Source organism: Dermochelys coriacea, chromosome 5, assembly GCF_009764565.3.
Source record: "Dermochelys coriacea isolate rDerCor1 chromosome 5, rDerCor1.pri.v4, whole genome shotgun sequence".
Lineage (NCBI taxonomy): Eukaryota > Metazoa > Chordata > Testudines > Dermochelyidae > Dermochelys > Dermochelys coriacea.
In genome coordinates this window covers 6,116,447-7,269,879 of record NC_050072.1, presented here as the reverse complement: position 1 = coordinate 7,269,879, position 1,153,433 = coordinate 6,116,447, and the positions used below count along the sequence as shown (strand labels likewise).

Here is a 1,153,433-nt window from a genome sequence, read left to right as displayed (position 1 = left end):
AGAGGTGCTCGGGTGCACTGTGATGAGAGCAACATAAGCACATAGCTCGATATCTGGTCTCTGACTTCCTTTTGGCCTATGAGTCAATGTCATTTCCCCCCTCCCCGCACAGACACATATCTTTTACAGCAGAAAACTCCTGACAACATTCCTTCATTTAGGTTTCTTCAGTGTTTTTTTTAAAGTTCTTTAAATTGTCGCCTTTGTACAAATCAAAAACCCCCAACCTAATCCGCATTCAGTTTGTAAATTGTTTCCATTTACATCATGTTCCAAATATAATGAATGGTGCATTCTGAGTTTCAAAGACTCTGCTTTTAAATGTAATATTTTAGGTTAGTAATCAGAATCTATTTTGAATATGTGGCGCCTACAGTACATATGAATATGCTAATCAGCTGAACTTAATAGTTCTCATTTGTATTAATGCAAATTAGGTGGCTGTTCTTTCCACCAAATATTTTCCTTGGTATTTATTGGACAAATGGAAATCCCCCCCCCATAATAAGTTCTCCTATTTCATCTTAACACTTTAAAGGGCGTGTTTTATTTTAGCTTAATCTAATTTCATTGAACAAAATTGCATCTAAAGGCAATATAAACTTACAATTTTTTCCACATCAAATAATAAAAATGGCTGTTAATTTTACATGAATTTGACCTTTTGGTTTTTGCATTTCAATTACACTTCTCTCATAGTGCAGTGGATATAGCCCTCTTTGTAGGTATCTGGCTGTTATCTTAGCACCTCCTCCCATGTGTTATCCACCGACTTTGTTGATCTTCATTGATCATTAGTCTGCTCTTGCTTCCATTGAAGTTTGATGGGAGTTTTGCTGTTGACTGTAAGCAGAGCAAGTTTGGGTCCTATATTTTTACACCTCCATATGAATGGCATCCGGCATCGGAAATGAAAACAAGTATAATTGTACAGTGCTAGAATTACAAGTCATATACAGTCAGAATTTCAAAAGAACTCAGTACACTGTGAATCTGAGTTATGTTAGTGCTGATCTAGGAATCAAGTTCTTCTGAAAATGTGTCTCTTGTTCTCGGGTGCTGAACACCCAAAAATCTGGCCTTGAACATCTTTGCAAACCTGGCCCAAGCAACCTGAACTGGCAATTCAAGTGTTCTATCCTGTTGAACTCCATCAGAAAGGCTAGAGCTAAGTCACAAGATAATTCAAGAAGCAGAGGTAATAAAAAGACTGTAAGCTCCTTGGGGCAGGGACCTTCTCATTGTTCTGAGTTTGTACAGCACCTAGTATTGTGGGGCCCTGGTCCATGACTGAGTCTCCTAGATTTTGTGGGAATAATAATAATAATAATAAAAATTATAATAACAACATCTAGATGAATGGCCCTGACCTCTAGTGGCTCCATAGAGATCCCAGAGGATCACAGAAGAACCATGGTACAGATCTCCAGAAGATCTAGCCCCATGTGTTCTCTTAGAGGAGGAGGCATTTCCAGCATGGGGATAATACATGTAAAATTGGGGACAACTTGGCCCCTAGGTAAATGCCTTCTTCAGAACAAGGTTGAGCTACCTGTCCATTGACCGTAGCACTGCCGCTAACAGTGGACCTGTTCTATAGCTAAATCGCTGATAGTAGTCTCCAGGGAGGGGAAACTTGAACTTTTCTGAAACTGTGGAAAAGCAGCATCACTTGCCCCATAACCTCAGCTGTGCAGAACACAATGCCATCCACAGCCTCAGAAACAACTCTGACATCATAATCAAAAAGGCTGACAAAGGAGGTGCTGTCGTCATCATGAATAGGTCGGAATATGAACAAGAGGCTACTAGGCAGCTTTCCAACACCACTTTCTACAAGCCATTACCCTCTGATCCCACTGAGGGTTACCAAAAGAAACTACAGCATTTGCTCAAGAAACTCCCTGAAAAAGCACAAGAACAAATCCGCACACACACACCCCTGGAACCCTGACCTGGGGTATTCTATCTGCTACCCAAGATCCATAAACCTGGAAATCCTGGATGCCCCATCATCTCAGGCACTGGCACCCTGACAGCAGGATTGTCTGGCTATGTAGACTCCCTCCTCAGGCCCTACGCTACCAGTACTCCCAGCTATCTTCAAGACACCACTGACTTCCTGAGGAAACTACAATCCATTGGTGATCTTCCTAAAAACACCATCCTAGCCACTATGGATGTAGAAGCCTCTACACCAACATTCCACACAAAGATGGACTACAAGCCGTCAGGAACAGTATCCCCGATAATGTCACAGCTAACCTGGTGGCTGAACTTTGTGACTTTGTCCTCACCCATAACTATTTCACATTTGGGAACAATGTATGCCTTCAAATCAGCGGCACTGAGACCCGCATGGCCCTACAGTAACATTTTTATGGCTGACTTAGAACAACCCTTCCTCAGCTCTCATCCCCTAATGCCCCTACTCTACTTGCGCTACATTGATGACATCTTCATCATCTGGACCCATGGAAAAGAAGCCCTTGAGGAATTCCACCACGATTTCAACAATTTCCATCCCACCATCAACCTCAACCTAAACCAGTCCACACAAGAGATCCACTTCCTGGACACTACGGTGCTAATAAGCGATGGTCACATAAACACCACCCTATATCGGAAATCTCCTACCTACATGTCTCTAGCTTTCATCCAGATCACACCACACGATCCATTGTCTACAGCCAACCTCTACGATATAACTGCATTTGCTCCAACTGCTCAGACAGAGACAAACACCTACAAGATCTCTATCATGCATTCTTACAACTACAATACCCACCTGCTGAAGTGAAGAAACAGATTGACAGAGCCAGGAGAGTACCCAGAAGTCACCTACTACAGGACAGGCCCAACAAAGAAAAGAACAGAACGCCACTAGCCATCACCTTCAGCCCCCAACTAAAACCTCTCCAACGTATCATCAAGGATCTACAACCTATCCTGAAGGACGACCCATCACTCTCACAGATCTTGGGAGACAGGCCAGTCCTTGCTTACAGACAGCCCCCCAACCTGAAGCAAATACTCACCAGCAACCACACACCACACAACAGAACCACTGATCCAGGAACCTATCCTTGCAACAAAGCCCGTTGCCAGCTCTGTCCACATATCTATTCAGGGGACACCATCATAGGGCCTAATCACATCAGCCACACTATCAGAGGCTCATTCACCTGCGCATCTAGCAATGTGATATATGCCATCATGTGCCAGCAATGCCCCTCTGCCATGTACATTGGTCAAACTGGACAGTCTCTATGTAAAAGAATAAATGGACACAAATCAGATGTCAAGAATTATAACATTCAAAAACCAGTCGGAGAACACTTCAATCTCTCCGGTCATATAATTACAGACCTGAGAGTGGCTATCCTTCAAGAAAAAAAAATTCAAAAACAGACTCCAACGAGAGACTGCTGAATTGAAATTAATTTGCAAATTGGATACAATTAACTTAGGCTTGAATAGAGACTGGGAGTGGATGGGTCATTACATAAAGTAAAACTATTTCCCCATGTTATTTCTCTCCCCACCCCACCCCCTACTGTTCCTCAGACGATCTTGTCAACTGCTGGAAATGGCCCACCTTGATTATCACCACAAAAGGTTTTCCTCCTTTCCCCCCACTCCTTCCTGATGGTAATAGCTCATCTTAAGTGATCACTTTCCTACAGTGTGTATGATAAAACCCACTGTTTCATGTTCTCTGTGTGTATGTATAAATCTTCCCACTGTATTTTCCACTGAATGCATCCGATGAAGTGAGCTGTAGCTCACGAAAGCTTATGCTCAAATAAATGTGTTAGTCGCTAAGGTGCCACAAGTACTCCTTTTCTTTTTTGAACTTTTTTGCAGCCCTAAATGCAGTTTGAGAATAAACTGCTGAAGAAGAAGAAGAAGAAGAGAGTTCATGCTGTTTTTGGCAGCTAACTAAACCCAGTGCTTCCACAAAGGGCAGCCCCCAACTCTGACCCAGAGACCAGGCTGTTCCTGAGTATAATCAGGGGGATTGTACTTCAGCAGAAATCTATCTCCAGCCTTCTAATGACAAATGCTTATCTTTTGAAAAGGGGAGGGGGGAGCTAAGAAATTGTCAGAGCAGCTCAGGATCTTCATTAGAATGCAGAGTGCTCCAGAGTAATTACAAAACAGCTGTAATGGAAAATTGGTAGTCAAACCCATTTTCCACCAACTAGAATGGTGAATGGGCTCCATTATGTTCCTAATTCTCATTAACTTAATTTGCATAGGAAACAGTGAAGGAATGCCTAATGAGTTAGTCCCCTCACAGCAGCTTGATACCCCTGGAGCTGGGGTTTGACCCCTAATTACAGGACAGGTGGCAAAGCAGGGGGAGATTTTTACCCTTACATGGGGGAGACAAAAAGGTTGGTCCTGATGTTGTCACTGATGTTTCACTGGAGAGTGAGTGAGTGAGTGACTAACTATTGGCTACTCCCTTATTAATCTCTCTGTGGATCATAGCACTTCCTTTCTTCATTGTCTTTGTTCAAACTGGAGATTCTTTCAGAGGGTAGATTCTAAGAGAAGACATAGTGCTCACTCACCTGCCCCTGGGGAGGATGAGCTGTGTCTGAGTGCTACTCCCCAAACCAGGTGAGGATGGGGGAGGAGGGGCTCCTTCTTCTATTGGGAGGGAGGGAAAATAGTTCTGCTCCTGAAACTCCTCACTACTTTAACCCCCGTCTGTATCAATGGGTGAAGGGGTGCATGCCCTGACACTGTTTGGGGCTGCCCAGAGATTGATGGCTTTGCAGGATTGAGCCAGATCTGGGAACTTCAGTACCCGATGCCTGGTGTGATGTCATCAACTGTAGTCACTCTTGTTGGGGCAGCAGTCTGCAGTACACTATGCCTGGTTTTTTATGATTTGAATTGCAGCATTGCCCAGAAGCCCCAGCAGAGATCAGGGCCCATTACGTTAGGTGCTGTACAGACACAAAACAAGATCATCATATCTTTTTTTTAGAATGGTTGAATGCAATGCAGATAATTCCTTACACTGAAAATGCATCTTAATTGTGGGCTCTATTGTGCTTTTCAGGTGAAATCAGCCCTGTGCATAGAACCTGCACAAGAACTGTATGCTTCACTCAACACAAGGTTTTGCTTATCATTACAGTTTGCTATTTGAATTACAGTTGTGCCTATAGGCTGAGATCAGGGACCTCCTGTGCTAGGTGTGAAACAAACATACAGTAAGTTAAAGCCCCCAACACAAATCGTTTACAAGCTAAATAGATAAGACAAAGGCAGTATCACAATTCCCACTTTACAGGATAGCTGCAGTAAAGAATGCTCAGGTGGCTTTCCCAGGGTCACACAGGTAGGGTTACCATGATTCAGGTTCACAAAAAGAGGACACTGCTGGAGAAGGGGGAAAGGGAGCAGGGGGGTACACTTTGGGGGTGATGGAGGGGTGTGTGTGTACTGGGGGATATTTGGGGGTGCCGGAGGGGAAATTTGGGGGGTGCTGGAGAGGTATATGTATACTGGGGAATATTTGGGGGTGCTGGAGAGGCATGTATACTGGGAGAGGGTATTTAGGGTGTTCTGGAAGGGGAATTTGGAGGTGCTAGAGGAGTGTGTGTACGGGGAAGGGTTATTTGGGGGTGCTGGAGGGGTGTTTATGTACTGGAGGGTATTTGGAGGTGCTGGAGGGGCCTGTGTAATGGGAGAGGGTATTGGGGGGGTCCTGAAGTGGTGCGTGTGTACTGGGAGAGGTACTTGGGGTGTGTTGGAGGGGGTACCTGGCATCTCTCTTGAGGTGGGAGGTAGGGTTACTCCCTGCCACTGTGGCAGGGTGGCTGGCACAGACCCAGAACACAGCAACAGCTGTCAGTCAGCACCTCCCTGCGGGGCTTTCCCCCTCCCCAGGGAGCCAGGACCTGGGTGGGTGGGATCCAGCAGCTGCGAGGGAACAATCAGATGCAGGTGCAAGGGAGGGCCCAATCAGGGCTCTCTCTGAGCTGCAATGTCTACTCCACAATAAAAACCCAGATATTGCCTCTTATTTGAAAAATCTGCCCCAACAGAGGGCGGAGAATCAAAAAAAGAGGCAAGATCTGGGAAAACACAGATGCTTGGTAACCCTGCACCCAGGAAATCTGTGGCAGAGCTAGAGAACACAGATCTCTTGGGTTCCTGATTCCAGTGCTTTCCCCAAAAATCATTCTTCCTCTCTATTATCTGAGATGTAAATGGTGCATGGGCCTTTTGTGCCCCTCATGCTCTGGGGTGAATTTTGTTCATAAGGGAAAGCCCTGGTAGAGGACAATGCAGTTACCCCATTGCAGAGGGAGCTCCAGCAGGCATTTTGCTTCCAATTTCTGCAAAAGTCCTCAGTGCCCAGGCAACCCCAGCAACAGGGACATGATTATTTGACCCATATAGAACCAAGAGCCAAACCCATATTGCTTCAATATTTATCCCTCAAGCTGCGTTGCTTATGACATGGACCTGAAAGGAATTGCCTGTGTGAGAGTTACAGTCTGATCTAAAACCCATCGAATACAAATGTTCCCATTGGTTTCAATGGGTTTTGGATCAGGCATTTAATCTGTCAAGTGGTTGTAGTGTGGCTCATTTTTCTGTTTGTATAGCACCAAGCGTGCTGAATGAATCATAGATAAGAAGGAAAATGTTGTTTCATATGACGTTAGCTTTGCATGTTTCTAAGGAAAGATAACAGGTGTGTACCCTCTGTCCTGGTGGGGAAAGTGGTAGCAGGGCTAGATGTGGGGCAGAGAGGGAGAAGCAGGAAGAAGGGCTGGGCAGGGCTATGGTGACCAGATAGCAAGTGTAAAAAATCAGGATTGGGGAGTGGGGGTGGTAATAGGAACCTATATAAGAAAAAGCTCTTGTCATAAATATAAAGGGAAGGGTAACCATCTTTCTGTATACAGTGCTATAAAATCCCTCCTGGCCAGAGGCAACATCCTGTTACCTGTAAAGGGTTAAAAAGCTCAGCTAATCTGGCTGGCACCTGACCCAAAGGTCCAATAAGGGAACAAGATACATTCAAATCTTGCGGGGAGGCTTTTGTTTGTGCTCTTTTTTTACGTGGTTGTTCTCTCTTGGGCCTGAGAGAGGCCAGACAGAAATCCATCTTCTCCACCCCATCCTAATCCAAGTCTCCAATATTGCGACCAGTATAGGTAAGCCAGGCAAGGCGGATTAGTTTATCTTTTGTTTTATGTGAATTTTCCTTGTGTTAAGAGGGAGGTTTATTCCTGTTTTCTGTAACTTTAAGGTTTTTCCCAGAGCGGGATTCTCTGTGTTTTGAATCTGAATACCCTGTAAAGTATTTTCCATCCTGATTTTATAGAGGTGATTCTTTTACCTTTTCTTTAATTAAAATTCTTCTTTTAAGAACCTGATTGATTTTTCATTGTTCTTAAGATCCAAGGGTTTGGGTCTGTGTTCACCTGTACAAATTGGTGGGGATTCTTACCAAGCCTCCCCCAGGAAAGGGGGTGTACGGCTTGGGGAGATATTTTTGGGGAAGACGTCTCCAAGTGGGCTCTTTCCCTGTTCTTTGTTTAAAATGCTTGCTGGTGGCAGCATGCTGTTCAAGGCCAAGGCAAAGTTTGTACCTTGGGGAAGTTTTAACCTAAGCTGGTAAGAATAAGCTTAGAGGGTCTTTCATGCAGGTCCCCACATCTGTACCCTGTAGCCCCCAAAATTGGGACTGTCCCTATAAAATCAGGACATTTAGTCACCCTTGGCAGGCCTGGATGGAGGGTAGAGAGGGTGTGGGCAGCAGGATTGGATGGGGGGCACCCGCAGAGGGAAGTGGGGAGCAGGAATAGAAATGGTATAGTGCACCTATTGAATTGGAAGGCTACCTTTGCCCCATGGTGAGCCCAGTAAAAGGTTGTGGGAAAGCCCTAAGGCATGTCAAGGTAAGAAGTGGTCCAAGGAGGAAGCAATAGATCTGTGTAGCCAGGCCTTGTCTGATTATTAAAAGGTCTCTTGACTAGAACGCAGAGGAGAAAGAGGGTCTGGGACTGGGTTCCTCGGCCACCCACTAAGGAAAGTGGAGCAAAAGGCACCGTGACTACTGAACCCTCCTGATACCAGCATCTGATCAAGGGCCCAAAGCGAGGTTGAGGGACTATTGTTTCTTGAACTATTGGTTTGCCCCAGAAGGGGTGGGGCTATTTGTGACCTGGCCACAGGGCCAAGTCATAAGAATAATGCAGGGCCAGAGCAGCCGTCAGCAGGGGGCACAAAAGGAAGAGAGCCATGCCACGAGGGGACATGGCCACGGATGAGTGACACTCATACAGGCCACTATTAAAGCTTTAGGAGCTTTGCTGGGGAAAGGCCTGAGTGGCAAGAAAGGGGAAGAAAGGAGTTGGGCTGAGAGGAGGGAGGTAGATGTAGGTAGCACAAAGAGGAGCAGAGGGAAGTGTGATACAGCATGGCCAGAAGGCAGCAGGAGAGTGTTAGAAGGGAGCCTTATTCCCTGTAGAGGGAAGAAAGTTTGCTATAAATTAATTAAAGCACCTGAAGCCAGTCACATGATAAAAACTCCCTGTGTCAATCAGACAAGAGGAGGAGTTGAAGCAGAGTGGATTGGTGTGGGAGCAGAGAGCAGTTTGGAGGAGTTGAAGCAGAGTGGATTGGTGTGGGAGCAGAGAGCAGTTTGGAGGAGTTGAAGCAGAGTGGATTGGTGTGGGAGCAGAGAGCAGTTTGGAGGAGTTGAAGCAGAGTGGATTGGTGTGGGAGCAGAGAGCAGTTTGGAGGAGTTGAAGCAGAGGAGAGTTTGGAGAAGTGCTGTGGTGGGCTAAGAAGACCAAGACCCTAGGTAAAGGGACACCTGGTTTGTGCAGAGGGAGGGCAGAAAGCCCCACAAGCTGAAGGGCAGGAGAGGGAAGTAGCCCAGGGAAAGGAACCACTAGTTCTAGTGGTTTACTGCTATCCCTAGGGCCCCTGGGCTGGGACCCAGAGTAGAGGGTGGGCCTGGGTCCCTCCCTCTCCACTCCCCTCCTCTAGGACACTAGTGGGGAAGTTAATACCCCAGTTCAGGGGCAAGAAACGATGCCCTGAACCCCCCCCCCCAGAAGAGAGAGTGCGAGACCCATCATAGTAGTGCCAGCAATTTGCCACAGAGGATAATGAGAGAAGACCACACAACATTTGGATGGACTGTCTCTTCCCACTCAGACTTGACTGCTATATAAAAATCCTCCAAGGCATCCCGGGACTAATGGGGCACCTCGGTCTGAGTCCAAGACACACGAAGAGCTAAATCCGACAGACAGCTAGAGCCCGTCAGGAATGGGCTATGCCGCCCAGAGTGCTAACACGCCTCGCTAGCAGACTTGCTGTCACTATCACACCAAACCTGCTTTGAACTGGTGATCCTGAGCTGAAAGGCTCTGTAGCTGCTTCCCATTATCTCGGGCCACCCAGTGACCTTTAACAGCACAGAAACTATTAATGAGCTAATAAGTTCAGTGCTATATTGACACAGAGAGAAAAACATCTGTTTGTGTGCATCCTAGGGTACAAGTTTTAACCCACAAAGTCAATCAAGCCCCTTAAAAGCCATTACACATTGTTGCAAATAGATATTGTCATTGTCCAGATCCTCAGCTGGTGTAAATCAGAGTAACTCCATTAAAATGAATAAAGCTGTAGTAAATCTCTATGCACTTGATGTAATTTTTTAGCTTGGTCCAGTAGATATGTCACTAAGGTGAAAATCTGGATTCTCTTTCCTGCTCTTCCACTGACTAGCTATGTGACTTTGGGCAAGTCACTTCACTTGTTTTTGCCACTGTTTTCCCTCCCACCCTTTGTCTGTGTTCTGTATTTAGATTGGAAGCTCTCTGAGGCAAGGACTTATTCCTGTTATGGGTTGGTATAGCACCATGTGCAATGACACCTTAAAGGGATAAGAGGAAAGGTTCTCTCATAGATTGGTAACTGGTTAAAAGATATGAAACAAAGGGTAGGAATAAATGGTCAGTTTTCAGAATGGAGAGAGGTAAAGAGTGGTGTCCCACAGGGATCTGTACTCTGCCTGGTCCTATTTAACATATTCATAAACGATCTGGAAAAAGGCATAAACATTGAGGTGGCAAAATTTGCAGATGATACAAAACTACTCAAGATAGTTAAGACCCAGACTGCGAAGAGCTACAAAAGGATCTCACAAAACTGGGTGACTGGGCAAAAAAATGGCAGATGCAATTTAATGTTGATAAATGCAAAGTAATGCACATTGGAAAACATAATCCTAACTATACATATACAATGATGGGGTCTAAATTAGCTGTTCCCACTCAAGAAAGAGATCTTGGAGTCATTGTGGATAGTTCTCTGAAATCATTCACTGCAGCAGCGGTCAAAAAAGCGGACAGAATGTTGGGAATCTTCAAGAAAAGGATAGATAATAAGACAGAAAATATCATATTGTTTCTATATAAATCCATGATACACCCACATCTTGAATACTGCATGCAGATGTGGTTGCCCCATCTCAAAAAAGATATATTGGAATTAGAAAAGGTTCCAAATAACAAAAATGATTAGGGGTATAGAACGGCTTCCATATGAGGAGAGATTAATAAGACTGGAACTTTTCAGCTTGGAAAAGAGGCGACTAAGGGGGAATATGATAAAGGTCTATTAAATCATGAGTGGTATAGAGAAAGTAAATAAGGGAGTGTTATTTACTCCTTCTCATAATACAAGAACAAGGGGCCACCAAATGAAATTAATAGGTAGCAGGTTTAAAACAAACACAAGAAAGTATTTGTTCACGTAACGCACTGTCAACCTCTGGAACTCCATGCCAGAGGGTGTTGTGAAGGCCAATACTATAATGGGGTTCAAAAGGGAGCTAGATAGATTCATGGAAGATAGGTCGATCAATGGCTATAAGCCAGGATGGGCAGAAATGGTGTACCTAGCCTCTGTTTGCCAGAAGCTGGGATTGGGTGACAGGGCATGGATCACTTGAGGATAACCTGTCTGTTCATTCCCTTTGGGGCACCTGGCATTGGCCACTGTCAGAGGACAGGATACTGGGCTTGATGGACCTTTGGTCTGATCCAGTATGGCCGTTCTTATGTTCTAATCATACCAGGGCCTCCTGACACTGCTGCAATACAACTATAACAGCACCATCATAAAGATGTCATTTTATAATGACATCTTTTGAGGTCAACTTTTGAAAAGCAGCCATCGATTTTCAGTTCCCAACTTGAGAACCTTGATTTTAAGCTGCACTGAGCACTCAGAACTCCTGTAGAAGTTGATAGGTCCTGCAGGTGCTCAGAAGCAATGAAAAATCAGACCCAAGGTGTCTCATATTGGCCAACAAATATTGAGGCACTCAAAGTCAATGGCCATTTGGTTTTTTTTTTAAATTTGGCCAAAATAAACACTGCTCCATGTGGCTAATCATATTTGTTTAATTAAGGTAACACATCTGCGCAGTAAATAGCCTGTGATCGGTCAGTAACATAACTTTGTACAAGTGCAGAAATAATTGGATAATGTAATGAAATGCATGGTGGAATTTTTAAAAGGAAATATAATGAGATTTCATCATTTTATATGTGCAGGTAATTAGTTCTTTAGAAATAAGAGGAGAGCAAATTATCTGCAGATTTGAACTAGCAGGAAGCAATTCAAATGGCGCAGCTGAAGAGGTAAAAATGATCTGCTTTAAATCACTTGAAATTCAAACCAAAACCATTCCTGGAGGAAATCAGATCAGTGACAGGAGCTGACAGGATTTGTTTTGTAAAACAGAAGCTATTAGGCCTTCAAAGAATATGGCTTTAATTTGCTTTTGCCCAGGTCTCACATAGACAAAACACTCATTGAAGTCCATGGGCCTGATTCTGCTCTTACTAAAACTCCTAGCTGTACCCTATGCATTTCGAAATTACCTCTCTGAGACAGATTCTAGCTGCATGTGGTGACATGAATATCCTCTTGTGTGCCTAATTTGAGTGCACAGATACCTAATGTCTATGTCAGTCAAGCATAGGCCCCATGCCCCCTCAGACACCTAACTGGCCAAGTGCACAGCCATAGAGGTGCAGACAGCTATTCGCGCCTTGTTTCAAAAGCCTACCCCTCTCTCTGCTCAGGGGGACCCAATATTTTATTGATTCATTTTCACCCTCTACTCATCTTTAATATTTAAGCAGGCTCTCACAGCAGGCAGCACACAGCTCATGGAATGCAGGTGGCCCTGCCAGCAGTATGCTGGGATAAATGCCTCTTGTGGAATTTGCATTGCTTTTGTTCTTCTCCTCTGAATTCTCACAAACAGTCCCAATTTGAAAATGCAAACAAACAAGCAGAGATCTAAACTTGCTCTGAAGGAAGCCTAACCCCCCTGAAGAAAATTCCCCTGGGCCACTGCTGATTTTGGTTTGGTTTGGTTTCACTCTTATTTCTCGCTATTGTTTTCTTTCCTTTGTACTTTGATGTTTCTTTGGGGACTCAAGTTTGAAAAAAAAGAAGAAGAAGAACAAACACAAAGGCATTTACAGTATATTTTTGCTTGGAACAGGCCTGTTGACAGAGTCAGGGGAAAACAAGGGGATGAAGGATTAGTGAGAAAGCAGGCGAGAGGAAGGCTCGTATGCTAGCTTCCTTGAGCTAGCCTTCCCCAGGGTTTCCACTCTAGGCATGCATCTCGAAATCCATCCAGAGTGCCAGAGGAAACTTCCTGCCTGACACAGACACTCATCTGTTGTCCCATCACCCAGCAGGCCCTGCCCCTAGCCAGGCTAGTTCTGCCCACCTCACCAGCCAGGTCAACCAGAGGAGCAGGGTTGCAAGCAGCTTGTATGACTGACTTCACTTAGGCCCATAGTGGGGTTTGAGCATAGGAGCTTCAGTGCTAAAATGTCTACTGCTTGAGCTGAAAGACTAAGGACCAACCAGATCCTCAAAGATATTTAGACACTTAATGCCAACTGGTGGCTAGACACCTAAATACCTTTGAGGATCTGGGCCATAGTCCTTTAGATGAATGGCTTTCCGCTCCTGAGAAGCTATAGTCTGAGGTCTTCTAGCATGCAGCAAAGGGCAAGAGCAAGAATGGTCCAGCAGTTGAGGGCTACTTCAGGAAACCCCAGATTCAGTTCCTTGTTCTGCATCACCTCATCGGTAGCGTAAATATTTCTAGCCCCGCTGAAGGGAACGGATCTGACCTATTGTCTTTGTGATCACATGCAACTACTCATTTAATTATGCAAATAAGAAAGTTGCTTAATGAATATGATATAAGGTACAGCTTGGGCTGTGTAACTATGTATTCTGATACTGTGTTCTTGCATTGCTTTACTTTGCAATTTAGGTTTGCCCTAGAATCTGCGGATCCACACATCTGAACTGATCTCTTGTATTGCTCTTAAATAATATTGACTGTAGTAATTGCAACAATCTTCCAGGTAATTATGAACCCCAAGCTGGTGTTTTGTGGTCAGTGAGTCTGTGGACAAGACCAGTGGTAATTCAGAACATAGGCGGCCCTGCTGTACATAGCTTTGAATTATAATAAAGTTAGATCTTATTTGCTTTAGAGGTTGTGGTGACTTCTCCCTAGCTAGAAAGTAATCTCATGTAATCACTCTAATTTGTTCTGAGTGTCCCCAGGACCAGACAGTGGGCCTCATTCTCCAATTCTGTGCCACCTTGTGTCATTATTTATACCTGTGCAAAGTGGACAGAGAATGCTACCAATCTCTAGGCTTTAGCCTCATTTTGGGTTAGATTGTGGCTCTGCCCAATACAGGGGAGACTCAAGGAGTCATGGCCTGCCAGATCACCACTTAAAGGGCTGGGGAATAGAAGGTTCCATGAACAAGTGAGTGGGGCACAGATGGACAGGGTTAGGGAGTGGCTGAGTGGGGGTAGGGAGAAAAGAAGGAAAGGGGAATACAGCTGGTTGGAAAATGAGTTTTTTTCCCCTTCGAGATTTTTGACTGAAATAAAAATCCTTTTCTTTTTTTTTCTAAGAAAGCAGCCATTTACTGTGAAAATTTCCATTTAATTGAAAGCCCAAATTTTCGACCAGCCCTAATTGTGAATCTCTGAGTCACAGTTCCCTCCCAGGGCTCCTCCTGGGGCATTGCAGCTATTATTATTATTTGTCTTTTGATAACACCTAGGAGTCCCAGTCCTGGTACAGGAGCCCTTCATGGTAGCTACTGTACAAACCCTGAACCAAAAGCTGGTCCCTCCCCTAAAGAACTTTCAATCTGCAATGTGTCACTCCTTACACTGGGCATCGAGGCTCCATATATCCCTTTCCACAGCTGCATGTGACTACACAAGGTGTAGGTCACCAAGCAATTAAGCCTCATGTGCATTCATTACCCTCGGGATTGTAACATTGAGAGGTTGTTTGCATGGCAACAATTGCCCGTGAAAAAGCATCATTACCCTTTCTTTGCTTGGGCCAAAGAAGACTTGTTGATGACCCCAGTTCAGTCACAAACAAAGAAAAGAAGTCATAAACACCAAGTGCTTTTTTTCTGTGGACAAAATGATTTGATGTTGTTCCTTGTTGACAGAATGATCTGGCCAGAATTACATTCTATTGATAAACCTGTGAGGAAATGCCATTCATCGACCACATGATGTTAGGGGTTGGGGGGGAAATGCATTTGTCCACAGAATATTATTTTTCCTGAGTTGTCAGTCATTTCTAGGGATCTGAACAACCTCATGTTTGCAGTCGCACTCACATCCACTCTGTCTTCTTTTTATTCATTTAACCATATAGTCCTTTGCCTGGACATATTTCTATCAGTCTAATCTAATTTGGCCATGCATTTCTAGTACCTGGGCACCCAAGGCGGTGATTAGAGGTGTTAGAATGGTGTCACATTAACTAAGAGCTGACATGATGACTTTTGCCTTATACCAAGACATGACCTTTCTTATTAGGGGAGAAAACAATTGAGTTAACTACAAATAAAAGTCACATGTTTCTGTACTCCTGCTTTTCCCCTAAAGCTATTCCAGATCTTGCCCAAACCAGGAAGCCCTAAGAATTTTTTGTGAGAATCTGATCTTGTGAAAATCCCAGCCCAGTAAAGTTTGCCAAGTTCCAAAGAAGTTTTTATTAAGAAATCCCATATGTTGAATGCTTAGCTCCCTGGATCTCTGGGAGATTTTGCAGTTCCACCACTGCAATCTTCAAGACCCTTGAAGATCTATTAATTGTTTTGTGAAATTATTCCCAAACTCCCTTTTCTAATGCACCAGGATCCTAGCCTGAAATAATTGTTCTGAGCTTCTGCTACACTTGCTACCTCATTCGGAATGTGCCAGCATTCCTCTTCACTTGCATGTTGCTTATGGTTACACTGCTGATATCTAATGAAAGCTAACCTGCAAAAATATCTGCAGCACAGAGTGGTGGGGGTGATCAAATTTCAACACTTTGGGAAATTCAGAGAAGAATTTGTAGCCAGAAATATCTGATATATATATATATATATATATAGCTTCCTTTCCTCCACTTCTGTCTTGGGGGCCTGTCCATGACCTTTTGGTAACATACACACATTCACACTCACACATGATCTATCACCCTCAAGTAAGGGACTGGGTGGGAGAGGAGAGGAGTTCTGATCTGGACCAGTCTTCAACAGAATTAGAAATTGGCTTTAGATTGAAGAGGATGGTGATGGTTTGATGTTTGCTTCTTTTTTTTCCCCGTGCTACCGATCATTAATGTGCTAGTTCTATAAAGTAACAAAAATGCCTAATATTGAATATAATTAAAAGAATATGAAGTAATATTAAAGAGGGAAATGTAGTCCATAATCTCGTCATTAACCCCAGTGTCCTGGCCAAATTTAAATTTGAGTAACTGCTCGATGATTTGCCTATTTATAATTTCTACTCTAGTTTTAGCTGGGTATTGTAGTCTTCTCTCAATAAAATGCAGTGCACCATGATTTTGTAGCTTTTTTACACCCCAAATGGGGTGCATTGCAGTGGGAGAGAGAATGATTCTTAGTCATATAAGGTGAAAACTTGGTCCTTTTGAAGTCAATGGGAATTTTGCCATCGTCTTCACTAGGGCCAGGATTTCCCCCATAATATCTATTTTATGCTAAAGATTAGCCTGGGACATTGAATTCAAATTTCCCTGGAGTTTGGGGGAGTTCATGTCCAGACTGGAATCCAACTTTTGAAGTGGTGCCTCTCTTTATAATGGGTCTGTGACAGGGAGCTCAGAGGGCAGACTAGTGGTTAGTGCACAGACTTCCTGCCCTTGCCTCTCTATAAGGATGATAAATTTCAGAGTAGCAGCCATGTTAGTCTGTATCCGTAAAAAGAAAACAAGTACTTGTGGCACCTTAGAGACTAACAAATTTATATACCTGTTCTTGATCTTAAGCTGGGGATCTTCAACTTTCCATCCACATCTGGATTTAGGCCCTTAAGGGGGTTTTGTAGGGGGACCAAGGCCCTCTTTCTCCAGCAGGTCTCATCCCAGGGCCCTGTGGGAAGTGACACCAACAGGGACTTCCCTGCAATGAATCTAAGTTGCTTCCCTAGACTGCTTTCTACCTATAGATCCATTCAGTTTGTTGTCTGGCCCCGATAGTCCAAACAATCAATAATCTTACAACAAAAGAGTCCAAAGGAGCATGACCTGCAAGTTCTCCAAGGAGGTGATGGTTAGAGAAGGCTCTTCCTGAGGCCCTTACCCACTCTGTGGTCCCCTCTCAGGCTCCACCTTCTGCCTGGCTTCTGAGGTAAGGATTGCTCTCTCCTACAGACCATCCACCACCCTTTCCCTGGGCTTCTGAGCTCCTTTTAACCCTCTCCTCCAGTCAGAGCATACTCGGAAGGTCTGGAGGGGCAGGGCTACGTGGGCCCAGTATTGCCTTTTAATCTTTTCAGGCCCAGTGTGGTGTTTGTAGGCCCCATCACAGGGTCAAATCACAGAATCTGAATATCCTGAAATTCTAGGTGTTTTATTGTTCTGATTCAAATCTGGCCCTTCTATATTATATATCACATAGCAAAGCATCCTAGGATACTGTAAGGTCCTTTGTAACATATAATCATAAGATATTATGGAAAAAAATTCCTAGTAGTGAAAGCAATTGGACTGCAGTAAGTAGATTATCGCTGCAGATGCCCAAGAGCGTAGGGGAGTGAAGTAGTCAACTGACCTAAAAAGATGCAGAGTTTCAGAATGGGTAAAACAAATGGTTTAAATGCACAGAACATCACTATTCAACAGTTCAAGACAGGGAATGAGGTATAATATTGTAGACAATTAAAACTGCAGAAGGAATTTGAATGGGTAGAATAAAATTACACTTGTCAGCATATGACCAAGACAAGAGAATGGAGACCCCTCTTCTTGTGAAAAGTGGAATTGGCTTTTTAATTGCTAGAAATATCCAGGACCTTAGTTTTAAGTCTCATTCTGAAGGACAGCATCCCCAGCAGCACTTTGATCCCACATACCATGTTAGGACCTTGCTTTAAAATGCATTGAGAGCTGAACATACTGGATGGGGACTCAGGATGATAACTGGTTGGGACATTTCCCGACAAAACGTTTTTTGGTCACAAAATGTCGTTTCATCAAAACAAACATTATTCTTGAGAAAGGGTCAATTTTGATGAATTTTGTTGAATCTCCCAATTCCAAAAGGCTTTTTGGTGGGGGAGGGGGAAAGGTTTCAAATTGTTAAAACATCCCATTTTGACATTTTTGAAACACAAGTTTTCTGGATTTGATTCAAAATGGCTTTTTGTTTTGAAATAACAGGTTTCAGAGTAGCAGCCGTGTTAGTCTGTATTCGCAAAAAAGAAAAGGAGTACTTGTGGCACCTTAAAGACTAACAAATTTATTTGAGCATAAGCTTTCCTGAGCTACTGCATCCGATGAAGTGAGCTGTAGCTCACGAAAGCTTATGCTCAAATAAATTTGTTAGTCTCTAAGGTGCCACAAGTACTCCTTTTCTTGTTTTGAAATAGTTAATCTATACTGAAAAAGGTTGTTTTTTTTAAAAAAAAGGTCAAAATTAAAATGTAAAGTTTCAAAATTATCTAAATAAAACATTTCAATTGACCTTATTTATTTATTTATTTTTGCATGATCAGTTCATCAAAATTTGCACAATTTTGACTTTTAAGCCCTTTTCAAGACAGGAAAAAAATGTCAATCTCTCAAAAACTCTCAGAGGACACAAAAACTGTCTTCAGCACTGCTCTACTCAGCTGTTGCTATTGGAAGGGAAATGGGAATCTGTTGTTATAATTGGGTCTCCAGATATATCCTAATTGTGAGCTCAGCTGTAAAAAAAAAAAAAGTGAAAGTTCATAAGATGTGAGAATAATCTATAATAATAAGTGTTAATGGGAAACAGTACAAAAGGCAGACAGAATGGCTGAATTAATCCAAACAAAAAGGGCAACTGATATAACTCAAGAACTGTGATAAGATCATGCCTGGTAAACAAGAAAAGTGAGAATCAAAAATGAGTGTGTCAGAAACTAGGCCGAATAGGTCGACAAAAATAAAGAGGGGATGGGCTATTCCACCCACCACTCCCTTTTGGGTTTCTTAAAGAAAGTGACTTTGGGGGGGAAATGGCTACTGAAGTGAGCTTCACCATCATGGCTGCCACCTCTCCCATCTCCCAGGATCCCGGGCCTTTATCCTCCTGATCCTGAGAGATGTCCTGACCAAAGAAGACCAGAGAAAGGGACCCAGGTGACATCCCCAATGCTACCAGCTCTGGATGAATCCCGGACACCACTTAGGATGTCAGACTGTGTCTCTCTCTTCCCCGGCCCCCATGTGTACTTTTCTTTCCCCACCTTATTTCTGCTCCTTCCTATCCCTCTCCTTCTTCCTTTTTTCGAATAAGAGTCTGGCTTAGCAAGTCAACAGTACTGTAAACCTGTGATCAGGTAGAGATAACTGAAAGCAATGACCTGAACAGCCTGATGCTTGGACAAGTTTTCAAGGTCTCTGTATGGCTGATAAGACCGTGTGCTGTGCTTGTGTTTCTCCAGTTGTGAGGTTGGAAGTGACAGTCAGTGCCAGGGACAGAAGCTGAATTTTCTATCTTTGTTGTTCTTTTCTTCCCCCTTTGCGTGGGTTTGTCCTGTTTTGCTTCTAGGAAACGGGATCAGATTCAAACAAAAACAGTTACAGCCCATCTCAACCCACTTCTCTTTCCCCCCAAAAGACAGTTATTAACATCTTTAATGCCATCTAACAGATGTCAAACAAGTGGGGGTAGAGAGGTTCCTTCTAAAATCTCTCTCCAGCTAAAGAGAATAAAGGATGTTGTTAAAATGAAAGACTTACTTAATACTTTACATATCAAACGCTTTAACTGTTTTCCCTTCTTTTCTGTGCCTTTAATAAAAGGTTAACATGATGTTTAATGGTGTGTTTGCCATAGTATTAAGCAGGCTAAGGTTTCTGTATACCAAACCTGAAACCTTGTTTAATGCTGTTTTATGCTGGACAGGGACAGGGTCTTGATAACCCTTTAACTCTTTGGGCCCATATATTCCATCTAAATATAACAAATGCCGAGGATGTGTCTGACAATCCAGAAATTCAAGTCAACTGAGTTGTTTTATTATCCTAGTGCATCCTTGAATCTATGCATACGTTTATGGTCCTGCATTGGTCCGTAGAGTATAGAACCACTGCCATGCCACTCATAGATTTGCAAAAAAAAGCCCCTTTTTTCAATTAGTGTGCTTTTTATTAATAATTATTGGTATTTCAGTCACATGTAGAGGCCCTAACCAAAGTCAGGGTTCCATGGTTCTAGGAGTAAGAACCTGCCCTTTCTCTGAAGAATTTAGAATCTAAATAGACAAGACAGAGAGACAAATTATTATTATTACTGTTTTACAGATAGTGAACTAAGGCACAGCGAGATTAATTAATTTGTCTGTGGTCACATAGCTAGCTAATGGTAGAGTTGGGAATTAAACTCAGATCTCCTGAATCTCAATTCAGTGCCTTAGACAAGGGACCATCCTTCCCCCAATGATGTGTCACACAGAAGGGGACTCGATAAAGTCCTTACAGATCCAGTCAGAGAGCAGAAAGTGGTTTGATTTTGGTAGATGAGAGAGGTGTAATCTGAGCCTGAAGCTTCTGAGTTCCTATCTTGGCTTGGATGTTTTTATTTTTATTATGTGTACAGCAACACCTAAAGGTTCCAACCATATTGTGCTAGGCACTGTACAGACATATAATTAAAGACGGTGCCTGCCCAACAGAGCTTACAATCTACATAGACAAGGCAGACACAGGGTGAGAGATGAAACAGAGGCAAAAGGATTTCTAAGGTCACATCAGTGAGGAAACTGGAAATAGAACCCTAGTCTCCTGAGACATACCCACTAGACCATGCTGTCTGCTGTTTGGTCTATACTAAGGGCAAGATCTTTTCTTCCAGCCTGTTTAATGGGACGATGCCATCCTTCCCCTCCTCCTTCCCCCCTTCTTCTTTCATTTCATATCCAATCAATATTATCTGACAACACACAGGTCACCAACGATAGCAGTAATATCAGCAGCATGGAAATTACAAAAGAAACTATTGTTTGCCTTGAAATTAAGGGCTACTGAAATCAATAGCACATTTGAAAATTGATATCGATCACATCATGCGCATGTGGTGGGGGGATGCTGGGGGTTAAGTCCCCTCCCAGCTACATAATTTCTGTTTCATTTTGACAAAGCCAATGAAATCAACCTAAAAATTATACACATACAAATCTTTTTGAAGCAATTGAAAGGAGAAAAATATTGACATCTCATAATTGGATTTCCCCCCTTACAACAATAACAGAGCCTGTTTTTGTGATTATTTTCCAGGGTTTGGATGTTGGGTTATTGTTTTTGAGGTTTGCTCTGGGTTTGCTTTATTTATTTAAAGGTTTCTACTCAACTCATATGGAGAAGAAGGGAGGAGTAAAGTCTGCAAATGCCAGTTGGATCAAACAGGCCAGGAATAGTAATAGTTATTGTTTGGCGTGTTTGAGAGCTACTGTGTGACAAATTGATTTTAAGTCTTCATTTGCTTAAAAAGGCAGTAAATGAAACTTTGAGATGGGGACAAAGTAACTACACAAAATTGCCATCCAGAACTTCTGGTGGTGATCAGTTAAATAAAATAGATTAATTGTTTTTCCCCCTCTTCATGATGTCGGCAAAAATCAGATGCAGCCAAAAATATTCTTTATCCTTGTTCCTGAGTGAACCAACAGCTCATACGGTAGTGGCTAGTGAGGACAGAGTTTGATGGTTAATGATTGAGGGACTGTTAGTAGCTGAGAGTACTACAAAATGCCAAACAAATAGTGTCATGGCTTGAATACCACCTATTCTTTTATTTTATATTTAGTGCTGGTGAAAGGTGCTGGAGTGACACCCCTGGACGCTGCAATCCTCTATCGACAGAACAGATATACTCCGAGCCATTGGTTCCCCATACTGCCCCAGCATGTGCTTAAGCCCTGACCTGAAGGTATCTGAGGATAATTCAGTCTCCATGTTCATTCAGTCCTTGACCTTTCTACTGGGAAAGGTGCTATATTGGGATGGTGGATTTCATGATGTGGACCATTGTTCATTAGGAACTGAACTGAAGATCGCAACTCCATTAGCTACTTTTTTATGTGCACAAGAACAAGTCTAGCTATTTTTAGAGGCAGTGGATAGAAGAATCTGAAACAATTGGAAGGGATGAAGGCTGTTTTCCAACTTCTTTCTTCACTCTGTTCCAAATAGGGTGACCAGACATCCTGATAAAATCAGGACTGTCCCGATATTTAGTTGTTTGTCCTGGGTCCCGACCGATGTACGGTCAGGATGCCATTTGCCCAATATTTTGCTTTGGCGGCACGGTCAGGATGCCATTTGTCCCAATATTTTGCTTCGGCGGCACTCCGGCTTTTTTTTTTTTTTGGCTTGGGGTGGCAAAAAACCTAGAGCCGGCCCTGGTGGGGGGGCCGGGGGGGTGAGCCTGTGGCTGCCCCCCCATGTGTCCCGATATTTTGTTCTTGTCATCTAGACACCCTAGTTCCAAGGTAAAATGTCTGTCAAGATTGTGAGATGTTCTCAGCGATCAGTTTATAGTGTCTGAAAAAAATGGGTAAGATTCTTAACCACAGTAATCCCCGATTGGTTAAATACTAGGGAGTGCTAAGCATCGGGACAAATGATAGGCTCTTCCCAAAGGAGAATGCATCACATCCAGGGTGTTCCAAGTCAGTGTTGGCCTGATGTGGTTTGTTTTGTTTTGTTTCTTTTCCCCCTAAGGTAACTTTCATGGAATGGAGTTGCTGGAACGCAGTTATTTCTCCTGCTGATTCCATCACTGCCAATTTGTTACATGACAAAAAACCCTGAAACAATGGACAATATGACTATAGTTCATGTGCCAGGCTTGGCATCCAAAAATGTGTGGCGACTTATGTTCCGAATAACAAAGAGCCTACGCTCACAGGTGTTGTAGATACTATTATTTATTGATTATAAAGCGTCTATCACAAGCTTTACAGCAAATTTTCCTGAAATATAAACTGCCCACATTTTGCTCTCTGCTACATCTTAGAATTACAGAGCCACAGATGGAAGACACGGTAGAAGATTGCAAAGTTTAATGAATATTCTTTTGAACATTTAATGTCAGCAGATTAATTTTATCTAGGCAGTGGGACAGATTGTAATGTGAGTTACACGTCTGTTGGTCTAGAATAACACCACTTACCCATCTCCTACTCTAAGGCCTCCCCAACTCTCAGGCTGCTCTCCACAAGTCTTCTGCTTCCCCAGCCCTGCACTGGCTTCTATTCAACTCCCAGATTCCCAAATTCCAGTTCCTCATCTTTGCCTGCCAGGCTTTGCACAAATGTCATGACAGAAAAAACAGACCAGATTCTCATCTGGTATAAATTGCCATAGCTCCATTGAAGTAAATGTAGATCAATCAATTTATGTCAGATAAAGATCTGGCCCACTAATACTAATAATAAGCTCAGAAACCTAAATTCAGACCATAGTATTAACAGAGAGCCACTGCTCTTTAACTATCCTGTTTCAAACTGTATATATATGTCATTTTAAGCCTGCTTATTTCAGCAATTCAGCATTAGCATCATTTTTTTTGTATTCCTACATTCTTTTGCTACAAAGCATTTGAGTTCACCTTTAAGTTATTTATGTATTTATTCTAGAAATCTCAACTGAGAAGCATGTGATTTTCCCTGACGCTTCTGCTTTTCAGGTAGCATAGTCTGAAATATGAAGACGTGAATACAAGTTCTCTTCAGTCAGTAACTTGAACTGGGTTTGAACTAGGAAGTGACTTCTAAGACAACTCTTTTTAATGGGGGAGTCTAAAGTTAATTCCCTAAATCCACATTTAGTCACTTATGTGAATTATAGAATTATAGAAAAGCTGATTAACCCCCAGCTCCTAATGAAGCCAGTTGGATCTGCAACTTTGAAGATTAGGCCACTGGAGGCTAATATCAGGTCTCAAGTATTGACCTAACTGGCTAGCCCAATGAAGGTCATCCGGCAAAGCAATGGCCCCGCTAAGATTAAAACTCTTAAACCCAATGTTTAATTTGTGCCAGAACTTGCCAGGGCTGAATCCTGGCACTTCTGGGCTTGGCAGTTCATAGCCATGGCATCTCTGGGCTTGCTGCATCACTTATGAAAGTAAAAAAAATTGCTTGAGCCCCAGCACCTCTTTCATTACAAATTAAGCACTGCTTAAGCTCTAACTGCCATTTTCATACAGTCTCCAGTAGAAACATTCCTGCCCTAATCAGAGGTATAATCTATCCAAATATGCTAGTAAATTCTGGATTTTCATACCAGTAAGATCTGATGCAATGTTTGTATTCTATATATGTGGGTTTGTTATGACACATTTTACCTATCACTGGATTGGGGAAACCTAACCACTTAAGGAATCTATCTTAATGGCATCTGAAAGAAAAAATCAAGCGGAGTATGGCCTTTGGGGCGGAAGTGAGGGTTGTCTGGATGATTAAAAGCTATGAAAATGTAGTGGAACAAGATCCAACTCAATTAAAAATAATAATAATGATAAAAATAACAATTGTGTGGGAGATGTGGAAAAAAATGTTCAGTGATGAGTGACTAGCAGATTGGAAGTACGCCCAAACCTGTCCCATGCTAGAGCGTGCCAATTTCTTGAAGATGACAGATGATGGAGTTTTCTTTTAGTGCACTCCATAGAAATGCAGTACAGCCCCTTCTCCATTCTCCCAGATGCATAAGGCTCAGTAGGCCATTAGTAGATTTCTCAGATATTATTCTCCTGCCATCATTCTTCACCCTCTTCTACTTTTCCTCTTCTCTTCTCTATCCTTTCCGTCATCTGGATTACCCATCACTCTAATGTCAAAAAACCATGTTTCTCTTTTATTTCCATGCTAATCTGTTAGTGGCACTGATTTTTGTGTCCTGCACTTAGGAAGGAAGAATCCCATGCCCCTCTACCAGCTGGGGACCAATTGGCTAAGCAGCAATTTTGCAGAAAAGGACCTGGGGATTACAAACTGGGTGAGAAGCTGGATATGAGTCAGCAGTGTGCCCTTGTTGCCAAGAAGGCCAACGGCATACTGGGCTGTATTAGTAGGAGCATTGCCAGCAGATTATTCCCCTCTATTATAAAAATTATTAGGGAGCTGGGGTATATGACTTCTGAGGAGAGGCTGAGGGAACTGGGGTTATTTAGTCTGCAGAAGAGAAGAGTGTGGGGGGATTTGATAGCAGCCTTCAACTACCTGAAGGGGGGTTCCAAAGAGGATGGAGCTCGGCTGTTCTCAGTGGTGGCAGATGACAGAACAAGGAGTAATGGTCTCAAGTTGCAGTGGGGGCGGTCTAGGTTGGATATTAGGAAAAACTATTTCACTAGGAGGGTGGAGAAGCACTGGAATGGGTTACCTAGGGAGGTGGTGGAATCTCCATCCTTAGAGGTTTTTAAGGCCGACTTGACAAAGCCCTGGCTGGGATGATTTAGTTGGGTTTGGTCCTGCTTTGAGCAGGGGGTTGGACTAGATGACCTCCTGAGGTCCCTTCCAATCCTTATATTCTATGATTCTATGATTAGAGTTAGTCAATTTTTAATGTTGATTTTTCTATGAAAGCTTTCATCAAAATTTTGAATTTCAGCAAAAAAAGAGAAAAATGTTGAGACAAATTCTGCAATTTTCCTTCTCCCTATTTTTTAGCCAGTTCTTCTCTATATAGTTCTTGTTCTGTCACCGTGGTATTTTAAGTACTGGACAACTAAGATCTTTATAGCATTGTCCATATTGGACTTCATATTAGATTTTTCTCTTTTAAGTATTAGGAATTTTTATAAAATATTTTTTTAGTTTTTATGGCTTCCATGTCCACATATTCCTGTCCTATGTGGTGGGAAGTCTAGAGGAAGCTGGCCAGGTTTGACTTAGTCTTATCTCTTTCAAGAACTCATTCCAAAGTTGGGCACCCTTAACTGAGAACGCTTTAACCCCAGTCATCACAAGCATCACACTAGATCAGTGGTTTTCAATATTTTCTCATTTGTGGACCCCTAAAAAAATTGACTGGAGGTGTAGGCCCCTTTGGAAATCTCAGACATAGTCTGCAGACCCCCTGCACTAGATCTTGCTTTTTTTTTTCCAGAAGAGGACAGCTCTCTCACAAAGTCGTAGATGGAGATAGTCTGATTTTAGTGCACAGGAATTGGGGAAAATCCCTTTAAATAGTTTGGAAGCCCTCTCTGTCTCCCATTCAGAACCCTGCCAGAGCAGCAGTGTGCATAGATAGCTAGGTCTTATATACTTGTACACCAATAATAAATAGTGTTACTTAGAATCAGCTGTGCCAGTCTGGTTTCCTCATATTCTTAATGTTTTGTAGACAGCAAAGACACAACAACTGGCAATGAGGATGGGATCCTAATCCAGGAATAGAATGCACTAGACAGTGTTGTGGTACAACATGGAACTAAAAATGATCCGCTGCTGGCTGAAATGTATGACATTACAATGTGTGGATGGAGTCATGGACACAAACAACAGAGTCTATCTTCCTTTGCTCAGAAAGAACAGTTAAGCGTATCTCAAGATGACCTAATGTGGCACCAGAAGGGTTATTCCCATGAAGCTCAGGTACCGCATAGTTCAAGATTTACAAGAAGGCAATCTGAGAATTGTAAAAATGAAAGTCCTGGCCAGGGATTGATACACAAATAGAGGAAATGGCAAAACAGTGCCAAACTTGTCAACAAATGCAACGCATGCCTGCCGAAACATGTTGCATCCTTGGGAGTGGCCAGCTACCCCAGGGCAGCAAATCCACATAACCTATGCTGGACCATTTATGGGGCATAGGTTTCGGATTGCAGTAGATGGTCATTCTAAATGGCTGAACTTTTCTGTATGAACACAATTAGTTCAGCACAAATGGTGGATGTGTTAAGACCCTTGTTTCGAAAGATAGGAGTTTCTGAACAGATTTTAAGTGACAATGGAACACACTTCACATCTCAAGAGTTCTAGCTGTTTCTTAAAAGAAATATTATCAGACATCAGAGAGACAAGGTTGGTGAGGTAATATATTTTATTGGACCAACTTCTGTTGGTAAGAGAGAGAAGCTTTCGAGCTACACAAATCTCTTCTTCAGGATTTACCTGAAAGCTTGTCTCTCTCACCAACAGAAGTTGGTCTAATAAAAGATATTACCTCACCCAACTTGTGTCTCTAATACTCTGGGACGGGCACAGCTACAACAACACTGCCTACAACAATAGTATTGGACATGTCATATCAACTCCTCACCTTTCTCCCTCAAATGGATAAGTGGAAAGATTTATTCCGACATTCAAGCAAGCAATTCAAGAAGAACAGAGCCTACAACATAATGTTGCAAATTTTTTTATTGGCCTATAGGAATGCAGTCCCTGCTAGCCCAAATCATGTTTATGGGATATAATTTAAGGTCTCACCATGTAGATAGATAGACCTTGTATATTTATATATCGCTAATACACCTGGTTACTTAGAATCCTGTGGTGCTAGTCTGGTTTCCCCATATTCTTAATGTTGTGTAACGAGCAAAGACAAAACAGTGATACTGATTTTTTTTAAATACGCATTTTATAGGAATTTAGAGCTAATGCGTGTAAGCGGAGGCAGTGTGGTCTAAAAGATAGCGACACACTCTGGAAATCTGGGTTCCGGTTTTGTACTGGCTGTGTGACTGTGGGCCGACTGCTTTCTCTCTCTGCCTCTGTTTCCCCTCCTGGTGTTGCCTGTGTAGAGTTCTTCTGGGCAGGGACTGCTGTTCATTATGCATATGAACAGCACCTAGCAGAAAGGGGCCCTGCTCTTGGCCTTTAGTTGCTACTGCAATACAAATATTAATAAAAAGGAAGTATTTTGTTCAAAGATGTCCATGACAGAGCCTAGGATACAACCCAGATCTTATGACTCCCAGTCCTGTGAAGTAACCAAAATATCATCCTTCTCCAAACTATCAGTCAGCCATTGCTACTCTGTGCCTCTCTCAAACTCCAGTAGATGACGAACTAACTCTTCATGCCCAAGTGCCATATACAGCCCCAGGTTCTTCATTCAGTGAACCAGCTATTGCCAAAATAAAATACAGAGGGAGAGAGAGAGAAGCATTGCTGCACTATTTCCCAGCCACATAATGCAGGCAAACTAATTTGGAAGTACTCAATAAAAGCCACTTGGATACAAACACATTAAAAAGTTGCCATACAAACAAAGATTTTTTGTGCACCTCTCTCTTGTCTCATCCGCAGCCTGTCCAGAGGCAGAGAGAGTGACAGTTGTAATATGTTCCCTCTGAAGTTGTCTGCCGGCCGGGGATTAATGAAAGGAATTGGGCTTGTTTCCTGGCTTCCTCAGGAGAGATCGAGATTCCTAAAGGGAAACTGGTGATGGAGATTGTCTGAATGCTTGTGCCCCGAGCATGGATGACATGAACCTTCACTCATGAAACATAGGTAAGCTTGTTTTGTTCCACAACAGCACGCTGTGCTGGGAAAGCTCTTTCATGTGCTTTTGATACAGGGAGGGCTGTGTTTTTGTAAACAAAAATGTCTAGAGGCAAAACTTCCCCGCCATGTGCGGAAGACATTGCCATTGTACTGGGGGAAGATGGACGATCTTGTAAATAGCACATAGGAGATGTAGGCGCTAAGGGGATATGGCTTTATTTCCTGCCTCTGATACAGACACTTTGTGTAACCTGGACCATGTCACTTAAGGTGTGAATTTCAAAAAACACTCATGATTGAGCTAACACTACTCCTGCTGAAGTCAAAAGGAGTTTTACCATTGGCTACAGTAGGAGCAGAGTTAGGCCAATACTAAGCGTTTTGATCTTAATCTCTCTATGCCTCAGTTCCCCATCTGTAAAATGAGGAAAATTATACTTCTTTTCTCCCATCTTTTGTCTGTCTTGTCTATTCAGACTTTAAGGTCTTTGGAACACAGATTGCCTCTTTCTATGTGTTTGTACAGTGCCAGTCTGGACTTTGCCCTTTAGGGGTATGTCTACACTTCATTTGGAGCATGCCTCCCAACCCAGATAGTAGCCTCACACTAGTTTCCCTGGAGCTAGTGTGCTGAAAATAGCAGTGTGACATCACGGTTCTGGCAGAGACTCAGGCTAGTTACCCAAACTTAGATGCAGGAGTTGGGTGAGCCAGAGGGCCTGAGCTGTAATATCCGCATTGCTCTTTTTAATGCACTAGCTTGAACAGAGCTGGAGCAAGTCTGTCTACATGGGCTGTGAGACTTGTTCCCATCTGCAACCTAGACATACACTACATGCCATCATAATATATGCAATAAAATGGTGTCTCTGGCCTCTGTTCTCTGGAAGCTGGGAATGAGCGACGGGGGATGGATCACTTGATGATAACCTGTCTGTTCATTCCCTCTGGGGAACCTGGCATTGGCCTCTGTCAGAAAACAGGATACTGGGCTAGATGGACCTTTGGTCTGACCCAGTAAGGCCGTTCTTATGTTCGTGTGTTCTTAAAATAAATACATAAAAGATAATTTGCAGAAATGAAGTCATTTGGGATCCAGAGCTTAAACTGCCCCCCCCTACCCCCCAAGATTGGAGATATTTGACCGAGGGTGTTGGTTAGGCCCAGAGGAAAGACAGTTGTGATCCTGGCTCAGATTGTAAACAATTCCCACGTCAGAAGTTGCTCAGGCTCAGCCTTTTGGATCTGGTCAGTCTCCAGTCACACATCAGTTATTACTCTGTAGAACATGGTTTATATATAAAAATCACTTCCTGCATAGTGGTAAGGAGGTGGAGTGGAACAAACTGACTAAGTAGGGCTTGTGTGCACCAATTCCTTCACATGGACAAAATCAGAACTGCTAAGGTCAGAATACACACCTTAACACACTTCAAACCACCTTCACCAAACAAGGACACTCTCCCAGAGAAGTAGATCACATCATAGAATGGGTCACACAAATACCCAGAGAGAAACTGCTTTCAAATAGGACAAAAAATACCCCTCCAACTGCACACGCCTAATTATCACCTACCTCCCCACACTGGAACCAATAGAGGGTATCATTAAATAATTACAACCCATACTTGATAGGGACTACATGATGAAATAAATCTTTCCCCAGACCCCCCTTCTGGCCTTCAAACAACCCCCAATCTCGCCAAGCTCATTATCAAAAGCAAACTCCCCACAGACCATGACCCGCCATCTCAAAGCGGCACCACACTTGCTATAACAACAGATGCAAAACCTGCAGACATATCTCCACTGTTACAATGATCAAAACTCCTCACAACACACCTTTCAAGAGCCTGGATCCTACACACGCCTATCACAACATGTGGTGTACCTCATCCCATTTAGTAAATACCCCAAGGACAACTAAGTGGGAGAAATCAGACAATCACTGTGCTCGTAAATGTACTGACACAGAAAAATGACAAATGAAAAAAGCACCATATCACTTGCAGGTGAAAACTTTTCACAGAATGATCACTACATAGCCTCTTAGTCCTTGTCCTCAAAGGAAACGGTGCAACACCTTCAACAGACATGTCTAGGAGCATAAATTCATAACTTTACTAGACACTAAAAATCATTGTCTTAATAAAGAAACTGGATTTGTGGCCTATTACAACAATCTGTAATTCACTAACTCCTGCTTGTGTGTCCTATGATTGTAGAGGTATTAACTGGCCACTTCATCTTGAATCATATCTTACAATAAGTGTTAACTACTTATGCTAAACAATCTGTTTCACCTGGTATTTAGCTGTGACACTCTTAATACCTGTCCCAGACCTGAAGAAGAGCTCTGTGTAACTGGAAAGCTCATTCACCCACAGAAGTTGGTCCAATAAAAGATATTACCTCACCCACCTTGTCGTTCTAATATCTTGGGACCAACAGAGCTACAACAACACTGCCTATATTAACTGCCACAAGCTGCTAACACAACTGCTAGGATGACAGCTCCAGCTATTCAGGAATTTTTCAGTGAAACTATTTTTGCATCGGAAAATGCAGATTTGGTGAAACGAAAACTTTTCAAAAGCTCAACTAGATGGGATTCCCTCTTGAGTTACAGGAATAGAATAGACCCAACTCACATCCTTCTAGCCAGCTCAGACACACCTGGGACATAGCCTGGTCTACGTTTCCCTTCCAGAGAGCATGTCCATCTATGGGGAACTGCTTTATCTCAAACCTACACCTTCCCTTTGACCCTGAGCCTAAATGTCATTTGCTCAGTGGCTCTCATTAAAGGACTCAGGTTTGAAGTCTACCTTTTGCCTCAAACTGGTTTGCCCTAATTGGCCATCCAAGGGCATGGCACTCTGATGGTGGCACCATTGTTTGGCCATTAGACCCATTCAGCCTTCATGGTTTGCAATCACAGGCCTTGTGTCAGTGGGAGGGGCATGCGCGGAAAGCATATGCTTCCCCAACATTGCAACACACCTCCTCAGAAATTCTAGAGATAAAACCCAGTTTGGGGCGCAGGTCAATATCCACCACCCTGCACCCCTGCAATCTTCATAACCACCCTCTGTGGAGCACCTGCTTTGATTTCAGTGGCAGACAAAGGAACTCATCATCACCAGAAACTGATCAACACACTACAGGGCTGAGCCTTGGAGGACATTTCTTCTGCCAGCACTACCAACATTAACTCACCTGAGAAACTGATGGGTCAATTTCTCTGTCCGTTTATGAGCTGGTTTTGTGAGTCACCAAACACCCTCAACCTTCATCCTCTGCATTCTCACAGGATCTGGAAGTTGAACTGAAAGCCCCATGGGATAGGGTCTGTCTCTTCTTCTGTGTTATGTGCACAGGTGAAAGCTCTCTCATTCCTCAACTACTAATAAATAATTATAATAATTAGTATTATTAATAATGCAAGATCTCAGAGGGTATAAACATTGGTAAAATGGAGCATCTTCAGACTTCCACAAGCACATAGAGTCCCCCCAAGGAAATAAAATTATCCAATCAGAGGGAAATGTCTTGCAGCCAATGTAACTTTGGGAGAAATGTTATGTATCTAATCGGCTTTTGGTGCTCTCTCAGGAAACACTCATTATTGTGTATTATTTGTTAGGCAGGAAGAGTGCACTCGGGGCTGATGGATGATTTTTAATTATCAAAGCCCTATGTGAGATGAGTTTGGTGGGTCTCAATCAACTACTGAGTGGACAGGGGTACAGAAAGGACATAAGACCACCCCCCCCACACACACACACATTTAGCACTAGTCAGCCCTCCTGTTGGCAGTCTTAGCAGAGAGACTCTGGACTGAGCAGGTCCTGAGGTCTAAACTTCCCTCAGTCACTGCCTGCATTGTATTTACCTGGGGTGAAATTCTGCCCTGTGCAAAGGGTCAGGGCAAAGATTATGCACCATCTAAGCTTGATTTCAAAGGCTTAAATGAGGCTTATCCCTTTTGCTGCCTCTTTGCATAAAATGAACTTCATCGTCTGGGACCAGATACAATCCTTCAACCTTCAGGCCAACCCAGCACCTTTCTCAAGGCACTAAAGGGAAGGAAAAGGTACATTGTGTAACCACAGACATAAGGCCCAGTGGCTGCTGCAAGCAGTTCATACTTACAGGGCCTTTGCCCACCCCGTAGCTAGACCTGGCCTATGAACTTCTGCCAATAGGGTTCAGAGTAGCAGCCGTGTTAGTCTGTATTCGCAAAAAAGAAAAGGAGTACTTGTGGCACCTTAGAGACTAACAAATTTATTTGAGCATAAGCTTTCGTGAGCTACTGCATCCGATGACATGACCTGTAGCTCACGAAAGCTTATGCTCAAATAAATGTGTTAGTCTCTAAGGTGCCACAGAAAAGGTGCCTTTTCTTTTTTGTCAGTAGGGTGAAATTCACCTCAGTGTAGAAAAGCCACAGGAGGCCTATGCACCTAATAAGTTGGTAGGTAAGCTCTATTTTGAGGGTGCAGAATTAGTCTTCTGTGGGATGGGCACTATCTTAGTCAATAATGGGGGCTTGAGCTGGGGACTTCCGGAGGTGAAACACAGGAGTTGCTCCAGCATGAGCTAAAGAATCAACTTTCTTTAACTGGTGCTGTAACAGATCCATATCTTCTGCAGTTTGGCACAGGGGAACCCTGTAACACATGCTCAACAGAGAGTAAAATCTGCCCAGCAGTGAACTTTACCACTAGTGCCCTGCATTCCCCATGTCTTGTTGCATCCCGAATCCTACCCCCAGTCCTCTTTCTCTCTCCTCCACTTCCCTAGCCTGGTAGATGGGGCTTTATTACAATATGAACTCCTGTTTGCCCTGGGAAAGTGTTAACCCTGGGGCTGACTGTCAGTCTTACAGTGGCTGCTGGGGTTTTTATGAAATTAGACATATTTGTCTTGATGTTTAGTAGAGAGCATGAGATTCAAATCTCTGTGTTTGGCATTCTGCGGTCCAGCGTTTTTAATATTCAATGACATAACTTCATTGTGGTTTTGACAATACTATATAGGAGTTGTGCTTACCACTGTAAATTAAAGCCACTGAAAGAGTTGACAACAGCAGAATTCTGAATGCTTCCAGGCTCCTGAAGTGATTGTTATTCCAGTTTGTCTAGAAGTGCTTATTGTGTTTGTAATACCGTCAGTTCCACTTAAGGGCTACTTGAAGTCAATGCGATACAGGTAAGTAAGAGAGCAACCTTTCATTCTTTCTTCCTGAACTGTTTATATCTCTGTGGCTTTGCTGCATTTTCATTTTGCCTATTGTTTGATTCATTAGATTATTTCTTGATATCTCACTAGGCTGACCATTCATTTCTATATACCTAGGCACTTATCTAGCTGTCAGCAACACAATATCTAAGCACCTAAGAATCATTAATGGAGTTTTATCTTCACAAAGCGCTTTGGAGGCAGGAAACTCCTATTCCCATTTTACAGATGAGAAAATCTGTGTGTATGCACATATGAAAACTGGCTATAGTGATTGCCTGAACCTGTCCTCCATGTATACTGATCATGCCACCAGGCCTGAGCTGATAATGTGTATATTACACTCACAGTCCAAACTCAGAATTAAAAGTTAATTCAAAATATAAAAACCCAAACATGTTCAATCCCAAAGTCAAGCAACGCTGTTGGTATGATTTGATATGCCCAAAAAGCAAGGAACCCAGAGGTCCCCCAAGACTGGAACTGTCATATCTCAAAGCAAAGTTCTTTGCTGAGATCTGCCCAGACAATCTCTGTCCTTGTTATTACTGTAGCATTGAGAGACTCCAGTAATGATTAACTGTGTTGTTAAGTGATGTACCAAACACGTGGGGAGGAGCCAGCAGGCACTTACAGTCAAAACGGAAAAAGGGTAGGAGAGGAAATAGAGGAGTAATTATTTTTCTAAGGTCACCAGCTAAGATCTCAGGTTTCATGGTCCCCCCAGACCAATAACTTCTTCAGAGGACACACCAACTTTCCTTAGAACTGCTGTTTTGCTTTCCAAACTAGTAGATTCTCAACGGTTGCACTGATATCAGCCACAGTCTTGCACTGAAAGCATATTGGAAATGAGATCTACCATGTAGGTAAATGCAAAGTAATGCACACTGGAAAACATAATCCCAACTATATATACAAAATGATGGAATCTAAATAAGCTGTTACCACTCAAGAAAGAAATCGTGGAGTCATTGTGGCTAGTTCTCTGAAAACATCCACTCAATGAGCAGTGGCAGTCAAAAAGCTAACAGAACATAGGCACCAACTCCGTGGGTGCTCCAGGATTGAGCACCCATGGAAAAAAAAATTAGTGGATGCTCAGCACCCACTGGCAGCCCCATGGTTCAGTGCCTCCCCCACTGCCTCCTGCTCGATGGCAGCACCGATGATCGGCTCCTCCCCCACCCTCCCAGCACCTCCCATCCGCTGTGATCAAGTTGTTCCGCGGTGTGCAGGAGGCGCTGGAGGAGGGGCAGAAAGAGCCAGGGTGGGGGCAGAAAGAGGTGGAGTGGGCTGGGGGCTTGGAGGAAGGGCTGGAGTGAGGGTGGGGCCTGGGGCGGACAGGGGTTTAAGAACCCCACAGGATCCGAGTAAGTCATCGCCCATGTAACAGAATGTTGGAAATCATTAGGAAAGAGATAGACAATAACACAGAAAATATCATATTGCCTCTATATAAATCCATGGTATGCCCACATCTTGAATACTGCACACAGAGGTGGTTGCCCCATCTCAAAAAAAGATATATTGGAATTGGAAAAGGTTCAGAAAAGGGCAACAAAAATGATTAGGCATATGGAACAGCTTTCATGAGTTGAGATTAATAAAACTGGAACTTTTCAGCTTGGAAAAGAGAAACTAAGGGGGAATATGATGGAGGTCTATAATCATGACTTGGGTGGAGAAAGTAAATAAGGAAGTGTTATTCATTCCTTCTCATAATACAAGAACTAGGGGTCACCAAATGAAATTAATAGGCAACTGGTTTAAAATATACAAAAGAAAGTATTTCTTCACACAACGCACAGCCAACCTGTGGAACTCCTTGCCAAAGGATGTTGTGAAGGCCAAGACTATAGCAGGGTTCAAAAAATATACATTTATGGAGGATAGATCCATCAGTGTCTATTAGCCAGGATGGGCAGAGATGGTGTCCCTACTCTCTGTTTGCCAGAAGATGGGAATGGGTGACAGAGGATGAATCACTTGATGTTTGCCCTGTTCATTCCCTCTGAAGCACCCGGCACTGGCCATTGTCAGAAGACAGGTTACGTGGCTAGATGAATCTTTAGTCTCACCCAGTATGGCCACTCTTATGTTTTTATGTCCAAGAGCAGAATGTTACCATCAGTTTGTACAGAGGATTCAGTTTTAGAGCCTGATACTGAAAACACTTGTAACCATGAGTAATTTTACTAACCACTTGAGTAGCCCCACTGAAATAAATGGAAGTAGCCATTAATGTAAAGTTACTTCCCTTTGTAAAAACAATGAGGAGTCCAGTGGCACCTTAAAGACTAACAGATTTATTTGAGCATAAGCTTTCGTGGGTAAAAAACCACTTCTTTATTCATCTGCAGAAGTGCTGTTTTACCCACAAAATCTTATGCCCAAATAAATCTGTTACTCTTTAAGATGCCACCGGACTCCTCGTTGTTTTTGTAGATACAGACTAACATGTCTACCTCTCTGATACTTGTTCCCTTTGTAAGTGTTTTCAGGATCAGTACCATTTTGATCAGCTCTTCAAGGACTAGATCCTGCTGCTCTTAGACATTCTATCAGGATGATATTCACCCCTTTGAAAAAGGCAAGAAAAAGGTCAGTGTACCAGGATTAGCTGCAATTTAATGGTGCACAGACCTGGTGCTTGATTTCTGCTTAGATGTGAATTTCATCGTCAGTGACTATATCATAGGGTATTGCATAGGTCAAAGTCAAAAGGGCAGATTCTGCTCTGCTGCAGAGGTGGAAAGTCCTCAGTAGTGGAATGGAATGGAAAAGCTGATCCCTATGCCTCTCTGCTTGCAGCCCCTGGTCAGGGTTAGGCAGAAGGAGAAGCTGGAACTACTCCCTATAATCCATTAGGACCTTTGCTCTTACCATTGATTGTACATGGAGGGTACTCAGGAACAACAGTGGTGGGCAGCAGTGTAAAGTCCTAAGATTAGATGGATAGGTTTCTGGGGTCTGCTTATCCCCTGCAGACAAATGGTCCCTCGGGGCCCATAGACAGGTGCTATAAGATAAAACAGTCCTTCAGATTGCTGTAACTTGCCCCGGGGTAGAGAACCACAGAGCTGTACCATCTGTCTGACAGCCCCCCAACTCAAAGGTTTAGGCCCTAGTATCTCAGTGGTGCCCTCACTTGGACAAAGCTCTCTTTGGCATTATTGAACCTTTCAAGGCTTCAGTGAGAGTTTTGCCTTGAGTGAGGGCTGCAGGATGTAGTCACTTTTTTTTTTGTTAAATAGACACACACTGAAATCAAGGCAGTATGCCGCTTACAGAGATGAGATTCAAATGAGCATCACACACTGAGCAGATCAGCATGCATTTATCCCTGTGAATGATGAGAGACACAAAGGATCACATGCTGAAACAAACACTTTTGGACAAAATTCTGCATTCACTTCTACCTATGCATGCCCTCTGCATCCATTCCAGTGTAGAGTATCAGAGGGGTAGCTCCACAAAAACAACAAGGAGTCTGGTGGCAGCTTAAAGACTAACAGATTTATCTGGGCATAAGCTTACATGGGTAAAAAACCCACTTCTTCAGATGCATGGAGTGAAAATTACAAATGCAGGCATAAATATACTGGCACATGAAGAGAAGGGAGTTACTTTACAAGTGAAAAACCAGTGTTGACAAGGCCAATTCAGTCAGGGTAGATGTGGTCCACTCCCAATAATTGATGAGTAAATGTCAATACCGAGAGGGAAAATTGCTTTTGTACTGAGCCAGCCACTCCCAATCCCCAGGGTAGAGTTCACACATGCTTCAGGCAATAAACAATGTGCCAGTGTAGACTAGCCCTTGACTGCACAACCCTTGCTCACATTGGTTTAATTGGGGCCGCTCACATGAGCAGATAAAGTGCTCACCAACCTGAAGGCTGCACAATAGGAAAACATAGGAGTTGCCATACTGGATCACACCAGTGGTCCAGTGTCCTATCACTAATAGCAACCAGATCCAGCTGCCTCAGAGGAAAAAAACAGTATTGCAACAAAATTGCAGTAAACAATTATGATGTAGCCTGCCACCAGGGAACATACTCTCCTAGCCTCTAAGAGATGGAGGCTGGCAAATGACTACTGTAACTCTAGATATTCCCGTTATCCACATAAATGGCTAATTCTCCTTTGGATCTGCTAAATCACTGGCCTGAATGAGATCCTGTGGCACCAGCATTGGATTGCTGTACAGCAATCTAGCCCTATGGTCTAAATAAACACTTACACTTTTGTTTCTAGGATTGTTATAGCCATGTTGGTCCCAAGATATTAAAGAGATAAGGTAGGTTAAGTAATATCTTTTATTGGTTGATCCAATAAAATATAATTACCTCCCCCATCCTGTTACATATATATCTTTTAGAATAGGAGCCATGTTAGACTGTATCCACAAAAAGAAAAAAGTGAGCTGTAACTCACGATAGCTTATGCTCAAATAAATTTGTTAGTCTCTAAGGTGCCACAAGTACTCCTTTTCTTTTTACATATATCTTTGTTATTTCTAAACCATTTGCCCCACCCCTAAAAAGAGAATTGTTCTCTCCTCGTTGAGGACTATCTCCATGTCAAGTCTGAGTTTTGTTTTGTTTTTTAAAGTGGAGTAATTTCTGCAAAATGAAAGCCTCTAAAAGATGCCTTCAGGCAAGAAAAGTACTTTCAATTCCCCTCTGACAGATATCTCAATACTGGGGAGTTGAAAATCTGCTTTGGGCAGAGAGCAAGTGAATCAAATTTGAGTCACCGAAAGTGATTTCCCAACATCATCCCAGAAAGTTTAATATGCATCTATAACTGCTGGGCCTGATTCCCAAGGGTCTTAGTTTTCACTCACACAAAATTCCCATGAAAGGCAGTGGGATTCTTGCCTATGTAGAGAGTGCAGTAAAGTGCTCATGACAGGGTTAACTTGAATATCCAGCATGTGATGGGTTGGAGCAATCTTCACTCATCCATTACTTCCTTTTTAGTTACTGGGAATCCCCACTCCCAGTCCCCGACATACACACACTGTTGTGATGCAGTTAAATAAAGCAGCCAGTTCCCAGCCTGCAGTCCTGTGAGTAGAGTTTTTGTTGCACTGAGCAGCCTCCTTACAAACCAGATGGTAAAATTCACCCCAGTGTGAAGAGTCGGCTCACAGCCCATGCTCCGCTTACATCCCACTTAAGACTCCAAAATATTTAAGTGGTGCATAGGCCTTGCGCTGACACATCAACCCGAGTGCATTGGTAAGGCACAAAGCTCCTCCCCTTTCCCAGCAGGCTTTGCCAAGACATTGACAGCCCTGCTTCCCTTCCTTCTCTGTTTTCAGAGTGGCTCAGATAGTATCCCATGACTTCTTCCCATGCTCTTTCCAGTTGAGCAAGCCTGTTGTGAATCATGACTTGAAACCAACATATTAAAAGCATGGAAATTCCCCAGTTCCTTCTTCCTCGTCTTTTCCTCTCCTGAAACTTAATGTGCTAGAACTGGAGAAAAGAGGAGCTCTGAGCCACGGTCCTCTGAGACATCCAGCATTGGGGCCCTAACCAACATACACGGGAAGAATAAATTCGGCTTGTTATCAAGCATAAACTTTTGTTCCCTGACATTCTTTCCTTTTTCCTCAATGACATCTTGCCCCATCCCAGGTCCATCTTCCTCCTCCCCACACTGTGCAACTGTGTACGGGCCACTGCTGGCCCTGAGCAAAAAATGGTCAAAAATGTTCATACCTCAAAATTTCAGCAAAAATTTTGTTGATATTTGGAACTTTGACCAAAAAGGGGAGGAGATATCAGCCAAGTTTTCATGATGGTTTTACTCCATCTTTCAACTAGCTCAGGATTTGGTTCCTTCTGCAGGCTTATTCATGTCAGTAGCTTATGATCGTGCAAGTCATCCCATTGGCTTCAATCGTTCCTTCAAGGATGATTCATCTGAGGCATGCAAGATTGGACCCTATATTAGCACTAACCCTATCCACCCCCTCCCACTTCCTGCCCCCTGACTGACCCCCTCAGAACTCCTGACCCATCCAACCCCCTCTACTCCTTGTCCCTTGACCATCCCCTCCTGGGACCCCCTGCCTCTAACCGCCCCCCAGAACCCCACCCCTTATCCACATCCCCCTGCTCCCTGACTGCCCCAACCCCATGCACACCCCTGCCTCCTGACTTGCCCCCTGGGGCTCCACCCCTTATCCATCCCCCTCTCCCCCCGCTCCCTGTCCCTTGACTACTCCGACCCCTATCCACACCCTGCCCCCTGACAGGCCACCTGGGACCCCACCCCCTATACAACCCCGCCCTCTAAAGCCCCTTTCAGAATGTGGCCCTGCAAACATGGGCAAAGGACTCAGGAGGAGCAGGGGCAGTCATTCAGCCGGAGAGAAGCGGCGGTTTCCCCTTTAAAACGCCGAGGCTCTGGGAGAGGGGGGATAGCAGGAGAGGGGCCGGGGACTAGCCTCCCTGGCCGGGAGCTCAAGGGCCAGGCAGGACAGTCCTGCAGGACAGATGTGACCCGCGGGCCGTAGTTCACCCACCTCTGTTCTGGAGTCTAAGAATAAAAGCAGTGTTACATTGCAACCTTTCAGCAAGATGTTTTTATCTACCTTCTTTATGTATTTGCCATGAACACAGCAAACCCTAAGGCTTGTGGGAAGATGTGAATAGTCTCATTGGTTTCAGGGGCTACTCACACGAGTCACAATTTGCAGGATCAGGCTCATATTTTTCATTGGTGCTGGAAAAAATATCCCCACGCTAACGCCAGTCTCCGTGGGTTTAGTTTCCTGTACAAACTCTTGCAGGCTGACGGACATAAAGCTCACCATTCTCATATCATATTATTCTGATCATGAGGGTTTTGATGAAATTCCTTCTTTATCCCCAATCCATTTTATTTTTATCATGGTGATTGCTTACTAGTTTCCCTCAGATTACTTAGTAGCTCGGCATCAATAGATAGCAGTGCTAAAGGGAATAAACTTTAGTGTTTGCTCATAGACCATCCATCATGGAGAGATGGGTTTGGGTATTTTTATATGATTCTCCTTGGTGGTCAGCTGAGTGTAGTTCTGTTGCTGTCAACACTGGGGGATTATAGGTGTCTCTCTGCTGCTTTCACATTGCAAAGCAGGGGGTTATTGATGGCATTTCTTTTCCTCAACTCTGAGCCTCTAAGGCTTGCGATGCCAGGGCAGTGGTGTGTAACATATATGGGGAAGCATAAATAAAGAGGAGGGCTTACCCTGTGTGACTTTGCGCCCCTTGGCTGCCTCTGTTTTCCCTCCTTTCCCAGTTAATCAGACTTCACATGGTGAGTGTTTTCTCTATAGTTCTTCCCTCTTGCCAGTCTGGTTTATTAAGATAAAGTTCAAAACACCACAGATCTTCCCCCTAGCTTTCATAGCTTGCTCATACCATTGGCTCACGAGTCTTAGTCCTGTCCCAGCTAAGGCTTTCCTCTTGTCAGGCTCCCGCTCCCTCTCACCCCACTCTTCTAGTTAAGAGCTCCGGATAGTTACTCAGCCTAGACCTCCTCACTGGCCTTGTTCTGGCTATCGTCCTGCATTTTAATGGAGCACTCGCTCCCAGGTAAAGCAGTTTGGGAACTTTTCAACCAAACTGTTTTTTTCACTGGAAAATGCTGATTAGTCAACCCCCCAACTTTTCCTGCAAAAGGGTCTGTTTTGATAAAACTTGCATCAAGAAGCTTCCTCAGATCCATGGTCAAGTTTCTGTGAGAGAAAGCCTCTTTGTTATGGCTGATTATGGTTATAGATCATTGTAGCTGGGCGAGGCAGTGACCTCAGAGGCAGGAAACCCCACTGAAGCCGGTTCTAGTCCCTCCTCTGGTGATTCATATCATGGAGTTGAATGGTAGTCTTCCATAGCCCAGCTGAGTGCTTTGGCTACTGAGGGGTGGGACTCTATTAGACCCTCCTCTTGGAGCTGTTCCATATTGTATAAATATTAAATATTTATGGGGTCAGAGAGAAAGGTCTTGGCTTTGGCCTGATGGGGAACAGGAATTTTTTTCAAAATTCTCCTGGGACAGGAAAACCATTTCCAACCCTGGAGCCTCTCCTCTGACTGAATTCAGGCCACACTCATATCCCCCAGTAATCCTGGCTCTTAGTCTCATGCTTCCCATCCCATGACTGTTGTATTCATTCCTTTCACCTGCAGAGCTGGGCTAAGCCTGGCATAGATGTGGCTTGTCTCGTGTACTGTGTTGTGGGTAATACCACGAGAGGACCTAAACTGGCTCTTTATTAAAAGAACTGTTTACAGAGGAGCTGTAACTACTGCTAACATTCTAGCCATGTGCACACAGACTGATTTCCTGGTCCTCCTCCAAACTTTCTATCCTGCAATGTGTGCTTCTCCCTCTGAGTTCCACGCAGGTTGCTCCAAAGCTGATCCCAACCCCCTTCTAAATGGCCAGATCACCCTGTAACTGCTTAGAGGAAAATGCAGATTGGGGAAATTGGTCTCTCCCTTATATGGGTGAACAGTTAGGGTGTGAGGGACCCCCTCTATGCAGCCTGTATAAGGGCCATGCAGGATTACAGCCCATGGGGTACTCAGGGACTGCTTCCTTCCTTCCCACCTCCCATAAATGGGGCAGAGATGGATGCGTAGGACACACAACTATGGCTCCCACTGGCTAACAGAGCTGACTGACTGCATTCAATGGGGAATTTGCATCCCACAGGGAGAAGTCAAACCCAGAGCTAATCATAGACTCACAGAACTACATGGTTAGAAGGGACTGCAAGGCTCATCTAGTCTAATGCCTTGGCCACGATGCACGATTGCTTGTGTTTAAACCATCCAAGACAGATGGGTATCTAGCCTCCTTTTGAGCTTCCACAACCTCCCTTGGCAGTCTGCTCCACTGTCCTATGCTCACAGTTAAGAAATGTTTTCCTGCCAATAAAGCTTCAGCTAAAAGAAGAGACTAGTACTAGCACAGAGGAACTGCCCTGAGTCCTAGGTTAGCACCCGAACCACCTTTTCTCTTGGCACAAGCAAACTGTGCTACTTTGAAACTTGCTGTTTATGAAACTAGAGGGCTCGTCAATTATTTTTGGTCCTCATTTGTTACTTATTACCATTCAGAATATCCATTTAGCTCATGCCTTTGGGCATCCATACATGACCCTGCTTTGGTTAATCTCTAGCCCGGAGTAAAGGAAACAATGTGACAGTATCTGTACCATGCAATGAGGATGGGAGGCATCGGCCATATGTAACAGCATCAGGTGCCAGGCAACAGCTTGAGAATTAACACTAATTCCTCTCAAATGTTCGGCTGAGGAATTCCAAGCAAGATCAAGAAGGGAGGGGAAGGGTGGCGGAGAGGGGAAAGGTGAGGTGTTTTGTCATTAACTATATAGCCTCACTTATCACTTACAACTGGAAGTGCAGATAGCAGTTATTACAAGATGTACCATTAGTACAAAAGCTCATTACCATGCTGTAATCCTTGTAAGTATTTGTTACTGATACCAGTGGAGTTGGCAGCATGGTTTTATATATATATATATATATATATATATATATATAATATATATATATATGGCATTGAAAAGAGAGCCAGACAACCAAGGCTTGAAATATTTTCAATGAGCATCACAAGTTCATCCCTGTTAAAAGGGACTCTTGTAAAGTGCTTTAAGCTCAAAATGTAGGTGTTTTCCCTCCCCCCAGCCCACAAAGTGCTTTTATTGCACCTCATAGAAGGAAGGGTGTCCTAGTGAACAGCACAATTGATTTGAGTCTCCGGAGACCTTCGTTTTATTCCAGGCTCTGTCGGGTGACCTTGGGCAAGTCACTTTGCCTCTCTCTGCCTCAGTTTTTCCCTCTGCAAAATGCGGATAATAATCCTGGCATGCTTTGTAAAGGGCTTTGAAATCTACTGATAAAAACACTGTATAAGAGCTAGGCATTAATAATAATAGAGACTGAATGGTTCTGTATTCCAAATTAGAACCATTTTACCCTTTTAACATCTATATAAATGAAAAGATAATAATAATAAATAATAAATACCTAGCTCTGTATATTTCCTGCCCAACCTTAACATTTAAATTTAAACTTTGGGTAAAGGAGCTGGTAGCTGAGTTAGTTCAAAGAGGAATTAATTCAGGGATGTTCTAGGGTCTGCACTGGGTCCCTTCTTGATTAGAATCTATTAATTGATTCCAATCAGTTCACCCCATTATTTTTACAATGTAGTCAACCCCAAGCATTCAAAACTCATGAGCCACTCCCCAAAATAATAATGAGATTAGCTTAAAAATCAGGGATTTAAAAAAACCAGGAAGTGTTGGGTGCCTCTCTGCAGCCATGAAGGCCAGAGACTTGTTTTTGAAGTGGAAGCTGAGATTCTCACCTCATTTCATGACTCGGGGAGCAGGGGCTTTGACAAAAAAAATCAATTATCATAAGACTTATTATCAAATCACAAGAGTTGACCACATTATTTATGAGCTCAAGGGGCTGATGGTCCACTTCCTCCTGCCTGCTAATCATTTCTACCTGTACAAAGAGGGCATCTGTCTAGTACTAGCCATACAGAATACTAATGTATTTCATGCACTTTTCTCAGGTGTAAATGAGATGGAAAAATGGGACCTCTTGGTTTTAGGGCCCATTTTAGGGTTTCTAATGCAGCTTTGGGAAACCAATTTCAGGTTAACAATTTGACTGCACAAATTCATCTTGATTCGAGTTAAAATAGGGTGCTGATCTAGATATTACTCAAGGCACAAAAAGGTTCTGTGCTAGAGATAGAATTAGCAATGCAGAGTTACTGGTCTCCAGCACTGTGGTCAAATAATACCTCTCTGCCTAGGAAACTTCCCACTGCTTAGCTGCAAAGCCTGGATCTCCTCTCAGTGATGTGAGCCCTGTGGCCTAATGCAGAGTAGGAAGCTTGCTACTGAGACCTGTTGGCAAATAGGGAGAAGAGAATCCCAGGGCTACTTGATAACTCCAGATGGACAAAAGCTCCATAGGGCAGGTAGCTCTTTGCTGGCATGTACTGGTGAGCAAGAGGAAATGACTGAATGTGCCAAGCCTAATTTGCATTTTAGTTATGTCACAGTTTAGGGAATTTTGGTCAAAATACAGGCAAGTTTTGAGTTTAGGCCAATAAAACACCATTGTCCCCATTAGGAAATGAAAGAATGTGAGAACTGCATGGAACATGCCTGGAATGAGGAGTTACCACGACCAAAATCACAATCTGGTACAGCTGAGTAGCTGTGCCTAGAGAACTCTAGAAAGAAGAAGAGTGAGAAAAAAGTTTCCTACCTGCTGCTGGGAATTCCTTCCTACTGACAGGGACTCTGTCCTATAGGCCAATGATTTTTCTCCAGAGTCTGAAGACAGAGCTAAGATGCCCTTGAGGTGACAAAGGGAACCGAGGTGATAATGCTGAGGTGGACTTGAGGTGACAGTGCAGTAGATGAGGCCCTGAAGCAGGTAACAGCATTGAGGTGGCTTGGACTGAAGCCTCAGACAGAAGTAGCTTAGATGAGGGAGTCTGCTTAGGGCCACCCTATCCAGCAATCAAAGTTGTAATCACTTCAGATGGGGTAGGTGGAGGAGCATCTTATGGAGAATGGGCAAGAATCCTTGCATGATCCACTGCAGATCTAATCATAATGGCAGAGCTTACCTTCATTCCCCTCCAGTGGATGGATCACCTAAAAGAGGAGGGGGAGGGGCCTAGACCACCCCACTCCAAAAATTGCTCAGAAATCCCCAAGTCTGCCCTTCTTGGCAGCTCTGTCTCTCTACTCACACCCCCAAGTCCTTCTGCTCCAACATGGCAGGCCAGTGCCAGGAATAAACTCAGGTCACCTCAGTTCCAGGCCTGTGCACTATCCTCTAGGACTTGCCGTCTCTTTATTAAGGACTTTTTTGATTGATTTCTGAAACAACCCTGCAAGGCCTCAGCTATCTCCAACAAGGCAATAGGAAAATGGCCTGGTCTGTTCATATGTAGCCGCATCCTGTACTGACCGGTGATAATAAGAGATTCACCACACAAGCGGGATCTGTCCTGTAGTGGGGAAGAGTGTCAGGAGCAGATGCAGCCACATCAGTAGTGGATATTGCAACAGGAATAGAAATGTCTCCAAAATCAGGCATTGTCATCAAGAGGCTCTGTAGCCCTCTAAAGAAACCCAATGCTAGGTGCTGCAGCATAGCTTATCCTGCTCTGCCCCCAGACCACAGGGAGCTGTCAGATAATGTCCTACCTTCCCATCACAGTTGGCTCAGTGGCTCTTTCTGCCTTATCACTAAATACCGCAGCTCACACTCATAATTCTAATGGAACTTCCCCCTTCCCGCTTCCCTTTGAATGATTCATGTTGAAGTTGGAAGGATTAAACAGTATGTTATCTTGTACACTGGTAATCGCTGTGGGTTAAAATCTTGCAATTTGCAAGAGAAGTCTTGTTGCTTAAGTTATGCAGGGACCAGAGGCTGCAGAGCAATAGAATCTTTCTGTAGACTTTTATCATGCCTACTCCTATAATGTATTCTAAATCATTACCTTCTTAGTCAGCATCCTGGAACCACCAATAGTCTAAAGCATGCTTTTCTGTTCCTAAGAAATCGGTGAGTAAATTGACTGCTCAAGAAAGGGGTTGATAAGTAGCATGGATGGATGTTGTACAAGCTTCACACACACACAGCTCAGCTCTTGCACAACCTCCCTGATGTTCCAGTGCTGACTAGCAGTGCCCTGTCACTGTGGGAGTGTTAAATTTCCTGCTATTCCAGTCTTCTTTCAGCCCCTCCCAGAAGCTTTTTCACTTGAGTTCAGACTTGCAGCACTGCATCTGATTCAAAGGCTATTGAAGTCAACCGGAGCATTGCCATTGACTTCAGTAAACTATGGATGAGGGCTATAGTGCAGATGACCTGACTGGTTTTGCCAGGGCTCCTCAGTCCTGATCCACAACACTCCTCACTACTCCAGTCCTGGGTCACCAAAATGTTCGGTCAATGATTCTCATTTCTGACTTGTAGTACCACAAGCTATTCCAGTCCTAGGAAACCTCTTCCCAGTGCTCCTGAATTCTCACCATTTCACCTTGCAATATTTGGTGTTAAAGCCCCAGCTCCTGGAGTCAGGAGAACCTCAGCTTTCATTTTAAAAGAAAATAAGTTTCTAACTCTTATGGTTATGGAGAAAAGCTTGAATGTGATCCAAGCACACCCTCAACTGGAAAGCAAAGAAAAAGAACCCCATAGTTATCATTTTAAAAAATATATAATTTTAAGAAAATCTTGGGATATTTTTAGCCTGATGCCTGGGTTTTGAATGCTTGGATGGCAATATTGTGCCAGGCTACCCCTTGCTTTTCTGGTCTTGCCACTTTAACCCAGTTCTGAGCCTGTTATGAGGTTCAAAAATGTTGGCCCAAAGTTTTCAGTAAACTATTTTTGCTGGTCTTTGTTGATGAAAGCCATTCCCGGGGTACAACAGATCTGCCCAAACCTACTGGAAATGTCATGAGAAATTATTCCTAGAATAAATTTTCAACAAAGGAAGTTTGGATAATCTCTGGATACAGGCTGCTGAGCTGTTGCCTAGTCTATTAATTGTTCATATAGCGATCAATCAGAAATACCAATTAGCACTCTGTAGTTTAGTAGGGTCTTGCCTCGTGACCAGACCCAGAAATATTAGTTACTATGAGGGGCCCAGTGTTCTTGAGGGAGATAATCACACTTAGGAAAGATATTTTATCCTTGTGATATTTTTATTAACACAGTTATCAAAAGCACAAACACTCCAATCCAGCAAGGTAGAGAGAGATAATACTGAATGGTCAAAACGTCCAGCGTCTGAGCATCCATATACTCACACCATCCCCCACAGAGACATTAAAAATGGTGAGACAGGTGATCCACAAGTGGTCCTATCTCTGACATGCCAAGAAGATCAATGGATAGCTCTATTGTAGGGCTCTGTGGCTGTCATGAACATTCATAAGGATGTCTGGCTCCTTAGTCCCTGTCTAAACTTCCTCACCCTGATAAATTTGGGGCTCTCTTTCCTTACAGGCTAATATAACATTTACCTCAAGGTCATTTTCATATGCTTCAATGGGTTACCATAGCACTCTTGTGGTTGAACTTCTGAGGATGTTCCTATCCTAAAAGATCCAAAATGAGCACTAACATAGTTTGTGGTTACCAGTCAGAAAATTAGTCAGACTTGTTTCTGACAGCAATCTGTTCTATTATACCTTATGACCAAGGCTACTCCCAGTCAGATGCTTATGCTAAATGTGTGTGAACACTTTTGGGCCTCATGCTTCAACTTTGGCTAAGCTGTTGTCTTACAGGCCTTGGACATTGTAGTTTTCTTGACTTACTGCTTTCACTCATATCTATACCTTACTCATGCCTTACTTAGCAAGTACTTATACCTACAGGTGACAGGGTGTTCATCTGGTGCAAAGTCTGAATGAATCGTTATTAGGATTAATAGGGATGAAAAGAAATTTCTTTCCACGCATTTATTCTCCTGTTCCCTGCTTATGTTTGCTATAGAGAGAGCTTTACCCCTGGGATGCTAAATTCAACTCTTCAGAACCCTACTGGGTTCAAAAGAGTTGCTCACAGTTTTAATGGGGCTGAATTTGGCCTGAGGTGTTTGTCTTTGTGGCACAGGTAAATAAATAATGGGCCAGATCCTCAAGTGCCCTGAAGCTAGGCTCCGCACTGATGAAGGGCTAAGTTTCCATCTCCTCTCTGTCCAGTGATATTTGGGATACCTGGGCACTTGCTTGGCTGCTGATTCAAGTTAGAGCAGCCTCTGGGACAGATGAGATTAGACAGATTAGAATAGTCCTGTCTGCTCTAATTTATGCCACCTGGCTCAGGTCATTAGCAGCCATTTTTCAATCCCAAGAGTTCCAGAGTATAGTATTCTCTGGACAGTCCTCAACAGAGCAGGAACCTGGTGCATAACTCTACTTATGATGGCTTTACACTTTTTAGAGGCTCCCCTGTGCCAGGAGGATCTCCATCTAGCTTGGAAAACCAGATTTTTTGTCTCCTTTATGTCATAAGAGACTGAGTGGGGAAGGGAGGGAGGGAGCAGAAGCTAAAGAGGAATGATGGCCCAGCAGTTAGGTCACTAGAACAGATCTGGGTCCAATTCCACTTTCCACCAAAAGCTTCCTGTGTGACCTTGATGAATTCACTTAGCCTCCTTTTGCCTCGGTTTCCCACCTGTACCACTCTGGCCTACCTCACAGAGGTGTTGTGAGGATAAATGTATTACAGATTGTGAGGTGCTCAAATGCTACGGTGATGGCACTCATCCTGTTACTAAGAGATATAGTCCATAGTAGGTTAGTGCCTTCTATAATATCCTCTGGTTCTATATTCCCATCCAATGTTTCCACAGGCTTTTTAAAAAGTAGTTGCATGCAACACCGAGAATGGATTATTGCTTGTTCTGGACTGACGTGGTGCCCTGAGGGTCCTTTTATTTGTTCTATAGGGCATCTCATGGATCGTTCTCGTTCTGGACCAAAATGCCATGATGGAAAGCTGATTAGTTCTGTCTATCCTAAATGAACTGTGAATGAGACTCTCTGTAGTTCACAGGCTGCTAGATGGATGGCTGAGCTGGAGAGGGCTCACTGGGGTCATCCCTTAACCGAGCCAGCCCATAAAGGAGAATCTCAGGTTAAACAATAATAATAATAATAATAGTAATAATAATAATAATAATAATAATAATAAAAACTGTGTTTCCAGCCCTTCTCCTTGAGAAAATAATCTAGAAAAGCCAGGCAACCTGAACAATAGGACTGAAAAGAACATGAAGCTGGGCTATACACATCTGCTGCAGGATGCTGGGATGGGGAACACCTAATGATTTTCCCTCCACTCAATTATTAATTATTTATTAATTATTATTATTATTATTATTATGACTACCATAACATCTAGGAGCCCTCACCATGGACCATGATCTCATTGTCTTAATAACATGCAATCAGACTGTTCAGATTAGTTTGTGTCCTCAGAAGTCCATAGCTGGCCCTCTGCTTAGTGAGTTGATAACAGTGATATACACTGAATCTGGGAGTCAGAAGGGCCTAGCAGGTGGCATTCTGCACTGGAGTCAGGAAATCTGCTTTGTGACATTGGGCCAATCCTCCTACCCTTTGTCTCAGTTGTCTATAGGGAGAGGAAGTGCTCAGGAGAGGGACTGGTTTCAGAGTAGCAGCCGTGTTAGTCTGTATTCGCAAAAAGAAAAGGAGTACTTGTGGCACCTTAGAGACTAACAAATTTATTAGAGCATAAGCAAGCTTTCGTGAGCTACAGCTCACTTCATCTGTCTCTCATTGGGTGCTTAGTCCAGGGGCTCCGATATCAGCTGGCTCCTCCATGTGCTACTGTCTGCAAATAATAAGCATGTAGGCATCATCGTGCCATCCAGCTACTGCCCAGTTAAGAGAAGGTTGTTCCCTTTCAGCATTCCCTATTCATGCTGTTCTGTTGCCACTAGATGACTATCTCGGAATACCTGTCTGATATAAGGACAGACATTGTTGGTCACGTGCATTAGTAGTGGTCATCTTAAGGCAGGATGTCCCCACAGAGCTGCCTGAAGACTGCAAAACAATCAGAAAGAACTGCTCCAACTGCACTACATGCCAAGGAGGATCCTCAGAAATTATTTGCTGAACCCAACTGAATAAGATAAATTGGAAGGAACTGTGATCTATACACAGACAATGCACAAACAGTAATTTGTGAAATTCACCCAACAAAGGAGCTATTAGAAATATTATCCATCACTGATTAGGTAGTTCTATCTCCCCATCCCCTACTGTTTATGCTGGAAAAGAAATAGGCATATTTCTGTAGCTATCTATCTTAGTAATTATGTGCCCCCATTCTTTCGGCACTTCACACTCTTTAATCATAGAATCATAGATTCAGGGTTGGAAGGGACCTCAGGAGGTCATCTAGTCCAACCCCCTGCTCAAAGCAGGATCTAATACCCAACTAAATCAATGTGTTTATCCTCAGAACACCTCTGTGAGGTAGGGCACTGCTATTATCCCTATTGAACAGATGGTGAAAAAAGGCATAGAGAATTCATCACTAGCCTGGGGTCACACAGGAAGCAGAGGGGGGAACTGAACCCCAAGCTCAGAAGCTAGCTGCCACTAGGCCATCACCTGACCATGGAAGAAAGGAGTGAGATGGCCTGATACTATTTACCAACAAGCCATCAGCTGAGGAATGGACTCTACTGGTGAATGGACATAGGGGATCAAACCCAAAACAGAATGTGGTTGGATCAGATCCATTTCGTACAAGGACTGGTCTCTCTCTCTTATACTTCTTCAAGCTTGTCTTGCTGATAAAGTCTTACTGAATTGAAGTGAAGTGGTGGGGGTGAAGAATATTTTTCCCTAAGAGTCTATAACCTTGAATTTCCTTGTGTGCTACCCCCCAAGGGTGGCTGCAATGATAACTCCAGGTTTGTGCTTCAGAAATGGCCTATGATGTATGCCAGGGAGCTTAAAGGAAAAAAGATTATCCTGGTGATGCATTAGAATGAAAGTGTCAGACCCATGCATTGAATATATTCTGGCACAACTATTATCCTCACTAATGATGTTTCCATGAAAACATAAAGATCAAGGAAAGAAAAAGGAATAACAACAACATCTTTCATTGTGTTGCTGCATGTCTGATAAAGTCATTAGGGAAAACAAGAAAATGGCTTTTTGATGCTGATGCTGCATAAACATGTTTTCTGGAAGAAAATGTTTTCACATTATCTTAAGAGATGAAAAAGGGGAGAGATTAAACTCCCAGGCCTCCTGTACGCCTCCTGTTTCCCCTCAACCCCATTTACAGGGGATGCATGGTATTGAGAAATGATGACAAAGGTTGAGGAGAGAGGCATAGTCATCGTCTGAAGGATGTAAACACCAAGGGAAAAAAATGAATTCAGGCATCAGATTCTCTAAGGGTACAAACCGACAAAGCTCCATCTAAATGAAAGGAGCGACAACAATATATACCTCAGCCGTAGATCTGGCTTGTACTTGTTCAGGGTGGACAGGAAAGGAAGTCTTGTTGTGGAATGCTGAATTAGCACAGAAGAAATCTGAGGTCAGGTCCTGCCACAGATTCCTGGTGTTTCCGTTGGCAAATCAATTTAATTCTCTGTGCCACAGGTTGTCTATTACGATGGCATGCTTTTCTGTACAGGGACTGCCTCTCGCTGTGTGACGTTGCAATGCTTTCCACAATGGGCTCCTGGTCTGGATCAAGGGATTACAGCAATGCAGATAATTAGAGCTAGTTGAAAGTTTTTGAAATTTGATATTTCGGGGCGGGGGGACTGCTGAAAGTTAGAAGTAAACAAAAAAAGGATGGGGTGGCGGGGGGGGTGTCGACAAAAAACAGCCCCATCACATCAACTTTTTGGTTGAGAGAATAAGAGCGTGTGCGTATGTGTGTGCGCGAATCCGCAGAGAGTTAATCTCATTAATTTTTCACAGGGACGGAAGTTTCCTGAACTATCTTCTCAAATGCCCATGGTCTGTGCCAAATGTAATCTCACCTACCTCACCGGGACTTTGAAGGCACTAATTAGCTCTACCACTTTACAGGGACTCTAGAAGCAATTTTGCTTTCCTGCTGTCCGTTTCTTTAATTCCAACCTGACTACTTTTTTCTCTTTCCTTTTCTTTTTTTCTCTTCAACCTCATTTTGAAGGTCTGGCAGCTCAGATCCATAATGGTCTCTCCTGCTGGATGGCATGATAATTGGGACTCAGAGTTCTAACTGTGTTCTGGATGTGTCGTCATCAAACAGCAAAGCCCTCATTAGAGCCCAAGTTGTGAGTGTCTTTTTGCAGTGGAACTTTTACATTAATGGCTGGTAGGTGTCTGGGAGCAAAGATCATAGGCTCTTTTGTTAGTCAGCCTTTAAATAAAGGTTTTACCCACTGAAGTGAAATAGTTCACTGCATCCCACTGTGTTTTCCATTGTAAAAGGGATGTGTCAATTTCTCTAGGCTTCGGAAGTGGTGCTTGATATGACAAGGAAGCTCTCTCCAAACTCAAATTGTCCTGAGGTTGCATTATTTATGCAGGAGAAGCATAAATGGGCTATTCTAGCATATAGGGTTTTTTCACTGAATTATCAATATGATCCTTCCATATGATAGAGCCACCTTCTCCCTGCTCACGACAGAGCTGCAGCATTTATTCACAAGAAGTGGACTTCGCTAAAACAGGGTAGAGTAGTCTAATGGTTAGTGTGCCAGATTGGGAGACAGGACTCCTGGGTTCTATTCCAGATTCTGCTGCTGATTTGCCTGTGCAAAGATTTGGTACCTCAATACACCTATAGAAAATGGTAATCTGTATATTTCCCTGCCTTACAACGGTGTTGTGAGAACGAATGTTTGCAAAGTGCTTTGAGATCCTTGGATAAAAGAGGCTGCGTAAGTGCGAACTAAGTTACCTCCATATTACTGACCAAGACTGAGGAACAACCAAAGCAGAAACTGTCCCCCTAGAGAATCCATCTGAGGTGTGTGAACACATTTGGCCCCACCAGTGATGGCACTCTCACCACTGGGATTTCTAAATAAAGATGGTAGAAAGTTTTCTGACAAAATGTTTTGCCATCAGAAAATGTCAGCTCCTCGAAATCAAAATGTTTCATGGAAACAAGTCAATTTGGATGAAATTTTGTTTGGTGGGGGGGGGGAGAGATAGAACATTCCAAAATGAAACAGAATGTTTTCATTTTTCATTTCAAAATGACTTTTCATTTCATTTTTTTAAATTATATAAAGTAAAATGTCCAAAATCAGAACTGTTCTATCAAATGAAATGTTTTGTTTGACCCCAGATATTTTTTCCAGAGTTTTATTTCATAGTAAATTTTGATTTTTTTTTCATTTTATTTCTTCTTTGAACAGGAAAAATTATGGATTTTCCTGTGAAATAGGAAATCCAGTTCCCTTCCAGCTCCTCTAGCAAAGGCAGACTGGACAAAAATACAAATAAATATATAATGTGGAACAATCATCTTTTTGCACTTTTGCATAGACTGGGTGGGGCTTAATTGTTTTGTTTTGTTTTCCTGTTTCGTTTTCCATCCCTATATTCTCTGAGTCTCCAATATATGAAACAGTAGAAATATTCAGCTGTTCGATTACATGTCTGTAGTAGATGTGTAGACATCACTATACCATGATTTAAAGGATACCCCTATTATGTTGCACACAGTAATTAAAATCACACTGTATTTAGGGGCTCTCAGGCAAGACTCCCAGCAGATCAGATTCTGATCTAAGTCACATCAGTCTAAATCCGCAGAAGCTCTACTGAAGTCAATGGACCTACACCAATGTGAAACAGGTGTGAGATAGGGTGACCAGATAGCAAGTGTAAAAAACCGGGATGGGGGGGGTTATAGGTGCGTATATAAGAAAAAGCCCCAAAAATCAGGACTGTCCCTATAAAATTGGGACATCTGGTCACCCTAGTGTGAGATCACATGGCTTCGGGGTTTGAACTGGTGAGCAAAGAAGGTGCAAGAAAGAGGAGATGGTTCCCAAGCACCAGTGTCAATTAAAGAAGCCTCAGAAAGGTATAGCTACTACTTTGTACTCTATTTGTATAGGTGCAATTGATTATGCATGGTGCAGGACAAAGAAAAATCAAGCTCTGGATATGTGTGAGTGCATGAGTTTCTCCCTCCTTTTGCTGCAGGGCCAGATTCAGATCTCAGTTATGCTGATGCAAATCTGCTGTGGAGTTATTCTGATTTGACAAATCTTGACAAATGAGATCAAATGAGTGAATAGGAGAAATAGAGAAAATGGACCCAGACTTTCAGACAGTATAGATTGGTGTAGCTCCAATGGAAATACACTGATCACACCAGGTAAGGTCCATTTTCTCTCTCTTTCTCTCTCCTGTTCATTCCCCTTTTTCTATTCCTCTCTCTCTGCCATTTTACTCTTTCTTCATCAGTTCTTCCTACACTGTTACAATTATTTGATGCCTCCTTGCCTCTAATAATTCCAATGACATATACAACGACACCAAAAATTATCACCCGTAAAATGATAGTCCTCTCCAGAATTCTGAAAAAAACAACCCGCCTTGTTTTATTTTAAGTACTGATCTGAGTGCTACTTTTAAGGGACTGTCTTGGTGATTAAACCTACGCCTGGACCCATGAAAAGAACTAAAAAAAAAGAGGGAGCCAAATGTCCACATAAAGGAGGAATAAAAATCAAGAGAGAAAATCAAATGCTGTATATTAACACAGGGAGAAAGTCAATGAGCAAAGTGCTGAGTGTACCACTGAGTGGAATGAAAGAGATTAAAGGATAAATTCATCCCTGGCATTAGTCCAGTGGCTTCCATAGAGTTACACCAGACATGGATCTGGCCCTAAAAATTCACTTACCTGAAAAGAAAAGGAGGAAAAGACTCCAGGATGGGATTTTTTTGCCACATTTGCAGTTGGGTTAAATCCCTCCCAGGAGGTTAGCTGCTGGCACTCACTGGCAATGGAGAGATGCCCATCACCATTACTGATTATTATTGTTATTATATATTAGTTATGGAAGATTTTTTTTCCAGTGAGATCAGCAGCAATCATGTGCCCAGAGTGCTCAGCCCCATGGAAAATCTGGCCCTGGTTGTGGGTACTGAGCATTTTGAAAATTCTAGCCAGAGTGACCTAAGTGCATATGTTTACTATGGACTTCTGTGGCCCATTGTAATGGGGTTTATAGGCCCCAAACTAAGACTGAGACAGGGGAAGGGTGGGAACAGTACTCGGCCAGGAAAGCTCCACCATTCAGGCACAGCCAAGCATCGCTCCTAGGGAAAAAACCTCTAAAGAGAGCCCAAGAAGCCCAGGCAAGGAGGGGAAGAGAGAATCCATTTCCTGGAGGAACACTGCTCTACAGCAAGAGGGGAAGAAGCCCCTCTGAGGAGGTCCGGCTGTGAACCTCCACCCCGCTTTTGACGTTACTTTAGTGAGAGAGAGAACTGCACATGGGGTCACCTTCATCCACCCACAGACTGTGAGGTTTTGAAGCAAAGGACTTTAACCCAATGGCAGCCAAGCCCCAAATAGAGGCATCAGGTGTTGTAGGAAGTGGCCCAGGGCAAGGTGAGCAGCAGATGGGCCAAATGCAGGCCATTCCAGGCTGTTACACTTTTAGGCCCTGGACTGGGACCCAATGGAGTGGGAAGGCCTAGGTCTCCCTACCCACCCTAAATTACCCTACTCCAAGGCCTGGGTTTGGCAGGACAAGGGATAACTGGTAAGAAAGTAGATCCAGCCGGGACCCCATCCAGGAGGTCCAGGACATTGAAAGAGAGCCTAGAGATGGAGGCCCAGACAATTAGGCCTGCTGACTGAACAAACAACCCCATTACACCCCTTCCTCAGTGAGAGAAACACAAGAGGCAAAATCCAGAAAAAACTCCCCTTGACTTCAGAGGAGCTCTGATTTCATTCAAAGCTTATGCTCAAATAAATTTGTTAGTCTCTAAGATGCCACAAGTCCTCGTTTTCTTTTTGCGAATACAGACTAACATGGCTGCTACTCTGAAACCAGTCAATGTCCTGATTCTGCAAACACTTGCTGCTGGGGTTAGGGGAAGGATATCTTCCTATTGACTTCATTGGGCTTTGGATCAGGCCATAATATGTCCTATTGCTAGTACCCCCAGTGACTTAATGAAGGCTATAGACAAAAGAAAGCACTATGTGAAAGACTGGGTTTTGCATTAGCAATAGGCAGACAAGAGGAAGAGATTACAGCAAAACAAGACACTGAAAAAGGAATGGTTTGTGCTTCCAATTTGTTTCTCAACTCATTTTTTTTCAGCTAGCAGTTGGAAGTGGAGGATGGGATGAGAATAAATAGGCCACATGCTGCACTCAGGAGGTACCAGGGGTATTATTACTCCCCAGTTCATAAATGTGAATGAATTGCCTGTTCTGGGTTTGTCCCCAGATAATGAGAAGTGCTTCTGAGATTAGGAGATTAAATCCAGACTTTTATGTCAAACCTAAGGGATCCCAAAACATTAGGGAAACTGAGATACAAGTGCTGGTCTCAATCCTGCATCAAGATACAGCAGTACAGACCTCTGTATTCATGAGGTGTTCCATTCGTTGCAGTGGTCTGAGCTGGCAGATCTCAATGTACATAGTCCCACAGCGGAAATCCATCCATCAGGCAAAGTTAAGGTTGAGAACGTAAATATGAAAATGTCAGGAGAATCTCTGAATAGAAGCTAGACAAATCTAAACTACCTGCCACCCCCCCTTGTTGCCATGCCAATTTTCAGATTGCATCCCATCATAGGGACTGGACACAATCTCACCTCCCGAGGGACCATGAGGTTTTGGGGTACTTCCATCTCCTCCTCTTTGTCTTGCTTGAAAATGTATGCTTCTCATCCTGGTCAGAATTTCCCTTAACTTAACTCAATGCAAACAATAAATTCGGTCTCTTGATATTTTAGAAAACAAATGGACATCTATTTTGCTGGGGGAAGGGGAGATGTGTGTGTTGGGGGTTCAGAATCCTGTAAAATAGATCAGCCCAAAATGGCACTCATATTTTGGGGGAAAAATGCAGTAAAACCCAATAATTAATAAAGAAGAAAATATTGTACCATGTAATACAATTGTGGGGGGGCTAGTGAGGTAATAGGGTGATAGCTGGTGTAAATCAGTGTCGCTCCAGAGCCTTAAGGTGTTCAGATGCCACGGTGATGGGCACAGTATAACAACACACATAGATTCAATTTGATCCAAGGATGTCGCATTCTTTGAATTGCACATTTCCCATCTCCTCACCTCTGGCTTCACTGACATCTCTGCAGAGCCTGCTAAAGTCTACAAATTTGCCTGGCTCACTGCTCACACCTGAGCTCCGATGTGGGTTAAGTTGGGAGGGCTCTAGAGACCTTTCTATTTAGACAACCCACTTGGTAGTGGGGAAAGAGAGTGAGGGCTTCCTCTGGAGAATGTCAAAACTAGGTCAGGCTGTCTGACTGAGTTAAAGGGATCATATGTTACTGCGGGTTCTTTCTTCCAGCTCTTTTCTCCTACGCAAACCCACAGCACACCAACACACGCTCCACCAACAACAATAATTTCAACTTCTGGCACATCATTAATCTGAAGACTTTAATGCAATTTCCAAGCAGTAAGTAAACTTCTCAACATGCCTGTTCTATACAGAGGTTAGGTCCAAGGGGACAGATTATATTACCCACTGTGGCTCCTATATATAGCTCCATCAATGTATAGATTCTGTACTGGATCTGCGATGGCCTGGGGAGAATTCCCCTGGTACTGGCCTGGTGGCCCCATGCTATTACCCTTCCAAGTCTTGGCATAGGAGGCATGTGGGGTGGGGTGGGATGGGATTGGATGGGGTGGGGATGGGCAGAGTAGAAGGGGGAAGCAGGAGTGGACAGGCTTGTAGCACATGATACTATGGGGAATCAAGATGAAGTAAAGCCCATAGAGTCTACCATAATTTAGACATTTAGACAGAAAAAAATATGAATTAAAAGGGGAGTTCTTAAAAGCATTTATTAGATGGCCAAAAAGCCATGATTTCACAATCAAGAAAGAGGACAACTTTGGCTATAAATGCATCCTTTTTCATTGGTGAAAGCAATAATTATAAAATAAAAAACTGATATACAACAAATGGAAAATAGGAGATAATAGATAGCAATTGATATATGTTAGAAGCTATGAGGAGTAGAAAGTTGATAAGGGAAGCTAAAGACATCACAGAAAAATCTGTGGTTAGTAGGGCTAAATTTAAGTTTATTAGTAGCAAAAGAAATTGTATCAGTGATATAGGCCCATTACTAGGTGAAATGGTAAAACTGAAAATAATAATGCAGAAAAGGCAGAAATATTGAATAAATACTTGGAAGTATTAGGAGGTTGTACTCATATCATATGAGGTTGATAAAGTATTTTCCAGCCCATTATAACTAAGCACAGTGTTGGACAACATCTATTAGGGATAAACATTTTTAAATCAGCAGGCCCAGATAACTTGCATCCAACAATCCTAAAAGAGTTGGCTAAGGAGAACTCTGGACCACTAATATTAATTTGTAATAAATCCTTGAATAGCAGGGACAATTCTAGAAGAATAGAAGAGTGTGAACTGTGCTAATATTTAAAAAAGGCAAACCAGATGACTTGGATAAAACTATTTGTCAATTAGCCTGACATCATTCCTTTACAAAATAATGGAATAGCGTTTATGGGATTCAACTTATAAAAAATTAAGGGATAGGAATATAATTAATGCCAGTCAACATGGTTTTATGGAAAATGGATAAATCTGATTTCAATCTCTAATGAGATTACAAATTTGGCTGATAAATGAAACTGCATAGAAGTAACATACCTAGATTTTTGTGAGGCATTTGACTTAACACCACATAGTATTCCGATTTTAAAAAAAAATAGCACATATAATTTCACTAGAGCATACGTGAAATGGATAAAGAGCTGGCTAACTGACAGATCTCAAAAAGGAGAAGTCAATGGAGAATCATTATTGAATGGGGATGTTTCTGGTGGGGTTCCACAGGGATTGTTACTAGGCCCAGTGCTATTCAACAGTTCCATCAATGGTCAAGAAGTAAATATAAAATCACGGAAGTAAAATTTGTGCATGACACCATGATTGGCAGAGTTGTAAATAATGATGAGGACAGGGTATTCATAATGCATGGCTGGATCGCTTTATAGCTTGGGTCCAGTGAAACAAAATACATGTTACTACAGCCACAAGTAAAGTTAACTTTTTGGAACAAGGAATGTAGGTCATACCTACATGGGGTAGCATATCCTGGGGGACCGTATCCTGGAACGCAGTGATCTGATAGAGATTTAGAAATTATAACGGACAAACAACTCGACATGAGCTCCCAGTGTGACACTGTGGCAAAAAGGGCCAATGTGATCACTGGATGTAGAAACAGGGAAATAGAAAGTAAGAATATGGAGGTGACTTTACCTCTGTATACAGCATCGGTGAGACTGATATTGGATTACTGCATTCAGTTCTAATGTTTACATTTTAAAAAGGATTTTGAAAAATTGGAGACGGTTCAGAAAAAAGCCACAGAAATAATTCAAGGGCTGGGGAAAATGCCTTACAATGAGAGATGTAAAGAACTCTATCTGTTTAGCTTATCAGAAAGAAGACTGAGGGATGGCTTGATTACAGTGTACATGTCCTTCACAAGGATAAAATGCTGTGTAATAAAAGACTCTTTAATCTAATAGAGAAAAACATAATGAGAACCAATGGCAGGAAGATGAAGCCAGACAAATTCAAATGAGATATTAGGCACCGTTTTTCTTCAACTGTGAGGACAACTGAGTTCTTTAAGTTTGGAACAAAGTACAAAGGGATGTGTGGATTCTCCATCTCTCAGTGCCTTCAGATCAAGACGGAAGGCCTTTCTGGATGATTTGCTCAGTCAGACACAAGATACTGGGCTCAACATAGCATCACTGGGTGGGATTCTCCGGCCTGTGATACAGTGGCTAATCTAATGATCACTTCTGGATTTAAATGCTGTGAATCGATCGAGTTAGAACAACCAGGGACTACTCTAACTTATGCAAGGCACCGTTTCAACCCTTAGAGCAATCCAGAATCTAGAGGGCATAAAGGTGTTGTAATGCCAGTTCTGCCCCTCTCCCTACTTCCTGTCCCCTGCTGCTTCTGAGCTGAACTTTCTGGAGGTGCAACACCGAATCAGACCCAATATTTTCAAGAGTGAGTGTCTCAAGTTAGGTTCCCAAGGATCATCATTGCCTGCACCTTGTGCAAACATTTACCCAGTGCCAAATGGGTGTGCAATTCTACCATTCTGATCAGGCACTCTTGTACCCCAATTTTGCACTGAGATAAATGATTTACACAAGGTACAGGGGAGCTGAGAATAAGGACCCTGAATCTTCCTGTCGGTGCCTAAGTAAGTGGCCTGATTTTCAGAAGATTTTCAGCTCCCACTGAACTCCATGTCCTTGACCATTTTAATCTGTTCCCCTTCATGCAGAGGACTAATGGGAATATTGGAGCCAGTAGGGATGGCGTAAACCACCTCGGGATTTCTATACACAGCTGGCAAGAGTCAAAGGTTTTACAGCCACTTTGCCTCACCATAGTTCAGTAGAGAGCCTAACATTTAGCAGTGTCGTGTGACCATTCACATGGTCGTGATCACATAGACCATTCACAGACGTGATCAATAATACCCAATTCCCTAGGGATTTTCCCTTCACCCCTACCCAGGTTCTTGTCACGCAGATAGAAAGCAGAAGACCGGAAGTCCGAGGTGCAGGCAATGTGACATTTACTGGGGTTAGTTTCAAGCAAGCATATCCATATCTCTGACACTACAGAGCCTTTTTCCCAGTGTCCTCCCTGCTTAGCAGACATAATTATACCTGTAGTGCATGCCCTTGGTCCCACCCCTTACAATGTATGGTGATGTTCCATTTCGGAGGGTCTTGAGTCTGGGGGCTTTGGTCCCACCTCTTTTGTATCCCACTGGAGGGGTAAGAAGTGAGGTTGTGCTCTGGCCAATGCCAGGCTTTTCTTTGGCTTTTAGTGTTTCTTATATCTTCCCCTCCATTCCCCTTGCCTCTTCCAACTGGCTGCTTGACCTTAGCATGAGATAAAAGTTGAGGCAGTCTTTAGGTGTATGCTCGTATATTGCACTCTTACCAGACTCAGCAACACTTTCGCTCTGTTCCTTACCTTTTCTCATTTTATCAAAAGCCCCATCTGGTTGTGGGAAACGCAACACACAGAGGTTTTGTTCTTTGTTCTCACATATTAGTAAGGATATAAGAGCATCAGAAATAAAACCCAGAATTCTACCTCAGGCAAACAGAGAGGCCTATATACTAACATGAATTAAGCCATATATGTTGTGTTGATAGGGGGGTGCTTTTCAACGACAGATAAGTTATTAGTGTGATTCTCTTACTGTATAACTTTAAACATGTATGATGGGTTTTAATCCTACAATCTGCAAGGCTATGGAAAGTCCCTAACTAGTTATGCTCTGTACCTGGGAAGTGATTGATTAACTATCTCCTGGCCAGAAGGGGCAGAGCTAGGCTGTCTAAGGAGCTAAGGGAAAGATCTAGGCGAGAAGAGCTGGGAGAGTTTCCTTCTCCCAGGGAAGAGCCTCCAGGAAGGTCTGGGAATTTGAGGCTGGCTGTGGTCAGAAAGCAGAGCTACAGGAGATGGATTCACTCCTGTTGTGGGGCCCCAGAGTGGAGAGGAGCCCCGAGCTAGGATCTGTGAGGACCAGGAAATAAGATAGAAGCCAACGAGGGTCAGAGGGCTAGGTTAAGAGGTACGTAGGTTCCCAGCAGAGAAAATCCTGGGGAGCCAGTACCTGAAAAAGGGGGAGGAATTGAAATCAAACTCTAGGAGGGACCGGGAACTTATTGATCAGAGTTGAGCCCAGGAGGGACAAAGGAGCTTTGATATTGCTGAACCCTGGAAGAGCACTACCTTGTTAGTGACTTGGCCAGAGGACTGAGACATAGAAAACCTGGTGGGACAGTCTAGTGACGAGACCTGCTGGCACTGATCCTTAAGGCCAAGGAAGTGGTCCCCAGGAAGGCAGAGAAAGGCAAAGTGTGCCTGCAACTCCACCTCTAGCCATGGGGGGGGGGGGTGCCCTAGAGGTAAGAGTGTACCTTTACAACATGGTTCAGAGTTTTGAGTAAAGAGACCTTGGCCTGCTTAGACCCTTGGCAAACATTCTAAAAAAATCATGCAAAAATTTGGAAACTTTGACTAGGATACACAGTGAAAAAAATCCAAATGAAAACTTTATTATTGAACCTGAGTGGTTCTTCAAAACAATCTTAATCAGATGTTATCCAAGTTCCCTTTTCAGAGGAGGATATTGGTTAGAGCCCCTTATTTTATCAGGCAATCTTTCAGATATCCTGGTTTCAAACCATTGAGTGCTTAAAGATAAGGACCAAAGACTTGAACTTGACTTGATATTCTATGGAAAGTCAGTGACGAGAGCCGAGGAAGGGTCTGATGTACCTGCAGTGACCTGTGTAGTTGAGGAGACATGCTGTAATGACTGTATTACAGGGAGATTCCTAAGGGCTTATAGCTTCATGACCAAGTGTGTTGAATTGCTGTAATCCAGAGAGGAAGTGATGATGTGTACAACTGAGACTAGGTCATCATTACGTAGTATAGGTCAAAGCATTCCAGCCAACTGGATATGGTAGAAAGAGTTACATGCATATCCTGCTATATGTGCATTTAGCATCAGTGAGGAATCCAGGAGCACTCCTAAACTGTGGAATAAATTGACCAGTTAGGATCCTGCAACTTCAACGAATGGGAACTGTTCTGTGGATGCAAATGCTTCAAACTACTTTAATTTGCCAGTTAACATAAACTCCACTTTAGAAGGGTTCGTTGTTGTCATTTTCCTTTTATATTATTTCTATCCTCCTTTGTTTCAATGTGTTTATCACCCTCCTTCAGATGAAGACGATGATGATTTCATATTATGATGATGCCCAGTGGCCACCCTCATGGATTGAAACCCAATTGCATTAAGCACTGTACACCTGTATAATGAAAACAAAATTCCTGGCCTGAAAAACTTATCATCTAAGTAACAGATAATAGACAAGAAGTTGGTACAACAGACAGGAGTGGGAGAGCACAAGGAAATAATAAGATAATTCTGAGTAATGAAAAAAAAATGGAAGTAAGACTCTGGGGTTTTTAATCACTTCAACTATCTTAGCATCCTGCACCAGGATATTGCTGTCGGTGTTGACCTCAATACTACACCACAATGGAGCTGAGTCTTTGCAAAGGGAAAATGGGAAAGGGTAGGAATTAACGAATAGTTAGTGTGCATGCACACGCTTGGGTACTTGCATGTTTAAAGAACAAGTGCACTCCTGTGTCAACGTTGCTTAAAAATTAATTTGGTGTATTTGTGATTTAGTTTTTACAAGTGCTCATTGTTTATAGTCACTGTGTGGATGCACGAAAACATTAATTATGCCCCAGATTTCTACACAATCTAAGTATAGCAGGGTCTGATGTCTCCATTCCCCTTTCACCATTTTATAAGGGCCTTGCATGCTGCATGGCTTTAAAAATGAATAATAGGATATCTTCATGGCTTAGGATCCATGATGTGGCATCTGAAACAATTGATATCAGGCTTACAGGGAAACTGCCAACTTTGCAAAAGTATTATTGTTGTGTCTTGAGGCCCTAGTTAGGGATCAGATGTCACTGTGCTGTGCACTCTACACACACATAATAAAAACATTATACGAAAGAGTTTACAGAGTCAGACTAAGTAAAGTTTATACTAATTGGGCCTAATCCAAAACCCTTCCAAGTCAGTGAAATATTCCCATTCATTTAAGAGTAGAAACAAAGACTGTAGGCCATACTTACAGGACAGGGGACTCTATCCTAAGAAGCAGTGACTCTGATAAAGAATTTGGGATAGTGAGCTGAACATGAGCTCCTTAATGCCATAATGTTGTCAAAAGAGCGAGTGGAATCCTTGGATTCATAAATAGAGGAATCTTGAGTAGGAGCAGAGAGGTTGTTTTACCTCTATATTTGGCACGGGTACAGCCACTGCTGAAATGCAGTGTCCAGTTCTGACGTCGATATTTCAAGGAGGATGTTGATAAATTGGAGAGGGCTCAGAGAAGAGCTACGAGAATGATTAAAGATTAGAAAACATGTCTTACAGCGATAGACTAGAGGAGTTCAATTTATTTAGTTTAACATGGAAAAGGTTAAGGGGTCACTTGATCATGGTTTATAAATACCTACATGGGGAACTGTCATAACAGCTAAGGCAGCCTAGAATTCCTCCTTACCTGTAAAGGGTTAAGAAGCTCAAATAACCTGGTTGGCACCTGACCAAAAGGACCAATGGGAAAAGAAGATACTTTCAAATCTTGGGGGGGTGGGGGAAAGGCTTTGTTGTATGTGTTCACGTGGGAAGCAGAGAAGCATCAGGTCAGAAAACTCCTTTTCCTAGAAACCATCCTAAAAGTCTCTCATATTACAAAAATTGTAAGTAAAAGCCAGGCAAGGCATGTTAGATTATCTTTTGTTTTGCTTGTGAATTTTTCCTTTCCTGGAGGGAGGTTTATTCCTGTTTTTTGTAACTTTGAAACTAAGCCTAGAGGAAGTTCTGCTGTGTTTTTGAATCTTTTCTTATCCTGGAAAGTTATTTTCCATCCTGACTTTACAGAGGTGATTTTTAACTTTTTTAAAAATATAATCCTTCTTTTAAGAACCTGACTGATTTCTCTATTGTCCTAAGAAACAGGGGTTTGGGTCTGTGATCACTTTGTAACCAATTGGTTAGGATATTATTCTCAAGCCTCTCCAGAAAAGGGAGCGTAAGAGTTTGGGGGGATATTTTGGGGGAATAGAAACTCCAAGTGGTCCTTTCCCTGATTCTTTCGTAAATCACTTGGTGGTGGCAGCGTACCCTCTAAGGGCAAATAATTTGTGCCTTGGAGAAGTTTTAACCTAAGCTGGTAGAAATAAGCTTAGGGGGTCTTTCATGAGGGTACCCACCTCTGTACCCTAGAGTTCAGAGTGGGGAGAGAACCCTGACAGGAACAAATACACAAGAATGGGTTCTTCAATCTAGCACAGAAAGGTCTAACACGATCCAATGGCTGCAAGTTGAAGCTAAACAAATTCGGACTAGAAATAGGGGTGAAAATTTACAACACTGACAGTAATTAACCATCAGAACAATTTACTCAGAGTTGTGGTGGATTCTCCATCACTGGCAATTTTTAAATCAAGATGGGATGTTTTTTCTAAAAGATCTGCTCTAGGATTTATTTGGGGGAAAGCTCTCTGGCCAGCATTATACAGGAGGTCAGACTAGATGATCACAGTGGTTCCTTCTGGCCTTGGAGTCTATTAATGTAAGTGCAGAAAGAAAAGGAGAACTTGTGGCACCTTAGAGACTAACAGATTTATCTGAGCATATGCTTTCGTGAGCTACAGCTCACTTTATCAGATGCATTCAGTGGAAAATACAGTGGGGAGATTTATATACACAGAGAACATGAAACAATGGGTGTTACCATATACACTGTAAGGAGAGTGATCACTTAAGGTGAGCTATTACCAACAGGAGAGCGGGGCAGGGGGGAAAACCTTTTGTAGTGATAATCAAGGTGGGCCATTTCCAGCAGTTAACAAGAACGTCTGAGGATCAGTAGGGGGTGGGGTGGGGGGAGAAATAACATGGGGAAGTAGTTTTACTTTATATAATGACCCATCCACTCCCAGTCTCTATTCAAGCCTAAGTTAATTGTATCCAGTTTGCAAATTAATTCCAATTCAGCAGTCTCTCGTTGGAGTCTGTTTTTGAAATTTTTTTGTTGAAGAATTGCAACCTTTAGTTCTGTAATCGAGTGACGGGAGAGATTGAAGTGTTCTCCAACTGTTTTTGAATGTTCTAATTCTTGACGTCTGATTTGTGTCCATTTATTCTTTTACGTAGAGACTGTCCAGTTTGACCAATGTACATGGCAGAGGGGCATTGCTGGCACATGATGGCATATATCACATTGGTAGATGTGCAGGTGAACGAGCCTCTGATAGTGTGGCTGATGTGATTAGGCCCTATGATGGTGTCCCCTGAATAGATATGTGGACAGAGTTGGCAACGGGCTTTGTTGCAAGGATAGGTTCCTGGGTTAATGGTTCTGTTGTGTGGTGTGTGGTTGCTGGTGAGTATTTGCTTCAGGTTGGGGGGCTGTCTGTAAGCAAGGACTGGCCTGTCCCCCAAGATCTGTGAGAGTTATGGGTCGTCCTTCAGGAAAGGTTGTAGATCCTTGATGATGCGTTGGAGCGGTTTTAGTTGGGGGCTGAAGGTGATGGCTAGTAGCGTTCTGTTATTTTCTTTGTTGGGCCTGTCCTGTAGTAGGTGACTTCTGGGTACTCTTCTGGCTCTGTTAATCTGTTTCTTCACTTCAGCAGGTGGGTATTGTAGTTGTAGGAATGCATGATAGAGATCTTGTAGGTGTTTGTCTCTGTCTGAGCGGTTGGAGCAAATGCAGTTATATCGTAGAGCTTGGCTGTAGACAACGGATCGTGTGGTGTGATCTGGATGAAAGCTAGAGGCATGTAGGTAGGAATAGCGGTCAGTAGATTTCCGATATAGGGTGGTGTTTATGTGACCATCGCTTATTAGCACCGTAGTGTCCAGGAAGTGGATCTCTTGTTTGGACTGGTCCAGGCTGAGGTTGATGGTGGGATGGAAATTGTTGAAATCATGGTGGAATTCCTCAAGGGCTTCTTTTCCATGGGTCCAGAGGATGAAGATGTCATCAATGTAGCGCAAGTAGAGTAGGGGCATTAGGGGATGAGAGCTGAGGAAACGTTGTTCTAAGTCAGTTGCCTATCCTTGCAACAAAACCTGTTGCCAACTGTGTCCACATATCTATTCAGGGGACACCGTCATAGGGCCTAATCACATCAGCCAAACTATCAGAGACTCGTTCACCTGCACATCTACCAATGTGATATATGCCATCATGTGCCAGCAATGCCCCTCTGCCATGTACATTAGTCAAACTGGACAGTCTCTCTGTAAAAGAATAAATGGACACAAATCAGACGTCAAGAATTAGAACATTCAAAAACAGTCGGAGAACACTTCAATCTCTCCCGTCACTCGATTACAGACCTAAAAATTGCAATTCTTCAACAAAAAAAACTTCAAAAACGGACTCCAACGAGAGACTGCTGAATTGGAATTAATTTGCAAACTGGATACAATTAACTTAGGCTTGACTAGAGACTGGGAGTGGATGGGTCATTACACAAAGTAAAACTATTTCCCCATGTTTATCCTCCCCCCCCCGTTCCTCAGACGTTCTTGTCAACTACTGAAAATGGCCCACCTTGATTATCACTACAAAAGGTTTTTCCCCCTGCCCCGCTCTCCTGCTGGTAATAACTCATCTTAAGTGATCACTCTTCTTACAGTGTGTATGGTAACACCCATTGTTTCATGTTCTCTGTGTATATAAATCTCCCCACTGTATTTTCAACTGAATGCATCCGATGAAGTGAGCTGTAGCTCATGAAAGCTTATGCTCAAATAAATTTGTTAGTCTCTAAAGTGCCACAAGTCCTCCTTGTCTTTTTGTGAATACAGACTAACACGGCTGCTACTCTGAAACTTAATTTCACAATGTCCCGTTAATCAGTTGGATACTCACAAAATGTAATGCTTGGATCATATTGAACAAAATATGCCAATCAAGACTGCTGAGTTACTTGAAATATGACATAAGAACATTGGAATTCACATCCTAAATTAGACCTAAGGTCCATCTAGTCCAATATCCTGTCTCTGGCCTTGGTCAGTACTGGATGCTTCAGAGAAATCTCCTAGTGGACAATTATGGAACAATCAGCTCATATGGGACGTTCCTTCCAAAACCCACTCAATTAGTGATTGGTTTGGCCCAAAAAACCCTGTACTAGGATTTGGGACACTTGGGTTCTATTCCCAGCTCTGCTGCTGATTTGCAGTGTGATGTTAGACAAGCCATTTCCCTGATACCTCAATGGGCTCATCTGCAAAAAGGAGCTGATGCTTACCTTGGTTTATGCAATGCTTTGAAATCTATGGTGAAATATGCTATGTAAAGGCTAAGTATTACTGCTCCCGATTTACATCTCTCTGACTGAATTGGTGATAGTGGTATTGCTCCTGATTCACGCTGCTGTGAGGAAGATCAGTACTGTTTCTTTATCACTATTAGTTACATAGTCCCAAGGGCACTCATCATTTTAAAGATGAATAAAAAATTGCGGGTCCCAGCTCTGAGGATCTTATATAGATCCTTAATTCCAGCCATGTTAAAGTAACCTCCATGGTGGCATGCGATTTTTCCAGAACCCTGATCTCTAACTGCATCGATCCAAGAGTAACAATAAATAAGCGGGATAATGAAGCAATTGGCTTCTTCAGAAAGGAAATGTCAAGCTGCATATGGAAACGTCACCAGCAAAATAATGGCTTCTGCTGCAGTCATAGGGGTGAGGCATTGATCATTGAACAGACATCGCCAGTGGTATGTTTGAAAGGATTTACTTGCAAATACGGGATGGGAGGGATGGGGGAGGTAGCACTTTCCATGCTCCCTCTGAAAGAAGAAATGCTGCAATCCCTTTGGAACTCAAGTCAGCTGGATTCAGGAAAGTGCTCTTTGTATTCCTGATATTGCTGCTTCCTTTGCCCCAAGCAATATTTCGGGCCTTGCAGGGTTCTTTTGGTTAGGATGAGAAATCAGCGAGAAGAGTCATTTCTATTAACAGTGTAATCTTGCTTGTTTACAACAAATGTATGCACGATTCTCTTTCCTTGAACACAGTAGGCAAAAACATCAGCAAAACATTTCCTTGTTCAGAAATCCCCAACTCTGCCACTCCAGTGAACTCTGTGCTCAAGGTCATGTCTACACAGGCACTTTTGTCAGTATAACTTATGTCACTCGGGGTGTAAAAAAACACCCCCCTGAGTGACATAAGTTACACTGACCGTAGCACCAGTGTGGACAGTGCTATGTCAGCGGGAGAGCATCTCCCGCTGACATAGACTCATATAATCATAGAATATCAGGGTTGGAAGGGACCTCAGGAGTGCATTTAGTCCAACCCCCTGCTCAAAGCAGGACCAATCCCCAACTAAATCATCCCAGCCAGGGCTTTGTCAAGCCGGGCATTAAAAACCTCTAAGAATGGAGATTCCACCACTTCCCTAGGGAACCCATTCCAGTGCTTCACCACCCACCTGATATAGCTACTGCTACTCATTAAGGGTGGTGTAATTATGTCGATGGGAGAGCTCTCTCCCTTCGGCATAGAGAAGCTATAAGGGAGATCTTACAGCGACACAGCTGCATTGGTACAGCTGTGCTGCAATAAGGTCTCTAGCGTAGACATGGCTCAAGAAGCTATTTTTCTCTCCCTGCTTCTTCTCAGGGTGACACTCCCAACTCCTGCTTCAGGCTTTTTGCTCCAACATATACAGGCAGTAATGCAGTCTCATAGCAGCTACCTCTGCAATCAGGGAAACCCCTTAGTTCACATGACTTGGCTCTGAGCTGCCATGTGGCCTAATGCCTGGGTAGTAGCCCCCACAGCCCCAAGTTATTTTTTACTACATAAAGCGGCATGGTTGCTCCTTCAGAAAGAGGGGTCTTGGCACAGCGATCGGCTTTAACAAGATCTATGATTGTCGATGGGTCTAAGAGTCACCTGCTAAAGGCAAGGGGACTACCTGGTCAGGGCAGACATTCAGGACCAGATTTTGTCCATTAGGCTCTAGCCCTCTTTGGCCACTGAAGAGCTGCATCAACCCTGGTGGACTTTTGGAGGGCAATTGTGCCTTAGGTTAGTGCGTTACCTGCACAAAAGAGTGTGCATGTAATGTCTGCCATCTTAGCCAGCACCACGGACCTCCAGAACAAGAAACATGAGTCTGTACAGCTTGAGTTAAAGAGCAAGCTCTGTAGATAGGGCAATGAAGACCCAAATCCTCTGTGGATGGGGGACATGTAACAAACACTGGCCAATGGGTTACATGGACATTCTTCACCGTGCCTACAGCATATGCTCCTCTCTGCAGCCAGCCAGTTCTCGAGGCCAGTGTGGAGAGATGTGCTGGGTCATGTTACCCACTTCTCACTGCCTCCAGTCCCTGTGCTCAAGGGAAAAGCAAGGACTGCAAATATCCCTAGCGTCAAGAAGTCCCCCCCGCCTCCCCTTCCCTGCCCCCTTTTCTGCACTCCTGTGCAAAAAGCAGGCATAGATTTGTCTCTAAAGATCCACTGGCACTTTCTGGAAGAGCTGGGGTTTGCCATGTAGTCCATGGCCACCATTTCCTCACCGGCCACATGTTCTGTGCAATTTCTGTCTGCCTGATTCCTTCCCTTGCACCCCAGAAATGGCTCCATTTCAATGGCAAAGGTGAATTAAATGTTTGCATCTGTACAGTTCATAAATCATTCCCAGAGAAAGGCTCCATATAACTCTATTCGCTTGTAAAGCAAACATGGAGAAATAGTCTGCCGGTCATAAACAAGCTGTCTGCAATTTGTCCTGGGCAATATATGCACTGGATCTTATTCAGAAAACAAGATGTGCTTTTTGTTTTTATACTGATGGGCATCACTCCCAGGGATTCAGTCCTAATATAAATATTGGTAATAGACGTATGTCACTTTTTTCAGTAATAGAGTTTAAAAGGCATATAGTGGCACATGGATATATCTGAGTACTCTATTAGTTACAGGCAGACTGGTCTTGGCTGCTGCTCCTTCTGTATCCTCCCACACCATCCGATGCACAGGGCATCCACCAGTTTCCACCATTTATTTCAGTCTTGTGCTGGTCTGTTCAGGCTTCTGAGTGTCACATTGATGGGTTTGGCATTTTTCTCTATTGATTGGTGTCATGTTTCTCCAGGTCACCCTCTTCATTTTTTTCCAGATGGTGTTGTCCATATCATCACTTGCCATGGAAGTTGTGTTGGTGGCATCCTTAAAGCACATCCTAAATATGTTCTTCCTCTTCCTTTTCTTCTTCTTCGTACCATATTTGATGCATTAGATTAGTTTGCTCTACTTAGAATTTCCGATGTGGCAAGAAATTCTTTCCAAGGAACTCTGAAGATCTTCCATGGGCATTTACTTTGAATGCATTGATTTTCTGATCAATTTCTGCTACAGATTTCCAGGACTCTGCTCTGCAAAGGAGGACAGACATGATGACTAAGAATTCATGTCTTTGTGTCAGTGCCAGTCATGCCACTTTTCCAAATCTGTTCACATTATGTAAGCTGTTGGCAGCCTTTGATATTTGTTGCTTGACATCTGGCACGGTGTCACCATCCTTGCACAACTCACTCCCTCGATAGTTTGTTTGTCCACTCTTGTGGTCATTTTTGGGACTTTGGTAGCCGTATAGTTTGTCTTCCTTGTTAAATGAACAAACCCGCTTGTTTTGCAGTATCTGCAAAATGTAGGTCTTTGCTTCTGTTGAGCAATGTGTTCAAAATGTCATCAGCAAAAATGAGGTAATCCAAATGTGCTTTATCATTTGCCCATAAAATTTCTCAGTTGCCCTCTGCAGTTACTTTCCTCATGACACAGTCAATGACCAGGGCAAACAATAGTAGGGACATAATACACTCTTGCCTTACTACAATTGTCTCTGCAAACCATTGGCTGATGTTGTCAGCATCTCTGACTGCACATGCAGTGTCTTGGCTGTTTAACATGCTATAGATCTGGTGTATGGTCTATGTTCTCACCAAGCCTCAGGGTACATGTACACTACAAATGAAGGTGTAAATCACAGGTAGGCATACCTGCACCAGCTTTTAATCTAGCTAACATTGGTATCAATAGTAGTGAGAGGCGTGGCAGCATGGACTTCAGCACAGGGCAGTCACCCCAATGTAAAACTATCGTGCACCCCAGGGAAGTACTTGAGTGGCTAGTCTGAGCTGAAATCCATGCCACCCCATCTTCACTGTCATTATTACCCATCCTAATTAGGTAGCTAATAAAGCTAGTATGCCTATCCCTGCTACAATCACACCTCAATTTCTGGTGTAGACATGCCCTACACTGCGTCCAAAAGGATTAAAGTGATCCTTGGATGCACAAACAGAGGGATCTTGAGAAGGAGTAGCGAAGTTTTATTACTTCTGAATTTTGAACTGGCGCAACCATTGCTTGCATCCTTTGTCCAGTTCTGGTGTCCACAATTTCAAGGAAGGTGTTGATAAATTGCAGAGCATTCAGAGAAGAGCCACAAGGATGATTAAAGGATTGAACTATCTGCCTTATGGTGATAGACTCAAGGAGCTCATTCTATTTAACTTAACAACAATAACATTAAGGAGTGACTTGATCACAGTCTATACGTGCGTACATGGGGAACAAATATTTGATAATGGCTTCTTCAATCTAGCAGAGAAAAGTATAACAAGATCCAATGGCTGGAAGATGAAGCTAGACAAATTCGGACTGGAAAAAAGGTGTAACATTTTAATTTTAAGGTTGATTAACCATTGGGAAAATGTACCAAGGGCTGTGATGGATTCTCCATCAGAGGCAACTTTAAAATAAAGATTTCATGACTTTTCTAAAAGTTATGCTCTTGTTCAAACAGGAATTATTTCAGGGGTGCTCTAGGTCTGTGTTAGAGAGGAGGTCAGACCAGATGATCTCAATGGTCCTGTCTGGCCTTACTCCATGAATGTATAATGTTATACTTTTTTGAACAGCTGAGACTTTTGGCATTCCAGTGATTTTCCTGTAGTCCTGGTGAACCATGAGATATGGGACAAAATCACAGCAATGTTTACCACTAGGCCTCTGCCATCAGCACTGACCTAATTTTAATGGTTGTCCTTTTAAGAACCATTAAAGCTACCTCTATTGCTGTGCACTGGTGGAGAACTTGTCAGTCTGTTTTTCAAATGGTACAAAGAGTAGTGCTGAGTGATAGGGTGTTCGAATCCTACACTGAGCCCAAAGAGGTTAAAAGGTCAAGACCGGGCCCAGTTAGCCCTGCCTCTACAGACTTGCAGAGCATGCTCCAGCTGGAGAAGCAGGTTAAAAGGAGCTCAGGACCCCAGGCTATGTAGGGAGAGTGAACAAATCCTTTTCCTGGAAGCCTGAGCCTGAGACAGAACCATACTGCTGGTAAAGCCCACAAGAGTGCTTTCTCCAACTCCCATCAAGAACTGACAGGCCCTGCGGGGCTCTACTCTTCTCTGAACTGTCAAGCTCCTGATTGTTTGGACAATAGCAGCTGTGGCCCAGACTGAAGGAGAGTTCGAACAGGAAGTGGCCCAAGGCAGCAGACAAGGAGCTTCTGTGTGGAGGGCTCTGACAATGCTACTCCCCAAGAGAGTCCTGCACTGGGACCCAGAGGAGAGGGAGAGTCCAAGTGCCTGTATCCTTTCCAGTTGATAACAAGGTCCCGACGCAGACCAAGATTGTGATGCCTTCAGCTTAAGATTAGGGGCCAGGCATCTCTACCCCTTTTGCTTAGGACGTGTGAGACTGGAATCTAGTTGCTCTAGCCACTAGGCTCGCTGGGGACTGTACCACAGGCTGGTCAAAACAAATTCTGTCAAATGTTTTGGGTGGAAATATTGATTTTCAGCTAAATGGAGGAAATACAACTGAGTGAATTTCAATTAACGGAAGAGATACAGCAGCCTGGTGAAGTTGGAAGTAAGAGTGCAATAAAGGAATAAATGCTAACGCTATATATTCATAGCTTAAACGGACTGAGGAAAATGCCAATGGTAGAATGTTGGCATTTTGGAAGAACTGTGTAAGAACTGAGATTGCTAATACTTGTCTGGTTCTGTTTAAGTTGTGATACTCTGATCAGAAAGCCCTCTGGAATTTAGTAGGGTCCAAACCAATAGGGGTTTAATCTGTCTTTCTACAGTATTTATATGGGCATTATTAGCTTAGTATCTGAACATCTCAGTTCTTAATATATTTATCATAACAAAACCCCCAGGAGGGAGGGAAGTGAATTAGTCCCATTTTATAGATGAGGAACTGAGGCACAGAGAGATGAAGTGACTTGCCGAGGGTCACACAGGAAGTGCCTGGATCCCTAAATAGCACTTTAACCACATTTTTATTCCATAGAAATTTAATAGGGTTCTATAAAAATACTCTAAAAAATTCCAAATGGAGCTCCTACTCTAGATATGATGAACCATCCCTCAGAATTCTTCCAGGGTTCTAATGTTCTACTAAATGGCATAGATGGGTCCAAAACCTCTAGAAAGCTCTCATCAGCTATCCAGTTCTATACAACTTTCCCATAAAGATAGTGGAGGCCATGTAGAGGGTAAAAGCTACAGTGCAGTGGTCTGAAATTAAAGCTGTTGCAGGTATATAATTTAATGTGACATTAACTGGGTAGTGGGAGAGCATAAATGAGAATCATGGAGTGTGTGTGTGTGTGTGTGTGCTTGAATGTTTTGTTAAAGGAGGAACATTGCAAATTTTATCCTCGGCAACCCGGAATAAAAAACGGTTGAGTCTCATTCCTCTGGGCAGCCGTTACTGTCAAAGGAGTTATCAGAAAGGATGAGTCTCGGCTGATGTAGATCCGCACAGCTTCACTGAAGTTATACATAGTCAATGGAGCTACACCAATTTACGCCAGCTGAGAATCTAGCCAGACTTCACCTTTAGTGGATGATGCACAAGGCATGTCTGCATTGCATATTTAATCCAGACTCTTACCAGGGTTTTAGACCGTACCCCCTGCCATCCATATAGAGAAACCTCTGATGTGGGTTTCGAGATGCTTTAAGCCCAGGCTAGCCCACTGGAGGTGTGGCTTAAGCCTGGGATCTGGTTTAACTTGGGATGGAACCCATCCGCTTTGTAATGAGGATGCCGACAAAATCTCTCTGGTGCTGATAGTCCACCTATGTCCTTCCCACAATTCCCCTAAAGAACAAACAAGTTCTCTCTCAATTGTCACAACTGACTAGGAAAGAATCCTAGAGAAAAAACCTGCATGATCTTCATCCATGGTTCAACTGTGCTGTAAAGACATACCCAACGGAACTCAGCTATTGCTGTGTGAAATCCTTGGACTTTTAGCATGAGATCAGTCACTTTAGACCCTTTGAAATTCCCTTCCTCCCTTACTACAAAACAGACCAATGATGTTGAGCTTCAGGACCAAAAGCTCCTCCTTTGCTGAGGAAGGAGACAGCAGATAGGTAGCAGGGTGTAAAAAGAAAAGGAGTACTTGTGGCACCTTAGAAACTAACAAATTTATTTGAGCATAAGCTTTCGTGAGCTACAGCTCACTTCATCGGATGCATTCACAATCCACCGAATGCATCCGATGAAGTGTGCTGTAGCTCACAAAAGCTTATGCTCAAATAAATGTGTAGTCTCTAAGTTGCCACAAGTACTCCTTTTCTTTTTGTGAATACAGACTAACACGGCTGCTACTCTGAAACGTAGCAGGATGTGTGATTGATTTTCCCATCACAATTTTCTTTTCTAGTTGGGGTGTTTTGATTTTGGGATAGTTGCTGTGTCTGTTAACTTGTTGGTGCATTTTGTAAAAGCCTAATGGATAGAGCTCTGGGCTGCAACTCACAAGATAAGCGTGCTCTCCCACTGACCTGCTACGTGAAATTGGGCCAGTCACTTCACCCAGCAATGCTGCCATTTCCCCTCACAAGCAAGCAAACCTGAAGAAGACTGGAAGTTCTTTGGGGCAGAAACGCTCCCTGACTGTGCCTTCCACAACAGAATCCTCCTGTCTTCCGGGGCCTTCACTGGGAGGAATCATGTGCCTCAAACAGAAGACCAGGGGTGCCCAGGAACTGCTCAGACTGGCAGCTCACCCAAATCAATGGAGAAGGGGGCTACCAAAACTCTAACTCACAAAGGGCCCTGCCCACAAAGCTCCTGAATGCAGGAGACATCCAGCCTTACCGTAAGGCTGTGGCGCACAACTTAAGCTAGAAAGAGACACAGGAAGTTGTCTGAGCAGCTACGTGAATCCCTGTCTGGCTGCTACTATGAATCTTGCTTACTTGTCTGACTCGAGCCCGGCCTCACACCCTGCTTCCTATCCTCCTTACCCCAGACCCTCATCTGTTCCTGGTTCCTGCTTTCCTGCCTCGCTCCAGGTCTCCACTCCTATACCCTACCTCTGTTCCTGACTCCAGCTTTGACGCTTCACTCCATCTCCAGCTCTGACCTTTGGCTCGACTCCTGACTGTGACTCCAGCTCTGGTGCCAGGTTCCTGGCTCTAACCATTGGGCCTGACTGCCCACACCCTGATCCTTATATCTAGATACTATCAAAATACAAATAATAAGGATGTCCAAAGCTTTGGGAGGATATTCTTATATTGCAGAGTAGTGAAAATCAGATTAAAATATAAGTACATTTCTACACTATTTATATTTTCTGGGATCAGTCTCAAATAATTTTGATTTATTAATCTGATTATGGCTAGTGTTCCATGGTGCACCATTGTATGGTATAAGGTCAAATTCTTCCATGGACTGTACACAATAGGGCTAGATGGGGTAAAAATCAGTACAGACCTTAGCTCTATTTATATATGAGACTAAAGACACACACACACACAGACACACACACACACATTTTGACTTCACCCACCCTCCTCACAGTACAGATCTTTTCTATTTTTTGTTTCTCTGTGCAGGGTATCACAGGCTCTGTGATTTGCTGAAAGAAAGCTGTAGAGTATGTTAATTTCTGTGGGACTTAGGCGAACTCATAACTCTTGGAGATTAATAAGAATCCGGGAAGTATCTATCTTCTGGTGATGCTTTCATTTGCGCAGTAATAAAGCTCGCCTTTCTTGTTTAATAAAAACAATGAGGAAACAAATGGGTGTGCAGGTACTGGAACTTTTGAGGAATTAATTCAAAAGCATAGAGGAATGTTTTTTATCATGCTGTAAGCACCCAAAAGGTGAAAATCAATCTTCTCTGGAGTTGTTACCCCATATGTTACCCCAAACTTAAGGCACAATCCTGCAAGGGTGCTGGGCAGCTATTGGAAAATACAGAATGAGTGTTCTCCTGCAGGTTGCTGAGCACTCAGCATTCCTGGGAGATGCTGAGTCATCATATAGTTGCTATGGTTAGGAAGGGCAGCATCACCAATGCCAACACTGCTTCTGTTTCCTCCACCTGCACCTGTATCCAGACAGAGAACCTGACCATGGATGCCTTTACCCAGATCCTGGTGTGGATTTGCAGAGACTGTGGCCTTCATTTCCCACTCACAGAAAGTCAGGCTGGGGGAACCATCCAGTGTGAAAGGTGTCTGCTGGTGGAATCTCTTACGAAGCAGGTGGGAGAGCTGCAGGAGGAGGTGACTAGGCTGAGGAGCATCCATGCCCATGAGGAATTCATTGACAGTACTCACATGGAGACATCCAAGGCTGAGGAAGCTATCCGGCTAGAGAGGACTGCTGTCACATCACTGGGGGAGGAGGATATGGCTCTGTCCCAAGGAGGACACTGGCTGTTGGTTACGTCTGGCAGCAGTCAGTGCTCCACTCCTACTCCCAACCCACCCACCACAGACATGAAGAACTGTTATCCTGCCCTGGCAAACGAGGGATGAGGAACCAACCCCAAAAGTGGAGGAGAAGAAGCTCTGTACTCCCAAAGTTGGGAGGATCTCAGCCACAACTCCCAGGAGGAAATGTAGGGTAGAGGTGGTTGGTGACTTTCTTCTGAGGGGGGCCAGAGACACCCATCTGTCAGCCTGACATGGCATTCCAGGAGGCATCTTGCCTGCCAGGGGCCCATAACCGAGATGTTATGGAGGGACTATTGAGGATCATCTGGCCTTCTGACTACTACACTATGCTACTGATCCATGTGGGCACTTCAATGTCTGACCCTGACCAGATCAGAAGTGACTACAGAGCTCTGGGAGTAAGGATGAAGGAGCTGGAGGTGCAAGTGATGCGCTCTATGATCCTTCTGGTCAAAGGTAGGGGCCAAGGCAGAGATAGATGCATCCTGGAGGTGAATGCCTGGCTGTGAGGATGGTATTGCCAGGAGGGCTGTGGCTTCCTTGACCACAGGATGCTGTTCCAGGAAGAAGGACTGCTAAGCAGAAATGGGGTCCAACTATTGAGGAAGGGGAAGAGCATATTTGGATACAGACTGGCTAACCTAGTAGGAGGGCTTTAAACTAAGTTTGAAGGGTGCAGGTGACAAAATACCACAAGTATGTGCAAAACATGTTGAAATGGCAGAAGTTTTAAATGTCTTTTTTGTTTCAGTTTTCACTAAAAAGGTTAGCAATGATTGGTCATCTAACATAGTGAATGCCAGTGAAAATGAGGTAGGATCAGAGGCTAAAATAGGGTGGGAAGAAATTAAAAAATATTTAGACAAGTTAGATGTCTTCAAGTCACCAGTGCCTGATGAAATACATCCCACACTCAAGGAGCTGACTGAGAAGATATCTGAGCCATTAGTGATTATTTTCAAAAAGTCATGGAAGATGGGAGAAATTCCAGAGGACTGGAAAAGGGCAAATATAGTGCCCATCTATAAAAAGGAAAATAAGGACAACCCAGGGATTTATAGAACAGTCAGCTTAACTTCAGTACCCAGAAAGATAATGGAGCAAATAATTAAGCAATAAATTTGCAAATACCTACAAGATAATAAAGTGATAAGTAACAGTCAACATGGATTTGTCAAGAACAGATTGTGTCAAACCAACCTAATAGCTTTCTTTGACAGAGTAACAAGCCTTGTGGATAGGGGGAAGCAGTTGATGTGGTATACCTTGACTTCAGCAAGGCTTTTTTTACTGTCTCACATGATCTGCTCATAAACAAACTATAAGTAAATACAACCTAGATGGAGCTACTCTAAGGTGGGTGCACAAATGGTTGGAAAACTGTTCCCAGAGATAGTTATCAATCAACCTGGAAGGGTATATTGAGTGCGGTCCTGCAGGGATCAGTTCTGGGTTCGATTCTGTTCAATATCTTCATCAATGATTTAGATAATGGCATAGAGAGTACACTTATAAAGTTTGCAGATGATACCAAGCAGGGAAGGGTTGCAAGTGATTTGGAGGCCACGATTAAAATTCAGAATGATCCAGAGAAATGGTCTGAAGAAAATAGGATCAAATTCAATAAGGACAAATGCAAAGTACTCCACTTAGGAAGGAACAATCAGCTGTACACATACAAAATGGGAAAAAACTGCTTAGGAAGGAATACAGCAGGAAAGGATCTGGGGGTCATAGTAGGTCTACATATGAGTCAACAGTGTAACATTGTTGCAAAAAGAAAGCAAACATAATTCTGGGCTGTATTAGCAGGAGTGTTGTAAGCAAGGCATGAGAAGTAATTCTTCTGCTCTACTCCATGCTGATTAGGCCTCAGCTGGAGTATTGTGTCCAGTTCTGGGAGCCACATTTCAGAAAAGATGTAGACAAACTTGAGAAAGTCCAGAGAAGATCAACCAAAATGATTAAAGGGCTAGAAAACATGACCTAAGAGGGAAGATTGAAAAAACTGGGTTTGTTCCATCTGGAGAAGACTGAGAGGGGATATGATCACAGTTTTCAAGTACATAAAACGCTGTTATAGGGAGGAAAGAAAAAAATTATTATCAACCTCTGAGGATAGGATTAGAAGCAATGGGCTCAAGTTGCAGCACGGGCAGTTTAGGTTGGACATTCGGAAAAATTTCCTGTCAGGGTGGTTAAACACTGGAATCAATTGCCCAGGGAGGTTGTGGAATCTCCATCAATGGAGAATTTTAAAAGCAGGTTCAACAAACACCTGTCAGGGATGGTCTAGATTAAATTTAGTCCTTCCATGAGTGCAGGGGTCTGGAGTAGATGACCTCGTGAGGTCCCTTCCAGTTCTGTGAGTCTATGCTCAGCAGCTTTCAGGATCAGGTCACATTGCTTTATCCTGGTGTGTTAAATGTGTATTACTGCAGCACTGAAGGGCTTAGCTGTGTTAGATGTACACAGAGCAAGAGACAGTCCCTGCTCTGAGACACTTACAATCTAAACAGGCAAGATAGACAATACAGATTAGCAAACCACCTGTGATACATGTTAGTCATGGCGTGGAATGCACTGCTGGAGGGTGCTCAGATGCTCCCATGATGGGGGCAATATAAGAACTTCCAAAGCACAGAGTACTGGAATTGGTGGGAACTGAATCCAGGTCTGCTTGCTCCCGATAAACACATTTTCACCAGTTCCTTTTGCTTAGTTTCATCTCCCTGCCCCAATATATATTTGTTTGCTTGGGGACTGCCTTTTCTCTCAGTGAAACAAATCAAAACCGCAAAAGCAAATTTCTTGCAAATATGTCACATGAAATTATTGCTGTTTAAAATTGTAATTTATGTTTTTTCTACAGAAAAGCTATTTTACGGTTTTCTTTGTTTAGATTTTAAAATACGCCTCTCTCCTTTCTTTAAGTGCATGTATAACAGGTCAGTGTGTGCTACAGTTGTACCCCCAGGCCTGCTCCACAGAAGATAGTAGTCTGCTACATGCCCTGGCAGCTGGCTATTGAGGTCAAATTGTGGAAATGCATGTTTACAGGTCTCTGGTTTGACCCCTGTTATCAGCAAAGATGCAAAGCATATGCAAAGCAGAGTGAGAGTGGATCTGTGCATGGATGGAAGACCTAGCTGGAAAACCAAGGGAACTATAAAAAGTAACCATGGTGGCTTAGTAGGTGTTGCTCCCCCTTCGGAGTCAGGCTCATTCTCTAGGAGCAATGCTGTTGTGCTAAATTTCAAAGGCAACATCCTATAGCCATGAATGATTCTTTTCATTGGCACGGGGGATTAACCCCAGCATGGTGGCCAGATTCCAGCTTGAATCTGTACATTCTCCCTTCTGATATACACTTTGCAGTTTCAGTCTGATACCATATTTCCCTTGTCCTTTTTTTCAGTTTTTTTCTGTGGTGTTACACAGCTTTCCCCCTCTAGAGTCATTTCAGTGATGGATGGGATAATTCCATTATGCATGGAGCAGAAAGGCTTTGGGATCTTTGTAAGCTAGAGTAGCTATCAGTGGTTATAGACAGGAATGCCTTTATAAAATAATGTGCTATGTATTATGGCTGTAGTTGTGACATTTCATTGAACCCCAAGTAAGGGTCAGCCCATGCTTTCGTAACCCACTCGTGATGGTGTGTTACTGGCCCTCCACTCTGTACCGATCCAAAGAGGCAATGAGTTTGTTGCAGCACCCAGATCTAGAGCTGTGGCATTTTTGCAGCTTGTGCTTTTAGCTCTGGAGGTTCCCCGTTCTTTCCCTGCTCCTTGGCCAAGATGGTGGCTGTCACACTTTCACTGTCCTGAGAGTACAGCAGGAACCAGGCAGTGAGTCTGGCTTCCCCTGTTTCTCTGAATGGAATAGGAATGTCAGCTGACCTATACCTCAAGCTCACACAAGCCTGAGAGTTTCACCCACTTACCAGGTATTGAGCCCAATAGCCTTTCTGTGGCTAAAGCCTATCTTCTAGAAAGGCATCCAGCTTTGACCTGAAGACAGTAAGAGATGAGAAGCCACCCCTTCCTCTGGTAGTTTGTTCCAATGGCTAATCACCCTCACCGTAAAATAAATGTGCTTTGGTTCTTGTTCTGCCTTTCTCCGCTAGATGGAATGGCCCAGAAGATGCACTATTTCACACTCCCCACCAAAGCTGGCCTCACCAGAAAATCTCTCAAGCTCTCAGTGCTAAAGCAGTGGTTTTCAACCTTTTTTTCATTTGCAGACCCCTAAAAATTCTGAATGGAGGTGAGGACTCCTTTGAAACTCTGAGACATAGTTTTCAGGCCCTCAGAGGTTCATGAACCACAGGTTGAAAACCCATGTGCTACAGGGAAGCCCCAAGGAAGCCTACTGCAGCTGTAAGCAGTGTCTGCAAGACAGAGGAATTCTCCACTGGCCAGCAAAGGGGCCTTTGTGGCTCCCTTATGTTGCTACAGTGGCATGGGGATGCTTTAGTGGGGCCAGGAATCCCACCTTCCTTAAGGCTTCCACGAATGGACTTTTTCTTGCAATGACCCTGATTCAACAAACACCAATAGCCTAGCTCCTGACAGTCATTTATTTTTGGGCTCATATGTCACAATGGTGAGGATGATAGATGGCTAGAGGGGTTAGTTAATTAGGCCCAGTATCGAATACCAGAATGGACATGTTTCCAATAAAGGATGGATTGGGTTCCTGGGATCTTTACTCGAATCTGCCTCTAACTCAGGGTGATTAAGGGTAAGTGACTGAACTGCGATACTGACACCCCTGTAAAATGGGGCTCATAATACATCCCTGTCCTGGAGTGGCATGGCAAATATTAAAGGGTTTTGAAAGCCGTGGAGAAAAGGTGTTCAATGCAAATTGAACGGGGGTTGGACTAGATGACCTCCAGAGGTCCCTTCCAACCCTGATATTCTCTGATTCTATGAAATGGTATGACACATAAAATCCACTGGTGGCTTTCATTTTTTCAACTTGTTTTTTCTCTAGACTATCCATAATGCTTACACATAATTTTCATAACAGTTCCTTTAATGATGCTTCTGACTGGGACACACAAAGGAATTGTTCGGCTAGGTGGAACAAAGTGCAATCAAGGTGGAAGTTCTATCCTCTTAAGCCTTTTGGAGCTGCCACTACACTTAGCTATGGGTTAGGATATCATATAAATAACTGTATTACACTGGGTCCGCTTCTCCTCCTACCAGTTTCACTGCTCCTGACTCTAACCTTCACTTAATAAAAATGTGTTCTAGCCACAGGCTATGAGTATTTCAGAGTCCCCGTGACTAGTAAAGTCAGGGACCTTTGCTATACAATAAAAAGGGGAGGAAATATTGTGATAAATAGCACTGGCTATGATTTCTTTTCCCTCCCCTCCCGAACACAACTCGAATCTCTACTTTGAAAAAGAAATACCTTGTATTTTAAACCACTTGCTTTTTAAATCAAGGACACTGTTAAATATTCTTAAATAAAATACTACTTAAAATGGGTAATTTTACACGAAGTGGAAGAGAGATAGCGCAGGCACATACAGTATATCAGACGGAATTAGTTTTTCATTCTACAAGATGTAAACAAATCTATTTAATTAGAACACCTTGTTGTTATTACATCCAGAGTCATTTTTCATTAAGGCAGGGGTGGGGGAAAAACTGTCTGCAGTGTTCCACAAAAGATCTAAAACTGGGTTATTTTTAAGTTGCCTTTATTTTCTGATTTCCATGTGTATTGCTGTTGTGCTAGGAGGCCCCAAATGCAATCTGGGCTACATTGTGCTAGGCGCTGTATATGCACATAGTGAGAGACAGTCCTTATCCTGAAGACCTTACACTCTGAAGAGTCAAGATAGATAGAGGCACAGCTAAGTAAAGTGACTTGCTTCAAGTTATATAGCAAGTCAGTGGCAGAACAAGAACCAAAACCCAAGTCTCCTGCCTCCCAGTCCAGTCCCCTAGCCACTAGAACACACTGCCTCCCTAGTTTTATTGCTATCTATAGATTGCCTATCACCTTCTTAGCTGAACATATCACCAACATTTCATTTCATGAAAATATTCCATCCTCGGGAAGTGTGGTGGGGCGTATAAACCTCACACTGGGACAGAAGGGGTTAAGGAGCAGTTCTAGTCCCAGGTGATTCCATCCCTCCACACTTGCAGAGTCTGCTGCAGCTAGAGGAGGAGCTTAAAGAGAGTCAGACAGCTCAAAAGGGGAGCAGACAGGATAGGAGGAGATACCTATCTTGGGACCTCCTAAGTAAAGGTATAGCAGCAGTCTTGGCTGCAGAGGAGAGGTCTGCAAGTAGTAGCTACCCCAGGACCTAGAGGTATTTTCTTAGCCCTAAGGAACCCTTCATGCCACCCTACCCATGTTGGGTACATCATTTGTGAGGTTTTGACTAGGCCTTGGACTGGAAGTGTAAGTGGTAGGAAGTGACCCCCAGGGAGGAAGCCCCAAAGCATTCTGGAGTGTTTGCTAGCACAACCTCTCATAGGGCCATGGGTTGGAGCCTGGTGGACTGAGCTCCCCTATCAACTCCCACAAAGCCCCTTCCCCTGGAGATAAGAGTGGGGCAGGACGGAGACATTGTAAACCCTGATGCAAGGGTGTGCAACCATAAGGCCCAAAAGTGGGCTGAAGAACTTTTCTTTTATGGAAACACTGGCCTCTATTATGTTGGACTCTTTTCCCCCCATAACTGGGGTGCACTTGGCTGGCGATCTGGCTGGGGGGGGGGGGGGCGAGTTGCTACATACAGAAAGGTGCACCACCGTAGCATCAGAGTGATGGTTGGGAAGGGTTGTCAGAGACAGGGGAGAGTTGGGAACCAGTGACCCAGCCACTAGCTGGCACCGCTAGTAAGCCCAGCCTTGTTACAGAAAATATTATTATCCCTGTTGAATAGGGCGGGGGAGTGACTTGCCCAGACTCACACAACAAGACTATAGCCACATCAGGAATTCAGTTCATGTCTCCATACTCCCCAATCAACTGCCTTGACCATAACACTGTCCTCCTCCATCTCCTTTAGTATCCATGAATGGTGCTCAATTAGCAGTCCTGGCATGGCTTGTCAGCCACAATACGAGGAGCAGTACAAGCTTCCCCACCACTGTGCCTCAGCTGGAGCTAGAAAAGCAATGTCTAGGCAATGAAAGGGTGGGATAATTCTTGTTGGCCTATTTAGTCCTTGGCTTCTCTCTTCCATGGTTGTAAATTCTCAGCTTGGGCTCTGCTTCTTTTTCTTGGCAGCACAATTGTACAAACCGGATAATCTTGCTTGCTGATGTCTCGGAGTAAACTATTACTCAGGTAAAATTAATTTAAAATCAAAGGACGAGTCAGCTGGCCAGACAGCATTGATACTGGGCAAAACTAGTTCTGGTTCACCCATCTCTAGGACACATCCTGCCCTTTCTCATGAGAATGTTTGCATGCAGTTTAAGTCTACAAATATTAATAATGGGACAGAGCTAAAAAGCTTAGAAGCCTTAGTATGGTGAAATAGTGGTGGCATGTCCCACATAGGAAGCGCTGTTAGTACAGCTACACTTTCCCTATAGACTAGGTTGTATCTTTGAACTTGTCTCAGCAGCAGATGCTATGCTATCCTGCATAGGTTCTAATACCATGCTCATCATTGTAGTACCTGAGTGCCTTCCGGTAGTGCAATAAGAAACATCCCTAGCATCTGTCATGTGTGTGTGTCTGTGAATGCGTGTGTATTTATAAAAAGAGATCTGCTCTCTTATAGGAACTTTTTCCCCAGCATTCCTTTCTGTTAGCTGGCCCTTTAAATCTCACAGAGACACACAGTTGAAACCCTAACTTGCCATTTTGCACCTGATTGCTGCTCTCCTTCTTTTCTAGCTGTTGTGAATATTCTTAGCTCCTGTTGTGTTTTCTTTCCTTCTTCCTTTGCCACAGTGCACTTCCATAGTTGCCTTTAGCTCTGGGATCTTGGTGCTGATCCATCTCAAGAATATGGACTGTAAAGTAATTTTGAGACAAATAACAGCAAAGCACCCTCTGTAAAACTGGCAGACTCCAGAGCATGATTCCTCTCCTGTAAGACTACGCATGAAACCTCTGTAATAAGGCAATTTGTTTAACAGAATTGCCTTGATCACTAATAGTTTTCCTAGCTGCTGTATCTTTTTATTTTTTTAAAAAAATGTAGATTGAAATGAATGAATGAAGTCAAGATTTGATAGCTGGAAATAGGGAATCTTTCCAGTACCCTATTATTTAAGGGGAAAGAATGCCCGTGCAATTCAAATATATTTTTATTTATAATTGTGTGTTCTTATGTAATAGTTCTGTTCTGTTATTGCTCAAAAGCCTCAGTCAGGACTGGGAACCCACTGGGCCAGATTTTTGAATGTGCTCAGAACCCAGAAGCTCCTGTGATGACGTTTATTACTATATTTTCAAGAGGACTCTTCACCTAACTAGCTGAATTGTTTTGAATATAGGCCCATTGTGCTAGGTGCTGTACATATCCAGACAACAGGGATTACAATGGAGACATCCAGAGCTAAAAGTGTGAGTCTTTCCAGCTTGAGCTAAAGGGCCATGCTTTCTAGCTGGGGAATGCAATGGAATAAAATCAGCTGTGGATCAGAGGACATGTATCTCATACCTACATATTAAGAGACAATCCCTGCCCCCAAAAGCCAACAGACAAATGATTAAGCACATTACTAACTTTGAGCCCTTGAGTAGCCCCATTAAGACAATAGGATGACCTATATTAACCACTGGAACAATTTACCAAATATCAGGGTGGATTCTCTAGTGACATTCTCTAGTCTAGTGACAATTTATAAATCAAGATTGGATATTTGTCTGAAAGACATGGTCTAGGAATTATTTTGGTGAAATTCCATGGCCTGTGTTATACAGGTGGTCAGACTAGATGATCACAGTGGTCCTTTCTGGCTTTGTGCTTTAAGCAGGTGCATACGTGTTTTCAGGCTTAGAGACCTATAAAGGATGGTGGGGAGACAAGGATGCTCTCAATATTAATAATAACTAGCTGTTGTAGAGTGCTTTTCATAAGTAGATCTCATAGTGCTTTTCACGGGAAAGCTAAATATCATCACCCCCATGTTAGAGGGGGAAACTGAGGCACAGAAGTGCAGTAACTTGTCTAAGGTCACTCAGCATGCTAGAGTTGGGACTTGAAGTCTCCTGAAGCTTAGTCTAGTCACTAGTATGCTATCCATTAGGACATACTGCCTCTCATATATATGCATTTGCAATTTTTAAAAGGTATGTTTTCTTTATAATAGGTCTCAGCTATGTCCACCTGCCCCTCCACCTGACAACGATTACTTGGCAGATTTTTTTATCAACATGCAGCAGAGAAAGAAGGTAGAATAGCTTAGCTATTATGTGAGGAGGCAGTGTGGATCTGAAACTTGGTTGACACTCAGGACACCTGGATGCTACTCCTGCCTCTGCTACTGACCTTCTGTGTGCCCTTGGGCAAGTCCCTTCCCCTCTCTGTTCCTCTTTCCCCCCTCCCGCCCTTTGTCTGTCCTGTCTATTTCAACTGTAAGCTTTTGGTGGCAGTGTCTGTCTAGCTGTGTTTGTACAGCACTTAGCCCCAGTGGGCCCCCAATCTCAGCCGAGGCATCTAGTCACTACCGTAATATGAATAATAATGACTCTGCACTGGAAATGTCTATTTGGTGTACTGATATGAGGCCTGTTCTGTATTCCTCTGGTTCTGTCCTCTTCATTAGTGATGCTTAGATGCGAAACAAAGAGCTGATCATCTTCCTGTAATTAAACATTAAGAATGATATTTTAAAGAATGGTGAGTGAACTTCAGTGCTCATGAAAGTGAGGGATGAACAGCACCAGCCTAGTAAATATCTCTAAGAGCATGCTTATCTGGGCATGCTGTCAGTGGCAGGCTGGCCTTTCAAGGCTCCATCTGCAGAAGCCGCCAAGCAATAAGCAATCAGATTCTTATCTGAACATTCATGCCTACCCAGCTTCTCTCTTCTGACCAGTCTTGTCTTTAGGTCGTTTCCCTTCTTTTCCTCTGACAGCCTGTCTCCTCTTCAGGGGTCCCTGCTACTGAAGGTGCTATTTAAGGGCATTTGGGTAACGTATCTCACCTTTCCAATGCCAGCAGGGTCTTTTAGTCTACTGCGTCTCACTTATCGTGTACCCTAGGGCTTCCCAGGGGTTTATTGCCCAGCTTTCACCATGAGATCATAACATCTGGATGCTTGCCGCCCTGCAGAACTGCTGACCTGGCCTGGGAGCTTGCATGCTCTGATGTTTTGTTGTGTCTCACTGGGCCATCAATATACATGAGTGTATAAACAAGTGGACGTCCCAAGGTGCTGCTATAATTTCAAGAAGCGCTTTCAGCAGAGCCCAATGGAAGGATTATCTATGAATGTATAATACTTATATGGCCCTCATCATCCTAGCTGTTTTTATAGAGAACAATGATATCTCTCCTCAGCCTTCATTTGGTTAGGCTAAACAAGCCAAGCTCTTTCAGTCTCCTCTCATAAGGTGGGTTTTCCATTCCATTCCACTCCTGTTCCAGTACTTGACTATCCTTAGAGTTAGAAAGTTTTTTCTAATATCTAACCTAATACCTAACCTTGCTACAGATTACTTCTTGTCCTGCCATCAATGAAGATGGAGAAGTATTGATCACCATCCTCTTTATTACAGCCCTTAATACATTTGAAGACTGTTATCCAATCCCCCCTCAGTCTTCTTTACTCAAGACTAAACAGGCCCTGTTTTTTTAACCTTTCCTCGAAGGATGGATTTTCTAAAGCTCATATCATTTTTGTTGCTTTCTGGACTACCTCCAATTTGTCCCACATCTTTCTTAAAGTGTGGCACCTAGAACTGGACACAGTACTCCAGCTGAGCCCTCACCAGTGCTGATTAGAGAGGAACCTCCTGTGGCTTATGCCATGGAACTCCTGTTAATACACCGAGAATGATATTAGCCCTTTCTGCAATTGCATCACATTGTTGACAATCAATTTGTGATCCACTATATCCCCAGACCCTTTTCTGCAGTACTACTGCCGAGCCAGTTATTCCGCATTTTGTAGTTATGCATTTGGTTTTGCCTTCCTCAGGGTAGTATTTTACATTTGCCTCTATTGAATTTCTTCATGTGGATTTCAGACAAATTCTCTAATTTATCAAGGCCATTTTGAATTGCTTGGTGTCCCAACTTGTGTCATCTGTAGATCTCTTCACTCTATCATCCAAGTCATAATGAAAATATTGACTAGTCCTGGAACCCTGCAGATCCCCCTGAAATATGGCCCTTCCAGTTTGATAGTGAATCCTTGATAGCTACTCTTTGAGTATGCTTTTACAAGTTGTGCACCCACCCACTTTATAATAATTTCATCTAGACCAGAATTCCCTAGTTTGATTATGAGAATGTCCTGTGGGACTATGTCAAAATCTTTACTAAAATCAGGATCTATCACATCTACAGCTTCTCCCCTATTCACTAGGGCAGCAACCCTGTCAAAGAAGAAAAGGTTGGTTTGGCATGATTTGTTTTAACCAATTGATATTGGTTATTACTTATTATCCTCCAGGTGCTTACAAATTGATTGTTTAATAATTTGTTCCAGGATCTTTCCAGTTATTGATGTTAAGCTGACTGGTCTATAATTCCCTGGACCTAATTTGTTCCCCTTTTTGAAGATAGGCACTACATAAGCCCTTCTCCAATCCTCTGGGAACTTACCCTTCCCACATGAATTCTCAAAGATAATCAAAGAGGATTCTTGCATTGACCATAAGATGTCACTTTGGTTACTTACCTCATGCTCACACTGCATATCAGAGGTTCTTTGGAAGAGGATTGATCTGGAAGTATAATGAGAATAAACTTTCCCACAGGATTCCCATTGCTTCCAGATTTGATTTAGGCAGGAAATGCCACAAGAATGTCCTCTTTATTTACCAAAATATTCTCCGACCTCCATTTCAGATATTGCAGCCCATAGGGCTAGCTTGCCTTTATTATATTCATTGTTTGCATTAGATTCTACCTTTATTATATTCAGCAGTAATGCAAGGAAACTATGGGCCTGTATCCTGTAAGACATTAGCTTCAGCAAGTTAGCATAAGGTTGGAGGCCTGTGAATTTTGGCACAGATAAACGGCCCAACAGAAACCCCAAGTACTGGGGAGCTGAAAACAGAGTGTTTAAGGGAAATTTTTGACCACAGGAACATGAATTCAACCACCAGAGAGCCATGGCAACAAATTGACATATATGATAAGAAGTTAAGATCATTGATATACTAACTTATAGGAGCAGGACACTCCAACATTAGTAAGGAGGAAATAGTGAGGAAATGCAAATAAGGAAGACGGGAGAAACCCATCTTGATATGCATCGGACATAGTGGCATCAGTGTAACATTATAAAAGTGACATCCCAACCTATGGGCAGGAGAAAAGAGAGAGAGGTGTAGGCCTGGGAAGGTGCCAGAATGTTGGCCACTGGTGATGAGGGGGAAGGCAATGGTGATGAGGAAGATGACGGCTAACATTTCAAATTGTTCTGCAAGGGATAGTGTGAGTATATGGATGTTCAAGTACATAAAAGGTTGTTACAAGGAGGAGGGAGAAAAATTGTTCTTCTTAACCTCTGAGAATAGGACAAGAAGCAATGGACTTGAATTGCAGCAAGGGTGGTTTAGGTTGGAAATTAGGAAAAACTTCCTAACTGTCAGAGTGGTTAAGCACTGGAATAAATTGCCTAGGGAGGTTGTGGAATCTCCATCACTGGGGATTTTTAAGAGGAGGTTGGACAAACGCCTGTCAGGGATAGTCTAGATAATATTTAGTCCTGCCTTGAGTGCAGGGGACTGGACTAGATGACCTCTCGAGATCCCTTCCAGTCCTATGATTCTATGATTCTGTGTTCAAATGTACATTCTGTAGTATAGATTCATAGATTCATAGATTCATAGATATTTTAAGGTCAGAAGGGACCATTATGATCATCTAGTCTGACTTCCTGCACAATGCAGGCCACAGAATCTTACCCACCCAGTCCTGCAATAAACCTCTCACCTATGTCTGAGCTATTGAAGTCCTCAAATCATGGTTTAAAGACTTCAGGGTGCAGAGTATCCTCCAGCAAGTGACCCATGCCTCATGCTACAGAGGAAGGCGAAAAACCCCCAGGGGCTCTTCCAATCTGCCCTGGAGGAAAATTCCTTTCCGACCCCAAATATGGCAATCAGCTGAACCCTGAGCATATGGGCAAGATTCACCAGCCAGATACCCAGGAAAGAATTCTCTATAGTAACTCAGATCCCACCCCATCTAACATCCCATCACAGGACATTGGGCCTATTTACCATGAATATTTAAAGATCAATTAATTGCCAAAATCATGTTATCCCAACATACCATCTCCTCCATAAACTTATTGAGTTTAATCTTGAAGCCAGATAGGTCTTTTGCCCCCACTGCTTCCCTTGGAAGGCTGTTCCAGAACTTCACTCCTCTGATGGTTAGAAACCTTCGTCTAATTTTAAGTCTAAATTTCCCAATGGCCAGTTTATATCCATTTGTTCTTGTGTCCACATTGGTACTGAGTTTAAATAATTCCTCTTCCTCTCTGGTATTTATCCCTCTGATATATTTATAGAGAGCAATCATATCACCCCTCAACCTTCTTTTAGTTAGGCTAAACAAGCCAAGCTCCTTGAGTCTTCTTTCATAAGACAGATTTTACATTCCTCGGATCATCCTAGTAGCCCTTCTCTGTAACTGTTCCAGTTTGATTTCATCCTTCTTAAACATGGGAGACCAGAACTGCACACAGTATTCCAGGTGAGGTCTCACCAGTGCCTTGTATAACAGTACTAACACCTCCTTATCTCTACTAGAAATACCTCGCCTGATGCATTCCAAGACCGCATTAGCTTTTTTCATGGCCATATCACATTGGCAGTTCATAGTCATCCTGTGATCAACCAATGCTCCAAGGTCCTTCTCCTCCTCCGTTACTTCTAATTGATATGTCCCCAACTTATAACTATTATTATTAAACCCTAAATGAATGATCTTATATTTCTCACTATTAAATTTCATCCTATTACTATTACTCCAGTTTACAAAGTCATCCAGATCCTCCTCTATGATATCCCGGTCCTTCTCTAAATTGGCAGTATCTCCCAGCTTTGTATCATCCGCAGACTTTATTAGCACACTCCCACTTTTTGTGCTGAGATCTGCAATAAAAAGATTAAATAAGTTTGGTCCCAAAACCGATCCCTGAGGAACTCCACTGGTAATCTCCCTCCAGCCTGACTGTTCACCTTTCAGTATGACCCGCTGTAGTCTCCCTTTTAACCAATTCCTTATCCACCTTTCAATTTTCATATTGATCCCCATCTTTTCCAATTTAACTAATAATTCCCCATGTGGCACCATATCAAATGCCTTACTGAAATCTAGGTAAATTAGATCCACTGCGTTTCCTTTGTCTAAAAAATCTGTTACTTTCTCAAAGAAGGAGATCAGGTTGGTTTAGCATGATCTACCTTTTGTAAAACCATGTTGTATTTTGTCCCATATACCATTGACCTCAATGTCTTTAACTACTTTCTCCTTCAAAATTTTTTCCAAGACCTTGCATACTACAGATGTCAAACTAACAGGCTTGTAGTTACCTGGATCACCTTTTTTCCCTTTCTTAAAAATAGGAACTATGTTAACAATTCTCCAGTCATACGGTACAATCCCTGAGTTTACAGATTCATTAAAAATTCTTGCGAATGGGCTTGCAATTTCATGTGCCAATTCCTTTAATATTCTTGGATGAAGATTATCTGGGCCCTCCGATTTAGTCCCATTAAGCTGTTCGAGTTTCGCTTCCACCTCCAATATGGTAATATCTACCTCCATATCCTCATTCCCATTTGTCATGATACCATTATCCCTAAGATCCTCATTAGCCTTATTAAAGACTGAGGAAAAGTATTTGTTTAGATATTGGGCCATGCCTAGATTATCTTTAATCTCCACTCCATTATCAGTGTTTAGCGGTCCCACTTCTTCTTTCTTTGTTTTCTTTTTATTTATATGGCTATAGAACCTTTTACTATTGGTTTTAATTCCCTTTGCAAGGTCCAACTCTACTTGACTTTTAGCTTCTCTCACTTTATCTCTACATGTTCTGACCTCAATAAGGTAGCTTTCCTTGCTGATCTCTCCCATCTTCCACTCCCTGTAGGCTTTCTGCTTTTTCTTAATCACCTCTCTGAGAAGCTTGCTCATCCAGCTTGGTCTACAACTCCTGCCTATGAATTTTTTCCCATTTCTTGGGATGCAGGATTCCCATAGCTTCTGCTGCTTTGACTTAAAGTAATCCCAGGCCTCCTCTGCCTTTAGATCCATACATTCTTCAGTCCAATCCACTTCCCTAACTAATTTCCTTAATTTTTGAAAGTCAGCCCTTTTGAAATCAAAAACCCTAGTTGCAGATTTATTTTTGTTTAGCTTTCCGTTCAGTTTGAACTAAATTAGCTCATGATCACTTGAACCAAGGTTGTCCCCTACAACCATTTCTTCTATGAGGTCCTCACTACTCACCAAAACCAAATCTAAAATGGCATCCCCTCTTGTCGGTTCAGCAACTATTTGACGAAGGAATCCATCAGCTATTGCATCTAGGAAAATTTGAGCCCTATTATTATTACTAGCACTCGTCCTCCAGTCTATATCTGGGAAGTTAAAGTCTCCGATGGTCACGCAGTTTCCATTAGTATTTACTTCATTAAAAACATTAAAGAGGGCTCTATTCATATGCAAATTAGATCCCAGCGGTCTATAGCACACCCCAACCACTATCACAGGGGAGACTCTAGTAGTTTTGTTTCCCAATGTGATTTTTGCCCAGATGGACTCTGTCTTATCCATTCCATTGCTTCTTATTTCTTTACATTCTACCTTATCATTGATATACAATTTTACTTCTCCAACTTTATCTTTATTTCTGTCTTTCCTAAATAGCACATACCCTTCAATAGCTGTAGTCCAATTTTGACTACTGTTCCACCATGTTTCTCTTATCCCTATAATATCTAGTTTCACTTCCTGCACCAGTAGCTCTAGTTCCTCCATTTTGTTACCTAGGCTCCTTGCATTGGTGTACAAATATCTTAATTTTTGCTGTTTGGCCTCGCTCACATTCTTTACCCGATTAGGCACAGTCATTCTACAGCCAGTATAACCTATTAGACTGGTATCCACACTGCCCTTCCTCCTTATGTCCGTTCTCCTACCCACAGCTGTATCCTTTCTTACTTTGTTTTCTTCCCTCTCAATGCTAAAATCTGGTGTGGAGATTACCTGGACATCTCCCAACCATCTCCCCCCAATTCCTAGTTTAAAGCTCTCTTTATCAGTTGTGCCAGTCTTGATCCTAGAAGTCTATTTCCTTCCCTACTCAGATGAAGTCCATCCCAAGAGAACTGTCCTCTGTCCATGAATGCCTCCCAGTGGCCATACATCCCAAAGCCCTCCTTATAGCACCACTGCCTGAGCCATCTGTTGATAGTCATAATCTTGTCACATCTTTGTTGCCCTTCTTTAGGAACAGGCAGAATCCCACTGAAGATCACCTGAGCCTTGATTTCCTTGAGCATCTTCCCCATAGTCTCCTGGCATAGTCTCCCTTGATATGTTCAGTGAGAATCTACCAGTATCATTTGTTCCCACATGAAGGATAATTAGGGGATTCTTTCCCGCTCCCTTTAGGATCCTTTTCAACATCAGTTCTACATCCCATATCTTAGCACCTGGAAGACAGCATACCCTTCTATTCTCTGGATCAGGTCTGGTTACAGTCCTGTCTATTCTTCTCAGTAAGGAGTCCCCAATCACATAGACCTGCCTTTTCCTGGTGACAGTGCTATTCTCCAGTCTATCCCCTGTTCCCTCTGGCTGCAAGTTCTTTCCATTGCTATTCTCCCTTGTAATCCTCTTCAACCCATCCTGTATCCTCCTGGGGCTCATATTTGGTGTAGTCTCCATTGACTCTTCCCCTTTTCCTATAGGACTAGCTGCTCTTCTCTTCTTCCTTGCCCTTCCACTTTCAGTGACCGCCTGCTGAGCCCCTTCTTCATTTTTCAACTCTGCAAACCTATTCTTGAGCTCTATTTCTCCTTCACTAGCCTGTGTTTTCCTCTGCCTGTTCTCTTAGTCACATGCTTCCACTGTCCACTTTCCTCACCCAGCAGTCTCCCCTCAGAATTCCTCAGTCCTGCTTCCATCTGCAAGTCTGAGCTTTTCCCTTCAGCTGCCTCATGTCTTTGCTCCATAATCCACTCAAACCCCCTTCTAAACTCAACCCAACTTTTCACCTGCATCTCCAGTCCTTGGATCTTTTCCTCCATCAGCTCTATCAGATGGCATTTCATGCAGACAAACTCTTACCAAGTCCCCCTCCAGGATCATGTACATAGCGCAGCTTCCACATCCAGTCATCTTCATTGTGTCTTCCACTACATGGGTCACTCCCACTGCTGCCTCTGTATCAGTCATCGCTTCCCACCTAAATCCTGTTAATCTGGGAAACACAAACCACACCAAAACCCACTACCCACGGCAAAACCAAACCCCAAATGAGCACCACAGTACAAACTCCCCTTTCAAACTCCCAGTGAAACTCCCCTGTTTACAGCTCTGTTTGCTGGCTTCTGTGCCACTACAGCTGTCTGTGCCACTACAGCTGTCTGTGCCACTGCCTGACTGGCTGGCTACTTACCTTACTGATTTGGAGTGTTTGTCACTGTGTTCAATGTATTAATAAACTATTTGTAAATATAGAAGGGTTCCTATAGTGTGCATGTTGCAGTTCTGCACATTGGGGTTCCCCAGTAAATAGTAATTTGAATAATACTGGGCCCAATCTTGGGACAAGAACCTGTCAACCCTCAAAGTGATAACTGGGAATTCTTAAGTAATCAATATAATTAATACATAATCTATAGATCAGGCTACAATATGCTATCTGAACCCTGGGCTACACTAATGTGCTACTGACTCACTAGGCTAGATTTTCCACTCATGTGAATTGACAAAGCTCCACAAAAGTCAATTGAGCTGGGCCGATTTACATCAACTGGGAATCTGAGTATATTATTCAGGAACAAATGATAAACATTTTCCGGCAAATACAATTAACGGAAGTCTTCTGTTTTCCCAGGGGTTCTGCTTCTTTCCTTAGCTATGGCCCTGAATAAATTTTTTGTTCAAATGGGAAAACAAAGACCTAGATTCCAGTCCCTCACCCTTCTTTCTGTCAGCACACAGCTCTGCTATAATGGATTTGTCTAAGGTACACCATTCTTGTGGGACATTGGGAGCCGATCATTAAAATCAGTCTTATTTCCAGATTTTGGTGAAAGCCTTGAGTTGATTCTTACCTAAACTAAGTTGATTCTCCTTCTACAATGTTTGAAACAAGGTGTTTGTGTTTTCCCCACTATTTCTCAGTAATTTGAGGCTGGAACATGACTGCAACCAGGGGAAAAATGTATTTAAGAATAAGAAATTAAAAACAGTTGTCTCTAGAGGCTGATGAGAATTAATAGGGAAGACGTTTGCTTAAAAGTAAACATTTCTCCTCTATCTGCAGTTCATGTACTACGTGTTCTGCACAGAGGTTTTTTTTTTAAAAAAGATTGCTGTTTGTATGTATTTGCACTCAAAAATTAGTACAGGATTATCTATAGCCATCTGGAAATACTATTCTCTGTTTGTCTCAAGGGTAAGGGCAGCAAACAGGTTGTCAGAAAATAAGATCTTCTTGAATCATTGTACCTTTCTAAAATGGAATGTGAATGAAATGGCGTAAGGTTCTGAAATGTTAATAAACTCACAGATTCGTAGATTTTGGGGCCCGAAGGGACCATTAAATCGTCTAGCCTGACCTCTCATATAACACAGGCCAGAGAATTTCAACCAGTTATCTCTATATTGAGCCCAGTAACTTGTTTGAATAAAGCATGTAGATATATGCTTTCTACTTCTCTTTTACAGATAGAACTGCAAGCACAAATGCTAGCATCCCCTGAGAATGGCTGATCTCCTGAAGTTTCAAGACCAATTTTTGAGATTTCAGAGGCTTGGGGAAAAGAAAGGATAAGCTTGTAGTTTAGGCACTGGAGTAAGTCTCAGGAGATCTGGATTCTCTTCCTAGCTCTACCTTATGCGTACCGATGTAGATGTAACCTATTCTGGTACTTACCCACATATATGCACATTTATGTAGCCCATACTCATTCTGAATGTGACATATGCTGTGCTGGACATGGATACAAGCTGTATGTACGCGTACAAATGCATCCATACTGCCACTTTTTGGTATACGTGTTTGGCTTTAGCATTTCAGGAGTGGTATGCAAGGGTTCTTGCATCACAGAAGACACTCTTGGAACTATCTTGCTGTGCATTGGTAGTACTGTCCACTGCCTTCATGCGTTTATCGATGTCAGTTCCCGCTCACCCCTCTCTCCCTCCCAACTTGGTGGAAGAAATGGAACAAGTGACTGACAATGTGTTTGTGTGTTGCAGTACGCAACCGGTGAGAATCTTGGGTGAATAGATTTGGACTTTTCTCACAAGCTGAAGATTAATGACCAGTATGGTGACTGATCCACTGCATCTCCATGACCCAGAGACGCGGGAGACTACCAATGTTGTGACTATATGTCTGTGGGTGGATTGCCGCTTCTGGACAGGAGAACCTGCTCAAGGAGGTGGGATCACATCATCTTGGAAACCTGAAATGACAACCAGTGGCTGCAGAACTTCATAGTGAGGAAGAAAATATTTCTGGAGCTTGGTAAGGAGCCATACAGTTGCAGAAAACTTATTTCCATAAACCCATACCAGTGCAGAAATGGGTGGTTATTGCCTTCTGGAAGCTGGCCACACTGGACAGCAACCGGTCAGTTGCAAACCACTTCAGGCTGTGGAAGACCACCACTGGGTTCATGATGGTGTCAGTTTGTGATTCTGTCAACACTCTCTTCTACCCAAATAGGGTGACCAGATAGCAAGTGTGATAAATCAGGACGGGGGTGGGGGATGATAGGATCCCATATAAAAAAAAGCCCCAAATATCGGGACTGTCCCTATGAAATCGGGACATCTGGTCACCCTATACCCAAAGGGGGTCATCATCATCAAAGTTCCGTAAATTCTAGCTGGGTTCTAAACAATGGGGTTTCCAAACTGTGGGAGGTCAATCAGTGGTACCCACATCCCCATACTTAACCCACCAAAAGGAGAAAGTGAGTACATCCATTAAAATGGTTCCTATTCATCCCTTCTTCAAGCCTTAGTGGATCACAAAGGCTGGCTCGTGACCACTAACATTGGACACCCAAGAAAGGTTCATGTTGTCAAAGTGCTGAGGAGATTGGGACTGTACTTGAAGCAGAAGGAAAGGACTCTATTCCCTTGAAATGAAGTGGTTTTGTACCATGTCTTTGTGTTTAGGGTTATTCTGGAGCACACCACATACCTGCTCCAACTCTGGCTAATGAAACCTTACCCCGACATCAATGACCTGGCAAAAAGAGAATTGAGCTTCAAACTAGGCAGCTGCCATATGTTAACGGAATATCCATTCGTGTGGCTGAAGGTTCGTGAGTCATGCCTAGATCCCCAGTTGGATGCAAATGTGGCTAATGCCATCAGCATTATTGTGGCATGCTGTGTGCTTCATATCATTTGTGACGTTAAAGGTGAGAACTTTAGGACAGATTATGGACAGAATTGGCTGTCAAAACCTGTACAGACAGCCTGATCCAGTGATTGTTTACATTGGTGCTGGATCACATCGGGCCAGGGACATCAAGATGAAATTTCTGCCTACATCTTGGTTGGAACAGTGAGAAGCCAGTGGATGACCTCAGCCTGATCCCAAACAAAGCACCACACCGCACACACCTGCTGTAAAAACACAACAGGGAACATTCACATTCGTTGTGTTTCCAAAACACAGTTTAGTTCCCCTCCTACCAATGGTCATTAGCTGATTGGTTAGATTGTCACTCACTGTGGGTAATTGGGGGAGATCGCCTCTTCTAGTATAACACCTTTTGGTTTGGTTTGGGTCTGCCCAGTTAAATTTCATTTATTGTTCTTTTGTTTTGTGTTCAAATTCACAACTGTTCTCCAGACCACAGTTTAGGGGCGGCGGAGGGGGGGAGGAATATACAGTATTTGTAGGACTTTGAGAAGAGTTGATGAAGAATTTGGGAGGGGCTTTTCCAACTGTTCTGATTGTGTGAAGGCATAAGGGCACTTCCTGGCTGCTAACTGTGAGTTACCCCGTGGTTCAAAGCGGTCATGGTTGGGGGCTTGAGTAGGCACCATTTTAGCTCTGTTGTATGTTGTGGCACAGTTACTTCACTTTTTTCCCCCCATTCTCTGTGTTGTAAAAACCCATAGGGAACTTGATCCACCTTTAGCTTTACTAACAGGGAAAGAAAAAAAATCTGTTATTTCTGTGCACATTGTGCTTTCCACATGTCTCCAGCTTACTAGATAGGCTTCACATAGCGCTGGAAGAGTGGGGTTAGTGGGCTGACGGGGTTATTGGGAGGGTCACAGACACCATGCAGTTTTGGGCTCTGGGGAGTTATGGGACTCAAAAGACTAATTGGTGGGGTCCAAAGCTGGAGGGGAACAAAAAATGTACCCTTTTATCAGAGCCAGAGTGAAAGGTCCACAAAAAAGAATTGAAACTAGTAAATGTAGTGTAGCTCTGAACATTTTTTAGAAAAAGAACTGTGAATGAAAGCAGAATGGATCAGACCGCCCAAAAACATTAGAACTTTAATGCTTACCACCCCACGTCCTTGTCTGGGGGAGATGAAAGCCAAGGCAGGAATGGCTGTGAGAAATGGTCTAGAGGGACAAATGGGAGCATCTCCTGCACAGGATTTGGGAGTCGGACACATGATGGACTTCAGGAACAGGTTCAGGCTCATTGTTCCCCTCCTGCATGGTCACAGGGCTCCCCCGGGAGGAGTTTAGGGTACCATTGCAGGTGGTGGTGCCTGGAGTCCTGCAGCTTTCCCCCTGTCATTTGGGGTGGGGGGGTTGGATCCTCTGCCTCAGCAACGCCCTGGGCTGCAGACACAGGAGGAGGAGCTGGAGGAGAAGGAGCCAGTCCCCAAACACTGGCAGTGGCTATTGCAGCAAATGGGACCCAAATCCTTTCCACCACCATTTGTCCCTTTGGGAAAGCTCCCACTCCCTGGACCATTCGTCCTGCTTCAGGAACTGGATCACTATTGGCTCCAATCTCTGGCAAATAACATTCGTCCCCCTCTACAGCCCGTTCCTCCATTTCTCTCATAAAATCAAACTGCTCCTGACTCCTTCTGTCGATGCCAGTGAGTAGTCCTCAAGTGTCATTCTCTCTCTGCCCCCACTGTTCCTGGGCTGCTGCTTCTGGTTCTCGGGTACAATAGGTTCACCCTCCTTAGCCTAAGGTCCTGACAGGTCACTCAGAAGAGCAACATTATAGTTTTTCTTTCCTTTCAAAGCAGCTAAGAAATCCCCCCACATAACATACATTTCCTGTTGGAGGTCACAAGATAGATACTTCTCAGGGATGCAATTGTCTGATTATCCTTATTTCTCAGGCAACTTTTGCAGTCCCCTGAGAAAAGGAGCACCTGTTGAAAATGGTAGGTAGCATGAAATAATTGTTTTTTTTAAATATATGTCTGTGTGTGTGATTGGGCTGGGTGGGGGGAAGTGCATTTATTTCAGAGGCAATGCTAACTGTTCCCAATGTCTTCTTTTAAAGGCAGGCCATTGGTTGAAGAATATAACAGTTTTGAAAGTACTAGACTGGAAAGGGGAAGTGACTTTCCATTCCTGTGTGGGGATCTGGCAATCTGTGCCAGAGAAATATTTGTGTTGCTTGTCACCCTCTACATATCACTGAAGGTAGGGTTTGGTGAACTATGGAGGGGCACCAAGCACATTTTTGCTGCCATAGAACCTTAAGAACCAGCTGGAGTTTCTGCTGCATTGGAAATTTGCAGACACATGTTTATGAGACTGGGAGGCAATCCAAATGGAAATGGACTATATACTAAGTCAGTGGATGGAGCCTGCATGGAGTGGGAGAAGAAAACCATCGTAAATGGCCATCAGTCCCCAAACCAGCCCCTGCAAAATCAGGAAAATTCTGGTCTTTTCATCCAGTGAAGGACAAAGAAAGGAGTGGAGGAAGAGAGTCACATAACAACTGTACTTTGTTCCATTAACTTTAAGATCAAGACCCAAACCACTTGTTTCCCCACTGCAAAAGTCCACCCAATTTGGTTTGTGTAGCTTCCAGAGCAGATTCCCCACTCACTCCGAGTGGGGAGATCCCAGACACCCACGACCAGGAATGCTTGAAAACATTTGTACTGTAACAGAGGACCACTGCTGCATTCCTTGGAGAAGCAAAGGCTCTTCTCCTTCCCGTAAGTAACCAGCCCTGATACTACCCCCCTTCCCATACCTTCCACACAGCTCCCATTTATAAAGGTGGGTTGGTGGAGGTACTGTACTGAGAGTTTGTGATCCTGAAAGGAGCAGCAAACAACTGTAATTTTGGAGAAGCATTAATCTAATACAAATGTCTTGTCCCCGAAACAGACCTTTCCACCCCGCCCCTGGTTTCAGCCTGTTGGCCATCAAACACAGACTCAAGGAAAATAAGATCAGTCACTGAAAATCTCTTCCATAGTTTCTGTTGAAGATTTTATAGTGGCTTGTGATAATTCAGTAAAATGCTGAATTTACAGTTGAGGCTTGGCTGGGCAATGTCAGAGGGTGGAATTTCCTCATCCTGGATTCCTTACTGCAGATCGTCCTCCCACAGCACTGGTGGCAAATTCAAAACCCAGTGCTTTATTTATAGTGTGAATAAAACAGAACAGGTTCCCCACAGCTCAAGTTTCTTACATTCTCCCTAGTCACAGGGTGAAAAAATCTCATCTCCCTGAGATCCTGGGCATCTCTGGCTCTTCCTTCCAGCTTATCCCTCTCCTCCTTCCTCTTCCAGTCTCTCTTTTAGCTCTCTTCTGTTGATGATCTGAGCCACCTTGATTATCGGTTAATCATTCAGTCTTTGACAAGTTATCTCTCTAATTTACTCCATATGGGGATCTCTACTGAGCGCCAAGAGTGATGAGCTAGCCTCAGGCTACTCACACACCTCCTCCATTTTTGTTTTCCTTCTAGGCTCTTTTCTCCCTTCCATGGTCCTAGCCTTTCCCCTACCTTCTCTACCAAACCTTGTCCTAGTTTAGTCCCCTTTTCATTCCTATCGACCTTGGGGTTTTTTCCCAGGATTTGGTTCCTGGCTTGTCTCCCATCTAGGATTTCCCATTTCTTCTTTCTCCAGCCTCTCCATGGCTTATGGGCCTTTTCACTGATACCACGTCTGCTCTACTCCTGCCCATTCTGGCTATTTGGATCTCCAGGCATTCCTCCTCCCTCCCATCGCCCCTTAAAGGAAAAGGGCTCCTATGTGTTGCAGTTAATACCAATTGGGGAAAGGTTCTGACCACCCCAACTCACTTCCATCTATATGTTCTCCACATTTCCAGAGGTACTGTCCACTGGACAGATTTTTCTCCTCCCTGTGAATACATGTCAGTTTTACTCTCTCTCCTGGCACCATCCAATAGGGTTTCACTCAGTCTCTCCTGCCCACCAAGCACCCAGCAGCAGAGAGTATCGGGAATATCCCTTGTCAGCATCTCAGTTTCACAAAAATGGTGGGTGTCTATTTTGACTGGCCCACTAAGGATTACTGTCCACTCACAGAAGTCAGCAAAATTACAGTCTATATATGGGCAGCCTTTTCCCAAATATCCTGAACCCCCCGCACTTGTAACACACAATTTGTTGGTGTATGGATGGGAACTCCTTCTTGTCCTCCCTCTTCTTTTCCTGTGGTCCACCCTCCCTGACTCCCCATCTATCCTCCCTGGGTCATCTCTAAATGGACAGACTGGCTTATGCCCACCTCCACAAATTCTTCAGGGAGTTTTACAGCAGCTTCTAATATAGTGGGTTGGTGTCACCAAACCCAAACCCCAGTGACCTCAGGAGGACACTGTAACAGTTGCTCCAAAATAATGGAGGTCATGACCTCCCCAATTCCATGATCATTAGAACTTAGCCATCTAGCGGCCCAATCAATCAATTTTTGGGCAAAGGCCCTAGGACATATTGCCCCTGACCATCTTGCTGACTGAAACTTCTGCCTGTACCATTCAGCAGATAGCCCCATTCGATCTAGAATGGCTGCTTTTACTCTACTGTAGTGAGCTGACTGGGCATCACCTATCCCCATATAACCCACTTGTGCTTCTCCTAAGGGTAGAGAGCCAATCAGAGGGTCCATATTCTCTTCTCCCAGTCTGCTTCTGATGCCACCCTCTTAAATGTTATTAAAAATGCATTGGGGTCATCCATCTGACAAATTATTGAATAGCCCTAAGCCCAATGTTTAGCTATTACCCCCTGCCAGGGGACTCAACAGCTTCTCCATGTGCTGCAGCTGTACCTGGACTATAATACATCACTGTGGCTGTATTAATGTCCATCTTGCCAAGATAACAAGGACCGACTTTCTTGTCGCTGGATCTGTTGGAACTCTTGGAGTGTTTTCTGTAACTCCTTCTGTTATTCCACTATCCAGCACATGAGTGCCTCCATGCTGCCCAGTCCACCACGCCTTCTTGTCGGCTCTCATCTCCAGCCCTTCTTCTACACCAGAGAGTGGAAGCCTCCGGACAAGCCCCCACTTGTCACAGGAAGGGGTTCCCTCACTCAGGATTCCTTTCTGCAAGCAGTCCTCACACAGCACTCCTGGCAAGTTCAACACCTAGTGTTTTATTTACAGTGTGACTATCACAGAACAAGTTCTCAACAGCTCAAGGTTCTGACATTCTCCCTAGGCACAGGGTGAGAGCTCTCATATTCCTGAGATGTTGGGCATCCCTGGCCCTTCCTTCCTTCCTTCCAGCCTCCCCCTCTCTTCTCTTCCTCTGCCTGCCTCTCTTCTAGCTCTCCTCAGATTATGAGCTGAGCCACCTGGTTAATTGGTTAATTATTCAGTCTTTAACCTATTATCTCCCTCATTTGCCCCATGTGGGGACACTGACCAATTGCCCAGAGTGATGGGTCAGGCTAAATCTCCTCATTCTGTCACAAAGACCATTTGAGTGAGGGGAGGATGGCCTTTCTCTGCGTCTGCTAGGGCCACCTCATCCATGTTCCCCATTGCTCCCTGCCCTGGCTTTCATCACCAGCCTGTCAGATAAGGAGGCCAGTAGTCTTGAGGAGCAGGTCATGAGTTACCTCAGGCCAAGTACTGGAAGCCCTGGAGATCACTGGGAATGGGCAACAGGGGATGGATCACTTGATGATGACCTGCTCTGTTCATTCTCTCTGGGGCACCTGGCATTGGCCACTATAGGAAGACAAGATATTGGGCTAGATGGACCTTTGGTCTCCCCCAGTATGGCCGTTTTTATATTCTCATGCAGTCCAGCTCTTTGAAGAAGGCACATATTGCAGGATTTTTCCTGCAGCTGGAGTCTTTTGCTTTCTGGTACCAGAGCTTGAGGTGCTTTATCACTTCCCACCACTGGGGCCAGAGTTCAGTGAATGTCTGCCTGTGCCATCCTCCCCAAAACTTCCCAGTACAGGAACTTACACCTAGTGCTGTGGGAGAAGTTGTAGAGGCCAGTGTACTCCAACCACACATTGATAAGCATCCATGGCAGCCCTCAGACCTTGCTCCATATCATGTGTGCCGGTGAAAGGAGTGCAGTGCAAAACTGTTCTAAAGTGGTCAGCGCAGCTCACTACTACCAGTGAAGACTGGGACCTTTTACAGATTTGAGTAACGGTCAGGCAGGAAAGGATCAGTGCTTTGGGGGGACAGGGCTGGAGGACTATTGAACTCAGGACCTGGTACATGCCATTTAGCCCCATCCACTGTACAAACTGTAATGGTATGGGGCCATGTCACTGCCCAAGACATGTTGATACACACAACACTCAGGCATGCTAGCATTCTTCCCCCATACACACCTTGAAACCTGTGCTTCTGGGATTTAATGTGGACTGTGAGGAGGTTTTGGCACAACCACATGCATGGACCTATGTCCAGTCACCTATGTGGATGTAGACTCAAACACCATGTGCAAGCTTGGGAAAGTTGCTTAATCTGTACATCAGTTCCCTATCTGTAAAATGGGGATAACAATACGTCCTTTCTCTCACACTTTGGCTGTCCTCCAATTTAGATTGTAAGCTCTTTGGGCTGGGGACCATGTGTTTGCACAGCATCTAGTACCATGTGAGCATCTAGTACCATGAGCACATGCCAAGTGAACCTTGAGTAATGCGTGACCAGGAATATGGGAGTTGTTGGACTTTCTGTCTGATGTGCTCAGTAAGCTGCTTGATATGTTTGCCTTTCTCGTTGTCTCCCTTCTCCAAGAAACTTCCTCCTTCAAAGTTTTGCAGTTGTTAGGGTATGTATCAGGTTAATAGGGCATACAGAAGCACCTCTGAGGTAGAGTGAGCCCCACTGGTTACATGCCATATCAACTGGAGTCATCACACAACTCAGCCATCACATGAGAGTCTGTTGCTGGGGAAAGGATAGTATCACAGACATGGTTAGTATCTTCTGAATCATGGTATCGTGCAGCCCTTTGTACCTCTTGCCTAACACAACCTATCAGAATGCCATTTCTATACAGAGTTTAAAATCTCCTCCTGAAGAGACCATTATTGTCCCATTAGAGAGAGTCCAGCACCCAAGGAGACTGCAATTGATAAACTCAGTCCTCACTGCTCCACTCAAAGTGTCTGGACAGCCAGTGGGACTGATGGACATGAGGAAGCCCCCAAAACTTGATGTTAAAGGGACAGTAGCACTTGGAAAAAAGAAAAGGAGTACTTGTGGCACCTTAGAGACTAACAAATTTATTAGAGCATAAGCTTTCGTGAGCTACAGCTCACTTCATCGGATGCATTAGCAAATGCATCCGATGAAGTGAGCTGTAGCTCACGAAAGCTTATGCTCTAATAAATTTGTTAGTCTCTAAGGTGCCACAAGTACTCCTTTTCTTTTTGCGAATGCAGACTAACACGGCTGCTACTATGAAAAAAGTAGCACTTGGGTCAGTGAAATTCTCAAAACCGAGAGACAGCCAGAGAAAACCAATCAATATAGTTTGCAGATGTCTTTTATCACGGAGCTGCACCAAGTCATGATTGGAGAGAGGTACACATTTGCTGCAGCCTAGGAATACAGGGAGAAAGGTAAAAACAATCACACTCAGATCTCTTTACTCTGCAGTGATTGTGGGAGGCTATCATTATATACCAAGACTTGCATTCCAAAGTGTTAGGGCACTGGACAGGGATTCAGGGAATCTATGTTCTATTCTTACCTGTGCCACTGACCTGCTATCTCACCTCGGCCCACTCACTTCCCCGTTGTTTCCCCTCCCACCCTTCATCTCTTCTGCCTACTTGGATTGTACACTTGATGGAGCAAGGACTGTCTCTCTCTCTGTGTTGGTACAGCACCTCGCACTGATAATAATAATATCTTGCTCTTCTGCAGCACTCATATAGGATCTCTAGGTGCCAATAATAATCTTGTAGTACAATGTGAGATTGTGTTATTTTTTTTCAAATATTGCATAAATGGAGTCTAGCAGAATAGAATAAAATATAAAGTAAAAATAAATGGCTCAGTCAACTCATCTCTAATGCTTTGCAGCTTGACATTTATTTTGTCTAATGGAATGCGACTTTGATACACCAACTGGAAATTTAAACTTGGCCACAAGTTATGATGTCCATTACAATACACTTTTATTATGTTACACTGTATTGTTGTTGTTTCTTTAATCTATTGCTAAGACCCTAACAGTATGTCTGCATCGATGAAACCCATCTGTCAAAAGCACAGTGGGGACATTATTATGTAAATGTTTCTAGGTCCTCCTTTTGGGGGAGGAATTTAATATACTGTCCTAATATTCCAGCCAGAGGGGGAAATGTTTATGAAAAATTCTTTTTTTTTCTTGTAGGAAAAAGGAAAGTCAAGTTGAATTTGGTTTTCTTAAAAAAAAATCAGCTCTCTCTCCCCAGCCTCTGCAATAAAATCTTTTAAAGCTAATGATTCTTTCTAATATTTTTTTTTCACAAACCAGGAGCTAGGTAGCACAGCTATCTCTTCTATATTACATTCATATTTCAATAACCTAACTATTTTTTAGCAGGTGCCATGTTGGATTATTTCTCTATTAGATTGTGTTGTAAAATATGCAGAAAGGTATGTAGATTTTTGGAGGGATGGAAGGGGGGAATATTTATGGCAGGCTTTAAACCACAGCCAAAATCCATACATCTAAATTTTCTTGCCTTGGAGGTACTTTGCCATTAGTTAAAAGAATGAGGTCATTTGTCTGGGTGCAAGCAAGCGGCTAAAATAAAAACAGACACTGTTCAAAGGAGATTCCTGATGGCAAAACTCCTGCCCAAAGGAGCAAGGACTGCAGGATTTGGCACTATGTGATCAACAGAATCATGTGCCGCTCTCTCAAAAGGCGACTGTTCTTGGTGCCATTGATCTAGTAAAGGTACTTACATGTCCCCCAACCCCCTTATCATAGTATCGCAGCACCTCCACAATCTTTAATCTATTTAGCCTCGCCAGACCCTTCTCAGGTAGGGCAATGCCAGCTATTATGCCTATTTTACAGATTGGGAACCAACACATAGAGCAAATAAGTGATTTTCCCAAGGCCACTCAGGAAGCAGAGATTTGAACACTAGTCTTCTACGTGCCCTATCCAGGGGGCCATCCTTCCTGACAATCTAGCTGCTCATTTCAGGGGAGTTAGATCAGGCTGCTAGATACCATTCACTGGGCACCTTTAGTCTTATCTTGCAAATCTTCACTCATTTGAATAATCCATCTTGGGGCAAGTCGAGTACCATTTGTATGTCCTATGCATGGTCAGTGATTAAGTGTTCTCAAGACTGAGCCCCCAGCATAGGGCAGCTAGATTTCTGCTCCTGTCAAAGTAATGTTTGTTTTATGATTGACATCTACAAATAGCCAAAAGTGGCATTCCTGATGAAATCATGTGGAGCTGACTGTAGTGGCTGCCTACCCTTGTATTTGATTCAGCATTAGGAAGTTATCAAAATATGTGATGGGAGAGGTACAGAGAAAATGTGAAGGGAAGGATAATAGAGGAGAAAAATGTGACAACTAATGATGAGCCAACTGCAACAGGTTCATAGGTTTGGTTTAGATGAGCACTCAAAAGTTCAGGGAGGGGAGATTCTCAATCTTCAGATTGTCAGGTGGGCAGATACTACAATACTTTGTAATTATCAACATTGAATTTCAGCTGCCATTTTTGTGCCCAGTCACCCAGTTTTGTGAGAGCCCGTTGTGACTTTTTGCCCCTTATTCCAGATCATTTTTGAATCTGTTGAACAGCACAGGTCCCAGTACAGATCCCAGGGAACTCTGCTATTTACCTCTCTCCACTTTGAAAACTAACCATTGTTTTCTACCCTTTGTTTTCTATATTAACCATTTATTGATCCATGAGAGGGCCTTCCTTCTTATCCCATGACAGCTTACTTTGCTTCAGACCCTTTGGTGAGGGACCTTGTCAAAGGTTTTCTAAAATCTAAGTGTGGACTATATCCACTGGATCACCCTTGTCCACATGTTTGTTGATCCCCCTCAAGAAATTCTACTAGATTGGTGAGGCATGGTTTCCCTTTTCAAAAGCCACGTTGACTATTCCCCAACATATCATGTTCATCTATGTGTCTGATAATTCTGTTCTTTACTATAATTTCAAATATTTTTCCTAATACTGAGGTTGGTTTTACCAGCCTGTAATTGTCAGGATCACCTCTGGAACCTTTTTAAAAAAATGGTGTTACGTTAGCTATCCTCCAGACATCTGGTACAGAGGCTGATTTAAGTGACAGTTAAATGCCACAGTTAGTAGTTTTGCAATTTCATATTTGAGTTCCGTCAGAACTCTTGGGTGAATGTCATCTGGTCCTGCTGATCTATTACAGTTTAAATATATCAGTTTGTTCCACAACCTTCTCTACTGACACCTCAGTTTGAAACAGTTCCTCAGATTTGTCACCTAAAATGAATGGCTCAGGTGGGGGATTCTCCCTCACATCCTCAGCCATGAAGACCAATGCAAAGAATTCATCTAGCTTCTTCACAGCAGCCTGGTCTTCCTTGAGTGCTCCTTTAGCATCTTGATCATCCAGTGGCCCTACTGATAGTTTGGGAGGCTTCCTACTTCTGATGTACTTTAAAAAATGTTCTTAGTATTTGATCTTTTGCAAGTTGCTCTTCAAATTCTTTTCTGGACTGCCTAATTAAACTTTTACTCTTGACTTCCCACAGATTATGATCCTTTCTATTTTCCTCAATAGGCTTTGACTTCCAATTTTTAAATGATGTCTCTTTGCTTCTAACTGCCTCTTTTACTCTGTTGTTTATCCATGGTGTCATTTTTGATCATCTGACTGTTTATTATTTATTTATTATTTAGGGTATACATTTAGTTTGAGCCTCTATTGTAGTTTTTTAAAAAGTTTCCATGGAGCTTGCAGGCATTTCATTCTTGTTACTGTTCCTTTCAATTTCTGTTTAATTAGCTTCCTCGGTTTTGTGTAGTTTTCCTTTTTAAAGTTAAAATACTATTGTGGTAGGTTTCTTTGGTATTTCACCCCCTACAAGGATGTTAAATTTAATTACATTATGGTTGCTATTACTAGTGTTTGAACTATATTAACCTTTTGGATGAGATGCTGTGCACCACTTACGATTAAATCAAGAATTGCCTCTCCCCTTGTGATTTCCAAAAGTAGTCACTTACGGTGCCTATAAATGTTATGTCTTCACTTCATCCTGAGATGACATATAAACAGTCAATATGGGGATAGTTGAAATCCCCCCTTATTGTAGAGTTTTCCCTTTTTGTAGCCTCTCTAATCTCCCTGGGTCATTTCACAATCACTGTTACCATCCTGGTCAGGTTTTTCACGCAATGCATGCTCAACCTGTGGAACGCCTTCCCAGAGGATGTTGTGAAGGAGAAAACTATAACAGGATTCAAAAAAGAACTAGATAAGTTCATGGAGGATAGGTCCATCAATAGCCATTATCCAGGATGGGCAGTGATGTTGTCCCTAGCCTCTGTTTGCCAGAAGCTGGGAATGGGCGACAGGGGATGGATCACTTGATGATTACCTGTTCTGTTCATTCCCTCTGGGGCACCTGACATTGGCCACTTTCAGAAGACAGGATACTGGGCAAGATGAACCTCTAATCTGACCCAGCATGGCTGTTCTTATGTTCAGTAGTATATTCCGACGAAGTGAGCTGTAGCTCATGAAAGCTTATGCTCTAATTAATTTGTTAGTCTCTAAGGTGCCACAAGTACTCCTTTTCTTTTTGCGAATACAGACTAACACAGCTGCTACTCTGAAACCTACTCTACAGAGTTATTATTCAAGCATGGAATTTCTATCCATAGACATTCTATGTTACAGTTTGATTCTTTTAAGAGTTTTACTATATTTGACTCTAAGCTTTCTTTCATAATAGTTCCACTCCTCCACCAGCACAACCTACTCTGTCATTCTTATATATTTTGTACCCTGGTATTACTGTGTCCCATTGATTATCCTCATTCCACCAAGTTTCTGTGATGCCTGTTATATCAATATCCTCATTTAATAGCAAGCACTCAAATCCAACCATCTTAGTATTTAGAATTCTAGCATTTGTATACAAGCATTTATCAAATTTGTCAATATTTAAATTGTCTGCCTTAGATTATGGTGTCACCTTATGTCCCAGTCAGGGTCCCATTGTGCGAGGAGCTGTACATGCACAAAGCAAGAGATATGTCCATCCCCAAAGAGTTTGTAGTTTAAATAGACAAGATGGATACTCAGGGAAGAAAGGAAAAGTGAGGCACAGAGAGATGAATGACTTGTCCACAGTCACACAGGAAATTTGTGGGGTTAAGAGACGATGCAAAGAGCAGCCAGAGAAAACCATTTGCAGAGCATAGCAAGTCTGATTGGTCCGACAAAAGCCAGGAACTATGTTACATAGTCTTGAGTGCCATCTACTGGTACCTTTTCTATTCACTAAATATTTACATATGTAAGTAAAAGCCCTGCTGTAACTAAGCCTTGAATTGAACCTATCTTTTCTATACCTTAGTCCAGGAACTAAGACGCAAAACCAGTCTTCTTCTCATTTAACACATCACCCTGAAACAGCCTTCAGGTGGACTTACTGCTTGCACCTGGTTTTCCCCATGTTGACAGTGCTTCACTAGTACCTCACCAGTGTGATATATATATGACAGAGTGCATTAGGGCTCTAGTTTAGATAGATGAGATGCCAAAGACAGAATCAGCCAATCCCTTCTCCTAGATGCTTGTCCTAGGCTCAATCAATAGCATGCCTGGCTTGAAGCACTGCATCATCAGAACACATTTTGGCTGATTGTATTGTGAGTGCCTGGCACTATACCTAGCAGCTTCCACTGTTTTCAAACCGGCCCTTTTGTGAGATCTGTTGGCTGTAGACGGTTCCTGTAATCCTACAAGGTGCTGAGCTGATGGGAGCCCCTAGACTCAGGGACAGCTAAATACTTTCTGAATCTGGCCCAATAACTGCCACCTGCATCTATCCTCTCTTTTCCCCTACCCTCGGTCACCCACTCCTTTAGGGATTTATTAGTCTTGATAGGGGGTGATCAGACATTCCTTTCATCTCCAAAGCCATATGTGATTTGAATGCCTCTGGATGGACTGGCTGGCAGTGGGGATTGAACCTTGGACCTCTAGCTAGAAAAAAATACAACACTTTAATGCCTGAATTGAAATATGCCACTGCTGTTAGAACAAAGGCTACAACTGACTTATCAAACTGCCACAAGGTCTATCCTCCAGTGGGGGAGAGAGCCACCCTGAAAACAGGTAAAGTAAGGTTGGAAGCCCCATTTTATGCCACTTGTGCTTAGCTTCAGAGAAGAAATGCATATGTCAGAGAAGAGAAGGGGTGTTAACTCTTTAGTGAAGCCTTTCCATTTCAACCCAAGGTCCTGTTAAACCTCACAGGTAAACAGGTTGGACCTATTCAGGATTTGGGTGGGAGATTTCCAAAGATAAAAACAAAGTGCTTTAGGAAGCAGGTTAGTGAATGAAAAGGTGGAGATGGCGTTCCCTCTGAGCCATACGAAAGCACGTCAGGAAATTAATATTTTTTTCCTGAGAGATGTGATGTTTCAGTGAACATTCAAATATTGAAAATTCCACCGCCCCACTGAAACATATTGATTCACAAATCCTGCCTTGGTGCCTCCTAGGGGCTGTTGTCCAGGAGCCTCACGATCCCTTCTCCTGTTGGTGGGGCTCTCTGGTTGGGCTATGTCTCCCACAATGCAGCACGGGTCTCCCCTCTTGGAGAGGGGAGACAATGCACCATGTGAATCTGTGACCATGGTTCATCAAGCGAAATATAGCCTGTGGAGAAATGAGAACCTTCTGATTTATTTTATGGCAAATGTGACTCAGGTTTACCTCTCCCCTTTTGGGTGTGAAGAGGTAACTGAGAAGGAGTCACCTAGCATGGATGAACTACGAGGAACTAATGTCACTGAGGGTAATGAATCCAAATCCCTAGATAGGTAAATATGTCTGGAGAAATACTACCCCCTAGCAGCAATTACATAGACAAGTTTTGACCAGGTTCAGAGACCCAGAAAACAAACTGAGAGCTATATGAAGTGATCAGCCTGATACAGAGGCCACTGGATCCAAGAACTGATAAGAGACTGAGACCAAGAGGGACAGACCCTGCAGAGAGGGGTTGGAGGACTTTGAAACCTACCAGGGGCTCCCTGTGGAAAATGGTAAGGCAGGAATGCATACAAGCTGATTATTGGTTTCAAGCTATGCATTCTCTGTAATGCTTTTGTTCTGAATAAATACTGCACTTTATGAAGCTCGCTGGTCACTGTCATTTTCCTGAGAGAACAGGTGCTGAACTAGACTCAGACTTGCTAAGGTAATTACAGTGAATTGCAGAGGCACCTGGAGCCTACATCTCTAGTCTGAGGGGAGAGGAATTCCAGTTGCCACACTGAGAAAGGTGATTGCTTGAGACCTGAGTGCGATGCTGGCAAAGAGGTCAGTTGTCCCTGGAACTGGGACATACTCCAATTAGGGAGCCTGGCTCATAGAAGAGAATGGGGCAACCGGACTACAACTCCCATGACACATTGCAGCCTCAGCTCCAAATTAAACTATTTCCAGTTTCAGAGAAAATATTTTATTTTTCAGCCTTTTGATTTTTTTTTTCACAAAAAAACCCCCAACTTTCCACAGCAAATACTTTTTGTGAAAAAATTCATGTAGATGAAAACCCAATTTCCAATAGAAAATTTTGGACCAGTCCTAGCCAATACCTTACCCTGTGTCCCAGCATCATGTCCTGAGACACCGAGGTGCTTCCTTTCAGATGAGATGTAAAACCAAGACAATAATAGCACTTCCCTACCTCACAAAGGTCCTGTGAGGTGAAATACTTTAAAGATTGTGAGGCTTTCAGATACTGTAGGGATGGGAGCTATGTAAGTATCTCAGATAGAACACACCTATGGTGACAATGTCCTTTAGGCTTCTCAGGATTCTGCTGTGTGTGGGGATAGCCAGACACCCCTGGGCTCCCTGTAAACCCTCTGTCGTAGCAGAATTGGGTGGTGAATGCTGCCCCCATACATCCTGTTAGATAACTTTGCTGTGTGCAAGCTATTAAAGATGCTGCAGGACAACACACATCAGGGGGATCAGCTTTTAGTAAGGTCAGCTGTGCTCTGTGATTGGCAGGGCAGCATTTGCTGATCAATAGCTGCAAGGGATTATTGATCCACCCACCAATCTGAACTCTTAATTACTGACATTTAAATGTCAGAAAATTTAAGATAGTTTATGTCACCTGACTTTAATTTCTTATTCCAGAAGCCTGTCCTGGCAAGTTCTTATCTAGGAGGAGCAAAACCGCATGCCATTCAGCTCTGATCTCGGGTTTGCCTATGTAAATCTGGAGTAACTCTATCAACTTCACTGCATTTTGTCTGGATTTGCACTGGTGGAGTAGAGATTACAATCTGGTGCATTGTGTCCTTATACTGGGTATCACTTAAAACTCTGGAAGAATCCAAAAGAAGAGCTTGTTTTCTCCCCTTGACCTATTACCTATTCATCATAAGTAAAGTCTCCAGGTTTGTCTACACTGTGAGACCGTGTGCACTAGAGGGGTGTGAGTTCTAAAGCATCCCAACGTGTTACATATACTTGCCCCATGCAGACCCTGCTGGCATGCACTAAAAGTGCACATGAGCATTGTATTGCTGGGCGTTAGGATTCTAAGTGAGTAAATCACTTTTGAAAATGATATTTAGGCTCTTATATGAGACGTTGCAATACTGAGCGCAGCAGCACCTAAATACTTCTGGAAATCTGGGCCTAAATGACTTGCCCAAGGCCACACAGGAGGTCTGTGGCAGAACTGGGAATTGATCTCAAGTCTCCTTAGTCAGAGCTTTAGCCAGATCTAGCTTTCTTTTCTGTGTGTGTAAGCTGGTGGAGTTCTTCAACATGGCCCCACAGCAAAAGAAGAACTGTTTCCAGGTTGCAAGACAAAGAAACCACCACAAATTTGTTTATTAAGCTACAAGGCAGCTCAGTACTCTCATCATGGATTGTACTCCTCTTGCACTGAGTTTAACATATCCTAGAACTACCAGAGACCCTGCTTTGAAGAGCTGAAGGTAATTAATGGTGTGGCGGGGAGGGCAGGAATACTAATTTTAATTTAAAAAAAAAAAAGAATTTCAGTTCACAAAATCAAATGTATTTCTGATATTTTAAATGTCCATCTGGAAGAGAGAACCCCCAACATGTGTGCTGACTTAGACAGCTATGGCACCAGTAAAGATATTCCTGGAAATACCATTTTCCCCCTTGTATATGTGTACCCGATATTATCTGGAGCATCCAAAAACGTGTTTGTGTATGAAGCCACCATAATAGGATTTTGTGAATTGTTCTTATCTAGGCATTATATATGCATCCAGTGGGAAAATTTTACTTTAACCAGGTACATTATCAGAAAATAACAATCTGGGGCATAAATATCCCAAGTGTGCATCTTTTTTATCAGGTTGAACAGTTCAAACAAAACAGATTTTTCCCATTATTTGATGTTTGATTATTATATTTTTCATTATTATGATGATGTTCAGCTGCCAGTGTTGGATTTATACATGGGCTTTGTCTATTACATTAGGGCGTTTCTCTAGTAAAACAAGCTTGTTCTGATAATAGTGCCCAACAGTAGAAGAAAGAAACGGTGTAAGTCAGTGACAGTGGTTTTTGGAAAGGACTGTCTCTCTGTTATTTACACCTCTCGGGTGAGCACTCTGGTGCTGCTGAGCTCTGGGGACAGCGAGGCCCAGTGGGGCAGCATGAACGATGTCTTGTGGCACACAATGTTGAGAACTGAGGTGATAAAAGAACTTTGAAGCTCCCACCAGTATCAATTCCTTCTACTAAACCCCATGGTCCTATGAGAGTAGAATTCCAAGGAAGAGGAGAAAGGGGCACCAGCCGTGTAAATGTATCAAGGCAACACTCTTGGAGAGCTGCACGTTCTGGTACTGATAAGTAACCTTTTTCCTTTCTCCTCTGAGGTGGCCTCCATATACTCCCTATGGTGGTGAGCAAGAAGATGGGCTGAGTGAGTTCTGATTAAACAAAGTTTGCAGAACTGCTCTCCCAAATCAAGCAATGGAGCTGGAAGCCACAGTGAGAGATAGCAGTGCTGTGTCCACCGTGTATAGAGAGTGGGAGGCTCTATGCATTGCCCATCTGGCCCTGAATTAAGGATAGACAGACAGGAGAGCTCAACTGATGGATGTTTACAGGGAGCATGGAGTTCTCAGATTACAGAAACTGAGACCCCTTCTGCACAGACTGGATACATCTGTGATAGCTACAGTCGAAGGAGATCAAGGGGTGTGAAGTATGACAGAAGTAGAGGGGGCCATGGGACCCATCTGGCCAGGAAAAAAATTTGCTGTTCAGGAGGAGTTCGGCCCAGCAAATGTCCACAAACCCATGAGAAGGAAAGTGTTGGCTTGTACAGAGATCAGAATTGCCTTGATGAAGAATATCTTCTGGTTGAGGGTCAGGACGGATTCTCCACAGTTAATCTTTAGATCGAGGGACGGAAACAGGGTGCATATTCCCTCCACGGACTCTAAACCCTGCCACATCCATTCCCAAACCAGCCAGTCTTTCAGATTTGAGTATATATGGGTACACTAATGTCTTTGAGATACAGCCACTATGTCCAAGGACTTGATAAACACTCTGGTGCTTGGATTTCATGGTGGTTAGATGAGGTATAAGACACTGAATAGAATAAGACACTCAGTGGTGTAGGAAGACTTTTGTCTTGTACCAGCAGAAACATGGAAGCATCCAAATTCCCATACCCTTCCCAAACTACGCTCATGAATGATGACAGGTGGAGACTCTGTGGCATAGCCTTGGTCAGTACATATCTCATAGCATATTAATGGTCTCCCTGGCATATTGCACCCATGTGCATTTATGTGCATTAACACAGATTGCTTCAAAATCCCAAAGGCATCTATGAAGTATCTGTTGGAAATTTTGAATTATCAGAAAGCCATTGGGTTCAGGGATTCTCTGCTTTGAATGATGGTTTTTTCTGTCTACAAATATTTTTCACACTTAAGTGGCAATGGATTATGTGCCCATTTGCAACGTAGTACTTAATGGGGAATAACTCAGGCAGACTCCATCAGCTGTCACACAAGAGGGCTTTACAATGCTTGATTTTCAAGGTACCCGCACTTGTAGCTTCCATTCAAGTTGTCTGTAGTTGTGGGCATTGAACATCTATGAAAATTCCGCCCAAAGTACAATCCCATCTAACAAAGGCCTATAGTTAGTGTATTGATGTGCATCATTTACTGTCTTTTTGTTACATTTTGTTGTGTGTGTGTGTTTTGAAAACCATAATAATGCATCATAATCAACCATTCCATTTCTCAGCTCTCTGTACAGTGAGAGTCCCAGCAGGCCTTTGTCACAGTCCAACTGGTGTATTTGTGCATTCAAGCTTCACTTCCAGCAGTTATGCCTGTTGGTAAATAAGACACACAATCAAAGCAGTTCTCATTGCAGGGAGTGACTACTAGACAAAGGAAGGTAAGAAAGTAGGACACTAGGTTTAAAACTCCTAGCCTTCTGCAGTGTTGTATTTGGGATGCACCATGAAGCCGGTTCATACAGACAGTTGAGCAGTACCGTATACAGTGCTTTTCCGCAATAGAGCTCAAAGCACTTCATTGTCTTTAGTATATATTTTCCTCACTATACACTGTGAAGTAACATGTAGTTGAGTTGGGGTAGCAAGGCAAATAATCAGTCATCTTGATTAAGGGTGGGATTTCATTTTCCTTAGGTGCTTTTGGAAGTCCCATCCTAAATGAGCTTCTCAATTAAGAGACTTTAGTTTTTTTCAGTTTTTTACCGTATCCTCTCCACACAATAACAGAGAACACTGTGCAAGTTTGGCAATAGCTGAAACCTAGTTCTTCAAGCCCCCGTGATCATCCTGAGGCAAAGGAAAATGAAGGTCATTTATTTCTTCTTGTTGCTTTCTTTTTTCTTAAGGGGAATTCTTATTCCCACACACCAATTTCAAGCACCTACCACTTTTGCCTGCCCGAAATAAAAGTTCAGTTCTCATGCGGTGCTACACAGAGGTCCTGCAGCTAATGAGATGGACTGCAGTCTACATGATGGTGATACATGGTATGTATCACTAGGCCTGGAGCGTAAAACCATCTTGAGTTTTTCCATTGAATGGTAATGAGTCAGTAAAGCAGTTCTGCTACCACAAGAGTAGATTCTGCCACCCTTACATCTGGTGGGTAGCATTTACTCACTCATCTCATTTATTTCAATAGAGCTATTTGCCTGCCTGCGTGGTACTAAGCATGAGCAAGGGTTGTAGAATCTGATCAGTAGACTTTGGAGCTACAGCATCCAGTAGCACAGGAACACTTTTTTAAGTGGGGAGGTGCAACATCCTTACCCCTGTCTGCATCCCCCACCACCGCCTAGAACTGGGGACAGGAGCCGGGACCTTGCTCCAGGATGGGGGATGTGGATATGGACAGGGAAGGGCTGAGGCTCGGGCCACAGCTGGGCGTGGGTGCAGAGCCCTGGGCTTGGGGCCAGGACTGGGGCCCCAGGCACGGGGCTGGTATCAGGACCCTGGGTGTGGAGCCAGGAGTGGAGCCCACGTAAAACCTGGGGGGTGCTACAGCACGCCACCACCACCCTTGCCACATGCCTAGTTCCCACGCCTATGACAGCATATGATCTATGGTGAAATTCCTTGGCAGGAAGGCGGAAGAAAAAAAAGTACCGATGATATCTACTTATTCCTGACATCATAATTTAAATACAATTTATTCCACCAAATAATAATACATTGTTCTTATATAGTGCTTTTCTGCAATAGATCTCAAAGCACTTCATGGTCTTTAATATATATTTTCCTCACTACACACTGTGAAGTAACGTAGTTGAGTTAGGTTTCAGAGTAGCAGCCGTGTTAGTCTGTATTCGCAGAAAAGGAGTACTTGTGGCACCTTAGAGACTAACAAATTTATTTGAGCGTAAGCTTTCGTGAGCATCCGATGAAATGAGCTGTAGCTCACAAAAGCCTATGCTCAAATAAATTTGTTAGTCTCTAAGGTGCCACAAGTACTCCTTTTCGTAGTTGAGTTAGGGTAGCAAGGCAAATAATCAGTCATCTTGATTAAGGGTGGGATTTCAATTTCCTTAGGTGCTTTTGGAAGTCCCATCCTAAATGAGCTTCTCAATCAAGGGACTTTAGTTTTTTCAGTTCAAAAAATAAACATATCGTTTAGAAAATACTGCCCTGAATAAAATAAAATAAAAATGAGTTTTACTGTATTTTTTCCTTTGTTTGACTTTTCTTTTCTTCCACTTAATCTTTGACAACTTCTGTATTAAAAGTCCAGAGCTCAGAATTTCAGCCTGGCTAATCACCACTTAATCACTTGGCATCTGCAAAATGTGTACCCCTGCTACATAAATTCTGCCCCAGACCTCATGCCATAATACTGTTCTGATTAAGCAGCAGGCATTACTGTTCCTTAGCGTTGGCGACATTGGTTTTCTGAGAGATGTCACAGAAAGGCATCCAACCTGACTGGCGTTTATTCACTTAAGTGAATGAAGTACATTGTACAACAAAATCTTTTTTAAAAAAACCCTATTTTTGGTGGGGGGTGAAGGTGATTTCTATCCAACAGTCCCAATAAGGAAATTGCACTGTTTTAATTCTGTCATGAATAATAACACTTTGCACTTCTACACAGAGGGCCAGATTCTCACTTGGTATAATTTGGCATAGCTCCACTGAAAACTTGCCTGTTAGGGGCTTATTCCTTCACCCACTTACTTCCCTGGTCCTTCTTGCATGAACAGAGAGCAACAATACCCGAAGTCCAAAGGTGCAAACAATTCAAAGTTTATTGGGGTGAGCTTCCAGCAAGCATGATTCCAGTTTCCTTCCTTAGTGTCCTCCTTCCCAGCTTTGACATCACAGAGTCTTACTCCTGTGTCCCTGTTCCCATTCCCCCACTTAGCAAAACATGATTCCAATTTCCCCACCCCCATTCCCTGTTCCCATTTCCCCCCCACACACACACTTCCTGATTGACTGCAGACTATATAGTAAAACTTGAGTTCTGCTTAGCTATACCTTAACCAAGCATTTTACTGACATTTAACTAACCAATCCTAACATATTGTAACATGATTATGTCACCAATTATATCCCACCACCTTAATTAGTTTACACCCAGCAAAATTAATTATACAGCAGACAGAAACAATCACAGAACCAGACAGAGACCATGCAAATAAACAATAGCAAAGTGGGAACTATAATGACAAAACAATACAGAAGTGAGGAGTTCACATCCCAGCTATTGATAAGTGAGTTCTTGCCAGACAGGATGCTACCAGACTAAGTTTCCTTTTACGTCTTCCAGGCACTTCCCTTTCTCTGGAGGCGATAGGCATGATCAGGACAGGAATGTATCCTCACAGCCCAAGAGCACCTTATTTCAATGTGACTAGTTTGGAATGAAAAGATGTGACCATTCGCTTCCCAGTTTATGGCTGCCACTGCTGCTTAGCCAAAGGCCTTAGCCTAAGCACAGGGCCTCAGACTGTCACAGTGAGAGAAGGCTCTTACACCAGCAGACAGTGATTTTGATTCTTTCTTTTATACCTCTAGAACTAGCCAAGTGATAAGACCTAAATTCTTAGAGTATAGGCCTTTGCAGACAGGCCTGAATATCTATATCCTAACATTGCCCTTTTGCGAACCTGCTGTGCCAGCCCTGGTTCTAGCAACCATGGGATTGATAGTGTTGATGGACCTACAGCATTTTGACCTCCGTAATCTTGCTCAAAGCAATTCTGGATGCCATGATGCTAAAAATCATAGAATCATATAATCAGAAGGGACCTCAAGAGGTCATCTAGTCCACATCCCTGCACTCATGGCAGGACCAGGTATTATCTTGATCATTCCTGACTGGTGTTTGTCTAATCTGCTCTTAAAAATCTGCTCTTAAAAATGACGGCAGCAGCTGGACAACACTATCAGTCCCATAGGCATTGGTACTTTCTCTATATTGAGGATTTTGTCCAATTCACCCACCAGTGCTATCTGGGATTTTGAGGAGCTTTACAAATATTGACTAATTAAGCCTTTGAAACAGGTAGTTACTAGTGACCACATCTTATAGATGAGTACTGCAAGTCACAAAGAGATTATGGAACTTGTCCATAGACCTAGATGAAGTTTACAGCAGAGATTAGAATGCACCCCCCAGGATGTGACAATTATGTCTTCTTTATGAGCCACTACCTTTCTCTCCGAGTTGCAAAATTGAGTACAACACAGACTGTAGTGCAGATTTTCCATGGCCATGCTGAGATGTAGGAATTCTGCAAACAAAGATGGATGCTTGGCATAGCAATTGGCATGGCAACACCCAGAATGCTCTTCCATCTGACAAATGTGGTCATTGCCTGAGCTCTGGGAGCAAACTGAAAGTTTGGGGCATTGCTTGTGAATGCACTTAGTTATTTTCCATCTGTTTTGCAATTCCTTATTGCAGAAGGCTTTTCACGCTTTTAGCCTTCAAACTTTTATTGAGTGTGGAAGCACAGTTTATAAATAGGCTAGGGTTTTTGTTTTTGTTTTTTAAATGCCACTTAGATCTGGCTTTACTGGAGTTTATAAACATGCTATGTTCAATTTTTATCTCTCTCTTTTTATTGGCTCAAGAAGACAGTTTGTCTGTCAGCTACTCCTGTTTACCCAGATTGTTTTATGATAGGCTCTGCTCAGAGACCTGCTGTAGAGTAAAATAGCTGTTATACAACCAATATTGTTTTAAGCCAAATATATGTTGCCCCAAATCTGTTTATTTCACAAAGGGTGAAGTTTACACTTTTGTAGCGGTCCAGCATGAGGTCTGTGCACCTTTTAAAAGCCACCTATTTCCTATTTTAAGGATGTAGGTTGAACTTCCCTGTCAATAGCTAAGGTGCAGAGGTCATAATTTTGTGAATTTCAGCCATATCAAATTAAGTGATTTCTTTCTTCGAAGAGCAGGAGACATTTGACTTAATTGTTAGCAAGTAAAAAAACAGGCCACAAAAGTGTTCTAAGGAATTGTGGGCTATTTGATGGAGGTAGGTATCAGATTGACAGAGCTGGATACCTAAATCTTCTCTTCACCAATAGGAAAAACAGAGTTGGAGTGATGTCACATAATAGACACATTGGCATTATAAACACTAATGTGTTTTAGCCCTGACTTGGAGGCACCAGCTGCAGAGATAAGAGGAAAGTTTATCTCCCATGCCATCCTCTTCTTCAGAGACTGGTGACTCTTCTAATGTGGACATTTGCACACTAGAACCTGGTCTGAGATGGTGTAACAGGGTCTGCTGCTCATCACTCAGCTGCACCTCCTCATGGCTCATATGGGGAATTAGCTCTTCCTGTCCTGTGGTCTCACAGCCAGTTGCCTCAGTCCCTCACTTTGTGACCACCTAGTCAGGAACAGCAGTGCCTCTCCTTCATAGCTTAGCCCTCCAGCCAAGTCACAATTCTCTTCCGTTTCTGGGGTCTCACCAGAATCTCCTCCCACAAAGTCAGTCTCCATATCCGCTCTGCCTGTACCATTCCCGCAGTGGCTGGTCAGGGAACCTGGGCCTGTCCTCTACTCCAGGTTCCAGGTTCCTTGGACCCTCGAACTAGCAATTCAAGTCTATACTCCCTCAGACTTTGCTGCTCCTCTCTAGGCTGCTTCCTACACTGCTTTCTTCAGGCTCCTACTCTCCCCCTTGTATCAGGGAGAGTGACTGCAGGCTCACCTTGCTACAACCCTCCTCTAGCCTCAACTCCTGGGCTTCATAGAAGCCCCTGCCTGTTCGTGACCAGGTGAGCTTCATTGTCAATGAGTATCATGGCCCTTAGCTATTGCTGCCTTAACCTTTTTGGTTCTGGTGTGGGACGAACACTGCATCACAGATAATATTTATTTCATTTAGACCACCCCGCAGCAATGACCATTTGGGCACGACTGGTCTGGATTCAAAGTTTTTGACTCCTACTTTGGCAAGGTCACCAATTCCTTCACCAGAGCTTCCCCAATTCATATACATTGTGGGAAGTGCTTAAGCATGGGCTTAAATCCACCCCTCTTCAGGACAGTCACCAAGCACCCGTTTGAGCGCCATTGCCCCAAGCGCATAGTTAGGCACTTGTTTAAGTGCTGCGCTGAGCAGAGAGAGGGTCCTTTATTAAGTCCCAAGGGAGTGGATGGAATCCTGCCCCCTTGGAATCAAGGGCAAAACTCCCACTGATTCCATGGGGCCAGGAGTTTACTCCAATATTTTTTTAAATAATAATTGTTCGGACATAGGATTATTTGAGAAACAAAGTGAGTGTGGAAAGGCCCCCTCGACTCAGCCCTCTAATCATTTGGAAATGATGTGTCTATATTTACCCCATCCATGGGCTTGTGCTAGGGATGTATTTGGCCCAGTGTTCTAATGATTAATATATATATATATATATATATAGTGGGGGGGGAAGCCATTTTCTTTCATAAGATGAACATACAATATTAAGGAAACTGAAAACTACATTTCTAAAATTGTTTCCATTTCAGCTTCCTCCTGACTATGGAGAATCAATACACCAGAAGAGCATAGCCTTAAACGTTAATATTACAGAATAAAATTCATTTTTGATGGATTGATGGGCACATTTTCTTAAGGCCAAGCCATAATGAATATAAACTTTTTCAGATACTCTCTCTCCTTTTTCCTTTTCCCCCACGGAGAACTTAGTGAATAATAGGACAGCACTAGCCTGTGCACAGAACCATCTATTATTAGGCACCAAGAGGTTTTGCCGGGACTGATGCCCTCACCCCTGTATATTCACTCATAATCACAAGGTGGAATCAGAATAAGAGAATGTGCTGTTGTTTGCTCTGCAGTCCTGACTCCCTAGTCAATCAAGAGAGGCTTGGCTGACGTGACGCTAGCTAATAATTCCCTGGGGAATTTCGCTGCCCTAACTACATGGTCCCTAAATGTGCTGTGCTTAAAAGCAAATCCATGTACACCCTAATTTCAACATGAAGTTTTACATCATGTCACACTTGCTTTTCTTTCTGAATCAGCAATAACCAGCTAGTGCTTCACTAGTAATTCTATTCAGACACACAGGCTGGGTTTGAAAAAAATAATAATTCACTCCACCATCTCCTGCAGCTGTCCTGGCATTTGATGCATTTATTCGCAGGAGTGGGGCATGACCCCCTTGTTCTTGTGATCTCCAAAGTCTCATTGACTTTAATGGGCTTTATGGATGTGAAAAGCCTTCAAGATCTACCCAGTGTCTCTGGGACGGGCTCTGAATTGTTTGCATTGGTTCCCCGCCCCTCTTTTATAGTTAGAGAGGCCCAAATCCTGATTCCACTGATGCCGGTGGCAAAACACCCATTGAGTTCAGTGAGAGCAGGATCTAGCATACTAGGTTCGTGAGGGATGGTAGCTGATTGGTCAGCAAGATGTGCTACAATGCTATTGAAAAAGGTTGAATGGCCCACAACAGATACTTCTGTTTCTTATTTATTCTCTTTTCCCTGTCTTTTTTTTAATTTTTCCATCTTATCAATTATACGTACAACACCGGGAGCCAAATTCCACTGGACCCTTGGAAAAAAGTCATAATGCTCCAATAAAGTGCATTTGCCCAGCACATTGTATTCCAGTTAAAAGAAGGAATAATTTGTGCAAAGGTGCTTGTCTGTGCATCTTGTCCTTGTCTGGGCAAGGTGTCTAGAGAAAGGACCACAGCCTCTGAGCATTTGGCCATGGCCGATTTCTGCCCTCTTCCCCAGAATATAGCAGAATGAACACGCCTGACCTTGCATGGAAGGTGAGATCACAGCAGGTTGCTTTCAGCCATGCTGCTGGATATGGTTATTCAACCATGTGCTCTGTGTGCACCACCAGACCAATCAGATTCTGACCAAGGAGTGAGAGTAGAGAATGATTATTAATTATTAATTTTGTTGGATGCAGAAGCATACCACACAGCCTCAAGTGCCTTCAGGACCCTTGGTCGTGGGTGTCCACTAGCACCATGGCAGGGCACTGGGGACATTGCTGCACCCTAGGGTAAAAACTGAATCATGTTCTTACCATGAAGCTAAAGGCTGTGCAAGAGTATTATGGTAGATGCTTTAAGAAGGCTCAATCATGTAAGTGCTGAACAACTTCAACTCCCACTGGAAATCATTGGGAGGGCACTTAGTACCTTCAAGGATCAGGTCCTAAACAGAATTGTAAGTATTTATTGACGATGTCTTGCTATCTGGCTGACTGATTGGACCTGTGCAGGGGACCATAGGTGGAATCCTGGCTGTGTTGAAGTCAACAGGAATTTTGACACCCATGGCTGTAATTATTTATTTATATTGTCATGCTTAGGAGACCTAGTCATGGACCATTGTGCTAGGTACTGTACAACCCAGAACAAAAAGAAAAAAAAACCTGTCCCCAAAAGCTTCCAATCTTTCCTAAGGAGTTTGCAATCTAAATATGTGGGCTACAATAATGTTATTGGCTTTTCTAGCCATTCAGTGATCAACATTTCAAGTAAGACTTCACGGTTCCCCATGCATTTTATGCATTTTATGCAGAGTCCTTGTACCTCTATTGAGTTTATTCATTCCTATGTATTCATCAGGTTTGGCAGCACCCAAAATGTGCCAGCTGATTTTCAAAAATGATACTAAGTGAAGAGCTTTGAGATCTATACAAGAGCACAAAATTAGTATAAATGTCTTCTTTAAAAAGCAATGTATGTATTGGGCCAGATCCTTCAGCTAAGATAGATTGGCATAGTCCCATGGACTTCACTGGAGCTACATCAGTTTACACCAAGGATTGCATGTTTCCAGCTGTGTTCAATGGCATGTGGTGGGAGTTGAGGTCTTTGTAGCTAAAAGATCATTTGATAAGTCTTTGGCTCCAGGTTTGCAGAAAATTTCTGCTCTCATGTACACTGATGTACATTGACTTCAGTGGTGTTACACCTGATTTAGATTGACCAGAAATTTGGCCCTCTAGCCTGCTCTTGCAGGGCTGTGGACTCTTTGTAGGACTTTTCAGTCTCTATTTTCACCCTGAAGCTCTCAAGGTCCAGACAGAGGTGGCTCTTGTGTCTCAGAAGCTCCATCCTTGGGAGACTTTGTTCCCACCTCTGCTGGCTTAAAAAGCTGCTTTTGTTCATGAAGGAATCATTTCCCTTTTCAAGCTGTGTCAGGCTGCACTGTATATCCATTTATTTTGTTGTGGCTCATTTTTTGTCACACTCACCATCCATTTTCTGTGCCATTGCACGCTGAAATGCAGGTAATTGTTGCTTTAGCATTTCCTGTGACCTGGACAAATTAGCTGGTAAGAACATCTTGTTCTAGATTTATTTTTTTCTTGGAGACCCATTGATGTCTCATGAAAACTGTTGAAAGTAACACTTTGTTCATTCGCAGGGCAACTCAATTGACTTAGATGCACTTACAGCAGGTGTGAATTTTGCCCTTCTGGCTTGGAAATAGTTTTGCTTCTATCTCATGCCTATAATTACTTTCATTCCTTAATGAAAGAAGAAAAAAATACTGCCAAGGTGAGTGTCACAAAGATTAGTTTCTCATGAAAGGGAAGGCTGATCTTGTGTTTAAAGCATAGAACTGAAAGACATTTGGTCTTGATTCTATTACCAGGCTTCTTGTGAGACCTTTGATAAATCACCTCTTGATGCCTCAGTTTCCCCGTCTGTGCAATTTGGAGGAATAATGGTATTACTAACACTCCTGTACTTCACAGCAGTGTGGAGAAACTTCCTGACCAGCTTTACATACCGGGGTTGTTTGAGCAGCCCTATTGACTTTAATAAAAGTATTCACATGAGTAAGAGTTAGGCATTAATTATTTAATATTTGTAAAACATTTTAAGTGAAAATTGTGTTTATTTCAGAAGGTCTCCTCTCAGCCTTTGTTCCTAAATTTCCCCTGAAATCATGAAACTCTCTTTGTGACATAGGATCATAGGACTGTACAGTTTTGGCACCACGTAATGTGTCTTTTTCTTTTGCATGAAGATAACTTCTAGACAGCTGTTATACACCTGAGATTCTTGGATTCAGGCAAGGAACCAAGTTGGCACTGTAGCTCTGTGGACAATAAACATGTCTCCAAGATCTGGCTCATACACATTCAGAAAAATGGAATTTATAACCCTCTGTAATAGTGACTTGCAATAATGTGGCAAGGACCATAGTATATTGATCTGGATCTATCTTCTGAAATGATATCATAATCATCTCTACAGCAACCAGTTGTGATGTTCTAACCAGAGGATTAGTAGTGTGCACCATGCAAAAGAAGAGCCAAGTGAGTAGCTAACACCACCATTGTTGTGAGTGAGGGGAGAATACAGATTAATTCACCTATGTTGCACTCACTTTTGCCTATTCACCATGGTTTACACAATACAGTGAGGAATCAGGCTAGAAATTTGACCAGCAAGGTTTTTTTGACAAACATATGCTGCTTATCATTCTGATGTTGTCTAGAAGTTCCTTGGTTTGTTTTACTCTTAATATGCGTTCCACTATTTGACTAGATTTATAAGTTACACATAAGAAGTGATAATTGTCAGGATCATTCTTTTCTTCTTTTTCAAAGATCATCAATAATACACTTGCTTTTTTTCCCAATTTCTGTTCCTTTCCTAGATTTTCAATTACATTTTCAAAAATATTTCTCTTTTGTAAAACTTGATTGGTTGTTAATTCTTCAGACACACAATGCTGCATATCACATGCACTGGTTGAATTGTTGTGTTCAGATTTCCTTTGAGCAGTGTTTCATGAACCAACAGTGGCTATTTGTTGTTTCTTTAATTCTTCTTTTTCAGGGGAATTGTAAAGCACATTATGGTGTCTTAACTAGAGTTGAGCAGGAATTTTTTGATGGATATTTTTGGTTGTTAGAAGAAGACCATTTATCAAAACTGAAACTGTTTGCAGGAAAGGGCTGAGTTTGACAAATTTCCCAATTTGAAAAAATGTTGGAGGAAAAACATTCAAAATTATTTTCATTTTGAAATTAAATTTAATTCATACTTAAAATGGGTTGAAATCAAAACAAAATGTTTCAAAGTTATCTCAATGAAACATTTTGACACAAACTGAATGGGGTTTTTTTCAGTTTGTTGATTTGCAAAAATTTTCAAGATTTTAACTTTTTGTCCCAAATCAGGATGGGAAATTTTTCGAAATCTTGACAAGTTTCATGGGATGGGAAAACCGTATTTTGCCCAGCCATAGTTTTAACATGTCCCAAATTTGGGGGAGTTTTTAATACTTCTTCTAATCAGACCTACTTATTACTACTGCTAGATTTCTTAATTCCTCAACATTTCCTTTCCTAGAATCAAAGGCTCCATCCAGCAAAGTCCTTAACCTCGTGCTTAATTTTAAGCATGTGTAGTCCTTGAAGTCAATAGTGCTGCATCACATGGTGAAAATTGAGCTTGTGCTTAAGTGTTTTGCTAAATCTGGACCTAACACCTATGTCCTGCTGCATTACTTACCGTGGTGAATTCAAAAGGCAATTCTCCCCTAATACTCTCAATATTCTCACTTCTGCTTTACCTGGTATCCACACATTTCCAGTCATAAAGGGGTCTGGGTTGCACACAAGAAAGCTCTTTGTTGAGCCATATTTGTTTGTTTTCATACCAAGCAACATATAGATCTCAGTAGCTAAATTTCTCCCCAGGAGCATGGTATCATCAGTTTACACTGGCATTGCTTTTTTGTTTGTTTGCTTTAGTCAAAGCAGCATTTTTTTATCAAAGCTCTTCAAGATGCAGGCAAAAGAAGAAAGGGAAAAGAAAAAGAAGTCCAACCACATCTAAGCTTGAAAATCTGTCCTGCATGTGGGAAGGGAAGGAGAGCATGGTTCTCAGATAACCTTACAAAAATCCAGGACTCATATTGCCCTTAAATAAAACCTCAAAGTCGAATCTCCTTTGACCTCATCATTTAATGGAATCTTGTTTGGTCACTAAAGAATTCACCTGATTATCCTGAAGTCAGGCTCAGTATTTTTCCTGGCATGAAGCTAATTAAAGGGCAAGGAATATTGTACATTATGCAGTTCCAATTTGGCTAAGCATTATGCATGATGCTTCTCTGTCTCTTTCTCGCCGACAGATACAAATCTCTTCTTAAAGCTCATTTCTTCTAGGAGGCTTCTAAAGTGCAGCCCGTGATGTACCTGAACATCAATTAATTCAAATAATTACTAAATGAAAAATGTGTTCAAGCTGCATGCACTAGCCATGCAAGTCAACATGGCCAAGTTCCTCAAATGTATTTAGGTTCCTCCAAGGGAATAAGGCACCTAAATACCTTTTAGGATTTGGGCCCATGTAAAAATATAGGGCCAGATCCTCAACTGGTGTAAAGGAACACAGCTCCATTGACTTCAGTGTAGCTGCTCCTGTTTACACCAGCTGAGGAGTTGAACTACAGTCCTCTCCTTTCTCTTTCCACTCTCCTCCTCCTCCCCTGTGTTGTCCTCTCTCCATGTTTGGCAGTAGGAGGAGTTGGTAGGAAGGGAATGATTCTGTGATTCAAGCAGCAGGAAGGTGTCCAATGGGAAGTGGGACCCTGGCCCATGGGTTGTGGAAGAAAAGCAGCCGTGGGAGAAGGTGATAGGAGGAAGATGAGCTTGGGCGACAAGCAGGAGAGACTCAGGAAAGGAGTAGTGGGATGGAGCTGGGTATGTGACTCAGATTCAGAAGAAGCTTAGAGAAAGCAGCTCAGGCCCTGAAATTAGGACAAGGGGTGAGCTTCAGAGCCTGACCCTCAGCCCCAGTGGAAACATCTACACTGCTATTTTTAGCCCTGGGAGCCGGAGTCAGTTGACTCAGCTCTCATGCTTTGGGGTTTTTTTGCAGTGTGTGCCATTCACCCTCACAGAGTCAGCTTCAGGAAGCTCAAGACACATTTTAGTAAAGACACAACTGCCAAATGGCTGAAGAGAAGGAACCAGCTGGCACACAGCACTACTGTGGAATTTTGTCTAAGTAAACCAGGCTGAACCCCTCCTCCTATGGAAAGTGCTCTTGGATCGTTAATGTCCATAGACGGCCACCAAGGCCTGGGGTTTGATAGTCTCCTCTGAAAAACTCAATGATAGGAAAGTGCACGGGATATACACAATCATGCAGGGCTGGCACGCCTGGAAGAGCTGAATCTGGGATTCCAGAGAGTCGAGATCTCTCATGCTTAAAGCTTCAGCCATTGAGCCATGAAAACTCATTCTTAGTCTGTCAGAATTTTCAGAGGCTGGATTTTCTTATATTTATAATTGTATTTAATTTTCTAATTTTGCTGTACAGAGAGACCTGGGAGTGCGGGGGAAGAGGATGGTGGCAGAGGGGGAGCATGCTTTATAAATAAAATGATAATTACTATTAGTCTGATTTTATTTTGTTTTTAGGATTGATTTGTTTAATGCCTATAGATGATAATTGCATGATGGATCAAGGGAGAGGACTAGCAGTGATTGGCAGGAATAAAACAGTCCTCCTGCACTGGGAAAGCAAACATTTTATTTAAGGAAATGACAGTGAAACCCATCTTAATAAATAACTGAGCCAAGTTGACTTAAGCACTTATAATGCCAGTGTCTGTGATAAGCAATGAAAACATTAATATAAAATGCTTCACCATAAGCGAGTACAGTTGAGCTCAGAATGAGGTATTATACCACAGCAGTCTCTAGCTTGGCATGCTTTTAAAGTGATGTTTATGATCATTATTATTTTGGTAACAATGTGGGGGGGGGAACAGAACAGCAACAATTGTTATCTGTTAAAGAAGAACTGCAATAACAAGGGTTCCTCATAAAACCCTACATAAAGCTCTTGCCCCAGTGGGAGAACATCTGTGCTAAACTTCAAATGCAGTACCTACCACTAGGGTTATTCGGAGTGCGTTTCCAATCCCGTAGCAGACAGAGTCTCATGAGCAAAGTCAGGTTGGAAATTAGTAGATTTCCAACTGCCAGAGGGGTGAGGTTCTGGTACAGCTGCTTAAAAGGAGCTGTGGGAGCAGACAACTTTGTTAGTTTGAAGAGAGCTGGACAAATTTCTGAGTGCAATTGTATGACGGTGTTGCTTGTGAAAGCTGGGGGCAGGACTCAACCTTTTATGTCTTATGTTCCTAAAGCTTATGCTTCAGGATTTCAGCCGGCCACCAGCAGAGGTCAGGAAGGGATCTTTCCTCCCAGGATATTCTGGGAGGTTTTTTTTGTTTTGTTTTTTTGTTTTTTTGTTTTTTAAATCTTGGTCTTATGAAGCAGCAGGGATGGCCAAAGCTGGAGATGGGACTATGAGTGGGGATGGCCAGGGCTCTGAGGTGGCATGGAGCATTTTTTCTCTCAGGTGCTTGGCTGGCTGGGTCTTGCCCACATGCTCAGGGTCTAACTAATCACCATAGGTGGAGTCTGGAAGGAATTTCACCCCAGATCAGATTGGCACTGACCTTGGGGTTTTTCACCCTCCTCTGTAATGTGTGGATGTGGTTCACTTGCGAGGATTACCTGATATATCTCAATGAATCCTTTCCCTGCTGTTGTGGGAGCCTCAAGCACTGGTGCACCTGGGTCCCTCCTTTCTCTGCCTGTGCCACATAACAGTCTACTCTCATTTTGGTTCATTTCAGTTACTGGATTTAGTGTGTGGGTGCTAGGTGGAGTGGGTGGCCCATGATAGACGCAAGGTCAGACAGATGAGCTAGCAGGCCCTTCTGGCATTCAGCTCTATGACTCAGATATAAATTCCCAAGTGCTGGATCTCTGCCCAGCCTTCCTGGGCTGTAACGTGGTAAATGGGGTATAACATCAGACCTCCCAACATTTCAAGTGGCTAAAGCAGGCGGCCCATCCATTCAAGTTTGGCCCTTCTGCCCCCTCCCTTCGTCCCCGTAGATAGAGATGGAAAGGTGGATGGGCCAAATTGGATTGGGAGCTTGGAGAGGTATGCTCCTCCTCCCCCTCAATTTCAGCACCTCTTGTCTCCTTATACTGTAAGCAAAGGGAGAAGAGGAGAGAGCAACAGGCAGAGTGATTGGCTGCCATGTGCTGCCAGTCATCTGCCTGCAACAGCAAAAGAATTTGATAGAGCAGCTAGAATAGTAGTAATAGGACAAGCATTATGGGAATGGGTCCTTCCCTCTCCCATGAAGTCATGTCACGAAGTCATGCTCTGAGTAACCCAGGGAGTGGGTATAATATTATGAGGAGTCACTAGATAGAGGTATCACCAAATCTTACAAGTTCTGCTTCACTGAATGTATAGGCAGCTAGATCTTGGCAGAAATGGTGTTAGTGGTGCAAGTGTTATTTTTTGTTTGTTTCATTTCATTGTTTTGTAAGCTACTGGACATCACCAGCAAAGTACATTCACTGCCTGAAATATGTTATAGCTGTGGCCTACAGCATACGCTGATGTAAGAAAACATTACAGAGGTCCTAGACCTCAGCAGCTGAGTCTTTATGTGGAGCACATTGCTAGACCCTGTGTCACAGGCTGGCCGGCCATTTAAGTGGAGTTGGGTTCAGCCTCACCTGTGCTGGATGAACAACCCCTGCCCCTCAGCTGATCCTGGTGGACTGGGGAGCAGATGGCTTGGTTCAGTCACTGGACACAGCTGGGAAGAGGCTGGTTGATTTTCCTAAAAGGCTGGGAGGGCTCAGTTGGGGAGAAGTGCTATAGGAGGGAGTTGTCTTCTGGAACTGGTCCTGAAGGGAATGGGCAGCAGGAGAGAAGAAAGTTGCTGTGGCAGACCCTGGAGAAGTCCAACCCCCAGGAATACAGCCTAGTGGTAGACTCAGAATGAGGATCCATCCTGAGAAGAACACCCAGGGGGAAGGATTCCAGGCAAGAGGCCCTAATGGTCATTGGCTTGGGAAGGAACTGGGCCTTCAAGGAGAAAGTCCAGAGGACCATTACTCTGTATGAGAGTGAGGCGGAAGGGTGGCCCAGCCTTGGTGAGGAGCCATCAGGAGCAGAGAAGCGCTCACACAAAGGTGACTAAAGATCCCTGTGAGAGTTGCCAAGAACAGAGTTCTCAGTTCATTATACACGTTTGGGAACTTTAAACTTCTAAAAGGGGTAGAATTCTGGTGTGACTACCTAGTGGGATCAGCTAACACATCACTGGAGTACTTTGGAGGGGGAAGATCCCCACTCTGAAGGGCAACTGAGGCAGGGTGAGTAATGCCCTGGTGGGCCACAAGGGGTGCTGCAGAGCCTAAGCCTGTCTCAGGAGGGAGGAAGCGTGCCCACAGATGACTGAGCAGCATAAAGGGGGGCACCACACCCCTCAGACACCTGAGAGAGGGAGTCATGATTTCCAGGGGCAGAGCAAATCCTGTCATTAATGAGCCCATTCTCCTGTCAAAGGTAGTGAGTGTGCAGCTATGTACTGAGCTGGGGGTAGGAATGCCAGCAAGAAATGAAGTTAGGTGACCAAAAAGGCTGGATCCTGCACCTGTGGAAGTTAATGGAAGCTTTGCCACTGTCTTCCAAAGCTAACCAGCTGGTTTTGGTGTCTGGGGATATTGGAGGAAGGGAGTGATTTTCAAGGGCACAAAGGGGAGTGAGGCACCCAAATCCCATGGACTTTCAAAGAATCCTTTGAAAATCTCCCACAAGTCCCATGTGTGCTTCTCAGGGTATATTTCCCTTGCTCTTGGGGAAAGCTCAGGAGCTCACTTGCCGTAGGCCTGCCGGTTAAACAGTAGATGTTCTGAGCGTCCCACCATTTCTGACCTCAGTTCAGTTTTCACTGGGCAGTGAATATTTAAGCTGGCGGATGGTCTCACCAACCAGGGAATGTAAATAAAGGTCCAAACCTCAGTTCTCTAAGGGTCTTTCCTCGGGGTTTGTTTGTTAACCACCAAATGATCACAAAATCAAAACCAAATCAACTGGAAAATACCGGACAATATTTCCCCTGAGACTTCCACTGCTGTAGCCATTTAGAAAGGGAGAAAACACTCCCTTCCTTTTACACTCTGCCCTGAGCAACTGCATATACACCAGGAACCTGTTAACCCTTTACAGGCCACAGTGCTTTTAGCTTGTCACAGAGTAGAGGAGGAAGGATTTTCAGATGGTGGGAACTGTTTAGATATGGCACAGTGTTGGGCAGATAGAGGGAGCTGAGTTGCTGGGGATGAAATGGGAATGTATTTCCAGACTGGTTCAGATGTGTGCACTGGTTTGCTGTCTGGCTTGGGTCCCAAGGAGATCTGAGAAGTGGAATTATCTTGCTAGCTTCCCTGCAGACAGTCCAAACAATACTTGCCATCCAAGCCTTGTTTCAGTTCAGATCTGAAATAAAATTGTATAGATTGTTTTGGGGAAAGAGATTAAACTGTAAATGTATATAAGCTCTTTCCTCCTGATTTATTTATTAATTATTTTGTATTTTACTTCTACTCTTTTGAATGCTGTGTTGATATAGGCCCTGATCATGCTATTATTTAACATTTACCTCGTGGTAACCAAAGAAGATGCATAATGGCTCCAGTCTTCTTTGCCATTGTCTTTTCAGCCATGCACTTATTTCCATTCGAGGACTTTCATAGAGGTGTAAATGTCCTGTTTAGAATGGACAGGGGTCTGTTCAATCAACAGGGGTCTATTCAATCAACAGCGAATCAGGGCCTGCACCAAGGTGATCAAACAGATATTAAGAGAGTTCTTGTTTGCTTATGACTGTGCCCTCTTTGCACACAAGCTCCAGGACATTAAGCTTATTTTGGACTGCTTTGCTTATGCCTCAAAATGTTTCAGTTTCACAATCAGCCAGAAAAAGCACCAGATGGCCAGCATTATGAGTGTCATGATCCCATCGTCACAATTAACTATATGCCCCTCAGCTCAGTCAGAAGATTCTGCTACCTGAGTAGCATACTTTCCAGCACTGCCATATTGAATGGTGAGAACATTCAGCGCCTATATTCACCCACATGCTCTGGAGTGAGTGTGGAGTCTGCCTCAGAACAAAGATACAAATCTATTGCAGGGTTGTACTCACCTTACTCCTTTACAGCTGTGAGACATGGGCGCTATACTGATGTCACATCAGACAACTGGAGAGCTTCCACCTTCGCTACCTAAGACCCATCTGCAACATCAAGTGGCAGGACGGGATCCCCAACACTGAAGACCTTGACAGGTACCAAATCCCTGGTAACAAGAGCATGCTCATCAGGGCTCAACTTCACTGGGTCGCACATTGGGTCAGTCCACATGGATGCTTCCACTATACGAAAAACAGTGTTTTACAATCAATTGAGCATGGGAACCGTCTCTAGGGGTCAACCCATCCTTAGATATGAAGACACCTTCAAAGCCAACCTCAAAGCATGCAAGATAGACATTAAAACCTGGGAACTCACTGCAATGGACGGACCCAGGTGGAGCAGTCTGTGCCATGGGGCCGTGTCCACTTTTAAGGAATGGTGTATGAGGTTTTTCCAGGAGAAGAGAGCCAATCATAAGGCCAACTCCTCAAACCCTCCCCTCAACAGTGACTACACTTGCAAGACATGCAACCACACTTGCAAATCCAGGATTGGACTTGCTTCCCATGTGAGCACCCCTAAAAACCAATAAACCAACAACTTAGGTCAATACTGGCTGAACACTCATCTATCAAAATGATAGGAGAACCACCATAGTTATCCTCATCATATTATGGTAACATGTAAAGGCCTTAATCAGGCTGGGGCCCACTTGTACTAGGCATTATACAAACACAAGACACCATTCTTGCCCCCAACGAATCCTAGTTGGGCACGTGGAACTTCACACCCAAAGCTCATTGCACAATGAGGATCACAGTTTAGTTCATGGGACATAGGGATTGTCTACAGAACAATTGCCAATTGTTGCCGTTGCCAACTGTGTCCACATATCTATTCAGGGGACACCATCATAGGGCCTAATCACATCAGCTACACTATCAGAGGCTCGTTCACCTGCACATCTACCAGTGTGATATATGCCAACATGTGCCAGCAATGCCCCTCTGCCATGTACATTGGTCAAACTGGACAGTCTCTACGTAAAAGAATAAATGGACACAAATCAGACGTCAAGAATTAGAACATTCAAAAACCAGTCAGAGAACACTTCAATCTCTTTGGTCACTTGATTACAGACCTAAAAGTTGCAATTCTTCAACAAAAAAACTTCAAAAACAGACTCCAATGAGAGACTGCTTAGTTGGAATTAATTTGCAAACTGGATACAATTAACTTAGGCTTGAATAGAGACTGGGAGTGGATGGGTCATTACACAAAGTAAAACTTTTCCCCCATGTTTCCCCCTCCCTCCCCCCCCCCCCCCGTTCCTCAGACATTCTTGTCAACTGCTGGAAATGGCCCACCTTGATTATCACTACAAAAGGCTTTTCCCCCCGCCCCGCTCTCCTGCTGGTAATAGCTCACCTTAAGTGATCACTCTCTTGTTACAATGTGTATGGTAACACCCATTGTTTCATGTTCTCTATGTATATAAATCTCCCCACTGTATTTTCCACTGAATGCATCCGATGAAGTGAGCTGTAGCTCACAAAAGCTTATGCTCAAATAAATTTGTTAGTCTCTAAGGTGCCACAAGTCCTCCTTTTCTTTTTGTGAATACAGACTAACACGGCTGCTACTCTGAAACCTCTACAAAACCAGTAACTCCCCCATGTGAACACTCTGGGCACAAACTAAAAGGTACCTAGTTTGTAGTCATGTAGGCCTATATTAGTGTGAACAAGGCACCTTTTAATTTTCACCTGCAGTGTCTACACAAGGGAGTTTACTGCACAGGATTCTAGTGCTTCCTGCAATTCACACAATCCTAAACTGAAATCTGGGGCCATGTGGACATAGTCTTAAAGTGAAGCACTATAGGGAGATAAGAATTGTCAGACTGGGTCAGGCCCCTAGTCCATTGAAGCCAGTGTCTTGTCTCAGGCAGTGGCCAACAGGAGAAGCTTGTGTAAGAATTCCACAGCAGCAGACGTACAATAATCTTCCCCCAACATCAGGACTCACCCCTGATCTCTAGTAGCTAGAGATTGGATGAAGCACAAAGTTTATTTTCCCTTGAACAGCAAATGTAATGATCAGTTATGATAACTCTGGATGTTCTCGTTGTTTTACCCTGGCCCCTGAGCTATGTTCTTTTACCCCATGGCTCTGAGATCTTTCCACAGCAGGGATAGAATGATAACAACGGCTAACCCCAGAGGAGGTAAACATGGCTGGTTGTAGTAGGAGATCTTCATTTGAGTTGGGTAACTTAGAGAAAGCAGGAGCTGCATCCAAAAGGTCAGATCATCTTCAATCTGCAAAAAGAACTCATGTCAGGTTGCAATTTCCAAACGGCCTACAGGCCTCTTGAGAATTGGCCGCTTAACTCCATTACTCACTTTGGAGAGTTTCCCAGCCTCTAAAATCACCTTGTCTCTGACTGAGCTACTCAGTCAGAATCCACACATAGAAGTGGGAAAATTAAAGAAGAGGTGAAGGACGTATTATTTTGCCCAACTCTCAGGATCAGTGTAGTTTTGTTCTTGGGCCTTAAGTATTAGGTTGGTGTTTATTTTGTATGAATCTATTCATCCAAACTTAGGATCAACAACTTCCCTTCAAGTTAATTCCTTAATCAACCAAATGAGTAAAACCAACAACCTGGCCCTATATCTGTGGGGTTGATCAATTAAACATGTTTTGGATTATTACTGGGGGGGGGCAGAGGGAGTAGCATGGGTCGTGGAGGATGTTCCCAGAATCCATTTTTATCAATGGCATTTATATGACCCTTTTTACCATAGCATCTGAGAATCTCATAAACATTTATGCTTACAACTTCCCCGTGAGGTAGAGCAGTGTTATTATGCCCATTTTACACATGGCAAACTGAGGCACAGAGCGATTAGTTGACTTGCCCATGGTCATTCAGGAAGTCTGAGGCAAAGCACAGTTCTGAAGATAGGTCTCCTGAGCTCCAAGTAGTACCCTAACATGCTGGGTGCTTGAATATAAATATAGCACAACGTTAAACTGAGAGGCAGAAGGAGAAAGATTAGAACCTAACCTTGTGTAAGGTTAGAACTTTTAAATGGAAGGATGATATGCCTCAAAATAAAGTAAAAATCTGACAACACAGAGTGCATGTTATCTGACAGTCATTATGTGTATTCCCAGCCTGCAGTAAAATGTAATTATAAATTTGAACTGAACAGATGTATAATATGGAAGTGCTTAAAAAATTATTAGGAACAGCTTTTAAATTAGTGGTAATAAAGCGATACCTGCAGTCCCAGCTTGTTTTTTCCCAAGTTCAATAATAAAAAAACCCTCTGTTTATGTTGGTTTTATTATATATACGTCCATCTGTCTGTCTATGTCATCTATCTCTAATTTATTTTCATGTGTACCTATATATCCCTCAGTGAGTAGGAAAAAAAACAACAACCCAGCAAGTCAAGGTTCTTAAATTTGCATTCTAGATAATCACAAGGCAGGAAATCACAGTGTTGTGGTTGCTGGCACATCTTTATGTCTGTTTGTGCATCAAAATCCAGTTTTTAATTACATGATCATATACCCCTTCTCAAATAACACAACAGAGTAATCACCAGTTGCTGGAAGTGAACCTGGGACCTCCAGAGGTAAGCATATAAGCCTCTAAAACTGGAGCTAAAGGCCTAATTCCCTTCAATAGGAGCTTCAATAGAATTGTAGCCTCTGTACACCAGGCACAAAAAAGGGACATGTATCACACGCTGAACTGGGAATCACAATTAGAGCTGGCGAGCAAATGGAACCATATTCTCTTGGATTATGCAGTATTATGGAACCCAAAATGTTTCATGAAATCAGATTGATTTCATTTTTGGAAGAAAACTGGAAAAAAATATCCCTGCCACTGTCAAAATGGGACAGTTTGATCTCTATGGTATAAAACATTTTGAATTTTCATTGTGTAATGTCTTCATTTTGAAACCATTCTATTTTGGATTATAATGCACAATTTAAAAAAAAAAAGTCAGCCTAGAGAAAACCATTGCAACTGACACACAACAAAACAAAGCACTTGAGGTATTTCTTCATGGCAAATTTTGATTTTTTTTCACTTTCACTCTGATTCAGAATGAAGCCAATTTTTAAAACCTTGAAGTTCTTTCTGAAATGAGCCTCTACCCTCTCCCTAGCTCCAGTTGCAACAGCATGCATTTTTCTTTGCTAAAACTGATTTGTACAACACCTTATAATAACATTTCAACTGGTAATTTAAACTAATTTTGTTGTCATGCTTGTTTATTTCTGCCAGTCAGTGTTACGGATCTGTCTTTGTCCAACATGAAACTATATAGACTGTATGTATCACTCATTAATACTTCTTATTCCTGTTATGTATAAAGTCCAATCCATAAGAAATATGTGAGGATTATCTATTGTACTTAAGTGGCCCTCATTCCTGTAATGTTTGAGTGCCTCACACTCTTTAATCTTGGAACCACCTTTTGAGGCAGGGAAGTAGTAGTATCCCAGTGTTATAGAGGAGACACTGAGGCACAGAGAGGCTAAGTGACTTGCCCATGATCACTTAGGAAATCTGACGCAGAGCAGGGCAATTAAGTCAAGTCTTCTCAGGCTACTGCTGTAAGCACTGGACAGTTCTTCTCTAGATGCAGAAGACGCACTGGACTTGTGGGAATAGGACAAAATGTTCAGGGCTAGGAGTCTTATCTCAACAAATTGACCTAGGTCAGTACTTGTGTGAAGTCCATCTGCAAAACCGCAGAGCACTGCAGTATCACAACTGGGGCTACTCTGGCACACCCACAGCAGGGCCAAGTGTGGTGCTGCAATCACTCCCGGCCTTACTCCTCCAGCTGTGGCTGCCTCCTTGGAGCATGGCGACCTGTGCTGTAAGCCTGCTAGCAATCACCATACAATTAAGTAAGGATAACAAGATGCAGAATTTGGCTGCCTGAACCTTAAACAAGCAAACAAAACCCAAAGGCAAGCAATTCGCTGCAGCACTTGAGGGTAAAGCTCTCAGCTAGCACTGAGGCTCTCCAACTCCATCCCAGCCTCACCTCAAACTGCCCTGAGGAGAAGGCAAGCCTTCTTAACTGGTCTGCTGGCCCCTGACTCATCTCCTCCTGGCCCTTCTAGGCCTCTGGAAGACTCAGAGTTGGGGTGTTTGGTTTTTGTTTTTTTTTTTGGTAGTCTGATCTGAGTTGGTTTTCCTTGATCAGAGAGTTGTCAGGGCAGTAACAGCTCCAGTTGGGGGTGGGGAATGGCAGAGAAGGCCTGATAGGCCAGAAAGGGAAGATTGGAGGGGAAAAAAAAAAGGGGGGTTGTTTAGTGTGGAGAAGAGAAGACTGAGAGGGGACATGAGACAGTTTTCAAGTACATAAAAGGTTGTTACAAGGAAGAGGGAGGAAAAAATTGTTCTTCTGAACCTCTGAGGACAAAAAGCAATGGACTTAAATTGCAGCAAAGGAGATTTAGGTTGGACATTAGACAAAACTTACTAACTGTCGGGGTGGTTAAGCACTTGCATAAATTTCCTAGGGAGGGTGTGGAATCTCCATCACTCCATTTTTAAGAGCAGGTTAGACAAACACCTGTCAGGGATGGTCTAGATAATACTTAGTCCTGCCATGAGTTCAGAGGACTGGTGGAAATAATGTTGGTGAAACCACTTCCAGAGGGAGTAAGCCAAATCCCATGGAAGTCAATGGGAGTCTTTCAACTGACATCATTGGTCTATGCATTGCTCCCTTAGTAACTGAAGAGAATAAAAGTTTACTTCCCTTTCCGTAGTGGTCTGGATATGTTGTCCCTGTAACAGAGAAAATAAAAGGTGATTTTAAAGAGAGTCATTGTCAGAAATAAATAAATTACATGTATTGGCATATCTAAGGAATGGCATTCAGTGGAAAAATGAGGAGATATTTATCTGATCTTTATTGCAAAGAGGGTTTATTTCCTGAGAGAATTCTTAGGAGTTAAGCGTCCATGAAACAGCCTTGGAGTAAATAAAAAGACTTATTAACTGCAGCCTGGAAAGCAAAGGCTGTGCTAAGTCTGGCTGAATTAGGGTGCTGATTTCAACATAGGGTTTGGGTTTCACTCTCGCTGCATCCGATGAAGTGAGCTGTAGCTCACGAAAGCTTATGCTCTAATAAATTTGTTAGTCTCTAAGGTGCCACAAGTACTGCTTTTCTTTTTACTCTCTCTTAAATTGAACTTGGGGGTGAATTTGATGCTAATGATAGAGATTACCAAAGGCCAGGGGTAGTTGCAAACTGCAGTGCTTGTTTCCTAAGGCGCACCTCTCTTCTTTAATTATTTGTTATGCAGATGTTGAATTGGAAGTATCAGCTTCCTAACCCTTCTATTTTTTCAGGGTGGGGTTCACTCCACGCACCTAAAGCTCAAGTATCCAAGTGGAACATGGGATGGTGGTATAGGTCCACCATAGCCCTCAAATCAGGGACAGCATGAGGGATGCCCTCTCCTAACTACAACTGGTAAACAACTGGTTGATTGGTTTGTTTTCTGTTTTTTGTTCACTAGCAGGCCCAAAAAAATTGAAGAAAACAAAACTCGGTTTGGATTTAATTGAATCTGGACATTGTGTAAAATGTTGGCAAATTCCAAAAATCAGTCATGGGTCAAACAAAAACAATGTTCGACGTGCAACAAAACATTCTTGGGATTTATAAGAGCTACATTCACAAAATGGCCAGGAGGAGGCAGTAGTGCTGGCCTTGTAACTTTTAGCCCTGTGGCTGTGTGAGACGAAGGTTTGGTTCTCCCCTCTGCCTGCTGTGGAGAAGGGGTTTTAAATTGAGAGAATAGGGTACATTGCAGGACAGTAGAAATGGGAGCGATTGGATTTTTCAGTTCACTCACAATTCCAAAAAATGGGGAAAAAATTATTTCAAGTCAAACTAAAATGAAAACATTTCTAAATTTTCAGTGAATCAGAAAAAGGGGTTTGTAATAAAACATTTCATTTTGATCTTGACCCAACTCAATGTTTTGTTTGTTTTGAGTTTTGGCATTTTGACAAAAGCACAGGAGGACTAGATCCCCAAAACAGGGGTGGGGGGCGCTCTGAGAGGAAGCAAGCCACCTCTCTTTAGCCCAGTGGTTAGGGTACTTTTCTGAGAAGTGGGGGTTCCTGGTTCAATTACCCCTCTGCCTGGTGCAGAGAAGAGATTTGAACTTGGGTGGTTCATACTGCAGGAACATAGCTTAGCTAGTGAACTATATGGGATTCTCTGAGGTAAGTCTTTGTCTCAATCTTCCATGTTGAAACTATTCTATTGTTAGGGACCTACCAAATTCACGGCCATGAAAAAACATGTCACGGATTGTGAAATCTGGTCTCCCTCTGCAAAATCTGGTCTTTTGTGTGCTTTTACCCTATACGATACAGGTTTCATGGGGGAGAGCAGCGTTTCTCAAACTGCGGGGGGTCCTGACTGAAAAGGGAGTTGCAGAGGTGTGACAAGGTTTTTTTAGGAGGGTCACAGTATTGCCACCCTTACTTCTATGCTCTCTTCAGAGGTGGTGGCCGGAGAGTGGTGGCTGTTAGCTGGGTGCCCAGCTCTGAAGGCAATGCCCCACTCTCAGCAGCTCAGAAGTAAAGGTAGCAATACCATACCATGCCACCCTTACTTCTGCACTGCAGCCTTCAGAGTTGGGTGGACAGAGAGTGGTGGTTGCTGACTTAGGGCCCAGCTCTGCAGGCAGCAGCTCAGAAGTAACGGTGGCAATACCATATCATGCCATCCTTACATCTGCGCTGCCGCTGGTGACATCTCTGCCTTCAGAACTGGGCTCCTGGCCAGTAGCTGCTTCTTTCCTGCTGCCGAGCTCTGAAGGCAGCACTGCCGCCAGCAGCAGCATAGAAATAAGCACCACAACTGCCCCCCACAATAATCTTGCGACCCCTCCACAACTCCTTTGTGGGTCAGGACTCCTATAATTATAACACCATGACATTTCAGATTTAAATAGCTGAAATCATGAAATTTATGATTTTTAAAATCCTAAGACCAAAGAATTGACCAAAATTCACCGGGAATTTGGTAGGGCCCTATCTATTGTGTACAAATAATTAGTCACTGGAGCAGTGACTTGCACCTAAGTCTCCCACATTGTAGGTGAGTGCCCTACTTACAAGGCTAGAGAGTCATCCTCATTGTTTTCCTAGCCCATGATTATTCATTGCCATTCATAGTGGCAATTCATGATGCCAGTGACTAGTCGTCTATAGCAGCTCATTGGGTTTGGACATCCTTAGATATATTTGTCACATCTAGACCTTATATTTCTAAGGCATCTTTCTGCCTGAAAGATTTTAAAGCTCTTTATAAACTGGGGTGTGGGGGGCAAACTATATACAGGAATTGTTTCACCTATCACTGAAATGTACCCACCTCTAGGGTGGGTTATGGCAGCTTTTTAACTACTCATAGCAACTCCACTCAACAATGTAGAACATGAAATAAAACAATTGGAGTTGGTATCTGGTAATTAGATACTATAAGGCCATTTGAAGCTGCAGGATTAATGTACATAGGCAGAGAATAATGACCCAATCCAGACTTTGTCTGGGACCCTGGGGTTAACAACACAACCCTGGGAAAAAGAGCCCTGGGACTTAAGTTGACCAAAAGGGAACTATTCCACTTATTTAACGACTTGTATATCATTAGCACTGAGATGCCCCATTTAGGATCAGGGCACTGTACAAACACCTTGTAAAATACAGTCCTTGCACCAAAGAACTGACACCCACTCCTTGTATTAAGTTAGCCTATAACCAAGAAGTGGAGTGAGTGGCGGAGGGAGGCTTGGGTCAGTCTGTGCAAATTTTCAGAAACCATGATGGGAATGGTCAGGCCTAGTGGTCAGAACCACGGCAGTCAGAGCCAGAATCAACAGTCCAGAGCAGGGGAGGAATGAGGCAAGAGCAAGGCTCAAGCAGGCTAAGGCTTGGGTAGTTCTGTTGCCACTATCAGGCAGGAGAGAGTTCGAAGTCGTGGAATGACATGGAGAAGACTGGGCTTCTGTTCCTACTGTGAGGTTTATATGCCTGCCCTGGGAGTCACCTGACTAGTTCCTGTCCTGGGGATTGGCTAAAGCATAATACAGGTCTATCACCTTATGTCTAATATGTACTCATGTCAGCAGGACTCTGCACCACACATCTCTTGCTGCAAGAGTGACTGGGTGGGGGCTGGTGTTAGCCCATTGAAAAGGGAGAGATTTTGACTCCAACTCAACAGAATATTTAAGCACATGATTTAATCCCCGTGTAGTCAACGGGGCTACTCACTGCTTCAAACTAGCTACATGCTTAGATATCTGGTTGTCAGGGGCACCAAGGAAAAGTGCATGACATATTATAAATCTCCCCGAGTCAGTAGCAACTTTTTTACTTGTGAAAGAAGATGATTTAAAATTCCAGCAGTAAAGCATCATGACTCTATCAGTGACCCCCAACCTTACAGCTTTGTGTGTTAACCAAGAATGTCATTTTTTTCCTTTGGAATTTACTGCGGACTAGCAGTGAGAGTTCCTGATCATAATCAGTGACACGAGAAATGGTTTATTACTTACAAAAAATCACTTAAATGAAGGGAATTATAAAATCATTTTTACAGTAGTCTTTGGATAATAAATTGCAGCGTCTTAAATATGAGTAGATTCTTTTATCTGAGTTTATCTTGTTGAGATGGATCAGAATGCTGTAATCAATCACTCAGCTTAGCCGTAAAATGGTTCCCTCATACATGTGTATTCTCTTAGAAACAAAGTCGTAACGTTTACAAATAACAACTTATTGGGTTTCAAGGTTAGCCTGGCTCCACATTCAATATTATCTGACATTTTATTGGCTACTGCACAAACTTTTGCCTAATGCAGTCATTTTACTTAGAAAAATTAATTGAAGGGTTGACTGTAATAAAGTAAATTTAGGGAGGAAAATAGTAGGAGTACTGAAATAAAAATATGTTGAAGTGAAGAAATGGCTGAGGAAACAAGCTGTGGAAGGAGAGGGAGGAAAAAGGAAACACTGTTAATCTAAGGTTTCAGAGTAGCGCCGTGTTAGTCTGTATTCGCAAAAAAGAAAAGGAGTACTTGTGGCACCTTAGCGACTAACAAATTTACTTGAGCATAAGCTTTCGTGAGCTACAGATTATAAAGTTTATGCTCAAATAAATTTGTTAGTCTCTAAGGTGCCACAAGTACTCCTTTTCTTTTTTTAATGTTAATCTAAAGGGAAGTGTCACAGGGTGAGCTGGTCTTTTAAAGGCTCAACTGTGCCCTGTTTGATCAACCTTCCCAGGTGAAGGGAATAAATCCTGGGATCACATGGTAGATGATGGCAACTCAGAGCCAGGGCTGCTGGGATGGAGAGGCCAGCCTGAGTCCAGAGAGTAGGCTTGAGACAGGGAGCGAGCAAAGGTGCTTTCTTGAAGCTCTGAGGTAGACAGCTGGCTTGGGAGCACAGGTGATGAAACTAGGGATGCTGTTGCACCCCCTGGCTTGAAGTGGTTTCCATTGTAGACAGGGTTTACAGTTTGGGTCAATGGCTCTCAGCACTCCTGCCTCGGAGTGCAAGGCTGCCGGGCACAGGCTAGAAGCCAATCAATTAGAGGGGAGCCTCAGCAGAAGGGACTAGAAACATTCTCTAACTCCTGCCCTGAATTGTTCCAGCCCTGCTCCCTTGCCTGGCTTATGAATCCAGTTCTGACCCTTGGTGCTGGCTGCTGGTTTTAACCACTAGATCAGACTGCCTATATGCTGGTCCCTGACAGCACTGGCTGGTGAGTGGGCTCACAGAGGAATACATAATAACTTAGCAAATGGGAATCATGATGGCCAATAGTTTGGCAAGTGATTAGCGACAGTGAAAGTCTCAGCTTGTGTGTGTCCAAGATGAGAAACTTTAAAGGAGCCTTATTTTCAGAAACTGCTGAGCATGCAGACTGTGAAAATCAGGACCTTAGCTGAGCACCGAAAAGAGGAGGCAACCCAAATTGCTAGCGAATTGTGGGAAATGTAGGCCTATAACATTGATTCAAACCAACTTCGGAGCACTTAGTACATATTTGCCAATAAAGGATCCCAGAGGGGAAAAAATGAAGTAACGAGCGTTCTGAAAATTAATGAATGCGGCCAAGACTTTCCAAATATGGGTGCCTGAAGTAGGCAGTCGAGTTCCAAAGGTGCTGAGTATCCTGTAGAGCTGGTCAGAAATTCCCCAGAAGAATCCTGCTTTTCTGTTGGAGAATGCTGGTTTGTTGAAGTGTCTTACTGAGATGATTCGATTTTTGACAAAGTTGCAATAGAACCTTGCCTGGTTTTCTGCCAGCTGCCCAGCAACCACCTGACAAATTGTTAGGGAATTGGGAAGCCCAGGTCTTCCATGCTCCCAGCTCCTCTACAGCTCGCCTGACTACACGGTCAAGCTTCTGCTCCCCATTAGCCTGCCAGGGGGGCTGCTGAGGAGCTGGGTGCATGGGACCACTGGCTTCCGAGTTCTGAGGCTCCTGGATCAGCTGGGACTTGCACCTCCCAGGATCATGGCAGTTTGGGCTTCTGCCATCCACAGCTCTGGAGCAGCGCACCAGCAGACTTCCTCTGAATTGGGGACCCCAGGGTTTCCTGGGCCTCTGGCTCCAACACAGCATGCCAGATGGAATTCCCTGGAGCCAGGGCTCAGTTTCCTTTCCCAGAGAAGTTAGACATTTGTGGGGCCTTATTCCAAAGCAGTAACACCAGCAAATGTCCAAATCCTCCAAAATGAAATTCCCTTTCTGTGCACAGCTCTAGTCCCCAGCAGTGGGTGCTCTGAAACCAAACTGAGAGCCCCAGAAACTGAAGTCATCTCTCACAGAAAAAGTAGTGGGAGTGAAAGCTTCCTTCAAAAGGTGCTTTGCCTAACCTCGAGAAGCCAATCCCAGGAATGAGTAGAGCAGCCTCCACAGTCTCTTTCATTCTTGTCCTCTTTACTGAGACTGCCAACAAAGCAGGGGGGCAATGGTTATGATGGAAATTCTCCACTAGAATTTGAACCTGCTGATTTAGGCAGTACAAACATCTCTAGATGATGATACTGACTTTCAGTCACTGGTATTGTGGACTGGTTGCAAACCAGTGACCTGCTAGTGATAGTCTCGCTCTACCATTACCAGTCCCTTGAGTCATCAGACTTCATGCAGCATACAATTACAGGGCTGAATTCTGTCTTCACATAAGTGTGTGGACTGGAAAGAGTTTCTGCAGTGATAGCTGGATGTAACCCTGTGTATGTAAATTTTGGCCTTTAGCAAGTAGATGGTAATTAGAGCTGAGTGAATAACTTTTTCTGGTTGTTCTCAAACAAACAAATGTGTTTCAGGGTGACCACAAATGAACATTTAAAAAAAAAAAGCAGTTAATTGAAAAGTTGGGGGTTTTTTTTGTTTTTTTTTTTAAAAGAGCGGAAAGAAGAGTATTGAACAAACCATTTCATTTTGAGGTTTCTTATTTTTTAAATAAAATTGGAGACAATTTTAAAACAATGTGGTTTTGAACTGAAACATTTGGAAAATGTCAATGTTATGTTTGGCAAATTTGCAAAATGTTTTGGTTGACCCGAATCTACAATTTTTACCATAAAAGAAAAAAAATCAGTCTATTTTTTGCCCAGCTCTAGCGGTAATATTTTTCACTTACATCCTTCCTTTTGAGGATCTCAAAGCACTTCATCAAGACAGCTAAGGGTTATTAAAGATGTGGTTTTGGTCCCATTGAAATGATTGGTAGATTTACCATTAACTATAATGTGAGTAGAGCTAGGCCAATGCTGACAGCTTTTGCCAATCCAATGCTGTGTGATTTAGTATCTACATGATAGCTGAGCTGGGAATATAATACAGGTCTCTGGATTCCCCCTTCCCTTGCCCATAAATCACAGGTCGCTTCTCTCAGATACGTATACATACAAAACAAAAGATGATGTAAAGGAATATATGAAAGAGGAAAGGAATAAAGTGAAATTAAAAGAAAGGGGTAAGAAGAAAAAGGGTTAATAAAAATCAAGATAGATAAAAGTAAACAAATCCAATGAAAAAAATGTTACCTAATTTATTTAATCATTAGCATTTTTGAAGCTTAAGGAGGCCTGATTTCATAGTAAACAAGAAAAATGAATTTCAGAACCCAGTTCTGGTCATGTTCAATGTCTATACTGTTGAGATTTTGTCCCCTTTTAATTGGGGGGTGGGAGGCAGGGGACAATGGTCTTAAAGTAATACTAGTAAGCACTGCAACTTTGAAAACTCTAAGTTTATGAAAAGGAATCTTTGACAGGACTGCCTGTGATAGCAGAGGATGAGTTGATGACTTAGGAGGTTCCTTCCAGTCGTATGTTCTGCTCTGTGTGTGGTTTAGATTATTATTGTTTATTAATTGTCTGATAGTAGCACTTAGTAACCAACCCAGATTGGGGCCTCATTGAACTAGGCAAGAATGAAACACAGCCCCTGCCCCAGAAAGCTTACAATTGAAATAGACAAGACATTCAAAGGATGAGGAGAAAGGAATATAACGTACATGCAGAGTGAACAATGTGGTGACTTGAAAATGTTTTACTAATTCCACATTTCTTTCCTAGATGTCTAGCTGCTGTGTCTGGCCCATATGCTCAGGGTCTGACTGGTCACTATATTTGGGGTCAGGAAAGAGTCTTCCTCCATGTCACATTGACAGAGACCCTGCGGGTTTTCACCTTCCTCTGCAGTGTGGGGCATGGGTCACTTGCTGGTTTGAACTAGTGTAAATGGTGATTCTCTGTTCCTCGAAGTCTTTAAATCAAGATTTGAGGACTTCAGTAACTCAGCCAGAGATTATGGGCTTATTGCTGGAGTGAATGGGTAAGGTTTTGTGACCTGCAAAGGACAGGTGGTGAGAATAGAAGATCATGATTGTCCCTTCTGGCCTAAAATTGTACGAGTCTTCCAGTTCTATGTTTGTGTTTGTTTTGGGGAAGGACTGTTTAATTTAGTTTAATTTTTTACTTTCTGAGTGGGAGTGTTTGTTAGATGGAGGTTAGAAAAAACAAGGAAGAGAAAGGAGACATTATATTTAGTGGGTTTGTTTGTGTATGTGTATTACATACACATAATATAGATGCTGCATATAAACCATGTGATAATTCTATAAAGTGAGAAAGGGCTTTGTCCCATTGGTTATCATATATCTTCCATTTAAGTGGCTACACTAAAAATATAGTGGTTTGTGACAAATATTCATTGATCTCAGTGAATATTTATTCAATTGGCAACATGTGCAGTTATAGGCACTACAATGGACTGAGTGGAGGAAACAGTTTTATCTTCATTCAGTGGGAACCTGCTGCAGCAGGGGTAAAACACATGGGCTTTGAGTTCAAACAGTAGGGCCAAACATTTGCACTTTAGTTTCATTCAGAAAATCACTGACACATCCAGGAAGGGCCAGGAAATACCAGCTGCTTCCTATGAGGCATAAATGTCCTATAAATTTCAAGAGCCAGCTTTGCAACACAGAGTGGAAAATGCAGTCAATTCTGTGAAGATCTTTGCACCAAGCTGAAGTTTCTGACTGCAGCTCCAGAGTGAAATCCTGGCCTCATTGGGTATGTCCACACAGCAAAGGAAGACTTGTGGCTGGCGGGTGACAGTAGATGGGCTAACAGGGCTTGGGCTGTGGGGCTATTTCATTGTTATGTATACTTCTGGGCTCAGGACCCTGTGTGGAGGAAAGGTCCCAGAACTTGGGCTGCAGCCAAGCCCAGAAGTCTACACAGCAATGAAACAGCCCAAGCCCCAAGCTGGCTGTCACAGGCCAGCCGTGGGTGGCTAGTTGCTGTGTAGACATACTCATTCAAGTCAATGGCAAAACTGTCAATAATTTCACTAGAGTCAGGATTTCAGCCCAGATGTCTGCAGCAGACAATGATGGCAGTGGTTGAAAGACATTAAACAACCATGGTTTTGCCTGTAGTTAGGTCTCGGAAACAACTGCATGTGTTGTCATTATAATCAATACATTGATAATGTTACACTTTTCATTTAGATTTGCAGGTGTAGCAAGAATCTGAGGGTTGCCTAATTCAGAGCTGGTTAATTTTTATTTTATTTGGTTTTTTTATAACCTACTCAATACATTTTCCACCTAAATAAGTACATGGGCTTTGAACCAAGGAAAGTTTTGGAAGTAAAGTCACTGAAACTCATATGTGCATAACCAGACTTAATACATTTTTATTTGATCCATATTCCTATAACATATCTCTGCAAAAGTCATTGCAGGATTGGTGCCATGGGCCCTAATTCAGAAAAGCATTTAAACAAATACCTTAATCATATGCTTAAATCCATCACAGTTAAGTGCCTTGCTGAAATGAGGCAATAGGAACCAATCCTGCAAAGATTTACATATATGTGTAACTTTATGCACAGGGAGTTGTTCCAATTGACTTTAGTGGGGCTACTCATGTACGCATGCATAAGTCTTTCCCAGATCAAAGATTAAGTGAACAGGCTGTGCATTAAAGCAACCTAGATTGTTTTGTTTGATCTAATCCAATAGATTCTCCCCCACCCCCCACCCCCCAAGCTAATCCATTTCTCATCCTGTCATGGCATATTTTTTTCTCTGATGCTTGACCATAAGAACATGAAACTAATTTATTTCCATAACAATGACTTTTGCTAAATACAAATGCTGCTTTGTTCCAAGAGTTCAAAGCAAATACGATATTTTTTTAATGCCACAAACATGTATTCCGTCATCCTCAGAAAGACAAAAATAAGACAGTATGTCAATTAAAAGCACAGATTTCTCCCCTGGAATCATACTTGGCTCTCTTATACTATCATCTATCTATCTCCAGACTTCCATCCAAAGATCTTAAAGCCCTGACCAATATCAGTAGGTGAGGTGTGATTACGTACTGCTGATTGGCTAACAATTTTGTACATCCTGTGATTTTTATTACTCCATCTCAACCCCACTTCTTCCACCACTCCACTTGTTATACATTTGACACACACTTTGGAGCAGGGACAGTCACATATGGTATGTTTGCATGGGACATAGTACAATTGGGCTCCAAATCTGTTGACGTCTAAGTGTCGCTGCAATGTAAATGTTAAACCACACCATCCTGGTAAGGTAGGTAAGTGTTACACCTAGTTTAAATAGAGAGAAAGTGGGGTAAATAGAGGTTAGGCAACTAGCCCAAGATCACCTGAGTTAGTGGCAAAAATAAATCTCCACTCTCCTGATTCCTAGTTCTCTTCCCTTGCCACTAGACTATTCTTCAGCCACAGGCCTCTGCCAGAGACAGGATATGAGGCAAGATGGATAACGGTCTGACCCCCTATGGCAGCTCTTATGTTCATCTTCCAAATCTAAGTTTCATTCTTCTGGGGAAAAAAGAAAAATGTGTAGATGTGATAGGATGTGATAGGATCACCAAAGTGTCCTCAAGGAACCGTTGTCCTTGTCCCAAAAACCCAACAGAATTTCTGGAAATTTGGTTCAAAGGTATTTCAGGACTGAATTATGAGGAGGATACTGCCAAAGATCAGGAGTGAGTCATAGAGACATATTGGTGTAGGCCCCATAGTGGACTAATAAAGGGTTGTGAAGTTAAAGTGCCCCCAATCTGCCTGAAGGAAATGCTATTGGTAGTATAAAAATTGATGTATAAAAATAATATAGCATCAAGAACAGACAAGGAAATAGAACTGGTGGAAACTTCCCAGATTTTGAATTGGATGAAAAAAATTGTCACATATCTTAATCAAAAACTGTAAACTTGGGGGAATTTCTAGCAGCTCTAGCAAGGAACTTTTTATACATAAAGAAACAAATGGTCCCTAACAAGCTTGCAATCTCCATAGAACAAGACACATGTGAGAGAAGACACTGGGCAACCATTCAGCAGAGGGAGAGTGCATGAGACCCTCACAGCAGTAATTGCTTGAAGAGATAATTTCTGAGGAGAACAGAGAGGGATGCTCAGCAGGTCAGGACATGGAGTATTCATTGTATATCTGGGCAACATTTCTGGGGCAATACTTTTATCGAAAAATGCAGATTTGGTAACAACCATTTTATGAATTCATGTCTATTTTGCTGACTTGCTTGTTTAGGAAAAAAACGGAAATATTCAAAGCATTTTTGGTTTGATACTTTTGAAATGAAACTTTTAACTTTTCAGTTGAACCAAATCTTTGTCTCCAACGTCCTTGCATTTTGTTTTTTTAAAAAGTCAAAAATGGTCAAAATGAACAAAAATGAAGCAATTTTTTTGAAACAAAACATTTAGTTCAACTCAAACCAAACTTTGTTCGACTTTTCAATTTACCCAAAATGTTTTTCGGTTTTAACTAAAATGATTGGATAAATGTAAAGTAATACACATTGGAAAAAATAACCCCAACTATACATACAATATGATGGGGGCTAATTTAGCTACAATTAATCAGGAGAAAGATCTTGGAGTCATCGTGGATAGTTCTCTGAAGACATCCACACAGTGTGCAGCAGCAGTTAAAAAAGCAAACAGGATGTTAGGAATCATTAAAAAAGGGATAGAGAATAAGATGGAGAATATCTTATTGCCCTTATATAAATCCATGGTACACCCACATCTTGAATATTGAATACAGATGTGGTCCCCTCATCTCAAAAAAGATATACTGGCATTAGAAAAGGTTCAAAAAAGGGCAACTAAAATGATTAGGGGTTTGGAACCAGTCCTATATGAGGAGAGATTAAAGAGGCTAGGACTTTTCAGCTTGGAAAAGAGGAGACTAAAAGGGGATATGATAGAGGTATATAAAATCATGAGTGGTGTGGAGAAAGTGAATAAGGAAAAGTTATTTACTTGTTCCCATAATATAAGAACTAGGGGCCACCAAATGAAATTAATGGATAGCAGGTTTAAAACAAATAAAAGGAAGTTCTTCACACAGCACACAGTCAACCTGTGGAATCCTTGCTTGAGGAGGTTGTGAGGGCTAGGACTATAACAGGATTTAAAAGAAACTGGATAAATTCATGGAGGCTAAATCCATTAATGGCTATTAGCCAGGGTGGGCAAGAAATGATGTCCCTAGCCTCTGTTTGACAAAGGGTGGAAATGGATGGCAGGAGAGAGATCACTGATCATTACCTGTTAGGTTCACTCCCTCTGAGGCACCTGGCATTGGCTACTGTTGGTAGACAGGATACTGGGCTGGATAGACCTTTGGTCTGACCCAGTATGGCCACTCTTATGTTCTTATGATTGGGTTTTGTTCACAATTTTTGAAAATGCCAACACACCACACAACCCGTTATTTGGCCAGGTTGCGCTCCATGTGCAGGTGGTAACCTCATGGACATTACAGAGGCAAGAGGGAGAACAGGAGGCATAAGGAACAGCAAGGCAAGAGGTAAGAGTGGTATAGGGGAGTAAGTAAGAGTGGTATGGGGAAAATAAAAGCAGAGATGTAGGGAGTGGAAAAGTGTTTCTGGGATGAGGCGCTAAAGGAGGTCTATGGATCCACCCGAAGTGTGGGCTGGTGTGGCCTGGGAGGGAGAGGATGAGGAAATAAGGTTGTTACTCCAAGCTACTTGCATTTTTTAGCAACAAGTTTGATTCCAGCTGGCCTAAGAAAACAAAAAAAAAAGTTAAAAATGTGCAGGAGTATTCTGAATAATATTATTTTTTAAAACTGCCAATTTTTGACATTTAATCCACCTTTATGTGTGTGTGTGCAGTTTTAAAAAAATCTGACATCTTTTGTCATTTTGGTGGGGAGGGGAGTTTCCATCAAAACCCAAATTTTTCAACTAAAAAATTCACTGAAATAGCTAAATAGGGTAAAATTTGACCATATTTAATTCTGAGCCCGTTCTGTGATTGCAGAGCAATAATGGGGAACCCTCATATTCTCTAGGGTTTACTAGTTTTAGTTTGAATATTTTGAACAGGCTCAGTGATCCCCTTCAAGATCCCCTTCAGACACAAACGCTATAGGTCTGGTTTCTCAGCTGGTATAAATCACTGTAGCTCTACTGATACCAGTGAAGATGTACTGATTGACTCAGCTCAAGATCTCACCCAAGCGAAACTAGAAGCCAACCTGTCTGTGCTCCCCCACATCCTCAGTAGAATTTAGAGCATAGCTCCTGTATTTTTTGGCTGAGTACTATGGTGATTGTTGCAATGCAGATTAGATTAGGGAGAATAATAGGAAAGATGGAGAGAAAGGAGATGACAGGCAGACAGATATGAATACACTCAGTCTCTCTCTACTATGAGGCTTAATTAATGTTCAGAAAGATTTTTGAGATCCCTGGATAAAAGAGGCAGTCTATGGCCAGAACGTTCTTTCACCTGTTTTATCATTATTACTTATTTGTATTATTGCAGCATCTAGGAACCCTAGTTTTGACCAGAGCTGCATTGTATCAGGCACTGTACAAACACAGATGTTCCCTGTCCCAAAGAGCTTACCATCCAGATAGACCAGGCAGGCACAGTTTGGGCAGAATGAACAATGTAACTGACCCAAGTGTCTTGCTAGTTCCCTGATTTTTTTTTTTTTTTGGTGAGGGTGAGGTGTGGCAGGAAGGGTCAGCTAAATGGGAAGTTTCAGAGTAGCAGCCGTGTTAGTCTGTATTCGCAAAAAGAAAAGGAGTACTTGTGGCACCTTAGAGACTAACAAATTTATTAGAGCATAAGCTTTCGTGAGCTACAGCTCACTTCATCGGACGCATTTGGTGGAAAACACAGAGGAGAGATTTGTATACACACACAGAGAACATGAAACAATGGGTTTATCATACACACTGTAAGGAGAGGTTTCAGAGTAGCAGCCGTGTTAGTCTGTATTCGCAAAAAGAAAAGGAGTACTTGTGGCACCTTAGAGACTAACAAATTTATTAGAGCATAAGCTTTCGTGAGCTACAGCTCACTTCATCGGATGCATTTGGTAGAAAAAACAGAGGAGAGATTTATATACACACACACAGAGAACATGAAACAATGGGTTTATCATACACACTGTAAGGAGAGTGATCACTTAAGATAAGCCATCACCAGCAGCAGGGGGGGGGAAAGGAGGAAAACCTTTCATGGTGACAAGCAAGGTAGGCTAATTCCAGCAGTTAACAAAAATATCAGAGGAACAGTGAGGGGTGGGGTGGGGGGGAGAAATACCATGGGGAAATAGTTTTACTTTGTGTAATGACTCATCCATTCCCAGTCTCTATTCAAGCCTAAGTTAATTGTATCCAGTTTGCAAATTAATTCCAATTCAGCAGTCTCTCATTGGAGTCTGTTTTTGAAGCTTTTTTGTTGAAGTATAGCCACTCTTAGGTCTGTAGTCGAGTGACCAGAGAGATTGAAGTGTTCTCCAACTGGTTTTTGAATGTTATAATTCTTGACGTCTGATTTGTGTCCATTCATTCTTTTACGTAGAGACTGTCCAGTTTGGCCAATGTACATGGCAGAGGGGCATTGCTGGCACATGATGGCATATATCACATTGGTAGATGCGCAGGTGAATGAGCCTCTGATAGTGTGGCTGATGTGATTAGGCCCTATGATGGTATCCCCTGAATAGATATGTGGACAGAGTTGGCAACGGGCTTTGTTGCAAGGTTAGGTTCCTGGGTTAGTGGTTCTGTTGTGTGGTGTGTGGTTGCTGGTGAGTATTTGCTTCAGACTGGGGGGCTGTCTGTAAGCAAGGACTGGCCTATCTCCCAAGATCTGTGAGAGTGATGGGTCGTCCTTCAGGATAGGTTGTAGATCCTTGATGATGCGTTGGAGAGGTTTTAGTTGGGGGCTGAAGGTGATGGCTAGTGGCGTTCTGTTGTTTTCTTTGTTGGGCCTGTCCTGTAGTAGGTGACTTCTGGGTACTCTTCTGGCTCTGTCAATCTATTTCTTCACTTCAGCAGGTGGGTATTGTAGTTGTAGGAATGCATGATAGAGATCTTGTAGGTGTTTGTCTCTGTATGAGGGGTTGGAGCAAATGCGGTTATATCGTAGCGCTTGGCTGTAGACAATGGATCGAGTGGTATGATCTGGATGAAAGCTAGAGGCATGTAGGTAGGAATAGCGGTCAGTAGGTTTCCGATATAGGGTGGTGTTTATGTGACCATCGCTTATTAGCACCGTAGTGTCCAGGAAGTGGATCTCTTGTGTGGACTGGTAAATGGGAAGGGAAGTGTCCAAAGGGGAAGGGCAGCAGAGAAGAAGGTTAGAGGGCCAGGCATAGAGTGAATCTAGGGTGTATTAACTGAACAGCAGTTTCCTAAGCACTTGAAAACCAAACGTTTGTTCCTTTCTAATCCTGGGGGTTGTTTTCCCCCATTAAATACAATTTAAATAATAATAAGGGAGCCTTTTTTTCCCACCTGCAATTTTTTTCTTCTTCCCTGTAACAAATATAAATGCCTCGGGGTGATAAGAGGATTGAACCCTGCACGGTGTTTTGCTTCATTGGAATGTTCCCAAAAACGACTTACGTGGGCGATGGGAAAGTGTAAATGAATGTTACAGTAAATTGGTTCCTGTTGTGGGGCCAACAACAGAGCAGCCAATCCTCTGACTATGGAGGGTTACCGCCGTTTGCATGCCATCTGGCAAAATGATTCAGTCCCCTTTGGTCTCCGTAGGGATACAGTGTGTTGGCTGATCTTTCACGGGCCTGAATCCTACATTTAATACGGTATCCTGAGATCAAGTGAAAATAAAGACCCTAGCTATTCCTGAATGCCATTAAGGAAATAAAAGTAGGAAGAGGTCGGAGGTGGTCTATGGAGACTTGTAGGTCCAAATCCAACTGAAGAACAGGATTGTACCTTTAGTCACAGCAGCCCTGAGCAAGCTGAGGTGGCATTGTGATTCTGAGGCACCATTCCTTCCCTGCTTGCTTCAGTAGGAAGGGTATTAATTTACTGCTGGCCTACGCCAGCTATGCTGGCCAGTGGGTGAAGAGGTTGGAGCCAGGACTCTGCCCGTTCCCGGTCCACCTGCTCTTAATGAGGTGTAAATGATCAGTCAGTGCCTTCTTACTTCTATGCACTAGGTGAAAACTTTAGATAGCCCAAGCATAGGATGTAAGAGGAGTTCTTACTTATCCTTGAATGCGCCTGTAGGCTAAGTCACTATCTAGCCCTAAGTCAAGTAAATAAATTCATTACCATATCCTATTTGTAAGGAGTTGAGCTGGGGACACCAATTGGACAAAAATCACCCATCCAAATTGGACACCTAGTCCCCTTGATGGGAGACTTAGCAGAGGAAAAACCCAGGATCAAGAATTATAATCATCGTCATTTATTATTTGTATGACAAGTGCAAAATCATGTCTCAGGACCACAGGGTGCTTGATGATGTATAACAAAGAAGAGAGTCCCTGCCCCAGAGAGCTTACAGTCTAAATATCAGACCAGTGGACAAAGCAGTGGGAGAGAGGAAACAGTGCCCAGAGCTGAGCAGAAAAATGGTGGGCTTAGATAGCTGTTTGCCCAGCCAATGGGGCTGCAGATACTGACCCATCATCATGTGAGGCCATTTGAGCTGATGGCATGGCAAGGAAGAATCTTGTGGTGTAGATAAATAGATAAGTTCAGTTACCAGGGCTGTCAATCTGGTGCATTTCATCAACGCTAAATTTACCCAAGAGAAAAAAAAGGAGGGGAAAAAAACATTAAATATATTGGGGGGTAGCGGGGTTGTTCTGTGGGGGATGGAAATGCAAGCAGCATGAATTTAAGGCTAAAGCACAGGGGATAATTTCCAGCATGAACAAACAGAAGATTTACAGCTGAGGTGCAGTCTCAAAGTGACTTTACAAAAGCTTTCTCCCCACCCCATCCCTCTCCCCCTCTCTGCAGCCTCCTTGAGATCTCATGTATCATTGTTTTGTGCACACCACTTTCCATGAGAGGAGTTTAATGGCATTATAAAAGTCACATTGTGCACAAATTGGGAACTTCAGCGCCTCGGAACTGCTCTGATGCATACACACTTTCAAAGTTTTCAAAGCAGAAATGTAGAAGGCACTTCAAGGCACAAAAACAGCCTTGGCTAAATTACTTCCTATTAGTATGTCACATATTTCTTATATACGACTGTGGTTTCATGAAGTGACAGCCGTGCTTGACAATAAAACTTTGCACTCTTTCTTATTTATATTTTTCCTGATTTTTTTATTCCTTCCAACATTATATAATGTCTGATACTAACCCACACATATTTTTGCTACCAGTGAGACCAGTGCTGCTTGCTTTGCTTACCAATAAGCTGCACAGTTCTCTCGACTCAACCTAAGAAATAAGATGCCTGAAATGTTAAGTTGTTATAACAGTTGACAGTTATCACAGAGAGCAGAAGGAATCAAGAACAATTTAACACGCATGGAGATTCTAACTCCCATGACCCATTTAACGTTAAAGGTGGAGACCCCTGAGAGAAAAAAATGTATCCAAAACCACATTTGTGGCCTGTGTAAATTACACCTTAAATCAGTGAGTCTCACTCTTTCCCCTAACATGACCACCCCAATGCAACAGAAAAAAAATCACAACTTTTTTCCCATCTATATGGAAATAGAAGGTAGTTTTGACCCCCTGAAACCTGTTTTCAATTTTCCCTGCTCCCCACTTCATCATGACCCCAAGCTGAAAACCCATGCTTTAGTTTATTGAAAGGAAGAAACCAATTTGCTTCTCACTGTCATTTTACTTCCTGTGTGTTGGTTGGACTTTGAAATTAGAATGGTCAGTTTTTACTTTGTGTTCACAGTCAGTTTCCACTTTCTGGTTCTCAGTTATGTACACAGTGCTCTGTGGTTGAGTTCAAGATGTTATACGGAGATATTTAAATTCTCAAACCCTGTATGCTTTTCAATGCTCTCTCTCTAGTCTCGTTTCATGGACTGGGGAAATTATTTACATTGTTAGAGAACATTTTTGTATCATACTTACATTTTGAACCTAAATTAAGGCTGAAGGGCCTATATTCTTATATGTTAGCATATAAAAAGCTAATGAGCCTATGACAAGGAAACTACACATACATCATCACCCTTTGTTAAGTTAAGTTAAGCCTAGAAATTAGCCAACTTGCAGTGGTCTAAAACTGTAAAAAATGTACTATATTTCCAGGGGAAAAAAAAGACACTTGTACAAATCCTGATCTTTATCATCCTCAAAAGCTTTATTTCTCCAGGGTTTTTTTGACAGCATATGCAATAAAGAATACAACGTTTGTGATGAACATAAATTGCTAGAAGCATCCTATTATAATATGGTCGTGTCAGGTATTACAAAGTTCATGGGGAAAAGAAATACTTGCAATAAAGGACATGGTGGAAAGTGTTGTTCCAAAGTACCACAACTGTAAATCCCCTTGCTGGCTTGTGTGGGTATGTGCGGCCTGCCATGCCTGATCCAAAAGATATAGGTTTGTTGATGCATCTCTTATATAGTCTGTCCCTTTAGCTCAAACTGTAACTCCTGATGCCTTTAGCCCTGGACATCCCTAGTTCAATTCTGGTATCAACCAAGCTGTTATAAAAGCTCTGTTTCTTTTATCCCTGAAAGCACAGATGAATCCAGCAGGACCACAATGGAACCTGTAGCTCAACCTGACCACAGTAAACATTGTATCCAAAAGGGGATCTCCATTAGAAGGGTATAACCCACTCACAGTCTTTGAAGTCAAATCAAATTCCTCATCCTGCAAACTACACATCACAGACCAGGGGCACAGTTTAAATCTGGACAAGACAACTAGTTGAAATCCTAAGGTAGCCCTTTTTTGCTCCCACAGTAATGGGTGCCCTAGTGGTAAAGAGTTAGAATGATTATAACAGCCTGGATAAGTCACTCACTCTTTTCTAGTTAGCAAGTATTTTAATCTTGTGGTTTTCCTGTTTTTCCCTTTATTCTTATTCCTGCAGAGGTAGTACATCCTAACACGGAGAACAATGCAGGCCACACACCCAACTCTTACCTTTGTAAGTATTAGGCGAGGTAACATAATCATAGTATGGAATAAGGAGTGATTTGATCAGAAAAAGACTTATGTTGGACACCTTAGTTATTATGGAAAAGTATACCATAAACATAAAACAATAATATCAATCTTGTTTTTATGTTCACACACACAGACAAAGAAAAGGAAACATGGTAAATTTGGGCTCAGTTTACGTAGATGGATAATAAGACTTTCAATTATTATTGCATTATTTGTAAGTACGTGGATGAAAAATCGGGTGACAATATGCAAAATATATTTTCTGCATATTATAATATTTAGTAATGTCATTTGATTTTTATATGTTTCATTAAATTGTTTTGTGGCTTTATTATCTACCCAGATGCACAGCTCAGAAATACAATTATTCAGATTTAGAAGCAATAAAATTTGGCATGCATTTACTTGTATTCAGAATTCCTGCATGTTAAAGAGAAATTACTGCATTCTCCCCACATAGCTCTATTCTCATGCCTTTGCTGAACCATTCATTAGATGGAGCACATTATAGAAAATACACCATTTATGTTAAGGAGCCCTCTGATAACAGATGTATTTGTACAAAGCAAATATTTCAATATATCATAGCCTTTTGATCATGACTGTAATAGAGGCAAACCTATACACATTTTCTGTAATGCATATCACTGTTATATGGCTATTGAGAAAAAAATGAGTGCTATATATTATGTGTTGTAAGGAAAGGTACCTGCAGCCATAGTTGCAGCTGTTGACAATGCTTTGAAAACATTATTGAAAGCAATACAAATTGTTCTGCTTTATAATGTCTCAAAGCCGCTTTTAAAAGCGTGTCTCCCAATAGAAGCACAGGGAGTTTTCCAATGGCCATTTTCAACATGTCCTTTCAGCTGGTTCTGGGAATCAAGTTCTCAAACATATACACACAAAGGGCCCAATCCTGTCCTAACCCCTCAGTAGTTGTGACCCATCCAGTGGCAAGTGTAGGGAATGTGTATGTCCAGGGAGAGGGAAGGACATACAGAGCTGGAACAGAGATGTCTGTGGATCTGAGGATCCTTGTCCCTATTAGCGTGGCGGACTGCACCATGGTCAATGGATCCACACTAGGGCCTGCAGTAAGGGCCACAGGATGTCATCTGGGAAGAAAGGATCGCACCTAGTGTGGAGCATCTCCGCCCAAAGATCAGTTGGGCTTTATAGCAGGGATAGGATTTAGCCCTAAATATTTGCAAGCACTCACACAAATACTACAAACACACAGAAGTTACTACATTTCACTTCTCTCCCTGCTTGCACAATCTGAGTGCATCCCACTCACTAACACATTTATCCTTACAACACCCCTGTGATGTAGGGCAGTGATACTATCCCCATTTCACAGACAGGGTCCTGAGACACAGAGGAACTTGACCCAATTGATCTGGGAAGTCAATGGTAGAGTTGGGGATTGAACTCATGTGACTTGGGTACCAGTCTACTTCCTTAACCATAAGCCCATCTTTCCAGAAGAGTTGATGGGTCCTAAATTCTACTCTGCTTTACACTAGTGTCACTCCATTGAATAATGCCAGTTTAAGAAAGAGAGCAGAATTTGGTCTCTGAGCAACAGCATGAATTATTTAAACATATCCTAGCAATTTCTTCAAAATGAATAATTCTTCTGCATCTGGTGTAAGTTCATTGACTTCAACAGTATTCCTCCTTATTTACCCTAGTCTGAGGGCAGAATGTGTGGGCCTTAATATTTGAATCAACAAGTTATATGAAGTTTCGGGGTGTTCTTTTTTTTTTAACCAAAAGAAAAGCTCTGAGCTCACATTCAGTAGAGTCAGACCAACTTCATGTTGCGGTGTGACATTTAAACAGATTATAGAGGAATAAGAGCTTCAAGATTTCCAATGTGAGCACTTCTCTACTGATGTATTCTGTCTTTCAGAGACCGCAGCTGCCTTTTGATGTAAGTGTTCACCGCGTTCCATCCACCCTATTTTATTCTCCATCAGGAAAGAAATGTTAGTCATCACCCTATCAACTATATAAAAAATGGCTAAAATAAATACAGGGCCTAGGATATATCAGGGGGTATTATTCTTGTTGTAAGTCAAAAGAATACCATTGCTATCAAGTTTGCTCCAACCCATCTTGTAATATTGCTTGCGTGCTGAGTGCTACAGCTGGGATTTTCAAAGAGGGAGAGGGGCTTAAACATGGAGTTATGCCCCATAACTTGAAATAGAATGGGGTCTAAGAGTGCATATGGCATTTTTAAGCCTACTCACTGGTTTTTGCCCTGTGCTGTGTTTGTACTCCCCCGCCCCCGCAAGAGGTGGTGTGACGATGGCAATTTAAATGAACACATGACTTATGAGGAGAGGCTGAGGGAACTGGGATTGTTTAGTCTGCGGAAGAGAAGAATGAGGGGGGATTTGATAGCTGCTTTCAACTACCTGAAAGGGGGTTCCAAAGAGGATGGATCTAGACTGTTCTCAGTGGTAGCAGAGGACAGCACGAAGAGTAATGGTCTCAAGTTGCAGTGTGGGAGGTTTAGGTTGGATATTAGGAAAAAAAAATTCACTAGGAGGGTGGTGAAACACTGGAATGTGTTACCTAGAAAGATGGTGGAATCTCCGTCCTTAGAAGTTTTTAAGGTCAGGCTTGACAAAGCCCTGGCTGGGATGATTTAGTTGGGGATCGGTCCTGCTTTGAGCAGGGGATTGGACTAGATGACCTCCTGAGGTCCCTTCCAACCCTGATCTTCTATGATTCTATGATACTATGACTAGCTGCCTTTCCAAACGGCAAACATTAATTCAACCATGCATTGTTGGAATTAGGCTGGGTGCAATTCTTTGGCCTGTGTTGTTCAGGGGGTCAGACTAGATGATCATTATGGTCCCTTCTGGCCTGAAAATGTTGGTCCAGCCAGCATCATTGTCTGCACTGGAAATGACTGCTCCCCCTTTTCACTAATTACTTCTCTACCCAAAGTCCATGGAGCCGTTGCCCCTGATCTTCCTTTCCATACATTTCAGAGCTTTCCCCCATGCGTTTTGCTCCTGTCAGGGTGGTGGTGGAACCCACGGGTCTATCCACCTTCCTGTGTGAATGAGTCTTCTATTACTGCTAGGGGGAGTCACAGATAAAAGATTCAAATGGGGCCCCAAATGACCAATGGCCAAATTCTACTCTTGAGTGCATGTGTGCAGCTGCCTTAGCTTCAATGTGACTGCCCATGTGCAGATGACGGGAGAATGTCTGCCCCTGGGAGGCAAGGCAGGGATGTCCCTCCTGGTGTGCTCCCACCTATCCCTTACACAGACCAATGTGAGGGAATAAAACCCCCCAAGTGTTCCCCATACCCTGCCATGGAAGCTCTAGCTGTCCCAAATGGCAGCATGCCTCCTGAGCCCTAGGACATCAACACTGTCCTTGGGCTTCTGTAAAGGGTATTGACTGACTCTGGGGGCAATGACAGCATTTGGACATAGGGAGAGGAGCAAGGGGTAAATCAGGAGCTTCCTGTGTTCTTTTTTTTTTATTATATTAAAAATAGAATGGATTATATTACATAAGAATGGCCATAAAGGAGTCAGACCAATAGTCTAGCTACACCAGTATCCTGCCTGCTGACAGTGGCCAGTGCCAGATGTTTCAGAGGGAATGAACAGAACACGGCAATTTCAAGTGATCCATCCCTTGTCATCCAGGCCCAGCTTCAGGCAGTTGGAGGTTTAAGGATACCCGGAACATGGGGTTGCATCCCAGACCATCTTAACTAATAACCACTGATGGACCTATTCTCCATGAATTTATTTAATTCTTTTTGAAGCCAGTTACACTTTTGGCCTTCAGAATATCCCCTGGCAATGAGTTCCACAGGTTGGCTGCATTGTGTGAGGAAGTGCTGCCTTCTGTTTGTTTTAAACCCACTGCCTATTAATTGCAACAAATGACCCCTAGTTCAGGTTTCTAGCATCTACTGAAGGATGGCCTTGTAGCCTGGATTTAACCTTGGTTTCTACAGACCTAGCTTCATTTCCCTACTGTGCCATGGACTCCCTGTGGGATGCTGAGCAAGCCTCATTGAAAACTAAAAGGACTTAAGCTCCTTAGCAGCTTTTGAAACTGAGACTTAATTGTCTAAGATCCAGATCCACCTATTTAGGCTTCTAATGTCCATTTAACTCTGTAGAAGGTAGGAGCCTAAATCCCTTTTTGGGCTTGGGCTGAAGTCACATAGACCTTGCAAAGCTAAGCAGAGCAGCTCTTGAATATATTCAAAATCTGGGTGTAGTATCTCTCTGCCTCAGTTCTCCATCTGCAAAATGGAGATGATAGCCCTGCCCTACCTCATGGGGGTGTTGAGAGGATAAATGCATTGAAGATTGGCAGCTGCTCAGATGCCCTAGTGAAGGGGACACATACCTACCACAGGAAGATAAAGTATTTTGTCTAGAACTTGTCAAAATGTTAACATTTCAAAATCTTTTTTTAAAATTTATTTTGAAATAACAACAACAACAACAACAACAAAACAGGAAAAACGTTGACTGCATTTTTGTGACAAACACCCCCTGCCCTTCCAGCCTCATTCATTATTTTTCAACTGACTGACCAGCTCTATCGTTAATAGGTCTATCTATTTCAAAATGTGAATGAAATTTTACATTTTCAGAAGAAAAAAAATACACAGGGATGAAAACTTTGCAAATACCTCCCACCCCCTCAACACACACACACACACACACACACACACACATGCTTTTCCTCTCGCCAACTCCAATTCTTTATCTGGTAAACAGTGTTACGGCAGTGTCCTAGGAAGGTGGGGCTAAACACTACTCTGAAAATGCTCCATCAGAGCTTTATCCTGACCTCTTCAGGTAGGAATTCCACAGGCTGTTCCACCTCGAACACTGTGCCCTAGGATCTGTCATCTGCAGCATCTGTGGAGCACAGCTGTCTTCTCTGTGGGCTAGGGATGGAGAGTCAGTCTCAAACACAAAGAGGTCGTAGCCTTCTCTGGCTCTCATAGACTAGGACTTTTAATTGGATGTGGAAACGTATGGGAAGGCAGTGGAGAGTACACATCTTCAAGTGTGTTTTAAACCCGTCAGGTCTGCTCTTGTCTTGTCCCTCTAGGAGGTGTGATCTAGAAGGAAGAGCCCAGATAGCTGAGGGTCAAAGGTAGATTGAGGCATCTTTGTACTTTCTGGTTTGGGGATTGTTCTGATGCTTGAATGACATAAATTAGAGCAGCCAGTAATTAGTGTTCAAGCACTACCACCACCCCCAACAGGATCCAGTGCCTAGGCTTGGAAGTTGACCAGCTGAGGCCCGAAGCTGTGTGTTCAATGGAGGAATAAACTAGTACTAAACTAATGGCCCCTACATGCTATTGGAATTTCCTATTACTTTTTGCAGCTTGTGACATTATCGACATGAACTGGGATCGTATAGATCACTGTTGCAACCAAGTGGCACCAAATCTTGTAGTGGCACCAAATCTTGTATAAAGGGGGTCAAACAAGGTGTTTAAGACAAGGTTATGGTTTGCTGGTTATGATTATGCTATCTGTATGCATGTATCATTTTTGTATTTTAAGTTATAAGTATTGGCTCAATACTGTCTGTAGTTCAAACTTGTGCTATGCTTCTGGGTGACACCCCAGACAAGTTGGTGTCAGCTCTGCCTAGCCTCCTTGATGACCCATTAGAGACCATCAGCTATACCACCATTGAAAGAAGGCAGATACACCCTGCGACTCAGCAAGGTATGCAGGGACATACCTGTGGACAGAACTCTGACGTTTTTCCAGGCCATGTGATGGACAGCTTGTCTTTGGGGCAAAGAAAGTAGAGACCACATGGCAAGAGACTATAAAAAGCTGCTACAGCTCCTCCATCTTGTCTTCAATCCTGCTTCTTACCTCTGGAGGGATTTTGCTACAAACGGAAGCTCTACACAAAGGACTGATGACCCATCCCAGCTGTGGATGTACTCCAGAGACTTGATTTGAACCTGCAGCTTATTCCATCACTGCTACAAGCCTGAACCAAGAACTTTGCCATTACTGTATGTAATTGATTCCATTTAACCAATTCTAGCTCTCATTTATATCTTTTTTCCTTTTATAAATAAACCTTTAGATTCTAAAGGATTGGCAACAGCATGATTTGTGGGTAAGATCTAATTTGTATATTGATTTGGGTCTGGGGCTTGGTTCTTTGGGATCAAGAGAACCTTTTTTCTTTAATGGGGTATTGGTTTTCATAACCATTTGTCCCCATAACAAATGGCACTGGTGGTGATACTGGGAAACTGGAGTTTCTAAGGGAATTGCTTGTGTGACTTGTCGTTAGCCAATGGGGTGAGACCAAAGTCCTCTCTGGCTGGCTGGTTTGGTTTGCCTTAGAGGTGGAAAAACCCCAGCCTTGGGCTGTAACTGCCCTGCTTTGAGCAATTTGTCCTGAATTGGCACTCTCAGTGGTGTCCCATCTGAACCAGCATCGTTACACAGCTGTAGATGGATTTCCCCAAAAAATAAAATCCAGTTGGACTCGGAGTTCCAAATTTTGCAAAAAGAAAAGAAGTACTTGTGGCACCTTAGAGACTAACAAATTTATTTGAGCATAAGCTTTCGTGAGCTACAGCTCACTTCATCGGATGCATGAAGTGAGCTGTAGCTCACGAAAGCTTATGCTCCAATAAATTTGTTAGTCTCTAAGGTGCCACAAGTACTTCTTTTCTTTTTGCGAATACAGACTAACATGGCTGCTACTCTGAAAACAGTTCCAAATTTCTATTTTATTCTCCCCACCTTCTGAATTTTTGACATCTCTTAAAAGTTCTTCCTCATATATGCAGCAAGCCAAAGTAGGGAGAAAAAACAGTGAAAGAGCAGCTACATTCCCCTTGTTTTGTCTGTCTGCTCATGTACACAGGCATTGACTACAACTCTGTGCATCTAAGACAAGATTGTTTTGCAGTTTCCGGAGCTACCTCACTGTTCTTAGCATTGAGCTTTGAAGCTTTAGAGTCCTCACAATTGCTAATGTCAAAACACTATGAACAGGAAATGGTGACTCTGGAGATTTGGGAGCTTTGTTCTCCGAGTTCCCTGTTTGAAGCTAGTCCCTGGTAGGTAGCAACCAATTATTACTATTTCATACATGCTCTACATGAAGTGAGTTAGAGGAGGGACATGATAGGCCTCAGATATATAAAAGATTGTTATAAAGAGGAACAAGATCAATTGTTCTCTATGTCCACCAAGGGTAGGACAAGAAGGAATCAGCTGAATTTTCAGCAATGGAGATTTAATATCAGGAAAACATTTTCTAACTCTATGTCCTCTTAAGCACTGGAACCTAGGGAAGTTGTGGCATTCCCATCAGTGGAGGTTCATAAGAACAGATTAGACAGACACCAGGTAAACTTAATCCTGCTTCAGCAGGGGCGTGTGGAGGGTGGACTAGATGATCTCTTGAGGTCTCTTCCAGCCCTACATTTCTATGATTCTATGTCAGGTCAATCAGTTGCACCAATGGGCTCTCTGTTGGCCGTCTTGCCATTTAAAACTGAAGGGCCACTGCCAAGATCAAAGTTCTACTTCTCTCTTTTCTCATGTGACGTTAGGAGAAACAATCAGGGAAGGTCACAAAATCCAATGCCACGGTACTTTTGTGCCATGAATAGAATTGGGAGAATTTTTTTTCAACTAATTCACCAAAAATGCATTTGAAAATCTTCACGAATTTGGTGAATAATTTTGGCTGAAAAAAACCCTGAACACAAAACTTTGGGAAATGTCCTCACGGTTCATTTAGAAAGTACCAGAATACCCAAGAAACCTTTATTCAGCCATGTCCTAATTTGCGAGTGGTCAACTTGGCAGCCTTCATAATGTAATCTTAATGTAGGCTTTTTTGCCCCAAGTATAATTTCCTAAACTTATTAAGAAGTAAACTGAAAATGACAGATGTGGCATCAGATTGAGACTCACTTGGGTCCTTAGCAGCTGTAGTAGGTAGAGCTTATCCTTTTAGGGGATTACTGTAGGGGGATGGGACACTTTGCCAGTGGGTTTTCCATATAGGAGTACGCTCTAGTGGGCACAGACTCTTCTGCCTCTCCGCTCCCCTAAGCATAACCCTTTGTGCTTCATCCCCACCTATCCCTGTCCTGGTCCCAATCCTGCCTCTTCCCTGTCCTAAGCTCCTCACCATGGTCTCACTCTCTTCATCTCTCAAGTCCCAACCTCTGCTCATCCCGACTCCAGTCTCTTCACCCAACACGTTCTGCTCTCATCCCTCCTGACTCCATGTCCCAATTCCAAGTCTCAACCCCAGACCCAGTATCCTTGGCCACATTCCCAGTCTCCATCCGTGGCTCATAGTACTAATCTCCTTGCCCAGCCACTCCTAGTCTCCCCACCCCATCACCCAGTCACAATTTCCCTCTCCACCTGCCCCCTCCAGCCTCCAGGTCCAGTCTCCCTCCATCCCAGGCTCCTTGTTCCCTCCCACCCCCCACTAAGTTGGCACTTGTCCCCTCTGTATTTGATTCAGGCAGCATTCTCCTCTATGCTGCCTGGGCCCAGAAGGTGGGTCACGGAGAGGACAGAGGATATGTCTACACTGCAATTAAAAATCTATAGCTGGCCCCTGCCAGCCAAGTCAGGCGAAGGGACTTGGGCTAAAGGGTTATTTAATTATGGTGTAGATGTTCAGGCTTAGGCTGCAACCTGAGCTCTGGCACCCTCCCACCTCTCCGGTTCCTAGAGCCTGGGCTCCAGTCCAAGCCCAGATGTCTACACCACAATGAAACAGCCCCATAGCCCAAGCCCTGCGAGCCTGAGTCAGTTAGCACCAGCCAGGTGCCAGTGTCTAATGACAGTGTAGACACACCCACAGAGACAGTCTCTCAGCTTTCAGTTCAGTTCTGCAGCAGTGCAGAGCTGTAGTCACAGGGAATGTCCCACTTAGCCCTGGGCTAGAACACGCCCACTATGGAGGAAACTTTGGGAAATTCAGGAGAAGGTTTCCTGTGCATTCTGACACTGACTAAATGAACCGTTAGGGATGTGCCTTTTGCTGTCCCGGTGAAAATCTGTCCACATTTTGCCAAGTTATAAGCTGTTGAGTAACAATTCCCACATGCTCAGTAGAGATGACTTAGATTCCCACGTCACCAATGGGCAGCCATGCAGTGCCCCATCCAAGAAGCAATGTGCAGATTAGTTACCACAGGAAGTACTGCCCAAAGGATCCAGAGGGACAGAACGCTGTGGCCTTCTGATTGGCCCATGCTCACTATTTAAAATGAGGTGGCCCAGGAAGTTGTCTGGGCAATCCTGCAGACATCTGGTTTGCTGTGATGCTGGATCTCACATTGCTTGCTGATCTCTAGCTTCTGACCCTGACTCCAGCCTGGTAACTACCTCTAGTCTCTGACCCCAGTCTGACCCTGGCTCTTGCCTATTGATCCTGGCTCTAGTGATTATGCTAATCCCTGCCACCCCATGACTGTCCTTGACTTAGTGACACCAGGGCAGCTGTGACTGCTAGGCCAGACTGCCAACACCCCAATCCCATACAGTTCTTTGGGGGTGCAAACTAAAAAGTTTCTAGTTCACATTAACATAGACTCCTTCAACCAGGACTACATTAATGCAAACTAGGAACCTTTTAGTTTGTGCCCACATGGGGGAGTTACAGCCCTGGGGCACTCATGGCTATTCACACCCCTGTAGTCCAAACTGTAGGGCAGCAAAGTCATAGACTGTGTCACTCACCCACAGAGCATGGGATTGAACCCAATGTTTCTCATTTGCTGGCTAACACCTCTCCATCCACTAATCTACAGGCACACTGAGACTGATGCATCCGTCCCATGCAGAGCCCAAATGCAGTCAGTGGAGCTCCCTGTGGATGCAGCAGTCTGCTTGCTGGTTGGACAATGTAAGACTGGGGCCCAAGGTTGCCATCTCTATCATGGGGAGGCTACTACCTCTGCATTGTAAACACAAATATCTGCAGAGCTAGGTATGGATCTCTGGACCTATAGCTCCAAAACACAAGCTTCTACTAGCTCAAGAATTAAAGGAAGGACTGTAAGCTGTCACCTAAGGAAAGACCATTACTATAAATAATTAATAATAGTAAAGAATGTCTATTCTAAGCTGTGACCAGCCAGTAGAGGGCAACATATTCATGCGCTAATAGGTACTGCTTGATCTTGCTTCCACTGAAATCAATGGTAACATGGCTCCCACTGACATCACTAAGTGCAGGATTGGGCTAGTAACTTCAATTAGAATGGGAGGTGTTTGACACATTTCAACTTCTGGGATTTCAACAATCTTTCAGATTTCAATATTTGTTATTAGTTTTAAATTGACAAAACATTCAATGTCCCCCCCCCACGTTTTTGACTTTTTGAAACTTTGAATTTTGAAATTCAGAAACAGAACAGGGATTTTTGTCCCCCAAAGGTCAGCAAAATGTTGTTCGCTTGGTTTTGTTTCTAACTACCTCTAATTGAAATCAATGAGAACATGACTGGACCCAAATTATCCACAACAAAAATCATTAATTACTTTGTTTAATTATAATCTATGCTCCTCAAATGTAGTGCGTGAGTTTTCAAGGAGACTTAGTTGTCTGTAAAGTTCGAAGGGATAGTAATAAGCTGTTTTTTCACCAAAAAGAAACCAAAAATGTAAGACAAAAGTCAAAATTTCAAATCAGAGTCATTTTCTTTAATGACATGTTGCTGAAAAAAATGCATTGGTGAATTTTCTTCAAACCGTATTAGAAGTTCAGTAACAATCTCTGTTGCTTTGAGAATAAATCTGGCATATTTTAGACCAAACAAAATTTCCAAGGCAAAATTATACTGAAACCAGGCTTTAAATTATTTCAGTTAAACTTTGATGAAACTATTGAAGATACAACTTCACTGAGAAAAATGGTTGTTGTTTTTTTTTCTGCACTTGAGTTAACCAATATGTAGTAACTAACAACAGTAAACCTGTAGTGAAAAAAGGCAGCTGGTAGTTTTAACATGGTATAGTAGGTTGAGGTAAAGATTATGGGTAGTCTGGGAAGAATTTTATTTTTACGTTTTTATAATTAGTATGTTTATTTTTAGGCATTATTTTTTTCAATTTTCATCTATTTAAATTTTCACAGTTGCACGAAATTATGGAGAAGGTCAAAAAATGGGGGAGTCAGACAATTATTTAATGACTGTAGATGCTCAGTTGCAAAAAGTTGAAGTTTTATAGCTCTTAAAACAGAAACTGTCAACATCACATGTCAAAATATGCGAAGTAAACACCCTTAACTCAAACTCTATAAGTTCTCCAGAAACATTTTTCTTACTTTGCCTATCTGAAATTTTGATTATTGTGGATGGAAATATTTATTATCAGCTTGTGTGTGCACAGTGAAATCGATGTGTACTTGCATTTACAAATACAAATCGAGTCCTTTCAAGTCTAACTAGGGGGGGACTTAGGTTTATGTAGATCTGCCTAGAGTTGACTAGGAATTTACCTTGTTTTAGTTCTTAGCTAATGTGAATTCAGAACACACCTTTTCCTTCTAGTGAAGACAAGGCCTATCTCACCATAATATGCAGCCCCGGGGATGGGAATATTGAGGAAACCAGAAGAGATCATTGCTCTGCAACAAATGTGAAGGACATTAGCTAGTTACATGATGAGCCCTTTAGGGGGAGGGTGGTTAGGAGCTATTACTCACCAGAGTATGGGCAGGGAAAGAAAATAAAACAGCCTGTTTGTTACAAATGATAAAATATCTTGCTAAAGTGGAGGCCTAATTTGGAAAATATTCATAAGGCTTCCTAGGCTGGGGTATTTGAGACAAAAATAGCACTCTTCTCATCAATGATGTATAAGATTGCTTTGGAGAGACAAGAAAGAACATACATAGTGAGACAGTGAGCAAAAACACTCTTAATTGTAGATGTGTTGCAGTTTAGGGAGTAGCAACTCCACTTGTACTGCTGAATTTTGTATCAATGCTTCCATGATCAGCACAGACCTGGCCTTTGGGAGCTGGTGAAGTATATAGCTTCAGGTCCTCCCTGAACAGTGAGAGCTAGAAATGCCAGGGTTAATCTCAGCTTCCATTTATAAAGTAGGTCTCTAGCCCTCCTTGCAAAAGTAACCTTGAAAATATACACTGACCAATGGGGCTGACAATTTCCCATTTCCCCTAAATCCTAAGTGGTTAGGATTTTCAAAAGCAATTTGAGTCACACAAGTCCCACTAAAAGTCAATGGGATTTGTGCTTTTAAGTCACTTAAACCCTTTTGAAAATCCTACCCAATGAGTTATTCAGAGTCTCCTCTCACATGCCTCCAGAGAGAGGGAGCTGTTTGTAAATTGTCTTTGCCATGAGGCTTCCAGGTTTTGAGAAGACAGCAGATCACACTGTAAGTGTAGGAGGCAACGCCCTCTAGGCTTCTATAGATGGTACTATGATCACCCCTCACCTGGCCGTTTGTAACTGAGCCAGGTCTTCTGCTTAGCAGCCAATATGACCTCTAGCTAGAGAGACAGATAGTGATAGAGACAGCGATCTAGCGGGCTGACTGTGATATTGGAAGCAAGTGATTTTGGCAAGCTCTGACACTGACATCTTGATTGGGCTTTGTCAAGCTATTCAACCATTCTGACTTTGGGCCAATCCAATCTCTAATGAAGTCAAGAGGTATCTTTGGGAGTCAGGTTAGGCCCAGAGTTTTCCCATCTCTACAATGGCAACAATAATGCCTGCCTCTTTGGGGGTGGGGGAAGGTGGTGCACAGCTGTGGTGATTAACTAAATTTTGAAAATACTCAAATTCACCTTTCATTAGCTGGAGGCCTAGCAGCTCTCAGAATCCTGCCTGATGTGGTCGATGGCCCCTTTCTTCTAGATATGAAATGAGTCAGCTGCGTTCTGCTGTAACCCAGGCTCACCTTGCTACCCTCCCCAGAATCCTCCAGCATGCCCGATGTAGGACAACGTGATCAGCTGCTGGGGCGCAATCAGCTGGTTGGGGTCTCTGACTCCCAAATCACTGCTGGATCTGAGACAGGTAGAGGTAGCCAGGGAGAGCAGGTGGTTGCAACTTCACAGCAGCAGTGGAGGAAGATGAAGGGGATCAGGATTGGTCTGTTATAGGGTGGGTTGCCCCAGGGGCTGGAGAGACTGGTGCTAAGCCAACCTAGTTACAGAATGAGCCCCAGCTGAGGGGAATTAAGCAAATTCCCCAGAAAGAACAGAAAGTGGCTGTAGCACAGAGAGTGAGAGCCAGACTTAAGTGGTGATAAAGACCATCTGGGGAAAGCTCTGGAGACAGAGATAGAGATAAGGCCAGGTCCGGGGAGCTACCTAGCTCAGAGAGTAAAGCAGGGAGAGACCCTGATTAAGCAGGGAAGAGCTGGACAGACCCAGAATAGAACTTAAGAGGCTGGGTAGGAGCAAGCGTAAAAGGTCGTGAGAAAGAGCTGCCACACCTCACCTGGCCATGGGGGGACACCTAGTAGTGAGTGAACTCACGCTTCTTAGCATGTGTGCAACATGCCTCAGGTGGCAAGTGACAAGGATTCATCACCGAATTTGGTCTGACAGTTCATTCGCTTCCCCAGCCTGGGCCGGGTGCTGACAAGGAGTGCAGTGTGAACAATGATTCGTGCTTCCCCAGTGAATTCACTGATATTGTACAAATCATAAACCTAGCCTCCATCTTCTTCCCCCAGATTCCTCCACTCAGCCCCCTGTTTCACTGCCAGCACTCTGAAGGGACTCAAGCTACAAAGTCATACATAGATGTTTCCATGCAGGGGTCTCTCCACAGATGAAATGTATTTCAAGCCCTCTCCCCACAACCCTGTCAAAAATAAAACTGTGTTTTTCATTTAATTATTATTTATATTAGTGCCTGTAGGCCCCAGCCAAGATCCAGGCTTCATTGTGCTAGGTTCTGTAGAAACACGTAGCAAAAGTGTCAGGAGTCAAGGCCTGCCACTGAGCCTGGTACTAGCTAGTTGACCTACAGTTGAACACCCCCAATTAGCAGGCCCCCTCACTGGCTGGGAGACATCACCAGACCTGCTCTTAAGTCCGGCAGCAGCAGCAGGCGAGGGGCGCTGGAACAATTTTTATAGTGGGGGGTGCTGAGAGCCATTGAATCAAGCTAAATTCTGTATATGATGGAAACCACTTCAAGCCAGGGGTGCGGCGTCAGCCCCTAGTTCCAGCACCTGTGCATCAGGCCAGCAGCTACTCAGTGCTTATGTCTGCAGCTGTGATTCCTACATTAGCTCCCAGCCTTGCTCCTGCTCTGCTGCCATCTGCTCCAGCCCTGTGTGGTTCCTAACCCTCAGCTCTGACACTTAGTTCCTGACTTTGTTGCTCCAGCCACTAGGCTTAACTACCCACACCCTGGTCCATGACAAAGAGTCCCTGTGACCAACAGCTCACAGTCTAAATAGACAGGAATGAGGGAATGGTTATATTATCCCTATTTTATTGACGGTGAGTCAAGGCTCAGAGCGACTTGTTTGTGGTAGCTCAGGAGTTCTGCAGCAGAGCCAGGCTCTTCTTGATTCTAGGTCAGAGCCCTTAACTACACAATCATTGTTTTCCTCTTACAAATTGTACTGAGTTATGGACTAGTAAAAATGCATAGGAGACTCAAGCTTCAGATGATCCTCTTTATTCTTCTCTTTTAGCTCCAACCAAATTAATCTTGCTTTCCTATGTTCACGATAGCTTGCATTGATTTCACAATGTAATCAATCCCTGGCTGCAAAGGTATAGAAATCAGATTGGTCAGCTAATTCAGCTTTGTGTGCTAGCCACTAGAGGGCAACATATCCACAACCGTGGAAGAGGGTCTGATTCTCTCTGGGAGGGAACAACGGCATCACACACAAGCCTGCCACTGTGCTACAATGGCAATGTGTATAAAGGCCTGATGGGAGAATAAAGGCCCACACTCACTGAATTCGACAGCAAAATTGCCGCTGAAGGCCACAGAGTTGGATTGAGGATTAAGTTTGCTCATTGGTCTCAATGGGAACAGGACTGAACGCTGCAAGGACATGTGCCATTGACAAAATATTGTTTTTTGAATGATCTGTGAAAGCATGTTGAACCCCTTGAGCAACACCCATTTTGTACCAGATCAACAGCCCCCTGAAGTCAAGGGGAGTCTTTCCATTAACTTCAGGGGCTCTGGAACAGGTCCTAGGTGAACTCAAAGGACACCCCATTCCATTGCATTCCATAGCTTTCAGTGGACAGTGAGAATAAGGCCATATCTTGGCTTTGTGGCATATTGGCCAAGGTTAACTCAATCACTCAGCTATGGAAACATACCAGGCCAAATTCTACTATTGGTGTAACTCAATGAACTTGCACACATTATGCCAGCAAAGAATATGGCCAACTATCACCACCGTTTTAACCATTCTAAATATGGGTTCCTCAAAGGGCAAAAAATAACACAAGAAATTTCCAGGACAGCTTCCCCCTCCCTCCCCCCTCGCCACCATTTTTTGTTAGCATAGTGTAAAAATAAACAAATAAACACAAACAAAATGAAGATGAACTAAGGACGTGAAAATACAAACAAAAAATTAAATTTGTATTTAAGATTGTGGCACAAGGTGACTGACAAGCTGGGATACCCTGAGGTGAGGCCAGCACTCCCTCCTTCACACCCACCATTGTCTATTAGTGGTAGTAGTATAATTCATATTGAGTCAAATTTTCAAAATCATTTAAGGGTCTTAGGAACCTAATCCAACTAATTTCCAGTGAGACTTAGGCTCCTATGACTCATAGCTTCCAAGGCCAGGAGGGACCACTGTGATTGCCTAGCCTGACCTTTTCTGTAACACAGGCCATAGACCTTCCCCAAAACAATTCTTAGAGCAGATCTTTTAGAAAAAACAAACAAACTTGAGTTATAATTTTTGCCAGTGATGGAGAAACCACCCTGATCCTTGGCAAATTGTTAATTACCTTCTCTGCTAAAACCTGATGCTTTATCTTCAGTCTGAATCTGTCTGGCTCCAATTTCCAGCCATTAGATTGTGCTATACCTGTCTCTGCCACATTGAAGAGCCCATTATCAAATATGTGTTCCCCGTGTATGTATTTATAGACTGTAGTTGTCACCCCTTAACCTTCTCTTTGTTAAGCTGGATAGATAGATTCAAAGAGATCATTCACTCTACGGCGTGTTTTCTAAGTTTTTAATTGTTCTTGTGGCTTCTCTGAACCCTCTCAAATTTATCAACATTCTTCTTAAATGGTGGACACCAGAACTGAACCCAGTATTCCAGCAGCAGTCATAACTGAGCCAAATACAAAGGTAAAATAACCTCTCTACTCCTACTCCAGGCTCTCCTGTTTATGTAGCCAAGCTATGTCCAATTCTTAAGTCACTTATGCAAATGGGATATTACAAACACAATACAGGATTCAAGTTGTCCTAATTGTCCTGAACAGTGTGGGGAATGTCCTCACTTTCCCACTAGGAAAACCAAGAGGGTAAGAATGTAGCTTGGTTATATATGAGGACTGACCAGTGAAAATAATACATTGGGGCTTTAGTATAGAATGCAGCAGCAAACTCAAGGAGTTGTCACAGGATGCAACAGCTGAGCAAGGCCTATTATAAAGTGATTTTTATGAAGTCTCTGCAGTAGGCCATGAACTTTTTAAAAAAAGAAATATAGCAGATGGGAAAATTATAATAGCAGGTTCTACACCATCAGTGATTTTTTTTTCTTCTTTCTCATCAGCAATGAATCTGGTAGTAAAATCAGCAGAAAGGCAGTGCACAGGTCCAGTGCTGGCAAGAATAAAGTAGACCCTAGGGAAAGTCTAATTGGACAATAATTGTAGGTTATTATATACTATGCTACAGTACAGTGGAAAGCTGGTCAGCTATTAGTGAGGTTGGAAGGAACAATCAAGAGGACAAGGATGAAGTTTAACATCTTCAAGGTACAGCTACTTGATGGCAAAGCTGTGGAGCTGCGGGATGAGAACAGAGACCGGTGACATGGACAGAGAATGGTATCCTATACCAGAAAAGGGACTCACTGTTGAGGGAGGAAAGCCACTGGAATTCTCTGATCATGTTTGTGAGAGGCTGAGATACTGTGGGGACTGGGGCCATAAAAGCACCTAAATAGATAGTGTGATGGTGGATCAGATTTTTCGCTGATGTAAATCAGCAGTAGCACCGTGGAACTGATGGGAGTGACACTGATTTGCCCCAGCTGGAGATCTGGCCCATTGCTTCCCCAAAGCCTGCTATAATAATCACAATCAAGCAGCAAACAGGGGGTTTGTGTGAGGCAGTTCTCCAGGGGAAGGAGGAGTGCTTGCTGCTTGAGGGAAGTACATAGAGTGGTCTATTTGGGGGGCCCTGTGCTGAGCCTAGCCATCTGGTAGGCAAGGCTGAGAGCTTCTTAATGAGGCTTTGATCCCTAATCCCTTTAGGATCCATTAACGGTTAAGCAAGGGGCGGGGCTATTCAGGGACAACAGGAGTTTAAAAGGCCAGTTCCAAAACAACCAGAGGAGCTAGCGAATAGGAGCAGCAAACGGGAATGTTGGTGGGGAAGAAGAGAAAGAGACAGATACACCTAAAACTTTCTCTAACATAGACCAAGAACCTCTGTGCCCCCCCCCCTAAAAACCTCAAACAACAAACAGAAATACCAAACACAAAAGCCGTGGGAGTAAAATCAATGCCGGCAGAAGTCCAGCAACAGATTGGGGGCTCTCCAGATTATTGCATTGAGTGCAGCATTTATGATTCCCTGCCTTGTGGGCAAGTGGCATCTTTGTGCATTCCGTGCAAGGAGCTCCTGGCACTCAGCGACCGAGTATGGGCTCTGGCGATCAGAGTGGCTGAACTGGGGAGCTAGGGGAGACAGAGAGGTACATAGAGAAGACATACTGGAACACAGTAGAGTGCTTCCAGCCCCCATCTGACAGCCTCTGTGCTGTTAAGGAGGATGAAAGTCTCAGGGAAGGACAACAGCAAACTTTAGGAGAGGGAAATGATCCCATAGCTGGGACCTTCCTTCCAAATGATGTCATGGCATCCTCTCACACTGAGGATACCTCTCTGGAGGAGGAAATCCCACTTTTTAGGAAGAACCAGGTAACAGTAATGACTGGTTTCAGAGTAGCAGCCGTGTTAGTCTGTATTCACAAAAAGAAAAGGAGTACTTGTGGCACCTTAGAGACTAACAAATTTATTAGAGCATAAGCTTTCGTGAGCTACAGCTCACTTCATCGGATGCATTTCAATGTAGGTCACCAAGAGCAGATAGTATTCACCCAGGAGTTATGAGGAAACTCAAATATGGAATTGCAGAACTATTAACTTTTGTATGTAACCTATCAGTTAAATCATCTTCTGTACCAGATGACTGGAAAATAGTTAATGTGAATCCAGTTTTAAGAAAAGGATCCATATGTGATCCTGGCAATTAAAGACCAGAAGCCTAAGTTTAGTACCAGGCAAATTGTTTGAAACTATAGAAGAACAGAATTATCCGATGAAGTGAGCTGTAGCTCACGAAAGCTTATGCTCAAATAAATTTGTTAGTCTCTAAGGTGCCACAAGTACTCCTTTTCTTTTTGCGAATACAGACTAACACGGCTGCTACTCTGAAACCTAGAATTATCAGAGACATAGATGAACATGATTTGTTGGGGAGGAGTCCACACTGCTTTTGTAAAGAGAAATCATGCCTTACCAGTCTACTAGAATTCTGTGAGGGGGAGGTCAACAAATATGTGGACAAGGATGATCCAGTGCATATAGTGTATGTGGCCTTTCAGAAAGCATTTGACAAGCTCTCTCACGGAAGGCTCTGAAGCAAAGTAAGCAGTCAGGGGATAAGAGGGAAGGTCCTCTTATGGATCAGTAACTGTTAAAAGACAAAAAAATCAAAGGGTAAGAATAAGTGGTCGGTTTGCAGAATGGAGGGAGATAAATAGCAGTGTCCCCTAGGGATCTGTACAGGGACCTTGTTGTTCAACATATTCATCAGTGAGCTGGAAAAGGGGGTAAGCTATGAGGTGGCAAAGTTTGCAGATAGTCAAGTCCAAAGCTGCAAAGAGTTACAAAGGTATCTCACAAAACTAGGTGACTGGCAACAAAATGACAGATGAAATTCAATGTTGATAAATGCAAAGTAATGCACATTGACAAACATAATCCCAACTATACATACAAAATGAGGGGGTCTTAATAAGCTGTTACCACTCAAGAAAAAGATCTTGGAGTCATCATGTATAGTTCTCTGAAAACATCAGTTCAAAGCTAACAGAATGTTAGGAACCATTAGGAAAGGGATAGATAATAAGACAGAAAATATCACCATGCCACTATATAAACTCATGATACACCCACACCTTGAACACTCCATGCAGTTCTGATCACCCTATCTCAAATAAGATATATTATAATTGGAAAAGGTACAGGGAAGGGCAACAAAAATGATTAGGGGTATGGAACAGCTTCCATATGAGGAAAGATTAAAAAGACTGGGAAAAGAGGCAGCTAAGAGGGGATATGATAGAGATCTATAAAATCATGAAAGGTGTGCAGATAGTGAATAAGGAAATGCTATTTACCCCTTCACATAACACAAGAACCCGGGATCACACAATGAAATTAATAAGCAGGAGGTTTAAAACAAACAAAAGTACTTCTTCACACAACACACAGTTGCCAGGGGATGTTGTGAAGATGAAAACTATAACTAAATTCAAAAAAGAATTAGATAATGTCAAGGAGGATTGGTCCATCTGTGGCTATTCGACAAGATGGTCAGGGATATAACCCCATGCTCTGGGTGACCCTAAGCGTCTGACTGCCAGGTGCTGAAACTGGATGACGGGATGGATCACTTGACAACTGCCCTGTTCTGTTCATTTCCTTTGAACCATCTGGCATTGACCACTGTCAGAAGAAAGGATACTGGGCTAGATGGACAATTGGTCTGACTGAGTATGGTCATTCAGCCAGAGTTGTCTCTTGCCATACTTCCGATCTTTCCTATGCAGTGACACCTAATTAATATCTGTAGCACGGTTTGAGATTCTTGGATAAATGTCCATATAAGTACCAAATCTTAGGAGGTTGAATTGTCTTTTGCCTGCTGTCAAATACAAGTAAGAAGTGGCACATGAGTGGGGGTTCAAAAGATAAGCTGGTAAAGAGACAAGATAACCAGATTAGGGCAAATAGGATATAGCTGATAATGAGAGTAATTGAGAGGCCTGAAAAGCAGACAGAGATAACAGGATTTATTGGGGAAGGTAAATATTGGTTGACAAGGTTTGGAGATACTCAGTGGGAGAGAAAAAGAAAGCAGTCAGCAAAATAATAATCCAAGGACCTGGGAGAAGAGAGAGGAATGATTGTAAGTGAATATAACACAATAGAAAAGACAAATTACCTAGAAGTGGACTCGGAACAGGAGCAATGGATGAAATGAGATAAGGTAAAATGACAGGAGCTGAGGGTTGGGAATGAAACCATATATATTTTCTTAACCAGGGACCTGAAGAATAAAGTCTAGATCTGTGGTTAATTCAACTCCTTTTTCTGTAAAATCTATTTTGTCGTTGTTCCTGCTTTTACTCCTGCTAATAAATGCCAGAAAAGCAACACATGCAGGCTTTAAATCTGAAGAACGCGTCCAATCTTTCAGCTATTCGGCCCAGCACCAGTGAATCCTACTTGGATCAACCAGGTCCAATGGCTCTGAAAAGAGAATTACAGACACCTCACCAATGCCAGCTTAAATGCACCAAGTATTTTAGGGGCTGAGAGAAGATGACAGAGGCAGTGTAAATGTGTGTTGTATGTAGCCCAGGGAAGGGAAAGCCTCATTTATCTTTATGGTGGTTGTTCAGGGTTTTTTTCCCCCTGTAATGTGATAGTGGATCAGGAAAGACCGGTTAATATGGGACTCAATCCTGCGGCCTAGAAATCAATGGGAGCTTTGTTATTGACTTCAACGGGTACAGGATCAAGCCTGTGGTGAGATAGTAAATGGCAGGTATTTGGGGGCTCAAAGAGATTGGAGAGGAAGGATGGTCCAACGGCTAGAGCACTGACTTGGGAGTTGCAAAATCAGTTCCCTGATCCACCACAGACTATCTGTGTGACCATGAGCAAGTCACTTAGCCTCTCTGGGCCTTAATTCCCCATCTGTAGAATGGGATCACAGTGCTTTCCACCCTGGCAGGGGTGTTGTGAGGATAAATATATTACAGTACTGTGGGAGGAGCCAATACTACAGTGATGGGAGCCATGTAAGTATAGATAGACAGTGGAGGAAAATATGTTCTGCTCCTGTGTGTGTGTGTGTGTATGCGTGAGAGAGAGAGAGAGAGAGAGAGATGGACAGTGGATGGGGAGGGGGAGGGGGAGTGTTAGAGTGGATATTGGGACCATGTTCATGCTTCCAGCCCAAATATACACCTGTAATCTGAGACCCTACAGTGCATTGTGGTCAGTGAATAATGTGTAGGGTATTTTAAATGGTGGAACTAACGGTATTCTCAGGGATGGCCAAGTTTTAGAGGCAGGAGAGATGTGCTTCCATCCGTGGCTGGAGAGGGACTGTGACCATAAGGGGAGGGTGGGGGAGGTTGCAGGCCTGACTACACAGAAGCCATTGCAGAATGCATCGAGAGGTGAAATACTGGGCAAATGCAAATGATCTTTGCCCCTGATTAGCTAAGAAAATGATTCTTCTTCAGAGCAGAGCGGGGAAAGGCTGGGATAGTTGAGACACACAGTCAAGTTGTGTTGACCGCAAATTTAGATTGGGTTGCAGGGAGACTAAAAATGCATAGAAATGTTTTCCTGATTTAAAAAAAAAAACAAAAACCCTAGACTCCAGAGTATCCAGCACCAGGAAGTGAAGTCTAAAACCAAGGGTAAAACTGACCAGGCCAGTTTAGAATAGAATCAGAGAAGATTAGGGTTGGAAGAGACCTCAGGAGGTCATCTAGTCCAATACCCTGCTCAAAGCAGGAGAACACCAACTAAATCATCCCAGCCAAGGCTTTGTCAAGTTTCATCATTTGTTCTCAGTGAAATGCAAAGTAAACTACTGGCACAACTCTAAGTCATCAGACTGAATCCAACACAGTTGAAACAAGACAGCTGTTTGGTGGTCTTCAGGACACAGGACTGGTGGTCTCTGTCCAGATCCTAGTGCACAAGTGTCTGCACTAGTAAAAGCTCTCCCAGGACTAGTACTAAATAGCATTCTTCACTGCCAGTCCCTCCACTAAAGGTGGTCCCTGCAGGTCAATGTAAATTGATGGAGACAGTTTGAGGAAGCTTGAACTACTATTATCATGCTGTGGGTGGTGCTAACCTGTAGATCTCAAAACGCTAAGGAAGTTAAGTATTGTGATCCCCATTTTACAGAGCTTGAAACTGAGGAATAGAGAAATGACTTGTTGAAGGTCATAGCCAAGAAGAGAACCCAGATCCCTTAACACCATGTGCCCAAGCCGCTGGACCATGCTGCTTTCACAAAGGGATGACTTCAGTCCACAAGGCTGTTCATGTGGTATATTTCAACGGCTCACACAGGAATAAGGGTGACAAACTGCATAAATGGTGGGTACATAAATAAGATTTTGAAGGTTTTGCTCAGTTTTAATAGTCTAATGTATTTATTAATAAGAGAGAGAGAGTCAAATACTGACAATGTCTCTTTAATTATCTAGGGAGAAGGTGTTCATTACACATACAGTGGAGGGGAACCATTCAGCAGGATGGCAATAGAAAATTTCAAGAGACGAAAGACATGAATGGATTTTTTTTTATTCTTTCTTTCGTCTTCTATTATGAACCATTTCTGAAGAATCCTTTTATAGATAGATAATCACGTATGTACTTACTAGGTAACCCAGAAGGGAAGCAGGCACTGTATACACAGAAGAGAGGAACAAAATGAATGCAGTGCTGACCTAGCTCATGGTGCAGCACCTGGGCATAGAGAAGAATTTGGTTTTATAAATTGAACTTCTTTTCATACCCAATGGGTCCCAAAATGTTTTACATACAGTACAATGAGCCTGGTGCTGGGAGTGCAGAGACTGTGTAGGCAAAGACAGCAGTCATTGTATGCTCAGAAATAGCTTGCATGTAGCATTATGTATTAGAATCTGCTTTAGTGAGAACGAGAGAGAATGTTTGCCTTGAGATTGACATGAACCCTGCCTCCTTTCTGGAGGTGCCAGGGGATCCTGAACTCCCATCTGGGCTGTCACCGGAGAAGAACACAAAGGGAATGACTCAGTGTAGCAGAATCCTGCCTTTCACCCTCATTAGCAAGCACCACTGTAATCTGGCCCTGGCCTATATCCTTCCCTCCTGCTGCCTAAATGGGTCCCTGGCCTCCCTTCTCTCTGGACTGTTCCCATGCTCTACTTCCCTTATTCTTGGCTTTGGGACAATCCTATGCCCATTGGAGTCAATGGCTTTGTCTACACTGAAAGTTTTACAAGCAAGTTCTGCCGGCCGAGTGCTACTGAAATAACTCTTCCAGCGGAGCATGCTGACGCTCAGCTGCTTGAGCTGGGGCAGCATGTCTGCACCCCACCAAGATGCGCCGGGAGAATCGTGATGCGCTGTGTGTGTTATTTATTATTTGTATGACCATAGTGCTTGGGCCCCAGTCCTGGCCCAAGATTCCCATCTTGCTAGGATAGTCCCTGCCCCCAAAAGCTTACAACTAAGTAGGCATCCCAGGGTCCTCTGCATCACGTTCAGGCCTTGTGGGAAATTGTTGCTGTGTGTTGTGGGATGTCTGCATGCATCTTGTGGAATTGTAAGGGGCTGGGGTCTAATGTCCACAATTGTTATGTTCCAGTCTGAAATCATCCATTCTTATGTACCATTCATGAATTTACTGCTGGAGTCTTTCTACTGACTACCATAGATGTTGGATCAGCAGCTGCTTCTGCTTGTCTGTATGGCATCCTCCCTTCCCTTCCTCCAGAGTCCATCTTCATCCTCCACTTCTTCCATGGATCCTTCCTCGCTTGATCTCACCAATAATCTCTTCCTTACCTGCCCATGTTTGTTATGTCCATTTTAGGCTGTCATCCTTTTAGACAGAGAACTTGTCTTACCCCATGTCTGTAACACAGCATGTTATACAGACTGATATAAAGGATTATTAATAATAAATAAATGGATCTAATATTTTATCCATTTCTCATTCTAAGCCCTCATACAGCATTGCTGTGTACTGTTAAACAGCTGCTCTCTGCTTCTTCAGAGGTGATTGCATTTCCATGGTATGGATAAAATATCAGAATATAAAGATGCTTGAGGCTGTGAAAGCTACAGCATAATGTGACACAAAACTGTGGGCGTGGTAGAGTTTTTAATTACACTTGGAATTGCCAAGTTTAACTGCCAAGCATCATCTTGCTGGAGTGTGACTGCACTTACTGCACAGTGCTGTGGGAGCAGGGTAAGAAATGATAACCCCATTTACTTCCTGCATTGATATGGTCTTAAAAACAAGAAGATTTGATGAAACATTAAGAGCCTGATGTTCTCATTCAAGTCAACAGCAACTCTTCCATTGAGTTCAATGGGAACAGAGTCACACCCTCCATTAAAAAATGCACAGACAATGTTCAACCTAATTGGAACTTGGGTTGCCATCTGGGATGTAATAGATTTCCTTACAATTTGTATCACAAGTGATGCCAGAAGACAAAGGAATGGAATTGAAGTGGTGTTCTCCACTCTGCCAATGGTTTTACAATGATGCAACTCCATTGGCTTCCATGGGATTGCTCCTCCATTTACCCTAGTGTACAGGTGCCCAGTATTAGGACCGTCATGTTTAAAAAATTAATTTGGAATAGAGGGAATGACTCACACAAATTGGTGAGTGCTCACTAATACAAGCATGGCTGCGTGAGGAAGTGTTCGCCAGAGGGAGTAAAGGTTTTACAGTTGCACCCCAGGGACAAATCCTGAAAAGCTGGGATGCTCAAAAAAGTGCCTGTGGAGTCTAAACATTTCGAGCACGTGACAACCATTGGAGAAGGATGACCTTGCACATAAAGCACTGGAGAGCTGAGTTAAATGCCCAGCTTTGCCACAGACTCTCTGTGTAGACTCGGGCATGTCACTTCATCTCTTTCTGTAGGTGCTGTTCTGGAAACAAATGTAATGTTGCAGTTTGTCTAAATCTGTGATGTCACTTGAAGACAGCTTTCAAGACCATTACTTCCAAAATAGTCATATTATCTTGTTTATACTATGCCTTCCATCAGAGGATCTGAGAATATTTTACACATAACACTATATTAAGGGTCTTAATTGGAGCTGGTTGGGAATTTTCAAAAGAAAAGGGTTTGTTTGTGTGTGTGTGTGTGTGTGTTTGTTTGTTTGTGTGGGGAGGGGGGCTATCTGTCTTGGCAAGAAAATGCTGACTCATCAGAACTAGAATTTTTCACAAGAAAGGACTGGTTCTCACTGCATTTTTGTTGGGAAGCATTTGCAGGCCCAGGTTAGAATGTCTGGCTAAAAGAGCAAAGCAAACCACAAAATAACCAGGTAATCAGGACTCTCACATGAGATGTGGGAAGACCCAGGTTCAAGTCTTTCACCAGACTGTTGGCTCTTCTGAGGTGGGTGTCTTGTTACCCGGGTTTTTTCAGAACCAAAAGCAGTGGAAACTTAAGTGTATCTCTCCAGGCGGTGTTAGGAATAAATCAATGGAAACACAGTGCTTCCATCTGATAAACGATCAATACAAGCAAGCATGCTCTTATCTAAAGCTACTATTTATGAGATATTAAGCACATACACACATATGCAATAGGTTTAGGACATCTCAGATATAGTTACCCACTCTCTGAGATGGTTTCAAGTGATCACCAGCCAGGCTTCCAGGGGCCCTCTTTCCATCAAGCTGATGGGGAGTTTAAATGCCGGCTCCTTGCCCAAAGAATTGCTCCCTCAGAATGCTCCGAGGTATTTACTTTTACCTAATCTTTTATAGCTAGCTCTAACAAAGCACATAACCTATAGTGACTCTACTGGGTCACCGATTCTCCTAATTTCAACACACTACTCATTACCTCAAAACATGTCTAGTGTTTCAAGCCATAAGAACACTATGTCAGGCGGCACCTAAAACAAAGGTCATTATTCACTCACTCCCCTCCATAACTTTCGTCCCATCCTCCCATTCTGATTAACAAACTGCAAGTATGCAGCTGTCTGACCGCGTCTCACAAAAGCCTAAGATTATTCCTAGTGATGTGATATTTGGTTTTCAGCTGGCAGTGGCTGACTGCATACAAAATGGCTGACTGCAGTATTGTCAAGTTCTGGGGTACATGCAGAAATGTCAAGTTGAGGGGTAACAGTCTCTCCAATTGTATCTGTTCCAAACTGTATTAAATATTCATTGGGCCAGAGAGAGAGAGAGTGACTGTACAGTCCTGTGGTTAGGGTTATTCTGTGGTCTTTCTCTCTCTCTCTGTTGTTTTTTTTTCCGCACAAAAATCACAAGTTTGTGCCTGCTGCGGAACAGGAAAAAAAAATAAATCTCAAACATTTTTGTGAGATGGGAAGACGGTTTTCTGCCCAGCTCTATGACCGACACCGCTGCACTGAGTACTGCTCTGTCCAGTTCACAGAGAGGGAAACTGAGACACTGAATGCATAAGTGACCTGCCCATGGCTACCTGGTGAATCAGTGGCAGATTTGGGAATGGGAATTCAATCCTCCTGATTCAAAGCCCTGTGTTTTTGCCACATGATCATCCTTCCCTTTTGACAAAATAACAATTCCAGGTTCAGGAATTTTGGGGGTTATTCAGACCAAAGCAAAAAATACCCAACCTAGGTATAATACCCAACCCAACTCACCTAGGTCCTGATCAGCAACCAATTGAAGTCAATAAAAAGACCCTCTATTGACTCCAATGGGGTATAGAGAGGGCCTAAATACAACTGGCTGTTCTGTTCTGAAATAAGTTTAGGGCCTAAGTAAGTTTAGGTGTTCCTGGGCCTAAGTCTGAGCTGGGTTTTTACCCAGGGGTAAACCCATTGATCATAACAGAGCTACTCCCAGGTTTAAGTAAGACAAAAAATCTGTTCCTTCCAATCTAGGTTTAGAAATATGGAGAGTCAAAAGCAGCATGTGGCAAAAATATGTCCCAGAATATTAAGTCCTACTGGGAAATAAATGGAGACTGGGAAATAAGTGGAAACTGTTAAATTGATGAATTGGTTCATGCAGCGGCGCACTGCCCTCCCCAACCTCCTTTCCTTTATTGACTTCTGATTTTCAAAACTACAAAGTGCTATATTGCAAGAATAGCAAAATCAATGAGACACGATAACTGGGGATAATGTGGTGTATAATCTATCATTGACCGAGTCAAGCACTTTGAAAAGGGGTCGAGGGGAGCTGCACCGACTGGTTAAACAGTTTTTTTTTTTAATAAAATAAAAATGTCTCGGGAAGACTTTAATAAAAAAACCTCCTTGGAAAACTTTCAATGCCTATAAACATTTGAGACGAACTTTATGAATCAAAACAAAGGTTTGTCAGTGAGATAAAAAGAAAAGGAGGACTTGTGGCACCTTAGAGACTAACAAATTTATTTGAGCATAAGCTTTCGTGAGCTACAGCTCCCTTCATCGGATGCATTCAGTGGATGCATACAGTGGAATGCTGAAGCTCACGAAAGCTTATGCTCAAATAAATTTGTTAGTCTCTAAGGTGCCACAAGTCCTCCTTTTCTTTTTGCGAATACAAACTAACACGGCTGCTACTCTGAAACCTGTCAGTGAGATAAGTTCACTGAAGAGGACTGTGTGTTTTGAGGTTTGGGCTGTGTTTTTTCCCCCTTGGTCCTGATAAAATTATAAGTGACTGGTTGTGGGGTTTATTAAACAGCAATTGTTTGGAATACAAGGGCAAATCCTCAGCTGGTGTGAGTGAGGACAGTTTACAGCAGCAGAGGATCTGCCTTCTGAGCTGCTCTGGTGTTAGCTGCAGCTGTTGTCTGCTACAACGTTCTCTGTAAAGAGCTGTTCTCTTCAGCTTCAGCTGCATGTATTCTGTAATCACATCTGGCCTCTCTGTCCCACTCAGGAGGCCCGATGGGTGGGGAACTGACCGCAGCTGGACAGAAGAAGATTCTCCTCTCAGAGGTTTCAGAGTAGCAGCTGTGTTAGTCTGTATTCACAAAAAGAAAAGGAGGACTTGTGGCACCTTAGAGACTAACAAATTTATTTGAGCATAAGCTTTCGTGAGCTACAGCTCACTTCATCGGAGGGGAAATGCAAGTATGCCAGCACTGAGCCCTGCGTCTGCTCTACCTACATCTCGGCTTGTTGAGGTGAGACTGGAGAGAGAGAGGCATTGTATAGTCTATGCTCTATGCACATGGAGTCCATTAAGGACCCTGTGTGCCTGAGTTGGAGGCTCCCAGAAGCCAAGGCTGGCCTGAGACAGGTAACTCTGTTTCATGCAGGCTTTTCAAATTCAAATTCTCTGCAAAAGGAAATGGAGTTGCAGAAGCCAACATAATGGGCTGCTCCTGAACTCTGGACCCTGGAAGCCTTGGGATCCACAACTCCAAGGCAGTCTGACTGGATGGCTGCCCCAGAGCTGCAAGGGTGACCTGCAGGAAAGGAGGAAGGTTTCGGAATAGGCCTGGCAGACAGGATTCTTGGTTTCTGCTGGACCTTTGTTGAAATCCAGCCGACCCCACAAAGCAGCCTGATTTTGACAAACTGGAAAATTTGCTAAAGGGATAACAAAAGGGTATTGACAGAATTGTTTTGACCAACCCCAGTCAGTCCTGAGAATCAATATGGAACTGATCCCCTAACAGTCAGCCCACCTGTGCCGATCTCAAGCACAGGAGAGAAACAATCCCTTTGACTCCAAAATCAGACCCCTCTCTTGCTCCTGAAAACCCAGGCCTGATCCTGCAATATTCATGTCTAATCGTACTTACGTGTGTCAATTGTCCCATACAACTCAGGCATATGCAGAGGTAGAATCACAGCATGTGCTTGTGGATGGAGCATCAGACTGGGATCCAGGAGCATATTAGTTATGAGTCTGACCCTGCAACTGACTCCATCTATGGACTTGGGGAAGATATCTGATTTCTCCATAGGCTTGACCCTTTTTTCCATTGAAATCAATAGGAGTTTTTCCGATGATTTCAGTGGGAGGAGGTTTGAGGCCCTGTGCTTCATTTCCCTCAGATAATGGGGCTGAATTAAAGTTGTACAAGTTACCTTAATATTGGCTTTTCCTAACTTTTGAGAGCTTGATTTTACAAGCTTAATAATATTCTTTTAACATAGTTTGTGTGTGCGTAATTTCCTAAGTTTTTTAAAAAGCAAACTTAAAAAAAAAATTCAGTCATATGGAATTGCATGGTCACTCACATGGATCCTGGAGCCCTTAGGACCTCCCCACTGACCTCTGCCCCTTGAGCCAATGAAATAACTAATACCCCTATTAGGTTGTCATCCTCTATGCAGTTGAGCACTAGAGGGGGATGTGACACTTTGATGGGGGGGTTCACGACATTTGCTGACAGCAGAGGATTTGGGATTCTTGGGTTCCATACTGAACTCTGGAGAGGAATGTGCTCTCATGGGCCCAGCCTCTCCTCAAGTAGTGACCCCTTCTGCTCTGTCCCTTCCAAACTGTCCCAGTCTTGCAACTTCCTGATGCCCGCCTCCCTGTCCCAGAATCCTCATCTGGACACCTTATGTACTAATCAAGCAGCTCTCCCCTGGGCTCAGCATGCAGTTCACTGAGAGTGCAGGAGAGACACTTTCCTTTCTCTCAGTTCCTGTGCCAGGCCCTAGGCACACCTCATGGCAGCCCAGATCTGTCATTGCAGGGAAATTCCTATTCAGCCCCAGGTGGAACACAAGCAGTGACAAAATGTAATTCAGTTGCTAAAATCTAAGTCTCTACTGATCATGTGTGAACCACAATGTTTCAATGGCTTATAAATAGGCCCAATTTGAGCAAATGTTCACAGAGGAGTCGCTAGGCACATTCCTGACACAAAAGTCACCTCCCTTTCTCAGAAAGAGCTGAACCATTTTTGCTGAAAGTTTCCCACAGACTGCAGCCTGAGCTAGACACCTGGCATAGAAAATATTAGCATTTGGCAAAGCTCTAAGCAACTGGAAAGAGGTCCTATAATAGGAAGTGTTGGGCAACCTCAATAATTGGTGGTGCTCCCAGCCCTACCTATAGCAGAGAGGTAGGCTATCTGAGGATGGAAGGGTGAAGAGCAGAACAGAATTGGTCTTGCACAGAGATATAGAAATATATAAAGATGATCTATTAGATATATATTAACTGATATATAATATCAGGAGTTTGCCTGGGACTGGTAAGTATCCGAGTGTGTGTGTTTGCTTGCTGAGGAAGTATCCGAGCGTGTGTTTGCTGGGAGGGCAGGGAGAGAGCCTGAGTGAGTGTCTGATTGGCTGCTAGCCTGCAGGGGGCGGGCATTAGGGTGTCTGTGTGTTTGCGTCAGGGAAGCCTGGCTGTTTAAAAATAGCCAGAGCCTCGCGAACCAGCTGAGCAGCGGGGACAGCAGAGCAGCTCACAGCAGGAGTTTGCCTGGGAGTTCGCCTGGAGTTCGCCCAGTGAGGCTTACATCTTGCCAACGTCTCTGAGGAAGCTCATAGTAGGTAGGTGATATGGAAGGGGGGGGGGTCAGCTGTTGTGACCTGCACTGGATGTGCCATGTTTGTCTTTCTTCCACAGGACAGAAGCGACTTTGTCTGTACAAAGTGCAAGCTGGTCTCCATATTGGAAGAAAAGATTGAAGGTCTGGAGCAACAGGTAACGACCCTGCGTTGTATACGAGAGACTGAGGATTTTCTGGACCAAACTCAGGATAGCCTTCTAGGGGCACAAAGCTCTAAAGATATAGAGCAGGTTGCACAGAGGAGCCAAGAGGCCAGTGAAGAAGCTTGGCAACATGTGACCTCCAGAAGAGGTAAGCGTAATGTCCGGGTTCCAGTAACACAGACACAGGTAACTAACCGCTTTCATGTTCTCTCCACAGGTACCATTGCGGAGAGTGGACCAGATGATATGTCTGGGGGGAGAAAGCAGAAGGAGACCCCGCTGGTTGGGAGGCATGAGATGCGATGTCCTGAGGTTGGGGGTTCCACGACCACCACTCCCAAGAGGAGAAGGCGGGTGGTGGTGGTCGGGGACTCTCTCCTCCGGGGGACTGAGTCATCTATCTGCCGCCCTGACCGGGAAAACCGAGAAGTCTGCTGCTTGCCAGGGGCTAAGATTCGTGATGTGACGGAGAGACTGCCGAGACTCATCAAGCCCTCGGATCGCTACCCCTTCCTGCTTCTCCACGTGGGCACCAATGATACTGCCAAGAATGACCTTGAGCGGATCACTGCGGACTACGTGGCTCTGGGAAGAAGGATAAAGGAGTTGGAGGCGCAAGTGGTGTTCTCGTCCATCCTCCCCGTGGAAGGAAAAGGCCTGGGTAGGGACCGTCGAATCGTGGAGGTCAACGAATGGCTACGCAGGTGGTGTCGGAGAGAAGGCTTTGGATTCTTTGACCATGGGATGGTGTTCCATGAAGGAGGAGTGCTGGGCAGAGACGGGCTCCATCTTACGAAGAGAGGGAAGAACATCTTTGCCAGCAGGCTGGCTAACCTAGTGAGGAGGGCTTTAAACTAGGTTCACCGGGGGAAGGAGACCAAAGCCCTGAGGTAAGTGGGAAAGCGGGATACCGGGAGGAAGCACAGGCAGGAAGGTCTGTGAGGGGAGGGCTCCTGCCTCATACTGGGAATGAGGGGCGATCAACAGGTTATCTCAAGTGCTTATATACAAATGCACAAAGCCTTGGAAACAAGCAGGGAGAACTGGAGGTCCTGGTGATGTCAAGGAATTATGACGTGATTGGAATAACAGAGACTTGGTGGGATAACTCACATGACTGGAGTACAGTCATGGATGGTTATAAACTGTTCAGGAAGGACAGGCAGGGCAGAAAAGGTGGGGGAGTAGCACTGTATGTAAGGGAGCAGTATGACTGCTCAGAGCTCCGGTACGAAACAGTGGAAAAACCTGAGTGTCTCTGGATTAAGTTTAGAAGTGTGTGCAACAAGAGTGATGTCATGGTGGGAGTCTGCTATAGACCACCGGACCAGGGGGATGAGGTGGATGAGGCTTTCTTCCGGCAACTCACGGAAGCTACTAGATCGCATGCCCTGATTCTCATGGGTGACTTTAATTTTCCTGATATCTGCTGGGAGAGCAATACAGTGGTGCATAGACAATCCAGGAAGTTTTTGGAAAGCGTAGGGGACAATTTCCTGGTGCAAGTGCTAGGGGAGCCAACTAGGGGGAGCGCTTTTCTTGACCTGCTGCTCACAAACCGGGTAGAATTAGTGGGGGAAGCAAAAGTGGATGGGAATCTGGGAGGCAGTGACCATGAGTTGGTTGAGTTCAGGATCCTGACGCAGGGAAGAAAGGTAAGCAGCAGGATACGGACCCTGGACTTCAGGAAAGCAGACTTTGACTCCCTCAGGGAACAGATGGCCAGGATCCCCTGGGGGACTAACATGAAAGGGAAGGGAGTCCAGGAGAGCTGGCTGTATTTCAAGGAATCCCTGTTGAGGTTACAGGGACAAACCATCCCGATGAGTCGAAAGAATAGTAAATATGGCAGGCGACCAGCTTGGCTTAATGGTGAAATCCTAGCGGATCTTAAACATAAAAAAGAAGCTTACAAGAAGTGGAAGGTTGGACATATGACCAGGGAAGAGTATAAAAATATTGCTCGGGCATGTAGGAAAGATATCAGGAGGGCCAAATCACACCTGGAGCTGCAGCTAGCAAGAGATGTCAAGAGTAACAAGAAGGGTTTCTTCAGGTATGTTGGCAACAAGAAGAAAGCCAAGGAAAGTGTGGGCCCCTTACTGAATGAGGGAGGCAAGCTAGTGACAGAGGATGTGGAAAAAGCTAATGTACTCAATGCTTTTTTTGCCTCTGTTTTCACTAACAAGGTCAGCTCCCAGACTGCTGTGCTGGGCATCACAAAACGGGGAAGAGATGGCCAGCCCTCTGTAGAGATAGAGGTGGTTAGGGACTATTTAGAAAAGCTGGACGTGCACAAGTCCATGGGGCCGGACGAATTGCATCCGAGAGTGCTGAGGGAATTGGCGGCTGTGATTGCAGAGCCCTTGGCCATTATCTTTGAAAACTCGTGGCGAACGGGGGAAGTCCCGGATGACTGGAAAAAGGCTAATGTAGTGCCCATCTTTAAAAAAGGGAAGAAGGAGGATCCTGGGAACTACAGGCCGGTCAGCCTCACCTCAGTCCCTGGAAAAATCATGGAGCAGGTCCTCAAAGAATCAATCCTGAAGCACTTAGAGGAGAGGAAAGTGATCAGGAACAGTCAGCATGGATTCACCAAGGGAAGGTCATGCCTGACTAATCTAATCGCCTTTTATGATGAGATTACTGGTTCTGTGGATGAAGGGAAAGCAGTGGATGTATTGTTTCTTGACTTTAGCAAAGCTTTTGACACGGTCTCCCACAGCATTCTTGTCAGCAAGTTAAGGAAGTATGGGCTGGATGAATGCACTATAAGGTGGGTAGAAAGCTGGCTAGATTGTCGGGCTCAACGGGTAGTGATCAATGGCTCCATGTCTAGTTGGCAGCCGGTGTCAAGTGGAGTGCCCCAGGGGTCGGTCCTGGGGCCCGTTTTGTTCAATATCTTCATAAATGATCTGGAGGATGGTGTGGATTGCACTCTCAGCAAATTTGCGGATGATACTAAACTGGGAGGAGTGGTAGATACGCTGGAGGGGAGGGATAGGATACAGAAGGACCTAGACAAATTGGAAGATTGGGCCAAAAGAAATCTAATGAGGTTCAATAAGGATAAGTGCAGGGTCCTGCACTTAGGATGGAAGAATCCAATGCACCGCTACAGACTAGGGACCGAATGGCTCGGCAGCAGTTCTGCGGAAAAGGACCTAGGGGTGACAGTGGACGAGAAGCTGGATATGAGTCAGCAGTGTGCCCTTGTTGCCAAGAAGGCCAATGGCATTTTGGGATGTATAAGTAGGGGCATAGCGAGCAGATCGAGGGACGTGATCGTTCCCCTCTATTCGACACTGGTGAGGCCTCATCTGGAGTACTGTGTCCAGTTTTGGGCCCCACACTACAAGAAGGATGTGGATAAATTGGAAAGAGTACAGCGAAGGGCAACAAAAATGATTAGGGGTCTAGAGCACATGACTTATGAGGAGAGGCTGAGGGAGCTGGGATTGTTTAGTCTGCAGAAGAGAAGAATGAGGGGGGATTTGATAGCTGCTTTCAACTACCTGAAAGGGGGTTTCAAAGAGGATGGCTCTAGACTGTTCTCAATGGTAGCAGATGACAGAACGAGGAGTAATGGTCTCAAGTTGCAATGGGGGAGGTTTAGATTGGATATTAGGAAAAACTTTTTCACTAAGAGGGTGGTGAAACACTGGAATGCGTTACCTAGGGAGGTGGTAGAATCTCCTTCCTTAGAGGTTTTTAAGGTCAGGCTTGACAAAGCCCTGGCTAGGATGATTTAACTGGGACTTGGTCCTGCTTTGAGCAGGGGGTTGGACTAGATGACCTTCTGGGGTCCCTTCCAACCCTGATATTCTATGATTCTATGATTCTATGATAGTAAGTGGCTTTTAATTTAGTCTCTGCATTGGGGTGAAGTTTACCCTTAACTCCTTGGGGCAATGATCTGTTATATTTTCAGCACGTTTTACCTCTTCCACAGCCCTGCATTAGTTAATGGCACCATATAATTAGAGATGACTGTTCCAGGTGTAGAATTTGGGTCTGGATATTGGGAACATTTACATTCATGGTTTGGGTTTGATTTTTTTTATAAGGAGGGGTGCCATTTCCAAATTTATTCTCTGGCTTGTGATATATAGGAGTTTAGATTAAATCATCTGATGGTTCCTTCTGGCCTTAAAATTATGACTCTGGGTTGGGGGTTGGATTTTAAACATCTGTGGAGATGGTGAGTGTTCAGGTCCGAGTGTTTGGTTTGGTCAAATAATAATAATGTTGAATTATCAAGAGTAATCATGAACAGTTGGATGTCAAACCGGGGGGAGGGAGTTAATTTAGTGAGGCCCCACAGAAGTCTGGCCTGTAGTCAGTATTTTCATTAATGACTTGGATAACGGAGTGCAGCATGTGCTTATTTGGATGAAACCAAGCTGGGAGGGGTTGCCAGCACTTCAGAGAGCAGGATTACAATTCAAAATGAGAATTGATCTGAAATCAACAAAATGAAATGCAATAAAGACAAGTGCAAAGTACTGCACTTAGAAAGGAAAAATCAAATGCACCAAACACCCTGGAGAATAAAGAGCTACGCAATAGTATTGCAGCAAAGGAGCTGGGGGTTACAGTGGATCATAAATTGAATATGGGTCAACTATGTGATGCAGCTCCAAAAAAGACTAATATCATTCTAGCATGTAATAGCAGCATCACATTTAAGACAAGTTGGACGTACACCTGTCATGGATGTGTGACGTTCCCCTGGTGTTAACTGGACCAGTGATCTGCTAGTCCACTCCAGTCCTCAGCTCTGGGAGACAGCCTTACCCTGCTCTGCTGTGAGAACCCCCACTCATGAGCCTTCCGAAGACACCCGACATGACAAACTGTGCATTGGATACCACACAATCATATTATAAGGATGAACATGGGGGTGTAGGGTGTTCCCCCCAGGTACAGAACATCACAGGATGTTCTAGGTAAACTTGGACCTGCTTCAACTGAGGGGTAGGGGGTGGACTAGATGATTTCCTGAGGTCCCTTCCAGCCCTACATTTCTATGATTCAGTAAAAATGAATAAATACTAAAGAACTGAGATTTTCTTATGTATTTTTCTTCACGCAATATTACCTGTTGCAAGCATACTGTTTTCATACTGATAAACACAGGGAACTAGTTATCTATATTCCCCCTATATCAATACGGCCCCTTTTCCATAGTACAAGAATGCTTCCCAAACATTTAAACATACAGGAACAAATGCTGTAAAAAGATCAGCCTGAACCAAACTCAAAACTGCAGTTTCCCAAAGATCTGGGGATGCCAGGGCTGAGAACAGCCCAAAATTTTAAAACACTGTAATGAGACTAAGGGCATGTCTACACTTACCTCCAGAGTGATCGATCCAATGGGGGTTGATTTATAAGGTCTAGTGAAGACACGATAAATCGACCACCGAGCACTCTCCAGTCGACTTCGGTATTCCACCGGCACGAGAGGCACAGGTGGAGTTGATGGGGGAGCGTCAGCTGTCGACCTACCACAGTGAAGACATCGCCGTAAGTAGATCTAAATACGTCAACTTCAGCTACGTTATTCACATAGCTGAAGTTGCGTAACTTAGGTCGATTCCTCCCACCCCCGCAAGTGTCTACCAGGCCTAAGACTCTACTCTCTCCCACCATGCAGACACACAGTTATAGCAGCTATTCAGTCTCCTGCCCCTGTTTCATAGGAGTGTGATATTTCCCTGACCATATGCTTGGGTGAGAATACTCATTGGTCTATCACGTTGCTCCTGTGATCTTGACCATTTTGTTAATCCTTGCATTACACCTTTTATTTGCTTACCAGGCTCCATCTGCCTTCAAAAGACTCACCCAAAGATCATTCACATTTCTTATGTTGGAGAGGAATGGACAGGATCCCTTGGGAGTGAGAAGTAAAGATAGAAGGCTTGATCCAAAGTCCATTAAGGTCAAAGGGAAGACTCGTATTAATTTCAAAGGGCTTTGGATCAGGCCCATAAATGTTAGGAGGGATTTAGGGGTCAGACCTTACTTGTAATACTGGATAAACTGATGCAGTGGTCAGACAGCATGGTGCTGAGTCTGATGATAGATAAATGATCAGGGAAACAAACATAAAAAAGCAAACGGTTTAACTTTTCTTTAACAATGCAACTAGATTTTAAAATGAATCTCAGATTGGAGGAAACATTTCTGAAGCTTGGCTGTAGCCTCTCTTTTCATCTCTGTCTACAGTATTTATATACATGAAAACATGCACTTTCAACACTTAGTAATCTGCCATACAACTGCACTAGAATGAGGATACATGAAGTCAGTGGTGTTAATATCCATCTTAACTTGATATCACAACCCACAAGCAGAATAGTAAAACAGAAACTTGAATGAGTTTTGCAAGGGGAGCATTGCACTCATGCAAATATACTCACTACTGAGGTTGTGCTCATTACATTTATAAAGTAATGTCAGAGGCAGATGGCCTAGTAGCTGAACCATGGCATGGGATACTGGGAAGTCCTGAGTGTTCATAGTGGCTCTTCTGTTTCACTTGAGGCTTTGAGCCAACATTTTCAAAAGTGTCCTCTGATCTTTGGAGTACACCTTGAGACATTTAGGGTCTGATTTTTAAAGCTATTGAACACCAATAGTGACCGTTGACATTATAACCTGATTAAAGTGGGTATCCAAAAATGGACTCATTCTCAAGAAGTGAAATTTGTCCCTTTGTATTTCAGTGCCTCAGTTTCCCCACCTGTAAAATAAAGATCGTTACACACAAAAAATACATTAAAAGACCATTATTAAGGTTGCAGAATCAAGCATTCAAAAGCTAGGAAATGCCAGAACAAAGGTTGCCTGTGTAATCTCCATTCAGCCCCTTTGTGCATATGCATTATGATTAGAGCTGAGCAATTAATTAATTTTCAGGTCAGGAGCTAAACTAAAAAATTTGAAGAACAATTTGCTCAGTTCAAAATGAAACTGATTTTTTTTTCCTTATCAAAACAAAAAATACGTTTTGGACCAAGCAAAAGGTTTTGTTGAACCCCAAATTATTTTTCCCCAATTTTTCATTTTATTTTGAGTTGTTTTAGGTTGCTGTTCACCTTTTCTTTTTTTAATTGGCTAAATGTCTAAGCTAAATGCTGGCTTGAAATGACAAGCCAAATCAAAACTTTTCAAAATGGCTGAAACAAACATTCAGACTTTTCGAGTTTTTTAGACAAAACTATTTGCCAGATTTGATCCAAGTTCATGAATAGTTTCGGTCACCTGCAATTCAAGTTTCAGCGCACTTAATATTTGCTGGAAAAAGTTGCCCAGTCCTAATAATAATACAGTCTTTAATTATATGATTACACTTTTTTTCACAGAATCCAGACCTCATTCTGGGCATACAATGGATGATGCTCACTTAATGATATTTGCTGACAGCAGGGGAATGGCGCGGCGTGGGACTCTTGGGTTCCATTCCAGGCTCTGGAGGGAAATGTGCTCTAATGGACATAGACTCTTCCATCCACTCCCCACGAGCAAGACCCCTTTTGACCTGTCCCCTCCAACCTGTCCCTGTACTAATACTGCAAATTCCCCATACATGACTCCTGGTCCCAGTCTCCTCATCTAGCTAGTCACAGTCTCCTATCCTCAGGCTTCTCAACCAAGCCTTTGCCCAGCAAGGCCTAGTCTTACCACCCTGAACTTTTCCTCATCCCAGTCTCTCCTCCATTCACAGTCATAGTGTCCTTGCCCAGCCAGTCCCAGTTCTCCCCTTTCTGGATTTAATTTCTGGTGGCCAGACCTGGACTCTGATGTGGCCTTCAGCAGTCCAGAGCTCTTATTGCTAGGGTTGTTCTGCTTATCCCCAATATGGAGCATGCCTAGTGTGGATGGACTATTCAGGGAATGTAGCTGCTAAAACAGATTTACACAGGAAAACAAAAGGCACATCCCTGACACAAAGACCACTGCCCTGCCAAATGTCCGTTTCCAGCCTCAAAGCACGGAGGCACTAGAGCTTTTCAAAAATCAAGGTGGCCACAATTTTTTTAACATGGGTAAAACAATACATTTTTCCATAGCTTTATTCTCAGAAACAACTCAACAATTTTGCTGCAAATTAAAGAAAAATAATCACCAGAGGCAAATACCCATCATGGAAGATTTCAAACCAAGCAGTTAAAGTATGACAAAATTATTATAAGTAACTGAAAACAGGGTCTTATAATGGGAAATGACATGCAACCTTAATAACAAGCTCCTAGTGTACTAATTTTTCCCTACCTCAGTGGGGTACTGTGAGCATTAATTGCTAAAGTTTGCACACTGATTTGTTGATGAAAAGTGCAGTAGGAATCTATAAGTATCATAAGTAAGTATCATTGTTCTTACAATACAGCCTTGCCTGCTTTCATTACTGATTATGTACAGAGAAATTGTGGCAGAACATATGATGGAAAAGGGATGAGGAGATAATCTACTTGATATCCACTTTCAAAGGGCTAAAACAACATGTTTACAGTGGATACAGTATAAATAATGGGAATACCTGGGAGATGGTTGTTTAATAGAATTCACTGAGTGGAATTTAGTTCGTGTGTGTGTATGTTTGTATACAAATGCCTATCTACACACATACACACTTCCAGTTTTCAACCACTAAGAAGAGATTAACACAGTTTTATCACCTAAAATTCACCATTCCTAGTTTAATAAGAAAAGGCCTAGCTAAGAAACACTCCCTTTTATTGCAATGAGAATTTTTGCTGCCTGTCTTTGGTCTGCAGGACTGAGCCCTATCCAAAGTCCTTTCAGCCGCAGGTATTTCTCTATCCTCCCCTCAGCCACTCTTTGCTATCCTTACTAATGCAGAAAAGCACTGATTCCCATATTCATTCAGGGCTCAGCTTTGCAAACACTCATGTGAGTAATCCTTCCTCACATGTATAATCCATCTAATCTCAATGCACCAACTCCCAAGAATGCAGATTACTGCTATGAGTAAGGGGTTGCACAACTGGGCCCGTAACCAGGTGAACACATTCTTGCCTGATTTAAGAAGACACAAGCTCTTCTCATTTTGTGGCATGTATCAAGGGCCCAGATGCAGCTACCATTGATTTATTTTAATGAGACTAGGGCTGGATATTCCTTACCAAGTGTAGTGAATGCTACTGTAGGTATTCCCAGTTAGTTTGGTAGCCATGGCAGAATTGGGTCCTTCCATAATAATTGGGGGTGTATAGGTTTGGCCTGAGATTTGAACTTGCTTTTTTTTAAATGATGTCATAGTTTGTCTGGAACTAGATCAGGAAAATAATCAGGTAAACAATCTGTGAATATGTGTGTTGAATTACCAGCCCAGAACTCTAGGTGGGTGAAGGGTTAATTTTTTTTAAATATGTGGATTTGTCCAGCGATTTATTGGACATTGTTAAATTTGTCAGATAAATTATTTGACAAATACCAGTTCTATTTATAAATTCTCCCTCCATTAACCCTCAATTGCTATTCCTTTATTTCTTCCCTACCCGATAGTGCGAGCTTTTATACAGGATGCAAGTGGGGGGGACTGGGATTTTACTTTTTCTTTGTCAGATGTAGTTCTGAGAACATAAGAACGGCCATACTGGGTCAGATCAAAGGTCCATCCAGCCCAGTATCCTGTCTATTGACAGTGGCCAATGCCAAGTGCTCCAGAGGTAATGAACCTAATAGGTAATGATCTAGTGATCTATCTCCTGCCATCCATCTCCACCCTCTGACAAACAGAGGCTAGGGACACCATTCTTTACCCATCTTGGCCAATAGCCATTATGGACTTAGCCTCCATGAATTTATCCAGTTCTCTTTTAAATCCTGTTATAGTCCTAGCCTTCACAACCCAAGGAGTTCCACAGGTTGACTGTGTGCTGAGTGAAGTAGAACTTCCTTTTATTTGTTTTAAACCTGTTATCCATTAATTTCATTTGGTGGCCCCTAGTTCTTATATTATGGAAACAAGTAAATAACTTTTTCTTATTCACTTTCTCCACATCACTCATGATTTTATATACCTCTATCAAATCCCTTCTTAGTCTCCTCTTTTCCAAGCTGAAAAGTCCTAGTCTCTTTAATCTCTTCTCATATTGGACCCGTTCCAAACCTCTAATCATTTTAGTTGCCCTTTTCTGAACCTTTTTTAATGCCAGTATATCTTTTTTGAGATGAGGGACCACATCTGTATGCAGTATTCAAGATGTGGGCGTACCATGGATTTATATAAGGGCAAGAAGATATTCACTGTCTTATTCTCTATCCCTTTTTAAATGATTCCTAACATCCCATTTGCTTTTTTGACTGCCGCTGCAAACTGCGTGGACATCTTCAGAGAACTATCCACGATGACTCCAAGATCTTTCTCCTGAATAGTTGTAGCTAAATTAGCCCCCATCATATTGTATTTATAATTGGGGTTATTTTTTCCAATGTGCATTACTTTACATTTATCCACATTAAATTTCATTTGCCATTTTGTTGCCCAATCACTTAGTTTTGTGAGATCTTTTTGAAGTTCTTCAGTCTGCTTTGGTCTTAACTATCTTGAGTAGTATCATCTGCAAACTTTGCCTCCTCGCTGTTTACCCCTTTCTCCAGATCATTTATGAATGCGTTGAATAGGATTGCTCCTAGGACTGACCCTTGGGGAACACCACTAGTTACCTCTCTCCATTTTGAAAATTTACCATTTATTCCTACCCTTTGTTCCCTGTCTTTTAATCAGTTCTCAGCCTATGACAACATGTTCACTTCAAGGGCCTGATCTATTCCCCCTTCCCCCCAAAGTCAATGGAAAGCCTCCCACTGACTTCATGAATTTTAGGATTATCCTCGGCTCCCCCACACATAATGCTTAATGCTGCAAAAATAATTATGCATGTCAGTACCTTTACTTATGTGAGTAATGTTATTACCATCAATGCATCTTCTCACGTGATTAAAGCTACTCACGGGTCCAAGAGTTTGCAGAATTGGGCCCATTGAAAGGAGATGAAGTAGCATTCCCAAACAAAGGCTTGATCCTGCAAACCTCTGCATACATGATTAGTGCTCACCTGTGCGAGTGGTTCCATTGATTTTGCTTCTCCACTGACTTCAGTGGCATTGCATTATGGGTCAGATTCTGTCACCCTTCAGTTGAGTAGAGCCTTATTCTATGAGGACCCATATTGAAACGAATGGGGCTACTCAGAGTAAGATGTTGCTGGCCATAAGAAAGGGGGGACAACTGGACCACGGATATTTATTTGAAAGTAGATAGTAGAAACTTTAATAATATTTAATAATAATTGGATTTAGTTTTTATTCCTTTTATTTCTGTGTTCTGAGCAGCGACTGCTTTCCCCTCCCTATGAGCAATTGTAGTTTGTTTTTGAAGACTGTAGTCAGGTCAAACTCTCATGGACTGCAGAGGTAGTTTTGTCTGGTTAAGGGCTGGAAAAGTGGGCTTACTTCATTACCTCAGGGATTACCTGGGAACAGTTCTCACCTAGGAACCATGGAGTAGGCTCAAGCTATACCTCCTTTTTGCCCCCCTTTAATTATAAAGGTTTAAAAAACAATGTAGTTAAAAGAAAAGGAGTACTTGTGGCAACTTAGAGACTAACAAATTTATTAGAGCATAAGCTTTCGTGAGCTAGCTAGCTCACGAAAGCTTATGCTCTAATAAATTTGTTAGTCTCTAAGTTGCCACAAGTACTCCTTTTCTTTTTGCAAATACAGACTAACACGGCTGCTACTCTGAAATGTAGTTAAAGTAGTACAACCCTTTATACTGGTATAAAGGTGCTTAAGGGGGTATAGCTTATTTCCACACATTTAATAGGCTATATTGCTATAAGCACCTTTTAACTGGTATATCTGTGGCAACAACATTTTAGACTTTTATACTGCCGCCCATCACCATTGTAAGTGCACACTAGGCGGGTTTATCACTTTATATCTGCTTCTAAGCCATGACAGGTATAGACATACAAAAACTGTATGTGAACCAGCCCTAGGTAGAAAACTTTCAAACGGACACCCTGGCTGAGCAGTAAAATTATTCTTTCCACCAGGCTATTTTGTTGTTGTTTTAAATTGACGTGCATTTGGAATAGCAGTTGCATGCACTAAAATGTGTTAACAGATCTGTCCCTTGAACAGGTTAATGTTGGAATCTGTTTCACCTTTGACTTCGGTGGATGCTTATTCTTTTAACCTGGTTTAACAAGTATTAATTCAAAAGGCCTTCCTGGCTCCTTGGCATATATTTGATTTAAATCACAGTCTTTTCCCAGATCTCTTCCTTCAGGAATTCTTTTTAGCGAGCTCTTCTGTGTGGTTGTACATAGGCTCAGATATGGGCACCAGTCAGCATTTGAAGGCAAGCAGTGCTTAATTTGTAATGAAAGAGGTGCTGGGGCTAAAGCAATTTTTTTTTACATTCATAACTGATGAAGCAAGCCCAGGGAACTATGAACTGCCAAGTGCAGAGGCACTGGGGCTATAAACTGCGGAGCATAGAGGTGTCAGGGCTCAGTCCTAGCAAGCCCTGGCACAAATTAAACACTGAAGGTGAGTAATTCAAGGGAAATGCAGGTGGGGAGGGGAGAAATCTTAGCCTGGTCAGTTTCCCAAACTGTTGGATGCAGCACTTGTGTACACATTGCATTGTGTTGTGAAATGCTCTCGGAAAGGATTGCAAACTTTCACACACACACACACACACAAATAGTACTACATAATTTAAGTGAGGCACTAAAATGGGATGCCATCCATCATGCCAGCCCTTTGGAGGGCTCTGAAAGAAAGCTCCTTCTCATGACCAGTGTGAGATATTTAAAGAGCAATAAAAGAGAAGGACCTGGCACAGGCAGGGCTTTGCAATGTATGTCTGAGTTACCGGGAGAGCGATGATACAAGGGAAAGGCTGTCCAATGCTGCTCCCACCCTCTCCTGCACCTGCTACCCACTGAGAGATGCTTGTGTGGACAATGCATTGGCATGTTGACCGGCTGAAAAGCTGAGTGTACGAGCAAGCAGGATTTCGGGGGATTTTAGCAAGGAAGGAACTGACCCCCCCCCCTCCGCCCGCGAAGTGAATAAGAGCTGGGGATGAGCCCGCCTTCACTACTCCAGTGGCTGGCCCTGAGGTTATTTTAGTTGCCAAAAAAAAATAATAATAATAATTCCGGCCGGATCCTGCAACTTTTTCCCCAATCCCAAATGAAGGGGCTCTTCCAGGAATTCAGGATCGGGCCCCTTCCTCATACTATGCAGCTTCGGCTAATTTAATGCATCAGGCAAACCTAAGGACAGTTTTCTTTAATGTTGTTGTAGTTTCTTTCTTTCTTTCTTAAAGGCAGGAGGTAAAAAAACGTGTTTTGTTTTTTAAATTCTTCTATCACACTGAGAGAACAGCTCTTGTCAATAGCCGTTTAGAAACGCTAAAAAATTAAAGGAATAGCCTCCTTACTCCTCTCCCTTCCGTTTACAATAACACGTGTTACCCCCCCTTCCCCCCGCCACACACACACACACCCTGTCTCCAGACTGGAGCTGATGTACAATGCGGTTGCCTAACTGCTGTGATTTTCTGTGCCCCTCACTGTTGCTCCCTGAAATGATGGGGTGACGTGGAGGGGGAGATCATGTAAAACCATGACAGCTCCCTCCCCTGCTTCAAAATTGAGTCCAGGCAAGATGAAGATTAGCTGACTGATGAATCGATATATGGCCCCGTTCTGAGAGAAACGAATAATAGTTTTGTGTGTGTACACAGAGAGAGAGAGAGAGAGACAGAGAGAGAGAGACACACACACACAGAGAGACACAGAGAGACACACACAGAGAGCGAGACACACACAGAGACACACAGAGAGAGAGAAACACAGAGAGAGAGAGAAGAGAGAGAGAGAGAAACACACAGAGAGAGAGAAGAGAGAGAGAGAGAGAGAAACACAGAGAGAAAGAGAGAAACACACACAGAGAGATACAGAGAGAGAGAAACACAGAGCGAGACAAACACAGAGAGAGAGAGACAGAGAGAGACCAACCAAGAAGGTGCTTTTCTTTTTCGGGCCAGGTAACTTGAAGCCTGCAAAGCAGCTTTCATCTCTCCTCCTCCTGTTTCCCTTTCTGTAGCATCAGCCCCACCAGCAAGCCTCAACAGATTTCATTCCAGTTTAAGGTTGGGGGGGGGGGGATGCTTTGAACGCTGGTAATACCCTTATTTTAAAAAAACCCTTGTGCTCATGGGGGTTTGGTCTGTTTTTGTTTTGTTTTGTTTTTTGCCCCCTCCGAACGACAGGAAATGAGATCTTATATATTTAATAGAGTACAATTTAATTGTCTATAATGCATTGTTCGGACAAGCATCTCTCAGCCCTGATGAGAACAAAAAACGCGTAATGTTTCCATCAGAGAGAGAGGCAGACAGACTAGTCTGATGGTTTGGGAGTCGAACAAGGAAATCTTATCTAAGCCGTCTCTTCCCCAGCACATATACTCCTTTTCAGCCCACTCCCGGCACTGATTGTATGTAAAATACAGGATCATCATCACCATCAACCGTAGTCCTATAGCTTTCCCCTTCCTCTCCAAAGATCTACAGTAATACAGTCCCCCTTTCCTGCCTTGATGGCATAATAACATAACTAAAGAGCAAGCAGGGGTTGTTGTTTTTTTTTTTCAGATGCAACAAGATCAGACAGAGTAAGAGAGAGAGAAATTATACAGCCACGACCGAAAGAGCAGTCTGATGCTGAGGCTTCCTTCTTCTCTGAACTGCTTTTATGATCAATTGCATCATATTTAATAGAATAATAAAGCCAGAACACCTTGAGTCCCCCCCCCCCTCAAATAAAAGGCAGTTTTCCGGGTGATGACTGAAATTAAAACGCCAGCGATTGATCGTAAGGCTTGCAAAGGAAAAGGGAAAGGGGGGGGGGGGATCATCATCATTGCTCCTAAAAATGCAATCGCTCCCCTTTGCTCACTTGGCACAATAGAAATTGACTCTCTCTCCAATAGCCATGCGCCTAATGCTATTTATAGCCAGGGGCTGGGTTGGAAGGTACCATTGAGCTTCTCCCAGGCAGGCAGACGGGGGAGGTGGGGGTGGGGGGGGGCTGGCGGGCTGGGGGGCGGGGGGTTTAGCCAGGGTAGAGGCAAAAGCAGATCCCACCCGGTCTCTACCCTGCTCATCCACATGCGCACCACCCCCTCGTCTGGCTGGGAATTTGAACCGCTCCAGCCTGTTTAAACGGAAAGGACACAGATCCTCAATGTAAAAAAAAAAAAAAAAAAAAAAAAAAAAAAAAAAAAACAAGAACAAGAAACCAGCCCAGACCCAGGGAGCGAGGCAGAGAGGGAGGAGTGTGTGTGTGAGTGTGTATGTGTGTGTGTGTGTGTGTGAACGCGGGAGCGAGAGCGAGCGAAGAGAAGCGAGGGTGGGGGGGGGGAAAGGGAAAGAAGATTTTCTCTATGTATATAAAGATGGCCACGTTAGCAAACGGACAAGCAGACAATACCAGCCTGAGTAGCAATCACACCAACCCCAGCACCAACGGGCACATGAACGGATTAACCCACAGTCCCGGAAACCCCGCCACCATCCCCATGAAGGACCACGATGCCATTAAGCTCTTCATTGGGCAGATCCCCCGCAACTTGGACGAGAAGGACCTCAAGCCGCTCTTCGAGGAGTTCGGGAAGATCTACGAACTGACGGTGCTGAAGGACAGGTTCACTGGCATGCACAAAGGTGAGCTCCCCTCCAACTTTCCCGGGAGAGCCGGGGAGTTTGGGGGGGGCGCGGTGGGGCGCAGGGGCTGCCAGACCCTCCTAGAAAGAGAAGCAGAGAGCGAGGAGAGAAGGGGGTGGGGGACATCGCACGCGGTTTATTTCTCCTTCTTCTTTTTTGAAATATATGTATATATATGTATATATATATATATATATATGTATATATATATATATATATATATATATATATATTTGCTTTTGCTTTGCGCTGCGATGCAATCACTTGAGGCAGCCGGAGAGCGCCGGGAGGGAGCCGGGGTTGGCCGGAGGTAGCTGTCCACAGATCGGTGGTGCTGAAAAGACGGAGGGGGCTTATTTATTTATCTTTCCTAGCGGCACATTTCCACACTGGTGTGTGCGTGTGTGTGTATTTTACAGCTATTCCTTGTTAGAGATCCAGGATCTTAAAATAAAGGGATGGGGGAGATTGAGTTAATTTTGTTAAGGGGGTGTGTGTGTGTGTGTGTGGGGGAGACAATAAAAGAAATCCCAGGCAGGGTTCTATACAATTGCAAAGTAGATAGCAGCGGGGCTCATTCAAAAGGAGGGACTATTAGACCATCCCGAGCAAACATAACATGCAAACACAGAGACACTTTTTTTTTTTAAGCGTGGATGGTCAATTCTCCGGGCATGTTGGAAGAGATCAGTAACTTTTTGGATTTTATTTTAATGGTCTGGAGCAGCGTTCATAAAGCGTTTCCTTCCGCCCTCCTTCCCCCCCCCCCTCCCCAGGTCTTAGTTGTAGCGGCGGAGTGGGGTCTGCAAATGTTGCATCCTCGGGGCTGTTATGTTCGGATGTGTAGTTGAGATTAGCAGGAGTTTAATGCTTGCCACCAGATTGATCGCCAGGCATGAAAGTAGGACTGAACTGAGTAGTTGGAGGTAATTTACATAGAAGACCCGCTTACAAATAGGATGTGTTGGCAGCCCAAATGAACGACGTTAACTCCTGATTTTATTGTTATTACTTATTAATTATTGTTTCTTAATTTGTATTTTATTTTATTTAGTATTTTTTTTAAAAAAAAGGACACAGCCTTGATCAAACAGAGCGCAAATATGAATGGGTGGTCACTTTAGATCCAGGGCTGGGGGAAGTCAGATGTATTACATGAGGGTTTAAATATCAACTTCTGTTAACCCAGCAGACTCCAAGCGGACAGAGTCCCAGAGAACAATTTCATTGGGTTAATATCTATTCCGCTTGCTCGATGAGTTGTAAATCTTAAAGTTAACGGCATGTTTAGCAGTCAACTCCCCACTCCGCGCCCGCCCCGGAAAAGAATGCAAATATAACCCTATAGCCAAGAAAGCAATATACAGAGAAAAGAGACTGAGGAGGGCATATAAATTACAGGGTATTTTCCCTCCCCCCAGACGATCGGTATAACTTAGGAGCTTTTTCACTTTTCAGTCAAGCTTCCTAGAAACCACATCAAGTGTTTGGTGTTTATCGTTTAAACAACTCGTCGGTAAAAATAAGCATCAGGAAGGCGAGGTCCTAGGAGATTGTCTCTGGCAGATGAGGGGTAGTTCCCGTGGGCGGTGTGTGTGTGAATGGTGCGGGTTTCTTTCTTAAGAAAGAGGAAACAATAATAATAAAGAATACAAACTTTACCCCAGAGCTTCGCCTGAATGCAAAATCCAGGGCATTTGGAGATGGGATCTGGCTAGAGGCTTCTTGGATTTAGTCTGTAATTATTTCTAGCTCTGGGCAAACTTTAATGTCTTCCTATTTTATACAATACGTATCTCACCCTGTAGATCATACATTGTCCGCAGAGGTGTGTGTTTGTGTGCACACACAGAGAGGGAGCGAGCACTTCTCTTCCTGTCTGAATAATGTTGAGCAAATATTCCTGAAATAAGCAAGCCGCTAGGACTTCATTCTCCTCCAACTCTATTTAAAGCTGCCACCTAGGTTGGGGGATCGGTCAGGGTGGGGGCTGCTGTAGAAACCAGACTCATTTTCAACCTCTTAGAACTTCTGGACTTCGGAGTGTGGGGGGCTGAGGGGGGGTGGGGGGCTGATGGTTACTGTCACGGAGCGGGGCTAGGCACCGAGATGCCAGCGTTTGAGAGATCGGTTTTATGTAGTCCGTACCAGAAGTGTCTGAACTCCGTTCGGGTGATGCTGCTGATTTATTAGCTAATCCTGATCAAAATGTGCCTCTGGCTACCTGGGGAAAAAAATGACTTTCTTGCCACTGGTGATTAATTACTATTAAGTCAAAAAGCATGACGGGGCTTTGAAAAATTAGGGTTGTGTTTTGCTTCTAGGTTTTTTGTCTTTCTTTCTCACTCGCCCCCTTTTCTTTTGTTCTCGTCTATGTCGGCAACATAAAGCAGAATATTAACTCAGATCCCCCCCCTTTTTTTTGGCATGGTTTAAGAATGGCATAAAGATCCTCTAACTTAGATCCAAGAGCGGAGGGTGGCGGTATAAAAACCCCAGACGCTTTCCATAACTGCAGCATAATGAGTGTCCATGAATTGATCCCTTTCCCTTAGTCGATTTTACGCGCAGACCTAGCCGTGGGGGTATCCCAGTGAAGGATGTCAAGGGTTAATGGGAGCTGTAGTTTATTTAACTGTGTGGAAAGCGATCCCTTTAATAAATAAATAAATTGTATGACTTAAAAAAAACCAACAACAACAACCCGTAGAGTAAAAACATGGAGATCAGTCATCTCCGGTGTAAAGCCAGTGGAATGAATGGAGTGGAGGTGTGCGTCTCAGCAATACTAAAGAGATCCCTGTAGGGTGTTTCTCTGTGACAGGGGAAATTGAGAAGAATAGATCTAAAGGTAAAGCCAGAGATTGTCCCCCTTCCCCTCCTCCCCCACAAATCCATCCCAAAAGCTTATGAGCTCCCAGGCTCTGTTACAGTGATTCAGACCCTGACATCCATCCCAGATACTTGAGAGAAATACATTTGTTTTGCAGGCACGTGTGTTTAAGTGTAAGGATCGCCTGATCCCTGCGCAGAAAGGTTTTCATGGCATGGATCTTAACCACTATGTCCCCTCCATCCCCCGCTCCTTCCTCCCGCTCCTCTCCCCAATGGGGCAGGAGCACACACTCATATCCTCTGCTACTTTATTGTGTTGTTGGGAGAGGGTTGTGCGGATGTTTCGCCAGCAGTAATCTAGGCAGCTTTGACCCCCCACTGATACACACACACACACACACACACACACAGAGAGAGAGAGAGAGAGTCAACTAATCACAGTCTAACAATTTAGCAAGCCATCCATTCATAACTTCTCCCCCCCCACACACTCCCCCCATCTAGAAGCAGAATATACTTAAAGGCTGAGTTACTGGGAGACATAAAGGTTAGTGCTCTCAGGACAGTCATATTATAATGCATTATTTGAAGTCATTTAAGGCCCATTTTAATGGTATTTAGTATAATATTTATGAATTAATGTAATCAAAATATAGAACCGTCCCAACAGACTTAAGCAGCCTTTCCTACCGTTACATACTGGTACCCAAAGCCTGGAGTGGGTTTTAATTTGAAGCACACAGGCCTGCATAATATTCTATTTAGGAAGTCCGAATAGATCTGTGTATCCCACTCTCAATTGTGATTCAGTGAACAGAGGCAGGTTAGTGCACTTAAAGAGAGAGGTTGTGGAAGCTGGTAGGTACAGCATTGTCCTGAAAGCTACAATGTCCTCTCAAATTGCCTCTGAAAAAAAAAAGAACTCAGAAAAAACCACCATGGCAGTCACATTGTTAGGATGATGTACTCAAATGACCCAAATCTCACTCAACAAATCAGGAAAGGCAGTTAGCAAGATGCAGTACCAAAATATCAGTTTATTTCCCGTTTGCCATACCTTCTTCTCAAAAGCATGACTAATTTTGGAATTTCCGACACCTGGGGTAAAGGTATACAAGGCTTATTTATATTCTCCCATGAGAGAGATAGACAGAGAGAAAGAGATTGCTCAGCATGATATCAGTTTTTAGGATACTTCAGAAATTCAAAATAATAACAATGACTATTAAATTAAGAGGCACAGATAGATTATAAAGATTTTGGGAAATGAAAATTTAGTCAAAAAGGAACACAACTAAATACAGGTGCTGAATAAATGCTTCCATAATTGAAATATAAGGTTTGCCTGGCTGAACACAATGCATGTAGTATTTAGTGCGGTAGTAAAGCAGACAAGTTTTAGGGAGGAGAATGCGCAAATAAACTGGAACAAAAGAGTGGAGGCTTTATGCCTGCTGTCTGAAGAACAATCCCTGAAAAGAGGCGAAGACAATTGGATAGCTTGATCTAAGAGAGGAAAACAAATCAAGCAAAAGACAGATGAACAAAAAACCTCAAACAAGCCTCTGTACATTAACAATACCCCATATAGATGTATCTATATCTATGTACATTTTATGTCAAACAAATACCCCAGGTTGCTTTCCAAATTAAAATGCTGGATTTTAAGTCTTTTTTTTTCAGTGGCCTGGACATGAATTCTGGTTTTGTGTAGCATCTGCACCCAGTACCATTGTGGTTGTTACCATTGTGCCAGCATTTCCAATACAAACTCCAATTTTCAGGGGTCTCTCACTTGGCTGAAAAGTTTTGCACTTATCAAATGAAATAATAATAATTACTATAACATGCTTAGTTTATAGTTATATAACTGGGGGTGGGGTGGGTGAGAAGAAAGGGAAAAAAGTTTGTAGTTCTAGGAGCTTTGTTTTTAAATTTCTACAGCTTAAACCTACATTTCATGTATATTTCTAAACTGAGATTCTTCGTGCCAGTCAGTAATAACACGTATTACTGGGATGAAAAAGTTTTTTTAAGGGGCTGACTTATTTTTAATGTGAGGCCAACAGAATAACATGTATGAGAATCATAAAAGGAAGACCGTAAAGGCTGTAATAGCTTCCAAATACCTGAAGGATTATTGAGCATGGTCATTGGAGGAACTGACCAGAAATGACAGTCCTGACGGAAGAAAACACTAGAAACATTGTTGCAGTGAGGACCAAGTCTCTGATCCATCTAGTCCACTCTACTGTCTCTGACAGTGGCCAGTACCAGATGCTTCAGAGGCAGGTGCAGAGCACCCCGTGGGGGATGATTCAAACTGGATATTAGCAGAGTCAGGCAGGCAATGGAACAGTCTTGGGAGGGAAGTTGACAGAGTCATGGGGAATTTTGCGTGAGTGAAGAGGGAGTAAAGCTGTGTCACATTCAACATAAATTTGGATGCAACCCTTCGAGAGGGAGGGTGGATTTAGGAACTTCTCTGTGTGTTGCAGGTGGGCTCAGGGCTCAGGGGCTGAAAGATCGAGGAAGAGCCCTTCTGGCCTCGAGAACTGCAAATACGCAGCAACTTTTTTCAGCCAGGCATAAGAGGGTTTTTTATCATGCATACCGTATGCGCATGCAGGCCAGCCGCATTGACCTGGCAGACCATGACGACTCTGAAGGAGCTGTTACGGTCCTTCACGTCAATCGAGTGTGACTAACGGAGGGTTTATGCGACAAGCAGTAACGGTTTCAAAGGAGAAATGATTGGGGAAGATGATACCTGCATTGGAAAAAAAAACAAACCAAACAATTCCAGCAACTTAAATATGTCTTGGCTGTAAAGTTACAGTAATAGTCCAGAACAGCAGAAGGCCACAAATTTCATAGGTGCTTATCTGCCAACTCCTTTGTATTCATGCCCTACAATACTTTGTTCCTGTGCTTGTTCAAAGCAGGTGAACAGTTACATGAGATAAACTGAGCAATGTCCTCACAGAGAACGGGACTACGAATCTAAGCATCCTCCTCTCTTTAGCACCAAGGGCTGGCCCTCTCGTTCCCCTATGGAAGTCAATAGGAGTTTCACCATCTGCTTCCATGGGAGCAGGATTGGGCCCCAGATTTGCATGCAGTCAGTTACCTCCCCATGCGAGCCCTGTGCTAGTTGTATGGGCCGCATGATTTTTAAAAGCTGTGGATAGTGGATTTACATAGTAAACCACAATATCTCCGGTCGATGTTATTAGCTGTCCTACACTTCCAGGGCTGAGCTCGACTCTTTTCCTAGATTCCCTTCACTGGAATAAAGTAATATGGAGGGAAACCAACAAGGGAAACAACTCTTATTACAAGTCTCTTCTCTCCTTTCTCACTCACTGATGCCACAGGGAGTTCTGCCAGAAATAGCTGTGAAGGACTGAGCCTTATCTATTAAAAACTGCAATGGGGATGGGGAGGGGAAGGAATCATGACAGGTAGAAATTAAGGCTGTTACCCTGCCCTAGCTCCATGGACTGAGCTGTGGACTATATTATAGGGATCTTTTTCTTCCTGAGTCCTCCATGCCGTGGCATGACTGAGATCTCATGATCTTATGGAATGATATTCTGCACTCTCTGTGCTGCAATACTTGGTGTGAACTGAAGTCAGGGTGTCATCATGGGATTTGCGTTTGTTTGCTTTTGTCACTTTGAGCCCCAGCCTGGATACAACATGCAGGTGAATGCAGCTTTTAATGCGCATTCATTATATACAACTGACATCTTCTCTAAGGAAGAGAAGGCTTATTATTGTAGCTGCTTAACATAAAGATGGATGGGAACACTAAGCCTCTCAAATAAAGTGCCTGACCATATGTGATGGCTAAAAATAAATAATATACAGGCATCTATTCCATGGAAATGAATGGAAAGACATATAGATATAGACATTGTGTTAAGTTTGTCAAGCAGGAGCAACCAAAAATATTGATCAAGGCAAGGGGAAAAATTGATAATGAACTGGACTCCAACAAGATTTTAATTGACAGTGACTTCCATGAGCCAGCTTTGGACAGTGTATATAAACTGACCACAATGGAACTTTATTGCAAGACTCTCTCCTTTAATTAATTGTCACCTTTGTTAAGACTGGCTACAGATCAAAGGTTTAAATATACTTAACAGGTTCTTAGTAACAAACCCTTAACATGCATTAGAAATATCCGACAGCTGAGCCAATGAGGCATACAGATTTCGATCTACCTTGCCCTTATCTGTTTATTTCTCCCTCCTTTATTTGAACAGGGACAATCATTGCTTAACATTAACCATTTGATAGGACGGAAATGTTGCTGATGCTTTTGTCACTGGGAGCCTGTTGTTGTCCTGAGAGATGGGCTGTAAAGATATAAGTTAGAGTATTTTACAGATAGTGGATCACACTAATGTGCATTACAGATAGACAGGCAGATAAACAGACATTTTCTCTTTTGCTTATGCCACACAATCCCTCTTTTCCCTTACTGCTGTTTAAATCTATAATTTTCTTCTTTAACTCTGGAAAAGATTATGGGATGTCGTTTGTATGGAAGGTGCTGTACTGAATAGAGTTGTCTATATAATGTTTATACAGAGAGCTATACTAGTGTATACACAATCATACATATATTGTACATACATATTAATGAAAACACACGTTCAGTATACACATGGATAAGTATGTACAATATGCACATAGTCACATATCTCTCTAAATATTTCACTTCTCAAATGTAACATTACGGAAAGCTTATTCTTCGGCAAAAGTGACAGGTGACTTGACTTCTTGGAATCAGTATGTGAAGAGTTGAATGTGATATGAAGCTGTTTGTTCACTGTGCTGATTTAATGATATGGTCACACCTAATTAATCCATGTCTGGTTTACGCGTAGCGTGTCTGGGTCTCAAAAATATTTAAAGATAACCAGGCTGATTTTACAGTGTGCTGAATGTGTGGCTACTGACATGAGTTTTCTTCAGATAGAAGAAAAATGGAGTTTTGCAGACAGTGTTGGTCTGATTAGATCTGACTGCATACTTGGACAGTTTCTAATACAAATATCTACACACACAGAACATGCATGCACACATGTATATAAAGGACAGACTTCTCTTTGCACATAGTTCCCCTTCTTTTCAATCTCTAAGGGTAGATTTACCTCACACAATAGGCATCACTCACTGCAAACACAAAAATATCTTTGTTGGAGTCTTGCATAATGACAGGTTTCAGAGTAGCAGCCGTGTTAGTCTGTATTCGCAAAAAGAAAAGGAGTACTTGTGGCACCTTAGAGACTAACAAATTTATTAGAGCATAAGCTTTCGTGAGCTACAGCTCACTTCATCGGATGCATTTGGTGGAAAAAACCCAATGCATTTTTTCCACCAAATGCATCCGATGAAGTGAGCTGTAGCTCACGAAAGCTTATGCTCTAATAAATTTGTTAGTCTCTAAGGTGCCACAAGTACTCCTTTTCTTTTTGTTGAAGTCGACAGCTTCTTGCAGGTATATGAATAAAGCAGCATCGACCTAATAATATCCCTATATAACAGTGCTTCCTTACCAGGATCCAGAGGGATGAAGGTTTTCAAAAGATCAAAATATATATCACAGAGTGCTTGTAGAATTCCCATGATTATATTTCCTCTACATAATGTTCTAATTCACCATTTGATCCATTCTAAGGGGACCAGTGTTTTAGGAAGGGCGGGAAGAACATTACTTTACTATCCTAAGATGCTTGAGAGTGAGTGAAAATCACACCTAAAATTATATATAGCAATACAGTAATGAGCTTATCAATACTTCTTTAAGGAAACTGACAGCCTTTAGGAGAGATTCAGTTCTGTGAGCAAAGGTCACAATGTAGATATTCTTCATTAATAATATCGATAGCTTGGTTGACCAATCTAACCAGAGACTGTATAAAGTAACTGCTGTAACAGTTAGGGAAGGAAGACAATGCAGAATTTACAAAATTGTCCTGTAATGTTAATAATATTGATTGATGCTAATAATATACTAAGGTACAGATGTTTTGAAGCACTTCTTTGAAATGTTGCATGCAAGAAAGATCCCTTTCCTGAGCAGATTATGTTGACTTGAAACTCTTTGAAAGCTAACACAGTGAAAACTCTGCTTCACTGCCTATTAAAAGCAGGGCTCATTCCTTCCCCCTTATTCAGAGAAAGGAATGTTCACCCTGTCCAAACAGAAAGTGACTCCCTTCTCTGCTATCACACATCTATCTGTATCTTTCTTTTACATAAGATCTTTGCATGACTGTATCACAGTCTCAAGGGGATCATAGACATTAGAAATAGCAAAGACTCTTTGGGCCACCTAGTCTAGCCCTTATCAGTGAAGGATTGATCTCTAAGAGCAATTTTGCTTTGTTAGCCTACCTGGTGATGCAGAAAAAAAGTGTCTGGTTATTTTCTGGTTATTTCCCCTTTTTTTTCTTGTTTTTAAAATATTTTAATTTAATTATTGTGAAAAGAATCAAAGGGGAAGGAATGCACTCTCTCTCTCTCTCTCTTTACAAAACAGACAAGGACCTGATCCAAATCCCATTGATATCAACAGAAAGACTCCCCGTGGTTTCAAGGGGCTTTGGATCAGGCCTCAGGTTAGAAACAATTTTGCAGGATACTGCTCATGAGACAGAAACTCCCAGTAATATGGATTGTGACTGCCTTAAGATTGTTAATCGTATAAATCTAGACACGCAGACCAGCTTGCTTCAGAATCTCCTAACTACTCTCTTCAGCTGTATGCTGTCTTATCTAGCTTTGCTAGTTCATTCATTTGGTTATACCATTCAGCTTGAAGTGTCTCATTCTAGTCGCCGTACGATAGTTTCAGGATGGTGTGCCTCATATTATTCCTTGTTTCAGTGTAGAGGGCAAGTGTTTTCCTTTTGCAGGGGTTTAATTGCTTTTGAAAGCTATTTATTTGATCAGATTCAGTCTTCCATAGTACATGGATCAGGGGTCTGATTTTTCACTCTCTTCTGTGACATGTGCAGTTCCTCATTTATGCGACCCTTCCCTACATCAGAATGTTTTGGGATTTTGTTTTTTTAAAAGACAACAAAGAAATGTAGGTCTCATTCAATAGGCTGGCGGTAAAAAAAAAAAAAAGTACCTTGGTGGGAAAGGGAAGGTAAAAACTCTTGCAAAAGTCTTCAGAAGACATTATTATTACATTGTTGTTTGCAAGAGATGGTACATAACTGATTTAGAGGCCCAAAAAATAAGTATCTTACACATGATTTCATTCCAAGTTCACCATGAGCATAAGGGATAAAAATAAAAACCAAAACCCAAACCAACCAACCCATCAGTACATTGCAGGTGAATTTGCATATAAAGATATTGCTGGAGATAATAGTGATATAGTGGTGACAATTTTTACTTTCTACTTGTGGGGATACTAAAAGTTAATGCCATATTAAACAAAACAAAAGAAAACATTGGTGTTCATTCTTTACTATTCACTAGTGGATAATATATGGCAGGGCTGCCCTCTTCAAAGTGTTGCCAGTGCTCTCTATTGTTTTTCGGCTAGGGACAGAGTATGATCTAGCGGTTATGGGCTCATAATGGACAACCAGAACTCTTGGGTTCTAATCTTAGCTTTGATAAAGACTCAGCCATCCAGCCTGAGAAGGTCGTTAAACTCTGAGGCCTGATCCAAAGCTGTGGAATCCATGGAAAGACTTCACTGGGTTTTGGATCATACCTTTAGCTTCTTCATCTGTCAAATGGGAAGAGTCAGACTTCTGAGGGATGCAGGGGTATGATGTGAGGCGTAATCAATACTGGTAAATGATTTTGAGAGTCTTAGATGAAAGATGCTAAATCAGGGCAGATTATTGGGAGCAGAGGAAACGCCCAAATCCGAGTTCAGGCTTTAAAATGTGGGGACGGGACGAAGAAATGGATATCAAACATTTTGGCTGAGCATCTATTTGGGCCTGCTGAAGCCTATGGGAGTTTTGCCATTAATTTCAGCAGGAACCAGGCTCAGGCCCTTTCTTTATAATGTCGGTGCCTACTGAGATGTACTCATGCACTAACTCAGGATCTTGAATTTAAAAATGAATCATGTAGGAACTATGTATAGTCATTATTGTTGCTCCTTAGGGAGCTGTATGCCTCTGGGCTTTGGGAAAGGGCTATGGCAGGCCTTTCTGCTCTAAGGTCCTGGTGCCAAACCTGTTGATTTCAGTGAGTTTTGGATCAGGCTTAAGCGAGTCCTTAGCGAGCATCAGGGTCCTTAGCAAGCATGGGTCTGTGGTGACAGGAAGTTGCTCCCGCCTGATGGCTCCTCAGTGGTTTAGCTTAATTGTGTTGGTGGTCTCTGTCCATTGGCTAGGATGTGACCCAAAGCCTATGGAAGTCAATGGGAATTCTCCCATCTGGCTTCAGTGGGCTTTGGATCAAGTACTAGTGAACAGAGGGCCACTTCACAAAAAATTACCACCACTATGGGCATGAGAGGACAGGAAAGGAGGCCATGGAGTGTGAACTCCCATTATCCTTCCATGGCAGAGTGGTCCAGTGCAGGGGCAGGGTGGGGGAATTTCCAGGGTTCGCTATGTGGATAAACAGAGGATTCCAGTGGCCAGTCTGTCAGATCAGCATGAAACTCATTTGAAAATCATTTCAGTGAAAAGGGTTTTTTCAGGGTATCTCCCACACTAACCAGCTGGCAACCAATACTAGCAAATAGAACAGGTGGGTTTTGTTTTTGTTTTGTTTTGGGGTGTTGCTTTGGGGTTTTTTTTTTCTAGTACATCAATATCACATTTGTCATTTCTCATCCCCCTTCCTGCTCATTGTTTTGACAGCCCAACACAGAGGAAGTGCGGTTGGTGGAAGGGTGGCTTTGAATCGCTGGTGGCATAAACCCACTTTTTCAGCCTCTGCTTGCTTGCAGTCAGGATGATCCACATTTGTCGCTGATATTCTGCTGAAGGTGGGAAGGCAGGTTTTGTGTGTGTGTGTGTGTGTGTGTGTGTGCGCGCGCACAACATGATGGTGTCTGATGGCCTGAAATCCAACTTAGTCTCCGTTTCATAGGCCCTGGGGCAGGAGGGAAAGTCAGTGTTTAATTATTTATATATTTACTTAGCTTTACCGGTATTTATAATGGCAGCATGAAGGGGAAGAACGGTGGGTTCTTGTTTGAGAAGAGGGGTCTCTGTGTTCTCTCCAGTCTGGTCTCCCCAGCAATGGGGGGGAGTTGTTTTTTAAATGATCACTCACTACTGACGGGTTTATAGGCTCGCTCCCAGGCTCAGTTCTCAGACCCTGGCCTATGCTTTCACTTTCCAAGTTCAGTTCCCAGGCTCTCCCTCTCTGGGTTTGGTTCCAAGGCTTGGCTCTTTAAGCTTTGTTCCAAGGCCCAGTCTTTGCCCCCTAACCGAAGGGTCCAAGTGCCAGCTCTCGCTCCAGGAGTTCAGTTCTTGGGCTCGCTCTGTCGAACTCTAGGCTCAGTTTCCCAAGGCCTCATGCTTGCCTCAGAGACCCACTTCTCATAACTACCTGCTTGCTTGACACATTCACTTCCCAGGTCTGCCCCCCTTTCCCAGGCTCTCACTGTCCTGACCAAATTCTTAGCTCCATACTGTTGCTGCCCAGGTTCCCTGATCCTTGTGCTCTTGTCAGCCACTGTGCATGCTCTGTGTCCATTCCTTGGACCTACAATTTAACTCCCATCATTCTAGCCTGTCCCTGTGCTTCTCTGCCTTCCACCAAACAGGCAGGGCTGGAGGCATGCTCAGTATTTGTGCAGAAGACAGGACGCTCTGGCCAGCCGAAGTAAAAGCCATGGCAAGCATTAGAAAGGATCAGATTCTGTCCATCCAGGCCAAAGAAAGCAGTCTCAATGAAGAAGGCAAGGGGTGTAGAGAGAGGATCAAGGCTCTGTATCCTCCTTTGAAGATCAAAACACAATACAATTTATCAAAGGCTATATAATGTCACCATTTTTTTAGCCAAATCAACACCAGATTTCTCCCACCAGCACAATGATCCTTCACATATTTTTCACAGGATTATGTTTTCCCTGCAGGGGAAGAATGCTACTTCTTACAAGCAGATTTTCCTGTAGTTCTGAAGCTTTTTCATATTTTAAATCCTTTCTCCCCACCCTCCCACCCCAAAAATAAAAAAGAAAACATTTCAGAGAAGGGAGGAAGCATAGTCTGAGATGACGGGGATTGGGAGCCAAGAAAGCAGTGGTTCTGTTCCCAGCTAGCATCCTGTGTCATCTTGAGCACAGTCTTTAAACCAATCTGTGCCTCAATTTCTCTGTGTGTAAGAAAGAGAACTATGATGCTTAGCTTTGCATTGATCTTTATGTGGAAAGCATCCGTCTGGGTTCAAAGTGTTTATTATTATTATTAGGTCTGGCTTATATCTGTGCTGAAGGGCTGGGCATTTCCTGATCTAGCAGGCCAGTGCACGGAGCACCTAAGCTAAAATCACCTTTCTTACTATCCACTCTGAAAGCATCAGTGGCTGTTTCATAATCCATGGCAGTCAATGCGCTCCGGTCCTGCAGATCTGCTTGCTGTTTTCTGCCACCCTTAGCTATATTCCCTTGCAAACGCTTGCATGCCCATCCCCTGCCTGTGCCAGCATGGATTACTTGTAAAATTGCTGGTTGTGTGCATATGTGTGTGTGTTTGTGTGGGCAATGGCACAAACATCTCCAAGCTGCCGAGCAAGGTGTCAAGCATATTGTAATGTATTTAGCAAAGGATAATGCAAACCACAGGCAAAAAAGTACAGAGAGGAGGAGAGGAAAAATACTTAGAGCCAGGGAAGGTTGAGTGTTTGGAAGGAGGGGGATTTCTCCCCCATAACTAATAAATCAATGCCCTACCTTTGTCTGGGCAAATGAATACATTTCCTGGTTTGTTGCTTGTTTGTTTTTGTAGAGGCCACCTGAAAACACAGAACAGTTGAAAGGAATCCAAAAGCATTTAGCAGCTTCTTTAGAGATGGCAAAATTCAAGTCGCATAGTCAGAGGATGACTATTACTTATGCTTGGCTTTACTACCAGGGAAAGTGTCAGATCATCTATTCAGATCAGGATAGTCAGCTATGCCAAAGGTTTAATCAAATATTAAACATGGTCAGAAAACTTGAACCAACGTTGGATGTGCAGCAGCACCGCTCTCTTTCAAGCAAGCACTCTGGAGGAGAAAGTTTTCTCTCATCGCCATCCGACTGAGGTTTGCTGCAGGCAAAGGGAGCTTGTTTTAGACATGCACACATCTATCTATCTATCTATCTATCTATCTATCTATCTATCTATCTATCTATCTCCTTGTGAGTCTATGTGCATAAGGTATATTTCTAAATGTGAGATATATGCACATACATACACACGCAGAAATAAATTGTGTGTGTATATGTGTTATGCACACACACATAGCTACATAGAACTGTGTGTGTATTTGTATATACATATATATATATGTGTGTGTGTGTGTATACATATTTACCTACAGGTGTACGTATACATATACACACACAAATCTACCTATATCTTGTATGGGTGTGTATGGTTACATATGGATGGTATATATATGCTCCAACACTTATTTATTCTGATAGAAGGGGTACTCTGGGATGGAGTGCTTTGCAGGGAGGTAAGGTTTATGACTTTCCCTTTCCCTTCTATTATTCATTCTCTCTGATTTTTATCTAATCTCTCTCTGATTGTCCTGGTGCTGCTTAATAGCCAAAGTGAATTTTTATTACATCATCAATATAATCTCCAGATAATCAGCATCTGTGTGCACTGCAGTGTACCCTTTAGCTTCTCATCTGTGTTCATAAATAATAAGAATGATAATTTGGGCCTTTTTTTGTTTTGGTTTTTGGTATCAGGCTAAGAGCTCCAGATATAATGCTTTACTCCAACTAGATTGTTCTTGCAGTTTTATAACCCACTATGTCAGATCAGCCTGACTATTTCCCAGATTAATTTTTTGGTGCCTTACATTTAAATCACAGGTGAATTTATCCATGTATTTTCCGTGCAATAGAGATGTATGTTAATTGAACGATAGCATCACGCTGTTAATATACACATGGACCCCTTCATATACAATTTGTTCATCACAACAGTGTGCTGAACTGTTTTCACACACACACACACACACACACACACACACACACACACACACACACACACACACACACACACACACACACACACACCACTATCTAATCTATAGCTTTCTACAGGTAACTATCCCTTTTCTTTGATGTGGTAACCTCTAGTTGTAGAATCAGGAGACTGGGAGGCAGGATTCTTCGGTTCTATTCCTGATTTTTTCATTAGCTGGCTGTGTAACATTCATCAAGTCACCGAGTACCGAGAGTTTTGCAGGTCAAGTCCTTAAAATTCTTTGTACTTCAGTTTCCACCTCTAGAGCCTGAGGTCCAAATAAATGATCAATGCACATTGGAAAGCATAATGCCAGCTATCCATACAAAATGAGGGGGTCTAAATTAGATGCTACCACTCAAGAAAGATCTTGGAGTCATTGTGGATAGTTCTGTGAAAACATCTACTCAATATACAGCGACAGTCAAAAAAGCGAACAGTTAGGAACTTTTAGGGAAGGTCTAGAAAATATGACAGCAAATATCATAATGCAACTATATAAATCCATGGTACACCCACACCTTGAACACTGCAGGCAGTTCTGGTTGCCCCATCTCAAAAAAGATATTTTGGAATTGGAAAAAGTACAGAGAAGAGCAACAAAAATGATTAGGGGTATGGAACAGCTTCCATATGAGGAGAAAATGAATAAGGAAGTGATATTCACCCATTCATGTAACACTCAGTGAAAACAGGCAGCAGGTTTGAAACAAACATAAGGAAGTCTTTCTTCACATAACACACACGCAACCTGTGGAACTCATTGCCAGAAGATGTTGTGAAGGCCAAAAGCACAATTGTGTTAAAAAAGAATTAGATATGTTCATGGAGGATAGGTCCATCAATGGCTATTAGCCAAGATGGTCAGGGATGCAACCCCATGCTCTGAGTGTCCTTAAACCTCCAACTGACAGAACAATGTATAGACATAACAATACCTGCTTTCTCCTGAGAGCATACTTCTTCTGCAAAGCCCGACAGTGATAATGCATACAAGTTAAATACTGTATTTAAAAATTGGCATCCTGGTTCTTTAAGATTGGACATTCATCCAGCACATAAATTGTAATATCTGTGACTGAACCAACAGGGCTGGGGTTGGTTCTTCTATGTTTGCCCTGCACTGAACATGAGCACATAGTCAGAGCTCAATCAACTAAAATACAATCAAGAAATACAAATTACATACACCTGGGCACACACGGGGTACTTTCAGATCAATGTACTATGCAGCAATGTACCCAGGAGGCTGGATACCTATCTCTTTAAGATGAAAGGTTTCAGAGTAGCAGCCATGTTAGTCTGTATTTGCAAAAAGAAAAGGAGTACTTGTGGCACCTTAGAGACTAACAAATCTGATGAAGTGAGCTGTAGCTCATGAAAGCTTATGCTCAAATAAATATGTCCATCTCTAAGGTGCCACAAGTACTCCTTTTCTTTTTAAGATGAAATGGAGATATAGCACATTGGCCCCCATCCAGCAAAGCACATGATAAATTTAGCCATGTGAGTAGCCACACTGAAATCAGTGGGTGTTTTGCTGGATCAGAGACCTTGAGACCTATCTAAGGTATATAAGGAAGATCTAACCTAGTATAAGTTTTCTGAGATCTGGTGAGAAAGTATCGCACCGTGACTCAAAACTATACACTTTAGACTGCAAGCTATTGCAATTGTAAAGGAAGCCCTCAGCACTGTGAATACATGAAATGGCTCATCCTACAGTCTCCACAGTGCTTCCTACCTCTTAATAGACTCTTTCTGGCTTTTCTTACAGAGAGTGACAGGTCAGAGCGGTTCAGGCAGTAGTTTTGGTTCCTGCAAAAATGTGGCAATGAAAACAACAAAACAGTTTTCAGTCTCATCTAAAGTTTTCGTTTTGTCAGCCAAAGCCCCTCCCAAAATTCCATCAAAATCAGACCTTTTGTTTGCAAGAAAAATCCTAGAGGGAAGAAAAAATTAGCATTACAAAATTTTGACCAGTTCTATTGAAGATTAAATAATCTCCCCATTCTCCTCCTCCTCCTTCTGCCAGCAATAATCCTTAAATAAGGACTCAATCCTGTAACTGGGGGGAACTAGTGGGGCTCAGCACCTTTCAGGACTGGGCTGCAGTGCAGAAGATCGACTCTTTGCATTCCATGTGAGAGAGGATGACACACTGTATAACGTCTCCCAGCTGATTTGCATGTCTTTCTGACTTGTTTGCTTTTTAATTTATTGCATGTGTATTGCCATGGTTTATTTATTTATCCCCCACAACCAATCATTCCCGAATCTACCAGCTAAATCCCTTGGGGTGGTACAAATGCAGCCTCATCCTTGACAAAAATCTACCTGGAAGAATGAAGAACATTCCCTGTTTGTAACTGGAAGACAGGAAAAGGAACGCATCACTTATCTGAATTTGCTGTTCATCCAAGCACTGTTTATGGAGATTTACAATACCTTGCCTCTGCAAAGAGCTCTATTGCGCAGCGAGCGCTAGGGGATTTTAGGTGGTAGTATTAGCCGTGGTATTAAAAATGCATTGGAAGGAACAAGGTGGGAGATTAGTTGGATAGAAAGACCCATGAATGAAGGGTTAATTACATTCAAAGAGGCCATAGTAGGGAGCAGAAGAGGCAATAGGTTTCTTTTCTTCAAAATTTACTAAATAGCTGGAAACACGCTTTAATGAATTTTAATGGGATCATTCTGAATCCCATGCATATTGCATCTGCTGACTGTAGGAAGTCAAGGTATTGTTGAAGGGAAGGGTGTTGCCCTACTTTAGGTTTCACGGTTTGGTTTTTTTTTTTTAAACCCGCAACAAGCACTTTATTCAGAAAATATGCATTTCTATACTGATTAAAAAAATGCCCTTGCAAATGGAAAATCTTGCACTGCCTGGGAGTGCACAATACCATAGATTATTGTACTGTTCCATAGCACACGTGCTTTACATTTATTGAATCAAATTGTGCCGTCAAGATTAAGGTGCCTTTAGCATCTCTCCCTACTAAGGAGCCCTCTGTCAGGAGTTCCGCTGTCAGTTATATCATGTAAATCTGGGGTCACTGATTTCTTCTGGGTTTAGACTCATGCAAATGAGAGCAGAATTGGGCCCCTTCTGGTGGGGACAGAAAGAGAGAGATGGAAGAAAGTTCTCTTTTATTGAAAACATAGGTTGTCTAGGCCAGCATCAGGAGCTGTCCAGCTCATTTCCATGAGGGCTCTGGCAGGGGCATCAGAAAGACAAGGTGACTCCGATACAACACAGCCAACACAATTGTACTGTAGGGAAAGCATCTGATGTAGCAGCGCATCATGAACATCAATGGGTTCAGCTTTGTAGTGCCCATATGAGGTAAGTGAGTAGCACCATCCTTCTTTGACACAGAGGGAAACTGAGGCAGGACAGTTAACATGACTCGCTATGGAGTGCATCAGAGCCAGGGTCAAAGCATAGATTACAACTCAGGAGCATCTGGCTTCTAGTCCTAACTATCTGTCTGTTTTAGACACATCTATGTTGTCAATTCCCCTGGTATCTGGGTACCAACCTGTGTTCTATACATAAGGCAGGACACCGATTCAAATAGCAGATAAAATGAAACAGCTAGAATTTCTGTTCACTAGAGGGCCAGTTCTGAACGGCTGAGACCCCTCATCTCCTATTGAGGTCCTAGTTTCTATTCCCACTGGAGTTGATGGGGATCAGCAGCTTTCAGGATTGGGCCCTTTACATTCAGGACTTGTCTACACATAAAATACACCGCTTTGACTGTATTAGTATAATTAAAGTGACATAGAGCCTTAGTGTGCATGCAGTTTTACTGGCATACAGGTACTTATAGTGGCCTAGCTTATTCCCTAAGGGAAGGGAAATGAACTGGCATAATTACATCCATGCTAGGGGTGGTACTGATAAAACTATTTTGGTTTAAAAAAAATCACATCCCAATCTGATCTAGGTATACTCTTGAGCCTCTTGAGATACGTGGCCGAAAACTTCTGAAGAACAGAGACTGCCTCATGCTGCAAAGCTGGATCTAGATGTGGGTTCGCGCTGCTTGCGAAGACCAGTGGGCTTGTTTGGATCTCAGATTTTGATTTGTCATATTATGGAGACAGGGGCCAGGTACTATATTCAGATTTGGTTCTTCTTCCCCAGCGTTCAGGGCACACAGATCCATGTTGCTTTTTTCAGACCTGTCTACTTACAAGCAGGCAGCAGAATGCCTGTTTTAATGGCACCAATATGTTACCCAGGAAACTAAATGCCAGACAAAATGCCAAACATGTTACCCTAAATTTCAGCATTCCGGGACCTGAAATCAACCCAAAATGCTTTGTCATCAAAGTGATCCTTCACCAGGCCATTTACTTTGTGACTATTGCCTTAATTCAGCTAGAAGGAACCACTGTCCCTTTCTATCTTTCCCAGATATATGCTCCTTTTAAGAAATTATCAGCTTGCCAGCAGGGTGCTTCCACACTGGCCACAGCTGTTCTGAAGCAGTCAGCATTCTCCAGTAAAGTGTTAAACAATACTTCAGATGAGATCAGGCTGTTGTTTCTCCCCCCACCCCCCAGATGCTGCAGCAAATGTTTTATGTTTACTGTGTGCTAAAATTACACAAAGACAATGTTTTTTTCTCCTCATGCTCATTTCTGGGGGACTGTTCTCTCCTGGGGAGGAAAAATCAAACAGCTGGGCATCTCTTACAAAATCAGAAAGTATTGCGAGTCTTATGAGAAACTCCCTGTTCTGACTGATTGTTCTGTTCATATCCGATGAGCATCCCAACTTACTGGTGCTTAGGCAACCTCTGACCTACCTTGGGACCATTGTGGAATTTCAATGCATCCGATGAAGTGAGTTGTAGCTCACAAAAGCTTATGCTCTAATAAATTTGTTAGTCTCTAAGGTTCCACAAGTACTCCTTTTATTTTTGAGAATACAGACTAACATGGCTGCTACTCTGAAACCTCTCATCACTAGTTTCTTCTGTTTTACCCAGTCTTCTCTACCTATTCCCAATGCCGCAGCAATGTACCCTCAGGAGCTGCACGTCAGCAGATGTGCGTTCTATTCCTAGCCCTGCCTCTGGCTCACTGTGTCAGCCTGGGGCACGTCACTTCCAGAGAAAGTTTTCAGAAGGGGCCACTAAAATGTTTAGTGCCTCCGTGTTTTAAGAGCCCAGCTTGAGATGTGTAGGCATCTCCAAATTGGGCTCTCAAATTGAGTGGCCACTTTTGCAAATTTGGCTGCTTAAAAACAAAAGAAATCATTCTGTGCCTCAGTTTCCCTCTCTGCAAAATGGGGACAATCATACTTCCTCTTTTGTAAGGAGCACTGAGATCCTCCAGATGTGCTAGGTGTTGTATTACTATACCGTCCACACACAGGGAATAGGTGTGTCTTCTCAGTATTGTAGATATTGAATGAATAGATATTCCCTCGTAACCAGAATTGTTCCTGGGCTGTTGCATCAAGAGGGGAGCTGTCCTTGTTTGGAGAATGATCTGTGAAACCACCAAACCCCTTTTCTATTTCAGTCTTCTTATGCTGGGGATAACGATTGAACAACTGATGCCTGGGAATAAATTTTTCTCCTAGGATGTCTATTTGAGCACTGACCCTGTTATTAATCAGCCTGGATTTGCTATAGAAAGGACAAAGGTCAGCACAGCTTGACGCGCTGTGTCTCTCTGACACACCAGATACAATGCTGCCACATTGTGGCTTGTTCCTATCGGTTCTGCCGCACACAATGCACACACCTTATTCTTGCCTCCTGGAATGGAACATTTCCACTGTCTCTCCAGGGAGGACGGGTTACTTGATAACTCACACACCTCTCGTTTTTGCACACACCCCTCAGCCCGATGGTTTTCCGCACACACCAACAAAAAGACCCCACACCGATGACTGTAAATTACAAACAGGTTGCATGTTTTAAGAGCTTTTACAAGCACATCTGTTTGGGCTTCATGCAAAGTCAAATAGAATGTAGTGTGTGTTCAGGGGCAGGCAGGATTTGACTTCCATAAGTTTCAGACACAAAGCCGCTCATTGTAATCATTGTTGCCTCGTGGGACTTAGTCCTCCAAACCCCTGCTCAGGTAAGGAGTTGCTTTCAAGGGATCTGCATGTCCAACAAAATGCTTGCTGGATCAGGCCTCGGGTCTTCCTAAAAGAAATCAACCATTTGTGTCTTAATCTACTGCCATGTTTCCAATCTCCCCCCCACACCCTTCCTTCCTTCCTTCCTTCCTCTGAAAAATCCCAGAGCAGAACAGGAAATTAAACCCCTCCATAAAGAATCTTTGGTGTCACACTGGCTTTTCACTCATTTATTATATAGTCATTATTTGTGGGGGTGGTAAGTTACTTTATTCATTTAGTAGACACAAGGAAGTTCCATTTCAGAAAAGCTTGAAAGAAACCGGCCGCACCCACATGAAATAAATCTATCGGGTGGGAACTGCTACCATCTGTCTGTGTATCATCAACGTCACAGCTTCCGCCTCATATTAATATCCTCATTGTGCCACCTCAGGGCTGGTTCTAGGTGCCCATTATTGGGGAGCAGGAAAGTATTCGGGGAGGTGGGGGGGCTGGATGTCACTGTTTTGGAAAACAACCTTCCAGGGGTTCAGGGGCTAGTTAGATCCCCAGAAAATCTTGGATTTTAAGCATTTAGAAAAGTAACATTTGGCTACTGTGTCAGTATTTTGTCATTGTCACGTCCACTGCTTAACACTGGATAACTCTATACATATTTTGGCCTTTCTTACAATAATTGGGGGCACCTTGAAAATCATTTGGGGGGATGTCCCTTTTACCCCCTCCCCTGCTAGCACTGGGCCTATGTCGGATGTTACCAAGTACTAGGTGCACTGGAATATCATCAGTGTGTTTGGAGGCTGCTCTAAATCTAGGGAGTAAATGAATGAGCTGTCCAGGAAGGCTGTCTCCAAGCCACACAGAGCCATTCCCTCAGCTGCTCAAAGGTTTCTCGTTTTGCCAGGCCAGACAAATTCCACTGCAGCCTGGATGTCTCTGTTCCCTGTTTATCTTCAGATCCTCAATGTTCCCTGCTGGGAACCCATTTGCCTGTATGTATTGAAATATCTGACAAGTCTGGTCTTTTGGAAACTGCATCCCACTGAGACCATGGCTGCGCTGCAGACCCTGTGCTGGCATAACTGTGTCGGCACAATGTAGACACAAAATATGCCAACAGAAGGTGTTGTTCTGTGGGTACAGTAATACCACCCCTGCAAAGGATGTTAGCTAAGCAGACAGCTGCACTCTTCTGTTGGGTGTGTCTTCCCTGAGGGTTTTGTCAGCACAGCTGCATTGGGTAGGGGGTGTGATTTTTTCACATAGCTATGCCAGCATAATTTTGCAGTGTACAGAGCCACTGTGCAGTGCGGATTAGTGTGCTTTTAAAAATCCCATGCATATTGAGGGCAGGTAATATTTCAGAGGTGAATACCCCACCAGCTCCTGACAGAGTCAACCAAGAAGACCCCAGGACTCCCACACAGGGCCGTCTCACCATTCTTGGGGCATGGCTACAGGCTCAGTTTTGGACTGTTACACATTCATGCTCATGAGAGGTGTCACTTGACAGCCCCTCTGACTAGCGGACCATTGCCAGAAGCAACACAAGCTCCTCACATCATGCAGTTCCTCGCATGCTGCAGCTCACCTCAGTCTTTATGTGGAGGGATGAGGCGGGAATTCAGTCTCTGGTCAATCCTTGGGTGTTCTGAGGGTATGTCTACATGGCAGATGGGAGCCTGACTGCCAGCCCAGCTAGACAGACACACCGCTTGAGCTACAGCATGTCTGTCTACTCATGCTGGGAGCATGTTCCCAGACCTGACCTGAGGGGACAATGAATTGCAATCAGGTTTGTGGTATGGACACCTGGGCTGAGATCCACCAAGTCACTTCACAGAGGTGACCACACAACTACAGGTCCTAACAACTTTGGATAGCTGATGAATGGTGAAATTTAACCAGTTCTTGAAGAGAAGCTCTCTATCTCATCCCCAAACCCATGAGCTGTCCCATCTCCACTGCTACTTGGTTTCCTATCCTGTACTGCAGAAAACCAAATGAAGCACCTCTCACCATGAGTTCTTCTGGAGCGATTTTGATAGCTCTGGAATTATTAATGCTCTTATTAGACGCAAGACGGGGGGCGAAAACAGGAGGTAGGAAGTGTGGTTCAATAATTAGCTCAGAGGAATGGGGACTAGGACTCCAATCCAGGAAAGCCCACGTTGGGGAGGACAGAATAAATAAAGTCACTTTACCTGACTGGAGCACCAGTGTCATTCTGCCAACCTGCCCATTCAAGCCCATGCAAATAACACCGGAAAATGACTGACGAAAGACCTGATCCTGCAAACACGCATGTGCTTGATTGTTGGCCCATTCATGTCATTCGTGTATGTAAATGATTGCCCCAGCAGGGTGTGAATACACAGAGGGAAAGGTGAGACATGATACACACAGGGCTGTCAAACATACAAGATAAACATTCTCAAAATATTAGAGACTTTTTTCTTTCTATTTCTTTGTTATAACGGCCAGATCCTCAGTGGGCAGAACTTGGGACAGCTCCATTGAATGGACCTACATTGATTTTCACCAGCTGACAATCTAGCCAAATGCATGTAGGTGTAGCTCATAATAACAGGAGACAGAAATGTGATTTTGAAGTTGATGTCCCTTCATCACCAACTCTTGTTAATTAAAGGCCAAAATGTGAACCCTTTACTCCTATCGATCAGCCGCTACTCACAGGAGTAGCCCCATTGAAGTAAATTTCTGTAAGTAACTCCTCATCAATGCAAGTAAACTGTTTGCAATCTGACCCTACCTATACTAGAGTTGCAGTGCACTTGAAGTAGAGATGAAAAACAAGTTTACTCTGGCATCACTGGTTACAGTGTAGCATAAAATATATGCATCATACTTACTTTATCATGAATGGCAATGTTAACGAGAGAATGCGTTGTATTTGCCTACAGTGGTTTTTACTGCTTGGGTTAAAGATTGCATTTTTCAGAGTGAATTTTCTAGTTGGAGAATGCACCATTACACATTATGAAGAATTATTATTTAGAGGCTGGGATTTCTGGGATTTATAAACTATTGCACATTTAACTTTCTTAACTATAACTCTTTCTTAAAAATTGTTGTTGTTGTTGTTTCCCAGGTGAGGAATGACTTGTTGATATGCAGCAAATAGTAATAAAGTGTGATTTCCTTCCAGTTACAGATATTGGAGCAAAATTCACATAATGGATGTATTTTTACATTGGAGAGGTTACATCTGTGTACAAAAACAAAGCCATTTTGGCAGTTACATTACAGATTAAGGGCTGGATTTTGCACCAGCTAAATCAATGGGACTTTTGCCACTGATTTCAGTGAGAGCAGGATAGGAAGCTGAATTGCCATTGTAATGAGTAACTAAGAAATAAATATTGACATAACTAGGTCAATAATGGTGGTGTTTTTAAGTGCTAAAACTGTTCATTATAACAATAGTGTTTTTTCATGTTCATTGTAACTGCAGTGTAGCTACAGTACCATGAAAGTATAATAATTTATTTTCATTGTTTGTATTACAGTGGCTCCCACAGGGCACAACCAAGATCAGGGCCTCATTGTGCCAGATGCTGCGTATACATATAATAAGAAAGAGTTCCTGCCCCATATAATGTACCTTCTAAACAGACAAGCCAGAGAAAGGATGGGAGGGGAGACAAAGCCACGGAGAGATGAAGAGACTTGCCCAAGGTCACAGGACAGCTCAGTGACAGAGATGGGACTAGAACATAGGTTTGCTAACTCCCAGTCCAGAGCCTTAGCCAGAGAGAAACAAGGAGTTATATAACAGCTACCCATCACTCCCCCCACCCCAAAAAATGAATAGAAATCAGGAAAAAACTAACTAGAAATGCTTAAGCAAACTCCCAGGAAGGAAAGTCAGCATAATAGGAAAGGGATTTATTCTCACAAAAGGGTATTCTTGGTTAAAGCAACAGCCAGGAATGCTGGGATATGCCTCCAAGAGACACACGCTGGCATGGACCAGAAATGAAGCCATCCCCACATGAACAGAGAAAGAGTTGTGCTCTGCTCTGTGTAATACGTGAAATGTGTAAGTGGTTATGGTCCCTGGAGGCACTAGGGCATATTACTATATATAGGACTGTTCCCAAATTACAGTACATCTTCCCTTGGCTGTAGCATTATCAGAGTACAGGGATTTTTAAACCAGCCCACTCCAAGCTATTTTCCTTTGTTCACTGTGTAGCCAAGTGTTAATCATTGCATGGAAATGAGATAAAAATCCACAGTGGAAGTAATCAAAGGCAAAATGTGTATATAAATAGAGAGGTTTCTGAGAACTAACCATTGTGTTTTGTTTTTCAAGGCATAATAGTAAAATTATATCTACTTTAAAGAGGTTTAGTTCACCAAAACTCCTTATTTAACAAGTAGTGGATAGAAATAGGTACTGATCATGCAAGGAATTTTATGGAGACAACCCATTGACTTTAATGAGGCTGTATGGGTATGCAATAAAACACCAGTGGCTAGCCCGTGTCAGCTAACTTGGCCTGCGGGGCTGGTGCCGCAGGGTTATAAAATGGCACTGGAGATATTTGGGCCCAGGCTGGAACCCTGGCTCTGGGGCCCTGCAAGGGTGGAGGGTCCCAAAGCCTGGGCTCCAGCCCAAGCGCATATATCTACAGTGCTATTTTATAACCCCACAGCCCGAGCCCTACAAGCCTGAGTCAGCAGACATGGGCCAGCCACGGTGTTTTATTGCAGTGTAAACATACCCTTAGAATCCCCAGCTATAGCGGCTGGCCGATTAGCTCGGGAGGCACCTGGGTCAATTCCACATATTGGCCAAGATTGCAGCTATCACCCTTGAAGAATGGCAAACAGGAAATTGCCCCTTGCCTGTGTGGACAAAGAATGAGCTTTTATAAATGTTTCTTTGGGGGACTGATTCTGCAAGGATGCTGAGAGCCTTCTGGGTATACTTACAACTGCCTCAGGGCAGAGAGGGGTAGGGCAGGACTAGATGACTTCATGTGGTTCCTTCCAGACTTACATTTCTATGATTTTATTATTCTGGTAGGTACTGCTATTCATCTCCTTTTGACCTATAGGGAAGTTGAGTTGCTTGGGTTTATTCTCCCTAGTCTTTACATCTGCAATTGATTTCACACCATACTGGTTCCATATATTTCCCCCCATATGTTAGGGTTTCTTTTTTTAATGGCTTCCTTCCCTTTCATTATTTTTGTCCAACAGCTATTTGTTCAGTAATCTCCCCTTAGGGATTAGCACACTAATAGGCAGTCAACAGAACAAGAAAGAAAGAAACGTAAAGGATGAATACTTGGGAGAGAGCATTAATCTTTTCATGTCCTGATTCTAGTCTGGTATATTTGCTATATATATATATATGTTGACTCTACCTGACACATCTACAGCATCATTCAAGCAAAGATTTCAGGGTGCTTTGTAAACATTAAGGGACCTCTACACTTACAGTGCTGCAGGGCACAGTTGTATCTGTACAGCAGCACTACTGCAGGGAGTGTAGTGAAGACATTCTATTCCGACAGGACGGAGTTCTCCTCTCGACATAAAAAAAAAACCCATCCCCACAAGCAGCATAAGCTATGTCTGCGGGAGCAGCTCTCCTGCCAGCGTAGTGCTGTGCATACCAGTGCTTACGTCAGTGTAATTTATGTCGCTCAGGGGTGTGGAAGTGGGGAATGGTTATTCACACTCCTGAGTGATCTAAGTTTTGCTGACATAGGTGGTAGTATAGACATAGCCTCAGTCTCCCAATGTTCATGTGAGTTAGGGAAGTAGTATCACCCCCATTGTGCAGACGGGTAAATGAAGGGAAGGAGAGGTTGACTTTTGCAAGCTTGTACAATGATTCAGTGACCAAGTTGTTCCAACTATTTCACAGCATTCCTCCCGTCCCTTTACATCTGTGGCCCCAACCCTGAAAACACTTACTTATATACATGTGTTTAATTTTAACCACATTCATGCTTCCATTAAACTCAATGAGTCTGCTTGCATGTTGGACTTAGGCACATGTGTAAAAGTTGGCCGGATTGAGGTCTATATTGCTATATTGGTTGTTTCCTCCTCCTCAATTTGGATTGGATAAAATACCGTCAGATAATCATGCTCTAGTGTTTGAAAAATAGGGCACGTGCAAATGTACAAGGGAATTCAAGAAAACAAGATGGCGGACAACAGACACATCAGATTGTGGAGAATTTCCCCCAAAATATACCTCTGCTGCTCTTCTGAAGAACGTTTACTTGTACATATATGGTCCTTAGGCAGGTTTTACGCTTTTTGCTCAGTTCTTTCCCAGAAAAACTACCAATCTAATTTGTCATTTAGGACTAATTTAGCACTGTAGTAAAAGCTTTTGAAAAATATTTTTTTCCTGAAAATTGCTACAACACATTTTGGTAGGAATCTCTTAAAAGAATTCTCCCCCCCCCCTCCGCCCGCCCTCTCGTGACTGTGTATTAAACACTTTTTCAGACTAATTCTTCTCACTTCTACCAAGCAGACGATGGAACTACTCGTATGCATACAATTAAGCACGAGGAAAAACAGCTCTATAATTGTGTTTGAAAAACCTTGCATGCTGTTAATATTACTAAATAACTCATGCCTGTGAATAAATTTACAGAAAGTTGTGCACGCCTCTAGCAGTGTTTTAAAATACCCACAAAGCATAGGAACCTATGAAAGCAAATAATTTTAACGTACTAACATGATCATACAATACATGATCATAACATCCTCAGTTAGGCCCTGATTCTGAACAATTAAAGTCAATAGGAGGTTTTTTATTGACTTCAATGTGGATATGATCACATCCTTATTCCTCAATTAATTCAAATAGGTTGCATGGGTGTAACTCAGGGCAGAATTTGTGCTCTAATATAGTTTTGATTATAATATTTCTTTACTGATGGGATTTCTTTACTGATGTTTTTTTCACTCAAAAAATTCAGTTCATTGAAGCAGAAACTGTTCAGGAAACAGGGTCAGTTTGGATATATCTCCTGACAAAAAGGTTTTGGAAAAGAAAGTTCTGAAATTATGAAAATGTCCTGTTGTCACATTTTCAAACCAATTTTTTCAATCGAAACAAACTTTTGTTTTGAATTTTTAGTACATCTAGACTAAAGAAAGATTAAAAAAAGAAAGAAAAAGGTCAAAATGGAAACAAAATATTTCTGAATTATTTCAACAAAAGTTTTTTATTGACCTGAGACAAACAATTTTTTGGGTTTCTCAGTTTGTGAAAATTTTTGAGATTTTTGACTTTTTGTCCTGATTCGGAAAAGGAATTTCTGTTGAAATCTCTACAGTTCTCACAAGGATGGAAAAATGTTTATGTGCCCAGCCCTACATTTTGGTACAGGAAATGCCTATCAGATGCACTACCCAGAATCCTTCTCAGGAATGTAAGTGTGTTCGTGTTTGGACAGAGAAAATAAAACAAGGTGGATTATTAACAGCAAATCTCAAGGTATCCACTTTACTATTGGTAACGATCTGGGACTCCCTCCTCAGGTCTCATGGTAGCACCTTGCTTTGTTAGATACATACAGCAGAGAGAGCTAGTATTATTATTCAAAAGGCCATAGAGTTGCTAGATGTGCTCCTGAAAGTTGTATGTGGGTTGCAGGAAACTGCTGGTCAAAGGTTTAATAAAGCAGTATTACTAGCCCTCCTCCCCGAGCATTCAATCGTGAATCAGATTGCCCCCAAAATCATGAGCTTTTTTTTAAAAAAAAAACTTTGGGGTCTTTTATTTGCCTTCTGGAGTTTGATCCTTTAGGGTTCATGTTCTCCAGCTTTTCTAAGCCAACACAAGAGCTAGAAAATAACCATTTTTAATGGTGCTATTTTATAACCCCACAGCCCGAGCCCTACAAGCCTGAGTCAGCAGATGTGGGCCAGCCACTGGTGTTTTATTGCAGTGTAAACATACCGTTAGAAACCCCAGCTATAGCGGCTGGCCAATTAGCTCGGGAGGCACCTGGGTCAATTCCATGTATTGGCCAAGATTGCAGCTATCACCCTTGAAGTTTGATCCTTTAGGGTTCATGTTCTCCAGCTTTTCTAAGCCAACACAAGAGCTAGAAAATAACCATTTTTAATGAAAGTTGAAATTCTCACACATTCACATGCTCCCAAGAACTGGAGCTACCCTAAAAGATGCCAGATTACAAGAGACTCCCAAATGGATCCCAAGAGTTTGAAATACTGGTGAAGGAACAACAAAAGGAGCTGATTGACTATTTATTCAGTGTATGAAGGTATTCTGAAGCTGACCTCTCATGGTTTCACTGCCTGTCTCTGATTTATTTGCTTTTTGTCTTAAAGCCTCAGCTCCTGGAGTCATGTGACTATGAATCTCAGTTTTCATTTTATTTTAAAAGTACATTTCTAGCCTTCACAGTTGAGGAGAAAAGCTTGAGAACACTACCCCTAAAGGCTTGAGAAATCAGAAGTCAAATAAAAAGAACCCCACATGTAGTTATTAAAAAAAACCCTCATGAATTTGAAGCCAGTCTCAGGATTTTGGTTCCCAGATTGATGATTTTTGAGCAGTTGGAGTTGGTAACAGTGCCAGAGACCCCCCCACAGGTAAAGAGAAATATGACACACTCAACTCCTTGGAGACCTTTAGCAGCAGGAGCTGTGTGAAATGTCTGCCACACAAGCAAAACTGATGTATAACTCACCCTGGTTTCATGTTTTCTCAGAGACTGGCAACTCAGGACCTGGTTAGTTTTAAAGCCCATGCATTCTTTCAGCTGAGTCCAGACCCTCGTTCAAGGGAGACTGGCCTGACGTTTGGTTTTACAGCATGTAAAACTTGGGGTGTCGCAGAGAGTTGACAATGATGGTTCGGTCTGAGATTAGCTATCAAGGCTCAAAATGAAACTGTGCCCATGTCTCCATTTTGTTTGGATTTTTAGAAAAGTTCCTGTTGATTGCTCACCGGGGGAAATGTCCTGCTGTGCATAGAGCCCCTTTGGGCTAAGTAGAGCATAGACTTTGTCCAGGCTCTCTTCAGAGGGGCAAATTTCACTGCTAGGCGATTAACAATAATAACCAATCTTATCAATACAGCAACAGCCAGCTATCTACTCTGCTCATGCTAACAGCCTGTCGGGAATAATCAATTCCTATCTCTGTCTTCCTGAACCCGCCTCCCTCTTGAAAGCCTGGGAAAGAAGATAGGCCATACCGCATGACCAGAAGCTCAACAAACTTTAGTCTTGCTCAGGAGCAGATTTAAGGACAGAATGCCCCATGGGCAAATGAACAGGTAGAGCCCAGAGCCCGGGATTTGGGGTAGGCAGTAGGAGGCAATGAAACAAATCCTGCCCTTGAATTGATGCAGCATTTTTTGTTCTCTTTTTGTTTGTTATTTCTACCTTTATGCCCCTTCAAGCTCTCACTTTTATTGTTCTGTTCTTTCCTGTTCTTCTACTATTTTCTCCCTTTATGTACCACTTCCCAGCTAGGTCTCTGGACAGAAATCCTGATTTCTATTCCCATCTCTGCTACTAGCTTGGCTGGTGAGCTTGGGCAAGTCATGGCACTGCTCCGTGCCTCAGTTTCCCCATCTGTAAAATGGCAATAATGATCCTGGTCTCCTTTGTAAAGCACTTTGAGATCTAATCTAGCTACACAAACACACACACACACACTGGACCCAGTCCTACAGTCATTCTGCACATGAGGTTTCCCACTGAAGTTACACAAGGTGTTGCATTTGGAAGGACTGCAGGGTAGGCTAGTAAGTTCACTGAATGTAATACACAGAGGGCCTGATCCAAAACCCATTGAAGACAATGGGAATCTTTCTATTGAGTTCATTGGGTTTGGGCTCAGGCCTACACTGAGTAATTGAAAAGAAGTTTCTTCATCACTATCTCTATGCTCTTTTTAAAGCTACAAAAGGAGTTAGTTTTGCACCCTGTATCAGAGGTTGCTGTAATATTATGACTGTCTTATTTATAAAAAGAAAAGGAGTACTTGTGGCACCTTAGAGACTAACAAATTTATTAGAGCATAAGCTTTCGTGAGCTACAGCTCACTTCATCGGATGCTTATGCTCTAATAAATTTGTTAGTCTCTAAGGTGCTACAAGTACTCCTTTTCTTTTTGCGAATACAGACTAACACGGCTGCTACTCTGAAACCTGTCTTATTTATGTCCGTCAAAGACACCCAGGCAAAATTGTGGGCTCGTTTAAATTTATATTCAAACCATTTTGCATCCTCAATCTCCCCCGCCACGTTGCCTCTTCCCCATCCCTCCCCAGAATACATTTGCATCCTTTAAATGATCTTGTTTATTCTACATGTTGGAATATAGTTATCTGAATATTAATTATGGCTTTAGTGAAGTTCATCGGTTGAATGCAGGAATTGAGAATTCTTCCTCATCTGCTTAGATTTCTGTGTTTATCTGCTTCACTGAGTTTAAATCAGTTTCTGTAAGTGAAAGTCTGTTGCTTTGAGCAGATGTTAATGCTCAGAAATAGTTACAGCCTGCTATTAGCATATGTACCATAATGCTAATAAATAGAGGCATGTAGCACCCCTGAAGGTGATTGTGATTTCGATAGCTCTCCCCTTCCTCCACCCAATCCGCATCCCTTTGGAGACCCTTTGGATTACATGTTGACGGCAAGCAAGAGACCCTTCCTCACCCCGGCTCCCACTCCAGTGAGACTTTAGGAAATGGTCTGCTCTGTTTATACTACAGCTGGATGATTAATGATATTGTATATTGTAACTAAATTGTACTGCTATTATCATCAGGTCACTTCTGACAACTAGATATATCATCTCTGGGGTTTATATACAGATAACAAATTTAACTATGTGAATAAGTGAAGGCTCGCTGTTCTGCTAATGCTAATGCAAATGTTTCCACCTACTGGACTTCGGTAATGCACCGTAGATGGGGATTTCATTACAGCAGCTGCCATTGGATACCACAGCCATGGTGGCTGGGGCATCAGTGATATTCCTATTATCATCCTTGGTTCTGGGTACCGCTACATGACAGGAGCTATGTCAGCCCATAGCTGCATGTAGTGTAGACACTTACTAGAGCGATGGAGGGGGTTTTCCATCACTGTAGGAAATCCACCTCCTCGAGAGGTGGTAGCTAAGTCAACAGAAGAGTTAGTCTGTCAGTCTAGCTGTGTCTACAGTGGGGAAAAGGTTTCAGAGTAGCAGCCATGTTAGTCTGTATTCACAAAAAAGATAAGGAGTACTTGTGGCACCTTAGAGACTAACAAATTTATTTGAGCATAAGCAGGTCGACCTAACTACATCACCCAGAATGTGAGATTTTTCACAGCCCTGAGTGAAGTAGCTAAGTCAGCCTACATTTTAGGTGTAGCCCAGATCTTTGTTTTTGTTTTCTCCCAAGGATTCTCCATCTATGAAAATGGACAACCATTTAGAATAAAATTGGGCACAAACAGCAGCCTTCTGCCAAATCTCAAATCAAAATGACTGGGTGTTTGATAATATTTGATTAATTGATTTCTAGCCTGAGCTCCCTGTATACTAAGGTAGATCATGAAGCAGATCCACAAACAGAAAATCTGTTTTCATGTTTTATCCAGCCCAGTCAGAGTGGGAAGGGTTGAAAACCTCTGGAGAAAGCCAGGTACTTTGCCATTCTTAGCTTTCTAGAAATCAGTGCTGCAAATCTTACTCCTTCAAGAAGTCATTCACATGAGTCATCCCCCCGTCTTCAACTGGAAGACTTGCATGAGGAAGGACTAGTTGTGTAAGTAAGGGTTTGCAATACCAGGCCTAAAAATTAGTTGGGAAAGCTTTGGCTAAGCAATAATTCACACTGAATGGAGCCTTTACCCTTTTTTGCTACTCATCCATCAGTCACTGACACATGCCATGCTAGCCTAGAAATTAATTACTACAGTTAATATCTAGGAGCATCTCTTCCTCATATGCACCAATATAAATCAGGAGCATCTGCAACGAAGTCATTGGTATGACACCAGTATAATCAGAATCAGGCGTGTGATCAGAATCAGGTCCATGGTCTTTATGGTGACTTACAAACAATGGGTGTGATTCTCCTCTCCTGGTGGTGTAAACCTTGCTGACACAGGTATAGTGAAGTAAAGAACAGGTTCAGGCTCATTAATTAATACTCACAACAGCCTTGTGAAATAAACTGGCTGCTATTAAAAGTCAATGTTTACTCACAATCCTCCCACCTGAGATACAGTAGTATTTTCCTCAAACTTAGAAAAGGAAATAACTGGTCCCAGATCCTTCAGTACAGTAGCTGTTGGCTTTCTCATGGCAATCATTGTAGGCAAGTAATCATCCCATTTTCCACATAGGAAAAGTGAGGCAGAAAACAAGTGATTTCCCACAGAAGAAAGTGGAAGCAAGTCAGTGTCAGAACTGTGGCGTTCCCAGCATGCCGTTCAGTGATCAGACCATACCTTTGCCTGATAATTCTATTAGATCTGATACACCATGCTGCCCATCTTAAAGACACAGTTACATTAATTCTGCCACCGGGTCATGGCAGGAGATTTCACAATAGTCAGGAGTGAAATCAACGGGCATTAGACGCCTAAATACCCCTAAGGGTCTGGGCCCAGAGTGTGAAAACTGCTCCAAAGCAAGGGTGGCAATCCGGTTATAATGGTGTAAGAAACTGACCTGCCCCAGCTCAGTCCAAACTGGTTTCTCAAAAAAATTAGAAAGCTTTGCAAAATCTCAGCCTTCATAGGACTCTGTCATCTGAACGCTGGGGTCTGATCAAACTGAGTTTTTTGATATCTCCTCATCACTAACCATCACACCAGCCCGCCTAATCATTTAACGTGACAGCATGCACCTTATATCCAGGATATCCATCATCAAGACAGCTCTTGAGCATCTGATCAGAAGCAACAGGCAACTGGTATCTGCAGAGCTTAAAACAAAGAGGAAAGCTGTCTTCTTTTTCAAAACAGCCCATTTAACAATTTAAGAGTCATAAAATACAGATTGATCCATATCAATTCATTTTTATTCCACTGACCTTTGGCTCTTACTCCCCCCAGCTATACCTTTCCCTTTCTGTACTTATTGATCCCAAACTAGGCTATTAATCCTGAATCCAGAAAAAGTTTAGAGATAAATCAAAAAGTGCTTGTCGTTAGACAGAGGTGTAAAACTTTATCTTGCAGGGTGGGAGGAAAACAAACAAGTAACCCAAGGCAGGAGAGGAAGAGAAAGAAAGAAAGAAAGAAAGAAAGAAAGAAAGAAAGAAAGAAAGAAAGAAAGAAAGAAAGAAAGAAAGAAAGAAAGAAAGAAAGAAAGAAAGAAAGAAAGAAAGAAAGATTTAGAGACATTGCAAATGAGATTTAGGTGTACACAAAAAAAATGTCAGAGGAAGGGCAGAGAGACAGAGCTGCAGTGACATCTGTGCTTATGCTGCATGTGATGGGTTTGTTGGAGACTCTCAGAGCATGGTGCCACCTCATGTGATGTGTAGCTTTAATGGGGGCGGGGGGAAAGCAGCTGAGACTCGCTGTCTCTTCCTCGGTCTTCCTTTGCAGGGACCTATGGGCCATAACTCTTTCAGGGCAAATAACAAGCGTTTCCCCATCCAAGTGTAAGCACATTGGCACTTAATCCTATTTTATAAAGGTTATAGTTTTACATAAATCACTCGCTCTAAATGCACTTTAGTCATCCTCTTTGAGTTAAGTTTTTCTTTAAGCCTAACTGGGCAAGGAAGATTTCTTCCATTGACCCTTTGGACATGACCCCACTGAGTTTTAACTAGCCTCCTCCCCATGCTAATATCCCGGGAGGAATTCATCCTGATGCCAGAGGCTAAGCAGATTCCCTCGCCAGGGTGGGGGAATTAACTTCATCTTTCCCCCGTCTCAGTCAGGTCCAACAACCCGCCAGCCTGATTGCCTTAAGGAGCCTTTACATGTCTCATTCTGGCCTCCATTGTTAATATTTTGTGGAGGGAGGTGTGATCAAGCCATACACTGTTTCCTTGACCAGCAGAATACACAGCCCTTATGGGGCATGCAAGGAGCCCCTGTAAGCCAAAGGATCAGGCACTAAAAGAGCCTTTCACAAGGGGTTGTGCAGCTCTAGACATGATCGTTCTGGGAAATGGTAAAGCAGTGGGGTACTCCAGTATGGCTGCTTTTGGTTTCTTAATTAGTCTGCCACGCATCCCCAGCAGACAAAGCAGAGACTCCAGTGCAAACACTGAAGTCTCACATTATAACTTGGAACAAGAGAACGAATTTAAATACCACAACACCACCAAAAGAGAAGAAAATAAAAGCTATATGCTATGCAGGGAGCAGTGGAGGGTTGGATAAAGCCTGGAGCGGGATCCAAGAAGCAGGAATTTTTATTGAGGATGGACACACAGACGCTTCGCACTCAGTCACACTCTCTTAGGAGTGCACAGTGGGATGCTGTCACAGGCAAGTGAAGATAATATAAAGTTTAAATTCCCAAGAGTGATACAACTCGGCACTTTGTAAGCTGCCTCCTCTCCTATTCCTAGTGCTCTTGGGCAGTCAAGAGCTACAAGAAAGCTGTTCCAAAGACCATGCTTGCTTCCTACAGGCTCAGACGCCATCTGGTGCAGGTGAATATAGCAGGCGAGGCGGTGAATCTGAAGAAATAAGAGTTTTCCTTCTCCCTGGGGATAGAAGAGGAGACAGAGCTGGGGGACATTTTCTGTACTGAACTTTTTTTTCCCTACCAAAAAATGCAGATTCAGGTCAACCAAAGCATTTTGCAAATTTGTGTCGAATTTGCCAGATTGTTTGAGTTAAAGAAAAAAAAATCTGGACAAGACAAAACTATGACATTTTCGAGATGAAACATTTTTACTCCAAATGATTGCTTGTTTCAAGTTTTCCAATTTCATTACTTTCTTCTGGAAAAACAAAAAGGCTTAAAAAACTCCTTAAAACCAAAATAAAACATTTTGTGTGACCCAAAACTTTCTTTTTTCTGTTCAGCCACCAAACCAAAACAATGGTTATTCACACAGTTGTATGGAGGGGTAATGCCAGATGGAAATTAGGTAAATCCTTTCCATGCAAGGCTTTCTAGTCCTCCCCTCCGTTTCCACTGCCGGACATGCGGTTTCTGATTGTTGTCAGGAAATACAGTGTACTGAATGGAGGATGCTTTCTGTTGTTGCACTGGCACAGTAATGGGTGGTCTTGTGATGTGGGCACTGGATTGCGCATGAAGAGAGGTGACTTCTGTCCCTACTTTCAATGCTGGCCTGCTGAGTGATGCTGGACAAGCCACATCACCTCTTTGTGCCTTAATTTCCCCTCCCACCTCTTGCCTATTTAGACTATAAGCTGTATGGGGGAGGGACTGTTTCTATGTGTTTGTAAGTACCTAGCATGATGAGGCTGCAATCTTGACTGGAAAAAACAAGAAGTCCCTGTGGCACCTTAGAGACTAACAAATTTATTTGGGCATAAGCTTTCGTGGGCTAGAACCTACTTCATTGGGGTTTTCTAGGCACTACTGCAACATAAATAATATTCTTCATGTCAAACGATAGAGGTGAACCAAATTCAGAACATTTTCTCCCCATTCCTTCTGAACAGGGGTGGGTCAGCTAGGGTCCAAAACACCCTGGTCTGTGTTTTTGCAAAACCTAACCGGAAAAGTCTTGCAGACTGAAACCCAAATATCTCTGCCTCAGGCTCCGGCTGCCTGGAATGTCCAGATATGCTTTGCCCTTCTGCTTTTTTTCATTGTTGTGCTGACTCTCTATTTCTCAGCTCTAACATGGGAAGCAATGGGGTCAAAATGCTGCAAGGGAAAAAATGGCCTCTTGATATTGGCATCCTGGCAGCAAACAGGAACGAACAGGTGATTCCCATTCAGATTTTCCAGAATTAATAGGTTTGACATAAGCTTCCAGGGCCTATTTCAGAGCCAGTACAAGCAGACAGTGCCCTATTGAGGTTTCAGCGAGGTTTCAACTCTTTACATCCAGTCTGTGTTTGGCCTTGCACTTTTGGAATATTACCTGAACAGCATTGTCTGGTATCACTAATACACTCTCCACCTTGAGGGACCCAGGATAGTAGCAGAACAGAGATGGTGAAAGTCACTCCAGTGCAGATGGGCAATTTAAGTGCTATGTGTCACTTAAGTTCCTGAAAATAGATACTGTGTTGGGGAAGTAGTTTTATCTAGTGGATAGAGCATGGGATAGAATCCCAAAGAGTTGGGTTCAATTCCTACTGCTAGCCTGCTGTGTGAGCTAGGGCAAGTAACTTCATCAGCTCCATGCCTCAGTTTTCCTACCTGTGAAATGGGAATAATAATACTGACCTCCTTATAAAGTGCAGTGAGATCTAGACTTTTTTCCACAAAGTAACTTTGGCACCTAAGACCTATTAATTTAAATTAAAGTTAGGAATATGAATACCTTTGAGGATCTGGGCCCTACCATATGAAGCACAGTGACATTTCCTGATAAAAAGAGCTGTATAAGAACACAGTATTATTATTAGCCTTTATAGAGTTGTGACTTGATTTCAGTCTACACGGGGAACAAATATTTAATAGAGGGCTCTTCAATCAAGCAGAGAAAGGTACAAAATGATCTAATGGCTAGAAGTTGAAGCTAGACAAATTCAGACTGGAAATAAGAGGTATGTTTTTGACAGTGAGGGTAATTAACCAGTGGAACAATTTACCAAAGTTCATGATGGGTTTTCCATCATTGTTAATTTTTAAATCAAGATTGGATGTTTTTCAGAGAGACCTGCTCTAGGAATTATTTTGGGGAAGTTCTCTGGCCTGTGTCATACAGAAAGTCAAATTAGACAATCACAATCATCCCTTCAGGCCTTGGAATCTATGAATTCCATCCACAGTCAGACGTGAAAATAAAAATCTCACAACCAGGCAGTGACTACATTTCTGTGCATTCAAAGGAAATTAAATGATCTTCAGTTCTGCCACCAATTTTGTGTGACTTGGAAGAGTGGTAGGAAATTCTAATTCCCTATAGTAACAGGGACATCACACTAGAAGAGCAATGGCAGAGATATTTCCTCCCAGGAGCCAAACTGCAACAATTCACAATTTTGCCCTCAAGTGAAGTGGACCTATTTATCATTTGTATTATGGTATCACCTGGAGACCCCCACTGAGATTGGGACCCTGTTGGGCAAGGTGTTATACATGGGTAGAGCGTGAACCGCCAGCTGGGGGAGGCTAGCCCCCAGGCCCGCCCCTTCGGCCCATGACCCCACCCCTTCCACTCCCCCCCTACCTGCCGAAGCCCAGAGTCCCTCCACTGCGGCCGCTGGCCCCAGCCCCAGCCCCAGGCTAGCCTCCCCAGCCCCCTCAGCCCTGGAGCGCCGGGAGAGTGGTTAGCGCAGCCCCATCCCGAGCCAAGACCACAGCATAGGGAGAGCTGCAGAGCGAGAAGCAGGAAGGGGCCTGCTGGGGACAGACCATGAGTGGGGCCATGTCTGGCTGTTTGGGGAGACACAGCCTCCCACAGCCTATGATACATGCTGCGCATGGTGCTATACAAACACATACTGAGAGACAGTCTCCAAGGAGCTCACAGTCTAACTAGAGAAAAGAGATGAAGGTGGAAGGGAAGAGGGATGAAATCATTTCACTGTGCTCAGCAGCAGCGCAGGGGATTAAGCCAAGGGCTCCTGAGTGCAGTCTGGTGTCCTACTACTAGCCTATGTTGTGCCATCAGGTAAACAAACATAGCCCTCATCACTGCAATATCTGAGTACCTCAGAGTCTTCAACATATTAATCTTCATAGTGCCCCTGTAAGGTCGGACCACCATTTTTAGAGCTGGAGAATTGAGCTATACAGAGCTTAAGGAACTTGACCATGGTCACACCGGGAGTCTGTGGCAGAGCACAGAATTCAATCCAGGTCTCTCAAGCTGAGCTGGATGAAATTTGGGGGACAATTTTTTTTGGCCAAAAAACAGAGTAGGCTCAACGGAAACATACAGTGAATTCATGCTGAATTTGCTGAATTGTTTTAGCCAAAACACAAACAAAAATACATTTTAAAAAAGGATTTTTTCAATATCTTCAAAATGAAACATTTTGACTTGAAACAAATTTACATTTTGAATTTGGCTTCAATTTTATTTGTTAAGAAGCTTAAAAAACTCAAAACCAGAATATTTCATTTGACTTGAAACTTCCCCCCACCCCTTTTTTTGGTTCAGTGGAAAGTTGACCCAAAACATTTTTTCCTGTTTTGTGTCTGTATGTGTTTTTAATCAGTGAACTGAAAAAAAAAATCAGTTTTTTGCACAGCTCTACTCTGAAGTCCTAGGCTCCTAACCACCTTCCTCTCTAACATTCATTGGAAAGAAACCATTGTGACAATTTGCTCCTGGGTCGAATTTGCAGTGAGACGAGTAGAAAAGAAATTTCCTTGCACAAAGAGAAGCAAAATGAATTAAAACGGTTGCTTGGCTCAAAGCCCTGATTTCAGAATCAAGACTTTAGAGACAGCAATAGCGATAGCTTGTCTCCCTTGCCAATGCAGAATCCCTGAAACACTGGTTGGGTTTCTCTTTGGTGCACATTGTTTATTTTGGGCTCTGTAGTAGTTGTCTGGTCAAATCAGTCGCATGTGCTCAGTGGTGAATGCAGTTACTCAGATTGTTCCAAAGAGCCATCCCTCCATGCTAAGCACATCCACTTCAGCAAGTCAGCTGCTTTCCCACAGCTATGCCCGTGATTCCTAACCAGCCACATGTACACACACACAAAAAAGGATACAGAAATGCATTTAAATTTTAAAGTCTCTTCCTCTAGGGTTTCTTGTTAAAGCTACGCTGGAAATAATGTTGTGCTAGGTCAGGGAAATGCACAGCCTGTGCTTTCTTTAACAGAAAGAGAGAATGCTACTTCTTTGAAATGAAAACTTTCAGCTTGGCCTCAAATTTATTCCAAGCATGACAAAAAGGCGTGACACACTATTTAAAAAACAAACAAACAAAAAACTGGTTAAGACCTGAGAAAGGATGAATAGCAAACAGGGTCCCGCCCCCCCCCCCCCCCGCCCATCTTATTAGAGTAGTAATGCAGGTTCGGCTCTAGTTTTCAGACGTATGCATAGTAGGTTGCTCATGCAAAAATGCATGCACAGTTGCCATGATTGTGCATGCCAGCTGGGGTTTTCTACATGCAAATGGACGAGTGATTATGTGATGCATGACAAGCCAATTTCCATGCTCACATACCCAATGTGAGTGCACTGTCATGCTAACCGCACACACCAGTTAGGCATGCAGTTGGGCACACGCTGGGCATAGGCAGGCGCATGCCGTTTTGAGCCCAGGAAATGCAACTCGGTATCTGAATGTTTGAGACAGGCAGGAGGCTTTTAGCGTGGCTGAAAGGCAAGTCACGGCTGGCGTAGTGCCCTCTGCACCAAGCCTGCTTTGTGCCACTTCACTGGCCCAAAACAGCACCGGCTCCCTCTTCACCGCATAGGTCCATCTGAGGTGGAGGTATAAAGTCATTGTGCAGCAACTGACTGGGAGGCATGGCCAGCTAAAACAAGGCCTGGCTGGAGTAACCCCTACCTCTTATAGCTATCCCTTTGGGCTGTTGGCAGCTGACTGGGCACTTCCATAGCACATAGACAGCCCAGGACTTGGACTGAGGAATGCATGGTAGTATAATCTCTTTACCATCCCAGCTAGGCCAACCACCGCTCAGGTACAACCAAGGATGGGACCAATTTTAATTTAATTTAATTTAATTTTATTTTTAATAACTGGTTAACTTCATTTCACTTGCTGGAGCATATCAATAAATTGACCGCTGTAATGGAGGGAGACCCAAGCATCACCCACAGTTACAGAGAGATCAGAAAAGCACAAAATATTTTATAAATATTGCTTTTAGGTGTATCAAAAGTAACTGGGAGGAGACAGTGGGGTAGATTGCAGATTTGATTGCACGTATTGTAGGAATTTAGAAAGTAATATGCTTTTCATAATAGCAAAGGACCTGGTCCTGCAACAAGCTCTTTGAAAACAGACTTCTGCAACGACTCGGAGCCCCCAGTGAAGCTGAAGTGGCTTCCCATGGACGCAGCAGCTCAGTGCAGGATTTGGGCTCAATTTTCCCACCTTGCATTTATAAAGCTACCTACTCAAATGGTGTAAATTAGTGTCACTTCACTGAAGTCAATGGAGCTGCACAGATTCATCACAGTTGAAGATCTGGCCCATATAGCATATTTTATTACTAGACAGAGTATTAAGTGTCTGTTTACACAGACTAAAGAAGATACACTAAAAGAAAGTTAATGTTACTATGAGAACAATAGCTTTTCTTCTTCCTGACTTTTGTGAATTTAAATTCATTATTTCATTACATTTAATTTCCTTGATTTTTTCCCCTCTAAGATGAGAAAGGCTAAGATCCTCAAAGTTATGTAATCTCCTCTTATTTCAGTGGCAGTTAGGAGCCTAAATATCTTTGACCATCTGGGATAAATTGCCTCTGCTTAAGAAAGTTAGTCCACTTAAAAACTATGTAGGCTTCACAGTTTGCATTTCATTGAGATGAAAGAGGCAAAGGAAGTATAAACATATCTCTTTGCTCTGGCTTTTCGGCGAGCAGCAACCTGGGCTAACGGGGCAGAAACATGCTGGTTTTCATTGCAACAACTCTACCTACCTAGTGGAAAGATACTTTTTTTTTTTTTAACATTTACAATCTGTAGCAGTTTTATAAAACGGAAATGCAGAGAATTGTAATGGCATCCAGTCATGATGCATGCAGGGGATCTTTGGACCAGGATATCAAAGCAGCTCTTTGTATTTCATTGAGATATTTACAATCTTCTTCACACAGATTGTCCCAGCTGCACCAGGCAAGCTAGGTAAGGCAAATGAAAAGTTCCCACACCACTTTGGGGACATCACAGATGAGACGAAGCATCATTAGATACTAAGAATCTTAGCCCCTACCTATTGAGCATGCTCAGAATCAATTTGTTTTGCATGCTTATGAATAGTTTATATTTAACTCCCCCAAAAACCACCTGGCAAAGAAATGTCTCCATAGAAAACAAGCTTCCAGTCCAGGGCAGTTATACATTCATCTATCACTGACAAGTGCAAGATTAAAAGCAGCACATAATCAACACCTTCCTTTGCTACTACTTAATTTCTACTAAATCTTGCTTAGCTACAGCTGCCCCTTTATAGAACCTTTTCCCCAGCATGCTTTTCTGGGGATGGACCTTTATATTTGGCAGAGAGCACTGACTGCAGCCCTAAAGGGCTAGTTTGCAAATGGTGGTTGTTTCCTGCATCGTTTTGTCCTAGCTAATGAGTAATCATAACTCCTGAAATGTTTCTTATCCCTGAGGTGGATTGCATGTGCTGAAAGGAAGCAAGGTCCAGAGCTACAAAGGTAGATTGAAATCAATGGAAGTTAGGAGACTAAATACCTTTGTGATTCTGGGCCCAAAGGTCTTTCTCCTTCTTTAAAGCTTAAAAGTTTTGTTTCTCTTCCATATCTTAGCTGCGTCTGAAGGGATTTTCCTGAAACTGTGCCAGCCCCCAGATTCAGTTCTGACCTAAGACTAAGCATGGGCAATTTCAAGCGAATAGGAGAATTGTTCAGAAAGCTGTGAACATGTAGAAAACTGAAGTCCTGTTCTCCCACAGCAGGATACAAGTAACACTCATTAGTAAGGTGTTAGAATACATTGAACCCTGAACTGCAGACACTTTCATGGACTTTATTTTAGATTGTAAGCGCTTCAGGTATTGGACTGTCTCATACTAAGTGTTTGTACAGCTCCTGGCACAATGATCTCAATGGGGGAGTTATTTTGATCCACATAATAAAATAGGGCTCCGTGCATGTGTATGTGTCAGCACATGCACCTATCTTTGCAGTATTGATGCTTAGGTACCTACATAAGTATTTGATAAATATATTCCTTTATGTCCTACAGTTCTTGAGCACTGTTTTTTCACTGTAGGATGATAATAAACTCCATTGGAAAAAACAGAGCATCACCGTTTGATAGGTGGGCAGATAAGATATGCAAACATAACAGTAAATCTTTATTTAGATTTCTGAGCTATTCTGATTAATGTCTGCATTTTTCCTTTAAAAGTTCTGAGTACTTTTTAATGAGTATGTATGGCATGATTGTTTAATTTATTATACTCTCATTTACTGCTCACACTTCCGTAGAAACTGGAAACTCTGTCATTTCTTTCCCCTTTTGCAATGCCCCAATTTTGCAGCTACATAGAGTTGGTTTCCCTTGTCTGTTTCTTGGGATGTGCAAACCAACTTGTCTCTGTTCTGTTTATTTCCTTGCATTTATTTACCAGCATCCCAATCTCCAACCGGGGAAAATAGGCCCTGATCCTGCAAACATTTACATGAGTTTTTAACTTTTAGCACATGAGGTAGCCCGTTGAAGTCAATGGAGCTACTCCAGTGCTGAATGTTAAGTGTATGCCTAAGTGTTTGCAGGATCTGAGCCTTAGGTGGCTAGCTGACTCTAGCATGGTTTGCAGTGACTAGCTTGGTTTGCAGTGGCAAGAGTGCAGCTCAGTGGGCTGCTCTTGGACATCAGTATAATTTGTAATGGCCCAATTTGTCCATATAAGCTCTACATAAACAGTGGTGATACATTTCTTCCTTTCTTTTTCTAAATGGTTTTGAGACTGTGTGGACTGAAAATGAATAGATGGTTCCAGTGAAAAGTACACGCCAGATGTGAGGTCTGTATAATTGAGAGACTCAATACTGATGGGATGCAGCAGCCCTTTGAACTGGAGAGGGAGGAAATGGTAAAAGTCTTCCTCCACTTTAGGGCTTGTGTTCTGTGGTTAGCTGTAATAACTGCCAGTCATCTCATCCCCTGCTGTGGCCCTGAATACACATTTCCCGACCTGTGCAATCCTGTTCTATGCAGAGTCCACTTTAAATCCTTTAAGTGTTAAGTTAAATCCTTAAACACTTTAAGTCTACAGAAAGGTCCCTCCAATGTGTCTTGGGTACTTCCGTGGCTCCTGTTACTGTAGTATCTGAGCACACTATTTCATGTAGTTAGCCTCACAACACCCCTGGGAAGTCAGGCTGTGCTGTTATCCCCATTGTACAAAAGGAGAACTGAGGCAGAGAAAGGCTAAGTAACTTGGCCAAAGTCATGGAGGAAGTCTGGGACAGAGCAGGGAATTGCACCCAGGTCTCCCAAATCTCAGGCTAAAATCTTAACCATGTTTGAGATATAGGGATTTATAACAGAGCCCAACCCTGGGAGCATACTTTGTAGCTGTAAATAGTTGAGCAGCCGCAAATCTATCTGATCTCAGTGGCAGCTCAGTGAACTCACAGAGGCCGCACACAGGGCCTGATTGTGCAAAATGCCGAGCAGCCCCATTGGATTCTCATCTCTTTCTGAATCTGACAGGAATCCATGGGTGAGGGTGGTCAGCACCCTTCAGGAGTGGGCCCAGATTGAGGATTGCATATAGAAAGCTGGGTTGGGAGGGGATCATGCCAATCAAAGGAACAGCCTAAACAATCAATGCCAAGGGACAATCTCACACACAGGCTCTGTCCCTCGTTCGCCTGCTGACAGTCCTGATTCAAAGAAAAGCAAACAGATGGGAAAATACGATTACTTGTAGAGTCACCAGAAATCCAAACAATATTCCATCACAGGTGCTAGGCCAGAGCGTTAATTCATCGCGTGCACCTGTTATTGGAAGTGGCCCGGCACGCTAACAAGGCAATAGATCATGATAAAAAATGTAAGCGTTCTGTTATCACCAGGTTAACATGCTTTGCTATGCAACCCTGCCGGCTGGACAGAAACATCCTAACATAATGACACACAAATGTGTGTGTGTGGGGGGGAACCCAGCAATTTGCTCCAAGAAGTAAAATCAAATCTTCCTAGCATTTACTGTGTGTTTATGACAGGTTTCAGAGTAGCAGCCGTGTTAGTCTGTATTCGCAAAAAGAAAAGGAGTACTTGTGGCACCTTAGAGACTAACAAATTTATTAGAGCATAAGCTAATGCATCCGATGAAGTGAACTGTAGCTCACAAAAGCTTATGCTCTAATAAATTTGTTAGTCTCTAAGGTGCCACAAGTACTCCTTTTCTTTGTGTGTATATGTGTGTGTGTGTCTGCACGCACACACTTATTTATATATGAGTATCTATCCTATCTATCTATCTATCTATCTATCTATCTATATTTATATATATAGTTAACCACTACATATATAGGAAGAAACCCAAGGGAACTCAAGACTAGAAAGAAAAGATGTTAAAGAGTCATTAGCTTTTTGCTATTCTTCCCAGTTCATCTGCATGATTAGGAGTGTTGATAACCATGAAATTCACCAGATATTTGCTATTGTTTCATTTCTCAAGAGCTGACAAGGCTGTTCAGATCCGGATAATCAGGATGCACTTTGTTGATAATGTGGATGAATCAAAAGCCATCTTCCTGGCTGGCAGATGGGCTCTTACAGGCAGAGAGGGAGAGAGAGAGAGGGGGGACAGACAAACAATGTGTGAGAGAGATGGAGAGCATGGTGCGTGTACTGCGCAAGAGAGAAACGGTGCATCATACACAGTGTGTGTGTGTGAGAGAGAGGGCAGTGCACTGTGACAGCGAGCGTCATGCATAGCGTGCGACATGCAGAGCATAACACAGATTGAGAGAGTGTCGTGCCCAGTGGGCTGAGAGAGCGCACGTGGGAGTGAGGATCCAGGTGTGAGAGACGCTGAACCTGAGCGTGGTGCCATGGGGGTGGGTGGCACTTGAGATGGATGTGTGTCACATCCCTGGTATAGATGAGACAGACAGTGTTTGTCATGCTCAGCTGTGTGGTTGAGAGGGAAAAGGCGTGAGTGTGCGTGCCCAGGGAGAGGCAGTCACGCAAACAGAAAAAAACACAGGGAGGCCCCCCTCCATCTGCTGTTCTTGCACTTCTTTCCCCTCCTGTTCCCAAGTGTCCCTGCCCACACCCTGCTAGCTGTGTGAGGAGAGGCCCTCATCCGCCCTTTGGCTGCAGTGAGGTGCCCCGCAAGCCAGGAACGCCATGTCATGGTTCTCTCTTGCCTTGCGAAAGGCGGTTGCCTGGGTATTTTTAGCAGATCCTTTGTGTTCTAAATGCTACAGGCTTAGCGCTGCCAGGTACGCTCGGTATCATTTACCTTCGGTGTAACAAGAAATAGGAGATGACTCAGGGATTAGGGCATGTCACATCAACACAAATAAAAAGCCGGCGCGGATTAGTCAGAGATGAATGCAACACAAGGGCTGGGCGTTAACTGCGAGGGAAGAAGGCACCTATTCTCTCTCCTCTGGCTAGTAGTTGGGCAGCGTGCACCATATATGCTGTGGTGTTATGAAGGCACCGTTCCCTAGAGCAAAGGCAGTTTCTTAAGACACCCAGCTAAATGATTCTGCATCTCACTGCACCCTTCATGCCAATGATCGCTCAAGCTGCGTGTTCCCCTCTACCACACAATGGAGAGTTGAGTATTGCCCCTCAAATAGTATCAGGGGGAATAGTGGTCTGTCTGGGGAGGAGGCTATTTAGAGGGGAAAGCCATCCTATCCCACTGAGTAGCAACCATAAGTGCCTCCAAGTGTAGCCCACTGTTCCATGTGTGTTGTGTCCCCCTCTGTACCTCATTCTGAAATGTGAGTCCATTACACCACCTGGCTCTTTAGCTCAAGCTGTAGATTGGTTTTAGTGCTGGAGGCATTGAATGGGGAGGGGCAGAGGTATGTCTACACTGAAATCTGAGGTGCGATGGCAGCAGGGGTAGACAAACCCATGTCAAAATAAACCACTCTAGTGAGATCCTGCATAAAGCATGTGGATGAAGATGCAGGAGAGGCAGTGTGGTCTAGTGGCTAAGGCATTGCTCTAACAGGGGACTCTGCATCCAATTTCCAGCTCTAATGCAAACCGCCTTGACAAATCACTTCACGTCCCTGTGTCTCAGCTCCCCAGCTGTAACAAGGGGCTAATAATGCTTCCTTCCTTCATACCCTTTGTCTGCCTTGCTAATTTAGATTATCAGCCCTTCTGGGCAGAGATGGTCTTTTAGTAGGTGTTTATACAGCACCTCACACAGTAGGACCGCAGTCTTGTTTGGAGCAGCTGGGTGCTGCCGTAATACCAACGCGATGTGCACTACCAATAACAGGACAGACTTTTCCACATGGGGGTGCTCCAGAAAGGTACTTCAACCCCGATGGAAGACATTTGGAGCTGTGGGATTCATGCTACTGTGAACATAGGGATTTAAGGGCCTGACTTTCAGTTCCCTACACACACACACACAGTTTGAGGAGGGTGAAGGAGATGGCCTGATTGCAGCCGCCTTTGGGCTGGAGTGGGGCAATGACAGAAATAAAGATAGCTCAGCTATCTTGACCTTCCACCTCTGTTGTTGTTGACCTTCCACCTCTGTTCTGCCTACACTTCGGCCTTGTCAGGGGCCATAATGGGCCTTGATACAAAACATTTGATAGCCTATGGTCAGTGTCCCAGGAATTATGTCCTCAATGAAAATGGATCTTTTCGTTTCTTCCTTTCAACCTTCTACATCCGCTGTCAAAAAGATGCAAGAATTAATTGAGAAGGAAAGCCAGTGCCACCATCTCAATTCCTCTTTCCGTCAGCCCTGATGGAGAGCCAGGTGTAAGTGTTGTATTGTCTAATCCCCACCTGGGCTGCGATTTGGATCGAAGGAAGAAACATAGCTCGTGACTACTTTCTGTTAAATCATGTTCAGGTCTGTGCATCACTGACCCCAACCCACCTCCTAGCTAATTCGACCCAATGCAGAGAATCCAGGCTACCCTCCCGCTCTGTTTTATGTAATGTCTATTCACTAGAATGATTCTTTTTTTGTGTGAAGGGGGTGTGGAGGATTGGTGGGTTTTATTTATGTATTTATTTATGCTTATGTATGTATTCAATGCTTTTGTAAAGCACCAGATTCAAAGTCAGTTTGATTCAAAGGGCAGGATAGAGGCAGGATCTCTGCTTTCTATTGTCAGCCGCGTTATTGACCTGCTGCACAATGTGGATCAACACATCCCGTCTGTAGCTTCTATTTCCTCTCCCATTCCTTGTCTGTCTTGTCTATGTAGAGTGCAAGCTTTCAGGGGCAGGAACGGTCGCTCGCTCACTATGTCTTTGTACAGCACCCAGCACAATGGGGCCTTGATATGGATGGTAGCCTGTAGATGCTCCTGTAATCCAAATAAGAAATAATCATAAATTTGAAATTCACTGGCTACAAAACAAGCTGGCAGCAGAAGCAGTGGCCATATAAGCTTCTCCATGCTTCTCCTTCCTCCCAAAATATAGTTCAACCAGAGCAGTGTGCTGGGGCCAATATGGTCTCCAAGGCACAGGAATAGGGGTCCGGAGATCTATAGGGTCTACAAGGTCCTCAGTTCTATAGCTGCCAGTGATATTCATGTATTAAACATTATGCGGGCGAGTAGTCCGGGAATACGTCTCTGTAGGATGATACACGTCACTTGTCTGATGTAGTGTAGGTATATGGTTAGTTATTATTTAGAGTAAATTTGTGCCTAGAGTTCCCAGGCAGGATCAGGGCCCCCTTTATGCTAGGTGCAGTACAGACACACAGTGAGAGTCCCTGTCCTGATGAGATGGCTGAGAAAGAATGGTAAGTGGCACAGAGAGGTGAAGTGACATGCTGGAGGTCATGCAGTGGGACAGTGGCAGAGCTGGCAATAGGGCCCAGGGCTTCTCACTCTCAATCCAGTGTTCTAGCCACTTAGGGTGTGTCTACAGAGTGAGAGGCAGCCCATGGCAATGAGTCTCAGAGGTCGGGCTCATGCGACCATGCTGAAAACTGGTGCCGTGTAGACATTCAGGCTCAGGCTGGAGCTCGGGATCTGAACCCCACCACCCTCTCTAGGCTTCAGAGCCTAAGCTACAATGGCTACACAGATATTTTAGTGCTGTTGTGTGAGCCCTGTGATCCTGAGCCTGGCAAGTCCCAAGCTTTGAGACTTACTGCCTGCCATTCGCTCTGTAGACTACCCTTAACTACATTGTGTCCCATGTTGTTTAATTATACACACCCAAGTGCACAAACAAATACAAACCACACCAATCTACTTGCTCCTTCATCTTGTCATTAGAGCTCTGTGAATAACCAGTTTATCAGTTTGATGGCTAACCGAAAAATTCGGGGATGAGGGAAATTGTTGTGGGTTAATCCAAAGTGGAATTTTTTAAAAAAATGTTTTGGCAAAATAAAAAAGTCAAAGAGATTTTATTTTGGGTTGAACAAAATGTTTTTTGACCAGAAACTATTTTTTTCACCTTTTTTAAATAAAATCAAGGTAAAAGTTGACTAGAAAGACATTTTGAATAGAAATATTGAAATGTTTCACTTTGAAAATGTCAAAACAGAAGGTTTTGCCTTTTTCAGTTTTTTTTTTCTAGCCAAAACAATTTGGTGAATTTGACACGAATTTGCAAAATGGTTTGGTTGACCTGAGTCTGGATTTTTTGGTGAAAGACAGTTTTGTCCGAAAAACTTCACCTCGCTTTACTTGTCATGTGTGCTGGTGTCCCCAACAGTCAGCTGGGTTGAAGTGAGGGAACACAGAGATGACCTTTTGGGGTAGATTATTTGGAAGAAATCCGTTCATTGTCGATTCTTGTTTTGACAATATTTAACTAAGGGAAAAGTCTTCACCAATGCTACAGGCTTCATCTGCCAGTGGTGTCTATCAACACAGGTCCACTGAAGCCAGTAAAGCTATGCTAATTTACATCTGCTGAGGGTGTGCCCTTTGTGAGTATTTCCAATGTTAAATTCCTGCTAGGAAGGGTTGAGGGGGAGGGGTGCATTTTTCTTTTACTTATAGTACCATGAAGAGGAGATGGTGGTGGGGCAGCGTGAATGCTTGTGGCATGGACTATGAAGCCAATATCGTGGCATCTGAAGACTAAACCAATGAAAATCTCAGTCACGTGAAATGTTTGATATCTGATCTTTCACTGTAAATGTCATAGAAAGAAAGGATCTCTCTGATATTTCAAGGAGCGGCAGAGTCTGTGATGACATGCCAGTATCAAGATTTGCATATTTATTATAGATAAGCTGCCAAAATGTATGTTGTCAAATTCACCTTATACTCAGAATTTAATGATGCACATAAAGAACAGAAAATCTTTAATATTAATATTAATATGATTTTAGATTATAAGACTTCATTGTGGCTATCAATCACCCAATCCTTAAGGACACGTCACTCAAGTTGATATAGTTTATAGAAAATTAATGTACTCCATTCTGTATGATCTACTACGGGGGGTGGAGGTTGGAAGAGGGTGTAGGGAAGTAGGGGAGTCCATTACTACACTTCTTCACGTGTTAACTTCTGCCAGAGCTTACTCCTTGGTGAGCTACGGCATCTGACACCTTTTGGGTTGTAAGTGGCACTGCTTAGACTGCATTCCCGCTCTAACCTGGAATGGGATTCTCACTTCACTGATGGATGTACATTGCCATGTCAATGTTTGCATAAGCAGCTTGTGTTTTCTCAACAAGAAATGCTGTAGAAGAACAATTTCAATTCCACCTGCTGTTTAATAGCATCATGGAGGTGAGTATAGCAACCTCCATGCACTTGAAGGGTGTAAATACCGAGGAGGAGGGGGAATGTGTAGAGTAGCCCCGGTGGTTGATATGACTAGAAGTGTAGCAGGATGCAAATGAGCACAGGAAAATGGGCTGGGATCAAGGAAAGTTTCCTAAACTTGAGATCTATTAGGCAGTGGAATAATATCCCCAGGGGAGTGATGGAAATGCTTGTAGAGTGGCTCCTTTATAAGAGAACTGGGCCAAATGCCGGAGAATGTTCTATGGGTACACCCCACTGACCTAGGCAAGAAACGAAGGGCTTCATTCTCCCACTGCATTGTACCTTGGCCTGTGCTTTCCATCTGTACAAAGGCCAATCAAATCAGCATTTTACACTGACTTTGCACAAGTGTAGATGATTACACAAGGTGCACAGCATTGATAAATCATTGATTACACAAGGTGCACAGCCCTAGGTGGTTTTTCTCTGACTCTTGCATCTATCATAGTTAACTTCAGCTATTATAGGGGAGTATGTAGTCAGACTAGGAAGGATAGTTTTGTGGATTAAGCACTGGGCTGTGATTCAGGAGATCTGGGTGCAGTTTCCAGCTCTCCTACAATCTTTCTGTGAGACCTCAGTCAAGTCGCTTAATCATTCTCAGTGCCTCAGTTCCCCATCTGTTAAAATGGGCATCATGATACTTCCTTTCTGCCACCTTTGGTCTTCCCTATCTATTTAGCCAGTAAACTGTTTGGAGGCAGGGACTGTCTTTTAATAGGAGTTTATACAATATCTAGTACAATGGGGTCCCCACCTTGGTTGGGCCCTCTAGGTACTATAAAAATAAAAATAATTACATCATTGATGCCTTCTCTGACACTCATTTCCTACATGACCTTGGGTGAGTTACTTCACTTCTTGTTGCCTGTTTTGCCTCCCACCCTTTGTATTGTCCATATAGATTGTAAGCTCTTTGGGGAAGAGATTCTTTCTCACTGTGTGTTCATGCAGCGCCTAGCACACTGGGGCTCTGATCTCAGTTGGAGGCCCACAAGTGCTCCCGTAATGCCACTAACACCACTGCAGAACAGTGTCATAGTCAGGCATGAGGGAAGACATCTCAAAGGTCTTCTCATTACAGCTCATGGCAACTGATGTTGCCTAAACAGTGCATGAGAGCACTTTATAATGCCAGAAATAGACAGGCTGGGGAGCTCTTACAAATATATGACAAATGAAAGTCAGGGCAGGGAGAGCCCTGACTCTAAGCAATGAAATCATGAAAACTGGATCAATGTAGCTAGTTACTGCTGGAGTTTATATACATACATACTTTTCTTATCTATGAAAAAGACAAAGTCAGAACAGGCTCAATAAATCAAAAAGTGGGAAGTGGGGAGGGAAATGAAAGAACTGTACCGGCACTGCTTCAACAATCTTTTAACAGAGCCGAATTGGTGTGGATTTTGTATTAGTGGCTCGGATGGCGGGGGGGGGAGGGGAGAGAGGAGGGGAGGAATCGCCTTCCATCTTATTTACATCCATAAGCTGATGGATGAGCACCTTGAACTTTTTTCATTCTGGTAAGAGTACGAAACATTTCCTGGATCCAATGGCAAAACACTGAATCAGGAGAATTATTTATCTTATGCCCATGTCTTTAGAGGAATTGACCAAAAACCCTAACCAATTTATGAATCTTATCTATTCCCCCCACTTGTTAACCTATCTAGGACAAGTGTTCCCATGCAGATCTGTCTCTTATCTGTTTCCTGTAGTTGTCTTGGTTAGTAATATAAGCAATGAAGTAAGCCTGGCAAGCTATTCCTTCCCTTGCACATTCGGTCCTAGTTGTATCTGTTTATTTCCTTGTCTCCAATATCTGCTTCTATCTATTCGTGTGTCCCCTTTCCCATGTTTTATCCGTTAATACCTCTTGTTCAGCTGAGGATAAACTCAGTAATAATTGCACTATAAAATGAAGAGTACACTACATGTTTCTTATTGCTCAGGAGTCTGTTAATTGGAATTTATAAAGTTCAATAAACTGTAATCCAATAAGACCTAAACTCTTATTCATTTGTCTTGGAGGTAATATCCGTGCTGCCAGCAGTACTCTGGGAGAGGCTGAGCCATGAGCACTCACATGCAGAATGTGTGCATATTCTGCAGCCCCCAAGTAGGTACCTGTGTTTCTGACTCCCTGCAGCCATGCCAGCTTGTCAAAGCTAAGCACCATTGGGCTGGGTCAGTGGCTGCATGGGAGACTTGTAAGAAATTCTGTGGGAAGTGGTGTGGGTGATGGAAAAGATAGCACTTTTCCCTCGATATCCCAGTGTGGCACTCACTGGTTCTGTGCTACAAGAAGTGCCCTCTTCTGGGTGATATGTTCAACAAGGCCATGATAATCAATGACCACTAAGGAAGCCATGGAACTTTGTCACCTAAATGAGAGTGTTAATCCTGAACGAATTCCATCTCATGTTTTCAGATGCTGCCTACCTAAATTCCCCTGGCTGTGTCAATGGGATAAGACTATTCAGATCCTGGACTAAAATACTTTATTATTTGCACTGGGTACCATTGCTTTGTTTCAACTCATGCGTGCCCACAAATCAGTGATGTATGGAGTCCTCCACTTCAGTTTTGTTCCTGTGGGATCTTTCAAGTTGAAGGCTGCTATACAGATGTTATCAGCTCTCCTTGCAGTACGTTGCGTTTTACAGATGGTCTATGACTCCAAAAGTCACTGGCGTGCTGCTTGAGAAAGAAAGAGAAAAGCAGTGGCAGTGTACTCCTAGCCTATATTATATTTCAAGTCCTTAAAATAAACAGCCTCCTGTTGGCTGATATAGAGGCAGATTGGATGCCATGTATTTCAGTATCAAACAATTACACATTATGTAATGTGATCCTGGCTGAGATTTCACCAAATGTATCTCCATGGTAATGCAGCTTAGACAGCCATGTATCAAGCAGACAAGCTAAATAGACAGTACGATAACCAGTGATTGGATTACTTTATATGTTGGAAATAGGAATTTTGGACCCCAATAGTTTTTTTCTCCAGGAAGCACCTGAAGTTGTAGGTAGGGCCATGGGCATGGTGTCCAGCTAACTAACTACAATCCTAGTCCAGTTTTGAAGATAAATATGATTATGAATGTCAACCTGATAGTTTCATTGAAAACAAAATTTTCATGCATGTATTTCACTTTCAACTAGTATATTTGGGATTTAGTAAAAAAAATTGGAAAAAAAGTAATTGAAAATGAAAAATAGGTGTTTCATCTTAATTTACATGAAGGGGTAAAAATCATTTCCCAACCAGAGCTATGTGAATGCCTGTGGCATGCAGTACAATGTACCTTTGCATTTGATTTGTAGTTATTGTAGGTCCTACCTTTCTTGTCAGTGAAAGATGCCCTGGATTAAGAAGAGTTGTTTTTATTATTAATGGTGGGTGAACCTCAAGAGAGGATGAAGCATGAAGTTTCCAGTCTTTACTCATAAGAACATAAGAATGGCCATACTGGATCAGACCAAAGGTCCATCTACCAACAGTGGCCAATGCCAGGTGCCCCAGAGGGAGTGAACCTAATAGGTAATGATCAAGTGATCTCTCTCCTGCCATCCATCTCCATCCTCTGACAAATAGAGGCTAGGGACACCATTCCTTACCCATCCTGGCTAATAGCCATTAATAGACTTAATGGACTCAAGTGGAAGTCCAGTACTGTCAATGGGACCTATATCTCAGCAAGGACAGTGAGGGTAAAATACATCTACACTGGAAAACAAAAAACATATAAATAAAAAAACAAGTGTGTACTTAACTCAGGTTACCTAACTTGAGTTAAAATAGTGGTGAAGACACGACAGCTTGGCTTTTAACTTGGGTTAGCAGCTAGAGTTCAAGCTTCTAGGGCAGCCTGGGGTTACTTGAGCTGCTAACTAAAAGCGGAGTTTCTGTTTTCACTGCTATTTTAACTCAAGTTGGCAAAGCTGTGATAAGAACTCAGTTTTTTTCTACAGCATTGATATAATCCTGAGTGAGAACTTCAGATTTCTGACCAAGATTTGGATAAGTACTGACTATCTAAGGGTATGTCTAGACAGCGCAAAAACCCAACAACAACAAAAACAAACAAAACCCCCCAAACAAACATGGCAGCAAGTCCCAGAGCCTGGGACAAATGATTCAAGTTCATGGTACAGAAATAAAAGCAGCAGTGTAGACATTCTCAGTTGGGCCTCTGAAACCCAACGAGGAGGTGGAACTCAGTCCGAGAGGAAAATCTGTACTGCTGTTTTTAGCTCCGTATCACAAGTCCGAGTCAGTTGACCAAGGGTCTGAGACTTGCTGTTGCAGGCTTTTTTTTTCTCTTCTTTTCTTCTATATAGACATATCCTAAGCCTCACAGGTGTGTAAAATGGTTTGAGAATTTTAAGTGAACGGATGGTCTTCTGATTGACAGTCACTCACTCACTGGATTGAGACTTAGGAGATTTGTACAGTGTTCAGTTAATATTGTGTCAGGTACCAAAGAAGTGATTAATTGATAGTTCAGTAATTAGAATGCAACTAATATCTTTTGGTTCCAGTGATACCTGCTGGTATCCTGCTGTGAGATGGTACAGCCCCAGATGCAGTGTGAAAACCTAGAATCATTTTCAGAGTTACCCATGCAATTCTGAACCTCAAAGTGAACTTAATTTGGGCATGTTTTGGATAGGTTCTTATTTCACATCAGCTAGCTTGTCAATGGCTACTCTTTATTCAAGGTGGGTGAGGACTGCAGTATAAATTATTAAGATCCAGAATGGTAAATGCTGTAAAGTAACCAACGGTGCCATGAGATAAGGTAGTATGTATGTGGCTCCTGCCCCGTGCCTCATTGGTAATGGAAAGCCGAAAACTGAACACTTTAATTAAAACACACCAGGTTGTCCATCACGGAGAGTGTCAACTATAGTAATATCTTCAATGCCTTCTGCTGCTGCATTGCAGTATTGGACTTTAGAGAGCCTAATCTCTCAACAAGGCCCTGATTCAGAAAAATCCTTCATGATATTCTTGGTTTCCATTGAATGAGATTTAAGCATGTGCCTGAAGTGAAGCACGTGCTTATGTGCTGTGCTGAATAGGGATGGTTTCCTGAGCTGGAGAGGGTCTCAATTCTGCCCTTTTTTACAATGAGGTTAGTGCGGTTGCATGTGGGTAACTGAAGGCTGATTGAAACCTCTTTTGTCAAATAATGCACCACGCTTATTTGGAAATACTTATCACTGAACGTGACAACATCTTAAAATAACGTAATGCAATTAATTAGCTATTATTATTATTATTATTTATTATTATCATTAATTTGATTTATTCCTTGCATAGCACCTGTAGTGTAATAGGCAGTTCAGAATCAGATAATGTCAGTAGTTAACATCTTTAAAACACTTAGCACTTTTCCCCCCATCTTCTATGTGAATGGTAAGTAATAATATAATCTGATATTTCCAGGATTCCTTTCATCCAGAAGGATCTAAGCTATATACTGGGATAAATTCACCTAGTACTGAAATGCATCTATCTCTGGGGTGGAATGTAACAGCTCTTTAACAATGCATCATGACACTCTCATTAGTTTAGTGCTGGGAGTAAAGATGAATGCCAGACTGGATTGAAAATGCAGTGGGAACACATTATTATTTAATATTTAGCATAGCTGTATGAATATTAATATTTCAGTAATACCTATAGGCTCCACTTTCTGATTGGGGCCCCATTATGCTAGGCCCTAGACACACATGAGATGCTGTATAAATATGAATGCAACTAGATAAAATGTATAAAGTGAGGCCTTCAGGGTTAATAAGTTACTATTGCAAAGAATGCAAGGGATCTTTGATGGCAGAGGCAGTCAGGACATCTGGGTTTTACAACTGATCTGAAAGATGGTACCTTCAGGAGTAGAGGCCAAGATTCTAAAAACAACCAGGTACCTAAAGTTAGACTTTAGGTCTATATTTAGGCATTTCAATATGCAGCTTGATTTTTCAAAAGTACCAAGCACCCAGCAACTCCCATTGAAATCAATAGGGATGTCGCATTGCTCAGCAGTTTTGAAAATCGTGCTGCTTATTTTTTCTGTTGAAGCATTGATTTCTAGTTCCGCGGTGTGTCAAGGTAAGATGTGTGTCAGTAAGGGTCACATAGAGCTTTGTGTTTTAAGTAGGAGAGCTCTCTCCCTTTTTTTTCCTTAGCGCGTAGTGCTTCATTTTTCTTCCCTTTTTTTTTTCTCTTTGAGTTGCAATCCTGTGTTGCTGGTGGAGTGGGTAGGAATTGCTTTGCTGTTCTGCTGTGAACTCTTTGGAAGACTTTTATAGCACTGTTAATGTCATTTGCTGTTTAGTCATAGTATTTAGAAACATATTCATTAGATTTTTCAATGACCACTGTTGCAAGGTCTTTCTTGTATTGTTCCTCTAGATCTTGGGTAATGTTTAGAGATTTTTAATGGTATGATGGCATTTGCTGTTTGCTGAAACATAGGACAAATTGGCTGTCGTCTGGTAAGTATAACTAACTATTAGTTAGAGTTGGGTGCAAAATGGTAAGTATTTTCAGTGAAATTTTTGGCAGGAAACAAAACAAAAAATCATATCCTTAAATAATTTTCATGGAATTTTCAGTTTTTCAATAAAGCAAATATGTTCATTTCAATTTGAACCAAAACCAACAGTTCAGTTTTCATATATATAGGTATGTATATGTATATATATTTCATGTATATATATTTACACAAAGCTGAAACATTTTGATCAAAATGATTTTTTTTCCACAGAGAAAAAATGTGTTTGTCAAAAAGCATTTTTCCCCCTCCAAAAATATGTCAACATTTTCTGGATCAGTTTTACAAGAGCATTTTTCACTGAAATCTAGGTTCATTATGCAATAGTCTGTCATCCAGTCATCCTTTGTGTAGTTATGCGTAAACTGGCCTAAGGAGTCCTTTCCCATTGAGAATGTATATCCCAAAGCTTTTGCACAGACTTAGTATCATCTTTCCATCTGGTTCTCGGCCTGTGTGGGCCTTTGTATTCATGACTAAGAATTCTACTCAGTTCTTGAAAGGTGTTGATTTCTGACTGGATGCTTGGGAAATAATCTTGGTCATAATAGGAGAATAGGTGGGGTATATTGAGAGCACAGTGTTACAGATCAGAGTGCAGATGTAGGAAGTCTCTGAATATTTTGACTCACGGGTGACTTTGGCCTTTCTTTGCAGGACCAATGTGTTTTGCAAAATCTTTGAGAGAAATTAAAGAATACCAAAGTATTGACACTTCACTGTGTCTTTAGTGGCCTAGTAGCCCCACTGAGGCAATATGTAAGGGCACCTCTGCCTTACTGGGCTTCATGTAATATGATCATGTCACATCATGATATTTTCTGAACAAAGTCTGAAATTTGGGGCTTGTTTCCAAAGACGGAGGAGAATAAACTTTGTATGGTCCAGCTGCTTTAGAGTAAAAGTGGTCATGTTCCTAATGTTATAAATACTGACTTCTGGTATGTCCAGAATTCAAATTTGGGAGTTAGTTATCTGTTACATTTTTAGTGGCTTTTTAATATTGGTTATGTTGTCTGCCTGTTGATCTGTGTAAATTGGGTGATGTGTCTGTCTGCTAGCATAGCCCCGTTGTTGATGGTGAGGCTGGGATGATGTTTTGGAACTAATAGTTTTGGTGTTTTTCTCTGTAGGTGACATTCTGCTAGGGGTACTTAAGACCTTCTGTTCGCTTGGTGGGTGGGTAGTGCGATTGGCTTGCTGTCCAGGGCCATGTCTTTGATTCGAGTAGTGAATATTTCTACTCCTGAGTTGTTCAGATGTATTTTATCACAGAGGTGATAGTCTGGGAGGTATTTCATTGACATGCAAACCATGTGCCCACTGTTCAGTATGGAGCAGCTATTTTGTGAATGGTCCCCTTTTATAATTGCAAGCAGTTTTTCTCCTGGGTAGTAGAGAATCTGCCTGCTATAATTTAATTGGCTGTATGCTGCACAAAGGGGAAAGAGGGGAGGAATGACGATTCAAATTCTTTCTCCTGCCACCAACCAGGTTGAGTGGGACAGTTGTTTTAAACTGTTGTCAGCAGGATTAAACTAGATATTTTAATAAGTCTTTCCCATGTCACTTTCCATTCTTCTTCTCTGATTCCTTTCTCCAGTTCCCTCTAGTGTCTCTAAGTATGTACTGCATCTGCTCTCTCCTGTTCTGCTTACTTAACGTTTGCTACAATGGAACAGCGTGTAAATGGACTCTGAACTTCATGGGGTTCAGTTACTGGAAGAAATTCCAGTGGGCTGATTTCTGAGCATACTGTGAATATACTTTCCCCTCCCAGTTCTGCACACCTGCATGAGTCTTACCCTATATACACCCAGATAATCTGCAACTCAAATCTCTTTTGTGTATCTGGAACAAATTATGCTGGCCCTTTGCCATGCAATGAAATCACACAGTTTTGCATTACACTCTCAGAAGCCTTAATTAGTGAAGAAGGCAGCTGTATTCTTTCAAAAATACATCTATTGGTACAAACTGCTGCATGATGGTATGAAAGAAAACATGCCAATGTTTTTCTCTGTACTCCCAAGGCTCTCAGAGTTGACATGCAGGTAACATGGGCTGGAACTGGTTACCTCTGGGCTGAACGTTTTCTCCCAATAATAAGAATAGGTGAAATGTTTTTTTTAAAACCAATTGTCTGTAGTACATTCAGATGATTAGAATGAAATGTGTTCATGTGGAAATGGCATGTTCTTTTCTATCCTATCTAGTTACTTCTATGGCCCTTATCACTACAGAAGAGTTAGTCAGAAATCATTTTAATTTCAAAGGGAAAAAAACCCTAAGATTTTGTATTTGGCAAACAATTTCCTTCTACTTTTTTTTTAAATGAAAACATGAAAACCATTTTTGGGGGTTGGGGGGCAGGTTGGTCTTGGCAGGGAAACCCACAGAATAAAAGGTTCAAAGATAAGCAAATCAGTGAAGCTGATACAAGACAGAAAGCAGTGGAAAGATTTAATTTGGCTGTATCGTTGCTGCTGAGCTGATGGACGGGAATTAAAAAAAAGTAATTGGGGGTTTTGTTGAAAATTTGAAACCCAGCTCTTTTTGGTTTGGGCTGGAAAATGTTTGGCTTTCAGATGTGGAAAACTATGCTGGGTGGGAATTAGTTTTATGATGAAAACCTAAGAACTGTAGAGGAAAATGGACATTTTCCATGAGGAAAAAAAAATTTCATAAAAAACAAAACAAAAAACCTATCATCACTTTTTGTGATTGGACATTTTAACCCGTTCTGTGTCTGAGCAGCTCACAGACATGGGTGGATTTTTATCCTCACAAAACCACTGTGAGGAAGGGAAGTTTTATCCCCATTTTACAGATGGAGAGGTGATAAAGCAAGTTGGGTCACACAAGAAGGTTGTGGCTGGCGCAGGAACTGAACCCATTTCTGCTGCATCCCGAATGAGTGCCTGACCCATTACAGTATAGAGGCAGGTTTCATAGTGGTAGCCGTGGTAGTCTGTAGCAGCAAAAACAATGAGGACTCCTTGTGGCACCTTAGAGATGAACAAATTTATTTGGGCATAAACTTTTGTGGGCTAAAACCCACTTCACCAGATGCAGCATCTCCTACTGGATTGAGCCCTGGAGAGGACATAGGAGCCCTGGGTTCTATTACCAGTGTTGTCACTCCTTGCTAGTTTACCTTGTCTAGTTACTTCCCCATTCTATGCCTCATTTTCACCATCTGTAAAGCGAAGATAATGATGCTGACCTCGTTTGTAAAGTGCTTTGAGATCCACTGATGAAGAGCGCAACATAAAAATGAAGTATTTATTTATATTGTTCTTCCATCCTACCATCCGCCTACATAGCCTTCTACATGCATTTGATTAGTGTATCAGAGGAATTGGTTAGGGCAATCCATAAATGAGAGGAAATCAAGGCAATGGAAATTTAGACTGAATATCAGTGGTGGTCTTGTGTGTGCGTGGTGACGTGGGGTGGGGGAGATTACCTAACGATGAAATCCGTGCAATTGTCTCTCATGGAAAGTGCCAAAAAGATCAGTGGAAAGGGCTGGAGCTAGTTGAAATTTTTGAAAAGTTTGAATTCCCCCCAAATAATTAGCGGGAAACATTGACAATATTTTTAACCAATTATCGAGTTGGCTGACATTTTGAAATTTTGTTCAGGGAAAAAATATGACTATTTTATAGAAAAACAGCATGACATTTAGGGTGGTGGGTGAAATTTGTGAAACTGCTCTCCTTTTTCTGACCAGCTTTAGAGCAGTTGCATGTCTTCATCAATAGCATATTCTTCCTCATACACCCACTGTGAAGCAATGTTATCCTTAATCAGTTTCCAGCTCTTTTAGATGGTCTCTGTCTATTCCTTTACAAAGTCCTGACTCATGTGTGGGCTTCCTGTGATAGTGACCTCCAGGCTGAGGCAGGGAGTCCTAGGGTATGTGTCTGTTGCAGAGTTAACTTGGCTGATGAGCACTCATATTTGAGGACCTGGGTTCGTAGAGTCATAGATTCCAAGGTCAGAAGGGACCACTGTGATCATCTAGTCTGACCTGCTGTAGAAGACAGCCCAGAGACCTACCCCATAATAATTCCTAGAATAGATCTTTTAGAAAAAAAAATGTCCAGGCTTGATTTAAAAATGGCCAGTGATGGAGAACCCACCACAATCCTTGGTAAATCTTTCCAGTGGTTAATTAACTCTCACTACTCTCACTACCAACAATGTATGCCTTATTTCCAGTTTGAATTTGTCTAGCTTCAGCATCCAGTCATTGGTGCATGTTACACCTTTCTCTGCTGGATCGAAGAGCCCATGATCAAACATTTGTACCCTGGGTAGCTACTTATAAACTGTCATCAAATCACCCCATAACTTTCTCTTTTTTAAACTAAATACATGGAGCTCATTGAGTCTATCACTATAAGGCATGTTTTTCTAATCCTAGTTAGGGTGTGAGCAGCCACACTGCAAAGCCCTATACTGGATCCTCCCTGGTGCCATTCCCATTTGTCACTAGGACTTCTGGGGCCCTATCCCATGTTCTCCGTGCTACAGTCAGCTGAGCTTCTCTGTGATTTTTTCCCAGTGGATTGTAGGGGAACATGTCTGTTCTTCTGGGTGCACAGGTGGACTTGTGGGAAAGCATTGGAGGACCCATAAGGAGCTCAGGGTTTAGCCCACATCCTCACTGTTAGCCTGGGAGAAAGCCTCTCTCGACTTTAGTCTGTTGCCCCAGATGGATCAGCTAGCCTGAGTTAAACACTCCATTAAACTTGGGTGAGAGCTTTTTGTGTGTGGAAGGGAGGTGGGGTTAAAGGCAACCTCTGAATAGGAGCCCTGGTTATCTGTGCAGTGAAGACATAACCATCGGTTCTGTCTACATTGTACACTTAAACTGGACTCTGGGTTTTAGCCTTAGGCCCCCGATCCACTTTTCTCCATATAGAAAAAAAACTCTGACCTAGGTTTGGAGGTGTTTTAAGCCTGGCCTAGCTGATCTGCCTGGAGGCATGGCTAAGAAGCCGGGCTCCTCTTTATCTTGGGTTGGAACCTGCCCACTTTGCAGTGAGAACACAAGATAAATCACTCAAATGCTGATGGTCCTCCGATTCCCTTCCCACTGTTTCCCTCGAAAGTAGTCCAAGCTCTCCTGTAGTTGACATAAATAACTGGGAACGAATCCTAGACTGTCTTAGCACAAAGAACCATGGGAGAGGATCCCAGGCAAGTGTGGAAACACCATAATGCAGGTAGGGCTTTGCAGTGGGGCTGCTCAAACCCAGGTGAGGCTAACCCAAGTGCTGTCACCAGAGTTAACGCCTTTAATGCTACTGCCCAGAATGTTGATTTGCTGAGAGACTCAGGGTTTAACCTACACAGTTTAAAAACCGATGTAATTAACTCACTGTACCCCCATCCTGTGCATGCACTTCTATTGATTTCAGTTGACTGAAGTAAGCTAGTCCAAAATAAACTCTAAAATCAATAGAAGTGTGTCCTTGTGAGGGAATTGCACCTATTTAGATCATTGCATAAACTCTGTGTAGACCAGCCCTGACTAATTATGGGTGCATCTAAGGAAAAAAGGTGTGTTCTGGCCTCATGTTAGTGAACACATGGTCATTAACACTAGGGGCTTGTTTGCATGTACAGCACTATAGTGCTGCTGTAGTGTGTTAGTGAAGGCACTACTACGCCGATCTGAGAGCTTCTTCCATTGGCGTCGTGAGCTACTGCCTTTTGGGGAGGTGGATTATGTTGCCAGGAGAAGCTCCCTCATCAACATAGCACTGACTACACGTGGGTTAGGTCAGCATAACTATGTGTGTATTTTTCACACCCCTGAGTATTGTAGTTATACCGATATAGGTCTGTAGTATAGATCTGGCCTAGGTAAAATCCAAATGAAGGCTAGGCCATTTGTACCTATCACACATGTTAGCTGGTCAAGATATGGGGAAGTCTAAGATTTTATCTTGTGTTACCTCTCGCAAAGTAAGAACAAGAGCCGTGCAAATACCTGACTTTTCATTTAGCCGGTAAGGAGCAGGTGGTGGTGCCATCCCCATTATAACCTTTAGCCTTGTGGTTTGAGCATGAAACAATTCCCCCCCCACACACACACACACACTTTTCGATTTGCCAAAAATTCCAAAACATTTCAGTTTCGGATAGGCGCAAAACTCATGTATTATTATTGGGAACTGCCAGCGAACTGAAAAGGAGAGACAAGGTGGGTGAGGCAATGTCTTTTATTGGACCAACTACGCCTGGTGGAAGAGACATGCTTTCGAGCTCCACACAGGAGCACATCTCTTTCACCAGTGGAAGTTGGTCTAATAAAGATGGACCCACTTTGTGTCTCTCATATCCTGGAACCAACATGGCTACAACCACACTGCAGTGAACTGAAAAATCAGTTATCCACACTGTTCTGCTCAGGACAATTGGGTTCTATTCCTGGCTGTGCCACGAGCCTCCTGGATGATATTGGACAATTCACTTCTCCCCTCTGGGTCTCTTTCTTCACTTGTAAAATGTAGAAAATGATACCAACCTCCTTTGTAAAATGGTTTGAGAGCTACTGATGAAAAGTGCTGTATAAATATCCAGGTATTAGTGTTATGGTAGCTTGCACTATGGCTGCCTAGATTGTATTTATTCTCTGGAGAAATAGGATGCCATTCTCCTGGGCTGTTAATCCAACTCTGTCACTTGTCAGGAGCACTAAACTCGGAAGTAAAATTTAAGACTTTTCTTTCAAAAAATGTAAATGTGCAAGGGTCAAAGGCAGTGAGGTGGGTGAGACAGGAGAAAAATCTTCTGTGGCAAAAAGATCTTTGGATGAGCTGTACAGATCACATCTCTGCAGTTTCATGACTGATCTAATTGCTTTGCATACAGATGAAAACCTCCTGTTCTTCAACAATAAGAATTCACAGTGAGAGAGGCAGCAAAATGCAGCTGTTAATGTCTGTGTTTTTTGAGTTTTAGGAGATGGAAATTTGTAAACATCTCTAAAATCAGAGCTCGGCACTGGAACAATGAATGCATGTGTGCTCAGTAAGATATTTTTGGTGTTTTTTTCTCTGGACCATAACATAGAGTATTTATTTATATGTTTTTAAAAGGCGATTTCTTTGTTTCCATATGGTCCAATTAAACTGAACAGCTTTTTAAAGTGAAATAAAAACCAAGGGGCAATGGTTTACAATCCCAAACCTGGTACTGAGGGTTGACACATATTTGTCACCCTGGGCTGAGATTAAAAATATTGCCCACTTCAACCTTAGGGTGTTAAGGGAAATAATTGTTAACTCCCCCAGTAGCTCTTTAGGGTTCTGCAAAGGCATTCTGCAAATAGATTAAATATCAATTACATATAATCATGCTTTAGGCTTGAATCAGTGTTGCCTGATAGCTTCTTTGTGGATTCTAGTCCTCTCTCAACCACAGCAGGCCCCATGGTGGAGGGAGCATTCTGGGATAGATTGGAGCAGATCAGGGACAGAAGGAGACGTGGCCAGGATACTCCTGTGATCTTGCAGCCCTGTGATGACCTACAGAGGCCATTGCAACAGAGGGGGCAAGATAGATCGGGCCTCCGAGACTGAATAGGAGTTGTGCAAGCCACGTCCCCTGTTTCTTGATGAAAGCGTCTGTGCTGAAGCCAGGGTCCAAGCGATCAGAAAGCATCTAAACCCATGGCTAGGGGTGATGTACTAAGCTTTGGCCAGCCCAGCTCAGAGATGAAACCTAGAGCTGGTTGAAAAATCACCAGTGGAATAGTTTTTCCATTGGGAAATGCTGATTCGAGGGAAGCAATATGTTCTTGCCAGCTTGCCCAGCTCCTTAGCAGCCCAGCCGGTAGAGATTTGCAGAGCCGGGAATAGGTCTAGTTAAAACATCACTGCCTGGGATGGAGTGGCCTGGAGGAGCTGGGGAATGTCTAAGCTGCTACTGAGGAGAAGGTACTCCCACTGGGATAAGTAGCGAAAGGTCACAGAACTGGAGGAGACGCTACCAGGGCTTTGCCCTTTGCAGATGGGAAAATGTAATGTTGTATACAGGGGAGCCACTGATGGTCTGTGGAGTCTCTCAGAGCTCTAGGTGAGTAGCTAGAATCCAGCTGCAGTGAATTCGGGTCTTACTGTGTGGTGACTGGTCAGAGGCCTACGTGCGACGAGTTTGGTGGGTCTCCGTCTGGAATCTAGTGGATGAGGTGTCCAGGCCACACAGCCAGCAACTCCCCTGCTTTGCCCTCCCTCCCCTGTTCTTGGTGACCTCAGCAAAAAGCCAGCCAGGGAAAATGACTGCTCTTGCCCCTGCAGGGCCTAAGTCCTGTGTGGCCTCCTGAGGATGCTCATGCTGTTGCTCCCTGCTCTGTGAAGAGAAAAATTCAGAATCCAAGGCTTGCCCATAGGGCACCTTTCACCATAACAGGCTGTCAAGCACTTGCCTGTGTCCCTTTGACAGCCAAACAAAGCATGTAGGTGGGCACTTGTGCACTTTTTAGTACTGGTCCCCGTCCCCCCGCCGACCATGTCCCTGCGTGGTCATGGAGATGGTAATTACTCCAGGAGGTTTCTAGAATCTGATGACACTCCCCTCAGTCTCACCTCCCACCTGCGGAGGTGCTGACATTGAGCTAAGGGTCAAGTCCTCATCAAAATGTTTTGCTTTGCAGAATGACACATTCTGGGGGTGGGGGGGGAAGGTGGCAGCAGCACAGAAAACAATTTGTCAAATTACCTACAAAACCGGGGCTGGGAGACTTACATTCTGGTTCCTTCCGGGTACATAGGAGTTGGGTGGAAATGAGCAGCCTGAGAAGTCACCTTTTAGTCAGAGTCAGAATGTTTGTTTTTTTTTCTGATTGGATTTTCTGGGTTTTCTCAGAGCGTCTCACTCTTATCATTTTGTTATTTGGTCCCTAGCCTCCTGCCTATATTTAAAAGCTGGGAGATCATGATTTTTATTGACATTAGTCAACTCCCAGTAAGAGCCCACAGCATCTCTCTTGTGCTGGTGGGAGAAAACTCTGTGGTGTCCTGAGGAAGAAGTTGGAAGGAGAAATGTTGTTAGAACGGTTAAAATCAGAGCCTGGGACATGGGGCTCTGAGTTCGCTCCCACTCCCCGCCCACTGACTTATTTAACAAACTGTGGCCACATATGTACAGACACCAGGGCCCTAAGTGGGGATTGAGCCCAGGACCTTTGGTGCCAAAAGGACAGGCCTCATCAGGGAGGAAGGCTGGTCTAGTGGACTGAGATTCAGGTGGCCAGATTTTGTTCCTCACTTAGCTACAGATTTTCTGAGTAACCTTTGATATGTCACTTCATATGCCCTATGCCAGGCACCCTGCAATACACCTGCAGCCTCTCAGGGAAGGGGAATATAGAAGCAAGCAAGTGCAAAACTTTCAGAAGGAAAAACTCCACTGAACATTCCTTCATCCAAACCACCGCCTATGCTCTGGGCTTCTGGCCTGAGCAAGAGCTGAGGTCAACTGTATTCTCTTCAGATTGGAAAGTGACAAGTATCATTTATAAAGGCTTAGTGTTCAGTTAAGTGTAAAGTGATGGAAGGTGTGGTGGATCACTGCATTGGTGCACTTGCACCTCATCCACATATCTATGCAAGTTCACGTCCAGTTCGAAGCCCACCCTGAAAGGATAAATAATAGCAACAACAGCATTGTCAGACCATGCCATGAGGTTCTGCTCTGGGTACCTTTCAGATTTTCTCAGCAGAGCACAGAGATGTAATTAGACAGTGAGTGATCTTTGAGGAAGTGCTTGGCTTTCATAATGGCCAGACATTTCTCTGGCACCTTTGATCCCAAAGTGCATTACAAAACTATATGTATACACAAAGGAAACCTCTGGTCCACTACTGACATTCAGTCACCGCTGGGGTGATGGGCTATAGCTGTTTAGCAGCAAACTGCAACATTACATAGCAGTTTGGAAAGAGAACTGAAGAGGGGTGCTGTATCAAACTGATACTACAGGAGGAATTTAGGTAGGCAACTCAAATTAGAATTTGGCTGGTTATCTAGACTAATGCCCTTTATTCTTGAGAAAATATCCTTTATTATTGCAGGGGTACCCACAATGCCCTAAGTACTTTCTTCCCAAACACGTAAATTAAAGAGCATATAGATTTAAAGACCTAGGCAGGATGAGGCAAAGGGATCTATCATATGTGCAAAATTTCCTTGAGATGGTGATTTCAAGTTTTAAGTATGGGGCTGTTTTAATTACCAAAGCAGAGGGCATAAAATATCTATGGATGAGGAGCAAAAGATCAAAGCAAGCCATGGAATTGAATAAGAGACCACTCTCAAACAAGCTCACCATAAGCTATGCAGGTAACTGATCATTTTAGCAATCAACCAAGATTTAAAAAGTTGTACATTCCCCCCACAACTACCCATTTATGGGGAAGTTATTTCCCATAATTCCCTTCCGGTCTCAGTATCTTCTTCCTATTGTTCAGCATTAAACACAAGACTACACCACCCAGGATTCTCTTCCTACGTTCAGATACATGGTTTGAAGAGTTGAATTGTATTTCCAAGGTGAGTGCTTCCCTGATTGTATAGCCACCTTCAGAGGTATCACTGCCAATTAGACCTCCCAAGGTGGTGCATGTATATGCTTGGACCCCAGCTTGACAAAGCCCTGGCTGGGATGATTTAGTTGGTGTTGGTCCTACTTTGATCAGGGGGCTGGACTAGCTGACCTCCTGAGGTCTCTTCCAACCCTAATATTCTATGATTCTATGAGACCCATCATTCCACCCACTTTGCACAGATATCAAATTAAATAGGCAAGGTGCAAAGAAGTGTTGAATAAAGTCCAAGATCTTTACTTGGCATCACAACCTGGTTTGAGCATATATGAGTCAGTCACCTTTAGGTCTATCTGCCCAATCCAGCAGCGCTCGGACTGTAGTACGTGAACCACTGGTGGTCAGCAGAGAACTGGCTGGTCACATGTTGCTGGCTTTTCTGCCTTGTTTTGGCTATGAAAAGAAACTCTGAAAATATATAAATACTTCCCCCATGTTTCTCATCCATGTAAGCCATTGCTGCAGTTGCCACAGGAAAACTAGGTCATTGTGAAGGGGCGGGGGAGATATGGTCCATACCATTCTCTTGTAGACCCCCCCCCACTCCCAATCACAGACACCATTAAGATAGTTTTTGCTACCAAAAAACTTCAGAAGCCCTGATGTAATATATCCAAGTTCTTATACAATGCCCTTCATTGTAGCATGCAAGCATCAACCAAGACTGCAAGTTCTCTTCTGTTGGACATCTGTGTACCGCATGATTCCTCTTTGTCATGCCTTGTGGATGTGGTTACCGCGCTCGCTGACAGAAGGATGTTGCCTCTCGGCTTTTGTGGTCATGTATGATTACACTGTGCTTCACCTCCCAGCTTGTCGAGTTCACAATCTAGCCCTCACAGCTGTCCTTAAGCACAGGCTACACATTTGGCTTTGTGGGCTACTGGAGAGCACCAGCTGTCCAGTGCAAGGTCTGTCTGTCACTAGCCAACCCCTTATCTCCTCCTCCTCCCGCTTTGAGAAGGTGAGAAGACTGTGGGGTCTTCCTCTCTGACAGTGGAACTAAAATGCAGCTCAGCAAATAGTTGTCTTTGTACCACGGCGAAGAAGTACCCAGGATGTGTTTGATCATGAGCGAAGTCATAAAAATGTGTAGGCACTGTATGGTGCGGGGGAGGAGGCTTGACTTCATAACAATGCTGCAGAAATCCATCTTGTTATTAATACACATGCTAGTGTGTCTGTGCACTGCTGACTTCTGCTGGATAGAAGCAGACATCCTCCCCCAGGATTTTGGTAGGGTAGGAAGCAGGCCCAGTGGATAGGGCAGTGGGGAGACATGGGGTCAATTCCTAGCTCAGCTCCAGACCTACTAGGTGACCTTTAGCAAGTTGTTTAATCTAGAGCAGTGGACAGAGCACTGGACTGGGACTTGAGGGACTTGGGATCTATTCCAGTTTGCCACAGACCGGCTGGGTGATCTTGGGCAAGTCACTTCACCTCTTTGCGCCTCAGTTTCCCCATCTGTAAAATGGGGAAATTACAAAGAAGATATTAAGTCCTTTGAGATCTACTAATGAAAATCACTCTAAGTGCTCAGTATTATGACTCTGTGCCTCAGTTTCCCCTCTGTACAATGGGGGCAATAATTACCTACTTTGCAGGGGGTCTCAGGATAAATTCTATTAAAGATTGTGAGTTGCTCAGATACTCTGGTAATGAAGGCCTTATATGTACATAGCTGTTTCATAGCATTGGTAATGGACAGCCTCCAAGTGGTAGAGTACTGTGCTTTAGAAGCAGGAGGATATTAATTTGGTCCCAGCTATTTGTGACTGCCCCATGTAGCAACAGTTGTAAAGACCTAACTTGTGAAGGGTTTGTTAGAACACTTACACAGTGCTTCTGCAAAGTAATAGCAGGGAATGTGAAAGTGGGGCAGAAAGGTTGTGATTCGCCCACAGACACGGAAATCAATCAGTAACAGAACTGGGATTAGGGGTTTCAGACTCCCATTCCAGCACTACGGAAGCTCGTCCTATCCCCAAACACAGGGCAAAGTCATGGATTGGATCCCATGTTAAACTCTGCCGCTTGACAAAGCGTGATCCTGGTGTTTCCACAGAGCCATGGGGCTCTGCAACAGAAGGCTGCTGTGCAGTAAATTCATTGTGTATTGTGCAGGGGACCATTAGTTAGCTTATTATTAATACATGTGTGGGCTTTAATATACCAGTGTTGTATCTGTCAGCATCTCTACCAGGTTTGCTTTTGTCCTTTGTGTTTTCCCCAAACAAGCTTATACAATTAGTTTCTTCTTGTTTCCTAAATTATTTTTGCTGCTCCTAATTATTTCACACTCCATATAAAAGAGTTATTGGGGTAGGTAATGGGAGGCGAGGGATCACATTGCCAGAGCATTGCAGGCAGCGGATGGTAAAGCAACTTTGATTTGTTTTATTTATTTATTTTTTGGCTCAGCAGTATTAAGAAGAACTGAAGACTCCTAGGGATTAGGGGAAGATTTGATCCAGATCTGGTGGATCATAATTTGGGGTCTTCCAAATTGAACAGAGAGCAGTTTGGCCCTGCCACTCATTTCACCTGAGAAAGAGGTGAGCTTAGATCATCTTAGACCAGCATGTAATAGAGTTCATTCCCAGATCCTCAGATGAATGCTCCTGCCTAGAAGAGTAGAGTAATATTATCCCCTTTCTGTTTCTAGTCCCATAGCTCCCATTCCCACCTCTTTCTGTCCCTTCCTTTGGATGCATGGGATTAACTCCCTCTAAAACATCAGTTATGGTTTTGCATGTGTCTGAGGAAGTGACTGGACTTGTACTTTTGGAGTTGAAGGTCACCTGCTCTCCTCCCCATGCCTTGTATATGTGGCTAGCTGAAGACCGTGGGGGGCATGTGTCCGAGATACAGTCCTGCATTGTTACAACAGGCTCCCATTCCCTGGCCATTAAGAAAAGAATCAGCCCTTCATGTGCTGTGTTTGGCCCAGCAGTCCTGTGGGGCCTAGATGCTTCTGAGGTCCCTATGGATCCAGTACAAGCTCGCAGGCCATATCAACCAACCTGGCCCTGGTACTTTCAACACCTGTGTGCCACTGAAGTTGTGTAAACATCCCTGTCCTGTCCATGGTAGGTTTACTCATTGGAAAAATTATGGCAGTATTACAGCAGCAGCTGGACTTGTGCTAAACTGCTAGTGTAAGCAGGACTCAGATGAATTTACTATTATGTCATGCTCAGATGGTAGGTATCAAGTGCTTGAGCACTGTCTGCTCATGCTACGTTGCTGCACTTCTGCTGGCATTTGCTGTAGTACAGGTGCTAATTTTTCTAGCATATACAAGGCCATAGAGTGTAACCTGGAGCAGGCTCACCCTTCCCAGGTGGGGGCAGAGCAGCTTGCTTGTCCCAAAGACCACTGGTGTCATAGAGGCTCTTTCTAGCTTAAGGTTCCAGCTGCTCCCAGGGGATTATTCCCTTCTGTATATGCCCTCCTCCTCTGTTTGTGACATTCTGACTGGCCTCCCCAGCAACGATTGGAGTGCCATCAGGGTCATGGCTGGAAGGAATGGGCTTGTGGATAAGTACCAGGACAAAGAGGAGAACAGGGTTCAATTCCTGGCTCGGCTGTAGAGTTCCTCAGCTACCTTATGCAATTCATGTATCCCTCCATGTCTCAGTTTCCCCATCTGCAAAATAGAGGAGATGTGAGACCGAATTAATTTGCATAAGGTGCTTTGAGATCCTTGGACAGAAGGTGCTATCTCTGAGTGCAAAGTACTGTTATTTATCACAAGCAGCAAGAACGGCTTCACCCTCATCAACCGCTAAGGTCTAAACTTCCTGTGTTGGAGGGATTTCAGAGTAGGGCAACCAAAATAACTAAGAGCTGGAGAAGACTGATTTTATGATGAATGGATTGGCAGAGCTGGTCTAGGCAGTGACAAAAGGGTGGCTTGAGGTGGACAAAGATACGGTCGCTATTTTAGTGTTTGAAGGGTGTAAATACTGAGAAAAGAAAGGATTTGCTTAAAGTGTTTGATATGGGAGTGGGATGAAATTAGACAAAGGAGAACTTGGGCTGAATCTGAGGGCAAAGCTTCCTAATGGCAAGATCTAATAGACTGGAATAGAGCTTTCCCTTGGGAGACTCTCTCTTGGGATGCTTATTACTAGACAGTTCTAAGCACTGGTGAAAAGGCTGCACTGAAATGGATTGCATGACCCAGCGGGCCTTTTCCATCTCCAGCTGCATTGATTCTACGATCCCCAGTAGTGAACAAACACATACTGAGCAGGGGAAAGGGAAAACCACAGAAAATATATGAAAAAGCAGCCAAAATTCTTCTAAATAGAACATTTGTCAGTTTTCCATGAGGCACTGGTGGGTCTTTAAGCTCTTCTCAGCTTTGAACAAATTGAGAATGAGTGCAGTGTGTGTGTGTGCATGTGTATTAGTTCTGTTTCTTCAGGGTGAATTGGGGGAAGGAGGAGGAGCAGAGGAAGACGCATCCATTTGGTGCATGTTCCATTACAAACTTCTATATATATATAAATAGATCAAATTAAAGAAAGGAAAAAATGGGGCTTTGACAGTGTGTTTGGTTTTACGGGACTGTATTGTTTTATGAGAAGCACTTATATGAAAAAAACTAAGAGAAAACTCACTTCTCTGTCTTTTTCTTTCTCTTGCTAAGTAGATGCTATGGTGGTTTGTGGTCATTATTTCCCAGTAGAAATGTTACGTTCTGGAGCACTGCCTGGAATGGTGTCAGAGCAAAGATTTTACAGGCAAACGACCAAACAAACAAAAAACCCAAAACCCAACACAACAGTTATTAGGGCTCTTTAGGGAGGAGATGAACTAGTATGTTTCCCAAAGAAGGTCACCCCAATACTGTGCTTTAAATCCTGAGGACCCCATCAAATTCCATTCTACTATATCACTCTGATACAAATACTGGTCATTTATTTAGCCTTGTAGGCTCTCAAAGAGCTTTGCAAACATTAATTGAACATCACGGCACATACCCCCTTTTTGGTAGGTAATATAACATTAATTTTTATTTTACAGATAGGTAAACTGAGGCACAGAAGGGGCTGAGTCCAACATTTTCAGACATGGCCAGTGATCTTGAGGTGTCCTATTTAAAACCCTTAAGAGCTGATTTTCAGTGCTTCTGAGTACCTTCAACTCTAACCAAAGTCAGTGGGAGCTTCATATGCCCATTGTGTCATTTTATAGCTGCTAGTATCCTAGACCCTTGTAACTGAGGCTAGGGAATAGTAAAGAAACAATGGTGCCTTGGCTGATGAGGTTCTCCTGTCTAGAGCAGGTCAGGGACCTGATTTTCCATTTATTCTGTGGTGGTTGTTTTTTCCCTTCCATTGCCAAATGGAATGAAAAAAAAAAAGTTCTACATTTACCATGAAATAATACCCCCCCCTTCCCCAAATGTTTTGGGTTGATCAAAACATTTCATGCTGATTTTGATGATTTATTTATTTATTAAAAGTATATAAAAACAAAGAATTTTAATTTCCCAAAGTCCCTTTGAAACAAAAAATCGAAAATTTTCATTCAGAAAATGTTGGTGGGACATTTTAATGCATTGTTTTGTTTTTTCCCCCCATAAACAAAATTTTACCAGAATGACACATTTTTCAAATTTTCAGAAAAATCTTTTTTCTTTGCTCTCCCCCTCCCAAAACAATAAGTTTAATTGAAAAATTCCCAACCAGTTCTACTCCTGTCCATAGACAAGGGAGCTCCATCCAGCCTCACCCTGCTGGGCCTCTCTTTAGCACTGGATATCGGTGATCATCAAATACATTTATCCAGCCTCCAAGAATTTGCTTGTGTGAACACACACGCCTAAACATGGCTCAAACCAAACACCAAGGGTCATGATGGTTATGATGGCTCTTCCACCGCCAGAACACCCACCTATGGAGGGCCACAAGGGTCAGTCTTTCCAATGTATTATTTGAGATCTATGTGAAATTGTTGGAAGAGCTTGTGAGACCATAGGTGTGCAAGCAGTATATGGTGGGCACTGAGGCTAGCCCTACAGCTTATAGACCTCCACTGGAAACAGCACATCACTCTGCTCTCTCAATTCTTACTCACAATCAGCACCTGTGGAAAGAGCTGGCTGAATTGCTGATAGGAAGAGGGAAGTGCATTTTGGAGATGGACCTGAAGGAGAATAGGTGGATAAGCAAGCTGCTTTCAACAGAAGCAAAGTGCTGACCTATAACATGACAGACCTGCTCTCGCCTCAAGTTCTGTCAGTGCACCTCAGTCCTGACCTACAATGCCACCTGTCATGCCAGTGTTAGTTCTTTCAAATTACAGCCAGTGCCCTTCACACCCAATCATATCTTGGTATCTAAAGTCCCAAGTTACTGGACTATCTGAGCACCTCCCAGTCCTTCACGGATTTATCCTCATAACTCCTATATGAATTTGAGCTGTGCCGTTCTCCTGCATTTTACAGGTGGGGAACAGAGACCCAGAGAGGATAAGAGACTTGCCAAAGACAGGAAGTCTGTGTTGGTGCTGGGAATTGAACACAAGTTTCCCAAGCTGTAGGTGCTATCCCTAAATATGGGGCCAGCCTTCCAATGGTGTCAGTGATTTCATGATGTGGACAAATGTCCACTAGATCTGTCCAACCCATTTACACTTGTGACCTAAGGCAGCCTGGAGGGGTAAAAAGTCAGCAGATTAACTCCTGAAGTACCTCCCCACCCTCCCATTTGCCTTTAATATTTTGTTGTTAATGGATTAAACTAAAAGGGATTAGCCATTTCAATTTCTATTCTGCTGCCTTCTGCATTTAACATGCTCCCTGTAAGTGATGAATTATTGACTATTTAAATGAGAATCCAAACAGTCTGAAAGAGGAAGACTGCATTATCACTAGCAATGCTAAATCTTGGGATATAGGTTGAGATATTCTTTTCTCTTTTCAGTTAACCAGCAGGGTTCTGGTTTCCGAGCACACACCTGCTAACCCAGCACCTCAGGCTTTTGTCTGGCCGGTGTCTAATGGTCCCAGAGGGTGAAATGTTGTTAAATGTGTGAAATTTAACCTATATTATTGATATTGGGTTCAGACCAAAGTGTCTGCAAAGTGGCTTAAACAGAAGAGTTCATTATAGAATAAAGCACATTGGCGGGAGACCAGTTCCACCTGCCCTTAAAATTGTTCCTATTTTTTTTCTCTTTTTTAAAAAAAAATTGCATAGATTTAAATATAAAGTCTAAAGCCTTTGGGGCTCAGGGATCTATCCTGTGAAAATAGACAGGGTCTCTCCAGGTGCCCCAAAGAGAGGGGGGCTGGAGCAGCAAGGGAGGGCAGGGGCTTGGAGCATCATCAATACTGGATAGTTGCCTAGGGCAGGGCCAGCAGTGCAACAGGGATGGAAGCTCCACTGGGACTGGAGCAGTGTGGCAATAGCAGCTGTGGATTGCTATGGGGGTAGTGGTAGGAGAATTCTGCAAGTGGGGGCACCCCATGGCAGCCTCGTGAAGAGGAAGGAGTAACCCTCAACTTGTGCCCCATAAGTGACTCACATTCAATCAGGATAGGTCAATCCAACATGGGGCATGGGTGGACAAGCAGGATAAAACAGGCAGGGGCTGATTCTGCTGCATGCTAAGTTCTGTCAACTTGAGGGGAAGGAGAGTTCTGGAGAGAAGGCACTGGACTGGGATGCAGCAGGCCTGTCTTTACCACAGACTCCCAGCAAGACCTTGGCCAAATGGCCAGAAGGGACCATCTTGATCATCTAGCCTGACCTCTTGCACATCGCAGGGCACAGACCCTCACCCATCCCTCCTATAATAGACCCAGAATCTCTAGCTGCATTATTGAAGTCCTCAAAAAATATGATTTGGGGGGTCTGATATCTGCTGTTATTTTGCTGAAGAAGTTTGTGTTTGTTTTAAAGGCTGGACTGCCAAAACGTCACCCTTGGTTGACTCCTTGATTTTGCACTTTGGAAAAGATCCCCATCTTGGTAGCAACGGCAACAAGGAAACAACAACAAGAGACGACGACAACGTTGTGTGGTGTTTTCTGGCGGGAAATGGCAGATTGAATTTATCCTGAGTGAATTTCTCACAATTGCAGGAAGGGGGAAAAAAATTCCCAGGTTTTTCAGGCAAATGAATGCCATTTAGTACCAGGATAGCTATGCTATGCACTGTTACCTTCCCTGGGCAGTGGGCAAAGCACAGTGGTAGAACTTTCTTCAGTGGGATCTCTATGGAGGTTTCTGATTTTTCCAGCAGTGCTCTGCTGACGCACGCTACAATAATGCTGCGCTGTGGTTCTGAGCATGGGCACAAAGCACAGGGGAAATGGGAGAAACACAGGCATTTGTATAATGCTGTGGCACGGGGTGTGAGCCAGGGAGCAAAGCACAGGAAGAGGTGGGGTAATGTGGGAACCCATGTGATGCTGGGGCACAGTGTTGAGTTGGGAGCAAACCGCAGGGTAAGCCAGAGCAGGGTGTTTGCTCCCATAATGCTGTTGTGCAGGTCTGAGTTGGGTGCAGAGAGCTGCAAGATAGGCCCACCTGGGCTTTGGCCTTTCATCCTCCCTCACAACCTTCTCATCTTTTTGTCTTACTCAAGTCCAACAATGAGCAACTGGCCATGAGAGTCAAAAGTCAGTGCTCGCCTTTCCGGAGGTGGGGACACATGAGCATGCCTGCCCGATTAGCGTGAGCCCTGACTGCCGGTTCCTGTGCCCCACAAAATGGCTGCCCTTCTCCTCTGCTGCTGACTCCAGCCCACATGCTCTGGACATGTAGCATAAGGCAGGCTTTCCAATCAGAGGTTTACTCTAGCCACTCTCAGATGTATAGCTGAAACATCAGTGGGTCTGTTTTTCTTCCTCCTGTGGCAGGCTGGTAGCATGGCAGAGGGTTGTGTGTCACCATTCTCTTTCTAATGCAGAGTGGCTAGAGTTAAAAAAAGGAGAGAGAGAGAGAGATGAAGAGTCTTAAAAGCAAAGTAATGTTGCTGCTAAGCATAGTGGGTAATGATATGCAAACGAAGGAAAGGCAGTGCAATTGCTGGAGTAGCCATGTGAGCAGGATGACCCTTACGTTAAGGAATTTGCCTTTAAAACTTAACCCACAGGAAATAAAGCTAATTGATGGATGGGAAGTGAAGCAAGATTTGAAAATAGGTTTAAAATACTTCAAAAAGAGTTGCTTTTTTGTCTGTTTGTAAGTGGTGGGGGAGTGCAGCTTTATTCAGAGATGTGGTGCTGGAAGGAAAGCCCGGCCTGGATCTCTGGAAAAGAAAGAGAAAAGGGGGCAGTGTGGTGTGTTGGGCCAGCCCGTGAGATGGTATAAGCCTAGTCTCGAGCTGCAGTGATTGACATCAAGTGCACTTTCTGTTCCTGTCTTGGACCCGTTTAACAGCTGAGCAAGGGGCCAGAGAGAAATTAATCTGCTGTAAATGAAACTAAATGGATTGCAGGGTGCTGTTTGTGACCAGAGTAAGTGGCGGACGGGTTCAGCATGCAAAGGGTTGCAATTTGGGCCAGGCTGGCTACACTGGGTCATTCATCTTCCCCACATAAAATGAGAGGAACCTAATACTTCCGTAGAAACAAGGAGAGCAAGGTGTGGGGGCAGGGAGGAAGGGTGTTTTAGCAATGTGACCCCAGGGCAGCCGCCTCTGGAATAACTAACTACTAAAGCGCCACTCATGCCCCTGCCAAAGGAAAGGAAAGGGAAGAATTAAAAAAAAATAGTTAACAGTTGCAATTCTGGCAGCTTCAGTCCTAATTTAACCCTGGTGACCTGCTGCCTGGCTCCAAACGAGATTGAAAATGTTGCATTCAACTGACGCTGGAATGGCAATTAATCCTGAGGCGGATGCGACAGCATGAGCTAGTGGACTGTGCTCTCAAGGGGAGTCAGGACAACTGGGTTCTGCTCCTAGCTCAGCAAGTCCACTTGGGCAAGTCAGTCCATCTCTCTGTGGCCCTTTCCACCCTTTGTCTGTTTAGATTGTAAACTCTTTGGGTCCGAGGCTGGCTGCCACTTGTGTGTGTACTGCACCTAGTACAAAGGGGGCCCATTTTAAGTGTGGGGGGGGCCTCTGTGTTACAACCTTAAAAGTAAGGTTCTTTCACAAAGTGAAAGAAATACATGTGTGTATGGATCTAGCTCTCTGTCTAGATGCTTATAACGATCCCCACTGCTTTTGTAGCTGAGCCAAAACGTGTATACATAAATGAATTGATATCTCAGTGCTTAGATATTCTAGTGATGGATGCTACAGAAGAACCTAAACATAGAGAGAGAGGCCTGAATTAATGTCTCACTGGTGCCTATCAATAGCCAGTGGCTGCTGCTGACATGCAGTGTCTCAGTGGGCTAACAGTAAAGTCTTTAAGTAAAAACAATTATTGAATGTATAATGTCTAAGTCCATTAGTTGTGTCCTAGTACTGACTGACGTTAGATTAAAAAGCATGTCCTTATTGCTCTCTCCTGTCATGGATGTGCCAGGAAAGGTCAGTCAAAAAGTATAATTGACCTGCACTGGTACTCATGCATCCATAACTACGACAGCAGGAATGGGGCCACCAAGGAGGAGAACCAGACTTTGGGGAAAGTCCAGATCCAAGTTTCATTTCTGTCCCCTAACCTGTAACAGGTGAACCATATCCCCTCATCCAATCTCCGCCAGCTAGTCTGGATCCAGTTCTCCACCAGAGCTTTGGTCCCATGATATTGGAAAATTTTTACCAATGTCCCAAGTGCTCAAATGACCTACGAGCCTAAGGATATGGCTGCACAGCAAAAGCTATGCTCAAGCTAGCCTGAATCCATGTAGTGCAGGAACCAGTTGCAGTGAAGACAGTGTAATGTGGGTTTCAGAACGGGCCAGAGAGCCAAGTATGAACAGAGGTCTGTGCCTGACTTGAACTATCTCTACTGTGCTATCTCCACTGCTATTGTTACCCACACGAGATAGATGGAAGCTAGCTCAGATAAGCTACTGCTTCCACATACCGTAAGTGCCAATGGGACTTGGACTCCTCAGTGAATTAGGTGCTTTTGAGATGTTTAACCAATATATCTACCTGCCAGTATGGCATGAAACAGAGATTTTGCTTTTTAGGGCTTCTGGACAAACTTTTCCTCTGGGTTTGATTTGTGTGGGGTTCATATTCCCATGCCCTCCCCTCCCACCCCCAATTTTCCTTTGAACTTTCAGTTCCGCTCAGCCTCAGAATTGAAACCGCTGTATCTTGTGTGGTATCTCAGTGGAAAACATATTTGGGGTCAGGAAGGGATTTTCCCCCAGGTCAGGTTGGCAGAGACTGGGGAGGTTTCATCTTCTTCTGCAGCCTGGGGCCACAGGTCACTAGCTGGTTTGAACTAGAGTAAATGGTGGATTCTCTGTAACTTGAAGTCTTTAATTCAGTATTAGAGAACTTCGGTAATTCAGCCAGAGGTTAGGGGTCTACTACAAGAGTGGGTGGGTGAGTTTTTGTGGCCTGCAATGTGCAGGAGGTCAGACTAGATGATCATGATGGTCTCTTCTGCCTTAGAGTCTAAGAGACCTGGGGTGCTCTGCTGAGTAAGTGCTGCTCATGCATTCTAAAAATGCTGGAGGCAGTTTTTAACTGAGTCACCCTCCCCCGAAAACAAAACAATCCTACAGTCAGGATTTCACTAGCTGTAAGTTGATTGTTTTGGCTATTTTCCTTTTTTCCCCAACATTTTTCTGTTGTCCCTTCCGGTGCCTCTGCATTCCCTTTAGAGATGGGCCTGAATCAAAACTCTGCCTCCAAACAACCCTCAAGTTTGCCTTCCAAGCTGAACTTTGTGATTTAGAGCCATCTCTGGTTCTTTTTCCTCCTTCTGCCTTTGTGTGCCTACTGCATTCTTCAGAGGTGCGTGCCAAACTGCAAAACTGAGAGTATCATCTTTCCATAATGTTGATGCCCTGGAGGGTAGTCTACTATGCTGAGTCCTACAACAGCTTGTCACTGTGTAGCTCCTTTCCTCCTAGAAGATTCCAAAGCACTTTATGAACTGATTTGGGAGGAAGGAAAACTTACTGTCTATAATTTGGGAACAGCCAAAACAGGCTCTGTACTGGCATGAAGTCAGAATCTAGATTAAATAGCCCTGAATGACTAACCACAGAATAGGTATAGAGAAAACAAATGGTCTTGTGGCTAAGCCACTGAGTTGCAACTCAAAATGATCTGGGTAGTTTCCCATTTGCAAAATGGGAAGAATAGCATTGCCCTACCTCACAGGGGTGTCATGAGGATAAGTACGCTCATGCTTGTGAGACAGTCAGCTGTTACGATAATGGAGCCATGTTAAGTACCTTACATTCCTCTCACTTTTTGTCTGCTCTCATCTATTTAGAATGTAAACAGGACAGGGACTGTCACTTACTGTATGTGTATTGTGTGCCCATGTATAGAGGCCCTGATCTTCATTGGACACCCTCTAGGCACACTAGCATAATACGAATAAATGAAAATAATCTACAGACTACCATTGGGCAATCCTACCATTGGGCAGGTTTTGAATTTGCAAAAGCCCAGTGCTCAGGGTTTTGCTGTGCGAAATCAGGAGTGGGTCTGGTCCATTTTCAGTGTTATCCAAAGACCAGGATTCAGATTAAGGATTGATCCATATTACATATAGTTGTCGCTTCACCCCCCACTGTAGCCCAGCCAATAGAACTGGTTGAAATTTTTAGTGGAGAAAATATTTCAACCTAAAAATATGGTTTTGTCAAAACCATTTTGGGCCAGAAAATGTCAATTCTGTCAAAAAGAAAAAAATCAATTTACCTGCAAGCAATGTCAAAGCAAATAGAGAGAGAGAGAGAGAGTCAACATTTTGAAACAAAACAATTTTTGAATCTGGGACGACGGGATGGATCACTCTAAATTGCCCTGTTTTGTTCATTCTCTCTGAAGCATCTGGCCATGATCAGAAGACAGGATGCTGGGCTAAATGGGCCATTGGTCTGATCCCTTATAGCCATTCTTTTGTTATTTTGGATACAATTGCCAGAGATGGAATTGGAGCAGAACCCTGTGATAAACTGACCCCTCAGCTTTCCCTCTCTTCTCTCTGCACATGAAAAAACCCATATTGTGGGATCTTTAATGACTATACTAGGGTAGTTAATTCTTGGTTTTATGTCCCAGTGTGGAGTGTAGCACATCTTGTAACATAGTGCTCCCAGTAGTAGCTCATCTTTTGAGTCATCAGCACCTCATGATTGTTGCTTGGACATCTCTCATCTAAATGATGCTCTGGCCTAACCATGTTTGGCTTGTGAAAGCTGATCCAAACATGGACTAAGAAGGAATTGCTAGGTGCGGTTTTATGCTGTGGAAGTAAGAGTGACGAGACACACTCATGGTATGTTACCCTTCCAGGTTGGGAATCAGAACTGAGTGGAGGAGTTCTTCTGGGGACATAGAGTTTTGCTTGTCCTCTCAGAACCAAAGGGGCAGTGGTGTGGCTGCAGAACATTCACTCAAAACCTGCTATGGTCTTAGATATGGCAATGCATAGCAGAAGCAAGACGGTGGGGATACTTGCTACATTTCACAGAGGAGAAAGGGCAGGAGGAGATGGAATTTCAAAGGAATTATCTGAAGCGGACACCCCAAAATGAATCCGATGAAGTGAGCTGTAGCTCACGAAAGCTTATGCTCTAATAAATTTGTTAGTCTCTAAGGTGCCACAAGTACTCCTTTTCTTTTTCCCAAAATGAGTGTGAGGTAGGGTCATCACCGAAGAGAGCTCATCTGCTGGACTGACTTGTGCACGCGGGCATTTATCATGCCACTGTGTTGTGATATGATAGGCTTGTGTTGTAACATAACGTGGTGATGGTCCCTGGAAATTGTTTCTTGACCCTTTAATGGCCAGCAAGTTAGGTATGACTATTGGATAATGTAGTGGATGAAGGTGTGAAAAGTGAATAGCCTCATCTGCTATTTTGGACATGAAGCTACTGTAAGATTGATCTTTGTGGCCTCCATCTCTGGTTAAGAGTCTTTGAAAACACCAGGTACTAGCATGCAATCCAGTGATGTCTAAAGGTAGGGGGAAATGCATAGGGATGAAACTCCTCTCTGGCAATAGGATAGTTTAGCCATGTCTACAGGAGGAGATCTCTTCAGCCGGAGATGCCCCCATCGAGGGCCTGGGAACCTTTCTCCATCTGTAAGTTGGATGCTCTCCTTGTAACAGTAGAAACGCGACCTGTTGCAACTAAATCAAGTGACAATACAAATAAAATTAATAATGTTTGGTTCCTGTCAGAAATGGTACCAGTTGTATTAAGAGATTGGCAGGCAAGGCTGTGAAAAGAGGATTGACTGGGAGATTTAGAAAGAAGAGGAGGTGCTGAGAGACAAAACAATACTTTTTGCTTCTAGTGCAGGAGATAGCTTCATTATTTGTAATAGTCCCTTATGGCCCCAGTCACTGATCAAGGCCCAGTTGTGCTAGGCACTGTACAAAAACACAACAAAGAGAGAGTCTACTAATGAGGCTGGGATCCTATTGGGGGAAAAATAGTATGTGATCATGTGATTGAAGACTATTAGAATTTACATACACAAAGGGCCAAACTGAGGGTGAATTGGCAACTTTTATACTGACATTTCCTAACTTCTGAGTGTTTGACTTTGCAATCTTAACTTACTTTTATGATTTGTTTTAGATGTAATTTCCTAATTTAAAAAGAAAAAAAACTGAAAAAGCAGAAATTCTATCATGTGGAATTTTATTGACACCACACCTGCCCCCAGCATGGGTCATCAGAAGGGTTCAGACTAGAGCTGGTCAGACATTCTGGGACAGATTCTCTTTCCATCAGAGAACACGACTTAATCAAAATCTAAGGCTACATATACATTACACACCGGTGGTGGTGGCGGCATGTAGAGTTTGTGTAGCTACACACTGCAGTGAAAAGCAGGCTGCATCCACACCGTGGCATTTCAATGAAAGGGTCTGGAAGTGGGGAGACAGCAAGGGAAGTCCTCAGCAGTTCCCTGAGGCCAGAGCCTTTCACTGCAGCTAGGCAAGGCTCTGGCCAGTGGGGAGGAAGTGGGGAAAGCTTGAGCCTTTCCCAGCTGCTTCCCACCTGCCAGAGACTTTCCCAGCAGCCGGAGTCTTTCTCTGCAGTGGAGAGCGGAAGCGAAGCACTACACTGCTAAAAATAGCAGGACAGCTGGGGAGGCGCGGCTTGGGAACAGAGGATGAATAGAGACACCCTTCAGGCATGTCTTTCTTCTCCTAAGTCGTACCTCACTGGCTACACTGCTTTTATACCTGAGTTATGGGGCTACCCAAGTATGTATACTACGTGCCGCGTAAAGAAGCCTGCATGTAGACGTATCTTCAGTGTTCTGCGGGGACAGTTTTCTTATGACATAGAAACCTCCATGCGCTCCTGCCAGTTTGCCCACAGAGCTTCTCAGTAGCCCACCTAAGCTTCCAAGGTGCCAGCCTAGCTGGGGTTTCCAGGATCTGGTCTTATCTCCAGCCTACCAGGTAGGATGAGGAGGAGCCTGGAAGACAAGAGAGCATGGCTCCCAGCTCTGCGGCAGACCACCAGGGGGACTGGCTCTGATCCAGGCACTTGAGAGCTGCCGGGATAGCTTGGAGCCAGGGCTCCATTCTCTTTCACAGAGAAGGTGGAAAAGTTTGACTCCTTGCCCAGATGCCAGTGCCCTGTGCCCCACCCTACCACAGCAACTGATAGACATGCTCCTACCCCTCCTCCAGGCCAGGTGTCTCCACAGGGACCACTGCAAGGCAAGTCTGAGCTGGGCCAGGGAGTCCCACCTGGTTCCCTGTGGCCAACCCTATCCCATGTGCTGCAGTGAACGTAAGATTGGCCACAGTGGGTCAGACCAATGGTTCCTCTATCCTGGTATCCTGTCTTCATATAGTGACCAAAGCCAGGTGCCTCAGAGGAAATGAACAGAACAGGCAATCATTGAGCGATCCATCCGCTCTTGTCCACTCCCAGCTTCTGCCAGTCAGAGGCGAGGGACACCCAGAGCATGGTGTTGCATCCCTGGCATCTTGTCGAATAGCCATTGATGGACCTATCTTCCAGGATCTTAGCTAGTTCTTTTTCAAACCCAGTTATACTTTTGGCCTTCAGAACATCTGCTGACAACGAGTTCCATAGGTTGACTGTGTGAAGAAATACTTCCTTTTGTTTGTTTTAAACCGATTGATTGATTTCATTTAGTGACCCCTAGTTCCTGTGTTATGTGAAGGAGTAAATTACACTTCTTTATTCACTTTCTCCACACCAGTCAAGATTTTATAGACCTCTATCATATCCCCTCTTAGTTGTCTCTTTTCCAAGCTGAAAAATCCCAATCTTTTAAATGTCTCTTTGTATGGAAGCTGTTTCAGACCCCTCATCATTTGTGTTACCCTTCTCTGTACCGTTTCCAATTCTAATATATCTTATTTGAGATAGGGTGATCAGAACTGCATGCAGCTTTCAAGGTGTGGGTGTATCATGGGTCTATATAGTGGCATTATGATATTTTCTGTCTGTCTTATTTATCCCTTTCCTAATGGTTCTTAACATTCCGTTCGCTTTTTTGACTGTCACTGCACATTGAGTGAGTGTGTTTTCAGAGAACTATCCATGATGACTCCAAGATCTTTCTTGAGTGGTAACAGCTAATTTAAAGCCCATCATTTTCTATGTATAGTTGGGATTATGTATTCCAATGTGCGTTACTTCACATTTTTCAACATCCAATTTCATTTGCCATTTTGTTGCCCAGTCACCCAGTTTTGTGAGATCCCTTTGTAACTCTTTGCTTTAGAAGAAAAGGAGTACTTGTGGCACCTTAGAGACTAACAAATTTATTAGAGCATAAGCTTTCGTGAGCTACAGCTCACTTCATCGGATGCATTTGGTGGAAAAAACAGAGGAGAGATTTATATACACACACAGAGAATATGAAACAATGGGTTTATCATACACACTGTAAGGAGAGTGATCACTTAAGATAAGCCATCACCAGCAGCAGGGGGGGGGAAGGAGGAAAACCTTTCATGGTGACAAGCAAGGTAGGCTAATTCCAGCAGTTAACAAGAATATCTGAGGAACAGTGGGGGGTGGGGTGGGGGGGGGAGAAATACCATGGGGAAATAGTTTTACTTTGTGTAATGACTCATCCATTCCCAGTCTCTATTCAAGCCTAAGTTAATTGTATCCAGTTTGCAAATTAATTCCAATTCAGCAGTCTCTCGTTGGAGTCTGTTTTTGAAGTTTTTTTGTTGAAGGATAGCCACTCTTAGGTCTGTGATCGAGTGACCAGAGAGATTGAAGTGTTCTCCAACTGGTTTTTGAATGTTATAATTCTTGACGTCTGATTTGTGTCCATTCATTCTTTTACATAGAGACTGTCCAGTTTGGCCAATGTACATGGCAGAGGGGCATTGCTTTGCTTTAGATTTAACTATCTTGAGTAAATTTGTATCATCTGCAAATTTTGCAATATCACTGTTTACCCCTTTTCCCACATCATTTATGAATCTGTTGAACATGGACAGCACCGGTCCCAGTACCGATCCCTTGGGGACCGCAACTATTTACCTCTCTCCAGTCTGAAAACTGACCTCTTATTTTTACCCTTTGTTTCCGTCTTTGAACCAGTTACTGATCCATGAGAGGACCTTCCCTCTTATTCTATAACTTCTTAATTTGCTTAAGAGCATTTGGTGAGGGAGATTGTCAAAGGCTTTCTGAAAGTCCAAGTACACTATATATTCACTGGATCATTCTTGTCCACATGTTTAACCCCCCTCAAATAATTTTAATTGCTCCAGCCCATCCTCCTCTCCCTCTGTCATTTCTGTCCCTCGACCTCCTTGCGTGTGGAACCATAGCTGGGTCCCACTCTTGCCTTGACGAGATACTGGGTGGCTGGGCTGCGGAAACAAATATCCTTCCCCCCAAAAAAATTTCCATTGTGGGGACACTAGCCCCCCTTTGCCCTCTCCCCTGCTTAAAATGCTATGCATAATTGGCTGTTTCTCAGAATCAGTATCGATATCCTTACCAAAAAGCTTTGGATCAATGAAGGTTAAATTCAGAGAAGCACCTGAACTATAGCTATGACTCAACCTAGCCATTTGAGATGCAGTTTTCGCTCCTTGTAGATCACTATCATGGCCCAGAATTCTTATCTTGTTTGTTCTAAACAGGCTAAGCTCTCCTCTCCTACTTTCTGACGTCAGCTGGGGTTCTCCAGTGAGTTTCAGCCTCCCAGTCACTCAGCAGCTGTTCACTATTTTTATTCTCACCAATGGAACAAAATAAAAGAAAACTGCATCATTTATGTGTGTGTGTTTGTTTCCAAGCATTCACTAGCCAGTCATTCTGGCATTCGTTCACTTTAGAAATGGAAAGATAAGACCTGCTAGGTCATTCTGTCTGTCTCCCAGCCAGTAAAATATTGTTCCCTGTGGTAGGCTTATCATTGCTTCATCCAGTCCAATTTTGAATGGCTCTAGCAAAAAGGCTTCCACCAGACCTGTTGGGAAGACTAGCCATGCTCCTATAGATCTTAGCCATTAAGAAATATTTGCTGACATTCAGCCTATAGCTTTATTTATTTGCTTCCATGCCCTTCTTCCTAGTTTATGTCCCCTTGAACCACCCTGAATGACAGTGAAGGAGGAGAAAACAGGGCCAATCAGGATGCCTTGTTAGCCATTCTGGTGCACTAGTGAGATTATACTAACGTGTCAACGTATTATGTCATTGAAATCACTTCCTTTCTGCTGGAATCAATCTCAGTCAGAAAAGAACTCAGCGCTGGCTGCCTGAGTATGACAATACCAAAAACAGAGTGGATGATTGACCAGTCAGCCTTTGATGGATTGTCACTTAAGATCTCTTTCCACTCCAGTCACTTGACACTGTGATTGTTTAGAAAAGGGCTGGCTTTTTTTGAGAGAGAGGTTCTTAAGTATTTAAAATCAAAATATCTCTCGATTTGGATGGAGGGGTGTGCTGAAGTTGCAGTAAGAGGGAATCATGAAAATCAGACATGGGTAAAGGACGATTAGGTCACCAGGTGCACCTTAGAATCATAGAATCATAGAATATCAGGGTTGGAAGGGACCCCAGAAGGTCATCTAGTCCAACCCCCTGCTCAAAGCAGGACCAAGTCCCAGTTAAATCATCCTAGCCAGGGCTTTGTCAAGCCTGACCTTAAAAACCTCTAAGGAAGGAGATTCTACCACCTCCCTAGGTAACGCATTCCAGTGTTTCACCACCCTCTTAGTGAAAAAGTTTTTCCTAATATCCAATCTAAACCTCCCCCATTGCAACTTGAGACCATTACTCCTCGTTCTGTCATCTGCTACCATTGAGAACAGTCTAGAGCCATCCTCTTTGAAACCCCCTTTCAGGTAGTTGAAAGCAGCTATCAAATCCCCCCTCATTCTTCTCTTCTGCAGACTAAACAATCCCAGCTCCCTCAGCCTCTCCTCGTAAGTCATGTGCTCTAGACCCCTAATCATTTTTGTTGCCCTTCCCTGTACTCTTTCCAATTTATCCACATCCTTCTTGTAGTGTGGGGCCCAAAACTGGACACAGTACTCCAGATGAGGCCTCACCAGTGTCGAATAGAGGGGAACGATCACGTCCCTCGATCTGCTCGCTATGCCCCTACTTATACATCCCAAAATGCCATTGGCCTTCTTGGCAACAAGGGCACACTGCTGACTCATATCCAGCTTCTCGTCCACTGTCACCCCTAGGTCCTTTTCCGCAGAACTGCTGCCGAGCCATTCGGTCCCTAGTCTGTAGCGGTGCATTGGATTCTTCCATCCTAAGTGCAGGACCCTGCACTTATCCTTATTGAACCTCATTAGATTTCTTTTGGCCCAATCTTCCAATTTGTCTAGGTCCTTCTGTATCCTATCCCTCCCCTCCAGCGTATCTACCACTCCTCCCAGTTTAGTATCATCCGCAAATTTGCTGAGAGTGCAATCCACACCATCCTCCAGATCATTTATGAAGATATTGAACAAAACGGGCCCCAGGACCGACCCCTGGGGCACTCCACTTGACACCGGCTGCCAACTAGACATGGAGCCATTGATCACTACCCGTTGAGCCCGACAATCTAGCCAGCTTTCTACCCACCTTGCCTCACCCTGTGCAGGATTGCTCTCTGCCTTAAATTGTCCCCATTGGTTGGCATAGTACCATTTTCAGTGTCTCGGGGAATGGAACTTCCATTACTTCCCTTATTGATTCATTGACTTTAAGGTTGGGAGGGGCCATTATGGTAATCTAGTCTGATGTCCTACATAGGTCATAGAATTTCACCCAGTAATTCCTGCATGGAGCCCAGTAACACAAGCCTGAGCAATGTAGGTTCTGAATCAGGGAGGTCGTGACCCCCAGCAAGGTTGGGAATGAATTCAGACACTTGCAACCATGCTCCCTTGTACAAGGTTAGAGGGCAGAGTGCCCTTTCTCTTCCCTTTGTAATGTGGGGTCATGGTATGGAAAAAGTTGAGAAATATTGAACTAGGGCATATTATTTACAAAGACATCCAGCCGTGATTTAAAGACTCCATGGGATGAGGAATTTCCTTTGTAAGACTCTTCTACTGTTACAATTGCTTATTATGGTAGCACCTAGAGGCCCCAGTCAAGAAATAGGGCTACATTGTGCTATATACCATACAAATGTACACACATCCAGCATGATCACTGCCCCCAAAAGATTAAAGACTCAACAGAGAGAGAACAACTAAAATAAAAAAAACCAGACACTGAAACCATGGCTTAGTAGAAGCTAGGCTAGGAAACTTTGCTGATGTTCAGCCTAAATATTCATTTGTTGAATTTCATGTTATTACTCTAGTTATTATTCCCTAGCACCACCCCAAATAATTCCTCTCCGTATGTAGTGTATGTACCCTTCAAAGCTTTGTAGCTGGCTATCATCTCTCCCCCTGAGTCATCATTTAGCCAAGCTTAGTTCTACTGACCTTACTTATAATTGGAAAAGGTGCAGAAAAGGGCAACAAAATGATCAGGGGTATGGAACAGCTTAAAAAGCTTAAAAAGACTGGGACGGTTCAAAGGAAAGGAGTACTTGTGGCACCTTAGCGACTAACAGGTTGATATAATAAGAGGTCTATAGAATCATGAACAAAATGGAGAAATTGAATAGGGAAGAGTTAGTTACCCCTTCATATAACACCAGAAGTGGGGGGTCCCATGTTGAAATTAGTAAGCGGCAGGTTTAAAACAAACAAAAGGCAGTACTTCATAACATCCACAGCCAACCTTTGAAACCTATTGCCATAGGATGCTGTGAAGGTCAAAAGTATAACAGGATGCAAAAAAGAATTAGATAAATTCATGCATCAGTGACTATGAGAAAAGATTGTCAGAGTTGCAAGCCCATGCTCTCGGTGTCCCTAAATCTCTAACTGTGAGAAGCTGGAACTGGGTGATGGAATGGCTCACCCCATAGTTGCCCTGTTCTGTTCATTTCCTCCAAAGCATCTGGCAGTGGCCACTCTCAGAGACAGAATACTTAGTTAGATGGACCATTGGACTGACCCAGTGTGGTTTTGTAGAAGTCATTCCTTCAGGCCCACTAACCAGGTTTATTGCTCTTCTCTAAATTCCCATTTTTCCCTCAGTGTCTTTCTGGTGCTCAGAACTGAAGACTGCTTCTGCTCCGTGCTGTGATGCCTCTTTCTAGGCTCCCCCCTGCCCCCTTCACCAGACCACATTTGCAAGATCGTGCTGGTCCACTGTCACCTATAGGTTTCAGAGTAACAGCCGTGTTAGTCTGTATTCGCAAAAAGAAAAGGAGTACTTGTGGCACCTTAGAGACTAACAAATTTAGTTGAGCATAAGCTTTCGTGAGCTACAGCTCTTATGCTCAAATAAATGTGTTAGTCTCTAAGGTGCCACAAGTATTCCTTTTCTTGTCACCTATAGGTGTCTTTTGGCATTACTGCTTTGCAAGTTCATTCTTCCAGTTGAATTTCCAGATGTTTTATCCTTGGGTATTTCCTGTCTGTATTTCTAACTTCTCTAGGGGCTGAATCCTTTAAGGTGCTGAGAGCTGTCAGCCCCCACACAGTATAGCTTAAAGGCACTGAACGTGTAGCTGCCGTCTCAGCCCGTTAAAGGATGCAGCCTGTAGTTCGTTTGCAACACCGCCCAGTTTTGTGTCATCTGCATATCTTATTAATGTGCTATTTACTCCCTGTCCTAGATCATGAATGTAAATAAGAGCAGATCTATTGCCCCCCAGCTACCTTTCCCACCTCAGTGCATTGCCACTTATCACACGTAGTCCTCCTGCCAAAGCACGTACAACTCTTCTCAGCAGCCAACCCAGTTTGAATTCATTCTCGGAGGAAGGTTTTTGTAAGGTGCTGTATCAAATGCTTGACTACAGTCTAGCTGCGTCCCATCTAGTCCATTCCTTTCATTCGCTAATTTCATAATTCAATCAAAAATAAGTGCCATCAAGATCTCTCTCTCTCTCTACTAGTGACATTCTAATTAATCTTTTCCATTTGTCCGGAAGTTGGACTTCCTACCCTTCAAACTGGCAAGAGCCCTTTTTAACTTAGGAGATGGAGGGTTTTAAATTACACAGATCTTCATGCAATTAATATCGCTAAGTTTCTCTCCTCCCCAGCCCCAAAGATGGCTGCTTTGTACCTTTGTGGAAACTGGAAGCCTTAGGGCCTCTCTCTCTGTAGCCTAATTCATACACCCTTTGTGATCAGCTTGCAGTGCAGGTACTCAAATACTATGGTGATAGGGATGCCCTACATACCTAAATCGGTACAACAATGCCGTCTCTCCGATCTCTACCTCACAGGATTAAGGACTGTGAAGAGCTCAGGTTCTACAGTAATTGGGGCCATATAGGTAACTAAGATAGATAGGTCTGTGTCTTAGCTAGTGAGAGTTATTTAGACTGTAAGCTCCTCAGGGTACTGTCACTCACATATCACACATTTTCAGCACTTAAGAGGAAGGATGGTCTTAAATTTAACACTCAGGAGTACTGGGTTCAATTCTGTACTCTGCCACATTCTCCTGAGTCACTAAATCTTTTTTCTCCTGCCTGCTGTGTGTCTTGCCTAGTGCAATTACTCCCTCTTTGAGGCAGGGACTGGCTGCTGTTATGGGTTTGTAGTGGGCCTAGCACAATGGGGCCTTGACCTCTGTTGGTGCTGCTGTAATTCTAATAATTAACAAGTAATCAGAAGAATGTCACTTTCTGAAAACTCTTCGTTCTGTTGGCTTCTTACTTGCACCGCTAGGTAGAACGCCAGAGAGGGGATCACAATTTCTGGTTTTACTACCAGCCCTTCCAGTCATTTTCTGTGTTGAGGTCCAGGACGCTTGCTATGCCCCATTTTACACAGTCCTAGAGAATGTTTACTGTGGTTTTACCTCCATATGAGGCCTCGTTAGTGCACTGACTGCAAAGCATTTTGTGATCTGCTACCGAAGCATGATTTATAGGATGTGCTAAGTATTTCACAGAAGTCGGGACACCTTTAGCTCCTTTTGATGATCTTGACCCATTTGGTAAGTCATCAGTTTGGCAGTGACTAGACAGTGGTACAAAGTGTAAATCACCTTATTATACTGACTATCAATTAGGGGATGAGGCAAAGGTCACCGTAGGCTAAGACTAAAACATGAGAAATTTCTTTCCCAAAAGGACACTTTTAAAGAGAGATTCCAGAGATTGAAAATCAGGGTGTGCAAAGGGAATGATTATTTATTATCTGCAATGTGGTAGTGCCAAGGAATGAACCAAGAATGGATCCTCACCATATTAGGTACTGTGCAGCATAGAGTAATAAACAGTCCCTGCTCCAGGGAGCTTACAATCAAAATAGACATGACAGACATGAGGTTAAGGAAAGGATAGAACATGCAAGCAGGGATGGCTAGCAAACCTCTTGTTAGTACCAGGATTATTGGGGGGGGAGAGGGGAGGTAATTCCTTGGTTGAGGTTTTGTTAAGAGAAGATTAGCTAATTGGACTGATGAAGGGAGGGAGGGGAACAGGGCAGGGGAGAAGAGGTGGGAGAGGAAGCAGTAAGGTATAAGGGACAAGAGTGGATTGATACTGAGGTGGTAGCAGTAGTGAAATGGAGGAAACAGCCAAAGAGCAGCAGGGAAAAAGTGGCCACAGTCACAACTGTAGAAAGCAGCTTATGTTTCTGGTACATTCGATATTGATTGTTCTGACGCAGACCAGGGAGAATGCTTTTACATTTCACCTTTCTGGCTCCTTTGCTAGGCCTGTCTTATTTTTGAAAACTCATTATTTAAAGGAGGAGAAATTAAGCATTTGGGCCAACATGTCAATCTTTTCTCTCCTCAGCATAGAGCAGAAATCTTATTTCTGGGTGAGCTGGGACCATAAGAACATAAGAAGGCTATACTGGATCAGACCAAAGGTTCATCAAGTCCAGTATCCTGTCCTCTGACAGTGGCCAATGACAGGTGCCCCAAAGGGAATGAACAGACAGGTTAGCATCAAGTGATCCATGCCCTGTCACCCAATCCCAGCTTCTGGCAAACAGAGGCCCCTGGACACCATTCCCGCCCATCCTGACTAACAGCCATTGATGGACCTATCTTCCATGAATCTATCTAGCACCCTTTTGAACCCCATTATAGTACTGGCTTTCACCATGACCATAACATCCAGGATCAGGCCCTGAGTTCAGTGTCTGAGCAGTGTAGAATTTATTCAGACTCACTCACTGCCAGATCCTGTGATCCGTACCTCAGACAAAATTGAGTAAACACTATTGTGATGAAAGAAGCATGTGCATTTTCAGCAGAGGGAAGTGCCTTGTTAATAAACCAGAAACTACACATACACGTTGGTACTATTACTGGGTATAGTTAGATTACACTGCTAGCTCCTCAAATCTCTTCCAATGCAAAGACCAAGAATCAAGTGCAGGGCAGGATTTGGCCTTAAGTGAGTACGTGTGCGAGGTGGGATAAGGAGGAGTGTTGGGGTCTGGATTAGATTTAAAATGATCTTCAAAGCTAAATTAGCATTTGGAGTCACAGATGCTGGAATTTTACAAGCTGTTCTCATGAGATTTTGGTCCCAAATCAGACTTCTCTAGAAGTCAGCTGATCCTGTGAGATTTCAACCGGCTTGAATTGTGAATCATGTGGGTTCAGTTGTTCTCAGAAAACTTCTGCCACCTTGGTCTGAAAATCTCATGAGAAAGAGCTGCTGCTCGCACAGAAGCAAAAGTGCCAGGAACATGCTAATGTGCCCTTAAGGTATGATCCTTATGTGTTCCTGGCATTGAACATTGAATAACTAACCATGAAGTCTGTATATATGTGATCTGCAGTTCCTTCAGTTGCATCATCCATGAATGATCCTTGCAGACTTCTCATTGCTCATTTCATCATGGGATGAAAATCCAAACTCCTATTGTGTAGCTAATTCTGAGAAATAATGGGAACAAAAGTTGGATCCCAACTTTAATATTGCTTCACAAGGGGGGGGTGCCATTCACCTGGGCAAACTACTGTGTTATCTTTGTTCTTGGTTTGGGGACTGAAATGCCAGGCTATGAGGAAGCCAGACATGGCAGAGAGAGGAATCAAAGTTTTGGTGGTGGTCAGAAAGGGCCATTTGATTTGGGCCATTTCAAAAGGCAGCTGGAGGACCCCAGGGATTGAAAGTGCCAATTTTTTGAACTCCAAGTCACTGATAATGAGGCTGCTGATGGATTATTTGAGAATTCTGGAAACATGGGAAGCAAAATTGGAAAGAGTCCCTGAAAACCAAGTGGGACTGACGATCAGTGATAAGGGGAGGGGAGGGGCAAAACAGTTTGAGAAGCATCTAGGAATATTTCAGAATTCACTGAGTGATTCAAATGCTACTAATAACAGAGAGAACTCCAAAGGCAGGACCCAGAACAGCAGGTTCAGAGCCTAATTAATTTGCACTCATACTTAGAAAAGGATTTAACACATGATGAGCTGAACACAAGTGAGGGAGATGGATCAGACACACTGGTGTAGCTGGAAGCAGGAGTACAAAGCTCTGCAAGCAAAGCTCTTGCAGAGCAGTTCTTACCCCACTAGAAGCAGGAAGTATTATTGATAGCATGAGAGATACTCTTCTTGTGAGGTTTCAGGCCCAAATTTGTCAGTCTGGCAGTATAAATAACTTTTGCATACACATCTGGGCTATTGGATGCTTCTACAAAGTGAAGCCAAACTGACACTAATGCAGTTCACTTATTACTGATTAGAATATAACTTTGTTATCAAGAGAGGAGCCTCTCATTGGGGCTACTGATAGAAGTTAGGTGTTGCTGAACCTGAGGAAGGATTTTGCATGTTTGGACTTTGTCTATTAATGTGTAATTTAAGGGACAATACATGCAATGTTAGATGAGTTAATGATCTCATAGAAATGTTAACTTTTGTGTTTCCTGACTCTTTGATTCTTAATGTGCTGCATGAAAGGAGGTTTTGGCTTGCGTGTGTGTGTAAATATAATATAATATAATAAATTCAATTGAAGGGAAATGCTGGCCTTCTAAGACTTGATGGCAAACAATTTCAAGAGGAAAAAAATGAGCATTCCACACAACAGGGCTTTTCAAATGTTAATCTGCCTTGTGAGGAATCTGACAGAGAAGATGATGTCCAGGAAGATTTATATGGCTGTGTTTCCTCCAAACAGTTAGCACTCTGTGGTTATGGTGGGGTGGAGCTAGGCAGAGGAGGTGACAGCTCCAACCCTGTGAATGGTTCTTCACTGAAGATGCTAACTTTCCTTAAAGGCACTTAATCACTATGAAAACACCAGATAAAGAAATTAGATACAACATTTCCGATTCCAGGAACACTCCAGTGATCAATGCTTGAAGGATACACTCTAGACTGAGAAAATTAGAATAATTTTAAACACAGAGAATAAAATCCAGGATAGCTCAGTGGAAAAAGGTCCTTTCTCTCTTTGAATTTTTAGACTAGAGGCATCATCTGAGATGATCACTTCAATAAGGGAGTTGTAACTGGAAACATCTTTTTTTCTCTCTGTTGGTAGTTGAAATCTCTTTTTTTGACAGAGGAAGGATTGGGCACTAGCCTGTATTTGGGAGACCTGGTTCAAGTCCCTTCTCCTCCACAGACTGTGTCTGTGACCTGGAACAAGTCATTTAGTCTTTCTGGGCCTCAGTTCCCCATCTGTCCAATGGGGATAATAACACTGCCCTGCCTCTCAGGGGCCATGTAAGTACCTAAGACAGATAGACTTTTCCTTATTTTGCTTGTTTGTACAGCACCTGCCATGATGGGCCTCTGGTTCCTGCTTGGGGCCTCTAGGAGATATCAAATAGGGACACTCAGGGATGCTTGATTAACATGTTTTTTTTTCATTATTATTATTATTATTTATTTAAATAGAAACATGACAGGTTGTGTGTGTGTGCACACGCACACACAATTAATTTGTGCACTTTTCACAAACTGATATAGGACACAAATAGGTTCAATTTGTGACCCTCCCTTTGATATGAAATCCTTGAAGAAGCAGTGCAACCAGCATATGCTTCAGGAGAAATTAGTCAGCCTCAAATACAATGATGCATCACAGGAACAAGAAGTAATGGTATCAAGTTTCAGTGGGGGAGGATTAGGCTGGATATTAGGAAAAACTTTTTCACTAGGAGGGTGGTGAGACACTGGAATGTGTTACCTAGGGAGGTGGTGGAATATCCTTCCTTTGAGGTTTTAAAGGTCAGGCTTGACAAAGCCCTGGCTGGGATGATTTAGTTGGGGATTGGTCTTGCTTTAAGCAGGGGGTTGGACTAGATGCCTCCTGAGGTCCCTTCCAACCCTGATATTCTATGATTCCATGATTCTATGAAAAGGTCTGACCTGATAGAAACTGCTTCAGCAAGTCTGCTGGTTAGTCAGCCTAGGTCGGTGCTGCTTCTGAAAGTTCGTTTAATAGGATTTTTCCCTTACTGAGGCTCCAGTTATGATCTGAGTTAATCTGAAGTAACCCCAGAAGGTGAAAATGGTTATTCTGGTTTAACATTGATGTAACTGAGATCAGAATTTGACCCATGGAATCTCAGGTGCGAGGCAAAATATTATGAACTCAGTTACACCAGTGTATCTTTGGAGTAATGGGGTTGACTTCTGTGGGGCTTCTCTGGATTTACACCCATGTCATTGAGATCAGAATTTGGTTTATAGTGTCGTGGCTTTTATCTGAGGATCTTAAAGCACCTTGCAGAACCAACATATACATGGAAGCATAGAAAGATTAAGGGCCTGAGCTAAAGCCTACTGAAGTCAATGAGTGTATCTCCACTGGCTGGGAGCCACACTTTAAGTGACTTGTTCACAGGCACACAGCAAATAAGTGGAAGAGTTAACACTCTGGGTTGTGCTCTAGCCACTAGGCAGCACTTCCTCATCCAGAAATAAAGGTGTGACAAGCATGTATATAGCATCAGGTGTATAGTTACAAGCATGTTCTGTATGAGGTTATGTACAGAGAGAGAGAAAATCATATAAGATGTCATAAAACATACATCAGGCAAATAAACGGTCGTGACTTGCTAAGTGCTTGTCCTTTGGTCTAAACAGTGGGCAAAGGAGAGAGGCTGTGCCAGGATACTTGTGGCTCTTTGCCAGAATAAAGCAAGGAAGGGGAAAAAAGACCTTAATTACAACTATTAATAGTTGGCCAATATGCATCATCTTCATCCCGCAGATATATCACTGCATTATTACTAGAGGTCCAGATAATGCACAATCCCTGGGGTGGCTGAAGAAGAACAGAGAAAATAGAAAAAAAATCCCTGCCTATATATAGCTGAACACTACTGGCTATGTGAGCAAACTAATTCAGTTCAGTCTGTGGTGAGATGTCAAGCAAAATGGATTTAGATTCTGTGGGCCAGATTCAGATTTCAGTGACGCAGGCATAAATCAAGCATAATTCAGGTGGAGGGTAACTCTGGATTTCCACAGGCATCACTCAGATCAGAATCTGTGCCCATGACTGTGTTCACCCCAAATTTGTGCAAATTCTTCAGGGGATTTATTATAGGGTTGGAGTCACCATCAGCACCACTATTATCTACTTGTATTCCTTGCAATTATTATTTTATTGAATTCTCTGGAGGTAAAATTAAAATAGAGCTTTTCTTTTTCCATCTCCGCTTCTGTTTTTGTTTCCCCTTCTCTTTAACAACCCAGTCTCCCAGGAGAACACTTGATACATCCTCATGCTTCCCAGAGACTGCAGTTCAATAGGCTGAGAGTTAATTAACATCTGGGAGTTTCCAGATGTTTATGTACTATCGCAAAGAGCTGGCCATTCGTAGCAAATGAACAGCCAGAAAAAGGTGATCCAAACAGAGCATCCTTCAGTTAATTAATATGTGTCTGGAAAATTCAGCATGGTCCAGAGAAGCTAAATTGAAATTAGGAATAACTAAGAACAAATAGTTGATTAGATTTTTTTTCAAACCCAGATATAATTCTTATGCACTGTAGTCGTGTATTCCCATTGTTGCCCATACAGTTAGCTGACCGAAAAAGGCACAGCCTTCAGCCTACCTTTGTTTATAAGATGTACTTCAAAAATACCATTAAGTGAGGATACTGTATTGGGCTGGATGGCTCAAGCGATTTGTTATAGGGTATGAAGCCTTTATCTATAAGTCAGGTTCAAGTCCAGTCCAGGTTGCTGAAGGCAAGTTGTTCTGTGAAGTGAGTTGTTGAGTAGAGTGACTCCAGAACTTTTCATCAAAATATTTTTTAGCAGAATGTAGTTTCTGCACAATTGAAATTTTTGTATGGAAAATTCTGTTTGTCTTTTCTTCAATTTTTCTGTCTGGAGAATCAAAAATTTTTTAGCTTCAGAAATGTTTGTTGAACTGAACCTCAATGTTTCGTTTTGAATCAGTTCAACATTAGACCACATCTGCCTGTGTTTCCTCAACATTCATATGTGTTTAAATATCAAATGCTGCCATTGTCACCTATGGGCTGTACTCTTTGGCCAGACTACATTTCCCATGATGGACCACAACTTCTCTTCTGACCAAGCTGCATAATATATCCTATTATTCACATGACTGCGAGTTCATTGTGGGAGATGTCGTCTGGCCAGGAAGCACAACCCATAGGAGAGAATGGTGGTAAGAGACCCCAGAACTGCAACTCCCATGAGGTGACACAGTGCCATTGGTTTCAGAGTGGTGGCCTATGTTAGTCTGTATTAGTATCAGCAAAAAGAACAAGGCATACTTGTGGCATCTTGGAGACTAACATGCATTTGAGCATAAGCTTTTCTGGGCTAAAACCCACTTCATTGGATGCATGTAGTGGAAAATACAGTAGGAAGACAGATAGATACACACACACACACACACACAGACCTTGAAAAAATAGGTGTTGCCATACCAATTGTAATCAGAGTGATCAGTTAAGGTTAGCTATTATCAGCAGGAGAAAAAATAAATTTGGCGTGATAATCAGGATGGCCCGTTTCCATCAGTTGACAAGAAGGTGTGAGCAACAATGGGGGGAAAATAAGCATGGGGAAATAGTTTTACTTTGTGTAATGACCTATCCACTCCCAGTCTTTATTCAAGCCTAATTTAATGGTGTCCAGTTTGCAAATTAATTCTAATTCAGCAGTTTCTCGTTGGCGTCTGTTTTTGAAGTTTTTTTTGTTGTTATATTGAGACTTTTAGGTCTGTAATCAAGTGACCAGGGAGATTGAAGTGTTCTCTGACTGGTTTTTGAATGTTATAATTCTTGATGTCTGATTTGTGTCTATTTATTCTTTTATGTAGAGACTGTCCAGTTTGACCAATGTACATGGCAGAGGGGCATTGCTGGCACATGATGGCATATATCACATTGCTAGATGTGCAGGTGAACGAGCCTCTGATAGTGTGGCTGATGTGATTAGGTCCTATGATGGTGTCCCCTGAATATATGTGGACAGAATTGGCAACGGGCTTTTTTGCAAAGATAGGTTCCTGGGTTAGTGTTTTTGTTATGTGGTGTATGGTTGCTGGTGAGTATTTGCTTCAGGTGGGGGCTGTCTGTAAGCAAGGACTAGCCTGTCTCCCAAGATCTGTGAGAGTGACGGGTCATCCTTCAGGATAGGTTGTAGATCCTTGATGATGCATTGGAGAGGTTTTAGTTGGGGGCTGAATGTGATGGCTAGTGGCGTTCTGTTATTTTCTTTGTTGGGCCTGTCCTGTAGTAGGTGACTTCTGGGTACTCTTCTGGTTCTGTCAATCTATTTCTTCACTTCAGCAGGTGGGTATTGTAATTGTAAGAATGCTTGATAGAGATCTTGTAGGTGTTTGTCTTTGTCTGAGGAGTTGGAGCAAATGTGGTCGTATGAAGAGCTTGGCTGTAGACAATGAATTGTGTGGTGTGGTCTGGATGAAAGCTGGAGACATGTAGGTAAGTATAGCTGTTTATGTGACCATCGCTTATTAGCACTGTAGTGTCCAGGAAGTGGATCTCTTGTGTAGACTGGTCCAGGCTGAGGTTGATGATGTGATGGAAATTGTTGAAATCATGGTGGAATTCCTCAAGGGCTTCTTTTCCATGGTACAGATGATGAAGATGTCATCAGTGTAGCGCAAGTAGAGTAGGGGCATTAGGGGACGAGAGCTGAGGAAGTGTTGTTCTAAGTCAGCCATAAAAATGTTGGCATACTGTGGCGCCATGCGGGTACCCATAGCAGTGCCGCTGACTTGAAGGTATACATTGTCCCCAAATGTGAAATAGTTGTGGGTGAGGAGAAAGTCACAAAGTTTAGCCACCAGGTTTGCCATGACATTATCAGGGATACCGTTCTGATGGCTTGTAGTCCATCTTTGTGTGGAATGATGGTGTAGAGGGCTTCTATATCCATAGTGGCCTGGATGGTGGTTTCTAGAAGATCACCAATGGATTGTGGTTTCCTCAGGAAGTCAGTGGTGTCTCAAAGATAGCTAGGAGTGCAGGTAGCGTAGGCCAAGGGTCTGAGGAGAGAGTCCACATAGCCAGGCAATCCTGCTGTTAGGGTGCCAATGCCTGAGATGATGGGGCATCCAGGATTTCCAGGTTTATAGATTTTGGGTAGCAGATAAAATACCCCTGGTCAGAGTTCTAGGGGTGTATCAAGATTCCTTCCCCACTCTGAACTCTAGGGTACAGATGTCAGGACCTGCATGAAAGACCCCCTCAGCTTATTCTTACCAGCTTAGGTTAAAAGCTGCCACCACCAAAGTGTTACACAAAGAATAACAGGAGAATTGCCCACTTGGAAACATCTCCCCAACAAAATATCCCCCCAAGCACTACACCCCCTTTCCTGGGGAAGGCTTGATAAAAATCCTCTCCAATTTGCATAGGTGAACACAGACACAAACCCTTGGATCTTAAGAACAATGAAAAGCAATCAGGATCTTAAAAGAAGAATTTTAATTAAAGAAAAAGTAAAATAATCACCTCTGTAAAATCAGGATGGTAAATACTTTAAAGGGTAATCAGATTCAAAACACAGAGAATCCCTCTAGGCAAAACCTTAAGTTACAAAAAGACACAAAACCAGGAATATACATTCCATTCAGCACAACTTATTTTATCAGCCATTTAAACAAAACAGAATCTAACACATATCTAACTAGATTGCTTACTGACTCTTTACAGGAATTCTGACCTGCATTCCTGCTCTGGTCCTGGCACACACAGACAGGACCCTTTGTTCCCCCTGCCTCCAGCTTTGAAAGTATCTTGCCTCCTCATTGGTCATTTTGGTCAGGTGCCAGTGAGGTTATCTTAGTTTCTTAACCCCTTACAAGTGAAAGGGTTTTTCCTCTGGCCAGGAGAGATTTAAAGGTGTTCACCCTTCCCTTTATATTTATGACACACACCCCAAATCACAGATAGGGTGAAATGCTGGCTTTGATTTCTTCCTGGAGCTCTAGGAGAAAACAGAGTTAATAAGACACATGCACCTCTAAATATACTACCAAGTATATAAAGACTAATAATATTTTCCACATCTCAAGGACAATTTTAACCAGTTGATTCTGGGAAATTTTCTTGGGAGAGTGCATCAGCCACTTTGTTAGAAGCTCCTGAGATATATTGTATGTCGAAATCAAAATCTTGTAGAGTTAAACTCCACCAAATAAGTTTTTTATTATTTCCCTTGGCGTTATGAAGCCACCGTAGCGCAGCATGATCAGTTTGCAGGTGGAAATGCCGTCCCCAAACGATGGGTGTAGCTTTTCCAGAGCGTAGACAATGGCGTAACATTCTTTTTCACTGACTGACCAGTTGCTTTCCCTCTCAGACAGCTTCTTGCTAAGAAACACTACAGGGTGGAATTCTTGATCCGGTCCTTCCTGCATTAAAACTGCTCCCACACCACGCTTGGACACATCTGTGGTTACTAAGAACGGTTTGTCAAAGTCTGGAGCCCTTAGCACAGGGTCAGACGTGAGTGTCACTTTAAGCTGGTTAAAGGCCTTCTGACATTCTTCGGTCCACTGAATGGCATTTGGCTGTTTCTTTTTGGTTAGGTCCATCAGTGGGGCGGTGATTTGGCTGTATTGCGATACAAATCCCCTGTAATAGCCAGCCAAGCCTAAGAAGGATTGGACCTGTTTCTTTGACTTTGGGACAGGCCACTTTTGGATAGCATCCACTTTGACCTGTAGGGGGTTGATAGTTCCTTGACCCATCTGGTGTCCAAGGTAAGTCACTCTGTTTAGGCCTATTTGACACTTCTTAACCTTAACAGTTAGTCCTGCCTCCCTTATGAGCTCAAAGACTTTTTGTAGATGTTCCAGGTCTTCTGCCCAGGAAACCGAAAATATGGCCACATCATCAAGGCAGGTGACTGCATATTCTCCCAATCCTGCTAGGAGACCATTTACAAGTCTTTGGAAGGTGGTGGGTGCATTCTGCAGCCCGAAAAGGAGTACATTAAATTCATACAGCCTGACGTGTGGTGAAGGCTGACCTTTCCTTGGCGGATTCATCTAACGGTACCTGCCAGTACCCCTTGATTAAGTCCAAGATAGAGATGAACTGGGCCTATCCCAATTTCTCTAATGTGTGTGGCATTGGATAGTTGTCTGGGCGAGCCACAGCATTTAGCGTACGGTAGTCCACACAAAAATGCATCTCCTTATCTGGTTTGGGAACTAGAACCACTGGAGATGCCCATGCACTGCCAGAGGGGTGGATTGCACCCATCTGTAGCATATCCTGGATCTCCCGTTCAATAGCAGTTTTAGCTTGAGGAGACACCAGCTAAGGTTGGACATTAATTGGGTGAGCATTACCTGTGTCAATGGAGTGATATGCCAGTTCAGTCAGTCCTGAGGTGGCTGAGAACTTCGGTGTGTAACTAGTGCACAGCTCCTTGATCTGCTGTCGCTGCATATGCCCAAGGGATATGGAGAGGTTCACCTCGTCCAAGTCACCAGCACTTTTCCCTTCAGGCCACTCAGCATCATCTCCTCCCTGGGCTGTAAACTGACAAACCTTTAATTCTCTGGAATAAAAGGGTTTAGAGAATTAATATGGTACACCTTAGGCTTTTGGTTGGAAGTGGGGAATGCTATGAGATAATTAACAGCTCCCAGGTGCTCTTGGACCGTGAATGGCCCTTCCGATGACGCTTCCATTTTATGAGCCTGGAGCGCCTTTAAGACCATGACCTGGTCCCCTACTTTGAAAGAATGTTCTCTGGCACGTTTATCATACCAGACTTTTTGCTCTTTTTGAGCATCCTTTAGGTTTTCTTTAGCAAGGGCTAAAGAGGTTCAGAGGGTGTTTTGTAGGTTGGTTACAAAGTCCAGAATGTTAGTTCCTGGAGAAAGTATAAATCCCTCCCATTGCTGCTTCACCAGCTGTAATGGCCCCTTAACCTCGCGGCCATATACAAGTTCAAATGGTGAAAACCCTAAACTGGGATGTTGTACAGCTCTGTAGGCAAAGAGCAACTGCTGCAACACTAGGTCCCAATCATTGGAGTGCTCATTTACAAATTTACATATCATGGCCCCCAAAGTTCCATTAAATTTCTCCACCAGGCCATTTGTTTGATGATGGTAAGGGATGGCAACCAAGTGATTCACCCCATGAGCTTCCCAAAGGCTTTCCATAGTTCCTGCCAGGAAATTAGTTCCTGCATCTGTGAGGATATCGGAGGGCCAACCTACCCTGGCAAAAATGTCTGTTAGTGCCTGGCACACACTTTTAGCCCTGGTGTTGCTTAGAGCTACTGCTTTCGTCCATCCGGTGGCAAAATCCATGAAAGTCAGTATGTACTGCTTTCCTCTGCGTGTCTTTTTCGGAAAAGGACCCAGAATATCCACAGCTACTCGCTGAAATGGAACCTCAATGATGGGGAGTGGCTGAAGAGGGGCTTTGACCTGGTCTTGGGGTTTTCCCACTCTTTGGCACACCTCACAAGACCTGACATAGGTAGAAACATCCTTGCCCATTCCCTCCCAGTGGAACGACCTCCCCAAATGGTCTTTGGTTCTGTTCACCCCGGCATGGCCACTAGGATGATCATGGGCTAAGTTTAATAGCTTTACCAGGTACTTAGTTGGAACTACCAACTGTCTCTGAGGATGCCAGTCTTCCTGGTGTCCACCAGAAAGAGTTTCCTTGTATAAAAGTCCTCTTTCTACAACAAACCTGTATCGATTAGAAGAGCTAAGAGGCGGCAGGTTGCTCTGTGCCGCCGTCCGACTCTCTGGAGGCTTTCACCTGCTTCTTGTTCGGTCTGGAACTGTTCCCTTGATGCTGGAGACATCAGTTCCTCATTGGATTGTGGACCTAGGCTTGGTCCCTCTGGAAGTGATGTAGGGGATGGGGCTGTTTCTGTTGACTGTGAACCGCTCTCCGATGGTGCACTATGTTGGGGTTCAGGCTCTGGCTGAGCCTTTTGTGTAGGGTTGTGTGTTGCTGCTGATGCAGGTTCGGTGGGGCTCTCTGGTGTTGGGGTTGCAAGTACTGGATTCAGTGCAAGCAATGGTTCAGGTGCTGGTTGTTCCACCGGTTCTGGTTCTAGGGCTGGCTCTGTCTGGGTCTCTGGGTCTGGATTCACTACTGCTGTTGCTGACGTTGACATGGGGTCTGGTTCCATCACCACTGACTGGGTCCTGGTAGAAATTTCCGGAATAGAGCTAGGTGTGACAGCTTGCTTAGCCTGGCTGTGGGTGACCATTCACACCCTCTTGGCTAGCTTCACATGATTGGCCAAGTCTTCTCCCAACAGCATGGGATGGGATAGACTGCAAAAGTCCACGTTTCTGACCAGCCCTTGTACTGGAAAGGCAACTTGGCTGTAGGCAAATTGAAAGAGTTGGACTTGAAGGATTGAATTGTTACTTGGATCTCTTGCTCGATTAAATTGGGGTCCACTAAGGAAGCATGGATAGCCGACACATGTGCTCCGGTGTCCCTCCATGCGGTGACTTTCTTCCCGCCCACACTCACAGTTTCCCCTCCGCTCCAAGGGTATCTGGAAGATATCCGGGACTGAGCACCTCTGGTGTGATTCCGGTGCAATGAACTGTAATCTATTGGGGTTCTCGGGGCAGTTGACCTTTACATGCCGTGGTTCATTACTTTTAAAACATCGTCCAGCTGACGGGTCACTAGGGCGAGGTGGGTTGCTGGAGAACGGTGTGGTGGGACGATAAGGTGTCTGGAGTATTTCTTGGTGTGTTGTTGGGGCCTTGGGCTGCCTCCAGTAGTAGGGTGTGGTCTGAGGATATCCCTTCTGGTATCTGCTCCAACTGCAACCACGATTGTTCCTCTCTCCTCCCTCCACCCATTCGGTTCCAGTTTGCCCCTTCTGATATTTGCCCCAACTGCTACTAGTTTTTTTCTTTTCTGCCACCTCCGCTCATTTGGCTCCAATTTCCCCCGCCTTGATTACAGTTTTGGGCTTCCAATCTAGGATGTATCTTTCTATTTCCTCAGGAACACCCTCTAAGAACTTCTCCATTTGCATTAGGAAGGGCAAATCTTCTGGAGATTTAACACTTGCTCATGATATCCAGGCATCCCAATGTTTCACAATGTGGTAGGCATGTCTGAGAAATGACACGTCTGGTTTCCACCTTAGGGCTTTGAACTGCTGACGGGAATGCTCGGGTGTTAGCCCCATTCTGACTCTTGCCTGCGTTTTAAACAGTTCATAATGGTTCATGTGTTCCTGAGGCATTTCAGCCGCCACCTCGGCTAAGGGTTCACTGAGCTGTGGCCTCAGCTCTACCATGTATTGGTCTGTAGAGATGCTGTACCCAAGGCAGGCCCTTTCCCAGTTTTCTAAGAAGGCCTCAGTATCATCACCTGCCTTGTAGGTGGGGAACTTCCTAGGATGTGAAGTGATACCTGGAGAAGGATTGCTATTCTGCTGAGCCTTTGCCTTCTCCATCTCCAGGGCATGCTTCTTCTCTTTTTCCTTCTCCACCTCAGCATGCTTCCTCTCCTCCTCAGCATGCTTCTTCTTTTTCCTTTTCCTCCATTTCTTTTTCCCTTGTCTCCATAGCTCTCCTGTGGGCAGCCTCCCTTTCCTCCTCAGCATGCTTCCATTCTTTGTCCTTTGCCTCCATAGCTCTCCTGTGGACAGCCTCTTTGGCTGTTTCCTTGGGCTCTGTCATGTTTGCCTCTCTGTTTTTAACTAACTTTACACCCGAGAGCTAGAAATAAAACACAGACAAATGAACAAACAAACAAACAAAAAAAGTTGGCTTGTCAAAAAAAATAGTTTGGGCTGTAACCGGATACTGATGTTCTTGGATCATGGTTGTCAGCCGACAGAAAAATCCTTTTAAAAAAACCCCTAACACCTCTGTCTCCAGGCAAATAGACAGAAAAACCCTCTTGTTGCTCTTAGCTAAAGAAACCCCACCTCTTCAGGTCTGTGAAGATTTGTGAATTTCCCTGCAGGAGGATAACTACCCTGCCTTTGCAAAAAGAAAAGGAGTACTTGTGGCACCTTAGAGACTAACAAATTTATTAGAGCATAAGCTTTTGTGAGCTACAGCTCACTTCATCGGATGCATTCCGTGAGCTGTAGCTCACGAAAGCTTATGCTCTAATAAATTTGTTAGTCTCTAAGATGCCACAAGTACTCCTTTCCTTTTTGCGAATACAGACTAACACAGCTGCTACTCTGAAACCTACCTTGCCTTTGGGTAGAGAAAACTCCAGCTCACAAAAGCAAGCTCCCTTTTGTTATGCTTGTTGCTTTGTCCCCTTTTACAAAACCCTTTAAAGTCTTTTAAAATCCTTCTGTGCTTCTGGTTAAAAAAAAATCTCAAAATGATTTCAAATTAATCCCACCACTCTGCCACCACGTCAAGGTTCCTTCCCCACTCTGAACTCCAGGGTACAGATGTGGGGACCTGCATGAAAGACTCCCTAAGCTTATTCTTACCAGCTTAGGTTAAAAGCTGCCACCACCAAAGTGTTACACAAACAATAATGGGGGAAGTGCCCACTTGGAAATATCTTCCCCACAAAATATCCCCCCAAGCACTACACCCCCTTTCCCGGGGAAGGTTTGATAAAAATCTTCACCAATTTGCATAGGTGAACACAGACACAAACCCTTGGATCTTAAGAAGAATGAAAAGCAATCAGGATCTTAAAAGAAGAATTCTAATTAAAGAAAAAGTGAAATAATCACCTCTGTAAAATCAGGATGGTAAATACGTTACAGGGAAATCAGATTCAAAACATAGAGACTCACTCTAAGCAAAATCTTAAGTTACAAAAAGATACAAAAATAGGAATATAGATTCCATTCAGCACAACTTGTTTGATCAGCCATTTAAATAAAACAGAATCTAACGCATCTCTAACTAGATTGCTTACTGACTCTTTACAGGAGTTCAGACCTGCATTCTTGCTCTGGTCCTGGCAAAAGCATCACACTCACAGACAGGACTCTTTGTTCCCCCTGCCTCCAGCTTTGAAAGTATCTTGTCTTCTTATTGGTCATTTTGGTCAGGTGCCAGCGAGGTTATCTTAGCTGCTTAACCCTTTACAGGTGAAAGAGTTTTTCCTCTGGCCAGGAAGGATTTAAAGGTGGTTAGCCTTCCCTTTATATTTAGGGTGTGTCTGTGCAGATTTGTTCTTGTACTTTTTCAGGGAGTTTCTTAAGCAGATGGTGTAGTTTCTTTTGGTAACCCTCAGTGGGATCAGAGAGTATTGCCTTGTAGAATGTGGTGTTAGAGAGCTGCCTAGCAGCCTCTTGTTCATATTCCGACCTATTCATGATGACGACAGCACCTCCTTTGTCTGCCTTTTTGATTATGATGTCAGAGTTGTTCCTGATGGCATTGTGTTCTGCACATCTGAGGTTATGGGGCAATTGATGCTGCTTTTCCACAATTTCAGTCCGTGCACATTGGCGGAAGCACTCTATGTAGAAGTCCAGTCTGTTGTTTTGATCTTCAGGAGGAGCCCTCCCAGACTCCTTTTTGTAATGTTGATAGGAAGGTCTCTGTGAGTTAGTATGCTGTTCAGAGGTGTGTTGGAAATATTCCTTGAGTTGGAGACATCGTAAATAGGATTCTAGGTCACCACAGAACTGTATCATGTTTGTGGAGGTGGAGGGCAGAAGGAGAGGCCCTGAGATAGGACAGATTCTTCTGCTGGGCTAAGAGTATAGCTGGATAGATTAACAATATTGTTGGATGGGTTAAGGGAACCACTGTCGTGGCCCCTTGTGGCATGTAGTAGTTTAGTGTCCTTCTTTCTTTGTAGAGAAGCAAAGTGTGTGTTGTAAATGGCTTGTCTAGTTTTTGTAAACTAGAAACACTTCAATCTCCCTAGTCACTCGATTACAGACCTAAAAGTCGCAATACTACAACAAAAAAACTTTAAAAACAGACTCCAACAAGAAACTGCTGAATTGGAATTAATTTGCAAACTGGACACCATTAAATTAGGCTTGAATAAAGACTGGGAGTGGATGGGTCATTACACAAAGTAAACTATTTCCCTGTGCTTATTTTTCCCCCTACTGTTACTCACACCTGATTGTCAACTCTTGGAAATGGGCCATCCTGATTATCACAACAAAAGGTTTTTTTCTCCTGCTGATAATAGCTCACCTTAACTGATTACTCTCATTATAGTTGGTATGGCAACACCCATTTTTTCATGTTCTGTGTGTGTGTGTGTGTGTCTCTCTCTATATATCTTCCTACTGTATTTTCCAATGAAGTCGGTTTTAGCCAATGAAAGCTTTTGCTCAAATACATGTGTTAGTCTCTAAGGTGCGCAAGTACTCCTCGTTCTTTTTACAGTGCCATTGGTAGATGTAGTGTGATGTCGAACTGATTGTTTTGACATTGTTCATAGCTTTTAATTCTCTGAATATATATAAATATAGATATAGATATTTCATCCTGATTTGGGATGAAAACGTTGAGATGTCAAAATTACCTCCAAGAGGGGAAATTCCCTTTTTGCTCATCTCTACTTCTCAGTCTGTCTAGTTCCTTAGCACATTTAAAAAATGTCCTCACACTCAGCACTGATTTAGAAGCCAAGGCACACAGACAGCCATGGGGTGACTCCTTCAACTTTGAGTCAGATTTGTGCCACATTGGCAAAAGGTATGGGGAAGTTTGCATTGCTGCTGCTGCCTGCTCTCTTCCATTGTTTGGTGGGAATGGGATAACCCTCTCTGGTGGTGTTAATCTTGCAACTCTAAATTCACTTAAATATTTGTTTCTTAAAAATGTACCACTGAGGCTGTGCCATCAATTTCCCTAATGAGAGGCTGTCAACATAAATTATAACTCTCAGGCACGCTGTGTATTATAGAGCATGCTGAAAAGTTACTTCAACAAGACTTTTTTTTTTTTTTTTTTTGCCTGAAACATTCATTCCCTTTCTTCCCTGGTGCCATACCATGTGCGAGTCACTGATTAAATTCCCTTCTTCCATTTCAAAATCTTTATGTCCTGAGTGCCTTGTTTGGGGAGCCAGTGACATTTTGATGCCCTCCGTTATATACAGCGTACCTGGGAGTTCTTTGCAATTCGAGGGCAGGCACATACAGCTGTGGAAGGGATTTCATTTTGGTTGCTTCCTCCTGATAACTCATCACACCCTGGCTGGATCTCTGAAGGAAATGTTGCTTTTATAATGAAAGGAGGGGCCTTCTGACTGAGACATCTGAATTATGATCACAGCGTGGCCAGCATTGCAGGGTTTTATTATTCTAAGCTGTAGTCATGGCCATCACAATAAGAGGAAATATATAACTATCATGAAGGAAGCTTTACACTATATAGTTTATCTCTATAACAGTGTGCTATGATGTGCCTAATTAGACTGTATCAACTGTTCCAGGTCTGCTCCCAAAGGGAGATTTTCTTATTGTGTCTGGTCAGAGAGCTCTCTGCTTATGATTTATCACTGAAATTAAATTTAAGTATTGTTTCCCATTTGATTATCAAGCTGCAGGTGACTTTTAAAAACTGCTTTTCGATCCATTACCCTCCACTCCCTACCCGTGAGCCTTCACTGCCACTGTCCCCACTCCTCCCCTTGCAAAAATAAATAAAATCACACACATACACACACACACAGCACCACTGGAAGTTGAAAGAAGAATTGAAGGGTACCAATTAGATGAAGTGAAAATAAATTTGTTAGTCTCTAAGGTGCCACAAGTACTCCTTTTCTTTTTTGCGTATACAGACTAACACGGCTGCTACTCTGAAACCAATTAGAGAGAATAAAATCATTGCTGCTCAGAGCTGTTCTGCCTCCTTTCTTTACCTCGCTGTTGATTTGCTTCTGACGTGCACAGTCACTGATGCATGATACATGTGAACAGTTGGAATATACGAAAAGGAACCGTCCCCACACACACAGACATTAGATAAAATGATCCAGCAGGTGTTTCCCATCTCTGATTCTAACGATCATCCAATTTGTGGGAGGTAGTGGGGTGAGTCCTTCAAGAAAATATTTAGAAAACTACCTTTGAACTTATTCCATCCTCTAACCCAGTGGTTCTCAACCCGTGGCCCATGGGATGCTCGCAGCCAATCAGCACACAGCTGTGGGCTATACCGGTAGTACTGGATGCAGTCCACATAACATATAGTTGGTCGCATATGCAGCCCACAATGGTATCTATGTTGAGAGCCTCTGCTCTAACATATTCTCTTTAGAACTTCTTAAAAGAGAGAAGTGACCTATTTTATTTCTTCTGTGTTAGCACCTAAGGACCCCAGTCAAAGATCACCACACAAATAATGTAAACACCACACAAATAGTACAAAGGCAATTTGTGTCCTGGAGAGCTCACAATCTAAGACTTAAACAAAGTGTGACCAGTGAATAAACAAAGAAAGAGGAGCTGGTGGGTCTATGTATACTTAATCCTTCCTCAGCAAAGCGGGATAGACAAGATGATCTCTTTAGGGCCCTTCCAGCCCTATATTTCTGTTATTCTAAGGCAAGATAATGGAACACAAATAGACAGCTGTTGAGAAGACTTCCCCTTTCCTTCTTCCCAGGTTTGGAAGAAGCTCACGGTTTGATGGACAAACCATCTAATGCTTGACTGGTCAGATATCTCCAGTCAAAGAAGCTGGGGTGGGGGCAGAGACACGGGCTGTAGTTGTTTTGTAGCAACTTGCTGGGAAAGTGTCCTGTGCATAATAAGCAGTTCTTGTGCCTCAGTGACTGGCAGCCTTTCCGTACACTCCAGTAATAGGGAATAATCAGATCACATTGCATGCACAACTACGATATTGCAACATTGGCCTGTTGCGTAATGTGGTTTTTTACTTTCCTCTACCATTCTACCATGGCAGGCAATGGACCCTGCAGTTGATAGGCTGTCCCGCTAGATGGACCAGTGATCTGATCCACTGTGGCAGCTCTGAATTTCTAATGCTTTCTAAAGTGATACGATGTTTCGATTGTTCATCTGGGCCTCAGTGTGATTGCCTTTGTGTGCCTGGCTTTGAGCAAGCGGGGAGTGCTGGGTGGTTATTCTCCAATGTGAATGCAAATGGGGGGCTACTTGGGGATGCGAGCCAGGTTAAGTGCTATGTGTCATAGATTCATAGATTCATAGATACTAAGGTCAGAAGGGACCATTCTGATCATCTAGTCCGACCTCCTGCACAGCGCAGGCCACAGAATCTCACCCACCCACTCCTATGAAAAACCTCACCCATGTCTGAGCTATTGAAGTCCTTAAATCATGGTTCAAAGACTTCAAGGAGCAGAGAAACCTCCCTCAAGTCAACCATGCCCCATGCTACAGAGGAAGGCGAAAAACCTCCAGGGCCTCTCCAATCTGCCCTGGAGGAAAATTCCTTCCCGACCCCAAATATGGCAATCAGCTAAACCCTGAGCATATGGGCAAGATTCACCAGCCAGATACCCAGGAAAGAATTTTCTATAGTAACTCAGATCCCATCCATCTAATATCCCATCTCAGGGGATTTGGCTTATTTACCTTGAATATTTAAAGATCAATTACTTACCAAAATCCCATTATCCCATCATACCATCTCCTCCATAAACTTATCGAGTAGAATCTTAAAGCCAGATAGATCTTTTGCCCCCACTGCTTCCCTTGGAAGGCTATTCCAAAACTTCACTCCTCTGATGGTTAAAAACCTTTGTCTGATTTCAAGTCTAAACTTCCTGGTGGCCAGTTTATACCCGTTTGTTCTTGTGTCCACATTGGTGCTGAGGTTAAATAATTCCTCTCCCTCTCCTGTATTTATCCCTCTGATATATTTATAGAGAGCAATCATATCTCCCCTCAACCTTCTTTTAGTTATCCTCTGCAGTGGGAAATCCCAAGTCCTTGTGTGCCCCTTACTCCGGGTGCATGGTACGAAAGGGGAGCACAAGGATTTAATCATGGTCCTCAGCATGCTGAGGAGATCTTGGTTCTACACTCCACTCCTTATCCGCATTGCTGCAATTTGGTAGGAATAAAATGTCAGTCCCATATCAACAGCCTCATTAATGTGGGAGTGGGTTCCTCTCTGCTCCCCATCCTGCTCCATGCTTTTACCCAGCATGGATAAATGCAACAAGGCGGAATCACTCTCCGATGAGCACGTGCTGGACACAGTTTTCTGTTATCGTGAGAGCCTGGGGAAAGGGATTCATTCTATTCCTGGAAGAGTATCCCACTAGGGAAAGGGAATCTGCAGCTCCCTCACTGGAAAAGCAAGAAGCTGAGCATTGTTCTGCATCCTGCTCCTAAGATGATCTGCACCGAAGCTCTGTACTTAATGCAGGGTTGTCTTTCGTTTGCAGGGTGTGCCTTCCTAACATACTGCGAAAGGGAGTCCGCCCTGAAGGCCCAGAGCGCGCTGCATGAACAGAAGACGCTGCCAGGGGTGAGTCCAGATTGCTGTTTTCATCTGCACTGGGTTGTATATTACGTTCCCATTTGGGGGTAGGATGATTAATGACTGTTGTTGCTCGGATGAGTCCATATTTGCATGGGGCTATAAAATCAAGGTGCCACATCCAGCCTAGACGTTTCCAGACGTACCAAACCTCAGCTTGTTGTGGTATCCAGAAGCATGCAATGGAAAATAACCCATTTGGGGCTGGATTCTGCCACCCTTTGTCATATGAGAAAGAGGCTTTAGGGCTGAGCCTTCTGATTCGTTCATGGACGTGTGTGTATGAGGTAACACCTCCACTTCCCCGCCCCCCCCCCCCGACAAATCAAGGCGTGGTGGAAAAAAGAAATGGATTGAATTTTTGAGTTATCACAGACTGAAAACATATTCTTCATGACAAAGTGGTTTGACTCAGTTGCTTTAGTATTCAAGCCGTTGTAGCAGATTGGAAAGGCAGGGAGACAAGGAGAAAAAAAGAGAGAGAGAGAAGAGAAGAACTTGAGATAATGAGGAAAATTCACATGAGCAAGATCTGAGGTTCAGACAACACAAGCAGAACTAAAAATAGAAACATCACTCCGAGGGGAAGACCTGCCCTGGAGGGGTGGATTGAGACAGGTCCTTGGGTTTCTCAGGCCAGTGGTAAGGGTTGAGGGTGGGGGGAGACGTGGGTGTGGTTGGTGTACAAGGACAGGGAGAAGCACAGTGCAGATCTGATTGCAGCTGGAGGGAGTATCTCTGCCTGCTCTGTCTCATGTGGATAAAGGATCAAGGACTCAGGAGGAAGAGAGATGCGTCCATAAAGGTTAGGGGGCAAGGGGTATGTGTAGAATGAAGAGGCTGGGAGGAAAGGTTTACCCATAAGTCTGTACACTCAGAGTTTTGAACAAGGCCTGCATTACTTTAATCTATCCCTGTATGCAAGCTGGGAGTTGCTATAACTAGACTCAAGTTACTCTCAACTGCTGAGAAATTGTTGTGTCTCCTGATATTTCCATGGTCCTGTATCAGTCTCTATAACTTACCTACCTTTTCATCCCCTTACCAGTGCAGATGCCCACACACTTACTCATTTGGTGTGATCTTTGTCATAACGGGGTGTGGTTTGTGTGTGTATGTGTGCGCATTGTTCACTAAGAATACCTTTGAACCTGGTGACAGTTCCATCAAACTAATTCTTCTCAAAAATATGAGTGGCTCTGGTTGCATTGTTGCTACTAAGGGGTGATTCCTTCCTGTTTATTTTCTTTTTAAATCCATGTTGTCTCTGTGCCTGGATTGCCAACTAAAGAGTGTGTGTTTGTGTGTGTGCACATACTCACAAAAGACAGATATTTAGCTTAGGGATGTTTCAAATAACAGCTTCTTAGTTTATATTTTATTGAGCATGTTTTAGAGGCATACACATATGACAACACAAGGATCAAGATTTTCAAACCTGAATCCATAATTAAGTGGCTAAATTGGAGTCCTGATTCTCAGAAATGTTGTTTATTTAGTAGAGCCATTCACTGGGAGTAGTTGGATACTCAGGAATTGAAAAGCAGACTATTTTAATCATGCCCAGAACTCATATCATTCTCATGAGGTCAAAGTCATGTCTCAGTGAGGCTGGTGTAAAACTGGAATAACTCGACTGAAGTCCATGAGAGTTGCTGGGTGCTCAGCACTTTTGAAAATCAGGTGAAAAATTATTTGCCTAAATATGGAGTCTGAGAGCCTGATTTTAGACACCCAGATTTGTAGTGGCCAAGGTGTATGTCTGTATGTCTATATAAACAACAAAGCTCTGAGGGTGAAATCCTGGCCCCATTGAAGTCAATAGCAAAGCTTGTGTTGACTGTAACAGGGGTAGGAATTTACCCTTAAGGTTTTATGTCTGATACTGTGAGGGTCTGAGTACCTCTAACTTTTATCAATTCAAATTCTGACCTCTCTGCCATGCTCTAAACCCAGACTAACAGCATTGACTTCAGAAGAGTTATTCATGTTTAACACTGGCTGTAACAGTGATCAGAATCTGACCCCAAGGGCATGATGAAGGCTCTGTGCAGAAATAAGTGACCAGAATTTCAAATATACTGAGCACCCACTGGAGCCCTTTGGCTTCAATTCCAATTATTCCTCTTGGGATCAAGCCCTTGTTTCACCAACCCAACCTGGCTGCAGACACCTTTCCATCAAGTTCCTGAACTCATTCTCTGGATGATGTTTCTCTAGTTTGTTTCAGGGAACCAGCCTTGTCTTTTGATAAGCTCTCATGCCTGGATATTATGTTATGGCTCCTATGCAAGTAGCAGGGGAGTATTTATGACATGCCTAACTAGGCTTGATGACATGCATTGGCAATATTAAGCATAGTTCATCACCATAAAATGAGAAGCACCCCTTAGGTCAAGGGTCAAAGTACTCTCTGACATGAGTTCACAAACAATACATATATAACACATTCCCTTCTCCTGCTAGTTTCTGTGACACAAACAATACTACTGAAGAAGCATGAAAATAATTAACAAGCCAGGTATAGAAAGGGGAAAGTAATACATACAGTAGATCACTGAATTGAGGCTTTCCCCCCCAGTAAATTATACAGTACTTGCTCTTGTATTACTGCTGCATGCATATTTGCTGTTATAAAACATAGAACTGAGTCATTTGTAATAATATGCACATAAATGCAAATGTATGGAAATGATGAGGCACCAGAATTTTGTGCATAGATCCAAGCTCCTGCCTCTCAGCTGTGTATCACTGTGTTTTTAGTGGAGTGGTTACATGCACATATTTTACAGTAATTACTTTCTGGATGTGCTTTGTAAGATGACAGAAATATGTTTCACATATTTTCTTGTTATATGTGAGATATAAAGTCATCTTGTGGAATAATCAAAACACTTCTAAGCAGGTGTGTGTTGATTAATAAAGTCTTTATGGTCCATTTTTTAGGGGGAGAATTGTGATAAATATTTTGCGGGAAGTAGAACGTAATGTAAAATATCAAATTGCTTGTTGAATCTTCTTCAGCTGACTGCTTGGGACAGTTTGAAAGTGTCTTCTGCCTAAAACTGAAGGACTGGGTGTGCGATAGAACACTATTGTGAGTGCCAGGCAATTCAAATTCTAACATTTACTTGTGATTGTTTATTTTACATATAATAGAATAGCTGTATGATGAAGTATATTAGTTCTTTAATAATTTATAGAAATGCTTTGATGTTGCAGTAATTACATTAAAGGTCACATATCAAAGGTAATTTGGGTGAGCAGCTGTGATGGTTTCTCAGAAGCAATCAATATTGCTGTCCGTGGTGCTAATTTCACCAAGGGGACTGCCAGATTAAAGGAGGCTTATTACCAGCCAGACAGACACAAGGGAAATCAAGAACAGATTGGAGAGATGCACTATTCTCTTTCCCCACCTATAATTAACACTGCTCACCATAATCTGTGCTAATCCTTCATGCTGAGAAAACCACTAGCATTTTTAGACATCTCAAAGGCAAATTAGGCAAGGTGGAGTATGTTAATGGGAGGGGGATGGGAGAGAATACAAAACGTAAAAGTTGATTCCCCTTTGGGAATTCTGAGTCTGGTAAATCTCCCCATGATGAAGGTGAAATATCCGAAATGCAGTCCATAATCTAGGAGAAAGCAAAAATATGACCCCAACAATGACAGTGCAGGGGACATGAGAATTATGTGCCTGCCCGTTCCATTTAATATTAGCTATTGGCCCTGCACAGCTCCATAGGAAATGAAATCAGGGAAATAAAATTGTTTTAAGTGTATTCATTTTGATTACAAATTATAGTGAAGTCAACTTTTCCCCCTTTCTTTCTTTCTGAGACTAACGTCAGAGGATAATGCTGAGAAATGTAATTAGGCTATCAAGATCGACTTTTATTTATGACACAAATAAACTGAGCTCATGTATGATAAGCACAGTTGCATTTTTCTCTGTTTCTTTGTGGTTTCTCAGACACAGGGACTGAAGGGGCTGTTGGTTGTAGGGTTTTTTATAAAATCAGAACTCACCAGCAAGGCTCCAAAGAATAAATATAAAAATGAATACCTGGCAAACTGTTAACCTCCAAAATTTTAGGTACCTTTCCAGACTTTGAAATCCATCAAAAATTATTTTGTCATCTTATTGAGAGGGGAGAAATAGCACTTCAGCTGTATTATAATTTTTCTCAGCAAGTTACAGAATTTCTATTTTGCTTCTAATAGCACTCAATCTGTTGCTGTTTTATGCCGCCCAAACCAACATATGCCATTCTGTATTACATCTAATTGAGTGTTTCTGTAAAAGCAAAGGAGGGTAAATATGTGTTGCAATAATATCAGGAAACGAGGGGATGTCAAGGTGCTCTGAAGCGCCTTTAAAATTGGAAGGAAACGATAGCTATTGAATCCAGAGGCGTGGTTCCTGTTTCATAATTTACTGAAATTCTCACGTGTGTTACCAATCATGCCTTGATGAAATGCACGTGCATGTTACCAATCATGCCTCAGTGAAATTCATCAAGTATAAGGAGTGAAATTCAGCCCTTAGTTACTGAAATTCTCACAACAGGGCTTAAGTGAGACTCAAGTAGTCCATAGACCTCACAAGGGCCCTGTGCACAGGGCATGAATTTCATCCAGTCTAGTAGGCTGTGCTGTAATTTTACAATATTAATTCACTTTTTAATGCTTCAGTGGGTTTCCTAGAAGCTTGTTAGGAAACCATGAAGTCACATATTGCCCTGAACACTGCATTAGGCCCAAAACTGGATTTAGATCCCTTCCCCCCACCTCCTCTGAAAAGTTTTCACTACCAATGTAAGTTGTAATTTGGTCAGCAGTGGCAGACTGGAAGGATTCCATTGATTAAAGTAGCCCTCTGAACATACAAGCTGCTCACCATGCCCTTTAGATTTTGAAAGAAAACACAATTAATTGTTCCCCTGGGAGAACTATGCCTGTTTCCAAAGTTAAAAAATGAAGATGAAAAGGAGCAAAAACAGATTTGAGGGAAGAGACTTGCAAACTCTGAGCCTGTAGAAATTCTCCTTGAAATCTTTGGGCATCCACGTCACGGTTAAAAAAGATTCTTCTCCCTCTTCTCCCCAGGCTGATCAGAAGGTCAAAGGCTTTTTGGATCTTTCTTCAGGAAAAAGAGGGGTGTGTGTGGGGCGGGGGGGGGGCCGTAAAGCCACTTTCCATTTACTAAAACCCCTGTAGTTTGGCAGTGCTGTGCTATTCACCAGATGAGATGAAACACCTGGGTCCTATCTGCTTTGTAAACATTAAAGTTCCATTTCACTAGTTAAAGATTGGCTTCTGTAGCCCCTCTCCCGCAACCACAGGAATACAAAGTAAACTCACTCTCTACGTTCCAGTCCAAAGAGCTTTGGAGGAAAAGGCTACAGTATAACTGTTGTGTCAGAACTGGTGTGTGTGTGCGGCTATCTCACCTCAGACCAGCATGCTCATTACATCTGTAGCTTCTGAATAGCTCCCTTTTAGATTTGCAAAATTCGAGCAATGAGATTTTGCTTGTCTTTGAGCTTTAGAGGAAATTAATAAATACATGAATATTCATATATATATATACACACACACATATCTACAGGAACATTAAAATGAAATTCCAAAGATTGTATTATCTCTCTCTCTTTCTTTTTATTTGACACCTTTTCGTTTGGATCTCAAAGGACAATTGCTGAGCAATTCAACAAAAGCCGTTGTTGGACCTTCATTCGCTTCATGTGTTACTCAATGACAAGTTTTCTCTTTCTGACATGTATGCCATAGAAGGATCAATCTAATTTTATGTACAACTGTAAAGATGAATGATAAGTAGAAAGGATTCAGGCAAGTACAAGCTGAATAAATTATAAAGGGCAAATGATGACAAGGCTGGGGATCCCAGGAGACAGTGATGTGATAACAGAAACTAAAGACGAATTCATGATGGATGTAGTTAGTATGTACTGAGGCTGTTAATTCTTCAGGGTCGTTTTACAACTTCTTGTGATTGGAGCAATCAAAGTATTTCATTTTAAAGAGGTGCTATATATTTTCACTTGTCTGCTGTGCATATTTGTATGTATGGCTTCATTTATATGCATAACAGTAAACTCCCATAGGCTAGTCAAGCTTACCTCCCATCAAAGGGTCCCTATTCTCCAAATCATAATGCCACTGTTTATGCATAAATAAATAGATAATGTGTAACGATTTGAGGGCAAACCTGGATCTCAGCAAAAATATTTCCATTTTCATAGCAGCACAGCACACACCTATCAAATCAGCTCAGGGACTCATCCAGTGAAAGGATGGGTGCCCTCAGCTTCTGTCAAAGCCAGGCCTGGAGATTGAGTTAGGCTCTCATAATATCCCTGTTTAGTGTGTTTGTGTGTATATACACACACACACATACACACACATACACACACACACACACACATTATATAACTTTAAGATAGGTCATATTTTGGGCTTAAGCTACTGAAAGAGAAGATGATGCAACATCTAAGGTTGGAAACAAATCTGACCTCTTGGTTGTATACTCTTATTTTACATCCATTGTTCATTATTATTATTATTTATTATTAAGGGAATTAACATGGACATTCTTTTTTCACCCTCAAAAGTTTTCTCTTCTCTGTGAGCAATCTTCACCCTGGCCTATGTTTGTACACACCAGGGCCTTGATTCTGTCCTCACTAGCACCGGTGTAAATCAGCAGTAATCTGACTGAGAGATCAGTGGAGTTGCATGGTGTGGGAAAGAGGGAAATCAGCTCTGTATCGGTTGCTGTTAAAATGATGGTGAACCAGAAACCAGGACTTGCAATGGGGACATAAAACATGACTAAGAATTCTACAACCAGGAGGTCTGATCCTGCAAAATGCTGAGCATCCTCAAGACCTACTAGGCCATATCATGCAAACCTTACACTGTAATCAGGCAAGCTCCAGTTGAAGAGCATGTGAGCTGAGGGCACTTGGTGTCTTGAGGAAGTTGATATACACCTTTCAGGGTCAGGCCCTTACCACTTAATGGGCCCATAACCCTAAGGCTTCCAATTGCAATACTCTAGAGTTTTGAGCCATGACTCTTCTGTGGAGCATGCATTTTTCAAGGAAAAAGCAGGAGCATCTGTATTAGTAAGCAATTATGATCCTGTTTTCATGCAATCATCTCTCAATAATAAAGAATGAGGGAGGAAAAATGCAGAGAACCTTTGACGTTTTTCTCTCCCTGTGTATCTAGACAGATAGGTAATTCTGTGTAACTGGAGGCAGAGAGCCAAATCTGGCAGTCATTATTTTACTCTTAGGGTGAAATTTTCAAAAGCACCTATGTGACTTAGTCCAATTTTCAAAGGTGAAACTTTGGAGTTTCTTTGAGACTTAAGTATCAGAGGGGTCACGGTGTTAGTCTGGATCTGTAAAAGCGGCAAAGATTCCTGTGGCACCTTATAGACTAACAGATGTATTGGAGCATAAGCTTTCAGGGGGGAATACCCACTTTTTCAGATGCATGAGACTTAAATTACTTTTGAAAATAGGATTTAGGTTCCTAAATCAATTATGCCTTTTGAAAATTTTATTCTTAAGGCTTGTATACACTTGAAATCCTGCAGTGGGTGCAGCTGTAGTGTTTCAGTGAAGGCATTACCTATGTCAACGGGAGCAGTTCTCCCATCGGTATAGGTATTCCCACCTCCCCAAGAGGCAGTAGCTAGATCTACAGGACAATTCTCCCATAACTTAGCAGCGTCTATACTGAGGGTTAGGTCAATTTAACTGCATCACTCAGATGTGACTTTTTCACACTCCTGAGCAACATAGTTATACGGACCTAATTTCCTAGGCTAGACCAGGCCTTTGTCTTTACTCTGGCAAAATCCCATTGATGTAAACAGGTACAAGGGACAGGTTTCAGAGTAGCAGCCGTGTCCGATGAAGTGAGCTGTAGCTCACGAAAGCTTATGCTCTAATAAATTTGTTAGTCTCTAAGGTGCCACAAGTACTCTTTTTCTTTTTAGGTACAAGGGAGTAACTTATTTTGCACTAAACACTCTCCCATCTCAGGCTGCAATTCAGCAAGGTAGTTCAACATGTGACTAGCTTTGAGCATTGGAGAAGTACCTTTGAAGTCAATGGAATTACTCAGGTGCTCAAAGATAGGCATGTGTTTAAATACTTTGCTGAATGGGGGCCTTTTAGTGCTAATAATGTAGTGTAATTACAGTGTAATCTCCCATCATAGTCCTCTGCTTCAGAACAACTTCTAATGTGACTTGGCATAACATGACCTACATAATATCTAAACTTAACTTCAGAGGCTCTTTTCTTTTTTTTGGCAGGGGGGACAGAGAGGTTGGGAATGACTAGACTTGGATCTGTGCTATTAGTTCAGGCAAGTAGGTATCCGAAGTGACTTTGTTCTGCTGAGTAGCTGCAGTGCAAACCTTAAAGTGCCACTGCATGTATGAGTGGCTGCACTTGGCAGATTCCCAGCAATGTCAAAGCTTTCTGATTAGTTTCTGTAAGTACAAGGACAAAATTAAGCCTAACCTATTTTTCAAAGAAGAAATGTGCCTTTTTCTTTTTAATGGAAACGTGCTTGTATCTTGTTTCCCATATTTCCTTCCTCCCCCCCTCCCAAAAAAAAGCCTTGTCTTATTAACGAATATTTTAAAAAGCATTTTAGAACTCGGGTGAATTGTGTGTGTTGAATTTTGACCTTGGATACACGCTCCAAATCAGCTCCTTGGTGGTATGGGGATGAAGTCAAACTCCTTCCTTGCCCCATTATGCATGGGAAGCTAAACCCCCATAATCCTTTGCTGCTTCTGTCCGCTTTCCACCACTGTTAATTTGTTCTTCAGCATGCCACCTGGATGGTGGAGTTGCATATTTGTTTCCTTGCCAGGCACTGGCAAAGCGAATTTTGTCCAGCTGTAATTAAGCTCTTCCAAGCTAATGCTCAGGTTGTTGCTTAACTTGCATGTTGAAGTGCTGAGTTTATTTATCCCTTGTTCTGTGCATGGCTTGATCAACTCTGCTCTCCTGCTATGAAACCATTTCTGGTCAATGGGTGTATTTTAAAACCTGTTGGGATCAGCTTCTGATGTCACTTACACTGCACCAGTTTGTTCAATGGAATAATTCCGGATTTACACTAGTATAAGCAAGATTGGAATCAGGTTCATTCTTTGTGCTTTTTTGTTGCTGTTAAAGTAACATTGTTGAGTGACAATAGCCCTAGGGTTAGGGTTAGGGTTTAGTGTGTAGTAAAGTATTTCACAAAAACTAATGTCAGTAGAGTTTTTTAAACGTTAGATTTAAAAAAAAAAACGAACACAAAGGTCTCAATTATATCATTGTAAAACTGGTGTGAGATCAGAATCAGGCCCATAGATACTTATATGTATATGGACAGACGCATCTGTCTGTCTAATATTCACAAACTACTCATCTTTTCTTTTAAGCTCCTTCCCTACCTGTCCTCTATTGTTTGCTATTGAGATGTCCACTCCAGCCCCTATCCCTGCTAATGATGTCAGCCATTGGTTACAATGCCCTTTGCACTTTCTCCCACACTGGCCTTAAACTCCCCATAAACATCCACAAGGGCCACTTCAGTGTCGTCCTTCACAATTCCTCCTTAATACTCTCCTTTGGACACTGGCTAAGCACCTGGCAGTCTGTGACCATTGCTCGCCTGGCTAGCCATGTCGCGTTGTCGCATCATTTCCATATGCTCCCTTCTCCCTCCCACATCTGTTTGTTGTGTTCACTGGTTGTTTCTTCTCTTATACTTAGATTAAAATATGTCAGTGTAGGGACCATTGTTGCGAGTTTGTGCAGTGCCTTGCACAGTGATCCATGATGGTGATCCATAGACATTACTGTTAAATAAATAGGTAATGAGATCAGTCCTATGCAATGAGGGAAGTTGGAAAGTTCTGCCTTGCAATCCAGATCTGAACATCTTCAAAGGGATGTTTCAAATCTGGAGTTTTGGTTTGGGTCCATCTGTATTTCTGGTATTAAGCTTGAAACATTTTCCCACAGTGCTGTGAACCCAAACACTAGAGACTAGAACTAATGCCTCCAAAGCGAGTCTGTCCAACCTCATCCCATTGTCTCTATTGAGTGAAGTGCAACAGTTAAACAGACTCAGATCGGGTATATTTACAATGATTTCAGTTTGGATAATCGAATGTGTTGTTCATTATGCATCTAAGAAATATGGTTTTCAATAGAGCGGGCCTAATTCTGCACTCTTCTACTTGATGTAAACACAGGGACACTTCATTGCCTTAAGTCAGATTTACATCGATGTAACTCAGGTCAGAATCAGATAGGCTTATCCTGATAGTGTCCCTTTAAGATGCCCTGAAAAGCCACCTCCCTTCAGTAGGGCTTGCACTTTAGAGATTCAGCCTCAGGAACTGGAAGGTTATTTGTTTATTTTCCGGGACCGAGGCTGTGCTGTTGAACTTGCTCACTTTGGGGAATCCATTGCTGTTTGAGCATCTCTTTACTCTCTGGCACGGAAAGCCTGACTGACAACTCAAGTTACTCCCGGGGTCTTGGCCTTGCTACTGATTCTCTGGACAGCATTGCAATCAGACTCCCTCATTACTAATACCTGTCTTTCCCATTCTTAGCAGCTCAGGGCCATATTCTTGCTCTCAGTGGAGACTGGTGTAAACCCAGAATGATCCTAGTGGATTTATACAAGTGCTGCTGAGACTGGAATTAAGGTTTCTGTTTTAAAGCTCCCATTTTGATTTGTTTCTTCCCTTTCTTTGCAATATGTACTCTGTTTCTCTCCTCCCCTCCACAGAGCCCCACAGCAATGCTCTTTATTGTTGGGCAGTCTTCACCAACATAATCACATTTGGGCCCAGTGTTTTTCCTGCAGACCCAGGAGTGCGCAGTGCTTAGGCCTCCATTATTAGTTTACACAATAAATGAAGCCCATTAGAAAAGGATAATCAGGGCTCCGAGAAGGCCACCTCACTCGTTATCCAAGGAGGTTATGTTAAGCCTCTGTAGTTATTAATCAAACTTTCCCATGCAGATAGCTGAAGATTAAAAGCCACATTTATCCTCTTTATTTCTCATTCTTTTGCATTGATGTGCAAACATCATTTTTATTTATTATTATCGTTACTTTTATTATTATTCATGGCCCGGCCAGTTGGCCACAACTGCTTCTTGGCGTCGTTTGAAGTCTAGGCCTATCCAGAATGGTGTGATGATACAGCTGAGCCACTGGAGAGCACTCTGGTTAGATTCTGGAAAGAATTGCTGGGTGTCCTAGAAAGCCTCTGCTAGCCATCCCTGCATTGCTATATCTTACCCACAAGGCCAAAAGAAAGGATCTCTCCTGAGTCGAAGCTCATTTTATTTAGTGAATGAGATTCAGAGCTAGTATAAAATGGCTGCACCTCCCCCCACATCAGTTACACCCACTGATACCGGATTTGAATTTGATCCCCAGGCTGGGGGGATGCATGGCTGCTCTAGCTTGTCCCACCCTTATGGACCTGCTCAATGACTCCTTTGGGCACAAGATTTAGGGAATAAAAGCTCCTGATTGTGAAGAAAATCTGATCCTTTTGGGGTCTTCCCAGCAGGGCCAAAGGAGGCTGACTAATAAATAGAGCTGGTTAGAAAATGGGAAGCGTTTTTTGTGAACATTTTCAAAGGAAACTATCTCAGCCATGTCACTTGTGGAATTTGTACAGCCTCTTAAATTGCCTTCTTGGGTAGGTTCCAGGTTCCACCCTAGGGCAAAACATGGGAAAGGGAAAGCATGGTAGTAAACCACTGGCCAATCCAGCCTGGGAGAAAGGATGGTCTTGTTGAGCTAAGGCAGTGGCTCTCGGCCTTTCCAGACTACTGTACCCCTTTCAGGAGTCTGATTTTTCTTGCCTACCCCCAAGTTTCACTTCATTTAAAAGCAATTTGCTTACAAAATCAGACATCAAATATAAAAGTGGGCCAGCACACTATTACTGAAAAATTGCTGTCTTTCTCATTTTACCATATAATTATAAAATAAATCAACTGGAATATAAATATTGTACTTATATTTCAGCGTATAGTTATAAAGCACTATAAACAAGTCGTATGAAATTTTAGTTTGTACTGACTTTGCTAGTGCTTTTTATCTAGCCTATTATAAAAGCAGGCAAATATCTAGATGAGTTGATGTACCCCCAGAAGACCTCAGTGTACACCCAGGGGTAGGAGTACCCCTGGTTCAAAATCACGGAGCTAAAGCACTGAACTACCACTAGCAGAGCTGGGTTCCATTCCTGCCAGAGATGTCCTAAATAATGGTGGGCAAGTCATTTAATCTCTCTGTGCCTTGGTTCCCCGACTGTAAAATGGAGATATATAACCTTCCTCTCTTTCACCTTGGTCTGTCACGTCTATTTAGATTGAAGTTCTTCAGGGCCAGGACTGTCTCTCACTCTGTGTTTGTATAGCACCCGGCGCACACAAACCCTGATCTCAGTTGAGGTCTCTAGATGATACCATGGTATAAAAAAATAAAAATAGCTGGTGGAATGTGCCTTTCCTTGAATGAAAGGTGAAGTCTCAGGGTGATGTTTGTCTTTCAGAAAGGAGCCCTGTCTCCTTTCCCTTCCTCATGACTGATCTGAAAATAAATAAGGTAAGAGTGACATTCATAGTATTACTTTTTAAAAAAAGAGAGAGAGAGAGAAGGAGAATTTCTTGAAGACTCCTACTACACTTCCATACACTGTATTTGACATCTGTAATAAAACTCAGGTCAGATATATCTTTCAATAAAAAGAGGCATCCCGCAAACAACCCTGCACTAGTACTAGGGTCATGTCAAGAATAATAAAGAGAACTATTGTCACTGCATTCAGCCTACTGCTTTGTGCTGTTCCCCTCACCCCTCCCTTTCTGCTCCTCTCCCAGACATAATGCAAGATGTTTATCAGGTTCTTCTGCATCTCTCCAAGGGGCAGGGAGCGGAGGCTGGTTAGCAGCAGTGAGGGCTTGTCAATGTCGTTCTGCTTGCCACCTTCTTCTTCAGCAGCCCCAGGTGAAGAAAAATATGGGGAGGTGGATGGCTTTGTTGGATCACCTCTGTCCTTTCTCCCTGTTTGGATGGACGGTTGCAGGGGGGAGGAGGGCATCTTCCAAGTGGCATCTGGCTTCTCCTAACCTTGCTCCCTCTAGAGATGCTATGTTTTTGTTTTCTGTGATTGAATTTGACAGTGATGGGGTAACATGACATTATCCTGTACTAGGAATAATGTGGACAGGGGCTACTCTGTCATCCGTCTCGCTCCTGACCACGTTTCTTGCTATTCCAGCCCTGTGGCCCTTTACGCAGATCTGCCAATTCAACTTGATCCTGCACTGCTACACTCCCTGCTATTCCAGCCCTGTGGCCTGGCTTACATTATTTATTGTTATGGTGCATTATTTGTATTGCATTAGCATTAAGTAGCAGGGCCCCATTGTGCTAAACACACGCCACACAAAGACAGCCGACTTAGCCCTTCTCTGCATAAGACTTAGCCCTTCTCTGCATAACACCTCTGTTGCAGATCTGCAGGCTGCTCTGCCCAGGCACCTCTGACCTGACCTGCATAATGCTCTCTGCTATTCAAGCCCTGCATGCATCTAGCAATGCCCTGCCTTTACCCCATGTGCTGCTCTTCTCGTTTTGGAACTCTGCCTGCAGCCATGCCAGTTCTGAACTTCGGCTCCCTTTGCTAATCAATACCTTTTGCTATTCTGGTCCTTGAGTGTGTCTTGAGCATAGGCTTTCAATCACACCAACTTCTCTATTCTGTGATCTAGACAAATGGAAGCTGGGAGGGGGAGACCAGCAAACTCATTTTCACTTGTGATCCAAGACAGACTTTGAAGCCAGGCTACCATAGGTGAAGGGCTCATGCTCCTGCTTCCTTAACATCTGCCAACTAGCTTCTGCTGCTGCTTATTGAATCTCTCCATTCCTGAGGGATTGTATTTTTTTTTCTGTAGGTGAAAAATTGACATCATGTCCCCATCAGGGTTGCAATACTTGCTCTCCTCCGCCTGAAACATGGTTACACTTGCTGGCTCACACATCCAGAATTCAGCGGCTTCCATTTGATGCCTCACACCTGTATTTTTTCCCCCTTTTCCCTTCAATTTCCAAAGCCTAGTGACATTCTTTGCTGTATTTTGGGTGCTGGTGCAGATCAAAGTCCTCACAGGATCAAACAATCTGCCGTGTGCAAACCTTATGGTAACAAACAAGGTCTTTCACTGACAGAAACACGCTGCTCTGCTGTATTTTCAGCAGCCTATCAGGCTTGATTCAGAGGAGGGGGGAGGGATAGCTCAGTGGTTTTAAACCAAATAAATCCACACTTTTCATGTAGAAAAAGTTGCAATGAAACATTTCATTTGGGCAAAACTGACATTAATTCCTAAAATATTTGATTGTTGCCAAATCTGCACTTTTTGCTTAAAAAAAAGAAAAAGAAAGCTTTGGCTGAAAAATGTCACCCAGCTCTAATACACAGGCCAATGTGAGTCTTATTTGGCGGTTGTGAGGCATCTTTGATGTTTGCAAAACTGCACTGAGACCTAAGTATGAAATATTGTTCACATCCACACACGGTCCTGTGATCGCCTTGGGTCTCTGAGGAGCGTTTTAAACCTCATGTTATGTACTCATGGAGAGTTACAGCTGTAGCCTGGAATTTTCTTAAAAGGCCTTATGTGACTTAAGAGCACAAGCGCCATTGAAAGTCACTTAGGGAATGGTTTCACTTCAGAGTTAGTCTGGGTAATATGCACCAAAGTCTGAGCACCCTGGTGAAGAAACACTCCAGGTGTGAGTGTCCCCACAGCAAAGCCCTTCCAGCATTACTGACTATGTTTACGCTGCAAAAAACCAAAAAGACAGAGAGTCTCAGAGACGAGGTCTGCTTAGTCCACTTGCAGGGCTCACGCTACAGCTTTAAAAATAGCACTGTAGACAGTCCTGCTCAAGCTTTGAAACCTGGCGATGAGGAGTGAGTCTCAGAGCCCCAGTGGGAACATGTACACTTCTATTTTTTTATATATAGTGCAAGCCCAAGTCAGCTGACCCAGGCTCTGAGACTCGCTGTTGCAGGGTGGTGGTGGTTGATTTTTTATGTATTTATTTATTTATTGCCTTGTAGGCTTACCCTTCAGGAATGTTTTTACTACAGAGTTAGCCTGGGTAACATGCACCTGAGTCTGCATACACTTGGAGTAGCCTACCACAGGGGTGAGCATCCCCACAGCAAAGCCTTACTTGCGTTACTGTTTCTTCACACACCCATGGGTGTCTGAAAGTGCATCCCATGGTTCTTTCTGCTGAGGTGCTCTTGAATTTTCTTTATGCTGAGATGCTCTAGAATTCTTTCCCTGTCAAGTGTGGGAAAACTTGTCTATTTTTCAAGAGGAATTGTGGGAAGGCACTGGAGGACTATGAGCAACTGAGCGATTTAGCCTTTGTCCTCACTGCAAAGAGAACAGCCTAAGTTAAACTAGAGCCTGGTCTTTAATCTATATCTGGGGCATAAAGCACCTCCAAACTTGGGGCAGGAGTTTTTTATCTGGATAGCAGAATGAGTTGGGCTAAAACCGCAGTAAGAACCTGTGTTAACTCTGCAGTGAAGACATACCATTCGACGATTACCTTTGGTTCCAGAAACTGAAGAGGCTCCTTTCTCACCATCATTAGCATACCTCCCGTACATCACTGCTGTCGTTCACCAGCACCGCCATCCCACTAAACCGTCTTCAACTCATGTGATTGTTGCCTTGAGCAGGTTGAAATTTGTTTGCATTTCTCTGGTTAAACTTTTTTGGGAAAAAAAACAACAATCTTATTTTTGTTCAAAATGTTTCAGACTTTTATGGGGAGGGGTTTGTTTGTTTTTTTGGAGGGGAGGATGGAAAATTTCTAGATTTTTTTTTTCAAAATGAAATGGAAATTTTCATTTTGTTTCAAAAAGTTTTGTATCAACTCTTTTCTCACTGTTTTACTTCCTCCCTCCTTATATTTACCACTGAAGAAATTTTAAAAAGAAAAAAAAGAGTGGGATTCCCTCTCCCAGTATTTCAAACCAAAAATGTCATTTGTTCATTAAAATGTTGCCAAAATTTTTTTTGGCCAAAAACTATTTTTTTTGTGCACGCTTGTTCGTGTGAGTGCATACAAAGATTAGTATCAAACCCCCAATATTCATCATAAAATTGTGACCAGCTTTCTTGTTGACAACCAAGTGCAGCCATGTTAAAATTTAGGAGAATAGGTCTTAAGGGTATTGTCCCTGAACCTATGCTGATTTACACTGATATACTTCAAGTGACTATTGAAATCAATTATATTGCTTGAGTTTATCACTGGTGTAGGTGAAATCTAAGTCAAGTACATTGCTTCTAGAAGGAAAATTAGAGATTAAAATGCACGCCTAATCCCCACACCTGCATTGTTTGGTTGTGTCTTCAAGGAGCTAGAGTTTTTGGTGGAAGAGTCTTGTGAATTTCATTTCCGTATCAACTCTAGTATTCACAGGTATTTGGCACCTTGGCCCTTGAGGGTGGAAAAATAAGGCTCAAAAGTCTTGCTATCTATCGCTCTGGCCATATGGTCATCAGATTTGGGGAGACAATATCATTTCCCATTGGCATTGCTAACACCCATTGATCAAGCCGTTGAGATCTTGTCCCCTTGCTCTCTTCTGCGAGGTTCCATGAAGAGTAACTCCTCTTCTGCCTGCTAAATAATATTTATTCTCTTTCGTTTTGACTAAAGGGAAGAAGAGTGGTTTTCTGCATTAATGGTCTTCAATATTTCTAGGCTCCGAGTCTCATAATCAACATTTGCTCATCTTCTGACGCGTAGGGGGAGGGATGCTGTCCTCAACTGATTTTAATTCATTCGATTCATTCAGGCCCTTATTTTTCCAGGAAACTTCACTGAGGATTAAATTTATCTTCCCCAAGAAAGCCCCCACCTCCCATTGCAAGAAGCTGAGGCAGGAACAGCCGCAAATTATGATAAAAATCATTAAAATAATTGTGCATTAGTGCCCTTGGCTCAAGGAGACCAAACTTCCACTGGGGAATAAATTGGTTAAATTAAATGCATCTTGGTAGTAACTTTGGCAGGGAGATTGTATGGGGTAGACAGGAGATTGAGAGGAGATTTGACAGCAGATGAGCCCCAAAAAGTTTATCAAGATTTTAAAAATGCTTTGTAAGCCATTCATTGGAAAACTCTTTCAGATAATAATATCAGACCATTGTCTAGCACCAAAGTATCACAGTTAGAGCTGATCAAAACCCAGGAAACCAGTTTTATGAGAAATTCCATTATTGTTAATATTTCACAGGGATAGAAATGAACCCAATTTTTTCATGACACTTCAATTGCCTTTTTGTTGTTCTTGTTAAAATGTGTATCGAAGTTGTGTTCCAAAGCATATTTGGCCAGCTCTAATGAAAGGATGCTGTCTAAATTATGACCCAGATTCTCTGAACCAACTGAGGAGTGCTTGGTATCGGTTCAGAGGGGCCAAATGAGATCTCACTGACACCTCTTCATGCAAAACGTGTGTGTTTGGTAAAGGTCTCCTATCCATGTGGTGAAGCTGCCTAGTTGGTGAGATCTGATGACTTAATGGCATGAAGCAGTGCGGGTGCATGGATAGAAAACAAGCTTTTTCTCAAGCTTGGATCAAAACAGAATTTCAGTGAGGGAGCAGTTCCTCGTGGAACAAGATGAGGGGTATCCTCAAGAGTTTTGTACAGTGGCTCTGTAGATTAGACATTTAGAAGTGACTCTTTAGTGCAGAAAACCCATCTTAGTCATTAGCAGAAAAAATAAAGGCTAGTTCAGGCTTTTGACTTTAGGAAAGAGAGTTGGTAAGAAGTTAACAGTGCATGGAAGAGACAGCTTGGTAAGGAAATGGCCAGTGGGTGGAATATTTCAAATGCTGAGCATTGGCTTAACTCTGCTCTAACAAAAAGCAGTGGTAAAACTCCCACTAACTTCAGTGAGAACAAAGTTAGGCCAACACTGAGTGCTTTCAAAAATCCCACTTAGTCTTGGGGGGGGAGAAACCTTTTTACAATGTCTGTTCTGATTATACATGGGAAACTGAGGCACAAGACAGTTATGTGACTTGCACCTGTCTCAGAAACAAGAATGCATTCCCACAATTCCTCTGTGTACCCAGAAGGACAGACAAGTTCTCTCACATTCACTAGGAAAGAATCATAGAGCAGCTCAGCTTTGTGTAGCACAAAGAACTGGGGGATATGCCCCCAGAAGCCCTAGTGACACACCTGGCAGAGTGTAGCACTAGTGAGGACACTAACTCAGATAGAGTTTCCATTATGCCTGCTAGGCTAATCCAGGTGCTGATCACCTGAGTGAACTCTGCAGAGAAGAGTTACCCTTGGAAACTGAAGTACTTTTGTATCTTCAAAACGGGCATTAACATGTTGCGTTTCCTACCACTGTAGATGATGATCCACCTCTAAGGATGAATGGTTAGTTTAGTCTTCGTGGCTCATTCAATCATGAGCTACTTTTCTCAGACTGAAAGCAAGTGAGGACCAATTCTGATGTGATTAGAACTGGACACAAAAATTAAAGCAAAACACTTTTCTGTTGGAAAATGTCATTTTGACTAAATGGAATATTTTTGCTAAATTGCATCAATTTAAATGAAAATTTCCCATGATATAAATATTTTCAAAATGATTTTTTTTGTTTTGAAATAGATTTTAATTTATTTTTTCACTTGTATATTATTTTTATTATGGGTGCATTATGCCATAGTATGTCACTAATAGTGCACAATATGACGAGTTATGTGATGTAATATATGAGGCGCTGCTGACATTTCATGTCATGTTTGACAGTTGGAAGAAGAAAATAACAGCGTCAAACTGCTTCAATACAGCATGAACAGAAGACTTAGTGAACTAGAAAAAAAGATCTAGTGTTTCAATTTACACTAATTAGCAGCTGCCCTTAATGGTTTTAAAAATGACATCAAATATCAAATAAAATAATAGAATAGTTCATATATTATATTACAAAACTACAACTGACATATTTTAAAATAATTACAAAATAATAAAAAGAATATAGAAATAAACATAAAATAAATTCCAAAATGGAAATTTTGTTTTGAAGCAGACATTTTGAAGAAAAAAATATTTCAAAACGGATTGTTTCAGCATTTCCTTTTTCGGGCAGTTTGGGGAAAATAATAATTGTTTTTGTGTGGATTCAGAATGAAAACAAGTGGCAAAATGCCAGTATTTTCCATGAAATGGAAATTCTGAATTTTAGCCAACTGTAGATGTGACCCACCAATACCCGGTCAAGTGTAGCCATCACAGGTCAGAGAGAACATTGTGTAACCCACACACCTCCTGGGTATGGTGTTCTGTCCAATCTGGTGGCACCGAGACCACTTAGAGAGAGAGAAAGATTAATGAGTTTGCTCTACAGCCTTAGTTAACAGGCACTTGGCTTTTAGCTTATGAAGCAGACGCTCATGCAATAAGCTCCAGAGGTCTAGGGTTCGATCCTGCCCACAACTGGGGTCTGTCAGCGTTACAACTTCACAGCAATCAGGTGTTAGTGACCAACGCCCAAGGTGAACTGGTTGTCTAGAGGGGAAAAGTGTCCATATCCTATTGCTAATCCATGAAGAAATTGAGGACCTTTGCACTCCAAATTGAGGGTTGCATAAGGCAATCAGGGCTCAGCACCCCCTACTGGAACCAGATTTTCAAAAGTGGCCCCTTCCAGGCAACCTAAATAGTGGCCAGCTTGTCAAAAGTGCTCCGTCCCCAGCTGCTCCCATTGTGACAACATGCGGAGCTGTTTTGAAATCCTGGCCGCTCACTTTGAGGCCTAGATGGAAGGAACAGAGCTCTTCTGAAAATCTGGCCCTTGCTGGTCCTGGGAGTGTGGTCTAGTGGATAGAACACTGTTCTGAGACTCAGAAGAGCTTGTTCTACTCCTGGATCGGCCAATGGGTGACCTTGGGTAAGTCATTTCATGTTCTGTGCCTCAGTTTCCCTATCTTTAAATGGGGATAATGGTACTTACCACCCTTTGTAAAGCTATCTAAGAGCTAGACATTGTTAGTGATTTTTAAAAAAAATCCCTATCACCATGCACAAGAGAGCTCGTGCATTCTGCATTGCCATTCTACCGCGGTTAGACACTGGCTATAGTAAACTGAGCAAACACCAATCAACTTCCAACCCTTTCTCTTCAAAACACCAAATAATATATATAAAAAGCTACTTTGTTACAGACAGATCTGAAGTGTAGGGTATTCGTGGGAACAAGCCAAAGGCCTTCACCCTGGCTTTCCAGCCTAGTTTGATGCAATTCTAATCTGATTATTAAACTTGTAGCAGGCACGATACCGGCAGAATTTTTTTTTTTTTTTTTTTTTTTACTGGGGGATTTTTGGTTGATGTATGTGTTCCTTGCCATAAATACTCACCCGAGAAGCAAAGGTTATTTGGTGACTGCTTAGCTGCTTCACTTTATGAAATGAAACTCGGGGCCTGGACGTGGGATCACCAGCAGAAGAGTACTGGGGGTTGTCAAAGAAGGGGGATCGGTTGGCTAGGATTGCAGCAGTCAGATTATTTTCTGTCTGTCTCTCTTTGTTTCCCTAAATGCTTTTAACTCCAATAAAATGTGTTGGATTCAGAGTCCCGGGAACGGAAGTGCTCAGTTTATTCACAGTAGAGGCATGGTCCTGGCTGATGGAATTAGGAGCTGCTAGCCACAATACTTTGACCCTGTTCTCGAGCAGCCCAGCTCTGGGAGCAAGAAGTAAGATGTTCATTTCCCAAGGCCCATTCAATCCTTGGCTCTCTGATACAGGAGGTCAGACTAGTTCTAATGATTTCTTCTGGGCCTCAAACCCTGTGACTATATGCTGTGGATGCATGTCCACTAGGATCTGGATATAGGGTGCCAGATTATATCACTAAAGCCACCAGACAGCTTTCAGATAGGGAAGATGTTTGGGCATATTTGCCCAGAGCTAAAATTCTCTGCCTTATCAGGTGGCTTTTAAAACAAAGACATAGTGAACTTTGTAGGTGGAACTAGTAGAAAACATTTTGACACCCCTTTTTTCCCCCTGTAAAAAATGCCACTTTGAGGAAAACAAAATGTTTCTTAGAAACATGTTGGTTTCAATGACATTTTTATCAGGAAGTCTTCTCTCCACAATCATAGAATCATAGAATATTAGGGTTGGAAGAGACCTCAGGAAGTCATCTAGTCTAATGCCCTGCTCAAAGCAGGACCAGCACCAACTAAAGGATGACATTTTCCATCCAAATGAGGGAGAACCTCTCTACTGCCTGATTTGGAGTGAGCTGGAATGAAAAACTCTGCTTTGAATTAGGCAGAGTGGGGACTTCCTAGGCACTGTCCTGTCCACTCTGCTACAGAGGAAATCCCCTGTTCTTTTTCTCTGTTTCTATTGGAAAAAAAAAATAGAAAGGTCTCATTTGTGGAACAAAAACACATTTTAAAACCTCAGTCCTTTGTGAAGCAAAACTGTTGTTTTCCAGCTAGCATTATTTATGGGGAGATGTCTGTTGCCTATCACCTCCACTTTCAGATTGGGGCTAGTATGCCAATTACATTGTATTAATGTGGTTTACTCTTGTGACATATACGTGAGCTGTTCAACATTAGGAGAAAAGCACAAAGAATCTGTCTGTCCTTCCATGACTCTAGGTTGGGAACACTGCTGTTAATGGGTATCTGGCAATAACCAAATGCTAGAACAATTTTTAGTCTAAACGTCTCTTCTCTGTGGTCTAAGTGGGCCATATGTGGCTTTCAAGCTACATGGGAAACTCCCTCTCATTTGAAGTGAAGGCTGTATTTAACCCTAGAAGAAGAAAGTAGAATCCTATTTCACACTGCTCAGGATAGGATGACCTTTACATTAGAGCTGAATCTGATCCCTAATGATGCTAGACACCAGAAGTAACTTTACTGATTGCAGTGAAGTTCCACCAGTGTAAAACGGATCAGACCCTCATGCTCTTAGCCTACATGCTTAGAGGACTTAATATTACGATGCTCACGTGTACTCCTCACTCTCTTTATTAAACTATTTATCTGAGAGAACTTCATATTTTCTTTTAGGATAAACTGGAGATAATACAATCTGCTTGTTTTAATTTGCAAGGTTAACTGATCTAATTATCTGTGTGTGTTTATTTAAATCCTTTCAAGCACTATGTGATTGCAGGTGGCTGCTTTGTATTCCACCAACAGGAAATCTCTTAAAATGAGATGATATAGCTCAATGGGTCTTCTCGTATAGAGGATTTTCTAATAACGTATGAATTTATTAGCAGGCAAAGATAAATAGAGGGTTTATTTACATTAAACAAATGCATAAGGAACTCCCCCCCCCCCAAACCATGGCCTTACACTGGTGTTATAAGAATTATCCAAATGTAATAGAAAGCTTGTAGTTAAGCCATGGGGGTTTGGTTCCCAGCTCTGCCATAGATTGTCTATGCGATGTTGGGCAAGTCACTTAATTTCTCTAGGTAAATTTTTCCTATGTGTGTTAGGGATGGTTTCCATCCAAAATGTGTTTCTGGTGTAGCTATGTCATTTAGGTTGGGAGTTTTTACCAACGTAATTATACCGGTGAAAGCTCCAGAGTGGATAATTCAGTTATACCAGTGTAGCCTGTTTTACCGCCCCAACAGGAATAAGCTATACCCATAGGAGAACTTTTGTACAAGTTTAACTGCATCCAAACTGGGGGAATCAGCTATTTTAAATGTATCGGTATAGTTAAAGCGGGAAAACTTTCTTACGTAGACAGGCCTTAGCAACCAAAGTCCCCTTTTCAAAAGGAGCCCAAATATATTGGAAAGTGAACAGGACTTAGATTTATAAGTACTTAAAAACACTTTTGAAAAGGGAACTTAAGTATTTTGGAAAACTTTGCTTCTCTGCCTCTGTTCCTCACACATACAGTGGAGCTAGCCAGGATTACAATGTGATCTAATGGCCGAGCACTAGGACCCAGAAAAGCTTGGTTCTGTTCTTGATTCTGCCACTGCTGGGTTACCCTGGGCAAGTCTCTCCACCTCTCTGTAAAATGGAGATAATTATACTGACATGACAGTTATAAAGCTCTTTGAGATCCACTGATGAGGAGTACTGTATAAGAGGTAGGTATTATTATTATACTAATATTGTTTCTCCCAGCTTTTGTCAGTCTTGTCTAGTTAGTCTCTGCCCCAAAGAACTTGTGGTCTATCTTTAACTATATTTGTACAATAGCCCAAAGTTCTTGTGATGCTTCTAGGTGCTGCCATAATACAAATGAAAATAATTTCAGAGTTTTCTGGGATACACCTGAATCTGCTGTTTTATTGAAGGTATCCAGCACCTGGTGCTTATGTGAGACAAGGGCTGACTGTTACCAGAGAGCTGTAAGTTTGTGTATATGTAACTAATTGGTTAATAGAGAAGGAGCTGGTAGGTGGTACTCAAGACTATGTAGCATGGACTTTGGGTTTGGTAGGACCAATAAAACTTGTTGTGTCACTGCAAATGGCTTCCTCTAGGCAACTCTTTATGTTAGCTCTTAATTCTGACCATATTAATGGGCTAATCCATTTCCCCTATTAGCACAGAACCATTGTTTGCAAAAAGAAAAGGAGTACTTGTGGCACCTTAGAGACTAACAAATTTAGCTTATGCTCAAATAAATTTGTTAGTCTCTAAGGAGCCACAAGTACTCCTTATCTTTTTGCGAATACAGACTAACAGGGCTACTACTCTGAAACCTGTCATTATTGTTTGCAAAGCAAACAGAATCATTTGCTCCTGTTTGCTGAATGCAAGAGGGCTCAGTGGCCCAAGACATTCATCTTATCTTTTGGAAACTTCTTAGCAAAGCTGATATCTCGCTCCCCTTAAGCACCTGCCAGTGATAAATAGAAGACAGAGACAGGTGTTAATCTCTTCCGTCTGCCACTCCCCCAGGGAAAGACATTTCTTGATCCTGGCTATGCTCTGAAGGAGATCACCCTAGGATGAGATGAAACATCAGTGAATATTTGAAGCCAAAGTGATCTGTTCGGCTATGCAATTCTCTTTTAGGGGAAGTGGCAGCCATTTAAACCTAGACTGGACAGAGGAATGCCACAGATGCTGCAAGGTACAATCCTGCTTTGGCCACGGGGTGAAACACCATTGTTTTCAGTGGAAGTTCAGGCTTACTTTGCTGATCCTGCTTACTTTTCAGCCATCCTTTGATATGTAGAACGCAGAGCCAGCCCCTGAAGTCTTCACTCCGGTGATGCACAGTGGTTACTTCTGGGAGACTCAGGTGAATAAAACCCCAACGAGCAAACCAAATCTAAATAAGGATGTCAGAGTTTTGTCTAAAGTATTTATTCACCTGAGTCCCAGGGAGAATTCCAGGCTTAATACTAAAATACAAATATGAGCATTTCACCTGTTGTCCTGTGCACTGACAAAGTTAATTGTCTAATCTCAAAGCCAACTGTTTTAAGAGGCCTATAGTTTTAAGAGGTTTATGCATGAGACTAATTAAGCATTGCCAATTTGGTAGCTAGCAGCTTTCTGCATTCAACAGTAATTGATCTGGGGAGTATTCTGAGTGGTATTTCCATTTAGCTACTGCCAGGGCTGCAAGCTGGTTGCTAAAGGTGTATGGGGTCGTGAAGAGGTGTAGAAGCCAAGTGCAGATTGGACACCTTTGCGTGGACTTGATTCTCCAAACCCCGGCCTTAAGGACTAAAACTACTAGAGAGCTGAATGCATGCACTTGCTGCATGGAGCACCATTACCCCCAGGGGACACTGTTTTGGCAGAAGTGTATTGTGGGAGGTGTAAACGAGTGATAGCAATAGTACATCAAAGGGAAGCTAATTAGTGAAGTAGGATGGTCCCTGCAGCATACAAGGGAATCCGGTTTTAAAATGTCAGAGATGGATGGGGAGGGGATACCCTTCAATTAGCTAGTTATAAAGGTTAGGAGTACAGAGACACATGAGTGGCACAGTCACCTTACCCCAGTATCCCTCTGAAATCTGGGCCACATGCTGGTGGACCAGTGCTGAGCTAAATTCTGTCCCCGGTGTGCACCGGTAGCGCATAACAGTGTCAGTGGGAGGCATACACTTGCCTGAACATGTTTCAGAGTAGCAGCCATGTTAGTCTGTATTCGCAAAAAGAAAAGGAGTACTTGTGGCACCTTAGAGACTAACAAATTTATTTGAGCATAAACTTTCGTGAGCTACAGCTCACTAAGCTTATGCTCAAATAAATTTGTTAGTCTTTAAGGTGCCACAAGTACTCCTTTTCTTTTTACTTGCCTGAACTGAACTCAATACTGCTCAAAAAGTGTCACCTGGAGGAGTTCTCGACAGAGCGGTGCTATTTCCCAGAAGCAACAATTTGCTGCAAAGATACTAAAGAAATGGCTGCTCCCCTGACTGGTTAAGAAGGTGATCTAGATAAAGAAAATCACCTGCCACCTGTGGGCTTCCAAACAAGCCTAGAGTTACAGATAACTGTAGGAACCACTTTTATCCATCTCCAATACTAACCCCTTTGATATTAGATACTGTACTAGAGAGGCTTTAGTGAAGGCTGTGTTGGTCATATCATTATTAGCCCTTGTTTAATATAGGCTTTAATATAATGTTTTTGAACATTGTGTGGGGTTGAGAAAAGCTGGATCTCAAGGTACTTTCATTAATAGGGGATTTAGCTAGAACACCATCACAGAGCAGATAAAGGACATCACTGAATCATGATGAAAATTTAGCAAGCCTGGACTGATTAATAGTGTCAGACGGAACCTGAACAAAAGTCTGTGGTTACAACATAAAATCAAGCAATGCTTGGTTCTTTGGACTGGGTTGCTTGTCTCATCCATACCTGGGGCTAGTGATGGGCCTTAAATTGGAGTTTCAGACTTAAGTACTCTGGGACTCTAGAAAAGTTCAGCTTTGGATCCAAATCTGAACTTTACAGCTCAGGTCCATTGCCACGATTTCTAAATCCTAGATCCCAGGAGATGGTTTAAGTGCCAAACTGCTTGGCACAGCCCCTTCTTTACCTGAAGTACAAAATAAAACAAAAGAGATGAGATTCACCCCCCGGGAAAGCAGAAGAAATGTGTTGTACAAACCCCTGAAAATTGTAGGCCTAGTGTTCAGTGATGAGCACTCCTAGCTCCTGTACTACTCAATAGAATACACAGTAGCACTGATAATCAAACCCTGAAATTAAGATTAATGGAGACACTTCCCGATGGCTATACAAGTCAGCCAGGCTGGCTCTCAACTGAATTTTTATGAAAACTCAGGAACAGGCCAGTAATGAATTAGGAAAGTTGATTTTTTGTTAAAATTCCAGAGGAAAAAAAAGAAAAATCTTCTTTTTGACAAATCTGTTGTGGTTTCTTAAGTCAGAAATGTGCTCACTGGGTTTCTGGGCTATTCTAGCCTGAGACTGTGTGTAGAGCTCCACCTGTGCCTGGAAATAGAATAAAGATATATGTTAGGGTTTTTGTTGCTTGTGGGTTTTAATGGGACAGGTGCTGCATGAATTAGGGAAGCAACAAGTTTCAGAGTAGCAGCTCTGTTAGTCTGTATTCGCAAAAAGAAAAGGAGTACTTGTGGCACCTTAGAGACTAACAAATTTATTTGAGCATAAGCTTTCATGAGCTACAGCTCACTTCATCGGATGCAACAAGGAAAGGAGACTATAGAGACTGGGAATGGATGAGTCATTACACAAAGTAAAACTATTTCCCCATGGTATTTCTCCCCCCCACCCCACCCCCCACTGTTCCTCTGATATTCTTGTTAACTGCTGGAATTAGCCTACCTTGCTTGTCACCATGAAAGGTTTTCCTCCCCCCTCCCCCCCCCCGCTGCTGGTGATGGCTTATCTTAAGTGATCACTCTCCTTACAGTGTGTATGATAGGTTTCAGAGTAGCAGCCGTGTTAGTCTGTATTCGCAAAAAGAAAAGGAATACCCGTGGCACCTTAGAGACTAACAAATTTATTAGAGCATAAGCTTTCGTGAGCTACAGCTCACTTCATCCGATGAAGTGAGCTGTAGCTCACGAAAGCTTATGCTCTAATAAATTTGCAGTGTGTATGATAACACCCATTGTTTCATGTTCTCTGTGTGTGTGTATATAAATCTCTCCTCTGTTTTTTCCACCAAATGCATCCGATGAAGTGAGCTGTAGCTCACGAAAGCTTATGCTCTAATAAATTTGTTAGTCTCTAAGGTGCCACAAGTACTCCTTTTCTTTTTGCGAATACAGACTAACACGGCTGCTACTCTGAACTCTGAAACCTGGCTCCTGAAGGTGGCTCTTCAGAGGTTGAGAAGGAAGGGTGTGTGTGTGTGTGTGTGTGTGTGATCCGTTCAGTAACCAGCAGTGAAAGGAAGAATCAAGAGCTCCATTGCATAATGACAAGGGAGTCACTGAGCCTGCTTGAGCTGAACAGGAAACAGCATGAGGAAAAAAGTTCATTGGCTGCTTAATTGCAGGGGGTGCTCTTGTCCCACTGTGTACACAAACCCTTGTCAATAGTGCTGTGGCAACTGCCTGTTAATTAATGATTTACTTACCCTGACCCTTGACCCCGAGGCAAATAAAGGGGATTTGTTTTGCTTCTATTAACTCCTCAGCTCACTCAGCAGAGGCCCTGCAGTCTCCAGGTTTCCCAGCATTGCCTGGCCAGCTGGGAAAATGGGTGTGTCCTTCTGGCCAGGGTCTGGTGGGGTGTGGATTAGTTTAATTTAATTGGAGTTACTCCTGATTTACACTGGTGTAAGTGGGCAACAGGATCAGGCCCAACATCCATTGAAAACACTGCCTATTGGCCTGATTCTCCCCTCACCCTGATGGGACTCCATGGATCGCAGGGGAGTCAGTGTACATGAGATCAGAATCAAGCCCCTCGTGTGTGCACATTTGTAATGATCTCATCATTTCTTGTATCGATTGAATCCCGATGCCCCCAGTTCTGCCCTCAGTTAAAGCATGGCCCAGAAGTTAGGGTGTTAGCCTGGAGTACTAGAGACACGAGGTCAGTTCCCTCCTCCAACTGAAACTCCCTGCAAGACCTTGGGCAAATGATTTGGGCTTGAGCTGCACTTAAAAGTTAGGTTGATATAGCTGCATTGGTCAGGGAGTGTGGAAAAAACCCACATCCCTGACTGATGTAGCTATGCTGACCTAACCCCCAGTGTAGACACAGCTGTGCTGACAGAAGAATGCTTCGTTCCATGATGTTTCCCTTGGTTCAGGGATCTGGTGTTTTACACTGATGGAAAAAACCCTTCTGTTGGTGTAAACTGTAGCTACACTATGGGGTTATTCTGGTTTAGCTACAGTGACGTAGCTATGCCAGTGTTGTCTCCATAGTCTAGGCATACAATAGTCTTCTTGTGCCTCATATCCCCCTCTGGGAATAGTAGCACTTCCATGCCTCCAAGGTGTTCTATGAGGATAAATACATTAATGATGGTGAGGTGCTCAGATACGATGAGAAAAAGGATCATATAAGTAACTTAAATAGCTCACACATAGGAGCTAGTTGGATTCTTCAGTTTTTGTTTTTGTTTTAATGTTATTGCTTTGGGCATTACATGTGGAAATGCCAGACGTAGTTAAATCAGTGTGGAGGAGCCTCTCAATAGTAACATTGCTTTCTCATCGGGCATCTTGGTCTGTTTCAATTTCTCATTAACAGATACAGGATGAATCAGAGTGGATTGAAAGGCCGGACTCTTCTCTATCTGAGGATCACATTGTTATTAAAAAGAAAAGGAGTACTTGTGGCACCTTAGAGACTAACAAATTTGTTAGTCTCTAAGGTGCCACAAGTACTCCTTTTCTTTTTGCGAATACAGACTAACACGGCTGCTACTCTGAAAATTTTTATTAAAGTGGCTGGCAGTTACCTTGGTGGAGGGGTCACCAGCTAGTGCTCTAATCAATAGAACAATGCTTTTTATGTAAGATTTACTCCCGATCTGTTCCAGTTTTGCAAAGAATATTCACATACCAATTGATAATGAGCTGTGATGACAAACTAGTGGAATTTCAGTGGAATTTGGTGTCATTAAAATGTTTAAAAATGTTGTTTTTCATACCTTTTTTTAAAGATGAGCAAATTTGGTGCTGGAATTGCAAGCCCTGAAGAACAAGGGCAAGATTCTGATCTCACCCTCATCAATCTGGAGTGACATAGCTGAATTCAGTGGAGTTCAGTGACAAGTTTTGGCTCAAGATCAGATTTGAATTTAAGGCTTTTTATGCCCAGAAGCCGGTTTATTGCAGGTGTTGATCTGGAAAGCTTCCTCAGCATTGCTCACTCCTTGACCCTACAGCTGGTCAAAAAAATTTTGTTCAAACCTTTTTTTTTTCCAACAAGAAAATTACCTTTTTCTCTAAAAGAAAGTTGTCACTGAAAATAAAGCCTTGATATTTCATTTCTTTTGAATTGTTCCTGTTCTTTTTCCAGCCAGAATTTTTGGTTTATGGTTTTCAAAACTTGAAAATCTTTTAGCTTTTTTCAGCGGGTGGGGTGTCAAAAATGGAAAATTTAGACAAAATATAAAATTAAATTATTTTCATAGAATCGTAAAGAAATGTATCATAGTCACAGAAGGGACCACTAGATGATCTAGTCGGACCTGTGTATCATAGGCCACCAACAACACCCAGCCACCCAGACATGAACCCAATAACCAGAATGAGACCAAAGTATTACAGCCCTCAGGAGACTAAGCTGTTGTGTGCCACAGGCAGAAAACAAGAGGGAGTGAGGTGCACCAGTGCATGAGGCCCCTGTCGTGGCAGGGAGTGTCTTGAATGGGAAATACCCAGATGACAAAGTCTACTTGACCTTTTCCTAGGAGGACCCTTCTACGAGTGAGAAAGGAGTTCAGCTTCAAACACAGCCTGTGAGACTTAGGAACTTGAGAATTGTCATGTTAGGCTGGACAAAACAAACAGTGCACCTAGTCCAGCAGCTTGTTTCAGAAAGAGGCCTGTGCCAGATACGTCTAAGGCAAGTGTAAAACCCTCGGAAAGAACAACTGTGCAACAAGATGCCCAGGGGGGCAGGAGATGAAGAGGAGTGGAGTCTCTAATCCCAGGCAGTTACAGTCTGGGACAACTCCCATTAAAGTGAATGGAACTTTTTCTGTTGACTTCAATGGAAGTTTGGACCTTGGGCAGCTTGGCTTGTGTCTTGGAGCAGGAGGCAGACATCTACGTTAATATTTTGACCTGGGCATACTGTGAATTGAAAACAGTCTTTTTATTGAAGTACAGGTCTGTCTAGGGCTTGATTCCATCCTGCACCCATACTCTGATCTGGGCAGGAGAGTGGTGGGGTTATCATAGACGAGCACAAGTCCATGGGGCCGGATGCGCTGCATCCGAGAATGCTAAAGGAGTTGGCGGATGTGATTGCAGAGCCATTGGCCATTATCTTTGAAAACTCATGGTGATCGAGGGAAGTCCCAGATGACTGGGAAAAGGCTCATGTAGTGCCAATCTTTAAAAAAGGGAAGAAGGAGGATCCAGGGAACTACAGGCCAGTCAGTCTCACCTCAGTCCCTGGAAAAATCATGGAGCAGGTCCTCAAGGAATCAATTCTGAAGCACTTAGAGGAGAGGAAAGTGATCAGAAACAGTCAGCATGGATTCACCAAGGGCAAATCATGCCTGACTAATCTAATTGCCTTCTATGATGAGATAACTGGCTCTGTGGATGAGGGGAAAGCTGTGGACGTGTTGTTCCTTGACTTTAGCAAAGCTTTTGACACGGTCTCCCACAGTATTCTTGCCAGCAAGATAAAGAAATATGGGCTAGATGAATGGACTATAAGGTGGATAGAAAGTTGGCTAGATTGTCGGACTCAACGGATAGTGATCAATAGCTCTATACCTAGTAGGCAATCGTTATCAAGTGGAGTGCCCCAAGGGTCGGTCCTCAGGCTGGTTTTGTTCAATATCTTCATAAATGATCTGGAGGATGGTGTGGATTGCACCCTCAGCAAGTTTGCAGATGACACTAAACTGAGAGGTAGATACGCTGGAGGGTAGGGATAGGATACAGAGGGACCTAGACAAATTAGAGGATTGGGCCAAAATAAATCTGATGAGGTTCAACAAGGACACATGCAGAGTCCTGCACTTAGGACGGAAGAATCCCATGCACTGCTACAGACTAGGGACCGAATGGCTAGGCAGCAGTTCTGCAGAAAAGTACCTAGGGTTACAGTGGACGAGAAGCTGGATATGAGTCAACAGTGTGCCATTGTTGCCAAGAAGGCCAATGGCATTTTGGGATGTCTAAGTAGGAGCATTGTCAGCAGATCGAGGGACGTGATCGTTCCCCTCTATTCGACATTGGCGAGGCCTCATCTGGAGTACTGTGTCCAGTTTTGGGCCCCACACTACAAAAAGGATGTGGAAAAATTGGAAAACGTCCAGCAGAGGGCAACAAAAATGATTAGGGGACTGGAACACATGACTTATGAGGAGAGGCTGAGGGAACTGGGATTGCTTAGTCTGCGGAAGAGAAGAATGGGGGGGGGATTTGATAGCAGCCTTCAACTACCTGAAAGGGGGTTCCAAAGAGGAGGGTTCTCAGTGGTAGCAGATGACAGAACGAGGAGTAATGGTCTCAAGTTGCAGTGGGGGAGGTTTAGGTTGGATATTAGGAAAAACTTTTTCACGAGGAGGGTGGTGAAACACTGGAATGCGTTACCTCGGGAGGTGGTGGAATCTCCTTCCTTAGAAGTTTTTAAGGTCAGGCTTGAGAAAGCCCTGGCTGGGATGATTTAGTTGGGGATTGGTCCTGCTTTGAGCAGGGGCTTGGACTAGATGACCTCCTAGGTCCCTTCCAACCCTGATATTCTATGATTCTATCAGGGAGCCTACAGTCCTATGTAAAAGAATAAATGGACACAAATCATACTGTCCTATAGGAAGCTGTGTGCCGGTCCCAGACCAATGTAAGTTGGGGGTATTCTAACTTCCACCATTGTGTGATCCTTAAGGGACCATAAACTGGCTGAAGATCAGTGTAGCAGAGCTCCCAGCTTGTCCTCAAGTTGGGATTGGATATTGGAGGCTGATGGAAGGGTCATCTTTGTGTCCTCTGCCAGGAGAATTCTAAGTTGGCCAGTTACTGCTAGTTACCCCACATTTGTGACTCTGGCCCATAATAATACTAGATACTGCCATGAGTGTAGGGGACTGGACAAATGACCTGTCGAGGTCCCTTGCAGTCCTATGATTCTATAATCGGATCCTAACCAAAGTAGAATCGGATAACTTGTTTAAGAGGGGAAAGGTATCTGCTATTAGATACTTGTTGTAAATTTGATAATCCTTCCATTTCTGACATCAAAATACATGATGTATTTGCTGCCTACAGTGGACAAATATCTCTAAGTCCAATTTTGAGCATCCCCGGATGCATGGACTAACTTACCTCACCATTTGGAATACTGCCAGTCAGTCTAACGCTGAGTGGAGCACAACTGTGTTTATGGATTGTTAGATTTCTTAATATCCTAATAAATTCCTTTCTTGGGCCAGACAGCAGTGTGACTTCTTGCTATAGAGTAAACAATATCAGCCCATTCCCCGGGAGTCCAGATCATGGAGCGATACAGCATCGCAGGGGACCGGCGTCAACTTTTGTCAGCAACAGGCTAAGTGGCTGCAGAGCTGTATTCCAAATTCTTCTCTGACAAAACTGGGAAGTGTTTTGAAATGTAGTTTTCCCTTTTCTCCCGCAAACCTTGCCATCTGCGACGTTACTTTTAAATTTACTGCATCTGATTGAAGGGGAGGAAATTAAGAAACCCTGAAAAACAAATATTCCCTAGCAATCAGCTTCCTTTTTCTTTCTTTTTTTTATCCCCTTCTCCCCTGCCCCCAAATCCTAGTCCCAGCTATATGTTGTATGTTGTGCAATGAACGTGTGTGTCTATGGGCAGGAGTGGGCCTCTTCAGGTCAATGCCAGTACACAGACAGGAAGAGATGTTCCACATCTCCTGTTGTTACTGCATATTTAGGGTGTTACCCAGGCTGATCTGCATGCTTTCCAGACATGCAAGAAGGGGATGGTCCCTGCTCCAAGGTGCTCACAGTGTAGGGACAGAGAAGTAGTCAGAGGATGGGGGAACAGAATAGGCAATTTATGTATTAGTTGTATTGTCTTAGTGCCTAACAGCCCCTGCCATGGAGCAGGACCCCATTGTGCTTAGCGCTGTACAAATACAGAACAAAAAGAGGGTCCCAGCCCCAATTTAAGTTCCAAGCTACCATGCTTCCAAGTAGCCAATATGGGTGAAATGTGTCTGTAAGAGGAGCTTACATGTGGAAAGGGCAGAAGCCTGGTGAATAAGCTCAGGGGCATCATACCATGCTTTGATGTCCGCTGATGGAAAAGCTCTATATAAGATTCATAGATTCTAGGGCCAGAAGGGATCACTGTGATCATCTAGTCTGACTTCCTATAACACAGGCCATAGAACTGCTCCAAATTAATTCCCAGAGCAGATCTTTCAGAAAAACATCCAATCCTGATTTTAAAATTGTCAGTGATGGAGAATCCACCACAGCATTGGATAAATTGTTCCAATTGTTAATTACTGTCAGCATTAAAATTATATGCCTTAATTCCACCTGAATTTTTCTAGCTTCAACTTCCAGCCATTGGATTGTGTTAGATTAAACCGCCCGTTATTACATATTTGTTCCCCATGTAGGTACAGACTGTAATCATGTCACTTCTTAACCATTTCCTTGTTAGGCTAAGTAGTTTGAGCTCCTTGAGTCTCTCACTATAAAGCAGATGTTTTGTAATCCTTGAATCATTGTCGTGGCTCTTTTCTGAACCCTCTCTAATTTTTCAACACTTTTGAATGGTGGACCCCAAAACCGGACACAGGATTCCATCAGTGGTTGAACCAGTGCCAAATGCAGAGGTTAAATAACCTCTTTGCTCCTACTTTAGATTCCTCTGTTTTGTGTATCCAAGAATTGCATTGGCCCTCCTTGCCTTAGCAGCGTCACATCTGGAGTTCATGTTCAGTTGATTATCCACCGCAATGAACCCACCACATATTTTTCAGAGTTGCTGCTTCACAGGATAGGGTCCCCCATCAAATGTTACCTTTGTTCTTTGTTCCTAGTTGTAACTATTGGTTCCTATTTAGCTGTATTAAAGCCCATACTGTTTGCTTGCACCCAGTTTGCTCTGTATCAGTGACCTGTCCTTTTCGTGATTTACCACTCCCTCGATTTTTTTTTGTCTTCTGCAAACCTGATCAGTGACGATTTTATGGTTTCTTTCAGATCATTAGTAAAAATGTTAAATAGCATAGAGCCTAGGACAGATCTCTGAGGGACTTCACAGGAAACGCATCCACTCGATGATGATTTCCTGTTACAATGACAATTTGAAACCTATCAGTTAGCCAGCTTTTAATCCATTTAATGTGTGCCGTATTGATTTTATATTCTATTTTTAATTAAAATGTTGTGCAGCACCAAATCAAACACCTTCCAGAAGTGTAAGTATATTGCATCAAGCCTATTACCTTTATCAACCAAACTTGTAATTTCATCAAAAAAATTCTCAAATTAACTTTGACTATTTTCCATAAACTCATGTTGACTGGCATTAATTACATTGCCCTCCTTTAGTTCTTTATTAATTGATTCCCATATAAGCTGCTCCTGAAATCGATGTCAGACTGACAGTCCTATAATTCCTGAGTCATCCTATTTATCTTTTTAAAATATTGGAACAACATTAGCTTTCTTCTGGTCTTCCAGAACTACCCTGGTGTTGCAAGACTTATTGAAAATCAACATTAGTGGTACAGAGTTCTCAGCCTGCTCTTTTAAAACTCTTGGATGAAAGTTATCCAGACCTGATGCTTTAAAAATGTCTAAATTTAGTAGCTGCTTTTTAACATCCTTCTGAGATACTAGTGGAAAGAGTTTTATCATATAATATGTGACTACATTTTCTGTTTGCTTTCAAAATAGAGAACAAAAATATTTATTGAAAATGTATGCCTTTTCTGCATTATTACTGATAATTCTACCATTTCCATTTAGTAGTGGAACAATACTATTGTTCCTAATATACTTAAAAACAACAACCCTCCTTCTAATTGTCCTTAACTTACTGGTCATAGAATTCTGCTTAGCATTCCCTATCAATTTTCTACAATTCCTAGCTTCTGATGTATATTCATTACTATCAATTTCCCCTTTCTTCCATTTGTTATATGTATTGTTTTATTTTTATTTCGTATAGCAACCTTCACTTCCCCTTTAAACCAGGTCTTTTTTTAATAAGAGCTAGGTATTGTATATTACACAGGGGAGAAGGAAGCACAGAGGTGATTGTGGAAAATACTGACAGACGGATTTCACACTGGTAGCAAGGCAAAATTAGCTTTCACCTGAGCCACCATTCCAAACCTCCTCCCAAGAACTGAAGGCTATAGAGGAAGGCTGATTCTATTCCGGCATCTAGGATTGATGCTTCATTTCTGCTAAAGCACAGCGCCATTTCAGCTGCCGTGACATTGCTGTCATGCAGGTGAGGTTAACTCCACCAGGTGTGGAGTGGATTCTTTGCTGCCATTTAGTTTAGATCTTTCTTCTCATTTTGTAATTTCATAACCTCGGCAACAAACTTCTCCCCACCACTCCCCCGTTACCGTAGTGGTTTATGAGTTCTGTGCTCTGCAGTCTATTAAGGGTTCAGTTCCCGGACAGTAAAAATGAGGAATTCACTCCTGCCATTCCACAAAAGGCGTTTTAATGCACTCGGTCGCCTGGAAGCTGAAATGCAATAGTTCTGTATCGCGGGTAGTTGTGTAACATAAAGCCTTAATAAAGGTTTATAAGAGAAGGCTGTGAAATGGAGGGGATGGAGCTCAGCTCTACATGCAGCTGTAATGGGGAGTCAAACAATAGAGAATGCGTTGATGGAGGAGGGCAAATAATTGTATTCCATTGGAATGTCTGTTGTTCTAATGACTCTCTTAAGGCTTGGTCCTCTGGTTTGCAAGGCAAAACTCCTATCAACTTCAAGCCCCTCCACAGGGCTGCAGGATGAGGCTTGTGGAATGTCATGCTACATTAATGTGAATGTCTTTTGACAGGCTTCTTGCACACGGAGGGAAACTCCTGTATGTATTGTCCTAAAGCATTAATCCGTTCCACTGCTGCCCACTCTATGGGTGATCTGTTTTTCACGAAGGCATCATCACCACTGCACTCCATCGCCTTCTGCTGCGGCTGTAACACCGACAGACCCCAGCCATTGGCAGGCAGGATCGAACCTGGGATCTCTGGAGCTTAGTGCATGAGTCTCTATTGCATGAGCTAAAAACCATATGGTTGTTAGCTAAGGCTTTAGAGCAGACTCATTAATCACTCTGTAAGGCTATGTCTACACTACTAGGGTAAGTCGACCTACGCTATGTAACTCCAGCTACGAGAATAATGTAGCTGGAGTCCACGTACCTTAGGTCGAGTTACCGTGGGATCTACACTGCGGGGGGTCAATGGGAGAAAATCTCCCATCCACTTACCTTACTCTTCTTGCCAGGAGTAGAGCACAGGGATCGACTAAATCGATCTAAATCGACTGCCGGTAGATCGATCTCAGAGCGTCAATCCCTGCGGTAGTATAGACCTCTACTAGATGGGACAGAACACCACACCCCGAAGGTGTGTGGGTTACATAGCATCTCTGAAAGAAGGATTGCATCCTGGGATTAGGGCCAGGCCTGACCGATGTCGATTTCGATAGGTCTACACTGTAATCAGGACAGCCGGCTCCCAGCTAGATCACTAAAAAGAGCAGCATGGGCGGTGGCACTGCGAACCATCTGAGTATGTACTGAGGAAGTGTGTGACCCTGTGACCCTGACTACACAACTATTTTTTTTTTTTGTGAGCTAGTACGATCAAAGCTAACTGGAGTATGTTGATAAATGCTGCAATTATGTCTCTTGGTAGCAGTGTAGACATACTCTTAACTGGTCACATGAAATAATTAGATTCTGCGGACTCTCAACTTTCATTTAAAAAAAATCAAAAAGTAGCTGGTCTAAATATATATATATATATATATATATATATATATTTTTACCAGTGACTTTTTTTGCCTAAAAATTAAGTTTTTGTTTTTCTACATTTTCTACATATTCAATGAAAAAGAAATCGCTTCTTCAGTTTTCAGGTTTTCTGTTTTTTTGTTTCTCCCTCCCTCCCTCCCTTTCCCCACTGCCATTTTGTTCACTAGAAAAATGGTGGCGTGGAAGGAGGAGAGAAAGGAGGAAAATGGGGAAGCCAATGTTTTTTTCAGTATTTTTAAAGATTCTTTTTTTGAAAACTATGGAACAAAAATTGGTTAGAATTTTTTTTTTAATGAAAAATCTTCCATTTTTCAATCTGCTCCAACTGAAATGAGTTTCTAGCCAGGGATGTAAAGACAACATTGAGCATGTAACCAGAATGTAAGTGTTTTCGTGATCTCTGCCTGCGTCTGCAGAGAGCCTGAAACAGTGATTCTGGGAAGTGTACATTTTGAAGCCTCCATTAATCTCATTTGTTAACTGGTTTCAGAGTAGCAACCGTGTTAGTCTGTATTCGCAAAAAGAAAAGGAATACTTGTGGCACCTTAGAGACTAGCAAATTTATTTGAGCATAAACTTTCGTGAGCTACAGCTCACTTCCACTGAATGCATCTGATGAAGTGAGCTGTAGCTCATGAAAGCTTATGCTCAAATAAATGTGTTAGTCTCTAAGGTGCCACAAGTACTCCTTTTCTTATTTGTTAACTGCAAAGCCCTAACGATGACACATGAAAGTCAGCATTAACTCTTTCATTGCTGGTCTCCCCAATTTGGGGAAGAGGGAGAAAAGTATCTCGAAACATCTCTCACTCCATTATCGACTTGCTAGTATGTCATGATTAGCTAGTCACCCATTTGTGCCATAAAAAACAACATCGCACACAACGAACATTGAACAAGGTCAAGGCCAACCTCCAATCTGTAATGTTGGCCTCAACACCTGGGAGCTCTTAGCCCATGACATGATCCGATGGCAAGCAGCAGCTCTGCTATCTTGGACTGAACGATTCTGAGAGTTTGTGGATTGTTGTAATCCAGGAGAGATGTGCAAGGTGTAAAGATAAAAGCAGTGCACATTCATCTACAGTTGTTTCAACTGTGGCACTTGCGGATAAGAATGGAGGTCCAGAATTGGTCTCTGGTCTCCCAATAAGTGACCGAAGCTCATCTGTCAAAATCAACAGGAGACTCCATGGGTGTTATGGAGGATAAATACATTAAAGATTGCAAGACATGCAGCTGCTATGGTAATGGGTGTCCTATAAGTAAGAAGTTGCAAATGCTACAGACCCAAATGCCAGCAGGAAAAAAACTTTAGCATTGGCAGTAAATCATCAGGGGAAAGAAGAGTGCTTGAAAGAATACCCTGAACAAATTAAATCTCGGGGCCTAAAGACAAAAGGAGGGGAAATTAATTTTATACAGATATGAAATACTCTGAATCAGATAAGTCTTGTCATTAGAAAAGGCACTAAGCAGCAAATGTCTGGGTAATACTGCCAGTTCTGTGCTGCTCTTGGAACCTCTAAATACATTAAATCCATAAAACTAAATGAAAGCAGCTGCAGTTTTATAGAAATAAAAGGCGCTCATATTAAAAAGCTGAAAGCTTATGAAATGAAAGAAATAATAATAATAAAATTAGAGGGAGGGAGGGGGAGGATGGCAGCATGTGGAAACAGGCTGCCAGGAAAGGCATCATACAAAAGATGCCCCATCAATGTGTGTAAGGCCTAGGGAGTCGAAGCAGAAATCTTACTCTCTGCTTCCCAGTACTTTGTTTGTTGCAGAGGACCAGGATGGAAAGTGAAACTGGAGGTGGGAGATGATTGCAGACAAAAAAGAATCATTTTAATTTGTAGGCAAGTTTGCTTTGATGTGGAGCCTGAGTCTTACTGATGTTACAGTGGCATTCGGAGGCCCTGACCATGTTTGGCACCCTGTTGTGCCAGGCACTGTACAATCACTCCCTGCCCTGGAGAGCTTAGCATCCGAATACATGACAGACAAAGGAATGGGAGAAAGGAAGTGATACAGATCATGGAACAGTGGAAGAAGAGATCACACAGGGAGTCTGTGGGAATTGAACCCAGATCTCCTGATGCCCATTCCACCCATGTCACAAACTTAGTGTAGCCATGCTTTGGTTTACCCCGCTGCACGGTGGAGGATGGTAATACTCACCCAGGTCTCAGGGATGGCATTGAGGCATCATTAATTCCGTGTTGCAAAGTGCTTGGAGATCCAGGCGTGAAAGGTGCCGAGTAAGTGCCAAGTACATTCATGCAGCCACATCTGAGCCATTTAAGCAAGGCAGACACGGACCACGGTTGATGCATCCTGTGCTTTGATTTTTTTTACCCACTCCTTGATTAAGGAAGAACAGCCCAGACACTTGGAGATGGATGGATGGCTCGTTACAGTGCAGCTGGACAGTCTGTGGCTCTTCAATCCCATGCATGCCTTTCCTTTCTCCACCATAGCCCTTGAGTTCTGAGCACCCTTGCTACTGTATTGCATATGTTTCAAACAGGCCTTTAGATTGCAAAGTAGCGTGTTCTGTTTTCTTAGCTGTGTTATTGCCTATGAATAAGTCATCTCATGGAGGTGTGTGTGTTTGTTTTTTTCCAGAGCACAACTTTAACTTGTTCTAACTGGATGGGATTGTCTGGAGGCAAGGCAGATATATTTTTTCACCTAAAAGAAAGTAATGTGTGTGTGTCTGATAGAGACAGAAGTCCCCCCCACACACACACTGACCCCCACAAGTTATTTCCCAAGTAATCTTCCATGGCATTACCTTTTTCACCTATTCAGGAAACTTGTGTGCAAACCAGAGAGACTAAATCAATGTTAATAATGAAATCCTCTCTAGAAAAGCATGCACCCCCAGATTAAGACAGATAAGCAACCAACAAACAGGAAAAGACACCGCCTGTCTCATTGCTCAGAGAGAGAATTAATTTCTGCAGACTTAGAAAACTAAATAAAAATATTTGCTATAAATGCCAAAGTTTTGCATTACTGCATCACCTGCAGCTTTCAACCCAAGGGGGTTTTGCCATTCTCATCCATAGCAGACAGAAAATGCATCCGATGAAGTGAGCTCTAGCTCACGAAAGTTTATGCTCAAATAAATTTGTTAGTCTCTAAGGTGCCACAAGTCCTCCTTTTCTTTTTGCAAATACAGACTAACACGGCTGCTACTCTGAAACCAGAAAAGGCTTACACTCTCTTCGCCTTTTCCAGTAATCTGTCAGTCAAAATAGGCAAACAGTCAAAAACAAAGTTCTTTCTTTTAAGAAGGACCAATTATTGTCATTTTTATTTGTCACCCTTCCTCAAGCTGCCTAAGTATAGCCAAAATCACCGTGAGCAATCAAAGATGGCAAAACTTCCAGAACACACAAGCATTTGAAAGTTGCTGCATTTAAACAGGGTGCAGTAGCTAGTTGTAAGACCAGATCTCTTGGGTTTTCTTCCTGGCTCTGTCACTCCGCCTGGATTAGGGTGACCAGATGTCCTGTTTTTTGGGACTTTTTCTTATATAGGTGCCTATTACCCCTCATGCCCTCTCCTGTTTTTTCACAGTTTCTATCTGGTTGAATGGACCTAACCTCGATGAATGGTCAGACAGAAAAACTTACCTACTTCTCAGGAGTGTTAATGAACCTTAGTAAAATGCTTTGAGATCCCTGGCTCAAATTCCAGATAGGCTGAAATACTAGCCATTAGAAACCCATTTTGGTGCCCTGTTTGTTACTGTATTTATCTTACCATTGCCTGTCTCTACTCATTTTGGTCAATGGGGGGTCTCAAACATTTTGATTTGCTGTAGGGATGCAAAGGTGAAGTGAAGTTGTGTGATTATTTTTACTTTCTCTAATTCCTCTCACTTTGCTCTAAGAAAACTCCAGGAGGGCAAAAAAGAAAAGGAGTACTTGTGGCACCTTAGAGACTAACAAATTTATTTGAGCATAAGCTTTCGTGAGCTACAGCTCACTTCATCGGATGTATTTTCTGTCTGAAAGCTTATGTTCAAATAAATTTGTTAGTCTCTAAGGTGCCACAAGTCCTCCTTTTCTTTTTGCAAACACAGACTAACACGGCTGCTACTCTGAAACCTCCAAGAGGGCAAGTATTCTAGTCCTGCAACACAACGCTTGTCAAGCGTTACCATGGCAACCTGGGTGTAATTAAGGCCTGCTTCAGCTGCTAACAGCTGTGTGCATTTTATCTGCTGTGGATATAGATGTGTGAATCTATATCTCTGCATATATACCTATATCTAACATCGCTGCTTCTCTATATCTATATCAGTAGATATATAGATGCAGTCATTTTCAGAGTTCTTCCTGTTCTAGGAGTGACTGTGAAGGCACCAGAGTTCTTAATCACCTCTCCTTATCTCTAACCATCAGTCATAATGAAGTGTGAAGAAATGCACATAGCCAGAGAAGGAGTCCTGTCCAGAGGGTTTGAGTTCCAACACCTCTTTGAATTGCTCTTAGCCCCTGCAAGCTTCCTTCCCATTAAGAATGGGAAAGAGAAGGCATCTGTAGCTCTCAGTGGCTCTAGTGAATGTGTAGAGTTCTGAAATACGTCACTTAACTTCTTTGTGTCTTCCCATGGCATCCCCCTGCTGGCAAAACCCTCCATCCAACAACCCCACACTCACTTGGATCATGTACTTGAAATGTGTAAGGTATATGACTTGTGGTTGATCTTGTAACAACACCCTCCTAGGAAGGGTCACCTGTGAGTACGAGCTTGGGACCTCTGGTTTTAAAAGAAGAGCATCTGCTAAAGAACCAGAACCCTCACTTGACAGGCACTAGCACCGCTAAACCACTATATATGGTCTAGCCACTAAAAGGGTACCAAAGACGTACATTGTGTCCGTGTGGGTTACACAAATGTCATTTAACTGGCAACTGTCTTGTTTTTTTCATGATTGCGGTGAAAGGAAATACAGTGGCCACTACTTCGATTCTTAGTTATCAGAATTTTTTTGTGTGAGCATATATGAAGATAGCAGCCTTCAATTACCTGAAGGGGGGTTCCAAAGATGATCGAGGTCGGCTGTTCTCAGTGGTGGCAGATGACAGAACAAGAAGCAATAGTCTCAAGTTGCAGTGGGGGAGGTCTAGGTTGGATATTAGGAAACACTATTTCACTAGGATGGTGGAGAAGCACTGGAATGCGTTACTTAGGAAGGTGGTGGAATCTCCATCCTTAGAGGTTTTTAAGGCCCAGCTTGACAAAGCCCTGGCTGGGATGATTTAGTTGGTGTGGGTCCTGCTTTGAGCAGGGGGTTGGACTAGATGACCTCTTGAGGTCTCTTCCAACCCTAATATTCTATGATTCTATGTACGTCTCGACATATATATGTGTATATTTGGCATGAGCACACACAAATATAGACACGTACCATTTCTAGCACAGGGTATTAACTCTTCTTTGAGCGTGGGGTACTGCAGCAAAGCTCAGAAAGTGAAATCATTAATATCTATTTTTATTTTATATTTGTATAAAACACCATAGATTATTAGGGTTGTGGTATGAATCAGCCCTCAAGATCTTAAGCCTCTGATCTGTGTGAAAGAGAAAGACAAGGAGGGAGTGGAGTTAAGAGCAGCTCTTGGGGAAGATGACTCACAAAGGGAATGCTGTGCAATCAAGGCAATGATGTTGTTCAAAGAAACTTAGCTGTAGATAGACCTTTTACAGGTCAGAATTTTTTTTTAAATGGCCTCTAGGTTTGCACCTGCAATAATTTGTACACATATGCACATTCAAGCAGAGTTTCTGTGTGCCAGTTGGATCGCTAGATATGTAACAACCAAAATGCATGCAGGCAAATGCAGGTGTTTTCATATGCCAAATTGCAGGTGCCAGTTTCAGAGGCCTTAAGGGCTATATGTTGAAAGATGTTTCTACATGGCCATACTTCCTGCCAGCCCTATGTCATGTGTGCAAAATCACCTGTTTTGACTTGTGCACTCTCATCACCTATTTGTGCAAGAAAGCCTGTAAATTCTATATTTGCACAAGCAAGAGAGTGTGCACAAACCAAAGCCATGGTTTGAAAAATTGACCCTCTGTGAGTGTAAGTGTTTTCTAGCAGTTAGAGTGTGGAGGGCGGGAGACCTGGGATCTCTTCTCAGTTCTGTTTCTGACTATGTTTCTGTCAAGTCACTTAACCTTAGTTACAGGTTGTAGAGTAGCAGCTGTGTTAGTCTGTATTCACAAAAAGAAAAGGAGGACTTGTGGCACCTTAGAGACTAACAAATTTATTTGAGCATAAGCTTTCATGAGCTACAGCTCACTTCATCGGATTCATGAATTCCACTGATTCCTCCTTTTCTTTTAACCTTAGTTGGCAGCTCTATAGCATGGTACTTTCTTTAGAGCCATATTGTGAGGCCTCAATTACATTTGCATAACACTTTGAGATCTTCAATTGCAAGATAAATTTGTGCTGATTGTTGCCATCGATCTCTGATAGGCATTTGGCTAAGGAAAACTGCAATACACAGTTGGTGACACATTTTGAATGACAGTGCAGCAAGAGCCAGAATTAATTCACAGGCAACTAATGCTACCCAGAGGCCAGGCTGTATATTATTTTGAGGGCTGAAGGAATCTAGGGAGAAGAGTACTTGCAGATATTTGTGATGAGAGAATCATTTTTTGTGGGGAGAGGATTTGGCCTGTTATTATTATTATTATTACTATTATTATAGAGTTGGATCTGGAATTCCATGGAACAGTATTAGAAATTAAGGCTGATTTAAAAATGAGGAAACATTGTGAACACTCTCTTTGGGGGAAAAAAGTGTCCCTTTTTATGGGTGAAAACACTGATTGCTTTTATTTTTTTATTTATTCATTTATATATTTTTACCAGCTCTGTAGCTGGTCAGAAAATGAGAGTTCATTTTTTGGTCAAAATAGATGTGAAAAATTTGTCCTTTGCTGTCCAAATATTTTGAAATTCAAAAATGTTTGAAACTGAAAATGCTTCTTAATTTGAAGGACTATCAACACTTTAAAGGCTTGGTATTTCATGCAATCACAATATTCCAGGTGTACTAAACATGAATCTTTAATTCCAGTGGTATATAATTTGTCCACTGGTAAAATCTCTCAGAATCAAAGTGGGATAATATAAAAAAAAATAACCAGGGTACTCAGAAAGATAGGATATTGAAGTCAGAATTCTAGTGAGCTGCGAGAGTTGGAAACATTTGGGTTGGGACTGTAATGGATCTAACTACGTAGCTGTTTTACTATTTGTATTCTATATGTTGCATATTTAAATCTCGCAGGACTCTAGACCAGGGTTGCCATTTTGTCTACTGTTCTTTGCAGATTCTCCCAGAGGAAAATGCACCCACTGTGCTCTTGTCATAAAAATAAAGGGAAGCGTAACCACCTTTCTGTATACAGTACTATAAAATCCCTCCTGGCCAGAGGCACCTGTAAAGGGTTAAAAAGCTAGGATAACCTCGCTGGCACCTGACCAAAATGACTAATGAGGAGACAAGATACTTTCAAAGCTGGGGGGGGGGAAACAAAGGGTCTGTCTGTGTGATGCTTTTGCCTGGAACAGATCAGGAATGCAGTCTCAGAAACTCTGTTAAGTTTCAGAGTAGCATCCGTGTTAGTCTGTATTCACAAAAAGACAAGGAGGACTTGTGGCACCTTAGAGACTAACAAATTTATTTGAGCATAAGCTTTTGTGTGCTACAGCTCACTTCATCGGATGCATTTAGCGGAAAATACAGCGGGGAGATTTATATACATAGAGAACATGAAACAATGGGCGTTACCATACACAGTGTAACAAGAGAGTGATCACTTAAGGTGAGCTATTACCAGCAGGAGAGCGAGGGGGGGGAGCGGAACTTTTTGTAGTGATAATCAAGATGGGCCATTTCCAGCAGTTGACAAGAATGTTTGAGGAACAGTGGGGGATGGAGGGGGGGAATAAACATGGGGAAATAGTTTTACTTTGTGTAATGACCCATCCGCTCCCAGTCTCTATTCAAGCCTAAGTTAATTGTACCCAGTTTGCAAATTAATTCCTATTCAGCAGTCTCTCGTTGGATCTGTTTTTGAAGGTTTTTTGTTGAAGAATTGCAACTTTTAGGTCTGTAATTGAGTGACCAAAGAGATTGAAGTGTTCTCCGACTGGTTTTTGAATGTTCTAATTCTTGACGTCTGATTTGTGTCCATTTATTCTTTTACGTAGAGACTGTCCAGTTTGACCAATGTACATGGCAGAGGGGCATTGCTGGCACATGATGGCATATATCACATTAGTAGATGTGCAGGTGAACGAGCCTCTGATAGTGTGGCTGATGTGATTAGGCCCTATGATGGTGTCTCCTGAGTAGATATGTAGGCACAGTTGGCAATGGGCTTTGTTGCAAAGATAGGTTCTTGGGTTAGTGGTTCTGTTGCGTGATATGTGGTTGCTGGTGAGTATTTGCTTCAGGTTGGGGGGCTGTCTGTAAGCAAGGACTGGCCTGTCTCCCAAGATCTGAGAGAGTGATGGGTCATCCTTCAGGATAGGTTGTAGATCCTTGATGATGCATTGGAGAGATTTTAGTTGTGATGGCTAGTGGCGTTCTGTTATTTTCTTTGTTGGGCCTGTCCTGTAGTAGGTGACTTCTGGGTACTCTTCTGGCTCTGTCAATCTGTTTCTTCACTTCAGCAGGTGGGTATCGTAGTTGTAAGAATGCTTGATAGAGATCTTGTAGGTGTTTGTCTCTGACTGAGGGGTGGGAGCAAATGCGGTTGTATCATAGAGTTTGGCTGTAGACAATGGATCATGTGGTGTGGTCTGGATGAAAGCTAGAGGCATGTAGGTAGGCATAGCAGTCAGTAGGTTTCCGCTATAGGGTACTGTTTATGTGACCATCGCTTATTAGCACCATAGTGTCCAGGAAGTGGATCTCTTGTGTGGACTGGTCCATGCTGAGGTTGATGATAGGATGGAAATTGTTGAAATCGTGGTGGAATTTGTCAAGGGCTTCTTTTCCATGGGTCCAGATGATGAAGATGTCATCAATGTAGCGCAAGTAGAGTAGGGGCATTAGGGGACGAGAGCTGAGGAAGCCTTGTTCTAAGTCAGCCATAAAAATGTTGGCATACTGTGGGGCCATGTGGGTGCCCATAGCAGTGCCACTGATTTGAAGTTATACATTGTCCCCAAATGTGAAATAGTTATGGGTGAGGACAAAGTTCAGCCACCAGGTTTGCCATGACATTATTGTTAAGTTAGTAAGTAATCTAGCTAGAAATGCGTTAGATTTCCTTTTGTTTAATGGCTGGTAAAATACGCTGTGCTGAATGGAATGTATATTCCTGTTTTTGTGTCTTTTTGTAACTTAAGGTTTTGCCTAGAGGGATTCTCTATGTTTTGAATCTGATTACCCTGTAAGGTATTTATCATCCTGACTTTACAGAAGTGATTCTTTTACCTTTTCTTTAATTGAAATTCTTCTTTTAAGAACCTGATTGATTTTTCATTGTTCTTAAGGTCCAAGGGTTTGGGTCTGTGTTCACCTGTACAAATTGGTGAGGATTTTTATCAAGCCTTCCCCAGGAAAGGGGATGTAGTGCTTGGGGGGATATTTTTGGGGAGGACGTCTCTAAGTGGGCTCTTTCCCTGTTCTTTGTTAACACACTTGGTGGTGGCAGCATACTGTTAAAGGACAAGGCAAAGTTTGTACCCTGGGGAAGTTTTTAACCTAAGCTGGTAAGAATAAGCTTAGGGGATCTTTCATGCAGGTCCCCACATCTGTACCCTAGAGTTCAGAGTGGGGAAGGAACCTTGACAGCTCTCAAGGAGACCATATTTTTATCCTTTCTTGTTTGTTGTTCTAATCTACAACTCATGCCATCTGAAAAGATGTGTTTGCTCATCATGTGTAGGGAAACGTAATGGGGGAGCAAGACCAATATTTACAGGACCAGTCGATTTATCCAAACATAGTTTCTGGAAAAAGTGATCAGAAAGAAAATAAACCAGACTATTTAGAAAGTAGGGGTGCTATGTGTGATTAGGAAGGGTAGGTGGGAAAATGGAATTCACAGACCCAGAGTTCAGACAACTACAGGCTCTGGGATGACGTACAGATTCAGCAGCTTAAAAGTTCCATTTGGCTGTGAATAGATGCCAAGGAATATCTACCAATCAAACAGACTCCAGTCCTTTTTAACACAAGATTTGCTTTAATTATGAAAAGTATATAATAATTCCTCATCACATTCTAATCCCTAACCAAACTTCTCCTTAGCCTCTCTTATCCAGTAACTAGTCTACCTTAACTGATATAAATCCACATATCCACATCAAATATATTCATGAACCCCTCTCTATATATGTAAAATCTTTTAAGTGCAGGTTTAAGCTAATGACTATGTGTCTGTTATTTAATACCCAGCCTTTCTTGTGCTGCTCCCATTTTAACCTGACACAGATGCCTCAGTCCCTTACAATCAGGGACTGTTTCTCTGCAGTGTTTCATGAATCCGTGCCAGCCCATAAATCTCTTAGATTAGTGTGGAGGTGTTTGGTGCGACTGTGGTTTGCTCACCCCCCTTGGTCCCTTGCTGACGAAGCTTGAGGTCGGCTGCGAGGAATCATGATGTTTTGATGTTGGTTTTCCTGTCTGTATGCTCTGCAAATTAGAATATCAAGCCTGGTAGCAAATCTTCAGGCATCAACCCTACTTTGCATCAATTAAAAACATCAAAACCAAAGTCTCTCCTGGTTCCTCCTCTTGCCACATGATCTCTTACTCCACTAGATGCTGTAACTCTTTTCCTAGCTCCTAGTTCCCATGTTCCTTCTTTTATTTTGGATTCTCCCCTCCCCGGTCTCTCCTAATATTTTTTTTTCTTTCCGTTCTTTCACTCTTCCCTAACAGAGGGGAAACACCCTGACTGAGTTTTGTCATCTAAGATAAATGGTAAAGTAAGAGTCTCTAACAAAAACTGCCTTTGTATCTAATTCAGCCCTGGTTTATTTTTATTAAGACCCATGTCAGGAACACTCTTCATTTCAAAGCACTTTATAATGATGGGTAAATATCTTCATTCCCATTTTACAGATGGTGAATTGAACCATAGAGCAGTTTGGTAACCTTTCCAAAGTCACACAGCAAGTCAGTGGCGGAGCAAGGAACAGAGCCCAGGTCTCATGATTCCTAGTCTTGTGTCTAAATTTGTTGGATAAATCACTATTATTTAGACTTTGGATCAAAAACAAACCCTGACTCTGAACTTTGAGGAAGATCAGCTAGAGGGCTAAACTTTTTGGCCTAGACCCACCTCTCTTATTGTCTATTTTGCATAAATGCCATGGGAACACATTGCACTTCAGAAAAAGACATCCGATGCATCCGATGAAGTGAGCTGTAGCTCACGAAAGCTTATGCTCTAATAAATTTGTTAGTCTCTAAGGTGCCACAAGTACTCCTTTTCTTTTTGCGAATACAGACTAACACGGCTGCTACTCTGAAACCAGAAAAAGACAGGAATCCAGTTCTATGTTGCATACTGACCAACTTAGATGAATACAGTCAAAGTGCATGAAAGCAGTTCATGCACAAGAAGGCATGCTCTTTGAGGAATTTGTATGAGTGTCTCTTTGTAATCCCATGGGCCATTTGGCATTAAGGTTCTAAAAAATAGGACGATAGTATACTGAAGTATCTCCTACTCCGACCACGTCACTAACGAAGAGGTCCGTAACATCATCACCCAATGCACTGGGTCATATGAAGACCTCCTGACGACTGTGAAGAAGCACAAGCTGAAGTGGTACGGCCTTGTAACAAGATCATCTAGCCTTTCCAAGATAATCCTCCAAGGGACAGTACAGGGGAAGGGAAGAAGAGATAGACAGAAGAAGAGATGGATTGACAACATAAAAGAGTGGACAGGATTGGACTTCACGGAGACCCAAACACTGACAGTCGTCGGGGTGGAGACAATTAGTTGATTGCCCATCAGTGATGGTGCCCCAACAACCAATGTGCTTAGGGAAGTGATGATGAGTATACTGAAGATACTTCCATATTTATGTAAATCCCCATCTACACACACAATTTACTGATTATTTTTATTTGGATTTGTGAAAAAATAAAATGGGCATTTCATAGATTTTAAGGTCAAAAGGGACTATTGTGCTCATCTAATCTGACCTTCTCTATCAAAGGAATTATTTTGGGGAAGTTCTCCAACCTGTTACGCAGGTGGCCATATTACAGTATCACAATGGTCCCTTTTGGCCTTGGAATCTATGAATCACACAGGCAATAGGATTTTCCTGAATTAATACCTGTTTGAACTAGACCAATATATTTCAGAAAAAAACATCCAGTCTGGATTTAAAAATTAATGGTCATGGAGAATCCAACACAAACCTTGGTAAATTGTTCCAATGTTTAATGACCATTGGAATTATAATTTTAATGTCATACATTTAGAAAAGCAATAGTGCACATACTGTCATATTGTAGACCTAAATGACCCTGTCTCAGTCAGCTGAACCCTGCTGAGTAGTCCAAAAAGAAAATAAATCCAATCTACAGGCTCTTGTGTTTGTGTGTTTATCACTGCCACCTGTGGGATGGAAGAAGAATTTCTCAACTATCTTGCACAAGTGAGGTATCGTTAATTAACATTCTCTTTTAACCTGTGGACTCTTCACACTGATGTGAAAAAAAAACAGATTCACTACAGGATAAGTACAAGTCACTTCTTACCCCTGTGTAGCACATATAGCCATTGTTGAGTGTGTGTTGCCTTTCCTCGATCCACAGAGCCCGGCAATTGAACTCGAGCTCTGAAGGCTCACAAAGTACCTGATTCAGTGCCTAATGTTGGCCAAAATGGCCACTATATATCTATACTAGTGTCAGAACATCCAGTGTGGAAGAGCCCTTGGCATAATATGGGAAAGAGGACTCATGGGGTAAAGACCAGAGACGTACCATTTTCTGTCCTAAATTAACCATCTTGAGATTTCTGACCAGACTACAGGTGCCATAAAGGACCGATTGATAATACCTTGACAAGAGTTAGGCCTCTCCTGTGCTGAGACCACTGTCTATTATGCTGACCAAGCCTTTCGTGTTGTTTCCTTGTATTCCCCTTTTGGTCTGTCTGTATCCATTTCCTCTTGTCTTATGCTTAGGATTGTAAGCTCTTTGTGGGTAGGGACCACTTTTTTGTTCTGTATTTGTCCAGCGCAAAGGAGCCTGCTCCATGATGGCGGCTCCCAGGCAATACGAAAATACAAACAATAGTAAATCATTTCAGTGTGTGCTTAATCTTTTTTTTTTGAAAGATGGGTTCATGTATTCTCAAAGAAGCTGCAAGTTTGTAAGGCTTAGGCACTCCCTTCTGTTGCTATTATCCTCTGGAATTAAAAAAAAAGAAGAAGAAGAAAAAAAGGAAGACTCCTGCAGCAAAGTGAAAGCCTCAAAGGGCTAGGTAATAAAACAAAATTACTATGAGAATGAAGGGTGGAAGGGAGTGTAACCAAAGAAAGAAAATCAAAATGTCCCAAACGGGCATGTTGGATTGCAGGTGTTTGTGTGAGCACATTCTTGTGTTTCACTTCCCTCCCTTAAAACAAGCCCAGCTGATTTATTTCAAAATTTATACAACCCTTCCCCACAAAAAAAGGAAGGAAGAAAGAAAGAAAGAAATCAATTGAAGCTGAGAGAGACTTTGTTTGCCAAAGTCTGCCGCTGTTTGGAGTGAATTTTTATGGCCAAGTTATAAACCTTTGAAAATAGGAGTTTCTAATGGAAATGCTGACCGACCCTTTATACAATGATGTTAATGCTGACTGCTCTGAGATTGTCCTTGTCTTTTTATTTATTTATTTTCTCCTCTTTGTCCTGAAGGTCCTACTACCTTCAGCTTGACCTCAGTCCCCAGGAAGCTAACGGAAGAATTCAATCTCCATTCCAAGGGGATTTTCAGCCTGTAAAGCGGGAAGGTGGGAGGGAGGGAAAGGGTTGGGAAAACATTCTGCTTGGGATATTAACACTCCCCAAAGCATTCTATACTGCTGCATTGTGTGCAAGTTTCAGACATCTCTTCCTTCACTTTCCTCCTCCTTTTTTCCCTGGCAGCTAATTGCCTCATTAATGTAAACACTATCCCTCCATCCAGCCAATTAACTTGCTAATTTTTAAGCTAACAAAAAAAAGTTAGCTTGAGAGAAGGTAAAAATTATAATTGATTGTATGTTCAGGTTTTTCTTCAGCCTTTTTTTGGGGGGGAGGGGTCCATATATGCCTTTTTGGGGTTGGCTGCCTGCGTCGGCTGAACTGAAAGGGGTTGTGATGTGGAATGGAAATTATCTATGTTTTTATAGAACCCATCTTCCCATTCTGCACTATATGGAGTGAACAGGTGCCTCAAAATCACAGGTTTACATGTGGGTTGCAGTATTCCCTGTGAATACGGTCTAGCCAACAGGACGCTGGACTAGGAGTCCAGACGTTTGGGTTCAGTTCCCCTCTCTATCTTAGGTCCTTGTGCATACTTATAGTAGTATCTGAGCACCTCACAAACTTTAATGTGAGGTAGGGAAGTGCTGTTGTCCCAAACAGGGGGTTTTACATATGGGCAATTGAGACACAAATGAGACTAAATGACTTTCCCAGGGTCATACAGAAATTTGTGGCAGAGCAGAAACTTGAACTGAGATCTCTGTGGTCCCAGAGGAGCATCCCAACCTTGGGACCATCCTTCTTCTGGCTCAATGACTGCGCTTTGGGCAAGCCAAGTGCTCTAGCAGGGAAGGCCCTTCTATCCAAATGGGTCTGTGTGGCACAAAAGAGTCGCCGTGCACCTATCAGTCAGGATCTGTGATGTAAAGAGACTTGGCTTTACAACCACTCTGCAGTAGGCACGCCATGGTCTCCCTACGTGCTCCCAATAGGCCCCTCCAGATGCGCTCATTTGAGCGGAATCCATTAATTACGCATAAGGGTGGATGAGCCTCCTGGAGAATGAGGGTTTACAAACCTCTCAGACCACCGTTAGGACATGCAAAACGAGTTGGAGTTTGGGGACAGTTAGAGTGGTGTTTGCTTCTTTCCCCTTGACAAGTGGGTTGCCATGACAAGTAAAAGATCAAGGGTGGTAGGTTCATCTAAAATTTAGGCTGGCATAAGTTAGGCACTGTATGTAAACTATATAGACTGTGTTTCTTTTTTCATTCCAATTTTTCACTTCCTTTCCCTGTTCTCTTTTCTCCTCAGTCTCTCTGTCTCGTTGATTTTTCCTCTGACCTCTTTCTCCGTTGGCTTTTTGTCTTCCTCTCCCCGCTCCTTTTTCTTTGCCACTCCTATTAAGCATATGGCAAACCCAATAACACTGAAGCCACAGCGGACATTTTAACCCAGCGTGTTTGAGTGGGCTTGAAATTAAGTGCCGTGGGGCAGCCATTCCTCATTCTGTGTGCAAGCCTGAGGGAGGGGACCTAGTAATTGAGGTATGAGCTCATCTCTAGGTTTTTTAAAAGGTTCACCCTCCTTGTCCCCCTTGCCTGGCAGTAGACGGTTGCCTTTAACTTCACCCTCTGGAATCATATCTCAGTTTAGAAGCATGTGTGTACTCTGCGGTTTGCAGGCAGTTTCAATGAATCAAAGCCACCAAAGGAGTTAAAAACTGCTGGGTACTATTATTCTCTTCTGGAAAGAACTGAAGTCCATAGGATTTAATGAAGGGGGAGCATATGGGCTTGGAAATAAAACAAATTTACCTGAGCCTTCTGTTTAACATCTCTGCCGTTTCACCTGTGCCCCCTCACTTTTCGATGAGAAGCTGGAGAATGTTGCTACCTCATCCTAAGAACTGGCCTGACAGTTGTACTTTAGGCAGGAAGCATGGTCCAGTGTTTAGGGCCCTAGCCTGGGCGTGGGGAAACATGAGTTCAATTCCCTGTTCTGCCAGAGAGTTCCCATGCAACCTTGGGCAAGTCACTTAAAGTGAAATTTGTAAGGTGTTTAAGCACCTAAAGTTGCAGATAGGCCACTAGTGGGATGGCTTTTAAAAATCCAACTAGGTGCCTTTCTACAACGTTAGGTGCCTATATGCCTTTAAAAACCTGATCTTTAATCTCTCTGTGCCTCAGTTTCCCAAATGTAAAATGGGAATCGTAGCACTTCTGTAGCTCACAAGGCTGCCATGAGGGTAAAAGATTGTGAGGCACTCAGATACTACAATGATGGGGTAGGCAGGCCATTCATCCAGCTTTAAATCCTGCTTTTCTACCTTTATCCTCTGTCTGGTACTGAGACAAAACCTGAATGTGGTTTTGTCCCGAATCAGATGGGCAGGCCCAAAAGTACCAGTATCCTGGGGAGGTGTGAGTGGCCACCTATATGTACTGGTAGCTAGATAGAGTGCAAAGTGCTCCTAGTAAGCTCCATACCTTGTGTGACCCGCTCAGCCAGTGTTCCCTGGCATTTTTGTGAAATTCTAAATAGGCGGCAGTGAGTCTTAGTATACCTGCTGTCTCCAGCTAGGGAGGAAGGCCAAGGACCTTCTCAAGAGACAGATGGGAGGGCAGAGCTTCTGCCAACAGGATCCCCCCTCCAGAGGCCTGGATAGATCAGATATACTTTTGGGTGCCCATCTGGACTGAAACTGTGGCCCTTTGGAGCATTCGGCCATGGTTGGATTTAATAGATCACAGTCATGCCTCTCTACTCGCTACACAAGATGGAAGTCAAATACATGCTGCATGCTTCAGTGCCCCTCAAACACTTGTTTAGCATCTTAACTTTATTTCTTGGTTTCCATTTCTCCAGAACACACCGGGCTTGATGTTTTCATTGTTGAACACAAGAGCATAATTTTTTTCCGTGTAGCCTCTGGCTGTTGCACCACTGTTACAAGATTCCTCCTAGGAACAGCAGGGCTGAGATATTCCTCTTTATTATGTGCTTTCTCTTGCTCTCTTTTCCCCCTCCTCCCCTCGTTCCCCGTGCCTCTTTGGTTCCATTTAAGCTTGCTTTTCTAATTAGCATCCCGATCTGGTGCATTGAGACCAAAGAAGGGAACCAGAAAGCCACAGCAGAACCTCTGATGACCCCAAAAGAGCACTTTGGCTCTGAGAAGCTGGCATTTCCTAAGCTGGAGTTCATTGAATGACTCTTAATGAGAGGAAGAATCAGGACAGTCAGTGGAACTGAGGGGTTATACTAGGTATCATTGCTTGGGAGGAATACCTTGTTTTGGACTAAGGCTGGTACAGAGTGCATTACCTCTCACCTTCTATTTAAGGTGGTATCTGAACAGCTCACCATATTTAATCTACTTGTATACCCAAGACCCATGTGAGGTAGAAAATACTGTTAGCTCCATTTTACCCATAGTTTCTCTGTGCCTCAGTTCCCCAGGTCACAAAGGAAATCTGTAGTGGAGTAAGGAAGTGACTCCTGGTTTCCTCCCTGTCTTCTGGGAGTGAGCGTGGACTCAGGTAGGGCTATGGAAAATTCACTTGCTATTTTGTGGCATCACGCCTGCGAATTTTCACTGCGTAGACATGTGCTTTGTCACCAGTATGTTGCATGGTGTGAATAAGACTCAGGTTCTGTCACAATGTATTTGTCCCTGGTGGGATGTCTATGTAATGGGCACAGCCAATCACGTGAGTTCCCGGGGCAAGCAGCCAGAGCAGATAGCAGCGGAGAGAGGGGGAATGGGTCGTGCACATGTCTCAGAATGAAGAAATGGGGGAAAGCCAACAATGGTGGTGTAGCTGTGGGGGGTGAGTAAGAGAGCACAGCTTCAGGTTCCTTTTGCTACACCAGTGGTGGTGGTGGGGTGAAACGTGATGGGGCCTGGGGGAAGGACCCAGTCCTGCAGCCAGAGGCTGAAATGACAAAACTTCCATTGACTTCCACAGTTGTGCGCTCCAGCTCATTCATTAGAACCCTTTGCAGGCCACGTCCTGTTCCCACTGGCGTCGATGGAAACACTCCCCTAGAGATCAGTGGGAGGTAGCGCAGGCCCTTGTATTTTCACAGTATGCTAATCGGTACCTTTTGCAGCCAGTCTAATCTTCACCTTTCCCCATTGTGACATCCAAGCTGAATTTGCTTCACTGTAGGGTGCAACCTGGAAATCCTGTCTCACTCCTAGCCACGTATATCATTTCGTTTCAGTCCAAAGACAACAGGCCAGTTACTGAAATCCTTTCTCAGCCATTATTCAGGCAAAACACCCAGTAGAGCCAACAAGAGTAACTGTTTTTTTGCACTTTCCCCAAGTAGTATCTGGATCAAACTATCAGGACTTGGCTGGATATATTCAAGTCACTGTGGCTGATTCTGCCAAGCTCGCTTCAGTTAATAGGTAAAATGAATCTGTTGGTTCTACAGGAGGATAAAATAGTGAATGGGGATCTAGTAGGTGAGGTGGGCATCTGTGTCAAGGTCTGCTTGGAGCTGTGGAGAGGGGGATGGTCTGTCTCTGGCACTGGCTTCCTGACTCTCTGTTCTTTTGCAGCTCTAGTCCAGATGTAGCTTAGACCAGTGGTTTTCAACTTCTGGTTCCCGGACCCCTGAGGGTCTGTAGACTGTGTCTAAGAGGTCTGAGAGAGGTTGTCATTACCATAGGACAGTGGTTTTCAGCGTGTGGTCTGTGGAACCTTGAGGGTCCACAAACTATGTCTAAGATTTCCAAAGAGATCTGCACCTTGACTAGAAATTTTTTTAGGGGTCCACAAATAATAAAAAGGTTGAAAACCACTGGCTTAGAGCGACTCTTGGCTGCTGTAGCCTGTATCGGCTGGCAGTCTTTCAGATAAGAATCACAAAAGCACATGGATGCTACAGCCTGCCCTCTGCACTGCAGTCAGTGACTGCAGTGGCGCAGAACCCACCTTTATACCCACAAAGAGTTTCCTTCATGCCAGGGGGATTTCCATCCAGACAGTAATTTTCGTCCATTGCTGGTATCAGTGCTTTTGCACTGCCTGAATGGTGAACTGGCTGAATCAGGGAAAAGTAGCTGGCCCAGTAAGGGCACATTAATGTTCGGTATGAAATATTCTCCTCAACATACTCCCATATGTTCTAATCTAGCAAGGAAATGCTTCTTATTTCTCCCTCTGCCTCAGTTCATGTTGCTAGTTGCTAGGTCGGATCTCAGATCTTTAAATCTATTCAGATTTTTTTCCTCTGAGAAGACAAGACATGAAATTGCTCTGCCAATAATATTAAAGGATGTATCCAATAGGTACAGTACCTGGAGATTTATCACATTACTGAAGAAATTAATAATTACAACAATATTAATTTCATTGCTCAGCTGCACCCCGCCCCAACCAAAAAAACAAACAGACCTTTCCACCTGAAGATAAACACCTCATTTTAATGTGTAAGGAATACAGTTTTAGCAATGAGTCCTCCTTGTGGCACCTTAGAGACTAACAAATTTATTTGGGCATAAGCTTTCGTGGGCTAGAACCCACTTCATCAAATGCATGGAGTGGAAAATACAGGAGCAGGTATAAATACATGAAAAGATGGGAGTTTCCTTACCAAGTGTGAGGTCAGTCTAACAAGACAATTCAATTAACAGTAGGATACCAAGGGAGGAAAAATCGCTTTTGTAGTGGTAATGAGAGTGACCCATTTCAAGCAGTTGACAAGAAGGTGTGAGTAACAGTAGGGGGAAATTAGTATGTGGGAAATTAGGTTTAGGCTTTGTAATGACCCAACCGCTCCCAGTCTTTATTCAGGCCTATTTTGATGGTATCCAGTTTGCAAATTAATTCCAGTTGTGCAGTTTCACGTTGGAATCTGTTTTTGAAGTTTTTTTGTTGAAGAATTGCCACTTTCAGGTCTGTTATTGAGTGACCAGGGAGATTGAACTGTTCTACTGGTTTTTGAATGTTATAATTCCCGATGTCAGATTTGTGTCCATTTATTCTTTTGCGTAGAGACTGTCCGGTTTGGCCAACGTACAGGCAGAGGGGCATTGCTGGCACATGATGGCATATATCGCATTGGTACATGTGCAGATGAATGAGCCCCTGATGGTGTGGCTGATGTGGTTAGGTCCTATGATGGTGTCCCTTGAATAGATATGTGGACAGAGTTGGCAACATCAAATTAGGCCTGGATAAAGACTGGGAGTGCTTGGGTCATTACAAAATCTAAACCTAATTTATACCTGCTCCTGTATTTTCCACTCCATGCATCTGATGAAGTGAGTTCCAGCCCATGAAAGCTTATGCCCAAATAAATTTGTTAGTCTCTAAGGTGCCACAAGGACTCTTCGTTGTTTTTGCTGATATAGACTAACACAGCTACCACTCTAAATACAGTTTTGTTGCTTTGGGAATATTATTTTAAATGCCAAAACAACAAAAACAAATACCTCCCCCTTTAATTTTATAGATTTCAAACCTAAATCTTTGATCATATTACTAGCAGCTGGGGTTTGTTTCTTCCGCATGTTTCTTCTCTCATTCCCTCTTCACTCCCCGTAGCATGCCTTTTTTTTTTCCTGCTAGGATGCTCTGCGCATAGACAGCTCTGCATTAGCCCCTGGATTTCAAACCCTGGAAGGGTTTTTATTAATAGTAGCAGTAAAGTTGTCTCACCATGGTTGCTCTATCCACAATTGGTTGGAAACCTCTGCTGGGAAACTTGCAAGGGACACCTTGGGGTCTAATGTACTTGCATCTAATTGGCAAATCTGTTCAGGTCCTCGTGTTAATATAAAACTGTTTTGTTAATAGTAAAGTAGGTATAAAGTACTGCTAATAATGGCTTCAAAACTGAGCTCATATGGGCCTCAGAGGTCATCTGAAAAATAGAAATTCAATGCTGTCTTAAAGCTTCCATGCTTTTAATGAGTAAAATTGTATTAATGTTTCCATAAGTAAATTCCCCAAATATCTTAATTTCCATAAGGGAAAGTATGACACTTTTGAATTAATTGTATGAATTGAGGGTTGGGGAAAAGGGCTCCTTTGAAAGCTATGGAGTTTAAATCCCTCTGCTTATCTTCTGTTTGAACCAGAGTTTATTGAAGTCAGCAAAAAGACTCAAGTTGACTTGAATGGGACCCTACCGAAGATCTACAGCACAGGCAGTAACACGGAGTTTCACCAGCGCTCTTCAGCCAATGTGCCCTGAGCTTGTTCTGCAGAAACACTTGGTGCTGAGATCTGCAAAAGGTTCTGCTAAAAAAAAAACATGCAAAAATGTCTATCATGTCTTTCAGGCCATTTTGCACCCTTCAAACTTGACTTGTCCATAACATTTGACCAAGAATTGTTTTTTTCACATTGGAAAAATGCCCAAATTCCAAATTTTCAGTGTAGACTTCTGAATTTTGAATGTCAAAACCATCTTCTTGTCAGGATTGGGGCATTTTTGTTGGACTGAAAAAATGGTCTCATTTTCACTGGGAAAACTGCCCCTATTTGTGAAAGCAATGGCAAACGTGGCAAAATATTCCACAAAAGACTCTTTTTGCTGAGCCTGTCAGTTGTGGGAACAGTTCTTGTATGAAGGACACTGGTCCTCTGTGAAGTGGGAATTCAACATACAACATAGTCATGTTGTGATATGTTGGCATGTATATTGGAAGTAACTTCTTCCTTTGGTTGAAATGATAGAAAATCTAGATTTAAGAGAACAAACCAAGACAGAAAGAGAGAGAGGCAAGATGGAGAAGAATTAAGCAAAAAACAATAGGAAGGGTAATGGACCATTATCTATTTTTTGTAACGTTTCTGTTATTTTTGGGTGTGTGTATCTGCAGTGGATAAAGTCTATTGGCTTCTGTGACGGGGTGTACAAAACCCAAACTGGGAAGGAAGCGGTTAAGGAACAGCTCTGGGCCCAGGTGGCCCTGGCCCACTGCACCTGCAATGCCTTCACAGGCTGGAGGAAGAGCTTTGAAAGGGGAACAAAGTAGCTCAGCAGCTGGAAGACAGCAGAGGCGAGCTGACCTGTGCTTAGCTCCTAGGAAGAACGTCCACAGGAGCACTTGCTGTCTGAGGCCCGGCTATAGTGATCTGACCAAGCCAACAAAGAAGGGACCAGTGATTCTCTGAAAGTAGAGAGTTTATCTTGGTGGTTAACTCTTTACTTTAGCCAGTGAGAAGAGAAGAGACTCGTAGGAAGAGATCCAGGGAGGTGGCCTCATTGCACTCCAGGGTGCAGGACTTAGCTGCCTACCATTGGGCCATGGATTGGAGCCAGGTGGAGAGAATGGGCCTAGATTCTCCTACTTCCCCCTAAAGAGGGACAGCGACAAAGTCGTATCCCTCATGCAGGTAACCTAGTTGGGGGTGATGCTGAAGATACAGGGGTCCAGACCCCCTGACCCAACAGGTAAGCCTGATGCCCCTTAGTTGATCCAAAGACTTCCCCATTATGGGACTTTTTATATATACCCAGGATGGGGAGCCTGGCCGGAGAGCTTGTGTCAATGAAGGGACAGACTACTGCAGGGCAGAGTGGTACTCTGAAAGGGGAATGCCTAGAAGGAAGACAACCTGCCAACAAGGCGGCATTGGCAGAGAGTGTTCCCCTTCCCAGCCTCATTTCCCCCCAAGAAAGCCATGTAAATCCATGCCATTGTATCACCGTGAAAGCATAAGAAGACAGTTTGAATTTCTTTTTCAATGGCTGAGATCAGCACTGTTGCTTTTGTTTATGTGGTGCATGTAGATCTTCCCACATCTGACAGGTGTACCTCTCCAGGGACCTTTTTGTCAGCCTGGAATTCTCCTTCCCAACCATAGTGAAGCAAAATGCGATGACTTGATTAGCATGAGGACTGCTGATTCACCAGGTGGGAAATGAGAGAAGATTGCCTATTTGCTAATGTCAGGCATCAGTTCAAGGTAACTGTTGACCCTTGGTCAGATCTCAGGGAATGAAGTTAAGTGGTACTTTGGTCATTCTGCTTTGACAGAAGAGACAAAAATTATTACAAACCATATTGAGTAAAACAAAACACCCTCCCACCCAGAGACAATTGGTAGTGAGGCTCTCCAGTGTATTATCCATTTGAAAATATCTTCATCCATCTTTTTGACTTTCTGCTTAAAACACTAACCTAATCTTAACCTAATCCCTTTCAATTTTTGAGGAGAATTGGAGAGTGAAGAAAAACAAAAGCATGCAACAGAAAGCTTTATGCTAACAGCTGGGTAAAAAAGAGTATATAAATTACACTGCCAACAGTCCCTACTAATGTCAAGTCATTCTTTCCCAGATAAAATCACGTGAAAGGTGTTTCATTTATAGGAGAAATTAATTGCTGTCTGTATGATTGAGCTGTGTGAAAAATCCATTCTGTGTGTCCCATGTCTTTTTTCCCAAGTTGGGTACAATACCACTTTTTCATGAAGAAACAGAATTTCCCTGGGTTTAGAGATATGGATCACTTGATGATTACCTGTTTTGTTCATTCCCTCGGATGCACCTGGCATTGGCCACTGTCAGAAGACAGGATACTGGGCTAGATGGACCTTTGGTCTGACCCAGTATGGCTGTTCTTATTGGTAATAAAAAAAGTTACGTTGAACCTATCAAATCTTACATGGTGTTTACTCTTATTTAAACAATTCATTATGACTGGATATTCATTTAAGGCTCTGATCCAGGAAAGTTCTTCACCATGTGCTTGAGTCCCATAGACGTCAATGCATGTATTGAATTGGTTACCTGAATTGGGGCCTTAATGCATCATTGGTGCCCAGAGTGGGTGAGCACCTAAGGGCTAAATCCAAAGCCCATTGAAGTCAACTGGGATTTTTGTCTTCACATCAGTGGGTTTGGATCCAAGCCCCCCGGGTCTTCATTCACCCCAAAAATGTTGGTAGTTCTTTTAAAGCTGTAGAGAACCTTATTGCTATGAATTAATATGATGGAAAAATAATTCTCTAAGGAGAGAGTTAGTTGCCCAGGTAGATTTTCTTTTTCGATTTAAGAGTTTTTTTGGTTTTGAAAACAAATGTTTCATTCTCTGGCCAGTTCACATTCCAGAAACCCACCAAAACAGCTAACACCGTCGGCAGTTTCAACAAAGGGATGGAGACTTTGAATGGACCATGGAGAATGTATGGGCTGGTCCACGCCTTCCCAAAGAAACACCTGCAGAAAGGGAGTAGGGAAGGCAATCTCTGTGAGGTTCCCTTTGTGGAGTTTCTCCTGGGCAGAGGCAGGGGCATCCTGATGTTCAGATTAAGCTGTCTCAAACCCCTGCATTTATTCATATAGAGGATTTATGCCTTTTCACCCTATAATTCAATGGTAGGGCAACTCTTCGCAGGGCCTCCATTGAGTCCTCCCTTAAACACAGGGTATGCTCACTTCACAGAGGGGGACTCTACAGGTAAAGATAATACAGCCTCACGTTCTGACCCTGTTGCGGAAGCAGGAACATAAACTAGGCCCTGTTTGATTTACTATGTTCTTTCACTAAACTTGCTGGGGAGTGGAGGCTCTGTTTCCGGGCGGATGATAGAAACTGATTGTCTATTAAGAGCTCCATTGGTGGGAATGCTACTCCCCTGCCTTCTGACAATGGACTTTGGTAACTGACAGGCAATTAGCAGGAGCAGCTGTTCATACCAATAGGCCTATGTCCAATTTTCCCCTCCTTACCTGTTACACACCTTGGTAACCAAGAAGGATGACATGCCAGAGTGCAGGCCACTTTGTGTCTTGTTCTTGTTCTCTCTCCCATCATTCAACATTGTTCTCAGTCCCCAGGATCCTTTGATCTGCTCCTTGCTGTGTTTAAGGCTGAGTCCTGAGCAACTAAAATTAACGGGAGTTTTACTCCTGGCTTCAGAGGGACCAGGACTGGCCCTTATATTAAACGCCATGCTATGGCATCTGAACATGTGTTGGGCTGTTCCTCTGCATCTGGTAATTAAAAGCCACAGCATGCAATGCAAATGGTGTGAGCAGCAATTCAGTAGCTGTCTGTGCATGGGAGTGTGTTGGATGGGGGTGGGGATATGGAACGTGGGGCTTGAAACGCCCTGTTGGGGTCATTCGGGATTTATTTATTCTAGATCAACATAATTTGGAAATCTGAGAAATAACTTATTGGCCGATGGACTGAACGTTAAGACACTATTTCAAAACCATTAAGAGGAAGAGCTAACATTTTATTTGGATCTAAATGATGATTGTATCTATGTTAGAATGACGAAATCCTAGGCACTTCTATTTATTTACCCTGGCTTCTTGCCTTGTTGAACTGAAGTCTGTAGGTAACTCAGTCAATTAGATTGTAAAATTACTATTTTACCATCGTGCCTAGAGGTCCAGACTGAGATCAGGCCCTCATTTTGCTAGCTGCTGTGTAAGCACATGTTAAGAGACAGTCCTTGCCCTGGAGAGCTGGCCGTGTAAATGGATAAGACAAACAAAGGGGGGGGGAACAGAAGCACCAAGAGGTGAAGTGGCTTGCCCAAGTCACACGACAGGTCAGCAGTCGCACCATGTGTCCTGAGCCCCAGTCCAGTGATCTGTCCAGATGAGCCCATTGCCTCTGGAAGCCGCTGTTCATTGGCATGATTTAAGCTCTCTGATACCAAGTTTTAGCCCATGAAAGCTTATTCCCAAATAAATGTGTTAGTCTCTAAGGTGCCACAAGGACTCCTCATTGTTTTTGATGATATAAATTAACAACGGTTCCCCCTCTGGAACCTGATACCAGAGTGGCTGGTGCAGTATAAACTAGTTAGGATTTAGGCTTATGCTTTGTATAGAAGATGCTACCCGGTCCTGCCAGTTGCTCCATGTACAGCCCTATTGATAGCCCCGGAAAATCTAATACACACAACTCATGAAGAGACTATATTGGAAACTCCATATAGAAATGTAGACACGAGTCTAAAACCATCATTAAATCAGGGGCAGAAGCTGGAGATGAGCCAGAGATTGGCACACCTGTCTACTCCTCTCACCACACGGCACCTTTGCAGCTTTACACTATTGTTTTCCCCCCCAGTAATTCCTAGTAAATGTGATAACAGAGTAAATGAAATTATGCACATGCTACAGTTACTCCTCTGGCCCCTCTGCACAGACAGTACGATTCAGTGTCATGATTAGATGTGCACTCACTAGAAATAATAACGAACTTTATCTCTTCATCCCACCTTTGCTGGAAACCAATAGCAGCTAGGTGGGCGTGGGATTGGGGGGAGAAAAAGACAGTGGATGTGGAGGTGAAAAAACCTGCCTTCTGGAATGAGAGCTGAGCACATTTATTTAAAAAAAATCTTCCAAGTTTTGTATTCAGTTCGAGTGGCTCAGGCCAAATACAAATCAGGTCAGTATCCTCAAACTGTATGTTTTCCAGCATTGTAGTAGCTAGGTTGGTCTTGGGATATTAGAGAGACCAGGTGGGTGTGGTAATATCTCTTATTGGGCCAACTGCTGCTGGTGAGAGAGAGAAGCTTTTGAGCTTATGTGGAGCTCTTCTTCAGGACTTGAACCAATCTTTCCTACATCCCAGGGCAATGCTTGAATCCCAAGACCATTCTTCTAACCCATAGTTTTGTTTCAGTACCAATTTAGGGGATCTCAATCCAACTCTAGAGGGCTTGGTGTCCATCTGGCTGATTTTATCAGCCTGTTTGGCACAACGTGGCCCCCTCTCAGCAGCTATTGAATGGCTATGCTACCTGTAACAGTAGGAGATTCTTCTGCAGATCAAGTGGTCAGGGGGCAAGCTTTTGGATCAGGCAGATCTAGGCTCTGTGCCCAATGTCACCCTGAAGTTCTGAGTGATCATAGTATGCCATGGAGATCACAACAACAGGGAACTTTCTAGGCAGCTGTGGATTTCATTACACTGTGTGGGAAATCACAATGTTTTACTCAAAGGCTTTTATTGGGGGAGGACAAGTATATATTTTTTTCCTGTCCACCGTATGAAAAATAGAGTGATTTATACTTTCAGTTTGGTGAGAAACACGTATGGGCCCAATTCCTCCCTCATGTATCTTCATTGAGACTAGGGATTAGTTTGACCTAGCCGAGTTAAGACTTGTTTGGCATAGTAGGTGTGTATGGTCCACTTCGAACTAACTACACATTGCGTATGGCCAGAGGCTGTTCAGTCTTGAAAGCAGGGAAGTTTTGAGCCTAGGACCATACTCTGTCCTTGCTTCAGTGATGCATCAACTCCTCTTGTTGCCCTGTGCCTAGACTAACAATGCTGCTCCCCCTCCTTCTTTATTTAAGGGCAGGAAGTTTTGGCCTTGCTGACTGCCTAAAATATTGGCATTGGGTGTGACCAATAGACAGAGCTTCAAGTATCCATGAATGTGCTCTGGACCCAGAGAGTTAAATGATTAAAGTGAGTCATGGAGAAATATACCAATAAGAAACAAAAACAAATTAGAAATATTATCTCAGAAACTTGCTCTGTATACCTTCTCTCTTTCTTACTCTGGATCACTGAATGATAATCCTCATTTCTAGTCATCCCGGGCCTTTTTCCATCTGACTCACAGGCTACTTAATGTATCACTACCTCAGTTATATTATTCTCAGTGAGGCTGAATGGTTGTAGTTGAAGGCCTAATATGATGATGATTAGCCAAGATTTTCAAAAGTGACTCGTGGTCTTGGGTGCTAGAATGTATAGATGCCTAGCGTGAGACACCTTCAAGGGGCCTGATTTTCAGAAGGTGGGTGCTCAGCACTATCTGAAAACCAGGCTCCTTAAAGGTCTATCAAGTTGGGCATCCAAACACTGAGGCACTTGTCACATTTGCAAATCTTGATGATGGCACTACAGTGTACCATCTAAGCCACCCTTCTAGTGATCAGAACTGGGCCATATGCAAGCAGAGCGCCATCCACTTCAGTGGAGTTCCACATGGATCGATTACATAGAGTATCTTGTAATCAAACAGCTGCATGGATGGGATTACAAGAGCGTAGTCTAAATTAACATGATGTATGACAAAGGATGTGGACAAAGACAGGGATAAGTGAGGTGGCAGGAAGCTAAAGGCTTCAGCAACGAGATTCTGTGTCTGCCAGTACACACACCTTGAAACCAGATTTATTGTTTTATTTTTCTTCCATCTTTCCTCCTCTTTGCTTTTCTTCAGACTCTCAGAATGTTGCCTAGTTTAAAGGACAGGAACATTTTATTTGATCTACTGAACAAAACAAAACAAAACAAAAAATCCAACAATAAGTGCAGTATGTATTCAGCAAGCAAGGTAAGGGCAACAGTGGGAAGGTAACATATACTGTTTGATTTCAGAAATCTGCCTGTGAAAAGCCCAGAATCAGACTTTTATTATTCCTGGACAATCAGCTGATGAAAAGTGGAAATATAACTGGGAGGAAAAATTGGAGAGACTGCAAATGAAACATATTCAGGTTAAGGACAACCGCCTTACACATTCATAGTAATCTGAAAGTGTCCCATGTGGCTTTACAAACATTACCAAAGGGTTTATAAACTTAGAATCTGCAAACTATTCTATACATACAAGTCACTATGCCCCCACAGAGCCATTGAAGTCAGCAGGGTTCCCCGCAGGTGCAAAGGCCAACTGCAGCATCAGAAGTTTAGGGTGAAATATTGGACCCATTGAAGTCAGTGGGAGCTTTGCCACTGATTTTGGTGAGGCTGGGATTTCACCGTTAGGGTACATCTACACCGGGATAAAAGCTCCGCAGCATGGCCGTGATTGGCCTGGGTCAGCTGACTTGGGCTTGCAGGGCTCAGGTTGCAGTGCTAAAAATTGCTGTGAAGACATTTGGGCTCGGGCTGGAGCCTGCGCTGTTGGGCCCTCCACCCTCGTGGGGTCCCAGTGCTCTGGCTCCAGCCTGAACACAAACGCCTATGTAACCCACAGTCCTCCTGGGTGTGGTGCTGTGTCCCTTCTAGTGGCACCAAGACCACTTAGAGATTGAGTCTGCTACAGCCTTAGCTAAGAGCCATGTGGCTTTTAACTCATGCAATAGAGGCTCATGCACTAAGCTTCTGAGGGCCCAGGTTCGATCCCGTCCACTGACAACAGGGGTCTGTCGGTATTATACCTACAGAGCAATTTTTCAGCCCCGGAGCCCAAGCCCCATAAACCCTTAGTCAGCTAACTCAGGCTAGCCACGGGTTCTTTATTCCTGTGTGGACATACCCTTAGAATATAACCCTGGAGTGTTCATGGCAGCTGTGTTAACAGCACCAGCAACATCACACAACAGCGTAGGTTGGAACAGTGTGACCCCAACTGGAGCTGGAAGGGGGAACGATAAAGGAGGCAGAAAATAATTACCCTTCAAGGGGACAAACTTGCAGATAAACGTTCTCTGCATCCAAAGTGCCTCTCCACGGACGATCACTGTCCAGACAATAAATGAGCCTTTCTGCAGGCGTCACTCACCCCCTGTACATCGCTAGCCTTAACAGGGAAAAGATCTGCTGATCCAGACTGAGTGGAAGATGCCCTTCCTTGTTCCTGTAGCACAGCTGCCAGGATATTGCTACCTTCAACAGAGCCATCTATCCAACCCTTACTGGTAAATTGGAGTGCACATCACACGTTCTCTCAGGCTAATGATGATGTAAGGCAGTAGTATCTGTTGGTTGCCTTTGTAGCAGCTGCAGACAGCCTGAGCTATTTGGCAGAAGAGGAAAAAAAGTTTCTGAAGCTCACTAGCTATTGTCAATCACAGATGAACTGTCTCCTCTATTGGCTTTAAAAAAAAAAAATCCACGGAGCCAAATTCTGATCTTAGTTATACTAGTGTTAATCAGATGCAAATCCATTCCCTTTGATGGAGTTACCAGATTTGCATTGTTGTAACTGAGATCAGAATCTGACCCCATTTGTCTGGAGATTCCCTTTCTCCTTCAGTTTTTACCTATGAATGCAGCAAGAGAAGTGGCACCACATTGCTACCAAAAAAAAAAAGAAAAAGAAAAAAGAAAAGTAGCATTACAGATTCTTCTCCTATCAAAGTTAATGGGAGTTTTGCTGTTAGCTCCAACGGAGCAGCATTCTGAGCTTGCTCTCAGAAAATCAGCCTTTAAAGCAGAAAAAGTGACAAAAGGTGTGTGCTGATTTCTTGTCCCATAAATGCATGCCATTTAGAGGAAAATTAAAATCTGAAGTATGGAAATGAGTGACATTTTCAAATGCAGTTCTTTCAATAGACATTTTGCTCTGATTTCAAAAGAACATTGTTATGTGTTAAGGAAGCACAATTCATTAGTAAAAATGTACTTACTGAGGTGCAAGAACTCGTGTAAGACAAAAAATGCATAGCCATTGTACAGAGTCCTCAGTTAATACAATATTAACAATTGATTGAGTCTGTGTTTTATTTTATTCTTGTCATATTAATTATTGCCAATTTCATCTGAAGCATCTTTCTGACTCTTGTTCCTAAATAGATCATTTCTGATATTGACATCATTGGTCACCTTGTTAGGGACAATCAAATATCAAGAACAAATCCAAATAGTTATTTTTGTAATAATTAATGGGTGTTTTATTGAGCTTTATTGGCCATAAAATAAATATGCAGGATCAAATTCTGCTCAGTGGTGCACTTGTGAAAATCAGGTGCAACTCAACTTAAGTTATTCCTGATTTAGGCCTCAATCCCATTGACCCTTATTAATGTGAATGGCACTATTAACTTCAGTGGAACTGTTCATGTGAGTAAGGGGTTCTAGAACTGGGGCTTGATACTGGTGTAATTGAAGGCAGACCACTCTCCTTAACATAATATCCAAGTATTTAACTGAATCTGGCACACAGAGCTCAATAAAGTCAGTGGAGCTATACCAGTTTACACCAGCTGAGGATCTGCACCATAATATCTCAATAAAATCAAGACACCACAAAATAAATGTAAAAGCATACAAAAAATGTGTTTTAATACTTGCTTGCTATCTAAATAACATGTCATACATTTTTAATTCAATCTATACAAGATACTGTATACATTTATACCTTTTAAGGACAATGCAGAGAATTGCTTCCACTGTAGTCAAAGCCAAAAACTATAGCCCTATCTCAGGAATAACTTCCATTGTTATCATCATCGTTTAAGATTTAGTTAGTTAGTTATAAAGTTTTGCCTAAACAAGTATTGCTCAATTAGATCTGGATCCCATAATGGGTGTTAGTTTCAATTGAGATGAACATCTGTCCAAATAGCTGACCTGTTCTAAACTTGTTTGCAGTGTTTTTGTAGCCATGTTGGTCCCAGGAGATTAGAGAGACAAGGTGGATGAGGTAATATCTTTTATTGGACCAACTTCCATTGGTGAAATGGTGCTTTCGAGCTTACACAGAGCTCTTCTTGGGGTCCTTCACCAACAGAAGTAGGTCCAATTAAAGATACTACCCCTGTCACCTTGTCTGTATAAAAATATCGCTCCTATGCACCACACTCGATGCAAAAACGTTTTAAAAATTTGGTTCACAATGATTCACAGAGCAGCAATGACATTCCAAGGAAATGAGGAGAAAAATGTGAATCTTATTTTTTGCAGTTTTGTCTGGAAATGAAATTGGACTTTCTGCAGACATTCCATCTCTGAATCTCCCTTTTTCCTTTGTTGTCCATTTTAGTGTACTGTCTTGCTTTTCTTTGTCCCCGCCCTTCAGAAAATAATCCAGAGGGTATTCCATCACTGAAGGGAAATCTTTTGGGGGTGACACTATGCTAATACCAAATAAATAACACAATCAAACCCAAACTCGTTAGTGGGTAGGTCACCCAGCCAAACCTTTTAAGACTCTTCCTGATGCTAAAGGGAAAAAAATATGAATCAACAGGCAGGACAGGGGGACCTTGTTGTTGCTGAATGACACATCCTGGGAGTGAATTGTCCTCATTAGCATAGTGTCACCCATTTGTTTTCCTTTGTTGAGGGAAAGGACTTCAGATGACCTTCTTGAAAGTTAGTTTGGAATTCTTTTTTGCTAGTCTTGGGAAGCTGGCTTACCTCTATGTTTCTGTAGGTCAACTGCATTTTTTTTAAGGGCAAAAGTACATACTCTTTGAAAAGCAGCATCCTGATGTTTATAGGCTTCTTATTCTATCCTGTTTAGATTCTTATATCAGTCCCGAGGTATGATATTCTAGTCAGGTTCCTATACAGTGCGCCTCACAGTTGAATCTGAGCATCCATCTGCCACATTTTTCCCCTCCTATTTTTCTCCCTCAGGTTTATTGCCTCTTGTTACCCTTCATAAGAAGGAAACAGGACTTGTTTGAATTGAAGGTGAAGTGGTATCTTATTTGAAGGACAGTACAGTATTGCACATCTCAAATCCTCACAGAACATTTCCACAGCCAGGGTTGGACGTCTCATGAGGATAGACTTCTGTTATGGTTTCCTATTGTCTCCTGGAAATGCCTCACAACATGCCCTTTCTTAATGGGATTTGGGTTCGAGTTCTAATGGAAAACAGGAAGCTCAGAATTGTGTGTCCAGTTAAAACAACAAGGGCAGAAAGTTCAAGATTCAAAGCTGAGGTTTGGTTGGAGGTTTTGAGGCAAAGGTCTTAGGTTGGTCCTCATCTAAACTCAACATGCGAGTTATCACTGATAGCAATAGTTCTAAAGTGAAAAGTACATAAAGCAAGAGTGGGACTGTTTCATCTAATCTAATTTTATCCATCTATCTGTCCAGGAGATAGGGGGACAATGTGTGTGTGTCTAATAATATTAAAATTGTAGTTGAGGAAGGGAAGATATTTTTCTCTCTCTCAAGTGTTTAGGGGAAGAAATAGATTAATGTGTGGCATATATTGGGGTCATTATAATATGGGTTGTTCATCTTAGGTTTTTTATTCATGAGGAGGCCAGTATATTTACTATAGATTTAAAAAAAAAATACTTTATTCTAAATACTGCAAAATATCCAAAGTTTGAGAGAGGTGCTAATAGAATGAAATAACTAATAAATAAAAATAGATAACTAGAGTGCTAGTGTAACCCACACACCTCCTGAGTTTGCTGTCCTCACTGGTGACACCGAGACCACCTAGAGGTTAATGAGTCTGCTACAGCCTTATCCAAGGTGCATGTGGCTTTTAGCTCATGCAGTAGAGGCTCATACACTAAGCTCCAGAGATCCCAGGTTTGATCCCGCATGCCGATGACTGGCGTCTATCAGTGTTACACTAGTATTTGGAGGGTGCATATAGAAGAGGTGGAATTTGTTAGGGTTATCTTAAACCTTATAACTAGGAATGATGGGTGGAAATGTGCTAAGGGATATTTAACTAGCAGGGAGAAAGTATCCTACCATAAAAATTCTTAGGCTATGGGTAGAAATCCCCTGGCTTTGAACTATACGTATCTACACAAGCAGAAGATATCTGATATTAGGGGCTCTTTAATCTAGCTGACAAATGCATAACAAGATCCAATGGCTGGAAGTTGAAGTTAGAAAAAAATAAAACAGAGAGCACATGCAACTTTCAGCATCAATGGTAACTAACTTTTGAAACAGCTTACCAAGGGATGTGATAAATTCCCCATTGCTTGTGGTCTTTAAATCTGATATCTTTCTAAAAGATATGCTCTAGATCAACCTCAATTTCTTGGGCTCAATACTGGTCACTAAGGAAGTAGGAAAGAATAATTCTCTCTACTTCAGGAATTACTGGGTGACATTTTATGGCCTTTGTTATAGAAGTAGTATAGCCTAGATGATCGTAGAATCCCTTGAAATCTGGTCTTGAAATCTGGAAGTTGATGACTAGACAAAGCACTGGGGGATAACACTGGGATGGAACTTTTCAGCGCTGACCAAGTGGGATGAACTAGATGACCTAATAGACCTTCTTAATCATTAATGTCCATTTGGTTATGATCATCGAGCTCTATCCAGTTATGGTCACAGAGTGATCTTTCCAGTGGACGCACTTTGCAATGAAACACTGCTCCCAAAGCAAAAGGAAGCATGGTGTTCACTCTGTTTTGAAATACACCTTAGCATTGCTGTGCACCCAGCCATCCAGCATTAACACCGAGCGTTTGCAATTAGAGGGCCTTATTGAGTCTACAGCAGGAAATGGCTATGCTGTGGTGGTATGGATTATCCTCTGTAGGAGAGCTCCCAAGCTCAGTGACATGCTAACTTCATTCTCTGTTTTACAGCTGCCATACAGAAAAACCATGTCTGATTTCAACAGAGAGCTGGCTGTTTGTCTCTAAGTGTCCTTATTCCCTTCCTTTCCTCTGATAATGATGCATCTCGCTGGGTAGGTTCGCTAATTTGGGTAGGGAGCTGCCTGCTTGGGTGTTTGTAATGAGCCTTGGTTTAATGAGGCCAGCAGATTTGCCTCATCTGTAAAGAAAGAATGGAAGTGTTTAGTATGTGATAAATACATGCAGCTTCGTGGGCAGAAAGGAGGAGTGAAGGTAAAGCAGCCATTTTGTCATCCATGGCAAGGGGTAGCATCCAGCAGGCATATTAGCATCACTGCACTCCCATAGCCAGCCCTTTATTATTTGTGTTATGGCAATGCCTGGGGCGGCAGGATGGACCAATTGTTAGGGTGCTGGTCCGGGAGCCAGCACCCTAACAATTTATAATTTGCTGCTCCAGGATAGACTTCCTGTGTGGCCTGGGGCCAGTCACGTAGCTCACTGTGCCTCAGTTTGCCATCTAAACATGTGCCTCAGTTTCCCACCTGTGCTATGAGGATAATAACAATGTTCTGTCTCACAGGAGGATATATATGTTAAAAATGGTGAGGCGCTCAGCTACAATGGGGATTCTTAAACGCCTCTCGTTACCATATCACAGCTGAGTTTAAGACAAAGCCAGCAATACAGTCCAATTGCTGCAGTGCTGTTCCCTTTCCACTAGAACATGTCTGCTTCCCTCACTGCTCTGCTGGGGCAATGCTTATTTGCAGAAGGATTAGGAGGCCAACTCTGTTCTGGAACTCACTTGGAGATCCTTTATCTCTCAGGCATGGGCCTAATCCTGCAAGGTGTTGAGTGCTTTCATCTCTCACTGACTTCACTGGGATTTGAGTATGCTCAGCACCTCACAGGATCCAGTTCATATATGGGCCTCAGCCTACTCATCCCTTAAATGGGCATACTACTATCCCCCCCCCGCCCCAGACTTAATGAAGTGAGAGAATTCAAGCACCTCTCATGAAAGACACTATACAGAGTAAGTGCCAAGTATTCTGTACCTCTCAAGAGGTGTAAGGTAATCCACTGAAGACCACGTTAAACTCCTATTGATTTCAGTGGGAGGAGGGAGGCCCAGAGGGAAAATGCCAAGGGGCCTAGTCAATGTTGGGTTCATGTAAGCTTTGATCCTTCACCAGAATTAAAGATTCCTCTATTCCTTAGACATTTAGCCCTTCCAGCAGAGAAATGGAAGGAGGGGGGAAAAAAACCCCATGGAACATGTAAGGTAAAATTAATTAAGTATGCTGCTGGCGGTGTGCTGCTACCCTCGGTGGAAAGCTCACTGCTTAGAGCCATAGAACGATCAGGCAATGAAAAATAAAATAAAATAAAATAAAAAGCTTTAGATTTACGATTCCCACTCTCATGTGTTCTCACCGTGGTTCATATGGATTAGGACTTAAGTTCAAACATTCCCTGTGGAAACTGGGGCTTGCTGACTCAGAGCAAACAGCATTAGAAATACAGGTTAAGCAAACTCAGAACTATTCAGGTTCAATTCAAGTTTCAGCCAGTTTGGTTAGAGTGTGTGTGTGTTCAATTTTTGACTCTGCTGCAGCAGCATTAATAGGATAAATGGAAGTCCAGGGTGCCCTGCAGTGGACAATTTTTCTAACCCTTGCACTAGGAGAGGTGACGTCCTAGACCTGAGGTTTGGAACTTTTATATAACCCTTTCCCCACCCCCAATCAACCCAAACAATGGGACACTTACCTCTGGCATGATTCTTGCTACCCTTTAAATGATGATATGTTAGAGGACAATTTGGGAACCTGAAAAATGGCCCCCCAAATGAACTGCCTGGAAAAATAAGGGAGAAATAAAGGGATTTAATGAATATTTTTACTGAGACCCCCCCTGCAGAATTCAGCCCATCCATTATAATTAGTAATACTAATACTTAGCACTTTCATAGAGCTACTCCAATGAGATATTCAAAGGCACAAATGGCAAGTTCCCCTTGAACATCAACGTGAGTGGGACATCAGGCTGCCATTTGAATCTCTGGTCTCCATTATTAACAACAATTTTTATAATGGTTGTGCCTAAATGTCAGGATTGGGACTCCACTCTATTAGTCAGAGTATAACACACAGTGAAAGACAGTCCCTGCCCTGAAGATCTTACAATCTAAATAGGTGGACACAGGGAATCAAGCGTTATTTGTTCAGAGTCACAGATGAATGGTAGAAGAAACTAAAACCCAGGTTGACTGACTCCTAGGCCAGCATTCTGGACACTGTTCTATGCTACCTCTTCACCAAATCACTCAAGTAGCTGGCCAACCTGGTATCCAGTATATTTAATGAAGGTGCCATCTAGGTACACTAGCACATCTATAGGCAATATATAAATTCCAGGGTGGGCATTTCAGAGCTGCCTGTGAGATTTAGATGTACAATCTTAGAAGAGAGAACTCAATGAAAAGCAGGGCGGATCTTTTGTTCAGGTTAGCATTTTGCTTCAGTACCTTCTTGAGATGGGCCTGAACCAAAGCACCAGATCCAAGAGCCTGTGAACACCAAGGAAGTTGGGACCTAGAATTGAACTCCACATCTGGCTCCTGTCTCTGCAATGAGCTGAACCCATCCCTGCTCCCCAACTAAACTTTGGGAAGGCCTCTTCCTAGATCTCTCTCCAATCGTGGGCCTATCTCTGGCAACTTTCATATTCCAGAGGTTAATGCAGTAGATCCCATGTTTCATAAAACCCTACTTTATTTTAGATTGAACTGTCTATTCAACCACACTGTAAATGACCCTGGCGTTCAGCCCTGGAAACCACAGAGTGGCTTTGATAGAACCAAGTAATGAGGAAGCCAGTTTCCTCACCCACACAACCTGGCATGCATTGGTGTCATTAAACGGGAGCCTCTTTCCATGGCTTTGTTCCTCTGCAAAGAGTCATCTGATTTCTGCTTTGGGAAATGCATTACAGATGCTGAGAGAGAACTCACCTGCAGGGTACTTTGCACATTGTATTAGGATTTTACTCTATCAAAGAGATTTCTTTCTGTCTCTTTGGACCTCTGCAGCATCCCTGCTCTAATCCATGGATTTGGTTCTCATCTAACTTCTATATTGGTGTAACTCCATTGACCTGACAATAACTACTCCTGGTTCATACCACTGTAAGAGAGATTAGAATCAGGACCTCTGAATTGACTGCTGCCTCCCATCTGTCCATCTTTGGAGCCAAATGGTATTACCTGATCTCAGTAATACTAGGGTCGATCTGGAGTAACTCCATTAATGACAGCCTGTTGAATCTGCATATTGAGAGAGAGTAAATTCCAGCTGTGTGAAAGTGAGGGGACTCACTAGAAGGTGTAGAAGGACAACCACATGTCCATGGTGAGGAATGGTCCTTCAGAGGCTCAGCTAGCCTGTTGTTAGAGTAAATCAGCTCAGATTTGTCAAGTGGCTGGTTTGCAAGGAGTTACAAAAACTAGGCTGAAATGATTGATTGTGTGTGGATGGGTATAAATCCACCACATCCACTGGGGCAGGTCCTGAAACAGAAATTACCTTATGCTGTCCCTGCACTAGATCCCTAAATACTTCCCCCATCCCAGTATAGCACAACTGTAATCACTCCTGTTCCTCCAAGACCTTCCCTAGATATACAAGTTGAGGTAACGATTTGCCCCTAAATAATATGTGTTTATATTAGTCTTTGCACACACTGATTGCGTACATGGAATCCCTTTCCCAAAGAGCTTCACTGCTAAGACAATGGTCAGGAAGCCTGGGTTCTGTTCTTGGCGATGTCTCCAGACTGTTCCATGACCTTAGCAAGTTTCTTAATATCTCTGTGCCTCAGATTCCCCATCTGTAAAATGGGGATAATGTTACTTCTTTTCCTTTGTAATCTGCTTTGAGCACTATGGATGTAAAACACTATATAAGACCAAAGTAGTAGTATTAAAACCTGAGTGGTTTTGAAGCAATACACCCAAGAACCGTATAGACAAATCCATAGTGGAAAGTGTGGAGGTGGGCAAAAATTTTCAGATGGGGGGGAAAAAATGCAGATTCAATGACACCAACACATTTTGCGACCCATGTTGTTTTTCCTGAATTGTTTCAGTTGGAAAAAACCCTAACACCCCTTCCCCCCCCAATCTAAACACATTTTGACATTTTTCCAGTGAAATGTTTCACTTTTTCAGTTCCATGTTTCCTTTATATTTACTTTTAAAGAATCCAAAACATTAAAAAAGGTCAAAATCAAAACAAAACATTTCTATGTTGTCAAAACAGAACATTTTGTTCAACCTCAAACTGTTTTTTCCTTCTTTTCAAGTTGCTAAAAAATTTGAAATTTGTGTGTGTGTGTTTGCTAGTGATCTGACACATCTATTATTTGCACAGCACCAGGTATGTCTGGATTGTAGCTGAATTGGAAAGGGGAATATTAATGAGTCTTTTGAAGGACGTGAGAAAGGGACTTGGAGTAAAGTCAATTTGGAGATTATAGCAGGCATAAAAGATGTCTTGAATTGAATGACAGAATTGTGGGTGTGTTTATTTGAAGAAGTAAATGTAGAACATCTGTTAGACTAGTGTATTTAATCCTTCTGGGAGTGGCTTTGAAAATGTACCTCTAGGTGTCTGAGTTTTTCCAGGTTGCCAGCTAAAGATGAAAAGAAATCCAAACACACCTACACAATTACACCTGCCTATCAGGCTGCATTATCACAGGCTTCCAGTGGCGTGCACAGATCATTAGATTTTCTCATAGCTTATGTCACCAGCAATGTCCGGTACAAATCTGGCATTTTATCATACATTTGGTTCTTGTTATGTCGTACCTAATTAGACAGCAGATCCAAGTATTGAACATGTATTCTTTCACTAGCTATCTGAAATTAAAGCTAATCATAAAGATATTACAGCACATATAGAGATTTCCTTTATTACAGCATTAATATGACCTTATGTAGTGCACCCCATCTGATTAGCATGCAATACCTTGGAGCAAATCAGTTAACACTCATGCATCTACTAAAGTGTCAAAGCAATACCATGCGTCCCCTAAATGATGCACAATAAATATTCCATTCCACCTTTTCCAGCATCCGGCTTCCTTGGTCGGATGCATCCATAAATCGACGTGGATGCCCTGCTGATGCAATGCTGTGATGCCATAGCACAAATTAGAAGTTCCTTGCCTGATTAAGACCTACGGATCAGATCCTCTGGTAGTGTAAACTGACATAGCTTCAGTAGCTTCCAGGGTCAGATCCTCAGCTGGAGTTATTCAGCTTTAGTGGATCTCTAGGTTTTTAACCCAGCTGGGAAGCTTACATTTACCATATAATAAACATGTGTGTATGTGTGTGCCTATAATATAAATAGGTTATGATGTTTTAAGTCACATTAAAGCTACAATAAAGGAACTATCTATGTTCCATAATATCTTTTTTTGGAAAGTGCCTGTCACTTTAGGAACACAGTTCTCAGTGGTTTTCAGTGGGGTGTGTGCTGATAAATCCATCGGGTGCATTCTGATGATCTTTAATTTATGTATGTCCATATATGTGCGTATAGGGGGGGTAACTTCCTTACCCCAAAGACCTTTCCAATCAAATAGTCTGATTCTGATTTCTGTCACACCAGTATAAATCCAGCAATACCCTACTGAAGCCAAGTTAAGCATGTCATAAGAACATAGTGATGGTCATACTGTGTCAGACCAAAGGTCCATCTAGCCCAGTATCCTGTCTTCTGACAGTGGCCAATGCCAGGTGTCCCAGAAGGAATGAACAGAACAGAGAATCATCAAATGATCCATCCCCTGTCACCCATTCCCAGCTTCTGGCAAAGTGTCCTTAAGTGCTTTGCTCGATCAAGGCCTAAGAAAGGATGTGCATGCTAGAGCCATCTCTTAACTCTTCCCAGTATCCATTGTCAGGGCAGGACCATAAATTCAAGGTAGAAATCCAAGCTGTGTGCTGTGTCAGGATCCACTGTTTGCTCCTAAGTTTTTTCAGAATACATTTATTGTAACATTGATAGCCGTTTAATCGCTTGGTAAATTTGAGGTTTGCTAGTGACACTGTGGCTGGGATTCCACCCACTAGATTTGGACTGCCCTTCCTTCCTCCTCCTGGAGTAGAACAGTTATAGTATAATTCTGTGCCTTAATTATTTATTATTATCTATTTTCATTATCCCCTTATTTATAATTTAATTCTCTAATCTTGTGATGCAATTCGGAACCTCAATTATTAATTCTATGAAATACTGGAGATAGATTTGCAGGCAGGGAGAAGTGTTATATAAATAAAGGATTTTTTTTATTGTTGTTATGAGAGAAAAGAAAACCAGTGACCTCTGGCTTTTTCTTAAGATATTCAGGAATTTTCAGATATGCTGCGTACCCAAAACCTTCCACTGAGCAATCTGAAAAAAGGGCTAAATTTGTATAAGTCCTTTATCTTTCTATGAATTTTTACATACTTCCGTATTTTAGAAACTCCCCTGTAGGATAGGGCATTATTAGCCGCAATTTACAGATGGGAAAACTGAGGCACTAGGGAGCTTGAATGACTTTTCCTCAGTTACATTGAAAGTCTCCATTTGAACCTGGAATTGAGCTCAGGTCTTCTGAGTCCTAATCTAGTGCATTATTCACCAGACCAATCTCCTTGCATCTTGTCTGTTCCCCAGCAGCTGCCATTGTTCTGGATTTTCTGGGGTCTGAGTGCTTTTGCCAATCTGGTCACTTGATTTGAGTCCAAAATAGGAGCTAAGCACTTGGAAAGTCTGTTCCTCTATTCTCAAGATGTGCCAATGCTCCCAAACTCTAAGGGCATTCAGTTCCAGTTGTGAGTTTGGAATATCCTCTTTCTATATGGACCAAACCAAAATCCCTGAGACTATGTGAATTTCACAGCTGGATCCTGTGGGCCTGACTCTTTGCACCCTGGTGCAAATCAGGAGTAAGCCTCCTGAAGCCGATGGAGTTAGACCGGTGAAAACAAAACGACCACCAGGACTGGATTCTGTTATGGGCTCTAAATGAACAAAAACAACAAAACAGGTCGGAACACTGCATCCTTTGAGAGTTGGGTATATTGGTACCTCTTGCTGGATCATTCCAGATCCTCCTATAAAATAGCTACAGTGGGTAGGCAGGCTTTTCTGCACAAGTCCTATCTGCTTATTTTAAGTGGCCTAATGCACTGTTTTGTTTTTATAACTGGCTACTCACCCTGGAGGGCTTGCTTGTGCTCTCCTTCCAGCTTTTTGAGAACAGAGGGGTGTCCAGCGGCAGGCAGTGGCCCCCAAATTAGCAGTAACCTCTGCCCTATTGTGATCCTCTGGTGGAATACAAAAGGGAGAGGGGGAATGGGAACTGACCACCTGTTTTGGTTTATGAAATGACTCGATTGTGTCTGAGGTTCCATCTTCACTGCAGAGTTAACTGTTGTCCTTAACCCTCTTTTCCACCCATATAACCCTCTCAGCTGACTTTTGTGATTCTTTAAATCCCGGCTAGCTGGCTCAGTTGGGGGAGTGGCTTAGAGCCAGGGTTCACTTGGGCTGCTAACCTATCCACTTTGCAGTGAGGATGCAGGCTAAATCACTCAGGTGCTGATGGTCCTCTAGTGCCATGCCACAATTTCCCCCACATGCCCAGGACAGATAAGTTCTCCTCCAGTTAATTGGGCAAGAATCGTAGAGTGGCTCAGCTGAATGCAGCACAAAGAACCACGGGATGTGCCCCCAAGACTACTAGCGACACACATGGAGGACCAAGTGCAGCACCAGTGTGGGCCCAGTAACTCAGGTAAGGCTTTGCTCAATCTAGCTTTTCAGATCTGGATGCTGATCACTGCAGAGCTGGCCCAGGTGAAGATGCACCCTGAATGTGGACTCAAAATAGTACTCTTCAAAGCACTTTGCAGTCATGACAGTTTCCCATGATCCCCACTGCGTATGGATGGGAGTCAGTGTGGACAGCTTTGCCTCTGTTCATGCTGCCCCCACACAAAGGCAGTCGGAACCAGTATTCAAACTCAGAGAGCTCCTGGCTCCCAGCCCTACCCTCTGACCACTAGCGAACCCTTCTCTGAGTCATGGTAACAGACTTATTGCAGCTGTTCGCCTTATGTCAGAGAGTCTTATAAAGGGAGAACTCATCTTGCCATGAGAGCATGGTGCTCCCTTTGCTGCTTGACTGTCATTACATCCAGAGCAGACGCAGATCTCGGGGCTGTTCCATTCTGGGAAGTCAGCTGTCGATCTTCATCCAGGCATTCAAACAAAAAAATTAGTCTCCTCTGCAGTGCTAACCCACAGAAGTCAAGCTGGGAAGATCTCTGCCAGCCAGCCTGTTGTCCGGGAGAATGACAGTAAATGCTATAGCGGCCTGCGTGGGGGGCCCAGAGATAGAAGGGTGAGGATGGAAAGCAGTATATTGAAGGTGGAGGGTGAGATAAGCAGATCTGTTTGTCTGATGAAGAGACAGATCTGAGCTCCTCTTAACTTCCCTGCATTTTTGTCTTTTAACTGTGTCTTTCATCCAGCAAATGCAGGGTTATGGCTGTCATGCACTCTTTACGTTGCAGATCCATCGAGAAATGTTTCGTATGTGGCACAAACTTACTAAAGGCAGCAAATGTGGAGCTGATGCTGCCACATACTTCTCCTTAAGTCATGATATAAAACACACACACAGCATTCCTTGGGCTTATCAAACCCCTCTGTATATTACAACATAAAGCAGTGTGTGTATGTGTTTATTTCATTGTGAGGGGAAAATAGAGAAAAGAAAACACTTTTTTTAGAAGGTTGTAAATTGAAATGTATTCAAGAGACTAGCGCATTTCCCAACAGCTATTTCAGGTGCTTTCTCTCTCCTTTTAGTCAGGTAGAAATATTTTAATTGTAGTTTCTTTTTCTTTTTAAATTTGAAATAAGATGATTTGTTGGCAGACCCAGATCTCTGCTTACCTGAGACCTGATAGAGAGGGTCTCAGACAGATCAATAGAATTTAGCAGCGAAGTTCATGGAATGGGAAAGCCCACTCTATGAAGTGCTGTTATAAAAGTGCTGTTGGTTATGGCTGAGATTTTCAAAGCCTGTGACATCTCAGCCCGTCGGTCATATTTCCAATATGAAATTTACCAAAATGGGACGACATTTTTGATGTGGTTTTAAAGAAAAAATCGGGTGCTATTTTACCTGGGTGATTTCTCTTTTCCTTTTCTAGTTTGTCCAAGGCAGTGGCATTTGCAGAGCCTTTTTCATAGGTGTGTTACCAACTCAATGGACAGTTGCAATTACCCAGTCTACCATGTGGATGTAAACAGTTAAAGACTCTCTTGTGGTGAGGGTATTTAAATTTGGATAGAACAACTCCAGATATAGAGGTGTCTTTACAATCAGCTTTGCAGTGTGTATGCTGCAATGCTGGGCCATAATGAGGAGTTTGGGTTCTGATTCATTTGTATCTGAATAGTAGTTATATCAAGGAACTGGCACTCGAGACCTGGGTTCTAGTCCCAATTGTGCCACTGGACTCTGGGCAATTTACTCCTCATGCTGCAGCTGACCTGTTCTGTAAAATGAAGATAATGTACCAATGTTCACCTTTGTGAAGCACTTAAAGATCTACAAAAGGGCAAAGACCTGTAGAAAGGTGAAGTCTTATTAAAGTCATGGGGGGAATGAGAAATAATGGCTTTTTATAATGCTATCACTAAAATCCCCTAAGAGGTGGGACTGCTGTGATAAGCACAAACCAAGCTGTTTCACTGGTCAGGTTGCTGCAGCAGGCCTGTGTACCAGTGAACCAAACCCAGTTGTGGGTGTATTAAGCTAATAGGCAGCTCCTCTCTGAGCTGCCCTGTCCTGTGCTTCCCTGACTCATACACTAGACACAGGGGGAGAAATAGACTAGCCTCGTGCTTGGGATTTTATGATGGAGCGTAAATCAGGTCTGCCTGTACTTGACCAAGGTTGAAACCCACAGTGCTGCATAGTAATTAGATTTTTAAAAGATTTTTTTCCTCTGGTTTATTTATATAGCAGTAATTACCTCCAGCACACAGTCGGAGTGACTGCTTGTCTTTCACGACCACACTTTTACCCTTTCCTTTGACTGTCCTGGGCTTCTGTGGTTAATACAGAGATTCATTCATTATACCCTGGTCCCCATCCCTACCAGTCCTTGCATAGTCGCAGAGCAGGACTGGGGCATGCCAGCTTGAGCGTGAGTGGAGGTTATAAGCCAGGCTGAGCACTGGGCGTTAGCCCTCGGCACAGAGCGCCTGGATGGCTCGCCCCCTGCCCTTCTGTGCCCACTCCCTCAATCTGAGTGCAGGGTATAATGACAGGGCCAGCTGTGGGCTTCATTGGGATCCTCAGCCTGTTTGTGAGGCGCTCAGCTCCCTGCTCCCCTCTTTCACCCTGTTCCTCTCACCAGGCAGGAGTAGTTAGGCAGTGGCACAGCAGTGCCGGGTTCCCCACCCAACACTGCACATCGGTGCTGGCACATACGTTTGGTCCTGTGCCTCAGTGTGCCTTGACCGGGCGGAGAAGATAGAGGTGTGAGGGTGACGAGGGGTGGGCAGTGACTGTTAAAGGCTCAGAGGCTTCGGCTAATGTTTTGATCTTGCTCCCGCTCGTCTTGGGACACCTTTCTTGTAACGATCCCCTTGTGCTGAAATGGGCTGTGGTTACTCCAGTCTTACTCTAGTGAGGCCTAAGCATCTTCCCTGTGCCTGCCTTCAACTCTGGCAGTAGCTCCTTAGCTCTGTCCGTCTCTTAGATACTTATCTGACCTCCATCACTGTAGCATCTGAGCACCTCACAACCCCCCTGGGATGTAGAGCAGGGCTATTATTCCCATTGAACAGATGGGAAATTGAGGCACAGATAGACTAAGTGACTTGCCCCAGGTCACATGGGAAGTCTGAAGCCAGCAGCACCGCATCCCAGGCTGGCACCCTCACCACCAGTGGCCCATCTTTCCTTTGAGGGTCAGATAAACAACCGTTCGCTTCCGCACACTAGCAGAAACATCAGCTTGTTCTCAGAGGGCAACTGGAACTAGAAGCAGCTGCCACCCCTTTAAGTATCCCAAGTTCTGGGTGCCTTTCAGTTCATTTGCTCAGCACGGAGGAAGACTGTACCTCTGAACCCCTCAGGTTTGGAATTACTCTGGGGTTTGCAAAGGGATGAGATGTACCGTGAAAGGGACAGGCTCAGAGCTGAAATAGAGCAGCATCCGTGGCAGAGAGCAGGGGACCAGAAAGGCAGCAGGCTCCATGTGCAGCAGGAACCGTGTCATGCCCGTGCAGCCAGATGAATAAATAGGCGCCTCCTTGCAGCAAGACTGAGATGAACAAGAGGCATTAAAGCTTCTCTGGCCTCCCCAAAAGCAAACACCATTGGTGAGTCAATAAATGGTGGAGTTCATAAAGTGGCATTTACCTCCGCGGCGCCGGCTGCAGTAAATTCCGATCAGGCGTCCACGGACTGTCTCTGTTCAGAGGGGCTTTGGTTCCTTTCGAGCCCCCTGGGGCCTGCTCATCCGCCTCCTGCAGGGCCTCTTCTTGGGACAGTCGAGCCGTGGCCGAACCAGCCGCAACTTGTCAGTGTGTGCTGGGATGTGTTCCCATAGACTATACAGAGAGGAGCCACACGCTAGGTCCATCTCCATCTGCTCCTGGCCACTGCATCGGATGTGCAGATAGGGCACACCTATGAAGTCCCTGCTCTCACCCATTTCAGATACATCTGTTAGCATTTCTTTCAGACTAATGTCTAAAGCAGAGGTCCCCAAATGTTGGGGTGCGCCCCTTAGGGGGGCCCAGAGGAAAGTTCAGGGGGGTGCAGCTGGGGCCTGGGCCAGCCTACATGTGGGGCACCACCCAGCTCCTCTCCCAACCCCATGTGCCAGCCCCATGCTTGGGGCTCCACTCCTGCCCCCCCAGGCTAAGCCACAGCCTAGGCCCCCCTCATTCCTGTCTGCGTCTCTGCTCCTCCCCCCCACCCCAAAGCTGCTGTCCTGCTCCGGGGGGTGGGGAGGGCGAGGTAAAAATGTTGGGGGCCACTGCTTTAAGGTAACAAGGTGCTGACATTAGTAAGAGACCGTCCTTGCCATGAAGATATTGCAATGGCCTGACAGAGGAAAGATGGAAGAAAACATGCTTTAGCCTTATTTTGCAGATGGGAAACTGAGGCTCTAAGATTAAGTGATTTGTCTGAGGTCCCACAAGGAAGTTTGTGGCAAAGCTGGACAGTCCTCCTGAGTCCCATGCCAGTGTTTTATCTGCAAGACCATCCTTCCCTGCATTCATCTCCTGTATTCAGACTTTTCCCTTGCTCTATGCTATCCCATTTTTCAAATGTATTAATGTTATTTAAAAGCTGCTGGTATGGTTAACTCATTTGCCTCCTCCAGCACCACCAGGATAAGATTCCTCTCTTTCCATTGTGTTTGTAACCTTCAAACACTCATAGGGACTCTTCCATCTCCACTAAGCAATGTTAACCCAAACAGCTTGTGCTTAGTTCTTCTCCTGTCACTCCCTCCAGCTACCTTATGTTTTATTTCTTGACTCTGAATTCCCTCCACTGTGCTGAACATTATCTGGTACCCAGGTGGCCTGCATGCTCCTTAGTAAGCACGTGTGTATAGCACCGATTAGCATCAATGGGGAGTTACCGATGGGTGCAGAGAGGCTAATGTGTATGTGTTATGCAGCCTCCTACTGGATAGAATCAGAAGTTCTCATGTGTGTCTCCTAGGCCCTGTAGTGTAATAGAGCATGGTGTTTGCTTTTGAAGCAGGAGGCAAGTTCCAACCCCACTGTTGCTGTGATGTTGCCCAGAGTGCAACAAAATGAGCCCCAGAACACATCATGGATTGGTTTTGGTACTGTTGTTCTGGCAGTGAATTCTGGGCTGCATGCAGTTTGCAGGAGGCAAAGAGTGGGGAGAAGGGTATTTTTTTAATTAAAGTGTTTATTAATGTTCACTGTTAATATAAAACATCACAAATGGAAAAAAAAAGAATTATAAACTTAAAATAGCCATGTACAACTTACAGCAGAGTATCTATGTACTCACACTGAATGCATTTACAACAGCCACAGATGGGGATTTTATGTTTCCTTCCCAACTCCAGTATAAAGAGATTTCCATGCTGCATTTATACCATTTTGTCTTAGACCAATGTGCATCTTTTAGTGGTACAGAAACCAGGGTCAATAGCTTTCCCCTCCCAAACCATATCCTAAACATCAGAAGCAAATCTCTTCAAGTTCAAAAAGTTTAGGGTGGTTTTATTTCTGAGAGAGTAAGGAAGCATTTTATTTTTCCATTTTCCTAGCCCGCTTTCTGCTTCCAAAGCTTGAGATACCAAAGTACCATGAGAAAAGGCTGTGTGTTATGGGCGTCTCTTGAGAGAGGTTCTCCATAACACACCCACTGCCCCATCTCTGGAAGCGTAAGATGAGCCTTCCCTGAGGTTGATTGAAAACCCTGCTTCGTGGGTTAAGACACAAAGGTCCTAAGTGAATTAAAACGCGGGTCTGAGCTCTTTCGCTCCTGGCGAGAGATTCCAGAGGACAAAAGCCTCTCTATGTTTTTTCATACAGTTCAGCACAATCAGGGCTTCTGCTCTGAACAAGAGACATGAGGCTGAAGGGAAATGGAAGGTTTCAATGAGCAGCTTCTCCTTCCCCATGGAGCTGTGTTATTTAATGATCAGATAGCGTCTCTCTGGTCTATGTAGGAGTTAACCATATTGCTAAAGATTGGGGGGGGGGGGGCTGTTTCAATTGCTAAAGCATGGTGTGACACTCTTGAGAACAACTTCCAAGAACTGACCCCCTCCCTTTCAAAAATTATCCCAAAGAGCAAGTGAGCTCAGGATACTGACAGAACAACATGTTCATAAGACAAACAATGGAGAAATATCTGGGATACCCTGAAGAGAAAGATATGATAGGGGTGTGTACACTAGCAGTGGGCTGGACTTGATGACCCAGAAGGTCCCTTTGAGTCCTTTCTTGTGTTCCTAAGAAAGCTGGTCTAGTGGTTAAGTCCCTGGACTGAGATGCAGGAGATCAGTTGCTAGCTGTGCCACAGCTTCCCTGAGTGACCTTGGGCAAATCATGTGATCTTTCAGCGCTACCACTCTCCATGTATAAAACGGGATTGTTAACACCCCCTTTTTCCCCATCTGTTGCTCTTCTTCTCTATTGAGATTGCAGGTTCTTGGGAGAAATGCCTGTGTGCGCGTGTGTGTACAGAACCTAACATGATGGGTTGGGTGAGGTCTCTAGGCACTATCTAATCCCAGCCATAAATAACTTGCTGCACTCATGCTCGGAGCCCAGCCTGTAGCATCTTTATAATCACCATCGTTTCCCCCTCACTGACTTTCCTTGAAAGGACAATGTCAAGATAAAACATCAAATATTTACTCTCATGCGCGCGTACAAAAATCCTTCCTGTGTTACTTCTAACATCTCGGATTATTAATTTGGACATGATTTCAATCATCTAATTGACTTCTCGCCGTTTAGGCTGTTTACGTTTGTTCTTGGTCTGCTCTCATCTTGGGCAGTGAGACTTGGGGGCGGAAGAGGGGGCACTTCTGATCATCATCCATTCTCCCTTTGGGCCTCTTCCACTGTTGTGTTTTGTGTATCCAGCCTTAGAGGACTGCAGGGATTTTTTTTTTAAATGGATTAACAATTTAGGGCCTGACCCTTTAAATGTTACTGACTGAAGGACTTGCTTCTATGAATCATGCTATGGAAACCATCCAGCAGTAAGCACTATATTTGGTAGGAAATGTTTGTAGGATTGGACCCTTAATGCCTCACTGGAATCTCAATTAGGTCAATAAGGCTCCCAAAGACTTCAATGGGCTTTGAATGCTTTATGTGTAACGGCCATATTCTGATCTCTGTTCCAGAGTAACTCCTTACTTGAATGCAGTCACTTCAGGTGTTTGCCGGTGCAGCTGAGATCAGAATCTGGCCCTAAATGTCAGAGTTGCAATACTTTACCTATACCTCCTGCAAACACACACATGAATCCCATGGAGGTCAGTGCAGCCTTTCATTGGCAATTCCACACAATTTGCTCTATAGGGTTCCTTCAGAAGAAACCCAGAATAATCCAATGTGCTTTCTGCTCTGCGTGGAACCCAAGCATTTTGCCTGCAAGAAGGAGTGTGTCCTGATGTCTCTTCATCAGAGTTCCCATTGGCGCAGCCTCCTCTAGCATGGTATGCACCTGTTTTCTGCCTGCCACTCCAGAAATGACTGCAGGACGTGTCTGCTGTTTGCATGTGCACCTGTGAAATGCATGGTGCTATGGGAACTGAAGATTAAGATAGTATTGCTAAATTGCAAACCAAAAATAAATGTTCTTTTCCTGATCTCATCAGAACAACTCTGTTTTTGCAAAACCAGAGAAGCTTAAGACCCTGATTTTCAAAAAAATGACTAATGATTTTGGATGCCCAACCTGAGCCATTTTAAAGTGCAGAGCACCCATGCTCTGAAAACCAGGCTCTATTATGGCATCTCAGAGCGAGTACCCAAACCAATAGTCACTGAGAGAACCTTAGCCTGGGTTTGAAGCCTGAACTCCTTGCATTTTCTTTCAAAACTCACCCTAGTATCAGTGATGCTACCTCATGGGGCTTTGAAGAAACAGAGGGGTGGAGCTTCTTCAGCTGGAGTTTTCCTCTGATGGCATTGCCCACAGCAATTCACTCCTTGGTGCTGGATCATGAAAACTAGATTTTCCTCTGGGCAAAGCCAATAATCTCCAATGGCTACCCCAGCTCAGAGAGGTGGATGCTTAGGAGCAGAATTTGTACTTTATAACCCCCAATCATGTGTGGGAGGCAGTTACACTACCGGACGGAGAGCTTTGGGCGGGTTGTGCCCTCCTGGAGTTCCAGGAAGTACATGCACCGGAAGGTCCTTAGGATGGTTCAGCATGCTCTCCTCTCTGCAGCCGGACAGTGCTGCTGGCTGGCACAAAGGAGGGGCAGGACCAGGGTCCCGTCCTCTTTGAGTTGGCTTGTGTGTCTGCCACCATCTTGGCCAACTCAAGGGGTTGAATCGGGGACTGCCAGAGCTAAAACCATGTGCTACTACAGCTTGAGCTGTAGGGCCCAACTCTGCAGCTGGGGGCTGTAACACACCCCTGTCCCCTGTGGATTAGGGAGAGAAGGCAGTGGGGTGCATTTGTTCTCCTGGAGGTGCTAGGAGAGATTGTCATTATGCCTAGTCCTTGCCAGAAAGTAGATTCCTCCCTGCAGTCTCCCATCTGCCACATCTAGGGACAACGCACAATCTAGTCCTTAATCACAATGTATTTCACTTACAGTCATTGTGATTGAAATGGTTACAGCTTCACCCTCTGTCTAAGGAATGTTGATATTCATGCTATTCTCTGTACTTTACCCAGAGAACATGACTGTGATTTTCACGGCTTGCAAATGGTTAATGGAACGATTTTAATGTGTGACCAGCGTACATGCCTCCATTTATCTGGAGAGCTCAGTATTGTTCCTAGAAGTGGGCAGCATAATCCCCATTTTACAAAACTTGTCCAAGACAGCATTCAGTGAATCAGTGGTAGAAGTGGGGTTAGAATCCAGGCCACCAGATTCCTAGCCATGTGATCTAACCACTAGACAGGAAAGTAAACACTGGTTCAGTGCATGAGGAGTTCCGGTGCAAGCAGTAGAAGATTTGAGACCAGTAGACCTGCGTTCAATTCCTATCTTTGCCTGTGATCCGCTGTGTGACCTCAAGCAAATCACTTAACTTCTCTATGCCTCAATTTCTCCATCTGTAAAATGGACATAATCATGCTTTTAACCCATTTTTTGTAGTGTGCTTTGAGATTTACCCACTGAAAGCACTACGGGCAAGCTAAGTGTCCCCATTTGTGAGGACAGGGTGGGATAAGTAAAATAGTATTTATTTTCCCAATTCTTTTTATATAACCCAAGTCTGATCCAATTTGACTTGTGATATCCCAAACAACCTTCTGGATGCACAGCCACTGTGTTTCGGTGGCCTGGAGTTCATGGTTTCCAAAGGGAAGGGTATTGGGAAAATATCTTTATAAAAATTAATCTTTGCTGAACTGTTTAATAAAATGGAGAGCTACCCTCTCCCCCACGATTAAAATTTGGGGTGAAGGGAGCGAAAGCATAATACCAGGCAAGGAGAAAGCAGAGAGTTAAAAATGCAGTCAGCAAATGGTGGGAACAGCCCACTGAAGAGTTAAGTGACAGAGCCTTATTCACTCATATGAATTAATAATTGATTCAGTAACAAATCACTAATGTTGCAGTAGTCATGGTGAATAAGATAATAAATGTGTCCTGTCCAGGGAATGCAATGTTGTTAGAATTCAGCTGAAATTATTCATAAATGTGCTACTTTTCCTCATCTCCAACTACTGCTAGTTTAGCTTTTCTGTTTAATCTTCCTAAGCTGTCACATTAGATGGTGGAGCCAGTCACATTCATATACAGCGGAATATTAAGGGGAACTGCGGAGACATTATGTCAAATTTCAATAGATAATAGGCACAAATTGGGAAACAAAGTGCCTCCATCCCTTCTCCCACTTCCCTTCTGGCTTAAGTAAAACATACACACACACACACTTAAAAAACCTGCAGATGTGATCTACCTTGTGGAATGTCCGATCCCTTTTGGTACCCCTGTCCACACACAAGACTTGATGGAAAGGCCATTAAACTCAATGCGGGAGTGTTTCCATTGACTTCAGTAGACTTTGGATCAGACCTACAGATCAGAATCAATGGGAGTCTTTCTGGTGCCTTCAATAGTTGTTGGATCAAGCATATAGAGTGAAATTGACCCGTGTGCTGAGGGGCCAACACAAATCCTATGCACCATTGTAAACCCTGAGGCTCGCCAAGGGAAACATGGATGCTAGATGGGAGGCCTGGGGCAGTATCTATGAGGAAAAGCAAGAGCAGAAGTCTGGGGAACATGTAAGTTGTATAGGCAGGGAATTATTGAACAGCCGGTCATTAAACACTAGAGAGGGCCAGAGGAAGATAGTGGATTGTTGGAAAGGATAGAAAAGTATTGAAAGCCTGGGATAACCAGAGAAATACTGGGTACTAAAATGTCTTTAATCTATCAGAGAAAAGCATCACAAGAACAAGTGGCTTTAATAGTAAAGGCGATTAACCATTGGAACAACTTACCAAAGTAAGTGATGGAGTTTCCATCTCTTTGTGCCTTCAGACCAATCCTGGATGTGCTTCTGGGAGATATACTTTAGCAAAACACAGGTTATTGGGTAACTGGTGAAATTCTATGGCCTGGGTTATGCAGGAGATCAGACTAGATGATCTAATGGTCCCTTTTGGCCTTAAAAACTTGGATTAAGGTGACTGAGGAAAAATAGTAGATGAAAGCAGAATTGAAAAGGGCTGGTGAAATTAGGAAAGCAGTCAGAAGAGCCATAGGGATTAAACAGAGATTAAACAGATTAAACCAGAATCAGGTGGATTACCTGAGGCAAAGGTAGAATGAAAGGAAGCTACCTCAGCCTGGACTTCTAAGGAAGAAGGGTACTGAGCTGGGGGAAGCAACATACCTCCTCTATCTAGGGTTGGATGGAGAAGGTTGAAGGGACTGAGGGCTTTCTCACCCTGATCCAGACTGCAGCCTAATTCTAGAGGTGTGAGCCCACACACACACTTGCAGTATTCAATAGAAAAGGAGTACTGGTGGCACCTTAGAGACTAACAAATTTATTAGAGCATAAGCTTTCGTGAGCTACAGCTCACTTCATCGGAAAGCTTATGCTCTAATAAATTTGTTAGTCTCTAAGGTGCCACCAGTACTCCTTTTCTTTTTGCGAATACAGACTAACACGGCTGCTACTCTGAAACCAGTATTCAATAGAGGACTCATTACAAATAGGGGATGTCACGCTGAGAGGGGGGAGTGCATGCATTTATACCAGGATTGAGGGCTTTTGCAGTCCTCCCCAACTCTCTAGTCTTAGAAATATGCATATTTTGCACTGCTATAGTGATTTCCTCCAAGGATCTCAAAGCCCTTTACAAACATGGTGCACGGTGTTCCCATGTGTACATAGGGACTCACCTCACCCACCCACTGAAATGCAGCCTTCTCTGGGGTGGAACACTGCAGCTACTCAACAGCCTGCAGTCCAATATTTAAGGCTAGGAAGTGGAGAAGACCACTGCACCAATTGAAACTGCAGGGAGAGTTTAGCCAAGAAGTACGTAACTTCCTGAGCTAGAATTTGGCCAAGACAACATTGTCATGCCTTCATTCTTAAGAAAGGGTCTGCAGTGATCACAAAGGATCGGGACCTTGGCTTTCTCTCCTAATCTGAAGGTCCTGGCCTCTGGAATGTGACATCTAAGCCCGGTGGCGTGAAGAAGAACAGCACTCTGTAATCATAGCAGAGATGCGTGCCGTCCCTGCCTCCGTCTGAATAATCCACTCAACTTGCTGGGGAGAGCAATTGGATGGCATGCTTCTCTGATGGGCAGTGATGTCAGGTTGCTTCCACGTGGCAAGGCACATGCAGCAGGGTTGCCTTAATCTGCTCCTCCTAAAGGCTCTGTGTTTACTCCTACTCCACTGTATGCTGCCTCTCAATGTAAATAAAACACACCTCCCTTGGAATTTCAGGATCAGGAGGTTGGGGAAAAGAAAAATACAGCATGTTAAAGAGACCACACTCCTTCCCCTCCCCCGCCCCTTTTATTATTTGGCAATGGTCATTCTCTGCCGATAAGGACGCAAGGTCCCTTTAAGTGATATCCTGAGCACTTCTTCCTATAAGGAAGGGAACAGATAAAGTGGAAGTTAAATGGGAGAAAAGTGCATGGATGGAGCCTTAGGCTCATCATCTGGCACTGTCCACTCCTCCTGGGTCTCCACCGCCCTGCTCCCACTTTCTCCCCATATGCACATACCCTTCTTTTATTCTCAGTAAGTTATTAAAAACGTGGCCATCACTGGCTCCCAGGGTCAATATGTTGTTTTTAAATTTAAACATGAATTTCCATTTCATTGAGCCTTCAGGCCTAATGAGATGTGCTTTGACAGGAGCAGCTAGCTGGAAAAGGCATGATTGAGGAGCGAGCCAATAATATTAACGCACAGCAGAATGTGCACACAGAACGCCGGAGCCACGAGCCTTGATTCGCTCCTATCCGGGGCTCTGGCTCCGGCAGGCAAGAGTTTGTGCTGCAGGCCCTGCAGTGAAATGTCAAATGCATTTAACCATCTGTGAGCTCTGCTAGGCCTTGCCCAGCGTGGAGCAGCTACAAGAAATGCCTCTGGATCGGGATGGGGAAAGGAGACAGGTTCTGCCCAGCTTACAGGGGTGTTCTGAGGCTAGATGCATTACTGGTTTGGAGGTGATCTGATCCTATGGCTGTAGGGCCTATAAAAATATCTAGATCAGTGGTTCTCAACCTCTGGTCCACGCCCACCTGGGGGTCTGCAGACTACCTCTGCAAAAGAATTAGACTGAAAATGGACTCAACAGAATTCAACTACATTTACAGACAATAGATTTGCAATGGGATCTGCACCTCCATTCAAAAATGTTTAGAGGTCCACTGATCTAGATAATAATAATAATAGTACCCAGATCTTATCTAGCACTTTGCCTGCTAGGTGAAGAATCTGTGCCCCAGTCTAGTAGGGGGCTCCAACAGCCTGCCAGCAGGGCTCTGAAAGGGATTTTGAAAAGTATATGAAGGCACAAGTGACTCAGGCGAGTTCAACCTGAAGTGTTGTATATGTTGGAGAGTGTCATAGGGATGCAGACTGGGACTGGCAAAACCAGGGGCTTGAAATCCCTTCTGGAAAGATCCATCCTCTCCTCAGGTCTAAGGTGTTACGAAGTGGCCCATGTTTCTCAGTCTTTGCAGCTGAAAGACACTGCCGTGATCCTGACAGAGGGATCAGGAGGGGCATAGATAATTGCTTGCAAGTTGAGAGTTGTCCGCATTAGGGCTGGTTGGACTTTTTCTGTTAAAACTGATTTCGGTTGGAAAATTGAGGTTCCAACAATGTGAACGTGTTTGAAGGAAGTGTTTGTTTACTGCAGAAAATACTAATTTATTGTCAAGACTCAAAAAAAAATGGGTGAAAACCAAACATTTGCAATTTGTGTGCCAAAAAGGTTTGGATTTGAAAAAAATAGTCAAAGAGTTCCAGGGGAAAATTTTTTGAGGGGGAGGGAATTACAACAACTTCTACTCCAAACCTCCTGCGGCTGCAAGGCCTGTAGAAAATGAGTCTCTCCTGCCATTTGTGATTTTCCTTGGGGGAGAGGGATAACTCAGTGTTTTGAGCATTGGCCTGCTAAACCCAGGGATGTGAGTTCAATCCTTGAGGGGTCCATTTAGGGATCTGGGGCAAAAATTGGGGATTGGTCCTGCTTTGAGCAGGGGGTTGGACTGGATGACCTCCTGAGGTCCCTTCCGATCCTATGATTCTATGCTTCTGGTTGGGCCCGGACTTTAATATGAGAATAGCCTTCCTCATGGTATTTCAGTGCTTTTGCTCCAGGCTGGAATCCTGAAGGGCAAATTCAGCATCAGAAAAAAAAATACATAAGCCTAATATTAAAATTGAAAATTACATCAGAATAATAGTGACTAGCAAAGAGCGTTGAACATTCAGCACTTTTGAAATGGGCTAGTTATGGAGATAGGCAAAGCTTTTGGGGGATCCCTGGGAATTTTTTTCCTGCAACTGTTTGCTCTTGGTCTCGATCCAACAAGCACTCAATCACATGAGTAACATCACCCATGTGAGTAACCTCTTTGAACTCAATGAGACTATAGTGAAGCATGTGCAGAAGTGCTTGTGGCAGCCAGCTATTCTTCTGAGCTGTAGCCTGGTGTTTGGGACCACAGCTTGTAGCATATTGTACTGATGAAGCTGCCTGTCGTATCAGGAGACTGGACACTATGACCTTCCAGTCATGTGTTGCTATATTTTGTGAGCTAGGGGATTCTATGTTAGTGCTGCTTAATTTTTAGAGTAAAGATCATAAACTGGTAGAGTAGAGCGGCCCTGATCTGTTATATCCCATTCAAGTCCCTCTGTCACACCCATAAGGGAGCCCCTACAGACTTCATTGTGCACCCCTGGTCTTTAAAATGTGACACAGTGCTTTCAGATTCCAAACAACAACCCTGTTGTGCTTTTTCCACACCTTCCCTCTGAGGTACTCCAGACCACTTTTATAGCTATGAAATAATTAAGCCTGACAGCTCCTCTGTGGAGGCCACGTATTCAGCATTGCTGACTCTCATGATTTGTTCACAAGTCTGGTGATATTTGATGTTTTCCTTAAAGTTTCAACCCCTGGAATTTTGTGATTTATTTAAAACAAACAAACAAAGTTTCTAGTCTTCACGATTGCAAAGCTGACTAAAAATGTCAACCTGCAAGGCTCAAAAGCCAGAAAGCAACTAAAAGGAACCTAAGACGATATTAAAAGTTTCATGATTTTTCAGCCAATCTTGTCATTTTTGGGGGGTAGCTGACTCAAGATGTGTAAATGTTTGGGGTTGAGAGGGCTAGGGATTTTAATTCCCATTTTACACAAAGGAAACCAGAGAGGCCCCGATGGCGAAGAATTTGCCCAAGCTCATGCCAATCATCAGTGGAAGAGTCAGGAATTGGAACTCAGGTGTCCGAGCTCCCAGTTCCTTGTTTTATCTGCTAGACGACTCACCCTCCCAATGGAAGAGGCGTGAGCCAGGCATCATGGTGGGGATGCAGGGATTCGATGCTTTCACATGTAGATCATTTTCCAGAAGCTCAGTGTCATGAGTCAGTGTTTCTGAGGGCAATAACTTACAGTAATAAACAGCGCGCGAACGCTGAATTTGCTCGGGTAAATTTGGTTCTAAAGTGAGTGATGTGCTTTGTGGTAATCAGGTACAGTTGTGATCTGAACGCTTTAAAACCTGTGAAATATGTTCTCTGTCCATTGGGGCTGGCTTGATTGTTTTCCCCCTGTAGCTTTAGCTGTCTTTAAAAACAGAATCCTTTATGGGGCTTTCTATATTGTCACTACAGAAAAGCGAATAGTGAATGTGGTGGTGGGGGGTGAACCCAAATCTCCCCGTTTTATTGATTCTGGGGAATTGCAAAGGGAAGCTTGGAGATATGTGTGTGTAGAGGGTGTGGGTAAATCAGACTGAAATACATCATGGCCACGCACAGGTTTTTCCAGTGTGCTTTTCTGTTCAGCAGAATCTTGGAGAAGAGTCAAACTTTTTCATGTTCCCTGAGAATTGGAGGCTTAGATCTCTGACCTTTTAAAAATCCATTTAGAGTCTCATCTTTCAGAGATTTAAACAAAAGATTTTGACCTCGAGGGCTCTCCTTTTACACTTGATGAGAAAGAAAGGATAGGAAAGAGGGTACGGCAGAAAAAAAGGAGACGTAAATTGAATGGCTGAAATCTGACGGTAATTTTCCAGGCAGGAGAGGGAAGAAGAAGCCTGAAAGGATATGTGCATTGTTTCTTTAAATGAGTAGTGAGAAGTGGGGCTAGGAAAGATGCTAGGGAGAGGCAGAGTAGAGTTAGAGATAATGCTGTTTTCCTTACTCAAATAAAACAGCTTGTTCAGTGGTAGAGGAAAGGGATTCTTCCTGTTTTTCCTTCCCATTGGCCCCCTAGCCAGCTTCCTGCATGCATTTTGAATACATTAAATAGGAATGCTACCATAATAGCCCAATGCATTTTAGAGAGGCGAGTCCTGTAAGACGCTGGTTGCTACCATTTCCCACAAAGTGCCGTGCCATTCTTCACCTCTCAGGCCCTATAGCAAAGTGATTTCCTGTCTACAATATTAGAGTTGGCTGCAAACGAGTATTTTGAACCCCCGAAAAAACACCTTTTTAACCAGATGGAATTTATCGCAATAAAATATCTAGTTTTGTCTAAATGTTTTGGGATTTCAGCAAAAACCTGGACATCGAACTTGGGGCAGAGGGCATGGATGGCTGACAACCCCAAAATCTTGGGAAAATCAAAAAAAAGTGTGGGGAAAAAATGTTTCCTTTGAAATTATTCATGAGAAATCAGCACATTTCTGAACTGGCTCTGAGTGGAGTTTCACTATAACAAGGAGAGGGGATAATAGGAATCCCCTCAGCCCAGGAACAGTGACAGGCCCTCTCTTCTGGTGGGAGGAAGCAAAACCAGCTGTAATTAATGGAAGGAACATCTGTCAAGCCAGACTGCCCCCATGAGAAACAGCCATTGAAAGCTGGAGAGCTCAGGATTCTCTACTGCCCCTCTTCTTCTGCTCAACTAGACATTAAATGATGTGCCCAAGGCCAGAGAGGAAGCCAGTGGCTTACCAGATTGGAAGTCAGAGGTTCTTGCCTCTCAGCCTCTTGTTATCTCGTGTGACCAACATTTTTCCAACCTCAGTAAACACTAGGTTGATTCACATCTGGGGAAGAGGTTTGGGGAGAGAGGGAGATCCTTCTGAATGTAAAAGCATGCTGTCCACCCTTAATCTGAGCCCTTCTTTGAGCCAATGGAGTATGTAGCCTGCACTATGCCTCAGAAAAATACCGATTCCCAGAATCAAACAGCTTATAGTTCAAAGGCCCTAGTCATGATGTCAGGAATGCATCAGAGGAGATGGGGCTCTGCAATGTTTTTGCAGTAGGTAAGTGCGAGAATTTGGCATATAAGCAGGAAGGTGTTCTGAGTGACACAATAAAAGTCATGAGGTTTGGCAGCAAAAGGCATGGTCAGAAGAGAAGTCTGGACTGAGGATGGGTTGGAGGAGGTGGTGAGAGGTGTAGGCTGGGAGAAGCTTAGGGTGAGCTTTGCAAGTGGAGAGCAGAACGCTGAACGTGGAGGGGAAGCTATACATGATCACAAACCATCTCTTCTTTGCAGAGGTTAAAAACAACATTACAGCACACTTCAAAGCCTTGATAAGCTTTCCTCTTGGCCCCTTCCCTTCCTTGTGGCCTGATTTGAAAAGCTGTCTGTCCCCGTGCAGTGTAGGTTCCAAATAATAGCTCAAGTGTATGAAGAAAGGAGCAGATTTCACACGTAAGAAAAGCAGGACAACATTCCATCTGGGAGGCAGAGATGGGCGTCCCTGAAGGATCTGCAGAGGTGTGTTTAAAACAAAAATAACCAGGGAGGTTAAAGGAAAGCTGCGGTGATTAGATATAAGGGGTCAGATGCTCATCTGGTGTAATCCAGCATACCACCATTGAAGTCACTGGAGTGATGCTGAGTTATATACATCTGAAAATCTATCCCAACGGTTTATATGACCTTCCCTGGGGAAATTAAGGCCAGATGCAGTCTGAATAGCCAGCAGAACCACCTGAGAGCTAGATATTCTGTTGGAAAACTTTGCATTTCTATAATACTGTCCTTCTGAAGATCTCAAAGCACTTTATAAACATTAAGCCTGCAACCTTTTAAGGGAGGCAAGCACCAACTCAATGGGAATTGGGAGTCTAACTCCTTTAGGCTCCCTTAAAAATGTCAACTTTAATGTATTAAGCCTCAACACGTTCCCAGGGGCAAATAAGTATTATTCTCCCCACCATACAGATGGGTAGACTGAGCTACAGAATGATGATGGGACTTGTCCCAAGATCACATAGGTAGTCTGTTGCAGAGCAGAGCTTTTGTCTTTGGACACCTGATCGTGTCCTTTAATTGCTATGTCGTCCCTCTCTCTGCTACTGTGTGGGATAGTCTCCTAAAAGAAGCGATGGAAACCACAGTCAGGGGCATGCACAACTAGATTGTACAAGATAATGGTTGGATCAGATGGTGGGGGATACCCAGGATTGGTGGAGACAAGCTGGAGGACCAAATACATCTTTTGTGTGTGTCCTTTGCCATGTTAGAATCCCTATGTATTATAGAATATACCTATATACAGAATTATATAAGTAGATATACAGATCACATGGTGATTGGGTGGCCGGTGAATACAGTTGTCACTGTCCCCAGAACCATCTGTGACCCTGGAGTTTGTGAGCTCGTCAGCTGCCATTTTATTGCTATTTTTAAGCAAGCTAAGTTCAATCTGGTGATGTAGTTTGGGACATATGAGAGGCACTGCGATTTAGTGGATAGAGCACTGGACAGAGACTTGGGAGACACAGGTTCTACTTACAGTTCTGCTACTGACTTTGGGAAAATCACGTAAATGCTCTGTGCCTCAGTTTCCCCATCTGTACAGTGGCGATTATGATACTGACCACCTTTGTTTCAAGCGCTATGAGATCTGATTTGGAAGCATGAGAGAGGCAGCCAGGTTTTGACATGCTTGTTGTACGTGTTCAAAAGACTCCTTTAACCCGTGCTCCTGAATCAGTGTGACTGCAGCTAGTTTCTTTTGTAGGAGACAGGCGGTTGTGTCGGAAGGAGAAAGTCCTGCTATTTCTTCCTCCATCCGCTCTCCTGAGTCCTCCCACCCCATCGATCCTATTATATCAAAGGATGCACAAGGCATAGGCATGGTCCTGCCAAGGGCCACTCAGTGCTGCCCCAGATGAGGCAGGCGGCTGGTGGAGAGCAGCGCCTCCTCCTGACCCCAGCCTCACTCACCAGAAAAACTCCTCCTGCACATCAGCTTGTTCTCTGACTAGCCCTCCCAGCAGGCCTGTGGACTGCGAGATATTTTCATAGCAATGCTCTTCATAGAAGATTAGGGTTGGAAGAGACCTCTGGAGGTCATCTAGTTCAATCCCCTGCTCAAAGCAGGACCAACACCAACTAAATCATCCCAGCCAGGGCTTTGTCAAGCCGGACCTTAAAAACCTCTAAGGATGGAGAATCCACCACCTCCCTAGGGAACCCATTCCAGTGCTTCACCACCCTCCTAGTGAAATAATGTTTCCTCATATCCAACCTATACCTCCCCCACTGCAACTTGAGACCATTGCTCCTTCTGTCATCTGCCGCCACTGGCTGAAAGTGAGCCAATAGGCTAAGACCCCCATGTTTTGTCATAAGCACGAAATGAAAGCAGACACCAGCTTCTTGTATCGATTTATTTTCATTTCAGAGGATCCCCCCCCTTTTTTTTCTTTTGGCTGAATAGAAGGTTTTGAGCAATCTGTTAGTGACAGTTGCTAGCACCCACAGCGCAGACTGCCTGCTCAAATCCCTGAGCGGTACAGCCACTGTTCTTTATCCCCTGCCTCCTGGTTTATTCCAGGAAGGAGTCTGCTGCTGTTGAGCTTGGAGGGGTGGTCGTTTTCCAGGCCGGGGGCAGGGGAGGAAGCTCAGCCAAGCTGTTTGCTCAAGATTTGGAAGAAGAAAGAGCAAGAAAACTCCACTCCCTCTCCTTTTCCCCCAGTCTTCACCCTGCCTGTGTTTATTCTCTGTCTGTCCCTCTGTGCCGGTCTGTCTGTCTTCTCACTGTAAATGTCAGCCCACCATCCTGGGTGATGAGAAAGGAGTAGGGGATATATGGAGAATGGATACTCACCCCACTCTGATGCTCATATGTTTGTCTCTCAAGAGATGCAGGTTCCCAGAGGCTGCTCCTAATGATGTAAATCTACTGGAAAGGAGCCCTTTAGCAAGGGCTGTTTGAGTCTCCTGGTCCTGGTTACTCCACTAGGGATGCCATCCCTGCAAGTGTGGGGCCCCCTGGGTAATGCAAAGACGTGGTTGCACAACAGGCAGTGTAATGTAACATACTGGTAAAATGTGTCATATCTCCCTCTAGTGGTTGAGCCACATAGAGGATAACAGCCTATTACCGCTACCCTCTAGTGGGGTTAGCCCTGAGGCTCAAATGGCAGAGGTCTGCGCTTTGGGGCTGAAGGGGCTTCTGACATAGGAACTTCCCCCGTTTTGTGGGATTTCTTGTTGAATGTGTCTGCAACCTGCTCCAGCCCTGTAGGGAGAGGGGATAGTGGCAGAGGAAAAACAGATGATATTACTTATTTTCTCCCACAGGTCCCAAACGGTACATAACTGACCCTCACAACCCTCCCGTGAAGGAAACAAGTATTGTGATGTGGTTGCTTTAGATGTGGAAACTATAGCACAGAGGTGAAATGGCTTGCCCCATGTCACACAGTGACAGCTGTCAGGAAAGGAGCCCAGGAATCCCTGACTCTGTTCCCCACTAGACCGCCTGCCCTCCTCACCACTCTGTGTAACTTGGAGGTGAGGGGTCCTTCTCTGTCCCAGAATGTTGTGGGAATGTCTGATGTGCTTTTGGTTTTACTCTGCAAAACAAACTTCCAAAGCTCGGGGCTGGCTGGTAGCTCCTCTTTTGACTCCTTGGGATTTACTGTTCCTCCCCTTCATATTTAATTGTCAGGTTTCAGAGTAGCAGCCGTGTTAGTCTGTATTCGCAAAAAGAAAAGGAGTACTTGTGGCACCTTAGAGACTAACAAATTTATTAGAGCATAAGCTTTCGTGAGCTACAGCTCACTTCATGCATCCGATGAAGTGAGCTGTAGCTCACGAAAGCTTATGCTCTAATAAATTTGTTAGTCTCTAAGGTGCCACAAGTACTCCTTTTCTTTTTATATTTAATTGTGTTTGTGAATAACCAACATATCATTTGGAGAGCAAATAAAATCCAGAAAGACCTGTTGCAGGATGGATTCATAAACCAAACGTCACTGCTGGAGAAAGGGGAGGAGGAAAAAGCCTTGTTTTTTTTTCCTGTGCAATTAAAAAAAAAGCTCTCAAACAGCTGTAAATCTAACTCTGGTACACTTTGTAGGGGTGAGAAATAACTGCACTGCTGATTGCACCTGTTGTTTGGACAGCCTGGGAGAAGCCATCATCCCAATTGCCAAGAAAAGCTTTGCACTTCTGTCATGCCTGCATAGCAGGATCTCGGCACTTTATGCATGGTAATAAACACAGCCTGCAACACCCCAGGAGGGAGAGTAGTTCAGTAACCTAGGACTCATTTGTCACTATGCTGTGAGCCCCAGTCTGCAGAACTAGTAGGTCTAGAACACACATCCCCTGGCTACAGAAAGCTAGACCTGCTTGGGAAATGATTTATGTTTTTCCCGTGAAAAACGTTGACAAAACTTCACCTCGTTTTTCATTTTCTTCAACTTATTTTGAGATTGTGTTGAAAACCTAAATGATTTCAATTGCTGAAAACTGAAAAAAGTTTGTTTGCTCTTATGAAAACCTGAAAGCTTTTGATTAAAATGGTTTGATAACAAATTTCCAGGTAGTCAAAAAGCCATTTTCCATTGGAAAAAAAATGTTTTGATAGGAAATTTTCAACCAGCTCACCTGAAACCTACCAGGAGAATCTTCAGTCAATGTCAGCAGTATGAAGTCTGTGACACACAGCTGAGCAATTCTAATTCTGTTTCAGATCTTGCACTGCTTCGCCAGGAAGATGTCAGCAAATTGAAGAGTTCACATAAGATCAACAAATATGATGTAGGGCTGGAGAGGACTGATTTATGAGAAGAGATTAAAAGAACCAAATATGTATAGCTTTGCCAAAATATGGTTAAAGAGAAGAGGATATTTATATCCATATATTCTGCAAGAGCATAAATTCCAAGGAAGGAAATGAACTGCTCATATTGGTACAAGGGAAGATTTACTAGGACTTCTTGTAGGTAATTAAACAAAGGAAAATATCAGCTGAACATCAAGAGAACTTTGCTAAGGGGTAAGATAATGAAAATAAATAATTATCCCATAACATGTTCAAAGTACTGTAATAAACAGAAGCTAACTAATCTTCACACACAACATTTCTGGGTACTTATGGAAATGTTCTTGTTTATTCCCTTTTGCAGATGGTAAAATTAAGTCAGACAGCCTGATTCTTTTCTTGCTTACATTGGCTTCAGTAGGGTAGCTCCCGAATTATAAGCAAAAGGAGAATCAGGCCCGTTAAAGGGCTTGCTCAAGGTTAACTACCATGGGATTCTTTCGGCTCCCATTGACCCTTGTCTTCACTAGAAAATCAAGTTTAACTTGATTTTTATCAGCTGAGTTCTCCGAAGTGATGATGTCTGGTCAGTGCAGAGAAGGATGAGTTGTCATCATGTCAGCTAGTCTTGGGTAAATCTTATTGGGAATACTGTTTCCCCATGAGTAGCTCACCCAATGATGAACATGACTGGTCCATTTCTGCACAGACTGATCAGTTGAGAAGAGAATTTGGTGATCTGACTCAGTTGTGAACAATCAAACTCTCTGACATTTCCAAGGGAAGATGAGCCCATTGCAGTTAAAGGGGGTGATTTTCTCCTGCTTTGCAGCTTCTGCCCAGTCACCTTCTCTGCAAAGTAAGTATCTCATACTTACCATTCCTCTTTGCACAGGCATGACAATGTTACCAGGCATGTGGAGAATCATTTTCCATAGGAGTTTTGCAGTGAGCCGGGAGGAAATCTGGGACTAGAGCCCCTGATTTGTAGCACTGTGACCAATCCAATGGACCACTCTGCCTCACACTCCATTGGGCTGTGGGCTTGTCTTTAAGGGAAGAGGCAGAAGTCTTGTTGCTTGGGACATCTAATTCCCTGGTAGCTTAGACAGAACCCTAGCAAACAGCTCATAAGGAACACTCCCCTATTGACCTAGTGGGACTGGACAAGGTGAACCAATACTAGGTGTTTTCCATCTCTGGATATGTCTACACTACAGCTCAAGAGTTAATTTCCAGTTTGGGTTGGATGGACATGCACTAGCTTTGCTCAAATTGGCACACTACAAAAATAGCAGTGTAGTTGTAGATGACAGCCCGGGCTAGCCTCCCTCACCCCACCAGTATGTACCTAGCATCTTGGACGGAATTGCATTCATGTGGGTAGCATAAGCTTCTGCCCATGTTGCTGTGGCTACCCTGCTAGCATACATACCTGCGCTGGAAATTATACCTTCCAGTTTCACTGCAGACGTAGCTGCTAACATCTCTGAGCCTCATCCAGTTCCAATCAAGTCAAGAGGAGTCTTTTAGTAGACTTGATCAGGCTCTCGGTCAGACCAGGAACCTCTGTGGTCTTTCTCGCTGTGTCTGGAAAATGTTTCACACCAGTCAAGAGGAAATCAGTCTCTTCTATGCCATGCATGATGTCTTGGACAAAAAGTATCATCAGACGCGTAAATGAAAATTTCATAAGTGGTTTATAAAAAAAAAAGGTGGGGGGGAAATCCCTTCAAATCAATGCAAAAATATTCCACTGTGGAGTCATTTTGATTATTAAAAAAAAAAGAGGTTGCTTGAAATAAGGAAAATTTCAAGCTAATGGGAATCTCATTCATTATTTAATCCACTTCTTATCTGAAATGTACAAAAAAATGGAATCTAATATGGCGTATGTATGTTGTTGTCTTAGCGAAAAGACAGGGAGCAAAGGCCTGCAATTTCACTTAATATATTAAATCCAACTGCAGGCTTTGAGCCAGATTAATAACTCTAGCGAGCTAGAAAATCCCAATATATATTTTTTTCTAGCTCCATGCATGATGTGTCTTGATTCATAAGCAGCCCCACTGCTGGGCTTTATTAAATACAAATAAAGTATCTCCTCTGTTGCAAAAGCCCACAAGGTGACAGAAAGAGGGGAGGGGAGAGGGTCTGCCTTTGCTAGCTAGGATATATTTCCTTTGGTTTCTTTCTCCCACCCGTCACCTCCAGAATATGTATATATACTCAGATATAATAATGTGTGTGTAATTTGTTCCTGATGACTAGGGAGTACTCATAAAAAGGGATCTGGGATCTTCTTACCCTCAAGTGGTCACGACTCAATTTTATGTCTCACTCAAAACAAGACACCTTAAGTAGCACAATGATCCCTAGTACCAGACTGGGCAGTTGGTTGGTTGTTGATGCCAGTGGGCTACAGAATGACACACAAGCAGCTCACTGCAGAGACTTCTGCTTAACTGGTAAAGTGTGATGCAGAATTGCCAAGCCACAGGGTTAAAAAATCATGAGCAGCAGGCTCCCGAATGGCATGAGATTATTTTAACAATCCTAGGATTAAAAATAAGAATACTAAACTTTAGATTCCTTTTCTTTCAGGGTTCTGTGCCTTCAAGGGTACACTCAGCTCATGTTTTTAGGCATTTGACCAGTTCGTCGGCCTTCCAGGATTAGAGCTTTATAAAAAGCCCCAAATATTGTGAAACCATGATAGGATCCCAGAGTGGGCATGTTTACAAATTATGGAACGGAATCCTGTCTAGGGTGTCACTTAAACATATGCTTTATGTAAAGTTAAGTGTGTGCTTAAGTGTTTTGCTGAACTAGGGCCTCCATGGGCACCATACTCAAAAAGTTATTGGACTCAGTGCAGGAGTAACTGGATGAAATTCTATGGGCTGTGACAGATAGGAAGTGAGATTAGGTGATTTAATGGTTGCTTCTGGCCTTAAAGTGTCTAAATCTATGCAGATATACCATGCTGGGGTCTGAGCTCCTGAGCAGTGCTAGGTCTGTGGTGAGTACTTGGATGGGGGACCTCCAAAAAGATGTAGAAATGCCCAACTTCTGCAAGAAGGTGGTGTCATATTCCATGATGCTCAGCCCTTAATTATACTACAGTAGCACTTAGAGGCCTCAGCCAGGTGCAGGAACTTATTCTGCTAGGCACTGTACAAACACAAAGTAAGAGATGTTTCCTGCTCCAAAGAGCTTATAATCAAACAGACAAGACAGACGAAGGGAGATGTAATGCCCATTCTGCAGCTGGAGAAGTGAGGTGCACAGAAACCAAAGTCCCACAGGAAATGAAGTAATCCCTGTAATTTACAGTGTGTCTCAGGGATGGTGCTGAGTCAAAGTAGGGCTCTTGCCATGTTCTGATCTGTGTGTTCAAATTCAGTGACTCGATAAAAACAAACAAAAGGATCATTTCATTTCATCTACATCTCCTAAGAAAACTGAGTTTGAATTCTACTGGAAAAAGATAGAATAACCCCACAGAGGTAGTACACCCAGTGGCTTTTATCTTGGGTGACTGAAAAGATTTATAGAGTACTTTTATTATACAAAAGAAAGAAAGAAAGAAAGAAAGAAAGCTAGGATTGCAGATTATCATATGTTAGGAAAAAAATAAGAGAGTAGAGAGGTTTTGTTGTTGTTGGCTTTTTTTAAATTGTGTGTGTAAAAAGTTATTTAAAAAACACAGTTGCTTGATGGATTTTTCCACTCACTCTTGAAGTGGGTCCAGGGATTCCAATCCGGAGCACATTGAGCTGATGGAGATGATGTCTAAAAGGACTGAGGAAATGGATGTGATGCAGGAGGAAGGAATGTTTTCTGTTTGTGTCCGCCAGACGCATTTTCAGGTTTCTAGCTGGGGGTTGCCCGTCAAGATGATCATATATCGTTGCTGCATCTGTCTCATCCTGCTGGCAACAAATGAGAGTCTGAGAAGTGTCAGGTGTTCGTGGAGGTGAACAGGGAAATGGGGCCAGGCCTACATCAGGGTCTAAAAGGGCCGTGGCATGCAGTGTAGTTATTTATTTGTATTACGGAAGCACTTAGAGACCCAGATCAGGGATCGAACCCAATTGTGCTAGCTGCTGTATGTACATAACAAATTGATGATCCCTGCCCCCAAAGGGCTTATGTCCAAGCATATGATGAGAGGCAACAGGCGGATACAATGAACGGAGGGAGCACCAGGTAATGGTAAGCTGGTTATGATTGGGTTGGTAAGGAGCAGAGCTAACACACGAGCTGCCTAGTGATGGTTGGATGGTTTGGAGATGTCATGACAAAGGTGAGTTTCAAGGAGGGAACTTAGGAAAGATGCTGTAAGAACCTGCTGTTGTTCTCTGTTGCATGCTCAGTAATCTCAGGTGTTGGAACATTAGAAACACCTGCAATATATGTGGGATCAAGACATCATCATTGGAAAGATATTTGTCTGGTCTAGACTTCAGGGAGGTTCTCCCAAACCTACCTCAGTCTCCCTACTCCCCCCCCCCCAAAAGGAAAGGTTCCATGATTTTAAGGCCACAAGGGATCGTGTGGTCTGACCTTCTGCATAACAGAGAGAGGAGAATTTCACCCAGAGATTCTTGCATTGAGCCCCAATACCTTGTGGTTGAGCAAGAGCCACATTACGGGGGGAGGGATAGCTCAGTGGCTTGAGCATTGGCTTGCTAAACCCAGGGTTGTGAGTTCAATCCTTGAGAGGGCCATTGGGGATCTGGGGCAAAAATTAGGGATTGGTCCTGCTTGGAGCAGGGGGTTGGACTAGATGACCTCCTGAGGTCCCTTCCAACCCTGGTATTCTATGATTATGTTGTTAAGAGCAGATCTCTTCTCAATTTAAAAAGTCCAAGTGATGGAGAATCTGAGCTGGTGTCTTTAGTGTGTAGGGTCTGTGTGTGTCATATAACACATACAGTTTGTTTTTGTCATTAAGTCTGCTAAGAAGGACACTTTGAAAAGCTCAGGCTTTCTAAACGTGGTCATGTATACTGCAGAGACAGCAACTGAAAGCTAATTTGAAAAATTCATGCTGGACAGTGGGAGAAGATGTGCCCTTTAAATAATGGTCAGTGACCTGTGAAGAATTTCCTGAGTGCAGGGGGACCTCAGTGGAATTGTTTTATGCCTACGAGTGTGTGGCTCAGCAGTTCCTGTTGGAGCGATAGTACGGGGTATATTGCTTTCCTTTGATTCATATTGTAAGGGATGATTCTAGACCCAAAAATATAGTTTTGTAAAAAATGTAAGTTCAATAGAAACATTCCTCTGGCTTAAAAGAAAAAGAAAAATCTCCTCTGACTTTGCACATTCCCTTACATTGATGGGTTTCAGAGTAGTAGCCGTGTTAGTCTGTATTCGCAAAAAGAAAAGAAGTACTTGTGGCACCTTAGAGACTAACAAATTTAGTCTCTAAAAATAGTCTTTAAGGTGCCACAAGTACTTCTTTTCTTTTTTGTGAATATAGACTAACACGGCTACTACCCTGAAACCTGTCATTATGCAAGGCACTGAATTTAGCCGTATAGAGTGGAAATCTATCAAATTTGTTAGTCTCTAAGGTGCCACAAGTACTTCTTTTCTCCTTACACTGATGGTAACTCAACCATTGCAACTTCCTCCTTTGGGTCCCTCCATATGGCATACCTCTTCCAATGGCCTGCAAATGTCAGAAGTTAACTGATTGAGGAAGGGATGGTCTTGTGGTTAATTCACTGACATTCATGAGATCTAGGTTCAATTCTTGGCTTTGCCATGGACTCCCTCTGCGATCTATAGCAACTGACATCCCTGAGTTCCACAGTCCCCCTTCTGAAAACATTTGCTTTCTCCCACCTTTTGTCTATCTTGTCTATTCAGATTGGTGTGGACTGTCTCTGTAGGTGTGTGTACAGTGCCTAGCACAATGGAGCACTGAACTTCTTTGGGTGCTACTGTAATATAAATAATAAATTGAAAAGCACAAGAGCAAACATAACCCAAAGGGGGGAAAAGCACAGAAATAACGGTATTAACAAAACATGAGGTCTTTTTCCCCATTCATCCACACATGGCTTTTCTGTGCATCAGATTCTCCTTTCTTCATTTTTACCCTGTCTGTGTAGATGGCAAGTTCTCAGCTCACAGGACACTGTTGCAGGTATGCAAAGCTCATAAATAAATCGAACAACAACAATGATGATTGCGCTAATGGTCTAGAACCTCGAGGTGAAATTGACAAGAAGCAAAAGTGAAATGGATCAGTCTGTTTTCCCTGTGCAAGCGGGGAAAACTGCAAAGTTGGAGGTATTACCAATTTGGAGGAGGAGCGTAATATCATACAAGGAGATTTGGATGATCTTGAAAGCTGGAGTAATAGAAATGAGATAAAATTTAATAGTGCAAATTGCAAGGCATTTAGGGACTAACAACAAGAATTTTTGCTACAAACTGGGGATTTTTAAGTTGGAAATGAGAGAGGAGGAGAAAGACCTGAGTGTATTGGTTGATCACAGGATGACTAGGAGCTGCTAATGTGACGTGGCTATGAAAAAGGCTAATGCAATCCTAGGATGCATCAGATGAAGTATTTCCAATGGAGATAGGAAGTGTCATTGCTCTTGTACAAAGTACTGATGGGACCTCATCTGGAATATTGTATGCAGTTCTGGTCTCCTGCGTTCAAGAAAGATGAATTCAAACTGAAACAGGTGAGGCGAAGGGCTACTAGGATATCAGGAAGGGAAAACCTACCTTATGAAAGGAAACTCAAGGAGTTTGGCTTGGTTAACCTAGCAAAACGAAGGCTGGGGAAAGAGATGGTCGCCCTCTATAAATATATGAGAAGGATAAACACCAGGAAGAGAGAGAAAGTTATTTAAGTTAAGGGCCAATGTTGGCCCAAGAACAGGTGGATATAAACTGGCCATCAACACGTTTAAGCTAGAAATTAGATGAAGGTTTCTAACAGTCAGAAAGGTGAAGTTCTGGAACAGCCTTTCAAGGGGAGTAGCATGGGCAAAATACCTAACTTGTTTCAAGATTAAGCTTGATAAATTTAAAATGGAGATGGTATGATGAGATTGCATACAATGGCTTATGTCCCATCCACAACTATTGTTAGCAAATATCTTCACTGGCTGGAGACAGGACACTGGATGGGGAGGGCTGTGAGTTACTACAGAGAATTCTTTCCCAGGTGTTTGGCTGGTGGGTCATGCTCAGGGTCTATCTGATCGCCATATTTGGGATTGGGAAGGAATTTTCCCACAGGTCACACAGAGACACTGGGAGGGGGTAGGGTTCACCTTTCTCCTCAGTGTGGGGTGTGGGTCACTTGCTGTTTTGATTTAGAGTAAATGGTGGATTCTCTGTCACCTGACGTCTTTAAATCAAGATTTGAGGACTTCAGTAACTCAGCCATAGGTTATAGGAGTGGGTAAGTGAGATTCTATGGTGTGCAATGTGCAGGAGGTCGGAGTAGATGGTCATGATGGTCTCTTCTGGCCTTAAAGTCTGAGTCTATGAAGCAAACAGTATTAATTGTGGAAAAGTTAATTCTATTTTCAGGGCTTTGGAGCGGAGCCCGCAGAGCAGCTCGTGGAACTGCAGGTTTTTGCCTGGAGCTGGAGTAGAGCTGGAGCACAGCTCCAAAGCCCTGATATGTTTAACATTCTTTCCGTTTTAATAATAATAGTACTTATCTAGCACTTTTAATCATTATATCTTAATGAACATTATGAGGAGGTTGGTATTATTATCCCCATTTTAAAGACGGGGACCTTGAAGCACAAAGGGGGGACGTGCCTTTCCCAAGGTCACCTAACGGACCAATGGTAGAAGAGAGACTAAAACCCCAGTCGTCAGAGTCCTAAACCAGTGGTCTATCTACTATGCTGCACTGCCTCTCTAATAGCCTGTGATGTGTGTAGATACATTAATGTGGGGCTTTTATCTGACATCGCTTTTAAATAACAGGTTACAGCTCATGAACTAGTTGTCTGTTCCATGCTTGTTTTGTTTCTTTAGGTAAACTAAGTATGTCCTTGCACATAATTTCACCTTTTGGGGGAGGGGATCTTTCAACCAATTAGAACAGTGAACCCCACTTTCAGTTCGAGTTGAATGCTGCTTTCAAATCAAAACCCCAGCTCCAAATTTGGAAATAAAATCTCAACTGGACTGAAACCGTTCTGAGTTTCTCTCTCTTCAGTGCTCTGAGTTGTATGGAAAGGCACGAATGCCCCTTGAACTCTCGGGAAAATTCTCATCCCAATCTCACTCTGAACTCTGGTTCCCAGGCCCAGCTCTGCTTTTTGCCGTTTATAAAGCCATCATCTACCTAGAGGAGAAAGCGGAACAATGGCTGAAGCCAGACAAATTCCAATTAGAAATTAGGCACAAAAGTTTAACAGTGAGGGAGATGAACCAAGGGAAGTGATGAATTCTCCATGTGTTGGTGGCTTCTAATCCAGACTGGATGCCTTTCTGGGCTGTGTTTTAGCCACACACAAGTTATTGGGCTCCATGCAAGAGTAACTGGGTGAAATGTAATAGCCTGTGTTATATTGGGGGTGGAGTAGGGGGCAGACTAGGTGATCTACTGATCTTTTCTGGCCCTAAACTCTTTGAATCTATAAATCATTTCTTTTAAATCCTGCTTTAAAATTAACCTCTTCCCAAAGGCCTACAAAAGCCCTTCTGTTCTATTCTTTTCTGTTGTTTTCCATATGGGTTCATTGCTGGTGGTAACTGAGCACTTTCTAGTAGTGCAACACAACTGCTGTCGGTCATGTGTGGTTAGTTCTATCATCCTCTTCCTGGGAGGAGAATTGTGCGTGCAGTCTCTCGGACTAGTGTTTTTCCCCACTTTTCCCAGGGCAGCAAAGCCTTCACAAAGGGTGGAGGTCTGTATACGTGTGAGAGGTGGGGTGGGACAAGCAAGGGAGGAAGGTTGAGAGATTCTTGAGAAATTACAGGTGAGCAAATAATTTGTCATAGAGGGGTTGTGTTTAGCCCAGTAATCACTGTGGTTTCTCTCAAGGGTATTGAGATTTTCCAGAGATGAAGCAAAGCCGGTAAGAAAAGAAATTAGAGCACTCATTAAACATCTTTATTTATTTTGTTTATCTTAAATTGCTTACAAGAAGATTTATTTTTGTGCCAAAACCAGATACTTCGATGAAAATGACCCATCCCTGTAGCTCCCCACCTACCTCATCTCGCTAAAATTGACCTCTCCATTAGATCAGCCGATCGGTAGATCATAACCCAGCTTTAATGGTAGTAAAAGGGAAAACCAATTTAGTTTCAGCTTCTTTGACAGTAGCACATCTGCGGGACTCGGGATAGACTGATCAGATGTCTTTTCTGGTTGTTGTGCCAGTCTTTGCTAAACATCAGCAGCTCATGATCTCTCCACAAATATCCCTTTACTATTGGTGCTTCATGTTAAAAAAAAAAGGAGTATTTGTGGCACCTTAGAGACTAATAAATTTATTTGAGCATAAGCTTTCGTGAGCTACAGCTCACTTCATCAGATGCATGAATGCATCCGATGAAGTGAGCTGTAGCTCACGAAAGCTTATGCTCAAATAAATTTGTTAGTCTCTAAGATGCCACAAGTACTCCTTTTCTTTTTGCGAATAGAGACTAACATGGCTGCTACTCTGAAACATGTTAAAAGAGTTTTTGTGGATTTCATAGCAGATGTTATCATGGACTGGATTTGTGTAGCAATGAGTATATAACGTCACCCTCTATTGGTGGCAGTAAGGGACCTACTTTTTCAACTACTAACTAAAGTCCTGAGCCGTAGCTAAAGAGTTAAAGGTAAAGAGTGTGTTTTGGAGTTTAAGTGCCAGGATTCTAGTCCTGTCTGCAGGGGAGAAAGAGAGCAACTTATCTTGAATCTGTTTTATTTCAGATATGTATGTATTATTCTGCACTATGTTTTTAAGTGGGCTTCACAATACAATGAGCTATTGTGGATCTACTGAATATCTAGCTCAGAATTATCCATCTAGCTGCAAGAGCTTTGCATGCATTGCTCTAAAATTGACCTGTCCTTATTTAATTTACTAGTGTGCCATCCTTTGAAGCTATATCTGATCTGCCATGGTATGGTTTTGAAAATACAAAGATACAGACTGGACAGTAAAAAGAAAAGGCACCTTGTGGCACCTTAGAGATTAACAAATTTATTAGAGCATAAGCTTTCGTGAGCTACAGCTCACTTCATCGGATGCATTTGGTGGAAAAAACAGAGGGGAGATTGATATACACATACAGAGAACATGAAACAATGGGTTTATCATACACACTGTAAGGAGAGTGATCACTTAAGATGAGCCATCACCAACCGCAGGGGGGGGGAAAGGAGGAAAACCTTTCATGGTGACAAGCAAGGTAGGCTAATTCCAGCAGTTAACAAGAATGTCTGAGGAACAGTGGGGGGTGGGGTGGGTGGGGGGGAGAAATAACATGGGGAAATAGTTTTACTTTGTGTAATGACTCATCCATTCCCAGTCTCTATTCAAACCTAAGTTAAATTGTATCCAGTTTGCAAATTAATTCCAATTCAGCAGTCTCTCATTGGAGTCTGTTTTTGAAGCTTTTTTGTTGAAGGATAGCCACTCTTAGATCTGTAGTCGAGTGACCAGAGAGATTGAAGTGTTCTCCAACTGGTTTTTGAATGTTATAATTCTTGACGTCTGATTTGTGTCCATTCATTCTTTTACGTAGAGACTGTCCAGTTTGGCCAATGTACATGGCAGAGGGGCATTGCTGGCACATGATGGCATAGATCACATTGGTAGATGCGCAGGTGAACGAGCCTCTGATAGTGTGGCTGATGTGATTAGGCCCTATGATGGTGTCCCCTGAATAGATATGTGGACAGAGTTGGCAACAGGCATTGTTGCAAGGATAGGTTCCTGGGTTAGTGGTTCTGTTGTGTGGTGTGTGGTTGCTGGTGAGTATTTGCTTCAGATTGGGGGGCTGTCTGTAAGCAAGGACTGGTCTGTCTCCCAAGATCTGAGAGAGCGATGGCTCGTCCTTCAGGATAGGTTGTAGATCCTTGATGATGCGTTGGAGAGGTTTTAGTTGGGGGCTGAAGGTGATGGCTAGTGGCGTTCTGTTATTTTCTTTGTTGGGCCTGTCCTGTAGTAGGTGACTTCTGGGTACTCTTCTGGCTCTGTCAATCTGTTTCTTCACTTCAGCAGGTGGGTATTGTAGTTGTAGGAATGCATGATAGAGATCTTGTAGGTGTTTGTCTCTGTCTGAGGGGTTGGAGCAAATGCGGTTATATTGTAGAGCTTGGCTGTAGACAATGGATCATGTGGTATGATCTGGATGAAAGCTAGAGGCATGTAGGTAGGAATAGCGGTCAGTAGGTTTCCGATATAGGGTGGTGTTTATGTGACCATCTCTTATTAGCACCATAGTGTCCAGGAAGTGGATCTCTTGTGTGGACTGGTCCAGGCTGAGGTTGATGGTGGGATGGAAATTGTTGAAATCATGGTGGAATTCCTCAAGGGCTTCTTTTCCATGGGTCCAGATGATGAAGATGTCATCAATGTAGCGCAAGTAGAGTAGGGGCATTAGGAGACGAGAGCTGAGGAAGCATTGTTCTAAGTCAGCCATAAAAATGTTGGCATACTGTGGAGCCATGCGGGTACCCATCACAGTGCCGCTGATTTGAAGGTATACGTTGTCCCCAAATGTGAAATAGTTATGGGTGAGGACAAAGTCACAAAGTTCAGCCACCAGGTTAGCCGTGACATTATTGGGGATACTGTTCCTGATGGCTTGTAGTCCATCTTTCTGTGGAGTGTTGGTGTAGAGGGCTTCTACATCCATAGTGGCCTGGATGGTGGTTTTAGGAAGATCACCAATGGACCGTAGTTTCCTCAGGAAGTCAGTGGTGTCTCAAAGGTAGCTGGCAGTGCTGGTAACGTAGGGCCTGAGGAGGGAGTCTACATAGCCAGACAATCCTGCTGTCAGGGTGCCAATGCCTGAGATGAAGGGGAGTCCAGGATTTCCTTATGGAAGTTTATGGATCTTGGGTAGCAGATAGAATACCCCAGGTTGGGGTTCTAGGGGTGTGTCTGTGCGGATTTGTTCTTGTGCTTTTTCAGGGAGTTGACAGTGTGCTTAGAAAAGCATGCGACCGGTATAATGTTGGTAGGTTGGGCTGGTGAGGAACACACTTTTCCACATTTTGGTCAATGTACCCCACGTATTATTGGTAGCACTGTCCTCACAATCTCACCAATATCTTAACCATGATCTAAAGCACCATTCTAGTACTAGCCCTCAATACACAGCATGGCCAATGCACCTCAGTCCTGACTGACAAGGCCCCTTACTATTCCTTGCCTGCCTCCCCTCTCCCATTTTCACAGGAAAATGTCAATTTGTCAAAACAGATTTTTAATTTTTTTGTGGGAAAGGGTCAGTTTTGACAAATTTCCCATTTCAAATTTTTTTGGAAAAATGAAGTTATGAAATTGTCAAAATGTGACTCGTCAGCATTTTCTAAATGAGAAGTGCCTCCCCCCCCCCAGTTCAAAAGAACTGTTTATGTTGAAATATAAGCTAATTTATAAGGAAAAGAAAAAGTTTGAAAACAAAATCAAACACTTCAAAATTATCAAAACAAAATGTTTCAATTGGCCAGATCTGAAATACTTTTGGGACTTTCAGTTTGTGAAAAATTTTGAGATTTTGACTTTTCACTCTGATTTGGAATGGGAAAAGTTTTTGAAATTCTCACAAGATGGTAAAATCATTTCCTGCCCAGCTCTAGTTCCTCTCCCCGTCTCTCAAAATTCCATCCCTGCTGAAGCACCCCTTGTCCTTCCACTCTTCCCCAGACTAAATCCCAGTTACCCTGTGGAACTCATTACCCTGTGGAGCTCAAATCCCAGTTACCCTGTGGAACTCAGGATTCAACACAAGGCTTTATATAGATAACAAAACTATACAGAGATAGAATAGTACACATTAAATATAGAGCACAAACAAAGACTTTAGGAAAGGATCTAAACTCGCATGCTTCAGGGCATACGTCACCCTGCATCTTTTAGGGGTTAGGAGGAAACTTTCCATGGGGACAGATTATCTCATCACTGTCTACTGCAGAGTTTCTTGTACATTCATCTGAAGCAGTTTGGACTGACCAGAGACAGATACTGAACTAGATGGACCATGGTTTTGACCCACTTTGGCAATTTCCATGTTCCAAGAGAGGGTATACAATTGTTTTAGGTTAGGTGATGTTGAGGCTATTCTAGTTTTGAAATAAATATCAGCCTTTTAGGCCTTGATATTTACTAGGAGGGGAAAAAAAATCATGAAGCTCTTATAAATAATTCAGCTGGGCCAGGTGCATTCATGATTTCAGGTGAGCATATAAAAACAGCTTTGCTTAAATCCCAACCTCCCAATAGCTTTGAAGGCTATAACATCCCTGCAAGCTCCTTTCTCCCTTAACCCTCTCCCTCCCCTGCAATCTACACACAAAAGGCCTTCAAAGAAACACCAATTCACTTCCAATGTAAATCTTCACATCAGGCAAAACCTTCCATCGTGGGGGGTCCATGGGTTTTAAGGCCAGAAGGGACCATCGTGATCTGTGAAAATGTTGGGTTTGGCTTGATTTCTCTCATAAACAAAGATCATCATCTGCTCTGGGAAATAAAATCAGAAGAATCTGGGCTGTGGAGGAGGATTTGTTTCCCCAAGATATGATTTTTTTTCACCAGTCCAAAGTTAAAAAGCCCAATCCATAAACTCTCCCATATAGCAAATTAAACTCACTACCCTGCATCCCTGTCCTTGTGAAATGAAAGTAGCTTCAGGCTGCTATCCTGAAACACAGGTAAACGCGAAGAGACTTGCTCAGACCTGCCAAGCTCTGCCTCATTGGAGCCAAATCCCATTGGCAGCGTTTGGTGGATGCTGGTAGCTGCTCCAAAAAAAAAAAAAAAGGAGACACTGGCTTCGATGTATAAGATGTAGCATTAAAGCATCACAAAAACAACTCCTCTTCTGGCTTCATATAGGAATTACTGGGTGGAAGTTATATGGCTTCTACTGTCCAGGTGGGCAGTTGAAAATTAAGCAAAATTCAAGACTTGCTGACCCTGTGCACTTTTGCTGGATTCAAGTCCAAGAGATGGCTGCATTATCATCTGAAACGTATTTGGATTCTGACAAGTTTCAGATGATCTGCTTGTAGAAATCTCCTCCAAAAGTTGTGCTGAGCTGATTTTGCTTCCTTAGAGAAAGTGACCAAATTACTTGTTTCTGAGGCTGTTTCAATCTCTCCTTTGAAGAAACTGTTTCAGCATAAAATGGACAACAAGGAATGATTGGTTTCAGAGTAACAGCCGTGTTAGTCTGTATTCGCAAAAAGAAAAGGAGTACTTGTGGCACCTTAGAGACTAACAAATTTATTTGAGCATAAGCTTTCATGAGCTACAGCTTGATTTTTCAGTGATGTTCAGCTGATGGCTAGTTCCCGGCAATCTATTCCTTGGGGCATAGAATGCTAAAAAAATGTGGTTTGATTGCTTTCCACTGGGACAGTCAAAGGAATGAGATGTGTATATCATAATGCCATCCCAAAGAGCAAAGTAATGAATATTCCAATTAGTCCAATGTGTTAACCTGGTCCCAGATATGCACCAAGCTGATGAGGCTCTGATAGCAATGGAAAGAGGAGTTAGTGTCGGGGAGAAGAGAGGGAGGGAAGATCTGGTTTTTAGCTAACTTCCACTAAGCCATTGGTTTTGACAGGTCTGCCTGACCTTTAGGTTAGTCTCTGCAACCCTCTCCTGCTCTGTGGAGTTGTCATGCATGCATATGTAGCTGGGATATCATAAGAGGAAAGCATTTGTATCATGTGGGTTAGAGAAACAAACCTGATTTCCCCCAGGGGGATCAGTGAGTTCAGAAACTTTCAAGCTCATGTTTGAAGGATTTCCACCCCCATATTCCCTGCAATCTGAACAGCATTTCACAGAGCGCTGCATAGAATTTGCAGAAGACAGAGCTGGGAGAGAATTTATTTGGGTCGTCCCATTTGGCCAGGCCAGGATTGTTCACGACACCATATTCTACAGCAGGAGGAACAGTATGTTGTAGCAAGCAATACCCACCCCTCCTCCCACATTCCAAAGGCTGACATTGCAGGGAAGGGGAATAGAAAAAGAAAATATCCTTCTGGTGGGGGGAAACATGCTACTCCTTGCAGTTCTTCCTAGCTCCAGGTTTAGTTGATCTCTAGGAGAGTTGATGCACTGCAAGGCAGTTGGGGAACGGCCTATCCAGCCGAGCACTGCCTGTAAAACAACTTTTCACAGGGATCGGCCTATTTTTAGTCCATTGGCATCTGAGTTCTGGAGAGCAGCGGTATGTATGTGTGTGTGAGAGAGAGAGATGGTTATGAAAGCCCTGACTCCGACCTCCTCACTTTCAGCAGGTTATTGTCTTAAATAGAACATCCAGCTTGCAATTCTCTCTTTGATCCTTTGAAACTCCAGCTCTGCCATCTGATATATAATTTTCATTCCCCCCTTCATGCGCCCCCTCCACCCCCAACACTCTCACACATTATAGCAGGAACTAATTTTGTCTGGACTATTATTAGATCATGAGATCAGGGCAACATAGAGGTCGTAAAATGTTTCATTCTCTCTGAATGGCTATCATGCCCCTATCAGGTACCATAACGTTAGGCTTGCTTATTGTGCAGATTGCTTGAGTTGCAAATTGCACATTATCCAGCTTAAACACCTGGCATTTACATTCATTATAACCTCGACGCCCTCCCCCCCTTTATGGCCTCCCTCGGGGGCCTTCCAATTGGTCAGGAGCAAATGAATGTTTTATGATTATGATGACTAATGTGAGGGGCCCTGGAGAAAGAGAGGGAGAGAGAGGACTTCATGGAACACTTTGACATGACATCCCTGTATGCCAGAGAAGTGGGTGTTTCAGGCATGACTTTGTCTGATTACGTAGCATTCAGTGTTAAACCAAAGAAGGAAAGCATTAATTATAGAACAAGGGAGCATGCACCAGTTGAAGGAAGGAGTGGTTTTGTAGACTGCAAGTTGGGAATTACGGGACGCATCCCCCGCTCTGTCACAGATTCAGTGAATGACCTCAGGCAAGTCACTGCACCACTCCATGACTCAGTTTTCCCATCTGTAATGCGATACCAGCCTGTCTTAAACAGAGAGACAAGGTGGGGGAAGGATATATATTTTATTGGACCAACTTCTGTAGGTGAGAGAGACAAGCTTTCCAGCTAAAACAGGATCAATTTATTAACAGGGAGGGAGAGCGTAGAGGTTATCCCACTGGTAACCTTAGAAATACACCGATTTTTATCTACACCTTATTTGGTCTTTCAAAAGAGAAAAGGTAATTTCCAGATTTCTGAAGGTATTTAAGCACATAAGTCCCATTGATTTCAGTGGGAGCTAGTCCCCTGAGTAAAGACTAAGGGCCAGGTTTTAAAGGTATTTAGGCACTTAACTTCCTTTGAAATCAATGGGAGTTAGGCACCTAAATCACTTTAAAAGCCAGTTTAAGTCTGTTTGGAGGAGGTTTGGCTTGGAGACAAACCAAACGATGAACCCTGGGTGTGCAGCAGGGGTCTGGAGTTCAGATTTTGTTATTAACATTACAGTAACACCTCAAGACCCTGCCTGAGAGCTGGGCGTGTTGTTCTAGGAGCTGTCCAACCCCAGAGTGAAAGGCAGTCCCTACCCCAGAGGGCTACAATGTAAACGGACCAACAGAGAATGGATAAGAGGGGAAATGGAGGCACAGACAGGTCAAGTGGAATGCAGTGTCTTCCCTGACTTTTAGCCACAGCTCTCAGCTACACTGTGTGAGAACAAGGAATTGGCTTTTATTAATAACTAGACATTTAGGGCCTGAGGCAAAACGCCCCTAGATCCAAAGAGCCGCTATACACTGGGGTGTGGCTTTGAATCTGACTTGCACAGTGGGCCCTATCTTTATAACAGGCTGCACTATTAACCCAGATCCTACCCCTGGAAACATGGCAAGCCTGGAATATTCCTGACAATTCAGACCTGACTACTGCAATGTGGGGCCCAGGTTTATCCAGAGCCCAGTAAGCTCTGATCAGTGAAATTCATGGGCGTACCTAGAGCCCACTGAAGTGAATAGTAAAATTACCATTGGCTTCATTGGTATGGAGGGGGGCCCATAGTTTCTGCTGCTGAGGTAGACTGAAAGGGCCAGATCCTCAGCTGGTGTAAATCGGCATAGTTCCACTGAATTGAATAGCAGAGGACCTATTCGTACCAGCTGGGGATCTGGCCCAATGAGCTGAGCCACATTTTTGAAGGGTATCTGTGCATGTGGTGGGATGAGGGGTGTGTTAGTTGGATCTGTGTATGTGTCGGGCTGTATTATTTTGGTATATGGGGTTGGGTAGTGTGTTATCTAAGAGGGGGTGGGTGCGGTGTGTGTGTGTTATTTTTGGGTAGATGTGGAGGTGGGGGATGTATTATTCGTGTGTGTGTATGTATTGGGATGAGGGGTATGACTGTTTGTGTATAGGGGTGGGTGTGTTTGATTTTGACGTGTTTAGTTGTGTGTGTGTTGGGGTGGGGAGATACTATTTTGGGGGGGGGTGAGCTTGTGTAGAGTGTGCATGATTTTGGGATGTGTACATGCATGCGTGTGTTGGGATAAGGGTTTGCTATTTTGGTATGCATCCATTTAAGAAAAAAAAGTGAATTCTCTTCCTTAACTGGACAGAAGCCAGAGTGGAGGAGTGGGCTCTCTCTGCTGGGAATACCTCCCAATAAAAAGCTTTCATTAACGCGCATTACTCCCAGAACACCCATTCCTCACACACTGACAGAGAGAGAAGGACACAGCTAGGAACCAGGAAGCTGCAAACTAAACATTAACAGTCATATATGCCCTAGATCTTGAGTCTTTTGGCATCTGGTGTGGTTTACTGTCTCCTTCCTTGTATTCGAATTACATTGTCTCCTCTCCATGACAGCCTGTCCAGCTCTAGCTTCAGAGAAGGAGCATCACAGAAATTTAACTACTTCTTGGCTTCGCTACCATGCCCTTCAGCCAAAACCTCTCATCATTTCCACCAACCTAACTCCAGCATGCCCAGGAATTATTTTATGATGGGGAAGCTGGGCTTAGGACAAGTTTACCTTTCTTTTGATTCCTCATCAGGAGCAGGGAAAGCAAGGGTATGGTTTTGCCAGTGGTTTCATTCAGGCCAGGATTCCATCCCTGGCATTGAGCTCAGATGCCACCTCCTCCAGTCCCATGACCAGAGGAAGAGATTGAGAAGAAGAAGGTCTTCCTATTAGGCCTGAACTCAGGACTGGCAGACCAAACAGGTGCCCTTAAGAAGCCTCTAATTTTGCTTGGGGTTTTTTAAAGCATTCCAGGTTATTGCTAATGCTGTGTCTTCCCTCGGCGTGGAGATCATAAGAACGGCCATACTGGGTCAGAGCAAAGGTCCATCTAACCCAGTATCCTGTCTTCCAACAGTGGCCAATGCCAGGTGCCCCAGAGGGAATGAGCAGAACAGGCAATCATTAAGTGATCCATCCCCGTCACCCATTCCCACCTTCTGGCAAACAGAGGCTAGAGACATCATCCCCGCCCATCCTGGCTAATATCCATTGATGGACCTATCCTCCATGAACTTATTGAGATTTTTTTGAATCCTGTTATAGTCTTGACTTTCACAACATCCTCTGGCAAGGAGTTCCACAGGTTGACTGTGCATGTGTGAAAAAATACTTAATTTTGTTTGTTTTAAAACCTCCTGCTTATCATTGCAGGATACGCTGAGAAGATAAAGATATACAGATGAGAAGTTGCATCTCCAGAGATTGTTTCTTGTCTTAAATAATTTTAATTAGTAAATATATAAATGAGACTGAAAGTTGTCCAATAGAGAGAGGCTGAGGCACTGAGATATTTTTAACTCCTGCTCGCCTTATTTTTTGTTTTGTTTCATTCTCTCTGAGCATTTTGCTGGTACTGGGTGGTTTTCCTTTGTCTCAATCTGGACTAATGAGATGACTAGAGGCAAGGGTGAGGACAGGTTGGCTGATGAGTATGGAAGCAGGAAGGAGAGAATGTATACACCAATTTTTCTGGAAAAAAAGTCCATTTTGGAAATAATCAGGTGGTTAGAAAAGAAAAGTAAGCTTTTGAATACAGTCTTGTGATGTGCACAGAGATGAGAGCATTTGCCAGTTGGCCAACTAATCTAATCTAATCTAGTCTAATCTATCTATCTATCTATCCTTCCTGCAATAGTACTCTATTTGCTATTTATCATTTGTATTACAATAATGCCTAGAGGCCAGGGCCCCAGGGTGCTAGGCACCCTACAAACACGTATGAAAAGCTTGGTCCCTGCCTCAAAGAATTTACAATCTAAGTGTAAGACTATAGACAATAGGTGGATACAACAAACAGGTAGGGGAACACAAGGAAACAATGTAAGGATGATGGTCAGCATACACAATGCACAGTCAACCTCTGGAACTTGTTGCTTGGGGATGTTGTGAAGGCCAAATGTATAACTGGGTTCAAAAAATAATTAGATTACTTCATGGAGGATAGGTCCATCAATGGCTATTAGTGAGGATGATCAGGAATACAACCCATGCTCTGGGTGTCCCTAAATTTCTGACTGCTAGGACTAGATCACAGGAGATGGATCACTCAATAATTGCCCTGTTCTGTTCATTGCCTCTGCAGCATCTGGCATTGGCCACTGTCAAAAGACAGGATATGGGCTAGATGGACCTTTGGTCTGACCCAGTGTGGCTGCTCTTATGTTATGTCAAAACAGTGACCATAGAAAGTCAGCAAGTGTTTTGTAGGCATGACAGCAGAAAAAAAGTTTTCAAGAAGACAATGGGTTGGCTTTGCAGATCACCTGCCCAGCACTGACTATAGCATTTATAAAGACAAGGTGGGTGAGATAATATCTTTTATTGGATCACCTTCCATTGGGGTGATAGACAAGCTTTTGAGCCATAGAGAGCTCTTCTTCAGGTCTGGGAAAGGTACTGCTAGCATCACAGCAACATGTGAGGTGGAACAGATTGTTTAATATAAATTGTTAGCACATATTGTAAGGGACCATTGCATTTTGCTGTGACCCTGGGAGTACCTTCCCCAGACTTGAAGCAGAGCTGTGTATGTCTCGAAAGCTTGTCTCTCTCATCAACAGAAGTTGGTCCAATAAAAGATATTACCTCACCCGTCTTGTCTCTCTAATATCTTGGGACCAACCCGGTTACAACTACACTGCATACATAGAATTTATGTCAGTTATGATACCCTGGTTTGAGTCATCTGCTGGGATTGAACCCAAGACCTCTCTGTCTAAAAACATAAATATCAGTTCTTTGAGCTAAGGGATTAAGTTAATTAGCTGCAGGCAACAGTAGACTCACAAACCTCTTTCTGTGGACTAGCCAGCAGACACAGTGGAAGCCCTACACTGAGTTAACGTGGGCTGCCTGTGTATTGCAGATGGTTGAAATTATTCACATTCGATTTTTCAGCAACAAAGAAAAATCAAATTTTGACTAAAAAAACAAATACTATCTTCAGCTACTAAAGGCCTACATGATGGCTGGAAGTTTATCTGTCAATCTCTTATGGAAAAGTCCTATAGAATGTGAGAGAGATTAAACCCATAGGATTTTATAGAAATTATTCTAAAATGTATAGAATGTATTAGAAAAGAATATCCATTTCAGGGGTGTTATGAACCATCCTAAAGAATCCTACAGTTGATAATAATTGTTCGTTCAATCCTGTGAGTGAGTTTTGGTGTATATATCATCTGTGTCTGTATGTCCATATTGTGTGTGTTTGTATGAAATAATATGTATATGACAAAGAGACCTAGATTTCGATAGACATACTGGTTTGAACATTATTACTGGTTTTGGAGGAATTCCAGAGGAACGTAGGAATTGTTAGTCCAGATCAATGCTCCACTTTACTTTTCTGCCTCTAGCACCAGATGCTACAGAAGAAATGCTAAAATCCACATAAAGGACAATTATGGAATAACCTGTCAAGTTTTGTTCCTAAGCATTGCCATTCATTGTTGACTTATACCTTGAAGCATGGGGGTTATTTCCCTAGCATTTTTTATTCTATTTAGTGTAACTCTGTATGTTTTCATTATGCATATGAATGTCTTCTCCTTTTTGGAATTGTGCTGACATCTTGGCTTTAATTGTACCTTGTGGCAATCAGTTGCACAGGTTAATATATGCACAAAATATGCAATTTTTGGCCAATTTTAAATGTGTTCTCCTTTAAATTTATCGGGACTTTATCTCAAGCTGGTAATAGCTCTTAAAAATGGGGGAAATGTTTCAAATATTTCCACGGTACATGTGTGTATACATGTTTGGCGAAATATTCCGTAGATGTATTTAATCTTGCTCAGTGCAGGGGGGGGGGTGGATTAGATGATCTCTTGAGGTTCCTTCCAAGCCTACCTTGCTAAAATTCTATGGCATGTGTATGTTTATGCAGGTGTACATAATATTCACAGTCTAGCACAAAAAGTCATCACAAGATACTGTAGCTGGAAGCTGAAGCTCAACAAATTCAGACTAGAAATAAGGTGAAAATTGGTCATTAACCATTGGAACAACTTGCCTTGGTACCTAGTGGATTCTCCATCATTTGAAGTCTTTAAATGAAGACTGGATGCTTTTCTAAGAGAGACGCTCTATGGGCTTAATGCAGAAATTGCTGGATGAGGTTCTCTGGTTGGTGTTATGCAGGAGGTCAGACTAGATGATCATAATGGTCCTTTCTGGCCCTAAAATCCATGAATCTATGTTCCTGTCAGCCACAGACAAACAGGGCTGGAAGGATTTGATTTTTTTTATTAATTTTGACAGATGTATTGATGTTACTGGCCTAATGGATGGGGGAAGGCTGTAGATGTGCCATATCAGGATTTTAGCAAGGCTGTTGACAAAGTCTCACATGACAGTCTCGTAAGCAAATTAGAGAAACGTGATCTAGGTGACATTACTATAAATTGGATGCAAAACTGATTGAAAGACTGTACTCAGAATAGTTATCAGTGGTTTGCTGTCAAAACTGGGAGAACATATCCAGTGGGTCCTGTGGGTATCAGTCCTGTGTCCAGTAGTATTCAACATTTTTATGGATGACTTGGATAATGGAGTGGAGATTATGCTTATAAAATTGGTCAATGACACCAAGCTGGGAAGGGTTGCTAGCATTTTGGAGGACAGGATTAGAATTCAAAACAACTTTGACAAATTGGAGAATTGTTGCAAAAACAAACAAGATGAAACTTAGTAAAGATAAGCACAAAGTACTACACTTAAGAAAAAATCAACTGCACAACTACAAAATGGGGAATAACTGGCTAGGCAGAAGGTATAGGGTATCACAAACTGCATATGAGTCAGCAATGTGATGCAGTTGTAAGAAAGGCTAATATAATTTTGTCCAAAGAGATGGACAAATTGGAGAGAGTCCAGAGGAGAGCAACAAAAATGATAAAAAAGTTTTGAAAACCTGATCTCTGAAGAAAGGTTTGAAGAAAAAACCAACCCTGAACATGTTTATTCTTGAGAAAAAAAGATAGAGGGGGGACCAAATAGTTTTTAAATGTATTAAGGGTGGTTATAAAGAAGTCCGGTGATTGTTCTCCATGTGTGCTGAAGGTAAAACAAGGAATAATAAGCTTAATCTGCAGCCAGGGAGATTTAGGTTAGATATTACGGAAAATTTCCTAACTCTAAGGATCGTTAAGCACTGGAATAAGCTTCCATAGGAGGTTGCATAATCCCTGTCATTAGAAGTTTTTGAAGAACAGGTTAGATAAATATCTCTCAGGGATGGTCTATGTATACTTGGTCCTGCCTCATTGCAGGGGGCTGGAGTAGATGACCTCCTGAGGTTTCTTTCTGCCCTACATTTCTATTATTCTACGTTTATTTCCAGTTCTAAGTTGTTGTGGGTTTTGTATCCCAATTGTTAGTGGGTTAGGTGCTGTTGTGGTTGTTTTTTTAATAGTGCAGTGTAAATTTTAAAAAATGCAGGTCTTGAATCACGATTTAATAATTACAGCAGTTGCAATTCAGGATAGATTCCCCTTGTGAAGTGTAATAGGGATGTACCCAATAATATTTTATTAAAATTTAAAAGTGTCCATTAGAAAAACCTATCGAATCAAAAAGCAAAACCAGATGCTTTCTGTAGGTTTTTTTGAAACCACCTTATAGAATTGTATAAAATAGATTCAAATCTGGACTGAGTTTTGTTGGATAGTTCTAAAGAATTATAGAGATATTATTTTTTCCTATTAAATTCTATAGGTCTTTTCCACCAGGGTAAGTTGTGAGCCAGATCCTCAACTGGTACAGCTGATTTTTATAATAGAGCTACTCCAATATACACTTTCTGAGGATCTGGCCCATAATATCTCATCATAATTGAAACTAGCAATTTCCTATTATTTTCCTGCTAGATTTGTCAGCCCCAGAGCACCCTGCTTAGCTGCTAATTGGGTGTTCTTTTGAGGTTTGCTCTGTTAGCCATAATCCTCTCCCCCCAACACCCATCTGCTCTTTCATATAGTGACCGAAAACACCTAAGCTTGTGTGAAACAGCAGCAGCACTGCAATGCTGCCACTCATAAAACTTCTTTCAAACCTGGCAAATGAAGCACTTAATTTCCCTGTCCAGAGTCACATCCTTAAATTGATGTTGACGGATTTGCTCCTGGCTGGTGTGTGTAAAAGCCCAAAGAGGTCCCCTAGAACCTCTCGTATTAGCTCTTTCCTTTGACATTTTAGCATATGGGCCTGATCCCCAGCTGGTATAAATCAGCCGTGTGCCAGTGAACTCAGTGGAGCATTGCCAGTTTACACCAGCTGAGGAACAAGGTTTTTTGGGGGGTGGCAGGAAATGACAGGACTCAGCTATTCTATGAACGAGCATCCTAATTCTTTTCTCCCTCTACCTTCTGATTTCCTCCTACCTCCCCAAAAGCCTGTCTGTGGTCCCCACTGCCCCCTCCTCCTTCCCCAACCCAGTCAGAGTGTGAGTCTGCAAAAGTTTTGCAATAATTAGTGCCGACCTCTGGCTGCTCACTTCTCGCTACGAATCCTGGTTGTCAGCTCCACCTGTCAGAGGGCTGCGAGGAAATGAAGCATTTGGAGGCACAGAGATGTGGGAAGGAGGAGGAGAGATGTCCCCGCACCACAAAGCACATTGCTATTAAAGTGTCAGTTATTTGGTTTACTGTTGCAGTTTGTGTGAAGAGTTTATGGATCAGCAGATAACAGTAATTATCACACAGACTTTTCATCTAAAGTCTAATCTAACCTTTTAAGGTTTTGTACCACTAGGCTTTTTTTTTTTTGTAAGGCTAATCTGGTTACTGTCCCCCCCCACCACCACCTCCACCCCATGGTCACTAAATCATCAAAGCGGACATCTTCCTGCAAAAAAAGATGCATAGATTAATTGAGAGAGGGGGCGGGCAGTAGGGTTTTACTAATCAGGGGAATTTATTGCGGTGAAACCCAGGAATACATTAGCAGTGCTAGAAAGAAAAAGGCAGCTAGGATGAGCTGAGAGGCCACCAGGAGACCAGAAGCATGGGACCTGTGGAGAAGAGTATATAGAACCGCGGTTAGCTTTTGCATACTCCACTCCTGATGAACCGTAACTTTGTCAAAGTCAGTGGAGTTCCTCTGGATCTGAGGGCAGAATACAAAGGCTGTCTCTAGAGTACTCTTTGAACCATAATGGAAAATTCGGGGGGAAAAATAGTTCCCATCATCGTTAGAAGGGGTTGAAAAAAAACCCATGCCTTTTGAACCAAAATGAAAATGTTTATGTAAAATTTTTATTTTGGTCAAAATATATTTTTTCTATGAAAATAATAGATTTTTAAAACGTCCTTTTGATTCAGTGGGGAAACAAACCACACATCGTCATCATTTATTTTTTTTACCATAGAATTTAGTCTATGTGCTAGCTGCTGTGCAAACACAGAAAAAAAAAAGATTCTCCCTGCCCCACAGTGTTTACAATCATTCTCATTTGATATTTTATGGGGGGGGGCACGGAGGGGAGGAAGAGAGAAGATGCACAGAATTTGAACGTATTATTTTAAATATGCTTACATATTTTTTGGCAATCTCTAATTCTTTTTTACAGATGGGAAATTGAGGCAGAGAGCTACCAAATGATTTGCTCATGGGCTCACCAGAAGTTTGTGGTAAACCAGGGAATTGAACTTGGGGTTTCTGAGTCTGAGACAAACACCTTAGATATAGGATCATCCTTTCAACCTTTATGCTACTGGAGGATTTTTCCCTATAGTTTATTTTCTACTGCTTTATCCAGACCTCCCTTAAATGACTAAAGTACTGGGGCTTTTGACACATCCCCAAGAGATATTTTCAGCTGAATCAGCCTCATCATTAGGGCCTAACACCTCCGTACCTCTGAATGCAAGCTTCAAAAGATATGTCAGTTTTGACGAGAATTTTGCAATCCCATCATGCTTGGAGGCACTTTGAATCCCTTGTGCTGCATAGGAAACCCCCACATTTATGCTGTCAAATTGCGGAGAGTTGCCATTACCTCTTCCCAGGTGGTGCGCTAAAAAGCAGATCCTGCCACAGTCCAGTGTTTTGGGGTGCCTTAGGATACATGGGCTTTTTGGTTTCCAAGGAAATATTAGAATTTGGTAGAAGGCTTCAGTACGTGATGGAATTCAGGGAGCAAAGACGGGTCTGAGAAAAAGATGGGTTCCCTGGCATTAGAGCAAAATAGCCCCACTAACTGTTCCCCCCAACATGCACACACACATACACCAGATTTAGTCTGAACCCAAACTGACCCTTGTTTGAAATGCAAGCAACATGTTTTCATTATTATTTCATTTCCCTTCGCACTTTTCTTCTGTGCTTCCTGGTTCCTGAAGCAGATGCACAAAAATACTGTGACAAATGTTCTTGTGGTGGGTTTTGGCCTCATTAGAAGCAGGCAGTGCTGATAAGTTCTCAAGAAGCATTTTTTTTCATGAGAAATTCATCCTAACTGAGCAAATCCAAAAGGTTTGATGACTATAAGCACATAGTGTTCCCACAGTGCACCCATGTGCTGAATGTTGTCCAAACAGAATCTCTTCCTGGGCTTTTCTATGATTTTCAAATTAAAAATAAGAAAAAGAAACTAAAGCTTGAGCTCCTTCCTAAGGTTGGTTGTTTCAAGTGTTTCTCCCTGCTGGACCACTGCTGTCCCTGACCTGAGTTTTCTCTTCCTTCAGAGAGACATTTTACACCTTGTTTGTATCTAAGAGGTCCCAGCTGGTCTCTCTGATAGGTTGAGTCAGCAGCGTACCTCTGCCACTTTTGGCAGCGTCCTATAACCTGACCCAATTGGGATAATTCCAAATATTGGAGGTTTGTCTCTCATGATATATCTACCACACAAGCCATAGTCCTGAATAAGAGCCTTGTGGGAATTGGCATTGTGTCTTTCCTGAAAACTTGGTGGATAATATTTAGCTCCTGCGTTCACATTGAATCTTAATTTCCCTCTGTAATGTTATCAACACACGTGTTGCATCTGATGACCCTTGGCCATGGTCAATTTGGATAGGAGGAGAGTGGAGGAAACCAGTTTGGAACTGATCAGCAATTATCCCCTGATAGAGAGAAACTGAGTTAATGAATTATGCCAAAAGAATTGAGAGACTGAGGGAGTCTAGTGTGACAGCAAAGGAGACTTTCTTAGCTAATACTTTCCATCTGCATCAGTCAGAAATAAATCTCTTCCCCATCCCTGTCCCCAAATACTGTAACCGAGGTTGCTTAGAGGAGAAACTAAAGCCAAACTGAAGTGTTGTTAAGACATCTGTGTGTCTAATGAAAAGTTACTAGGCAGGAGAGAGGCACAAATCATTATGAATCAATTTAACCCTGGCCAAAACTGTGCAGCATAATTCATACTGGAGTTTGAGTTAAACAGTGGCATTTTAAATACAGTGGAGTGTCAGGGCTGTCTCCTGATGGGGCTGGCCTATAAGGCATTACAATATTTCATCTGCCAGTCCAAAATGCATTTAGAGCAGAGGAGCCACACAGTGTATGGCTCCATATATTCAGATTTACCATCTATGACTGGTGGTGGTGGTGGTTATATTTTTTCTCCTCCTGAAACTTTGCTTCTGTTAATAACAGAGGGAACGTCTCATGGGGCTTGGAGTCACTGGTGTATCAGGAGTTAGAATCCCAGTAAGTTTAGATGAGTCTTTCAGCCTTCTAAGTTAGGAGTTCCATGTGGTTTATTCTTTTAGCCATGGCTTCAAATCCCAGAGAGGCAGGATGGTCCAATGGTTAGGGCACTAGTGTAGGGCTGGGGTGACCTGGGTTTAAGTCCCTGCTCTGTCACAGATTTCCTGTGTGACCTTGACCAAGTCAGCCTCCTTGTGCCTCAGTTCCCCATCTGTACAATGGGGATAATAGTATCGTCCTACCTCACAGGGGGGTTGTGAGGATAACTGCTTTAAAGGTGTGAGATGCTCAGATAATGGGGACAGATAAGTATCTCAGACAGCTTCTTTCTGTTACCCAAGAATACCGTAGATTCCCTCCCCTCAGCAGTTTGCATAACGGTCCTGAATTGCCTTGGTGTCCTTAGCCAAATTTCCCTGCCCTTCACTGCCCTAGAGGTGACTGCACTTCAGTGGGTATTTTGTATCTGTACAGCCTTGGAGACTTAAAATACCACCTGTCCCGCAAGGAGGAAGAGTTCTATTTTTTGCAGGAACTCAGAGTCATTCAATGGAATTACCTGGCAGGGCAGGAAACACACAGAAGAACATGAGGACTCTTATGGCTGCTTGGACTGCAGCGTGTATGCATGCTGGGATGGAAAGCACAGTGGGTACCATTCACCCTTGTGCATAAAATTGGGGATTGTGCATAACACTTGGGATTGGTCCTGCTTTGAGCAGGGGGTTGGACTAGATGACCTTCTGAGGTCCCTTCCAACCCTGATATTCTATGATAAAGCCAACATGAGGGCTGTGCACCACTCATGTCCCACTCCAACCCTGTTTTAAGGGAAATTTCAGTAGTGCATAGGCAGGCCTTTGGCTGGCTCTCTGCACAGGGATGAAATTCACCCTATACGGATGTAATGTGTTTCATGTGTGAAAGTAATATTTTATTTGACTCAAGGCATACTGAATCTATAGCTAGTCCTTCAGAAGCTTGTGGTTCAGCAAAAGCCCTAATGTTCTATCTGAAGGGATACTGAATCCAGCTCCGCCTAACCTAAAACCACAAACCAACATCAGCAGCGGCAAAAGGGAAAAGCCACAACCCACTTCACCCTAACGTTTGAGGTCTGGAGCGGCCAGCACTGGAGCTCAGGGTAAACCAGGATTTAATACAGTCAGACAGGGATTTGGGCAGTCCCGGTCAATGGAAAAAAGCCAAGTTGCTATTTTTGTTTTGGTCTGAATCAGAGAAATAGTAATGTTTCCAACCTCCCATTAACCTGGAGGATTTTTCTTATAACCTCAGTTTAGGGAATATTTTTATACTGGGAAATATGCCATTTCTCTGCCTCAAACTTTGAGATTGTGTTTTCATATTAAGCCCTTACACCTCCTTTCTTTGGCCCCCATTTGTCTTCAGAGTTAAGCTAAGACCTTCTTAGTTGCCCAAAAATATTATTTTGTTTAAATTTCTTCCCTAAAAGTACCTCCATCTTCTTTTCTCCTGAAACTGGAAGGAAACTGCTTTAGCAAGGACATATGACTGCTTGCATGACAAAGGCTACCCCATTGTCTTTTCTACTGAACTCCAGTCCACCTATCCAGAGAGGACCTTGTTGCCACCAGTCTGTTTATTACTGAATTTGATAACATAACCAAAATCAGCAGCTAGTTTGACTGTGAGCAAAAGCCAATGAGCGAAAAATAGGCCTTTTGAGTTTGGTTGTAAATTGATTCTAGGTCTTGCTGTGGAAGTGGCAGCTGGGCCTTTGACATGAAGGATAAAATTCACTCCTCTGTAAGGATTCCAGGACATGACCTAGGCACCGCTTGAGGCCTTTAAAGACTGCTGTGATGTCCAGCTCCTTTAAATGGTTGAGCACCCTGTCCTCAGTGCACATCCTCAATTCCAGTTGTTCCTGTTTGTTGCCAGAACAATGTCACCACAGCAAACAGCTGTGTTTAAATCAGTTCCTCCTGTGTCTGTCTCCTTCACTTCTGGGTCCAAATACAACAGCCTTGACCTTGGGCCTCCCTGCGCAGAGGTGAATTACACCCACAGTGAATGCGAACTGTAAAACGTTTTAGCTTTAGTAATATTTTGCACTTACACTGCACCTTTCATGCCTGGATTTGAAAGCCTGTTGCAAGCATTGAAGCTGCACAACTGTCCTTCTGGGTAAGTAGTAGAATTTACATCTGGGTGAGACTAAGCTACAGAGAGGTTAAGATGTCAACTTGGGAGCTTAACGACAGATTCTTAAAATCGTATTTAGACACCAAAATAAGTGGCCTCATATTTGAGGTTTCAGACCTCCCAAAACCCAGGAGATTCATTTAGGTGCCTGACTTCAAACATTCAAGGTTGAATATTTTAGCCTCAAGTAACTTGACAAAGGTCACACTTCATGTCATTAGCAGAGCCAGAAACAGAACCCGGGAGTCCTGAAACCCGGTCCAGATACCCACTCCCCTGCACTAAGCACATTCCATCTCTTCTATTAATAGACCGGTGCAAGACTGTTGACTGTCTTGTCATGTTAAAAGGCATACACATTTGCAGTATTACTGAATTTGGCCAAGAGCAGAAGTTCACTGTGACCCCCCAGAATTAATAAGGCCATTTTTCTATATTTGTTCCTCTCATCATTTTACATTGAGCGGTTGGAGGTTGTTGTTTTTTTTCCACTGTAGATGTGAAAGCAGTTTTGTGGTCATAGCAAAGCAGTGGATTTATGGACTGCCATTGGCCATTTTTGCCAGGGGGAGAGATGGAGCATTTTTCAACCATAGAGTGGTCCCAAGATTCCAAGCCAGAGCTGAAGAGTGTTGACAAGGTGCAGTGTGATGCAGAAGCTTGAGGTGGAACTGCACATGCAATTCCAGCTCAGCAGATAAATGATGGATGACTAGAGGACTTTCAGACCCCACGTCTGTAAAGCTGGTGTTTTGTGGAGACTCAATTCACTTAACTAACTAAAAAAAGGAAAACACCTGCTTAATTCCTCGCCCACATATATTTTGTAACAACAGCACCAGTGAGAGGCTTTTCCATCCTTATACACCCATTGCTTAGTGTGGATTGTCAAGACGTCCTGATTGTCTTCACTGTGTTGCTTCAAGAACCATCAGAGGTGATGTTACATTGATTAATCCAGTAAAACTTCTCTTGCAAAGAGGTGCATCCCCTTTCAAATTATCTCAATGCTGGCACGCTCATTTTTATGGAAGGGGCGGTGTCAGTTAGATGTTCCCTTCTGTGTGGGACTTTATTGTTTCAGAGGAATCATATTTCCGAAAGGCAGGCACTCACATGTAACTGTTCTCTCTTTGTGATAGAGAGAACAGTGCTCTGCTTACAGAGCCCTCAAAAATGGAACAAAGAAAGTACGAGATAGACAGAAGTATTTATCTTAGGGTTCTGGAACATAGTCCTGGAATGAAAAGGACTTCTTAGCTCAACTAGTTCATCTTCTGACCAGTGCAGGACTATTGCCTGTGGTACATAGTATTGTCAAGTGCTTTGTCCGGAGTATTCTTCAGATGACCTCTCCAATACTTACCACTGGCAAACACACCAGTCTCTGGAGCACAGTTCTTGATTCTGCCATTGTCTGTTTGAGGACTTGAGCAAGTCATTGGATCTAGAGAGGACGCTTGTTTTTATGGTTCACACACTGGATTTGAGGACTCAGCAGATCTAGGGCTCTTCCACGGACATCCTGTGTGTGACTTTGGGGCAAATCATTTAATCAGTTTCTGCCTCAGTTTCCCCCATCTGTAAAGTGAGGATACTACCACTCCTACTTGTCTTGCACCCAATAGTCTTGTCTTTTTGGACCTTTGACTTCATTGGAGTGACACTGATTTACGCCAGCTGAGATTTGGCCCTGACAGCCTATCTGACTGAACTCCAAGCCTGGCACCCAGTCCTATGAGGTGGTTGTGCCCTCAAATTTCATTGAAGTTATTGGGAAGTTGAGGGTGATCAGAATCTTCTGAGGAACTGACCCCTTATGAAGTTGGCCTATCTCTGCTGAGGATAGCTAGTTGTTTTGCCAAAGCCCCACACTGTGCCTGGCTCCTGTCTAAACAGACGGTGGAGTGTGTTGCTTATGAGATGAACTGAAGGAAGAGGAAGAGCAAAGCAATCTGCAGGAGGGAAATTTCACAGCAGCTTAAAAATAAATTTGAAATATAATGAAAGGTCTCTTTGGATTCCAAAAAAAAAAAGGCTGATGCATTGTCTGGTTGACACTTTGAGAGCGTTACTAAATATAGCTGAGGGAAGCTCTCTCTCCCCATCTTCTCTAGCACAGATGACAGATTTCAGAGTAGCAGCTGTGTTAGTCTGTATTCGCAAAAAGAAAAGGAGGACTTGTGGCACCTTAGAGACTAACAAATTTATTTGAGCATAAGCTTCCGGATGCATCCGATGAAGTGAGCTGTAGCTCACGAAAGCTTATGCTCAAATAAATTTGTTAGTCTCTAAGGTGCCACAAGTACTCCTTTTTTTCTAGCACAGATGTGACTGTCAGAACCTCCTGAACCTCTGAGTGGAGCTTTGATCCTCTCCAGCTCCGCCCCGACCCTGAGATGTAAGCAAAGAAAGGCAGGGGAGGGGAGATTACCTGGCAGATCTCTGGTGACATGATGGATGCTCATTGCCGAGGCAGGGTTAATTGCCATGATGACAGCACTTCCCAAGCATACTTCCTTTCTCTGTTAGCCCCCTTGCTGCATATGTTGTGTTGATCTAATCTGAGTGGCTAAACAAATAACTGCAAACCCACTGCTTATTCAGACGTGTAGCAAAGGGGGGCAGCTCACAGAAATTATATTTCCTTGGATATCTGATGATGAACAGGTTGTGGAGGAAAGGACTGGGCAGGGAGCAAGAGAGGCGAGGTAAAAGAAAGGGAACTTTATCAATGATAGCTGACTATTATTGTGTTCTCTGGCAATAACCCAGGTCACGGCGAATTCTGTTATTTGCAGAGGTGTGCTATGCAATGTTATAGGAATTCTGCTGCAACTGATCATCTGTTAATGTCCCCAAAGTGCACAAGAGCCACTGGCTGGAGGAGAAGAGTGAATTTCTACCCCATAGCTTGGTGTCTGTATTCACTTCTTAAAGGCAGCTCGTGCAACGGGATCTGCTCCGGCAAACCCTTGAGTCCACATGGAGTCTTAGTGTAGTCCAATGCAGGGTTTGGCCCTTGATTTTTATCCCGTGGCCTAGTAATTCCACCCATTTTAGGCATTAGGCACCCAGTGAATCCCATCTCACAGTTTTCATTGCTTGACTTTCAACTCAGTTTGCGTAGGCCACCAAATATCCCTCAGAAGGAAGGCCCATGTGTCACTACCGAGTGAATTTGGGAGACACCAATGAAAGGCTTTGTAGCCCATGTTGTTATGCATTTATGGTAGCTCCTATGACATGCTAGGTACTTTCCAGGCAGAATAGGAACTCCCCAAAGCATCCACAGTCTCAATCCAGACAATCAGAGGTTGGACAGATGGGGTAAGACTTATGAGTAGTCAAGGCAGTGTTTGGTCAGACCTTGGCAATATAAGGTCCTTTAGCGCCCCCCCCCCCCTTCTCCCCACCTTTAATGTATTTATGTTATTCTTCAGGATAAAGTCAGTGGGGTTCCCTGTAGAGAGCACGGGAGAGGTTGGTTTTCAGGAAGGACTTAAATGCTGAGGGGGTAGGGAAGGGCATGCCATCCATGTGGGCCTGTGTGGAGGAAGGCATGGAGACATTTACAGGCATTGAGGTTGGCACTTTGTGGCAGGGACTGTGTCCTATGTTGTGTTTATACAGCTGGGTCCTGATGTTGGCTGAGATTTCAAAGTACTACTCTAATACAAATAATAAGTAATAATATTTGGGCAGTGTATTTAGGGCCCAATGCTGCCAGGTGCTGAGCATTCTCGTCTCCCATAGCAGAGCATTGAAGGTGCTCGTCACTAGAGTGGGGCAGAAAATGTTTTTCCTATCCCATGAGAGGGTTTGAGACTTCGAGCATTTTCCTGTCCCAAATTGGGCCAACAGCTGAAATCACAATTTTTTAGCAAACTGATAATCCAACAAATAAATCTTGGAGCAGGTTAATTGAAAAAGTTCATTTTGATTTTGATCTTGTTAGGGGTTTTTTTTAACCTTTTTTGGTATTTCTTAACTTAAATTTCACAATGGAAAGTCTTTTCAAACCAAATAAATGTTGTTCTTGTTTTTTTTAATTTAAAAAATGTCTACACAGAATATTTGCCCAATTTCAAAACTTTTTTTCAAAACAATTTTGAATCGAGAAGCCAACGCTTTCAATTTTGGACAAAAAAACCATACTTTGTTGGAAAATTCCCAATTAGCTCTATTTATCACCTCTCAGGATCAGGCACCTTGACTGGGGAGTTCTTTGGAGCAGGCACTCTTTGTCTTCAGGGACCTGAACTAAACTATGTTGCCACTAAACAAGTAATGATATGTTGGGTAAAAAGAAAAGGACTATTTGTGGCACCTTAGAGATTAACAAATTTATTGATTGAGCTGTAGCTCATGAAAGCTTATGCTCAAATAAATTTGTTAGTCTCTAAGGTGCCACAAGTCCTCCTTTTCTTTTTGCGAATACAGACTAACACGGCTGCTACTCTGAAACCTGTCGATATGTTGGGTGATATTCAGTCCCACCCAGAGGGCCAACATGAGCCCTCGGCTCCACTTTCCCACCAAATAGGACTTGCATAAGTGGACCCTATGGGTGTATCTACACTGTAATGAAAGGTCTGCTCTGGAGACACACACCAAGCTAGCTTTGATCTACAGCAGAACCTCGGAGTTACGAACACCAGAGTTAAGAACTGACCAGTCAACCACACCCCTCATTTAGAACTGGAAGTTCACAATCAAGCAGCAGCAGAGACCAAAAAAACCCCAAACAAATACACTACAGTACTTTGTTAAATGTAAACAACTAAAAAAAATAAAGGTAAAGATTAAAAAAAAATGGATAAGGTAAGGTAACTTTTTCTGTGCTAGTTTCATTTAAATTAAGATGGTTAAAAGCAGCATTTTTCTTCTGCATAGTAAAGTTTCAAAGCTGTGTTAAGTCAATGTTCAGTTGGAAACTTTTGAAAGAACAACCGTAACATTTTGTTCAGAGTTACGAACAACCTCCATTCCCGAGGGGTTCGTAACTCTGAGGTTCTACTGTAGTGAGCACATAACAATCGCACAGAAATCGCAGCGGCGTGGGCTTGCCACTAGCGTACAAACCCAGGGTCCTGGGCAGGCCTGTTTAGCTGTGCTGCCCTGACTTCACTGCTGTTGTTGTTGGAGTTAGCTAGATCAAAACTAGCTTGGATAATTCTACGCACCTTACAGGCACAATTCTGATTACAATGCAGATACACCCTAATCTTGTGCTGGCCACCCGAACGGCCATTGATTTCACCCTTAGGTGATTTCATTTTGTAATGGAAGCTTCTGTAGAAAATGTTCTGACTCCAGGAAACAATTTTGTAACACACCTCAGGGTTGCCACCCCGAGCCGGAGAAATGACTGATCTGAGTGAGAAGGAAATCCTCAGAAGCAGGGAACCACAATCTGCTGAAGTGTATAAAAATATGGCCATCAAATTGTGCCCACACATGGGTGTAACACCCTTTGGAGTCAATGAAGTTAGCTCCAATTTACCCGAGAACAGAATCAGCCCGAGTGTCATTCGCAGTGTACCTTGATTGCCACTTTTTTCCTGTTAGATTTGCAATCTAGTTTCACAAGCTGCCTGCTTGGCTTCAGTGGGTATGGAGGGCTATATCTGAGGTGGTATTTCAGTAGGCTGAGAAGCTGCCTTCCTTTTCTCTTGACTCCATCCACTTCTTCGTTCCATAACATGTTTTTCCTTTGCCCTTTCCATCCAACTCATCTCCAGACGTTCCTGGCACTCTGACAGAAAGATCCTCTCTGTAGGGCAAAAAATTCTTTACAAATCTCCCCGCCTCTTCCCTCATTCCTCCCTACTCGCTGTGGGATACTGCCTTCTCCTGCTTAATACGGAGAGCCCTGTGACTGGCGACCAAACATCAACGCACTGAGCTTAGAGCCCCAGGCTGTTTTTCTTACTGTTGCTAGAGAACACAGCCCCCACTAGCTCTGCCCTGAAGCTCTTCTATCAGGGAACTGAATTCTGGTTCCTTCTTCCTTCTCCTCCCTTTCCTTCTTATTTTATAATTATATTTATTTGAAATTGAATTTTAAAGGTTCAGCCCCTAAAGGCAGCAAGATGTAATTTCTGGTGGATATTAAAACTATATAAAACTGTTCATATATCCCCCATGAAAAACAGCTGGTACTCAGAGGGAGACTGACACTTACCTTCTTGCCAGCTATGCCAGAAAAAAATCTATTCTATTTTTCTTTACAAAATAAAATAGGAATTATATAATGCACAAGTGACAGTTACTAGTGGGTTATAAACTGACACTCATACCATTTTACCCCAGTTGAGGATCTGGCCTGGAACATCTTTCTACTGTTTGTATTGCCTTGAGATCCTGAAGACGATCAGGACCCCTTTGTGCTAGTGTTACAATCTGAGGTCCAGATTCTGATCTGCTTACTCTCCTTGAGTGTCTTACTTCTCAAATAGAGCCATTGGAATCAATGGGATAGGAAGGCTAGTTAGTGGAGGAAGGCTGGCCTAGCAGATAGGTGCTTGGACTCAAATTCAGAAGACCTAAATTCAGTTCCAGGCTCAACCACAAGACTCCCTGTGTGACCTTAGTCAAATCACTTGATCTACTGGGTGCCTCTGTTGTCAACCTATAAAGTAGAGATAATAATACTCCTTTTCTCTGATGCCATCATATTTCAGGCCAGACTTTGCCATGCCTTCATACTTAGGTGACTTTCATTACTGTCATATCTGAGTGCTGCACTGCTATTGCATGGTTTTATCCTCACACCTTCAAGGGAAGTGGAGCCACAGAGGTTTTAAGAGACTTCCTCCAGGTCTCACAGGGAGTCGGTGGCAAAGTCAGAACTTCTGAGTCCTTACCAAGTGCCGGGAGCCACCTGCCTCTTTTAATATCCAGGATGGTGTTCTCCCAATACATAGCCATGGAAACTGATTCCCCCAATGCAACAAAAACTCCCTCTAGACTCTCTACCTCTTTTCATTCTCAGTATAGAGCCATGAGGCTGACCTTGCTGGCTGGGCATTACTAACTGGCTGAGAGCAGATGATGCTCCTACCAGCCTGTAATCCCCAAGAAATATACTGCACCTAACTTTTGACTTCATTGTCTTCAGCATGGGACAGATTTATCTGCTGTCCTCCGCCCAGCCTTTCCCAGCTTCCATCACATCATCCAAAGGGGGAAGCAGCTTGTAGTCTGCTTGCACAGGTTCAGCCACTTGGGTGATGGAGGAAAGGCACGTCTCTCTCCAATCTTTTATTACCATAATGATGTCCCCTGAAAGGTGTATACAGTCTCACATCTGGTTCTCCTGTCCCCACAATAGTCCAGTGATTGCCCCTCTGTTTGCTTGTCTACTGGTACCCTGACTCCCTGAGCAATAACAATGCTCAGAGCTTGCCTCCTTGCACTTTTCGTCAGCACTTTTACATGTGGCTAACTAATCCTCCCAACAGAGAGCAATACTGATGCACAGAGAGGTGAAGTGACTTGCCCGAGGCCAAGTGCGGGAGTCAATGTCAGAGCTGGGGCTAGCCCACAGCAGATCCTGATACCCCAGGTTCAGTTTATAGCTCTGTATTAAAGCCCCCTGCCATTCAGCGAGGTGTCAAAGCCTGCTTGGCCCCTATTTAGAATAACTTCAGCCAGGCAGGTCCTCTAGACCTTGGTGCTGAGCATTGGATGGAGATTGGACTCTGCAGCTCTGATCCCATTGCAGCATTGTAGGTTGTGTAATTGCTAGGCACTGCCAGTTAAAGGGCGGATCTCGCTTGCCCTGGTGAACCCCCTTGGCTTTAGCAGTGCTACATCCAGTTAAGTGAGAGGAGAAGGCTGGATTTGCAGGAGTTGTCACCACCCAGGCACTCCTGTCGTTATGCTTATTTCGGTCCCTCAGTGGGAGATGAGCTCCTCAGGAAATCTAGCCCCGACTGAAGGGACTAAACATGAATCTGGCCCTGTCTGTGTATGAGGACATGAGTGCTAGGAATGGGATGTGCTGGGCTACGAGCCCGATCAGTAATTTGTTAGATGCTATTTGGAAATATCCTGTGAGGGGAAATCATCCTTTATTCTTTTTAACCGCACCAGCAAATCTGTTGATCCAGGGAACAGACGACGCACCAAGGAATTTTATCTCAGGCTCCCGGTGCGGAGAAGAAAACGTTCAAGGCTCTCACCCCCCACCCCCCACCCCCCACTTTAGGCTGATTTGTTCTAGGAGGTTTTCCCCAAGTCATTCATTTCCCTCTCACCACAGCCCCTCTCCACCTGACAGATCGCCCCTGGATTCTGCTGTGCGTCCTTCCGTGTGGCAGAGGCCTTAACTCTTGCATGGTGTGTTGTGATGTTAATTATTCCATCTAGCTCTGCCATGGGGTCAGTAGGATCAGCCCTGCTGAAGAGACAGGGAAACTGAAAGACAGAGAGGGAAGAAGCCGCATACTCCAGTGGGCTGGGGACTCAGGAGATCTAGGTTCTATTCTCTACAATCCCACCCATTTCTGTGGGACCTTGGGCAAGTCCCTTACCCTCTCTCCATCTCCCAGCCTACCCTTTGTCTGCTGTGTCTCATTAGGCTGTAATCACCACAGGGCTGGATTGTCCTTTATGAGCTACTGTCACAGCACAAGCCCTGATCTCGAGTGTGGCCTGTGTGTAATGCTGCCTCATCAGTGACTCGCACAGCAAGGCCGTGGGAGTTCCTGCCTCCCAGTCCTGTGCTCAGACCAGCTGATAACACATCTCAGTCTGGACTGGGGATGCAGGGGCAGGGGATGAGCTGAGGCTGAGTGTTCAAGCTTCGTTTCCTTGCCCGATTGTCCCGCTGTGGTTGCCGAAGCATGGATCCCAAGTTGCCTTTCTTTCATTCCATCACTTGCCTATACAGGTGAGGCTGTTTTTTCTCCATTTGGCGTAACCGTGGCATCCTGGAGTCATAGGAATCCACTTCATGCAGCGCTCAGGTGATACTTCGCCCCTAACCCAGCATGGTCTTAACCAGCAGCCTGTGATGTCCTACCATTTTGAGGTCCTGATTTCCACCCCACATCCACCCTCTGTCTTCAGGACTGGAGAGGGCGATGATAGGTAGCATGATTCCTCTGCTCTGACTTCCACAGCTGAGCAGTGAGAACAGCAGAGGACGCAACTACAAGTTCCCAGCAGGTAGAATACCTGGCTGAATCCTTATTTGAACCCTACTTTGTCCTTAGACCTCCTCAGCTCCTCTTTTTCTCTCTTCCCTGGACCTACAAACACTAAATGATCCCAGAGTAGTGAGGGGTGTGTGTGGGGGGGGGCGGGAATTGTCAGCACCTCCTCCCACCCCACTCCCAAAATAAACATGCTGCTTTCTTCCCTTTGATTTTTTAAGCAGTAAATTAAATCCAGTCTTGCATTTCCAGGAGATCTTGTCGGGATGCAGAGCTTAGAGGGATATAAAAAAGCTCAAGTTGACTGAACTCTGCAACCCCCAGATAGATAATGTTTGATTATCTTTATTTCACCAAAGCTGTAATTCACGGGGGTTTCATGGGCTCCCTCTGGTGGCTAATGTAGCACATGAGTTGGAGGAGAGGAAAAAATAAATGAAACCGTTTGAGGGCTCTGTGTGGTGGGGGGGGTGTGCATAGCGTCTGGTGTCTGGGTTGCACATGTTTGTGTTAATCTGTGTCTATTTCACAGGTGGTTGTTTCTCATTTGTTTATTCCTGAATGCTTTTATGTTGAAAGAATGGGAGGACCTGTTCTGCTCAAGGTGTTTCGGGATCATGCTTTTATTCCAGCCTCATCCATGACTCCCAAGGTGTGAAACAAACAAGCAAACTGTACAACACACAGAGAGAGAGTAATGGCCAGATATTTGCATTGTTCCCACTCTCTGTGGAACCCGGCTGTACAGCAAAGCTTTGCAATCGGGTACCGGGGGAATTACAATAACACGAATGTATTGCTCACCTTCATCGTGCTAGTGAACTGACACACACTAAGCTATAAGGTTCAAATCCAGAGCGGTTCGTGTTCGGAATAGGTGAGGTGACAGTAGTGGGATTCCTCTCGGTTGTGTATTGGCAAATACACTCTCACCATTTCATTGCTTTTCTAAACGAACCTGCCCAAATGAGAGCTGTTCTCCAACTAGAACATATTGCTTATGTGTGTTGCATTTCCCTGGGGAGGTTCTACTTTGTTGGTTTTTTTTTTTTAAGATAAAAGTTTTGCCCAGTTAGTTTCACTTGAACCTTGGTCTAGCTTTTTTTGTTTTTTATTCAACACTTGACCATGCATGGCCTAATGTTGTGGTCTTGCCTTACAGTGCCAGGTTCAAATCCCAAAGCAGCACATGTGAAAATCATGGGAGCTTTCGCCTTTGGTATACAGGAAGTCAAAACTAGATGATTTAATGGTACCTCTGCTTTAAAATCTATTAATGTGACACAGATCTACCCAGAGCTCCCTTTTTTTTGGAGTGAGTAAAGGAAACCTGCATATTGATAGAGAAATGTCCAGCCTTTTTCATTTTATACCTGCAGCAGTAGAGACCTGAGTTCATGGGCCTCTGAGTGTGTGTGGTTTTTGCCTGAATTCAGTTACAATTTGGCCTACAATAGAGAGGGCAAATTGGACCTACCAAAAGGGAGGCTGCCCTGAGGAAAACAGAACTATAATGTCAAATTCGGGCAGACGTACGTCTGTGCGTGCCAATGAAACAGCACAAATCTATGCAGCACATGCAGGAGCATGCAGAGGAAGGAGGATGCCCATATTGTGGTTCTCTTGCAAATCTATCATGATCCCTGTCCGCAGTACCACAACAAGAACGATGGAGGGGTGTGGACAATAGGTCAGAGGGTGTGGTCTGCATATTAATATACATATGCTAATGTATCTAGCCTCGGCAGACAGCAACAGTCCCAGCCAAGCCAGTGTCTGGTGCACTGCAATATATTTTCACTGTGAGAGGAGAAGACACTATCCCAAGGGGGCTTTCTTCTGGCTATTCATGGCCTGAATACTAGCACTTATAATGTTGCTTTTGTAGTAGTTACATGTGCCAACTTGGAGGAGATGAGAATTCCTCCTGCTAGACAGAATAGCCAGTTTCGTCCGAGGAAGTCCGATCCTATTTGTGGGTGTTGCTCTTCATGTACTTTGGTTTGTGAAGGACAGAAGGATCAAGCCCACACATATGTGCATTGATAGTCTTCATTTATTTTATTTTCTTGCACAGTGAAGTTTTCTAGGTGCATCCCAGAAGACCTAGGAAGACACAGCCATGGCTCGAAAGAGGTTACAATCTAACGGGCCCAAATCTGCCACTGTTACACTTGAGTATTGGTTACAGGTAGTCCCATCGAAATAGATCCCTCAGCTGGCATAAGTCAGCACAGCTGCATCGAAATTGATTGCGCTCTGCCGATTTGCACTAGCTGAGGATCTGGCCAATTTCTTTGGAGTCTACTCATTTATTACCTAATCCAATGCCTCTGAAGTTGGTGGGAGTTTTTCCATTGACTTCAATGGGATGTGAGTCAAGCGCTAGGTCAGGTATGACTCATCAAGCATCAGGGTTGGAAGCATCCAGCTCAAAGTCAGGTCCCACCCAATGTGACTGTGGGTAGGGGGATCAAGCCCACAGTTAATAAGAATGATCTTGCATTCCCCTCTAAGGTCGCAGCAAGCCATGCCACAAGGTGTCTTCTCCAGGAGAGAAACAGGTCAAGGACTCAATCATGTGCAGGGCAGGGGAGGGGAATGAGACATCAGTCTGTGATCTTGAGACAGAGAAATGAATTTCTGTTTAAGCCAGAGCACACAATTAAAGTGTTAGAGTCAGCTGGAATGCTGCTTGCAGCGGCATCTAGTATCTGGCCACTTTGTGGATTACTAATAGTCTACACGGTGTGCTGTTTACCAACTACAGTGAGACCTCGCTCGCCAAAGCGGAGGAGGGGGACAGGAGCAGCGGAGCTAACTCAATGCCCTGCACCTAACAACTGCATAACAATTGTCAAAATATATGGAAATGCCAAAATTGCACATGCAGATGCAATCCCTGGGAGCCAGTGTGGGGAGCACCCCTGAGCCATACAGAACAGCTCCCCTCTCCGCCCTGCTGCCTGCTCCACCGCAGACCTCGACTGGTGAATTTTAAAGAATCCGCTGTGTTTGCAGAGGAAGACATGAGGGGATTTTTCTTCCTTTCTTTTGCTTTTTTCTTTCCTTTGAATGCAGAGAAAAGGCCGGCTCCATAGTCAGAGTAGAGACATTACCACATTGTGTGTCTGTAGGTAAGATCCCTTCATGCTCTTTTCTGTGCGCTAGATCCAAGACAGCCCTTCTGTAGATGCACAGAGTGGGGATGCAAGCAGGAATAAGGGACGCCCCTCCCTCATTCAGATTGCAAAAATTCTGGGCAAAATCCCAGTTGCTGTGATCAGGGGCACTGGGCTACTATTGAGATGTTCTCCTGGGACATGGGCAGGGATGAAGAGAAAAGTACGGTTTAGTTCAACCGTAAGCTGTTGGGCTTGCTGCAGGAATCGCTGGGTCTGTGCCATGCAGATGATCGTAAATGGTCCCTTCTGGTCTTAAAAATCGAGGAAGTACAGAACACCTGGACGCCTAGATGTTAGAGCTTGGGAATGCTCTTGCCGAACGGCGAGGGCACGATTTGGTTTCTCTGCAGAGGGCTGCTATGAACATTCTATTCCAGATTCTGATCACATGGTTTGCACCGCTCCAAGTGTCGCTTTCAGTTTGGGGGTTCAAATGATCACACACACCCCCCAATTCAGCTAAATAGTCAGATTTTCACCTGGTTGAGACACACAATCATCAGTCAGGGCAGCTACATTGGAAATATTCCCACCCCTTTCAGCAAGTCCTGGTATTTCCTGTCTGCAACAAAATCCCCAAACCAGGTGCGTCTGGCATCGGCTCAGGTTTCATTGTGAACATGTTCTCTGCCTCTGCACCTGGTGCCAGATTTAAATAGATATTTAGGCACCTAAAGATGAATGTCAATGGGAGTTAGGTGCCTAAGTAATTTAGGCATGTTTGAAAATCCCGCTGCGCCTTTATCTGCATCTTTAGTGACCTTTGTAAATCAGGCCTTTAGTATCCATTCCATCCACCTTCAGCCGAGACAGGATTTTTCCCTGCAGTCTGTTTTCCAGCCTAGGAATAAATGTCTCAAAAGATGGAGCTTGTATGTTAAAGGACATGCTGTATGGCTCAAACCAATGGTCCATGCGGGTTTGATCTCTTGCCTTTGCATCAAACAATACTTGATGTTCAGGAAGAATTTTAAAAAATCCCATAATGCACCTTGGCAGGGAGAGAGAAAACAAGAAGTCTTCCTTGACCTCTCTGCGGGGTGGGGGAAAAGGAAGGGAGGAACATTCAATAGAGCTGTTTGCAAAATGTTCAGTGAACCTCTTTTTAGACTTTCAAAAATGCTGTTTTGTTGGGAAGGATTCTCTGTTCCAGGACGTGGGGGTGGAGGGAAGGAGTGCTCACCCTGGAATAGTCAACAGCCTGCTAGTTAGGGCATAGACCTGGGTGACAGAAGACCCAGGTTTGAGTGTCCGGTCTGACGCTAACAGGGCAAAGACTTGAACCGGTGTCTTCTACATTCCAGATCTGTGCCCTAAGCACTGCACGACTGGCTCTGCCAGGGTGGGGGGCATCTCATGGGTTGGTTGTTTTTTCCGGTGAGGAATGAAACCAAATTTCCAAACCTCCTCATTTTCTTTGGCCAGCCCTGCAAAGCTTTCTACTAGTACATGCCTGCAAATACAAGCACGCTGACCCGCTGCAGAATCCTCCTCATACACATACGCCCACGTAGAATCATAGAATCATAGAATATCAGGGTTGGAAGGGACCCCAGAAGGTCATCTAGTCCAACCCCCTGCTCAAAGCAGGACCAAGTCCCAGTTAAATCATCCCAGCTAGGGCTTTGTCAAGCCTGACCTTAAAAACCTCTAAGGAAGGAGATTCTACCACCTCCCTAGGTAACGCATTCCAGTGTTTCACCACCCTCTTAGTGAAAAAGTTTTTCCTAATATCCAATCTAAACCTCCCCCATTGCAACTTGAGACCATTACGCCTCGTTCTGTTATCTGCTACCATTGAGAACAGTCTAGAGCCATCCTCTTTGAAACCCCCTTTCAGGTAGTTGAAAGCAGCTATCAAATCCCCCCTCATTCTTCTCTTCTGCAGACTAAACAATCCCAGCTCCCTCAGCCTCTCCTCATAAGTCATGTGCTCTAGACCCCTAATCATTTTTGTTGCCCTTCGTTGTACTCTTTCCAATTTATCCACATCCTTCCTGTAGTGTGGGGCCCAAAACTGGACACAGTACTCCAGATGAGGCCTCACCAGTGTCGAATAGAGGGGAACGATCACGTCCCTCGATCTGCTCGCTATGCCCCTACTTATACAACCCAAAATGCCATTGGCCTTCTTGGCAACAAGGGCACACTGCTGACTCATATCCAGCTTCTCGTCCACTGTCACCCCTAGGTCCTTTTCCGCAGAACTGCTGCCGAGCCATTCGGTCCCTAGTCTGTAGCGGTGCATTGGATTCTTCCATCCTAAGTGCAGGACCCTGCATTTATCCTTATTGAACCTCATTAGATTTCTTTTGGCCCAATCCTCCAATTTGTCTAGGTCCTTCTGTATCCTATCCCTCCCCTCCAGCGTATCTACCACTCCTCCCAGTTTAGTATCATCCGCAAATTTGCTGAGAGTGCAATCCACACCATCCTCCAGATCATTTATGAAGATATTGAACAAAACGGGCCCCAGACATGTGCAGACATGTATGCGCTTACATGCTGTCCATTCCTCCATCGGCTCGCAGCTTCCCCCCACCACACACACATGTTACAGAAATCCGTCTCTGATGCAGTCAGAGTAAGGTGACTTTTTCTTGCCATCTGGGTGTTCGGTGGCACAGATCCCTGGTCTGCCTACATATGCATATTCCCCCCTCTCTTCCAAAGCTGGCAGTGAAAACAAAAGAGAAAGCTTCAAAAGCACAATGTCAGCTGCCTGTGTCAGTGTGGGTTGAAAGTACAGATCACAGTGAGCTCATCTCCCAGTAGGAAAAGGGGACTTGGATTTCAATAAATTTACATTCTACAGAAGAGTGCAGAATAGATTGCTTTGGGGAACTCTCTGCGTAGTTGACTGAGCCCTTGAATCTCACAGGAATGGTTTGATGCCACCTGCTCTAACACTATCAAGCTCTCCATGTCTTCTTAATTTAAAACCCGTGTCTCTGGTTCACTGCATTGTGTGGTTAAGTTTTCTCCTAGATTGAGTGAAAGGTGCCGGCTTAACAGACCTAGCGAATGGAGAATTGAGTTTCTCACAGGACAGGTATAGCACTGACAACGGCAGTGTTAGCTTCACCTGTGTTGCCATGTAACATGCCTTGGTCTTGACTTAAAGGGAATCCATCTAGGAAGTGTGATGCTAATTCAGCCTCCAGGTCCTTTTGATCCTTGTCTTTTCTCCTGATCAGAGCTTGTGGAAGTGTTCCCAACTGAAACAAATTCCTGGGTTCATATGGGGGTTACTGAAATCAATATTTTCTGTGCAAGGTCAATTTTGATGAAATTGTCTGATTTTTCAATGGGAACATTTGAGACAAAACATTTTTGTTCGAAATCTATATTTTCATTTTGAATGTTGACATTTTGAAAGGGAACGTTTTATTTTGATCAAAAAAGGTTGGTTGCAATTTTCCTTTCGACATTTCAAATTAAAATTTTTCAGAACTTTTCATTCCATGAACATGTTCAATATTGCAACTGTTTGCCCCGTTTTAGAATGGAGACGGATATAGAAATATCAGAATGGCCTGCAGGACAGAAATTCCAGTTTCCAAATGGCTCTATTCTGGATTAAGTGATGTGTCCTCTAGAAACTTAAAAAGCTTGTAATTGATACAAATCCCAGCGCAGACCACTAGTGAAATAAAAGGGGTGCCATCCAGTTGATTGTTTGCTATAACTTATTGGTGGATCTGTATGATTCCCAGCTGGTGGTTTTCTGTATCACAGTTTTAAAGGCAGTCTGAGATGAGGCTTGATGGGGCACAGGATCTGAATGACTGTCTCATAACCAGTGGTAACTGCTGCTAAGGCAATTTGGTGGGATGGAGAGGTATCCTGCTATACCTTTCCTGTGGACAAAGAGAGGACTTTATTCCCTAGAGCAGTCCTTCTGGTGCTTTACGATAGGAGTAAAAGGATGCTCCAGTGTTTAGGGCACTAGATTAGGATACAGAAGACCCGGCTCCAAATCCTTATGCCATCACAGACATTCTGTGTGGCCCTATTGGGTGAAGCCCGTCCACTGCTAAAGGATCCCGCTCCCCCGCCTAAAAGGGGGATCCAAAGGACCTGGACACTAAATAAATCCGGGGGACAACTAATGAAATAACAGGACAGGAGTGTGGTCAAAGGGTCAAACGAAGGAAACTCAATGGGGACACTAAACAGAGAATCCCGGACGGCGGCCACTGTTCTTCAAAGGCATCAAGGGAGTCAGTGGATGCCACCCAGAGGAACTCTGCCTGGATACGTGAACGGACCGAGGATCAGAAATAGGCCCCACAGTCACAGGAGACTCCATCGGCCAACCTCCTCACTCTGGTTTTATAGATGGCCATTTTAGCTAGGGCCAGGAGGAGGCTGACCAGGAGATCCCATGACTTTGTGGGGCCACGGATAGGGAGTGCATAAATAAGGAAGTGAGGGGAGAAGTGCAACCAAAAAAGTAATAAAATATTGGTGAGGAGCTGGAATAGGGGCTGCAGCCTGGCACACTCCAGATATATGTATGCCAGGGTTTCCCTCACGCCGCAAAAGGGGCAGGTGTCTGGGATAGAGGTAAACAGCGCCAAGAACACGCCCGTGCTCACGGCTCCGTGAAGGAGCCGCCAACTGATATCCCCAACGGGCCTCGGGACCAAGGTGGAATATAGGCTGGCCCACCGGGGCTCCTCACCCTCCAAAGGTGGCCGCAGGTCCCGCCATTTTGTATCGGGGTGGGACACCAGGGTGAGGGTGTGTAGGGTGTGGAGCACGAGTGTGTATCGGTGTTTCCTTGGCGCGGTTTGGAAGCAGACCGGCTGCAGCTCGTGCAGCCGGCTCACAGTGAAGGGGTGAAGGGGTTGGTTGGGTCCACGGGGCAGGGGCCCAATTAAAAGGTCCGGCGGGCCTGGGGTAGAGGGCAGGCGGGGAGTGCCCTTGTGCTAGACCCGGTCGAGGTAAACCCGGCAGCGGGCGGCAAAGCAGCCTTCACCTCCTGAAGTACGCACCGGGGAGTACGAGGTCTGGAGAGCCCCATGCGCTGAGTGAGCGTCAGGGGATCCAGCCAGTCTCCCCGGTCATAGTCCAGGAGGTCTCCGACTCTTGTGACTTCTGCCAGGACCAACCTCTGGCGCACCGAAGGGGACTCTGCCACCTGCACGCGAAGCTGGCATTCTGTGTGGCCTTGGGCAAGTCACTTAGTCTCTCTGTGCCTCTATTCCCCATCTATAAAATGGGGATCAAAGCACTTATGCTGGGGGAATTGTCCAGGTAAATACTTTTAAGACTGAGAAGTGCACAGGTGTTACAGCGATGGAGGCCACGTAAGCACTTAAGACAGAGTAAAATGGAGATGGCGAAGGATCAGGTGAAATACACCAGCAACCAAAAGTCGTGACCAGCTACTTGGGAATTTTAACTCCGTGCTGAGAAATACAGCTCACACGCAGTCCATGAAAGGCCAAAGACTGGAGCGGAAGGGTCATTTTAGCACCTCCTGACAGAGGAACATTCATTTAATGCCGAGAGGGAAAGGCAGAGCAGGGGTGACGTTAAGAAAGAAACATTGTAATCTATTACAGGGCCTGGGCTGCCCTTGATCAATATAGCAAAGTCAATAATAGCTTTTGATTCCAGCATATTAGGCAGACTGTCAGATTCATGTTTATTGGAAGTTTTTACAAATAAGTGAAGCATGGGACTCGAAGGAAAGGGACTGTGGAATTGAAAATCCCGGGTGGAGGGGTGCTTTCTTCCTACAGTCAGATCTGGAGCTCTACACTTTGGAGAGCTTTTCCAGGAGAAAAGGACCATTTTGTATAGTTACTGAATGGCAGATAAATTGTGTCTCCTGCTAGAACAACATCTGTGAGGCTCAGAGTCACGAAGGATGCAAGGGTAAGCAAGAATGGTTTTGTACAGTTTGTTGCCAATTCTTGTGATTTTATCACAAGTCTTACAATATTAGGAGTGTTTTCTTAAATCCCCACCTCCTGGAGTCAATGGATTCCATGAGATTCTGAGTTTTCTCCTTAGAAAAGGTACATTTCTAGCCCTTGTGTTTATGCTAACAATCTTAAAAACATAACTCAAGTGCACCCTAAAGGTTCAGAAACCAGCAGGCAAAGAAAAAGTACCCATTCATTATTTAAAAAAAAAACCTCATGATTTTTTGAGGTTTAATTAATGATTTTGAACTCTTGGCGTTGACAGTACTGGAGTGAGGATATTGGGTTCAGCAGAGAGGCTTCTGGAAGTATAAATCCATTGATACTTGAGGGGCACATAGATATTACAGTAACGGGGAAATGCGGAACTGACTAGATCGAAATACAGTTGTGGTTGGTGCTATAGTACCAATATCTTTCCTAACAAGCATATCCCCAAGTAGTTCCTGGAGTTTAGTAACTCAGGTACACAGCCAATAAATAGAGGTAGAAGAAATAAAGGTACATACAAAGTAGGAAAAAAAGAGATGTTTCCAGATGGGCTGGAAAGTCATTGTGGTGAAGAGAAAAAACCAGGGATGTGAAGAGATGCAGAAGAGACGGGTCTTTAAGGATCAGTGGCAAGATTGTACTGGAAGCAGGAGGAGCGGGAAGACCAATGCTGGATGAACACTGGGTGATAAGAGAGAGCTGAAATAATGGGCTGGGAAGTGTCCCTAGAAGGTTTTTAAAATTGTGGAGGGTGATTTGTGACTGGGGTGTGAGTGGGGCTGCTGTAGCACTGGAGTGATGGGGCCATGCATCACTCCACTAAAGTGCAGCTACAGAGGGATGTACAAGAAAAGTGACTCAAGTCCTTATCTGATCCTCCTTGGTGATGTGTTTTGTTCCCTTTTAGGTATTTGGTGCATCTGATACATTTTAAATGTCTATAGGTTTTTTGGGCTTTGCTCCATCTGCCCACTGATACTTTGTCCTGATGTTTCCCCTTGCATCAACCCCTGGTTGCCTACGGTTGGGTTTGTGCAATGTTATTAGGGCCAAACTTGTGGGGCGTGATGTCAGAGGATGACCCAAAAGGAGGGATGCAAGGGAAATTATTAGTGAAAGGATATTTCCAATGGGATTTATGTGTAATGTAGAGTCACAGAACTTTAAAACGTCACTTCTCCGTCATGGTATTTCCTTTCCTGCAGTGCACATTTCATTCGATTCCAGCACTTGGATGTTACATTAATAGGTACATAGATAAACTGAATATAATTGACACCCTGTAAAAACAAGGTGCACCCTTCCTGCAGGAAGCAGTTATGCTGTGGTTCCAGGACTGTAGAGAAATTAATATTTTTGGGATCTTCCATTTCTCAGTTCATTGAGGTTGCCTGTCCCAATCCAGTCCAGTGACTGGAAGCTGAGAACCATCTGGTGGTAGCTCGGTAGCTTTTGTGAAACAAATCAAGTGATATTAGTCCAATAATGTCCACATCACAATACACAGCCCCACACTTGGCCCCTAACTGAAAGTCTGAGCTGAGAAAGCCCAGGCTGGACTGATCCTTCAACGACTATTATCCTCTCACCACTAACAGTGAGTTCCTGCATGACAGGGTTCAGGTGTAACCCACTCTTCCGTATGTATGGCACATCCCCCTCTGTGCCTGATTCACAGAGACTATGAATCTGCCTTCGGGCTCAGTTGCTGATCCTGGTTCTGTACCTCAAGCTAAAGAGGCAGATGGTTTTAGTTCCAGAGCTCTCTGGTTCAAGCTTAATTGCTGGCCAAGACTGTGGTCATCCCATTGGCAAGGCAGCATGGAGAAGCTTGAGCTGCATGTGTTCTGTTCGTTACTGGGGCTGCCCTCCTAGCGCCATTCTCCAGCAATAAATGAGCTAACAAACCTTTTTTAAAACAGAGAAATGTCTACATTTCTGGCCTGTTAAACGTGTGGGCTAAAGAATGGAGAGAAAACAAATTCAGAACCTTGCAATATATGACGGGTCCCCCCAAACATTTACACCCCAATATTAGAGATGATCTTCCACCCAAACTCCAGGCCTGATCTGGAATTATGATCGGAATGTCATGACCCAGATACACAGCTAGTGTAAACCCATGTAGCTCCATTGGCAACAATGCCTTTACACCATGTGAGAATCTGGCCCTTTATTTTTTCCAGGATCCAAACCAAACTTCTCCAAACTTGAGGGTTCAAATTTGGATCTGAATCCAAAAATCTTTCTGTATTCTGGAGGGGATGTTTCAACTCTATATAGATATTGAATCCAGATTCAAATTTGAGCTGTGAAAATTGTGAAATGGGATCTGGATTGGGGTTGTTCGGGGTGAATGCACCTCTACCTAATATTTAGAAGAAGAAAGTAAGTTTAAGTGTTCCAAATAGTTCCCGTGATATTGTCCTTCTGTTTGATTTTGTAACTTGTCCAATGCCCTTCCTTCTCTCTCTGTCACTCTCATCCTCCTGCACACAGAATCAATGGCATTTTCAGGAACATTTTGGTTGTCTTTAGCAACTGAGCATCTCATAACAAGGTCTCAGACTGTGGGAAGGAGTGTGAAAGAGCGAGAGTTCGGCCAGGGTAACTAACTCTCTTTAATGAGCCCCTTGCAAATTCTCCTTGCACACTTACAGACACCCCCGCAGTTACTTAAATGGGTCTTATTGGTCACCGGGTCCGGAGGTCACCCAACAGAATGGATTTGTTAAAAATAGGAATGAGGGTTCAAGGCATGGGGTCAAGAGAGATTAATTGAAAAATCTTCTGCAGGCCTGACATCATCTGTGGAATCTGCAGTGCCCAGACACTTCCAGCTGCTCTTGGGTTCCTTGCGAATGTAAATGAGTGGCTCTCTTTATGACAGCTTGGTGGTTTCCAGTCTGGGTTTTCTTTTCCTCTGTCCATTTTTATCTCCAGCAAAATGGAGGATAGTGAAGTGACAAGTATGGAGTGTGAGCGGGGGTGTGTGTGTGTCCATCCTACTACCCATTTTGCAGGTGGACATGCAGTCAAAGCAGGATCGCATGGTATCAAAGCACAATGCAACCACTTACAGCGATGCAAAGTTGTAGCTGCTGATAGGTGCTGAGCTGGCTTTCCACAAGCCACAATGAATATCATTGCTGGGAATTCACCTAGGGCACTGTTGTGCAAGCAAACAGCCATGGCTCATCTTGGGAAGTTCTCCTCCCTCTGTATGGGCAATCAGAGTTCCAATGGCCCCTGAAGAATCTAACCAGGGCTAGTTATGTGGTGGTGCATAGAGGCAAACGAGATCAAAGCTCCATTATGCAAGGTGCTATACAAATGCATACTAAGAGAGAGTCTCTGTCCCAAAGTTCTTACGTTTTAAATAAACAAGAAAGGCACAGTGAGTCTTATCATCTCTGCTGGACACATTTAATAGCCAGATGAAGTGACTTGCCCAAGATCCACACAGCTGGTCTGTGGCAGAGCTGGGAACTGAACTTAGATCTCTTGAGTTCTAGTCTAGTGCCCTAATGACAATCCAGCTTTCTTCACTCTGTGCTGGGCCATGCCACTTTGAGAGTGTTTAGCTGGGTGTATGTCATTTGGCTCCAGGCTCACCTCTGCTATTGGGGTGAAAATGTGGGCAAATTTATATATACACTGGGGTCCCATACACAAGAGTGTGCATTTATTCTCTCTCCTTTCTTCAGCGTGTGCATTTGACAGAAGGGGAACTTTCATAACAACAGTGTCATTAATTCAAAGCTGCTATCAGTTCAGGGCACAGAGCATAGCCTTGCCCAGTCCATCTATGCAGCCCCAACATTCAGCTGCCTGCTCCATCCCCAATTTCCCAGGCTACTGCGGCAGATCATTTATTTATTTTTTAAAAATTATTAGGTGTTGAGGACTTAAAATTGTTGCTGCCTGCACAGCTCTAAAAATAATATAAATTGGTACCGGGGGACCACTTTGGTTTTGGCTGCATGAGGAAGTTTAGTAGCAAAAGAGAAAGGAGAGGCCGTATTGACGCATCGATCTCTATAACTAGGATGCTGTGTCTGCAGCCTCCCGGAAAGTTTAGAAACCCATTAGAAAGTTTAGTTCTCATTATACCGCTCTGGCTGTTTCCTTGGTGTAAGCATCTCTGCCTTACTGCATCCCCTACACTGCCATCTCTCTTTGGCTACTTAGTGTCGTGTTGTCACAAGGGCTATGCCAAAGGGGCAGTAATGTGGTCATGATTGGTGAGTGGTTCCATCTTGCTCCACTGGAAGAGCAGTGATACTATAGAAGCAGATGTGGTCTGAGTACTGGGGGCCAGGGGTTTGAATTCTGATCTGAACTCTGGTACTCACCACTCTTTGCTTGGGATTTTAGCCCAGCAAAAGCAGCGGGCCTGTGTGCACCACCACCAGCAGGGCAGTATACCAGCTAGGAAGGGTGTCATGTGGCCATCAGAGCAGTTGCACCAGAGAGTGGTCTAAGAGTTTGGTGGCGAGGCTAAGAGCAGGGAGTGGTTTGGAGAAAAGTAGGTGTGGTTGGGACCTAGCGAATTAGGGAGAGGTCAGATGCAACTGGACTTGACCCTCAACTGTTGGGAAATTTTCCTGTGACAACTGAAGCCCACTCAGCAATCTGATAGGTTGAAAATTTTGAGGGATTTTATGGACACCTTTTCTGGGGTATAAAAACATGTTTGGAATTACTTGGTGCCTGCTCTTTCTGCGCACAGGCTGGTTCCCTCGATTCTGTCTGTAGAATGTATCAGGACATCTTCGTCTTCAATCTAAATTCCTTGAGTCCAGGGATGAACCTAACCCTCTGTGGCTTTGTGTTCAGCATTTACTATAATGACCAAGACTTCAACCAATAGTCTCATGGTCCTTGGAGAGATGCTGTAACAGCTGAAACAAGAAACTCTTATGGTGACGCTTAACTCTTATATACCATCCATCCAGATGCCAGTGCACTTTACAAAGGAGGTTAAGTAGCGTCATCTTCATATTAGAGTTGGGGAAATTGAAGCAAAGAGCAGCTACGTGATTTTCCCAGGATCGCACAGCAGCATAGTAGCAGAGCTAGGGGCAAAATCAAGGTCCTCCTGAAGCCCAGTCATGTGTCCTATCTACAAGACAAGGCTTTTCCTCCTTGACCTAGAGAGCAAGCCTCTGGCTCAGCTGCTCGGAGAGGTTCCAAGAGTTGTCTAAGCAGGAAGTCACTCTTCTTGCATATCTTATCATGCCTCCTTGAACATCCCCCTTTGTCCTTTTCCATTCAAATGGAGAGACTGTAAATCTGTTTAAGTAACATGATAATGACTGACAGAATGGTTATGATGTCACTAAAATGAGCTATATATAACCAACCTAGTGTATTAGCGGGAGCAGACAAGACAAGGAGATGGGTGAGGAGAAGGGGGGTGGAGTGCTTTGAGTTAAATACAGATGTTTATTAATTACCAACTCTGTGGAAGTACTTAAGGGAAAACAGCTCAAGGGGCCACTGGCTCGGTTGCAGCAATACCCTTCCCCCCGCCGTCCCTCCCTTTTTTTTTTTTTTTTTGCTGATGTATAAGAAGTTTAATTTTAATATTGAAGGGTTTTTTTTTTTCAGTCTAGGCACATGGGGCCTAAGCTGTCTGATCGGTTTCACTGACATAGCACAATGGAGATGCTGCTCAGAGATATTAAAGCCTGGTATTATCAGCTCAGTAGTGTAATATCATTTTCATCTCATCCTCAATAGATTGTCCCCGCAGTGACACACTGCCAAAGTTAAATGAATGAACGGACCCTAAGAGGCTCCCTGAATGCTGGGCTAGGGGAATGAAATAAATAAAGGAGAGAGAGCACCAATGTCAAATGCTAATGGGCACACGGGATGCAGGAGCTTGTCGGCTCTCTCCTCCTGGCCCTTCACAAGTGCCACAGTAAGTGAATAGGAGGTGGGTGTGTGGCCTTGGCCAGGCTGGAGCTAAATTGCCCTCGAACTGGCAGGATTGTGCTGTTAGCTGCGGACTAGTGAGTGAAAAACCTGGCACTAATAAGCCACCCCCTGCTGTAAATTATCACTTCAACGTGTCCTTAGTGGTTGCCAGAAGAATGGCCCCTAGGATGCCCCTGTAGAGCAGTACCATAATGACGCAAGCCAAGGAACTGGAGGATGGACTTGAAAGGCACTGGCCTGGAACTCAGGAGACTTGGGTTCAGCTCCTGGCTCTGCTATAGGAATCCTGGGTGACTTTGGGTGAGACACGAAGGGGATGTCTGCACTGCAATCGGAGGTGTGCCTGCAGCATGTGTGGACGTACCCGAGCTCGCTTTGATCTAGCCAGCTTCAACAACTATAGCAGTGAAACTACAGTAACATGGGTAGTGCACGCCTGGGACCCTGGGTATATGCTTGAGTAGCTAGTCCGTGCTGTGATGGTTTCACTGTTGTTATAATTGGAGTGAGCTAGATCAAAGCTAGATTGGGTAGGTCTACACATGCCGTAGTCACACCTCTGCTTGTTGTGTAGATGTATCCTTAATCTCCCAGTTCTTCAGTTCCCCACCTGCAAAATGGGGCTAATACTATTTACCTCTCTTGCAGCGTAGTTGTGGTGAGACTAAATGTATTCATGTTTATGAGGCACACAGATGACACTCAGGCAGGGACTACATGAATGTAAAAACAGACAGACATCTTTATTCTGTTCAACTTCAGTGGGAGTTTTTTGCAGAGTAAGTACTGAGTTAAACACTGTGGAAGGACCTCTAGGTTTGGCCCTATAGCAAAAGCACTGTAAATTGCAATGTTTTGGTCCGTTGCTGCTATATACTTCTTTGACCTTTTTAAAAGACCGACTCTATAGGCAACTGATTTTTCTGAGACTGCAGGTGGTCCCTTAAGACAAGCTTTACTTACATACTTGATTACTCATTGTGATGAATCTAACCCAGGGACACGCATTTCAAAGTGCTTCCAGATTCTGATCATCAGCCCCTTTCTCAAACACTGAGCACCTCCTGCAGCCCATTAGAGAGGGCTGTCCCCATTTCAGATTTCATCAATTCTAGCTGAACTAAGCAAACCAGTCTCATTTTCCTTTCAGTTGCATAGTCCGAGCTGTGTGCCTGCTGCCCTCAGTTGGAGGAATCATCTGTCTGAAGATTCCAGGCTCATCGCTACAGAACCTGGCAGGCATAACTCATTAAAGATGCATCTAACAAAACCTAGACCCAGAGAGGTGCTGATTGGTGTTTCATCCATTGCAAACAGGTCTTGAACCTCATCAGCCAGTCAGGAAAACCAGCAGAGAAAGGGCCCACTTAACTAATTAAGTCTTCATGAGCCACTCTACAGGCTGCAAACAACAATCTGCTGTTCTTACAGTCCATCCCAAACAAAAAGCAAAACAAAGAAAAACCCTTGAACTCTTCCTTTCTGCACTCTGGCTTCCTTAGAAACAATTCAAATTCATATTATTCATTGGTATCTCAGCTGTAGAACCAATAGATATCACAGACTGTGCCCAGGGTCCCATGAGAAACAGGACTGTATTTCTCTTTCACAAGGCAACGGCTGATATCATGCAATAGCTACCACTGTGCTTCAGACAGAGCACTGACATCAGCAGACCCATCATCTTTTCTTCCTTGTGAGTGATGCTCTTGGAGGGCCTGTTGGGTAAATTCTCTTTGCCTCCAGGAGTGGGCATTGATCAAGTCCCCTCTTGAGCTCAGGGTGTTTGAGGTGGAATGGAGGCCTGTCTTTCAAATGCACGAGTCTCTCCAAAAACTTGCAGAGATGACCTATAAGCAGATACTCGTAGATGTTAGTATATTTTTGGGTCAACTAATGTCTGCCCTTTCTTTGCCAGTACATCCCCAAAAGGCTTTGTAGAATTAGATGATGTAGTTACTATGCTAAATAATACATAACAGCAAAGGGAGACAGAGATCAAGATACACCAGATGGGAGGAGGGGCAGATGTTTTTAGATGAGATTTGAAAAGTGATGCAGAATCAATGTGGTACAGAAATAGAAAGAGACTGTTTCAGGGAGGAGGGGCTGCAGATAGAAAGGTTCTAATCCCAACACTGGCCAGAGTTTATTAAAGGACACAGAGGAGCCTAGTGCCAGAAAGGTAAAGGGAGTAGAGCAGGGACAATCTTTTCATTATGTGTGTACAGTCCCCAGCACAATGGGACTCTGATTCCTGATGGAGGCCTTGAGGTGCTACCACCTAGGGAGGTGGTGGAATCTCCATCCTTAGAGGTTTCTAAGGCCCAGATTGACAAAGCCCTGGCTGGGATGATTTAGTTGGGGCTGGTCCTGCTTTGAGTAAGGGGTTGGACTAGATGACCTCCTGAGGTCTCTTCCAACCCTAATCTTCTATGATTCTATAACACAAATAAATAATAATGAGCAGAAAGCCATGAAGTTGGTTGAGTCCAGGGGTGGTCCTAAATAGAAGGAGGATAATGCTGATCTTTAGCAAACCACCAGGCAGCCAAGGTATGATCTATGCCCAGGAGAAGTTATAAAAGGTGGGTGGGGCAATTTCTTGTATTGGACCAACTTCTGTTGATGAGAGAGTCAAGCTTATACAAAGCTCTTCTTTAGATCTTCTTTAAATAATAGTAGATACTAAACTACATTCTAGGGGTGCTCTGACTCACGAGGATCAGTTAATCCCAGTAGAGAGCTTTGAACAAGTACTACAAAAGGCTAAGCATTATTATTCCATTAAGTATTCAATGGACGAGGGATCCCTGACAAAATCTACTAGAGTGGTTTGAAAGAAGCTGGCTGCTACCAAAACATTGTGGGGTGAGCGCGGTTGGAGATTGGGACCAGCCAATTATTCTATTAGATCCCCGTTTACCTCCCTACTTCTCCCTTACCTCTTCCAAGGCATGCATTAATTCTGCAGCAACCAATGGAAACCAAACTGAATCACAGAGACGTTCTTATTTTAGGATAAGAGTCAGTGAAACAAAAATAGTTCTCATTGGCAAGAACCTCTCCGTATGCTCAAGGGTTTAAAATGTCGGATCTGTCTGGTTTCCGTTAGAAAGAGTCCTACAGAGTTTAACTGTGATGAGACCAATAGGGTTCTATAGAAATTACTTTTAAATTACCAACGACTTTAACAGAGAAGGAGAACCCATCTAGAAAGTGTTATTTTTATCTCTCCTATGGAATTTTATATCAGAAGAATAATTTTCTATCAAATTCTATAGGTTGGTTAAAAAAACAAACCAAACCACACAAAACCAAACGACAATAAAAATCCTATCTAAAAGTTAGCATTGCTCTTTTGAATTTTATAAGGCCTTCTCACTTTTACTCCTCTTTGGAAGGGATGGGGCAGGAAAAAGAGAGTGTAGGAAATGGCAAAAATATGCCATCCAGATTACTAGCATACACACATCACAAGGAGCATCAGCTTCTTCAATCTATCCCTTCTTTTGAACAAGTGATAAAGTGATGCTAGGGTAATTTGGAGGGGTAATTTGGAGGGGGCAGAACTATGAATTTATCATACTGTCATGCTGTCCCTGAGATCTGTCTGGGCCTTTGAATCTCTAATCTTACCAAATAGCTGCTGGCTGTCTATATCTATAGATATCTAAAGCCTTCTGTACAGGGATGCTTCAAGTATCCCATTTGAACATTGGGTTGCTCAAATTGCTTTGCAGACCTAATGAGCACTATTCTCTTACTACGTTCTTCTGTATACAGTGTTGTTGTAGCCATGTTGGTCCCTAGGATATTAGAGAGACAAGAGGCATAAGGTAATATCTTTTATTGGACCAACTTCTGTCAGGGATCCCTCGTCCACTAGATACTTAATGGAATAATAATGCTTAGCCTTTTGTAGTACTTGTTCAAAACTCTCTGCAGGGATTAACTGATCCTCGTGAGTCAGAACACACCTAGAATGTAGTTTAGTATCTGCTATTATTCGCATTTCGCAGATGAGGAAACTGAGACAGGAAAGCAAAATGACTTGTGCAAGGCCTCACAGCAAGTGAGTGGCAGGGCTGGGGATAGGACACATGGCCTGTTAATAGCCAATCCAACACACAGTCCTCCAGACCCGGGGTAATCAACCTGGGATTTATGGGACTGACAGGTGTCAATAGGTTGCGACTCCACCACTGTCCCCAAATTGATAAATTGGAGAGGCATGCTGGCTGGATGGGAGAGGATTGTTTTGACGTGTGAATGGTTGAGCCCAGCTGCTCCAAACCTTGCTGTCCGTAAATAGCACAGAGACAGGCATGCCTGAAGGGATGGCGGGATTCAGAGGAGGTGCAAAGCACACAGTGTAGGAGGAGAATTGTGATGTGCAGAAAGGTGCTTGTTGAGAGGGCGGGTGGGTGGTATCGATGGTTGTTAGAACAGATGCTGCTGATTTGTTGATCATCTGGTAGGGTTGATCTGGACCCCTCTGACCCTCCTTGTCTTCATTCTCATTCATATGAGGAAGCAGCCACCTCCACTTCACTAAAGACATTTCCTGAGCTTGCTAATCTTCCATGAAAGCAAGTGGGGTCACTCTCCACCTTTTTTCCTCATCTCGACAAGGCTTGTCCCCTAGAGAGCCAAGAAGAAAGGCACTTTCTTGTTGTCATCTGTGCAATTATCAGCTTTGAACAAGATGGCAATTTGTTGTTGTTGTTGATTTCCTTTGTTATGCAAATGTGCCAGCTCATTCTCCAAGCGCTTTTTCCCCCCTCGCACAGCATAAAAAGGAATATTACACATTTAATTTCATGTTATCATTTGTTTTCCTCTGAGATTTCCTCCAGCCATTTTTTGGTCTCCTTCAGGCCAGTGGGAACTAAGCAACGGTATTTTGAATTCTGACTTTGTCACTTCTCTTTACTTTTTATCATAAAGGGGTATTGTCAATAGGTCTTATGTGGCTCCTATAAAACCCATTTAGGAATTTAAACCCCCCACTAAAACACAGAATTTATGTCTCCTTTTATGATTTACGAGTCTAGTTTCTTAAACTCCACTTTTAATATTCTAGGCATTTATATTCAAGGCAATCAGGTAACATTCTGCATGAGCCTTAAAGTTGCTAGTGCAAAAGTAAAGAGAATAAAAAGAGTATAATTGAGAGACATGGGCCCAAGCCACAAACTTCAGAATAGGAACGTCTCCAGAGTTCTGTGGTGCTGTGGTCTCTCGCTTGGTTATGGTCCATTATTGTATAATCTATATATCTCTCCCTCTTCTCCCCTCCCCCCCACCCCCATTTGAAATTAAGTAGGGGTAGGAAATATTTATTATCCAAACCTCAAATGGCTCCCAGGTCCAAAGGCACCCAGGAAGTTTAATCCTTCTCTTTCCTTGTGAGTCCACAAAACTGAGCTGGAAACAGATCGAGAACAGGCTTTCCTATGATTTCTGCTCCTTTCTGCTTCCAGCCAAGCGTTAAATGCAGTAGGACCAGTCTTTGTACTGGCATAATAAACAAATAAATAAAAGAAAAAGAAGAAATGAAATCAAGGGGAAAAAATTAAATCACTTAGACACTATGATAACCTAGAAATACATAAAACAGAGACATTTTTCTGAACCTCAGGACAGGTTTTGAGTGTGATGGGGCAGCGTTCTCATTTGATCTGATCCACAGCCTAGGTACTAGTGGGTTCAGACTCATACATTTGTTCTGATGGATCCAAAGGAGCTCAGCTTAATTCAGTTCCCTCCTTCATTATAGATAGCGGGCCAGATTCCTCTCTCAGTTATGCCAGTGTAAATCTGATGTAATTTCATTGGGTCAGTAGTGTTATTCTGGATTTAAACTGACACAACAGCAGAATCTGGCCCAGTGCATAAAAATCATGCACCCAAAGGGTGGCAAATTCCTCAACATTGCTCCCACGACCAAACTCCTATTGTCTAGCATGGGCAACACACACAGAGGCAACCTGGCAGGTCACGTGGGACAAATGGGACTCAAGAGTTGGGTATTTATTACAGAGCACTTTGGGGAGAGGATCTCTCTTTACTGCACATGATTTTATGCCTGGGGATTCTGAAAGATCATATCTTGGTCCAGTTCAGGAGATATGGATGTGGGTGAGAGTGTGCTGGAAATTGGCCAATGAAGAAGACTCCAAAGACTTAAATCATAGCACATATTGGGGTGGCCAAAGTGGGCTCCATGGGCCATATGCAGCCCACAAAATCAGTTGTACCATCCTTCCTGAGGACAGCTGCAGAGCATTCAGCTCTATCATGGTCCTTGTACAGGCCTTATCAGGAGTACAGATGAAAGCACAAGGTAGATTAAGAGACTTGCCCAGCATCATACATAAAATTAGTGGCAGAGCTGGGAATTAAATTTACACCTGGTCCGGTGCCCTATCTGCTAGACCATCTTTCTGATCCGTAATTTGCTGTGTTGGCAACTTTAGCCAGCTCAAGCTGCTTGTTCATATTCAAGTGAAAGGTCACTGCAACGTGCTTCATTGCACAGGAACTCTGGGGCTTGTGATAAGTTGCCCATGCAGCTGTCATGTGGGTAGCGTCTAGGTGCCCTTGTGCTATTTACTGTTCATTGTGCCATTCACTGTGTCTATTATTCTTAGCAGTGAGCAATACAATCTGTAGGAAAATGAATATATTGTTTTGTTTAGATCCTTTAATCCTTTTGTTTGCACTGTGTGTCCTTTTAACTGTGTGTTGTTGGGTTTGTTTGTTTGGTATTTTTTGTTTGGTTTTTTTTGACCGTCTGCTCTGGACAAAAGATACTGTAATTTGAAGGTTTACCATGATCTTTGCCTATGGATCTGTTAAACCTGTGAATTCGAAAATGAGGGAGGCTTTGATTTGTCCTCAGTACTAGGAGGTAGGGATGGGCACAAGCCAGAACTTTGCATCCGAAGAACTTGCACTCTTGGGAAGTTCAGACCTGGCTCCAAACATTGCAGCTTCCCCCTATCTCCATGTAAACGCCTGAATCAAAACTCCAGTTATGACCCCCCACCATCACTGTCTGCACCCACCCACCCCAAACCCAAGGGAAAGTTTGGATCCAAACTGGGCATTGTAGGGCTGTCTCTAGTAGGATATAGAGTGATTCTTAGTGGCAGGGAAGTGACATGAAAATCAGATCCACCTGAGCCCTGCAGTTGTGGTCAGCTTCTACCATGACAAGGGCAGGTTTTTTGTACTTCCCACCCCATCATGTGTGCCCCCAGGAGATTTCACAATCTGACCTTCAGCTGGCCAGGAAAACAAGCAACGTCACCAGATCGTACCCAACTTGTACCTAGTGTGAATCCATTGACTTCAGTGTCTCCACTCGGTTGACTTCATTGTGGTTACACCAGGTACGGCTTTGGTCAGTGTGTGCAAAGTGGGACCATCTAACCGTTCATGCCTGTGCCTTTAAAGGAGTCAAGTCATTCTCTAGACCTCGGATCCCATAGTATGGGGCCTGAGCTGGTTCTTTCTAGTACTTTTAATGAGCAAGCAGAGGTGCAAGTCCAGAATGTCCCCCACCCTTTACTTCCAGCTCTGTGCACAATAGACACATGGCCGGTGCTGCTTACCAAAAATAGGTCACAACTGCCAGTGCATGTACAGCAATGAAACTGTTCTTTGCCGTATCCAGGGCTCCCCGGTGAATCCCTACTTCGGATCTTGCACCGCCAACCACAAGCACTACAGAGAAATGCCTTCACCAGGGACAAGCCATTCCCTTCTCTCCAGGGTCAGTATCATTTAGGTTCTGAGACCTTCACCAGCTAGTTTTCCAAGAGTGACGGTCCAGATTACCCTTGTCTCTTGAAGCTCTGATGAGATGCAGCAGCTTACAGCGGAGGGGCAGCTTTCCTCTCACAGTGTTCAGAATTATAAACCAAGCCCCATTTGAAATGCCACTGGCTCACCTGGGGTAGACAGATCTAAAGCAAATGAGCAGCTAATATCCATGTGGTATTTCCTGAGCAGGAAGCCATTTAGATCCCATTAGTTGCTGACATATTGAAAGTAATATAAAAAAAAGTTGAATTTTCTTAGTTCTGTGAGACACACAAGTGCAAGGTGAGCCAGAGATTTGCGTTCCAAGGAGGAGAGCACAAGTAAGGTCTCAGACTGAAACTAGGTGAGATCAGTGCAAGATATGTACTTGAGGGTGCTGGCTGTTACTTTAGGTGGCTCACTTCTGCTGAGCCCCTACCTCCACAGGGTGGACAATTGAAATGCCGCCTGAGAGGGAACATCATGGGTGGAAGACGACACCCACTGGTCTCATGGTTTTACAGAGCTCATCGGAGTTTTCTGGAGCCCTTCCTGCCTGAGAAACCTCTCAGCTGGGGCAATTAAACACTGGCACACACACAAGTCCTTGTGATGGCAAATCCATTGGAAAGTAAGTCTGAGTCCTCGTGAATTGATTCTCTCACTGCAATTCCTTCAACTGTAGTCCAGAGAGGAGGAGAGAAAGAGAGAGACATATTGTTTTCCATTTACTTGTGGGATAAATCACCAAGAGCTATGAGAGCTATAGTCCTATGGTTAAGACATTGGATTGGGACTCAGGAGACCTCTTCAGTTCCTGGTTCTCCCATGGGCTGCCTATGTGGCCTTGGACACATCACCCAGTTTCTCTGTGCCTCAGTTCCCCATCTTTAAAACTGAGAGAACGTTTTCCTTCTTCCAGCTTTTTTCTATTTATATTGGAAGCCCTTCAGAGGAGGAGCTCTCTCTTGCTGTGTGTGCTATGGAACCCAGATCTCGGTTGGGGAATTATGCAAATGCATACTAATAGTAACTGGTCAGCGTCCAGGAACCTCTAGTGCTTTGATTGTTGAATTGTCGGGGTGAAGCTTGATGACATTGTGCCTCTGATGTTTCCGTTGTTACAAAGTGATGCACCACAGCACGGTAATATTGCATTGTAACATGGCAAGACAATATCACGTGACTGCAGTGGGTGGGTTTGGTCCTGTGTGACAAGCCTTTTTAGGTGAAAACGTTACTTCTAGTTTGCAATTCCACTCTCATAAGGATTGCGGCGACATGGCACGTGACTCTGCCCCCAGTTGCTTTGAACCAGTTACAAATCCCGACAGATCTCCTTAACCGCGAAACCTGAGTGAACCAGCTACATCTTCACTCTGCAAAATGGCCCGCAGCAAAGAACTAGTCTGTGACATGGAGCATCAAGGAAGAAGACCCTCCTCTAATCTCATTGCTCTACAGAGCTCTTCAGAGTTTACTGGAGCCCTTGCTGCCTTAAGGCACATACTGCAGTCCGAGGTGTGATCGCAGGATGCGTAGACGTTGCAGAACTAGGTTTGGTCTAGCTGGGTCAGATAATAACAGCAGTGAAGCCGCAGCAGAATTGGGCAAGCTACTTGAGTATGAACCCAGGGTTCAGGGCAGCCTGTGCTGCTATAATTTCAGGGCTATTGTCATTGGAGCGAGGTAGATCAAAGTTAGCGCAAGTATGTCTACACCCTGCTGCCGTCACATCTCTCACTGCAATGTCAACATACCCTTAGAAACATCTATGCTGGGACAAACAGACCCTAACACACTCAAATCCCTGTGGTGGCTAATTCATTGTAAACCAGAGCTGAGCCTTCCTTCATTGACTTTCTCAGTGCAACTGCTTCCTGGCCACAAGCTGAATGAGGAGCAAAGATGCAACAGCAAGGTTAGGACTTAGTAGTTCCAGTTCCCAGCCCCTGGCCAAGCATTGCATTTTGCTGATTCAAACATTGCTATTTTCAGGGTTTTATGAACAGACTCAAATTCACTTGTAATGAACCATGTGCTAATGCCCTAGTCTATTTCCCCCCTTCTCTTCACATTAATTTCCAAAAAAGCATGTCTGATTTTGTAATGAGCTACACAACTGTCTCTCAATTAAACCAAATTTTACTGCTCCTCAGTTGAGGTTGAGTGGCGTGATGGCTTAATTTTAATGAAGGACCAGCACACTATAAAATCTACAATAATTCTTCACCAATTTCATAAAACCCTGGTTCCCAAACTGCTATCTGTGAAGGAGTTGCTGCCACAGAGCTCTTAAGGATGGTAATGGAGCTGCATAGACCTGTTGAAACAAAACCAGCCTTGAGGTTTTAGAGGTTTGGGATTTCAAAGCCAAGCTTGAGGGTCACCTTTTAATCACAACACATGTCTAACCTCTGCCATTGTGCTGGGGGCTTATCTTTTGTCAGAGGCTGTATCTTCCTCATTTTATACAATCGTGTGCCCGGATGGATGCCTATGAATATACAAGTAGCTGGCTGGTGTAGAAGAGAGATTGGTTTAACTACATTACAGGTCTGCCGTAAGTTTGGAAATGGAGGTCTGAAGAATCCTGCAGAAGGAGCTAGTTTGTTTAAGGAGATGTCTGAATGCAAAAATCAATACTGTCTCTTCCCCCAAACAGATCATTCCCTCTCCTAAATCTTGCTCTGTAGTGATATCTCCACTGGTACAAGGGGCCTTTCCTCATTTTATTTCCAATTGCACTGAGCTCCTTTCTGGTTCCATTAGGGGATCCCAATATCTCATCTCTTCACAGGGCCAATTATAATCATCTCGTCTGACATCCTCTATAACACAGGCTAGAGAATTCCTTCCAGTGGTTCCTGCATCTGGCCTAACTGCACCCAGTCTCCATGGAGCCCTCTGTAAACTTGGCTGAGCATTTAGTCATTGCAGCAATGGCACCAAGTGATGACAATTAAAGGCTCCTTTCTATCCTTCTCTTTCCATAAAAATCTCTCCTGCTTCCCTTATACGTGAATTGGGTAACAAATGTCACCCTCCTCCATGAATCACAAAACACTCTGAATCTTCCTGGGTAGGATCGAAACGTGGTGGGGTGTTTGATCCTTTCCCAGTGCAATGTGGATATTTTGTATCTTTGGGACCTTCATGACTGTTGGTCATGAGCATTTCAGAGACACTCCCAGCAGCTTATGTATGTTATATCTCTATTAACACTAGGCAAGCCCAAACCTTTCTCCTTCCTTCTCCTTCTCTTATTCTCTCTCTTTCTCGCTCTCCTAATATGAAGCAACCATTGCTATTCTTTAAATCAGAGAAACTGACAGCAGGCGCCAGGCATGCTGTTGTAAAATGCCATAAATCATGGTGAGGAGCTGTCCCGGGTCAAGCCAAGATGTTCTGAATTGCGAAATCATCCTGAAGCACTGCTGACCATTCCTCATCCATCACGTGGTGGCAGTGGCGGGAACGCATGCAGCTGGCTGAATGTCACATGGCTGTCATGGCTCCAAGTCTTAAATTCACTGAAATAAAATCCTCCAGGAACCCTGGGAGAATATAACAGCCTTGTGCTGGAAATGTAAATGCAGGCAAACACAGGCTAGAGTCCTGGGCTGGCAGATCGAAACCTGGGGCAAAGCATGAGACTTTGTGGAAGTATTAGGAACCAAGAAACTAGTGGGATCAAGTGGACTCGGGGCTTTACACCAGCAAAGGGCTGCAGAGGTGGGAAGCGCATCATGTGGGCAGCTGCAGCAATCACAACCTCCTCCTCTCAAGGTGAAACGTAAGAGGCCAGTGAAGCCAGCAAAGTGTGGGGGCCAAGGGAGGGTAAAAGTACAATCTGAGAAGACTGTAGCTACCTGCTGCCCCTTGAAGTGAATCCCCACTGGGTTGACGGGGTGTTAGCTGGTGCAGTGAGATGGGGAGTGAATTCCTCTCCACAACCACCCTCAGTGAATTCCTGACAGTGCTGCATGATATGACAGCTAGTGACGTCTGTTCTTAGCTCACCATGGTTCTGCCAATGCATTTGAGGTCATTCAGGTTGTCCTAGCCCTTCAGCATTGAGGTTCTCTCCACACTGGGACAGGGACTAGGTCCTTCTGAGTTTAGGTATCTTATTTAAGGAACTCCTTCTCTGTAACACTCTCTGTGGCCAGCTAGGCACTGTGTAAGGCCCTTTTTATTTGGGTCAGTGCCTCTTTGGTCATTTGGCCTCCCTGAAGTCACTGGTTCTTCCTTTTAGAAAGATTTTCATCTGCCCAAGTTTTGTTGGAGCAGTTGGTCTTTTGCTTTAATTATTTTAATGTTGTGTGGCATGTTTGTTGCTTAGAGATGGCCCCTTTAGATCTATACAGTGCAGGGATAGCGTCTGCAGAGAAATTATTCATCGCACAAATGGATGTGGGATTCCAAGCACTGACCCAAGGGAGCTGGCAATGTGACAATTTTCACTTCCTTTATCTCCATAAAGAAGGCATCAGCCTCTCTGTGCAGTAAAGGCTAGAGGAACTGTGACTTTCCAACGCCCTTCTTCTCTTGACTAGTCAAATAACCAGTGGAAGATGATCTTCAAAAGAGAAGAAGCAAAGTGGTTTATAAGCAAAACACATAATTTAAGGGGGAAATGAAAAAGTTGTAAAATCTTACTAAGCTCTTCTTTGCCTCTTGCTTGGAAAGTTACAGAGGGAGAGAGAAGCACTAGTGGCTGAATCTTAAATAATGCAGAGGACTGGAGTGAACAAAGTATCTCAGAGCTTCTTAATTGCTTGGATTTGCACAGCTGGCCTGGAGATCTCACCAGGGTTTCTGGTGAGATTTCCAGCATTTCAAACTTCTAGCCATGCTATATCAGTACTGTGGCACTTCTAATTCAGGATGGGGCCAGGGAGTGTGAAGATGGATGTGAAAACAAAACACCATGTGGTGCCACAGGTTTGGCTGGGAAGCCAAAGTCCTTCATATCTAAACATAAAGGTTTTGGGCTCACTGTGAGTTTGCAGGGAAGGTTCTGGCTGGTGGTTCTTCCATCTGAACGGGTTTTCATCATCCTTGGGTATTTTTGTTCACTGCCGATGCCTGTTGATCTTTCTCCCTTCTCATTTGGGGCTGGTTCTTCAGCTGCACTGGTATCCCGTGCTGTACAGCTTAGGAAGCAATAGGGGGAGGACAAAGGTATTTTAGGTCACCTTTACATCTCTCCCCTGTCCTGGAGCCATTCAAGAGCTTGTTTAGCCTTTGGGGCAACCTAAAGCCAGCTCTACCAGCATCTGGGTATTGCTGGAACCCCTCAGAACACCGGTCAGAATCCCTTTCCCCGATCTCGTCCCTGATTAACTCCCTAAGCAGCGAGCCACAAGGAAGGCCCATTACTCTGGTTTTACACCACCCAGGGATTCATTTATATCAAGGAGTCATCAAGTAGCTGGCTCCGCTTGCTTTCCAGCTGCTTTGCATCAACAAAACAATGCAATGCATCCAGAGAGGGGCCAAGTGACCCTTTAAGAGACCCTGATCAGCTGTGGCTTTAGGTGTAACTCCCATGGGATCTCTGCTCTGCAATCAAGCTGTGTACAGTCAGAGGGGTACAAGAAAGAACCTGTTGACAGAGGGGACTTTGACGCTGGGATAAGCCTGAAATAAAGTGTGTGTTTATATTAGAGATTGTCTTAAAGCAAAACCCTGGGCCTGAGCACTCCCTGAGGTTTGTAAAAGTTCCTCCTAAGATCCAAATTTTGCAGCCAAAGTCCATCACTACAAGAAAATCTCTTTGGCCATTAAATGTACTAGTCTCAGTGAGAGCATTTATGCTAAGCCTGTGAAAGTGGGGCAAATTTATATTTAAATCTATTAGGCCACAGTTACCCCAAGGTTAATGTAGACTAAATTTCTCTGAAACCAATGGGATTGCACCAGATTAATGCCAATGTAACTTGGATGAGCATCTGGCCCAGCACATTCCATTTTGCATGGGCTAGAAGTCCCTCTTACACTAACACAGCAATGACTTCTCAAGGGGAAGCCCTGATTAACTCAGCATTTCTAGAGAAGTCTTGCAGCTCTTCTAAGGAAATTCTGATAGGAAACTCAAGCTCTATCTACACTGGAGATCTTATAGTGGCACAGCTGTACTGATGCAACTGTGCCACTGTAAGATATCTCGTGTAGCCGCTTTATGCCACCAGGAGAGAGCTGTCCTATTAACATAATCAAACCACCCCCAATGAGCAGCAGAAGAAGCTCTCCCGCTGACGTAACACTGTGTACGCTACCACTTGTGCTGGCAAAACTTGTGTCACTCGAGGAAGGAGGGGGTAGTGTTTTTTCACGCCCCAGAGTGACATACATTTTGCCGCCATAAGTGGTGGTATAGACATGGCTTCAGAGTTAGAACAATGAGGAGTCCTTGTGGCACCTTACAGACTGGCAAATGTATTTGGACATAAGCTTTCATGGGCTATAACCCACTTCATCAGATGCATGGAGTGAAAAATTCAGTAGGCAGGTATAAATACACAGCACATGAAAAGATGGGAGTTGCCTTACCAAGTGGGGGGTCAGTGCTAATGAGGCCAATTCAGTCAGGGTGGATGTGGCCCATTCCCAACAGTTGACAAGGTGTGAGTATCAACAGAGGGAAAATTACTTTTTGTAGTGACCCAGCCACTCCCAGTCTTTATTCAGGCCTAATTTGATGGTGTCCGGTTTGCAAATTAATTCCTCTTCTGCACTTTCTCGTTGAAGTCTGGTTTTGAAGTTTTTTTTGTTGAAGAATGGCCACTTTTAAGTCTGTTATTGAGTGTCCAGGGAGACTGAAGTGTTCTCCTACTGGTTTTTGAATGTTATAATTCTTGATGTCTGATTTGTGTCCATTTATTCTTTTACATAGAGACTGTCAGGTTTGGTCAATGTACATGGCAGAGGGGCATTGTTGGCACATGATGCCATATATCACATTGGTAGATGTGGCAGGTGAACAAGCCCCTGATGGTGTAGCTGATGTGGTTAGGTCCTCTAATGGTGTCCCTTGAATAGGTATGCAGACAGAGTTGGCAACGAGGTTTGTTGCAGGGATTGGTTTCTGGGTTAGTGTTTCTGTTGTGTGGTGTGTAGTTGCTAGTGAGTATTTGCTTCAGGTTGGGGGGCTGTCTGTATGCGAGGACTGAGTTAGAGTCTCTGTCACCCTGCAGCTTGTGTAACCATTTACCCTTATGCAAAGCAGGGTCTTAAAATGCCTCCTCTCCGCTTTGGCAGTGTTTGGCGCTCATCTTGCAATGGGGCAAATGAGGAGGGGAAAGGCAATGGAGAAATCAGGATATGCCCCCTGCTCATTAAGGGGCAAATCCTGAGGTCTTTATTCAGTCAGTACCCCAGCAAAATTCCTATTTACATTATTAGCTGACTCATCGACTTCAGTAGACATTTGCCTGAATAAGGTCTGAGTTATGAAGCTCAGGAAATGGCCCTAAAATAACTCTCCCCCCTTCTCCCCACAAAAAAATTACAAACAAAACCCCTCAACCCTTAAAACAATCTCCTTTATGAGGTAAAAAGTCACAAGGTAGCCAAAAGCACCCCCTTCCATCCTCATAATGCCTGAATGTTTTCTGACAGCTGACAAACTAAAAAAGACGGGGCTGTCAGAAGCAAAGAATGGGTCTCCTCCTTTTGGCTGGTGTCCCTCTGCTCGATTCAATTAGGATTGATCAAGTTGTGTCAAAGGTCCCTCCTGTGTTTCAGTGGTCACCAGGAGCTTTCATGATGACTAATGACAGACAAGCCTTTAAAAGAAAGGGGAAAAATACTAAGGGTTATATAGGTTTTTTTCGGTTTTTCTCTTTTTCTCCTTATGTTCCCACCAGGTGCGTTAGCTTTATAACTCACCAAATGAAATTCATTCATCAGTATCACTTCAACTCTCTTTTCCTCCCAACCTCCCCTGCTCAGTCTAGGAGCAAAATAGTTGCAAGTGGCAAAACCTTCCTTTTATTCTGCACACAGTCTGGAGATTGTAGCACCTAGCTTCAGATATAGGTGGGGAAGGGGAAATGAGCAGGACTGGCCCTCTTGGGGTCTCGCCTAGATTTGACATCTGATGGACTGGCTCAACATCCCCTTCTGGTTCCAGAAAAGATAGGGGCAACTCATCACTTGGCCTCTCTTCTGGCAACTCATTGCCTCATTTGGACAAGTCTTGAGAATAAGCTTCATGTCCAGCCTAGTTGTCTAATGATGATGTGCTGGGTATCCCTCTCCCTTCATCTGCTAACTATTGGGAGTTAGAAATAAACTTTCCCTCGGGGTAGATTATCTCATAGTTGCCTGCTACATAGTTTCTTACATCTTCCTCTGATGCAGCTGGTATTGGCCACTGGAAAGGATACAGGATTCGATGGACTACTGGCCTGATTCATTATGGCAATTCCTATGTTTCTATGTGTTTGCTCAATCCTGAGCTTGAGTCAGCTCTGTGATGGGCAAAACTCAAGGGGTTCCTAAAGTCCGTTTGGATCAGCAGCCAAAAGCTTGGATCTGGACTACATCGGAAGTATGCCTGGACATTATGGCATCCACGAAACTGGCCCAGGAATCTCTCAAGAACAGCCTGTTCTCTGAGAACTCTGTCACCTGATTTTGTCTGGTCTGGGTGGGAACAAAATCAGAACTTGAAACTTTTGAGGTCGAGATCTGTCAAAACATGAGTTGTGAACTGTTGAGTGGTGGGGACTGGGGAATTATAATGATAAAATATAATGCTTAGTTCTTAATGCTTTTCATTAGTAGATCTGAAAGTGCTTTACAAATAGGGTCAGTATTATTGTCTCCATTTTATGGATGGGGAAACTGAATCATGGAACAGTTAAGTGATTTCCTAATACTACCCAGCAAGCCAAGAACAGTCCTGGGACTAGAACCCAGATTTCCTGAGTCCCAGTTTAAGACTCTACCCACTAGGGATCACTGTCTCCTGCTGGGATTGCTAGACTGGAGCAAACCCAAAAGTCCATTTAATCCAATATCCTGTCTCTGACAGTGGCCAGTGCCAGATGCTTCCAAGGAAGGTGAAAGAATCCTGCAGCAGGCAGATTTGGGGGTTCTTTATTGTATTCATCTCATCATCCTAGAAGCAGGACAAGAATTTCCACACTTTCAAACAGGAATTAGTTACGTGCAGCACTCAGGTGTCTATCTAGTTCTAAACACATTTTCTGAAATTACAATCCCCCTTGAAAATCAGTTATTTCCTTTAGGAGAGGAGGGTTTAGAGCATCTTGAAAATACTCTGTAAATCCCTAATATTTAAAGAGAGAGAATAAAGCTCTGGAGGTTTGTTTTGGTTTGTTTTACGTGGAGAGGGGAGATTGGTTTATTTTTTTGCAAGACCTCAAAATACCTCCAGGTTCTCCCATCCCTAATTCTTATTCTGACTGGGTCTCTCCTGCATGTATCTTTTGAATACTCGGCAATTTCTGCTGGACCAGGATGCCTGGTTTAAGAATGAGCTGTCAGCTCTGGCACTCAAGAGAACGTCAATAACTGTGTGCTAGAGATGAACCTGAACGAAAACCACAGATCTGAGCACCCCTGAACTTTGAAATGTTCAAAATCTGGAACCAATATTTGTGTCTTGAGCCCTCTCCCTGCTATAAATGAGAAAATAAGCTAGTGAGGCCCTTGATGTGGTTTATTTTTAAGCTGTGTGGAGATCGTAACCGGAGCTTATATGAAACTCAGCTGTTTTATTTCACAGGGGGTGACACCACCTGGCTTTAGCTGTCAGTTTCAGGCTCAAATAGCTGACAAAACTCCAAAGCAATACTTAGTTGAAACCAGCAAGTTACACCTGAGTTCACATAGCTGTTTGTAAGCAGGAAGCAGATTTCCAAAGACACAAAGTTAGAGTCCCAAATGGAATCAATGGACACTGGGCATCTAATTCTCACTTGTGTCTTTGAAAGTCTCCCCTTAGATGCAAAAATCGCTTGCCTGGTCTACACTGGGTGGGGTGGGGGGGAATTGATCTAAATTACGCAACTTCAGCTACGTGAATAACGTAGCTGAAGTTGATGTACTTAGACCTACTCACCATGGTGTCTTCACTGTGGGGAGTGGACGGCTGCCGCTCCCCCATCAACTCTGCCTGCGTCTCTCACGGCGGTGGAGTACAGGAGTCAACAGGAGAGCACTCGCTGCCAGCCAATCCGGCGGATAGTATAGAGATACCCTTAGTAGTGGGAATTTATGGCTGCAATGCATGCTATAACTAAATGGGGAAAAGAACACGTGGTAGCATGGAGCAGAGCTATCGCATCTGTTTATGAAACACCAACACATTGCATTTATTCAGAGCCTTAACGTCGAAGGATCTCAAAGCACTTTAAACCCACTGGTGCGTTAATCCTCACACACACCTTGATGCTATGCTTTATTATGCACATTGTACACATCAATAAACTGAGGCATAGCACAGGTAAGTGAGTTAGTCAAAGTCACACAGAGAACCAGGAATAAACCACAGGGATTTTGATTCCCAGTCAGCAGCCACTGTCTCTATGGTGACAGGCACTACATAATTACCTAGATAGATAGTTGCCTGTTCCTAAAAACCCCAAACAAGATGAGGGGACCACCTTGTGCTTAGTGTTATATTTAAATATACTAAGGGACAGACCTTATAATCTACATAGACCATATAGACAAGGAGTGGAGAACATACCAGGTCCTAAAGGGCTCTTCAATCTAGCAAAAACACACATAGCTAGAACCAATTGCTGGAAGCTGAAGCCAAACAAATTTGAATTAGAAATAAGGCACAGCTTTTTAACAGTGACGATGATTAACTATTGGAACAAACTATCAAGGGGCGCGGTGGATTCCCCAGCTCTGGATGTCTTACGATCCAGGCTAGATGTCTTTCAGGAAGAAACACAAGTTGTTGGGCACAGTATAGGGGTAACTGGGTGATATTCTATGGCTTGTGATACACAGGAGGCCAGACTTGAAGACTGAATGGTCCCAAAATGTATGAATCCATGAAAGAATGAAGTGATTTGATGGAACTAGAACCTTGCTCTTCTTCCTCCTCTCAGTTCAGCGTCCTAGACACTAGACTAACCCACACACCATCTCTCCTCATTTATAATTTAAGATGATCTACTTTGTACTAAGAATATGTTTAGGGCCATGTTCTTGGGAGTCTTTTATATAAGACTCTGGAGAGATTAATATCCAGCTGCGGTGTGTACTGTCAAGCAACTCTGGAGCTTAGCGTTCCAGAAAAAAGCTCCATTGCTTTTATGGCAGCTAAGACTTTGACTGGGCAAAACCTTTCTGTTTCTAAGTGCCTCGGATCTGCACTTTGAAAACCATCAAATGTTACTAAAATATACATCAGAAAACCATGCAGATCTGTTAAGATTTCTAGTCTTTGCTGGAGAAAATCAACTTTTCAGCACCTACAGAGAAATTAATTCTTGTCTCCTCTCCTTTCAGAAAATCAGACTGTATGGTGGAAATGCTCCAAATCTTTGCTATTTAATGGCAAATTGATTTGGAATAAGAAAAGGAGTACTTGTGGCACCTTAGAGACTAACAAATTTATTAGAGCATAAGCTTTCGTGAGCTACAGCTCACTTCATCGGTAGCTCACGAAAGCTTATGCTCTAATAAATTTGTTAGTCTCTAAGGTGCCACAAGTACTCCTTTTCTTTTTGCGAATACAGACTCACACGGATGCTACTCTGAAACCTGATTTGGAATAGAGGCAGCGCTAGTTCTGAAGTCATTAAGCAAGGCTCCATCATTCCATCTTGCACGGACGAGCTGTCACTGCTGATGGGGGACACATGGTTGTCAATGAGACCCCTGCCCACTTCCTTCCCACCTTTCCTTTTGAAAACTAATATCCATTGTTTTTCATGCAATCAGTTACATTTCATCTAATAGTTGGAGGTTTGGAGGTGTAAGTTTTAGTGGATCAAAAAGCCAGCAGAGACAGGAAGAAAGAAGAATAGCACAATACCATATCAAACTTTTAATATGTTTTAACTTAGTGGGTGGAGGAGAGTGCAAACATGGTGAAACTTTTAGCAGCCCCTGGGGTTGCTAAAAGGGAAGACATGGAGGCTCGCCTGAAAGGAAGAAAGAAAGAAAGAAAGAAAGAAAGAAAGAAGTGTTGTTTGGGCACATAATGCCCATTGTGGCCCGGATTGCCTCAGCACCAGTGGTATTGATCCCTAGGTACAGGTAAGCTTCAAATGACCATGTCTTCCCCCATTGTGATATCCCATTAATTGAAAACAGCTGGAGATTGCTCTCTCTCTCCCTGAATCGTGGTACTGCTACCACTGTAGGTCACCAAATACACACTCCGACTAAGGGATTACAGACAGGAGGTCAGATTAGATAATCATAATGGTCCCTTCTGACCTTAATATCTATGAATCTATGAAACCTGCCTGATGGATTTGTGCCTATGTTTAGATGACTCCCTGCTGCTAGCGTGGGGAGGAAAGGTGGTGTGGTCATCTCGCTAGCTGCAGAAATGGTGTGAATGGGAAACAGAATCTGCTGGGTCACCCAGTCCAATCCAGAGCATGCTGCTGGTGGTTGCTGTTTGTTTGTAATGTGCTAACACTATGCTTGGTGTTGTCCAATGCACATAAGGTAACTCTTACCTTGGGGAGCTTATAGTCTACCAGACAAATATTAGGACTCATTGGGAGGCCCAGAGGAAAGTGCTGGCCTAAGTGGCTCTTTGTTACCCAAAGTGAAACGAATTGGTGGGTCTTGGTCTACTTCTGCTGGTCATTTAAACAAAAGGCCCATTGCTCTACTTGGCTGCCCGGGAGGGAGTCTCAGCAGCAGGGTCTCCAAGGACAGTGTGGACCCCACTGACTGACCCCATGAAAGCGGGAATGGTTCCTTGTTTGTTGCATTAACTCACAAGCAGCCTAAAATTTTGCACCCTTTTCTCTTTTTGTCGCTTGAAAATTTCTTATAGTATCTTGCAGGAGAAAGAACTACACAGGATTTCAGGGATGCCATATACACCTACTTTCTGTATGGTTCTTGCTTCTAGCCTGATTTGGGATACTTCGATATATTTATCCCAGTAGATTCTTTTTTTAACATCCCCTTTATACCTTCTTTATTACAGCATGATCCCGTTAGAGTTGCAAATTCCTCCATTCCCTTCTTAGTCAGTTCTGCTCTTGTTAAGGGGATGAACTACTTTCTTCTTCAAGAAGATCAGATTATGATGGATGAAATAGAGGGAATAATTAAATTAGCAGCATAATGGCAATGTAAACCTCAATTAGAAAAATATTTCCATTGTAGTAAAGTTGGCCATAAATTTTAGAAATCATACATTTTTGTGGCCTCATAATTCTCAGCTTGAGCAATGCCTATCACTCAGTGTTCATGCTTGTGTGTGTGGTTTCGTGGGTGAAAGAACATGTTTCCATTGCTAGGAGAACTAACAGGAAAAAATTACTCCTAACCTAACTGACAGATTTGGTATTACAGTCAACTAAAGTGAAAGGATACAGATTTTATTTTGCCCTCATTCACACTTATCTGATCCTACTAAAGTCAATATGGTTGTTTTGGTGTGATTGAGGGTCAAGCATTATCCTATATACCTATCTTTCCTACAGCCCATCTGACATAATCTCCATTAGATTAAAACAGGTCTATGGACATCACAAAACCAGAGAATAAAGCAGAAATGGGCAAATTTTGAAAGATTCAGCCTGCATAAGCATTCACCTTCTTCAGATCTCTGATTTGAAATGGATTCACCCCCTTTGCTCTGAAAACCATGCAACAGGCCTTTCCATGAGGATTCCAGTATTTTCTGTCTTTGGCTGGGTTGGAATTAAGTACACGAGTGAGCTTTTCTGGTGGTGGCCTGAGGTTCCCATTGCCAGCTACAGCTAAAATCAGGAATTCACGACATGCATGGAAAAAATTGCAAAGAAACTTGACCTCTGGAAAATGCGTAGATGAAGGCTTGAGTCTGCTCTTACTACATCTAAGTAATGTAATGCTCCTCAAGAATATACCCCTTAACTTTCAGTGGATATGATAGGCTTTGTTCAGGACCTTAGAAACATGCTGTGAGGTGTTGAGAAAATGCACCAACTTTGGGGGAAACATTTGCACTGTTCTGCCATGAATGATTATAGGAATCCTTGGTGTTCACTGAGAATTCGGTAGGCTGGCTTGTGGTCACAAAGGGTATGTCTACACTGCAATATCAGCCCAGAGTTTGAACTCAGGCTCAAATCCAACCCCCCTTTTGTCTACACACAAATGCCCTAATCCAGGGTTCGGACTCAGGGTCCCAGGACCTCTTGGGGGCAGAGGGTCCAAGCCTCAGTCAAGCTGGGACCCAGAGTTTAAGCCCTATTGCTTTGAAGTGTAGACACAGCCTCACTAGCCTCAAGCTCTGGGAATCAAAAGTATCCCACAATCACATGGACCAACTTTCTTTGTCCTCTGGACAGTCATGTTTGGTGGACAGTCAACTTTTCCCACACTGCACCACAAACAAAGGGTTAGAACAGCCACATTTTGTGAAGGCATGAGGAAGTCTGGGATATGTATGGTTGGATATGGACCTGCATCATCCAGTGTAGAAGCTGAAGCCCCTGATTGGGACCCAGGTTTCAACAATTCCTAACCTGGGGTTAGAAATGAGTGTAGATGCTCAAGCCCTAGTTTAACAAACCTGGGTCTTCTAACTCGAGTTCTGCCAATGCTGGGCTTACATTGCAGTGTGAACATCCACAAAGTGGGCTTTTTCAGATTACTGGGTCCTCCTTTTATGGGCACTGAAGTTCCCGCTCGATCTCTGGCAGCAAGAGATCAGACCTGAATTCTTGTGCAGCAGTGAACGGCACCAATCCCACAGTCATTGAGCTGTGATGGCAAACTTCTAAAAACTGTCCCACGAAGAGGAGCATTCCTCTTGGCTATGAACAATCAAGCCACAGGCCATTGCAGTCTCAGTACATGGATACTAGTTCTGGAAGGGTTTTTGTTTGTTTGTTTTTTGTTTTTGCTTTCAAATCCCCGGAGGACAAGCCATGTAATAATGAGGCTTTGCACCTGTTGGCCATCTGGGATCATAAAGTGCTTCATAAATACGCTAGGCCTGCTGACACTGCTGTGGAATGAAATAGTGTCATCCATATTTTGCAGAAGGGGAACTGAAGCAAAGGGAGGGTGCATGACTCAAGTAGGTCCCACAGCCTATGGTCAGCAGCAGATCCACGGGTCCTGAGTCTCAGTCCTGTGCTTTAGCCACTAAACACCACTCCTTCATTATGGATGATGTTCTACAGTGGGAAGAAGCAGGTGAAAGGGAGCCTCTGCCCTTCCTCACATGAGCTCCTTGGTGAGATGCTTGTTAATATCATAGGGGCAGCTCTCAGAAAAGATTCAGATTCCATGGCTGAAAAGGACCATCTAGTCTGACCTCCTGCATAACACAGGCCAGAGAACTTCCCCCAAAAGGACTCCCTGCCCCTTTTTACCATCCCTGTAGCCTGCGTGATCATACACTGTATGGCCTGGTATTGCTGGGGATAAGTGTCGCTCGTTCCTCTTATTAGTGTTTATTATCATAACTGCTCATTGTATTGCCCATTATGCTAATGAATTAGAACAACAGCCCTAAATGTTTGTTGTTATATAAAGCTCATTAGTCTCTGAGAGGGGCTTAGTGCAACATGAAGGTTGAGGATCTCAGTTGCAGGAATATTACCAATTAAGTCCTATATGACGTGCAATTAGATCGGATGGCATGCTTGATTTACATTGCTTTATGACTAAGCAGGAGAAACAGCCTTGCACTGGTGAAGAGCACCCCATCCACCACAGCCAGTGCTACCGCAACCAGGCAGGCAGCTGGAAAACAGGCAACGTTAGCAGGGCGGTGGGTCAGCTGCTTGAATTCTCCAACCACTGAGACAGAAGCAGCACTACTGTGTGTACATGGTGCGGGGTATTTGAGCTGCTGCTCCACAACTCCTGTCTTCCACTATGGAGCCGCCCTGATCCCTCTCTCCCTGTGTTCATCTGTCCATCTCTCTTCCTTTGGCTCTGTGTGGTGCCTCTCCTCAGGGCTGCAGGCATGGCAGGTCCGTCCCCACATGCCTTGACCCACCAGGACAGCTGGGAAATGAGCCCTGCCCAGCGATGGCTCAGTTTACAGCCCGATCTGCACCACCCTCCTTGTTTGTTCACTTGAGGGAATCTCATTTCCTCTTCCCCATAACAGGGGCCTCTCAGGAGGAGAGAGGAGGAAGAGCTCTCTCCTTTGGCTGGATTTCAGTAACACTGAGGCAAACACACATTCTACAGCCATGAGCATGCCCTAGCTCCCTACTCCCATCCGCCTTTTGGTCCTCATTTCCACATAGTGCAATGAGGGTCGGAGTAGGCTGGAGCCTTTAGACTCTGTCATCATATCAATAACAGAGAGACTATTGCAGTGTTAGCCATTGGATCAGAGAATGTGTTGCACTATTTTAGACTCTAAGCACTACCGCGTGCAGAGTTGTACTATAGTGTTGGGAGCTACAACTGATAGAGGTTTCCATTACAAGGTGGTGTTAGATTTTTGGATAGGAGATTCAAATTCCTTCCCCTATTTTTATACTAACAGGGTGATCTATGTTACACTCTTGTTCTGGACTTTCTTCTCAGATTACCATTGTACTGCTGCCCCCACTGGGATTTCTTTTTCCAATGCAAAAGTTTTGACATCTCTGGTGAAATAACAAAAGCTCGGAAAGCTAGATGGAAAGGAGTATAGCAGCTCCTGGAGAAACAAAGACGTGAAATATCTTGGAGATGAGTTAAAGGCTTTAAAAGATCTGTCTGAGTGAAAGGCACAGTATAAGGGTCTCGAATGAAAGGGAGTAGTGGGGTAGTCAGACATCAGAAGAGGCCTCTTTTGTTTTGAAGAAAATATTCTTCAGAAAAGCTGTCTGGGAAGGGGGGGAAAACTCAGCAGTTGGAGTAAAAAGGGAAGAGTTGTAGAGAGGGAAAGAGAGAGACGTGCAAACGTGTGTGTTTGAGAGTCCCTTTCAACATGGTTCATGGTTGCATCCCTAAGTCTGGGACAGAGAAAGAGGGACACACACAGCTTGGGGTCAGGCAACAGTGCAAAGTTTACCTGTGTATGGTGCCAATAACATTTGCTGCATCAATGGTTTGGCAAGAGACAGACCATAACTGCTTCCTTCCTTCCTTCCTTTTCCTTTTTCTAGTCAATGAAAGATGCAGAATCTTCAGTCCTAGGGGCTGATGTCCCCCCTCCATCAAACAAGCATAGCATGGACAGTAACTGTGCCAAACTTCCCATGCTGCCCTGGGCAATGTCTCAATCCTGTCTTGGTGGGGCCATGTCTAGCATAGACAATATATCAATCTGCTTCTCCATGCCAATTCACCTCATCTCTGCTGCGAATCCCAACAAGGTTGCCAGTTACTTAGAACTATTGCAGGCGGTTGGGGCTTGCGGTCCGCTCTCCACTCAGATCTGCACTGGGACCCACCAGCTCATTCTGGATAGGCCACCCAAACAGCCCACAGGTCTCTTTCCATATTTACCGATCTAGGCTGCAGTTGACTCAGTGACGTACAAGGGGAAGGTTCCATGAGAAGTTTGAGGTATCTCAAGTTGGACACCCAGTGTCCCTGGCCCACTTTCTGTGTTTCACATGGTTCTTTTCTCATAGATTCCATAGAGTTAGGGCCACAAGGAACCATTAAGTCATCTACTCTGACATCTTGTATATCACAAGCCATTAAATTTCACCCAGTCACCCCTAGGGTGAGTCCAGTAACTTGAGTTAGGCCAAAGCATTTCAATCCTCAAGAGACTAAACTGTTGTGTGCCACAGGCAGAGAACAGGAGAAATAGAGGTGCAGAAAGAAAAGAGTGGACATGCCACCTTCTTCCTCAGCACAAAAGCTGTACATGGCCGGTGGGGGAGGATTGGGTGGTTATTAGTGGGTAGTCCTCTTCTCTTTTTTCTTGTGGTTTAATTAAAAAGAACTCTCCCTTTCGATGCTGTGGCTACTGGGTAGTTTGTGCTTCTAGCCCTGCATGCCCTGCTGTCTCTTGATGAACTGAGAGGAGGAGGAGAGAATTCCAATGCAGGCTGAGACAGGAATTGGCACTGCAGCACTATGGGAGAAACCCTGACCATTCTGATTTTTCATATTTGTCCGAGAATGCCATTCTGCCGCCTCTCGGCTCTAACCTTCAGTTTAAAAGACGGGGGCGAAGGGGGAGAATAAAGATGTTTAATGGCTAATTTTGCTACAACGATCTTCATAAGCATGAACTCTGTGGAGGTCATTTACTGTTAGGCAGGTTTTAAATCAAAGTTCTGTCACCTGCACTTCTGCATGCAGATATGGGGGGGGAGGAAAGTGTAACCAAACGGCACCCCCAATTGCATACTCTGGGAATCACAATGAGCTCTGCAAAAGAGGCAGGGAAATGGTCATGTCCAAGACCACTTGGACCTTGGAATAAGTACGCTATGGCCCAGGTTTCGAAAGTAGCCTGATTTCAATACTGGTTCCTCACCAGGAGTCTCCTTAGGAAAATAAAACTGGCCCAAGGTGCTGAGTCATGTTGTCTTCATTTGGCATTGTGCATCTCTCAGCACTTTGGAAAAGCCCAGGCCTGAGGTATCAAGGGTTCAGAATCAATGACTGGGCTGTAGGAATCTCCATCCCCTTCAGCGAGCCTGGTGCAGAGGCAGCCAAAATGCTGCTGCTGACATTCCAGGATGAGAGAGTTCAGTACAGACAAGTCCGTGATCACTCCTGACTGGGCTTAAACTTGTTGGTATTTGAAAAGTTGGGTTAACTTAAGGGAGGGGAAGGGGGAAAGTTATTTTTCATTTTCACGTGTACTTTCGGGTCTGATTTCTTGTGATAGTGGTGCAAGAAGGGGAGAGAATTAGTAGAAAAGACCAGAGGTCTGCTTGCTGTATTTCCAGCTGTTCTGCAAATATCGTAAGACAACCTGAAATCATGAGATTGTTATGATCCTATGTCTTGTGGGAGGTTTGCATCATTTGGGCTACAGAAGGGCCCAAACTGGAACTTTGAGTCCAAACCTATTGGGACCATGCAGGATTCAGATTTGGATCCTCTGAATACACTTATAGGATTCTAGTTCTTGGTCCGATCCCAAACTGGAAAGCTCCAATTTCTTCTTTGAGTAGGGGGTTGGACTAGATGACCTCCTGAGGTCCCTTCCAACCCTGATATTCTATGATTCTGGTTCTGAATCAGATGCAAAGGAAATCTCATGAGACCCGCTGTTATCCTCAGATGCTGTCTCAAGATGAGAGATTGTCTGGCCTCCATGATATTTTTTGCAAGTTTGACCCCCAATATGTCATGAGAATAGCTTGCTAGAGTTTGGTGCTATCTAATCCAAATCCTTCCCCTCATTCAGCCTTGAAACCAGTCCCTGAATCCCACCTTGACCTTCATTCAGATCCAAATCCCACTTCCTTGCCACAGTTTTATTAAGGTTGCATCTACAGAATGTTGGGTGCAGATGTTAGCTGGGCCAAACTGCCAGATGCTCTCCCTCCTGTAATTGCAAAGGAAGTGATTGGCTAATACATCAGGGGCAGAGGAGGAGGAGAAGAGTCAAAAAGCGGGTTAAGTGATTTTGTTTAATTCGGCCTAAAGACAGTGTAATAGCAAACAAGCTCATCATCATAAAGAGTTCTTATTAAATTGAAAGTGTACAGGATAATTAACTCTGCTCTCTAGTGTTTGTATATTTCCCTTTGCCTTCACTAGGTTTTCTGAGCATGCCCAGCATTTGGTACTTAAGATGTTAAATGATGATTGAGATGATTTAGTTAAAAGGTTGTGTTAAAAAAATCTACTCTTGCACACTCATGCTCACACACACAGTCTGTTGCACAATCTTATCTGCCTTAGACCAAGCTTTAAGTGAAACTCGCACCGGCCATAAAGATGGACATCTTTTGAGGTTCTTGGTTCACAAGCTATTAGCGAAGGGATATGACTCAGACCACATCACTGGAGGACAAGGACTTTATATTCTCAGCATCACTAGTGCTGCTCCTTTAAATCCTCCCATCTGTACATTACACTTTCAGCTAATCTGTTCTCTGTTTGTTTTCCTAACTTGGTCCTTTCACGTCCTACTCGGCACTCCATCTGACCAACCTACTCTTTCCCTCCCCTCTCTTCCAAAGAAACCGACGCATCCTGATCGAACCAGATTGTCAGCTGTATGACAGATGGATGGACAGAAAGCTGGACCGGACCAAACTCGTTCGCGCTTTAAAAATTGACAATGCAACCGAAGTAGCGGAACGGGGAGAGAGAGATTGGCAAATGGAATAAATGGTCCCTGGAAAGTTTGTGATTAATCTTTGCACTGTCAAGTAATGGCCTGATAATGCAGGAATTTAATGGGAATGACTTCTGCTAGTCCACAGGCATCCATTAGTGTGGAGTAAGGCAGGAGACAGTAATGGGCATTGTTCCTTTCTTTGCAAATTGGGAGCATGTTGTTTCAGGTGCACCATCTTCCTCCTTATTCTTTCCTCCCAAATGACAGGTTCACACCTCCCAGCTCTAACTGATCATAAGGGATACCACTCATTATAGACTCAAGTTCCTTTCTCCCAAAGCACTACCACATAAACGTGCTCTTATCTTTTGGGCCCATTAAAAAATTCTCCTGTCCAGCACTATCTATAAAAAAAAAAAAAAGGAACTCCGTGTTATCCGCTGGAGTTCACCCTAAAAGAAAGGATGCATTTTAAAGGGTCAGCAGCACTCTCTCCGGCTGCCCCATTGCTGGTAATGGGTGTAAAAGGTTTGGAGGTTTGATCTGGATCCTTCCCTGAACACTCCAAAATCCATTAGATCTAACATAGTTGAGCCGAAAACCCTATGCAAGCAGATTGTCTCATGAAATACTTCCTGCCTCCAGACCCTGAATTTCATAACAAAATGAAGAGAGTCTATAAATCCCATTAAGAAAACCTGATCTTGTGATATATCTAGCCTGATTCCTGACCAAACGAGTCCTGAGATACATTTGACGTTTTGGGGAAATTTATTCAGAACCTCCCAACGTATAAGTTTCCCCCCTTGCTTCTCCAAATGCAGTTAATTGCAATGTAGACCATGATGCATGTGATCCGGTGCTACCTCCTCCTCAGTTAGAAATGCCATGAAATAAGGAGAGGGAGAAGCATTCTCTATGATAGTCTTAGGTAGCAGCATCTAAATGGCAGAATGGGTGGAATTAGTAGGAATTTTAAAACCAGTGTTTGTCATTTTATCTGTGGAGTCATGTCTACTATTTAGAGGAGGGGACAGGGACCTTACACTTTCCAAAGTGGCTAATGATTAGGGGTGCCCAACTTGAATTGCCTGATTTTCAGAAAGCACCCACTTTCTGAAAACAACCAGCCCCTTAACATGTCTCAGGCTTGGCATCCAAAATCACTGGTCACTTTAAGGCTCAAAATTCTCTGCTACTGACCTTTGCCATGTCATGTAAATACTCTGTGTGTCAGTTTTTCCAACCATAACATGGGAATAATGCGACAATGGGCAATTATGAAGGTTAAGTAATGTTCACTGAGGGTTTTGGAGACCTTTGGGTGACAGGAGCTACAGAAAATGCAAAGGCCAGGTATTGGACAGAACTAGAGTTGGTTGAAAATAAGAATTTCCATCCCGTGGGAAGTTCCAATATTTTGATAATCATCCTGAATCAGTACAAAAAGCCTAAATACATTTTTTAAATTTTTGCAGAATGCAAAGTTCCAAAAAATTTTTTGTGGAAATATCAAAACATTTCATGTTGGTCCGATTCAGCATTGAACTGTGTCTGCCTGAGCAGTCAAGGTGCCTCATGGGGGTTTAGTTCAAGTGCCTCATGCTTCCTGATTAATGTTGAACTGATCAAAAATGAAACATTTCCTTTCAGTTTTCCCAACAGAAAATTGAAAGTTTTCAGCCAAAAACATGACAGAAAACTCCTGACCCATTCTAGAAAGATTATTTACTTGTTAGCAGATGGGTTCTCCTCTCTAATCTCTTTATGAATCTCTGTCATGCATGTTCGTTCAGAGAGACAGCCCTATTAGAAACGTCCAGTCCATGAGATTTATCCATTCCCCAGGTGCAAATAAGGACAGAATTTGGAGGGTGGATTTTGTGCATTGTCACAACTGAGAACCAGGACACTTGAGGTCTGCAGACAAAAGATCCACACAAAGTCCTCCCCAGGGCTAACCTGGTGGTAGGAGCCAGGCTGGGTTTGTCTCAGATTGAAGGAGCTGATTTGCATACCTTGTATTCAATGGCTTTGCATAAAGAGCCTAAAGTGTCAGGTAGCCCAGTGGTTAATGCCAGTGCTGTAGCAAGTCATTGTGCTTTTTGCTCTGGATGTCCTGTCTCTTGCGGAGGGACTGATCGAAAAGCATGGTGAGATGGAGAGGAAGAGGAGGATGGAGATGTTTAGTGCAAAATCAGGAGTGAAGCGATGAGCAGAAGAGATGCATTGGCAGAGCGCTGCATGTTATAATACCAGCCTGGTACAGAGTGAAGCACCCCAGGACTAAATGACACTAAATGATTGAGTCACCTTCATGTCAGCAGGGAAGGGACTGACTGGGGAGAGTGGGGGGGCTGGGAAAGGGTAGCCCAGTGCTCAGTAACATCAGTGCAGCTGCCGCGCTGGGGGAGGGAGGCTACGGGGGGAGGAAGGAAGCTCATTATGACTGATAAATAGAGGGCTCCCGTCGTCAGCAATGTCATTGCATTCACCTTTTTCACGGTCCCCTCTTTCCAGCTGTGTAATTAATTAATGGATAGGAAGTGCTTAGTTTTCAGTGATCTACAGGTTGACCTTGCACCTTCCTTGGCTTGTCTGTGATTGTTATCAGCAGGCCCAGCTTGCAGAGACCTTTGCACCTCGGCACCCTGCCCTGGAGATGGAGAGAATGGGCCGGATTCTTCATTGCCCTGTGCCTTGTGCAGCCCTTTGCTCTGCTGCAGTGATTGTAAGCTACCAGTCAGATTGGCTTTGCACTGATCTCTGTATTGACCCAAGGTGCAAGGCAGTGGAAGAGCTGGGCCAGTATGGGCAGAGAACAATGTGAGGATGACTCTAAGATTGCTTACTTGCCTGGATGAAGCTTACTTCCCAGCTACTTTCCATTGCTGCAGTGTAGTTTCCTTGCAACTCATTCACACACCAACATAATCACTGGAGCGAAAGGATGATCCAGAGGTGGAAGACTTTTCTTATGGGTTAGGCACTGGCCTGGGACTCAGGGACCTGGGTTTACTTCCCACCACTACTATCCACTTACTCTGTGATTCTGGGCAAGATAGTTTGTCGCTCTGTGCCTCAGTTTCCCCACCTGTAAAATGGGGGGAAACAATATTTCTCTGCCTCTCAGAATATATTTGTTGATGACAGATACTGTTGGGATGGGGCTATAGAGAAAATTTGAGCTATTTAACAGTGCAAACCCCACGCCAGGAGATAGAGCCCTGTGCAGGATTGTTCTTCACTCCCACTTCCACCTGCTCCTGCTAATATGGCAGCAGGTCCAATGGGACCCACGGGATCCTAGTCCCATGCAGGGCTCTGCCAGGAAGCGTTTAATAGCATCAGGCAGCTTTGCAAAATTCTCATCCACTCATCGCCCTTTGTGATCAGTGAATAAAATATCATTCATTTTTTTACAGTCAACATAGGGGGAGGGCTGGGGACGCAAACATGGTGGCCTGGCTGCGAAATCTTCATGACAATTTTGAAACCAGGCTTAGGACATTGAGAAAAACAAGATGGAAACAATTCTTTTGTCTCTGGTTCGCTGGCCTGAATCTGATACAGGTCAGTAGAGACCAAAAGTGCACTTTGGCTGCTGAGCTTTGTTGAAAATCCTGACTGTAAGTGTCACAATGGGAGCTGCTGAGAGCATTTGACAAACTGGCCATGATATAGATGCCCAAATGGAAGCAGAGCAATTTTGGAAAATCTGTCCCCCAAACTGGGGGTGGTGAGCCCATGAAAACCTGAGTTTTGTTGTCTCCAGTCTTGTCCGTGAGGCTGCTAGAACAAGCTCTACATAAATAATTTCCCAGCACCAACTATCCCAAGGCCTCCAGATACCTTAATAAAACAACATAAACAAACTAGGGCCAAGGCCTTCAACCAACCCTTCCTTGCACAAGGGATCCTTATTCAGCTGAGTAGCCCCATGGAAGACAATGGGACTGTAGTATGCTCAATACAAGTAAAGATTACTTGAGTGAGTTGCAAGATTGAGTCCTTAAACAGGAAGTCAAATTTTCAATCCAGGGTTCATCTCTAATGACTGGAGTTAACTTTTCAAAAGGCCTCAGTTGCATTTTAGCCCCTTAAATAAAGGACAGATTTTCAAGAAGGGGAGCAGCTATCATGTGAAATGGCCAGGTTCTCTAAAGACTGCACCCCGTGTTCTCTGTGGCCTATCCAGAACCAAAGATCTATGGACAATCCAACCCCTCAGGTGATTCTGACCATAGAAAGAACCAATCAGTCTAGAAAAGGAAAGCAACCAAAACTCCAGAGCCAGTTTCAGAGAAAAGAAAAGGAGTACCCGTGGCACCTTAGAGACTAACAAATTTATTAGAGCATAAGCTTTCGTGAGCTACAGCTCACTTCATCGGATGCATTTGGTGGAAAAAGCAGAGGAGAGATTTATATACCTGGTATATAAAATGCATCCAATGAAGTGAGCTGTAGCTCACGAAAGCTTATGCTCTAATAAATTTGTTAGTCTCTAAGGTGCCACGGGTACTCCTTTTCTTTTTGCGAATACAGACTAACACGGCTGCTACTCTGAAACCTGTCATTATGCAAGTTTCAGAGAGTGATTTCCTTCTGGTTCTGTCTTAGCTGCTTGCAATTACGGAGCTCAGGTATCTTGAGGGAAAGCATTTGCCAGACAGTCTCTCCCTCTCCATCTTTCCATTCGGTCTCCTTGCACTGTTCTTCACAGCCCCGTTAGATACGTTCATATTCCTCCTCTCCAAAGCTGCATCCGCATTTCAGATAAAACTTTGGGCCACCGTTGTGGCAGCCTTTAAAGGGCTATGGCACGCTGTTCCTTCATCTCCTCTCCTCCTCTGGAGAGCAAAGGCAAACCAGAAGAACGATATTAATGTGCAAATTAGTGCAACCTGACTGGCTCCAGATTGCTACTTAGAATTTGCATATTAATAAATGTTTTTGTGACAGCATTTAGCAGATCAAGAAAGGCAGAGATTAAAAAAAGACAAGAAGATTTTTAAGCTTTTCCCTTATATTTCCTTCTGTTCCACTCCCACCCTCCCAAATCTATCCATATCTGCTTATACCATATCCATATGTGCTTAGGCTGCATATGTATAGGTCAATGCATGTAAATCTGCCCATCTCTTGACAGATGTGAGCTTTTGCAGAACAGCCCTGCATGAAGACAGACGAACAGCTCTGTGCTGGCAGGAGCTCAGCAGATTTGATTTTGTGTGTGTGCATTTCAGTGAGGGGGGATCTCGGGAGAGGGGGAGGAGGAACTGGACATTTTTCCCCCTTTCAAATCTTTTCCAATAGGCACTTGTATCCTGTTCAACTGAATAAACTGGGACTCTTGAAATTGTGATCTTGACAGATGTGAGCCTTTTCCGAGCTGCACTGGAAAAAGAGAGATAGTGTAAACCTCCAGGGCATTTGGGCTTAGCAGAGCCAGTGAAAAGGGTTATTTCCCAGTGTGCTGAATAATGCATTCCTCTGAAATCCTTAGTTCTCTCTTTCTGTCCTTTCTTTCTCTTTTCCTCCTTTTTCTTCAAATACAGATGGCCTTCCCAGTCTCTTCGCCATCTCGAGAAAGTTGTGATCCAAACCTTTTTCCAGGTGATGGACTTTCTAACTATCTCACGTGCATGTGGTCAGAAAATGAAAAAGTCAGATACATAAACAGGGCAATTCATACATAACTGCTGCATTAAGGATATATTCTCCTTCTCGGTTAATTACTTGTCACATCAGTCTTGGGGGAGAGCAAGCTGGCTGATTGCCAGACTCTTTTATTTCAGGAATCTCTGTCGTGTGCATGTTCGTTCAGAGGGACTCAGCCCTAGGAGATTTATCTTCCCGATTAACTTTCATGTATCTGTGATTTAAAAACAACAACTAAGAAACAACTTGGAATTCTCTCCCATTCCCCCAGTGCAAACCACTGCAGCTCTCTCTGCCTCCTGCACATTGCAGGGCTTTTATCTGGAGATTCAGATGTTTACCTGGTACCACGATACAAAGTGCCTACGTTTCAGAGATGCCAAGTACCCATAACTCCAGCAGAAGCCAATGGAAGCAGTGAGTACTTTCTGCACCATTGCAAATCCAGCTGCGGATGTCTCCACATACTAAGAAACTGAATAAAAATGAAAATCCTCTTTGGAATTTGTTTCCCCATCCCGCTTGTATCAGGTTGGTACGATCAGCCAGGATTTGGTTCAATGGGCCATAATATGATAGAACAGTTTTTACCCCCAGGTCACAGTTTGGAATCAAGAACAAGCTGGACCTAAACTGCAGAGTTTGGGTCTGGATCTCAACTGCTCCAAGTCTCTGGGGGGTGCTAATGTGGAAATTTTGGTTCAACTTATTTTACCAATGGGGGCGTCTATGGACTGAGCTATTATGAAGTTCAGGGGGACTTGTGGCCTACGTTTTGATGCAAACCCATCTCTAAGTGCTGCTCAAAAGTTGCTCAGTATCCCACATGGAATAAATGTGGTGCTTTCAGTCTATTTCCCAGGGAACAAGGCTCTTTGCAGCGTCACAACCAGCATTGCAACAATGGGCACTAATTGATGATGTGGTTGGCAGAGCCAGGCATCAGTGAGACCCTGTTACATTGACTATTTGCTCCGAAATGCCTGCTCCACTCTAAAATTGGTCCATCAAGCCAGTGCTGAGACTGGCGCAACCCATGGTGTACATATCCTGCTGCGGGTGTACACATCCTGTGAATAAATGGCTGTCATTGGTCTCCAGGGCTGTCAATCTGGCTTCATCTTTCAGCAACACTAAATTCACCCTAAAAACATTGTTTAAAAAGTGCTATGCAATTCTCCTGCAGGGTTGGGGGCGTGGGAAAGCCACAACCCCCCACGATTTCTCAACCAAAGAAATCTCTGAGCATATGAGACACGCTGCAATTGGGGCTCAAGACTTGCTTCCCCCTATTGTGGGGGATTTAATTAGGGGTTGGCCCTGACCCATTCACTAACTTGGATCCAGATCATGCCCCATAGATCCGCATGACGGGTGGAACTATGTCCCCTGGCCCTAGAAACCTTATGGTGGATCCACACGTGTGTAAGAAGTGGGCGAGCAGTGAAACTGGCAAGGGCAGAAGCATTCTCTCTCCAAGGTACCGTGTGGCCAGTATTATCACAGCATCTGAACACCTCACTGTGGCCAATTGAAAACTGCATTAAAATGTGAAGCTATCACTTTAGTCTATAAGGGGTTTCCTGGTGCTGCATTCAGGCTAGGAGGCTCTGCAATGAAGCATAGGATCTGTGTCTTTTGGCAGGCAGTCTGCAAAGAGCCAGCCTAGAGTAAGGTGGGATGAGTTGTGCTTCTCTGTGTTAGGGCGCAGCCTGCTTTGTGTGTCTCTTAGGGACTGGGACGTGGATGGTCTGACCTAGTGGTCGGAGCAGGAGCCAGCAGCTGGGATATAGAGCCAAGGCTGAATGCCAGGGCCAAGGGTCAGAACTGGAGTTGGAGGCAAGGGTCAGGAACCCGGCAGGAACTCAGGAACCAGGACAAGGAAGGTAAGCAGGGCTCAGGAATCAGGCAAAAAGGCAAGGTCTGATGTAACAGCCAGCAACTCACCCACTTTTATGGACAATGTCCTGGGTCTCTTTCCAGCTTAACTTGCGCAGCTGGACCAATCAATGGGGCTGGGTGCTGATCCCTGCTGGGGCTAGGGTTTCATAACTTGCTCAGCTCACCCCATACTAGCAAGCTGCTAGAGAGCAGCTAGAACAGAACGGTAGCCTGCGGCTGTGGTTCAAGACCTGTGGATCCTCACAGTGTCCCTGTTTTGGGGGTTTTTGTGTTAGGATTGTGAATTCTAAGAAATTAATTAGTTATATTTCAACCTTCCAGTAAGAGTATTTTCACCTGACTTCTCTGTGTGTATGCCATGATCGTAATACTCACCATCTGTTGTGTGTTGATCCTCCCAACTCCCCTGGCATAGGGGGCTGTTATCCCCATTTGACAGATGGTGCTCAGAGAGACTAACTGATCTGCCCAAGGTCACACAAGGAATTGAACCGAGGTCTTCCAGGTCTTTAGCTAACTTAGACCCTCCTTCCTCCAAGCAACCTATAGGAAATCTGTAATAACATTGAATAGAGATTGAGGCTATGTTTACACTACAGTTTATGACGGCCTAATTTATGTCACTCAGGGGTATGAATAAACTATGTCCCGAGCGACATAAGTTACACCAGCATAAGTACTCGTGTGCACAATGCTACATCCATGGGAGAGCTTCTCCCACCGACATAGCTTCTGTCACTCATGGGGGTGGGGTTTTTATGCCAACAGGAGAGCTCTCTCCCATCAGCATGCAGTGTCTTCACCACACGTGCTGGAATGTAAATAGCAACCACAGGGATGGTGCTACTTTCTGGGGGTTCCTAGAAGAGAGAACCTCATTTTCTTCTGGACGCTGGCAGGAGGGATAGAGGGGAGTTAGCTGGCCCCTAGGTAAGCGTTAGTGTGGCGTATCTTTTTTCTTCCTCCACTAACAAAACAGAGATTTAAAAGAAGCACAGCGGAAGCACAGACACCCCTGGGGCCATACATCAGTGAGTTTGCTGGCAAGAGCGAAGCCGCCGTGTCTAGGCAATGTTTGTGTCAGGATTATCTAACTCCCAGTCAAGCTGCAAACAAGCCTGATGTCTTCTGTCAATAGCAGCGCGTGAGCGGAGAATCACAATTTCTTCTGAAAGGAAGTTTGGGAGCTCGTCCAGTAAAAGGAGGGATGGGGAGGCTGAATTCTTAGACTCATCAAAGTTGGGGAATGGGACAGCCTAAACTATGATACAGTCTAGTGCCTATCCCTGGGGCCAATGCAAGGTTGTCCTCTAACATCCATTTTCTAGTGCTTTGTTCAGTCTAATTTTTAATGTCCCAAGTAAAGGAGCATCCATGACATTCCTTGGGAGGCTATTTACAATCTGATTCATATCATTATCATGAATTTTACCCCTCAGTATCCAAGCCTATATTTTACCTTTCTTAATTTCATCCCATTACTTCCAGTTATATTCCCACATTAGTCTAAATGATTCTATAGCAGCTCAGTTCTGAGCATCTGCTTGAGTGACAGCTTTTGATGTCAGTATGTGCGATGACACTGCTTCCATTCCGGGGGTCTGAAGGTATTTTCCCTTCCTTGAGAGGCAGATCCGTAGTATTATCCCCAAGTAGAGAAGTCAAATTGTTGCTGCCCACTTCTCAGCTTCTTCCCCATTGTTGGAGTATCCCCAGATGGTGTTGTAGTCACCTATAATGACAGCCTAGGGAGGTCATGGAATCTCCATCATTGGAGATTTTTAAGAGCAGGTTAGACAAACACCTGTCAGAATGGTCTAGATAATACTTAGTCCTGCCATGAGTGCAGGGGATTGGACTAGATGACCTCTCGAGGCCCCTTCCAGTCCTATGATTCTACAATAAGGCAGTTTTTCTGGCAGGGAAAAGTTGATTGGCCATGCAAACTGTTCACCTGGTGGTTTGTAAACAGAAACTACTGATACTTGAGTTCAACCATTCTAAGTTCCACTGCGCCAGGGTGTTTCACAGCAGTGTTTTTCACCAGCCTTTTGTCACATACAAGTGCCGTGCAGCCATAGATGTTACTTTCAATGTCTGCAACAATATGCACATGCTAGGGATGTTTGGTGCTGTTCTCATTCCATGTGTCCATTGAAAGAACATGATGTCTGCTTCCATGCCAGATAGACTCTCCGTCATCTTTGCAGAAAATCCCTCCACACTGAAATGAACCGTTTTTAGTGCCATATTTGTCTGAGCCCCTGAAAAGGGCTGTTTGACAACATCTGTGTCTGTCTTCTGTTGCGGTCTTGGTGTGTATTGTCAGATTTGTTCTGTTCCATGGCTAGTTACAATGGCAGATTAACAAGGATCACACCAGGAATGTATCTGACTCAAGCCTGCTGTACAACTTCAAGGACAAATGTTCCTTCCAATGTGCATAGTGAAACAAGGAGAATAAACCCAACCTAGCCTCTGTCACCTCTGAAAATGCTTCAGAAGGAAGGTCATGGCAGTGATCCCAAGATCGGGGCATTGGCCACAGTCGGAAGACAGGATACTGGACTAGATAGACCTTTGGTCTGACCCAGTATGGCTGTTCTTATGTATAAAATAACCAGAAGCAAATAGGATGCAGCCCGGTCTTGCACTGGGCTTATTTTTTGAAGCCGACGTTGCCTGGCAAACTTATGTCTTGTTTGCCCCCTGCACTTATCTTTGTCAGCTGGAGGGGCGATAGAGTAGGCTACCATGGATCGTGGTCATGTTTGCAGTGCTTCCCATTGGGGGACATTCTGCCTGGATATGCTGAAAGCAGTATTCAAACAACTAAAGTCCCTCACAGCAAGAGCTTGTGGTTTCTATCTCTACTCGGCAGGGCCTGAGCTCTCTTATTTGTTATGTCATGTCTTCTGAGTTGTCCTGCCTGCAGAAGATTCTTGATGAGGAAGGGGAGCTCTCTGTATTCATTAATTCATTTTTTCTTTTGCTGCGATTTAATGCATGATTACAACGGGGGCGAACGAGGAAACCAGCAAGGACGATCTATAGCTGCAGCAACGATACGAAACCACCGTCACCATTTTCCCCATTTCCCTCCCCCCGACCCCCACCCACTGTGCATCTCTCTCTCTCGCCTCTCTCTAGTGTTTGTCAATAAATATTCAATTAATGTTTTCATATGATAAAGATCTATGGGTGCCAGATAAGCACATCCTAGCAGGATGAATGGTGCTGCTCAGTCTTGCGGCTAATTTTATGCAGATGCAGAAAGTCTGATGGAAGTGACTTTACCAAATGCAATATTCAGGGATCCCTGTTTTATTTTTTAATGCAGATGAGACTTTAAAAGCCTTTATTTTCGACAATTAATTTTATGTACTATTCTTCTCAATTACTTTTTTTCCCTGAATGATAAATGTGTAGGAGGGGTGGGGGGAAAAGCAGGTCTTTTCCTCTTTATTTATTAATTTTAGACCTGAGTGATATGGTAAGTGGAAGTGGTAGGAGATAAGTTTATTACCAAGCATGGTTCAATGGGTAGAGAGCAATGTGGGGGGACTGAGTTCTAGTCCTGGCTTTGTCACTGATTTCTTGTGTGTCCTTTGGCAAACCACTTAATTCCCTGCATCTCACTTTCCCCACCTGCAGGATGAGGATACTTATTTGCCTTAGAGAAATACGGATGAAAAGTTCACATGGGCCCAAGTTCTCTGCTGCTGTACATAGGCTCACCTGTCATGAGTTATGTGTGGTTTCACCCACTTGTATCAGCCCATGTAGAAGCAGCATTCACTATTCTCCTGGACTGTGCAGCCATCCAGCTGACCATTTGGCTAGAGAAAAGCAATTTATTTGTAAGTGTGTGCCTGGGGGTGGAGTGTTAAATTTCATGTCACTTTGGTGTTGCCCCGAAGTGAACCCCAGGAGAAGAACCAACTTTCCCAGTAACTCTGAGTCAACATAAATCAGTGGGTACTTGACACTAAAGCTGGGTGAATATTTTTTGACTGAAAACTTTGTTTTTTTGGGCAAAAAATGAAAATTCAGTTCAGCTGCAACACTTTGTAAATTTGTGTCAAATTCACCAAATTGTTTCAGTTGGAAAAAGCCTCCCAAAATTCTGAAAATTTTGAAAAAAAAATTAAGATTTGGGGGGAAAAAAACCTTTTTGTTTCAAATTTTCATTCCATTTTATTTCAAGAAATATTTTTTTAAGAAAAAGTCCCATATCAAAACAAAAACATGAAGTGTTTCATTCAATCCGGAGCAATCTTTTTTCAACTTCTCGGTTCTCTGAGAATTTAAAAAAAATCATTTTGAGTTGATCCAAAATAATTTTTCAAAAGATTTTTTGGAACTGCCAGTGGCGCAACAAATCAGTTATATTCATAGAACTCTCCTTGAAACCTCTTGAGGAAGTCTGACCCTCTGGGATTTCCAGCCTATTGCTGAGACTTTTGGAGATGCAACAGGGATGGTCCTTGTGGACTTTGAGAAATTGATTCTAAAGATGTGATTACTTTAGAGCAGAAGAGAGGAGACCCCATTCGAGCAGCACTAAAATGGAAAGGAAGACGAGCAATTGGAGCTGTGCTAGCTGGGGGAGTTGTTTGAAAAGAGACTTTTTCCTTGAGATATTGAATGGATTTTTTTTAGACAGTACTTCACCTAAATCCAGGAGATATTTTGGGACTCAGAACTCAAACCAGTATCTTCTCTTTGCACACCTTGCCTACCAAGCAATGATGCAGTTGCTAAGAGAGAATTTCTGTCAGCTGTGGATGTTCTAGGTTTTTAAGAACAGGTTGGACAAAACATTGCCAGGGATGATCTTGGTTTATTTGGTCTTGTCTCAGCGCAGAAGGCTGGACTTCATGACCTCTTGAGGTCTCTTCCAGCCTGACGTTTCCATGAGTCTATAATCCTTTTATTTCAGGTTCATTTATGAATCCCCTTTGAAATTTGTTTTGGCACTAAAGAGATGTGTGAGAGTGACAGTGCTGGAGACTGATCTTCTCTCTTGAACAAACTCAGGGATAGAGCAGTTTGAAAAATGGAAAACTTTTTCCAGAAAAATTCATTCCATTTTTGAGGTCAGAATTCAAAATGTCAGTCATTTTTTTTTAACATTTGGGGTTTTTTCAGGCCACTCTATTGTTGATTTTTAAAAAATGAAATGAAAATTTCTTGCAAGTTATTGCAAAAGAAGTCATTCCTTTTTGAGAAAATTTGAAATATCAATGAGAAATGTCATCAAAAATCAAAATTCAGAAAAGTGCAACCAACTCTGCTTAATATTTCCTGATTCCCACTCTGCTGCACAGCATGGCCACAAGTATCTTCAGACAAACAGAAATGAATAGGACTTTAAAAATAGAGTTCCAAAGAGAATCTTCATTAACTGTTAGCAATAGAGGGCTTTTGATGTGCATTTGAGCAGTTCTGACTCCATCCAGTAGATGGCAATGATAAACACAGAGACTAGTCAGTTCATTGCAGTACTTGTCTACACTGTAGTTATAGCAGTGATGACAAGATCAGCACTAATATTCCCTATACTGTCACTGGGCCTCTACCCTGACCTTTAGAGAGGTGGTGAAAATGCCCACATACTATATCACGCTGGTGCAAATGGTTGCTCCAGGAAATGTCTGTCTCTGCTACAGTGACAACCTGTATGGGCAAGAGATTAGTTCAGTCTCCATCTTCCATTAAATCAGTTGGCAACTCCAGTGAGGTTGCCAACAAGTGGACCAGCTAGTACCGCTCATGACAATTGGATTTGTGGCACAAACATCTGCCCACTAGGAATTGGACTGAAACCATCTATCCACTACACACTACTTTTAAACAGTGCTAATGTCCTATTATCCTGGGAACAGGTCCAGTACAAGGTCATGGGGCTGAATGATTTCCCCCCATCATTCCATCAACATGCCCCTACCTGGGCTGGAGAGACCAAGTGAGAACAGATCAGAGGCTCTGGCTCGTTACACCTCTTCTGAACCTGCCAACATTGGCACCAAATTAGTTCCAGTTCTGGTGAGTTTGGTGCTGTGGGATGCTCGTCCAATAAGAAGAGGGTTGAAACTACCAGCTCATTATTACAGGGGTGTTAAGAAAAGACTGAGTTCTCTGGGATTTTTTTTTATCATGTGGCACAAGGGACCAAGGGGGACTTATTGGACTTCATTATCCAAAGAGCTAATGCCAAAGCAATTTGCTAAAATGTATTTGAGGGTGGAGTCATTTGCTAGTGAAATAATTGTCTGACAGAGGGAAATATGACGAGGAAGCAATTGAAAACTGCTGCAGAGTTCTGAATCAAGACTCATGCCTATCATCCCACAGTAAAGCACTTTTCAGTTGGAATTGCTTTTTCAATGTGGTTTTAAACATGAAGAGCTGGCTTGGGGTAGGGGCATCTGCTGTGGGTAAAACAGAACTGACCAAAAATGTCAGTGAAACCTGCACCTGGACTGAATCCAAATGCAATATTTTTGACACTTGTTCTTCTTTATCTCCCTTCCCCAGTGCTCTCCTTCCTCTTCTTGTTTGTTTGTTACATCCCCTAGTAAGGTCAGGAATGGAAGCATCCAAATACCAGAAACATCTTGAACCCAACACGATTGCAAGGTGCTCCGATGCTCTAGGGATGGGACCATGTGTTGCTGGCACAAAATGCCTGAGGCAGGCAACAGCTGGATTCATTGCCCGGTGTGCGTCGCCCAATAATCACAACGGGGTGGAGAAGTAGAAAAGTTTATTTGAAGCTTCAAGCGGTACAGGGAGACAACAATCTCAAATCCTGCACACCTGTGCAAGCAGTTACACATATTTCATACATTCATTCTTTAGCATGCTTATCCAAAAGCAACCTGCCCTAAGTATCCATGTAGCCAATCCGGTATACCAGCCAGTTCCCCTTTTTCCTCTTATCATCTATTCCCCCATATATGGAGTTGTTTGTTCAGCATTATCTAACATTCCTGTCCTGCTTGACCTAATCTTGCTCCAGCCAGTCTGCGCCTGCAATACACTGTTGCAAACTTCTCAGCGTGACCACTCTGAGTGTCTCCAGGCAGAAAAGGGAAGGGGGGGCCATCTGGGCCTAGAGCAAGGGGGCTTCATCGACACTCGTGGTCTTCCATCCCCTTGAGTTACCTAGTGGCCATGCCCGGTGTCCCCAACACATGTAAGCACTGGACAGTCAGAGAATCCAATGCCGCAAATGCAAACCAACCATGTATGGACATTTGTGTGTGGTGAGCCTCTGTTTTGCATCAGTTTATTTGCCTTGGGAGATAATGCATCTATTAATGCTTCAGTGGGGGATTGGGGCACTGTTATGCAAGATGCTGTACAGACATAACACTTCTCTAGGTCTAGACAAGTGCCTCTCATTTTCCCCCACCTCTTCCCTTTGGGGTTCAATTCTATAAGGCATGGAGCGTTCCTGCGAGAGCCCGAGAATCCTCAATCCTCACTGAAGGCATTGGGAGTTGGGGGAAGTTGACATCTCTCAGTGGAGTTCAGCACCTTGCCAAATTAGTCCTCAGCCTCCAATGGTTTGCCACAGGCTGGTCAAGATTCTGCACCAGAGTGTTCAGATATTTAAAAGAAGAGATTAACAAGCAGCATTGCCTAGCAATTTGTCATTTTCAGCAGCAATGGAAGGGAGATCTTCCAAAGTTAGAAGGGGGGGTTCAGTTAAGCACCCAAAAATCCTGGGAGCTGTGTGTTCTGTTTTACCTAACTCATCTAATCTCGCCATGGTATCCTACAGCCCATCACACTGGTATCTAAGTGCTGATATTGATCGGAACTTCTTTGGACTGCCATAAATATTTGGGCTGTAAAAGTCACAAGAACAGACTTGTTTGGCTGGAAATATCAAAAGAACAGCCACCGCGGTTAAGATATGTTGGTGCTGCCGATCCCCACTGGGAAAAGGAAGGTCGGAGGGATGCAAAAGTGAAAAAATAATAAAAGGATGGGACGGGAGTTAGATATTGAATATTTTGAACCTGCAAAAGTATCCACTTGGGTTTGAAGTTTGATGGGTTCTTATAGTTTCATAAGGTAAGTAAGGGCTGTTGGGATCATCTGGTCTGACTATACGAATAATACAGGCCATAGCATTTTATCCCATCATTCCTGCCTCAAGCCAATAACTTGTGGTTGAAGTAGAGCATCTTGTTTTCTCCCAGCTGGTTTGCTGAACCCTAATTTGCTTTCTTAGGAATCTTGTAGCCAGAAGGAAGTGTGTGAACCTGCTGAGTACAGCAACAAGCTGTAGTCTGGACACAGAATCTTTTCTGTAAATGGCAAAAGGTTTCTTTCAGCCCCTAATTTGCAGTGTCAGAGTAACCTATTATCAAGACGATTAAATTTAAAGAGACTGCAGTAAATGCTAGCATACAAAAGACATCAAGAATCATTAAAATGTAATTGGAAGCAAAGCTTAATGAGGTAAAAGGAAAAAATACCCAGCATCCTTTTAGGTTCCTTTCCTCCCTTCCCCTACTCACTTTGTCTGAGCTAGCAGCTACTGTATTAAACAATAATAATACTCATAATTTGTAAGACAATTTGATTAGCTGTTCTTTGCAACATCTAGAAGGCATGCCAAGATTCAGGGAAGTTTTGATGTGAGGGGTCAATGACACCCACAGACTGTAAAGGCAAACTGTGAATTCCCTGCCTTAATCCAGTCTCAGAGTTTACCATTGCAGGTGACCAGGTCTCCCTTTGTTCATCCAGAGTTGACAAATGGAACAAAATGAAAAAAGCTTCCTTCAGCATCTTTGCGCTGGTGGCCAGACTGCTCCTGGCTCAGAAAACTAAATTTCTTCCATTCCCCTCTACTGAGAAACTCAAATACAACAAGGGCAAAGCTGAGAGGCCCGTAGGCTGACAGAATCCGCTTTTACCTCAGGGGCAAGGAAATAATAGCCTGGTCTCTGTTAGGAATGTGGTTGGTAAATGTAATGTTTACAGAATAGGTAATGGCTCAATAAGCAGGTGGGCTGGCTTCCCAGATCCTTGAGGGATGCTCATTGCAGAGCATCTGCAGCTTGGTTGATACTTCTGTGATGTGCATTGCTAGCACTCCTTGGAGAGGGAGCTGTTCTGTTCATTTCTCTGGTGGGGAGTTTGACAAGACCAAGCTTGGTTTAGATCCAACTTCTGTTTTGCCTGAGTCACCAGACCTTGTTGGTGGTGGGTTGGGGGAAAGGTACATACCGTTAAGTCTGAACACTCCATGCTCTCAGCCATGTACATCTGCACTCCTACACAGAGCTGCATCTTTCAGGTGTGCACAGTTATTCTAATTAAAGACCAGGACAGAGATAGGCAAAAATTCATTACCAAACCCTCAAAACCTGTCAAAGGCACTTGGTCTTGCTAGAGACTCCATGCTCAGCCCAGATGCACTCAGGGTGGACAATCTGTACCAGCCTTGAGCAAAGGTGGGACAGATTCATGGTGGTGTTTCAAAACTAAGGTTAAAACTCCTTGGGTCTAGATCTGTATCTTCCCAATGAGCAAACCAAATCCCTGCTCAAAACATGCCTTGAATTTTGGCTTCAAAATCAAAATCTGAATCCAAATGATCCCAAATTTCAGGTTGTTCAGACTCACCCTATTACATAGTCTTGGGCTGCAAATGCAGAGCGGAACTTACCAACAGAATTTAGGTTTATATCCATCCCCTCTGAAAACCATGCAAAGTTCTTGGCTTTGACACAAAATGAAGTCAAATATGGCAGTTTTGACTGAAACTATTTTTAAAGAGGAAATGTGGTCTGGTAGCCAGGGTGTTGGTCTGGAGCTGAAGAGAGCTGAGTTCTAATCCTGTCTCAGACTGGGACCTTTGGTGATCATTCTGCGTAAAATTTTCAAATGCACCTAAGTGACTTAGGAGTCTAAATCTTATTATAAAAAGTGATTCAGGCACTTGCACTTAGCAGCCCAAGTCTTATGAGAAGTCAATGAGGCTTAGGGTATGTCGAAACTGCAAAAAAAACTCCAGAGCATTGAGTCTCAGAGCCAAGGTCTACAGACTTGGGCTCATGGTATGGGGCTGAAAATAGCAGTGTAGACATTCCCACTAGGGCTCTGAAGCCTGGTGAGGTGGAAGGGGCTCAGAGCTCAAGCGGGAACATCTACATTGCTATTTTCAGCCCTGTAGTGCAAGCCCAAGTCTGTAGACCCAGGCTCTGAGACTCGCTGCTGCAGGTCTTTGCAGTCTTGATGTACCCTCTATCACTTTTTAAAATTGGACTTAGGCACCGTTAAACATTTTACCCTTCCCCCCTCTGTGGCTCATTTTCCCCTGCCGCTCTCTGGCTGTTTTGTCTATTTAGATTTTAGGCTCCTTGGTACGGGCACTGTTTCTGACTATGTGTTTGTCCAGTGCCTAACACAACGGGGCCCTGATCTCAGTTGAGACTCTCTATTCGTTCCCATAATACAAATAATAATAGAAAAGGGACCTGGACAAATCATTTCCAAAGAACTGCTGTTCTCATATATAACACAGATGTGCCTGACATGGAGAAATTCTGGGATACCCATTGATCTGTTCTGTTTAATAGTTTCCTTTCTCCATTTTTTTAATGGCAAATGGAATCTGAATTTCATTCGATATGGGGAATGATTAGTGGAGTACAATCTGCAACAGCTGGCCAGGTAGAAGCCTCTTTGGGATCGTTAGTTGGCCGCAGCAAGACCAAAACAGGTCAATTTCACAAGGTTAAAAAGGATTACTGCTGAGCAGAGAGATCAAGGATTTGAACAGGCTTGGACACTGAAATCTCCTCTCACCTTTAGAGTGGGTCTCATTGACAAGGGGTGAGCTCTCCGGTTCTGTGGATAGACACAAAATTCCAGTCTCCACAGCTCCTAACCCAGCACCCTTTCCATATTCCCATTAAGGAAAGGAAATAACGATCTATTTTAAAGAGCCATGGTATTTGGCATTTAGTATCCAATTTTCCACAGGCACCAAGAACAAATGTCTCCCTTCTAAAACACCAGACAGAGGAAATCTAGACTGCAATTTTAGTTAGAAAAGTGAATAACACTTTCCGATCTCTACCTGTCTTTGAGTCACATCTGTGCACTTTATTGACACAAGAAAGTTTTATGGCTGTTAGCTCCTCAGAGCCAACATAGCAACAGGAGGGTGAGGTGGGTTCTTTTTAGCTTGCTACTTTAGCGGCAACCTTGTCAGCTGCACTGTTATTGCAGGATTTTTCTTACTAGATGGAAGAGCCAGAAGGTAGAGAGCCTGTTTGTTTGTTTTTTCCAGATTCCAGGTTGAACTTGCAATGCCAACCCTTGATTCATAAACAACCGAATCGCTTTGATATGAACCATGTTGAGTGCAAACACTCTTTCTCACCAACAGAAGTCACGGAGCTAACATTCTGTGCCATCATTTTGAAGATTTAGGGTTTATCACCTCTTTCAATACAGCTTCATGGGTGTAACTGAAGACAGAATCGGACTCTCACTGTATGGTGTTGAGATCTCTGTTAGCTTCTATACTGTGAGGCTCTTGTTTCTCCTGGATGTTTTGATTATTTATCCTCAATCATCTCCAGCAAATTCTCCCTCTAATGGGTACTCTGCTGAAGTCACTGGAATTGCACAGTATTAAAGCTGGTTAAATGTTGTTTCTTGTTTTTCTCCCAGAAAAAAGGTCTGACTTTCCTTTAAAAATGACTTATCTTTTCTTTTTCGGGGGGGGGGGTGGAGGGTTGTATAGAAACGTTTCCAGGTTTTCTGTTCTTTTGACAAAAAATGAACATTATTGAGGAAAGCATGATCATTTAATCGGCGGGGGAAATGTTGATAGAAAGTTTTTGACCAAGTCCTACACAGCACAGAAGCCGGAATAAAATTAAGCCCTGTAGATATATACATTGGAACCCCAGGAGGGCAAAGTATCAGGGGGTAGCTGTGTTAGTCTGTATCCATAAAAACAACTAGGAGTCTGCTGGCACCTTAAAGACTAACCGATTTATTTGGGCATAAGCTTTCATGAGCAAAGTCATTTTCTCCTTAAAACCTAGAATCAGGGTTTCACTGCAACTGGACAATGCTTTGAAATGACTTTCTACGAACACCAACTCCCTACAAGCAGCTTCCATTGCCTGTAAACTGTATTTATGTTTAAAAGCTGCCAGAGAAGCACAGACTCTGATGAAGATACGGTGTCAGCCCTCAGAAGCTGGCGATTTAAACAGCAATTGGATTGTCCCATCTGGAGCTCCGGGAAGACCTTATGGAAGAATTTAGGGGAGAAGTGTGTGTGGGGAGGTGTGGGGCAGGATAGCAGGCATCACAAAAAAGGACAATAAAAACTCTGAATTCACATTATCATAGAAATAGGTTGCCCTGCAGCTGCTCCTTTCTAGGTATATTAACAGCTCTGGGATTCCAAGAAACTACTGGACAAGAATAAGCGTATAGCTGGCAGAATGACCGCAATGGACTTTTTCATTAACAACAGTCTTGCAAAGAAAGGGCTTGCTCAGGCGGAACAATTAGAAAGCACGGGGCTGCAATAAAAGACATTGAGATTCCCATTCTCTCTCTCTTAGAGGGCTCTTTCTCCCTTTCTGTCTCTTTTTCCGCTCTCTTTTGTGGTGGTGGTGGTGGTTTAATGCAAAGGCTCTCCGTGGGCCGGTGTTAAATCTTCTTCTGAATTAGCATTCCCATTCCCTGGGGAGGGCAGTGGCAGTGATGACTAAGGGAAAGGGTGATAAATGTTAACAGAAACACTTTTGCAGAGTGCTGATGTTGTGTTTTTAAAACGCGCACCTGCACAAAAGATGCAGAGTGAGGGAAATCGCTCCATCTTTACTGGAGACAAACGCACACGGAGACACAGACATTACAGGGATGACTCGGTGAAGCTTCACCGGGCAGTTGTATGGAAAGCCATGGGGAAAGGAAATGAATGAGTTAGAGAGGAAAACCGGTCTGTGGACACTCGACTGGCTTCAATTTCTAGCTCTGCCACAGGTCTCCTGTGTGACCTTGGGCAAGTCACTTAGGCCCAGATAATTAAAAGTATTTAGGTGCCTAATTCCTATTTAAATCAATGGGAGTTAGATACCTAAATACCTTTAAAAATCTGGGCCTCTGTGTCTCCATTCTCCATCTCTGATGGGAATAAACATTTGGAGGGGCAGGGATTCTCTCTTCCTGCTCCCCATACAGCACCAGCACAATGGGACCTTGATATCTACTGTAATAAAAATGATAAATACTAACAATATATCCAAACTTGGGTTTGTCTACAGCTGCATGTGGTGCACCAAGGGGTGTGTCTACACTGCACACTAAGCGCGGGTCTGTGGGACCAGAGCTTGTGGGCTTGGTGTTCCCATGGCTGTGCTTGAGCATCCACACTGCAATGGAAATGGGTTTACAGTCACTGGACCGGGTCTCACAGCCATCTTAACATGTCCATATTGTGATCCTCGGCCCTTCTGACTTGGGTATGCAGCTTGACCTGTATTCATGCTGCAAAATGATGGAGCTTGAACCTGAGTCACAGTGGGACTCGGGCTTGGATCCACCCCCCTAGCAGGCTCCTAGGACCCAGCTTCCAAGTGCTTGCTGACCTGAGTCAGACTGATTTGTGTGTAGATGGAAGTGGGGCTTGGGCTCAAACTTGAGTCAGACCCTGGACTTAGCGTTCAGTGTAGACATACCCTAAGTGGCCTGTATGGGCCCTGCTGTGCATGAATGTGGCACTATTTGAAATGGAACGACGGTAATGGGCGCAAGGGAACTTCCAGTGCATGCCTGCAGTTAGTGTGCAACATGCTGGTGTGAATTCACATGTCCATCCCTGCTGGTGTGGAATATGGCACCAGGCAGAGAAGCTCCTCATTTGGATGGTAGGCCAGTGCTGGAGTGTAAAGCCGGATCGAAGCTGAAATTTGGTGCGAGTGGATCTTGTCAGCCGTCAGACACACTGAATGGTGAAAATCTCATGAGATCAGCTCTTCCCAGGAGCTTTCCAGAACGTTGGGCTGAAATCTCTTGAAAACTCAGCTGTGTTCTTGTGCACAGCCACAGCAGAGCTGGGCAAGAGGCCCCTTCCATTTCTGGATGAAACTTGACATGAAAAACAGTGTCCAGGGACCGGTCAGCATCTGGGGAATCAGGTCCTGCTGTCCCTCCCCTCAACCTCACCTGAAATCCAAAGGGGGTGGAGTTGGAAGTTCTGTGTTTGACTTGTCTCTAATGATAATGAAGAGTAAGAAACAGGTTGCTCTAAAATTGACATATCATTTCCCTTTGATCCGCCTCTTCCTGGGTCTGGCTTTTAATGATCTTCCAGGGCAGGGCCTTTCTCTTGCATTGTTTCTCGAGTGTCTTTATTCATTTATTGAATCATCACGATAATATCTTACATTCTTTCATCGATCAGGGATCCCAAAGTGCTGTACAAGTTAGGGGCTACACGGTCCCCTAAAGGTGCTGCCTGGCTTTGTGGGGTGGGCATGAGGAGATGCCACAAGGAAGTGGGGCAGCTGCAGCTGACTCTGCTAGAATTTTGGGGGGCTCCTCAGGGAGCACGGTGATAGCTCGGCCATCCTATAAATGGGTACCGCATGTGCTCCCCCACTGTATCTGACCTCCGCTTTGCTGCCTAGCTTGGAGTGGGGCAGAGGCATGTACCACAGCTTTGGCTCTCCAGCCACATTGTTGCTGGCCCCTGGCCCAAGAAGAAAAGTACTTTTAACCCTCTCCTCCTCTTTACAACAGGCTGTGTCAAATGGGCCTGATCTTATGATGACGACGATGGTACAATGGGAGGAAAGACAACAGCGTGTTGTATTAATAGAGATGGGCTCAAGTGCCAGATTGGTCTCTGGCTCTAGATGTCCGGCTCTTGATTTAGTTGGAGATTGGTCCTGCTTTGAGCAGGCGGTTGGACTAGATGACCTCCTGAGGTCCCTTCCAACCCTGATCTTCTATGATTCTGTGTCCCCAAGTCCACTGGTGTGTTGGCTCTGCCCAAAAGGCAGGACCTGTCTGCAAACTTGGGATGCAAGTTCAGGTCTGAACCTTCCCTATCCCACAAAGCTTTGGCGTGTTCAGATCATGGAGCTTGCTTCACGCCCTCTCCATGGTTGCATGTACATAGCACCCTCCATCTGAAGATCTCAAAGTGCTTTGCAAAGGTGAGGCAGTATTCACCGTCTTCCAGGCATTGAGAGGTAAACCTCTCGCTGTAGGCTCTCATAGCAAGAGATACCAGGTTGCCTGACCCCTGGCTGCAACCAACAGACCAAGCTGCCGTCGATGTGCTGGCACAGCCTCATAACACACAACTCAGAAGAAGTTGTGACCCTCTGCAAACAGCGGTGCACTGAGCCAGCAAAGCAACGGACTTCATCCAGAGAGGAAGGGAGGGGCCGAGGGAGAGAGACAAAGTCAGAGGCAATGTTTAATTAGGATGCTAATTTCATGACATCATGCCTCTTGGCCTTTATTCCATTAATGAAGCTGAAAGTAGGCCACAAACTACAGGGATTTACTCTTCCCTGTTGGGATTGTGTTATATTTGTCTGTCTGCTTGCATGGAAAATGCAGCATCATTCCCAGTTGTTAAGTTATTCCATAAACATTCACCATCCACTCTCCTCTTCCTGTAGCCTCATTTATATTGCATGCTTAATGCCCTGTATAATTTGGCTTTCTTTGCATACTGATGTAGGGAGAGAGAGATATTTTTAAAGAGAGATGGGCAAAGTGAGTTCAGGTACAGCCACCCCTGAGTATTTCCCTATGGGTTAAACTCACCGTGTAAGGCCTGGATCCCAGGTTACTGAGAGCTCCTTAAATAGAAGCATTGAAACAGGAAATGGGGAATTAATGTTAGCTTGATAGATTATATCTGCACTGTGAGATGAGTACTGAGATTCTTTTAACTCAGTCCTTACTTGGACCAAACTTCCATGAAAATAAATGGGAACTTTATCTGGGTAAAGACTGATTAATAATAACTCTCATACAACAAATTTCATCTGTAGCTCTCAATGTGTTTTACAAAGGAGGACAATAGCATTGTCCTCGTTTGGCAGATGGGGAAACTGTGGCAGAGAGGGATGAAGGGACTTGCTCGAGGTTACCTAACTGATCAGTGTGAGATGAATAGAACTGAGGCCTCTTCCAGTGCTCTAACCACTTGGTGAGAGTGCTTCTGCACTGCATTTTTGTCTCCTCACAATGAGGGTGAGCTGAACACACCTGAGTGGGCCATCTGCAGCTGGCATTGAGCCTGGGATGTCTTGGATCTAAAAGCATCAATCTCTAATGCCTGAGCTAAAATGCCCAGCTGTGTGAACTCAAAGCTGCTAGCGGACTCATAAATGTGGTCCAGCCATTAAACCAGGACATAAAGCCACACTGTAAGCATGCAGGACATCTAGTCATTTAAAGCACAGCTCCAGACTCTTGTGGTGTATTCATAGATGTTAAGGTCAGGTGAATCACTATGATAATCTAGTCTGATCTTCTCCATAACACAAACCAGAGAATTTCACCCAGTAATTTCTGTAGTGGAAGGAATTGTTGTTCATTAACACTAGAGCTGAGCAAATAAAGCAATAAAAACATACTTTATTATTATTATTTTGGTGAGTTTTCTTCTGGCTTCTTTTAATAGACTTTTAAGTTCATTCTGTCTCCCATGTTAATGACCTTTGTATGTTCACATTCCATGAACGTTTATGCCCTTGAGGATTACTGGCAGGAATATTTGCAGAAAGAACATTTCAAAGCCATGTGCCTGACCGTTTGTTGAAGCTGACTTTGAGATTCTCATGCAAAAATTTGTGCAACCCAACCAACCCCAGTGCAGAAACAGTAACGTGTGACTTAATGTGACCAGTCACAATTAAAAATGTAGTTTGAATTTCAAATATTCACCAACCATCCATAGGGTGAAGATTTGAAAATTGGTGTTGATGTTCTTCCATACCTGTAATCTCAGAAACTGCAGCTAGTGCATGCAAAATGTGGTGATAATTCTCACCTAGCGTATGTTACACTTGTGCTCCAGAGATTCTACATACTTCCAGTGGGCTTCTCAATGCAATTCAAGGCATTGGTTTAGATCTATAGATCCCTTTATGGTTTGGGTTTTATGTATTTTAGAACTGGTCCCTTTCTCTACAGACCTCACTCTGATAGTTAGGCTCAGCTGGGACACTTGGGCTAGCAGCCACGAGGTCGGTATGCAGGAGTCACGGTAAGGGCTTTGACCCAGGAAATCACTGTGCCCCTTAGGCCAACAGAGGCCGTGTGTGCAGATTTAGGTGCTGATGAAGAACGTATCTGGTCACACGTTTACCGGGGAGCTTGTACGAGGGATGTTGGCAAGCTTTCATTGGCGTGGCGGGGAAGGGGGAGTTATTTTGATGACTGGGACGAACAGCAAACTCTGTCTGCAGATCAAAACTAAAAGATCGTCCTTGTCAGCATTCACCCCTGCTCAAAGCCGTGGGAACTAGGGGTGTGGGGGGTGCTGCAGCAACCCCAGGTTTGCATGGGGTCCAGCCCCGCGCCCAGGGGCTCTGCTGTTGGCCCTGCGCCCGATGACCTGGCTGCCAGCCCTGGCCTCAGAATCCCATCCACCCCCAGCTCTGGCCACAGCCTTGGCTACCTTGCCCCTGTCCACATCCCCCGCTCCCAGAGCCGCGGCCCTGCTCCTAGCCCCAGCTGTAGGGGGTGGTGAGGGGCGTGGACAGGGGAAGGGTGGGGGTGCAGCTCAGCACCCCATTCTGAAACCTGTTCCAGCGCCACTGTCCCTGCTCCCTTTCTGTACGTGAAGCACCCCATCTCTCGCTCATGTCCATGCAGAAATAGCATTCTACCCCACAGCCGTTCATTGGGCTGAGCAATCAGGATCAAGAATCCCACGCGGGCGGGTCTGTCTAGCGGCAGGGGTCAAGAAGCCAGCCCTTGTGTGTTGTTTTATAAATACGTCGTCCAGTCACTGGGTCAGCAGCATAAAGGCTTCTCTCTGAAATATGGGAGCCTGACAAGTGCTTCGCAGATGCTCCGACGTCCTGAATTGGGTCTCTGTGAGAGGCTCCTCTCAGCCACAGCAGCACACACTGTTCTAATGGTGCTGTGCCAAGTGACTTCTGGGTCAGTGCTGCTCTTTGGAAAGAAGTCTCAATGGGGGATTGATGACAGAGCTCCTCTGACCTGAGGGAAATCGGCAGGAGGAACGTGGAGACGGTGGGCGGGGGGTACGCTGGCAGACGAGCCACGTGGATATCAAACCCTCTTGAGCCACAGAGCGTCGAGAAGTTCGGGAGCCTTTAAACTCTCCTCACAGGCTGTTTTCAAGGGAAGGAAAACAGCTTTAATCTCCTAGAAGAATCCCAATTTGTGTTTGAAAGCATATGTTTGCGCTGGGAATCAAGCAGTCGGCTCTGCGGTGCTTAACTAGTAGGTCAATGGGGCGGCCTGGGAATTCAGCTCTGCCGTCAGTGCGGAGAGTTTATCTGCACAGACTTATGCTGTCATGGCAGTAACCAGGAGTGGCATTTGCGCCGGGGAAGGAGCTGGGAATGCAGGTGCTCTTAAAAAAGCCTACAAAGCCCCTGGCCCTTTTCCGAATGCGGATCGGGAAGTGCTTGTCCCTTCACGCTTTGGAACTGGTTTCTTCGGTGAGGGAGGAAGGCCGGAGGATGCTGGCTGGATTCAGGCTGAGTGCAGAGGTTTGGGATAGGAGCTGCCTTCCTTTGAAGCATTAGGGGCCTGACTGACCATCACTTTGTGCTGTCAGACCGGTGCAAATGCTTCCATTCAGATTTGGTGGCATTTTAGATCCACTTTGTATTGGTAGAATCAGCTACACTAAAGGCTGGACAACAATGAATGAGACCTTGCACCTTTCCGCTGCTTAAGGCAGGGTCCATAGACTGGTAACCCTGTAGTCTATTTTGTTATGGTGGAGCCTATGGTTTTGATGTGGGCCTGATCCTGTAATGTGCTGAGTACCCTCAGCTCGCATTGACTTCAGTGGGAATAAATCTGAGATAAATATAGAATGGGTGGCTCAAAACCTTTCGTTCTGAAATATTTCTTTTTGATTTTGACCGCTTATTGAGATGTATTTTACTGAATATTAACTTCAATTTCAAAAATAAAAGCCCTTTGGAACCGAGAGAACTTTCCATTTTAAAAATGTTGAAACGGGAGGTTGTGACCATTTAAAAACTTTTTTTCCCCCATAATTATTTCCAAACCAGAGATCAGGTGAAACTCTCCCTGTCTTGGGAAAAGTTTCCTTTTTGACAAATCAGTATTTTTGGACCAGAAAAGTTGTGTCGAGAGATTCCCAACCTGCTCGGTTTCTGCTGCTTCGTGCTGCTCCTCATTCTGAAGACCAACTTTTCTTGTGCCTAATGATGTATAGTGGTCTGCTGCTTCTGGTTTAAAAGCAGAAATGGGCTGGAGAAGAGAAAAATCGAGATAGCTTTTTTAAGTGAGTTTGGATGTATTGCCTTGATTCAGACTATTTCGGCTTGTAGGCTGCAGAAGGAGCATCCTTAATTTTGCCACTGCCAGGGATGACACACCCATCTCTCTCTCCCCCTCAGATGTACTCTTGATGATATTTCTTTCCTCATCCCACACCTCTGGGGGTGTCAGGAATCAGGGCCTGCAGCAGAGTCGGTCTCTGGACACCCTAACACCTCAAAGCGTTTGCCCATGGCTCCGATTGCTCCTGCGCTTTGCTTGTTCCCAGCCTTGCTCCTGGGTTGGCCTCACTCCCGGTAACCCGGCTCTGATCCTCCACTCCACTTCCCGGCTGTTGACTCCATATCTGGCCCTTGGCTCTGGAATCTGACTTCTGACCTGGGTTCCGATTCCTGACTATTGACTCCTGCTCTGACCACTGGGAATGACCGGCCACGTCCTGGTCACTGACACTGGGCCCTGGTAATTTCCTCCTGTCCTGTAGTAGCCTATCATCCACACCACTAACACCTCCATTTAATTTGCCCTCGTTTCCCCCTCTTCCACCCAGAAGCGTGCCCAGTACGACAATGAGACAAACACATTCCTCCCCTCTCTCTCCCCTCTGGAATTTGTATCACACTCAGACAAATTGGGAAGCTGCCAAGCTCCGTGAAGCCCTGTGCTTGGTGTAGCAGAACAACCTGTCGTGTGCGCTTTGAAAGGGTCTCTAATATAGGCACAACATGGGGGTGCCTCTTCACCAGCGCAGCCTTTCACTGAACCTGTCTTTATTAATGTAGACAGACGCAGAACGTACCTTCCAATACTCTTTCTACCTGAATGCACAGGAAACCACGAGTGCTTTGTGTGACCCTGCTGGGGGCTGCAGAGATTTCCATCTTGCAATTAGTTGCTCTAATACCTTTGGGAAAAAATATTGTGGAGATGAAGGGGGTGGAGGTTGTGTGAGGTTCCCTTCCTTAATTAATCCCTGCTTCCTTCCCCTTCCTCGGATTCCTCCCCACTCCCTCTCCACCATTTGCATGGACTCATGCCCACTTGTTTTGCATGGTCTCATGCCCACTTGTTTGGCTTCTCTGAGGAGGTCTGGCAGTGCAGCGCTGCATCAAGTGCCCACATTGTAAATTCCCTCAGCGGTGTGGGACACGGCGTACTGAGAAAAGGGGTTGAGGGTACTGCCTGTCAATGTATCCCTTGTTCAGTCAGACAGTTCCATGGGGTGCATCTTTATTCTTTTCATCCAACTCCCAGGCAAAGCTAGGATTGTCCCTCCAGTCCAAGAGCTGATGGGACAAGCTACCATGCTGACGTTCTTAGTGTGTGCGTGTTCTTAATACGAATGTTTGCCCAACGTGGCTCGATGTGTCATTCCCGTTTGGGGCTGGGAAAGGGCGAGAGGGACCCTTCTGCTGTCTTGTTAGATATGTATATGGCCCCCAAGCTCAGGCTAGTGGTACCCAAGCACCTTACAAACATCCCTGGGCCCCTCTGAGCAGAGCAGTCTGATCATCCCCATTTTAAAAATGAGGAGCTGAGGCGATGTGACTTGCTCAAAATGGTACAAAATATGTGACAGAGGCAGGAATCCTAAACCATATTATAGTTCTGTAAGCACAGTGGCTCCAATATACCAGGGAATATGCTTCATTTAATAATACCCAGCTCTTATATTGTTGGTTGCTTTGTTCATTAATGCAATTTCCAAAGTGCTCTCACCAACAGAAGTTGGTTCAATAAAAGCTATTACCTCACCCACCTGGTAGCTTTTTAGCTGTAGATTTCAAAGTGTTTCACAAAGATGGACAGTACCATTATATACGTTTTATAGATGGGGAAACTGAGGCACAAAGAGGGGATGTGACTTGCCCAAGGATGCCCAGCAGCATTCTGGCCAAGCAGGAATAGGCCCCTAGTCTCCTGAATCCGAGTTTAGTGCTCAATCCACTAGGCCACACTACCTCCACTTATTACATTGGCTGTTTTGTCCATTAATGCAATTTCCCAAGCCATCCAATCCAGACTTTTTCAACTCCAGCAGGCAGGGGCAAAGATAAACATTGAGAGACTTGGTTGGCACCCCTGAATGTATTGGGGTTCACTCTGAGGGCTGCCATGCCTTGAAACTATTTGCAGAAGGATCCTCTCCGAAAAAGCAGTGATCCGGAGACATGAGCTCAGGGAATTAGCTTCGGACCATGCTGGGGCATCATTCCTCGAAGCACCACACTCAGGCAGGACTGAGGTGGCCATTCAGAGAAATGATCAAAGGAAATAGCTGATGCACACTCCGTCCACTAGCCAAGAGCTCATTCTGCCTTCAGGCTTCTGAGCAGCCCTGATCAAAATAGAACCAGGAAAGAGCCCCACACCAAGTGAAACTTCTTTCAATCTGCCACGCCAGCCAGCATCTTTGGCATATCTTTTTTCCTTGCTGATTTGTATACAAGTAGATTAAGATTTCTATAAACAGGCTGGGAAGGACTTTGAGAGTCATATCAAGAACGTAAAATCTTAGCTCTCCAATGATGCGAGTTCGGTGACAAGTTGCTGAATTTAGTAGGTGATCTCAGTCCAGAAGAGAGCTGCCATGTGCCCATATCACCCAAACCAACCTCATCCCTGGTTCTTTTGTTGGCAGCCGAAGAACTGAATGGGCCAACTACCACCATGCCCCTAGACGTGGTCCTTCTAGATTGTTGGGAGGAGGTAGCGTGGAGAGAGGCTATGCCTCTCGTATAGCTGATAAGGGCAGGAATTTTGGACTTAGGACAGTACTGCAGAAAAGTTTAAGAAGGATGAATTCAAACTGGAACAGGTACAGAGAAGGGCTACTAGGATGATCCGAGGAATGGAAAACTTATCTTATGAAAGGAGACTCAAGGAGCTTGGCTTGTTTAACCTAACTAAAAGAAGGTTGAGGGGAGATATGATTGCTCTCTATAAATATATCAGAGGGATAAATACAGGAGAGGGAGGGGAATTATTTAAGCTCAGTACCAATGTGGACACAAGAACAAATGGATATAAACTGGCCACCGGGAAGTTTAGATTTGAAATCAGACGAAGGTTTTTAACCATCAGAGGAGTGAAGTTTTGGAATAACCTTCCAAGGGAAGCAGTGGGGGCAAAAGATCTATCTGGCTTTAAGATTAAACTCGATAAGTTTATGGAGGAGATGGTATGATGGGATAACATGATTTTGGTAATTAAATATTAATGGTAAATAGGCCTAATGGCCTGTGATGGGATGTTAGACGGGTGGGATCTGAGTTACCCAGGAAAGAATTTTCTGTAGTATCTGGCTGGTGAGTCTTGCCCACATGCTCAGTATTCAGCTGATTGCCATATTTGGGGTCAGGAAGGAATTTTCCTCCAGGGCAGATTGGCAGAGGCCCTGGAGGTTTTTCGTCTTCCTCTGTAGCATGGGGCACGGGTCACTTGATGGAGGATTCTCTGCTCCTTGAAGTCTTTAAACCATGATTTGAGGACTTTAATAGCTCAGATATAGGTGAGAGGTTTTTTGCAGGAGTGGGTGGGTGAAATTCTGTGGCCTGCGTTGTGCAGGAGGTCAGACTAGATGATCATAATGGTCCTTTCTGACCTTAGTATCTATGAATCTGTGAAAGAGAATCTGGAATGACGTGTGACTGCTTATGCTGACCACAGTGAGGAATTTGATAGTGGAACCAAACCTAACTAGAGCAATACTGAAATCAAATCACTCTCCAGCTGGACAAATTGAAATTTCTCAGGTGAAAAATGAACAGCTAAAAAATATATATGGAGGTAGATTCTATCTTTGAGATTTTGGCCCTGATTCTCATGTAGACTGAACCCTCTTTATGCTGCGCGGATGGTGAACCAAATTATATTTACACGCCCCTTTACACTCCTAGGGCAGTGTAAATGAGGAAGAATGTGTGGGGAGAGGGAGCCGGTTTAGATGCAGTAGTCAAAGGGGAACTAAAGGAGTAGACCTCATCACAATAGACAGACACTTTATAAGCCTTGTGTAGACTGGGGATTTGTCCCAATCAATCATCGGTGAAGCTGCATCATTGCAACCCTAGGTAGACAGGCAACATCACTATTTGCATTGGTGGTGCTCACTCCCATTTTCAGCTCCACCAGTTTAAATTGCAGCGTTGCCTGTCTACACTAGGGATTTGCGGCTATGGTGGTGGTTGTGGGACAGGTACACATGTCTAGACATATACCAGCAAGGGCTTTTTTCTTTTCTTGGAAAACTATCAAGATGTTCTCTGGAAGATTAATACCTTCTTCTGCTCCCGTCCCCCCCTTTACATTTTTATCGCTCTGGATGGCCCAACCTTTCCCTCTTAACGCTGTGCTTGATGGTGATATAAAACCCAGATGGAAGCACAGAAGGCAGCAGCCAAGTTAGAATTTAGGTTATGTCCTCTGAGTTTTTTCTCGAAATACGGCAGTCTTAATTTGTTGCTTGAGCATCTCCCATATTTATAATAATACCCTCTATTAAACAACATGCCATTAGCCATAATTTCCGATGTTGTTTATGTATTTATTATTTTTGTTTTAGACATATATAAACAGAGTGTGATTTTTTTTTGTCTCAGAATCAGCCATGCTCGTATGCCTGTGTTGGGTGTGTGTGTTTATTTTCCCCCTTTATGAGCAATTATAGGTAGACTGAGTTTTTTCTCTTTTTTAAGAGGTAGCCTAACGAAAGATGGGTAGGGTGAAAATGGGTGCAATGCAGTAAACCTGGAATCGATGCAAGGCACCCAGAAGGTCTGCTATACCCTTGCCTCATTAAGAACTCCATATCTGCTCACTGACTAACCTTGCAAATCAGTTCATGCTCAGTAAAGGAAATTGATTACTTTCCATTGCAATTAACATCTGGTCCTGGGTCAGATCATTAGGATAATTTGTTATAGAAAAAAACCAAAGGAGCTAGCTACAGGGTAATAAAGTTTCTTCAAGACCCAATTAAAGAGGCATTCTTTGGCTTATTCTGCAGGACTTTAGCCATCTCTTAGGGCTTCTGCACAGTAAAAGAGAAGCATAAGGGTTGGAAGTTTGGTGTGTGCAGTGTAGATGCCATGTGAGTAATTTACTCGACTGCAGGAAGTGAGCCATTCTCAGCTCAGTATTCCGGGTTGCTTTCTGGATTTCTGGTGTGATGTATGGAATCTGTTTGGTGAGGAACATGGAGATGAAGGGATGGTGATGACAGGGTGAACCTCAGGGGGGCGACATTCCGATATTTTGTTTGGATCCATTCACAGAAGGAGATTCATGTTGCATTTCACATTCTGATTGGCTCAGAAACTTGAAGTGAAACTCAGCTAAATCAACGGAGTTTAGCTAGGTTGGAAATGAAACGATGAAACCCTCCCTTTAAACAAGCTGGGCCTGAGTCTCAGATTTGTAGCATGACCAGCCAAAACGACTAAACACATCCAAGCCTCTGCACGTTTTTTTTTTTTAAACTGGTTTGTATGGCGCAGGGAAAGCCTCTTTAGGAACTCTGTTGTAGTTGGAAATGGAAACCATGTGCTTAACAACAAACCATAGTGCTACAAATCCATGGCTGCCTAGCACTTCATGAGTATTGTTATGCTGCATTCTGTGGCCACTTAGAATTTCATGGTGACAGCAAGGATAGAAATTGGATCTTCCTGCTTTACAAACATAGGCCCCTAGCATTTGAGCTGCAGGAGAATCACCTTTAGCAGTAAAGGGTCTATGAAACACAGTTGGACAATTCTGATTTCTTTCAGTAGCGGGCAACCTCACACATCCACACTTTCCAGTCTATTACAATATATTTCAAATTAGGAAATACCATGTTAAACAGTAATTAGGCCTCTGACATACACCATGATTAATTTACTCTATTGTAGCTAAGAATGCACAAACATATGTAGGTAAAATAAGAGCTGTTTCTCTCCAAACTTTTGTCCAAAGCTTAAACCAAACTTTTTTGGCTGTTTTGGGAAAAAATGGTTAACTCCACCTTCCCCCACCCCAACTTTGATTATATTTCATTTTCATGCAAAAACAACGAGGAGTCCAGTGGCACCTTAAACACTAACAGATGTATTTGGGCATAAGCTTTCGTGGGTAAAAAACTCACTTCTTCAGATGCATGGAGTGAAAATTACAGATAAAGGCGTAAATATATATTGGCACATGAAGAGAAGGGAGTTACCTTACAAGTGGAGAACCACTGTTGGAGGCCAATTCAGTCAGGGTGGATGTGGTCCACTCCCAATAATTGATGAGGAGGTGAAAGAGAGTGAAAATTGCTTTTGTAGTGAGGCAGCCACTCCCAGTCCCTATTCAAGCCCAAATTGATGGTGTTAAGTTTGCAAATGAATTGTAGCTCTGCAGTTTCTCTTTGAAGTCTGTTTTTGAAGGTATTTGGTTGAAGGATGGCTCCTTTTAAATCTGTTAAAGTGTCCAGGGAGATTGAAAAAAGAAGAGGAGTACTTGTGGCACCTTAGAGACTAACAAATTTATTTGAGCATAAGCTTTCGTGAGCTACAGCTCACTTCATCGGATGCATTTGGTGGAAAATATAGTGGGGAGATTTATATACACACACAGAGAACATGAACAATGGGTTTTATCATACACACTGTAAGGAGCTACTCTGAAGGGAGGTTGAAGTGTTCTCTTACTGGTTTTTGTATGTTACCATTCCTGATGTCTGATTTGTGTCCATTTATCCTTTTACGTAGAGACTGTCCAGTTTGGCCAATGTACATGGTATTGCTGGCACATAATGGTATTTTCATGCGGGGTATCAATATTAGAAATGCTGGGATAATGTGAGGGTCCCCATGGTACTTCCAACTTGATCGGAATCAGGAAGCACTGCAAAACTCTTCAGATATTTAACCCAGTTTTGCAAACGTAATATTTTGGATAAACTTTGCATAATCATCCAGTTTTCTGGGCGATCATTCAAACCTAAAGCCAGAACTTTTTGAGGTTTACTCATTGTGCACTCTAATCTCTTTGCTTTGGCAACAAGAAAGAAGAGCCCTAGTGGGAGCTTGCAGAGGACTTTGGGCTGGCTCTATGCATAGGTGTAAATTTCACCCTCAAAGAATTTGGTTCATATGGCTACAAAACCATAAATAGGCTGGTTCCAGTACTCCTTTGTCACATGGAGTCATGTCAGTGGGGGTTGGAAACAGCACATACATTTTTCTAGTGATGGATAAACATCAGATAGTTCTGGATAAGTTTGGATTCTTATTAAAGATGGACCTACCTCAGACTTGGAAACCCCCTCGCTTCTGGGAAGTTTGGACCTGGATCCAAACTTCACAGCTGGCCCCTATTTCTATCACAGATCTGAAATCTGAAGGGAGCTGGAAGCAGTTTTCAAGATCCAACTTTGGATCTGAATTGTGCAGCTTGAGCACTGCTGTGTCCCGAATGAAAGTGAAGCCAAACACTATGCTGAAATCAGGCCATGACAAGGCCCTGCTTGTTCAATTTAAGGGTCCGCAGTATTTCTCATGAGGGTTGCCTACATTCAGTGGAATATTATATGCAGTAGCAGCCGCTCTGTCCTAAGCACTTGCCAAACAAGGAGTTGGGTCCATTCTTCTGCGGAGCTCTCCATATAAGGACAGACAAGCAGACAGGCTAGAGGAAAAGGAAAACAATATGCAACATATGTGAAAGTCAGCAGAAGGCACTTGAAACACAATGGCAGAAGTGTTAAGAGGGATTTAAATGCTGATAGGGTAGGGGACTGGTGAATGAGAAAAGGGTAGTTGTTTCATGCAGAGGCCAGGGTGCAACATTTAAGAAGTCATAGAAGTAGCATGGTCATTCACAGGGCCTTCAGAATCAATAAAAGCACCCTATAGTGAATGTCTGCACTCCTTGTGGACCTAATGAATAGGATCTCAGCCATTCTCCTAACTCCTGGGCTGCTCTGAGAGAGTCCTTTTCCTTGCTGCTTTCTGACGCTATTTTCTTTTAAAGAAAGGCTCATTTAATATGTTGTAAATAAAAGGATTTGGAATTCATTCTTATCAAGGCCAACAGCTGATTTGTAAGATTGCTTCTAAATTGATAATTAATTAACCTATTACCGGGAGGGGCACCATTTGTCAAGAAGTTAGAGCTGATACATAATGTGTGTGTGTGGGGGGGGGTTATATCAGGACCGTGACTCCACTCTTCGATCACTTTGGATATTACCTAATCATGCATTATATTTGAACATGAATCACAGCTCCTTGGTCTTTATGTTTCCTAAGCTAGAGCTTGACACACGGAACTATGGGTAGATCTCATTTATTATTGCTTAATTAAAGGCTCCGTGCACAAAGAGATGCCTCTCACTTCACTTGAGCTAGCCAGCATGATCATAATTGTACTGATGTCGGGCCAGCTTTCTAAGTAGCTAATGGAAGACACTGTGAGGAAGATCTCAGCTATTCTGCTGGGAATTCTGCACAACAAAAGTCACATACATAATTTTAATTAAGAAATGGGATTTTTTTTTTCCATTGGGCTGCACAGGAGGGTTTGTTTGTTTTCCTGGTAAAATGCCAGGCCCAAGTGTTACAGGGTTGCAACAGGAAGATGCAGGGACAGACTGTCCACTAGGATTTAATGAAGGGGGCATGGTGGCCTAGTGGAGTGAAAACAGGACAGCTAAATTCTGACTGCAGAATCTTTACAACGGGTGATGATACAAGAAGCAGGTAACATACAACCTGTCCCAGGGGCATTCGCTGGGGTTAGCCGTTAGGACAAACATTCTTCTAGACTTGAACAAATTTTGACCTGGAGTTGTCAAGAGAGTGAGTGAATAAAATATCCAAACCCCAGGATGGCATTTTAGACTGTGTGGCTTTCCTGATGGCAAGTGCATTTTAAGGAAGTGTCCTGCATTTCTGGGGTGTGGTAAATTCTGCCTGAGGCAGAGCTGAACAGCTCAATAGCTGGCTAAAACTCACCTCCTCTGCTTTTGTTTGCTGGCTTCCACTATAACTAAAGAGGAGCAGTTTGCGTCTACACTACAGCCTGGGGAGTGAAGAGCAGCTCGTGTTGTCATACCTGTGCTAGGCTAGACGCAGGCACTACCTGACCCCCCGGATACATACTCACTCGTGAAACTGGCACTGAAGCCCACACTGCGGTATCCTTGCTTGTATTTTTAGCAAGCTAGCTAGAGTACAGCTAGTGGGGTTGTCTACATGAACTGTCTTTCACACCCATGGCTGCAGTGTGGACGTAGCTTGAGAGAGAGAGAGAACAGGAGCACACAGGGACGATGCCACTATTTCAAATAAGTTTGAAATCACCGTAATGTGCAAATAATGAGAGGCCAATTATCCTCAGGGAAGAAGGGAGCAGGGTCTGATGAATAGTAAATAAAAGTTGCTTCCTACCTGGAAATACCGCTGAACGTGCCAGTGCCCTTCAGACACGATTATTGCAGCTAGATGCTCCGAATGAGATCAGGGGCACATTGTGCTTGGCACTGTACAAACTGTAGTGGGTACGTCTACGCTGCAGCAGTATCGCCAGGGCAGCCTGTGTACATATGTAGGATTGTGGCCACACTGCTATTATTATCATGTCTACCCAATGTAGGATTACACCTTCCAGCTGCAGGGTAGACCCACCCTGCATGAGAAAGGCCCTGCCACAGGAGCTCACTGTCTAACTAGACAAAGGGTGAGATGGGGAAAAAATACTTACCAACGTGTAGAAAAGTAGTCCAGCAAGGTAGACAGGAAGGTTGGATTTGGTCTTTGAATTCAATTTATGTGGCTATATGAGTTTCCCCCATCACCAGATCCTTGGACAGCATATTTTGTTCTCATTTATACTGGTGTAAACCCATTGCCTGTGGTAGGGCAGAGGTGGCCAGTGATGCATCCTCCCTGATCTCATTCTGACGGGGTGCAGGAGAAATGAGTCACTGCTAAGACTAGGGTGAGAGACTGTCTGACTTCTGAAACCAAACGCTCTTCTGTTGCTGCGGGAGAGATGAGGCTGCTCTCCAGCTTCCCAGGCAGCCGAATCTGTAGATTGTATTAAATTAACCCCTTCCTTATAGCAGGTAAGCCTTTCGCCCAACCCAGAACTTCTGCTTCAGTTTTAAATCCAGGAATTGAAATGTAGGAACCCTATCTCTCTATTTTTGAAGTGATGTTATACAAGACGGAGCCTAAATAATTGAACTCAATCTCTGAGAGTTTAGGGCTCTTTTCTCAGTGATTGGAAGGTAAAATGAAGAGGAGAATGTCTTCAAAACAGGAAGTGGCCTGAAGATTTGTATTTCAAAATGGGAGTTTGGTTTGTGTGATGACTTATCGCTGTTTCCTAACCTTCCATGTTGAAATGGGCAGGAATCCTAGTAACTTCCTAATAAAGAATACAAAATAGCTTAAGAAAAGATGGAAAGATGCAAATTGAGTTAAATTTAATTACACTGGTGTCCTTGACATTACATAGCTCTAACCTTGTGTGTATCCAAACTATGTCTACACTACGGGGGTTGTCCCGACATAGCTACATTGGCATTACCACATAGTGCTGATGTAGCCTACAGTGATGGAAGAGGTTTACGTATTGCTGTAGGAATGCCACCTCCCCGAGCGACAGTGGCTAGAGTGATGGAAGTATTTTCTGTTGACCTGGTTGTATCTGCACCGTGGGGTAGATCAGCATAGCTAGAGTGCTCAAGAGGAAAGGATTTTTCACATCCCTGAATACCATAGTTATGCTGCCATCACTTTAAGCGTAGACCGTAGACTTCACTAGACCCACTAAATCGACCCCCGGTGGTCGCCACAGCGTCGATCCACGGTAAGTGGGGACAAGCCCTCAGGTGAAGTGACAATTTCCGCTCAGTCCCAGCATGTGAATGGAACTGACTCCAGCTTTACATACGTATAACTCGGACATCTCCACTTAGTCCAGAAGAGCTACTGATTTGCACTAATGCAACTGAGATCAAAATGCTATGTATGTTCCTTTAAGCCAGCTCAGTCCGAAATGACATCATCTGCTGTGCCACATTTAAAGGGACACTGGCATGTTTTGCAAGCCTAGTTTTGTTCTTTGTCAAATCCATCCGACGCATTCTTTCCGTGGGTGTTTTTCTGTTCAAAGCAAATAACAGTGTGTTTTTGTTGGGAAGCAAACAAACCACCCAACAGTGGAAGCCCATCACGTACAAGCAACCCTAAATTAACAAAACAGAGTGTGCAGCCCACTGTGCCTTTGTAGCCCTCACTAGTAAAGTGCTGCATGCATCTCAGTGCTTGTGAACAACCCTACAAAAACAAAACAGCGCTTGCCACTTAGCACTCATAAGCAGCCAGCGCTAATAAACCAGAGCATGTAGTGTAGGACCTATGAGCAACCCTGCAATAACAAACAAGTGTGTAAAGCCCAGGATGCAAGAGTAACCCTAAAATAATAAATCACTTGGTGTAACCCGCATAAATGGCTGCACACTAAGAAAACCAGGGCATGCACTCCAGTCCCTATCACCAGCGCTACAGTCATGAACCAGTGTGCACGTGATTCCCCATAAAACTAGGACTGGAAGGGAGATCCTGGATCATTGAGTCCAGCCCACTGCTACAGCTGGCAACCTCATCATATAATCCCATTCCTAAACCTATTAAACTCCATCTTAACCCTACAATAACAAAGTGGTGTGTGCAACCCAGAGCACCCTGCAATAACAAACCTGTGCTTGTGTACAATTGAAAGGGGGGGACATCTCACTGAGGGAACCGGTTTTAATTTCAAGAGGGCTATTGTAAGCTACAAAAAGTCCCTTAGAAAATTCTGAAGATTTTTTAGCATCAACCAAAACCACACAGCATAAGTCAGGACTACAGTGGGCAGCCTCCCAATGCTGACTGCCCAGGGAACATATTGACCTGCTATCCTGATTCCGTTTTAATCAGAGTATTAAGCTTTAAGTGAGTCTGGCATACTTAAGCTGCACCTACATTGGCCAACATTCTGTCTGTTTCATTTTCTGAAACTTGGGATAACTAACTTTATGATAGTGATGCTGAGTAGCCATTAATTCTCATTTCTTTCAGCTATTCCTCAACTCCAGCTTATGAGTTCTTCAATAAAAATCTCCCAAAGTTACCTTGGCGACTCATACGTTTGCCAAGCTGACAGATTTATGACAGTTACATATATAAATATTTATATGCTGCGGCAATGCAATTTTTAAGGGCAGATATACACACTCACACGGAGACTCTTAAACTGAGGCAGCACGCGCTCTCGCATGCCCTTTAATGTTCTCACGCACCGGTCAGCGTTCATTCACACATGTGTGCGCTCACACGCACGCTTGCGCTTTAACAGACACATGCCGACTGGCAAACACACCAGTGTTAATGTTAGACATTCACATGCCCCAGACCCACAGAGACTCTCACCCAAGCCAGAACACACTAACACACCTGCAACTTTAAGACGCACACATAGACTCTCAAATGAACCAACACAAACATCACCTCCCACAAATATATGCAGTCAATCAGGCCAGAACACAGACATGCTCTGAAACAAGCATGTACACACCTTTATAATCATGGTAACACATGCTGCCTACCACAAAGACTCTCCAATAATCTAGCACCTACAAACAGATCTTTATGTATATAGTACACACACACTCAGTCAAACAAGCCATCACTTACATACGCATGTCTCATGCAATCCCTCAAGCAAGCTAGAATCACTCCCACACTCAGGCAAGGCAAGATTCAGTCACACCTCATACAGTCAGATATAGATTTTTATTAATCACATACAGGCAAACTTACAAATACACATGGACAAATTCTCACACAAGACAAGAGAGTTTCTCTCCCCGACCACCCTCCCCCCCCACAGCCCTACTTTCCCTCTTTTGATTTGACTCTTCCCCTTTTATAGCATCGGCCCAGACTGACGACCAGCGCAAATACTTGGCCTATAAATTCTGCTGATGAGTTCAGCTGTTTTGTTGTCTGGCAGAATAGATGGCAATGATACAAAGTCCAAAGGGAAAGAGACGGGAGGGGGGGTCATTTATATGTTAACGACAGGAGCAATTTATTGGTGGAGCATGGATCTTTTATTTTCCCAAGGCCCAGGACGTGCTTTCTCAGCAGTCATTAACCCAAACCACGCTTGTAAGATACACATACCACTAGCGCTCTTTCCCCTTGTTTTGTTTGAACGTCTAAAAATAAAATCACTCTTTTGGCCTTAAAAATAGAACTGAGATGAAATCTCCTCCTCCACCCGGCTCCTGCTAGCGGATGCCTTCCTCCTCCGTATTGATGGACAGTCTCGGTGTCTGTTTAGATTTTGTATGTGTGCATTAATAAAACATCACAAGGAAGTTGTGGGAAAGAGACCAAAAACCTCAGCTGTGACAACAAAGTGCTTTTCCGTTCCACGCTTGCCACTTGAATTCACCAGGGCTGTTCCTGATCTTGACGCGCACTGGCTTGAACAGCATACGCAGAAGGAAGAAAGAAAGCAGCAAAAAGGTCATATGAGCAGGTAGGGTGTATTTTTTCTCCAGTGAAAGGACTGATGTGATGCAGGAATCCCATCCTAGCAGTTGCCAGGCCAAATTGTTGCCACTAGGGTGACCAGATATCCTGATTTTATAGGGACAGTCCCAATATTTGGGGCTTTTTGTTATATAGAGGCCTATTACCTCCCACCCCCTGTCCCGATTTTTCACATTTGCTATCTGGTCACCCTAGTTGCTACATCCCTAAATTATGCCAGATCATCCAGGAAGCTACATGCAACTGGAGTGTTTAGGTGAGAGTCAGGAAGTTCTGAGTTCTCATCCAAGCTTTGCCACAGTCTCAAGAGGTGGCCAGAGGTAAGTGACTTAGGGCAAAGTCTCCCTGAGTGGCTTCTGATTTTAGGTGCCTCAGTTTGGAAGTGCTTTGACTTGACACATCAAGTGTTGGATTTTGGGAGGTGATGAGCATCTGGAACTCCAAACAGATGTCAGTGCAAATCGCGGCTTCTGAAAATTCAGATCCAGCATGGATTGAGTGGGGTAGACACTAGCCCTCTTGAAAACATAGGCTTTAACTCCTCAGTCTGTTTTCCATCTATAAAATGGGAATACAACCTACGCCTCCTTCCCAGAGGCCTTTTGAGGAGTTTGTTAATGTGTGTGCAGTCCTGTGAACATGGAAAGTGCTAAGCGGTGTTATTTATTTACTGTTGTTATGAGTAATGATGTCTGGGGAATCCCTCGAGAACATCAGAACCTGTCCAGTTCTCGGGTTGGTCCTTGAACCTGATTCAAATCTTCTTTAAGACTGACCATATCTGGATTTTTTTTTCAACCTTTCACTCTCACCTGCCTATGCATTTCTGGGCTATTAAAGGATTGTGAAGTGTTGTATAATCTGAGCTCTTGATATATTTCTACCCTATTTGGAAGCGGGAAGTCCAATGGAATTCTTATGAGAGTTCCATCCCACTATTGCAAACTCAGCAGACTGAACAAGAGCTGGATTTAAACCTTTAAAGAGTTTGATGTTCAAACCTCACTTATTTTTGGTTGCTTAGGATCTGGTTCAAAGCCCTTTGAAGTCAATAGAAAAGCTTCTGTTGACTTCAGTGAGCATTGGACCACGTCTTATTGTATAATGCCGTCTAGCTGTCTGATCCGTCTGTCTAATTAAAGATAGTCGTAACACCACATCTCATCTCTTATTTTTCCTTCTCCCTTTTCCATTAGAGGTGACCTGATAGATCATTCATCTTTTCTATTATTGCAATACTGTGTAGCATAGTTTTACTCTAAAACATCACAAGAACCTTCAATCATTTTATTTTTGTTCTCTCTGTTACGAAGAAAAGGATCTCATAAAGAAACAGAAAGTCGAGCCTGTCCGGCATCCCAATTTCAAAGCTTACAGGTCTATTCAGGTTTAGGGTTTTGTTTCAGATCATTATGGATCTGGAGGCTAACTTTACCAAAGTTCTGGGCACAGGCTGGATCTAGGGATTTTATTTAGGCCCATCTCGAATAGGGAAATCTGTTGGACCCAGAGTCTTTCTACTGGCTGCAAATCTGAGAATCAAGCCAGGCTTGGGCATTATAGTAAGTGTGCCATTCTGTCAGGAGCAGCCACAGCTGAAATCACTTTCTAGGAATTAAAAATGACGATGCACCATAAATGTCCGTCTGTGCTTTTTGAGTGTGAAGTTAAAGAAGTAAAATCAATTTGCTGAGCAAGCTGTCTGGCACCTCTTTTCCTTTCTTCAAAACTGTGGGTCTTCAAATACACTGACAACCACGTTCAAAGAAGCTGTGTGTGTAGCCATTTTGAAGTCGGAACAGGAGTAGAATCCTTTAGGAATTTACTGCAACTCAGTAATGGATTTTGCTTGTTTTCAGGCCTAGTTTTAAAATGTCTTGTAAAAAAATATATATATATCCCCAATGCATGCTGTGTAGGAATTAATGTGGAGCTGGAGGAAAATTATCTCTGCCTCTTAGGCATTAAAAATTCCCAGTGACAGGAGGCACAAAACATTGCAGAAATGTGTTCTTTCTCTCTCTCTAATATTTTAGCAGCTGAGTGTAATTCTTGATTATTGTGGCTTTTGATATACTGGAAAGGGGACCTTGAGTATGGGATAAGTGCTCCTAGTATAGCTGTAAGGTATGCAGTCTAGAACACATAATATTATATAAGTATAACAGAATCTAATACATAGAAACCTCAAGCCAAAGCAGAACTAGCACTGGGCTAGTTAAGCCAGATTCAAGCCCTATAGCATGTGGGAACAATTCCCTGGGGTAGCCTCATTGGTACCAATATGCAGGGTTGCCAACTTTCTAATTGCAAAAAAACCCGAACACCCCTGCCCTGCCCCTTTCCTGAGGCCCCACCCCGGCTCACTCCATCCCGCCTCCCTCCATCGCTCGCTCTCCCCCACACTAATTTTCAATGGGCTGGGGTTGAGGGGTGGGGTGGGGTGAGGGCTCTAGCTGGGGGTGCGGGCTCTGGGGTGGGGATGAGGGGCTTGGGGTACAGCAGGGAGCTCCGGACTGTGGGCCGATGGGTTCGGAGTCTGGATCAGGGCTCAAGGAGGGGCAGGAGGTTGGGCTAAGGGATGAGGTGGAGGGTGTGGGCTCTGGGAGGGATTTAGAGTGCGGGAGGGGGCTCCGACCTGGGGCAGGAGGTTGGGGTGCAGGAGGGGTTGTGGACTCTGGCTGGGGGTTTGGGCTCTGGGGAGGTTTGGGGTAAAGGAAGGGGCTCAGGGCTGGGGCAGGGGGTTGGGGCATGGGAAGGGGTGCAGAGTACAAACTCCGGGAAAGAATTTGGTTGTAAGAGGTGGCTCAGGGCTGGAGCATGGGGTTGGGGTGCAGGGGGGGCGTGGGTTCTGACCTGGGGCAGTGGGTTGGGGTGCAGGAGGGGATGAAGGCTCTGGCTGGTCACCTCAGTGCTCTGTGCCTCAGTTTCCCCATCTGTAAAATGGACATAATGATCCTTGTCTTCCTTGTAAAGTACTTTGCAATCTACTGATAACTTCCTTTCTTTGTTCCCTCCCTGGCTTGTAAACACTGGACACCTTACACTAGCCTTTGAATTTACACACACACTGTGGGGGAAAGCAGAATAGAATTTTCCCCCTTCCTTGCTTGTGCTCTCCCTGAGTTCTTCATGCAGCAGTAAAACACCTATTGGCAATGCAGCGATTGTGTTAGGAAAACACAGTAGCAGCTTTGTGATGCAGCGGGAGATGTCGTTCAGGGTGGGACTATGACTAAGAGAAATGTGATTAAGTTAAGCAAAGAAAAACTTAGGCTGACTACCAGCAGAAATCTCTTCCTCATATTGAGAACAGTTACTCTGTGAATGTCAATGGCCATTCCGAGGGCAGTGGTGAAACTGCATTGCTCGTGGTATTTAAAACAAGATGGAGAAAATATGCTTTCAATGCTATGTCCTGTATTTTCAAGTATACCACAGTCTTAGAATATCAGGGTGGGAAGGGACCTCAGCAGGTCATCTAGTCCAACCCCTGCTCAAAGCAGGGCCAATCCCCAATTTTTGCCCCAGATCCCTAAATGGCCCCCTCAAGAATTGAACTTGCAACTCCGGGTTTAGCAGGCCAATGCTCAAACCACCAAGCTATCCCTCCTGCCTCATCTTGCACTGCTATGAGCTGGATAACCTAATTGTAACAGGCCAGATTTACAAAGCAGTTTGCTGCAGGAGTGCTAGTGCAAAACTAGTGCGACTGCACTAATCTGCATACCCAGTCACCATAGTTGTGGCTAGGAATTGGTTACACAAATAGCTGATTTGCTGTTTACCCTGCAGAGTTACCTGTTTTGTTAACTGCATGCGCAAATTAGGTGTGCAACAGTGCTCCCATTTCGTGTAACTGTGCCTATAAATTGCCTGGAAATCGGTCCCAAAAGATCTCTCCCATCACTAGCTTAGATCATTCTATTTGCTGAGTAATAGATCACCCAGCGTTAGACAATAAAAGCAGCTTGGTTTTGAGAGGAAGTATCAATTAAATTGGTAAATAAACTGCTGCTAAGAATGGGGTTTTTTTTGTTTTTCACCTAAATCTCCTTTTGTGTAGCCACCAGTGTGGAAAACCTGGAATTTATTTAGGGTCTTTCTCAGGCTGTGAATGGTAATTAGTTCCTTCAGTCACACTCTTTCTTGCTGTTCAAAAGAAAATATTCCTTATAGTTTTTTATTATTATAATTTAGTAGTAGTATTATGAAAATATACACCTGAGCCAAATTCTACTCTGCATTCAAACCATGAAATTCCCATTGAATTCCATAGGATAAAGGTTTAACTGTGGCCAGAATCTGCCTTTATGTGAATGCCTGAGCAGAAAAAAGATGGCTGACAGGATCCCAAGACTAGCATCCTATCTGAGGGAAATAGCATAGTCCAATGATTAAATTCCAGGCTGAGGATTCAGAAGGTCAGTGTTTCCAGTCCCAGCTTTGCCCATCATTTGGGTGACAAAAATATATAGATCTCGCTTTACAAAGTGTTTTACAAAGGAGGTAGCATTATCCCAATTTTACAGATGGGGAAACCGAGGCATCACAAAGTGAAGTGACTTGCCTGAGGTCACCCAGTAGGCCAGTGACAGAGCTAGGAATAGTATGTGGATCTTCTGAGTCCAGTGCTCATTCTGCTATGCCACTCTGCCTCCCTTAGGAAAGTTACTTCCCCTCTCTGCACCTCAGTTTCCCCACCTGTAAAATGTGTCTAATGATTTTTCCTTTGTAGTGTGCATTGAGACCTATGGATCAAAAGGCCTATATATATATATATATATATATATATATATGTCTACTATCACAATCCCATTTGTTTATCCTTTGTGTTCACACAGCACCTCACCCAACAAGGGTTCTGATTGAGTGCATACAAAGAATGATGCTATCTTCTTCCAGCAGAATCTTGAGAGAGGGGGACTGTGCCTAAAACAAGATTGTATGGTGGGGGGACAGAGAGGAGAGAGAATCTTTTAAAGGTAGCAACACATCAATGGTTGATTCTAGTTTACAAACGCACACACTGCCTGCCAGATGCAATCGGCTCCATCCACTTTCCTTTCAGCCCACGGAAAACTGTCTGTACAAACGATCTCTAATGTCCTCACCTGAACTTTACAGCTTTAAGGGAGAGAGAGGGGGAGAGAGAGTATTTTTCGCTTTCTGAGGGCTCAGATCCATCTCAGACTCTGCAGCTGTGGGTTGGGTGGGTGGACCTGTTGGTATTGAAATACCTGATTCATTAGTGTGTCACCTTAGCTCCCCTTTGCTCTCCTTTGGGGGATATTCCAACAGTGAGGAGCAGCTGACTGGTCCAGGCATTCTTCCCTATTCAGCTTTCCCCTGGCTTCAGAAGGGAGTAGATTCTCATTTGGATGCCTGAACAGACACCGAGTGTTTTGTAATTGCACAACTTAGATTTTCTCTGGCAAGCCCAGACACGAAGCTTTCAACCCAGCTCCTTAGGGACCAGCCTGGGAGGAGCTAATACGGTCTATTTTTGACCCATAATCCACATACTGGCCTTTCGGATCAGGTGTCGGAGGCTTTGAGAGAGTCCTGAGAATACTCCATGGAAATGTTTTGTAAGGGAGATTCCAGACAGCTTGGTATGGTGGGCCTGATTCTGGCCTCGTTACACCAGTGTAAATCAGACTGAATCCATTGACCAGGGGAAGGATAGCTTAGTGGTTTGAGCATTGGCCTGCTAAACCCAGGGTTGTGAGTTCAATCCTTGAGGGGGCCAGTTAGGGATCTGGGGCAAAAATTGGGGATTGGTCCTGCTTTGAGAAGGGGATTGGACTAGATGACCTCCTGAGGTCCCTTTCCACCCTGATATTCTATGATTCTATGACCCTCATCGGCCCAGTTCTTGGTGACTCCATTTCTGTGCTTTGGCCGAGGGGGAGGGCGGGATTTCAGCCACCTTCGTGTTCCCCACCTTTGGAGTCTGTGGATTTTAGAGATGCCTCCGGTCTGTGGTAACTTGTGTGCTGCTTCCCATGCCCCCCAGGGCAGCAGAGAATAGCTGTAGAGCAGAGCACTCTGGTCAGGCCCCCAATGCCCCTTGCTTCATCTCTACCCCGGGGGATAGGGGCAGGGCTGATGTAAATCCCAGAGACTGGCTAGAGGAGCTATTCCATTCATCATAAGGCCCCTTTGTGTTCTCAAAGTGGCATAAAAAGGCCACAGTGTCACTGTCAATTTGAGCCCAGTCGATTCACTTCAGCGTCATTGATATTGGAATCCGGCTATACATCTACGGGATGGGACCTGATTTGGGAGAGAGCCATTATAATGCGCCATACTTTGTACAGGGCCGTTCCCAAATACAGCATCCACAAATAATTAATGGAGTTCAAACATTTGCAGAGTCAAGTGTCAATTTCCTTTTGCTGCTGTTCAACCTGGTGGGCCCAGCCCCCAGAACACTTGTTCTCGCTCCACTGCCTATTGTGTGTTATCTGAGAGGTGTGAGCAAGGGTGAAAAGGGCATATTGGTCAGGGGAGGTTTTAGATGACAGTCTCTGAGATGAAGAGATTGAGGAAATCTGCTGCAGAGGAGAAGGCTCTCTCACTGCGGGTGCAGGCAGAGAGTTGAACTTGGTGCTAGAGGAGGAGGAGGAGGAAAGAGGAGGTAGAGAAGAGACGGTGCCTTAGAAGTAAGCCAGAGCAGGCCCATGGCAAATGTGGAATGCAAAATGGCACCATTCTGAGCAGAGCCCTGAGGTCTGAAGAGGGGAGTCGGGGGGGTGGCTGATGGGGATGAGCCATGTACACTTCAGAGGATGTAGAGAAAGGAAGGGCAGCCAGTTTTTAGGCAAGGAGAAGGACTAGACCAGGAGCAGAGCTGGGCCTGAGCTTCCCCTCCTCTTCCCACTCCCAGCCTGTGAGGAGCACAGCATTTCAGCACCTGCCTGGCTCCCTGCTACAAAAGATGCATCAGCTCCACAATCTCTCTTTAAATAGAGCATAAGAGTGGTAGGGCACTGGAGTGGGACTCAGAAAAGCTCCATTCAGTTCATAGTTATGCCACTGGTCTGCTGTGTAACCTTGGGCAAGTCATTTCCCGCCCTATGCCTCAGTTTTCTTGTCTGTTAAAGGAGGATGATGACATTGACCACTTTCACAATGTGTTCTGTGATCTAGAATGAAAAGTCCTGTGATTACATTAACCCCTGCCTCCCAGGGGTGCAACTTTGGGCCCAACCCTGTGAAATGAACCATGGGTGAAGAGAAAGGAAGCAGCCTCCTAGGGTGCTTGACCGCCCAGGAACAGCTAGTAAAGTGTGGAAAGCATCATTATGCTTATAATTAGCAGTTGCCGGGGGAACTTGGAACAATGACATTAGATCTTGGCAGGAAAGTGACAGCTTTTCAATTCCCCTTTAAGGAACTTTAGGTGCTCTGCCCTGCATTCCACTCAGAGGAAAGCACTAGTGTTAACTTTCATATTCTATCTTGGTCTCACTTACTCCTGCATTAGTATGTGCTTCAGTAATAACCGAAATCATTCTCAAAGGCCAAGTCATCAGACGACAGTTTTCCAGAGAGAGAGACCCAAGAAAGGAAGTGCCTTGATCTCCTGCTTAAGATAATGCCATACCTGGCAAACACATCCCTTGATCACATCAAAGGGGTTCATTCAGGTAAAATTACAAAGGCATGAAAATGAGCAGGGATCCTTTGAAGCCAAGACAATTGGTGTCATCTTGTTGGTCATTTCTTATGGAGGTGACGCCGTCTTTATTAATAATAAAATGGAGCACTTGGATGGTTGCTTTCATCGTAAAAGTGCCTCTTAAGCAGTAACTGATGAGTACAGCACCCCTATGAGGTCAGTCAGTAGTATTATCCCTACTTTAAAGATGGGGAAACTGAGGAATGGAAGTTATGTAGCTTGCCCCAGGCCACAGAGCAAGTCAGTATCTGACATGTAATTAGAAATTTCAGTGCAGATCCTCCCCTGGTGTAAATTGTCGGAATTCCACAACAGAGATGTGCCCCTAGGAGTTGGCTTCCAGTCCTGTGTTTTAACCACTAGGAAAATTTGCTCTTTAAACTCCTACACATCCTTCCTGGAGGTGGGGAGGATGATTGTAATGTAGTCTGTGACAGCAGGTTGGAACATTTTTGTCAAAACAGTTTTGCACCAGAAAATGCCATTTCGATGAAGCCAAAATTGTCCTCGAAGGCATATTGATTTCCACAACATTTGGGTTAGGGGGTTTTAAAAAACAGTTTTAAAAAATGTTGAAATTTCCCATGTAGGCATTTTTGGAACAAAATGTTTTCATTTTGACATTTATTTTATGTTAAAAATAAAAGCTCAAAACCAAAACATTGTTGATTAACCCCAAACAATTTTTTCCCCAAGTTTTGTTTTTGTGACAAATTTCAAAGTTTTGGCTTTTTGTTCTGGTTCAGGTTAAGCTTTACAAAAGGGTTCTGAACTCAGGAGGGTCCTCAGGGGTATGACACCAAATTAAATACAAAGTTCTGAACGACTCTCCCCAGGAGTTCCCTGCTCTAAACTCTTTCCGAGAGCTAGACATAGAACCCAGTTATCCTTCCTCCCAGTCCTTTTCTGCTCTAGCCACTAGACGCCATTCCTTTCTAAAGCTACGAGTAGAACCCAGGAGTCCTGACTATCAGCCCAACCTGCTCTCTCAATAGAGAACACTTCCTTCCAGAATTAGCAATTAATTCTAGGAAGCCCTGATTCCCAGTTTCCCTGCCGAAACATGAAACTAAACTGCCCTCTTTCATCCTGACTCACACTCCTCCCTACTCTAAATCTGACCCTCTACACTGTAGTTTTCCCCTCTTAGTGCCAGGTATAATTACATCCCTGATAGAAGGCTGCTGAATAAGGTTACCAGTCCATAGGCTGGCTTCTAGCAAAAACGTGCCACCCGCCAATGAAGTGGGTTTGAATTGTCATGAGCACTGACTGGAACGTAGGTAGAGAATCACACAGGACAATTAAGTAAAGTCCGACAAAAAACAACGCATATGCTGATGTAGTACATATTGGAAGATAGATTAACTTTACCATTTCATCTGAGCATTGCATGCTACAGTAAATATCAGAGGTAATGATATTGACTTTAAGGTTTTACAGCTCCAAATGTCACTTCTGCTCTATCTAGAACTCCTTTTGATTTGATTTACATTTCCCCCTCCATCCCCTCCTCTTACGCTGAGAGCTGCAGAAGGAGGCTGCTGGAAAATGGGTCTCTCTCTCTTGCTGGTTTTAATGTCACTGATCCTTGGCCCAGGCTTCAGAACTAACTCACTGGCCCTTTGTCTCCTGCTTTCATTCTGATTGTAAATAACCCTGCTCCAGGATGGGGTGGGTCAAAGGGATCAAGTATCAGCAGCCTGCAAAGGGAGGTTAGTTGCTAAAGGTTGCTGTGCAGAAAGGTCAAAAAAGCATTAGCAGCAATTTCAGTCGACCAACACCAGCCCAAGGAATTGGAAAGGCTCATAAGCATAATATTTATACCGTTCTTCCAAGCCCTTACTAAATAATCCACACGGTTTCCCGATGGCATAGGCAGCATGGTCTCTGTTTGGCTATAGATGTGTCAGAATTGAACTCGTTGACTTGAATGTTCCTGCGTTATGAAACTGGCCCCTTCCTCTATAATGGGCTGAACTGAAACCCTGGATTTGAACAATTCCAGATGTTTAGAAAGTTTGGGCTATGTCTATCGTTTAGAGTAGTGCTGAATAGGAAATGGTTTTCCCATCCCGTGAGAGTTTTTGAGATTTTGACATTTTCCCCCATCCCAGAATGAGATAGAAAGTTAAAATGTTGACAATGTTCACCGATCGATAATCAAGTATGTGAATAAGTAAATAATAAAGAAAAGGAAAAGGTTAATGCCAGTGAAAACATTTTGCTTTGATTCGGACCATTTTCAATTGTTTTAATGTTTTCTTTTAGTATAAATTAACAAAGTTTTCAAAACAAAAAGTCATTGCAAATCAAAAAGCAAAACTTTTTTTTGTTTGTTTTGAATGTGTCATTGACAATTTTGAAACTGTTTCTTCACAAAAAGTTGTGAAACAGGAGGGCTGACAAAACCAATTTCATGCCAACAGTTTTGATTTGGACAAATCAACATTTTCTAGTTTAAAATAAAAGTTGTCAGCAAAATCCCAGCCGGATCTAGTTTAGACCCATTTCTACATCCAGGAAGGCTGCAGACCTGGCCCTTTAAAATGTGTCCTAGTCCCTATGAAAGGTGGTGTCTTTTTTCCTTTCTTTATTGTAAGTGTTGCTGAATGGAAGTCAACCTCCAGAGCACAAGGAATTTAAAAGGGTCTGTTCTCTAAGGCAGAGAATTTAATTTACTAGCTCACGATCAAACAAAGAATCAATGACAGAGCCAGGTGTAGAAGCCTGGAGATTCCAGCTCTCAGGTCATTAAAGGGGAGGGTACAAAGAGGGAAGATATGAGGACTCATTTAGCACAGAATCATGAGGTTGAGAACAAAATTAAACAATGAAACAAAAAGAGGTTTTTTAAAGTATATTAAGACCAAAAATAATCCTGACAATGGTATTGGTCCATTGCTAGATAAAAAAGGTATATTGTTAATAATAATAGAAAAAGCAGAAGTGTTTGATAAATATTTCTGTTCTGTATCTGGGGAAAAAAACCCAGATGATGGAGTCTCATAACATTCTTTCCATTCCACTAGTATCTCAGGAGGCTGTAAAACAGCAGCTACTAAAGTTCAGCATTTTTAAATTAGTCCAGATACCTTGCATCCAAGAGTTTTAAAAGAGCTGGCTCAGGAGATAGCTGGACTGCTAATGTTGATTTTGAAGGAGTCTTGGACCACTAGGGAAGTTCTAGAAGACTGGAAGAAAGCTAATGCTGTGCCACTATTCAAAAAGGGTAAATGGGATGAATTACAATTATAGTCCTGTCAGCCTGACATCATCTCAGCAAGATAATGGAGCAGCTGATAGCGTAATAAAGAATTAAAGTAGGGTAATGTAATTAATGCCAGTTAACATGGGTTTATGGTAAATAGATAATTTGCTATTTTTGATGAGATAACAAGCTTTGTTGTTAAAGGCAATAATGTTGATATAATATACTTAGAGTTCTGTAAGGTGTTTGACTTGGTGCTGCATGGCATTTTGATTAAAAAACTATAATGATATAAAATTAACACGGCACACGGTAAGTGGATTGAAAGCTGGCTAACTGATAGATCTCAAAATTTAATTGCAAATGGGGAATCATCATTGATTCGGTGTGTTTCAGTAGGTACCTGAAGGATCTGTTCTTGCCCCTACACTAATTAACATTTTTACCAATGACTTCAAAGAAAACATAAAATCATCACTGAAAACATCTGGGTAGGATGCACAAATTGAGGGAGTGGTAAATAATAAAGAGGACAGGCCACTGATTCAGAGCAATCCAGATAGCATGGTAAACTGGGGGCAAGCAAGCAATATGCATTTTAATATGGCTAAATGTAAATGTATACATCTAGGAGAAAGAATACAGGCCATACTTTCAGGGCAGGGTACTATATCCTGAGAAGCAGTGTAGCAGCCGTGTTAGTCTGTATTCGCAAAAAGTATTTTTCTTTCTGAGAAGCAGTGACTCTGAAAAATATTTGGGGGTCATGATGGAGAGTTAGGGGAATATGAGTTCCCTGTGCAACACTGTGGCCAAAAGAGCTAATGTGGGGGGACACACATAAACAAGGGACTCTTTTGTAGGAGTAGAGAGGTTATCTTACCTCTGTATATTCGGCACTGTATATTGGAGACCACTGCTGGAATACTGGACCCAGAATTCAAGGAAGATGTTGAGAAATTGGAGGGGAATTAGAGAAGAGACACAAGAATGATAAAAGGATTATAAAATCTGCCTTATCCTGAGAGACTCAAAGAGCACAGGTTTCAGAGTAGCAGCCGTGTTAGTCTGTATTCGCAAAAAGAAAAGGAGTACTTGTGGCACCTTAGAGACTAACAAATTTATTAGAGCATAAGCTTTCGTGAGCTACAGCTCACTTCATCGGATGCATTTGGTGGAAAAAACAGAGGAGAGATTCATATACACACACACAGAGAACATGAAACAATGGGTTTATCATACACACTGTAAGGAGAGTGATCACTTAAGATAAGCCATCACCAACAGCAGGGGGGGGGAAAGGAGGAAAACCTTTCATGGTGACAAGCAGGTAGGCTAATTCCAGCAGTTAACAAGAATATCAGAGGAACAGTGGGGGGTGGGGTGGGAGGGAGAAATACCATGGGGAAATAGTTTTACTTTGTGTAATGACTCATCCATTCCCAGTCTCTATTCAAGCCTAAGTTAATTGTATCCAGTTTGCAAATTAATTCCAATTCAGCAGTCTCTCGTTGGAGTCTGTTTTTGAAGCTTTTTTGTTGAAGTATAGCCACTCTTAGGTCTGTGATCGAGTGACCAGAGAGATTGAAGTGTTCTCCAACTGGTTTTTGAATGTTATAATTCTTGACGTCTGATTTGTGTCCATTCATTCTTTTACGTAGAGACTGTCCAGTTTGGCCAATGTACATGGCAGAGGGGCATTGCTGGCACATGATGGCATAGATCACATTGGTAGATGCGCAGGTGAACGAGCCTCTGATAGTGTGGCTGATGTGAGTAGGCCCTATGATGGTATCCCCCGAATAGATATGTGGACAGAGTTGGCAACGGGCTTTGTTGCAAGGATAGGTTCCTGGATTAGTGGTTCTGTTGTGTGGTGTGTGGTTGCTGGTGAGTATTTGCTTCAGATTGGGGGGCTGTCTGTAAGCAAGGACTGGTCTGTCTCCCAAGATCTGAGAGAGCGATGGCTCGTCCTTCAGGATAGGTTGTAGATCCTTGATGATGCGTTGGAGAGGTTTTAGTTGGGGGCTGAAGGTGATGGCTAGTGGCGTTCTGTTGTTTTCTTTGTTGGGCCTGTCCTGTAGTAGGTGACTTCTGGGTACTCTTCTGGCTCTGGCAATCTGTTTCTTCACTTCAGCAGGTGGGTATTGTAGTTGTAGGAATGCATGATAGAGATCTTGTAAGTGTTTGTCTCTGTCTGAGGGGTTGGAGCAAATGCGGTTATATCGTAGCGCTTGGCTGTAGACAATGGATCGAGTGGTATGATCTGGATGAAAGCTAGAGGCATGTAGGTAGGAATAGCGGTCAGTAGGTTTCCGATATAGGGTGGTGTTTATGTGACCATCGCTTATTAGCACCGTAGTGTCCAGGAAGTGGATCTCTTGTGTGGACTGGTCCAGGCTGAGGTTGATGGTGGGATGGAAATTGTTGAAATCATGGTGGAATTCCTCAAGAGCTTCTTTTCCATGGGTCCAGATGATGAAGATGTCATCAATGTAGCGCAAGTAGAGTAGGGGCATTAGGGGACGAGAGCTGAGGAAGCGTTGTTCTAGGTCAGCCATAAAAATGTTGGCATACTGTGGGGCCATGCGGGTACCCATCGCAGTGCCGCTGATTTGAAGGTATACATTGTCACCAAATGTGAAATAGTTATGGGTCAGGACAAAGTCACAAAGTTCTGCCACCAGGTTAGCCGTGACAGTATCGGGGATACTGTTCCTGACGGCTTGTAGTCCATCTTTGTGTGGAACGTTGGTGTAGAGGCTTTTACATCCATAGTGGCTAGGATGGTGTTTTTAGGAAGATCACCAATGGACTGTAGTTTCCTCAGGAAATCGGTGGTGTCTCGAAGATAGCTGGGAGTGCTGGTAACGAAGGGCCTGAGGAGGGAGTCTACATAGCCAGACAATCCTGCTGTCAGGGTGCCAATGCCTGAGATGATGGGGCGTCCAGGATTTCCAGGTTTATGGATCTTGGGTAGCAGATAGAATACCCCAGGTCGGGGCTCCAGGGGTGTGTCTGTGCGGATTTGTTCTTGTGCTTTTTCAGGGAGTTTCTTGAGCAAATGCTGTAGTTTCTTTTGGTAACTCTCAGTGGGATCAGAGGGTAATGGCTTGTAGAAAGTGGTGTTGGAGAGCTGCCTAGTAGCCTCTTGTTCATACTCCGACCTATTCATGATGACGACAGCACCTCCTTTGTCAGCCTTTTTGATTATGATGTCAGAGTTGTTTCTGAGGCTGTGGATGGCACTGTGTTCTGCATGGCTGAGGTTATGGGGTAAGCGATGCTGCTTTTCCACAATTTCAGCTCGTGCACGTCGGCGGAAGCAGTCTATGTAGAAATCCAGGCTGCTGTTTCGACCTTCAGGAGGAGTCCACCCAGAATCCTTCTTTTTGTAGTGTTGGCAGGAAGGTCTCTGTGGGTTAATATGTTGGTCAGAGGTGTGTTGGAAATATTCCTTGAGTCTGAGACGTCGAAAATAGGATTCTAGGTCACCACAGAACTGTATCATGTTTGTGGGGGTGGAGGGGCAAAAGGAGAGGCCCCGAGATAGGACAGATTCTTCCGCTGGGCTAAGAGTATAGTTGGATAGATTAACAATATTGCTGGGTGGGTTACGGGAACCATTGTTGTGGCCCCTTGTGGCATGTAGTAGTTTAGATAGCTTAGTGTCCTTTTTCTTTTGTAGAGAATCAAAGTGTGTTTTGTAAATGGCTTGTCTAGTTTTTGTAAAGTCCAGCCACGAGGAAGTTTGTGTGGAAGGTTGGTTCTTTATGAGAGTATCCAGTTTTGAGAGCTCATTCTTAATCTTTCCCTGTTTGCTGTAGAGGATGTTGATCAGGTGGTTCCGCAGTTTCCTTGAGAGTGTGTGGCACAAGCTGTCAGCATAGTCTGTGTGGTATGTAGAGCACAATCTATTTAGTTTAACAAAGAGAATGTGAAGGGGTGACTTGATCACAGTCTATAAGTATCTACCTAGGAAACAAATATTTAATAACGGACTCTTCAGTCTAGCAGAGAAGGTCTAGCAGCGTGATTCCATGGCTGGAAGTTGAAGCAAGATCAATTCAGATGCAAATAAGCCATACATTTTTAAAGGTGAGAATAATTAACCATTGGAACAATTTACCATGGGTCATGGTGGATTCTTCATTACTGACCATTTTTAAATCAAGATGGGATGTTCTAAACCTGCACACACACACATTTTATAAGGACTAAGGTACTTAAACACACATGTAACTTTAAGAATGTGAATAATCTCATTGACTTCAATGGAAGTGTCCATGTTCTTTAAGGACCCATGTGTACAAGTACTTTGCTGAATCAGGATCTCAATGAAAGGTCTTTGTTTGGCTGAGAGATGACTAGGGGGCTGAGAAATACGCCCATTTGCCAAAGGTGCCACAGGGAGCCCATGACAGACTTGAGAATAAAAGGTCTGATTCTCGTTTACACTGAGATTCCTTTACAACAGTGTAAAGGGGCCTTAATGCGGGCATCAGTCACATTACATTTTAAGGCCCCTTTACACTGCCAGGATGGTATAAATGGACCAAAGTTTAAATGAGAATCTGGCCCATCATCTCAGAGTGCGGACCATCAATCCCTTGCCTTACGCAGTAGACAACACTTCTATTACAGTCCTTTGAACAATAATCAACATATTTGGCCAGGAAAGGCATAAAGAATAAGAGATGTTTAATTGAGATTTTATGTTTTTCATTCAGATGTATTGTGGAGCTTCCCTTTGCACGAGAGTCTCACTTTCGGTCTGGATCTCCACAGATTGTAGCCTAATGTACTGTATCGTTGCACCCCTGAACCTGCTGCCTATTGATAATCCAGCCCCGCCTCACGCAGACTTTGTGGGAGTTACACGTGCCTATAATAACCCCAAGTCTGGGGTAATTACTTCCGACCAGAACACGGATGCCTCCCAGAGCTAACATTGAACAGTATATGCGAAAGTTATGTTTTAAAGGTGATGAAAGTAATACACACAGAATATCCTGTAGATGCTGGAACTGGGAGAAGACCAAGATGTAACCTTCAATCTGATTGCTTTGTGCGTGTGGATTGTCTGATTATTTCGGGGGAGGGAGGAACAGAGCAGTTCCCTACCTCACCGCCCGACCCCAAGAACCAAGCAGCTTAAACCTATTCAAAATCAAAGTTGCTCTAAAAAGGAAGGATAGTTTTGTGGTTAGGCATTGGGCTCTGACTCAGGAGACCTAGGTTTAATTCCTTGGTGTGCTACAAGCACCTAATGTACCTTTCCTGTACCTCAGTTCCCCATCTGTAAAATAACAACAGCCCCTGTCTCCCAGCCTTTGTCTGTTTGTCTGTGAGCTCTCTGGGGGTGGAGAGTCTCGCTTACTAGATGTCTCAGAGTAGCAGCCGTGTTAGTCTGTATTCGCAAAAAGAAAAGGAGTACTTGTGGCACCTTAGAGACTAACAAATTTATTAGAGCATAAGCTTTCGTGAGCTACAGCTCAGCTTATGCTCTAATAAATTTGTTAGTCTCTAAGGTGCCACAAGTACTCCTTTTCTTTTTACTAGATGTCTGCACAGTGCCAAGCACAATGGGTGCTGATTGTGGGCAAGGCCTTTGTTTGCTACCGTATAAAAATAGTTGCCTTAGGAACAGCTTCGGTTCTATTTAAAGAATAAACAACTGCCACATGTTCCTCCTCTGCATTCGGACTCTGTTTCAACACAGAGTGACCTGGCAGACTGCAGCCTCCGCTGGTCTATGCTGCCCCAAAGGGACAGGGGAGGGGGAATGCGCTTTTAATGGAGTCAGACATGCCCTCCTTTGTTGAGCTGTGCTGCAGCACTAGCCATTTCCCGGCTTCGGTGGTCCGTGCCGGGTTCAATCTGAAAGGTCACCCAGAGAGGGGAGGCCAGGTCACTGCAGAGACCTGGCCTGTCGGAACACTGTCTTTAATTACACACACATTTACTGCCCCCCGTCAGGAGGCAGGGAACTTGTTCCATGGAAATGTCGGGCTTTGTGTGGTGGCTTTACCCAAATTGCGCAAGGAGGAATGGAATTGAGACCCTCATCTTCTATAATGAATATACAGCCAGACCCCGGCATGCACAGTGCATTCATGTGCTTGGTTCATCTGAACTGTAACTCCTTCCCTGGCCTTTCCAGAGAGAGACGGGGCAGAAGTGAATGCTCTTCCACCTCAATGAAAATGCCATTGTATTTTGCTTCTCTGGTCAATGGTATAATTTCAATTCATGATGTTGCACAGCAGGGAACTCTCAAAAATGCATAAACCACAAAAGGCAATGGATGGATGCTTATCCAATGGTTACCCAAACTCAACTGAGCATCTTTCACCAGGTTGGAATTCTAGTGGCCAATATTACTTGCTGATGGATAGGTTGGAGATCTTTCGTCTTTGGGTTTTCTATTGGTGGGCATCACCACAGCACCTGAACAAGTCCCACATTAAAAGGCCTTTTGTAGATCAGGCTGAAAAACTTTCAACAAAACTTTCTCTCCCCCTCCCCACCCGAAAATTCAATTTCACGGAAACTAGTGGATGCATGCATCCGATGAAGTGAGCTGTAGCTCACGAAAGCTTATATTTAAATAAATTTGTTAATCTCCAAGGTGCCACAAATACTCTTTTTCTTTATGTCACATACCCACTCTGTATCAACTTCGCACTATCACACCTGCTGTTATGCTGTAAGGAAATCCAGCTGTCTGCCACCATTCAGGACCAGCAGGGAGAGAAAGTGTGTGTGGGTGAGAGAGAGAGAGTGAGTGTTAAACAGAAGAAAGGAACTCCGCAACTTACTACGTCCATGATTTCCTAACATAGACAAATGCAAGGATAACTCAAGTTGCCAACTACATTACAGATTAATAACTGGCCAGCATTTAGGATAAACACCATAAATAGGAGCAACGAGATAAAATTGAGAAAGAGGCTTAGGCTGAATTGCAGGAAAAATTCCCTATTCTTGGAGTCAATTTGACACTACAGCCATCTCCCAAGGAAAGTATCAACTCTCTATTGCTTGACTCAGTTACTGTAGAACTATAGAGGACAAAAAGCTGGGAAATATACTGTAGTGAATCATTGTGTACTAGGAAAGAGATGGACTAGCTAACTTAGCAGGTATCTTCTGTCTTTTATTTCTATGATTCTTTATGATTTGATTTACTTGACCTTACAAGGTACTGCGAGATGCTTAGTACCTTCACTGAATCAATGGCAGTTATATGGATGTTCAGCATCGCACAGTCTTAAATGACATAATTTTATATTAACCTACAGAGTGCTGTTAATGTATGGTGTGATCATTAAAATGGCATCTGTCTGTTCTGTGGTGGTGGTGAAGTGTGAATGGAATACCCGCCTCTGTTGAAGATGCTGGTTTATGATCAAATTATTATTATTGTAGCATGTAGAGGTTCTGGATCAAGGGCCATTGTGCTGGGGCTGTAGTTTCTTTCCCCAAAAGCTAACAATCTCAGACTCCAGTCCTGCAAGCACGATGGTACTTACAGGGTGCTTAGCACCAGAGTACCTGAGCACCTCACAATCTTTAAATATATTTATCCTCACCATGCCCCAATGCAGGGCTGTGCTATTATTCCTTTTTACATGGGGAACTGAGGCACAGAGAGGCTAAGTGACTTGTATAAGGTCACACAGGAAGTCTCTGGTGGAGCAGGGAATTGGATCCCAGTTCCCCAAGTCCTACTTTAGAGTTTTGACCATAAGAACACCCTTCCTTTGTTACTAACCTGCTCAACTGTAGGGCAATGAGTGGTCCCAGTGATGTCCCACCGGGACCTAACTAATAAACCGTTTTCTATTGATCTTAAATGGTAATCTTTTTGAGGTAGGGACCTTGTTTTCCTGCATGTTTGTACAGCACCTAGCACAATGGAGCCTCTATCCTGGCTGGGGCTTCTGGGAGTCACCAGAATATAAATTATGCAGCTCACGGCCATCTCTAGTTACTTCGGTTATCCCTGTGGGTATAGACACTGATTCATAACAAATCTAGGTTTAACTTCTACCTCTCTTAAACCTTTGTTATAGGTGTATGTCTATCCTTAATCTATTCTGCACTGCAGGGGAGTTTGACACAGCACACAGAACAATGGACCTGTTAGACTCTAAAACCATGGCTTGGTCTGGATTCTGCTCTCCTTATTTCCTTTTTCTCCTTCCTTCCCTGCACCCCAACTCCAGGTTTAGCATGCTCTAAAGTCAGTGTTAAAGTAGAGTAGGTCTAAATGTGGACGTCTGTGTGGCTTCAATGATGGGTTCTGAATTCACTGACACTTTGATTGTCTGTCAAAGTGCTTTCGGGGGAAAGGTTAGGATTGGGAGCCTTCTTAAACTAGTGTTTGCTACAGCTTGGAGATGAAAGACCCTAAAGATCTATGATTATCCTTTTTAAAATGTCATCTCCCTTTATTATGAAGGGTAACAATTCATTAAAATTAAACAGTAACATAGGCCTATTTTGTACTCTCTCATGCACACAAACATGCACACACACACATATATATATGAAAAATACAATGGGGTAGATTGTAATTCTACAATCTGCCCTGAATAAGGGACGGAATATAACTACACTGATCTAAGAGCAGATCAGAAGCACAGTTCTGTCCCAGCTTTCCCATAACTCTGTGGAGAGAGTAAATTACTTCACCCCTTACTATATGCCCGGCTGGCCACTTTGGCTCCTTTCCATCCCTCTTCACCCCTTCCTTACCCAGACACTTGCAACAAGGATATCAGGTGAGTAGCCCCTGCTCTCCCTTCCATGGCTCAAATCACAATCTCCGCAAGAGAGTAAAAGGAAGCCTTCCTAACTGAGTAAGGACTGTGACAGCCTAGTCCCTTGTGCATATGTGTACACACCCACACACATATGTTAATGACAATTTCATTCTGTGCACTGCTAGCTGATGCATAGAGATCTATCTTCTCTTTGGTTCATGAATTTGGAATAAAGGCACTGAGAGATCACAGGTTCCTTATCCCATTTCTAAGACAGGCTCTGAAGGTTAAAAAGAAATGTATCAAAGGAAATGAAAGAAACACACACACAAAATGTTCCTCCAACACTAAAAGTCAAAGCTGAATTTGATATTCAGAACTTTTTTTTTAACTGAAACCTCCAATAATTGCCTCACGTTTGTGGGAATGTAAATTACTCTTTTTTGGTCTCTATATGGGGAGCAAGGAGATGAATAGGAGTCTAAATTGGTTTTGCTTCCTGTTCCCCGTAGTGGATGCAGGATTAGTCCACTGTGCCTCTTTGCCCTTCCATTTCCTTGAAGACATGGGAAACCTTCATTTTGCCAGTAGTTAGTTACTCATTAAAATGAATCAAACAAGCCAGATTGTAGCAGGCATTTGAAAACCTGCTATCTGTCAAGAATTTTAAATTTAAAATTAACATTGAGTCCTCCTTTAAGACAAAAACCTTGACCTTAAGTTGCGTAGTGATTGGCAAGCGCTCCCCATCCCCTGACTCGATTAACATTTAAATGCCATTTTCTGTGAATATGAGTGGTGCCTTTGGAACAAACAAATTACTAATGTCTTCCTGCAGGAATGGAGCATTAGAGGTGCCTTATTAATTTGATGCCTAATTGAAAATCCTTCTCTTATTCCTGGGAGGTCAAAAGAGGCTGTGGTGTATGTGTGTGTGGAGGGGGACATTGGGAAGTGATAACTCATGGCCCTTACAGGTGATATGACAATTAATCCAAACTTCCTTTATTTTGCTTCAGGGTCAATGATACAGGAGTGAGTGGGAGGGGAAATTATTTTTAAAGGGATGAAAGAAAAATGTTTAGGATTTGCACTTCTAGAGAACCTTCTATGAACCAAAGCTTGAGTAGTAATTTGCAGACATTAATTAAGCTGTGCGGCATGCCATAGATTCACACAATCCAGATGGGTAAACTGAGGCACTGAGGCGTTAAGTAAATTTCATTATCACTCACCAGATCTGACCCAGAGCCAGGAATAGAACCCAGGAGTTCTCAGCCATCAAGGACCATGCAGAAAGCATTGTGGTCTCCAAGGAGAGCAATTATTTCTATCTGAATTTGGAAACAGTTAAGATTCAGATCAAAATCTGGATCCAAACTTCCCTCTTGGCCCAGTCTTTAATTATGAATCCTCCACGCAAATGTGACTATTTCACCAGGCCCCAGCCCAGCACATGATAGATAGTGCCTGATCAAGCAAAGCACTTGATCATGTGCATAACTCCATGCACGTGAGTAATCCTGATGATTTCATTTGTGCTACTACTGCTGAAAGTTCTGCATGTGCTTAAATCCTTTGCCATATCAGGGCATATATACATATATAAAAATCCAGTTAATTTAGTGGAATTAATAATCCCCAAATCTCCATGATCGTAATGAATCTGAACCCCAAATGGTGAAAAGATAGCATTAATTAGTAATGGCTGAACCTTCAAATGTCTGTATGTTCAAGTTTGATGCATTTCTGATGAGTTTATAGGAGGGGGTTGCTTTGATAGCAGGAAAACTAGACTCAGTGACTGAGGAGGTCCCTTCCAGTCCTATATTCTTATGTTTGGTTCCGAGAAGTGTCCACAATAATGTTATGAGTTTAGTGTGAAAGCTTTTATCCTTGTCCCAAAGAGTTCACAATCTAAACTGACAAGACAGACAAAGTGTTTAAGCCTCCAATTCTGCAAACACTTATGCATGTGCTTTAACTAAGTGTCATTGGAGTCCATGCAAAAGCCAAACATAAGCATAGAGTTTGCAAGATCAGGACTAAAGAGTTTGCCAAAGTTAAACAGAAGTGTAACAGAACCCAGATTTTCTAAATCCTCATCTAGTGCCCCATCTTCTTCCAAAGCCGTTCCCCCCAACAGTGATGCTAATGCACTTGTATCTTCTTTCCTAATGTGTTTCTTTTACATCCCCACCATTTGGGGGAATAGTACTCAGCGTATCTTGCAGTTTTGAGCCCCTGGAGACTCTTGAACTTCAAGGATGTTTGAAATCCCGAACCAGATCTGAGTTTTGCAGGCAAACCCATCTCTAATATTTCCCTGCTTTGCGTCCCAGTGAGAGATCTTGGCGGGGGAGAGGATAAAAGAGAATGCTTTGCCAACCAAGGCATTTCTCAGCCAGCACTAATTGTGCAAATGGGGAGGAATTTGTAAGTTGCAAAGGTGCTGCTCAGAGAACAGCAGAATTTTCTGCTATATCTGATAAATAAATATGAATATGCAAATTACAAATGGGCTTCTTTCCTCCCCCCAGGATAATGCCCACTGTCTCTGTCAAATTATGTCAATTTGACATTGCAAATTTTCAGGTTACACAGAGGAATCCTTATACACTGGACCCAGGACTTGCGTTCAGAGCAGGGGTTTTTTTTACTGTCTCATTAATTCTGTGTATGGTGGTTGCTCAGTCACTTTACAAAGTTACAATATTCAGTTTCTGAGCAAAGGTTGATGAGACGTATTATGGTTTTAGCTATTCCATTGTCTCGCCTCTTCCAAGTGGATTCCCAATAGCTATTTCTCTCCCTCTCCTTCCTGCCGGGAGTGGACAGTGAGCATTCCCCTCTCTTAGAAACACGGCCTGGCAGACCACGCTTACATTCTGTGTTGCACTTGCTCTGCTTTAGGATTCCTCTTCTTCAGACCTTTGAATTATATCCTGAGGAAAGGCTGCTTCTGACCCAAATGTAAGCGGGGGAATCGTCCCGCTCTTGTGGGGAACTTTCCTGGCTTCTGCACTACCCCGCTGAAGTGGGCTAGCGAAAGGATCTGAGTCCTCGCTCCCACTTCCTTTACCCAGTGGCCTCCCTGCCCTTGAGGGCTCCCCTTCCACTCTCCTGTCTGGCAGAGTCCTCATAACCCCAACAAGGCTGGGCCCAGGATTCCTGGGGGGCTCGACCCCCAACCCTGCTGCGGTCACCTAGGACAGGGGCTAGGGTGTCCCCACTCCGGCTCCTCTCTCTCACTGGGCACTTCTCTGACCCACTGACTATTACATACAAGTTAAAGCAAATGCAAGTTATTTAATCAACAATTAATTTTAAAAAGAATAAGGAAAAATGGGAAAGGTTAAACGAAACACGTCACCCCGCTCTGTGGCAGGGAACATCACAGACAGTGTCTCTGGAACGTCCGGGCAGTTCACAGTCTGTTCCTTGTAAGCCCCAGGCCTCCTGCTCAGGCCCTGGCTGTGCTGCAGGGATGCTGCGGGTTGGACACTTGCTCTGGTGGTGGCCACACGCTCTCAGGCTCTAAGTGGTCGGACCCTTCTTCCCAGTGTCGCCCCCGCCCTGTCGGGGTTATGATCCAAGCCTGGCCTGCAGAGCCCCTTGGTTGAAGCATCTCCCTGTGCTGGGCCCACTGCTCAGGGTCCCCCTCAGTCTCCCCAACAGCTCACTGAACCCAGCTCCAGATTGCTCCAGCCCCAGCTGCACCACTCTGCCTCTGCACTGCTGCTGCTGCTCTGCCTCCAGCTCCCTGGGCTGCTTCTCTGGCCCCTCTGGCTCTGGTTGCTGCAGCTCTGCTCCCAGGACAGGTTTGCTCTGCTGGCTGCTTCTGTGACTCTGCTCCCAGCACTGACCTGCTTCCTGGGCTGCTTTTCTGGCCCCTCTGGCTCTGGTTGCTGCAGCTCTGCTCCCAGGGCAAGTCTGCTCTCTCTGGGCTGTGCCTCGGCTTTGGGGCTGCAGCTCTGCTCCCAGGACAGGGGCTGCTCTCTCTGGCTCTGGCACAGCTCTGCTCGCCAGCTCAGCTTGGGCTCCCCGCTTTCTCCTTAGCTCGGCCCCACTCTGTCTGACCCAGGCAAATCCAGCTCACACAGAGGACGGGACCTCCCTGGCCTCCTGACTCCCTGATTAGCCTGCTCGCCCTGTCATTCAGGCTGACCTGGAGCATTGGCCTCCCGCCGTTGTTCCTGGGGGCTGTCAGTTTCAGGGCCCTAATTCCCCATCGATCCTTCCCCCTTTTTAGTACTGGGAGCTAGCAACTAAAACACCCACACTGAATGTTAGTAAGGGGGCAACAGTCCGCTTACACAAATGCAAGAACACGACTTGTGGGGAACTCTGTTCTTGCAAGATTTCCAGCTCAGTGGGACTAAAAGGTTTGGGTCTCTTGGATGGATCTGCAGACTTTGGTCTATCTAAGGCAGCGGTTTTCAAACTTTAGCAACCTGAAGACCCCCATTTTTATTTAAAATTTTTCTTGGACCCCCATACCTCCCACTCAGCCCCAGGCTCCTCCCCCACTCCCTCCTTCCTCCAAGGCCCCACCCCACCTCTTCCTCTCCTCTTTCTGCCCCCTCCCCCGAGCCTGCCCCAGCTGTTCCGCGGTGTGCAGGAGGACCTGGGCGGGGAGGAGGAAGAGTTGATCAGTGGGACTGGTGGCCCTGGACATGACTCATGGACCCCCTTTTGAGAAACCTTGATCTAAGGTACTTGCATGGACTCCCTCACTGTACTATCTGAGCTCTTGACGGTCTAGAAATGTTTTTATCCTCACACGTCCCTGTAGGGGAGGGCAGTGTACTCTCTCCATTTACAGATGGGGAACTGAGGCACAGAGAAGCTAAGGGTCAGATGTTTAAAGGTATTTAGGTCCTAACTGCCACTGGTTGCATGGAATTAGGTGCCTAAATATCTTTAAAAACACTTCCGCGGTCACATAGGCCCGCTATGAGAATTGAACCCAGGTATCCCAGGTTAGTACCTTAACCACTTTTCCTCAGCACTTTCAAGTGTTCAACTGAATCGAATCCAGGCTTCAAGCCTTTTCCTGGCTGCTTATCACTATAGTTCCTTTCTGTCTATTTGTGTTGGAGTCATATGTGTGATGTCTTTGTGTTATCTACGCCTACCTGGAACACATGATGGGGGGAGATCGTGTAAAGGTTTCATCTGCATAAGTTTGGCATGTGCACCTTGCTCACAACATGCTGAATGAAGTATTCGTTTCTGAATATACTGTCAGTTAGCCCACCAGCAATTCTATTACTCTCTTGTGATCTCAGCCTTGTTTTTTGCATCTAGAGGAGATGGATCAGTGGGCAGAGTGCAGGTGACGTGGTCAGAGGTGCGTGAGAGATGCAATTTATCACACCATTCCACTGTTTATCATATGGGGCTGCAATTTATCACATCACCTCCATAAATCTATACACAAATATCCACACGCTCGGTGTAATAAGGTCAGAAACCTGAAAAGCATGTTTGTTTTTTGTTCGGGTGTTTACGAGCTGGATATATACATATAGCTCTTCCTGCCAAGTCATGTTGACTTAATCTTTTAAGCAGAATCCAAACATAACAAGATACCTTTATTTCTAAGCTGGATGATCTGGAATAATGATCATTTTCCGGGAGGCAGGGTGCTCGTCATAAGTAAAAGTCCAATACTGTACTTTAATCAGTATCCATGCCTGGGAGAACTCCGTGATCTCAACATCACTGAAGACAGAGCTGGAAAAGACGATCTAGCTCCTGAGCCTGACAATGCAAGATCATTCTCTGATGTATATTTTCCATTGTTCTGTCTGATCTAATATTCAAAGCAATGAAGTTTTTCTATTTCCTTTGGTAGGTACTGGCTAATGTATTTTCCTTCTTAGGAATATTCTCCCTGATATTAAGCCTACAGTTTTCTTTGCTTATTTCCATATAACATGATCAGCATGTGGACATTTTGTACAAGAGCTGAGAGCAAATTGTACTCTACATAAAATTATCCTCCTGTATCAATCTCACCTAATAGTAATGGGGTCCTTTAGCACGTCCATAGCTTCCATCAGCTTCTACCTTTCACGAGTCTGTCATCGCTAAAAGTGGGGAGGAGGGTAGACCATATCCCACTAATGTGAATTTGGAGTAACACTGTTGACTTGGTTGGAGTTACTTCAGATTCACACCAAGTTAATGGGACCATATTGGCCCCATGCTGCGACACAGAGGATCGTACAGGAAAATATAATGCTAATTAGAAAAGTGTAAATATTTTCCATAACATTTTTTTAAACAGGGTGTCTGTGTATGTGTGTGCGTGTTGGATTGGGGTTTTTTTAAGTGTCAGTTTTTAGGGGGTTTGACAAAAAGTAAACATTTGTCAGTAACGTTATTCAGCGTTTAGTTTTTGAAAATAAATATATTGAAAATGTTAAAAAAAATCAAACAGAATGTTGGGTTTTGGTTTTTACCAAATAAAGGGAATTTTGAATGAAACAAAAAAAAAATCCATGAAATGTTCTTTTTTTGGAGGGGGGAGGCTGTTTTTTATCGAAAACCAGTTTTGATGGAAAATTTTCAAATAGCTCTAGGAAATGAGGGGCCTTACAAGATTCTCTAGGATTCCTTCAAAATAGCATTGCTAGAATCTCCAGCTCATGCTTCGGCATTTTTGAGGTTTATAATTCATGAAAACAGCACAGGAACATCGGGTTGTCAAAGGACAGAGGGAACATTTTGGGGCATGCAGCATGAAGGAGGGCAAAGGTCTGTGTGTGCTCATGTTGAGATCCAGGGAAAGAGTGGGGTCAGTGAGGGATTTCAAAATGAGTTTGCTTTTATTTAATCACAGACCCAGCATCCTTCCCGGTGCTTCAAAAAGCTTTCCGTACAAACCAAATAAAATGCATGTTAAAATATGGACTCATCACAACAAAAATTCAAATAACCATCCTGGTACAAGCCCATAAATAAAGATCCAGCTAGTGAGACACCCGCAAAATACATTTTCAAAAGGCTTTTAAACTGATTAAGGGAGTCTACTTCATGTATATTGAAAATGTCCTGGTACATTTTCCTATACAGAGCAGCCAGCCGGCCAAGGAAGAGTAGGTAAATGGTAGTCCAGACTATTAGTTTGCAAGAACTATAAAACAAGATCTTGTAACAGGTTGCTCCAAGAAATAAGTCATTGTTAAATCTTACAGGGAAGGTTTAGGTGGGGTTTGCTTGTTTATCTTTTTTTAACAAAACAAAGTGTTACAAGCCTCAGCAATAGCTCATCCATCTATACGGTGAAAAAGCAACATTGTCATTTCAAACTTCTGCTGTGGGCTTCACTTCAGCAGCCTAGCTTATGAAATAGAGCTGGGAAGAGTCTGGTGTCTTCTACAAGCCGGGCAGAAATAATATGGGATGATTTTCACTAGAAACATTCTGGAGGGAAATCCTTGTTCCGTATCTCTGTTCACATGTAAGACCGCAGTTTGAATTACCTCTAAATCTCAGGCAGTTTAGTTTGGGATCTGGATAGCTAAAATCCCAAATCTGGGCATTTGCCCCACTGGGGTTTTCTTTGTGATCTAGCCATGACCTTCCCCATTGTTGTAATATTGAGGGGCTAGATGGTAGTTTTGCACTCAGTCCTGAGTCAGGGGTAGCACAAGAGGGGGGCTGCCCCAGGGGCAGACCATGACTTAGAGAATCACTGCTATATTTTGCTCTGAAAGGAGGAATAATTCTTTCCCCTTTTGTGGGGAGCAATTTACTCTCCTGCCTGTGCACCTGGCCTGCCACTCTAGCTGCCAGATGAGGGGGCAGAGCCAGTGTTTTACAACTCTCTGCCCTGCTCTCCTTGTTCTGCAGATGGATTTATAATCTGAGCAAACTTGAGCAGGGGGGCTAAGGGGAGCTGTATTCCCCTATGCAGCCAAGTAAAGCCTTCAACAGTCTAGCTCCAAGTGACCAGGTAGCAACGAGAATTTTAGATCTGAGGCTCGAATCCAGGGTTTAGCTTTGGGCTCTCCCACATGGGCCTGCAGATCATCTTTTGAAAAAAAATGCACCCCAGTTTGAGTTATGAATTTAGATAATACAATGAGCAAAACATGATTTTTACTATTTATTTAGGGCTAGGTTGTATGCAGCACAGCCCTGAATGAAGGGCAGTGTGTAGCTTGGAGAGGCAAAGCTTCTGCCATGGCTACCTTATTGTTCAAAAGATGTATGTACATGTAGGGCTTGTCTGCTCTGCGATTGAACACCCGTGGCTGGCCTGTGTCATCTGATGCAGGCTCACAGGGCTCAGTCTGCGGGGCTATAAAACTGCAGTGTAGACACCCAGGCTTGGGCTGGAGCCGGGGCTCTGGGACCCTGCGAATAGGAAGGGTCTCAGAGCTGAAACTCCAGCCTGAGCCTGAATGTCTGCACAGCAATATTAGCCCTGCAGCCTGAGCGTGAATCAGCTGATCCAGGCCAGCCACCGCTGTGTCGCTGTTCCTTTATCCCTGTGTAGATATACCCTTGCTGGGGGTGGGAGTGGGGGTGGGGTTTATCCGCTTATTGGGTTTAGGTTCCCTGGCGGGATGATAAATTTCCCAAGTCGCTGCATCATTTGGTCAAGGGAGACAGATATCATTCTAGTTCTTTTTTCTCCGCACCCTGCTCTCCCATTAGCCAATCCAATTATAGAAAATCAAATAACTTGCTAGAGCCGGCCAAATTCAATTACACAGGTACTTCTGGGCAGCTTTTGGCAGTGAATAGTTTGCTGGCTTTACCCAGGCTTTTGTCCTTAATAGAATGCTCTTGGTTATTCAGCAGATCGTATTAAAACAAAGCAAAACCACACATAAGTAAGTAGAGAAGAACAGTGGTTCAGACACCTGTTGGATGTAAATTATTCCACTCCCTCCTAATGCCTTCACACCAGTATGGAGAGGTACTAGAACACCTCGCCACCCCCACCCCCACCCCTGCTTCTATGACTGCCCAGGAAATACGACCTCCAAAAGCTGGGATTTAGCATGTTAACATTATAAGAAGAGCCGGATGGAAAACAGTTTTTTCCATGGAAAACAATGACTTTGGGGTGAAATATCAAAAAGAGAAATATTACAACTGGAAACTGAAAGATTCCAGTTCTAAAATGCCTCTGGGGTGCCTCATGGGTGTTGTAGTCCAGGTGTTGCATGCTCTGTGCTCAGACTAGATTGCTTATGATGCATCATAGCTTCCCTTCCTGGTGAAGAGCAGTGGTGTATCATGGGAGTTGAAGTCCATCTGGAGAGCCCAGCCCATAGAGAACAATGGGGACATGATGCAACCAAACTACAATTCCCAGGGAGTGCCTCAGTGGCATATCTGAATTACCATATTTATATTTCTGGTTGACAGACATTCCAAGTCAAAATTTCCCGTGGAAAAAATGCTTTTGGGGAAAAACAATGTCAAAACCCAGTGATGTATTATTCCCATTTACAGAAGGGCAAACCAAGGCCTGGACAGGTTAAATGACTTGCCCACGGCCACATGTTGAGTCAGTGCCAGAGTTGGGAATGCCATATGATCGCTCTGATTCTTCATTCCTTGCATCAGTCACTAAATACTCCATTGCATGGATTTGATGCAGTGCAAAAGGCAAATGAAGAAACAGTATGTGAACCAACATAATCTGAACCTCCCTGCAGTTACAAAGTGCTGTCTAAATAGTCCATCATATCCTTAAATCTTTTATAGACTTCAGATGAAAATATTATCAGCATTCTGTGCTCCTGTAGTCCTGAGGTTGTATTCATGACCTGGTATAACCTATCCAGTAAAATGAGAAAGCAGGTCTGCATTGGAAATGAGCCAGAACTGAAATCTTTCCAGCCAATCGTCATTAAAGAACCTTTGCTACATAATCCATCTAAGGCAGGGAGTTAGCCTTGGTGCCCTGGGCAATAACTAGAACTATTAATGAAAATTGGTGCAGGGATCCAGTTTTCCCTTGAAATATATGGCGAGAGATGAGGAGTTTCCAGTCTGTTTTAGTCATTACATTCTGCCTACTAAAAATGTGACACCTCCCTCTACCTTTGTTTCAGTTGATTATGGCATTTGTCTTCCCTTTTCCTAAATGTTTGTGCCCTGTTGCTGAGTGCTGTTGATCAGTTCCCATGTTCTGCCCCAGGTGTGGCTGCGATTCAGTGTGAAAACACTTTGATCCTAATGTAGCCTTATCTAGAGGGGTGAACTGAGTAGATTCAAGGGGTGGAGTAGTGGAAAGAATACGTTAGATCTTTATTGGGTAACAAGAACATCCAGAGTTACAACAATAAGAATTTTTTAAAAAAACACATCTTTGCAAGGAGTATACGCTTTCCTGCTTCAGCACAAAGAACAACCTCTAATGGGATATAAAAAGATGATGTCCTATGAGTATGTTATCCCAGATCTTCCTACTTGAAGGGTGTCTTGCAAATTCCAGAGAATGAGCTGGTAGGTTACTGGGCTAGACAAACTAGCTAGATCCAGTATCCATCTATCTATCTGTCTATCTAATGCATTTTTCAAATGCTCCTCACATCCAGTGGTCATATACATAAAGTCCTGGAAAAAGCATCAATCCAACTTGAAAGGATCCTTTCGTCCTTTGGAATGGTCTCGAATGAAAAGTGCTATATTACTATGACATTGTAATATCCACTGCGCTGCCCTCCACAGCTCTGCCATCCAGAAACCCTCTCTGCTCATTCAAAAGTGCTACTGCCCTGCCAGGGCAAAGGCTGGCAGAGAATTATTAATTTCAGCATTATTCTTGTATGTTGGGAGAGCGTCCTAGCTCAGGGAAAGTTTGTCTGGGGAAGCTGCAAGGTGGGAACAAGCAGCAGCTTGTATTTCAATGTTAGAAAGTCAAGATGAGCCATCTGTGAACAAAGGAGACTCTAGACAAGCTGTTTGAGGACACTGCAGACAGCAGTTGAACGATCATTCCTTGGACACAAGATATAGAGGATAGCCTGTGACTCGTGCAGCCATATATAAATCACGCCACTTTTTTTTCCCTCCCACCAGTCAAACAGTCAGTGTTTTAAAGAAGACTTTGTCATATTTAATAGTGCTGTCAACCTTGCAGTTTTGCTGGCCTGTTAATAAGAAGTCCCAAAATGACATGTTTAACCACTCTACTCCTGGAGCTGAGCTAAGCACTACAAATCCGAAGCACTACCATAGGCAGGGCAGAGGCTGAAATTAATGCCGATGGAATGTTGAAACAATGGGCAAAAATCATCCCTGGGCTAGCTCCAGTGTCTTGTGCGATGCTGTTGGAGAACCATAAAAGTACCTAGACTGACTGTCGTGGCGTTCCAGTGGCGTGCCTTGGGCCCATCATGTGCTGAAATTGATTATGAGGCATACAGTGGGCCAAGGTAATTCCTTACTCTCTTGTCTCTCAGTACATATAGGGCTCACATCACCATAGTAGGGGAGTGGGTGAAGTTGACATTAATTATCTTTCCAGGGGCAGGGCAGGGCAGGGGGAGCCTTTGGGACCCATGGCTTGATATTTTTTTTTTATTATTCTTTCTCCAGCTTACTTTGTGACCTGAAATCACGTTTCCCCCTTTCCCTTACAGCCCGAACCATCCCAATGCCATTAAGCAGCGCCAGGAAGGCACATTCTTTGCACAACCCTCAGGTTAGGTGAATTAGCCATGATCTCCATTGATGTATGAAGTGGGGAAGAAGGGATGTAGATACAAGCATGTAGAGCAAAGAAGCCTCTGAGCTCAGGAATGTAATACAAGAATTTAATCATTACAATTTAAAACCTTGTATTTACTGTCACTGCTTATTACAGAAACAGGTAGTCAGAGTAAACCTTTCTGGGAGCACCCACAAAGCCCCAACTGGGATTGGTGTCCCATTGTGCTAGGCACTGTACAGTTGTCAAAAAAAATCCCCTGCTCTGAAGAATTTACAATTGAAAGACGCACAAATTAAGGGTAGGGGAGAGGGTAAGACACACAAGCAAATGAATATGGTGATGGATTGGTCCAGCTTTGGTAGGTACGTATGGTATAATTGGGTTTTGTTTGTTGATTTTATTGGAGGCAGAGGTAGGGACTAGGAAAAAGAAAGGGGAAGAGTATCAGTTACAGCTTGTCACCTGCCTAACTAGGATTGGCAGGCTGGGTTCTGTTGACATCATGGCAGAGTCATTGAGTTTAAAGCCAGGAGGGACTCCCAGATCATCCAGTCTGACTTTCTGTGTATCACAGGCTGCCAACACCCACACACGAAACCCAACAACCAAAAAGAGCTGAGAATATTACAGGACACTTGACACTAGACTATTAGGTGCCACCAGCAGAGAAGAGGAGGGATCGAGATGCACTAGTGCCCAAGGCCCCTGCAATGGCAAAGAAATGATCCAGTGAGATATACCCAATTAATCCCAGCAAGTGACCCGCACACTGCAGAGGAAAGCGAAAAAACCTCAAGGTCACTGCCAATCTGACGGGGGTTGGGAGGGGGAAATTCCACCCCCTCCCCACCTATGGTGATCAGTTAGACCCGAGCATGTGAGCAAGAACCCTCCAGCCAAGCACCTGGGAGAGAGAATGCTCCATCCCATCTCAGAGTCCTGGCCCTCCTCATTCAGTGGTAAGATTTAGGGAGGGATTTGGAGGAGGATACATTAGTGGCTGTCTGGATTTATCACAGAGTGTTTCTGCTGTGAAAGGGGCAGACTAGGGGAAAGCATGGATGTGTTGCAGTCAGAAGCTGGGCTGGGAATGGTGACAAAGTGAAGATGAGGACTGAGGTTGCTGGAGGTTACTATGTTAGGTATGTCAGGTGGGGCTAAATTGCGAAGGATCTGGAAGATCTGATTTCAATGGCGAGCAAAGGGTGAAAGCCGGATTGGAGAGGGCCAAGAACAGAAGTGGAAGAAAGGGACTCCAGTCAGTGCGCGAGGGCGCACTCCATGCCTTTGGAAAAGAAGAGAAGAGAGATTGGGCTGCAGCTTAACCGGGAGCTAGGGTAAAGGGTGGGTTTCTTTAAACAGATGAGAAACCAGAGCACGCTGATAAAGAATTTTGATCCCTTAGAGATTCAGTGCAACATATCTGTTCAGGGGGAAGAGGGTGGGGGGAAGGAATTGTCTCCCTTGATAGACAGCCTATGTTGTTGCAATACATTGGCCCATTTAAGCACAAGAATAGATCAGTGAAGAGCAAAGTTGATATAGTAGCTCAGGCCATCTCTCATGAAGGAAAGGGAGGAAATCTGTCTGTCCATCAGTCGTACGCTGTCATCACAGATACAGCATATTTTCCTGCTGTAGCAGCTCATCAAAACAGAAGATTTGCATAGGTGGGATCATATGACCATAATAACAACAGATGACTGGACTTTATATATATATATAGGAGCAGCAGCAAAGAATTGGAGATATTTACACTCCTCTGTGTGTGTGTTTGGGAGAGAGAGATTTCTCCCAGCACACTAGGCCATCTTGCAGAAAAATCTCTCTGATCAGATCACCCAAAAGCAAAGTCACAGCTGGTTGGAGTCAGGGTGGGTTTTTTGTTTGTTTTCTTGGTTGTATTCTTTTCACACTCCTGCAGCAGCTTTTCCTTCTACAAACTCCCTCTTCTGCTTCAGCCTTTTGATCCAGGTCATTTCATCTCATCTGAAGAAGTGGGGTTGTCAAGACTATTTAGAAATCAGCCCATTTGGGGGATGACAGATCCCTACTTGATTGATTTGTGGGGTTCACCCCACCCATGCTGGCTTTATTTTTTATTCATGGAGGCACTGAACTTGTTAATTATTCATGTAAAGTAGCACCATTTGCATCACTGAAGTTTGGCTCGTCTGTCACATAAAAAGGGACACATGGCTCAAATAGATGGGATGCACCTTGCAACTGAAACTTGCCATCTGAGTCCAAAATAGACCTTTCCTCCCCATAGTTTAAAGAAGAAGAAATAATTGGTTTCCCCCTCTGTAAAGTGACAGCAGCCCAAAATATAAATAGTAAGCGTGAAAGAGAGAGATTTGGCAATTTCTTTTGTTCATGTAACTCAACGAGTGCCTGATCCAACATACACTGAATGCAATAGGAGTCTTTCCATTGATTTCAATGGGCATTTCATCAAACCCCTAAGTATGCAGGATTTGTCATATTGGTTTAGACCATTTATCTTCTACCCCTGACATCTTCCTTTCAGTAGTGGCAAATAACAACAGAAGATGAAATATCCCATAATGGAGCCAAGTATTTGCATAATGCTGTGTGGCAATGTGGTGGGGTGGAATTTCTACCTGACCCACACAAGCAATTACATTTCTGCCCAGAAGCATGAGATTTTGATTACCTTTATCGCAGCCCACAGAGTGGTTTTTGCTGCAAAATATCTGCTCAGTTCTGTTGTGAAATGTTTAACTTAATATGCATGATGCACAATGTGTCTGCATTAGAGTCGCTACTGAAACCTTAACCTTTGCATTTCCTGGCATTTTCTGGCTTTGGATTTGCAACATTAACATTGCATTAACGTAGGGCTCCACATTTAATATGGATATGCAGTCATTTGTAAATCAGTTTGCAAAGCACTTTGGGATCCTTCTGGCTGAAAGGCACTATATGAATGTCAGTCATTATTACTATCATTATTATCATTATAAGTTTATGAGGAGACAAACAGCTACATTAGAATAACGTCAGGGGGTAAATTTTCAAAGCAGCGAACAGGGATTTAGCTGTGCACAGGGGTACATGAATGCACAGTAAATGGAGGTACACATGGCTTAACCAGCATGCACCATTTTGGAAACGAATGCTTCAGGGTCTGATCCAGACCTATTAAAAAAAAACAGAGAGCAAGTTCAGAGTGAAGACTTCAGTCCTTAACTTTAGTGTGACTAAGCAATGTGCTACAGCCGCTCTTATATGAATAAGAGCTGCCCATTGGCCAAACAGGATGAGTTAAGCATGGAATGACACTCTCAAGTTCTGACCTTCCTTGTGTGTAGCTACCTTTTCACTTTAACGATTACAATGTAATGACACACTCTTTCTCTCGTTTAGCAATGCTAAAAGCAAAGAGATTTTCTAAAATCAGGTGCAGGCACACACATTTAAAAACACAATTATAAAGTAATTGACTGAAAAAGTAAGTTATCGTTGGCAAGTTTCATGACTGAAATAGAAATTATTGTAAACGGCAAAGATTATCTACCAGTAGAAACTGGTTTTTATAACATTTCACACAGCATACTCTCAATAGACATATATTTCATCAGTTGTGCACAAACATGTAGGAAAATAATATAAAAATAGTGCTTGAATGCATATGCATGGCTTACAGTATGTGTGCACAGATACTTTTGTACAAGCTACTTGGACAAAAGATGTTATTACTTAGTCAAAATCTAGCAGTCTGTACATAGGACCTTGTAGTGGGAATTCCTGGGTTCTAATCTCAGTTCTTATGTGTCCTCTCTGGCCCGGAGCAAGTCACAAAGGCCCATGCTTTTAGGAGCGATCTCAAATTTTGGGTGCCAAATTTAAGACACCTTGGGCCTGATTTTCAGAATGGCTGAGCATCTCCAACTCCAAGTGAAGTGGACTGGGAACACTGCATGCTCATCACCTCTGAAAAATCAGGTCCAACACATCTCAAATTGAACATTAAAAATAGTCAATCAGGACCGAAGTAGACAATCTATAATCAGAGGACCAAATGGGGTGGATCAAAGAAACAAGTTCACTTTTGAAAATGTGGGCCTAATTAACCTATCTGTGTCTTGGTTTTCTCATCTGTAAAATGGGTTAATAACAGTCCCTTGGTCACAAGGCTGGTGTGCAGAGAAATTAGTTAATATTTGAATCATTGTTTTAAATAAAGAAAAGCACTGTAGAAATGCAAAGCAATTATTGAGGATGCTTTGACAGATGCATGTTGATAGACAACTGTATGTGAAAATCCAGCAGCAAATCCTAAATGCACCAATTTAACAATAACATACTTCTATAGTAAGGTTTATGGATTCAGAGACCCAAAGGGATTTGGATTTGGAATAGAACAAGCCCCTCCAAATTCCATATTGGCCATGTATTCCCATTATAATCCTGCTATCTTTACTGTATTTTCATGTTGAGTTTGAAAAACAACATTCATTTTTCTGTCTGTCTGAGGATCCCTCAGCTGCATTGTGCTTGATTATAATTCAGACATTAATTGAGGAACAGGGGGATGAGTCTCTGTTTCTTGCAGTGGCATTTCTACTGGGGACTTTCTGATGAGGAGATGACAATGGAATGCTCCCACTCACGTTGTCCCAGATTTCTCATGAGGTGTCCTCCTTTAACAATCCCATGATGCATTAGGCTCCAGAGGCTCTGCCTCTGATTTTCTCATCACTTACTGTGTTTCACACAGCCAACAGCCCCATTCCAAAGTAAATTATGTCAAGTGGGCAGGTGGGATGTCTCTGATGTGTTCCCCTTTCCATACTCCCCCTTATTCATGGGAGGTCTTCCCCAAATCCATTAGTAAGCCCTCGCTCAATCAGATCTTTCTAGACCCACTTCTGCCATAATGACCATAAACAAACCCAGTCAATTAATGTTGGCTTCCGGGATAGATGAGGTTAGCTGGTGCTTTCTTTGTTATTAAATAAAACGTGCTTATCTGATTGCATTCCACTCTCTTCACCCTTCATGTCACTTATCTTTTTAGACTATAAAGTCTTTGGGACTGTGACTACATTTATGTCTGTACAGCCCCTAGCACAATGGGACCCTATTCCCCCCCTGCTTCTCCAAGCCTGTTTTTCTTCTTGTATGCAGACATCAGAGCTTAATGTCCCCATCCCGTAACCAGAGAATAGCCTCTATAAAAGGAAGGCTTGGCATTGTAAACCATCCTCCAGATGGCAAGTTAAGCACTCTTCCATCACATAACTTATTGTCTGCAATGCTGCTCCTGCTGTTTCCCCTTATCTTCCTGTTTCAGTTCTAGAGCATCACTTTTAGAAAGACATCCAGTCTTGATTCAAAGACTTCAAGTCACAGAAGTTCCTTCTCCCTGTTAAAAATTGTTTGCCTTATTTTTAGTCTGAGTTTCTCTAGCTTGAGCCATGGGGTCTTGTTTTGCCTTTGCTTCCTATACTAAAGAACCCTCTGCTATCATAATTCTTCTCTCCATTGAGGTATATGCTGTAATAGAGTCATCTCTTAACCTTCTCTTTGACAAGCTTCCTAAGTCTTTCTCTGTGAGACAGGCCTCAAATCATTCTTGTAGCTCTCTTCTGAACATGTTCCAATTTTTCAACATCCTTTCTGAAATATGGACACCAGCACTCAGACAAACCCTTCTGTGATGGGATGTCTACCCCACATAGAATTGGAAGGGGGTTAAGATGGCCTGGCAGGCCAATTATCTCCACAGGCTGCACCTGCAGGAAGAGCCAGGGAGCAGGGAACTACCTGGAAGCATTCACAGCTGTGCAGGAACAGGCAGGGTGTGTATGATGCAAGGTAGCTGGCAATAGACTGGGGCTGCTTGGAAAGGCTGCAGGGAGGCAGGCAGCAGTTACTCCCTGGGAAGAAAAAGGAGGGTTTGGGAGCTGGTACACCCAGAAAGAGAAGGAGAACCAGGTGTGGTAGGAAGCAGTCCAGGGAAGAAGCAGTGAGGGCTAAGACAGGATAGTCCAGAACTGCTGAGCTGAGGATCCCTGGAGAGGATCCCGGAGTAGAGGGCGGACCCGTGGTCCACTGGCAGCCACTCAAGGAGTGGTATCATGGGGAAGTGAGAGGGAAGACTGCCTAGGACTGCTAGGGAAAAGGGACTTTGCTACCTGGAAGTGTGGGGGGGATAGATAGCTGAGTCAGAAAGAGGACACTGTGATTTCTGGAGCAAGAGAGGGACCGCAGACCAGAGAAAGAGACAGCAAGCAAGGCATGAAATGTGTGTGGGGGGGGAGTGAACTCAAGAGCTAATCCCCAAAGTGACCAGGAGGAGGTGCCAAAACAATGGTGAGTGGTGCACCTCATGACACCCACATTTCTATGATTCTGTGAACGGGACACCCTGTTCCACTAACAGTCTCACCAATGCTGTACATACAGGTATAGGCATATATACCACCTCTTTACCCCTGCTTATACGTCCCAGGGCAGTGTTAGCCCTCTGAACCACAATGTTGCACTGGGAGCACATGTTCAGTTGGTTATCCACTATGGCCCTTCTGTCCTTTTCAGAGTCCTTGTTTCCCCACCCTGTTAGTGTGATCTGAAGTCTTTGTGCATTTTGTTGTAGTTGGGTTTTGATTTCCTGGTCTCTGAGTTTCATTCTCCTCACTTCATTCAGGTGTGCAGCTGGTATGTAAAGGCCTTATAGAAGAAGAGGTATTTCAAAGAGAAAGAGGGTGGAGACAGATTAAAGATATTCCAGGCATAGTTGGCTATGTGGGAGAAAGCATGTATTTGGGCCAGGGGGAAAAGAGGAGTGAAAAAGGAAAAAACCATGAGCAGTTGGCAGGAGCTAAATCAACTGGGGTCTTGAAGCCAAGGACAATGCCCTTTTTGTATCTATAAAACTAGTGGCAGTCCCAGGTTTAATTATTTCCTTTAACAGCAACGTTAATACTGGTGGAGATCAATGCCTAGATTAGGGATGTCCAAGTCAACGTGCTTTTAAGCAAATTATTTCCACTGACCTCCCATATCTGTAGCATGAACCATTGGTGGTGTCTGCAGCTCCATCAGATGATGCCTCTTGCAGGGTTCTGTCTCTTTAATTTAGTCATCCTAACATAAACCACACTTGCACAGTAAGCAGAAATACCAGGTCAATAGAACCATCCAAAGATGTGTGTCTTGTGCATCCCTGGGGCTGCCAGAGGGAAGAGGTTTCTTTTATAGTACTATTTATGTGAAATATTTGCACTTCTTTTTTTTTAACTCCTCTGTCACTTTGATTTGATCTGCTGTTTTCTTTGTCGTCATGATGATACTGCTGCCTAGGAGAACCATAAATAAATAAATAAGCCCCACCATAAACACCCCGCCACTGCTACTGTTATCTTGTTATGCAGCCAAATCAATCAGCCAGTGACTGTTGTTAGTGGCTCCATGGTACGAGAGACAGTGCTTCAGACGATGATCTGGTTACTTAGAGGGAGCCTCAGAGCCTACAGCCCTCGGGAGCCACTTTGCAAAATGTGCCTCCGGTTGGAACGTGGTGAGAATCACATTGACTCAGACTCACCTCAGAGCAGCCTAAAAAAGTGTCCTGGAAATGTCCATAATGGACCTGATTCAGAGCATGCTGAAGTCAATGGAAGAGCTCCCACTGACTTCCATGGGCTTTGGATCGCCCATAGTGAAGATTATTATATCACCTACTATATCTAGACATGTCTTCATTTGCCTATTCTATATTGCTACATATTCCTACCAGAGATCCCCCTCGATTTTGATCCCTATTAGAAATCAGAAGTCCTTCTCAGTAACTTCTATTGGTTATAAAGCTTTGGACTCTCCTGATTGATGGATTGACTGACTGACTGACATCCCAGAAATGCCATGTGGAGGTTTGAGCAGATGTGATGAACAGTAATAGTTCTTCTCTGGACAGAGGTGGTGAGACCAGAGCTAGAATATGGTGTGTAGCTACGGGGACATTGGGTATCGGAAAAATGTTGAGGACAGCTGTTTTTTTTTTCCAAATGAAAAATTCCATCTCTTCAAAATAAAAGCATTTCCATGAAACGTATCAATTCTGTTGAAGATTTCATTTGGCAGTTTTCTCAGGTCCCGGATAAAATTTCTGGTCAAAGTCAGGAAGCAGTTAGAGACATGTAAAAGAGCTTAGCAGTTAGGCTGCTCACATGGCATGTACAAGATCCAGGTTCAATTCCCTTTCGGGTTCACATCAGGGACTTGAATCTTGGTCTCCAACATCCCTGCGGGAAAACCCTTAACACTTGATTATTGTAGTGCATCTCTCTCCGTTTTGGAAGGGTTTTCATTGTGCATCAAATCAAAAGCAAATTTAGAAACCTCGGGGTTTTCATGGAATGGAATTCCACCAGCCCCAGTATTGACAAACTAGACAGAATTCCCAGAAGAGTAAGAAAAGGGACTTGATTTAAAAAGAGAAAAAGAAAAAATAAGCTTGCCTTTAATGTATGCCAGTACTGAAAATACCAGGAACCAGACAATATGATGGGGGTGGCAAGAGGGACTATTTAGGGATGGCTCTATTTGGTGCTTAAGTACAGCAGCAATGAGTGCTATATGGAACCTTAAGACAAATGGTATGTAGGGGACTTCCTAATGGTGAGATTTATTTGCTTGTGGAATAGTCTCCCCTAGGAAAATGACGGAAACTCAATCCCTTGGGTCATTTATTAGTGTGCATTTGGCATGAGGATGAACAGTATGTTCTAGTAGGGCATCTCTATCTCTGATTTTGATGAATTCTAGGATCTCCAGGGAATAAGTGCAAACTCTTTTTTCCCCGACACCTTTCCTTATAGAGACATGACACGGACGAGCAGAATGCTCCCCATGCAAGCCCTTTGTTCTGCTGGGCCACCGGCGATGCTAGTCTTTTTACAAAAGCCAGAAGGAGGGGGGTGGAGAGAAAGTCTTTGGGCTTTGGTTTAATTCAGAGCACCTGCTGTCTTCCTGGGTGCTAGAATTGTATAGCCTTCTTGGGAGCCAAGATGTAATAGCCTTGTGTGTGATAAATAGCAGCATGAAACGTGCTACAGCAAAGCTTTTCTGTACTATCATAATTGTAGGTGCTGACTTGGTGCAATATATCTTCGCCAGCATGTAGTGATAGCATAAATAGCTGTTTTTAACTATGGGATCAGGACAAGCTAATGCAGTGATTGAGGGAACATATCCAGCTAAGTGTAGTCTGACTTTGACATGCCTCCTTTTCAGCCCATCCTAGCTGTGCTGTAGGCATGACTGATGAATTCCTACTCCATCAATGTCAGAATGTTGCAGATGGTAATGTGGGGGCAGATCCTTAATTGTCATAGTTTTGCTGAAATCAAAGGAGTTACGACAATTTACCCAAGTTGAGAATCTGCCACAACTTCATCAGGCAAGTCACCAAAGAAAGGGGAGCAGACACGGCAGGGAAATCAAATGGTTCGGAGGTTTATTGACGGGCTACAAAGACGCAAATGTCTAGGTCATCAGTTCAGACTCATTGCCACCTGGTGTCTGTTCAATGTCCCCTAGCAATGGTGATCACAGCCCGGTTCCTATGAGATGTCTATACCACTACAAAACTCCAGCACCGTTGGCCTTATTGATGGTCTTTGCAGAAAAGCTGCTACTGAAGGGGCCACAGAAGCTAAGGTCCTCTCAACAACTCTTTCCCTCTAGAGATGTTCCCTTGGCCAGGTATGACAGAGCTTGTGCTGTCACTGCCTTTCCTCTCCATTTGAATACATTTGTCCTGAACAAATGCAGACTGAAAAGGTGGCATGGTAAACTTGGTATTTTGGTACATCTTGGTACCACCCTGATACTTCAGCTGAGGGCTGGTAGAGTAATTCCAGGGGGGAAATCAGTGAATTTAGGAGCGGGGTTAAGGGTGGAAGCTCCCTTCCCAACACTGTTTTAGGGATTAAAGGGAAAATACTCCTCTTCCAAAGCTGTTGAGTTTAAAATAGAGTCAGCTTGATATATGAAAGCATAGTTATTAATTATTTTGTTTACAGTAGTACCTGTAGGCCCCAACTGAAATCAGGGACCTGTCCTGCTAGGCACTGTAGAAAGACATAAACAGGCCCTGTCCCAAAGAACTTACAATCAAAATAGACAAAGGGTAGGAGGCAAAGAACCCACAGCCCTTGACTCTAAGATCAGTGGCTTATTCGCTGAACAGCCTATTTAGAAAGGAGTCTATTTGTATTTCTGTGTGTCTCTCTCTCCCTTCGGCTCAGTCGGCTGTCTCTCCTTGTGCTGAGAATACATTCTGCATACCTTATCCATTTCCTAACCATCAGGGGAAGACATGGCTGCAGTTTACAAAAGAGAATTAGCAGCCCGCTTGCAATCTAAGCATTGGAGTTCTTTTGCAAAAGATGCTTCAAGCTTGAAGTGTGTGAGCTCCTGACAACCTTGCCATAGAGACTCCCGCACATCTGCATATTAGCCATATCTGACAACGGGTCGATGGCGTGTGCCATCAAGACACTTGATATATTTCACTTCAAGAGCTTAATTAACACGACGAAACACACACATACTCAATGCTGACACCAAGGAAAAAGCCAGAACTGAGCCTGCATTAAGTCAGATTAGGGTGAGCACCAGAGAAGCTGGTTCTGTCATCGGGAAAATATTCAAATGAAAATACCGGGAGATCAGAAGGAAGATTATATTCAGCTAGAAATTATAGTCCTGGAATTTTAAATGGCTCCCTGTCCTATGATGGATTCTTGCTCTTTGGGTGGGTTCCATTGAGGACTATTGGAGAAAAAAAAATCCCACTCCCACTTAGAGCAGCAGGAACATGGAGCCTGGGGAGATGTGTGCTTATATGAAAGGCCCAAGTCCCTTCCTCTTTGTGACACAATTTTCCTTTTGTAAATTGAACCAGGGCTCAGCATGTCCGAGGGCTGCCCTTGGCATGAAGGGGATTGTAAAAAGCATCAGTGAAACACACAATCATAGAACTGACCTGATTTGGAGGATGCAAGAAAATCATGGGTGTGGGAGAAAAAAGGCAGATCTCCCAAGTTCAACTTAATGGTGCTGCGCCCTAGAAGTTCTGCAAATCCTATGGTGTCTCTTTTTCCTTTGCCCAGATACAATCATCCCAAGAGTAAAATATGTCTGCATCTTTCAGTAAACTGTCCTACAGAAAACTTTCCAGGCAAAGGCCCTGATTCAGCATAGCACTTAAGGGCATTTTGCCTCCTTGGGACTTAAGCATCTGCTTAAGTGCTTTGCTGTGTAGGGACTGGATTATTTATGTGCTTAAACACTTTGCCGAACTGGGGCCAAAAGCAACAGCTAAATTTGGCATTTGCCCCATTCCCACCCTCTTTGCTCCCCTCTTTGAAGAGAGAACTTCAGAGGCTATCTGAGAGGTTTTAAATAATATAACTGTTTTTTCCTAAAACAACAAAAAGGAAATTAATTGCAAATACTTCTATTGTACTGGCAATAAGATAAGGTTGCACAGTGCACGACCCAAAAAGGTGAGGAAATATACACATTCCGGGTGCAAGGTTAGCTCAGCCATATGGCACAGCCCGTCTAGTATATGCTATGCACATTGCAACATAAACAGTAATATTTTAAGCTGCATATTTAAGCCCAATTCCTGTTGAGTTTAGTATGCAAGGAATCCTACTGACTGTAGTGAAACTACTCACATTGGGAAAGTGGGCAGAATGAGGCCCTTAATTGCATAAACAAGATTAGAAAATTTGGCCAACAGGGTATTTTTGAAAATGGTCAATGCCCAGCATCTTGAATTGTCAAAATCCAGCCACTTCAGTTAGGTGTGTTCATGGGTGCAGCAGGTTTCAAATATGGGTTTACCTGTGCCTCAAGTCTGAGTTAATGTCACTGTAGAACTTTTAATTTTCCGTTGTTTGTTTTATGCTGTGCTACAAGACTGGATTTTCTTTCTAAATGATATGCTATGGCTCAGACACAAGTTAAGGACTTGATGTAGAAATTAGTGGGTCAGATTCTCTAGCCTGTACTACACAGAAAGTCAGACGAGAGAATCTAATAGTCCTTTCTGTCTTGAAATCTATTAATCTATTGACACTACATTAAAATAGTTTGTATTTACAACATATATACATATATATGAGTTTATGTATATTGCTATATATGTATGTGTCTGCATGTGTGAAATATATATTTGTACAGCTATTTTATGTGTGTGTATATATTGTATATGGATGTGTATATTAGTGCTGGGAAAACAATTTCCAGCAAATAGATTTTTTTACTGGAAAAATGCATTTTCCAGGGCTCTGGAACTATTTGAATTTGACAAATAGTTTCATTTGAAAAAAACTTTTTTTTTCTCAAAAAAGTTGAAATGTTTCATTTCAGGTTTTAATTTCAAAACAGCATTTCTTTTCAAATTTGGCCAAATTAAACAGAAAAAAATCCCACAAACAAAAATGGTTGAATCAAATAAAAACACTCAGCAAACCTCAAAGATACATTTGTTTCAAGTTGATCTGAAATGTTTTGGAAGATTTGAAATGAAACTTTCTCAATTTTTTTGCTTTGATGGAAAATTAAAAAAAATTGTTTCAAATCAAACCATATTTTCCTCAGATTTTTCAGTTCAGCCTGAATAAATAAATCTATTGAATAAAAAAATCCACTATTTGCTCAGCTGTAGTATGTGTATGTGTGTATGTACACACACACAAATTGAGAAATATAGAGTAGCAGCACTGAATAAGCAGATTGCATTGAGGGCAAGTGTCCGAAATATGTTGCTTACAAACTGCCACATGTTTAAAATATTTCTAGCGCATGAACAAATCAGTGAGTAAATGGGCTTTATTTACACAGTGCCCCCACTTCATATACATGAGTTCAGTGGCTCTCGGCATGGGTCTGTTTTTCTCTTTCCAAGGTTAGCTAACTGCAGGTGTTCAGAAATCACAGATTTCCGTTTATTCACAAGCTCGAAAGAAAATGTTGGAAAACAGAAGCTGTTTCTGGCTGTGGATGGTCTCTCTGGTTGTTTGTGTTTTTGAATATTTCCCCCCCCCTTTTTTTTTTGTTGGCAATGAAATCTCTAAACACACAGGCAAAAAAATACTGGAAATCAGCAATTGGGCACTTTCTCTCTGAATTTCACATGCTGATGCGGTTCTGTGTTAGCCAAAAATAGCATCATCAACAACAACAACAACAAAAGAAGAAGAGGAGAAAAATGTTTAATGCAAATCACTTGCCAGTGATTTTTTTCCCCCAACGCAATAGCATTTACACTATACTGTAGTGCAGCTGGATGTTGATCCCCTGTGGAAAACTCTGACTAAGGTACCATTTAGAAACAATTTGGCTGATCCATCATATATATTTCTGGCAAATCTTTTCCCTTGTTTCTTCTTTACTAAGAAATTGTGATGGATGTAGCTCAGATTCAGAGATTCACCGCGAGGAATCATCTACTGAGGCTTATCTGAAGCTTAGACCACCTGTGGAGATCCTATTCAGCCTTTTGGTGCCCATCCCAAACATAGACAACCTGCAGTGGTTCTTAGATGTCAGTTGAATGCCAACATCAAAAACTTAGACATTCTGAGGAAAATCTTGGCTCCATTGAGGTAAATGGCAAAAATCCCATACTTCAATGGACCAGCATTCCACCCCCTGTATCTGGTTCTATCCATCCACTGGATGGTTATGTTAAGCTTAGCCAGCCTGTGAAAATATCATCCATCTACCATCAAGATCTCACAGTGTCAGATTCAATCCAGTGCTGTTCCCAACTGTCCCTCTCTCCAATACACCATTGACTGTTCAATTGTCCACTATTGAAAGTGTCTAATTTCTCGTATACCTTAAATGTCTACGATTCTATTGTAAGTCTCTTTCTCCACTCTCGTATTTATCTTCTGCACCTGAGAATTTTGAGGATGGATTGTAAAATGCACTTGCTTCTGTGCTAAACACAGGCACCTCTGCCTTGATTTTATTTTCTGGTGCTTAATTAGGTGCACACAGAAGTCTGCAGCACACAACTCCAAACAGAAGCCTGGGAGTCTAAGGCAGATGTGGTTGCCCAAAACTTATTTGGAAAAGATGGGGACAGGGAGTCTGATGCCACAAAAGAGGAGCACAATGAGGGACAGGAAAGTCAGGAGGGCTGGGGCAGAAGCAATCAGATTTCAGTGTATGCTTAAATGCTTTCCTGAATTAGGATCTTTATTCTCACTAGAGATGGGCCTGGACCAGAAACCCTGAGCCAAATACTCTTGGTCTTTGAGAAAATTCAGCTCCCCACCCGTGGCTTTGTGGGGTCAGACGCATGTCTGCCTTGCATATCATGTTACAAGGCATAGTTCTTTGTAAGTACTTTACAAGGGAGGGACCCAGTGGTGGCAGATGACAGAAGAAGGAGCAATGGTCTCAAGTTGCAGTCGGGGGTCTCTAGGTTGGATATTAGGAAACACTATATATTAGGAGGGTGGTGAAGCACTGAAATGGGTTACCTTGGGAAGTGGTGGAATCTCCATCCTTAGAGGTTTTTAAGGTTCAGTTTGACAAAGCCCTGGGTGGGATGATTTAGTCAGGGTTGGTCCTGCTTTGAGCAGGGGGTTGGACTAGTTGACCTCCTGAGGTCTCTTCCAACCCTAATCTTCTATGATTCTATGACTCATTAACCCATATGCAGATATGGAAATGGAGGCACAGAGAGATGAAGTGGCTTCCCTACAGTGCTGTTAATACTGCAGATCTGATGTACCAGTTGCAAAGCAAGGGACACAACGCAGCTCAATACTCTAACCACTCCACCACTCTGCCTCCTAGGTAGCATTCTATCCGGACTGTGTCCCCAAACACTTTAAGGAGATTGATAAAATGAGACCGCAGATTACAAATTAAATTGCAGCATGAAAGAAAGGTTCCTTGTCAGAATGCGTTTCATACTATTCTACAAGGTGACAGGTGCTCTTTATTTGGACAAAGTCTTGCCTGTTCTACAGTGTATCTTATTATATGAAATGTACACCTAGAGGGCCTTGTTATTGGAAAGCTAACCTCTCATTTGGCAGCCAAAGACATTTCTCTGGTGACGTGCATTACAATCTGTGCATTACCTTTATGTCACTCTTCTTATTATACATCCCAGTAGTTGTCCCAATTAGTCACAAGATCACCCTGCTATACAGATATCCTGTCTGACCTTAGACAAGTCACCTAATGTCTCTGCACCTCAGGTCCCCCTCTGTAAATGGGACCTTTTAATTTTCAGAAACATCTGTGTTTCCTTTATCTATTTACACCTTCCACTTCAGGCTGAGATCTCATCTTGCCTCTTAGCAGCTGGTCTTTGCTTGGATGGGAGACCTCCAAGGAAGATTCAGATGCTGTATGAAGTGTTGTTGGTGATTCAGTAAGAGGCGCTCTTCTAACTGAGACGGTTTTCCATCTGAGTACAAGGGGAGAGTGCTGTGTGACTGCAGATTGTGTTTTAGATAAGACATGAAACCAGGCGATGTTGACTCAAGTGGTCATAAAATATCCTATGACACTTTGTGCAACAGTAAGGATCTCAACCCAGGGTCCTGGCAATAGCCTAACTCAGGTCATTGCATTCTGCTTATCTAAAGAGCCCTTTACAAAGGTAGTATAGTTAATTATATGTTTCTTGTGCAAGCAAAGTAGATCGTTTTGTGGTGAATGGGAATCAGGAGACTGGTTCTAGTCCTGGCCAAACCACAGATTTCATGTGTGGCCTTGAACAAATCTCTTGCCTGTGTTAATTTTCCCTTGCAAAAGAGGCCCAACAACCAGGGTGTTATGAGGTTAAATTCATTAGTATGCATTAAATATACTAAAATTCAATTGATGGGAGGTATCACAGAAAGTGACAGAATGATTGTCATGATCCTAAAAAGCAGTGTGTTGCTGACAGACAACATCAGCTGTTTTCCACCCGAAGTAGCTGCATTTCATTGGTTGGTTCATAATTCTATATATGTACTCTATAAAATACTTTGGCCTAATTCAAAAAGAAGCCAGACTGGACAAAGCTCTTGAGAATATACTGTAGGGAATTATCCTGCATTGGACAGATTGAATGACCTGTACTGGTAGATAATTCCAGCTCTGTTTCTATGAAGCTGTGAAAAGAATGTATGTAAAAAAGTATATGATTGTCATTTTCTCTGTGTCTGTTACAGTGAGAGGAGAGAGATGCACAGAAAGGTCCATGGATCTGATCCAAAGTCATCTGGGGTCTTTCCACTGCAAGTCATAGAATCATAGAATATCAGGGTTGGAAGAGACCTCAGGAGGTCATCTAGTCCAATCCCCTGCTCAAAGCAGGACCAACGCCAACTAACTTCAATGGACTTTGGATCAGGCCTCATTCATGCAACATTTATTCCTTAGATTTGCTCTTCTCCTCTTTCTCATTCTAAGTCATGGTTGTACAAGATTTACCATGTTTTTTTTATTATTGTTATTTTCTATTGACTTATTGATCAGCAATAACCCACATGATAAATTCCAAACATAAAACACATCAAACTCCACAAACCCAATGGATCACCACTTGGGACAAATAAAAATCAGAGAGCTGTTACTTAGCAGCCTTTGGAAATAATTAGGAGCTGTGACTAGTGTCTCCCTAACAATCCAGAGCTCTGGCCCCATGGCCTTTGGTTTTATAATATCCTTGGTAAAAAATAGATCCTTTGAAAAGCATGGGGCTGGGGGGTGGGTATGAGGGATTGCATTTACTCAGGGTCATAAATGACATTTAGTGCCACAATGTAACCATAATGAAAATATTCTGAGTATAATTTAAGTTTACTAGGCACCTACAAAATATCCTGCTTTTTGCTGTCACAAAGCACTCAGGTAAGAGCAGCTGCCAGTTAGATTCCTGAGCTATCTGCACATTTCTAATGCATTATCATTTTTGCATAGTCCTTTTGATACTCTCAGTTGTAGATGTGAGTGGTTCAGTCCACACAGCAGTTGTGAGGTGTGTGGCTGCACAAGTATGCACTCAGGGTCCTGGGAAAGTGGGGCTGGCCAATGCAGCTTCCAGTGCTGCTGTAGCTTCATTGCTCTTCTTACCCGAGATACATCAAAACTAGCTTGAGTATGTCTACCTGTGCTCTCTGCAGTCACACATCTCCTATCCAAGCTATACCATCTAAGTGCCTCACTCCTCCAAAGCTGCAAGCAGCTAACTGCAGAAGGGTTAACCACTGGCCTGTGTGACCTGTCCCACTGGCCACCAGCGGAAACTGAGCAAGCCTGCATAATGAGAGAAAAGCAGAGCTATCCAAAGTGCTTTAGGCTTGGGGGACATGGAGAAGGAGGAGCCATCTCTGGAAAGGGCAAAGTAAAGCAGAACTCATTCAGCTTGGCTTGTCTGATGCTATTCTTTGCCAACCTTAATTATTTTTCTGTTCTACAATGGCAATTGAGTTATGGCTTTTCCTAGAACGTTTGTGTCCTTTCTCTGCTGCGGGGGTGTGTCCGTGTTTTAAAGAAGAATGAATTGAGACCAATCAGTGCTGCCTTGCCCAAAGCAAAATTTATGATGGCCTTGCTGGTAGAGACAGACATTAGAGAGCGGGGGTGGTATCAGGGCAGGAGAGAGAGATTGGCCAAAGATAGCATGCTTTGGTGTCCAGACTGTTTGAGCTATTGAATGCCTATCATAAACGGAGGGCTTTACTACATGTTCTTTGTGTCATGCTGTCCCATGGGTTGCATCTTTGCCACCTGTCAGGATCATATATTGCCTGCGTGTTTTATTTTATTCCAGTGCAATCTATCACCTGCTCCAAAATACATGCATGCTTGTGGGCTGCATTCTTCAAGCATTTGGGTATGGTTAAACAATATGCTTGTCCCGTCCTTATTCTGAAGAGGTAGTTTGTGTTCTGTTATGAGGAAAGATAGTCTAGTGGTTAGGGTGCTGATGTGGGATTTATGAGATTTGGGTTCAATTCCTTACTCCACCACCGACTTCCAGTGTGACCCTGGGCAAATCACTTAGCCTCTGTGTACTGCAGTACAAGAGAATATAAACATTTCCTTTATCTCCCAGGGAATGGTTGAGGATAAATGCATTGAAAACTATGAGGTGGTCAGATACAACAATAATGGGGCCTGGGTACATAAGGAGGGCCATACTGGGTCAGACCAATGGTCCATCCAGCCCAGTATCCTGTCTTCCGACAGTGGCCAATGCCAGGTGCTTCAGAGGGAATGAACAGAAGAAGTAATCATTAAGTGATACAGCCGCCATCGCCCATTTCAAGCTTCTGGCAAACAGAGGCTATGAAGACTTCAAAGCATGGTTTTGCATCCCTTCCCATCTTGGGTAATAGCCATTGGTGGACCTATCCTCCATGAATGTATCTAGTTCTTTTCTGAATCTTGTTATAGTCTTGGCCTTCACAACATCCTCTGGCAAAGAGTTCCACAGGTTGACTGAGCATTGCGTGAAGAAATATTTCCTTTTGTTTATTTTAAATCTGCTGCCTATCTTTTTTGTAATCAGAAAGAGAGGTCCCCTCAAAAGCCACCCTCCAGACACACACAGTTAGTTGTACAGCTTGCGTAGTGACCATTGGCTTCCCTCGAAATAAATTCACTGACATAATCACACCCAATATTTTACACCCACAAACATATTCACCCTCTGTGCTCATTAGGGCAAAGTTTCTTTGGAAATAATGCTCTCCTCCTCCCCCCTTTAGCCACCTACTTTCTTGTTACCCATTGTAGAAGCCATGACCTCTGGGATGCTGCTTTCTAGATATGACTCTACAAATCAAGAATTGACTCCATAAGCATCAGTATCCACTGATGGGTCAGTAAACATCGAAGATGATAGATGAACAAAAATCTCAGGGGTATAGTTCACAGAGGTGTTTTGATGCTCATTAGATATTGCCCTCTCAGTGAAAAGAGTAAGAATCATAGAATCATAGAATATCAGGATTGGAAGGGACCTCAGGAGGTCATCTAGTCCAACCCCCTGCTCAAAGCAGGACCAATCCCCAACTAAATCAACCCAGCCAGGGCTTTGTCAAGCCTGACCTTAAAAACATCTAAGGATGGAGATTCCACCACCTCCCTAGGTAACGCATTCCAGTGTTTCACCACCCTCTTAGTGAAAAAGGTTTTCCTAATATCCAACCTAAACCTCCCCCACTGCAACTTGAGACCATTACTCCTCTTTCTGTCAGCTGCTACCACTGAGAACAGTCTAGATCCATCCTCTTTGGAACCCCCTTTCAGGTAGTTGAAAGCAGCTATCAAATCCCCCCTCATTCTTCTCTTCTGCAGACTAAACAATCCCGGTTCCCTCAGCCTTTCCTCATAAATCATGTGTTCCAGTTCCCTAATCATTTTGTTGCCCTCCGCTGGACATTTTCCATTTTTTCCACATCCTTCTTATAGTGTGGGGCCCAAAACTGGACCCAGTACTCCAGATGAGGCCTCCCCAATGTCGAATAGAGGGGAACGATCACGTCCCTCGCTCCTGGCTGTTTATCTGGCTTCCAAGTATTATTATTGATTTGTGTTCTTGTAGACCGCACAGCACGGTCAGGGCCCATTGTATGTCCAGGTAAGAGATTACAGTTTAAATCGATAGGACAGAGGCAAGGGAAACAAATGAATTGATTTATCCAAAGTCACGCAGCAGATGAGTGGCAGGACTGTGTGTAGAACCCACACCTTCTAAATTCCAGCTGGTGGCCTAGCTCCCAGGCCACACTGGCTCCCAGTTAGTGAATAGCTCCCACTCCCCATAAAGGGAAAGAATAGAGGACAGAATATGACTGAAAAGGATGGTTGAGCTGTCTTTTGTAGGGTGGGTAGGGTATGTTCATCAGATCCCAGGGAACATTGACTTTAGTTTCGTTTAGCATCAAATTTTATTTCTATGGAAAAAAAAATAAGCAGGTGATGAATTTCGCTTTCCCATGGAATAAAATGCCAGCACTTGTTAAGCTGCATCTTCATCGCTGCCTTGGGGGTATTTGATTTCATGAATCTGATTAAATTATTTGGCTCTGAGTATTTCTTTAATATTGCGTTATAAAATATATTTCTAGTGGCTTCAGTGGTGAAAGCGCTTGCTGTACTTTCTTTAAAGCTTGCCTCTTGGGGCTGGGGGAAGAACCCTTATTAAAGAGTTCAGTGTTAAAAGTGTATGGCTGCAGGAGAATTACTCTGAAACAACTGACACATACCTTTACTTTTCATAATGATTATAGAGACCTGCACACCAGTGCCTTTCAGGGTAAGAAAGGGTCATCAGTAGAGCTGATTGGGAATTTCACCATGAAATATTTTTCAATTGGAAAATGGTGATTTATTGAAAACAAAACTATTTGCAGGAATATACCTGGTTCGATGCAACTTTAATTGGGAAAGGCTTCCCAGGTCCAGTATGGATTTTCTGGTGCAGGCCAGAGAAAGAGAGTGGTATTCATTCCGGAACAGACAATAGCCCCATGGGATGGGCACACATTTAGATTGTGGGTGACGCAGGTTCAAGTCCCTGTTCTGTCTGATTCAGGCTAGCAACCTGATACTCACTTGCCCACATAAGAACTGCTATACTTGATAAGACCAATGGTCCATTGAGTCCAGCATCCTGTCTCTGACAGTGGTCAGTACCAGAGCTTCAGGGGAGCATCCAGGGTAGTTGGAGTGTTCCACCCCTGTATTCTCCTTCTGTCAGTCAGAGGTTTATGGTCACCCTGAGCATGGAGTTGCATCCCTGACCACCTTAGCTAATACCACTGATGCATCTATCCTCCATGAACCTGTGCATTGTGTGAAAAAGTACTTCGTCTCCAATGAAGTGAGCTGTAGCTCACGAAAGCTTATGCTCAAATAAATTTGTTGGTCTCTAAGGTGCCACAAGTACTCCTTTTCTTTTTGTGAATACAGACTAACATGGCTGCTACTCTGAAACCTGTCATACTTCCTCTTGTGTGTATTAAACCTATTACCCAAAAATTTCATTGAGTAGCCCCTTGGTTTTTGTGTTGTGTGAAAGAGTAAATAAAACTTCTTTATTGACGTTTTCCTTATAGACCTCTATCATATTCCCCCTCCGTCACCTGTTTTTTAAGTTGAACAACCCTAATCTTTTTTGTCTCTCCTTATGTGAAAGCCATTCCATATCCTTGATTATCTTTGTTGCCCTTCTCGGAATCTTCTCAAGTTCCACTATATCCTTATAGAGATGGGTTGACCAGAACTGGACACCGTATTCAAAGTATGGGTGCACCATCAATTTAAATAGTGGCATTAGGGTATTTTCTTGTCTTATTTTCTATTCCTTTCCCAATAGTTCTTAACATTCTGTTAGCCTTGTTGACCACTGCTGCATATTGAGACGAAGTTTACAGAGAACTAGCCATGGTGACTCCAACATCTGTTTCTTGAGTGGTAACAGATCATTTAGAACCCATCATGATATTTGTGGAGTTGGGATTAATTTTTCCAGTGTGCTTTACTTTGCACTTATCAGTGCTGAATTTCATTTGCCTTTTTTTTTTTTTGCCCAGTTCATCCAGATTTGTGACTCTTTGCAGTCAGCTTTGGACATAACTGTCTTGAATAATTTGATATCATCTGCAAACTTTGCCACTTCAACATATTCATTAATGATCTGGAAAATAAAGTGAATAGTGAACAGCACAGGTCCCAGTGCAGATCTTTGGGGGACCCTGTTGTTCATCTCTCTCCATTGTGAAGACTAACCATTTCTTCCTACCCTTTGTTTCCTATTTTTTAACCAGTTACTGATCCACAAGACAACCTTCCCTCTTCCTTTATGACTGTTTAGTTTTCTTAAGAGCCTATGGTGAGGCACCTTGTCAAAGGAGTCACGTGACTGTTCTAACCACTGGTCTATTCTGGATGGATGGGTCTCTCATATCATCTTCTTCCCTCCCTTTTCCACCATGAAAAACTTCAAAAGGTCTCAGTTTTATCCTAATGCAGAATGAGAAAATATTTGAAATCTCAAAATTTTTTCACAGGATGGGAAAACCATTTCCTGCCTAGCTTTCTAGCCATTGGTGACTTCATCAATAACAAACCCCTACCTGCAGAGGTTTAGCATATGAATGTCTGATCATAGCCAATATCAGAGTGGGTCTGATTTAAATCATCTTCTCCAATATTCCACAGTGACAAATTCCTAGAATTTGGTCTCTGTTGAAACTTTATTATGTATATTATGGTAGTACCTAGAGACCCAAGCTGAGATCAGAGACTCACTGTGCTGAACAGCGCTAAACAGTGTGTAGACACATAGGAGGAGACAGCCTTTGCCCCATGGGTCCTACAGTCTTAATAAACAGGACAGAGAAAGGATGAGAAGGGAAGCAGAAGCACAGAGAAGTAAAGTGATGTGCCAAAGGTCAAGTGACAGACAGGTGGCAAAACTGAAAGTAAAACCCAAGTCCCTTGGGTCATATGACCTCTCATTCAGGGCCCTCTATTCTGAATATGAAATCAACACTAGTAGCTCTCTGTATTTATGTAGCTCCTTCCAGTACTTATGAAGCTTGCCTGGAGGACTTGAGGGTAGAAACACAAGTCTTATCAAAAGGCCCCAAGACTTGTGCTTCTAGGTCACTCAGGTACTTTTGCAGCCTCCACCACAAATTCCTAATTATAGCCACCGAACAGGTGAAGCGTGAGCAGAGACTGTTCTGGTACCAGGCTAGGTCAAGATACAGCATTGTCCTTTTGGACCTATGGGCCATGACCCGAAGCCCATCAGAGTCAATGAAAAGGCTCCAATGGGCTTTAGATCAGCCCCTGTGCCTCTTTCTGAAAAGCGAGGCCACACCCTCAAAAGCTACGTCTACACTGCTAGCGAGGGGTGTGATTCCCTTGCTTGTGTACGCATCGTGGTAGGTGATGAGAACTAGCATGAGTTTAAATAGCAGTGTAGCTGCAGCCAGGCCCAACCCACCTGAACCCCAGGGGTGTGCAGCCATGCCCTGTGTTATTGTGGCTACGCTGCTATTTATACTTGCGCTAGCTCTCATTACAAGCAGGGAATCGCACCCCCTACCTCGTGGTGTAGACATAGCCTCTAAAAGTTCCATCCATAATACTTCTGTCTTTGGGGGAGAGAGAAAAAGGCACCTGTCTCTCTAACACATTTCATCCTTGGTCAGGAAGTGTTCCTTCTTCTGTCTGTGTGTGTGTGTTAAAGCTCTTTCTTGCTTGTTAAGTCTTGCAGGTAACTCAAACTGTATCACTTCTCCAAGAGTGATACATAATGCGTATAAATGTATACAATAATGGTTAGGAGCGACTCAACCGTCTGCAGCTGGTTTGCAAGATAAATGACGTTAATCAACAGGATGCCTTCAGAACTTTTGGTGAATCATTTGTTATGCTAATTGAGCCACTTAAAGTAAACTGTCAATGAGCAGAAATCTTTGACTGTTTGGAGGAGATGATGGGCTAATTATTCAGCATATGCCAACACCTCTCCCCTTTCCCAGTTTTGATAATATAATATTAATGAGAGGAGATAATGGTAATTGCCTGACCAGACCCCAAAATAGAGGGAAAAGTAGCGAAAGACAGATTCGGTTGTGGAGCTGAAGTTTCTCACTGTGACAGGCGCAATAGCCCAACTGAGAAGGTCAATCACACAGAGATCTTGCAAGAATTTTGTGAATCCCCTAGGTTACTGGGACCTTTTTAATTAATACAAGAAAATCCAATATCTGCTCTTGGTTATATGCACATTGAGAGTAACTCCACTGACTTCAGTGAAGGTACTCTGAATTCACACTAGAAAACTGAAATCAGAATTTGGCTCTGAGCTTTGGTATTAACATACAGATCAAATAGGTTGATTGGATACACCCTCTGCCTGAAACGAACTACAACTCGTAAAGTTCCTAGATTGCATGAGGGGCTCATTTAAAAATCTGGGCAGGACTATGGAAGGGACTGTGTTCTGGTCTGAAGCATAGAATAGCTCTCTCTAGGATATGACATCTCTCCCTGCCTGTTTATTTAAGAAGCACATAATTAGTTATATTATTTTACAGTAGTGCCACTTTTGCTCTTGAAACCATGCCAGCGATGGAGAGACCATCTGCTCTTGGGAGTGTCCAGTGCAGCAGACTGTAAGGTTTTTGAGTGAAAGCCTTTTAGCCTTCTGACACGCCATGAAATTACTGCTATTTATTTACAGTTACACCTTTTACATAGTAGGCCTTACCAACGGAGCCCTGTAGAATTTACCAATTTATACTCCGCCAAGATTTGTCATATTTGCAAGTGTTCCCTATCTTGTTTTCAGATTGAGCTATTTGCCTTAGATAAAACAAAAACATCCATTCTGTGCATGAACTGAATTGAACTCTGAACTTTGATTGGGTTTGCAAAAGTCAGGACAATTTTTTTTTTAATTTGAGTTTTTAAATTTCAAGCACCTTTCTCCATCCCATTTTTTCAGTCAGGACAAGAATTCGAAATACTAAGATAATGAGACAGAGATTGTTCTTCACTTCCTGTCCTAAATGGTTCTGTGCAATGTTAGGAACCAGTCTTGCTCCAATTCGTTTCAGTTAGAGCAGTTTAATTTCACCCTGAATCAGTTGCACTTTGGTGGGGGATGAGAAATGGTTCCAATATTATAGCAAGTATCAGTAGCAATCACTATTGTGTAGGTTGAATTCTAGCATCCATCATAAAATCTCCCTTTTACGCTTACTCCAAACTTTCTCAACTTTCCTTTTTACTGAAAATTTCCATTCTTGATGTCCTCCAGGAGGATTGAGCAAATTCAGGTCTGCCACATTTGAACTATGCAAGTCCTGAGAAGAAAACAATATAATCTGCTCCAATGTTACATATTTTCAAAACAATCTAAAGACAAAGGGTCCTAAGCTGGTGTAAATCAGTTTAGCTCCTTTGACATCAGTGCTGATTACACCAGATGAAGATCTGGCCCAGAAACATCATGGTTAGGTTGTTGTTTTGTTTTTGATTTTTAGTTAATTCTTTTTTTAAAAAAAAGCTCAGTCTGAAGAAATTTGGTTACTATAGTTAAAGTTACAAGTGTTTTAAGCATAAACCTAATGTTAACATTTGTCAGTAATTTAAGGGGGGGAAAGTTTAAACTAAATTTTTTATTTCAAAATATTCCTAGGAAACCTGAAAATTTTAAGTTAATAAAAAAAATCAGCACCACTGTTGAATATCTTTATCTGCTTATCCAAGTGCCTATATACCCATACTATTTACATTTTAAAGTATTAACCTTGGGGATGTTAACTTTTAACTCTCTCTCCATCACACACACACACACACAAACACACACACACACGTATAAAGGCCACAATTTCATTTGTCTATAATTAAGCACCTAAAGGTAAAAAAATGTAAGTGCCTATGTGACTTAGGAACCTATGTGCCATTCACTTTCAATGGCACATAGGCTCCTAAGTCATGTAGGTGCCTTTTGAACTGTTATCACTAAATCCATGATTAGGCTTCAAAGTAAAAGTGGCCCTATTTTCACAGATACTGAGCCCCTCCAGCTTCCTATGAAGTCCAGGAAAGCAGCACCTCTGAAAATCAGGTCACCTTTATTCATGTGCATATCTATAGATTTAGGAGCCAAACTTTAGATCCTGAAGTTGGAAATTGCTAGTCTTAACCACTAAAGTATCAAGAGCAACGTTAGTCATTATAAGCCTGATCCAAAACCCACTGAAGTCATTCACTGGGCTGTGGATCTGCTCCGGTCAGTGCAATAAACCACACTGCCAAAGAGCGACGTAGTCCCCTGTAAGACAAACACTGTGGCTTTTAGGTTATACGCTGCAGTCACCGGGTGCGATTTCAGCTTGCATGGACATCCCCGAGCTAGTTTTCACCTCGTTAGCTCGGGTACTGATAGCCGTGAAGTTGCAGCAGCTTGCGCTTCGGTGTGGGCGAGCATCCGGAATAATTCCCCAGAACAATTCCCTGTTCTGAAGCCCATGCTGCTACTGGTCCCGGAGTGTGATGGAGCACAGGACTCACCGCTGTGGCACCTCCTGCTGGCCATTCTGGAATTAGCTCAAGTCCTTCCGCAGGGCGCCCACCTCCTCCGGTGGTGTCTCACACGCCGTTACTCCCGCTTTGCTGTCTCCACCACGCTGGGACCCGCATTGCTGCCCGGACCGCGTCATCGTCTTCTGGGCACAGCCCTCTGGCTGTGTCCCGCTCTGCTGTCTCCCCCGCTTTGGGGGGGAATCAACAGTCTATAGTCCAGCCACTGCAGTCCGTGGCCTGCTGCAGTCACCCTTGCTCCAGGGCAAACTGCAGTCTGTGTTGGCCACTTCCCTCAGGAAAAGTGGGGGCAGCCCTAGCACCTTATCTGTCCTTCCTCAAGGGCCTCAGTCTGGCAGCGGTCAGGCAGAAGCTCCCCTCCCCTGGTGCTCCTAGGCAGCTAGTCCTTCTTACTAGCAGGCCAGGGAAAGACTGCCCTCTGCTCTGTTGAGCAGCCCTTTATATATGGCCCCTGCTGGCCCTGATTGGCCACTGCAACAAGCCACCTCCCGATTGGCTCGCTTAGTGAGCCCTCCTCTACTTGGAGGGTTCTGCACAGGCTCCCTCTGGCCTGTTTTAACCCTTCTTCTTCCTGGTCTGGAGCAACCACCCCACTACACGGAGCTAGCTAGATGAGAGCTAGCTCAGTTATGTCTGCAGGAACTGCCATTGCTTCCCATGGTTGCAATGTAGGCATACCTTTAGAAGACACTTGTGGCAGTGGTTTCTGTTAGAGCTCTGTGAAACTTTTGTATCAAAACCAGGGTTCAGATTTTGTTACAAACTTGCAAATCAGGCCAGCATCGCTAGAAGTTCCACTCAGGATCCCTTTGCTGATGGACTTGAGGGAGCCTGTGGCATGGATCTTGAGGGAACATGGGCTGAAGTAATTTTGGGTCAACACTAGGCACAACTTGTCACTGGGGGTGGAGTGCAGAAAATCCACGTGCAATGAAAACAGAAATAAGGGTTTGAACAATGCTTGTGAGCCAGTTAGTCCCTCCCCAAATTAGCCCAGGTCTAGTTTTTACTGCACCCAGCTCATTGTCAGAAAACGAACCTGTTATTCGATTGCATAAGAAAGCCTTTGTCCTATGTCCCAACCAGCTGTGTTAGAGACAGCCAGATCTTCCTGCTTTGGCCAGTCTGGGAAGCTCAACTCATCTGGCCAATAAACATGCAGAAACTGTAAACTACAATCAGATAAAGAGAGAGTATGATTTGAAAACATTGACTGAACAAAACACCACCTTGTACACTGGCTGTCAATTAGAAGGTGACTGGGCAGGGGAGCTGAATATTGAGGAGGCCGCTGGATTTTCAAGCACAGGCAAGCTGCAGAATGTAGTAATGTTGCCAGAATCTCCAGACCAGCAAGTAGCCCATGAGCTCTGCCTTGAATAAAATCCCCGAGTGCTTCATGTCAGCCATTTGCTCGCTTACCTTGTGTCTTGATATTCAGTGATCTGCCCTGGATGAGCAGCGCTCGACTTGGAGAGGGAGCTGTCTTTCTGACTTAAAAGGATAAGGATAATAGCCATTTGGGTGGTATTTTGCAGTGGTGAAGGAGGAGGCGGCCAACTCTTTAAATTGGTTCAAAAAATTAAGTGGGCTTGGGGGAAGCACAATGCGAAAAGGGATGGTTTCAGACCCAGTTCTAATTCTCTTTGCTGTGTAACTCACTTGCCGGTGTCAATCTGTTATACTCCACCATGGTAGAGCCTGCTTCTTTAGTTCAAGCTGTAGATTTTTGTGCATTTAGCTCTGGAGGACCTCAGCTGAGTCTCTGATGGCAGTCATCACATAAGTGGAGGTTTGGCTGGATTTCAAACTGCTATAGACCTCAGGTGCTTAGGGCAAGCTTCCTTTGTCCAGAGGAAGCATGGAAGCCACTGGCCAGTGAACGTTACAGGTACGCCTTTGTGCCTGATCTATAGAGGAAGTGAGTCTGTATTTGCCCCTGTTGGTTCTTTAGGTCCAGCTGTAGAGATGCATAGATTTAACGCTGGAGATACCCAGTTCAATCCCTGGTGTATAGGCCAAAATGTTAGCCATCACAAGAGTAATGTCAAAGTGTCCTGGCATACTCGGGTCCTCTGTGAAATGGGTGGTAGCTTAACAACATCATGCAGTTCTGTCTCCTTAGGTGATCTGATTTGGGAACCTGTGTTTGATCTGGTACAAGGAGAGATCCTAATCCAAACTTTTTTGAACTACAGCAAAAAAGTTGTTTCACCACTGAGGTGAAGCCAGTTGTTACTATAACTGACCCATTTGACACATCCATATTCAAAACTACTGGCCACAACTTTTATTTATAAGCAAACTTCCCATATGCAGGGACTTCAGTTGATTCATGTTTGCTGGAGAGGAAATGAAAATGCGTGAGGCAGGGTTTTCTTGATGTTTTCATGTGGCGCAAAGAATTTAGAGTCAAACATTGGAGAGAAAAGAGGTTGGAACGTCTGTGTGTTGTGGGATATCAGTCTAGGGATATTTTCCCAGTACACTTCTTTACCTGGACTCCCTTTAATCTCCAGACTGATGACAAATCAATTAGAGAGGGTGTGTGTCTTCAATTTTAAGTGAGTTTGGAATCCAAATCCAGATTTCACCACTAACTCTTACCTCTATAACAGCCCAAATCAATACCCTCCCATGAGGGGAGAAGGAGAGGGGACTTGAAATCCAGAGCCCAGTTTTACAGCCCTGCCATGTCTCTGTTTCCTGTGCTGGTTGCTAGCTACTGGACTCCCTTCCAAACATACTGTTTGCTTTCGGGGTAGTTTCTCTATATCCAGATTAAAATTCTAGACAGTTTGTTTCATTCCCATAGCCCATAACACCGAATGGGGCCTACTAAACATTTTATATAGAATATAGATTCCTGGGATGATCTGAGTAACACATTGGAACCAGATTTATTTATGAGGAGCTCACAAGCACACACAAACACACATGTAAGAACTCATACACCCACATATATACACACACTCATATCCCCACAAACACTCCCCCATGAATTTGCGCGCACTGACTTGTTCACTCGACGTCCACCTATGCAATGCACATATCGAGTAAACAATTATACACACACACACACACACCTGTCATAAGGCAACTGAAATGCCAGCTGCCTTTGAAGTTTCCCGAAGAGCAGGCAAACGAGTCAACAGTGCTGGCCAAGATCACATCATTAATCATCTATTAGCCGAGCTTGTGTGCTCCTGTCACCTGTCACTTTGTAATGCATGCAAATCACTCCAAGAGTAACATTTCCAGCTTGACATTTCCAGGGCCAAAGCTGGGATCAACCCGGTCTTTGTGTTAGAGACAAAAGGGAAGCAAAGGAACAAGCACAGAGAATGCTGGTGAGCGACTGAGAAAATAAAGAAGGAAATCATAAAATGACCGCTAAAAGCCCATGAGAGTTGCATAGAGAATGATAGGGGTGCTTCATTGTTTTTAAGTCCTCTTATAACATTTCTTCAGAGTTAGATCCCTGCTGTAGAAAAATATATCCCTGTTATGGTTTTTAAAAACTGGTGTGAGTGTGTTTCTATTAAATTGTATATTGTTATTTATTATTTATATTGCCATAGTGCCTAAACCTCCAGTCCTGGACCAGGACCCCATTGTGTTAGGTGCTGTACAAACATAGAACAAAAAAGACTACCCCTTCCCAGAGAGCTAACGGTATAAGAAAAGAGACTAGAGATGGATAGGCAGAGAGACAGTTGGAGGAGTACCAGGAGACAGTAGTTGTCAGCATCAGAGCTCCAGCAGCCCAGCTGGACCATTCCATATAGAATCATAGAAGATCGGGGTTGGAAGGGACCTCAGGGGGTTATCTAGTTCAATCCCCTGCTCAAAGCAGGACCAACCTCAACTAAATCATCCCAGCCAGGGGTTTGTCAAGCTGGGCCTTAAAAGCCTCTAAGGATGGAGATCCCACCACCTCCCTAGGTAACCCAGTCCAGTGCTTCACCAGCCTCCTAGTAAAATAGTGTTTCCTAATATCCAACCTAGACCTCCCCCACTGCAACTTGAGACTATTGCTCCTTGTTCTGCCATCTGCTACTAGAGAGAACAGCCTAGTTCCATCCTCTTTGGAACCCCCCTTCAGGTAGTTGAAGGTTGCTATCAAATCCCCCCTCACTCTTCTCTTAGAAAAGGGTCACATCTCTTTGCCCATCCATCAGTTTACACCCATCACTGTATTATCTGAACATCTTCCATGGATGTAAAGGTTGCATGGCAGGGTTCTAGTGGAATTTATACATCTGATGCTCACTTTCCTTCCCAGTTGTAGAGTGGCTCTGCATGGGGTGTGTTGGGATGGGAAGTATTGTTTGTTTTCTTCCACCCCATCCCTTTTTCTTCTTCCTGCTTCTTCTCCCCTCCCACTTCCTGCCCACTATTCCCATCCCTTCCTTTGGGCCCCAATTCATCAAAGCGATTATGCCCATGTTTATGTCCATATCTAGTAAAGTTGTTAAGTCCATACATAATCCAGTTGAAGTCAGTGGAATTTAGGCACATACCGGAAGTTGAACAGGTGATTGCTGAAGGGGTAATTTGGTTTTGATGGAAAGGTTCATCAACAGGGAAAGGGGATACACTCCGGATTACGCCCATGCAACCCGCAGGGTGTGTGTATGTGGGGGGGTGTCACTGTTTGTAAGTGAAGGTAGGATTTTACCCCATTACACTGGAAGAGAGAGACTATTGAGGAATCGGGCTGCTACAGACAAACAGCACAAGATTTCGATCCCTGGCAGTACTTTAAATGGAAGGAGAGGGTAGAAATAGCCTTTCAGATTCTTTCCCCCTCCCTCCCCCACTTATAATGCAGAGATGAATCAGCTTTATTACTTAATCCCTTTGCTGTTCGGGTGTCTGAAATGGGTTAGGTCTGGGTAGGGATTAACCCTGACAGATCCCATATCTGGATTTCAAATTAAGGCTGGGATATAAGTGGGGGAAGGGAGTCATTCCAGCTAGTCAATCCGCAGGCTATTTATTTTTCAGAAGAATTTGATTATTATTTATTTATATAAACAAACGATCCTGGAAGTAATTAACCCTGCTTCCGATTCAGGAGCCCTCACAATATTATCTATCTGGGAGATCTTAGCAGCTGCATTCAGGCTACATGGAGAGACAGATGTCTGTTTATAATCTGAAGTTTTTCCCCCTTCAAGGGGTCTGAACTTAGTCTTGGACGAGTAGTAAATCCTGCCTTGGAGTGTAGTTTGCAAAGGAAAAAAATGTGTCCTTGTAGCCCAGGTCCTGTTCTGAGATGTGGGTCATGAGCAAATAGAATTTAAAAAATCATGAAGACATCATGGATGAAAATTAAATCTTTTACTGGGCAAGAAAGAAAGCGAGAGAGAGAGGGAGAGATGAAAAGAAGACATGTAAAAAAGACCAGGAAAATAAAAAGTTGAGAAAGTAGAGACAGAGAGGGGAAGAAGATGATCTGGAAAAAGGGGTAAACAATGAGGTGGCAAAATTTGCAGATGATACAAAATTAGTAAAGATAGCTAAGACCCAGGCAGACTGCAAAGAGCTGCAAAAAGATCTCTCAAAACTGGGTGACTGGGTAACAAAATGGCAGATGAAATTTAATGTTGATAAATGCAAAGTAATGCACATTGGGAAGATAATCCCAACTCTACATATAAAATGATGGGGTCTAGATTAGCTGTTACCCCTCAAGAAAGAGATCTTGGAGTCATTGTGGATAGTTCTGTGAAAACATCCACTCAATGTGCAGCGGATGTCAAAAAAGGGAACAGAATGTTGGGAATCATTAAGAAAGGGAGAGATAATAGGACAGAAAATATCATATTGCCTCCATATAAATCCATAGTACGCCCACATCTTGAATACTGTGTGCGGATGTGGTGGCCCCATTTCAAAACAGATACATTGGAATTGGAAAAGGTTAAGAAAAGGGCAACAAAAATTATGAGGGGTATGGAACGGCTTCCGTATGAGGAGAGATTAATAAGACTGGGACTTTTCATCTTGGAAAAGAGACGGCTAAGGGGGGATATGATTGAAGTCTATAAAATCATGACTGGTGTAGAGAAAGTAATTCATAGAATATCAGGGTTGGAAGAGACCTCAGAAGGTCATCTAGTCCAACCCCCTGCTCAAAGCAGGACCAACCCCAACTAAATCATCTTGGCCAAGGCTTTTTCAAGCCGGGCTTTAAAAGCCTCTAAGGAAGGAGATTCCACCACCTCCCTAGGTAAACCCATTCCAGTGCTTCACCCCCCTCCTAGTGAAATAGTGTTTCCTAATATCCAACCTAGACCTCCCCCACTGCAACTTGAGACCATTGCTCCTTGTTCTGTCAGATAAAGAAGTGTTGTTCACTACTTCTCATAACACAAGAACTAGGGGGTCACCAAATGAAATAGGCAGCAGCTTTAAAACAAATGCAAGGAAGTATTTCTTCACACAACACCCAGTCAACCTTTGGAACTCCTTGCCAGAGGATGTTGTGAAGGCAAAGATCATAACAGGATTCAAAAAAGAACTAGATAAATTCATGGAAGATAGGTCCATCAATGGCTATTAACCAGGATGGGCAGGAACAGTGTCCCAAGCCTCTGTTTGCCAGAAGCTGGGAATGGGCAACAAGGGATGGATCACTTGATGATGACCTGTTCTGTTCATTCCCTCTGGGGCATCTGGCATTGGTCACTGTCAGAAGACAGGATACTGGGCTAGATGGACACTTGGTCTGACCCAGTAGGGCCATTCTTATGTTCTTATGAAGAATGATAAGGGAAAATGGAGGGACACTAAAAGGAGAAAGAAAGGGAGGAATGAAGATGAGAAAGAGAAAGAAGAATGGATGAAAGGATGTGCTTATTTTTCTAGAACAGGCCATTTCTAACAGAAAGATGAGAGAGACTTTTTGTGGTGTTGTCCTTAAGTGAGTTCAACCACCAGCCAGCATCTCATTTTCTGACAGGTAAATAAGACTCGCTAATTGGTCCCTGGTTTAAGAATGGGATAGCGAGCAGAGCCTGTGCCTTATGAATTGGGATCTTGTCCAATTTCTGCTCCTAGCAGATGTGATCTCTTTGGGGTTCCACTGTAATGATAAATTGAAACATCTGAATGTTGCGTTCCCAAGTCCCAGCACCCAGTTCTGTGAGTGGAGAAAGAGGATCTGATCAAGTTTCCTTCCGAAATGACAAATTGTGATTTCCAAAAACATGAGTTAGTCCATTTGCAAGCCTAATAGACGCAGAAGCCTGAGGAGGGGAGGGCGAGGAGGGGGGGTGTACCAAGGTCACCAGCGCCTGGAGGATTCAACTCTGAAAGTCGTGATCTTCTCCCTGGATAACGTCTGAGCACACGTCGAGTCAGAAACACTTGAAATCAAGGTGACACTTACAAACACTTTATTAATAATTAATATGTGATTAATGAAAATTGGTTTTTAGCAGATAAGTTGCTCTAAGACACATTAGAGCATGTTTTAGGGAGATGTGGATAAATATTTGCATGCATTCTAGTTTATAAATGCTTAGTAATGGGCTCTCAACTTTCAGGTGCCTCAGCGTCATTTATCCCCACTCAGGTGAGCGAGACATCTTATCATTGTTTATTTTCAGAATTCATTTCTATCAATCACATATTAATTATTATTAAGAAAATATTTGCACGTGTTGCCCTTAATCTCAGGCCTCTTCCCTCCCAGTATCATCCAAGACCCGAAATTAAGGGCAACACGTGCCAGATTCTCAGGCATTGTAAATGATCAGATCTCCATAGACTGCACTGATTTACACCAGCTGAGGTTCTGGTCTGGGCAGCTTGGCCCCTTTGTGAGTTTTGTCTCATGAGGCAGGGAGAAGGATCTATAATAGCAACTTTTCATGGCTTTTCATTCTGTTATCTGTCTTGCACGGGGCCCCCGCTACTCTACTGAGTGGCTCACAATCACTAACGAATTGGAGTCTCACAACCCCTGTGGGAGGAAAGGCAGTGCATGTATTGCACAGAGCAGGAAGTGAGGCAGAGAGAGTGACTTAGGGTATGTATACACTGGAGCTGGACGCGTCATTTCTGATGGCGCTAACATGCTAAAAAGAGCGGTGTAGCTGCAGCAGGACATCCAAGCCACCGAAGTATGATCCCATCTGAAACCCTAGGTACATACAGTACTCAGGGCAGCTAGCCTGTCCCATCTGGGGTGCACTTCTACGTTTAGCACACTAGCTGGATCAGAGCTGGTGTGAGTATTTCTACTCAAGCTGGAAATGACACCTGCAGCCGCAGTGAAGACCTTCCCTAAAATGACTTTTCTGTAATCAGGGTAGGAATCTGAACCTGGGTTTTCTAAGTCACAGGCCAGCACCCTAACTACTGAACTGGCCCATTTTGTGGCTGAGGAGTACACTGAATTTCTCTTGCGGTGAGGGAGGAGACAGCTGCTATAACTTGTATCAGGAACAAAAGGCCATTGGATCAGCATGGTGCAGGGAAGCTGATGCTTATAGCAAGGGCAGGGTGGGTGGTATAGGCAATACATTATTGTAGGATTCCCCAATGTTGGGTAATGAGCCCATCATTGGCTAACTTCAATTTAGGGCCACGATTGGATGATAGCACAATGCAAAAGCTCAGCATTGCAGGAGAGCACCTTGAGCTGAAGTTTTCAAATCAGACTAAGGTATTTAGACACACATTCACCATTAAACCAAATGGAAGATGTATGTCTCAATCCCCTGGCTTGAACGGACCATCTCAATGTATTCATAACTATTTTATTTCACATTGGGAAGGGGGAACAACCATAAACTCCATCCACTTACCCAGGAAAGTTTAAAAAAAGAAAAGAAAGGAATCATCATTTTGTAGACACCTGGCCGTATGTCTGAATGTTGTGCAGAGCTCTGTGAAAATGGAACTTCATGGAAATTCTGTGACTCTCGGATTGAACTTGCTTTGACTGTCTTGATGCCCCTTTTATATTCACTTTCCATGGCTATTCCAGTGAATGTGCTAGCCAGCAGGAGCATTCACAGAAATAGTGAACGATTGTGGAATATATACAGATCGGTGAATTTTTGAATTCCTAATCACGAGCATTCACACTGGAAATACAACTTCAGAGTTTATGCTCATTCAGTCAGGGAACGGAAACAACAGATCTACGTAGATATTTGCATGCCCTCCTCCTCATGCTGTGTGAGTATCTCACCATCATGACTGAACATATCCTCTCAACACCCACCTCATCCACCAGGAAAGAGGGAAATATCTCCATTGCAAAGAGGCAGGACTGAGTTTACGGGGAGATTAGATGCCTTGCCGAAGGTCACACAAGGATTAGGTGGCTGAGCTGGAAATCAAACCCAGGTCTGATCCCCAGTCCATCTTTCCAACCAACTACTACTAAAATAGCATACGTCTTGGGTCTGATCAACTCTAGTTGCCAATGCAACTTGAAGTTGGGACATGGGATCCTCTGTCTTGATGAAACTGATTGTGATCAATCTGCAGGCCAGAAATCATTCCCACACATTGCTTAGTGAATAATTTCAAATAATGAATAAATTTGGGAGAATTAGAAGCTGCTCAAGGATGATTCATGAATAACATATGCATATATTTAAAAGCAGAAAAATACTCCAATAAATGATTCTCTGAATGATTTGCTCAGTTTGAATACCCACCAGCCTTTTGAACAAGCATCATGGAAGGCAGTGTGTCTCAGTGGATAGAGCACTAGACTGGGTCTCTAGAGAACTCTGTTCTATTCCCTAGCTCTGCCACTGGCTTGCTGGATGACCATGGGCAAGTCACTTGCCAATTCCCATCCCCCCCACACACACACCACGTAAAATCACAAATAATGACACTGATCTCCTTTGCAAGTGTTTTAAGATCTACTGAGAAAAAGAACTATGTAATAGGTAGGTGGTGGTGTCATCCCCTATGCATAGTGGGTGTAAAATGCTACACACAAAAATACATTGCACAAAGAAACAGTTGTACAAATCCAGACACACCCCCATGCTGTCTGTGCAGTGTATATGGCAGGTGTGTGATTCTGGGATTTGCTTTTGTGTATGAATCATGGAAAGCAAGCGCTGCTCAGGTGACAGCAGTCAGTTTTCCAGTTATCTTACCACTCAGTCATGCCACCACTATGAACCACTGTGTGAACCTTCCTGTCAAGTGGGCATCACACGTTCCCTCTCTGAGTGACTCCTGCAAGGGGCTGGATCAGGATGATCTCTGCTGCCTTGTCCAAAACCACCTGAACACTGGCCAGTGAACAATTCGCTATGAGATGCACTAGGGCAAGGATGTAATGTCTCCCTGGGTATTATGACAAAGGAAACAGAGCCCCGGGTGATTACAAATAGAGTATAAAATGCACTATCCCCTCTCCTCATAGCTATTTAGCTATTTCTAAATAAACAAGTCATCTTTAATGCTGTGTCTTTTCCTAAAAATGATCATTGCCGACCAACGTACTTATATGGCCATGCTACCCTTGTATCAAAGTCATCCCCAGTATTTAAAAGTAGAAATGACAGTAACAATCTCTCTACTTCTCAGACTGTAAGAAGAATAGTCTGGTGAGCTTCTAGGTTTTGTCATGGTGGGATGTGTGTGTTGCTGTGTGTGCTAGGGTCATGGATGTGGTGGGGAAGGGGGCGGAGGTGATGCTTGTGTTAGTGAGACATTGGCCCAGTGGTTATGATGCTAGTCTGGGCCTTCAGACATCTGGGTTCAATTCCATACTCTTCTACAGGCGTCCCGTGTGACGATGTGCCAGTCACTATGTGCCTCAGTTTCCCCCTCTGGAATGTGGGGAATAGCAGCACTGCTCCACCTCCTAGGTAAAGATTGGGGGTGCTCAGATACTAGGATAGGGGGAGACATACAAGTGCCTTAGATAGCGTGGCTGTGTCTCTGTGGAGTGACAGTGTGTGAAGGGGGATTTCTCTAGCTCTTTCTCTGTGAAGAATTTATTGAGGGAAAGCTACGCCCAGACATGAGTTTTGCATTTAGTCATGAGCATGTTGAGAGTAGCAGAGAAAATGGCACAGAAAAGGCTGCATGGTTTCAAAACAGGGTAGAGTCTAAGATGCCACAAAGAGCCCAGTGCGTCCTGTGGATGCCTGAGCCTGCTTTACTGCCCACAGCAGACCATTAGAAATGCATGGCACTTTGTAGCTGTGTCTCCTTAACCTCTGACCTTTTGCTAAGAACATGTATGTAGTATCAGTCCTGAAGCAGACGTGATCTTCAAACACACATACATGGACAGCGTATGTTTAGGGGCACGGGCATGCATTTTTCAGTGCTAGAGGGGCGTAGAGTGCGAAATATTGGCTATGCTGTTGTGAATAAGTCTTCCCCTCCCCTCTCGACCTCTCTTTCCCTGTTCGTTCTTTTCAATGGCAGTGGGAAATGCCGTTTCCTTGCAGGATCTCTCTGTCTATCAGCTCATGTGGGACAGAGCTCAGTGAGCCACCTTAGATGAGACTAGGTGAGAGCCACTCTGATGTAGGGCCGAGGGAAGGCGCTGTGATGCCGATCCGGGAGGGAGGTATTGTGCTGTGATGCAAGGCCAAGGGGAAGGCACTGTGGGGCCTAGAGGGGGGCGCTGTGGTGTGGAGCCAGAGGGAGGCGCTGTGGTACAGGTCAGCAGGGCGCTGTGGTTTCATGGGAAGCCTGGCTTAGTCTGAAATGTTCTCTAGGGAAATTCCGCTTATAGCAGGCTTTTCTAGTGCCCCGTCCTAGGCCGCTCGTAATGGCAGCTCCTGTTATAATTAAACTCTTCCTTTAATGAGATACTAAATCCAGCCTACAAGGAAGGCTCAATGAGGATTTTTATCTGTGCCAGGAGACATTTCCACCCTCATCTTCTCCTGTCTCCCGCCCCCCTCTTGAAGCCTTGGTATGAGGTGTCTTTCAGTAGCCTTCAGTGTCTTCACAGAGAGACTTAATCTGCATCTCTGATGATTAGTTAGGTCTATTTTTAGCCTGGTGGAATCTGGGAAGGATGAAGAGGGATAGGAAGGGGGTCGTTTCTGTGGCTGGTGAGGATGTGCTATCCGGATAATCGCCAGAAAAGAGCTGATGGCCAGATGCATGAGTGGATTTAACCCTTTTGTGGACTTCCCAGTGAGGATCTTCAAGTGCTTTTCAGAAAACAGGGCCTCTCTCTGTTGTGGCTTTGGAAAGCAAGTATTCTGCTGCAGGCAGTGCCGGGGGGCAGCTCCCATGGAGGGGCCTCTGACAGATGGAGTCCCTCCAGAGATGCTGGGGGAGTGCGCACAGGATGGCAATCAGCAGGAGGTGCTCCCCCTTGTCCCAGCCTTGTCCCTGCTCCACTCGCACCACAGGCACGAACAATCCCCAGACGCTGGCAAACCAAGGACCACATCCCCAGCTGGTGTAAATCAGCCTAGCTTCATTGGGGTGCTGCTATTTGACACCAGCTGAGGATCTGACCCAGAGAGTGCTGTGACAGAAAGGGAGCCTTGCAAATCATGGATTCGAATCCCATCTGCGTCAATGACTCACCTTAGACAGAGCCTCAGATCCTCACGTGTGAAACCTGCCTCACCGGAGAGCTGTGGGGATTCTCAAGGGTCTGGGCAGCACTTCAAAGAGGCAGGGCACTGTATTGTAGTGTGAATAATTCTTCTTATGTGACAAACCCTGCCAGGGAAATTAACTAAGGGTAAAAATGTTAAAAATCCCATTTTCAAAAGTGACCTGGGCACTTAGGAGTCTAAGTCTCATTGAAAGTCAGTGAGACCCAGGTTCAGAAAAATCTGCTTTCAAATAGGTTACCAGGGAAACAATTTTTTTAGTATTTGGGAACATTTTCCAAAAGCATCTTTGTGACTCAGGAGACAGAGTACTCCAATGGACTACGGAGTAATCACCCAAGGGGAAAGATAGAACTCGAACTAGACTGAACAAGGCAGTAGATGTTATACAGATGGGAACAAGCCTTGGCAGGCTTACGGGGGGAAAAATGTGTGATGAAATAGTGGGGTTTTGTCCTCAGTCTTTAGCTCCTTCCAACAATGGGCTCAGACCTGAAGCCTGTAATGAGTGCAGCATCCTGAGGTCGGGGGGGAGGGGGTTGCCTGGGTGTAACTAGGGGAAGAATTAGATCCCTGGTCTCAGGTAGGAAATCAGTGGGAGTTTTGCCTGAGCAAGGAGTTGCTCAGGACCACTTTATAAATGTTAATGAATTAAGACTTCACAACTTCTCCCATCTCTGGGTGGTGATCGTTATTAGTCTCGCTTTACAGGATGAGAAACTGAGGATCAGAGAAATTAAGGTCCAAAATGTCAACCTTGGATGTTTAAAATTATCCCCGTAAATCCAAAATGAATCTCTCAATAGGGCCTAGTTTTGATGGTTTCTGAGTAGCTCCCATTGTTTTTGAAATGTTGGCTTGCACAATCACACAGGTATATGGTGGAGGGCCTAAATTTTTAAAAGTACTTAATCATTTTGGATGCCTCCATTTTTGGAGGCCCAGCTTGAGGCACATTACAGAGGACCCAAATTTCAGAGAATGGGTGCTCAGCCCTTTTCTGGAAATAGGACCCTTTTGTGTGCCTCATGTTGGACACCCAAGTCATTTTTTAAAATGTAGACCCAGCATTGCTGACTTACACAACTCAGGCCTGTCCATTACACCACAATCCCTCATGACGATGCCCACTCTGGGTCTATGGTTAAGCCTACATGTCACCTCCAGCCCCCCAGAACGATCTTCATTTAACTATCAGAATTTTGTGGCACAATTTTACCATCTCAGTAATGAAATTCAGGAACCCCATGCTCCTCAAACATTTTCATCAGAGGACATGCTTGTCTGTCATTTACACACACACACACACACACACACAAACTGCCTCCTTGCATGGCTGAGTATGTTCTCTGTCAAGTTCAATCTGAATTGCAAGCTCCAGGGCATGGCTCCAACGTTTCGTTTTTTCAGCTAGGTGCTACTTCTGGAGTGTTTGCACAAGCAGTGCATCATGTGAGGGAGGGGGAGTATCAGCAAAAGGCCCCATGCTAATCTTCTCCTTCAAGATGGGGTCCTTTTGGAAACCTGTTTTAATATTCATGGTCTTTAGGTAAATAGTCTCTGAGTCAGGCTGTCAGTTTCTGCAAATGTGGCTGTCTCGCTGAGCTACTGCACATTTATCAGTGAGTAAACAGTGACAGGAGTAGGGGGATTAGGGAATTAAATTAGTGTGTAACCACTCTCCTTCTCAAGTTTTTGGCATTGCCTTGTGTGTGTTTTGTTCCAAGAAGTTTAGGAAAAAAATATCTCTCTCTCTCTCTCTCTCTCTCTCTCTCTCTCACACACACACACACACACACACACACACACACACACACACACTTTTCAAATCACTGGTTTCCTTTTCTCTCCTTTCTTTCTAAGGATGTGATCTCATCCTAATGAGATCATTACAATCAGAATCAAGTAAGCAACAGATAAGGCCTGGGAGAAACTTGCAGATGCCAACCCAGGTCTTCTGTTTCCCTCCTGGTCCTTTGAAGATTCTCCAGGTGGGTTTCCCAACTGATCTGCACTGTTCCAGTGGGATGAGCTAGCACTTCCCTTCCTTTTTTGTTTTTGTTTTTGTTTCTTTCCCCTACCCTTCCACTTCCCACAGGACATAGATTCTGCCATCTGCCTTGCAATTATCAGGTTTCAAGCCAGATATGCAAGTGGCCTGGCAGTGCCAGTTTCTTACCATTTTTGTTACCATGCCTTGACACACATCCACACACTCCAAGGATCCCTCCCCTTTCTTATTCAGTAGAAGGTGACACTTTAATCAACTTTTGGAGCTAAATCATGGAAATTGAAAATCATACCCATTAGATCTGGATGTGGCTAGGTTTCATCTTGTCCATCTTTCATAGAATCATAGAATATCAGGGTTGGAAGGGACCTCAGGAGGTCTCTAGTCCAACCCCCTGCTCAAAGCAGGACCAATCCCCAACTAAATCAACCCAGCCAGGGCTTTGTCAAGCCTGATCTTAAAAACTTCAAAGGAAGGAGATTCCACCACCTCCCTAGGTAACACATTCCAGGGCTTCACCACCCTCCTAGTGAAAAAGTTTTTCCTAATATCCAACCTAAACCTCCCCCACTGCAACTTGAGACTATTATTCCTCATTCTGTCATCTGCTACCACTGAGAACAGTCTAGATCCATCCTCTTCGGAACCCCCTTTCAGGTAATTGAAAGCAGCTATCAAATCCCCCCTCATTCTTCTCTGCTGCAGACTAAACAAGCTCAGTTCCCTCAGTCTTTCCTCATAAGTCATGTGTTCCAGTCTCCTAATCATTTTTGTTTCCCTCCACAGGATGCTTTCCAATTTTTCCACATCCTTCTTGTAGTGTGGGGCCCAAAACTGGACACAATACTCCAGATGAGGCCTCACCAATGTCGAATAGAGGGGAACGATCACATCCCTCGATCTGCTGGCAATGCCCCTACTTATACATCCCAAAATGTCATTAGCCTTCTTGGTAACAAGGGCACACTGTTGACTCATATCCAGCTTCTCATCCACTGTAACCCCTAGGTCCTTTTCTGCAGAAATGCTGCCTAGACATTCAGTCCCTAACCTATAGCGGTGCATGGGATTCTTCCGCCCTAAGTGCAGGATTCTGCACTTGTCCCTGTTTAACGTCATCAGATTTCTTTTGGCCCAATCCTCTAATTTGTCTAGGTCCCTCTGTATCCTATCCCTACCCTCCAGCATATCTACCACTCCTCCCAGTTTAGTGTCATCTGCAAACTTTCTGAGGGTGAAATCCACACCATCCTCCAGATCATTAATGAAGATATTGAACAAAAGCAGGACCGACCAGGCCCCGGGCCCAACCCTTGGGGCACTCCGCTTGATATCAGCTGCCAACTAGACATGGAGCTACCCATTGAGCCCAATGATCTAGCCAGCTTTCTATCCACCTTATAGTCCATTCATCCAGACCATTCTTCTTTACCTTGCTGGCAAGAATACTGTGGGAGACCGTATCAAAAGCTTTGCTAAAGTCAAGGAATAACACATCCACTGCTTTCCCCTCATCCACAGAGCCAGTTATCTTATCATAGAAGACAATTAGATTAGTCAGGCATGACTTGCCCTTTGTGAATCCATGCTGACTGTCCCCGATCATTTTCCTCTCCTCTAAGTGCTTCAGAATTGATTCCTTGAGCACCTGCTCCATGATTTTTCCAGGGACTGAGGGGAAGCTGTCTGGCCTGTAGTTCCCTGGATCCTCCTCTTTCCCTTTTTTAAAGATTGGCACTACATTAGCTTTTTTTCAGGCATCAGGGATCTCCCCCAATCACCATGAGTTTTCAAAGATAATGGCCAATGGCTCTGCAATTACATCTGCCAACTCCTTTAGCACTCTCGTATGCAGTGCATCTGGCTCCATGGACTTGTGTTTGTCCAGCTTTTCTAAATAGTCCCGAACCATTTCTTTCTCCACAGAGGGCTGTCACCTCCTCCCCATGCTGTGCTGACCAGTGCAGTAGTCTGGGAGCTGTCCTTGTTCATGAAGACAGAGGCAAAAAAAGAATTGAGTACATTAGTTTTTTTCACATCCTCGGTCACTAGGTTGCCTCACTCATTCAGTAAGGGGCCCACACTTTCCTTGACTTTCTTCTTGTTGCTAACATACCTGAAGAAACCCTTGTTACTCTTAACATCTCTTGCTAGCTGCAACTCCAAGTGTGATTTGGCCTTCCTGATTTCATTCCTGCGTGCCTGAGCAATATTTTTGTACTCCTCCCTGGTCATTTGTCCAATCTCCCATCTCTTGTAAGCTTCTTTTTTGTGTTTAAGATCAGCAAGGATTTCACTGTTAAGCCAACCAGGTCACCTACCATGTTTACTATTCTTTCCACACATTGGGATGGTTTGTTCCTGTAACTTCAATAAGGATTCTTTAAATACAACTAGCTCTCCTGGACTCCTTTCCCCCTCATGTTATTCTCCCAGGGGATCCTGCCTATCAGTTCCCTGAAGGAGTCAAAGTCTGCTTTTCTGAAGTCCAGGGTCTGTATTCTGCTGCTCTCCTTTCTTCCTTGTGTCAGGATCCTGAACTCGACCATCTCATGGTCACTGCCTCCCAGGTTCCCATCCACTTTTGCTTCCCCTACTAATTCATCATTCAACACCATGGATAGCGTGTGCACGCCAGCCTTAGCCTTTTGGTTGTTCAGCACCATGGACAGAGCGTGCACCACTTGTCCTTCTGGAGGCTTTCACATGCAGAGAGCATAAAATGGGGAAACTGGACAGAAAATTTACTCTTTCTTAGCTATCCCAGTATGTATCTCAGCCTGTGCTAAGCCAATCCACTGGCTTAATTGCTACTACAGATGGATCAGTAGCACCTTTCTGTCTCTCCAGCCTACAGGGTTTGACTTGTAATGTTGTTACTATTTTCCAGTACTCTATCTCCTCAGCTTCATCACCACCAACAGGTCCTGCAGAACTGTGCAAACCACTCACCCCAACCTCTGTAATTCTCTCTAATTTCTCAGTGTCTCACGCTCCAACCTTAGGGGATGACCCTGCTGGGGGTACTGCTCAAAACTGGGTCTAAAGTCCTAGTCAACAGGACTAGGTCCAGTAATAGTCCCTACACAGGGTAGTGTTTGCAAAGCCTGGAATCCACTTCTTTTCAGGAGCTGAAGTATTTTAAGGTCTCCTACTGGGCATGGATGGCAGATGGGACTATTCAATTAACCCTCCCCTGATTGTTTGTGGGCATGGAGGCAGCGGAGGTCTCCATGTGGCCCCTGAACTTCCTTGCAGAGGATGATGTGGTGTGAACTATGCCAGCTGCACCATCCCACCCAGAAGACATAGAAGCGAGGGCAACTCTTAAGGATAATGGTGTGGGAAGATCCCATAACAAGTTGTGGGGAATGGGTATCTGGGGAGTATCAGGAATATGGATCATTTATGAACTTCAAACTCCAAGCTGGATAATGTGCTGTTAAACCAACTGAAACCCAGTGTTGGCTGGTGCTGTTCAGCTCTGAGTTCCAAATGCTTGTGGGAAAAGAAGAGTACCATAAAATTGAAGATGCCACTTTATGCCCCCACAAACTTCCATTACATTGTATTCACATTTTAGGACCGAATGCATTTGGGATTTCCACAGAAGGTGAAAAATGAAGCTACCACCCTGAAGCAACTGCTAGGGTTGAACAAATAGCCATGCAAAGTGCTACTGCTGCTGCCAATGTGGTGTACAATCCTCTAAGCCATGCATTGTGATCCCTGCCTAGCATGCTTTCTTCCTCGTGGCACATCTCAAATCAGCAGCACATACAGATGCCACCCGTCTGGGAAAGGAGTCAGAGCACATGCTCCCATGAAAAGTCCAGCAGCTTCAGTGGCCCCTGTTCCCAAAGATGTGTTCAAAGGGAAAGTCCAAAACAGCTCATACAAACCTAGTCCTTTTTCCTTCTTCCCTGTCCTCCCCTCCCATGTTGGGTGGAATAATCAGGCTTCCCTAGAAATTTCTGTTCCCTGTTTAGTTTGTGTTTTATGGTACATTCTTTATTGCCACCAGAGCTGTCTGTGTCTCTGTAGCTGTCCTGTAGACAGGCAGCATTTCCCATGCAGGTGGGATTATTTTATTTGGTTGTTGGGCCAGGAAGGGTGTGAGGATCTTTTCAGAGAAGCTCAGTTGTGAGCCCCACTTTGCACCCCTGCAGAGCAGTAAGGGGGCATAAGGAGACTGCCTGTGGTGTTGGGGGAAATCAAGTGCCAATACATTGCTACTGCTGTTGCCATGCAGAGGGTTGGGGAGTGGGGTTTCCCACACACACAGGCTTTCCCTATGTAGAAACACATTCAGCAGGAGGGCTGAGTTTCTCCTGTCCTCCCTCTGGACACATGTTCCCTGGGAAAGGGTGTTTGGATTCCAGAACCTGCAGATACCCTGAGCTGAGACTGTGTGTGGGGAGCCATGCTGCCCACGCCTGCCATGGGCTCCCTGCCCTTAGGCAGTTCCATAGTGCAGTGGAGTGTGGAGAGTTATCATACATTAATGATCACATGCTCATAGTTAAACCACGTCCCTGAAGGCCTGGGGGGAGCATGATGATGCTGAGAACAGCCGTCTCCAGCAACTGGGCATCTTTTGCTAGGCTGGGGTAGAACAGTGGACTGCTCATCCACAGCCCTCCTCTCCATCCTGCAACTGTGATGTGCTGGTCTTCTTCCCTCTCTCCAGGATGGTTACAGCAGAACGGGCCCATAAGGGCAAACTCCTGTTTCTGTATATCTGTTCTTCTTGATGACTGTCTGTGACGTAGACTTGGGGATTCCTTCCATGCACAATGACCCTCTATGTTTCTCAGAAGTAGTCAATGGCTCGTTGAAGGTTAATTACAGCTGGACTGGAGACCAGACACTAAAAACCGAACCAAACCCCTGTGTGCGGTGCTGTGACCCGAACAATAATTCGGGATGATGCTGGAGCTCAGGGATTGCTCTTAATGGGAGGTACTTGAGAGAAAACAGACCACTGGCATAATCAGTACTATGATGAAGGGATTTCTTTGCTTCCAGCAATGTAATATTGTAGCCTAGTGCATGCAGGATGAGTCAGCCGCATCCAGTATGTTTGGAGCTAGGGGCGTGTGAGGAGCGGAAGCACCAGTTTCAGACTAAACTGCAGTGGGTTTTGTGGTTGGAGTGGAGTGAGGAAAGCCCAGTGCCTCTCCTGAAAATGGCACTTCTGTGGTTTATGTCAGGCGGAACAATGCTGCATAATGCATTATGGGCCGGCTGCCTCTTATTTAGAGATCACGAGCTAATGAAGGCACAATAGAGATATTGATGCGGCTGCTAAAATTTCAGCTATGGATTGCAACTTACTAAACAGAGCAGAGGAGCTGGGGAGGAAGGGGCGGTTTAACTCCTTCCTGCCCACCCCAGCCACACATCCACAGAACCAAAAATGAGCTAAGCAGAGGGCTACTGCCTGGGACATTATAAAGACACTAAAAGAATGCCCTGGGTTCTGGATTTCTAATTTTATTGTAAGTGTCCTATATTGGTCTTGATGAAATCAAAGCTTTTACTACATAGACAGGCCTTGATCCTACAACTGAATCTCCTGTAACTAGACCAAGCCTCTTTGAAGGAGTTTAGATGATGAGCTTGTGTCACTGTACCAGTGAGTTGCTCCACTCCACCTAGGGAGTAGGGCTGGGCAACTTTTCTGTTCCCTGCAAATAGTACATTTGCTAAAATTGGCATTTTTCAGGGCCCTGAAACTATTCACAAATTTGGGTTGAATTCAGTGACTAGTTTTGGCCAGGAAAAAACCTGAAAACAAACATTTTGGAAACGTGCACACAGTTTTATTGAGAAAATGTTGTTCTCGGATGGATACTTTGTGTTGGAAATCTCATTGTGAAGGGTCTTTTGAACCATTTTGTTCAACCCAAGCGAAAATGCTCCCATTTTCCCTTCCATCGAGAAAAAAACAAAAAAGAAAGCAATAAGTTTGGGTTCTAAATGATCCTCTGCCCTTGGATTTTTTAGTTCAGTCACCGATCCGAAAAAGCATTTGTTCTCTCAGCTCTGTGAGCCAGCGAGAGCGGATTCTGGGTACATCTACACCACAAATGAAGGCTACGTCTACGCTTGGAGCTGTGGGTCTGATTCCCCGATCAGACAGACATACTCCCACTAGCTCCTATTGAGCTAGCTCACTGAGCATAGTGGTGTCACCATGGTAACACAGGTAGAGGTGAGTAGTGGCACAGGTTAGCCAGCTTGAGTATAACCCTGTCTGGACCCTGTGGGTACGTGCTCGGGGTGGCCAGCCCATGCCGTTCCACAATGCTGCCTGTGTTACTGCAGCTACGCTACCGTTCCTAGCACAATGGCCCCATGAGATCTAGCATGAACACATCTCCGCAAGCTGGGAATCACGCCCCCAGTTCCAAACGTAGATGTAGCTTTAGGTGTAACAATAGCACGGATAGGCATATTTGCGCTACCTATAACCTAGCTTGTGCAGGTAATGGAAGTGAAGGTGTGGTGGCGCAGGCCTTAGTTTAGGCTAGTCACCCAAATGCAAGCCCAACCGGGACCCTGGGTACGCACTCGGGTTGCTGGTCCGTGCCAGGATCCATTCTGCAGTGTCTTCAGTGGTACTGTTACCCACGCTAGGGAGATTCAAGCTAGCATGCCTGCAATGCAAACACCCATTCACACGCAGGACAGATATACTCCCGAGTGACCATGCTGTGAAACAACACGAGCTACCCAGGGTGGCTGGGTTAGCAGAGTGACTGGATTAGCAGTCAGTGAATTGTAACTCAAATTGCTGCATTCCCGTTGTACTACTAACTGCTTTATCAGCGGCACTTGAGCTTCAAACACAACCACCCCTACAGCCCAAGACGTATGAGCCAGTCAGCACGAGCTTAACGCAACACGTAATTTGAGCTCAAGCTTTGTGTGTGTGGACACGTGTCGGGTTAGGGGCAACACTCGTGTTATAGCTCGAGCTAATGATGCAGCGAAAGTAAACCCTTCATGTGGGTGCAGGGAGCTTAGTAAGAAAAAAATCCGGATTTTTGCATACAGTGCATTAATAAATTAGAACGAAAACAGCTTTATACAGAGGGATGAACACATTGCCCAGAGTTCTGGGGTTTGAGGAACCTTTTCTATTTTTTTCCTCAAAAACCAGATGGAGTTTGCCAACCTTTCTTTCCTGTAATTTAGGTCATTCTGAGGTTGCTGAAATTGAAAAATATGTTTCCCCAGCTAAAGAGGGAATTCTGTGTGCTATATATGGATTGGCAGAAACCCCTACCTCTTTGTATAATTTATAGACACCAAGTTCTGGTAATTGGTAGGATAGATAAGATTTGGATGGATGGATAGGTAAGTACTGTGGGTATTTTTTCATTAGGATTTTTCTCTCTTCACTCTGGCACCTTTCACGGTGTCTGTTTTTCACCCGGCCTCATTTTTCACCCTGTTGTTTTTGTGTTTTTCCCCCCTCTCTGTTCCTTTGTTCTCTGCTTCTCTGAATCAGAACATGAACTCAATAACATGAGAGTTGAAATTTTCGAGTCCATGATGTTCTAATGATTCTGAAATTAGGCAGAAGAATTTCCCCGATTCCCCCGCCACCTCAGCTCATGAAGAGGTCTTGTAAATTACATAGGATAACAACCATAAAGCTTTCTTCCCCCGGAATCGTCCTGACTCAGAATTTGTAGGAGACAGGGCTGCTTTCACCTGTGTTGTTCCTGTTACAGCATCGTCACTACAAAGATAAAACACAGAGTTACAATGCAAGGAGCATGTTATTTTACTGCAAGGCATAGTCTGACAAGTGGCCATATAATGACGATCAGAACCTAGACACCTGGAACCTAAGGTGCCTAGATACCATGGTGATCACAGGGAGCACTAACAACAGGCAGATGGCTGGAGGGAGCCAGAACCCTTCTCACTGTGCTAATTCCCGTGACTGTGCTTGGAAAAAACCATGCTCTCCCCCTGCTTCTCAGCTGAGATGTAACAGGCAGGGGCTGGAATGAGGGGCTCCCCTGAATATGGGCTGGAGAGGGACTTCAGGCACAGACAGGAGTAATGGATGAGGGGTAAATAGCACTACTCCAGGAGCAGTCCCAGTTCTTTCTCTGCTTCCTCCCTGCTCCAGAGGGTGGCTGGGGGGGGAAGGGGGAGGGGGGAGGTAGTAATTCGCTCTTGGTTTATTCCTGTAGCAGATGGTGATACATTCCCTTGCCCTCCTCTGATGGCTCAGCAACTAAGGCCAGTGAGTTCAGGTTTGGAGCTGAGCCAAGACTCTCCACCCACCTGCTGTGGAAAGGGAGTCCGTGGACACCCATCACTCACTCACTCCATCATGCCTGAGCCCAAGATCCAGGTAGCCCATGCAGAGGTGTAGAGACAGGTCCTTCCTCCCTTGTCTGGGTGCCTACCCCAACTCACAGGCTAACCCTAAGTTTTCCATCCTCTTACAAAGCATGGGCCCTGTTCTTAGTAATCTGCACTCCAGCTAGCCCAACCGGCTTCCTCAGCACCTCTGGAGTGAGAGAGGATTACTCATGCAAGCAAGAACTGCAGGGGGTAGAGATCAGCACCCCAAACACCGACTAGCATCCCAGGGGGAATTGCCCCTCGTTCACATGGCATGGCATTTGAAGCAACACGGTACTTTTCCAACATCTTTTTTAAAATCATATTCATTTGAAAATTCCAAATTTCCTTCTCTAATCATGGGCTGTTAGTGTGAGGATTGGATCGCATAAGGGGTTGGGCAACCAGACAAGGCCGGGGTTGAACATAAACAAAGTGGTGACTATTTCTGAAGCACTATTTGCCCAGATTAATACAATTTATGAAATAACAACCACTGTGGTGCCTTTGTCCCAGCAAACATTTGCCTTTTGGATAAAGCCTTGTTTCATTTTATTTTTCCATTCCGTTTCTTTCCCCGACCCGGCTGCGAGCCCCGCGGGCTGCAGACGGACACAGGAAATCTCTGCCATCCCTCCTCACTGAAGTGGAACGGTGAGAATTGCATTTCTTTTATTCTCTTCTTCCTGTCCTTAAGGGAGGGGTGGACCACAGGGTCTTCCTCGCTGAGCAGAGCAATCATTCTAACACCCCATCTCATTCCACTGCCTGTGATAAATTGTGTTGGGCTGGGGTGAATTTGAAGTTATAACACCCAAAGTCTCTCTCTCCCCCTTCCCTTCCATTCTCTTTTTCTCTTTAAGTATTATTTTTAATCTCACTGGGACACAATATGGAATTTCATCCCAGGTATTAGCTTCAGGAGTTATTTAGTTAGTTGAAACTATAAGACTATCCATGGTCAACCATCTCCTTGTGGAATCAACTTTTTGCTTTTCTGTTTTTGTTTCCTTTCCTTTCCTACAACATTTTTTAGTGTTAGAAGAGAGGTTCTGGTTTTATTCTGGACTTCTGGTCTTGTACAAGAAATCTATCTATCTGTCCATCAATCTCATCTCATCTCATCTCATCTCATCGCCTTCCTACCCCGCCCTTTCTCTCTCTCTCTCTCCCATGTCCATTTGAATACCTAGTATCTGAATACATCATTTAAGAGCAGACATTATCGCTGTCCAAGAACAGGACATTTTCTCCATCTGCCTACCCTCCTCTCTTCATGGCTTCTTTAAGGAAGGGGATAATCTTGCTGACCATTCCTTAGCTGCCTTTACCTTGAAAAGAGCTGTGCCTTTCATTGTGCCCTGAAAGAGTCGGGGAGTAGGGGACACAAGCTCATTCTGGTCTCCTGTGGTAGGGAATAGGGAGAGATTAGTGAATTTACATCCCGGGAATATGGTAGGATCTTCTCCGATCCTCCCTGCATTTAAATCTCTGGATTCCAGAAGGGATAGTCCTTTCTAGTGGCAAGGCTTTATTTGTAGCTTAGGGTAGGCACAGGGCTGATTATGTTTCATTCAAATAAGCATCACTTAGTGGAACTGTCCTCACAAATGCATTCCACTGTTGAATAGTCCCTGTACTGCTGAATGCGAGACAGGCTGTCACAGGCAGCAAACCATGGATTTCACTCCCGTCGTTAAGACGTAGATCAGAACAAGAAACCCTGATCTGTGCGCCGTGCTATAAAGTCAGTCAGGGCGCTGACAATGTGGCAGTTAAACAGTGTGGCAATTAGAAGGGCTTAATTTCTGCCCCATTAATTTCCATCTCCCTGCAGTGAAGAAGTTTACATAATAGCACCAGGCTGTGAAGGGTTTGTTTTTTCAATCTGTATTGTTTCTAACAACGTAACCAGGTAAATGCCTTGATAGACTAGACCACATAGCCAAGATAGCATTACTAATTTGATTATGTCGCTGTGACATTATTAACCCACTCAACCATCCTTGGGATGGTTGGCTGCATCCTGAATGATATACTACGTTCCCTTCCCCACACCTATCTCAGGATGTTCCATCTCTCTAATCTGTCATTGTCTAGAACTACAGTATTCCACAACAATCGCCTACAATACTCTGCCTTCCGACCAGCTGCCTAAGTGTTCTTTTCATCTCTCTCTCTCTAGTCAAGTCAAACACCTCACAATGGTATGGTAAGTGTTCTTTGCTTTTTGGATCGCTCAAGGGAAGTGTTAGAAGCTTCATGCCCCACGCCCATTAAGCTCTGCCAAGCAATCATTTCTCTGTGACTGTCCCACCCTACCTTTGCTGATTTTCTCGGTCTGTTGCTCATCGTTACATTATTATTATTACTACTTCTTATTTAGGTATGGTACTGTAGGTATGGTACTGTATTTAGGTATGGTACTGTTGTTTTTCCTAGTGCCTGAGAGCTCCAATATGGACCCAAGCCCCATTGTGCTGGGTGTCGTAGAAACACAGAATATAAAGATCGATCCTGCCTCAAGGGAGCTTGCAATCAAAATGTAAGACAAGAGACAACAGACGGGGCACTGGAACCATTAGTACAGTGGGGATGCTCAGACTGTAAACCCTGTCTGTGATAGACACCACTTCAAGCCCCCCTAATTCCAGAAGCTATGACAACAGGTGGAGACACACAGGGGGGTACAAGGAATCAGTGACACAATATTGCTCAGCACAACAGTCAGTGGTTTCAGCGGCCTAACCATGGTCTGTTTTTTATATGCAATGATTTTAAGTGTTCTTGGAGAAGGGCAGCTTTTTACTTGTAGGTGTGTACAGCTCCTAGAACAGTGGGGTGCTGATCCTTTATTGGGCCCTCTAGGTGCTACCGCAATCCAAAGAATACATCATAATATTAAAATGACACAGCACTAGAAAATATCTGATAGGGCACAATCTTGCACTGATTCCTGGGGGCACTGATGAAGTGACCTAATAGGTCTTTTCCATTTCAAAAACCTATGATTCTCTGATTCCATTATACGAAGCTAATAATAATAATGAATTAATAAAGATGGCTTCTTCCACACACACCTTACAATGGCCGGGCCCCCAAATAAATAGCACGTTAGCAGTTTTTCATTTCTTTGTTCAGTAGTAACCAACAAAGAGTGGCTCAGATGATTAGAAAGAGAAAAGATGCTTATGTTTAAGAGAGAGATGGTGATCCGCAGCCTTTATTTCAAAGCAATCGGATTCTAGAGTGCACTTGGTCTGTGTTTTGTCTCATTTTCAGGAATCCGAGGAATCAGTCTTGATTCATTCCCTGCACTAGTTTGTAACAATGTGAGGTGTTAAATAAAGAGGCCTGATTATGCTATTTACCAAAATGCACCAGGGTATGTCACATTTCAGTAGCGGCCCAGTGATGTTGGTGAGTGCAGCCGGCTCTTCAGAGCTTCAGGGAAAGTCAAGTAGGGGGTTGATTTTTCCTTATTTTTTTCCCCTTTAGGCCATTAGTTGCCATAACAACCAAATGCATTTTGTTGTTGTTTTTCCTTACTGTCGCAGTGTCCCTTGATTTTGCAAATAGAGCACTTTAAAAACACGTAGCCTGCCCCACAATCACTGCAACATGTGCACAAGCATACACACCATGGAAACTCGGAAAAAAACACACACACACACTTTGACACACACATGCTTCCCACCATGTCACAGACACATGCACACAGCTTACCACACAACAGATTGAAACACAGATGCACCCCACCCCATCACAGGCCCAGATACCACCCCACCACAGACTTGCATGGAATACACACATCTGCACTGACACACACGGCCAACCACAACACAGGGACACTTACGTATTTGTAAGTCACCACACGAGAGACAAAATAATACATTGTACACATCCCCCCGTGCCCCTGAACAACGGTACACATGACACACAGCTTTCCACTGACAACAGTTTCAGTTTACTAGACCCCCTCGCCCCACACACAACCCCCCTCAAACAGACACACTTATACACAGTACTTGTTGCACACACCTGTGTTATACACATGAACTATACCCACCTGCCATTTACACTAACACACCACACACACACAACTTACCACATGCAGGGCTTAACTATCCCATGCGTGTGTGTACATTACGCACCTGAGTCACTCATCAGGCGGCACGCAGCTGCGCTACACACACACACGATAAGCTGATACACAACACACACAAAGAAGGAAAGAAGAAGAGGGATGATTTAAAGAAAACAAAGCTCAAGATGAAACTGTGTGTTCCCTCTTCAGTGTCCTGGTGGGCTCTGAAATCTTGGAAATGTTAAATAATAGTTAACAGGTGAGACCATCAACAGAAGGGACAGTGGATGTACTGAAAGCTGCTCCAAAGCACCTGTCCCCTTTGCTAGGGAGCACAAATCAGCTTCTAGGGTTCTCTCCTTCATTTTTTGGGGAGTGAAAAAAATTACAGCACAAGGCTCTGAGTTTAATTGCTCTATAATGCCATCTTGCGGCTTTTTGACTCTTGCATCTAATCTTTCCCTGTTTATCACATTACTCTCCAAATGAGGCAATTATCATGCAATCTGCACAGGAAAGAAATCAGAGAAGGAGTGAGGGGGATATCAGAGGAGGGGATAAGTTTCTCCTTAGCTGCATTGTTAAGCTCTGCGTAGATGCTGGCAATAACATGCATCTACTGGGATGCACCAGCCACAAAGCAGAGTTTACTAGAGCTGGGTAGGAAACGGCTTTCCCAACCCCTGAACAGTTTTGAAAATTTTTAAAAGAAATTCCCATCCCAAAGTGGGATGAAAAGTCCAAATCTTGAGAATTTTCACAAACTGAAAATCCCCCGCCCCACCAAAAAATTGGGTTCGTTAATGAAAAGTTTTGTTTTGTTTCAAAATGAAATATTTCAATTTTGATTTTTTGTTTACTTATAATTAGCTTAAGTTTCAAAAGTCATTCTGAACCAGTAAACTGTAATTTTTCACTTTGAAAATGTCAAAAAAAAAACTCAAACGCCCCACCTGTTTGGACAATTTAGAACCCTTTATTCTTTTCCTACACTCTTTTGAGTCCAAAAACATATCAGCCCTTTTCCCTGATGTTTTGGTTTTGATGGCTGCGCATCTTCTGATGAAGAAAAAGTTTTGTTGAAAAACTCCCGACCAGTTCTAGTACCAACCTCATCAGACCCTCCAAATGAAATTGTGGGGTCATCAGGAATCCAGCCCTAGCCAAATGTGGCTGTGGTGAGTTTGTTCTATTTTATGAAAGATTGGGCCCTGGAATAGTATCTGTTTTGTGCCAGTGGATTAGCTCTCCTGTCAGATGACAAAGCAGAGTGATTGTTTTCTACGGGCTTGTCTATGAGCGAGTGATTGCCTGGCACGCCAGTCTGCAGTGCAGTGAAAGTGCCGCTTCGCCTACTACTACTTGAAAATGCACTATTCTAAGCCACGCCCCAGGGCTTTTCCTGAGCTGTAGCAGTGTCCACATGGAATTATTGCACGCCAAGCCGGTGCACTCTAGATTCACACCCTGGCTGTGTAGACATGGCCTAAGGAACTGAAGAGGTAGCACCCGATTCTGGTTTCACTCACACTGCTATAAATCAGGAGCAGCTCAGTTGAAGCCAGTGTGATGTCACCTGTGTAACCAGGGCGTCAGTGAGAGGTGAACCAGGCTCAGAATGTCCTGGCCCTTTGTTGTAGGTAGAGCTGTGCGAATAATGGACTGTGGTTGTTTGTATTTCACATAGGTTCAGACTTAGAGCCCTTGGATTCAAACCTGCCCCTCTCCTTTCTGCAGAGGGTCAGCTCCAGAACTAGAAGCACCTCCTATACCCATTTCCCAGTTCCTGTTTTGAAGTGACTGAGTTCTCCCAAGAACAGCTGAGTCTCGTGAGCACAGCTGACCTGATGAGATGTCTCCTATCTGAGCTGGTGGGAAGCTTGAAAGACACCGTTCAGGGTCAAAACCTTGTGAGAACAGTGTGGGAAGAATCCTCGGTCCTCATATACCCTCAGCGCTGAATCCCAGCTAATCTAAGTCTGTGTCTCTAATGAATAATAATAATATTGGTATAATTAAATACAAATGATGCAACTAGGAAGGGAATAACAAATATACAAACAAGTCCCGGCCACACAGTCCTTACTCAGGCAGGACTCCCATTTAAATCACTGGGGTTCATCCTGCTCTCCATTACTCCAGCAGATGTTCAAAGATACTCTACTGAGTTCAGCGGTGTGGCTCAGGGTTTAACCACTGGAGCTGTGAGCAGAGTCTATCGCAATGGACTTTCCCCTCAGTAAGGGCTGCAGGAATGGACCCAGATGTGATCCACCAGTAGCATAGGACCGACCCAAAGCCGGTTGAAGTCCTGTTGACCTTTGTTGGCTCTGGACCATGTCTTTGTTCCACATATCAGCAAACTCTGTTGAAAGAGAGAAATGTAACTGATTGCACTGGGAAGCACCCAGCGAAGTTTCAGGTGTCGCTCTGATGCAAGTTGATGCAATGTAGCTCAGGTCCACGTTTAAAGAAACACACCTTTTTGTTGTGGTTCCGCAGAAAGCAATGAAATATTTTGGAGGCATCTAATATGTCTCTAATGAGGAACGTAGCTCATTTATCCACTTTGCATCATAATCAAACATACCTAGTTATTGACCATTTTTTTTAGATCTGTTTTGTTTTCTCCATGGGTAGAAACCTGGCATGAGCAGCAAATTACCTGTGAATTACCTGCACAGTGGCCAAGAAGCCTATTTACCACCTGTACCTAAATTCGTGGCAGGGAATTTGGCACCTCTCCAGTGAGAACAAACATCAAGGACAAAATCATTTATAGGGAAGTGCTAGTCATAGCGGCCCTGCTCTCTTGTTTGCAGCTGGGAGATTATATGGTGGTGAAACCAAACACAGGCTGGGAAGCAATAGGGGGTGTTAGCAGCAGTGGCAACAGAAGAAAGGTTTTAGGGCATGTCTCATGTCCATCTTGGCGTGGCATTTATTGGGAGCCTGTTCAATCCTCTGAATGAAATGCAGAAGAAACGAAAACACTCTTAAAAAGAAGAAAAAGAACCTTGAAGCTAGGGACAAGGGCAGAGGGGTAGGGCAAAAAACAACGCAGATAAGAGATGGCTCAACTAGACAGGACCAGTCAGAGATCTAGACCTTTTAAAGAAATGCTGGGATGGGCAGAGCTCTACCCTTTATTGCACACTGCCATTAGCCAGCCACACAGCCAGGCACTTAAATGCACTCAGAATGCGTATGTGCCTAGCCACATGCCTGTCCCTGAGAGAGTCAAAACCCAGCATCACCATCCAGTTCATATCCTGGTTGACAACCCAAACCTTTGTCCTACCATGGGCCGAATCCAAACTTCCTGAATTGAGATTGAGTGCAATGAACTGGTGGGTGGGTGTGCCTCTGGGCACTTGGTGCCTCCTACTGGATGGTTTCAGAGTGACTACATTGTGTCATAGCCCCTCTATTGATTGTGGAGATCTTCCTTCTCCTGAAAAGTTAGGGACTTGTACTTCTAAAGCAGAGGTGTCTGAGATCTATCCCTGCTGCCCCTGGGATGTTTCATGTATATGACAGAGTAACAGTCACAAAGTCCGGCATGGCCACAGATTTATTATGATACAATATTTCTTATTTTTTTCACTGTGTCTATCCCCATCTAGTCTATTTTATACGACAATAAGATGCCCTCCAAAGTCACTTAATGACACAGCTCTGCTTCAACATAACGTCCTCTATGAAACCCTGCTGCCGAGGAGAGGGGAATCCGTGACTCAGACACATGCAACTGTAGATCTGCATGCATTCATGCATGTGTGATACAAGTGTTTGTCCTCAGAAAGCTCCAAGCCTTCTTAGAGACATACACTGCTGGCTGGATCCTGCAAACAAATACTCTGCTATGCTCTATGCCCCCTCTCTCTTTATTCTTTCACTCACTCCCTTTCTCGGATTTTGCTCTCTTCTTTTGCTTTCTCTTTCCTCTCTCTTCCTTTATTCCATCTTTTCTTTTGTTCTGCTTTCTTTACTCCCCCGCCCCTTAGTTTGTTTGTTCATTTTTCTTTTTCTTTTGTTCATTCATTCCTCTCTCTTCTCCTGCATTTGTTTAGAGTAAATTTTCAAATCTATAAACCCATTATAGCAAAGCGCCGGTGCTCCGAGCCTGCAGATGTGGCCGGTCCCAGAGTCCAATAACAGGACGTATTTGGGAAAAAAACATTATCAGTAATGTGGAAATGGGTTGTCTTGAGGGTAAAATTTATCATCATTACCCTAATATCATCTCAAGCCTCGGCTGGAGCAGCAGCTAAAGAAGACACCAAGGCTTAATTCAGTCAGTGCGGGGAAAGAGAGACAGAGGATGGGAAGTATGATTTATGACGGAAATCAATGCAATCATAATACTTTATGCTTGTAACATTGGGCTGTTCCAACAGCGTTCCTGGATTGCATAGGCAACTTTCCGCCAAAAAATTGTGGCAAGATATGGGGGGGGGCCTGCAGTGAGATTGGGCCCCAATTTGAGAGGTGGATGGAGACACATTTTGGTTGCGGTGGTCTACCCTCAGGTCCCTGCAGGTTGACTTCATGAGTGTCTTGAAGTCTAAGTCTACAGGACAATTTGGGAATGTTCTCCTGCTGAATGACAGTGGAACAGTAAGGGAGGGAAGGAGGAGAGAAGATAGGAAAGCCAAAATCAGTTGCACTGAGAAAAGCAAGTTCCTGCAGGGAGCCATATTCCCAGTGGAAAGGTGAAAGAAACAATGGAAGTGGTTCTCTTCTAACTGACTCAGGTTTAAATCTGGAGTATCTCACTTAGGTCAATGGAGTTATACCAGTTAAGATTTGAATCAGCCCACCAGTCTAATTTAGTGATGGGCAAACATCAGAAGGCTTGGGTTCTGGTTCCTGAATGCTGAGATGTTCTTCTAATGTAACAGGATCTCTGGGTCCTGCAAAATCAGGCTGCTTGCACTAGCAAAAGTGCAAAGCCCATGCATGCATGATGCAAGACTCCATGCACAGATTGATCATTTAAGCCTTTATGCAAGAAGCATGCCTTGTCAAGGTCTCTCTCACATTTTTCATGCATGACCCTTGAAGAACACAGATGTGTACCTTGCACTTCTGCTGGTATGGTTGGGAACGCCACCATAGTTCTTCCTATAGTTAATGAGGCAGAAAATGCTGGCAAACACCCTTCCAGTGGTGCGTTGCCACTAGCACTGCTGGTCAGAATGGGGAAATGAAGAATAATTATTTAGTTATTATTTGTATCATACCCACAGCACGTGAGGTACTTTAAAGACAGAGCTTGTGATTCAATGAAGGGCAGGGAGGGGAATTAGCTCATTCAAACCTAGAAATAGCCAAAAAAATGGCACAGAGACTTTTTTTTTAATGAAAAATGTCTTTTCGAGCTGAAAACATTTTCACAGGAAATTTTTGTTTCCTTTGATTTTGTCTGATTTGCCAATGAAAAAACAAACTCTGAAAACTGAAAATCATGTCTTTTCATAAAAACAAACAAAAAACTCATAGGATGATTTGGAGAAGGGGTCTTTTGACATTTCCAGGGGAAAAGGGCATTTTTCAACCAGCTTTGCCTAAACTTCAAAATAAAACTTAAAAAAAAAAAGAAGTTGGTCCAGTTGGAGTTTTGGGCAACAGTTTGTGAGGGGAATAATGAGTGAGAAGATAATTCATACAAAATCATTTCGCTGAACTCAAACCTCTTAATAAAAATCACCTCCATTTTCTTATAGCCATATGTAGAATTAGGTATTTTTCTTGGAAAAGCCACATACTGAGAACTGCTTGATTGTGTCAATTGCCTTTTGCTCTTCCATGGCAGGAGTAAGGCAGGATACCCATCTAAATTCTTCCTTTCCACTATAAGACAGGCCTGTCTTGGTATCTGGATTCATATACAGTGTTCAACCAACACTTTAAGATTTGAGCTCCAATCCCATGTGGATAAATGTGCTCTAATATATTCATTAATTCGTAGATTTTTATGCCAGTAGGGACCATTATGATCATCTAGTCTGACCTCCGGCATTAAACGGGCCATAGAACCACACCCAGTAATTTCTGCTTCAAACCTATAGGGACCTAAGAAGAAGAGAGTTCTCCAAGCAATTATAAAGTGGATACACAAAGATGTCTCTCGCCTTCTCTCCCCCCCCCCCGCCACCAGTCTTCGTGGACTGGATTTGAGGTGTGTGTTTTCAGTTGCCCTTGGACAAAAAAGGAGAGAAATATCTTGGGAAAGAGTGATTATGTGGCTGCTGTGCTGCAGGGCAGGTAGTTCAGAAGCAAGTGGGGTTCTTTTCATGTTGTTCTGTCTGAATCTGAATTCATCTGAATGGCTGCACGAAAAAACCCAGTCTGCTTTCACGTTGGATGGCTTTTCAGCAGTACGTGATGCAGCCGAGTGTTTGGCCTGGGGACTATACCATAAAGAACAATCCAGCGAAGGCAGGATGGATCAGATGGAATTGAGTAAGTCTCCTCTTCTCTCTCCATCTGTGAATAACTCCACCTGGGTTGCATAGTTTCCACCAATGCTTCCTGCTTAGAACAGCAGAGCAGAAAATAATTGTCAGGCAAGGGGGGACCCAAAGGGAGAGGTTCCCCTCGTCTCTGTGGGATCTCAGAACATTCAGCAACTTGCTGGGTTGGGCCCTCATGATGGGGCTTCCCAACAAGCAAGGAGCAATGCTCAAAAATATACAACAGGGCCTTGCCAGTCTTTCAAGAGCAGGGCTTATCTCCAAGATCTTTGTGTTCAGCTAGCAGGAATGCCCCTTGCTGCAACACTCAACTTATAAAGGATCCCTACATTGCACTAGCTGCAAGGATGGTTAAAGAGGTAAAAGAAAAGGGGAGACACCACGTCATTCCTCTCCACTGTATCCCCCTGGTCCTCACAGGACAGTGATGGATGAGGCTTACTGATTGTGAAGAACCTCTTCTCTCTCTGATTTGGCATTTTCAGCTGAACTCTGCAGGAGGTGGGTCTTGGTCAGTCATTAGGTCTTTCTCTTTTGGACTCCCTGTGATCTCATGTCAGGGACTGGGTGGCATTTTCAGTCCTGCAAGGCTTCCTCTCCCCCTGATCCCCAATACACTCAAGTATCTCCCTCCCCCCGCAAACACACAGATATAACCCCAGCCACCACAACAAGAGAATACCTGAAAAATTCAAAGGAATTTGGCCTGACTTTGTAGAGGTCTATGATTAATGTAGCCCCTGAAGATAGATAAGTCGCTTTCCCTCCCCTTCCTTTATTCTAATTGTCTTTATTTACTTTGTGTGCTGTGATGAAGCTGGTATTTTGATATATTTGTTGTATTTGGAAAAATTAATCAAAGATATAAATGGAATAAAAACAAAACACCCCTTTCCCAGAGAGATTTACTCAGTGCACTTGGATGTTGCTTAGACTTGCCAGATGCATTCACAAATGGTGCCATCACCGTAAGGAACTCCAGCACAGTGTCACCGTTCTGTCACAGTCATCTTGCATCTAGAAAAGTTTGACAGTGGTTCCGTTCAGGCTGGAGAAAAAGAGGTCTAATGAACGAATCCAGAATTAAAAGTCACAGATGCTGGGGATGCACACTGCACCCATACGTACATGTACAATTTGCCACACCACACGCAACCCAAAAATACCCCACCTAGAAGGCAAACGAGTACATACTCACCAGAGACGTTACCACATTTAAACACCACACAGATGGACAAGCCCCACAAACACATGTCTACAACCTCAGTCCTCCTCTAATGCACGCTTGTGTGCGTGTACACACACACCACACACACACACACACACACACACACAAGTTACCAGAAGTTCCTTAGCAGGGGGAAAAAATCCTATTATATAGCCTGACTGACGCTAACTTTTTAAGTACAGTCCATAGCTGCCACTCGAGAGCTCAGGGAGTAGGCCTCTGTGGATCTGACAGTTAATCAGTAATGCATGGACAGGGGATGAAAACCTCTGCTGTTAAGGATCAAATCTCAGCACTAATTTCTTAACTTGCAAGAGAAATATTCCAGCCACCTACTCAGGCAGCTGAATGGCATTTCATTTACTGTCCTATAACTTTACATTAACTGAAAAGCTATTGTGTGTCTTACTTGCTCTATGGTACCTTTGGCACGAGTTGGTTTGATTCAGATTCGGAACGAACCACATGCTCATAATCCAAGTGAGGAGAGTCTCTCTGCCGGTGGTCTTGAGAGCTGTCTCTTGTTATTCGGACAGCTGGTGATTCGTGATATTATTTCTTATGTGTATTACCATAGCATCCAGTACCCCATGGTCTAGGCACCATATAAACACAGAACAAAAAGACACAGTTCCTTCCCCTTAGAGTTTACGATGAGACAATAGATGGATGCAGACAGACAGGGGAGTACAAAGAAACAGTCAGACGATATTGGTCAGTGTGATAGATGGGGGTCTCTGCACACCAGCAGCCCAGTCATTGTCAAGTTGTGGGGTTTGGGTTTTTTTGTAGGCATCATGACAAAGGAAAGTTTTGAGAAGGGTTTTGAAGATGGATAATGAGGTAGCACTTTGCTGATGTTTATGAGGAGCACCTCCCCAGTGGGAGGAGTAGCATTCACAAAGTGGCACCAGCAGAAACACTTTCAATATTGCCAGGCTGGGAGACTGCATGACCAGGAAATTGGTACTGGGTTTCTGAGCCTTTCACTTGTATGTCACCAGTTTTCTTCCAAGAAAACAGACTCTAGTTCAACAAAACAATTGGGCAAGTTGCAGGATTTACTGGGGAAGGTTTCTGGGCTGTGTTGTGCAGAATAGATGATCATAATGGTCCCTTTTGCCTGAAAAGGTGTGAATCCAGCCAGGTTGGTGAGCCACTGGCATTCAATTGCTCTTTGTTCCCATACGTCAAATTAACTAATGGTTTCAACCTGGCTCCTAGTTATCAAGTGTTCACACCACAAAACCACCACAGATGGCACCAATTGGTGACTCTTCTTGGTGTCTCAGCAAAAAGGTGAAGCCGAAGCAGCCATGAAAGCCAAACTATTGTTCCATCATTGGAGGTTAATGTTGAGATCTTCCAGCAAGGAGAGGTGTGGGGAGATTTGCATCTTCCATTGATTAATAGAGGGCTTCAGTCTCCAGTGCTATCAATTCAGCACTTTTCACTAATAAGAAAGTCATTACAACTGTACCCGATAAATCCAGGTTATTAATTGCTGGATCCTATACAGCATGTGACACAAACTCTGAGTTGGATTTTAAAATTTGTTTTCAAGCAACTGGGGCCTGTCTGATCTACAGAATCTATGCCAACAGAGTCTGCTAGTGTAGACCCAGCATACACGGACAGGAGGATTTGTTCTGCCCCGTGTAGGAATGTTCTGAGCAATGTTAGCTAAACCAACGGAAACCCTCTCTTGGTGTACATCTGTGACGCCCTCAAGACAAGGTGGCCTCTGATTTGCAATCTCCCAACTCCACCTTTGTTTTCGCAGGGACCAGTTGGGGAGCAGGCAGTGGTTGTGACATGGCCACAGAGGGTGATGAGGGACAACCTTGTATTTTTTTTCTTTTTTAAAGGCTTGAAGCTTAAGATATTATCTGCAGGCTATGTTGTGTGCCATGTTTAAAGACAGTGCTCTTAATAAACACCGACAGCAAATCAGGACAAGAACAGACACAAGTTGTTTCAGGCGACTTCTGTCAAGCGAATGGTAATGCAACAGGATTAGTGGCAATCCTCTCCATATTGCAGGGAACAAGTTGCCTGCAGATGAAGTGCTCCAGGCATTGCAGTGGGTCCTTGATAGTCCAGAGCAGACGTGCGGAATGCAACATTTTCAACAGCTTTCCTATCTGCCCATCCATCTCCAGCCGAGGGTGTGGTGCTGGTGGTGGTGGCATGCTGTTGATTTTCATTCTGGAGGCATCTAAATGATCCCAAAGCTGAGAGGTTCCTTCCCCAAGCTGCACTCCTCACCTCCCTTATTCTGCCAATGAAACCGGACGTGCCTTTAATGTTGGGAGTGCAAATAGTGCACCAATGGGAAGGCAACGTTTTGAGCCAGTGAGCCATAAAAGGGCAGGAGATACTGTCCCCGTAGAGAACACATTTATTTATATTAGCGCAGCTGCTGAAACTGCCTGCTTCGATCATAGCCCCTCTTCCCCAGCGCTGTTATTCTGACAAGCGTGGCTGCTGCTTACTGTCCATCGCTCATCTCCCCACCCTGTTAGAGGGAATGGCTTTATGGCTCTGGTCTGGGACAGCTATTCTGGGTAAAATCAGCCCTCCTCCCCTGCAGATTTACACTCCACAGCTGGACCAGTTTGGACCAGCAGCACTGGAATGGCATAACGGGCCTGACCAAGAGTTCTTTATCTCGGTCTGCCAGATCAAACTGTATGGGCCGCTGGCAACCAGTGTAAATCAGAGCACCCATTTATGGTGTCGGCTGGCTCGACCCCAGAGCTGGGGATTGCAAAAATGGCTTAAAGGCACCACTGCTCCGCTCCTCCTGAACTGAACTGAGCACTCCTGGGCCACAGCTAAGGACCCAGTGTTCCCAGCCTGATTGGGAAATGCAATATCTTGAGCAAAAGCCTCTCCCTGTTATATTTCCAGTCAATGGTGTCAAATCCAGTGATTGGAGCACTAACCTAAGAGTCAGGAGCCCTGGGTTCTATTCACAGCTCTGCCACTGGCCTGCCAGGTGACCTTGGGCAAGTCACTTCCCCTCTTTTTCTCCTCATCCCTTATCTATTTGTACTGTAGACTCTTTGGGCTCATGTCCCCAGTATGTTGCACTATAGGCACGGATGGGGAAGGGGCAGGGGTGGCAGCGCAGCGTCTAACATAATGGGTCCTTGATTCCAGTTGAAATATTTTGATCCTACCGTGATCATCATAACTGCATGGCAGTGGTTTCTCTTCCCTTCAGTCTGCTGTGCGTCTCCAAGAGCCTTGGCATTCTTCACCAGCCAGGCACAGAGCCAGCAGGAGTAGTGCAATCTTGACATACACCCCTCTGCCCAACATGAAACACCCCCCTGCTATTACAATCCCAGATCCAGGCATATCAGTCCTGACCCCATCCAGCGCTCCCCAATTCTGACCTACGTCCTCCCCTGCTGTTCCAGTCACAACTCTGCCAAAGCACTTCTGTCCGGAGCTGCAGTAGCCCTCGCTCTATTCCTTCCCCAGACCCTCTCCCAGCTCTGCCAGGAGTCTCTTGGGAGCAGTGCATGGGGATCCTTCTAATGCTTTTCGTCTCTCCACCTGGTTCCCTCAGCAGAATACAGCTGGACCCAGGTTTTCATACATTCTGCAGTCCCCTCATAAACTTGGGACAGTAGGTGTGGGGACAGCATTTTAAAGCTGTATGGCAGGCCCTTGGTCTGATTATGAGTTTCATGCAGCAGTCAGTTGCCTCCCAAGGTTGTCCTCTCCTCCCACCTCCAGCCTGAACCCACAGCTCAGAAAGAAAGGAAGCCATTGTGGAGCCATCTCCCAAAGCAAACAAACCTCCAGCAAGAACAAAAGGATCCACATGAAATCTCCAGCTTTTCCCCCTGGCTCGTTCTCATTTCAGGCCTTGCAGGGACTTAGCTTTTCCTGAGTTTCTCTTGCTTTGTCAAAGAAAACGCTGTATTAAACAGGAGTCTGAAATAGGCTTTCTCCTCCATGCTGTTTTTATGAAGTGTATAAAATAACTTAATCAGACACATACCGAGAATCACACACACACACCTGAGATGAAAGTGCCTCATGTTCATAAAGAAAGATATAGTGCGAGTGGCATTTCACACTGAGGTACCCTGGGACCATCACATGTCTTGATGAGACCAAGAGAGCTCAATAGGCTTTCCAAACCTAATTAGTACTTAATGATCTGGAGAGACACGGATGTCCATCACCTCTGCTTCAGCCCCTCCGTTCTTCCTCAAATTCTTAATTAACCTTTAAGGATATGATGTGCTGATGAGTTTCCTAGGATATCTCATTGATTTCTTTCACACACACCTGCATGCGCGCACACACATAAAAGAGTCTCTTGTAAAACTCACAGCCCTGGTGCGTTCCACGCAAAGGCCCTGCTGATCAATGTTTATTAATGAAGCGGTACCTCGAAAATTGTTAATTGATGGCCATGTACAGAATGCTGTCTGGAATTTAACCTTATTCATCATTTAAGTATGTTGGAGGCTAGAGCGTGATGTTAATTAATAGCTCAAGAACAAAGTTGGATCGTTCCACTGTGGATTTGGGGCAGAAAAATCGTAGGAGTGAAGGCAAAAAAAAAAAAAGTGGTGATTAAATTAAAAAAGAGAGCAAAAAAGGAAGAGAAGATAGAGCCCAAGTCAGTGTCATTTTCAAGATGACTCACTTTGGGCTGATAATGAAATAAAAATTTGCTCGTGAGCTTATGTAATATTTTACTATCATGTCATATTTAATCAACTCTGAGATTTAACAAGCCCAGAAGAAGGTTGGGGGGGAGGAGGGGGAGTTGCTAGGAATGGAGTGAAAACAGATTAATAAGTTTTGAAAAGTTAATAGCCAAGTTTTCAGATTAAAAAAAAAATCAATGTTGGTAGCTGAATTCACCAGGGGGAAGATGACAAATGGAGAATGCCTTACTTAAAGTTCATTTAATAACAATCTAAATACGTGGCGGCAATGTAGGATGTGAGGCGAACAGCTGCATTTTTCCAGGGTTGCTTTCATTCTCTCTGTTTTCAGTATCTGTTTGTTCTAAGAGCTAGATCCTCAAACCTGTTTAGGTCATTTAATGCATTACCATTGTATCACCCAATTTCTAATGTATTTATCCTGGTAAGGTGAGGTAGGGCAGGGCTCTATCCCCATTGTACAGATGGAGAACTGAGGCACAGGCTGGCTACAGGATGTGGCTCAAGACACATGGAGTGGAGTGCTCTAGCTAGTGCTCTAGCCACTGGATTATCATTCCCAGGACCTTGCAGAGCTGCCCCTCAATGCTCTGTAGTTACTACTATTTCATGAAGATTTATATTACAGTGTCACCTAGAGGCCTCACTATGCTCCACCCTGGGCATACACTTAGTGAGAGCAATCCTTGCCCTGAAGAGTTTACAACTTAAAAAGATAAGACAGACCACAGGAGGGAAGGGGAAAGAGAGGCAAAGTAGCTTCCTAAAGTTCACATTTGCAATACACTGGCAGATACTGGAACAGAGCCCATGTCTTTGGAGACCCTGTCCACTGGGCCAAACCTCTATGAATAAGTTCTGCTGAGTACCCATAAGCCCTATTCGGGGTGACAAGAAATTCAGGTCTCCAGTAGTTCTCAGGATCAGGCCTGTAAGAAAGAATGCAGCTCCTTCGATTTAGGAGACAACATCTCACAACTGTGGGGCGTGCCTGGGAGCTTGTTTGATCGCCCTAGTGCCAGGAAGCAGCTTTTCTCTGCTCTTGTGCAGTAGTGCAAATGGGCTGGGGACCGGACGTTCATACCAAACTCTCTAGCCACTCAGCCCCCTATTTAAGAAGCTGAACTTGGCCTGATTTCAGTGGGATTTGAGGATGCTCAGTATTTCAAATCAGGATTTTGGACTGTAACTTCTCTGGACTTTGGTCTGAAAATTTTGCCCTCGGTGTATTATGGGGGAATGGGCATGTGTCTTTTAAAAAAAAAATCTTGAAAACATTTCTCGTAGTCCTCCATTTCCTACCTTCTCCCCCTGTTTTCCCTTCTTTTTATCAAATCTATAGCCAAAGCCTCACTTGGTCGGGTCCATTTAAAAACTTTCCAAGCCACGCATAATACAACAGAATTTAAGCAATGAAGGAGCCGCTGTATATATTGTACTCACTGCAGGTGCCCTTAAACACCGGCCTCTTTTACTGGTATTTACCTTATTCCCCTTACTTGCCATGTGGGATTCTCTCAAATAACATTGAACTGGCTGTGTTGGAAAACGGCAAGTATTGAAAGCTGTGTTTCCAAAAACGTGGGGCACAAGTGAACACAACTTCATTATCATATTAGTGTAATTTATTTATTTGTTGTTCTTTATTTCTATAATGCTAAGTCCCATTAGTTTGATTGTTATTGCTTGTAATTTACATTGTGGTAGACCACGGCATCCTTGTACTCACATGTAATAGACCGCCTCTGTCCCACGGACTGATTTTGTTCTGTGCTTGTAAAATGGGGTCCTGGTCCAGGACTGGGGTTTCCATCTAGGCACTATGATAAGACAAATAAGAAATAACGGTGCTCATGTAGCCCCAAAGCAGCAGCCCGTCTCTATGTAGCAAAGCACTTCTGCAGGTGCTTAAATCCCATTCACTTCAATGGGACCTAAGCACCTGAACTAAAGCATGTGCTTAAGTGCTTTGTTAAACGGGGATGGCGTTAAGCACATGCTGAAGTTGAGCTGTGGGGATCACAGCAGGATATCAAGCCCTGATAAAAGCCCATGTGTTCTGCTGAGCAGTTCCTGAGAGGGACTGAGCGCCGTCAATGCTCCATACTACGCTGGCAATTGACTGCATTTGGCACCTGGTAGGATCCGGTTCTTACTTGGACACATGCTGCAGAAGGCACAACACTTCAGGTGTTTGGAGCTGCAGAAGCTTTGTCAGTGAGGAGATCAGCATATGAAGGCCTTGGCAAAGCAGGAGAGAGAAAGTGATTGTACTTGCCACAGGGTGGAGGACAGCTGGTCCTGTGGTTAAGGCACTGGACTGGGACTCAGGAGAACTGGATTCACTTTCCATTGCTGCTAGTAACTCACTAGACAAGTCAACTAAACACTCTGTGCTTCAGTTTTTGTCTGTGCTAAGTAGGTATAATAGTGCTTCTCAACCAGACAGGGAGGATAAATCCATGACTGCCTGTGAAGTGCTCCAATGCTGCAGTGGTGGGGGCCAGATAAGAACCTAGATAGGAAGGAATAAGAAATGGGAAGCTTTTCCCAGCTGAGGGTACAGAAGAGAGAAGGGGTATAAAGGGAACAGGAATGAAAGGTAATATGGAGGAGTACAGGGAATGCAGAGGAGCAAAGGACCGGAAGGACCCCCCGGGTCATCGAGCTATTGCAAGGGGTGTCGGTGAGATGAGAAAGCAGACATCTGGACAGGGACTGGGCTGTCCAGATTTCTGACAGATGAGGATAAGAACGGTGGAACTGGCCCCTCTAGTTTGAATTACATTCACAATTATGATGTCAGCAAATTCTTGCCTGTTACCCTACTGGTGACTGTGTGGAGTCCATATCTAATGCACCCCTGGTTATTGATTATTTTCAGGTTTGCAGGAGTTATCCAAAGCTTCTAGAGAATCTGCGTGAGATCAGAGTTTCACATTCGGTAACCAGACTTCGCATCTGGGGCCTAGTCCGTTGATACCACACTGGCAGGCTTTCAACATCGGGGAATCCAGTACAGGGAATTTAAAAACCAAACACCTAACTGAAAGCTCTTTTCATTGCATGGGACAACTGCAGCTGCAGTGTCTGACAGCAGCTAAACAAATTGGAGACAAGCCATTTCCAGGCACTGTTCCAGCCCCTTTCAACTGCCTCCTTTATGGTCCCCACAGAGTAGGACAGTGAGCTCAGAATCTGAGATCCATATTGTTTTTAACCATTAGCATACTGGCCCATTTCAGCCAACTCAAAATTTAGGAAGATGTGTATATTGCATAGCTCCTGGGCATTAGGAGTTAATTTGTATTTGTTTATTTAATGAGCTTGGTGGCATGGTGTTTATGAAGGTGATCAGTGTAAGGCAGGCTTTCACTTCGGAAAGATTCACATCTGTAAAAAGAGGCACTGGAATGTTATTGACTAGGACTGGAGCTTCTGAATCGCCGAGGGCAATGCAGAGCAATGAGTGAGAGGCTGGCAGCTGAGTGACTATGCCCTGAGTGGCAGCTCATGTCCAAACATTAAAATCTGTTGAGTAAAATAACATGTTGACTTTGTCCAGGGGGATTCACTTGTAGTCTGTTCTGAAAGAGCCACAGGATCTGTAGCTGCAAGAGCTGTTATGAGAGTGTTCTACAAGAGAGATGACGGTATATAGGTTGATAGTTAATAGATGATGTGCAAGTAGATGGCGCTCAAGAATATGCGTGTTTTTCCATAGGTATTCTAGACCAATGTTGTCGCGCTCTGTGAATGGCTTCCATCTTCCAGCTCTTTATGGGGTGTGCTTAGCCAGTGGAAGCATGGCCTAAAGGATAGAGCACTGGCTGGGGAATCAGGAGACGTGGATTCAATTCCTGGCTCTGCCGCTGAGCTGCTGTGTGACTCTGAACAAGTCAGATCACCTCTCTGTGCCTCTATTCCCACAACACACCACTAGACTGTAAGTTCTTGGGGCAGGGACTTTCTTGCGGTGTGTGTGTACACACTTAGCACAATGGGGCCCCAATCTTGGTTGTCTTAGCCACCACAGTCATGCAGAAGGGATGTCAGTGACAATGCTCCATGTAGGACAGCTCTTGGTGGGGGCAGGGTATGGAGGACCATTGAAGTCAATGGGCATCCTTCGCAGGAGGGACCACTTAAGGCTAGATTCTCTCCTGTGCCTAGCATAGTTCAACACAAGAGAGGAGAAAAAGCAGGAGGAACAGAGCCAATGTACTGATACTTGAACCAATTTAGCCCACTCTGTCATGCCCCAAAACACCCACTCCTTCCCCTTCGCATTGGGGCCAGGATCAGGACACCTGCATCCACAGAGAGTTCCCCTCTGATGGGGAAATTCCTTTCTGCTCAGTTGCAACCAAATTCCAACCTCTTAGGCCAGGCTCTGACCTGAGAATCTGTCCCTTCATGAGCCATTCTCAATCACTCTGTCTGGGCATGTGGCAACCTCTGACTTACCCTTCTTTCCTTTCCTCATTCCTGCTACCTTCTCACCCTACCTCTATCCCTAGTAAGCACATTGTTACAGTCAGCACCATCGTGTCCATTTGCCATCTACTATATCCCACCCCCAAACCATAGTCTGTTCTTCTGTCCTTCAGGCCCCAACTCAGCAAACCAACCCTATTCAGCCAGTCAAACGTGCTTAAGTGGTTTGTTGAATCAGGGTCATAGACTGTAAGTTATGTGGGGCAGGGGCTGTCTCCACACCTGTGGTTATGTAGAGCTTTGCACACTAGGGATCAGACTGTGATTAATAATTGTGATACTAATAGAGCGTATGCTGTAGCCTTAGAAAGAGCAGCATTAAGGAGCTGGTTCACGATAAAGCAGAAGGGGGTCTCTTCTCTGTCTTTCTGTGACTAAGCTAAAGGCTGCTGGCTTGCAGGAGCCCAAAGTGTATGTTGATTCAATTCCCTGTCCTCGTCTCAGGGCTCCTCTGAAACCAGAGCATTTGTTGAAATGGAATAGAACAATCACTACAAATGCTAGTCATTAACGGTATGAACTTCAGTAGCCATTCAACAATGTCATTCTCCAAGCACTGACTGTTGAGTTTTAATGACATTGTTCTATTAAAGCTGTTCAAATCCACCATTTGAGAGCCGCCTGGCTGCTGTCATCAAAAAATAATAATAATACTTTGACCTTGATGTCCTCGTCCATCTCTCTGTCCTAGTCTTGTTTGGAGGCAATTACTAATATAGTATATGTCCTGTATATAGGCTGCCACTCCACCTCCTGCTTGCAGCAGTTAGGGGAGCAATATAACCTCACTGGGTTTTACCATCTCCTTTGTGCTGCCCTCGCCCTAACAGCTTGATTCAGCACTAGACACTACAACGATGGTGCTTTGCAAATGCTTAGATGATATGAGATTCTTCTTATGACTCTGCACCTGTGAGCGCCGGACAGGCCCCTGTGTTGTCTTAGAGTTTAAGGCAACAAGGGACCACAGATAGGGTTGCCAACCCGCAGGGATTGGCCGGAAGTCTCCAGGAATTAAAGATGAATCCTTAATTAAAAATGGTCTCATGTGATTAAATCTCCAGATCATCTGGTCTGGCCGTCTGTAGATCACAGGTCACTAACAACCCCCCGCCACTCTCACACTAAGCCCGTCAACTGAAATTGGATCAAAATATTGCATCCCTCAGGAGACTAAATTGTTGTCTGCGACTGGCAGAAAACAGGAGGGATTGAGGTGCCACCAATGCCTGAGTCCCCTGCAATGGCAGGGAATTGATGCAGTGAGATAAGGTCAGATGATCCCAGTGAGTGAGCCAGGCTACAGAAGAAGGTGAAAAAAACCCAAGTTCTCTGCCCATCTAACCAAGGAGGAAAATTCCTTCCTGCCCCTGACCAGAGTGATGAGTTAGACTCTGAGGATACGAGCGAGACCTGCGAGCCAAGCAGCTGAAAGAGAATTCTCTGTACCACCTCTGAGCACTGGCCCACCTGATGGGTTTGTGGGCAAAACCAGTCACACTTGTATCTACCCAGTCCCCAGCTACCATTTAATTACCTAGAGCAAATGCGTCTATCTACAGCACTAGAATAATGAAATGGGCCAAATGTTGAAGCCGCTCCCATTGGTATCTGGTTGCCAAGCATGGGACCTATAAGTCTCAGCATTGACCCAGCAGGACCATGTTCTGTCCTCCACCCTCAGGGGACTTATAACCCCTTCTCCCTCTTCCCACTCACTGGTAAGGAAAGAGAAATGGATAGCTCATAAGGAGGCAAGAGATCAGTTCATCCCGGTCTCCCATGGTGGTGAGTTACACACCCACAAACTCTTCAAGGTAAAGTTCCAATGAGCTTCATCCAGGGTGCTGGGGCCTGCCTCATACTGTTGATTACAGTATTACAGGGACTGAGTCATCTATCTGCCGCCCTGACCGGGAAAACCGAGAAGTCTGCTGCTTGCCAGGGGCTAAGATTCGTGATGTGACGGAGAGACTGCCGAGACTCATCAAGCCCTCGGATCGCTACCCCTTCCTGCTTCTCCACGTGGGCACCAATGATACTGCCAAGAATGACCTTGAGCGGATCACTGCGGACTACGTGGCTCTGGGAAGAAGGATAAAGGAGTTGGAGGCGCAAGTGGTGTTCTCGTCCATCCTCCCCGTGGAAGGAAAAGGCCTGGGTAGGGACCGTCGAATCGTGGAGGTCAACGAATGGCTACGCAGGTGGTGTCGGAGAGAAGGCTTTGGATTCTTTGACCATGGGATGGTGTTCCATGAAGGAGGAGTGCTGGGCAGAGACGGGCTCCATCTTACGAAGAGAGGGAAGAACATCTTTGCCAGCAGGCTGGCTAACCTAGTGAGGAGGGCTTTAAACTAGGTTCACCGGGGGAAGGAGACCAAAGCCCTGAGGTAAGTGGGAAAGTGGGATACTGGGAGGAAGCACAGGCAGGAATGTCTGTGAGGGGAGGGCTCCTGCCTCATACTGGGAATGAGGGGCGATCAACAGGTTATCTCAAGTGCTTATATACAAATGCACAAAGCCTTGGAAACAAGCAGGGAGAACTGGAGGTCCTGGTGATGTCAAGGAATTATGACGTGATTGGAATAACAGAGACTTGGTGGGATAACTCACATGACTGGAGTACAGTCATGGATGGTTATAAACTGTTCAGGAAGGACAGGCAGGGCAGAAAAGGTGGGGGAGTAGCACTGTATGTAAGGGAGCAGTATGACTGCTCAGAGCTCCGGTACGAAACTGTGGAAAAACCTGAGTGTCTCTGGATTAAGTTTAGAAGTGTGTGCAACAAGAGTGATGTCATGGTGGGAGTCTGCTATAGACCACCGGACCAGGGGGATGAGGTGGATGAGGCTTTCTTCCAGCAACTCACAGAAGCTACTAGATCGCATGCCCTGATTCTCATGGGTGACTTTAATTTTCCTGATATCTGCTGGGAGAGCAATACAGCGGTGCATAGACAATCCAGGAAGTTTTTGGAAAGCGTAGGGGACAATTTCCTGGTGCAAGTGCTAGGGGAGCCAACTAGGGGGAGCGCTTTTCTTGACCTGCTGCTCACAAACCGGGTAGAATTAGTGGGGGAAGCAAAAGTGGATGGGAATCTGGGAGGCAGTGACCATGAGTTGGTTGAGTTCAGGATCCTGACGCAGGGAAGAAAGGTAAGCAGCAGGATACGGACCCTGGACTTCAGGAAAGCAGACTTTGACTCCCTCAGGGAACAGATGGCCAGGATCCCCTGGGGGACTAACATGAAAGGGAAGGGAGTCCAGGAGAGCTGGCTGTATTTCAAGGAATCCCTTTTGAGGTTACAGGGACAAACCATCCCGATGAGTCGAAAGAATAGTAAATGTGGCAGGCGACCAGCTTGGCTTAATGGTGAAATCCTAGCGGATCTTAAACATAAAAAAGAAGCTTACAAGAAGTGGAAGGTTGGACATATGACCAGGGAAGAGTATAAAAATATTGCTCGGGCATGTAGGAAAGATATCAGGAGGGCCAAATCGCACCTGGAGCTGCAGCTAGCAAGAGATGTCAAGAGTAACAAGAAGGGTTTCTTCAGGTATGTTGGCAACAAGAAGAAAGCCAAGGAAAGTGTGGGCCCCTTACTGAATGAGGGAGGCAAGCTAGTGACAGAGGATGTGGAAAAAGCTAATGTACTCAATGCTTTTTTTGCCTCTGTTTTCACTAACAAGGTCAGCTCCCAGACTGCTGTGCTGGGCATCACAAAATGGGGAAGAGATGGCCAGCCCTCTGTAGAGATAGAGGTGGTTAGGGACTATTTAGAAAAGCTGGACGTGCACAAGTCCATGGGGCCGGACGAATTGCATCCGAGAGTGCTGAGGGAATTGGCGGCTGTGATTGCAGAGCCCTTGGCCATTATCTTTGAAAACTCGTGGCGAACGGGGGAAGTCCCGGATGACTGGAAAAAGGCTAATGTAGTGCCCATCTTTAAAAAAGGGAAGAAGGAGATCCTGGGAACTACAGGCCGGTCAGCCTCACCTCAGTCCCTGGAAAAATCATGGAGCAGGTCCTCAAAGAATCAATCCTGAAGCACTTAGAGGAGAGGAAAGTGATCAGGAACAGTCAGCATGGATTCACCAAGGGAAGGTCATGCCTGACTAATCTAATCGCCTTTTATGATGAGATTACTGGTTCTGTGGATGAAGGGAAAGCAGTGGATGTATTGTTTCTTGACTTTAGCAAAGCTTTTGACACGGTCTCCCACAGCATTCTTGTCAGCAAGTTAAGGAAGTATGGGCTGGATGAATGCACTATAAGGTGGGTAGAAAGCTGGCTAGATTGTCGGGCTCAACGGGTAGTGATCAATGGCTCCATGTCTAGTTGGCAGCCGGTGTCAAGTGGAGTGCCCCAGGGGTCGGTCCTGGGGCCCGTTTTGTTCAATATCTTCATAAATGATCTGGAGGATGGTGTGGATTGCACTCTCAGCAAATTTGCGGATGATACTAAACTGGGAGGAGTGGTAGATACGCTGGAGGGGAGGGATAGGATACAGAAGGACCTAGACAAATTGGAAGATTGGGCCAAAAGAAATCTAATGAGGTTCAATAAGGATAAGTGCAGGGTCCTGCACTTAGGATGGAAGAATCCAATGCACCGCTACAGACTAGGGACCGAATGGCTCGGCAGCAGTTCTGCGGAAAAGGACCTAGGGGTGACAGTGGACGAGAAGCTGGATATGAGTCAGCAGTGTGCCCTTGTTGCCAAGAAGGCCAATGGCATTTTGGGATGTATAAGTAGGGGCATAGCGAGCAGATCGAGGGACGTGATCGTTCCCCTCTATTCGACACTGGTGAGGCCTCATCTGGAGTACTGTGTCCAGTTTTGGGCCCCACACTACAAGAAGGATGTGGATAAATTGGAAAGAGTACAGCGAAGGGCAACAAAAATGATTAGGGGTCTAGAGCACATGACTTATGAGGAGAGGCTGAGGGAGCTGGGATTGTTTAGTCTGCAGAAGAGAAGAATGAGGGGGGATTTGATAGCTGCTTTCAACTACCTGAAAGGGGGTTTCAAAGAGGATGGCTCTAGACTGTTCTCAATGGTAGCAGATGACAGAACGAGGAGTAATGGTCTCAAGTTGCAATGGGGGAGGTTTAGATTGGATATTAGGAAAAACTTTTTCACTAAGAGGGTGGTGAAACACTGGAATGCGTTACCTAGGGAGGTGGTAGAATCTCCTTCCTTAGAGGTTTTTAAGGTCAGGCTTGACAAAGCCCTGGCTAGGATGATTTAACTGGGACTTGGTCCTGCTTTGAGCAGGGGGTTGGACTAGATGACCTTCTGGGGTCCCTTCCAACCCTGATATTCTATGATTCTATGATTCTATTCTAGGGGTGGATTGGGGCAGACGGAGGTACTTTAAGCAGATTTGTCCTAGCCCTTCAAGAGGCTTTAGAATTGAGAACCAAGTCCTTAATCCATCCCTAGGTCCAGTGTGAATGGGAGGTCAGGCTGAGTAAGGAAGGACTTATTCCAATAACATCTATTAACCGGAACTTGAACCTCAATAGCAACATAAAGGCAGAGTATTTGGCTTTGTAAAAAAAAGTGTAAGTTATTCCACTTAGAACTGTTTTTTCCCATGGAAAATTTTGACAAAAATGAATTTTTTTCTCAATTTTACATGGACTATTTTTACTTTTCAGTGAAAAATCAAAATGGAAATAGTTCAGTTTGGAAATTCCATCCTAGTGTGTCATGGGCATTGCGGTTTGGACTATTCATGCTCCCATTGCCCTCAGTTAGCTGGGCTCCCTGATTGGACTGCATCTCCGTGATGAATCACGGCCTCCTTTTTGGGGAAACGGAGATTGTGCATCACGGGAGACTCTGGGCATGATATAGCATGGGAGATGTAATATAGCTCATGAAGGAGAATGGAAATGTGAAGATCCAGAACTGCACCTTTCTTGAGGCACCAGGTGGAACATATCACTGAAAATATTTTGATTTGGGGGCATTTGGTTTTTGACCAAAAAAATGTTTCCCCCCCCCAGAAAGCAGACACTTTTTGCAAAACAATTTCATTTAGTCAAAAACAGTTTTCTGCCAAAAAACTATTTCAATGGAAAATGTATGACCCATCCTAATTCTAATGCTCATGACTGAAGTTACTGATTAGTAAGAAAATAGGTACAGCAGCAAGACGAACTTCCCTCAGATTTTCCCATTGCTCCTCGGAAGGGACTCTCATAAGCAACAAGTGAGGCTCTAAGAAACAGGGGTTCAGTACCCAAACTGAGACATTACATGCTGGGGTTTTGCTTTTAATCTCCAAGCCTCATTCTTGAGTCCCTAGTCCCACCCCCATATATGTCCCTTCTGAATCTCTTTCTCCAGTTCCACCCTTTATACTACAAGGGATCATCAAACTGCCTCTCAGCTGAAGCTACCAAGAAAGGGACATTTGTTACCAGTTAGGATATTTAGCTTTTGTAAAGTGGACACCTACCTCAGCAGACACTGGACTGAGTCTCACCAACTCAGTTCACACAGGTTTCAGCATAGCAGCCGTGTTAGTCTGTATTTGCAAAAAGAAAAAGTTCACACACAAACTCACATCAGCACCAGAAGAAGGTTATACTTTTTAACCAGTTCCAACCAGCATCCAACCATCCTGTCACTCCTGTTGTTATCCTCTTGGCAAGCCAGTCCCTTACAGCATCAAGACCTGTCTCTAGTGTGTTCCTAACTACTCATTTGTATCAGGGGCTGGAAAGAACCCTTGTTCACACATATCAAAACCAGCAACTTCATCAGTTGAACTATTGCACACTTTTCCCCTCTGCCTGCAAATGGGGATGTACTGCGCAAGTGAGAGCTGAAAGCTCCTCCGCTGCAAGAGTTGGATAAAATATCCACTGAACCATATATTTTATGTATTTTCTTTTACTTTAGCTGTCCATCCAGAAGGTACTGAGTGATACTCACATACTGTTAAGATGGGCTCATAATTATCTTCCATTTATATAGCACTCTCCATCCAGAAGGACCCCACTCCAAAGTACTTTGTAACTTTAATAGCTGATTGTTCAAACTCTGTATATCACCTTGCATAATGACAGGTTTCAGAGTAGCAGCCGTGTTAGTCTGTATTCGCAAAAAGAAAAGGAGTACTTGTGGCACCTTAGAGACTAACAAATTTATTAGAGCATAAGCTTTTGTGAGCTACAGCATCCGATGAAGTGAGCTGTAGCTCATGAAAGCTTATGCTCTAATAAATTTGTTAGTCTCTAAGGTGCCACAAGTACCTTTTCTTTTTACTGTAAGGAGAGTGATCACTTAAGATAAGCCATCACCAGCAGCAGAGGGGGGGAAAGGAGGAAAACCTTTCATGGTGACAAGCAAGGTAGGCTATTTCCAGCAGTTAACAAGAATATCTGAGGAACAGTGGGGGTGGGGTGGGTGGGGGGGAGAAATAACATGGGGAAATAGTTTTACTTTTTGTAATGACTCATCCATTCCCAGTCTCTATTCAAGCCTAAATTAATTGTATCCAGTTTGCAAATTAATTCCAATTCAGCAGTCTCTCGTTGGAGTCTGTTTTTGAAGCTTTTTGTTGAAGGATAGCCACTCTTAGGTCTGTAATCGAGTGACCAGAGAGATTGAAGGGTTCTCCAACTGGTTTATGAATGATATAATTCTTGACGTCTGATTTGTGTCCATTCATTCTTTTACGTAGAGACTGTCCAGTTTGACCAATGTACATGGCAGAGGGGCATTGCTGGCACATGATGGCATAGATCACATTGGTAGATGCGCAGGTGAACGAGCCTCTGATAGTGTGGCTGATGTGATTAGGCCCTATGATGGTATCCCCTGAATAGATATGTGGACAGAGTTGGCAACGGGCTTTGTTGCAAGGATAGGTTCCTGGGTTAGTGGTTCTGTTGTTTGGTGTGTGGTTGATGGTGAGTATTTGCTTCAGGTTGGGGGGCTCTCTGTAAACAAGGACTGGCCTGTCTCCCAATATCTGTGAGAGTGATGGGTCGTCCTTCAGGATAGGTTGTAGATCCTCGACGATGCGTTGGAGAGGTTTTAGTTGGGGGCTGAAGGTGATGGCTAGTGGCGTTCTGTTGTTTTCTTTGTTGGGCCTGTCCTGTAGTAGGTGACTTCTGGGTACTCTTCTGGCTCTGTCAATCTGTTCTTCACTTCAGCAGGTGGGTATTGTAGTTGTAGGAATGCATGATAGAGATCTTATAGGTGTTTGTCTCTGTCTGAGGGGTTGGAGCAAATGCGGTTATATCGTAGAGCTTGGCTGTAGACAATGGATCGTGTGGTATGATCTGGATGAAAGCTAGAGGCATGTAGGTAGGAATAGCGGTCAGTAGGTTTCCGATATAGGGTGGTGTTTATGTGACCATCGGTTATTAGCACCGTAGTGTCAAGGAAGTGGATTTCTTGTGTGGACTGGTCCAGGCACCCAGTAACCTATCCTTGCAACAAAGCCCATTGCCAACTCTGTCCACATATCTATTCAGGGGACACCATCATAGGGCCTAATCACATCAGCCACACTATCAGAGGCTCGTTCACCTGCACATCTACCAATGTGATATATGCCATCATGTGCCAGCAATGCCCCTCTGCCATGTACATTGGTCAAACTGGACAGTCTCTACGTAAAAGAATGAATGGACACAAATCAGACGTCAAGAATTATATCATTCATAAACCAGTTGGAGAACACTTCAATCTCTCTGGTCACTCGATTACAGACCTAAGAGTGGCTATCCTTCAACAAAAAAGCTTCAAAAACAGACTCCAACGAGAGACTGCTGAATTGGAATTAATTTGCAAACTGGATACAATTAATTTAGGCTTGAATAGAGACTGGGAATGGATGAGTCATTACAAAAAGTAAAACTATTTCCCCATGTTATTTCTCCCCCCACCCACCCCACCCCCCACTGTTCCTCAGATATTCTTGTTAACTGCTGGAAATAGCCTACCTTGCTTGTCACCATGAAAGGTTTTCCTCCTTTCCCCCCCTGCTGCTGGTGATGGCTTATCTTAAGTGATCACTCTCCTTACTGTGTGTATGATAAAACCCATTGTTTCATGTTCTCTTTGTGTGTATATCAATCTCCCCTCTGTATTTTCCACCAAATGCATCCGATGAAGTGAGCTGTAGTTCATGAAAGCTCATGCTCTAATAAATTTGTTAGTCTCTAAGGTTCCACAAGTCCTCCTTTTCTTTATATATCACTTGTATCTATCCATCCATTTGTATCTATCATGAGCTTTAGAGCACTTCCCTTACTGCTGAAGAGCAGCTACCTCTGAGCTGGGACATGGCAGGTGCTTAACAGCGCACATCAGTGCTAACTAACAGCATCATCAATCATTTCCCCACTTTGACTGATGGGCGAGCTCTTTGAGGTAGAGATTATTATTGTTTACTATGTCCATGTACAATACCTAACACAATGGGGCACTGATCTTGATTGGGACTTTGATATGATCCCTTAATATAATATAAAATAAATCGGAGGCGTGGTTTCCCAGTGGTGGTGACAAAACAGTGGGAGTCACTTGACATAGGTTCTGAATCCGCCTTTGTTATTGACTCGCTATGTTACATTGGGTAAGTCACTGGGCTGCCTTTTTCATTGTTTGTTTGTTTGTATTGTTGTAGTGCCTAGACAACCCAGTCAGGGAATCAGGGCCCCATTGTGCTAAGGCATTGCACAAACACATAACAATAAGATGGTACTCGAGCTGTCCAGTTTACAATCTAAGTATGTGACAAGAGACAACAGGTAGATGTTTGCAGTGTTGTTGTAGCCATGTTGGTCCCAGAATGTTAGAGAGACATTGAATCATAGAATATCAGGGTTAAAAAGGACCTCAGGAGGTCATCTAGTCCAGCTCAAAGCAGGAAAAAATCCCCAACTAAATCATTCCAGCCAGGGCTTTGTTAAGCCTGACCTTAAAAACCTCTAAGGAAAGAGATTCCACCACCTCCCTAGGTAACCCATTCCAGTGCTTCACGACCCTTCTAGTGAAAAAATGTTTCCTAATATCCAACCTAAACCTCCCCCACTGCAACTTGAGACCATTGCTCCTTATTCTGTCAGCTAGTACAACTGAGAACAGTCTAGATCCATCCTCTTTGAAACCCCCCTTCAGGTAGTTGAAAGCAGCTATCAAATCCCCCCCTCATTCTTCTCTTCCACAAGACAAGGTGAATGAGGTAATATTTTGCATTGGAACAACTTCTGTTGATGAGAGTGAGTAGGTTTTGAAAAAAGAAAGGAGTACTTGTGGCACCTTAGAGACTAACAAATTTATTTGAGCATAAGCTTTCGTGAGCTACAGCTCACTTCATCGGATGCATTCGGTGGAAAATACAGTGGGGAGATTTATATACACACACAGAGAACATGAAACAATGGGTTTATCATACACACTGTAAGGAGAGTGATCACTTAAGATGAGCCATCACCAGCAGGGAGGGGGAAGGAGGAAAACCTTTCATGGTGACAAGCAAGGTGGGCCATTTCCAGCAATTAACAAGAACATCTGAGGAACAGTGGGGGGTGGGGTGGGGTGGGGGGGAGAAATAACATGGGGAAATAGTTTTACTTTGTATAATGACTCATCCACTCCCAGCCTCTATTCAAGCCTAAGTTAATTGTATCCAGTTTGCAAACTAATTCCAATTCAGCAGACTCTCGCTGGAGTCTGTTTTTGAAGTTTTTTTGTTGAAGGATAGCCACTCTCAGGTCTGTAACTGAGTGACCGGAGAGATTGAAGTGTTCTCCTACTGGTTTTTGAATGTTGTAATTCTTGACGTCTGATTTGTGTCCATTCATTCTTTTACGTAGAGACTGTCCAGTTTGACCAATGTACATGGCAGAGGGGCATTGCTGGCACATGATGGCATAGATCACATTGGTAGATGCGCAGGTGAACGAGCCTCTGATAGTGTGGCTGATGTGATTAGGCCCTATGATGGTGTCCCCTGAATAGATATGTGGACAGAGTTGGCAACGGGCTTTGTTGCAAGGATAGGTTCCTGGGTTAGTGGTTCTGTTGTGTGGTGTGTGGTTGCTGGTGAGTATTTGCTTCAGGTTAGGGGGCTGTCTGTAAGCAAGATCTGAGAGAGTGATGGGTCATCCTTCAGGATAGGTTGTAGATCCTTGATGATGCTTTGGAGAGGTTTTAGTTGGGGGCTGAAGGTGATGGCTAGTAGCGTTCTGTTATTTTCTTTGTTGGGCTTGTCCAGTAGTAGGTGACTTCTGGGTATTCTTCTGGCTCTGTCAATCTGTTTCTTCACTTCAGCAGGTGGGTATTGTAGTTGTAAGAATGCATGATAGAGATCTTGCTTGTCACCATGAAAGGTTTTCCTCCTTCTCCCCCCCTCCTGCTGGTGATGACTCATCTTAAGTGATCACTCTCCTTACAGTGTTTATGATAAAACCCATTGTTTCATGTTCTCTGTGTGTGTATATAAATCTCCCCACTGTATTTTCCACCGAATGCATCCGATGAAGTGAGCTGTAGCTCACGAAAGCTTATGCTCAAATAAATTTGTTAGTCTTTAAGGTGCCACAAGTACTCCTTTTCTTTTTGCAAATACAGACTAACACGGCTGCTACTCTGAAACCTGTCAGTAGGTTTTGAGTGACACAGAGCTCTTTTTCAGGTCTGGGCCTCAAGATCTCTGTGTCGTTTGAAAGCTAGTCTTGGTCGCCAACAGAACTTGGTCAAGTGAAAAATATTACTTCATCCACCTTGTCTCTCTAACAGGTAGATGTAACAGACAGACAGAAGGAGCACAAGTTGACAAGGGGCTAGTCTATACTAACGTTCTGACTACGTTAGTGTGAACCAGGAACCTGTTAGTTCATGCCCATGGCATCATAATGGACAATTACCCCGCTAGCAAACAACCACAGACTTCTACATGCAGGGCAGTGTAGACATTTCTAATCAGACCATTATGAACAGTGTGATAAGTATCAGTCTTCCACCTCTCATTGGTAAGATAGGGGTAGTTGCACGTGATCATCCTTCCTAGCACCTGAAAATCCTTAAATGAAGCATGCTATGTAGGTGAGATTTTAGGCAGGTAACGTGAAGTTGGAATTTACATAGAACAGCTCCTACTCCTTGATAATAAGCTAGAAGATCTTTAATGACCTTGTGCTGTAAGGACTGCAGCTGGGTGAATCATAGATGTTTCAGTTCAATGGCAATTCTGAAAAGTCACAAAATGGTTTCAACTCTTTTTTGGATTTTTTTTTTTGCAAATTGAAAAGAAAAAAAATTGCTTCAGTCAGTCAAAACATTTTGATTTTGACCATATTAAAACATTTTGATTTAAAAAAAATTAAAGGACATTTTAAAATGAAAAGTCATTTTGAACTGAAAGGTCAAAATGTTTCATTTCAAAAAGGTCAAAACAAAACATTTCGAGTTTTTCAGAATCCTTTTACTCCCCCTTCTCTCCCCCTCCCCCAACTGACACAGTTTGGCAAAAACTGACATGAATTCGTGAAACATTTTGGTGTTGTGAGTCTACATTTTTTGCTCAACAAAAATGTTTTGGATGAAAAATTTCACCAGCTCTAGTCTGGGCTACGATTTTCCCTCTCATCCATAAAATACAGAAAGTCAGAAATGTCTTGTCTCTGATCCGTAAATGACATACCACTCCAAATCCATCCAACCTGCCCCCTTTGAAAAATAAAACAAAAAACCTAAAATAAAAGATGCATTATTAGTAATGATTACCATATGATTTGCTGTTATTGTGCAGTATGTTTTGGAACAGATGGAAATCCGATTAGCTCATTTATTCCTTCAGCCATTACATGAAACATTCATTTCAGGGCCACTCTTTGCCTAGGTTGGAATAAAGAAATATTTTCATGGGACTTTGTGTTTGAGATGGTTTGTCACATAACTTTTTTTTTTCCTCCTCATGAAAGGACGTTGCTGGCTGCTAAGCAACGGAGTAGCAGTGTTTTCTATCCAGGGACTACAGTCCTCATCAGACAGGCTTTCAGCTGAGAGTAATTCTATTAATTAGGGCTGCCGCAAACTTCCCCCTTCAGCTTTCCCCTCCCCTTCTTTCTTCTGTTGCAGCTATTGCTGTTTTTAATTAATGTGCCAAAATGTTGGCTCCTAACTACAGCACGGAGTGAGAAAGACAAAAGGGTAGCAGTGGGGAAAGGTGAGGGGGTCACCTGCCAAAGAAATGATCCGTTTGGCTAACTCTTTAAGAGAAAGGCAGATTTGTCTGTCACTTTCCTTCAGGATAGTTGCTCCTAACCTGGGGAGGGAGCCAGGGATGGTTTTTAATGGAGCCATGGCTATGGAGCTAGAAATAGACAGACCCACTGAAAATCTTGGAGCGGCATTCTGCTTGGGGGCAACTCTGTGGCTAATATCACAATGCCGTCTTTATTTCTCTTCTCCTCTTTTGTTTAAATGGTTATAGAACCTTAGACTCTGAGTTCACCTCTGCTTCTGTTTATCAATCTGTCTGTACCATGCTGATCACCATGATATTTCTCCTCAAAAATCCAAAGCTTCTGATTTTGAAAGCACTTTTGCAGACTGCAAAATGGATGTACATAGCAGAAAAGAGCCCAGGCGGTAAAGTTCAGATCCAGACTTCAATTTAAGAAGGGGTATAAAGATGCCAGGTTCAAGACCCGTTCTGGTATCACAGTACTCTGCATCTTAAAGCACTTTGCACCACTTCATTAATTTAACTTTCAGAAAATATTATGAGGTAGGTGAATTTTATGATTCCCAGTATGGAGATGGGGAGACTGAAATACCGAGAGGCAGTGCCGGGATTCCATGTGGGAGCTGGGATTTGAAGGCAGGCATCAAACTGGTAGACATTTTATTTTCTGGAAGCATTTTTGGAAGAAAATTGGATTTTTAACCAAAATGAAAAATTATGCAGAACATTTTCATGTTGGTCAAAAGTGACTGGGTTTTTGATGAAATCACACATTTCCTGTCAGTAAAAATTTTTTTTCACTAACAAAAAAGTGTTGTTGTCAAAAATCCATACATTTTTACCCCCCAAAATAATTTTAATTTTAAAACTGATTTTTTTTTGTCTTTTGGTAGAATCTTAGAATCATACAATATCAGGGTTGGAAAGGACCTCAGGAGGTCATCTAGTCCAACCCCCTGCTCAAAGCAGGACCAATCCCCAACTAAATCAACCCAGCCAGGGCTTTGTCAAGCCAGACCTTAAAAACATCTAAGGATGGTGTCAATCCTTGGTATCGGACTTTTGGTGAAAGACCTGAGAATTAAAAAAAAAACAAAACAGCAATTCACCCAAAAAATTATTAGTGTTTTTCAAACAGCTCTAGTTCTTGACTCCCATTCATGTGCGTTAGGTAATGCCTTCTTTTTAAATGGGATCCACTTATTTTACTTTCAGATGAGGGAAATAAGTATAATGAACAGATAATCAAGATGTCTTGGTCCAGTTCTCTAAAACTGATACATCACTCCTTCTGTGAAACACTCACAATTTTATCATAAGTCTAGCAACATTTGATGTTTCTCTTAAAGCTCCTGCTCCTGGAGTTATGTGATGGTGTGAGAACTCAGCTTTCTTTCTTTCTTTCTTTTCTTTCTTCTTTCTTTTTCTTTTTTTTTCTTTCTTCTTTCTTTCTTTCTTCTTTCTTCTTCTTTCTTTCTTCTCTTCATGCTCCTATGGTTCTAGTCACTGTTTATGGAGAAAGCTTGAAAATCAGAATCATAAAGACTCAAGAACCAGAAAGTAAATAAAAGGACCTGTCAAGCTTTCTGGAGTGGCACCTGAATATGGGTGCCAACCTCAGGACAGACTGTTACAAACCAGGGCACAAACCCCAAATTGGTTGTGTTCTTAATTAGATTTCACCAACCAAGGAACAAGTGTGAACTCCTCAAGCATTATAACAGCCTTAACATGGAGTCACGGACAATCTTGTTAGGCACGCCAGTCTGTCTTGCCACCCAGGCAAGACTGCCTTTATGATAGATGGGTCCCTTACTCCAAAATCACAACTATATTCAGGTTACTCCCAGTCCCAAGAACTAGTCACTTGCCCCAGGTCAATTGCACTTTAGTTCACCTACCAAAGACATGCTTGTAGCCAATCCTGAAATTAACTAAAGATTTATTAACTAAGAAAAGGAAAACGAGAGTTATTTACAGGCTAAAGCAGATAAGCATACACACAAAAGGTGACAGTTCTAGGTTCCAAAAAGAAATAGAAACTGCTATAATGTGCAAGCTCTATATATCCTTAAGGCTAACCCAAAATAAGAAGCTTGGGAATCCCTAGTTTATGCTTAGAAATATGGCCCTCTCCAAATTCCAGCATCATAATGAGAGAATTTCTTCTTGACAGAGTTAAACAGCTATGCTGTGTTGTACCCATAAGTAGCTGCATTTCAGAAATTCAGTATTATTTCACTGTTATGTCTACAAAAAGCTGTGGATCCTGTGGGATGGGATTGGCTTTGTGTAATATAAGTTACTATGATTTGAGCGTATTATGTGATTTTTGGTATCGACCAGTTATTTATTTATTCTAGCAAATACAGCAGGGAATGGCAGAAACATCTCTGATGTGGCACTTTGCAGGGAGGGTGAACATTGTGTAGTTTGGAGGGTTTGCAAATGTTATCAACAAGTTCACAGACTTTGCCAAATCACTCCAAACCTCTGGGGTGGGTATTACATTTCAAGGGAATTTAATATGTTTTTTGTAAATATTTGTACTTAAAAAGGCACCTTTGCCACATATTTAGTGAGAAACCCATTCCCCACCGAGCAGTGTCACTCAAGTATTAAGGCCTATGTCTTCCTAATGAAGGTAACAGGTTCTAACCCTGCTAACAATCTATGACAGGACTCATTATATTTTCATGAGCATTTTTCACCCTCCCTCTTTCAGCTCCATTATTCATCCACTTTTAATTTCACTCTCTTGTTTTGCTCTAGCTTTTGCCTTCTTTCCCCTCTCCGCCATTTTTTTTCTTACAGTCTCTTCTACGTGTAACAGGAACACAGTCGTGTTTGGGTCAAACTTTCAAATCCACAGTGCTCAAGGAGATTTGCAATAAATCTAGAAGTGTCCTACATGCACACACTATTCCCTCAATGCAATATGGATCTCCAGAATTAGCACCATTGACTACCATAATCCAGTTTAATCTCAGTCCCTAATCACAAAGCATACTTCTTTCTGGTGAGTTGGCAGTGGCTGGCCTGTTATCTTAGAGGTGAAGTAATAAAGATTCATGGGGCCCTTATATAAGTCACACACAAGCCTTCCTGTTATTGATGTGTGACTTAAGTGCTGTCTAGCAGTGAAAAAGTCATGGTGATGATAAACTCACCTCTGCTTCAGTAATTCCTAGCTGGTTCATTAAAGTGCATCCCTGGCTAGAATTCTATTTTTGATTGTGGCTGGTTGAATCATATCACCCACCTCCTAAACAAGAGAAAGGGGCAGAGGGAGATGGCCATACACGGCCACTTCTCTTGCTGTCTCCTTATTTTTCATGGACAAACTCCCCCCTGCTGCCATCTCTATTTTGATTTTGGGTTAATAAGTGGGTTAATTTTTTATCAGATCAAGACAGATGACGAGGGGTAAAAAAACAAAGAGAATGATCAGAAGCAGCAAGTTTTGTCATTTAGAAGGAGACCTGACTAAGGAGATGGTGGGAGGTATAAGTCAGGAAACTAGATTGGTTGGCTGAGAGCTCCACTTACTGGTATCTGGCTGCGCTGTAGGAGGAAGAGATGTGAGAAGAGGATGGAAGGGAGCAGAGCAAACCCCCAAATACACTTAAAATAAAAAATGAAGCTCAGAAAAGCTTCCTCCTTATTCATAAGCTAATTGCATGCTCCCATGTGTTACTGAGTGCTAGCAGTGTTCTTGGTGCTGTACTAAATGCAGAGGAAGTTACCTGGCTGCATACATGGAGGATCTGGGGTAATGATGCTATCTCGTGCAGCTGACTGTTAGCTCTCTAGACACTGAGTCTGCCTGCATTGGGAAGGGAGGTATTTGAGATGGCCCTCCAGCCCCATCTCATAAACATTTACCCATGTGCTCCACTTCGCACACGTGAGTAGTTCACTTCAGTTCGATGTGTATCAGGGTTTGCAGGGTTGGAGCCTATGGTGTATGTTTGCATTGCAAAAAAAAAAGTGTCCTTAGCTGGTGTTAGCTATCCCGCATCAACGAATTTGGCTTCAAATAGCAGTGAAGATGCTGCAACTTGGCTTGGACTCTGATCTGCAGCTCGAGTTCAACCCCAGCCACAGCCTGGGTGAGAGTTTTAGCTGGGTGGATGCACAGGACAGGTCATATCTTAGCCATGTTGTGCAGAAAGAAGCTGCAGGACTTAGACACAGCCTGGCTGTGAGGATCTAGCAAGAGGTCCCAGGTTACAGGGAGCTGAGTGACAGGTAGAATCCTGGTATTGTCCACGGTGATTGAGAAAGGGGTCGGGAGGAAGGACTTGGGGGCAGAGGGAAAGATTAAGAGCTCTCTTTTATCCACCTGGAGTTTGAGCTGTTGGTTAGACAAACTCCCTGGTTATGTCCAGAAGCAGAAGTGCCAGAACTGGGGGGGGAGCTCTTCTGAAAGCCTACAATTAAAAACCAAAGATTTGCTGTTTTTCTTTCCCCAATTTGCAATGGACTCAAAGGTGTAAACTTAAAGTTCAACCTGAACTCCTCCAAAGTGAAAATATAGTTGTAAGAATCATAAAACTTTCATGGCCATAATTATTCCCCGTCTCTATGCAGTCTGGATGTGATAGGACTAAAGAACTGCCAATCACTAGCATTGAAAAATCAAGTCGGACCCCAAAAATCATAATATTGGTTTAAAACTCATGAGAGTTGACAATGTAATAGATTTGGGGCATCTTTTATTTGCCTTTTCTTTTTAAGCCTTTGGGGGGTTCTTATTTTCCAACTTTATCTGCAACTATGAGGGCTAGAAACCTATTTATTTTTTTTAAACTGAGATTTTCATCACATGACTCCAGGAGCTGACGCTTTAACAAACACCAAATAATGGGTTAGTAGTGCAGTTCTTCCCAGGACACCACTAGCCCTTTCTCTCTTCAGGGCAAAATTTGTAGTGAGACAAGTTCAGGCCAGTTTGTCACCTGGAATTAACTATGGGTTTGTGGGTTTTGTCTTTTGTCACTTTGGAGTTGTCTACAGTACTGAGCCTTTGCCAGTATATTTATGCCGGCAGAGCAACCTAGTGGAGATGCAGCATCAATTGACAGAAGGAGTTCTACCTTCCCAAATAACATTAGCGAAGCCACCAGAAGTACTCTTGCATCTGCATCTTTGTGTCTACACTACGGGTTTTGCCAACATATATATGTTGGCTAGGGGGTATGATTTTTTTTTCCAGCAAAACTTTGTAGTGTAGACTAAGACTTTGTGTCCAAACTTTTTTTCCCAGCATATACTTTGTGGAGTTGCTGTTAATCTTTCCTGAGAGATTATATAAAACAAACACTCAATGAACCAGATGACGTTTATTGGGAATATGATGACAATATTTTAAAAGTTAATAAACTGAAGAAGCTCTGAACTGTTATTCCCAGCCTATAGTTGTATAGCCTGTGCATTGAGGAAACATACCATGTAGTAATCAGCTTGCACACTAATGTGAGTCTTAAGAAAAGTTCATTTAAAAAGACAGCTGTTACTATTGTTGTTTTACAGCAATTTCCTTTTGTAAATCACTTCTGAGTTACACCGACAATGGCCAGAACTAGCCACTATAACCTTTTGTGTGCCACAGCTGGGGCATTATGTTTGCAGGCTGCCAATTTTTGTTATACACCTGTGGAATGATTTATTAATCATTAATATTGCTTCTATCAGGGAAGCACTTAGAGACCCAAGCTGAGGCTCTTTTCTGGTCAGATCCTTAGAGAGAGATGATCCTGAAGAGCTAGTTGGAAATCTTCCGTCAAAATATTGTTTCGATGGAAAATGTGATTTCCACAAATTTGAAATTTTCTGCAGGGAAATTTTGATGTTGTCAACCATTTTTGATTTGCCATTGGGAAACCTGACACCAAAGAGTTTAGTTTCTGGTCAGGTCACCCCCAAATTGAAACATTTCAGTTGGTTGAAATGTTTTGTTCTGAGTTAGTTCAACATTAATCTGTGTCTGCCACATCTACCCCTATCCCTGGAAGGTGGTGGGTTTTTTCTTTTCATTCTTTGCCTCCTGTAATTAGTTTTATTCTGAGATATAGGGTGTCTCCCTTCATCTGACGTGGCGGGGCTGGTTTTGGTATCAATCCAGAACTCAAATAGGGCTGAATTGTTAGAATGCCTCATGGGGAGTTGTAGTTCTCCCCATTCTCTCCGATTGCTGGGCTCCCTGTCTGAACTACATCTCCCATGTACACCATGGCCTCCCCTCCGCTGAACTACCATAGCACATCTTCGGAGTCGCCACACTGCAGTGCATCCTGGGAGAGAGAATCTAGTTGGGTAGCCTGGTCCATAGAGGAGAAAACGTGAACTCACTTTCCCCTTCTGTAAAATAGGCCTGTGCCACATAAACAGTTATGACCTCACCTGGGCGTAATTCATTAACTCTGAGATCCTTAAATACATGGATGCTGTCTTAGTGCAACATGTCATTATTACAACTGTCCGTAAGCAGGACAAAGCATATTCCCAGGGCGATAAGCGCGTGAAGCCCTAATGAGCGCTGAGTAGGAGAACTTGCCTGACACTGACTTTGTCTCTGCTGGGCAGCCGCTGCTGAGGGGCAGCACTTCCCCGTTTCTACAGGTGGGGAACTGACGAACAGCCAGATTAAGGGTCTGGCCCACGGTCATACAAGAAGTCTGTAGCAGAGCTGCCCGCTGAATTCTGGCCTCCGGAATCCCTATCCAGTGCTTTAACCACGGTTCTCTCCTTTCTTCCATGCAGAGTTGCAAGGGGGCAATACAAGTCCCATGCTGATCCAGCCATCCATAGGGCAGTGGCAGAGTTAGAGCCCTGTTGCTGGTCCTCTATTTTTCCTGCGGGGCAGCTACTTTCTATTGCACAATCCAAGGCACTGTCTACAGCTTTGGTAAGGTTGGCTGCTGCTGCTGAATTATGCAGAATTCCAGCGTGCTTCTGTGTGTTTCGGTTCCATTAATGGCTCTGGGGGACCCCAAACTCAGAGAGTGGATGAGTTTAGTGCAGGAAGTTTTGTTTTTTTCCCTGTTACCAAGCAAGCACTGTCTTCCTCCCTGAATGAAACCTCTCAGAGGGAAGCTCTGGGCATCGGGTTTCTAATGACAATACCTGTTGTCTCTCGTGGGCCATCTGTGACTGAATAGCATGTACCTGCTCCCACAAAAGGAGATCAGACACACTCTAGCTATACTATCCTCCCCATCCCCCGTAGGAACGGCTTATGAAGCTAGAGCTGTTATTGGGGACGGGGCAGAGTAGATCCTGCTTGTTCCATCCGCATCAACAGAGCTTTCTGACTATTGATTAGACTGTACACTCTTCAGGACAGGTGCTGTCTCTGATTACATGTGTGTACAGCACCCAGTACTATGGGTCCCCAATTTGATTTACCAATAGCCATCGTTCCACAAGAGCTAGCAACCCTGTCCATCCTCACAAGCTGCAGTAGCCTCCCAAGCTATGCTGAAGGGGAGAGTGCCAGGCATGTGTAGTGGTTAGTGCTGGGAACTGAACCACAGAACACCTGCTTTCACTTGCCAGCTTTGCTTCTCACCTGCTGTGTGAATTTGACCCATTTAGTTTCATTGTGCCTCAGTTTCCTTTTCTGTAAAACTGCCTGTGCTATATAGTTACCCCATCACCTGGGCTTTACTTAACTCTGAAATCCATAAACATTATCATTATCCGATAGTGCTATTATCACAACCAGTCCTTAGTGGAACTAAGCACATTCCCAGGGCAATGAAGAGTGTGACACTCTAATAAGTGCTAAGTACGGTATTTGCTTGGTACTGGCTTTGTCACTGTTGGGCAGCTACTGCTGAGGGCCAGTGTCACCCCAGTAGAACTCCTGTCCGATGGGCAAGCCATGTCAATCCATCATTTGTCCCAGTGTAATCTTGGGAGTTTTCCCATTCAGGTAAATCAGGGCCATCTAATTGCAGGCTTAACACACTGCATATTATCCATCCCCTTCCAAACTGATTTATCTGATTAAATGCTAATTTGTAACTCATACTACATACGACAAGACATACGGGCACCTTGGTGCCAATGCTGTGTTTGGACAGAGGAGGAGGAGGTGATATGTCTATCTACATGATATCCATGCTTGCATATAGTATTTCACATGTGTGTATGTATCATACTAATGGGTGAGATTTTCAAAAGTGTTCATCAAAGGCCTAAATCTGATCCCACTGAAGTCAACGGGAAATTGCCATTGACTCCAATGAGAGCAGAGGTCCAGATCCCCAAAAGTATTTAAGTGCCTAATTCTCATTGTAATTAATTGGAGTCAAGTGCCTAAATACTTTGAGGATCGAGGCCTCAGTGAAAATCCAACTATAAAATATTAGCTATATCAATGGCCTGATTTTCAGAGGAGGCATGGCTGATCAGCACCTCTGAAAATAGGGCAAGTGTGTGTATACACAATGCAATATAATGTCAAGTGTGTGTATAGTATAATATATATAATAAAAGCTTTTTATTATATACAGTATTTTGTTAGCAAGAACTTGATCCTATAGCACATTTTCCCCCAAGGATCTTAAAGCAGACCTGAGTGGGAAAAGGTTATTTCTAGCCCATGAGAATTTTTTAGATTTCAAAAAATGTTCTTGTTTTGAACAAGGATATAACCTCATAGTCTCAAAAAAAATATTGCTAACCCAAAATCCCCAAAACATTCAGATTGGGTCAACTGAAACATTTTGTTTTGATAATTTGACATGTTTTATTCATTGAATTTTACAGTAAATTAACTTAAATTTCTAAATGAAAAGTTGTTTCAAACAAAAAAAAATCTTTTTCCCTTAGCAAATGTCAAAACAGGGGAATTGTGACAATTTCAAAACTTTATTTTTCAAAAAATATTTGAAATGAGAAATTTGTCGAAACCAACCATTTCCAGAGAACCATTTTGTTTTCAACAAAACAGCATTTTTTGAGGAGAAAACACCGCATCAGAAAGTTCCCAACTCACTTTATCTTTAAGCACTTTCCAGATATATATTAATGAAGTCTGACAATCCCTGTGCGGGAGATGAATATTATATTTATTCCCATTTTACAGAGGGATAAAATGACAGATAGCAAGCAAGTTCTCAGAGTAAGCAAATAATAAACCCAAGGATGAAACTCAGGAGCCCTGACTCTCAGTACACTATTCTAACCACTAGCCCATACTTCTGCTCTGTGACATACAGGACTGTTGTATATTACTGGTGTGTTCTCCTTTGGACTCTTTTGATAAGCTTCCCAGTTGATAGGAAATGCTCCTTTTTACTTGAGGAACTAATGACAGTGGTGAGGATTGGTTGGGGGTGGGGTTAGAGGCGAGTTAATTAATTTCAGGTTTTTTAATCTCTTTTCTTTTGTACAAAACCATAAAACAAAAATTCTGTGTAAGCCACATGTACCTCCAGTAATCGAAAGAGAGGCAAGGATCTGACTAATAGATATTACGTTCCATTATATGGTCTTGAAGTCAATAAACATTAGGTTACCTTCATGCAGTGAAAAAAGACCAGATTTATTAAAAAATCTTATCTGGAGGGTTTGCATTTCAATAGGATGTGAATTTGCATATTTTAACAATAACCTCCCATCATTCTGTCTGATCTGTGTTCAGTTGGCCATACAGATCACTTTATCTTGAATAGATTATCACTGGTTTAATAAACCCTTCATAATATGCAGGTATAACAATGGTACTTCATTGGATAAAGGAGGTATTAAAGTTCTTTTTCTGGAAATAGGGGTGGCCCAGCTAGTGATTAACTTTATACCTTTGTACATTCTTGTGCTGAATACACGATTAAAGGCGAGCGTTCCCATTATTCACATTCAAAACCCACTGGCTCTTCAGAACTCCTTTTAACTCCTTATTGCCCGTAGTGGCTAGAGAGACCAGGAGGAACACAGGAATTGATCATGTGAAGTCTGACATGGCAGTAGCCAATAGCTGATGCTGCAGAAGAAGGCAACACCTCTCTCCCCTCTTCTTGATCCCACTCATGTAGTCAATTGTGCAGTGCTACTCCATGGAGAGTGGATTGGAATCCTACCTGGTTCCCCATGAAGGGTAGTATCTAATGCTCTTCCCAGCAGAGGGTGGAAAGGTTTTCATGCGGATGACTCAGTGGGTTTGTTGGTTACTGTTCCTGCAGATATTTAACCCCACAATTATATTTTTTGTTCCTAGCTCACTTTTGTTTCTTTAAGAGAGGTTCCATTTTCCAGTGATTGCAGATTATAAGAGATGAGATGAGCTGTGCTTCCCCTAATGATAATCCTTCTGAGTTACCATAACTTCTAGATCTCTTTCTTCCTTTCTCTGGACAAGCTGTGTTCATGCTTGCTTTTTCAAAGCTCCCTTCATGAGCTGTTTGCTCCTCAAAGACCAGCTGACTGATGTGCTGCCTGACATAAGGAGCACACTGTGGCTAGTGAATAATTTAAAGTTATTGACATACAATAACCTGGTATTATTGACCATAAATGATTTAGTTAAACACACACACAGCATCTCAAGTGAATAAGCTGAATCTTGAATTCCCATCATCAAGCATCAGTCAGATGGGGAGATGGGCATTATGCCCAGGTGTGGAGTTTTAGAGTTCATCAAGGCAACATTTTTGTTGATGCCCAGGTAAGGTTCTTTTGGGGAAATAAGCAAAGTCTTTGGGGTAGATGGCCGGAACCCTTACTCAACAGCCTATGTGAGTGCAAACCTTCTCTAAACTTTGGAAGAGCTCATCAAATCATAGATTTTTAAGGCCACGGGGGACCATTGTGATCATCTAATCTGATGTCCTATTTCACACAGGCCATAGAACCAAGAATTCCTTCATCCGGTCCAATAAGCAGTAGTCAGACTTAGAGTGTGTCTTTTAGAAAAAGATCAAAACTTGATCCCTTCGCCCCTGTTATTTTTCATGTCAGCTCAGCCAGCCCATCACTTCCTGGTTCCACTCACAAGTGGAAATGCTGCCTTCACCTTTCTGGTAGCAGGAAATCTTGAATAGATTATCACTGGTTTAATAAACCCTTCATAATATGCAGGTATAACTTTTTGCTTGCCATGCAAAAAGCCTGTTCTCACCATATAACCAGCCTAAGTGCCCTATCCACTGATTGGATCTGCTAACACGGACACGCGTAGATCCATGTGGAACCCCGGTGACTGATTATTTCAGTGGAACTCTGCACAGGTGCATTGGTCTGGGCTAAAAGCTTGGCTGGTTCAGATAAGCATCCAAATGTGTAGCTGTTCAGCTGAGCCAGACTTCTGAATTCAAGATGAGACCAACCACAAATCCAGGTGCTATATGCCCCCATACTTTGGCAGATGGAACCTTTGGGTCTGTCTTTCAACAGATCTGAACTTTGCAGCTTGGGCTCATTGCTATTCATCTATCAGCACTCGACAAATAGCAGGACAGCCTTTTCGTCACTTTTATTTGTTTGCTCTTAATCAGACACAAGACTAGGTTGGGTATGTCTGGCTTCTTTCTAGCAGCATTCAGCATCTGCTCCTTCTGCTGTGGAGCTCAGTGAAAAGTTTTGATATAGAGTTCAATGGCTGCCTAACCTCAGGGATATCACAGGAATGGTGCTTCTAAAATGTCAGAGCTCCCATTGGTGCTGGGCCATGGGTGCTGAAGAAGGTGAAATACCCATGAATGTGGCATTTATACAACAGAGACTGGGTGCTGCGCAAGAAGGCTACAGGCCTCCCTCCAATGCATGCTGAAGTCAGCAGCTGTCTTTGCACTGACCTCAGTGGATGTTAGATTAGGTCCATAGATCTTGAGCCACCATCACTGTCCACATTCATTGCAGAAAGATGATGTGTTGTTTCTTTGATGTTAGGTTTCTTTTCCCCTTCAAGTGCCATAGATAAACCCCAGACTTAGGGTCAGTTGAAAGGAACTTCTCTGGCTTTTCAGTTTCTCACTATAGTAGGTGATAACCTTTACACAAGCTTTCATGGGCTAAAACCCACTTCATCAGATGCATGCAGTTGAAAATACAGTAGGAAGATATATATATATCTTATATATATATACAGAGAACATGAAAATGGGGGTTGCCATGCCAACTCTAATGAGACTAATCAATTAAGGTGGGCTATTATCAGAAGGAGAAAAAAAACTTTTGTAGTGGTCATAGGACCTAATCACAGCGGCCACACCATCAGGGGCTCGTTCACCTGCACATCTACCAATATGATATATGCCATCATGTGCCAGCAATGCACCTCTGCCATGTACATTGGCCAAACCGGACAGTCTATATACAAAAGAATAAATGGACCCAAATCATAGAATCATAGAATCATAGAATATCAGGGTTGGAAGGGACCCCAGAAGGTCATCTAGTCCAACCCCCTGCTCAAAGCAGGACCAAGTCCCAGTTAAATCATCCCAGCCAGGGCTTTGTCAAGCCTGACCTTAAAAACCTCTAAGGAAGGAGATTCTACCACCTCCCTAGGTAACGCATTCCAGTGTTTCACCACCCTCTTAGTGAAAAAGTTTTTCCTAATATCCAATCTAAACCTCCCCCATTGCAACTTGAGACCATTACTCCTCGTTCTGTCATCTGCTACCATTGAGAACAGTCTAGAGCCATCCTCTTTGAAACCCCCTTTCAGGTAGTTGAAAGCAGCTATCAAATCCCCCCTCATTCTTCTCTTCTGCAGACTAAACAATCCCAGCTCCCTCAGCCTCTCCTCATAAGTCATGTGCTCTAGACCCCTAATCATTTCGTTGCCCTTCGTTGTACTCTTTCCAATTTATCCACATCCTTCCTGTAGTGTGGGGCCCAAAACTGGACACAGTACTCCAGATGAGGCCTCACCAGTGTCGAATAGAGGGGAACGATCACGTCCCTCGATCTGCTCGCTATGCCCCTACTTATACAACCCAAAATGCCATTGGCCTTCTTGGCAACAAGGGCACACTGCTGACTCATATCCAGCTTCTCGTCCACTGTCACCCCTAGGTCCTTTTCCGCAGAACTGCTGCCGAGCCATTCGGTCCCTAGTCTGTAGCGGTGCATTGGATTCTTCCATCCTAAGTGCAGGACCCTGCACTTATCCTTATTGAACCTCATTAGATTTCTTTTGGCCCAATCCTCCAATTTGTCTAGGTCCTTCTCTATCCTATCCCTCCCCTCCAGCGTATCTACCACTCCTCCCAGTTTAGTATCATCCGCAAATTTGCTGAGAGTGCAATCCACACCATCCTCCAGATCATTTATGAAGATATTGAACAAAACGGGCCCCAGGACCGACCCTGGGGCACTCCACTTGACACCGGCTGCCAACTAGACATGGAGCCATTGATCACTACCCGTTGAGCCCGACAATCTAGCCAGCTTTCTACCCACCTTATAGTGCATTCATCCAGCCCATACTTCCTTAACTTGCTGACAAGAATGCTGTGGGAGACCGTGTCAAAAGCTTTGCTAAAGTCAAGAAACAATACATCCACTGCTTTCCCTTCATCCACAGAACCAGTAATCTCATCATAAAAGGCGATTAGATTAGTCAGGCATGACCTTCCCTTGGTGAATCCATGCTGACTGTTCCTGATCACTTTCCTCTCCTCTAAGTGCTTCAGGATTGATTCTTTGAGGACCTGCTCCATGATTTTTCCAGGGACTGAGGTGAGGCTGACCGGCCTGTAGTTCCCAGGATCCTCCTTCTTCCCTTTTTTAAAGATGGGCACTACATTAGCCTTTTTCCAGTCATCCGGGACTTCCCCCGTTCGCCACGAGTTTTCAAAGATAATGGCCAAGGGCTCTGCAATCACAGCCGCCAATTCCTTCAGCACTCTCGGATGCAATTCGTCCGGCCCCATGGACTTGTGCACGTCCAGCTTTTCTAAATAGTCCCTAACCACCTCTATCTCTACAGAGGGCTGGCCATCTCTTCCCCATTTTGTGTTGCCCAGCACAGCAGTCTGGGAGCTGACCTTGTTAGTGAAAACAGAAGCAAAAAAAGCATTGAGTACATTAGCTTTTTCCACATCCTCTGTCACTAGCTTGCCTCCCTCATTCAGTAAGGGGCCCACACTTTCCTTGGCTTTCTTCTTGTTGCCAACATACCTGAAGAAACCCTTCTTGTTACTCTTGACATCTCTTGCTAGCTGCAGCTCCAGGTGCGATTTGGCCCTCCTGATATCTTTCCTACATGCCCGAGCAATATTTTTATACTCTTCCCTGGTCATATGTCCAACCTTCCACTTCTTGTAAGCTTCTTTTTTATGTTTAAGATCCGCTAGGATTTCACCATTAAGCCAAGCTGGTCGCCTGCCATATTTACTATTCTTTCGACTCATCGGGATGGTTTGTCCCTGTAACCTCAACAGGGATTCCTTGAAATACAGCCAGCACTCCTGGACTCCCTTCCCTTTCATGTTAGTCCCCCAGGGGATCCTGGCCATCTGTTCCCTGAGGGAGTCAAAGTCTGCTTTCCTGAAGTCCAGGGTCCGTATCCTGCTGCTTACCTTTCTTCCCTGCGTCAGGATCCTGAACTCAACCAACTCATGGTCACTGCCTCCCAGATTCCCATCCACTTTTGCTTCCCCCACTAATTCTACCCGGTTTGTGAGCAGCAGGTCAAGAAAAGCGCTCCCCCTAGTTGGCTCCCCTAGCACTTGCACCAGGAATTGTCCCCTACGCTTTCCAAAAACTTCCTGGATTGTCTATGCACCGCTGTATTGCTCTCCCAGCAGATATCAGAAAAATTAAAGTCACCCATGAGAATCAGGGCATGCGATCTAGTAGCTTCCGTGAGTTGCCGGAAGAAAGCCTCATCCACCTCATCCCCCTGGTCCGGTGATCTATAGCAGACTCCCACCATGACATCACTCTTGTTGCACACACTTCTAAACTTAATCCAGAGACACTCAGGTTTTTCCACAGTTTCGTACCGGAGCTCTGAGCAGTCATACTGCTCCCTTACATACAGTGCTACTCCCCCACCTTTTCTGCCCTGCCTGTCCTTCCTGAACAGTTTATAACCATCCATGACTGTACTCCAGTCATGTGAGTTATCCCACCAAGTCTCTGTTATTCCAATCACGTCATAATTCCTTGACGTCACCAGGACCTCCAGTTCTCCCTGCTTGTTTCCAAGGCTTTGTGCATTTGTATATAAGCACTTGAGATAACCTGTTGATCGCCCCTCATTCCCAGTATGAGGCAGGAGCCCTCCCCTCTCAGACATTCCTGCCTGTGCTTCCTCCCGGTATCCCGCTTTCCCACTTACCTCAGGGCTTTGGTCTCCTTCCCCCGGTGAACCTAGTTTAAAGCCCTCCTCACTAGGTTAGCCAGCCTGCTGGCAAAGATGTTCTTCCCTCTCTTCGTAAGATGGAGCCCGTCTCTGCCCAGCACTCCTCCTTCATGGAACACCATCCCATGGTCAAAGAATCCAAAGCCTTCTCTCCGACACCACCTGCGTAGCCATTCGTTGACCTCCACGATTCGACGGTCCCTACCCAGGCCTTTTCCTTCCACGGGGAGGATGGACGAGAACACCACTTGCGCCTCCAACTCCTTTATCCTTCTTCCCAGAGCCACGTAGTCCGCAGTGATCCGCTCAAGGTCATTCTTGGCAGTATCATTGGTGCCCACGTGGAGAAGCAGGAACGGGTAGCGATCCGAGGGCTTCTGACATCAGGCATCTGACATCAGGAGTTATAACATTCAAAAACCAGTCCGAGAACACTTCAACCTCCCTGGACACTCAATTACAGACCTAAAAGTCACAATAATTCAACAAAAAAACTTCAAAAACAGACTCCAATGAGAAACTACAGAACTGGAATTAATTTGCAAACTGGACACCATTAAATTGGGCTTGAATAAAGACTGGGAGTGGATGAGTCATTAAACAAACTCAAAACTATTTCCCCATGCTAATTTTTCCCCTACTGTTACTCACACCTTCTTGTCAACTGTTTGAAATGGGCCATTGTAATTATCACTACAAAAGTTTTTTTTCTCCTTCTGATAATAGCCCACCTTAATTGATTAGTCTCATTAGAGTTTCATAGATTCATAGATACTAAGGTCAGAAGGGACCGTTCTGATCATCTAGTCTGACCTCCTGCACAGCGCAGGCCACAAAATCTCACCCACCCACTCCTACAAAAAACCTCACCTATGTCTGAGCTATTGAAGTCCTTAAATCATGGTTTAAAGACTTCAAGGAGCAGAGAAGCCTCCCGCAAGTCACCCTCAGAGTTGGTATGGCAACCCCCATTTTTTCATGTTCTCTGTATATATCTCTCTCTTCCTACTATATTTTCTACTCCATGCATCTGATGAAGTGGGTTTTAGCCCATGAGAGCTTATGCCCAAATAAATGTGTTAGTCTCTATGATGCCACAAGGACTTCTCGTTCTTTTTGCGGATACAGACTAACCCGGCTGCTACTCTGAAACCTTTACACAGTAGCTTCCTTTGTTCTGAGCAATTGAAGGGCACTGTGGGCAGGGCGGTGGCTGGTGTGTATCTACAAACTTTAACTTGCTAGCTTCCTTCCTCAGTCCAGTCCATCATATCCAACGACAGCTGTAGGTGACACTCATTCCCAAAATGACTCCTCATGTAATCCTTTCTTCCACTCTGTACAATGGACTATCATACTAGCATTATCTGTGTCTAGATACCTTGGATTTATAGTGCTTCGAATAAATATAAATTTCGCTTTGCACACACCCCATTTAATCAAAACCTTGCTTGTTTAAGCAGTCTGTTTTATTATATCACCAACCTACGAAACCGTTAACTCACTTAGAAGAAGCAACTCTTGAACACCTGGGGTGAAATATTCCAACAGTATATATTATTCCGAGTATGTTACATTATAATAACACTCAGTGCTTATATAGCGCTTGACAACTTCAAAATCCCATACAAATGCTGTCTAACTAATCCTCGCAACGCCCCTGTGAGGTAAGGATTAGTATCCCCAGTTTACATCTGGGAAAACTGAGGCAGGGAGGTGACTCTAGATCCCAGATTTTCAAAAAAAAACCCAGACCATGGCTAGATTTTTAAATACTTAAAACCCACGATCAGGGCCAAATTTTCAAAAGATTTCAGCTAAACTAGAACCAGATTTTCAGAGGTGCTCAGAACTGAGCAACTCCCATCCAGCCGGCTTCCTTAAAATCTGGCCACATGTTCTGGTCCCTACATGGGAACTAAGCTTATAAAATTCTCACAGAATCCGGCAACTGGTGCCTCATGCTGGGTGCCCAGGAATGGGTCTTTTAACAATTCAGGCCTAACCCTTCTACCTCAGTTTCTCCCATTGGTACAATAGCGATAAACATCCCTCCCACAAGGCTTTCAGGGTTTAATTGGTTATCATTTGAAAAGCTCTCTTATAAATGCTAAACGTTATTGTTAAAAGTATTTTGGTAACAAAAAATAACTGTCTGGAATGCAATATTCCATTACCGAGACTTATGCATATCTGTCTCCATCAAATTAGTGTAACTATTAGCAACACTGAGTTCACTTCCTTTGTTTGTTTCCTTGGCAAATAAGGCACCGTGAACTATGGCAGTCACTACATAATATTAAAACAAGGAGAGAGGATGTAATAAAATATCACATATACTTTCATTCGCAAGATCTGGTGTGCTTTTATGCTCCTACCAAATTTTAGCATCAGTGAGTTGATGTCAAGTAGATTGGACCCTACATTTAGGGGGAGTTGGTTTAAAAAAAAAAGAACAAAAAAACCCGTATTTTATTAAACAATACAAAATATTTCCATACTATTTTTTTTAATCTACAGTGAAAACAGGTTTGGGGGCAAGTTTAAACATTGCCTTGTGCAGTTAGAGCCCCTAAACTCTAGGATCTTGTGAGGTCAGACACAGAAAGTGAAACTGATTGGAAATGGAAAATGAAACTGGCCAGCCTAGACTCCCTGTCCAAGCTAAGTAAACTCCAAAGAGGAAACAAACCACATAAAGAGTGAAAAGCTAATTAGACTTTCAGAATTAATTTTACCAACTCCAAGCATGCAAAACTCACAAAATTGTCTTAAAAATCACAGGAATTTTAAAATGTAAACTTTAGGGGTCTTTTATTCGCTTTTATTTGTGGTGTTGAAGCCTTTAGAGTTTGTGCTTTCAAGCTTGTTCTCTGTGTGTGTCACAATAAAATCATAAGAGTTGGCAGTACTGAAAATGCTTATAAATATGCCCTGGTCAGGACAGCTTTTAAATATACATCAACACGTGTTAATTATTCAAGAGATTCACAAGCATTGTTGGCTAAAAGGAGGTGGTCTCCCAAAACATAATTGTACTCAGTGAGTCTGGTTCCGATCTCTTTCACCCCAGTTTTACCCCAGTAAATGTAGCTACCCCAATCTACATTGGCATATGTAGAATCAGGCCCAGATTTGCAAAAGCACACAGAGTACTAAGCTGTTTTGAAAATATCACTGTATGTTTGGGGACTCACTGGGATTGAGACAGACGCCAATTTAAAAGGGTGAGCTCTTGCATAGGTTTTCCTGTAAGTGATGTTTATCCTGCCTGCACCTCTTTCAAACATCATGCTGTGTATTTTTCATCACACCATCTTCGCTGCTGTTTAGAAGAATGCTGCTGTTCCGTGGGCTTCATTCACCCCTATGCTGGTTCAGACTCATTGACTTCAGCTGGAGTAACTTCTGGTTCACGTGAGAGGAGAATCAGACCCTGTGAGTTCAGACATGTACCATTAAAAGGTTAATGGCTGATACTGCCCGAAAGTTTATTGCTGAACTTTTAGTGTCTCCAATCTTTGATCAAATGCTATGGCAAAATGTACATATATATGCTGCCAATGAGTTTTCTCTTCTTGATGAGATCTCACCCATTCGTCTACTCCAGCATTACTCTGGGGCATCACTGGAGATGAAAATGTTACACAAGCAAGCTAATGGTTTGAGCCAGTGACCTAGCGAAAAACCAGTGGGAGTTAGGGAGAAGGGAGTAAATAACTCTGAGCTCTCGGCTGTGATGCGAGGGTGTCTGGCAGATTCCAGCCATTAGCCGACGTGGACAGGTGAACCTTTACACCAAATCAATCATCATATTTATTCTAATTGTGTCGTAATAGTCCCCCAGGAGCTCAGTTCAAATGAGCTTGACATTATTAAAATTTTAATGCCCAGTTTTCATAGCTGAATGAATATTTAAAGGGTATGTCCTGGGTTTAAGTTATGATGATGAAGAAATTAATGGAATGTCTTGTTTAATGCATTGGTACATGTTGATGCAAGAAAAAAAAAAGTGGTGTTCAGAAAAAAGAAAGAAAGGCAATGTTTGGGTATAATTAGACAGAAGAGGGAAGTGTCGGTGATGCATTAATCGTGAGGATAAGAGCTTGCTGGATGGCTCTCAGTGGAGTTCCTACAGGAAATATTTCTTATTGGGGTGGGGGAGGAAATGGGGCGTGGCCATAGACCAGCAGCAGAGCTAGCCCTGGAAGTGACAGATCAGAAGAAAATTCCCATTAGCCTTGAAATATCGCCCTATCTGTCCATTTGTTTGGCACAACAAAATCGTTAGCCTGCAACAGTAAACTGTTTGCTGGCTGGGGCAGGATCAAAGAGCCTCCTTTGTTCCTCAACCAGGGTGTTTGTTTACTCAGATCAGCTTTGAAGGATGGTATAATCTATCAGGGGTACTCATCACTGTAGTCATTCTGGTATTGTTCATTATCAAAACATAGGACCTGATATTATACAGTGGTGCAAATGGGGAATAGCTCCTTGCAGATCAATGGGTCTGATCCTCAGCTGGTGTAAATCAACATCACTCTATTGACTTTATTGGAGCTATGCCAGTCTACCCTATCTGAAGATTAGGCCTAGCATCGACTGAGATCAGGATAGATGCTCTTTTACACTGGACTTTGCAGAGATTTTTAAAACCTTCCCCTCTTACTCCCTCTGCAACTGAAGAAAGAAGCATTTAGGTGCTTTGGTAACATTCATATGACAAAGGCTCCTATAATTATATAAAAGTAGATGCAAACATCCCCTGGTAGGTGAGAGTGCGCCATTCTCTGGACATGTGATGGGCTTAAACCGGCAGCCTCAATAAGCCCTTCCATCCTGCAAGAGATGAGGACATTCGAGTTAGTGCTCTGAGTCCTGCCACTAAAGGGATACCGTCAAGATCGGATATTTTATAAGAATAAGATTTTCTTGTTTTACTGCTCACCCCTTCAGTAATCAGAGGCCTGATGCTATGCTTTGCTAAGGGGTTTGTCTATGTGCAGTTCTACTGGTTTAATTTAAGGTGTGATTTGAAGTCACAGAGTAATAGGCATGAAGAGGCATATTTCAGTTCAAACCAGGCTTATTTCAGCTTAGCTGAAGTCACTTAGGCCTTGTGTGCATGAGAAAGTTTCCCAGGTTTAACCAAATGTGTGGTTTTAAGTGTGACTCTGTACTGGTGCAGCTTGCATCTACCTCCTAGATGCAGTTCTGTGGGTGGGAATTACGGGAATGCCATGTGCCCAGCCATGCCGTCTATGCCAGGAGGTGGCATACATCAGCCAAGGATTCCTTTGTGTCATGGGAATGGTCAGCTGCCCACTTGTGGTACCCCCTCTTCTGGCCTTGAAAACAACCACCCACCCTTGCCAAGCTCATTCTCAGAAGCAAGCACCCCACGCACCAGGACACAATAACTCAAAGCAGCACCAGACCCGGCCAGAACAACAGATGCGAAACCTGCAGACATATCTCCACTGCTATGATGGTCAATTCCCACCGCAACACACCTTTCAAGATCCATGAGTCTTACACATGCCTTTCACAACATGTGCTGTGCCTTATCCGGTGCATCAAATGCCCCAACAGCAACTATGTGGGGGAAACCAGACACTCGTTACGCTCTCAAATGAACTCACACAGAAAAACGATAAAAGAAAAAACAGCTTAGCACCTAGGGGCGACCATTTTTCACAAAACGATTACTCCATATATGACCTGGCAGTCCTCATCCTCAAAGGAAACCTACACAACACCTTCAACACCAGGCGAAGCCTGGGAGTTTCAATTCGTAGCTCTGCTAGACACTAAAAACCATGGACTCAACAGAGATATTGGTTTGATGACTCATAATAACACTTCTGTAACCCACTAACCCTCCTATGTCCTATAACTGTAGAGGTGTTAATTGGCCACTTCATCTTAAATGGTCTCCTGGAACGTGTGTTTAACCTTCATGCTAAACAGTCTGTCCCACCTTGTAATTAGCTCTGGCACTCTGATTACCTTTTCCAGACCTGAAGAAGAGCTCCTTGTAGCTTGAACGCTTGTCTTGTTCACCAACAGAAGTTGGTCCAAAAAAAGATATTATTTCACCCACCTTGTCTCGCTCACTTAGGGTCTGTCTGTATTGCAGCCAGGCATCTGAATGGCAGTTCCAGTAGACGTACCTGTGCTAGCTGTACTCTAGCTAGCTTGCTAAAAATAGAAGTGAGGATGGGATGGCATGAGCAACAACACCCAAACCTGCCTGGCGCCCCTGGGTATGTTACTCACTCATGCATCACAGTGTCTTCCCCGCTCTTCTTAGACTATGGCTGACATGAGTACATCTACACAAGCTGCCATTCACCATCACCCCCACCCCCTTAGGGTGGCTTTAAGTCCCCTTTGTTCTGCCAGAGTGGTGCAAAGGGGACTTTGCAGGACCAATGTCATGGCCCATTATCTTCTAGCTGTAAATTGAGCAAAAATGGGTCAAGTTTTTGCTTGGCCCTGCAAAGGGACACAATGCGACAGAAGTAAGAGAATGCAAACATGCTATGGGCAGTGGCACTGCCAGCAATGTTAGCCTCCTGAAAGAGGATGGGAAGGCTCAGGGGGAGCCCCAGGTCATGGCTCGCAATGGAGCTGGGCCTGGCATAAAGGAGAGCACATCTTACAAACGGGACAAGGGCATAGAATGTGCTCTCAGAAGGATGTTCTCCAATGGGTGAACAGAATTTTACCTACTGAGTCTGGCAGTGGGTGAAATTGACTTATTAATTTACACTACTCTAATTGCACGTCTGTTAAGCAGTATAGCCATACAAAATACTTACATGTGAGTGAGGGGTTTAGCAGTGGTTCTGATCTCGGTGGCCATGCACAGAAAGCCACAAGCATGGCGGGCCTAATCCTCCAGGGCTGATGATGGCCAAGATCCCATTGAACTCATCTCTGAAATCAATGGGGTTTTTGCCCGTAGAAAATCTGTAGGCTGGAGCTACTGACCCGGTGGCAGATTCACCATTTGGTGCTGGCTTCAGAGGCCAAGAGAGAGAGCTTATAAAATGAAATGCACTATTAGAAGGTGGCCAGGCCTCAGGGTCATGGGTGCAAGCTATGGATCTGAATAGAATAGCATAGAACACAATTGCAGTTTAACTGCAGTGCAGTCGGAATCCTAAAATGAATGGGATTTTGTAATTTACCACTAAGAGCCTGATCCTGCAGTCCCTAACTCTGCCTGAGTAGCTTCATCGGCCTCCAAGGGACTGCTGGCGTGAGCTTGCGTTTTCAGGCTTAGACCTGAAGTAATTTATGCCAGGTAACTGCACAGCTCGATGAGACTGTTTTACAGAATAAGCTGTTCCTTGGCTCTTTCGGAGGTGGATTTGCATATTAACTAGTGGCTTGTTGGGTGACCAGCTCTTGCGAAACAAAGCCGGTGATGTCCCTCTCGCTCTGCAAAATCAGACTTTATTGTTCCAAGCATGTGGTGATATGTTCTTCGAAACGGGCTTAATCCTGCCAGGCACTGAGCACTCCAGTGAGGTGTTGAAAGCCTTCCAGTGCCCATTGGCTTCATTTAGGAGCTGAAGCACTCAACGGTTGAGCCCCCGGCAGTGGAACATTTCAAGGAATAAATCGTAGCATGTTTTGAATTGTAAAGACTTTATATTGATATGAACCAGATCAGCAAGTGCTTCCAACCCAGCGCAAAACACTTTTCAGTTAAGAAGTTTGGGATTTCAAGCCAAAGGTTTCTGTGCATGAACCCGCACTGAACTTAAGGCCCCTCTAGGTTCATCTATATACACGAGACAAGTGGGAAGATGAATCAATAGTTGGATGGATGGATTATAATGTGTTTTATATGATATATAGAAAATACTCTTGGAGTGCAGGGATGGCCAGTAGCAATCATTCTCGGAGGTAGGCGCCAGGGCATTGAGTGATTTGTAAAGGTCAAACCCTTCAAGATATTTTTTTCATATCTCATGCAATCCCATTTCAGATCTTCTCATCTATTTGTGTACACGTCTCTGACACACGTCTCATCTGGGATGGGGAGAATGGAATTAAGAGTCCATGCTAGACAGATAAGGTTTGGGATAGAATAATGTCAGAAACATTCTTCATTACCAGCACTTACCCCCTGGATGCTGCCATGGTATTTTCCATAACTTTTTTATCACATTGCCTTTCACTGGTGTTTAATTAACTGGGGAAGCTCGAACTGTTTTACTTTGCAAGTGAGAATCCACACACTCGCCAGTTTGTCGTAAGGCTGCTGTCAGGCTACTTTCTTCCAATATCATTGCAGTTGTTATTTTTATCATTTAGTTGTAGCTAAAAGATCAGAAAATTGAGGGTCAGATCCTCAGCTGGTGGAAATCGATGTAGCTCTGACAATTTCAAGAGAGCTACAGCAATTCACACCAGCTGAAGATCTGATCCTAAATCTGGTTTTTGTAAAAGGGAAAAGGGTTGGCTTGAATCTGCTGGCACTGACTGCAGGTTCACACTACCGTAATTCCATTCACGTCAGTGGAGTTAGTCCTAACTTACTAGTATAAGTCAGAATAAGGCCCAGAACTTTGCAATCAGATATGAAATACAGTCAAATTGTAAGTTAATTTCCAGTCCTTTCCAACCTTGACATTAAAAAAGTTTATATTTCCTTGGTGCCTTTAATCCTGAAAGATCACTCAGTAGCTATGGGCCCAATGCTACAAACACTTACCAATATGAGTAACTTTGCTCACATGAGTAGCCCTGTTGATTTTAATGGGACTATCCATGGGAGTAAAGTTACTCACATGTACAAGTGCAACGTTGGGCCCTGAATCCCAAAATGCTTTGCACGCTATGGGCTTGCTCGCTAATCCTTAGAGGTGCTGAGCATGCTAGCCCAGATCCAGCAAAGCACTTAGGCACACATAAGTAGTCCCCTGGGCTTCATTCCTGCTGACCTCTGGAGAGCTGTCATTTGCCCACTAGTGAAATGAAGCCGACTCTGTGGGGAGATGTGGTGGCAGTTGCACTGCACCTGTACCATACAACCATTTGGAACAGGAAGTGAAGGTGAATATGCATGTGGTGGAAACTGCAAGGTAGTTACCCAAACATTGGAACTGGTCTTCGATTCTCAGTTAACACCCCAATTCTTGAAAAATGCCATGAGATCTTTAAATAACCACAAGTGATTTTTATAGTAATGACACCGATCTCTTATATAGCAATTTTCTTGTAGATCTCAAAGTGCTTCACAATCGTTATTATATTTCTCCTTGCAGCACCCCTGCAAGGTAGGGTTGTGCCATTATCCCCATTTTGCAGATGGGGAACGGAGATACAAAGAGACTAAGTGACTTGCCCATGGTCACACAGGAAGTCTGTGGCAGAACATGGAATTCAACCCGGCCTCACTATTAGCAGTGAACATACACCCATAAAGCATCAGACAATACATTGTTTCCAAAGGAGAGAGCCTCGTGCCTTATTAACAGCTGGGGCATTGGTTCAGTGCTGTCTTAGAAGGCAGAGGGCTACCTGCTGAACCATCAACTCCACTTCATACAACATCTGAGTGCTCCTGGAGTTCTCTTGAAAAGGCAGGATATAAAGCCCATTGGAGTCAATGGGAATCTTTCATAAATCTCCGTGGGCTCAGGATCAGATCCCAAGCACTGACTTAGCTTGCCTCTGCTCTGCTGTGGGGTCCGTGCTATTTGCTGTGCAACTTTCTGCCTAAATCTGTCTGTCCTGTACCCTCCCGATTAGTCTTTGCCACAACATTGTGTGTTCACATAACTCCAAGTCTCCATTCGATGGATACCTCAAGCTGCAAATTCTCCTAATTGTTCACAAGTCAGACGTGGCTGGAGAGGAAAGAGCTAGCTGTATTGAGGTGATCTATTCTGTGTTAACTGAGGCTATGTTGGGGGAATTGAGGCTTTGATTGTTCTTGAGCAGGGAAAGCTGCTAATTTCCACTTTGTGCATCTACTTCAGGCATGGAAATGACTACTTGTTCACAAGTATCAGAGGGGGAGCCATGTTAGTATGTAGCCACAAAAACAACAAGGAGGCCGGTGGCACCTTCAAGACTAACAGGTTTATTTGGGTATAAGCTTTTGTGGGTAAAAAAACCCCACTTCTTCAGATGCATGGAGTGAAAATTACAGATACAGGCTTGTTACTTGTTCACAGGAAACTATAATAATTATTATACATTATTATAATCATCATCATCATACCTACTTCCTCTTATATAGCACTTTTCATCTGCAGCTCTCAAAGGGCTGTTCCATGAAAGTCAGTAGCATTAGCCCCATTTTAAATATAGAGACACTGAGGCACAGAACAGTAAGAAGTGACTTGCCCAGCAGACTAGTTGGAGAGCTGGGAGTTTCTTGAGCCCCAGGCTAGTACTCTGTCCACTAGGCCACACTGCCTTCCTCTAAGCCTAATAGGCTGTGGAGAATGAAGGGTTTCCCTCCTACTAGGCTTAAAAGTGAAGCTTTGGGCAGAAAAGTGACTAGGTAGAAACGGCACCTTCTTACTTGGCCGATCCGCTCCCCGTGTGCCTTTAAAGCTCTAACTAGCGTCATTAAATCTTTGGTTGATTTGTAAAGTCAAAAGGGACCCCTGAGGTCATCTGCTCTGATGTCCTGCACAATACAGGCCATAGGATTCCACCCAGAGATTTCTGCATTGAGTCCAGCAACTTGGCCCTATACTGCTAGTTAACAGGCTGGTTGCAGCCTAGCTCTGGGTGAGGAAGCTGGATTCTATTCTGTCTCATGCATCATCAACATAATTATTAATCAAATTCCAATAATCTTTTTGTCCTTCCCCTCCTTTCACTCTCGCTCTTTGCGTCCTGTATCAAATCAGTTTAACAGCTGCTTGGGGCAGGGTCTGTCTTTTTTTCTTCTGTGTCTATGCAGCCCCTTGCACAATGGGCCCTCCGTCCCAACTGAGGCCTCTGGACACTATGGCAATAGAAATGCAAATGAATGAGGTGGTGAGCTGGGGAAGAAGAGGGTGGAAGGGACAGAGAGGAAAAGAGAAAATGGAGAGAGATGGAGTCAGTGAGAAATCAGCTGTCTCTCTTTTCCACCATCCATTCCCAAGCGATCCTTCTACATGCTCTAAATTAATTTCAAAGCCAGAGGGAGCAGAAAGGGGAGCAGGATGGGGGAAAGAACCTTAAAAAAAAAAAGCACAATGCAGAGAAGCGTCTGTCCCCTGTCTAATTCCTGCGCTGGCCTGTAGCCGATGGTGCTGTGAAATATACAGCAGCAAGCTCTGACATTTCATTTCTGCAGAGAATTGGAAAAGGGCTTGCTGTAATTCATCGCTTCTTGTAACTCAAACCCTTTCTGACAGGAGTACCTGCACTGTCTTTTAACAGTGGCACCACTGCTGCTATAATTGGACATGAAAAATGATGTCGTGTTTGGACGTGCAGGGGAGGATTCAGCTGGGGGCTAGGTGGGGCGAGTCGTGGGCTAAAGTGGGATGGCAGGGGCTGGTTCTGGCTGGTATTTAAGGTGTCAGTATTAGCAATGTGGGGGATGGGAATGGCTGGGGGGCATCTGCCTGGGGACCCATGTATGCAGAAGTGTTAGCAGCACCTGCAGTGCAATCTCTTTGTTGGGACTGAAGCTGCCAGGTGGGAAGGATCATGGGAGACAGGAAGCTTTACTCAGAATGGTACTATGGGAGGTTATTTGTATGAGCAAGGTAAAAACTCCCAAATCACCCGTCTGTCTGTTTACATGTTTTATTTATTAAAGGGCCCGATGCTCCCCTCCTGTAATGGAGCCAGATCAAATGGGCATGGGAGTCAGAAAACAGCAGCATCCACAGAAGTCCCAACTCAGGTGGGGAAACTGAGGCACAGGGCACTGACATGACTTGCCTGAGGACAAGTCAGAGGCAGAGCTGGGAATACTCCTTGGGTCTCCTGCATGGAGAAAGTTGGGAATAAAGCCTGCAATAAAGAGGATTGCACTGTGTGAGATACAGCGGCCTGTAATATGCAGGCATTCAAGCGCAATGTTCCTGGATGAGGAAAGGTGGTCCAGTGGTTAGAGCGATTGCTTCAGGCCTGGGTTCAATTCCCTTTCCTCCCACAGACTTCTTGTGCAACCTTAGGCAAGTCATTTAGTCTCTCTGCACCTCAGTCCCCATCTACAACAAAGCCTTGTCATGACAGCACTGCAGAGTGGCAGCCCAGAGCAGCCAGTGGGGTCAGACTAGCCGATCACTAGGGTCCCTTCTGGCCTTAAACTCGATGCATCTGTAAAAGGGGCATAAAAGCACTGCCCTAATTCACAGGGATTTGGTGAGGAGAAGTACATTGAAGACTGTGAGACACGCAGGTGCTGCTTATTTGGGGCCATATAAGTACCAAAAATAGACAGATTGTAAGAGCAAAAAGAACAAGGAGTACTTGTGGCACCTTAGAGACTAACAAATTTATCTGGGCATAAGCTTTCGTGGGCTAAAGCCCACTTCATCAGATTCATGTAGGATCAGTAGGAAGATACATATACACAGAGAACATGAAAAAATGGGTGTTGCGATACCAACTCTAACGAGACTAATCAATTAAGGTGGACTATTATAAGCAGGAGGAAAAAAAAACTTTTGTAGTGATAATCAGGATGGAGGTCCTTTCTTGCCTTAAAATCAGTGAATCAGATTAAAGGGAGCCATTCTGTTTTTGAAATATATAGCTGAACGAGTTTGGGATAAATCCATGTGTTTACTAGTCTGTGGTAAGTTCCCGGGTGAAATTAAATCATTTCTTTCACTAGTGTCAGCCTAACAAGAATCATCTAGAATAAAGAGCCACAAACATTGCTGTACACTAAAGCATGGGCAAAGGCGAATTGGACGAGTAGTATTAATAGGTCATTTCCATCCCTAATCCTTGTGGTCCAGTGATTCTATAAATGCTGCTGCTCTGTGTCATTAGAACAGAACAGCCACAATGGGTCAGACCAATGGGTCCATCTATCCCAGTGTCCTGTCTTTTGACAGTGGCCGGTGCCAGATGCTTCAGAGGGAATGAACAGAACAGGGCAATTTAGATCCATCCTCTGTCATCTAGCTTCCTCATTTTACGTAGTTCCCTTAATGTGGTTGGTTTCTTTGATATTTTCCCCACAACAGAGATGTTAAATTTAATTACATCCTGGTGGCTAGTACTGAGAAGTTCAGTTGTATCACCTCTTGGACCAGATCCTGTGCACCACTGATATATCAAGAATTGCCCCTCCCTTTATGTGTTCCAGGACTACCTGTTCCAAGGAGTAGTCATTTATGGTGTCTAGAAATCTTCTCTCTTCATCCCGTCCTCAGGTGACATGTCCCCAGTCAATATGGGGATAGATGAAATCTCCCATTATTGTGTTTTCAGACTAACACCAAGTACTCCTTTTCTTTTTGTAGTACAATTGGTGTCATTATTTCATTTGATTGTAAGCTTTCTTTCACATATAGTGCCTCTCCCCAACTAGGGCAACCTACTCTGCCATTCCTGTATATTTGGTACCCTTGTATTATCATGCCATTGATTCGCCGTTGTATTCCACCACGTTTACGTGATGCCTTTTATATCAATATCCTCATTTCATGCCAGGCACTCTAGTTCATCCATCTTAGTATTTAGACTTCTGGTATTTGTATATAAGCACTTGTACATGTTGTCAGTGTTCAGTTGTTTGCCTTTGTGTGTTATACTTAAATGGGACTTTTACACTTGATTGTTCCTCACTAGCTCCTATCTGTTCTTTACCAACTTCTTTCCTATAATCAGTAAAGGCAGCTGTTAATTGGATTAACAACATTACGGTTCTTCTTTTCTCCTGTGCTGGAGGTTTCTTTTCCTGCTCAGCACCATGATCCCTCTGCCGTTCAGCACAGTGAATCCCAGTTGAAATCTCATGTTTGATTAGGACACAAAATTCCCCTGCCACTGTGCCCACTTCTGGCACGGAGCTGTCGGGACGCAGGTTGCATTTCAAAGGATTTTTGCCTGGGAGGTGGGGGCGTTATCAATAAACACAGTACCAACTGACCAGGATGTTGTGGGGCAGATGGAGAGGGGTGAAACGGAACCTGAATCTCATCTGTATCTTTGAAGGGAAATGTGATGGGCTAGTGAGATGTCCGTGGAAAACTCTGGGTAACTCATCTGTGCTGTCTGATGGCTTCTGGCAGTCTCGTGGTTACATGAGTGTTGTAGGGAGGTCCTGCTGGCACTATATTCCTATATCCAATTTTCAGAGTAGTAGCCGTGTTAGTTTGTATTCGCAAAAAGAAAAGGAGGACTTGTGGCACCTTAGAGACTAACAAATTTATTTGAGCATAAGCTTTCGTGAGCTACAGCTCACTTCATCGGATGCATTCAGTGGAAAAAATGAATATCCAATTTTACACTGATTATCCATGGGCATCATTCCATTAACTTCAACGGAGTTACTCCCCACCCACACTAGTATAAGTGGGTAGAAAACTAGACCCATTTGGATCCTGTTGGATTCAGATACCAACTGGACGTTCCCAGCTCATGCCCGCCAATGTCATATGCTAAATGGAAATGTCTGATCTGATCATCTACAAACTTTTGAGAATCTCAGATCCAGGCTTCAAGGCCCAGAACCTCTCCAGCTGTAACCCAAGGGATGTGATGTGAGCCTAGAGGGCCACAAGATCTCCCCTGAAAAGCACCCCACACATTCCAGGCCCATGGAAGATGCTCCAAGAGGGCCCCACAGAGTGACCTGGGGGATGGGAGTTGAAGGACCCAGGCTTCCACCTCTGGATCTGCACCCCTCCCTTTTCATGATAGGAGGCAGCACAAGTTAATAAAATTGATCTAATATACTCTTCCCCTTACATTCTATGGGCTCCCCTCCTTTAGAGGGCTCAGTGAACAGCTGTGTCATGTACCCCATGTGCTAGCTGTGAGCGGACTCCATGTTTCTAAAACTGGATCTCTAGTAAGACAGCTCATTGCAGAGGTGCTGCAACTGCAGCTAGCATTCCAGCCATGTGCACACAGACTAGCTTCCTGGGGCCCCCTCCAAACTCTTCCCTCCTGCAACTTGTGCTCCTCCCTCCAAGTTCACTGCAGGTTGTTACAACATGGAGAGCCATGGAAGTATGTCTCCTGAAGGTACCATGCTCTCCAGGGGTCAATAAAGCCAACCAATAGGTACAGAGACAAGGGGGCTCCATGAAGATGCCTCTTGCCACCGACAGACCCCCCCCTGAGATCCCTGGATTAGGATCTGGACTGAGGCTTCCTCCCCAGAAAAGCCTGTCTCCATCTCTCTCCCCAGATAGACACTGCGTAGGAAACTCTGAGTGATGCACCTCTCTGAATTCCCTTTCTTCTAGGCAGGTTATTCCCTCATTAGGGAAGGGCCCCTCTGCCTGTTCCCCCCCTCCTCTAGCCCTAAGCTGCCTCCCTGCTCCCAGACTTTCTCCACAAGAAGAAAGTTTTATGATGGAGAGAGGGAACTCAATTATTTCGCTCTCAATGTGTCTCCCTATAATTGGTGTCTTTCATGTCAAGATGATCTCAATTTGTATTATGGGCTCCGTGCACATAGCACTTTCTCTTTGGTCTATAAAGAAATTGTCAAGTGCATAAATCATAGTGCACATTAAATTACACTATCCTTTTACTTATTAATTTCCCCAGTTTTTTCCCCTCCAATGGATGCTTCTTCCCTCCCTCTTTCTCTCCTCTGCCCACTGCCTCTTCTCTCTTCCTCCCTTCCACTCTCTCTCCACCCCTGCCTGATTGCCCATTTTCAGAAAGTAGTGACCAGTGGGGTCAGTTTCCCTCATCATTGTCCGGTACTCTGACTCTTTCCCTACACCTCTTGCAGTTGATCACATCAGACCCTTCTCCCAGGATGATGGGAAGGAGTTTTCACTCCAGCTGTCATGGCTTTCCAAGAGCCCACAGTTGAATTGGCAGGTGTCTTTAGATTGATGTCAGTGGGCTTTGGATCAGTCCCAACTTGGAATGTGTCACTGATGTTGTGTAGTGCACTGTTCAATCAGGTCTTCCTCTAGTGACTAGCCGCACCAACTGTAACAACTTACTACCCTTAAAGCCAGTCTTGTACAGCTGAAGTAGTAGAGGCCTGTGATTTGGCTGTTGAAGATCCTGGGTTCAGTCCCAGCTAATATGTCAGTATATGTGGCCAAGGTTACTCACAATTCCAAAACCAGAGAATGGCTAATGACAGTGTAAACCCCCAGGGCCAAATTCTGCTGCTAGTTTTGCTGGTTCAAATCCCTTGACTTCACTGGCCTCGCATGGGCATAAGAGAAGGCAGACATTGTCCTCTAGGGTCTAGAGGCATTGAGCTGCAAGACAGACCTCTCTTCTGTTGAATGTGAATGTGATAATAACTGTAGTCTCTTTATGTCTAAGTACATTTCCCCCTCGAGACAACAATGCAGCAGGATCCTCTAGGCCCTCCATCATGTTAACCTACTTGTCAGCCACTTTGATAGCTTTTTAATACTAAATATGTTTGCGGAGCAATTAGAATAAATCTAGACAGTTATGAAATACTTTCGAAAGCGGGGCCGGGGGGGGGGCAGGGGGAGCCAACTTTGCTGTTCAACCGAGACTAAGCAAAAATAATGGAGGAGGGAATCAACCTGGCTGGACTGCAAGGTAAAAGGAGACCAGGGCAGGTTAGAGTAAAGGGCTATGGAGGTCCTAAATATATAACTACTCAAGTCACTGGTGGGTGGAGTGGCAAGAATTGGGAGTGCTAGCCATATAAGATACAAACAAGGGAGCGTGCTGTATATCCCTCTTACAAGGTCAGATGATTTAGCATTAACATGTTTGATGCTAGCAAAATCTCTCTCGCTCTGCCACAGTCTGTGCAAAAGAGGAAGGAAGTGGCAGCAGCTGTTTGTAGCAGAGCCTTTAGGAGGAATTCTGGCCATCTCAGAAATCCTCCTTTGTTCTCCCTGGGAGCAAAAAGCTACAGTAGCAGTCCTGCTACTGTTACAGTAGGTTCTTCTCTGGGCCTGACTGGGGACCTCTGCTGGCCAGGTGCAGGGTATGAAGGGCTCACCTCACCCCCCACCCATCAGGCCTTCACCAGCGCTGCACCCCCCAGCCACATGGTTGTTGGCCCCTAGTCGGGAAGTAAGGGAGCGAGGGGTTCCTTCCCCATCTCCCAACCCCAGCCTTATTACTTCCTTCTCTTAACTGTTTGCATTCTTGTTGCCTGCTCTTAAATAGCCACTGTGTTCTGCATATGCAGAAAACCCTGCTGCTAAAAGAAGCATGCTAAAAACCCAATGGCACGAGTAGGCGATCTGTGGGCTCCGTTGTTAATTGTACTTCTCTCTCTGTTTTTCCTTGCAGATGAACAGACCAATCCAGGTGAAGCCAGCGGACAGCGAAAGCCGAGGAGGTAGTTGACTACATTGCTCTCAGCCACTGCGCTAAGTTTAATTGTTGTCTCTGGCTTCTCTCAGACAATGCGCTGATCAATTAGCAGCGTAATCACTGCCAAAGAAATTCCCTCTGCAGCAAAGATTCTCTTTATTAAATCTCCTTTCTTTCGTCTCACTTTCCTCATATTCAATTATTATTTGATTTTAAAAGGCAGGCAGGTGCCAGCAATTGCCTGGGAAACAAATAACTGCCTTGTTAAGAAATGAAGCATCAGGCACTGACTTATCAAAGTTTAACAGCATTGACAGCAACTTGTCTCTTGCAGACCGTGTGCTACCATTAGGCCAAACTGCAACGATGGTTCAGTTGGGTTAGAACACTGTGTCTCCAGCCCTCATGTTTCACTGTGGTGACTAAACGTGGCTGGAAGCTTCTCTGCCTTTGGAGAAAGCAAACTTACTCTAAGATATTTCCTGCACCTGTACCAGTATAGCCTGATGAACATACCATCTAAACTAGATTCTCATCTCAGTGACATGGAGTTACTCTGGATTTGCACACGAGTAACTGAGATTAGAATCTGCCCCTGGCCCATATCCAAGTCCCTTATTTAGTGACCACTCAGTGGGTCATCCCAAATGGGTTGCCTCCATTAGGTAGTTTTCAAACAAAATTGTGTTGGAAAGCTTGGAGATGCTTCATTGGGCTTCCCTAAAACAGGAAGTTGTCTGTCAAATGTGGTCCCAGTACAGATTTCATTGTATACAGAAGGGTTATGTAGGCCAAGGACTCTTTGTTATTCAGTGTTATGTATTTATCAGACTCTATGGTATGGCTAAATCTCTCTGTTTCTATCTACATGATGGTTTCTTCCTACTCCAGTCAAATCTCTTCCTATTCCTTTTATTGAAATAAGAGGTTCATATTGTTGATCACACTACCAATAAGGGTCTCAAGGACAGCTTGCATAGTGCATGCTACTGATTATAGAATCAATATCAGTGTCTGAATAGGCCAGAGTTTTCTGTTAATAATAATCTGATTCTTCTCTGGGTAAAAACTCTTTGGCCATTTTTCATTAATGTGAATTGCCTCTTTCTATGGGCAACGATTGAATTATCCAGCAACAGTTGTCTAAAGTGAATGAAGCACATCACAGTAAAAGAACAGAAGTTATGTTCTTTTTAGTCAAAAGATGGAGAGATCCAGTGGTTTGATCAAATACAACCAGTGGCTGAAATTCACTGGTGGCTGGATTCAACTGGAAGGCATAGATGACAACCTGGCATTATGAAATGGTGGAACTGGTGGGTTGACAGAGATTCCATAAGATTGGTTATCTTATGGTGTAATTGTGTCAGATGGGAGTCTCTGGAATAGCTCCACTACTGTGTAATCAAATTCAGGGATCAACCTTGCACTATTGGAGTCTGAGGGGCTACTCCTATGAACAAAGCAAGATTTGGAAATGGCATATTCCAATGGTATCGATTAGGAATGGCCGTGTCCCATTTCTTTCATTCGGCAAAAGCAAATTTAAAAACCATTGTTCAGATCCTCAGCTAGTGTAGAACAATGGAATGTCATGGTTTTCAATGGAGATATGTCGATTTATGCCCCCGCTAACGATCTGGGCCCATATCTCCATCTGAATTGGCATGCCCAGGGCACTTGTCAAATGATGACCTCCTGGGTCAGCTGCGTTGCAGACAGCTGGGGCCAGATGCACATTCCAGCACAGCCCAAGATGACAGCGTGTGTGAAGGGGTGGTCTTTTGTCTGCTTAATTAGACACATCAAAAAATAATAATTAGGCCAGCCAGTTTGCTTAGTGTCTCCAAATCACTCCCTTTTATGCAGATTGCTAATAGCAGACACATGCCTGGCTTTCTAGAATGGGTTTTAAGCCTCTCTTGCCAGCAGCTGCTTTCAAGAAAGTGGGTTTGAACTGCAAAGTGCATCGGTGGCTGTTTAAATCATCTTTACCCATCACACCGACAATTGCCTCCCCACTGTATTTTTAGCTAATTATCTCCCCTCTCCCATCCACTATCCTTGTTTATTGTGTCTCTCTGCCAGGATAATAAGATGGGGCTCAAGCATTTGGCATTGAAATGAAAGCCATGTTGTCCAAATTCCCCACTGACAAGCTGCTTCTGGGCTAGGGAAGTTGCAGGACAACATGACTCAAAGGCAACTATGGGGGAAAAGAACAATTGGCACGCAAGGGAGGCATTGTATGAAAACTTAGACTCCTTGTGAGCCCACTGGTTAAAGCAGACACAGCAAACAGAATGCTAAAGAGGAGTCCCTGTATCTTAGCCGCACATCAAAAGGCATCATTAGGGCTGCAAGATAAAGGTCAACTTCAGTAACAAAGAAACTTAAGTTATAGCTATAATACACAGCCTGTGTGCCCTGTTTGAAGAGGAGAGGGACTGGCTCTAACCCACAGCTGTATAGCAAAAGCCCCTGACTTTCCCAAAGTCCACCAGATACACATGACACTCCTTTTTCCCCCCGCCTCTGGGGAAGTGTTTGGTGCCCTGTCATAGCATAGCATCCTAAGAGAGAACAAAGTGCTGTTTTACCAGGTAGTTCACCGTGATGCCTTTACTGAAGGCGATCCCTGTGAAATGAGGTCTTGTTCTCTGTTGTGATGGACACATGAGTTCAGATCAAATAAGAAGCCCCACATTTCCCCCAATCCTTCACCCTAAAATTGAAACAAACCTGAGCCCAGAATCTACTCCGAGAGAGGAAGAAGTCTGGTTCATATCATACTGCATCGGTTTTGCATTTTTCACTCCAACCTCTGTGCCTTTTTGTTTTCCTTTCCTTTATTTGGATGTGTTTAAAAACACTCCCATTAAAATATTTTGGCGTCTGGTTTGGAAGATGACAGCACTTTTCAGTACTCTCTGTTATTTTCATTAGCCCTAAGTGCCCATCAAATTAGAAATACATGATTTTTTAAATTATATTTTTCTTGGGAAAGCAATGGTTTAAATTAAAGGGGGAAAGTGTTTTGCAAATTTCACAAGAGTTTTAAGAAATTCCTGAAATTCAGAATTTAATAGAGTGTGGAATCCTTTCTACAGAATTCTTAGTGAGGGGTCAAATAACTTATTGAAAGGTTATCATTTTTATTACATTCTCTATCAGGTTTTATCCAGGGTAAAATCAATAGGTCTCTGTAGGAAATTAGTAGGGCTAGACATTATTCTAATACTTAGCACAAAACCCTGGTTTCATAGAAGTCAATTGCAAAACTCACCTTTACAGCTGTGATGTCAGGATTTCACCCCTATAGTAGAGATTGTAATAGATCACCATAGCTAACGTAATTCTCTATGGAAAGGGTATAATTCCCTGCTAAGTTCTGTCATTGTGAAAACATGTTAGCATTTTCTATTAATTTCGATGGGACTTTTGCATTAAGACAGGAGATTCTGGCTTCTAACCCCACGTTCAGCCCTAAAGAAAAGTGGCAAAGTTAACCAAAGTTTTCCAAATCTCAGGAAAGGTTTTAGGTGTGGTAATTTGGGGGAAAAGTTTTGAACCAGTTCTTATTTTATCCTGACCATCCCCCCATCTCTAGCACTGACTAGACACTTTGCTGCAGCACTTGCTGTTAACTTGGAATAAACCCAGCCTCTAGATTCCCCTGGCTTGTATTGGGCAAATGATTTTTAAACACAAAGGGCTCTTCTTCCACTCCAGTTGCTCTGTTAGTGATGTTTAGATGGATTGTTCCCTCCCAGAGCCAATAGAAAGGATCCATATAGGAAAACATGTTAAGAGAGAGATACACAATGTGATACACTGACCCAATGTTAATCTCTGAATGAAAAGACCCTGGGAGTGGTGTCAGGAGATCTCCCGGGCCTTATGTAAGATTCACAGGAAATTGCTAGACTAAACAAAACAAAAAGCAAGTTAAATAAAGTCCAAAGATGGTTGAGAGTTGAAAGGTAGCAATGCCCTGCAGAGAGGGATTAGAGGGTTTTGCAAGAGAGTCTCCATTTAATTCCATGACAGTGTTTTCTGCATGCAAGGCATCACAGAATAAACATCTCTCTCTCTCTCTCTCTCTCTCTCTCTGGCTTTCCTGGAGTAAAGATGTGATGGCAGCTGCTGTAAAGTTTTGATTGTCATGAATTTCCTATGACTTGTTTGATTTCATTATTTGGGGAGGCAAATGTCCCTCTAATCAGAATGGTTTCCCTGTAAACAGTTGCTGGAAAATAGAGAGGTGGAGGGTAGATTCCTTTCCATAAACTAGTTTTGAAGCAGCCTGGTTATGAACTATTTAGTTTTCCTTATGCTTGGTTCTGATTCATCCAAGTTCTTGGTTAAAATGGCTTTACAGCTACCCATGGCTTGATGTTCATTCAAGGTAAGCAGTACATTTTTGAGCATGCAGGTGGAATATTACGGTAACATTCAAGAATAATTTGAATTTGTCCGTGCAATTTCAGCCATGGATCTCGAAGCACTTGTCAAACCTTATGGACCTGATTGCCCTGTGCCATGGGAAACCCAATGAAATGGGGGATAAAGAGGAAGAAATCTCAGGGCAAATCTTCTGTTCTGTTGAGGGTGGGTGGTGCCTATGTGCATCTTCCCACTGGACTTCCTTAAAGAGAAGCCACCTTGCAAGCTGGGAAGGGGGTTGTGGAAGTGTCACCCTTGCACCATAATGCAGTGGACAAAGAGGGGCAAGCCTTCCAGTTCCGGCACCTGGCCTACAGACTCTTTTCCTAGACTGACCACTCCCTCCTCTCACACTGATCCCCAGACTCACACAGAGCCATCTGGGGGAAAAGAGGAAGTTCTGATGCGGGAGGCAGCTAAACCCCCTTTTCATGCATGATGAGGGAGATCCATGCTGAGCAGATCTCAAGGGCTTGATGGGGGCCATTGTTAACTCTCATGACACCCTCATGAACTCAATAAGAGTCATCACAGCCCTTTTACACCGAGAGAAACTGAGGCATGGTGTGACTTGCCTATTGTCATCCAGTGAGTGAGGGTCTCCCTGTCTCTTGCTCTAACCACTGTAGACATGACTTTCATTAAGGACCAATATTACTGTCAGCTTTGTACATGTATGAAGAACTGGTAATAGCTCCGGGACTGGGAATCAGGACTCCTGGGTTCCATTCCTGCTTTTGCCACCCACTTGCTGTCTGACCTTGGACACGTAACATCCCTGGGCCTCAATTTGCCCTGGATCCTCATCACAGGCTATATCGGTTTAATCAAAATCTCATTGACTCTCTCATGCTCACTGCTTTGAAAGATGATGTCCACGTCTTTGCGAACGGCATGTCCTTTTCCCCATATATCCCCTCCTCCGGACCTTTGCCCCAAACAAGACTTTCTTACAGGAGGAAGCAAAAAAAGAAAAGTCAAGACCCAAACATCTATTCGTTGCATATTCAATATTAAACAATAACATGGGGCTGAATTGCAGTATCACTGCATGATAGGGAGAAAACAAGACAAAGAAAAGGCTGTTTAAAAATAATCTAATAGGCTGCTTAAAGAAATCCAGTGGGATGAAAGGAGAAGATAAAATAATGAGTCACAGGGGGAAAGGAGCCTGATACTAGGCTCTGGGTGTGATTCCGTGGGCAGCAATCTAGTCTCTAGTGGGGGGCATGTGCCAAGCCCCATTTGCAGGGTGGGTACAGTGGGGACAGCACTAAAGGGGATTATGGCACTGCTGGAGATGTCACTCTGCAGAGAGTTTAAACCAAGGTCTCTGCCCTCAGTGTTTGACAGCTGTTGAGTGCAGTGACGGGACATGGTGTTTTTCAGTCACGTTATCCTGTAGTGCTTCACAAAGGAGGTACAGAGAGGCTAAGTGACTTGCCCAAGTTGGGAGAGGTGAGGACATCACGTGTAGACATACCCAACTAATTTGATTTAGTGAGATCAAAACTTGTTCAATTAACAACTGCAGTGACATGTATCTATGTACCCACGACCCTGAGTGGGCAGGACTAGCCCATGCTGCCATGGTTTCACTGCTATTGCTACTAGATCAGAATTAGCCGGGGTATGTCTACATGTGGGCCAATCACACCTCCCAGTTGCAATGTAGACATACCCAAAGGTAGAGAACCAGGATTAGACCCTAGATTGCTTGATCAACCCACTAAAAATGACTGAACCTTCTGGATCTGAAACTCAGGAAATCAAAAGGAATCTTTCCTTTGATGTCATTGAGCTATGGAGTAGACTCGCTTTGCCTAAGAGAAGTTAGAGATTCTCTGGTATTTTCCCTGTAGAGTTAGGATAACCCTGACCTGGCATCCCATTTCTCACTGAAATTGTTTCTAGTGGCACATGTGGCTTTCCGTGGGACTTTGATTAAGGTCTCCGGACAACAAACATCTCCCTTCTTGCTGTAGAAACCTAAGAGTAGGTCCTCATGCCTCGGAGGGAGCTATTGCTAAACGCACAGAACCGAATTCTCAAAACCAGGCTAAACACATGAGCAAACAGGTACCTGTGCATGCATATTATTCAGGATGCCTCTGGACGATTCCTTTTGGTGCCTCCACAGTTGCCTCACTATCAGTTAAAACATCACATGTGTGTCTGAGATAGCAGGCCCTGAAAAGCGTTATATGCAGAGATCTTATATTTTGATGCATTGCTTGGATTATTGTAATGGTCAGTGCATCACATTCCACCCTCACCTATCAAGCTGTGTCTCAGGGACACATGAGGGCATTCTCTCACCCCAGAAATTGATAGATTCCTACCAATGGTATCAGGTTCCAGAGGGGGAGCCGTGTTAGTCTGTATCAGTAAAAACGAGGAGTCCTTGTGGCATCTTAGAGACTAACACATTTATTTGGGCATAAGCTTTCATGGGCTGTATTTTTCACTCCATGCATCTGATGAAGTGAATTTTAGCCCACGAAAGCTTATTCCCAAATACATTTGTGAGTCTCTAAGGTGCCACAAGGACTCTGCATTGTTTTTACCAGTGGTAACTGGATCAGACCCATAGCACATAATTGTCTGTACATTAAAGTTACGTGTACTAAGGAGTGTATTTTTAAACCAAATGTTAAAGGAATAAAAGAATAAAAACATTTTTCATGAATTTTAAGTAGCTTTATAAGAGGGCACATAGGGTATGTCTACACTGCAATTAGACACCCGCGGCTGGCCCCAGGCTAAGGGACTGTTTAATTGCAGTGTAGATATTTGAGATCGACCTGCAGCCCAAACTCTGGGACCCTCCCATCTCCCAGGGTCCTGGAACTTTGTCTCCAGCCCGAGCCTGAACATGTAGACTGCAGTTATAAAGCCCCTTAACCCGAGCCCTTCGAGCTTGAGTCAGCTGGCACGGGTCAGCAATGGGGTTTTAATTGCGGTGTAGACAAACCCTCAGTCTGCATAAGAGAATTTAGAGACGCAACATGGTCCAGTGTATCACATGCTCAAGAGACCAGGAGCCCATTTCTGGCTCTGCCACTGACTTGCTGGGTGACCTTCAGCAAGTCACTTAACCTCCCACCCTTTGTTTTTCTTGTCTATTTAGATTATAATTTTTTGATGGGTAGGGACTGCCTCATACTTCAGGGATGCACAGCTCCCAGCACCATGGGGTTGGCCAAAGCATTTTAGTGTTACCATAATACAAATGATATTGAAAATAATGTATATGGGAGTAGAACTTAGGGACTGTGAATGGCCAGCCTTTCAGATGTGTGGAGCAATGCGGGCCACCAATTCATGCACGGACATTTGAGGTCTTTTTAACAATAGGACAATGACAAACTACCCGGGGGAGGGGGAAAACAAAGGTTCAAGTGAAAAAAAATGTAACCTTATAAAATTCCACCTCTGTAAAAACAACTCAACACCCTATTTGAACTTGGGGACACATTACAATCGTGGTAACTTTGTAACATAAAGGTTGCTTGTCAATGAGTTATTATACGGCATTAATAATGCATTTATAGCCATGTTTCACAATTAATTTGCAAAGTATTTATGGCACAGAACAGTTGGAATGCATTAGTATAATCACTCCGAATGCATTGGCTTTATTGCAAGGGCTTTGCTCATCATTCTAATTGGCTTGTTATTACACAGAGATGTAATAACCCCTCTCTGCATAGTTGTTTATAGCACATCAATAGCAAACACATTCCCTTTATTGGAAGTGATGTGTGTTTTATTATAATATAGCAAAATAAGTGCAATCCTTGTAGATGAATGAGGTTGCTAATGAATTGGCTCCCTGAACAGTTGAAAAAGAAACCTGTTATTATATATTTTGCTATCTGAGGTATAATTGTAGTTATGGTTACAGCAATCTTTTTTAAAAATGAAAAGACTCAATGGAGGGTTTTTTTTCTTTTCAGTGCTCAAGAGAGAAGGTTTGTTTGGCTCTTGTTTGTAATTTACAAATACAAGACTATGGTTGAAATTTTCAAAGCATCTTCATAGGAATTGGGTCATTTAGGCAGCTCTGAAACTCTCATCCTATATAAGTATATCTACCCTTAATGTATTCTTTTATACCTGCACAAGAGGTGATGACCCACAGTGAGAGCTAGAATCCAGGATCTCTCATCTCAAAAATACAACTTGTCACTTGAGCTGAAGGAGAATCTCTGTTTGCTTTAGTAGTGTTGGGGCTTATAGCCTTTGTGGTTCACCAGCCACTAGGGGTGATACAACCACAAACACTACAGCAGACCTGACATTCCACTTAATAAGGGGCAGAAATGCAGATACAAACTTCCCATGTTACTCTTTCTCATATACTGTCTCCTTCATTACCATGGTATAAACCACAGCTATAGAACTAGTAGAAAAATGCAATACATTTTCCATTAACAAAAATGAATTAAGTGAAACATCAGCGTTCCATCCAAAACTGCTGCAGTATTTTTTGGTTCATTGGCTAAATGAAAACTGAAACATTTAGTTTTCTGTTTTTGAAAACTGAAAAAAAAATCTTTTTTTCATGAATAATTTTCAGTTCTATTTTTTCATCAAAAAACTAGAAAATGTTTACTTTTTCAAAAATGAAAATCTTCCCCAATAACTTTTTACAGTAAAAAAAGCCATTTTTCATCCACATAATGTTTTAGTAAATATAATTTTCACCAGCAGCATGAAGTATCCTCTCCAATGGGTGTTCATTATTAAAACTTTTGAAAACAAAGTTCAGGAACAAAAAAGGGTTTTTTTTTAAAAAAAAAAAAAAAAAAAAAAAAAGGAAGCTCCCTTCTAGACATAAGCTGAATACAGTCATTAAAAAGGAAGAATTTGGAAACAGTAGCATATTTACTGAAAAAGTCCGCTTTTTGCTCTGAAGGATTTTTAGGTAATGAATGCCCCATATTTGCCCTCAGGGGCTATGTTCATGCCTAACCCATTCATTAATCAATGTGGATAATATTGTTGAACTGTATGCAAAGCAAACTTTGACAGGTTTCAGAGTAGCAGCCGTGTTAGTCTGTATTTGCAAAAAGAAAAGGAGTACTTGTGGCACCTTAGAGACTAACAAATTTATTAGAGCTTAAGCTTTTGTGAGCTACAGCTCACTTCATCGGATGCATTTGGTGGAAAAAACAGAGAGGAGATTGATATACACACAGAGAGAACATGAAACAATGGGTTTATCATACATGCTGTAAGGAGAGTGATCACTTAACATAAGCCATCTGTGCACCATCTTGGAGAACAAACAGGTTTGATGGTGGGCTGATTTCTTGTAGATGACACAGCAGAGGTTGTGGAGTAGCTCTATGCATGCAAATCCAAAGGTGATGAAAGCAGTTCCATCATCTGGTTTCTCTCCCAAGAAGATATCTTAGCTCTCAAAATGACAATCCATTTTAACTTTGGATCCATGCTTTTAAAAAGTACCCACCAAGCGAAGCATTAATTATGGGGCTCTAATTCCTTCAGGAAGCTCCAGTGAAGCACTCATGCTTCTCTCTCACAGTTGATATCACCAGGCCCCCACAACCGAATTATAGCCCCTATCATTCAGAGCTGCTTGGTTTTGATTCTATATGTAATCCATGTTTCCTCCTTGGCATATATATGGCTTCCCTTAACTCATCAGGGAAACTGACCTTGTCTATGCACAGAGCCTTTGTCAGTATAGCTTTGCCAGCAGAGCCCCCAGTGGAGATGCAGTGTAAGCTGACGGTAGTAGTTCTGTTGTCATAGCTACACCACCTCCCGGAACGACACTAGCGAAGCCGACAGAAGCTCTCTTCGGTCGGCCTAGTTGTGTCCACGATAGGGGTTCTGCTGGTATCGCTATGTTGGCTGGGGGGGGGGGGGTGATTTTTTTTCCACACACTTTTCCGACACAGCTATGCCAGCAAAGTGTTGTAGTGCAGTCTACGCCTCAGATCCAGTGTCTTACTTAGCTCGGTAGCCAACACTTTGTGCGTGCTCTGGAAGCACCATCCTGTTCCTGGCTAGGTAGGTTTGACAATGATGTGGGTTTAACATGGATATCATTAAAGAAAGGCCTGAACCCAGATCCCAAGTCTGAAAGCAACACCCTGGCTAGCGCACATGGTTATGTCTCCCTCTAGTGTCTTGCTCCTATGACTCTAAAAGCCTGATGCTCACAGCTAATAAAGTTACTCACTTAGTACTCAAGTACTAAGGGGGAGCATGTGCTTTTGGACCCTGATTCAGTAAGGTACTTAAGCATGGGCCTGACTTTAAGCACCTGGGTAGTCTCACTGAAGTCAGTGGGACCACATACATGCTTACAGTTAGCCACATGCCTAAGAACTTTGCAGATGTGGGGCCTCGATGAGGAGGACTTGTGTCCTGTCCATGCTGACAACTTGTAGTGCCTGGTCACAAGTCTGTTAGATGGAAACCATGGAGACGTGCGTGCTTGAACCTGGACCATGCTGTGATCTCCATGCTTCTGTCTTCCAGCGCAGCTGAGCTGTGGAAAGGACCCAGGGTTGTTTTACTGAGCCTTAAATAAACAGAACGTTGTATAATCTGGCACTTTACAGATATTCAAGCCTTCATAGAAGGTGGGGGCTATGTATAGACAAGTCTGATATTCAGGCCATTGTAGCAGGTGCTCAGCTCTTTCTGGAGCCATTTGCTTGGGTGCAAACCCTTAACTTTCCTGGGTAATCCGCTTTCTTTTTTAAAAGTGCATTTTAATATGGTGCAGACACCAGGAAATATCTGAACAGTACTTGGTGCCCTCTGTTGTTTGCAAAGAGATTTAGAATTGAACAATTTAAAATAAGACCGTCTCAGTCCTGCAATCTTAAAGTGGGCTAAACTGTCATTTATTTGAGTGGGGGTTTTACTGTGTGATGACTGAAGAGTCTTTCCCCTTCGCTACAAATGACAGATACCTGTTCAGATCCAGATTACAGGATCAGGATTTATAACAAGTTTTGAGATTCACAAGGTGCCATAGGGCAAAAATACTTTCCCCCCTGTGGTCTGCACTGCAGATCTCAGTTGCTGTATAATCTGCACAGTGTATGTGAACTCATTTTGGGGCAGATTTTTAGAATTTAGCCCTCCGAGCTCCTTGATAAATTGGATAGCGCTATGAGCAACATGTTACTTTTACCCAAAGACAGTCTGGGCTTTACAGATCCCTAATGCACTGGGAATCATGAAACCTGGATTCTTATTCCTGCTTCTGTCATAGGCCTGCTGGGTGCCTCTGGACAAGTGACTTCTTTCTATGCCTCAGTATCCCCACCTGTAGAATGAAGATAATGATACTGATCTGTGTGAAGTGCTTTGAGATCTGCAGATGATATACAGCTTTAAAAAGCAGGTAGGGAATAAGTTAGGTTAGCCTTAACAACGAAGGGGTGATCTTACCGTTCTTACTGCCAATACAAATTCATTGAGTGAACCAGGTATCATTAGAGATATTGAGTTCTTGACCCAAGGAATCACACGTTGTTTATAAGAAATGTTCAGCTGTGCTACTTACAAAGCACCTTGCATTATCCAAGCTGCAAAAATCATCATAATCATATTTATTTTTCCCTATCAATGCTTTTATTTAGTGAGATGTAATTTTTGCATCCCATTCAGCTTGAGCAATGAAAGTAAACTGGTCAGTATCCCTTTAAAGTCCATTGCAATTTCTGTTTTTTTTCTGTTCCATTATTTTTAATGTCTTACGCCACATTGTCACTTTGGTAATGTAAATCACGGTAACTTCAGTGGGAGCTGCTGCTGGCATAGCTGAGACTAGACTGTAGCTCAGTGGAACTACTCAGATAAGTAAAGTTACTCACATGCATCAGAACTGAGCCCTTAGTGGGGCGGGGGGGAGGTTGTAGCGCTGAATGCTTTTTGTAGGCATGCACGACCTGCACAGTTCCTCCTGCCCATGAAAATGTTGTCTGACTGGTAATTAATTCCCCAAATCTTTAGTTTATCCATCTCATGAGTCACTGAAGAATGGCCCGATGCATTGATTATAAACCACAAACACTGAAGCTTGCAAGTAGCCATTCAATTAAGTCAAAAATATGCTGCCACAATGTAAGACACATTTGATTTGTTTCTCCTGATGCTCATTATTTTATTTTATTTTAAATATGGATAACAAGGACAAGGGGTGGGAAACCAGCCCAGGAATCCCAGCCAGATGGAATGAAAATGATGTGATTTAAATAAGGCCTTATTAGAGATGGGTCTAAACCAAGCTACTATCCACACGCCCTGCATCAGAATTATTGTTATATTTTATTTGTGTTGCAGTAATGTCTAGCAGCCCGAATCATGGGGCAGGACCCTATTGTGCTAGGTGCTATACAAAATAAAAAGATGGTCCTTGCCCTAAAGAGGTTACAGTCTAAATCTAAGAAAAGAAACCATAGGTGGAGACGGACAGATGAGGGAACACAAGGAGACAGTGAGACAGGAACGGTCAGTAGGATGGGCAGTGGTCTCAACATATCATCTACCTAAACTTTGTCAAGTTTTTGTAGGTGTCATGGGAAAGAAGAGTTTTGAGAAGGGCTGTGAAGGAGGATAATGAGGTAGTGCAGTGAATATCAAGTGTGAGGACAGGAGCAGCTTGGGCAAAAGCACAAAATACAAGAACACCTTAGAACTATGGAAAAGTTCAAATCCTGATCCAAATTTGGTCATTTCCCCATGTCTGTGATGAGCTGAATTTATCCCTCTCCCCTGGAATATTTGGATCAAGCTCTTGAACTAAACTTGGGATCATGGACCTATCTCTAGACATTATAGGAAACCTGATTTTTGATTAGGGAGGATGGGGAGACTGATTTGGCTCAGGCAAGAACTGAGTGGGAACTTCTACCACCACCAGACTAGAACAAAAATGTTTCTTGAAGTTCAAAGCTCTTTGGTTTCCTCCGCATTTGTGTTCACGTGACTCTGTGCTTTCTCCTCTTGGCCAGAACTATAAGAGGAAGGGCCAGAACACTGCTATTCTCTGTACTTCTGGCTGGACTGGAGTAACACAAAATTCCTAGATTAATAGCTTTTAAGGCCAGAAGGAATCTGGAGATTCCTCAACCTGTCCCTGAGATCTCCCTGACACCGTTTAGGAAGGCAGCAATCCAGTTCCTGGTATCAAAAATTTTGAGAAACACTGTTGTAGATCATCTAGTCAGACTTCGTGCACTATATAGTCAAATTTGCATTTGACGAAAGCATAAAGAAATCGAAACAGAAAACTACTCTTCTGAGGTTTCCTGCTCAACTAGGAGTTCAAAGAGTTTGAAATAAGTTTGGTTGAACTTCATCTGAAGTTTGGTTCCTTCTCTGAACCATCTCCAGAAAGCTTTTCCTCACACTCATCACACCTAGCACACATTTTAATTAATCACAAGCCATTTTAGTTATGAAATCTGAATAACAATTAGAGCTGGTAGCATTTTTTACCCTCAAAGTCTTTATTTTGGTAAAAATATCTCCATATTTTCATAAACCAACCAAACAAAAAAGACCAGAAAGTGAAAACAGAATATGTTTTCAGTGACAATTGTGAGTTCCAGTGTAAGTATTCAGGTTTGGGGTTCAGCTGCCATTCAAGGTGTTTGGTCTTCAGTTTTCAAAACCCTGAATGGGTTTTATCAAAAATGTGTCTCTGGAACCACCATTTTTCCCAGTTTCAGGTTTTCATCAAATAAGCAAAAATATTGTTTTCCGGGGAAATTTAAAACCTAACATTTTTCAGAAGTTCCTGTGAAAAAGAAGAATTGGTCTTTTTCCACCGGCCCTAATAGTAATCCTTTGTCCTTCCCATCTGATGATCTCAAAGGGCTTTACAGACACTGGTGAATTAAACTCCACAATACCCTTAAATGCTAGGGAAGGGAAGTAGTATTCCCATTTTATAGATAGGAAAACTAAGGCACAGACATATTAAGGGACTTCTCTATGATTACACAGGAAGTCTGTGGGCAGAGCAGAAAATACAACCCAGATCTCTGGTCTCCCACTCTTGTGCCTTAAACATAGAACCATTTTTCACCTTCCTCTGCAGCGTGGGGCATGGGTCACTTGCTGGAAGATTGTCTGCACCTAAAAGTCTTTAAACCATGATTTGAGGACTTCAGTAGCTCAGACATGAGTTAGGGGTTTGTTACAGGAGGGGGTGTGTGAGATTCTGTGGCTTGCGTTGTGCAGGAGGTCAGACTAGACGATCATAATGGTCCCTTCTGACCTTAAAGTCTATGATTCCTTTGTCCCATCCCCTCCACAAATGGCTTGTTACTATATTAAGAGAACTGACATCTTCTCAACACTACCAGAGCATTTAAAATTGGTGAACAGACAATGTAGGGACAATTCTGTATTTGCCAAGCAAACCAGCAAGTCTTTGTGATCTCTAATTTCTATGATTCTTCTGACTCCAATCAAAGAAAGTGGTAGAAATTTATGAAAAATGGCTGACATGATCTACCACTATAAATTATCTTGGCTTTGTAGTACTATAGCAGTTCAACACAGATCAAGAATAGGGCTAGGTAGTAGTAGGGGTGTCTGGTGTGGGCTGCTGTGTTAAAACTAACCTGGACAAAGCACTAGAAAATATACTGTGGGGGAATAATCCTGTGCTGAGATATGGGGACAGTCAGAGGATGATTTTTTTCCGTCTAATATTTGTGATTTTTATGAATCTTATAATTAATATAGCAACTCCACTGAATCCTGATCTCTATATCTCCATGCATCACGTTACACAGTTCATTCTGCATGCTCAAAAGCTAATGACACAGATGGGCTCTCCCTCACTCCACTTGCCAATGATAACATCTGGGCAGTGCTTTTCTTGCCTCCCAGAAGGTTCATTTACAAACTCAGCTGAGACAGGTGTGCTGTCCCCATTACCTCCCACTGCAATTTCTGGCCAAGGTTAGCCTGGGCCCACAGAGGTGAAAGGAACCATGGTGAAGAAATCCTGCATCACATTGAGCTTTACCTGGCCATCTAACCAGGAAAGGCTTCATTTCTCAGACATTAGTAACGCATTGACCTTTAACAACATCACAAGCCTTCACTCTCTTTAAAGCATTATATTTTTCCTTGGGGAAAAAGCGCATCACTAAGGGTTGCAATCAGCAGTGGATCATAAGGCTGGCTGTGCTATTCAATTGCCCTGACTGATTTAGGATCCATTTATGTCTAGCCTTTTTTTAAAAAAAAAAATCTCAAATCTAAAAAAAGAAGTGACCGGGCTGGGAGTGACATGTGATTAACAGATTGCACCTTTAGAAAGGAGTTAGCAGAAGGGGATTAGCTTTGCAGCCTATTATTTATTAATTAAAGGCAGACACCTTATTTATACCAATGCTGATGACATTAATCCATGCCCGTGCTTTGGTACTGCATTATCCCTCTGGTCTCTTAGCGTTGTAATGATTTTGATTAAGCTGTTGCATGACCTGGTGCTATTCTTACCTTTCTACCTCACCTTCCCTTTGCTATGACTCAAGAAGAAGGATGTTTTGGGAACTTACCCTGGACTTTAGAGACCTAAGTTCAAGTCCTTGATGTACCGCAGACTTCCTGTGTGACTAAAAAGGGGAAACTTCCCTACCTCACAGGGGTGTTATCAGGATAAGGACTCTGAGATGCTGTGGAAATGAAAGCCATATAAGTATCTTAGGCAGACACGATTGAGCTACCAAGACTATCTTCTCCCTGTCCACCTCTCTACTTTGTATACAGACAAGTTAGCCTCCCTGATTCATGGCAGTTAGCTCTGTCAGAGATGTATTCAAAATCCATTTAATCTGGGACATGGAAACCCAGCTCAAGATTCATAAGAATAATTATTTTTGGCTTGAGTGCCAAGAAACACACTAGCTAGCTCAGAAACCATGTCAAGATGCACTTCCTGACCTGTGATCTAAATCGAACCCAATGCAACAAGCAAGGGTCAAGAGGAGAGAGGAGGGACCAGAGAAATTGACACAAATTGGCTGAGAACCCAAGCTGTCAGTGCGAATGTGCCTTGCGTTGGGACGTGTTGTGACATTGGTGAAGGACCGTGTGTCACTAGTGTCTGCAGAATGATGCCTGGAGATTACTGCAATAGCAGAAGACTGGACTTGGTGACCCAGCAGCTCCCTTTCAGTCCTATGCACTTATAAAACATTTTCTGTACATTAGTACAGCACCTAGCATAATGGGGCTCTAGTGCTAATTGGGGACTTTAGGCGCAATTGTAATACACATAATAACAATAAGGGGGAAAGGAAGGGAAAGGGAACAATATTACGGCCAACTCCTTGTTGTTTTATCGAGTGACTCAGAAAGCCTGGCTGCAGCTTGATGGGTCTGTTAGAAGAGGGGCGGGTCTATTGCATTTGGTTCTGAGCTGGGACTTCGAACACCCCAAGTTTCACAGGTCTGGGATTTTGCTTCAGGACTGTGTAAAACAAGAACCTGCAAACTGGCCATAGAGCATGTGGTACTTATGGGCTGCTATTCGAATGTGATTGCATCACAGTCATGTATGTTGGTTAGAATAATGAAGATTATTTAGCCTTTTTTGTTGCTCCTACCCAGGTCTAATTCTAAGGTATAATAGAAAAAGTGGCTACTTTTTTTTCAAAGCCATTTCATCGATCCCTTAGTGTACTGTACTATAATTATGTAAAGAACTTGAGATGAGACACAGCTGCCAATTTAGGATCCAGGCCTGGCTGCAACCTTCCCCCAAATTTGAGGATGTTTAGATCTGGGTTTTGCTTTATCAGTTGTAAAACTGGAAATGGAGGTCATGAGCAGTTTCTCAGTATTCAGAGGCTATTCAGATCTAGAATTTGCTTTCCGGCCCATCTCTAGTCAACACATTGGTTTCTGAACATTAAAAGAAAGAGTCATTTTCCTCGGCATATTCTTTCCTGGATATGCAATGTTTTGGTACTATGGTAACACTGCAGTACAAATATTGTATTGTGTTGTATTAATGGATAGATACGCCACTGTAGCTACCATTAGCATCAGTATTCCTTGATGAATAGAAAGAGGAATGCAGATGCCAAGGTGTGCACATTTCTGCTTCTTGGATGTTTGTTAGTTAAGGGCTTTTAGGAACAATTATGATTGAAAATCCATGGCTGTAGTTTGTAAAAAGAGAAATAAAATAGCTCACGGGCTTTGTTGTAATTAACTTCGTTCCCACTATTTATTAGTGAAAAGAAAGGATGCTAAAATGTACTGGCTTTGAATACAACCCACGCTGTGATAAGCTGGTCCTTCTAATTCAGTGGTGTGGCCTATTAGCCAATTGCATCCTGCAGATTTCTAAAAGAGTACCCTTATCTATAGTGTACAGACACAGCCCAAGGAGAGCCAGATTTTCCTCTGCATTTGAGCCACAGTCCCTGCAGGGCAGGGGAGCATCAACAAGCTAGTTATGGGTCCCTGATCCTAGCCTATGCTGGCTCCAGCCTCAGTATGAATTAGAGCAGCCTAGGGACAGCTCTAACATATGTTAGGTTTGTGATCAGCAGTGTAACCCAGTTGCCACACAACCTCATCCTGCCTCAGCAATGCCCTTTGCTAGGGAGGGAGACGTTTGCACAGGAAGCAGCTCTGTTGGCTTTATGTCAACACATAAGCCCCAATGGCTGAATGGAATTTTCTGGTGGCTAGTTACAGTCAGATCATAACATAAGAATGGCCCTACTGGGTCAGATCAAAGGTCCGTCTAGCCCAGTATCCTGTCTTCGGACAGTGGCCAATGCCCCGGAGGGAATGAACAGAACAGGTCATCGTTGAGTGATCCATCCCCTGCCACCCCTTCCCGGCTTCTGGGAATGAGAATCTGGCCTGCAGACTACAGGCCATGTTTCATATTGATCCAAGTATCATTGTATTAGACATTGTAGCCTGCAGTCTGCATGGGCTGCACATTTGTATTGAAGATGGAAGCTTCTGCAATTTGCCATTTAAATGCTGCATAAGGGAGTCCTGCCAAGTTGGGCAAACTTTGGGCACCCTGACCGAAGCATATGAAAAACCACAGCGATGAGCGTACTATAAATGCTTAGATGGATTAGATTTGACCCGGGGTTCTCAAACCATAGAACACTTGCTGGTGACCAGCAGAGAGCCGTATGACCATCTGGCCATGACTCATTGTCCTTCCATGACAAATAGCTAAAAGAAAAGGAGTACCTGTGGCACCTTAGAGACTAACAAATTTATTTGAGCATAAGCTTTCGTGAGCTACAGCTCACTTCATCGGATGCATCCAATGAAGTGAACTGTAGCTCACGAAAGCTTATGCTCAAATAAATTTTGTTAGTCTCTAAGGTGCCACAAGTACTCCTTTTCTTTTTGCAAATACAGACTAACACGGCTGCTACTCCAAAACCTGTCAAATAGCTAAAATACATTCAATATTCTCCTAACAGTAACCTTTCCATGTCAACAAGTGCTGTAATTACCCAGGGAACATTTTGTGATCACGAATGGCAGCGGGGGGTGTCTGCATGACCACGAATGGAAGGGGTACAGAGATGAGCTGGGGGTAGAACTGAAAACAATCTTGGCACATGAAACCATTGAGAGCTTGGCTCAAAGCCCATTAGGGTCAATGTGGAGCTTCCCAGTGACTCTAATGGGCACTGGATCAGGCCCCTTACTGAAGAATTGCTTTAGAAAAACACAAAGAAAGGACCCTTCAAATAACGGTCAGCTTGATGCAGATTTGCTTATAGTTACTTTGCAGGGTGTCAAGCCAAATATTTAAAAAGCCTCAGGCATCGTCTACATTGTGAAACCATCGAAACAAACACAAAGGGATTCAAAATGGTTACAAAGGGAGCAAACGGGCAGATATATTCGAGACAATCTTTCCAGGCAAAAAGGCTGTCGCGCATGCCTTAGCACGGCCAGATGAGACGTACAGACAATTAGCACCTTTTACCGTTGAATGTATCCATTCAGTTCACCAGGGAACCTGCTGCCTAATTTATTTGGAGGTGAGATGTGAACTGAGGCATATTACCCTCCGAAAGCGTGGCCATTGCATAGGCAAACCGGGAGGCTTTTTGGCGACTCGGTGTTAACAAGACTATCTGAAGAATTAGCCCAGGGCTGTGGAGGGCTAAGTGCAGATTTTACAAAAGGAATCCACCTTACCCGTTGCTTTGAGAGAGATGCAGCGCCCACCAGGTGCTACTTGTATATTTTAAATTTTGAAGTCCTGGTGATCTCCGCAGCAAGAGACTCCCAGCTATGAATGTGCTTCAAATGTTAAACCTTAGCGGCAACCCCGACCTTCCGATCCCTTACCGGGGCCCTGGCAAAGGGCAGAAGACAGGTTGATTTCATACAATGCATCTGGTCTGGTGTAAAATATAGAAAACCAGGGTCCTTCCTCCCACTTCTACCATCACAGCAATGCGCCACCAGTTAAGAAGGGCCACAGATACTTTTTAAATGGCCTGTAGAAGGAGAATAGCCCAACCCAACCTTTGTTTGTGGGGTTTTATTTGGAATGAGCTGCACGCTGAGCATTTTACTGTGCATTTCCAGGGTTGCAGTTAGGATAGACTATAACTGATAAGCTAGCTATGACACTGCCATATGGGAGATAATAATACCTAGCGCTTATCCAGCATGTGTCATTAGTAGATCTCAATGTGCCTGAAAAGGAGGATCGCTATCATTATCCCCCATTTTAGAGTTGGGGAAACTGAGGCACAAATACTTGCCCAAGGTCAGTCAGAAGGCTAGGCTAGTAGCAGATCCATGACTAGAACCCAGGTCTTCTGAGTCTCAGGACAGTGCTCTGTCCACTAGGGAATGCTGCCTTTGACTTCCAGTTCTGCTCAATTGTACTCCTTTCTCCCCTACCCCTGGGCTTGTGGTGCTAATAGGAACATGGCAAAGAGAGTGCACTCATCCTCTCTTCATGCATTAGAATATGCCTCATCTTGCTCATTAGCTGCTCCTTTGGACAAACGGGGAACAACCCTGATGGGTGCAGAGGGGTGTCCCATCTAGCTCTGACCTACCTTGACTTTTAGGACATTGTCCCTGTGGCAGAGGAACACTTCTCCTCTGCCTCTGCTAGGGAAAAAAATCTCCTTATAATGTTGAACAGGCGCTGGCCCCAATCCTGACCTCCATGTCAGCTCTGTGTGACGAGACGCTGTCACCGCTAGCCAGTCAATTTCATTCTCTCCTATATGCAGCCGTGGAAATGCCTAAATGCCTCAGCATTAGCTCAGGCCAGCTCAGATCCCACAAACCAACGCTGGGTCAGGATATCGTCCTTTCAAAGTTCCTTTGACGGCTTGGTCTTTTCTTTTTACCTCCAGCACCAAAATGCCAGCAAGCCTCAGAACAGCGAATACCCTTGCAGCGCAAACACAAGCTTGCTTTAGAGAAATCGTTCAGCGCCTTGAAGCCTCAGCCTTGCCCTTTAAAATGAAGGGCATGCTTAGGAAAAGCACTTTTCTGCTTCTAGGGCTTTGCTATTAACATCCTGGGCAGTGAGGACATCAGCTCAGCAGGGCCAGTCTTTGGAAGGGAGACCTGTAAATCCTACAGACTGGTGCTCTGCCTTGTGAGATGTCACTGGAGTATTATTTCCACATGGTGCTGGGGGGTTGGGCCAGCAGAGGTGCTAACTATCTGGTGCAACATCTCACCAGTGAAGATCCAGTGGCACTTTTTGAGTAGAGGTGGTTAATCCTGATGCCATGGCAGAATCCCTCTGTCGGTTTCCTTCTGATTTCTCGTCATTTTAACTGGATGTTGGACTAAAGTCTCAGCTGTTGTAAACAGACTCATCTCCACTGGCTTCGACAGCGCTTCACCCAGCAGGGAATTTGGCCCACTTGTTTTCTCCTTCACTTCCTGTCCAGAATCAAGGGGCAGTGTCGCTGCATACCATTGAATAGTTGCTGCATCCCAGCAGTGGGTGAAGAAATGAATTTGTTGGAGAGTGGAAGTGGTGTCTGTATCGTGCGTAAAGTGCTTTTGGAGCCTTGCGTATGAAAGGTGCTACTAACTGCAAGATATTACTCATCTTTATGTCAGGTTATCAGCAGCGCTTCACTGTGAATAGAAAAAGTTGCCCTCCTTAATTACTATATAAGCAGGTGCTAAGACATCTTCATTCAGAAACATGATCCAGCATCTACCATGAAACTTCATACTCCAGCTGGCCTTTTGCCTTGGTAGTTCAGAGGCTTGTCAGGTGGAATCAGAGCATTTGTGCCATTATTCTAAGACTATAGGCAGCACATTCTGAAGTGGCTTTTAAAATATCCAAATACGTGGCAGTATCTCTAGGCACCAGAGGAATGGAGTTTCATCTTTAATTCTGAAATCCCTTTGCTTTTCTGAACAGAAGCCAAACCCTGTGCATGTGTGTGGGTGTATACAGTGTAGGGTTTCATATATGGCATGCAAGCTATGGGTGAAGCTTTCTGTCAGAGCTCTTTGATAGAGAGCTGATATACCTTGGCTACAAATCTCAGAGAATCAGTGGAGTTAAAAAAAAATACCCTATTCTTTCAAGGACGGCATGGAATGACAACTGGAATACGCCCACCAATTGGCACCAGTGCTACTGCAGCCAGTATTTCAGAGAGTGGCTACTAGAAACCAAGGTCAAGTCAGTGTTATTGCTTGTCATGAATGTCAGAAAATGATTTTTTTTTATTTTTTATTTCTTTTCAGTGTTTTTTTAAAATATGTGCAGTTACAGTTTGGAATCTCACTATGATCTTTTTCTGAATAAAAACTCAGTTTTATTCCTCTCATCATATAAAACCCTTATCGTGTGTGTGTGTGTGTTCTCCACCTCCGTACCTCTGTGCTGCTGTTAAAAAATCAATGACATTTTTTTCAGATTCCTATTTCCAAGTAACTGGTTAATCCCGTTTTCTTTCTTTCTTTCTTGTAACCATCATCTAAAAGCTATAATATTAAGCAGGTAAAGGAAGTCTGGTTTTGTTGTTCTCAGTTAAATTAACGTAACTAACAAATAAGTTTTAAAAAGTCACTCTGGATTTACCCTAGGGTAAATGAGAGCACAATCCAATATAGAGACTCCAGCCAGAGAAGTTTACTTATGTAGGATCTCTGGCCTGAAGTTGTAGAGGGTAAGGAGCTTGCTACTGGCATCTGTTCGTGAACAAGAAAAAAAAAAGACAGAAGCTCCATAGGGGAAGGAGATCTCTGCCATCATGTATAAGTGAAATGGCTACAGAAAGAGTTCATTTGCATAAGCTTTCTACCCAGAAATCCTGCAGGTGACATTCTGGGGACTCACCAGAACTTAGGGTGACCAGACAGCAAATGTGAAAAATCAGGACAGGGTGGGGGTGGGGATGGGCTGTAATAGGAGCCTATATAAGAAAAAGACCTCAAAATTGGGACTGTCCCTATAACATTGGGACACCAGAACTGCACATGAACTCTGAACTGGTGAGGGTTGTGAAACTGAACTAAAAATGGAAGCAGGAAAAAGGGTTTCCTCTATCGTGTCCAGAAATGTAGCCCTGGTGGCAAGGAGTCTGCTCAAGGGTCTTATATGCCATCAACTCCTCTCCACTAAAGACCTTGCAAAGAAATGATGAAAAAGTGAGTCTATGATGAGAGATGACACAGAGATCCCTGTCTGGGAGACATGTTGTGACTTAATTATATACTACAAGTAAACATATCATTGCCAGGGTATTGGCAAACAATCTGGTAGAACCTTCACCAGGGGAACCAGGAAGAGGTTCCTGTCCCCCAAATAGCAGGAGTTGTTCTAGTGTGTAAAGGGGGGAGTCAGGCCCCGGGAAATACATTAGTCAGTGAAATGGCTGCTTAGGAGAAGTGATGGAACCCCTAGAGTTCGAGTCATTTAAAAATTGGACGATATAGGGAATAATTTTGCACTGGCTGAGAAGAGTGAGTGTATGGACTAGATGAACTAATGTGTCTTTTCTATCTCTAATTGCTTTGATTCTGCTAAAGAAAATGGGATAAGGCTAGTGCAGCAAGGGAGCTGGGAAACCCTCTGATGGGGAGGGTTAACACTTGTCATTCTTAATCAGACTGTTAGAATCCTCTGACACAGGGGCTGTAAAGGATACACACAGAGACAGCTCACGTGAGTCTATTTCTCCCTGTTGGCACAATCTCTTTAGGACTGTTTGTGTTAATTAACTCTCCTGCTCCACTCCTCAGCAGAGCTAAATCTGTGATGATTGTCATCGAAGGAGCAGAGACAGGGACTTGTGACTGGCCCCAGTGACTTTGCTGTTTTCAAAAGGCTCTGGCTTTCTAGGCAGCAGCCTTCCTGTTATCCTTGGGCAAATGGGGGCTGAGCTGCACATGGGACAGAAGGATTCTCTCTTTGGGCTGGAGCTTGGAAGTACTGAATACCACAGAAACTGATTGAATAAGGGCCTCTGCCTCCTTATGTTGAAGTATGAAAAATTGGCCCAATCTTTATAATAAACCAAATAGGTAAATAAAATGAACAATATAAAAATAGACAGGACAGGGACCAGTTATTTCCAGTGCTACTCCAGCTCTTCAGGCCCCTAAGCACAAGAGCAATGGGCTTAAAGTAGGGCTGTCAAGAGATTAAAAAAATTAATCGTGATTAATCGCACTGTTAAACAATAATAGAATACCATTTATTTAAATATTTTGGATGTTTTCTACATTTTCAAATATATTGATTTCAATTATAACACAGAATACAAAGTGTACAGTAAGTAGCTCACTTTATATTTATATTTGATTACAAACATTTGAACTGTAAAAAAACTAAAGAAATAGTATTTTTCAATTCACCTAATACAAGTACTGCAATGCAAGATCTTTATCATGAAAGTTGAATTTACAAATGTAGAATTATGTTTAAAAAAAACTGCATTAAAAAAAAAAGCAATGTAAAACTTGAGAGCCTATAATTCCACTCAGTCCTATCTCTTGTTCAGCCAGTCGCTCAGACAAACAAGTTTGTTTACATTTGCAGGAGATAATGGTGCCCGCTTCTAATTTACAATGTCACCTGAAAGTACAAACAGGCATTCCCATGGCACTGTTGTAGCCGGCATCACAAGATATTTACATGCCAGATGCGCTAAAGATTCCTATGTCCCTTCATGCTTCAACCACCATTCCAGAGGACGTCCATCCATGCAGATGACGGGTTCTGATCGATAACAATTAAAGCAGTGCGGAACAACGCATGTTCACTTTCATCATCTGAGTCAGATGCCATCAGCAGAAGGTTGATTTTCTTTTTTGGTGGTTCAGGTTATGTAGTTTCCACATCGGAGTGTTGCTCTTTTAAGACTTCTGAAAGCATGCGCCACACCTCGTCCCTCTCAGATTTTGGAAGGCATTTCAGATTCCTAAACCTTTGGTCGAATGCTGTAGCTATCTTTAGAAATCTCACATTGGTGCCTTCTTTGTGTTTTGTCAAATCTGCAGTGAAAATGTTCTTAAAATGAACAACATGTGCTGGGTCATCATCTGAGACTGCTATAACATGAAATACATGGCAGAATGCAGGTAAAACAGAGCAGGAGACCATACTATTCTCCCCCAAGGAGTTCAGTCACAAATTTAATTAATGCATTTAATGAATTAATTGTGATGAATGTCATCAGCATGGAAACATATCCTCTGGAATGGTGGCTGAAGCATGAAGGGGCAAACGAATGTTTATCATATCTGGCACGTAAATGCCTTGCAATGCTGGTTACAAAAGTACCATGCAAACTCCTCTTCTCACTTTCTGGTGACATTGTAAATAAGAAGTATGCAGCATTATCTCCTGTAAATGTAAACAAACTTGTTTGTCTAAGTGATTGGCTGAACAAGAAATAGGACTGAGTGAACTTGTAGGTCTAAAGTTTTGTATTGGTTTGTAAGCTGCACTTTCATGATAAAGAGATTGCACTACAGTACTTGTATGAGGTGAATTGAAAAATACTATTTCTTTTGTTTATCATTTTTACAGTACAAATATTTGTAATAGAAATAAATATAAATTGAACACTGTACACTTTGTATTCTGTGTTGTAATTGAAATCAATGTATTTGAAAATGTAGAAAAACATCCAAAAATATGTAATAAATTTCAATTGGTATTCTGTTGTTTAACAGTGCAATGAAAACTGCGATTAGTTGTGATTAATTTTTTTAATCACAATTAATTTTTTTTAGTTCATCATGTGAGTTAACTGCAATTAATCAACAGTCCTAGCTTAAACCATAGCAAAATTCAGGGTAACTATTCAGAAAAAAAATGTTATCGCTGTTAAAAGAATCTGGGCAACACGACAAGCTCCCATGGAAAAATGTGGAATCACTTTCTCTGACAATATTCTGGACTGGACAGCTATACATCATGGTGATGTAGACATATAGAAATTAATACCAACACAATGGGACCGCAGGTCCTGGCCTTTTAACTTTTACTTTGCTCAAGAAACCAAATGTCATTTTCCATTGAAAAATTTAAAAAATGTCCCCCCATACCCATTTTTATCTTCTTTTCTAAACTTGTCATGAAATATACTTCCCTTTTGTTGAGTAGCTCTGGAAAGCTCTTCTGCAAATCTCTGGGTCAGAGGAATTAACATGGGTCACAATGGGAGGCTGTGGTGGAACAAGAAAGTGAACCCAGGTCCTTAGTCCAGTCCAGTCCTTACCTACAAACCCATCCCTGCTCTCTAACAAGTCTATTATTAAACCATATAACTCAGTTTACCTTGTTTTAACTACGCTTTTAAAAAAGAAAGAAGTAGTTATAATGAATTAACAGCCACAATAAAACTATAAGCAGAGAGAAAAAACAACCTACAGCAACTTCTTCCAGTCCCAAACTGACCCTATTTCAAGGAAATGGGACACTCAGGCAAAGATTATTAAAAAATAATCCATTGTGTAATAATGACAAACATTTCACACCTCACATGGCAGAAGCAATAAATCCCATTGATTCCTCCAAGGCAATTTGCAATTAAACACTGATTTGCAAAAAATAAATAAATAAAAGTGGAATTCATTGTACCCCCTTACATCGGCAAATCAAAGCAATTGGAGCGGAATTGAGAATAATTACCAGATGTGTTGCTTTGTGCTCAAACCGGCGCCGGTTATTTACAACCACCAGTGATGTTCCTTATTTATTCCTCCGACTGGCCTAATGTCTATTGCCATTCAGTTTTCTGTTGTTTAATCATCACCATCCAAAAAAAGAAGTCTCCCTTTTTTTGGAGGGAGAGTGGAGGAAGCAATTTTTTTAAGCCCAAACATCGCCCATAGCTCCAGAGTGACATGGTATTTTCAGGCACATCGTACAATATCAATATGAGCCTTGCCTTCAATTTATTGGCCTTCTACACATTTGCAATTGATTCGCTGCTTTAACTCCCAGTCCAATGAATATATGTTTTCCCCTCTCCTCTTGTGCATCTCTTCTGTGGCAGATATTTCTGGCTGGAAATTGACCTGCAGTCTTAGCATTAAGAGGGTTTGACACTCCCCAGGGGGACCCAAAACAGTCACAAAGTTGCAGCGCATGTAGTCATGGAGAAACACAAAGAAGTGTTTCCAGGTGAAAGGACCAATGGATGCTGATTTTTTGATTGAGTTATTCTTTTCAGTCCCATTTTTAATCAGAGTGTTCTCTGTTTTCACTGGAGAAAAAGACAAGGGGGAATATTACGAGAGGAACTGGTTTTAGATGTGGGATAGACCTATTAGGATGTCTACCTTGTCCCCAGGCTAGTATATTATATTGTGTATTCTAGTGTTTAAATGTGCCACGCGATGGAACTTCCACTACTTTCCTTATTGCATATGCTGGTAAATCTCACTGTTGAGAAGTTTTTCCTCATATCCATCCAAAGGGACAGAGGAGGAGAGATATTGATTTTCATCAGCTGAGGATCTGGCCCTTTACTTCTCCTCCTCTTTCAGTGTCATCCCAATACTTCTAATTGTGACCTCCTTGGACTACCCTAAGCAATTCCTCTCACTTCTTGGTGTTGCTCCCTTCAGAGATTTGTAGTTGGTTCTTTTTACCATTCAGTGCTGATTACTGTAGTATAGAAGGGAAAAGATCCTCATGCCATAATGTCCTGAGTGAAGATGCCAAGTGGGAAAGAGATGGAAGATCAGGAGTGTGGATGAGACGGGGACATGGAACACAAAGCTTTTCAAGATGAAACGTGTGCACCTCTTCTTCCTGGAGACTCAGTCAAATGCAATGTACCCAACTACACAAAATGAGCCAGCTCCCCGCCTTCCTCAGCAGGTGTAAATTTGCATAGCTCCATTGACCTCAGTGGCACCACACCGCATTATACTAGGGTGACCAGACAGCAAGTGTGAAAAATCAGGACGGGGGTGAGGGGTAATAGGAGCCTATATAAGAAAAAGTCCCCAAAATCAGGACTATCCCTATGAAATCGGGACATCTGGTCACCCTACATTATACCAGCTAAGCATCTGACCCAAGGCTAGGGAATGAAGGTATCACGGCAGCCAGCGACTCTGCACATACGTAGCGTTAGGGATAGAAACCAGAAATCCTCTACCACTGCCTACAATGGAGCTAGGATCTCACTTCAGGAACTTCAGCTACAGAAGCACAGAATGAAGGGAGAATCTTGGAGAGAGTTAGGGGTTACGGGTTACAAGCCAATACTAGAGGGTGACATAGCAACACACACTTGAGCAGCTTGCACATACTCCGGAAAATGACTGCCCTGCTGTTGGATTTCTTAATAGCTGAAGGCACTCCATGCCTTGCTGGTTCAGTGCCCTTTGCCAGTCTGATACACACACGTGCAGGGAGAGATGCTTGTGCAGTTGATGCCTAACAACTGCAGCACAACTTTCAGCAAACACACAGTACACAACGCCCTGAATAGCCCGGGGCCCAACTCACCACCCTGTTCCTGCAACAAAGGAGGCCACTCAGCTCCTTTTGTCACTTTAATTCCTTGTTTCATTCATTCTGTTCTTTAAGTATTTGGCATTTCATGACAGGAAACAGGCTGGCTTCCTGGTCACTCAGTAATAAAGGTATTCTGGACATGGCAGAGTTTATCCAGGGCATAGTGATTATTACCTCCTAAAAGGGAACAGTTCTCAAGTTATCTGCATATCTGTAGGAGTTATTCTCCATTTATCCCAGACATTAAAAATCCCATACGCCTTGTCATAAGTGTGTTAACCACAGTGTCTTGGCTAAACCCTAATTCCGTTCACTGCAGGCTCCCGCCTCAATTTACTCTTTGTGTTTTCAGTTGGAGAGAGCATTTATGTCAAGTCCTCAATTGGTGTGTAGAAATATTGCAGTGCATTGTTAAACAGGTGGCCCCACTCCACTCCAGAGATGGCTGCATTTCCGTGGTGGACAAGTGATACTTATCTCTCCAGCCCACGCTGCCATGCATTGGTACAATACTGAGCTGGAGGACAGGAGTGGAATAGGAGGGGTGTTATTTTGCTGGTTAATTATTTGCACTTTCGGTCAAGCGACCCTAACTATTTTTAAAGAAGAAAAGGAGTACTTGTGGCACCTTAGAGACTAACAAATTTAGTCTCTAAGGTGCCACAAGTACTCCTTTTCTTTTTATGAATACAGACTAACATGGCTGCTACTCTGAAACCTGTAACTATTTTTAGTTACTCATCAAAACCAAAAACTGAAATGAAATGGACTGGAATGGAAAGGTGGTCTCTGGGTCACTCTCCGGATTCTGTTTCACAAGATGCAATCTTCCTCGATTTCCAAAACCAATTTTCTCCCATCATCTTATAAAAGTAGAGGTCATCCTGTGAAATGTGATATCTCGCCAGCATTTATAAAGGAATGGGGCCTTCCCCAGGAAAAGAGGGTTCATTAAATTATACAGCTGATCAGATTGCTGAAGCCTTGATTGGCTGACAGCCAAAGTCAAGAAATCCATGGGGAAGGGGTGAGCGCCACCACTGAAATAATACGCTGTAACGTCTGCGGCTGAGATAGGGCATTTCAGTCACAATGTGATCTGATGGTAACAGGAATCTGAGATGTGGCATGTGTGGGTGCATTATTTTCCCATCAGAGGAAACAGGAGAAAGGAAACATTCAGCAAGCTAGCCCTGAATTTCCTAATTTTGCATCCGTTCCGGGGCACCACTTCATTATTAATCACCATTCACAATATTATTTAATGATATATCTTTACACTTGCATAACTCCTTCCTACCCCCACATGATCCCAAAACACTTTGCAAACTATGTGCCAGGCTATAGATTCATAGATACTAAGGTCAGAAGGGACCATTCTGATCATCTAGTCCGACCTCCTGCACAGCGCAGGCCACAGAATTTCACCCACCCACTCCTACGAAAAACCTCACCTATGTCTGAGCTATTGAAGTCCTCAAATCATGGTTTAAAGACTTCAAGGAGCAGAGAAGCCTCCCTCAAGTCACCCATGCCCCATGCTACAGAGGAAGGCAAAAAACCTCCAGGGCCTCTCCAATCTGCCCTGGAGGAAAATTCCTTCCCGACCCCTAATATGGCGATCAGCTAAATCCTGAGCATATGGGCAAGATTCACCAGCCAGATACTACAGAAAATTCTTTCCTGGGTAACTCAGATCCCATCCATCTAATATCCCATCTCAGGGGATTTGGCCTATTTACCCTGAATATTTAAAGATCAATTACTTACCAAAATCCCATTATCCCATCATACCATCTCCTCCATAAACTTATCAAGTAGAATCTTAAAACCAGATAGATCTTTTGCCCCCACTGCTTCCCTTGGAAGGCTATTCCAAAACTTCACTCCTCACCTATCTTCACCTACTACCAAATTGCTATCTTCACCTACTACCAAATTGCAACCATCTATGAGGTGGAACACAGCAGCTGTGTGAAACATTTGCAAAAGAAAGTACTGTTTCAAACCCCAATTGCAGACAAGGTTTATGATATGAACCAAAAGCCAAGGGAACTGGGCTTTAGGGACAAGCAAAGACTTTCCTATGATTTCTAGAGAGAGATTTTAAAATTTGGGTTGGAGCCACGTAAAATATGGTGGTTACACTTGGTTTCATGTTCCACCCCCAGATCAGGCAAAGCTTGGTGACTTTGATGCATACGTTTTGCATTGGTATTATGGGTTCATGAAATCCCAAGCTCAGTATGGGGAGCATATGTGAGTGGGAGTCAAAGATTGAACCTATGCAGTCCATTGCTGCCTAGCCCACTGGGAGCCAAACCTGCCGTTTCCCATAGCTTCAGGGCCAGATTCTGCAAACACTTAAATATGTAGGTAACTTGACTAATGCAAACATAACCATTGGCTTCAATGGGGCTACACACATGAGTAAAGTTAAGTACGTCCACAAGCATGTGGGGCCTTAGCAGTAATTTTCTCATGGCACTGAAGGTAGCACCCCGACAGATGCATCAGCACTAGGCTCATTCTCTGAGCCCTTGCAGGTCTGGTTTCAAACCTTTCCCTTCTATTCTCAAATGGGTAGGCTTGGCAGAATTTGATGACTTTTTATCATTCGGATGGATGATACTGGTTTATTTTTAAGCATTTTTTTCAGTTTTCATTGGTTTAAATGTTCAGTTTCAGAAATTATGGGGGGAAGCACACAATCAGACGTGGGGAAATCACACAATACTTATTTAATGACCACAGATGTTGAGATTCAAAAAGGTAAAGTTTTATACCTGATAAAACACAAATTGTCAACATCATGTCAAAACATGTACCCTTAAATCAGACTCTCTCATAAGTTCTCAAGCAGCATTTTTCGTAGTTTGCCTATCTACAAGTTTCCATTATCATCGATGGAAATATTTTTTTCACTGGTTTGTATGTGTGCAGTGAAATCGCTGTTTACCGACATTTAGCAATAAAAATCTAACCCTTCCAAGCCTATAAACAGTCCATTCTCCTGGAGGTGTGATTTTGCCCATTTGGTAAAAAGTGAGAATGAATCCCGGTTTAGGGAATCTTAAACCCCCTCCCGGTGTATTTTAGTATCTGAGTGCAGCATCTCGGTGCTCAGAGAAAGGGCATTGTTGACTAATATACGCTGGGTAGCATACACACATATTAAGCAGCTATATAAAGGATTAATGTAGCAGTTATATAGCCCAAATTAGCCTATACCTTTATTATAATCCTGTTCACTTATGCTAAGTATCCCAAAACACTTTGCCGTAGCTGAAGTAAGCTTCGGCTTAAGCAGATAGGAAAACTGTTAATATCTGGACATAATTGTATCCTCACAGCAACAGAAAAAGAGTTACTCTCACAATCCTGTTTATCCGAGTACAGGCCTAGGAAGTGTCTTCATGCCTCTGAGTACCTGGGATGCATGTACCCAGAATTAAGATAAGAAACAGAACAAGAAGTTAGGGAACTGGGACAAACTGATGGGTTGGATTTTAGAGCCATGTAAAGAGATGTGTAACTTGTAAAATCATACGAATATTGCCAGCTGCAATGTGTAACTTGAGGAGCACAGCTTCTGCGTGAGGTGAATGTAATATTGCTTCATGGGACTGCTTGTCGGAGACGGGTATTGACTAGAACCTTTTCCCTATACTGTATTAATGAACCTGACTGACGTTGGTTATTTGGCCTCTTGAGTATATTTCATAACAAACCAAAGTGTGGTCAAGCAATGGATTATACTATTTATCAACAGCTTTCTCATGAGATTCCCTAGCCTGACCGAAAGCAGGAAGTTTCTAGGGCAGCCTAGACTCAGAGATTCCCATTCCAGTTCTGAAGACCCCAGAGGTTAGGCTATTTTCAGATGAGCAGTCTAACTTTTGGCTGCTTATTCGAAGCAAACTCATGGTACTGCATCCTTTTTCCCTTCCTCATGGGCTCTAAGGGGCAGTTGGCTTTGGCAAGTAGCTGGCTGAATCATCTCATAGCTCTCATCCATTTCTACCTGCCACGACTTTAGGCAAAGTAAAACTATTTCCCCATGTTATTTCCCCACCCCCCACTGTTCCTCAGACTTTCTCGTCAACTGCTGGAAATGGCCCACCTTGATTATCACTACAAAAGGTTTTCTTCCTTCCCCCCTCCCCTTGCTGGTAATATCTCATCTTAAGTGATCACTCTCCTTACAGTGTGTATGGTAACACCCATTGTTTCATGTCCTCTGTGTATATAAATCTCCCCACTGTATTTTCCACTGAATGCATCCGATGAAGTGAGCTGTAGCTCATGAAAGCTTATGCTCAAATAAATTTGTTAGTCTCTAAGGTTCCACAAATACTCCTTTTCTTTTTGAGAATACAGACTAACACGGCTGCTACTCTGAAACCTGACTTTAGAATAGAATAACTTCATGAAAGTAGCCAGTTTGAAATTACTCACATGTTTCAGAGAGGGGGTCTTGTGTCTCATTTTCTTTAACCATCTCCACAAAGATACAGCCTCTTGGAAAGGTGGGAGAAAAGCCCCCGCTGGATTACAAATGCACTGACATTTGCTGCCCAGTTCACTCTGTGGCAGCCGATATGGGCTGAAGGACACTATTTCAACAGCCAAAACAAGGACTTTCTGAAGTGCAATTTATATTCCTTTGTTTTGATTCTGCTAATCTGTTTAAACCAATGAATTGAGCTTCCACTTTATAAACGTCCTGGCGAGCAGAGCATAGATACTGACTCACCTCCATCAGGAATAGCAAGAGCAGCCATGCACATCTTGTTCTGCATTGCTTTTTTTTTCCTTTATGTTTTTTGTGGAACATTGTGAAGTCTGTGCTGTGTTTGTAACACTCTGCAGGAAGAGTTCAGAAAGAGCATCTGATCTTACAAAGGGCACTGGGTTTTCCACCCAAAGAACTTAAATTCCTTCACAAACATTGTGCAGAGTCTTCCAAACTTGCACACCTAAAGTTAGGCACCAACATCTATATCTAGGCACTTCAGTCAATGCTGGGATTCCTAGAGGTGCTGAGTGCTTTAGCACACCTCTGCCTGAGGTGGACACTTGGAGAAGGCAGGAAAGGCCCAATTTACTATGACAAGAGGAACACCCCAGGGGCTGTGGATCCTAAACTAAGTCAACAACATCCCTTTGAACAGCTACAAACACCACCCAGCTGGCAAGTGCACCCAGCAAGGACAGGACATGAGCAGTGGGCTTTGAATCATCCCCGACTGAGGTGGTATCATCCAGAGGCTGTCATCATTCCAAATATAGACTGGGATTCACTGGCAGCCTCAAATTCTTATCTCCAAAGCTAACCTTTGTCACACCATGCTACTGGCGCCCAGCGCTGACCAGAGAGGACCAGGGCTTGTGGTTTACCATGCGCCGGCTGTCTCCTCTTTTATGGTTTGCACTTTTACTTTATTATCTTTAATTTTCTTCTTCCAGCTCTGGAGTGGGTATTAGAAAGTCAATACAAAACCTATTCTGGCCTTTTATTCTAAAAAACAGCACTAAGCTGGTTTATTTACAGTGAGACAAGGAGATATTTGTGACAGCCTTGTCAATAGTTCAATGGGATGATGTTAACTTTTTCTCTTTAAACTTAAATGCACTTTATTTGTCTGTGTTTGTCTGTCTCTCCAGATTAACTCTTGTTTTCCACAATCAATAGTCAACCAATCTGCTTGCCTCTCAGGACTGGTCTGGCTGGCTCTTGGCCAAAAGACACCCCCTCCCTAAGGTTCATTACCAAGCCACCCAGCTGTATTCATACACCTCTTCCAAAAGCTCTTCCTCCAGCATCTTCTAAACCCCTCTCAGGCACTTTCCTGAGCCCTTTTGTTTCCTTCTAGTGACTTCACTAGAAAGGCCTACTAGTTCCTTCCAAGCTTATCCCACACCGCGGAAAGAAAGCTGCTAATATCCTTGTCCCATTTCCCAGCCTGCTTACCCCTCTGTTACCGTGCCAGATACTTGGAGCCTTTCCATCCAGACTCAGTTCCATCTCTTTTACTGCACATTGGAGAGACAGGTTCCTCCATTTAAACAGGATGTGTTCAGCGTAATGTCAGCCCATGGGGTACGTAAGTGCTGGCACAGTGGTGAGTAACACAAATAATAGGTTTCCCCCTCCTCAGGTTAGCTGCACTAAGTATAACTCCCCACCCTACTTGTCCAAACGCACAAAAGGGCACCTCATATTGAAATAGGCAGGCGCTGCGAATCAGATGCATGGAGAGACTGTGTGTTAGAGCATCTTTAAAAAATAAATAGTGATGAGTAAGTACTGAGTAGGGACAGAAAAGAAGGTGGGTACCTGGTGCACTAGGATCAGGAGAGACTTCCAGAAACAGGGAGCATCATGGCCATAGTTCCAAGCAGGTACCTGAGGACAGAATGTGGCTTAACATCTCTGAAAAGCCACCTTTCACCAGTGCTGTAGTGCTTTAATAATTGGTCAAAATAAGTTGCATCAGTATATGTGCAAAAAGATTAATAGATTATAAGGCTGGAAGGAACCATGGTGACAATCTATTCTGACCTCCTGAAGCATACATCTATACACGATAAAGGTAACTGTTTGACCTGGTATTTTCAAAGGCACCTCTAGACAAAGACACCCAACTCCTATTGAAAGTAAATGGGATTTGGGCAGCTCATTCCCTTAAACTCCTTTGATAACCCCAGGCTTCATGCATCTATATTGCTGGTAGACTGGACACAAATGCCCTGACTGTGACATTGCCTATGAAGCAATGGAAACCCATTATCCCTGCAGCACTGGGCTAAAAGTGCGTTATCATATCAACAAAGGATTATCTGAGGACAGTAATAGTAATAATAATAATAATAATAATAAACCAAAAGGCGGGTGATTGGAACCATTCACAGCAGGTCATTTTTCCTGGGCTGAAATCACACGCCAGGGTCAATAAGATGGATATTTGAAAGAGTATTGATTTGACTCTTTTAGTTTACACTTAAGGCTTAATGAGCTTCTTCCTTCTGGCCTGCCTTTTATACTCAGCCCCTGTCATGTGTATTTACTACCAGTTTGCAACTCCAAGAAATTTTGTCCCAAGTCCTGTGACGAGTTGGAAAGGTATTAGGTTCCCAGTAGGAAACAAGGGTGGCTATCTGGGCTTTTTTTTCCCCTCTCCCCTTTTCCAGGTTGTTATACCTGGTCTTATTCCCTCCACCAAATGCAGATCTTTGAAATTAAAGTCAGTGAAATTCCTCAAAAAGATATTTTGTTTTGTTTATTTGATCAAAGGTAAAACATAAATTAGCATCGTGGCTTCCATGTTCACATGTAATACACACACCCATGGAAATGTTTAGTTTTATTATTTGTGTTCTAATATCACTAGAGGCTGCAACTGAGGTTGGGGACCTATTGTTCTAGGTGCTGCATATATGCATAGTCAGAGACAGCTCCTGTTCTGAAGAGTTTATAATCTGAATAGACAAGGCAAGTATGAAAACAAAAGCAGAGAGATGTGAAGTGACTTGCCCAGGGGCATAATGTAGATCATAGAAACATAGAATACCAGGGTTGGAAGGGACCTCAGGAGGTCATCTAATCCAACCCCGTGCTCAAAGCAGGACCAATCCCCAACTAAATCATCCCAGCCTGGGCTTTGTCAAGCCTGACCGTAAAAACCTCAAAGGAAGGAGATTCCACCACCTCCCTAGGTAACGCATTCCAGTGTTTCACCACCCTCCTAGTGAAAAAGTTTTTCCTAATATCCAATCTAAACCTCCCCCACTGCAACTTGAGACCATTATTGTTCTATCATCTGCTACCACTGAGAACAGTCTAGATCCCTCCTCTTTGGAACCCCCTGTCAGGTAGTTGAAAGCAGCTATCAAATCCCCCCTCATTCTTCTCTTCCGCAGACTAAACAATCCCAGTTCCCTCAGCCTCTCCTCATAAGTCATGTATTCCAGTCCCCTAATTATTTTTGTTGTCCTCCGCTGGACTCTTTCCAATTTTTCCACATCCTTCTTGTAGTGTGGGGCCCAAAACTGGACCCAGTACTCCAGATGAGGCCTCACCAATGTCGAATAGAGGGGAACGATCACATCCCTCAATATGCTGGCAATGCCCCTACTTATACAGCCCAAAATGCCGTTAGCCTTCTTGGCAAGCCTTCAGTGGCAGGGTCAGAAAAAGAATCCGCACTCTCCATCTAGTGCACTATTCACTAGACTACACTACCTCCCTTAGCACAAATAAATCTAAAAATATATTATTTTAACCAGCCTCATGGACTAGCTTTCTTATGCATCAGTTCCCAACCACTGACAAAGCGTGCACCAATACTTGTTCTTCAAGCGTTTATGACCGATACCTGAAGTTTCCTACCCATAACCCAACCCATTCAATGCATTTTTATTTTGTATAACATCTGTTATATAAACTGAATCCACCAAATCCTAGGGTTAAACTAGAAAAGGTGAGATCTGAAAACAGATGGAGATTTGACCATGTGAAGAGCTGAGATAGGCCCTGCATGTGGATCTGGTTCCAAACTGCCCCAGAGTTCAGGATTTGGGCCTCACAGACATAGGCTGGGGCTCTGAACTCAACTGCGAATGCAGAATCTGGGTTTGGATCTAGGTTTTTGGTTTGCAGCCAGTGTCTATTGAAGAGATGTTGCACCACAGGGCTGTTCCAGATGGCAGGAGATGCAGAGGAAAAACATTTTTTAAATTGGGATGAGGGAAGGAGAGGAGGTTGGCATTAAATAAGTGGGAAAGGGCTGGCAGAGGAATGGGGAGAGAGGGTGCATGAATATGAGACATACTGGAGGATGTCCATGGCTGTGAAAACAGATCTGTAGTTTGAAGTAAAGGCAAGGTGGTTCTAAAACTGGTGGCCTTCCACAGTTTTTGTAGCTTCTGCTGGGCTGAGTTTAGTCAACCCAAAAGGTTCCATGATTGGGCTGGGAACTGGCTATTTCTAGGGTTTACAGATGGCTTTGTTGGTGTCACTCGTCTGGGGAGAAAAGAAAAGTTATGTCAGCAGGTCAGGTCAGGATTCTTTCATGAAGGATTCCCAACCCATCCTGTGTGCTCAGTGCCAAAAATTTCCTCAGTTCCTGGCATGTTCTCCCTAGGCCATTGGCAGACTTTAGCATAACTGGGGTTAGGAACTAGCAGGGGAGAGAAGGGACAGGGAGTGCATGCCAGTGGGATTCAATAATATAGGCATGTAGCAATGGAAGAATCCAGGAGTTAAGAAGGAAAGATTACCCCTCCGTGCACCATTCCTGATGCACCAGCGTTCACTGCACACATAGGCAAGGCCACCCCTTGCCCTAGACCAGTACGGCCCCTCAGGCACATAGCCTTTGCTCTGTTTCAGAGTAGCAGCCGTGTTAGTCTGTATTCGCAAAAAGAAAAGGAGTACCCGTGGCACCTTAGAGACAAACAAATTCATTAGAGCATAAGCTTTCATGAGCTACAGCTCACTTCATCGGATGACAGACTGGGATCCTGATGGCACCAGATCCCTGAATGCTTTTAAAGTTTCCCTGTTGCCCTCCTCACTCCAGCCAGTAAATCTCTACATCCTGTGTTTGTTTAATCCGCCGGATGAGGTGATTAAAAGCCAGGATATAGGACAAGGCTGTTCTGCTTTAAAAAAAAAAAAAGTTTCTCTGAGAGCCTGCGTTGGAAGGGGTGAGGTTAGTGAAATGTATCAACTTCTGCATGAAGTCAAATGTCTCCTTTGGGTAAGGAGATATTCATGAATGCTATTTTTTTTAAAATAATTATTATTACTAATTGAACTGGCGTCCTTTTGTCATCAGTATTTTAAGTATGAATTGGAATAAAATCTTGATCATTTTGTTTGTAAGGAGAAAGCACAAGGAGCTGGGATTTTAAATACCCAATGACTTTTTTATCAGTGCAAAGCCATCTTTTCCAAAAAGCAGCGATGTGCTTTATCTGCCTCGCATTGCCATCTGTCCTTTCCAGAACAGGCAGTTATCAGGAGGAATTTTATTCCGGACTCTGTTTTGATAACACTTAAAACTATTATAAAAGAATCCCAAATGAGGAGTGCTCCTAAGTAAGTGGTTAACTATTTACGAAGGGCAAGTCTGAGGCTGGCCTGGTTACGGAGGAGTTCCGCTAACATAAGCTCTTTAGAAGCAGGCTGTGCTGAGATACTGTGGCATTTGCACGTTCATTGAAATCAGGCGAACAGTCCAAGAGTCCCAGATATTTAAAATATTTGTGATCCCTGGTTTGAAAGCGGAATGCTCTGGGTCTGCAAAGCATGAAAGCCTTGCTAGTAATAATTCATGTCAACAGCAATATGAGGGAGGCTAAAGTCTTGAAGCAGGATTTGGCCAGGTGTGTGTGTGTTTGGGGAAGGGGGTGGGGGGAGATGTGGAATTTTTGTTGCGATACAATAAACTCCCAATTATCCAAAACCCTAGTTTCCGAACTTCTGCATTATCCAAAGCCTTCCTTGTCCTGCAGCATGAGATAGATACATGCCCTCTGCAGCATGTATTTCATGCTGGGGGATGGAGGGCAAGGATGGCATTTGGATCATGCAGATGTTAGCATAATAGAGCAGAGACCCACCCCCAGTCAGGACTGCAAAGAAGAGGTGAGCCCCTGGCTGTGTGGCAGGCTACCCTGCTGCTGTCTGGCCCCTGTAGCAGCATAGGGAGCCCGCTATCACAGGAGCAAGCAGGACCAGAGTGAGACCAGGCTGCAGAGGGCACTGCTGCAGGGCCGGTGACACTCCATACTTGCAGACGCAAGGTGCAGGGAAGGCTGCGGTCTTGGCAGGGCAAAGCAAAGTCCTGGCTGAGGGTCTCTGCTCTGCCCCACCAGGACCAGGGCCTCGTCCCCGCACTTTGTGCCTTCAGGGACCAGAGTCACCAGTCCTGCAACAGTGCAGGGAGTCCTTTGCAGCCCTGCGGCCACAGGAGTGAGCAAGCGGGGCTGAGCAGAGACAGGGCTGCGAGGTGGAGGAGAATGAACCCCTGCCACGGAGGAGACCATCCCAGTGCTGAATGGCTCCCACTCTACCACTCATCCAAACTCCCGATTATCCAAATTAAATCCGCATCCCCACTGCTATTTGGATAATGGGGAGTGCTCTGTATGTGTATTTATCTGGACATATATACACAATTACACACCATAGATATATAGTCATATGAATACATGTATATGTACACACACACATACCTGCACACACATACAATAAGTTGAGTCTGTCTCTCCTTGCATCAAGAAGTACTCAGTTCCAAACACTCCCTGGTGGCTTTTCAGACCTCTGCAATTTTGTATGCAAAACAGAAACTTGGTGCAGTCCAAGTCTTCAGATTCGGCCGCTGGTGCTGGCCTGCGGCTGTTCCTCTTGCTGGGAGAAGAAGGGCCTGTAGGCATCAAGGCAGCATGGAAAGTGACTACATTTAAATACTTCAGCACATGATTTCTTTCCCGTGACTTTGATTCAAATCTCCTCTAAACCTCAGAAGCATTAATACTGTTAGTGAGCTTATGTGTGCCGCACGTGGGTGCCACCGGATTTGATTCCTTCACACAATTGACCGGTGAATAATTTAGCACCAGTTTTGCTTTGAATGGGACTGGAAAGAACCACACTGAAAATAAAGCTAGTCTGCTTACGGCTTCCAGGAGGGGCCTGCTTTCTTGCTCCCTATTTCATGGGCTGGGAAGATTTTAAACAGGGAGGGGACTGGGTGTGTGTTTGTGCAAACCGCACAGCCTGGTGGAAGCTGCCATTTGACATACAGTAATTTCATACCCTCCCTGCTCAGTAACAGGATGCTTTTTATAATCTGAGAAAGGACATTTGTGTGGGGTGGGAAATGACCAGAGGCCCATCTGCCCCATCTCCTCCCCAAGGCCCTGCCTCTTTCCCCATGGCCCTGCCCCCTGTTTGCTCCTCTTCCCTCCTGCTCCTGTCACTCACTGCCCTTTCCCTCTCCTCCATGCACTGCCTGGGTCAGGAGGGACTTGCCTGTGGAGCCAGGGCTGGGATCTGCAGACGTCTGACGCAGGTGGCTCCGGCTCTGTAGAGGCTGGCACGGGCAATGGCCCTGTGCCTCCCCGCCACCAGCAACTGGACTTTTGGTGTCTAGTCAGTAGATCTGACCGGACCCTGTCAGGTCCCCTTTTTGACCAGACTTTCCGGTTGAAAACCGGGCACATAGCCACCCTCTATGGGCAAATCCCAGATCAGTCAGGACTGGAGCTCTTTCTCAAGGAGATGCATTGGAATAGATCTAACAGAAGTTATGGGCTTGATGCAGAAATTACTCAGTGAAGTTCTGTGATCTGGGTGGTTCCAGAGGTCAGACAAGATTGTCACAATGGTCTTTTTTGGCCTTAAATCATGAATCATGTCTCATGGCTTTTCAAATGGATAGAACAGTGCACTGCATGGCTAGATTGTATTATCTTTGTTCTGCCTGGGTGGTGTCATTCCTTAGAATTCAATTATATGTTTGTAGTCCTATAAGAGGAAACCAGTGTATGCTCTGAGAGGGCCTGGCACCCTATAAGATGTATGTAATGGTGTAACACTTTTAATTTCCTTGCTCTCCTTGACCTTTGCACTCCTGTAGCACTTTTCAGTGGAGGCTGTCAAGGTGTTTCATAGACATGAATGCATTAAAGATGCATGGTCCCCTGTGACACAATACCCATTTCACAGAAGGGTAAAACAAGGCACAGAGAGATTCAGGGGAAAAAGTTCACACTTAGGAACCAAAAGATAGGCCCCAAACCAATATTTAGGTATCTAAGTAAGTGGTGTTGACACTTAAGATAGGATAAGAAAGATTTTAAGGCTTGCCTGGGAGCAAGACTCTCATGTGCTTTGGGTAGAGCACTGGACTGGGACTCAGAAGCTTTGGGTACTCGTTCCTAGCTCTGCCATTGGCAGGCTGCATGACCTTGATCAAGTCATTCACCACTCTGTGCCTGTTTCCTGTCACTCCCTTTTCTTATCTATTTAAACTGAATCTGCATTATAGCAGGAATTGTCCCTCTCTGTATGTACAGCACCTAACACAAAGAGGTGCCGATCCTGTGCTGTAACCTTAATAATAATGTGTATGATAGCAAGAGGATTAATGAGATTCAAACGGAAGGCTCTCACTATTAAAGTCCCAGTGAGGTTGCTGGATGGGGCTTAACCCCAAACTCCCGCAAGCCTAGTGAATGTACCCAATTACTCGTACCTGCATCTGTAGCTAATTGACTCCTAGTCAGAGGGGGTGGAACTAAGTCATAATAAGAAGACTAAAGAAGCATAGTTTGGGGAGGTACTGCAGAGGAAACAGGTCTCTGTGGCTGAGAGAAGCCGAGGGTTAGGGTAACAGAGCTAAGGGGGGCAGCGCCGTACAGGGCAGCATAGGGGAAGCCCCGAGATAGGGTTTTGCAAGTACAAGGAGAGCACTTATACTTGTATGGCTAGACAAAGCCTTGGCTGGGATGATTTAGTTGGTGTTGGTCTTGCTTTGAGCCGGGAGTTGGACTAGATGACCTCCTGAGGTCCCTTCCAACCCTGATCTTCTATGATTCTATGACTTCAGTAGCCCAAAGGGGCAGCCGAATTATTCAGACTCATTTGGATTGTTCATTATACCATGAACTTTGTGACTTGGCTGGAGAGCTGAGCTACAGAAGACCTGGAGCCAGATGCAGTCACCCAGCAGAAGGCACTGAAGCCAAAGGTATCGGCAACGTTAGGCCTGGCTACAAGGGGACATTCCAGGGGTGAGTGTGCACTGCCACCATGACTCTTCACTGAACACCCCCCACACACATATCGCCAGCACCCCCTCTATGACAAACTGCAGGGAGGAGAGGCGCTTGAAAAAAAACTCAACACACAACTTCAGGCAGCGCCCCAGCTCTGCGGTGTGCTGAAATCCCTCCAAAGAAGCCAGCCTGCATGAACACTAAAATATCAGCTCGCCAACAGGAGTAACCAAAGAGAGCGAATGAAACCAGTGCTCTGAGGAATGAAGGGAAAGGAGAAGGAGAAGCAAAATCCATGAGTGAAGGCTTTATAAATGTCCCTGGCTTGGGAGAACGGGTTTAGCAGCCCCACGTAGAATATTGCACTTGGTGCCCCATAGTGCTGATGTTCGAAATCACAGCTCTGGAGCCCTTCTCATGCCAGTCCTTGTGTTTGCTTTTTCAATCAGTGCATATCAGGTTGTCTCTTTCTGTCTCTGCATTCGGCTGTGCCAGAGCTTAAATGAGACCTCAGAGAGAGCAGTGCTCCAGACCTTTGAAACTGCTCATCTCTCATGCCCCTACCGCTATTAACTGATCAATTCCCCCCCTTCCGTTTTCCCTCCAGTAATTCCCACCCACCCTCTTTTTTTTAATACATCCAGTAAGTCAATCAGTTTCAAATTATTGGTCCCAGAGACAGATGTTTGGTGAGTCATTTAGCTGCACGAAGTTCTTCAGACAGTTTGCTTTTCCACCTCCTGTTCGGTTAAAGGATCTTTTGAGGCTTATTTTTCCTTTTCAAAATGTCTTTAACTGCCGAGCGCTCACTCCCACTGGGCAGACTAATGATGTTGGACACAATATGTGTGAACATCTCTTTAGAGGCTATCTCCCGTCGGCAACATTCTTGCCTATAAAATCATTGTTTATTTAGTCCTTAGGCCTGGGAACCATCTGCAGTCCCCTTGGCTCCTGTTGTTTTTAAAGTCCTATTAAGTTTCTCCCCTTCTCCTCAGAGCATTATTTTATTTCTAAACAGCCACAGACAACTTCCTGTCAACGCAGCTTCTCTTAGGCAAATTAGAGATGACAGTTTCATTCTTTTGACTGTGGCAGCTTGCCTTCGATGTTATTTAATGTGAAAACAACTGTTATTTATTTTAAAAATAAAATAAAAAGAAAAACTGGGAGGATAGCCCAGGGACCTTACGTTAAAAAGCCCACGCAACTTTAAAGCATGAAGGGTTGGAAGGGCCTACTTTATGGTCATGGCAGAAGACAATCAATGAGTAGTGACTCTGTGTCATTCCCAATCTGTCTTCCTCTGATAGGGGCTGAAAATTTGAGGGGGGGGGGTTGCTTTTTTCCCCCCCCACTCCTTTTCCTGCTGAATAAGCATGTACCGAATTCACAGCACAACATCAAGGAGGGGAACAGACAGTGCCCTGGTTTAAGCCTGCATAAATCCAGAGTGAATCTGTTTATTCCCATGCAGTTACTCTGAATTGACGTTGGTATAACTGAGGTCAAAATGAGGTCCAGTTCAGAGGCTCCTGCCATGTGAAGCAGCCAGAACTCCAGTTTCACTGGCCTCCATGGAATTCCCTGGCACAACGGGAAGCTCTTGTTAGCACAGAGATGATATAAGGGCTTGCAACCTGCAACTTCACCCGAGAGGAGAATGCCAGAGCATCCCTGGGCTGTGACTATTCTCTGCTGCCGGAACAGCCACTTGAGACTATGGGAAACTGGACATGACTTTACCAGGAACCAGAGCAGTCTCTGGCCAGCACTAACATACAAGGGTCACAAAGGTAACCTGCAGCCACCTTTGCTCTTTCCAGTCCTCCTGACCTGCACCATGCCCTCAGGCAGCCTGCGTAAAGGCAGAGACGCCCTCATTCCCCAGGGGACCCCAGTTATTTCCCCCCACACACACAGCTCTCAGCCAGCACCAAGCAGCTCCTACTCCACACCACACGGCACTGGAGCCAGGAGGGAGTCAGAGCCCTGCCAGCCTCTGAGACACCTCCCACCACTGTGAAACAGGATTCCCTGGGGATCCAGGTTTGGCGGCAGGGTCTGGATGGGCCAAGTGCAGCGTTCTCCCTGTCTGGCTGGGGGAAGAGGGAAAGGGTGCAGCTTGCTGCTGGTGTTCTCTTCCACTGCATCCCTCTGGGATGGGATGGGATGGGATGCGGTGGAGGAGCCAGAGCCAGCCTGGAAGCAATGATGTCCATGAGGAACAGGCGGCTGGGCAGCACTGCAGAGAGGTTTAGTGCTTCATCCCCGCAGGATCCAGGACACTTAAGTATGTCTAGACTGCACACTAAGCCCAGGCTCTGACTCTGGTTTGAGCCAAGCTCCCTACCTTCCACGCACAAACAGTCTGACTTAGGTCAGCAAGCACTCGGGATCTGGGGTTTAGGGCCCTGCTATGTGGTTCAGAGCCAAGTCCCATCATGACTCTGGTCCAAGCCCTATCATCTTGCAGTGTGGACGCAGCTCAAGCCACAGACCTGAGTCAGAAGGTCTGCTTAGAGCAGTATGGACATGTTAGCACAGCTGTGAGACCCAGGTTTACAATGGAGTGTCGATGCTCACACATGGGCTTGGAAACACTGAGCCCATGAGCCCGGATCCCACAGACCCAGATTTACAATGCAGTGTAGACACATCGACAGAGGCCTCATCCAGAGGTGAAAGTAAGCCGGTCTGGTTCAGTGTAACGGTAAGAAAGTGCTGACCGTACTGGCAGGGCCACAGATGGGGAGAAGCAGGGGGGACAAAAGGGGCAGTTGCGCCGGGGCTCAGCGATTTAAAAGGGCCCTGGGCTCCCAGCCACCGCTGCCGCTACCCCGGGGCTCCGGCAGCTATTTAAAGGGCCCAGGGCTCCCAGCTGCTGCTGCCACCACCGCGTCTGTGGCCTGAGCCCTGGACTTTTAAATCACCTCTGAAGCCCTGGGCGATGAGGGCTGGGCAGCGCCGAAGGGCTGGCTGGGGGATTTTGGCCCCAGCCCCGCCCCTTCCAGGGGCCCAGAGCCGCCCCCCCCACACACACACCTTGCCCAGGACCCCAGCCGCCTTGCGTACCATTAAGTCATTTAAGTTACTTTCACCCCAGCCTCATCCCTGACTTCACTGCAGCTCCCAAGCTCTCTCACTGAGCAAAGGAAACTGGTGGGGAAAATCAACCCTCTATCTTTTCTCCAGGACCCACTCTCGCCCGAGTGATTTGTTTTTATTCTGAGAGATGGCCCCCACTCTCCGGTCTTCTGGAAAGCATTAGAGCTTAGTTTATGCTTGGCGCTCATGAACGACAGTCGTTAGAATCCAATGAACGCAATGAGCGTCTGGGCTGGAGGTGCTTATCTGAAAGCGCATGCAATGGAATATTGTCACCGCTGAGGCTGCTCTCCACTTCCAAGGAGAGACAAAGTAGAGGAATGACAGGCAGGCAGAGGCCAAGATTCAGGAGACCTGGATTTTCTTCTCAGCTCTGCTATTGACCTTCTGTGTAACTCTGAGCCTTGCTCCTCTGTGTGCACCTCTTTCCCCTCCCACCCTGTATCTGCTTTGTCTATTTTGATTGTAAACTGGGACTGTCTCTCAACTCGCTGTGCATGTAGCGCCTAGCAAAAGGGGGTCCTGATCTCAGATGGGCCCTTTAGGTGCTATTGTAACAAATAGTAATTATTACTATAACAACCTGCGCATAGTGAAAGAGACCTAGTGTGCCCCCCATCAGATATTGACAAGGGGTGTTAAAATATATATTGGAGGCCGAAATATTGTCCAATATCAGCAAAATTGAATTTAATAGAGAGGATACAAAGTGGATTAACAAAACCCAGTAAAGGGGCAGGGGTGATGCCTTGGGAAAGCTTTCTTCTGGATGCAACAGCATACCTGAAAGAATTTGGGGACCCCCTTAATCAATATCCAAACTTTTTGCATTTCTGTGAGAACCTCTGTAGCAGCTCTGAACGCAGGGAAGGACTGTGGGGACAGAAAGGCAGCAGGTGGAGAGGAAGAGTGACTAATAGAGCTGGTCAAATAATTTCAGTTCATTGGCAGTTTTGAAGAGTAAAACAAAAAAAATTGTTTGGGCTCAGACTGAAAATGCACATTTTGAAATTTTTGGTGAGTCGAAAGATGAAAAAAAATGTTTTGGTGGAATGGTACATTTCATTTTGACAAAATCCAAAGACTTTGGTTTGATTTCAAACGTTTCAAAACATTTTGGGATCTTTTTTTAAATACAAAAATTAAAGGCAACTTTGAAACAAAAAGTCATTTCAAACCAACATTTGAGATATTTTCACCTTTCAGGGTTTTTTTCCCCCCCTTGAAATGAGCAATTTGGCAAAATCAACACAAATTTGCAAACTATTTCTCTGTCATCAAATTGACATTTTTCAATAAGCAAAGTTTTGGATGAAAAATTTCACCCAGCACTAATGGTTAAGCCTGAGGACTGGGAACTGGAAAATCTGGATTCTAGGCTTGGCTCTTTGACACAGGGCCTGAACAGAATAGAAGAGGCAACCTGTATGACCTTAGGCAAGTCACTTATCCTCTCTGTGCCTCTGTTTCCCCACCTGTAAACTAGGCACAACAACACTTCCCTAACTCTCAGAGGTGTTCTGGGGTTTAATTTATTAATGTTTGTTACGCCTTTTGAGATCTTGGGTAGGAGATGATTATCAAGTGGAAAGTACATTTTTATAAATTCTAGGAAGAAAAACCCCACTTTGGAATAACGTTGTAACAGTTAAACACCCAAGTCGCAGGACATGAGGATAAGGCTTTGTAACTTTAACTGTACCCTCTTCTTAGTATGCATCGCAATGAAGAGTTTAGAGCAGATCCTCTCCTGGTGTAAATCAGTGTAGTTCCACTGAAGTTGAAAATAAAGTATATTGCATTGTACAGTATTATCTAAGCAACAGTACAATTAAAGGGCATTGAAGGCTATGTGGATAGACACTGCAGGGGAGCTGATCCCAGACTGTCTTAGATAATACAATATATCTTCATATAATAGTCTCTACAAACTTTGATACACATGCCTTCTGTACTTATGTTATTTTACTGTGGTATTGGTCCACTCTACTGTTGTTGAATTAGACAGTTAATCGTCTTCCTATGGTTGTATTTTAATATTCTGGGCTGCAACCATGTAGGTTGTGTTTATTTTTTAAATAGCAGGGCAACTTTACTTAGGGGAATATGGCAGCTCCGTTACTTCGAAGCTCATTTAGCTGCACATTTAAGTGCCCTATGTACACCAGTAAGTTTTCAGTATCATTTTATGCTGCTGCTCTACATAATCTGTTGTGTACTGTTCTATTCTGTATAGGGTTTTATGGCATCCTCATTACTTTAGTATCTGAGCACTGTCCAGTAGTTGGAGAAGTGTGCCTTACACTTGGAATGGAAAGTGGCGAGGTTTGTGATGCTCCCTGGTTCCAGTGTGCGGGAAGGAGGTATTCCACAGACCCAGATGAGCCCCGGAGAAAGCCCCAGCTCCTGTTATGAACCTTAGCTGGGTATTCTTATGCTAGGTGCTCTACATACGCATAAGGAGAGAGACGTCTTGCCCTGAAGAACTTACCATTAGAAGGGCAAATAACAGATTTTTGTTTTTGGCTCCACTGGCCATTCTGAAAAAAATCATTAAAAATACCCTTTGCTGTCTAAGCAGACAAAAGTTAGGAGGGGAAGTAGAGGTGAATCAACATTTCCAACGCAGCTCAGCAGGTCAGTGGCAAAGATGAGAAGCTAGGACTCTGGACTCCTTAGCCAGCGCCTGTAGCTTGTTTACCATACAGCCTCTCTGGGAGTTGTGACAGGCAAGCTGCCTGATTCAGGTATGTTTTTTTCTTATCTGTTCATGCACTGCATGGCCTCAGCCAATTCTGGACAGGCTGCCTGGACAGGCTGGACAGGCTGCCAGAAGAATTTGCCTGTTCGGGCCCAAAAGCGTGATCCTTTTGGGTAATGCTTCGCTTCTATTTTCCCTTTTTTTACAGCCCACGTATGTAATAGACAAAGCTGTTTCCTCTTTGGTTATTGAAAAATAATTGCTGTGCTACTGGTGTGTGTGTGGGGGGGTGTCCTGCATCGCTTACTCATTTTGTGTAATCTTGACACAAATAATCCCATTGAAGTCAAGTGTGTTTTTAAGAGGGCCCTATCTGTGGACAGGATAGGGGCCTTGCAGATTAGATCAGGATATACGGGGCTGTGTGGCAGAGATAGGGAGAGGAGATACAGTGGGGCGGGAGAGGGGCATTTTCATCATGAAATTGCACAGTGAATGACAGTTGCACCAAAAATAAGGTCATTTTTGTTTAGGGTGCCTCCCAGAAGAGGGGAGTACAGTGGATAGGGTGCTAGTCTAGGACATGGGAGACCTGGGTTAAATCCTCTGCTCTCCCATCAGCCCCATGTGGAACTGTGCCTCAGTTCTCCATCTGTAAAATGGGGATAATTAGCCTTACCTCATAGGGGCAAGGATAAACCCATTAAAAGTTGTGAGGTCATCAGCTACTACAGTAACAAGGGACAAGTATGTATCTAAGAGAGAGCAATGCTACATTTTTTTAAGTAGTGGATGCTGCACTTGCCATTGGGGAAGGCACCCTGTGGGACTTTGCACTGCAAAGTGGTGGGGTGCTGATGGGATCAGTGAAGTGAGACTATTCCACCAGGCAGCCGACTGGCTGGCGTGCCCTCGAACTAGCATCCCCATCTGTGAAAGATGCCTCCATGCACCACAACCAGTTGTTTCTTTTATACATAGTGCGTGGGGGGGAGAAGGGGGAAATTACTTTGAGCCAGCACAATTGAACCGAGACAGTATTTGGATGTGACTGCAATTAAAACAGAAGATCTGGTAGATGTAGGAAAGAAATTCCAGCTCACGGAGTCCATGGAGAATGCAGCATTTTGTATCCACAGAGGCAGGCATACATTATAAATACATCTGTAGCTACTGGGATAGGTGTGAAAATGTAATTAACGAAAAACCTGTGGAGTTTAAATGGACCTTTAGTTGTTTCTTTTTTTTTTTCTTCTTTTTTTTCCCCCAGTGCCCCTCTCCCTCCTATTAAGTTAAGTTTAGACTTGTGGTTTCTCTAACTCCCACTGGCACAGTGTAATTTAGCAAAGGTTGTTCCAGGAGAATTTGAAATTAATAATTTCAAATAGGCAAATCAATGATATTTAAAAGCTCCCTCTTGTGTGTTTGCACAATCTGCACAGATATAAAAGCTAATCACGTCTTGCTAGGGAAGAACATTTCTCATAGGTTTTAAGTAGAACTTGGCAGATTGGGAGGTGCGGGGGGGGGGAAGCATCGGGTTTCATTTGAAGTAGGGGTGTGTGTGTGTGTGTGTGTGTGTGTGTGTGATTTAATATTTCTCATTAATTTAGGGCCCATGAAAACTAACGATCTGTTTAACCAGAGGAGGGAATCGGCAACATTCTCAAAAGGTCACATGCTTTTGCGTAACTATGACAACACCCTTGATTAGAGTAGAGGGGCCTGAAAGGAAATAGGGTCAACTGAGGGCAAAAAGGGGCATGGTAAATAACAAGGATCTAAAGGAGATTTCTGGTGTGGGGGCCAGTGAAGTGAAAGGTGCTGGACTGTCTGTCTGGTAGACACTGTTCCCTCTAAGTTGTGCACATGTGCACACAGATCCTAAACCCCGCGCACACGGCGAAAAACCGCGCGCACATTTGTCCCGCGTCCCGATATTGGGGACCGCTCACCATTACTGCCAAAGTCCCGGGCCTGGCGTGGTGGCGCTTCCTGGGGTAGCTCCCAGCAGCGCACCCGCCCGCCGGCAGGAGCCTGCAGTGTGGGTGGTCCCTAGGCACAGAGGCGGAGCGGGTCTCAGTGTGCTGCACCGGCTCCCTCCTGCCCAACCAGAGCTGCGGGGGCGGGGCTTGCAGGCATTGGCAGTGGGCAGAGAGCCCTCTGCCCCTTCTGCCCCCACCACCCCCCTGGACCCGACCCGACCCGACTCTAGGAGCCCGAGGGACCTGCTGGCTCTTAGGGTCTCTGTGCGCTGCCAGCGCTCCGCAGCTCCCGCAGCTCCCATTGATGCTTTTCCCCGCCAATGGGAGACACGGAGCTCGTGCTTGTGGCGGGCGCAGCATGTAGAGAATCTGGAAGTGCCCCCACCACCCCCTTGCCGCTCTGACCCTAGGAGCCAGAGACCTCCCAGCAGGGCTGGTGAGTGCAGCCAGGGAAGGGGTCAGGGCATTATGGAGTTAGTGTCTGGGAGGTCTGTGGTGGGGTGCTGGGCAGAGGGGGAGATCTGTGTGTGTCAGGGCACTGGGCCTTGAGAATCTGTGTGGGGCATTGTGTAGTTGTGGTGGGGCTGTAGGGAAGGGCACTGGGAGGGAGGGAGGAGAAATCTGTGTGTACTGGAAACTAAAGAGGGGGGGGTTCTGTGTGGGATGCTGGGCAGCTGTGGTGGGGCTGTGGGTGGGGGGCGCTGGGCAGGGGTGGTGGTGTGCATAGCACTGTGCATTTGTGCTGGAAATGTGGGGGGTTGTGGTGGGGGCTCTGGGCATAGCAGGTTCAGGGGGTGCAGGGCAGGGGAGCTGTGTGGCTCTTTTCTCCCCCCCCTCAACTCACCCAATATGTCCTGATACTTCACTCTTGAGATCTGGTCACGCTGTTTAGGTTAATTTAACAGTCTTTGACATTTCGACCAATAAGGAAATTAAAGTGCATGTGTAATTACATATTTTATTCTTGGCTGATAATCATTTATTTATATATTTTAGGAAAAATTTAAATTTAAAACACAAACTCTTGTTTTTCTTTTTTTTTACTTATGATGTCTCTATCTGAAAACCCATATAAATTGACACAAATTGCAAATTAAAACTTTTTAAATGTATAAGCATTTTACTCGCTTGGGCATATTTGCCTCATGGTGCATATATTTGAATTCTGCTTCAAAAATTTGCACAGAAGAATTTTTTTGCGCACACAGCCTGTCAAAAATTAGAGGGAACGTTGCTTGTAGGGTGATGTTCTCTATTTATGCACCAAGCTGGTACAATGTGTACAGCAGCAATGCAGGTTTCCTTCACACTGTCCTTACCCGCCATTCTCCATCCATGACCCACCTCTAAGGGCTCAGGGAGCAGGTCAGTCTTGGTGACTTTTCAGCTGCCAACAACAACACTCAGAGGTGAGATGGCTGCATGTGGTAGATCACTGGCCATTGGAAACTGGCCGGAGAGCATCCCCTCATTTCCAGCATGGCACTGTACACCCTTCAGATAATAATGGCTTTTGGTTTCTAACCACATTTGGTCCCATCTGAGAAGCCCCATTGAAGTCAATGGGACTGCTGATGTGTATAAAGTTACCAGCTGTCATAGTTACCCCATAGCTGGGCTGGATGGAAAAAACTTACCTTGGGCTACAAGACTCAATATACCCTTGCCAATGCCTTTAGCCATCCAGTGTAAACCAATATGCATTGACAAAAATAAAAGGTCCAGATCCTTAGCTGGTGTAAATCCATATGCCACCCTTGACTTCAGGGGAGCTCTGCCAATTTACATTAGCTGAGGGATTTGGCCCAAAATCCCTAAGTGTGTGGTGTCATCAAATCTTTGTTTCATTTTATTTTTAAAATAAGCGGAATAGGAAATTGCTGTTTGGAATATCTGCAAAAGACACAATCCTTGCACCTTTCAGTTGGCCCTCATTTGGGATCTGATCCTGCACCCACTGAAATCTTGACTTCTGTGGGTCCAGGTTTTAACCCTTGAGATCTATAATAAATTCCATCTCACAGAGACCTTGGTGTTATCTCGCTTTAAATCACTGTAAAGTACAGTAGACCCGACTTACGGTGACTTTGGCTGAAAGTTACTTCTGTGCTTCATCATGTGAATATTTTAGTTCTACTTTTCATCCTCCATCCATTAGAGCACACAGAAGTCAACGTGACCACTTGTGTGCTTGAAGCTTTGGTTAAAGTGCTTTGCTGGATTGGCGCCATACGAGAACCACTGACATCGGTTTTGGTCCTCACTAGAACCTCTGTTTATAGTATTGACGTTTTCTTCTTCCTGTGGAAAAGAATGACTTTCACTACAGAAGGGTTCCAGTTATTCTGACATCAGGAATATGGGGTAATTAAAAATGTTAATCCTGATAGAAAAGTGGGGACTCCTTTACCATTCTCACTTCTTTGCAATATTCTTTTTCTAGCATCCCTTGTGGATCACACATCCCCTCTTTTGGATCTTTGGAACTATAATGGGATTCTTGATCACCAAGACAAAGTATATTGTAGTCTTGTATAAAGTATACTGATCAAACTATATTGATGTCTTGTAAGCAGTTCAGTCTGGGTCTGATGTCTTGAACAGAGCATAGGAATTGTCAAACTAAAACAGTGACAATGGTCCATAAAGTCTGTTTTCCTGATATTGTCCAGGATTAGATGCTTCAAGAAGATGGAAGAACTCTGCAGAGGTTTCTTGCTCATAGGAGGAGTTTCTTCCTAGCACCCTTAGTTAGTGGCTGGCTTCTATTGTGTGGCTTGAGGGTTTCTATCCCTTATACATTTATAACTGTGGATCCATATACATTTGTAATCATTTCCTAAATCCTGCTAAGCTCTTGGACTCAATTTCTTGTGGCAATGAGTTCCAAAACTTGATTGCGCAAAAGGTAAAAAAGCATCCTGCCATAAACTACAGGGCACCATTTATTTGCTAGATGAATATTTTCCCCCTGTGTTTCTGCATTAAAAGATCCTGTTCAGCCAGCAAGGGCAGCTGTTTTGTGCTGTAATACTCTTTCAGAAAAGTTCCAAGAAGGAGGAAGTCTCTGACATTTGTATTCTCCTTGCAGCATCTCTTAATAATTTAATTCCCATTAGTAGTGCCTGTGTTGTAGGGGGAAAAGATTTATAGAGAGATTTCACTCCAGGTTGGGTTTTTGTCTTTCTGTGTTTTCTTGGCATTTATCATGCATGTTTTAATTTGGATCTGAGTCTTTCTACCATCTGGTCATTATTGCAAAGAAATATTAATTTTCTCTGAGTGACATGGGCTTCATTCATCATGGAACTAGCTGATTGCCCCTCAATTTTTTTTCCTTTACTTGAAATGAAGTCTAAAGTTACTTAGCACTGAGTGTAACATGGATCAGTGAAGTTTCCAAAGTTAATAGCATCCAGTACTTGTGCATTGAAAAAATGGTAGCTGATCTTTTCACTAGCTCTGAGTGGGCAGATCCCTATGCCTGCACAGAGCTGCTCTCGCAGAACCCATTGCAGCATTGGGGACTGAAGCAAACAGAAAGGGCTAGAGATCATCTAATGCTCAAATTCACCTTCCAATATTTAGCCACGAAATGCTGCCAAAGGCCAAATGCAACTGAGAGGATCGAGCCAAATGCTCTTCTCACCTGCACTTGTGGAAGCCATCAGGGGAATAGAAGTTGGTCCAAAGAGCTGTATGAAAATTCCTGGCAGCTGGTGTTTGTTGCACAAAGAAGCCATCCTAAAGCCCACCCCCCGCCCCAATCCTTGAAGTTAGTGGGAGTTCTTCATTCAGGGTCAAGCCAGGACCTTTGGGGAAAATTAGATAGTGTTGCTCTCCGACCGTTTTAGCCCAGTCCCATTCTCTATGTAAGAGCCTTTGTTTTATGCACGCTGTTACCCAGAGGACAGCGCTAGAGAGTTGAGAATGGGTGTGGGGCTCAGAACTATCCTGGGGACCATGGGATGTGTGCAGCTGTACAGGAATATATCCTTCGTACCTGTCATCAACAAATTGCTTTCAGCTGCTCTCTTATTCCACATCCTCGGGCAAGGTTGGTTCTGCTTGACAGTTCTGTGGACCGATCTATTTGGCAGGGTTATGCCCTTTGTTTTCCTTGCGACACCAGATTCTTGTGGAAAGGAGGAAGAGATTCCATGGTCTGTCAGTGCAATGAATGTTGGATGTAGACTGAGGGCCAGATTCAGAAGTCCTGTATAAGATGGTAAAAGTTAGACCAGTGGTCCTCAAGCAGGGATACACAGAGGTTTTCCAGGGAGTACATCAACTCAGCTAGATATTTGCCTAGTTTTACAACAGGCTACATAAAAAGCACGAGCGAAGTCAGGACAAGCTAAAATTTCGTAGAGCCAATGACTTGTTTATTCTGCTCTGTGTTCTATACACTGAAATGTAAGTACAATATTTATATTCCAATTGATTTATTTTATAATTATATGGTAAAAATGTGTGATTTTGTGAGCAAGTAATTTTTAATGGAGGTGAAACTTGGGGGTACGCAAGACCAACTGGATTCCTGAAAGGAGTACAGTAGTGGGAAAGATTGAGAGCCACTAAGTTAGACCACCAGCCTAGACCCTCTTCCATTCATGCAGACTCTCTTGACCTCCTTACACCCTCATTATTGATATATCAGGGCGGCTAAGTGTGAGTTACTCCCACTTAGATTCACTTATCTATTGGCAAAGCAGTAGCAGGTTGATCGGTGGGAAGCCAAGTGAAAGCAAGGGGGCAGGGCTTGACCTACAGTACCATATAATCATCTCTGAATTTGGTTCTTGACCTCGGGCTTGTTAGCTGGGGTTAGCAGGATGGAAGATGGAGACACGTAGACTTTTGCCTTCACCAGCAGGGGTCTCTGTGGCCATGGCAACATGCTTATACTGTCCGGTGCACTCCGCTCCATCATGTGCAAGCTGGGCGTATTGAGCAAACAGAGAGGACGACATAACAACTCGGTTCATTTCTCATCTTCAGTTCCAGGGCTGTTTTTGAAGTCAGAAAGCCCATTCTTCTTCCAGCACAGCAAAGGTTTTGGAAGAGGTAGAGTAAGAGAGAGACTACGTGTCTCTTTGCTGAAAGGGAATGCTGAGCACTCTTTAGTGGAGAGCATGCTCAAAATATACAAGCAGCTTAAGGAATTCATTGTGGATCATAAATTACCTCCACACCAATCCCTTCTCACAAACCCTTGGGCTGGAGTTTCCTCTCATTCACAGTGTTCTACCCCAGTGTAATTTCATTGACGTCAGTGGAGGTGCTTCTGATTTACACAAATGTAAGGAGGATCAGAACCAGGGCCTTGGGTTTTTTAACATCCAGGCAAAGAGAAGAGCACCAGAATCATCCAGTGCAGAAGTTGACAGAAAGAAGAGAGTGGGAAGTAAAAAAAAAGGAAGCCCCAGATGTTGACAATGTGCTGAGGAAAGGCTGCCTTTCCTCTTTAGTGATGGCTCCAAGTTTTTCTGGAATTCATTTTGTGACAGTGTCTGTCTGAAGAACATCTGCTCCCTCAAATCCACACCTACCATTGGAATAAATTATCAATATCTGGCAGCAGCCCATTATTAATGGCTGGAGTTTTATAAGATTCTCCAGTTTAATAATACCGAAGCTAGCAGCCAGAATTCCTCCCAGGTAGCCGTGCATTTGTCCCTTCTATTCTTTTTATTATTATTATTTTATTTTCTGTTTTCTCTTCAAATCTGAGTATCATCGCATGATTTTTGCCATGGCTCCAGAAAAAAAAAGCCATTAATATATATAAATCAAAAAGAAAAATTACATCCTCAAACTTAAAAGCCTCCCCTGAGTGTTTTGCTATTATTACCTGTGTAAGGTTTTACATGTGGCTTCAGAAACATCTTCTTCCATCAGGAATCATCAGGTAGCAAGATTGCTCACTTCCATGCGGGAGACAAGTTTTATTAACTTCCTTTTCAGCATATACTCTCATAGTTAATGATGCAGCACACCTTTGAGGTGTCTTAATATAGGCCGTTTATCAAAAACTGTAACTGTGTATAAATAGGACTGTGTTCTTTCAGTATGATAAATCCCAGCCAGTGTTGGGATGTTCTACATCTCTCTCTCTTAAGTATAGTAGCTTCCTCTAATTGCACAGTTTGACTTTCATAGCAAGTTCTGACAAATGCCCTTCCACTACAGGTCCCCTCCCCTATGCATATACGCACAGATATGCACAAGAGAAAAGTACGTGCTAATTATGTCCTTGTTCGTTCTCCACTTCAGCAGTCCATCGCTGTTCAGCAAAACTTCTAAGCATGTTTTAAAATCCCACTGAATTCAACAGGACTTAAGCAGATGCTTAAAGTTAAGCACATGCTTTAAATGTATTCCCGAATTTGGGCCTATGGACTCGATTAAAGTAAGAAGCAAAACTCCCATCAGCATGTATGGTGTAGAATAAGACCCTCAGGGCCTTTATTCCACCTGAGTACCACTTATGTGTAGAGCTGGTCAGGAATTTTTCAATGAAACATTTTTCATCCCAAAAATGCCAATTGGTCCAACCAAAACTGTTTATGAATCAGCAGCGGTTAGATGAAAAACCCTATTTGAAAAATTGTTCTTAAATAATAGTTTTAAGAGTGTCAAAATTGTCCATTTTAACATAGTTGAACCAGAAAGCTTCCAATGTTTAAGTCAAAATGAAATAAGTAAATTTACACTAAAAATAGGTTTAAAAAGGAAGTGGAGAGGGGAGGTCAAAATCAAAATGAAACATTTTGGAATTATCAGAATGAAACTTTCTGATTGACCCAAACCAGAACATCATTTTAAAAAAAAAATCAGCTTCTGAAAATAGGAGATTTTGACTTTTTGATTTGAGATGGGAAAAATTCTTATGGGATGGAAAAACATTTCCCACCCAGCCCTGCTTGTATATCAAGTCCTTTGTGTTGAATGGGACTATTCAGCTCAGTAAGTGTATTTCAAGCAGAGATGGGGTGGTTGCACTGGGCCCTTAAAACCAGATTGGAGGCAGCAGAAAGACCCTCTGATCAAAGTAGGCTTTGGATCAGACCCTAAAGAAATGCAAAGTTTGCTTGTTTCCCAGGAAAAAGAAATCATATCAGGAAATATGGTTGCTAACTAAACCCACAGATTTCCCATTGTCACTCTTGTGATTTGTTAAGAATTGGAAAGATGTTTGGTGCTGTATGAAATACACAATAAAGACAGTCTTTGCAAGGGGCTATCTAAGGCCTTGATCCTGCAATCAGATCCATGCAGACAGCCCCTGTGTCTTCCCGACCCCAGGAAAGTCAGTGGGGGGCCTGCACTGTTATGAGGATCCATGCATGTGGAGGCAATTGCAGGACTGGCACCTTAGAGCTTATAATCTCAGCAAGATAGCTACAGAGTACACAGGACACACAAACAAATAAATCTGTTAGTCTCTAAGGTGCCACTGGACTCCTCGTTGTTTTTACAGGACACACTGGGAAGCCCAGAGGAGAGGGTTGTAATGGGTTACCCCCTGCCCCTCTGAGGTGTCACCTGGTGTACTAGGGTACCACTGAGTCCACCTGTTCCACCAGTCTGGGCTCACTTACACTGTCCTGCTGAGCCAGGCCCTCAAGCCTCCCCTAGCACACACACACACACAGGTAGGACCACACCCAGCTACAGAAAGACACTGAACTGAAATCAGCACTGCGTGAGAAGGCTTCAGCTAGAGAATTGCCTAGCACTCAAGTGCACCCCACCCCTCCAGAGTGTAAACCCAAAATTGTATTGTCTTGCGCTGCACAGAGAACTATACAACGTAAGCTTATTGAATTCATCTCCTCCCTCAATAAGAAAAGGAGTACTTGTGGCACCTTAGAGACTAACAAATTTATTAGAGCATAAGCTTTCGTGAGCTACAGCTCACTTCATCGTAATGCATCCGATGAAGTGAGCTGTAGCTCACGAAAGCTTATGCTCTAATAAATTTGTTAGTCTCTAAGGTGCCACAAGTACTCCTTTTCTTTTTGCGAATACAGACTAACACGGCTGCTACTCTGAATCCTCCCTCGATGTGGAGGAAGATATACACAACTTCACCTCCCTTCCCCCCCGCATTATAATTTCCACAAGCTGGTTTTAGAGAAAACAAAAAGAAGTTTATTAATTACAAAAGATCGATTTTAAGTGATTAGAAGAGATAGCAAACAGATCAAAGCAGATTGCCCAGCGAATAAAACCAAAACACAATATAAGCTTAATATCCTAAAAAACTGGTTACAAGTAGTCGTTTCTCACCCTAAATGTTGTTTTAGGCAGATTGCAGAGGTTCTTGAAGGCAAGCTGCACTTGCTTGCAGCTTAAAACTCCAGGTATTTCTTTTACAGGCCAGATATCCTCCAACCTGGGCTCAGTGCTTCTCCCTCCCATCCCCTGCCTTTGTCTTTGTTTCTTAGAGGTTCTCAGCAGTCATCCTGGGTGGGGATTCAGTGACGAATGAACCCTGATTATGTCACTCCCATGCCTTAAATAGGTTTGACACATGGTGGGAATCCTTTGTTTTCTAGGATGATTCCCCCCGCCGCCCCCCTCAGTGGAAAAAATTCTGGTATTCTATCATGGAGTCCAATACATGGTGACTTGATCACATGATTCTGTAGTGTTAAAGCAGCCATGAGTCAGTCATTTGTAGCATCCCAGGAAAGCTTCTCAGGAAGGTGGGAGATTAGTATCTTCTAAGACCTATCGTTCTCCCTAATGGTCCATTGAAATGTTCCCAGATAGCCAGTCAGACTGATTACATTCCATCTGGCGGGCGTTCCCCAAGTGCAAACACTTTTTTAGCATAGATGTATAGTCAATATTCTTAACTTTAGATACAAAAACAATACATACATACAAATAGGATAATCATATTCAGTAAATCATAACCTTTTCAATGACGCCTTATGACCGAATCATATTATAACATTACTATGAAAAATACGGGAACCAGTGTCGCAGAGGTCACCAGGATTATATCTATATATCTACATACACCGGCACACAGGTGCTGCTTGAAGGACCAAGGCTCTAGACACACAACACACCTCTGAAATACAAGATCCCAGTTGTCTCATCCCAAAATCTGAACCACTCAGAAAGCAGATTCCCTTCTGACAAATATCAGTTGTCATTTCTCCACCTCCATTTCTCCATCTGCAAAACCCTCACATGGGGGGCTGTGAACACAAATTAGTTAATTATGCAAAGTGCTTTGAAGATGAAAAGTGACACTTTAGTGCCAAGTACTACAATTCAGAACAAAAATATACCCCATACAAGATTTTATTGAGGGAGAAAAAAGAAGATGATTATAGAGTTCAAATCACACTAGATGGGAAAACATTAAAAAGTGGGAAAACATAAAAAATATGTTAAAAAACTGGATTTGCTTTAAGTAATTCAAAAATTCAGAGAAAATGCTTCCATTAGTGCAAGACTGCATTGTACCAAATTGGCGAAAGCCAGTGTAAATCTTGCAGGGAAAGTCTCCATTCCTCTCTTCCTCTCAGTGTGTTTTATAGTGTCCTGACTCCAAACAGTGCATACTGTGATTGAAGACAATGGAAGTACTCACATACTTAAAGTTAAGCAAGGTGTTTGTGTTGCTGAACAGCGATTGAGTTAAGTATGTGCTTAAAGTTGAGCATGTACTTAAGGCTGGAACATCAAAGCCTAAGAGAGATAAGTGCCAATCTCCCATTGGACTTCAATGGGAACGGGATGCCTAATTCTTCTGAGTTTCTTTTAAAAATTCTTGGCTAAGTGCTTTGTAGAATCACGACCAATAAAATGAAAGAAAAGCACAAGAATGGGATCACCAGTTATATCAAGAAAAGTCTTGACTAAATTTATTTTTGAGCTGCACTGATTTTTAGGACAATATTGTTAAATCCTTGATGAATCTCTTAGGATCTGATCCAAAGTTGAATGAAATCTATGGAAAGGCTTACATGGCTCTGGCTCAAGTCCTTACCAAATTGCAGTGCATTAAAAATATCACAACCAAAAGATTCCTGAAGTGGTCGGTGAAACAACCAATGAATTCTGATCTCTGCTGTAGGAATTCATCCCTTCATTAAAAAAATGTAACAGAATGTTCAAGTGATATCAAAACTGAAATTAACAGGAATTCTGAAAAATTCCCCAAGCAGTACATGGGTATGATTTTTTTGCAGGGGAGAGGGTGTTCTCTCTGTGCTATTTATTCCACACTAAATCTAACACATCTTGATAATGAAGCAGTTTGTTAGAATACAAGTCTTTCTTTCTTTCTTTCTTTCTTTCTTTCTTTCTTTCTTTCTTTCTTTCTTTCTTTCTTCAATCTGGGAGGCTTTAGTGTAAAAATGGCTCTTAGGAATATCACACTCAGTTTTATTTATGGTAAATTTATAATAAGGATGTTCCTTGTCAACGTCTAAGAGATTTGTTTATTGTATCTCACTTTTGAAACTGCTGATATTGATTGTTTCAAGAGGTTGCCTTAAAGGAAGAGGGGAAAAAACCCAAGCAAACCAAGAATGAAAAGAAATGACCATGCTGTTATCAATTACATTATAATGAGATGTAAGTGGAGAATTTTAAATCTTATTCCTAGCATTACTGTGGAATAAACAGTATATTTACTGGAAATTATCCTCCAGTGATGAATGGTATGGTTTAAAATGTAGTCTGCACTAATGGGGAGTCTCTCTAAATAGCTAAAGCACACATTCCAAACTGCATTTTTTTAAAAATGAAAACCGAATTCGCTGTTTATGCCACAGACTGAAATTAATAAATCACCTTTGCAAGTATGAAACAAGAAAAATCCCAAACCCTCCGAAAATATTTCAGGCATAACATTATTTGCTGTCATTTCATCCCATTCCCTCCCACTCGATCCCCTTTCAGTCTCTGGCTTTTGATGCCCCTGATCTTTCCACAGTGTGGATTCCATGGAAATGATTCTGACACTAGCTTTCCCTTCATTCATCCACCCACCTACATCCCCACACTTGCTCCCCCCCCCAACACACACCCTCATGTAGGTTAGGGAATTGAACATTAGTCACAGCAGATTCTAGCAATGACAGACAGTAATTTACCATTTTATTGTGATTCAGTGCCTTGGACAGAGGCACACATTGCCTGTCATGCTGTGTTCATCACCGACTGTGGGAACAAGCATTGCTGTCAAATAGTAGAGTCCATATAATGAGGACACCTAGGTATAACATAAAAGATTCACAGGCAAAGGACTTCTTTTGTAGGGCTTAAAACCTCTAAAGCAGTATGAGCCAGTTAGAGAATTAAAAACTTTAGAAGTGATACAGTCAGATATTTTTGCCTTACATCTATTTTGTGTACCAGAAATGGTATCAATAGAACAATATGTAAACCTTTGTATGGAAAAGACTAAGTGATCTATTTGCATTATCTAGTTGTGTTGCAGAAAAAAGCTAAAATGGTGTTGGGATGATGGGGGAGAGGAAACCCTTCTACCTATCAGCAACACTGTTGGATCATCTCTAATGAGATTTTGGATTATTTTCATTTGTCTTCATTTCTAGCCTGTGTGGCTCTGCAGGGCATTATTTCATAGAGAGAAAGCTAGAGGTGGGCCAGCAGGTTATTTCATGCACATCATGCCACAAACAGCTGTCATGGGGAAGAAAATTGACACCTGAGTTCAGATTAATCCTCCCCATCAGACTTAATTGGAAATAATGGACCTGATCCGCAACTGGTGTAAACTGACATAGAACTACTATCTTCAATGATGCTAAACCAATTTATATCCACTGAGGATCTGGCCCACTGTATATATATATTGTATACACATATTTCAACTTCATATCTATCTATCTATTTATCTGTCATCTCTATGGGTATCTAAGTGTGCCACAGTATCTGAGTTTATCCTCTAAAATATTTTCTCTTCAGTGCTAAGGTTCTGTTAGGTATGTAGCCTGCATTCAGTCAAGGTCTGAAGAAGAAACACAAGGAAAGATTTGAAAGCATACATGAAAAAACTCATCTAATCTGCCAACACTGGCCAAACCTCTCACATTGTTCATGCAATTCAGACAGCAGCCTTGCTATGAAGGAGCTGAAATCTGCTAGAGAATTCTGGCTGTTGAGATGTAGAATGTAGAGACAAAGCTTTATGTGACTTCAAATTCCTGGTCATTGCTGCCACACAACCCAGCTTTCAAAGTGTAGTAGGGTTTAACCAGACCGATTGTAACCCTAGACGCAGTTCACCCTGTTAGAGTTTATCAGCGTGGAATTGCAGACTGGCATGTTATAACTCTGCGAGTGTGTGTGTGTGCACGCGTGCATGCATGCATATAGGTCATACTCTTGCTTGCAGGGGGAGATAGGTCATTTATGTCTAACAGGTCTTTTCCATCTCAAATTTCCATGGACAAAACACATATATAATAAATGTCTCTAGGCTCTATGAATAAACCATTGCACAGTTTTCACTGACCAAACAAAGTGGAAATCCCCCGGTGTATGCTACATATAACCTTTTTCCAAACCTTTTGGTTTCTCACCAGAAATCAGAGCATTTACACGTTATCATGTGGTAAAGAACAGTGCTTTTAGTGCCTGCCATTTCAGCACCATGGACAGCAGAACTGCATTATTAGGTGGCTGAAAGTATTTCTGGATGGAAGTTATACCATATGCTTTTATGCTTCCTGATTTGCACAATAATGTAAGTATGCACAAGATCATCTATTTATTATATCAACATTAATGCAATCTTAGACATAGTGCTATGGAAATCTGTCTCCCAACAGTTTGGCATCTCATTTGCAGGCAAGGTTATGTTTTCTTTTAAGAAGAGTTGGAAACACAAGCCAGTTATTGGTCCCAATGTAAATTTAGGGAAGTGAATGTTCTAGTAAATGTGATTGAAATGTATTTTGAAGCTGAGGAACTCTTGAACTTTTGTATTGTCAATGTCACGTATAAATTTGAATATTAGTGAAGCTAAACGGATTGATTGAGTTACTTTGAGGAAGTGTGAGACACAAATGCAACTCTTCAGTTACTCTTATTACACTTTCATTTACCTTACTAGAAACCTAAACTGCCTGATGTTACACAGATAACAATTAGCAATATTTTGCTTTATTATTACTTGAATCTATTAATCAGTCATTTGTTAATTTCCCCCCCTCCCTTTTCCACACATAAGAAGGAAAGAAAACAATATGTGAAATTGAAAAATGGTGCTCACTGAGGGGTTTAAAGACACTGAAATTTGAAATATGTATTTAAAGGTCAATTTCAACAGTAATTATGTTATAATGGTAAAGCTCTTTGAGAAGGCAAAACACAGGATTAATATGTTACCAGGTGGAAAGTGGCAGAAGCCTCCATCTTTGTGTGTGTGTGTGTGTGTGTGAGCGCATACATGCACGCATGCCATAGTGTTTTTAAGTGAAACTTCAGAGCAGCTATCATGGTATCAGAACAGTTTGCACAAGTGCAATCTGATATCCTTTACACATGTATAGAATTCCCACTGCTATCAATGAGTGTGTGCATTGAGTATGCTCTAGTGCTGTTAGCCTAGGATAGGGATTCAAGATTGCTGTTATTTTTTTATTATGATTAATTTGAATGACAGAACTCTTAAAGGCATCACTGAAGATCATGTGCTATGTACTGTAGGGGCACAAAGTAAGGCCAGTGGTACTACTCGTGCTTAAAGTTAAACAAATGCTTACATGCTTTGCCAGATCAGACCTATGCAGACAAGACAAAGGGAGGAGTATTGTCCCCATTTTACAGATTAGAACAAAGATTAAATTACTTGCTCAAGGTCACATGGGGAGTCTATGGAAGAGAGGGGAACTGATCATGAATTTTTTATTTTCAGTCTGGAGTCTTAACCACAAGATCATCCTTTATTTATTGGTTTTATTTCCAGCTCAGCCAATGTCTCATGGGGCCCTGAAAATGTCATTTAACCTTTCTGTGCCTCAGTTTTCCCATTCATAAAACTGAAGATAATAGCATTGCTCTGCTACCTCATGAGGGTGTTTTGAGGCTGAATTAATGTTTTCAAAGTGCCTGTTGATCCTTGAATAAAAATCATTAGGTAAATGTGAAGCATTATGAGAACTGACTCTGAATGATTGGCTGCTGCAATCTTTCTTCTCATATGAAATCCAACGTGTGACATAAACCCACTACCACCCAAATGAAATTATTTAGAAAATGTAGGTGGGGATTTTCAGCAGCACCTAATGGCGATAGGCTCTATCATTTGGTCAAAGTTCTTAATTCCTTTAGGTTCCTTTGAGAATCCCAACCTCACCACACGAGAGAGCTCCCATCTTGTGCATGTAGCCTGTGCTCTAACTGTAATAGATTCTGTAAGATACTTGGCCACAAGGGCCAATCCAAAGTACAATAATAAACCAAAATATGATGTATATTAAGAAAATATCATCACTTCCCATACTATCTCATCAATATTGTACTTATACTATTAATTAAATGTCTGCAACTAAAATAATTTATAATAGAGATTCAAGAACTCAATAGCCTATTAGTGAAGTCAGCTTGTTTCATTCCAGAAGGATTAGACAAAGACTTATTACCTTATGAAAGTCTTAAACAGTTGCTGGCTTAGAAATGTTTCTCACCAGGATGGCTGTTCAGTGCTAATGAACATGTTATACAGTATAGATTATGAGACGAAGTATAGTTTGTCTCCACTCTTTTCTAACATATTTCCCATACAAATTAGAATAAAAGCTCTTACTTGTATCCTAATAATAATACACAACTTTGCAATGATCTCCCAAAACCTCACATTTGACAAATTCTAGCTACTTGTCCCATTGGGTTTTCAGCTGAATTTACTGCTGATGAAAACTGCTGGATGAAAGCCAATGATCTGGATTCTCAGATGACATAAACCAGTAACTTCAATGGACCATTGCCACTTTATGCCTGCTGACAATCCGGCCCCATCTCTGTTAATATCTGTAGAACAGGTCACTGCAAGCTTTCCTCTGACTCCTCCAACTACATGCCTCAACCCCAAATTGGAGGGATTCCCGCACTGGGGCTGGAAAAATCATCCATTCCCATGGGCCCTTCACAACTTGGCCTCTCAACTATGATAGCCCACAAGGGATGAAGCTGTTGCCAATGTAATTAGTAATGTGGACACCATTTTCACTGAAATCCTTGCTAAGACCATCGGCAAATCCCACACAGGCTACCAAACAGACACCAGGTAGTGACAACTTTTGGTCATTGCCAACTTGAGTTGATCAAAGACACAATTTACATTTGTTTCTTTCTTTCTTTGAAGGCCTTCTGGGAAGCATCCCTGCCTCCTGATTTCTCCTCCTTCCACACCTTTCTCAAGGCCATATATCAGGGTGATTATTCTTTATCCAACAGATTGAAGGGAGCTTCCTTCAGAACCCATCAATTTTGCTGCTAAATTGGCCAGAAGGGTCTCATCAGAACAAGGTGGGCCTTTTAGCTACTGCTACTGCCAGTAGCTAAGGAATCTGCCCTCCATTTTCCCCAGGTCCTGTTATTTTGTTGTTGTGGTTTTAACAAGCATCATAGCAGGGCATTGCCTCACCGCAATCTCCCGTTCAGATTCAAGGGATCTCCCTGTGTTGTGCATTAAAGGTTTGCATCTACAGGGTGAGCCTAAAGCTGGGTCATGTGTTTTGTTATGATGTTCCCACTACTTCAATTTTGTCTACAAAGGGCAAATGGCAAATCTACCAAATCAATCTACCAAATCTATCAAATCAATTTTGTCAACAAAGGGCAAATCATCTTCTTGAGAGTTAATGGACCATTTCTGCAGCAACGGGGGGAAAGAGTGAGAGAGTTTAAAAAGTGCCTTCTTATCTTAGCCAGTTGAAATTCTCTTTCTACTCACTTAACCTGGCATTCTTCATTGTCTTGCCTTTATTCCTCCAGCTCCATCTATATTTTATTTTATTGGATCACTTGTGCTTTTGCTATTTCAATTTCAGATCCAGATTTCTGCTTATGACAATGTTTTTCACTTCTCTACGTACACCCATGATCCCTTTACAGACATTAAATAACTAAGCCTCACAGCACCCAGATGGTTTTAGGTCATCTGAGGCACAGGGTGGCCATGTGAGTTGCATGTCAACTCAGTGCCAGGCAAAGAACCCAGGAGTCCTGACTTTCAGTTCCCTGTGCTAAACCTTTGACTCCACTGAATCACCTGCCAGATGAAAGAGCACTAAGTAGAGTGTTTATCTAATCTAATTGCATCTAATTTAATCTAACACTAGTCACCCGTAGCTTCTACCAGGTTAATACACTGGCTTAGTGAGCTCCTCAGTAGACTTCATGGCATCTTCTGCACTTTATCTTTCTCTTTTTTCTAGAAATTGCTGTTTGGTGGACATGGAGGATGGAAGTGGGTTGCCAATGATGCCCTTTGTCCAGGCGCTGGTTTACTGGGTAAAATTTCGGATGATCTCAGATGGGTGCTGAACAACAGAGCTCAGCACTCTTTTCCTTTGCCACAATTTGAGGTTATAGGCCCTGAGGGGCATGTGTGCCCAGTGGATGATCAGCATTTGTCATTCTCTGTCCATAGGTTCCAGCAGAACCTCTTTTCCCAAAATTAAAGAAACTGGTGGAGAATTATCGTGCTTGGACATCATTCCTGTCTAGAGCTGTGTGTGAGATAAGATGCATAATCATGCTGATTCTCATTCACAATGTTGAACTGCTTTCCAAATCAGCATCAGCAAGCAATTTCCCCCCATGGACTCTGGGTTTCTTAAACCTTCCTTTGATGCTATGAGCAGGGCTAATGTATTGGGATTAGGTGCATATATGTCACATCCCTATCTATTTTAGGTATTGACATGACCCCGATATCATGGTATCTGTGCACCTCACAGCCTCAAATGTGTTTATCCTCAGGAAGTGCTATTCACCCCATTTTCCAGATGAGGAACAGAGAAACTAAGGATATGTCTACACAGCACTCTAAGCTCAGGTGCTGACTCAGGTTTTAGCTGAAGCTCCACATCTGTCCACACACAAATCAGTCTGCTGCAGGTCAGCAAGGACTCAAGACCTGAGTCCTAAGTCCTTGCTAGTGGGTTGGGTCACAGCCTGAGTCCTGTTGAGACTTGGGTCCAATCCCTGTCATTTGGCACTATGGACGTGTGTCAAACTGCAGACCCGAGGCAGAATGTCTGCATAGCGCAATATGGACATGTTAGCCCCAGCTGCAAGGCCTGGGTCCAGAAAATGTAAACCCAGGTTTATGATGCAGTCTGAGTCCGATGTGACCTGGGCTTAGTGTGCGGTACAGACACAGCCTATGTGACTTGTCCAAGAAAAACTCTGGCAGAACAAAGGGTTGAAGCCAGGTTTCTCAAATCACAGGACCATCCTTCATGGTGATTTCTTGGTATTGCAGGGGGGCAGCGATGAATACATCTCAGACCATCCCACATTTGTTTCTATATTATCCTTTGCCTCCAGTTTCTGTCCTCTCCCCTTCAGCTCCTCACCTCATTAATAAGTGTATCATCCTCTCCAATGGCCGCTAAATGCATTCAAACTGTCAATGCAATTTATTTGGGGGGGGCATGGTAAAAGGTCTACTCTTCCAAACAATAAAAGATAAATAAAATCAACCCAGACAAGGTTATTTCACATCCCTCATTTCCAACACATGTTTTTAAAGCCCTAAGATGTGTGATCATGTTTTTCTCTCTCCCCTTTCTCACCGTCAACAAAAATAAAATATATTTTTGAATCAAGATAAAGCCATCAAAGAACTAACTAAACATGATTAGAAAGGACCTCTCCTTAATGGGAAAAAAAGCATGATTTAGACCTGGCTGCTTTCCAAATATCCGTGTGCAATCAAGCAAAGAAACACATTTTAGAAAACAGAATTGTAAAAGTAACTTTGAAGAATTGGTTGCCATAGAAACAGATCTGTAAATACTTAACTGCAAACATTAAGTGACACAGTGATATTCCAGAACCCAGAATGCCTTAAAAGGATGTTAAATTTCACCCAGCTCTTTAAATAATCAACTCAGCTGTGCTTTGATTTTTTTTTTCTTTTTTTGTCTTCTTTTCACACCATTCAGTACAATCGCATCCCTGTTCTCAGGCATATGTGATAATAGAAATGCCAGAACTGTTTTATAAGAAAAAGACCTGATCTTTTATAGCATGGGGGAGCACTGAGTGTGGGCTAAATGCAACCTGTGAAGTCTGAAAAATATAATCTAGCATCACCCTCTCTCCCTGTAGCTGCAGGATCAGGAGAAAGCTTGATTGACTGTGGGTTTTCATTTCAAGTAACACCCAAACCACCAGCAATTTCTTGTCATCTACCATAGACAAATCAGGTTCCAGGAAATAATAGGGTGTGATGGGGTGCACCAGGCATTTGCTGCTCCCTATTAAAAGCCCTACTGCCTTGGCACACTCAATCCTATGAAGCTGTCCTTTTGAAAGAGAAGAGCAGTGAGCTCAGACCAAGCAAGGCCTGCCAGCATCAACTGCTCTTCTCTTCCAGGACAGCTTCATAGGGTGGGGTGCGCCTTGGCAGCATATCTTCCAGTAGGGGGCAGCAAATGCCTGCTGCGTCCCATCACATAGAGTTATGGGCCATTTGAAATTAAACAATTATGCGCATTCATATGGGTCCCAAACTTTAGAAACAGACTTTAAAGAGAAAAAGCAGAACTAAAATTCATTTGGAAATTTAACACTATTAATTTGGGCTTGAATAGGGACTGGGAGTGGCTGGCTCATTACAGAAGCAGCTTTGCCTCTCCTGGAATTGACACCTCCTCATCTATTATTGGGAGTGGACTACATCCACCCTGATTGAATTGGCCCTGTCAACACTGGTTCTCGACTTGTGTGGTAACTCCCTTCTCTTCATGTGTCAGTATATTGATGTCTGCCTCTGTAATTTTCACTCCATGCATCTGAAGAAGTGGGGTTTTTACCCACGAAAGTTTATGCTCAAATAAATCTGTTAGTCTTTAAGGTGCCACCGGACTCCTTGTTGTAATCTTAATACTCTCACTCTGTGTTAACTGGGTCCTTGCTCAGCCTATATTCTCATTGGCTTCAATGTGAATTTTATCTATGATAATGATGGAGCAAGGCCCGATGCGAGAATTTGAGCCATATGCATTGAATGCATCTCCTCCGGCTTCCAGTATGGTCCTTGGTGTCAGAGCGTTTGAGTACCTCTGACATTAGGCCCAGTACTGACGTCCTTCTTCAGGCACAACTGTTACTGAGTGGATGTGGAGTGGTACATCATGAATGTAGCATATAGCACCCTTATCCAAAAAGCTGTCCTGGCCTTTGATAAAATGGATGGAGCTCACGGTGCTGGTGTTAGCCTCCAAAACCCTAAATCGTACAGGACCTGATTATCCAAAAGATGCTTCTCTCCCCATCTGGCCTGGCCAGAGCAGGCACTTGAGATGGTGTCCCCACTCGATATAAGTGTGCTGCCCTTATCTGGGAGGAGTCCTTGATTCTGGAATTCTCATCCACCCCTGCATTGCCAAGAGTCCAGATTTACTAACCTTCTGGGCACACTGCAAATACCCATATTTTCTCCCAGGCATTAAGGGAGGCTGAGATGGCCATAGGCAGAGGGATGGGAGTGTGAAGGCAAGTTTAGGTGATACAGTGATCAACTCCACCTTGTGCATGTCATCAGGAATCGCCGTGGTTAAATATTTAATCCCATAAGTGCACCAAAATAGTGGTGTCCGTCCAACTGCCTTCATCATCTTCTTCGCCTTGAATCCTACTGAGGTTGATTTTGCCACTGATTGAACTCATCATGTACCTGAGCTGTTTGGAGGTTTTTACTTCATTTTGCAGGGGCCTTTGGAGAAGGACAGGTGGTCTTGAATGGTGTCTGGATGCTCTTGTGCAAGGGGAAGCAAATGGATGAGGGGGATGGTCATTCCATTCGAATCTCTGCTGTGAACCAGTGCTCGGATTTGCACCCCGAATCCCTGCATGACAACCTGCTAGCATATGCAAACATGAGTTTAGCTGTGGTTCTAGGAAGACCTTTAATAACCTGCTTGTTTTCCTGGTACTGGTGGGTTTTGAGGTTTTCTCTTCCTTGTAGGCTGGCTGTGTTATTCCACTGAAAGCTGAGCAGTATTATCCTTTAAGCTGATTTTTCTGCCCAGTTAAGGAAGAGAAGGGAAGAGGGGGAAAAAAAGTATTAGAAGCCAGGGAGGAAAAAGCGAAGAGGAGGGTAAAAGAAGAAATAGAATAAGAAGACCCCCTGATCTCTAGAGTTATAATCTGTGACTTAAACACTCTATTCTGCAAAAGTCCAGCCAGGTGCAAGAAATTCTATTCTCTCTCTCTAGCCTTTGGGGTCACTGGACTGAACAGAAAAAAATAGAGGGATAAACTGAGCCTTAGATAAGTTAGTGATCAATTTTTTTTAAGGTTTCAGAGTAGCAGCCGTGTTAGTCTGTATTCGCAAAAAGAAAAGGAGTACCCGTGGCACCTTAGAGACTAACGAAGTGAGCTGTAGCTCACGAAAGCTTATGCTCTAATAAATTTGTTAGTCTCTAAGGTGCCACGGGTACTCCTTTCTTTTTGCGAATTTTTTTTAAGAGGCACATTTATCTGGGATGGCTGAAAAGTTCTAAGCGTCAGCGCTCCTTCCTCCAATCTCTCTCTCTCTCACATACACACACACATTCCCACAGAGAGCATGGAAGCTGTTGTATGACTGGGCACCCTTTGACAGAACTCTGTCTGATCTGAAGGAATGCATGCTTTATCCCTTTAAGCGTATTGAGAAATATACAAGTGTATAGTGAGAGTAAGGAGGGGGAAATCGCCTCCACATACACACAAATGTACTACCCTTTTATTATTGTGGCAGGCAGCTCAAGTGTAGGGGGTACCGGCTGAGGAGGTACATATCATTTAGGAAATCAAGTGTTGTCAGCCTCGGTATGGTGGTGATGTGTGTGTGGTAGGGGTTGGTATAGCATGTCAGTTCACTTTATCACAGTCCAGGCTCTCGCCTTGTCACTCAGTGCTTGTCATGAATCTAAAAAGAGGCTGGCCTTAATAACTTCACACAAGTACTGCATTGCCAGTGACTTTAGAGATGGGTGACAGCAAGCAAGGAATTATAATGAGTTGCTGCAAATGCCTTCTTTGCACAAATTACAGCTATTTTCCTCTGAGCCCGTGTGCCTTGCAACACTTGTGGTATTTCAGTTCAGGAGCAGAGGGGATGAAACAAAAAGCCGCTGTGCTCTGGCTCTGCATCTTTCCCCCTTTTTTGTCAATCAGAGAACTGATTTTCCTAGTGGGAACAATGTATGTTTAGCCGAGAATGTTTCTGGCTTCTCTGCAACCTGGAGGAGAGAGGGAAAGAAAGAGGCAGGAAGAGAGAAAGAAACTCTTTCTTTTTTTTGACCAACATATATCTAGCCATTTCCCTCTCCACGTTGAATCTAGACCCCATTGTTTGCTTCAAGGGTCACTTTTAAAGTTAGTGAAGCTTTGTCGCCCATGGGGTCTCTCAGGAGAAGTTAACCAAAGCTTCTTCCAAAATATATGTGACTGGACAGGACACCCACAAGTCTTATTTAAATGCAGCCTAGCTGAAGTGTGATTGCCCTCCATACACTACCTGTGGCATGAGGGCAAGGTTGATCCACTTGTATGCTTTTAGGTTACTGTTTAATTCAACCCATGAGCCATTAAGTTCATAGCTCAAGAAGGAGTTCATATCTCAAGCCAGGTGCAAGCAAATAGGTTGGTCATGTGATGGTGTTCATGTACGAGCAAATCAGCAGTGGTCCGGAGAGCCTCTTGACAAGTTGCCAATGTGTTGTCCTCATAGTGATGCCCCGGGGTAATAAGAGGAAGCGCCATAACTTCTGTCAATTCCATTCAACATGACTCTGTGGATACTTTCTCATAAAAAGAACTTCCCACTGTTGATGTGAGATTAATCTGGTGGTCTTGTTTGAGCTAGTCTATCCTGGAGACTGCAGCTGGATCCAGATGACAATTCTTGCCTCTTAGACATATGGTATTTCAAACAATAGGATAGGTATAATAAATAATGCAAGTGTATTGAGATCAGCACAATGTGAAAGGAGAACTAGTGATGTCACCTGAAGTTCTATGAAGCATGCTTTTGCTCTTCACCATGGGCCTGATCCAAAGTCTTCTGAAGTAAATGAGAAGACTCCCTTTGACTTCAGTGGCTTTTGGATCAATCCCCATATGGGCAAAAGGGTCATCTAGTGGTTGCCATATGAGTCAAGGGGTCAGGCGTTCTAATCCCAATCTCTGATATTGACTTGTTCTGTGACTCTGAGTGAGTAGCTCAACATAGCTGTCTCTCAGTTTGACCATCTGTAAAATGGGGACAGTCTTACACACCTGCCTTAAATAGTCTATTCCGCATTGGTTTTTTAAAACCTTATCAATGTTAGGTCTCTTGCTGTTTGCTTAGTGAGCAGCTCTCATCTGTCAGGATCAACCTAAAGAGTTGGTAACACAAGGTGGAATGACTTCAGTTGTATTGGGGTTGTTCTTAAATGAGAGGAAGAATGCTTGTGTAGTTTAGGTCCCGGTTAAATCAGGTGATCTGGGTTGTATTCCTGTTGGTGTTACAGGTATCTTTGTGACTGTGGGTAAATCTCTCTCTGATTTAGTTTTAGAAATGGGGATAGTACTTTCCTACTTCTGAGGGGGGTAGTGAAGTGAAAATGACTGAGGTTTAGAAAGTGATCTGAGATGTAAGGCGCCACAGAAGTGCAAAGTATTATTAAAGAGGAGGAAAAGGAATAAAAAGGAAAAGGAATGAAGAACAGTACATTCAGAAAAGGAATGAAGAACAGTATATTCTTACTCAACACAGTCTGATCCCTGTGCATCTTGGTGTCACAGTTCATAGAATCATAGAATCATAGAATATCAGGGTTGGAAGGGACCCCAGAAGGTCATCTAGTCCAACCCCCTGCTCAAAGCAGGACCAAGTCCCAGTTAAATCATCCTAGCCAGGGCTTTGTCAAGCCTGACCTTAAAAACCTCTAAGGAAGGAGATTCTACCACCTCCCTAGGTAACGCATTCCAGTGTTTCACCACCCTCTTAGTGAAAAAGTTTTTCCTAATATCCAATCTAAACCTCCCCCATTGCAACTTGAGACCATTACTCCTCGTTCTGTCATCTGCTACCATTGAGAACAGTCTAGAGCCATCCTCTTTGAAACCCCCTTTCAGGTAGTTGAAAGCAGCTATCAAATCCCCCCTCATTCTTCTCTTCTGCAGACTAAACAATCCCAGCTCCCTCAGCCTCTCCTCATAAGTCATGTGCTCTAGACCCCTAATCATTTTTGTTGCCCTTCGCTGTACTCTTTCCAATTTATCCACATCCTTCTTGTAGTGTGGGGCCCAAAACTGGACACAGTACTCCAGATGAGGCCTCACCAGTGTTGAATATAGGGGAACGATCACGTCCCTCGATCTGCTCGCTATGCCCCTACTTATACATCCCAAAATGCCATTGGCCTTCTTGGCAACAAGGGCACACTGCTGACTCATATCCAGCTTCTCGTCCACTGTCACCCCTAGGTCCTTTTCCGCAGAACTGCTGCCGAGCCATTCGGTCCCTAGTCTGTAGCGGTGCATTGGATTCTTCCATCCTAAGTGCAGGACCCTGCACTTATCCTTATTGAACCTCATTAGATTTCTTTTGGCCCAATCTTCCAATTTGTCTAGGTCCTTCTGTATCCTATCCCTCCCCTCCAGCGTATCTACCACTCCTCCCAGTTTAGTATCATCCGCAAATTTGCTGAGAGTGCAATCCACACCATCCTCCAGATCATTTATGAAGATATTGAACAAAACGGGCCCCAGGACCGACCCCTGGGGCACTCCACTTGACACCGGCTGCCAACTAGACATGGAGCCATTGATCACTACCCGTTGAGCCCGACAATCTAGCCAGCTTTCTACCCACCTTATAGTGCATTCATCCAGCCCATACTTCCTTAACTTGCTGACAAGAATGCTGTGGGAGACCGTGTCAAAAGCTTTGCTAAAGTCAAGAAACAATACATCCACTGCTTTCCCTTCATCCACAGAACCAGTAATCTCATCATAAAAGGCGATTAGATTAGTCAGGCATGACCTTCCCTTGGTGAATCCATGCTGACTGTTCCTGATCACTTTCCTCTCCTCTAAGTGCTTCAGGATTGATTCTTTGAGGACCTGCTCCATGATTTTTCCAGGGACTGAGGTGAGGCTGACCGGCCTGTAGTTCCCAGGATCCTCCTTCTTCCCTTTTTTAAAGATGGGCACTACATTAGCCTTTTTCCAGTCATCCGGGACTTCCCCCGTTCGCCACGAGTTTTCAAAGATAATGGCCAAGGGCTCTGCAATCACAGCCGCCAATTCCCTCAGCACTCTCGGATGCAATTCGTCCGGCCCCATGGACTTGTGCACGTCCAGCTTTTCTAAATAGTCCCTAACCACCTCTATCTCTACAGAGGGCTGGCCATCTCTTCCCCATTTTGTGATGCCCAGCACAGCAGTCTGGGAGCTGACCTTGTTAGTGAAAACAGAGGCAAAAAAGCATTGAGTACATTAGCTTTTTCCACATCCTCTGTCACTAGCTTGCCTCCCTCATTCAGTAAGGGGCCCACACTTTCCTTGGCTTTCTTCTTGTTGCCAACATACCTGAAGAAACCCTTCTTGTTACTCTTGACATCTCTTGCTAGCTGCAGCTCCAGGTGCGATTTGGCCCTCCTGATATCTTTCCTACATGCCCGAGCAATATTTTTATACTCTTCCCTGGTCATATGTCCAACCTTCCACTTCTTGTAAGCTTCTTTTTTATGTTTAAGATCCGCTAGGATTTCACCATTAAGCCAAGCTGGTTGCCTGCCATATTTACTATTCTTTCGACTCATCGGGATGGTTTGTCCCTGTAACCTCAACAGGGATTCCTTGAAATACAGCCAGCTCTCCTGGACTCCCTTCCCTTTCATGTTAGTCCCCCAGGGGATCCTGGCCATCTGTTCCCTGAGGGAGTCAAAGTCTGCTTTCCTGAAGTCCAGGGTCCGTATCCTGCTGCTTACCTTTCTTCCCTGCGTCAGGATCCTGAACTCAACCAACTCATGGTCACTGCCTCCCAGATTCCCATCCACTTTTGCTTCCCCCACTAATTCTACCCGGTTTGTGAGCAGCAGGTCAAGAAAAGCGCTCCCCCTAGTTGGCTCCCCTAGCACTTGCACCAGGAAATTGTCCCCTACGCTTTCCAAAAACTTCCTGGATTGTCTATGCACCGCTGTATTGCTCTCCCAGCAGATATCAGGAAAATTAAAGTCACCCATGAGAATCAGGGCATGCGATCTAGTAGCTTCCGTGAGTTGCCGGAAGAAAGCCTCATCCACCTCATCCCCCTGGTCCGGTGGTCTATAGCAGACTCCCACCATGACATCACTCTTGTTGCACACACTTCTAAACTTAATCCAGAGACACTCAGGTTTTTCCACAGTTTCGTACCGGAGCTCTGAGCAGTCATACTGCTCCCTTACATACAGTGCTACTCCCCCACCTTTTCTGCCCTGCCTGTCCTTCCTGAACAGTTTATAACCATCCATGACTGTACTCCAGTCATGTGAGTTATCCCACCAAGTCTCTGTTATTCCAATCACGTCATAATTCCTTGACATCACCAGGACCTCCAGTTCTCCCTGCTTGTTTCCAAGGCTTTGTGCATTTGTATATAAGCACTTGAGATAACCTGTTGATCGCCCCTCATTCCCAGTATGAGGCAGGAGCCCTCCCCTCACAGACATTCCTGCCTGTGCTTCCTCCCGGTATCCCGCTTTCCCACTTACCTCAGGGCTTTGGTCTCCTTCCCCCGGTGAACCTAGTTTAAAGCCCTCCTCACTAGGTTAGCCAGCCTGCTGGCAAAGATGTTCTTCCCTCTCTTCGTAAGATGGAGCCCGTCTCTGCCCAGCACTCCTCCTTCATGGAACACCATCCCATGATCAAAGAATCCAAAGCCTTCTCTCCGACACCACCTGCGTAGCCATTCGTTGACCTCCACGATTCGACGGTCCCTACCCAGGCCTTTTCCTTCCACGGGGAGGATGGACGAGAACACCACTTGCGCCTCCAACTCCTTTATCCTTCTTCCCAGAGCCACGTAGTCCGCAGTGATCCGCTCAAGGTCATTCTTGGCAGTATCATTGGTGCCCACGTGGAGAAGCAGGAAGGGGTAGCGATCCGAGGGCTTGATGAGTCTCGGCAGTCTCTCCGTCACATCACGAATCTTAGCCCCTGGCTAAGTTGATTATTTGATTATATAAGATTATATAAATAGAAGATAACAATGAATTTTTGATGGGAAAATTTCATTTTCATCGAAAATTTTAATTTTTGATGAAATTTTGAAACAGAAAATTTTGACCAAAAGTGTCCATTTTTAAAATATATTCAGTTGATTATTTACTGGTGGGAAAAGGTTGTTATCCCTGCAGAGTAAATGCACTTCCAATCTAGTCAGTTACAAAATATGAATTACAAGTAGTTTCAGGCACTATGAGTGTCTCTGCTGACTTTTGTTGTCCTACAAGCATATTTTCCTAATATTTTAATGTTTTTTCTCCCCTGTTGCCACATGAAAGGCCACCTGCTGTCAAATGCAGAATGACGAGCATGGCTTTTGTGACTGACAGAAGTATGGTTGTTAAATTTGATGGTTTCCTTTTAAGAAAAATGGAAGTGGATTCCGTTCTTCTGAGCACAACATCAACATAATAATCAGTAAAGTTCCCAACACAGCCCCTTTATTATTACCAATGATGTAAAAGGCAGCAAGAGCCCAGGTTAGCTGTCAGATCAGAGGTGGGTTTTGCAGGGTTGGCAGTTAGAAAAATCAGCTTTTAATTTGCAAATAGAGGAAATTGTGCACAGACACCATTGACTGACTGTAACTATGAAGCCCACAATTTCACTGTAATAGAGGCACTTTTCTGGCTGTTATTGCACGCCGGGCCAAATTCAGAGGTGAATCTAAGACCTTGTCCCCAGGAAACTTGCACTGGTTAGTTAAACCAGTGCAAACCTCTACCCAGGCACTCTTATTTCCATGTGAGTGGATTAGTTTCATTTAGCTTAAACCTGTTCCTAAGTAATATAAGCAAAACAGAAATCAGAGCACCCACAAGGCCCTTTGCTTTGGTTTGACTCAATCCAAATTTTTAATAGAGCTGGGCTACAATACAAATTTCAAGCCAATATTTTAACATTTTTTTTTATCATGAATCAGAAGAAAAAGTCAAAAAATGGAAACTTTTATAGAAGGAAAAAGTTCCAAAAAATGTCTATTCAGAAATGTTTTAAACGTTTCATTTTGACATTTTCCATTGAGCCAAAAATGTTTAAACATTCCCAATCGAACCATTTAATTTGAGTCAGTTTGACATTAAATAGCAACTGCCTGATTATAGAATCATAGGACTGGAATGGACCTCGAGAGGTCTTCTAGTTCAATCCCCTGCACTCATGGCAGGACTAAGCATTATCTAGACCATCTCTGACAGGTATTTGGAAATTTTTAAGAGTAGGTTAGACAATGACATAGATTCCACAACCTCCCTAGGCAATTTATTCCAGTGCTTAACCACCTTGAAAGGAAGTTTTTCCTAAAGTCCAACCTATCACGGTGCTTCAGATGTACTTCAGGCAAGGAGTTTAGTCTATAGAAAAGAATGCAGGCATGATGCAGCTCAGCTATAACTCCCATGAGAAATAGAAGATAACAATGAATTTTTGATGGGAAAATTTCATTTTCATCGAAAATTTTAATTTTTGATGAAATTTTGAAACAGAAAATTTTGACCAAAAGTGTCCATTTTTAAAATATATTCATACTTTTCAAACTGTAGGAAAAATTTAAAGGGGAAAACAATTTGAAGTGAAATGGGGTCCTTCGCACCAAAACAAGACTAATTTTGGACAAAAGGAAACTTCTTTTGTGAAAAGTATATGCCTTTTTTCAACCAGCTCTACGACTACGCTTCTATGCAAAATCTGCTCTCTGTTTTGTCCAGCCTGAGTTAGATTACGAGCAGTGCCTGGAAGGGAGCATGACTTATTTAGTGCTACTGAATTTATTATTATTATTAATTAAATGCAGAAATAATTATTAATGCAATCCTCAGGCTGGAGTGAATTCAATGACTAGCTTCTCTGGTTACTTGGGTTAGAGTCCCTGGATAAATCTTGTAAAAAACTCATTTAGAATTCTGAAATAGCTTTTGGGGTGAGGCGGGAAAAAGGAAGGAAGGGGACTAGACCATCTCACTCCACACGAGTCAAGTGAGCCCGATCAAGTGCAGATGAGAACAGAGATGACTGTGCTTTCCCAAAACTGCCCCTTTCCAATTGCATATGTAAATTACACACGTTCAGCTGGCCTTGAAATGCATTAGTCACCCCTGAACTTCATTTCACATTCCACTTCAGGAAAAGCAGAGAGGCTAAACTTTATGACTGGGGAGTTCCTGGTTTCTGTGACTGGCTGGCTCCATCTAGACTTCAAAGCGAACCCTAGCAGCAGTGTGGGGGAGCTGGCTGAGAGGGGCAGGAGAAAAAAGGGTGTGTGCACAGTCTTGGGGCATGTGGGTGTAATGGTAGAGGTGTGTTGTGACTCAGAAGAGTTGCATGGTAGATCTGCTGGAGAGGGGAGAGGCTGATTGTGGATGTGAGGTCTGTGAGTTGTGTGTGGGGAAGGCTGTGGGACATGTCTATGTGTTTTAAGGAGGAGCATGCCGATGACTTGTGTGGGATGTCTAGAGAGAGAGAGATGGTGTCTGAGGGGCTGTGTGGCAAAGGCAGGGTGTTGAGAGGGAGAAATAGGTAGTGTGTATGTTTATATGGGTGTGTCTAGGGAAAGGTATGCGTGTGAAGGGTTGATGTGGGGGGGTGTAGTCTGTACAGGAGGGGGATGTTGGAAGGAGCATGTGTGTGAGTGGCATGAGGTGCAGGTGGTGTGTGAGTGGGTCTATGTCTGTGTCTAAGAAGCATCTCTGATAGATGTGAGTGTGTCTCCTATACACCCCCAGTTCCTGCCCCATCCCCAATACCCCATCAGCAGTGGGTGAACACACTCTGACGCAGTTAGGTGGTGCACTCCAACCTTGGGTGAAAGCCATCCAGAGCTAACCTCTGGTCAGGCTTGACTTTGAGAGGCAAAGGCACCTGTGGGTGATGGGGACTTGGTAGCTACCAAAATGCCCACCCTCATGCCACAGGGCAAGGCCGAGAAGTAGCGAAAGCAGAGTTCTTTGATTCTGTGTTAATTTGACAGGGCAGCGGCTACAACCCAGTACAGCAGAGCCCTTACTTGATGTCACAGCTGTGAATTCCAGGATTTTCCTTCTCAGAGAGCAAAAGGGAAGGAAACAAGAAAGACTTTGGTGACATCTAACCTACCACTCCCTAAAGAGGAGAGGGAGAGAGTTGTCAGATGCAAGGAGGTCATGGACCCTCAGACTGCTCCCACCCTCCCCTTGGAGAATGTCTCACTCCAGCTTGTGTTTTGTACAGAACAAAGAGACCTTGCTGTAAAGAAAACCCATTAAATTCTCACTGTAGTGGATTTATAACACCTTGATTTACCAGCAATGGTAATAGCTTCTGGTCCATATTACCTACCAGCAAAGGAATCATGCTTCAAGCATAAACTGTTCATTCATGGGGCCAGGAGGGTATTTCTAATTGCATTTCTATATAGCTTTGTGCAACTGGCCAGATTATAGGGGTAGGGTGTTGTCCGGGCAGGATGTCAGACATGCTGGAACAGTGTCATCTGATCTGGCACTGCAAATCCTATTCTCTTATTTTACTACTGACTTCTCTTTCACTGCAATAGACTGGGGTACTGAGATAGCAACCTAAAATAAATCTCTGGGATAAAATGCCCTGTCCATTTAATTTTAATTTATTTTCTCCTTTGATGGACTGTATCTCACCGTTTTAGAGTGCCGGACAGAGGGGGCCAGATTCTGATTGCAGTTACACTGGTGTAAATCCAGGCTCAATAATGGAATTCCTTCATATTTTACACCAATGAGTGACAGTAGACTCTGGCCCAATAAGTCTTTTTCATCTTTAGATATTATGTTACTACCAGCCATATTTGCAGCATGCTGTGCGATATGCTTAGTGAACTACATCTGGATGGGTTTCATTTTTTCTCCTGAGCGCCTACTGACAATGCAAAAGGGTCGGTTATTATGGGGGTTTGTCTTTGATGTCAAAGATAAACCACCATAACTAGGGTACTGAAACCTAGTTACGCTTACCCATATTGGTTTGCAGTTTGGTATCATATTGGTTTCAATGTCTCATATCCCACATGTTGAGATAGCTTTAGAATAGGCTAACGTTGAGGTAGCTTTAGAATAGGTTAGCTCTAAAAAGAAAAACAAGCAAATGTTCCCTCCCCTACTTCCCCCCTTGCATGAATGCTGCTCAAATTGGAAGTGGCAGATGGCAGTGAAATGAATGGATTTGACATTGAAGAAGTCTATCTTTTTTTCCAAGAGGAGCTCAGGGAATGCAAAGTCCCACTGATGGTATTCAAGTCTGGCCTGCAGAGATCCTCCTGCAACTGGACATGATGCCTTTTGGTTCCAACTGAGCGGACTATGGACTGGGGCAGAGCAGGGATCTGGGGGGTCTTACAGGATCACATAATAAGTATGTGTCAACAGTGTAACGCTGTTGCAAAAAAAGCAAATGTCATTCTGGGATGTATTAGCAGGAGTATTGTAAGATAGACAGGAGAAACATAGAATCATAGAATTCAACTACCTGAAGGGGGGTTCCAAAGAGGATGGAGTTCGGCTGTTCTCAGTGGTGGCAGATGACAGAACAAGGAGCAATGGTCTCAAGTTGCAGTGTGGGAGGTCTAGGTTGGATATTAGGAAACACTATTTCACTAGGAGGGTGGTTAAGCACTGGAATGGGTTACCTAGGGTAGTGGTGGAATCTCCATCCTTAGAGGTTTTTAAGCCCGGTTTAACAAAGCCCTGGCTGGGATGATTTAGTTGGTGTTGATTGTGCTTTGAGCAGAGGATTGGACTAGATGACCTCCTGAGATCTCTTCCAAAAATTATTAGGGGGCTGGAGCACATGACTTATGAGGAGAGGGTGAGGGAACTGGGATTGTTTAGTCTGCGGAAGAGAAGAATGATGGGGGATTTGATAGCTGCTTTCAATTACCTGAAAGGGGGTTCCAAAGAGGATGGATCTAGACTGTTCTCAGTGGTAGCAGATGACAGAACAAGGAGTAATGGTCTCAAATTGCAGTGGGGGAGGTTTAGGTTGGATATTAGGAAAAACTTTTTCACTAGGAGGGTAGTGAAACACTGGAATGCGTTACTTAGGGAGGTGGTGGAATCTCCTTCCTTAGAGGTTTTTAAGGTCGGGCTTGACAAAGCCCTGGCTGGAATGATTGAGTTGGGGATTGGTCCTACTTTGAGCAGGGGTTGGACTAGATGACCTCCTGAGGTCCCTTCCAACCCTGATATTCTATAATTCTATAATTCTAATCCTCATCTTCTATGATTCTAAAAATCATGAAATTTTAAAAAAGAATACATTTGGATTTCATTGTCTTTGCTTCTAGGTTTTTGAGCCATCAGGGTGCATTCAGTTCACATTTTCAATATTATCTCTACACACTACAGAGCATGGACTTTTTTTTTTCCTTCTCCAACTGAAAGCTGAGATTCTCACCCATAATGGCAGTGCTCCACGAGATGGCATAACTCCCAAATAGCCAGAGACTCATGATACGATAATCAGGGTTACAACACCATCCGTACCCACTGTTTTGTTGGCTTCTTTGAAACAAACAGGTAGATTTTAAAAAAATAATAATAAAGTCAGAGTAGGTGCAAAAATCATCCAATCACTGCAAAAGGGAAAAATAGAGAGAACTGGTGAACAGTGCCAGAGATCACGTGGAAACAAGAGGTGGTCTGGTCTGCACAAGTATTCATGGAAGATTTGTTGTAGGACATATGACCTGATGATCGGTTTGGGCACCCCAGTTGCTCACAGAGGTCAGGTCTGGCAGCATAAAGGCTCCTGGAGTTCAGCTTTGGGGTCAGGAATAGTCGCAAAGAGATGACCGTGACTTCAGGTAGCTCTACAGAACATGTAAAACTAATTTAATTGGCATTCTAAGTAGCATGAAAAGCAGCAGCAGCTGAATGAACCCTGTGCTCTTCTCAGACAGAAGGACTTTTACATTTACAAGAGCCAGAAAGATGGTAAGGGAGAAAAGCCAAAGCCTGTGGGGCACTGAAGCAAAAAACCATCCTAACGGCCCCATGGCTTAAGAAAGACCTTTCGAATGATCAATTCCCTGACGTTGTTCATTGATTTTTTCCCCTGGTTCTCCCTTATCTTTCCTTCCCTGTTGATATCTCTTTAATTGATTCCTGATTACAGATTACACCAGTTACAAACTCTTATTTGTTGAACAATGGAGCAGGCGTCCTCCCTGCCGCCACAGGAAATGCATGCCGGTCTTGATCATTTAAGAGGGTTCCAAATGAACAAGCCGTCAAGAGTTTAAGATGATACTGTTGATAATTAGTTAAAAAAAAAAAAGGATGGTACAGATGTCTTCTCCCAGCAACTACCTTGTTTACATTCCCCTTCCTTTATAGTCCTACAAAACCCTGTATTCTGTAAGAATTACCATACAATTGAAGTTACAACTGAGTTCAGAATGTGCTTTTTGGATTCATTATTAACTCCAGCTCTGTTTGCAATGCTTAGCACATAAATTATTTAAATTAAACTAACTGCATAAATTATTCAATTTTTTTTCTTATCTCCAACAGACACCACAGAAAATTCAGTGCTAGCCAGGTTTGCCTCACTGCCAGTGCAAGTCTGGTCAGAGAGGAGTTCCAAATATATCCCAGGAACCTATACAACATTACCCCCCATTAAATACCAAATAATCTTCCTTTGGATGCACATGATTCTGCTCTCACATGTAGGGGAAATCAGGAGTGACTCCACTGAAGTTGATGGAGTTATAATGGTGTAAGTGAGATCATACACAGAATGATTAACTTAGAACCTGTGCCAAATTGTCCCATTAAATGCCAAATATTCTTCTTTTGGATGCATCCACTGAAATCACTTGGAATCCCAGGCCATGCATCTGACAGCAGAGTTTATTCCCACATAGTGAATGAGCCAGAGAAGTATTTCCAGGGATCCTTTCTGGCTTTCTAGCTCCATTGTCACTTGATCTGTGTAAGCTGACAACGGTAAAGGTTGATCCCCAGTTCTTTGCTGGAGGAGATACTACTAGGAGCACAAGCAAGGTCTGTTCTCTATTGTCTTCTTCCTGATCATCAGTTGTCTTTCCAGCCCTCGGATCTGAAGGTACCTTTATGGAAGTGCTTGACTGTGACTGGGAGAGATTGGTTCAAAGATATGTGCAAGCAGAATGTTCATTTAGGTGCTATGGAACCTTTGTGGATTACTCTTAGTACCTGAAACCCTTTCTTTCATCAAGAGAATATTTTTGCCACATGGTTTTTAATTTCACATAAGAACATCAGAACAGCCATGCTGGATGAGACCATCTAGCCCAGTGGCCTGTGCCAGATGCTTTAGAGGGAATTAACAGAACAGGGCAATTTATCAAGGCATCCATCCCCTGTTGTCCAGGCCCATATTCCAGACTTCTTTAATATAATACATAAAACAGTCTTCTGGTCTCCTGATCATGTCTTTGTTTACATCCATTGTTTGTGAAGTGCCCAAAGTAGGTCTCATTTAAAACTCTTGCAAGACTCAGCCATCAGGCTATGCATTCTTTACATTCTTGAAGGCATTGTTTTGACGTTGGGGGAGCAATTAATTTTGAAGTTCTTCAGGCTCATCCTAGGTCATCCATACAAGCCCAGGGAAAGCTAACAAATAAGGGAGACAAAATCAAAACTCTGTGTTTCCGTGTTGTAATAGTTATCATGGACAGATACTAATCCAGGGTACAGAGAACAAGGTATCTGGGCAGTAAGTGAAGGCACACAGTGTAGTTTGCAGGATAAAAGGGGTGTGAAGAAGGTTATCATGGCCCTAATGGAAAGAGAGGTCACAGTTCAGGTGATTTAAACCAGACAATGTGACAGCGTGGCCAGTTCTCTCACTTTTATTGAAAGTCTTGCAACAGTTGATGTTTTTTTCTGATAGCCCCAGCTCCTGGAATCATGAGAATATGTAAGAACATTCCTTTTTTTTAAATAAGGACTCATGTTAACATCCAGGCTTCATGTTTGTGAAGAAAAGCTAGAAAACATGAATCCATAAATCTCAAACACCAGACAGCAAATCAAACAACCCCAAAGTTATTGTTTTTAAAAATCTGATGATGTTTAAGCCATTCTTCTGATTTTGGGGTGGGGGCTGACTTCTGTGTTTTGACGTTGTGGGATTGGCAATAACATGAGATGGTGCAAGGTATGTTGTTATAATCATTAAGAATGTATGCTGTATCCTGTGTTTTTCCTAGACCATGAGCATATTTGTGTGTGTGTGAGAGAGAGAGAGAGATGGATAAGGCTATACTTCCACTGGCTTTCATACTGGCCTGTATTGGACAGATAAACATAGTCACCCTAGAGGTATTGTATTTACTTCTTCCTTATTTACTTTGTTTCTTTTATTTCACTTTAGGGGATCAGGCTGAAATTGACATTTTTTTCCCTTCACAAGCCGCCTCCTCTCTCAATGCTGTGTCTCTGGGCGCTCAGTTAAGCCAGACAGTGGAATGGACTGGCTGTAAATAGAGTGCTGATAAATTGGGTAGATAACGCAGCCTTGGTCTGGCTTACCCTAGTGCACAGAGTAATAAAAAGGCTCTTCCGGCTCTGAAAGGTCATCATATTGACAAGGGGAACAATCAGGAGGATGTGTCTTTTGCAAGATGCCTGTCACCAAACACCGCTTACCCACGAGGTCTGGAGTGAATGTTCTGAAGACATCACATTCATGCCTCCTACTCCCTTCCCCAGCCCCCTCGGGTGTCTTGATTTAACGGTTGCTAAGGCCTGTCCAAGCTGGTGAGACTTCCTGGCATAAGAGAGAAGCCTATGTAATGATGCAGCTGCTCTCTGACCAAATAAGAAGCCTCCTGAGCAGCATGAGTTGAAACTGAAATCAGCCCAGCCTGTAGGTGTTTTTCTGGGTCGCACTGAGAATCGGGGCATAATGGTGCTGAGTTCTGACTCCTCCTTTTTGGACCCTGTTCAGTTGATACTGAATGAACCGCTGCCTTGTTCTACTTGGCTAAGAGGCTATTGTGGGAATCAAGAGAAGGCATGGGACTGCCCAAGGGCGCATGACTCTGCCTGACTTCTTTAGACCTCAGAGGCAGGGTGAGAAGTCTAAGAGATGGTAGATAACCCTCCCTACGTGCGTACTCACAGAGTGCTTTAATGTACATGTTCATTGGATACGGGACATCAGCCTCCTGCACTGCCCCATTCACTTGATGCATCACCTTGGAGCTGCCAACATGTTAACGGAACATCAAAACTTAGAAGAATATTATAACTTGCTTCTGCCGGGCAGAAGTCATGGCAGAAACCAGCGGCAAAAGGATTCGCCTAAACAAGTGATCAGAGAGGCCTCCACATTCCAGAATCCCTGCCTGTTGCCTCTTCTAAGCAATTAAAGAGGACACATCATATCTTCCGAACTGCAGAGCCAGTGAAGGGCGGGACACAGGGGGAGAGGGGTAGGTTTGGAAGTTTCCAAAAATAAAAGGCTGATTTTAAAATCCGTCAGGCCTTGTCTAGACTTGAATGTTCATTCTTGTTGTGACACTTGTTAATTGATCGCCAATTGCCACGTGTTACACCAAGACTGACAATGCAAGTTTAGACAAGGCCTAAATGAAAATGTGGGTGTGACTTCTCTATGCTAAATTAAGTGACATATCATAGTTTGGAATTGGAGGGGTAGTGTGGAACTGAACAGAAAGCAAGGATATGCACTAACCCTAGGGTAATGCCGTTGCTGCTTGGTTAGCAGCAACCTCTCCCACAAAGAGGTTAAAGGAGTGTGCCCGATCTGTCTGTCTGCTCATCTGTTTTAAGTATGATGCCCACACATTATAGAATATGGAACAAGGAGCACATCTAGAACTCCATATAAGTAATGCCTTTATTGCAGGCCTGGCAATACTGCGCAGGTCTCAAATGCTGATGCTTTAGATGGTGTATCAATGGATTTTCGCGATTTCTCTCTGAGTTGCTGGGTTCATTAGCTGTAATGCTAGTTTCATAGCTGTTAATGGCAGCGCTGTTGGTCTGTTACCAGCAAAACTGTAAAGCTCTCTGATGATTTCTTGATAAATCAGGTGGGATTCTGGGAACGTTACTACTTCACATTAAGAACTGGCATGTGCTGGATCATCAGTTCAGCGTCTTGCATCATTTTCTGTAGCTCCAAATTTGAACTGACACAGATTTGGAAACCTCAGCTAGATGGGAATTGTAGGGAATCTGCCTGAAATGAAATGCTTTGTATTTAATGCAGAAATGGGATGCCTTGGGATGATGAGAATGTGCTGGCTGTGGGGAGCTCCAAGCGAGCACAAAGATTGCTCTAGGTGGAGGCAATCTTTGTGTTTATGCTACTGCTGGAAGGTGATGTCACAAATCCCAGGTCTGCAGCCTTTGCCTTGGCCAGTGCCCCACAGAGTCTCTAACGACAGGCTCATTATGTGTCAAGATTTATGCTCCTTACAAGATGCTGATCCCCGTCCAGTTCTGGCTTGGCTCAGCCAGCTTGTGCCATCTGGTTGGAATCTCTCTCCATGCCCACAACAGATCCTTTCCTGAACTCTGCAGACCCTCACGGTGCTGGAGCCTGGCGTTGCTGGCAGACATTTCATAACAGCCAGCTATGAGAGAAAGCAACCATGGTGCTATGTTTGTGCGCTGAAGTGAGGCGAGAATCCAGATCAGTCAAGGCCTCTAGGCACTACTGGAACACAAAGAATGGCTTGGCACATCCCCTCAGCAACCTCCCCAGCCACAAAATAACAGCTGCCTTCTCTCAGGAGATCCTCAGGTTGGGTTGCAGTGGAAACACCACTTGCCCTCCTTCTGGAGTAAGAATCCCTGCACGCACACACACACACACACACACATGCACACACACCAATCAGTGACCTAGCCTGTGAGTTCTCCATAAGTAAAATTATTTCACTTAAGCTTTCCAGGAGTCACTTAGCTCTAAATCACAATGGGAAGAAAGGTAATAGGGCCCTCAGCAGCTGACTCGCACCTCAGCCCCTGACCCTCACCTCAGCCTTGTCCATTGGGCAGGAACTGGGTAATCCATTCGGCTCCTATTACAAAACTAGTCAGGGTTATAACCATGATTTTCATAATTGGGTTTTAACATACATAGAAACCATCCAGCAGCGATAATAGCTTTGCACCAGAAGTGCCTTAAGATGGAGGAGAACAGCTCCTCTGAAGTGTTAAGAATCCCAGCCCATTTATCTTAATAACTTTTATTACAGCCTGCCAGTTTAAACCTAATGACTAATTTATTGTATAAAATACCAGCAATATATTTTTTGATTTTGCTAATTAATTATCTCAGACAAAGGTGATATTTATAAAACTGCCCAGAAATGGTATGTGCATTAAACTTGCCTTGCAGCAGGAGATGAAATTATTACTAATATGGGATCAAATTATTACTGTATTGACTTAGTTACTTTATTACTTCGTAATGGATTTCTTCATTATTTTCCCCAGGATTGGAGCACTCGTGATTGCATTAAAGTCTGTTAATCTATGCAAATATCATTAAGAGCTACTAATAACCACAGCAACTTTCCTCAGTTTCAAGGAATGTACTAAATACTTTCTATGCGCATTGTTCTGTTCTGTTAGTGTGATGAGATTAGCTGAGCGTCTGAATCCTTGGGACAGTGGGTAGGTCCAAATGCCTTATGAAGACATTATCCCTTGAGGGTTGGTTAATTAGGGAAGAAGGGTGGTTCAGATGCTGGTATGGGATGCAGCATTTTGGGGCTCAATTCGTGGCTTCCCCTGTGTGACCTTGGACAAGCTAAATTTTCAGAAGTGGTCACTGATTTTGAATGGCCAACTTGATACACTTTGGCCTCCATTTCAAAGATGCTGAGAAACCACAGTCATGAATGCTCAACAGAACAAGCCAGGAGTGTCTCACTTTGGGCACCTAAAATCAGTGGCCACTTTTGAAAATTTTGGCCTTCATCTCTCTGTGCCTTGGTTCCCCATCTGTGAAATGGGTCTAATAAAACCTCCCGCCTTCACAGAGGGCTTTGTGGGGATACGCACTTTAAAGGCACATGTATATTAAAGCAGTAGGGCTATAGAGACAAAAAGGTGGGGGGTGAACCTATGAGGTTAAATTATTATATTCACCCAAAACACAGACTCAAATCTGAAACTTTGCTGAGGTTTATATATATATATATATAAAATGACAAAGTTCCTCCTCTGCCTTAGTGGGTCTTGTACTTATTGGCGGATTTGCTCACCTCAGAGATTCCCGGCAGCCCTCAGTTTGGCCGTTTTTGTGAACCCACAGTCCAGGTCAATTCCTCCTGTGTCTGACCAGGAGTTGGGAGGTTTGGGGGGAACCCGGACCCGCCCTCTACTCCGGGTTCCAGCCCAGGGCCCTGTGGAATGCAGCTGTCTAGAGAGCTTCCTGGAACAGCTGTGCGACAGCTACAACTCCCTGGGCTACTTCCTCATGGCCTCCTCCCAACACCTTCTTTATCCTCACCATAGGACTTTCCTCCTGGTGTCTGATAATGCTTGTACACCTCAGTCCTCCAACAGTCCGCGTTCTCACTCTCAGCTCCTAGTGCCTCTTGCTCCCAGCTCCTCACACACGCACCACAAACTGAAGTGAGCTCCTTTTTAAACCCAGGTGCCCTGATTAGCCTGTCTTAATTGATTCTAGCAGCTTCTTGATTGGCTGCAGGTGTTCTAATCAGCCTGTCTGCCTTAATTGTTTCCAGAAGATTCCTGATTGTTCCTGAACCTCCCCTGTTACCTTACTGAGGGAAAAGGGACCTACTTAACCTGGGGCTAATATATCTGCCTTCTATTACTCTCCTGTAGCCATCTGGCCCAATCCTGTCACAATATATATTACTTTTTAAAAAAATCTCATTCTTTAGCACTTTTGGATTTGGCCAGGAACAGAAAGAGAAGCATTAAAATGCCACAGGAAAGGTTCGAATAATAGAATATTAGGGTTGGAAGAGACCTCGGGAGGTCATCTAGTCCAATCCCCTGCTAAAAGCAGGACCAGCACTAACTAAATCCTCCCAGTTTCAGGAGAATTTCAGGGCTGAACAAAAAATCCCCAGAAAGGGTCAGAATTCTCACTAAGAAAACCTATTCTCATCAGATCTGCAGAGCAAGCTTGAGAACAAAGGATCTTTGCTTGAGATTAAAGATAAAAACCCATCCATTTTTTTCTGTTTCAAATTCAGAAGAGGCTGGCAGCACATGAAATCAGCGTTATCGGATGGTCATTTGCTCAGCAATCCATATTTTTATAAGAAACAGGATACTGGGCAAGATTGACCATGATCTGCCCCAGTATGGTGGCTCTTATGTTCTTATATGAAATTGGGTGATGGGTTGCTTCTGTCCAGTTTGCAGAGAAATGTTTGTACCACAAAAAGCCACCTTCATTGATATCTTCAGTAGCAGGCCAGGAACTGAATGAGCATGAAGACTAAGGGTTTAGAGACACTAGTGAGGCCAGTGAATGAGTGAAGCTTGAATTAATACTAATAATGCTGTACACGTTGTCTGGGTGCAGGACTTCAATTTCTATCTGCCAAATTTCACCAACACTAAATCCGCTAAGATTGACAGAGAGCTAAAGGTGTGGGTAGAGAGACAAAAATAGTATCTATCTATCTCTATTATTTGAGATTAGTCTAATTTCTGATTTCCAGTGTTTAGATATCAAAGTTATAGGCAACTTTGTAGCTAGACACACACACATAAGAGAAAACCAGACAAAATGGAAAATTGTTCAAATGCATAAAATTGTATCTGAAATGGAATTCTGCTCACATCTATCTATCTATCTAGAGGATTAAGGTCTCCCTGTCTTTTATTTATGATCTAGATCAATCGTTTATTCCAGAGCCACGCAATCCAGAATGCACATTTCAGCTATCAAAGCTGCCTGATCATTGCTACAGTATTGCTCTTTATCTCTGCAATGTTACATGCTCCCAAAGGGCCACCACGTTATTCCCTGAGTGGCACCTGCAGCCTTATATTCAAATTGACCTTAACAAAATTGATTAGGTCCAATTATGAGAACAACCTGAACTCTGGGTGCGCTTGTTTTCTCTGCCGGTGTGTGCCCCAAAGCTGAGAGGTAGGCAGGCTTTGAAAATGCTAAAGGCTTCAGGTTTTGATGGAAAACCGTGTTCTGAACTATAAACAGTCACTGCAGGGTTGAGGTGGTGACAAGCGATTCCACAGCTTCGGGGGGTTACTGAAACTTTTATTGTGGGTTTTGTTTTTGTTTTTTTGTTAGCAGTGAATATATCTTTTCCAAAGTCTATATAAAAACCAGCTGGTGTGAAATTCAAAGCTGCCGTGGCATCAGAACAAGCCGGCACCGGCAATGGAGTTGGATTAGCCATTTGCACCTCTGTAAACGGATTAACAAAATGTGATTGTTTGGTGTTTGGCTGTCAATCTGCATTTGGCTCCAAGAGGGTAATTTTAACTCGCAACGTGTTAAAAAGTAATTCCATAGATTGCAGCAGTCTTGGACCCTGTGAAACTTTCCGATTTTGCTGATGAGCTGACCTTGTTTTGTTATATAAAACACTCCCTGAACAGTGCTTTGGAAGCAAAAGCGTCGTTCTAATAGCGGGTCCTTCTAATAGCGGGTAGAGGGGAAACCTGTCTTTTGGAAGATGAATGGCTATCATTCAGGATTACAAACAAACAGGGGGAAGATGTTGACAATAAATTACAATAGTTGGTCCAAGTTGTTGTTTATTATTTATATTACCATAGCACTGAAGAGCTCTGGCCGAGGACCCCACTGTGTTAGGGGCCGGGAACAAAAAGATGGCTTATAATTTATGATAATGCTTATACCAAGACTTTATACCTCTGTTGTTATCCTCAAAACACTTTACAAAATGTCAGCTAATTAATCCTTTGCATTTATAGGGGAACTGTTATCCAAAGATCTCAAAGCATGAACAATTAATTACGCACCCCTCCCATCTTATTCTTCCATTTTACAGTTGGGGAAAATTGGGAGGGGTTAGGGTTAATTGTGTGGAAAAGTGCTTTGAGGCCCTTGGATGATGGAGCCCCTATAAATGCAAAGTATTGGTCAATTGAGGTTAAGAAGTTCAGTTCCCTTCTCCACCACACTCTTCCTATGTGACCTTGGGTATGTCACTTAATCTTTCCGTGCTTTGGTTCCCCATTTGTACAATGTGGTAACAGCACTGCCCTGCCTCACAGTGGCGTTGAGAGGGTAAATGAATTAGAAATTGTGAAGCGCTTTGATAACTACTGATTAAAAGTGTGACATAAGAGCTAGGTATTATTATTATTAAGGGGCGTATTCATGATATCACAGTGCGTCAGCTGCAGACCCAGGAGGAAAAAAAACCAGGATTCCCACCTCCCTGTGTCTTGATCTATCCGTTTACCTATCTTATGGTTTTCAAAAGCAGCCATCAGTGTCGTATCTAGGTGCTCTGCCTTATAGACAGCACTGCCTTTACTGCTGCAAGGGAAAGATAGTTAGATCGATAGGTGCAGCAATTTCTTTGCTATATGTCAGAGGTGATCAAACTGTGGCTCGCGAGCCACACATGGGTCTTTTGTAGATAAAGTGAGGCTCATGGAGCCCCTAGTGCCCCCCACTCTCCACCTACAAGACTGGGGGCAAGCTCGGGACCTCTACCTTGCAGCGGGGTGGTGGGGTACGGTCTTCAGCCCTACAGGGCGCACCTTCCAGGGCTTGGGGTTTCAGCAGGAGTGGGGCTGAAGCCCTGTGCCTCAGCAGGCTCCTCCTACGGAATTGAAGCCCCAAGCCGTGGCAGACATGCCCCAGCTCTCGAACTTCTGAAGATTGTCATATGCGGCTCCAAGGGTCAGTAGGTTTAGCCATCCCTGCTATATGTTTTGCAAGCCAGGGCTCCAATCCTGCAATCATATTGGCCAGTGCTGGCCCCTGCATTCTTTGACTTCAACGGGGCTTCTCATGGGCCTGGGGGCGGGGGGCAGGAGAATGGCTGCAGGAGTGGCACCAACTGCAGGATGGGATCCAGGGAAGGGCTTTGCAAGCCAGAAGTCTTTGCCTACCATTGGTCTCCCGATCCATATTGACTGCAAAGTCCCAGGGTGGATTGTGCTTCTGCTGTTTGTTCAGTGTAGGGTATCAAGTATCAACTTGAGGTAGTAAACAGGGAACATGGATATTCCTTTCTTTAAAAGCATGGGACACTCAGAGCCCCATGCTCTGAGTGTCCCTAGCCTCTGTTTGCCAGAGGCTGGGAGTGGACACCAAGGGATGGATCACTTGATAATTGCCCTGTTCTGTTCATTCCCTTTGAAGTACCTGGCACTGGCCACTGTTGGAAGACAAGATCCTGGTCTAGATGGACCATTGGTCTGACCCAGTATGGCCATTCTTATGTTCTTAAAACAGTTAATTGGCGTCCACCATACCTTAGCATTGAAAAGTGCAAGTGACATAGAGAACAAACACGTTTCAACAATTTGCAAGGAAATCACCTGATTTGGAGGCATATCATCCCCTTTGCCATCGGGGTAGGAGGGATAGAAATTGCATGTGGTAGCATCTCCATTATCCACAGGCATTACAGTAAGGGGGAGTGGGGAGAAGCATAGGTCTCAAGCAGTGTTCCCCCACAGCTCCATTTCTCCTGTGGAGAGAGCACTCCCTCCTCTTCCAATCTCCTTTCTCCAGTTATCCTGCATCATCTGACTCAGAGGACCATACAATACAATAATGTGTGAAGGATGCAGCTGTTCTATCTAGCCCCATGGGATTTTAATTCAGGGCTATGCTGTGTATAAGGCCTTCCACCCTTGGAGTGGGGGAAAACATTTTACCACAAATTAGGGTCACCCAGGGCTCTAGTAAAGTGTGACATCTAGGCACCAGGTGACATTTTAGCCTGACCCCGGGTCAGTCCTCATGCAGAGTTTACATCTAACCTGTGATTTTAAACCAGTTTAGTTAATCTGTTGCAAAAGGCTGTGGGGACACTCACACCAGTTTAAACCTGGCTTATTTTACTTTACCTGCAGTCGATTTGGAGTAGGTTCAAATTAAGCCAAAGTAAATGTCCACGCAGGGGTGTGCACAGGTTTCACTAGCTCGATTTAACCAAACCAGTTACATTAAACTGAGTGCTAGTCAGTGCATAGATGAGGCCTGATTTTCTAATGCTGATACCTGTGCAGTCATCTCAATTCCAAGCACTGACGCTGGGCCAGATCCTCAACTGGTATAAATTGGCAAATCTCCATTTGAAGTCAGTGGAGCTACACTAATGTACACCAGCTGAGGACTTGGCTGTGTTGTGCTCTGGTGGTGATCTGCATTGCCTAGCTTTATTGAATCCCTTGCCTGGAATGTACACATGGCTTAACTTCATGCCAGACTTCTTTGCATTGTGTGAATACTAATTGCGCTTCGAGGCAGAAACTTATATTAAAATTAATAGATAATATAAAAAAATACAGAGATAATTGAACTGACCCAAAATAACCTCTCTCCTTCTGTCTTGAGCACTGGAGTTTTAGCACAAATCTCTTTTACTGCCGTGGCTTATGTTGTGCCACAAGCAAATGCAAAGAGCAATTAAACATTTAACATGATTGTAAGGAAAAGAGAAAAGCTGCTGTTTAAGTGCATCAAGGAAAAAGAAAACCAGCCCACAGGATCTAATGACAGACCAAGGGAAACGATGCTAGGAATGGATCAGTTCAGTTCAAGAGCTTTGTTTACCCAGGATCTGGTAAAACATTTTGAAAAGCAAAATATTCGCTTTGCTGAGCTTCTTAACAGGATTTTCAAACAATCCTAACGTCATGAAGCTGCCGAGTGGATGCCGATGCTGCTTCTGGAGACCAAACAATGTGAGTTTCAGACTTCCTTTGTGCTCCTTACTGTCGAGGGTTACCTGGAGACATTTGAAATCCGCCTCTGAAAGAACTTACACTTTCATAAGCTCCAGTTACCCCTTAAGAAAAAAAATCTTCAGTCCATAGCAAGTCTTTAATGAATTTTTTCCCCTTCTCTCTGTTTGCTTTCTTTCCTTCCTGACATATGATTTCGTCTCCATTTAAAAGAAATAAATAACCCAACCCATGAGTGATTTCAATGAGCACAAATGTTTACAGCAAAACAAATTATGGAAGCTTCTTTCTTTCTTTCTTTCTTTCTTTCTTTCTTTCTTTCTTTCTTTCTTTCTTTCTTTCTTTCTTTCTTTCTTTCTTTCACTATGTCTACACTGCAGATCCTGCCACCTTAGCTATGTTGGACAGGGGTGTGAAGAGGTGTGATCCCTGACTGACATATGTGTCTTGACAGAACGCCCCCCGCAGTGTAGACATGGTTATACTGGTAAAGCTGCATGGTTGCTGGTATAACTTGTTTCTCTCTTTGGAGGGGGGGTTCAGGAGACTGGTACAAAGCACAGCTTTGCCAGGATAGCTGCAACTGAGTGCTCTGCCAGTATGTTCTACCAGTTTTCCTGGGTGGTACAGGGGTTCTATTGCTGACGTAGCCTGAGAGTGATAGATGTAAGCTTAGATAGATAGATGATATTTCTTTACTGAGGCTTGTTCAAAATCTGTGGCCAGCAGCAGAGGTTTAGGTTGGATATTAGGAAAAACTTTTTCACTAGGAGGGTGGTGAAACACTGGAATGCGTTACCTAGGGAGGTGGTGGAATCTCCTTCCTTAGAGGTTTTTAAGGTCAGGCTTGACAAAGCCCTGGCTGGGATGATTGAGCTGGGGATTGGTCCTGCTTTGAGCAGTGGGTTGGACTAGATACCTCCTGAGGTCTCTTCCAACCCTGATATTCTATGATTCTATGACAATCAGCTGTTACTACCCACCTTTAAAGTCTTTAAACATTATTTTTCTTTCATCACTTTTAAACCCGATGTATCAATTTATCATCAATTAATTCCTTACCGACTTAAGCCAGATTTAAATTGATTGAAGAGCGTCCACACAGGGCTTTGCATAGGTTTAATTATATTAGTATTATTTATTTTATTATTGTAGTACCTTGGAGCTCTATGCATAGAGCAGAACCCATTTGTGCCAGGCACTGTACAAACACAGAACAAAAAGACGGTCTCTGCCCCAAGAGTTTGCAGTCTGATATGTGACAGGAGATGACAGATGGATAGAGATGGACAGGGGAGGACAAGGAAACAATGAGGTAATACTAGTCAGCGTGACTGGCAGTTGTCACATTGATTCAAACCCACAACTTTAGATAAGCTGGTGCATCTTTTGTGTGCAGACAAATCCCAAAGTAAAATGGTGACATCACAAGAGTACAAGTTGAGTGACTGGGGCCGGGGTTCTGAGACAGGTGGCCCCAAATTCTTTGTGTCTTAGGAATACCTATTGACCTCACTGGCTAACAAGCATTTTGGAGACAGGGAGCCTTCTTTTTTTAATTTTTTTAAAATTGCAGCATTTCCAACCCCATTAAAAAAAGGCGCGATAGCTCACAGTATACATTTTCTGAAACCCCCAAGTGGTTTCCCCTCGCAGAACCAAGACATGGGCAGTGGGCGAATCCCCCTCTGGGGGAGGCTAGTCCGCTGGCCCTGCCCCTTCTGCACAAGGCCCCGCCCCCACCTGCTGGAGCCCTGAGCCTCCCCTAACTCCCAGTGGTCGGAAGAGCCCCAGCCCACTTGTGCCAGCCAGCCCCAGCACGGGGCCAAGTTGCTGGCCTCAGTGCCGGTCTTCTGGCCAGCCCCAGCACCACGCCAGGCTGTCCCTGGCCACCCAAGCTCCAGGCCGCCAGCTGGAGCTGAGCACCTGAAGTCTTCAGGGGACAGGGAAATGGAGGGTGGGGCCTGGGGACAGAATATGGGCGGGGCCACGACCTGGGTTAGGGGGACGCTTAACCTGCCCTGGCCATTGATACCCGCCGCCCATGGCCCCAGAGTGAGAAGCAGTTCCTGCCGTGAACAACATACAGTCTAACCAGACAAAGGATGGGAGGAAAAATGACAGATTAGCAGGTCAGATCCATTAAGAGGACACAGATCTCCTGAGGCCCAGTCCAACCCCCTGTCATGAGGGTACACTGCCTTCACTACAATACAAGGGAGCAAAAACTAGACAGAGTCCCCATTTTCTTTCAAAATTCCTTCACAGGCCACCTTTAAGGACCAAGGTCTCTAATGTTTGCTCAAATCTTATTTAGACAGGACTCCCGCTGAAATCAATGGGAAATGTGTCCATATTCGAACTGTTGGCATTCGTAACAACAGAACCCAAACATGCCTATGGAACAATTAGTCTCTCAATTTGCCTGCTAGTGTTTATTCTTAGACTGCAATATCAGACACAAAGCTGCATTTAGTCTGCTAGATTGTGCCACTAATACTAATAAGGGTCTAATATATTAATGAATAAGGATCTGTAATATGCTAATATTTCTGCATCACATTAATATTCTATTAGACTAATGCATTATTATGCTAATGCGGTCTATTAAAATGCAAAATATAATTATGCTCTCTGTATGGATCTTGTACTGAAATACCATTCTTGCCCTAGCCCACATTTATTTGCGTGTGTGTGTGCGTATTCCTCGAAATTGTTTTGTCTGCTGTGAAAAGCTCTGGAGTATTCACTGGACATATACACCTGATACTTTCCACACTATGGACCAAACCCAGACCTGGCTTATGACGATGCAACTCCATTGTCCATTTGAAATGGGTTAGGTGAGCCCAGTGGATAAGTGCCCTATCTTTTAAAGTCTTAGGGGCCCAGTGCTATTCCACTTAAGACTCAGACCCTGAACTTCCTTGCGTGCAAAAGGAGTTTTGCCATTGACTTTGATGGGCACAAAGTCAGCAGCCAAACTTTCATTGACCAAAATCAGGACAGCATTGGCCTGATAGCTATTATCACTAATTGAACCCCCTGCTGGCAGGTGCAACAGGGAGGACGAGGATTGAATTAGACATGTGGCTAGAACCACCCTCTCACTCTTAGATGTGGAAGGTTGCGGCCCATAGGCAGTAGTCCCTTGCGCTAAGCCATACTGCCCCTTCTCAATGGATAAACAGAGCTTCAGCCACTGAGGTTGTCAGTCCAGGTCTTTGACGAGCAATTAAAATTAAAAATTTAAATATTGGGGGAGTCCAAGAGAATTTCAAACCCACACATATGGCCCAGGAATGAACCAGAACAGTTCAGTGCCATTAACCTTCTTGGTTCAGATTCTCGGAAGGGGTAGATTGTCCTAGTTCCGTTTATTTCAGTGCTGCTGTGCCAGCTGAGTCTCGGCCCCCTTGGTCCTGCAAGAAGAGGCATGCCCTCATCTCCCATTGGAGTCAAGAGGAGTGGACGGCACTCAGCACCTTGCCACATTGAGCCCTCACCGAATCCTGAGAGGTCGTTCGCAAAGTGCCTCCCGTCCTTACGCAAACCCCTGTGAGATCCTGAATAATGGAGTCTGAATGAGAGGTCTCCTGGAGTTCTTTACATTGCAGCTAAATGTGCACTTGATTGCTTTTAGATGGGCCAATTAAGAATGAAAAGGGAAAGTGAACAGCATGGTTTTAAAAAAAAAAATAGCCTGGGCTGCCAAGTTTATGAGCAGGAGCTCAAAATGAATGTTGAATATTCCACTTTTGACTCTCAGAAAAGTTTGCAGGTGGGAGGCCTAGGGGTTGTTTTGTGCTATACCCGTCATCCTGACTTTGTGCCTTGGTCTTGTTTCTGTGTATTGTGGTCGCAGGATACCAGTTGTTTGGCTGGTAGAATGCCGTACTTAACAAGAGACTCCATTTACAAGATGACATGGAATTTGGGCTCAAAATGTCTCCACTGAAGGTGATCATGCACAATGTTTTATCAAAGGAGCTAGTTACTCGTATAGCTTTGGGGGCTTGCTTCATCTTCAAAGAGCAAAGAAGACAGAGCTGCACAAAACTTCCATTAATGAAACCAGGGACCTGATGAAACTTGCCTTATTTCTGTTTTCATTATAAAACTGGAACTTGGGCCTTGCGTACTAAGGTTTGTCAATCTGATGTCCCTCGGAAAGTTTCAGGCAACCCTGGTGAAGTGTACTGATTTTTTGAATTGGTGTGTGAGTGAGATCATCCGTCAGTGGCTGTCCCACAGAAAAGATAAAGAAACGTTAGTATCAGTACCTACAGGAGCGCTCCTTGAACGTAAGTAGTGAATGCCTGGGTTTTGCGAATTGACGAACCAGAGCACCAGTTCCCCATGGGGTTCTGACTGATGCATTCATTCTCTTTATTATCTGTGCAATGTGGATTAGCACAACAGGCTATGTACTGAGCGAGTCTGTGGCCATGTTTCAAGCAGAGTTGTACAAAATCAGAATTTCATGGGACCATTTCTGTTAATTCCCTTCAATGGAATGTCCAGCTTAACCCATCCCCGAATTATATTTCTTTTTTGCCAAATGGCACTGAAATGGCTATTTGCTCAGAGAAACTGTGAGCCTCTGACTTTCCTTCTCATTTTAATGCAGAGTTCACTTTGCTCTGAAACAAGTCTCCTTTTTAATTCCAAAAATGTGAAATTAGTGATGTATTTTTCCCAGAAATGAGCCCACTTTTGAATATGCAAAAATCCTAGATTTCCCAATAGCACTTGGCTTTCAAACAGCCCTTCTAGCAAACTCTATTTGTATTCTTAAAAAAATCAACAGCCTTGAACTCTAAAGTTCCCTATAGAACCTGTGGACTGAACCTCAGATGGTGTAGATCAGATTAGCACCACTGAAGTTCAGTGGAGCTAGGTGAATTTACATCAGTTGGGGATCTAGCCAAAATCTGTATTAAAAATGACAGAAAGCTTTCCCTGGGCTTGCTTTCTTTTGGAAAGATAACGCTTTTCACAGCAGTGCTGTTGCCCAGTCAGTTGTTTTTCTTATTTAACGGCACTGTTAGCAAAGCACAGAGACCAGAACAGACGAGGAAGCTAATGCAAAAAGAAAGGTTCAGGGTGCTGAATCTCCCCATAACACTACACTGTGCTGTTATTGAACACGTCCATGCAAATAAAGGGCTTGCTAGGGAAATCTGTCCTCGGATTTCTGTAGAGAGACTCCGATTCCATTTGCATGGAATGAAGGTTTGAAAAATAAAGATGAGGCTGATTTCATTTGTAGACCAGCCATGCAAACTACTACCCACCCAGTCGTCTCAGCAATAAACTCTTTTGATGGGCAAGCAAACTATGCCCTTCTTTTATTCAGCATCATCTGAGTAAGAGATAAGTGAGTAGACTTTGTGCCTGGGCTGGTAAAATAACATGATGATTTTATAATGCTGTGTTAGACCCTTCTTGCTTTCCACTTGAGCCACATAAAGACTGTGTGCTTTTTGCAAGTACATGTGGGAAAAGATTGGATAGCTCAGATTAACTCCTCCCAAGCTACCGCATTTGTGGCATTGTATGTATAGTGCTCAGGGCTCCTTTGGTGATCTAGACATATGAAACATAACCAGTAATGATGCTGTTGATCACAAATTATTATTATTTCTCACAGGAGCTCCACTCCATTCAGTATAATGGAGCTAGGGGCTCCGGTCTTGCTATCCTATGATTTGCAGGGTCATGCTGCTTCCTCTCTTTCGCTACCCTGTGCTATATCTTGACATACTTTGTGTCCTCTCCTGCTATACTGGGTTCTGACCTGCCATTCTGTGTGCCCTCTCATGCCATCTTGTCACAGAGCATGATGGGAAACATACAAAGCTACCCCTACCTGCCTCATTGTTCATTTATGGACATGTCACAGCTATTTCCCATCTGTTTAAGTGATGATTTTATGTTGTTGGGGTTTGCTCTTCAGAAGTGCCTGGGTAGGAGACACATCCATCATCTGGGCAATAGAAATGCTTGGGTCATGTTATGACCTTTTGTCTTAAAGTCTGAGGTAAGTGCATCTGATTTCCCTGACAGGGACTATCCTCTGTGTAGTATGCTGCAAGCACTGTGGTCAGGAGAAGTCTGGCCTTCAGGCAACTCCCCATTGTTATTATTATTATTGATCTGTTTATTTATTCATCTATCTTTGTTTGGCTTGTTGCATGCCAATGATGGGCTTAATGCCATGAGCATGGCACAAGGGGAAGAGAGTTAGAAGCCCAAAGAATTTAAAGCCCAATCCAAACACTCTCGTGAAATACACTGTGCTCCCTGTGACAATCTGAGTTTGCTGCTGCATCCCCCTTTCAACCGAGGGTGTGAAAAGACATAACCTCCATGCGATGGAGAAAGCTGGATTTATAATTAAAGGGCATCTTGGGAAAGCTTCACAGACCACAATTCCCTCCCCATAATGCTCTGTCTTTTCGTGGAGAAGCGCTTTTCATCTCTTTCTCTCGCTTGTTCTTTCTTCCCCCTCAGTCCGAGTGCAGGCATGTGTAAAAAAAATCAGGCAAAGAGGGATGCCTAGATCTCTTCAGGCAAATAAAGAACTGGAGGTTAATTAAAAACAAAAGGCAGAATCTCAAACTACTATCCTAACACATACGCGTACCCCTTTCGCTCTGCGGGTTCATTTCTGAGTGAAGCTGGCCAGGGCCAGCGTGGAGCAAAAGGCTTTAGAAGAGAAAGTGTTTTGCAGTCTTAGAAAGAAAGAAAGAAAGAAAGAAAGAAAGAAAGAAAGAAAGAAAGAAAGAAAGAAAGAAAGAAAGAAAGAAAGAAAGAAAGAAAGAAAGAAAGAAAGAAAGAACAAGTTGGTTGGTGTAATCCTAGCAGCAGTTTTGACTACGCCTGTTGCTCCCTAATTAGTTTTTATTCATCTTTAATTTGATGGGTCTTCTTTCCCAAATAAGGAGAAAGGTTTGTGTTCCTGGGGGTGAAGACGGAACAATATGGCATAGACCAGGGATTGCTGGGCACAACCCCTCCTTGTCTTCATCTTCCTTTGTCCATCACACGCTGTACCTCTTCCTGTCTTTCCTGCTGTCTAAACTGGTTGCCAACATCTTTCTCATTCTATTCTTTCTTTTTCATTCATTTGCTGATCTTTTTCTGCTCTTCTCTGTCTCTTTCTCACTCTCCATCTCCTTCAGTTTCCTTTCTTCCCTCATTTACATGCTCTCTCTTTCTTTCTATTCCTCCTGCTTTTACCCATTGCCTTCTTTCAGCTCTTTCTCTCTTCCATCCCCTGTGGATCGTCCTGCCATGCAAGAAGCTGACCCAGACCATATTTGTCTGGTGAGGGACTAGTTGGCGCCATCAGTATTGTGGGAGGGAAGACTCAAACCCTCTGACAACCTTGCCAAGGTCCATCCCTCAGTGCAATGAGACCCTGTAGTGGTGCTGGCCACTGGGATGTGCACAAGAAGCACTTTTAAACAAGAAGAAAGATTAGGGGCCAAAAATTATCACTGGGAAATGAGAGTCTCAGCAACAGGTGTAAACCATCCTGCTCAGCTGATCTTTATCTCTTGGCCCCAAACCATCTGATATCACTCTGACCAGTGTATTGTTCAAAGGGAAAGATCACAGGGTGGCTATGGGGCAGTGTGTGCTTTTCTGCAGCCAGGCAGTGGTGGAGAAACTGTTCCATCTTGGAGGTAGTATTTATCAGTGCTTCAACTCTCCCTCCCAATCGCCCCTAGTTGTGACAAGTGTCTCTCCACTGAGTTTCTTATTACAAACCAAGGTCAAGGAAGAAGATCCTTTTGAACCAGTGTCTCCATTCCAGGTAGCTGAAGTTTTATGCCTCTGCCCAGATCACCCATACACCCTCTCCCCCACACCCATTAGAGGAGTTAACTTCTAATGAAATATTTTGCACATCCCTACTGCTGCATTACATCCCACCAGCCATGCCTTGACAGGCTGCATCAGTCAATAATGATGCAATATTAAAGGGTAATGACACAGCCACACGGAGTAATGAGAGAAAGCAATTTCTCTCACTATTTAGCCATTTACCGATCAATTGGATTTGAAGCCGTCAAGTCGAAAACACGGGGAGTGGGCTGAGACCGAGCAGGGCCGACCTCATCCCTGTAATTCTGTGTGTTCTGCTCGGCTGGCTGACGAAAATGGTATAAGCAAACACACTGAGTTAAACACCATTCACAGTCTGAAGACAGATGAGGGCAGATGGAAAGACTTGCAGTGAGGACTATTGGGATAGTGAAGAATCTGGGGTAATGGGCCAGTAGGTAGGAGAAGAAGGAAATAAGGCAGAGGCACTGACTTTCTGAGTTTCCGGGGGGTGCTTGACTCCTGGTCTGCCCCAGGCCCTGTCCCCATTCCACCCCTTCCCCCAAGCCTCTGCCCCCTACCCCGCCTCTTCTCACCCCCCGATCTGCCTCCTCCCTTGCCTCTTCCTGCCCGTGTTCCCCCCCGCCCAGCACTTCCTACACACCACTGGACAGTTCATCACTTGTGGGTAGAAGACACTGGGAGGGATGGGGAGGAGTTGATGGGTGGGGTCCACCAGCAGGCGGGAGGTGTTGGGGGGGGAGCTGATTGGCGGAGGTGCCAATGGGTGCTGCCAATGGGATTTTGCTCCAGTCCACAAACATGGGACACCAGAGGAAAAACACTGAGAGATTTCTTTCTGTAGTGTAAATAATGTTGTCGCATAAATTTAAATAATTGACCATAGCAAAAATAAAAGGGCAGCTCCAAAGCCCTTCTCTCCTCCGTGGATCTCAAAGCACTTTGCCAACATTCATTAATTCTCACAAACCATCCCGTGGCATAGATAAGCACTGATGTCCGGATTTTACAGAGAGAGAAACGGAGGCACAGAGTAAACCTAAGTGACTTGCCCAGGAACAGAATCCTAACCAGGAGACTGTATTGCCTTCTGTGACTGGAAGCAGCAATCTTCTCATTCCGAATGTGAACACTTCACCATTTGGGAAGCAGCGTGGCCTAGGGGCTAGAGGACTAAACTGGGGTTCAGGAGACCTAACTTCTGTCACTGGCTCTGCTGTTGGGTGACCTTGGGCAAGTTGCTTCACTGCTCTGTGCCTCAGTTTCCCCATCTGTAAAATGGGAACAATGAGTCTTCCTTTGTAAAGTTTTGTGAGACCTACTGATGACAAGTGCTATATAAGAGCTGGTGTTTATTATTAATGGAGGTGTGTTGACCCTGGAAAATTGGGTCAATCCATCATAAAAGAAAGATGTCACTAGCAATATGTCAGGTTTCATAGTAGCAGCCATGTTAGTCTGTATTCGCAAAAAGAAAAGGAGTACTTGTTAGTACTCTAAGGTGACACAAGTACTCCTTTTCTACTAGCAATATGTGTATCTGGTGGATTATTATATTGTTATTTTTTACCTCTGTTTGTTAAACACGGACTTCATGCCCCGCCTGTATATAAGAACACACAGCCAAGTACAGTCTCTCCCTGAGTCACTTGAAATGATCTTGCTTCGTATTTTGAATCTGCCCAGAATTTGGATCTAGGCTTTGGATTCCAGCCTATCTCAGACTGAAAGAGATCCCCCTAGATGGAAATTGTTTTGAAATGGAAATATAGAGCTAAAGGACGTCTTAAGGGTAGGGGAGGGCAGGAATGGGGGGGACACCAGAGCCTGCCCAGTGCACAGTGTCAAACAGTGACAATTCCAGAAGGCACAGATCACCATTGCTCAACGGAATGAGTGGCACTTGGCACAGGGCGAGACGGCAGGAGGGTTAGTGGGATGCTGGAGATTAGGAACAGATGAGTGGTCCAGGAGGAAGTAGAGTGGCAACAGGGGAGTGAAACGCGAGAGCATGGGGAGAAGGAAGGGAAAACGCCTGTTTGTTTTTATTTTATTTTCTCTGAGCCGATTATAGGAGTAATCCAGCGACTGCAGAGTGTAAATCCTGCACAAGTGGCAGAGATTATTGCAGCTGGAAGGTTTGTGATATATTTTAACCTCTTGGCTTCACTTCAGCTGCAGAAAGGGAGGGGGGGGTGAAGCGGGAAACCTGCCCGGAAAGGACCTTCCCAAAGCCTTTGAAGTCAATGGGACTCTTTCCACTGATTTCAATGAGCTATGGATGAGGCCCTAATTGTGCAGCATCTGTAGAGGCAGATGGCTCGACTGTCTGGCCTCTCTGGAATGGGGGAAGGGACAGTCACTTACTCTGACCTCCCATCACAAGAGATGTTAGGACACCTCCTTAACAAACCAATCCCCTAGTCCTACTGTCATGCCATTGCCGGTGGTGGGGGAGAATTCCTGTATGTCACCTCAATCCAGCTCCCAGTGGAAAGACTCCCATTGCTTTTGGTGGGAGTTGGATGGGGCCCTTATGGGAATGCATGACCTGTTTATGTCAATCCTCCATGCAGGCAAGACCAGCCATTGAGGACCTTTGTTCAGCTGACCATGAGCCATGCCTCAGTCATCTTGGGTATCTCTTCACTGCAGAGTTAGCCCGGGTGTTGCTCCTAACCACTCTCCTGTCTACACACAAAAACTTCTGGTCCACATTTGGTGGCACTTTCAGACCAGGCTAGCTGGCCCGGCTGGGAGTATAGGCTAGAGCCCCAGATTTCCTTTCCCTCAGGCTGGCACCCATCTATTTTGCAGTGAGGACACAGGCTAAACCACCTGAGTGCTGATAGTCCTCCAGTGCCATCCCACAATTCCCCCCATCTGTGCCCAGAAAGTTTTCCCACAATTCCATGGGAAACCATCCTAGAGCGGCTCAGCTGAGTGCATCATAAAGAACCATGGGATGTGCCCTCACGAGTGCCAGCACCACACAGGACTGCAGCACTAGTGAGGACACAGTAAACTCAGGTAGGGCTTAGCTCATACCTGGATTAGGCTAACCTGCGTGCCGATCACCTGCACTAACTCTTCAGTGAAGATGGACCCCTGGAGACTAGATTATTCTATTGCTCTTTCCTTGGGGTTACATCGCAAAACCATCCTAGTGCAAAATGATCACCTACTGCATGGCATTTCATTTTAGAAGAACACACCACCAGTACTTATGTCGTCCACACTGGCTTCCTGTTGGTTTACGGGAGGAGTTTTCAAGAGTTGGTTTTAACTCCTACAGTCATATGTGTTTTAAACTTATAAAGGTTTATCTCAAAGACTACATCTCTCTAAGTCTGAGTGAAGGCCCCTGAGCTGGAGACACTTTGTTTAAATGGGAAGGGGTTGCTAACCTGGCATTTTTCAAAAGGGCCTTTGATTTGGTCCACCCAAGCCTGGATTTGTTAACCTTCCAGGCAAGCTGTAAAGGCTGTCTATCCTCTGGGGTAATAGGGAGGGGTTAAATGAGGGCGAGAGGAAGTTTGTCTGTGAAGTTGTGATGGGTTCTACTCCCAACTGGCATTTTTTCTTTTAGTTAAAATATATCCTCTGCAGTGGCAGAAAAACAAACATGTCGGTGTTGTGCTAACCTCGTCCAAGAGGACCAGAAAGGGAAACTGGTCTGGATTGTAAAAGTCTGCACAGTATCCAGCCCAACTGGATCCTGATCCCTCTTTGGTTGCATTGTAGTACAAATCATCATCAGTGAAAGAGGAAGGACGGCTTTGTGGTTAAAGCATTGGACTATGACTCAGAAAATCAGTATCAAGTCTCAGGAATCTCTACCCCAGACCTCCTGCCTGACTTTGGACAGGCCATTTAGGAGCAGATCCTCAGCCGATGGAAATTGTCAAACTCCACTCAACTCAATAGTGCTATTACAATTCACACCAGCTGAGGATCTGCCTCCTGATCTTTCTGAGCCTCAGTGTCCCACCTGTAAAATGGAAGAAATAATGCTTGATTGTAACTCTTTGGGGCAGGGACTGTCTCTTACTATATGTAAAGCACCTGGCATCCTGGTCATAGATATGATCAGTATGATGGTGCATCCAAGCACCACCATTATATTGATCATGTGGCAGAAACTGTCCAGGATAATTTCACTCTCCAGGCTGAGCGAGATGCAGAGTGAAACAAAGTGCCCCAACGTGATATTTAAATTGCTTTTGTTTCTTAATCACTGGAGGGGTTATTAGCAACACAGATAAGGAAACTTTAAAATATAGTATTTTGGGCTCCTTTTCAGACTTTCCTGTATGTCTCAGGCATTTGAGCCTCACCAATATATCTTAGGCTGAAGCAAAGCATTCAACTAAGTTACACACTGAATAGGACAAATTCTGCTCTTTTTTATTTTTCTTTATTTATTTTGCTCTGGGCACTTTTTAGTCCTGTAAATGGATTTCCTTTACCTGCAAATGGTGCTTGTAATCATTCCCCCTTCCCGCGCTCCCCCTCTGCTGTTTCTCTCACTACATTGGGAGCTTCCTTTCTTTTTTTGCAGCCCTAGATTGTCTCCTTGAGAGCTAAGGACAAACTGGCAATAATTTATGTTATAGCGCGATACAAAAAAAATACATTACACTATAAATTATGATATGAAGGGTGAAATGCCAGGAAATATGCCAAATGCTGGTGGAAATCCCATTAGACAACAGAGTTCTATAGCAAAAGCATTCCCCACAGAAATCATTGGAGGTTTGCATAAAGCTGTTGGGTGGGAATATAATGTAACAGATAAAATATATAATCAGTCAACTGGAGATATGAAATTTTTACAAATGCCTAAAAAGAAAGGTGACTTCCATTTAGAGCTACAGCAATTTCAGATTTGGTCACTTGGGATATTGTAATGCCGGCTACAATTTGAATGGGGAAAAAAAGTCTGCAACGTAAGCAGGGGTGGGGGGGAAGCAAATGTTGCATATAGTACTGGATGGCCTCTGGGATTTTATCCTGATGGGAGATTCCATTCCCACCTGGGTGGCTGTCTTGCATGACCCAACCCATTGCTTCCGGGCCTGAAGCAATGGCATGCTTGGTGGATCCTACATGAGAACAGGGACCAGGGGATGGGAGGCATTGCACAGGAAAATGCCACAAACTGGTTCAAAATATGGCCCAGGTGTAAAGCCTGGATTAAGATCTTGGTATGTGTGAAGCAAAAAATTTGTCTTGGATCATTTTAGAAACAAGAACACAATGGGAAGTTTGGGTCTAAATCGGAACTTTTTGGATGGGCTTGCTCTGATATATCATCATCGGTATTTTTCATTAATTTCCCTGTGGTGCCCACCATTAATCTAATTGACTTGTATAAGAGTCAGCACCTGCTGTTCCCTTTCACCCAACCTCTGGCCGCCTGTCTGTCCTTATTTCTGAGTTCCTTGTGTTATGTCTATACTGCAGCTAGGAGAGTGCCTCCCAGCCTGGCTAGACAGATGCATGCTATTTCCAGTCGAGCTAGCGCACTGAAAATAGCAGTGAGGACATTTTGACGCAGGTGGCAGTTTGGGCTAACTACCTGAGTACAAGCCCAGCCATCGCCTCAGTCTGAGCTCAGGTGGCTAGTCCAAGATACCACGCTTGCTGCTCATACTGTAAAAGCCACACCGCTATTTTTACCACGCTAGCTTAAGTCTGTGTATCCACGATGTGTGCTCCCAGCTGCAGTGTAGACATACCCTGAACATCTGGAAGCATCCAGGGCATTATAGGTGCTACCATAAGCTAATAATAAGTCATAGTAATAAAGTAGCAACCACAGTGTGCATGGAGAATTCCAAACACAAAAGAAGAATGAACCCTCCTCCAAGAAGTTCGCAGTCTGAAAACAAACAAAACAATACGCTAAAAGAGAAGAGGTAGAAGTTTTGCTAAACAATTGACAGATGTCAGATGTGTAAATTCTACTCACGTTTACCCCTCACGTGTAATACTGTCGGTGAGCAAGTTTCTCATTGATACCACAACTAAGATGAAACCAATACTGATCTTAACCTTCACCGAAAACTTTACCCCAGTCCAATCTGGAGAAGATGGGATCAGTTCTTGATATTGTTATTATTTTATTTATTTGTATTATGTTAAATTATACAACAGAATGGATCCTGTGTAAGAGAGAGCATTCTCCTGATGGACTCTGAATGAGACCCTTTCTGTTTTCCCTTAAATAAATAATTGTGTGTGTGTGTGTATGTATAATTTTTGCTACCAAAAAAAAAAATCCCCAACAACCCAATCAATGGAGACAAAAGCAGCTTTGAGCACCTTATTGAACTGACCTACAGAAAAAGCTATGGAGCTTCAAGCCCAAACAAGTCCCCGATAAGATGTGAAATGCAATGGAAAAATCATTTAGAGAGAACAACAGAGAAGCTGATTTTGCTCTAGTTTTACAGGCTGGTTCAATAAAGGTGCCTGAACTCTCCTTTCTATGTAATTCTAAAGAAGGGTCATTTAATTAATAAATATATCCGGAGGAATAAAAGCAGAACAAACTTAAAACAAAGATCATATTTCATGTTCAGCTTTCCAGATATATCTATCTATCTATTCTTCTTCCTTCCTTCCTTCCTTCCTTCCTTCCTTCCTTCCTTCCCACATATTTGCTTTCTTATTCTCTCCTTCTAGTGCTGTAGGTAATGAATAAATAATGGCAAAAAATATGGAATCATAGAGAAAAGAGAGACAAGAGAAAAGAGGTACTGCTTACTCTGTTCTCTTTCTGGGTTTTTTTTCCTCCTGGAGTTCCTGTTATTCCCATACTGTGTGTGTTTCTAACTTGGTCCTCATGATTTTATGGGATGATCATGTATGGTACAAACTCATCTGTGCACACATCATATGCTCTTCTCCGTCAGTGTGTTAAAACCTATCCAGGACACATTCCAAGGTCACTTATACATTTATACTGGCTTCACTGTGTTTTACACATCTCTGGTTCTTATGCATGGAGCAACTAATGACGGAACCCGGAAGAGGGAGGGGAAGTCACAGGACCAAGGGCCTGCTTTCACCATGGTTTTATATCACTGCAATTCAACTGACTTCACGGGAGTTGCTCCTGATTTACACTGGTGTCAGAGCAGAATCAGCCTCTTGGGGTATGTCTACATGGTAATCGGAAGTGGGATTGTAGCTTGGGTAGACGTGCATTAATCTAGCTAATGCAGCTAGAAACCACAGTGAAGATGGAGCAGCATGGACTGCAGTGAAGGCTAGTCACACAAGGGTTCCAGACAGGCTTGTACAGCATGCACTGAAGCCTGTGCCACAAGAGCTGCACTCCTATTTTTAGCTACACTAGCTAAATTAAAGCTAGCACAACTATGCCTACCTGAGCTGCAGTCCCACCTCCAACTGCAGTGTAGCCATAATTTCATCATGCCTTTCAGTTTCCCCATTGTACAGTTAAAAGTCTGGATAGCAGTTTGAGATGCTCAGGTGGAAGGCACCACAAAAGTGCAAAGTATCATTCTCATGCAAACCAGAGGAAGATACTGTAGGGCTGGGTACACAATAAATAGGATAAATAGAGCTCAAGGGCATAGATTGTAAGATGTATGGCACAACACCTGTATCTTCTGGGTGTTGGCACAACGGTGGCGCATTGGATTATGGATGATTCCTCCGAGTGCTACAATAGAAAGACATGAATACTTTCTTCTCCTTAAGTGACATCTCCGTTACTGGAGGTTTGCAATCATAAGAGCTCATTCTGTACAATCTTTGGCTAACCACTCCTTTTGATCCACCCAGGATACCCCATCGTTCATCCAAGTCCTTCTTTTTCTGCCCATGCGTTGCTCACTGAATCTCTTAAAATGTGCCCTGCACATCCAATCTTTCCTTTCATACGATCTCTGACTAGCATTTGCTGAGTTCCAGTAACCCCCAGTACTTCTTTCTTGGTTACATGGTCTATCCATAGTATTTGCAGATTTCTTCTGTATTTTCTTTGAGAGGAATTAGGGGTAAGATACTGGCCTGAGGTCCATTCTCAGCTCTGCCAGAAGCTGGGACTGGATGACGGGATGAATCCCTCAATATTTTCCCTGTTCTATTCATTCCTTCTGAAGCATCTGCCGTTGGCCACAGTCAGAAAAACAAGATACTGGGTTAGATGGACCATTGGTCTGACCCCGTATGGTTGTTCTAATGTTCACTGAATAACCTGGGGTTGCTTTGGGCCTTGTTTTCAAAAGTGCACTGGGGCTGAGTTCTTCTGAAAATCTGCCCATGATGGCTAAGGACTTGAAAATCTGGACCTTGATCTCTTAGTGCTTCAGTTTCTCATCCATATAATGGGAGGATAACATTTCCTTTCCCTGTGTCTATGTACATTAAAAGTTGTTAGTGGGAGGTTTGTCTCTTACTTAAATCTCCGTACTGTGCCTAGCATAACGAGACCCTGATTTTCATTGGTGCTTCTAGTGGCTAATGTCATGCACATAATAATAACAATACACTGTAGTATATCAGAATAGGGTAGCATCACTTTTAAATAGTTTGTGAACCCTCTAGTAGCGCTCATTGTGTTCTATGAGTCAGAAGCCAACAGAAACCAGTGAGAGCAGCAATATATAAGTTGCTAGGCATGGTGTGATTTTATATATTTAGTAACATGGTTATTTGGGACCCAGCTGTGTCCCTGTAGTTTTTTTCATGTTATTTGTTATGTAAAGAGCAAAAGGCACCACACTCGAGAGAGGGCATTTTCGTTTTCTCTTCCTAAAAGTGAATTTCAGGGCAGGAATTTCACTGGCAGGGAAACGAAGGGTTCATAGGAAACTTTTCAGTGTGTGAGACAGCAGAATAAGCTTTCGTTCTTCGTGTAGCGAAGCAGGGGAGAAAAGCTTTCTTTCCCCTCAAATGCAGCCTAGCTCAAAGGAACGGGAAGACTATATCTACTTTTTTTTTCATGTTTTTCCAAATATCACTCCTGCTTGTCACAATATTTATAAAAACCCTCTTGCTATCGCAAGCTGCACAGCCTTTGGCTCAGGCTCCTGCTTATGCAAAACAGGGTCATAAACATGTCACTGTGTATTTGATAAATCCATCTTCCTCTTGTCATTGTCACCGAGAAGCTGAGATGACAGGAGATTACGCTGTCAAATTGCCGTGGAAACGCCTGCAGCGTTTATGAATTTTCAGAGGCTATAAGTCCTCTGTAATGGAAAGTGGCACCCAGAAAAAAGCTTACTATTTTTAAAGACTGCGTGTGTGTGTAATTATAGCAATTTACACATGCTGAGGATCTGGACTTAAATGTGTGTGTGCACATATATACATAGGCCCAATTCTTATTTACACTAAGGCCCCTTTATTCCATTCTAACCGTACAAAGGGCTCATTCAATGAGTGTAAATGCTTTTTTAGTGTACATTTATTGATCTAACATACGTTTCCTGAGCATTCTCCATATACAATTTTGAAATATTTGTAAGTTAGTTAAATCAACCCTCTCCTCCACTCCTTTGTTTTTGGCTACCAAAGCCACTAGCTAGGCCTCAGTGAGAAATATATCCATGCCAAGTTTCAAAGGGCAGTTGTGTAGTGTATTGAACACTGTGTTAAAACTGTAGACTGTCCCTTTGCATTTCAGAGTGTTTTCCTGGTCCTGCTTGCAGACTAGGGGGCTAGGGGAAATGTGTGATCTGGGGCAAGCAGCCATCAGTCAGTAGACCTCCAGCCTATTGTAAGGTGGGGTGAGTTGTGCTTCTCTCTCTCTCTTAGACAGCAGCCTGCTTTGTCTCTCTCTGTTTTCGGTTCTTGTGTGTTATCGTTCTGAATTCTAAGAAATAAAGTTGTGTTAGTTGGAACCTTCCAACAAGAATATTTTTATGTATTTATCAAACTTCTTTGTGTGAATGCAGTGAACATAACAAGTTGCTTTCTCTGTATCCATGTCTAAAAATAATGGTTAGCAGTTTTCTAATGGGAATGTGTGCCTTCCTAACCCCTCATTATACTCTAAACAACAACAACCTTTGGAGAGAACCTGTGAGCTCAATCCTGCAAGATGCTGAACACTGCATGTTCTCTTGGTTTAAATTGGTGAGAGTCAAAGGATGATCCGCACTTTGAAACTGGTCGGGAATTTTTCAATAAAACATTTTTTCCTGGAAAATGCCCATTTGTCCAAAACAAAACTTTGAGTGGGAAAGTCTCCATTTCAACAAATTTCCAATGCGGATTCCTTCCCCATTCCCCCCCCCCCAAAAAAATTGTCAGAATATATTGTTTCAGCATTTTAAAATGAAAATTTCTGTTTTTTTTTTTTTCAAATTCAAAATGACTTTTTGTTTTGAAACTTAAATTATATTAAAAAAGTAAATGGTTGAAATCAAAATGAAATATTTCAAATGTTTTGGAAAAAAAATGTTTCAATTGATTCAAGCCTCAAAAAAAAAATTCAGATTTTCGGTTCACAAAATTATCTGTCTCCACTGGGGGCAGGAACATTTTCTGAAATCTCAAAAGAAATTTGCAATATGGGAAAACTGTTTCTCACCCAGCTCTACTCGGTAGATCACTGCAATACTCAGAACCTTGCAGGATCGAGCTCTAAGCATGGACAATAATTATGCAAAAGATGACTGTTTAGAATGTTTTGTATGTATGAGACCAGGGGGTTAGAATGGAAACTGTTCTAAGTCTTAACAGAGCTATTAGGCTACAAATATACATGGGTGTAATTTTTACAAGTGCCTATGTGATTTAGGAGTTCAACTTTGCCTTCCAGTGAAATTAATGCTCCTAAGTCACTATGACCTTGTCTACTTATAAAAGTGGTGTTGCCTTACCTGGTATAGTTAAAGCAGTACAACCCCTAGTGTGGATGTAGATATACCAGTATAAATGTGCTTAGTTTGCTAGTTTATTCCCATTAGGGATGGGAAATAAGTTGTACCAGTATAAGGAACCTTGATACCCATATAACAATATTGGTACATTATATATAAAGCACCTATATAACTATATTGTTTTTAAAAAATCACGCTCCTAACCAACTTAGTTACCCTGGTATAAGAAAAGTGTGCATAGACCATGCTGTAGGCATTTTTAAATATCCTATGTGTGCATACACATACACCTTAAAAAGGGAGCTGAAAGTGAAAGTTAGAACTCAGCCTTAACTATAGCAGCTAGTAAGGTTCTTACACTCTGCATGTGTGTTGTGTATGTGTGTGTTTGTATATTTAAGCAATGGTCTGTTCAAAGAAACCAGACGTCAATGCAGTGTTTAACCAAACGATCTCGTGTGGGGGTCAGTTTCAAGCCCCCAGTCAGTTTTTATGGCCCTCTTCTGCGGTCTCCCCTCCGCTGAAATCACCACGTTTTATTATGTCTCAGCTCTCCTTTTGTTCTTTCCCCCATATTTAATTTGAAGCTAGCTCCCTGTTATCGAACTGAAAGTGAAGCTGACTGTAATTATGTGAGTCTTCAGCCACCCGTTATCAAAAACAGCTCTCAGGGTATGTCTTCACTGCAATAAAAGCCCCACGGCATAGCCCCATGGCATAGACCATGGGCTGGTCCGGGGCAGCTGACTTGGGCTCACGGGTCTCAGGCTGCGGGGCTAAAAAATGCAGTCTAGACAGTCAGGTTTGGGCTGGAACCCAGGCTCCCAAACCCGATGAAGGGGGAGGCTCTCAAAGCCCAGGCTCCAGCCTGAGCCCAAACATCTACCCTGCTATTTTCAGCCCCGCAGCCCAAGGCCTGCGAAGCTGAGTGAGCTGACCCAGGCTCTGAGACTCAGTGCCATGGGTTATTTACTGCAGTGTAGACACCTCCTCAGGCAGTGAAGGGGTGTAAAGCTAGCTGCGGGTGTGTGTACAGAGACTTACCCAGTGAGGACCAGTTTGCCAGCTCCTGAATTCTAGTGACCCAGTTTGCAAATATAATAATAGCTAGGGACAGTGCTCGATGTTTCAGAGATTATATTACCATTAGCTGGGCATCTATGACTGCAGGAGTAATTTAGTACAAATCTGCCTGGATTCCATAGATAGGACTCAGGGCGGCTAGTCTGTGGCACCATGCACTGTATCCCATGCTAGCGCACCTACACTACTATGCTTAGGGCAGTAGCTCAGTGACAGCTCGCGTGAGTGTGTCTACCCAAGTCGGGAATCACACCCATGGCCCCAGGTGTAGCCATTGCCTTTGAGCACAGAAGGAATTTTCTGAGTGTTTACAAGGAAATCCGCTAATTACTTTGAGTTAAAATTAATTTAAAACAGTCTTTTCAGAAATTTAGCATCTGTGCTAGTCTTTCCTTTGCCCTGGTCTACACTGGAGGGGGGGGAGGGAGGATCGATCTCAGGCCAGGTCTACACTACCCGCTGGATTGGCGGGTAGTGATCGATCTATCGGAGATCGATTTATCGCGTCAGTGTAGACGCGATAAATCGATCCCCAATCACTCTGCTGTCAACTCCGGAACTCCACCAGGGCGAGAGGCGGAAGCGGAGTCGACGGGGGAGTGGCGGCCGTCGAGCCCGCGCGGTGAGGACGCGAAGTAAGTGATTCTAAGTCGATCTAAGATACGTCGACTTCAGCTACGTTATTGTCGTAGCTGAACTTGCGTATCTTAGATCAATCCCCCCCCCACCCCCCAGCGCAGACCAGGCCAACGTTATGCAGCTTCAGCTACATGAATAACATAGCTGAAGTCGACTTACTTAGACCTACTCACTACGGGGTCTTCACTAAGGTGAGTCGATGGCTGCCACTCCCCCGTCGACTCTGCCTGCGCCTCTCACTGTGCTGGAGTACAGGAGTCAATGGGAGAGCGCTCGGGGGGTCAATTTATTGCGTCTAGACTAGATGCAATAAATTGACCCCCCGCTGGATCGATCACTGCCCACCAATTCGGCGGGTAGTGTAGACATACCCTTAGTCCCAAATGATTGTAATAACAGAGTAATACAGACTTCAAACTTTCCATATCATTAACATTAATTTCATTCCTATGCTACACTGGAAGAAGTTAGGATACAATTAAGCTAAATGACTAATAATTGTTATATCTAATTGCCATGATTATATAAGCTACAAACAGGAAGTTAACAGCGCATTTTACTCTTAAGTAGGGTTGTGGTGACATCAGACGTAACTCAACAAACCATAACCTTTCCTCTAAAGGTAATTTGCCTGCGACAATTCTAATGACCGTAATTCCTTGATAGTATGAGGTAGACTGGACGTTTCAAGAGTTCTCATTGGTATATTACCTGGTCCAACTGCTCTTTAAACACTGCTGGGCGGCCTGTTAGCTTGGAAATCAGTCCCCATAGTGATACTGCCTCACCTCCACTGTGCATTGAGGTAGCATTACCAGAAAAGCTGAGACAAGAGCGTCTTAAAGCACAGAGACACTGGGGTTTGTGGGCTGGACTCACCCCGCCCTTTACATAATGCTGGTCTCACTATCATAGCTCTTCAAACCAATCAATCAATTGCAAATTAAGGACCAGTTTTTCCAGGTCAGCTTCTTTGCACTGCTCCGATAATGAAAAGCAGCTGCAACCCCAGCCTAGAGGGATGGTGTACTCTAGCTGCTTTGTGGTGATCTGGTGTATCAGTGAATTTGTCCTGAAAAGATGAAATCATTGGCAAAACTCACCCGGGCTTCAATTGAGCCAGAATTTCACCCTGCATATCTTCAAAACATTAGAAATGTTGTACGGTAGCATTCTCGTAAAGTTTCTTGATAGGTGTTAATGAGCGAACATTTTACTTTAAAAAACAAACAAACAAGGAAATTCCAAGACAAAACAAATATGTTAAAGAGAAGAGTCTATATCAGTAACTTCACGGTAAAAACATTGCAAGAATGTTGTAAATATTCCAAACCCAAAAATTACATATCCAGGACTAGATCACAAGGGGTCCCTTCTGATCTTGGAATGTATGAATCTATGAAATTCAAAGTTATGGTTACACTTAAAAGGAATCCAAACATGTTAAGTCATAGAAATACACAGTTAAGGTGCCCAAACAACCTTAACTCTGCCTTGTAACTCAAACAACCTTAATTTTGTCTCATGTCACCATGAGGGGCAAAGAGATGTGGAAAAAGAAAACTATGTTTTTAAGAATTAGTTTAATTTAATCTGGGATTACGAACATTCCACATATTGTAATCATACACTTATTGTACATTGTCATTATAGAAAATTAATATTGTTTGGTGCATTTAATCTGCATGTTCAGTTGGGATAGTTATAACATCCCTGTAATGATTTTAAACTTTGTTACTGATACATATTCTTTAACTCCATTTTAAAGCTCTCTGTGTACGCTATTCTTTGTTGCATGCTGTGACTTGTTAGACAGTTGCTGATACCCACTTGCGAGGCAGCTGCATGTCAGTGGTAAGGCAGTGATGTCATGTACATATAGAATCCAACTCACCCACTTCTGAAATACAGCTATCTCTGGGGTGAAAACCAGCTTTTTAACACCACACGGCAAGGAAGAATAGCTTCCCCAACTGAAACTGATTCCCAGTTATCTGGGCCAGGGGAAGGGGGAAACAAACACCATGAATTTAGATGGCAACCTGTCTGTTGATCATCACATATACACAGCCAGAGTAGATTCACCCCTATTGTCTTTCCCATTGTGGCACCCCGCTCATTGTACATTCATTTCCATTGTGCCTCTCCGTTTATATATTTTATATGCAGGGCCTGTCTCAATTGTATATTCAGGCTCTGGTTTTAGGAGATCCATCCATGGGCTCAGCTGTTCCACAAACAGATCTAATAGCAGTAGTGTGCTCAGATGTGCATGATGGGTAATAGCAGAGCAGATTGAGCTATATTGTCCCAGGAGTTCATATATTTTGATACACTCATAGGGTACACATCATCCTGCTATGATAATGAGGCTAAATCAAGCATCTCGGGAAGCAATAAGAGGGATTACAATACTGTTCCTTAACTCATTTTCAGTACATTTTTTTCTTTCTTTTAACCAGGCTAATCAGTGACACAATCTACTTTGCACTAAATTCCCAAACTGTGCCTTCCATTTCCCACCCCCGCCTGCGCTGTACTCCCTCCTTCCAAAGACACACATTCACAGAGACAAAACGAAGGAGTGTGTTAGGCATCAAGGAATGTTAAGGGCATGCGTTTCAGGAGCAGTATTCGCATTCATAGCAACTGAGGGTTAAAAATGGCAAGGTTAATCATTTTCTCTCCCAAAGCCATGTCACGTAATCAAGTGAAATAAAACTGACAAAGAATGTCAGATGTAAGCAGATGTAAACACTCATTATGTTTGCTGCTTTATTATTAACCTTCTCCTTTCTTTTTTCTCCGGTGCTAGAAAATGAGTGTCAAATTCTGCCCTCAGATGCATCCATGGGGCTGCCAACCATTTCCACAGAAGCTATGCATGCTCATCTAGAGGAAGAATTGGGGGTTTTATGTTTATTTCACACTTTTCACCTGAAAGCAGAAGGATAACACTAGTTTTCTCTCTCCAATCTGCATCCATTTAATGACACCATGGCAGTATTACCCACTTCAAGTGTTCAAAAATGAGGAGTCAGGCTGCATAGGTTCATAAGACTTGTTTAAAAATCATGAGGTATTTTTCAATAATACATTTGGGATTCTTTTTTATTGTCCTTCTGTTTTTCTAAACACTCCCCACCACCAACAGGTTTCACATTTTCAAATTTTCTCTGCAATTGTGAGGGCTAGCAACTTACTTTGAAAAAAAACCCGAAACTGAGATTCTCACATAATCACATGACTCTGGGAGCTGCAGCTTTAAGAAAAAACACCGAATATTATAAGACATGGTTTAAGAGAGTTGGCCAGTGGACAATCGGCAGCATACTTCCTGATGTCTGTCTTAATATTACATTCATGTAGCGTCTTACACATGGAAGATTCCTATAGTGTGTTCGGACTGTATAGAAAGGGATAAGTTTTCCCAGCTCTGAAATACAACCACCTTGAGAGAGTAGCAGAAGCAATTTTAATGATTCACAACAACACTAGACAACAGTCTCTAATCAGCTGGTGTAGATCAGTGTAGCTGCATTGAACATACTGGAACAATACTATCTACACCAGCTGAGGATCTAGCCCAGGGACTGGATATCATTACTGTGTCTGGTTGAAACTAAATTCATATCAAGGTAGGCTGAATTCCTGCTTTAAATTTGAGTCAAAATGTTGCATCCGATGAAGTGAGTTGTAGCTCACAAATAGCTCAAATAAATTTGTTAGTCTCTAAGGTGCCACAAGTACTCCTTTTCTTTTTGAGAATACAGACTAACACGGCTGCTACTCTGAAACCTTTAATGCTAATATAGATGAAGGACTAGAAAATGTGTTGTAAGGCAAAATCATAATAATATTGATTGTCTTCAGAAGCATGTTGTGAAACTTCATGCTGTCATATCTGTAACGTATTGGGAGGCACTTAGTTATTATATACATGCAAGGCAGAGAAGAATCCTCAGTTCATACAAAGGGCCAAGAAAACTGTGTCTTGGTCTAGATTAGACATTGGTTCAGGGTTCAGGATCGAAGCCAAACCTGGGTTTTAGGAAAGGGTTTCATGGCAGGGTTTGGCATCACTGAAATCTTAAAGTTTCAGAGATCTCATGAGATCATGGTGGCAACTTCCTGAGATCAGCTCTTCTTATCAGATTTATGCCACCTTGGGGAAAACTGGAACCGGAATATAGGCCTCTTGGTCATTTTTGTTTCTCTGATTCATATATTTTAGACCCCATCTTAGGCTGGAGGTGCTTTGTTCTACTGTTGACCCAAATCATAAGGGTGAGTATGGCTCGGGGTTTCTGAATGCAAATTCCCTTCCACCCCACTCACCCGAAAATGAAGAAGTAGTTTGTTTCACTAGCAATAAGTGAAGGGGCAGGCCAGCCAGAGTTGTAGAAAAGAGATCTTTATTAAGAAAGGTGAGAGGCCAATATTATATGCTAAATCTCTACGTGGAATAAGACAGAACCCTGGCTTACGTACCTGAGCCCCAAGCACAACACAAAACTAACCCACTTCTTAAACCTGACCCTTTTTCCCTAGTTCCACTCATCACACTGCACGGTTCAGATTTGCAGTTCCAGCTTGGCTCCTGATTTGGCTCTCTATAGTCAGGGTGAGTCTGTCTCACTCACCTCTAGGTATTTAGACTTCTTGTATCTGCTGGCTGTGGATTTCCATTTGGTCTGATGCGGCAAAGATTGATGTGCATTCTGTACAGCTTCAGTACTTTCCCCGACTGCTAATGCCTCAGCTACAGCACAACGGCATGGGGATGAATTAAAGCACCCGTTACGCTAACTTGTTTTTCTTTTTGTAAGATCATCCGACTTCATTTACTAAATCAGAAGTGACAGGCAGGGATTGCATCATGAGTTTATTCACTCGCTCCCTTCCTTTTGGAATGTTTGGTTATGCTGAACAGAGACCACATCGACTAGATCCCCTAACTCTCTGATCTCAAACCCTCCATGCAAATAACTGGACTCTTTTTAAACACACCGTGGAAATGGCAGGGTTTGAAAGAGAAATGATGTATTATAGCTACAGGACATGTTGACTGGGTTTGAGATGGGAGAGGGGGGCAGAGGGAATAAGATGTGAGAATGCAGGATATTGCAGTGTTACTGAAGAGGCCATTAACCGGATAATCATGTGGGGCAGATATATCCCTTTTCCACCCCGAAGTGATAGTGGCTATATACCCTCTGAGTCCAGTAACTGACACACAATGGAATCCGACCCCCAAAGACACACTCAGGATTTTATCGCTCATTACACCCTCTAAAATGTCCCCAGGGCCAATGTCACAAGAATTGGGAAAGCAATGAAAGCCCCCATTGGTTACATCCTCACCACCCCAGAAGATAGCTGTAAATTGGGGAGGAGCCCAAATGTTATGGGATGACATGATGATGATGGGAAATGATTTGAGTGATACTGTGGGTGGGGGGAGCTGAATATTAAGACTAGAGCTGGTCCCCAATATCCAAGTTCAGATACAAATTTTAAAACCCAACAGGTGCACAGAAGCTGGGTTTCGGTTCAGACTTTGGTAGCAGGAGGAGCTGATCCTGGACTGGGGTCTGTGTTCTGAAATGTAGGCTCATCTCTAACCAAGCCCACCAAGTGTGAACAGCATCTGGATCTGAATATCAGGCTGTTTCTCAGTCCCTGGTGAAGGGATGTTATAAAGAGAGCAATTAATGGGTCATTGGTCTTAGAAGACAGAATAGGTAGTGATGGGCAGGGATACATGTAAATTTAGAATCAGAGAAAACTTTGACACCGTAAAAGCAATCGAAGCAATGAAATAAAGTGCCCAGGGAAGTGGTAGAATCACAGACAGTGGAGGTGCTCAAAGCTGTCCAAGGCACCAATTGATCAGAAAAGGTTTGAGGATCAGGACATAAATTATGCCACTGCATAGAGGAAGGGCTATAGGCTAGTTGCTCTACTAGCAGATCCATCTTCCCTGATAAGCCTCTAACTTTGCCTAATCCCCTCCCAGACACAGGTCTTCCTGCCTCCTTGTGCAGCTATCCACAGCCCAAAAACTATGAATTTACTACAAGGGGAAAAAAATGGAACCCGAGTGCCATTAATAGGATCTATGGCAGCGTTCTGTAATACATCAGTCCTACTTATAACATAATAGCCATATAACTCATACAAGACTCCAGCTCATGTGAAGCATGGAAGTCTACATTACGCAGGGGAGGAATAAGCAACACAGTCACATATCCTGTAGCTGGATAAGATTACAACACAAGCAGCAAGCTTGTCATGCTTTAACTCTAAAGGAAAGTGCAGGCTGAGTGAGGCAATAATATCTTTTATTGGACCAACTTCTGATGGTGAAAGAGACAAGTATTAGAACTCCACAGAGCTCTTCTTCAGGGAAGTACAAGGCACGGAAAGAGTTCAATATAGGTGTTTTATTAAAGATGGGCCATATTCTTTATAGGAGAGCTTCAGAGATTCTGTCAGAGTGAGTGTGTGTGTGTGTGTGTGTGTGTAATTGGCAATAATTGTTGCCCCTGAATATGGTCCCATCAAGTGAAGGGAGAGGTGAATGGAGCCAAAACATCAGCTGGTGTAAATTGGCATTGTTCTATTGCAGTCAATGGAGCACTGCTATGAAGTTGAAGACCACATTCTATAAAAACCGCTAAGTATAATTAACAGTTACCGGTCTACACCGTTATATTCAAATCTGGATCAACGGTCGCACAGAAGGCTTTCAGATTAGGGATTCTGCTTCCTGGCAGCATAGAGATAGATATCAACCTTGGCATTTGGCTCCATGTTTAGATTAAGATCCAAGCTCTTGTCGAGCTTGATGAGTTTGGATTCAAGGTTCCATTTCATGTCACTTATAGAGCTGGGACCAAGTTGTAAAGTTTGGGTCAGGATCTGGAAATAAATTTGATGCCCTCAATGGTTGGATGCAGCATTCAAGTTTGGGTCTGATTATCATTGTTGCTATTGTTCTTATTATCGTTATATTTGAGTAATTACTTTGGGCCAGGCTGCCCTCCCCACTTAGTCACACTCCTGTGGAGTTACTCATTCGGTTAGTTCCAGGAAAGTCAATGGAACTAGCTACTTAGGTAAAGTGAGGGGTTCACAGTCTGGCCCTTTATTTTTAAGAATTGAATTCAGCGTCTTTTGTTCCTTCTGTCAAAGGTGATTGATCCTGCAAGTAGTTGTGAACCTTAAAAAACTTGGCCCTCAGTTCAGACATGCTGCAAGAGTCACAGAGGTTTAATGTCTGGACTCTTAAACACACAGATTCTAAGGCCAGAAGGAACCACCATAGTCACCTCACCTGGCATCCTATGTAGAATCATAGAATATCAGGGTTGGAAGGGACCTCAGGAGGTCATCTAGTCCAACCCCCTGGTCAAAGCAGGAAACTCTAGCTATAGGATTCCCTGAATTAATTCCTTATTCAAATCCAATAGCTGTATTTGACATGGAGCAGATCTGTTAGAACAACATCTATTCTTGATTTTAAAATTTCCAGTGATGGAAAACCCACCACAGCCCTTGGTAAGTTGTTTCAGTGGTTAATGACCCTCTCTGTTAAACAATGGGTTCCATATTTCTAGCCTGCATTTGTATAGCTTCAACTTTCTGCCATTGGAATTGTGTTATATAGCTTTGTCTGCTAGATTGAAGAGCTTATTATCAAATATTAGTTCCCCCTTGTAGGTACTTATTGGCTACAACTAAACCCTTAACTTTCTCTTTGATAAGATAAATACATTGAGCTCCATGAGTCTATCAATATAAGGCAGGTTTTCCAATCTTTTAATCATTCTCATGGCTCTTCTCTGGCCCATTTCCAATTTTTCAACATCCTTCCTGAAGTGTGAACATCAGTATTGACACAGTATTCCAGCAGCAGTTGCACCATTGCCAGATACAGAGGTAATATAACTTCCCAAATCCTGCTCAATTAAACTCTGAAGGCTGAAGATCTCATGAGCAGGTTACCTCTTGAATTTTCTTGTAGTCCCTGCTTCCAGGTTCACTAGACGTAACTGGGTTAAATTCTCTGGTCTGGGCTATACAGGAGGTCAGACGAGATGATCTAATGGTCCCTTCTGACCTTGGAATCTATGAAATGCCCTGAGCCATTTCCCCCTAGGTTTAGTCATTATTCACTCTGGTCCAAGGCTGGAACCAAGAAGCACAGAAGTGCACAAAAACAATAAATAATTAATAAACAAAAGGATCTGAACATTTGGAAAGGTTTAGTTCTAGCTTTCACTGAATACTCAAAGGTGTACAAGGAGCATGGCATGGATTCTAGTCTATAGCCATATCGGTTACCTCTGGATATTCAGAGCGCACCCAGGTGGCTATGACCCCATGATGTGCAGCGTGGTAGTTGCAATGGGTACTCTTGGTTCTATTCAATATCTTCATGAGCGATTTGGATAATGGCATAGCCATAGAGAGTACACCTATAAAGTTTGCAGATACCAGGCAGGGAGGGGTTGCAAGGGCTTTGGAGGACAGGATTAGAATTCAAAATGATCTTGACGAAGTGGAGAAATGGTCTGAAGTAAAGAGGATGACATTCAGTAAGGACAAATGCAAAATACTCCACTTTGGAAGGAACACTCAATTACACATGGCACACATACAAAACGGGAAATGACTGCCTAGGAAGGAGCACTGCAGAAAAGGATCTGGCGGTGATGGTGGATCACAAACTAAACAAGAGTCAACAGTGTAATACTGTTGCAAAAAAAGTGATCATTCTGGGATGTATTAGCAGGAGTGTTGTAAGCATGGGCTCATCTTCACTGCCAGGGTAAGTCGACCTAAGTTACACGACTCCAGCTACGTGAATAACTTAGTCCTACCTCTGTGTAGGAGACTGAATTAGATGACTTATCAAGGTCCCTCCTGGTTTGACATTTCTAAGATTTCGATGACCCTTGTGTGTGTACAGTGTGTGTGCATGTGCAGAGGAGTTGATGAGTCCACTGCAGAATCACCCTCTGCGGCCAGTCCATATGAACGAATGCACAGGAAAAAATGATCAGTCGCTCTTATCGCTGTATATGCCCAACCTGAAACATGGCAAGGGAAAATATCCGTGGGGTTGCGGAGAGAAATGAAGGAGAAAACAACCCAGGAAGCATACTGTTCAATTACACTGTAAGGGATGGGGGGATGGGGCAGGGGAGAAAGAGGGGGTCACTGTTATCAAGGGATAATTGCACCCATAGGGAAATTACGAGGTACAAGGAGCTGCAGATCTCTTCTGCTATCCCAGAAGAGCGATTAATTGGTAATAACTGCACCCCTGGAGTTGCCTTATTGCCATTATGAAGTCCTTAGTTTTTTATTTATAAATGAAATATTTAAGTGCCTGACTTTGATCGCCAGGATGTGCTAGTTAGTGCCGGCGTCAGCCACGAGGTGCTGAGATTAAAGATTAATCAAAGGCAAAGGATTAGCCCACCCCTTTGGAATGCAGAGTGGTCAGTGATGGAGCTGCTCATGAGGCCCAGGGGTGTCGCTCTTTGCTTAGTTTGCATCGGTTGTTTTGTGGATTTAGTCTCACTCTGTTGCCCTACCGCTTGCCTACACAACTGCATGGGTGACCTGCACAGGCCTAAGAGCATGGTTCAGGTACGAAACAAACTGTTGGAGTGGAGGGAGACCGTGCAGTGCTTTTAACTGAAGTTAGCGTACAGGCGCTGGTGCAGTGTTACCCAGTGGCTGAGTGGTTGGATGTACAGACCGTACTTAATATTTATGTATTTAGAACCCAGCACAAGCTCGTATACATGCAGGGAAAGGTTATCTATGTAAAAACAGGCACAGGATTATTTTAGGGCCTGATCCAGTCCCCCCTGAGGTGAGTAGAAAGACTCCCGTTTTCTTCAAAGTGTTTAGGATCAGACCCTTCGTAAACAATCTCTTGACTCTTTGTAGCTGCAGTACTACCCCACGTGCAATACCAGACTGGTCCTCGATGAGATGCTCATTTTCTTTCTCTATAAGAAAGATTGCTCCCCTGCAGCAATCCACAGCCCTCTGCAAACCAGTTCGCTCGCCATTCGGCTTAATGAGAACTGTCAAGAGATACAACAAACAAGTTAGGGAAAGGAGCTGCTTTGGAAACAAACAAGTTCATTCCAATAAATGCTCTATCTATCTCCTGCCTGAATTTCCCTTCTTGCACCTCTGATGCTCACTTTGGAAGGTAGGTAAATACATTCGCTCCTTGCCCTGCTACATGTGCGTTGGGAGCTCTGTTTGGGTGCTGTTTAATCACAAATATATTTTCTCTCTTTCCCGATGCCAAAAGGAAATCATCAGCAGGGGCTAGGAAAGACTTGAAATCTTGTAGTGTCTGGTTAGATAAGGTTTCCTTCTCTGTTGCGCTTTCTCCCTTACTCTCTTTCTCCTATGATACAGTTAAGAAGCCTAATAACCTCTTTTCCCTGCCAAATACCATCATGCAATTGGAAATACTATTGTTTTCTTTAGGCAGATGGTGATTCTGGTCCTTTAATCCTCTCTCTAAACTCATTAGAAAACCTGGCCTCAGATCAAGCCTTAAAAAGAAAAAAAGCAGAGTGAGAGAGAGAGAGAGAGATGAATACCAAGGTGATGAGGCTGGTATAAGATCCTGAATAGGAACTATTATTCTCTATTTGTTTTTGTAACTGGCATTTTTCACTCTGAGGTCTGCATCTTTTCCCACGGCTAGTCAACTTTCACCGGTCTTTGTTTAAATACATACGTGTGGGTGGGTGCATGTAATCAAAGGCATCTCTGCTTGTTTCACACTCTGCCTGGCTTGTCATAACAGCCCAGTATGGGACTGGCTGGAGTCAAAACACGTGCTCCTAGGATCGGGCTTTGCTGTACGTTGATACGGGCTGCACTGCATGTCTCTCTTGGAGCAGTGTGAAGGGTTCTGCGGGGCGGTTCCAAGTAGGATGAATTGCAGGAGGGTGATGGGAGGCACTGCCTCTGCATTTATCACCCTGGGTCCAAGCTACCCATGCTTGGCAGCATAGCAAAAATGGGCCATTGAGCCACAGGCCAGTACAGGGACAGTCCCAGTATGTCTCAGAGCTGTCGTTGTGGCTCCTGATATAGGGGGCATGTATGGGGCATGTCTAGGCGTGATTGGTCTTGCGCTATGCTCTGGCTTTTCTTTCTTCAAGGCCATAGGCAGGCAGACACAAGTTATTGTGGTCTTGAGGTTACTGTAATCTGTGTCAGGGTCAAATCAGTCCCCAGCCAGCCCCAGAATAGGCGAGAGTCAAAGATGCTTGGATGTACGCAAGAAGCAGGTACTAGAGCACTCCCAACCCTGGATATAGCTTGCGAGTCATGGTCGGCAGTTTCATTCCAATTCTCAGATGGGGCATCATTTGCTCTGGAGCAAGGGGGGCAGTTGAAGAACTTGGTTTGCCCCCTCCACCCCCTGCAGACTTTTCATAGGTCTAATTTCCCTACTTCCCACCCTGACTTTTCAGGATATAATATAATCACATATAATATTCTATATGAGGACACAACTTTGCCCCCCTTGTCCTCAGATTGAACAGCTTGTGTGACTTCAATATGTTGAGAATTTAGGGGCTTTGGGTCTCCCAAGCCCTCTTTTTAGGGAAAGGGTGCCTCAGAGAGAACCATCTGCTTTAAGGCAGTACTTACCCAGCTCCACAGTACCCCTCGTTCACAGCCTGATCCAGTAAGGCACAGAGCGCCCTCACTTCCCATCAGTACCAGAGGGTTTGCCACTCACTGTAAGAACTGACCCATTGGGAGTCTTACCTGAGCAAGGACCATAGCACTGGGCCGGTAGTAGACTGTCATCTTGTGCAATTGAGTCAAATATTGTGACTGGACTTTTTAAAAGGACTGTATAATTTTATGACTGTGGCAAATAATTGGGAATGAATAATTCATCCAACAGGTTTTGATTCTTTTCATGCTTGCCGAATATCCATGAGCAAATCCTGATTTCCTTTGGTTTATTTATTATTTGAATTTATTTGATACATTTCCCCCTCACTCCCTCATATTTTTTTCACTCCCTTGATTGATCGGAGACAGTTCTGTGAGAGAGTTCACTAGTCAGCATTCAAAATCACTAGCAGTAGCAGTATATCAGAGATGGATGGGCCAGTGTTTAGGGCACTAGCCTAGGCCTTGGAAGACCTGGGTTCAAGTCCCTGCTCTGCCACAGACTTCCTGTGCTATCTTGGGCAAGTCACTTAGCTGTTCTGTGCCTTGGTTCCCCTTCTACAAAATGGGGCTAACTGCCCTGCCTCCTGGGGTATTGTAAGGATAAATGCATTAAAAGATTATGAGGTGCTCTGATGCTGTAGTAATGGGTGAGGTCATATAAATTCCTTAGGTTACTATGGTAGTGTGTAGGAGCACCAATCAGAACTCCATTGTGCTGGTAGCTGTCCAGACAGGTAATAAAGAAGACAGTCCTTTCCCCAAAGCGTGTACACAAATGGGATGGATAAAATAACTCAATGAACAAAGTTTAGGGGGAAAATGGAATCTTGTGTTCTCGCTTCCCTTGCCAGTGACAGACAGCAGTGACTTGCAGACATCAAAGCAGAGAGGTTTTAATTCAGGCTCTGTTGCATAAGTAGCTATCTGCAGAGGTTGGGGGGATTTTAACTCCCTTGTGTGCAGCACTATCAAATTGGCTAGGTAGTTTCCACTGTCACAGCAAGGATACCTTACTTGATGGTCCAAAGGTCTGAGCCACTGCAGTAAATCCTCTCTTTCTTCACCGACACATTTGGCTTTGCATCTTTATGAAGGGTAGACTTATGAACAGATGGTCTTAAAATTCTACCTGCCATACTGGGGGAAGTTCTGCTTTGTAAGTTGGGTGCCATCAAATAACACTGAGTTCCCGCCAAAAGACATTCCTGCAGTGTAACTGAATGGTAAGTAGGGTGGTATTTTATGGAGCTGAGCCGTGGTCTAACTCTGCCCTGACTGAAGTCAATGGGAGTGTTAACTATTCACTCCAAGGGGAGCAGACATAGGTCAATATGGGAAAATCCTGCCGTAAAGACCCCAAGATTGTAAGGTCTTCTCTATCTGAGTCCTGCTAGAAAGGAATGATTCTAAAGCTACAGAATATCCAAGCTGAAGGGGAGAGAGATTAAGGGTTTAACTATTGTGTACAGGAGGAAGAGGATATTTTGGAGAAGTAAAACAAGGGGGTGAAAACACCAATCATACTATTCTTCCTTCTCTGCCCTGCAGTATTTGGGGGTGGGGAATAGGGGGAAAACCTGGAAATATCCAGCCTTCAGAATCTTCTTGTAGACCAATAAGCTGAGTTCAGTGAGGTCAAACTCAATGTGTTTTATGGGCTCTTCCCTCATCTTTTTGAACTTCTGCTGCGTTTTCATTTAAGATCTCAATATGCTAGCATAACTAAGATATCCCTGTTTCACCTCCCGTCCCCCCACAACAATGTAAGATCTCTTTTGTTATCCTAGCCATATGTATTTCTACCCATAATGCTTACTGCTATACTCAGCCACCCAATCAACCTCCAGTCAGAGAAGTTGCTTTTCTTTCAGGCTGATGTATTTGTTTACGAGGCTGTCTTGATTCAGGCTAAAGTGTTTGCGGCACTCAGCACTGTTCAAATTACTTTCAAAAAAGTAATTTTTGCAGATTCCTGTATCCAGAAAGTCACTGCCACTTGCACGTTCTCGATCACTGTCTCAGGAAGAGATGGACACTAACCAGAACCCAACCTGTGCAAACTCACAGGGAATAAATTGTGGTGATAAAAAAGATTTTCAGAGGCAAATGTTTTGATGATTTGCTGATACCCTCTGGGAAATCATTCTTATTTGGAAGAGGGATGAACTAGATGGCCTAGTGGAGCTGGTCAGGAATTTTCGGACAATGTTTTTTCATCAGAAAATGCTGATTTGTCGAAAACAAAATTGTTTGCAAGAAAGTGCTGGTTTTGATGAATCTCTCAATTTGAAAAAAAATTGACAAAAGTGTTCTGAAATTGTCAAAACATCCCATTTTGACGTTTTCAAAATGAGCATTTTCATTTTCTTGTTCAAAGCAATTTTTTGCTTTAAATTGTAGGTAGATTATTCTAAATAACAATAACAAGGTGTAACAAATTGCAAAGATCAAAATCAAAGAAAACTCATTTGAAATGATCAAAATAGAACTTTTTGATTGACCCAATCCAACAGGTTTTTGACTTATCAGTTCACAATATTTATGAGATTTCAACTTGTCCTGATTTGAGATAGGAATTTTTTTCAAAGCTATTTCCCACCCAGCTTTATCTAATGCGTCTTTTTCACCCCTAATGTCTATGGATCTATTTGACAGTTCCCAGTAAACCCCCATAGCAGGATCAGATCACTGGTATTTAGAATACTTCCTATGATCTGCCTCTTTGATGGATGTTCTGCTTTCCCAGGTGATAAAAGTTTTCATTGAAAACAAAATCCTTTTGACTGCATCAGACTTAGCAGTTTCATTGAAAAAAAAAGTCATTTGCTGAAAAATGCCTCTTCAGGTACATTTAGCTGTTTTCTGCTAGCAAATTTTTACATTAAAATGGTGGGCGTTTATTGAGGAACATGAGTGAAAATGACAAATGTATATGGGAATTGTGCCCGGGGAACTGGAACAGCTAAATATGGAGCTGGACCACTGTAGGGTTTGACTTTGCTCATGCTTGACTTATGATCCTGGCAAGCTGGTGGCTTTTAGTTGTAGCATGGAGAACAACATAGGAAACATCTGCCCGCCTCCCTCACTCAAAGACCCTACCAGTCCAATGTTTCTCCTCCTCCAGGCTGTGCTGAGTCTGTGAACTGAGCTGCCAATGATTTATTCTTGATTTATTCTCTTTTACCACTGAGGGACTATCTTTATCACTTGATAGTCGAGGTATTATCTTTGTCACTTGAGAGTCACCAGTATTAGATACACCACCCAAAGCACAGGAAACACCACTTCCTACAATTCCAAATAGTCTGAGGCTAATGACAACTTTGGTAGTCTTGATATCATTGTTATCTCAGTGAAGAGTCTCTGGCCAGTTAAAAAATTTAAGACATTTCTCATTTACAATGTAGCAGTTAAATTGCAGACAGGGAACAATAGAGTCCCAGGCAAATGCTGGAGTTAAACTTTTAGAACGGATAACTGATTTTGTGATAAATCACATTTGCCCTTCTCTATGACCATGCCAAGTGTTGAATGGGATCATGCCACCTCTTGGGTGTTGAGTGCCTTCAACTCCCATGGAAGTCAATAGCAGTCAAAGACACTCAATACCTTGCAGGAAGCGCTCAACAGAATCTTGCCCCCTAAGGGTGACATAAGCAAATCTCCTTGTTTTGAATCATCAGGTAGTGAATACTACCAGAGTCAGGATATGCTGTGTTTGATGACCCAAGGGTTGGAACCAGCATGGCAGATCATTCTCTTTGTTCCTCTCTCAGACTTTAATAAGAAATTTCATAGTACCTTTATCCAGGCCTCTCAACCTGCCATGGCCCAAACATGGGATATAGTATGTGATCTAGATTTAAAATGAGGGGGGCACACACAAAAATTATTCATGCAAGAAACTAAAAATTCCTGTGGGTTTCCTTCCTCTAGCATAAGTCACTCTCCCTGTAGCCTCAACTCCATGATGCTGCATTTTTCTTGTCAATAATTTTGAATAATAAAAGTGTGGGAAGGTGTTAAAATTTGTGTAGAACATAGGTTACTCTGAGACAGAAAAATGAATATCTCTCAATATGAAGGACAGTTGAGATCCGTGCCACTAGCTATGTCCCTAGCAACCTCAGCATCCCATAATAATAAACCCCTTTGACTTTTCCTATAATCATGCGGAAAAAGTAGCCACCTCTCTTGGGGCTTGGAATAATGGTGGTCTATTTAACCCTAAGTAAATTACTAAATAAAAAATCTCTTCTCCTTTGAGTTGCTCAGATCTGTCAAATGTTGGGTTTTCTGGGTGAAAATTATGGTGTGTGTGTATACACACACACATGAGTGCACACTTTTTTTAAGAAAAAGGAAGACGCAGCATAACGTTGGCCATACTCCAAATCCTGTTGAACATGCCACCTGGAAGAAACAGAGACATCTGGAAAATCATTCCACAATCTCTGAGGAAATTACAGGAGAAATACAGGATGATTGGAAGACCAGCCCTTTGTGGAACTCTTTCTTTATCAGCCAATTTCACTTTAAATTTGTTTTTCTTTCTTTTTTTTCCTAAGTAGCATATGTTCAGGACTTTAATAAGAACTCTTTGGGTTCTGGGGGTTTGTTTATTTATTTTCTTTGTAAAGGGAAAGAGTTTTGAAAAGTTTTGAAGGAAATGAGAGAATGCCAGGCAGAAAAAAAATCAGAAGAAATATCCTATAGTACTATAGCTAGACAGATAGAAAGATAGATAAATAGATAGCTAGAGAGATATAGATATATTTAGTACTACAGGATATTTCTTCTGATTTTTTTTCTCATGTGACATTCTCTCATTTTACATATATCTATATATATGAAAATCTTAGACCAGATTGTTCCCTCATGCTACATAGTGATACAGGGCAATAAGGCCCTCCCTGCTGCATGGTTGCATGAGACTAACATGGACTGCAGCAGCTCTGGGCACAGAAGAAGGGCTACTTGACTGATACTCCCCACTACAAGCAAGTGAGCAGGGACAAGATGGGGAGTAGGCAGAGATATGCTAGATAGGAGCCTGCCAGCAGAACCATGACTCCACCTCTCTTGCAAAGGGCTGACTCAGGGCTGTGTGGGGCTAGTGGGAAAAAAAGACCTCTGGAGGAAGTGGGCTCTGGCTGGATGCTATGCAATGCCTCATACTCAGGACTATTCTGTTCTGTTCGGGTTCTTATGCTGTTCCCATCACCACTGCGTATGAGCTCCTAAAGCCTCAATCTAGCCCTCTATAATTTCTTTTGGGAAAGGAAAGCAAGATCAAGATACTTACATGATAGGCTCTGATCCTTCTGTTGTGCCAGCACAAATCTGGAGTAACTCCTCTAGAGTCAATGGTGTAACAGTGAGAGCAGGGCAGGCTCTGTAGCTTCATCCAAATGCAGTGCTCTTTTATGTTTTGTTTTCTTATTTGAGGGACTGGGTGCAGCAGTATGGGTGGTGGTGGGGAGATGGATATTATCCCTGGTTCGTAAACATCTTGAGCATTTGGAAGCTTTTCAGCAGATAGTATTCTGGCAAAGTATTTCTGAGCCAGCCACCTGCATCTGTTTTCTTTGTTTATTAGAGTAAGCTCCAAAGATGAGACGATACAGGTGGATGCTTAAAGCCCCCCTTCCTGCCCGCCTCCCCTTGTGTGTTTTAATCCTAATCTGTATCAACAAAGATGAGTCGCTTCTTTAACACACACACAAAATGATATTCAGGCCCACTGAGGAGAAACGATGAGCTTGGATTCCATAATCAATCGCTGAGAAATTAATTCGTGCCAGCACAGACCTTATGTGCAGGAAGAGCAGTCCCTACAGCCCTGCCTGATTCGGACAAGCTTCATGAACAGCCATTCTCTTCCATCACACAGGGCTCTTTTCTTTGCCCAGGAACATACCATTAAAAGCCTCTGTCTCAAGGAAGAAAAAACCCAGGGGCTCAAAGTCTGAAAATTTCTCTTCACTGCTGACTGCCTTTCTCACATTGTCTTTCAGATGAGACATAAACCAGACACCCTGACCACTCTGTGGGCATTAAAGATCCCATAGCCTTTTTCATGAAGGTGTAGTTTCAACTTCCTGCTTTTGGCTTGTGTTATACCTTTCTCTGTTAGATTGAAAACCTTATTGTTAGATATTTGTTGCCCATGTCGATACTGATAGACTGTAACGGGTGAAAGTAACTAAAAAGTCTTATTGGTACGGGGGCCTGGCTCCAGGCCGCTGGAAGGGGCTGGACCTTGGGCAGAAGGGGCAGGGCATCAAACAGAAGGGGCAGGGCATCAGATAGAAGGGGTGGGGCTGGGGTCAGTCTGCCCTAGCCAGCCCTTCAGCACTTCCCGGCCCCCGCCGCCAGGATTGCAGCGGCAATTTAAAGGGTCCGGGGCTCTGGCTGTTGCCACTGCTACCACAGCAGCAGCCGGAGCTCTGGAACCTTTTAAATCACTGGCCTCCGGGGAAGCTTCCCCTTCCCCCCCATCTCGGCGGCCCTGGGGGTGCAAAAGAGGCAGTGACGTTAAAGCGCTGCCGTGGCAGCACTTTAACATCGGCTGTGTACAGGCCTGTACCAGCGACCACTTCTTACCGCTACGCCGTACCAGCCCACTTTCACCTCTGGACTGTACAGAAGTCACCCCTTAACCGTCTCTTTGTGAAGCTAAATAGATTGAACTCCTTAAGTCTATCGCAATAAGGTATGCTTTCTAATCCTTTAAGCATTCTCATTTCTCTTCTCTGAACCCTCTCCAGTTTCTTAATATCCCTCTTGAATTGTGGACACCACAACTGGACACAGTATTTCAGCAGAGATCACACTAGTGCCAAATATAGAGATAAAATAACCTCTCTACTCCTATTGGAGATTCCTCTGTTTATGCATCGCATTGGGAGCTCATCACTCTTAGGAATCTCTTCAACTCTAAGTTCTACCAAATAGCATCGGGGTGCCTTCACCACACACACAGTTTTTCGGGGGTATCTTTTGCCTACATTAAGCATAGAGGTCTAATCCGAGATACACTTGAATTTGTTTCTGTGCAGCTCCTTTCTTTAAAGTATCTCAAAGCTCTATATAAAGTCTGGAGGCTGGACAGGCAGCAACTAGGTTGGGAAAATATGCCAATCACTATATGCTGAAATATTCGCCTACACACCATGTTGAACATTGGAAGCTGAACTAGGGAATAATGATTGGGACAATGGGGCTCTGAGTCCTTTTGAAAAGTGCCGTGGGACATTTTATCTTCCAGCTGGAGAGGCTACAGAGACAAGCAGAAGGATACTGGCTTGCCTTTGGTTTGAACCCATTTAACATAATTCTGGCCACCAAGGTACTCATTCCTTTTGATAAAGCTCTTTTCTTCTATTCCTCTTCCTCGACCTTGCCATTCGGCTCCCTGTGAAGTAATGTGAAAGCATCTGTTGTCTCTTTTATTTAATTTGTAAATACACTCCCAGAGCTCTGGGAAAGCACATGTAAGACTGAGAGTCTACCACAGTGTTGGTCATCAGAACCTAAGTCATAAATGCCTGTTCATGCCCTTTGGGAAAGGCCCTTCATCCTTAGAGAAATGTACCCACTGTACATCAGCTGGCCTAGGGCCAAACATAGAGAAAAAACAGGCTTGTGACATTTCTCCAGATGTGGAGAGTGTGTGTGTGTTTCCTGCAATACCCAGGTCATTCCAGACACAGTGGGCCCAGTGCATACCCACATAGCTTGACTGAAGTCAGGAGAGTTACAGCAGGGACAAATTTGACTCAGTACATTTTACATGAGATGGGCATCTCATGTGTATCTAATCTATTTGCTCAGGAGTGGAGGGTCTTTGCAGATAAATAACATATGCAATTAATAATATTGGGCCAGATCCTGAGGCTATTGTTTGGTTTTTTTACTCAGTTCTTGCGGAGGCAAAATTCTCACTAATTTAAAAGAGAGTTTTGCTCAAGCAAGGGCTGAGTAAAGGCCTCACAATTTGACCCGTTATTATTAATTATCATTATTTTTCTTATACAGCCAGATCCTGAGAAGCTAAGCACCTCCAAAATCCCATTGATGTCAGCAGCAATTGCAGATTCTCAGCATCTTTCAGGATTTAGCCCACAACTTGTCTCTCGCTGCTGAAGAGATGGCTCATCCAGCAATTGTGTAACTTGTGACTCAACTTCTCTGCTCTGTGCGTGCCTTTAAGCCTGACAAAAACAAAACCCCAAGTCTTCAGCTGGCAGTGCACAGACTCTGAAACTACAGGAGCATGTGACGGAGCATATTATATTGCGTGCAATGCGTCACCACCCTCCAGCGGAAATCCAGATCCAGGGTCTTCCCTGCTAGTGGTGGTCTACGAGGCAGAGAGAGCAGAGTTTGGTTTTCAACTCTTAGGCTGAGTGCGAGGCATTAGAAGTTAGCAAACAAGTGTAAAATCACCCTATTTTTTGGAAGTCATCAACAGGAAATAAATGTAGAACCTCATAGATATTTTTCTGGCTGTAGCCAGATTTTATTCAGAACCCTTAGCACTGATAAGTCTTTACACACAATTAATTCATCATTTTAATGTTAATCGAGTTGTTGTGGGGATAAATGTGGTCCCTTCGTTAATTGACCCTCATGCTACCCCTTTGAGTCAAGTATTATATTATTATTCCTATTTTGCGGACAGGGAAGCTGAGACAAAGAGATGTGAAGCAACTTGCCCAAGGTTAGACAGCAGCCTTGTGGCAGAGCTGGTCTTCGAACTCTGGAGTTCTAGCCCCAAACTTAATCCATTAGATCTCTGACCTTCATTACCCATCTCTCTCTCAAAATACGTCATCTGCCAATCTTCCTGTGCCAGTGGAAACTGGGGCATCACCACTGACTTCAGAGGAGCTATGCCGAACTACACCAGCTGAAAGTTGTGGCCTGAAACCTCCATGTCCCCTCACACCAGCAACACATGCAAATTGTGGCAGGAAGATGCCATGATGATCGGCCCTTCTAAAAATGCACTGACAGACCGAGATAAATAGTCCATTATGTCTGACTTTTCTAAATGGGCTGAGTGACCTAATGGAGGTTAATCCTTATTCACTGTTTAACAACATTGTAGAATGATCCAGGAAGCTTCAAACGCCCCTGATTCTTCTTGATAGTAATTTTTGGACCCCTCTGAATTCTTCCAACTGGCTTTGTGCATGGCTATTTACACTTTACTTCCCCCTGGTCCCTGCCTCTGCCTTGCCAAGAATTTCCTCCACTGTTATTACTTGTGAAGCATGAAGAAAGTGATGACAAGCGAGGGATGTCATTAAACCATGCCAAGAGGAGATGTCATACTCCATGCAAACATCTTCCTGACACTCCACTTTCAAACGATTTCAGCAACTGCACTCAGATGATTTCAGGTCCGGTAGGCCTGTCAGTTCTGATGGGGCCCATGCGTGTGCCTGGGTGCAGAAGACAGCTCTGTTGCTCTTCATCTGGCTGCTACATGCATACACACACACACACACACACACACACGCTCACTAACAACCACACCTGATTATTTTCCATGCCAGCCCAAGACAGATATCCTTGAAACATTGTTGGGAGACTAAAACTTTAGCTGGGAGTGAAAGCTTTAACATTTAGAGGTTTCTTATGTAATGCAAATGAACCAGAGAAGTGGAAGGCATCCCAAATGCCACTCAATGCATTTATAAAAAGATAAGGTGAATGTGTCCTATGCTACCATATCAATTCATTACCAAGTGTCAAGTAAGAGCCTGGAAGCTTGATTGGTTGATGAAATCACATGACCTAAGTGTTATCTTGCAAGAACACATGAAATTATTAAGCTTGAGCAGCCAGGATGTATAAATATACTAACAATTTCTACTAATCAACCAATCAAAGTCCAGGGTTTCTTTGTTTCCCTTTATAATAAAAGCATTTTTATCTAATTTATAATTCAAGGGATTGTGCCACTTAATATATTTATATTATTTACTCTAATATCTATTTGAAGTGCTTTGTTTATGTATTATTCATTTGATCTTTGTTTTCGGTCTCCATTGTTAGCCTCAAATGCAATTTTAATAGCCTCCAGGTCAGAGATCAGAGAAGCAGGAACTTTGATGCTGTGTTAATTCACTGACAAAAGGACATGAAGTTTGCATGAATAAGGAAGCTTTTAAAAACACAATTTCAAATCAGCACCCCCCAGGACTGAGCTGCATAAGAGCTGGGGTATGCAAAATTTTAATGTAGACAAAATAAAAATGCTTACTTTGTGTTGGTAGTGAGTTGGATGTTCAGGTATAATCCCCTAATACTACACTAATACAGCATTGGAGAAGGAAATGTACTGATCTTGATAACCTACACTTAGGGCATAAGCCAGCATCCTCTGGGATCTGTGGAAAGATTCCCAGTGACTTCAGTGGGCACCTTCCATTTGACAATCTCAACAGGACTACTTCCATGAGTAAAGGTAAGCAGTGCATAGATGCTTGTAGGATCATGGACTTGATAAGTACATGGCACATTGGGCACTACTATTTTCTGCCAGGCTTATCTGGCACATTCAGCAGTGCAGGACAACCAGGACCCTATGCAAGGTTTATGTAACGTGGTTTTTGTGTGTCCTCTCAGGTCCATTGCATGATGATAACCTAATACTGCAACCAACTAACGTATTTACTGCAATATCAGAGACCCAGGGGTTTGGTGTGGATGAAAGGACTCAGGTTCAGTCCCCGCAACAGATATTTTATTTTTGCTAGATTCACCGAGTATGTTTTGCAGCAGTTGATGACTTTAAAAAGATGTAGGGATTTCAGTTCAGCCTCGTAAAATCCTTGTGGATATTAGTGGTGTTTCTAGATAACAGCACAGCTGCAGCTCTGTTACCAATGAACAAATATGCTTGGCCAAGAGGAAAGCTCATGTAGTCTGTGTAGGAGGGAGTGAATGCGGTGAACAATGCTAACTTGAGCGTACACAACTGCTGCCCACTGGAAAGCTGGCCTGGGCAGGTAGTGGAAGTATAAAGTGATCAAAGGAGAAAAGCATTGAAAGTGACAGGCAGCAGATTTAAATAGAGTTAATGTTGTGTGATACCCCACAAAATTCCATTTTAATGACTGTCACTCTCTGTTCTCCATCAGATGAGGCACTGCTAAACAAGAGAGAGTGAGATGGAGGGTCCAGAAATAGAGAGGCGAAGGCAGAGGTTCCTGAGAAGCAGCAGCAATCACACAGAGAGCATATTTATATCAACAGACCCATGAGCTAACCATCCAACATCAGGTTACACTGGTGGCTGGCATTCCAATAACACCGAAGATACTTGTGGAAGTCTGTACAGAATGGGGAAAAAAAAGGAAGGACATGAGCAGTAAATTATGCAGCTCACATTTCAAAGAGAACCCTAGCAGAGGTTGGTGGAAATAAATAGATTTACGGCGCTGGTAAGCAACAGAGGTACCATAGTGGCTTGCTTTCTTCTTTTCTTTCTTTCTCCTTCTCCTGCCCCTGCTTTTCTCTCTCTTGTATCTATTCCCCTTCAGTTCAAGAATTCAGCCTTTTCATTGTCTTTGAACCAAAACTTCAATGAAGAGGGTGTGTATTTTCCCTAAATTAATCAGTGGCATAGGAGAAGGGTCATACTTGAGATGACACTGTCTATCGTAAGTTTTGCTGTTTCGCAGCATAAAACTTTCCTCAGGGAAATCCATGGAGGTTTTAGTGATTATTCTCTGCCCAGAAGTGAATTGTTCTCAGAAATTTGAAATATATCTATTGAGTTGTTTTGGAGTTTCTCATTGAACTCAAACTGTGGATTCCTGTGTTTTCAGAGCCAACAGCCTGGACTTCTATTCCCTTTTCTGTAAATGTGCAGCCTGGCTGATGGTTATCTCTGTTTAAGTCTGTGACCAGAGATTTATTACCTACCTGAAACAGAAATAGGAATGTAGGAAACCCAGGGTCCAGCTATTCCAGTATCCCGTCTTTGAGAATAGTCAGTTCCAGATCCTTCAGAGGTCCATGAATAACTTTGAAACAACATGTCTCTGGGGGGAAGTATCTTACTGACTCTATTGGAGAATTCTGGCTGAAAAATAAGAACTATATTCAAGCCATGTTGCTTAAACATCCAGAGATGTTGCTTACATATCCATAATGGGCTGCCTGCTGGTTTAACTTAGAACTGAGACCCACAAAAAGTCAATAAGTAGCTGAAGTTTGGCTCCATTGACTTCTGGAGTTAAGGTCTTCTTAATAGATGGACAAAGCTCAAAAGGCTAGAAGAGAGAGGGTGCAGAAACAATCTACTTGTATTCAGACACCCACAGACTATAGAATCTGAATTCAAACCTGGATAACAAAGCCCATCCTGGGTTCAGAATTCAAATCCTGTTCAGATAACCATACAGAGGTTTAGAGGTGAATTCCTGGCCCTATTCAAGTCAATGGGAGTTTTTCCATTGACTTCACTGAGACCTGAATTTCTCACAGATGTATTAGAAATCTTTCAAATTGGGATGAAAACAATGTGAGAAATAGCTTCCACACTAGATTTCCAATACTTCCGATACGTCCCATTAGGAAAAACCTGGGAAGATTTTCTCATGCAACAGTGGTCACCATCCCAAAGTCATTGTTTGTCTGCAGTGGTATCTGAAATTACCACGCTTTCCCCCCACCTGCAGTTAGGACAGGAGGAGACTGTGTCCTCTACCAACAAATGTCATATTAATAGAATCTGATGTATCTCTGCTTTTTTAGTTCCAGTGGTCTCATGAAATTTCAGAATCTCAATAAAATATCTTGTTCTGGAAATGGGTGGGGAGCAGGACTGGTCATAAAATGGTGATGGAGGGTGCAAAACATCAACAATTTTGGAATAAAGCAGACACTTCCCTCAAAAAAAAATCATATTGTCAAAAACCTAATGTTCCATTACAAAACATTAAAAATTCACTCAGCCCTAGGAGGGGAGGTTGGATTATTTTAACTGGCTCAGTCAACCCTCTAGTTGTGGCCAGTCATCATTTCCATTAACAGAAATGAGACACATTCTTCTGCAAGATGAAAGGAAAAAAGGAAAATCGGCAGATTTTTGAGGCACTGACTGAATGGGTATTTTCTCCCCTTCCCCCTGTATCTGCCCGTTGCCCAGGTTTGAAAAGAGTACGATTGCATGCAGTGAAGGTGTCCTGCTGAGTTAGAAGGGAGATGAGGAGGAGGAGGAGGAAGGAGAAACAGAAAGAAAAAGAAAAGAAAAAGAAAATTCCACTTGATTAGCCTGTTAGCGCTGGTTGGATGTGACAACTCTTTGAATATGGATGAAGCCTACAAGAGGGATGTTCTGCCAGCAGTAGTTGTTACCAAGGAAGTAAGTGATACTGGAGGTTAAAGATCACCTGCCTTGCAGGCTAATGAAGGAATTCTAGGAGACAGAGCATTTCCATCTGATTAATACAAGGCTGTAATTCATGCTCTTCCCACCCCCACATCTTAACCATTCTCCTTTTCAAAATAAGACCAAGGCTATGGTTGTTATTGCCAGTGGGATGTGAAAGAGAATGTCCTAGAAAGAGATTCTCCCTCTGTAGCTATTATTTTGCCCAGTAACTTGTGCCACTTTTACCTTCCCACACAGAGTCCGAAGGAAAAACAACCCAACGTCTTCACTCCCTGCAGACACTCTTTCGGTTGTGCTGTTCGCTCAAGGGAAATAAAGGCTGTTGTGGTTAGAATGGGTTGATCAAACAGGCTGCGGAGGGGGGACAGCAGGAAATGATTTATCCTTAAGGTAAAGTTGAGTTGGTGAACGCAAAGAAAATAACTCAAGAATTCTCAGTACACTCTCTGTAGACAGGTTTCAGAGTAGCAGCCGTGTTAGTCTGTATTCGCAAAAAGAAAAGCAGTACTTGTGGCACCTTAGAGACTAACAAATTTATTAGAGCATAAGCTTTCGTGAGCTAAATGCATCCGATGAAGTGAGCTGTAGCTCACGAAAGCTAATGCTCTAATAAATTTGTTAGTCTCTAAGGTGCCACAAGTACTGCTTTTCTCTCTGTAGACAGGAACTACTGTCTGGAAGGGCCCGCAGTAGGTCATTATGGGCTTTGCTACACTTGCGAGTTAAAGCACATTAAAGCAGCCCTGGGCTTCCTAACTCACAACCCTTCCACACTGGCAAGGCACTTAGAGCACCTGGATTCTGCAGCTGGAGCGCTCCTGGTAATCCACCTCCACCAGAAGCATAACGCTTTGTGTGTCTTGGCTGAAACGCCCCAGCATCAGTATGACTGAGGTGTTGCATGACTGCGTTCTGATCGGCCTCCGGAAACATCCCATAATCCCCTTAAGTCAAGTGGCCACTCTTGTCATTGTTTGGAATCGGCTTTAGGAATGCGGATATGCCCTTTCAAAGCTCCATTTCTGACAGTCTGCTGCTTATCTGCTCCGGGACAAAGCAATCATTACTGTGAAATGCTGCTTGAGAGGTGGCGGGAAGGGGGTCTGCTGCTGTCTGAACTTACAAGACAGCATGCTGACATGCTATCAGCCCCCCCCAGAACCCACTCTCTCTCTCCCCACATACACAGAACACACTCCCTGTCACACTCCACCCCCCCCCCACCATTTGAAAAGCACATTGCAGCCACTTGCATGCTGGGATAACTACCACAATGCACTGCTCTCTGTGGCCATTGCAAGAGCTGCTAATGTGGCCATGACAGTGAGCTTGAATCTGACAGTGTGGACACACAGCAGTGCTTTCCCTACTGCGCTCTCCAAGGGCTGGTTTACCTCCCAGCGCTCTACATCTGTAAGTGTAGCCAGGCTCTTAGTCCAGTCCCCTGCACTCATAGTTGCCCTTTAGGACTCCATCCTGCTCCCATTGAAGTCAATGAAGGCAAGAATGGGTCACTAATTGGCAGTATGGGCAGAGGCTAGAAAGCAGAACCAGAGGGCAGGGAGTGGCAGTTTGGGGTCTGCTGACTGGTGGCCAGACACTAGAGTGGAAGGGAACACGTGACACTATGCCCCATCCAGTAGGCAATATTGGCCCCACCCTGAAATCTTTTAGACAGACAAAACTCTCACTGAAGTTGGTGCACGCAGCAAAATCAGGCCTGGAGCACAGGCGAGTAACTGCACATTAGTGAATCTAAGAGCTGAACTGGTGACCCAATGGGCCGTGGACAGCAGGACTTCCAGCTTCAGCCTGTCTCAGCTGGAAATCACTCTTTGCAAGAACAGACCCTCAGCTGGTGTAAATCGATGTAATTCCATTGACTTCAATGGACTTACATGTAGTATCTATGTGAGGATCAGGTCCACATATTTTACAGGAGGGCCAAAGGCTTTGACTGACTTCTGTGCAGTAAGTATGAGTATTTACCCAGCATTTCTGAATGTGATACAGATACAGTCAATGAGGGGCCATGAAGGGTGGAACTTGGTGAATGAGTCTGAGGCTGCACAGATTGCAGGGCAGGATAATGCTCAATATATTTCGATTGGAGATGAGGATACAGTGCTTTCCCCTGTTCTGAAACAGAGAGAGGCTGGAACTTTTCCAGTGTTGAGCTATCATGCAAAAACTTTGCTAGACCATCAATTGAAACTGCACAATTGGAAAAAGATGCATTCACTGAGTACAGGAGTCCCAGGGTAACAACTGTACATGGACAGTTAAGGGGTTGAAGTGACGTGATACATCTATCCCAGGGTGTTGTGAGTAAAGCGTTCCTCCCTCGCTCCCTTTGAAAGGGGAAGAAAGATGCCGAAAATTCCTTATCCTAGGCTAAGCTGACTAAAAGGAGCTCTGTGCTTTTCTGCTGAGGCTGGGTATAATTTAATCTCCTTGTATAACATTTTATTGGGCCCGCACTTTCAAAGATACCGTAGCAGAATTTATTAACAGAATTTACACTCCACTGTCGTGAAGACTTTACTCACCACCTGATAAAGGCAAAAGCTGGAACAGGGTTAGATACTAGCTTTTTTAATTGATTTGATCTTTGGTATTTTTTTTACCCCTTTTCAGTGCGTGTGCTTATGTAATATGAATGTGGAGATGTATACCTCAATTATTCTATCACTGTATTTCAAGGGCCTGATTATTTAAAAAAAATCAGATGTACAATTGTGTGTGGAAAAATTATGCTCACAATTGCACATTTAATTGGCGGTAACATGATTCTGTGTGCAAAGTGGGTATTTGTATGTTTAAATGACCACCTGTGCATTTCTGTGTACAGTTGAGGTCCTCTGCTTGCAAAAGTTACATGTGCAATGTGCTGCCATGCACCTAACCTTTAGAAAATCGGGTCCTAATTGCCTGTGTAGTGTCCCAAGAACTTTACAAAACAATGAGTATTATGTATCAGAAGGGTAACTGTGTTAGTCTGGATCTGTAAAAGCGGCAAAGAGTCCTGTGGCACCTTATAGACTAACAGACGTATTGGAGTATAAGCTTTTGTGGGTGAATACACACTTCGTCGGATGCATGCACGAAAGCTTATGCTCCAATGGGTATTATTAATACCAAAACCAAATCCAATTCCCTAGGTCTCAAACCTCCCAAATTCTGGGACATTCTAGGACACTGGGATTCTGGCTTGAAGTCCGGAACCCATTTTTTTAATTTGTGTATGTGCATAATATCTAGACACAGACACAGGACTAGATTCTGCCACCCTTTCTCACATTGAGTAGTACCTTACCCTGGGAATGGTTCTGTTGGAATCAATGGGATTGCTTGATAATTAAAGGACTGCTCAGTAGATGAGTATGGGTATCAGAATGTGGCCCGTGGATTTTCAAAAGTGCTCAGCACCTCCAGGTCCCAATGAAGTCAATTAAATTTGTGGCTGCTCAGCACCTTTTAAAACTAGACATGTAGATTGATCAGGCATGTAGGTAGCTGACAGATAGACAGGCATAAGATGAAGAACACTATGGACAGTTCTATTTATCAGTTTCTTTCCACATACAAGCCTACAGTTTGTCATAACAGATGAGACCAGTGATCCAGCCAATCCAGTATCTTGCCTCCAGCCATGGTCTATGCCTGGTGCTTAAGAGGAATGAGATAACCCACTCATATAGCATCTGGACAACTATACAGTGATGAAGCTGGGCAGGGAGGAATTCCATCCCAGACCCAGCAGTGGTCCCCTCTGTCCTGAGGGGAAGAACACAGGGGCCAGGCCCTCAGCTGGCATAAATCATCGCTGTTCCATTGAAGTCAATGTGGTAATGTTGATTTACACCAGCCAAGGATTTGTCTCTCTTTTAGTTTTTAGGGTGCATAAACTGCAAGACATCAATGGCCTGTAATGCAGAATGAGGCCCTTCTCCTCACCCCAGCACATCCAGAGCAAACTTGTTTGTCTTGAAGACTCATAACTAAAGCCTCCATGGGAACCCTCTGAGCTCCACGCAGTTGTGGAGGGAGGCAGGGACATGGTGAGTCAGTTCTCCTGATTAGGCAGTCAGGTGAATGCTCTACATTTGGATTTCTCAGCTGTTGTCTCAGACTCCTAAATTGGCTCTTTCATTGGAAGACCAGCTGTCCATTCAGTGGTTCAATTCCACGGCTCCATAGCGCTTTCGCACGGAGGCATTTCCGCAAAGCACATTTCATTCCCGGAGACGCTCTTGAGCCCCAGCTTTGGGGATTTGCATCTGTAAAAAGGACAGTGAGAAGGAGACAGCCGGGCTAAGCTTTTGTAGCTGTCACCGGTGCTGTATTTGTTGACCCTCACCTGCGTAGCAATGCAGCCCGAGACAAAACAAAAGCGCTTTCCTCTTGACAACCTGTCCCCTCCTCCTTGCTCCCTTTATTCTAGCTGGGAAATCAAAGCCAGGTTCTCCCACTGTTAGCGATACAAATCCCAGATTAGATAACCACAAAAAAATATTTAACAGCACTAGGGCTGGGGAAGGATCAGCATCTGTTTTAATTAAAAATCCACTTCCATTGATTTTTTTTAAAGGAACACGTTTGAAAGAAAATGAAGAAAATGCTCCCCCCTGCCCCAGTTCATTGCATGGCTTGTGTGTGTGGGGGGGGCTCTTAGCTCCAAATAAGCCTTTGATCATCTGATTGCTGTATAGGAAAATAAAATAATTGACTAGGTTTTGTCTCTTTGCAAACATGGGAGTTGGGAGGAGGGCTGGACATCTGGGCGACAAAGCACAATAGAAATGTCAGAAAAACGCGGGGAGGGTGAGAGAGAGGCGAAAATAAATACAAAGTCACAGCTGGTGAAGAAAACAGACAATCGGTGTCCACAGGCTGTAAGGACCAAGCACACAGACCCAAGCCAGGGAAAAAAATACCATACAAGCTGCTCCCAGCCATATTGAATTCCTCCCCAAACGTGTGTAACAATTACAGGCATTTTACCCTATTAAAATTGCGCTAAAGCACACGCTCGCAAACCAGTATTCACCAAGAGAGCGCACTTCTCCTCTCCTCCTAGAGTGGTATAATAATATACAGCACAGTACAGAAAGAGAAGAATGGTCCAGTGGGCTCAAGTCCCTCCTCTGCTTCCTATGTGACCATAGAAATGACTTGGATTCTCGGTGCCTAGATTCTCCATCGTAAAATGAGGATAACAGAATTGCCCTCTTCACGGGGCATTGTGAGGTTCTCAGGTACTCTGATAACTGGGCCCAAATAAGTAGCTATGATTGATGGCATGTGCTGGATATTCAGCAGCTGTCATTTGCTGTACATCTGTTGACTTAAACAGCACTACGCTGATTTGCACCCACTGAGGACCTGGCCCTCTAGACTGTAAGTAATTAAACTTTGAGACATCCTGAGAAGTATTGCGGATGGTGACACTGAGGCTAAGAAAATCACTTCTCCAGGCCATAGACAACTAGGTCAGAACAAGGCCCGGGACCCAATTCAGAAAAGCACTAAACCACATACTAAAATCTGACCATGTGCTTAACACCCCATTGATATCAATGGGACTTACACATGTGCTTGCATATTTAGTAAAACTCTGTGATTAGGTCCTGTTAAGGTCACATAAACAGGGGGCCAAAGCCTCCCGTCTTTTCTCAGGCAAAACTCCCATTGATCTCGACAGAGGTTTTGCCTGGGATAAAAGGGAGGTGTCTCTTCACAGTTCATCCCCCTTCTCTATTATGAAACAAACCCAACACCTCAGGTGTGAACACCCACGAGCCTTTGGGGAAGCGTGGATCCAGATCCGAATCCAAACTCTGCAGCTCAGAAAAGGATCCTTCTAGAAAAGTGAAGGCTTCACAATTTGTGGGCAATATAAGCTGCAAACGTGGATGAACAAGGAACTTTAACATGTAGTTGTATGTATCCTCGATGTGTCTCCTAGAATAGCTTGTGCTCCAGGAATGGAGCTGGAGGTAGCCAAAGAGAGACAGCCACCTGTGGAAAAGGCTGACCACCTCTTATCGTCCAAGAAGATGGTCTCCCAGAGCTTTTGGAGTCTTCCCAGCTGGCTGTCTCTTCAGCCATCCAGCCCTTTGCTGCTAGCCATGCCTTGGGTATGGAATTCTGGAGCATGGGCTCACATTGACGTATATACATACACATGATTTTAAATCAAAATTCCCAATAGTTCATGGTTTAAGGGTGAAATCTAATTTGGTAGTTTCAGGAAGAGTTTTGCTTTGAGTTTGGGGTCAATTAAAAACCCCGGTTCCAAGCTAATCTTAAGGGTCTGTTAACCTTATCAATGAACTTCTGTGAAAATTGTTTCATGATCCCTGTTAAACCAAATCTATCATTCCCACCAATTGATCACTCTTTGCAATAGTTCAGTTGGTGCGTTCTGTTCTATTCTATAATTGGTTCTTCTACCACACTCATCACTGTTGTATCACAGTACCTTCCAGTAGTACATTGAGTGATGTGACTAACGTCTTCAGATGAGTAAATAGTGTATGTTTCTGTACAGTTTGCGTTCTGAACAGGAAAAGAAGTCGCAAAACCAGAGACAAATCATTACAATTTTGTGGCTTTTAAGAAAAAGTATATTCATTCTCTCCTAAAAATTAGGTTTTTTTTAATTTAAAAAGGTCATTTTTGCAATGGAAAAGCAGCCAAGCTCCGTGGGATAAATTAATGAAAATTCACAGTATTTGAATATGGGTCAGAACCTGCGGTGTGCCTTTGGACACCATGAGGTTTGATGTTATCCACGGCAACTGGTTGAAAATCATTGGAATTGCTTGGCAAAACTTTACTCGCTTTTTGAAATTTAGAAAAATTTCAACATTTGAGAAATTTCAGTAGCTCTTGGGTAAACTTTCAAAAAGTGCTTAAGTGACCTAAGCACCTATGACCCACTTTCAGAAGTCACTTTGATGCTTAGAAACCTAATTCCAGTGGGTCTGAGGCTCCTAAATCATTTAGGTACTTTTGAAAGTTTTATCTTTAACTCTCCACTCTTTACACCTCTTCCCTTCTGTATAATTTCCTTCTTAATAAGGCTGCTCCACTTTCTGGATAGTCAGTGAAGGAGTGCATTCAGTTCCCACATACATGCCTGGAATCCTTCTCACCGGTTGCACAGTGCTTTGGGAGAGGTGATGCAATTGATCTGGGGTAGACTTGAGATCTGGAAGCAGCTGCTGCACCTGGCTGAGCAGAAACAGGGATGGTTTTTTTAAAGTGGGGGGTAGATGTTGAGAAACTCAGCCCCAGAGAGCACCTCCCTCTGCTGTGATGTCTACAGATTACTCCTGTCTGGCATTGGTTAGGCCAGGGACGAATTCTGCCTTCTGCTTTTCTGCCAAATTTTGTTCATTTTATTGTTGTTTTGTGCTCCTAATCCACGCCCATTGGATTTGTCTGTTTCATCCACCTGTTGCATCTTATAATGTGCATTGTGAGTTCTCTGGGGCAGTGACTGTCTATCCAGTGCCAAGCACAATGGGGTCCTGTTCCTTCATTGGGTTCCATATCTGCTACTGCTGTAGAAATAATAATAATAATATCAGGTCTAATCCAAAACTCATTGAAGTCAGTTGGATCTCTTTCATTGACTCCATTGGGCTTTGGAACAGGCTTTCAGTGAACACCCAGCTGCATTTGTGATGTCCACAGAAGTCTTAGGTCTGTTCTTAGATGTGATGTCATAGGTGGAACCCCTGAGAAGTTGCATTTGCTGGCGAATGGAGCAGCATTTTGTCCCAACTCATATTTGCAAATTCTTCTGAAGACATCTTTTATAAAAGGTAAATTTACACAAAGCCAAAGCTGGTAACTGGGGAGAGATTGAGGGGGCGGCTTGTTTAAAGAAGCAATTTGGACATACGCATTGATAGAAAATGAATGTATACCTTCAGTGCTGGAAACAACAGTATTTATGTGTTACATTTATTTCCTACTACTGATGGATGGATGGATGCTATCAGTTTGAATCTGCTTGGGTCAATAGTAACCAATGGCTATTTAGCAGCCTCTCTCAAATATGTTGGTGATTATAGTCCATTTCTTATTGGCTATGTGTCAACATCACAAATACCCACCAACCATGAAGCTAACGGTCTGCACTCAGAGAGACTGAATTTACCTGCCACACCCATCCCATGTGGCACATTGACAAAGGGTAGCACTGAGGATTCTTATGTTGCTGTTCCCAGTGCTATATCTGTTCTGTGGGTTAATAGAGGACTTTGGTCTTCAGGATTGTCAATCTAGGTGTTTTCAAGAGCCCCAGTCTCTGAAGAGACACAAAGATATATGACAGGGATGAAGCAGAGGGGGGAAAAGGCATCTTTACTTGTGAGACTTTAAAACCTTTAGTTTCCCCAGCAACACCTTTTGAACATTTTGTGACTCATAGCAAGAATTTTGCCATCAGAATAATTTATTCTCTCACTCCCACTATGGGAGCGTCTTATTAACTAGCAACATGAAAGCAGCCAAAGTTTAGGAACCAGAGCGAGGAAATCCATCCTTCGTGATGCCTCCTCTCTGTTGGTTCATTACCTCCCCTTTGTAGCAGGCTAGCACATCCATACGTGAGCGCACGTGTGTGTCATCTGTGTTAATACATATGTATGTGTATTTTTACATATCAGTTCTATAGCGCTCAGCAACATCAAAAGGAACCTGGATAATCAGAGCAGAAGATAGAAAAGATCAAACAGAATATCTTTTAAACAGATCTGAGAAGCTTAGTTTTCATCCAATGTTACTGCAGGAGCTTTTCCTCTCCCCCCTCCACCCCACTCCTTAACTTCCATGAGTTTCTTTGATCTGTTTTGATGTCTTTTTCAGCTCCTCTTTCAAAAATAATTCTTTTAAAATCTTTTTTCCCCCTTTCCTTTCCCCCAAAGTCATGAAGGCTTCTGCAGGTAAGAAACTAGCTCAATGCAATACCTCAGCCCTTTCCCCACAATACCTTCATGCTTCCTGTTCAGCTGAGAACCTTTGACTTCAGGGGAGATGAATGAAATAAAAAGGGCACCGAATGCAATGTTATTGCCTTCATGTCGGGGATTTTCCTCCCCGTCACTGGAGAGTCCTCTTCGGCTTTTGTATGGGGCTTCATTTGAGGTGACTGTTCTTCTGTCAGCCATGAAACTGTTTGTTTCATAAACAGACATAGGGCAGGTTTGATTTTAAACCTTAATCGCCTTTTCTCGCTGATCACAAGGTGAGAGTTGGTGTCAGGAGACCTGGGTTCTAATCATGATTCTGCTGCTGTCTCTCCAAGTTCCCTAACTTCTCTGCATCTCCGTTTCTCCCTTTTTACATCTGGTAAATTGACACTGTCTTGGGTGACATTCTGAGGGCCCCCAGAAGACTCCATGCATGCTCACAGTCCTGAGGCCTTCAAATACCTTCTGTGCTGCAGGAAGGAAGGATTCTTCTTTTTACAGGAAATCAGTGTTACTCAAGGAAAGTCAGCCTCTAGGGCAGGAAAGCTCAGGTCAGAATTGTGAAGGTTCCAGCCCTTGTATATCCCAAGCTAAGGTTTTAAGTAGGGATAAGTTGTGGGCGGGGGGGAGGCTTTGTACATCAGGACTGAATTTCAGCTGGAGTGGAAATGGGTTTTTGTCACACATTGGTTCTCCTTGGGCTGAGAAACAGCCTGTCTGACAGCATCCCATCCCGTCCCTTTGGCCCTTCCAGGATTTTAAGAGGGTTCAGGATTATGGGTGGAATGGTGCCCATTAACCCATGCTGACTCGACTCCAGAACCAGTCTCCTCTACCCCAGATGCCAGCAGTCACCCACTGCAGTCCCTGCTACACCACCCCTACCCCTCGCTCTTCTGCCCCTGCCCTACTCCGTCCATGACACTTGGTTAGAGCAGGGAGAGTAAACCGTCGTTCATACTCCTTTCCCCATCAAAACCAGTTGTAAAGAGACAGAATTATATGGATGGCAGCAGGTAGGAGTCCACTGGGAAGTGCCAAAGCCTGTAAATCCCTTCCCCCCAACCCCCATCTCTCCTCCCATGCCTCCCGGTTGTGAACAGTGGTTTAAACCTGCTTTTCCTATTATCATTGTAAATGGCAGCAGGCTTGCAAGAGCCTCTTTGCCTGCAAAAAGCAGCTCTGCAGCACATTCTCTGCGGTATATAGCAGCTGTAAGAGAAAGCTAAACAAAATCGATTTGGCAAAATTGGGTTGAATTTATGTGGTGGTTTGTAAGACAGGATGACAGTCAGCTGGGGACTGAGCAGAGGATGCCAGAATCATTTTCCTCTGGACCTCGAGTGGGCTCCAGGCATGGTCTGATGGACTGCAAGGCTCTTGTTTCATCCATTAAGCTCCCTCTGCTCTCCTCCATCTTCCCCTCTCCAAACCAGTAGCACCTTAGCAATTTTAGCTACGGCCCTGTGTTCCCAATTAATATGATTTCAGCCTCCCTGAGTATTCTCGGAGCTGAGATAAAATGTGGGAATTGTAAATACCGTACACACACACACACAGTACTCACAAGAGTGGCTAGTCTTTGACGCCACAGTTCTAGCAGCAAGTTGGGGAGTTTGTAGGTAATAAAGAGGAGAAAAACTGAACTATTAAAACCCAAGTTTTTTCACAAAACTGAAACTGCCCTGCAGATTGCAAATCTATTTTCAGTCATTCCAACTCCAACCAAAACACTAATAGTAATAATTGCAGTTCTCAGGCTTTTTCAAGTAATTTTTTATCCAGCAGCCTCCTACGAAGTACAAAGCCATCTCACGCCTGTCAGCCCAGCTGGGCTGTGCTCAGTCCGAGACACGGGGTGCCGGAAATTTAATCCTGAATTTCCCAAATCTAATCAAAATGGCACAAGCCATGATTAATAATTCACCACTTTATTACTGATCCAATGCCTCGGACCATCACAGTGCCTGAATAATTGATTCGCCAAGAGGGGCGATGTATCCTTTCCTAAAGTGGGGAAAGTTTGACCGGAGAGTTGCCGAGTAAAGCTGTCTAAATGCTTTTAAATAGTTTAAGCCTACATCTCTGGCATTCAGTCCAATTCTGAGGACAATCCAGGAAGAGGGAGCCAGTGAAGTTTTATACCCACCCATCACAGTACATGGGGAATAAGGATAGAAACATACCTAGAGAGAAAGTTTTATATTCAAACACTGCCGCACACATAGTATAGCTATAGAAATGTGCATCAAAAGAAAAATTTACACAAATGGAAGAGAGAAGGAAGGAAAGGCGGAAAACAAATTCAATAAACAGAAAGAGACGCAGTGAAAAAAGTTGTATATCCTAGAATCATAGAATCAGGGTTGGAAGGGACTTCAGGAGGTCATCTAGTACAACCCCCTGCTCAAACTGCTCAACCCCAACTAAATCATCCCAGCCAAGGCTTTGTCAAGCCTGGCTTTAAAAACCTCTAAGGAAGGAGATTCCACCACCTCCCTAGGTAACCCATTCCAGTGCTTCACCACCCTTCTAATATATAGTGTTTCCTAATATCCAACCTAAACCTCCTCCACTGCAACCCCTACTCCTACCACAAGAGTATGGATATGTGTTGATGTAGGGTCCAGTCAAACTACTGCTAAAGTTAACTGAAAACTTTTCATTTATTTTAACAGGAGTTGGCTCCCCTCCAATCCCACAGGGTACAAATAATTCCCATTGACTTTGGTGGGGCATGTCTACACTTCAGGCTGGAGGCATAATTATAGTTTGAGGAGACATACCCACACTCACTCTGCTAAACTAGCATGCTAAAAATAGAGCATAGCTGTAGTGATGCAAGTGATGAGAGGGGCTAGTAACCCAAGTACAATCCTGTCTGAGACGTTAGGTACATAGTCGGGAGGCTAGCCCCGCCCACGGCTCAGATCATTGCAGCTGCCAGCACAGCTGATGTGGGTATGTCTGCTCAAGGTGGAATTCACACCTCCAACTCAAAGTGTAGACATACCCTGAGAGATCCTAGGAGAGGGGGAAGAGTTGGGCTCTGTGGCTTTTATTCCAAGGGAGCCATGGAAACTCTTTTTTCTCGCTTTGGCTTAGGGTTCGTGGCTTAGGGTTAGAGTTCGTGCTTCCCTGAGTCTCACTTACAGTTTGGAAAAACAAAGCAAAACACCACGTTTTGTCTTGTGTCAGGCTGCAAAATAGACACGAGTCTGTTCTGCAAAGTTCAGATCCCGATCCTAAAGTTCCCAAAGTTCGGACGAATGTTCGGACGAGAGGCGGGCAGTTCAGACCAGGGTTTCAGGCTGGAACTCTCTCTAGGACAAGAAGCAATGGGCTTAAATTGCAGCAATGGCGGTTTAGATTGGACATGAGGAAAAACTCCCTAATTGTCAGGGTGGTTAAGCACTGGAATAAATTGCCTCGGGAGGTTGTGGAATCTCCGTCATTGGAGATTTTTAAGAACAGGTTAGTCAAACACCTGTCAGGGATGGTCTAGATAATACTTTATCCTGCCCTGATTGCAGGGTACTGGACTAGAAGACCCCTCAAGGTCCCTTCCACTGCTACACTTCTATGATTCTAATGAAAAATCTTCCTAGTTTTGCATGATTTTCAACCAGAACCATAATTCTTCTTTGTGTGTCATTTAATCTCTCTATGTTTCAGTTCCTCTGTCTGTAAAATAGGAGATCATGAGACCTAACATTGTAAAGCACCTTGGGACCTCTGGATGAAAAGCACTAAAGAAGTGCCAAGAACTATAAATATTATCATCATCTAAATGTGGGGATGGATTTATGATAGCCCCACATGAGTATATTTTTGCAGCATCAATGGAATCTTAGCCATGTAATTTTAATGGAAACCATGACACTAATAACACAAGCAATGCTTTGAAAATTATACAGGAGGTCTAACATTGCTTTAACCATGTGCGAGGTGGACACGGGTTAACCAGCAACCAGCATAGTTCCTGTGTAATTTTGAAAAGTTTCATGGACAACTTCTACAGATTTTACACATCCAGCACCTGGGATTTTGCAGGGAAAGACCATACCTTTGTGGCTACCCAGAAACCATGCTTTTTCACTAATGTCCAGTTTATTTAAATATGATATACTGTACCCATGAGACAGCAGCAAAACAGTTAAGGAGTTAACATAATTGGAGTGGTCTTATTTATTTATTTATTTATTTATTTTGGGTGGTTAAATAGAAGGCAAGCCTTACTGCCTTATTACGATCATTGTGTTGAGATATTACATTAAAAGAGTTTGGGGTTTCAAATTGAATGTCAAATATAATATCTCACTGGAAGCTTGAAGTGTGCAGCTGAGCTTCTCAACTCTGGAGGGTTCAGGCAGTTAATGTGACTGTCCAATAGCATGCAAACCAAATGATCTCCAATTCAGCCCAGTGAGTTTTCTTCAGATGCTCGCTGAAACTTACGAGGGGGGAAAAAGAAGAACTGATGGCTGTCAGGCGGCTGAGGACTTAGAAAAAGGGAGCTCAGTGTAACAAATTGATTGTAGAGAAATTGATTGGAGCAGTCTATCACTTCAGCTTTAGCATCCAATCATAACTAATCAACGCTTTGTCACTTCAGATTGGAGCAGGCATTGCTGTGGGGTGAGGGGAGAGAGAGAAGTATATCTTTCATTTTCTTTGGTGGAAAAGTTCTTAGCTGGAAAAGAGCCATGGGAATTGCCTTTGGAGTAGATAAGACATGATCATGATTTACCTTGAATTCTTCATTATTTTCCTCTGCTGGCCTGATTTTTTCCCCTCAGTAAACACCTGATAGAGTATCTCAAATGAAAAGGAAGGTCCCTGGCTCAATTACTTCTAAAAGATGCAACAGGGTAGGACCAAATCTCAGTGTGTTTTTCACTTCAAAAGAGCCTGGGAGCAATTCAGAGAGCAACCTCCAGATGAGACCAGCTTGGCCCAGTGTAAGGAGTCGTTATAGCGAGGCGCTCAAGAGTTAACCCTTCATTCTTCTGATTTCTCCAAGGTACTGGGCAAGTGAAAACTAGGTGGTGTTCAGCTCTCATAACTCCATTGACTTCAGCAGAATTGTACCCATTTTTATCAAAATCGAATTTGTGCTTAGCTCTCCAGCAAGACGCAGACACAATCATGTCTCAACTGTCAACTTGACCCATGCTGCTGTTCACCACAAACCCCGCTCTTGGGTTCCCCTTGAATTGTACATCACAGGCTCAGAACATGTCTGCTCCTCTTGGAAAGTTTCTCTGTGTGTGTGCCTTGCAGTATGGCCAATGAGGTGAAAAAGGAGTCACGTGTCTCAGATCTCTTAAAGTACCTTTAGCTTATGTGATAAATCTTCTGCTGGCTTACCAAGAGGTCCCCAGTCCAAGTCTCAGCTGAAGCTAATGTGTAGAAACCGTATGCTGCTAAGTGAGTCCAGCCATCAAATGGGGCTAAGGTGGAAAGAGATTTCCCGTGTCTGGCCACCGACTAGCAAATAGAACATCACAGACATCTTCCAATTCACCAGCTCACTCATGGTACACCTCCTCCCCAAGGTCACAATTCAGCAGATCATTTGAGTGCATACCGAGGTACAGCAAAGCACTTAAGCATGTTCTTAAGTCACCTGCACTTAAGCACTTTGCTGTATGGGTATGGACTGCTGAATCAGGCCCATGCTAGGACAAATGACAGTGGAATCACTCAAAGAGAATCCTGGAATTCAAGGAGGTGTTTTGCCTGTGTAAGGAAGGCAGGAGTGTGTCCAAAGCAGATGAATACAGAATACAACCCAGCAATATAATTAAATGATTTCCAGTGGGCAGCTCATTGGGTGTGACAGGGAATCCATGAAACAGCTCCAGAACTACAATGTCTTTTTTTCTTCTACCTTAACCATGTCCTTGCAAGTCAATGAAGGAAGATGGCAACTTTAGCTGATGCCGTGTTTGCTTACAGTGTTGCATATTATGCTGGAAACGAATTAAAAACAAAAAACCAACCAGGTAGAGTTAAGTTTGCATTTTATAGCCCTGTTGGGAAATAACATGGCAGGAGCAGCTCACTCATCTACAGACGCATTATATTTCGTGACAAACTATGGTGCATTCTGAACATCCATCAATCATAGAGATAATTTTCCATCTCATCAATTATGCAAATTAAACCACAAAAACTATGTTCAAATCACGGTAAGGGCCTGACATAAACCCAGGAAAGCGAGGCAACTCAGAGTTCAGTTTGAAATCTCATTCTCCCTCCCTGCACCCTGGTGTGCAGTAGGTAGATTTTTTGCAGTATATTGCAGTAGATGTGGCACGCATGGGCCACCCGTGACCAATCTGTGTTCACATTCCTGCACCCACACCGGTCTTCAGCAAAACTGCACACAAAGCGAACTGCATGCACAGCAGAATGGGGAACACAACTGAAGATGTTTTGCTCCAAAACCTCCACCGAATGAAATTCTCCATTCACTGCCAAAGTAGTACTAGGCCTTTTATCCACTTTGTAGGCCAGAGATTAATATAATTGCAAACATTTTGGCAGGTGCATAGCAGAAGGCAGAGTCCAGTTTATACAAAGGTCAGCTAATACTTCAAAGAGAAACTGCTGAGCTTCAGTTCATTTGCAAATTTGACACCATCAGCTCAGGATTAAACACAGACTGTGACTGGCTTGCCAACTCCAAAAGCAGTTTCTCCTCCCTTGGTGTTCACACCTCAACTGCTAGAAGAGGGCCTCATCCTCCCTGATTGAACTAACCTTGTTATCCCTAGCCTGATTCTTGCTTGCATATTTATACCTGTCTCTGGAAATTTCCACTACATGCATCCGACGAAGTGGGTATTCACCCACGAAAGCTTATGCTCCGATACATCTGTTAATCTATAAGGTGCCACAGGACTCTTTGCCGCTAATACTTCTAGCTCCCTCTGTCTAATGACCAGTGGACACCCTCATTCTTTCAGAAAGTCCTCTACAACAGCTGGACACAATGGTGTGAATTAAATAGTTCAGAACGCAGAGGTCAAGATGACAGGAAGGTCTATGGGCAAGATTAGGGTTGGGATTTCAGGATTTTGGACCACTTTTGCTATCAAAGCCACTGGTTTCTAACCATTAATTTGTAGTCATGGTAAAATCCATTCAAGATATAACCCATCTTGCTTCAGATTATAAACCAATCACTAATTGATGGGGTTAGCAAGAAACTTCTCCATATGCAGTTTATTGCATAAGTATCCACTTCAGGTTTCTTGCATCTTCCTCTGAAGTATCTGGTCTGGCCACTGTCAGAGACAGGATATTGGACTAGCAGGAGCAGGAGCCTGATCCAATATGGCAATTCCTATTTTCGTATACAGTTTTGCTCAGTGATACTTCAGTATTCTAGTATTTTCAGGAATTTGCCAATTCAATCACTGGCAGAATGCAGTCATTTCAACCAGCAAGTACAACTTTTTCACAGCAAGAATTAGCAAAGTAAAATCGGCAGAGGCTGAAATTTCACCCAGTGAAAAATGAAGTTTATTGACAGAAAGAAACAAATATTTTCCCTTATCCAACAGAATAGGCAGCTTTTCACTTGAGATGCAGGATTTCAAAAGAACAGTTTTCCCTTTGCTAAAATCTATCTATCTATCTATCTATCTATCTATCTACCTATCTAATGCAATCATCCTTGAAGAATTTAGGCACTATGTAACAGGAAAAATATAGATAGATAGATAGCCCTAAAGATTGTTTTTAGATACCCCATACCACAAAACTGACTTTCATCTGATTTACTACCAGTGGCACTGTTTCTCTACTGCTTTGATCACAAGTGGGTTGATTGTTCTTCCTGTGAGTTTGGTGGTCAAGCCTAAAAGTCTGGTACATAACCACAGGCTGTTAAGGGTAAGAGAAGAACCATAGTGCATTGAAACATGTAAGTGAAGAAGTATTTTGGAGATAATTGCCCAGTGGAATTATGTATTGCAATCACTATCAATGGTAGCTGCATCACAGTGTGGTCACAGCAAACCCCTGCAAATAAAGCAAAATGAATTGTATAAATAAATCGAGCACATTAACTCAATGTGAGGATGGCAAGCAACAAGATAGCCAATGTAAAATACTAGTGAAAGTGACAGGACATTATATAGTCATAGAATCATAGAATCATAGAATATCAGGGTTGGAAGGGACCCCAGAAGGTCATCTAGTCCAACCCCCTGCTCAAAGCAGGACCAAGTCCCAGTTAAATCATCCTAGCCAGGGCTTTGTCAAGCCTGACCTTAAAAACCTCTAAGGAAGGAGATTCTACCACCTCCCTAGGTAACGCATTCCAGTGTTTCACCACCCTCTTAGTGAAAAAGTTTTTCCTAATATCCAATCTAAACCTCCCCCATTGCAACTTGAGACCATTACTCCTCGTTCTGTCATCTGCTACCATTGAGAACAGTCTAGAGCCATCCTCTTTGAAACCCCCTTTCAGGTAGTTGAAAGCAGCTATCAAATCCCCCCTCATTCTTCTCTTCTGCAGACTAAACAATCCCAGCTCCCTCAGCCTCTCCTCGTAAGTCATGTGCTCTAGACCCCTAATCATTTTTGTTGCCCTTCGCTGTACTCTTTCCAATTTATCCACATCCTTCTTGTAGTGTGGGGCCCAAAACTGGACACAGTACTCCAGATGAGGCCTCACCAGTGTCGAATAGAGGGGAACGATCACGTCCCTCGATCTGCTCGCTATGCCCCTACTTATACATCCCAAAATGCCATTGGCCTTCTTGGCAACAAGGGCACACTGCTGACTCATATCCAGCTTCTCGTCCACTGTCACCCCTAGGTCCTTTTCCGCAGAACTGCTGCCGAGCCATTCGGTCCCTAGTCTGTAGCGGTGCATTGGATTCTTCCATCCTAAGTGCAGGACCCTGCACTTATCCTTATTGAACCTCATTAGATTTCTTTTGGCCCAATCTTCCAATTTGTCTAGGTCCTTCTGTATCCTATCCCTCCCCTCCAGCGTATCTACCACTCCTCCCAGTTTAGTATCATCCGCAAATTTGCTGAGAGTGCAATCCACACCATCCTCCAGATCATTTATGAAGATATTGAACAAAACGGGCCCCAGGACCGACCCCTGGGGCACTCCACTTGACACCGGCTGCCAACTAGACATGGAGCCATTGATCACTACCCGTTGAGCCCGACAATCTAGCCAGCTTTCTACCCACCTTATAGTGCATTCATCCAGCCCATACTTCCTTAACTTGCTGACAAGAATGCTGTGGGAGACCGTGTCAAAAGCTTTGCTAAAGTCAAGAAACAATACATCCGCTGCTTTCCCTTCATCCACAGAACCAGTAATCTCATCATAAAAGGCGATTAGATTAGTCAGGCATGACCTTCCCTTGGTGAATCCATGCTGACTGTTCCTGATCACTTTCCTCTCCTCTAAGTGCTTCAGGATTGATTCTTTGAGGACCTGCTCCATGATTTTTCCAGGGACTGAGGTGAGGCTGACCGGCCTGTAGTTCCCAGGATCCTCCTTCTTCCCTTTTTTAAAGATGGGCACTACATTAGCCTTTTTCCAGTCATCCGGGACTTCCCCCGTTCGCCACGAGTTTTCAAAGATAATGGCCAAGGGCTCTGCAATCACAGCCGCCAATTCCCTCAGCACTCTCGGATGCAATTCGTCCGGCCCCATGGACTTGTGCACGTCCAGCTTTTCTAAATAGTCCCTAACCACCTCTATCTCTACAGAGGGCTGGCCATCTCTTCCCCATTTTGTGATGCCCAGCACAGCAGTCTGGGAGCTGACCTTGTTAGTGAAAACAGAGGCAAAAAAAGCATTGAGTACATTAGCTTTTTCCACATCCTCTGTCACTAGCTTGCCTCCCTCATTCAGTAAGGGGCCCACACTTTCCTTGGCTTTCTTCTTGTTGCCAACATACCTGAAGAAACCCTTCTTGTTACTCTTGACATCTCTTGCTAGCTGCAGCTCCAGGTGCGATTTGGTCAGTGTAACATGCTAATGAAGGTAACAAAAACTGTTTATTCCATACAGTGAGTGATCATCATATGGAAATATAGGAAGTTCAAGCCACATCCTACTTGCCTTACCCATGCCATTTCACTGGGACTGCTTCTGCCAGGCAAGCCAGGCTGGACCCAAAATAGATAGATTCCTCTTTATACTAACATATTAGATACATTATAGAGAGCTTTAAAAACAGAATCCATCTATCCTGCATCTGTCTATTAGAGTTAATCGAATAATATGAATCAAGCCCACAATGCAATGGTTTCGGTACATGAATGACTTGCAAAGCAGTTTCATTAACTGCAAATGCATCCTGTGTCCAGGAGCATTTGGAGAATAGTTCAAGTGAACTTTTTTTCCCTTCACTAAATCCTTGGCTGTTTGCAAACTGTCCATCTTAGCCATTGAGTGGCTATTAGTTGCAGTGCATGATTGGCCACATGGTATATTTTTTGCTCCCTGTTGCAGGACCCATACTTTTTAAGAGGAGTCTATCGAATGGTGGATGATATTCCAATATGTGTTCTTGAAATTTAGGGGGGGAATTTGTTAATATTTGTTAATATTTCCACCCAAACCATGTGGGAATCCTAGTATGCTCAAATAACAAATAGCACACCCCCTTGAATAGGCCTTCGGTAATTCAGTTGGGAATGTTACCATCATCAGTTTATTATTTATATTATCTTAGTTCCTCGGAGCCCTCCTCATGGACTGGCACTACACAAACATGGAACAAAAGACAGCCCCTGCCACAAAGAGCTTGCAAATTAAGTATAAGACAAAAGAGACAGATGCAGACAGACAGGGGAGTACAAGGCAATCTACTAAATCACAGGAACCTGTACTACTGATGGGCAATATTTTGCTGTTAATGGCCTCCAGAGTAGTCCTTGTCACATGCACAGCAGAGTAGTATGCAGAGAAAGTTCTGCGTGACATTCAACGGTCAAGGCTTTGACCATCCCTTTGGGTATGTCTACATTTATGGGGGGGGAGGTGGGGAGTGTAGTGTACAGACACTGCACACTCAGCTAGCATGAATAAAAATAGCAGTGTACATGGTGAGGCACAGCCTATGCAAATAAAGTAAAGTTCCCTACACACCTGAACCCTAGGGTATATACCCTACACAGACTTTCTACATGCCCAAGCTAGGCCTCCCATGGCTACATCGCTACTTTTAGCAGTGTAGCATCCCGCTGCCTCCCCACTGCTGGAGCCTTTCCCCACCACCCACAGGAAAAACATCAGTAGCATGGAAAGGCTCTGGCAGGAAGAGGCAGTGTGAAAAGGCTCCAGAGCCTTTCCCCTCTGCTCCCTGCCAGTGGAGCCCCCTACCAGAGCCTTTTCCCTCTCTGCCACGTGACAAGTGCGGATGCAGCCTGCCATTCATCGTGGCGTGTAGCAACATGGACAGTGCCAGAACTCAACACATCGCTGTAAGTGTACACCAAGCCTTAGAGGGGTATGTACGGGGGGAGGTGGGAGCAAAGAGCCTTCCAACTCCTGGCATGGCTTTCACAGAGCCAGCCGCAATCACAGGCCTTGTACGCCATCCCTGAGGAGGAGGAGGAGGATGGAGTGTGGCCCAGTACTTCCCATTGGACCAGCCTGCTGCAGCATCCTAAGGGAGTCTAAGAGGAATACAATCCTTCCCCGATCCACCCTCTGGGGCGAGGTAGCTACTCATCACCTCACAAGGTGTGTGACAAGCACATGACTCTAACTGGAGAGAGGCTAAGGTTCAAACTATTGTCAAAGTGTCTCTCCCCTGCAAGTGACGCCTTCGGGTCAGGAACGGGGCAGGAAGCAGGGGAGCATCCACTGCTGCTGGTGGTGCCTTACTCTACCACATTCCTTCAGTCTGGCACCATTCAATAGGGGCCTGCACTCCATTCAACGTCAGCAGTGAAGAATCCCTTCAGTTTGAAGAGCAAGGGATAGTTTAAAAAACAACATCTCACCGTGACCTTTTGTGCTCATCTGAGCTCCCATCATCAATCAGTGGCCCATCATCTCAATAGTTGTGATGATTGTCTACCCAACAGAAATATTGTCTAGCCCCAAAAGGTGCGAAGGCTTGAACAGCGAGGAGTCAGACAGAATATGGCATTCAACGAAAACAGCCAACCCAGAATGGTTTGTTAGGGCTGCATTCACATTTTGTCATAGGCTGGTCCATGTATATCTTGATTTTCAAAGGGAGACCAAATGTCTTTGAAAAAAGTATTCCTCTGCCCTCCCCCTCGCCCCCCCACCGTTCCTACTCCTTCTCCCCTCCCATTTCCTTCTGACCTCAGGAGAGGTTTTCTCTCAGACCCATGTGGACTCTGGTCTCCTGATCTGCTTGTATGTCCAGATCTCTCAGCAGAACATGTGCCTGGAGAGAGAACAGATGATGAGAGCTGAGATTTGTTGTGCAGACCGGAGGAGATTTTTACCATCTGAAAAATGCTGCATTAATAGCATGGGAATAGAAAACACTTTATGCTTGCATTAGCAAAGTCCTGCTTCTCCCTGCAATCCGTTCCCCCTTTGTCTTCTGCTAACAGCAGCGTGCAGTCAGCAAGATGTCACTGCTCCCCAGCAATGGTGGGGCTCCCCAAGGTTTGGCCTGGTACGTGGAAATGGCTGTTACATCTGCAGTGACTCTGCTGCTTATTTAATGTGTACGTGCAGCAGTAGCAATCTGTTCTGTGTTGGGGGTTCTGCCACAATCTGAATTGCAGGAAGCCTCTCTGCTGTTGAACTGGAAGAAGGACATTTGAGTTCCTTGCGTCTTTCCACCTTTGATCCAAGGGGTCCCCGCTGCTGTTGGCGGGTGCTGTACTGTGATTTGGGTTTGTGCCCAGTTTGTTGGGGACATCCAGGCATCAGGATCTGCATGGCAGCCTGCACAGGCATCTTTTGCGTCAGGGAAATTTCTTGTGTTCTTTACCTACGGCATTGCTACCTTAGTACCTGGGGCCTGATCATTGGCTAGGCTCCCACTGACTTCAGTGGGCGTTGGGTTAGGCCTCCGATGCACAGCCTGAGCCCTGGCCAGTATCTCAGCTTTCACAAAGTTCACTTGAAAGCATAGCCTCTGGGACACGACAGCCCCACATGGTGAGGCTAGAAAGATAGCCACTTGTGAAGTGATTTTGGTCTGGCTCCAGCTATTTCCCATTGATAAGGGTCCAAAACACAAGAACCACCACTCATTGGCAGCTTTGCCTGAAGTCCCAATGAAGTCCCCAGGATAGAGCTTGGCTGTTCTCAGTGGTGGCAGGTGACAGAACAAGGAGTAATTGTCTCAAGTTGCAGTGGGGGAGGTCTAGGTTGGATATTAGGAAACACTATGTCACTAAGGGGGAGGTGAAACACTGGAATGGGTTACCTAGGGAGGTGGTGAAATCTCCATCCTTAGAGGTTTTTAAGGCCCGGATTGACAAAGCCCTGGCTGGGATGATTTAGTTGGGGTTGGTCCTGCTTTGAGCAGGGGATTGGACTAGATGACCTCCTGAGGTCTCTTCCAATCCTAATATTCTATGATTCGGCTAAGGTGTGAATGGCCACGCAGAAAGATGACAATCCTTCATGTTTGGAAGTGAACCTTCCAGGCCCAGATCAGTCGATCTGTCTGTCTAACTGTCCATCAAGGTTCATATATTTCCCCCCTCCCCATAGCATCCCAAGGCACATTGTTTGAGCAATGTGAGGAAGTTCTCTCTGCCTCGGCAGAGAATGGCAGTCGTCAGTCTCGTTCACAAGCAGTAACCTCAGATACACACAAAAATTAAACAGGAAAGGAAGTTGGTTGCTGCATAAATATCCCAGAAATACTGGAGGACCAGTGAAGTTTAGCTAGTAGGCCATAAAAGGGACATTTACAGCCTTTCCGTTCTCCCTCTTCATACACCACTTGGTACTTTCAACTGCTTGTTTTAATTAGGCAAAAGCTTTATTTTGGCTGTTTCCAGGCTGTGAAAATCCTGCCTGGAGTTCATTTAAAACAAGAGGCAGAATTGTTTCCACAGGACACATTGATTAAAAAGCATTAGTTCCCCCTTCCTTCCCTTTTCTCATACACATTCTTCCCATTTAAAAGTGATATTCCTCTTCATGACTTCCCCCCATAGATTCATAGATTTTAAGGTCGGAAGAAATCATTCGGATCATCTAGTCTCACTTGCTGTGGGACACAGGCCATAGAATCTCACCTGGTGAGTGTTGTGTTAAGCCTAATTCCTTGTGGTGGAGCTAAAGCGTATCTTTTCTAAAGTCATCCAAACATCTCCCCTAGGCAGCACAGGGTGCCAAATTACTTCCTGGCTTTAAGTCCACTGATGTCACTGGGCTGACAGCTTGGTGGAATTTGTAAAACTGTCCAAAGCCAGTTTGGCAGAGGAACAGAAAAGCCCAGTCAATGAAGATGTGGTTAATGCACTTGACTTTGGACTCAGAGGTAGATGGGTTCCATCTTCTAGCTTTATAGACCACTTTTAGTATTCACACCGCCACTGAGATGAACATCTTTCAGCCCATTGCATCTGTCAGGTACCAATGATGCAGCCATACAAGCTGGACTCCTGATGGGTAGATATAATATACTAAAGGATCACAGCTAGTTTTTCTTTCTTCTCTTTCCAATATTAGATAAATAATTCCCCATTGATAGCTTCATTGATAGCAGCCAAATACGTGGCTTAACATGCCTGAGTTATGTCCAAAGGGATGTAGGAGAGCAGAGGAATAAAGCTATAGTCTTTCACAGAATCTCAGTTTCCCTGCTTTTCTAGATTCCCATAAATCTGCTTGTCTCTGTCTTGGTTTAATTAGAGATTATTGCCCTGATGACACGTGCAGCTTGCCAGACCCAACTGTGTTAAATTCACCCCGTGGTTCTTCTCCGTTGTCACTCTTTTTGCTTTGCTTTATAGTACTCAGTACAACGGCAGCAGATATGGCTTGAGAGTTCAGGGTTTTTTAATCAATTTATGGCCCCGATGTTAAGATCTAAAATTCAGATGTATTGCAGACATAATCTACAGAAATGTAACTTGTCGAAAGTTCATTTCTAAGGCCTCTTGTGAGGCACACAAAGAGGAGATGAAGTATCTGGTAGCAAGGCCTGTAGGAGGCTCAGATTAAAAGGAAAAGATGTTGATCTTATTTTGTTCTGATTTAGGTTGCTTTGCACACCACTCCTTACGCTGGTGTCAGTTGTGAGCACTTGAATGTAAAGGTGTCAGTGGTTTCAAGTTTAACATCTTCCTGCAAGAAGCAACAGGCCATAGAACTGTAAAGTGTTTATTCATCTCGTGATGAGGCCATATTTAGAAAACTATATTCTTCTCTGGGCATCTGAAAAAGATGGAAGCAACTCAGAGAAAAGCAGCAAAAATAATCAAAGGGAAAGGGTAGGAAGGATGCAAAGACTTAAGTATTTATCACTTGAGCAAACAATCACTAATGTGGGCACATGATAACAGTCCAAGTATTTCAAGGATATATAAATCGAAGCTGTAACATTATTAAGGTGGGCCAAGCAGACTATCATAAGGAGAAATCAGAAAGCAAAGAAACTTTATGATAAGTATCAGGAAAAGTGAGATCTTTTTGATGATAGTAGAATGATCCTTCAAATAGTATGGCAGAAACCCCATTGACGGTGTTTGATTTAAAACTGGACTGGACAAAAAGCCCAGCTAATTTCCTGTAAGGACAATCTCGCATTGCAGTTTCTGGTGGGACTAGTAATTCTAATAGGTTTTAGGAATGGGTAGAGGGGGTGGACAGCAAGAATGATAACAGTGGTTTAGTTTGGACTTCACTCTATGCTTTGTTTTGCATGACACCAGCAGCTTGTATTTAGTGACTATGTGATTTTTATTTAAGCATTGCATAACACAGCCCTGGTGGAAGAGGCAGCCTGCCGTTGTCTGTTCTGTCTCCTGCAGTCCAAAACCCCACCTTCCAAAAGGGAAGATAACCTTGGGTCTCTGCAGCCCCAGCGTGCCTCCTAACAGTAGCAGCTGCTTCACACGTACTGTGCTTTTATGAAATCATAGCTGGTCTGAGCAAAGGCTGCTGGTGTAGCTGGGTCATCAATTGCCATGGAACAAATCAGTGTTTCTGAGCAGTGTTAAGGAAAAAAGAAAACACACGTGGCAGTGATGAAGCAATAACGATAATTCACTTCCCCAACACCATTTGCTCAAGGATCTTATAGCACTTTACAAATATCACAGTCTTTCCTGTACACACTGCACACTTGATGGGCTTTGATAATATGTGCTGCCAGGACTTGTCTTGTGAATTGCTTATCACAAATCCAATTGTTATTATTATTGCAATTGCAACTGGCCCCCCCATTGTGCTAAGTTCTGTACCCCGAAAAATGATAGTCCCTGCTCCAAAGTCTTGCAAATAATTGATATGGCGAGAGGCAACAAGTGACGGGAAGCACAAAGTTGCGAGATGATTTTGATCAGCAAGATAAGCAGCATACAAAATATTCTTTAGTCAGACACAAGGTATTACACTCAGTACAGGAGTAAGTGGGTGAAATGTACTGGCCTGTGATATAGAGGAAGTCAGACTAGATGATCTAATGGTCCCTTCTGGCCTTAAACTCTATGAATCTATGAAAAGCAGCAGTCACATCATATTTGCTGCCTAACGATTAGAGTGAGTGACTGAGTGAGTGTGTATGTATGTGTATTTGACTCATTTCTATGTCCCCTCTCCTCAGTGGATGGTATTTGCTTTCTTTGAAGCCGTCGCTGGATAGTGTATCAATCCATATTATGTAGACATCATTGAGAAAGGCATAACAAGAAGCAGTGGCTTGAATCTTAAAAAAGAAATGTTTAGGTTAGACATTAGTTTAAAAAAAAACCATCTTAATGGTAAGCCTAATTAGGCATCGGAATGATCTGTTTAAGAGGGTGGTTCAGGTGCTGTCACTAGAGGTGTTTTCAAAGGACATTTTAAAAAGTACTTGTGGGAGAAGTATAAAGGAAAATCCTGCTTGCCATCCAGGCATTTTATAGATACACACACATATACATAATACATACACATGCACTATAGGATTATGTATAGCCCTAGAGATGTTTTCAGTCTCCTATTGTCTGGCTATTTCACTGATCTTTTATGCTGCATGAAAATTTATGTTAATGTACTTTGCATTGAGTGTGTAAATACCGCATTGTGTAGGCCTTGTTCGACATGAGTCATTGGCCATGGGTGAGGCCTAATTTCTTGGGAGATGGGGGGGGAAGAGGGGGAATGGATCAGCAGGCTGCAGACAAAATGTCTGTACTAGCTAAGTTAAGGGAGAACACCCAGGGAATCATTGACAATGGACAAGATAACAATGGGTAAGAGAAGCCTGTAACATCCTATACCCATCTCCTATGCTTGAGTCTGATCAACTCAGCATAGCTTTGCTTTATGCCAAATAGAGCAACCTGCGTAACGAGATTGGACTTGAACTGAGTTCTTGGAGAACCAAGTGAAAGTGGTCTCAGGGGAACCCCAACACATTCTTAGTGGTAGAATTGTAGGGCCCAGTCCTCCAACCCTTGTTCGCTTGAGTACTCTTTACTCTTGCAGCAGTCTCATTAAAATTAATAGTGAGCAAGGAATGCTCGTGTGAGCACGTGAGTGTATTGAAAGCTGAGACCATTATATTTCATTTCTTAGGGAAACTCTTTGCTGTACTCAATTCTGAGCAAGTTCTTCTTTCTGAAATAGTTTCAAACAAACACAGCTTCTTCATTCATCAGCTGCTGGTAGGCCATAGCTAACTGAAGGTTTGTCTACCCCACAGTTGGAAGATGTGATTGCAGCATGAACTGGCAAATCCTCTCTAGCTTTAAACTAGCTAGCACAGCTGACAAGATGACACAGATCCCAGCACAGGCTAAAAGAAATCAAGTACATACCCAGGGTTCCAAATGGGCTTGTACAGCCTGCACTGAAGCCCATGCTGCCATGTCTTCACTGCTATTTTTATCACACCTCCAATTGCAGTGCAATCCTGCAAGATGTCGAGCTGTCTGTCTAGTCCCTGATCCATCAAAGCTCTTAAACCATGCTTAACTTTGAACGTGAGTTCTCCCATTGACTTCAAAGTGAAAGTAACCTTTTGTTTTATCAAGCCCTAATTTGTTAATCAATATATGGCTAAACGAAGATGTCAAATCCAATTGTATCCCAAATCTTTTGACTTCTGGAGTGTCCCCATTTGCTCCACACATATCAGTTCAGGAAGATATTTTTCATATCAAAATTTCTATTTAGGAGCCATCATTAAACCTCAGGCATTGTTACCTCTGGAGTTGTTGGGTAAGCCCAAAATAGATTGATTTGTCTATGGCTCAGTATTTGAGTCTTATTCCTCTTACAAGATGGTTGGAGGAAGAGGACAGATGGGCCCATGTTACAGTGGTTGGTATGGATATGAATTGCTTTGTGTCTTGCCCATCTTTAATAGACAGGAGAGGGACAGGTACAGTGGGACATTCACTGTGAAAGAAGGCAGGAGTTTCAACAGCACTCCACAATGCTGGCCTAACTCTGCTCCCATTGATGTTAACAAGAGTTTTACCATTGACTTCAAAGGGAGCAGAGTCAGGCTTTTGAAAATCCCGTAGCATTGAAAGGACCGATCACAGAGAAGATGGAGACAGACATTGGCCTATCGACCATTGTCTCTCCCAAGCAAAACCAACCTCCTTCCCTGGAAACTAGATGGTCAATGGAGATGCTAATCCCATTCCTAGTCATATTTCCCAACAAGCCAGGCCCAAAACGTAAGGGGAGTGTGAGGCCAGGAGCTGACGAGCTGTTTTACTTTGACTTTCTTGGAATGGGGGAAATAAAGAAGCCAAAAATATCTGGATGATGGCCACTGGCACTCAGCTTTCTGCTTTCTCTCTCTCTCTATTCCTTTTGGAATAGAAAATTGATTCACACAAAAATAGCTGCCACTGGATGAAAGAAAAAACATATATACTTTTCTACATTGCAAATGAGAGAGAGAGTGTAATTAAGACGGTCTGAATCTCCTTCCCCTGTTGGCGGGAAGAATGGGGGGACATTTTATGGCCTGCACTTTTTCTTTCCATACATTTTTGATCTGTGAATTCAGAGTTAGTGGAAGGTGTTGGACTGACAGTCCCAGAGACAGAAGACCTCTACTGAGCCACAGCATGGGCAGTGGCAATGCAAGCTCCCCCATACTGCTGCTTGTCACCTTAACTTTGACAATCTCCTCTGGTTAGGTAAAGAGAACAGGGCTGTTTTCTGGCCATTCAGCCCTTGGCCTCTACATTGAGACTGTCCATTATGGTGATGGGTCTTTTGGGAATGTGGATTCATCTAAGAGCTGAATTCTTCTTGCGGAGGCACTTGCACATCCCCACTGACTTAAGTTCTTGAGGTAATGTATGTTTGTCATTAGTCCATTATTCCCATTCCCTCTATTACAAGCTCCCTATGCACTGTCAGGGGAGGTCAGAGTAGACCCAAGTTGTTCTCTGTGTTCTCCTGCATGGAGGTAGCTGGCAGGGTTTGGCACTGCCTTGTACAGCTGTCACCGGCCTAATTAACTAGGTGACATTATGGAAAATGCATTTTTAAATAGCACAAAATTGGCTTTTTAAAAGAGCTTCGCTCCATGGAACATTTCAGCTGTGCCAATGCAAATCCAAAGAAACACTGCTGAGGTCAGTGGGGTTGCTCTGCGTTTCCACTGCTGCACCTAAGCTCAGAATTTGGCCCTGAGGTGAAATACGAGAAGCTGTGGATGGGGTTTTAGTGTCTTTATATCCTCATATATGAGCTTAGATACTATGGTGATGGGCACCATGGATAGAAATGTGTAGGACAGATGGATAGATTTCACTCTGTTACTCCAGCTGTAAAACCTGGAGGAAGAAAATATTGCCCTTCCTCGCTGAGGTGTTGTGAGGATAATTTACTTAACGTTTGTGAGACACTCACGTGCTGTATCGACAGAGTCAACCAATTGTATAGATTGATACCTCGATATCCTGGACAAAGATGACCTCTGATTAGGGTATGGCTAAGCCGCAACTGGGAGGTGTGATTGCAGTACATGTAGACATACTTGAGCTGGCTTTGATCTAGCTGGCTTGAGTAACAATAGCAGTGAAGCTATGGCCACATGGAAATATTCCCATTGACTTCACTAGGCAATAGATTAATCCCTTGGACAGGAAGTGAAGAACATTGAAGTGGGCAAGTCTTTCCAACCAGAGTAATGACATTTTTTTAGGCTATGTTATGTTAGCTGACAATCCACCAACCCTGAAGACCAACCAGAAAGGCCCTTGGCCATTCAGCTATCCATCTGCTTCCTTGTGGACTTACTCTTTAACATTGGGGGTCTCTCTTGAGTAGAGCTGGTAGGAAAGGTTCAAAATTTTGATGAATTTTTTCATCAGCATTTTGAATTTTTAAGAAAAAAATTTGTTGACATTTTGGAGGAAATATTCACAAAAATGTTGACCCTTTTTTGATCAGCTATGTGCTTGGGCTGAGAAAAAAAGCAGGCCCATGAAGAGTTAACTTTTATCCTCCCATCTTTCCATCTCACACACCCAGTTCATGTCCCTCTGTATAATACCAAGGAGCACACAAGCAGTCAGTGGGGAAATAAATTTGATTGTTGCAAACCAGCATCACATATAAAACAAAGCTGCAAGAAAAAAAGGGAAGGGGTCCTGAATTAATCCTGTTTCCTGCTTCATTTTAGTGTTCTTTGTTTTTTCCAAATAATGTATTTTAAAAATGCTAGTGCAATGAGTTTCCTCTGCCACCAGTGCTGATGGAAACAATGGCTTGACCCTAATGTGCAAATCAGCTTCTTTTGGAAGGGAAAGGGAAAATTTTTAAAAGGATATCTCCCTGCACAGTGTGTTTCCATGAGTCTCCTGGGATGGTTGCTTAATTGACATGTCTCTCTGTCTTAAAGGATCTGTGTCAATTCAGAAGATACTGTACTGAGTAGTGTGTGTATAATATACACATTCACAGAGAGTGAGAGAGGGGATGTGACGGGGTGAATGGATGGATAGATAGACCAGATCAAGTGAAATTCTTTTTTCCGTTCTTTTCTTTGCTATTCTAACCCATTCCAGTCACAGACAAGAAGATACCCTACATCTTGTGCAGATGTTGGCAGGGGGCTCTTTTCTGGCCCCAAACTGTGTCTTTCCATTGGGCCCAATCAGAGATGTCACATTTTCTGTCCCATGCATGTTTTCTCAAGGGCCAATATGGCTACAAATGTTTCCTGCTGTCGCACGGACTCAAACTGTCACCCTGCTCAGCTCGGAAATGCAAATCATTCTAAACCCAAGAGCCGACTTGTCACTCTCATGATATACTGGGGAGCAAATGACATGGACATCTGCATCCTTGCCTGCTGCTGCTTCTGCCACCATTTGCTAGGAGGTGGGAGAGGGGGGAAGATAAATATAGATCTTGTTTATAGTTCTCCTCCCCATCATTTTTTCATCCTGTGGCTTTGGCGTGTCTGTAGAATCTCTGAACTCTGTGGTTACTGGTCACATTGAGCAAACTTTAAACAAAGCAAACTTCATTCAGATATTCAAATGCTTTCACTGAACTAGACACAGGCCTGAGCTGCAAAGTTGGGATGCAGAGCTCACCTCTTCTACAGGTCAGGGGAGGTTACATCCAGGATTTTGGTGCTGTCCAATGTGGACAGAGGGACCAACCATGAAACTCAGATTTGGATTCACAGTTAGGTCATAGTTGGAGCCAATAAAGGAACCAAAATGCACAGAAAGATAGAACTTCATGCTAATAAGTTGTCTAGCTGTGTCCTCCTCCCTTAGGCTTTACTCTTGCTGCTAGGAAAGTGTAACAGGTTGGCAAGCTCTTGTTAAAGCAGGGTTGAGATTGTCCCGATACTCCCCATTCAGTTCATCTTTCTTTACCCTGCACTTGTATACGGAACATTCCACAGCTCTGCTGGACAGAATCAGTGATGAACAGGTGAGAACTATGGTACAAATGGAGGAAACAGGACTAAATTCCTCAGAAACAAATATAAGTGATGACTGGTAAGATGTCCCTGAGCCATCAGGTATTCACCACCGCTGGGAAATCAGACTCAAAGGACCAGTGGTTTGCTCTCGTAGGGTATGCACGACATTCTGAAGACATTGCCATTGTACTGACATGAAATTATCTCCATGTGAAATGGAATATTTGGGCCAGGAATCCTAGCCAGCCTTAAGAATGGCAGATATCCAGTATGCCAAAAGCTATAGGGTATATTTCTTGCTGAAAGTTGATTTGGAAATCCAGAAAATCTCAGGTCTAATTTTAGGTCTATGACATGTATGGAAGTGCCAAATCCTGGCTTTTCCAGGCACAGTTTGACAAGCTCTGAGCTGGTCAGATCTCCTCAGCTTAAGCAATGTCATGTCAGGCCAGGCCTGGAACGGGAGAGTTGCAGGGGAAAGCCAAGAAACTAGTGTTGGTGATTCACTAGTCACCTCTGGGGTACTCAGCCAGTGCCATCCGGTGTGATGTTAGGAGGCACTGTGCAGCTTGAGATGCTATCTCTCTGATGAGATGTGAAACAAAAGTCCTGACTCTGTGTGTGCATTACAAAAATAGCACTGCCGTTCCACGTCAGTCCTTTGGTTTTTTACAGCACTGACTGTAATCCAGTTTGGGCCATTATGTTCTGCCAACTCAAGTTCCAGTTGGATGCAGTATTCTTCTTCGCTTACTGTCCTAATCTGAGGTGCAGTGATACTGTGCACTACCAACACTGTTGGTCTTGTTATATCCCAGAGGCAGCTGCACTTCAGAACATAACATAAGAACAGCCAGACTGGGTAAGTCCAACGGTCCATCTAGTCCAGTGGCCTGTCTTCCAATGGTGACCAGTGCCAAATGCTTCAGAGGGAATGGCCAGAACCAGGCATTTATCAAGTGCTCAGGGATTCCTCAGTATATAATATGTACAAACAGTGAGTAAAGGCTGTAAAGGTCTATGGGGACAATACCAATGTATATTCATCATGATTAACGATCATTCCCAATGGAACATTAACCTGGAATAGTTTGATTTCATACAGCTAAAAAGGCCCCGTGTGTGGTAGAACCATTCCAGTTCTGTTGCATAGGGCACCCACACCAGCTGTTCCAAGGGGGCTCCCTGCACATCCCCATGGGGTTTGAGAGGCAGAATCAGGGATGTGTCGTGGCAGGTTCAAGCGATCTTTCTTCACATCAACCCCTTGGCCATTTACCCCACCCCCCCACATAGAGCAAGGAGACACAACAGCACCAAGACACTACTGCAGCCTCGATACCTGCTGCCTGCAATCTAAACCAGTGTGGGGAGAGAGTGTGTTTGTCTCCCTGCAGTGGCTGGACCACAGCAATTTTATGAGGACATGGTGCTGTAGGGGAGGTTGCAGAGGCTCGCGCTGTTAGTAATATAGGTCCAAAGTTCAGACACTACTATTGTCCCAAGCATGGGGTGAATTGTCCCAGCAGGCCTGAATCTGTACCTTCCCTGCCTCTGCAGAACCCCGTGTTTGTTGCAGAGAGTGGGAAACGGCTGTCCAATCCAGCATTCTGAGACACTAGCCAAAGAGCTACTTTAAATTGCAAAGCTCTCCCTCTCAAGCACCAAGCCACTGATGGGAAGATCTCAATGTTTATTCATCAGAATCCCTGTAGATATTTTCTTCAGAGGGAGACTCAGGACTTTAAGCAAAAACCATCTATCATGACTGGGGAGAGTGCGGGGGAGCTCTTCACCTTCATGGATTTTTCCCCCTCCCTCCATCTCACCTTATTCATGTTTAAATGGATAGAAATTCATCTTTCTCTCCAAAGAGCCAGTTGGCTGCAAAGCTCTCAGTGCTTAACCAAGCTGCTCATGTTGGGAGCATTTTTCAGGCTCTCTGTCTCTCCCATCCCCCAGGGTCCTCAACTGACATCTCTTCTCGTTTTTATGTCTGACACCTCAAAAACCAGCCTAAACGAATGGGCCCTATTTGTAAAAGAAAAGCAACTTTTCTCAACGCCAAAACCTACTTCTCGCCAGGAGAGAAATGAATCCCTCATGAAACTTTCTTTCCCACCACTTTCTGTGGGAGGGATGCATGGCATCTGCCGTATTAGTATGTGGAAATGTTTACATGGATATTTTGATAAATGGGCGTGGATCGATATGTGGGTGTGCACAGCTTGTATTATGTTTAATGGCTCTTCCCTTTGCAGACTGCAAAGGAAGGGATGCAACTTGTAAAAGTGGTCAGCTTTGAAGTGACACCATGTGATATGCATATTGCAGACATGGTGTGTGTGTGTGTTTGTGAGAGAGAGAGAGAGAGAGAGAGAGAGAGAGACCGCCTCCTACTGGAGGGAAAAAGAGCTGCTCAACTGCATGTCATAGAATCTAGTCTGCTAACAGCCACTGGAGATTCTGACCAAGATCATGGGACAGAGTTGTATACAAGTGAGGTTTCTGCTTAGGTCCATCTTTAATCAAATATAGCTACAGATCTTTCCTATTAAAAAAGAAATCCTCCACTCCCAGGTCTGACCTGTCTGCAGCAGTGTTCTGGGTTGCAGCGTTGTGCTGTATTGCTATCCTGGAGAGTATCAAAGTTTAGGTCCCACCCTCATCTCAAGCACACACACACCCAGGCGTCCGGGCTGGCAGTTTGCACTTAGCACCTATGACAGGTTTCAGAGTAGCAGCCGTGTTAGTCTGTATCCGCAAAAAGAACAGGAGGACTTGTGGCACCTTAGAGACTAACAAATTTATTATAGCATAAGCTTTCATGGGCTACAGCCCACTTCATCGGATGCACAGAATGGAACATATAATAAGAAGATATATATATATATATACTTACAGAGAAGGTGGAAGTTGCCATACCAACTGTAAGAGGCTAATTAATTAAGATGAGTTATTATCAGCAGGAGAAAAAAACTTTATTCTCTAGCTGACTGCTTTGCAGACTGACATCAGTGGGTTAGGAGAGGGAGCCACATCCACAGTCTCTGCATCAAGGGAGAAACCAGCATGTGGCAGTGGTAAGGAATCACAGAAAGAATTGTTCTCGTCTGACACTGAACAAGGAACTTTATTAGCATGCAGAAAACAGTGTGATTGTTAAAGCTGCTCTGTCTCGCTCTCTTTGCTTAGCTCTGTTAGAATCTTCCCCAGCCAGCTTCCTGCTTTACAGTTTTAAAGAGATGGTAGGTATCTCCTCATGCACACAGCCAAGAGATCTAGTCTCTTTACCTTGTAGTAAACTCTTCAGGGCAGGGCTTGTCTCTTTTCTGGGTTTGCACAGCACCCAGCGCAATGGGCCCTGATTCTGGCCTTTGAGTGTTACAAGAAGAAGAAGGAGTACAATGTTGGAAATATACATGAACCCCAACAAACAAATGAGCTGTTCTGTCTGTTGTAATCCATTCTTCCCAATAGATAAGTGGGCAGGAGAGCTCAGAGGCGATAATCATCTGATTCTTCTTCATACATGCTGATGAGCATGGTATAAAAGAGACGGATGGTTCCTTATTCAATGTTCCATATACCCCTCCCTCTTAATTTAACCATTCAGGATAAGATTTTCAGAGATTTTCATGGTATAAAAGAGACGGATGGTTCCTTATTCAATGTTCCATATACCCCTCCCTCTTAATTTAACCATTCAGGATAAGATTTTCAGAGGCACAAAGGGCAGTTGATCATCGAACTCCTCTTTTGCTTTTATTAAAATACAATTGCTTTTGTTTCCTCCCGTTCAGTTTAACTGTTGAACCCTCAGCCTCCGAACCACTGACCGTCCCCTTGAATTGCAGGCTGATAGAAAATGAAGACAGTCGGGGTTTTTAAAAACAACTATTAACCCGAACAATTTATGGCCTCAGGGTCTATGTGTTGCCACTGGACAATATTCAGAGGTAGCTTTTAGAGATTGCTGGAACACAGAAGTTTTAGTTTGCAGAGATTCGCGTGAACAAGTTTCGTTGATGTGTTTCTTCTTCAGTCTCCGATTTGCCTGCACATCTGCTGGGATGAGTTACTGAGGCTGGAGCAGTGACGTTCAGCAACAGTTGGCTTTTCTAGTTCATGACAGAGGGTTTCTAAATCAGTCATTCATTCATTTACCCAGGATTGCATTGCTCCTGATGAGCTGTTTGCACACATCACCAGAAAGAGACAAACCGATCTATTTGAATAAAATGCCATCGTTCTCCAAAGACAGCGAGAAGCAATAACAACCTGTCTTCTGTCTTTTTAATCTCAGATGATTGCATCAAATGAAGCTTCCAACTTTGTACAAGGCAGTTTTCAGAGATACCATGTAATAGCTCAATCCCCAACTTGTTGGTATGGTCTAAAGCACATAAACAGGGACTTGTGCCATTAAAAATACCATGGCCCTTTGGGGAACTGTAAGAGAGTTTTCAGAGTAGCAGCCATGTTAGTCTGTATCCGCAAAAAGAAAAGGAGGACTTGTGGCACCTTAGAGACTAACAAATTTTTAGTCTCTAAGGTGCCACAAGTACTCCTTTTCTTTTTAATAAAAACTGAATACAGGTAAAGTCTCACCCTTAGAGATGTTTCAATAAGTTTCTTTCATGGACCGGTCACCTTTCTCATCTGGGCACAATCCTTTCCCCGGTACAGCCCTTGTTCCAGCTCAGGTGGTAGCTAGGGGATTTCTCATGATGGCTGCCTCACTTTGTTCTCTCCCACCCCCTAATATGGCTTTGGTACAAGGCAGGAATCTTTTGTCTCTCTGGGTGGTGGTTCCCCTCCCTCCCCCCAATGGAAAAGCACCAGGTTTAAGATGGATTTCAGTACCAGGTGAAAAAAAGAAAAGGAGGACTTGTGACACCTTAGAGACTATCACATTTATTTGAGCATAAGCTTCCGTGAGCTACAGCTCACTTCATCAGATGCATGCAGTGGAAAGAGAGTTAGCACCCTTGTCCTGGCCAAATTCCAGTTCGATAAGTCTCTCCTGCCAGCCTATATTTCCCTTTTTGTCATGTGGTCATGGCAACTGGATACAGAACCCTGCCTCACTTGCTGCCCTAAACTCTTGTGTCTTGCTAGTGTGAGATGGTAAACAGCTGCCACAATCCACCCCAGAAGTGGCCGAATTTTAGTGGTGGGTAAATAATTCTAAAAGAAAGACAGCTGGACGGTACGATGACAGCTACGTAAATCATCTGCCCCACCTCTCCTTAATGCAGTATTGCACAATTACAAATGCATCCGATGAAGTGAGCTGTAGCTCACGAAAGCTTATGCTCTAATAAATTTGTTAGTCTCTAAGGTGCCACAAGTCCTCCTTTTCTTTTTGCAAATACAGACTAACACAGCTGCTACTCTGAAACCTACAATTACAAAGGTAACCACTGCAAAGCAAACAGTTGCCATGTGGTACCTCAGATGTGGCAAATATGTGGAAACACTGGGGAATCTCAGCTCTCACTGTTAAACGTGGAGGGCTTAATGGTGCATTTTGTGGAATCTTACACATTCCTCCTACACATTCCATTAATTCCCACTGGAGATATAAGAATACTGTACTCGAAGGTTTCAGAGTAGCAGCCCTGTTAGTCTGTATTCGCAAAAAGAAAAAGAGTACTTGTGGCACCTTAGAGACTAACAAATTTATTTGAGCATAAGCTTTCGTGAGCTATAGCTCACTTGATGAAGTGAGCTATAGCTCACGAAAGCTTATGCTCAAATAAATTTGTTAGTCTCTAAGGTGCCACAAGTACTCCTTTTCTTTTTGTACTCGAAGGGCCATTGTTCTGCTGATATTATAACTTCATATACAAAACAAATCTTTGAGGCTTGCATCTCACTACTTATCCATGCTAATATGACATGAATGCACTTAATACTAGAAAAGAGCCCAGAACAAAATCCCGAAACCCTCTGGATTCTGAGGGTACTCAGATCGTAAATGTGTTTCCAGATCTGAAGTTCAGAAACGGTGCATTTCTTTATAATGGGCTGAACAAAAAACCTAGACCCAAACACACTCCAAATTTTCAGGGGAGGGAGGCATTCAAAATCTGGATTTCCATCCAGATTTAAACATTATGGCTAGACCCTCCCCCTTTATTTAATTCTTCGATGAGTATGGCGCATAGCCAAGGCAATGCAGAAAGCTAAGTGAGTGAGGTGAATGTTTCACCATAGCTCTCATATATTTTAGAACTGACTGTGAGGGAGAGATCCGTAACTAGTATAAATCGGCATTCTTTGGGGTGACAATCCTTTGTACCAGCTGAGGCTCTGGCTGTGAATCACTCTTTAACGGCTTGGCAATTTAATAATCTGAGCCTCTGACCTGGGCGTAACTTGCATTTGCAGTACTAATCCCACCAAATGCATCCGATGAAGTGAGCTGTAGCTCACGAAAGCTTATGCTCTAATAAATTTGTTAGTCTCTAAGGTGCCACGGGTACTCCTTTTCTTTTTGCGAATACAGACTAACACGGCTGCTACTCTGAAACTAATCCATACTCGTTCATGTGGGCCTTTTGACATCAAAGAGATGTGCATACAAATAGCCCTGTGGAATGCCCAAACTGCGCTATGTAAATGCCGTAAACTGAGAGCAAATGTCTTTGTTAAGTCCAGGAGGAAGTGCAAGAAAATCCTATTTGCTGACGTGCAAAAGGCTTTGTAAGCCAGAGCCCTCAGCCTGAAATCACTTGATTTGTGGATCCTTGCGATTAAGTTGAACTGAATGACATGCAAAGCTGGCAATTGAGATAAAGAATAACTCCGGGCCAGGGAATGGAGGCAGCTAAGATCTGAAAACAAAGGCTGCTAATCTTGCGCTCATCATCTTTGAACAGCTAGTGCTAGAGTACAGGTAAGACTTAGTTGATGCCTTCCGATTGCTAGACTCCATGTTGTCTTTTGTCTCTGTGGCTGGCAGGCTGCCCCTCCTCCAGCATTCCCCTCCTCAATCCATTTCTGTCCCCTTAGGTTTAGAGAGAGTGTTTCATCCCAGCAGAGTGTTTTTGCCTGTACAGAAGTTGCTTAAATAAGTAGAGAATTCCTTTCAAACTGCTGAAAGTTTCCCGATGGATTCCGCTAGAGAAGGCCGTCTCATCTCGTTTCTGAGACCCGACACCTTCCTCTGCCCTGGGTTGAATCCAGAGGGGCTTTTGGAAAACTCAGATTGCACTTCAGCTGCAAAATGTCTCGCGTCGCCTGCCCAAACCATGAGATGGCTGCCCCCAAAGGAAAGGCCCCATCACAGTTAGGGCGACACAGCAGCCTTGTTCACCTCTCCAGCAAAGGGCTGTGCTTGTGGCTAAGTTGCTAGACTGGGAGTTCGGAGAAATAGATTTAATTTCCGATTCTGCTTGTGCGGTCTTGGGCGAGCTGCTTAATCTCTTTGTTCAATTCCCCACCTGTAGGGGGGGAAAATAATACTTCTTTTCTCCCACCATTTATCTTTCTTGTCTATTTAGATTGTAAGCTATTCAGGGCAGGGGCTGTCTCCCACTGTGTCTTTGGATAGCCCTTAGTGCAATGGGACCCTGAATTCGGTACAAGGTCCCATCTAACCTCTCATCAGCTTGGGTAAGATTGTCCCCTACAGATCCAAGAGCTTTGTTCAGATTCCCATATTGGGCATTCAGAAGCACCCACTTTGCTATGCAAGTGGGCAATTCTGGCTTATACCCACGAGTCATGCTGGAACTTGTGTCCATGGGCATTCCCGCTGCTCAGCTTGCATTAAGTTTCAGGGCACTGGCCAAGGCCTGCAGTGTTTTAAAGCAAAGCATCAGGACTGGCCAGTTTCCAAAGGACTGGAGAAGCCAGTGGAGGTCAGGAAGAAGGAGTCAGGCTGGGCCTTCTGGGTGGAGCTATCCCAGCCTGCCTTGCTGCCTCCCCAGCCATAAAGCCCCACTTCTTCAACCTGCATCCTCCAGCTGCTTCCCTTAGCCTGGCAACAGGAATAAACAGGGGAGGGCATCTCTGAGCCGTCTCAGTAGCCAAGGCTGGGCAGAACCAGTATGGAACCCAGAGACGCACCATGCTAAAAGGCTGGTAGGACAGTGTGGAGAGTCCACCCAAAGAACTGGGCCCCACAGTGAGCTCTGCAGGGGGCTGTGTGAGGAAGTGGCGAGAGGGAAGTTAAGCACATCTAAGAATTAAGAGCTGGAACCTCAGCAGCATTTCCACTGTTGCCTGTCCTCAGCTGACCCATAGAAGAGAGCTGGTAATCATCAGCCTGTCCCCGGAGCATCGGGTATATCAGGCTTTCAATAGAACCCTTGATGGTCCAACCGCTTGCATCGCATCTTGCCAGCCTCATACTGGAGCATCCCAGTAGGAAAAGATGGGATGCCCAAGACCCCATTTCTAGTTGTCAGCTGAGAACGCAAGGCGGTTTTAGGGCTGAACCATGACCACAGGGGAGGTGGCCTCTGGCTGGCATAGCCTTTCTCCCTCAGTACCAACATGTAGGTCTGTGTGGTATGGGCAGTGGTGCCATGTGCCTTTGCAGAGAGTCCATCCCTGGTAGGGCAGTGTGTGGACTGGCCTGCCTTTAAATGGCAAATGAAGAGTTTGAAACGTTCAGATGTTGCAGGGTAAAAACTGTTCCAGGATTGCAAGTTTGGCATGCTAAGGATCAGTGGGAGATTTCTCTGGGGATTTGGAGCTATTGAAAAGATCGACTTCCTCTCTATAGACAAGTTTTAATAAGGCTGAAAATAAAACGCTCGCTCTCTCTCTCTCTCTCTCTCTCCACCTTTTACGGCAGCGGAGATCCAAAGCGCCCCCCTGAAGTTTCAATAATTCCAACTTCAGCTTTATTCAGCCAGATTGATCTGAAATTCACCTGCAAAAGTTCACGGGGCTAAATGGAATTCAGAACAAACTCCTCTTGTTTCCAAACTCATGTATAATGCAGCAAGGGAACTTTGCTCAAAAGCAGCTGCAGCTTGCTGCTAAATTCACGACGACGTTCCAAAAGGGAAGCACAACGGCAAGGGGAAAACGGACAGTGCGGCAAAGAGAGGCTGGGGTAGGAGGGAAAAGAACACAGACACCAAGGTTTACTTTTTATTTAGTATTATTATTATCATCCATTTTTGTATGGTTGTATTAGAAGCCCCAGTCATGATCAGGACCCCGTTGTGGTAAGCGCTGTGCAAACTCAGACTGAAAGACAGTCCATATTCTCAAGAGCCGACAGTCTACATCCGGGGTGGGCAAACTACAGCCTGCGGGCCACTTCCGGCCTGTCAGACATTTTTATCTGGCCCTCAAGCTGCTGGGGAGCGGGCTCAGGGACTTCCCCACTCCGGTGCTCCAGCTGGGGAGCGGGGTCGGGAGCTTGCTCAATTCCGGTGCTCCAGCCGGGGTGCAGGGTCAGGGGCTTTCCCTGCTCCACCCGCCCGGTGTTCCCCAATCCCTGACTCACATTCTTTTGATGAGCACCATCTTCAGATACACAGAGCCACACTGGATCGGAACCCCACCCCTAGGCAGCAGCGCTGCCCCTCCCACACGGCAGCGCACCCAATCCCCCCCCACCCCGGTCTCCTACAACCCCACCCTTGAGAGCCTGGAAACCACCCAGGGGCCATACCTATCCCAGTTAGGGTGCCTTCGCCCATGGCAGTGCCTAGTATGGCCACCTTGGTGTCACTGCCAGCAGAGCCCCTAGGAGTCCCTGGTACTGCCCCTTAGAGCCTCCCCCCATGCCACACCCCATAAGTTTCCCCTCCTCGCACCCTGGTGACATTCCTTATAGAGCGCCCCCAAGCTACACCCCATAGAGTCCCCCTCCCCCACCGGGCATTCATGGCCTGTCATACAATTTTCATACCCAGATGCGGCCCTCAGGCCAAAAGGTTTGCCCACCCCTGGTCTAAATCAATTGGGACCATGGAAACAGAGGCACAGGGAGGGGAAGTGACACATTAAAGATCACAGTCAGTCTAGAGAGAATCAAAATTGGTGCAACAAGTCTTCTTGCAGCCCTCTCAGCAAACATTTCACACCAGCAGCATATCCTCTAGACTCCCTTCCTCCAACACAGCTACAGCACTGCAAACTCCATCCATCCATATTCGGTGCAGTCCCACTGTAACTCAAGCAGCATACCAATCAGATTAACTGGCAATTTGACCTGAGAAAGGATGGGGTAAGGACGGTGAAATTTGTCCCTCTGGAATCTGCAAAGCCTCAAGATATTCATAATATAAATTATTATGGCCAGATCCTGCCCAATCACCTTCCTACCCACTATGGTCCCTTTGCACCACTCCACAACATAGCCACAAATGGAAGGTGTTGCCAGAAGATGACAACTACCTTTGTGCTTCTATAATGGGAACAGTGAGTGCATTTAGGGTCTGATCCAAATGACAGCAGGACACCGTCCTGTGTTTTCATGCTCCCATTAAAGTTAGTGGGAATCTTTCTACTGACTTCGGGGGGTACTGGGTCAGACCCATAGAGCTTAGAACATACATGACAAGATGCCACCGTTGTATGCAACAATACATCAGCAGCCTCCATATAATATCCATCACACTTTACAGCCCCATGTACAGCTATACCCATCCTCCCTTATCTACTGGCCCATTTGTCTTGGGAGTCAGACACTAACAAACACCTAGGTTGTTATTGATTCGCTACTGAACATGTCGAATTGTTAAACCTACTCATGAATTCCACTACTGATCTGAGATCTCAAACAGCTTTTCTTTCTTTCTTTCTTGCTTTCAGTGGTGTCATTTTTTTTTAAGCATTTGATTTAATCTTTCAATTTTCTGGAACAAGAGTAGCTCTTTCATTTGAAGGATCCAAAAGAACCTTTTTACACAGATAAATATTTTGTAAAAACAAAAAAGAAACCTATTTTAAAAAGAAAGATAATGTTGCAAAATCAGGGTGAAAAAGTTAGGCAATGCCAGAATTAAGGTGACTCAGGCAATTTTGCCCAGTTGTATGTATGTGTTATGATACAGTCTTTAATTACATGACCACATTACATTTTCCCATACTGATTAGACTACTGGTTACAGACAAAAAGGCAAGCACAAAGATTTGGCACATTCATTCTGAAAGGCATAGGTGTCTCAAATTCGGCACCCAAAACCAGCGATCAACTTGTGAAAATCTTGCTGCATTGTGTGGTCTGCTGGTGGCACGCTTCAGTATTAGAACCTATAGAAATCCAGCGTAGGGGGGGTTCCGACCCATTCTTTGAGATAGGCAGTGTGTGGTCATTGTAGTCTTGGCCTAGGATTTCAAACACTAATCACATCTGCAAGTTTGGTAGGTAGCTTGGGGTTGGCGAATGAGAGAATGTGCTTAGCAATATAAAGCGGCTGAACAGCGAAGACAAACATGGCAGAGTTCGTTTTAATGTAAACTGTGAGAACCCAGAATGCTGCATTTCTGCTTCTTCATGGAACATTCTCTCTCTCTCTCTCTCTCTCTCTCTTTCTCTATTTCCTGCAACATTTACTGCATTACAGTTAATGGAATTTATGAGAACGACTTGTAATTCTCCAAAACTGCCGTGTGTGGTCATTTTAGCTGGCGCAATGTGAATTATGCAATAACCCATTGCCTTAATTAAAACAAATTGCATTTACTGTATCAGTCTGTACTATAAATCACTCCCCAGGGCCCCTCTTCCAGGTTTCTACGTGGTCTGTTCTTGAGAAATGTTGACAGCAGCCTCCATTACCACAAACATTTTTGAGCATTTTTTTAATCTCCTTCCCCGCTTTACAATTTTTGAGCTCCCTGCCCTGAAATACAAAACAAATCCCATCCAAGGGGTAACAGCATCGTGGCATGAAATAGATAAAATGCACCATTCCCCTTTACTCTCCTTTCTCTTGTAACACACACATCTATAGAGAGTCACGGTGAGGAGATGAAGTTTATTAATTGCAGTAATGATAACAATAAAAGGACAAACAGAAATCTGTGCACTAGTTGTTTTCAACCCAAGTTAGGAGATACCAGGGATTCCTCACACCAGACACTATAATTAGAGTGGACAACAAGACAACCAGATTATTAGTCCTTTGTGTAGATCCTGTTTAATAAGGAGAATGACCACTGGGTATTTATATTCATTTGAGCTCAGAGCAGCTTAAGAGGAAATGTTAAATATACCATATCATACTACAGAATGGAGTAAACTGGCATCTAATTTAGAACCCTAATCCAAAACCCACTGAAGTTAGTGGACAGACTTTCTGTACTTCACTGGGATTTGGAAAAGGCCCTTATGACCTCAGTGCAGTAAATATCCCTATTCAGCAAAGCATTTAAGTTCCATGGATTTAAAATTAAAAATGTATACCTCTCGACTGTATTTTCCACTCCATGCATCTGATGAAGTGGGTTTTAGCCCACAGAAGCTTATGCCCAAAAAAATTTGTTAGTCTCTAAGGTGCCACAAGGACTCCTTGTTGTTTTTGCACATTCTTAGGTGACTTGTTGAAGAGGGCTATAGTTAAGTATATGTTCAAGTACCTTACTTGGGGTGACCAGATTTTCCCAAAGGGAAAATGGGATACCCCCAGGTCAGCCTAAACCACCCCACCCCCACTCAAGGCCAGCCCAAATAGGGTTGCCAATTTTGGTTGGACGTATTCCTGGAGATTGCATCACAGGACATAATCTTTAATTAAAGACTAATCTGTAACTCTGGAAGACTTCAGGACAACCCTGGAGGGTTTCCCACCCTAGGCCCAAACCCTTCCTGCCTCCCACCAGCGCGGAGCTGGACTGAGGTCCTCCTTCCCCCAGGGCTGGCACCAGCCCCCTCCCCCCCGCCATCCTGCCTTATGTGGGGCTGGTCCTCCAAACCCTCCCGCTGCCTGTCCGTGACCTCCCCTCCCTCCTGCGTCGCCCTCTTTCCCCCCCATGCATCAAGCTGGTTCTCCGATCCCCCCTGTTGCCCGTCCGCACACAAGGCTGGTTGTCCAAGGCCGCCGGCCCATGTGCGGGACTGGTGGTCTGAGACCTCTGTCTATGCGTGGGGCCTCCTGAGGCCCCCCCTTCCCCTGCACATGGGGTCGGCCAGACAGCCAGAGCTGCTCTCCCTAGCCCTTCCTCCAGCGCAGGGCTGGTGTTGCCACTCACTCCTCCCCCTGCATGTTCCTCTATGCCCCGCTAGGGGTCCCACCCCACTTTTTTGACAAAACTGGGAATTTAACCCGTTTTCTATTGCCAAATGGGAGAGCAAATGCCCAGTTTTGCCACAAAAGTCAGGATGGCCAGGACAGAGCCTAAAAAAAGGGACTGTCCTGCCCAAAACGGGACGTATGGTCACCCTAACCTTGCTGAACTCGGGTCTTGATTCCCAGTGTGTAGGTTTAGGGCTTCATCGTTGTCTCATTTATGTTGTTGTAAATCAGGAAGGGCCTTCACTGAATGCAGCATAATTCCATCGGATAAAACTAAAGGCTTGTCTATGTGGAGGTTTCATGCACAGCAAGCTCGGCTGTGAATCTGTAGCACACCAGCTCACTGGGCACTAACTGGCTATGTAGACCCTGCTTCCACCCACTGAAAGGTCTGCAGTGCACTTTGATGTATTTGCTTTTCAGCCAGCAAAGTGCACTGCAGAACTTTTAGTGTCTGCATAGCCAGTTAGCGCACGGCAATCTAGATTATACGCGTTTACCACGCATTAGCTCTCCGTGTAGACAAGCCCTTAGGATGGGCTAAAGCAAACCCATTTTGAAGTTTCAAGGGAATATTCAAGATCTTTTGCAGGATTCTTTTAACTCTAGCAATTATTTTGGATGCTGAATATTTTACAACAATTTATGAGCCAAGGTGATCATTTTGTGTCTTAAAGGATTTGGCAACTCAAGTTACTTGAAAGTATCTGAAATCTTGTCATCAATAACCTAAGCAGCAGGGTCACTGAACATAAAATCAGCCCCTAGCGCCTGATTGAAAGTCCACTGAAGCTAACAGAAAGAGATCCAATCAATGGGCTTTGCATCAGGCTCATAGAGACTAACCTAAACTGAATAAACCTGCATGTTTATTTTCCTCTTGATAGGTACAAAATCATAAACCAGACAGAATTTTCTGTAGGCATGATAATGCTTGCACACTTGTTATGAAGATTAACTGGCTTAACTACTGAGATGATAAACATGTCAATATGTGTTTTCCTTGCTTAAAAATTAAATGAAGAGGTGATTGGAAATGTCATAGTTTCAACTATTCCCGTAGTCAATCAGCGAAAATCAACTGGGTGATTATTAGTATTGAAAACATTATTTGAAAGCAGACAAGCTGAAAAACTCTCAAACATGTTTAGAACATTTCAGAAATATCTGTATTACTTTTGTCTACATATTTGATTATTCTTGTATTGTACTTGATTACTTAGTTTATTAAATACCCCCCAAAAACACATTGATTGATGCAGTGTTACGGATGGAATGTTAAATGCAGAAAAGTCAGGAAATTCAAAGCAAGAGAGTCAACATCAAGTGTGACATGTTTGCACATTCATATCTTGAAGGATATGGCCTGTGTACATGATAAGCACGTGGTTTTCAATCCAAACAATGTTTGAATTATCTGAGCATGAAAATAAGCAGCTGACTCTCTTTTAATGGCAAAACCCCAGTGGTTTTTCAATCTCAGATAACTCAAAAATGGACAAAGAGATTATCTTCCAACTTTCCAAATAAATTCACTTTTGGACTGTGAATAAGAAAGCGTGAGAAAATTTCAGCCCCCAAAGGTAATTTTGGGGAAAAGTGATAAACCACTGAAAATAGCAGCGTATAATGAAAGTGTCATCTCAACCATGAAAGGTACCTCAATGCACTGAACAGCCACCGTAAAACATGATTGAAAGGAAGTTTAGAGATATTGCTAATGGCTTCAACATAAGGAGTGTGGCTATAAAGGATGAGAGGATGCATGGCTAAAACTGCGCACTGCAAATCTTTGAAGAGCGTCTAACTATCCAGGCGTGCAGGAAATGCGTGATTGCTACCCAGACTGCTCATGCAAATCTGCTAAGACAGAAAGACCTTCAAACACTTCAAGATTTTACTTCCTTTGAACATAGAGCAGTTTTTTTCAGGTTTGAAAAGCTTTGTGTCCAATGCACATGGGGAGGGGATGTTGGCTAGTAGTTAGAGTAGGAGACTTGATTTCTGGAAGCCAGGACTATTGGCTACTGTCCCTGGCTCTGAAGGATAATGTGGTCTACTGGTTAGACCAGGGGACTAGGAGTCGGAACTCCTGGATTCTATTCCTGGCTTTTCAGCTGACTTTCTTTGTTACTGAAAGACTCTTTGCATCTCAATTTAGCCTTTTCTAAAATCGGTATAAATAATGCTATATCCGACTTCGCTGAGGTATTTTGTGGCTTAATTAACATTTGCAAAATACTCAGAGAACCGCTGAAAGACATTCCATAATGGTAAGGTAACCCTGGCAGCTGCACAAAATGACCTGCGTCTATTTTAAAATGTCTGTCCCTTATGACATATGCACGGAGAGGAATGGGAGTCATTTTATTCAGGGCCAGTCCAGAAGCTTTCCTTGAGCACATTTAGTTAGCACTAGAGAGGCTAAGTTCTGATCTGGAGCTACCTTTTGAATGTCTTATGGTTCAGAGGATGTTCCAGCCATATGATAATTGGAGAGTATCACAGAAAGAGTGGTTTTCTTTTACCTCTCTCCAAGGAGCTTTATTAAAATAAGAATAATAACATGGAAAACAGTCTGATTCCTAAAGCTACTCTCTTTGCTTCACTGTAGAACTTCTCCCTAGAACCTTTCTCGGCCACTCCTCCTCACTGGCTACCTTTTATAGATTGAAAGAAACAGTTCATACATCCCTGTTTTGGACTTGCAAACCCCTCCCAAAGTTCCCGGTTGGTCAAATCTGGGAGTTTGGATGGCTTCAGCACTATCTAACAGAATTCAGAGTAGCAGTCGTGTTAGTCTGTATTCGCAAAAAGAAAAAGAGTACTTGTGGCACCTTAGAGACTAACAAATTTATTTGAGCATAAGCTTTCGTGAGCTACAGCTCACTTCATCGGATGCATTTGGTGGAAAATACAGAGGGGAGATTTATATACACACAGAGAACATGAAACAATGGGTTTTATCATACACACTGTAAGGAGTGTGATCACTTAAGATGAGCCATCACCAGCAGCAGGGGGGGGAAAGGAGGAAAACCTTTCATGGTGACAAGCAAGGTAGGCTATTTCCAGCAGTTAACAAGAATATCTGAGGAACAGTGAGGGGTGGGGGGGGGAGAAATAACATGGGGAAATAGTTTTACTTTGTGTAATGACTCATCCATTCCCAGTCTCTATTCAAGCCTAAGTTAATTGTATCCAGTTTGCAAATTAATTCCAATTCAGCAGTCTCTCGTTGGAGTCTGTTTTTGAAGGTTTTTTGTTGAAGGATAGCCACCCTCAGGTCTGTAATCGAGTGACCAGAGAGATTGAAGTGTTCTCCAATTGGTTTTTGAATGTTATAATTCTTGACGTCTGATTAGTGTCCATTTATTCTTTTATGTAGAGACTGTCCAGTTTGACCAATGTACATGGCAGAGGGGCATTGCTGGCACATGATGGCATATATCACATTGGTAGATGTGCAGGTGAACGAGCCTCTGATAGTGTGGCCGATGTGATTAGACCCTATGATGGTATCCCCTGAATAGATATGTGGACAGAGTTGGCAACGGGCTTTGTTGCAAGGATAGGTTCCTGAGTTAGTGATTCTGTTGTGTGGTGTGTGGTTGCTGGTGAGTATTTGCTTCAGATTGGGGGGCTGTCTGTAAGCAAGGACTGGTCTGTCTCCCAAGATCTGTGAGAGTAATGGTGTCGTCCTTCAGGATAGGTTGTAGATCCTTGATGATGCGTTCGAGAGGTTTTCGTTGGGGGCTGAAGGTGATGGCTAGTGGCGTTCTGTTATTTTCTTTGTTGGGCCTGTCCTGTAGTAGGTGACTTCTGGGTACTCTTCTGGCTCTGTCAATCTGTTTCTTCACTTCAGCAGGTGGGTATTGTAGTTGTAGGAATGCATGATAGAGATCTTGTAGGTGTTTGTCTCTGTCTGAGGGGTTGGAGCAAATGCAGTTATATCGTAGAGCTTGGCTGTAGACAATGGATCGTGTGGTATGATCTGGATGAAAGCTAGAGGCATGTAGGTAGGAATAGCGGTCAGTAGGTTTCCGATATAGGGTGGTGTTTATGTGACCATCGCTTATTAGCACCATAGTGTCCAGGAAGTGGATCTCTTGTGTGGACTGGTCTAGGCTGAGGCTGACAGTGGGATGGAAATTGTTGAAATCATGGTGAAATTCCTCAAGGGCTTCTTTTCCATGGGTCCAGATGATGAAGATGTCATCAATGTAGCTCAAGTAGAGTAGGGGCATTAGGGGACGAGAGCTGAGGAAGCGTTGTTCTAAGTCAGCCATAAAAATGTTGGCATACTGTGGGGCCATGCGGGTACCCATCGCAGTGCCGCTGATTTGAAGGTATACATTGTCACCAAATGTGAAATAGTTATGGGTCAGGACAAAGTCACAAAGTTCAGCCACCAGGTTAGCCGTGACAGTATCGGGGATACTGTTCCTGACGGCTTGTAGCCCATCTTTGTGTGGAATGTTGGTGTAGAGGCTTCTACATCCATAGTGGCCAGGATGGTGTTTTTAGGAAGATCACCAATGGATTGTAGTTTCCTCAGGAAGTCAGTGGTGTCTCGAAGATAGCTGGGAGTGCTGGTAACGTAGGGCCTGAGGAGGGAGTCTACATAGCCAGACAATCCTGCTGTCAGGGTGCCAATGCCTGAGATGATGGGGCATCCAGGATTTCCAGGTTTATGGATCTTGGGTAGCAGATAGAATACCCCAGGTCGGGGTTCTAGGGGTGTGTCTGTGCGGATTTGTTCTTGCGCTTTTTCAGGGAGTTTCTTGAGCAAATGCTGTAGTTTCTTTTGGTAACTCTCAGTGGGATCAGAGGGTAATGGCTTGTAGAAAGTGGTGTTGGAGAGCTGCCTAGTAGCATCTTGTTCATACTCCGACCTATTCATGATGACGACAGCACCTCCTTTGTCAGCCTTTTTGATTATGATGTCAGAGTTGTTTCTGAGGCTGTGGATGGCATTGACATCAACCACACTATCAGAGGCTCGTTCACCTGAGCATCTACCAATGTGATATATGCCATCATGTGCCAGCAATGCCCCTCTGCCATGTACATTGGTCAAACTGGACAGTCTCTACGTAAAAGTATAAATGGACACAAATCAGACATCAAGAATTATAACATTCAAAAACCAATTGGAGAACACTTCAATCTCTCTGGTCACTCGATTACAGACCTGAGGGTGGCTATCCTTCAACAAAAAACCTTCAAAAACAGACTCCAACGAGAGACTGCTGAATTGGAATTAATTTGCAAACTGGATACAATTAATTTAGGCTTGACTAGAGACTGGGAATGGATGAGTCATTACACAAAGTAAAACTATTTCCCCATGTTATTTCTCCCCCCACCCCACCCCCCACTGTTCCTCAGATGTTCTTGTTAACTGCTGGAAATAGCCTACCTTGCTTGTCACCATGAAAGGTTTTCCTCCTTTCCCCCCCCCCCGCTGCTGGTGATGGCTCATCTTAAGTGATCACTCTCTTTACCGTGTGTATGATAAAACCCTTTGTTTCATGTTCTCTGTGTGTGTATATAAATCTCCCCTCTGTATTTTCCACCAAATGCATCCGATGAAGTGAGCTGTAGCTCATGAAAGCTTATGCTCAAATAAATTTGTTAGTCTCTAAGGTGCCACAAGTACTCCTTTTCTTTTTATCTAACAGTAGCCACTCTTGTTCCTGAGCACTGTTCTTAAATATGGTCATGTAGAACCAATCCCGTCCTGTGCTCAGACTCCTAGGACCATGCAGTCAGTACGGCCAAACTCAAGCATTCAAAACTCATGAGCCAGGCCTCACAAAATCATGTTTGTTTATGTTTTAACAATGGATTTTTGGGGAGGAGGGGTATCTGTTGTCTGCTTTCAGAGCCTTTTAGGCATCTTTGGGTCATGTTTACAATCTTTTTTCCGGCAACCACTTGGGCTAGAAACCTATGTTTCTTTGTACTGAGAGCTGAGATTCTCGTGTAATCCTATGACTCCAGGAGCTGGGGCTTTGAAGAAACATCATATATCACAAGACATCTGCTAAAACCCTGATAGCCAACAACACTGTGTATTTTATGCATCCCCATCAAATGGTCTACCCAGCTATCCCACTCATTTTGGTGTCGGTCTTTGTGAGGGGGCAGGGCGCAGCACACAGCACTGTGGTCGGCATGTCCCATTGGCTGGTTTAGGCAGCTCCCTGTCTAGTGTGCTGGCTTTTGTGACTTGCAGGCTAAGGCACCTATCTCTCACCATTGTGACTGGCAAGCCTAGGCACCTAACTCAGGCTTTGTGAATCACCGTGGTTTTCTAGATACCTAAAGGTTAGGTGTTCCAACACTTGGTGTCACAATGCCCAACTCCTTTTGTGCATCCGGGCCTAGACAGACAGGTAACAGAGGAAATGCATAGGAAGCATGCGGCAGACTTTTATTTCACACCCTCTCTTCCTTGTTTCCCATAAGCATCCCCAAGGGGACTTCTGCTTTGCTAATGCTCCAGCATCCAGAACTCAATCCGCTTTCAAAGACTGTCCTGCTGCCATCGTGACTTAGCCCAAGTTTGCAAGCAGCTCTCATGGGGTGCAGGTGGGAGACTATTGAGCACGTAGAATTCCACGCCAAGAAATAAGTGGTGCTAACCACCAGAGAGACTCTAGTTGTGGATTTTCTGATAACAGCTCAACTTAAGGTCAGTCCTTAACAAAAAATAAATGTGAAGAAATCTATCTGACTCATTTGCATTACTGCTCCCACAATTTCTGATTCTTGAGCTCGTTCCCCACGACTGCCTCCATTTCCTCCCGCGCTCTCCTTCCTGTGATATGATAATGTCACTCATGAGAAGATGCTGTATACGGTATTTTTCCCAGATTGGATTCAGAGCAGGGGGTGTTCTTCTTTTCTTGCTAAAAAGAAAGTCTCTGAATAAAGTAGAAAAGGTTCTTTAGGCACAGGGAGAGTTAAGCTACTGGTTAGATCACAGCACAGGGGTTCTGGAATCCTATTCCCACTGATCTTGAGCATACGATAATATTAATAATAATTAATTGCAGGCTTCTATATACTACTTCTTCATCGGTAGATCGCATAATACCTGCCTAAGATGGGCATTGGAAACACTGATGATCCTTTACCAAGTGGAGCAACTTTACCAAGGGTTGTGGTGCATTCTTCATAACTGGCAGATATGCTGTACTTAGCAAATGTATAACTTAACACAGATGCTACAGTTCAAATATGAATTATTTTGGGGAAGTCCTATGGCCTGTTAGAGACTAGATAATCACAATGGTCCCTTCCGGCTTTGGAATCTGTGAGTCTTTGGTTTGAGCAGCTACATGAAACACACTTCCTGCGGGCAAAGGGGTCAATCTGAAAGATCAGAAGAAAAAAAATCTGGTTTGATTTGAACCAGAAACAAGTGTTTACATTGAATTGAAAAACACAAGGAAAGTAATAGTCTCTAATCGACCAAAGTGGATTGCGTCAACTCAAAATGATTTTTGGGGGGGGTTTCAACTTGTTTTGAGTCAAACAAAATGATTCCATTGACTCAAAACAGGGCTTTTCTATGTTTTTTTTTTATTTCGTGTTGGCCGTTTCAGATGTATTTTACTCTTTTTGTTTAAATTGGCCTAATTTGAATACGTGTTTTGAATAAAAACATTGAAATGCAACATTTTGGCCCTTTCAAAAAACAAACATTTCCAAATTAAACGGATTGCCAAATTTAACCCAAATTTGGCTAATCATGTTGGTCCCCGCAAAATGCATTTTTGTGGCAAAAAACACAATTAGTCGAAAAAGTTTTGCCCCGCTATACCAACAGCCTTTCCTGACTTAGTGTTAAGGGGTAAAATGAACAAAAACATCTTTGACAGGCTCCAGGCAAACTCACATCCCTCTGATTAAAGCAGGACAAGGTCTAAAACCAGATGAGATAACAGCAGCTCTTTCTTTGCTGAGTGTCAGTTAAGGTGAAGAGGGGAGTAAGCAAGCCATGACCACATTAAAAGTGAGAGCCCAGGCTGCAACTCAGTGGCACAGTGGAATTACCCACCAAGTTCTATGTGTGACTCCAATTAAAGCCAGTGCAAGCAAGCCACACTGAATCCCCTGCATGCCAAAGGGAAAATAAAGCTCACTGAGGATGCATGGGAAACCTTTTGTGTGCAGACATGCTGAGTGTTTATTGTAAAGACGAGTCTGAGCCTCAAACTTCAGATCTAGGTGGACGTATAAACTTTCCCAAAATGCAGCTCTGCTGTTAGGGCTTATCTCCAGCTTCTGTCATCAAGACTCTATCATTCTCTTTCCCTTGTTCTTTATTACCAGGGAAAGAGAGTCTCATGACACGGGAATCTTTGACATAGAGGGTCCATTTATTATTATTTATATTTAGATAGAGGCCCCAACCAAGATCAGGGCCCATTGTGTTCGGAGCTGTACATACATGTATAAGAGAGAGTCCTGGCCACAAAGAACCTACAATCTAAATAGGTAAGACAGACAAAGGGTGGGAGAAAGGAAGGGTAAGGGATCGTCTTGTGTTCTGGGTTTGCACAACTCCAAGCACAACGGAGTCCGGTCCATGACTATGTCTCGTAGGTGCTATAGTAATATAAATAATCCATAGTAATAATAATACTGTCCCCATTTTACAAAAGAGAGATATTAAGCAACTTTCCAGGACCACAGAGTCTATGGAAGGACAGAGAGTTGAGTCTACATTTCCTGAGAGCCAGTTCCAGAGATTACCGTTCCATTTGCTTCTATTGCTTCTTCCACCCCGTGCAGCCATAACTGCCTCTTTGTATCACAGTGATTAGCACAGCAGCCAATTTTGACATCACGAACAGGATTACGGCTCCTGGTCAAGGTCAAGCAATAGGGGCAGACGAATTGATGTGGGTGGCCAAGATCCTGTTTTCTAGCAGGTGTCTATGATACTGCTGATAAAAACCAGTGGAATTGGAATTAAAGCTAAAAATATGGGATCAAACTTTGCCTCTGGTGAGGAGCCGCAATCCACGCTGCAGTCAATAGAAGTGGTATTTCTAGTGTCCAAATTTGACCCATTTTACAACAGACTTATCTTGAAATAGAAAGTCTGGCAACGTTTCTTTGGTTTTGTAGTGAGCCATCAGTAGATTTTATAAATTTCCCCACCAAAATCTGGGCTTATGAGATCTTTCTTTCTTTTTCTTTCTCTTATCTGCCAGCGAGACACAGTAAAAGCTGGTACATTCAGCGAGCAAGATGTCCAGAAGGTGACTCCTGGATCTTTTTTTCAATCTGAGAAGCAGCTTCTCTTTCCTCATACTCTCATGTCTAATAACTCTCAGTGTCCATCCTCCAGCCCCAACCTCTGAACTAGCATCTCTCAAATGTGACCCTCAACCTCTTCACAGCTCTGTCTGTCTCTGAGATGTCCAGAGATCATCCCCTCACTGCCTTTTGGAGGGTCCTTGTTATGAAGATAATATGCTTGAATCATCCCCAGTTTCATGTCTCTGTCATCGCCCATCATGTTACTGCGGTGAAGGGGACAGTAGGAGTTTAGATGGTGTCCTCCACTGTGACACAGACTCATCATCTCACTATTTGTTGGGGGATAGCAGCAGTGCACTGTTCATGGAAAGGGAGCCTCAAATGACTGACTAAAAATTGAAGGTGACCTAAATGTACAATTTACTGCCCAGGAACAATGTGACAAACTTCATCTTTCTTTACTGCCAACCTCTGAGGTTAGGGAGGGTTATTAGCTGAAGGGGGGATGAAGGAGACAGTTGTATAAAGTGGCCTATGTGCTTTGTTCTTTTTTTTTTTTTTGTATTCTTATTCTCTCTTTCCTACTTAGTCCTACTGACTTTCAGTGGATCCCATGCATGGAACACCAGAGGGGAGAAATTGCTTTCTACTCTGGCTAGTACACATTGCCCATAATTTTATTCTGGATTAGGAAAGTCAGTGCTTAAAATGTAAAGAGGTTAGGGAGGAGGAATGCCATATTTTAGAAAATTCCAGCAGGAATCCTGCTGCATTTAATTTTAGACTACAATGTGCATATCACACACACACACACGCACACACTCTCCTAACATGGGCTAAACCCAATCTGCTCTATCCTGGCAATAGTTCAAGCAGAGCATAGTACAAAATTCAACTCGCAGGCTAGATGAATTTACAGCAGGGGTCAAAGGCTATAAAATATAGGAAATGGAGATTAAGCCCAGGGGAGTCAATGGCTATGTCTACACTGCAATTAAAGACCAGTGCCAGCTGATTCACGCACATGCCACAGGGCTGTTTCATTGCAGGCTCATTCAGGCTCAGGCTGGAGCTTGGACTCCAGGACCCTGCGAGGTGGGTTTGAGAAATACACCCTCTGGGGGAGACAGGCCCAGTGATCTGTGAGCACAAAGAGGCTGATGTACTGAGGGAGGCCATTGCAAAAGCAGTTAAATGCAGAGGCTCACATGCACGTGTTCACAGACACCGAGGCGCTTCCATGCACAGGCTGGCCCGTAAAGCTGTGCTTCTTCCTTCCAAAGCTGATGAGATTTTCCCTACATGTAAGAGCAGCTTTAAAGGAGAGGATTTATTTGTGAGCAGATTCATAGCAAGAGCCTGGATTTCAGCTGAATAGAAAATTGGCCTGCATAGTTCAGAGAGAGACACAAAGACCTACATTATTATCCACCCTGTACTCATGGAAAAAACATACAAAAATTAATCAGTGATCACATAGGATCTCCTAGTTGTTGCTATATCACGAGTCATGCTACTCTGAACTTCACAGCAACGGCAGGAATAGAACCTCCCACCCATACAGCACAGCCCCCCTGCCACTTGAACTTAAGGAAAATCTCCATTGGATAACAGCAATATAGATCCCATGACACACACATTTGAACAGTTTAGATTCTGGGAAGTAGAGTGGTGCACATTCATACTAGGTTTGGTCCCAGTATTATAATTAGAGCTGGGCAAATAAATGATTTTTTGGTCCAGTGGTCAAACCAAAAAATGAAAAAACAAAATTAATGTCGGGACGAGCTGAAACAAAAATGTTTCAACTTTTTCAACAAACCTGAACTGGTTGCCGCCGATTGAGTTGCAGAATAGGCAGCATGGCAGTAGCACACATCACAAGAACGCACATCCCCCTCCTGCTTCTCGGTCACACACAGAATTGACATCTACCAGCAGTGACAAGCCCAGTCACATGCCACCGACATGACCACACTGAAAGCTGGCAAACCAGACACGCTATTAGCAACTTCAGCCTTCCAAAAGAAAGCACCAGAGACGAATGACAAGTACTGGCTGTGACTTAGGCCAAACCTGGGTGATTTAGGAAATCTGTGCAATGGGCTGGCTCTGTTGAATGGAGAGCCTGACAAACGGTAGGCAGAGAGGCACACAGACATATCAATGGATAGATGGGTAGGACACAGAAGACATCTTAGAGCAGTGGTCCCCAAACTGTGAGGCATGCCCTTCCCATGGGTGTGGAGGAATGTTCAGGGGGCGCGCGAGGCCCAGATCAGCCCCCATGGGTGAACCATCCAGCCCCAGTCTTCCCCCTGCTCTGCTCCTGGCCTCAGCCCTGACCGTGGTCCCAGCCCCAGCTCCAGCTAAAGCTCTGGCCCAGGCCCCTACCCAAGGCCCGGTTCCCAGCCACAGCCCCACTCCCAGGCCTGGCTCCCCACTGCAGCTCTGGCCCTGGCTCTGAACCACGACTTCCGGGGGTGGACACAGCCGAAGTAAGGGTTGGAGGATGCGAGTGAAAAAGTTTGGGGACCACTGTCTTCAAGAGTCATGTGTGTAAGCAATTATCCCACTGCAATCTTTCTCTAAAAGGCACCCAGAGACCATATCTCTATCCCATCTTGTTCTACTACTGTATTGCAAAAACAGATTTAAACTAGGGTTGTCAAGCGATTAAAAAAATTAATTGTGATTAATCACGCTATTAAAAAAATTAATCGCGATTAATTGCACTTGTTAAACAATAATAGAATACCATTTATTTAAATGTTTTTAGATATTTTCTACATTTTCAAATATATTGATTTCAATTATAACACAGAATACAAAGTGCAGTGCTCACTTTATATTTATTTTATTACAAATATTTGTGCTGTAAAAAACAAAAGGAATAGTATTTTTCAATTCACCTCATACAAGTACTATAGTGCAATCTCTGTATCATGAAAGTTGAACTTACAAATGTAGATTATATACAAAAAAAACTGCATTCAAAAATAAAACGATGTAAAACTTTAGACCCTACAAGTCCACTCAGTCCTATTTCTTGTTCAGTCAGTCACTCAGACAAACAAATTTGTTTACATTTGCAGGAGGTAATGCTTTCTGCTTGTTGTTTACAATATCTTCTGAAAGTGAGAACAGGCATTCTCATGGCGCCGTTGTAGCCAGGGGAGCAAGATAATTACATGCCAGATGCGCTAAAGATTCATATGTCCCTTCATCTTCAAGTTCAACCACCATTCCAGAGGATGTCCGTCCATGCTGATGACGGGTTCTACTCAATAACGATCCAAAGCAGTGTGGACCGAAGCATGTTCACTTTCATCATCTGAGTCAGATGCCACCAGCAGAAGGTTGATTTTCATTTTTGGTGATTCGGGTTCTGTAGTTTCCGCATCTGAATGTTGCTCTTTTAAGACTTCTGAAAGCAGGCTCCACACCTCCTCCCTCTCAGATTTTGGAAGGCACTTCAAATTCTTAAACCTTGGGTCAAGGTCTGTAGCTATCGAAAGAAATCTCACATTGGTACCTTCTTTGCATTTTGTCAAATCTGCAGTGAACGTTTTCTTAACATGATCAACATGTGCTGGGTCATCATTTGAGACTGCTATAACATGAAATATATGGCAGAATGTGGGTAAAACAGAGCAGGAGATATGCTACTCTTCCCCAAGGAGTTCAGTGAAAAATTAATTCATGCATTATTTTTAACAAGCGTCATTAGCATGGAAGCATGTCTTCTGGAATGGTGGCCGAAGCATGCAGGGGCATATGAATGTTTAGCATATCTGGTATGTAAATACCTTGCAATGCTGGCAACAAAAGTGCCATGCGAACCCCTGTTCTCACTTTCAAGTGACATTATAAATAAGAAGTGGCAGCATTATCTCCCATAAATGTAAACAAACTTGTTTGTCTTAGCAATTGGCTGAATAAGAAGTAGGACTGAGTGGACTTGTAGGCTCTAAAGTTTTACATTGCTTTGTTTTTGAGTGCAGTTATGTAACAAAAAAAATCTACATTTGTAAATTGCACTTTCACGATAAGGAGATTACATTATGGTACTTGTATGAGGTGAATTGAGAAGTACTATTTCTTTTGTTTATCATTTTTACAGTGCAAATATTTGTCATAAAAATTTAAAGTGAACACTGTACCCTTTGTATTCTGAGTTGTAATTTAAATCAATGTATTTGAAAATGTAGAAAAACATCCAAAAATATTTAATAAATTTCAATTGGTATTCTATCTTTTAACAGTGCGATTAAAACTGCAATTAATCACGAGTAATTTTTTTGAGTTAATCGTGTGAGTTAACTGTGATTAATCAATAGCCCTAATTTAAACCTTTTCCAGGTGCCCTACTTGAGGATGCAGGTGCTCATAGTCAGTTGAGTGTCACCAACACACCTTTCTAGTCTTCCAAATAGACTTTACAGCATAATCCCCAAATACCTCTCAGTCTGGCTTCTTTTATCCGGGATTTGAATTTTTTCTCACTGCTACTGTTCCTCTGCCTCTGTCTCCATCTCAGCAGTTATGCCCCACCTCACTGTAATATAATCTCTTGGGCCTAATTTTCCATACCAGCCCATCTCTATTAGGACACTCAATGCCATTATGCAGCAAGCAACACTTTCTAACAATGACCTATTGATTATATGCTTCATTAACAATGATGAAATCCCTATGAGAGGTTTATTATTCGTGTATTGTATTTTATTATTTCATTTTATCATTAATAATTACCTCTACGCTTCATTTCGGTATCACTCACTTTCTTGAAAGGAATGACAGGTCTCGTTCCAAAGGTTCATGAACAATGTCAGCAAAGAGGGTCCTTTCAGCTTGAAGATAAAATAGTAGTCCAGCGTCATAAAACCATCATTGTAAATTGTGGGGAAATTTGCTGTTGATTCTATAACTACTCTGCTTCTACAAACACTTACTGTGTGACTTTACTCACCTGTGTAAATTTACTCACACAAGAAGTCCCATTGGGGTTAACAGTGAGTAGTGTTATACATATATTTAAGTGTTTATGTAACCCACACACCTTCTGGGTGTGGGGTTCTGTCCCATCTAATGGCACCGAGACCACTAAGAGAGAGAGATTAATGAGTCTACTCTACAGCCTTAGCTAAGAGGCAGTTGGCTTTTAGCTCATAGGAGAGAGGCTCATGCACTAAGCTCCAGAGGTCCCTGGTTCCATCCTGCCTGCCGACAACGAGGATCTGTCAGTGTTACATTTACACGATCATGGCCTAAATCAAGGACTCATGTTTTTCCTAAGTCTCTGCTCTTCGAGTGCCTACACAGACCAGATACCAACTGAACATGAGCTCCTGATATGATGCTAAAGCCATATGCATAAAGAGAAGACTCTTGAGTAGGAGTAAAGAGGTTATTTTACCTCTTTATTTGTCATTGGTGCAACTGCTGCTGGAATACTGCATCCAGTTCTGGTGCCTACAGTTCAAAAAGGATGGTGATAAATTAGAGAGGTTCAGAGAAGAGCAACGAGAATTAATAAAGGATTGGAAAACCTGCCTTATCGTGATAGACGCAAGGAGCTCACTCTATTGAGCTAAGCAAAACTGATTTGGTGGATAGGGGGAATGTGGCGGACATAATATACCTTGACTTCAACAAGGCTTTTGACACAGTCTTACATGACATTCTGATAAGTAGGCTGGAGAAATGTGGGCTCAACAGAACTATCATTAAGTGGATACATAATTGATTAAAAAACAGCAAAGAATAACTATTAATGGAATGATGTCGGATTGGAGGGATGTTTCATGTGGGGTTCCACAGGGATCTGTTTGTAGTCTGGTGTTATTTAACGTCTTTATTAATGACCTGGATGTAGGAATAGAGAGCATACTGATCAATTTTGCAGATGAGACAAAGCTGGAGGGAGTTGCCAACACTTTGAGGATAGAGCTAAAATTCAGAGGGATCTTGATAAATTGAAGAACTGGGCTATAGATAATTAAATGAAATTCAACAAAGACAAAGGAAGGTGCCACACATAGGGAAGGAAAACCAAGTGCACAAATACAGAATGAGGGAAAACTGGTTTGGCAGCAGCAGTACTGCTGAGAAAGGATGTGGGAGTTTTGGTGGATCACAATGTCAACATGAGTCAGCAATGCAATGCTGTTACCAAAAAAAAAAAAAGAAAAAAACAAATGCAATTTTAGATTGCATTAACAGAGGCCTAGTGTGCCAGTCATGGGAGGTGACAGTACCATTCTACTCAGTGCTCATTAGGCTTCAGCTGCAGGACTGTGTCCAGTTTTGGTCACCAATGTACAGAAAGATGTAGATACACTGGAAAGGAGACAGAGGCAAGCAACAAAGGGATGGAATGCAAGCCATATGATCAAAGGCTGGAGGAACTGGGTATGCTTAGTTTGGAAAAGAGGAGAGGGACATGATAGTTGTCTTCAAATATTTGAAAGGCTGCCATACAAAAGATGGAGGAAAGTTGTTCTCTTTTGCCACAAAGGGCAGGACAAGAAGCAATGGGTTCAAACGACAGCATAGCAGATTTAGAATAATTCTCAGGAAAAACTTCCTACAGTAGAACAAATTGCCTAGGGAGATTGTGGAAGCTCCTTCAACTGGAGGTTTTCAAATGGAGGCTGGATAACCATCTGTCTTGGATGATTTAGACACTAGAAATCGTGCATCTTGGCAATGGGTTAGACTAGATGCCCTTTGCAGTCCCTTCTAACCTTATGATTCTACAGTTAAGAGGTGACTTAATTAAAGTCTATAAATATCTACATAGGGAACAAAATTTAATAATGGGCTCTTCAGTCTAGCAGAGAAAGGTATCATATGATCCAGTTGCCGGAAGTTGAAGCTAGACAAATTCAGACTGGAAATATGGCATACTGATGAGAGTAATTAACCATTGAAACAATATACCAAGGGTAGTGGGTTCTCCATCAATAACAATATTTAAACCAAGATTGGATGGGTTTTTTTGAAAGGTCTGCTCTGGGAATTAGTTTGGGGAAGTTCTATGGTCTGTGTTATGCTGGAGGTCAGACCAGATGAGCACAAATTATCCCTTCTGGCCTTGGAATCTATGAATTTGTGAGCCATGGAAGGTTCAACTCTCTTGGTTAATATTTGTTGAGAGTTCCCTTTACTACATCTTCCTGGGGAATAAAACAAATCTAACTACATGGGCAAGACATAAGTAAGTTTCAGTGAATATTGTATCAGGCCTTCGGTAATAATCCTGGTGTTTCTGGTTGAAAAAAGGCTTTAGACAGCACTGAGAGGAAGGTGTGAGTTATGTTAATGAGAATTTAGGCCTAGATCCACAAAAGTGTTTAGGCTGCTAGCTTCAATTGATTTCAATGGATCCGGGCCTTAGCGCTAATGATAAGTGTCAGACTGACAATCATGAAGATTGACGGCCATTCCAAAGAATAGCCCCACTTGATCACAATGGATCCAGGGGACAGAGAACAAGGCCAAGCTATCTCTTCTCTGTTGCTTTGGTGGGATACAGGGCAAGAGCTAGTCATAGTATCTCCAGTGTAAATAACTGAGGGATTCCACTTGTATTCCAGTTAAAGTGAATCTCTGCATGCAGGGAAAACAAAAGACTTAGTTGTTCCTATGCACATACTATATGAAGTAGGGCCTGCAGCCTACAACTCCTTCTGGAAATGGAGGTTACAAGGAAAGTGAAGTACAGGACAGAACCTTGTACCAGAGAGGGTGTAAATCGTGAGACCCTTGGTCACCTACTCCCTTCCACACAAGAGCACAAGGTAAAGGAGAGGTGTGGTACAAGCAGAGCATGGGATCACCTGACGACATATGCGAAGTATGTTATGCCAGTGGTTTTCAACCAGAGGTACACATACCCCTGGCGATCTGCAGAGGTCTTTCCGGGGGTACATCAACTCATATAGATATTTGCCTAGTTTTACAACAGGCTACATAAAAAGCACTAGCAAAGTCAGTACAAACTAAAATTTCATACAATGACTTATTTATACTGCTCTGTATACTATACGCTGAAATGTAAATGCAATATTTATATTCCAATTAATTCATTTTGTAACAATATGGTAAAATTGCGAAAGTAAGTAATTTTTCAGTGATAGTGTGTTATGACACTGTTGTATTTTCATGCCTGATTTTGTAAGCAAGTCGTTTTTAAGTGAGGTGAAACTTGAGGGTACGCAAGACAAATCAGACTGGACAGGTTGACGCAAGTTGAGAGCCACCGTGTTACATCAAGCATCTGCTTTCCCTGTACCCCATGTCCTCTCTCCGCTCTGGTTGGGCCTAATCCAAAGCCTAATCAAGTCAATGGGAGTCATTCCATTGATTTCACTCACCTGTGATCAGGACCTTTGTGCTTATACATGGAACTCAACACACTTGCATGCCAAAGGATCAATCCATGTGTGTGTATAGAGCAGTGGTTCTCAACCTGCGGCCCACAGGCCACTTGCAGCCCAATCAGGACATCCTATCCTCAGGGCCATATAGGTAGTATATATATATTGTGTGGATGCAGCCCACATGACATGCAGAGAGCTGCATATGCAGCCCACAATGGTAAATAGGTTGAGAACCACTGGTATAGAGAGAAAGAAAAAGAGAATGTGGAAATGTGAGTGTGTGTATACATTGATGGATGGATATATAATTTATACAGTACCATAAACACAAATACCAACCTCTTTTTTTTATTCCCCCCTCCCCCGTACCCTAAATATGAATAATGCAAAGACAAAGTGAGCTGCATTTTTATGGGCATGGTTGAGACCCGCAGTTAGGAATAATGGTTGTCTAATTGTAGTGCTGTATTGTGTGCTGTGTCAAAGCGTGGGCGAGTAATTGCAATCATCAAAACCCTTTCAGAGTGTGTGCAAGCCCCTGACCCTTGATCACCTGCCATCAAACCTATCTCATCTGCCACATAAGCATTTTCTGGGCAGAGGAACTAGCTGAATGGTTTTTCAGGGTTGGGGCTGGAGTGTGGGGGGCTTTTTTATGTAGAGATGTGCACACAATCGCATCTGAGAGCTAATTTAGGTGCCAGACATTAAAAAAAAATTATACAAAATAATATGGTAACCAGCAACTGAAGAAAAAATATAATTGATTCTCATGGGCTGCTGAGTGTTACAATTTGAATGTCTTTCCATTAAAATCCTCGTAAGAGACACAGGAAGGAAGGAAAAAGAAAAGGAGTACTTGTGGCACCTTAGAGACTAACAAATTTATTAGAGCATAAGCTTTCGTGAGCTACAGCTCACTTCATCGGATGAAGGAAGGAAGAAAAACTGGGGTGGGGTGGAAATCAGGGTTTTTTTCAACTGCTACTGTTGAGATGAAGGAGAAGATCGTTTCAGACTGCGAGCAGGATTGATAACCCTATTTCTATTTTTATATATTAATATAAGCATCTTGACTCACTGGGTGCTTACGGAATAATACGAACACACTGTTAGCTCAGGTGTTTTGAGTGAGGTTCACTGAGGAATCAAGGATATGCCATAAGAAAATAGTTGCTTTGTCTCTTGTATTGCTCTGAATTCTCAGCCTGACAGTGTCTGCGTGGACCTGTGTTCTCCAAGCATCAGTTTACACTCCATCAGTCCTGTTAATGTTGGCAGACTGCTATATAGATGTAGAGTGCTATGTAAGTGCTAACTGTATATATTTGTCTATAAGAGAGGGGAAATGGGTGGTGATGTGGTGGGCAAGCTTTATCAGAGAGGACCTGCACAACTCACTCATGGCTGCACCTTTCGGGAGCAATGCAACTACCCCCACCTGGCAATAAAATCTATTTATACAGAGCATTATCTATGTTGTCCATAGAGGCAGATCGGAGGATGAGTGGATGTGTAGTTAGACAGGCCCAAGCTGAGATTTTGGGTTCTGATTTAAACTCTTGCAAAGCCTCGACTTGGGTTTTTGTTTAGGTCAGATTTTATCACTATGGTGGCATTAAAGACCCACAAGCGGACCACCCCACCCCAGATTCAACATCTGCCTTTCTTCTGCATTTGCTTAAAGAAATGCCTGATGTTCACGGCTGGCAAATACAGGTGGGCCAGGACATATGCGTCTGTTCAGATTTTTGTAATGAGGAGCTCTGTTAGACTGTGTAATTAGTCTCTCAAGGGAAGTGGTAGAAGCCCTATCATGTGGTTGAAATCAAGCAAAAAGAAATTTAGGCTGGGATATTGGGAATAATGTCCTAATGGTGAAATCTATCAGACTGTGGAAAAGTATCCCAAGGGAAGTGGCAGTAACTCCATTATTTGAATTACTTAAAATGAGAATGGACAAAACACTTATGAATGCTCAGTAGGAAACAATCCTACCTTGGCAGGGACAGGACTGCATATCCTAATAGGTCTTTTCCATCTCTGGTGTCTATGATTTACCCTGACATTTCTCTCCCATACCTCATCCCCCTCCCCACCATGAATCTGATTCATTTTCTATCTTTGTAAAATGCGTCTATATTCTTCTTTTTAATGCACAAAGCCTCAGCATAATGATATAGAGAGATGCCATCATGGGGAAGTGGCTGCAAAATGCCAGATTGCAAACCCATAGACAGTCCAGATTTCCTGAGGGAAACTTAGCACAGCCACAGAGGGTGTCAGCTAGGCAGACATCTGTGGGGAAGTGGGCTGAGCATGGGCCTCGGAGCTGGGAGATCAGCATTCTAGTCTTGATTCTGCCACCGATTAGCTGTGGAACCATGGCCAACTCATTTAGGACCCTGCTGCCCTTGAAGTCAGTGGCAGGACTCCCATTGACTTCAACAGGAAATCAAAGAGATCTTCTCTGCCTTGGTTATCCCCTGTGTAAAACATGGAGAATGATGCCCAGCTGGCCTTTCTGACATCCTTTGAGATTGGTTACTACAAAGAGTGGGCTAGCCCAACGAGAATATACCTGCCCCTTGCCAGGGTTGGAATATGCCAACTGTGCTCTCAGGAAGAGCAGCTATAGGTTTGTAATCCCATCATCATCTTCCCATAATTCCCAGTCTGCATGTATCCAGCACGCTGCCAAAAGACTTATGTCTTCACTATTTTTCCTACCCTACCCACATGGGCCCTAGTCATGGACTAGGACCTCATTGTGCCAGGCGCTGTACAAACACAACAAAAAAGCCCCACCACAAAGCGCTCACTCTCTAGGTAGAAGACCAGAGACACCAGATTGATGCAGACAGATGGGGGAGTGCAAGGAAACAATGAGCCAATATCAGTCAGCACAATCAATGGTCCCAGTACACCATCAGCCAAACCGTTGCCATGTTATATGTCGGCAGCATGGCAAAGGAGAGTTTGTGAAGGAGGCTAACGTGTGAGATTTGTGGATGTTTGACGGGGTGCTCATCACGTGCGAGGGAGCCACAGGGGAGAAAGCACAAATATGTGTGTTTGTAAATTTAACACACCGGTGTTCAGAGCTGGCACCGTGCACCGGTCAGAGGTAGGCGTTGACACTCTGACAGTGAATGAGAGCTGACAGGTGGGGATAGGCCGGGAAGGGCCTTTCTGAGCTCCTGTCTGGACACTGAACCATAACAGCGACCGCTTCGTGTTATAAAACCATGCTGATTGTTACCAGCAGGGGCATCCCCAGGCAGGGAAGGTCTCCCCTTGGCTGCTTGTTTCCCTCTCCATGCCATCAGATGGGACCCAGCCTATTGAAAACTCAACCCCTTCGAGCTCCCTGAAACAGCAGCAGCTGGAAGGGAAATAACAGTAAAATTCTATGGCTGTAATAAAACGCATTAGCCATCTGAACACTCATTTCAATCAAATAATGCAGCCCATTCATATTTAAACAGGAAATATTGTTTAATGTTTATGGTAATGATCAAATCAAATTTTAAAAATTAAACATGAAATTAAACATTAAAGCGAGGGTCCAACATTTGGCACGCGGGCCGCCAATGGAAACACGCCACTACGGGAGCCAACGCCTGCAATGATGGGGGCTGGCAGCATAGCTAATCTGACCTCTTTGTCATCCGTCAGTGCAGCGTGTCTGGGGATCTGCAGGACAGGGGCACCCGGGACGGGGGAGAGGCTTTTGGTATTGCAGAAACTGAGCAGTCAGAGCAGCCAAGGCTGGGCAGTGGGTCGACAGTTATCCAGAGCCACTGTGGTCCCTCTGAGCCAACCTGCCATAGGCAGACAACAGGAGACTGAAGTGCCACCAATCCCCAAATCCCTTGCAATGGCAGGAAATTGATTAGGGGTAGGATACCCCGAGATGATCCCAGCACGTGACCCATGCCCTATGCTGCAAAGGAAGGCAAAAAACCTCCATGGTCCCTACCAATCTGACTGGGGGTGTGGGGTGGATTCTTTCCTGAGCTTAAATCTGGAGATCAGTTAGACCCTGAGCACATAAGCCAGACACACCAGCCAAGCTACTGAGAAAGAGGAGTCTCTGTACTACTTCAGTGCACCGGTCCACCCCAACCGGTATCCCATTTCTGGACATGGTTGATCTCTGATGCTCTGGGAAAGGTGAACCCCTCTCCAAGCCCCGAATCACAATTATTCACCAGGGGAAAAATTACTTCCTGACTCTTCCAGGAAACTGGGGCCATTTCTTTAAGCTGTGTTGACCTCAATTAAACTATGCTAATTTACACCATTTGTGGATTTGGCCAAGTGGTTTTCCAAGTACTTAAAGCCTTGTGATGTTCACCCAACCATTGTTTATAAGAAAGATAAACTGGAGCTACAACCTATGAGCTTGTAGCTGAACTTCCCCATAATTCTGAGGTGCTTGGGTCCAGGGTTCTGGTTTGCATCCATCTCTAGTTTATTAGAGATTAAGTAAAAACTAATGTCCAAGTCATATTGTGGGTGAAAGCTATGGGGACAGAATGGAATCACCCAAGCTGGCATTTGTTCATAGATTCATAGATACTAAGGTCAGAAGGGACCATTCTGATCATCTAGTCCGACCTCCTGCACAGAGCAGGCCACAGAATCTCACCCACCCACTCCTATGAAAAACCTCACCCATGTCTGAGCTATTGAAGTCCTCATATCATGGTTTAAAGACTTCAAGGAGCAGAGAAGCCTCCCTCAAATCAACCATGCCCCATGCTACAGAGGAAGGCGAAAAACCTCCAGGGCCTCTCCAATCTGCCCTGGAGGAAAATTCCTTCCCGACCCCAAATATGGCAATCAGCTAAACCCTGAGCATATGGGCAAGATTCACCAGCCAGATACTACAGAAAATTCTTTCCTGGGTAACTCAGATCCCATCCATCTAATATCCCATCTCAGGGGATTTGGCCTATTTACCCTGAATATTTAAAGATCAATTACTTACCAAAATCCCATTATCCCATCATACCATCTCCTCCATAAACTTATCAAGTAGAATCTTAAAACCAGATAGATCTTTTGCCCCCACTGCTTCCCTTGGAAGGCTATTCCAAAACTTCACTCCTCTGATGGTTAAAACCTTCGTCTGATTTCAAGTCTAAACTTCCTGGTGGCCAGTTTATACCCATTTGTTCTTGTGTCCACATTGGTGCTGAGCTGAAATAATTCCTCTCCCTCTCCTGTATTTATCCCTCTGATATATTTATAGAGAGCAATCCTATTTCCCCTCAACCTTCTTTTAGTTAGGCTAAACAAGCCAAGCTCCTTAAGTCTCCTTTCATAAGACAAGTTTTCCATTCCTCGGATCATCCTAGTAGCCCTTCTCTGTACCTGCTCCAGTTTGAATTCATCCTTTTTAAACATGGGAGACCAGAACTGCACACAGTATTCTAGGTGAGGTCTCACCAGTGCCTTGTATAATGGTACTAAAACCTCCTTATCCCTACTGGAAATGCCTCTCCTGATGCATCCCAAAACCGCATTAGCTTTTTTCACAGCCATATCACATTGGCAGCTCATAGTTATCCTATGATCAACCAATACTCTAAGGTCCTTCTCCTCTTCTGTTACTTCTAATTGATGCGTCCCCAACTTATAACTAAAATTCTTGTTATTAATCCCTAAATGCATAACCTTACACTTCTCACTATTAAATCTCATCCTATTACTATTACTCCAGTTTACAAGATCATCCAGATCCTCCTGTATAATATCCCGATCCTTCTCCGAATTGGCAATACCTCCCAGCTTTGTATCATCTGCAAACTTTATTAGCACACTCCCACTTTTTATGCCAAGGTCAGTAATAAAAAGATTAAATAAGATTGGTCCCAAAACCGATCCCTGAGGAACTCCACTGGTAACCTCCCTCCAACCTGACAGTTTGCCTTTCAGTAGGACCCGTTGCAGTCTCCCCTTTAACCAATTCCTTATTCACCTTTTGATGTTCATATTGATCCCCATCTTCTCCAATTTAACTAATAATTCCCCATGTGGCATGGTATCAAATGCCTTACTGAAATCTAGGTAAATTAGATCCACTGCATTTCCTTTATCTAAAAAATCTGTTACCTTTTCAAAAAAGGAGATTAGGTTAGTTTGGCAAGATCTACCTTTTGTAAAACCATGTTGTATTTTGTCCCATTTACCATTGACTTCAATGTCCTTAACTAATTTCTCCTTCAAAATTTTTTCCAGGACCTTGCATACTACAGATGTCAAACTAACTGGCCTGTAGTTACCTGGATCACTTTTTTTCCTTTCTTAAAAATAGGAACTATATTAGCAATTCTCCAATCATTCGGTACTACTCCTGAGTTTACAGATTCATTAAAAATTCTTCCTAATGGGCTTGCAATTTCAGGTGCCAATTCCTTTAATATTCTTGGATGAAGATTATCTGGGCCCCCCGATTTAGTCCCATTAAGCTGTTTCAGTTTTGCTTCTACCTCAGATATGGTAATATCTACCTCCATATCCTCATTCCCATTTGTCATGCTACCATTATCCCCAAGATCCTCTTTAGCCTTATTAAAGACTGAGGCAAAGTATTTGTTTAGATATTGGGCCATGCCTAGATTATCTTTAACCTCCACTCCATCCTCAGTGTTAAGCAGCCCCACTTCTTCTTTCTTAGTTTTCTTCTTATTTATATGGCTATAGAACCTTTTACTATTGGTTTTAATTCCCTTTGCAAGGTCCAACTCTACTCGACTTTTAGCCTGTCTCACTTTATCCCTACATGTTCTGACCTCAATTAGGTAGCTTTCCTTGCTGATCCCTCCCATCTTCCACTCCCTGTATGCTTTCTGCTTCTTCTTAATCACCTCTCTAAGATGCTTGCTCATCCAGCTTGGTATACAACTCCTTCCTATGAATTTTTTCCTCTCTCTTGGGATACAGGCTTCCGATAGCTTCTGCAGTTTTGATTTAAAGTAATCCCAGGCCTCCTCTACCTTTAGATCCATAAATTCTTCAGTCCAATCCACTTCCCTAACTAATTTCCTTAATTTTTGAAAGTCAGCCCTTTTGAAATCAAAAACCCTAGTTGCAGATTTATTTTTGTTAATCCTTCCTTGTTAAATCCTTCTTTAATCCTTGTTAAAGATACGAGGACTAACACGCTGATGCTTGCCCTAGGTTCCATCATCTGGCATGATCACAAGCACTCAGATCCCAGGGTTTATACCAGGCTAAATTCTGATCTCATGTCAGTGTGAAACCAGACTCAGAGGGTTTCCTCCTTCTTTCACTTACAACAGTGTAAATCTGGAGTGACTCCATTGACACCGGGCCTGGGTGTCCTCCCATTGCACCTAAGCAACTACACTTGAAGTTAGTGGAGTTCCTCCAGATTTACGTTGCTGTATGTAATTTGGAATCAGGCCCAAGTTTGCACCAGCATGAGATGAGAATTTATCTTAACCCTGATTATGCTGTATGTCTACTTTTAGGACCTCATCACTGGGCAGCATTGCTCATCTCCCAGAGGCATGTACAAATTCACCAGTACTAGGTGGGCTACCCTTTTGCTCAAATAGTTTGATCTTTCCAGGGATCATGTTGCTGGTGGATATTAATTTAAAATTAGCAATGCTTCGGCACTCCACCAAATTACATTTTGATCTTAAAAACTCTCCCAGAAAGGTGGAATCAATTCTTTCCCCTGTTATAGCCTGCCTGCCTGGGTTTATGGTTGAAGCAGCACACATGGAAACTCTTTCTTTTCTTTTTTCTGTTTTTTTTTCCTGACAAGACAGAATAAATTAGGTGGGAGACTACAGCAAAATGGTGAGATTTATCTTAACCTGTGACTACCGCGCTCATCCTTGTACCGTGCACTTTAAATTGGATTGGGATCCTGTAAGAGGCTGTCAAAGATTTTGTTTGTTCTGCTTGACATACAGATGTACAATTGGTAAAACTGCATCTTATCTTAATAATTGTCTACAGTGCTAAGTCTGTACCTAGTTATTGACTTCAAAAGTCAGGTTTCATCTGTGCCGCTCCTTGATCTCACATCATCTCACCAGCCCCAGCTCTATACACACATCTTTCAGTTCAGCTCCCTTTGCTAAAGTATCCCCCCCACCACCAGCCCTCTTAAATGTTTAGTTTGTGCTTGGATATTTTAATCAAATCCATTTATTTTATTACACATTTATTGATTTATTCCTTTGGGTGAATATTTTAACTGGTTCTTGTGGTTGCTGCTGCTGTTGAATTTAGGATTTGGTTTGTCTGGAAGATCTGTCTTGGGCATTAGAACGGCCTACTGTTGTCTAAAATTTGCTAGAAAATAAATGAAATGGGGTTTTCTTTTAATTTTATTTTGGGGGCAAAAATAAATAAATACATAGCCAGGATATTAATCTACTTTAAAAGATCGCTGTACAAAATACACAAAGAATGAAATGCCTATCTATGTACTTATCTAATCTAGCTATCGTCATATAGCTCAGCATCTTTTAATACATGTATCGGCTAAAGATGGTGAACCTCAAAATTTTTCACTCAGATGCTTATCTGAAGTCTTTGCATTCTTTGGTATTCAAACATGGGCTGTGAGTACAACTGGTCAGGAAATGGCACTTTTTTCCCACAGAAAAATTATAAGAAAGCAAACAAATTTTCAGAAGAAAAGGTTTTGGTCAAATAAGTCAAACTTTCCATGAAATATTTAGCTTAATCTAAAACCCAGTTTTCTGTTGAAAATCAGTTTTGATAAAAAATTTTGGACCAGCTATAGCTGTCTCCTGAGAAAAGACTCTAGCAGGAGATTTCTGGGACTTCCATCTCTTCTGGTGCTTCTTTTCAGGTAGGCTGGGAACACCACAAGAACCAACTTATTCAAAGTATTGACGTTTCCCTCTCTTCCTTGTTCCCATTGGAAATGGGGTGAGCAAAAACCCATGAATGTGAAAAATAATGAAAAACATTTCAAGAATCTTGAAAAAAGATTTGATTTGCATTTATGTTGAATCTTGGGAAGAAGTTTGCAGCATTTCTCTTCTTCCTTATTTGAAGTGGTTTGGGTGTCTTGGGGACAAACTAAAAACTAAAATGTAAAGTGTCTGACAGAATACAGTGGCTGTAGGGATCTGATGTGGGTCCAGTCCTGCTCCTACTGAACCCACCAGCAAAACTTCTTTTGGAGTTTAATGGAAGCAGAATTGTGCCCTTTATGTCCTTCAGAAACAGCAGAGAGAGATACTTAGATCAGACTGGTTTCTCAATAGAGTTATGCAGGACCCAGTCCTGTTGCCATTGAAGACATTGGCAAACCTACCATTTTGTTCAATGAAATCAGGATATGATAAAAATTAAGAAATTACTTGTATATGTATTTATCATAAAGACAAGAAAAGTCATTTCACCTCTGGGGACATATTATGAGTTGTGCTGATAGCCCATAACAGTGTTGAAAAGAACCTCTGGGGTTGAGTCCATTGTCAGCCAATCAAAAGTTAAGATTATACTTAAAATAGGGGCTTGATACGATAAATCCATTATTCATGCCCAGAACGATTGGACACCATGGACCAAGGCATTGGCTGGAATGGCAGGATGGATCCATAATTCCATTCAAAATGCTGAAAGATATGGCTAAGACATCAGCCCTATTTTAGCAAAAAAGTCCAGTGTATCTTTGATGTCTATAAATGGTCAGCCTCTCTGATTTTGTCTCATCAAAAACGGAGCATCTCTGGAACACATACTATAGGTGGTCTGTGTGCTTCCTATGCCATTTTTGTTCTGATCTGTCACTAGGAAAGTGATGCTGTCTTTTCAGGGTTAAATAGATCTTTTCCCATGGTCAGATTTCAGATTATCAGTGTTTGCCCTAAAATGAAATGATGCTAAAGTGCTTGGAAGGATCTGCACAGCTACAGTACCAAATGTCTGGTACATAAAGGTGGTAATTGGAATATGATGCAGGTTGGGGGTTGTCTGCTAGAACAAGAGTTGTCTTTGTGTGTCAAGCTTACCCCTGTGCTTTTTCTCAGAGGCAGTCTTATATCAGTGCTTTCTGGGAAATACAATATGGCTTTTGTTGTTTGCAATTTATTATTTTTTATTTTTGCATTTTTTTTATTCTTTGCGGGGCCCCTGGGTGCCCATAACAATGTGGCAAGCAACACAGATCCGCACTGTAGCACTGTTTTCCCTTTGCAAATAAATCCATGCAAATACCGCAAATCCATCTCCGGGCATTGGCAGCTTTCTAACCTAAGGAAGAAATTGCAGGGAAGGAACCTCATTATGCTGCAGACAGTGCTGCTGGAGATCTCTCGCTTGATTTTTGAGGATATATGTTTCCCTTCACTTGGCTTCTCCCCCCGCCACCCCCTTTAGAGATATGTACAGAAAGATAACTGAGCAAAAAGGGAATGTGGTGCATGCAGGGACCTTGAATGGCAGCCTAGCAGCAGGAGTTAATACTTCAGAGGGATACAGTACAGAAGGGAGAGAAGGGACAAGTTCTGCTTTCAGATGTTCATGCACATCTGTTATTGGCTTTAGTAGGGATCTCCTGAAAGGTGCATCTGAGAGCTGAATTTAAAAATGTCTATATTTAAAAAGTACCATTTCTGGAACTACAGTGGTCCTGGAATTACACAACTTCAAGGGAGCTGGATGGGTATAACGCAAGGCCGGGTCTGGCCCCTCAGTGCCTGTCACAGTCCCTTCTGTGTCTGTCCCTCGATTCCAGCCACATTCATGTAGCCTTTGCAACTATAAGGGAGAGTGCGCGAGTCACTACAGAAGACGGGGATTAAGAGACACCCCAAAGAGAGTTTCAGGGGTCTCTTCTCTTTGCCCCAGCAAGCCTAAATCAAAAGACAAATTCTACCCTCAGTACAACCCCGCGGACTTCCAATCAAAGGGCCAATGAAGAATGTTGACATCAATGGAGTTGTATGGGGATAACTGAGAACAGAATTGGCCTATTGTGATCTCCAGGAATCCAACCTACCTGTAAACTAGGGACTGAGCTGTTGGGCTGGGATGAAATAAGAACTGACTCAAGCCTTTTCCCAGAGCCTGAAATGAGCCTTTAAGGTTCTAAAAGTTTCCATTATCTTTGAGTTTGTTTCGTGGAATTCATGTTCACCACTGTCCTTCCTGTTCTCAGCCAAGAGAGGAAGCAGAGGTACCAACATTTTTCTCATACAGCCTGATCCAAAGCCCATTGGAGACAACGGATTAGGCCCACAGTGTTTCCAGCATGTCCTGATGGGGATACATTGTAAATCTCCTGAGACAGCCTGAACTTGTGGGCTTCCCTGCCAGCTTTCCAGATCCATCAGGACTAGCCAGACTAGGTCAGATTTCCCAACTGAAGTCTACCCAGGCCAAGTTAATGGCAAAACTGGGGGGTCTTAGTCAATATCCTCCTTGGTTAAAATCCCCTGGTGAACCCCAGGGGAGCAAAGCAAATAGGAAGGAAGGAACATTTATTAAAGGTAAATAAAAAAATCAGGACATAATATTAAAGAATTATCTGAAACTCATGTACACAGATACCATGCTGATGTGCTTGGTATAAGTACTAGAATAGAATAGAATAGAATAGAATAGAAACTGGAATCATCTGAGTAGTTAATTTATATAAAAACAGCTTCGAGTTGACAGTGACTCTTTAAATCTTTAGATACCATAGTGATATGTAGGCACTCTAGAAAACACTGGGAGAGAGAGAGAGAGTGAGAGAGAGAGAGATGTTTGTAAAATGCTTTGAGATCATCAGATGAAAGGTACCATCATATGAACATGATGCTTTATTATTCCATTGAGGCGGGGAGGGCAGGCATTCCTCATGGAACTCGCAGCTCTGATAATACAAGCTACTCTACTGTACATAAACATTTCCTCTGAATATTGCCCATGTTTGTCAGATGTCATTCCCTGTTGTTCATTGCCATTTACATGTTGGCAAGTTGACTTTTACTAAGGTAAGAGTAGGTTAAAGATTTCAGATTTAATACCGGAAGCAGCCTCCCCTCTCACTCCAGGCTCAGCTTTCTCAATTTCATCCTGCACTGACATTATATCAAGCTGTGTTTCTAGCAGTGGGACAGCCTCAGATTATTTACAAAATGCAATACAGACATCAGACTAAATGAAGACGAAAGATGTGCAGCAGTATGATTGCTGTCTGCACCTTTCTAAGGACTGCTTATTAAGGAAACACTCCTTTTAAGCAGTAATCTTAGTCATAAGAATTAGATACTAGTGATATGATCTGACCTGACAACTAACAATATCTATTGATCAAATTCCTCCAGTAATAACAATGCTAATACCAATTAACAATTAATAACAAATAATAGTGTGCACATAGATCATGTCATCTATTCAAGGAGTTCGAAATCCTTTATAAAAATTAATTAATTGGGCCCCAAAACACTCCATTCCTCATTGTACCGTTTACTTTTAGCTTTTACTAAGGGACTGTTGTCTGGGGGATTAGACCAGGGGACTGGCAGTCAGGACAGTTGAGTTCTCGTCCCACCACTGCCATTGATTCACTGTGTGAACGTAGGGAAATGTTTTCACTGCTCTGTGACTTAGGGTCCCCAACTGTAAAATGGGCATAATAATACTTACACTTAGAGGTGATTTCGGAAAATGTTTGGCAAGAGAGTTTTTCGTCGGAAAAAGCTGTTTTGAAGACACTATAACAGTTTGTGAATTCCTATTGATTTTGATTCAATTTCCCACAAAAGAAAAACTTACTGAAATGGGGGAAAAATAGAATTTCCATTGCATGGGAAATTTTGAAAATATTTGTTTTTGTTCTGAGTCACAACTGAAATGCTGAAATTTCCCATGCAATGGAAATTCTGCGTTTCAACCAATGCTATGAACAGGACCCATCTCATAGAGTTGTGAGGCATAATTAACCTGTATATATATTTACAAAGTGTTTGGCGCTTATCATGTGGCAGTTTCTGTATAAGTGCAAAGTGTTATTACTATAAAATATGTTGATGTTGAAAACTCCAGAGCTGCAGAATTATCTAGAATGTCACCATGTTTAGAATCATTTAGCCCTTGAGCTAGGAATTTTCTTTGTAGGCTAACAGCAGAATACAGCATTAACAGTAGAATAATTTGCCATTAATATTTCGTTCTGATTAGCTTTGCCTCATTTTTCTCCTCATGCATTATCTGCAAGCAGACGGGAGTGTTCTCAAATGTATTAATGTTCAGATGTTTATTATTTGATGCATGTTGGGGGCAGGGGACAATTTTTTTAACCCCTATCGATTTTATCATGCATAAAGGACTGTAGTTACCTGCTATTGGCTGTGGGTTGGCTTACAGTGACCAGTTACTTAAGACACAAACTATTTTATCTGTACCTGGACTGAGTGAACAGGCAAGCAAGCACGTCCAGCCAGAATACATACGCAAGCAAATGTAGGCCCGATCATGCAAGTGATTACACATGTGCTTTAGTTTACGCATTGGGAGTAGTTCCATTGAAGTCAATGGTGTAAATCAGCTGAAGACTGCTGCTGTGAATGGAACTTTGAAATTCCCTTTCTGTGAACATTCATGCCAGTAAAACACCATCACATGAATGTTTGCCGGTAGCGAACCCAAACAGACTGTGATATGACAACGATACCCAGTTTTATATAGCACATTGCATCTATAGATCTCAAAGTGCATTATAAAGCAGGTTAGTAGTATTATCCCCATTTTACGGTTGGGAAAACTGAGGCACAGAGATGACATGACTTGTCCAAGGTCACCCAGCGGTGGAGCCAAATATAGAACCCATATCTACTGAGTCCCAATTCAGTGTACGATCCTCTAAGCCACATCTCTTTGTAAATCTTTGAAATATTCAACCAAGTATTCATATGTCATTTTTGGACCTATATACCCACTTCATCTTAAGAGGCTGGATCCCATTCTGGTGACTCTTCTTCCCCTGGCAGGAGAAGTAATCCTGCACTGAAGCAGCAAATGGTTCATTTGTGGGCTAAATCTAATTTCATGAAGAAGATGAATATTGACCTATTTGAAATCAGACAGACTCAGGAGTTCTCACTGTTTGTGTCCAGTTGCACCCACATGGCTCCTGCAAGCCAATATTAACTAATCTAGTCTAGCAATGAGATCTTCACAGTATTTGACTTAGCTTCAAAGAATCACAAGAGTTAGAGATAGCAGCCCATCCAATCCATCTCCCTGGTGATGTAGGGTTGTTCCTTACTGTACATTGTCTAGTGTAGTCATGGCTAATTCTAAAAGTCTCAGACAATGGGGCTTCCACCTCTTCCTTTCTGGGACAATTCCATAGTGTAACACATCTTGCCATCAGGAAATCTTTCAGCCTAAGTTTTTCCTTTCTTAAGTTCATCCCATTATGCCTAATTGTAGACCTATGACCCACACCAGTAAATTCCTCCACCTCCTTGGTGCTTGTACCATTCAGGTAGCTGCAAAGGGTTACCACATTCCTACCTGTTTCTTTACTATGGTTCTTGTTCCTTATAGTTGTTCTTCCCAATCACTTATTACTACTTTTATTATACATATATTTATGCACACACATGTACATGACATGTATATATGTATAATACATGCATATATGAAAGCATGGAATGCGTGTATATAGTGTGAGTTTATGGATATACACATTCACACAGGGCCATAAACTCTATTGACTTTAAATGGAATTTCATCAATGTACACCAGCTGAGGATCTGGCCCATTTTATATGTATATATATATACAGAGACAGAGAGAGAATTTACATTGAGGACTAGGTGAAAAGAATTCTCTTGGTTCTCTCTGGACATCTGATGGTCCTTAAGGCAGTTGTCATCATGCATTAATTTGCCTAGCTCATTCCTTTTTGTCTTAAATGCCATATTACAAAATGTTACGAAGCCCCCTGTCTCTTGGCATACCCACATTTCACCTGGGAATGTAGGGAAGCATGCCATGATCCATCCTGACAGACGTCAACAAGCATCTCATCAGGGGCTCAGCTGTGTCACCCCCAACGATATTGCATGGCAAGATCACTCCTTGTCTACATGACACTCTTTCCTGCCCTCAAGGGGATGGGTGGGGCTATGCTAATTGGTTCTGACCCTCCAAGATCTGAGGGGGAAATTGCCATCATGCTGCACAATGTGCTATAGCTGTCAAATCTAAACCAGAATGCTGCAACATACTTAATTCCTTCCAGAGCATTTACGGGATGGCAGAAGTCCTCGGGTGGGTCTTCCTCAGGCTGTATCTTGAACCAACTGGGATAGATTTGTAACCCTGCAGTGAGTGGCAAATTTGAGCTTATTTCTAATGAGAGCATTTACAATGTGATTACTGGTTTCAGAGTAGCAGCCGTGTTAGTCTGTATTCGCAAAAAGAAAAGGAGTACTTGTGGCACCTTAGAGACTAACAAATTTATTACAGCATAAGCTTTCGTGAGCTACAGCTCACTTCATCGGATGCATTAAGTGAGCTGTAGCTCACGAAAGCTTATGCTCTAATAAATTTGTTAGTCTCTAAGGTGCCACAAGTACTCCTTTTCTTAATGTGATTACTGTTGGTTTTCTTTAAAAAAAACCCAACCTTTTCCTTCTGGTCCATGCCCTGCCATTTCTTTCTATTCCATTCAGTGTGACGTTTTGGGATATGCAGCTGTGTTCTTACTAGAGGCATCAGAGTGTTCCGGACATGCTGAGAACACTGAGCACCACTAGAGGTGCAGTCTACTCATGTGTACCTGGACTGTTCAGCAGTCCTGCAGGTGCATAATACCTACATACACCTGGAGAACTCAGCAGCTCTGCAGATGAATTCTACTTGGATACACCCAGAATGCTCAGCAGTTCTGCAGACTAGGGCTGTCAAGCAATTAAAAAAAATATTTGCAAATAATTGCACGATTAAACAAATAAATCGCGATTAATCGCACTTGTTAAACAATAATAGAATACCATTTATTTAAATATTTTTGAGTGTTTTCTACATTTTCAAATATATCACTTTCAATCATTACACAGATTACAAAGTGTACAATGCTCACTTTATATTTATTTTTCATTACAAGTATTTGCACTGTAAACAAACAAAAGAAATAGTTTTTTTCAATTCACTTAATAAAAGTACTGTAGTGCGATCTCTTTACCATGAAAGTTGAACTTACAAATGTAGAATTATGTACAAAAAAAGCTGCATTCAAAAATAAAACAATGTAAAATTTTAGAGCCTGCAAGTCCACTCAGTTCTACTTCTTATTCAGCCAATCGCTCAGACAAACAAGTTTGTTTTTATTTGCAGGAGATAATGCTGCCCATTTCTTGTTTTCACTGTCACCTGAAAGTGAGAACAGGCGTTCTCATGGCGCTGTTGTGGCTGGCATTGCAAGATATTTATGTGCTAGATGCACTAAAGATTCATATGGCCCTTCATGCTTCAACCACCATTCCAGGGGACATGCCTCCATGTTGATGACGGGTTCTGCTCAATAACAATCCAAAGCAGTGCGGACTGATGCATGTTCATTTTCATTATCTGAGTCAGATGCCACCAGCATATCCTTGATTTTCTTTTTTTGGTGGTTTGGGTTCTGTAGTTTCTGCATCTGAATGTTGCTCTTTTAAGACTTCTGAAAGCAGGCTCCACACCTCCTCCCTCTCAGATTTTGGAAGGCACTTCAGATTCTTAAACCTTGGGTCAAGTGCTGTAGCTATCTATAGATATCTCACATGGGTACCTTCTTTGCGTTTTGTCAAATCTGCGGTGAAACTGTTCTTCAAATGAACAACATGTGCTAGATCATCATCCAAGACTGCTATAATATGAAATATATGGCAGAATGTGGGTAAAACAGAGCAGGGGATATACAATTCTTCCCCAGGAGTTCAGTCACAAATTTAATTAATGCATTTTTTTAATGAGCATCACCAGCATGGAAGCATGTCCTCTGGAGTGGTGGCCGAAGCATGAAGGGACATATGAATGTTTAGCATATCTGACACATAAATACCTTGCAATGCCAGCTACAAAAGTGCCATGTGAATACCTGTTCTCACTTTCTGATGACATTGTAAATAAAAATAGGGCAGCATTATCTCCTGTAAATGTAAACAAACTTGTTTGTTTTAGCGACTGGCTGAACAAGAAGTAGGACTGAGTGGACTTGTAGGCTCTGAAGTTTTACATTGTTTTGTTTATGAGTTCAGTTATGTAACAAAAAACCCTACATTTGTAAGTTGCACTTTCAGTACTTGTATGAGATGAATTGAAAAATACTATTTCTTTTGTTCATCATTTTTATAGTGCAAATATTTGTAATAAAAAATAATATACACAGAAAATAATATACACAAAATATAATAATAATATACACCATTATACACAGAATACAAAAATAATGTACACAGAATACAATGTATATGAAAATGTAGGAAAAACCCAAAATATTTAATACATTTCAATTATTATTCTATGTTTAACAGTGCAATTAAAACTGCAATTAATTTTTTATTGCAATAAATTTTGTTGAGTTAATCGCGTGAGATAACTGTGATTAATCAACAGCCCAACTGCCGGCATGTTCTATCTAGATGCCCCGGGAATGCTTATGTGAACCATCTGGCTCAAAAAGGAAAATGAAAACTCAAATCTTTTAAACATTTAAGATATTTTTCATTGGTGGATGTCATGCATGATATGAATAGACATGAAATTCCCCACATTGTCATTAGCACACCAAATATAGTTGGAAATACTCACTCTTTTTTAGGCCTTGCTGTTAGTCATCAAAATAGAAGCAATGTCTAAAAGTTCACATTCCAAATCAAAAAAAGAAAAGGAGTACTTGTGGCACCTTAGAGACTAACACATTTATTTGAGCATAAGCTTTTGTGAGCTACAGCTCACTTCATCGGATGCATAAAGCTCTAAAGCTTATGCTCAAATAAATGTGTTAGTCTCTAAGGTGCCACAAGTACTCCTTTTCTTTTTGCGAATACAGACTAACACGGCTGCTACTCTGATTCCAAATCAAAGAGCAATTAGAGAACCCAGGTTGGCTGAAATCATTAACACACCTACGAAGCATCAGTTCAAGATGTCCCACCCATACCGACAATCCCAGCTTTCTAAGTAGCTGCAGGATATACTACTATGAATTAGGCATGAGTGAACTGTCAAACGTGTCTGGATAAATTCAGAGTTGATATGAACCTTCACCTGAAACTCAAGCTGAACCTTTCCTGAAGTTTGAAAGAGTTCTGATGGCATTTCCCCTCCAATAACCACTTTTCATTTACCCATGTATCTGCACTTCCGGCTTCCAGCCAGAAATATATTGTGTAGGAGGCTCTCTACATAATAATTGCAAGAAAAATCATGTGATAGCAAGATTTCCACCTGTGTTTTGCATACTTTGCTAGTTATGGGTAATTTGGCTTCACTCTGAATTGCTTATCTGAACCTGAATCTCCAGCTCTCCATTACTATCATGACCATGATGACGTGTAAATTAATGTGGACCAGTATGGCACCAACACAGTACAGTATTCTAGGTGCTGCCTGGTCTCATCTAAACCTTAAGAGAGAGGAACTGTACAAGCCTGTTCCAGTCTATGTTGCCCCGGTATATACTGCCCAAAATTGATGTGGTGCACTGGAAAAGCAGGAGTGAAAACAGCAGAACAGGTCTCATCCGCCAACCCCTGCATTAATTTCTTCCTACTTTTGTGCCAGTTCTTTGGCTGCTCTAGTGAATTAGCATGAAATGCTTTGTTTGTTTTCTCTTGACTCTTGGAGAAGTGCAGCTTGGGAGGTCCTTCTGCTCACCTGGCACATTGCCCTTTGCCTTGCTTGACTGGCACCTCGAGCAAAACACTTTGCAATGGGGTAATGTAATTAGGTCCCTTTTCAAACCATGTGTGTTCTATTGGACTGTGGGAAAACCTTGCAAGAAAAAATGGTGGTGGCCCCATTACCTGAGACAATTAAGACTCTACTGGGTGAAACACTGGAGCAGAGGAATTGCCAGACTGGATCAGACCCGTGCTCCATCTCATCCAATTACCAGTCTCTGACAGTAACCAGTGCCAAATGTTTTGGAGGAAGGTGAAAGAAATCCAGCAGTAGGCAATGATGGAATAACCTGCCCATTAAGGAATCTCCTTGCTAGCCTCCATTAATTAGGTTGGCTTTTGTCTTGATGCAACAGGATTTATATCCCTTCCCAAACACTTATCTTTTTATCACTGAGTATTGTAATTTTGGTTGTCCTCATTATCCATACAAATTCCTAGTCCTTTTTTTAATCAGATCCTGTAGGAAGCCATCACACACAGGGTCCTGGGAGGACTGGTTTAGATTTATCAGGTGGTTTGCATTCCTATGTTTCATGAGTCTACTGGAGCAATTGGGGGTTGACTTGTGTGATATGATTAACAAAAGGGACTAGAGTAAATAGTGCCAGATTTCCTTTGAGCAGCCTGGATTTATACCCACACAATCAACAGCTTCAGTGCTGGGAGAGAGAAGTGCTGTCAGGGCTATGTCATGGTGAAGGCATCCCATCAGGTGGAGAGGGAGCTTCCCTGGGATCAGGCTTGTGAATCAGACAGATGACTGACAGGGGTTAAAAGCTTCCTGCTTGCTTTCCTGCATTGCCTCCTGCGTGGTAAAGAGATCCCTGTCCCTCACGCAGAAGGTGTTCTAAGATTTCAAAGCATTTTGATGGAAACACTGTACTGACTACACTGGGCTATCGTGGCCTTTGGCAGTAACATCCAGCTGAGCCTCACTCCCCATATCCTCAGCTGATCAGACTGATCATAAAGCAGGTTCGGTCCTAAAGGACCATCTGCTAAAAATACCAGAAATCCCCATTAGTTAACGTCACAATGGTGAGAGGTGTCAGATGGAGCCCGGGGCCTCTGCTTAGTCACAGAACAGCCTACCCCAGCCCTGACTATAGGGTGAAAGAGAGGTCAATCCCCTTGACCCATCCCATCCCTGACTATGGGGTGAAAAAGAGCTCAATCCCCTTGACCCATCCCATCTTTGGTTTCTCAACTGAGGCCTCGAACAAGGTGACCCCTCTGTGCTGACTTGGGTGGTGGCTTCTGCAATGGGCATACCTGTTCACTTGGAACTGGACTGAAACCTCTAATTCTTTTCCAGTAGGCCACACTGCGATAATAGTAATAATAGGGTTGGATTTTCAAGGAATCCAAAGGGAGCACAAAGTCCCACTGAAAGTCACACATGTTCCTAAGTCACTTAGGCACTGTTTAAAATTCTTCCCTTAATTAATAATAAAGGCTGGGATTTCCAAAAGTGCCTCAGAGAGTTAGATAACCAACTTCTATTGAAACTGAGCACATCATTCCCCTATTGTTCCTGTGGAAATTGCAAGCAATAACAATAATTTTGTTCATTGCTGATGTGACTGGCTTTTAATCAGTTTGGTATCCAGATGGGATAAATCCTTGTTCCATTCACTCCTGGCAGCACACTGATCCTGCACATCTCCAGGGGTAGAACAAGGAATCACCAGACTGGATCAGGTCCATTGTCCAGCTAGTGCAGTATCCTGCATACAAATGGCAAGCATCAGCTGCTTCAGAGCAAAGTGCAAGAAACCTCCCCATAGGGCAGGCATGGAATAACCTACCCTCACGAAGCTATCATGGGTGCACTGATCCACAAACAAAGTGTTCAGCTATCACAGTGACAAGCACGGTATAAACGCCTAGATAGGGAGATCAGACCGCATTGTCGATCCCCTGAGCTTTCCATTTTCCCAGCTTCATGATGTAAATGTCTCTACGTCTGAAAATAATTGCTCCGAAGAAACGGCGTTGAAATAAGTTTGTTTCTCCAAGAGCACGGCCTGATTACCTTTATCAGATAAGCAGTAAATTAACAGCAAGCTAACAAGTCCAGTTGTGGGCCTCCGGTCTAAATGTTCCATTAACGATTGCCATTTCCGAGGCGGGGGTGGCATGGCTTCGTTTTGTTGCTCTGTCTCTGGTAACTGCCGGCTGAGCTTCGCTAGCTAATGATGCATTTGCCAGGGGAATACAGGTGCAGTTCAATAGCGCATGGCCTAATGTTGAGTAGGACCCGTTGCGTGTGATTAAATGGGTTTCACTCAGCTACAACACAACATTAGAAACATTTTCACACTTTGCAAGGCAAAACATTCAATTAAGGGAGCAGAAACAGGAGATGAATAAACATTATATTTCCATGTTTTATTGGATTGACTCATTCAATTGGTTGCCTCTAATAAATAAGATCCGGCCAGACTTAACAGGTCCCAGTGCTGATTTTCTTTTATTACTGTAGAGCTGGGTTGTTGTGGTTTTTTTTAACCTTTCCATTTATTTAAAATGCTCTGGATTTCGGATTCAATTTCTCTGCTTCCTATTTATTATTGTTTCCTTGAAATAGGAACTTCAAGTACATTGATAAATGGATTGAAAGGTTGTCTCGTTTCACTGTCGCATCTGCACCGTTTGCAGCAAGGCTGTTTTGCAATCCTAAAGCACTGGATTGCAGTAGATATTAATCAGACTAAAGAGCTGGGACACAGAGGAGGACATAACAGATTACAGATATTCCAAATGTGGGGTCACCCATGAGACAGTTTAGGGGTGCTACCACCAGGTGCAGCTAGGAGTAAAGAGCTGCTATAAAGACATGGGGAAATTAGGCTGAATAACAGAAAGTTCTTCCTGGCTGTGAGATCTGTTGAATTAGAGAGTGCTCCCCCTAAGGATCCATAGATTCTAAAGCCAGAAGGGACCATTGTGACCATCTAGCCTGACCTCCTGTAGAACACAGGCCAGACAACTTCCCTGAAATAATTCCTGTTAGAACTAGAGCAGATCTTTTAGAGAAACCTCCAGTCTTGATTCAACAATCTCCAGTGATGGAGTATCCACAGCCCTTGATAAATTGTTCCAATGGTTAATTACTCTCACTGTTAAAAATTTGCCCCTTATTTCCTCTCTGAATTTGTCTAGCTTCAGCATCCAGCCTTTGATTCTAGTTAGACTTTTCACGGCTAGATTGAAGAGCCCAAAACAGCAGAATATCCCCATATTACTAGGGATATTTAATACTCACATGGACAATGCACTGTAGGGAACAATCCTGCACTGGCAGGGAAATGGACTAGATAAATCACAGCTAAGAAATCTTTCCTGTATCTAATCTCTGTGGTTCCCCATTCCACATGCAACACCAGTAGATCAGGGGTTACGCCCTGTGACATGCAGACCTCCCTCAATTCCTTGTGAAGTCAGCAGGACTTGAAACTGTTCAGCACACTGCATCTCCTGGAGTCAAGAGTCTTCTGTCAACTTCCAGTAGTGGGAGCAGATTGCTATCACATATGTCTCTGCCATGCTACATAATGATCAATCCTCTATTAATACGAACCCACTAGCTACAGCAAACAACAACTATGAACATCCCTGTTTAACACATTACTACAAATATACAGGTTTCAGAGTAGCAGCTGTGTTAATCTGTATTCGCAAAAAGAAAAGGAGTACTTTTGGCACCTTAGAGACTAACAAATTTATTAGAGCATAAGCTTTCGTGAGCTACAGCTCACTTCATCGGATGCATTTGGTGGAAAAACCAGAGGGGAGATTGATATACACACACAGAGAACATGAAACAATGGGTTGTTTCATGTTCTCTGTGTGTGTATATCAATCTCCCCTCTGGTTTTCCACCAAATGCATCCGATGAAGTGAGCTGTAGCTCACGAAAGCTTATGCTCTAACAAATTTGTTAGTCTCTAACGTGCCACAAGTACTCCTTTTCTTTTTACAAATATACACTGGCAATTATTTTTTTTATTTGAAGATGGTCATTGCTGTACTTGGTGCACCACAAAGCCAGGAGCAAGAAACAGCCCCTCTCCAAGGCAGTTTACATCCTAAAGAGCTGAGGTGAAACCCTGGCCCCATTGAAGTCAACTGGAATTTTGCCATTCACTTGAATAGAACCAGGATTTCATCCCTGATCCTTCTCCCATTCAGCTCAATGGCAAAAATCACCATTGGCTTGAGTAAAGCAGGATTGCACCCTAAAGCCCGAACCCTGCAAAAAGTTATGCACAGGCTTACGAGATTGGGGCCTAAAGGCGTAAGTGGGTGACTTTTCGCAAGTGTAGCCCTGAGAAGTGGGGCTGCTGTTCACCCTGTACCTTTCTGGGCGTGGCCCATTTTCAGTTGAACCCGCTCGGGAGACGTCTAAAGATCCTGCAAACTAACACTGTGACACAATCCAGGGTTGCGCTCGGTGCAACGGCAGCTGGGATCCTTGACAATCCGGTCATTCCTGTCCCTATCTTACCACAGAGAGCATCACTGTACAGCTCACATAGACATTCCACTCAAACAACTAGAAGGTCACGCCCTGCTCACTTTCAGATTACCTCAACTTTTAACTCCATAATCAGGACCCAGCAGAGGCTTGCAAGGGATTTTTTTTCTCAAAGCACCTCCTACAGCATTGCCCCGTCTACTCCAGTGTGAATGTGTCCTGCACTTAGAGTAAAGACACTTCAAATGGCTCAAATGTGAGATTATCTGAGGCTTGCCTCCTCGTGCAGCTCCATAAAGGCTGCTCAGAGCCAGGTTTCCTCTGTTTTTTCTCTTATCCCTTCCAGGCACCGTGTTGTTTTATCAAATGAAAAAATGGCTACTGTTTCCAATTCTCTGACCACATCAGCCTTCGCAACCATAAATGTGCCTCTGGAATTCTCTTTCAAAGGAGCGCCTCGCACAGCGCTTGGGAGTCACCAATGCATCCATTGTAACATGCAGGATGAACTTAAAATACCATTAATAACTTCTGTTTATGTGAGTTCCTTTCAGTCTGAAAGTCCCAGAAGCATCTGCCACATTTTACAAACCACATGTGTAGTAAACCCATGGCCACCAAGGAATTTCACAGCTGTGTGCTACACCGGTTGCAACTTCAGAGCAACACCAGGGACAGAACTCAGATCCTCCTGCCCCAAAAGTCCCCTTACTGCTTAAGCTAAAGGAGAATCTCCATTAGCTCTTTCCTGTGTAGGTTCTATGACACACCATGGAGCCATTTGAGACTATCCAGAAGAGGGCAGCAGTGTACATTCTTGCTAACCATAGCGTTACATATAACATATAAACTCCTGTGTCCTGGGAGCATTTCACCCAGCACCAAAACATAGCTTCTATTTAGATGAATCATGGCAGCTGATCAATAAGACCCAGTAATGCTACAAAATAGCTCAGCTTTAGCCATGCAGATTAATACTGTATCCAAGTAAAACTGCACAAAAGGAATTTCAGGAAGGCCAAATCACCCAGCTGGCATTTGGTCAAGCGCTTGGGCTAACACCGTTTGTCTATCTGTCTAGCCATCAGTCCATCCAGGCATTTATATCATACATCTCACCATAAACAGCATTTGAATACCCTTACTCTTCGGAAAAGTGCAATGGGTCTTTGACCACATGGATTCAGGACCTTGAATGTTCACTTCATTTAAAAGACAGGCTCTATTCTATTTAGTGTCATATACAGCCCCCACCACCCTGGTACTTGTGCCCACAACTGCCCTTGACCTGCTATTTTCTCTTCTGCCAAATGCCCCATCTGGAAGGACCAACTTGGAAAAGCCATCTCCTGGCATAACCGATAACTATGTCCCACCCCAGAGCTTTGCTTATCTGGCTTGGGGTATGATGCCCAAACTCTGAGAATGAAAGTTGGAATGGGAGTTTCACTGCTCAGCGTTATGGGGAGACAGCTGTGGGGCGGGATCTAGCTCTGTGCCTCACTTCCACCACCCCACTACACAAGAGGAGGGAGGGAAATAAATACATCCCCGACTGCCCATTAATTTAAATCTAGACCCAGGCAGAAGTCAACGAACTGTAATTTATGAGGTGTCAAAGCCTGAAAAATTCCTTTTGACACGGTGTTTTCAGTTATTACAGTCTGTCTTGCAAAGCGACACCACGGTTCTGTTAGGGAGCCTTGCAGCGAGCAGCGCAATAGCAGAGGGCAACCAGAGCTTTCTGACTGTGTTTTTCCCCCTCCTCCCGCCCCACTCCTCTCAATCATTCCAGCTTCCCCACCCCAAGCAGCCATGGGGAGGAAAACCAGCCTCACCCAGGGGCACCGGTCCCACCAGCTGCTTAGCACTCTTAAGAGGCACTCCGCACCTTGCAGGATCAGGCTGTGTCAGGATGGACGGATGATGTGAATGGAGACGAGACAGTGAACCTTGAATTCCACTAAACTGTGTTAAATACCCAGGAAAGGGGAGGAAGTTGCTCTCTGTCATGTTAAATACTTTGGTTGGTTCATGCTACCCATGCTGGACACTCACCGCTGTGGCTATATACCTTATTGATGGCACCGTTTCAATCCAGGCAACATCTATTCTATGAGGTTCAGCTACTCCTTGGTCCTAGCTGATGACCCTCACCCCTTTGTCCCCTTGCTCTGCTGCAAAGTGAATCAGAGCCTCTGATGGCTCCTAGGGGCCTTCACTGAAAGAAGTACCTGCTTTCCTGTTTCTGATAATTTCTCATCTCTGCTAAACTCTCCTACCAGTTTGCTCTGCAGACAGCAGCTCCAGGTTCCTGGGGGATGAAATTAACCAGCATTAACGATCTCAGGGTCTGGCTCTGATTTAGGGTGCTGCGTTTTGGGATGGGGGGTGGAATTTTGACTGTGAATCTAAAAGACAGCCTGTCGGACCCCGCCCAGTGCCCCACTGGCTGCCATGGGTCCCTGACCTGCTGTGGAACAGCAGCAGGGCTGTTCTCCCGTGTCACTTAATGAGGGGTAATCATGCCGCTGCCAAGTCAAGCTTGAACTGAAAATGTTTCGGTTGCCTCAGTCCAACTCCGAGTTCACGCCGAGTCCAACTTGTTTTCTAATCACTTGTGGGAGGGGGAGTTGTTGAAAAACAAACGTCATTTAGCCCTTTATTTCCAAAGCTTTATTTTCCTTACACGCACAATTGCTCTGTAATTTTGGTGGTTGTTGGGTGGCGTTTTTTTCCCCTAGTCTTGATTTCTTTCTTACAGCCCATAAACCTGTTTACTGTCTACTCCCTGCACCACACACTTTGCACTGCATTTGCACAGCACGCCTGCATATATATTCCCTTCACATACAGATCTCAGACTAGGCTGAACCCTGAGCCTCAGACCCCACCCCCCTTTTTTTTTAACTGGCCAACCCTGCACTTCATGCAATCAGCTGAGGCCAGATGCAGACAGGCCCAAAGCCATCACATTCTCCAGACATCTTCTGTATGGCTCACATCACAGAATATCAGAAATCTCAGGCGAAACCATGTTCCCATGGGAATTCCAGAGCAACTGATTTCCCTGATCCAAGTGTGTCCCCAAAAGTGTCAAATAAGCAGCTGAAATGTTGGCTGTTTGTATGTCGCCTGTAATTAGAGTCATTCTTTCCATACTGCGTGTTGACACTCAAGGTATAATGTTTACAGTGAGGATGACATCTAGCACCGGTATAAATAGCCAGTGAGGCACGGCTTAGACGAGTACATTAGAGTGACCTACATGCCAGAACCCCAGCGTATATGCCCTGCATGGCTCTCTGTGCACCCACGCAGTGCCTCTCATGCTTACTTGGCTATTTTTTAGTCGTGTCGTATCCTGCTGCCTCCCCGCTGCCGGAGCCTTTCCCCGCTACTGGAGCCTTTCACAGCGGCACGCAGCTACGTGCAGCAATGACAAGTGTGGAAGTGGTGAAGCTTCATTGGTTAATGTCCGAAAAGCACCCTTGACTGAAAGAGGCTCTAGAAGGTAGAGTAGGTGTAGGAGTAGTATAGTATTGCTGTAAAGTCTATTAGTGATGGGGAAAAGGGTCGAGAGTTCAGCTTAGGGAAGGTTATAAACAAATCCCTAGGTCTGAAAGTAGGCTTGGCAGCTTTCTTCCAAGTAAACTAGGGGACGGCGTACCATTCGGATTCTGAGCACCACTCACGGACCAGATCTGGGGTTCAGGCCCATTCCTAGTTCAGAGAAATGCCCAGAGGACCGAAGACTTCCCTGCATGATGGGAATCTCTTGGAAGTCACACTAAGGCCCTCTCTGGGTGACATTTGCTTTGCCCCCAGGTGAACAGAGGAAATATTAATTTGGAAAAAGAAAAATAAGCTAGCTTCATTTTTCAGACATTCCATTCAAGTTTAGGGGCAACTTTTCAGGAGAAGAGTTGAGTTTTCTCTTTATCCAAATCATTCCCCCCGCCTTACTGTAACTATGGCATTGTTTTCATTTAGTTTATAATCTCTCCAGCTGTTCTTGGTTCTTCTTAGGGGTACAGTCTGTTTCATTCCAAGATCCTCCAGGTGTAATCCATTGACAAAGCTCCTGGTGCACTAGAGGATAACAGCCAACTACTGCTGCCAGCTTTAACTCAAGTAGTAGAGATCTGTGCTGTGGTGTTGAAGGTCCTGACAGGGGAGCTGGAATGGGCCCCCCACACACACTTTTTACTGGCCATAAGGGCAAGTGCCGGTCAGAGACAGAGAGGAGCAAGCGGGGGGTGGGGTCTTGTGGGGAGGAACCAGCCCGGGGGCGAGATCTTGGGGGAAGGGGCGGCATGAGGGGGGCCTGAGGGAGAAGGGGCAGTGCACGGGTGGAGGCTTGGGGGAATGGGCGGAGCCTTGGGGGTGGCGCAGCGTGAGGGGCAGGATCACGGGCCCTTCCGCAGCTCCTGGGTCCTGATTTCAAAGCCTGCAGGGAGGGATCATTATAATGACACAACTGTTTTACAGTGGGCCATGAGTCTTTGAGTTCCTCCCCTCCTATGGAAAACAAATCTGTTTTGCCTGTCACTAGAGACAGTGATGAGCAGCAAAATTTGGATTTCTGGAACATGATCGTTCTTTAAGTTTTGGGATGTTCAGATCTGAAATACAGTGTTCAACAGAGAACACATTAAAATAGAACTGACCTTAAAAAATCTATTAATCCTGATTAGTTTTTATGGGTGATACTCATTTTTACTTGCCTCCTGATAGGGTAGCTCACTAGAGAAGGTCTTTCCCAGAGGGAGTGTGCCGAGACCATTGGCTGGCTCTCTGCGTCAGTGTTACCGCTCGCTGTCCCGTTTCACAAAGAGACACACGCTGCTGCCATGCATCCAAAGAACAAAGCCTTTGCAAAGCAGAGTGAGAGTTACAACCTACATGTAAGGGGACTGTTGCCCCCTTACTAACATTCACTGGGGATGTTTTAGTTGCTAGCTCCCAGTACTAAAACGGGGAAGGGTTGATGGGGAATCAGGACCCTGAGACTGCCAGTCCCCAGGAACAATGGGAGAGGCCAATGCTCCAGGTCAGCCTGAATGATAGGGCGAGCAGGCTAATCAGGGAGTCAGGAGGCCAGGGAGGTCCCATCCTCCGTCCTCCCGTCCTCCGTGTGAGCTGGATTTGCCTGGGTCAGACAGAGTGGGGCCCAGCTGAGCTGGGGAGCAGAGCCGTGCCAGATCCCAAGAGAGCAGACCCTGCCCTGGGAGCAGAGCTGCAGCCCCAAAGCCGAGGCACAGCCCAGAGAGAGCAGACTTGCCCTGGGAGCAGAGCTGCAGCAACCAGAGCCAGAAGGGCCAGAAAAGCAGCCCAGGAAGCAGGTCAGTGCTGGGAGCAGAGTCACAGAAGCAGCCAGCAGAGCAAACCTGTCCTGGGAGCAGAGCTGCAGCAACCAGAGCCAGAGGGGCCAGAGAAGCAGCCCAGGGAGCGGGAGGCAGAGCAGCAGCAGCAGTGCAGAGGCAGAGTGGTGGAGTTGGGGCTGAAGCAGTCTGGAGCTGGGTGCGGTGAGCAGCCGGGGGGATCCTAGGCAGTGGGCCCAGCACAGGGAGACGCCTCAGCCAGGAGGCTCTGCAGGCCAGGCTTGGATCATAACCCCGACAGGGCAGGGGCGACACTGGGGTCCGAAGAAGGGTCCGACCACTTAGAGCCTGAGAGCGTGTGGCCACCACCAGAGCAAGTGTCCAACCCGCAGATCCCTGCAGCACAGCCAGGGCCTGAGCAGGAGGCCTGGGGCTTACAAGGAACAGACTGTGAACTGCCCTGACGTTCCAGAGACACTGTCTGTGATGTTCCCTGCCACAGAGCGGGGTGATGTGTTTCGTTTAACCTTTCCCATTTCCCCTTATTCTTTTTAAAATTAATTGGTGATTACATAACTTGCATTTGCTTCAAATTGTATGTAATGGTCAGTGGGTCAGAGAAGTGCCCAGTGAGAGAGAGCACCCCGGAGTGGGGACACCCTAGCCCCTGTCCTAGGTGACCGCAGCAGGGTTGGGGGTCGAGCCCCCCAGGAATCCTGGGCCCAGCCTTGTCGGGGTTACGAGGACTCTGCGAGACAGGAGTGGAAGGGGAGCCCTCAAGGGAGGCCACTGGGTAAAGGAAGTGGGAGCGAGGACTCAGATCCTTTCGCTAGCCCACTTCAGCGGGGTAGTGCAGAAGCCAGGAAAGTTTCCCACAAGAGCGGGACGATTCCCCCGCTTACATACACATCTCTCAGCCTGCCCAGGACCAAAAAGGCCCAAAAGATGGAAAATGGGGAAAAAATAGCACCGGGAGCTTTAAAGCACAGACAAGGGGCTTTGTAAAATGACCCCTTTTCCCCACGTGTGTGTCTGAGTTGTAACTGCTGTCTGCTGACAAAAGAAAGATGTGGTTCCTTGCAGCACTGCCATGGCCGGTTCAGTTCCAGGAAACATAAGCTGGATTCTAGTCTGGGTCACCCATCCTGCACCCCCAAAACATCCTCAGCTCAGACCTTTTCTGAGTGGTGAGGAGGTGAGAGGTGGAACGAGCCCTGCAGGGTTGTGGAGAGCCCATGTGGATTGTGAAGCTCTGACAGATAGAAACAGGCAGTTTCAGACTCTGATCTGGGGCAAGCAAAGAAAGTGACTTTGATCAGGCACCTCATGGAGGCAGGGTGAATGTGGTTGTTTTCACACTTGCTGGTCTGGCTGGGGACCTATTGGAGGAAGAAATAATTTCACCAGTACAAGGTTCATTAGGCCACATCCCCAGAGGGTATATTGGTGCTGCTCCGATTTGCACCGGCTGAGGATCTAGCCTATTGACTTTAATGGAGCTCCACTGATTGACACCAGCTGGGGATCAGGCCCATTGACTTCAATGGAACTATACCAGTTTACACCCATTGAGTGTTGGTCCATTGCCTGTTAGCTCAATTTCATGATTTCAGCATTTCTAGAGTGAATAATTTGCCATAGTAAAAGTCAGATACCAGCATGTTCCCATGGGATGGGGGGGAACCGGATTAAAATGGGAGATCTCCCCCACCACACACACACACACACCCCTGCCTGTAACAAGGGCAAGACGAGATGTATACATGCAGGCCACATGGAGCAAATCAGCTGAGAACAGGAGAGCAAAATTCCTCCCTAACACACACAGTCACATCCTGCTGCGGCAATGGTAGCTGCTGCTAATGCAGTTGATAACAGGAGATTTGTTCTGCAGGTTCCCTGAGACCCAACTGTAAAATTAAATTTGGGCTTTGAGGATGAGATCTGATGTCAGCGGATCCCTTCCCCGTCCAAACATTTGCACTGAGCTCATGGCTTCAGCTCCTTCTTCAGAGCCTTAGCCTGTGAGATGCTGAGCTCTCTCCTGCTGCTCTCTGTCCTTCCTGTCAGGGGTCCGTCTCCCTGCGATTGCTGCAAGGAAACACAACCTAATTCTCTGCTCCCAGCTCTTCTTTTCTCCTACCCATGTCGCCAGTCAGGCATATTGTACAAAACCTGAGCATATGAGTCACACTAGGGGACGCTATCCTGATGGAGCATAGTTTATTCAGATTCCAAGACCAGGAGGGACCAATGTGATCATCTAAGCTGACCTCTATAACACAGGCCATAGAACTTTCCCCAAATAATTCCTAGAGCAGATCTTTCCTGTGTTCCTCTGGATCTTAGGCTCACCGGGGGATTAATGGAGACCTTTGAAAATTAAAATATATCCCACTCCATAGAGCTGGTCAGAAAAGGGATTGTTGTTCATCCCACCAAGGAATTGTGAGACTTTGACAGTTTTCAGGAAACAAACATTTTAAAAAGTAGTTTCAGGACAACTGAACTGTTTCATTTAGATTTTTACTGTTAAAGTAAAATAAAGTAACTTGGGAAAAAGAAGTCATTTGCAACCCAAAAAGAAAAGGAAGACTTGTGGCACCTTAGAGACTAATAAATTTATTAAAGCTTATGCTCAAATGAATTTGTTAGTCTCTAAGGTGCCACAAGTCCTCCTTTTCTTTTTGCAAATACAGACTAACACGGCTGCTACTCTGAAATCTGTCATTTGCAAACCAAATATTCAAAGCTTTTTTGTTCCCAAAAATGTGAAATCAGGACATGTTGACATTGTGGGTCTTTTTGTTTGTTTTCAGTTTTTGTTCCCGACAAAAAATTGCATCAAAACCACTACGCTGCAGCAAAAAAACCCCCAAAAACCGCAGTTTTGTCAAAACAGCATTTTCCAACAGAAAACTGTTTCGACCAAAGTTTTCCAACCAGCTCCATGACGTAGCCATTAACTAACGATAAGCCTATAGAGGTCTTTTTTTGTAGCACTCTCTCATAACTGCTCTTCTTTCTCCTTCACAAAACTGGCCTGTGAAGATCTGCATGCTCGGCTATCAGGAGCAGCAGCACTCAGGCTAAGCTGTTTTGGCAGCGAGAGGCCTGTTTATGACTCTTCTTTACTGCCAGAATAGCACCCCGCTCATCTTCACCTTTCTTAAAGGTTAACCTCATTTCCCTCTATTAGTTGGTTTTAGCGAATGCCATTCGGTGCGGCAGCTCAAGAGCTCTGTCAGCAGCTGGAAATGACAGTGGCATTTAAAGCTGGTTGGGAAGGGGAGAAGAAGGAAATCATCTTTAATAAAATGGTTGCAGGGTGAGGGGGATGCTAAGTAGCATCAAAGAAATCTTGCCATCCCTAGCCAAAAAAAAAAAAGTACAATCCACAGAGTGGGAAAGGTCTGCTCTGATTTTAGGATCACTTCCAATCCTGGGGGGGTTTGAAATGGACCCTCAAAGACATTGGCCTGATCCAAAACTCACTGCAGTATGTGTGTGTGTTTCCACTGACTTCAGCTGGCTTTGGATGAGGGCCCCATGTGTGATTGCACTATGGGAGGATTCCATTGTGTCTGTGTACATGTTTTCTGTACATAGACTATAACAGGGTTAAAAAAAGAGCTAGATAAGTTCATGGAAGATAGGTCCATCAATGGCTATTAGCCAGGATGGGCAGGGATGGTGTCCCTAGCCTCTGTTTGCCAGAAGCTGGGACTGGGTGACAAGGGATGGATCATTTCATGATTACCTGTTCTGTTTATTCCTTCTGGGGCACCTGGCATTGGTCGCTGTTGGAAGACAGGATGCTGGGCTAGATGGACCTTTGGTCTGACCCAGTATGGCCGTTCTTATGTTCTTACATTTTCTCTCTCATTAAAATCCCACGATGCTGTCCCTGGCTTATGACGCCTTGCTAGTTGTGGTTGTGCTTGAGGGTCCAAAGGCTATTATTTTTGGTTTGGGTCCGCTTGTTTGTGACATTTGTAAAGCTAAAATAACATCACCTGGGTGCGTGCTTGGGATTTATTCAGCCTTCCGGACCTGGGGCACCGAGGGTAAGAACAAAGCTGTTATTCTATCTGGTTCCTTGACACATTAACAAAGTTCATTCAAGAGGCAAGCACACGTGCCACTCCAGAACCCATGCACATCAATGATGACAATAGCGTTGCTCTGGCAGGGGGCGGAGCCCCTGCCATCCTTCCCCTCATTGATCTGTGACCTCAACAAACACCACTGGCATGGGTGCGATAGAACATTCTGCATGAAGGAGGCTATAAGAGTGGGGAAGGGTGGAGGGACGCATTATCAACTACAATTAATATACCAAATAACAATGCATGTAAGCTAAGGGTCTGATCCATAGCACGTGGGAGTCAGTGGGAGTCTTTCCATTGACTTCAATGTACTTTGGATCTAGCCCTGAGTCCTTGATGTTATTTCAAGTACTGATATAATGTCCCTTTGATAGAATGTTGCTTTTCAAACGTACCCTCTGGGTATGTGGATATATTGGGCCAGGTTCTTCCTTCATGCCATCCCACTTATTTTGTGGATCATTTGCAGAGTTGGTCCAAACATTTTTGACAGAACAGTTTTCCATCAGAAAGAAAGAGAGACCTGAAGAAATAGCTCTGTGTGCCTCGGGAGCTTCTCTCTTTCACCAACAAAGTTGGTCCGATGACAGATAATATCTCATCCGCCTTGTCTCTCTATTATATGGCTAGGGCACTGCAAACTTCCATCAGAAAATGCACTTTCATCAAAATCTAAACATATTTGTGGGACTGTGTGGATTTCCATGAAACTTTTGCCAGAAAAAAATTCAAAATAAATAATTTTGACTTTCTCATTTTGTTTTGAAAATGTCAAAATACTTTGTTTTCATAAGGTAAAACTGTTTAATGTCGACTTTATTGTTCCGATTCATTTAGTTCTGACTTTAATATTATACTAAAATATGAATTGTAATATTTATTATTATATATTAGGTTTAATAGTTTACATTATATTACCATGTTTCTAGGTTAACAAAAATAAATGTTTTTGCCTTATTGAAACAAAATGTGTTGACACTCTTGAAATGAAATGATTCGACATTATCAAAACAAAACATTATTGATGGTTCCCAATTGAAATCTTTTAGAATGTCTATTCCACAATAAATTTTAAATTTTATGTTTTGTTCCCATTCAAAGTGAAAACAAATTTAGAAATGTTGGAATTTCCCATGGAACAGAAATTCTGTTTTCCAACCAGCTGTAGCTATTTGATTGCACTGGTGTAACTGAGGGCAACAAAAGAAAGGCACGCAGGGTGAAAAATGGACAGAGAGGTAGTAGACAGATAGTTTAGATTATATAGCAAGCAAACCAATACAGTGTTAGAAAGGAGACTAGCAGCCTAAGTCTGTCCTCATTTACCAATATACAATCCCAATGGATTTCCAAGAGCTGAGGGGGAGAATAGTTGAGACATTGGACCAGCTCTCTGGATTCTATTCCCAGCTTTGCCACTGACCTGCTGTGTTACAAAGTCTTTTAATCTCCCTTTGTGTCAGCTCCCCATCCATAAAACAGGGGTGAAAATAAAACTTCTTTTGTGTTTCTTTTTCTGCCTACAGTGTAAGCTCTTTGGAGCAGCATCTGTCTCTCTCTATGGGCTTGTCTACACTATCGCGTGGGGTCGATCTAAGACATGCAACTTCAGCTATGTGAATTGCGTAGTTGAAGTCGATGTACTTAGATCTACTTACCGCAGTGTCTTCACTGCGGTAAGTCGACAGCTGGCGCTCTCCTGTGGACTCTGCTTCGCTTCTCATTCTGGTGGAGTACCGGAGCCAACGGGAGAGCGCTCAGTGGTCGATTTATCATCTATACTAGACATGATAAATTGACCCCCGCTGGCTCGATCGCAGCCCACTGATCCAGTGGATAATGTAGACAAGCCTTATGTGTATGTACAGAGCCTAGCACAATGGAGGCCTGATCTCAGTTGGTCCATCTAGGTCAGTGCTTCTCAACTCTGGTCCACTGCTAGTTCAGGGAAAGCCCCGGAGAGCCAGGCTGGTTTGTTTACCTGCTGTGTCTGCAGGTTCGGCTGATCGTGGCTCCCACTGGCCGCGGTTTGCGCTCTAGACCAATGGGGGCTGCAGGAAGGGCGGCCAGCATGTCCCCTGGCCCGCGCCACTTTTTGCGGGCCCCATTGGCCTGGAGCGGCGAACCATGGCCAGTGGGAGACGCGATGGGCTGAACCTGCAGACGCGGCAGATAAACAACCAGCCCGGCCAGCCAGGGGCTTTCTCTGAAAAAGCAGTGGACCAAAGTTGAGAACCACTGATCTAGGTGCTACCCTGATACAAATAATGCTGATAACTTTAGCAGGAGTTGCGCTTCTGTTTGTGAAATCAGCACTGGGCCCTCAGCCATTTTATGCAGGAAAGATGTTATTTAAAACGATGAGATGTGCTGCTGTGTTTGTTTTGTTTTCTTCTTTTCCTTCTTCTCCTTCTTCTTCTTCTTTGTTTGTAGATGTCGAGAGAGAGAAGAAGCTGGCAAGTTTATAAAAGCAAGGGAGAAAGGAGTTGAGGCATTTTCTGGAGCTCTTTAATGACATTCTGTATAATTTGAAAGTGGGGAGGGGGAGAAAAAGGGAATTAGCAAAAAAACTGGCAAAAGAAAAGTGGAATGTGGAGAGAAGCGTGTGGATGAATTTTAATGCAATCAGAAAGCTGTAATAATGGTAATAAAGGAATATATTCAGACGTCAAGAGAGGGAGAAGGGAACAGGACCCGCGACGCCAGAATTTAAATTAGACATAGGCGTATAATTCTCTTTTTTTTTTCTCCCCTTTCTTCAAATGAAGGAAATGGAATTTTTAAGCACGGCGAAAGAGGGATTAACAATTGGCAGGTTTTCAGCCCTTTGTCTTTTGGCGAATCCCATTTAATCACCGTCTTTAATATTAAGGAGGCTGCAGCCAGGCAGGGCTATCTCAGGCTTGGGGGAAAAGGGATGATATACAGAGGAAAAGAGAGATAACAGTTAGGTTCAGGCGATTGTGAGGAAGTGTTTCAATTACCTCCACTGAAGTCTTTAAAAACTGAAGTTTAATTTGATCTGAAATGCCATCACAGCTCCTGCAAGAGAAAATATGTCCTTTTTCTCCCACTTTCCATGTCCGTGCTGTTACAGCAATTCAAGGCTTGAATGGTGCAGTGGATTAATATCCTGGCTCTTTAGGCTTCTGGAGAGGGTTTCAAACCCTACAGGTTACTGAGAGATGAATTTAGGGATTTAAACTTATTTTCTTGACCTACCAGCCTTCACACCACTGACTCTGCAAAGTTTGTCAAGAATCTTTTAAGATTTGCACTGAACAAGCGTGAAAAATGAACTGCCCTGTAGGCTCCGTCCATACTATGATGTGCTTAATTCATTGCATCCAAGTTCTGTATCAGAACTGGATCACAGGAGCAGATCTCAGTATTTGAGCTCTCTCTCCAAGCCGCACTTACATGTACTGATGCAGTCCAGAGGTAACTGGATCCGATATTAATTTGAAGTATCAGTTCATAGTTAAAGCTGTGATGGCTTTATCTCTCTGATAGGGAAATCTGATTGGTTATATTTTGGATTGGTGAACAGATTCTGATATATAAAATACCGAACCCACAACTTTTTAAGAGAGTCATAAAAAGTTCAGTAGTGAGAAAAATATAAATAATTGGACACACCCCTTTTACAGTATTCACACCTTCTTTTGTATTTGCTTCCCAGGAATATTCCATTGAACTAGTTTACCAGCAGGGATGGTCAATAGTGAATTGTAGGCAAATACTGCTGACTATTCAAGAAACAAAAACTGATTTTCACAACCAGAAACCTGATTCAAAGTGTGATGGTGGGAAGAAAAACAGGCCACATGATCTTCACATTGAATCAAAAATCAGATCAGATTTTGAATACTCACTGAAAAGCTACACACCAAGAGCCATTTACAGAAATGTTCGAGCTCAGAATTTCAGATCATGAATAAACTGGGGAGAATCCTGATCTGTTTGTGGACAATTCAGAAAAGGGGAAACTGTGTTCTACTCTATTGTGAAGGAACCTATGGGGAATAGAATTGAAATTCATCTTAGAAAATATTTGTTGTGAACTATTTTTTCCAGTTCTATACTGAACACCCGGAGTGCCATAAAGAAACCTGTCATTTAAAACATAAGTGTGGAATTACACCTCTTTGCTGCCCTAAGACAGTGGTTCAACTAGCCAGAACTGCTGGTATTTGCCTTGAAGCTATAACTAGAGCTGGGCAAAATTTGTCAGAAAAATCATGTATTTGCTAAAAAATGTTGTTTCAGCCATTCACAAAATGCCCAGAGGAGGAAGTGCCATGGTGCCTTTCCCCTTCTTCCCTCCCCACCCAATAATCTTTAGCCCAGTACTTAGGGAACTCCCCAGGGATGTGGGAAACAAAGTTCAAATCCCCGCTCTGGATCAGAACTGAACTGGACGTTTTTGGTTCGGTAAAAATGCCTCCAAACATTCAGATACAATTCAACTTGAACTAATTTTTTTCTCCAATATTTCAGGACTGCCACCAAACTGAGAAGTCAGTTATTCCCCCAGCTTTGTTCATTACCTTAGGACAGGGGAAGTGATATTACTGTTAAAAGGATATTTCAGTGATTGCAGGAGTGATGAAAGGTGCTAGGTCTGAAAGCTCTGGAGGTCAAAGACTTCTATTGGTCCCTAAAAAAGGCAGAGTGTAGCCTGCTCCCCACTTTTTGCCTGGTGAGAGCACTTCGAGGAGTGAGAGCGGAACTCTTTCTCCATTGCCCATACAATCTGTGCCCCTCTCTTCTGACACTTCCAAGAAAGGCACCATCTAAGGTCAGCAGTTGTGGAGTTGCTTTGGGATCTGCCTAATAGGAGGTGAACTGAAACTACCTCTTGTTTCGCCAGACCAGTCTTGTGATAAGCACTGAGATGGTCCAGTGGGGGCCATGGTGGTTTAAACTTCCTGTGGGCAAGGAAAGGGTTATTGACATTGAAGCAACTAATTAGATTACAAATGCCAGGCATGCAATTAAAATAGCACTGTGATGTACTAGTGAGGGGTCATATTGATATGATCCAAGTGCTGAAAGAAATGACAGCGTAATCCCAAGGCAGAGCAGGATTGCTGGGGAGACTGTCGGTGGTGTTTATTACAGATGGGTGGGGGGGCTGAATTCAGGAGGCTGCTTTTGCTGAAGGTTGCTCAGAAATGACAAGTTGCACCTCTGACATAGCTTGCACAGCGGATGATAAGGAGTAAACAAATGGCAGTTACTAGAGGACAAACTGGAACCTCACCCCGCCCCCGAAGCCTTGCACAGCCCTGGATTTAAATCCCCAGTTCCAAAATCACTTGCTACCTTTTGGACTGAAGTGAATACAAAGCTAGAAAAGGGCCTGTTTTGCAGTTTGGCTTGAACTCATGCCCTTGCCCGGAGGAACACACTGAGTTTTGGCTTAGGGCCTGATCCATCTTCCATTGCAGTTACTGGGTGTTTTTCCATCATCAGCGCTGGGCGCTGGATCAAGCCTTTAGCACCAGATTGTGACACCCTTACTCACACTGAGCAGTGCCATACTCCAAAGTAGCCCCGCTGACTTCAGCGGGTACTGAAGATGAGCTACTGGGGTGAGTTGCTAGTCAATACAGGTAAGGGTATCAGAGCCTGTTCTGAGTGATCCAGGCCTTGACCTCAAGGTGAAATTACTGTGATGCACTGTGTTTGCGGTTATCCTTGTGTACCACTGGTAGGCTGCGGGTAGTGAAGGATGCAGAAGCACAACCACTCAAGGACCTTTTCCCAAAGTCACTCTGAAGATAGTACTTGCTCTCAGCCGTCCCAGGGAAGTTAGGCACCTAACTAGCTTTGCTGCCTGTTATTCAACAAGGCTTTACATGAGGAGCCAGAGTCTTCTTTGACTCACCTCTTCTATACATCCTTTGACTCCGCTGGGGTAGCATGGGGCATTGAAAGCTTTAATAACAGCATGTAGCTCTGAACTTCTCAGCTTCTGAGAGCTTTGTTAGTGCTGTGGTTGTTGCTCCATAGAAAGAGATGGACCTTTTTGCCCGAGGGACCAAGAACATGGATAGATCCTCAGCACATCCCTTTCAACCAGGCTGGAGCACCACCATATTCATTTTACAGTGGGGAAATGGAGGCTGTCTTTTTTATTCCACTGCTTGTAGGGTGCTTAGCAGAATGGGGCCCTGATCCTTGACTGGGGTCCCTCAGTGGTACTGTAAGAGTAATGGTAAATAGCTCCCCACAAGACCATCCCTTCTCCTTAATAAGAATAATGAAACACACAAAGGTTCTGCGATTGTGCCTGATAGAACACAGCAAATCTGTGGCAAAACTCAGGATAGAACCCCAGCTCCCCGACTTAAAAGAAGAGAAGGATGTTCATAGGCTCAGGTGAAGATGAGGGGCATTTTAACTATTGCTTCTTTCCTTTGGCATTTCCGATGGTGATTACTTTACAGGAACTCTCTGACTTTATACAGCATGGCCAGGTTCTCTTTAAAATTCAGGACTCAAGATGCAATTGTACAGTTAAAAAAATACCTTGCAAAAGAAGTTTTTTCAAGGGAGTAACGGGGGAGTAGCACACTTACAGGAAGATGGATCTACCCTTCCCTCCATGGGAGAATTAAAGCCCACACCTGGGCTTATGCCCATTTGCACTTGTCCCCATGACACAGCTGTTCGGATTTGCTGGTATTTTCTCTAGCCCAGGCATCTCTGAAGCTTCTTCTCCAGCACCAGGAGACTGGCATCTGTGCAATCATAACTCCTAATGTAAGGGATATAAAGAATCTGTTAAATAGAACAAAAATGGGAGAAGGGGCAGAGTTACACCCAAGGAAACTCGCTCCAGCTGAGATGTGATTAGGGCTCCCAAACAGCACCAGGTTGCGATGAGCAGGTGAACTCAGCAAACATTTTAAAGCCTGCAGCAGAATTAGCCCCTGAGGATGTGTTGTTTGAAGGGGGCTATGTAGGAGGAGAGTAGATTTTGTTCTTGTTGTTTTGAGTTAAGTTGTTGGGGGCGATTGGGGTTTTCTGTCCTAATTTCCGAAACCACTTCATTTTACAAGGTTCATGTGTTTTTCAGCAAGGTACCACGGAGAAGTTAATTAGCTAATTTACAATTAGCTACAACAGAATTCGTAATTGCTTCCCCTGTGGAAAGGGACATAATCATCATCACGCAGCCGTAGGACTGCTGTGAGAATGGCAGTAGGAGCATGCGGCTCGGACCGCAGGAAATGCCCTGCTTTTAGCCTACTGAACTGCCTGATTAGCAAATGTGACGAGGGGGAGAGTTGTGGGGGGGACTCCTAGACAGAGACTCAGGATGAAGGATTTAGCCTGAGCCAGCAAATTCAGATTCGGAACTGGAGCTGGTTCCAAACTTTCCCAAAGTTCAGTAGCTCAGATCTGGAGTTCCCTTCCTATGCTTTGGCTCAAGGTAGACACTACCTCTGTTCTGAAAGCTAACACAGCTGAAGGGCTATTTTTGCTTCCTGTAGTGTAACCCAGAGGTTCCCAAACTGGCACGTGGGTCACTTGTGATCTGCGGGGAACTTTGCAGTGAGCTGGCTGGTCACATGACACTAGCTTCGCGTGCCCCCCCCACACCTTCTTTCCAGCTGCTGCCATTGGCCTGTAGGCTGCTCGCTGCAGAGAAGACCCTGGAGGCCTGTACAATCTGCTGGGAATAAAGAGAAAAAACCGGCCCTTGGTGCCTGTGTTAGCGGCTGCTGAGGAGAGCAAAACAGGACCTGCCTTCCCAGGACACACTGAATGCAGCAGGACCCCTCCTCGCTGCAGAATGCATAGCCCGCTGGAGTGGGTAGCAGATCACTGGGGAGATCCACTCTACCTCTCGCTCCCTCTCTGCTTGGGTGTTGGAGCATCTTTCCAGGGTGCTGGAGGACACAGGCTCACACACCCTGCAGATGGATCTGAGCTCTGCTACTGCTCACTAGTTGTATGTGCAATCCCAGTCACAACTGGTAACATTTACAAGCAGAAAAGAATAGTAGTGAGACAAACAGGGATGAATAATACTAATAAGGAATTAATTAATATCTGGATTCATAGCCAAAAGGAAGAAATGCAGCAGGCTGAGCCCTGACTGTTAGAAAGTCAGCAATTGCCTTATCTCATTTCCTTATATGTTTGCCTTTGGCAGGATCTGAAAAGGTATATATTGTACCTACCTATAGAATATACACACATCTGTATGGTACCTGCTATAGCATACACACACATCTGGATTGTATCTACCTATAGAATGTACACACATCTGTATTTTGCCTGCTATAGCACACGCACACATCTGTATTGCACCTGCCCATAGAATGTACACACATCTGTATTTTACCTGCCTATTGAATACACACGCACACTCATAATCTACCCACTTATGTCATATGCCATGGCACTGAGCTTGTTACACAGATATACAAACTCATAGCTTTTAAGGCCAAAAGGCATGGTTGTGATCATCTCTGTCCTCCTACTTGACACAGGCCACAGAAGACTGTTAGATCTATCTCTGTATTATGGAGCTACTGGTTGCAACTTCACAGATAATAAGGTTGAAATCTGTTTTTCTGCTACAGCGGGGATTCAACCTCTTTGTTTAGTATGAAGAATACCTACCGAGAGCGAGAGAGAGCTAGCTACACATACATGTGTGTGTTTCAGAGTAGCAGCCGTGTTACTCTGTATTCGCAAAATGAAAAGGAGTACTTGTGGCACCTTAGAGACTAACAAATTTATTAGAGCATAAGCTTTCGTGAGCCACAGCTCACTTTATCGGATGCATTTGGTGGAAAAAACAGAGGAGAGATTTATATACACACACACAGAGAACATGAAACAATGGGTTTATCATACACACTGTAAGGAGAGTGATCACTTAAGATAAGCCATCACCAGCAGCGGGGGGGGGGGGAAGGAGGAAAACCTTTCATGGTGACAAGCAGGTAGGCTAATTCCAGCAGTTAACAAGAATATCAGAGGAACAGTGGGGGGTGGGGTGGGAGGGAGAAATACCATGGGGAAATAGTTTTACTTTGTGTAATGACTCATCCATTCCCAGTCTCTATTCAAGCCTAAGTTAATTGTATCCAGTTTGCAAATTAATTCCAATTCAGCAGTCTCTCCTTGGAGTCTGTTTTTGAAGCTTTTTTGTTGAAGTATTGCCACTCTTAGGTCTGTGATCGAGTGACCAGAGAGATTGAAGTGTTCTCCAACTGGTTTTTGAATGTTATAATTCTTGACGTCTGATTTGTGTCCATTCATTCTTTTACGTAGAGACTGTCCAGTTTGGCCAATGTACATAGCAGAGGGGCATTGCTGGCACATGATGGCATATATCACATTGGTAGATGCGCAGGTGAACGAGCCTCTGATAGTGTGGCTGATGTGATTAGGCCCTATGATGGTATCCCCTGAATAGATATGTGGACAGAGTTGGCAACGGGCTTTGTTGCAAGGATAGGTTCCTGGGTTAGTGGTTCTGTTGTGTGGTGTGTGGTTGCTGGTGAGTATTTGCTTCAGATTGGGGGGCTGTCTGTAAGCAAGGACTGGTCTGTCTCCCAAGATCTGTGAGAGTGATGGGTCGTCCTTCAGGATAGGTTGTAGATCATTGATGATGCGTTGGAGAGGTTTTAGTTGGGGGCTGAAGGTGATGGCTAGTGGCGTTCTGTTGTTTTCTTTGTTGGGCCTGTCCTGTAGTAGGTGACTTCTGGGTACTCTTCTGGCTCTGTCAATCTGTTTCTTCACTTCAGCAGGTGGGTATTGTAGTTGTAGGAATGCATGATAGAGATCTTGTAGGTGTTTGTCTCTGTCTGAGGGGTTGGAGCAAATGCGGTTATATCGTAGCGCTTGGCTGTAGACAATGGATCGAGTGGTATGATCTGGATAAGCGATGGTCACATAAACACCACCCTATATCGGAAACCTACTGACCGCTATTCCTACCTACATGCCTCTAGCTTTCATCCAGATCATACCACACGATCCATTGTCTACAGCCAAGCTCTACAATATAACTGCATTTGCTCCAACCCCTCAGACAGAGACAAACACCTACAAGATCTCTATCATGCATTCCTACAACTACAATACCCATCTGCTAAAGTGAAGAAACAGATTGACAGAGCCAGAAGAGTACCTAGAAGTCACCTACTACAGGACAGGCCCAACAAAGAAAATAACAGAACGCCACTAGCCATCACCTTCAGCCCCCAACTAAAACCTCTCCAACGCATCATCAAGGATCTACAACCTATCCTGAAGGACGACACCATCACTCTCACAGATCTTGGGAGACAGACCAGTCCTTGCTTACAGACAGCCCCCCAATCTGAAGCAAATATTCACCAGCAACCACACACCACACAACAGAACCACTAACCCAGGAACCTATCCTTGCAACAAAGCCCGTTGCCAACTCTGTCCACATATCTATTCAGGGGATACCATCATAGGGCCTAATCACATCAGTCACACTATCAGAGGCTCGTTCACCTGCGCATCTACCAATGTGATATATGCCATCATGTGCCAGCAATGCCCCTCTGCCATGTACATTGGCCAAACTGGACAGTCTCTACGTAAAAGAATGAATGGACACAAATCAGACGTCAAGAATTATAACATTCAAAAACCAGTTGGAGAACACTTCAATCTCTCTGGTCACTCGATCACAGACCTAAGAGTGGCTATCCTTCAACAAAAAAGCTTCAAAAACAGACTCCAAGGAGAGACTGCTGAATTGGAATTAATTTGCAAACTGGATACAATTAACTTAGGCTTGAATAGAGACTGGGAATGGATGAGTCATTACACAAAGTAAAACTATTTCTCCCTCCACCCCACCCCCCACTGTTCCTCTGATATTCTTGTTAACTGCTGGAATTAGCCTACCTTGCTTGTCACCATGAAAGGTTTTCCTCCTTTCCCCCCGCCCCCCCCCGCCCGCTGCTGGTGATGGCTTATCTTAAGTGATCACTCTCCTTACAATGTGTATGATAAACCCATTGTTTCATGTTCTCTGTGTGTGTATATAAATCTCTCCTCTGTTTTTTCCACCAAATGCATCCGATGAAGTGAGCTGTGGCTCACGAAAGCTCATGCTCTAATAAATTTGTTAGTCTCTAAGGTGCCACAAGTACTCCTTTTCTTTTTGCGAATACATGTGTGTGTGTGACCCTGATTTTTCCCCTAGGCCCTTCACAATCTCTGTGAGTATCATACACGTCCTTTGCCCTGCAGAGGGTCAGGCATCCTGCATCTCATTGTCCCTTCTGTCTCTTGAATTAGCACTTCCCCCCACTCAACACTCAGTGTACAACATTCGATTATTGCACCTTTCTTGCCTGCCGTCTCCTTCCTTGGGCCCGTCTGACACCTCTGCCTTACGCTTATCATGGAAACATAACATTTAAATACAAATAGAACAGGGAATAATTTAACCCCTATTCACACCAAGGGAGGTGCCAGGCCTTCATATAAACACAGCCCGGGAGATTTATGGACACCGTATATTTAGCTAGCAAGATACATTTCTTCACCCATGTGAAGCCAGTGACACTGACTCAAGCGAGCCCTAGCAGGGCTGGCAGAGGAGCCTGCGGGTGGGAAGCCTTGTTACATTGTAATATCAGAGGTGTCATTAAGGGTACATCTTCTATATTATTTTTTTGATTTAGTTACTCCAGCTTTTGATGTCCCAGCAGAGACCAAGGTACCTTGCACTGTTGCTGGAATGGATGGGAAATGTAGGCTACATACAGTTACTCTACAGAGACGAAGGGTGGCCTTGTGATTAATTTATATTTTAATTTATTCATCATGTTTATTACTGTAATGCCTAGGGACCAATCAAGATTGAGGCCCCATTGTGCTAGGTGCTGTACAAACACAGAGCCCTAGAAAGTTCCTGCGCCAAAGACTTAAAATCTAAACAGGCAAGGCAGATGCAGAATAGGGGAAAGGACCAATCAACACAGTAGCTGCAGCTGGTCAAGCAGAGCAATCAATGGAATGGCGGAAAACGACCTGTTAGGGAAGAGTGTTAGAAGGGGATCAGCTAAACAGAAAGACAACGGGAAGGGAGAGGGGTAAGGGTAACATAACAGGCAAAAAGAGGGAGGGAGAAATGTCTGAGAGTCAGGCATAGAATGAGAGTGAGGTAATGAGACCACAAGACTGAAGGCAGGAAAAGGAGGCTGGAGCAAACAGCCAATCAGCACTGAACGGAGAAATTACAGTCAAAAGTGTAGAAAATATTATCAGTGTCTACCAGTGCTGGCTTTATTCCTGTTGAGGATTCCTAAGAAGGAAAGGAACCAGCTTGACTCTAAGATTCCAAGTTCAGTTTTTTTTCTACTGGCAGTTTTTACTCGTAAACTGAGCTTAACTGATCTGAAATCACTGAGATATAATAACCGTGGGGCTCAGTGGAGCTGTTTGTAGGGAGTCACTTTTCAGAGCATAACCCCCCTTTTTCTCCAGCTCTGTCAATCGGGATGATGATATCTACCTTCTTCAAAGGGCTGTTCTGAGAATGACGTAGCCCATGGTTGCAAAACACTCTGAATGTGACAAGTTCAGAATGTGGGGTATTCAGACCCACAGTCTTGCATGGAATTCAGATCCAAGTTTGGAAATTAACACACACACAAAACGTTCTGGAATGGTTTGATTTAGGGGATTGGTCCAAGTCCAGGCCCAGTCCTGAACATTTGATGTCTCTCCCTTTCAGTTGAACTTCCACTGTGCAGACATTGCCTTTCCCTTTGCAGCAGCAAAATCAGCGTGATCTGAATGATGGGACAGTAACCCAGTGCAGTGAACTCTCATAACAGGATGCTCTGGAAGCGTCGCCAATAGAGAGAGTATATAGTGTACATTCATCCCCGTGCACAACATACCGTGTCCAATGCAATCCCTCTCCATTTTGCTCTGGTGGCCTAATGGCCTGACTCATGCTCTCTCAGACATATTTGATGAAGTTGAGCCGAGTTACTGTGGCGCACAACATGTCAGCCTTTTGTTTGGGACTTGGCAAAGCATCTGGGGGCACTGGTGGTGTGAAAGGTTCAGTGTAAGCTCATTAGTGGATTACGGGGCTGTAATTTCAGTCACATGCAAATGAATCCAGGTGCATGTCGAGATCGGGAGCCCACTGAATGTTCCCAGCTGCTGCCGTGCTCCTCCGCTGTTCCCATTGAGTGCACGGGATACATTATTATAACATTGCAATGAGCTTTCTTGCAGGGCTGGAATGCAAAGAGCAAACATGATGGTTGGTTAAAAGACTGCTGGGAGCCGGTGGTTGTTCAAGCGACTCATTTCACCAGCCGGTTGTGTGAACATATAAGTGTCTGAGACAGCAGTTGCCATAAATCCCTGTTATAAAAAACACTAGGCAAATATTTTCAAAAGTGATTTGCAGTGCCCAAATTTGAGTCATCTTAAAGGGGCCTGATTTTCAGCGGGGGAGTGCTCAGCCCTTTCTGAAAATCAGGCCATTTTAAGGTGGGTCAACTTGGGCCCCAAAGTCACAAGCCACTTTTGAAAATCTTGGCCCTAAAGCCATGGGTAAGTGACTAGAGGGTCTCAGTCCAGTGGCTGGTGGTCGTGGCCACCTGGTGGACATGTCACAAAACTGGTGGTGATGGGCACCTTTTGCTCACAGTCTTCAGTGAGTTGCGGATGACTGAATGTCAGGGAAAAGGGAGTCAAACCAAAAAATAAATTATTTGCATAACATACCTAGATTTATGCTTTGCATAAACTAAATTAGACAAGGCAGTCTCAGGCCAGGTCCACACTAGGAACTTTTGCTGATATTAGTTAGGGGTGTGAATTTTGTCTGCCACATCGGTACCAGCAAAAACCCTAGAGCAGACACAGTTATACCGGCATAAAAGTGCTTTTCTTGGTAAAAGTGCTTTTCTCGGGAGCTAGTATAAACTTTACTGGCAAAAGCACTTTTTTGCCAGTATTAGCTATGTCAACACTGGGAAGGTTTGCTTCCATACCCATACCAGTGTAGTTATACCGGCAAGCTTTTTTCTAGTGGAGATTTGGCTTCAGTTGTGTTCAAAGATCCCTCTTTCCACTGCACCTCACCTCCATCTGGGGCAGCCAACCCTCCTTATCATAGAATCATAGAATATCATGGTTGGAAGGGACCTCTGGAGGTCATCCCCCTGCTCAAAGCAGGACCAATCCCCAACTAAATCATCCCAGCCAGGGCTTTGTCAAGCCTGACCTTAAAAACTTCTAAGGACGGAGATTCCACCATCTTTCTAGGTAACACATTCCAGTGTTTCACCACCCTCCTAGTGAAAAAGTTTTTTCTAATATCCAATCTAAACCGCCCCCACTGCAACTTGAGACTATTATTCCTCATTCTGTCATCTGCTACCACTGAGAACCATCTAGATCCATCCTTTTTGGAACCCCCTTTCAGGTAGTTGAAAGCAGCTATCAAATCCCCCCTCATTCTTCTCTTCTGCAGTCTAAACCATCCCAGTTCCCTCATCCTCTCCTAATAAGTCATGTGTTCCAGTCCTCTAATCGTTTTTGTTGCCCTCTGCTGGATGCTTTCCAATTTTTCCACATCCTTCTTGTAGTGTGTGGTCCAAAACTGGACACAGTACTCCAGATGAGGCCTTACCAATGTCAAATAGAGGGGAACAATCATGTCCCTCGATCTGCTGGCAATGCCCATACTTATACATCCCAAAATGCCATTGGCCACCTTGGCAACAACGGCACACTGTTGACTCATATCCAGCTTCTCGTCCACTGTAACCCCTAGGTGCTTTTCTGCAGAACTGCTGCCTAGCCATTCGGTCCCTAGTCTGTAGCGGTGCACGGGCTTCTTCCGTCCTAAATGCAGGACTCTGCACTTGTCCTTGTTGAACCTCATCAGATTTCTTTTGACCCAATCCACTAATTTGTCTAGGTCCCTCTGTATCCTATCCCTACCCTCCAGGGTATCTACCTCTCCTTCCAGTTTATTGTCCTCTGCAAACTTGCTGAGGGTGCAATCCACACCATCCTCCAGTTCATTTATGAAGATATGGAACAAAACCGGCCCCAGGAATGACCCTTGGGCCACTCCACTTGATACCGGCTGCCAACTAGACATGGAGCCATTGATCACTACCCGTTGAGCCCGATGATCTAGCCAGCTTTCTATCCACCTTATAGTCCATTCATCCAGCCCATACTTCTTTAACTTGCTCCTTCTCCAAACCAGTTTTCCCCAGACACCTGCACACACAGTAGGGTTTTGGACTTACTGCTTTCCCTCAAGCTTTGTCTAGCCAAGGCCTAAAAAGATGTTTCATTGAGGATATGACTAGCTTTAATAGCTACCTTTCAAAGGTGTAACACCCCATCTCAGAGATTCCATTCACAGAGCAATTTGCCCAGGGAGTAAAGTGGTTTCTGATGGGCCATACACATTGTATCTTGAAGAAGATGGTTTCATCTGGCTGTGGGGGAGATTTTTCTACAGTTGAAGCTTTCCCTTTCTTCCTGTGCCCACCCAATGGTTAGGAAATATTCCTTCATTGGCATATACATGCAGCCCATCACAGAGATGTGACCAAGGGGGATGCTGGAAGCCCCTCAGACTCATAGAGCTATAGAGAACATTTATAATATTTAGTCCATTCCTTGCCATTGGAGGATTAAATGACTCGATTACTTGAAAAATAGTCTAGACAAAGCACTGAAAAATGTACAGTGTGGAAGTCCAAAACTGCATTAACCCATCTTCCTAGCTTCTATTTCCATGGTTCACAGTAGCTCCAGTTAAGACAGTCATCAAAGCTATCACTTTCCTTATGCATGCCTCTAGAAAACTAGTCTTTGAGCTGTCCATTACTTTAGCTGCTTCAGGTGAGATGGGAAAAAAAGAAGGTGTGGGAATAACCCAGTGCATTGTGTTCCTACTATTTCAGCTCTGCCTACTCAGATAAAGGTAATGTAAAGGCTGGTCATCTTCCTACTCTAGCCATCTTTGCATTTTCTATACACTGAGTGCTCTTGGTTCATCAGGATCACCCTAGTGGGGTAGGGTTCTAATCCACTGCATGAAAAATGACCTTTAGCTCAGTTTCTAAGGCAATTTGCTAATTTACAGATGAACCTTGGGTATGTGAACATTGATCAAACCAGTTTAAGCGGAACAGTTTGCCTAAATCACCACTTTCTCAATGAGTAAAGCTGGTGCAAATCTCCCATGTTCTCAGCCAGAAAAGGAGTTTTGTAAATGGGCATTCTGGTCAGGTTCAGGTTAATAACATGCACGTTTTAAAAAAAGTCAAAGTATTTATTTACTAACATGCATTTATTCAAATTGGTTGCATCTGTTCTGTAAACTGCTTCGAGAAAAAAAAAATCTTGGTTCACACACATTTACATAGTATTTAATGAATGACGAGTCACACATTTATGAAGCATGTGTAAATGGCCTATTTACATACACAGTGTAAATCATTTAAATTTCCTTTTTTCCCCTTCATGCAGAGATATTGTATAGTGCTACCAGTAACAATGCTATGAATAGAAATCCATTCTAACAGTAGATCCAGTGCCCACCGAAGTCCATGAGAGTCTTTCTATTGACTTCGGTGGCCATTGGACTGGACCCAGGATGCTTTGTCGAGGTTTGTTTCTTTCAACAGCTGGTCTACATTAGGAGCTGTTTACCAATATAGGTATAACAGTATAGAATAATGACAAAATGCTTCTAGTGGGGACACTGCTTATACTGGCAAAGCTGTGTTTTCACTGGTGTAGTTTATTCCACACATATACCACACCCAAGCTAAACAAGCTATACCAGTAAAAGTGCAGTGTTTCCGATAAAACTGCATCTACATTAGCAGTTTATGCAGGCACAGCTGTTTTGATCAGGGATCATACCTTTTCACACCCCTGACTGACATGCCTGTACTGTAATCATAGCCTTACCATAAGCCCAAAGGTAAATACAATGCTTGCCATTAAAAAAACAGCATCTACCAACAGAGCACAGTGGTATCAGAGATGCTAGTGGGTCTAGCCCATTAGTTGAAATAGGATGTACCTGTCCTATCTCAGATACTTGTATTAGTAAATTTTGGCTTTAAATGATGACCACTGCAAGTTTGGGAAAGTTTGGGCAAAATCCATTCCATTGGCTTCAATCAGCTGACCTTCAAAAATAGTTTTCTCTGTGTAGAGATCTGTGTGTGTACATAAATGCGTTTATATGTATAACGTATATGTCAACGTTTATATATATTTATATAAGACCAAAACCTTCATTTACAAGCCAGGGCTTCCATTCCATTTAATTACTTCCCTCGCTGCTTTAAATCAAAGACCAATTCAAAACAGAGCCGCTTTTGTTAAACTTAATTATTTTCTCCTGCAGCTTATAGGGTAAAGTGTGGCTACTAAAAAGGGCACTTCCTAATTGAAGGTTGGTTCTAAATGCCATCCTTGTATGCATTCCCTTTGAATGGCAGTCTGGAAAATACCAGTGTTTTATTTCTGGGGACTCGTCTGCAAAGACTGAGCAGAGAGAACTGACTCATGAGGCTTGGGGCATCAGTTTTCAGAGGTGACTAACTGGTTTTAGGTGCCTCTGTTTTCTAGTGCTCAACATGACGCTCGGCACTTTCTAAAAACCAGGCCCCTTTAAGGTGTTTCCAGCTTGGCATCCAAAAACCATAGCCACTTCTGAAGCTGTTTGCCTTGGATGGGGGAGGGCCGCATCTCCCTCCCACCTCTTTCTTTTGCATGTTGTGTGGAGTCACATTGGCTTTCACACTCCTCCTGAAATATGGTAAGCATCTCTTTATTTTGTTCCAGAAGACAGAAAACTCTTTGTGGGCATGCTCAACAAGCAGCAGTCAGAAGACGATGTGCGCAGGCTATTCGAGGCGTTCGGGAACATTGAGGAGTGCACAATCCTCCGGGGACCCGATGGCAACAGCAAAGGTAAGAAGGCTCGTGCTACATGGTGCATGGCCCCTGCAGCCAGCACCATCCTCTGAACAACAGCATCCAGTAGACGAGGGTGACTCAGTGGCTAGATGACTCTTGCCTCTTGGATTGATTAGGGCCAAACTTTCAAATTAAGGTCCCCAAGGAGTGGGCCATACTCTCTGCTGCTGTAAATGGGCTAAGGTCCATTGAAGGCCAAGTACACCAGCTGAGTTTGGCCCCGTCTCTGCAGCATATGTGTGCCTGAGCACAAAGGACCAGTTGCGTGCCCAAAGTACGTTCCCACAAATGATTACGTGCATACACTTCTTTGCATTCATACCAGCTTGCATGCATCACTGCCCGCCTTGTAAGTCGGTTTCAGAGTAGCAGCTGTGTTAGTCTGTATTCGCAAAAAGAAAAGGAGTACTTGTGGCACCTTAGAGACTAACAAATGTACTTGAGCATAAGCTTTTGTGAGCTACAGCTCACTTCATTGGATGCAAGTGCTCTTTCACCTTGTAAGTGCGTATTTTGTGGGCACCACCTAAGTACAGTACTTATTTTTGAAAATATGCCCACCCATGTCCTGTAAAATTTGCTTTCATAATCCGCCCTGAAGCAATCCAGAGCCACGTTTTCCTTTCTCTGCGTTTGAGTGCCTTCAGGTGAAACGTGCTCATTCATTCTCTTAACACAACCCAGTGTTCCACTTGCCATCTTCAACCCCTAGCTCTTCCCAAGTCCCAGATGATTTTATTACCTGTATTACAGGCCCCAATCCATATTGGGACCCCATTATTCTGGGTGATGTACGAACCATAAGAGACAGTCTCTGTCCCATAGAGCTAATAGTCAAATAGACAAGACAAAGAATGGGAGGGGAAAAAAAGAGGCCCGTAGAGAGAAAAGGCCTCTCTAAGCTCACACAGCTGCCTAGCGGCAGAGCCAAGAATGTAACCCAGGGCCCCTTTCTCTTCTCTCTCACCTCCAACACAAAAGTTCCTCTTCATTATCATGTGTAATTCTCACTGTAGCCACTCCAGGCTATCAATATTCAATATTGAATATCAATATTCATGCCAATACTACAGAAATAGTGTTTTAGAGTTTGCTGCAGCACCCAATGAAGTCAATCCGAGTTTGACCATTTCCATGGGAAGCATGGGAAGCATAAGCAAAAGTAATGAAACATCAGAAGGAAGGCAGTTCTAGTAGTATGTTCGGTAGAGCTGGTCAAAAAATCCCCATTATTTTTCATGAAAAACATGTTTTTAAAATGGTTCTTTTTCCCTAAATTTCCAAAGAAAACAAAAACTGAAAAGATGTCAATTTTCACAAAAGAAGTTTGATTAAAATGTTAAATTTGGGGGTGTCACTGGGTGGCTGGACCTTTAATGGGAAATGGGTCTCAGCCTCACCTGTGAGATGATTAACTCCTCTCCCCGGGTGGGGAATAGAAAGATGGGTCATGTGATTCCATCAGGCTTCCTGGATAAATAAAGCAAAGGCCTGGGAGAGGAGAGAGAGAAAGAGGGAGAGAGAAAGGTCAGCAAATGTCTGGAGAAGGTTGCTGAGGGTTGCAGAGAGCAGCAAGTCTCCTGCAGGAGACCCTGAGATCACCAGGACCAGGCATGCAGCAGAAGGTGTGAACCTGCTGATCTCCGAGCCAGAGAGAGTTGGGGAAGGCTAGTAGTCAAAAGAGCAGAGCAGCCAAAGGGGTTTATCTGCTGGTCTCTCTGAATGATAGAGAAGACAACTCAGGGAAAGGAAGGACTCCAAGTAGGAAAGCCTGTGAGTGGCTGCTTGGAGAGCAGGGAAGGACTCCAGCTAGAAACATCTGGGATTGGCAGCTTGATGAAGGGCAGACTGGGCCTGAAGAAGAGCAAGAGCTGTGAATGAACTGTTGTGTTGTGGGTTGATGGACTTTACTGTGGGATTTTGAGGCTTGTTTCAACTTATAGAATCATAGAATCATAGAATATCAGGGTTGGAAGGGACCCCAGAAGGTCATCTAGTCCAAACCCCCTGCTCAAAGCAGGACCAAGTCCCAGTTAAATCATCCTAGCCAGGGCTTTGTCAAGCCTGACCTTAAAAACCTCTAAGGAAGGAGATTCTACCACCTCCCTAGGTAACGCATTCCAGTGTTTCACCACCCTCTTAGTGAAAAAGTTTTTCCTAATATCCAATCTAAACCTCCCCCATTGCAACTTGAGACCATTACTCCTCGTTCTGTCATCTGCTACCATTGAGAACAGTCTAGAGCCATCCTCTTTGAAACCCCCTTTCAGGTAGTTGAAAGCAGCTATCAAATCCCCCCTCATTCTTCTCTTCTGCAGACTAAACAATCCCAGCTCCCTCAGCCTCTCCTCATAAGTCATGTGCTCTAGACCCCTAATCATTTTTGTTGCCCTTCGCTGTACTCTTTCCAATTTATCCACATCCTTCTTGTAGTGTGGGGCCCAAAACTGAACACAGTACTCCAGATGAGGCCTCACCAGTGTCGAATAGAGGGGAACGATCACGTCCCTCGATCTGCTCGCTATGCCCCTACTTATACATCCCAAAATGCCATTGGCCTTCTTGGCAACAAGGGCACACTGCTGACTCATATCCAGCTTCTCGTCCACTGTCACCCCTAGGTCCTTTTCCGCAGAACTGCTGCCGAGCCATTCGGTCCCTAGTCTGTAGCGGTGCATTGGATTCTTCCATCCTAAGTGCAGGACCCTGCACTTATCCTTATTGAACCTCATTAGATTTCTTTTGGCCCAATCTTCCAAACAAACAATCTTGTTTGTTATTAGACCAGCCCCAAGCAGGGGTGTCATTAGGTAGGGGAAAGCCTTTGTGGATTAGTTCCAGGAACCTCGGAGGGAAACTGAGGCAAAGCCACCCTTGGCCACAAAGAGGCAATCTGGAGACAGTGACTCAGTTTCAAAACCCAAAATCTTTTACCCAAAACATTGCGGGAAGGGTGCTTTTTGTGCCCCTCGCCCCCTGAGAAAAGCCAGATAATTTTGACCAAAATAAAAATTTTCTATGATCAAAAAGCCAAATGTTTCAACTAGCTGTAATATGCAGATCAGTATTGCAGGTTCCAATAAGCATTCTGACTTCTGAGTATGGAGATCAACTTCTGAACTTGTTTTCTTATTTGATTTTTGGACATTTAAAAATAGAATTTACTTCACCATTAGCAGAGTCTAAAATCAGGGAAGCCAGCAGTGTCCAAGGAGGCAGGATGGTGCAGCTGAACCAAGAATCCAGATTTCTCAACTCCCCGCACTATGCTTTTCCTAACTTGAAATGGTAGAAGCCCAGTCTCTTAAAGCTGGCGTTGGCAAAGTGGTGAAGAATGTATAGAACAAAGGAAATGATCTTGCATTTTTCCCCAGAAGAATGGAGTGGATAATCACATGGACCTAACTTTCTCAGCAAGGCATAATGTGTGTGCACAATGCAAAGACCCACAATTGCATACAAATGGGGACCTGCACTTGTAAGAGAGGTAAATACACACAAAAGGGCCATTTTGCATGTGCATATACCCACTAGCTTGCACAAACTGCAGGGTAACAAATGCACATACATTTTTGAGTGTGTACCCGTTGCACTTGTCGGTATTTGCCATCCCCAATTTAAAAGCTCTTCTATCAAGTTTCACAGGCAAATACTTAAAATGTGAAAATTGGGCTCATTGGATTGACTAGCCAGTTGGCCCTTTTGAGACAGCACGTACCACCTGGACACATGCAGCTGGGGTGTTCTGTCCTTGAAGCATGGCACATCACAGCTTTTTCCCCAGCATCAGCATTTGAACACAAATTTTCCATCTACTATCAGGGTCATTCTTCCAGTCATTTCCTAGAAAAGTATCTTCAATTTAAACAGGAAGCCCTCCTCTCTTGACAATGAAATGCATCCATTAAATATTGATCGGCATGTAATATTTCATTAAATGTGCTGGCGTGTGTGAAGAAGACACCAGCCCTGCTGCTGCAGTTCATATGTCACCAGCTATTTTGACATGTGACAACATTGACGGTCATATTTCTGCAACACGAAGACGGAGGATCCTAACCACAGTGATGTATTTGAGAAAGACTCTGATATGCCTGTAAAGTCACTCTCAGCCAGCAAAGATTCTTCATCTTCAGACAGGCCACAGCTTGTCACTGTGGTAGGAAACAGGCAGGGGAAAGGGAGTGTGCCATCCGATATACTCTCTGCTCTGAGAGTGAATGTCTGGGAAAGTCTAACACCAAGAGCAGAAACTGGATGCTAACACTGTGCAGGGAGGTAGCAATCATGGCAGAATGGGAGTGTTGTTCCACACCAGAGGATCTCAGCTTTCTCCCAGCCACGATTCCCTCCAAGCCACCTACTTTTTGAGGGTCTGATCCAATTCACATTGAAACTAATGGGATTCTATCCACTGTTATGAATGGCTGTTGAATCTGGCTCTTATTCCGTATTTTCAGCTTTTTCACAGTCCCATGTGATGCATCACTGCTCCCCCCACCCCGTTACTCATTATGGAAGTATTAGCCTGATGGTGGCTAGAGAAGAAGACACACACACAAATGCCAGCCTGTGTCTTGATATATTTTTTCCAGCCCTTTTGCAGACCCATTGTGAGCTGGACAGGTTTGCCTGTAAATTACAGCTTCATCTCCTGAAAGCCTGGGACTTAAGAACATAATAGCTGCCATAATGAGTCAGACTAATGGTCCATCTAGCCCAGTGTCCTGTCTCCCAGTACCAGAGCTTCCAGGGGAATGTACAGAACAGGGCAATATCAGAGAGATCCACCCCATCTTCCCCTCCTGGCTTCTGGCAGATTGAGGTTTGAGGTCACTACAAGCACGGTTTTGCATCCCTTCCCAGCTTGGCTAATAGACATTGATGGATCTATCCTCCATGGATTTACCTAGTTCTTTTTTGGAGCTCAGTTATACTTTCTGCCATCACAGCATGCTATGGCAGTGAGTTCCATGGATTAATTTTGTGTTGTTGTTCAATAAAGTATTTCCTTGGTCCCTCTCTGTCCTTGTAGCTCCTCCTACTGTTCTGTCTGATCCTGCTGTTGCTCCAGCGCTGTAAAGCAAATTAAATGAGTGTAGTGCCGGTGAATGGGGCTGGATTGACAGAACACTAATCTCCCCCACTACATACCCACCTCCCTGCCATTCTACCAATATCTTCCCAGAGAGGGCCAGTCTCTAGGGGTTAGAGGTAGTTCAGTCCAGCCATGTTTGTCCATTAGAATTAACCTGAGACCCACCAATTTACTTCTCAGAGTTTGCCAAACACCAGTCCGATGTCCAAGAGCCCCCAGCATTTTCGGCTCCTGTTTAGAAATCCATCCTGAACCATGAATGCACTTAAATATATGGGGCCAGATTTCTAAAGGTGTTTAGGGGCCTAACTCCTATTGAAATCAATGAGAGTTGGGCACCTAAATACCTTTAAAAAATCTGGTCCACGGTTAACTTTAAACACTTGCTTAAGCACAATGACAAGAATAAGAACAAGAGGCACCAGAGTCCCTAAGATCCTAATGAAAAAAGAAGCCAAGAACCCTTTTCTTCTAGCCTTTTTCTGTGTGAATGAAGTGAATCACTTCATTTGAGGAAGAAACAAGAACGTTCTCATACTTTCTCTCAGTTGCTCCCAATTCCTAGTTCTGAAAATTCACTTGAGATAATAAGAACAGCAGGAAGACAGGCTGATTCTCTCATACATAGCTTTTCTGCCCTTAACCACAGTGGCATCCAATATTTTAATCATATAAGGTCATAGAATTGGAGTAGGGGGCTATGAGGGGGAAGACAAAGTAAATATATATCTGATATATCTGAGAGTGTTGCCAGCTCTCATCATTTGAGTCTTGGAAAATTGGGTGCTTCTCTTAAAGTCCTGGCTCCTGGAGTCGTGAGGATCTCAGCTTTCACTTTTTAAAAAACAAGTAGGTTTCTGGTTCTCACAGTTGCGCGGAAAGGCTGGAAAACATGACTCGGCTGTAATCTAGATGCTCAAAACCCAGAAAGCAGAAAGAACCGCACATTTATTATTATTAAATACTATGATTTAAGCCAGTCTTAGGAATTTTTAGGACCGATTCATGAGTTTTTTGATCATGTGGGGTTGGCAGCACTGCACTGACTTCTGATAGATGGCCCCTTCGTGAGAAAGTTCCACAGGTTTTTAATGTCTCATGAAATGCCAGAACTAATAAGTAATATGTGATTATGTCATTCTCTCGTGGCTGGATGCTCACAAAGCACAGAACACGAATACAGCTGAAAAATTTCCCATTAGCTCAGACATTGGGAGCCTATGGTTGCAGAGTGGAAGGTTCCTTCTAAGTTCTTTCCCTCCTGATGATGTCCAAGTAGCCATGTGACGCGGTATGGCTGGTGTCTGCAAAGATAATTACACACGGTGATCACTGGTGACAAATATCCAAAGAATGCCAAACAGCAGAACTGGTTGGAAATTTTCACAAGTTTGAAATACATTGGCTTGAAATTCTTCATGTTGAAATTTTTGTTTCCATTTTTTGCCCCGCTGTAGTTGACAATCTGTATGTGGGAGAACTTTTTAGGGTGAGTTAGTTGAAGAACTTGGGGTTGAAATAAAACAAAGAGAAAATTTCTTCTGGAATTCAGGAAAACACTGCCTGGCAATAAGGTCAATGAGGAAAGACCTCTGAAGAAAGTACTAGAAGTCCTACTGGTGGAGCTATTGAAATCTGGGGCAGATGCAGGCTATGAAAATATACAGTAGGGCATGTAGTAGTTTCCTGTGATAAAAGGGGACTGGACTCAGCCCTATGTCTCTGCATCATAACATCCTTGTGAGGCAGGGTAGTGCTGTCACCCCCATTTTATAGATGAGGAACTGAGTTAGAAAGAAGCTAAGAGATATGCCCAAAGTCACACAGGGAGTCTGGGCAGAGCAGGGGATTGAACCCCGGTCTCCCAAGAATGACAGTGCTTTTCTTCAGTGCACAAAATTAATCCATGGAACTCACTGCCATAGCATGCTGTGATGGCAGAAAGTTTGTTTTGCTGGTGGATGGGAAATGAGAGCTTTCTTGTCTATTGCTTTAGTAAATAGAGTTGGTTAGTTTAGGTGAAGAAAGCTGAAAAATCACCTCAGCCACTGCATGCTTGGAGATGCCAAAGGAAAAGGCAGTGACGTGCTAACAATCCCATTTATCCATTTTGACGGGTGGTTGACGAATACAGCTGATCAACATTTTCTGAATTTCAGTTTTTCATCGAAGTTTTGACCAAAACACAAAGTTTGGGTGTCCTTTTTCACATAAATATTTGTGGACAAATTCAGCCCTGGTATATGACCTGTTCTTGTGCCAGCTGAAAAATTTCAAATCTCAATGAAAAAGGTCATCAAAGTTTTGAATTTCAATAGGGGAAAAATGGGACCAATTTTCCCCATTTTTTTAAATATATTTTTCAACTAACTGTATTGTATAAAGTGGGGAGGAAAAGCCAGCCGAACTGGAAGGGGATAGACTTAGCTAACCTGGAGGGGCTCCACCCCACTGATCTTATGAGGTTAGACACTCCATTAATTGGAAAAACCAGTTGGGATAAGGGAAAGCAGGAAATTCAAGTGCTCCTCTGCACTCACCCAAAGCGGTCAGGCATAAAAGATAACCCCAAAGGAATCAAAGCTCAGTAATAATAAAAGCAATAATCACTGAGATCTGTCAGCAGCTGGTTCCAAGGAGGACACAGCTCTAGAGACTTATTCTCTCCTGCTCTCTCTCTCTTTTTTTTTACAACTTGAACTTGAGTGGCAGCTCCATATTGCTAACCAGTTTAATTATTAGCGCGAGTGAGCAGAAGTCTCAGCCTTGCTTTTCAGAAGCTATTTGGGATCAATACTGAGCCTTGACAGAGTTAATATTACCAGTTTCCATTTGCTGGTGCTATTTATGGAAGCTGTGAGGCTCCTGATTTACACACACAGAACAGCCAGCCAACAGGGAAGCGAAGGTAGCTATCTTATCTCATGAGACAATTAGATGTGGGGAAGAGCTAGCAGGAACTCCAAGTAAGCTGCTACTCCACCTGCCAGAGGCCAGTGTGATACATCTCCCTGGAAGAACTAGTTATTTTAGGACACAATCATTCTCATGGTGTTTTCTTCTTCTAAGACCTTGTCTAGAGTAAAATTTCAGCCATGTCTATCCTAGGGGAAAAGGTTAGACAAGGCAGCTGTAGTTTTAACACGTGTTAGCAGGTCAAGGACATCAAGGGAGCCAGGGCTTCATTTCAACCAGCTCAGCACATGTCAAAGAATACACTGCCCTGATCACACTAGAATTTTGATTAGGACACGTGAGCTAAAATGTGCCAACTTGCCTTCTAGCCTAGCCCAGACAAGGCCTCACAACAGAACGTCAAACTGCACAGTGAACTCTTAATGTGCAGTAGCAGGATCCACATGGACAGTTCTCTGCAGTGTGCTAGAGATGTACACCCCTGCTTGCTGCAGACTGTGCTTTGTGGGCAACAGATAAGGCCTAAGAGTGGAAGGATGAGTTTGGAATTAAGGCATTTGGCTCAGACTCAGGAGATCTGGCTTCAGTTTATCATTGTTTTTTTGTGTGACCTTGAGCATGACCCTTAATTTTTCTGGGCCTCAGGGTCCCATCTGTAAACGATATTTATAAATGCAGTTGATGATATTTCCTTTCTCCCACTTTTTTTTTGTCTTCTCTATTTAGAGTGCACCCCTTCAGGGGAGGGAGGGAGTCTTCCTAAGTGTTAGTACGGTGTCTAGCAATCATCTCATTGTCCCTGATCTTTGGACTCTCTAGGCGCTATAGGAAGACAAATAATCAATATGTTGGGCCTTTTTCTCCTTTCCATTTTTATGCATTTAATCAGCTTATTTATTTTGATGTTATGTTTTTAACATCACCACATATAATGTCTATTGCGATGTTGCAGGTTTTGCACACTGCATATTTCACCCCATTTTGCAAAGAGCACACAATATTCCCCCCAAAAACTCCTGTATGTCGTTCCATTTCTTCCGCACTAGCATATCAGGGTGAGCTGTCCCAGCAGAGATCTCCAGTGATGATACCCATGGGACATGCTGCTGCTGCTTTCACCCATATGATGATGCCTATAGTGTACTTTTGGCTGTTTTTCTATTCTATTCTATGTGGTTTCTTATAGTGCTTAGACATTAGGAACCAGATCCTCAGCTGGATTAAATCAGTGTAGCCCCTGCTGAGTAGATGGCCCTACATTTTCACATGTTTAATGGTATTGGGGGACTTGCAGAGGATCTCAACAACTTTGAGGGGGACCTTGATTTTTCAGGAAGTGATCAGCTAAAAATCAGGCACCTTTTTAGATATTTGGGCACCTGAATTTGCTAGCAGCAAACTTCAAAAGCGCCTTCATTGCCTAACTCTTTTTTATTTCAATGGGAGGTAGGTGCATAGGTGTCTTTTGAAAATTCCACTAGGTATCTTTCTGCATTTTAGGTGTCTAAATACCATTGGTCCTTTGTCCAGAGCAAGAATTTTAGTTAACCTCAAAACCCAACAGGGAATGACAGCAGCAGACGGGTTGTGTTGACACCCTATGGGTTGAACAGAGTAAATTCCAACTCCTCCAACCCTTGCATAGCTCCCACTAATTGAGGCTTTGTGCAGAGAGGGTGGATTTCACTCCAAGAAACAAAGAAACACAGTTTGATAGCTGCAGCCAAAATTCTGGGCTACTGGACCTGGAAAGCTTTTGTATACTTGCTAATCGTCCTCCTTTTAGAGGCAGAAAATATAAAAGAATCTCTGCAAATACTTAAACACCCTGATTGTGGATTATCTCTGATTAGTGAAAAGGAAGGTGAAGTATCTCAGGAGTCTGGGAATGCAGGTCTGCGATTATGTGATAATAGATCCTTATTGTTTCCAGCTGAAGTTTATCTATCTCACTTTCTCATGATGGTCTCCTCTTAGCCCCTTATAAATTAGATCCGTCTATAACTCCAATTGCTACACTTCCCCCGAGAGGCAGTCTGAGTGTTGGGGTGGGGGGGATTTACAGGTTCCCAATTACATTTTAGAGTTGGGCTTGTTTTCCCAAAAAAACCCCAATGTTTTTAACTCCCATGCTTTCAATAGCCTCTTTTGTAATCCTCAGGGGTACGTATGGGAAGATAGCCAGATAGTATGAGAAAGGGCTGAAAGCCGGGACTTCTGGGGGTTTTCTCACCTTGGCCACTGCTTATGTGAAAGTCGGCACATCTCTTATCTTCTTCTGTGTCAATTAAAATACTTATAGAATACCTTCTCCATACTGATGATGTGAGACTCTCTGCCCCTGACACAGGACTTATTCCTGGGTAAAGTTACGATATGGTGCTCTTCACGCTAGTACCTGATGTGCCTACACACAAATTCACCACTCAGCCCCCAAACCTGGCTAGAAGAGGCTAAGAGAAATCAGCTCTGAATGCCTAAAACCCCCAGATCTGTGTGTGTTGAGTGTCCTCACTGTGGTTGACGCACAGAGGATGTGACTCTGTTGCTGCGCACCGCTCCAAGGCATGACGCTCAGGCTCAAGCTGTTGTGACACTTGCTATTTAGTGCTGGAAGTCTGAGGTTCTCTAGCTGACCTTGGCCAAGGTGATGACCATCCCATAAATGCAATTCCCTGTTCTCACCTCTCATGTCTTCACAGCAAGCTCTTTGGGGCAGAGATGAGCACATGTGGACTCTAATGGGTGATGCCCATCTGTGGCACTCTACAAATAGCAAATAATTTATGTAGATAGGAGAGATGCGTGGGTTTTCAATAGAGTAAATCCCTTTCGTGTGGCTGGCCGCGGTTGCCCATGTTAGACGCCCGCTGCTTTCGGATCTCTGGTTTTAAAACCCCTTCTCTTTCCTCTCCCTCCTCTTGCAGGGTGTGCGTTTGTGAAATACTCCTCGCACACAGAGGCTCAAGCAGCCATCAACGCCTTGCACGGCAGCCAGACGATGCCGGTGAGTAGCAGGCTAATGGAGGAGAACGCCTCGGGGGGTCTGTTCTGCCCATGCAGCCCAGAGGCCTGATGAAGGGGTGAGGGGAGGAAGGGCTGATGATTTATTGGTGCTTTCTGAATCCTCTTCTGGGGAAAATGGATTGCAGCTGAGGCGTGTGGGGCCTCGGGTTTGTGTAGCTACTCCATTAAAAGGCCAGGGTGGCACTGACATCGTTTCACATACATGTGAGCTCAAGAGGTGCAGTTCCCATGGCTGGTAATGATAGAGTTTTGATTGTCTGCAAAGACACACGATCATACATGTTGTACCAGCTGAGCCAGATTTGGGTAACCCCACTGGTTGCACAGGGATAATTCAGGCTTGTTGCCAGTGTCTAAATGCTTTTTCTTTGCCAAAGAATAACGGTCTATATGGGAACAATGAGGAACCTTTTTGGTGTTCAGCAGAGAAAAGCACACAAATATGATGGAAGCAGAATTTAGAACCAAGCTGAACTCTGATTCGCACCTCCGTGCAACCACAAAAAAGTGCAAAATGCGGTTCTTATCTTCATCTCTACAATTTAGAATTAAGAGTTGTGAAGATATTTAGAGAGTCTTCCTGGCCATCAACCTCAGATCACTCCATTTGGACAAACACCCAACAGGGTTGAGGTTCCAGCCTGATATTTGGGGAAAACATGATAGGCTTATTTCGCTCTCTCTGTCTCTCTCACACACACACACACTCATCTGCCTTACACAGGGGAGAAAGAACAATTTAGAAACCTTAGGGAGAGACAATCTGTCCTAACATTTTTTGCTTTATGATTATTGGTTTGTGACTTTTATTACTAATTACCAGTAGGATAAATACTGCAAGGATAAAAAAGTATATTGACAAATTGGAAAGGGTTCAGGAAAGAGTGACAAGAATGATTTGAGGTCTAGAAAACCTGCCTTAGAATGAGAGTCTTAAAAAGCTCAGACTCTTTTGTTTATCCAAGAGAATGTTACAAAGTTGCTGCATCATGGTCTACAAGTATCTATGAGGAGAGAAGATTTTAGATAGTAGAGAGCTCTTCCGTGTAGTAGACAAAGGCAGAACAAGATCCGATAGCTGGAGGCTGAAGCTCTAACAACTTCAGAAAAGAAATTAAGTGCACATTTTTAACAATGAGGGTAATTAATCATTGGAACAACTTGCCCAGGGACATGATGGATTCTCCATCATTTAAAGTCTTTAAATCAAGATTGGCCGTCTCTTTCTAAAAGACCAGCTGTAGCTCAACCAGAAGTTATGGGCTTGATGAAAGAAACACTGGATGAAATTCTCTGACCTGTGTTATGCAGAAGGTCAGACTAGTTGATCATAATGGCCCCTTCTGGCCTTAAAATCTATGAATCTCTCAAAGTAGCGCTCCCAGACCCCAGAAAGGGATCAGGGCCTCACTGGGCTCGGAACTGTACAGATACGTAGCAAAGATGCAGCCCCCAAAGGACTTACAATCTTTGTTAAAGACAAGATGCAAGAGTGAGTGGGGGGAAGCACAGGTGGAGGTTGGGGGAGAGGAGGAGGGTGAAGTAAGGGTAATATGAGCATGTTGTCTTGTAGATGAGCTGTGCACAAATATAGCTCACCACCATCTTATCCTGTTATCCTGCCATCTTCCTTTTTCCTCACCATCCCTCACCACTCAAATCTATCTCTTGTGCATTAGGGTCAGAATTTGCACTGAATATCTCCTCTGCCACCCCAGTGAAATCAGCTGAGTTTCTCAGGGTGAAGGTCAGTGCAGAATTTGGACCGTTGCTTCAATAGTTTTTCCTGCTCACTTAGACCAGATGGTTATTGCCATTTCTGTTAACTACTTGTGCCTGAAATATCCTTCAATAACCAAACCTGTGGCTTCTTAGAAGGCATCATACTATTAGCTTTACTCTGTATAGTGCCTTGCATCCTCAAGGACTCCAGAGTGCCTTATAAATCCCACAAGCAGCCTCATCACCCCTTCATTTCAATGGAGCTGAAGGACACTCGGCATCTTTCAGGATTGGGCCATAGACAGATTGATAATACAGCCATCTCAGGGGTAGAACGTGGCAGCTGTTTAACAGCACAGAGCAATACTACACTGAAAAAATTGGACAGGAAGTGGAGAAGTATACTGCAACCTCTTGAAAGTGGAGGAAAAATTAGCATTTATTATTTGTGTGGCATCGTTGCGGGGTGAGGATAAGGTGTTTTTCAAGCAAATGAGAACATCAGGGGTTCGATCCTGGCCCCATTGAAGTTCATGGGAGTTTTGCCATTGACTTCAGCGGAAGCAGGATTTCACCCCACTAAGCTTAGTCGGAATGAGATGGATAACACAATGAGAAAGGAAAGCGGACCATGGGGGAAGGTGAACAGAGAGCAAAGGTTCAGCAGATAGCACTCCTGGGAGAACGTTATGTTAGTGAGCATAGATTCAATGGAGACAGCTCATCTGTTTTCTTTTTGTGTCCTGTTTTTTTCTCGGAATCTTTCTTTTGAGGTAGGAAGCAAGGAACTATACATTTTCAAATGACCAGACTGCAATTTGACCAGAGCCACAGAATTATCACCCCTGCTCTTACCAAAGGTGCAAAATAGTCATTAATGACCCAAACAGCTAGGGCCTTGGGCCTGGTTCTTTGTGAGAGCAGTGCCAGTGAAACTACTCAGTAATGGCTGCAGGTGTGGTTGTGACTCTCTGTTCAGGATACCCAGAACCGTAAGCCCCTGTGTTACTCCTCTGCCTCAGGAAGGGAGAGCTTTGCTGGGGCTTAGACAGGTATCAGCTCCTTGCCACGCCAGTCTGTCTGCCTCACCAGCAAACTCCTTGAGACTCTGCCCATCTTAACCTTGCCAGACAGGTAACCAACAGTGAATCCCAGTTCCCAAGTTCCCCAGAGATATCTCTCTGCAGTGTTCAGTTCCTCACTGGACACTCACAGAAATTACTGAGTTCACTGGCTCCACAGAGGAAGTACAAACCCCAGCCTGCTCGGTTAGCTAAGGACTCCCTCTTTGTTTCACTATAACGGCACTGAGATGGTTTATAGTCAAACTAAGAATAGGTTATTAATAAGAATAGAGATTTAAGTGATATCAAGCAAGATCACAGAAAAGAAAATAGTTACCAACAAAACAAAACACACTTTCTAGTGCCTAAAACTTAATTGTAGCAAGGTATGTCTTTGCCTAAACAGCTTTCTCATTTACTGCATCTCCAGCCCTTCCTGGCAGGAAGATCCAACATTCACAGAATCAGAGAGTGCTGTTCCCTTTGTTCCCTAAGTGGATATCTAAGGGGTTGTCTAGGGGGTTCTCTCTCCTTCTTTTTATAGTCCAATGAACTTTTGAAGTGTACCTCCAGAAAAGGCTTTTTCTTCCCTGCTGCTTGTGCAGATGCAATGCTGTCTCCCTCCTCCTCTGATCAATTTAATTTCTCTGGTTGGCTTAATCACTTTGTTTGCCTTAGATATAAATGTACTCTGGCCTCACCTTGCTAAGTTTGCTGTGAGACCAGGCAAAGAGGAAAAACAACACTCCTTTTTCTAAGGAGTGGAACTCCTTGCCTTAGGAGATTGTTAAGGCTAGGCCTGTAACAGGGTTTAAAAGAGAACTGGATAAATTCATGAGGTTAAGTCCATTAATGGCTATTAGCCAGGATGGGTAAGGAATGGTGTCCCTAGCCTCTGTTTGTCAGAGGGTGGAGATGGATGGCAGGAGAGAGATCACTTGATCATTACCTATTAGGTTCACTCCCTCTGGGGCACCTGGCATTGGCCACTGTCGGTAAACAGGATACTGGGCTGAATGGACCTTTGGTCTGACCCAGTATGGCCGTTCTTATGTTCTTATGTTCTTAAGGCAGACTTGTGTGCCCGCTGCCTCCAAAACTTATTTTAGGAACATATTCCCACACGTATACATAACTCTTTACATACACCATGTGATGAGATTCATGACCGTCGTGTTGCCAGTTTTTATATGATATCTTACAGGACACTATATGGCTAGATACTCTGACAACAGTGTATTGAGTATGCCCTTTGCCAGTTGGCATAAAGGGATGCTTAAGGTCACACCAGTCCCTTTGTCTTTTAGAACCAGTTCAGGAAGGTACTTAAGTGTATGTCTAAATCAAAGTCAATGGGCCTGTTCACCTGCTGGGAGTTGATGACGTGCCTTGGTGAATCAGGTCCAGGATCTAAGGCCCCATACTTTGGAAGGAGAGGAACAGCACTTCTCTCTTTCCTTGCATTTCCTCCCATTCCCGTTGCCATTAGTGCTAGGCCAGCTTGTCTGGCTGCAATGCCAACTCAAAGTTGTCCCTGTGGTTCAGCAAGTTGAAATGGCTTTTGCCTTGTCCTCGCATATGACCAACGGGGCATCCATCATCATTCTTGTCAGGTCTCGAATCGTTCATTCTTGCAGCAGGCTCCTGTTTCTCCACAGCTGCCAGGATTATTGCTCCGCTGTGACTTCCTGTTCACACAACATATGCTGCCTAATAGTTTCAAAAGGCAACTTTCTTTTGTGGAAGTTTGTTTTTTTTTAACCCTTTCCTTGGATAGAAGCCTAGCTGCCATTCATCACATGCTCTGTACCTCTGCAAGAATTTTTTTCTCCCTTAGAGAGACCAGTAACAGTGCAGGCAATGGTGGTATAAAAGCACCATTCTTTGTTCCAAAGCAACTGATTCAGGGAATTACTGCCTGTAAGTCCTTTGCCTCAGTATGGGGTCAACAGCTTCATCCACAGCTGTTGACTGATGGTGCCTTTACAGCCTCTTTTACCATAGTATCTAAGCACCTCACAATCTTTTGCTGAGTTTATTTTACTGACTCTAAATCCTTTCATTCTATATGAGGCCAACAGTTTCATCCACATTTCTCTGTCTGTGATACTTATATGGCCCCATTTAGCCTGGGTTCCATGGCTTCTGTCACTCTGTCCTTTCCTGGTTCTCCTCCTACCTCTCTGCTTGCTCCCTCAGCATCCCTTCAGAGGAGGCTCCTCATCCCCCTCCCTCCAGCTTTCTGTGAGGGTTCCAGAGGGCTCGGTCCTTGCCCCCCTTCTCTCCTCCCTTTATACCTTCTCTCTCCACATACATACATTCAGCTGCCAGCTCCAGGCTGACTACTCACGGATCCACCTCTCTACACCAGACCTGTCTCCTTTTGTCTGAACTCAAACGTCAGCCTGCTTCTCTCACGTGTCCTTGTAGACGTCTAGTGTCAGCTGAAGCTGAACATGGCTAAAACAGAGCTTTTGAATTTCCCCCCATTCCTGTCCCACTTCTTCCTTTCTCAGACAAAACCAGCATCCTGCCTGTCATTCAGGCCCATTACCTGCCCAGCATCTTCTACTTGGGCCTCTCTAGTTCCTCTCATCCAGACTGTGTCTAAATCTTGAAGATTCTTTCTCCACAACATCTCTAAGATACGGACTTCCTTATCCATCCTCACAGCTAAAATGCTCATCCAGGCCCTCATAATCTCATCTCGATGATAGCAATATCCTTTTCTCTGACAAATGCCGTCTTGCCCTGCTCACATCCATTCAGAATGCTGCTACAAAGATCATTGTCCTACCCTGTCATTTTGACCATGTTCCCTCTCTCACTAAATAACTCCACTCGCACCCCTTTCTCTATTGCATCAAGAATAAGATACTTGTCTTCACTTTCAAGGCCTGTTGCGAACTATCCCCACCCTATCGATCATCTCTCACTATCAAAATGTCAATTCCCACCTCAGATCACCCAACAATGCCCACCTCCATCACTCACTTGTTATATTGTCAAACAAGCATCTTTGTGCTTTCTCTCCTACTTCCCCATACACTTGGGAGGAGCTCCCCATCAACATGCACAGAACGATCTCATTATCCTCCTCCATATGCCTCATCAAAACGCTTCTTTGAATCATAGAATATCAAGGGTTGGAAGGGACCTCAGGAGGTCATCTAGTCTAACCCCCTGCTCAAAGCAGGACCAATCCCCAATTTTCCCCAGATCCCTAAATGGCCCCCCTCAAGGATTGAACTCACAACCCTGGGTTTAAAAGGCCAATGCTCAAACCACTGAGCTAACCCCCCCTCCCTTTGCCATGATGCCTACAAAAAACTTGAGAATGGTTAGGCTATTGGTGCGCAGAGACTGCTGTCTCTCATGCTGACCAGTATGGTTGTATTGTTTCCATGTACTCCCCCGTCAGTCTGTCTGTATGCATCTGTTTTCTCTTGTCTTATACTTAGATTGTGAGCCTTTTGGGACAAACTCTGTCTTTTTGTTCTATGTCTGAACAGCACCTAGTGCAATGGGGCCCTGGTCCTGAACTGGGGCGCCTAGGTCCTATGGTAATAACAAATCATCATTATTCAGAATTAAGTGTAGACATAGTGTAGGTTTCTCAAGTCCTGTGCTAATGTTCTAGTCAATGGATCATCCTCTGTCCCATCCTATTAGTGCTTGCTTGTTCCCTTCTTCAGTTTCCTTTGAAAATCTGCTGGTGCTACCCAGTGCAAAATTAGAGTTTATTTGAGAGTGAGTAGACTCTCTAGTTAATCCTAGTTAAAGGGCTATGGATAGAGACCTGTGATCTGGAGAGAGAGAGGTGTGATCTTCACAAGTGCTGACCAATCGCATCTCCCCTGGATTTCAATGGGAGTTTTGCCTGATCAAGGTAAAAATTTAAGACTTCATGATTTGGCCTATTATTATTGTCAGCTCTAATAATGGAATAAACACCAGAGGTGTATGGGATTGGCATGGTTAACCACCCAAATGTTCACTTGCTCAACCAGAGCTTCTCAGGGATGCAAGGTCAAACTGGAAATATTCCTAAGGGAGGGTTTCATGATTGATTACCAAGGCTTCTTTCCCCGATCAAGCCACCCTCTTAGTATTCCGGCACTACTTCATCAGGTTCCACGTCCTTACACTGACCTCCCCGAATATTGGACCAATCCCCTACTCCCAGCAGGAATCGGGAAGTGCACACACGAACCAGAAATGAAACATATTTCCCTCAAACAAGCTATTTGAATTCTTTAAACTTCTGCAAAAGTTAAGGGTTGCGTTTGGTGGCACAGATACACGCTTATCTCCTCGTAGATGTACTTGGTGACTTTTCAGGGATCTTCTCCAGCATTGTAAAGTTCCTGGAGAAGTGAGAAGTGTCCATTAAACTCTTCACAGCACTTGCTCCTTCTCTCAAGCCCCAAATACGCTGTGAGGAGGGAGTGATATGGAAGTGTTTCTACAATGCAAACTAGAGATACATGCTGCCCTACTCCTGCTTCCCAGCCAGTTTCCTCACTAGAGGATGGCTCTTCTAAGTACTTACATGGCCTCTGTCACCTCTAATGTCTCACAGAAATGAATGGTAAGGTAGGGAAGTATTCTGATTCCCATGTTATGAGCAATGAGCTGAGGTACAGAGAACAAGTGACATGCCCAAGGTCACACAGTTAGTTTGTGGCAGAGCCAGAAATTGAACCTAGGTCTCTTGAGTGCAGCCCAATAGCTTAACCAGAATATATCCATGCCAAACTCATAGAAGAAGGAGGCCTTACCTCTCCGTCCATACAGCCAGAACTTCATTGTCTCGCCTTTGTCAGCCTCTTCGTCTCCAACACTCACGTCAAGCCTCTCAACTCCTTTCAAAACCCCATGGAGACGATCATCTTCCTAGCTGGTCGCTCTGACCATGTCGCCCACCTCTCTGAGTGCCTCCCCCTCATCTAATTCAAGCTGTTTGTTATTACCTTTAAAGTCCTACATAAGCTCTTCCACGGTCTACTTGCCTGCCCACAGATCTCCTCATATCGCCTCCCATTCCTTATACTTTAACAATTCTTCTGCACCCCCTCCCTCTTTATTAATAGAGTCATAGACCATATGGCCAGAAGGGGCCATTATGATCATCTAGTCAGACCTCCTGTATAGCACAGGCCTTCACCAACTGTTGATTGAACTAGAACATAGAACCATTTAGTTAGTGTTAGTCCTGCTTTGAGCAGGGGGTTGGATTAGATGACCTCCTCAGGTCTCTTCCAACCTTAATCTTCTATGATTCTATGATATCTTTTTACCTGTCTGTGGAGGGCCCTCCCCAAATTACTCGCTAAAATCACTACTACGGCTGGCTGACAATTTTCCATCAACAGTTCTTTGACAGAAAATTGGGTTTTTTTTACTATACTATTAGAACCGTAGTGACTAGGAGCCCCAGTCACAGCCCCGTTGCACTAGGTGCTGTACAAAGATAGAACAAAAAGACAGTCCCTGCCCCAAGGAGCTTAAAAGGAAAGAAAAAATTGGCTTTTCAGCTACACTTTGGGGAAAGTGTCTCCTCTCCACAGAAGCATTAAGCTTTTCCTGGCAAAGCTGACAATGGAATTGTTTTCATCTTGAAAACTTTTGGGCTTGGGGGCGTGTTGACAGAGTCAATTTTTTTCTGCTGAAAATAAAAGCCGTTTTCAACCAGCTCTGGTCAGCACCCTGTCTTCCTTCAGATCCTTCCTCAATATCCCCTCTCTCCCATGAAGGCAATGAGAAATTCCCAGTTGCTTATGACTAGCTTGGCAGCCAGTTGAGACTTCTGCAATGGATTTTATTTACTTGAGTTTTTTAAACAACCAGAAAAGTATAGATTCAGCACCATCAGCCATGTGTCCTATTGCTCTTTACCCCAGCCATGACCCTGAAAATTCTGAGGTCTTCCTAGCTTTTACTGTATTTAATAGCCCAGAGAAGCAGCTGTTTTGCTGCCTGCACTTGATATGGAAATTCTCTCTTCACGCTGGAACAGATTTTGTAGTTCACTAGACTGGTGGGACGAGAACTCTGGATTGGATCATGTAGGTCACTGGACTGGCCTTACTAAAATATTTGAGTGTAACAAATTCATGCTGCACCTGGGGCCATCCTGGTGGTCGTGCTCCTGCGGTCAGTAGCTACCCGGCACTTCCTGGTGAGAGTTTTCAGAGAAGCAGCCGTGTTAGTCTGTATCCGCAAAAAGAAAAGGAGTACTTGTGGCACCTTAGAGACTAACAAATTTATTTGAGCATAAGCTTTTGTGAGCTACAGCTCACTTCATCGGATGCATGCATGTCCTGGTGAGAGTGGCAATAAAACTCAGATCCCCACTCCCAAGCACATGTCCCTATCATGTAAACTCATGGAGACGCTGCATTACATGTTGGGGCTGATGTCACACAGTTGAGTGATTCTGCATCCAACCAACAGAGGGTAGTGATACAAAAAAATACTAACCTGCAACATACAGTATTATTACTATTGGGTTTTTTTTTTATCATACATCCCTATAGTGCAGCTATCCTGTACAGTGCTTTACAAAGCATAGGCTGAGACAGTTCCATTACAGTGTGGCGGGGGGGAGAGGGGGACAAACAGCTGTTGTCATTCCACCATAGCATAGCAGAGGAACATTCAGCCAAGTTCGGGATGGGGGTAAATGCAGAGAAAGACGACAGGAGAGGTGGAAGGAAAGTGGGAGGAGATGGGCAAGTAGGGGGAGGAGAGGAAACAGGCTGCTGAGGTCCTGATGAAGATGTATCTTGTGCAGCTCGCATGCACGGCGGTGGGGAAGCCGCTTTTATTGTGCCAAAGTGCTGGGTAGGCAGAAACTCCCCAAGAGGAGGGGTGTGGTGGCTGCGGTGAGCAGGGCCCCACAATGCCATACATCAGCTGAGGTATTTTTAACAATTATTTTGATATAAACAGCTCTGAACTTGAGAAGCTCCATGTAAATGGGAAGCAGTGGGGCTTGTAATTAGGTTTGTGTACACTTTCATAAATTGCTGGGAAACATCAAAGCCGTGATAGAAGGCTGTGGTGCACTTTATTTCCTTCTTCTGTTCTTCTGTTAATTGAACGGTTGATGTGTGGATAGGAAGTGCTGGCTTCATGGAGTACTATTTACAGACCCGCTGACAGCTGCACTGTGAAAATTAACAGGAACAGAGCAGCCTCTGTCACAGCTTTTCCCATAAGGGACTTACTTCAAATTGGATCATTTCTTTCATAGGAAAAACTTTCCTTGTCTCTCTCTCCCCTCTCCCTGCCCCCCGCCCCCCCCCACACACACACACATACAGTCCACTTCCCATTGCGGGCTCCCAGCAGCTACCTGGTTTTAAATTTTTTTAAAGGCAGGTGTGTCATTTTCTGAAAAGTTGGTGAGCATTTGACCCAAACCCAAATCCTGCCATATTCCATTCATGCCATGAAGTCTCATCTGTGGGAAGTCAACGGAGCTCCTTACTTGAGTAAGTTTGACAGGTGTGGGTCCCAAGTGCATGTGGCCTCAAGGGATGTGGCCCGCTCCTTTAGATGCCCAGAGTTGTTCTGACTTCAGTCGGAGCAGGGTTGGATTCACCCTAGCGGATTCCTTCTCCACAACTAGACTCCAATGGTTTCTCCTGACTGTTCGTATTGAGGTAGCCCCAAGAGGCCTCAGCTAAGCTGCTGTCTCTTTGTGCTGGGCACTGGGTAGACACCGTAAAAGAGAGCCCCTGTCCCCTGAGCTTACAAGCTAAAAGGCAAGACATAGCAGGGAGGTGAAACAAACAGGTGGGAGGAAGGGTAGCAGTGACAACAGCATGGTTTGGGGGGAGGTTTGAGCATTGGCCTGCTAAACCCAGGGTTGTGAGTTCAATCCTTGAGGGGGCCATTTAGGGATCTGGGGCAACAATAAGGGACAGTATTTGGTCCTGCTGTGAAGGCAGGGGACTGGACTCGATGACCTTTCAAGGTCCCTTCCAGTTCTATGAGATAGGTATATCTCCATATTAAATTATTTGACTTAGAGAAGCATTGTGCACAGTTGTAATAAGCCAATCAATAGAAATGGTCACAGCAGCTGCACACCCGAGTCCCAGCAGAGAAGAGTTAACTCAAGGACACTTGAGTGCCTAAAATATTATGGCTAACAACACAGTGAGGGTGATTAGAAAGAAGTCTTAGGAGTCAAGTTTAATGGCACCCTTCCACCTCCTCACCTTCCAGTTCTTGTGTTCATATGTCATCTTTCTGGATTGCAAGCTCTTCAGGGCTGGCATCTTGTCTTTACCCCTGTCAGTAAAGGACTTAGTGGACTGCTGGTGCCGGATGAGTAAATCATCGGCATCATCAAGTGTTTCAGGAGAACCAATTGCACTTCATATTCTTTGTTGAATGCCAACAGTGGGCTGGGAACTGCGCAATGCACATTCTGTCCCAAAGAGCTTGGGACTAAATCCACAAAGGGACTTAGTGTGTCAAAATTCAGCATCATAGCCCCTTCTAGCCTTGTGGAATTCACAGCTCTGAGTGAGGCACCTAAGAATGGGAGCCACCTAAGCTAGCCAATGGGAAATGCTGAAGACGGAGGTGTGGCCTAAGCCCCACCTCTCTCCGGGAGTTAGGCACCTATCTCCAGTTGGGATTCTCAGCCAGGAACTGTAGGTAGGCACCTAAGCCATTTTTTGCAAGAAAGGTGGCAGAACATGCCTACCTCCAAACAAAAAGGGAGAGAGAAGGAGGTGGGCCTCTGCCTTGTAACCTTTTGTCCAGTGGTCAGGGTACTTACCCAGGATGTAGGAGACCCGGTTCAATTCTTCTGTATCTGATGTAGAGAAGGGATTAGAACTTGGGTTTCCCATCTCTCAGTAGTTGATCTAGCCACTGGACTATTAGCTATTTGGGAGGAGTTGGTTTCTCTCTCTCTCTCTCAAATTCCTGAGAAATCTTTCCCAATTAAAGTTTTGTCAAAACTGATATGGTCCCTCAAAAAGTTTCAGTGTGGAAGAATCGGCACTTTCCGGCAATAACGTTTGGTCGAAAAATCCCAGCCTGATGCATGTGTCCCCCAGCCTCTGTTTGCTATCAAAAATCACCACAGCCTAAAACTTATGGGTCAGTTTCCCCTCACTCACCAGGTCCCCCAACAGACCTTCACAGTTTGGCCCACCCCACTCCTGCCACCACCACCACTGGTTTCACTTCCTTTAGCCGCAGGTTCCGGTAGCACCCCAGCAATAATATCCCTTTCGTCCTACAATAAAATAAAATAAAATCCCAGGGCCACATTCCCTCCCTTCCCCATTGTTTCATAAATGAACTAATAAATCAGATGTTTCTAGGCCCTGGACTAGAACGCCAGGCAGCCCGGCTGCCTGACGGGGGGGATGAATCATACCGGCACCGAAGATGGCCTTTTGGGGCCTAAGCACTCAACTGAGCTGCATTTCCTCTCTAGTCACATCTCCGTAGCCGCGCAGGCATCTGGCAGGATAGCTAAGAGACCCAGGGGAGTTGATAGGCTTCAGTTGCAGTCTTTCTCTCTCTTTCTTCCCTTCAAACTGTTCTGCGCTGCAGAATTCATTACCTCCAAATGGGCTAAGAGGGATAAGCGATAGTGAGCCTCGCATCTTGGCTTTAGACAAAAGGAGCTAATTGGCGCTATAATGTCCTTTTATGGCTCCAAAGGGAGGAAGGAACTAAATCAACAACAGGAGGAGGTTGCTGGTGGGGGGGGGGAAGAAAGACACAGAAGCGGAATGTTGTAGCGGTCCCAGGTAGTCCATGCGCAACGCCTGTCTCTTTTGAATGAAATCACAACCTAAGAGGACTAAAAAAAAATTCCAAGCGCTGACCTTTCCTGAGGGATCACAGCCATTTATAAACCTATGGTGCTGGAGACAGAAAACAGTCCCTCTCTTATAGGGGGATTTCTAGCCCAACAGAGGGAATTCCACTGGATAACACAGAGATCCTGTATTAAGAACACATTCTTCCTGTAGGAGAGGAGGAATTACAGTCCCAGGACTGGATCTTTATTACGTTGATGGTTTTCTTTCCTTTCTTGCACCTCTTTCTCACTAGGGTCCTGCTCCAAAGCCCTGTGAAGTCACTTGGACCTTTCCATGGGCTTTCGACCAGGTTTGAATCACTCCGGATGCTTCCAACTATTTCCCTTGAATCCTTGTCTTCCAGCCAGCTCACCCTTAAAGCACAATATCTTCACTGGATGGAATGAAGAAGTTCCCATGAAGTCTCTTCAGGAATGAACGAACTCCTTTCCTGTAGCCTACACAGATAATCCTCAGGAATCTGTGTGTGTTTACCCATTCCAGAATGCCTTGTGTTGTAGGTGACTTGATTGGTTTTGGCCAAAGCGGTCAAATGATGACCAAGATCATTTTTAAAGGTCAAGGTCAATACCAACTTTCGGATGAGATATTAAGCCGAGACCCTTGCAATTTGTGGTTGTGAAGGATCCCATAGTATTTTTGACAAAATTAGATTTATTAACCCAGGTGTCCCAGGCAAATTCCAATGAGTAATTACAATCTGGGTTCCTAAAATCCCCTGGCTGTTTCAATCAGATATGCTATTCTGCTTCATTTCCTGCCCTAAGCTCTGGCATGGTGGTGTGGTACACTGTTCAGCAGCTGCCATGTTTCACTCGTAGATTCATAGATTCCAAGGCCAGAAGGGACCATTGTGATTATCTCGTCTGACCTCCTGTATAGCCTAGGCTAGACACCTACCCCCCAAATAATCCCTAGAACAGATCTTTTAGAAAAACATCCACCTTGATTTAAAATTTGCCAGTGATGGAGAATCCACCACAGCCCTGGGTAAATTGTTCCAATGGTTAAATACTCTCCCCATTAAAAATTTACACCTCATTCCCATTTGTTTCAGTCCAAATGGAAGCGCATTCTTTGGCATATAAAGGGCCACATCCTCAGCTAGTATTAATCAGTATCACTCCATTGAAGCAAATGGAGCTATATTGATTTTACACCAGCCGAGGGTATAGCACCATATGGCCATCATCTTGCTGTGCCTCAGTTTCCCCATACGTGAAATGGAGATGATAATGTAAAGACGACATGAGATTAATTAACAGAGTGGTTGTTGGCCATAGTTTTGTGATCCTCAAATGAAAGGTGCTGTGGAAGTGCAAAGACTTATTATTATTTAGGCTATCGTAGTGAAATGTGTTAATGCAGAATGGATACAGTATATAAGTGATTTGTAACATGCTTTAATGGGCAATATATTTATAACTAAATAATGTTATTGCAGTATTCCTTATCCTGTCCAATATTCCAATTTTAAAACAAGCTATTTAAAAATTGAATATCTTCCTCATTTGCTGGCCCTTCTTTAACTTTTATTTCTTTTTAAAATCATTCCAGTCTAGTCTACTGAAGTTCTTAAACCAAACCATCACTTTGGTATCTGAGCAGAAGTATATCCAATAGGTAGCATGCTGGAGTGACCTACGGTCTATTCCTGGCTGAGCCATTGACCTGCTGTTTAAATTTAAACAATTCACTTCTCCTATCAGTGACTATGTCCCCTCCCACTTTTAGTCCATCTTGCCTATTTAGATTGTAGGTCAGGGACTGTCTCTTATTATGTGTTTGTACATGCCTCATGCAAAGGGTCCTGATCTTAGCTGGATCTCCCATAATATAAATAATTGAGCTGCTCAAAAACTTTTGTTCAAACTTTTTTTCCATGAAGTGAGGTTTATTTTCAGACAATCCATTTTCCTTTAAAAAAAACAAACACCACCACAACAGATTTTCACTGAAAATATAAAACTAAAAACAAAAAAATCATCCGAGAAGAAAAAAAGGTTTGGGGGTTTTCAGTTTTTCTATGGAAACCCAATAAAATTAAATGAAAACATTCTTTTTCTTTTTTGTCAAAATTTTTCATGGAAAAAAATACATTTTGACCATTACTCAACAATAATGATCGCCTTCCAGTAGTGCATGAAGCGATGTGAATAGCTCTGGCGTGTGTGGAATTATTATAAGTAGATTGAGCCACAAAATCCAGCTCTAGATTGGGATCCAAACTTTCCCAAAGTGTTGAGTTATTAAAGACTTGGAGTTTTGATTCGGGGGCCATCTCTAATATCTGAGGTATGTATCTAGTTATTCCTAGTTAAAATCTGGTACAGTTTTGCCACTAGTTATTACTTCAGTTACCTTGAAGGAAATAATTACTTCAGCTCAGAGTGATACCAACTGACAAGTGTGTGGGGGAGTAAGACCTAACTCAAGCATCTACTCCAAATAAATTACAACTCAGGAGACCTGTGGATGGAAGTACCTGCAGCTACTATCTCTGCTTAGACATTCCCTTACCAAGGGAGTGTCATTATCAAAGGCCTCTATCACTCTAGTGCTGGATGAATGTCTCCTATCTCCTTCCATCTCTGTCACCCATGGCTCAAGTGTGTCTAAACTGGCTCTCAGGAATTTAAAGTGAAATTGCTCCTTGTGGCTGCCTTCCCGCTCATCTTTCAGATGAGACATGAAATTGAAAAAAAAATGGCATATTTCACAAGAGGAGGGTAGTTCTTCCTGATGTCCTGGCCTAATTCCAACTTGAGTAATTACATTCTGCCTATCTAACGTTCCCTGTCCTCTGCAAGGTCTAAATGGATACACAGTTCTTTTTCACTTCCTGTCCTGAACTTCAAGCCCACATGCTCAGGGTTCAGCTAATCGCCATATTTGGGGTCAGGAAGGAATTTTCCTCCACGACAGATTGAAAGAGGCCCTAGAGGTTTTTCACATTCCTCTGTAGCATGGGGCATGGGTCACTTGCTGGAGGATTCTCTGCTCCTTGAAGTCTTTAAACCATGATTTGAGGACTTCAGTAGCTCAGACATAGGTGAGAAGTTTATTGCAGGAGTATGTGGCTGAGATTCTGTGGCCTGCGCTGTGCAGGAGGTCAGACTAGATGATCATAATGGTCCCTTCTGACCTTAATATCTATGAATCTATGATATCCAAGTGTCTTTACAAACTTGGGCCAGATCCTCAGCTGATGTAATACAGCATCCTTGATTTCAGTGGAGCTACACAGATTTATATCAGCCAATGTAGCCCTGTTTTCAGTCTTGGCAACCAGCTTCTCCCATTGACTCTCAATGCCTAACTTCAGGCAGGCTGGTTTGGACATACTGCCCTTCGTGGCTTGCCCAAGGGCACCTATCCAAATCAGTTTCACAGCTGGGAATAAAACTGCAGGCCAAGATTCTCAAATGTGGGCACCTAAATTCATATTGTGGCATCTCAATAAGTAGCCTGATTTTCAAAAATGTTGAACCTCCAGCAGTTTCCATTGACGTAGGTGCCTCGATATGGACACAGGGCTGAGATTTCAAAAGGACTCTAATCAAATTTGGGCACCTGATTCTCTTGGACATGTTTAAATCCCAGCCTCACAGCCTAACTTTAAGCAGCCAAAACCTCTTGACTTCCAGGCCCTGGATCTATCCAGTGAGCTGACCCCACTCATACCAAGTATAGGCCACAATTCAGCAAAGCACTATCACCTGTGCTTAACTCCAGTGGGGCTGCTCAGATAATTTAAATTAAGCATGTGCTTAAATGCTCTGCTGAATCAGGTCTGTAATTCACGAGTTTATAAAAATAATCTCTATATATTACTAGGGGGCCGAGTTGCCTCACTGAGCCCAGAGATTCTTACGCTTATAGGCCCTACTAAATATAAATATAGGGTATTGTACTTTGCAGTGACATAATTTCTCAAGACTTTTTCATTGACAATTGTGCTGGAAGACATAGGTTTACCTGGGGTAGTACAGTATTATTTAGTCTTCTGTAAAGTTTATGCTTAATTTGTGTATACACTCCATTTGGAGGGCCATAACTAATGGAAAGCACTCCAGACATCCAGGGAAGAGATTTGTTTTTGTGCCCTTTTAATGAAATATCAATGGATAGATATTTTATTTTTAGTTGAATATGAAATTTCACAAGCGACCTGTCAAGCCCCTGTTTTCAAGTGTGACTTTATTTCATACGTCAAGACAGGCTGGGAAATTAGTTTTTCCCACAGAGGACTCTGATTAGGGATTACAAACTGAGTGTAGTGGAGGGGGATTTTTACCTCCATTTTTTTTTGCCCTTGCAGCACCAGGCTGCAGAGTGTCTGCCTGTGCTGACTAAGGGGAGCAATATATTACCAGCTGCACCAGGGGAACAAACCAGGATAGTCACCTTAAGTAGACTTGCCAGCCTAGGAACGAACGGGAAATAGCATCTCCTTCTACTATAGTACTTCTCAGCAATAGATCTCATAGCACTTAATAAAGGAGGTCAGGAGGAAAGGAGATGAACTCCAGTTTTAGCCAGCCTGTGGCAAAGGAAATATATGGCACTGTCTCGTGTTCATTGAGGGCCTGATTCAAAACCAGTGGAAGTCAGTGACTTCCATGAGCTTTGGATCAGGCCTGCATGTGGTCCTTCATGGTCCAACATTCTCCTCTCCGAGCAGCACTAGGGAGCTCCTGTAATAATGCTTTGTGTGGAATAATATGACAGGGAGATGAGGTGTTAGGCAGGCGGTCAGGCTAAATTTTCATTCTCCTGCTTTAAAAACAATGAATCCATGAGGTGGACAAATAAATAAGCCTTCCCCATCCACAGTATGCAGCAGCTTTCACCCATGGATCTCAAAGCACTTTTCACAGATTAGTGATTTAAGCCTCTTAACACCCTGTGGGCTAAGGAAGTACTGAGGGAGCCCAGTCCCAGGGAGTCCAATGGGAGCCTGTCTGTAGATGACAGTAGGCAGGGAGCCAATTCTATTATCCTCATTTTGCAGACGAGTAAGGCCAAATTCTCAGCTGGTAGCTACACCAGTTTACACCAACTCAGGTTTTACCTGCCTTGGGAAGTGATATATATTTCACATGAACACCCAACAGAACTCACCACCCATGTCCATTTGGAATCTGGCCCGTTTAATCATAGAATCATAGAATCACTTGATGATGACCTGTTCTGTTCATTCCCTCTGGGGCACCTGGTATTGGCCACTGTCGGAAGACAGGATACTGGGCTAGATGGACCTTTGGTTTGACCCAGTAGGGCCATTCTTATGTTCTTACGTTCTTAAGATTAGGGTTGGAAGAGACCTCAGGAGATCATCTAGTCCAACCCCCTGCTCAGAGCAGGACCAACCCCAACTAAATCAATTATGTTTAATTTAATGACCTACATGATGTATTAGTAGCAGATGCTGGGGATGAAGTGTGGTCTGATGCTTAGTGTATGAGCCTATAATTAAGAATAGCTGGGTTCAATTCTTGACTCTGCCGCACATAAACTGTCGGTCGTCCAATTATTCTGGGCCTTAGTTCCTTAGCTATAAAATAGAGATAACAACAATGGCTCTCAGTGATCTCCCTGTCTTGTTGGGTTTGGGGGTTTTTTTAATGTAAACTCTGAAGGGCAGGGGCCGTCTCTTGCTGGTGTACATACAGCACCTAGCACTGGAGTGCTGATGTTATTTGAGGCTTCTAAGCACTACTTGTAATACTGTTACTAATAATATCATCCAGGAATCCAGACTTCCAGGCCTTTGCTCTAACCACTTGTCCAATGCCCTCCCTTTCACACAGTAGCCATCTATTACTTATTACTCAGTGGGATCCTTGTGGAAAATTCCCATTGGCATTCATTTTGTTCTTTATGAGGATTAAAGGCAAAATCTAGCTGTGGTGGAGGAAAACATCTGCCAACTAACCATCCATTGCTGCCAAGGTCTTACCTGCTTTGTCAAGCATTAGATATTTCAGATGAAGGCCTCATTTTTCCCCACCACCCCCTTCAATTCACAACGACACTCAGTTCTCAGAATTAACAGAATTCTAAATGTCTGAATAAACAGAGGAGTAGATGCCAAGTTACTCTGTGCTGCAAATGAAACAACAACCATGGAGGAGAAGTCTCCTTTACATTGCATGGCATTTTTTGCTGATAATCCTCAGATTAAAGCCCTGTTTGACTCCACCACTATGTTTGTTCAGTGCTGCGTGGGAAGAGTTGCACTAAGGAGCCATTTGCAGGGCACAGCGATCAATTTGATTGGTCCTATAAAACCAGCTGTACTGCATTTTGGTGAGCGCCATCTACTGGCACTTTGTCTATTAACTATATTTGCATATATACTAAATATATTTGCATATATACAGACATCTCTGTTTTACAGAGCAATCTTGTAACATGCTGCTTCTGGTTGGCTGCAGCCAGTAGACTTCCTTCTTCCTCCTCCTTCAAAATTTCGATAACACTTACTATACCAAATCCCCCATTATTTGTAGATTGGCATGTTTCTGCAGCTCTTTTTTTTTTTTTTGTATTATGATAATACCTAAAGGGGCAAGCCAAGATCAGGACCCAGTTGTACTAGGCTGTCCAAAAACACAGTGAGACAGTCCCAAAGCCTGAACAGAAAAGACAAACAAAGGACTGGAGTTGGGGAAAAAGATGTCCTGAGGGGTGAAGTGACTTGCTCAAGGTCTAATCCTGCTTCCTCCCAGCTGAGTACCCTCTCTACTAGACCACTCTGCATTTTTGACACACGTCCCAGGAGATGACAATAATTCCCTTCAAAATCTTGTGTCCTTTAAACTGTGGTCCTCCTTGGCTAACCCAGCTCTGCCATGTTAGGCTTCCAAGCTTCACTGAAAGAAAAGGAGTACTTGTGGCACCTTAGAGACTAACAAATTTATTTGAGCATAAGCTTTCGTGAGCTACAGCTCACTTCATCGGATGCATCCGATGAAGTGAGCTGTAGCTCACGAAAGCTTATGCTCAAATAAATTTGTTAGTCTCTAAGGTGCCACAAGTACTCCTTTTCTTTTTGCGAATACAGACTAACATGGCTGCTACTCTGAAAGCTTCACTGAGCCACCCAACCTACCCTGACCCAAAGCCTCTCTCCAGTACGGCTGCAAATAGGCTCAGATCATTAGATCCAGGTTACCAAACAGCCTCTTGGATCAGGGTTAATTAAATGAGTGTTGAAATCTAATTAAGGACTGGTCTGGGGGATAATTAGCAGGAAATGTATGCATTCAAATATTCATTTGTCGATGAGCTGCAATTAAGAATGTGATTTGGGGAAGGATCAATAGCTATATCATGTGATTAAGAAAAAATGAGAAGTTGTCCAGCCTTGAGCAGAAACCCTGGTGAATGTGGATTTTATTCTGCTTTGCTCTCTTAATAACTCCTGGATCCTACTGTACAGCCTTGAATAGGGCATTCATCTCTCCCTCCCTTTGTTTTACTAAATCATTTGTTTCACTCCCTTGTTCTTCACCACATTGTTCAGGCGGGTTATAGATTTATTAGCAAGAGGGAAAGAGAGGGAGAGAGAGAGACAGGTCAAAAAGAAAGATTCCTCACCAACGAAAATCACTTCCTGTGCTGCTAATCCAGGGGAACATCACTCATTGTGTGGCCTCAGACTCTTTCTTTATCAGGTTAATTCCTCGTCTTTTTATTCCTTACGAGGATCTGCAGAAGGTGCTGCATATGCATATGCTGGGGCTCCTACAAACGTATCTATTATTATTATTTATTAATTTGTATTATTGTCGTGCCTAGGAGTCAGAGACCCAGGACCCTGTTGTGCTAGGCATTGTATGTGCATTAAAGTAGTTTATTAAGTTATTCCTAACTAGCAGCAAAGCAACTGTGCCTTCAGTGAAATGGATATTATTCCCCAGTTTGGTGGGCGCAGGAATGAAAGCCAGTAATTATACTCCCCCCCCCATCTCCATAAGGGTGCATCTGTACTGGAATAATTAGTGCCCCTGTTGCAGCAATAGCCAGCAACAATGCCACTGTTCTGGTGCTAAACTGGGGCCACAGCATTGCTCCCACTAGAGCTGTTCAGAAATTTTCCGATGGAATGGTTTTCTGTAGCTAAAGACTGATTTGACAAAACTGACCTTTCCATGGGAATGGGTCCATTTAGATGGAAACCGTGCATGTTGCCTGTGGAGACCTGCCTGGCTTCCTGACAGGTTCTCTGCCTTCCCAGGCTCCCAGGCTGACTGCAGCAGCTGGGCTCTCCAAACAGCAGGCTGTCTGGGCTGCCAAACTTCCCAACTGCCAAACTTCCCAGCTACCTGGGCTGCCTGACTCCCTGGAAAAATTCTGTTTTGGTTCTCCAATAACTAGATTTTTTTTTATTGTTCTCTCCCACAAAACATCCCAAACCAGGATTAATATTTTTCAAAAATTCAAAATTTTCCATGGGAGGGAAATGCCATCCAGGTCTAGCTACCACCGGTGCATCTGCACCAGTGCTGAGTTCTAGCGTAGACAGGGGCCCAAGCAGGTTGGCATTGCTGCTACCTTGGGTATAGCTGCAGATTACTGGCTGTTGCTGGATTAATAGTACTAAGGCTCAAGTGTCAAGGTCAATTAAAGCCAAGTTCTTGTCCCACTGAGCCTAAGACACAAGAGTGAATGAGAGGTAGAACAGTGTACCTTGTCCCATTTCACAGCTGATTGCTACCTACCAGTCACCTGCTAGGGTAATCTGGGTTTCCTTATTTGGATACAAGATCAAGGCCTTAGGAGTGAGAAGAAAACATGGTTCCATCAAGGGAACAAATGGAAGAAAGTCTAGCTGCATGATTAGTTTGAGTTTGCATGTGTTAAAAAGGCATATTAATTACCAGCTGTAGTTATGACTCATATATTACATGTGTTTACCAGAAAATCCCATATGTTAACTGCACTGTAGTTCTGTTACAATGCGTATGAAAAATATCAGTGTGCCTTCCATGTACTCTCTCCTAAATGGGAAATAAGCCCAACCGTGTGAGATTTTTCAAAGTGCTCAGAGCTGGCTTATCTCTGCTCCTACTGAAATCTTTAGTAAAACTTCCACTGGTGTCAGCAGGAGCAGAAAGAGAGCAACTCTGAGTGTTTTGGAAAATCCCTACCCAACAACGATCAAGTCAGTGTCTCTTGAATTTGAACCCAAGTGGGTTCAAAGTTTGGCACAAAGAGTTTGCCCATCCCTAATTATTGCATTTCCACTGTCATTAGAGCATGCCATCTGTGCCAGTTTGCACAAAAGGGTTTTCACCTTGTTTTCCTTGCTGAGAAATTCCATTGCTCCAAATGAGTAGCGCTTTCCTAATTGCAGCTAACGAACTTTGCATTCACAGCAGGGCTCATCTTCTCATGACCTCTTCTGAGGTCACCTCTCAACTTTCTGCAGTTCTCGAGATAGAGGAGGAAACTCTGATCCATTTTCACCACTTTCCCTTCCCTAACTTGACTCCGTCTCACGGAGATGCTGCACGATGCTTAAACATCTGCAAAGTGTGGGGTGCTAAATTCTGGAATCAAAGCTGACCAGTGTGTTCTCACCAGACATAAGCGTAAAAATAGTGAGTGCCAAGCAATTGCGGGAGGCAGGGGTCCCACAGGCAGGATCTGGCAGGGATAGAACTAACCCATTGCACTGTCCAAAAAATAAATCAGGCCAAATGTACTGCAGAAGTTACTAGCTTGCAGTGCAGTGGCACCAGCTCTCAGTTTAAATCCCTAATAGACCAGCAGTTTCACTAGTGGAAAAGAACAAGGCCCACCTCTTTGCAGAGGGAATTTAAACCAAAACAAAGAAAGGAGGAGCTCAGAGAAGAATGAGAGTTGGCCAGATGGCCCACTCACCCCACCCTCGTGGCACAGATTCCTTTTCCTCTTTGCTGCTGCTCTCTCCAGCCTGCCACAGGCTGAGATCAGTGTGGAACTTAAAGATCACGGGAGGATGCCCAGGGTTGTCTTCAAATCCCACTAGAGCCGAATCTCAGCCAGTCTCTGTTACATGTGCAAATGCAGATTGCTCCCAGTAGGCACTAATGAGAAATACCCTTGTTGTGTTCTCTCTTTTTGTTTCCCTACCTCCAGGGGGCCTCCTCGAGCCTGGTGGTGAAGTTTGCAGACACGGACAAGGAACGTACAATGAGGCGCATGCAGCAAATGGCAGGACAGATGGGCATGTTCAACCCCATGGCTATCCAGTTTGGAGCGTATGGTGCCTACGCACAGGCAGTAAGTGTAGCTACTGTTCTCTGCATGTTAAGGAGAATTGCATTGCCAGACACCAGCCAGACAATGGCACAGCACACAGAGACACCGTACAGGAGAAAAGAGTGAGAAAAGGAAAGAATGACTGTGTGATTCCTTCATTAAACTGGCTCTGCAGAGATAGGTCAGAGACAAGTCTGAGCCACTAAGCCATTCAGCTTGCTGTAGGCTGGGATATTTCCCAGACAGTGCAGAAGGCAAAACAGCTGCTTCCAGTTATGACCAAACCATAGCCATGCATGCAGCCATCACTAAGCTACGTTCAGTTGTTCCAATCCATAACCACCAAAGCCAGACACCACAAAGCGTCAAGGATTTGGATAAAATGGGACCCGAATCCAGTTCTACCCCAGTTTTTAGTTTTGTGTGGTCAGCGTAGAAAATGGCCGCCTTAGTCTTTGCATCTTCACGGTTATCAAAAGATGCCAGGTAACACGCACACGCACATGTGCACAATCATACATGGTCCCTGCCCCAAAGAGCTTAAATCTGGGTCAGACAGAGGCAAAAGAGTTGAGACACATTTACACAGGAACACAGGAGCTGCCCTGCTGATTTGGACTCATGGTCCATCTAGTCCAGTATCGCATCGTTGAGAGTGGCTGTTACCAGATGCTTCAGAGGAAGGTGTAAGAACCCTGCTGTAGGCAGATGTAAAAGTGACTGGTGATTCTGGGTGCCTCAGCATTGGGTGAACTCAGGAGTGACGTGCAGACATAACAGCACAGATCCCACTAGCCACATAGCTAGCCCTCCATGCCATTGCATGTGAGCACCTCACAGTCTTTAATGGGTTTGATCCTTATATTCTGTGAGGTAGGGTGAGGCTACTCTTTCCATTTTCTAGATGGGAACTTGAGGCAAACAGAGATCAGGGACTTGCCCGAGGTTATATCCGGAGGCAGTTGCTGAGTCACCAGTTGAAAGCAGGTGTATTTGAATATTACCCCAGTACCCCATTCACTAGACCATGCTTTCTACCCTACCAGCTTCCTCTAGTATGTTGGCACTCAGCTAGAGTATCCTCTGTCCCCTGTCTTGACTCCCCATCTTCCCTCTTTGTTGATGAAGGCCTAAGAAGCTGCCATCCTCTCCTAAGTGTTCTCAGTGTAACTGAATGCCCTGGAGAGTCATGCATGCACCGATCTATCTCAAATCGCCTGCTCCTTTGGGGAACTCCCTCCCCTTTCTTGAGTTGCTCTCTCCCCAGCATGTGTGGAGCTATGAGTTTGTGAGGACACTTCCTATCATGTACTTCTGTACCAGATATGCACTGGCTGCTGAGCTTACTTATACACACTAGGACCATCATCAGATCCTTTAATGCTCTTCCTGGTATGGCTAAAGTTAGCCTTTTAAATAAAGTATTTTACACAGTGCCATCTTGTGGCAGAACAGTATACTACAGTTTAGCATTCCATCACATCTCCCCCTTTTACGTTCTACTTTCCTGCCATTTACAATATTTATATGATTATGCTATCATTGAGGTTCAATATGTATCAGTCTATTAAGTGTCTCTGAATCATACTGTTTTCTAAATACAAGTCCCAAACACATAACAACTTGGTCATCTGGCTGTCCATTAGTTGCAACAACTGGGTGTAGTCCGTTTGGAATCCTTGAGTCTTCCTCTTGGTCTGCATCTGACATCTGTAGAGTTTGCTCTATTGATTCTTCTTTCTGATTCTCCACTGTCGGTCTCAGTCACATCTGATCTGGGTGCTGAATTCCTTTTCTTTATGACAGCTGGAGTTGTCCATTCTTTTTCTCCATCCATTTTGACATGTACACAGTCACCAGATTTTAGACCCAACAGTTCTCTGAGTGACGTCTGTTGTAAAAGTGTTCAAAATCTCTTTTAGCCTTTTTATTTGATTTGGCTGTGTTCTGAATGTCTGGCCACTTTGGAGATAGATTCTTTTCCAAAGTTGCAATAGTAGTTCGAAGTTGTCTTCCCTTCAAGAGTTGTTTAGAACTATATTCATTAGCTTGTATTGGTGCTGCTCTGTAATTGAGAAGAGTGAAAAGAAAAGGAGTACTTGTGGCACCTTAGAGACTAACAAATTTATTAGAGCATAAGCTTTCGTGAGCTACAGCTCACTTCATCGGATTCATTTGGTGGAAAAAGAAGAGTGAAGAATAGATCTTCCTGCTGTAGGATTTTCTTAGCTGTCTGTACAGCTCTTTCAGTCTCTTCATTCACATGTGTAATGTGGGCTGCTAGGAATATGATCAAAATCATATTTCATTCAGAATGACTTAAATTCTGCTGCAGTAAATTGTGGTCTGTTATCTGTCACTAGTTGGACTGAAATATTGAAATGAGCAAAAGTGAACTTCAGTTTCTCGATTACACTTCAACATGTTATGTGTTCCAAGTGCATTATTTCTATATACCTGGAAAAACAGTCCATTGTGACCAGGTAATGATGTCCTCTGAATTTGCATAAAACTCCAACTTGTCTCTTCCAAAGTCTGTCTGGTAGAGGTGTTATTATTAAAGTTACTTTGTGTTATGTTGGTCTGTTAGTTCTGCAACATTCATATGCAGATATTTACTCTTTATGTCCTGGCTGATGCCCGACCACCGCACTGACTGGTTGGTCCATTCACAGCATTTAGTTAAGCCCTTAATGTCTTTCATGGAAGAGATTTATGATTTCTCCTCTCATTTCATTTGGAATTATGATGCAGTTACCTTTAATCATGAGTCAATCTGAACTGCATAATTTTCCATGCACCGCAAAATAGTGTCTTGTCACTTCCTTAGTGTCTATTAGATACTTGGGCCAGCCACCACTAATGTAACCTAGAAATTCCTGAAGTTGTCTGTCTGTGAGGTTGCTTTTTGTAGCTGGTGTAGTCTCTGTTCTGACACTGGGCTGTATGTGTCCACAGCATACACATATGCCTTTATGTCGTCTTCGAGCTCCCAGGTAATTGAGTGTGATGTTGGGCTCTGTGACACAGTGCCCGCTACTACTACATTTTTCCCTGGAACATGTTTAGTAACTGGGTTAGTCACATTAACCGTAACAATAGATGTTGGCATCTCAGCATTGCTTGATCCAGTTCTTTTCCATTGATGAGGGTTACAAGCTGTTTATGGTCTATTACCAGTGTAAATGAATCCAGTCCACCTAGATAGCGGTAAAAGTTCTCACATGCCCATACACTTGCCAAGCACTCCTTTTCACTGTGTCCATGTCATTTTTCTGCTTCAGTCAGTGTACAAGAGCAAAATGCAACTGGCTTCCACTCGGAGCCATGTTGTAGCAACAATCTATCACCAGGCCATAGCTGCTTGCTCCACGCTGACCATTGTAGGTTTGTTCACATCATAGTATTTCAGAACTGGAGCTGTTGGAAAGCTGTTTCCTTTACCTTTCTGAAGGCAATGTCTTGATTTGGCCTCCATAGCCAAGATGTTTTGGACATTAACAGTTCATTCAGTGGTTTTGTCACTGTGGAAAGGTCTTGTAGGTATCGACCAATATAATTTTTCCTTCCCCAGGATACATCTCTGTTCTTGTGCATTAGTTGGTACATTCAATTCTCAAATTGCTTGTACTTTCTCAGGGCTAGGACTGATTCCATCTTTGTCTGTTGTCTCTCCCCAAAAAATCAATTTGGGGTAGGTGGAAAGCGCATTTTTCCTTGTGTTACTTCAATCCAGAATGACTGATTAGGCTTAGGACTTCTTTGAAGGTTTTCTTGTGTTCTTCCACTGAAGATCCATATATCAGAATATCGTCCATGAAAACTACCACTCCATCTGTGTTTGTTAATAATACTGCCATCCTTCTTTTGAAAATTTAAGGTGCATTAGCAATCCCAAAAGGTAATCTTCAAAAGCAAAACCTCCCCAGGGGTGTGATAAATGTAGTCAGTTTAGTACTTTCTTTGGCAAAAGGGATTTGCCAGAATCCACTTGAGGCATTCTGCTTGGAGAATATTGTACTTCCTTTCACTTTGGGAAAGAAATCATCTAGGGTTAGAAGGATATACATTTTTCTCTCACAAGTGCTTCATTAAGTCTTTTAAGATCCACACATATTCATATTTTCCCATTTTTCTTTTTCACTGTTATCACTGGGGCACACCATGCTGTTGGTGTTGAGATTTTCTCGATTATGCCAATCCCATTACATTCTCCTAAACTCAGTTTTCACTTTGTGAAGTAATGGGATAAGAATCCTGTGAGGTGTATGTAAGTGGTATGGTTCCTCATTGTCTCTTAAGGTGATTTGTACTGGATCTCCTTTGAAAAGTCATATTTCACCAAATAGTCCATTGAGTTCCTCCACTTTTCTCACCAGACCCATCATGGCTGCCACACTGTGGCTGAGGAGCCTGTTGATCTGTAGTCGTTTGATCACACACACTGTGAATGCAAAGCTTTTTTCTTTGTAAGTTGTTTCTATGGTGAACAGACCCATGCAGTTCAGAATCCCCCGAGGGATAGTCAAAACTGTGTCAGGTGACTTCAGCTCTGGGAGAGGTTGAAGATGATTGTAAGTCCCTTCTGAGATGACTATGATGTCAGCTCCTGTGTCCGTTTTAAAATCAATAGTCTTGCCATGCATAGTCAATTTCACTCTCCAGGCAGGCTCTATGTCATCACAAGTGATAGATCCCAGAAAAAAATGGGTCTTGATTGTCTGTAATATGAGTTAACTTCCTGACTGCTTTGGTGCGGCAAACAGCTGCAAAATGTCCATATTTCATGCATTGGTTATGCTGTGTGTCTCTGGCTGAACATGCATCATCTCTTGGGATAGGACTTTTTCCACACCTTGTGCATGAAGGCTGGAATTTGTCCTTCTTAGCCTGAGAGTTCTCTCTCCTTGCCTCAGAGGTTTTATGATAATGACTTTTAACATTCAAGTGTCTGTTTACAGTTTCTAAGCTGGATTCAGGTTTTTCAAGTTGCTGTAGGTGTTGCTGTCTCACTAGTTCAGACTGCTTTGCTCTCTGTATACCCATAGCTGGAGTTAAATCTCTCTTCAGTTGTAGATGCTGTGAAGGGGTTTATCTGGGCTATTTGGGTTTATCTGTTGACCCAATAACCAGTCTGTCTCTGATATTTTCATGTTTTGCATTCCCCAAATCACAACTTTTGGCCAGTGTATGCAGAGTTCTTATAAAACATTCCTCTTTTCCCCCTGGTTCTTGAATTCTCTGGTGGAAACATGCTCTTTCTTAAATTACATTTCTCCAAGGTATAAAGTGTGCATCAAACATAGCCAGAACCCTTTCATAGTTATCTTTGTTCCTGTCTACAGTAAAGTCAAAGAATTTAAAGATATGCTCTACTTCCCTATCACATAAATTAAAGATGATACCTGTATATCCCTGGTTTCTTTGTGCAACTTGGTAGCAATGTGAAATCTCGCAAAGTACTGTTTCCAGTCTGTCCACGCTGAAGCTTTCTCTAAGCTGAAATTCTCTGGGGCATTGAAGAATGTCATGTTGATGAGCTCCTGCAACCTTTGTTGCCATGTTCCTTCTGTTTGCAACCTTTGTTGCTGATTCTTCTGTCTGCAACCTTTCTGACTTTATTCCTTCTGTTTCTGTTCTTAGGCCAGGTCAACACCTCTGAGCGACTCAGTTAGACCAATCTAACCGCTTGGTGTAGACAGTGCAATATCATAGATTCTGCTTCTCATGGCCATGAATTAACTATGCTGCTGGGAGTAGTTCTCCATTGGTGTAGTAGCGTCTTCAGTGAAGCACTACCGTGTCACAGCTGCACCAATGCAGATGTGCTGCTGCAATGTTTTAAGTGTAGACCTGCCCTTAGTTTACTCCTGACACCATACCATATACTTCTGTATCGGATATGGAGTGATTACAGAGCTTGCTTATACAGACCAGATATATTCATCATAAGATCCTTTAATGCTCTGCCACGTTGGCTAAGGTTAACTTTAAATAAAGGTATTTAAAATACAGTGCGACCTAATGGCAGAATAGTATAACACAGTTTAGCATTCTGTAAACATCCTGGGAGCCCCAAGAAATTGCGCCCTCACCCCAGAACCACCCAGCCGCACTTTTTCATTCCTTCCCCATCAAGCAAGCTCATCTTTTTTTCCCAGCCTCATGTTTGTTTTATTCCCTAGTGGTTAGGAGAGGAGCCCTCAGCCACCTTTCCCAACTCCTCTCCCGACACGATGAATGAAACATCCTTCCTGCAGCCTGACTGTGTTTATCCAGCCTCCCCAGCAGTCAGCAGGGGAGCGGGCTGACTCTCTATGCTGCCAGTCCACAGGGAGGTTAAGCTGCACCCAGCACCTCAGGGGCATCCCAGCTAGGGGATGCTGCCTTCGTACCCCCTTGTGTAGAGGTATCAACTGGGGAACATGCAGGACCACAAGAAATGTGGGCCAGGAAGGAGCATCTCTAAGGGCTGACAGGCAGAGAGATTCAATTATTACTTCTCAGGCAGAAATCCTGCAAGACAAGTCAAAGCGGAACCCATTCTCTGCTCTCCCTGTTTCCACATGCTTTCTTTCTTTCTTTTGTTTCCTTCCCATCCCCCATGCTTTCTGTCTCTCCCTCTCTGAAAATGTCCCGATGCCTTGTATTGCATAAATCACACCATGTAGAAGTGCGGCCAGTTTGGGAGGTGCCCACTGCGCTGCACCGACCCGCTAGACCAAATCCTGCTGTAACCCTATTGACTGCAGCAGAGGTGGGGTCTATGTTTACACCAGTGTCGGTGTAACTGTTGATTTCCGTGGTCATGGAATCGCACTAAATGTGCCCTGCCATAGCTGTAAAGGTATTGACTGCAGTGGCACCTGAATCCCTCCAGATTTACTCTGATGTAACTGGCAGCAAATTCTGGCCCTTTACTTTTAACAGCGAAAGTTCCCCCAAATCTGTTTTCCCCTGTAGTAAGCAAAGGAAATCAGGGTGGGAAGATGCTGGAGTGAGGATTTATCTCTGAAGAAAGAGGAAGAACCTTTAATGAGCCTGCGCCAGCTTCCAGTGTCACCAATGGGCGTTTTTCCATCTACTTCAGTGGAAGCAGGATATGGTCCCACCATCTTTTGCTGCTAAATATGTTAATGGGGGAGATACGTTTTAGAACTCAAGCCCTCTGATATGACAGGCTGGTGACACCAATTACTCTGGAGACTTCAGAGCTGTCTAAGTGACGGGATCACATTTCTGTGTGGCGTCTGCATAGCCAAGATGGGCTCGAAGCCTGTCTCTCAATCAGCGGAACTATCTGTGCCTCTTCCTATCTGTTTCATCTCCGAATCGCACACAAAAGAAAGGGAGTGAAGCGCTCGGGCTGTGCGGTGTCCCGTCGGTCCCAGTTAATCCACATTGGACTGCCAGCTCTTAGATACCAAGGTGACTGGCACCTTAGAAATAACAGAGAAAGATGGAGAGAATGATAGAGAGATATGGAGTGCTTACAGTGGTTACATATAGAGAGAAAAGGGGGGGAGCATTTTCTTTTGATGTGAAGATGCAATGTACATTTAAGAGCTCAGCCTGCTGCCTGGATGTAAGGCCCCAGCTAAAGGGAGAAGGAGCTTGGCCTAAAGTGTCCAGCACTTAGGGGACAGGGGTTCATTTTCCAGCTCTGCCACCAACTCCCTGTGTGACCTTTGGCACATCACTTAATCTCTCTCTATTCCTCATTTTCCCCATTTACAAAATGGTGACAATCATTATTCAGACCGAAGGGCCCTTGGAGTAGGGACAGCACAGTGGGACCATCATCTTGGTTGGGATGCTACCATTAAATAGATGCTACCATTAAACAGACAATACTAATGGTTCAATGGCTAATACCCAACTAGAGTATGACCTGCATAAGGGACTCGACACTGAGTTTGTACTCACAGCCTTGCCTCATAGCTATTCCATTGCAGATCTGTTTTCGCCTGTGCGCGCTCCAAGAGGCCAGACCAATTGATTCAGCAGTCCTACACCTCTACATTGCCTCCTGGCCACCCATCCCCTTGCTGATCAGAGAGAAGGTAGAGAAACAGGGCCAATCCCTCAGCCCCACCCTTTCTCACCGACAGTGTCCAAACCCCATAGCAAACCAAGGGCTTTATTCTGCGCTGTTGAAGTCAATGATAGATTTTCCACAGGCTTCAAGGGAGCTGGATTAAGCCCCTATGGAGAGTCTTCTGAAGGCTCGGGGAAGTGGGACACATTGTTGAGCCAACATGCCCCCTTTTTGTGCCCTCTGGGTTGGGATGAAGGTTCAAGCTCTCTTCTACACCTGGCCTTTGCATATCAACCCACATGGCCTATGACAGTGTATCTGGTCCTAATGACATAGATGTCTCTGCTGACACTCAAGAGGCAGAAAGTTGTATCAGCCCCTCTTTGCTCTTAATATAATGAGAGCCAAGTTTCACAGCTTGATGCAATCTCTTACTTCGGAGACCTCATGGGTGTTTGTCTCCCAACTGAATCTTCTCACGCTGTTTAACACCCCCCACAAAATAATGGGAAATTATTTATTTTTTCATGTAATACATTTAGAAGCATAGATAACAAGCAGCATCTAAGCCATGTGTGATAAAAATCAGCACAGAATATTAAACTCACTGCTAGAGATCAGGTCCAGCTAAGCCACCCTAACGAAGTTTGTTTAGCTCCTACATTTTTTTTAATAAAGAGGCAACTGAGCCCTTAGTGATTCCCTTAGATTGCTGCCGCCCACCAGGCAGAATGGAAATCATTTGAGGGTAAACCAGAGAAGGTAGGAAAATACAGACAAGAAAAGCAAGCAGAAAGGAAGGAGCCCCTGGAAAGTAACAACCATGGGGAAAATGATTTAATTTTTTAAAATGATTTAAAATGAGATCAAAGCCATCTGTCAAGTTTGCATAAAAATGACATGCGAGTGTTAGCCATGGTGTCCTGGCTAAATTCCAGACGGGGGTAGGAACTAGATTCTGCAGCACAAAGCATGGGATTACCAGCTAAGGAAGGGGCTGGGAGTTAGGAAGGGCACTTTGACTTTGCTGTTTGGCCTTGGGTGAATCATTTACTGTCAGTGACTCACAGTTCCCCTAGCTGTGCAATGGCGATAATAACGGCAATTATTGAATTGCAACAAATCTCCGGTCACCCAAGATTACATGGATCTCGACAGGCAGTGGGCAGTGCAATGTCAGGGCAGAAGCAGAGCTAGAACTTTTATCCCTTTGCTCTAGAAGCTCAGGGCCCCGCCCTGTTGAGCTGCAAAAGTATCATGGTTAAGGATGTTGGATCCATGACATAAACTGGGTGAATAACAAGAGGGAAATTATTGCACCAACAGTAGATTATGTAAAAAGAAAATGAGGACTTGTGGCACCTTAGAGACTAACAAATTTATATGAGCATAAGTTTTTGTGAGCTACAGCTCACTTCATCGGATGCATTCGGTGGAAAATACAGTGGGGAGATTTATATACACACACAGAGAACATGAAACAATGGGTGTTACCATACACATTGTAACGAGAGTGATCAGATAAGGTGAGCTATTACCAGCAGGAGAGCGGGGGGGAGGGGGAACCTTTTGTAGTGATAATCAAGGTGGGCCATTTCCAGCAGTTGACAAGAATGTCTGAGGGAAAGGGTGGGGGGGAGCGGAGGGGGATAAACATGGGGAAATAGTTTTACTTTGTGTAATGACCCATCCACTCCCAGTCTTTATTCAAGCCTAAGTTAATTGTATCCAGTTTGCAAATTAATTCCAATTCAGCAGTCTCTCGTTGGAGTCTGTTTTTGAAGTTTTTTTGCTGAAGAATTGCCACTTTTAGGTCTGTGATCGAGTGACCAAGAGATTGAAGTTTTCTCCAACTGGTTTTTGACTGTTATAATTCTTGACATCTGATTTGTGTCCATTGATTCTTTTACGTAGAGATTGTCCAGTTTGGCCAATGTACATGGCAGAGGGGCATTGCTGGCACATGATGGCATATATCACATTGGTAGATATGTAGGTGAACGAGCTTCTGATAAAAGAAAAGGAGTACTTGTGGCACCTTAGAGACTAACAAATTTATTAGAGCATAAGCTTTTGTGAGCTACAGGCTTCCGATGAAGTGAGCTGTAGCTCACGAAAGCTTATGCTCTAATAAATTTGTTAGTCTCTAAGGTGCCACAAGTACTCCTTTTCTTTTCGCGAATACAGACTAACACGGCTGCTACTCTGGAGCTTCTGATAGTGTGGCTGACATGATTAGGCCCTATACAATATTCACTCATTAACCTGCTAGCTCTATGGAATAGGGGGAAACTGTCTAATATATATATAGATGTATATATATAAAATCACAAAAATGGGTTGAATTATTTGATTAATTTTATTTGCCCAGAGCTGCCCACGTTGCACAGTTCTGCTGTTCTCATTCCCTCCAGCAGGGGGAGCCAATCTGTAGGCATAACCACTAGCTAGAGCCTGACATTACTGCCTCCCTGGCTCTCCCACAGGGGTGGATTAATTAGCAAAGTGTTTGTAAAAAGAAAAGGAGTACTTGTGGCACCTTAGAGACTAACAAATTTATTAGAGCATAAGCTTTCGTGAGCTACAGCTCACTTCATCGGATGCATTCCGAAAGCTTATGCTCTAATAAATTTGTTAGTCTCTAAGGTGCCACAAGTACTCCTTTTCTTTTTGCGAATACAGACTAACACGGCTGCTACTCTGAAACCTGGCAAAGTGTTTGTGTAGTACTTGGGAGGTGGAAAGCGCTCGCTGGTATTATTCTTAGCAAAAGAATAAGAAGACAAAGCAAGCAAAATGCTAGGCTGTTCAAAGACTGGGTTAGACAATAATATGTTTACTTCATGATCCCGTGCTATGTTTTTCTGTAACACCCTTCCCTCAGTCAATTCCCACGTTGGCTAGGAAGGACTTTTTGTGTGACCTTGGGCCAGGCATTCAACCTCTCTGTGTCTCGGTTCCCTATCTGGAAAACAGGAATAATATACTTCCTTTCTCTCGCTCTTTGTCTGTTTTGTCAGCTCTTTGGGTCAGGCACTGTCTCTCACCATGGGCTTATGCAGTGCTTAGCATAATAAAGCCCTGATCTCAGCTCTGGCCTGTAGGTGCTATTGTAATACAAATAATGAATAGCACTCATACAGACTCAACCATGTTTGCATTACTGAGGGGTTCTGTGCATGCCCTAATAGAATACTGGTGGACTGTTAGGAGACTGTATTACAAAATCCAGCTGGCATCTGCAAAATACATCTTTTAACTCTGACAAATCGCAACCAAAAGTGTATCTGCGACCAAGGAATCTCTCGCTGTCTAATTTCAAGTGTCTCCCATCTACAACTGTCAAGCTAGGGGAGTTCAAAATAAGTTGTGAGCCATTATTGCATAGAATCATAGGACTGGAAGGGGCCTCGAGAGGTCATCTAGTCTAGTGCCCTGCACTCATGGCAGGACTAAGTATTAACTAGACCATCCCTGACAGGTGTTTGTCTAACCTGCTCTTAAAAATCTCCAACGATGGAGATTCCACAACCTCCCTCGGCAATTTACTCCAGCGCTTAACCACCCTGACAGTTAGGAAGTTTTTCCTAATGTCCCAAGGTGAAAGTAAGCTGGTACGCCCCAGTACGGCATACCGGCAAGAGCCGGTGCACTGTATTGGGGCAGCCCGGCTTCCCCAGGGGACAATTTAAAGGGTCTGGGGCTCCCAGCAGTGGCTGGAGCCCCAGACTCTTTAAATTGCCTCCAGAGCCCGGCTGCTGGAGCCCTGGGGTAGCGTCTGAAGGGCTCCAGCGGCTATTTAAAGGGCCCGGGGCTCCTTGCTTCTACCGCCTGGGCCCTTTAAATAGCCACTGGAGCCCCACCGCTGCTACTCCAGGGCTCCGGTGGCTATTTAAAGGACCGGGGCGGTAGAAGCAGAGGAGTTGCATGCCCTTTAAATAGCCCCCGGAGCCCTGGGTAGTGGAGGCTCTGGCGGCTATTTAAAGGGCCAGAGAGGTAGAAGAGGGGAGTCCCGGGCCCTTTAAATTGCCTCCAGAGCCCGGCTGCAGGAGCCCTGGGGTAGCGGCTGCAGGGCTCCGGGAGCTATTTAAAGGGCCCGGGGCTCCCCTGCTTCTACTGCCTGGGCCCTTTAAATAGCCACTTGAGTCCCACCGCTGCTACTCCAGGGCTCCGGTGGCTATTTAAAGGACCAGGGCGGTAGAAGCAGAGGAGTTGCATGCCCTTTAAATAGCCCCCGGAGCCCTGGGGTAGCGGGGGCTCTGACGGCTATTTAAAGGGCCAGGGAGGTAGAAGAGGGGAGTCTCGGGCCCTTTAAATTGCCTCCAGAGCCCGGCTGCAGGAGCCCTGGGGTAGCGGCTGCAGGGCTCCGGGAGCTATTTAAAGGGCCCGGGGCTCCCCTGCTTCTACTGCCTGGGCCCTTTAAATAGCCACTTGAGTCCCACCGCTGCTACTCCAGGGCTCCGGTGGCTATTTAAAGGACCAGGGTGGTAGAAGCAGGGGAGTCGCGGGCCCTTTAAATAGCCCCTGGAGTCCTGGGGTAGCAGGGGCTCCAGCTGCCTCTGCCGCCCTGGTCCTTTAAATAGCCGCTGGAGCCCCGCCACTTCCCCAGGGCTCCGGTGGCTATTTAAAGGGCCAGGGCAGTAGAAGAGGGGAGCCCCGGGCCCTTTAATTAGCCCCCGGAGCCCCAGGCTGCTGCTGCTACCCTGGTGGGGCGGGAGCACTTACCTTATGGGGGGCCTGGGGCTGGCTCTGACCCCCTCAACCCTGCCCCTTCTGCCCTAGGCCCCGCCCTTCCGGAGGCCTAGAGCGGGCCCCAGAGTACCGGTAAGTCACTCGACTTTCACCCCTGCTAATGTCCAATCTAAATCTCCCTTGCTGCAATTTAAGCCCATTGCTTCTTGTCCTGTCCTCAGAGGTTCAGAAGAATTTTTCTCCCTCCTCCTTGTAACGGCCTTTAATGTACTTGAAAACGGTTATCATGTCCCCTCTCAGCCTTCTCTTCTCCACACTAACCAAACCTAATTTTTTCAATCTTCCCTCATAGAGAGGAGTGTATAGATATTCCATATAATGGAAGAGTGTATTATTGTTGCCTCTTTCACTCTTGAACCATCCTGGTATATGCAGTGTTGTGGTAGCTGTGTTGGTTCCAGGATATTAGAGAGACTCTGTGGTTGAGGTAATATCTTTTACTGGGCCAACTTCTGTTGCTGAGAGGATATTACCTCACCTGCCTTGTCTCTCTCAACCATTTTGGCTTAGACTTGCTTGGAAATTGTGCTCCTGGTAGAAAACAAACCTGCCCGCAGCCAGGAAAGTAAAAAACAAGAAGTTATAAACAAGTGAATAGAAGAGGAAGATTTGTGCAACCTCCTCTGTAAGAGTTGCTTCATCCATAATAATTCACTGGGCAGAGCAATGGTTTCAACCAGCGTACGATGTCGCCACCACTGAGCTGGAACCACAGAAACTGTTTAACAGCAGCCTGTCACACTACACAATGGCTTAGGACAGGAAGTGAAAAGTGAAGTGAATCTTGCAGGAAATTCAACTTATTAATTATTATTATTATTCCTATTATTTATTTGCATTATTATAGTGCCTAGGAGCTCCAGTCATGGCCCCGGGCCCCATTGTTCCAGGCGCTGTACAAACAGATAACAGAAAGAAAGCCCCTGCCCCAAAGAGCTTACAGTCTAAGTGTAAGACAGGAGACAACAGATGGATACAGACAGACGGCAGAGTACAAGGAAACAATGAGCCAATACGGGTCAGCGTGGTAGATGGTGGTCTCAGCACACCAGTAGCCTGGCCATTGTCAAGTTTTTTGTAGGCATCAGAGCAAAGGAGAGTTCAAGGAGGGGTTTGAAGGAGGACAATGAGTTTGTTTTGCAGCTGTTGATGGGGAGCTTCTCACCAACAAGAGGAGCAGCCTGGGGGGAACTTTCCTCAGTCAGCTCACTGCTGGATGAATATTTTTGATGCCCAAAGCAAACTGGTGTGAGGGGCCTGTATGCGCTTGAACTTCAAAGGTGCAGTGAAACAAAGTGGAAGCAAAGATTCCTGGGAGACTCTGCAATTCAACTCTGTCCAGAAGACACATCCTGCCCTCATTTAGGGGCCAGGTCCAAGTGCTTCTTGTCTGACTGCGAGGGCCCTCTCCCCCACCACGGAAGTCAGTGGGTGATGAGACATGCTCGGCCGCTGGAGGAACCTTCAGTGGGTTCACAGGATCAGCGGTTGCAGAAGAAAGGATAGGTGGAGACTCTTCCATCAGTAGGCTGGTCTCCACTGCCCAACCAATCATCTCTCTTCCCCCACTCCATCCCAATCGCTCTGCTTTCCTCCTGGCAGGTATTGCCCCCAACACTTTCCAGTGGCTCATTTCTGTGTAAGCGACCCTTTAGCAGATCCTGCTCAGGGACTGGGAGCTAGGGCTCATCAGATAGCAGATAGCTCAGCGGATGCTCTCCATGAGCATACACCACCCTGGAACCATCCACCGGTCGCCATAAGCCCAGGCTTTGAATACTGACAATGACAGGGCTGGGAGAGGAAGGAATTGTCTATCAAATAAGGATGGGATAAAGCTCCTTAATTGCTCAGGCAGAGATTGTCCCAAGGAAGGAATAATAGAAAAAAAAATGCCTTCTTGGCCAAGAAAGGAAAAACCTCACTCACACATTGGGCCTCTTTTAAATGAAAGGAGGTTGGATAGGACATTTTTCTTCAGGAGGTAGCTGGGAAGGAGTGGGAAGACTTATTTGAATGCCCCAGGCAACGCTCCAGGGATTTTATAAGACAGACTGATGACCCTTGCAGGACTTGCCCTCCTTTCATAAATCTCCCTTGACTCACCGTAGGGGAGGGGAGACGGGTCTATTCCATTCGCTTGTTTCAAGGTTACCGAGTTCCCTTTCCCATGGTACAGTTCTATTCTTACAGTGCTGTGACTTTTTAAGAAAGCTTCCATTGCCATAGGATCAGAGCTGCTCAGAAATTTTCCGACAGAAAAGGCAGATTCATCAAATTCAAAATGCTTCCCATGAATGGGACAATTTCAGCCCATGTTCTGACAGAACATGGGCCACTTTCCTGCCAGCTCGCTTGCCAGGCTCCTTGGACTGCCTCACAGTCAGGACCCCGGAGTTTCCAGGATCCGTGGCTCTGGGGCAGTCAGCCATGCAGATTGCCCCGGATTGGAGAACCCAGAGTTTCTAGGGTCTCCAAGGTGGAGCCAGGAGCTGCCAATGAGCCGGGAGCCTTGGAGTTTGGGATCCCAGGTAGAATTTCATGTAGACATTTTTGAAATGAAATAATTGGATTGTTTCAAAACAGGTTTTTTGCTGGAATTTTCAATATTTCGACTTTTTCTTCTGACATGGAACTTTTTTTTCTCCAAAATTTCTCAAGAAAGGGAAATTCCCACTGTCTACATGTTCTAATCTGAGCATGTCATGATTTTCAGTGCATTTCTCCTCACAGCCACCCCTCTGAGGGAGGGCAGTGCTATGATCTCCATAGTACAGGTGGGGAACTAAGGCACAGAGAGACTTAGGCCTAGTCTGCACTTACAAATTAGATCTACGTCACTCTCGGGGTTGTGAAAAATTTCACAGCCTGAGCGCTGTAGTTAGGGCTACCCATGTAGCTGCAGCTAGGTCGACAGAAGAATTCTTTTGTTGACCTAACTACTGCCTCTCGGAGAGGTGGATTACCTACCTCAACCCCTTCCATCAATATTGGCCATGTCTGCACAGCTGCAGAGCCAAAGATCAACCCCTATAGTGTAGCCATGTCCTAAGTGACTTGCTGAAGGTCACATAGGCACTCTGTTGCACAGCAGAAACTTGAACACAGGCCTTCTGAGTTCTCGACTAGTGCTCTAACCCCCGGACCATCCTTCCTCTCTAAGTGTAAGTTAAATGTAACCTCCTCTCTTCCCAGCCTACTCCACTCCCTCTACCAGCAGTACAGTCAATTTTACACAGCCATTCCACTGAAATCAGTGGGACTTTAGGGTGTCCACAGTGTGTTCAACTGTAATCGGCAGGTTAGGAGCAGCTTCAGTTTCTGCATGAACACAGAGAGAAAAATGCCATTTGTGTCTCTGGACAGATGTAACAGAGATGGAGTAATGACAGTAAGTTGCAAAACTGTGCATGCGTCAACCTGGGGCTGTATCAGACCACCGCTTCGTGAGAATTTCCCATTGTATACTGGTTGACAGACCACAAGCCTGTCCCAGGTGTGATTCGGCAGATCATTTTGGACACCCACTATGTTTGAAACAATTGCAAACAGCTCCTGGACGTGTCATGAGCAGGATAAGAGGTTACACCATCCAGTCAGTTAAATGCTACACACAATTTGCTGAGCTCTAGTAACTAATGTGCAACATGCATAATATGGATTGTCTTTGGAACAGCATGACTATTAATTGTATTATGGTATCAGCGAGTTACCCCAGCCAAGATCAGCACCCCATTGTGTATAGTAAGAGATAGCCCTTTGCCTGAAAGTCATACAGTCTAGAAAAGACAAAGGAAGAATTATCATCCCCATTTTACAGGTGGGGAACTGATGCCCAAAGAAATGAAATGACTTGACCAAGGTCATCCATGGTGTCTGTGACAGAGTTCCAGTGCAGAGAGCGACTGCAGAGTCACAGTCCAGTGTCTTAACCAGGGTTACGAGCAAATGTTATGATATCCCCATCATAGGTCACGAGTAGTGTCTGAACCCAAAACCTTCAGCATCAAAACAGAAAGCTGTGTCACTGGAGCAGAAGGATTAGCTCCAGTAACTGAAACCAGTAGTAGGCCGTTAGCCACTCTGCAGACTAACCACCATAAACACTTGTACAAGCGGGTCACAAAAGTTTTTCCATCTCTGACATACCTTGGAGGAATATGAGGAAAGTCTAACACAGTCAGCCTAGACTCAGCTCCCTCCCAGCCCTTGAAGCTCTCCTTACCTCCGAGAAATATGAATTTGATCAGCAGTATTAAGCCGATCCTGGACCTCAGCCATCACTTACATAACCAGCCATGGAGCAAGCTCTATCCTCAGCCAGCCAGAAGAATAAATATCCCGCGCAGGAAATGAGCTATGGGTCAGTAGACACCCAAAGGTAGAGTCAATCCCTGTTTAAAGATGGATGCATTTCCTCTCCCTTCCCCACTTTATTGGAGTACTTAATAAAATCACCTGCTCAGTGTCTGATCTGGAGAATAAATCCAATTGATGCCTACAACAAATTTGCTCCTTAAAGGGGACTGGCATTGTGCTGTAATATAAAAAGCTTATCTAATCACTCCATCAGTAATTACAAAGAAGAGTAAATCACTAATTAAAATGTGAAAGTGTCTTATGCAGTATATAATAAGGAAGGGTAATTAACAATCAAAAGGGAAGCCTCCACCTTGGCACTGAGATGCTGTGTGTTAAGATGCAAGAAATAATAATATTCCGGTCTTATACAGCACTTTTAATCCATAGATTTCAGGCACTTTTACCAAGGAAGGCAAATATTATTATCCCCATTTTACAGCAGGGGAAACTAAGGCACAGAGAATTGAAATGGCTTGCCAAGGTCACACAGCACATTAGTAGCTGAGCTGAGCCTACCTAGCTCCTAGGTCACTCTTTGTCCATTGGACCAGACTGCCTCTGCATTTGAATGCCCGGCAAGGATGCTTTCAACATTGTAAAGTGATTGCTATTTTTTTTATGTTTGTGGTTAATTTAGCAGCGACTTAACTGTTAAATTTTCCAATAAACAACAATAAACCTTCCCTTGCAATGGCTTTGAAAGTGTCCTTCCTTTCTAATGCTGAGATCCATGGCTGACGTGCTAAACTACATCATCAGGCTGTCACATTCTGATGGAGAAGGCACCAAAATAGCAGATTGAGTCAGTAGTGCCCCCCACAGCTCTGGAGAGTGTGAAGCAGCGAGAGACATTTCTAAATGCAAGATGTGCTGGTTTTGTCCTGCCCCGCTCCTTGTGTTCTCATTTACACCTGTGAAAAGAGAAAGTAAAATGCTGCCCAATCAAAATGCTCCTCTTACTCACCTGAATGGTAGCATTTGACATGCATTTTGCACTCCTGCTGCATAAGAGTTCATGAACAGCACAAGTGGAGAACCAGCTCATTGTGAGAATCAATGACTAGACCTGGTTGCGAACTGGAATTTCCATCCTGGGAGAAATTCTGACATTTTGGGGACAAAAATAATTCTGAATCAGAACAAAAAGCTAACATTTTCCACTGAATGAAAATTTAAAAAAAAAACTGATTTGGGACCATTGAAGCATTTCATTTTCTTTAGACTTGTATATTACACAAAAATATTAAATAATGTTATCTAGGTAACATTAACTGTAATGCATATCATAGAATATTAAATTAACAATTTGCCATAGCATAGAAGTCTAAACAAAATGAATCAAAACGATAAAGCCAAAGCGAAATATTTAGACAGTGTCAAAACTAAATATTTTGACTTTGTCTTATCTAAAATTGACATGTTCCCATGATATGTTTCAATTTCAATTAGACTGAATTTTTCAGTGGAAAACTGTCCATCACAAAATTATTGATCAGCTTGAATGATGACTATGTAGATTCTTACCATTAGAGAGAGCGAAAGAGAGATGTCCTATGACATAGAATCATAGAACATTAGGGTTGGAAGAGACCAAAGGAAGTCATCTAGTCCATCCCCCTGTTCAAAGCAGGACCAACACATGTAACTTGTAACTTAATCGCTGCAGGTTTCCCTTAAAAATGACTAGCCCATGGTTGCAGAGTGAATGAGTGGTGCAGCGGAGACTGGAGTACTTGACTCCTCATCCTGTGGTTTTTCCTAGGACAGTGCTTCTCAAACTGTGGGTCAGGACCCCAAAGTGGGTTGTAAGGGGTCGCCAGGGCTGGTGTTAAGCTGGCCAAAGCCCAAACCCAAGGCCCACAGCCTGGGGCCAAACCTGAAGCCTGAGGCCCAGTGCCTGGGCTCAGGCTTTGGCTTCAGCCCAGCTGGGGTGGCGGGGCTCAGGTTACAGTCCACATGCCTGGGAATGAAGCCATTCGGCTTCAGCTTTGTCCCCCTGCCTGGAGCGGTGGGGCTCGGGTGGACTCACACTTCAGTCCCCCCCCCCCGGGGTCATGCAGTAATTTTTGTTGTCCTAAGGGGGTCACAGTGCAATGAAGTTTGAGAACCCCTGTCCTAGGACATACATGTATTAACTTCAGTGACTTAAGACCAATGGAAATCAGCCCATCTCATGCACATAGCAAAGTGTTTCCGATCCAGAGCCCACAGATACTGATTGAAAACCTGCAAATTGGGTTGTCTGGTCGGTTGCCAGTGGCTTTTTCTGGCTTTGGACAAAACAAAGTCTAGCACAGAACCACATTGGTCGAGCCGGCACCGTGGAAAGCCTGAGTGACCGGTCTGTGCCTGCAGCGTCTCCTCTCTGGGGTTGCCCTGCTAGTGAATGCGTGATATTTTTTCCCTGTTCTCTTTGTTCCAGCTGATGCAGCAGCAGGCGGCTATCATGGCATCCGTGGCACAAGGGGGCTACCTGAATCCCATGGCAGCCTTTGCCGCAGCCCAGATGCAGCAGATGGCAGCACTGAACATGAACGGTCTTGCTGCTGCTCCCATGACGCCAACCTCAGGTAAGGAGCAGCCAACCGCAGGGCAGCAAGGAGGAGTCGGACGCAGAGGGCTAGGGAGGGAGTTTCCCAGACCGAGGTAGCTGTGCTACAGAGCAGAGAGAGGGGGGAATGACCCAGGGGGTGCCCAGAAGGTAGCAGAAAAACACAGAAAGGCATTCTACGTGGAAAGGCCTGATTGTCCTGTCACCTGCAGGGAGTCACCTGGCTCAGATCTGGAGTCATAGTCAATTCTGAACTAGCCCTAAGTTTTGCGCACACTGCCGTGTGAGACAGTCTAGCGAGAGACCGGAACCAGGGTGTTCGGTTCTGGAGCTGAACCAATCCAGGAAGAGAGGGCTTCGGTTTGAGGCCCTTCTCTGCCAGCAAAGTCCACGCCATCCTTTGTCGTGCCATAGGCAAGGAGCAATCCTCTGGCTCCCCTGAAGCTGCAGTTTCTCTTTTAAGATGTCAGGGAAGAGCTACAGCAGCAACCCTGCTAGCTGTGACTGCGGGAAACACAGCAGGATGGGTTTGGCCTGGCCCAGCCAAAACCATAAACTGTGCCAGCATGTGGGGTAGACTGGGGCAAACCAGAGAAAACATCCCCCCGTACCTGATATCCCCTGTTCCCCTATGCTCCAGGAGAACAGATGAGTGGGAAAATATGCCAAAGGGTGGCGCTGATTTGCAGGGGAGGCCTGACAACAAAGGGGACAGCCCAGCAAGGAAGCATGATCTTCCACCCAGCAGGATAGCTTCAAGCAGAGCCTGTAGGAGCAGACACCTCGGCCTCCAGCACCTCACCAACACCCCTCTGTGGGGTTTTTGATACCCTAGCCTTAATGGTGAGGGCCACCGTTTTTCAAAGAAAAGCATTGAATGCAGCAGGCCAGATCCTGAGCAGCACTGAGCGATTTTCATTCCCCATTGACTTTAGCAGGCGCTGCGGGTGGTCAGTGCCTCTCGGAGGCAGGTTGCTTGTTTAGGTGGGCTTAGATACCTGTAGCTGAGCTTGAAAATAATGGCCTTAATCTTTCAATTCCCCAGTAGTGTGAATGGGGATAAGACTCCGTGTGGCTTGCCAGGGGCGTTGTGAGTCTGGATGTGTGTTTGTAAAGGATATCGGGGGAGAGGTGCTAACAGTAGCACAGTGTAATAGGGCAAAGGAAGAAAGGGAGATCGAAGAACAAAGAACCAGCCGCTACTGTCCATTTCAGAGCAGGGGCTAGACTGGAGCAGGAAGCAGGGGCTGGCCAAGGGCAGAGAGGCCAGGTGACGTATCACAAAATAATAACTGCTGCAGTGAAGTCAGACCGGGACATGTGCAGGTTACAGCCACAAGGCAGGGTTATCAGGGAGGAACTGGGGACAAACGATGCTCAGTAGGGAGCTCGGGGGACGGGAGCAGCCTGGAGGCTGTTCTAAGTTACACCTGCTGCAAGTAGAACAGCTGAGGATTGCCAGGGCAGTGGAATCCCAGCCATGACCCTCTTCTCTTGGTCACACCCCATATAATACTTATACCCACTCTGTATCATCAGAAAGAAAAGGAGTACTTGTGGCACCTTAGAGACTAACAAATTTATTAGAGCATAAGCTTTCATGAGCTACAGCTCACTTCATCGGATGCATCCGATGAAGTGAGCTGTAGTTCACGAAAGCTTATGCTCTAATAAATTTGTTAGTCTGTAAGGTGCCACAAGTACTCCTTTTCTTTTTGCAAATACAGACTAACACGGTTGCTACTCTGAAACCTGTATCATCAGAAAATCTAAACATCTGATAGATGTGAGATATAGGTATATGGATGGTCCATAGGAAGCCAGTGGAGGGTTATTCTCACTCCCTTTCCATAGCCCAATGACTATTCATTGTCATCCATAGTGGCAAGTCATAGTCATTCATGATGACAATAAATAGCCATTGAGCGCAGGGAAAAGGGTGAGAATGACTCTATAGCCTAGTATTCAGGACTCCCTTGTGAGGGAGTGGCTGGAGTTCAAGTCCCTGCTCCAATGACTTTATACAGCATGGAACAACTTTAACAGGAGACACTGGGATATGCAGCTATGGGTTTTCACATAGCCCAGAGTGTAGGGCGTGCACCTACAACGTGGGAGACCCACATTAGAATTCCTTCTCTACATCAGGTAGAGGGGAGAATTGAATCTAGGTCTTCCAAATCCCAGATGAGTGCCTCCCAGTGGGCTAAAGCTCATAAGGGCAATGGCGTTACCACCACCACTGGTTGGTTTGTGAAGCTTGCCATCTTTTGCTTTTGTCACATTGCCTGAAATCAAAAGAACATTTATAAAGTCGGGTCAAAATAAAACCTTTCGTTTCAACCTGATCCGGACTTTTTTTTTTTTTTTTACTTTTCCATTTGATGTAAATTGTCAAAAAGTTTCATGTTTGTTTCAACCCCCAAAATGGAATTTTTAAAAAAAATAATTTGGAATTGGCAGAGAACCAAAAAATCTCTTATTCACCCAACTCCATTCGACAGGACCCACTATGTTCCCAGAAATGCCAGGCGTGCACTTGTTAAGCCCATTCATGCATCTTTTTAAATTTGACTTCACACTCATCCTCTTCATTTTTTAAAATGACCCAGGAACCTGCCTCCAACCTATCTTCCAGAGTTTGGGCTGAATTAGGAGGTGTGTGAAATGCATTTGAGGGAGGGGGCTTCAAAAAGGTGTCAGGTAGGGCTTGTCTACAGGGTGGTTTTAAAATGGGTCCGATTGAGTTAATCTGGTTTGAAAATGCTTGCATCCACACAACACAACCCACCACTGGCCACTAACTCCACATTTATCAGGAACTCTGGACTCCTCTTTTAGACTCACTTCTGAATCTGGTGTTTTGCTTCTGCTCACCACTCTGCCACCTGCATTGGCTTTTCCTTTGTCCTTGCACCCCACAGAGAGTCTTGCGGGTGTGACAGCCTTTATCTTTGCAGCTCCTGCCCCTGTGTATCTTTCTTCGACATCTCATGTCTTGTCGAGTCTCCATCTCATGTCAGGGATCGTCTTTTATGCTCACTTGCCATATACCTCTTTGTTTGCCTCTTCTTCTCTTATTCGCCTTACGCGTGAATGTGTTCATTTTCTTTTCATCACTTTCACTTGCACAACCACTTCTCAGCATTCCACACCAGGAGTCAGTCCTCAGCTGGTGTAAATCAGCATAACTCCAGTGACTCCAATGGGACTATGCCAACTGACACCAGCTGAGGATCAGATCCCATATATTGTCCACTTCCTGTAACAATAACACACTGCAGCATTGGAGGATCGTTTGCTCCATATAAAAGGAAGTAACGCACTCTTGATGTGTTAGTTCTTGCGGTGCTGCTTCTGGAGAGCTCCAAGGACCTCTGCCCTGCTAGGATGCCGAAGTAAAACTTCCAGGGCAACTCGCATAACTCAAGGAGCTGCTCTCCCTGTCTGTGTTGCTGATCTCTCCTAGTTCATATCGCCTGCACAACTGGCCAGCAACTTCTTTTCCCATCTGGTACCAAAATCCTCTACTATCAGCAGCACAGCACAGCATCTTGGCACCATATCAAGGAGTTTCCTTCGAAGACTGGAGACATTTGCCTTTGCTAGCATTGTCTCACAGCCCCGGGGGGGGGGGAGGGCGGGAAGATGTACTTCACTGAGGTCTCCAGCAGAGGGGTGGACAGGCTATGCACAGACCAGATCCTGAAATCAGAAGGTGTTTGCAGGGCCTGGCACAGTGTCCGTAAGTCAGCAAGTTCAGCCAACCCCATCATGTAATGCCATTCATAAAGGTACCAAGCTCCATCTTAAAACCAGTTAGGTTGTTTGCCTCCACTGCTCCTATTGGAAGACAGTTCCAGAACCTCAGCCGTCTGATGGTTAGAAACCTTCTTCTAATGTCCAGCTTTCATTTACCAAGGGCTAGTTTATTTCTGTTTGTTCTTGGGCCTTTAGTTTCAACTAAAGTTGTCCTTTAGTTTCAACAGCTCTTCCCCCTCCCTTGTATTTACCTGGGATGTATTTATAGAGGGTAATCAGATCCCTTCTCTTTGCTACACTAAACAAGCTATGGTCTTTGTCTTCTCATGTCAGATAGGCCCTCCATCACCCTGATTTTCCTATTAGCCCTTCTCTGCACCTGTCCCAGTCTGAATTTGTCTTTCCAGACATCTCCAGTGGAGATCAATATCTGTCGTAGCCTCCATTTGCTCCTTGCAGGCTGTCGTTGTACAGAATAGATCTAGCTGACAAATAGTAACTACATTCCCTGGAAAGTTTGGGGAGAAGTGACACCAATTTTGTTTGGTCTGGGTTTCCGGGTTTTTCATTGAAATTAAAATTTTCATTTTTATTCAACTTGATTTGAATCATAACAAAAAAATTTTCTTTTTTTCTTTCTTTCTTTTTTCTTTTTTTTTTGGTTTCCACTCCCTTCTTTCCCTTTTTTCCCTCTGGAAAGAAGGAGAGGGAAAGGAAACTGAAACCCAAACATCTTTTATTTAGATCTGAATAAAATTGATTCAAAACTTTTTTTTTCATTTTGATGAAAAATTTGATAATTATGAACTATACCCTGGTGGAGAGGAAGGATTGTGTAGTGGTTAGGGCACTACCCTAGGACTTGAGAGACCAGGGTCCAATTCCTTGCTCTACCACAGGCTTCCTGTGTGACCTTGGGCAAGTCACTTAGTCTCTCTGTGCCTCAGTTTCCAATCTGTACAATGGGCATACTAGCACTGTCCTCCACTTAGGGGGTATTTTGAGGAAAAAAAACATTAACGATTGAGAGGTGCTCAGATACTATGGTAATGGCAGCCAGATAAGTATCTAGATAAACCCAAAAAAGCTCAGAGATTTTCATATAATTTGAAAAGCCACTTATAAATGTAAACCTTTGACCATCTGTAGTTATAACAGGTCTAGCCAGAGGCACCTTAGCTTATTAGATGCTCTGGTTCATGGGGGCATCATCCTAGGATGGCATTAGCTCTGCCAGCCCTGTCATACCAGCCTAGTGTACCCACAACAATCACGGTCTTGGGAGCATGAGGCCTGACTTGTTCCCTGAGAGCTCCAGCTCTTATTGGCAAAAGGCTTTCAAAGGTACTGATGCCCTTCCCCTCCCGTTGACTTCAGTGGGAACTGCAGGTGCTGTTTGAAATCCGGGCCAAAGCACATTATTGGTTTAATGTTTTCCATGGTTTTCCTGAGGGGGTGGGCGATGAGGATAGGTGGAAGGAGGTGAGATAATGAATGCATTGTTGTCTGGTGCCCTGTGTCTGGCCTGCCTGGTTTTGCTCATGGCCGAAGTTCACAGAGCATCCCCCAAAAGAGGGAATCTTGGCCTGTGAATTGTGGTGGCCAAGAGGGTTGAGAGCTTCCTTCCATTTCCAGTAACTCAGACACCAGGAGTGCCCTGTAAACCATTGTACCAATTCCCCAGAGTCATCGTCAAGGCACCAAGCAACCCAGCACAGCCCTGAAAGCACTGCGCAAAGGATTCTGGGATGTGCCCAGTTCTGAATGACTGATTGGCACTGGAAAGGCTGGGAAGCCCTGCCATGATCTATGACAGTCTCACTGTGTGAATGCAAGGGAAAGCAGTAAAGCTGGGACTGCCAGTGAGCAAGCTAGGGTTGAGAATGACATGGGCTGACAAGGCTCTAACCCGGCCTCGAAGCAGCAGCTGGTCACAGGGTGAACTGGCTCTTCAAGAGACATGAGGTCTCAGCTGCACCTGTGCCAGTTTTGGCCTGCCTCTCCCAATGGAGGCAATGAGCAAACTCACCTAATGAGGAGTCAAGTGACCTGGAGCTAGGCCTGGCTGGAGCAGGAAGGGGCATGGCTGTTTAAGAGCTAAGCTAGAGTGTGCTGTCTTGGAAGAAGTGCGGTGGCAGGAAGAAGACAAGATACTCCAGAAGGGGGGACCTTTGGGGCTTAGCGAAAAGCTAAATGACCTTAGCATTTGTCTGCTGAACTCTCTGGGCCCATGAGAATCCACTGGCTCACACAAGCCCTAACATCTTGCAGCTGCATCTGGGGACAATGTCAGCGGTTATTGATTCAGTCAAGGGCCTTCTTACCTATCTCTCCCCTTGCTTCTCTTGTTATAGAAAAAAAAAATCTCATTCCAAGCTGGTTTACGAAAAGCCAAGGAAACGCTTGACTTGGAAATCTTACCCCATACATTTCAAAATATGTGTTTACACAACGATAAATATATAAACAATGAGTCAATGGAGCTACTGCAAAACCAAATAGAAAAGTGGCTTAATTATATCTGCACCCTTTAAACCCGCTGCTGACAAGATTATCATATTTGCATTAGCTAGATTTGTTTTGTGTTGGTGGGAGCGGGGAAAGCGTCAAACAGCAAACGCCTGGAATTCAAATGCTCTCAGGGTCTGAAAAGAACTGAATCCACCCAGTGTGGTGCCAGTGGCCCTGACACAAAAGAACACAAGCTCTTTTGCATATAAATAAGGCTTGAAAATGCATGAGTTCTGCAACTTAGTTGTGTAAATACTAATATAACAGCCAAATGCTTTGGCTGCCATGATATACAGTGTATGAAATATATCCCTGCACCACTTCTGTGCAAGCATCTGTAATAATGTATTCCCTTGGGAAGACATTTCCAACTCTAGGGCCTAGTCCACTATGGTGTTACTCCAATTTCACACTGCTTATGTATCTCCATTCATGAAAACCCTATATAGCCATTCATAGAATTATAAAAATGTAGGGCTGGAAGGGACCTCAAGAGGTCATCAAGTCCAGCCCCTTGTGCTGAGGCAAGACCAAGTAAACCTAGACCATCCCATGAAAATATCCATTCATGAATAGCCAATAATATTCATTATGAAAAGCCTACATTTGGAAATGTCCCCACCCAGTAACACAGCATTGCATAACAGGCACAAAACTTGCTAGGAAGAAATGTAGGGGATGAATTTCACATCCAAGCCACCATACCCAGGAGGTACTGCAGACCCAACATGCATTATTGGTGTGTCTGTTGTTATTAGGAGAAGAACAGGAATTCTGCTTCAGGGAAGATTTATTTTCTTTCTGATTTGAAACAACCTCTCCCATCCCACCCGCAAATTTTGAAACAGAAACCTGGAAAAAAATGGTTTTGAAAAACCGAAAGATTTCATTTTGATAAATTCTAAGCAAAATTCTACCAGATGGGCTAAGGGGGAGCTGGGTCTCCAGACTATAGGCAGCCGGGGAATTGTTGTATCAGTTTTGATGGAATAAATTGGCCCAGAAGCTCAAAGGTGTTAACATGACTCTGAAGCTGTCCAACATTAAATAGTTTTAAACAAGATTTGGGGTTTGGTACACAAAGACCTCAGCCTGCTTAGTACTATGGCAAACACACCATTAAACAGCTTTTTAACTTTTTCTTAAAGATACAGAAAAGAAGGGGAAACAGTTAATGCATTTGAAATATAAAGCATTAAGTAAGGCTTTCTTTTAAACATCATCCCTTGTTCCCTTTCTCTTTAGCCGGAGAGAGTCTATAAAGGCAAAATCTCTTGTTTGACAGTCTGTTAGATGTTTGCAGTGTTGTTGTAGCTGTGTTGGTCCCAGGATATTAGAGAGACAAGGTGGATGAGGTAATATCTTTTATTGGACCAACTTCTGTTGGTGAAAAAGACAAGCTTTTGAGCTACACAGAGACCTGCAGAAGAGCTCTGTGTAAGCTCGAAAGCTTGTCTCTTTCATCAACAGAAGTTGGTCCAATAAAAGATATCACCTATCCCACCTTGTCTGTCTCATCTCTTAGAGGTAAGACCTGTCCTTTTTGGCAAAAAGAGAAAAAGTTAGTTGAGATGGGCTGGAGCTATGTTGCAACTGCCGCTGTTCAATCCTGTTTCCAAGAAGACAAAGCAAGACAACCCACACAAAAGGGGAGAGAAGAGACCAGCAAAGATAGAAAATGCACCTCTGTCTCTGGTGTTGGCTTTCATTTGCAACCTCACTGCTGGGAATCACAGGCACAGCGCATGGTCTTATCAGCCACTCAGAGTCCTGGCAAACTTGTACCAGTATCTGCCTTAGGGCATTGCATTTAACTTCCTCTTTCTGGTCGCAGGCTTATAGCAGTGTTGCAAAATCTACAGTCTTGACCAGCTAAGCCAGATTCTTAGTAGAGAGAGGGCAAAAGGAGGCTAGGAAAGAGAAAGAAATAAGGTGGAGAAGGAAAAGGACACATGCAAAGTGCAGGTGAGAAAGTCTCACATGCCACGTGGTGTTCAGGATTCAGCTGGAGCCGGAGAAGATGGTGATGCCATCTGAGTCCTTCTCTCTAGCCTGGTCTAGTGAGGTCCATTTTCAGAATTAGGATGAAGAAGGATGGGGATCCCAGGAGATGGTAGGGATGGCAGCCAGAACATTTCCAACCAGCTCTAATTATCATCATTTATTATCTGCATTATGGTAGCACTTAGACTTCCCAACCGAACTCAAGGTCCCATTGTGCTAGGCGCTGTGCAGACACATAATCCCGACCCCACACAGGTTACTGTCTGAATAGAAAAGACAGACAAAGGATGGGAGGGAAAACAGAGATGTACATCTATCCATCTACTGCCATATGTGCCCCCCTATCTTGTTTTCTGTCTGTCAATGGTATTGCTAATGTGGCTACTGTAACCCACACACCTGGGGTGTGGTGCTCTGGCCCCTCGAGTGGCACCAAGACCACTTAGAGAGAGATTAATGAGTCTGCTACAGCCTTAGCTAACAGCCATATGGCTTTAACTCATACGTAGAGGCTCATGCATTTAGCTCTAGAGGTCCCAGGTTCAATCCCACCCACCAACAACTGGGGTCTGTTGGTGTTAAACTAGCATGATAGTTAACTAGATAGCAGTGTTCCATCTTGATTCTAGTGGCCTTGGACCATGTGTGGCCTTGGACTTACAGGCCACAACTTGATCACCCTGCTGTTCAAAATTTGCCATTTATTCCTCCCCCCGACCTTTCTACTGTTCCTTCTATGTGAGTTTTGCATCTCTCACGTCATCTGTGTAATCACAACAAAATATTTCCAAATATAGGACCAAATCGTCAGCTAGTGTAAAGTGGTTTCCTTCCACTCACTTCAGCAGCGCTACGCTGACTTACTCCAGCTCAGGATCCGGCCCCACTGGGTTTATGCAAAGGAAAATTTTAAAATTGAGGGGAATAAACTTCAAAAAAATCCTCAGTGCAATTTTAAGTAAAGAAATCACATTTCCTATGCAAATAGAGGAGAGGTCAGGAAAAGCGACTGAAATGCTAACTAGCCTCTGTGACAGTCAGACTGATGATGTGTGCAAAGAGTTTTGCCCTTGGACCGCAGGATGTCACCTCTTGTTCCCTGGGCCCACATACAGCATAGAGGGAATTTCTTCAGGCCAGCAACATCTGAAGCAAAGGGGAAGCAGCAACGTGTCTGTTCTGGGTAGCAGAAAGGCACTGAAATAGCATCCACTATGATATAGTGAAAGCGGAGTGTCTATGTAACCTTTGGGTGGGCTAGAGTTCACTTCATTTCCCATCTTCAGTGCCTTAAAAAAACCCCAACTCCCATAGAAAGTCGCTGGAAACCCAGAGTTCAGTCTCTACAGATTTTCAGCAAGGATTGCAGAGGGTCAACCTCCCCACATTCAAGTCCCAGAAGGAAATAAAGAAATGAATTTAATTAAATAACTTTATAAAATCATACGATAAAAAAACAAATAATAATCTAATTTTTATAACATGATATGGCTATTTTATAACCCACAGACATTACTTTCACAGTTATACATAAAAACAAATAAAGGAAACAAATTAAAATCAGTACCCACAGAAACACAGTGAGAAAAAACAGAGAGTTCCCAAAAGCTTAGGTTTTGTTCACCTAAGTCTCAGAGTCTTTGATCACCAAATCTATACAGTCTGCGGAGTCTAAAACAACATCTTGCCCATATGCTCAGGGTTTAGCTGATCACCATATTTGGGGTCGGGAAGGAATTTTCCTCCAGGGCAGATTGGAAGAGGCCCTGGAGGTTTTTTGCCTTCCTCTGTAGCATGGGGCATGGGTCACTTGCTGGAGGATTCTCTGTTCCTTGAAGTCTTTAAACCATGATTTGAGGACTTCAATAGCTCAGACATAGGTGAGAGGTTTTTTGCAGGAGTGGGTGGGTGAGATTCTGTGGCCTGCGTTGTGCAGGAGGTCAGACTAGATGATCATAATGGTCCCTTCTGACCTTAGTATCAATGAAAAACAAAATCTTCCCTCCACTTGCTTATAGGAGTCTGCAGTTGGAATTCAGGCAGACTCTTCCTCTGCTGAAATCACTGCTAGCCAGCCAGCTGACTGATTAACCAATCACTCTTGCCCCTGGGAAATATTTTGAAAATACCTGCCACCTGGACAAGCTGATCCCTTCCAAAAGTAAAAAGAAAATTGCTCTTCAGAAATATTTTTAGTGAGTCACCTCTGGCAGGGATGCGGTAGACGGTGTCTTTGTCAGAAGCAGGGAGTCAGTCCCAACTTTCATGTCACTTTGGTGGTGGGATTGTACATAAGGTCTTCTGAAAACATGCAAGGAGCCTCCGTCAGAGTATTGCGGCTGGGTGAATGGTTATCACTTAGCTGGGTATTGCTATTGGAGATCAGCTTCCCAGAGGCAAGGTTCTCTACTGATTACGACACTGGATTGCAACTCTGGAGAGCTGAGTGCTGTTCCTGTCTCTGCTGCATGACCATGGCCAAGTCATGTCATCGCTCAGTGCCTCAGTTTCCCCTCTCACCCTTTGTCTATTTCTTTTGTAAAATCTTCGGATCTTCTTTGTGTCTATGCAGTGACTAGCACCACTGGGCCCTGGTCTCAGATGAGACCTCTAAGCATTGCCTTAATAAAATAGCATGATAATAAATGCAGATGTGATGTGTGAGGCAGAGGGAACTAGACTCAATTACACTCTGTTAGCCCTACTTATTCCCACCTACTGCTGTGTAAGAATGTCTACACTGGTGCAAATTACATGTGGTGCATGAGTTAAAGCCTCTTACATGCCATTAGAGTCAATGGCCTAATTCAAATATAATATATTTAATAAAAATGTATGCTCTAGTTCAAAAGGAATTAGTTTGGGGAAGTTGTATGGCATGTGCTATACAGGAGGTCAGATGTGATCATCTAATAGTCCCTTCTGGTCTTGGAGTCTATACAAAGAGAGGGGTGAATGACACATTAAGTGGATATGCAGTACAGCAGAATCCTTGTCGGTCCCATGATATTAGAGAGACAAGGTGGATGAGTTAATATTTTTCATCGGACCAATTCGTGTTGGTGAGCGAGACAAGCTTTCAAGCCACACACAGCTCTTCTTCAGAGGTAAAAGATATTACCTCATGCACCTGGTCACATTAAATGGGTGTGAGTCTCGCTGAGTCTCGAAGGCGAGTGCTGGAGTAATTTACATGTTGGGAGGCTACTTAAATTTAGGCTACTCCTGGACTTCCTTAGGTCCTGTCTCCGTTAGCAAAACTTAATCTGGTGCAAATACACAGATGCACTGAAGTCAAGGAGAGATGAAAACCATTCATCTTATTCTGTTAAATTCTGAGATTAAATCTTAGCAGTGTTGACCTTGTCTTACATAGGTGCCGCATACCCACATTGGGCTCATCACTGGTACACCTATTTCTCTAATGTAGGCAGCACGCTAGACTCACCCCTGAATTTAGCCATTGCTCTGTCTGCCTCTCTCAGTGCAGCCAGAACTGCAAGGTACATGATAGGGTTGGGCGAAACTGCACCAATGAAACGCTGTCCTTGTAGGGGTAACTGTTATAATGCTACAAACTGTAGCTGTTCTTTTTTCCTCCTTGGACTAGCCATCTACTCAGTGTATTCTCAAACTGGAGAGCCTACTAGTTCAGAGGCAGGTCATGTGACAGCCTTGCCCGTAGGCCAGTCGTTGGATTCAATAAGATCAGAAGGTTGACATCTCCAAGACTAAAACCAAAATGACATGAGATGCTCTATGAAGGTGGGACTCTTCTCTGAGGCCAAACAATGGTTTGAAAACAAAAGCCTTGATGATTTGCCAATAAATTAGGCCAGACCTTAGCACCATTGGAACTATGCCAGTTGAGACCAGCTGAGGATCTAGTCTAAAGGTTGTGATCACTGGAGGAAAAGCCCACTCCTGGCGTTAAACAAGCTTGGGCAAACCTTTCTCATGTTACGCTCTCCCCAACGTGAGCAACTGTTGCACAGTTTTGCCCGTGATGGTGCAAACTGTCCATTGCATTGTGAGATGGTTTTGACCTTTATTCATTTTGTTATCTATAAGTGTCCCTCTGGTGTTTGTCACCGTAGTATCCAGGTTTGCTGTGTGTAGTCACCACCTGTGGAATTCACCATCCTAAGGCTGTTTTTTTTCCCCTCTGTTTACTTCCTTCCTGTAGGTGGGAGCACACCTCCTGGCATCACTGCACCGGCTGTGCCTAGCATCCCATCCCCAATTGGGGTGAATGGTTTCACTGGCCTCCCACCGCAGGCTAATGGGCAGCCCGCCGCAGAAGCTGTGTTCGCTAATGGCATCCACCCTTACCCAGGTAAGCCAAACCATCCCGATTCTCAGACCCAGTTGGTTTCCTTCCTATTGAGATGATCCAGTGCTGATAACTTTATCTGATATGTCCTCTCTCTCTGAGCAATGATATCCCTCCAGTGTTTCTCTCTGCCATAGGAGCTACCTTGTAGCTGGACACTAAGGTCAGGAGATCTTACCTGCTAAGCCGGCCCCATGCACATATGTCCACCCTGCACATATGTGCGGCTAGGTCAAGCTGAAACCAACATGGTGCATGTGTGGCAGTTCTCCCAGGTGTACCAAAAGGGGGCTTGTTCCTGGCTGATCTTGTACGAGCTGTGCTGAGCCTGGCTCAGCTGAAGATCATCAGCTACATCTCTTACAGCCCACACTTCCAGATCTCCTCCCTGAATTCAGTTATGGGCAGAAGAGTGACTGTGGAAGGAGGACACTGAGGGAGTCTGTCTTTATGGGATGGGATGGGACTGGCACTCAGCTAGCCTGCCTTGTCCATCTCGTGTTGCAACCCATGTGCTGTAGCCGGGGCCTACACAAGGCCTTTCATGTGGTGGATCAGTGCCGTTCACTGACCCCCTAGGCGTATCCCTGCTCAACTCACTTATCAGCCCTGGAGACTGAAATCCTTTATGTATCCACAGAATAAGTCCAGCTCCACACCACAAATATGGCTCAATCCTGCACTGGAGAGACTGTCTCTAGGGTTGAGGGATTAGACCAGTTTCCATAGCATTCAACATATGGCCTGTTTGCTATGGCTGACACAAAGGGCACCAGTTGTGAGGTGGTGTTTTTTTCAGGTTTTGGCAGTCAGCAGTGAATGGGGAATATTAAGTGTATATTATATTATATATATATCTGATTTGGTACAATCAAGCCAAGGATGCAACAACATCTCACGAGGCCCACCTATGCACCTAGATTTCTCTGAGGTGCGGTTATCTCACCATAACCATCCCTCTTCAAGCTGCATATTTGATGGGAAGGCATTTCTTGCTGTTTTATACACAATAAAAAAAATGATTTAAATAAATGTTACTAATTAACACTAACCACCAGCTGGTGTAGGAATGTTTTACTCTGGAGCACGCGGTGATTAATCTAGATTGTTAGAAAGTTGAACACCGAGTCAGGACTTCAGCCAATGAGTTTTCCTCATGTGATGCAAAAAGCACTCCTTCCATTTCAGCCGTTCCCTTGGACGAGGTGAGCTAAGCCTTGCAGGGAACTTTACTGGTGTGCTTTGGGGACGGGAAGTCTTAGGTGACAGAAGCAGAGCTGAGCAGATAATCAGTTATTTCAGTTTGGTGGCTGAACAGAAAAATCCAAAAAATGTTTTCATTTGGGGTCAAATGAAAACGTTTGGGGCTTTGTTTTCTTCCTTTTTCTTGTTTTTCTATCACACACATACCCTTGTTGTTGTTGGTTTTTGGCTTTCTTCAATCTAGCTAAATTTCAAAACAAAATGTCATTTTGCAATAGTTTGGTCAGGTGATCTAGCTATCTAACTGCTCACTTTAGCTAGTCGGTGTATGTGTGTAGTCCCATCACTGTCATGTTTGGAGCAGTGGAAACCTTTCTGTATGCACATGCATAAAATCTGTCTGCCTCCAGATCTCATTCCCAATTCCAGTCTCAGCCCAAGCCCCAGGAAAGGTTCTGAGGGTTTTCAAGCTCAGTTATGGTTTTGACATAAGACTGGGTAAAAGTTGGCATCTGTCCAATTTTGTGTAAGTTTGGGGGCTTATTCAAACCCTCAAACTGAAGCTCAAGGTATATGAATCCAGGCAAAGGGAATGTTTCCACAAACACCTAAGATCTGAGGCAGTGGATGCCACTCACTTTTAGTTACGATTCCTGGTAGTACTGGGTGAAATTCACCTTTGTTTAATTTGAATAATTTAACTAATGAGTTGACTAGGCCCATTGACTTATTAATACTAAGGGGTCCAATCCTACTACCATTCCCCATGCTAGTCCAACCAGACTAACAGGGAAGATTTTCAAGATCAGGCCCTTGTGATAAAGCCTGGCAGAACTGCTTCATGGCGGGGTTTTTATTAATATTGTTTTATTCCCTGATAGTCCTGGCAGGACGAGAATTCCTTTCAAATCAAAATCTTTACTGCTTGCCTACCCCAGGCCTCTGGCTACTTAGAGAAATAGATTTCTAATTTATTTTACCTGGGAAAACCCAGGGCTTATATTAAGGGGAAATAGTTTTCTGGAACTAAATCAAGTTTCATAAAATCTGAAGCTTAAAGCTAGATCTGGTCAGGAATTTTTCAACAAAACATTTTGTGTCAGAAAATGCCCATTTGTCAAAACCAAAACGTTTCACAGAAACATATCAGTGTCCATGAAACTTTCATTGGGAAGGATTTCTCAGCTCCAGGATGGAATTTCTGGTCAAATCAGGAGACAGAGAGCAAATGAGAGAGAGTTGGGGAGTTTTTTTGTTTGTTGGTTTGTTTGTTTACTAAAATATTTCAAAAGGTCTCTGATTCATTCCAATGGGGAAAGAAATCACATTTCAAAACCTGCACATTTTTCACAAAACTGACTTCTTGTTTTCCCACCAGCCCTATATAAAATATTTTCGGCCAGAGATATTACAGAAACCCAAATCACTCCCAGGCTGGCCAATCCCAGCTAGTGAGGAGCGACATGCAAACAATATGATTTGAAAAAACTTGGAACACTATCTGTGCTCTGTGGACCTCTTTGCTATGGAAAAGGCAGCGTATTACCAATCAGCCTTTGCCTAACTCTGCTCTCATTGAAGTCAATCACACATTTCTCCAGAGATCTCAGTGGGTCAGATCCTAGCCTACTGTTTCAGTGCTGCTTGTCTCAACTTGAGATGGGCCCAGAGAACAAGCCTGGATCCAAGCATTCCCAAAATAGGATTGATTTGTTTTATTGTGTGTATCGATTCCTACTTCCTCTCTGTACCTTTCTCAGGCTCTGTGCAAATTCCAAAACTTTAGCCATTGCCACGAGGTATTATTGAGGCCAGGAGCTTAGCAGGACTCAAAAGAGGATTAGACACTTATATGGATAATGAGAACATCTACAGTTATATTCTACTGGATAAAAACGTATGAAGGACACAAACCCTCATGCTTTATGATAGAAGCCAACCACTTAGGGTTAGGAAGAAACTTTCAGTGTTCAGCATCTTAATCTATCATTGTTCATTATGAGATATCTTGCACCCTCCTCTGAAATATCTGATATTGGCACTGCCTTATACTCCTGTGGTTCAATGGTTCTATATACAACAATTGTAATTAAATTTTAAAACAGGGTATGTAACCATGTCTACACCCATAGATTGCACAGGAAAGAAACATAGATCTCCCGTAATATATATGTTCACAGCCCCAAACCACATCTCCCCACCCAGCTTTCACCAGCCTCTGGTTTACAGTATACATTTGGCACAAAAATGTCCAGGAACATTTATTATTATTTATTTATTTAGCAGCATATATAGCACCTTGTGACCCAATTCATCTCTCAGTTACTCTTCCGTAAACGCTGAACAATTCCACTGTGGGTTTATACCATTGTAAAGTTTGGCCGAATTTGACCCACTGCCTTCCTTGCATGAAAATAGCAAAACATAGAACAACCGCTATCTTTAGATACATATGGTCCAGAGTGTCAGAATCAATGTAAATTCCATTAATCATTAAGCCTATCTAGCTAGCTATCTGTCTGTCACACCTAAACTACTCTAGCATTCCACCAAAAATCTACAATCTTTGAAACCTAAAGGCAGGATGACATCATATAATTGCCTTCCCTTTATTTTTCCTTGGAATTTTTTTCTCTGTTCATTTTTCTTAAATAAAAGCTTCAAAACAAAACGCAAAGAGTGCAGTCACAGTAGGTACAGCACACACAGCTGAAAAGAAATCCTCTTTTCTTTTTTCTCTCTCCTCCCTGGCTCCTTTTTACCATTCTCTCCTCCCAGGCAGGCAGAGGACATGAACCCAATATCATTCAAGTTCAGTTTGAACTTTTGAACCCATCCTGTTTGAGAGCGTTTTGAAATTAGGCAACATGAGTGCACCTATCACTGCTTGTCAAGGGTGTGTTCTCAGCCTCCGTGCCTACAGCTTCACTGCACTGTGCTGTTGTGACCTACCAACTGATCCCATGCAATACCACTGCAGATCTGTCAGCTGCAGGCAAGCTTGCCCTCCTCTCACACCCGCCAAGCCTGGCCAGAATTCACTGTTCTGAGTTAGGGATTCTGTCCGGGGAACAAATATTTTCCTTCCCTTTACGCTAATTTCAGGCCATTTGGAGAATTGCGCTAGTGTATCTGCAGGCCCTTTGGCCTTTCAGTGTCTCAGTTCAGAGCGCCATTGAACATGGCAGTGTGTCAGAACATATAGCAGGAGCAAAAACCTAATCCTTTGTGCCACGAGATTGTGAGCAACGTCACAGCAAGCGCAAAGAGTGCTCACCGGCTCCGGGTTAACAGGAGTGTTACAGGGACTGCAGTCGGCCGGCGAGGCCTCGTACCAGCTGAGATGAGAGCTGAGGGCTCAGTGCTTCATTTACAGGAGTGTAAGAAATGTAATAAGAAAGATAATGACCTCTTTATGGGCTAAATTCTGTTCTCCATTGCACCACTAACAGCCTGTGATCCTAGTGGAATTACTCTGGATTTATACTGCGTAATGGACAGCAGAAGTTGGCCTCAGGTAGTGACCATTAATCCCTTTCCTCTGTTACTAATAACTCTACTGTATACAGTAAAACCATACAGGTCACATTCTTTCACTAGGTCTCATGCACAAATACGGTGTCACTTTGGAAAATGGGACTGAGGATCCTGACTCACATAGGTGCTTTTGAAAATTTTATCACAGGCCTCTTGCCCTACATCTTAGTGATCAATTTGCTGCTTGCCCCCTTTTTGTGCTAGATGGTGTTTATACTCAAGGACAATACATAGGGGAGGGGTCAAGTTATAGACCCATGAATTTTTCAAATGAGCCCTTCAAACCTACTGGCTTCCTAAAGCAGCCATTCTGATACATTCATAGAATCATTGAAGATCAGGGTTGGAAGGGACCTCAGGAGGTCATCTAGTCCAACCCTCTGCTCAAAGGAGGACCAACCCCAACTAAATCATCCCAGCCAGGGCTTTGTCAAGCCAGGCCTTAAAAACCTCTAAGGAAGGAGATTCCACCACCTCCCAGGGTAACCCATTCCAGTTTTTCACCACCCTCTTGGTGAAAAGTTTTTCCTAATATCCAACCTAAACTTCCCTCACTGCAACTTCAGACCATTACGCCTCATTTTGTCATCTGCTACCACTGAGAAAAGTCTAGATCCATCCTCTTTGGAACCCCCTTTCAGGTAATTGAAAGCAGCTATCAAATCCTCCCTCATTCTTCTCTTCTGCAGACTAAATAATCCCAGTTCCCTCAGCCTCTCCTCATACATTGCTACTGAACCAGACAGATGTCATTGATACTGTTTATGCTACAGTTGAATGGATGACAGTGGGGCTAGAAATCAGGAGCTTTTGGAAACCCATGTTTCTCCTATCTGAGGCAAAGAAGAATCATGTATGAGGTTTGGGGGTTCACCCAGGCCTGTAAGGATTTCAGTCACCATCTGCCTTGTAACCCTGGGTGTCTTGTAGCCGTGAAGCTTTGGTCCAGAGCTCTGACCCCAACAGTCTGCCAGAAACTCACAAGCCTCACCCTGTCTTTCCCAACCTGGTTACTCCTAGTACCCTTCCAGCTCTGAATCCACCCCAAAATCGTCCTACTGTAGGGACCAGACATTCTCACTGGGCCCTTGCAGAGAAAGTTGGTGCCTCTCCAGAGTCAGCAAAACTTTCCAACCTGTCAGCTTCCTGGAAGCACACACAGGTTACTGAACTTACCCAGCACTGATGATTTCTAATGAAAGCAGTACAAGTTTATTAACAAAAAAGCATGGATTAAGTGATACCAAATAAAAGGGATAAAGGTAGAGATGGTTACAAACAAATGAAAACACCCCCCTAAAAGTCTAAAACATAATCTAGCAAGATAGAGTCTTTGTTCAAGATGGTTTCTCTCATCCACAATCTCCTTTCTGGCTTTTTACTGGCCAGAACTCATCACAGTGATCAAATCACTTGGTTTCTTTGTCTTCTTAAGGTGTAGGAAAAAGATGGCATCTCCCTCTGGCCCTTATATTCCCAAAGGAATTATCTTTGTCCTAAAAGTCAGGAAGGCCTCCTGGGTATTCAGTCTCCTGACTCTCTGTGGGGTGCAGGAGCTATGTTAATTCTTTGTCTTTCAAGTGCAGTCTCAGGATAGCCCCCTCTGGTTTAGCTTGAGGCTTTGTTTACTGCTAATATGTAAATTGAAGGAAGCCGCCATTCCTTTGTCTAGAACAAACCTGTTTATCCCCTTTACCTGGGCTAGGCTATCTGGTCTTAAACATGTTCTAGTAACATAACACGGAGAGCATTTATAACTTCACATGTAACCTTGTTACATATATTTCACCATGATATTATGGACCAGTGTGTTGTTAGTTTTCAGATGCTACCTCACAAGACACATTGTGTACAAATATTATTACACTAGCGTGTAAGGTATGTGAATACATGGGTGCCTAGGGTCCCCTCATTATCTTTGGTAGCATTACTGGTTATGGGGGAGTATTTTCAAAACCACCGTTTGGTGGGATTTCTGTTCCTAAATTCCCAAGGCGTTTTTGAAAATCTCCTCCCACATCCTCTGTGGGACTCCAGCCACTAGAAGGTGATATGGTTTCACACTCCTGAGCTGGCCGGATGTTATATCCCATGTAGCACACATCACTAGCAAGGATGTGGTTTACAGCAATGTGGTCCAGTTCCCAGTCTAGAGCAAGTGGCTCCGATGAGGATAGATTGCCTCTGATAAGGCAGAAGGTAGACAGGCTGCCAGTCTTTTATTGGGGGTGAGCACAGTGGTGTCAAACCAATTGGCTGGAAGTAAAAAACAGAGAGATTTAGACTGGAAATAAGGCCTACATTTTTGACAGAGAGGATAATTAACCTTGGAACAATTTACCAAAGGTCATGGTGGATTCTCCATGACTGACACATTTTAAAACAGGATTGGATGTTTTTTTCTAAAAGATCTGCTCTGGGAAATATTTTGGGGAAGTTCTAGGGCCTGTGTTATGTAGGAGGCCAGACTAGATGATCACAGTGATCCCTTCCGGCCTCAGAATCTGTCAATCTATGAATGCATGAAGCCACATGGCAGAATGAAATCAACATAAAAAGCCTCCTGGGCAAGCCTGGTGGGATTAAACACACAGGCACTATGATCACCAGCTACACAGGACTCCCTGTGGCCTGGGGAAAAAAGCATGGCGATTCGGTGCGACTCCAGCAGGATTTCTCTGGGGGAGTGTTGTGAACCTGGTAGGAGCACCATGCAGGGAAAGGATGTCAAAGCTAGTTCCCTTGGTGGTTCCTTCACCCACACAGTTGATAAGAGGGCACTTTTAGATCTTTCCCAGGAGAATGCAGCCAAAATCTGCTCACACTGCCAACATTTTCACCCAAGAGCATCTTCTATCTTGGCTACAGCCACACATATCCACTCTCATATCTCATTGCCAGGTTGATTCCCCACTGTGCTCTGCCCAAGGTGTGAGCCTGGCTTGCTTGATTCTCTACTTCTCCACTGAGCTCACTAGCATTCTCTCCTAACTCCACCCCTCCTTACACTTGGGAAAAGCTCCCAGCCAGAATCTGGAAAGAGCCCTCACCTTGTCCTCCTTCCAGTCCTTCACCAGCTCTCTCTTCTACAGGAAACTGCAGCCTAATAATGGTTAGGCGAGTGGCAAGCTGGGCTCAGTGCTCCTGATTGGTTCAGATCTGCCCCCATATTCTGGGATGTCTCTTATCCTGTCTTTCCTGCCCTGTGCCCAGGCCTGCTCGTGTCTCTCATCCGCCGATCAAGGCTTCTTTTAGACTCCTTAGGGATGTCTGCATGGCCAGTAGCCGCCCGCTGCAGTGGGTCTCCGAGCCCAGGTTGACTTGCGGGGCTCAGCTGTGTGGACAGTGCTTTTAAGTTGTGTGTCAGGCTGGATTTGTGGCTCTTAAGAAAACCCCTTTCCCCGTTAGCCCTTCAGAACCTAGGCACCAGCCCGAGCCACAATGTCATTTTTAGCATTGTAGCACAAACCCCACCTACCCAAATCTGTCGAGTCCTGGTCAGAGGCTCCTGCCGTGGGCTGTGTAGACATATCCTGTACAGCTGAGATTGTCGTTTGCTCTCTGTTTGTACCTAGCACAAGTGGGACTCAAACTGTCTAGCCTCTGGGAGCTACCACAATATCTGTGTATTTTAAATAAATAATAATATATCAGGAGACTTGGCCTTTATCCCTGGCTTTGCTATTGACCTGCTGCATGACCTTGGACATGTCACTTCAACTGTCCATGCCTCTGTTTTCCCTGTGTCTGTTTAGCGTGGAAGCTCTTTGGGGCTCACAATGAGTTTGAATAATACCTTGCACAGCGGGGCCCTGATCTCCATTGGGGCACATAGGCTTTGCCATAAGACACACAGCGAGTAAAGATAAGAATTCCCAGAGGCAAGTTATATTAATTTAAAGCAGGTGGGGCCTCTTACCCCTTCGTTTCTGAACATACATGAACATACTCTGAACTTGCCATGTGGATAGGGACAGGGATTCTCAGCCCTGTAGGAGAGAAGCCAAAAGAACAGGTCCCCTGGGTCTCATGAGGAGTTTCTCAGTGTGGAGGGCATGGTGGATGGAATAGCATGTCTTTGACAGCACAGCATCCTGCCCCTGTAAGGCAAAACGAGACCAGAAAGCACAGGATCGGTCGCTGTTTTCTGCCGGATCAGCACATTCTTTCTGTTATTGCAGTTATTGTTGTGTCTGAATGCCTAATTAATTACAACAGTAAACGCTGGCTTCTTTAATCACAGCATCAGCTGTCCTAATCAATCTTAATAATATGGAATCCGTACTATGGCACCCATGAATTTTAATCTACATAAATTTCTTAAGACCTCTCGCAAGCTTGTTGTACGAAATGATATAATTATGGATATAGATTAGGGCTGTAGAGAGTGATTTAAATTGGATTTAAGGAGAAGGTGACTAGAGTCCTCCCACTCGTTTATTTATTTATTTATTTTGATCCTGACCTTGCAGAGGGTTTTCTTTTTGTGATTATTTTTTTTTCCTTCTAAACTGAAAAACAGATAACAGCGTGGCCTGCTTTTCTCACCCAACTTCACCATACTCAACCTCAAATACACACTTTCAATATCCACCCCTCTGGAACCCTGTGAGAGGTGACATGGTCTTAGCACCGCTCGCTGATTTATTTCACAAATTTCTACAAGGCTGCGAAAAAGGTCCCGAAGTCGCAGCCTGAGGCAAGAGCACCTCATCGTATAGATAAGGAATGATAGTGCAAAGCACAGAAAAACAAATTGAATGAAATGAATTCCTTGTGCGTGGCTGTTATTGACTACTTTGAGGAAGAGAATGGCGAGATCAGAGAAAGTTGACCTAGATCATTCCACGGAAGTGAAATTACTGGCTCTGTCACGGCGACCTGAGGGTGCTCAGCAATACAGCTGGGGGAATTTTTTTTGACAACTAGTAAATTCATTGAAAAATAAATTTTTCGGGCAACAAAACTGTTCATCAATTTGGGTCGAATTCAGCAAATAGTTTCAGACAAAAACAGAACTGGATTTTTTTTTAAGTCAAAATGATTCGTTTTAGCCCTATTGAAATGAAACAGTTTTGACTTTTCATTTGGCAATGGCATCTCATATAGATATGTAGCTAATTTATAACAGCCCCCCCCCCAAAAAAGTGTGGAAAAAGCCCCCAAAATCCCAAAAAGAAACAAATAGGGGGAAAATCATTTGGGATGAAATAAAATGTTTCATTACACTCAAAACAATTTTTTTTTCATTTTGGGGGGAAACAAAAAAACTCAGTTTCATTTTTAACTAAACCCAATTTTTTTTCAGATATTTCAATTCAGTCCCTGAACCGAAAAATCAGTTCTCTGCTGAGTTCTGCTCCACACCTCACAAGAGCAAAGACCTCACTTAAATCAAACTGAATGGATTTCAGCAATAATAGTTGTTTGGCAGCCTGTACGCTGCATGTGTTTAAACCTGACCTGGGACAGTGAAACTAAAATACTCTGCAAAAAGAAAAGCAGTACTTGTGGCACCTTAGAGACTAACAAATTTATTAGAGCATAAGCTTTCGTGAGCTACAGCTCACTTCATCGGAAGTATGGTGGTGACCAAGAGGATCTGCTGCCCTGCCCCACAGGGTGACTGGGCTGGAAAACACCCTGTGGGAGAAGCCAGCACTCCGGTGCTGAAAAAGAAACTGTTGGCCGAGCCTCCGGGTTCGCAGCAAACCGCCCTTCATTGCGTTGAGAATTTCGGGGTTCTCTTGAACGACCACCTACGCCGGCATACTCTCCAGAGCGGGAGGCGACAGTCGCTTTTCGAATGTAAGGGTTGGAGACCGGGAATCTCCAGACCCCGAAAAGACTAGCTCAGTCTCCGGACGCTGTTGCCTGGGAAGGTTCTGACGACCACTGTTCCATGAGGTCCTATCCCTCATGCGATGTCCTTCTCCAAGTTTCCTACTATGCTTGCCCAAGCTATCGTCCCGCCCTCCTTCATGGGATTCTCGTAATGATTATATTAATCATGCTCGCTGTCACCGGACTTGACACTGGTTGGATGGCCCACCAGGGGTTACCAACACCCCGAATAACCCAGAACAGTTTAGCTCACGAAAGCTTATGCTCTAATAAATTTGTTAGTTTCTAAGGTGCCACAAGTACTGCTTTTCTTTTTGCGAATACAGACTAACACGGCTGCTACTCTGAAACCTAAAATACTCTGGATACATTGGACCTCAGGACCCAATCCAAATCCCACTGAAGAAAATGGAGAGCCTCCTATTTACTTCAATGGGAGCTGGATCAGGCCCTAATCTTCATCATCTCATCTACACCAGTGTAACTCTATTGACTTCAGTTTAGCTCCTACTGATTTACCCTGATATATATAAGAGAGCAGAATCCAGCCCTTTTTGTATGTAGACACTGGCTAACTTGCAGCTGTTGTGTTTGAGTTACTGATGCCCCGGGAAGAATGGGATATTTATTACATCTTTTTCAAAGCACTATTTTCACTGAATTTCTTTTTAAGAAAACTTATTAGATTCTGTAACCATCATCCCCATATGTTCCTAGGGAAGCTAAATATTGGGCCTAAAAGCAGCTGGGTGTCCCTTTAAAAAGCAGATAAACATTACAGTGGCATGAAAGTTTCCTGGCATTTATTTGAAAGTGCTGGGATTTTGTGCTGACTTTGGGAAGTCATCCTTGGCGGGGGGGGGGGGGGTGGTTGCATTGGGCAAAGGATTCAGAAAGTGACATTAATGGATCTACTTTCTTTGAAGGACTTGGGAGTCGTTTCTTGACTTCTGCCTAATGAATTAGTGCTGCCTTCGTTAAATTTATATTTATGGTCGTAAAGTAGGTCATTGGCTTGCTTTATGTCTCCAGGTTTATGGAAGGTTATCTGCTGTGGTCACCTTGTGTCATCTTGGCCAGGGTCATCTTGCAAAGAGATGATTGTATCTGAGCAGGACTTTTCCCGTAGAGATATGGAAATGATCAAATTAATATCAAGGCAATCTCCTTTCCTCAGTCTCCTATCCAGGGATAAGGCTCTTGCCCTGAGCTGCCAGCAAAAGTTACTACTAACATCTGTTTGCACAGTGCACCTTTCTCTTGCATTTACTGGGCCAGATCCTCAGCCGCTGTACATCAGTGTAGCTCAAGAGGCTTAAGCTGAGCTAACGTAACCTCTACCAGCACTCTGGCCTTTTGAGATCAGCTGTAAACAATAGCCTTTCTCCTTTTCTAACACCATCTTCCAGATCCTCAGTGTGTAAGTGAGCTTTCATGAGCTACAGCTCACTTCATCGGATGCTCAAATAAATTTGTTAGTCTCTAAGGTGCCACAAGTCCTCCTTTTCTTTTTGCGGAGACAGACTAACATGGCTGCTACTCTGAAACCTGTCACAATAAACAGAGCTGTTCCATTATCACAGCTGAACCCTGCCAATGAAAGGATGCTGGATGCCCTGGGATTAGCCCCTGTAAAATGTGGAACATGTGTTAATGGGCATGTATGTGGTAAGTGATAAAACAAATCCCTGCACACACTTCTATGTTAGGACACAGAGAATTAATTCAGACATCCCCTTCACTTTGAATTTCAACTAGAGATATGAACCCCAGCCAAAACCCAAGATCCAGACACAACCAAACTCTGAGAAAGTTTGGATCTGGATCTGAACCGTGTGGCTTGGGCACATCTTAAATCCTAACTCCTGTTTCATTTCACTTATAGGTAAATTGAGATACAAGCTGGCTACAATACACATTAACATAGCATGGCTCTGTCTCCCTCTAGTGCCTAGTCTGTGCTGAGAGCTTTATGAATCTGCTACAGCTTTTGAGCTAAGGAATCTGGGTCCTTTAGTTCAAGCAGTAGAAGCTTTCAGATCCACCAGTCCGAGGTTCAGCCCCACAGATTAGGATTCAGCCAGGGGCATCATTACACTGCCGATCTTCCGCCTCATCGTCTTTTCCCAGGGGTCTGGGCAAGGAATAAGAATTCAGCTGGTTGTATGGTTCCCAGAGCCCCAAGCTGCTGAAGTGTTACCTCCCTGCGGTCTCTTTGCTAGTGTGAGATACAGGGCATCGCCCCTCTCCATGACCCCACTCCCTGGCTGGCAAGTCTGTACGGAATGACTGGCGCTGCGCCTATGCCCAGGTGCCAGCAGTAAGGCGAAAGCATTGACTCCTGCATCTTCCTTACCTGTCAGTAACGTTCCAGGGGCCTGATCCAAAGCCTACAGAAATCAATAAGGAAACTTTCCATGGGCCAGGGGGAATTCTCCATGTGATCCATGGAGAGATCAGCATCAAGTGAGAAACCCAGAGTTTCATGGTTAGATAATGCCCATGCTGACAAGTCTCCTAAAGGCGGAGGAAAATTACGAGCTCTAAAAGCTTTGCTTGGGAAGGACCAGAGCTGCATTTAGGGGCCTGTTGTTCCAAACCTTTTAAATAAAACATGTAGCCATTTTTTAATATTTAATCTTAAAAGTTAAAAGTAATGTAAAATTAAGTTTCCTAAGATGATTGCCTTGGCCCTGATGACGAGAATGTGGCTTATAGGCTAGGTGAGCTTCCCATGGATGCTGGAGACAGACCAAGGGATCTAGGAGTCAGGAAGCCTGCTTCTGTTCGTAGCTCTGCCACTGAGTGGCTATGCGGTACTGGACAAAGTCTGATTGGCAGAAATGAGGAGTAGATTCCATAGGGGCTGATGGCGTTTGTCATCTCTGTGAGACCCAGCCATCACGAGCCTCTCTGTGCCTTAGTACCTTTATAAAAGGAGGCTCCAGATTAGAGCGGGGCAGAGAAAGATAATTCCATAGAGCTGAGAATTTAGATAGCTCGAAATCTGGTTTTTTTTCCAATTAGGAACGAAAACTACAAATTTCAAAATTCTCTGTGAAAGGGGATGGAGACGTAGGGTCCCTGGGCTGCTGCCCTAGATCCACAGACCCTGGAAGCTCTGGGATCCCCAACGCAGGGAAGCCTGCATAGACGGGCTGCCCTGGTGCCGTGGACCATGAAAGCCTATGCCCCCCCAGTAGCCTGCAGGGCAAGATGGCAGGTTATATCTGAGCTTTGCCTGGTGTCTGAAGGAACGTTGTCAGAACTGAACCATCTCTGCCAAATGTTTCTATTTTGATTCATTAGCAAATTTCGAGAAAAAGAATGTTTCTCTGTACTCCAAATATTTATCCAGCACACAGAAGGGGAGAGGGGGTTGTAACTGGCACCTTGAGATCTTCTGGTGGTCACAAGACTTTGTTATTACTGGGAGGTTTCACCTAGCATTCAAGGCATGGACTAAACCATATTTGGAAGGGGAGGTGAATGTTATGATAACACAGTACTTACCCATTTTCCATATAGATTAAACTCAGGCATGTATAAATTAAGGGTACTTCTACACTGCACCGTTAGCCTGGGTGATCGAAACCTGCAGCTGAGCACTCAGGTTAACTTAGGTGTGAGCATCCCCACAGCTAAGCATAGCCCCACAACTGTGTCCTCTGTACTCGCCCGGGGCATACCGGGGGGCATAGCCCTCGGTGCTTTATGCTGAAACACTCTAGGATTATTTCCCAGGCAGTTCTGTCAATTACAGGAGAACGTATCTGTTCCCTCAGGGGGAATTGTGGGAAGGCAGTGGAGGAGAATCAGCACTCGGGTGATCTTGCCTATGTCGTCACTGCAAAGTGAGATGGTTTCAGCCCAAGCTAAAGCACAGCTCAGGCTTTAACCCTACCTTCAGCCGTGTAGTTGAGCGTGGGTTCAAAGCACAAACTAGCATGTGCTTGAAGGCTGAGTGTGGATGGTAGAAGGGTTGGGCAAAAACATGTGCAGACACATAGTCTAAGACAACCGGGCATTGGATGCACTTCCTGCGATGTAAGCCCAGGATTTGAACTCAGCCTCAAGCCTAACCCCCATTCTGTCTACACATAAATTGTGCTCACCTGGGGCCTGAGCCTGAGTCAAGCTGGGACCCAGGGTTCCAGCCCTATTGTTTTGCAGTGTAGACACAACCCCACTGGACTTGTGCTCTGGGAGTCCACCAGAAGAATCCCACGGGCCGACTTTCATTGTCCTCTGGACAGTCAAGTTTGGTGGGCAGTCAAGAAGCTTTCCTACACTGCACCATGAACAAAGGGCTAGAGTGGCCACATTTTAGGAGGGCACGAGGAAGACTGCTATATGGATGTTTGGAGTTGGGCCCACATAATGCAGTGTACATGCTGGAGACCCCAGTTGGGAGCAAGGGTTCAGCAATTCGTAAGCCGGGGTTACAAATGAGTGTAGATGCTCAAGCCCTAGGTTATCAAACCTGGGTCTGCTAACTCAAGCTCTGCTAACCCTGGCCTTACATCTCAGTGTAGACCCCTCCTAGAGACTTGTCCTCAGTCAGTCTGTGGCAAAGCTGGCTTCCATAAATCTTGACACCAGTCCCTGTTCTAAGCCTGCACCCACATGACCCATTTTCATAGTCCAACCAGTCAAAGAGATGCTTCAAACTCAGTCTGAGAGCTGGCCAGAGTTGGGTTCTGCCCTTTAAGATATGTGTAACTTGCCTCTGCCCTTGTCCCAAGCCCTGGTGAGGCGAGTCAACTAGGAAGACCTCCATTATGCTTAATATTGTTCTTTGACACTTCGGCTCAAATCAGATGGGAAGGGCGACACACGGGGCAACTACAGAGCTCTCCCATAATTCAGTGGGCTGATAAGAGCCAGCCTGTACTCCTCCCTATCACACATTCAGTGTCTCTCCTTCACCTTACCAAGGGCAACCAGACTTTCTTGTGAGACCTCCACATCATCGACTGTGCCGTCTGAGCCCTTGCCTCCAGCCACACATCCATGCTTAGAGAAAGGAGACAGGGGAGGGGGGACGTAGCAGCTCCCTAAGGGATTGTCTTAAAAGTACAAAGCCTGGAGGGGGCCACATAAATGTAAAACTGTGCCGACCAATAAATACAAATTAAACTCATAACAAGAAGTGAAATATTAGGGCCAAGGTGACATTCAGACTGGAGGTTCAGTCAAGCTTTGCTTTAAATATTTTATGGCTGCAGATAAAGAAAGAGCTTATCCAACGTTTTTTGTTTTTGTTTTTTCATCAACCAGAGGGGAAAGGGAGAGGAAAAAAAACCTACCAGCTCTGGCTGCACTTGAACTAGACTTCAAAGTTTCACAAAAACAAACACTTTTAGGAGAGCATGCGAGAGGTTTGTGTAGAAAGAAAAGGCACTGGGAAGGGGACTAAGTGGCTTACACAGAGATTGGCTGCTTCCTCTCCTAAAGCTGTTGGCCAGCCTTGCTATGCCCTTTGAAACAGCTGCCGTATTCTGCCACAGCGGTGGCTGCATTTCTGCAGCAGGTTAAGCAAAATTTTGTAAAGGGCGCTGGGAGGCTTCAGAGATCAAATGAGTTTTTGTTTCTCTCTGCTCCCCATCTGTCTGTCCATGTCCATCAGTTGCCTCTTGTTCTGTGCTAAGATTTTAAGCTTGTTGGAGCAGGGACTGTCTTTTTGTGCTGTGTTTGTACAGCGCCTGGCACAGTGAGGTCCTGAGGTGCTACAGTAATACAAATAAATAGTAGTAATAGTAAGTTGGATAAATGGTATAGTTAGAGAAGGGCACAAACACTAAAGTTGGGTCTAGATCTAAATTTTTCCCTGAAGTTTGGGATAGGCTCAGGGCTATCTCTAGTGCTGATTATTATAAGGAAAATAATGACTTCTCCGTGAAATCCAGGCTCTTCCTTTCATTTCACACCTTCCATCTCCCACGTACAGCTCCTCACCCTGACACGTGAATTGTATGTAAGAAAAAGTAGAGCCTCATCAAGTCGTTGGTTCTTGCCTCAGTGCATGACACCCCCAGGCATCTGTCTTGTGCCCCTTATGGATGAGTAACATTAAAGCTAGAGGACACACATTAAGGAGAGGCCTGGTTCTGAAAGGATTCTCTTTCTTTCTTTGCTTTTTCTTTTATTATTGTACACCTTGAGAGCAAGGTAGAAGTCTCCCAATCCCACAAGATGGGTTCTCAGGGTAAGAATGGGAAATAGCAGAGCTCTCTGGAGAAACATCTCGTATGAAAAGTCCATCCCAATTTCAGGACCAAAAGCTGTTCAGCTCTGTTTCATTTCCGTCTCCCTCCCCCGCACAAGGACTGACAAAACCCTTCTTCTGTGATGGGTCGGTAAAACAAGCGTTGTGTAATTTGTTATGTGGGATGCATATGCTGCAGCTGTTCTGTGGGTTTCTCTCTCCAGATTCATCTGTCCCGCCCCCGAAAAACTTGAGCAGAGAGAAAGCCAGTGTGAACGTGATATTTTAATGCCTTTATTCCCTCTCTCTCTTCTGTCTCCACAGCACAGAGCCCCACTGCAGCAGACCCCTTGCAACAAGCCTACGCTGGAGTGCAGCAGTACGCAGGTCGTTAGTATTAACACTTTCTCCCAATAAACCTTTCACGTCCCCAAAGCCTTTAACCGCTGAACATGCCTGAGGGGATTGGGTGAAGGGAGCCATTCCCAGGGGCAACACCGGGCCAGGGCAGAGAGGTCTGAGATTGCAGTCCTCCCACAACAAAACATACGGGCCTAGCTTCGCTTCTACAGCCCAATCCATCTCTCCTCAAAAGGCCAGGAAATACTTCTGTTGACATCAGTAGAAGCCGGATCAAGCCCTTACATTAGTGTGGTGGAATCATTGCAGATTTACACGGCAGTTAGTGAGAGGAAAATCAGGCCCATAACCCCCTCCGCTTCCTGCTTTCTGTGATCACTGTGCAAATGTCTCCCTTGTGTAATGGCCGGAGGGGGGATGCCAATGGCAGAGCCCCACACAACCTCTCCCAGCCTTTCCCCCGCTGAGAAATTGGTTTACATTTCCCAGCAGCTTCCCAACAAGGCCAGCCTCTGCTCCCCATTACACCGGTGTCAATGCAGAGTCACTCCTTTGAAACTGATGGACTGACACCAGCTGGGATGACTGGGCGCAGAGCGTGTTCAACATTCCCTCATGAGGTGACCCAAGCTAACACCGTGAGGAAGCTGCAACCCCAAAGTCATTAGTTCCTGTGGTAACTAGGGCGGCTGCGGTCTCCCGCTGAGGAATGGCTATTATCTCATGTCAGGGCTGTATCTGGGAACTTAATTTAATTCTTCATGTAAAGCTTCATTTGCTGGTGTTTTAGTTATTGTCATTTATTGCTCGTGAAGTTTGATGGATGGGCGGCAGCTCAACCCTTTGAGCTGTTAATTAACCCCTCTGCACACATGTAGGCCCCTTTCCCTTCTCTCTGGGACTCAGGCAGCCCCTACGCTGTGTTTCTGAGAGCCAGGCATGTAATCTGCCGACTGTCGAACCAAATGGCTCCCCTTGCCCTGTTGGCGGGGAGGAGAGCTGAGCATGGCAAAATTGTTCCTCAGCTAGGCACTGCTCCCTCCCCGTGGAGCAGGAGGGGAGTAGGTGTGAGCTAGTCTTCTGTCTGAGCATGTAAGAGGATCCAAGTGAGTGTGTGAGAGACCATCTGGGGAGGCGGAGGTGGGGGTGAGTGTGCAGCAGCATGAGAATCAGTGTGAATGTGTTTGTGTGGAAAAGTGGGGGGAGGGGGCGTGTGTGTGTGCATGTGTGTCAATGAGTCTCTCTTTGTAGAAAAGGTGTTTTAGTGGCCCCATCCTGCCACCTTTATGCCCTTAGAATGCCAAGGGGAGTTTGGGGAATGCAGCATCAGCCAGTCCATGAGGCTTAGCCAGATGGGGGGGCCCATCACCATGGCAGCAAAAGGACAAAACGAAGCCCAAAAAGCCTGAGCGGTGCTTGTGCTGTGTGAGAAGGTCAGTGTGGGCTCCCATCAGGAGGGACCTCTTTGTGTCCGAACCTTTCCCTGGCTGAGCTACTCTTGTCTGCTTAGGCGATAAACCCCATCCTGCTATCACCTTCCCTGTGTTAGGAAGCCTAAAGCCCCAGATACTTGCCCCAGACCCTCCCCACAAGTGCCTGAACCAACCCCTTCCCTTTCGAAGTCTACCGAGCAGATGGCAGGAAGAGCTTGAAGTGATGAGATAATATGGCAGACAATATAGGGCACATTCTTCAAGTCCCATAGCGAATCTGCTTCCCCATTGCTAGGAATCCAGCAAATCCATAGTTTCAGGCTCCTTTTCCAAGACACTCCTCGTGGGCCAGTCTAAAATAGCTCGTCCTCAACCCATCCATTCTCTCTCACGTGCAGAGCATGTAATGGCAAAAGAACAGTAGAGAAGGGCATGCCTGTTGTATGGGCAAACAGGATTTGCATCCCCCCATCCTGGACCAGAAACTCAAAGCAAAATGTGGGGAGAGCAAAGCAGAACCTCAAGGGGGGAGATGTCAGCCACTGGAACCAGCTGTAGTGGGAGATGGGTCATATCAGGAGGGCAGGCCAGGGAGAGAGAAAGTGGGGCTAACTCCTGTTAAGAAGCCCAACCTGGCTCCACCTCCTGTTGGCTAGAAGCTGTCCCTCCTCCCCAGCCTAGTGTTCTCCAGCTGGCCCCCTGCCATCCAACCATAGAAAATCCTCTGCTACATGGCACTATCTACCTGAAATTCACTTCCTATCAGTTAAAAGGGTGTTTTGGTTCATATCAATAAAAACTGGTTCATTCAGGCTTTAACAATGAAATGGGATCCCTCCTCGATGCTTCTTAATATGCATCCCCCGCTGCAGTGCCCCAATGTGGGGCAATTCCTTCCTTCATATCTGCCCGCCATACACACATACACGCGCACACAACTCCCGCTGAAGTCAGCATGCTCAGTGTAGGTCAGAATTCAGAGGCATCTTGTATCTTGTCCCACTGTCCAGAGGTTTAGGGTGTCAAATGTGGGCTGTGATGCAAGACTGTTCCTCCCATGTGATCCCACGGGGATACCTCAAGGTTAGCCTGTTTGTGCTTTAGTCTCTCCATCTGGAAAACGAGAGGACAGATAATACCTACCAGTGCTTGACTCAGGATGAATTAGCTAATGTTTGTAATGTGCGATAGGACCATCACATTAAAGGTGCTGCAGAAGTGCCTCGTTTTCTTGTGAGCTCTTCAGGGCAGGACGTTTTGAGACTCACTGTTGTAAATCCAGATATTCATCAGTCCACTCCTGAATCAAACAAGGGGCCGGACCTTTAACTGGGGGAGCTTCATTGACCTTTACAGGGTTCCCCCTGTTTATACAAGCTGAAGATCTGGCCTGAAGTATTGCAGTTGATTAAGTCCAACTGACTGTCAGTGCCCAAAGCAAAGGACTCCTAGACCTGCCAAAGCCTGACATTTTAACCTGCACTGCGATATCCCTACCATTTGAATACGTGCTTCTCCCCCATATGGCTATTGCAGCCAAAACAAATTCACTTCCTGTCAGTTAAAATGGTGTTTTGGTTCATATCAATAAAAACTGGTTCATTCAGGCTTTAACAATGAAATGGGATCCCTCCTCGATGCTTCTTAATATGCATCCCCCGCTGCAGTGCCCCAATGTGGGGCAATTCCTTCCTTCATATCTGCCCGCCATACACACATACACGCGCACACAACTCCCGCTGAAGTCAGCATGCTCAGTGTAGGTCAGAATTCAGAGGCATCTTGTATCTTGTCCCACTGTCCAGAGGTTTAGGGTGTCAAATGTGGGCTGTGATGCAAGACTGTTCCTCCCATGTGATCCCATGGGGATACCTCAAGGTTAGCCTGTTTGTGCTTTAGTCTCTCCATCTGGAAAACGAGAGGACAGATAATACCTACCAGTGCTTGACTCAGGATGAATTAGCTAATGTTTGTAATGTGCGATAGGACCATCACATTAAAGGTGCTGCAGAAGTGCCTCGTTTTCTTGTGAGCTCTTCAGGGCAGGACGTTTTGAGACTCACTGTTGTAAATCCAGATATTCACCAGTCCACTCCTGAATCAAACAAGGGGCCGGACCTTTAACTGGGGGAGCTTCATTGACCTTTACAGGGTTCCCCCTGTTTATACAAGCTGAAGATCTGGCCTGAAGTGTTGCAGTTGATTAAGTCCAACTGACTGTCAGTGCCCAAAGCAAAGGACTCCTAGACCTGCCAAAGCCTGACATTTTAACCTGCACTGTGATATCCCTACCATTTGAATACGTGCTTCTCCCCCATATGGCTATTGCAGCCAAAACAAATGGGCTGAACATAAATACAGCTTGGTGTGGTTATTGGGATGAAAGGTCTTGACTCCCCATTGCTGAAATCTTTCAATCTTTCTTCTCTCCTCTTCTTTCTCTTATAGCTGCTTATCCTGCTGCTTATGGCCAGATTAGCCAAGCGTTTCCACAGCCGCCTCCCATGATCCCACAGCAACAGAGAGAAGGTAAGTAAACAGGCTGTTCTCTGTTCCATATCTAGCAAGTCATCCCTATTGCATTGTATTCCCCCCAACCCGCAAGTTACATAGAGCCCTGAAAATGCCTTATCATGTTGGACCCTCTCCTCATCCACTCTCCATCTGTTGTGTAACATCATCAGGCATTACTGGTAACCTATGGAAACATTCACACTTGCAGGGTATGTGCTTAGGTCCTCTCTGGGCTGCAGCCACTAGAGGGCAGCATAATTCAGAAGGTTTAATTATATTGCATACAGTAGAGGCCAGCTGTGGCGGGTCAAAAAAAAGCGTTCCTTGAAAAGGCCCATTTTGTCCAAATCAAAACGTTTCATGGGAATGTGTCTGTTCTGACAAAATTTGAAACGTTTCATTTCAATCGTGTCAAAACATTTGGTATCAGTGATGTCGTTCTGCTTCATTCCGTGTCAACATGCATACTACATTAAAATGTTCATTTTAATCTTTTGTTTTATATAGTACATTTAACATGGTCTATAACATACACTGTTGAATATTTTAACATAATATGAAAATCAAAACAAAACTAATAGAAACGACAATATCAAAATGAAACATTCTGATGGTCCCAACTGTAAGTTCTTTGAAATTTTCATTTCATGAGAACATTTGAAAGGGATGCATTTTGGTGGAGCATTTCAATCAGTCAAGCTGAACTAGATGCAATTTCCACTGCTGCACGCCCTACAAGTGGAATTTATATGAGAAGAGGAGGTTTCCATACTGAAGAAAATATTGTCATATAACATGGAATCCATTCATCTCCCACCTATGTCCTATTGCTTTCCCTTTTGCCTGGATCATGGATATTTCTGCTTAAAGTGCATTGATGGTCATAATAGTGATTGTGTATAAAAGTCAGCATCTCTGCTCCCTGAGGGGCTGATTTGCCTCTCACTTACACGGAGGTCAACTAAGAATAAGTTCTTTGAAGTCTGTGGAGTTACACCAGTGTGAGATCAGAATCACACCCTCTGTATCTTTGAGTCACATCGGCTCATTTAGGTGTTAGTACAGCAGAGCTGGGCAGCTATGGGAGAGTGAACTTGATTCTGTCCTGCTTTGTAAAATATCATTAGCACTGCCAGGAAAAAGGTAGTAATTGAACTGACTTGCAACCTCACTGGATTCAATGGGAAAGACTGGGGTGTAAGGTCTCAGATCATAGAAATTAAGGGCTGGAAGGGACTTCAAGAGGTCATCTAGTTCAGCCCCCTGTGCTGAGACCATCCCTGACAGGTGGGTTGTCTAACTTGTTCTTAAAAACCTCCAATGACAGGAAATCCACAGCCTCCCTTGGAAGCCTATTCCAGAGCTTAACTGCGCTTACCGTTAGAAAGTTTTCTTAATGTTTAACCTAAATCTTGCTTGCTGCAGATTAAGCCCATTACTTCTTGTTCTACCTTCAGTGGACATGAAGAACAATTAATCACTGTCCTCTTTATAGCAGCCCTTAACAGATTTGAAGACTGTTATCAGATTGCCCCCTCTGTCTGCTTTTCTCAAGACTAAACATACCCAGATTTTTTAACTTTTCCTCATAGATCAGGTTTTCTAAACCTTTTATTATTTTTGTTGCCCTCTTATGGACTCTCTCCAATTTATCCACATCTTTCCTAAGGTGTGGTGACCAGAGCTAGACACAGTTGAGACACAGTGCTCAGTGGAACCGGACAATTACCTCCTATGACTTACGTACAACACTCCTGTTAATACACCCAGAATGAGATTTGTCTTTTTTGCAACAGCATCCCATTGTTGACTCCTATGCAATTTGTAATCTACTGTCTCCCCCAAGCCCTTTTCAGCAGTGCTACTGCCTAGCCAGTTGTTCCCCATTTTGCATCTGTGCACTTGCTTTTTCCTTCCTAAGTATAATACTTTGCACTTACGTTTACTGAATTTCATCTTGTTGATTTCAGACTAATCATCCAATTTGTCAAGGTAATTTTGAATTCTAATCCTGTCCTCCAAAGTAATTGCAACCCATCCCATCTTGGTGTCATCTGCAACTGTTACAAGCATACTCTTCAAGCCATTATCCAAGTCATTAATGAAAATATTAGCTAAGTACAGGACCCAGGAAGGACCCCTGCAGGATTCCACCAATATGACAGTGAGCCATTGACAGCTACTCTGTAGCCCTAAACTCTCAGTGAAACTACACAGGTCTCCAGGTTCACATCAACCCAGTGCTCTTCTCTCCACACTGGCTTCCCACTGAATACAAAGTCCAGCTCAAGCTCTTTGTCCTGATATTCAAAGCCCTCCATGAGAGTGGCCCTAACTAATGGAGAGATGTCCTCTCTCTCTCTCTGGCCCTGATTTCCCATGACAGCTACTTTCCATAGAAACTATGAAACTCTTGACTAGTAAGAAGGAAACTCATGATTATGGGAGACAGAACTTCCCTAGCTGCTGGGCCTAGAATATGGAACTCATTGCCACAAGAAGTGAGAAAGACCATGGGCTTAACAGCATTCAGAAATAAACACATAACTCATTTCTTTGATTTAGCTTTCTCTACGTACGTTCCTCTCTCTCTCTCACACACACACACGCACGCACACACACACGCACAAACTATTCGGTTTTACTCCTGCAGATAAGGCAAAGGAGAGAGAGGTTGGTTTGTTAGCTATTTAACAACAACGCGGTGGTTAACTACTACTTGTGATAGAAGACATATAGATGAATGGGTGGATAGACAGACAGGCAGATAAAAAATGACTTGTCACCTGAATTCTGATTGCCACATCGTTATTGCTGGTGATGGTATAGTATAACAAGCCAAACAATCCCAGCTGAGTTTTTTTTCAGTTTGCAGGGCTGGCAATTAGAAAAGACTCTTTTGACTTGAGAACTGAACAAATTGGATCTGATTCACTGAGATAGAATCAGTGAGTGCAGGGGACTGAACTAGAAGACCTCTCGAGGGCCCTTCCAGTCCTATGATTCTCTATGGAACTCCATGATGTCACAGTCACGGTTCAGAACATGGCTGCACTTTAAGCAGGGGCTTTGCTTCCTTCCATCTTCCTCTTTTGTGCTTGATCCCACAGTTGAATCAGACAATGCTGATTTCAGGCCTAAAGTATAAAGATTTCCTCACCGTGGGTCCAACTTTCAAACCTGGGGAAGGCTAAAGTTCAGGACCTCATTCCCTGTTTCAACTAACTATTTCTAAGCCTTCATAGGTTTCGCTAGGTACATCCCAGGTCAGATTACAACAGGGTAGGATTCCTGCTAATGTACAATATATCCAAGACTTCAGGAAATGCATCTGTCCATCTCTCTCTCCTGGGAGATCTCACCCACCTCTATCATCTACCTGAGAGGTCTGTCTTTATCTCATGCTTTGGCAACATTTGTCTATTCCTGATCAAATAGAGTTAAAAAAAATCCAGTTCCATTTAAACCAAAATAATTTTTTTCATCAAATAAAAAAAAAACAAAAAAAATGATTTCCAGTGAGCTGAAACATTTCACGTTGAATTGAAATGAGTTTTTATTTTTGTTTTTTTAGGTTTTCAACTGATTTCAAGTTGACATTTTTGGTTGACTCCAAATGAATTTTATTTTTTTTTTGTTCTTCATTTTGATTCTGCCATTTTGGGTGTTTTTCACCCTCTTTTGGGGGCGTGCATGGGCTTTTTTAAATTGGCTGAATTTGAAATCAACATGACATTTTGAATCAAAAAGTTAAAACGAAATGTTTAAAACAAAGAAGTCAAAACATGTAGTTTCGACTCTTTCAAAAAACAAATTTCAATCAAAGCTATTTGTCAAATTGGACCCAGTTTCAAGCCTCGAAAAATACATTTTCAGCAAAAACTTAATTGAATTTTTTTCCCATCTCTCCAATAAAGTCTCATTGAACTGAACTGAATTGCATCTCTCTTTCCTGGAGATTGAACAGCAGTCACTAGAGAAGGGAGGGGATAACCCTGAAAAAGGTACAGATGTAGGGTATGAATTAGAGTGGCCACTCAGGTTCAAAAGTAATTTAACTAAACAGATAACCGGGTGCCTAATTAGTTAATTACCCTGGTTCACTGGCATCCCCCCATATGGAATAAACTCTGCAGCAACCTCTAGGAAATGCACGAAATGCAAAGGATCGGCTGTTCCTTCCTGACAGTCCTTTTAGCAAATTAGTGGGGAAAATTGTGCTTAGCAAATATTCATTAGGGGCTTCATTTTCCATTAATCCAAAAGGAAATGTGGAGAGCCTGTGACTTCAATCACGCTGAGGTCCAGGAATTTTAATGAGCTTTAAATGGGCATCTGTCAGAATCCTGGCTTCCCCGTACTTATCCTTCCAGCCAGGGGAATGAGGAATGGCCAATAAAAGGTGGAAGTGCCTAGGCGAACTCCCCTCCCTAGCAGGAAAGGCAAAGTTGTAATTTGCTGTGTTACAATACTATAATTATACCCTGATGAAGAAAGTGAGAGCATTAAAATCCTTTTCTTTCCCTACTTCATACTGTGCTCCAACAATAAATGATAGAAGCCCTGCTGTGCTGGGTCAGATAGGTGCACACTGGTGGTCAAGGGAGACACAAGGATCTTCCCCCTCACCCTTTGTGTCTTTCTCACAATCAGGACTAGGAGCACAGCTGGGTACTAGGCGAGCATCCCCAAAAGCATGCACAGGAATTGGTCCTCCCATACACTGGCTAGCAAAACTGAGCTACCATTGGGGTTAAGGTCAAAAGTATAACTGGGTTCAAATAAGAACTAGATACCTTCATGGAGGATAGGTCCATCAATGGCTTTAGCCAAGATGGTCAGGGATGCAACCCGATGCTCTCGCTGTTCTTAAACCTCTGATTGCCAGAAGCTGGATCACTCAGTTATTGCCCTGTTATGGTCATTCCCTCTGAAACACCTGGCATTTGCCACTATCGGAAGACAGAATTCAGGGCTAGATGGACAATTGGTCTGACCCACTATGGCCGTTCTGATGTTCTTAAGAATAGAACAGGGCAGAAACCGGAAACTCCATTTCACGGAGGAGTTCAGGATTGTGACATTTGTTTTAGTTCTAGATCAGGACGAAACCTGAAGATTTCAAAATGATCCACGAAAGAAAATACCAAAAACAATTCATTTAAGATTTACTGAAACTTTCCATTTTGACAAAACTGAAATGTCTTGATCTATTCAAAATGAAATTTTCTGTTTTGTTTCCATTTTGATTTTTTTAATGCTATTGTATAAATACATTACATAACTTGAAATGAAAAGTCATTTTGAAAGGAAAAATCAAAATGTTTCATTCCAAAAATGTCAAAAACAGGACATTTCAACACCGTTGGAGCTTTTCCACACACACACACACACACACACACACACACACACACACACACACACACATTTTTGTTCTGAAACAAAATGTCAGCGAAATCTATGTGATTTTGCAGAGGATTTTCATTTTGACAGAACTGCATTTTCCAATGGAAAACGGCTCCACAATTTTCCCAACCAGCTCCAGGTTAGAGTCTACTGCATGCTGCAAAAGGCTTGCCAGAATTCTTGCTCTGGCATCTATTGCAGCACCAGGAAGAGAATGGCAGGTCCCTGTTTGGAACCAACGTGTAGAATATGAATTTCTGGGGGGGGGGTGAAGGTTGTCATTCTTCAGGGTGGGCTTCAGGGTTTCAACCCTGGCCAGGTTCTGTCTGAGTTTGGGCAAAGAGGCAGGTAGCTGAATATAGAATTCCATGTATTTGTGTGTCTGTTCCCACTCATCATCACTGATTGCCTCAACAGGTGTTTGAGAAAGATGACTAACATTCATCCTATAGATACCTGGGAGGGAGGGAGGGAGGGAGGGAGGGAGACCATTCAGAGTGGTCCAAAAAGATGGATATGGGGGGAGGTAGAACTAAGGTTAATGAGAGTGAATGAAGCAAAGAAACATTCTGAATGGATTACCAGGAAATGCTTCTTTCTTTCCATCTCCATACATACCACTCTATCTAGCTGCCCAGCTATCAGTGCTATGCTAATGCCATCCCTGTAGTATTTGATCATCTGGCATGTTGCTTAGATTGGTATAGCAAGGTCTCCACGGGGTCTCCTGGTCTCCTCCCTTCTCTGCTCATAAGAATCGTGGCTTGGGTTGAGGGTTTTTTTGGAGGGAGGGTAGGCAGCTGTTGTAAATATCACTTTGGTTATTTAGTGGGTCAGAGCCTGGATTGGCCAAAACACCTATGGAAGTTGATCCCCACAGCCAGATGCCCTCCGCTGAGGAAGTCTAGTGGCAAGATCTTAGCAGTCTGCCAAAGGAAGTGGTGGAAGGCCCCCCTCTCACCCCCACCCCCATTGCTGGATGCATTTAAAACATAGACCATACAGAATAGAGAATGCTAGAGAATATTCTGCTGTGGAGCATTCCACCCCAGCAGAAGGTAGCTGAGAAGGGAGAGAGAGGCGTGTCCAATCCAGGTACTCTTTATTCAAATCTCCTCCCTTCTTCTCTTTCCCATCTCACCTGCAGGACCAGAGGGCTGTAACCTGTTTATCTACCATCTGCCCCAGGAGTTTGGGGATGCTGAGCTGATGCAGATGTTCCTGCCTTTCGGTAATGTCATCTCCTCGAAAGTGTTTGTGGATCGGGCGACAAACCAAAGTAAATGCTTTGGTGGGTAAAGATAACAAAACAATTAGATTCATCCAGGAAAGGGCTTTCTCTGAACACTTTGCCTTTCGAACTGCTTTCTCTTTGCTTACGTTTTTTGATTTCTCGATTTACTTCTGTCGATACTTTTTTCTCCCTTCCCCCTCCCCTTAATCGTCTCATGCTCAGAACTGTGTGCACTGCTCAGAGACAAAGGTTTGGAAGGTTGCTAGCAAATGGATGTTCCGGCTGCTGGCTACAGGGGAGAAAAATCCCAAAAACAAGCGTTTGGAGAGAAGCCGGTGGGGTCGGGGGATGGGTTTGTGGCAGTGTGGTTGGTCGGGGGAGAAAGTACAATGCCTAAGGGGGAGGAAAATCAGGCACTGGGGGAAAGAAAGGCTCTTTGGGCCAGATCACCAGCTGGTGTAATGCATTAGACTGCAGGGGAGCCGTGCTGATTTCTCTCAGCTAAAGATCTGACCTTCTGAGTGTAAGCCACTAAGAGAGGTCTGCTTCAGGGCCCTGCCAGCAGGCAGACGTGATATCTGTGTTTGAATTCTCTGCAGGATCTCCCCTCCCCATCTCAAATTCTTATCATGCTGCTGTAAATGTCACACTCACTCCAGTGCTGTTGTGGGGCACAGCGGGACCCTGTCCACGTTCATCCATGTAGCTGCCCTCACTAGTTCCCCTCCCTCCGAACCGCAGTTTCCCGGGGTGGTGGGTGTCTCTCAGGGTGCACTTTCTCTCTGATATCCCCGCACTCACCCCTGGGATCTGCCATGAGGTTCCTGCCGTCCCTTGCTCTTTGCACACATGCCTTTTGAGAGGTGCAATGGGGCAAATTATATTTTTTAATTGCCCTGACTCAGAGGATTCTCTGCCGGCCGCTGATCTAGAGACAGCTTCTGGGGGATCCCTCCACATGTCAGACTTTTATTTTCTTTTGGTTTTGATGCTTCTGTCAATCTCCACACCATGCCTCCCTTGCCCGTTCCCTCCCTGGTCTCCTCCACCTTTCCCCCTCAGACAACCCTTCCAACTTCTCTTGGCCCGTTTCCCACTGGAAATCAGTGCCATGCTGAAAGCAGTCAGCTAACTTGGACTGACTAGCCACCAGGAGTTCTTGGCCCCAACATCTGCTGGTCTATACAGTTCTTCCTGTCCATCCAGAGAGCATCTGAATGTGACTTGGGACAGACCACTGAGCTCCTCATAATGGGAGGGAACACAGGGTTTGTCTCAGCCAGCAATTGTCATCTTCACGCCCTCCTGCTCTCATTAACTCTTGGGCACTGAGTGTGGAGAGGCCCAGTATGAGGATTCATCTTGGGGGATTTCAAATAAGCATTACACTTTTGACTCTGTCCCAGCTCCTTCTCATTTACAGCCCCAGTGGTGTCCTGCCCAAATGGGAGGACCATCCTACTTCTAGGAATCAATGATAGATAACACGCTGGTAGTATCCATAGCGTGGGACAGTAAAGTTGGAGCTTCTGGCAGTGAAATGGCGGTCTCCACGCTCTTCTTTATGGAGAACTAATGGACCTGGTTCTCCACCTACAGACAGAGGTGTAAAGCAGAGGGAACTCTGTTGATGTTAATGGAGGTGTGGCTGTGGAATAAGGGAGATGAGAATCAGGCTCAGTGAGGTGGGAGGATCATCTGGGGGCTAGAGTGCTGGGTTCAGATTTCTCTCTGTTCTCTTCTCATCTCTAACCTGTCCTGGCCTTGTGATTTAGTCACCAATCTGTAACATGTTGATAGTCACACACCCCAAGCTCATGTGCTGGTATTCATTGATATTTATGCACTGCTTGGAGCTTCTTGGATGAGAAAGATGATAGCTGCAATGTAATAGGAGGAGAATGCAAATATTTATTTACTGTATGTTATAGAGTGGATGAAACCTAAAGCAATCCACTGGGGCAGTAACCACCAAAATACTTGTGGGTAATGAGGTTATCCCAACCTCTAAGTAAAAAGGTCCCACACAGGTGTTTAGTCCCCAAGACCAGCAAAAATCAAGGAGAGAAGCTTGGTAACTTCATTTAAGTCTCAGAACCTGATTCTCAGTTGCAGACAATGCTGGAGCCCTTGGCATAAATTAGAACATCCTCTCTGAATTGAGCTTGGCTGCCTGTGTAGCTAAGGGGGCCATTCTAGTAGCCAGAGATAGCCAAAACATATAGGGATTTTCACCATTCCCTAGGCCTTGCTCCTTAGCCCCGGAGCTAGAGGTATGGCAGTTGCATACAGCAATTGCATTTGGTCTGTACCACATGAGGGTCTCCCCTACATATAAGGAATTCCCAGTTTGCCAAATCTGCCAGTTTTACAGCAACGCAAAAGTACTGAGAATCAGGTCCTCAGTCTATTTGCTGCTTTCAGTGGATCTAGAGCTGGACCACGTTTTTCATTCAACTTTTTTTTTCAACACAGCATTGCTTTTCCTACAGGAAATGTCCAATTTTGATTATATTTGATTGAAAAATTCTTGTTTTTTCTGACAGAACATTTCACTTTTCAGATACCAAAAACAAAAGTAAAACAAGTCAATATATGCATTTTGTTTTATTTGTTTCCAACAAGAGCACAAAAACTTTTGTAGAAAAAAATTCATCTAAGTGTTGTTATGGGAACAAAACCCATTTCCCAGACAACTCTGCTCAGTGCTTACTTGCTGGTGGGGAAAACTGCAGCATGGAGAGTGCTGGTCAGAAACAGCTGTGAGTTGCCCTGGTACATGGTGATAAATACCTAGTACAACCCACGCTGTCCTTGCAAGATGGAGAATTTGCTTCGGTGCTTATAGTGCTGCCAAACCTGGTGATTTATTGTGAGTCTCAGACTATTGGGTGCTTTTCTTAAAGTTCCAGCTCCTGGAGGCATGTGATTAGGAATGTCTCCACTTTCTTTTTTTTTTTAAATAAGTTTTTGTCCTCATAGTTGCAGAGAAAAGCTTGAAAACATAACCATAGCAGGCATAATAAAAAAAGAATTAATCAGTTATTTTAACAGTCTCATGATTTTAAGCCAACCTCTTGATTTTTGAATGTTTGGGGTTGACAGTGCTGCTGTTCTCTTATTTGCAGTTTGCTGTTACACAGATATGGGAGTAGTGAGTATTCAGATGCGATAATTAGAAATGGTTGAAAAAGGACAATTATTTTTCACAGAAATTTTTTTTGTTTTTTATACTTCCTGAGAATTTTTTTTTACTTTTTCATAAAACAAAAAACAAAGCATTGTTCAAAAATTGTTTCCAGTAAAAGAAAGAACGAAAGAAAGATTAGTATTTAAAAAATCTTTTTTAGGTTAAATAAAATTTTTGGTTTTTAGATTTTTTTTATGCCAAAAACTGATGTTTTTTACTTAAAAACCAAGCTGAAAAATTAAAATTTCAATTTAATTTGCATGCTGATGTGTTGATTTATCTCCATATCTCAGCAACGAACACTCCATGCCCTGTTTTTAGCCTGTGTTTTTACAAGCCATAGAGTGGCTGTGCAGAGGGGTTAACTTTATAGTTCAGGATGCTATGCCTAGACGCAACGTTTCTCCCATAGTATCCACTTGCATTAAATTGCAGCCGCTTTGTGCTCCTTATCATGCACAATGCAAAAACATGCCTGCACAAGTCTCAGTTGTGTTTTCCAGCAGGACTCTAGAGTTCTATATGGGATCATTAGATCATCCATCCATCCCTTTTTACCTTGCCCTTCCATACTTCTTATGGTGCAACAGAGAAGAAGACACCTTTCCCTTTGAATGAGGAGGTTCTCATATCTCCACTTATAATAAAAATATGATTCTGCTGGGACCAGATCAAACAAATAATAATAAACACTCAGTGCTTATATGACAAAAATGTCATTCCTCAATCTGGTCACAAAAATTGAAATTGAGACCAATGTTTTTTTTAAAATTGTGCATGAAAAAATATCCTGTTTTAACCAGTTTATAGAATGGTTAAACATATCAAAAAATCAAAATTTAGATGCAACTTCAGGGAAAAGTTTCCAAAAAATTCAGCAATTTCTTTTCATTTCTCAACCAGCTCTAGTTAGCCTTGCTGTAAGATCCTGCAGTATTTTTCACAAGGTTTGGCATAGAAGAGGCAAATCTATCATCATCTTTCTTAGTAGTATATGTATGTTGCACTCTAAAGATGCACAGTGATGCGCAGGATGTAAAAGAACTGACCGAAGAGCAGACATCCTGCCCCAAGTAGCTTGGAACTTCACAGAGCACTGGGCAGCGGGGGGGATATACGGTGGGAGTGGATCCCGGTGATGGCTGACATGCTGCATGCAACATTTGGGTCAGCAGCAGCTGCTTCTTTTTCTCAAGGGCAATTGGTGAAAATTAGTCCAGAGGCTGATCCGAGTGTTCGATGTGGACTGGCAGAAGGGACGATGTTGGGAATAGGGAGAGGAGACAAAGTGAGAAGCAGGGAACCTTTATCAAACAAGTGAAATGCATCTTAGCAGATCAGAGGTGAGCCAGGATTTGTTCAGCCCATTGGATCTTTTTCTCAAAGCTGTGCTTTAGTTCAAAGAAGAATTAATTCCGAGATGTCCTATGGCTTGTGTTATAGAAGAGGTCAGACTAGATGATCACAGTGGCCCCTTCTGGCCTTATAATCTATGAATAAGAAACACTAGACAGCAGATTACATCTTTTTCATAGATTCACAGAAACTAGAGATTGACACGCCCTTAGGTTGCCTCACTTGTCACCCAGAGGAATCAGTGCACAGTGTACATTGTTCAGTACTTAGGCTTGAAAGCACAAAAGGAGTTAGGTGCCTAAGTCCTTGTTTTAGGCACCTACATTCCAGTTTCAGGATCATGGTGGTGCATAAAACTCCTACTGAAATCTTGTAGGTGCCTAAACTCAATTGCCACCTAAGTTTTTTCAGTAAAAGCTCCCTAGGTACCTATGTTTCTGCTTCTGAGCATGCATGCAGCAGCATACCTGTCGATATCCAGGGGCGTAACTCCCACCTAAAAGCGATTCACAAACCGGTGGAAAATAGATGTTCAGCTGCCTACCAGGTCAGGCCTCTCAGGTGAAGTCACACAAAAGAGCTGGGGTGAATTACAGGAGAAGGAGGAGGACTTCCCTTGTATAAACTTCCCTTATAAAGTTTGCAGGTGATACCAGGCAGGGAGGAGTTGCAAGCGCTTTGGAGGACAGGATTAGAACTCAAAATAATCCTAACAAACTGGAGAAATGGTCTGAAATAAATAGGAGGAATTCAGTTAGGACAAATGCAAAGCACTCCACTTAGGAAGGAACAATCAATTGCACAAATGCAAAATGGGAAATGACTGCCTAGGAAGGAGTACTGCAGAAAAGGATTATGGGGTCACAGTGGATCACAAACTAAATCAGTCAACAGTGTGACACTGTTTCAAAAAATGCAAACATCATTCTAGGATGTATTAGCAGGAGTGTTATAAGTAAGACACAAGAATTAAATCTTCCGCTCTACTACGTGCTGATAAAACCTCATCTGGAGTATTGTGTCCACTTCTGGGCACTACACTTTGGAAAAGATGTGGACAAATTGAAGTCCAGAGGAGAGCAACGAAAATGATTGAAGATCTAAATTGAAAAAAAATTGGGTTTTTGGATTTTTTTAGTCAGGAGAAGAGAAGACTGAGAGGGGCATGATAACTGTCTTCAAGTATGTAAAAGGTTGTTATGAAGAGGAGTGTGATAAATTGTTCTCCTTATCCACTGAGCAGAGGACAAGAAGTAATGGGCTTAAATTGCAGCAAGGGAGATTTAGGTTAGACATTAGGAAAAACTTCCTAACTGTCAGGGTAGTTAAGCACTGGAACAAATTACCTAGGGGAGGTTGTCGAATCTCCGTCATTGGAGGTTTTAAAGAACAGGTTAGACAAACACCTGTCAGGGATGATCTAGATCATACTTAGTCCTGCCTCAGAGCAGGGAACTGGATTAGATGACCTACTGAGGTCACTACCAGTTGTACATTACTATAACATTTAGCCTAGTGGTTAGTGTACTTACTTAAGATGTGGAAGACCCCTGGTTCAAATCCTCCCTCCACCTAAGCAGGAAGAAGGGATTTGAACAGGGATCTGCTATATTTCAGGTGAGTGCCTAGCCCCGGGCTATTGGGTATTCTGATGGGGGAGGGCCTCTCTCAATGTCTCCTGATGAAGCTCTTCCATTTCATTGGAGCAGGGGGGGGGGGAAATGATGCTGGATCTCTCACATCAATATGCATTTTAATACAGCTAAATGTAAATGTATAAATCGAGGAACAAAGACTGTAGGCCACACTTACAGGATGGGGACTCTATCCCGGGAAGCAGTACTCTGAAAAAGCTTTGGGGTCACGTCATGGAGTGTAAGGCCAAATGGGACCAGCAGCTCACCGAGTGTGACCTCTTGCATATCACAGGCCACCAACCCCACCCAGCACCCACACACTAAACCCAACAAACAAAGGTGGCTAATCAGTCATGGTGGACAATCAGCTGAACATGAGCTCCCTGGGTGATGCTATGGGCAACAGGGTTAACGCAATCCTTGGATGTTTAAAGAGGAAAATCTCAAGTATAAGTAGATAGGTTATTTTACCTCTGTTCGTGGCAGTTGTGTGACCACTGCTGGAATCCTGTGTCCCACTCTGGTGCCCACAATTCAAGAAGGATGTTGATAAATTGGTGAGATTCAGAGAAGAGCCACAAGAAATTAGAATTAGGATTAGAAAACAAACCTTTATAGTGATAGACTCAAGGAGTTCAGTCTATTGAGCTTAACAAAGAGAAGGGTAAGGGGTGACTTGATTACAATCTCTAAGTACCTACATGGGAAACAAATATTAGATAATGGGCACTTCAGGCTACCAGAGAAAGGTATTACATGATCCAGTGGCTGGAAGTTGAAGCTAGACAAATTCAGACTGGAAATAAGGTGTCATTTTTTTGACAGTGAGAGTAATTAACCATCGGAACAATTTACCAAGAGTCTTGATGGGTTCTCTGTCACTGGGAATTTTAAAATTAAGATTGGATGTTTTTCTAAATGATTTGCTCTAGGAATTTTTTTTCAGGGAAGTTCTATGGCCTGTGTTCTTCAGGAGGTTGGACTAGATGATCATAATTGGCCATTCACTTGGAATCTCTCAGTGTGAGTGAGTGTTCTAACCACCAGGTTACACAGTCACTCTCATGTTTGTGCTGCCTTTCTCCCTCACTCTCCCTCAAAAAGTCATTTGGGCTAGAGAGAGAGAGCTCACAAACATGAGAATCACCCTGCAGCCAATGGTGAGTAGACCATTCCCCAGGATGTGGGAGGTCCATGAAGCAGCTCCTCTGCTCCAATGACTCTTTAATTATTTATCCATGCCGTTTCAACAGGAGTGTTTGAGGGAGCCCCTCATCAGACTATCCCAGAGCCCAGTGGTTAGGGTAGTCACTTGAGTAGTAGCAGAGTCCAGTTCAAATCCCTTTTCCCTCTCAGGTGGAGCGGGGACTTGAACCAGAGGTCTTCCACATCCCTGGTGAATGCCCTATGCACTTGGCTAAAAGTTTTGGGGGTGGTCCCCAGTGGCTTCCTGCAAAATTGGCATAGGCGCCTAACTCTAAAGAAGGTTCACAGCTAGGAATTGCAAGCAGAGCTAGGAATTCCCACTGCCTACTTTAGGTGGCTCCCTGCCTAGCATGCTGGTATTTTTTGTGAATCCCATTCTAAGGCTCTTGCCTCTCCCCAGCCATTGCTGGGTACTGAACTCCGTCTATGTGAATCACAAATGATTTCCCAGGCGCCCAAAAGTTAGGCATTGTGACGCTCAGCGAAACTCAGAATACCTAAATCCTTTTGTGCATTCAGGCCTTAGTCCAATCAATATGTGTCCATTCTCAAGCGACAGGGACCTCTATTGCTTTCCTAGGAGGTAGGTAGGGATCATTAAATAGAGCAAGATGGATTCCTCATTACAAAAAGCTTGCAGTCTAGCAAGAGAAAGGATAGTTTAGTGCTTAGCATGCTGCTGTGGGACTCAGGAGAGTTGGGTTCAATGACCTTTTCTGCCAAAGACACAGTGTTCTTCCTGGAGCAATTAATTCAGGGCTGTATTCATAAAGGGACTTAGGCGTGGCAGTGCCTAACTCCTGGGCATCCTGATCCCTATTGAATTCAGAGCCCTGAGTTAGGTGGCCAGGCTCCCCACACAGCCCCTGGGAAGAGTTAGGTTCCTAAGGGTATGTCTGCACTTCGAGCTGGGAGTGTAATTCCCAGGTTGAGGAGACATACCTGTGCTAGCTCTGATCAAGACAGCGTGCTAAAAATAGAATGCAGCTGTGGCAGTGGGAGGGACTAGCCACCCCAAGTACATACCCATCTCAGATGGTAGGCCTGTACATGGGCCAGTAACCCCTGCCACAGCTCCACTCTATTGTTAGCACTCTAGCTCGATCAGAGCTAATGCGGGTATGTCTCCTTCTGCTGGGAATTGACTCCACAGTTCAAAGTGTAGACGTACCCAAAGAAAGGGATTCTCAGAAGGCAGAAAGCTGGGCAGGGAACTCCCTAAGGGTATGTCTACGCTGTAGTTAGACACCCTCGGCTGGCCAGTGCCAACTGACTTGGGCTCGCAGGGCTCAGGCTATGGAGCTGCTCAATTGCTGTGTAGCCATTCGGGCTCAGCCTAGAGCCTGGGCTCTAGGATCCTGTGAGGTGAAAGAGCCCCAGAGCTCAGGGTATAGCCTGAGCCCAAATGGCTGCACTGCAATGAAACAGCCCCTTAGCCTGAGCCCCGCGAGCCCAAGTCAGCTGGCACAGGCCAGCCACAGGTGTCTAACTACAGAGCGAATATACCCTAAACTGGCAAGGAGTGAGGTGCAAAGGAAAGGCCAAGATCTCCAAAGGTATTTAGGTGCCTAATTCCCACTAATCTGGGCTTCTAGGCACCTGATGGGCCAGAGGGAGGCACCTATCTCTGCTCAAGACTCTCAGCCCTGAACCGTCTTCTGGCATTAGGTGTCTGAGCCAGGTCAACCCTTGCTTATGAAAAACCAGAGAAAGAGAGAGAGACCCACCCCACAGCACCTCAGAACACACTTAAGGGATCAGGCCCTGCTGGGGAGATAGGCAGGGAAATATCTAGTGTGAGAATCCCTCTGGGACTTCAGCTTGAGAATGGGCTCTGAGGAGCTCGTTAGCAGTGAGGTGGTGTCAGGACCTAGGCAGCTTTGCACATGCCCAGTGGTGGAAACAGAGGCAGGTCCTGGGTTAAGCAGCAGAGGTTTTGAGATTGACGCTGGAAGTGGATGCTGGATTAGGTACCTAAAGTCACAGTTAAGTGCTTGAATCCCTTTGTGAATCTGGCCCTTAGTTTCTCTGTGCCTCAGTTCTCCATCTGTAAGATAGGGATAATAGCACAATACTACCTCACAAGGGTGTTGGGCGGATAAATACATGACACTCAGATACTATGGTAATAGGGGGTCACATTAATACTGATAGGTCTACAAGGCATGAGCAATACAGCTCAGGTAGGGGAGGTTGGGGAGAAACTGTAGGTTATAAAAACAGTGGGACACTGTTACAAAGGAGCGGCATGATTCAGGACGCAAATCCAATCGTAGGTAGGGAGATGAGATTCAGAAGACAGGAAGGGCAGCAGGGTTGATAGGAATGAGAGGAGAATAGCAGAGAATGCTGAAAAATGCTATGGATGATGATTGTCAGTTGGAAGCCTTCAGCCCTCTGTCTGTCTTGGCCTGCACATCCAGGCCATCTCCTGCCACTTTCCCCTCCATTACATTTCTAAGATCTGGTCCTTTCTTTCTCTCCAGGCATCTAGGTCCAGACCTCATTATCTTCCCTCTGGAGCGGTGCAGTCTGCTCCTTAATACCCATATCTCTCCTAGCTCCTGTCACACGAAACTCAGCTGTTAGGGCCTACCTTTCGCCTGTTGCCATCACTACATCAGCCTCTATTTGAGTCCCTCCTGCCGCTCTGTGTTTTCCATCCGATCAAGCTCAAGTGTCTTTACTTTGCCTTAAAGGCCCTTCACGCTATCTGCCATTCCTACTGACCCATCTCTGTCTCCTCATTTCCCCCACCCCACAGCAGCCTCCAACCACCACCTGCCTTCTTCTTTTACAGTCACCTTCAATCTTGATGCTTTTCCCCATGCGGCTTTTCACTCATGGGGAACACCATTCAAAAACAGTCACTGGCCTTTCCATTCTTAAGACCCATGTCCACTGTGATGCCTACAAAAAATTGGCCAATTCTTGATATGTAGACTCAGGGGCACACAGGGTGTGTTGATATTTATTTACTTATTTTGATATATGTATGTATGTGTTGCGGAGGAGAGTGTATATGAAGAGATGCTGTTTCATAGGGTTTTCCCTGTCTGGGAAATGGCTTGAGTGAAGCAAAACCTGCGGCACTGAATCTGGAACTATGCCCGGCGGCAAGCCGTGAGAGAATCCTAGGTGAAACCTCAGTTTATAAACGGTTTAGAAGTGTAAAATCATAGGACTAGAAGAGACCTCGAGAAGTCATCTAGTCCAGTCCCCTGAACTCATGGCAGGACTAAGTGTTATCTAGACCATCCCCGACAAGTGTTTGTCTAACCTGCTCTTAAAAATCTCCAATGATGGAGATTCCACAACCTCCGTAGGAAATTTATTCTAATGTTTAACCACCCTGACAGTTAGGAAGTTTTTCCTAATGTCCAGCCTAAACCTTCCCTGTTGCAATTTAAGCCCATTGCTTCTTGTCCTATCCTCAAAGGTTAAAAAGAACAATTTTTCTCCCTCCTCCTTATAACAACCTTTTATGTACTTGAAAATTGTTATCATGTCCCCTCTCAATCTTCTCTTCTCCAGACTAAACAAACCCAATTTTTTCAATCTTCCCTCATAGGTCATGTTTTCTAGACCTTTAATCATTTTTGTTGCTCTTCTCTGGACTTTCTCCAATTTGTCCACATCTTTACTGAAATGTGGTGCCCAACTGAGGCCTAATCAGCATGGAGTAGAGTGGAAGAATTACTTCTCATGTCTTGCTTACAACACTCCTGCTAATACATCCCAGAATGTTGTTTGCTTTTTTTTGCAACATTGTTACACTATTGACTCATATTTAGCTTGTGGTACACTATGATTCCCATATCCCTTTCTGCAGTACTCCTTCCTAGGCAGTCATTTCCCATTTTGCATGTGTGCAACTGATTGTTCCTTCCTAAGTGGAGTACTTTGTATTTGTCCTTATTGAATTTCATCCTATTTACTTCAGACCATTGCTCCAGTTTGTCCAGATAATTTTGAATTTTAATCCTATCCTCTAAAGTACTTGCAACCACTCCCAGCTTGGTATTGTCCGCAAACTTTATAAGTGTACTCTCTATGCCTTTATCTCAACCACTAATGAAGATATTGAACAGTTTCATGTAGCTTCATAACTTCCTGGTGAAGGAGGGTAATGTACTATGGACCAGGTTATATGCAGTGTTCAAAATGTGGAAGCAGAAATTGGGGTTTCCTAAAAGGTATCAGATGTTAATTCCCAGCCTCAGGGTGATTCCTTTATACCAGATGCAGCACTTCAAAAAATGATAGCTAGTAAAGTGGCTAAAAAATTGGAGGAGACCCAAGTGCAAGTTATTCACAGCCGACCGATGGGTCAGAAGAAAGACTGTTTCCTGAGTGGGTCCCAAGCCAGATGACATTTGCAGATGATGCTGAGAGGAGCCATCACTGAAGACAGATTTGCCTGAGGAGAGGGAAGCCACTAGAAGTTGCTGAAGCAGTAGGGCCACAATCAGCAACTCTTATAATGGCCAATGTAAAGAACTACCTGTTAATCTGGGTCTGGAGACATCGACAGCTAAAAGAACCACAATGCTGTTGGACTCAGGATCTGAGATAAGTCTGATCCATGGTGAACACCCAGTGTTGAAGAGAAGAAGGGAAAGAAAATTTGTACTGCAGGAATTAAATTAGTGCCTACTAATAATCAGCCACCGCTGACATCAGGAGAAATCCAGCTCCCTCTGAATTTTGGGTCTCTGCATCATAAGAGGATTTTTGTTGTGGTGACCAGTATTTCTAGTGCTATTGTACTGGGAGTGGATTTCATTTGAGAGCATCACAAGAAGTCCTGGAGTGTTGTGATGGGGCATGTGCCCCACACTGGCCTATACAGAGTATTTCAAGCCCTAGGGAGGCTGCGAGGAGCAGCCAATCAGAGAGAGGCTGCGAGGAGCAGCCAATCAGGGCCGGGCTGACCCTGTCACAGGTGTCAGTAGAACACACTTTTCCCTGGACATATTCAGATTCCCTTGCAGGAGGTGAGTAGGAGGAAGTGTGGACTCTGGGGAGCAACTTTTGGGGCCTTAGAGGTGTCTCCACCATGCCTGCAGGATGACAGAGATGAACTGCTCCCAGTGGTCTCGCAGAATAAATTTATAGTGAAGCCGGGTCATCATGCAATAATACTCCTAAGGATAAAGGACTGCTGTGGTGAACCTATAGGAGTGTTTGAAGCTACAAATATGCAGTCAGGATGGCTGTTTCAAGCTGGACCAAAGAGGGAGTTCTAGGGTAAGACCAATTAATGTGACTGACCAGGAAGTTCAATTAGTAAAAAATCAGTCCCTGAGGAGAGTGTAACTGGTGTCTCAAAGCCTTTCAGAGAGACAGAGCTCAAGAGCTGTGAAGCGGCCCAATCAGTAAAAGAGCTGGGAATTGACTTGACAGAAGCAGCCATAGAAGGCAATTAAAGGAAGCAATTAGAACAGCTGCTTTTCCAGGAATAATGAAGAGCTTGGCAGATCTGATGAGGTGCAACATTGGATTTTGTTTAGGCCAGAGAGTGTTCCTGTGAGATAGCCCCCACATTGGATTCCTCTGGTGTATCAGGTCACAGTGAAAGAGAAGCTAAATTTGCACGTTGGAGGATGGCCTGACAGTTGTAACTGTGAAAAAGCCAAATGGAGACTTGAGGATATACACTGACTACAGGAGACTTAATACACAGATGGTTCCAGATAGCTACCCACATCAGCACATAGCAGACGCACTAGATAAAATGTTAGGAGAAAAATATTTTAGTAGTTTTGATGTGATATCTGGATACCATCAAATTAAAGTGACACATCAGGATAAAAAAAACTCTGCCTTTGTGACACCCTATGAATTGTTTCAATTCTGCAGAATGTCTTTTGGACGCATGGGGGCACCAGGCATGTTTCAGAGGGTAGTAAATCATTAAACCCAAATGTTGAGAATTGATGACATCCCCACATATTTGGATGACTTCATTTGTTTCCATAAAACATAGGAGGAACCTCTGGTAGGAGTGGAAAGCTTTTTAAGGAGTCAGAATTTAAACGTGCAGGAAACCAATGTCAGTTTGCAAGGAGTCGCATCACCTTCCTAGGACATACAGTCAGTGAGAATGGATTGGAGCTCCAACCTCAGGAATTAAATGTTATAAAGGACTGGAAGGTTCCTACAGACTTGGAGGTTATACAGTGGTTTGTAGTCCACTGCAGATACTTCAAGAGATTTGTAAAAAATATCGTAGAGCGGGCAACCGCCATTATATCAACTAACTAAAAGCAATTTTGTCTGGACGGAGAAATACTAGAAAGCATTTGAGTCACTGAAGGAGGGACTTCTTCACTATGCTTAAATTCACAGATCTATCCCAGCCATTCATGGTAACCTATGATGCCTCAAAGGCTGCTATCAAATTTGCACTGGAACAAATTGATGAGCTTGGTAAGTGCAGACTGGTAGCTTGTGGAGGTCACAGGTTAAATAAGAGTGAAACCAGGTATTCGGCTGCAGAACTGGAGTGTTTGGCTATTGCGGAGGCCCTGAGGCCTATCAGCCCTAGTTACTAGGGACAGAATTCACAGTGTACACAGATCACAGTGCCGTGTCCTGACTCCTTATGAAGCACAACCCAGATGGACACCTGGGAAAGTGGATTTGCAAATTGTCTGAACATATGTTCACCAATCACCATAAGCCTGGAAAGCAAAGTGTGGTTGTGGACGTTTTCAGCTGGGTGAGGGCAGTGAGAATAGATTCAGCCTGCTCTTGTGAGAACAACTGGCAAGAATGGTCCAAGGAACCCAAGTTGTGTTCAGGGTGCCAACAGATCTACTGAAGGAGATCCAGACTGTGGAGATTCAACACAGTTCAGGAACAATTATCCATTGATCTGACTGCAACTTGCTAGTGTATGAAGGTAACAGGATTGTCTTGCCAGCAAGATTATACAGAATGGTACTGGAATGTCTTCATGATAACAAAGTGGCAGGCCACTGGGGAAGACACTGAGCTGGGTATCTGACATAGGTTTTTGATTGGGCATGATTGCAGAAGTTAAGGACTGGATTCTTTACAGTTTTACCTGTCAAGAAAGGACACTGCCAGCAAGAAAAGGAACTCCTTTAGGGGAAATGCCCCAACCAAGTAAGCCCTGGGAATTCATACGGATTGACTTGGAATGTCCACTGCCAGACACATCAGCTAGAAATCAGTATTTGACAGTAGTATATGACATTTTCTCAAAGTATGTGGTGGCACAACCATTGAAGGATAAAAGGGCTGGCTACATTGATTAAACATCTTGTGTGTGTGTATTATGATATAGCCCTTAATTACACGATGACATGCTATTTGTTGCACAGAACTCCTGCCTCCTTCAATGGACAGACAAGGAGGTTACAATAGTAAAATGGAGAGATGGCCATGTTCTAGATCAGTGGTTCCCAAAGCTGGTCCGTTGCTTGTTCAGGGAAATCCCCTGGCACACCGCAGATTCTGCCGATCGCGGTTCCCACTGGCCGTGGTTTGCCGCTCCAGGCCAATGAGGGCTGCGGGAAGTAGCACGGGCCAAGGATTGTGCTGGCCGCCCTTCCCACAGCCCCCATTGGCCTAGAGCGGCGAACCGCGGCCAATGGGAGCTGCGATCGGCCGAACCTGCGGACACTGCAGGTAAACAAACCGGTCCGGTGTGCCAGGGGCTTTCCCTGAACAAGCGGCAGACCAGCTTTGAGAACCACTGTTCTAGATGAAGGTTGTAGCAGCGGAGACCGTGAAAAACGGATAGATTTTGGCAATATTAATGAGGAAGACATGACAATGGATGCGGATGGAGCAGCAAAGAACGCATTAGTATTTTGGGGTGTAAAATAAGACATGGAAAAATGAGGAACGTATGAACGGCCATAGCAGGTCCAACCAGGGATCCATCTAGTCCAGTAGCCTGCCTCTGATAGTGGCCCACACTGGACACTCCAGTCCATAGAGGAAATACCTTCCTAATGCCTTTCTGTTAGTATTTATTTGTATTTCTGTAGTGCCTAGGAGTCCCATTCATGGCCGAAGACTCCACTGTGCTAGGCTCTGTACAAATGCAGGACAAAAAGACAGTCCCTGCCCCAAAGAAGTTAGGTGTAGACTTGTGCTCTGAAATACGACGATTTATCTCTGTCCGTTTTTATTCTATTCTATGTATCGATGGATTCAGTTATTATCCATAGGAATGGCTAATGCTGTTTTGAATCCTAAACTCAATATCCTGTGGCAATGTTTTTTGTGGGTTTGATAATGCATTGTGAAAGTTTCCTAGACTGTAAAGGGACCACTATGACCATCCAGTCTGACCCTCTGTAAAACACAGGCCTGAAAATCTCACCCAGTGATTCCTGTGTGTAGCCCATCTTGTGGTCGAACTGAAGCATATAATTTATAAAGACATTCAGTCTTCATTTGATGGAATCCATCACACCCCTTGGTAATCTGTTTCAGTGATTAGTCATCCTCACCATTAAACATCTGCCTCTTATTTCCAATTTGAAATTTGGTGGCTTCCATTGCCACACATTGGATCTTTTTATGCCTTTGTCTGCTAGATTCAAAAGCCTCTAAGTGATGTAGAAACCTTAGTCCTCTTATCAAAAGTGAACTCAAGTCTCATTGAAAGTCAATGAAATGTAGGCTCCAGGGCCCTAAGTTGCTTTTGAAAATGGGTCTAAGACCCTTAGGTGCATTTAAAAATTTTACTGCATATCTGCACCATCTCTAGATAGGTAAAGCTCCTTTAGTTTCTCATTTTAAGGCATGTTTTCCATGCCATGAATCACCCTTGTAGCTTTTCTTTGAACCCCTTTCCTGAAGCTGTGGGAGCTGATGAGATCTAATAAAGAGGAAGGAGAGGATGGAATTGCAGATGGAAATCCAATTTCTGGAGCAAGAGAGGAGGATGAAGAGCCATCAGTGGAAATACAGAAGGACCAAGCCAGCAAGGTGGGAGGCAGACCAGGAGCACACACAATCATGGATGCCAAAAGAGGAAAGAAAGCAAAGGAGATGAAATTGATTGGCTATGTTGCAGGTGCCAGAGAAAACAAGCAGAGTAATAACGGTGATGTGCTGCTTTGCTGTATCTAGGAAAATCGCATCTGTTATTGGTGTCTGGTGAGGACAGTTTTGGAGGAGTGGAGGTGGTGCACTCCAGATTGCAGGGGATCAAGGAAAGATCCAGAAGAGAAGGGAGTGGACAGCATTCTGGAAGACAAGGGAAGGCAGCAAGAAGATAAAAGAGACAAGAGGGGGGGCTCAAGAGATACTAGAGCAGGTTTGTGAGCAGACGGAAAGTAGCCAGAGGAAAGAGATCAGTTAAAGATAAAGGAGAGAAAGGGAGTTAAAGGTGAGGACAAGAGGCGCTGGAGCCCAGGGGACAGTTTGAGGGGTGCTAAGTGCTCGTATCATATTATTTAAGAGCAGGTTAGACAATCACCTGTCAGGGATGGTCTAGCTAATACTTAGGCCTGCCCACGAGTGCAGGCGACTGGACTAGATGACCTCTCGAGGCCCCTTCCAGTCCTATGATTCTATGATTCGGTGGTTCTATTTACAAAATGTTATTGCAGCATTGTGGGGTGGAACCAGGGCTGGAATAGCAGGGGGAGATGCAGGGCATGGCTGAAATATATTGGCAAAGTTTCAGGGCGGGGGAATTGGAGGGGCCAGAACTGAAATAGCAGTAGGTGCCGCATATCAAGATGGGGGGGTGCACTAGCAGAACTATGTGGGGTCCCAGAACGGGGGCATTGTAGGTCAGGACTGACGCACATTGACAGAGCTCCATGAGACCTAGAATTGGAACAACAGGGGGCAGAGCTGCGTGGAAAAATCTTGCTTAGCACCTGCTCACACTGTGCCTCCACCCAGACTCTCCGTTTGAGCAGAATCTAGCTCTGCCTGCACATACTGACAACGGAAATTGAGAGCTGGCACAGGCAGTGCGGGGGTCTAGGGGAATGGCAACGTCTCATCCCCCATCCCTGACTGGCTTGGGCAAATCACTTCACCTCTCCTCAGGCCCCGCACATGTGAAACGACCCCTCTTATACGCGAGGCCGTTACTCGAAAGCACTCGGGAAGCAGAGTGTTGCTTGACTGCCGAGTATTATTAGCAATACTCTTATTAAGCTTATCATACTTTGCCTTTAACTTGCTTTCAGATTTCATTAGTAAAGTCCCATCCCACCCCTCTCGTCCCTTCTCTCTTTAGCCCAAATCTCCCAGTGTCAGCAGACTTTTGCTGCACAGGTGATCCAAGTTCAGGTCCTGATCAGACTCCCAGGCCAACAGAGAATCAGCATGCCTAGGGGCAGGGACCCAATGAAGGTGGGGGCCCAGGGACCCCAACCAACGCCTGCTTTGCCACAGACTGATGCCAGTACAAATTCAAGGTCCTGATCTCTCTGGTGGGAGAAGTGGGGACAGAGGTCCCAGACCCAGCTCCTCGCATCCCAAAACCCTGGGCCACCATCTCCTCATGTGGTCTCCTCCACCTCTTCTGCTTCTGGGCCCCCTCTGGAAGGAGAGATGGCAGCTCGGCAAGGACACATGTGGCAAGGTGAAGGGGGGGAAAGGCAACCCCATATTCACACAGACGCCTCTCAGAATACAACACATGCATAAAGCAGGATCCCGCCAACAGGGAAATTGGGGATGCAGCGCATGCCGTGACCTCGGCTACTTGGCTGGTTACCTGGGCTCCCCTCCTTAGGAAAATTCTGGTTGTGCCCCTGCCTGTGGGCTTACATTTTTAAGCACCCACTCCTCTGGAGCATGTTGGAGTTTGAACCTCCTGAGAATCTTCAGGCCTGATTTTCAGGGATGCTGAGCACCCACTGCTCCAGCTGACATTAGTGTGAGTTGTAAGCAACAAGCACCTCTGCAGATCAACTTCTCAGCATATCAGGTCAGATCCCCAAAACCAAGACACCTAGAATGACAGGACACGTCTGAAAATGTTGGCCGGGGAGTCTACAGACGGCCCCGTTGAGCAAGGCGTGCCTCATGTGACACCCTGGCCAGATGGAAGAATGTCATGGATGCTCAGAGGAAGGGTGCCCATGGGACCTATTCTAAGGAAGGCAATGAACAAAGTGAGGCAGGAACAGAATGCTTTGAGAGGGGCTCAAGGGCTTGCCAAAGGGGACTGAAGGGAAAGGAATGATTCTGATGTAAGAGCATGAAATGTGGGCTGCAGCAGGTGACACAAGCCTGCTGAAATGTGGCACCAGCAGATTTGAAGGGAAAGATCTTGCAGGTCTGAGGTGAGGAGGATTTTTTTGTCACCCACTCAAAATTTGAATTCAGGTTCCATCCCAGAGCACTAGGTTGTGGTGTACTTTGAATGCCCTCCAGTTGATAGGGAGTGGACTGTGTGAATGGGAGAGATGCACGGAAAACTTATTGCACCCTACTGACCCCCGCAGCCATTGCAGTTGGTCAGGGGAGGCTTCGGAGGAAGGGGGTGGTGAGGGAGAAGAGCAGTAGAAGTGTTAGGGCTGTGAGCCACTATTCATTTACAAACTATAATTAATGTGGTGTTTAGATTAATTTCTGATGCACTCTCAAAGGTGCACTGAAAGCATTTTTCCTTTATTATAATGTTGATTGCTTATTGGGGAGATAAATCTAACTGTCAGTTATGCACTGACTTACCAAAACTTTCAGACCAAGCAAGCATGTATGCACAAGGAACAGCTGTTTGCAGCTCCCCAGTTAAAGGGACAGCTCTACCTTTCCCCAATAACTCCTATTAAGGAAAATCTATACACTATAAGCCTGGACTTTTTCTTTCTTGCATAGTTTAAGAATTTATTAAAAGAGAATACACAAACAGTCTATTTCTCTTTGTCTGTTTCTATCTCACAAGACAGACAAATGATAGATGTGTTAATCTATATGTAAATTCCATATACAAAATAACTGTAGATGCCATTTATATATTTGTGTACACACAGATACATACATATATGTATATGAATATATACACCCATACCTTAAAAATGTTTTCACTTAATATGTAATTGCACTAGATCAGTGGTTCTCAACTAGGGGTACATGGACCCCTAGGGGTACGCAGAGGTCTTCCAGGGGGTTCATTAACTCATCTAGATATTTGCCTAGTTTTACAACAGGCTACATAAAAAGCACTAGCCAAGTCAGGACAAACTAAAATTTCATACAGACAATGACTTATTTATACTGCTCTATATACTATACACTGAAATGTAAGTACAATATTTGTATTCAATTGTTTTATTTTATAATTATATGGTAAAAATGAGAAAGTCAGCAATTTTCCAGTAATAATGTGCTGTGACACTTTTGTATTTTTATATCTGATTTTTGTAAGCAAGTAGTTTTTAAGTGAGATGAAACTTGGGGGTACACAGGACAAATCAGACTCCTGAAAGGAGTACAGTAGTCTGGATAGGTTGAGAGCCTCTGCACTAGGGGATTCATTGCCACATGGTTCAGAGCCACAAGAATTCAGGGAGAGTCAAAAAATGACTGGCCATTTATGTGGATAACAAAAATTCCAGCATTAGAATAGCTAACCTAAAAAAGAAGTTTTTTCCACAGAATCCCCGTTTCATTCCGTGAAGAGGATGGTCGGTGCGCAGTTAATGAGCAGCTAATCAATACTTGGTTTTATCCTCATTGTTCACTGTGGGGTCTTCAGCCTCATTAACTGCTCACTATTCGAATCCTGCTCTGAAGACAAAAATCTTAATTTCCTCATGGGCTTTTCTGTGGCCCCCATCACTACAGGATCTGATTGCTTCACGAACATTAATGAATGTATCTCCACAACACCTCTGTGAAGTGAGGGGATTTCCTCCTCCTTTTACACATGGGGAACTGAGGCACGGGGACATTAAGGTCAAAAATATCCACCAATTTTGAATGCCCAATTTCGGGTGCCTAGGACCTCATTTTTCAGAGTCCTTAGCATCATATAGCACTTCATGTGTTCAAAGCACAGCTCCCATTGACTTCAGTTGCAGTTGTGAATGCTCAGCACATCTGCAAATTGGACCTCAGGGCCCCAGCTTGGGGACCCAGAAAATGAGGAACTAAATGATTAATGACAACCTGTGAAAAGTCTGGTTTAAGTGACTTATCCAGAATCACACAGGAACTCTGCCAGCGTCAAGGATAGATTCCAGTTCTCCAGGGTGACATAGCCTTGAGACCTTCTTTTCTCTTCCTGCAGTCCCCTGCCTCATTCACTACACATCTTCCAACTTCCCACAGACCGGAGTCTCCTTCACTACACAATCCTAATTCATTCACAGAGCTGCTCCTTTGTGTGCCCTGAACAAATCAAAAATAATATGTGATAATATAATTAAACACTGTATCATACTGCATACAAACAAGGGAACTACACCTTAACTCTGGCATTTCCTGAATTTGGAGTGCTTGACTTTGCAACCTTACTGTTCTTTTAATGTAGTGGGGGGTGTGATTTCCTAGGTTTTTAAAAAAGGAAACTGAAAAACCCAGAAACTCCATCATGTGGCATCCTATTGACACCTGTGGCAGGCCGGATTAGGTCTGGAGGCCCTCAGCAGGAGGCCTCATGGGCCTGCATCACCCTGCCCCAGAATAGAGCAGCGAGAAGTCCTCCAAGCACTAGAGTGGCTGCAGAGGAGTGGCCAATCAGAGGGGCTGATGGAGCGACCAATAAGGGGGCAGAAGGGCCAGATAAAAGGCAAGCAGCAGAACAGAGACTTCAGTTCCTGTGTAGAGCTCAACAAGGGCTGGCTGGCTGGCTGGCTGGCTGGCTGGCTGGCTGGCTGGCTGGCTGGCTGGCTGGCTGGCTGGCTGGCTGGCTGGCTGGCTGGCTGGCTGGCTGGCTGGCTGGCTGGCTGGCTGGCTGGCTGGCTGGCTGGCTGGCTGGCTGGCTGGCTGGCTGGCTGGCTGGCTGGCTGGCTGGCTAAACAAACAGCAGGACCATGGACAACTCACTACAGAGAGCTCACCAGACAGAACCAAGCCCAGGGAAGACTGCCAAAGATCAGATGCCTGACTGACTGGATAGAAAAGGAGTACTTGTGGCACCTTAGAGGCTAACAAATTTATTTGAGCATAAGCTTTCGTGAGCTACAGCTCACTTCATTGGATGCATTCAGTGGAAAATACAGTGGGGCGATTTATATACATAGAGAACATGAAATAATGGGTGTTAGCATACACACTGTAATGAGAGTGATCACTTAAGTGAGCTATTACCAGCAGGAGAGCAGGGGGACCTTTTGTAGTGATAATCAAGGTGGGCCATTTCCAGCAGTTGACAAGAACATCTGAGGAACAGTGGGGGGTGGGGAAATAAATATGGGGAAATAATTTTACTTTGTGTGATGACCCATCCGCTCCCAGTCTTTATTCAAGCCTAAGTTAATTGAATCCAGTTTGCAATTTAATTCCAATTCAGCAGTCTCTTGTTGGAGTCTGCTTTTGAAGTTTTTTTTGTTGAAGAATTGCAACTTTTAGGTCTGTAATCGAGTGACTAAAGAGATTGAAGTGTTCTCTGACTGGTTTTTGAATGTTATAATTCTTGATGTCTGATTTGTGTCCATTTATTCTTTTACGTAGAGACTGTCCAGTTTGACCAATGTACATGGCAGAGGGGCATTGCTGGCACATGATGGCATATATCACATTGGTACAAAAGCTTATGCTCAAATAAATTTGTTAGTCTCTAAGGTGCCACAAGTACTCCTTTTTCTTTTTGTGAATACAGACTAACATGGCTGCTACTCTGAAACCTGACTGGGTAGAGTAGCAGCAGGACCTGAAAGGTCAGTGCAGGCAGGCTGAGCCCAGGGGATTGAGCCCAGGACTTGTCCAGACCAGGTGAGGGTACTGAGGTGGGCCTAGCTGGTCTGGTTACAGACTGAGCCCAGGGAGGGCTGCTGAAAAGGACCCCAGCTGAGGGTACCAAGATGGGTCCTGGCTGGGTGGTTGAAGAAGGCCATTTTGAAGCCCTGATAAGAACTTGGGACTGTGTACCTTGGAGGGGAGGACACTGTATACAGCTCAGCCAGAGTGTTGAGTTGCTGAAGACCCGACAAGAGAACCAGTGGCCTGGGGGCGCTCCATTGAAAAAACTAAATCCAAAAGCAGGCTCACACCCAGCCAACCAAATGGGGCTGTCATGTGAAAAAGCTGTGATTGCAGGCATATTGGCTAGAGAAAGGGGGTGCTAGGGAGAGGTGCGGGGCAACCCTGTTAAAACACCCACTTGGTTCATCAGTAGGGTTCCAACTTTAGATCCTCCACATAGATCTCTGCAGATTTTCACAGGGATGACACAAGCACCTCCCTGACACCAAAGCTCCCCTCCCAACAAATGTCAAATCCTTGCTCTAAGTTATGGGGGCGCTAGAGATTCTTAAAGAAATGGCTGATATATATATATATATTTTAAAAACTTGCAAAACAAAGTATTTTGCTCCAGCCTTGTTCTTGGAATATGAGTGTTTTAGTGGAAGGCTGTTACCTCACAATTGTGATCAGTGGCTATAGCTTTGGGTTAAAGGCATTATTGCCTACTGGCTAGTATTTCTCTATATACAGTTAGGGCTAGATCCTCAACTGATGTAAATTGGCCTAGCACTACTGAAGACATTAAAACTATACTGTCTTGCATCGGCTGAGGATCGGCCCTTAGAACCTTAGCCCAGGTATGTTTATCATTACAAAAAGAGAGGAAAGAGAACCCTGTTTCTATCACCTGCTCCCCAGCCAATAGCTGCTACAACTGACTAGCGCTGGAGCAATAGGCTAATTTAGGTTTTGGTCAAGTGATCCTGATTTAACTAATTAGATCATGTATGGGTACATTTACATAGGTGATAATAATTAGTCATGTTGTGGATGAAGTTCCCTAGAACCCCATATACCATTCTGCCACCCAGAGAGCATTAGGGGACTTTTGGTGCCTCTTATGGAATCCCCCTACAAGCTCATCTCTATCCCATCCCCTTGGATCAGAATCTCTATGCTATACTATCAATAGAAACAGTACATTCTTCAGGTTCTGAGTCTCATCATTTTGAGAAAGGGAGCATCCTATACGTCTCTTTGCCCAGAAGAGTTTCCGCTGTCCTTGGGTCTGGGTGTAAGAAAACGTTTGTTTAAAAGGCACAGCAAACAAACACATACCCAAACTTTGGAAAGACCAATGAAGTGAGCTGTAGCTCACGAAAGCTTATGCTCCAATAAATTTGTTAGTCTCTAAGGTGTCACAAGTATTCCTAGTCTGTCACCGATGACTTGACCCAAAGCCCACTGCAATGGATAGATGCCCATTGACTGCAATGGGCTTTTGGACAGGTCCTGGGAGCATGCACACAGCTGGAACTCAGGCATTATCACACAGGAGATACTGTGGACATCACATGATTGTCTGATCCATGTATGTGTATTCGCAGCTATGTTATGACGTAAGAGAAGTTAAGCTTCAGTTGATGTTTACTATGGAAGAAGTAGACAGATCATCTTTCTGTCCATTGCAGCTCTTTGAGAGCACAGGGGGTGTCAATCAGCACTAAAAGGATGGAATCTAACTACAGCAGGTTGGATCAGGGAGCAGTGTGGATTATTTAGGGACTTTTCCATTTGGGGTTCTATTTGTTCCCCTCTTCCCATCTTTCCCATTGGTACTAAATTAAGTTCAGTGCCAATAGAGAACCTCTTGATCTCAAAACCAAGATCATTTTTAATTTTTAATGGTTCATTGCATGTTACAGGGATTTTTTTTCTCATCAATTACACTGTTATCATTAATTGCTGTGCTTCACACAGTGACCTACATGTAGAATTATTTATTGGGCTGGAAAGTTTCACTGAAAGCTATTAATCAATATTTCTAGCTTCTGAGCAGAAACTTTTAGACTACCCCCCACAAACAGCTTTGAGTCTTTTAATCCATTTATTAAGAGATGCCCCAACCTGGCAGTAATGAAACACAAGGAAATAGGATAACAATGGGGAGCTTTCAGATAGCCAGTGATCAGCATCTAGTGTAACAGTATGACAAGAATTTGTGTTTATTTTTCACTAGCTTTTTAATGCCCACAAACCATTTAAGAGTCTCTCAGGAGCATTAAGGAGCCAGTGAAAACTAGACACGATTTTTTAACCTAGGTCTTACTGCATCCTTCATGTTCATGTTTTTTTGCTATTGTTTATTAATTTATTTTATTTATTAATCAGGAAGCAATGCGCCACCCCATGGTATCTTATTGTACTTTTGGTGCATCATTATTGTGATTTTGTGCATTGGGCCCAGGATTGGCCATTGGTAGAGACAATATAGATGGCCTGCCTGTTGATCAGTTTGGACATGGAAATGATGATGATCTTATTTAGACTCTTCTCCAGTTACCTAGAAATCCAGTAGTACTGGTGAGAAACTATCAGTGGCATAGATGAAGCTAGGAGTTTGATCAGGTGGATGAAGACAGATGGTGGGAGTTACAGCAGCTATTGGCATCTTGATAATATTATGCTACGCCTACAAAGCAAACTCAGCCATGGATTCAGCAAAGCCCTTATGCACAGCCTTAATTTTAAGCATGTGCTTACATCCCATTCACATTAAAGTTAGCCTTGTGCCAAAATGCTTTGCTGAATAAGGGTGGATTTACACACATGTTGAGCCGCAGTTTGTTGAATCACAGCCTCAAGCGCTAGCCACAGCTCATGAAAAGACCTGCAGAAGACCCATGCTTTCAGATGGCAAGTCAAACTCCCTCTGTTGATCTTAGTACAGACTGATATGAGTATAGACTCGGACCTCCACAGGAACAACCAACCTCCTCTCTTGTGAGGATTCCTGATTGGTGAATCGCTATCTTGGGCACGTTGAACCATGTGATGCTTCATGTTCAATGCAAACGTGCATATTAGTCAGGGAAAGGGGGAAGGTTGGAAATCTGAACACCACAGCTAGGATGAGACCTCTTTGTTATAATCATCCATATCAGATTTCTGTTCTTCTGTTTCTTATTATATTCGAGATGATCCTGACTAAGAATCCTGTATCCAAACTTCACAGCTGAGGGCTTGCTCTGTAATCTGAACATGCCCAAATTTAGTGAAAGTTCAGGTTCTGATCCAATGTTGAATCCAAACCTCAAAACTTGTACATGAGTCTGAATGGTCTTCTCCTACTTGCCAAGCTGTCAGTTCCAACATAGCAGAGTTGGTCTTGAAAGAGAAGCATAAGATGCTGTAGGAGGAAATATTCCTCCTTGCTTGTACCATCAAAATTCAGATCATCTGCCACAAGCAGGGTTCTCTAACTTCTTCCTAACAGGACCACCTCTTAGAGAGAGTGTCTGGTGAGCATCTACCCTGCACGGATCACTTCCCCTCCTTTTTGTGATCACACTGTGTCCATGTGGCAACTAGAGTAATTGCAGACATGGGAAAGTGACATTAGGAAGATTGGCAAAGAGTCCTGTGACACCTTATAGACTAACAGACGTATTGGAGCATAAGCTTTCGTGGGTGAATACTCACTTCATTGGATGCATGTACATTTCATGGTATTCACCCACGAAAGCTTATGCTCCAATACGTCTGTTAGTCTATAAAGTGCCACAGACTCTTTGCCACTTTTACAGATCCAGACTAACACAGCTTCCCTTCTGATACTTGACACCGATTAGGAAGATGTTCATCCAATTTTAGCTGCCCCTTTGTGCACTAAGCATTTTGACCTTTTGAAGAAAGTTAATCAAACTGTCTATTTTTACTTTTCATTCAGTCTCCCCTTCCTGTCTGTCTCAGCTGAAACAAGATGAAGAGCCATTTTCATGTGACCAGCCAGCTTCCACAGTGGTCCCCAGCCCACACTTTAGGACCTTCTGTTCTGAGGCACTGACATCAGTTGTCAGTGGCACCATGAAGACTACACCAACTTATGCCAAATCAATAGGCAAGAACTATTATGCTAGATACCTCCGTGACCATGTGCTGTATCTGAATGAATGAGAGACGGGAAGATAGACTGAGTCTAAGGGCAAAATGGACCATTTTGATCATTGAGTCTGACAAAAGAACTCAATAGGCCAAAAAACTCAATATTTTCTATATCCAGTCCATAACCTCTGTTTGAGCCATAGCATGCCTTTTAAAAAGACAGACTTCAAGTGATGGAGATGCCACCACATCCTGAGATAAGTTGTTCCAATGGATAATTACCCTCATGGTTTGAAATTATGCCTGTTGTGTAGTCCAAATTTGTCTAACTTCAGCTTCCAACCATTGGAGTAGGCTTCCACTATTAAAAATCTCTTCCCCATGTAGGTGCTTGTAGACTGTGGTCAAGTCTTACTTAACCTTTCCTTGGATAAACTAAATAGATTGTGCTTCTTAAGTCCTTTTCAGAGTCACTGCTTTCCTGGATACAGTCCCTTACTGTATAAGTGTGACCGACACTCTTTGTTCCTAGATGTAAGACCTTGCATTTGGCTGTGTTCAAATGCATATTGTTCAAATGGCACATACCTTACCAAGCGATCCAGGTTGGTCTTTATAGCTTACCTGTCCCCATCATTATTTACCACTCCTCCAATTTTTGTGCCATCTGCAAATTTTACCAGCATTGATTTTATATTTTTTCCAGATCATTGATAAAAGTATTGAATAGCATTGAGCCTAGAATAGATCCTTTAAGAACCCTACTAAAAACACCCTTATTGGATGGCAATTGCTCATTTGCAATTACTTTTTGTGATCTCTCGGTTAACTGGGTTTTAATAAGAAGAACATAAGAATGGCCATACTGGGTCAGAGCAAGTGTCCATCTAGCTCAGTATCCTGTCTTTCAGCAGTGGCTGGTGCCAGATGCTTCAGAGGGAAGAACAGAACATCGTATTTATTGAGTGATCCATCCCCTGTCATCCAGTGCCAGCTTCTGGCAGTCAGAGGTTTAAGGACACCTAGAGCATGGGTTTTGTCCCTGACCATCTTGGCCAATAGCTATTGATGGACCTATCCTCCATGAACTTATCTAGCTCTTTTGTTAAGCCTGTTTACACTTTTGGCCTTCACAACATCCCATGGCAATGAGTTCTGCAGGTTGACTATGTGTTGTGTAAGGAAGTACTTCCTTAGGATTGTTTTAAATATACTGCCTGTTAATTTAATTGGGTGACTCCTGGTTCTTGTGTTATGTGAAGGGGTAAATAATGCTTCCCTAGTCATTTTCTCCCCACCATTTGTGATCATATGCCCTGTTAGCATATAGGCTTGGTTGTCAGTCTGAGACAGAATTTTGGGTTTGCCTTTTTGATAATAGTATATCTGATACTAATATGTATGAATAACAATGAACAAAGACACCATGTGTTGCATTTCCCACAACCAGATAGGGTTTTTTGTACAATGGGAAGAGATAAGGGATAGTGCAGTTACAGTGTTACTGGGCATGATGGGAGTGTAATATATGAGCACACACTTGACAACTGCCTCAACTCCTTATCGCAAGATCAGGCAAACAGTTGGGAGGGCCAAGGGGGGATTTGAGGTAGGAGGTAAAACACTAAAAGACCAGAGAAACTCCCTACCCCTCCCAAGGGGTACAAAAGAGGTGGGATGAAGACCCCGACTCACGACCTCCAGAATGGAACCTGACCATAAGTTATAAGGGGTGTGACTGGGGCGTGCATTGCAGGTATATTTGGGCCTGTTAAGGAGGAGGAGTGGGAAGGGGAATGATAATGGTAATGGATGAATAGGGGAATGAGGAACTGGGACACAGGCAAGGCTCTGCAGCATCAGAGCTGGGAACAGAACACTGGCAAGAGGGAGCTCCATCGGGGTGCGGAGCTAGGGGGTTCTGTTGGCATATAGAACTGTAGTTGGGGGAGGGGAAGGGGAAAACTCTATTGGCGTATAGAGATAAGCCTGCTGGTGTGAAGGGCTTCGGAATATGTTTGCTTGGAACAAATCCCCAATAAACATCTCATTGCCTGCACTTCAGACTTCTGGTCTTTTGCTCTCTGTCTGCGTGACAAGAACCAGGGGAGAGGGTGGAGGGAAAACCCTCTAACTGCCCCGTTAATCGTCTCTTTAATATAGGCTGCGTTGACTTTCTGTAATGCTATTTTTTTATCAGAATGTCATGCGGGACTTATGCCTTACAGAAGTCTACAAGTATTATGTCAATACAGTTACCTTTATCAACCAGACTTGTGATCTCATGACAAAAGAATCGAGTTTGTTTGACAAGACCTCTTTTCCATAAAACTGTGTTGAATGGCATTAATTATGCTATCTTTTCATTCTTTACTGACTGCATTCCATATCAGCCTTTCCATGATATTGCCCCACATTGGTGTCCAACTAACCAGCCTATAGTTTCCTACATCATCCTGTTATACTTTTTAAATCTTGGCACAACATTAGCTTTTTCTCAGTCCTCTGAAACTTCCTCAGTGTACCCAGATTTGTTAAAAATCAAAGTTAATGGTTCAGAGAACTCCTTGGCCACTTCTCTTAATACTCTTGGATACAAGTTATCTGGTCCTACAGATTTACACATTTAACTTTAATCATTTCTGTACATCCTCCCTAGTAAGTGATGGAATAGAGATGTATTTTATTGTCACTTTAAGATATAAATACATCATCCTGCTTCTTTCCAAATGCAGAGCAGAAATATTTCTTATCTATATATCTATTGCACCAAGAGATGGTAAAAGACCAGCACAAGGTTAAATATTCCAAAAGTCATCCAACTCCATTAGACACTGGAAAATAGCCGAAATGATGTCCTTGGTCTTCAGACATACTCCATTACTGAGGATTTCAGTAGCTATAAATCACATTACAATACAATACCTTCAAATACGCATGTACGTTATAGAGCTACTTTCAACAAACTGTATCCTGAAATTCTTTACGGTGCTAAAAAATTGCAAGACAGCAACTAGTGCCTGGTTTAAGGAACATGGCCAGGTAAAGATCTTGCAGAATAATTAAATGAAAACCTACATTCATCGATAGGACTAATAAATGAGGGCAGAGAGAAATTAAGAGGCATCAGCACGGGTGTAAATAGAAGAGATGAGAAATGAATGGAGCTGAGGTTATAAGGGGGTGGAGGGGACAGGCTGCAGAGGAGCAGGCTCCGACACTGAGACAAGAAGCTGTTTTGAGGCAGACTGTTTACGCCCCCACAGAAAATTCTTCCCACTTCGGTGCCTCACAATTTGGTGGCTTTATCAATCAAAGTAAGGCACGTTCTGAGACAGACCAAGGGCAAAGCGATGCACTTTTTCCCCAGCAGGTGGGCCAGCAGCCAGACAGTTGCATGTTATTATTCTTCATTATTATTTACTTTTTCTAAAGAGCTGTCAGCACGTTAGGAGCTGTATATCTTTATTCAGGGCACATTGCCCCCAAGCAGGGTTTTCTGATGCATGGCAAGGGGAACTCCCTGAGTTTGTACTGCTGGAAGAGCCCATCTACTGATTCTATGGGCAGGCAAGGATTGATGTGCTCTGCCTCTTGGGAACGGGAAGGGCTTATCCCCCTAAACCCATGGCTCTCCTGAAATCCAGGTGGATTTGCAGAGATGCAACAGAGGGCCAGTGATGGAAAAATGGTCTAGTGGGGTTGGAATGTTACCCTGGTTCATTTCCCTGCTTTGCCACAGACTTCCTATGTGACCTTGGGCAAGTCACTTAGTTATTCTCTGTACCCTCAGTTCCTCATGCGTAAATTAAGGATAACCGCACTTTCCTCCTTCACTGGGTGCTGTGAGGATAATACAATGACAATCGTGAGGTTCTCAGATACTAGAGTAATGGGGGCCATATAAGGACTTAAGATAGGTAGGGTAATACATCTGCCCTGCTACCTGTGCCAGCCCCTACAGTGCAGGAGATCTGCTTCTCTGGGTCTTCCCTTGGATGAGCGCTTCGCTGAGTGTTGGGGAGCTGGCTCTAGTTAACGCTGGCATGGTCAGCATGACATTGGTCATTGTGTTTTTAAAAGTGAGCGCCTAATTTTCATGTGCAATTACCACCACAGCGTGGACAAATCTGGCAGTTGCCCATGTAAATGGGCAGTTATGTGCCCAGTAGGCCACTTGCGTGTGCAATATACACAAATCATGCATTCAGTGATGTTAATTGCATATGCAAAGGAAGCACCCAATTGCATGCACATTTTTTGCCTGCAGTTTTAAAAGTCATTGTGCAGCTAGCTCAATCCATCCTCCACCTGGGTCAGGGGAAGGTATACAATAGCCAGTAGCCATGCACAGACCTTAACCCTCCCTAATTTTTCACATTTAGTTTCCTTGAACCCTGACCTATTATTTTCTCAGGAGCAACTCTAGACACATGGAATGGCAGCCTATATCTATCTTTCCTTATTATTCTTAATTAATTATCAATAAATAACAGTCAGCCATACCTTTTGGATGGTACGTGATCACTGTTCCCTCTAAGCTGTGCGCATGTGTGTGTGCGCACAGATCCTAAACCCTGCACACATGGCGAAACACCACGCACACAAAAATTTGCACAGCCCAACAATTTGCACAGAAGAAATTTTTTGCACACATGGCCTGTCAAAAATTAGAGGGAACATTGCACGCGATAGATCCTAAATAAATACTCCGGCCTAATTTTTCAAAAGCAACGAGTGATTTTCATTGCCTCATTTTGGTGCGTGCCCAGCTTGAGAGGTGAAAAAATGGCCTGATTTTCAGTGGCTCAGCATCTTTCTGAAAATCAGGTGTCTTAAGTTGAGCACCCAAAATCACTCGCCACTTCTGAAAACTTGGGCCACTGTAAAGAGGTTATAGTCTGTGCTGATGTAGAACGTGAAGACAACAAATAAAAGGGAGAAAGGAAGGGAGAAGCAAAACAGAACAACCGCAAAAAATCACAATAATAAATTAGGTGACTATCGGGTGTTTTTTCTAAACAAAAGTATTTGTCTGGATTGTGGTCGTCATTCTGTGCTGATGAAATATACAACAGTTGGACCTCATGATTCCGCTGTGTGAGCTGAAGCTGCAAGGTTTCTGAGTGTGGGTTTCCTGTGAGTGTCCCATTAAAAGGACAATAGATCTGCATTTGCTCTGTGGCAGAGAGAGTGGTCGTTTGGTCATCTGGGATTCATGTAGAACCTTATTTGAACAGTCCTGACTATGATCGCTCTATGCTTATAGTCATCCAAATGGTGCCATTGATTTAGCACTGACGGAAGCAATTTAGCATGGGACCCTCCAACAAACTATTGTATTTTGTGGACTGCATGCAGTTACTCAGTCATTTTCTATTGACCGACAGAGGAGCTTTGAGATGATTGGCTATGGGATGCATGGTCAGGAGAGCTGGGTTGTGTTCCTGGTTCTGTCGCTGGCCTGCTGTATGCTGTTGAGCAAGTCACGTTGCCACTGTGTGCCTCAGTTGCACCTTTAGTCTGTCTTGTCTATTTAGACTGTAAGCCCTTTGGAGAAGGGGACTGTTTCTTATGATGGGTATGTACAGCATCCAGCAGAGTGAGGCCCTGGTCTCAGTTGGGGTATCTAGGTGCTACTGTGATAAATAACAAAAACTGGGAATTCAGCCTCCCTATCCAGTCCCAAACTTTCCTCAACTACCAGAGTTGCTTCCCACTTCCATTGAGGCTGCTACCTCCTCACCTGTGAATCGAACATATTAGGGAGGGGGAAAGGAAACAAAAGAGGACGAAGGATTCCAGTTCCCATTTACTTCTGACAACCACCTGCAATAAGTTAACAACCATTGTTTTCTGGCGTGGCTGTCAGAAAAGTGTGGGGGATGAATTATCTACATATTGGGCATTACTTCAAGCCAAACAGCTTTTGGCTTTAGCTGGACTCAGCCAGTTCAAGTTAGCCACGATGTCACATGGGAAAAGTCAGAACATATTCAACAGGTGACTAGAGTGAAGAGAAATGCCACCAAGATCAGTCTGAAGCTGTGGGCCACCCCATGATGAACCAGGGACACTATTTGGGGAAAAAAAGAACATGAAGCTGGAGAACAGGAGAATTACATATTTTCCCCATGCACAAAGTGCAGCCATGTGCTTTCAGTCTAAAACCACTTTGATTTGAGGCTAAAGGCTGTTGTTTCTGTCTCTGCACACAAGGAGAGTTCTTAAAAATGCTTGGTTGTGATACATGGAAAACAAAGGGATGTAAATTGAATTGGGGTCACTATTTTTTTTATAGTGACTCATTCATGGTTTGGTTTTTAAAGCACTTTTAACCATGAGATAAAGAATTTCTTAGACACAGGATGTTCTTCTGACAGTGAACAGCTAAGGGCTGCTACTTTCCAGCCCCTATCCCAACAGTTCATTGTGACTAAGCTTTCCTCCAGAGGCCATCCCAGCACCAAGAAGTTGAGGACAACAGAATATTCCCCGGGCTGCTCAGACTTGGATTAGATTCTCTGCAGTGCCCAGCTCGGTGGTAATATGTATGTGCAGAACTTGCATCTTCTGATGGAAGATGTTTCCAGTGCCAGAAGGAAAAAAAGGACAAACACTGGTTATTGGCTCATCAGTATGTCAAACCCAGGAATAACAGTAAATGAAGATGGAAAGGGCCTGCTAAGAAATCCAGTCCATTCCTCAGCCAGTGTAGCATGGGCCCTTGCAGTATGTTTCCTTCACAACTTCGGTTCTCATTTTAGCTTCCTGTTTCTCTTTGTTGGAAATATTAAGCTAACACAATCATGCTCCAGGAATCACTTGAGTTCCTGCCTACAGAGTATGAGAAAATGAAGGTCTTAAGGGAGTGACCATCCCTGGAGCAATATGCTTTCAAAGAATTGCAGAAACCTCCCAGAAGTTAGCCACACCGAAGGAATCATCTCTGCTGAGAGAGTGGATGTGTTCTGTATCTTTCTTTCCCACTCATTAATTCGCTCATTGAAGCAAATTTAGTGCAGGTGACAAGAGTGCCAAGCCTGGGAGACTGAAGTCCTTTCTTAGCCACACAACAGACACAACCTGAGCAATGACAAGTGCAAGCGTCCCCCACCCCAGATGTCACCCTAACAACGTTATAACTATGTCCTAGAAGGTTCATCTGTAGGCATGAGTTCAGTCACTCTCCATATCCATTCCATCCTCAGCTTCTCTACTGAGATCTCTAGGAATGGGACTGGTTTGGGTTTGGGCCTGTCTCTAATAGCAACTGAGTGATGTCTCATTGTTTGCATGGCTACATACATGTTGGACTTGATCCTGCCCTGTGCAGTCGCCAAGCCTGGTGCTGAGCAGAAAGCCCAGAGGATCACGTGCTGAAGAGAGCCTGCTGCGATGGCCACCATGGTATTCCAGCCTAGTAGAAGGAAACCTAAGAGTGGCTGTAGGTAGGCAAGAATCTCGCTTGCATGTTGATGATTGTGCCTGAGGCTGTATCTCCTCACATCACCCATTCTCCTTGCACCCTGCCACTAAGGGAGTGGTCACACAAGACTTTGAGACTTGCCATACAACCACTGAGGACTGGGCTGAATGCTTAGCCTAACTCATGCCCACACATGGCCACCGTTTACTCTGGTGCTTATCAGCACCTCGCAAGGACCTGCAGGATCAAGGCTGAAGTGTTTTGGGGTGCAAAGCAGCCTTCAAGTACACTGCTGAAGTAGACATGTAATCTGCTCTTCCCCATTTTCCCCACTCCCCATCTGGGTGGTTTAAATGGAAGAGCAGTCAGGAAGCAACCTTCTTAGTACCCCACAATATTGCAACAAGGTCCAACTCCAGGCACCAGCGAAGGAAGCAGGTGCCTGGGGTGGTCAATAGAAAGGGGCGGCACTCCATCTGTCATCGTGGCAGCACGTCCAGGTCTTCAGCGGTGGGCCCTGCAGTCCCTCTCTTCCTCTTCAGCGGCACTTCGGCGGCAGCTCAACCTGGCTTGGTTTGGGGGTTTTTTCCCTTGGGGTGGCAAAAAAGCTGGAGCTGGCCCTGGACACAACCCATCCAAGATTGTTTCTGTGGTGGGAAAGGCATGCTGTGCTCTGAGAGCCCCTAAGAGTCCCAGCTTTCTGCAGTCTGAAGCAGCAGCCAGGGAAAGAAATGGGAGATGGGGAAAATCCAGCTCCCCATTATTCTGTCCTTGTTGCTGCCCACTGTTCATGTCACAGTCAAGGCGGGAGAGGTGGGTCAGGAGAAGCCAGGGACTCTGTAGGTGACAACCTTTTGAAGTGCAGTGCAGTGCAGAACAGGGAGGCATGGATCAGCGTTCACATCTCACTCCCCATCAGTACCCAGCCCTGGCCAGGGAAGCTACTGATCCAACCAGCAGACCAAATTCGGAGATGAATCCTGGTCACGTACCACTTGAGGCACGTTGCACATACGCTAAGAAGTGCAGAACAAGGGAGATTCAACGCCCCGAGCTGCAGTCCTAGCAAATTTCTTGATCCTTTACTACCTTGGTAAATCATTTATTAGAGCGGCCGTTTTACATAAATCCCTGAAAAAAAAACATAAAATAGATTTATCACAAAACCGTGTCCTCCTACCAACCATCTACAGACTGGTACATATCTTTCTCAGTTTATTAATTAACTGATGCACAGAAACTGCTTTAAGCTTTTTAACCTCTCCCTCTCTTTCTTTGTCCTTCAAGAGTGGGGACCACAATGCAGGAGAAATGTTAAAAAGTAGGGGGTGTTAACCAGAATGGGTGGTGCATTAAAGCTGTGCTTTAAAGTCAATAGCAGCAGACCCCAGAATTAAAGACATTCAGTAAAATGTTTAAGGCGTATTTTTGTGCCAAATTCCCCTCTTAGTGATGGCAGTTTAAAACTGGAGTAGATCTGCTGAAGTTGGTGGAGTTACTCTGGATTCACCCTTGAATAATAGAGAGCAAAATTCTAGGTTTCAGCGTAGCAGCCGTGTTAGTCTGTATTCGCAAAAAGAAAAGGAGTACTTGTGGCACCTTAGAGACTAACAGATTTATTAGAGCATAAGCTTTCGTGAGCTGCTCATTGTCATTATCCTGCTTGCAAAATTTCCTCAGAAGAAGAATGGCATGAGATGGCAGTTATCTAATCCACTAGCAGGCATCTGACCTGAAAAGTCACTGTTGTCTATCAATCCATCGCCCCGCACTGTGGCATCTCAGCTTTCAAGTTGAACCAGAGCATCTCTGCTATTTGGAGTCTGAGTAACTGCCTTACCATCCTGCAAAGCATCCCCCAGAAATAACACACTCAGCTCTATACACCCTGTATCAGAGCTTCCCAAGCACGTCAGTCCACTCGCGGCCAATACGATCACCTTTAGACTGGAGACACTGGCTCTCTGCTCCTGGGAAATACCACACCAGCTTCTAGCTAGCAGAGCATTTTTCATGCCATGCACTGAAGTACCAATGGAAAATTGTGACATTTGATGAAAGAAGTCTGAAAAAAGGACATTCTAAAGAACCTAAGCCTGGCCCAGGGTACATACCCAATACCAAAGAACATCCAGGTACCTCTCCCTGCTTTTTTTCCTTATGTCACCTGTGCAACATGGTGGGTGACCACCTTTTCTATCATCTTTGGAAGTGCCACCTGTTATAGTTTAGTATTCCATGTGGTGTTACACAGAACAGTCACACTTAGAAGTCTACCGTAAAAGCTATGGCTTAGTAGCATCATTATAAGTCTTTGAGCTTGTTCAGGTGAGAGAAACTGTCAGTGGAATAACTACATCAGTGCATTACCCCAGTGTAAAGCCCTGGGTGTAGCATAGATGTACTGGTGCAAAACAAATCCCACTAAATCCCACTGCCTCTGTAGAAAAGCAGCACAATAGAGCATGTTGCTGACACGCAGCTGGAGTTTCTTGTCTGTGAGAGTTTGACTAAGTTCCCACCTGGGGCACCACCTTCAGGAGTGCCCAACCCAGACATCCACTAATTAGCACCGCTGTAACATCATGATGTAAATCCTAGACAGATGGGTCCTGGGCTATAGAAACGGTGGGCACAATGTATTTTGCAAGGGAAACAGCTGAGAGGGTGGAACCCCACATTCAGAGGTAGTTCAACACGTGACTGTTGGTAGTTACCCAGCTGAAACCAGCCCAACTCTGAATGAGGCATGTTCTTCTCATGTCTGGAGTAAGAGCACTGAGAGTCTAGAAGAGAGTTAGGGGGGAAACAGCTCTTATTAAGAGCTGCATTCAAAGACATGGGCCAGGTGACTAGCAATTTCAACTTAGTGATCTAGGGAAATACACCCACTGCGGCTCCCATGGCCTGCTCCTGCTCCACTGAAGTCCATGGGAGCTTTGCTAGCTCCTTCATTGGAGCAGGATCAGGGCCCTATTGAATGACAAGTCAGTCAACCAATCACACACAACCTAGTATCATCACATTATCAGACCTCTTCTTGGCTGATCCATGATCCCAGGGGCAGGATAATTGTTATGTAACAACATCCAAGATCTGATTGACTCTTTCATGAGTTTCACCTATCATTGCACTCCAGTTTTCTATCAAGAAATGAGGGGCAAGCAAATGTCAAGCATGAGGGGCAAGCAAAAGTCTTTGCTCCCATCTTCACCACTGCAATACCAGAAACTCCTCATCTATGTTGTGCTCTAAGGGCAACTCCACAAAGAACTGATTACTGACTTTGGTGCTGGGGAGGGGAGCACAAGTTAGTTCCATGTGCTGACCCAGCACTGCCACTTGAAGATGTGACTACCACGCTCACTTAGCATCTCACCTTGATGTAACCCTTAATTTCATTCATTTCACGGCCTCTCACAGAGCTGCATTAACAGCCAAAGGCAGAGAGTGGTTTAAGACTGGTTTGTGTGTGTGTGTCTGTGTGTGATTTGTGAAAGAAATCAGTCCTGTAGCGTGTGTGACTTGCTGATAGGCAAGGATTAGATCAGAGATGAGACACTGATGAGGACTCTGAGCCTATGGAGATGCAGGGCTGTAAACCACGTTCCATTCCATTGTCAGGGGCAGGCATGTGTCTGTCAGCAAGGGCTCACCGTTAGCTTCTGGGGGTTCTAAAACTGCCTCTTTGCCTCACCCTGTTTATCAGCAGACCCTGGATGGTTTGTGCTGCCAGAGCCCTGTGTAGGGGGATAACCAACGAGGGCTAAAAGGTTTTGTCTGAAGCCCAGGCTGTTACACAGTATCCATGCACAGCCCCAAGGGAGGTGGACATCACATGAGGATGCTCACGGCTGGAGCATGGGGGGCATTTCTGGCATGTTGTGGTGGCCTCATGCTTCTCCAGACACCAGTTACCAGCTAAATGTACACCCGGAAGGGAGGGCAGAACTCCCAGCAATCTTCAGAAGCACAGGTTTCTATTGCTGGACCTAAAGTAGGACCCCAAGTAGTAGCTAATCCCGTTAGCATCCGTGTCGTTATAATGGCCTCCAGCCATTGGGGGCAAGGCCACAATGACAAGCTCCACTCTCCCCCATTACAAAATAATAAATAAGACACTGTTCCAAGTACATAAACTAAGCCGGCTGCTCCAGCACATCATGGACTTGGTCTAGCTGCATCTCTGCTCTGCCTCTGTCCCAGCATGCTGGGAACTGACCTGCCCTCGCTCATCTGGTCCCAAAGTTGTCCCCTTAGCCCCTTATAATTACCCCATTCACATATCCAGTCACTGAGGGTGATTCCCATCACAGCGAGCTCTACATGCCTGCTTGCAAAGCTCAGTGCTGTCTAGATGCTATGCGAAGTAACCCATGCTACTCATGTAACCCCCATTAGGGAAGGGTGGGTGTTTGTCTCCCTCAAAGGTGTGAATAAGAGTCCCCTATGGCTACTAGTTAATGGAGCTGCTCCTTCACTTCAAGTGGTAACTGTTCAAGCTTTCAGTGCTGATGGTCTAGGGTTTGAGCCAGCTCAGGTTGGCATGGGAAAGTCATTGGGTTCTCCCATATTTACTTTGCCATTATAAGCAAGTAGTTATGGCTATATCAAGTTCCCTCATTCATAGATGCAGCAGGGAGAGGAGAAGGTGCTGCAGAGAAGATAAGAGAGAAACATCAAGGGTGGAAGAAGCAGATTTACCCAGCCTTGGGAGAGAGAGACACACACAGAATAAGTGCCTTGAAAATGACTCATGACAAGTGCCAGCTCGCAGTTAGGCATAGCCTCAGAGCTGCGTGCATTAATGCTGGGGTGCAAACACTCAGGACCCTGGACTCTGTGTGGTGTAATTTCTGGAACTGCTTTCGGATCAGATAGTATGATCTGTAACAACCCACCCCATTGGCAACCATCTTCCCCTCACCCTCCCTCCCACCCACCTCCCTAATCCTTTCCTCGCCCCCCTCCCACCCCATGTTCATTCTAAGTGGTCTTGCATGTAGTGCTGCAGCCCCCTTCGGTTTGTTAAACCCCCCGCCTTGCCTCATGTTTTGACAGGGTTTGTGAGTTTTGACAACCCCGCCAGTGCCCAGGCTGCCATCCAGGCTATGAATGGTTTCCAGATTGGCATGAAGAGGCTGAAGGTGCAGCTGAAGAGGCCGAAGGATGCTAACCGTCCCTACTGAAGGGTTGTGGGAACCGCTGGACACACATGACTAGCACAGGTAACCGCACGGGGGAGGGGACGTCACCTGTTGTTGTACAGAGTCTGTGTTGTGGACCCTAAAGATTAGTTCTGCAACTCTCTGGCTTCTATCTTTTCCACTAGGTCTCTGGCTAGAGCCACACCACCACACGCACACATGCACACAAAACAGGAATTGTTTGTGTGTGCATTTTGGTAGAAAGAGGCTAAATGTGAGACGGGCCAATGTCCTCCTCCCTGTGGCATCACGTGACTATGATGAGTTTTCCTGACCACTAGGGAGGATAGCAGCTGTTCCGGTCACCTGCTCAACCATAGAAAGGATTCTGAGGCCGAAGACAAACTGTAATTAAGAGGTGGGAACCAGGCTGCAGTTTAATTCCAAGCAGTTGGACCAGTCCGGCGTATATAGCAGTAGCTCTATGTTGCAAACGTTCCAAAGCATTTTTCATTCTTCATATGGTATAGTCTGTATCCAGTTTCATCTCAGCAAGACAAAGTCCTGTAAATAGGTCTCCTTGACACCTAAATAGCCTCTAATATCTTCCTTGCTGAACTAGAGAAATGGATAAAGGAATCCATGTTCATGTCCTCCCTCAGCTTCTGTTAATTCCTTACTCAGATAAAACTCCCACTGAAGCCAACAGCAGCTTTGCTGGAGTGAGGACTTGGTTAAAAACGGAATAATGACCTCAGGATTAGCCTCCTGGACAATAAATTGTTTTCTGTTGGGAGGCAGCAAAGTTGGTACGCTAAGGGAATTTCTAAGCACGTACAACAGTGCCAAAAATATCAGCACAACTCACTTCTTTTGGTGGAATTTAAGCCTGCCCCGGCAGCAAAATGGAGTCTAGGCTTTGGGTAAACTTTTCGAAAGATCCTAAGTGTCCCATTTTCAGAAGTCACACAGGGTATGTCTACACTGCATTGTAAACACGGATCTACAGGACCTGGGCTTGTGGACTGTCCTCTTCCAAGTCTGCACATGGTCATCCACACTGCATTGTAAACTTGGATTTACAACTGCTGGACCTGGGTCTCACAGCCATGTTAACACCTCCACACTGCCCTAAGCAGACCTTCTGGCTTGAGCTGTGTTCACCCGGGCATGGACCCAAGTCACAGCAGGACTTGGGTTCTGAACCGCCCCCCTATTATGAGTTATATAACTTGGGTCCTGAGTGCTTACTGACCTGAGTCCAACTGATTTGTGTGTGGATGGATGTGGGGCTTGGGTTCAAACCCGAGTCAGAACCCAGGCTTAGGTTTCATCTACACAGGGATTAAAAAACCCTGGCTGGTCTGGGTCAGCTGACTTGGACTCACGGGGATTGGACTGTGGGGCTAAAAATTGCTGTGTAGACATTTGGACTTGGCCTAGAAACCAAGTTCTGGGACCCTGTGAGAGTGAGGGGTCCCGAAGTTGGGATCCAGCCTGAGCCCAGATGTCTGTACAGCAATTTTTAGCCCTACAGCCTAAGCACGAGTAAGCTGTCCCGAGTCAACCATGGCCATGTTGCAGGTCTTTTATCCCTGCATCACCATACCCCAGTGTGCAGTGTAGCTATACCCATCAGTGCTTAGAATTTTCAGTGAGACTTAGGCTTCTAAGACCAAGATCCTCAAAGGTATTTAGGCACCTAATTCCCATTGAATTATTTCAATGGGAGTTAGGCACCTAAATACTGGAGGATCTGGGCCTTACGTGATTTTTGAAAATGGGAAGTAGGATCCTAAGTCACTTAGGTGCTTTTGAAAATGTATACATTTCTGTCCCTGCAACAGCTGTTTCTTGTCTCCAACACAAAGTAACAGAATTACTACACTAATAGTGCCCTACCATTTAGCTATCAAAGACAAAACGCATGCTGATAGGTGGTGCAGAAGCAGCCAGCCTGGTGCTGCATTGGTAGAACTCTGGTATTTCTGATGGCTCCTGCATAGCATGGTGGCATTGAGACATCACTGATGATAGTTCAGTTCCTATCTTCAAAGGCCAGAGGCATCCCTTTCCAAAAAGGGCATGACCTGGTATATGGTTTGGCAAGTTACAGTGTGTCAGCACATGGTAAGGTAGAAACCATTGTCCTCGATCTGGTGAGTGGATATTGCTCTTCTTCTTGGTGACCATCCATAACTCCACTCAGCTCCTCTCCCACTGGTCCCAAAATGTTATGCATTGGCTGGTTTCCCCAGTAAATAGGTCCTAGGAAAATATATATGGATGAGTGATTTATTATGGAGAAGAAGTAGCCATCCATTCCGTAGTTAAAGCTATCTGCAAGTTTCTATTAGAAGGCCAGTACCAAAGATGTACCTGAACTGCAAAGATCAGTTTTGGATTTCCAAACTTTTCCAACATTGGGGGGTTTAGGGATCTAAAATTTTGATTCAGGCCATCACAGAATTAGGGGTCAACCATCAATTGCTCAGATTTGACCTTCGCCAACCTTCCAGGCTGTTCTAGTCCCAGTTCTCCATCTTTAATTGATATGGAGAATATCACTAATTATACCGTATTCTAGTCTTCATGGCAAAACTCTGTTCCCTCAAGAATCAATGCACTGGAGGCAAGACATGAAGTGGATTAAGAAACTCCCTCTCCATAAATGCATTAGTTGACCATGTTAATTTCACACAGGTCATTTGAATCTCTCAGGGCGATAATGTCTCAAGAAAGATGCAGTCTCAGTAATCTAGTAGCTCCTTTGTATATAATTATACAAAGATGATGGCCAAAGTATTCTTCCACCCTTTTTAAAATACCTTTTCTTTTCCTTGGTTACGACAAGGCCCCTTGGAAGCTTGAAACTGAAAGAGGTTTCCATATCCAAATGCTTTTTTGCTTCATCATCCTGTGCACATGCTGGCTTCTTATTGCAGGTGCTGGGGGCATGCACGCTAATTTCTTCACCCAGTACACCGGTGCTCCTAAGAGATTTTTCAGTTGCATCTAAGAGATTTAGGAGTGCAAGTTCCACTGAATTTTGAAAATCTCACCCTGAATGCTGAGCGGTGCACACTGGCTTAGAATTGTAAGGTAGTTCTGAGTGCTAAAGTATACACACTTGTTCGTTGTTATAGGTGAATCATGAGCCCTGGGCTGTGCACACTGGTTTGTTATTGTAGGGTGGCTCTTAAGCACTGGGCTGCATACACCGGTTTGTCGTGATAAGGCTAATCATGAGGGCTGAGCTGCATACACTGACTTATTATAAGGGGGCTGCTCCTGGGTAGGGCAAGTGGTTTTTACTAATAAATTATACAAAAAGTAATTGTCTGATCCTGAGAAACAAGGTGGAGTCAGAAATCTACTCGGTCCTTCAGAGCTTATTTTCTGCCTTGGCTTCTGTGGAGCAGAAACAACACTTCTGCTCAGAGTATTCTAATTGTTGAGTACCTTAGCCTCCCTCACAGTCCAGGTTTTAACTGGGCTTCTCTCAGGTTTTTCAGTAAAACTGGGTCAGCTGTTACCATCCAATCTACTCCAACCTCTGCCTATAGCACCTGTAATTATGGGGGGGAGGGTGCCCAGCACAGGGGGCCCTAATCCTGACTGGATGCCTCCTAAATAAACAAACAATCATTATTTTCTAATTGCCTCATTCCTGGTTGTAAATGTTGACAGAGCTGAGGACCAGCTTGCTTGTAGCAGGAGAAGTTTGCGCCGGCAAAATTTACACTTCCAATTTTGCACCTAACAGAAAGAAAAGTGGGTGCAGATGTGAATGATGTGTGCCTTTGTCTGCCTCATATGCAGCTATGGTTGAATTGTGGTGGGCACCGGTGGAAAGGAAGGCTGCCTTTCTGAGAATGGGGCCTCTTGTGATCATTGAAGAAGTGCATCTTGGGGAGGGGTTGGAATGAAATGAAGGTGGTAGTTTGGCAAGCTAGAACGGGGAAGACATTCCATGGCCAGGAGGTGTCATGGAGATTCAGATCCTGTTTTAGGCCCATCTCTGCTACAGAGGGAATAAGAGGTACCATCAGTTAAGCATACTCATTGGAGGCCAATCAGTATGTAGCACTGTCACAGCAACAAGATTCCTAAAGACATCCGTGATAGGGACCAAAAGGCAGGGAGGCAAAGATAGATAGATACTGCAAAGTTGTGAGGTAACCAACACACTGAACGAACAGAACATTATCTAGTAGCCTGGGTAACGGGTTTTTTCAGACTCAGTTCATTAAGATACTTAATTTTACACCTAGCTGTAAGCACACAAGCCATCTTATTGACGTCAGTGCAGCTACATATGCTTAAGAACCTTTCTGAACTGGCAACTTTCCAGCAGAAACATTTGTTTTATTGGACTCCTTTACAAAATTAGGAGGTGGCCAGCAGAAATTTGAGCTAAATCCAGCCTGAATGGATAACACAAGGATATTTTCTTTTCCCCCCTCCCCTCCCAATAAAAAAATCCTCTTGTCACTCAAATAATTCTCATGCTGGATTCATGCGCTGTGCAGGAGGTCGGACTAGATGATCAGAATGGTCCCTTCTGACCTTAGTATCTATGAATCTATGAATCTATGTTTTATCTAATCTCCCTTTTATGACCCGATTTGGTTTAGGCCACATTGATGTAAAGTCCTTTGTTTTCCTCACTAATGCGCTAAAGTTGCTGTCAAACACTTCAAAAATTTTTTGCTGGCATGGGGGAGATAAGATCACAAGCCGCCGTGAGCGAAACCCAGAAGGCTTCAGGTGGCAGAACGCTTCCAAAATGGCTGCCTTCTGTTTGCTCGGTTCTTTCTCATTCCAAAGGGTGTACCAAAAGGAAGGGGGGGAAAGAAAGCAGAAGAAACAAAAGAGGATCGCTTGAGGCCACAATCAATATGTTCTATTACAAATCTCCCCATAGGAATGGGGGCTGAGATAACTTTATGTGTCTGTCAGATCGTAAATGCATGAAATAATGGAAAAATAAGGAGTGGCATTCTTAAGAGCAGTGGATTACCGCAAAATTGTAGGTGCAGATTACAGTACCTAAGGGACAAGCATATGAGCAAGAACATAACTCTACAAAGCCACTGCAGGCATATTGCTAATAGTGAGAGCAATAGCCACTCCATATTATCCAGCCACGGACATGTGGACACACACTAGCCCCACCCCCACTGCCCATTGCCCTAGCCACCATAGTAAGTTGGGAGAAATAGTAACCGTTCAACACTGCCTAGAGGCCTGAATCTCCAGGTTGCCCTCTCTCATAATTGTATCACAAATCTCACAATATTTGGTGTTAGGTAAAGCCCCACCTCCGGGAGTCCTGTGATTATGTGAGAAGCTCCGTTTTGGTGGGTGGGGATTGTTCGTTTACTTGTTTGCATTTGTTGGGGGGGTTGTATTGTTTTTAAGTACATTTCTAGCCCTCATAGTTGCAGAGAAAAGCTAGGAAACTTGAGCAGAGTGTACCCTAAAGGCTTAGAAACCTGAAGGCAAAGAAAAAGTACCCAAAATGTGTCATTTTAAAAAAAAATCTGATGATTTTTGAGGTCTGAGTTGTGATTTTTAACCACTTAAAGTTGGCAATACAGGAGATCCCAACTGAGATCAGGGCCTAGTTGTGCTAAGCTCTGTACAAATACATAGTAAGAGACCGTTCCTGCCCCTAAGAGCTTACAGTCTAAATAGACAAGACAGACAAAGGGTGGTAAGAAAGGAAGTCTTGATATCCCCCATATTATACCCATCACACTACAAGGTGAACCCCTCAGATCTGCCATGTCTCTTTTGTATGGACAGAGACTGTCTCACTTAATTCACAGGCAGTTTTTAAAGTACAGCATCTCCCTCTTGTAAAGAAGGGTTTTGCTGTCTGTTTCTTTCTATGGGACATTTTATATGGCACCAAGCTTTAGGTTTTTTGTAGGTCTCCCTCATTCATACAGCCCTAGTGCCGTAGTTCTGTCTGGTCACTAGTGGTGATACTCAGCTCTGTGTAAAGAGCTAACATACATTGGTGCAGAGGACTCATGCTGGCCCACTGCGCAGGGGTGAATTTCACCCTAACTCAGCAAAGCAATTACCCAGAGCAGTGCATATGGCTGGAGAACCTTCCCATTACCCCAATGTGGCTTCATTGTGGTGATTAATCATCAGAAAAGTGTTACTGACCACCTTGTAGCCTCCTCTGCTGGGAATATTATTAATGCTCAAGGTGAAGAGGGGTGGATTAGAGTGGGCCAGCCAGGAGTAATGCAGTGAAACTGAGCAAAGGTAAATGTAGGTGGAGTAGCAAGAAAAAACTTACTGATGCTGATACCGTTTTGGCTGTGGAGAGTCTCCAGAGGGAAGTGAAGAAAAACCCCATCAGCAAAGCATTGGCGAATGCACTGTTGGGATCATTCTGCCCTGTCTGATATATCAGGGGAAATACAGAAGGCTGGGGCATTCAGACTTGCAAACTTTTGTTGATGTCTGCTTTGACACTTGTGCTTAGAAATAGGCAGAGAAGGGGGACAGTCTGCAGAAAATTTCAACTTTTTGTCAGAAAACCAACCTCCCCAAAAAATATTTCAGTGTCCAGACAAAACTGTTCGGTTTTCAGGTTTTCACTTCTCCAATGAAAAACAAACAGGGTTGAGGAAAGCAGACGCTATTTGTGGAAATGTTGGTTTAGTCAAAAACCCAATTTTTCCACTGGAAAAAAAGTTTTGATGGAAAATTTTTGATCAACTCTATTTGTGACTTCAGATGACTTCAATGTAAAAAGGTTGTTATAAAGAGGAGAGTGATAAATTGTTCTTCTTAACCACTGAGGACAGGACAAGAAGTAATGGTCTTAAATTGCAACAAGGGAGATTTAGTTAGACATTAAGAAAACTTCCTAACTGTCAGGATAGTTAAGCACCAGAACAAATTACCTAGGGAGGTTGTGGAATCTCTGTCATTGGAGGTTTTTAAGAACAGGTTGGACAAACACCTGTCTGGGATGGTCTAGATAATATTAAATCCTGCCTCAGTCCCGGGGACTGGCTCAGATGACCTCTCGAGTTTTTTTCCAGTCCTACAATTCTATGATTCCATGAAACTGCAGTTTTGACTGAATCTTCATTTGTCCAATCTACCTTTAAATGTCCCAAGTCATGAGACTTGTACCACTTCCTTTAAGAGACTATTGCACACACTCATTGATCTTACTGTTAGGATGTTAATCATGATAATCCACCTAAACGTCCCTTAGTACAATCTAATCCCATTACTTGTAGTTATACCTCCTAGGCCCATAAAAAACAATTCCTTTCCCTCCTGTACTGACTGTTATCTTATCCATCCCTTAGTCATCATTTAAGGTTTGCCTAATTTACAGAAAGTTGCATTGGTGTGACTATGTTGATGCAATACCTCCAGTCTTAATGCAGTTGAGCAAAGAGGTGCTTATTTCAGTGCAGCTTCATTTGGAAAGGCCTAACATTGGGCACTGGAAAAACCTTAGATCAACCAAAATGTTTCCAGGAATTCCTTCCTTTTTTATAATTCCAGTGATGACTTGGATTAAACATTCCCTCCCAGTGTGTTTGCAAGCCAGGCTTTGTGTGAACACATGAAAAATGAAATTGATTCAGAGGGACTAATTCTCTCTGTTTTTATTATCTACGGTGCTAATAAAGCCAGTAAAGAAATGTGTTTTCTTTTTTGGCCTATCATTTTTTAACCCGACTGTCCTTTCAAATTACTAATCACTTTATTATTTTAAACTACTAATTTCTGTTTTGTGAGCTGCAAATTCAATACCAATCTTATACTAAGATTGGCACACAATATAATGCACTGATGGAAAACTACAATAACTAATCGCTGCATTTGCTCAAAAATTACAATCAGTAATTACAGCGTCAAGGCTAAACTCTATTCAGCAATATTTGGAACTGGTTCCTCTTAAAAACAGGGCAGCTATTCAGGAGCATTGCTGTGTTTGCACCTAAATGACCCCAGGTAGGTTGCTAAAGCATCCACGTTGTTTGTCTTGGGAGTGCTACAATAACATAAAGCAATACAACAAACATTTTATTTTAATTTATAGAGAGTTCCTCATTAAAAACTGTGTCCTTCAATGTGTCCATATTAGATAATACGGTTATTCCAGAGGTAAACAATAGATATGAAAGCAGCTTCCCAGTTCTCACCCTCTTGCCATCCAGTTGGCACTGATACGCTGAAATAACCTCTCTGAGGCTCGTTAGTACATTTCACAACTGATTACCCCTTCTGAAGTGGGTAACCCCAAATGAAATTGGGCAAGGGTCTTGCTATAGAGATGCATACCTCTTAACAAACTTTCGAGAGCAGCCACAAAACCCCAATGGTAGTGGCTCTCCAAAGGTGTTTAGTCACAGCCAAGTGACTGAGGAAGTTCATCCAAATTCTCAGATGGGCCAAAACTTGTAACATTGCCCCTGATTGGAGGGCTCGTCTGCATGAATTGAACCTAGATCTAAACAACATGAGCTTCTACTGGCTCAGATCAGATCTATTAGCTTCAAGGCAGAATTCAATTTCTATGCGGTCCAGCCACTAGAGGGCGTAAACATGAAAAGGGGGGTCAATTTATGAATTTGCCAGGGTGCCCGTTAGATTTTAAAGCTGAAATCTAACAAACTAGGCTTGCCAGTCTATAACAGAATCTAATAGGATAACCTAACCCCTTTTTATTGAGTCCAGGAAGCATTTGCTTTCTCGTCTAACACTGGGTTCTTTCCAGGTCAGCTTTCAACCTGAACAGTATTGCTCAAACCAGGACACTTGCTTATTCTTAATCAACCAACAATTTATTAATTCACCCAGAACCACTTTAACGTATAATCAACAGTTCACCACTCAAATGTAGACACAACCAGAGGTTTATACATGTGCAAATTATGAGAGATTCTTGCTTCAATTATTAGCAATACCCTCGGTTAGCCATGTTCATTTCTGTAATGGGGTAGCGGACTACCCAAACTTTGCTGATCCCTTGGACAAAGTGTCTCACGTGTTATGAAACATTTTCTTGTCTTCATTGGTGGATCCTATTTTGGGATTGAAAGAGGTGAATAGCTTTTCTAATATTTTTATTTTAAGGGCCAGAAGGTATAATTAGTTATTCATCATTCAAGACACATCTGTTCCATATATCCCTTATAAGGGGAGCAAAGACATGCTCAGCTAGTGTGTGAGAGTTAATAGCATAGGGAGGGAAAAATCAAGAGGTACAGGCAAGGGAGAAGAAAGATGCTTTCAGCTGAAATTGGAAATGAGACGGAAAGGCAATGTGGTGGGGAGATACAGAAGCTGCAGAAGAGAAGACTCTTGCACTAACTGTAGCAAGATTACGTGGCAGGACAAAAAGCCAGGGCTAGACGAACAGAGAGGGCAGAAAGAGAAATAGAGAGACAAGATGCATGAGGAAGGTGATGCAAATCCATGAAGGGTATTCAAAACAAGCAAGGCTGCTTTTCACAGGATTTTGAAATGAATGGAGACCCAGAGGCATTGCTCAAGATTGGAGGGCCTTGTGGTAACACTTCTTTGGGTGTATGAGAGGGTAGCACTCTGTTAACACTTCAGTTAGAGGCAGAAAATACCTATCAGATCCTCCCACCACTAGCTGATGCAGAATTATTCCTTACAATACATTTGCTAACATTAGAGGAGAAAGGCATGAATGGGAAAGTCAGAAGCAGTGTAGTCAAGACAGGGCACTTTCTCAGAAGCAGAATTGCAGACACAGAAGAGGAATGAGGAGAATTCAGAGTCAAGGATAATATGGATGGGCAAGGAGAACGGAGGGTCTAAAGAAAGGAAGGAGAGCTAGAAGAGAAGGTGTTGTTCCTGTGGATGCTCCTCTTCTCCAATAGTAACTTCTGTCCTTGAAGTGTTTAGCTGAAGGCAAGGTATCTGTGATGTCCTGTCCCTTTAAAAGTTTGAGCATGCTCCCCTCCCCAGTGCAATGCCTCACTTTCATGTTAGTTTCACTTTTGCAGCCCCAGCAATAAACCCATCAGAGCAGATAGCTGTACTTCCATCCGCTCCCTGTCTGTCTAGCTCCTTCTCCGCTGGCTCCAGAGAGATAACATTTGGCAGCGCAGCATTTCTGTTCTATGAAGGAACAGAGTTTCCCCTGCAAGAAGAAGTAAGCAAATAATATTTTTTTAAAAAGGGGACGGATGTTCACCTAGAGGCACAGGGCGGCAGGCTGCTGCTTTTGCTGCTGGGACAGCGTGAGTCAGCTAGCTAGAGAGGGAGAAGTAGGCAAATAAAGACAGAATAAAGGAATAGGCTGCTGTCCAGAGCTTGTGCAAAGTAAGCAGACAGCCATAGTGCCTGACCACGTGCAAGCATGCAGGCAGAGAAATAGCTTAGCCTGCACTGAGGGTCTATAGCCAACAGAGGCAGCCCAAGTACAAAGGCAGCCAAAGGAATGTGGCAAACACATAGCCAGTGGAGGGTGATTGAGCGTAGATGGTGCATAGATTTTTTTTTAAAGAAGTCCCAGTGGAAAAGGATTCCAGGAGGCATGAAGTCCAACAATAGAACAGAGGAATGGTGCTTTTCTGCAGGCAACATTGATGAGTTCAACAAAAACCATGAATCGTGGGTGGCATACCTCAAATGTTTTGAGCAATTTGTAACTTGCAACACCATTCCAAACGGACAACCATTTTCAGCCTTACTGACAGTGATGGGTCGGAAGGCATACAGACTTCCACATGGCCTGTTGTCTCCATCTGTGTCTGGAACTGCCATGTACACTGCAATTACTGCAGCAATGCGGGAACATTTTTCTCCTAACCCATCAGTGATAGCAGAATGGTGTTGGTTTCATCAGGGAAATGGAGAGTCAGGAGCACAGTTTGTTGCTGCTTTAAGGAAGTCGTCAGAGCACTGTCAGTTGAGACAAACATTAAGTGATGCCCTGTGTGACCAGTTAGTCTATGGATTACACAATGATCAGGTCCAGAAGAAGTTACTGACTGTATCAGCGCTTACATTCAAGAAGACTGTTGAGGTGGCGGTTGCAATGGAGACCAGAGAGAACGATTCTCTGGAATTTAGTGTGAACTGAGAAGTTTACCTCCAACATCAATGAGAGAGAAGACCATGGAAATGTAAGGAATTTCCATGTGGCTGTTTTGTGCAAACTGTACACTCTGAGGAGAATTGCTGGGCACATCAGGTTATTTGAAGAAAGTGCCAGAAGAAAGGACACATCACCATGATTTGTCACACAGTTCTGCTACCAGCAACACAGAATAACCATATATCCAAGAAGACACCTGTGATGACTGAACCTAAGAAAGGATCAAAGTCAGGAATTCATAATGTGGGGAAGATGCAAGCACTCTTGAGACACTGACCAAGTCCTAATATTACACATGTTATCAGAAGCTGGAGTCAGAGATGGAATCTGGGTTACACCCATGATCGAAGAATTTCCTACAAGCATGAAGCTTGATACTGGAGCTGCTGGTTCACTGATTTCTGCATCTACCTATCACTAGAAGTTTGTCAGAAATTCCCCTAGAAGGAATCATCACAGTTTTGAAGACTTATACTGGGGAAAAAAGTCCCAAAATGGATACTGCAGGTGAAAGTTCAGCTAGATGGACAGTCAGTCGTTTTACCCTTGCCTGTGATTGAAGGGAAGTATCCACCATTATTTGGCAGATCTTAGCCTGAGAAGCTCAAGGTGAATTGGACTGAGATCAAGGCAATCACGAAAGCACCGCCAAATTTTCAGGAAATACTGTACAGGCGCGCCAAAGGAAAAAGGACATGAACAGATGATCAATATGTCAATGAAACTCACTGTTCTCTGACAGCCAGCCAAAGTATTGAAGAATCATAGAATATCAGGGTTGGAAGGGACCTCAGGAGGTCATCTAGTCCAACCCCCTGCTCAAAGCAGAACAAATCCCCAACTAAATCATCCCAGCCAGGGCTTTGTCAAGCCTGACCTTAAAAACCTCAAAGGAAGGAGATTCCACCACCTCCCTAGGTAACCCCTTCCAGTGCTTCACCACCTTCATAGTAAAAGTTTTTCCTAATATCCAACCTAAACCTCCCCCACTGCAACTTGAGACCATTACTCCTTGTTCTGCCATCTGCTACCATTGAGAACAGTCTAGATCCATCCTCTTTGGAACCCCCTTTCAGGTAGTTGAAAGCAGCTATCAAATCCCCCCTCATTCTTTTTTTCTGCAGACTAAACAATCCAGTTCCCTCAGCCTCTCTTCATAAGTCATGTGTTCCAGCCCCCTAATCATTTTTGTTGCCCTCTGCTGGACTCTTTCCAATTTTTCCACATCCTTCTTGTAGTGTGGGGCCCAAAACTAGACACAGTACTCCAGATGAGGCCTCACCAATGTTGAATAGAGGGGAACGATCACATCCCTCGATCTGCTGGCAATGCTCCTACTTATGCCGTTAGCCTTCTTGACAACAAGGGAACACTGTTGACTCATATCCAGCTTCTCGTCCACTGTAACCCCTAGGTCCTTTTCTGCAGAACTGCTGCCGAGCCATTCGGTCCCTAGTCTGTAGCGGTGCATGGGATTCTTCCGTCTTAAGTGCAGGACTCTGCACTTGTCCTTGTTGAACCTCATCAGATTTCTTTTGGCCCAATCCTCTAATTTGTCTAGGTCCCTCTATATCCTATCCCTACCCTCCAGCATATCTACCACTCCTCCCAGTTTAGTGTCACCTGCAAACTTTCTGAGGGTGCAATCCACACCATCCTCCAGATCATTAATGAAGATATTGAACAAAACTGGCCCCAGGACCGACCCTTGGGGCACTCCGCTTGATACTGGCTGCCAACTAGACATGGAACTGTTGATCACTACCTGTTGAGCCCAACGATCTAGCCAGCTTTCTATCCACCTTATAGTCCATTCATCCAGCCCATACTTCTTTAACTTGCTGGTAAGAATACTGTGGAAGACTGTATCAAAGCTTAGTTAAAGTCAAGGAATAACACATCCACTGCTTTCCCCTCCTCCACAATTAGATTAGTCAGGCATGACTTGTCCTTGGTGAATCCATGCTGATTGTTCCTGATCACTTTCCTCTCCTCTAAGTGCTTCAGAATTGATTCCTTGAGGATCTGCTCCATGATTTTTCCAGGGACTGAGGTGAGGCTGACTGGCCTGTAGTTCCCCAGATCCTCCTCCTTTCCTTTTTAAAGATGGGCACTACATTAGCCTTTTTCCAGTCATCCGGGACTTCCCCTGATCACCATGAATTTTCAAAGAAAATGGCCAATGGCTCTGCAATCACATCGGCCAACTCCTTTAGCACTCTTGGATGCACACACCTGGCCCCATGGACTTGTGCTCATCCAGCTTTTCTAAATAGTCCTGAACCACTTCTTTCTCCACAGAGGGCTGGTCACCTTCTCCCCATGCTGTGCTGCCCAGTGCAATAGTCTGGGAGCTGACCTTGTTCATGACGACAGAGGCAAAAAAAGCATTGAGTACATTAGCTTTTTCCGCATCCTCTGTCACTAGGTTGCCTCCCTCATTCAGTAAGGAGCCCACACTTTCCTTGACTCTCTTGTTGCTAACATACCTGAAGAAACCCTTCTTGTTACTCTTAACATCTCTTGCCAGCTGCAACTCCAGGTGTGATTTGGCCTTCCTGATTTCACTCCTGCATGCCTGAGCAATATTTTTATACTCCTCACTGAAGGCACAACTCTGGGGTTGATGCTCTGAAGCCTCTGGTGGAAGCTGCTTTGGACCTCTTAGTGAACTTCGGAGTCTTTTCACTGGGTTCACACAGTGAGTGGGCTATACCCTTTGTACCAGAGATCAAGAAGGATGGGTCATTCCGAAATTATGGAGATTTCAAAGTGACATTGAATCCAATTTTATGTGCAGATCAGTATCCACTACCTCACCCTGAAGATTTGTTTGCTATTCTTAACCATGGACAGTGTTTCAGTAAATTGGATTTGCTCAATGCATACCTACAAATGGAGATTGATTCAGCATTTCACAAATATCTTACAATCAACAGATGAAAAGTATTTTGTTACAACAGGTTGCCTTTCAGTATTGCATCAGCACCTGCCATGTTCCAGAAAGTCATGGGTGAGATTCTGAAGGGACTGAATTGAGTTCTTGTTAAAGGGAATGATCAAGAGGATCATCTTCAAAATTTGGAGCCTGTCTTGCAGGATTCGGAAGACCATAGACTGAGAGTACGTCAGACAAATGTGACGTTTTTCAAACCGTTAGCTGAACACCTTGGACATGTAATGGATGCCATAGGTTTAAGGAAATCACCGGAGAAAGAGAAGGCTGTTCTTTAAGTGCCATCATCAGATACATTCATTCTTAGGACTACTTAATTACTATGATGATTTTCTGCCTAATCTGGTGACGCTATTGGCACCTTTACGTGAACTCGTGCAAGCAAAGAAAAAATGGAGATGGACTGAAGAGCGGGGCTGGATTTCCAATTAGGCATATGCCTAGGGGCACCTAAAAGTTAAAAGTGGGTTAAAAGTGTTCATTTTTTACAGAAAACACAAAGATCAGCTGTAGGCGGGGGGAGGGGGAGTGCTAAAGTTGCTGTGTAAGGTGTAAATCCAGCTCTGCTGAATAGTGTGAGTGTACATTTTAAGGAAGCCAAAAACCTGTTGACATCAGCTGAAGTTCTTACGCATTGTGATGCTTCTCTGCCATTGGAATTGGCTTGCGGTGCTTCACCATATGGAGTGGGTGTGATTTTTTCCCACATTTTTCTTAATGACATGGAGAAATCAATTGCCTTTACATCATGAACACTCACTATTCCAGAGAAGAACTATGCCCAAATAGAGCAAGAAGCTGTCTCAGCATGAGCTTCAGAATTTGGAAGTTGCATACCTATCTATTTTACTTTGCTGATGGAGCATCATCCATTACTTTCAATTTTTGAACTGAAACATGGAATTCCATCGTTAGCTGATGCTTGTATGCAACAATGGGCACCACTGTTTTCAGTTCATTCCTATACTCTTCAGTTCTGTAAAAGGATTCAGCATGGGAATGCCGATGGGCTGTCATGCTGACCATGCCAAAGTTCTCGTTGACCCAAAGAAACTTCAGACAAAGTGTTTTATCTCAATTTGATGGCTAGGTCACCCATCACTAGTACTGACATCAACAAAGAAACCACTATGTATGACGTACTTTCTCTTGTGAAGGGGGTGGTACTATAGGGTACAGCAGGGATTGGTGACCTTTGGCACGTGGCTCATCAGGGAAATCTGCTGGCAGGCCGGGACGGTTTGTTTACTGGCAGCATCCGCAGGTTCGGCCAATCGCAGCTCCCACTGGACCCGGTTCACCACTCCAGGCCAATGGGGGCTGCAGGAAGTGGCTCGGGCCAAGGGATGTGCTGGCTGCCGCTTCCCGCAGCCCCCATTGGCCTGGAGCGGCGAACCGCAGTCAGTGGGAGCCGCAATTGGCCAAACCTGTGGACACTGCAGGTAAACAAACCGTCCCAGCCCACCAGCAGATGTCCCTGACGGGCCGCATGCCAAAGGTTGCCGATCCCTGGGGTACAGTGTTGGATCAAAAAAATCCGTGGTTTACATAGTTCATGTCATGTCAACATGAATTATCTGTGAATCACTGCTGCATCTTATGGGGAATGTGAGTGATCATTTTGAAATCACTTCAATCTCAGGTTTTGGAAGCTCTTCACTGAGGTCATCTTGGCATTATAGCAATGAAGTCCATAGCCTAGAGTCATGTCTGGTAGCTGGAGATTGACAAAGAGACTGGGAGGAAGGTGGGGAGCTATGTTATGTGTCAGCAAATTCAGCATGATCATGGCCCAGCTCATGGTTGTGGCCTCAGTCTCCTTAGACACGTATTCACATGGACTTTGCTGGACCTTTGGAAGGTTATATGGTTTTGGTCATATTCAAAATGGCCAGAAGTTTTCAGAATGACTTCTACTACAGCTACTATTGGACATCTTTGGACCTTGTTTAGCCAGTTTGGTTTACTGTTACGGTTGGTGAGTGACAATGGACCTCAACTGTGTTCTGAAGAATTTCAGAGGGTCCTAGCTTCAAATGGAATTGAGCACATATGCTCAGCTCCTTACTATCCTGCTGCAAACTGACTAGTGGAATGCTTTGTACAAACACTTAAGCATGCCTTAAAAGCTAACAGGTCTATTCTGAGTCATTAGCAGAAATTGGACAATTTCTTGCTTGTCTATACAAACACGCCACATGCTACCATCCAGGAGTCACCTGCAACTCTTTTCTTGAAGCAGCTTTGCGAACCTGTTGAAACCTTCTACATCCTGATGATGCCTCACAGGGTAGCCAAATCCCAAGCTATGCAAATTGATCATCGACACGAGACTCGTCATTGTTCTTTTCAAGTCAGAGACTTAGTGTGGAGTCACAGCTATGGTTGTGGAGTGAACTGGGTACCTGGAGAACTTGTAAAATGAATAAGACCCATTTCACTCATGGTAAAACTATCCAGTGGTATTTTCTGGAAATAACATATGGACTAGTTGCAAGCCTCAACTAGTACTGGACTCTGGGGAATGTTCCAGTAGGACTTTCTGTTCCTCCAATTGAGTCTCCTTCCGTTACAACTCCTAATTTTGATCCGGTTGATTCTATACTAGATCCAGTTGATTTCTTGCTACCGACTGTTCCTGTTGTTCATGACACTGCTGCACCATCATCACCATATTTAGCCCAAGAGAGTGAGAAAATCATTTGTGTGCCTGAAATTAAAAACTGTTTAGTTAGTGAGTTGCTATTCCAGGGCAGACTAATACCTTGCAATTTAAGAGTCTACAGTAGTCCACCTGCAACTTTTAGTTGGGTTATACAGTGTTCCATGTTAGCCATGTAAACGATAATGTATATGTGTTTGGAAAGTTTTTTTAAAGTAAGGTGTTGGAATATGATGTCCTGTCCCTTTAAAAGTTTGAGCCTCTCCCCAATGCAAAGCCTCACTTTCATGTTAGTGTTGCAGCCAGAACAATAAATCCACCACAGCAGACAGTGGTATGTCTATCTCCTTCTCTGCTGGTTCCAGAAATATAACAGTATCTCCATTGCAGACATTCTTTTTGTCCGCTGAAGTGTGATATTGACAACACATGCCAAGGTCAGGGCACTGTGTGCTGGTCCTAAAGAACAGTGAGTTAGAAGGGGCAGTAATGTGGATAACCTGAAACCATAATAAAGTCAACATTTAAAGGATTCCAGGTCCACTCATGACTTACATCACTCCGGTCAATTCTACAGCACGTTTTGGCAGGCTGAAAATGGCGAGATCTTATTATGGCTGTCAGGAAGTTCTTCAGAGTTACTGCAGAACCATACCGTGAAAAATGATGTGGTGGTTGCTAGGAGAGCCCTGTGTGGGACTATTTTTTTTAATTCTGTCCCCGTCCCACCTGTTTCCGCATTGTTTCTTGTATTTTTATCCCTCTCCCAGCTGCAAAATTCAGCAATCCCAATCCCACAAGACAGACAGATTCCCCCCCCCCGCTACTAAAAAAATACCACAGTTGGTTAATATATGATATATATAAACAGAATTCAGCCACAACTTCACCACAAATTTTGCTTAAAATCATGTAAAAATGTATTAACTCTTGTTATAATAGACATTAAATCTTTCTATCCCTTACTTACATTTAAGTATTAAAAATAGCTGCTTTATATCTCTGAAATTCGATTTATGACAAACTGACAAGAGATTTGGTGTTTTCCTGCAAATTACCATGGTCTGGTTTTTGGGGTTTTTTGCCCACCCAATCCTACCTGAAACAATGCATGTTTTACCCAGTCCCACTATTATGGCAGTGGGTTCTGCCAGACCCATGGGTCCCAGTCCCGCTGCAGGGCTGTAGTTGCTAGTGCTTAAAAAGTAGGTATAAAGAAAAGGAGGGTAACACACGCCATGAAATTTACTCTGCTCCGGGAACCAGCAAGAATCTTAATAAGGTGATGCAGCGAAGCCTCCATCACTGTGAGCACCTTCAACTGATGCCCTTACGGTTTTGGACGGCACATACAATCAGCTGCACTAGAACAGTTTCTCATTCGCATGGGTGGCTTCCAGTGGTAATTGCGTATTTGAATTATTCATGAGGATGGTAATGTTGACGGGATACAAGTAAATCTCAAACCTCCAGGCTCTGAAGGGTTTGATTCAACTATAGCATAGAACTGAAGGCTTCAGGTGTGAGCAAGCCCTCCCCAATATCTTTCCTCCTGCCCCATAACTAGAGTTGGGGAAAAGGTATCTTTTATTTCAAATTATTCCATTCTTCCACTCAGCTGAGCTTCACCCAACCCTTCTGTAAGATTGGATTGAACAGCAAACAAGAGGGGGGAACTACAATGGCTGCCATTAAGTAGTTCCCAACTGAGAAGCACAATGAATAAGAGCAGAGTGCACTTCCCGGGAAAGTTAATAGCCATTTAGATAATGGGACCATCTCCTCAGCTAGACTAAATTGGCAGCTCCACTAAGTCAATGGAGGGTGAAGTCAATGGAGCTACACCAGTTTACATCAGCTGAGGCCCAATTTGGCCCAGTTATCATTTCAATTCTGAATTACACCAGAGGGTATTTTAGTTATTTACTAGAGTTCACTGGGATGTAACATCAGGGTTCTGGCTACTCTATGGCTTTCCAAAACGTCTCTGCATTGACATTTTTACATCCTAATGGATTCTTGCGATTAAGTGAAACACACTTTTTTAATAGAGCTGAGAGACCCATTTCTGAAGTGTGAGCTCTGTGCTTGGCCATCCCTGGAGTTGCTCTGAGGGTTGTGATTAGACACTTAGGTGGCAATTGCTGGAAATCAGGTTCCCTGATCATTGCTGGGGCTTTTCTCTCCTATTGCTAGTGTAGGACCAAGCCAATAAAATTTGAGATCTTCCCGACCAGGCCCCTGCCACACACACGACATAAAATCACCACAGGGTCTGGCAAAGTTGTGGTGGACATTTACCAACTACCCTGTGTTTTACCCCAGCAATGAAAAACAAATGATATTTGAATCACTCATTTTAAAAAGAAACAAAACAACCTTCTCCCATGGTGAGTTCAGGTACTGCATTTTTCAAGGCTGTCCCACCCTTATTAAAATCACTATAGCAATAATGTGATCACTGTTGTGAGCTTTAAGGCCTGAGTCAAAGCCCATTTAAGCCAAAAGACATCATGCCATTGATTTTAGTGAGCTTTGGATCAGGTCATCAGCTGATGGCTGTAGAATTCTGTAAAAAAAAAACCAAAACAAAAAAACTCCTTTTTTAAAAGGCTGGATTCCCCCAAAAGAAAGAGACCAGAATATTCCTGATTTTTAAGCACTGTCAAACAGAGTGGGCCAGATTGTTTTGTAGCCCATGAAAACCCTGGGCTGTAAGTCAGTTAAAATTTAACTCAGGTTGCTGGATAAAACTTTTTCTTTCTCCATCTCCGAGGAAACACTCTACTTATGTTTAAACTTTGCATTTCACTGTTGTCTGTGAAATACAATAAGTATGTGCGTTTCATGCTCTTTGTTTTCTCTGTGCGTCCTCCTGGCATGTCACACGTTGCTGTTTCGTAGCGGACTGTATATTGGGGTGGGAGGAAGCAGGGGGGGAAAAAGCCTTTTTTCCCCCTTTTTCTTCAAATGTTTTGGAAATTAGCTTTTGGGGAGTAAAGTCTTTAAATGTCTGTAACATTCCAAACAGGAGACTTCACTCTTAAAACACAGGACAACAGTTTGTTCTTATGGTAATCAGGATGTTCTTTAATATAGGGTTTGCTGTACCAGCTAGACCAATTGTTCATGTAGTCTAGTAGCCTGTTTCCAACAGTGGCCAGTACAAGACAGAGGAAGGGGCACCAAACCCTGCAATGGGCAGTTATGGGATAATCTGTACCCAGGGAAAGTTTCCTCCTAACCTCAGTGCCAGATTATGTTCCTATTATATGATGGAGGATACCTGCAATAGCAGGGAACTAGACTATGACCAAGAGGTCCCTTCCAGTTTTGTGGTCAAATCTAGGGATTTTAATTTCTTTTGGTTTGCCTTTAGAGCCTTTGTAATTGAGCATCCTCATGATTTTTTTTTAATTTCTCCTTTTTGGTGACACCACACTTGTATGTGGTACCTTTCCTCACTCAAGACTGCTCAACTTAATTATATTGTGGTCATTGTTACATAGGCGCTCCACTGTGGTGACTTCTTGAACCAACTCCTGTGCATTAGTGAGAACTAAACTGAGGAGAATCTCTCCAGCCATGTGCTCTAGAATTAGCCGGTCTGAATAGCAGCCACTGAAGGTGTCAGTATATGTTGGGCCGGATCATCGATGAGTATAAATCAGCCCTTAATGGAGCTGTGCTGATTTACACCAGCTGATGACCTGGCCTGGTGTATTTCTAAACCTTTTCCTGTTGCATCATTTGACCAGTATATGCAGATAGTTGAAGTCACACATGGTTATGCATTAGTATACTTTGTTGCCTGTCATGATACATCCTTTGGTGGATCTGGAAACTGGTAATGTAACCCTACTGGCTTGTTTGTTCTTTATAATTGGGCATTGTGTTTAGATAGATAGATCCTTGAACATAACACATTATTCTAAAGTTTAAAAAGTTCTTAGCACTAAAATCCTGAAACAGCGGCTGGGAGCATCTCTATGTGGAAGATTTCAGAGGGATTTTATCTGTTTCCTTTTATTAAAATAGCACTGTGTGCCTTTACAGCATGTAGCTGTTGTAAACAATGTTCCTTTGCCTTCCCCGATTAATTTGACTAGGAGTTGGGGGAGAAGTAACGCCATTCACCAAATAAGTTTGCCAGTCTTCTCTGGGGTCAGTGTGAAGGAGAATGGGAGGGGGGATATTTATTTTGATTGCCCATTACACATTAGAATAAGTGTTATTTGTAGTGACAAAGGAGAAGACTAATCTGGTTGACTGTGCGTCTGTTAAGCACGTGAAAGACAGTGATGATGCATGTCCCTCTGCCGAACCCCAGGATGAGCCAGGCTTTTACTCTGTCTAAACAATCAGGAATAAAATGAGTTGTGCGCCTTTATTATTATTTTTACCTGGGGTAGCAGAAAGGAAGCGATAACAACACCATGATGCCATCTCGAATGCTGCCGCCAAACGAGCACCAACCGAGTATGGTCACGACCGGAGGCGAGCCATCCGTGTTTGTTTGTGTTGTGTTCCACAGAGTGGCAGGGATCCATTCCCTCTCAGAATAATCCAATTGACCAAAATGATTCATATTAGCAAGCCCATCTGTCTGAGGCCAGAGCAGAACCCCGGTGTTAGTTTAATAAATGGCGTTCATTAAACGCAGCTGAAAATATAATCTGCAGAGACTGATGGGGTGAACAGAGCAAAGAATGAGCAAAAGGAGTTAGCAATTATCAGCTGTCATTTGTTCTCCTGGTACAGTGGAATTGGGGCTTGTTTGCTGAAATCTTAATTTCATTTAGCTGAGGCGGAATCCATCAGAGAGGCACAGGCTGCTGCTCTGACTGCTGTTTCTCAGGCCCCAGGGGAGAACAGGGCATTTTTCTTTTTCCTTATTTCAGAAAGACAACCTCCAGGTTAGGATGGACAGAAGAGGGCTGTTCGAAGATGCGGGCTATATCTTTACTGCCCAGGCTCTTAGCCAGATTTTAGCCCAGACCCCCTCCCGTCCACTCAGAAAAACCTGTGACCTGAGATTAGAGATGCCTTAAACTCTGGCTGGTTTATCAGGCTGGAGATATGGGTTAGAACTCACGCTCTGTTTTCACTCGGGGTGGACCCTACCCACTTTGCAGTGAGAACACAAGTTGAATCACTCAGTCTTCCAACGCCTTCCCACAGTTCCCCCCCACTCGATGGACAAATTCGCTCACAATTGAGAACATTGACTGGGAAAGAAGCCTAGAGTATCTCAGCATGAAAAGCCATGGGCTATGCCCCCAGACACACATGGAGCCCAGCAGAAATAGTGAGGACACAGTAATGCAGGTAGGGCTTTGCTGGAGGGACAGTCACACCCAGGCACCATACCCATAACTAACAATGCAGTGGAGACATATCCTCATGACTGTGAAATCCAGACAGAGATCCCAAGATCTGGATAGAGGGATTAAATGAATGGTCTCTTTGCCACTAAAAATCTGCTTAGCAGCGACAGTGCATCATCATGGAGACTCTAGTCCTCTCCTGCAACACAGTAACCGGCCTTCGTGGGTAGATAGAACCTGATTCCTTGTCAGTCATTTACATCAATGCAAAGTGGGTGTGAAAGGCTCCCATTCTGACTTGGTAGTGTTACAGATGCACTTGCATTGGTCTAAACTCTGAGCAGGGCAATGGCTAATCCAGCCGATAATGTTCGCCATCCAGGAGGCATCAGAAGTTCTTTATCCTCTCCGCACCTTGACTCTCCCTCCTTACCTCTCCAGGGTACCTGAGCACAGCAGGATTCTGATTTGCACACAGATCTGGAGGTGCAAATCCTTCACCTTGTCTCAGCTGTGAGTCAAGGGGCAACTATCCGGCCTTTTTCTGGGTATGGACCAAATAGGTTGGAAGCCATTTCTCTAAGCAGGTGGAGGGACGGAGGCAGCTGAAGCTGCCAGTCCAGCCCTGAAGGAGAGTGGTGCATAATGCACCGCAGAGGGATGCCGCAGGCACCACGAGCCATTTCTAGTCCCACTGTTACAGTTACCTGTCCCCATTACTATCAACATCTATACAACCCAAAACCTAGGGCCCAAGGGAGCAAACTATACTACTGCTTCTACTGGAAAACATGCCTAATACCTAATTTCCAACTTGGCAAGTAACTTAACATTCTTGCCCAAAAACCTTTCTTTGAAATGGAGAAACTCACCCATTCCTGGCCAGCTGGAGGGGAGCTTTGCAGGAGGATTGATGGGCCACACTTGAGCATGCCCATAGCCATTTGAATGGTCTTTGGTACGTTCCAGAGCAGTGCAGTGAAGGCTTTTATATGGGGAAGGAGGAGCCGATAACTGCCTTGCTGTAGGTCTAGTCATGGAGCTAATAAGCTTGCACACCAGCAGGGAGGCTCTTTGTTCTGCAGCTTGTCCCTGTAACTAGCAGGAGAGCTCTCCTGAATTCCCTTGGAATGGCCGAGGGCCCTTTCAGAGACCGGTTGGTTCTGTGACACAAGCAGTTCCTGGCTGAGTGTAGCTGAGATCTGTTGTGGTTACAAAGACGTAAAATTGTACCTCTGTACATTTATTGTGGGATTTCATCCTCAGTCGCTGATAAGCTCACAGACCCATGGGGCGATTTCACTTTCTGAGACCTCCACTAGACAGTGAAAGTGCATGAGAAACACCCAACCACCAGCCTCGGGAAAACGCATAGTCTGCGGCTCACAGGATGAGTACAGAATTAGGCCCAGATCCTCCTTAGGTGCCTAACGCCCATTGAACTGTTAGGTGTTAGGTGCCTACGTAGCTTTACGACTCTAGTTTCTCTGGTTCTCAAAATAGTAGCACAGCCCTACCTCACAGGGAGGTTGTGAGGGCAAATACAGTGAAGATTATGAGGCTTTCAGAGACTACGGTCATGGGGGGCAGATAAGTACCATAGATAGAGCAGTAAAGTTATTCACATAGGGAAGTGTGTTTGGCATAAGGCCCTAATTCGTTAGCATTTGTACAGAGCCGTGGGATGGAAGGTGATCCAGAAGTATGAAGGATTCTTGTTATATTTTTCTCAAGCCCACATTGGAGTTACAGCCTCATGGCTGAACAACTGTGTTTCAGGCACATCACAGAGTCGGGCTTTGGGGGTTTGTTTTTTTTGTGTTTTTAACCCAAAAATGAATTCCATTTAATAATTAATAGGACTGTGAATGCTCATTGAGCCATCTCACGCTTTCATCAATTTGAAATATTTGGGGCACTGATTTTCACCTTACTGCTCATCGCTGGAGGTGCATTCGAGTCTTAGAGCAATTAAAATGAAGCAGGAAATATTTTTAGTTAATTGCACTGTGCCCCTTGAAGGTAAATTGAAGCTGCAGGCAGAAAAATAAGCTATTAGACGCAATAATGGGGTGTTGCAAGCAGGAGCATATTCCTGGCTCTGTGATGGTTCAAGGGGGGCTGCTTAGCTGACCAAATCCTGGACAGCTCAGGTTTGAGTATTTAACAAATCCCCATGCCCTGGAAAGATTCCATTGTGTCTCACAGACAAGAGAGTCTCTGTGTATTGGATGGTCTAATAGTTAGGCATTACATGTTCCATTTCTAGCCCTGCCACTGGCCAATCTTGACAAAGTCACTCAGACAGTCCATTGCTCCCTGCTCAGAGAGTCGTGGATGAGTGAAGATCAAAGCGTCACCCCCAAAGCAGCCAAGGTGATTATTAATGGACCTGTTCCTGTTCCCTGACTTCAGCACTAGCAGGATTGGGTCCATTTGTGCCCTGTTGAAGTCAATGGGAGTTTTGACATTCACATGGGAAGAGGTTTGGTCCCATACCTGCTACCGTTGAAGTCAATGGAGTCCCTTTCCTCTGCATTCAACCCTACTGTCCCTCAGCCCCAGCGCAGAGGCCCTGCAAAGCCCCGAGTCTGCAAAGACAGCCCAAGCAAAAGGCCTTTGCTCATGGATATTGCATATGAGTTTGGAGGAGAGGCGCAAGGTCGGGAGCCGCTGTATAGGTTTAGGGCAGGAGCCACAGACAAATCTGCTGCTTCTCTTCAATGTGGACTTGTACATCCAACACCATGCATAGACCCCCTAGCAACACCCATGACACGTCCACATATCCTTTCCACTACCTCAGCAGTGTGAGCCACAGAGAACTCCTCCCCCTGCAAGCCTGGAGCATGGAGGTCCCCTTGTGTAAATCACTTCCCCGCTCACACCTGGCAAGCTGCCTTGGGCCATCGTGTTCCATGTAACTGAACGAGAGCCAGAGTGCCCCAGCTTCTCCATGGACCACACCTGTGGCCACACATCCCTAGCTGGGGTTCCTGGGTCGGTGAACAGATCTGTAGCCAGTGCCTTGAAATCCTCGGAGCCGTAAAGCTGGGGCACAGCATCTCTGCCTCTCCCTTAGCAATGACGATAGACTATTAAAGTGTCAGGATGTGCAGCGTTTTGATGCATTCCTGTCAATCCAGAACAAACAAATGGAGAACAGGTGCTGAGGCGCACGTACTGCGTCCCAATGAGAGCTGCTTTTCAAGCATGTGCAGCTTTTTTAAATTAAAATGTTGTCGTGGTGCTTGGGAGCTAATGAACTCCCCGATGCCGCCTTGATCTAACACCCCAGCGTAATAAAGAACCCATATTAGGTGCGGCAGAGCAGAGTCTCCATTTCATCTCCTGCCTGGCACTCAGCAGCCCTGAAGGGAAGCGTTGCCCTGGGACCAAACTCTCTGCTTGCCGTGAGACACAAAGGCAGGACCCCTTCTACCCGTCCCTGCCAGGCTACCCGGGCGGAAGTTCGAGATCTGTGGGACTTTGCAAAACTAGGAGCTGTTCCAGCCCACGTGACCAAGGCTGGGTGACACCAGCTGCTGAGTGCTGACTGGCTGCTAGCCTTGCCTGCCGAGTCACTGCCTCACCGTGCCATTCCCCTAGGCAGTCCATGCAGCCGCTGCACTTCCTTTTGCCTGCACGGTCACTGCTGACAGGCTGGCACTGAGTCCCTCCCATCACGACCGTCTCTGTGGGCCATGCGTAAGGAGCAGCTGTGGGACACTTGGGGAAACTTTGGGTGAGGAAACATGGGTTTACACGCACTCCCTTCCACACCGACTGATTTTGCATGAGATGGGGAATGCTGGCTGTGGGATGGGATGTTACGCCCACTGTTGGGACATCCCACAGGGGAGGGACTTGGGTCCTAAGCTCATGCTTCCTCACCTGGAAAGCAGGGGTGGAAGTGCCCGCACATGGCACGACACTCATGCATTGGACAGGCCTGCCTGGAGCTCAGCTGAGGTCTCTCATAGTCAGCCTTCTCCAGACTGCCCTGGCTCTGGGGTCAGGAGGCCTCTCTACTCCCGCTACTGGTGACAGGTTCAGGCCCTACCTCTCCATAGCCCTTCTTCCAAATGCCTCCCCACGCCAACAACCAACCAACGACCGTGATACCCTCCCACACCAACAAAGCAGCTGATTGTAATGCCCTCCCACACCAACAAAACAGGTTGACCAAGGACGGTTTTTGGCATTTTTTTGACCAACTCTAAATGTAATGTAAATAACTTAAAAAAAAAAACCTCCCATAACATCTCCACAAGGGATGTAGGGTTACTTGAGCTCTGTGGCTAAAAGACATTATAGATATTAGCAGCAGCAGCAGCTTTAATTTGTCAGTAGGGAAACTGAGGCAAAGAGGGCAACTGTCTTGCCCAAGGACACAGAGCGCTGGCATTAGAAATCCAGAGGGCTGGGTTTTCATCCCCTGATTTAGCGCACTAGATCTAGCATTAACTTTCATGTGTGGCTGTATCTATGTAATTGTCGGTCTCTCTATGGCGCTGGCCAGGAAACAAAATTTCAGTGCCATACAATTTTACAGTTTTTGGAAATTGTTTTCAGACAAGATGAAAATGTTCGCAGCTCTGGAATCCCTCAATATCTTGTTTTGAAAACACTAAAAGATGGTGTTTCAAAGCAAATTATGCCCCCTGCCACAGCCAGGCTGGGAGCTGGGACTCTCACGCTTTCCCAACTCCTAGGCCGGTTTGTTTCCTGGGCTGGCCCAATCCCAAGGCAGCTCGCTTCCCAGCTTGCCCAAGTTGGGGAGCCAAGGCACCAGCTCCCCAGGAGTCAGACAGTCTGGGAGCCAGCTGGCCTGGAAGCCCTGAGGTTCCTGACACCAAAGCAATCTGTGTGGAGGGCTGCCCTGGAGCTGTGGACCTGAAAAGCCTGGGATCGCCAAAATCAAAATCAGCAAATGCCAAAGAAAACAATGTTTCATTGGAATTTTTCTGACCATTGCTAATATATATAGTAGACTGTAGCCATATGGGGGAGGGGGTTTACGTATATAATTTGCATACATGTGCGTACACAGGTGTATAAATTATATATGTACACATACACCCCATCTTTTTTGTAGCCTTGTCCTTTATTTGTTAAAAATGAATCTTATGTCAAAAAAAAAAACTATTGTGGTTTTAACTAATAAAGCTCTCACCTTGCACACAAGAACAGGTGAGGTGCTAACATCCACTATTGTCTGGTGGAAATGGCCAGGCGCCATTAAATGGTGAGCCAGGACCTAACACTGGTATTGAGAACCCTCCGCCACACTGGCCTACCCCCAATCAGGATTGCATTGGGGCTTGGGGCCCTATCTGTCTGAGTGGAGCTGGGTGTATGATGTTTAGCTGGATGGTGACAGGATGGTACGGTGTGGTATGAAAATTTTAGCAGCAGTGCTTGGGATGGGCCCAGTGCTAATAAAGCACAATAGCGTGGCAGCAGCCCTGGGGTGTTGTCCGTTAGGTTTGAGGAGATGAAAGCTGCTTGTGAAGGGGCCCCTTGCAGATGGGACAGTGCGAAAGAAGCAGGCAGAAAGGTTTGTCTGAGACGATGACCAAAAGGGAGACGGCTGGCCTCTCCGGCCGAGCAAAAGTGAGAGCTTGGGTGCAGGGACAGGAGCAGACAAGAAAGGAAGGGCAGCGTTATGAAAGACCCTGGAAGCACAAAGCAATGAAAAGAGAGGAGTGAGGGGAGGGCCAGAGCAACCCTTTAGCTGCACCAGTCCCAAGCAGGAACTGCGTCTGAGTTGCAATCCCTCCCCCACGCTGGGAGTGACACAAAACATGTGAGCAGGATAGTGTAAAGCCTGATCTTCCTGAGATGGTAAATGCTGTGGGGGCAAGGACCATGTCTACCTCTCTGTTGTATAGCGCCTAACGCAATTGGGCCCCAATCTCGGTCATAAATATTCAATAGTGACAAGAACGATCCTCCTCCATTGAAGTCAGTGGGAGTTTTGCCCTTGACTCCGATGGGAGGAAGTCACAAACCTGGATTTAACAATAGTCCATAGGAGATGGCATAGTCTTAAGAGCGGGCATGGCAGAGGGGCCCTGATTCTACAGCCAGTCGGGTATGAATCTGCCATGGCAAGAAAGCCATGTGCATTGCATGGAGTAAAATGCTAGGAAGTGCTTGACCATCCCAGAGAGTAAGAACTGCAGCGTGCTTTTGTGTTACTACTGGGTTGAAAGGAATCTGCATAAAAAGCGAGGACGGGGGGCGGGGAGCGAAGAGAGGGGGATGTTCAGACACAAGAGAATTCCTCAGTCAACTTTAACATCCTGCAGTCTTTACTCAGGCAAAATGCCCACTGAGTCGAACATAACACCCACAATGACGTCCCCTCACTATCAGGAACTACAAGTGCAGCTTAAGAGCCTCCTTCGGAGGTTGCACCCTGAGCCCCGTGCATGCTGGGACAGGACTTGGGGCATTTTGTGTGGGCTGCGTGAGCACTCAGCCCAGGTGAAATTCTCCCAGCGCAGAGGGCATGCACTATTTCCGTGGGAAACCAGTAGGCTGCAGAAACACCCACTCAGATCTCAAGCCATCACCTCTCTCTGGGCAGGGACCTGCCAGCCACTCCCTCCTGAGCAGGAAGTTTAGGTTATTGCACACTGCGACTGCTGTTCACCCCGTGCTCTTGGCTTTCTCTCCAAGGCCAATGGCAGTGCTGTACCAGGCCCATCCAGCTCATCCAATGCACAGCATATTTATTCAAGGAAACATGTAAAGCAATAACAGGGTCTAAACGCTCCTTGCTCCTTCATACCAGAAGTCGCCCGTCATCCCTATGGGAACCCTGATAGGTTCTAGCCTTCCAACCCTCCTGTAGGGTTGAGTCCCCCCAGGATCAAAGGTAAGGGCCATTTGTTGTGTCAAAAGGAAGGCCGCCTCTTTCTAGTCAAGTTGGACCTTTTATTCCAAAAGCCCTTTCTTCGTCTCCTTGGCATCTGGTACCTGTTTGCACCAGTATCTGCAAACCAGCCCAGGGGGTGGTACGTTGCTGGAGCTGTTTACAATCCCAGGGCCTGCAGTAATCCCCTCCCGGTAGTAGCTGTGGTAACTCCTTCATGGATTAGAACTCAACCCCCTAACCCACAACATTCCTACATATAATACAAAGCAGTCTTCAACGATACTGCCTGTGGTTGGAATAGCTGTCACACCGTCTTGTGCTGGCTCGCTACATGGGCGTGAATTTCACCTAATAGTGCGGCTGTAGGCAATAAAGCATAGAGTGGCCACCCTCGAAAGTTTTCCAGTGGTGCCTTTAATGTGGTGTGTCCTCTCCAGCAGCAGAGTCCAGGCAATACCGGGGGGAAGCTGCCATAACAAAGAGAGCTGGAAATGTTTTTAGGGTCACTGCTGTAATCATGCATATTCCAGCTGTGTCTCAGAGCCCTGATTAAAGACATCCTCGGTAACTAGGGTCTCAACGGTTGATTAGAATATTGACAAAGGACTGCGGTAAAAGACTTCCCAGTAGAGGCTTGGCTGGTGTGAAATTACAGGGCATAGTTGACCGTAGCCTGTTGTGTAGAGGCACACTCCGGCTCGGCGTTCTAGCTCTCAGAGATGCGTTGCACCATCATTTCTTGAAGCCAGTCTCCAAGGACGCAAGGCATGCGCTCCCTCTCGCTTTGTAACAAAGTCTCACAATTCCCAACGGCCCCATTTCCATATCAGGCTGTAGCCCTGTCTTCATAACCCTAACATCTTTATTCATGAATGGGACGGCTTCTCTCTTAGCCATACCCAAAGCTTTTATCTGCTCCCAGAGAAGTGAACTGCTTATGAAATAGATTTGGTTGATTTTTATTTGAATGCATTTGTTTGTTTTCAGTGAGTTTTAATCATTTATACATGTATAGGTGTGTGTATACATATGTGTGTATATATATGTATACAGATATATATTTGTTGTCACAGTCCCAATATCTGAAATTTTAATCTAAAGGCAGAGGTACTGTGTTTGCTATTCCAAAATTGACACACAGTTGCCACCTAATCCATGCATTAAGGAGGTTTGCAGTGTTGGTGTAGTCGTGTTGGGCCTAGGTTATTAGAGAGACAACATGCGAGAGGTACTAGCTTTTATTGGCTCAACTTCTGTTGGTGAACCAGACAAGCTTTTGAGCATACACAGAGCTTGTCTTCAGGTCGGGCACGCTGAGTACCTTTCCCGGACCTGAAGAAGCGCTCTGCATAAGCTCGAAAGCTTGGCTCTTTCACCAACAGGAACTGGGTCAATAAAAGATATTACCTCACACACCAGGTCTCACTGTGTATTAGGGGAAGCTTCTCAGCTAACATGCTGGACTCGGGTGTAATCTTGCAGTGTAGCCCTGCCAAGAGGGCAGGCCAATCCCAGGAGGAGAGCAGGAATTGAATGGCTACTCAGAGTCCCAATCCAGCCCCTGCTGCTGCATGTGGGAAGTGTATTGGGTCAGCCTTTCCCCTCTGCTCCAGTTTAGCCATACTGTCCAGCATGTTTGGTGGGCGAAAGGAGATCTAAGACTCAGTTCAGCACTCCTGACCCTGGGGTACCTGCTCTCCGCTACTGGTGTTCCTCACAACACAGGTGCAAGCCCTAAGAGATATGGTGACTCCTTATAGCTTTTTCTTCTGCTGCACGTCTATCAGAATTCACAAGCTGGCCCGGTGTGACTAGTGCTGATTTTTCAATGGTGACTGTGGGGTGAGAGATACAGCAGCCATCCTACAATCCCTTTAGAGTGAGGCCTCGTGCGCCAGCACTGACGGGAGGTTTATTCTAGCGCTACCCTCTCTTTCTGTAGCCAGAGCTGAACCAAAATCCTGTCTGGGTGCATACATTCACCTCTGTACCAGGCATCATCTAAACACAAGTTCAGATTCAAATTTTGAACGTGCAAGATCCAGGGGTTTTGGTCTGCCGATGGTAGTGACATAGACTAGGTAAATCCAGTGTAACAGCAGCAATCAGTGCAGTTACTCCAGATTTACCCTGCTGTAACACAGAGCAGAGTCTGGCTGCTGGAGCCAAATCTAGAGTTCAGATCCTGGGTTTTGTTCAAGGCCATCTCTATTCTGGATAACATAACCCCTTCCCCTTGTCAGCACACACAGTTTGGCTTTGAGCAAAAGCCAATGGAAAGAATCCTCTCTGGCCTGCTTGCATGACTTCAGAACTAGAGTCTCAGACAATGTCCTTGTGACAAAAGAATGTGCAGTGAAATTCAATAATGTGCAGTGACTTTTCAGGACTAGGCATGCTGGTGAGAAATCAACCTGCCTATGGGATAGGAAGCAAACACTTGAAGTACAGTAATTCTAGCCGTTGGTTGAGCCCGCTACTTTATGTTTCATTGTGTGCAGTGACTTTTAGGGACTTGATCCTTGCAGTGGTCATTCAGGCAAAACTCCCAGAGCAAGTTAAAGGCAGTTTTGCCTGGTAAGGACTGCAGGGTCAGGAGGATATGGGCAGTCCAGGGGGCATTTTGCCTGAGGGAGGATGTGGGATCAGGCCTGTAGGTGGAATTTTGGGGTTTTTTTAGGCCATATCAAAACAACGGGGGAGTAAATTCACATAACCACATCAGCTGTGCCGCTGTTCTGAGCTTCTCATCATACAACCCCTTAAAGGGACAGACACTAGTTACTTTTTCTCAACAACCAAAGCAATCCCTCTTCTTTTACTCCACCAGCCCTTTAGCTTTTCAGCTGCAAACAGAGCAGCGGAGAACCTGATCCAGAGCCCATTGAAGCCAACAGAAAGGCTCCAGTGGGCTGTGAATCAACCGCTTACTGAAGAGCCACTTCCCGGGAGTTTGTGGGGAGGGGTGGCCCGGGGAAAGACGGTTTGAACAAAACCACGGCGGTTGGCAGCAAATGTATTTTCCAGCCGCAAACCGATCTGTGTGCTCTCATCCATTCAGTGCATGCTCTCCTCAGCAGCCATGGCATAATGTTTTGTTCCTGTTCACTGTTGTTCATGTGTCCACATAAACTGTGTGTAATATGTCTTTGTCCCCTGCTAGGCCTCCTCCATTATTTTTCCCTCTTTCTTTTGTTTCATTTTCCTTCTTCTTTCGTTTTTATCATTTAATCGCAAATATTTTCATTAGAGCTTTTTGACGGATGCTGTTTGGTACTTTTTTTTTTATTATTACTATTATTATTTTTATATATATCTTCTTCCCCCACCTTTCCCTTTTTCCACACTATATATAAATATATATATATATATATAAAAAAATCTTTTCTTCTTTTGTCATTCAATCAAATTCCAACAAAACCAACCAAGAGCCAGTCAAATCCACCACAGTCTCGAGCTGAGCTAGGAAAAAAGTTCACGTAATGACATGAAAGTGGAGAATACAGTCCCCCAGTCCGTAAGTTCAAATCAACTCGAAGTTGAAAGTGTGACATGATGGCGTCATGTAACAAGCTAAGAATTGGTTGCATGACATGCCGTCAAGTTTCGTGCAGGTGCCGTGATTGAAGCATTTTTCTTGGATGTTGTATCAGTTGATGATTGGCCAGTCATGATCACATGTGCCTTTTTTGACTTTGTGCTGCCACAATTTTTTGCTGTGCTCATTTTCGTTTTGTTTGGTGCTTGCAGTGGTTTCTTTATTTGTCGTTTAATTTCTCGTCAGCGTTTTATGCTTCTTTAGATGTCACATAGAAGGAAAAAAAAAGATGGATTCCTAATTCTTTAGAAAATGGGATTGTTATAACTGTACAAATATTTTACCAAAAAATGAAAAAAAAAACGCGTGGTTGATTTTTTTGCACTTGAAAAATATTGTGATTTTATTTTTTTTTCCGGAGAATTGGGGGCCTTTTTCAATTGACACTTTTTTTTCCCCTTCGGATATTTCAAATCACTCTCCAAAATTTTTTTTAAAAAGTAATGATAGTAACAGTAGTGTAAAAACTATAGCTATCCAACCAAAAAGCAACCTAGAGAAAAGCCTGCGGCCTCTTGTGTGCCTTTTCAAGAATTCCGAAATCTAAGGTTCCACATTCCAGCCACTCCTGACAAATTATTTGTTTGGGGTAAGGGAGGGATTGTTTTGAGGGGGGAAAAATAATCCTAATAAAAAAGCAAAATGCATCTTTTTGTTTACAACTGAAAAAGGGTCCTTGACGAGTGTTTTTTTATTTTTTTATTCTCTTATTCTTATTATTTTTGGTGTTGTAATTGTTTAGACTGCTGTGTACGGTTTGCTGTTTGTTGAACCAACAGTGTGAAAAACCTGCCAGCATGGATTGATATTCCGCATGACACTTTTCCACCAGAGTGGACCTTTTGCAGTTTCTAAGTTTCTTGATGTAATAAATCACCGAGTGTATAAGAAGAACCTGCTTGCTAGAAAGAGATAAGAGCTAATCCGTAATGATTAAGCATCCTACTTAAATGTCAAGTCTAGTCGGATCATGATTAAATTTTTTTAAATAACTTTTTTATTTAAGAAACGTTAGCTTTACTATTTTTTTTCAAAAGTTCATTCCAACTGATTATTTTTTCTTTTACCTCCCATGAATTGCCTGTTCAAAGTGTTACTTTCTGACATTCACAAAGGAATATACATTAATGACAGCTATTTCTCCATGGAAAGTCCATATATCATCATATACAGCACACGGTTAAAATTTAGAGCAATTTTTCCTAGAGACTTCACACGCTAGAAAGTCCAACCAAGCAAGATTGTGATCTGGCTTTTTCTTTTAAGTTCCACTTTACAAAGTATATATCTGTACATATATATAGATGTGAGTATATATATTTATATGGATATATATCATTATTATTAAAAATGCAGAAGGAACAATTGTATTTTTCTTTATCATGATCTTGACTGCCTTGCTCACTTTGGGTCTGAGCCAGTTCCCAGTGAAGTCCATGAGAATCTTTCCATTGACTTTAGTGGGAGTATACCTCAAAAACAAACTCCAAAGCAAGAGCTCAGTCCTGTTTCCACTGAATCTGAGAACAAAACACATTCACTTTCAATGGAAGCAGGATTAGGCCCAAAAGAACAGGCTTTTTATTTTTATTTTTTATTTTTAAGGCCTTTTTTATTTGTTTACTTTGCCTTTTTAGTTTAATTTGCAATGATCTTCTTCATTTTTTTAGGGCAGCAGCTGAATGGGCCACATTTAGAAATATATATATATATATATTTTAAAAAAACAGGAACTGTTGGATTACACCTTTGACATATCAGCAAATATCAATCAAGCTGAAGACTTCAGACTTATTCTCTCTTTGATTGTTTAGACTGTAACATTTCTTCAAGAAAAGTATCACGTCTGCTGACTTCGAAGGACACGGGCTGGAAACAAACAAAAATTAAATAAATAAATCAGAACAGGAACAAGATCAACCAGGATTTCTGAAGAGACATTGATATCACCACAGCGGCTTTTCTCCAAACAGGAAATGCAAACCTGGATACGGACAAAGGAGTGCCTGTTTGCCACCAAGGATGCGGCTACCATGTTGACCCCATGGTAACGGTCACTGAGCATCTTTATCTGTCATTCCTTAGCTATATAGGGACCAAAGGACAAAACTTTTTATCGCAGACTTGTAGCTGTATGTAAAATATGGAAGTTCTTTGCTTTTCTCTGAGCTGTTCCTAAAACAGTTTTTGAGAGCAATTATATGAAATATGTAAAAATTAAAAAAATGCTTAAATGCTTTTAAAATGGCAAGATAATAGTTCTTTGATACTTTGGGAGGTTCTTTGGTTATACATTAATTAGAGTCTATGAAACTTTCATATGGTTTTCTGTATAATACGTAAGAATTGCGCTGCTCAAAGCAGGTAAGATGATGTCTGTGAAAAGCAAAAAAAAAGTAAAGTAAATAAATAAAAAGGCATAGCAAAGAGAAAAGAAAGATGATTGATAGTGAAAAACAAAAAAGGTTTGTAAATGCTTCTAACTCTCCCCATTTAAAATCCTAATAGTTGTACAGAATTTAAAAAAAGAAAAAAACTTTAAAATACCTATATAATAGAAAAAAAATTAGACAACAAAAAGCAAAAAAAAATACTACATAGAAGTTAGCGTTAATGCTAAAAACAAAGATGTTGTAGAATTGTAATTTTTGTAGAGTTTAGACTGAGCATAAATTCCTACTCTCTGCCAATTGCTGTTGGATGCTGTTATTTATCGAGGAGAAAAAGAAGAGAAATGGCTATTTTGGCAGCTTTTTTAACTGCAAGCATTCCAGCTATTAACAAAAATAAACCAACAAAACTCGATTCTTGTAGACAATGCAAATGGGAAACAAAGCAGCTGCCTTTTTATCAGATGCAGTTCTAACTTGAACAACGAAACACAGCTATACGCTTCATGTCTTCATGATCTGCTGTCCGCAAATTCCCATCACCCTATGCTTCAGTAGCTTCCATATTTGCTCTAGAAACCTTCAGGACAAGGGGTTAGCCTAGAACCTTAATCTTAAAAAAGAAAAAATAAGATAAAAAAATAAAAATAAAAAAATAACATAAAAACAATCTCTTTGAAGAATTTCTGAAACTGTTTACAAGGAATTTTGAAAAACAGGGGGATGTTTAAAAAAAAAAAGATGCTGGCTCTGTTTTTCTGTAAATAAATTTGCATATTTTGTAGGACTTTTAATTGTAATGATAGAGAAAAAAACAAGGAAAACTATTTAATGAAAGCACGATATTTATCTTTGGTAAATGACTTTAGAGCAGTTAAAAAATAAGACATTGCTTTAAAAAACTGAATCAGAAAAAACAATGAATTATTTAAGAACACATATATTTTAAAGTATATCATATTTATTATAATTTATTTCCACTGTATTCAGACTTGATTTGCATCATTCTCATTCATTTTAGTTGAACTAAGAAGAGTGTGATGATTATTTCTGATTCTTCATTTAAATCTTAGTTTGTTTTAATTGATTTGGGGTTGGTTTTTGTTTGCTTTTTAAATAATGTTATTGTTATCTTGGCCTTTTTTTAAAACCTTATTGGGTCTGATCTTACTGCCCTTACTCTGGCAAAACTCCCTTTGGGTGACAGCGGGTGTTTCATCTGAGTAAGGACAGCAGAAACGAGCCCACAGCCAGGAGGTACAGATGTGTAATGCAGCTGCAGTTCCATACAACTGCTCTTTCACTCTCAATTCCCTAAAACTCCTTGTAATCTTCTGTAATTATTGAATGACGCTTTCCAGCTTAGCCCTAAATAAAGCACAGTTTAAAAAAAAAGCCATGTTCTTTACTTCTTGATGGCTTTCCTCAATGTGTTTGCTCTGAGAACAAAATGAATCTATTTCGACTTTTTCATTAGTATACATTGTTTGAGTATCAGAACAAATCCCTTTGTTATATAAAACATATCTCATTGGATTGAATTAATGACATGGTTTCATTTAATGTCTGCTTGATATTCCACTGTGGTTTACCTTAAATCTGGTAGGTTAGAACATCAAATAATGGTACATACAAATTAGAGGCATCGCAGTTCCTATTTGAAGCCTGTTGTTTGATTCACACTTATGTTTTTTTCATGCTGATGAGTACAGGGGCTAAAGCTCAGGACTTTGCTCCTTTTGCTGCCTTGGGATAACTGTGTGAAACTTACCAGGCTCTGGGAATGAGGCTCAGGTTTTCTCAGAGCAGCCCTCACGTCTCTGCTTTTGAATGATTTTTAATGCTAGCTGCCGACCAGCCGACTGGGTAGGGGTAATAAGCTATGAAGCCTTTCACCACCCTGATCACTGGTGCAAAACCGATTCAGGTGGGAAGTACGTGGGTGGGACTCAGTCTCTAGTGAGACAGCGGCTGCATTATAGAGCCCATCAGAGCAACTGGCGGGCTTGACAGAGAGAGAGAGAGACGATCCCAACCTGGGCTGGATGGTGCTGCACGAAGTGCTGATACAGCTTGGCCTCCTCTCAGGGGCTGCACAGAATGGGGGTATATTATGTGATGGCCCCCCCAGAGCCAAGGCTCAGCAACTGAGGCTGTAACAATTCATATCCTCTGTGGCTCGACTCAGAGGGGGACCTGCAAGACACACTCACCAGGAGATGACGCTTGTGAGTGGCCCTAGTATAGGACACTCAAGGAAGGGCCTCTGGGCAATCAGCTTCTTCCCCCTCTACTTGCTTAAAGGCCTGCACCTGGTTGTCTTCACTGCTGCACAGCTGTGAGGATGTGGATGGTAAATGGAAGCAGGTTCTTATCCATAATCAGCAGCTGATCGCCTCGCCTTCAGACAGTGACCAGTCTGAGAATGAAAGGGGGGAATCACACAGATTCTGAAAAATGCTATTAACAAACATGGGGAAACTTTAGTTCAGCAGGTGAGACCTGGAACAACAAAGGAGGCACTGCAGATCATTGCCCCTCTTCCATCCCTTTTTCCCTGGTGATCTTTCCAGGGCAGTGGATCGCCTCTGCCCCCAACACTGCCTCTCTGACTTCCGAGTCTCCTACTCCCACTTACCTGCAGACCCCCCCCCACCTCGTGTCTCTTGGACCCCCTTTGGGGGCTGCATGTTATGTAATGTAATTAAAAGAAAATAACAGCTCAATCCAGGTCAGTCAGTCTCTTTATCCCAAGAAGAAAAGGAGTACTTGTGGCACCTTAGAGACTAACAAATTTATTAGAGCATAAGCTTTCGTGAGCTACAGCATTCCACTGTATGTATCCACTGAATGCATCCGATGAAGTGAGCTGTAGCTCACGAAAGCTTATGCTCTAATAAATTTGTTAGTCTCTAAGATGCCACAAGTACTCCTTTTCTTTTCGCGAATACAGACTAACACAGCTGCTACTCTGAAATTTATCCCAAGAGTGTCTAATCCAGGGGTGGGCAAACTACCGCCTACAGCCCAGATCCGGCCCGCCAGCCATTTTAATCCGGCCCTCGAGCTCCCACTGGGAAGCGGGATCTGGGGCTTGCTCCACTCCAGTGCTCCAGCCAGGGAGCAGGGTCGGCGGCCACTCCATGCGGCTCCCAAAAGCAGCGGCATGGCCCCACTCCGGCTCCTACGCTAAGGGGCCAGTCAGGGGGTTCCACTCTGCATGCTACTCCCGCCCCCAGTGCCACCCCCACAGCTCCTGTTGGCTGGGAATCACAGCCAATGGGAGTTGCAGGGGCGGTACCTGCAGACAGAGTAGTGTGCAGAGACACCTGGCCGCACCGCCGCATAGGAGCCAGAGAAGGGACATGCCACTGCTTCCGGGAGCCACTTGAGGTAAGCACCACCCAGAGCCTGCACCCCAATGCCCTGCCCCAGCCCTGATCCCCCTCCTGCCCACCAAACTGCTCGATCCCAGCCCAGCCCCCTCCTGCACCCCAAACACCTCATCCCCAGCCCCACCCCAGAGCCTGCACCCCCAGCCTGCACCCCAACCCTCTGCCCCAGCCCTGATCCCCCTTCCGCCCTCTGAACTCCTCAGTCCCAGCACCCTCCTACACCCCAAACTCTGCATCCCCAGCCCCACCCTGAACCCACACCCCCAGCCAGAACCCTCACCCCACCACACCCCACTCCCGTGCCCCAGCCCAGAGCCCGTTCCCACCCCAGAGGCCTGAACTGCTCAGCCCCAGCCTCACCCCCACCCCAGAGGCCACACGCCCAACCAGAGCCTTCACCCCCCTCCCACATGCCAACCCCAATTTTGTGAGCATTCATGACTCACCATACAATTTCTATTCCCAGATGTGACCCTTGGGCCAAAAAAGTTTGCCTGCCCCTGGTCTAGTCCACAACAAGAACTGGCCTTTGGACCAAAGTGAGTAAATTAATTGTCATCTGGGCATGAAACCTACATCTGATTCCTGTGTCCTGTCTGAAGCATACCGCAACGAGCAAGAGGAAGATTGATCACTGCTAGAGATGGAGAAGTTGGGCTATGGACAAGAGCCATAAAACGATACCATTACCACCCACTTTGATGGCCCAGACAAACTCTGAAAGATACTTGACAGAGATGTAGCGGAGACAAAGACTATGTTAATGGAATCATGTCTAGAATTGTCATGAAGGATGGGCTTCTTTGGGGAGAGACACAGAGGGTAAGGAGGGCAGCAGCAAGAGAGGCTGTTAACTCTGACCAGGGGAGACTTTTACATTTTTACAGGTGAGTTGGTTCCATTCTTGTCCTGCAATTGGAGAACACGGCCCATCTAAGATAGGGTGGAGGGAAGCCCCAACATAGATACATGTTTCTTTGCTTAATCACATTTTTCCCCTCTATGCTTTCTAAATCTACTAAATAAAACTTGTCAAACTATAGCTGCTCGTTGCTTAGAGAATTTCCACAGTGACCCGTCTCCAGGAAGAGGTTACCTTGCAGGCATCATCAGAAAGGCCCTGTAAGTGAAAAGGAGTCTGTTCACTTAAGGCAGTATAATCTGGTCTCGATCTAAGAGCAGGAGAATTGCAGGATTCCACTGCAGTGAACGGTGAGTGGCAAAAGGTCCCTGCACCTGCATTGATCTGAGAGACCAAAAGAGAAGACAGAGGCACAGCTTGACTGTCAGGGTGTCACACACTTCAAACATTCACATTAATAAAGCAACAGAGAGCATACAACTAGCCTAGAGGGTCCAAACTTGTGTTCTACGGAGAGCTGGCTGGCCACGTGGTGCTAGCTCCTTCTCCTTAGTTACAGCTGTTAAATCACATTGAAAGAAGCTAAGAATGCCCTAAACATGTTACGACTATTACTTGTCCAAATAAGCAATTGCTAGAGTTGCTATCTGCTTGCAAATGAAAGGGGAAGGGATCCAGGCTAGGGAGGTGTCCATGAGACGATCTGGCTCTTAAGATGTGGTCCGTGCTATGAACAAGCCTAAGCTCTGGTACCTCACACTGTGAGACTGCATCATCTTGCTGGAGCTCTGTTGGCAAGCAGAATGTAATTCCCCCCAAGTTGGAGTTTGGTAAGGATGGCAAAAATTCCCACAGGACCTTTAATAACCACTGCAACTCCTGACAGCACACGGTGGCTACATACTGGGTCAGAGGGAAGAATGGCACTTGCTCATCCATCATCTCTAACATCACTGCCTCTCCCACCTGACTCCCATCACACGTCACCCAACCCTGCTCAGCACAAGGTATGACAAGATCACACACTGAGGTGATATTGTGCCAGTAGCTTTGGCACTGCATTGCTTTTCTGGCCATCCTGGCTAACAGCAACTCCGAATCCACGTTACCCTTTTCATAGCGTCTTCCTATTATTGGCCATCCTTAAGCATTTGCAAACCAGAAAACAAATTCAGCTGACAGGGACCAAAACAAAAAAGCATGAATGTAAAGTAGATGACAACACTCCAGTGAATCACAGAACACACCCCTGGGTTTGAAAGGATTGTCAGAAAGCACTTTGTATCTAGTTCCTCCTAATGGCTCTTAAAGAAAAGATCACCCATATCCAGTCATAACAAAGGGACTCTACAGGGAGCCAATGAGCATGGTGGCATTGGTGTAGCATCTGATCATAAAGTGTTACAGTTAACAACAAGCTACGGTGGGTTTTTTTCCAAATCAAGACCTTGGGAGCCAGCAACATCTGAGGACTAAAATTGTTACTGTGTCACCCCATTGACAGTGTAGATGGTCGCTATGAGCCAAACTCAGCCCCAGTCTAACTCCATGTTGAGACCCTTGGGGTCTATTTTCCCATTGCTCTTGGCAGTTGGGACAGGAATGCCTCTATTGGCCAAAAAGTCAAAGGGAGTTCCTGGGTGCCGAGTAGAGCTCTGCAAATAATGGATTTGTCGGTGTACTGGACAGTCCCAAAAATTGGTGGGGTGCAGGGGTGGGGAAGGGAATTGCTTCAAATCAAATTAAAACCTTTTTTTTTAATTTTCATCAAAACAAATTATCTGAGGGTCAAACAAAATGTTTTGTTTCAATTTAGACCATTTTGAAAAGCTTGGGGTTTTTTTTAAATAAAATTAAAGGAAATTTTGAAACAAAACAGTCATTTGAATGGAAAAATTGAAACATTTCATTCAGAAAGTGTGAAAATGAAAAGCTTCCATTTTTTTTATTTTTTTAGTTTTTTATTCTTTATTTATTTAAACAATTCAGCAAACTGAGACAAATTCACAAAAATGTTTCGGTGTTGCCAAACGTGCACTTTTCACCCAAAAATATTTCATATGAAGAATTTCTAGCGCTGCACGCTTCTGAAAATCAGGGTAAATATGAATTTAAGAGGCTAACTTTGGTAATTTTTCATTTTGTTTCATATTGATAGTGCTCAGATTTAATCTGCGTCACCCAGAAGGTCCCCTTGTTCTGCATTCTTTCCTGTGAAAGCCAAGCTATGTGCAGGATTATAGTGTTCATGGAGAAAAAGTCAGATTCAGAGAGGTTCGGGTTTTAGAATCACCAGTCCATACTGCATTGCATTTGAGGAAATGGTATTGGGACACAAAGCCTTTCCCCACTAGGTCACAGTTGTGCTTCTAAACCAAGTTGGTAATGATGAAGTTGTCATCTGATTGCATTTGGGTAAACTGCTATACATGAAATCGTTTCATGGTCTCACTATAGCTCCTCATGCAGAGGGAGCCCTATAACAAATTGATGAGCCCCGTTGGCCCCCTTGTTGATACTGTCAACAGAGACACTGTGGAATGAGTGAGACCTTGAGAGAGCTTCCCAACTCCCAGAGATTATCCATCAGGGCTGGATTATACTGGTTTAGGAAAATAAGGCAACTTTACATGGCCCCTGTTGGGCCTATTCCCTGGCTATATAGAAGACCATAGATTCATTGAAATTAGACTGGAGGGCTCTCAATCTGGCCACTTTCACTAGTATGACACTGCACTCTAAAAAAGGAAATTATGGATCATGATCGATAAGGCAAAATTTGAGTAAAAGACAGACAAGCAGTGGTTGGTATGTATCATGAGAATTCCTACTGACGAGAACGTAAATGGTTCCAAACAAGAACTTCAAGAACATTATGTGTGCAAGTGCATGACTAAATTGTACTGTGTGTCAGAGTGATTGATGTGCAGACCAAGTAAGTGTGAAGATGGAATGGATAGCTGTGTATGAAAAATCAGCAACCAAGCTCATAAATGACCTCAATTGGCCATTGCACAGTTACTCAATTTACATGGTAACTACAAGTGCAAATTAAGTGACTGCCTGTACACCTAAAGTTTTTCAATAGCTGGCTCTTAGTAAGTATCTTTCTTAACAATTAAAGGTGGGATTTTTAAGAGAGCTCCGCATTGGTCTAACTCTGTACCCAAGTTGTCAATGGGAGTTTTACAATTGCCTTCAGTGGGCACCAGCGAAACTCTAACCCACAAACTCGGCACTCCCATAATTTCCTTCCTCCAGAAAGGTCCTTTAAATCCTGGAAACAGACATCTCAGTGCATCAAGGAAGGCAGAAAACATGCCAATCCTTTGCCGAAGAACACCATGCATGGTATGACATGTTGTAATAGACAATCAGCAATGCTCTATCATTCTTCTGTGTGAAATCCCCTTCAACCTCCCACTTTATTAGACATATTGTTAGTTCCTCCTTCGGCAATGAGATCAACTGAAGCCTCCTCATTTTTCTTCCAACCGTTACATTATTTATGAGCCTAGAAAATAATCCCACTTTGTCTTCTAACCCTAGTTTTGCATATATATACACATGTGTTTTTCCATGACGACGCCTGTGAATTCTTCAGCTCAAATATGCATTCGTTAGAAAAATATTTCAGGGGTGGGTTTTTTTCCCTTTCCTCTTTATCTGTTCATTTAAATATGTTGTAAACTTGATTAATGTTGCCTCTTAATCTTTTTTTTCTAGAGAGAACATCTGGAGCTCCTTTAACCCACCTCAAATACAGGGAAAAATCCCCCAACTTTCAGTTTCATGCCTTCTTCTCTCTTATCCTTTCCCCCTCCCCATCTGTTGCTCTCTTTTCTAGAGAAAGGACACACATGTGCAATATTCATGCTGAGGGGCCAGCCAAAGATGTGGACGCCTTCTATTACCTTTGATTTTCTTATGTACCCCAGTAATCTACTTCCTTCCATCCTCTATATGATGGGAATAGTGGAGTAGATTTATGAGGGCAATTCTTCTGGGTTCTTTTCACAATATGGTTTTTCAGTCTCCCACCCTTCTTACCTACACTTCTGCCAACACACATCATTTATTTAATAGCATTGAGTAGCTACATTAAATCCTCTTTCTTCCATGCCTTATTTTTGTCAAGCCATTTCTTTCCTTACCTAGGGGAACTTGTGGAGGTAAATAAAGTCTGAGACAATGTTCCTGGAATCTCGTCTTGTGCCTCCATCCAAATCCTTCCATGAGGCATCAATGATCTTTGAACTAGAAGATTCTTCTAGTTGTAATTACACTAATCTCTCCATAATTTCACTGTCATTAATTGCAATTGAGTTTCTTTCTCTGCAGATGCTGGAACTGGAGAATTACCAAATCACATACCATCTTGAGAAAAGCATGTGTTCAAGTGCCGAGTTTCTGGATTCTGTCCTCACCTGTGCCTCGGGTCACTTCAACATTCCCATCTATAAAATGAGAAAAATGCTGCTTACCTACCTCGTGAGGTTTTGAGGCTTAGGGGAGCGGTTTTTCTAAGGCTCAAAAGGAAATTAGGTTCTCAGCTCCCATCCCTTTGTGCTTTTCAAATCTTGCCCCGCATCATTTTAAGAACCTTTAGTGAAAGATGCTAATGAATGTGCAAAATACATTATTGGTTGCTACATCAAACCTGTGGATGCCACTGCATTGCACCCCATAGCTACACAGAGCTTCAAAGCGACAGGAAGCGTAGAACCCAGGTCTTCCTGCTCCAAAATCACAGGCCCCCTGTTACTTGACCTACAGGAGAAACAGCTGTTAGCCGTATAGGTACCACAATACACACAATTGAGCAGTTCTGGGTCAATCCAACAGAGGGAAATTTTGCACATGCAGGCTAGCCGGTTCACTACACAGTGCCCTCATTTCTCAACCACACGCATAGGCGCCGACTCCATGGGTGCTCCAGGTGCCCAAGGGGAAAAATTAGGGGATGCTCTGCACCCACTGGCAGCCAAGCTCCCCGCCTCGCCCCACTTCCTCCTCTGCTTCCACCTCCTCCCCGGAGCATGCCTTGTCCTGCTCCTCAGCATACCTCCCAGAGCTTGTCGCCGCCAAACAGCTGTAGCAAGCTCCGGGAGGGAGAGGGGAGGAGTGGGAACGTGGTGTGCTCAGGGGAGGAGGCGGGGCCGGGGCGGGGATTTGGGGAATGGGGGCGGGAGGGGGCGGAGAAGGGCTGGAGTTGGGGCCGGGCCATGGGCAGAGGGGGATCAAGCACCCACCGGAGCCAGAAGAAGTCAACGCCTATGCCTGCACGTGTCTGTGGTCAGACCGATGGCACATGCAGTCCCAGAACTAATGTTCACCATTAAGATAAGCAGGGGGACTCTAGGCTAACGGTCATAACACCCTGAATTTTAAGTGCTAATATGCATCAGAACCTCTGGCTGCAAGGCAACAAGCAACACTGTGGGGATCAAACTGCACACTTGAGCACAACATCCTGGGCAAGGCCTAAGAAATGGAAAACATGAGGGACCATCAGAGCCTTCCTGGATGAAAATAGACCTAAATACAAAGCTGACCCACCTTCAAGAGATGACACATGACCTACTTCCCCAGGCAACTGCATTCCCCCCAACTCCACTTGGGCTACATCTACACTAGGAACTGATTCCCAGCTCATGCACATGTGCTCACACTAGCTTTTACCGAGCTAGTGCACTAAAAATAGTAGAGTAGCCACAGTAGCTTGGGCAGCAGTGAGCAGAGGCATGGCCTAGCCTCCCTGCGTGTAAGCCCACCTGTTCCCCCCGGCCCAGGTATGTAGATGGCATAATTAGCCCATGCCACTGCTCGCACCACTGCAGGTACCCTACTAATTTTAGCACGCTAGCTCAATGGAAGCTAGCTAGCAAGCTGGGAAAACACATTCTTCGCTCCAAGTATAGAGGTACTCTTGGAGTCTGACCCTTCTGATTAGAAGCATGGAAAAGAGAGCAAGCGAGAGAGAACAAAGAGCTCTATTCCCATTCAGGGCTGTTCCATGTTACTGCATGACTATAGTTAGTATAAATGAGAACCAGGCAGGTTCTATGACTTCGGCATTTGCTCTCCTTCTTGGTCCAAAACCGCTTGCATCTGATGACATTCCGGGCTCCCTGCAAAGCCAGGTCTTTTTCCCATTCATTTGAAAATTTGGCAGTGGGGACAAATTGTCATTGAAAAGGTGGGGAATGGTTTCAGAAGGTGAGGGGTTTTCAATGGGCTATTTTAAATTGCTGCATCCAGTTGTGTTTTTAAAGTATGTCAAAGGCACCTCAAGCCCTTTTTAGCACTTTTGTGTATCTAGAAGTGAAGTAAAGTAAAGTACAATGAACAATTAACATGAGTATGTGTGCCCACGTACAATGGTGAGGAGCACTTCATCAATATGTACAATAATAATCGATTAATAAAGAAGTCACTGGCACTATACGGTTGGAGGAGCCAGTGACTTCTCCCTTGGTGTTTAGGTGGAAAAGCAATGCGTTAAAAGCACGAACCAGTGTGGATTGTGTGTCTGGGGGTTGGGGGGAAGGCATAATTTAAAGGTAACCGAAATGACACCTGATGTTCTGAAAGAAATCCAGTAAAGGTAAAAAGTCTTAGCACTTTGCTTGCTGATTAAGAAAATATTTATGCCAATATTAACGCTGGATGGCCATTTCTCTCACCAACTTCACTTCCTGAGACACTAACGTTTCCCCTCTGTGTGCTATTTGACTCAGCACAATGCCGACAGAGGTTGAATAAGATGGTGTCTGCATACTCCGTTACAAAGTACTGACACTTACTAAATTATGCTGTTAAAAACTGTAGTACAGCTATAAAATATATTGAAGGGCCATGGAAAGCTGCCAGCCCTTTTCTGAGAAAGAGAGAGCACTTTTTGGAACCTTGCCTGTGGCCCGTAATTTTCACTTCCTCCCGCTGTGGTGCGATGCAACAACAAAGGACTTGTAAAGTCAAATTTAAAGAATGGGGCTAAGGTTAAGTTGCTGGTTTCAGGCTGTGGATGGTAACGTCTGCCCTACTTGAGCGTCTCAGGAGGTGCTGAGATCCCACCATCCAACACACCATTATTATTATTATTTATTGGAGCTCATCGAGAAAATGGAATTTCTGACTCCTGGGAAATTCCAATATTACCATTTGTTTTTATCCAAAATTAGGACAAAAACTCCTCATGGGACAAAGAGTTCCAAAAAAGTTCAACTGGAAGATGTCAAACCTTTTCATGCACCGCAGTACCTCAGCCAGAGGGAAAACTGCAGTGTATCATGGTAGATGTCATCCAGCCAAGGAACCTGGTGCATAAGGGAGAATGGAGACGTGAGATACCCAAACTGCAACTCCCATGAGCCCCTGCGGCAGCTCAGATGAAGTCAAATTGAAGTCAAAAGACCTAAAACAAAATGTTTCGATTCAGGGCAACCTGACCCGAGATGAAATATTTTTATTTCAATTTGCCCAATGGAAAATCAAATTTTGGGGGCAAAGTCAACATTTTTCCTCTGGAAAACATTTAGACAGAAAATTCCCAACCAGCTCTGGTATTTCTTACTTGTGTTGCAGTAACATCTAGAAGTCCCAGATCATGGATCAGGACTCTATTGTGCCAGTCGCTGTACAAAGATAAAACAAAAAGATTGTCCCTGCTCCAGTGACCTCACAATCTAGGCATGAGACAAGAGACAACAGGTGGCTACAGACAGGGTAGTAGAAGGAAACAATGCAACAGTATCAGTCAACACGACAGTCAGTGGTCTCAGCATACCAGTGACCTAACCAGGGTCAGGTTTTGAGAGAGGAATATGAAGCTCCCAGTGGAGCGGGGATAAGCAAAGTGAATGGACATAATGTGGATGAAGTGGTGTGGGGACTTTGAAACAGCTAACACTATTCATGTCCATGTGCATCACACAGCAGTTTGCCAACATGGTGCGTAACCCGTTCCCTGCCTCAACAAGCAGACAGTCTAAGCACAAGACTATAGCTCAGGGAAGGGATAGTAAGAGGAGATGAAGGGTTTGGTGAACAAGGAACAAAGGAGAGAGGATTTAAGGGGGGCAGTGCCGGAGAGGAAATGGGATAGTCCCAGTGCAGAGGGCAGCATGAGGATGTGAGGCAGGAACTCCAGAGGACTGGGAGGAGGAACTGAAGGCAAAGATATGGGCAGTGGTGATGTCACATTTGAATTTGAAGCTGAGGATAAGGCGCTTGAATGTTACATGGGCCAAGACAGACAGGGATTGGTGGAGGGCCTGTGGGGGTGACCTGCTGAGAACGACCCGGGAGAGGCTGAGTATTCTGGCTAGGCTGGCCGAGGGAAAAGTAAGATGAGGAGGAGGGCAGAAAGGTCGGTGGCACAGTAATCAAGGCACTAGATGGCCCAGTCGTGGAGTTTTACCAGCAGGAGTAGAAGGGGAAGGGCGGGCGCAGAGCTGAGCTGTCTGCAGACAGCAGCCTGCTACCTGCCCAGTAGGGGATGCCAAGAGGCTGCTTCCTCCCTCCCAGGGTCTCACTTCTGCTCAGCAACTGATCAGCAGGTGCAGGGAAAGTGGGGGGGGGGAGAATGCAGAGGTGCACCAAGCAACCTCAGCCCCGCCTCTGCTACCCACACCGCCGCATGCCTCCCGCCTCACCCTGCCCCGCGCCACCCCAAGAACTCCAGTGAGAGGGGAGAACGTTTCCTTTGAGTGGCCGCTGCACATTCCCACTCCTCCCTCTAGGTGGTCAGGCAAGGAAGCCTAGTTAAATAGAGATTGCCAGGCTGCGTCATCAAATTGTGCAGCTGCTCTGCATGCCACATGGCATCATAAACCCTCCCCACCTCCCCAATGCTTGTCTAGAGCCGATCAGCTGTAGCACTCAAAGCCCTTTGCAAAGGAGAGCAGTGTCATTTTACAGATAGGGAAACTGAGGCACAGAGAGGCGATGCAACTTGCTCAAGGTCACAAAGCAGCAGGGCCAGGAAGTGAACCCTAGTTTCCTGAGTCCCACTCCAGTGCCTTATCCACCAGGCTACTCTGCCCCCCCTACTCTGCTTGTTTTGTGAAACTATGACACTGGCTCCAAGTGGCAGCTCCACAACACTCTATGAGGGAAGGCGAGTATCATGCCCCTCATTTTACAGATGGGTATATTACAGTGACCCACCCCAGAGACAGGGCCAGGGACAGAACCCAGACACTAGATACTAGAACACGCCCTCTTCTCCAGGTGGTCTCAGCAGCACCATCAGCATGGCCCAAAAAGGGGATAGTGCAGGGGCCACTGGTCGAACATGATCTCCTTGTCCCGCTGGGGCTGGAAATGTTTCCCTCTGACACTTGCCTCTGGCTCTGTTTGGGATAGTACATCAGGGATGAGGAGGTGATTCATTTGGGTTCAAATATGGATTTACTCCCACATATTCAGGATAAGCCCACTGCTCCCCTGGCTGGTCAGAGTCTCCCCTGGCATTGTGGTTACAGCTCTGAACTGGGCATCAGGAATCTTCAGGCTTAATTCCCAGCTCCACAAAGGACTTCACGTGGGAGCTGGGCAAGTCACTCAGTCTCTCACACCCCCAGCTCCCCACTTAGAAAAGAGGGAGAATAATGCCCCCTTCCCCCCACACTTTATCGGTCTGTAAAGAAAATTTTAAGTCTTTGAGGCAGGGGCTGTATCTCTTTATAGGCTGGTCTGCACAAGGCACTTACATCGGCATAGCTACGTCTCTCGGGGGGCGGGGGATCCACTCCCCCGAGAGGTGTACTTATACTGACGGAACTCCTGGTGTAGACAAGATTAATTCTTCCGCTGACCTAGCTACCCCTCTCAAGGCAGTGGAGTACCTATGCCAATGGGAAAACCCTGCTTGTTGGCGTAGCTGGTATCTTCACTGAAGCTGCCACACATTACCCAGCAGGGACAGAGGTTTAATGACAACAAGCCAGAAAACCTGCAGCCCAGTTCTACCTTCACTGACACATGGGTGATGCCCACTGAGGCCAATGGCATTTGTCCCTATTTAATTGGGGGGCGGAGCTGGGTGCTGGGCAGAAGAACGGTGTTGCAGAATGGAGACCTCCTGATTCTAAAACAGACAGACTTCATTTTTACTTTTCCCTAGGGTTTGACCAGCTTCAGCTCCCCCATGGTTACATCCTGCACCATGCTGGACGCAGGCTGGAGGAGAAGAAAGAAGGAGGCAGCTTGAGCCATATCAATATGAGAGGAAACATAGCGTGATTTTTATTCTTTAAGAGCAATGGCCTTCCTGCTTGCAATCTCCTTCCCTCCCCTGCCCATGAATCTCCCTGAGCCAGAACTCCCTGCAAACTGGATTTTTTTTGGATCGTACATCTCTGCACCTCACGTTCCCCAACTCCAATGATTTCCTTTCATAATGAATCTTTTCGGCTCACCCTTCCCAGCTTCCAAAAATATATAACTATATTTTCTATTTATCATCATGAGCGCCCAACAAAAATCATTTTCTTAACATAAATCCTTTCATCTCAGGGTTCCCAACAGACATTTGTCTGTTTTCTCCCACATAACATGCTCTTGCCCTTAGTTCTCCAGTCTGTCCCCCAGCCACTGCTTTGTTTCCCTCCCCATTCGCACACACTCCCGGCTCCCATGGGGCCTTAACAAAGTCACATAAGTAGAATCAAACATTTTGCAACAACGGAGGAAAAACACATTCTTTGTCCTTTCCAGGATGGGGGGGGAGGGGTTTCGTCCGCAAAGAAGCTACAGGTTTTATTCTTTCTTCTGTTTTCTCCCATTCTTTTTCAAAGCAGGTATTATGTGACCGCAACCAGGATCAGGGCCCCTTTCTGCTCATAGGAAACATCGACACTGCACTCAGGTGTGTGATTGCAGCTTTGGAAAGCCCGCCCATGCTGGCTTTAATCTAGCTAGTGGGGCGAAAATGCAGCAGCAGGCAAGCACCTCAACGTGTGCTGGAAACACAAGTGCATACCCGGGGTCCAGGTGGGCTTGTATTGCCCACACTGAAGCCTGCGCTGCCAGTCTGTGCTGCTATTTTTAACCACACTAGCTAGATTAAATCTAACGCCTGTATGCCGAGCTGCAAACACACCTCTGGTTGCCGTTTAGACATACCCACTCTGAAAGTCAGTCCTTGCTTACAGTCTAATGGAGCAAGACGAAAGGTGGAAGAAAGGACTGCTCATCGTCCTTATTGTATGGCTGAGGAACTGAGGCACAGAGAAATAAGTGACTTTCCCAAGGTCATGCAGGGAGCCCATGGCACAGTCAGGAAGTGAACCCTACACTCCTAGGCCCGAGTCCAGTTTACTCTCCTATTAGATGTAGGCTCAAGATGAAAAGTTGACATCTGGAGCTGAACTTCCCCAAAGTTGAGAGGCTCAGAACCAAGCATCAACATATTGCTCTACATATTGCAGCAGGGTCTGTCTTCAAAGGACTCCCCAATCACAGCAGAAGAGACAGTCTCTGCCCCCACTAGCTGACGCTCTAAAGGAACAAAAACAAAACAGACGCCAGGCACTGGAAATGGAGACAGCATAGAAACGAGGAGGAAGGATGGTCTCGCAAACAAGGCACTGGCCTGGAACTGAGTAGAATTGTTCTAGGTTGGAGCTGCGACTAATCAAATTACAGACTTCAGTTGTTAGTCACGGTAAAACTGATTTGCTTGTAAAACTGATCTGATCTGCTTCAAACTTAGGCCTGTCCTACACTTAAAACTTAGAGTGACCTAGCTCATTGTTCAGGGCAATCCTGCTGTAGAGGCAGCTAGGCCGACGGAAAAATTCCTCTATCAACCTAGCTACCATCTCTCAGAGAAGTGGTTTACCTACACCTATAGAAAAACCCCTTCTGTTACTGCAGGAAGCATTTACATTATGGTACTACACTACAGTTGTGCCGTTGTAGCATATAGACCTTGCCTTAGACTTTTTGGTAGCGCTCAGTGAGATTTAAAAACCACACTAAGCGTGAAGACTATATGTTTTGTGCTTAAACTGGCGATTTGCTAGCCCAGTGTTTCTCAACCTTTTTGATACCAGGGACCAGCTTGCTGCCTTTCCAAACTTTGTCAGGGAAATCTCAGGATCGGCACTGGTCTGCAGACCAGTTATTGATCATCACTGTGCTAGACTGTATAAAACTTCCAGTTATTAAATATATCAGGCATCAAGCACAAGAGGACAGATTTAAGGTCCAAAGCTCGTATAGTTACATATTCCATTCCGAGCTGAGAACAAGCATGTAAAATTTTAGCCCAATTTGTTGGCCAAAGTTATGAGGACTTGAAAAAGGGAAAGTGCAATTCAACCTTAATCATAGTATGTGACTCTATGCACATTATAACTCATCAGTTTAAGTATTCTATTTTATAGCCTGGATTTCTTACGAAGGTCATCAGATCACTGGAGTTCTCCTGACAATGGTAGCCGTATAACAAATGGTAAAAGAGTTTATTGTACATTAAGAATGTAACAACAGACACACAAGGAGGAAAAAAGAGCTCCAGATTTAGGACTACCAGGTGTTTGAGATTTGAAAGAACTAAACGCTAAAAGATGCAGACAGCAGCTTTTCAGGGTCCTTAACCTTGATGAATAAATGAATAAAATCCCTTTAAAAATTGCAGTGTTTCTTTCAAGTGATTTCCAGCATGTTAATGATCAAGAGAAGCAGAGAAAATTACCAGGAAAAGAGATGACTTTCCTCAGTATCGCTCTCATCACGGAGACTGCCAGACAGACCTGAACTGCAAGCACGTAAAATGCAAGGCAACGTATGCTGGAGTAAGGGAGATCAGAGGCTTTTTAGTGATCCACGTACATTTTGAAAACAGGTAAACTGACAGCACAACTCTGGAACATTACCAAATTAGAGCTTTAGCTGCAGATGTGGAGCCTTCTAATGCCCTGTATCTAGGTACTTATACAGAGCTCATCACCAAAGGATCCTGGCTACCTCACAACCACGGATGGAATTATCCCTGTGAGGCAGGGGGTGTTATCCCCATTTTACAGATGGGGAACTGAGACCTGGAGTGATTTGGGGTAACATGTCTAAAGTGTCTAAGTGATTTAGGAGCCTAGGTTTATTAATTTTCAGTAAGACTTAGATCTCTCTACACTACACAGTTTTGTCAACAAAGTTAGCTTTTGTCGACAAAACAGTGGATATGTACCTGCTGAAACACTCTTCCTGCCAATGTAATTCCATTGCTATGCTGACAAAATAAAACCACCTCGATGAGAGACGTACAGCTTTTGCTGACACAGTTAGAGCGACACAGTGTCAGTTTAGACACTGTGTTTGCTTATGTTGCCCTAATTGGCCTCCAGGAGGTGCCCCACAGTGCCCATCATGACCGCTCTGGTCAGCAATTTGAACTCCGCTGTCCTGCAGGTACATAGGCATGCACTGTGGTTAGATATTGATAGATGTTTGGCTGCGTGTGTTCCCCTTGTGTGACGCCCCAGCCCTGAGCAGACAGCTGGCATGGCAGACCTCGAGAGGACAGCCCAATGACCACAAGATCCGTTAAGGGATGAAGGTACCTAGCCAGGTCTATTGTCGACAAAGCATGGTACTAGTATCCCGCAGACTCTATCGGACCACTAATATATATATGCCCATAACAATGGACCAGCTTAGTGAACAGTGGGACTTTCTGTTCCTCCCTAGGCTAGACAAAGACACTCCCTTTGAGATACATCTGTATACCCCGATACAAACAAGTTAATACTGCTCCTCTGACATAGTTAGTTACTGTCCCCTGACATGGTTAGTTATTACCCATCACCTTGTATATGTTGGTTCGATTAAAATATCTCTATTACGTACTGTTATCCTGACCTTATCTTTTAGGAGGGGTCAGTGTGTTCCTGTTATCCTTGGGGAATGTTTTTGTACCATCCTTGATATTGGGATGTTCTGGTACCAATTGATATCGAGATGTGTTTGCGTGAGCTCTCTGTGCCTAGCACTTCTTAGGAGCATGTATTTCTGCAATATTAGCCCTGTTCTTGCCAGATCCTGTGAGCAGCTCCTGCCTCATACCAGGCATCTGATACAAGGGCTTTTGTCTCAGGCCAGGGGTCGGCAACCTTTCAGAAGTAGTGTGCCGAGTCTTCATTTATTCACTCTAATTTAAGGTTTTGCGTGCCAGTGATACTTTTTAACGTTTTTAGAAGGTCTCTTTCTATAAGTCTATAATATATAACTAAACTATTCTTGTATGTAAAGCAAATAAGGTTTCTAAAATGTTTAAGAAGCTTCATTTAAAATTCAATTAAAATGCAGAGGCCCCCCGGACCGGTGGCCAGGACCTGGGCAGTGTGAGTGCCACTGAAAATCAGCTAGCTTGCCGCCTTTGGCCCGTAGGCCATAGGTTGCCTACCCCTGACTCAGGCTCTCTTCCTATTACAGGCACCCTGCCCCCATTTAAAGGCCTGGGAATTTTTGAAATTCCTTTTCCTGTTTGCTTGGTGTGAACTGTTCACGGAGCATCTTCCCAGCTGGCCAGGCCATCTTTCTGCAGCAGACGCACTCCCACGTAGAGTACACCAGAGCTGTTGGGGCCGTGGGGAGCGGAGGATGTATGGTTGCAGCTTCGCTCAAACCATAGGAACTTTGATATCTATGGGCAGATTGCTCGTGGCATGCAGGAGAAGGGACCCGAAAGGGGAACACACAGCCGTGCCGTGCTAAGATCAGTTTGCTGAGGCAGGCTATGAGCCAGTTCCTGGACGCACCGGCTCGTCTGCCTGGCCAGCAACTCCTCAGGATGCTGCCTGTCCAAACCGCGCCTTGTAGGTAACAATCAGTGCACCTCATTTCCCAAGTTCCCCAGTCTGCAGTTTCCAGTCCCTGTCACTGGCCTAAATTCACTGCCTCCAAAGGGGCAAAAAGAAAAGGAGCATAAGCTTTCGTGAGCTACAGCTGACTTTATTAGATGCATCCAATGTAGCTCACGAAAGCTTATGCTCAAATAAATTTGTAAGTCTCTAAGGTGCCACAAGTCCTCCTTTTCTTTTTGCAAATACAGACTAACATAGCTGTTACTCTGAAACCTGTCCAAAGGGACAGACACACACTAACCTGTTAGTTTAGCTGAGGATTTTACACTTCAGTTTAATACGCAGCCCTGAGAGGGGCTTGTTTGTAATAAAACAAGAGTAAGTTTATCGACAAAGAGCAGAGATTTCAGTGACAATAAGTAAATTTCAGTGACAATAAGTAATAATGGAAGGCACAGTTATGGTTCCAAGTTAAACAAACTAAACACTTTCTAGTGACTACCTTACCACATCTGCAAGTTACAGTCTTGGTTTAAGCATGTTTCTTACCTATAATCAGCTCCCCAAGACCTCAGCCTCTTTGGTTGAAGGGTCCAGCTTTCTCAGATTACAAGAACTCTTTCTAGCCCTTGGTGTCCGTCCACTGATGGATGATAAAATGGCGGTTTGCCTCTGCTTCTATCTTCCCAAAGTTCCTTGACCCCATTTCAAGAGGCAGGAAGGCTCCCTGGTGGGAGCAGTCTCCAACCCTTGTTGAGATTCTTGAATCATAGAATATGAGGGTTGGAAGGGACCTCAGGAGGTCATCTAGTCCAACCCCCTGCTCAAAGCAGGACCAATCCCCAATTTTTGCCCCAGATCCCTAAATGGCCCCCTCAAGGATTGAACTCACAACCCTGGGTTTAGCCGGCCAATGCTCAAACCGCTGAGCTCTCCCTCCACCCCAAAATGGTCACCTTCCCCCATTTGCTCACCTGCTGGCTTTGTTGACCATGTAAATGTGCTTTGCTTTGTCTTTGGCCTCACCTTGCTTAATTTACATTGGAGACACAGTCAAGCTGGCAAAACCACCTTCCTTTGTCTAGGACAGCGATTCTCAAACTGTGGATCAGGACCCCAAAGTGGGTCACAATCCCATTTTAATGGGGTTGCCAGGGTTGGCTTGGACTTGCCGGGGCCCGAGGCCAAAGCCTGAGCCTCACCACACATGGCCAAAGTCCAAGGGCTTCAGCTCTGGGCACCAAGGCTCAGATTACAGGCCCCCTGCCTCAGGCTGAAGCCCCTGGGCTTCAGCTTTGACCCCCCCTCCCGAACTCCTGCCCAGTGTGGTGGGGCTCTGACTTTGGTTGAAGGGTCCAGCTTTCTCAGATTACATACATACATCATCCAATAATGTTAACGCCCAACATGTAACCAGCTTTACTGTCTTCAAATATGTTAAGGACTTTTATAAAGAGGACATAAGAACATAAGAACAGCTATATCGGGTCTCTCACCTAGGGTGGCAGGACTCAGGCAGGTTCAGGCTTTGGTCGCCCCCTGGGGTCATGCAGTAATTTTTGTCATCAGAAGGGAGTCACAGTGCAATGAAGTTTGAGAATCCCTGGCCTAGGAGCAGCCACATAGCCAGGTGGAGGGAACAGGGGGACCGATCCAAAAAAAGGGCTCCAGGTGTCTTCGGTGGCACTGACAGTCCCATCGCCGAGATGCTGCCGAAGACACGGAGCAAGTGAAGGTCCCGCCGCTGAGGTGCCGCCGAAGACTTGGAGCGAGTGAAGGTCCTGCCACCAAGGTGCCGCCGAGGACCCCGAGCGAGTGAAGGTCCTGCCACCGAGGTGCTGCCAAAGACCCAGTGCGCCGCCGGGTGAGTAAAAGCACCGCAGCGGGTGGCACCTTTTTTTTTTGGATCTCTCCCCCATTCCCTCAACCGGGGAAAATTTAAAAGGTGCCACGATATTGACAAGGCGCCACTTGTGCTCATTGGGGAAGTGGCTGCTGTCCCGCTCTCCCCCTAACTACGCTACTGCCTAGGAGATGCTGGGCTTAGGCATTGCCTGCCATGCACATTTTAGGAACATATTTCCAGCACACACCTAGAACTCTTTATACATCATCCATCATCCAATAACGTTAACGGCCAATGTGTAACCAGTTTTACAGTCTTCAAATATGTTAAGGACTTTTATAAAGAGGACATAAGAACATAAGAACAGCTATACCAGGTCAGACCAAGGGTCCATCAAGCCCAGTATCCTGTCCTCTGACAGTGGCCAATGCCAGGTGCCCCAGAGGGAATGAACAGACAGGTTAGCATCAAGTGATCCATGCCCTGCCACCCAATCCCAGCTTCTGGCCAACAGAGGCTAGGGACACCATTGCTATCCATCCTGGCTAACAGCCATTGATGGACCTATCTTCCATGAATCTATCTAACTCCCTTGTGAACCCCATATTAATATTGGTCTTCACAACACCCTTTGGCAAGGAGTTCCAGAGGTTGACAGTGCGTTGTGTAAAAAAATACTTTCTTGTGTTTGCTTTAAACCTGCTACCTATTAATTTCATTTGGTGACCCCTTGTTCTTGTATTATGAGAAGGAGTAAATAACACTCCCTTATTTACTTTCTCTATACCACTCATGATTTTATAGACCTCTATCAGATCCCCCCTTAGTCGACTCTTCTCCAAACTGAAAAGTCCCAGTCTTATTAATCTCTCCTCATACGGAAGCTGTTCTATACCCCTATTCATTTTTGTTGCCCTTTTCTGAACCTTTTCCAATTCCAATGTATCTTTTTTGAGATGGGGCGACCACATCTGCACTCAGTATTCAAGATGTGGGCGTACCATGGATTTATACGGAGGCAATATGATATTTTCTGTCTTATTATCTCTCCCTTTCTTGATGATTCCCAACATTCTGTTCGCTTTTTTGACATCCGCTGCTCATTGAGTGGATGATTTCAGAGAACTACCCACAATGAAGCCAAGATCTCCTTCTTGATTGGGAACAGCTAATTTAGACCCCATCATTGTATATATATAGCTGGGATTATGTTTTCCAATGTGCATTACTTTGCATTTAACAACATTAAATTTCATCTGCCATTTTGTTGCCCAGTCATCCAGTTTTGTGAGATCCGTTTGTAGCTCTTCGCAGTCTGCTGAAGGTAGGAAAAGTAGTAATGAGCTTAATCTGCAGCAAAGGAGATTTAGGGTAGATATTAGGAAAAGCTTTGTAAAACTACAAGGGTGGTTAAGCTCTGGAATAGGCTTCCAAGGCAGGTTGGGGACTCCCCGCCACTGGAGGTTTCTAAGAACAAGTGGACAAACACCAGTCAGGAATGGTTTAGGTTTATGTGGTCCTGCCTCAGTGCAAAGGGCTGGACTTGATGACTTCTCAAGGTCCCTTCCAGCCAAGGGTTTCTATGAACACTGTCAGAATTATTTTTTCCAGTTTTCTTCCAAAACAAAATTCCAGCAAAATCAACCCGATTTCACTAAGCATTTCAATTTCAACAGAACCACATTGTCTGACGGTGTAGGGTTCTGTCCAAGTTTCTCCGAGCAGCTCTGCTCACAGACCAGTTCAGGGGCTGCTCCATGTATGAGGTCACCATGGAAGAAAGCATGGAGGTGTCTGCAGGAGAAGTGGCCAAGCAGCTGGCCGAGGCTGCAATCACTGGGAGCAGAAGGGGTGGAGGGTGTGACTCGATAAGAGATCAGAATAAATAGGGAGCAGCAGAGTTGTACAGGGCCCTGAAGACAAGACAGTCATTTTTCTTATTTCTCTGCCATCACAAGTATCATCTATGCTTGGATTATTTTGGACACTCAACTCTGCTCCATTCGCATGCTCCCCCTTCCTACCTCTTCCTTTCTACTATCTTACTGCATCATTACACCAACCTCTTCCCTTCCCTACATCCCGCCCCATCACCTCTTTCAACCATATAACTCAGATATCCCATATTCTCCCCCCCAAAATCACCTGAAGCTAACAAGACATGTGGCTAACCATCACCCTTACTCGTATGCTGTGCTCATCTTGTCTTGCCTGCTTAAGCAGTGATCTCTCTGTGACAGGGACTGTCTATTTCTACATGTTCATACAGTGCATAGCATAATGAGCTGGCTCTGCTAGGTGCTACCTGAATATAACAACAACAGGAACAAAGCTGGCCTATACAGCCTAGTAATTCCATAAAATCCCACTGGGGGCTTCTGGCACCTACTTTGGAATCATCTGGTTCTGGACTTGTCAGAGACGGCACTGGGCCGGTTGGACCACAGATTTGCAAATCCTAGGTTCTTAACCAATTTTCCCCACAAAAGGCAACTTAGACAGAGACCCTCAGCATCACGAGACGGTTTCTTGAGCAGAGGCCTAATTATACGTTCCTTACAGACAACTGATATCTTGTCCCACACTCCTTGAAGGAAAATATGGACAATCTCAGCTAACGGTGGACCCGGTATGTCCCTGGCCAGCCTTCATCAGGCAGAAAAGACATGGATCTAATTCCCCCATCATAGCCCAGGTGCCACGAGCATGTCAGTGACAGACACTGGCTGGGACTGGAGGAGAAATGATAATGCAGTGGTGGTTCTCTTGAGACACCGTTCTGTCGCCACAGAGGCAGAGAGCTCCCTCTCAGAGAGTTTATCTGCAAAGTAACATGAACGTTCCTCACAGCAGGAGAGAGTTGGCGAGATGTGCCTGAAAAAATTAAAAAGCAGATTCCCTCAAACACTGCCAAATCTTTTTCTTCCTTTTTCATCCCCCTTTACCATCTTCCCTTTTATTTATGCCTCCACTAGACACATGTATCAACATCAAAGCACATTGTCATATAGCAGAGTTGTTCTTTGAACCCACTACTTGCTTATGTCCCGCTCCAATGAGACGTGGAGTCACTCCTGTGAGCTGATGAGCAACCTGAGTTCCCATCATGTTAGTGCCGCACCTTGCATGAAATTCACCCCTCTACAGAGGACCTACCCAAGACTTAAGTCTGATTTTGAGGTTTTATGTGATACTTAAGGCTCTCTACACAAGGGTGAATGTCTCCCAGAATAAAGCCATTATCTTTGATAGCCTCGTGCAGAAAGGATCAAATTGACCTATTGCAAGAGTTAAAGATTCTCACCTGATTCTATCTCCTCCTCAATTCAGGACTCTCACTCTTCCCAGTCCTTCTTTTCCTCCACTGGTGGTTGAACATTTGCCAGTCAGAATAATCTGCCTGCCCGTCTCCACCTCACTGATTTTCCTACTTTCTTTTGTAAGGCATATCTCAGAACTAAAGGAAATCAAACCCCCTGCGTCTGAGCACCCCAAACTGTTTGTGTAGGAAGTTTTCTAAATGCTAACGCTGTTCTGTAACAGTACCCCACAGCCAGCCCTTTCCCACAGACCTCACTCCTGATTTGTGTCTATTGTTTAATTGGCTGAAACAATAACCTCAAGATCTTTATGCTGCATTCAAACTCCGGAATCAGAACCAGATTTTAAGGTAAGGCTGATCTCTACTCCAAACACCCCTCTTCCTTGCTGCCTACAATCCAGGAGTTTGACCCATTCCCCATAACATCCTTTACTACTGCCAGATTTTCACAGCTGCTTTTTCTTCTTCCTCTGATTCTCACCCCAGCACCCTAAGACCTTCTTCTTGTTGTGTTCCCACTGTCCTAATCACTGATGGACCGGAACCAGGCAAGCCCTGGATTTTAATAGCCCCAAACTTTGGGCCAATTCGTAGCTGGATCCAAATGCCATGTCTTCAACCCTGTAACTTGCTGCATGTTGGGAAAATGGTGCAATATCAAATGTAATTGTCTTGCGGCATAATTAGTAAAGAAATATTGGCCAGGGAAATGAGGGAAAATGCACAAAAGGCGCATGGCTGGATGTTTAAGTGTAATGTATATTCATTCCTCCTCCGCCCCGCGTGAAGAATGTGTAAAGGGCTCTGCATGTATGGAAGAGGACGGGGGTGGGGGAGGTGAAAGAGGAGTTGGAATCATGATGTTTGAAGGTGAAAAGAGTCTTTATATCTGGATTAGTGGAGTCCTGGGGCCTTCAAAAAATAGTTAAAATTCCCTTTTTTTGAGTAATGGAGAAGTAGTTTGCATTGATCTTGAGAATTTGCTTATAGTTTTCCCTCGAGTTCAATGTACTGGGGAGTGCAAAGCTGACACAGCTCAAAAGTTTTATGAACCTCAGGTAACAGCGTGAAAGGAAATTTTAATAAATATTACATTTATTTAAATTTAATTTTTTTCCTTGTTAATAATAAAAGCCACCCTTGGTCTTCTGGGCTTTTCTCATATGCCTGCTTAATACAGCAGCTGAATTGTGGAATTATTTATATTTTAACTTCGTTTTCAGTAAATCGTCAATCATCCACCTTTCAAGAGCATTAAATTCAGAGACGAATGACAGGGAAGAAGGAGATTGGGAAATAAATATTGACTTTTAGGGTTTTTTTTTTTTAAACAGTGGGTAAGAAATAGCAGCTGTTGCGGGTGAGGAAAAAAAGAAAGTCGTTTGTACCTATATATTTCTTGCCACCGCAGACCAGCCTTCCTGCTTCTGTTTTATATGTGGGAAGTCAGGTCCAGATTTCAGGGGTATCAATATTACAGGAGAACTCAGTTCCCGGTGACATAGGCCCACAACCTCAAAGATATTTATTCTGGGAGTTAGGTGCCTAAATATCTCTGAGGATCTAGGCCTTAATGGTTTACAGGGGTAATTGGGTAAAATTCTCTGGCCTGTGACATGCAGGAGGTCAGAGTAGATGATCTCCTGGCCCTTTCTTGTCTTAAAACCTAGGAATCTAGTCCCATCTATTTAGAGGTATGTGTTGTGGATCTTGCCACTTAAAACACTGAGTAGTACAGCAGGCAATAGCCAGTTCCCTGCACCAAATCCAGGGAAAGTGGGGCTGGCACAGACAGGAAAGCCATCACATTAGGTTTCCCCAATGACATCATCTCCATCCTGACTTCTATGAGCAGGTTCTCCCCCACCCAAAGCATACAAGAAGTCCCCAATTGTCCCCCTCACTCCCTCTCTCCCAAAGGATAGGTTGAGAGACTCCTCATGCCCTGTTCTCCTTTCCCAGGTCAGGGCAACCTTCCTTGGCTGGCAATCTCACTAGGTCTTTCTTCAAACTCCCTCTCCTTCCTGAATTAACCACTTCCTGTTCTTGCCCACCAGAAGCAGTGAGCAAAGAGAGTCATGTGCAAATTAAACAAAAAGGCCCCAGAGTGTCTGTAAGACAACCAGAGTGGTGGGCACGGGGGCCTTGTGTGCAAGGGATGGTACAGACCACACCAGCGTGACCCCAGGAGAATGACACTCAAGGATTCCTCGTTGTGTGTCATAGCTGCCTTCCTGCTCACCTAAACACACATGGGAACGCACTGCCCCACACCCAGGGAATAAGGCCCCAACTCCCATCCAGCCCCACGCCCAGGAAATAAGGTCCTTCATAGATTTGTAGAGTTTAAGGCCAGAAGGGACCATTCATTACAACATCTAGTCTGACTAGCTGTGTATCACAGGCCACTGAATTTCACCTCGTTACCTCTGTATCGAACCCAATACCTAGCGTTTGTGCTTGCTAAAGAATTTGAAGACATCAAGAGATGAAGAACCCACCACTTTCTTTGGGAGTTTGTTCCCGTGATTAATCGGCCTCACTGGTGAAAACCTGGGCCTAATTTCTAACTGGAATTTGTCTGGTAGCAGCTTCCAGCCATTGGTTCTTGTTCTGCCTTTCTCGGCGAGCTTAGAAAGCCTTTTAGTTTCTGCTGTTGTCTTCTAGTGAAGGTACTCATACCACACAAGCAAGTCACCTCTCAATCTTCTTTTTGATAAGCTAAATAGAGTGACCTTTCTAAATCACCCACTGTAATCCATTACTATTTTTCTCAGGCCCTCTGATCATTTTTGTGGCTGTTTTCTGCGATGTCTCCAATTTTTCAACATCCTTCCTAAATATGGAGAACCCAACTGGACACAGGATTCTAGTATCGGTCTGTCATAAATATAAAGGGAAGGGTAAACACCTTTAAATCCCTCCTGGCCAGAGGAAAAATCCTTTCACCTGTAAAGGGTTAAGAAGCTAGGATAACCTCGCTGGCACCTGACCAAGATGACCAATGAGGAGACAAGATACTTTCAAAGCTGGAGGAGTGGGAAAGAAAGGGCTCTCTCTGTCTGTGTGTTGTTTTTGCCGGGACCAGATCAGGAATGCAGGTCAGAACTCCTGTAAAAAGTCAAAAAGCAATCTAATTAGATATGCGTTAGATTCTGTTTTGTTTAAATGGCTGATAAAATAAGTTGTGCTGGATGGAATGTATATTCCTGTTTTTGTGTCTTTTTGTAACTTAAGGTTTTGTCTAGAGGGATTCTCTATGTTTTCAATCTGATTACCCTGTAAGGTATTTACCATCCTGATTTTACAGAGGTGATTCTTTTACTTTTTCTTTAATTAAAATTCTTCTTTTAAGAACCTGATTGCTTTTTCATTATTCTTAAGATCCAAGGGTTTGGATCTGTGAAAATTGGTGAAGATTTTTATCAAGCCTTCCCCAGGAAAAGGGGTGTAGGGTTTGGGGGTATTTTGGGGGGAAAGATGTTTCCAAGTGGGCTCTTTCTCTGTTATATTTGTTAGATGCTTGATGGCGGCAGCAAAAAAGTCCAGGGACAAAAGTTAAAATAATTTGTACCTTGAGGAAGTTTTCACCTAAGCTGGTAAAAATAAGCTTAGGTGGTTTTCATGCAGGTCCCCACATCTGTACCCTAGAGTTCAGAGTGGGGAAGGAACCTTGACACGGTCTCACCAAGATTGTATACAGAGAGAAATTCCTATTCACTATGTCCCTGTTTATACAGCCAAGAATCACATTCGACCTTTTAGCCACAGCATCTCACTGTATATCACCCTATATCGGAAACCTACTGACCGCTATTCCTACCTACATGCCTCTAGCTTTCATCCAGATCATACCACTCGATCCATTGTCTACAGCCAAGCGCTACGATATAACCGCATTTGCTCCAACCCCTCAGACAGAGACAAACACCTACAAGATCTCTATCATGCATTCCTACAACTACAATACCCACCTGCTGAAGTGAAGAAACAGATTGACAGAGCCAGAAGAGTACCCAGAAGTCACCTACTACAGGACAGGCCCAACAAAGAAAACAACAGAATGCCACTAGCCATCACCTTCAGCCCCCAACTAAAACCTCTCCAACGCATCATCAAGGATCTACAACCTATCCTGAAGGACGAGCCATCGCTCTCTCAGATCTTGGGAGACAGACCAGTCCTTGCTTACAGACAGCCCCCCAATCTGAAGCAAATACTCACCAGCAACCACACACCACACAACAGAACCACTAACCCAGGAACCTATCCTTGCAACAAAGCCCGTTGCCAACTCTGTCCACATATCTATTCAGGGGATACCATCATAGGGCCTAATCACATCAGCCACACTATCAGAGGCTCGTTCACCTGCGCATCTACCAATGTGATATATGCCATCATGTGCCAGCAATGCCCCTCTGCCATGTACATTGGCCAAACTGGACAGTCTCTACGTAAAAGAATGAATGGACACAAATCAGACGTCAAGAATTATAACATTCAAAAACCAGTTGGAGAACACTTCAATCTCTCTGGTCACTCGATCACAGACCTAAGAGTGGCTATACTTCAACAAAAAAGCTTCAAAAACAGACTCCAACGAGAGACTGCTGAACTGGAATTAATTTGCAAACTGGATACAATTAACTTAGGCTTGAATAGAGACTGGGAATGGATGAGTCATTACACAAAGTAAAACTATTTCCCCATGGTATTTCTCCCTCCCACCCCACCCCCCACTGTTCCTCTGATATTCTTGTTAACTGCTGGAATTAGCCTACCTGCTTGTCACCATGAAAGGTTTTCCTCCTTCCCCCCCCTGCTGCTGGTGATGGCTTATCTTAAGTGATCACTCTCCTTACAGTGTGTATGATAAACCCATTGTTTCATGTTCTCTGTGTGTGTGTGTATATAAATCTCTCCTCTGTTTTTTCCACCAAATGCATCCGATGAAGTGAGCTGTAGCTCACAAAAGCTTATGCTCTAATAAATTTGTTAGTCTCTAAGGTGCCACAAGTACTCCTTTTCTTTTTGCGAATACAGACTAACACGGCTGCTACTCTGAAGCATCTCACTGGGAGCAAATGTTGAGATGCTTGTCCAGTATAATCCCTTTTCAGAGTCACTGCTCTCCATGATACTGTGCCCCGTTTTGAAGGTGTGGCCTGCGTTCCTCATTCCTAGATGCAGTGACCTTGCATTTGGCTGCATTAAAGTGTGGTTTGTTGGAATGAGCCCAGTTTACCAAACAATCTAGATCACTTTGTATGGTCATGCTGTCATCATCTTTATTTACTCCACAAATTTGACCAGTAGTGATTTTATATTTACTTCCAGATCACTGATGAAATTGTTGAATAATGCCAGCCAGGAACCAATCCCTGGAAACCCCATTAGCAATACCCCCATTCAATGATGAGGCCTCATTGAGTACTTTTTTTGAGATCTGTCAGACAGTTCTTAAGCCATTGCATGTGTGCCTATTGATACTGTAAAGTGCTAATTTTATCATCAGGTGTGGTACTAAATTCAACACCTTCCAAAAGTCTAAGTATATTACATCCACACAGTTACCTTTAACCACCAAACTTGTAATCTCATCAAGGAATGAAATCAGGTTTGTTTGACAAGACCCATTTTCCATGTTGAGTGGCATTAATTATATTACTAGCCTTTAATTTGTTATCAGTTGAATCTCATATCAGTTTTCCCATTATTTTGCCCAAGATTGATGTCAGGCTAACCAGTATATAATTACCTGGCTCATCCCACTTGCTCTCTTTGAATATTGACACAACATTAGCACTCTTCCAGTCGTCTGGAATTTCCCTGGTATTCTAAGATTTATTAATAATTAAGAACAGTGGGGCAGAGATCTCCTCACCCAACTCTTTTAGAACTCTTGGAGGCAAGTTATCTGGGCCAGCTGATTGACATATGTTTATCCCAAGCAGATGTTGTCTACCATCTTCCTCTGTTACTAATGGACTGGAAAGTATATCCTCATCCTCATGCAATATGAGTATATTGTCCTACTTCTTTCCAAATGCAGAACAGAAATATTTAGTAAACACTTGCCTTTTCCCTCAGCCTCACTCTTATACAGCCCCACACCCAGGGAATAAGATCCCTGTTCCCCAATTTCTGTCTCACCCAGCCCTATTCAGGAAATAACAGTCCACACTCCCCCAGCCCCACCCCTGAAAAACAAGGTCTTTGCTGTCAGTGCACACCACGTTGATCAAGGCCTGCTCTTTTCAGTGAGGTCTGTCACCTCATTCCACTGCCTTTCCAATTCCAGGTGCTTTCATCATTACATTGCCCTGCGGCACAACTAGCATCCCTGGAGCTGGGGCAAAACACTTCCTCCCAGTGGCCAGAGGCAGAACCTCCGTGGCTAGCAGAGAAGTCAAGCAGCTGAAGTTATGACAGGCCGTTCGCCTTTGCAGAGAGCCATCCTCCCCCAGGCTGGCAGGCAGCAGCGAGCCAAGTGAGGCAGCAGGCGAAAGGGGAGATACAAGTTAAATAGAGGTTAAAGAAACAGAGTAAAAAAAAAAAAAGTGACACCCTCTCGGCCTTCCGGAGTCTGGTACTGATGCTTTCTGAGCGGCCGGAGCAGTGGGAGACATGGAAATCCCGCTCCCTGTGCCCGAGGTGACCCCATTGCCTTCCAGGTCCCAAGAGGGTGCGTCACACATTTTACAAAAGAACAAACAGCTGAAACTTGGTGGCATTTAAAAATATATTGAGACACTTTGCATGCTGTTCCCTTTCGTGCGGTGATGCCATTTATACGCAGGGCTTCTCAGAGGCACTGCCTCTCCGAGCACTTTACATCGTCCTTAATTACATGCTAGTGGTGGAGTGACTATCTACAGACAACCTCATTCCCCATTATCCACTCAGCAATATCCAGCTCCAGCTGTGAACATTGACATGAGCAGCAAGTCATCTGGGCTGCCATTAATGGAGCACAGGAATGTTGGCGGGGCCGCAGGGGTCATCTCACCCCCAAGTCTTTCCCCCAAAGCCTCCAAACGCTAGTGGCACTGCCTCCCTCCGGAATCCAACACATGAGAGAACACCAACCTTGGAGATAAGCCTCTATCTCTGCTGCCCTGCCAGTTCAGCACATAGGCAGCAAGCCAGACCCTTGTTCAAAAGAATGGCCATATTGGGTCAGGCCAATGGTCCATCTAGCCCAGTATCCTGTCTTCTGAGAATGAGCAAGGGTGGGTGCCCCAGAGGGAATGAACAAAACAGGCAACCACCAAGTGATCCAAGCCCTGTTGTCAGGCAGAGCTGGAAATTCTCCCTCATTCTAACATCAGGGTGGCTGGCTGCCTGGTCGCTATTGGCGATTCAATATATGTACGTAGACCATTGTGTGTTGAGGGGGGAGGCGGTGGATCCTCCCCCTCCGGGTCTGTGGGAGGCCAATGCACCCATTACAATGTATTACATATTATTTGCATTACCATAGAACTTGGGAGCTCCAGGCACGGGCCAGCACCTCTAGCGCTAGGTGCTGTACAAATACAGCACAAAAAGATGGTCCCTGCCCCAAAAGCATGGCTAAAGAGCAGTTATGCTCTCTGCATAGCGGCTTTTATATTTCCAGAGCCTTCACGTCCCTGCAGTCCTACCACCTGGTGCGCTGACCCTGCTAGTGGGAAAAACTCAGCAGGACTGGGCTAGGTCTGTACATGGATGAGAGACCACTGAGAAAATGCTGCAGAAAAAGGTGGTGGTGAATCAGGAGGTGGCACTTTTGACTTTGAATGAATATTAAGCCAATATCCCATCACTGCATCAGCCTTTGGGTGATATGTGCAGCCAAGGGCTATACTACTTGTTATCTTGAGAGACCCTGCGGTATTCTTAGAAGAGTCAGGGGGTAAAAACTCAGTGTCCTGGCCAAACTCCAATAGGTTATTATGCCCTGTCCTCCTCCAACCCTCAGCTGGTTTCAGCATTCTTCTTCATTCCCTGGCCTAGACTGCAGGATAGCAGCAGCTGCCTGCCAGTTGTGGATGAGGTGATCTCTGAGAACAGATTGCTTATCAAGGGTTGTAAAACATTTTGGGTTCCTTCAGGACACCACAAGTTATTAACGTCCAGCAGCATGGATGGGTTGGGTCCCATTCTGCAAGGTATGTTCCCATGTCATATGCGTGAAGACGGGGGTGGCCAACCTGAGCTTGAGAAGGAGCCAGAATTTACCACTGTACATTGCCAAAGAGCCATAGTAATACGTCAGCAGCCCCCCATTAGCTCCCCCCCACACACACTCCCAGAGCCTCCCACCCACTGGCTGCCGCTGATCATCACCTTCCCCTCCCTCCCCGATCAGCTGGTTTGTGGCGTGCAGGAGGCTCGGAGGGGGAGGGGGAGGAGCAAGGGCACAGCAGGCTCAGGGGAGGGGGCGGGAAGGGGTGGAGTGGAGGCAGGGTCTGAGCAGTGAGCGCCCCCCCGGCACATTGGAAAATTGGCACCTTTAACTCCAGCCCAGAGTCGGGATCTCTACAAGGAGCCACATATTAACATCTGAAGAGTTGCATGTGGCCACCCCTGCGCTAAGATATTCCCACATGCCTCATGACAGACCGGTTTTTATCCTTTCGACTGATCCCCAGGCATGCAGTTAGCAGGAAATCTGCACTTGTTACTGACAGATCCCAGTACTTCCCCTATTGTACAGATGGGAAAATGGAGACGCGAAGCAGTTCCACGGCTTCACCTGAGTCCCACAAGTGAGCTGCAGAGCCACAAGTTCCCAGCTACCGCATGGTATCTCCATTAGGCCATGCTGCATCCCCCTGGACAACTTGGTAATTCTTCCCAACAGAGTTCTTTAATTAAGTTTGGGACAGACTCGTGGGAGACCTTAGGCTCCCATTCAGTAGCATTGCCTCTGGGATCGCCATCTGAATTCAACACGGCAACCAAAAATCGTTTGGATTTGGGCCTTCGTCTTGTACGTCCTTCGCTCACCGAGTGGGCGCGGCAGTGTTTGCGTGCCAGCACACACGGCAGCATGAGCACTTGTAAGGTTAAGCACGAGACCCAATTCCTGGCAGTGGGATCTCAAACCTCTTGCACCTCCGCATCTTTACTCCCAAGAGCTCAGGGTCAAAGAGGGACGGGATGGGATGGGATGGGCAGGGGTGGAGAATGGGTATGTTGGAGGAGACCTGGGCTTACCACACGTGCTATCCTCTGCCTGCAAAGGGGGCACTTGTCTTTTTGGACTCTCTGCCACCAAGAGCCAGGGGCGACTTAGTGGAGGCAACGCAGGTGCATCACATTAGCACACAATCGGATTCCCTGGTGTTCACCTTGCCGCTCTAAGCTCCTGCTTCAGCACACTTCACTCCACACCTGCCCTGCAGTTTCCTCCCAATCCACCCACGGGATAATTACGAGGGCTGTGATGGGGAGAGAGGCTTACGCATTTCAACAGCAGGAGAGGAAAAGTCTTTCAAGGTAACTGGTTTACTGCAAAAGGGAAAGTCTTTGGAAGCAAAGTGAAATGATCTCTCGGGGAGGGGAGGGAGTTTTATCTTGTCTTTGCTGCCAGAACTAATTTCCTGATGTCTAACCCCCTTGCGATACGCATGGGAGCATATTAATGAGCTTTCAGGAGATAGGGCCTTTATCCCACTCATTGCGGCTGGCTGGGATCCTATTCCTTGTATTCCTACCGCTAGGTTATCATGATTTCAGTTAGTGGCTGGCTCGCAATGTGTCCCCCACTTTCAACTCCCTAAAATCTTCCCAATCCTCAGCAGCCCGGGAAGCAGGCTTTCCGGCTCGCCTTCACATAGCGAAAGGTCAAGCTTTGGGTCACAGGCTGCTGTCCAAACATTACTCTGTGATTCCAGATTTCAAGTTCATTATGGGACATGAGCAGCCCACCAGGGATGGGAAGAGGAAAGGACTTCACGGGGGGGAGCTGGAGAAACTGGCGGCACTAAAGACTGAAGCCCTCTATCCACAGAATAGGCACCAGCTAAGGCAGCCTCTGTGCATGCTCCCTCATAGCAACCTGCTAACACAGCCCATCCCTGACCTGGAGAGACCCAGGACTGGAGGGGCAAAAGGATGTCTCAGTCTCCCTAGTCAATGGTGTTTGTCACATTAATGCACGGCGAGCTTGAATTAAATACACTGTTTTATTCTTTACATCCATCTAAGAGCAACAAGCCAGACCCTGCTCCTAGCTGCAGCAGGCAGAGCTCTGTTCTGTCCATTATTCACAAAGCCCTGCACTGCACAATAAGGGTGAACCTTTGAACGATGCAGCTTCCTCCCACACCCATGCATAAGCGTACCAGCCGCTCCACACGGTTCAAATCATTGGCTTTTGTGCTGAGACCCAAAGCTGCAGTCGTGTTTTCTATGACGCAGACACCTCTCAGTACTGGAAAGTAGACGGAGAACCACCAAGCTATTTCGTACAGTCCACTAGAGACAATTTCAGACAAGTTATTGGGCTTGAGATAATGTTGGTTTACAGAACAGTTAAAATTCCCTCCACTGCAGGAATTATTAGGGGAAATTCTCTGCCCTGTGTTATGCAGGTCAGACTGGATCATCAGACTTGTCCCTTCTGAACTTAAAATCTATAAATTCAGATTTGGATGATACTGGACAGTTCCCGATTTGAATAAGCATTTATGAATGTCAATAAATCATCACCACCACCACCAACAATTCACTTATCTCACATTTAAGAGGTTAGACTTGATTACGCTCTGTAAGAACCTACACTGGGGACAGAAATTTGACAGTAAAGGGCTGTTCAATCTAGTAGACAAAGATCTAACAAGATCCAGTGGCTGGAAGTTGAAGCTAGACCAATTCAGCTACATGCAAACTTTGGCTCCCTCTGAAATTAGGGCAGGTGAAGTTAAGAGAAAAGAAGTCAGAAGAAATTAGAAGTTTTCAGTTTTTATGAAAATGTATCCAAACTGAATTCTGCTTCCACTCTATAGGCACCGAAGCAGCTGTCAAATGCTAACAACTTTGAGTCAGTGCTGATTTGTGGATGCTAGCATACAGGTGAAAGGCTTCATATCCCATTGCACATACCTGAGCCATCCAGTCCCCATAAACACGGTGAGTTGCAGAGCTGTATTGCTCACAGAAGGACTTCTGAATTGACAGCCAACTTTCATTTTCTCTTAGCAAAATAATCATGTAAGTGTAGACAGACAAGGGCCTGACTCAGAACCGCTGATGCAGACATGAATGGGAACCCAGAACCCCGATCCAGACATAGACGAGAATCCAGAATCCCTGATCCAGACACGCACAGGAACTTTGAGGAAGTTGCAATGTGGACCTAAATTTACGGCTCCAAACTTTGGCTTCACAGTTGCAAGCCAAATCTCTGGATCCAAACACACATCTCCCAAACCCTCGGCTCCAACTACCCTTTCACACTTGAGTCACACTGGTTTCTAAGGAGGGGGATCACAGTTGCCAACTTGCAAGTAGTAAATAAGCACCCCGACTTTCACAATAAGCCAAGAATCAAGCTAATCCCATTTCAAAACAAGGCCAAAACAAGCCAGTACCTAAGAACCCCAACACCCTATGTGACTAGATCCCCCAGCATGCTGTCTGGGACTGTGGTGGGCCCACTGTGCACCCCTGACTCTCTCCCCTCCTTACCCCCGCTTGTCCCTGCTTGCCAAGAGCCGATCAAAAAAAGAAGCAACAAGCTACAACAAACAAGCAACAAGCAACTCACAAGCCAATTAAGCCAAAACCAAGCCCAATTTCTGTGTTTTTTTCTGTGTTTTTTCTGTGTTTGGGTTTGGCAAGTCTGAGGGGGATGGAATTCTCCCAGTACTGAGCTATGGGATGTACTCTGAGTCAGGGCAGCTCTATTCAATATCAGAGAGACAAGTTCAGTTTTTTAGAAATGTTCTTCCAATTCTCCCAGCCTCTGGGAGGTCAAGGTGGGTCTGGATTCCTGAAGTGGGCTATTTCTTTTTTTGAGAGAGAGATGCAGACACAAACTCAGGACAGTCTCTCTTTCTTCTTTTGTATAATAAGATTAAGGTCCTAGTCATACTTTGAAGGAAGATGCACAAAATCACAAAGACATCAGCGATCGGCAGGAGACAGTTTTCTCAGTGCTGGTGCCAGACGGTGGAACAATCCCCCAGCCCCGTCCCAAGAGCTAAGCACCGTCACAAACATTCCCAAACTTCCACTCCAAGTGCAGATCCACTTCTTCAACCTGCCTCCTCCAACAGAAGTACATAGGAGTGTTAACACGTTATAAAAAATAGCATCAAAACATTTCACTGCACACAAAATTTCCCCCAGGGAAGAGGATGAGAAGGTATGAACCATGTATGTCAGATGTTAACCATGTCACTTAATGCACTAGTGGATGTCACTCAGATACAACAGTTATGAGGACAAAATAGAACCTATATAGAATCGACTGGGTCGTGTTTCACACAGACATAACACCAACTTCCACATCTAATATCTCCTTCTACCAAGAGATTTCTGGTTTGCCTATCACCAATAGGTTAGTCACTAACTAAAGCAGAGCAGCTGTGTGTTCTAAGAAAAAAGAACAGGAGGACTTGTGGCACCTTAGAGGCTAACAAATTTATTAGAGCATAAGCTTTCGTGGGCTACAGCATCCAATGCATCCGATGAAGTGAGCTGTAGCCCACGAAAGCTCAGGTGCTAATAAATGTGTTAGTCTCTCAGGTGCCGCAAGTCCTCCTGTTCTTTTTGCGGACACAGACTAACATGGTGGCTACTGTGAACCCTGAGTGTTCTAAGGTCTCCAGACAGACTCTTTCTCTCAATGAACCAGTCCCAAAACATTGATGTTTCTTTTTTCCCTTCAATTAAAATAAGCTCCCACCCCCACTCCAACCCCCGGAGTTGTTTTGGCATCAGGATCTGTATCAATGGCGTAAGGTAACCACTTTTAAATCTACTGCATTCAAACGGAGCTTCTGCTTTTGAGGCAATAGCTGAGCCAATGAATTAGTTATTGGCTACCTTCATCCCAACCTGCTAGGACACTAGGGTCTCTTGCACTGGTCCTTGTGTTTAACCTCTCTGCAGGAAGACTCATCTCCAGTATTTGTTCTCTTAAGGTTTTCACATCCTCACCACTTCTGCTGCACCTCAGAGCTAAGCAGCATCCACTACAGGTAGAGGAAACCCCAAATTTAAATCAGGCTCACCACAAGTCTTTTGATGAGCCAATGAACCCAAGCCACAATCTGATGGCTTGTTTTCTGCTCCCTGTATCAGACAACAGCAAACATAACAGATGGGTGGTGACTGAAACTCCTGAAGCTCCTGCAAAGGTCCAGAGAAGTCTCCATATCTCTATGCTTTTTGGGGGGGCCCCATCTACCCTATTTTTACAATGATGGGTTATTACATCCATATGGACCACATGGCAGAATTGTGTCTCTATTCAGTTGCATGCTGGGAAAATCCAGGCAACTGTTCCATGGCAGGGGAGGAAAGGCCCAGCAGAGCAGTACATAGCGTTATGCACACTCGGACAGCCGACCACACTCCAGACTTCATCCCCTCCCTTCTCAGAGAATAGGTCACCTTTTAACTGTTTGTAGCCCTTTGTTCCATTAGTTTCCAGCAGAGGCAGAACAAATGTGTAATCTCCATGTGGAGTCTGGAAGTAGGCCACTGTCCTGTAACTGCCCTCAAGTGTTTGTTGAGAGGTTATCTATAGCTATTATGCTGCTTCCCTGCTCATTTTTCCAATAGCTAAGCAGCAGTTCTGCCGAAAAGGACCTGGGGATTACAGTGGACGAGAAGCTGGATATGAGTCAGCAGCGTGCCCTTGTAGCCAAGAAGGTTAACGGCATATTGGGCTGTATTAGTAGGAGCGTTGCCAGCAGATTGAGGGACGTGATCATTCCTCTCTATTCAGCACTGGTGAGGCCACATCTGTAGTATTGTGTCCAGTTTTGGGCCCCCCCACTACAGAACAGATATGGACAAATTGGAGAGAGTCCAGTGGAGGGCAACAAAAATGATTAGGGGGCTGGGGCACATGACTTACAAGGAGAAGCTGAAGGAACTGGGGTTATTTAGTCTGCAGAAGAGAAGAGCGAGGGGGCATTTAATAGCAGCCTTCAACTACCTGAAGGGGGGTTCCAAAGAGGATGGAGCTCGGCTGTTCTCAGTGGTGGCAGATGGCAGAACTAGGAGCAATGGTCTCAAGTTACAGTGGAGAAGGTCTAGATTGAATATTAGGAAACACTATTTCACTAGGAGGTTGGTGAAGTACTGGACTGGGTTACCTAGGGAGGTGGTGGAATCTCAATCCTTAGAGGTTTTTAAGGCCCGGCTTGACAAAGCCCTGGCTGGGATGTTTTAGTTGGTGTTCTCCTGCTTTGAGCAGGGGGTTGGACTAGATGACTTCCTGAGGTCTCTTCCAACCCTAATCTTCTATGATTCTATGAATAGCTCCCTATTAAGCCAGATCGATACATTCATACAGGAAAGGCTAAGAACCCAATGTACAATAACTTTGCCTCCCTTACCAGTCACATACAGTATTCATAACATGATTCCATATCACTAATCCCAGAATATTACAGCATTGTGTCCACCACACTGGGAAAGTGAAGAAGGCAACCAATCAGAGGGCTGTCCCGGGAGCTCTTTATAGCATCAGGAGAGTAGCTCCTGCAGAGGCCAAAGTCGACTGGCCACTGTATCCCAATGGCTTGCCTCACAAAAGAGCCTTCTGGCCCTCAGCTGAGGACAGACTTCACGCTCACCCAGCTGACCTGCACACTAGTGGTACCAGCAAGAGGTATTAGTACCTTTGGCTGCAAAAGACAAGGCCCTGGCACTTGAGCTGCCTTTAGGAGCAAAACCTTGCTGGCCTAAACTCTACATAGGGTGACGTGGCAACCCACATGTGAACGTGTCTGACACTCCAGCCAGCAGAGGGCAACCACGTGCCAACTCACATAAGACCTGATCCAAAGCCCAGGGAAGTCAATGCACTTTGGATCTGTCCCATAGGGCCCTATTCCACAGCACTCCTTACTCTGATAACATCTATTAGTTCCTGTGGGAGTCTTGCTTGAGGAATGAATGCTGCTCAATAAGGCTCACAAGCGGTCGGTTTCAGCACCCAGATGGTTCCACCCAGAGCCCTGTAACACCTCAGGGGAATTACTTGTGTGAGTAAGAGTTGCAGGTCGTCTGTCTAGGAAAACAGTCACTCTGAGGCTTTGAAAAACACAAACCCACCCTGCCTTTTATGCACCCAAAATTAACACAGTGCCAAAGAAGCTCTTCCTTGGTGTACAAATTCCCCGAGTCTTGGAAGGGAAAAGACACTTGCGGGGGTTTTCTTTTTTCCCCCCTAAAAAAAAAAGAAGAGAAAAAAAAAGCTTTGAGCTCCTCTTCAAAGGCTGCCTGATTTGCTTTGAATAACATAAAACTGCAAAGGGTAAAAAAAGAGAATATTAAACTCTGGGCTGTAAATGATCTGAACCCAGGCTGAGCTGGTGCATCAGACCCACTTACATTTTTCATAAAATAACCACAATGATCCTTTTTTCCCCCCTCTGAACATGGGCAAAAAGGAGGCTGTGCATAGTGCTGGGGAAATGCGCACACAGCCAACATTAGCTGAAGGACTCGGGATGTTTTGCACTGAGGCTATTTCCCTGTCTTTAGGTCCAGTTTTCCTTGACTCCTGGACTGTGACCTGTTCCTGAGGCCACTTGTGGGCAGTTGGCCTACTTGCTCTGTGGATTCCCATTTGCGCCTCCCAAACAACATATAATGGTAAAGATTCCACACTGAACAAACCAAGGGGAAAGGGGGAAAAGAAAAGGAACCCGAAGCCGAGAACTGCCGAAACAAACAGATGGAAAGAAAAGAAGAAAAAAGTATTTTCTTCTGGCTTCCCTGGAGAAAATTAGTGTGAAGCAGGAAGACACTGATTGCCGTCAAAGCCTGCCAGAGCTGAGATAGCCAGCTGCAATCCCCAGGCACAAAATGTGATAATAGCCAACAAGCTAAAATCATTAACAGTAACGATTGCTCCGGTAAGGACCCCGATGCCGAGGAGGAAAAACCAACCACAGAAAAGGAACAATTGCTATTTGCAGTTAGTTTTTCCGCACCTGTTTTCCATAACCCTCTGATCCTAATAAACACTCTCTTTCTCAGCAACTGTCCCGCACTCCTCAAAACTGTTGCTGCTGTGATCATTTGTTGTTCCTTTTTGGGGTGGAAAATTAGCGATAGTGCTTGTGAAATGATGACAGTGGATTGGCCCCCGCCTTGAGCCAGGGAGAGACAACACCAGTTTCTAATTATCTCTGCGGAGCTTGCTATATTCAGCCCATCACCTTAATATCAGAGCACAGGGCCCTAGCCCTCCACCCACGCATACATTTTGGCAATGGAGACGAGGCAGGACTTAGTAATAATGACCATAAATGGGGATTCTTTACAGATGCTGCTGGATATAGACCAGTCTAAAGATTTCCACAGCCTGTGATGTCTAGTCACAGGGTGCTGGTTACACTACACCATGGGCTCTCAACCTGGGGACCGTGACCATCCAGCCTTCCCGGTATTGCTAAATGGAAAAGGATCCTGGCTAGATCTCAGCTAAGTGGGAGCAGTGTGGAAAAGGGAGAGAATCGCTACCCTGCACACATCCCTCTCTTCCATTGTGTTTGAGCAATCCCCCAGTGTTATTGCTATTCACATGCTGGGCTCTGCCAATAATTGTGGTGTCAGAATGGAGCCACAGGAAACTCCACTTCTCTCAACACCCAGGGTGAGCAACATCTTTCATGTCGGCGTTACATTTTCCATTCTTATTGCTGAGATGGTAAAGAGGACGGGGAGTAGATTTGTGCCCATGCTGGTAACTCCGCATGGTAGTGTTGCAAGACACAGAACTGAGGGTCGTAGGTTCTGGGCTGAACGGGGATTGTCCTTCAACTAAAGTGGCACGAGTTTTTATGTTGGGAACAGGAGGGATGGAGTTCTGTCTCCTCTGCCTTGAAGTTTCAACTGGCCATGCATTTGTTACAACATTCTGCATTTAAATAACGTAGCACCTCCCAAATTACATATAGACAAAGCACTTCACCCAGCACCGGAATGCAACCATTTCTGGGGTTGAGCATGCAGTGCCTAGCAATACTGCACAACAGGTTAGGGGAGGAAATGAAGGATCCTGCTGAAATGGCAGGGGATATTTAGCGACACAGAATGTAATCACCAGAGCCGAAACCTGTCCATGACGCTGAGCTAGCACTCCTGTGCTCACAAAAAGTGCCATGGGATCTTTAAGGATTGCAAGCACTACATCTCAACCAATAGACAGCAGTGGCTCCAGCAATACAGCTCCACGGTGGGGCACTGACTTAGTAGTGAACCAGAGGGAAGAGTCATGGACCATCTACTCATAACCCTTCCGCCAGGCGTTGTCAGCAGCAAAAAGGGGTGGGTTCCATTTTCTAGTGGTTCCTTCTGAAAGCTTAAACAACACTGGTGCAAAAACTCTTCATCCTGAAACCTGAGAAACTGCATAGACCACCCTGGGCTGAGCACAGAGTCCAGAGTTTAACCCACAGAGAACTTTATAAGAGGGAGGTAAAGAGGACACAGAATAAACTTGAGGAAGGCACAATTAATAAATTAAAAGTAGCTAGTAGGCAAGTCTCCAACTCCTCAGAGTGTCTATCACCCCAGCATCAGTCCTCTGAGAGCTGAGAGTGGCTAATGCATTCTAGCCACTTCCCTTCTCCCCAGCTCTCCAACTGACAGTTTTTTGTCCAGGGCTGCAGAAGTCCAAGAATTCAGGCAGGTGCATCTGCAGCCCTTAAGGGAAGTGCTGCCTGGGCTGGTCAGCTCTATCTACCACTTCAAAACTGCCTAGTCTCTTGAAGCTGTCTCTGTGCTGAGAGGGATCAGTGGTATATGGGACCCTTAACACCAGAGAAGCATTCCAAA

At 43.8% G+C, this 1,153,433-nt stretch overlaps 1 protein-coding gene and 1 long non-coding RNA gene across 16 annotated transcripts; both read left to right on the top strand.

Annotated features, from left to right (window-relative positions):
• Positions 1-39,783: 39,783 nt before the first annotated feature.
• Positions 39,784-45,747, top strand: LOC122460221. Its single transcript, XR_006281379.1, has 3 exons — positions 39,784-39,892; positions 40,541-40,544; positions 45,737-45,747. It is a non-coding gene; the product is annotated as an uncharacterized LOC122460221 (long non-coding RNA).
• Positions 45,748-206,027: 160,280 nt separating this feature from the next.
• On the top strand, positions 206,028-1,111,001 carry CELF4 (CUGBP Elav-like family member 4). Of its 15 annotated transcripts, none has more exons than XR_006281574.1 (14): positions 206,028-206,614; positions 319,179-319,261; positions 690,461-690,509; positions 943,160-943,288; positions 954,236-954,315; positions 977,116-977,259; positions 996,813-996,960; positions 1,009,405-1,009,554; positions 1,026,668-1,026,733; positions 1,030,585-1,030,665; positions 1,037,204-1,037,347; positions 1,076,142-1,076,308; positions 1,108,616-1,108,703; positions 1,110,599-1,111,001. XR_006281574.1 is itself a non-coding variant. In XM_043515021.1 (13 exons), the coding sequence occupies exons 1-12, from the start codon at positions 206,245-206,247 to the stop codon at positions 1,076,267-1,076,269; spliced, it is 1,509 nt and encodes a 502-aa protein (XP_043370956.1). In that variant the 5' UTR covers positions 206,029-206,244; the 3' UTR covers positions 1,076,270-1,076,308; positions 1,110,599-1,111,001. The 15 variants fall into 15 exon arrangements, 12 of the variants coding, with proteins under 12 accessions (XP_043370956.1, XP_038258780.1, XP_043370957.1 ...); XR_005293071.2 differs by having other exon boundaries at positions 1,110,455-1,111,001; XR_005293072.2 differs by having other exon boundaries at positions 206,029-206,614; positions 943,163-943,288; positions 1,026,668-1,026,730; positions 1,037,204-1,037,287; positions 1,110,455-1,111,001.
• The last annotated feature ends 42,432 nt before the right edge of the window (positions 1,111,002-1,153,433 follow it).

What these genes read in the sequence shown, in the direction of transcription:
- CELF4 (XM_038402850.2), top strand. Translation starts at nt 206,245, where the DNA reads ATGTGTGTGTGTGTGTGTGTGAACGCGGGAGCGAGAGCGAGCGAAGAG. An exon ending in ACCCGATGGCAACAGCAAAG is followed by an intron (nt 943,289 to 954,235) that starts GTAAGAAGGCTC and finishes CTCCTCTTGCAG; the next exon opens with GGTGTGCGTTTGTGAAATAC. An exon ending in AAACCAAAGTAAATGCTTTG is followed by an intron (nt 1,037,348 to 1,076,141) that starts GTGGGTAAAGAT and finishes ATGTTTTGACAG; the next exon opens with GGTTTGTGAGTTTTGACAAC.